Consider the following 944703-nt stretch of genomic DNA (forward strand, 5'->3'; position numbering starts at 1 on the left):
TGGTTCTGCCTTAGGAATGAAGCTAGGTAATATTGGCCCACCTAGGCTCATTCTTACTCAATCCTAGGAAGAAGGCAATGACACACTGCTTCTCAAAATGTTGCCTAAAATACAGTCCAGTACAGTCCACTGTATTGGACTGTCCCTGTGGTTGCCAGGGTTAAGACTGATTTGATTACATTTGCATCTAAAGTGTAGATTTATATAAATAATGAGCATTCTACAAATGGCAGTGATATATCTCCTTCTTTTCAATGATGTGAAAGTCACAAACTTGGGGCTTTCTGAAATTATCAGGACTGGCTATTCAAACTATTCAGTATGCCTGAAGATATCTTCTAAAACATATTTGCTAAGTATTGGTTAGACTTCATGACTTTCATGTCTCAAAATACTGCCTAACGGGTGGGTTCTAAAAATTTTTTACTACCGGTTCTGTGGGTGTGGCTTATTTTGCGGGCGTGGCTTGATGGTCATGTGACAATTATTTAGGATTTAGCAGAGGTACTAGTCTACCAGGCTTTTAACTGCTTGAAGAGCTGTACCAATCTACTCATGTATTTTTGCAGGCACTGGTCTGCCCATTTATTTTTGCAGGCACCGGTCTACTCATGTATTTTTGCAGGCACTGGTCTACCCATTTATTTTTGCAGGCACCGGTCTACTCATGTATTTTTGCAGACACCGGTCTACTCATTTGGTTTTTTTTAACACTGATCAGCTGTAGGGTGGCCCTTTGAAGCCCAGCGGCAAGAGTTTAAACAGTAGCCATCAGCTGGGACTCAGGAGGCAGCAATAGATTGGGGGGCGGGCAAATAAAAGGTAAGAATAATGTGGGGGGTGGGGGGGCAGAACCAGTTCGGTGTCATCATATCGTACTGGGAGGAACTCACCACTGCTGCCTAACTAGTTGTATGTAATACAGGTAGTCCTCAACTTACATCCACAGTTTGGACAAGAATTTCCATTTGTAAGCAAAGTGGTTGTTAAATGAGTTGTGATCATTGTATGACTTTTGTCTTGTTTGTTGAGTGAATCACTGCAGTTGTTACGTGAATCATGTGCCATGGGGCATTTTCAGTGCCATTGTAACTGGCTTGCCTTTGCTTGATAGAAGCTGGCTGGGAAGACCCCAAATGGCGATTACATGACCTTAGGATGCTACAATAATCATAAATACAGGTTGTCCAAGACTGAATTTTGATCACTTGACCGTAGGGATGCTACTATAGTGAGAAATGCAAGGACCAGTATTAAATCACCTTTTCACTGCCATTGTAACTGAAATGACCACTGAATGAATGGTTGTAAGTTGAGGATTACTTGTACTACGCTATTTATTTGGGGTTATATGATTTTCTCACATTTATTCAAGTGTGTCCTGACAGTTTTACATCTTTCTGTTTATTATATTCTCTTAGTATTTTTAATTTTGTCAGTGTTGTTATATAAACCATTTTGGGGACCAATATTTGGTTGAACAAACTTTTGAAAACAAATTAGCAACTCTACTATAAAGGATGCTTACTGTATAAAATTATCCTGGTATTTTGTTTAGTTCTACTGTTTATCACAGAGAAACTGAAGCCACATTATACCAAAATTATTTCTTTTAATGGCATAGGATAGGTAATTGGATCACTTCCTCTGTTTTGTATTAAGGGCATTGGATCTTACATGGTTCTGGATCTCAGGTTGTTTAATCATTTGCACTAAGCTATAAGAGTGAGAAGCATGCCCCCTCCCCACTGTCTTCCCATTTGCCAGTGGCTCTAGGGCATTTCTAATTCAATATTCCCTTTAGAGAAACCAAGGAGAATTGGTTTCCATGCCTGTGAAGAGGCGTTGGTAAAATGTGATGAGATGTACAGAAACTGGTCAATGCAACTTGAAGAAAATAGCATATTTGATCATAATACGGAAGAGATGGGGGTTGGAGAAAAAAATGTCATTTTTTTCCCCAACCAGTATATTGGGAGTTTAAAATGTTTACCAATTTTATATAAATCCTTTATACAATTCTAGGTTTCTTACAACATTAAAATCTATCAGTTATCAGTGATGTCCCGGTGCCTGGAAGCCGTGCGGGCCTGGATGGGCCATGACGGGCCTGGAGAAACAGGCTCCGACTCAACCCTTCCAAAACCGAGTGGCAGTGGCTTCCAGCATCCCGATATAGCCAGTGGGTGCCATCGCTGGTTATTGGGGGCGAGTCATTGGCCCCCATGGAGAGGTCTCGCAACTTGGGCATCCTCCTGGACGCACAGCTGTCTTTAGAAGAGGCCCTAAGTGACACCCCTCCTGCGCAAGCTGCACTGGCTTCTGGTGGTGTTCTGGGTGCGCTTCAAGTTGTTGGTGACTACCTTTAAAACGCTCCATGGCTTAGGGCCTGAGTATCTACGAGACCGCCTTCTGCCGTCAATAGCCTCCCACCGGCCAGTACGCTCGCACAGAGAGGGCCTCCTCAGGGTGCTGTCGGCCAGACAATGTCGGCTGGTGACCCCCAGGGGGAGAGCCTTCTCTGTGGTGGCACCCACCCTTTGGAACGACCTACCCCCAGAGATACGTATGATCCCGGATCTCCGGACTTTTCGTCGGGCCCTTAAAACTCACTTATTTCATCTAGCCAGGTTGGCTTGATCCCATCTTTCGGTTTTAATTCGTAATTGATTTTATTGGGGTGTTTTTCAATTGTGGGCCGAAACTATTTAATATCTTTTTAAATTGTTTTAAATTTTGTATGCTATGTTTTTACCTTGGCTGTTCATCGCCCTGAGTCCTGCTGGAGAAGGGCGATATAAAAATCAAACCAAATAAATAAAAATAAAATAAATAAATAAAGGTTCTTACAAAAGATCAGAAGGGTGGGAGCAGATGTCACATCAGGAGGGAGGGGGGAGATGCTCCCGAAGGCAGGAGTCATGGCAGAAAAGGTTCTCCAGGGCACCATCAGCTAAAACTCCTTGACTGGGGTACTGTAGCATCCTTGGTCTGCTGGCATGAGTTGGGCTGGCCAGTCCACTGAGGTAAGATGGTTTCTCATGTAAACTGGACCCATATCATGCAGGGCTTTAAAGATGATAATCAACACCTTGAATTGCACCAGAAACAAAACTTCAGCCAGGGCAGCTTGTGGATCAATGGTGTTACATGGGCCATTCTAGGGGCACCAAGAACTGCAAGCACTGCTGCACTCTGCATCAGTTGCAGCTTCTGAATATACTTCAAAGTAACCCCATATAGAGTACATTTCAGTAGACCAAACACAAGATGAACAGGCTTTAGGTGACATATGGACTAACCTCTGAGTTGCCTTGATCTTAGCCTCTAAATTTATTTTCCAAGGGGATGGGGGTTTTTGATTGTGTTGCCATGTATTTCCATAATTACAGTGGTTATAGCATATGCCAGTTCATTGGTTTGAATGGTATGATGGTGATAGGGATTGTTGTGAGAATCTTTTGGCATTTTCTGGCATAGTATCAGATGATACTGCTCCACAGCCTTGTTTACCAATTTTGAGAGTTAACTATAACTAGCTTATCCATAATTTTATCCTTAATATCAGCTGCTATGCCCTATAATGGAAGGGTAACGGGACTGTTCCAGCTTCAGGTATTGGCTGCACTTCCAGTTGTTCTTCAAGATCTTCTTGTCTGGTCTATCTCAAGCTGTGAGAACAGCTTGCTCCTCATTATGTTGAAGCATTGAGTAACTTGCTGTTTCTCAATTAGTGTAGATGTAGGTGTTTTGTTCATCTATAGTGCACTCATACATTTCATATATGGCCTCCTGTTAAGGTCTACTGTTATGCATTCAATCAATTCCAGGTTCCCTTATCTTGTCCATATATGATTTGTTCCAGTGGCTCACTTATTGTCTGATTGTCCTGGTTCCCAAACATCTGATATGAACCTTGTTAATTTAGGTAACACCTAAGATGGCATGATTCTCCTTGTTTGTATCACTTTCATATTTGACGCAATTAGATTGTGATGTAAATTTGTGCACTTGCAGGATCAGAAGGGGATAATATGGACAACAGAGAACTTTCTCAGAGAAAGGGCTAGGTTAAAAGACTGTGCAGTCCTGAACTGGATGGGAAAAGGAGAAAAAAAGGTTCAGGGTAGCCACATCGCAGAAACAGATATATTTTATAGGTAAGAAAGTTATAGTTTAGTTTGGAGGATTCTGTCCAAATAAAGCAAATAAAGGATTGAACTTGATTGATTTCACTGTCTGGGCTTGGACCAGATAGTAGATAAAGCATTAGGAATTCTATACCCATTCTATACTGGTAAGGTAGATACCAGCTGGGATTTGAACTCTCATCTCCCATATCCCACATATCAAAGGTTCAAACTACTATGCTATCTAGGCAATTTTTGCCTATTAACACAGTTTCATTTGACTCTGACTCAACTGTTAAAACTATTATAAAATCTGGTTATTTAGTTTCTCATATAAAATAAAACAAGTAAACATGTCAATTGTCCAGTAAGGCATATAATTTCTTTAGGAGAGGTGGTCTTTTGCCATCCTTTCCAATATTGTCACTCACTGCAATTACTTTTACAGCTACATTGTCCCAAAGCCTACAGTGAGGTCACAGTGAGTTCATGGTGCTCCATTTATCTTTTGCAACAAAGAAGTAGTATCAGGAGACATCCTCAGTCTCTGAAAAATATGTCAGCAGTCCTGCTTGTTCTCACAATAGCATCAGAGGTTGATCAAATATATCAGTGTATCAGTGATATATTTGTTCTCTTATCAAACCTGCAGGAGACTTATGGGAACTGGGGCATTAGAAATTGAATACTCATGTTCACTTGACCTTTAAATCTTCCAGTGGGCTGCCTTTTATGCCCAGGATGGTGAAGCTTGCTTTTCCTTGCTTTCTTACCTCCCCCACATTAAACTGATAAAGTTTCTAGAGCCTTATAGAGTGAGGTAGATTAAAAAAAAAAACTCCTGTACTCTGCTGCTTAGTTTATTGCAGCACTGGAATTATATTGATATGATAATGAAAAAAATAATAGAGTCAAAAAGAGAATATGGGAAAAGGCAAGAAGTAGGGGGATAATCAACCTAGTATTGCAATGCATAATCTCAACTACACACCAACTTGACCTTGTTGCCAACTCTCAATAATAGAGTTTGGAATGTTTGAATCTGGTTTAAGAAACAGATAGGAGTAGTATGGGAGATGGTGTGATGGACTACAGTGATGAGGCAGTTTCTCAAAAAAGAGGAGGCATGTTCAAAGCAAGTGCGAGACAAGACAAAACAGTCTGGAATTGGATCTGAGAAAGAGGAAGAGATTTAGGATAGCCACTTTGTAGGATTCCAAGGGCAGTGTTGGCAAACCTTTTCGGCACCACGTGCCAAAATGGGAGCGTGCAGGTGCACGTGGGGGAGCACCAGAAACTGGAACAGCAGTGCATGCATTTGGACGCTGGAAACTAAGAGCAGTTCCCTGGTGTGCATGTGCGCACCAGGAAGCTGAGCTTCCAGTTTCCGGTGTGCACATACATACTGGTCACCTGGTCTTCCGGTTTCTGGTGTGCATGCACCCGCAAAGACCAGCTGGCTGGGGTGCATGTGCTCACCAGAACCTGAAAGAGCAATGGGCGATGGATGGCGTGCCATAGATTCACCATCATGGTCCTAGGGTATATCTGTTAGGGTTAGAAGAGTATAAGTTTAGTATAAGATTTTATCTGTATAATGGAAGCAAATAGATAACTGGCTGGATTGTTCTTTGTCATTCTTGGGCTGGGACTGACTGATGAGCAGCTTAGGCTGCATTGTAGAATTGCCCTTAATGAAAAAGACAAAGTATGCAAAGGAATACTTTAGGCAAGTTAATTACAACTGTGCCTATTAATAGAAGACATATATAAATTTCATGTGAATGAAAACAGGCACAATGAAATCATACAAATATCTGCTGTTATGACCAAAAAATTTGAGAACTTTATGAATTTATATATTCACATATATTACAAATTTATATATTCAGTCCATGTTAAGTTAACTTTATCAAAAGAAAAATATTTTATTCTTTATAAAGTTAGAAATCCTATAAATATATATATAGTTATAAAGTTATAAATATACTATAAATAAATTTAGTTTCTTTTGAATAAACACTGTTTGCAGATAGTAGTTTCAGTATAATTCTATTTTTGTTTAAGATTTAAAATAATTGGAAAATGTTATGAAATACTTCATTTACTGCATCTTCAGGTAAATTTTGCACTTGTTATTTTCTTCCAGAAAAGCCAGATTCATATAATACATTTCAAACAACAGAGTTAAGACCTCACCCTTCCCCATTTTTCAGTTCCCTTTCAAAGAGAAAATTAGATCAAAGGAAGTTTTTTTCCCCATTTTGTGTTTCAGAGTAAGACTTGCCAGGATTAATAGGCCTCAATTTTTCAGAAATATTAAAATTTGCATTCCATTGTCAAGGCAATAAATCTTTTTTTCTGGAAGATTATTCTGCTGTGGGAATGACCAAGTGATTACTGACCACAATTATGCAATTATGCCTTTGAAATAATATTGTTTCATCTAGCGGATTTTTTTTTCTTACATAAAAATATCAAAATGCTCTTGCAAGCCAAAGGATTAATAATATATCTACACAGGACTGTTTCGGTTAATAATTAAACTTTATTGAAGCTTAGTACTTTGTGAATTTTATAAAGCTACTTGATGCTAATATATGCTAATACTGTAGCTGTTAACACATTTAGGATTTTTAATAAAATAATTGATTTTTCTCTTAACTAACTTTTGAAAATGTGACACAGTATAATGTGAAAGAATATAATGATGCTTCTTAAATGGTAAGGCTGCAGGCGTAGACCGTGTAACTGGAGAAATGCTTAACAAATAACATGTTCAACATTTACATGACTGAAAATATTTAAATGAATGTGATTTATTCGATAAATAAGCTTGAGAAGATGTTTGACAGAACTTCCATTCAAAGTGAACAAGAGGTGACAATAAGCAAAATTTTGAAAATGTAAATGTAATCGCTATTACAGCATTCCTGATGTGTGTATTTCTAATCTCTGATTGAATATATGCAATGAGAGAGAAACTTCTCTTTCCCTTGGAATTTGTGCTAATGCCAGACTGCTTTTACTGCTAATAATATTAAAATCTAAGAATAACAGACAACAGATACTTTGAATAATCAAGAAATGGGGGCTATGCTTCTAGCTAATTGTGCTTCCTTGTGGGATCCTCGAAAATGTATGTTGGAAATAAGGTGATAGACTTGAGACTTTATTTTGTCCTTGGGGATTGATTTTAAGGCACTTTACACTCAGAAAACAAATGATAATGTGCATAAAACTCTTTAACAATGCAAATGTGAATGTGTTTATTTAGATGGGAGTCCCATTCAGTTACAGGTGATTATGCAAAGAAGATACTTTAAACTTGCAGTTAGAATGTAAGCCCTATTCTGTAGATGTCCTAAAGCACTGTGATATACAAGTGTAATGGAAGAGTGGGTGAAAAAATATTCAGCACAGTGAGATTTATAAAATAATTTGCCATATTGTGGAAGCAACATAGGGAGCATTGCTTTTTATGACCAGAACACTATAAACATTTTCTGTGTTCTGGTCAGAACATAGCCAGAACATTCTCACAGAACATTTAGAGAGGGTCTGTTTGTTCCAAATCTGAAATAAAAGACATTTTTGCATGTTATTAAAGCCATATTGTTTGAGAATTGATGTTAGGATAACATTAGTGAACCAATTTTGATGAAAATGGCATGATGTGAGGTAAGATGTAATTTTGTTCATTTTTTAAAATTATTAAGACTTTAAATCTCTTCTTAGAAAAGAACCTGATTTTGAAACAATCAGATGGAGTGGGGAGAAGCAAAATTAGCATTACCCTATACCTTTTGTGAAGTAACAACAGTTTATAATTTTGAAGATTTTTAAATTGTCCGTATGAATTCTTTTATTCTTTCTAATTCCACTCCAAAATATATTTTTACCTCAAGGCATAATATTAAAAATGCACCTGCCACATAAAAATAGGTATACCTTGAAAATGCCTAGTATTGTTGTAGCTCTGGTACCCAAGGAGTTATTTTTCTTTATAAAATATTGTATTGGAAACTAATGAATGTCATTCAGTAGTGCTAGGAGGAGCATAAGAATTGTAAAGGAATAACTTTAAAATAATATTTTCCAAAGGAATGCCTCAGAAATCAGATAAAAAACAGTCTTTCTTTAGGTGGGACAAAGATTTGGAAAAGTAACAACGTCTGTCACACCTAAGTACAATAAGCATTAAAGCTTATCTCTCTGTGATTTCTTAGAGTCCATTAATATTGCATGTGCATACAAACAAACTATTCATAGTTAATATCAGCTAAGACATATACCCAAAGGATTTTAATAATTACATTTGCTTTTCATAACCCTCTAGGATTGTAGAATGTATGAGCTTCCAAATGTGCAATTGATGAAAAAAAAAATAGCTTGTGCAGGCATTCAGTTTATAGGATATTAATCATACATCTCAAGAACTTGGTAGGATATGATTAATTAGAGGTCAGAATTCAGTAGAAAAACTTTTGATTTAACAAATTTTCTTTTGGTTCACTGCATTTATTTGCAACATTAACTCCAGATCTTGCCATTTAATCTCACTTAAAAAAAAAAAACACCACACCTCTTAATTTAAGAATGTTTACAGAAACAATAATATTAAAATAGCATTCTTCAAATTGAAATAATATAAATAATCGGTTCAAGGTATTGTTTTTAGTTTATATATCTGTGATCGTAGCCAGGACTACAGTTTGTGATAATGTGTTTTAACTGAAGTCAAAGCTGAACCAATAAAGTAAGTTTACATACCTTGTCAGTTGTCCATAGATATTCCTATACTGGACTATTATAACCTCAGAACAGCATGCTTTTGCAACTGTCTAAAAGCTTAAACTACAGAATAATTTGGCTGCTAGATGCTTATGGGGCTTGGCATTCATATAATATTTCACACCAATATTACAAGCATTGCACAGCTTATCTATTTGCCACAAACATGATGGAATGGGAACTATCTAGGAATCTCTGGGGAAAATATTGTTTTGTTTATTTATTAACCAAATGCATATAGCTATCCAACTCACATACAGATGACTATGGGCTTACAATATTATAATACAATATATTACAATATTTTAAAAATCCATCATCTAATAAAAAACCAATAACACCTGTTATCCTATCTTACCTGTCAGCAACCTACCTGCCATTTGATTGTCTCTGTCTTGAGTTGTGGTCCCCATGCCTGTTGATATTTTTAGGGCCTTTTGGAAGAACAACAAGATGGGAGCCAACCATTCCTTGAAGGAAAGAAGATTCTTAAGTAATATATGATTGTACTCTTGCAGTCTTTAGTATTATTTGATAAATATTCCCTCTGCCACACAAGGAGAAGTAAATTATTTTACATGGTGTCTGTATGACTCTGAACATTCTAACGTTAGATCTTCCTTATAACAATCATCTCTTTTTGGAGGCTCATCAATTGTTTACATTCCTCACTCACTTCTGCTGTATTGTGCTTTCTGAGATAACAGCAGAACCAGTAGAAGTCTTCCTTTATCCCACACACATGAAATGCATTCTTCAGAAAGTTTACAAACTTCTTGGCTTGCTAGGGATCGCTGTTGTGATATATGGTATATAGCAGGAGCCGGCAACCTTAAACACTCAAAGAGCCACAAAAGTCCTAACCGGAAGCCCCCCCCCCCCCCCCGGCCGCCCATTCAATTCTGGAGCCGACCGGAAGTCCGGTTCCCCAACCATAGAGTTTCCTTCTAGCGCAGCATCCTTTTTTCTCTACCTGTCCTAACTGAAAGCCCTATCAATTGTGGAGCTGACCAGAAAACCCACCCCTTGCTATAGAGTCTCTTCCTGGTGTACCGTGCTTTTCCTCCCCATAACAGGAAGCTTCTCTCAAAATTGTGGTGGTGACAGAGAACTGCAGCAGAGGGATGAAAAAGCTACATGCATCTCCAGAACTGTGGGTTGCTGACCGCTGGTATATAGCCAGATAAACATATTATTATTTTATGTTTGTTGTGTTTATTTGCCAAACTGAATGTTTTGACATTCTATGTAACACAAGCATGAATGTTTCATTGATTTTGATGTTTTAAATTGCAATGCCCAATGTTTTAATGTTTTTTCATCTTTTAACTGTTTTATTCTGTTATTTATGGCATTGTAAACTGGCAGAGTCACTCAATAGCGAGATGGGTTGCGTACAAATTTAATAAATAAATAAATTCAACCAAGTCTACAAATCTTAAATATAATTTATAGTGGAAGGTATTAAGCATACGCACCTTTCCAAATTTTGAGATGCAAGTAAAAATGAGTACAAAAAAATGCATAATCTAGGAAAAGTACATAAAATTGTAGGCATTAGGATAAAGTTGGGCAAAAAAAAGATAGAGCAAATATTTGAGGGTTTTAAAATATATTTTAAAATGCAGATACAAACAATCATATGTGGAATTGAATGAGACAATTACATAATGAGCTTGTAAAAGGCTTGTGAATTTTAAAATTGATCTTTTAAAAAAAATGCAAACTGATATGGAATTTTATGTAAAATAAAATTAAAAATAATAGTAAGTTTCATTTCCATGTATTCACATCCCAAAATGATAGAACAACAAAGCATTTGGAGACTTGTCAAATCCACCAATTAAATCACCATAAACTGGTCCCTAATCTGTTTAAATACAGTTATTAAACTTAATCCTTCAACTACCCTTACATTTTATAACAGAATTGCACATTTCTTTCAAGATGTACTTGGCTTTTGAGTGTATGCCAAAGATGTATCTAGGAATGGGAAATGAAAGCCCAAAACTTTTGCAATATACCAATGAATGCTAATATAGGTGTCTCAGGATATTGTTGCAAGATCCAACCTGGGTCGGTCACTGGGTCTGGAGATTTAGTCTTCAGAGCTTTAAAAAGGCAACTGGACTTTGTTTTTCCTTGAAAGATGTTTCACATCTCATTCAAGAAGCGTCTTCAGTTCTGAACTGAAGCACCTTTGGAACAACCATGAATTGGATGACTAAGATTCTCCATAGACCTTCAGAGCTTTTGGACTCGTGCTGGAGCCCATCCTCAGGGAACTTCTCTCTCACCAGAATGTGCATTCTGGTAAGAAAGAAGTTCCCTGAGGTTGGGCTGTGAAAGCTAAATCTCCTGAGGATGGGTTCCAGCACATGTCTGAAAGCTCAGAAGATTACACCTCTGGTCCTGGTGACTTATTCAGATTGGAGAAAAGAATAGAATAGAATAGAATAGAATAGAATAGAATAGAATAGAATAGAATAGAATAGAATAGAATAGAATAGAATAGAATAGAATAGTCATCTCTTTTGAACCATTTCCTCAATTTATCATAGCAACAATTATAATTTGGCAGATTTGTTTTTTCCCAGAGGGATGTTGGGGTCCCTATATGAACCCAGAACTGGTTTGAACTAATTAATCTATGGTGCCATCTATGCATATGTTTTTTTTAAGAATAAAAAAAGCAGAATTGGTTGCAAAATCTTAATACAGCAATTGAATACTAAAGAGAAAAAAATAGGAAGAGGGAAACAAAGAAACCTGATAAATACATGCCCATAAATCTTTCCAGGGACATTAATTCTTCTTTTTTATAATCCTGAAACTGCCCTTCATCTTTTGACATCTTGTAACAGTAGTCCAATTAAATTGTCCAATCAAAATAAATAGAAATATGCATGACACTTCTGAGATGTACTAATAAGAAACTTCCAGACAGAAAATGTAGATATTTTCCTAATATACAGATAAATACTTTTTAAATAATCTGATTCTATTTGAACAGAGCAAAGCAAAGTAGGCTATTTAAAGCTAAGCAAAATATTTAACTTGATGAGTAAAACCTGGAAAACCATCAATAAAGAATGTGTTAATATTTTTAATGCTTTACCCAAGATTTATATCTTTTGTGAACAAGATCACATGTGAACACTCATTTGTAGAATCAGCACTCTTTATAAGCACCAGATAATATCTGCTATAAGAATGATATTGTGCTATTAAAAGATGTCTCATTTAATTCCCCTTCCACATCTACAATTACTTTGGATAAGCACTTCACTTACAAGGAGAGGCAATCAAGATGGTTCATACCCACTTTCCATAAACTTATATATGAGGCAATGAACAAACTCAACCCAAGAATTATTTACAGAGACGATTGTGCAAACAGTTTCAAATGACAAATAAATTTCACAGACTCATAGTGGAGAATTTCTAACAAGAAGCAGCAGCAAAATTAATCAAATAAATTATTCAGAATGGATGAGTCTCTCAGCTCTAATTAAAACCCTATGAGATGTAAATAATAAATGCTCTCAAAAACCTTACAACCAAAAGCTTTTGCTGTGTCTGAACTATTTTTTTTTCTTACTGTGGGAAGCAAAGAAGAATAAACTAAATATATTTATTTATTATTTATTTATCATATTTGTATTGCTGCCTGTATCATAAGACAGTGACTTTAAATGAACCTTTTAAAAATAGCAAAAATCTGGCATTTGGATAATTTTAATATTATTTCAACTATCATTTAAAAAATGTCAATTTATTTGATTAATATGACATGACTGTGAAAATAAGGAAATGGACTGTGGTTTTTGGATGAAATTATTGACTTCCTAATGCAAAGTGTACTAAACTGAACTTTTGGTTTCACCATAATTAAAATACATGATGGGTGGCTCATTGCCATGCTTTTATTATAGCACTTAAAATGCTTATTTGCTTGACAAACTGCTCATAAATCCAGACTCCCTTTCATGTTACTTTTGACATTTGATGAGATGTAGTGCAGACTCATCTGTGTGTTTTCTTCCGCTTTGTTTCAGAATAGATTTTGCTTGCTTTTCATGGAATACTGGACATATTCAGTATTCATTATTTTAATGTGATATGATATAGATTTCATCTATCAGGCAAAAACAAATGCTTGAAATTTCTAAAAATGTGCCGTACTTCAAACAGAAAGTTCATTGTAGTGCCAAAAACAATACTAGAACCAATGTTTTTGTGTGTGCATATATTATTATTTCATATTTTTATTTATTTTATTTGTCAAGAATGTATTAGGTAATATATATAAGTATAAGCATGAATTGAATACATAAAATAGATACAAATAGGAAACATTAGGACAGGGACGGTAGGCACGCTGGTGCTCTTATGCACGCCCCTTACAGACCTCTTAGGAATGGGGTGAGGTCAACAGTAGACAGACTTAGGTTAAAATTTTGGGGGTTTGGGGATGAAACCACAGAGTCAGGTAGTGCGTTCCATGCATTGACCATTATGTTGCTGAACATGCAATCGAGTTTGGAGTGCTTCACTTTAAATTTGTATCTATTGTGTGCTCATGTATTGTTGTGGTTGAAGCTGAAATAGTCATTGACAGGTAGGACATTGTAGCAGATAATTTTATGAGCTACACTTAGATCATACCAAAGGCGGCGTAGTTCTAAGTTTTCTAACCCTAGAATTTCAAGTATGGTAGCATAAGGTATTTTGTTGCGAGGAGAGGAGTGGAGGACTCTTCTTGTGAAATATTTCTGGACACATTCAATTGTATTAATGTCCGATATGTAGTGCGGGTTCCAGACAGATGAGTTGTATTCGAGAATATATAAGCATCCATTGCATGTTTCAAATATTATTTGGAATAAATCTTTCAGAGCTTCTCCTGGCAGCACTCTTTTCTACTACTCATTAAAACAGCCATATTGCTTTTGAGGCTTCAGCAGAAGCCAGAATAGAATTGCAGCCATTTTAACATTTACAATGAAAATGCAGCTAGTTTAATGAGCATGAAAAAAAGTTTCTGCTGGTAGTTATGAGTAGCAGAGAAATTCTGTGCCAAGTCCTGAAGCACATTTTATAAGCATACACAGTCCTAAAATCATTTGTCCAAATATAAAGTTGTTTTAGTATTTATTATGTCAAATTTGTTTGAATGTTTCCAGTCCAGATTTGATGACCCTAGTGATACGATAGCCTAATATTAGTTCATTATATATCTGAATAGGTACTTTTGTTGCCCCTAAAGAAATGATCATCCTCAGTTGGACTTCTAGTTTCTTCATATTTGACAAATGTAAACAACTGAAGAGGGGAAAAGGGAGATCTGCCAGGCATACAGAGAAATTTATTCCATTTATTCCTTGGGCCAATTAAACATATCAGCAGATCAAGTTTCTTTATATTGAGTTGGACAGAAAATTGTTCCATCTAGCCCATTATTGTCCAATTTATCCATCAGTAGCTGTCCATCATTCAGGCAACAAGTTAATGTGGGTCTCCATTCAAATGGCAGAGACTCTGGCAGCATCTTTTTAGCTTTTAATATGCATGCAAAGGGTCCTGTTTGAGTATAATGAGGTTGCTGTTTTCTGTACTGTCTATCCATTCCAGTTCATAAAATAATTTGCAAGGTTCTTCCTGTGCATCTGCTTTTGTTTCTGACTCTCTCTTCTCTGCTAAGGAGCAAGAAGATTTGATAGAATATGAATAAAGCAATAGAAGCAGTTTATAAATCTCATTTCTACTTATGTTGAAAATAAATAGACTCAACTTAAAATGAAACCAGGCATTCTGAATCTATATTTCAACTTTTCTTACATAAATTATATCTCAATTTTAAGTTCTTTATTAGTATGATTAGTATAAATTTACATTCTGCCTGGACATATTTGGAGATCAGATGGAAAAGACAATAAATAGAAAAGTCATCACTTTGGATCACTGAAAGTAGCCTCTCATGCTTCTTTACCGTCCTTACATGAAAATCTTTAGGCTTGGGCACAATATGGGGAAGTGTAATGCAACATTATATCTATAGCATAGTACTGTTTACAACCAACTCTTCTTCATATATACATATTTACATATATATGAAGAAGAGTTGGTTGTATCATACACACACGCACACACACAAAGAGGGAGGGGGGAGGGAGGAGAAGAGGAGGAGGAGGAGGAAAGGGAGAGAGAGAGGGAGGGGGAGAGAGAGAGGAGGGGGAGAAGTAATTTCCCAGGCTACAAGTTCATTAAATGATTGATTTACATGAAAGGTTTTTGACAACCTTAATTTGTAAATGTGTTTGTTTAAACATGGAAGAATTGCTAATTTAAGAGAATAACTCAGCCATACTGAGCATCCATACTCTACATCCAGAAACCAACATCCTTAATAAATCATCTTGAACTTACTTGTAAATGTCACACCAATTCTTACCATAATTTCTACTAACCTAGATAATTTAATGATGAAACTGATTTATTTAACTGATTCTGCCCTGCTACTTTGGCATATTAAATCCCTCCTGATCAGGGATTATAAAACTTGTATTTTTCCAGTGTGCCAGTGAACACTCAGATCATTAAATCTTCTATTTTGAGATAAAATGAAAGGAAGTGGTAGTGAGCCTCTCGCTTAAGTACGCTACACTGGACCTAACTTGATTTTAATAGCTATTGGCTGGTGTCCACTATTACATTAAAACAATGAAATAGATTAGGTCTGTTTTTCCTGTCTGGGTTATAGAGATGTATTTGGCATGGAGACAGCATTAATTTCTCTTAGTAGAAATGAGGACATCTACTGGTACCATTAGCCATGTAAGAATACATAGGCAGATCAGAACTACCCTTTCAAAGTTCCACTTATATTTCTCTGCCTTTTAATATAAAATGGTATTAATAGACTTCTGATCAGCTGTTTGGAAATTGTCATATCACTAGGTCAATGAAGGGAAAGTCCTGATGGTTACATTTTATCTTCCATGCTATCTATCATCCACATGAAGCTGCTAAGGACATTTTGCAGGCTTGCCATTTTTATCAGCGTGCTAATCAGATAAAATTCTTATTTTTTGTAAACTGTGGGTTGGAAGTCTCCAGAATCTTCATGTGTTTTCATGTATAGGAATAGATGTAGAAGAAAAGGCTTAAGATGAATTCAGAAAAGATGCTGTTGCTACTGATTTTGGATGCTGAAATATTCCCCCCCCCCCCCACAATTTGTTGCTGTTATAAATGTTTGTTCCATTAAATGAACAAATGAAAAAGTTACATTTATATATATTTGTTAGAATACTAGGCTACTAATATGAACTGAAATTGTAATATTTGATTAACATTAAATGTCCTTTATACTCATATCTTTATTTTTGAGTATGATTTTAACATAACTGTATTTCAATATTGATAATTCCCAAAAGGCATCCTGTCCCTGACCTGTCATTTTTCTGCTTCCTACAGATGATACCAACTCAGTTAGAAAATTGCTTATTATATTTTCTGTGTTCCTTTGAGAATATTTGACTCTTTGTATTTCCATTCATAAGTTTTCTTTCCATTACTCTCATCTCTTGCTGGTTTATCTTCTAAAACCAATCTCTTACTTTTCCTTTTTTTCTCTCTTGACAAAAGGAATCTGAATGTAATAAGAATGTGTTGCAATATATTAGTGTTAATCCCCTTTGCCTTTAGGACATTGCTGCCAAAAATGCTCTGCTTGTTTTTACTGGGGCAAAAACTTGTATTGACTTCTGAAATCCCATCTCATCATATAACAGGTGTCTCCACCTGACAAGATAAATATATTATCAATTATGTGTAGCCACAAGTTATGGAACAGCCTATCTCCCTTCTCCTTATTTTATTTCTTGACATCAGGACCAGGATGAAGAAGACCATTCAATGCCACTTTGTTTTTCCAAACACTTTTGAAAGAAGCTAAATGACAGAATTTTCACCTAAATCATGAAACACTATTTCTTGAAGTTACACATTAATATTTAAGCAAGTATATTATTATAGACCCCTAGGAAGAAGTGAAATCTGTAGAAGAGATGGGTTAATATTTCTTCTCTCCAGCTTGATATAGCAAACTAAAAATGCATAGTATCCCAGTCTGCAATGGTATTTTTATTTTTAAAAATGGAATAAAAATAAGGAAATGTAATGACCACATATCTGTAAAAAGCACAAAGAATTAGTTAGAAGGTTCAGATCATCCTACCATTCAGAATATCCCGGCATGCTTCAAAGACTGGTGACAATAAACTTCCAGGACAGAAGTAACAGTGGAAAAATCTTTGCATCTGTCTCTTGCGTGATTCATGATTGTTCCATTTATATTTTCTCCCACTGCAAGTGACAGAAATAATTTAGATTACTACTGGACAGAGAAACACTCTTTGATTCCCCCCCCCTCTTGTCAGTTCTCATTCAAATTGGTTAAAGATAATTTACTTCAAGGATTATTTCAAAAGAGAATTTTGAAGATAGTCTCATAGGTAAAGTGCACTCTTCTTGCATATATTAATGATGACATGACCAAGATTATGCATAATTTTTCATTCTAATATCCCATCTCCAGATGTGTTTTGAGGATGTACCAAACTGATCAATTTAAAAATCAAATGTCCTGGAAAACTCTATAATATTTTATTCCTCCTCCGGGTTATGCCAAATCTCCAGATCATGCCATTGTAGGGATGGTTTGGTAGTTTTGGAAGTAAAACCACTAAACGAAAACTGACTTAGAAGGATTTTGAGGTGTCCCAGACATTGTTCTAGAGCCAGGTTTACTCCCAGAAAGATCTCAGACTGTTCCTGCTTTATAGAATTCAAACAACTGTGTATGTTTCCATTTTATGGCAGGGCTCCATGTATGTGCTCTCAAAGCATTGTTTTTTAATGTGAAACTTGCATATGAGTATAATGAACACTGCTTATTGCTCATACCTCAGCATCATTATTCATATTCTCCAGCCATACCATTTTGTCTTTGGTTCTGAGAAAAGAAAGACTAGTGAAATTGCTGAATTCAATTTGCATGGTACTCTCCCAAATCCATTGGTTTCTTAAAATTCAGGAACAATATTTTTCTGCTACCAATAAGCAAAGGCTATCGTTTTTTATAATGCCTCATTGGAGATTAATAGCTAGAATACACGGATTTATCTAAACAGTTTTCATCTTCTTGAGTTCTTCTGAAAGTCATTAGTATGTCTCCTGCTATTTCTGGGCTTATTCCATGGGCTTCCTAGCTCTTGTGAAGAGTCAGTACATGTGTGTAGTACAATCTTATGCAGTATGTGGTCAACATCTCATTGTAGAAGGGATTGTTTGCTAAAGTGTTCCCCTTTTGATTACCTTTTATATTATTCCGTATTGTATCTTCCTGCACCAATTACTAAGCCTGCAGATTGGAGGTAATGTGGTCAATGATTCTAATCAGTCGCTTAAGGGAGAAGATGGTGATTTAGTAGGTCTTTTCGGTGAGAGCTCCATGAGTTCTAATGGTTTCTCTCAAAGGAATGTCCTGTCCCTGAAAGGCTATGTCCATGACTGGGGATTCTTCTGGATTCATGGCTACTGCTAGATAGGCAGATAGAAGTTATTGCTCTAGAAGGTCATTTGATCACTTTTGCTTGTGCATGGATTGCAGCCTTACATGGGAGTTCATACTTGCATTACCATCCGGCTGAACTAGCACAATGCAACTTACATTCAGCTTCCTTTAAAGGCCACTTGAAAACTTCAATTAGTAGAAAGTGCAGCAGTATACATCCTAAGTGGCGTCAAAAGCTATAAATACATTATATCTGTGCTGCAGGCTCTGCTTTGATTGCTAATAGTTTCCCAGTACAAAAACTGATTGGCCTTCCAGAAGTCTGTGAGTGGTTCTTTATAGGGATGGGATATTAGTGGAGCATGATGTACGTTTTTGGTATTGTGGATTGTGAAGTTCTTTGGCTTTTATGTTATGTTCACTTTTATTTGTATTTTGTTTTGATTTATATTATTTTTTAAAATATTTCTTCTAGCTGTTAGCCACCCAGAAGTATCTAGGAAGTGCAGCAATATGCTCACCCTAAATGAACCAATGAATACATTTAAATGCTGGTCTTAAACAATAAGTTCCCATACAGCTTGGCAGCAAGTCGGTTTTGGAATAGCTCCTTTAATCAGAATCAACATATTCAATAGAAACAACTTTGGAAAAGTTGCTGGTAGCTCCCAGCAACTGCCATGAGATCAGAGGGAGACAGGAAATGTTTCTATGTTATGGCCGCCACATTATGGAATAGTTTACAAATAGAGATAAGAAAGTAGGATAAAATGGGGTGTATCTGATTAGTTACAATTGTGTCATATGAATTGGTCTTAAGATAATTATGGTTACTTTTTTATAATCATTTTATGCATGCTATAACTGCCTGAACTGATTGTGATTGTCATGGTATAAAAATAAAAAAAAACAAATAGCATAGTAGGACTTACATATTTTCTTCCACTTGGTTTCTTTTCTTTGTTTTATGAAACCTCCTCATGAATAGAGATGCATGAAGAATTTGATCTTTGTGAATTTTAGTACAGTGTCCAAGATCAGAATCACTTTGAGTAATGGGTGGAATGGCAATGTTGTCTTTTGAATTTCCCAAATGTTTTAGAATTTCAGAACAATGAGACTATAAAAATAATAATAAATAGGTTGGTTATTTATTTAGGCATATAAAACATCAGCGTGCATTTTTAAATGAATCTTTTCAGAGAATATACATTTTAGCATACAACAATATTTAGAAACACAGATTTACATACAGACTTAAATATTTTTGTGGGACTTGTACAGATTGGGTTTTTTTTTTTAATATAGCAGATTTATGTAGATAAGACTGAATTCATTTGATAAAGTGCCATGAAATGAATAAGATTTATTGAAATGCACCATAATACTTTCCATTACCTTTATGTCCTGTTCTCAGGATGACATTTACAAATTGAAGCAAGTTTGCAGTAGAAAATATATACAATTTTTCAAATCCAGTACACCTTCACAGATTGGGTACCCTGAAAATAAGTCACTTCCCAGTTTATACTGCAAGCACTTGATGTAGAAGGTTATCTTCTGTAACAATCTGTATCCACAAGCCATTACAATTATGCAAGCAAATGAACATATGAATAGCTTATTCATGGGTTCCTTTTTATTTTCAATTCCAAATGCATTATGAAGATTGCCACTTATTTTTGTTTTAGACAGAGAGACAAACTTTATCTGCTACTGTGGTCTTTTTAAAATGTACTATTTTGCTAGTTCCTCAAAACAACAAAACCAAACACATCCTTGATACACACAGATTTTTTTTTCTTTCCTCAATGTAAGATTTTGCTGTTTCAAGACAGAGAGCTGCAGATATTTATAACAAAGTGCTTTTGCATTAACACAAGGGCTCTTTTAAATACTGTTTGTAGCTTTGAACACTAAACTATTTTCTTGGTGTGAAGGTGCCTGGGGAACTGTTTCAAGATAAAATATTTCTGAGCAGTTAGTTGTTTGGGAAATAATCTCAATAGGAAAAGTATGGGTGAAGGTCAAATAAATTTATGAGATCAATAAAAACTGAATGCGTGCAAAATTGCCTATAATCTGCCCATAAAATGCACTGAACTGTGAAAATCTATTGTTCTAGATGGGTTCTGAAGATGTCATTGAGGGCAGAAATGGCTTATTACTTATCTAGAATATCAGGTAGAATGGATGTTTAATAAGATCATTAAAATGACTACATCAACAAGTACAACTATGTAAAATCTTATTTAATATATTTCAGAATTAAGGACATCATTTCTGTCCTTTTTCTTTCATGGATAATTCTAAAGTCTGAAAAATGGAATGGCATGGAATGGCATGGCATGGAATGGAATGGAATGGAATGGAATGGAATGGAATAGAATAGAATAGAATAGAATAGAATAGAATAGAATAGAATAGAATAGAATAGAATAGAATAGAATAGAATAGAATAGAATAGAATAACAGAGTTGGAAGGGACCTTGGAGGTCTTCTAATCCAACCTCCTGCTTAGGCAGGAAACCTTACACCACTTCAGACAAATGGTTATCTTAAAAATTTCCAGTGTTAGAGCATTCACAACTTCTGGAGGCAAGTTGTTCCACTGATTAATTGTTCTAACTGTTAGGAAATTTCTCCTTAGTTCTAAGTTGCTTCTCTTCTTGATTAGTTTCCACCCATTGCTTCTTGTTCTACCCTCAGGTGCTTTGGAGAATAGCTTCACTCCCTCTTGTTTGTGGCAGCCCCTGAGATATTGGAACACTGCTATCATGTCTCCCCTAGTCCTTCTCTTCATTAAACTAAACATACCCAGTTCCTGCAACCGTTCTTCATGTTTTAGCCTCCAGTCCCCTAATCATCTTTGTTGCTCTTCTCTGCACTCTTTCTAGAGTCTCAACATCTTTTTTACATCGTGGCAACCAAAACTGAATGCAATATTCCAAGTGTGGCCTTATAAAGTGGTATTAATACTTCACGTGATCTTGATTCTATCCCTCTGTTTATGCAGTCTAGAACTGTGTTGGCAGCTGCTGCACACTGCTTGTCCACTAGGATTCCAAGATCCCTCTCACGGTTACTACTATTGAGCAAGGTACCACATATATTGTACCTGTGCATTTTGTTTTTCTTGCCCAAATGTAGAACCTTACTTTTTTCACCATTGAATTTCATTTTGTTAGATAGTGCCCAATGTTCAAGTCTGTCAAGATCCTTCTGTATCTTAAACCTATCTTCTGGAGTGTTGGCTATTCCTGCTTGATGTTGTCTTCAGATTTGATGAGTTCCCCATCTATCCCCTCATCCCCTCATCCAAGTGATTGATGAAGATGTTGAAGTGTACTGGGCCTAAAACAGAACCTTGGGGTACTCCACTGCGTACTTCCCTCCATGTAGATGCAGTCCCATTGAGGACTACACTTTGAGTGCGGTTGGTCAGCCAGTTATGAATCCATCTGGTGGTGATGCTGTCTAACCCACAAGTAGCATAATGATGTCCATATCCACCAGGGCTTCTACTTCCTTATAGTGAACTCTGTCAAGAAGTAGAACTATCAACGTCTGGTATAATTTGTTTCCCCTTATTTCTTTTTTGCAGGGATCATTTTTCCATTTAACTCAAAGCAGTGTATATAAAAATACAGGCTATAATGATTAAAAGTTGAATATAAAATCTATTCATCATTTGTTTGTTTATTAAACATTTATTTATTTATTTATTTATTTATTTGTTTGTTTGTTTGTTTGTTTATTTATTTATTTATTTATTTATCAAATTTCTATACCACCCTATTCCCAAAGGACTCAGGGCGGTGAACAGCCAAGATAAAATACATATAATACAAACATTAAAAATCCATTAAAATTATTAAATATTTTGGCCGAAAACAAATTTAAAACACCCAATTTATAAAACAAATTAAACGATTTAAAAATTTAAAAGGGAGAGTTAGGCCAGGCCAGCCTGCTGAAATAAAAATGTTTTGAGAGCACGACGAAACGTGCACAGATCCGGGATCCTCCGTATCTCGGGGGGGAGCTCGTTCCAGATAGTAGGTGCCCCCACAGAGAAGGCTCTCCCCCTGGGGGCTAGCAGTCGTCACTGTTTGGCCGGCAGCATCCTGAGAAGGCCCTCTCTATGGGAGCGTACTGGTCGGTGAGAGGCTATTGGTAGCAGAAGGCGGTCTCGTAAATACCCCGGTCCGATGCCATATGCCACCCATCTCGTCTAGAAATGAGTCTAGGCAGAGTACAATAATAAAAACAAAATAAACATTAAAACAATAAATATTAATACCAAAATTGGTTTAAAATTGGGAACATAGGAAAGAAGGAAAAGGGATGCACGTGGGGAGCAGATGAGATCTTATCTTAATCCATTAACCATCTGCAGAATGTATTCTATAAATACCATATATTTTGGTATATAACATGCATGTTTCTAAATATAATGAGAATATATGTGTTCTTTAAGAAGAAAGGAAATTATAATAAGGGCATAGAATATAGTATCCAATATAACTGTTCCCATATCCTCAATTTGCTTCTGAGACATCTGTGTTTTTGGACAATTGGAACAATGAATCAGGAGCTGGAATTTGTGGGAGAACGGTATCTTTCATAACAACATATTTTGCATGAATCACTCAGGATAGCTGCCCAATATTCTTGTTGATGGCTGCACACTAAAAACTTTGATTGATTATCCCGACATTTACAACAAATCCCCTTAAGTCATTTTATTTACAAGAATAAAATGCTGTGAAGTTCAGCACCAGAAGACTATATAGAATCATAAATGTGTGTGAGTTGGAAGAGATCTTCCAAGTCATTCAGTGAATTTCCAGTACAGATCTTGGTAAATCATTCTCATAGGTAGTCTTCCATCAGTACTCCACTGATTAACTACTCTTACTGTTATAAATTTCTTCCTAATATTCAGTCTTAACTCTCCTTTATTTATAATTTCATACACATAGCTTTTCTGGATCAAAACAAGGACCATTTTAATCTAGTTTTTTTTTTTCAAACAGTGGTCCACTGGGTGCCTCTGGAATGCTCACAACAGAAGATGGGAGATATAAATATCTCTTTTTTCCTGCAACTGATGTTTGGAAGCATACTCTTACCCATAATATTAATAACCCTTGAAAATGTGTCCATCAGGAATGTATTCATTTAAAACCATCAATTATCTATCTATCTATCTATCTATCTATCTATCTATCTATCTATCTATCTCTTTTTCTTTCTTTCCTTCCTTCTTTCTTTCCTTTCTTTTGTCTTTCTTTCTTTCATTACCTCCCTTCATCTTCATTGGATGATTCAGGGTTTTGAGAAAAATCACCATCTACTTTTACTAAACATTTTATACATATCAATCATGGTCCATCATTGTTACTATTTGTCCCAAGTTTAAAAAATCCCAAATCTTTTTCTCATAGGGAAGATTATTGAGCACACTGATTGGATTGCCATATTCTGGAGCTTTTCCAGCACAAGTATATCTTTTTTTTTTTTAATAAGCAGTGAGCAGAATTATACATAGTATGCTGGATGCAGAGATACCATAGATATAAGAGCATCACAAGTAGGGTGTTTTATTTCCAGTACTTTTTCCTAATAACCTCTAATGTGTTGTCTTTTTCACTGAGTCTAAAAATGCCTTAAGATTTTAGTTAGATACAATTTAGATTCTAACAGTGTATATGTAAAGTTAAAGTTTTTGCCATATACACATTACCTTTTATTTATATAACTTTCAGCTCACAAATCATTGTCTTTATCTCAGTTTAAACAAAGAACAATTCAAAATACTCTTTCATATGACAGTATTTTAGATATTTATATATTAGATATTTATCATGTCTTGCATTAATCTTGCTTCACAGACTATGTTTCTGATACCTTTCTTCTGAACTGTTTTGGCTTCGCTGTTTCCATCTATGATCCATATACGATGTTTCTGTTACTGCATCTGATAATATTATCAATGCTACTTGCTCATTCTCAATTAGTTATCTGGAAAGCTCCTATATATGTTCATCTAGTTTGCTTGAAAATAATGCAAGCCTTGCCATTATTTTTTCCAATTTTTTAACTCCCAAATTAAATTTAGAACTATTTAATTTTCTGGATGCTTTCCTCTAAAAAAAACCCTCACTCTACGTAACTTTCTAAAGTCAGCTAAAGTTACCTTCCATAGATGAATAAAATGAATAAAACAGTTGTAGAAATAGCCTAAAATAATTACAAACACAAGTAATATTAAGCTTGCTGAAATAAACTAATTCTACATTAATGGAGGGAACCAGCAAAATATTTATTGCAAGACTTGGGTTCTCTACTGAGTTGTTTTTGAACTAGGTAATAAATGCCAAATGCCTTCAGCAGCTTCATGAGTCAGCCCAAAGAACATTGAATAGTCTGTGTAATTCTGCTGGATATTGTGAGATTCTACAAACTTAGATTAATGTGTCCCACCTTTTACTACTGCATCACTTGGTTTCTGAGTTATCTCAGTCACAAATGAATTTTATAGTCCATTGGGAGCTGTCCAGACTTGTTAATGTGATATCTCCATCTCCAATGTGCAATGGAATTTCATTCTCCGTGCAATTATCCCTGCTAACTATCCATCTCATACTGAAGGAAAATCTGCATCTTGGAGACATTGTTGATGATTGTGCAAAGGTATGTGCAGATTTTCAAAAAAGTCAGATCAGGACTGCTTCCTGTGCTAAATAAGAGCTAAAGCAAATTAATGGAATAGTCTTCTTAGAAAAGTCACATACGCCCTGCTAGGGTATCTTATTTTTGACTTATTGGATAGAAGATGAGAAAAAGAGTCTTCTTTTTAATTCTCTGCAACCTTCTTTTATGGCCAAATTTTGTAGACAGAACAAGAACAAATAGATTGTAAACTTCAACCATATAAGCTTCAATGATTGCTTTAAGATAAATTTCATCTTTTAATCAGAGGGCCGACAATAAGCAAAATAAAGCAAAGATTTGAGATGCAGGACTTAACACATTTGTAAAGCATTAATGGTACTGAAGTTACTTTTCTTTTTGTAAGCATTTCATATAATGTGCATAGTTTATTGTGTGCTAAAGTCTAGATCATGACACTCATCTGTCCTTTCTATTTATACTATATTTATATTAGCAGTATAAACTGTATTGACTTGAATAGTTGAAAATGGAGTTAAAATATAATCCACACTTTTGGAAAATGATAGCCCCAATTCAATTATTTAGTGTATTCCCCTTAAAGTCTATACCCAAAAAATGACAGCACATATATTGTATTCTGAGGAAGACGGGAACTATTGAATAAAGAACATACTATCCAAAACCACCTGTGCTATAGAAGTCTTTTATCTCTTACAATATATACTGTATGGCCTCCAATATCTTGCTGGATAAACTTGCTGAATTACTTTCTGAAGACTATGAAGTTAATTGCTGAAATCAATTCCTACAATGAGGTAAAACCTAAGATTGATCTTCCCAATGTGTCTGATAGATTCAACTGTTTATCAGGAGGTGCCGCTGGGACAGTTTTGGCAGTCTGTGTCAATCCTGAAGCTGGCCTGACTGAGGCCATTTTGAGACTTCAGTGCTGACACACTGGAGAAGAGGGTCAGGGAGGGGGAAATAGAGATAGTTGGGCTGTTGTAGTCAAAACAAAATACTTCCTGTTGGGAACCAAGGACATTCCTGCAGGTGCTCGGAAGGAGGGGACTGGAGTCATCTAGCAACTGGACAGTATCCTGATTGGGTTATGTGACTGATTGTTTTGAGAACATGACAAACTTTTATTTTTAATTAGGTATAAACCGCGGGAATTTTCAGAGTCAGTTTTCACCAGCCTGTGCCAATATGACATATCCAATAAATCTATTCTTTGAAGAAATTACCTGCTCAGACTTTTGTTTGCTAGGGGTATGTTACTTGGAACCCTGACAGTCTGCAGTTAAGTTCTGTCAGAGACTACAAGGAATTTGAGGTATGAGGAATCTAGAGTAGATAGTTCCTGAGCAGACCAATTCATTGAGTGGGCATGGGGTGCTTAGATGGGACCAATAGGGCAGATCATTGCGGGGGAAGATACCCCAATGCTTAGACTGGTGGCATGTTTTAGCCCTTTGAGTTGTATCCTGGTGAGGGATCTGTCAATATACTCTCTGTAAGGTCAGACTATGCTTAGGTGGCCTTGAGATTCTTCCTTCTCCACAGATAGGGTGGATCTATGTTAATAGTCTGCCTTTGGTGATTGATGGACCCACTTGAATACCAAAGGGATCTGGGGAGTATCCCAGGGTTCTGCTGCACAGCTGGGGGATATCCCAAGGTTCTGACTCAGAATCCGAGAGCAGCCAAAGCCCTGGACAGTGTTGATTGGCTTGCTTCCTAAATTCCATTTAATGCATGCTGGGAATAGACAAAGAAGAGGTGAGGCCTTCTGATACTTCTATATTGAATGCAGCAGACTTGACTCTCTTCCTTGTCTTGTTTAATATATGAAGTCACTGTTGAGGTCCTCCAACAGTTGGAGAAATAGTACAATTAATATGCAGTTTACTTCTATCCCATCACCTGGGAAAAGTGTTAGATACTTTGACTTTTGTCTGGAAGATATATTGTAACTTATAAAATCAGGTGTTCTAGATACTATTTGTGAAAGCATGTGTGATGTGAAGTACCTGAGTTAAGATTATGATGATGCTATATATGTGACTCTGGTAACCCGGTGTTGCCTGGGTATTTATAGACATTGAAGCCTTTGTCTGACAGGGAGCCATTGAGAGGGGCCTTTCTTCCCCCTACTGCCATGCCCATCATCCTTGCCCTCTCCCTTCCCCGTCCCATGTGCTCCTCTTTCCCGCCCTGTCTATGATCCTGGTACTTTGCCCCAAATCCATCAGGCACTTCCCCATTGCTCCACTGAAGGGCAAATGTCATGGCTGCCTTTGCAGAGGAAGCTACGAAGGAACTGACATCACAACAATTGCGGCTCTAGGATGCTGCACTCACTCTCCTTAATGGCCCAGGTGTTCCAGAGTTATGCTGGAACATACATACATACATACATACATACAGCCTTTTTTATATATATAGAAGATAAAAGATGATGATGATGATGATGATAGAACTATAGATTGTTTCACTTATAGATTTAAATATTGATGTTTAATTATTATGACTATTTGTATGATTATTGTGTTATGTAAGGTTTATTTGGTTACTGTGAGCAAAAAGATTTATTAAATAAATGAACAAATAAAAATAAGTTAGGAACACAAAATAAAAACATGGCTTTTTCTTGAGATTCCTCACAGGATAATCTTAACAAATACATCAGTGTTTTCACAGAAGGAAACTTTGGCATTTTCTTGCGTCTCAATTGGATTGCAGCTGAGCAATAATAACTTCATAATAAGTCATAGTCCCTCACTCCCATAAAATCAATTTATACAATGTTTGTGTAGATTTACAGTGCAAACCAAAAATGACTGATTAGGCATTCTTTCTCCCCAATGAACCTCTGAGATCTGTAGATCTCTGGTAGGGAGGGCATTTCTAAAAAAATTAACTGACATAAAACTGCCATACATTTTAACAGATCCCTTTTCAATGCTTTTCATTTCTTACTATATCATATTCTTCTTCTTTAAAATATGGGATATAAACTTTAAGTCTGCCTTTAGAAAATGCCATCATTATCCCTCTAGGAGCAGTAAGATGGCAAGCATATTGCATTAAAGTGTTGATTACATCCACATTTTAGTCATCTGCTCAAGAATACATAAACCTTTATTTGCTCGCTATACACAACCCTTAGCATAATTGCTGCTTCTGTCTGAAATGAAACAGAATATCCATGGTCCTTTATCTTTGTTTAGTATCCAAAGTAGATGTAAGGTCAATCTCTAAATATTTAGCAATGTTAAAGTCTGTTTTATGGGTGTGTGTTTTTGCTATTGCAAAACAAAACAAATAAATAAATAGAAAATGTACTTGTCTAGATAACGGTTGATATTTGTATTATATTTCATTGAACTTTAGATGATAGTTTAGAAGATGATAGATAGATAGATAGATAGATAGATAGATAGATAGATAGATAGATAGATAGATAGATAGATAGATAGATTTCTACTGATGCATACTATTGGGTTGTCTAAGAATATTAAAAATGAATGATAAAGTTCATTGGACTCAGTGTAGCCTGAATTTGAACTGTCAAATATAGGATAATATCATTAATCTATTACTAATCTACATCATTATCAGACATAAAAGTATTCTGTATTACCTGCATGTGTATTTGGAGGTGTTTGGACAAAAAAAAAATGTCATATAGTTGGCAATTGGATTTAAATAGGTTCAAAAGTGCAAGATACAATCTTCCTCTCCAAATTGCACATTTATAAATATTAGAGAAATATCTCCATCCCTATCAAACAATGAAGTAATATGATACAAATAACACAAGTATGAAGTAGTAAACCAAAGAAATTAAAGGCATGATATAAGAAAAGCAAAATGAAATATAGATAAACCTTCTTTCAACAAACACCATACATTCTCCACATCTTTCTAATCCTTGCAAGCAATCCTTGCTTCTACCATATTCATCTTTTTAACCCACATTTTGTGAGTCTCATTAATTCTAACCAACCCCAACACCCTTGGTTTCCTCATTTCTCTTGTATAGCTATGCCTCTTTCTTAAAACTTCTTATTTGTTGTCTTTTTGACCAAACAATTCCAGTATTTTACTATTATTCACTTTTATATTCAATCCACAATAATTCATTATCCACATTCATGATCCTGGTATGCTTCTGCATTCAACTTACTTTTATGTTTTTTCTGACATAACTAATTCTCTTCTGCATAACAAGATGAGCAGAAGCATATTTTCACACATTTTTCTGTTGACAAGCATTCATTACCTGCAATAAACCACAAACTATCTCATTACCTTTCTACCAGCATTTGCACATTTTACAATTTTTCCATTTCCCTATCTATAGTAAACATTTTATCAGGCACAAATTGATCTCCTTACTCCAGGGTTGTTTGATGTTGTAGTTTATCATTTATGTGTTACTTGTTCTTGTTCACTCCATTTTCTTTGTCAAGCCCAGCTACTTTACTTTTGGGATAGATTAATTCAGACCCATGCTCTTTGTTGAATTATACAATCTATCTAATGTTTGTTGCAAATCATTCTGGTTCTTAGGCAATGTGCAATCATTCCACAAAATGGGATGAAGGCAATGTCATAAGTGTTACTTATATATTCATCCAAAAACATTTTAAAAAACCTTGAGCCATACTACATCCTTATCTTATTCTCTTTTCAACTGAACCACTTTATTCTATTTGTTTTCACACATACTTTACTTTCTATCACATATTATTTTTAATCACTTGGACTAACCAGCCATGTTCATGCAAAACATTAAATAATTCAGACACTTTCTATAAGTCAAAAAACATATAATAAACTTTATCAGATTTATTATATATATATATTTATATATTTCTCAGTAACCTCCTGAAGAACAAAAATTCCGGGGTCATATTCTTTGCTCAATGTGAACCACAAGGCATTTCTCAAATTTTGTTTATTGACCCCTTATAGTTTCAGTCAGAATTCACACATTTGGAGTGTTCTAAACATATCTGTTATTTGGAAAATATGAAAAATAGTGAATAACTTAAATTCTACTCCACATGACATTCTGGAAGTTATAGACAACCTGTGAAAGAATTCATCTTAATTGGATTTTTCAAGTACTTCTATTCTTTTACAGAGTATGCAGGAACTCCCTTTTGCTTTGACTTTTATCTCTCTTTTTCATTTAAACTATTCTTACTGCTGCTTTTATATCGTACTGGGTCAGTGCATTGTGCCCGATCACTTAAAGTGACATTATTATCTCCTGTCTTTCTTTTTCACCACTACTGATCAATGAGGCCCCACAGGTGTTACTGCAGCTTCTGCAGCTGTCAACATCACTAACTTATTTGGAATTTAAAGTCCCAGACTTGTAGTTGGTAGTTATACCCTTCTCTCCGTCCCATGCTTTGTTATTGGCTGGTTCAGGACCATAAAATTATGGTAGACTTGTGAGTCATGTCTGTTATTATTTCTTCATTAGATAACTTGTTAAGATTTCTGCAACTGTGCAGTGCTATTGTCCTGGTCATATAGAAAGTGAGTTTAAGATTTTTCATTCTGCATGCAAATAAAAACAAATTATTAATAAAAAAAATCCAGGCTGTTATATACTTCAAAAATATAAAAAGATGCTTAAAGTGAGTTATCATATCCATTTGACTAAATTGTGGATGTAGTGTGTATTGAGTCTTTCCTTATAAATCAGTCCCTCCAGACTCTTACTCTTGAAATTAAAAATAAAATGAATTTTTTTGCAATGGGATTATATATTTATGGCATGTTTAGGAGAGATGGGGGGGAGGGAGGGAGAGAAAGAGAGACCACTGGAAGCCAAGATAGGGAAAAGTAGCAAATAATACACAGAATGTCTTACAGCTTGTAATATCATATCAAAAATGCATTGCAAATATGAGTAAATGAAGGATCACATGCACTCTTTTAAAGATTAAGAATGGGAATAACAAATTTACAGTCTTTATTTAGTCATTATGTGGTACTTGCAGCAGTTCACCAAGTATATTGTGAAGTGTATTTGAGTACAGATTAGTGTTGTACATTGGAACAGATATCTAAGTTGCTGTGCAGATAAACAAGTGTTGACCAGATATATCTGAACATGCGATTTACTAACTGAGAAAAAATATGTCACCTTATCCTGCCCCTACTCAGATTGGCACTTAGCAACAACTGAATGTTAATAAATTACATTGTTTATTATGCTTTGGAGGAGGATGAAGAGTCAATAATTGAAATTACCATAGTCATACAATATTGAGAGAGAGCTCTAACAGAGTGTTCTACGCTATTACAAAGCTGGAACAGATGTTGAATTGGAGAAGAAGCCTAATGTTTAGAGGTGCTGAAGAAATATCTTGGGTGGATGTTAGAGTGGAGCATTCTTGAAAGTGTTGGAAGGGAAGAGTCATGGTTGAGGTTTTACAGCTTGGAAAATGCAGCAGACTGACTGTGACTATAGGGGCAGGAACTTTGAGCCATGTTTCCTCTCCAGTGAAGGACAATGATTTAACATAAATAGTGATCAATTTCAGCAGCAGGAAGATTAAGGGACATGTTATCAGCCCAAGCCCTGCAGTGGCCTACATCTCTGCCCAGGCAAGGATCTCAGTCAACAAATTTCACTCCAGAAGATCTTTGCTCATCTGCCAAAAGGTGAGGTTTCCTGTCTAGTTGCTAGATCTGGAACTTGCCCTGTATTGGACTGGATTGAGGATAATTATGCCATTGGGTGGCTCTAGTAGTTCAAGGCAAACAGGGGAAAGTGTTTATGTAAGACATATGATTAAATACTGGTATCCTTTAATGCTGCTGAGTTCCTGAGAGCAGGAGAACCTTTGGCAGTCTGACACAAGGAATGAGATGTCTAGATCTATGTTCCTCCTCAGATGGTAGATGATCCTAGGAGATAACATTTGGTTGAGTCGATGCCAGGTAGCTTAGAGTGGGGATGATTCTATGGCAGGGGTCAGCAACCTGTGGCTCCGGATCCACATGCAGCTCTTTGGGCCCCCTGCTGTGGCTCCTTGTTGGGTGATCCCACCACTGGCTGTCCCCACCCCTTGCCCTCCCCTTCCAGTCACTCCTTTTGCCTGGCCTGAGAAGGTAATGGTGACGGTGGGGAATGGAGAAGCGGACAGGGCAGAGGCAGAGAGATACAGAAACTGGGGGAGAGAGAGACACATAGAGAGATACTGGTAGAGAGGGGGGGAAGGGGGGAGGAGGGAGGAAGGGAGGGGGAGAGAGAGATATGTCAAAAGGGTTTAGTGGTTCCCAGTATTTTTTAACAACTGGTTCTCTACGCTAATGACTGGCTGGGTAGGCGTGCCTAGGAGGTCATGTGACTGGTGGAAGTGAGTGACATCAAGTTGGCCATGCCCACCCAGGTTTTGTGGCTCCCAGTGTTTTCTTTTCTGTGGGAAACAGGTGCAAATGGCTCTTTGACTGCTTAAGGTTGCAGACCCCTGTTCTATGGTATCTTCCTTGAAGCAGGTTATGATGTGCTTCTCTGACAAATGGACCAAAAAGTCCTGGACAACTTTTGCCCAGTCTCAGAACAGTCTTCAATAACAGAAAGGTTATTGAAAAGGTAGTTGGTCTTAAGCTTCGAAGGACCCTGGAAGAAATTAATATCTGGATGCCTTTCAGTTAGGCAATGAATTGCAATAAAATGCCATTGATCTCACTTGTTTATAATCTGTCACATCTCAGTGACAGAGGGATTCCTTCAGTTCCTTTGATACCATTAATCATGGTATTCTTCTACTATTAAGACTACTAAGAGTGGAAAGCATAGTGTTGTAATCATGTGAGTTCCTTCTCTTTTCATGGCTGGTTCCAGTTGCTGTTAAAGGAGGGAAGGGAGAAGGAAATTGAGTAAAAGGTCCTTACCTATGGAGATCCTGAAGGTTCAATGCTCTCACCCTTGCTGATTATCGTCTACATGAAGATGTCAAGTGAGGCTATTCATTAGCATACTGATGTGGTAGAATGTATTCTGGATTCCCAGGAGGAAGGGCTGCATTCCAGATGTCAAAGAGAGCAATGCACAGCATGGAATTTTGATCAGGAGGAATAGAGTTAAGACAATTCCTCTCTAACTGTTCCCAGAGTATAACTGTAGCAACACAAATAGTTGCTTTAGCTTGGCAAGATTTCTGTCTATGGCTGAGGAACAATAAAGGAAAGAAGCAACTTCACATGTCTTTCTTGATGCCCTGATGCCCTCATGAAACTCAGCTTTGATCTTGAATGATGTTTTCAATGTCTTCTCTAATACTTGGATAGAGAGGAGCAGAATTAAATTGAGCTCTATATACAAATCACCCTTCCAGATCCAAGGACTTTTCTTTTCTAGTTATGAATGGGATTGCACTTTCCCATACAAAATTGGTGTATAATTTTGGGACTTCCTGAACTGTCAGCTCCTGTTCAAAGAGCAATTAGCAGATATAATCAGGAAGGCCTTTGTAGAGATTTGGCTTGCGTGATTTTGAAGTGGAAGGTCTTGCCACAGTCACTTACGCATTTATGGACTATATATACAGAGAAAGAGAGAGAGTTTAAACATGGGCTTTAAATTTCTGGTTCCTACTTGACTTGGATCATAGTTCATTTAACATTGTTTTCCTCCCATATGGTTATTTATAATATATATCTGTTATGGTAGCAATAAAGTCCAAAAGTATTTCAACCAGAAAAATGATATAGTAGAATGAATTATTTATAATTTTAACTCTTATCATTTCTCTTGGTGACATAATCTAAACTCTTTCTCTGAATGCTGTTTATTTTAAAAGTGGGTGATTCCAATTTTAAATATCCTTCATGTCAATTTGTCCAAGAAGAGTCCCAAAGAATTTTCTATGATAAAGAGATTTGAGATAAAAGCCTAGCAAAATCAGTAAGTGTATTCGTAATAAAATGTATGAATTGGAGTGTTCAATCCATGACAAAGTTCAACCCTGCCCATAATGGTAGGTAAAGGAAAATTAGATGGCACTAACTTTCTGTTTTATCTCTTGCTTTCTAAAATTATTTGACCATGATCAATAAAAAGATCTGAATTCTTCAAATTTTGCAATACAATTTTCCCCCCTTTGTTTTCTCTTTGTTAAGCCAAGCCTGGTAATTATCACTTTGTGTACTGACTTTTCTTAATGGCACAGAAAGATTAAACAGTCTCTCTTTGATCTTTATTTTCAAACAAATAAGCAAACAAACAAAAACCCTCCCTATCCTCTAGCTATTTTTTTAATTATTTAAAAACTGTCTCTGTAAATAATGTCTTCTCTTTCAACTTTGTTCCTAGGGTTTTGTTGTTGTTTTTCAGATTTTTACAAAGGAAAGAATTTAAAAAGTGGTGTTTTGTGCTCTTAAAGCTATAGCTGCCTATAGATGATTTGGAAAGGGGCTTTGTCTATTGGGAACAGTAAAGCATACACAAGATGCTTGAGTTTATGTGAAGGAAATCCCTCCTCCCTGCATCTCATTGCTCAGTCTTCAAGAAAGACCCTAAATGTGAAGCTGAAAATAACTAAGTTTGGTATGGTAATCAATGCTGACAAGGGATCAGGTTTGCTGAGTAAAATCACTGGCCAGGAACCAGTAACAGCCTTTCAGCTATCACCTTTCAGTACAGCTTTGGGTGCTGTAGCCAAATCAGTACTTGCACATAATTCCTAGTCTATGCTTCTCTCACCATCAGGAAAATAGCAATTTATTTGACAGTTATTCATTTTCATTGTACAGTGTGGCTCCCAAATCTTCTAGTTCTGCTAGTGCTGACAGTTGGTGGTGAAAAAGGATTTCCCCTTTCTTTCACTATAATGCATTCCAATTGCCAATTTAATCTCATGAGCTGCTTCACCGTACACCAATGTTTGTTTAGAGAACCATTCAGCTTTCTTACCTTTTTCTTCCTCTTTTAATAGCTTGTGTTGTGATACAGACCTGTTTGTTTGAATTCTGGAAGAATAGATAGATTCTTAGATGGGGAATGGCTTACATGTCTCTTGAATAATCACTGCTTTAAAATAGAAGGGAAGATGCCCGGGGTCATGCTCAAAACTCAGGTAAACATCTAATGGGTACTTTTAACTTGACAGCTGTCATAAGTGCTGCAATGTTAATAAAAGGTTGTTATACCATGAATTAATCACAATGTTCTCAGACTATCAAGGACTTTACATCAGGGGTGAAATGCTCTTGGTTTGGACCGGATCGCCCGATCTGGTAGCGATGGTGGCGGGTGGTTCGGAGAACCGGTAGCAAAAATCCTTGCCCCCCCCCACCATGCCCAGCTGAGTGCACGATCATCAGAGGCTTTTTTAAAAAACTTTTAAAAGCATTTTTTCTACAACCTTTTCCGACGAAAAAATGCTTTTAAAAGTAAAAAAAAAAAAGCCTCTGATGATCGCACAGCTCAGCTGGGATCGTCAGAGGCTTTTCAAAACATTTTTTTCTGCAACATCTTGGCTGAAGAGGTGGTAAAAAAATGTTTTGAAAAGTCTCTGACGATCCCAGCTGAGTTGCCTGATCGTCAGAGGCTTTTCAAAGCATTAGAAAAAATGCTTTGAAAAGTTTTTTTTTTTAAAGTTGGCCACACTCACCCAATCACATTGCCCTCCCCATCAAGCCATGCCCACAGAACCTGTAGTAACAAATTTTACATTTCACCCCTGCTGTACATGATCTCAAATCACAAATAGTTCTGAAAGCTCTTGCAGCTGGCTATCTGCAAGAGACCTGATCTTTGTATCAGAGGCCCAATGTTTTATATGTTCAAGAGGGATGGAAAAGTATAGTCAGTTTTCTCTGTGACCCTGAGAACAGAAAAATGATCCTGAGATTGAATTAAAGGTTCTTAGGTTTTAAGCTCAAAATAGAGGAAAGAAGTTACAACTTTGTCCTGTTCCCATCTGCTAATGTGATCTGGAACAGCTATAATAGCATTCTGTCTATTGCCAGGTGCCATATTTTTGTTTATCTGATATAATAATTCACTAATAGAATACTGACTTTGCATATATAGGTTCTGGCGATGTCAATTAAAAGGACAATATGTGGTAAATATTTCACTTGATACACTAGAGAGCCTTTGCCCATCAATATAACAAATACCTCAATTATGAAACTTTATGGACAATTCAGACCAAATCATTTTCAACCATAATCCTCCCCACTGCCTTCCCATCATTTTTTCCAACTTCTTAAAAGAATGAAAGGTGTGAAAATAAGACATACTGTATATGTTAATTGATAGTGCCAGGAATCTTCTATTTGTTTGTTTGTTAACACATTTATATGGTTGCCCAACTCACACACATTAACTCTGGTTGATGTACAACATTAAACATTATCCCTATTAAAAGGCAGTTTCTCAAGTCCCAGAGATCCACAACCATAGATTATTAGAGAATCTCAAACTCTTTTGTGTCTTTTGCATAGTTACTCTTATCTCTTCTACAGAGAATTAAAACAAACAAAATTGAACAACAATCATGAAGAACATGGATGACATTGAAAATTAGCATTACAGAGGATTTTATTCTGTTTTGAGTCTTTCAAAATCCTGATTACCTATATAATAGTTGTAAAAAAAAAACCCATATAAACAAATTAAGGGATCATTGTTATTCAGATATTCAACCTAACAACAAGTTGCTATTATTTTTAATTTTAAACTATGTAAACAGAATTAATTTAGTTTATTTATTTTGGTGACATTCATTATATCTATTAATAAAACAGGATAAAGCACATACTTATAATTGTCTTCATTATAAGAGGTTTTGAAAAAAACTTTGATTTCTGTAAATACAGATAATGTTATTTGTACTACGAAAACAAAATAAATGTCAATTAGGGGAGCAATATATGGAAATAACCACTATTATTTTACATATAGTAATCTAAGGAGTCCAGGAAAGATATAGAGATCTGAAAGGATTTGGCTACTATGTTATCATGATCCTGGACTGTTGTGCAACATCTTCAGTTGTGAAATCCTTTAGATATTTTTTTATTGCCAGGACAGAATCACTTTATTCTTTTATCAAAGAGAATTTATAGTGAACATCTAAATCCCTTTTAAACAGTGAAGGTTTAATCTTCTATGCATTCAAGGCCTTTCATGTGAATTTTCTTCTAGTATTCCAAGCATACCAAACAGATGCATTTTTCTGGCTGTCTTGTACCTTTCTATCTTGTGCCATATGAGTTAATAGATAGCAAAGGGGATGAAGCATCTCTGGACCTAAGGCGAAATTTGTGGTTGCTGTGATGCAACATTTCGTGAATAGCAATCCGAAATCATCTGAATTGTGGTAGATTTGATATATGGATACACAGAATTTCAGGTTACAGTAATATCAAGCAATTATACATATTAAAAATGCATGCTAGATATATACAGGATTTGCAGTTGGTCCATTAATTCATGTCCAAAGATTGAAAGGAGGAGAAGATTCTCTGTTGCTCTTAATGTTCTTCAGAGACTTTGCAAATATCAGTTCCTCCTGAATGTACCACATTTGCTTTGTTATTGTAGTAGCTCAGACAGTCAACCAGATGTTTAGACTGGATTTGGCATTTTTATCTACCTATCAAGTCCTTCCCAAGGACCTGGGATAGACAGGTCTTTTTTGAAAGTGCTAATAGCAATAGCACTTAGGCTTATATACTGTTCCCTAGTCCTTTACAGCACTCTCTAAGCAGTTTATACAATCAGCATATTGGCCCAACAATCTGGCTCCTCATTTTACCGACCTCAGAAGTATGGAAGACTGAGTCAAACTTGAGCCCATCAGGATCGAACTCTAGGCTGTGGACAGAGTTAGCCTGCAACATAGTCTTTAGGCAGTGATTAGAACTGCATTCTAATCACTGCCACAACATAGTCTTAGATAATTATATCCATTTCTCCCTTTCCTTGTAAATCTTGAATTAGCATGAGACAAAAGGACACGAATCTCCTCATTTTCCAAGCAAGCACCAATCTCACAAACTCTACCTATACCTGGGAGAAAAAATTGGCAAATAATGCTAAATAGCAAAGCAATTGGATAATGTGTGATATATTATTTTACACTCCCTTAAAGAATATGAATAGAGAACTGTAATAAAACTAGAGTGTTAGTAATTAGAGTATTGTCTGTTACAATAGTCACTTTTCTCCATTCTCTTCTCCAATCCTGAAGGATTTTTTAAAAAAATGTATATGAATGACTGGGGAAGATTTATTAGCTTTTGTACAAATGTATTGATGTTTAAATCTTTTCAAATTGCCAACAAAGTTCAGAAGAACTGAATAAATCTTCCTTCAGCTTAGACATTTCCCTATCTGATTTAGTATAGAATCAGCCTAAATCCAATTCACACTACCTCTTCAAATAGTAAAAAAAACCCTGAATATAAAATAAGTAACTGACTGTGAAATCATTCATATGTCTATTCAGAAGTAGGTACCAATCATCCCAATGGGGTTTAGTAGCAAGTAAGTATATATGGGATACCAAAAGTGCAGAACTTCAGGAAAAACTAAATTGTTCAGACCTGAGTCAAATTTGAAATGAATTTGCATCCACAGTTCTCTAGCCAATTTTTAAGAATTGGCTAGATTCTTAAATGTAAAAATGTAAAAATTTTATGGGAGGATGCATATTTGATATTCCACAGTGACATATTGGTTCACCATAATTTGATACTATCTGACAGCCAGAACACAACACTGTCAACATTTGACAATATCTTACACATTAAGGTCAGCATTTGGCAGCATCTGACAGCTGAAGTACAATCACCATTCCACAGTGTCATATTGTCAGATCTGGTTCTTGTGCTGTTGAGAACAGGATGATGCAAAAGCAAAAGAGAAGAAAGGTAAGTTTAAAGTATCCTGCATAGAACCAAATCAGTTGCTCTGATCAGTGAACAAATCTGAATCAACTCTATGCAGTGGTTAGATGGCTGATTCCATGCTAAAACTCAATCATTTAGTTTCAGTGCAATTTTAAAGCAATTGATTTAACTTAGATTTGACCTAGAGAATGTACCTGTCCTAGACTGGCCTACTGAAAGAGGAGACTTCATTGACACATGTAGCTGTTTTTCTCTGTTGTTATTTTATTTATTTATTTATTTATTTATTTATTTATTTATTTATTTATTTATTTATTTATTTATTTACTTACTTACTTACTTACTTACTTACTTACTTACTTACTTACTTACTTACTTACTTACTTACTTACTGGTTCAATTTATATGCCGCCCTTTTCCGGAGACTCAGGGCGGCTTACAATGTGTTAAGCAATAGCCTTCATACTTTTGTATATACCTGCTTAGTAGGGCTTTTTGGCCCCCCCTAAGCAGTGTTCTATTTTATACAAAGTCAGTTTATTGCCTCCACAAACCGGGTCCTCATTTTACCTACCTCAAAAGGATGGAAGGCTGAGTCAACCTTTAGTCTGGTGAGATTTGAACTTGCAGTAATTGCAGGCAGCTGGTGTTACTTAACAGTGCTTTAGTCTGCTGCGCCACCAAGGCTTTTTTAATTGAAGTTTAAATTTGAAGCTTATTTTGACTTCCTAAAGTTATCAGTTTAAGATCTTTTTATGGTTTCAATCCAGCCGCTTAAATTTATGGATCAATATTTGAGAGTACTTCACAGTATTTTACTTTATATGTTGTTTTGTTATTATTATTTAGCAAAATGGAATAGCTTGTAATTTAAGAAATAGATCTACATATATCTACATATATATACTCAATTGAGAAATTTTGCTTTAAATACAGAATAGAGAAAAATATCACAAATCAGCAACTTTTGCCTTTTTGAAATTAGAAATTTTTTTACGTTTGTTTCAACTCTACATTTAATGCTATAATTACATTTGGAGATAACTATATCTGTCCCATTGATGTCATTGCCTTAGACTGTGTCAAAGATGATATCTGCAACCATCAAGACAGACCCAATAGCATAACAAAACTATAATATATTATCATATTATATGATATCATATGATTTTACTTGAATCTTTGAATCTAGCATACATGTTGCATTGAATTATGATTATTTAATATTTTCATCTCCTACCTTTATCTTATAGAAACTATTTTCAAAATAGTTTATTTGTATTTGCTTGGGAGTGACTATTATTTGTTACAATATGAATTTAGCTTTAGAGGACTGTAAGAAGAAAGTTTAGGGTTAAATTCTTTTTCCATGCATACTCTATTGCTATTCATACCCTTTCTTTTTACCTGCTACAAATTTAATGAATGACTTCCATGCATTAGAATATATAGACATGCGCGCACATACAGGATAATAACTATGGCTTTTGCACTGCCTGTTGCCAAGTGGTGGTCTATTTCTTACCTGCAGAAAAAGCCCCTCCCAATAATTGGTTTATTTCAAATACTTTCAAGAGGCCCCTAAGACATGTACTGATTAATTTCCATAATGCAGCTACACCTTAGCATCTGAAAAATCTATTCATTCCTATACATGAATGGCATGATTTAATACCAAGTTTAATTTAATTTAATAAATTAGCTGTTTTATAACATGTCACTTTTTGAAGCAATGTATGGCTTGTTCCTAGCAGGCATCTGGAGTCTGGCCTAACATGTAAAGTGATTCTTGCTCTGCTGACCAGTGAAGTGTCAACCGTATAATCATACATACTTTTTTTCTACCTGAATATTTATTTCTTTTTCCTACAATAATGTGACAATTTATTTTATCAACAACGCGGACATTTGGATAGTAACCTAAGAATCAGTAGGAAACCCTCTGGGGAATATGTTAGAGCTGCCTGTCTGAAATTGGAGGTAGACTTGAACAGGATATGCAGCTTTAATTTTATCCTTTTCCTGTCAATGTGAATCTCCAACTATGAAAGCCTCCTATAAGGAGATATAATGCCCAATGAATATGAGGTGCATTAGTTCCTAATTGCTATCCCAGGTGCTCCACCATAATTTTAAATGATAATAAAAACTAGACTGACTCAATTATTCTTCCTTCTACTTTTATCTTGGCCATTTATTCCTGGGACAGCATACCATCGTATTATTTCTTTTGAATTCTGTAAATGAGACTTGACTATAATATCCTGCCCCAATCTCCAGAAGAATACGCATACTTAATGTTGCATAAGTTTATAAAAAAAACTTATAAAATTATTACATTTCAGTGATGAGTATGTTATACCTGAATATGATAAGAAAGAATGTAGGTATCTTTCCGTCAGTATTGACTCCCGGCAACTGTTTGGAAAAATTCCTGCTGTTTTCTTGGCAAGATTTCAGAAGAGGTTCACCATTAGTTTCTTCTTAGAGCTGAGAGACAATGACTGGACAGTGACAAAGAGACCAAGTGGCTTTGTGTCTAAGGCAAAATCAGAACTCCATCTCCCGATTCTAGCCTAGTGTGTTAACCATTACACCAAACTGGCTCTCAAAACTCTCTTATTGTCACCCAATAATTTTGTAATTGAATCTAGGAATGTGTGTATAAGAAGAGGTCTGTTTCCTGGTATTAAAGCTACCTAAGCAGTGGTGGGATTCAATTTTTTTAACAACCGGTTCTGTGGGCGTGGCTTAGTTGGGGGTGTGGCTACCTGGTCATGTGACCGTGTGGTTGTGGCTAGCTGGTCATGTGACCAGGTGGCATGGCTAGCTGGTCATGTGACCGGGTGGGCGTGGCTAGTTGCATAGGGACTACTCAGAGGGCTGAAAAAAGTCATTTCTGACTGGTCCTCGCACTTTTGACCGGTCCTCGCATTTATGACCATCCTCATATTTATGCCCGTTGCGGCATTCTTAACAACCGTGTCACTCATTTCACAACTGCTTCTCTTCACCATGGGGCAAAATATAAAATGTGAGGACAGTCGTAAATTCGAGGACTGGTCAAAAGTGCAAGGACCAGTCAAAAATAACTTTTTCAGCCCTCTGAGTAGTCCATATGCATAAAAGGATACAGCAATAGAGAGGGATGAAGGAAGGGAAGGGATTAGAATTAGGAAGGGAATTAGAGTAGGAGTGAGGGTAAGAGAGGGAGGAAGAGAGGAGGAGAAGGAGAAAGGAAGAGGAAGTAGGGAGGAGAAGAAGGGAGGAAGAGAAAGTAAGAAGGAAAGAAAAGAGAGAGGTGGTAGGTTTGAGGAGAAAGATTGCTGTACAATAAAAAAGATGAAAGGGAAGAAAGCCAACCACAAACAAATATAAAGATATTAAGATAAAGAATGAATTGTTAAACTTTAAAGAATAAAAGAGAACAAATATGAATAAATAGCAATAATTAGAAACACACATACAAACATACAATGTATTTTCTTTGAACAGAGTATATGGCCGGTTCACAAATTTAAACAGTGTTTAGTCATTTCAATTAAATTTACAATTTCTATATTTCCTTTTTGCCATATTTATTCCTCATCTATTTTTTAAAAAAACCAATATTACCCTTCATCCTCACTCTAATCTTAATCAAATTCAATTTTTCCCTTCTATTCTATATTATACCCCTTCCCATTGTTATCTATTTTTATATCCATCGTCACATTGGTTAATTATGTAATATTACAATTGTTTAATACAAATTCAACATTTTAATATAAATCAATTAGTTATATAACTATCTTTTTTGTATATTAATATGAACATGAAAATTCCAATTATTTCCATGCAATCCAATTTCTTACAAATCAATTAATTATATTTACCAATAATAATAAATATTATTATTTATAATAATTTCCCCCATATATTCCTCCAAACCACAACTTAACAATTTCTGCTTTCAACACAATATACAATTAATGGTATCTCAATTATTACAATTCCCTAGTTAGAGCTTTTTTTCTTTTGTGTTTTTAAAATCTTGAACTCCCCTCTTTTGCCCTAAATTTCCCATTGTTTGCAGTTTTGCACCTACCTTTTTTGGTGAGGAAAAAGAAATCTCTCTCTGCGTCATTTTGTCACGTTGCAGCAAAGACCCTACTTTACTTTCAGTTTTGCTTTTTCAGCATAGCTAGGGGGAAAAAAATCTGCTCCAGCACTCTTTGCAGATAGCAACAGAGCCCTGGCAAAACGGCTGAGAGCAAATCAGCTGAGAGTCGAGAGGCCGATCTAATAAACTTGTGCAAATTAGCCGATGCTGAAGCTGAAGGGGCTGTTTTTTCTTGCTGTTTGCTTGCAAGGAGGTAAGTGCTGCGAGGCACAGGCCAAAGGGTGGGGGGCACCCTCCTTGCCACTTAGCCCCTCCTGCCGCCCCTCTTGCCTCTTACCACCCCTAAGGCTTTCCACCGCCCCCCAGGGGGCAGTACCGCCCACTTTGGCAACCACTGGCTTAACTACTTAACTACTTAACTACTTAACAACCGGTTCTACCGAAGTAGAATCCCACCACTGGGTCTATCCATTTATTTTTGCAGGCATCAGTCTACTCATTTGTTTTCTTTTAACACTGATCAGCTGTAGGGCGGCCCTTTGAAGCCCCATGGTAGTTGCGAGACCAATAAAATTATAAAAAAACACCAAACTGTTTGTTAAATTGCTGGCTCGCCCACCCATTGCCCAGTGGTGTGGAGGGGCGGGGCAAGGGGCAGGACGAGCCAGCAATTTAACAAACGGTTCGGCTGAACTGCCTAGAACTGGCAGAATCCCACCACTGTACCTAAGTCTATATCTCAGGGTAAAGATCTTTGCAGCTACAATTCAGGCAGATTCCTACTTAGGAGACCCTAGATTAGAATGAAAGGTAACTGGTGAGAAGACATTAGCAAACAGACATTAGGATTTGAGTACAAGTGGCACAGGGGTGGGTTCTACTTACCTTTACTACTGGTTTGCAATGGGACCGCGCACACATGAGCAACCCACCACTGAAGTGGCTACACTGCAGTTCACTGAGAGTGATACACTTTTTTTTTCATTGTTAGTAAGACACTAGCTTGGAATAGGCATGGCCACAGATGTTGCTATTATGTAGTCCTTTTCTACAACAAAATATTGCTTGTAATCAAATAAATGAGAGATAGAAGCTGAGGTTATCATTTGAATTTAAAAATGTGATTTTACATGCTTGGAGTTTTTAATCAGGGTTGGTTATCATTTTTGTTAAATATTTTGGTTATTGGTTTGGCTGTAACATACAGAAGCATCTGGACAATGTAGAATGATACTGTCAGATTTCAGTTTTGTGTTTAGCAATTTAATAATACAAAATAGCTATAAGAAAAAAATGCTCAGTAAAGTTATTGGTTAAAATGTCATGGCAGCCCCATTTAAGTATTATGGCAAAGTTTTCATTTGAACTTGACAGAACAAATAAACAAATAATTTCAATATATCTTGATAGTAATGTTTTCAGGAAAAAAAACCTCCTACATTTACTAAAGATGACATTCATTACCTCTCAGTTATTCTTTTGCTTTTTCACATCTATGCCTTGTTCCCTCTATTCAGGAGAGAAATAAGCTTTCAAATACTTACTTCGGGTTGACATTTCTGGGCCATTAATGAATAAAGCCATTAATGTATCAAACATTTCTGTGTCTTAAGTATTTTTTTTATTTAAAAGAAATGAATAGTACAAATTTCGGGGGGGGGGGGAGGAGATTGCTGCATCCTGTTATTTCAACTGAATTAAGAAATGACAATAATAGTAGATCTTAAATGTTTTCTAGATACCAATCATACCTGGACATCACCATTACAATCATTAGGTTGAATTGATCATCTTTAAGTTCAATGGAGGGCAATCTTGCTGTTTCTAATGCCTTTGTCAATTGCTAGTTTAGTAACTTGGACTATACCAGGGGTGGGTTCTACTTACCTTTACTACCGGTATGCAACGAGGCCGCAAGCACGTGCTCTTCTGCGCATGCGCAGAAGCATTTTGATGACATCAGGGTCAGTGGGCGGAGCCTCCTGCCGATTTTACTACCGGTTCTATAGAACTGGTGCAAACCGGGGGCAACCTACCACTGGACTATACATACATGTTTGTGAAGCCTGACTGTCATACACATTCACAATATTGATGAGCATAACATGCACCATATCCCAATCTTTTCTCAATGGGATTTTTCTCAAGATCACTGGTATTCTGCCCTAAATGGCAGCTGGGGCTAAAGCTTTTTCCATCCTCTTCCAAATATCCTGCATACACTTAGAGAGAGAACAGTGAAAGCATCAAATTGATAATATTTCTATCTTCTGTTTGATGAAGAAGCTAGTAAGAGCTGGAAAACCTATGGTTCAATTTCCAGATCAGACAAAATATTTTAGGTATTTTTAGACCTTAAAATGATAAGCCACTTTTCTTTCTCTCAGATACCTTTGAAGCATTGGGCGGGGGAGGGCAATGATATTGTTCTTTGCAGGGTTGTTATAAAGGGTTCTAAAAGAACTTTACCAACATGAACCTATAAATCTTTCTTGCTGTTGCTCCCATTATTTAATTTATTCCTTTCTTTCCTAAATTCTTTAACAGCACATAAAAGGAATAAGTAAGATTTGACTTAACATAAATCAAAGATTCTTTATGTTCTGTACTGCAGATTACTTCACAAACATTAGCAGACACATTACTTCACCAAATGTGTCTTCTAGGTTTGAGTTTTACTTTAGATGTTGAATTCTAATCTTAAAGAAATTTTGAACATCACATATAGAACAGAGGTGGGTTTCAGCAGGTTCTGACCAATTCTGGAGAACCGGTAGTGGAAATTTTGAGTAGTTCTGAGAACTGGTAAATACAACCTCTGACTGGCCCCGCCCCCATCTATTCTCTGCCTTCTGAGTCCCAGCTGATCGGGAGGTAATGGGGATTTTGCAGTAACCTTCCCCTGGAGTGGAGAGGGAATGGAGATTTTACAGTATCCTTCCCCTGCCATGCTCACCAAGCCACGCCCACCAAGCCATGCCATGCCCCCCAAGCCACACTCACAGAACCGGTAATAAAAAAATTTGAAACCCACCACTGATATAGAAACTTTTACCTACATGTGCATAGTAATACTAACTATATAGTTTGTGATAAATTTATTCATACATATAAATGCTGCATCTATTTATTATAAATTCTTTTCATAGAACATTTTATCCCAAGATTCAAAATTACTATGCTGAACACTATAACATTATAGTGTTTCCAGGCCATTTATAAATGCCTTGGATTGGAATATGCCTTGTTGTCTGTGTCTTGGAAAAGAAATATCTTAAATTCATAACACTACCAAACCCTGCAAAGTGACTATTTTGACCAATATCCAGATATTTTCCATACAGCAAAAAGTGTAGCTTATATCCTACGATTAAAATAAATAATGAGTACAGTAAACAATAGACATGCAGAATTTTGCCCAGATGTGCAAGTTAAAAAAAAAAATTAAGGATTATAAATTATTCTGTTTGTCTCCCATATCTCTGGGATAAAAGCAATCAGTTAGATAGAAACTAAACCTTCCAGGAATTCAGACTTGCTTTTATGAAGATAATTAAAGAAAAGACTAACCAGAACAGACAGAATCTTTATTAAAGGTGTAAATTATGCATTTTGTATAGAATGTATTGGACTAAGGTCATTTTTTTCTCAAATAACAGCAAATAATTACAGAAAAATGGGAAAGCACCACACTGTAGCTGAATGGTGACTGTACTGCTGTTGGATAAAATTGGATTTCTACTCTTCCACCTTTATCAAAGCTTGGGTGTGCCCAGTGATGGGATTCAAATAGTTTAACAACGGGTTCTCTGCCTTAATGATTTCTTCCAACAACCAGTTCACCAAACTGCTCAGAAAGTTAACAACCAGTTCTCCCGAAGTGGTGCGAACTGGCTGAATCCCATCACTGGGTGTGTCTCATCATGTCTGGTACATTGCTGGAAATTAAAATGATGCATTGTTTCTTCACCCCACAAATAAAATAGATCATATATTCACAATTCATTCAAACTCTCCATGGCTCTCCTAATATAATAAGTTTCCCAAATTGAGCTCAATTACCAGTGATTGCAATGACATTTCCAGTTAGTTTTCTTAAAAAAACAGTTCCAAAATTCCTTTAGATTCTCATATTCATACAAAACTCCAAATTCTGCTTATAGCAAATAGAATATCTGGTAATTCCTATACCATCCTGTAGATCAATACTCATACTGTAGATTAATTGTTCTTTCCATTCTTTAACTCTAGGCAAGGTTAGCTTAGTGTTGATACCTGAATTGACAACTCCCAATCTCTCTCATTTTAGGTGGAGCTATATTGACCTTAATTCACGCAGCAAATGGTTTTCAATGCCCCTCTTATTAATCCATTATTTTTCTTAGCATATATCCACACATCCCCCTAACTGTGGCTTGAAGATAATTCACAAACCATTATTTAAGCTTCCATTGTCATGATGCAGCCTTTATCTTATTTCCATCCAAGGCCACCTAACTTTGGATTTATCTGAATTGATGTAAAGATGTTTTTTGTCTTTTTCCAACACAAACCTTGTCATTTTCCCAGTAGGTACCGCTTTGGTAGTGACTATGGCAAGGATGTAGTAGGAGAATGGGATGCCCCACCTTCCATTGACTCCTATTTCGGCAACATCAATTTTCTCAAAAAATCTTTCCTCTAGCTGGTCCCTGAAGTCTTATTGTATGTATCACATTATGGGCCTTTGTCATTAGCATTGTAATGACAGGATAATATTGTTATGAGAAATAGTAAATTTCCAACCTTTATTAATATCATACATCAATAATACATAGGAAAATTGCTTCAGAGGTTCAAGTACACTAAGAATTATTAGGGTTTATATATATATATATATATATATATATATATATATATATATATATATATATATATATATATATATATATATATATATATATATGTAAGTTTTCACGGGTATGTATGTGTGTATAGTTAATATTTCGGGTTTCTTCCCGTGCAATTGTGGATATATTTTATATATATAATATAATATAATATAATATATAATATATATATCCTTTTAGGGATATATCCACAATTACACGGGAAGAAACCCGAAATATTAACTATACACACACACACACAAACACACACACACACACACATATATATATATATAGTCATAGCAAAGGTTGCATAAAAGCAGCTACTACTGGGGAATAAAATATACCTTGGGGAATATATTTGATTATGCATAATGTATTTTTGCTTTTTCATCAGGTTGGTTATATGTGTAATCAATTAATGCCCTGAAAGTAGCTCTTTAAAAAAATCCTCTGTATCTTGATGTCTGAAGCTCAGTGACTGTATCTCAAAGTTTTTATAGCTTTTCAGTTTTTCCTGGTAATCAGATGCACACTGAACACAGCACTATTTGTGTATCTTTTCTATTTATTTATTTTTTTTGTCAGACTTTGGGAGACGTTTTGATGTAGTTAGCTGAACTTCAATCGCTTAAATTAATTTGGGTTTTATCCATAATTAAATTAAATCTCACTGATTTAAATGGAATTATCTAAGTCTCAATCTAAATCACTGTTTCTAATATATTTCATAAAGGACAAAGGAAGAAAAAAGATTATGTTTTATTCAATGTTAGCATAAATAATAAGCATGGTAGCTTTTGGGGGGGGTACCCTTGGGTCAGTGTTGATTCCTGATGATTGCCTGGATGAGTCGCTGCAATTTTCTTGGCAAGATTTCAGAAGTATCAGTATTTTGCCATTGCCTGGTTCCTAGAGCTGAGAGAGAGGGACTTCATGCCTAAGGCGAAATTAGAACTTACAGTCCCCTGATTTTTAGCCTGACGTCTTAACCACTACACTAAACTGACTTTGCAATGGCTAGGGGACAGTAAAATAAATTGTGGTTAAATATTAGAAGGAATATTAGACATAAGTTAGCAAGATAAGAACAAACTGTCCAGGTGATGATTTTTTCTTGGAATAATTCCAAGGGCTGACTTTGAGATTGGAAACCTGAAAGACATTTTGGACCTGCCTCGAACATGAGACCGTAAGTTCATAGGAAGGTTTTATAGCTCGTTTTCCATAATAAGAAGTCAGGAGATCCAATCTGATACTGCATCAGCTCACAAAAGAGCAGCTGAAGGGACATTGTTTCAGCCTTCCTTTCCAGAAATTGATTTATTAGAACTGAGATCAACTGGGTTCCATCTATCAATTACAGAAAAAAAAAATCCTGTTGTTTCATTGTTTGCTTGCTTTTCATCTTCTCCAATTTCTGTTTTTAAATATCATGTATCTTACAATATGTTTCAGTATTTCTTTCTTCATTTATTTATTACAATCATTTAAATACCACTTCCCATGGCTAGTCATATAACAACCAATAACAGGCAATTATCTAAAACAGGCAATTATCTAAAACATAGTAGAATTGTAACACCATAGAAGACCTAGGCCCTAGAAGGTAACCAGGATCAGTGATGGGTTGCCTCCGGTTCGCACCAGTTCTATAGAACTGGTAATAAAACCAGCGGGAAGCTCTGCCCACCAACCCCGACATTATCAAAATGCTTCTGCGCATGAGCAGAAGAGCGTGTGCGCGCATGCGGCCCCATTGTGAACCAGTAGTAAAGGTAAGTAGAACCCACCCCTGACCAGGATCCATGCATAAATGACTTTATAAGTGATAACCAGTACTTTGATTTAGAAGCAAACTGACAAACTGCAATATAACCGTTATTCTGCAGTAATGTCTGTCAACAGGGGAGAAAACAAGAGGCTGCATTTAATATAGTATGTTAACAATTTAAAGCATTTTCTCAACAACACAAACAGAAGCAAACACAGATTTATATATAATAGATCTATGATTAAATCTGTAATGTTTTCTTAAAGGATTTCGTGTGTCAGAATTAAGTGAGACTTCTACTTCAAAGCTAGTACAAGTTAGGAAGCCAAATATTCCTGAGGGATTGCAGAGATCCTCTGTGTATGATATATAGAAACTACTCTTGTAGCAAAGTAAATCAGATCACAATTATCAAGTGGCAAAAGCAGCATGTTTGTGTATCTGAAAGCTTAGTCAAATATATGAAAGAGGTGGGAAACAACATATTGTTACAATATAAGGCTCTGATCCTGCCATGCTTTGTCTTAACAGTTTGTGAATAATATATTGACTTTGAAATCAATAGAAATACTTATAAGAGATGGAGGAAAAGATTTATTTATAGGGAGCTGGAACCAGACTATGCATTCAATTTTAACTATCATAATGCAGTATTAACTAGAAATGTGTTCATTGGAGAGGTTTTTTAAAATACATTAGGAATATTTGCTTACTTCATTGGCATATAACTGTTCCCATAGGATATGAGAAAAAAAGAAACACAATTGCTTTTATTCTTTTGCTCTCATTTCTTTCTGTACTGCATTGTATCATACAATCGCATGACCTTCTCAACTAGACAGTGTCCTAAAATATACACTGTAAGTAAAAAAAAAAAAGAAGAAGAAGGCTTGCAAAAATTAATCTGCATAGATCAGCAACATTTCCACTGGAGATTTCAGTATTTGATTCTCTTCTGATTCTTCTTTCAGTTAATACTAAGTCATTAGCTGCTGTTGGAGCCAATAGGCTTGGCTTTAGCATATTGTACCTAGTCACCATTAAGGATATTTCCAAGGCAATGATAAGATGAATTTGGAAATTCTCTCTGGATTTTTGTGATTTTGTGAGTCCAGTAATGCAGCAGGTTCCTCAGGTAGGAGAGAATACATTCCAAGGAAAGGGGTAAGATAAGAAACAGCACACTTCAGAGATGGATCATGGGAAGAAGAAAAGATTTAGGATAGCCACTCCATTGAATCTCCCAATTATCCATTAGATTGAAGTAACATATGTTTAGCCTGGTAAGATTCTGTCTATGCAGTATAAGGAAATAAAGAATTGAATAAAGGCCATGAACAGCATTCATATAGCTACTGTTGTTGTTAACTGCAAAGTCATGTCCAACCCATCACGACCCCATGGACAACGTTCCTCCAGGCCTTCCTGTCCTCTACCATCCTCTGGAATCCATTTAAGCTCATGCCTACTGCTTCAGTGACTCCATCCAGCCACCTTGTTCTCTGTCGTCCTCTTCTTCTTTTGCCCTCAATCTTTCCCAGCATTAGGTTCTTCTCCAGTGAGTCCTTCCTTTCTCATTAGTTAGCTAGTATATAGCTAGTAATGACATACAAATAAAGCATATGTCCTTTAAAAAGTGGAAAACAAAAGTATATTTTCCTCTAGTGAATCTAAAATAAATTATTATACTTTACTATATTTCTTGTCCTTGTTTCTTATCCTTCTGGATCAGGCTTCTTAATTTTGTGTGTGCAGATATTTTGGGACCTTTGGTTTTCTTAGTTTTCTGCAAATAAGGAAGCATCAGTTTGGGAAGACAGTTTTTTACTAATGCATCCAGAGGTGAATAATTTTTGTTTCTTGTAATTTCTTATTTTTGTGAATATTTCAACTATTTGTATATTTTCTTATATTTGTGAAGATATCAGTTTTAATGAACTTGTTTTTTTTCCAGGTTGCATAAGAATTTGTATTTAGGGTCTAAAGTGTTGAAAAAGGCATTATACTATGTCCTTGCTACATTTCTGACTGCTGCTTTTAGGTCTATTACAGTGATTAAGAATACTGTAAGATTAAGTCCCTACTTCTGCTGTTCAGCAAGAGCCATCATAGGTTACTATGGAAAATATCAATTTTTGAAAGAAGCTAAAAATTCCAGCATTTTCCTTTCAGCAGTTTTCACCTGACAAAAAGCAGATAGAAATGTTTCACCATCTAAGCAGTATCTTGAACCTTTGCTAAAAGGCAAAATTGGGAAAGGATAATGAGCTATAATGCTATCTATTGAATTAGAAACTCTAGTCTCTGTACTGTCTGCAGAAATATAATTGATTGTTTGTAATGTTAGTTATTTAGTCTTCTTAGGTATTCAAATATTTACTTTGTTATAAATAAAACTTGTCTGGAAAAAATTTAGGGTGAACAAACATATTCCTCATAATTGAAAATGATAAGTATTTTAAGCAAGATGAGGTTGTAGGTTTTACTAAATGACTCTCACAGTATGGTGAAAAGCATCTTCAAAGCCGTTTTTTGCATATGGTATATTTTAATTGTTTCAGGCATTTTTGTTCCACTGTTTACCTAAAACTCCCACGAAACAGAAATTAGCAATAAGTCAGTCCCTAACCCTAACTGTGTAATTAAAAGTCTTATTATAAAAGGAGAGCAGATTTGGGGGGAAAGAGAGAAAGAAGAGAGAAGCAAATGTGGAAATTAATTATTAGATCTGTGGAAAGTTTTGAATGGGTGTTTTGCTTTGATCAAGATTGTACAACACTCTCCTTCAAATTTCCTCAGCAAATCAATGTTCTATCTTGTCCTTCACTTTAGAAGAAAAGCTGCTATAAATGCAGAATGCATATACCAAAACCTCTTCCAACTTTACAATTTCCAGACAAGGCCTTGGAGCAAATTGAAATGCTTGTTGAGTATATTTGTGTCACCTCTGTGAAGCAAACCAAGTGGTCTCTATTGTGGAAAATGCCTCCTCAAGGTAAAGTATGGATGTTTTGCACACAGCAATTAGTTATTAAATAAAATGGTATTATTTCTATTACAGAAGAGCAAAGCAAGCTCCTTGAAGTTCTTTTTTACAGGACTGCTTTGTTTCTTAATTGTGATAGTAACCTTCTTAGGCAGTAGGGGATACTAGCACCAGTGACCTTCCTTATTTCCTGGCAAATGTGAAATGTCAGTATATTTTTCAACAGCCATGACAGTTGTCAATATGCTAGTAAAAATATTTTTTATCCTGTCTGTAGCAGTTGCTACATAAATAAATTGGTCTTAATGAGATTCTTTGTTTCCTTGGGTTATTTGCCAGTGGAACTGGAGTAGAAAAGAAAATATCCATACCTGTTTCTAATGCAAAATGGTTAGATTTTGAGAGATTGCTATCATCATACAATTGGTTGACATTGCCACACCCACTTTCAAACTCATATTTGTTCTTTCATGTTCTTAGAAGAGAGGAGAGATGCAATGGTCCTTCCAGTGGTTTTATAAGCCTGAGGAAACAGCCATTGGCACCATTCAACCAGGATTCAAAATCTCTGTTGGCTCATTACAATTGCAGCATTTGCTCAGATCGTTTGATGTAATGAGGAATGGAAATGGGCAAGGCTTTGAAGGAATGTTGATTTAATGGAGCTTGTACACAAGTACCACATGAAGCAGATTCACAGTTGAAGCGGAGATCTGCTCCAAAGCAATACAATTAAGTGGCTTCAAAGTACTTTGTATTCTCTCAAAACACTTCACAGATTTGATAGCTTTTTCACAGCTTCTAGGGTTATAAAAGATGATATACAATGCAGCAACTTCAATTCCTTCTTTAGAGATTGAGATTGTGATGGGTATGAGTAGCCAATCACTTTAATGTTTCATTAAACTCTTTGCCTATCAAAGCTTTTTGGGGTAGCAAGGCTAAAATTATTTTCAACTTCATTCACTTTTTCAGGTTTCAATTTCTGCATACCTTAACTTGCACTCTCTTGTATTCATTGTATGTTATATTTTTCTGTTGGTTTGGCTACACAGTGGAGAGTTCTAACAAACTCCAAATATAGATCCAGATTGACCTTTCTACCTGATTAAATCAAATATAAATCTCTTGACAATAAGTAAATGAGTGTCAGGCCAAACTCCTTCTAGGATGAGCTGGCATGGCTAGATATGAAACTTCTTTTTCTGTGTCTTGCCATTTCTGTAATTCTATATGTCATGATAACATCCTGATATCCATTTTTCAAAAATAAATAGTTGTAAACCTTGTAAGCAACCAAACAAAATTTGGCAGGATTAGTGTTTTATAAAAGGTCTAGTAATCCTGCTAGTACTCTGTAATAGTTTTGAAATTCAAGTTTGAGACAGCACTCAAATCACAAACTTGAACTAAAACATACTCCTTCAAATGCCCCCCTCCTTCTGTTACATTAAAGATTTCAAGAGAGAGATGAGGGTATTAGTTGTACTCCTATGGTGATAGGCTTGTGATTATGTAAAAAAAAAAAAAAGTCATTTGAAGCGTTCCCATTCAGGTCACTTTTGCTGCAAAGAACTTAAACTTGTAGACGATAGGAAAAATGGGGAAAGGTGCCACAAGCAAATGGTGCTGCTTTACCATCTGGGATCCCAATGTGACACCTGTAAGTAAACAAATGTCAGCCATGATAATGCCATACAAACGGTGCCTGTCTTCTCTGGGAAAATGAGCAAGCTGAGATTTACTTCTGGCCTGACTGTGAGGCACCTAATTACTATAAATCAAGAGAGGAGTCAGTCAGGCATGAGGTGGGGGCCTCTCATTGGAAAACAGCAGAGTAGGAGATGCCTGGTGAATAGCAGAGCTTGCCAGTTTATCAGAAATGTAGCAAACAATTATTGTCAAAGCAGCCTTTTCTTCATTTTTCCTTAAAAAAGAAGATGGAAAGAAGTTCTGAGAGCAAAAAAAGTTTTATATATCCCTTCTGGACTCCTCCCACAGATCCATATCCTAGTGTCAAGAAAAATAAAATGCTTTTATTTCCTGTTTGTGTCCTTTTGGGATTTGGTGATATAGAGGTTGGAGAAGAGGTAATTTATATTTCATAATGAATTATTATGAAACCAGAGCAAAAATGGAAATGATTTACTTGAAGTTGTACAAAAAATATCTAAAAGCAGGAAAAAAATGATAGCAAGGTCATCTCTGTTTCCATATTGTTGATGATTCCAAAGGTGAATATCCTGGGATATGCAACTGATGGGAAAAATGTATCTCAGTCTGATAATATAATTTCACAATTCATTAGTTCCGATCTCAGTTTAAGATTTTAGAAGAGATCAGCATAAAATGAAATTTCCTTTTTTCCCTTTAAGCCATCAGTCTTAGGTTTTGGGTTGGGTTTTTTTTGGGGGGGGGTTTTGAAGATTGCCATGCAAACTATTTGCAAGGAAAGTGCTAAAAGTACTGGTGGAGGACAATAAAAAAGTAAATCACAAGAAGAAATTATTAGAGCCGTGGAACTATTACCAATAATTACCCTCTGAACTTACACACACTGGATGTTAACCACATACCATGGTAAAATGTATTGATTTTCTATTGCTATTATAGGAATTCTTTCAAATTCTTTCACTATCTATAAAGGTAAAGGTATAGGTTCCTCTTGCACATATGTGCTAGTCATTCACAACTCTAGGGGATGGTTCTCATCTCCATTTCAAAGTCAAGGAGCCGGCACTGTCTGAAGACGTCTTTGTGTTCATGTGGCTGGCATGACTAAATGCCAGAGGCGCACGGAACACAGTTACCTTTCCATCAAAGGCGGTCCCTATTTTTCTACTTGCATTTCTTACATGCTTTCAAACTGCTAGGTTGGCAGAAGCTGGGACAAGTAACGGGAGCTCACCCCATTACGTGGCACTAGAGATTCAAACCGCTGAACTGCTGACCTTCCGATTGACAAGCTCAGTGTCTTAGCCACTGAGCCATCACGTCCCTTATCTATAGGATATTTCAAATCAATTACATATAGGTTTTATGCATACCTATCTTCGGCCTTTTTTACTTCTGCACTCCATAATGGTCTGTAAGAATATCCTTAAGAGACAGGAAGAAAAGTAAGATGACCCACAAACCCATCCAAGACCGAGTGGCTGTGGTTTCCGACGTCCCGATATAGTCAGTTGACGCCATCACTGACTATTGGGGGTGAATCACTGGCCCCCACGAAGAGGGCTCGCAACTTGGGCGTCCTCCTGGATTCACGGCTGTCTTTAGAAGAGCACCTGACGGCCGTGACCGGGAGGATTTTTTAATCAGGTTCGCCTGATTCGCCAGTTGCGTCCCTCTCTGGATCGGGACTCGTTACGCACGGTCACTCATGCCCTCGTCACCTCCCGCCTGGACTATTGTAATGCTCTCTACATGGGGCTCCCCTTGAGGAGCACCCGGAGGCTCCAACTGGCGCAGAGTGCGGCCGCGCGGGTGGTAATGGGAGCGTCATGGCACTCCCATGTGACACCTCTCCTGCGCGAGCTGCACTGGCTCCCGGTGGTCTTCCAGGTGCGCTTCAAGGTTTTGGTTACCACCTTCAAAGCGCTCCATGGCTTAGGACCTGGTTATCTACGGGACCGCCTACTACCACCAATAGCCTCCCACCGGCCAGTACGCTCTCATAGAGAGGGACTCCTCCGGGTGCCGTCAGCCAAACAGTGTCGGCTGGTGACCCCTAGGGGGAGAGCCTTCTCTGTGGGGGCACCTACCGTCTGGAATGAGCTCCCCCCAGAGATACGGAGGATTCCGGATCTGCGCACCTTCCGCCGCGCTGTGAAGACTTTTTTATTCCATCAAGCGGGCTTGGCCTAATCTCCTCCCTCTTTTAATATGTAAATTTTAATCTGTTTTTAAATTATTGGGGTGTTTTAATCTGTCTGGGCCAAAATGATTTAATTTGATTTTATCTGGTTTTAAATTTTGTGTATTTATATATTTTATTGCTTGGCTGTTCACCACCCTGAGTCCTTCGGGAGTAGGGCGGTATACAAATCAAATAAACTAAACTAAACTAAACCAGGCAATGGCCAGATAAGAGGCAGAAGAATGGAGACCGTGGCAATGTCTCCCTAATGTCTTGGACTATAAAGGCAAAGGGGGCACAGATGTACTTTTATGATTCTTTTACTGTAACCTTACAATAAAGGTAGAGGTAGTTCATGTTTGGTGGTTCTTGTCTGGACTATCTCAAAGGACTGACATTCTCATTCAGTATGGCATCCAAATCTCCGTCAAATGCTGTGCAAAATTGTAGTTTTTAAGTTGACAAATAGCTAAAATACAGCATACTTCACTTAATCCTCCAATGAAAGATGGAAGGCAAATGAAATCCAGGCAGAAGAATAACATCATGGCTTCAAAATCTAAGGAACTGGTTTGGACAAAACTCAATAGCTGCTTTTCGTGTGGTTGTTGATAAAAATAGGATCATCAACATGATTGTCCGATGACAGATATGGCAAAAGAAGAAGAAGAAATGATAAATGTGAAAACTAATGCTAACCACATTTCATTGAATTATATTAACTTTTAAATCATACTTTTCTTTAGTCCTGGCCCTATCCCTGTTTCAGAGTGCAGACTATGACACTTTATTGAGGGAACAAGTTTGGCCTACTCTCTGGAATATGTCATACATTCTTGTCTGAAGTAAAGAGTAGAAATAGGAAGAAGTATTCTCTTCAGGTTTCAATAGATTAAAACAATACATTAATTTTCAATTGCTGGAGAAGCAACTGCACACTCTGTAATTCATAATGTTCAACATAAAATTAGCCTAAGAGTAGGCCCTGACCTAATGGCAAAAAGTGACGGTCTAGAGTAGATAATTGCATAAAATTAAATAAATTGAAATAAGCAGAGTATATTAATGTCACCCTTGTTCAGTGGTATCTTGATAAATGTTATTCCCCCATTTCAGTAGCCGAAATAGAAGCAGTATAAAACAATTTCTAACAGCTAAGACTGCCTTTACTTATTAATTAATCTGCAATTATCTTTTAAATAATATTACTCATAGTGTTGTGTGCAGGGAAAAAAAATCCTTAAATCATTTACTGCAGTGTACAGGGCAATAAATAAAATATAACGCAAACTGCTCTGAATTCTCATAAGACCCACCATGCTAAAGAATGTGGCTTATATATTTGAGAGGTAGTACTCCAGATTGGGAAGAATGAATAGAAGATATTTTTAAAGATGTTTTTGCACTAGTTGTGAGTATTTTAACTTGTATACATGTGCTTTCTGTGCGGTTTCCTTTGAAAATGGCCTGAAATTTGCAATAGTTCAAAATGAGGTTAATAAAAGTTGCAAAGGATATGCAGCAGTGGTGAGTTGCTCCCGGTTCGGCCTGGTTCGGCTGAGCCAGTAGTGGTGATGATGTGATGTTACTGAACTGGTTCTCTTTGACTGGGAGATGGGCCCTCCCGCCGCTCCTGCTTTATTCCTACCGTTATTTCTTGTTTTTTAGCCCACCTGATAGGCACAGCAGAGTGGATTGCTGCACCTCATCTGGGCAGAAACCTAATGTGCTTGCGCGGAGCAAGCAATTGCGCGCAAAGTGCGTGTGTGAAGAGAACCGGTGGTAACACCAGTTGGAACCCACCACTGATATGCAAGAAATTTAAACATGTAATTTGAACATTGTTTGCCAGTAAATATCCATGAACAATTTCCTGCAATTCAGCTAATTTAGGGTTTGTTCCTTCCCTAGTCCATTTTCCATTTCCCTTGTTTGCGATATGACCATTGTATAAAATGCAGCCACTGTGACATATTAAAGAGGAGGGATAATTTTTCTTCCTCTCCACCCCCAGGGGGAGAGCCTTCTCTGTGGCAGCGCCTGCCCTCTGGAATGACCTTCCCCCTGAGATACGCACGATATCAGATCTCCGGACTTTTTGTCGGGCCCTGAAGACACACTTGTTCCATCTAGCTGGGCTGGCTTGATCCCATCCTCTTAGTTTTTAATCGAATTTCAGTTTTAATTGGGTTGTTTTAAATTCGGGCCAATATTATTTAATTGTTTTTTAAAATGTTTTTAAATTTTATATGCTATGTTTTATCCTGGCTGTACACCGCCCTGAGTGCCGCAGGAGAAGGGCGGTATAGAAATATAATAAAATAAATAAATAAAATAAATAAATATATTCATATTTTCCATGATCCCATTTGGAATCATGGAATCACACATTGATTTAGATATACATGGCCCCTTCTTCCTGAGCATGTAGAGGAAAAATCTCCATTAACAAGCTTCTCATAGGTAGAAAATGTAGAAGAGAAAATATTTGAACAATTGAAAGGAATGGGTTATTTTAAACATTTGACGTCAATAGAATGAAATACCAATCACGAGACTCATTCTTAGCAGAGAATTGTTAAGTAGTAAAATTAAGTATATTGTGGACTAGTTTAATTTTGATTGTTGTTGCTGATTGTACGAACCAGTGTTTCCTCACAAGATGCTAAAGGGATTTGGGTAATCAGTAGCTGCAGCTATGCTCATTTATGTGATCTCTGTAAAATGACAGAAAAGGGCAGCAGTTTGGGTAGAATTTCTGCTTATGAGCTCTATAAAATATCACTAAATATGGAAGTTTCAATATTACTTTTGTAGCCAAATAGATCTAGATCATATTTTTCACTTTAACTTAATCATGAATTTGATTTCATTAAAAGAAAAAAATATTAGCAAAAAGAAAATCCTTAACTGTGTGCATTACATCTAGTTATGACCCAATTTATATAAATTGGTGTAGGAGGAAAAAGAAACCTGCTCCAAATCTACTGGCAATTTTTGTTCAGTGGATGGTCTGAGGATAGTACGTCAGTTTGTTGAAAATTATCACTGTCTGTTCACATCATTCTTATTTTATAAGCCTCTACTTTGGTCTTCTTTAGCCATTTTTTTTCTGGAGTAAAACTACTCAGCATTCTTTGACCAATTTGATTAGTATGTAAGAAAGATCCATTCTGCATTCAGGATATATTGAAGATCATTTTTTCCCCTACATTTCTTTTTCAGCAAGTAAAGGCATTGCTTTTGTTGTAATTCATTCTTCACTTTGTTGGAGTATTCCTTACTTTATTCCTACCTCCAGTACATGTTCACTGTGGCCATGACATTGACAGACATTGGTTGGGATCTCAAATAAAAGGGATTCAGAAGTGGTATATCCTTTGAGACAGATTTGTGAAATGCCTTTTCCCAACAGTCCAGCATTACTAAATAGACTACAGCATAATTTTGCTTCCATACACTCCTCAGTTTGTAATCTGATGTAATATGCATGAGCATTGCCATGAATAATGAAATGTGGTCTCTCAGATAACAGCTTAGCTAAATTCTACTGCCCCCCTTTTTAATTTTTATTTTGTAAGAAGAAGACAAAACAATGTTTTTAGTCCCAAAGACAAATCTATGAGTGGGGTTTTTTGTTTTATCTTTGCCGTCATTTTGAAATGTTTATTTAAAATGTGTTCCCATGTTAAATTGCAGATTATATTATGCTTTCTGAAAAATAGTTTATTAATTTGGTGTCTAGATAATGTATGCCCTCATTGTTATGACCTAGTTTCACGACACCTGGATAAAGAAACCATGAAGTGTTAAAAGCAGAAAGAATGTAGGTCTCTGACATACTGTGAGCTGGGCAGGAGCCTTAAGTAGAGGATTTATTTATAGGCATATTTTTCTCCAGCTCTCCTTGTGCTTTCATAAGGTCTTAAAACAATTTCAAACCATGATGTCATAAATTACAATTGATGTAAAGTATAATAATATTTTAAAATGCAATAACATACTAAGGTAAAATATTTAAATGGAGCCTTAAATAAAGTAATATTTTGTTGGCATGAAAAGGATGTCAAATAGAAATGTCTTTACCAACAATGGGCAAAGAGAAGGTATTTCAGGGGATATTTTTCACCATATTGTTACAGACCCCGAGCAGGCCAAATTCATGCTGACAAAACTTAACCTCCATCTAGGACTTTTTTAGATTATATTCTCCCTGTGTGCCTCATCTTAATACTTTCATAAGATTCATAGAAGGTGATTGTTTTTTATTAAAATGCTAAATACAAGATATTAATGTGGAAAATGTAAGATGTGTACCTTAAGGGAAGTATCTCTCTTAGGGAAGGTGTAATATGAACATCTTGCAGTTCCATTCTTCTTTTAAAAAGATAATTAACAATATTTTAGCTCCTAGAGCATTCCAGTTATACATTCCTAACACATTTTGGAGCTGAATAACATTAACTATTCTTCAAAAAAAAAAAAAGCAGATAAAACTAAGAACAAAAATGAAACAATACCATAAATATGTGGCTACTCCCACATTGAATTTTGTCAAAAGAAATTCTTATTTCCAAGGACAACCATCTTTACAAAGAAAGAATAAGGGGATATTCCTTTTCTTCTCATCCCATTTGCCATATCTGTATCTGTGCCCATTCAATCAATATCTACCTCTTATTATGAAATGCTTTTATGCTGGGTTTGAGCTTGGTGGCTCCGAGGTCATGGTGTTGCATATTTCATAAGTTGTTTCTTCTCATTATTTACTTTAATTGGGGGGGGTATCTAACTTATCGGGACAAAACCTGTCAAACCTGCTTCTCTGATATAAACGTAATTGAAAAATTGACAATCTAGCCTGATTGTAGTGCTTATGAAGGTTTACAAACTGCAGGTAATTGTATGCACTATTTGACCAAATTAATGGCCACAATACTACAAATAAGAAAGGGATGCTCTTGGCAGAGGGCTTGCTGCTTTAGAAAGCATCTCCTTCTCAAATAGGCAGAGATATTCACAAGCAATAAGATCCCCTTTTAGCGTGAGTATAACTGACCTTTCCTTCCAAGAGAAAAGTTTGTCCTTGCCAAGCAAAAAGCTTCTTGTTTCAGCAGCAGCTAGGCAGAAAACCATCCAGTCCAGAAATTAATTATTCTTTCTATTCATGATTTAGTAAATCATCCATTTCACATCTTTTCTTTGGATTTGTGAATTATCCACAAATTAAAGCTCTCTTCAAGGCATTCATTAAGTATTCTTCATCTGCAGCTCATTTTCATACAGGCTGCCTGAGTGTATATGATTGCAAATGAAGGTCATAACATATGGTTGAATCCCTTTGGCTAAGCTGGTGTGTACTGAAAGAAAACAGAGTTTTTCAAACATCTACTTTTGATACTTTTGAATTCAAACTTTATACTTCCATGATTGTACTTGGCTATATATGGCTGAATATAAGAATTTCATTGAAGTTTGTTTGGTTCTTTGCATAAGTAAGGAACCAATTTGCCAATATCTTTTCCTAGATTTTTAAAGCAAATCAGATGTGCACATAGGCATACAGCATGGGTATCAGTGGTGGGTTGCTACCAGTTCACCCCAGTTTGGGCGAACTGGTAGCAGTGGTGGCGGGAGGTTCCGCCCACCCACCCACCTAGATGTCATAAAAAATGCTCTGCGCCTGTGCAGAACCTTCTGTGCATGCGCAGAAGCGCCACACACTCACAAAGTGAGCAAGCACCCCCATGTGCACTCCTGATAGCGAACTGGTAGTGCCGGGATTTGAAACCTACTACTGACCGGTATGCATATACCAACTCTGATAACAACAAATAAGAAAACAATTAAATGTGTATTGTGATGTAATGATGCAAACCTTGATCTTTCCTACTTGTGTCTCAGTGTTGAAGGTATTAAGTAGGTCACAGAGTGCAATGTCATAGTAAACTCGTTCTCCTCCCAAGATGAGACAATAGCAATAGCACTTAGACTTATATACCGCTTCGTAGTACTTTACAACCTTCTCTAAGAGGTTTACAGAGTCAGCTTATTGTGCCCAACAATCTGGATCCTCATTTTACCAACCTCGATAGGATGGAAGGATGGTCAACCTTGAGCCGTTCCAAATCAAACTCTTGAAGTGAGCAGTGAGTTAGCCTGCAGTACTGCATTCTAACCCCTGTGCCACCATGGCTCTTACAAGTTAATTGGGCAAAACATCAAAAACATTTAAGCAAAACCTTAAAAGAAAGCTGAATATGATATCCATAGAGATAGAATAGTCCCCTGAAGACCATTCTAGAATACATATAAAACAGATGAGGAAATCTTATAACAGATTTAAAAAACAGCTAAACTAAGATTTTACCAGTCATGTAAATATTACATGGTTCTTGCCCTTTTCCTATTTTAGATTTTAATTTTTATTCAAATTCCCAGGCTCTCTTTTGGTCCTGTTATATTCTAGGTATCATAACATTTGGGTAGGGAGAAAGAAATAAAAAAAATATGCTGACTAGTAGATGGGATATATTATTGATTTTTCAGTAAAGATACTTGATTAAATGAAAAAAACTCATTAAGTGAGCTTTGAAGAGATGTTATACATCAGGCAATTGCTTTCTACATGGAACAACAGCAAGATATGTGATCACTCCTGTATTCTTTGAGAATTGTAAATTATCAATAAAAATATTGAAATTAATTAATACAAGTTATGGGCATCAAATTGGAAAGCTTGTAATTCTATTTTTGAAGCTACTTTATAAGATATCTTGGTCAAGATGTAGTGGACAATGGAAGTTTCTCTTCCCTTCTCTATTAGTTGGTGAGGTGAACAAAATCCCTGGTGATCTTTAAAGATGTCACTTTTAACAGCATGCTATTGTTTGTTGACGTGGCAGAAATAAAGGATGAGAAAAATATAGCCCTCCAGATGATGGAGAAGGAAGTGGACAACTCTGCTTTTCCCTTTTTGTACACAAAGCACTCAGTATTACTAAATAAAAATAGTTCCCTGATGAAATTTTTTTACAGTTTCTCAAAAGGTTTTTTCTAAAAGAAACATTAGCTTGTTTACCCTATTCTCAAAATGCTCAAGAATTTAGTTCAATATCAATGCATTTTTATCTTACTTTTATGTTGGGAGTGACAGAAGGTAGTATAGCTCAAATTGTTCCTATCTGTTTTATATATTTTCAAATGTGAAAGAAACTCACACACTCCAATGGTCTTCCAGATGCGCTTCAAGGTGTTGGTCACCACCTTTAAAGCGCTCCATGGCATCGGATATTTGTGAGTCCGCCTTCTGCCGCCGATAGCCTCCCACCGACCAGTACGCTCCCACAGAGAGGGACTCCTCAGGGTGCCATCAGCCAGGCAATGTCGGCTGGCGACCCCCAGGGGGAGGGCCTTCTCTGTGGCAGCACCTGCCCTCTGGAACGATTTGCCCCCGGAGATATGAAGGATACCAGATCTCCGGGCCTTTCGCCGTGCCCTAAAAACTTTTCTTTTCCATCAAGCAGGGCTGGCGTGACCCCCCCCCTTTTTAAGCTCTTTTAGCTTTTTAGTTTTTAAGTGTAATTTGGGTTTTAATTGGATTGTTTTAAATTGTGGGCCAAAGTTGTATAATTCTTTTAATTGATTTTAAATTTTGTATTGGTATGTTTTTATCCTTGGCTGTGCACTGCCCTGAGTCCAATAGGAGAAGGGCGGTATATAAATTGAATGAATGAATGAATGAATGAATGAATGAATGAATGAATGAATGAATGAATAAATAAATAAATAAATAAATAAATAAATAAATAAATAATCTTTGGCCATAGACCATTAATAACAAAAATAAGCGTATAAGATCAGACTCCATCAACTTTCACTAAAAGCTAGGGAAAGCAAGTTGTCTAGCATCAAATTGAATGAAAACTGGTAGAAAACCATTTTTCAGAATACTATTTGTCTGAGAGAAATGAACTTGGGAGAATTAATTAGCAATTTGAGAAGGAAAGAGGCAGGGAGGGGATATGGGTCTCATTTCAGATTTGGGAAACAGAGACTAGACTTATGTCCAAGGCAGCTTGTGTAAAAGACCAGTATCTCATACATTACTAATTGCCAATAAATGATGCAATTATTAGTATTGAGGTTATTGTTTGGGCCAAATCCATCTGTAGGTTTTTTGTTTTTTGCTACACAACAAAAATATTGTTGATTATGCCACAAGTGACCAGCAAATAAAGCAGGGGTGAAATCTAGCAGGTTCTGACAGGTTCTGGAGAACCGGTAGCGGAAATTTTGAGTAGTTCAGAGAACCGGCAAATACCACTTCTGGCTGGCCCCAGAGTGGAGTGGGAATGGAGATTTTGCAATATCCTTCTCCTGGCGTGGGGTGGAAATGGAGATTTTGCAGTATCCTTCCTCTGCCATGCCCACCAAGCCACAGCCACAGAATTGGTAGTAAAAAAGAAAAGGGATTTCACCACTGAAATAAAGCTTTCGTAAACTGTAATAAATTGTTAGGGTTGTTTTTTTTTTAATGCAAAAAAGGTTTAGACCCAGTTATCTATAAAACAGGGCCTTCAGTTACTACAGCGTACAATGGAATACGGTAACACCACTCATCAAACAGTCTCAAAATTCTCTTGCTCCAGTTTTCCTTGTCATCTAAGTGCTGTTCTTATATTAATCAGCCAGTTCACAATGAAAGGCAATGTACTTAATGCAATAGCTATATTGTGCAATTCCTGTGGGAAAAAGAGAAGGAAAGCTAGATCTTGTTGACTTTTTAATGGCTCTTGTCTAGGGAATTCACTGCTGATGAGGAAATGAGCCTCATTCACTTCAGCTCTGGCTGTAACCTCCAATACCATAGTGAGTTGCATTAAGTGCACTTTATGGCTCTTTCTCTTCCTCACCAGCCATTCTCTTAATGCAAAATGCCACTTCCATTGCTTTAACTTGGTGAAGCAAAGTGTAGGGCAACAAAAGCTCAGCTGGAAAGAAGTGAGCAAGGAGGAGATGAACATGTTTATTTGCTTCTGTTACAGCTCCTTAGTCATGAACACAGATCGAAAGCTTTTCTTCCAAAAGGCCCCTCGGCACATGCTATATTTGCACATAAATGACCGCAGGTGGTTTATTTCTGCCAAAGAGACTATGGGTTACATTTGACAATGCAATACAATGCTTCTTTTGGCAGTTTACAGCAAATCTATGGCTAGCACCCAGCCACAGGAGGTGAGACAATTAAATCGCATGGTCAGGCGATTGATTGACTGACTGATTCATTGATTTTATAGTGCTTCACAAGCACTTGGGTTATGATTGCAAGTACACTACTAGTGCTGGATTTCATATTCTGGTCAAAAGCATAGCTAACACCAGAACTTCAAAGAGTTGTGTTATCTCCTTTGCATAAAAGTGTTGTATTTTTGTTGATATTTCTGTTAAAACATGAATGAGGAATAGTTTATTATGGGCAGAAAGAGGGAGGAAAAAGCCCAGAGACTAGCTGTGATGAGGAGAAGTTAGCAAATGTGACCAGATAAATATATGAATTATTCTGATTATTCTGACCTCTCTTTGATGAGGATCAATACTGAATAATGCTAGAATCAAATATTCTCAAACATATGGTTTTTCTTGTTGCCAGTTCTAACTCCTATCAAGAATATTGTGTATCTTAAAATTTATTTATTTATTCTGATTAATGTTCACTAACGATATGAACAATCAGTAGGCTGATTTTACATAAATCTGCCCTCTAAATTATTTGACACAAACTTTATACTGTTTAATATTGACTTTACACTTTTTCTTTCATATGCATATATGTGGTATGCGTATGTACATACGTAGTACGGCAGCATGAAATTTGTTAACTGTTTCTATCAGATGTTCTCTAAAGAAGCAACATATTTATATTTATATATTCATGTATGCATCTGTACAATGTGCCATATGTCTCTTTCTCCCTGGGATGGTGAGGATTAGTTAAATTCCCTGCAGCCTGATTCATCAGGCCCACATCACTTGTCTTCTATGTTGAAAGACATACACATAAAAGTCATAACACTCTGCCTTGGCATCTTCTTTTACTATTTAGTTCAATACTGTAAGACAGCTATGTGAGAATGAAAGTTGAGAAACTAAAGCTTTATCAGACATTCAAAGAATAAGAAACAGTGTTTATTTCATTATTTATTTATTATATTTCTAAAGTTGCCTGATAATATAAGCAAAAGATAAGCATTCAGAGCAACAGAATTAAAGGATAGATAATATTTGCAAATCCTTATTTTCTGCTTTACAAAAGTTTTAATTCCCATGCACAGTTGTTTGTACTGACCTTATTTAAACCTTCTTCTATATCATACCTTGGGCTTAAATAGGTGTTGGACTCTTGTGGGATGATTGGCTCATTAGAATTCATGTTTTGTTTCTTTTCTGTACATTTGCTTTTATTGTTAGTATTGGATTGTTTTAAATTACACCATATCCTGCCCAGAGCTATGATAGGGTCAGAAAACTGTAAGTTCTATAAGGAAAAAGGAGGAGGGCAGGGGAAGAAGTGTTTTTACTCGAGGCAAGAACATATCTTTTATCAATTACTGTTTTTCATAGATTATGCTATCTTCTGCTGCATAGATCAGTGATGGCGAACCTTTTCAGCACCGAATGCCCAAATCGGAACGCGTGTGCATGTGTGTGTATGTGCGCATGCCTGAGCACCAGAACACCGAAGACCAGCTAGCCAGCACGCATGCCCATAGAGAGGACGCCGGAAACCAGAAGAGCAGCTGGCGACAGCATGCATGCCCATAGAGAGGGGTCTGAGTGCCACCTCTGGCACGCGGGCCATAGGCTCGCCATCACAGGCATAGATTCTCCTTTCCCTATATTTGGTAAATATGGGGATTTCACCTAAACGAATATTCAATCAGAGCCAGTAAAAATGCAAATTTAAAGCGGATGGTACAAATTAGCTTTTGAAGTAAATTGAAACCAAGGAAGCTGCATGAAGATTATGGATATCTGAGAACCAGATCCATTGTTACACTTTATATATTTATCTTCCGATTTTCAAACCTATAGCATTTGCAAATGCTCCATGAAAATATTTCGGAAATATATAATACAAATTGTATAATTCAGCATTTGACTTAATCATCTATGATGCTTTATTATTTCACAATCATAGTCATTGAAGATGGCATGAACTAGTTTACATCATACACACGATAGCCCTGATTTGTTGTATCTCACCTAATTAAAGTTAACTTTAAGTATGTCTTAGCAGAGTAATAACAGAAATCTATCAGCCAAGTTTTGAATATTTAAAACCAATGTGAAAAGTTATATCGTTGGTGCACAACCAGGATGCAAACAGTGGATATCAGAAGTTTATCTACAATATATGACTGTGTCCACACTACCATCTTCTTCCCCTTAATCACCTCTACTGCCTCAATTTCTCCATGCAACACTGCCATATTTCAAAAAAAAGGCTACACAAAAGTGATACAGTACCTTTTTTGTATCATCTGCACATTTATCTAGATCCACGAAGAGTTAACTGCAGATACTGAATTATCCTAAAGAACCTTTTGCTGCATTGCCAGGGCTACAGCTTTCTGAACTGCTGCGACAGGCTTCCATCTTCATTATAGTCTTTTTAGATCTTTCTCTGTGTCAACCTTGTGCTTAAAATTATTTAAACATAGCTATCCTTTGTAGACAAGACTTAAGCAAAGTAGGAGTGGAACAGCAGTGTCTTCTACATGTCACCTGTTTCAATCCATCATATTCTCCAAACCCATGATATGGCTTTGGTTACATGGTTACGGTGATATGGTTACATCCTCCCAAAATTTGTACTGCATTAATTTCTTCATCCTGCTCTTCATTTTTGGTTAACATCACATCAATATTCTGGAAACCAAAACAATTAGTAAAACCACTGAGGGATATTGGCTAGCTCTAGTCTTCTATTATTACTACGATTCCTCCCTGAAATGTTTGTAATCTGGTCCAAGAAAGTATTATCCAGATCTCCTGTCTGTCTTGGTAATCTATAGTACACTGACTCAAATTGTTTCCCTTCCCTTGTATTCCAAACCTAGCAATCACAACTTGTCTTTCATGTGTTCAAATGCATGTATCTCAAAACATAAATATTCTTATTTCTCATAAAAACTTACTTGTCCACTCTTGCTGTCAGGTTTGAGCCTTTTAAATAATTTATATCTTCTCACCCTGCATTCCATTTATGGCTCTCATTCTGCTAGATTTCAAAAATTCCTGTATTAAATTATTTCTTTCTAGTCTGTGTGGTCTTTCATAGTCCATGTAAATGTAGAGACACTGGAATCCTTGATGTATTCTTTCCTGTATTTGCATGATCATTATGAGATGTTTTCCCATCCTGCACAAGCCTCCTAGTTATTGTTAGAATACATTTCATCAAGCTCTCTTCTTTTGTTGTTGTTAGTTGCAAAGTCGTGTCCGACCCATCACAACCCCATGAACAACATTCCTCCAGGCCTTCCTGTCTTCTATCATCCTCTGGAGTCCATTTAAGCTCATGCCTACTGCTTCAGTGACTCCATCCAGCCACCTTGTTCTCTGTTGTCCCCTTCTTCTTTTGCCCTCAATCTTTCATTCTTCTCCAGTGAGTCCTTCCTTCTCATTAGGTGGCCAAAGTTTTCTTCTTTTACCTCAGTGTAATTCAAAGTCCTTCAGATCAAGTTAACAAACACCTTTCAAAAATATTTACCACTTCTCATTAGATTTCATTTATATCTTGCTAAGAGTCTCTCATATTGGAAATGTGAGCCATTAGAGAAACTAACCTATAGTCTAAAAATTTCTGCATGGTGAATTGCTCATTTCTACTATTCATTTCATTCTTTGTGGACCTTATCCTTCAATGGAAGAACTGACGAAAACTATATCTCCAGCATCTTCATCCTCCAGCTCAGCATTCCCTAGCAATATCTTGAGGTTGCAATATTTGTTTGCAGAAGGATCACAGAAATGACTATGTCAGATGTAAATGCCTTATTCTATAATGTGTAAATAGTATATGAATGGGATATCAGGGGTTAACTTATCCTTCTATTCTTAATGTATTCATATTTCACCACTCCCTCATATAGCTCCACCCACTGTATATATAAGGAGCCACCTTCACCCTTTTCCTTGCTTCTATCTGTGAATATTCAGTGAATATAGAATGCCTATTGTAAATAAAAGGAAGTATATTTAAACCTTTAACTCTTATTATTATTATTGAGTCTGATCCAAAAATATTGCAACAGACTAATTCTCAATAAGTCTAAAGATCATCATATTCCAACTACTCAGGAAGGCAGATTTTGACATACTATTTGCCCACATCAGGGGTGAAATCTAAATTTTTTTGCTACCGGTTCTGTAGGTGTGGCTTAATTAGTGGGCGTGGCTTGGTGGTAAGGTGACTGGGTGGGTGTGGCCAAGTCAATGTCACTTCTTTGCCCTTTTTTAACCTACAAAACACAACACAACACAACTGGATCACCCACAATGTAAAAGCAGCTGTGCTAGACTCAAAATGGCCCCGCAACAAGCAGGAACCTCACACAGCCACAAAAAGCCCCAAAAAACAACTTTCACACTTTACACACACACAACACAACACAACACAATTGGCTCACCCACAATGTAAAAGCAGCTGTGCTAGATCCAAAATGGCCCCTGCAACAAACAGGAACCTCACACAGCCACAAAAAGCCCAAAAAACCAACTTTCACACTTTACACACACAAAATTCCACATACAGCTTTGTGAGATTTTGTGTGTTTGTGTAGTTAGAGTGAAACACTACAGAAACACACTAAATCTCAGAAAGCTGCACAAATATTATTTTATTTTATTTTATTTTTATTTTTATATAAAAGCAGCTCAATTTAAAACTTCCTAAACTTTAAATAGCTAGGTCTAAAAAAAGAACAACTAAAAAAAAACCCCAATTAACTATTTTTTTTAAAGCTCCCAAAGGGGCAAAAAACTTACCCAATAGAACAGGGGTCTCCAACCTTGGCAACTTTAAGACTTGTGGACTTCAACTCCCAGAATTCCTCAGCCAGCTTTGCTGGGAGTTGAAGTCCACAAGTCTAGGCAGGCAGGCAGAAAGAGCTACTCACCGATGAGCTTGATTGCAGGCAGGGAGATTCAGTTGCTTGCTGATGCATGGATTGCAATCGTCATGCGATCAGCAGCTAAGGTAAGCAAGCTGGAGGCTGGGTGGGGGGAAGAAAAAAAGAAACTTTTTTTCTTTTACATGGTTCTGGCGATCCAAGCTGAGTTGCCTGATTAGCAGGCAACTCAGCTGGGATGTCAGAGCTTGGCTGGTCAGAACCATTTAAAAGGAAAAAAAGGCTCTGATGATCGTGGGGCTCAGCTGGGTATGGGGGGCGGGGGCAGGGATTTTTGCTACCGGTTCTCCGAACTGCCTGCCGTATCACTATCTACTCACCCGAGCCAGTCCGAACCGGGAGCATTTCATCCCTGGCCCACATTTTTCTTCTTCAGTGGGTTACCACCTATCATCAATCCTATTATTTAATCTTATTTAGAACAAAGCATGTTGTGTTCTCTTCTTCTTTTTTGACTTCTGGAAACTCCATTTGTACAGGGAAACATAACCATAATCAAGATGGAGGCCCTAGAATCTATTCTGTTATTCCAGAGAATAAGGGTTCTTTTTTTTTTTATTGCAAAAGTTTTACAATTACATTTTCACCCCTTTTTTCACCCCCCCACCTCCCTCCCCAAACTTCCCGTCCTCCCTAACCCTCCCTAACCCTCCCCCCAGACTTCCCTATTATGTACTCATAACTAATAATACTGATATATATACCTGAACCCATCCCTCCCCCTATATAATTTTCCCTCTTTATCTCTTTACATTAAGATATTTCTAATACATTGTTTTCAAATAAAAGCTATTTGGTACTTTCTAGTTTGGTATTTGTTCTGAACATATTCTATCCACCTTTTCCATTCCCATTCATAAGTCTCTTGTGAACAATCTTTTAAATATGCTGAAATCTTCGCCATCTCTGCAAAACTGGCCATCTTCAAAGTCCATTCCTCGATAGTAGGCAAAGCTTCATTCTTCCAATATTTACCTATCAACAATCTTGCTGCTGTTATCATATACAATATTAATTTTATTTCACCCCGTGTAAAACCCTTAACTATACCCAATAAAAACAATTGTGGAGAAAATTGAATTTTTTTCTTCAAAACATTCTGCATGACCCACCATATTTTTATCCAAAAAGCCTTAACTTTCCTACAGGTCCACCAAACATGATAATACGTAGCATCCAAACATTCGCATCTCCAACATTTTGGCTGAACATTAGGGTACATACATGACAGCTTTTTAGGATCTAAATGCCATCTATAAAACATTTTATAAAAATTTTCCCTCAGATTCTGCGACTGTGTAAATTTAACATTCTGAACCCAAATTTTTTCCCATGTTTCCAACATCACTGGTTCTTCAAAATTTTGTGCCCACTTAATCATACAATCTTTAACTAATTCCGTTTCTGAATCCCTTTCTAGCAAAACATTATAAAGCCTTTTAATATGCATTGGACCTTTCTCTCTTATATGTCTAACCAATTCTTCCTCATGCAACATAATACCAGTTTTTTGGTCCTCTTTCCATCTCAATTGTAATTGATTATATTGTAACCAGGTTATTGTAACCCTAATTAAGGGTTCTTATTGCATCACATTCTTCTATCACTTTATCCACAAGTTTTCTTCTGTCTTTTTGGAAGCATCTTTATGCTGTTATCCTTCAAATGATTCCTCTGGCTGATTGAAGAGTTCCTCTTCTTCCCCGATAAGCTGTGGATGGACATTTTTGCCTCTAACCACTTCACCTTTCCTTCAGAACAGAAATAAGCCTGCACTTAGATTGTGTGAGTGAATGCCGTGACAAAGGTATCTATAGAAGAATAAACTGGTTCACTTGAGGATGCTGCCTCTTTTAAGGCTTCAGTTCATTTTGTAATTTAGTATATATAACCCTGAAAGCCCCCAAAAGGTTAAGACAGGTTTTACTTTTTTCTAGAATTATATTTGTTTCTTGCATCTTAGTTCCCTTTGTAGTATGTTTCTTAAGATAGGTTGTTAAAGAGCACAAGTCCAAGTTTTCTCCAACACATTTTACACACACACACACACACATCCATACAATACTCTCCAGCTCTGACAGCAAAATCAATTAATCATTCTCCTGGCATCTGTGCAAAATCTGTTTCACTAGATAGACAAAAAGGAGGAAAATAGGAGGAAAAGAAAAGAGAAATGAATAAAGCAAATGTTTTTTTCACATTCTCTGATATTCTAAGAAGCAACAACAAAAGGATTGTCAGCTAGCTACTTCCCAATCCAGATAATAGCATAAATATAATTCTGCATAATAAAAGCCCATGACTTGCATTATATTGAGAGATATTTCTTCAAAATTACATTTACTCTGGACCTTTGGCATATTTCAAGGATTTTTTGTGTTTGTTTACTTGTTTGTATTCAAGTCTTGATTCCTGATGACTGCCGGGATATGTTCATGCACTTTTCTTGGCATTTTTCATAACTTGTTTGCCGTTTCCTTTTTCCTGGGCTAAGAGAAAGTTACTGGCCTAAAGTCACCCAGCTGGTTTCATGTACAAGGCCTAGAGTCTGTAACTACTACACCAAACTGGCTTATGTATCCAAGACTACCTCATCAATACATTGAAAAAAAAAGGAAACCACGTTGTCTTCTATAAATTAGATTCCAGTGTCTTCTCTTAGGGGGAAAATGTATGTACAGTTGGTTTTTGTTCAGTCTCCAAATAAGCTTTCACATAGATATTTCAGCCTCCATGAGCTCCACACATTTACATTTATGAGAGTTGTCTAGATGAAAAATACCTTTGTCCTTCCATTGATGATTCAGAAGCTCCTAATTTCAAAAGAAGCAATGCCTTCTCCATCATGTATTAAAGATTGCTAGTTCATTGGGTGGGGTAAATAACTTTGCTGCAATGTAATAAAGTAGGTAAACTTTATTCATACACAAAATTCATATTTAAGGGTACCTAACTGCTATCCTTGGTACTGAAAGCTTAAAAAATACAAAACAATAACCATTCTTGAATGGCATCCTAAGCATATGTTAAATTGCAAATCCAATAATCCCCAGTCCACAATAACCTTAGTGTTTCCCTAAGGGAGTAAGATGTTGAATATATCTAGTACATTCAAATTTGGACAAGGCTGAGTAAGAGTTTATAGAATATTCAATATAGTAAGAGTGTTTTTCAGCTCAGTATTGTATCATGTAAAAGCCAAATGCAAGAAAGAAAATACACAGATGCATTAGTTTGAACTGATCAAAGTGAACCTATTTTTAATGTCTGGTTAGAGAGACATTTTGGTAAATGGGTGTGCATGTTCTTTGAATGCTTGCATTGCCTTCTGCTGCTGAGGCAATTCCTTCCATTTTATTTGTAAATGGAAAAATATCCACAGAAAGAAAGCCTGAATAAGGCAGATGGCTTAAGGATTAACAAACGGATAAAAGAGACTCCTTCGCTTACTCTATGTTAAGAGCATTTTTATGCATAACAGTTAACAAAAAATAAACAAAAATGAATAAAAAGCAATATTGAAAGTTATATTGTTCACTTGAATTAGCTAAATTCAAGATGGACTTGCCATTGTCAGCAATGTTGGTTAATTTTGCAAGAAAACCAAGTAATAAGCATGTGCTGAGCCAAAGGAGAGACACACTGACAAAGAATATTAATGAAGAGAATAAAGAGTATGCAAACTGAGGGCGATCAACAATACTAACATTTGACTAAAATGGAATTTGCATCAATTATATGGATTTCTTTTGAAGAAAATGTCTGTAGCTTTCTGATAGTACCTTCGATCAATGCAATAAAATTGCTTAGGAAACTCCATGTATCACTATGTATTATAATCTGGCTAAATGTTCCCCTGAATTCTGTAACTCCATTCATAAGGGGCAAATTAAAGAAAAGAGACATGCATAGAGACATGTGTTTTCCATCTTCCAAACATGGCAAACTATGTAACTGTAAAGCTTGGCTCTCGTTTTCACTGACCACATCATTTTTAAACCTGAAGAATAATGTCTAACCCTTTCAAATGACATCTTTATTTCATCATACTTCTTTTCTGTTTCTTTTGTTGATATAACGATCCTTCAACCAACAACCAATCAACTGCTCTCTTTCAAACATTGCGTTTTAACTGCAGCTGCTTCTCAGATTTCTCTGAAGCTATCATAACCGAGTAGCTCTAATATTAGTAAATTTATTTGACTTTATTTTTAAGTTCAGCAATTAGTTTTAACTCCTTGTATTATTTTACACTTTAAACAAACCACGTTTTAAATTTGGCATACTGAATTTTGTAAGAAATTATTTATGCTAAATAAATAATATGCTGGCTTAGAGAGGGCAGTAAAGCACTATTTATTTATTTATTTATTTATTTATTTATTTATTTATTTATTCAATTTATATCCCGCCCTTCTCCAAGTGGACTCAGGGCGGTGCACAGCCAGAACTAAAACACATACCAATACAAAATTTAAAAATTTTTAAAAGAATTATATGACTTTGGCCCAAAATTTAAAACATTCAAACTAAAACCCATTGACAATTTAAAAAGCTAAAAAAAGTGGGGGGGGGGGTTTTCACGCCAGCCCTGCTTGGTGGAAAAGAAAAGATTTTAGGGCATGGCGAAAAACCCGGAGATCCGATATCCTTCGTATCTCCAGGGGCAAATCGTTCCAGAGGGCAAGAGCTGCCACAGACAAGGCCCTCCCCCTCAGGGTCGCCAGCCAAAATTGCCTGGCTGAGGGCACCCTGAGGAGTCCCTCTCTGTGGGAGCGTACTGGTCGGTGGGAGGCTATCGGCGGCAGAAGGCGGTCCCACAAATACCCAGGTCCTATGCCATGGAGCGCTTTAAAGGTGGTGACCAACACCTTGAAGCGCACCTGGAAGACCACTGGAAGCCAATGCAGCTCACGCAGGAGAGGTGTCACATGGGAGCGCCCCCTTGCTCCCATTATCCCCCACGTGGCTGCATTCTGCACCAGTTGGAGCCTCCAGGTGCTCCTCAAGGGGAGCCCCATGTAGAGAGCATTGCAGTAGTCCAGGCAGGAAGTGATGAGTGCCTGAGTGACTGTACGTAATGAGTCCTGATCCAGAAAGGGATGCAACTGGTGAATCAGGTGAACCTGATAAAAAGCCCCCCTGGCCACGGCTGTCATATGCTCTTCTAAAGACAGCCATGCATCCAGGAGAACACCCAAGTTGCAAGCCCTACCCGTGGGGGCCAATAAGTCGCCCCCAATAGCCAGCGATGGCACCAGCTGGCTATATCGGGACGCCGGAAGCCACAGCCACTCGGTCTTGGAAGGGTTGAGTCGAAGCCTGTTACTCCCCATCCAGGTCCGCACGGCCTCCAGGCACCGGGACATCACTTCAAGGGCATCGTTGGGATGGCCTGGGGTGGAGATGTACAGCTGAGTATCATCAGCATACTGATGGAACTCCACCCCAAAGCCACGGATGATCTCACCCAGCGGCTTCACATAAATGTTGAACAGAAGGGGTGAGAGGACTGACCCCTGCGGCACCCCACAAACAAGGCACCTCGGGGTCGACCTCTGCCCCCCTGCCAACACCGACTGCAACCGGTCAGAGAGATAGGAGGAGAACCACCGCAAAACGGTGCCCCCCACTCCCAACCCCTCCAACTGGTGCAGCAGGATACCATGGTATCAAAAGCCCCTGAGAGATCTAACAGGATCTGGATAGAGGAGCAACCCCTATCCTGAACCCTCCAGAGATCATCCACCAACGCGACCAATGCTGTTTCTGTGCTGTGCCCAGGCCTGAAGCCGGACTGGAGCAGATCCAGATAGACAGCTTCATCCAGGTACCCAGGAAGCTGTCGTACCTATGAAGCAGTATATAAGTCTAAGTGCTATTACTATTCCTATTTTTTTTACAGATTTGCTTAACTCAGTTGCCATGTACTGTATACCTTTGGTGTCTAGGGAGTACATGGTAGGCCAATAATTCCTAACTTCAGCTTATTCGGTGAAGGGCAGAACTGGTAAGAGCCAGGAATTATTCTAGCCTGCCATGTTTTAAAATTAAAAAACTGAGGAGGACAGGTGATCCTTCTGCTCACCTTTCCTTATTTGCAAAATCTATGTGAGACTTTTAAAGAAGCAGGGAGCACATAGATATATAATAGAGCTTAAATTGTGGGCTACATGAAATGATTATCTGGGTTATCGTGAAGGAACTTTCTATCTTTCTTTATGTGGCATGCAGTTAGAATATTTTGCCCCATGATTTCATCAAGTTCTGAAAGTTCAGGAAGGAGACTGCAGAGAGGAGCTACAAAACTGATGAGAGACTTGGAAACTAAATCCTATTTTTTATATATATTTTTTTAAATTTATTTTTATATTCCGCCCTTCTCCGGAGACTCAGGGCAGCTTACAATGTGTTAAGCAACAGCCTTCATACTTTTGTATATTTTTTTTAATACAAAGTCAGCTTATTGCCCCCACAATCCGGGTCCTCATTTTACCCACCTTAGAAAGGATGGAAGGCTGAGTCGTCCTTGAGCCTGGTGAGAATTGAACTCGCAGTAATTGCAGGCAGCTGGATGTTAAATGCTGCCTTAGTAGGAGGCATTAGCCTCCTAGCCACTCAGGCTCCTTCATGTCCCTATGAAGGGACATCATAGAGAAACGAATGTGGATTTATTCTCTGTGGTGCCCAAGGGTAGGAAAGAATAAAAAAAGTAGAAGTTTTACAAAGGGAGAGCCAAGCCTGAGATAAAATTGAATTGGCTGACTGTGAAGTACTGAAACAGCCTTCTTCCTGGAGTTGTAGGTGCTCCGTCATTGGAGATTACCAAACAAAAGTTGGATAACCACTGTCTACAATGATCTATGGATGGGCAGGGGGTTGACTAGAAGTTCTCCAGGATCCTTTCCAATAGTATGATTTTATGATTTTGTAGAAGGTTTTTTGTAGATGCCCTAATTAGTTTGTTATTGTTTGTTACTTTTAACTATATCTTTCTTCTCCATTAATTTGGGACTTTTTTCAAAGCTGCACAAACTGCTGCTTCTAAATCTATATTAACATGCATACTGTTAAAGCATGCCTTCCCAAAATATTTGGGAAATCCATCATCACCTGACAGACAACACATTTAGAATTGAACTTTATTCATAGAAAAGCAAAATGTCAATTTGTATCAGCCTTTGCATTCTCAGGCATTCTTTTCTCTCTGTCTCTCCTTATGGCTTTCTATCTAAACCTTCATAAATATGTAAAGATTATACATTTATGTAAAGTACAGTTATTGTACAAAGAACTCAAAGTAAATTATACTGAGGAGAAAAATAAAATAAAAGATGAATATATTCTTAGTACTCTCAATGAGTGTTTGGTGTGAAACAAAGGTTGATGAAGTAGGTAATGAATTATGATCCCCAACAACAATTATATGGAATAGATTTATTACTCTTTGTTTTAAAGATTTATATCACCCCATTTTAATCAAATTATTTCCAAGATAGCTTGCAAGAAATTAAAAAGAATATAAGACTAGAACATAAAATAATTAATGGAGCTAAAATCAACAGCAAGACAACATGCCTAAAAAAACCATGACAATATCTTTTGTCTTTTTAAAAAAAAAAGAATATTAAAAGGATTATCAAATTTTATCTTATGCAGTTGGAGTACCAATCATAATAACTATGCATACCTTACAAATATAGAGACATTGGATAGAGCTTTTGCAAATACCAATTCCTTGACATAAACCTTGAAATATCAATCCTTGCTTGTGGTTACATAAATAGTTTTTAAAAACCTATTAATCGACTTTGGAAACTAACTGGAAAGGTACCAAATTATTTCTAAATTATTTATTTACTGAGCTTGACACTTCACAACAACCAATGCAAACAAAATTTTAAAAAATCTTTCCTACCAGATGCCAGACCAACCAGTTTTCATTTTTTTAAAACCAATGTTAAAAGTAAATCACTCCCCAAATGAAATATGTTCTTCATTATGTGTCTTCATTGTGTGTCTCTATGTGTTCTATTATAAACTCTGTGGCTGGTTTGCATATTTTTGTGATATCAGGGGTGAAATCCAGCAGGTTCTGACAGGTTCTGGAGAACCGTTAGCGGAAATGTTGAGTAGTCTGGAGAACCGGCAAATACCACCTCTGATTGGCCCCAGAGTGGGGTGGGAATGGAGATTTTGCAATATCTTTCCCCCAGGAATGAGGAGGGAATGGAGATTTTGCAATATCTTTCCCCTGACATGCCCACCAAGCCACGCCCACCAAGCCACACCATGCCCAATTCATGCCCATAGAATCGGTAGTAAAAAAAATTGTACATTATAGACGGTACATTATAGAACACATTAGATTAATCTAGATTGTGTTAAATTTCTGGTTCTCCAGGAAGCATGGAGCACAGTTAGTTTACAAACTTAGTTTGACCATTCTAATTCTAAGTAAAGACATGAAGAACTCTGCCCAATGTATCAATTTAAAAAACATACAAAAGGAATATGACAAAGCAAACAAAATTAATTAGCTAATAGAAGAACAGTTTGTCATATTCATTCTAATTCGTTGTAAAATAACTAGGAAAAGAGAAGGTATGTCAGGACAAATATAAACTTCAGCTTTCAGGAAGAAGCAGTGTTCCATCTGTTTCCTTTGCAAAATAAGATGATTGTGACTTACTGTAAAAGAGTGCTGCCATGGGCAATAGATGAATTGTCTTCTGCTGATACATAGACGATATCATTTTCCTTCCAGCAACAAAATCCCCTTGGGGACAATTTAATTGATCTGGCAGAAGTTATATGTAGCTTGAGTAGGGGGAAGGCACAAATAATTTCAGGCAAGAGAAAAATGCAGAAAATGCAGATGATACATTCAGATTCGAAAATCTGCATCTGTGGAAATGTATAGCAAAAATTACTGGTGTTTTTGAGGTATGAGCATGGCTCTCTTCTATCAAACATAATCAAACTGACATTTGAGCTTGTATCTCCTATAGCCTAATAACCATCCCGCTGGTATTGCCTGAATTGGTTTTTAATCTGATGTGATGAGTTTCAACAGTTATAGCTTTGATCTTATGGAAAGGAATCCACAAGATCTTTGTCATGCTTGCTATAGAAAGCATGATAACTGTGGGACTATAGCAAGCATGGCAAACCTCTAACCTCCTAGCTGAATAAGGCTCACAGAAAGGGTGGCTCTTCCAATGTCTTTATTCTGTTTTTGTATTCACCAATATTTATGAACTTCCCCCAAAGATTGACGAATGTACATAAAAAAATGAAAAGAAATACAATATAATATAAACAAATGGTAGCTTCAGAGGTCCTGGATGAAGTGGATTATCTGGACCCCTTTCAGTTGGGATGGTTATGGGACAGAAACAGCATTGGTCATGCTTGTTGATGATCTTTGGAAACAGCAGGATAGAGATCCTCACTCTCTTTGACCTCTCAGAAGTTTTCAATACCATCGACCATGGTGTCTTTCTGGATCGGCTGGGGGACGGGGGCTGGGTGGCAGAATTTTGCACTGATTCAGTTTCTTTCTCCAAGGCCAATCCCAATCAGTGTTAATAAGGAGTGAAAGGTCCTGTTCTTAGCCACTATCTTGTAGGGTGCCACAGGATGTGGTACTCTTTCCAATCCTTTTTAACATCTACATAAACTTTGGGGTGAAATAATCTGTCACCGTGGATTGAGGTATCTGCAGTACACTGACAATACCCAATTCTATATTTCCATTCCTGGTGACCCAAGTGATGCCATTGGTGACCTCTCATGGTGCCTGGGGTTTGTGGGGCCTGAATGGGAGACAACAGGCATCAACTGAACCCTGTAAAAAGAAATGGCTTTGGGTGCATGGGGCCCTGTGACTTTTTCATCTTTGTCTGTGAATAGGGTGGCACTACCCCAGACACTGGCTCAGTAGCTAAGACGTTGAGCTTGTTGAACAAAAGTTTGGCAGTTCAGCAGTTCGAGTCCCTAGTGCCACGTAACGGGGTGAACTCCTGTTACTTGTCCCAGCTTCTGCCAACCTAGCAGTTCGAAAGCACATAAAAAATGCAAGTAGAAAAATAGGGACCACCTTTGGTGGAAAGGTAATAGCGTTCCATGCGCCTTTGGCATTTAGTCATGCCAGCCACATGACCACAGAGATGTCTTTGGACAGTGCTGGCTCTTCAGCTTTGAAACAGGAATTAGCACCGCCCCCTAGAGTCAGAAACAATTAGCACATATGTGCGAGGGGGAACCTTTACCTTTACCCCAGACAGATCCGGTCTGCAGTTTGGAGAGTCTCCTAGACTCATGACTCCTGCTCAAAGATCAGGTGGCATGGCTGGTCATGGTTAGGAGAGCCTTTGCACAACTTCAGGTTGTGTGCCACTTGCAGCCTTTCCTGAATCAGGAGTCCCTGGGCTCAGTCATTCGGGCCTAAACATCTCATGGTTGGACTATTATCACACACTCTACATGAGACTACCCTTGAAGCATTTGGAATCTACAGTTGGTGTAGAGTGCAGTGGCATTGGTGGTTCTTGAGACCCAAAGACATATAACACAACTGCTGCATTGGCTGCATTGGGTGACAGTCTGCCTCTGGGTGCAATTCAAGGTGTTGGTAATCACCTTTAAAGCCCTTCAGGGCATAGTCCATATATATGTATGTATCATAAAAATTATATATATATATTATTCTCTTTTCGTAGGTCTTTATGTGTATTTTTCTCTCAAGATCTTTATACAGCCATAGTTCAGTGAAATCTCATTCACTAGTTTCTAGGCTTTATCAGACATCAAACCAGTATTTTGCTGTCTGTTTTGAGACTTAAGGGAGACTAAGTCTGATGTTTGATGTCTAGGTTTTTGAAAATCTTGGTTTACGTAAGAAAATACCCAGTTGAGGAGAAATACACATAAAGAGCCTACGATAAGAGAAGAAAACAAATACTTGACCTCTACGGGGAGGAAACATGTGATGAGGGTGTGGCTAACTGATGAGGACTAATTATTCCGAAATAGATCTATATTAGTCTCCCAAAAGGCAGCAAACTGCTTATTTGCTGTCTAATAAAGCCTAGAACTAGTGGATGGGATTTCACTGAGCTATGGCTGCATTTTGAAAATCTTGGTTTACATAGGAAAATACCCGGCTGAGGAGAAATACACATAAAGGGCCTACGTTAAGACAAAAAAATATATATATTATTTATATATATATAAATAAAAGATTTATAAGTGTGTGTATACATAATACACACACACACACACACACACACACACACACACATATATATATAGACACACAGACATCTTTTATGTATATAAATATATAAATATTTTAATATTGTAAGTTGCCCAGAACTACCCTGTTATAGTAGGCCAATAAATAAATAGCCATCTGTAAGGTCTCTTATGTCTGCCATTTTTATCTAGTTTTCTACTTGTCTAGTCCTCCTCCCTCCTAGCCCTACTATATTATCACCAAGACCCAACTCCTCTGCCCAGGGGTGGGTTCTACTTACCTTTACTACCGGTTTGCAATCGGACTGCGTGCACGAGCGAAGTGAGCAAGCGCAGAAGCTTCTGTGCATGCGCAGAAGCATTTTCATGACGTCAGGGTCAGTGGGTGGGGCCTCCCGCCGGTTTTACTACCGGTTCTATAGAACCAGTGCGAACCGGGGACAACCCACCACTGCCTCTGTCCTGTTATCATCATTATATCTCTTCATATGTCCTATACTTGTAAATGTGCCATCAGAAATCCTATAACAGAAGATTAATACCATTTCATGTCACTACAGTAGGGATCCTAAAGTATAAGAAAGGAGAAGAAAATTTGCACATACAATATATGTTAGATAAACCACTGCCCCAAGTAATGAATTAATGAATTGCCCAAAAAAACATTGGAGAGAAAAAATAAAATAAATTAATTAAAAGGTATTCATTTGTAGGTTCTTTGTTCTCCAAATACCAAACACAGCACAGCATTGTATACAGTGCTTTCTTTCAACACAGGCTCTGTATCAACTCCACCTTTCTAGGATTTGCAAAATGATGTTGCCACATAAATAGTTCTAATGAAAAGAAAGACCTGGGGTGACATGATAGTAGTGTTCCAATATTTCAGGGGCTGCCACAAAGAAGAGGGAGTCAAGCTATTCTCCAAAGCACTTGACGGCAGGACAAGAAGCAATGGATGGAAACTAATCAAGGAGAGAAGCAACCTAGAACTAAGGAGAAATTTCCTGACAGTTAGAACAATTAATCAGGAACTTCCTTCAGAACTTCCTTCTGAACTTCCTTCAGAAGTTGTAAATTCTCCAACATTGGAAGTTTTTAAGAAGAGCCTTAACCGTTGTCTGAAATGGTATAATTTCCTGCTTAAATAGAAGGTTGAGCTAGAAGACCTCCAAGGTCCCTTCCAACTCTGTTATTCTAATTGTATAATTCTTTTAATATTCAGTTCAAAAGAAAGTCTCAAAGTAGCATACAACTTCTGACTTTTTCCAAATGTTCTTGCAGTAGTTGGGATGAGGTTGCTCTTTGTGCCTGTTCATCTTCTAAGTTACTACTGATCTTTCGGTAAAGCTCCAGGCTCCAGGCAGGGCTTCCATCAGGATATGCTGCTCACCATAAATTGTAGTCCTGGCACTTGAAAGACAGTCTTCTCACTTGTTTGTAATAGCTGCCAATTCCAAACATCTCTTCTGCTTCTCTGGCCATTTGCGTTCACCATTCCTGCTACACACCCCCTCTTCCCGCTCTGATTTAGCATTTGCTTTTATATGCTCAAAAAACTGGGTGGGATGAGGCTACCTTTGGATATTAGCATGTCCTTGAAAACACCAGGGTGGGACTCAATCAGCCAGGCAGCTGGAACACCAGCTTGAATGCCTATAAGTGCAGTTCAGAGAGAATGGATGAATGCTGGAGGGAAAGTGGGGGGGGGGCGGGCGGAAGGGAGCTTGTCTGCATGACTGCAGCTATTTTGAAGACAGCAAACAGCAACCCCAACTTCACTCAAATACATATAACAATTCACACATAACAATCTGGAATAGAATATGCACTTCCCAACTTAGTTTTATAGCTTTGTTTGTTTTTATCCTGCTTTCATTATTTCCGTAAATAACTTAAGGTAGAAAACACATCTAATACTGCTTTCTCCTGCTACTATCCTCATAATAACATGAAAGTCACCCAGATGGCTTTCATGCCTAAGGCAGGAATAGAAATCACAATGTCACCCATTCTAGCCTGATGCTTTACCACTAGACCAGTATGATCTAAATCTAAATTTGTTTTACTTGGAACAGATTAGTCTCTAAGGAAATAGGAGAACACATATTTGTGTGTATATTTATTACACACAATAAATAAATATTTATTTTGTGTTTATTATACAACTGTTATTCCATAGATTTCAGAATTTTTTTTCTGACCAGGATAAATTCTACAAATGTTCCAAAATGAGCATTCAATACTAAGCAGATTCTACAAAGTTGCTAAAAAAACACTTCCACCGTTAAGTTAAAAGTACTTGAGTTGAACTTGACTTCTTGATTCCAGATGACTGGGGACACAACCATTTGTTTTCTTCCAATAGTATGACATTTTGTAATTCATTAGTTCACTCTATAGCTCTGCTTAGTCTGTTGGTCTTAACTGCAAATTCTGATGATACTGAGTTATGCTTAGTTTCCAAACCCTGCTAAGGTCAGCCAGATGCTGTCACTGTTATATACCTCACCTTCATCCAGACAGTAAAGCAAAAGACAGGCATTCTTAGATCAAACTCCATTCTTGATAAATTTGTGAATATGCCCATGTAATTTTCCATTGTACTTTGGTAACAATGTAAAAATCCTTTGCTGTTACCTTTTTGGATTTTGTGTTTTTTTTTTCTCAACTTCCCAGTTTAATTACATAGCCAACATGAAAAATTCCAGTGATTAATGTGTTAAATGTCAACCCTACTTATACTGAAATCAGTGTTCATATTCCTGCCTCTTTTATCTACTGGTGTAATTTGTGACAAACACAATCTGTGAATTGTGACTTTGAAGTCACAATCTTTGGGTTGGAAAGAAAGATTGCTGTCTGTCTCTTGTTTTTTTGTTTTTTTAAAAAAATTTGATTTATATGCCACCCTTCTCTGGAGACTCAGGGCGGCTTACAGTGAGTTAAGCAATAGCCTTCATACTTTTGTATATTTTATACAAAGTCAGCTTATTGCCCCCACAAACTGGGTCCTCAATTTATCTACCTTAGAAAGGATGGAAGGCTGAGTCAACCTTGAGCCTGGCAAGATTCAAACTTACTTTAATTGCAGACAGCTGGTGTTAAATTACAGTGCTTAGTCTGCAGAGCTATCCAGGCTCCTTTTGACAATAGGATAGTCTGATTTCAGGCTGTTTCCTTGTGACCTTGTAAAAATAGACTCTCATGCAGTTATTGTCATCTACTATGGTAGACATCATGATAGAAAGATAGCAACATGGAAGTAATTGACCATAACCACATCTACAATAGTTAAAATCACAATGCAAAACTGAGAATACTAGAGTAAGTCTAGGGGCTAGCAAAGGACATTCAAACTCAAGGATGCTTCACTCAACAAAAAATTATCTTGTCCTTTTTATAGCTAATAGATCATGTCTTCTAAACTAATCATACTGCACTGAACATTTAGAACACAGTAGGCTCTGCAAAAGTTAAACTGATTGGTATATTGAGAAAGCAATCAAAATGACACTATAATTAATAGAGCAATATGCCTTGTTGACAGATTCATATATGCAAATATATTTTGTTCCAAATCAGCCATGATGAAAATATTTCTTTGGGCTTGGAGGGTTTATCTTCCTTTCATGCCATCTCTTCTGATAAGAAAATGTTTAGCACCCTACTGTCTCTTCTCCATATGTTAAGTGAACTTTAAATCTTATTACTCTTTACTACCATTCCTTTGGAAGGAAACTTTAAACTCAAATATTTTAATAGTTCCATTAGGCCCTCTGGCATTTAGCTGCTGAACTCTAATTTTGTTTTGTAACTACACATTCTGAGTCAAAAAGTTTACATTTAATTTTACAAACTCCTAGATGGTCTTTGCCATGTTTTTTTTTTTCTGAGTTTGAAATCACAATTTAGGAAATAAAACTGACATATTTGATATATTTACTGTAAATATTAAAATTGCACCAAATTACAAAGTGGTTTGAATGCCTACAAATGCTATACAAATGTTCAATATTGGTTATTGTTTAGCATATGACGCTCTAATCTAGCTCTGCATATTTGCATATTTACACATAAGTCTTTTTTATTCAATAGGAATTTCTTAAAAGACTTCTGCATTGCTGCAGCCTCAATTGCACGCTTATCTTTCACTCTTTGAATTTCACCGTTATGATTGTAAGGATGTGATGCAAAATATACGTCATTGTGGCATATTTGTATTATTGCTACTAGGACCCTTATCGTCTTCTCTTTGTTGGCAGCTCTCCCTGATTACAGAGCAACAAAACCTTTGATTCTGTTCAGTAGTTTTATATTCTTCCTTAGCAATAGCTTAAATTGCACACATTTACCCTCTCTGCTGCTTTGCCTCTCTCTGCCCACACTATGTTCTATTGAGCTATTGATCATAGTACATGAAGCAGAAAAACTGAATAGGCTGGCATCAGAGAAAAGCAAATCACTTTGATAAATTCTGTGGCTTTTTATTTGAGAAAAGGTGAAAGAGAAATGTTCTGCACTGGATTGCCAGTAAGGAAAAAAGAAAAGTAAAAATGAATAAAAAGTAAAGATAAATTATAAATTTTAGAGGTAAAATCCACATATTAGCCCAAACCAATCAGAAGCATACATGGATTTAACAACATCATTCTATAGCTTTGGATAATAAATTCCATCTATTATTTTACTTTTAACCTGAGCTACCTGAATAACTGTGATATTGTTACATCCATGTACGCTTCTGAATGGTTTGGGCTAATATGTGGATTTTACCTCTAAAATTTATAATTTATCTTTACTTTTTATTCATCTTTTTCTTTTTCCTTACTGGCAATCCAGTGCATAACATTTCTCGTTCACCCTTTCTCAAATAAAAATATAGAAACACACATAAAAGAATCTTAGGTTGATTGATCAGAGATTATATACATATAATAACCCAAACAAATTAGATAACGTTGATATTTTTGTGCTCCTTGTCCCTTAAAATCTTTAGCAGAAGTCTTACTTTATGTCTTCATCTTCAGAGATTGATTTTGAAATGGGTGGGGGGAAAAACCCGGGAGACTTCAGATTCGGGTTTTCAGCAGCTGTGCCAATATGATATGCCTAATAAATCTATGCTTTGAGGAACCCTCCCTTGGAGTCATGACTTCCTATGGGCTGTTACTTGGAACCCTGACATTGTTATTAGTTTGTCACAGGGACAAGCCTTTCCAGTGGAAATCGTTATATTGAACTGAGTTTCCTTAGAGACCTATATAGTATGGATACGCAGCACTCTCCAGTGGCATTAACGTCATTGGCTTTGTTGTTTTGAATGATTTGATATTAGATACTTTTTGATTCATCCATTTAAATTTTTGGCTTTATATTTATTTTGAGATTTGTCTAATACTACATGACATTTAAAAGCTTTTAAAAAGAAAAGCATCCCAGAAGCAAAAACATTAGTCACTCAATCCATTTCAGGAAAAAAAAAATGCTCTTCTATCTCTATGTGGCTACTTTATATTAAGAATATAGTCTCCAAGATCCCTATAAGAATACAAGGTATACTGAGATGCTGGATTTTGCCACCTGATTGATTCTGTTTATCAGCTGATATGACCCTATTTTTTCTTATTCCCAAATTGTGTGCAAAAAAATTCAGAAAGTGATTACTCTTAACAAAGTCTAATAATCTGGCATCCATTTGTGGGTTTTGAATTTTAATCATTTGCATAAAATAAAATAAAATTGCAATTTCCCATAAATATTAGAAGCAGCTTGCATGAAAAAATTTTTATGATATAGTCTGCATCTGGTGTAATACACTGGAGAAGTTTGGATTAGCATCTAAATCTATATTGAATTTCCCCAGGGGGTAAAAATATTGGAAGATAAATATTTTTAATCTACTCTCATATTTTGAGATACATCCTTTAAGCAGAAAGGTTAAAGGTTCTAATTAGAACCTTAAAAGGTTCTAATGAAAAACAAAATAACTAGCTTTTCTTTCTCTCTAATGATGGCTTCTACTGGAAGTTTATAGGGTAAAGGAAGTAGGGAGTTTGTGTTCCACTTGAGAGAGGATATTTGTAAATTGGAAGAGTTCTTCTAACATTTCAATGGGTAACAGTAATATTCTTACCATATAATGAACATATTGACTATTTTCAGATTAGGATTGAACTGCCTTCCTTCCAGGATTGTATCATTTATATATCTTTGAACTCAAACAATATGTTAAAGTTTTTATATAGGATGCTACATCAGCTGTTTTCTGTAATTTCTTTAGTACAGTGAGTAGCAGCTGGAAGAATTAGACACTGTTTCCCAATTCTGTATGGCTATCAGCAGTAGGAAAAACAATCCAACCAGCATTGTTAGAACTCTAGTTCGTAATCATGATAAAAAGAAGTTCTCCTCAGGGACTTTAGCAACAAATTTAGAAATGAAGTTTCTCTGTCCACATACAGTTCAATCATTGCTATTGAAATAAGGAACATCAAAAGATGAACCTTCAATAAATATGAAATAGCTTAGATCTAAAAATGCTGTTCTTCAATAATAAGGCCTTCAATCAAATTTGAGGCTTATATTTCTTAATTTCTTAAGGTTGTTTTCTAATTTTAAAAATTCTCAAATTTGCCAAATATACCATATTTCATCACCAACAGTAAAAAAAATGGTCAAGACTTTCTTGAGTCAATGTCAACTGCTGGTAAAGGTAACTATGCAGATTTCGTGAAAGCATTAAGGAAGTGGTTTGTCATTGCCATCTTCCCAAATACTCAGTTTCTCAGTCTAACAAAAAAAAAAAAAAAAGATTATCCTTGCATTAAAACTTGACCTGCAAGCTCACTGTTTTCAGGATAAGGCATTGTCACACCCTATAAAAACTTCTTCCTTTTGTACAAAAATATTCTGGGATTTGACATGAATGTTCCCCATTGTTGTTATACATTTAGAAATCTTGAGAACAGATGATTAAGTCTTATTCAGTGGTGGTTAGCCCCCGGTTTCGACCAGTTCACAAGAACCTGTAGCAAACCGGCGGGAGGCTCCGCCCACCATCCTGGACATCATCATAGGTGATCACGTGCAGTCCCGATGCAAACCGGTAGTAAATGTAAGTAGAACCCACCCCTGGTCTTGTTCTGTATTGTTCTACATTAACTCTGGAAACATTAACATTAACTATAGTAAAATATAGTAAATAGTAAAATATTCTGGAAACTTTAGTTTGTGTCCTTGAACTGGATTGTATATCCTCTTAATATACTTAATATATTGAGTGAGGGTCACTTCCCCGCGGCCTTGAAAGAGGCGGTGGTGAGGCCTCTCCTCAAGAAGCCGTCCCTGGATCCGGCAATATTGGCCAACTATCTTCCTGTCTCCAACCTTCGCTTTATGGTGAAGGTTGTTGAGTGTGTGGTCGCGCGACAGTTTCCGCAATTCCTGGAGGAAACATCCTATCTGGATCCGTTCCAGTCGGGTTTCAGGCCTGGGCACAGCACAGAAACGGCATTGGTGGCGTTGGTTGATGATCTCTGGAGGGCTCGGGATAGGGGTTGCTCCTCTGTTCTGGTCCTGTTAGATCTCTCAGCGGCTTTTGATACCATCAACCATGGTATCATGCTGCACTGGTTGGAAGAGTTGGGGATGGGGGGCACCGTGTGGTTCTCCTCCTTTCTCTCCGACCGCTCACAGTTTGTGTTGGCAGGGGGGCAGAAGTCGACCTCGAGGCCTCTTATATGTGGAGTGCCTCAAGGGTTGGTCCTCTCGCCCCTCCTGTTCAACATTTATGTGAAGCCGCTGGGCGAGATCATCCGTGGCTTTGGGGTGGGATACCATCAGTACGCTGATGACACTCAGCTGTACATCTCCACCCCAGGCCACCCCAACGATGCCCTTGAAGTGATGTCCCAGTGCCTGGAGGCTGTACGGATCTGGATGGGGAGGAACAGGCTCAAGCTCAACCCTTCCAAGACTGAGTGGCTGTGGTTCCCGGCATCCCGATATAGTCAGTTGACTCCATCACTGACTATTGGGGGTGAGTCTTTGGCCCCCACAGAGAGGGCTCGCAATCTGGGAGTCCTCCTGGATATGCAGCTGTCCTTGGAGGAACATCTGACGGCTGTAACCAGGGGGACCTTTTGTCAGGTTCGCCTGATTCGCCCTTTCTTGATCGGGATTCCCTGTGCACAGTCACTCATGCCCTCGTAACCTCTCGCCTTGATTACTGCAACGCTCTCTACATGGGGCTCCCCTTGAAGAGCACCCGAAGGCTCCAACTGGTCCAGAACGCAGCAGCACGGGTAGTGACGGGAGCAGCGTGGCGCTCCCATGTAACACTGCTCCTGCGTGAGCTGCACTGGCTCCCGGTGGTCTTCCGGGTGCGCTTCAAGGTGTTGGTTATCACCTTTAAAGCGCTCCATGGCATAGGGCCTAGCTATCTTCGAGACCGCCTGCTGCCACCGACGACCTCCCATCGACCCGTGCGCTCCCACAGAGAGGACCTCCTCGGGGTGCCATCAGCCAAACAATGCAGGCTGGTGACCCCCAGGGGGAGGGCCTTCTCTGTGGGGGCACCTACCCTTTGGAATCAGTTGCCCCCAGAGATAAGGAGAATCCATGACCTCAGTGCCTTCCGTCGTGCCCTTAAAACCTTCTTTTTCCAACAAGCCGGGCTGGCCTAATTCTTTTTAAGTGTTTTTAATTGTTTTGTTTATCGTTTTAATTAATGGGGCCAAATTTATATATATATATTTAACTGTATTTTAATGTTTGTATTTGGTGTTTTTACGTGGCTGTTCACCGCCCTGAGTCCTCAGGGAGAAGGGCGGTATACAAGTTCAAAATAAAATAAAATAAAATAAAAATAAATACACCCATCAAAATAAGTAGTTATGAACAACTCCACAAATTCCCTTTTATGGCAGCAAATTCTACAGTTTAACTATACAATTATAAAATCTAGTCAATTTCCACACAAGTTGGTCAGTTCATGCTTCTTAAGACTCCTGTTTCAAGAAAAGACTTAGATAATTGAAAATTTTTCAAAATTGCAGATAAAAGATGACAGTAAAAATTTTCCCCTGCATTATAGAAGGACTTTTGCCTCTCTCTGTTATGCAAGAATGTCATATATTTATTTAGATAGGTTTGTTAACTGTCTAGATCTACTTTATCCATGAATCATTTTTTTTTACCAATTCTTTTTTTGGGAGGAGGGGTGGAAGAAGTCTTTATCATTACTTGAAATATAAATAGCATGTTACTTATCTTCTGGCATTTTGGATACATTTTTAATTATAAATTTTAAATTCAAGGTAGTCCTGTTTGTTTGTTTGTTTGTTTGTTAATATGCATATCTCAAATTCACAAATTTTATTATAGGGATTTTTCTCTTTCCTCATCCTTCTTTCCACAATTAGGAGTAGAAGTTTAAAAAGGATAAGAAAAAAGAAAGGCAAAGAAAGAGAATGGCTGTAGTTGCTGATATTAGTGCCTTCTTAAAATTCATGTCACAGTTAGAATTTGTATAGTGATTTCCATGTTCAAAGCACTTCACAGATGTTATAATTTAATAAGCTCCAAGGCTATGAGGAAGGTGGAAAGTTATGATTTCAAATTATACTTTAAAGAAACAATTGATGAAAAGACAAAAGATTAATCATGAAACGGTTTCAGTTAATTGGCCTTTTCCTGCATAGCTGGAGACTAACTATAAATTAAACAATTACTTGTCTGTGGAGTTTGTTTATTTCATTATTTATTTTTGAAGAGCCAAGAGAAACTTGTTGATAAAATTTTCTGTTTGCAAGTATGATTTTAAACAGAAGCTGAAGAAATAGACATCACTAAGTGGCTCTGAGCATTCCCTATACTTTGTTAATAAAGTGTTATTTTTGTGGATTGTGAGTCGAAAAAAATGAATTCTCATCAATTTCACAACATGGTCTAGAACAATTAACACTAACATAATATATATTTATGGCAGAAAAGATCTGCTGCTCCCAAAGGAACTGTTAAAGAAGCTGGAAACTGTTAAAGAAACTGATAAAGAAGCTAGCATGCACTTGGCTCACTACTTCCCACAGCTAATGCAAGCAGAACAATTTGAACAAATTGATGGAACTCAATATTTAATCTTAAGGGCTCAAGCCCTGTGAGGGTTGGGGGGAAACAGTGCTACCTCTTTCCCATATTGTTTAACTTCTTTTCAAGTATAAAGTGTTAACGGAATTGCTACTGTGTAAAAAGTATTTCGTTCATGCTCTTACCACACTCCGTATATTGAAACAATTGAGTCTGTATAGTCATATTATATATGACAATTCTTTAGACTTTCTTGGCTTCAAACACATAAAAAGTCTTTGCAAATATAGTAGAATTGCTGCTATAATAGTGAATCCTCAACACACAGAAATTACAATGGAAATCTCTATATATTTCACAATAGAAATAGGACATCTAGAACATCCTGTTCTCTCCTTATAATATGAGGGACAAAACACCAGAAGGAGGATTTTAAATTATCAACAATTTTGGCAGAGACAAAGGAATATCACTAAATAAACTACTGAACAGTAAAATAAATCAGATATAGTTGAAAATGATAGCATTTCATGGTTACATGGTCCTAGCAATAATTTCAAATTGTTTGGATTCCAAACACCATACTAAGCTGATTTGCTTTTGGCTTAATACGATGTACAAATGTACCATATTTTGGCAAAATGTGGCAAATTTCAAGTCTCGTTATCCACAGAGCAATTTAGAGTGTGTTTCAAAGTTCTTCTTGTTAAATATATTAAAAGACATGAGGATGTTGATGGGACAAACAGCCAGTTCCTTTTATTTCTGGTGTAATACATTTGAATATTTACTTAATAGATAGGGTATATTTGTAATATCCTCGTCTCTGATTCCTGAACAAAATAAAAAACGGAACGAATACAACCTCAAAGATGTTTTTTTCCTTAAAAATATTCAATTGTACACAGATTTATTTTAGTTTTTATCAAAGCCAGGCTAGAAGTGATTCATGCCTGACTGCCCTGTATACTAGTGCATGCCATAGCAGCAGGAAAGTCCATATGTTGTCCAACTTCATGTTGATTGGCAGTTTATGAGGAACAATGCCAACCTGATAATGACTTATTTTAAATTCTTTCTTCTTCTAAATAAAGTTGCCTCTTTATCTTCAACTGTTTAAGTTCTGAAAGGGCTGGAAAATAGTGGTGACATTTGTTCTGCCACAGTGCCATGTTTAACTATCTGACCATTGTTTCCTAACGGATGGAATTCTGGAGTTAACATTGAACTAATATAGTTACAACAGAATCCCTATTGCATTTTTAGTTATGCTATTTTTATTTAACTATCCCAATAGAAAATTAAGTGGACAGTTAATTTTAGAAAGTTTATCCCAAGGGTGCTTTTTTCAAGAGTCAACTGGACTTTCTGGTTTTTCTTTGAAAAGGTTTCACTTCTCATTCAAGAAGCTTCTTCAGCTCTTCACACACTTCAGAGCTGAAGAAACTTCTTGGATGAGAAGCAAAACGTCTTCAAAGAAAAACCAGAAAATCCAGTTGCCTCTTGAAAAAAGCACTTTTGAGGCAACCATGACCTGGATGATTGAGAATCTCCATAGACATTTATAAAGTTTACTTTTTATTTTTTATTTTTTTTAAAAAAAATATTCATCCTAAAAGGGGAAAACAAAATAGCTATTTAAAACTAATTATGGTTGTATTATTAAGACATTGTACAGAGAGAATTGGGCATGTGTTTAATAATATTAAATCATAATTTGAAAATTGTATAAAGATGAAATATGCATGTAGTTTATTAAAGAATGGCAATATTGAAATCAACGACTAGTGGTCCATTTTTACTGAAATCAATTTTAGTGTTCTTTTATACTTAATTATATTACATCTTCAAGATAGCTACCTTTGTTCAAACATTTGGTTCATACATAGCACTATTTATTGAGCAAAAAAGGAAGGTAGAAAATTGATAATAGATGTTTTCATGCATTATGAATATCTGTATAAAATGATCTGGAAAACTTGCAAAAATATAAAATAAGAAATAATGATAATGACACTTTTAAGATGCCAGCTTGATCTTCACAATATTCTTCTTTACTGGAAATATCTTGGTACTTTCATTCACAAGGAATTAAAATCCAACTATTTATACTATCTTAAAATTGTCCAGAATGTTTAATTAATTCAAGTCCTGAAAACAGAATCTGGTTGTATTTTGTTGCAATGTCAAAATTTCAACAGTTAGACTGTAACTGCTCTAGTCAAATTCAAAATAATATCTTTGAATTTTAAATAACTTGACAGACAAAATATCTAAAGAACCATTCTCTCCCATATATGCATGGATCCATTAGAGATTATTTCTAAAGGGCCTTGAAATTTAGAAGATAGGGAGGGGTGTTACTGGCCTATATATTGCCCTTCCAAATAGAATAGAATAGAATAGAATAATAGAATAGAATAGAATAGAATAGAATAGAATAGAATAGAATAGAATAGAATAGAATAGAATAGAATAGAATAGAATAGAATCAGGGCCGGATTTAGATGAAAAAAGGCCCTAGGCTATTCCACTTATGAGGCTCTTTCACCTATAGTGAAAGTGTAATTTTAATTTTGCTAACAATTTGAATGTAGGCCCCTCTTGATCTTGAGGCCCTAGGCTGAAGCCTAGTTAGCCTATAGGAAAATCCGGCCCTGAATAGAATAGAATAGAATAGAATAGAATAGAATAGAATAGAATAGAATAGAATAGAATAGAATAGAATAGAATAGAATTCTTTATTGGCAAATGTGATTGGATACACAAGGAATTTGTCTTGGTGCTTACGCTCTCGGTGTACATAAAAGAAAATATACATTCATCAAGAATTATAATGTACAACACTTAATGATAGTCATAGGGAAACAGTCAATATAAATCTTAAGGATACCAGCAACAAGGTTACAGTCATACAGTCATAAGTGGGAGGAAATGGGTGATAGGAACAATGAGAAGATTAATAGTAATGAAGATATAGTAACTAGTTTGACAGTGTTGAGGGAATTATTTGTTTAGCAGAATGATGGTGTTCGGGAAAAAACTGTTCTTGTATCTAGCTGTTCTGGTGTGCAGTGCTCTATAGCGTCATTTTGAGGGTAGGAGTTGAAACAGTTTATGTCCAGGATGCGAGGGGTCTGTAAATGTTTTTACAGCCCACTTGTGCAGTACACAGGTCCTCAATGGAAGGCAGGTTGCTAATGATTCAGGCAAAGGAATTTCTCTTTATGCAGACAATTTAGATTTTAGATCTTGGAAGTACTGAATGACTCCTTTTATACAATTTATACTGTGTTCTTCTAAGAATTGATCCTATTCATTATATCCTGTTTTTATTCTTTTCATGATGTGAGTCCACCCAAAGAATTTATAATACTGAGAAGACTAAAATGCAACTTATAAACAAAATATATTCCAAAAAAGTTCTAGGTACTGTTCAAAGTTCGCAAAAGAAACTACTGCCCAGCCTGCCAGCTATCTCTTTTTGACTGCTTTTAATAGGATCTGCTAGGAAGCTGAACTCTTGAAAAGTTCTGATGCTTTCAGTTGTCATTGCTTTCCAAAGCAGAATCACTCTTGCTTTGTTCCCATATAAGACGAAGCAGGAACCAAATCTGTCAAAAATAAGGAGTAGGCAGAGTACTATGTATCAGTATTCCCTAACATGAAGCTGTCCAGTCTTTAAATTTTATTTGATATATCTGTACTAAACAATAAACTGAATCCATGACAGAAGAAAGCAACTGTCTTCATTTAGTTTGCATTCCATCCAGTGCAAGCAAAAATGACTGGAAACAAGCGAGGACATTTTAAATGGTAACATTCATGTTTGCAGAAGAGATCATGGGCTGATAGGTTATTTTCTTTGCTCTAAAGTCTCTAATTATAGTGAGTTTTCACTGGCATGTAATTTTGATGGAAAAAAAAATCCATACAGGAGATCTTTCAAGAACTACAAATATAGTTTCTTAAAATGTTTACACAAATATATAATAAAACCATGGTAAAATACTCTGTATATTTCTAATAATCATATATTAAGAAGGATATTAGTAGACCTGAAAAAAAAACATGTCTATAAATGGACATAAAATGTATATGATAAAGAGAACTAAGGGCATTGGGAGAAGGGTTCAAAAATATTAAAGATGGTACCTCCAACTGCACAACTGAAGCCCACATTCATAGGTGCTTCATCACATGATGACAACTGCCAAGTTGACTTTTTGATACATAAACACACACACACAAACACACACACACACACACAAAGAGAGGGGGGAAAATAGAGATGAGAGAGACAGACAGATATAGATACATACTGTACCCAGTGGTGGGTTTCAAATTTTTTTACTACCGGTTCTGTGGGTGTGGCTTGATGGGTGTGGCATGGCTTGGTGGGCATGACTTGGTGGACAGGGTAAAGATCAGGGGTGGGTTCTACTCACCTTTACTACTGATTCGCAATGGAGCCGCGCACACTCGCTCTTCTGCGCATGCATAGAAATGTTCTGATGACGTCGGGTTGGTGGGCGGAACCTCCCTCCAGTTTTACTACTGGTTCTATAGAACTAAACCGGGGGCAACCCACCACTGACTGTACCTAAGTGGTCCTTGATAACAAATAACTTGGGGGAAAAGTTCTCCTTATCTCAAAATAGTTTCCTTTATTATTTCATTGAATTGTGAGAAAATCAGGACAGATAAGAGCATTTCTTCACACAGTGCCTAATCTATTAATTTTACTATCACAGGATGTTACAAACGTGAATAAATGTTAAAAAAACAAGAAAGAATGAATGCTAAGACTATCACTCTCTTTTATGTATTGTTGCTAGTATCAGAAGCCAGAAACCTCTAAATACCAATTTCTAGAGCATCTTGCTTGCATGCTTCCCATGGATACCTAGTTGGCCCTCATAGGATAGTCAGCATGAAAACAGAATTCTAACCTTTAGTCTGGTTCAATATTTTTTTCTTTGATTTATATGTCACTTACTTCATGTGAGCAGCTCACCTAAGGCTGTACAAAAGTACATTTAAAGAGGCCACCTGTGTGGGTAAAATGTGTTCACACATTTATTTTTCAATTGGAGATATGGTGTACAATTTATTTTTTTATTCTTTTTTCTTCTGAAAGGAAGGAGAAATCTAGAGTGAGACTGGAAGAAAGAAATTGATAACCCACAGGAAAGTCAAACTATCTATTTATTTAGTTTTGTGTTTTGTGTTGCATTTTGCATTAATCGCTGCCATGCACGAGAGCCCTGTAATTTATTATTGGTGATAAGTGTGGACAGCAGCTATTATTTTTTCTCCTAGTTTTGAGATGTGGTGAGAAGGAGATGCTTAGATTTATAAAACATGTATTATTCAAAGATCCAAGCATGGACTGGTTCTATAGTAATTGCCTCAGGTTCTTGTTTTTTTCCAGAACATTTCATTCTTTCCCCTTACTTAAAAAAGTCATTTTTCTTTCACATTATTCTTTGTGATTTTTATGCATTCTTTATATGCAATGATAAATTAGAAATATTTGGACTATTTGCAATCCAATGTAACGATTTCAGGACATATTTGAGCTTATTCCCAAATTATGTTCCAAAGACATTAAAGAATTCAAATGTGTATATACATATATATTCATGTATGTATTTCCTCAATCCATATCACCATCTACCTCACTCCAAATAAAGATCAAACAATAATATATAACAATTTACCTAAATATATATTTATAATCCATATGGCATATTTCTCAGTGGCTATCATGAACAGCATCCAAAATAATAAAAATCACAACATCTCACAAGTGCTGACCAACTTCCTCTCATATGATACCTGACACAATGCTATCAAATGAACATACCCAGAACTGAAACCCATGTGAATCTACAATACAACCACCTTCTCCACAATCTTCCTAAAACTAGATTGGAGACAGGGCAAAAGTTGTCTAACACATTCACATCTGGAAATGTCTTCTTCAAAAGAAGGTAAACCACCAACTCCTTAAGCATCAGTGTGATTAACTCCTCAAGGATAAATTAACCATGGCCAGGACTGAACCATATGTTTTATCCTAGAAGTTAACCAGAAGGGACATAGTTCCAAGATGAAGATGGCCACATTCAAAGTTCCAAGACCCCTGTCCAATTTCTTGGCACCAACACCCCATTCCTAAGAGGTGTGTAAGGGGCGTGTATAAGCGCACCAATGTGCCTACCAACCCTGTCATAATGTCCCCCTTTTATTTGTAACCATTTCATGTATTAATAACCATGTTTATATCTATATCTGTTATCTAATGCTTGACAAAAATAAATAAAATAAATAAATAAAAAATAAAATAAACAGGCTCAAACTCATCCTGGATAACCAAGATAGATTTGGCCTCGATCAATTCCATGGATCTTGCTTTAGTGCCAATGTCTAAACTAAAATTTTAAATTTTTTAAAATATTAGGGTTGTTTTAATATGTTTTGGGCCAAATTATCTAATGGGTTTTTATATTGTCTTTTAAATTTTGTAGTTTGTGTGTTTTATCTTTTTGTCTGCTCACTGCCCTGAGTCCTTCGGGAATAGGGCAGTATATAAATCCAATAAAATAAATAAATAAATAAATAAATAAACTGGACTCGTAAATCCTACAGTGATTCCTTTAAAAATGCAGATATCTCTTTAAAAAGACACAACTTCAGTTGATCGTTGTGAGTACTTAGAACAATGAAGCTGGTTGTAACTTTTTAAACTTATAAATGCAATCAGATTCTATGCCTGAGGATAAATCCTGAGGCATTTCTATGGACATGCATATTTTCACATATTCAGATAAAAGGGATAAAGCATTCACTGGGAGTATAGGATCAGAGCCATTCTGAGCTATTTATTAGTCCAATCCTTTGCTTAATGCAAAATCCAGCAAATCCAGTCCTAGCAGGTGATCTTTCTATCCCCATCTGAAAGCCTGCAGAAAAGAAGAATCACTAGTCTTCTAAACAGGCTATTCCTTTGCTGAACATTTCTTATTATCAAGCTAGTACTCCTAGTGAATCTTCTCCAAATGTGGGAGTTTGCCCACTGAAGAATTCATGGCAGCAAAATGTTAGCCACAAGCAAATCTGGGGGGGAAATGACCTTTCTTCAGATCAAGAAAAATGGCAAAGTACATATACTTTTCAAAAAGTTCTAGATGACCAGAATGTATTTTCCAAGTTGGTTATTCTTTTAAATCCTGATATTTATATGTTAGGCATTATGAGCAATGCTGCAGCCTTTTTAGAATGGCTTTTCTCCTTCTTGTGGGCTATCTAGAATTACAAAATGACAAAGCAACATCATGTAACACAGTCCAGAATGCACAAGTGCAGAGAAGTAGCTTCTTTTTGAAGACTCTACTGCTGCTGTACATGTGTTAGACTTCTTGAGATTAACTAAAACTAAAAATTCCCTTGATGCTTTTGTTCGTGCATTTTCAAAAAGACAGTGTAATCCTCATCTATCCCATCAGGCTGCCAAATATTTCTTTGGATTTAAAAAAAAAATGTTCAGAAAAGATAACAGACACAAAAAACAGATAGAAGAAAAACACAGGGCTTCTTTTTTTTAAAAAAACCCTATATATCCATCAGAGAGGTTTTTGATATGACAGAATCCCTTGCAGGTGCTGGATCAAAATACATCTCATGGTCTTCTCAAAGGCACATTGTGATTGCCCTGCCCCTTGCTGAAGCTAAGCTAGCAAATTTTCAGAATGAAAGGAATCAAATATATGACTGTAGTAGATTAAAAAAACAGCAATAATGTATATAAAATAAAATGTATATGGGCACTTTTTTGCAAATGTAGAAGTAATTGTCAATGCTCTACATAATGTATCCAGAGCACTTTGCTTGGAAATATTATTAAATTTGTTAAATTCTCTCACTTTTATCAGACTAAGTAAAGAAAAAGTCTCCTTCAAGCCGAGTTCAACTCTGGATGACTTCTTAGACATGTTTCTTGATAACAGCACAGAAATATAGGTGTCTTCAACTTAGATCTTAATTGTTCCAGAAATTACCATCATAAGTCGGGGCAGTCATTAAGTGAGTCATCATGTGTTCCCACTTGATTTTATGAACATTTAGTGGCAGTTTTAACTAAAGGCTGGGGTCATTAAGTAAACATCTCCGTGGTTAAGCAAACTCATTTTCATGAATGGTGTTTTTTGCCAGAAACCTAGTAAACACGGAAACCAAAATTAAATAAATAAATAAATTGAAAATCAAGGTTATGTGACTGTAGGACATGGCAAACAGCAATAAATACAACCAGTTGCCAGGTGCCCAAAATGCAATCATATGGCCACAATGTGGGTGTGGTTATCAGAAGTAGATCTAGAGAATCATTAAACAAGGTCTGATGTAGTCTAAGACTGTCTTCCTAATGTTGCTTACAGCCATATTATTTCCTGGAGGAATCGCCTCCAAGTACTAATCAGTTAGACAAATTTATCAAAATACTATTACCTGCATTGAAAGGTTGTGTTGCCAAGTTAAAAACTTTGCATGTTCAAAAAATGTGAATGCTAAATTTCCAAATAGTTCAAATCAATGTTTGAACATGGTGGCTGGCTATATGTGACTGACATATTAGAAGACCTGGGTTGGGAATTGCTGGTTTAAAGTAAAATATACAAGATAGAATGTTATTTCTTTCTCTGAATCATGGCAAAGCTTATAAGCATTTTGTAAATTATGCAAAAATTATTACACATATATTTATCACTGACAATATGCTGTATAACATTGCTCTATTTATGGATTGGGCAAAGCCACTGCCTCTTTCAAGAATTGTGCAGACGCCTTGCTAGAGTCATGGCTTCCGCAGAGGGTGTCTCAGTTTATGAATTGAACAGATTTCTCTCATTCACATTAAGATCCATTTAACATGGGTAACATCGCTGTTATTGCTGTGGCTTATTCCATAAATAAGCAATAGGATAGGGTATATATGGAGATTTGGGTGCAACAAATCCTTCATATTATTCTGTCATGTATATAATACTTAACATGAACAAAACTGAAAGAATTGGCACTCAAAATCAACATCTATTTCTATATGAAGCCTTTAGGATGTGTTTAAAGAACAAATTCTATTTCTACCTGTGTTTAAAGGATGTGTTTAAAGCAGGGGTGAAATCCAGCAGATTCTGACAGGTTCTGGGGAACTGGTAGCGGAAATTTTAAGTAGTTTGGAGAACCAGCAAATATCACCTCTGGCTGGCCCCAGAGTGGAGTGGGAATGGAAATTTTGCAATATCTTTCTCCCAGAGTGGGGAGGGAATGGGGATTTTGCAGTATCCTTCCCCTGGAGTGGGGTGGGAATGGAGATTTTGCAATATCTTTCTCCCAGGAGTGGGGAGGGAATTGAGATTTTGCAGTATCCTTCCCCTGCCACACCCACCAAGCCATGCCCACCAAGCCATCCCACGCCTACCGAGCCACGCCCACAGAACCAGTAGTAAAAAAAATTGGATTTCACCACTGCTTTAAAGAACAAATTTCCAGCACTGCTTTTGCAGACCAAAGATTCTGAAAGATTTTATCCAAAGCCAGGAGCTATTATATAGTTCTAAGCTGTGAAGTTTTTGAGCTGAATTCTCAAAATCCAATATAATATCCAGGAAGCCGTCTTGGAAAAGTAATGTAACAAACTTTAGTATCACAAACAATTTTTTGTAATGAGACTTGTTTTCACATTTAGAATTGGCAGAGAGAATTGGATACCACCTGAAGGTAAAATTACACATCCTGATGAGCTGCCAAGTTTAGGAAGGAAGCTGATTCAAGCCAGCTTCTCTTACACACATATGAACAAAGCTTCCCAAACCTCAACAACAATGCACCATCCGAAAACAGTAGTACCACCACCACTGAATAAGATTAAAGACTGTAGCAGCAGCAAAGCCAAGGGCGAAAGTAGGAGCTACCTTTACCTTTGCCAACCAGACCAAGGAAAAGCCAGTTATAGAGGACTGAAAAATAGCAACAAATCTAGAGTGTGTTAATTTTTTCCTCTTTTTATTTCTCCGTAATGCAGTTTGGTTATCTGACCCATGCCTGCCTGTGGGGATTATATTCTAATCTTGCCCTGTTGATCTTGGTATTGTGTTTTTGAGGGTTTTTTTTTTTATGGAAAGGTTAAACCTTATTCCTGTGCTGTTAGCTGTAACTAGAATTTCCATATCTGGACTCCAAAGCTTCAGATGATCATTATATGGCAGCAAAAATGACAGAAAACTGTATTTGCTGCCAGCTATTGTTTATTCAGAGTTTTGCAGACCAGATATGGATAGCCCTGGAAGTTTTTCTATCTAGAATTTTATAATCCAGTACAAATACCATCTGGAAAATGAAGTAATCCCAACCTGCCGAATATCCCTACTTTTGAAATGGAGGAATGAAATCAGATAATTCTATAAGATACATATTCTCACTAATTCTATTACTATCAAACTATTTGTATCTGTTGTATTTAAACTCCAGCTGCTGTATTTTAGAATAGCTGGTATTTTTGATGTGGCGTCTTTGCTTATCAAACGGGTGCAAAGGTTGTTTTGTAAGCACTGTTAATTTTTCCATACCATTTGCTTTCTTTTATTCCTCTTACATTTCTTTGCTACCATTCAAATTCTTCCTCCCCTTTGCAAAAGAAATATTTGATCATGCATGCAGTTGAATTAGTAATATGCTGTCTTTGAATGAGGTTCAGAAATTTCAGTTTGTGCAAAACATTGTTATTCAAGGGAAAATAGTTTTTTCTCACCCACAGTATAATTTTGAGAAGATCCTCTGAGAAAAACATATCAAACTGATAGATTTGTTTGTAGAAGGGGTTTGAACTACCATGTTATTGCACTAGTTACTCACTTCTGTATTGTCGCATTCACCATCCATATTTTTCTGACTCTGACCTCGTTTGACCATACACACTTCTCGAATACACATTCCCACTAAGTTGCCTACATTTAGACTTCTTTTGACAAAGTCCATTTTCACTTTCAGATAAAATATGAACAGAAGCATGCTTATGTGCAGCTATTTTAGCTTGTTTCAATAATAATTAATGAAAACCTATGCATTACCCATTACATTTATACCAGTATTTCATTGCCATATAACCTCTTTATCAATTTCTCCATTTTTAGTGAACATTCTAGCAAGGTAAATGCATCCATCTTCTTGCTCTAGTTTTGCATCATTTATGGATAAACTGCAATCATTCAATCCCTCCTCCTACCAATCACAACTGCTTTGGTCTTTGATTAATTAATTTTCAGATTTATATACTGCATTGTATGATGTAATCAATCTAACATTTACTACAAATCATTTGAGATGTCACTCAACAACATAGCAACATCTGCATGTAAAAGTATAGCCCATCTTTAATGTCACCACAAACATCCCTTATACATTTCTCCATAGAAGTATTAAACAACTAAAATACATTACAGATACCCGTCTTGCTCTCTACTTCCTGTTGAACCATTTATTAAATATTCCATTTATTTTAAGTATGCTTTACTTCTCTAACCCTAACCCTACCAGACATTCTTCTAACTAAGCTAAACCAGCTAGCGGTACCTAAACACACTTGTAAGTGGATCACAAGCTTCCTAACAGACAGGAAGCAGAAGGTGAAGCTAAGCAAAATCACATCAGATACCTGTACAATTAGCACAGGGCCCCCCAAGGATGTGTGCTTTCTCCACTTCTCTTCTCACTATATACCAATAACTGCATCTCAAATGATCCATCTGTTAAACTTCTGAAGTTTGCAGATGACACAACACTGATTAGTCTCATTTGAGACAATGATGAATCTTCATACAGATGGGAGGTAGAACAACTAGCATTATGGTGTGACTGGAACAATATGGAACTGAACACACTCAAAATCGTAGAAATGGTGGTAGACTTTAGGAGAAACTCCCATACTACCACCTTTTACAATACTAGACAACACAGTATTAACAATAGAGACCTTCAAATTTCTAGGTTCTATCATATCTCAAGACCTAAAATGGACATCTAACATCAAAAAGATCATCAAAAAAGCACAACAAAGAATGTTCTTTCTGCACCAACTCAGGAAGCTCAAACTGCCCAAGAAGCTGCTGATACAGTTCTACAGAGGAACTATTGAGTCTGTTATCTCCACCTCTATAACTGTCTGGTTTGATTCTGCAACCCAACAAGACAGACACAGTCTTCATAGGATAATTAGAACTGCAGAAAAAACAATTACTATCAACCTGCCTTCCATTGAGGACCTGTGTACTGCACGAATCAAAAAGAGGGCTGTGAAAATATTTACAGACCCTTCACATCCTGGACATAAATTGTTTCAACTCCTACCCTCAAAACGACACTATAAGCACTGCACACCAAAACAACTAGATACAAGAACAGTTTTTTCCCGAATGCCATCACTCTGCTAAACAAATAATTTCCTCAAACTGTCAAAACTTTTCACTAAGGCTGCATTACTATTGCTATTGGTCTTCTCATTATTCCTATCACCCATCTCCCACTTATGACTGCATGACTGTTACCTATTGCTTATACCCTTGCAATTTATATTGATATTGTTTCCTAGTATGATTTTATTGCTTATTGTACTGTATGACTGTCACTGAGTGTTGTGCCTTGTGATTTGACGAGTGTATCTTGTCTTTTTATGTACACTGAGAGCCTATGCACCAAAGACAAATTTCTTGTGTATCCAATCACACTTGGCCAATAAAGAATTCTATTCTATTCTATTCTATTCTATTCTATTCTATTCTGTTCTGTTCTGTTCTGTTCTGTTCTGTTCTGTTCTGTTCTGTTCTATTCTATTCTATTCTATTCTATTCTATTTTATGTACCACTGTTATTGCATTTAATAACTAATGTTCATTTTCATATCCATGCACAATTCCCCATAACTCCAACCAGTTTTCTTTATGATACATTTTCTGTAAAATAACGAATTTTCTGCAAACTACATTTATCAATATTCAGTCAAGGAGGAGGATGTATGTTTAGTTTTAATTTAACATATATTATATACCCCTTCTTTTTTATTTTCTCCCTTTTTTACCCGATGTTAATTCATTTCCTGTCTTGTTTGTATTTTTTGTTAATTCTTGGTTCTTGTTGTTGTTGTTTTTTCTTGTGGTTTTTTTTATTTTTATTTGTATTTATTGTCTTTTGTATTTTATCTTGTCTTTTGAAATTAATAAAAATAATTTTAAAAAATCACTATCAATTGCAAAAGGCAGTTTCACTTGGATTACATCCTGTGATGATTCCTTTAATACTATCAGGCAACAACTTCTCCCTATTGCAGGTCCTTGGGAAGGACTCGATAGGTGGATAAAAGTGCAAATTTCTGCCTAAATATATGTCTGACTGCAGGAGCAACCATTATAATAATAATATTAACAGATGAATATTTAAAAGAAACTCAGGATCATCAACATTGTTTGTTACTCCATTGATTCCTCTATCAACATTACTGATCAAGTCAGGCCATGGCTATAAATATCAAAACTATTTGCCCACTTCCTTCACATAACAATCTAAAGCTGAATGGGAAATCACCATCTGAAATAGAATCACTGCTCAACACTGCCTGTGTATACAGTCAAGATATTGCAATGGATTTTGGACTGGAAAAATGTGCTACCCTCACCATCAACAGGGGAAAAATAGTGAAAACTAAAAGAATCAATATGCCCTATGGATATAATATCAAGAGTCTGGATGAAAGCAATCACTACAAATACCTGGGCATCCTTCAAACTGACAACATCAAGCACACTGAAGTCAAGAAGGTTAGAAGTGAATACATCATGAGAGTGAAGAAGATCTTAAAGTCTAAACTCAGTGCAGAACATACCAGTAAGGCAATTAGTATCTGGCCAATTCCATACAATTAGAATAGTAAACTGTATACCTTTCCTAAAAGGCGAGATTGGAAACTAGACAGAGATTGTACAGAAATGATGGGTCTGAGAATATCTATGTGTAGAGCAGACAAATCACATAATAATTAAAAGATGTAGCTATTGTCTTTGTGTTTTACCAATTTATTTCTAACACCAATTTCAAACAGAGCTTTTACTTTTCCTGTAGTCATTCTACTTTGGCTTTTTATTACTGTGTTTCCCCGAAAATAAGACCCTGTTTTATATTTTTTTGAACCCTGAAATAAATGTTTATTCCCATGCGCTCAAAAGCCCAATTGGGCTTATTATCAGGGGATGTCTTATTTTGGGGCAAGCAGCGTATTAAAAATTAAAAATAATTATTTATTTGTTCCATTTCCATTTTTCCCAATTTCCATTCTTGATATTACCAAATAATAATCTGATGTATGTTCGGAGTATTTCATGCCCTTGTATTCGTCTATCATTCTCACAATCTTTCATCATAAACAGTCAAATCAATCATGTTTGTGAGAAGGCGGCTGGTTGATTGAAATCATTTGGGCTCTCACATGGTTTTCTTATTTTGCACTTAAGATTACTTTAAAGGGCATGTGTGAGGGGACAGTGGTTTTAAGAAGAATGACTAAAGAAATAAAATAGTGTATCATAATGGCAGAAATCATAGCTGAATTTAGTAGTGAAGTACAATGAAGACTGAATAGTGCACAAAATCTTGTCAAGGAGAACTCCAAGAAATCCAGAGCTTTGGAAGAAACTTTAAAATGCAAGAGTAGCAAGGCTTAGAAGTTTCTCTCTTGCATGATCCTGGAAGGATCAGAGAAATAAACAACAGTTGGGATTGTGCCAACAGCTAGCCCATTAAGATACAGTATATCACAGCAGACTATTGGGAAGGACCTAGGCCAAGGAGAAGGGTCATCAGAGTAGGGGTGAGACAGCAAAAGCATTAAACAGTTTATTCTAGCTAGTGCTGAAGGGAATTGATAAAATAATGCCAAAAACTCTAATGACTATAGTCCCTTCAGTAGCAGCAGAACTGTGCCAAGTAAAGAAGGGAAGAGAAGGCCAGTTTCCTTGCCTATAACTTAGTCTTAAGCAGTAAATTCTAAGTAAGTGAAGTCAATTGTAAAGCTACAGCAGCTACCTAGCCAGCCTAGCCATTCAGCAGCCTAATACCATCATAACTAGTTATATTGGATTTTAGTGACCAGGGAAACACAAAGAGTTTTCAACCCTCTGGCTGAGATCTTGACAATGCCCACTAGTAGAGGCAGTAACCTACAAAGTGTGCAAAGAGAGGAAAAATCTAACTTTCAACATCAGTCCAAGCCAGTAGTGGAAGATAGGCTATTACAAAAGCCACAGGAATAGAAGGACAAAGGGAGGCAAAATATTAAAGCCTCTAGTTTTTAAGCCTAGTGGCAAATAATACTGAATGGAACAGGAACAGGAAAAAGTGAAACTTAGCTTGTTGCAGGAGAAAGGAAAGGTCAGGAAAATCAAATCTCCGACAGCTTTGTCATATAAGAAATGGCTGTTTCTATCCTCTGGGAAAGCATTCAAAGCTGCAGCAACCAGGCAGACAGGTACCTGGGTGCTACATTGACATAATGCCCAGAAGCACTGAGAGACGCCCGAAGAAATACAGCTATAGAGAAAAAAGTGGAAGTGATATATTTAACTATACACTAAACTATTTGTTCATGTTTTGCGCTAAAAAAAGAAAGTTTATCCAAAGTATTTTGTCTGTAAAGGTAAAGATTCCCCTCGCACATATGTGCTAGTCGTTCCCAACTCTAGGGGGCAGTGCTCATCTCCATTTCAAAGCCAAACAGCCAGTGCTGTCCAAAGATGTCTTCATGGTCATGTGGCCAGCATGACTAAACGTCAAAGGCACACGGAACACTGTTACCTTTCCACCAAAGGTGGTCCTTATTTTTCTACTTGCATTTTTTACGTGCTTTCGAACAGCTAGGTTGGCAGAAGCTGGGACAAGTAACAGGAGCTCACCCCATTACGTGGCACTAGGGATTCGAACCGCTGAACTGCCAACCTTTCGATCAACAAGCTCAGCGTCTTAGCCACTGAGCCACCACATCCCATGTTCTCTTAGATTTACATAATTCGAATGAAAAAGCTCCCAACACACACACACTCCATACTTATGCATTTACATTTATGCTTAATCCACATTTGAAAGAGATACTTTAAAGCAGGTATCAGTCATTTTTCTCATCAATTCTTGGGACTACAAGTAACAAAACCACTTTGTCTGTACTGTCACTTCTTGTTGTAACTCATCTATTCATATCACCTGGATTAGTGTCAATTAATTCAGACTTTTGCATACTTTACTCCTAAACCTAGTTTTCATAATTAAACTTAAACCTTCATTTCTCAACATATATTAATCAACTCTCTTCTTTTTAACTTCCTTCCCTTCCTTCACACAAATTCATCCATTTACCAGTTACTGATCTTACATATAAATATGACATAGATATTAATGTCTGCCATCCATAATGATTTTGTTCAATCAAGGCTTGTATATAATGCTTTTTAATAAGATACCAAAGGTATAGACCAGATCAGCAACTTTAATCATATTTGTGCCACATACATCATTCTCTGTTAATTAGTGGTAATCAGTTGTGGTACATTTTACTTACAAGTACAATCAAAACGAGATTCAGCTTCAAGAACGTTCACACTTTCTGTGCAAGCTGTAGATATTATTTTACAGGATAACACAATGAGCCCACAGTTCTCAATCTGGAAGGTATAGGTAGCATTTTGACACACACTTGGGGTCAAGTTGACCTTTATCAATATCATCCCAAATTGCACGAAAGTAACAGTTCCTTGGGAATACCCCGTTTAAAAAACTTCCAGATGGCAAGAATGCTATACAGACCGCCCTGAGCTCTTGATAAAAGACAGGATAATAAATGTAACAAACTAACAAAATGTGAAAGAAAAAGTTAGTTCCAAGCTACTATATGTTCTCTTAATGTCAAAGGGTTCATTTTGAAAATTATATATAATTTCCATAGAGGACTTATCTACTACCTCGTTATACACATGAAAATAGCAGTAATTCTGCCTCATTGCCATTTCTACCCACTCCTACTTCATCTGCTTGGAATGATCTAGTGAGTGAATGGTTTATGTACAGTGTATCCTAGAACTCAAACTATACCATTTCATGAACTAAATTGTGGCCTATAGGATGGATTCTTTTTAAGGTTGTGTGCATACATGTATGTATGTCAGAAAGATCAGAGAAAACATTATATTCTAACTGGTTTTAGCTTCTTTTTTATATGAAGAGAAACATACACAGACGTTCAGCTGTATATCACTGAAAATGATAAAATTACAGCACTTGTACTGTCACAGAAAGGATTTTATTCTATGCAAATACTTGGAAAGTTGATGGTTCTCTATACCCTCTTGGTAGGTTGCTTACATAATATGCAATATGTGGTTTCAATGTTTTGGAAATGTACACATTTGTGCAATTTGCTTTAGCCCTCAGTTTTTCCTGGTCAAATCTAGTCTTAAAATCAAGATGGAGATGAAATATATAATTAGTTTTGCAAACAGCAATATCATTGTTATATCATTACTATTTTTTTGTTCCCTAGAACAGATAATAAAGACCATTTCCCAATCTGATGCTCTGGGCATATGTTGAATTACTGCTTCCATTCTCTCAGTCAGCATGAGATAGCAAATCTTATTGCCTCTCTCATGGAGACAGTAAGATTCAAGATTTGAAGCATCTTAGTATCAATATTCTTTTTGTCAAAGATCCAAGCAGAACCATAATGTCATTTGCAATACAAAGCATACTGATCAACCCCATTTAATAGTTGATCATTAAATTTTTCAGAAAACACCTAGCTTAATGGGAAATTATGTCATTAATCAGCAGGTAAATAGATATCTCCCGGTGCCTTCATTGTTATTCGGTCATGTCATGAGTGCCATGCCATGCCTTGTTTGAGAACTCACGGGGAGACATGGGTTTTGCATGCATACCTGAAATAAAAATAAAATTGTGCATGCCTTTAAAGCAGTAGGACTGTTAACCTCAGTTTTCTTTAATAGATTCTTTCAACAAATTTTCTGTTCTCAAGCACTTGCTGTTCAATGGTACAGAATAATTCCTACCGCGTGTGGCATGATCAAATCTAGAAATCAAAGTCATCTCACATGCCCAACTGCCACAAGATCAAAGTATTATATCAAAACTGAGGAACATAGTTAAATTGGAATTCACAGCTAGCAGTTATGATAATGGCAGTCAATTTGAATGGTTTTAAAAGAGTTCAGGACATATTCAGGGAAAATCAGATTATCAATACTACTAACATTGATTGTAGTTTATGATGTCTGGAATTAGATATCACTTATTGGAAAGTGCCAGTGAAAGTGCCAGTACTCACCCTCAAAGTCAACCTTGTGAGCTTTCCAAAAACAACAGGTCAACTTTTGAGTAAATAAAGAAGGATCAAATAAATGGCCTCCTTCTTGATCCAGCAGGAATATTTTTGTATGAGGAAATAAGAATCTGTCCAGGCAACTCCAAGAACTGGACACAATTGAAAAGAAAAACAAAGTGTAATATCAGTAATTGGAAAGAGTGGGGAAGAGAAAAAAGTGGATTGAGACATCTTTCACCTTCAGTATTAACAATAAAAGGTTATTTAATCTTTTACCACATTTATTGTCCATATTTATTGATTTCACACAATTATATCTATTACAAACACTGTGACAGAAATTTACCTGAGTCAAATTCTTTCACTTTTTTTTCCTGCTACAATAAATAATTGATCTACTTTAACACTGAATTCTTCCCAGAAAAAAATATTTTTGTTCTCATAAAACATGGATATTATTAAGCAAAACTCTAAGAGGCTTTATAGAACAAACAGTCTAGTAATAGGTTTGTGATTAAATTGTTTTCAGATGTAAGTTTGGCCCACCTACTTATATCCTTTCTATTTTTTTCTTTTTGCTCACTGTAATTGAGCCGTAGCGTTATAAATGTCAATGTCATTTTGTCCTTCCCGAATTAAACTTTGTCTGATTTTTCAATTTTTAAAACCTCAAGTTTCAAGATTTGCAAGTGGATGAAGGTGTGTAAAATAATAACTGTTAAAATTAGTTTAGTTCTATCAACTTGGCTCTTAGTAAATATATGGATAAATGTGTTTGTCACCCTAACATGTCTTCAGTATAATTCTCAGCTCTTTCAAGAAAGCTCCAGTAATGTCTTTGATCTTATCTATCTATTCTATTCATTATCAAGGGATAATTCAGTCTTAGTTTAGTTTTGGATTTGTTGTTTTTTCTTGGAGTCCAGGCCACTTTTAACAACAATAATTTGAAGCATCTATTTCATTCTTTTTCGATGGCCAGTTTTCATATTACACTGGAAAGATAATTGTTTTAACTATTCTAATATTTATTGTTATTAAAAAGCCATTTTCCTTTATGTCTTGTTATTGCTTTCTATTCTAGGAATTTTAGTTCTCCCCTAACTTTATCTATTTTTGAACCCAACAAGAAAAACTGTCTATCATCGTCTTCACAATCAGCTACTGCATAAGTTCATTAAGCACTCAGGTTTTCATTACCTTTATTTTTAATATATAACATTAATTAGGATTTTGTACTTTCTATTTTTATTTTCCCAATAAATGCTTGAATTTGTCTTTACTTTTAGCTAATAAGATGGGGTCATTTGCATATTCCAAAATACTGGTGTTTCAAGCTTCGGTTTTGCTTCCTGATGCAGTCTCTTCCTTGTTGTAATACTTTCACTGTATAGTTGAGCAGACATTTGGACAATACTCATCTTTGTTTCCCCCCCTTACCTAGTCTGAATCATTCTGAATCATATTTTTTATTTCCTGCCACCACCACCACAAAATAATTCTTATAAAATTTCCTATTCATATAAGCATTTTCACAAGAATGTTCAGGTACTGTATTTTGGCACACTGGTAGCTTTAGGTCCACATTCTAGTATGATCTACAGACAAAAATGTTGCTGTACTAAATTAAGCAAAAGTAGGCTTCTTTATTTATTTTTTGTTTTCTCCATGTTATGTTATCTACATAATCTGATTTTGTGTGTTTGCACATGTTTCATTAGCCAACTAGTAACATCATCAGTAATAGGAAGTGTGGGGTTTTGTCCCTGTTCCCTGCAAGTATTGGACGAGGTATTATTTTTTTCCCTGATGATTTCATAATTAGGATGTTATTTTCTCATTGTTTGTTTGTCTGGTGCTAATTCCTGCTTATCTGGATTTAGGCTGCTGAGATGATCTGTTCTGATCTTTTTGTTTCCTTCCTACCTCTTTAATTGTTTTTTTAATGACGTGTAAATGTGGTTTATCTCTATATGTCTATTGATAATTGATTGGTCTGAATATCAAGCTTCTAGGAATTCCCTTGTATTTTTGGATTCAGATTTGTCTAGGAGGCTTACAATTTTACAGCTTAACTATGGTTGAGTCTGTCCATTGTTGAAAAGTTAAGAAAAATATTTTTTTCTCTAAATTCAGAATTTATATTATGCCAGGAATTGGCATTTTTTTTCTATAAAGAATCAGATCCTGTCCATCTTCTATGGTCTTGGCTGGCAGATCTACAGGAGCATGGTAACTCTTGGGCAGCACTAGCCCTGCAAGCAAAGAGGCCACTAACTGAATGCCACTGACCAGGATATCTCATTCCATCTCTCCAACCGTGGATTCCTAGCTGTATACACAAGCTGTATAAAACAGGGAACAGGCCATATTTGGCCCAGGCCATAGTTTGCCAACCTCTATTATAGAATATAAGTTATCTCATTCAGTTTTGTGTCTTCTGTAAGTCTGATACGCATACCCTCCATCATTTAATCTAACTAATTTTTGAATTTATTAAAGAGTGAAGGAATGCTGATACTTGTTGCACCCCACTTGATACTTATTTGGTAAATTAGCATGTCAATAATGCATGGAGGTTTGGCCAGACTATTAGTCAGTTCCTTTGGTACACCAGGATGCTTATAATATTATGTATCATTGTTTTCTTGTTTAGGTTCAATTCTGGAATTCTTTCTCCTTTATGATTTGCCTTCAGTCATTATGGCAATGCACTTGCTTTCACTTTCTATGCTTTTTTTCTCAGTTTTCTAATTCTTTCAACATTAACATAACTATACCTGACTCATACAGATCCTTCCCACCAGACTTTCAGTTTGACTGTAGCTATAAGGAATTTGAACACGTTAAGGTAGCAATCCTGCAAGAAAGAAGCATAAGGAATAAGAGGCATTAAACTAAAATGAATTAAATTTGAATCTGTAACATTGCATCTGAGGTTTTTCATATCCCTAGGATGGAAGCAGCAACCAAGTTCCCCTACAGATATTTGTTGACTACACATGATGATTACATGTCAGTCATGCTCCATGACTGTGGAAAGCTGAAGTTTAAAACATCAGAGACAGAGGTGGTATTCAGCCAATTCGGACCGGTTCTACCGAACCGGTAGGAATGATTCTGCACAGTTCGGAGAACTGGCAAATCACACCACCAGCTGACCTAGTCCCGCCTGCCCTGCCCAGCCCTGCCCCACCCCGCCCTATATATCTTGCCTTCGCCATACAGCCCAGTTAATCTCTGCACCTCACCTCCATGCCTTGCCTGCTCTGATCACCAAAGGTAAGCATGCTTGCCCTTCACCTCAGGTCAGGGCCCAGGGATGCATCATTCCCCAGCTCTGGCCTTGCCCTGGAGCCTCCGCCCACTCACCATTCACCTTGGCCAGGTCAGGGAACGCGGCATTCCCCGGCTCCAGCCTTGCCCCGGAGCATCCACCTGCTCGCCATTCACTTCAGATGGGTTGGGAATTTGCCATTCCCCTGCTCTGCCCTTGCCCCAGACTCCTCCCACATGCTGCCACCCCCGTCTGGCCTCAAACTTCAGCCCCCAGCCCGAAGCAATTTATTTGGCCTGAGGCCTGCCGCACCAGGCCAAAGGACCACGGGGGTGTGTGTGGGCGCAGGAGGACCAGAGCAATTTGGGAATGGATTGGATGGTTCTTCTTACCTGTAAGAAGTTCCATGTGGAAAGCGCTGCAGCGGAGATCTTGCAGCCGCTTCTTCTGTCCCTTGCCAAGGCTCGGTCATTTGCAGAGATGTTCCATCTGCTCTCCACTGCTGCTCTTGCTGGGAGAGCATCTTGTGCAATTTAGCAGCTGTGAGCCATTGCTTTCCTCTAAGTCCCATCTGGAAAGCGCTGGGCTGAGAGAAACAGAATTCAACATGGCTGCTGCTTCTCTATGCCTCAGAGCTGTCCAGATGGGACTTAGAGGAAAGTGGCAGATCACAGCTGCTAAATTGCATAAGACACTCTACCAGCAGTGCGGAGAGAAGCAGCTGCTGCTGCCCTGGAGAGCAAAGATGGAGGGGAGCAGGCCGAAAGGCTGCTCAGTCAAGCCTCACCACATGGTGGAAGCCATGTGCGCACGCATGTGTAGGAACTGTGTGCATTTTTGGCAAACCGGTGGTGAAATTATTTGAAACCCTCCACTGATCAGAGACATCAGGTTGTCCTTAATGAAAATGATGATACATAGGGGATTACAGTACCAAATTGTCTTCTTTTGACTGAAATTCCTAAACTTTTTAAATTAAAATATTACAAAATGTAACGGAAGAAAAGCCTGATACATGATTCTTACAATGCTGTCCATTGATACAGAATATAGTAGAAATTAGGATGTTTCTGGTAAACATCCATCAAATTAGTCACATAAAACATTCAGACATATGTAGCATATTTAGGTTAAAATTAATAATCTTAGATTATTAAAGTTAATTTTGATCAAAATAAATTAGAAGGGAAGAAGCTTTTTGAATGAGAAGTGAAACATTTTCAAAAAACAAAAACAAAAAAATGTCCAGATGCCTTCTGGAAAAGCATCTTTGGGACAACTATGACCTGGATGATTGAGAATCTACATAGACATCAAAATTAACAAGTACCTCAATATTGGGAAAACATCTCTGTATATTCACTGTGCATCCAGTTTTGCTTTGAGCACTGCAGAAGATGCTTTCCAGCTTTTCTAGTTAAAGAAATCCACTGAAGTTATTGTTCCTTAAATAAAACCTGAAGCTGTCACTGCTCAACAGATCTCAGAAGGGTCACTCTAAAAAGGGTGTCATAAGGCTTCTATTGTGCTCATCTTTGAAATGTATTTCTGATTTACAGAAATGCACACTCTCCTATTTTTCCCTAAGTTCTTCCATTGTTTCATAAGGTTCTTCAATGAACTCCTTTTCAATTTATTTCAGTATTGACTTTTTATTTATATAGTTCTCCCACAGCATTTCATAGTAATAAATTTAGACCTCTTCCATCAAAGGAAAAAAGTCACATTTCAGTGATTAAACACATTTTTATATGCTTTCCACATCTCCTCAATGTGTTAACAATTTCATTCTACTCTTCAACTGTGCTAGTCAATTCTGTTTACACTCTTTCTTCTTTTTTTAAAGAGAGAGAATGAGATACTATCAGATCAGATTCAGAAATAATTTATGTGCTTTTTAAAAACTTTTTCTCTTTAAAAAAAACAAAGGAAGGCATGACTAGGCAAAGAAAACAAAATGAACTTGGTCCATTTGACCTTGCTCAAAAAATCCTCCCCTTGAAGATATCCCAAGAGTTGCTTGAATAATGAAACCTGTCATGAGGGAGACTGATAAAGACTGAGTATTTGACACTACAACAATAACATTTCATCATTGGTAAAAGTGTTCCGGATAATGTACCCAGGGATCATGCATGACTTATTCACATAATGGCACTAACCCTCATTCAGAATAGTTTCTGTGAATGGTGGAATATTGGCCAGTGAAGCATTTATGTTTCATCAGTGAAGACATTATAGATGGGTTACAATGGAGCCCCAGCTACATCTTGCTTCTCTCTGCAGCCATGAGGTAGGTAAACCAAGAAAAGGACTCAAAGAGTTTTAAAAGATCAGCCAAGAAAATTGTCCCTGGATTGTTTAGGGTAGTTCATTAAAATATCCATTCAAAACTATATTCAGATAATATTCAGTTCTCACCAGAGGTGAAATCTAAAATGTTTCTTCCTGGTTCTGTGGTCATGGCTTGGTGGGCGTGGCAGGAGAAGGATATTGCAAAATCCCCATTCCCTTCCCACTTCTGGAGGAAGGATATTGCAAAATCTCCATTCCCACCCCACTTTGGGTCCAGCCAGAGATAATATTTGCTGAACTACTCAAAAATTTTGCTACCGGTTTTCTAGAACCTGTTAGAACCTGTTGGATTTCGCCCCTGGTTCTCACTATGGATACATTTATGAACACAAAAGATGTTTACATGAGAAATATGGCATTCCAGGAAATTTGAATCACTGATAAATTTATAATAAACATTAAAAGAAAGAAATCAGTTAGATGAATATTCATTGTCAATTAAAATTCACTCTTGCTCCATTATTATCCATCACAGGAGGTGTTGATTTTTTCAAGACTGGTTGTACTATTAAATATAAGAGACTGTTTCAAATTATACCACATAGATAAAGACAGGGTCCTTCTACTCAGGACTTCTGGAATTTAAGGGAAAAACTCAAAAACATTTTCTATAGCTATTACAGCCTTCAATGCTATGCTCAAGAGGCCTCAAATCAGAGTGAAGATCCAGTACACAATGATGATTTTTCCAATGGGAGTTCTACTGATTTCCAGTACAGAGATCCTACGTAGATATTTTTAGTACCATTAATCTATTACTTTCTTCTTTCCTCACTTTGTGCTCTTTTATTCTGATATATACAGTATATATATGCACATATTACAAATCTTTGTCATCTAAGAAGTGTGCATATGTGCATGTATGTAAGTATATGTGCCAGCCACACACATATAGATGATTAAGTAAAGGTTGCAATTTAGTGGGTCTCTTCATCTCCACTCTCTCCTTTCATCTTTCCAGTGATGAAACCTATTAACTTGAAATTGCTATGTTTGTGTGCAGACCAAAAGTGAATGTGGTTGAAAATCTTTTCATCTGTTGGCATCAGATAGTTTCAAATAAGCTTAACTTTGACAATGGGAGAAAATTGGGAGAAAGAAATTCATAGCTTCATTAGATCTCTGATGAAGATGATTTATGTAACAGAATTTCTCACTCAATCTGGGCAAAGAGACAGATCATTGGGGTCTTTTGAATTATCAATAGGGCAGGGATTATTAAAATCCGAGGGAGAACCTCAATCCAGAATACAGGCATCATTAAGAGAAGGTACACAACTAGGGTAACAATAGATGACATTGTTTAATTGAAGGAACCTGAAGCATGCCAACCCTGTCTGATCAGATTGGCAGGACAGATTATTATGGGCAACAAGCCATCCCTGAATTAACCAGGTTTTGTAAGGTTTTATAGATGACCAGCATTTTGAATCATACCCAGAAGCAAACTAACAACCAATTTATCTTAAAAAACAGTGGCTTTATATGGGTGTAGCAAGATATGCACATCACTATTCATGCTGCTGCATTCTAAAAAAGTCGAAGCTTCTATGTAGCCTTCAAGGCAGCACATTGCAGAGCTCAAGCCAGGAGGAGAACAAAGCATGAGTAACTGGCTGATCTAGGAAAAGGTGAAATTGGCACAATAAATAAAATGGTGCAAATGAAGCTGTGCAAAGATGTTCCTGACCACAGTTGCCACTTACTCATGAGCTGCAATTCCATGAATATTCCCAAATTGTGTACTACTCTTGAATGAGGAAGTGGCTCTTCATCCAAGGTCAAAGATGGGACAGATCTAGGTGGCCCAGATACCTACAACCCTGAAGAGTATTCAGAAGCTACAGCTGATGCAGAATGCAGCAGTGTGGGTAGTTTGGGAGGGGGGCAAGAATGACCCCTGTAACACCACTGCTCTGCGAATGGCATTGGTTACCAGCCTGCTTCTTGATTCAGTTCAAGGTGCTGGTGATCACTTTTAAAGCCCTTCATGGCATGGGTCCAGGTTACTCGATGGTTCCTCACCCCAGTGGGGTTGGCCTGTACCACTGTTGCCAGCAGAGGAGATATGCTGCAGGTGCTGTCAGCCTGATTATTCCTGCTGGCAGGGTCCAGGAGGAGGGCCTTCTCTGCTGTTGCTCCTGCCCTCTGGAACATTCAGCTCCCCCAATGTGAGGTTGGCCCTAATCCTCCTATCTTTTCATAAGGGCCTAAAGACATGGCTTTGCCAGCCAGCTTGGGGCTCCAGTTGGGGGAATACCACAATGGAGGGGTTGATTGAGTCATAATAGATCCCACCTCTCCCTCCCCCCCTACTCTGCCTCCACCCTCCCCATGTGTCTTTGTTTTAATGTTTGTTTTTAACTTTTTATATTTTAGCTTATATATAACAGTAAGCCTCCCAGAATTACAACATTGACAGCCAATAAATAAAACAAACAAATAAACACACAAACAAACAAATCCTTATGGTCTTGATAGGATTGAGTCAGAGACCTAAAAATCTTAAATAGATCCAAGCAGCTTATAATAGTACAATTAAAATATCATTAAACACATACACACACATTAAGGAGCCACATAGCAGCATGGTGAATGTTGCAGCCCAGTCACAAAAAATATAAAAAGCAATAATAACTGCCTAATGCTCATTCAAACAACTCTCCTTAATAGCCTTTCAAACAAAAAATCAATATTGAAGGGCCAAGTATTCATGGAGGCCATTACAGAAAAAAACTGCTTTCATTGTAAAATGTAAAGTTATGTAGCATAAACTCTTCTTTATAAAATTGAAAATTACTCTCCTTACACAGATAGTAATCTGACCATATGGTTATTTATTTGAAACAAATAGCTCAAAATTACTGCACGTTCATGTTTTTCCACACTTAGGTTGGCATAGGAAATAAATGTGTATAAGCCATAGCTGTCGCTTTAAAATATTTTCAGCTCCATAATGTTTGATTATATACTTTTTCTTATTTCAGCGAAACTTAAAAACACCATAACTCTTACCTCTACTTCCTTTTGGCAATTAAATGTTCATGAAACGTTGTTGCTACAGCAATATATCCAAAACTATTACCAATAATTATGAGAGAAAAGTCTCTTTCTATAGTGCCTATTCCAAAGTGAGATAGATTTTCAAGGATGTGCATGATTTTGGAAAATAGGAAGCAAATTACAATCTGAAATTTGAAGACTGTAGTAATCAATAGCCACAGCAGATGGCAGGACCTAACTGAACTTGAGTGATATAAAAACTACTGTATGTATGATCAGAACTGGTTAGTACTTGAACAAGACACTAACACAAAATACTGATGTCGAAAACTATACTGTGAAGTAAAAAAATAAATAAGTAAGAAGAAAACAGCCATTGAAAAATCATTTCCCTTCCCTCCCCAAAAAAGGTTAGGTTGCTGAAGAACAAAGATGGTTGAAGCAATTCTAAATCTATTGATGATATGTCATACATTTTCATCAAATCTGCATGATGGTTTGTGTTCTGAAGAGCTGTCTAGAAAATAAGCAGCAACAGGGAAAAAAACAGTTGACACATCTGAGGATCAGGATGGCAGTTCTAATCCTGTTGGAATTGGGAAGCAAGTAGGGGTAAGGAAGATTTCTGATGCAATCTAATAAAATGCTTGCTATATAGCAGTGATGGTGAACCTTTTCGGCACCAAGTGTGCCAAAAAGGGAGCGTGTATGCATGCTTTATGTGCATGCGCACTCGTCAGGGCCACCACCAGGAAGAGAAGCTACCCAGGGGGGCATGTCCATGCCGGATGAGGTACTTCCTGTTTCCAGTGTGCACATGTGCATTGGCTATCAAGTCTTCCAGTTCTGCCGCTCATTCTCATGCCGGAAAATGGAAGACTGGCTCTTCCTGTTTCCGGCACTGCTGCATGCACAAAGGCCAGCTGACCAACACGTGTGCATGCATGCCAGAAACCTAGAAGAGGAACAGGCAATGCTGTGCGTGCCAGGTGACATGGCTCTGCGTGACACTTCGGGTAAGCGTGCCATAGGTTTGCCATCACAGCTATATAGCTTCCTATGTTTCACACAAGTCCTCAATATGCATCTAGTTCTGCTAACTTTTTAATGGCTCCACTATGATGACATTAACCAAAACTGGCATTAGAAATCTGAAAAATGCATTTGTTTTAAAGGAAAAAGATTACCTGATAGGAAAAGGGTTTTTTCTGCTTACTTTGTGGATGATAGCCTATCTTCAAAGAAAAGGGAAGGGAGGAGGAGCTGTAAAAATGAAGCTCTAGCTACCCTAGGGGAAAGGGGAGGCAGATTAATGCTCTGAATGAGCTCAGACGTAATACGCACAAGATTTATAGAGAGATCATTACAAAATGTTGGGTGTTTCTGTGCTACTGGTGGTCATAATATGCCCTCCCCAATGGTATATGAGAAGCATAGGTTTCCTTCTCAGTTGCAAAATACTGATGCACAGGAGGTTTCATCGACTTTCAATGTTTTCACAGCCTCAAACTGATATTTCAAAGAGATTAAGAACAGAAAGCAACACATGATACCCATTTCAAGTTAAGACTTCAGATATAGTGAAAGCTGTAACAAAATGAGAGATGATCCAGATCTCAAATTACATTTGTTTAGCCCATCAGAACTTAATAAATCACAGTAAGCATTTAATAAATATTTATCTTCTTTTAATCGCCATTTAATGCTTTCTCTCTGATCTTCCCATCCCCTTAATGGCTCACTCACATATTTATTAAATGTAATTTCAATTTCTTAAATAATCAATATATCTTTTTTTTTCATTTTTATAATTCCAGCTCTGCTGAACTTTTCCAAGATTTAATTAAGATTATGTTTTAATCTTTAATTCCAGTATAGAAATTGCTGCTATTCACTATTAAGTCATTATTTTGTAACTTCATTTGGTATTAAATCTTGGTTGGCAACATAGAGAAGCTCCATAGCATTTACAGCACAGTTGTTAATGAAATTCAAGGGAACCTTTGGGATGGAGGAGGAATTGGACTGTAGTTATATCCTCTGTCTGATGGAATTATGCAATTAATAATATAAAGAAGACATTACTAAAGAAATTTAAGGACTAATGTCAAAACTGTCCACCATACAAACATCCTATATAACTATTCAGGTCAATGAATTCTAGCACCAATCACAATACACAGTAATAATATGTGAAGTATCACAGACAAGTATCAATGGGGCAAGGAAATGGAATACATGTTTTAAAAAATGATAGGAATCTCTTGTTCATTTACAAAATGAGCAATATTATTTTGCAATTTTAACTCCATCAATATCTTAAAAGAAGCAATGGATTGAATATAGCTAGGTATATTGAGCAGATTAAAATATGACGACAGTCTGCCTATGCATAAAATTTACTGATAAACATGAATGAAGAAAATGAAGTTTAATCCTTGTATATTAATTATTAGATTAGGAAAGTATCTCCAGGATGACTTTGCTGTTTTAAGGACCAAAATACGTTCAGTAAAAGCTGATTGTGGTCCCTATTTGGCTCTCATGACACAGCAAACAGGAAAAAAAGGGTGTCTGGTAATCTGTTGCCCAACGACTCCTAGATGCGAATGTTGAAAAACAGAATTACGTGAATAGTATTTGATCTTTTATAAGAAGGACAATCCAGGTGGGCTAGAGACCTAAATACGAAGACATTCATAGTCTTCTTGAAACAGAGTTTGCCAGACCAGAAGGACTGATTATGACCCAAAAAAAGGAAAAAATATGAAGACTTTTTTTTATTGTTTTCTCCAAAAATTTGGTGAAGCTGACCTTTTGTGACAGAGGGAATAGCTTAAAAAAGGAAACAGTGCATCCTTAAATGCTAAAGATGTGCAAGCCTCCTAGAGCAGGATTCTCCAACCTTGGCAACTTTACAACTTGTGGACTTCAACTCCCAGAATTCCTCAACCAGCGCATACTGGCTGAAGAATTCTGGGAGTTGAAGTCCACAAGTTGTAATGTTGCCAAGGTAGGAGACCCCTGTCCTAGAGATAACAACGTATTTTCCCAATCTGCATCTTTCCTTGCAGTAGCCAACAAGCTGTTTGGTGATAGCATTTTAAGCCAATCAGAAAAAATGTTGCATTCTTGCAGACAGTATGATTTTCCTAAAGGTCTGGAAAAGGACTTCTTCTCTACCTCTGTACTGTCAGGCTTAGCACTGATCTTATGAAATAGCTGTGTATCCAAACACTGATTGTTTCTGCCCTAATCAAGAATCTGTTTTTTGACTTCTTGATCCAGGATGCTTTTTAGGCCACTCTCCAAAAATTGCATTGCCCTCAGTCATTGTTCTTTAAGCTGCAATTGGGACTTAGTTCTGAATTGGCAACAATATCATTGCACTACTAGTCATTTCCTTCAAATGCCTGCCCTTACATTCATTGTGAAAGTGAACTTTATCTCTTTGTAAATATACTCACAGAGCTACCTGATGTTTAGATGCTATCATGCTACTAAATATAAACACTAAACAATAATTTCATTATCATGACCAACAGATTTAATCAAAGAAGACTTTTTAAACTCAGAATCAATATTGTAACTACTAGAATCTATGACTAGTTATCAGATATGTTGGAATGCAGCTTTTATCACTAATCAATTCATTGCAGTCCTTGGTGTTGTCTGAGCTTGGTTTGTTGCAGACATTTCGTTTCCTGACCAGGTAACATGTTCAGTGCAGGGGTGAAATCCAGCAGGTTCTGACAGGTTCTGGAGAACTGGTAGCGGAAATTTTGAGCAGTTCAGAGAACTGGCAAATCCCACATCTGGCTGGCTCAGATGGGGTGGAATGGAGATTTTGCAATATCCTTCCCCCAGGAGTGGGGAGGGAATGGGGATTTTGCAGTATCCTTCCCATGGAGTGGGGTGGAAATGGAAATTTTGCAGTATCCTTCTCCTGCCACGCCCACTAGCCACACCATGCCTACAAACCATGTCCACACAACCGGTAGTAAAAAAAATTGGATTTCACCACTGGTTCAGTGTACTGAACATCTTACCTAGTTGGGTAATGAAATGGCTGCAAACAAACTATCAGGCTCAGAGATTACCAAGGAACTCCACATTTCAGCTGTGAGCTACATATATTCTCTTCTGTTGGGATCACTAAGCTGAACACAGTGTGAAACCACAGTATGATGTGTCATTGGGGCCAGCCTCTCATTAAGAAAAGTGAGCAACCACCTTAGTCAGAAGTGAGACATTGAAAATCAGAGCTGGATACTGTTATATAACCTGTTTAGGAGTAGTTGAGGACATGGTCCTATTTGCTGGAGCTGAAATAAAATTCAGATGCTAGTGTGCTTGGCTTCTATATGCGGTACTCTGAGGTGGAAAGGGTATCTTGTTCTTTGCCTCAGGCAAGAATATGCCTTCAGTCAATATGAATAGTATAGTTCTAAACTTTGAACACTTAAAAATTCTTCACACAAACTACATTTATTTTAGATCTGTTGAAATTAAATATTGAAACAAATACTTAAAGTTCTGGAAGAACGCTTTTACCTTATGAGACACCCTTAAGATAGCCAATACTAGAATTATTCTCAAAAAATCCAGCTTGACAAGCATTTCTACCTACTCAAAATTCTAGAAACAGATAATAATTCTAATAACCATAGATCTATAATAATAAATAGATTAACTAATTAATAGCTTAATACTGTTCATTTGGTTATGTGACATTTTTACATGTCAAATAAGGTATCTTTCTTATTTAGATTAGGCACATAAAAATGACTGATTCAAATATTTTCCCACACGTTTAGATATTATTTCTCTGTAAATTCAGGATGACATGTAGAAAGGGAATTCATTAGTAATGCCATTTGTAATTGTCATTTGTGCAAGCTATCAGTGCAGACCATGTGCATCAGTTCCCAGAAGTCACAGAAATTTGTCCTTTAAAGAAAAAAAATACGAAACACCCTACTGTTAATGTTTTATAATTGAATAAGTCAGTCTCATAACTTCTGTATGAGAATATGTGAGTTTGCTTTCTCCTTCTTTGGCCCCCAAAGTTATAAGGTACCATCTAAGAAGTAAGGAATCAAAGACAAACTATCGATCTAAATGATAAAGGTCATTTCAAGGTCAAAAAGTCATAATTAAAATACAAGTTGTCAATCAGGACTAAAGAAAAACCCATAAAAACATTAAGGTTTTGGCATTTGTTGCCATTTTACTTCTGCAGATCTAACCCTTCATTTTGAGTTTCTTGCATCTGCAAAGATTCTCTGAACACGAAGACAGGCACATAAAGACAGAATTTCATGCATAGGGAAATGAACAAAACATCAAGCACAACATTAATTAATTATATTGATTAAAATGGAGAAGAATGTGTCATGCACTTAAAAAAATGAAGAAGATATAAAAATGCACCTTATATCAAGCAAACATCTCATACAATTGCAGATCTTGGGTACACTTATTCAAATGGTGAAGCACACATTTTGTATGCAAAAGATCTTTGGTTCGATCTCTGGAGTCCCAAGGTTAGGATGAGAAATATTCCTCTCTGAAATTCTAAAAAGCTATTGCCAAATGATGAACCAATGGTTTTAATAGCTATAAAGCAGCTTCCTATATTTCTATGATTTATACCTGTTCTTGCACAAGCCCATTACAGCTAATGTAAACCGTAAAGGATTATACTGGGAAGAAGAAGCCCCTAAGATATGTTTTGAATGTTGAATTTCTGCAGCTTGATTTACAGCTCACATTAAGCTTGTTCCACTCATAACACTGCATTGCTCTTGGGGAGGGGCGGGGATCAAACCTATTACTTGCAAGAATATATCATGATCCAGGACCAAAGTTCTACCATTACTGTGGTATTTTAGAAATCCCTTATAAAATTCTGGTCTCTAGACATTACTGAGGAAGTTACTAAACTTGCTCATATATTCTCTCTGTGTGTGTGTGTGTGTCTGCTTTTCTCTTTCTTTCTCTCCCCTCCTCCGTCCCTCTCTTGTACCTTTTAATAATTTTCCCCTTTGGTCTTATTAAAAATTATCCTTAATGGCAAAATGTTGAGGTGCTTTGAGGAATATATGCAAGCATTTTTAAGCTGCTTGTAATTAAGGATTTAAAAGTGATTTGCCCTTGTACTTAACAATTACCTATTATTGCTAAATATTGGTTTCTAAATACCATAGCCATTTAAAGCATTTTTGTCTTACTTATGTAAGAGTTTCCAAAAAAAAAAAAACCTCCAGGAAGATGATGCTTTTATTTGGTGATGAAAATGGCAGTTGGCAGATAGTGAATCTGCACAAGCAAAGGGCACTTTTAAAAGATTGCATATGACCTCCACATACATTGAATAAAAAAGCTACTTCTGTAGATTTATAATTCTGCTTTTAAATATTTTCTTCATTTACATGTGTTTATGTGTATGTGTGCATCTTCCTGGTATCTATTGTGAAAATAGTCAAAGCCTTCTAAGTTAAAATGTTTGTGTTTGTTTCACTCAGTCAGTTTTGAATAGCATCATTACTATTGCTATATAAGCTTGATCTGCAAAGATGATTCAGGATTTGTGTGTGTGTGTGTGTGTGTGTGTGTGTGAGTGAGTGTGAGTGAGTGAGTGAGAGAGAGAGAGAAAGAGAGAATGAGAAGAAGAAGAAGATTCATTCTAAAAACAGGATTACATAATATTTTCCATTACAAAAGGTGCTTTTGATGTCCAACAAGCTATTTTAGATTAAAAACTGTTGTTGGTTTTTTTGTACTCTTTTATTTCTTTCCCTTTTATTTACCCCAACAACTATATTTTCCACCCATACTTTATTTGTTTTCTAAACTTGGTCTTTCAAAGCTTAACTTGAATCCTACAATATATAGATTATTTCATCCAAAATCCATATACTACAACCCAGGCTCAATATCAGCCCTAATAATATGAATAAGCGGTAATTTATGAGCTCTCATTCCGACTTTATGCTTTGCTACTACCACCAGTTGGGAAAAGTTCATGCAAAAACAGTGGAAACCAATTACTCTTGACAAAAAGAAGCAGCCACAGAATGCATTTGTGTTGTACATCTAGACATTGTAAGAAACACATAGCTTCCAAAGATGGGCTGTTTGTATACCCACCTGGATTCCCAGCATCCTTTTATGTCTCCTAGAGCCCTAGACCATTGCAACATCATTTTGTCAACAGACATATTCTTTGGGATCCACATGTAAAAATCCACCTTGATCTACCCTATGGGATCATCTAAGTTCCTACTATGAACTTTGAAGTTTTTCCACTGAAAAAAATGCAAGCATAAGTAGGAAGTACTTTCTACAATAGTACAGCATTTGTATTAAAAACTGTACACTGATATTTAATGCATTGTTAAATATTAACAGTATTAGAAGCGGTCTTCATATTAATATTGGAAGCGTGACAGACTTCAAATATTGATATGAAAAACATTATCAAAGTAAAGGAATTTTTAAAAATAGATGTATATTAAAACCCAGCCAATTGTGATGAGAAACATGGGTCTCTAACCACATAATCAGCTGTTCTCTCTTTAGATAGACCTAACATTACCACTGAGATGCAGAAACATTCTTGATTTTCAGCAGTTTTCACATGATGAAAGAGAATTTGTTAAATAACTTTATTTCAAAAGAAAAGAATTTTAGAGAGATTCTCATAGTAAAAAGAAAAGATATTTTTCACTTACTTATCTAGAATGTAGATGAAAGATGAGTATCTTTTATTCTGCAATCTCCTCTTCAATAGACTGCAATCCTCATTAAATGCCAAGGAAAGACATCATGAGAAATTCCTCCTCTGGGCTTTTTTAATATCAGCCTCAAGTACTTAAATGAGGAAAGTCTGCCCTTGAAAAATCTGCAAATTTTTCTTCTCATACAGAAATTTGAAGCAATTTTCCACCCAATTTCTCTGCCTATAACTATAATGGTTATTGATGATGGGGGAATACTAGAAACCCACTAACCTCCCCCCTCAACATAGATAACTTGTTTTAGATCATGTATGAAAAAATAGTGGCCACAATGGCCCTGACCAGCTAGAGGGTGGCAGAGAATAAAATTGGAAGGATTGTCAAATCACAGAATAAAGTGGAACTCACTGTGGCATCCTTTTTTGAGTACAGGTGTTTTAAGAGTGGGAATTCAAGCAAGAACAGTGGTGGGATTCAGCCAGTTCTGTCCAGTTCACACAAACCGGTAGTGACAACTGTGAGAGGCTCCGCCCACCCTCCCAGACCTAATGCGCAACTACTGTGCATGTGCAGAAGGCTGTGCGCGTGCGCGCCTCACATTTGCGAACTGGTAGGGAAGGTAAGTGAATCCCACCTCTGAAACAAGAACTTATATTTCTTTAAAGACTTCCATACATCTCTCTCACAACCAAGCCAAAATTTTATCATCATCATTCAGCATAAAAGGGCCAAAGTTCAGCAGCATGATGTCAGGCCGTGTTTCGTAGGAGTTTAGGACAATTTTAAGGCTGAAAAAGGGAAATGGCTGCTTTTTGGAAACCTCATGTTCTGATTTTCACTGTTATTTTTGAAGAAAATGTCAAAGACCATACCACTGAAATTGACTTTTTTTTATTACTGAAGTTATGGTCTTGGAATACTGGGAATTGCATATGACCCACAGGCTAAGATTGCTTACCTGTTGTAGATTTTATGGAGTGGAGAGGCAGAATTTGATATATAGTTGCCAGTTTCAACAGCATCTGCCTGCTTATCATCACATCTACTCTAGCACTGATATACAGAGGAGATGAGGCTTGAAATATATGAAGGCAGAAAATCATTATATGAAACCAGGTTATTTGAAAACTGGTGGTTTCAAAGGAAAGAGTTATTGAGATGGGCAAATATAACAAGGGAAATACCTAAATTTGGGTATTTGAGTAAAGATGCTCTGACAAATTTATAATGTTACAGAGCTGCCCATTGTAATTTGTTTATTTTTCTATCCCAGATTTTCTCTATTTGCATCCCCCATATATGTTAATGAAGAAACTGCAATGTGAATTTTCATCTTTATTCATAAGTTGATCATTGTTCAAGAAATACATTTTTAACTTAGGATGAATGGCAAAGGCAGTTCAATTTGTATAAAAATAGAATTATACACATAAAATCTAAAACCTAAATTCACATATATTGATGAATCCATTTGAGTGGACTATAACTTACTATAAAAAATATCTTAGGGTCAAGGTGGATATCACAAAGATATCTACCCAGTGAATGTCAGCTGTGAAAAAGCTGATTACATTCTAGGAACTTTTGAGAAAATAAAACTGTAATGCTATTATATAAATCTATGGTAATTTCATATCAAGAATACTGTATTGCAATATTTGAAAAACAGTATAATACAGCTGTCAGGGTTCCAAGTAACAACCCCAACTGTAAAACAGCTGTAAAAAGTGCAGCAGAAGGAAAATAAAATGATTGAGAAACTTGGCATGTTCCTTATGAGAAACATAGAATATTTGAGATTATTTACTTTATGAAGAAAGGCAATATATAAGTACATAATCAAGATGTACAAAATCATACATGACAAGGAGAAAGTGGACAGTGCTAACTTTTTCACTCTGTTTCAAAATATTAGAATCGGGGTTCATAAAGATAAATGGAAGGAGATTTAGAGCATACAGAAGAAAGTACTTTTTTACATAATTATCATGCTTCTGGATTTATGGAGTTTATGGATCTGGGACTTTACTATCTTTTATACTGGTAGGATGGCATTATCCCAGACAGACCCAGTGTAAAATCTGAGGATCCTTCTAGAGTCTCGACTCACGATTCCTGCTCAAGGAGCAAGTGGCAGTTGTTGCTAAGAGCGCTTTTTCACAGCTTCATGTTGTGTCTATACACATATATATGAAAAAAACATACATACATATATGTGTGTGTGTGTGTGTGTACACATATGTACTGATCATAATATTTAGTAAAAACCAAACATTTTAAGTGGACAGGGTTTTTTTATAAAATATGCTACATTACAATACCAATTCACAGAAACATAATATGCAAAGCCAAATCCTTATGAGCAATTAATTATCATGCCCTTGGCGCATTATAAGAAAAGGAAGAAGCGTTTTGCCAAGATAAAATGGAAGAGATTGGAAAACCATCAAACATAGGATTCAGATTTAACAAAGAAGTAGAAAAACAAAAAGGGCTAACTTTGCTTCTCTTCTGTAGCCTCTCCTGCTTTGAAAGACTCACAAAACACTTCCATCATTGTTAAAATATAATCATGAATGGAACATCAACTATAACTGAAAGTATGTGGCTCATCCTGATCCTAAACTGTGAATATTTTGAAATAGAATATGAAAATAGCAACTTGTATTCTTTTTGGCAATAAGTGTATATATGAATTAAAAAGTAGTTGGTCTGTGTTTTGTTAGAATTCAAAGCAGTCTATTAACTGCTACACATAAAATTGCTATTGATGGAAGTGGTCATTTAAAGTTGGCCTATTTGTCTTTGGTAATGAATAAATGTTTAATTAATGTGCAATAACTTTTGCAATCAAATGTGTTTTGTGTGTGTGCTTCTTTTAATTAATAGAGCAGGCAGACTGAATATTAAGTTAAACTGCTAGAAGAGTGCAAGTATGTTTATTAGTGTTAAATAAATGTGCAATGTTTTTATATTCTTCTAGAGCTGTTAAATCACAATAAATATGTCTTTATCAATTGCCAGTCAATTAATATCCAATAGCTTTCCATTTTGTGCAGCACATGACCTTCTTAATTTTACTTATTATTCTAACAGAGCTTGTAAAGCCTATTTTTAATCTTGTAAAAACCTGAAAATAAAAAAAGCTTTTCTCAAACTATCACTCTGCAGATCAACATACCTTGAAGATACCAGGTTGATAAAGACTGTTTTGCCACAGTTCACTAAAACTGCCGAACTATGTATGTTTGTAGAATTTTCACAAACTTTTATGGGTTCGCAGAATTTGAAACAGGACACAGTCAACCAAATACAATCAATTTATGATTTTTTATCATTCTTCTATTAACAATACAAAGCAAAGTAAAACTTTAGTTTCAGTTTTATGCTGCATTTCTTTATAAGATTTATTTAGAACTATACGAATTTAAAATCTTTTATCTATGCCAGCAGTATCAAACTGTAGTTTACCAAAATATGAGCAATTCCCAATTTACTTTTAAAATTTCCTTACAACTATCCCTTCTCTAATTTCCTTTCTCCTGCTGTTGTCTTAGTTGATAAGAACAGCTATATACTAGAGCAAAGATAGCTTGAATCTTAACTCTTCAATTTAAATTGAATCATTATTCCTTCTCTTATCTCTTGAAAAGTCTTATTGTCTTCTGATCTCAAATCATAAATTTGAATCAAATTTTAAGACTTTGAAACATCAAAGTCTTCAATTTGAATCAGTGCTCTAATCATTACCAAACTTCCACTTTCCATTATTTAGTAGTAGTACTACCAAAATAATATTCATTGCTAATACTGCCTCACCTATCAATTATCCCTACCTTAATTTTCATATTTCATCTGGGATATTCTCCTAGCTGGAGATTTTGGGGTCTAAAATCCAGTGTAAATGGAGGGTACCGAGATGTGTCAAAGGCTATAACAAATTGTGGCTAAATTGTTTTTGTTTGACTTATAAAGTATTGTGTTCAACTTTGTTTATCATGTATGAGTAAATAGTATAATATATTTGATGACCATTTAAGAAGACAGAATATTTGACTTTTTATAACATATACGGGACTCTCTTCTTCTTGGATTTAATCATGTTTCAAGCAACCACTAGGTGACAGTGTTCCAGCAAATTGTTATGTTAAAAAAACATGCAAGGGTTTCTGCCTGCTTTGGTGTATCACATATAGACAGAACCAGATGTTTTTGAATCAATAACTGAAGGTCAGTAATAACTCATAGTCAGCAACAGTGTCACACTGTGCGACACCATCATTCAATTTATACATTATAAAGAACTTCTTCAATCTGACATTGCCAGTCATTTGTTATATGGATGCTACTTTTTCTCCCAGAATAAGTTGAACTGAAATAAAACATATTATTGACCTAGGAGAGCATTCACTAAACACTTTGTAGAAACATAGATTTCTTCAGTCATTTAATTATGATACATGCATTCTAGTTTTAGCATTTCAGTAAATCTTTTTATTAGAATAAATATGACCATGTTGATCTATTCAACATGTAGTTTCTGCATTGAAACAATAAACATGAAAATAATGCATAATGGGAAAATTATTTGTATACAGTGTAAAAAGATAAGCAGAACTACAAACTACAAACAAAAATGGAAAATGTACATGAAAACACATGGAGATTTTCACTGAAAAGTTTAAAACATTAATTAATTAATATCATAGCCCATCTCAGATATACGACACTGGGTGAATAAAGATAAAAATAGATAAGAATTAAATAAAGTCCATCCAATGTAAAAAAATAAAAAAATAAAATACACAGCAGATGGGATTATAAAACAATTGTTAACTCAGTCAGGAAACAGGAAGGGGGGGTTTGCTGAAACTCGACACTTATGCACACACGCACAGAGAGAGAGAGAGAGAGAGAGAGAGAAACAGAAACTAGATGCATTAAAAAAATAAATGACTGAAATCTATCAATTTGGCCCTGTTGAATACTGAATACAATTGAATATTGTAATTCTAACACTCCTATAGTTTTCCACATTTGTCCCATGGAGATCCAATATCTTTCAATGAGTAGAGAAGGAAACAGTTACTTCAATGTGCCCCTGACCCGTTGTAACAATATTTTAAGAAAACCCTTTCATATTGCTATTTAGCCTTAGCAATAAAATCTTGTGAAACTACAATAATAGAACTGTGAGCCAAAGGTAATTTGTAGAAGAATAAACAGGGAAATACAAACCATGAAGGGGAATTCTCTCTTAATAAACATTATAACATCACTCAGGGAAAGAAAATAAATAGCAAAGATTATAGCTTTAAGCAGAAAACAGGCTACTGAACTCAGTTTTCAAATATTTTTCTAAACAGGAGTGTCTAGTATTTGACTTCATTATAATTAATTTGATTTCACATTGTGTGAAAATCCTAACACTAGATCAACACTAGATCTTTCAAAGACCATTTCCCAAAGACCAAAGCAGAATGTAGTAGAAAGACAATATTGTACCTGGGCATTTGTTGGTTCTGTTCAGTGGCAAAACAGTCCACTTCAGATTCAAAAATTGGTAGTTGCATGTTGCTAGATGTTTAACAAAAACCTGAATTCCTAAATTCAAATGGGTGACTTTTGGAGAATTTAAAAAAATCATGCTGCCTCTCTTCAGCATTTGGAATTTTATCTGCTACTGTCCCTTCATCATGTGATGTTAGTATGCTGTCCACTGACTCACCTCACTTGTGCACGTCTCCCAGGCTTCCTTTTTGCTTCAGAGGCCTTGAGGAACTTCTTTAGCTTTGGATGGTTGTAGCCAGGCCTCACACACCTCGGCCCATTTCTTCAGGAAAGGCCTTCAGGAAAGCCTTGCTGGCTGCAGAAGAAATGGGCTGGGGTGTCGAAGCCTGGCTGTAACTATCTGAAGGTAAGTAGTAGGGCAGCTCCACACCATCCCCACCCTAGCTTAATTTTTACTCATGCACCCTGGAGTGGGCGAGGTCTTAATTAGGGCTTATTTTGTTACACTCACTTTTGTTATCACTCATGAGATTAGGAGAAGAAGGCAGGTGAGTTTATACAGCAATATGTGCTATTCTCTTCCAGCGCTAAACTGCTTTTCCCATTTCTGTCTTTTTTTCTGGAATATTTTTCTTTTCAGTTCCCAGTCAGTTTTTGAACTGTACCTTTTATTTTTCAGCTTTTCCCAACAAATCAAACTTGGTCCCATTCTGTTCTATTCTCAGAGAGATGCTCTGGGGATTGACTGATAGAAATTGGTGAACGGGCAGAATACTGAGCATTCTTTTATATATTTTATTTCCAGATTTCCAATGGGTTGGAAAGTGTAAGAGAGAGAGAGGTATTTAGGAGCAGAAAACATTATTTTGTAAAAAGAAACTAGTGACATTATAAGAAAATGTAATAATAAAACACATGACATAGATGTGTAGTATTTTAAAATGCTGTACACGTGTCTATGTCACAAGTTTCATTATTACATTTTCTTACAATGTTATTTTACTTACTTTCTCTGTGTGTAATATGTTTGTTTCCTTGTATGAACAGAAAATAAGTAAAATAAACATAGAAAAAGAAATTTGGGATTTGCTTATGCTTCTGTTTTCTCAAAATTCTCTAATTTAGTCATTCAGTTTGTTATCTTAGAATCAATCGTGGTATTCAAGTTTTTCCCTGTCAAATATTTTATCAAAAATCATCCGCATGGACAAAGAAATGGACATTTTCATGAAATATATAAACCTGCCTTGTGTTTGTAGAGTGGTATGGAGAGATGGATGACTTTCAGAATACATGGAGATAGATATATTTATTGGAAAGATTACAATTATGAAGTTAATGAAGCTCTAAGAGCAAAACCAATCAAAAGGAGAATGCTATAGAGCTTTAGCAATTTTTTTAAAAAAAAATTGAACACATCAGGACAGCTTACTACTCATATGTTATGGTAAAAACATTCAACTTTCCATGGCAAAATTGTGGATATCTACAAAGTGGGCCAAAGAAGGCAAATTTTGAAATGTGTGATGATAGCATCGTGTAAATGCTATGACATACATACTTGTGTCAAATAGTGGCATACAAGTTCATTATCACAGCATTTATGTGATGATATTATGGTGCACAAGTTGTCATTTGGAATCACTGTGGGTTAATGTGGGTCATTGCTCTACACTGTATCCTGTAACCATAACAGGATGTTTTTTTTAAAAAAAAAAATCATACTATTCTTTTCTGTAATTACTTTTCACTTAAACACTGCTGTATTTCATATATCTGTTGTGTTTATATTGTTTATTTACCTCACTTTTCTTCTAATTTGTTTTCAAAGGTGCTAATAATGCAGATATTAAAAATAATCAATACAATACAAAACAGCATGATAAAATAATTAATAAATTTATGAAACCCAATAGTTCTTTCTACTCTTTCTTTAGAAGTTGCTGAAGAATTGACCATTGTAAGGCATGCAGGCCTCTCTAGGAAAATCATTCCATTTTTTTTATGCCATAGTAGAAAAACACCTGTTCGTAAAGCCCATTTATGTATGGCCTTGGATGATACATTTGAGGGTACTTACAAAAAAAATTCTCTTTTTTTCCATGATTTTATGAAGAGAAAGAGTTAGGTAAGGTAATTGATTGCATAACTTTTGTCATCACAGATTGGTAAACTCATTCTTCTCCCTTCCTTTTTAAAAGAAAGTATTTTAAATGCTTATACTATTGCTAGGCCACTCAATTATATTTGGAATAGGTGGCCATAGCTACCATTCTTAACTATTCCAAAGTTTATGTATCATAATTAGGGACAAAAGTATCTTGATTAAAAGGTCAGCTTTCTTGATAAGAAGATAAAAGGGTAATCTGGATAGATTTTATTTGAATGTACAAATTCTGTACAAATTGTTTCAAAATTGAGTTAGTATGAAGTTACTTCTATGTTTAATGAAACTTATTTGCAGATTGTATATAGACTACTGACAGCTTTCAGCTGATCTTAATAATGTAATTGTCAGTTTTGCCTTTTACTGGATAAATTTTGAATTCTCTAAAAACCAAACTGTTATATAAAGGAAAGACTTTAATGAAAAGCATGAATTGTATCCATGTTGAATTTATTCATATATGCTGATATTTGCTCTCCTCTCTTCAGTAACAATAATACCTTTGCAAAATTATTCAGTCCAAAGAAAATGAAATGCATTCAGTATTCAACTTCTAACTACGTAAGAATGTACTTATGTAAATGCAGGCATTGCATTTTCTTGTCCAGATGTCATTACCAATTAAGAAGAGTCTAAAATAGTGCAAATCAGTCATAATTATTGAAAAATCAATAATCATGTCCATTGTCTGAATAGTTCTATCTGATTTTAAACAAGATTAAGCTGTCAAAGAAGACATTGGATATATAAATGCATATATATATGCCATTTGAAATCCTACAGAAACCAGGCATCCTAGCTATAGAGAAGGTCCTCACAGTCTGCCAAGTCTGTATAAATAAGAGGACTCACACATTTCAGCTACCCACACATACAGACATTGTGTGAAAAGCTCTATTATTAGATGCAGATAGCTGGCCTACCTTGAGTTCTGCTGTTGGAGGTATTCACTGAATAATAAAAGGAATACAGCTTCTTGTTTACATTTATAATATAATAAATCAGTGAAACTTTTTCTGATGTTTGAAAGTTGTGACATTCTTAAGAAGTTCTTCTGAAATACAGCTTAATCCTCAATACAGAATACAAGCTGGGCATCTGTTTTTCTCTGACTAGTTATTATCTCTTCTCCAAAATATTTTGTTCCCTCTTGTGAATGTAAATATTAGCTTTATGGAGTTAATAGTTACCACATCATTCCTTATTTGTAAACAAAGATTGTTATTAAATTGAGGAAAACAGATCTTAGAAACAGTGACTTGGTATGGATGAATTGGTGGTGAGAGAAATAGGATGGGATTCACTCTTTTTGGACAAATGATAGTTTTCTAATATTGGAAGAAAATATATTGTTTGAACTGATAGAGGAAGAGAAAGTTGGATTCAATATTTGTATCCGTTTTCAGTATTAAAAATCTTTCCCATTAAACATTTTAGACAACGATACAGCATTAAATGAAATCAATTGGACAATATCATTAATGTTCAGCCATTAAAAAATCAATTTCTTGGATAATTTAAAATCTAAAAGTAAAAAGGTACTTTATATATTTTTACTTTAAATTGTAAAATTAAGAAGTGGCACTGAATGAAAAATAGTTAGCATGTATAATTTTTTTTTAAAAAACCCTATAAATCTAGTGTCAATAATCAAACAAATAATCAAAGATTTATTGAAATAATGTTGCTGATATATACATATATATATGTATGTATGTATGTATGTATGTATGTATATATGTATATATACATACATATATATATATATACATACATACATACATACATACATACATACATACATACATACATTGCTCCTGGAAGCACGAAGCCGGGAACACCAGCCTGAAGATGACGAATGAGACTTTGTCGAAACGTCACCAAGACACTTCCAATTTTACGTGGGAGAAGACCCGAATATATATATATATATATATACACACACTACATACATACACACATACACACATACACCATATTTCGGAGTATAAGACGCACCTTAGTTTTTGGGGAGGAAAATAAGAAAAAAGCTGATTGGTTGGTGGATCGGCCTGCCGGAATACCCCCAATCAGCTGTTCCCAGAGGTGAATTTTAGCAATAGGTTCCTTGGTTGTGAGCTCTGTGCCTTGCTTTTTTTTTGCTTTTTTTTCTGCCTCTGAAAGCCTCCGAAACAGAGCTTCAGAAAAAAAGCCTCTGAAGCTCTGTTTCTGAGACTTTTTTTCTGAAGCTCTGTTTGGGGGCATCTTGTTGTGACTCTGACCCCCGAGCCTGTCTTATCAGAGGGAGAAGACTTCGAAAGTGAAGGAGAGGAGTTGGCAAAGCCTCCCTCTCCAGGACCCTCCTCTCTGGCAATGCCTCAGGTGTCCTCCGAAGGCCAAGAGATAGGCCAGGAGCCAGGCACTTCCCAGCAGCCGCAGTTAGACAGCGACAGAGATGAGTCTTGGCTGGATCCCTGACAGCGTCGGAAAGATAAACGTGCGCAGCAGAGAAAGAGGCGTGCCAGAGACTAAGATGAGTCACTGGACCACACCCCACAGGGGATAAAAGGGGGTATGGTGGCCATTCAGTCCTTGTGATGGACAAAACTGAAAAGCTAGCAAGTCATACTGCGTTTCTGGAACTTCGTTCTATGTCCTCCTTGGATTTATTATGGACTGGACTTGACAATTCTTTGGCTTTGTGGACTTATTTTGGTGTATCGGGCGGAGGAGAAAAACCTCCCTTTGTGAGTAAAGTCTTTGGCAGGCAGCTACTGGGTTGCTGCCAATTCTGTTATCTCAAAGGAATTCCTGACTGCTGGTTTTATTAACTCCTGGCTGACTGTTTGTGTGCATGTGTGAGACAGGGACAGAACACGTCTTTTCTGAAGCTCTGTTTACGAGGCTTTTTTTCTGAAGCTCTGTTTGGGGGCTTCTTTTCTGAAGCTCTGTTTCTGAGGCTTTTTTTCTGAAGCTCTGTTTGGGGGCTTCTTTTTTGAAGCTTCGTTTCTGAGGCTTTTTTCAGCCTCTGAAAAAAGCATCAGAAACCTCCATTTGAGAAGCTGGGCAGGGCTGCACACAGATTTTCACCCTCTTTTTGGGGGGGAAAGGTGCATCTTATACTCCGAAAAATATAGTATATAATGACCTTGGAATTCCATTCATACAAGCTAAGTACATTTATGACCCAGCTTTCCTCTGTCTAAATATAGAGTTGTATGCATGTTGTTGTTGTTAGTTGCGAAGTCATGTCCGACCCATTGCGACCCCATAGACAATGTTCCTCCAGGCCTTCCAGTCCTCTACCATCCTCTGGAGTCCATTTAAGCTCACGTCTACTGCTTCAATGACTCCATCCAGCCACCTCGTTCTCTGTCATCCCGTTCTTCTTTTGCCCTCAATCTTTCCCAGTATTAGGGTCCATGGAATTTTCATGGCAAAGATACTGGAGTGGGTTGCCATTTCCTTCTCCAGTGGATCACGTTTTGTCAGAACTCTCTGCTATGACCTGTCTGTCTTGGATGTCCCTGCACAGCATAGCTCATATCTTCATTGTGCTACACAAGCCCCTTCGCTACGACAAGGCAGTAATCCATGAAGTGGGTTGTATGCATAGTTATGCTGAAAAATGCTTGTGCAAATAAAAAGCATCTATTTAAACACAAAGAGGCAAATAACTCCAACATTTCATGGAAGTTTGAGGAAGAAAAGATATAGTCTATATCATTTTTCTTTTCCAAGAAACTCATAATGGTTGACAAAGGAAACAAGGGGAAATTATCTTAAATAACCCCCAAATCCACTGAAATTATGTATATACATATATACTCCATATAATGTTAAAGGCCATGATAATATAATGGTCATGGTGATGACCAGGACTAGGGAAACCCAGATTCAAATCTATCCTCTTCCATGGAAATTCATTGGCTGACCTTGAATCAATCACTTTCAGAGTTGGGACAGGATAAAATTTGAAGTGGGACTGTTATGTGGGCTTTCTTGAGGTCCTAGGGAAAAGGAAGTATATAAATCATTCAAATCAGGAATGATAAAATAGAACTCTTAGTAACTGGAACAGATGTCAACACTGTTATTCTTCCTTCTTGTTACAGGAAAGTTATTGTTGCAGCCCACACTGTTCTGTAACCTTATCCACTAAAAAACATTGCAGAATTCACCAAACTGCTCATAAAAGCTAAGTAAATTAAAGCTTGCAAAAAGAGTTTATGAACCATATGAGTTATAGTATGTTTGAATCTGTTGTTCCCAATATTTTCAATTCAACATCAATTCCTTGACAGAGTCCAAAATATAAAATAAGAGATGTGATTCAAGCATTTGGAATAATGAGGGGAAGAGACTCAAAGTAAGCAAACACTCACCCACAAACAATAGTTACTGTCTAATTTGAAGTAATGAAATCCAGTACATCTTCAGAATCTTATTTGCTTATTTAAATATTTATTTAAAAAATAAATAACATTGTATTATTCATCTATTAAGATTATTCCCAACATCAAATCAAACATTCACAATACATTACAAATAAAATAAACAACCCAAGATTCTAATAAAGAAAATAAGACAAATAGTGCAGTACAATACCATGAGGAGAAAAAGGCAATTAGCTAAGATATATACCCTCCATCCTATGAGATATGAATTGCATTTTTGTTCAAATGAATTCTGACCTAAGAAATTTGTTTCTGAACTCCATAATAGAATACAACTCAAAGTCATTGCTCAAAAACCATTTTCTGGATTATTCCAAGTTTTCTTTATTACAGTAACTTGTAGGAGCTGAAGAGAAGGATATAAGGATTCCGCTATTGTTAAACAATCCAAAGCAAATAGTTTTGCTGATTTGTTCCAAGTAACCTAGAAGTCTTGGTCATCGTCCAGTCAAGGATATATAGTCATAACTCTGTCATGATAATTAACATCAAATTATATTTCATTTAAGGTTCCCTTCAAATCATATTACTTAATATAAATTTGTTTCATAAATGAATACTAAACAGACAAAAGACTTTAGCCTCTGCTCTACAATAATTCAAGCTTTCAATTATTTCTGGAATCATGATAAACTACCATTTTCCCGTAATCCTGAGTTTCCGCACAACTACATACATTTATTGTTTACAAATGGTACAGTACTCCACTCTGTTTAATGTGTTTCTTTCAAATAAGTTGTAGCCTTCTAGTGCCATTAGTCATAAGTATTAGCCCATGAGTCATGGTGGCCTATTCCATCATATTTATCTTCCAGAATTAAGAGGTTTGGTTGTCCTCATTCGTTTATCTTCCTCTGTTCATTGGTGTGGAAATATTTGATGTTTAGAATGGCACCATCTACAAGCTTCTTTGTTAGCTTCCTTGTATTAGCTTCCTGTGAAAATCTGCAAGCCTATCCTGACACTGCTTTCCCCTCTGCATTCAGTTTTTACAGTCCAGTCCTTAGTTGCCTACTTGATTCTGCCAAATACTGTAGATTCTTCCTAGTTTACTCACGATGCAATCTGTTTTTTTTTTCAAGAGTCCTTCATGGACAGAGCATATGCTATTGTCATATAATTCCAACCCTTGTTGATTTCCAGAATTTCTTTTTTCTACTTTTGTCACGATCTTCAATTAAAAGGATTGGGGGGGAAATACTTGTACACCTGCCGTTTCCTCACTTGGTTCTTTTCAGCAGGAATCACTTATCATTTCCAGTTTTTTCTTTAGTTTCTTCATAAGTTTACATTAGTTTTTTCCAGAATGCATCACTCTGCTAAACAAATAATTCCCTCCATACTGTCAAACTTACTAAGTCTGCATTATTAATCTTCTCATCATTCCTATCACCCATCTCCTCCCACTTATGACTGTATGATTGTAATCTTGTTGCTGGTATCCTTAAGATTTATATTGACTGTTTCCCTATGACTATCATTAAGTGTTGTACCTTATAATTCTTGACGAATGTATCTTTTCTTTTATGTACATCAAGAGTGTATGCACCAAGAAAAATTCCTTATGTGTCCAATCACACTTGGACAATAAAGAATTCTATCTATCTAAAGCCCAAAAATCTTTCTCAAGTGGCTGTGGATTACCCCCTAGAAGGAAACCCTGATATAATGTTTACTGAACTCCTGAAATTTTTCCTGTTCTCTGCTGTTTCTGCTCTATCCTTTATGAAGTGCTCAACTACCATGCTCAGGAATTTCTGGCTTGCTGGGTAGAACCTTTCTCCTCAAATCAGTTTCTTTTTAGAGCTTGTACTTGCAACAGGTATAATTTGCATTTGTTTCTGTTAAAAAGGCAGACATTGTACCTTGCAGATAATGACAATATTCCCTTGCTATCCAAGTTGTTTAGAGACTTATCCCTTGACTCTCTTCATCCAGATCTTCTCCATTGGCTTGGTCTGGTTGTAGAATCCTAGAAGCTGCATCCATAAGAAAGAAAAATAAAAGAAGTAATGAAGAATCCTCTTCTTTGATTTGCCACCAAATTATTTTTTGAGCTCCCTGTATGTTCTGTCAGTGTGCTTGTTCTCTGGAAAATGGGTTCCTTATATATCCTTTCAGGTACATTAGGCTAGTAAGTGCAATGCTGCAATCAGGCATGATGGGCAATCAGCAGCACACAAGAAACCATCAGCAGTCAGTCCACGGTTCTTAGAAAATAGTATCAGCAGCATCAACAACACACAGCTTATTATCTTGGTTCTTCCTCCTTTTCTTCCTCTTCTGCTTTTCTTGCAAAATAGGATAACATATTTTGTTTTTATCCTGGCTATGTCCATCCCTCCAAACCTTTTCTAGCTTGTGGTCTTCTGTTTGGACATTTGCTCCAAAGCAATTTGTGGTGAATTGGTGTGTGCAATTTTTAAAATAAGGGCCATTGTTAACACTTCAAATACTCTATGCATGATAGGTGGAATTGATAGCACAAAACAATTTTAAGAGGTTAAAATCAGCAGTGAGAAAAGAAAGTGTAAAAATAGTGAAAATTGACAAAGGACACGCTTTTCCTTTTCTCCGTTGCCATATTTTTTTTAAAAAAAAAAGTCAATTTTTTTTTTTTTGCTTTCGTGCTTTCCCACTTTCTTCTATGAAAATAGAACCCTGCACGTTGTTATTTTTTCTCTGAAGATCAATTTATCTTATTCATTAACTTATATCTGTTAAGCTTTTTCAACATCTGAAATGGAGAAAGATGATCATTTTGAAGGACCTCTTCGATGTTACAAATTCATTTACTGGACTTCATTCCTATGGACGTTTTGACAATTCTCTTTCTACTGATTCTACTGATTTTAAAATGCCAACAATAATTTTCTTGGCTCATGAAACACTTTATAAAATGCTGTGGAAATACTATAAAGGATACAGGAAAGTACAGATTTGTTCCATTTTTAAGCAGAAATATACATTTTACTATTATAAATGATCATGCACCGTTTTATTTCAGCAATATATTTATTTATTTATTTATCTATTTATCTATCTATCTATTTATTTATTTATTATTTAAATTTTTATACTGCCCTTCTCCCGAAGGACTCAGGGTGGTGCACAGCCAACACTAAAACACACATATAAAAAAATTTAAAAGCAATTTAAAAATATATTAAATAATTTGGCCCCAGTCTCATTAAAAAACTAAAACAACCATTAAAATTCATGTTTAGGCCAGCCCAGCTTGTTGAAACAATAAGGTCTTGAGGGCACGGCAAAAGGCACGTAGGTCAGGTATCATTCGTATCTCCAGGGGCAATTCATTCTAGAGGGCAGGTGCCCCCACAAAGAAGGCTCTCCCCCTGGGGGTTGCCAGTCGACATTGTTTGCCCGACGGCACCCTGAGGAGTCCCTCTCTGTGGGAACGTATTGGCCGGTGGGAGGCTATCAGTAGCAGAAGGCGATCTCGTAAGTACCCAGGTCCTAAGCCATGGAGTGCTTTAAAGATGGTAACCAACACCTTGAATCGCATCTGGAAGACCACCGGGAACCAGTTCAGCTCGTGCAGGAGAGGTGTTACATGGGTGCACCGTGTCGCTTCCCATATTGCAAATTCTTCATACATTATTATCGATAATAATATCAAAAAAAGTATTTGGGAAACTATTAGCACCTGTTAGAAAGAGTTAGCCTTAGGAGTTTTGAATACCTCTGGAAACCCAATTTGCCAATATTTGAAAACTAGTTTTTTGGAAGATTTGTAGGAAAAACAACAAAAAGAATATTTAAAATGTTGAAATTGTATATCAGATAAAAATAAATGCAGGTCATGGATAATCAATCTGTAATTATCTGCATCTAAAACACCCTTCTGTAACCTTATGTCTTCTAGATATGTTAGACTTTAATTTTCTAGATAATATGTTCAAAGTCACTAAAGTATTTTCTGAAAGAGCTTAGTTTTAGAATAAACATTTACTTCAAATTCTTTTGACAAAATTGTAAAATTTCCCAAAGATCTACTAAAATGGGTTGTTTAAAAACGTATAAATGTATCTCACCATACAGGCACTACCTTTACCACAAGATGTTATAATATCCAAAATATTACTGAGCAATCTTCAAGATCAAAAATATCGTTTTGCTTTACCTGATAGATCAGGGGTGTCAAACTCAAGGCCCATGGGCCGGATCTAGCCCGTGGGGTGCTTAGATCTGGCCCACAGGCCACTCTGGAAACAGCAAAAGTGCGGCCTGTGGTGCCTCTGCCAGCAGAAATGGAGCTTGGGGAGGCTCCATTTTCACTGGCAGAGGGCTGCAGGAGGCTGTCATGGTAAAAAATGAAGCTCATGAGGGCCATGTGCTCCATTCCCCCCCCCTGAGCTCCATTTTTGCTGGCAGAGGGTTGCAGGAGCTGTTGCTGCCAAAAATGGACCTCTGGAGCCTGTTTTCGCTGACAGAGTGCTCGGGCCACAGGCGCCCCCCGATATGAGTGATGTCAAGCTGGCCATGCCCACCCTGGCCATGCCCACCCTGGCCCTCCTGAGGTCAAACACAACCCTGATGTGACCCCCAATAAAATTGAGTTTGACACCCTGTGATAGATCTTTATATTGACTGAAGCTTAAATGTAAAGGTTAAATCATTATTGAATGATCTGGCAGAGACAATCAAAGTCTCATTAGAATATTACTTCATGTTGTAAGTTTTCAGGGAATTCAAAACAGGGTGGGCTTAGAGAAATATAAATGAAACTCAATGCTTCCAAGCAGAAATCTGAATTTACAAGTGAAATATACATGCTATGTTTCCTCAAAAGATGTTTTAAGGTATGAAAAAAGACAGAAATAGTGGAAAACTCAGGAATTTTGTCACTGGAATATGTCATCAGTATAAGTTCCTTGAGTGAGAAAAGGCAATTGTGAAATGTTGCTCTGTCTAGATGGGAAGATACTACCAATAAAGGAGAATATTTGTAGCTCAGGGTTGAAATGAAGGCTCCTTGGTGGTCTCTGAACCTAACTGTTTTCTTGCAGAAGCTTAGTTACTCAAAGTAGGTAACATTATCTATGATGTTGGAAAGATACTGTTGCTGAATGAGACAATCCATGATTTAATAGGAATTCACTTGCTTTTCAAATTTAATTTTATTTGTAGTTTGGTAACACAGGCCTTATTAGCCAATTTTCAGATTTTTATAACAATACAAGCAATCTTTGTCTATGTGTGAAATGAAAAAAATATATTTTTCAAAATCCTTATCTATCTAGAATTGCATATTAAAAGCCATTGGCTTTAAGGGCGGTATTATTGCCATAAAAATAATTACAAACTCTTATCTTGTTTTATGCTATAATAAATGAAAATCATAGGAACAAGAGGTTTTAAAAATAGGTTTGCAGTAATATTTTGCTTTAAGCATGACTTGAAATATGAGAAAGGACCAAATCATTTGTTGGAAAGAGAGTTCTCCAATGATGTGTAAGGGTAAAGAGCTTTATATTCTGTCAGTGAAAGTTAACTGATGATAAAAAGAAGGATGGTGAAAAGCCTTGAGCATTTGAGGCCAAGAAATTTAGATGTGAATGATAACAATATCTGATGACCAGTCTTGCCTTGCCAATGCAATGGGTAGAATAGATAATCAGAGCAGCAAAGATTAGCAGTTGCAGAATCAACAACCAGGTCAGGAATTTGGAAGTATAAATGGAGAAAAAGTATCAGGGCACTGAAATAGAATAAATAGACAGAAAAATAATAATAGGAGAAACGCAGAGAAGGCAACAGAATTTAAGACAATGGAAGACATTCCCCAATATTTACTTTAATATTTACTTTAATTTGGGTATAACTCTAATTCATCTACTAGTAGCAGTAGATCCTGTAAAATAGTTCCTTGTGTGTGAGAGAGAGACGTGGCTGTTAGTGTGCAAAACCTTGCTCTTAAGTGATCCTAGAGTTGTTGTTGTTTAATGAGTCTTCTTTTTTCCAATCTTCACTCCATTTCTCCATTTCTGTAATTTGGAGCAGGGAAGTTGAAGACCATTTTGTGATCAAAACGGTAAGTTAGTTTTAGTCATCTGGCTTCTCGTGAGGGGAGACAAATTTTCTTTCCATTTGTATTTCCATCTGGCATTTAGTAGTTACTGCAACCATCAGAAATGTTTTTATTGCCTTATTTCATCTAGGGAAGTCTTCTACTATTTTCTATATAAACATATTGATGCCATTTTCCACGAAGTGAATCCTAAATATATTTAACTAGGCATTAAATTTAGATTTAACGGGGTAGTAACTGTCTCCTAAGTAAATATTCTGAGATAAGGATATATTTAGCTAGATTTAGCAGTTATGTGGCAGATGCAACTCGCATTGTATGATTGTAAATCTCCGATAAATATGTTTTCTTTATGCACTGGTATTTAATTAACATATAATAACTCTTATTAACTACAAATGAACAACTCATATGATTACATAGAATTAAGTATGCACTACTGCCTGATAGAATTGGAAGCTTTAGATTATACTCAGCTTTGTTACAGCTTTGAGTTATTGTACAATATTGTCCTTGTCAAGGTCATTTTGGACAAGGGAGAAAAAGCTTCATTATTCAAAAGCATATCAGTGCAATGGAGTCTTAATATTAAGATTAAAGTAATGTAAGCTAATACCCATAAGTTCCAATTTCTAGCATTAGATCAGCCTTGCCAGTTTTGACATTTTCTAGTTGTTTCTAGATTTCATTTCCACTAGGTCCCAAATAGATAGAGTGGATAAGGATTGATAGTGTAAGATGCATGTATGTTAATATGCAACTGTACACTATTCAGACTGTTTTGACTGGATAATATAAAAATCATTGTACATAAATTAAAATATGATTATTGAAAAGACAATGTTTTATTATATATTGAAGAAATCAATTTAAAAGATCAATGGTAGACCTGGTAGAATTGATAGCATCAGAAATGGTTAGTGGAGATTTTGGGGAACATGTCTACAGTAAAACAATAAGGTCAGATAAGTTTTATTCTATGTATTCTATTTTTTAAAAAAAACAACCTGTAAAATGATGTTAGTGAGAAATTACCACTAATATATTCTAGTCTAGATTTTGATGGACATTTCATCTTAAAATTCAGATCCAAAAATAAGAAGTCTTCCCTCCCTCGTTCTCTCCCTCCTCTTTTAACTGAGAACACAAATAAAGCTTCACAGGGTGATGTAATTTTAAAACTGCATGTAAAGATTCCTTCAACAGGGGTTGACTCTCTGTGAATCCACAGGTTTGGGTAATTCATGTAATTTTCTCGCCAGCAAGAAATATCTTCTTGATTTTTTTTCAACTTCACAGTCTAGTCTACAACTGTGGGATTTTCTGGCAATCTCCCAGCCAAATATTAATCCGGTTTAGCTGCGGTAGGCTAGGTGTTGCCATCTGCTTGGGCCAATTATTTAACCAGTGGCATTAAAAGGTATAAATAAATCTACGTTTGGTTCTTGTATAATTAAAAAACTTGCATACTTATAAAAAAAATGAAAGCACTATTTTTTTATATATATTTAAAAAAAAAAAAACAACCAGCAATTTAATAAAGGATATCTTCATGCAAGAATAGGATACAGTCTACTCAGCTAAAGCATATGCATACATATGGCAATGGTCTTCTGGGCCTCAAGTCTAAGTGTGCTTATTGATCTGAATGTGAGTGAGCATCATCATCCAGCAGCAGCAACCACTGTGTAGGACTAAAGCTAAATCAATACTACTGCTTGCCCTGTTTTGTATCTCCTGCAATCTGGATTTAGTGTAAAATCAGCCTTGCATATGAAGATCTTATTTTAACACACATTCAGTCTTACTTTATAACACACAGAAACAATCTCCTATTGTTTCCCATTTATAATTTTCCAGTATTCACAGAATACTGGTGATTCTTCAATGATCTCATCCTTGAACACTGCTGAATGATAGCAACACATCACAATACTGGAAAAAACGGAATAGTGAATGTCAATACAGATTTTCCCATTGCAAAAGGAAAAGTAATTAACAGATTAGTGAGTATCTTCATAATATGGTAGCAGGAGTGAAGTAACAACAGTTCCTTTAGGCACTTGCCTACAAAAAAAAAATACTTTTCCAATTCCTCCTTTTGTCCTTCAAAAGCTTTCCTCCAAAATGTGATCAGATACTAGCATTGTCAACATGAACATTAAACATACATTTCTCATATGTATGAGCAATGGGAAAACAAGATGACAGACCTAGTTAAACTATCATCCAAGGTAGTTACCAACTTTGATTGCTTGCCTGTTTGTTTATTTATTTATCAAATGTATATTGATGCCCATTTCATGAATGTGACTCTTTATGAAGTTCTTTTCTTGTGCATTGAGCCAAATGGTACATTAGGTACTCTTTTAATGCTTCATGGGTCAAGTTGGTGAAGCTGCTGAAATGAACTGGAGCTCAGCTGCCAATCCTGGCATTTGGGGAGGACAGATGCAGCATTCACATTCCAGGCAACTCAATACCACCATTGTCTCTGCTCCAATTAGACCCTCATACATCAAGGGCCCAGAAGAGAGATGGGGGAGGAATGGCTGGTCTGAGGTTCTGGTAGAGAATGTTTTATCTGGAGAAGAAAAATATGGGATAAAAGAGCAATATATGAGCCTGAAATGCCAATTATCCAGAAGAATGTTCCATTTTTTCATCAAAGAAAAAAAAAAGACTGCTCTACTGATTTGGATGGAGAAGAAAGAGCTCCAAGTTTTCCTATTTCTTTTTCACTTTCTGCAACATTCATTTCATTTTGTAGATCACATTTTATTCATTAAAATTAGTTACTGCAATAGGAAAAAGTGTGTGTATGTATGTATGCATGTACTTCAGAATCATTTTTATCAACTGGTCAATGTATTTCAGGCAAGAACCACATTCATACAGAAAAAAAATTGTTAGAGACACATTGTCCATGGTGAGTAGAGTAGGCACCCAAAGCAATTGGGAGCACAATATTCTTTCTTTCACTGTCTTCCTCTTTTATCTTCTCCTTAGTCTGACTCTTTTTAGACAGCAGACAGTCAAGGAAAGAATCAATCACCTTTGTCAGTGGCCTATACTGACCATAGCAGGCTTTTGAAATGAGGGTGATAGCCATATAAATTAGGCTGAAGACTGTGTGTAATCTTAAAGCCAGAGTTATATAACAGCCTCTTCTTAGCTAATAAATATCAGAGCACTGTTGGTGAAGTCTGCATAAATTAAGGGCCCAGAGACAGTAATCCTGTTTTGGACCCAATGCAAGATTAAAATAAAATAAAATAAATGAAAACGGAAATTTGATGAGTGCAATTTTAAGTTTTGAATTCAGATGTTACTTAGAGATGTTTTCAAAAACATATGAAAAAAAAATGTCTTATGAAATAATTGTCCCTTACAGGTAATGGATAATATAAACTGATTCGTGCGCAAAAATAAACTACTTGTGTGGATTAACAAATTGGAGCCAAAAACGCATTTGCCAAAGACGTTAATAAGCATGGAAGTAAATTGGAGAAATGAGGGTTATACCTTTACATCTAGGGCGCTGACCTCACTATGTTTCAAGTCCTTTTGGCCTAGGGTTGATCCCTAAATCCTTTTAAGCTCCCAATTTAAATGCTGCTAAGAGTCACACATATAGGACTCCACATAATATGGTCTGGCAAGCTACAGATAGCTGAGATCGGGCCAGCATGCTTGCCTCCTCTCTCCTCTCTTCCTCTCTCCTCTCTTAGAATAAACCAAGCTTATACGAATATAATACACACACACACACAGCCATTTCACCCTATAGCAGCTCTCTCTCTCTCTCTCTCATTGTGAGCACTTGACTGAACTCTCTGTTCATCACACCTCTGTCCATCACACGTAGAAGCAGCCTGCTTGGCAAGCCTGCCACTGGAAGCCACACTTAACCTCATGATGCTGTAGCTACTCCTATATTCAGCCAATGCCTCACAGAAGTTCAATTCTGCTGAGCAAGGCAACAGCTCTAGGCTTTCAGAATGCAAGAAGAAGAAATCTAATATCAGTATGGCTACTAACACCGAATGAAATTTGTCTCAGTTTGCTTCTTCATTCTCACTTGCCCAATGTCACCTCACTCTTTTTATATACCCTCCTTTCCCCCCTCTCTTCCCAATTCCCACAGCCTTTTGTTTTTCTCCCTTCCTTTCAGTCCCCCAACCCTTCCTTCTGCCACCCATCCCGTTTCTTCCTCCCCCCCCTTTTTTTTACTAACGGCCTACCACCCCTCTTTCTAAAAAAAAAAAAAAAAAGAGGTGCCTCCAGTGAAGCTGTTGTCGTGACAACCTAAAAGAGCATCCGCGGTTTGGCCGGGACAGGCTGACCAGGCAGCGGCTCCAGGGGAGAAAGGATGCGCGGCGCAGCTGGCCGAGTGGCTTCCTGGAGTGGGGAGGGGGGGGCACGAGCGCGTGGCAAGCGAGTTTCCACTGAGTCAGGCAGCGAGGAGACCCTCTTTCCCTTCCCCTCCCCCCCCGCCCGCTCTCCCTCCACCGCTGAGCCGCTCGCCCGTTCCCTCCTCCCTTCGCTCCGCCTGGGAAAGTGGGTTAGGGAGAGAGCCGAGCGCAGAGACTGCTGCGCCGCTCGCTCTAGCAAAAGCATCCACACGCTGGAGGAGCAGGAGGAGGGGGGGGAGGCAGGCAGGCAGGCAGGCAGGCGAAGTCGCAGCTTCTCGCCTTAGGGGGCTCGCTTGCCCTTTCGGAGCTCTTTTGGACGCCTTGATTTGTTTGCTTTCGTCTCTCCCGCCCCTCGCTCCCCTCCCGTCGGGCTCCCTACCCTCCTCTTTTTTTTTTTTCTTTAAATGTGTGCGTGTGTGTAACCGCCTCTTTTCTTCGTTTCCATCCCCGTCCGGCTTGCCTGGGGGGGACTTAAACAAGCAAAAAAAAAAAAAAAGAGCGCGCGAGAGAAACAACAAGACATTATCTCTTTCCAACCCGAGGCATCGAAAGGAGGGAGAGGGTTGGGGGAGGAGAAGCGTCCAAAGAAGCCAGGACCAGGTCGGGAAGGAGACATCCCCCCCACCCTCACCCCTCCAAGAATCCGAGAGAATTGATCAACTGGACAGGCAGAGTTGTGCGTTTTTCGATCGCTGGCCGGATATTACTGTACCTCTCTCGCCTGCTTGCCCTCTCCCTGTTCTCTTTTCTGGGTTTAAGTTCACCATCCTCCAAACACCGAGAGAGATTGACAGAGAGAGAGAGAGAGAGAGAGGGAAAAAAAAAAAGTCCATCCTTTGCAACTCCAGCCATGGTGGGAAGGGCTCAGCCCGATCGGAGACAATTCCCGTTGGTCCTACTGAGACTGCTTTGCCTTCTCCCTACAGGGCTGCCGGTCCGCAGCGTGGATTATAACCGAGGCACTGACAACATCACGGTGAGGCAGGGAGACACAGCTATCCTCAGGTAGGGGGCGATCGGCCAACTTTTCTTACCGTCTTCTTGTCTCCCGCTTGAAAGTCCTGACCCGGGCTGCGAGTGGAGGGGTTGGGAGGACGAGTGTGTGTACTCCTGGTCGTGTGGATTTGGCTAAGGTGTTCGTGTGAGATTGATTTTGATTAATCGTGCCCGTTTGTTTCCCAAGTCCCATTTCCCCATCCTGTTTCTTGGGTCATTGTATCCAATTCATCCTCCCCTTCCCCAAATCCTACATTTGTCAGAAGATTGAAAAGACCTTCCGATGTATATTAACCATGTGGCTGTTGCTTATTTAAAAAAAAAAAAATAGAAAAGAAATAAGAAATTTCTGCTAATATATGATGTTTGTTGTGCGGTACGTAGGATTTGCGGTCAGTCTTCAAAAACTTGTCTTCTGTAGCTCCTGAATGGTTATATAAAATATATCTAAATGTGCTTTGGATGGAGCTGTTTTTATTGGGTCTGTTGCTGATCTTCCATACACCTCTGTGTGAGTTTATTATCCAGACAAATGAAGGAGAAAATAAGTAGCCAGAGGGGAAATATTCCAAGTTGTCTTTCCCTTCCTGCCAACATTTAAATGGCAGACGAAAGCCTTGAGCACCCACCCACATCATTTATTTATTTGAATTATATCCTGATTTTAGTTTTGTATGACTCAAGTCAGTGTACATAATGTGAGAGGTCAAGAGAAAAGAGTCATTATGGAAGTAACCTGGTTTCTTCCCTCTCCATTATCACACTCTTCTAAAATTTCCGCACTACTTAAGAGAATTATTTGCTAGTTGTTCTGGCTCTTGTACAAATGGATTAAAACCCATTTAACAACATAATTCATTTATGATGTTAAAAAAAAAATCTTTGGACAGCTTAAGTGCAATGTTGCAATTTCAAATGTGCATGGTTTCTTGTCAGGTGATTCTGAGTTGCCTGTGCGGCTTGCTCTGTGGGTTTTCCTTGTTAAACCTAGAAGGAGAGCTAAGTTCAGTGCATATGTGTGTGACTTGACTGGCTGGTGATGGGAAGCTGCATCTCGGTGTTTGTACTGCCTGTGCAAATTGAGATTATATAAATCGTAGTCACTTTAAATCTTGAATTAAAACTCCCTCTCATTCATATAAATAAACAAATCCTTACACTGCAATCTGCTCTACTGTATTTAAACTTCCGTGTTATGGAAACTATGCATGCACCAGGATCTGCCTTCTGCATATTGTGGCAATAAAATTACTGGATGTGATTTAGAAGAGAGTAATTTATGCAAAGAACAGATACTGCACAGCTGTCAAAGATCCAGGGAATAGTTCTTCAGCAAACATAGTGACAACACAAAGTTTTTACTCGATTTCTGTAGAATAAAACTTGATAGGTAGCAGACCCTGTCTTTGAAGCTCAGCATTTTTTCACCCACCTCTCTGTTTTGTGGCTAGAAGGGCATTTTTATTACATGCAGGAAAATAGTGTGTATTCCTTGAATTTGGATATTAGCGAGAGGGGTTTGAGAATGCAAAGCAGTAGTCCCCCATTCATTTCATGAGCTAAGAGTGTTCTGATGTTGGAATATACTGTCAGCAGCACCATTCCTCAGCTCTTCAGCCTTGTTAACTTGCATGTAAGATTTTCCACATGGAGTAATAGGATTTAGCAAACAATTCATCTGACTTGCGTTTTGTGATAGAAAGCTTCTGAAACACCAAACCAGAGTGTTATCTGTGACTTTAGAGATGTCTCTCTATCTCTCTCTCCTCCTCCCTCCCTCCCTCCCCCTCTCTTTCTCTCCTTCAGTCCCTCCCCCCCTTCTCTCTCCATGGCCCTTCCCTGTTGAGATTTAGTAATTAACCCTTTCAGGTAGTGTTTTTCCTGTTTTTCTAATCTTTCATTTTAAAATGCAGTGTAGATCCTGGTTTGATCTTCCCTTTTCCTAAGTAGCACAGAAGGGAGTATGTTCAGCTTCACTGTGTACATATGGCACTAGCGAAGTCGTTAAGCTCACTTACCCAGCTAGGGGTCATTGGATTTCTATTTCCCACTTAACCTTGCAGCTCTGAAGTTTATCTACAGATACAAGGTGCCCAGAATGCATTTGCTGCAAAGATGTATGCAGCCTGCAGGATAGTGATGAAGAACAAACATGTACAGATTTTATTCCTTTTTTAGAGTTTCTCAAATATGTATAGGCAGTTAGTTTTAGTAAGCATTTAATTCTGTGTTAGCATCTGGGGTCAGGGGAGGGAGGGAGGGAGAGGGAGGGAGAGGGGGGAAGAGACAAAGAAAGGAAGGAAGAAAAAGAAAGGAAGGGAGGGAGGGAGAGAGAGGGGGGGATGTAATATGTATTGGCATCCAGCAGAGAGAGACACACTATGAAAAAAAAGCAAGCACAATTCCTTCCTTTCATCAATTTATTTCAGGCAACAGTATGTCAACTTCCATAATCCATAATTATTTAACTAAGAAAGCCAAAGAGCTAGCTATAGAAGTCAGAGTTTGACCATTATGACAATAAAAAGGGTTGTGTGTTTTATAAATTTTGCACATTCCAGTTCAGATTTTATCTACTTTGGCTTGGAATTGTATGAATGTTGCACACAAATGTGCTTACTTAAAGTAATTACATTAAGGATATGTTTAGTTGTTGCTGTAGGCCACAAATTCTGACAAGTACTGGCTGTACAAATTTTATGCTTTTCTGCACAGGTGATGAAGACTGGCATAGTTTATTCTTTTCTAGCACTATCCAGATATTCATTTGGGAATAAAAGATCTAGGATGATAGTTTCTGACCATACCACAATGTGATTGCATTCAGGATTTTATTTGAATAAAATGTGTATAGATACCTTGTACATAGGTTATTGAACATGATAGAGATTAATTACCAGACCACATGACATTGTGTAAACTAACTAAACCTTGATGAAATGGAGATAGGGAGTAGTACTTATTTAATACACATTTGATTGATTTTTAAATTGAAATCTTGTCACGATAGCTTACAATATGATTAGTACAATAAAAAATCAATATGTTAAGTTGATGCAATCAACCTTCAACACGACACACCTCTTTTTTGCAAACACTGTTTTGGATGTGAAAATATGGGTAGATGCCCCATCAAAATATACTTAACTAAAATTCTGCCTTTAAGAAAGTCTCAGATGGAGGAGTTACTTCAAAGAAATTATGCTGAACAACTTGTGATTCTTCATTATTTTCCCTTCTACTTGTTCTAAGTGAATTCCACACAAGTTTAAAAATGATACCTAAATATTCCCTGCTTTATATTTAAAATCCAACTTTATATCTCTGCGATTATCCTTTTTATCTGAACCTGTATTCCTTAACTTAATAAAATTAAAGAATAATTATTGGCTTTTTAATAAAAGTTTTGCATAATCCAGCAACATTCATAGTCCTTTTCCTGGACCAACAATCCCTACTCACATTCACTCATGCCCTAGTCACTTCTCATCTTGACTATTGCAACACGCTCTACATGGGGCTGCCCTTGAAGAGCATACGGAAGCTCCAGTTGGTGCAAAATGTAGCGGCCCAAATTTCTGCAGACCCTGGTGTGCACATGTATCACCACTCCTGCGGGAGCTGCATTGGATGCCGATTTGCTTATGGGTGCAACTCAAAGTGCTGATTGTCACCTTTAAAGCCCTTCATGGCTTGGGACCAGGTTATCTGAAGGACCATCTCTTGCCGATCACATCGACCTGACCCATCAGAGTGGGGAGGCAGGGAATGCTGCGGGTCCCAGCTCCGAGGGAGATACACCTGGCTGGATTCAGAAGAAGGGCCTTCTCCGTGGTGCCTCCCTCTTTCTGGAATATCATTCCCCCAAAGATTAGAATGGCCGCTCCTCTAATACTCTTCCAGAAGGTGCTGAAGACCTGGTTCTGCCAGTAGGCCTGGGGAACCCAGAGTGGGATGGGGCCAATTAAATGGCTCATGTGATCTGCTGTCACCAGGGCAGGGAGTGGGGGGTGATTTTATTATATTATACTGTATTAATTTATTTGATTCTTTTTATCAGTTTTATTGTTTTAAATGTGGTTTTATATTCTGTAAGCTGCCTTGAGTTGTTATGGACGAATAGGTAGAAGTATAAATTAGATAGATAGATAGATAGATAGATAGATAGATAGATAGATAGATAGATAGATAGATAGATAGATAGATGGATGGATGGATGGATGGATGGATGGATGGATGGATGGATGGATGGATGGATGGATGGACAGACAGACAGACATGAAATGTAGGTAGTCCTTACAACTACAATTGGAACCAGAATTTCTGTTACTAAACAAGATGGTTGTTAAGTAAGATTTTACAACCTTTTTTTGCTACCGTTGTTAAGTGAATCACTGCCACTGTTAAGCACGGTCATTAAGAAACATGGCTTTTCTCAGTGACTTTGCTTGTGATAAGCTGGCTGGGAAGGTTGCAAATGGCAATCACATGACTCCAAGATGCTGCAAACATCATAAATGCAGGTTGGTTGCTGTGCCGGAATATAACTGCAACAGTCATAAGTGTGAGGACTGATAATAAGTCACTTTCCTCAGTGCTATTGTAACTTCAAATGGTTGCCAAATGAATGGTTGTAAGTCAAGGACAACCTCTATACACTTCTATCTTGTTCCTCTTGAATGTGTCCACAAGAAGAGTGGATGACACAACATCAGTGAATGGCAACCATTAGTTTTTGAGGAACACACGTAAGCTATTTAGAAGGGGACTAGGATTGCAGTGAATGGAGGCAAATGCACTAATGCAAAGTCAGGTGATGAATATCACATCATATCCTAATTTGAGTTATAATGTTATATATTATAACATATTATAACATATTATAATATATATTAATTACATCAAACAAAACCTACTATAAAAATTATTAAATATTTTTTTTATGTTTTCCTATCTGAAAAGAGCAAGAAAACTTGTCCAATGTAGAACATGTGGAGACCAGCTGGCGTAACAGGAAATTTACTGGGAATTATAAAATCTTGCAGTTCTAGGTTGCCTAGAACTGTTCAATTGTACATTACATCAGAAAGTAGAGAATATTATAATTTTCAATAAGCCAAAATTATCATCTTTTTCATATTAAAGAAAAGAGTTTAACACCGTGTGAATCGTTGTTTGATAGTTAAAGAAAGAAGGAAAAAGTCTAACTGACTTACGACTATGGGAAGCTGAGTTAAAAGTGGAGCACATGAAGTCAATCTCATTCACATGAGTGGAAATTGTGATTTCCAATTATACACAAACCAGTACAATTCTTTAAAAGAATTCCCTTTAAAAGTCTTTCTTTCGGTACATGTATTTGAACCCAAAATTTTCTGGCTTTTTACAAGTCCATTAAGCAGAGTAAAATCATCCTGGATATTATCTATATTTCCAACGTAAATTTGAAATGCATTTATACATTTTAGACATTTTTATTTGAATCATGTACCAATGGTATATCATTTTATCAGCATTCTCCTGTAGATTATAAAATAATGTGAATGTCAATGCTTTTCCAAGACTACGTTGTGAATCTCATTAATTTATAATATATGAATTGAAGTTTGTGTTTCACTTCAGAGTTTTCCATACCAGGTCTAGGAAGACTCTTTCTCCAAATTGTTATTATATTGAATTTTATGAATATACAGTATACATTATGAGAGTTTATGCAAATAGAATTGAAGTAAATGAAATAAAACTCAAGTGCTGTTTCTTATAATGAATGGTGAAATGTGAGTCCAATGCACATAATTTATTAAAAATGTTTAATTTTAGGCTTTCCTCTCAAAAGAGGTTCTAATGTTTGAACTTAGTGATTAGTAAAACTGTTATCTTTATAAATATCCAATAAGGGTATTCAATGGTGTAATTTTTGCATTGTCTTTCCACATGGAGTGATATACCTCATCCAACATTGTATAGTTGTAAAATGTACAGATATAACATATATGTCTATATAAGATAAAATATAATAGGGCTTATATTTAAAAAAACATACATGAAGTGGAGATGTGACATTTTATTTTATTTCTAAGAAACAATCTTCAAAATATAATGCCTATATTAATTCATGTGCAAAACACTTACATATAGCTAAATTTTAATATCCATCTTCCTAGTAAGATACTAGAAGTGGTATATGGAGAATATTACTTTAAATAAAATTAAATGTTGTTATTAACACAGCTGCCTGCAATTTCTGCAGGTTCGAATCTTACCAGGCTCAAGGTTGACTCAGCCTTCCATCCTTTCTAAGGTAGGTTAAATGAGGACCCAGTTTGTGGGGGCAATAAGCTGACTTTGTATAAATATATAAAAGTATGAAGGCTATTGCTTAATGCATTGTAAGCCGCCCTGAGTCTCCAGAGAAGGGTGGCATATAAATCAAATTTTAAAAAAAATGCAAGGTATGATATTTAAAAAAACTGTAAATATATATATTTAGCTGAAAAAGAGTACAGTTAGAGGATTTAACCAATATATTTGAAACTATTTATCATTATAAATTTTCATTCTTAGGCCAAAACAAACCACCATGGATTAAATCTATTCCTCTAGCCCAGGGCTGTCAAACTTGAGGCCCGCGGGCTGGATGCCTCACACACTGGCCATGCCCACGCCTGGTTTAGCTAAGGGGGAAAAGTCGTGACATGTCACATGACACCGACGTGACAAGCCAAATTTGACACCCCTGCTCTATCCAGTGCAAATTTGTAGGCAGTTGTTTTTTATCTTCTTAGCCAAGATCTGGGCCCAAGTGACTCTGATGACCAGGGTATAACCAGAACTGAGTTGTTTACTCCTAGCCCAGTATTCTATGCACCCTTGCTGCCATTCACAATATTATTGATACTTATTATAGCAACAAACAAAAGCCGCTGTTCTGCTCAGTAACACACAAGAATATATTGTAAAATGACTCCAGATTCCAGAGCTTACTGGGCAGTAGTCTTTCAATGTCTAAGACGAGAGCTATCAGATCTGTGTCAGCAATAGCTGAAAGATATACCACTGAAAGGAAAGATATATATGGGTTTACTTAGAGACAGAAAGATTTCCGTCCCATGTTAAGTAGAACTTCACACTTATGCAAGACTAAGCTTTTTGCTGCCTCATCTTTGCCAGAATGGAAGCAATGGCTTTGTTTTATCCATTTTCTTATTTATTGCTCTTGGGCCTTCTCTTACTTGGCATCTTTTTATTTCTTACTGGTGTTCAGTATAATCTGACCTTCTGTAGCTTTCTGCCTTTAAGTGTGTCCAAAAATAAATAGATTACCTTTCTTTCAGTCTTTACTCATGTCTACCATATCAGCTATAGTTACAATATCCTAACTGAAGACAAATTGTGTTAAGTACCAATTCCTCCTATAATTAGCTCTAGACGGGATGGAAAATCCATTTATCTAGCAGCAGATAGTGGGTTACAATTAACTACTTTTGATTAATCCGTGGAAAGTATTTATTTATTGGAAAATAAGTACTCTGTAATGAAAATAATAAGGAGCAAGTTAATATACAACACTTCAAGAATACTAATAGTTATTTCTATCTTGAGGAAAATCTATTTGAATTTAAAGTTTAGGCAAAAGGACTCATTGAAGTTTAGTTTTGAATTCTCAATTGTTTTTCTAATATTCTGTATGGCACAGAGAGAAATAAAACAAGATTTATCTGTCTTTCAACGAACGAATGACTATAATAACTATAACAACTTGTAAGGGAATTGTTTCAATTTTCTTTTGTAACTGCCACCTGTAGAACTGGGAAAATCTTGTTAACGATCTGCCATTGCTATTTACCAAGAAAATAGTGGAGACAAGAACTGGATTGATGAACTGATGGGCTCTTTTTTATTCCTTCATATTAACTTTCTAATTTAGGTAGTACAGGATTATCAAGTGTTTAGTATTTTCCAAATAACTTATTACAACATTTCTATTCGGCCAAATTAATAGACTCTAGATGGATTACCATATTCTATAAACAACAATAATGGTAATTATTAAAACATTTTAATATTATAACAATAATCTATATCAGTCATTATTAATCCTAATAATTGAACAACTTAATTGAATGTATTATATCAGTGCGATTAAAGTCTACAGGGTTTTTTTTTAATTGGTAGTTTTTTTGTTTTTAGTTGTTAGGTTAAAGGTTAACATTTTGTCATAACTTATTGGGATTGTTTTAAACAGGTAAAAAAATAGAAAAAATGCATAAAATAAAATTATGAAAAAGAGAAAGAAAATGCAGTAGGTAAGAAAATAAATATTTAAAGAAACGAATTCCAATATTTCGTACAGCAGTTAAAAACATTGTTGTCATTTCTTCCCATCATTCATTTCTTCTCATATTCAATACAAATCCAGAAATCATCATCATTTTTATCCATTTTTAATAAAAGGCTCATAAAAGGTGTCTAGACTTTTAAGAAAATCATATTGTTTATCCTTAATAAAGTCAATTTTGTCATTTCTGCTAATTCTGTCATAATCACAATCCAATCTTCCATTATTTTATAGTTCAAACTCTTAGCAAGCTTCTTGCCTTCAATTAATTTTAAAATGTTTTGATTATTTATTTTTTTATTTTTCTTGGGTCAAAATGGCACTCACCAAGTGATGTACTTGTTCTGCTAATTAGAAGATCTCTGTCGCTGTCAAAGTATTGATATTCTAGTTGCTTGGTAAAGCAGAATTTGAGTCAACCCAGGGTCCTATATGCAGGCTCTTCATGAGATTGAGAGTTTGATCATTCTTCCTCTCCTGGTGTTTGATCTGCGGTTCATCCACAGGTTCCCTTCAGATCCTGTGGGTTTAGAGCACATGTGGGTGATTTCTTAGCTTCTCTTTTATCTGGAGAAATTCTGCAGATCTGGGCTGACTGCCAGTCACTGGACTCTTCCTCCGATCATTGGAGACATGTTAGTTCTCCACTTTCACCATTTCCCCCACCTTGAAGTCCATAAGGTTAACATTTTGGAGGCAGGGAAGAATCAGGAAAAGAACTAGGTGAAAGAATGGCTGGCAAATTCTAATTAAAAAATAAAATAAATTTTTGAAGAAAAAATGCAATTTAGCAACTTCAATCCAAAGACATTCATTTTAGAAAGTTACAAAGATCCCTTCAAAATAATTTTTGACTCCTGGTGACTGCCTGGATGAGTCCCTGCAGTTTTCTTCACCGGTTTTTCAGAAGTAGTCTGCCATTGCCTGCTTGCTAGGTCTGAGAAAGAATGACTAGCCCAAGATCACTCATCTGGCTTTGTGCCTTGGGGGACCAGGTTTATAAATTGCTGCCTTAACCACTACCATAAATTGACTTACCAAGTTCTTTCAGTAATAAACACAAATGAAGTGTTTGTTGGCCTTCATATATTTCTAGAATCAAATATGTACCTAAAATATTTTCAAGTAGAATAGTTATATACAATAACCTTAAAAATGCATAAACTTGTAACATTCAGATACAAGTAGGGAATCTATAAATTACTTTTGTATTATTGTCTATTATCAATTTTACAAATACCAGTCTACGCTTAACATGCTTTCATCTGTTACATAAAATTTAAAAGATATTAGCAGATAGTAGTAGCAAAAATGGTTCTCAGCTGAACCATTGCATTCATACATTTATTCCTTATATGGATATAGATATAGATGTAATTTCTACTCTTCAAATATTTATTCAATAAATCAGTGTTTAGTGTGCAGAAAATGCATATGGACAATTATACCTGCATGCATGCATTATTTAAAGCTGTTAAATAGCATTTAAAAACAATTCACAAAATATGAATGTTTAAGAGAAGAGGGTTTTCATTGTTTTATTATCAGTAGAATTGGAAATATTATCAGTAGAATTGGAAATAATGTACCAGATTAGTTTTAACAGGGATCTTTCTTTTCAATGTGTAGGATTTCTGGATATGTTAATCTAGTCATTACTCTCTTATAACTCTACCTGTTTTTCCCAATATATTCTAATACTTTTGATGGGTTTCAAATAAACAACAGGCAAAAAGGTCAAACTGAGACAACTCAAGTGACCCTCAAAAAAAGTCTTCCAATTTTACTTTGTGATTAGAAACTATGTGTTCTAAATTAGAAACGTTGTTTTATACCCTTTATAAGTCAGCAACTATTGAAGGCTATTCCATAGGCAATGCCACTGAAGGGAAAACCATACCTCTGTTAATTGGCAGAACCAATCAAATGGATGAACATCTAAAGAAATCATGACATACTTTACATATTCCTTTTGATATAGCAGAAACAGTATGTGTGAAGCCACCATACAGGTACATAAAATGTATACTCTCGTGCAAGAATTTTTTAAAAAAAGTTTATAATGATAAAAGAAAATAATTCTCTAAAGTATGTTATATTTTTTTATTGGTTCCATATGTACCTCAAACACAATACCAAAACTTTAGATATACAGACCTAGCAGACAGATATATGCATTTGGTGTCTGGCAGGAGAAAATCTTGTAAAATATATTTTATAACCCCAGACTTTCTCAGAGAAACTGTCTGGAGTTTGGAATATATGCACATAATAATGCATATGTCAGCTCAGAAGTATATTTTCAGGGACTTAAGGTAGGTGGGTTAACAAATCAAAGATGACACTTACCTAGGAAAACAACAGCAAAATTAGTGATTGATATACATATAGTGATATCATACCCTAATTTATAACTTACATTGAAGATAATAGTAGAGGAAAAACTTTATTGGTTGTATTTTCTTGGTTCAAAGATGTTCCCTTGAGTTTGAGCACCTCCTTCAATTTATTGCAAAATGTCCTATGTTTCCCATCTAGTGATTAAAATACCAGATTAGAAAGTAGGAAACTGTCAATTCTAGTCCTGCCTTAGGCCATGAAGGGTGACCTTGGGCCAGTCAGTCTGTCTCAGTCCTAGGAAAAAGACAGTGGTAAGCCATTTCCAAAAGTTTGCAAAGAAAACTGTGGGAACTAGTGCAGTCAGTTGACAGAAATCAACACTGATTCCAAGGGGCCATAAATAAATAAATTTAACAAAATTAATATAACCTTGCTAACTGCATCTTTTATACTCCATAGATAGGTCCAGGGACAGAAACCTCCAATTAGTATTATTAACATTGCGTTACAATTCTCATTCAACCAGATCTATGAACCATTGTATCATGGACATACAAATCTTAAAACTCATAATAATATTGACAATAATGTTCAGTATTATTTCTTTAGTTTGGTTTTATAACTGGTCCTCCTCTTTTACATTTAAATAGTTTGTAGATTGTTTTGTTCTATACTTGTTTTTTTCCCAAAATAAACTTTGACTTGGATATGCTAATTAATTTTAATCAAATACCCACATTTTAAAAGCAATATACCATTCTATCCATCTATCCAAATATTATATTTGGAGATTATATATATATATACAATATATATATATATTGCTGATAAAGAAATGAAGGAAGACTAGTGTAGATCTATTTCAAGCTTTTTAGCTCTCATCAGCCAGCTATACCCTTAGTTGGATTTGAACTTGGGCTGCCTGCATGTTAGGCAGTTGTATTAACCACTGAGCCACAAGTTCTCCTCCCTTGATAAGCTTGAGCCAGGGGAAAGATTAGGTGTTTACCGAGACACCTGGTCTACCCCAACATGTGGGAGGGGGCATTCTGCTCCCTTTCAGCTCCAATCCAGGAGCCCTCAAGCAGTCGCATTCACAACAAACCATTTTATACCAAATTTATATTTGACAAATGTTTGTCGTGAATGCGGCTGCTTGAGGGCTCCTGGATTGGAGCTGAAAGGCAAAAGGGAGCAGAATGCTCCCTCCCACATGTTGGGGTAGACCAGGTGTCTTGGTAAACACTTAATTTTATACACACACACACACACACACACACATGTATGTATGTATGTATGTATGTATGTATGTATGTATGTATATGTATAAAATGAGCCGAGGTGGTGAGTGGTTAGGGTGCAGTACTGCAGCTACTTCAACTGACTGCTAGTTCAGCAGATCAGCGGATCAAATCTCACCCACTCAAGGTTGACTCAGCCTTCCATCCTTCCGAGGTGGGTAAAATGAGGACCCAGATTGTTAGGGGCAATATGCTATTTAGTATACTGTCTTTGGTGTAAGCTGCCCAGAGTCCTCGGAGAGTGGGCGGCATAGAAATATGAATAATAAAATAAATAAATAAATAAATATTTATTTTTATTTTTATTTTATATTGAATTTATATATCGCCCTTCTCCCTAAGGATTCAGGGCGGTGTACAGCCAAAGTAAAAACATAAACTACAAACATTAAAATACAATTAAAAAGATATATATATATTTGGCCCCATAATTAAAAGCAATGACAAAACCATTAAAAACATTTTAAAAAGGTGTTAGGCCAGCCCGGCTTGCTGAAAAAAGAAAGTTTTAAGGGCACGGCGGAAGGCAACAAGGTCTTGGATTCTCCTTATCTCTGGGGGCAGCTGGTTCCAGAGGGTAGGTGCCCCCACAGAGAAGGCCCTCCCCCGGGGGTCACCAGCCTACATTGTTTGGCTGATGGCATCCCGAGGAGGCCCTCTCTGTGGGAGTGCACAGGTTGATGGGTGGCCGTCGGTAGCAGCAGGCGGTCTCGAAGATATCTAGGTCCTATGTTAATGTGTGTGTGTGTGTTAGGAAAACCTTGAACATCTTATCTACACACCTCAAGCTTCAGATGGGGAAATATGTGCCTTTGATAAACTCCTCTCAGAAGCTTTTACAGAAGTCCTCATATTATCAACAGCAATAACACTTAGACTTATATACCACTTCATAGTGTCTTACAGCCCTCTCTGTGGTTTACAGAGTCAGTATATTAGGAGTCAGTCAATCTGGCTCCTCATTTTACTAACCTCAGAAGGTTGGAAGGCTGAGTCAAACTTGAGCCAGTCAGAATCAAACTCCTAGCAGTGAACAGTATGTTAACCTGCAATACTGCATTCTAACCACTGGTCCACCACAGTGTTATTCACACTCAGATGATAGTAGCCTAAGTATAGAAGGTTAAAGACCTGGCAGTTGTAATAGTTCTGATTAGGTTTAACTATAGCAGATGACTACAAGAAGACCGGATAAATTCTATTTTTACATGACCTGCTTCCTGTGTATTTTCCCCTGTCAATCCTAAGCATAAGAACAGAGCAAAGGAGCTAGCTCTATGGTACCTAATGTCCATACACACTCTACTAAATTAGCAAAGCAAAATCCATGTTAAAATCCATTGGCAGGAAGTATCTATGGCTTTGAATAGTAAGTGAAAATTTCCTTCTCCCCTATTAAGCTGACAGGCACTTAGCCAATTATTCAGTCACAGTTTCAGCTGTATTTATGAAGAAAAAGGAAGCAATGCAAACAGCTTGTGTCTTTGGGGTTTCAGCTGAATCCTTGTAGTATTTTTACCTTTTCTGCCTCAAGTTTAAGGGAAGAAACAAGGCTGGCAGGAAAGTAAGAAAACTGAGTACCCCAAAGGATAGCATCTTGTAGAATATAGAAGTGGTAACGTATTTTAGAATATCTTAAAAGCAAGGATTGCTGTACCTTTGTGTGCATATGCATGACTTTAACATCTTCTGAAACGAGAAGTGAGAGAATAACACTCTTAGTATGTGAAAATAAATTAACATATCGTGTTTTACAAGCCTGCATAGTTTGTATGATGCCCACAATAGAAAACTGAGATTACAAAGTAATAGCAGAAGCAGCTAAAATGTTGTAATTTTGTGTCTATGTTCTATTTATTCCAACTATAATACCATACAATCTGTTTTAGCACAGTTTGATAAGTCACCATAGTAAAATGGGAAAGACCAATTGCTTATTGTGTTCAACACTTTGAAGGATTAAGTGAGATATGGAATTAGGCAGCATTGGGAAATAAACATATAGTTTATACACTGCTCAAACAACTAAAGGGAACACAAAACTACTGTATGTAACAAACAAAGTATTTAATAAGGCTATTTCATTCATTCAGATCTCGGATGTCTTCTGCTTGTGTTCTCTTTATTTTTTTGAGCAGTGTATATCATACTCTTTTTTAATCTTGATCCTGTCTTCTCCCCTGCCCTGGCTTTGTGTCATCCACAAGTGTTGTGATTACCTCTTCTCTTCCTTCATCTAAGTCATTTATGAAGTTATTGAAGAGTCTGGACCCAGGACAGAACTCCATAGTACTGCATTGCATACCTTTTTAATGAAGAAACATATGATTTTGTTCTATGCAGCCAGCAAATTTTGCTACTCTTACTATTCTTATTAATTTATCAATTAATTTATTAATATTATCACTGCGAGGTGGCGCAGTGGTTAGAGTGCAGTACTGCAGTCTACTTCAGCTGACTGCTAGCTGCAGTTCAGCAGCTCAAATCTCACCGGCTTAAAGTTGACTCAGCCTTCCATCCTTCCGGATAAAATGTTGGGGGCAATATGCTGGCTCTGTAAACCACTTAGAGAAGGCTGTAAAAGCACTATGAAGCGGTATATAAGTGCTATTGCTATCTATTATTATACAACAATTTTGTAACTAGCTTCTTATTTAATAGTGAGCTCTGATGAAATAGTTTATGATTCATTTATTTTTATTTAACTTTGATACAAAACTATTTGCAATATTTTTGGCGCCAAACCTCAGAATAATTTTCCCCAAAATTTAAAAAATAATAATTTGCAATTTTCCTGTTTACCAAAGAGCAGTCTTGTATGTGCTAGCAATTCCTCTGTTATAGACCTCATATATTTGTATTGGTTGATCAATTTTGTGTACAACCTGGAGTACAGGGTATATCATCAGAACCTATTCTCACCTTTAGTGAGTAAGTGAACAGAAAGAGATGGAGGTTACGCCCTCCATGACATATAAATCTGTTTGTCCTTATCAATCTGTTAGATAAGTAAAGCAAAGAATTAGTGACAGAAGAACTTCAGAGAAGGAGATTTTCATCTGTATTTTTCTGCATCCATACTCAAAATGTCAATGTGATACAAAGTGACAAACACAACCTGTTCAGCCTGTTGTAATGCAGAAAGACTAAACCAGTATACCCTGCTCTGATTCAGTCATATATTACAACAGGGTGAACACATTTTGTTTGCCACTTTGTAGCATATTGACCCTGACAGTTACTAGTATCAAGTACAAAATGTGTCAACACAGAGGCTTGGATGACGAGCAAGTAGAAAAATCTGGTTCACAATAGCTTCAGGAAAAATATCTACCCAACACTTTTCTGTGCTTATATGAAAGTTACAAATTAATTCCACTACAGTTTTGTTATATGTAGATATGTTCATCTGAAAATTAATTCTTAAAGTTTTGCTTCATTTTGTTTTATTAAAATTATTTTCATTAATACAAAACAGGGATTCAACTTTTTTTTAAAAAATGCCAACAACTCTTTAATATCCCATAGGTAGGTAGGTAAGTAGATAGATAGATAGATAGATAGATAGATAGATAGATAGATAGATAGATAGATAGATAGATAGATAGATAGATAGATGCTTACCAACTATTCATTCAGTGACTGTTGAAGGTTATAGTGACAGTGAAAAGGAGATCTATGGCTCTCCTCAAAGTTGTGACCATTGCAGTGTTGCTGAAGTCATATGATTGTAATTTGAGCACTTGGCAACTGGCATACATTTATGATGGTTGCAGGGTTCTGTAATCATATGATTGCTATTTGCAACCTTCACAGCTGGCTTCCTATCAGCAAAATCAATGGGGAAGCTGTCAGTTGTCACAAGTTACAGTCACATACTGTTATATATACCTAATTGTAATTCATTTAACTATAGCAGACGGAACTGAGGAACTGGTGTAAGTCAGGTGTGGTCATATGAGATTTCACTTTATGTTGTTGAGTGACTTAGTTGCCAGTTCAATTGTAGTCAATAAGTAAGGACCCTAACCCTACTTGAAGATAGAGATTCAAACACCTGGAAAAAAGGTGAAGTATAGAACCTGTTTAGGCCAACTAGATTCTAAGTGTCTGGAGCTACCAGCAAAAGAAATGGATTTAGCCTACTTTACCTCTTTCCCCAAAGTGAAATGCCTAACTCTAACTCTTTAACAGTATGTTAAACATACAGAAATTTACCATTCCATTTTCATTCATACTATGGACTATCCACATTTAGTAGGGACACAATTTGGAATGATAATTCTTCTGCAAACATTTCCAGAATTGTATGATAATGAATTACCATACCTTGCTTGTCAAATTTAATTATTCTTTAAATACTAAGAGTTGTTTGACAATGAAATAGATGTCATATAAATTTAATAAATAAAATAAAAATATATCTCTCTCCCTCCCTCCCTCCCTCTCTGTCTCTCTCTTGGAAACTTTAGAAAAAGAGCAAAAACAGCTCCCAAGTGTTTTTCTTTTTTATGCTCATTCATACTGCCCTAATGATGCTGATACTGAAGTCCATATATATCATCAATCCATGTGTAGTTGTAAGAACAAATATTTTGCTTTAATAAATAAAAGTTTACTATATCTTGCATATGCACTATAACTCTATGCTATGGAATAATTCTGTTCAACATTACTATTGAATTGTTTGTTTACTGCTTTTGATAAGAATGAGATAAATTCCACTCCAAAATCTGTTCCACGAATATTTGCTCCAATATAAAAATGAAATCACTTCATCTGCAGCTGTGCTTCTTTTGTATGGCTTAGCTTATTACGTTTTTCTTTTTTGCACTGAATAATTGAGCAAGTGAGTTTAACTTAGACTAATGTTCATGGAAATCACATTTGAAACTATCAATAGACGAGTAAACAATTTGACTGTGCCTCTGCAGCTGGCTGGTACCATACACAAATGCATATACACAAATGTAAATACTTTCTGTCAATAACTGTCAGTGTCTCAAGTATGTTTTTTATTGCATATACACTTCTCTCAGTATTGCGATGAATAATAGTTTTGTTACCGCAGTGTCCCTGAACTAAGGAAAATAAATGAAGAAGTTGGACCAATAACAGCATGGCCTACACATACAATTATTTTATGTGACTGTGACTAAAAAAACCCAAAAACAACCATTATCCAAACACTTCACTCAGCCAGTGTTCTGGTAGCCTGATTTTAATAGGAACAAAGCCTCAAGCAATCTGTATGAGCCTCCAGAAACAGAAAGGTTAATAATTTGAAATCCCTTGTTTGTTTCTGTTTTCTGATGGAGTCTCAGCTCTGGGGACCCCCTTACCACCCTCTTCTTGATTATGTCTCTGAACTCTCTTCTGTCTGGTTCTAAGCAATCAGTGCATTTCTACTAGCATCAGTAGATTTCATAAGACTCCTGATTAAAAAAAAATATTACACTTGGCCAATCACAAAACAGAAGACTGTGATATACTGTACTTTTTGTACAGTATATCACAGGTTGTACTTTTCTCTCTTTTTAAAAGACAAAATATTGTATACTCCTATTTTTGTATGTTTTTAAATTCTTGGCAGAAAAGCTTTCACTCTGAGATTGTTATACTGTATCATATATATTTATAGTTTAATAAAAATAAGCATCAGGCCACTATGAAATAGACTATCGTGTAACCCTTAATATTAGAAATGTAAACAGTTGTTATTGTTTTTAATTAATGATTCTTATATTGGCTACTTTTGCTAATTGTTGATCTGATTTCAGTAAGGGTTACAATAAGACTATTTTTCACAGTATTATATAAATTCTCTTTATTTCTAGTTTTTTTCTTTCTTTGTATTATTAAATACCAGTTAAATTGAACTAGAATGTAGAATATCTAATGGGATAACATTGTTAAAGAAGGTAGGAAAAGCACTTCTTCTAACTACTGCACTGAATGAATTCAGGTACTGAATCAGTTTGAAGAAAGGGAGAGCTGCCCATTATTCAGTTGGAAGAAAGAAACACAATCTACTGAATTGTGTAGAATTACTACAAAATTACTGAATTACTATCTATGCCTGTATGAGGGGTGAAATCCAGCAAGTTCTGACAGGTTCTGGAGAACCGGTAGCAGAAATTTTGAGCACTTCAGAGAAGTGGTAGCGGAAATTCTGAGTAGTTTGGAGAACCTGCAAATACCACCTCTGGCTGGCCCCAGAGTGAGGTGGGAATGGATATTTTGCAATATCCTTCCTCTGCCATGCTCACCAAGCCACACCCACCAAGCCACGCCACACCCACAGAATTTGTAGTAAAAAAAATTGGATTTCACCACTGGTGTTTACTGTATATATGTAGGGGATATCTTAGTCAGCCATAGAGATCAACACAAACCTAGTGATATACTTTTTGGGTAAATTTCAGGGTTGCATTGGGTTGAGAGGTAGAAAAAATATGGATGCTGTTTGAGTTTTTCTATTTCTGGCTGCTATTGTTCATCATAAAGAGAATTGAGCCCTCTTAACATGCTACTATTTATTCAATCCCCCTTCCTCCGGTTTGGATCATTAGTCTTGCAACAACTTTTTAAAGATAACTGAGATTACAAAGAACATCCAGGGTATTTTCACCAAATCAAGTTACTCTGACTCTAGGAGACAATTCCATTTGCTGTGTCTATTAAGGTCATTGATAATAATATGGCAGCTTTCCCCATTGTCCATTATTACCTCTCATTTCAAAGGATTATATTATATTTTAAAAAATAAATATTTAACATTGAAATCAGCTTCATATCTGTCATCAAGAAATACTGTCCATTCTTTTTTTTTTTAATTTGATTTATATGCCGCCGTTCTCCAGAGACTTAGGGCGGCTTACAATGCGTTAAGCAATAGCCTTCATCCTTTTGTATATTTATACAAAGTCAGCTTATTGCCCCCACAAACTGGGTCCTCATTTCACCTACCTTAGAAAGGATGGAAGGCTGAGTCAACCTTGAGCCTTGGAGAGATTTGAACCAGCAGTAAATTGCAGGCAGCTGTGTTAATAACAGGGTGCGTAGACCACTGTACTATCAAGGCTCTTTTTAACATCTTATGTTAAATACTATATTTATTTTGTTTGGAATTGAAGAGCATTTTTTTCTTACCTGGTGTTTTCCAGATATATTGGACAGGTCTTAGAGTTTTCAATTAGCATGGTTAAGAGAAATTATGAAAATTATGAAAACTGTAATGCAGCACATTGGTGCTAGATATAAAAATGAGCGATAGTCTGAATTATGGTGTATATTATTTTATGGAGTTTATTTAACATAGAAAAGGGTGCAGTAAGTTGCTAAATCATGATGTAGCTCTATAAAAGATGAAAATAATTGGAAAATCCCTTTTCATGCAGGCTTATAATAGCCTTCCCCTATTATGTAGTCTCAGTTTAAAGAAAGTTTAGTACTTCCTTAAAGAGAAATACACAAGCTAGAAAAATGTACTGTAAGCAAGGAATAAGGTACACCATGTATAGGACTCAACAAAGTTTATGCATGCAGAGGCCCAATATAAAGTTTGTGTTCTTTGTAAAGAAGGAACAAAAAATATGGATGGCAAAAGCCCCTTTTTAGATATTTTCACAGGAGCTGAGATAATATCCTAGAGTCCGTGTGAGATTTCCCAACTCCACAGTTAAATCTTTATTAATGGGGAAAGGAAATCCATATGGATCAAGCATATGTACAATCAAATGAACATCTAGTTCTTGCTTGAGGCCATCTGCCTAGTTAAGAATCTTACAGCATGGGATTTATAATTCTGTCCTGTAGGAAGCTAATTTGCTAGCAGCTTTAGGATTTTAGCAAGACAAGTGAGACCATTGATCTATTTAGTTCAGTACCATCCATTTAGACTGACATTAGCTGGCCACATTTTTCAATAAAGAACATCTTCATTAGAGATGCAAGAAATTGAATCTAGCCCTTTTGCATGCAGATATTTGCTCATGCCATCATTTTGCCATTTTGCCTTAATTTTTTTAGGCATTAAAAAAAAAGGCACTATGCTTTGATGCGTTGTGTTATAAATTGATGCCCGCCTAATTTTTTGTACATCAACTCTCACAGGGGCAGCAAAGTTGTTTTAAAATATATATTCTAAAAAACACATACATGCCCATTTTGAGAGAAGTATTTTGTAAAGCCAGGTGTGAACAAAGCGTGTCTGCTGAGTATTAAAGCCACTTGCCCCTTTTGGAAAGCTTGCACAGCTACTTCAATGGCTGTCATTAGTGCATACATGTGTGTGCATGGAAAACACTTCTGTTGTGGAACTGCTACTGAAAAGAATCAGTTTTATTTATTTATATCTCATGTTTCTAAACTGTCCATCTTCCTCAAAGAATGACTGTTTGTATATAGACCAGAGGTGGGTTTCAGCAGGTTCTGACCAGTTCTGGAGAACCGGTAGCGGAAATTTTGAGTAGTTTGGAGAACTGGTAGTAAAAATTCTGACTGGCCCTGCCCCATCTATTCTCTGCCTCCCAAGTCCCAGCTGATTGGGAGGAAATGGGGATTTTGCAGTAACCGTCCCCTGGAGTGGGGTGGGAATGGAGATTTTACAGTATCCTTCCCAGTGATTCAGCCAGTTCGCACCACTTCGGGAGAACCGGTTGTTAACTTTCTGAGCAGTTTGGTGAACTGGTTGTTGGAAGAAATCATTAGGGCAGAGAACTGGTTGTTAAATTAGTTGAATCCCACCACTGATCCTTCCCCTGCCACACCCACCAAGCCACACCATGCCCACCAAGCCATGCCCACAGAACCGGTAGTAAAAAATTTTGAAACCAACCACTGATGTAGATATGTAAATAGCCTTTCACAGCAGCTGCATGATCCTTCTGAAATACATGAGTGCTTTAACATTTTCAAAAAAAGTGCTGTGCTTGTGCCAATATGCTTTATGAAGCAATTTTCTGAATGCTTTTTACAAATCTTTTTACTTAAATTAGAGTTGTAAAAGACTTTGGTTCACTTAAAAAATGGCTATTCAAGCAATCTTTACATTAACCAGACTATTGCATGAGTTGGATAGTCATTTCCCACCCACCCCCAAAGATATAAAATGTATGAGAGAGTATATATTTTTAGAGATATAAAATAAGATTTGGACAAATCGTAAGTCAAATTAGGTTGCCTCAACAAGTTTTTTTTTTAATTCTGATAAAAAAAGCCAGTGCAATTTTTTTCTATTGAATCTGGAACTTTTAAAAATGTCAGAAGTACATAAGAGGACTGCAGAAAGTAAACATACTGGCTAAAATTAAACATTAAAAAACACTACCTTGCTTTTTTACTTTTCTATATATAAAATGCACTGGCTAGGAAGATAGGCAAGAACATAAAGTAAGCTTTTGACCTAGTAATCATACGGAATGATTTAGCAAATCTTTCCCACTCTCTGTAATTTAAAAGTAATGTTTGAATATTTGGAGTCAGTAGAGGAGAGGTTTTGTTGCCATTGCCCTTTCTTAATTTTCTATTCCCCCAAATCCTTTCATTTGTATGTAATATCCATTAATTAATTCACCAGTTTCCCCATGCTTGGCTTAAATTTTTTTGTTTCCTATTCCAATGTACTGGGTCAGGCTCTGTTTCTTGTAGCTACTTCCATTACTATGAAACCACTGTTATCAAAGTTATCAGATAATTTAGATGTGTCCACCCTTTAGTATCCACACAATCATTTGAGTAGGGAGAAGGGGTGAAATGAAAGCATTCTTTTTTCTTTTTCAATTCAAAATCATTTTGAAAGACCTATTGTTCCAGAAAAAAATATCAAATTTAAAAAGTTAAAAAAAGGTCTAGCTTCATATTGATTTCCAATGATAGCAAGAGGCATAAAAATTTGGAATGTAAGAATTTTGCCATTTGGAATGTCTCAAGAATCTTGAGACAAACTGGGAGATTTTATAAATAAGAAAATCTGGTTAGAACCACTGCATCTGATTCAACAGGCCCTCTAACAAGAGAATGCATATTAATACAATTTTAATGCTATGTATTGCAGAAAATAGTTTGAACTAGTTATGTGACTGACTGAGCCCATATATAAGTGGCATACAATAAAAATAGACTGATCTGTCCTCCTTAATCCAATATACTAGTATATGGAAATAAGGAATACAATCATTGCTGATTCATAGATGTATGTGGCTATAAATAAGTATTGTTTCCTTAGTATATGTGGGATTTCATAGTATAGAAAATATAGATTCTTCATAATAAAGCTATGGTCAAAGATACCATGGATTAAAAACTGGAACAGTGGAAGATTTAAGGAACATGTTCCTTTTTTATTTAGAATTTCAGATAAAGGAAGTTGCTGAGGGAGATGTTGAGTGAAATAACTTTTCCTTTTATTTCTAATATTTAAATATTCTCCATTACATTCTTAAAGCATCCTTTTTTTGAACCGAAGTGGCTGGTGGATACAGTTTTGTGCATTTACATGAGAGAATTGTTTCTGTTTTGTACTCCAGGTTGAAAGAGAGAATGACATTTTTTTGCTGAACCAACATTTTATTTTTAGCGGTGGTACGGTGAAGGTCTTATCAAAGTACTAAAAGAAGATTTATCAGAATATTAAAGGACATTTAATATGATCCTATGATCATGTTGAATGTCTGGTGCATATTGCCTACTTTACCACCTTAAAGGCTGGGTTTTTAATAAATAGCAGTTAGACTTATATACCACTTCACAATGCTTTACAGCCCTCTTTAAGTGGTTTACGGAGTCAGCATATTTTCCCCAACAATCTGGGTCCTCATTTTATTGATGTCAGAAGGCTGGAAGGCTGAGTCAATCTTGAGCTGATGGGATTCGAATTGCCAAACTGCTGGTAATCAGCAGTCAGCAGAATTAGCCTGCAAAACTGCATTATAACCATTGCACCACCACAGCTTTTATAAAGTCCTTTTCCACTATGGTACCTTACTCACTAACTGTTATGACGCAGGTGGTCAAGGCAAGGCAGGTCTCTAGAGAGTCCTTTATTTCTTTCAACAAAAGGTCCAGCAAATGGCCCTCCAACAACTGGTAAGGTTCCACCCCCACACCACCATGAAGGCATTCACGCTCGGACAACAGCTCCTATAGTACAAATAAAGCTCACAGAGTAGAAGCACGCTCACAGGGCAAGTTCCAGGGTTCTAAGTCCAATTTACAAGGCAAAATCCAGGCACAGGACAATCACAGTCCTCAGGGCAAAGAAAAGGTCCAAGGCAAGAAGCAGTTCCAAGGGCACAGCAAAGCAAAGGCCAAAAACAGTCCACAGGATAAGGGCAAGGTCCAAGACAAAAGGCAAGGCAAGCAAGGCAAGGCAAACAGCAACAGGCATGAGCTGAAGCCAGGGGAGTGTAAGCCAAAGCAAACAATTGATCCTGCCAAAGATTAAATCCCCATGGCTTCTCCTTAAAATACTCCACTCCAGGTGTTCCTTGTGAGGAAGGGTGGAGCGACCTCCTCCCAAGTAGTCTTGAAGCCCTTTTATGGGCTTGCCTATGCTCCGTTCTCCTTGCCCTCGGATCAAGTGGAGGAGGCAGCTTTTCCTCATCAGAGAAGATCTGCTACCTATCAGCAGCACTGGCGGTCAGCAGCTGATCCTCCTCTGTATGCAGGCAGGCAGCTCTAGTCAACAACCTCCCCCCAATGCCTGAGGGGCCTGGCACAGCATCGTCCTCAGCCTTGGCCTCTACCAACATGCCAAGGGAGACATGCCATCCCTGTTGGACGGTCCCAGTTCCAGCTCTTCCTCTAAGCCAGGCTCCAACGGGGCTATGACATCAACCTTCCAAAATGCAATTTTTCATTTTCCACTTTAATAAAAAGAAATATTTGCTGATATCTAGATACAATCCTGCAAAAAGTACACCTCCCTGTAATCATACCTTAGCCAGTTTTTCCCCTTCAGGGCAATTTTTATCTATAGATATTGGAAAAAACAGAGAATTTATACTTTCTATAGATTCTCCTCCAAAAGTTTGGAATAAGACTAACAAGCATTTCTCCAAATTGCTTTCACTACTGTTGTTGGGGGTGGATGATTCAGCCAGTTTACTCTGCTTGTGGTGATTGCCAGGACATAGGTATATTTTTAACATAAGGAACTTGCTGAATCTAAGAAGTTTCAGACTGCAGAAACAAATCAGTCACATTAAGTCAATCCCTGGGGTATTTTGGTTCGAGCCTATGTGGAGTTGTAATAAAAGCATCCTTTTAAAAAAAAATAAGCTGAAGGAAATTGCTTACCAAGTTAATTAATATAATGACACCAAAGCAACACCTCCTGTAATCACAACTGGAACTGAAATAACTCTGCAAGAATCTCAAATGTAGTTATTTTGGATCAGTGTATCATGCCAACCTGGGTCTGTGCATTATAATGATGGGAAATGGAAGAGCCGTTCATGAAAGTTTAGCACATCTGTTTATTATTCCAGAATTTGGGCTTTGGCATGTGGTATACAATAGTAAGATTCAACAAAAATACAGAAGATGCTATAGATCAATGATGGCTAATCTTTTTGCCATCGCGTGCCAGAAGAGGGGGGGCGGGGGAGGGTCGCGTGCACACGTGCCCATGTGCATGTGCGTGCAAACCCCTCCCCCCACTCCTGGCACATGATGGCCTGGTAGGCCCATTTTTCTTTCTTACCTGGTTCCAGATCCTCTCTATTTATCTGGGAAGGGTGAAAACAGCCTTTCTCACTCTCTCGGAGGCCCTCCAAAGGCCTGAAATGGCCCATTTCCCAATTCCCGGTGGGACAGGAAGTGACATTTTTTGCTGTCCCCAGCCTCCAGAGCCTCTCAAGGAGCCTCACTGGGAGTCTCTGGAGGCTGGGGAACAGCAAAAAAGTCACTTCCTGTCTCACCAGGAGTCGGGAAATGGGCCCTTTCAGCCTCTGTAGGGCCTCCAAGGGAGTGGGAAAGGCTGTTTTTTCCTTCCCAGATAAATAGACAGGATCTGGAGTCAGGTAAAAAAAGAAAAACGGGCCTTCCCCACCCCCCCACAGGCCCTCCAGAGGCAGGAAACAGCCTGTTTTCCTACTTCTGGTGGGCCCAGAAGGCCCGAAAATCGCTGGCCGGCGCGCGCATGCACCCAGAGCTGAGCTGGCGTGCCCATTAATATGGCTCCGTGTGCCACCTGTGGCACGCGTGCCATAGGTTCGCCATCACGGCTATAGATAGTCCAAGTCTCCATCAAAGAAGAATACTAAAATAAATGAATTTGAATAGTGCTTTTTTCTTGAAAAAAAAAGTTAAATTCATGCTGACCTTAATATGAAAGTAGCAAGATAAACATGGCTAGAACCTCAGTTATGTTAATGTTACTGGAATAAATAAGAGCTTGTGCAAGACAATCCAAACAAGAGAATTCTCCATTCCCATTCATTCCCATTTATCCTTTGATAGATATTACAATAGCAAATTTATCTCTAAAGATAACATTTAAATTGTTGTTTTTGCTTTGCCTAATGACAACAATAAAATCCAGTTTAAGGAAATACTGTCCTTTTATATTTTTCCAAACTAGATGTTTATTATGTGTAACAATGTGGCATTGATATAGCCTTGCCATCATTGAATTATAGACCATATAAAATCTCAGTGTTTAGTGTTTTTAAATATCATTTCCTTCTGTATTCTCCTTTTCCATAGGCTGATCTGCTGTTCCAGTATTAGGCAAAATAACACCTAGATGAATACCTCCACAATTTCTCCTCCACTTGGGACTATTAGTGTTGAATAATCTGTTAGACACATAGTTTCAAAAATACAAGTCGGATGATAAACCTGTGTGACTTGTACCTTGAATGTTTTACCCACAGTGTCCATAACAAGCTAAAAATGCCACAAGAGCACTTATCTGTATAAAGTGAGATCTTTATAAGATCTTAACATGAGAATGTTTTTAGCTATTGCATTTGAATGGTGTATAGGAATTGCTTTGGGATTCAGCAGATGCCACATTGCTTCCAATATCTTTATTTATATTGCTAATCTTGCATCAATTGAAAGGATCCAACCTTCTAAATCATCAGAATGTGCCAGACTGTAAGCAAACGAACTTACATTCGCTGAAACTATATGACTTAATTAAATAAAACTATATTCTCCAGCTCTAGTCCTTTGGATGCTAAAATTGGTATTTTAATTCCTAATTCTTAAACAATGCTGTCAGTGACAGTTATGGGAACTGAGACATTTCAACAATTTAAGAATGTATTAGAAGCTAGATGTGCAAATAAAAGGAAGAATCATTATAAGCTTGAAAAATAGCATTGGTTATCAAGCGGTGTGGCCTACTACTATACTCTTGAAAGTATACAGCAAGGCTGGGTAATCCTTGTTTTACTGCCAAAAGCTCCGGTCTTCTCTACTGTAATCTAGTGATAGTTTCCACGGCCCCATCTGTTCCATGGCCCCATCTTAGCTTGGGTCCAAGGAGGAGGACAAGGGGGTGCTAGGGCTGACAGAGGAACAACCAGAGAGCAGGATGAAATAGTCCCAGGTCCCTCAGGCCTGGGAAGGGTCGCCAGTGAAGGAGAGAGGGTACAGGTTGACCAAGCAAAGGAGGAGGAGAGGGCAGGCAGCAGAGCAGAGAAGCGATGGAGCTCTGGCGATGAACAATTATCTCCTCCCACCCATTGAGCACAGAGAATGGAGAGGAGGTGGGATCAGCGCAGGGTGACCCGATGACCCAGGAGGAAGATGCCCCGCCCCTCTTCACAAGGCTCAACTGGAGAATAAGATTTAAAGAAACGCTGCTGGGAGGGGCACTTGTCGGGAACAAGTGTTGCCTTTTTCCAGTTTCATGTGCTGTTACTGATCTCTGAATACTTTGCTTGCCTTGCCCTGTTTGCCTTGCCCTCTTGCATTGCTTGCCTAGCCTGGCTATGTGTGAGTTCGTAGCAACCCAGTTCTGCTCTGCTCTGGGTTGTGTTGCAGTCCCAGTGAACTCTTCCTGTGATGAGGATTCCTTGGAACCAAATTCCCTGAATTGTAGCTGCTCTCAGAACTGTGCTGCTCTTCTGGACTAAGAGCAACCAGGAACACACACAGAAGGTGAGTGTTTAGAGCTTTGTTCCTGGACTTGCAGGGAAGAATGGGACTTTTGGGGGAAAATTGGAGCAATAAAGGGGAGTTAAGCTTTCGTTCCAGCTGTGTTGCTTCTGTGCCCAGCCCTGGGTTATCACAATAGTCATAAGTTAGATAGGATTCAAGCTTTCTTTCTGGCATATCCCCTTTTCTACTTCCTGATCCCCCTATTACCTCTAGGTAAGGTAAAGGTAAAGGTTCCCCTTGCACATATGTGCTAGTTGTTTCCGATTCTAGGGGGCGGTGCTCATCTCCGTTTCAGAGCCGAAGAGCCAGCACTGTCCAAAGATGTCTCTGTGGTCATGTGGCCAGTATGACTAAATGCCAAAGGCGCATGGAATGCTGTTACCTTCCCACCAAAGGTGGTCCCTATTTTACTACTTGCATTTTTTACATGCTTTTGAACTGCTAGGTTGGCAGAAGCTGGGACAAGTAACGGGAGCTCACCCCGTTGCACAGCACTAGGGATTTGAACCGCTGAACTGCCAACCTTTCGATCGACAAGCTCAGTGTCTTAGCTACTGAGCCACCATGTCTCTTTTAAACCCTAGGTAAAAACCCCTAGGTTTTTAACCCCTAAGTAGGCATGAAATAAATACTGTTGAACCAAATTTCTGAACCACAGACTAACATAGGAATGAGGTCCATTTTTAGCTCTAAGGCCAAGCATTACTTACAGTATACCTAGTACTAGTATATAAATTTACAAAACCTGTTTAATGACTTCAGGTGAACATCGGAATCTAATACTAAACCTGAAGTCATTTGTCAAAATATGTGTAGTATCATTTGGCATACATAATTAAAGTAATTTCCAGTCTGTATCTAGATAAGGCTTGCCTTGATATTGCTTCTCTGATTTCTGTTTTCCTGTTGGCCTTTCACTTTGGCAGGTCAATTCCCATCTGGCTCATTCTAGAGATTTTTTTAAGCACAGAAAAAAACTTCATCTTGGCAGAGAAAGACGGAATCAAGCTGAATTTTAGTCAGTTCTGAAGTGCGTGGTTTTAGCCAAAGTCAGTTTCTTGTCAGATGTGACCTCAAACTGATTTATCACTTTCCTTTTTGAAATGGGATGACCCATTGCATATTGGGCAATCCAGCCAAGATGCAAAGCATTTTCATGTTGCTGAGATTCTTTGAGGAGTTAAGGAGAGTTAAGAAACTGTTGCAGGGGTGAAATTCAGCAGCTTCTGACAGGTTCTGGAGTACTGGTAGCGGAAATTTTGAGTAGTTTGGAGAACCAGCAAAAACCACCTCTGGCTGGCCCCAGAGTGGGGTGGGAATGGAGATTTTGCAATATCCTTCCCCTAGGAGAGGGGAGGGAATGGGGATTTTGCAGTATCTTCCTCTGGTGTGGGGTGGGATTTTGCAGTATCTTTCTCCTGCCACACCCATCAAGCCACACCACTCCCACCAAGCCATGCCCAAAAAACCGTTAGGAAAAAAAATTGAATTTCACCACTGAACTGTTGCTTAACCATAAATCTTCAAGCATCTTTTTAATCCTCTATTTTATTTCAGTTTGTTAACATTTTCTTTCTATAGAATAATGGAAGATGAAAACCTTTTGTTCTAATGTCTGAACCAGCTGATGCTGCTTAGAGATAATGGATATAATGAGTCCAGGCTGACATAGTATCAAAGGCTTTTTTTAAAAAAAAACAACCACCACTATTATAAATATGACATATCTTGAAGAATAATATATGAAGCTAGGACATATATTAAAGGGAAATCACAGCAGGCTTGTATAAATTAAAGGTTGACAAATCTATTCTAAAGAAAGCACTAGAGCATAAAGTCAATGAATTAAGCTTGGAAACCAGGAGCATTGTTAACATTTTCAGATCAACTTTGGATTGTGCCATGGTGTCCTGGTCATTTTTATAGCCCAAAGTCCTGCATTTAGTAATTATTCCCAGTTATAAAATTGTGAATATGGCTATCTTCCCACTAGCTCAAGGTACAATTCCTAAGTTCTTCCACAAATTGTATTGCATTCTGATCTTCAATCTCAGAAAGTAAACATTATTAAGTATATGTGGAACAGTTACATTATGGTTTGTTTCTTGGTAAAAATCAGCACAGGAAAATGCAAAAACATAATTATATGGTATTATATGTTTGTTCCACAGTCCATCTCTCATAATTCTTCAAACTTTGGAACGATAATTTCTGAAGAGGGACATTTTCTTTGTTTTGATAAGTTATCTCTTTTTTAGTCATAAAGAAGAAGTATACTCACTGTATCATTCCTGTTCCCTCAGCTAGTTTACCAGTTGCTTGCTAATTTCAAACAAGTTGAGCCTGGCTTGACCATTAGAAAACCCTAAAACTACCCACTAGATTGGAAATCAAACACATTTTTGGAAGAAGGCAATGCAAAGCTATTTCTATACTATTACCATGAAAAGGATATAAATGTGTTCAATAAGTTATCAGAAACTGAGATTGATATGAGAGCACTTTTACTTTTAATTAATGGTACTCCTGGTAGCAGTCCTTCCAGACAGGTGATACAGTCACTGTAAGAGGACAAGGTGAAGTTTCATTTTGTGAGTATAATGTGAACAAGGAACTAACAGTTATTTCTGTCGGGGTGCTCTTCATCTAACTGATGCTACTGGCATATCCACAGACAAGTGTGTTAATTTGTTTTTCTGGACAAAGAATGTTTGAGTGTCAAGAGAACTGAGTCTGAGATCTGTCTCAAACTCATCAAGATTTGCAGATCCTAGTGTAGAAAGAAAAAAAAAAGAATGGAAAGCCAGGCTCTCTTATTTGACTAACTATGCCTACAAACACAGAGTGCAAATACACATGCATTCAATATATTACCCATATAGATTTCCTGTTTCCAGCATATTAGTTCCTCTGTGTGAACCCTGGGAGGAATTGCCTGCTTCATTCCAAACATATGAGTTCCAGGTTTGAGTTTGACAGGAAGGAGCCTCCAGAGGAATATGCAGGGGATTTGCACGTGCTTTATAGGCAAAAACAGAAATGAAAAGAAACTATATGTGCAATTGAAGTGGTCTGTTCTTTTCCCCAGAAATTAATTCCTCATTGCCTTATACCTCCCTTTCCACTCTGCTTCCAATTTCCCCATCTTCTCTGATCTCACTTATGAAAGCCAGTTCTCACAAGGTTAGAAACAGGACTAATCCATTATCAAAACAAGAGGCAAGTGGAACTGTCCCTTCTGCTCAAAAGAAGTGCTTGAGGGGGAGAGAGGAGGGAAAAGAATTTAAATTTTGATTTCATTATAATAAAGATTGTACCTAATACCTTGTGATTGTGAACATTCTATAGCAGTCTTGGAAAACCTTTTCGGCACTGGGTACCAAAATGGGAGGAGTGCTGGGGGGGGAGGTGAGTGCCAGAAACTGGAATATTAGCTTCCCGGCATGCGCACATGGAGCGCCAAAAACCACAAGAGCAGCTCCCTGGCGCGCATGCACACACCAGGAAGCTGAGTTTCTGGTTTCTGGTGAACATATGCATGCCAGCCAGCTGGTCTTCTGCTTTCTGGCATGCATGCATATGTGAAGAGCAACTAGCTAGTGCACATGCATGCACCGGAAACTGGAAGCTCAGCTTCTCCATGCACACATTCACACCAGGGAGCTGCTCTTCTGGTTTCCAGTGTTCCTGCGCATGCGAAGACCAGCTGGCCAGTGCACATGCGAATGCTGGAACCCGAAAGAGCAACAGGCAATGGCTGGCATGCCCAGAGAGATGGCTCTGTGTGCCACTTATGGCACGCGTGCGATAGGTTCACCATCATGGTTCTATAGCAACAGCTTCATTAATTCTTCCACAATAAACCTATTATCAAAGCTCTTATGTTCTTGAATGGCTACTTACAGTCTAGTTTGTCAGCATGATACCATTGCTTGCCTGTTTTGTGGGCTTCATATCTGCTCACTTGTACTGGCATTTTATTTCCAATTCTTCCCTGCAAAAGATCCTTCAGGAATTGGTCTTAAATGAAGCAAATGTTTAAATATTGTATTTCTTTCATGTAATTTGCAACTCTTATTTTATTAACTGCTTTTAATTTATCCCCTTCAGAGATTACAAAAGTTAGAATTTAATTCTAAATACAGCCTTGTTGACTGCAATATTGCTATTGGTTTTATATCAAGGGAAACAACGTCTCTGACATAACCTTTTCTGTAACTCTGCAAATAGTAACAAATATATTACGTACACAAATTACAGCCCAATCCTTGAACTGAGTTCAGTTGAATTTACTATTCAGCAAGTGAGTTCAAAATTGTGCCCAATGGCATTTTGCCACTGTATTACACATAACATTTTAGTGACAGGAACACTGTCAGCATTGTACTTATATTAGACAAGTTATCAGTATATTCAATTTTGCTTCAGTGGGGAATGTGGCCCCTGGCAGTACATAATGGGCACATTTTTGAGATGCAGTTTAGTAGAGAAGGGAGCATGGTGCCCTGCAGATATTTCTCCTTTGTGCCTTCAGGCCCCATTCAGCCAAATTTATTCAAAGAAAACAAATAAACTAAATGGTATAGGTCAGTGGCCCTGATGAAGGTACTGGAATCATGGATAACCCTAATATCAATGTAACCCCAATACTTGACTACCCTGTGTGATCATGACCTTTTGCTATGTTGCAATGCTTCGGAAAATTACAGTAAACTGGCTAACTATGTGTGACTGGTACTATACCCTGGTGTTATGCAAGATATGGTAAAGGAAGGGAGGGGTAAGGAAGCAGATGGTGTAAGATAGAAACCCTATATGGGAGGCGTAGGGGGCGAAGCCTATAAACTTCTCCTTTTTATGTACCGTATTTTCCGGTGTATAAGACGACTGGGCGTATAAGACGACCCCCAACTTTTCCTGTTAAAATATAGGGTTTGGGCTATACTCGCCATATAAGACTGCCCCTCTTCCAATGCACACCAAATAAAAATTAAAAAACATCAACTGGCTCACCCACAATGTAAAAGCAGCTGTGCTAGACCCAAAATGGCCCCTGTAACAAGCAGGAACCTCACACAGCCACAAAAAGCCCCCCCAAAAAACTTTCACACTCTAAACACACACAACACAACACAACTGGCTCACCCACAATGTAAAAGCAGCTGTGCTAGACCCAAAATGGCCCCTGCAACAAGCAGGAACCTCACACAGCCACAAAAAGTCCAAAAAACCAACTTTCACACTTTACACACACAAAATTCCACATACAGCTTTGTGAGATTTTGTGTGTTTGTGTAGTTGGAGTGAAACACTACAGAAACACACTAAATCTCAGAAAGCTGCACAAATATTGTTTTATTTTATTTTATTTTTATTTTTATATGAAAGCTAAATTTAAAACTTCCTAAACTTTAAATGGCTAGGTCTAAAAAAGAACAACTAAAAAAACCCCAATTGACTATTTTTTTTAAAGCTCCCAAAGGGGGAAAAAACTTACCCAATAGAACAGGGGTCTCCAACCTTGGCAACTTTAAGACTTGTAGACTTCAACTCCCAGAATTCCTCAGCCAGCTTTGCTTTGATGGCTGAGGAATTCTGGGAGTTGAAGTCCACAACTAACTCCTTGCTTGATTGCAGGCAGGGAGTTGCTTGCTTGCCTGAATAGATTCAGGCAAGCAAAGCAAGGCAAGCGTTGCGACTAGCAGCTGAGGTAAGCAAGCTGGAGGGGGAAAACTTGTTCTCTTTTACATGGCTCTGGCCATCCCAGCTGAGTTGCAGGGAACTCAGCTGGGATGGGATCGACCATCAGAACTGGGACCGTCAGAGCCATGGTTCTGGCGATCCCAGCTGAGTTGCAGGGAACTCAGCTGGGATCATCAGAGCTGGGATCCTCAGAGTAAAAGAGAAAAAACTTTTTTTCCTTTTACGTGGTTTCTGGCGATCCCAGCTGAGTTGCAGGGAACTCAGCTGGGATCGTCAGAGCTGGGATCGCCAGAGTAAAAGGGAAAAAACTTTTTTCCTTTTACGTGGTTTCTGGCGATCCCAGCTGAGTTGCAGGGAACTCAGCTGGGATTGTCAGAGCTGGGATCGCCAGAGCCATTTAAGGCTCGTCAGAGCCTTTCGGGCTGGTCTGCCTGGTTACAGGAGAACTACACCCGGCGTATAAGACGACCCCCGACTTTTGAGAAGATTTTCATGTGTTAAAAAGTCGTCTTATACGCCGGAAAATACGGTACTTTATTAAAAGCTTTGTCTCAGCTAGATAAGTGTACCAAAGGGCGATGTCTCATTTGTACTTAGAGATGTTGAAGGTATAAAAGTAGACAGAGGGAATAGCCCTTTGTTCAGAATTTGCCATGCTAATGCTCTGAACCTTTGCACAAATAAACCTGTGTTCCCCAACTCTTCGTGGTCTTGTCTCCTGAATTGAGTGGTGGGCTTCCCACATCAGCCCCAATCTTTTTTTTTTTAATTGAAAAGTTTTTAAAAATTTTTACATACATATCCCCCCTCCTTCCTCCCTCCCCAACCCTTCCCCACCACCCCTCCCACCTCCCTCCTCCCTTACCCTTTCCCTCCCCCTCCCCCCACCCTACTTCCCAGAACAAAATACAGGGTATATTATTCAACAATCATAATCCAACATAATCTAATTAACTATAACATTTTACCACTGTCTAGTACTTTAATTCCCCATTCATCGTACTAAATTTAATTACATAATAAAATTTTTATATTTATTCATAACCTATCTACAATTTTTTAATCTGATATTTGCTTTGAATACAATCTATCCATCTTCTCCACTCCCTCACATATTTTTCATTTGAATGGTCCTTCAAATACGCCAAAATTTTCGCCATCTCTGCTAAATTTGTTACTTTTAATGTCCATTCTTGAATAGTAGGTATATCTTGTTTCTTCCAATATTGTGTCACCAGTAGTCTTGCTGCGGTTATTAAGTTCAAAATCAAATTAGTCTCTATAACCGTACAGTTCGCAACTATACCCAACAAGAACAACTGTGGTGTAAATTTTATCCTCTTTTTAAAAATATTTTGTAAAATCCACCAAATTTTTATCCAAAATGCTTTAACCTTTTTACATGTCCACCATATATGAAAATAAGTAGCATCCTCACAATCACATCTCCAACATTTAGTTTGTACATACAAGATAATTTTTTAGGGTCTAAGTGCCATCTATAAAACATTTTGTAAAAAATTTCTCTTAAATTTTGCGCTTGTGTAAATTTCACATTTCTTACCCATATATTCTCCCACGTTTCCATCATTATTGGTTGTTCAAAATTTTGTGCCCATTTTATCATACAGTCTTTAACTAATTCTGTTTCCGAGTCTATTTCTATCAATATATTATACAACCTTTTTACATGCATTTGACTTTGGTCCCTAATTTGTTTTATCAAATTTTCATCACCTTGTATGATACCAATTTTCTGATCTTTTCTCCATCTGGCTTGTAGTTGCACATACTGAAACCAAGTTTGAATTATCTTTTCCTCTTTCAACACATTCAGAGGCTTTAATTTTAATATACCTTCCTCTATATTGAGAATTTCTCTATATGTAGTTACATCCTGCCTACTTTCTATACTTATATTCTCTATCGCGTGCCTGGGTGCTGTCCATATAGGTATCTTATCATTTAGCTTATATTGATATTTCTTCCAGACACACAATAAGGCATTTCTCAACATATAACTCTTAAATGATCTATCCACCTTTTTATCATACACTAAGTAGGCATGCCATCCATATACCAAATCATATCCTTCAATATTCAAAATTCTTCCATTTTTTAAATTAATCCAGTCACTAATTGCTGATAAGACAACTGCTTCATAATATAGTTTTAAATTAGGCATTTTCAGACCCCCTCTTTCTCGTGTGTCCTGCACTATTTTTAATTTTACCCTTGGTTTCTTTGCTGCCCATACAAACTTGTTAATACCTTTCTGCCATTCTTCCAAATTGGCATCCTTTTTAAGTATTGGTATCATTTGGAATAGAAATAAAAACTTAGGTAAAATATTCATTTTTACTACTGCTATTCTACCTAGCAAAGATAGTTGTAGTTTTTTTCAGTTATTCAATTCTGCTTGTATTTTGTGCCATAGCAACTCATAGTTATACTTATATAATTTCCCATTAGAAGTTGCAATATAAACACCTAGATACTTAACCTTGTTAACTATTTCACATCCTGTTACTCTTTGCAATTCTTCTTTTTGCTTTATTGTCATATTTTTGGCTATCATCTTTGTTTTTCCAAAATTTATTTTAAACCCAGATACTTGACCATATTGTGCAATTATCTCCATCAAACCCCTAGTTGATTTCATTGGCTGCGTTAAAGTTACAACCAAATCATCTGCGAATGCACGTGCTCTATATTCATAATTTCTAATCTTAATTCCCTCCATCTCATCTGAATTACGTATTTTATTCAACAGCAACTCCAAAGTTAATATAAATAGTAATGGGGACAACCCTGTCTTGTACCTTTTTCAATTTTAAAAGTTTCTGTTAAGCTATCATTAACTATTATTTGAGCTGTCTGTTGCTGATATATTTCCTTTATAGATTGTATAAAATAATTTCCAAATTGCATCCTTTGCACTACCTTTAATAAAAACTGCCAATTCACTCGATCAAAAGCTTTTTCTGCATCCAAAAATATAAGCACCGCAGGGATTTGGTTGTTCCTTTCCAAATATTCCAATATATTAACAATTTGTCTTACATTATTTTTCATTTGTCTACCTTGTATGAATCCAGATTGATCACTATGGATCATTTGCTGCATTACTGACATTAACCTGTTTGCCACTATCTTGGCAAAAATCTTATAATCTGTGTTTAATAATGATATAGGTCTATAATTCTTTGGATGTGTCAAATCTTGATCTTCTTTTGGAATTAAAGAAATAAAGGCTGTTCTCCATGACGGTGGTACCCCTCCTCCCAATTGTATTCTATTAAATAATTCCCTAAGAGGTATAACCATTTCCAATTGTAGATGCTTATAATAAACAGCCGTTAATCCATCTGTACCAGGAGTTTTACCAACTTTTAACTGTTTAATTGCCAGGAGAATCTCCTCCTCAATTATTGGTTGATTCAACCTTTCTCTTTGTTCTTCTGTGACTTTAGGAATATTCTGCTTATCCAAATATCTATCTATATCTACACCTTGTATCTTATCTTCAGTATTCAATCCTGTATAAAATTCTAAAAAAGCCTTTTTAATCATATTCTGTTGATAAACCTCTTTACCTTTATAATTTATTTTCTCTATGGTACGAGATTTCTGTTTTTTCCTCAACATATATGCCAATCATCTACCTGGTTTATTTGCATTACAAAATGTATTATGTTTAGCATATTGTAAATTAGTTGCCATCTGGTCTGACATCAACATATTAAACTGCTCTCGCAATAATGTAATAGCTTCTTTAATTTTCTTATCCCCTGGATTATATATTAGCACCTGCTCTTTTTTCTTTATCTTTTCTTCTAATTCCAACCTCTTTTCCCTCTGTCTGCATCTATATGCATTATTCATATTTATCAAAACCCCTCTCATATATGCTTTGCTAGCAGTGGCCCCAATCTTTTGAACATCAGGGACCGGTTCCATGGAGAAAGGTTTTTCTGTTGACCAGAGGGGGTATGGTTTTGCTTGTTGGCGTGGCCCAGTTTTCTGGCATGCCGTGGTCCAGTGCCAGTCCAGCCCTACGGACTGGGGTTTGGGGACTCCTGGTGACTGGTCATACTATTTAAAATGGACTGGTATGCTGTCAAACTATACCAGCTTCTTTTTATTTCCAAGAATTGTTTTGGATATTATAGGAATGGTTACAAGGCAAACATCTTGGATACCTACTTGAAATCTACTATTCTGCACATGGGGAAAACAATATCTGTGATAGTAATCACAATGACTACTACTTGTTCACGGCATGAACTTCTCTAAACACTTATTTTTCTTCAACATATTCTTGTCAGAGGTTGTTTATAGCATGGAGATTGGCTATCATATGATGGTGCTCATGTCAAGGAACCTCTCAGATGGTAAAAAGTACGAGGACCAGATTTTCAGTTTTGTAAGGATAACTTTGATTTATGAGAGAATAAAAAGTATTTTTAAGTGGGTTTGAATTTGTGTGTGTTACCTTAAACTGTACCAATGCCAATCAGAATATATAGTTTAGCTCACTGAAGGACCACCATTATTTAAATTGTCAATCTGAGACATTATTACATCATTTTCTGTTTTGAATAGGTCATTTGAAACTGTAGAGGAGAAATATGCAGACAATGTTAAGATGCATCCTAGCTTTATATTAGAATAGAATAGAATAGAATTTTTATTGGCCAAATGTGATTGGACACACCAGGAATTTGTCTTGGTGCATATGCTCTCAGTGTACATAAAATAAAAGATACGTATTACACATGGATGTAATGCATTCCTTCTTAATATGTTTTTAATAAAAATAATTTATTTCTGAATCTGATTTGTTTATCTGCTTCTTCATCAGAACAACATTTGAGGTGGCTTGGCAAGAGTAATAGCTAATTGTACAAAGAACTACCAACTTTCATAACAATTTGGCTATGCAGCATTTTAAAGTTTTACACTTTTCCAAATGTCTTTTGCATGAATAGTAAATTTTGTTTTTGACCTGAAAGGGGACTTTTATAAAGCAGTGGTGCTCCATTAATATGCCATCACCTGACACAGTTACATTTTATATTCCAGGAAATCCTTTTTCACTCACCTCGCTATTTTGAAAATGTTTTTTTCATGAAGTTTTTAATCAGTTTTCTTGTTGCTTTCTTTTACTGATTTGTCAATAACAACAGCATGAGAGATATAACATTTTCAATTTACTCAGTTGGTTTTCTGTTTTGGAGGTAAGGTTTTCTTATGAAAAAAAAATTGGGTACAAATCTCACAGTTCAAAGTTAATACTGGGAATATAGAACACAATTTTCAAACATTATCTTTTGACAGTACATATCTTATATTCATATGATATATGCCAAAAGTGGGTAGGATAGGACAATCTTAGTAATTCATTAATTTAAAATACTTGGTTGTATTTTTGGCAGTTATTCGGGAAGCACTTGGGACCTGCTCAAAATATCTGAGTATATAGTACACGAGCAGTATCTTATATATACTTATATATTACTAACCTCTCTCTGAAAACATCAATCTTAGTACAGCCATAAAATACTGTATATCTTAGAGAAAATAACTATAACTCAAAATGAAATGAAAAAGCTAAGAATTTACCATAAAGAAAATAAATACACATCAAAAATACAAGTGCCTGCAATGGTTCAGCTACATAGGTTAAAATCTCAGGGAAGAATTCATTCCTCAAAGAGACAAATGCTCTTGCATGGAATTGGATGTTTGTTTTCATGATGGCCTTGATTTATTCCTGTGGGATTGAAAGACAGAGTACATTGAAAGAAATGAGAGCTCTGTGATAGAAATAATCCCTGCCTGGTTGAACTCTGTACTGTAATTACCATCTGAACATCTTTGCTATATGATACCTTTTCTATATGACTAGTTCAGGGTAGAAGTTATTTTATTTATTTCAATCATGGCAAGTTCTACCTTAGTTGCCATGTCCTTTTTGTATCTATACAAAATTTTATGGTTCCATCAATACAAGCAATTCCATGGTATGACAGTGCAAGGTACATGCTATCCAAAAAAATTTAAAGTAATACTTGTAGTAAAATAGAGATATATTTACATTTTATCTGCCTGTATGATTTATTTGTGTTGTATGCATCTATCAAAGGGCTGCATGTATGTTAATTCTGTTATGGCTAATAATATTAATGAATTTCTGGGGGAAAATGGTGAAAAATTGATTGTGAAGAAATGATGAGCCAACGAGTAGACCAGCTCTTTCTAATTCCTTTCAGGAGAAGTAGAAGACTTGAGGTCTCCCTTAGGTGCTCCATACAGTTACTTCTCAAACCACTATGAGCAAACCACTAGAAAGCAATCTATAAAATATTTAGAAGTCTGGAATGGAAGGTATAATAATCTTGCTAACACCACAGTTGGTGCCTTAAAAATAAACAGTGGGTTCACATACTTCCTTTTCTAATGACACTTGAATATTGTTTCTGACTATCTATCAGCTGTTAGGAACCTTTGGATTTGATCCACAAATTTTACTGGATGAGTTTCCTTCAATACTTAGTAAAAGAAGTTTAAAGACTGTCCTCAGATATTGTACATATATCAAAATCCAAATCATGTTATGGCTTTCACACTGTGTCAAAGCTCCATTGAGGTATCGACCGTAGTTCAATTATACTGATAGAAGTTCACTGTATGTATAGTTGGTCTCACATCCTATATTCAGGTACGCCAAGCAAGAGAAACCTTGGAGAGCCATTCCCTGTCTCTGTAGAGAGTATTGCTAGATAGACTCAAGATCTGGTTTGGATGAGACCACACAGCAAATGACTCTTCCTACAAACCAGAGAAGTATGAATTTCAGCAAAGCTAAAACCTTGCTTGTAAAAGAAAGGAATAAGAAATGGACCATAAAAACAGGTCAATGAAAACTTCATCCTCACTGTTCACTGAATGCTATGCACCAAATCATAACTGAGAAAAAATGGAATATGGAATGCAATATGCTGGAAATGCACATGACCTCTTTCTTCCTGGAAGTCTGAACAAAAGGATTTTACAGTGTAACATTTTCTTACAGTTATACTTGTGGGTGCTTTTTTTCTAATTCTGACAATCTAGGAATGGTAAAGGAGAGGGCTAGGTATCATATGTATTTTATTATTTAATATTATTTGTATTGTGTTTCCCACTGATTTATAGATTGTAATCTGTAGACTGGGCCAATATATTTAAAGTTATAATATGTTAAAAGTGCTATAAATCCATATGAACAACTATTTTAAAACAATCGGAATAGTAGATGAAAGGAACCAAGAGAACCATTAAGCAGCAGGAATTGTCTTAAAAGATTGGAGCTACAGTTTTTTAAATTCATAAAAAGTACTCCAAAATGTTTTCAACGTTTCTTAAAAATCCAGGCAAACTGGTTCAATGCCTTTTTAAAAACATCGCCTTGATATAACAATAATGTATTTTAGACTGTAGCAGATGGAAGGAACTCTTCTTTTTTATTCTTTTGATTCATTCAGATGTATTCAGCATGCACTGCATTATTCTTGAAACTGAAGAACAATTAGACATTTCCCCCCCCCCACTTAAAATACAATTTGGGTCAGATGTGAGACTTATTCATAGAATCATCTATCAGGAAACTGGTTTGGATAGCCAAAGTTATTTTGAATGAAGGGAAGACAAAGATGTCAGAGACTATTGGCTCAATCAAATGCCATAATGCCTACAATCGACATTTAGGGAAAAATACCTTGTAATAAGACTTTGGACAGTTACTTCCAATTTGCATACGGATACAGTTTCAGGTCTCAGTCAATCTGTAACTAAAATTTACCAAATGTTTCTTTTCCATCAGAATATGGGAGTGAAAATTCAAACTTTAAAAGTATATTTGTAAATCTTTAGTTATCTAATTTGACCTTGTAATCAGATTTTATTTTAGCCAATCCCAAAAACTTGCTTTTGACAAGGTAAGAATATCCTTGAGCCAACCTCAATTCTTTAAGACCTTATGGATATATTTATTAATTTTCTTAGCAATCATGTGGAAATAATTTTACTACTGCCTTTTGTTTTTTCTTGTATGTTCAGTATTGACTTGGTCTCGTGCCTTAACCACCTGGCAACTGCTTGGTCAAGTGGGTCTGGACTATCATTATCATGGCAAGATGTTTGGAAGTGGTTTGCCACTGCCACCTTCTTAGGGTTGAGAGAGAGAGTGACCGGCTCAAAGCACACAGTTGGTTTTGCACCTAAAACAGGACTATAAGTCATGGTACCTTAGTTTCTAGCCTAGTGCCTTAACCACAAGACCAGATTGGCTCTTATTGTCTTCTTTGTATTTTTATTTTCCTTTTAATATTTGACATTGTTTTAAAAGATTTAAAATGTTAAGTACAAACTTTTCCATAGAGAGTTTGGATTAATTTGTTATTCCAAGGGACTATTGTTAATATTTCACAATAGAAAGTAATAGGCTTTCATGCTGAAGATTAAATGAAGTTAAGCTTATAGGCTTTTGTTTTGGTGTATCCTGTTCTATCTTCTCTTCTGTCAAATTTTAGGTATGACTTTCCTTTCCAAGGAGGTCATTTTTGGTAAAATATTAAACTTAGGAAATCTCATCTATGTTCAACTTCATCCATATATTTATATACCTTTTTTCCCCATAGCATTCATTTCTATGCTCCAGAGAGTTAATTCTGCTTTTAAATACAATAAGCCAATGCTACTTTGATCTCATTTTTATTTCCACTCACATAAAGAGACCTTTAAAAAAGGTGTGGAGTGCACCAAAGACAATATTAACTTTTTTCTTTCTTTTCTTTTGGAATGTGATTGACTATACAGACACACAACTTCTCTTCACTAGGTTCCTAAACTATTTTCTTGGAAGTACTTATTCTCATTGTGGTCTGAGACAAGGGAGATCTCTGTGTAAATGCATTCCATGGATTGGTCATTGTAAATCAGATCTGGACAGACTGTCCTAAACATTTATTTCTTAACCTACTTTGGAGTGTTTAAAATATATGGTAGCTGTTGCCATTGATCTGTGCATAAACACTTAATTTAGAATTTGCAGGATGGATACCAAAGAATGAACAGATTAAGGGAGATGCTGGGATGGTAATAAATATTGAAAAAGGTATATCAAGAAATCACCCCTGAAGATACATATAGCATCAGAAAGATACAACTCCAAACAGTCAGATGAGCCCAAATACATTTGCATTTTACGTACAAATATATAAAATAAACTGGGTCTAGAGTGCTGCCAGTTGGGGTTTCAAACTTTTTTTTTAATTGTCTGATGGAACATCAGAAACTTGCAATAATTATTGAAACATATCCAAGGGATATACATTAAGCTGTATCTGGGGGAACAATAGCAAAGTGTTTGGAACACGATTCAAAAAAGGATTGCTTTCATTGGGCAAATTTTATAAACTAGCAACCTCTCCTTATCCCTTCATCCCTAGATTGCTCAGTTTAGGCATCCACAAAGAAAGGCTAGCTATTAATGAGGATTAAGTGTCTAGCAGGCATTTGGTGCCTGCTATGACAAAAGAGGGAAATAATTATCTGATTGGGTTAGAGCTGAAAGCCTGTTATCTCACAGCTTGCAAAAGTAAATAGGGAGAGCTAACTTGTCTATGCAGTCTCCCTTTTCAAGTGTTAATTGAAGATGCAGGTCAGTCATAGGAGAGTAGCACTTGAAAACATTAATGTTGAAAGGACTGATCTTTTTAACAGATACTATTCTTCACAGGCTAGTCCTCAGCAAGTTATGCAGAACCTAGTTGTGAGATCAAATTGTTTGTCTTTCAGCTTTTCTTTTTCTTCCTTTCTTTATATGCTGTATTCTCGGCACTCTAGAATATTTTACACGATCCCTAATTAGACATCTTCACACAATTTATTACCATTTTAAAGGGTAAGCGGTTAATGGCTTTGCAATTTAAAATGTGAGGTAATTAATTATTAGCTCAAATGGCTTGGCTGCTTCTCTAACCTACCAGCAGTATCACACTCTATGTGTAGGTTAATATTGGTCATTAGAGGACAGAAAAAAAGGGCAGCAACTTGGAGATTGTTCCCCCAGATACAGCTTGATGTATATCCCTTGGATGTGTTTCAATAATTATTGCAAGTTTCTGATGTTCCATCAGACAATTTAAAAAACAGTTTGAAACCCCAACTGACAGCACCCTAAACTCAGTTTATTTGATACATTTGCACATAAAATGCAATATAACTCGGAAACTGCAGGATTCCAGGTGATCTCATCATCCATTATGCTTATCCTGAAAGTAGCAACCATGGAGTGATGATGATGATCTGCCTGAATCAGTTTACTGCAGGATGAAGGCCAGTTGAGTGAAGTTTATGAACTGTAATCTACTATGCTGATCTAATGTGAGAAGGTAGATAGCTGTGTTTTGAGCTCCCAGACTAGGGATGAAAGGAAGTGATTAGTTGAAAATCATTCAGTTGTCTTTCATTTCTACAGGACAACTAGAACTGGGGCGCTTGCTCCTGGACCTTAAGTAGATATGATTAAAGCTTCAGTTTTCCTACTGATCGATTTACTTCTGAGCCTTACAGAAACCTGAAGGGAGGTTTTAATTGAAGGATTAAAAGGACAGAAGGTTTAATTGCAAAATTACTATTATGAAAATTAATTTGCATGAATTGTCCAAATGAGAAGCAATATAATATTTGAAATATATATCATGTTCCATACCCAGACTGCATCATGCTAATTGGGTGCTAAATATTTGGAGACAACCAAACTGAGATGTCTTGCCAAATTGTGTCAAGTATATTCCAGTAATTTCTGACATTTCCGCTTCCTTTTATTAACAATTATGGCAGGACTTCAATCTTAATTAATAAAAACAAAGTATACCTAAACTTCCCACTAACTCATCACTTCAATAATATTGAAAAAGAGAAAAGACACAGTGCTGTACTTCTAATGATTATAATTAATATGTAGTAGATTGCTTTAGTGTAGACTTTTGTCTTCTAAAGTAGGTTAAGCCTCGACATGAATTCCTTTAATTACAATTCAGGTTTAACAAATGACTTTGGATTGCACAGTTGTGAGATTCTTTCTCAAATGTTAGTAGTCAGCCATTTTACAGGTATTTTTGTTCTTGTTTGTTTGTTGAAGTCGCATAATATTTCCTAGGGCTATTTTAAGTGTTTTCTTTTATATGTTGTTTTAGATCAGAAAAGTTTTGTAAGTATACTCTGGTGAAAAATGAACAAATTAAACAATTCTGATTGTTTATTTTTACTATTAGGTTATAATAAAATAAATAAAAATTATTTTAGAATCTATTCCAGATTTTGCTCTTAGTTCCCAAAACCCGTAACTGTGCTTGCATCTTTGCAGCCAACATCTTCACTTTTTAACCACTTTTGCTGACATCCCTGTTTCTGCCTTTTTTTTTTTTTTTGGCATCACTCAATACTTCTATTTTGTCAGTAGCGTTTTGCTGCTTGTCTTTTTGCTATTCACTTGAGATCTCTTGGCTTCCCTCCTGCATGTAGGCAATCATTTATTGTTCTTTGTTTGCAATTTTGTTTTCCTTCCTGCAAATGGTAATAATGAATAAATGCTGTCTGCCCCATTCCAATGTGATAGATGCATAGGCACCTGGGAGAAGACCTGGGACAGCCACCAAGTGATTCTCCCTTTGTGTGCACCTGTAGTTGTGTACAAATCATTTCAGTCTTCAGTTGTTGTGCTCCATTATGTGAAAGAAAAAACAATGTTGTAAAGCCTTTGGGCTGCTAGAATTTTTTTTTTCAAAATATTTTCTTTTATTACTTTTTAATCACACTGTAGGCCCTCCTTTCAATCCTATCGAGTTGAGGATTAGAAGGCTTTGTTGTTTTTGAGAGAAGAGCAGAGTGAAGGTTTTTTTTCCCCTTTTTTCTCTTTTTAATCCAAAGAGGAGCTTGAAGAAAGGAATGGTTGGAGATCTGGCTGACTGTAATCTTTATGGGAATAATTTGGGTGACTATTTTTTTTTTCTATTTCTTTTGCATCAGACATTGTGGCAGAAGAAAAAACTCATGTGGCTTCATTATGGTTGGGGCAGAGATGGGGGAATAGAGGATTAGAAGGTTAAAATAGGATAGGGATGGGGAAGACTCATGTTAAAAAGAAGTCTAAATGAACGAAAAGAAGAAAAAGAAAGTGAGAAAATGAAGTGTGAAGTTCATATCACTAAATTGGAAAAGCCTGCACAAGGTGCTGAAATGCAATAGAAAAGAACCGCTTTTATTTTGCTAAGATAAACTGGAAGCTTTTTAAAGGATAACCTTTAAACTAACTCACAAATATTTAAAGGATAACCTATAAACTAACTCACAAATATTCTTGATATATTAACATTTTTCTTTTCATTTGCCTATTGAATGATATCTTCTCTTCCTTAAATTCATTTGGGCAGCTATCAAACTGTTTATATAAGGCCCTATGCATTTGAATGTGCTAATCAGTATGGAAGGCACAGTAAATTGACCATAAAATATAGAAGATACATTATCAAATAAATAACTGTAATGAGAGTCTCATAATGAACGTGGAGAAGGGTGGCAAAAGTTGTTACTAAATAGATATTAGGGAAAGGAACTGAAATCAGAAGGGGCTGTTCATGTGACATAGAGAGTTCAAAATTGTTCAAAACTTAAATTTACTGATAAAAGTTGTAGCTTACCCTGACATCTTTATTGGCTTTCAAAATATTTAACAGCATAGACTGCACTGTTTTCTCTTTCTAAATCTTCATACTGCACAGACTGCTTTATCCACATCTCTGCAAATCTGTATAATTCGTATGATGTTAAGGTCAGCATCCATGTATATATATATATATATATTGTCTTACAACTTCTGTGAAGTTTTACAACTTTAAAAACTACTCAGAAACAAACAACAGACTATTATACCATATGGCATCATTGTAGCACACAACCCAACTAAAGCTTTCCAAAACATCTTAAGCAAACTAAAAGACCCAATAGCCGAAGGTGAAAAAAATACAGGCGTCATCTACGACATGCAGTGTAAGGATTGTTAACAGCCACTAGGTAGGACAGAAAGAGAGAAGAGTAGTAGAGTGTGAAAATTATCTGCTACAATGTCCTACCTGTCAATGACTACTTCAGCTTCAACCACAACAATACATGAGCGCACAATAAATACAAACTTAAAGTGAACCTCTCCAAACTCGATTGCAGAAAATATGACTTTAGCAACAGAGTGGTCAATGCCTGGAACGCACTACCTGACTCTGTGGTTTCTTCCCCAAACCCCCAAAACTTTAACCTAAGACTGTCTACTGTTGACCTCACCCCATTCGTAAGAGGTCTGTATCTGTAATGTTTCCTCTATTAATATCTATTTTATGTATTCAATTCATGCTTATACTTATATATATTACTAATACGTTCTTGATAAATAAAATAAAATAAAAATAAAAAAATAAACTCCAACTAGCAGTCAAAAAACAAAATTAAAAATGCCTTACTTTTACGATACATGAACAGATTCAACCATAGTTTCAAATAGAAAACTATGAACATTGTAGACCAAGCTAAATACAAAAATGCTAGGGCTAGTGTTAGGCTTTGCATTCAGACAAATCAGAATGTATATAGAAATAAATCACATTTACACACCATTTAAGTGAAAGTGAAAAGTTATGAAGGAAACAAAAAGAAAAGAACACATTCTCTCCAGCAGCCAACACCCAGATAACCATGGTTTAACACTTGACAAACAATAAAGCAGAAAACAATACTCTAATCCAAGAACTATCAAGGAGAAAACCACACCCTCACCAACATGGCAAGGTAAGATACTGTATATAAATAGAGAGCAAACTTCACACTCAGTAGCACTGATGAATTTTCCTAGTCCAATAACGGAACATCTGCAAACAAACAACCAAGTTCAGAGAGCACCAAGGACTCCATAGATATTTTTAAATTCCTTAAGAGTGAGTTCCTTCACTTTACATTACCATTTTCCTTTGACAGAATTTTTCTTTTCACTACTATGCACACACAGAGATTAGGCATGTTTAAAACGCCAACAGCAACTACACATATACTATCCTAACTTTAACTAAATTTGGGGTTTCATTAAATGTGACCTGGTATCAATTTATAACATTCATTAAATTGCATTATGCAAATTTGCACTAATTGTGATACAGCTGTGCTTGGTTTTCATGTCTGATTCCTATTGAGGTAAAGCCCAGATAATTTTTTTTTTAAAGAATGAATGCTGCATTTTAAAAAGTGGCATTATTACTAAATTTAAAAAGATAGTTTTGAAGCTTATATTAGTATGGTAAAAACTGTTCTTGTATATAATTAGCAAAAATTAGGACAATAATTGCCATATCATATTGTGTTTCTACTTATTGTTTTAGTATATTTTAGTCTGTAGGAGACGTTCTTTTTTATTTTGGGCATCAATGAACATATTCTTATTTCCTTGATATGTCTGATTTCATTGTATCTGTTTGTGATTATCATTATCAAAATACAAATAAGTAAAACTTTGCTCACAATCACATAGAAAAGCTAAGCGGAGTTATCTAGTGTTTTCTTTCTTTTTTTTGTGTTTTTAGAAATCAAAAATTATTTTTATGTCTTCATATCTTTAAGAATGTTCTACTAAAACCACAGGGAAGAATAATGATAAAACTATCAAAGTCTTCTTCTTAACTTGAAAAGGTTCATGTTAACCTTTCCCCAACCATTCTTATGAAAAACATTGTGAGTTGTTCAACCCGGAACCTATTCCCAGTGGTTCATATTACTTTGTTGGCACCTCTCCTTTTTGAGGAATACAGAAAGGGATTTAACTTGGAACATTTTCCGTACTCACAAACCCTTAATCTCAGTTAGATGAATTTTTCTTAAATCATATTTTAAAGAAATCTTTGTTAGAAATATAAATGTGCGTATTAGCCCCAGCACTTACATAAAAAGTGAAACTAGATGGGTAAGAGTTTACTCTCATACCTGGTTAGGAAGACTGGAGTGACAGCTTCTTCTACAAAAATTAGACCAAATGAGTTTTGTTATCAAATCACAAAGAGGTAAAGATAGATTTTTCTGCTAAGAACAGAAAACTTAAATCATGGTATAAAAGAGGGAAAAAAACCATAACCATTACTGTTGTGGTGGAAGAGACCTTGTATTTGAGAAACATGATTTAAAAAATTAAAAATAACAAAATAGCCACTCAAAGAGATTGATATCCACATTCATATATACTAATAGGGCCTACTCATGGGTTGACTGATTTGAAAAGTTGCTGTTAGGTACACAGGCATACTTGCAACTTCAACCTTCATGAAACTTTCAACACAGGCAAAAATGAATATTGAAGCTAAGGAATTTTAAAAATTCATGTCATAACTTTTAGTCTTCTCTAAAGAAATTCAAGAAGAGATTCTGCTACTCTGACATGATAAAAACTGTGAATACACATTTTAAGAAATTTAAAGGAAAAAAGGCAGTAAATGTATTGTGGACCTTGTACAAATGTTCAAATCTTAGTGCTCTGTGACTGTGGCTGTTTTCTTGCAGATGTTTCATTAACCAACTAGGTAAAATCATCAGTGCTAGAAGGGAGAGGGATTTGCTCACTGTTACCTACAGGCAATTTGTCCTATCAGTGCTGGTTCTTGGGGTTCTTTGATTAGGCTGTTGTTTATTGTTAACTTGCTGGACTGAGTTAGTAATTCCTGGATTGAAATATTGTTTATTATTTGATTTCTGGCCTGGTATCAATCTTGATGTTAATCTCTGCTTATCTGGGTGTTGATCGCTGATGCAGATGTGTTTTATCTTTTTGTTTCCTTTTTGGCTTTTTGATTGTCTCTTTGGAATGGTGTGTAGATGTTGTTTATTTCTACGTGCCTGTCAATGGCTAATTTGTCACTGGCAAGAGAATTTGAAATTAAGTTTAGAACTAGCTTCATTTTCAGCTCTGAATTTAAGGTCAGTAGCACATGAAAGAATCAGAATGACTTCTTAATGTGCATCGGTTGTACATATGTAAGACAATAGTAGAAAAGTATAACCAGCCTTAGAGAAAAGTACAGAGTTTGTATCTTGTGCTGATGGACTTTCACTTTGTCTTGAGGCAAAAAGCAAAAAGTATTTTAATGAAATAGGAAAGCTTGTAGCCAATTAGAAGTCGCATAAAAGAGCATATGTTAAAAGCACACACACATATATATATAGGCAGATTTCACAATATGCTAAATTACCTTTTCTAGAACTTTCCCTACTGTCAGTCTGTGTGGAATGAAAATACACAAGTTATTACCTAAGAAGGCTCCATGGCTCTACTTTAGAAATTGAAATGTTATTTCTGAGCTGTGGTGGTTCAGTGGTTAGAATGCAGTGTTGCATGCTAACTCTGCATTCCACTGCCAGGAGTTCGATTCTGACCTGCTCAAGGTTGACTCCACCTTCCATCCTTCCAAGGTGGGTAAAATGAGGAGCCAGATTGTTGGGGGCAATATGCTGACTCTGTAAACCACTTAGAAAGGGCAGTAAAGTGCTATGAAGCAGTATATAAGTCTAAGTGATATTGCTATTGCTATTCTGCAGCCCTAATAGATACCTTTCTGAACCTACAGGTCTTTAGTATTTAAATAAAAGCAAGAGCACCAATTCTGTTTTTGAAAAATATGAACTATGAATTATTTGAAAATATGGGTACCTGAGTTAGAAAGCAGTTCCAGACACTGGAGGAAGGACAAATATATCATTTGCCCCTATATAAATGAACAAACCTGTCCCTGATGCAGTGTCTCTTTGTTGTTTCACCTAGCAATTTTCTAGTGAAAGTAACTACAACAATCTATATGTCTGACCCTTTAATTTAAATGTATTTAAATTACAGCAGCTTTCACATTAATTTTAAAAGGAAACATTTGCTTTGGAAGGATATTATTTTTCAGTTCCTCTCATTTTAAAACAAATAGTCCACAGAAAATGAAGAACTGCAGACCTATATTTTTGAGTTTAAGATAGACTAATGGACTCTTTGATACAAAAGGTGGTAGGTTAGTATTTATTATAAAAGTATCATGGGGTACTACAGATAAAAGGCGTAATTGTAAACCAATAGCATGTGCATTAAAATATTTATGAATTAGGAAAAGAAAGACGTGAACTTAAAAATATAGCTCTGTGAATAGATTATATTATTACAGTGGGTGAAGGCTAAAGAACAACATGCCATACAGTGGTGGGTTTCAAATTTTTTTACTACCAGTTCTGTGGTTGTGGCTTGGTGGGCGTGGCATGGCTTGGTGGGCATGGCAGGGGAAGGATACTGTAAAATCTCCATTCCCTCCTCACTCCAGGGGAAGGTTACTGCAAAATCTCCATTTCCTCCAGATCAGCTGGAACTGGGGAGGCAGAGAATGGATGGGGGCGGGGCCAGTCAGAATTATTACTACCAGTTCTCCAAACTACTCAAAATTTCCGCTACTGGTTCTCCAGAACTGGTCAGAACCTGCTGAAATCCACCTCTGATGCCATATAGTTATATGCCAATTACTTCCAATTACTTAAGTCTGGTAATTGAGAGTATACCACTATCAGTCTCCCAAATCAGAACTAGACAGACAGTTATAGTCACAAGCAGAAGACATTATAACCACTGTTTGCTCTTGTGTCCATCCCTGAATCTCCTATTTCCACCTCCAAGGGCAGATATTCTTCTAAGAGCTGTGGTGGCGCAGTGGTTAGAATGCAGTACTACAGGCCAGCTGCCTGCAATTTGGCAATTCGAATCTCACCAGGCTCAAGGTTGACTCAGCCTTCCATCCTTCCAGGATGCAGATTGTTGGGGGCAATATGCTGACTCTGTAAAACTGCTTAGAGAGGGCTGTAAATCACTGTCAAGCAGTATATAAGTCCAAATGCTATTGCTATTCATTGATTGAATAGCATTTTTATATCTGTATATAAAAATGTACTATCTGGAAATTTATCTACGTAAAATAGCTGGCCAAAAAGTCTTTCATAGAATTAGGACAAACTTATATTAGTAATTCTGCATATCTACTGTATTATATTAATGTAAAAATAAGTATGTACATGGCGGGTATTCCTTTTATGCAGAGTTCTTTTGATGAAAGACTTTTAATATCAAGCAAATATTCTGTTGTATACATGGCTTTTGCATTTACTTATTTATGCTGCAATGGATAAGCATATTTCCAATTCCCAGCTTTGGATATAGCTAGGCACTTTTTTTTTTGTTGCTTTATTTAATCATAGTTTTTTTTTTAGAATAGCAAGTTAAAGAAAAGTGCACAAAAATGCCAAAATAAAAACAAAAACCAATTAATAACAACATGCAATAGGAAAAAAGAAGCAATGTTATACAATGCATTTATATCACTTATATATCAAGTATATATTATAAATTCCAATTTAAAGGAGAAAAACAAGAGTTTGTTTTCTGAGTCCAGTCCTTAATATCTGGAATAATTCTACTTTTCCAATTAGTCAAAATAATTATCTTGGTGATTCCCCATGCACAATACAGACAAAGTTCCTAAAACATTTTATAAAAATGCATGTAATTTGTGTTCTCCATTTTAGGGGAGGGGGACGTGGCACATTTCTTTAGTCCAAATATCATTGCAATGTTTTGGCTGTATGTACAGACAGCATTGAGCAGCGATTCTATTTCAGATACGCCTTGTGCATGGTCACTCATGCCCTCGTCATCTCCCATCTGGACTACTGTAATGATCTCTACATGGGGCTCTCCTTGAAGAGCACTCGGAGGCTCCAATTGGTCCAGAATGCCGCCGCACGGGTGATTATGGGAGCGACACGGTGTATCCATGGAACACCTCTCCTGCGCGAGCTGCACTGGGTCCCGGTGGTCTTCCGGGTGCGATTCAAGGTGCTGGTTACCACCTTTAAAGCACTCCATGGCTTAGGATCTGGGTACGTATGAGATCGCCTTCTGCCACCGATAGCCTCCCACCGGCCAATACGCTCCCACAGAGAGGGAGGTGCTGTTGGTCAAACAATGTCGACTGGCGACACCCAGGGGGAGAGCCTTCTCTGTGGGGGCACCTGCCCTCTGGAATGAATTGCCCCCAGAGATTCTCATGATCCCCGACCTACGTACCTTTCGCCGTGCCCTTAAGACTCTATTGTTTCAGCAGGCTGGGCTGGCTTAGAAAATGAATTTTAATTGAGTGTTTGTAGTTTTTTAATATAAGGGCCAAATTTTTAATATATTTTAAACTGTTTTTAAATTTTATGGGTATATGTTGTTTTAGTATGGCTGTACACTGCCCTGAGTCCTTCGGGAGAAGGTGGTATAAAAATTTAAATAAATAAATAAATAAATAAATAAATAAATAAATAAATAATAAGATGTTTTTTTTCCATACAGTTTTCAATTGTCCCTGTAAAGGAGGGGTATATCCTGGCAGATGATTTTGATGATTGATAGCCATGACTTGAGTTATTTAGTGTTGTTGACAGAGAAATCAGTGCAATGATAAACACAGCAATAGTGAGCATCTTTGAAAGATTCTGTCCCAGTCTATCACCATTGACAAGCAACTGTGTCTTTCATTGTGTCTTTGTACAAAACTGATGTTTTACTAACTCCTATTATTTCTCAGCACTTGATTATCCAATCATGTGGCATGCAGTTGAATGCCTTCTTGTAATCAATCCATGTTACATTCAAGTTGGTTTTTCTTCTTTGTTTTCCAATGTCATCTTGTCATTTAGGAACTTTGCTGCTTGGCAGGTTTCCTTTCTTCTCAGATCGAATGAGCTTGTTTTCAACTAGATATTGTTGGACTGCATCAACTACCACATCAGTTAGCTATTAGAAAGTTTTTTTTTTTATTATTGAAAAAGTTTTTCAAATACAGATTTTTCCCCCTTTATTCTACTCATAATCTACCCATTTCCTCCACCCCATACATATATCTCTTAATTCAGATCTTTTAAGTATATTAATATCTAAACATAACATCCGTTTTCCTAAACTAAGCAATCAGTAACCTAACCTATCTCCTTGTACCATATCAATTTTGTTTCACCCACTTTCCTGCAGGTCTACCATACATAATATATTTAATATCTTTATTCTTCTGCCCGTATCACTAAAAGATATTTCCATATATAAATAAAATCCTCAAATGACTTTAAATTTGTATTCCATATAGTATCTTCTGTAATGTCTTTCAACTAGATTGTTAATTCCATCGACCATGTTCGGGTAACATCAAATCCTGCTTCCAACAGTGTATTTAGTATCTTCAATTACCATCTGCCCCCATCATTGATAAGTATTTCTGTATATAACCCCCCCGAGTGACTTTATATTTATATTCCATATGGTATCTTCTGTAATGTCTTTTATCTAGATTATTAATTCCAACAACCACATTAGGGTAACAACCAGATCATCTGCATGCCCCTATTCCATAGTTCTCTTGCCTTGTAGCTCGACATATGCGTAGTCCATCTTTCATAGAGTCCATAATAGAATGTTCCAGTCCACTCAATCACAGGCCATCTTTCCACATCCCAAAGACACCGGCACTGCAGAGATCTGTTATTCTTCTCAAAATAGTATAAGTCTGTAATTTGCCTCTGTTATGTTTTCATGTATCTGCCTTCTATAAGTCCCGCTTATTATATTAAATCGTCTCTAAATAACTGGCATTAGTCTGTTGGGTAAAAAAGTTTTTTAGTTTAAAATTTTTAAGTTTTGTAGAACCTGCTTCTTCTTTTCTTAACTTGTTGTGGCTTAGATCCCCACCATGTTTGCTTTTTTAAGACTTGTATGTTAACTGATTGAATTACATGCTGGTCTTTAACTCGATAAGACATCAAATCAAGATCCAAAGCCGCCTCTCTTATATTTATAGGTGATCCCACTATAACTTCTGAGGGTGAATCCAAAAGCGGCTCATCCAAAAAGCCCTCTGTAACTTGTTGTTTTTCCATTACCTCCATCTCCATCTGCTTACCCTGAGCTGCAATCTCTTGTTCATTTTGCTTTTCTTTGTCACCCTCCTGTATTCCTGACACTGATGACATACGTGGAGATGTTGGGCCCATTTTAAAAACCTTGTAGTAAAATTCTTCTGCTTTTTCAACAGTGTTTAATTGATATCTTTCTCCTTGATATCTCAATATTAAACCAACTGGAGCATCCCACCTAAATGGAATGTTTTGTTTCTTTAGCTCAGTCACCAAAAATCCAAAGTCTTTTCTGTCTTTTAACATCTTAGACAGCAGCTCTTTATATATCCGGAGCTTTATTCCATTCACTTCTAGAGTGGAGTTATAAGACTTTTGCACAATATCATTTCTTATTCCTTTATCAGTAAAATAAATCACCACATCTCTAGGCAATTGCCTTTGCTTTGCCACCCAAGAATTTATTCTGTAGACCTTATCAATTTTACAGAATACTTCTTCAGAGCTGACCTTTAAAATCACAGCCAGAGCTTCAGCAGACATCTTTCTCAAATCCTCTCTGCTATTTTCCTTTATTCCCCTCAGTCTGATCGCAAATTCCATGGTTCTGAATTGCATCATTGTAACTTCATTTTCAATCCTTTGCATTATATTATCAACATTGTAAGTCTTATGATCAGCTTCCTTCATTTTTAACTCTACTTCTAAACTATTTTCTTGAATCATTGTCAAATCATTTTCAATTCTTTGCATTTTATTATCCAAATTATAAATCTTATAATCAGCTTCCTTCATTTTAGACTCTATTTCTAAATTGATTTCTTCCAATTTTTTATCCATTTGTACAATTACTTCTGAAAAGCCTTTCAAAGCTGTTACAATATATCGCTTCAGGTTATCATACTTTTGTTGAACCAACTCTTTAATTTCCTGTCTAAATTTTTCAAAATTCTGGTTCATAATCTCATCATGTCTTGCCAACGCCTCCACAACAAATTCCTTTAAGTCTTTAAAACCATTCTTCTGCGTCTGTAAGTTCAAGAATTGCTCTTGTGATTTATAAATGGGGGAGTTCCCCCCCCCCGCAGCTTTGTTGTCTGGCTTTATCAGCTTTAGCACCATCCTGCCACGCAAACAGACTCTTTTTAAAGAAAAAGTCTTCTCTCACACAATATCAATATCAAGTCTCTAAGAAAGAAGAAGCATGAAGCAGAAATTTTTCCCCTTCTCTTCTAGCCAGCGCTATTACTTCAGATACTTTGTAGCATATTAAGCCATTCAGACGGAAGGACTTTCGCTTTCAGCTTTCTTCTCAAGCCTCTAAAGTGAGCCGCCATTTTAAACTTTTTTTTTCCCCTTTCACTCTTTCTTAATTCTTAAAATCAGTCATAGGGTTGTTACAAATACTTGCAGTTTAGAGTCCCAAATCCGGATTTCATCCTGCTTATTTAAACAATCTGTTAGTTTTCGCTGATTAGGTTGGTCACATCGTCTACCTCTGCAAAGCGCAGAGTTCCCCCGAAGCCCGGAGCAGCGGCGAGCTGGATAGGGAGCCTCATCCTGCTTCCTCCCCAAGAGTAAAAAAAAACCTCTGGGGATTTCGCAGAGGGCTCTACCTGTTCTTGCTGGCTCTCCTCACATTTCCTTAAAGAAACAGAGTTTTTCAAGCCGCCTCTCAGCTGTAAAGGCGGCTCTTTATGGTCGGCGGGGCTGGCGGTCCCAAAAGACCGTCTAGTGATGACGGAAGCCAAACCAGAAGCCCGCTATTAGAAAGTTTTTGGTAAGCAGTTAATTAGCCTGTAGTTACCTGGTGCTCAGGGGTGAAATCTAAAATTTGTTACTACCGGTTCTGTGGGGGTGGCTTGGTGGGGGAGGGTAATGTGACTGGGTGGGCATGGCCAATTTTTTTTTTTTACTTTTAAAACCATTTTTTACATGTAAAACCAAAAAATGCTTTCAAAAGGCTCTGACGATCCCAGCTGAATTGCCTGATCAGAGGCAACTCAGCTGGGATCGTCAGAGCTGGGATCGTCAGAGCCATTTAAAAGAAAAAAAAAGGCTCTGATGATCGCGCGGCTCAGCTGGGCATGGGGAGTGGGGGCAGGGATTTTTGCTACCGGTTCTCCGAACTGCCTGCCGCCATCGCTACTACTCGCCCGAGCCAGTCCAAACCGGGAGCATTTCACCCCTGCTGGTGCTACCCCTTTTTTTGATCTTTCATTATCAGCTAAGTTTTTCCAGATGTTAACCAATCTTGCAATGATTGCATTTGCAATATGTTGATAAACTGCTTGGCAATGAATGAGTGTAGACCATTCAAAATTTTCAACCAAAAACACATGTAGGTCATCTTTATCTGATCCTCACCAATTTTGATCTTCCTAAAAACATTTGAAATTGAATCCAAAGTACTACAAAGCTACGTTAATTATATGCATTCTCTTCAGTTTTTTAAGCATACCCCAGTGCATCATTCATTGGTGATAATTACATGGCCCTTTATCTGAATAAAACAACCCCACTGAGATCTATATATGTGGATCTGATTGGGTAAATTGTAGGGGCGACTCGGAAACATGATATTGCATTCCTTAATTATCCCTTTTATTTAATTTGTTCCTTATACTTCACTTTTACATATGACTCTGTTGTGATATGTTTTATTTTGAGTGTTTTCTCTTGTATTTTGATATGGCCTATGGGTTAATTAGTAACAAGAATTGGTATTAATATACTTTGGAAATCAGTCAGAAATCAAAATATAAGGTGGTGCCTATTAGCATATTGATCCATATTTTGTCAGTACAAAAGCTGTTGTATGATTATTAATGGGTTGGAAATCCAGGGTTCAAAGCAAATCTTGGTACCCTCATAGCTGTACTTAAAACTCTTATTTTTGTAATAGTTGATAGTTGGAGAAGACTTTCTTATAGTAAAATCAGTTCAGCAATGGAACAAAATAGAAGACTTCCCTTCATTAAATGGACAGCCAAGTATTATGGATGCTTTAACTTGAATTCCTGCATTGAGGGGTGATGGTGGAGATGTAATGGATTCTATAGCCCAAATAGCACCTTGTAGTTTACTTCTATAAAATATTAACATCCCTTTTTAGTCTTGTTGGATTTGTTGCCCTTAAAAAAATAGCAAAAAAGGATTTTTTTTTCTTTACATCCAACTCTTCTCTGTTGGAAGTTTAGTAATTTTTGGAATCACTACTGGTGAGTGCTTATTTGTAGCTCTTATATCTTCCTCCCTGTGCAATCTGTTCACATAGTGGATTATAGTAGTTGCCAGTTAAAAAGCAGATTTCCTAAGATGAAGCCTTGCATAGCAGGCTTAATGTATTCAGTGGATTTATGGTTATGATTAGAACTCACAACTTTGTTTCAGATTCCCACAAAATATTTGGTCGGTCTCCCTTTTAGACTCCATTCCATTTATCTAAGCTCATATTCCATGCAGCAGTCTATCTGTCTACCATCTCCATATGGACCTTGCTAAGTTTCTTTTTTTAAAGTTACTTCACCTTCAGATCAGAGGTGAAATACTCCCGGTTCGGCCCAGTTCGGCCGAACAGGTAGCGATGATAGCCAATAGTTCAGAGAACCGATAGCGATGGCAGCTCGAGGCTCCGCCCACCCACCAGTCATTGTTACTTCCTGGTTTTAACCAGGAAGTAACCTGCTTTTTATCCTCTGCACATGCGCAGAAGGGTTTGCGCATGTGCAGAGGCTTGGCATGTGCAGAGGTTCGGCGCGCGGTGAGTGCACTTCCAAACTAGTAGGGAAGGTAAGTAGATTTCACCCCTGCTTCAGATCATACATTCTGCTTGAAAAAGAACAGCTACCCAAGAACAGCCACCCAAGGAACCTTATTTGTCTAAATTTCCCAGAACTGTCTCTTTGACAATTTGCTTTAGAATAGAGAGAATTTAGCTTTAGAGAAAAGCTAAAAATTAAAAGCCTCCTCTCCTCTGAATTTTGCTGGAGGAAGAAAATTGCATTAGTTCTGTGCATTTTATTCCATGAAACAGGCTTTTCTTTTGGCAAGAAACTTTTTTTTTTTTTTAGTTTAAAAGGGTGAAGTAAAAGTTCAGGGACACTTTCCCTACTACCAGATAGAAGCAAATCAATAATGCTATATGAAACTCACTTACAGTGGATAATTGGTGTTGGAAGGCGTTTCTGCCAGGCCCAGAAACAAAGTTCATATTCCTGCTCCAATTAATATACTATCGAGAGTGAATTGCTATAACCATCCTTGTCTAGTTATGCTATTTGAGGATATTTGGAGTTGTAATTAGTGCATTTTCCCCTCCAATTTCTTATTTAACTTGATTTGCTTTTCACACACTTTCAAAGAATTTTGGAGTTCAGCTGTTTTTTTTAGTGCACTTACTTAATGATGTGTTGGCTCAGGAATCTTTATGTGAGTAAAGGACCTGGTTTTCATTATATCTAGTCATCTGCAGCTTCCCTGTTTCTCATACTTAAATCACAAGGAGTGGGGGAACCTTATCATGTGCTTCTCACATGGTTCTTTTTTGGTAATGGTGATGCCAGTGTTTACTAGTTCATATTGTACATGTGAAAAACCATCCAAAAGTTATCTATCCTTTAGTTGGGAAAACATATACCGAAACTTTTTTGCTCACACATTTGGTGGTGAATTTCAAAAAGCTATCTGTGCTTGTCTTTAATTGTATCCCAGTGTAGATAGGAGAAAAGAATTTGGAAGAAACTATCTAACTATCTTAAAGGCACGAGTTGAACACAGTGAGATATATTTCCCTATTGTTTAAGATGGCTAGTGGATTTTTTTTTTTTTTTAGGAAAACTAGTAGTTCATAAATAACAAACATCTCTTGCATAAAACTAAGAAGAACCATGTTTGTCACCAAAACAGAATAATTGGCAGCTCTTTATAGACAATTTTTTTTAAAAAAATTTGATTTATATGCCGCCCTTCTCCGGAGACTCAGGGCGGCTTACAATGCGTTAAGCAATAGCCTTCATACTTTTGCATATTTATACAAAGTCAGCTTTTTGCCCCCACAATCTGGGTCCTCATTTTACCTACCTTAGAAAGGATGGAAGGCTGAGTCAACCTTGATTTGCCTTTCTCTAGCTAGCAAATGAGGTCAGAGATTAGGTACCTGTCAGAGGTTTTCAGAATATTGTTTGCACCAATGCTCTTCTTGTGCATTTATATTTTAAGTTAATGGCATGCCATGCTTACCATTTTCATTTTCATTTTTTTTTTGCTTCTCTGTGGAAAGATAGTCCTTCCCCCAAAGGTCTCACTTCACCCATGGGAAGAGTGGAGTGTACAATAGATCTATTGTATTGTGATGACTGTATGCACGATTTTTAAAGCTCTATATTTGACAAGGGTCTAAAAATGTGACTCACACTGTCCTTTATAGTAATTCGCTTAATAAGGCTTTTACAATTGTTGCACCAACCCTATTCATTCCGGTGGGTTAAGAGGGAGCTCTGTCAACCCCTCCTGCTCCTTTTCACATATCAATGTTTATCGCTTCATCAAGGAACAGAGAAGGCTCTTAGAAAGAAATGAATCCCCACCCTTGTTCATCTCTCCTCTCCCAGTTTCATTTTATCCATTTCAATTGTGGCCGAAGGCTATGTGCTTTTTGACCCTGTTTCTTTTGCAGGACCTGCACCTTTGGTTGTCCTATAATCTCACCAACCCTGCTGAGTGCTCAGCCTGTGATGCCTCAATAATTCACTTCTTATATTTCATCCCACTTTGATGTACATCTTTGAAATGAGAAAGAGGAAAGAACAGAACCTCCCGATCACAGGAGCTGTGCAAGGCCTTGCTGGATTAAGAAGGCACAATCGGTTGTATAATAGGGTTAAGAGGATTGCCTTACCTTATCAAACATGCAAGCCAAATGAAATTCCTTGTCTGCATAAGGGGAACAGGTGGTGCTGATGTATAAGAAAAAGAAGGGGATGAAAATCCTCATTCACCAGACACCTTTTGTTGCTTTAGCCTTGTTCTTGTTAACCAGAGGCACAATACAGTGATTGACTGTGGAAATAATCCTGCTGACCTGGGCTTTCCTATCTTCTTCTTGAGCTTGAAATATATAAATTTTAAATCCAATTGAGTGTCCTTCTGAAAGGTATCAGTTTGACTATGACAGGAGAAAATGAAATTGGAGTACTTCTGCAAAATAGGGTCCCTAACAACTAAGCAGGGAACAATCTGAGAAATTGTCTGGAAGGCAAATATGAACCACACGGGATATTTTATTATGTTTGGTAGACGTGTAAAAAAGCTAGAAAATTTTGGATTCAAATACATACATTAATTCAGAGGATTTTGAAGATTAATATACAGTTGAAACGAGTTTCAACCCTTTGGGATTGATGGACAAACAATTAAAAAAACATCAAATTTTCTTTATATACATGACAACTGCATCAAGGTTACTGTATACATGAAGATGGAAAGACTTGGCACTACCCATGATGGAGGAAGGGTTGGTTAAGATGATGGAACCTGATGAGATGGTTTAAATTGATTTCTTTGATCAGAGAAAAGACAACTACATTTATGGCTGACTGAAAATCTTTCAGACTTTTTGCATGCACAGAAAAAGTGAACTTATGGTTTATAGTTTTGATGATTAGTGAGAATAGATTGTAGAAAGAAGGGAGTTATGCAATAACCATAAAGAGATTAAATTTATAGTTGTACTGCTAACTGTTATAACGAAGCTTGAAAGTTACTTCTTTGTATCTTTTTTATTCCTTTTCTTTTTTTCTTTTTTAGCTTTTCTCTTTGATTTATTTCTCTTCTTTTTCCTATTTTATATTCATTTGTATTAATTTTTTAAAAAAAAATTAATAAAATTATGTAAATAATTGTCTGGCCAATCTCACCCAGTCCATTTGGAGGAAAAATGAATTGAATAAAGAACTGTGAAAATAGAGGCAGACCTTTCTGCTTCTCATGAGTTGAAAATTACAATAAGGGACAGACATCTTGTTAAGCCCAAAATAAATGATACATTTCTTATCTTAGATTAAATTGGATGTGATCTGTTATCCCTCATTAAAGAGAGATAGATTGGTCTATTACAGTACTTTATAATGTTACCAACAGTGTTTCTAAGTCTAATTTGCTTCATTCTCAGTATCATGGGTGCCAATATTACAACTCTTTTCTATCCTATGCCCCATAACTGGTTCTGGGCTCATCTGTAAACTCAGAAACTGCCCTTTATTTCCAAAGAACTTAATAAGTTCTTTGGAAATAAAGTTCTTAATAAGGCTCAAGATTGACTCAGCCTTCCATCCTTTCTAAGGTAGATAAATTGAGGACCCAGTTGTGGGGGCAATAAGCTGACTTTGTATAAATATACAAAAGAATGAAGGCTATTGCTTAGCGCATTGTAAGCCGCCCTGAGTCTCCAGAGAAGAGCGGCATATAAATCAAATTAAAAAATAAATAAATAACAGGAATAGGAAAAATCCTGAAGAAACTCAAAGCCCCATATATCAATCAGGATTTGTTATATTGTAATAGAAGAACTTGTTGAGAGAACAACCAAATTCCATGCATCAAATGGAAAAGTACCTGTTGCTCTTCAATTATTTCGTTCTTTCTTCTTTTTCTTTTCTGTCATGCTTATTATACTATGAACAGATGTTTATGTTTTATGATACATAAAATCAAGAGAACATTTAGGTTATTTATAAGTAACAACACTATGGCATTGGACTACTGTACATTATGGCTAGAGGAAGTTTTTATCTCTCATTAAGCCAGTTCTTCCAGTATGAGGCTGGAAACCAATGCTCCAGTTCTACTCCCTATGGTGCCCCCTTTTCTGAATACAGTCTGAAATATGCACTGCAAAATACATAATCACACCAGGATTTTTATCTTCCCAGTATTACCTATAAAACTGCAATCACCATTTAATAACCTACCACCTCTCCCTCCCCCTGCAAACCCCATTTCCTTCTACCTTATTAGATTGAAGGCAGTGATTCATGTCATCTATCCCTCCCTTTCCTATCAGTGGCCTCTGCAATAATTTAATCATGGTTGCACACTTTGGTAAGGTGGGTAGATATAGAAAACTCAGTGTGTAGTTAAATGGCTTGTGTTCAGGTAAAGGAACTGAACTTGTAGTACACGTACATAGCCACTGCCTGCAGGCAATAGATTAATGAGGTCCTTTTTGAGCAACGCAAATGCGTTTAAACACTTTCTATTTTTGATTTAGGGAAATCTGTTTTTTAGCATGCTTTGAGTTAAGTGGGTTTTGAAGGTAGCTAAAGGATGGAGCACTGGATAGAATGGGGCTATTAAAAGCTGATAAGCTAATGAGCCAACAGTGGCATGTAATCAATGTGTGAAAAATGGGTAATTCTCTCTAATACTCTACTAATGTTCTCATAATGATCTGTCAAGGAAGTCCTGGTAATTATTGTCAGGGCAAATTGGCACAGGTATGTGTGGGATAACATAAACTTGGCAGGAGGTAAAGGTGACCACCTCTTGCAGTCATTCCATTCGTCATTTGCCTGTGTAGGATCTGGTCTATTTCCTCAATTTTCATTCTTTTAAGTTATTTGATGGATTTTGCTCTTGTGCACTTGGAAATTGCTAATTATTCCTCTTTTATTACTTCTCATTTGTCACTGAATTGGTTTGTGCTTATTTCTGAAATAGAAAGAAGTTTTGTGGAGGGCTCAATACACTCATTCCATATTTGGATGTGGAAATGAAAAACTTCCTAGACCAAATGTGATTAATTGTTGCTTATTTGATTGATATAAAATTTTATAGCACTCTTGCCTACGATAATCCTGTGAGGCAAATTGGATTGAGACAAAGGGACTACTCAAAGTCACCCTGTGACTTTCCATTGGTCATGGCAGATTTGAACTTGAAGGAAATCACCTACTCAAAAAATCAAGAACATTGAGCATGTGAATAGGAAGTGCAACAGGAATTTGGCAGGGGTGAAGAAAGAGAAATCTCTTATTATTTGTTGTTTATGAGAGAAACATAGAAATGAAAGAAATGACTTGCAAGGAATTTCTCTTGCTTTTCTTCCATAAAGCACGAAAAATTACACATGAGCTGATTGCATAATGCAAAACTGCTACCACCCAGTTTACTAAGGGAGATGAAAAAGATCATACGTAGAATACATTGCAAACCTGGTCTTTTTGGACTTTAAACTGAATCCTGTAGGGAGAGAGAGAGAAGAAAACCCTGAAAACAGAGTGATGTCAAATATGTAAATGGAACTTTAAAGGTGGTAGAGGCACCTAGTCATATTAATGGATGGGGCATGTGTGATTTGAGAAGCATTATTGAAACATGGTGAATCAAAATTATGACTGGAAAGGAAGGATTGGAAGTATAACTCACTTAAAGGGAGATATTTGGCATTATTTCTGAAGGAAAGGCATAAATATTCTCAAATTCAGGGATTTGAGCACAGGGTTCCAGTCAAAAGTTTATAGACAGGAATACGAGAAAGGGAAACCAACAGAAGAGTTTGGTAGAGAATGGTATGGACTACTAGGCGAAGCAGAAGAACTATTGCCAAGAATGGAATGTCCAAATTGTTCTTGCTGGCTGTTGTATTTTTCAAAAGGCGGGAGACAAAAATATTGAATCTTCCAATCTCATCCTAACCAAAAAGAAAAAAGTGGATAAATGAGTACAATAGTAAAACTGTAGAAAGATGTCAATGTGGTTTTTTTTTTAGAGTTCAGATTCTTCAGAAAGATAAACTGGAGATGTCCTCAATAGATTTCAAAACTGATTGAAATTGTCTGCCTTTAAAAGTACTAGACAGAATCTCATGGACAGAAATCTTCAAGTCAACAGGAATGGGGGATAGTGGGAACATCTGTCCCTAAGATTAGAAGTACAGTGACTTACTATTTGAAAATGGGGGAGGGAAGAAGCTTTATTGTGGATAAACATATATTTAAAGAGACATATAGAAAATTATGTTTGGCTTTAATATCAAGTAGGTGTACCAGTAATTAGCCAATTGCTATAGAAAGAAAGATAAAAGATTAAAGCACAAAATAAAGTTAGGCTTATAAGGGAAATAAAAGCAACCAAAATGCCTTTTTTTATTTCAGTAATAAAAGAAAGAGATGAACCTTAGAAGATGGTAGGAAAAGAACAGGAGGCGGAAGAAGTATTAAATTCCTCAATTTCTACTTTCCTTCAATCTTTTCCCAAAAAGGCAGCTATTTTAATTTATAAGCTGCCAAACAATTATACAATTGTAAAATGAAATAATCCACAAAATACAATAGCATTCAAATGAACAAAAGCAAAATCACTAATATCAGCAGATAGTGAGAACCCTAAACAAGCAAAATGATTAAGGAGCATTTGGATACTATATATTTATTTTATTTTAAATTTATTATGATTGCCCATTCTACTACCCAGAACCTGGGTAGTAAATTCAATATACATTCAGGTTTAGGAGCAGAATTATGTTTTAAAAACTTTCCAAACTCTAAGAGAATGGATACTATCCTCAAGAAATATTTTTCCAGTGGTAAGGGGCTGGAAAATGCTTCCTTGGTTGCAAAATAACATTTAATAGAAGGAGCCTGGTTCACACTTTTACCAGATGGACAGAAACAATGGGAGATTGGTAGTGCTTCAATATATCAATCACAGGATCAATACTTCGATAGCTTACCTGCACATCATGGAATTGAAAACTATGCATGGGTATAATCAAAACACTGGCGATACCAAACTCCGAACACATCCAATGACCACACAGTGGTTTCATATGATAGGAGTGGGAGAGAACGTCAAACCCTGAGGCACCTCACAAGTGATGGGTTCCGGCCATAATTGCTTCCCTCCCTTCCCTCCCATCAACAATGACTGGAGGGACTGGAAACAGGAAAGGCTGAATAATCTGATGATCCAATTTCCTATATAGTTTTTGGATAGTCAGATGATACATTGAAACTTTCATCCACTAAAACTGGAGAAAACAAATGCTAAAGATCTTTCTAAGCACTCTAGAATTGTGATAGATGTTAAAAGTCAGTGTTGTATACTTGAAGTTCATTTCAGGTGTAGGGCAAAGCTATGACAAGCAGAGAGCTTCTGTAAGTCACATCTACCCCCCAAAAAATGAATTTAGGAGAGAAGCCAAGCTATTGGTAGAACTCAACTACAAGGACTTTTTCTCTCTGCTACTTCCTGAATAATTCCAGTATACAATAATTCCTGTTAGCTTGTTGCCATTTTGAGCACATAAATCTACAGTACCTTCTGCATTAAGACAAGATTTCTGGTGCATAATTTTTAAATTGCCACATGCAACAAGGGATTTTGCCTCTATTTCCATAAATTATATATGTGCCTATGCTCAACTTGAAATTCTTTCCAAAATTAATTGGTGTGCTGCAAGATCCCTTCCTTTTTTTTAATCATATTGTATTGGCCTGCTTTTATTGGTTTGATTTAATTTTCCAGCACAGCTTTTGGGGAGTATGGAATGCAAAGAGAAAGAAGTAATATGCAGTGCTGTTGTCATTGCTGTGCCTCGGAAAGCTATTCCTTTCCCTGCCTGCATTAAATCAAAAGCAGTGGGGTTGGTTGCATTTTTAACTCCTTGACAGAATTCCTTGAAGCCTAAAAACTGCTGCTTTATTGGAGAGTCAGTATAGAGATGATAAATCTGGGAATAAATCATTCTTGAATGCCCAGCTGTGCCACAGAAGACTACATTTTTCATGCGGGTTTATATAGTGTCCCAAGCCTTGATATATTCATTTTGGAAAACCCCAAGATGAAAATACAGATGTAGAGTTAGTTTGTTTAAAAGCCAAATATTAATAACAACTGATATTCATGTGGCATTCTCATGTAAGATGATGCCAAATCACTTTATTCACTTTTGAAATACAGCCACTTTTGGTTTAGGAATTTGGCTGCCTTTCTGTCCCAGATAAGCTGTAATTTGGACATTAAATGATTAACAATTGTGGTGGGAAACTTAGGCAAAGCAAAATGCCAAGCTTTAAAATATATCACAGAGTTAAAGTCTCATTCCCATTTGTACATTTTATTTTATCCACCATATTCTGTATTCTTTCTCTGGTTGTATTCACACATTTTACTGAAGGATACTTAATTCAGTTATTTGTTTGATGTATTTGTTTCCTTCAAGTCAATTTTTTACTTCTGATGACTGCTTGGACTAGTCCCTGCAGTTTTTGTGGCACGTATTTCCAGAAGTGTTTTTTCATTACCTGCTTCCTAGGGCTGAGGGAGAGTGACTGGCCTAAAGTCAGCCAGCTGGCTTCTTGCCTAAGGCAGAACTTGAAATTACTGTCTCTCCATTTTCCAGCCTGGTGTCTTAGTCACTAGATCAAAGTGGCTGTCTTGTAGCTATGTTTTGATCAATAAAGAGGAAGTGGATTTTTATAATATACTTGGTTAAAATCTAAGAAACCAATGTATAGTTTAGCAAGATACATGCACAGTCCAATTTTCCTGTAAAACAAGTTTGTTCCCTTGTCATATATCACTGAATGATGATGGAAACATTGCATGATTCTCTTTTTATTACTATTTTGTAATAAATGTCAAATAGTAATCAGAATCATAGGGTCCCTCTGAGACAATCTCAAATAATTTTCAGAAACACAATCATTTTCGGTAGTCAGATTAGTCAGATTAGAGTTTGAAGCATACTTCAAAGCCACAATGCATAGTTTGTACTAATTCTGATAGGGAGGGATGGCTCTCTCTCCCTCCCTCCCTCCCTCCCTCTCTCTCTCTCTCTCTCTCTCTCTCTCTCTCTCTGTGTGTGTGTGTGTGTATGTGTTTCAACAATTGTTAGGAAATGAACTTGTTTCAAGTGTGGTGCTTCTATAGTACAGAACATATTTATTAAATTCATAAACTATAACTCCTTTAATAATTAACAATAAAATGTCAAGTCATAAATTAAAAAAAAACAATGCTCTAAGCTGAAAATACATAATGTGAGAAGGACAAAGAGAGTTTACATGCTTCATCTTCTTCTACAGGGTTCATATACTGTACATATATGTGCATTTTCTATACTTGGTAGGGTTTTCTCATTGCCTTTCTGTCTATGTATCTGGGGTTGTTGTGGGAAAAATAAGCAGAAAGTGTGTTGGTTATGTATTCCACCTTGACTTATTTGTTCAAAACTGGGATACAAATAAATATAAATAGGCTTAACCATTTTTGCAATAGTGTTGATATGCCATGCCTGAAATCTGCATGGAACAACAACAAAAAAACTGTAAAATGAACTAAAGTATTTTGCAGCAAATATTGAATGTACTAGCCCTCTATCCTTATACCCAAGACTAAAAAGTAAGGGGTAGGGGATATATCTTGCACATTCAGACACTGAACAACTAGACCTCTGAACCAAGCAAGACCTCTTTGGTTAAATAGGATTATGCAGGAGTAGTTCGTCCTTAATATAGCCCAATCCTAAACTATTTCAGGTCTTTTGCTCTAGCTCTGAAAATCACCAGGAATTGCTTCAAATTAAATAGCAACAGAGTCACATGCTCCAGATAATTAATTCTTGGCAACCACATTCTGCACCAGCTGCAGCTTCTGAATACTTTTCAAAGGCAACCACACACAGTGTGAACTATAGTCATTTCATTTGACTGTAGCTGAGGCATGTATAACAGGACCCATATCTGCTTTCTCCAATAAAAGAGTAGGACTGAAGTCCAAGGTTGGCAAATGACTACAGCCATCACCTACATATTAAAGATTTTTTTTCTTTTGACTGTATTTAAAATTTATTATTCAGCAGCAATGGCATTAAGTAGCTGAAATCACCAAATATTAGCATTTTATTTATTATTATTCATATTTTATTATTCATATTTCTATGGTGCCCACTCTCCGAGACTCTGGGCAGCTTACACCAAAGACAGTATACTAAATAGCATATTGCCCCCAACAATCTGGGTCCTTATTTTACCCACCTCGGAAGGATGGAAGGCTGAGTCAACCTTGAAACGGTGAGATTTGATCCGCTGATCTGCTGAACTAGCAGTCAGCTGAAGTAGCTGCAGTACTGCACCCTAACCACTGCGCCATCTTGGCTGTATAGAAATATAGATAAATATTGCTTTTAGAAATAGCAAGCTAAGTACTGATTGCCTTCCCTATGCTCTCACATTTATTTTATCTATCAGTTCTTAACATACAATATATAACACATATTACCAACTAACCAATACAATTTAGTTTTTTAAAAAAGCAAAACAAGGTGATTATAGACATATGAGAGTAGCAAAAGTACATACTTTTTAAATGGGATTATCAGTCTTTCAATCAAGAGATATCACTTTCACATTTCCTCCTGGAAATGATGTGACATCTAATTCCCTTCTCTGGAACCCCTTCTGATTGGTCCAAGTCCATAGGGAGGCATTTACTGACACCAGCAAATATGATGATATTGTCCCTTCCCCCGGAAATACTCCGAGGTGGCGCAGTGGTTAGAGTGCAGTACTGCAGCTACTTCAGCTGACAGTTAGTTCAGCAGATCAGCGGATCAAATCTCACAGGCTCAAGGTTGACTCAGCCTTCCATCCTTCTGAGGTGGGTAAAATGAGGACCCAGATTGTTGGGGGCAATATGCTATTTAGTATACTGTCTTTGGTGTAAGCTGCCCAGAGTCCTCGGAGAGTGGGCGGCATAGAAATAATAATAATAATAATAATAATAATAATAATAATAATAATAATAATAATAATAATAATAATAATAATAACCACCTTGATTAACAATAAATGCACATGGTGGCCTAGTACCAGCCTCAGAAAACTATTCTGATTGGTGCAAAACCATGACTGACAGAGAGAATACATGGTGGGCTAGTACCAGCCCCAGAAACTATTCTAACAATTTGATCATATAAAAATGATTCCTAACTCTGCAACCTGCCTTTGCTGATTCATGAATCATTTTTTCATGAAACAAGCCGTCATTAGACTCTGCCATAAACCTCTTTATTGAACTCTTCTTTGAAGTCTGATGTTGCCGTATTATTCACAAATACAGGCTAGAGTTAGAGTTGAACTGTTGAACTTCACAGCTACTTGCAGTTGAGACTATTTATAGCACTAGTGCAGAATAATAACCATGAGACAAGTCTGAATATACTCTTGCCAGAAGCCTACAGGTGGAGGATATACCATCACCCCCCAATCAAAGCTCAGACAAGTTTGCATATGCCTTCTGGTCCTTAATGTAAGAACAGACATGCTCCGAGTGGCACACAGGTACAGAATTGCTATACAAATATTATATTTTATGTTTAAGCCCCCATTCACACCTTAATAATACTTATTATTTTATTTCTAAGAAGTTCTTACAGATGTATTTGCATATTTACTGTGAGTTTCTGTGAGATCCTTTTGCAATTTCCCACCCTGTTCATTTTTTTCCCTGCCTTTACTGCTGCAGAAAAATTGTTATACATGGCATGCTTAAATGTATTTTGCAATATAGGCTTTTCTTCATTTTTTTTTTACAAGTGGTAATATGCAGTCGCAGGCAGTGGCAATTCCGTGTAAACTGACTAGAAAAGAAGACTACAAGCCTCAAATTTCTAGCATTAAAACAAAGCATGGCTTATTATTTATTTATTTATTTATTAATGAGATTTATATGCCGCCCTGTCTCCAGCCAGACTCAGGGAGACCGACAACAGTCAAGAAACATCTAATAAAAAGTTAAAAAAATAATCCAAATCTCATAATTTAACAGTTAAAAATACAAGTAAGACTAACAAGTTAAAATTAAATTAGAATTAAAACCCCATCAGGCTTGCTTAACGTATTTTAGTAGCTTTAGGGTTATATTCTTACTTGGATTGAGATTGAGATTGTATATCTTAATTGTTGTGAGCTATCCTGAGTCCTATGGAGCTAGGGCGGCATATAAATCTAATTAAAATAAAAATAAAATAAAAAATAAATATATATCATTAGTTCCTGGCATGTGTAAATATGGCCCTCTTTCAAGTTAACTGACGTTCCTACTGGCCACTGATCAAAATTGTTTCTAGATGTAGTATTAGTTCACCATGTTTTGCATCTGTCAATCATGGTTTTGCATCAAACAGAAGCATTTCTGGGGAGGATGGTAGTAGGCCAAAATGTGCATTCAATGTCAATCATAGATTTTGCTCCAATCAGGAGCACTTCTGGGGAAAGGACAACAAAAACATATTCATAGGCTGTCAGTCAACATATGGACAGTTAACCCTAACCCTAACTCTAACCCTAACCCTAACTCTAACTCTTTATTGAACTGCTTACACTCCTGATTTCCTGTGCTTGACACTCATAAGTAGTAAGAGTACATATCTTTTTAAAACAATCTTATCAATCCTTTCAAGCAATGGTATCACTTCTACATTTTTCTCCAGAAGTGGCATGACATCTAATTTTCTCTCCTCCCTCCCCACCAAATGTTTCTGAATAGTCCAAGTCCATATGTTAATGAAACTCATTGGGCCTTTATAAAATTCTCCCCAAGATTGGATGTCCATATCAGCTCCTCAACATCATCAGGTCCTTTCATGAGAAAATGAAGGGCACCGTAGTTTTTGATGGCTTAACTTCAGATTCCTTTGATATTCGAAATGGAGTGAAGCAGGGCTGTGTCCTCACGCCAACTTTATTCAGGATCTTTTTTGCTGTCACGCTGAAACATGCTTTTGGAACTGCAACAGAGGGTATTTCCTCTGGACCAGATCAGATGGAAAACTCTTTAATCATTCTAGATTGAGAGCAAAGTCTAAAGTCCAGCTGAAATGCTTACAGGATTTCCTCTTCACTGATGATGCTGCCATCACTGCTCACTCTGCTGAAGACCTTCAACAACTTATGGACAGTTTTAGCAAGGCCTGCCAAGACTTTGGATTAACAATTAGCCTGAAAAAAACACAAGTCATGGGTCAGGACATGGATTCACCTCCCTGTATTACAATCTTTGCACAAGAACTAGAGGTCATCCATGACTTTGTCTACCTCGGCTCAGCTATCTCTGACACTCTCTCTTTAGATACTGAGCTGAATAAACGTATTGGTAAAGCAGCCACCACATTTTCCAGACTTACAAAGACAGTATGGCTCAATAAGAAGCTGATGGAACATACAAAGATCCAGGTCTATAGAGCCTTTGTCCTGAGCACACTCTTGTACTGCAGTGAGTCTTGGACCCTCTACGCACAGCAGGAGAGAAAGTTGAATACCTTTCATATGCGCTGTCTCTGATGAATTCTTGGCATCACCTGGCAGGACAAAGTTCCAAATAGCAGTCTTGGAATGTGCTGGAATTTCTAGCATGTATACACTATTAAAACAGCGACATCTACGCTGGCTGGGGCATGTTGTGAGAATAGCTTATTGTTTGAATTCTGAAAGATCTCCTGTATGGAGAATCAGTGCAGGGAAAGTGCTTCAGAGGTAGACCACAGCTGCGATATAAGGATATCTGCAAGAGGGGCCTAAAGGCCCTGGAAATGGACATTGACAACTGGGAAACCTTGACCTCCGATCATTCAGCTTGGAGACTAAAGATGCAGCATGGCCTTCTCCAATTCGAAGAGACACTTGTTCAGCAGACTGAGGCAAAGAGGCAGTCCTGGAACCAGCGAAATCTGGGGGCTGGGCAGAGGACAGAATGTATCTGCCCTCAGTGTGGAAGGGATTGTCACTCTCGAATTGGCCAACACTAGATGCTGTTTTAGGACCTCTTTCCAGAGCACGATACCAGAGTCTCTTGAGACTGAAGGATGCCAATGATGATGAAGCAGTTCAAACAAATACAGGTTTATTGCATGCTGAAGCTTCTACAAGAATCTGAACTACTCATGGTCAAAGCTGATTGGTGGTAAATAAGAGTCAACAGACCTCAAGGTGGGCTGGATTTCGATATCTTGAGGGCATGAAGGAACTTGAGACTGATGATGTTTTGACCCTTCTCTTGGGCTCAGCCTGGTCATCTCCTACATAGAGGCTTCATAGCCATATTAAGTAAACTATGGATGTGTCTGAATAAATATTAATATATTTTAAAGGGGAAAAATAGAACTAACATTGAGCTTCACAGCAGTTTCTGTTATTTGTCCAAATAGCTATTGAGAAGCAAGGCTATTAATTTCTGGATACAATTGCCATTAAGAAGGAAGACAATTTTTAGTCTTGGATTAAAAGTATGATAAGCAGAACCCAAGATCTCTATTATAATAGAGAGAGAGGAACTGCGATAAAATGTTTTCGGTACGGATTATGAAGATGGCAACCCATATCTGAGCTATTTTTTCTGATGTTAAAATTTAGCTTGAGACACATTCCTCTGACACCAATACTAAGAAAGAACTTCCAACTTCCGTGGGGAACCTAGATTTTAGAAATAAGATAATCTGTATAGTTATAATAATGTATGGAGACAATTATACTCTGAGCCCTATTGTAAGCGCTCTGTTGAAATGTTACCCTCTCCTGAATTCTGAAACAAAAATATATTCCTGCCATTGTGTTCCTGAACAGTAATGCAATAGTTTAATCATTTATTATTTGACTAATAAAAGGCAGATATTCTAGGTAGCTTCCTTGCCCATACTTCAAGGAATTTGTATTTGAGCTCTATCTGTTATTTTAACTGTTATAGGTATGTGAAATTTATTGTTACATTTTATTCAAAAATCTGGTCCCTACTACAGCCCATTTTACACATAACAGATATACACAATTTGCAATCACCATGCTCCATATTGACAGTTGATTATGGAGAAAAGGGTAAAATATTAATCTCCTCTCTCATCAGTTCTATTCAAAAACTCTATTTCCTTGATGCAAATAAGGGACAAGAACAATCTTTACCTAGGCTCACTGCTTGGTGGAAGGAGAATTTAATCTTGCTTCCCTTCATACAAATTGGCTCTATTTTATTGCTTCTTACTGCTATTAGCAATGCTGGGATAAAGCTGTTCCTTTCAGACTAACTAGATCAGGGGTATCAAACTCACATCGTCACAGCAGCATCACATGACATATTGGGACTTTTTCCCCTCTTCGCTAAACCGGGAGGAGCCAGCATGTGACGCATCCGGCCCACGGGCCCTGAGTTTGACACCCCTGAACTAGATGCTGTGGGAAATTGGGTGGGGCTCTTGGGGCTCAGTTGCTACAGAAAAAAAACTGTTAAAAGCTCTATGTGGCTCACAAATAACCAATATAACCAATATATCAATGTCTCTTTCTACAGCTGCTGAGCCCCAGAATCCAGTCAAATCCCCTCACCCCATTAATTATTGATAGTTGTGATATCTAATTTTTTTTCTAGATAGAATTTAGGTTGCAGAAATATAATTATTTATTTATTATTATTTATTTTGTGGCATTTCTATGCCGCCCAACTCCCAAGGGACTCTGTCGTTTTGCATGTGGCTGCTTTCTTCACTCTCTGCACTGTAATCATAAATTTTAAATCATGATATGGTGCCCAGCAGCTGTCCTTTTAATCCTCCCTTTCTTGTATCAAGCAGGAGTTCCTCTAAACAACCAGTAGGGAAATCCTAAACATAAGAGGCTCCTGGCACCTGGTCTCATTCTTATTCTTCACCTCACAGTAGTTTTTTGGCAAGATAAGAAAAAAATAAGCTGGATGGGCACTAGGGGAGCAGAAAAGTGGCTTCTCCAATTGGCAGAAATTCGAAGACGCCCCACCCACCAGGAGGAATAAAAAAGCCCATAAGGCAATTACTATAAAAAACTTTGTTGACGTTTCTTTTGGAGCAGGAGTTAAGCTTCTTAATATGTAGAATTCAAAGAATATGCAAAAGTGGTATTGATTGTAGATTGATTAGTCTCTTCAATCCTGGCCAGGATTATGTGAACTAGAACAGAAAGAAAAAGAAAAAAGAAAAGAAAAGAAGTGGAGGGGAAAGAGGCAGGGAAAAATCAATTTTGTTGTCAGGAAAGCGACATGAATGTGTCCATATGGTCACCAGGAGCCGAATTTCATTCAAGAGATTCTTTACCATTTTTAATTAGGCGTCACTTCATAATATAACTTGATCCTGAACAAAAATGTTTATTGATGCAGATTCGTCTTTTTATCTATTGCACACTGTTAATGAAAACTTGGTCTTTTCTCTATTGAAGTTTTCTCTAAATGAAAGAAAGAATGGAAAGTGCTTTTCTTTTAATTTAAAGCTGCCTTCTTATTACCCTTCTCTTGAGGAAAGGTACCAATGAAATGATTATTAGCAACTGTAATTATTTTCTCTGCTGACTCAGCACAGCTTAAAAGAACAAACATCCTTCCTTCAGGCAGCAGTACCTTCTTTATTTGACATTGTACGGTTTGCTTTGTTTTTGTTTTTTAAATTACAGACTATTGGTATTGCAGATGAAGTACCAATTTTTACATTAATGCACGCTGGATGAAATCATCTTAAAATAGTATTGCAATAACTAAAATCCTTGCTTAGTTGCTATTTCTTCAGTTAATAATTCGAAGTGACAAAGATGCAAAGCCATACAGCAGTTCTCAGTTCAGTACATCTTTTAGCCCAACTCATAATGAAAAGAATTTTTGCCAGTATCCACCAATCTTTTTTAAAAAAATCAGGGATATATTTTAGTCCTGAGGATAAGATACGCCTTCAATGTTACTCTTCTAAATGGCTTCTCTTTAAGTGTTTACTCATCCATGCTTGCTCATCCAAAGACAAATCTCTTTATGATGTAACTGGATTAAATGCTTACAGGGAGATGAAATTGACCTCTTGAAAATACCTGTTCTGAAAGTAGAATTTGCTGATGTGAAACCAAATCCCAAACCTGACACTTTGAAATAATCTAGGACTTGTCTAAAATGATATCGCCCAGACTTGCCCATCAAACTTCTCTTTCTAAGAAACGTTTTTTTTCTGTGTGTGTTTTAAAAAATTGATTCACATTGGATCATGTCTCCATCATATTTGGTACATTAAGTTTGGGAAAATATTAACAAGAAGATGGAATGCAGCTCGATTAAAAACTCTGCCTTATACATAATAATTTTATTGTGGTTCTCTTATTATTCCTAATGTATTTCACTATATAGGGCAGTGATGGCTAACCTTTTCGGCACCGTGCCGAAACTGGATCGTGCACACAGTTCCAGAATACGGAAGAGAGCAGGTGGACAGTGTGCATGCGCGGGGCGGCCAGCTGCTCTTCCGGGTTCTGTCGTGTGCATGTGTGCCGGCCAGCTGGTCCAGCATGCATGAGCACTGGCCAGCTGCTCTCTTCCGGGCTCTGGTGCATGCATTCCCACCAGCCAGCTGGCCATCATGTGAAGACTAGCTGGCCGGCGTACATGTACACACTGGAACCCAGAAGGGAGTACCTGGCTGGTGTGCATGCATGCCGGACTAACTGGCTGGTATGCATGCATGCAATGGAACCCGGAAGAGCAGCTGTTGATGGTGCGCATGTCTACAGAGAGGGCTATAGGTTTGCCATCCTGGATATAGGGCTTTAGTCAGATCCCACTTGGAATACTGTGCCCACTTCTGGAGATCTCACTTAAAAATGATATAGATATGATTGAGTGAGTCCAACAAAAATGGTGCAAGATCTGAGGGACAAAACATATCAGGAGAATTGAATATGTACGTCTTGGAGGACAGAAGGGAAAGAGGGAACATGATTGAAAGCTTTAGATATAATAAGGATCTACATAAGGTTCTAGAAGGTGATATTTTCAATATTAAACAAAAAACAAGAATGATGGGGCATAAACTTCAAACTTACAGGAGACAAGTTAAAAAAGTACAATAGAAAGTATTACTTCACAGAAAGAGTAGTTGAGGTTTAGCAATAGCACTTAGACTAATATACCGCTTTATGTACTTCATGTATGACTTGAGAACAAGGATTAACTGGAAAATGTCAATATTACTGCTGCCTGTTCAGTAACTGGCTACTGATGTTAGCTCTCAGCTAGGTATGTGGAGTTCCACCAAATCCATGAAGCTTTTTCTCCTTGGCTGACTAATAAAGCTGACAGCAGAGCTCCATTCTGTTAAATATGACATCTGTCAGCAGCTTGTAATAGGGAGGCTGTTTGAGAGTAGCAGCCAAAAAAGCATAATTAGGGGAAAGAAAAAAATTGGTTTATGACCAGTGAAGGATGCGGTGGTGGAAAGTAATAATTCATATAACTGACAATGTTATTCTGGGCAATTATATTTTTATCTTATTTACCAATAAATATATTAGAAACTTACAGGATACCGAATGAAGGCTGATGCAATTCTAAGCCACACTTCTAAGTAATTAGACATTTCTATCCAAACTCTGGTAAAAGTTTAAGAATCTCTACTGAACATGAATTTATTAACAGGGTTTTAAAGGAATAAATTGAAATTTGTACCATTTACAACTTTATGTCTGTAATATTTATCCATTTCACAGATCTTTCACTCATATGGTTTATATAAAATAACTCCTTTAAGTATTCAACTGTTAACATTTTGCTTCTTAAAACTGACAGATTTTCCATTCTTTTCTGTAGTAGTGCCACAGCATCAAATCCATAGAAATACTTTTTCTCTCAACACTCCTCAGAACTGTTTAGGATCATTAATGTAGCATTGCAATTGATTTTTTAAAAGAGATGTTTGAAAAAGATAAAGTGCTCTTGAAAAACAGATATTTGCTGCTATGTTCTATGCATCTTTTCACAAATTAAAAGCAAGTGGGTTCTTTCACCCTCACTTACTCTATATTCTAAAATAAAAAGGACCATCATTTAACAGAAGCTCTATCAATTATTATTTTTTTTTAAATTATGGGATGAAGTATCCAGTTCAGTGGTGGGTTTCTACCAGTTTGCCCCATTCAGGCAAACTGGTAATGGGGGCAGCGGGAGGCTTCGCCTAGCCGCCCAGACATCATCACAGACACTCTGCACATGCGCAGAAGGTTCTGCGCATGCGAAGAAACACCACATGCGAGCAAAGTGAGGATGCACGCGCGCTCTCACAGTTCCAAACCAGTAGCGAAGGTAAGTGAAACCCACTGCTGATCCAGTTTGCCATTAATTATTTGTTCATGTTTTCTCTTTACTACTAAGAGTAATTTTACTGTTTAAATTTTACTTATTTAAGGTAGAATATGGGACAGAATTCAGATGTATATCTTTGTTCAAATAAAAATGGATGGTTGTAATAAGGTAATGGTGGTGGTGAAGATTTATTTTTTTTGTTAAATTTATTTGCTGCTTATGTAGAGCTACACTAGACAGCTTGATGATATGATGATGATGATGATGATGATGATGATGATGATGATGATGGTGGTGATGGTGATGGTGATGGTGATGGTGATGATGATGGTGATGGTGATGGTGATGGTGATGGTGATGGTGATGATGATGATGATGATATGATTTTTCTAGCACAACAGCCTACTATGGTTCATTTTTCATCTTGTTCCATAAAAGGCATGATTGATTTGTAAAAGGTGTGAGTGAGTGTGAGTGTTCTTCCACTGTCTCTTAATTTTCCTTTATTGTGGGATGAAGATATTTGATAGTACTGCCTCTATGTAAAGAATCAGGGAAGGAATTGACCTGTCCTATAATGATGCAGGAAAAAAAAAAATACCTCAAAGCAAACAGTACTAAGATGATATTTCTCAAGGACACCAGTTCACTCTCGAAAAAGAGCTGTGTGGGATGGTTTTGCTTCCATTCTATTTATTATTGTCCTTGAGAGTTCTACAAGAACAAGCTGTTTGCCAAAAGCACATGTGAGCCTGAGTAACAGCTTTGAGAAGGATACTGCCAGATTCTGCTGCATTTGCTTCTCTCTCAAAATAGCAAACACACAATTTAGAGCATTTGTTCTAGGGAATTCCTGTGCTATTTTTCATTTCTTTAACCTCTATGTCTTCCTTAGAAGAGGGGTCTCTGTGCTATATATCACAGATCCATTTAGCTTTTTCAACTAAAGACATACAATTATATATACTGTATACTAATTGAAACCTAATAAAAAGCAATCTTTGAGCTACAGCTAGTCACTTAGTGACTGAAATTACAATGAACCAAAAAAAAAAAAAGTTTCTTACGACTTGAATTCAAAATTCTGATGGCCATTGCCCTTCCTGTGATCACATGTTCATATCTTGGACACTCAGCCACCACCCAGATTTATTGCTCTTTGCAGTATCCGGCAGTCACATAACCACAAGTTATGACATTTTGTGTGTGTGTTATAAAGCAGCGTTTACTTCCAATTTCTGGTAAAAATGGGTTCACTTAACTATCATGGATTTGCATAAGGCCCACTGCAAAATGTGTAACATTGGGGTGGTCACATGATGACCAGTTAATAACAGGCATGACCATAATTCTGGGCTTAAATAAGTCGAGAACTATCTGTAATAGACTTGAGCAGGCATAATGCTCTTCCACTCTGGAGTTCTCCTTACACATTAAAAACTGCTTCAGAGTTTAAGGATTTTGTTGGGTTTACTTTTGGTATATTTTCTGTGATACTAATTGAATATGCACTATTCTTGATCTTCAAGTTTGATCATGCTTCTTCAAGGACGTAGTGTAAATGTTTCAGTAGGCGATTCATAACAGACAAGAAATGTGATGAGACATGTAATAAGATCATAAGAATTGCAATACGTATAGTCCCGTGATGGTGAACCTATGGTACGTGTGCCGGAAGTGGCACACAGAGCCATCACTCCAAGCACGTGAGCCATCAGCCGTTGCTCTTCTGGGTTCCGATGCGCTGGCCAGCTGGTCTTCACATGCGCGGCAGTGCTGGAAACCGGAAGAGCAGCTGCCCAGTCCACATGCACACACCGGGAAGATGATCTTCCAGTTTCCGGCACAAACATGTGCACCAGCCAGCTGGTATTCACACATGCATGCACATCAGAAGCCTGAAGACCAGGTGGCCAGTGCGCATGTATGTGCCGGAAACCGGAAGATCGTCTTCCCGGTGCATGCATGCGCACTGGGCAGCTGCTCTTCCAGTTTCCAGCACGCACACACACGCGCTCTCATTTCAGCACTCAGTGCTGAAAAGGTTCACCAATACTGGTGTAGTCTGTTCATGAAACCAGCAACACAGGGAGTCCTCAATTTAGAATCACAGTTAGGACCTAAATTTCAGTTGCTAAGTTTACAGTTGCTAAGTGAGCTATAATGTGATTAGACCTGATTTTAGACATTTTCACAGTGGGTGTTAAGCGAATCTGCAAATTCTCTCACACATCTTTAAAGCAGTCTTCTGACAAGGTGTACCAACTGAATGCAAATGGATCTTATTTTTGTACTGGCTGCATCTACAATATTTTGGGACTGGATTACAAACTGTGGAGAAAATGGTAGGAAGTCATGTTCTTCATTGAGTAGGGATGAAAATTTTTGACCATAATGGAAAAACGCATGTTGAAGTCTTATAGTAAAGTTAAGGCAGGCTGTATCTTCCCATCACAAACATAGGTCTATGCCTCCTCTGAAGTAATTTATTTAACTTTCTTTAAATTCAATGGAATTCATTCTAAATTAAATGGGTGTAGTTTAAATGTCAAATAAAATTAGATAAAAATCAGTTTTCTGTATGTATTTTAAAGAGATTTAGTCCTAACATTTCTTGCAGCAGAAAGTGACATCAAACAAACTGTAATAAACTTTCATCAGTAGTACAGTAGTGGGTTGCTACCAGTTCGCCCTGGATCAGGTGAACCAGTAGCAGCGGCGGCGGGAGGCTCTGCCCACCTGCCTGGACGCTTCTGCGCATGCGCAGAAGTGTCACATGCGCACAAGCGCTCACGAGTGAACCAGTAGTGATGGGTTTTGAAACCTGCCCCTGCAGTAGTACCTTTGCATAGACTAGGAATAATCACCTTTTTTCATGATAATATTTTTTTTTTGTTTCTCAACCCATTGATTTGATTCATTCTAATGCATAAATCAAATCAATGCAGTTTGATACAAATTTTCCTCCGTTTGAAAAATACATTAACAAATGACTGCTTATTTTGTTAGTGATGCTGCCTTACTTAGAATGATTCTGTTTGTGATTGGAAGGAATAGTTGAAATGTGATTTGTATAATTTGGCTTCCTCCCTATGACCATAGGCAGAAAAACTATATAACTGACAGATGGAGGGCAGGGGTAGGGTTAGAGGTGATATCTTTTTGGATTGCCATAAAGTAAAAAAAAAAAAATCATTGTTAGTAGAGGGCATTTAGATTATTGATTCTATCTCATCCTTGATAACAGAAGAAGAAAATAAATATTTGTGTTAATTGCCCACACATCCTTAGTGCAGATTCAAGGAAGGAGAATCTTGGTGCCAAACTGTGTCTCCCTCTTCCCCTCCGTCTCCCTCTCCCTCTCCCCCTCCCTTTTTGTCTCTCCCTCCCTTATCTCATTTAAGGTATCTTAAAATAATTAAAAGGTTTTTTCCAGTTAATAGCAGAGCTAAACAATGTTATCCAGAATCCATTAAAATATTTTTATATATCTTGACAGTAAGAATGTGATCCAGTTTATAGAAATATTGCCATACAGTGCCTATGTATGTGTAGATACATAAATTCTTTTCTGACCTGTACAAGACAGCTATTTTTCTTTGGGACTTTTCTGAGAACAACAGAGAAAAAGCTCCTGTGTGGAATACATTAAAACAACTGTGATTAACTGTGAGAATGATGGAGAAAAGGCTGTCATGTTTTATAAAATCGAATCCCTCAACACTCCTCAATGACATCTCTCTTGTTCACACTTAAAGAAAATATGCTACATAGCTTCTATTAAGCTGAAGCTACACAAATATGGTTCTTGTATCCAGCAATGGAATGTTACTTTCTTTTGGACATATTTTCTATACAGTCCGCTGATGAATAAATATCAAACTCTCTCATTCTTTGGACAATAGTAGTGAAATATAAAAGGAAAATTCACTGTCCTCCCTCAGGGTAATTTTTTAAATTACATATGTACTTAGATTAGAAATTATGTTTTCCTTATTGGCATTGTTACCATGGTTAGACCTCAAGTAAATCACTATTCTCTCTTTTTCCTCATTAGATGCCTGTTTGCATATGTTTGGTTTCAAGATTGAATAGAATGCATTTATTCTGTTGCCATCTGGATTGTTTTTTCTCAAGGAAATGCTTCCAGGTGCATACAATCCATTTTGATTTTCAAAAAGATTACAGTTTGGAAGTTAGTTTTTGAGAGGGAAGGAAGAGACAGAATCCTGACAAATACAATACTATATTTATTTATTTGTTTGTTTGTTTGTTTGTTTGTTTATCAGTCAAATTTATATGGTCATCCATCACATGAAAATGTTACTTTGGGCAGCATACAATAAAAGAATAAAACAGTCATCATATAAAAATATTCAGGAAAAAATTAAAATGGCAATTGAAGGCTAAATGATGGCATCAGATATTAACAACAACGGAGCCATCAAAATCCCTTGGGACCACAGGCCTAATGCAGAGGTAGGTTTCAGTAGGTTCTGACCAGTTCTGGAGAACTGGTAGTGGAAATTTTGAGTATTTCGGAGAACCCGTAAATACCACCCCTGACTGGTCCCACCCCCATCTATTCTCTGCCTCCCAAGTCCCAGCTGATCAGGAAGAAATGGGGATTTTGCAGTAACCTTCCCTTGGAGTGGGGAGGGAATGGAGATTTTACAGTATCCTTCTGCTGCCATGCCCACGAAGCCACACCCGCAGAACCGGTAGTAAAAATTTTTGAAACCCACCACTGATCTAATGGCATAATTAGATTTTGAGGGACATCTAGAAGATCAACCGAGCCAGTCTCAGTTGTCATAAGGCAGGCACCATCACAGAGAAGAAGGCTGTAGATCAGTGTGTGGTATAGCATTCTGTTTCTGTCACAGGAACATCTTCAGGGGGCACTGAGAGGAATTTTCTGGATATTTAATGGTTATTTAAGGGAGATTTCCAATGCAAGGAAACTCAATGGGGAAGCTGATAGGAAGTCAGAAGTTGTTCCTTCTCCCGCTGCTTTTTTGCCCACCCATGGTCATTCTGTTTCTCTGTTTAAGTAAGGAACATTCTCTGAAAGAATGACCCAATGGGTCACTGATTGTCCAATGATATATAAGACCTATGTTAAGTCATTTCTTGGAGACAAACTTTGAAACTGCCCTCTCCCCAGAAATGATAATAAAGATGGATCTTAAACTGTTTAGAAAAACAATTCAATGTTTATGCTCTAAAATTTGGTGTGTAAAATGTTTATCCCTATAAAAATGTTGGCTCATGGATTTTCTGCATCATGTTTAATATTAAAATAGAAATAATGTTATATGCTGAAATGATTTGAGTTTGTGACTTAGGGAATTCATTTTTTCATTATACTATTTCCTTATTTTAAATTTCTTTCCAATGGTACTCTTGGTATTCATTGATCAATAATCATTGCAAGTTTAGAGTTTTCTTTGCAATAAATTTGAGATACTTGCTTTAAACTATATCATAATATAACACACCATGTCATATGGTGGCATCTATTGCCATTTGGATTCAACTACAGATCTGCTAAATGCTATGAACCAACTTGGAATTTTAGGCGTTGTAGCTTGAACATATCCAGGAATAAGGTACAGGTTAGGGGCAGCAAGATAAGTATCGATTGAAACAGCCAGTGGCACATCAAACTCTTGCAAATGTACAGGCCAACAAATCAAATTTTGTTTATTAAAATTGTCACATCTATAAAGCTAAACAGCTGATACTTCAAGAAAGTGATACATCAAGTAAATCATATTCCATGTTAAAGGAAGAAAAAGGTTCAAGAGAGAATCCATCTAATGTGATTTTTAATTAGATCCAGAATATTTAAGTATTAGTGTTCTCTTGTTAGTACTGTGCAGTATCTGTTTGTTTATTTAAACTTAAAATAATGTAACCTGCCAGCAATAAAGAAAGAAAAAAATATAAAAACCCAAGTTACAATAATAAACACATAGGCACACATAAAGAGTATGTGTGTGTAGTAAGAGCTGACTTTCCAGCTTATGAAAAAAAGCCCTAAGGGATATTTAATGATAAGCTGACAAGTGGCTATGCTCATGCGTTTAGAATTCATCTGTAAGATGGATCACCATGTTTCCAGCTCTGTTAAGGAAGGTATTGATCTGGATAGATCCAACCCAAGGTTAATCCATCAGGTTCCCAGATAACAGTGTCAGGTAGACAAGTCCTAGATTCTTCAATTGCTAATTGAAAGCAGCAGATAGTTAGAGATTTGTCAGTGGCACCTCTGCAAAATTAGTGCTGGGAATACCAAGTTTATTAGAAACTTTGTATACATGCTGTATCACAAGGATAAAGGGAAGGGTTCCCCTCACATATATGTGCTAGTCGTTCCTGACTCTATGGGGCGGTGCTCATCTCCATTTCAAAGCTGAAGAGTCAGCTCTGCCCGAAGACGTGTCCATGGTCATGTGGCTGGCATGACTAAATGCCAAAGGCGCACGGAACGCTGTTACCTTCCCACCAAAGGTGGTCCCTATTTTTCTACTTGCATTTTTACATGCTTTCAAACTGCTAGGTTGGCAGAATCTGGGACAAGTAACTGGAGCTCACCCCGTTACATGGTACATGGGATTCGAACTGCTAAACTGCCGACCTTTCGATTGACAAGCTCAGCGTCTTAGCCACTAAGCCACCACACCCCTTATCACAAGGATAGCAAATAGTAAAATAACATCACAAGGTAAAGACAAAATAAACTTGACTTCACAAGAAAATCTGCATTAAAACATAACACACCCAAAGGGCAGCCTTTGAACACTACTGATATTCAAATGCTTGGCAAAATAGAATGGTTCTTAAAACTTTTTGAAAAAAATGTCAAGGTGAGAGTCATGATTTCAGAATGGTAAAGGTAAAGTAAAGATTCCCCTCGCACATATGTGCTAGTCGTTCCCAACTCTAGGGGGCGGTGCTCATCTCCATTTCAAAGCCGAAGAGCCAGCGCTGTCCAAAGACATTTCCGTGGTCATGTGCCCAGCATGACTAAACACCAAAGGTGCACAGGACACTATTTATCTTCCCACCAAAGGTGGTCCCTATTTTTCTACTTGCATTTTTTACATGCTTTCGAACTGCTACGTTGGCAGGAACTTGGACAAGTAACAGGAGCTCACGCCATTACGCAGCACTAGGGATTCGAACCGCTGAACTGCCGACCTTTCGATTGACAAGCTCAGCGTCTTAGCCACTGAGCCATGGTAGGAACACTGTAATGTTAAGTCTCCTTTTCTTCCCCAAGCCTTTTAGTTTCTGTTAAACTCAGGCTGGTTCTAGTCAGATGGTCTTGAAGGTTGAACCTACTATTCTTAGTGACTTTGGATATGATGTTCTCCAGCTTGCATCATGTCTCTTGATAACCAGGCAATAAATAATGACATTTGAAGAGAAATTAAGACATTTCATTATTCAGTGACAGCAGAACATACCTGATATTCTGAAGAAATGCCAGAATCGGTAATCAATACATATTTGACTGCAACTTGTTTTCTTTGATTCAAGTATCTGCGCCAGTTTGGAGATATCCTTATTGTTAGAACACTGTGCCTGATTATGCAAGGAGGACTCTCTTTTCTCACACTATAAAATATTAAATTGCCATAAAAAATATTTGTCGCTCCATTTCTTCCCACATGCAACCATCAGGAGAGTCAAATTCAATTTAATTCAATTCAACTAAAGAGCATAAAATACCCTTCTTCCCACTCCAGTAGGTTGTCTCAATTTAAAGTGATTTGAGTTATATTATAATAGCTTTTGTTATTTAAAAGAAAATGGACGCTAAGTCTTTCAAAAGGATGATCTGTCATTCCAAAGCATCCTTCATTGCCTGGCTAATCAAATTAGTTTTGATCCAATTCAGCTATCGTTTATGGCATGAATTTGTTTATTTATTTGCTGTTAATTATATTTTGATAGTACAATATTCCAAAAGGACGTATTTTAAAGAATTTTGCAAAAAAAAAAAAATTATTTTTTTGGAAATAACATTGAAGTGCCTCTGCAGATCAATTAGGAACCCAAGTGTGAGCTGAGCTGGATTGTCGATGTGCGGTGAAAGCATACAATGGTTGTATTATTCACTGTTTTGATAAAAAGGAATTGGTGATAAAGGTACAGTGTCAGCCCATATTATTGGAATTCCTGATTAAAGTGAATATAAATTCTGCTAGAGCAGTTCTCTTATCTTATTATTTATATAGGCAGTCCTTGATTTACAACCATTCATTTTAATGAATATTCAAACTTATGGCACTGAAAAAAGTAACTTATGACAGGCTTTTTATACTTACGACCATTGCATTTCTCCATGGTCACATGATGAAAATTTGGCAACTGGCATGTATTTAACTCTAACCCTAGAATCATGTGATCACCATTTAACAGATTAACAGAGTTGGAAGGGACCTTGTAGGTCATCGAGTCAAACCCCCTGCCCAAGCAGGAGACCCTACATCTGCCTCTACCTAGGATCGAACTCAAAACCTCCTGATTGTGAGGCAAGAGCTCCACCTCTAGGCCATTTATAACCTTCACAATTGGCTTCTGACAAGCAAAGTCAATGGGAAAGCCAGATTCCAATAACCACACGATTCATTTAACGACTGCAGTACTTCACTTAACACTTGTGGCAAAAAAAAAAAAGTTGTTAAATGACAACTGCCTTGGAAATTTTGAGCTCAATTGTGGTCATAAGTCGAGGACTACCTGTATAAAACAGTAACAGAATTTACTGAAAGATTTTACTATCACAAACCATGGTGTTTACTACTAACTTGAATGTTTAAAGGGGGATTAGATAAATTCTTAATTTTACTTCTGGACTAGGGACAATATGCCTCCCTATATCAATTTCAAGGAAACAGTCATGGGAGAAGAATATTTTATTTCTTTAAACAACCAACTCACAAAATATTACTTGGGATGACTAACATACAATTATTAGCAAAACAGGGTAAACAATAAACTTAAAAGAATTACAACCAGACTTTATAAAACAATACAAAGGTCAAAACTAGCTTTCAAATATATTCAAATAACCTATTTTCTGCATTAGCTCACCTAACATCCAAAACCAGGGCTCAGAGGAAGAACCAAGTTTATGAATGGCTGGTAGACATAATATTAAATGAGTATACCATGGTATTCTTATAACTATCTGTGCTGCTGTCTTCTGGATCAGTTATACTTCCAGGCAGTTTTCAAGGGCAGCCCCATGTACAGCATTTTGCAATAGTCCAAGTGGAAGTGATCAAGGTATGAGTAATCATAGGCATTTCAATCAAGGAATTGACACAGATGAACTCAAAGAGTTATAAAAGACCCTCTTGACCAAAGCTGCTGCTGATCTTCAAACAGGACCTATGAGTTCAAGAGAAACCCCAGCTGTGCATCAATTCCATTGGAGAAGTAAAGCCTCATCTAAAACTAAGGGTGGGAAATCTCCATATTTGAAATTTCTTAAAATCTACAGACTTTTGGTCTTGTGCTGCTTGAGCTGATACTTTGGGTTTCCATCTGATCCCCATAACCTCAAGATGTTGGGAAAGAACCTTGATGGTATCACTTGATTGGCCCCAAGGTAGAGCTATAAAGCTGTGTTTCATCATCATATTGATGATAGTTAAACTCATGCCAATGGATTATGTTTCAGTGGTATAATGTAAATATTAATTAGGAATGAAGAGAGAACAGAGCACTGGCAACTTCTCAAAGCAGAAGTCTAAGCCCTATCCCTACCATTACTGATGATTTTAAAAGCCACAGAAATTTCAAGGGCTGAGATGAATGTGCCATCTTCATCTTGCTCCCACTTAAGGTCATCTATAAGTGTGATAATTTCTGTCAGTATAATATCCCTGTCTGAAACCTAACTAAAAAGGTCCAGACACACATACACACACACATACACACATACCAGGTTTACACACACACACACACACACACACACACACACACCACGTAATATATCTACTTGCCTGTATTCATACTTTAATTTTTGACAATATGCTGTACCTACCAAAACTGTTATAACTATCAAAATAAAATTAGTTTCCTTTGAATCAAACTCAGCTACTTAATGAAATGAAATTAATGTCCATATATTGTAGCTCTGCCTGTGCCCACAGTAAAAAATCAGTTATAGAAGGAAGGAAGGAAGGAAGGAAGGAAGGAAGGAAGGAAGGAAGGAAGGAAGGAAGGAAGGAAGGAAGGAAGGAAGGAAGGAAGGAAGGAAGGAAGGAAGGAAGGAAGGAAAGGATTTTGTTGTTTTTTCATTTATCAATTTCCCAGCCCTAGAATTTTCTGGAGTCCCCCTTATGAATATTAACCAAGCCCAATTGTGCTGAGCCCAAAAAAGAACTATTAGTTGTTTTTCCCATCTTTTGGATTTATCTGTGAAAACAAAATAAATATTGAGTTGTAAATTTTTTAAAAAGATGTAATGATATCAAATCAAAGTTACCTATAAAAGGGCAAGATAAATTAGTAGCAGCCAATCTTTTCTTCAGTGACAATATGTATAAAATGATAAATGTTTTATATATTAGAGCAGATCGACTATATCAGCTCTGACACAGGAACTGAGTATAAAGAAATTGCTAGACAATGGAATTCTGCTGACCCCGCAGAATTCCTTGACTCTGGCACAACGTGTGAAACTGAAAAGGTGGAAAGAAGGACAATAAATAGATTACAAATCCTTGGCAATGAGAGTCCTTGGTAAAGTCAGCATACTAAGAACATCCTTTGATAACCTTTGGAGGGGAAAAAGAGGTCCTTAATAAGGTGTCTAATTGAGTGTAAAATTGTTAATGGTATAGATAATGCCAAAGCATTTTACTACTCATGGACCAGTTTAGAGGAGAGAACAGGATGACAGAGAGAAAAGAAATGAGTTATTGGATGTCAGAACTTGTTTACATTGAGACTGAAGACTTGTAAATTGAAAGAAAACTCCACACAGTGAAGTGCATCTAGACCAGTGTTCCTGAAAGTGAGGTTACTAAGAGTTAAATAAATACCCTGTTAATAGAAGCAATGTGACCCAACTGGTTGTGTTCCCTTGGAATATAATAAAGAACTATCACAACCATTTCAGAAAGAATAATTAGTTGTTGCAATTTTTAATCAAGAATTGTATACTTTGAAATGTAGATTAATTTTTTTCTACTATATTAATCATTGAAGTGTAGGATTAACTAGATTGGGATCCCCAATCTCCGGATCGCAGTTCCCCTCTTCCCTCACCTCACTGGGTCACCAAGCCGTAAAGGTTGGGGACTGTTGAACTACATGGAGTAGTTGAGATGATTATATTAAATGTATTTAATGATTGCTTCTAGTATATGTAAATATTCCAGTACAAATTAAACATTGGTAAAAAAAACAGGAAATGGGCAGATATTATAAAATGGATCATACTTTGCAAACAAAATGGATAATCTACAGTACCAGCTGAATCTACAGTACCCACTTTGCTTTTATATATTAGGTTAGGTTCATTCCAGATTCACATTGCTTATATTCTCTATGTAAATACCATGAAATAGGACACAAGTATTTATAAGGTGCATATGAAGACTGATATAAAAATTGAAAACATCGTTTTTGTATTTGCTACTGTAAATATAGTAAATGTTATGTGACAAAATGATGGTCCATTCTAGAGTTGGGTGTATGAGAGTCAGCTTGGTGTAGTGGTTAAGGCATCAAGATAGAAACTGGGAGACTTGTAATTCTAAATGGTATAGATAATGTCAAAGCATTTTATTACCACCATTTATTGACATGAAGCCATCAGTTATCCTGGACCAATCACTCTGTCAGCCTAGCAAACCCACAGAAATTAGTCCAGGCAGTTACCAGGTATCAACACTGACTGAAAAGCAGAAAAAAGTGGAAGAATAATTCTTCCTAATCATAGCACTTACATCTATAAAATAACTGATGAATGAAACAGCATTGTCCTGATGGTATATTTGCATGATTTCTTTAATGGAAGAATCATAACTCATTTGTAAAACAGATGTTTCACAGTCCATAGTCAAATACCACGATTTTTTTAAAAGAATAGTTAATAGTTAATAGTTAATAGTTAAAAGAATTCTAAAACTGCTACCAATCAGTAGAGACAATAATGAGCTAATAAGGTGCAGCTTTATTTATTTATTATTTGACATATTTTTATTTGATCTTCAAACTATGACATGACCCACTTCTAGCCTCATCTTAATTCAGAATACAATTAATATTTGTCAGCTGTCTCTTCCATATATTTTTTCAAAATGTATTTGATTACAATTCCTAAAATTCACAGACATCCTGCTGATTGGGTTTTCTGGCATGTGTTTAACTCTTCTGAGAAAAGCAGGAGTGGAGAGGCTAACACATGCATTAAGCCATTACTGTCAATATAATATAAACAATCCAAATCTAGCACAAATAACTGATTGGGATCAATGGGATTTACTTCTGTTTAAAATATTACATTAGAATTGAATTTGAAAGTGGCAGATTTCTTATGCAGTCAGAAATGTGTTTAGTGAGCCATCTGTGAGTTATTTTGCTGTCCAGTGTGCAGAAAAGAAAAAGATTATTTATACTTTCTCTCCATGTGCATTCTCCTTTGAGGCAACACTGTACATTGCAAATGAATATTTTTAACAGAATATGAAGTAGCTGCTTTTGTTGAATAAAAGCGGAGGGGGTTGACTTGAGTGGAGAAGTAAAGTGTATCTAGAGCTTGATTTACTCTGTGTTTATCACCTCAGTCCTGTCACTTCATAGAAGGGAAAAACATGTAGAATTCTTTATGGGTAAAGCAACTTATGTAAAAGGAGCTTCTTGAATTGTAATAAACAAATGAATTCCAGGATCTTACTATATGTTGATATGTAATTTAGTTTATTATTATTATTATTATTATTATTATTATTATTATTATTATTATTATTATTATTATTATTATTTTCATTAAACATGAAATTCAGTCAACTGGACATTTAAAAATGTGTCACAAATATCATTGACTGGTGCTAATGGCTGATACGGGTTGCTGCCAGCATCCTAGGTATCAACCAAGATGTTCCGAATGGCACAGTTTTTTGCAGTTCTGCTGGTGTTGTTGCAGGAAGCTTCAATTTCTTGATTGGTTTGGAAAATTCTTGGACATGGATGTCCAACTTGTGGCCCATGGGCTGGATGCATCATGCACCCACCCCTGGTTTAGTGAAGGTTGTGAAGGAAAAAAGTTGTGATACATCACATGATGACAATGTGACACCACGAGTTTGACATCCCTGCTCTAATTGCAAAATTATTCCAAACCATTCATTCATTCATTCGTTCGTTCGTTAAATTTCTATACGCAGCTCGAGAAGAACTCTGGTTGGCTACACAACTAAAAAGTGGGCATTTAAAAAAGAACTTTCATCACATCCTCTTTTTAAAGGGGCTGATATATACCAACTAAAAGCTTGGGGGAAAGTGCCATGTTTTTGAGGCTCATTTAGAGTGGGAGTTGCACATATCTCCAGGAATTTTAAGAAGTTATTTGTTATTTATTTAAGAAATTGTATTGAAAACATATACAGGAACTAAGATCATACATCACATTATGCTAAGTTTGTTTATTTCATCACAAATAAACCACAATGGTTTGGTTTATACATTGTGTTATGCCATACATAAAAACCACAGCATATCTTTGTGTGATGGGCAAATCCAGTAACAAACAAAAATATTTCTTGATCACACCATAAGACAGCAGCTAAAGATGTAACAGTAACAATAACAGAATTGGAAGGGACCTTGGAGGTCATCTAGTCCAACCCCTGCTCACACAGGAGCGGAGATCGGTTTCAGCAGGTTCTGAACAGTTCTGAAGAACTGGTAGTGGAAATTTTGAGTAGTTCGGAGAACTGGTAGTAAAACTTCTGACTGACCCCGCCTCCATCTATTCTCTGCCTCCCAAGTCTCAGCTGATGGGAGGAAATGGAGATTTTGCAGTATCCTTTTCCTGCCACGTCCACCAAGCCATGCCATGCCCACCAAGCCACACCCACAGAACTGGTAGTAAAAATTTTTGAAACCGACCACTTCACAGGAGACCTGTACTATGAATTCGAACCGCCGAACTGCTGACCTTTCTGCTCTGTCGATGACTGACTGACTGACTTTGTCTGGCTTTGTAGGACAACTATTCAGTGATATAGTTTTGATTATATTGCATTTTCTATCTTAGTTGGGAATAAACCCATTTAACCTAATGGAACTTCCTTCTAAATAAAGAAGGATATGTATAAAAATTAGTTTCATGATATTTCTATTCATTTTTCATAACAATTATATCTGTTGCTTCCATGTGCTCTGACTATGACAACTTCTCCCCACCAGAACATGCTGCTCTAAACATCTGATTTGGCATTCTTATGGCTGTAAATCTCAGGAGAGTTCTTTACACTTATGAGCCCGTCAGCATCTTACTTTATTGATTTATCTCAGTAGTATGGAAGCTCTTTAAAAATTTGCTTTCCTTACATACAACACTGTGAGTTACAAGTTAATTAACTGCAAATACATTAACAAACAAAGACACTCCTGGTTAACAAAAGTTCTTTTGGGCTTCCTCCATTTGATTTGTTCAATTTAGCTGCTAGGAAGAACACTGTCCATTTAGGGTTAAGCTATATTTTAAAACCAATCCTATCAAACGCTTTGTAGATTTTTCACTTAAATCTTGAAAGATGTAGTAGGAAAAGGAGCACAGTGTAAGCTCCACTCACTTGACAGAGTCATTACTTAACATGTACTTACTTCCAGGAATAAGGTTGATTTTTAATTTTAGCAGGGTTGCTCTGAATTAAATTATCCATTTATAATTTAAGTAAAAAATCAAGGGGGTTATAGATACCTCTCCTTATGAATCTTAACATTTGCTTCTTCACAAGAATAGCAGAAAAAGAAGTAAATGTGAAGAAAACTAATTGACCTTTTCAGTGTGGGTTCCAGAGGATTTTAAATCTTCAGAATTCCACAATTTTATCCATAGGCTGCATAGTCAGAAAAACATGCCACTTTCAAGCATAACTTCAGTTTTATAAATTTCTATAGAAAAATGAATAAAATATTTCCATATTTGTTCTTATATGTATTATAAAGATTCAAATCAATACTTGTTGCATTATAATTACATTCAGAACAAGCTAAAGCACACTGTCATATCTGAGCTTTTTGTTATTTTGTTGAGTCATTAATACATATGTACAATACATACACATTAAAGTTTATATCTTCCAGTTTTGCACTTTTGTTCTATAAAATATAGAACACCCATAACCTACATTTGGGAAGTACCAGGCCATGGGTCTTCTCTGCTGCAGTCCTTTACAAATGGAGTATTCTCTCTTCAGATATTAAGTTAGCTCCCATTCCTTTTAATGTTCTGGAAGTCCCTTAAGACCTGAGGTCTCAGAGAACAAGAGACTTGTTTAAATGTCCACTGTTGAAACGGATGAGCTTAAATGGTCTCCAGGGGATGGTAGAGGACAGGAAGGCCTGAAGGAAAGTTATCCATGGGATTGCGATGGGTCGGACATGACTTCGCAACTAATAACAGCAACAATTGAGACAGATGGACTCATTCACTCTCTGTTTGGAATTGTATATACTTTTAATTTTGACATCCATTTTAATGCTATTTTTTTGAGTTTTATTGTATAGTTTTTAAGTATATATTATTTTTTACTGACTAATATATACTGCCCCAGAGTCATCTGTCGTGAGATGTGTGGCTATGTAGATTTGATTAATGAATAAAATAAATAAATATATTAATTCTATTTCATACCTAAATGGTAGAACAATATACTGTATAAATCAAACCCCTGTGGCTTATTTAACTATCATTGACTAATATGTTAACTAAAATATAGATATTATGCCATCATGCTTATATTACAAAGTTTAAAACTATCTATCAAAATGCTAAAAACTTTTTTTCAAAAATAATTAAATTCTATTGAACTTTATATTGTTCTCCACTTGTCTGTGACTGACTAGTAAAATTTCAGATCAAAAAAAATATTTTGGGAACGCAACAGCTTTTATTGAGACCTCACAATAGCATATTCAAATATGCATAACATCAACTAACTACAAGTTTGCTTTCAAAATATTAGTGCACTATTACTTTGAATATACTTTATATGCATGGAAGCCCAAATAGAAGGTTATTTTTCTATGTTCCCCTGATTAATTAAGTGCTGTTTTTTTTTTTTAAAGAAAAACATCTTGTCTTATGGAGAGAAGGAAGATCTACTGGTGGACAAGATTATTTTGGTTATTAAAGTTTAATAAAAACGGAAGAGAATAAAATAATATGAATTCCACAGCAATGTATCCAGCTTTTTATGATTTTTCTGTTATTATTCAGTATTCTGGTTTCAACACTGAAAGTTATAAGTTGAAATCTACACTTCCAGAAGTTTCCAAAGATTTTGAACTAACCTTATGATCATTCCATATTTTTCTGAAACACATGCATGTCCTAAATTTGCACTAATGCTAGCTTGTAAATATTATAAATACATATGAACAACAATAGATTTTCATGCAATTGATTTCTGTATTTTAAAATATACAGTTGAACACCAGTTAGACTTGGTGTGTGACTTATATTTCTCAGCAAACATGCTTGTGTACTACTAGATTTTTTGGAGTTTCATAGTCCTTTTCAGACTATGAATGAATGGAACTGGAAAAATATTTTTTTTCCATAGATGTTGGAACCATTTCAAATTTAACAATTTTGTGAAATTTCAGTTTCTATTTTGTTTTACATACTATAGTGTGTTTTTACTTATAATAGGTCAGTGGATGTAGCAGAAAACGATGCAAAGAAAATACAATTTATAATGGATAAATTTCACACTTGATTGTTACACTTATACATTCTTGGAGACCATCATTGAACTGAATTTAGTTTGTTTTAATCTTTCACCCACAAAGATTAGAATATATAAACCAAACTTTTGTACCAACAAAATAAAACTATAATATGAAAAGACATATAATTTATGCTGAGAATATACAATTCTGAAAGCTTGTATGATTTAATTTACAGTAGCATATTTGGAAGCTATAGCATTGAAGTATTTCATGTTTGACAGATGTGCTTCTGTCTACTCTTTCAGTGCTAGTTTCATGGAGAATAGCTGAGCAACAGCTGAGCACACTTACTATATGGAACAATGGTAAGTGTGCTCACATTATTATTTGGAGTGTACTTATTCAGACCTACTCCATTTAATCATGTATAGTATCAGATTATTTCAGCAGAGCTCATGTAGAAAGAGGTATCTGAAAAATGAGAGAATATCTGCCTTTCCTGGCCACATTATTTATTTTTTTTTCATATTTATTTATGGAGGCAAAAAGAGAGAGAAGAAATGATTGTGAGTAATAAAATTAAGCATTTCTGTAGAACTTGGCACAAATTAGGGAACAGGTTTGGGAACATTATAACACGTACATTATTTTTATAGAAATTATTTATTTGCTCATAGAGCAGTCTAGAAACGGTATATTTCTTTGGCTTTTAGAGAATAACAACAGGGAGAACCAATGTGTGCAGCCAATATCATAGTTATAAATTTCAACAGTGAAGAACAAAATGGAAAGTATTAGCTTAGTGAACAGAATACTTTGCTTAGACTGCAAAGAAAGGAAGTGAGTTCAGGTCCCAATGGAGGTTCTGTTTTTATTAGAAATACTTCATATGTTTAATGCACTGTGTCAAGATAGCCATGCTTTTAGTACTTAATTATCTATATCATCCCCAAATAAACTGTAGTTAATGAAAATAGTTAAACAGCTCCCTTTATTCAAGGCAAAGTAATAATATAATGCTCTCAAGAGCTGAAATGTCCTGCATTACTAATAGATGTTTCAGAAGATGAATCATTAAAATTTTACTGTACAATGTTTTCACGACATCTTCTCTACCCTTCCAGGATTAATGTGAGAATCTGAAGCAGGAATTTAAATGTCATACTTTCCAAATTTTGTGATGCAGTTATTCAAACAAAAACTGTCATTCATTTTTAAACATTGTATTATTATTATTATTATTATTATTATTATTATTATTATTATTATTATTATTATTATTATTATTATTATTATTATTATTATTATTATTATTATTATTTACTTTATTCATTAAACATGAAACTCAGTCAACTGAATATTCAAAAATGCATCACAAATACATTGACTGGTGCTAAGGGTTGATAAGGGTTGCTGCCAGCGTCTTAGGTATCAACCAAGTACCTTCTTACGCTATTTGGTATGATGTTCCAAGTAGTGCAGTTTTTTGCAGTTCCACTGGTGTTATTGCAGGAAGCTGCAATTTGTTGATGTATCTTATAAAATTCTTGGACATGGTACCAAGTGCCCTGGTGACAATAGGTATCACGGTTACATTTTTCATCCATAGCTGTGTAGTTTTGATGGCCAGGTTGCGATATTTCATGATTTTTTTCCAGTTCTTTTTCTTCGACTCTGGCATCTCCTGGTATCGCAATGTCAATAAATTGTACATTTCAGTTTTCGACAACTGTGATATCTGGTGTGTTGTGTTCCAAGTGATGATCTGTTGTTGTTGTTATTTATTATTATTATTATTATTATTATTATTATTATTATTATTATTGAAACATTGATATATATCAGTGTATATATGTAGATACATATACATATACTAATTTTTATGTGTATCTGAATTTAAAATTACTTATTAATTTGTACTTTTAAAGGAAAATATATTCTGAAATAATAGTATTCCAAAGCTACTGGAATACTATAGGGCTCTGAAGTTCAGAATTAATGTTAAGAGTCTTTTACAGATATTTCCATTACATTGGAATGACTCTGAACTACACATGCAAAAGGAATATATAAGTGAATTATTTTCTCAAAATGCAGTTCCTTTTTCTCCCCAACTTGCAATTACCATTTCTTCAGGAAAATGTGTATTTGAATGGGCTTCTGCTATGGATATATTTGTCTAAGCCTTTGCTTTAAAAAAAAAAATCATAAAAGTCTGCCTTTGATTCAGTAAATTGTTCACTTTATTTGAATTGGAGGATGATGGTAGAAACAGTGAAGAATTTGTTCTTCATATGTTATTTAATGGCACAATATAACTGGATTCATTTCTAACATGTGTGAAAGTCAAGATTAATTTAAAATTTTATATTAATCAGTGAGCAGGTTTTCTTTAACATTCAAGTAGTACTCTGAAAATTCCATTGTTTAGCAAAGTGGTTATGACTGTAGTAACACCTGAGAAATGTGACTGAGCAAATAATTAACATCCAAATTAGGCTTTCTTTCATCATTTTGGAATTCAAATTTTATCTAACAATTTTCAATGTTTCTCTTGCAGTGACAGAACAATGTGGGAATTGTCGTGTTACTAATTTAACACCTGTAATTTCTTTTAGACAAGAAGCTGATATTGCATAGTCTAATGGGTGAAGTTGTATGGACTAATTGCTGAACATGGTGAAATCAAATTCAGCTGGCAATCCTTGTTCTTTGTTGCATTTGCTGCTAATTTGTTTCCATCTGTAAGGTGATAAATTAATTTGTGCCAATTTTTTACATTGGAGATGAGGTAACGAAGCTCTATAACAAACACTTCATGGTATCCCTAAACCACGGGTGTCAAACTCGTGGCATCACATTGTCATCATGTGATGTATCATGACTGTTTTCCCCTTCACTAAAACAGGGGTGGGGATGGCCCGTGCATGACGCATCTGGCCCACAGGCCGTGAGTTTGACACCCTAAACTATTTCAGTTCCGGGGGTACTAAAAACCTGTATAAGACTCCAAAACTGATCAAAATAGCCCCGTGCTTATTTATCTTGTACTTGCCTATTAATTTTACTAGGTAGTGAAAAGACCTTGAATTATGACATTTGTTAAGCATTCATTCTGTTCTCTATAAAGGCAATTTAATTTATTTATTTATTTATTTATTATTCGAATTTCTATACCGCCCTTCTCCTTTCGGACTCAGGGCGGTGAACAGCCAAAATAAAAACATTTATACATAAATACGATTTAAAATAGATTTAAAATAATTAAATTTGGCCCATAGTTTAAAATTTATCAATTTAAAATCCATATCAAAATTTAAAACCAACCATAAAATCATAAAATCAAGAGAGACCGGCTAACTGAAAGAGATGAGTTTTTAGGGCCCGACGAAAGGTCCGGACGAAAGGAAGAAGCCATACTAAAAATTAAAAAGTCCAGTGGCAATGAAATGCAAAAAGTACAATCTGTGCAAATGTGATTACTTCCTATATGCATTAAAATATGCACAGTGACCATAAACAACAGGAGGAATAATTGGTGATAACACAATCATTCTAGCATTACTAAGTTAATTAATACTTGCAGTGGGACAGGAAACCATTGTTCTTTTTCATGCCCAAACTAGTAGAATCAAATGTGGCAATTAGTTCCAATTCAGATATTTCATGCTGAATCCCTCTTTTTAATGTTCTGGTGAAGAGAATAGCAACTTTTGAGTGTACACCAGAGTTTCCAGGGAAACTGAAATGTAGGGAGAGTGAAATGTTCTCATGCTGATTGCTGAATGTCACCATGTCTGATGTCAGATTTATGTCCATTTATTTTTTTGTGTCAAGTTTGAACTTTTTGTACTGTGCAGAGAGTAGAAGGTCATTTCTAGCACCAAGAACATACCTCATATTTGAAGATGAAGCGATCTCAGTTCTGTGATGTTGTATCTGATATTGCTGTATTATGTATTAATATTACCAGATTGGATATGGAAATATTTTGGTTTTGGGGTTTAGTTCAGGGACAACTTCGTATGTGTATCAGTTAGGTGACTAATTGATTGGGGACAATTTGTAGGTTGGGGACAATTTGTAAATAAGAACATTAGCTTAAGCAAGAGATATTTAATTATGATTGACTAGGATGTGCAAATAATACTTTATTGGTGGCATGTTGAATAGTTTTAGTTGAAAACATAAATCTGTATAATGCCTTGTAATATCTTATTTTGTTTTGGCTGAATAACACACATCTTCATCTTGATTATTTATTCTTCTAGACAGAATAAGACCAGAGCTAAAACTCTAGAACAAACTGTAACTTCCAATTGTGTTGTACTGAAAATAAGTCAGACTAATATACTAATTCTACTAAAATGGTACATTTTGTGATTTATTTAGCCATTTCTGATGCTAAGGAATAATAAGCTAGAAGAATCAATGGTATACCAACTTATTTCCACAGATCCTAATTTTTGGTGTAGTGTTATGTCTCTGCCTCCTAATAATGGCAGTGCAAAGTCATTTCTACTCAGTGTCTGATGCATCTCACTGCAGTGTCCAACAACAGCAGCCATCACTGAAAGATTTTTTTTTATTTTTTATTTTTGCTTTAATTTATATGCCGCCCTTCTCTGGAGACTCAGAGTGGCTTACAATGCGTTAAGCAATAGCCTTCATACTTTTGTATATTTATACAAAGTCAGTTTATTGCCCCCATAATCTGGGTCCTCTTTCACCTACCTTTGAAAGGATGGAAGGCAGAGTCAATCTTGAGCCTGGTGAGATTTGAACTTTCCATTTACCATTTACCATACCATTTCTACATTGTGACAATGTTCTGGTGAAAACTTTCACCATGTTCATCACTGACTGCACCTAGACATTTGGGAAAGAAGTCCAAATGTAAATTCAGAAAGTGAATCTTCAGTGACATGTTGCAGTTCATGGTCTTGTATTCTGTAAGAAGTTTGTCAACCAGCTGAATGTAGTTTGATGCTTTGTAATTGCGAAGAAAATTCTGTGCCATCTTTGAATTCTTTCCAGTCCATTTTCTCTGTCCCCACTAACAGATCTTGGAACCACTTGTCATTGATGAGGTATCTGATCACAAATGACTTCCTTAATCTTGGCATCAGTTATTCTTGGAAGCAGCTGTCTCAAATAACAAAAACCTTCACCTTCCTTCCTCATCACTTTCACAAAAATTTTCATCAGTTTTATGTGAAGTAGAAGCAAAAAATATTTTTGTTGGGTCAACAAGTGGTTCATGTGCTATGTTCTTTTGTCCTTGAATCAAATTCTTTTGGAGTGGTCATTTCTTTTTAATGTAATGGGACTCTATTGCACAGTGGTCCTATTTGCATATGTAACAACAGTACATGGCATATTCTAGCTGCATTCCAAGCAGCAGAGCTACTTCTTTTAGATCGCCACAGATATTCCAGTTGGATGTGACCCAACAATAGTTTCATGTTTTCATATGTTTCTTTCATATGTGAAGCATAGCCAACAAATACTGAAGAATGCAGGTTGCCATTGTGTAACAAGACAGCCTTGAGGCTTAACACTGATGAATCAATAAAGAGACACCATTCTAGTGGATCATCTCACAACCCAAAGCTCTGAATAAACTGTCAATGTCAGCACAGAAAACAAGGTTGTGAACCAGTGCAAAGAAATTTGTTAAATCATCTGGGTGGCCTTGCAAAAACAGATTTTTTTTTATAAAACAGTACCTGGTAGATTAAATTTATAAAATACACCCAAAAGTGTTCAGGAAGTAAAATTATTGTTGTCCAATGTCATGAGTAAAGTCAGAAGACGTTCTGAAAAGGGGAAGCAGGAACCTTTTTCAGAGAAAACCAGGAGACAAGAAAGAAAGATAGCTTATAAAAACCAATAATCGTTGTAGATAAGGTATAACTTTTTTATATCCTTGTTCTCACCTAGGCTTCCTGATTCAGTAAGAAGCACACAATTAGTCCCAAAAGCCCTCTTTTTATTTCAATGGCTGTGAATTCTGTTTATTCACAGCCCATGCTGAATCACCAAGAGTTTGTAAAGAGTCCGACAGAAGTCTGCCACAGTCCTTCGGATAAGGTTGATAAGCACCCACCTTTATTTCCCTAATTGGCACCTAATTGACCTAATTGGCAATTAGCTTTGCAAGGCCACATGGAGTACAGAGTCAAAACGGAGCTTCAGAATGCAAACTGACCAGCATCAACAATGTTGCTTCCTGCAAAGGTTCACATGCCTTTGCTCCTCCTTTATGTCTTATGGGAGGGTCCAATCATCTCCAAGCCTTACTCCCAAGTTGCCCCTTTTGTCTTAACTGTCTTAACTTATGCAGCTCTGCGCATATGTGCGCTGGGAACAGGCTCCCCCTGTTCCTCTGCCTCTCTGACATCAGACTCTGAGGCTACGGAGTCAGCACATAACTCCTAGATGGCCCTGGCCCCATCTCTGCATCTGATGCAGAGCCCTAATATGAGCCTTCCCCAGACTCCAGGACTGGCCCATGTTCCTCCCCAGCCTCCTCACTGTCCTACTCTGCTGCCAGCTTTGCAGGCTGCCAGTGGACCACAACAATACTATTATTTCATATATTGACCCTGTATGCACTTAAGAACTTGTGTATGAATAGTATACTTTATTAATTGGTACCATACTTGATTTCACAAACAATAGCTAAAATGCAGTCCTTGCCATTGATGTGAACCTGTCTTCCTTGACCGAAAGAAAGGCCAAAAGCCATTTTCATTTGTTAAATGGAGTTTCTGCTGTGTCTTCATTTCTTCAGATAGATCAATCCACTCTGTCCTGACCAATTTGCTCTGCTGTCGGATTGCTGCCGCCCATGTCCTTGTTGCTGCTTTGCAGGATTAAAAATTAAACTGTGTTAGATGAGAGCAGCTGAGATTCTTGTTTGGTTTATTGACAGAGCCTATTGACGTCCCTCTTGTCCTGCTGCCTCTCTCTCTGAGTCAAGGACAGAATGTAAAAATAGGCTGGTTCAACAGGATTCCTGGGTTGTCTTGTCTCACGGTGAAACAGATGGTTTATGAGGCTTATTTTGCTCTTCCATAACTCAAGCAAGTTATATATGTATGTACATGCTTGTATTAGTGAATTTCTGTTGTTCCCATGCGATTTTATATTTGCAGTTACTATGGACTTGCCCCTTTGTGTACAGTATGATTTAGAATGCACACAATCCCATCAAGAAATCCATTTGATTTGCACACAAACAACAGTGGATAAAATAATATAAGCCTTTCCCCCTACAAATAGAAAAAAAAACTGAATTGAAATAGGGCAGATATAACTAAATTTGATGCATAGTCATAGTGAATACCCTGTTTCCCCGAAAATAAGACCCAACTGGAAAATAAGCCCTAGCGTGATTTTTCAGGATGCTCATAATATAAGCCCTACCCCAAAAATAAGCCCCAGTTAAGATCGTCAGCAGACAGAAATGTTTAGTACTGTATTTCCCCCAAAATAAGACCTAACTGGAAAATAAGCCATAATACAACTTTTAGAGCAAAAATTAATATAAGACCCCGTCTTATTTTGGGGAAAACATGGTATATCATTGCCAAATGCATCTCCGAGATAAATTCCAAACACGCGGATACTTTGGAAAAAATAGTGATGGGGGTGAGCATTTGTGAAATGGCACAAAACTGATCTTCTCAGCATTTTATTATTATTTTTTTAAAAAGTTATTATGATCAATCAACAGGCATTACATATAAACCAGTACAGTATTCTAACATTCATACAATTGTGAACCCTTTTTAAAAAAGAAATGTTAACCTCACACTCTTTTTTTAGCAGATGTGAAAGTATAAAACTTTTGAAAGTACAATTATATGCTAGATAGTTTCTGACTGTCCAATATATTATATAAATAAGTAAATATATCATAAAAGAGCTTGGTATGCTAAGCCTTTAGAAAATCATGCCAATTCTTTTCAAAGGGAAACATGCAGAATTAACTCTTTTGCATAATAATATTTCATATCAGTCATCAATGCAAAAACTGAAAATGTGTTCAGATGATGAAATAAAAAATTACACCATAGTTGCCCAGTAGTGGAATAACAAGGAGAATAGTTGAACAGTGGGATAATAGCTAAAATTGTAATAACATCTTTGATTGTGAGACAGTTTAACACTATAATTTATGGATTCAAAGCCATACTTGTTTCTATGAAAAATTATTTTTCATGTCTATGTGAAGTCCCCCAATAACCAGGATTACGAGTAGTTTTCTTTATTTTGTTCCTCACCTATAGAAGTCTTGCCAAACTAAAGCAACCATTTGCATCACTATAGATTTACATTGGAAACGGCTAGGGAGAAACCATTTTTACCTTCTTCCTCCTGACCAAACATTCCATGGTCCTTTGCCTCTTTGGCTGCCCCTCCCTCCCAGGGATTCAGGCTATATTCTACCAAAATCTTCTGCCTGGAATATGTTATGATAAAGTCAGCCAACTTCAAATGTTAAAGCCATTCGGTAGATGGAAGTATCAAAATATGTTTACAGCCTCTACTTACAAATCCATAGAAATAGAATGGAAGGTCATACAATGCCAATATACAAGGGGTCATTGCTGTGCCCTTTCAGTGTAAATGAAATGGGGATATTACTGATAGCAATAGAAGTCTGTCTAATAATTTTCATTTCTGCAGCAATTTTGTGCATATAAAAATTTCCCTTATCTCTTGCTAAAAGAGTAGGATTGAAATTTGATGATTTCAAAACTTCTTCCTTTCTGTGAATGGTTATGGATAGGAATAAAAAGTAGAGCAGCTTTGAATATATAATGGTGCTTTACAAGATTTACCACCTGACCTTAAGATGTTCTTGGCTGACTTCATCCAAAAGAAAGAAAAGCAGAAACTTTCAGATGCACTGATGCTTTTCTTTCTTATCAGAAGGGTTAAAATAAATGTTGTGTTCTTTCTACCATTTCTCATTCCACCCTCCAATTCTTTTGCTGATAAAAGGAACACACAGGCACACTTCTAGCAGATTTACAATACAGAGCCCTGTAGAGAATAGATAGCATGACACATTGCCTCCTAATAGGAGGAGGGTAAAGAAATACTGTGGGAAGAACACAAGAATGGGAATTATTATGAATATTGATAATTTGTAGTTCAAATTAAGCAATATATTTATTACTTTTGTTACTGTATTTTTTATACTGTCTACTCATCATACTCCTAGGTGGCTTACAATATTAAAACATTAAACAACATTTATAAACCAATATAAAACAAACTAAGGAAAATCAAATAAAACTCTAAAGAATGTCTTTTTAGGTAGAAAAACTTGGACCTAATAAACCTAGAATTCTAGACATTTTCCTCCATTCCTAAGCAAAATACTAAGATGAAAATGAGTAGTGCAGGTAAACTAACATGGTCCCTTTATTTCATTTACAGAAGGGACTGTGCAAAGTAGTTTTGAGTTTGCTTGAGCTTTTGTTAAAGTAAAGCACCACCTCAAAGGACTGTATAACTAGTGTTGATTTTAATATTTTTAATCTGTTCTGTGTAAGCATTGAGAACAGTAAGGTAGGAACCAATAGCTCCCAAGACAGAGATGGCCATTACATAAACAATAAACAGCAGTTCAGTTTCAAAGACACTAGGCACTGTGCTATGTGTTTGTTTATTCAGAGCAGTGGTGAAATCCTACTGGTTCGCACCAGTTCGGGAGAACCAGTAGTGATAAAAGCTACCAGTTCAACAAACCAGTAGTAAAAAAAAAGCTACCGGTTGGTCCAAACCAGTATTTCTGACAATCAGCCATGCCGCGCAATTTAAAATCACTAGAAAGCAGAAAAGTGAATCTAAATCATGCAGCACAGCTGTTTCCACTCCTTGCTGTTCTACTTACCTTCCCAAGCCTCCTTTTTCCGCATGCAGCGTGCATTTGGCACGTACTGTGCATGCGCACATGCACAGCGGGCACTTGGTGTGCAGTGCACATGTACATGCAGCACGCATTTGATGTGCAGTGCACATTTGGGATGCAGTGTGCATGTGCATGCATGCAGCATGTGTTTGGCATGCAGTGTGCATGCATGCACACATGGCATGCATTTGGCATGCGCGGGCAGCAAACCTGTGTCAAACCGGGGAAGATTTCACCACTAATTCAGAGGATATGAGGAGGCTAAAAAAGTATTGTTTCATCTTTGCATTGGTGATGGGTATTCATCTACTTTGTATGTATGTAGTTGGAAGTATTCTAGTCCAACCCATTGCTCAGGCAGGAAACCCTACACTACTTTAGACAAATGATTGTCCAATCTCTTCTTTAAAATTTCAAGTGTTGGAGCACCCATAACTTCTGGAGGCAAGTCATTCCACTGATAAATTGTTTAACTGTTGGGAAATGTCTCCTTCGTTCTAGGTTGCTTCTTTCCTTGATTAGTTTTCACTCTTTGCTTCTTGGCCTGCTTTCAGGCCAAGACAGTCCAGTCATGGAATCAAGCTAAACCATGAAGCATCAGCAGTTCTCTTAATTTGCTGCCAAGGGAAGACTTAGGGAAGACTAAAACTTTGAAAGATAGTTTGTGAATATTTAACAAGAAAATTGCAATGCAATAAAGTAGAAGAGCCATCCACAACTCTGCCAAATGTACCAAGATGTTTTAGGAACCAAGCATCTGCACGTTTTCTCCTATATTCTTACTTAGGTTGCTGTGTTCTGCTTCCCCTTCCTGCACTTTATCTTTTTCCCTCCATTATATTTCTACTGATGCTATTGTGAATCCACTATTCCTTCCATCTTTGCCTTAGTGTCTGTGAATAGTTTAATAGACAACCTTTTAAAACTGCAACCCTGTGTCATATTAAAGTACTAGGATTCTTAACAGGGAAGTTTTCCATTCTTTAAATAAATTCTAAGGCACTCAGCCAAAATATTAACAAGACATAAAGACCTACTTTCTCATCAACATTCTTTCAATTATGAATTAGCTGCATGTCCTGGAAAGATGAACAAGTCCAGCCAAGCAAACACAAATTGTACTTTTCAATTGCAAAAATTTTATGTTTTCAACTAATTTCAGAAACCATTTGGATCCAACTGTTCCTGTTTCTGTTTGAATAAATTTATTGATACATCAGTTTACAATGCTATCACAAGTTCTTTATCCAAGAAGCACAATCTCAATGCATTCTGAAAAGCTAACAAACAATAGGGCAAAAAAGAGCAATCATGCACGCCTGTTTGCTTGTGTACAAACATAAATGCAGTTGAATCAGCAAAAGATAATCAAACGTTCAACAGCAAGGACAAAAGAACAAAAGATCACACCCTAAAAAATCACAATTGAAGCCTAGAGATTTCAAACCTGGCATGCACTAAGGAACCTCACCATCTTTAGTGCAGGCAATAGCGTGAATATGCAAACATCCATTTTTTATGTCTGAACTGGAAACTGCTGCTGTCCAAACTATCACCTCAATTTTTGTTAATATAGTATACTCTAAAGTGTATAGTCCCAAAGTCGGTATGCCATGCCTGACAAGGCCAGTAATGTTATAGGTGACTTTGTGTGTATGAAGAATGGGTCATGGAAATGCAATCAAGGTTATATAAGCAGGTTGAAGAAAGATAAGATTACCTAATTTTCACTTCAACTCAGATGATACAATGATTAGAAGGACATGCACTTTATCTTGTGACTGCATCACTCAGGCGCTACAGTAACTAGAGAAATATATGAGATCCTTAGATTTCTATCTGGAATGTTTTCAAGTGATGTGAACCAATGACTCTTGCAAGTGTAGTGTATGAATCAGTGATTGGTTTTGAGTGTAATTTATACCTGTTGGTGTTTAGGGATAGCACTTAAGGGTCAGTAAATGTTTTCTATAAAGGCCCAGATTCAGGGGTGGGTTCTACTTACCTTTACTACCTTTACGTAACAGGGCTGCACGCGTGCGCTTCTGTGCATTCCTGATGACGTCCGGGTCAGTGGGTGGAGCCTCCCGCTGGTTTTATTACCGGTTCTTGCAAACCTGTACGAACTGGGGGCAACCCACCACTGCCCAGATTCTATCATTCCTCTGCAAGTACAATTGGCAAGTCCAAAGGACAAGAAGCACAGCAGTCAGTGGATACCCACAATGATGCTGTTGATAGGCTTCCATCCAGGATGGCCTTCCTCAGTCCCTTCCTGCTCCTGGCCTCAAGGACTTTTGCCCACATCTTTGTACTTTTTAAATAATACTTTTTATCGAAGTTTATAAATACAAAGATAAAAAAACTATACAAATTAAGAAAAACACAAAAAAGGGAGAAAAATAAGAAAAAAGTGAAGAAGGAAAAATATGTAAAAGAAAAGAAAAAAATATATAAAGAAATGACTTGTCCCTTTAGCAAGGGACAAGTAGAATTTCATTAACTTATCACTTGCTTGAACATTTCAACCTAAATTCTCTTCATTTCATATCTTTTATGTAGTAGCAAATAATAAATCCAGTGTTGGGTTTCTACTGGTTTGCCCCAGTTTGGGTGAGCCGGTAGCTCCAATGGTGAGCTGAGAACGAACCGGCTTGCTCCGACTGTCAGCTGGGCCCTCCTGCCCACCCCTGCACAATACCTACTTATATTAGTTCGTTTTTAGCCCAGCTGATAGGCACAAAAAGTGCGTGCATGAAGCGAACTGGTTGTTACACCAGTTGAAATCCACCAGTGAATAAATCCCCATCATTCAATCTTAATCAGAAAAACATATTCAGTGTATCTGTATGTTATATATACTCCTACACACAGACATACACATATAAAACTTTAAAATATCAATTTCATATTTACTTTCACAGTAACTTATTTTTTCTATAAATGCAAAAACATTTTTCCCATGTCTTATATCTATAAACACATCTTTAAAGCTTCATCATTCAAACTTAATCAAAAAGATTCAATTAAGAGCTACCAAAAGCAACACATATTGAAATTTAATCCCATCAAATAATATTCCACAAATTAATTTCTTATCTTCTCTATATCTCATTTCAGAAATGGTCATGAAAATACCATTAAAAACTGCTAAGAAAAAAATCATACACATTTTAACCTTGCTTGAATAAGCCAACTTTATAAATCCTTTTATTTTCTTTTAAAAGTCATTATGTTTATTCTTTTTAAGTAATGTTCCAGAAGCTGATATTTTTTCATTAACTTTTCTCAGAAATTTCTTCATAGGTATAGCTCCTCTGTTTTATAAGTCCAAAATAGTAAATTTGTCTAAGTCTCTCTTCAGATTTTAAACCCATATATCCAAGTCATTTTTCTGTGTGACCATTTTAACTATTAAATCATCATCCATTTTCGTTGGTATATCGTATATAACATCAGTGTCAATAACACTGTTGCATGTTGGCAATATTAAATCTATATCGGAAATGATTTGATACTCTTCTCTCTACATTTTTTGAATCTATTTTTATATTAAGAAACAATCTGAAAAGAAACTTCTGAGTATATGATTGCCAAATATCCTTGAATTTTTTTCAGGATTAAAATACTTTTCTTCATTCTGTATTAGTGAATCTTCTCCTTTATATTCTTTAGTTCTTTCTGGTTGCCTCTAGTAACCAGCCTTCAAGGTCTCCTCTTTAATATTCCACAACATTTTCTCAGGGAAATATTTCTTATACTTAAATTCAAAATCTTCATATATTCTAATAGATTTTTAAAAAACAAACTATAGAGAGGATTCTTACAATTATTTCAAAATCTAATTTCCAGTCAATCTAGCCCCTTAGTCTGTTTAAATCTTTTCAAAATTGACACTCAAATTATCCTTTTAACACTTATTTCCAAATAATGATATTTTTATTTAAGTCCTTAAACTTATGTGAAGTTCTTCAATCTTAAGGATTGAAGGACAATCAGTATAATAAAACTTGAAGGCCCTTAATATCTCAAAAACAAATTATATTCCATTTCCTGTGAAACTGATTAAGAGAGGAAATGGTTCAACCAACTGTCTCTTTAAAGGCTCCAAACTGCAACTTGGGCAAGGCTGACTTTCCTGGCTTCCAGAGCTGGAGACAGTCTTGTTGTGGGAAGCATCTGTATGAAGCACTATGAGCAATCCCAGATCCTCTCCTTCACGCAGAGGAGTTTGGGGAGCCAATTCCTTCACCAGATCTTGAGTTCTCAATGGTTTCCTGGAAGTACCTGCTTGCCCCTTTGTCCATCCTGCATTTGAACACCATGCAAAATCAGTGGTATATTACAATAAGAAAAGATTGGATGAAAATTAAAGAATATCTACCTGCATATTCTCAAAAGGTGAAACTACAGACTTCCATTATTATGTTACATATAGGAGGAATCAAGCTGTTTCTGCTGTTTTTTTGAGAACTGCCAAACAGCTACCAGGGTTCAAGAAACGCCACTGAAACATTAAAACATTTTTGGATCCTGGGAAATTAAGAAAGAATGGTGAAGAAAATGCAGTCAGATGTTTCATAAAGAACAAACTGAGATTGTCTCTGAGTTCCATTTCAGACATTAATGCATCACAGTGTATTCAAGGCACTTTTTGAGGCATTTGCTTCTCTGAATTATTTAGGGAGTTCCACCAACATTTTTATCTTTTGTCTTTCCTATTGCAGTCGTATCCTCTGGGTTGATAACACATGGCCATAGTTCTCTGTCTCTGTCTTTCTCTGTCACCAGAGAATTTCAAATGTTGCCCTTGGGTTTGACACCGAAGAGAATGGGCAGACTTTAAAAATTCTCCACCTCCACACACAAGTGTAGCCGATAAGAGAAAATTTATCAGTCTGCAGTCTCCTCAGCTTAGTTCATTTTGATATGTGAGGTAAGTTTTTCCATCTTTCATGAGTGTTGCTTCAATGCTTCCCTAGAGCACTGTGCCACACAACTTTATTTGACTTATAATCTTGAAAGCTGTATTTCAAATGCTCAAACAGTGTTTAATTTGATAAAGTTAGTAAGTGAATAGCTTCTAGTCATATAACTGAAAGCAAAAATGAAACAAAGAGCATAATAAGATAAAATGTGGTATCATCAATGCTATTCTACCCCTCACCAAAAAAAATGAAACACAATATTGCTTGTTTATTTAAAGCATTTTAGATATACAGAGCAGCATATAAGAGAATGAAGTGAATCAATAAATGTCTATTCTGCTTTAATTCACTGATGAGGTGCCAATTCAGCTGTCAACAATTATAAATAAAAAAATATCATAATAGTTTTCTTAAAGTGCGAGAACAGAAAAGCCATGTACAAAAGGGGTGCTCACGCTAAATGGCTCTGTTGCTAAATAAGACTATATCTAATACTTGCCAATCAAATAGATCCTAATACTGAACCATTCAAGAAGGTTCCTTCAGCTATGATAGACATTCTTAAAGCATCCTTTCTCACCTGGACACTCTCCAGATCATAAATCCCAACTTCCATAATTCCCAAGTCTTCATGGATATTGATAATACTCTAGAAGTTGATCTATGTATCTGGGGAGGCACCAAGGTTGAGTATACTTGCCAGTAAGAAAAACTTGATAACTCTTCCCTAGCTGTCTGACTTATCATATTCAATTTAATTGCATATTTATTTTTATTATTAAAATATTTTAATTGTTTACTTAGCAAGGTTAGAAAAGGTTTACCCTTCTCTACATATCCCTGAACTTACATTAAAATTCTCATTCAGGGCTCTTACCTAAGTTACTTTATTATCTTAGCATATGCTGTTACTTTCTAGAGTAGGATAGTCAGCATAATAAATAAATAAATAAATAAATAAATAAACAAATAAACAAATAAATAAATAAATAAATAAGGCAGTGATGGCATTCCAGCTGTTAGGGGGACTTAAGAAATTTGCATGAGAAGAACAAAAATACCTTTAGTCTGAAATTTGTATTGCCTTTAAAAAATTAGGCACCCAAGTGGTGAGAAGCCAGAGTAACCCATTCTCCGAATTTGGGAGAGAAACACTAACTTTGCAAAATGGCTTTATAGACACACACACACACACACACACACACACACACACACACACATCACTGTATGAATAACAATTACTTTAGGCAACATGAAAAAGGATTATTGGGACAGTGTCTAGCCTTTATATGGTGTGAAGAAACAATTCATAGATAAATTCAGTATATGTGATATGTCAGAAAACAAAATTAAAAGACATTGATTAGAAATGAGACAAGACAGCCACCCTCAAAATATGCTGCATATTCTCCTTTCTCATCTGCCCTTTTTTCTGTAATTTTTGCAACACTCAAGGATTCCAGAATGCACTCCTTATTATTTAATATCAGAAAAGTTGGCTTTTGCATATCCTAAGAAATATCCTTGGTTGAAAAACTACTTTTCTAAAGTTAGCAAAAGATGACTAAGACTGTCATGCTAAAATGCTGATATCAGTTTTATTAAAAAGTCAATAATGAAACCTCAAATTTCAGATAACAATTCTAAATTGAAACATTATTTGTGAATTGTGAACACCTAGCCATCAGATATAAAGGCTCATGGCTCCTTAAAGATTTAGGCAAGAATCTTATCTGCATTATTTGGGAGATAATTAGTTCCTGCAAAATACAGCAATATAACCTCATATAAACCAGGAGTTTATAAAACCTGACATTCTTATTATGTTTTATAGCACTAAGCTACAATATAAATACATCCATCAAATGAACAAGCCTTCCTAAATAAACTAAATTTTACTGATCTTACAAGTATTAAATCAAAGAAAAGCCTGGAGACAGTGAATCGACTTTAAAGAAATCAGAATTTTGTTTCTAGTAATGTGGCCCCTGGAAGAACTCAAAATCTCTTCCATTTATGAGCCAGGCTTTCAAATCTAGAGCCCCTAAACTGACACCAATGAAGCTCTCGTACCGCTTTGTAGAAGTCATGCAACCATAATGTATTTATGTCAAATTGCTTTCAACCATCGTTTCATATATAAAACTACAATTAATCAGTATGGTATATATTAACAGAATAACAGATTTGGAAGGGACTTTGGAGGTCTTCTAATCCAACCCCCTGCTCAGGAGATACCATTCCAGACAAATGGTTGTCCAATCTATTCTTGAAAACATCCAGTGTTCAGATCTAAAAGTTACAACAATCAAATAGATACTTTTCAGAAAGATGTGCAGTTTTAATAATATATAAAAATGGCACTTCTAAAACATACATACATAACACAGCTAACATACCATAGAACAAGGAGCATTCCAGCCTGACTGTCCATTTGTTTATGTACGGGCATGAGAGACAATCATCTATCAGAAGAGGCACAAGTATTCCACTGTGATGCAGATTAGACAACTCATCCTCTGTCCTGCTGGTTTGTTTAAACCACATTGGGGATTTAGGTGTCTAAATAATTGTCTTATATTAACGATACAAATCTCAGTTATATATGCCAAGACTGTTTTATTTTCCTCTACAGTATTCCTGTTGCATTAATGACTAGCTTGAGGAAGGGAGAAAAGGAAGGAAAGATAGCTGAACAGGGTCCGATGGATATAGCTAATGAATGGTCTCATTAGAGATACTTTACAAGGACCTAAGTATAGCCTTTCTGACTTAGTCTGCAAGGAGCAGGTCATTTTGCTGGGCTGTCAGACATCAGTGTGCACCTGAGAAGTGACCGTAACATCCATAAGATGCTGGTTTCTTCCTTGCATTTCTTTCAACAAAAAATTAGGTCCCAATAGAATTTAAGATGCAACACATCAGGAAAATAATATGAATGGTTTCTGTGAAGTCATATCAATAGATACCAAGGATTTGTATTACTAATTAAATTTCTTGAAAGAACTTTTTCATATATACAAGATATATTTTTCATATATCACAGGTTAAACCTGGGTTATCCATAAAACAGATTGAAAGGTCTGCTCTGACAAGTAAATCAGGTAAATAAGGGTCATCCTTAAACCACCCATTGCTCTTCCAACTACTATAACCAGGCATCATTGCCAATCTTTTTCCTCTATGTAATGTTTGCCTTATTACATCCTCATGTTGTAACTTCCTCATGTAGCTGCCAAGAAATTCACCTTGTTCATATATTTCAGCATATGTTTCTTGAATATTCATATCATCTTGCCTTGGAATAAACACTTTATAGTCAGGGATCTCAAACTCAATTCATCATGAGAACAACTTGAGACTAGTCATTATCCCAAGGGCTTTAACATGAAAGCCTTGAAGAATATTGTTGTCTGCATTATGTATAAATATACTATTTTTATAAAAGAAACTTTTATAACAGAAAAGCTATTCACCTCAACAACTTAGCAGCATTTTTAATTAGAAATAACACCAATATTTGGTTTAATTACTAGATCAATATGTTATTTTTTTTCAGGATTATATCTTGGATTATACAGTCTAGTAAACTCATTCTATGAAGAAATCTCCTTAATACGTCTTTGCCCTTTTCCTTTTCCTTACTGAACAGAGATGTTTGGTGTATTTCTTACTTGCTTTCATACCTCTAATCTCTCCTTGCCTAGCAGTATCCTTCCTTCCTTGGAATTCTGGGAGATGAAGCCCATACATCTTTAAGTTGCCAAGATTGAGAAACACTGTTTTAGGGGATTTAAGAGGATGCTGGACAGCCACCTCCCAGAATAGTTTCAGAGCAGGGCTGTCAAACTTCCAGCCTGTGGGCTGGATGCGTCATGCACTGGCCATCCCCATGTCCAATTTAGCGAAGGGGGAAAAAGTCCCGATACATCATGTGATGCTGTCATGATGATGTGAGTTTCACACCCCTGTTTTAGAGGGATGAGTTACTTTGTGCTCCCTTCCAAATCCACAATTCTGTGATTGTATTATTTGTTATGGATGGATATGTGTGGATGTGCATTCTGGGAAAATCATGATCCATATACCCATGTATGTATGTATGTATGTATGTATGTATGTATGTATGTATGTAAAAGGACAGATGGGAGAGGGTAAACACCATTTTTAGACCCAAATTGATACACAGACAAATTTGCTTTTAGGAAAGAGAAAGGGGGAAAAAGACATTCAGAGATTCCAAAGCACTGAAAGCTCTCTTGTTCATATTTTTCTGCTTTGTATTTCAGATCAGCTCTTCCAATTACTCAGGCAGACCTTTTTTGAAGGGGAGTATTTGACATATGTATATTGATCTTTTCTTTCTCTGACAGGATTGTCACTCTTGCAGGAGGTCAGAAATCCTATGAAACTATTTTATAGATGCTGTTATCTGGCGACTAACCTCTGTGAAATTGTTTCATAAGACTATGGGAAATTGATAGTCTTGTCAGAAATAGCATGCAGTAAATGGTAAAAAAAAATGAAGGCTGAATAAATATAAAAATTAAATCTTGAACTTCCAATCTCATCATATCATATCTCCAGGAGAGTATTTTGTCCTTTGCCTAAAAGAGCAAAGTACAGTATCTACAAAGTTCTAGAGACTATATCTGGTCTATGATCACCCAGAAATTTTAATCTCTGAGTGAAGATTTTAATCACTGTGGTTTTCCCATCACAAATGTGCAAGGCAGATCATTTTTTTAAAAAAAAGGGGGGGGTTTCCCCCATCTGGTAATTGTCTATTTGCCCAAACAAGTTGTTCTAATCTGATCTCAATTTTTGCATCAAGTAATTGCAATTGCTATACTGCGTCAGAGAAAAGAGCAGGGGTTAAAATAGTTAAAAATGTGATGAAGCTGCTCAAAGTCTGCATGCTGATTGCTTGCCTGCTTGACAGATGAAGAGAATGCAATAGTTCACCAGGCTAAGGGCTCAACTATAGTGGAGAACATAAGTCATACATAGAAGCTGCAAAAAAGATGATTATTTTACTATTACCTGTCAAGGACAAGGAGAGTGGGACCAGAGAGATGAACCTATCTTGAAGTTAAAAACCACCATGTGGCCCTATTTAATTAGATCCTTTCTATGGCCATTAATCCACTTTGATTTTGCATTATCAAAATGTCTCCACTTTGGCACTATTCAGATGTATGCATATTCTGAAAAATAAAAGAGTTATTGAATTATGATGACATGACCTTAAAAAATGCAGAAAGTGAATTAAGATATGCATACATGAGTGAGCTGGTTTGGTAGGCTATTGTACAATAAACAGACTTTTGCCAGTACATTCATGCCTGTATCAAGGACTTTTTCAAACAGTTGTAGGGATTAACACAATAGTTGAAGTCCAACCTGTAAGTGAGATGTATGTACAGAACCGGTACATTCTGGGTTTGATATCTGAAATTGCACATCCTTGTGCTGTCTATGAAGGGCAATCATTGCATTCACATTTGTGAGCAGAAGGTTAGACATTGACACACCCCTTTCAATATTCTGAAAACACCTGTGATTTTTGAACTCATCAGATGTCAGTTCCCAATAATTTATATTTTTAAAAATAGTTATTGAGGCTTAAAACTTCAGGAATATTGATTGTGTTAAACAGTGTAGATGAAAAAGGCTCCAAGTTCTAGTATTGGAACCCCTAGTTAAAAATATCATGCAACAGCTAAAAAAGACTTTTATTTGAGACCTTGACAAGCTGATATTTGCCAGGCAAGATAGCACTAGACTATATGGTCCAGTGCTCTGATTCAGTTTAAGTACTGCTCAGTATGCAATAGGCTTAATAAAAATGTCACTGCTTTTTATTGTATTGATTCATGGGCGAGAATCCACAGAGGATTTTTTACTGAAGAACTATTTAAGTAGGTGGAAGAACTAAAAGACCATTCTGACAAAATAATAATAATTTGGATAGAAGATATTTATGAAATCATATGTTGTAATTACAAAATTATATTTAAGGACCAATGAGAGATTCTAACAATTCATGCTACAGTTTCTAATTTGTTTGCCAATTTGTTTTTGCACATATTAAACATGAGAGCAAATTTGGCTGAAATGGGCGGTTATAGAAATGGAATGAAGGAAGGAATGAATGAATGAATGAATGAATGAATGAATGAATGAATGAATGAATGAATGGTCAAATAATAATTTAAGGTGTTACAGGAACCTTCAGTGCTGGCTGGGAGTTCTAAATATTGTGATCCTAATAATCTTGTAAAGCACTAAGTTATGGAGGCTGTGCTATACTTTCACACTGCAAATGATAACTTAAAATCTTATGTATATAAGGATATGTATGTACTGCCCATATTTATCATGAACTAAAACTGACTAGGATTCACGTATTTACACATCAACTTAATATGTAATGTGGTTTATTGGGATTGACATATTATATAAACTTAGACAGCTCAAGTATTATCTGATAATCTGATATGAATATTTATAATTTATTGGTGCAATTAATCAAATCCAAAAAGATAATATGTGTATCTTTCATCTTATATAATGTATAAACTATTCCAGAATGAGGGCACAATTACTGAGAAGACCATTCTACAGATTTCTACCCCAATGGATCCAGAATCTAACCCATATATTGAGAGATCTTAAAAGTGGCAAGGGCCCCAAATCATATAAAGCTTTATAAGTTACAAAGAGCACTTTGATTTGGGCCTGGAATGCTACCAGCAACCAAGTCACAAGTGGGCCACTGTATTCTGTGTTAGCTATAGTTTCAGCCAGCTCAGCAAATTGTAGATGAGAATGACTTTGGTTTTTTGAACTTCCTTGTCTAGGAAAAAGCACAAGTAACAGAGTGGTCAAAGCTGAGCAATTACTTCGCTGGCCTCAACTATCACAATAGAAGTCAGGAAAACCTCAGATTGCACACCTATTCCTTCAAGGGAACTGTAACCATGTCAAGGATAATAGATGAATCTCTGTGGAACTAGAAGATCTCTTTAAATACAGCAATTTTTGCGAGGATGTTTTGCTATGATTCAGACTGAATCTATTCCATTCCATCCAGCTATTCGTAGTCTTCAGATACTGCGTCAAAACATCTACTACATCCCTGCCTAGCTTGTTGTAGCTATAAATAATTGAATTTATCAGCACAGCAGTAATAATTAACTATTGATGGCTTGCTCCAGTAACTGTAAATGATAACAAGAATAGGAGAATAGGTTGAACCCTGAGCATGTCATATTGCCAAAGGTCTTAATCTTTTTTCCCATCAATGCTTATTGTGAGATTGGAACTACCTATTCAGAAAGGACTGAAACTACTTCAGAAAAGACATTTCCAATCACCCAGATTTGCAGGTGATCCAAAACAATCTTACCAGGTAGACTAGACAGGAAAAAACAACCAAATCAACTAATTCTAATTTATTGTAAAACTACATTAACAGAATCTTATAAATATTAAAATAAATTTCTCTTATTGTCACCTTTGTTCTATAAACTATGCAGCTGCAGGCTATATTATCTCTTATCTGGCCATTCCTTAGCATTTTTCACTGTCTCCCAAAATCAATCATGCATACTATTTACATGATTGATGGTACTGAATACTACTGAGAGATCTAATTGGATCAGGAAAGGAGCAATATCTCCATCCAGATCCCATCATATGTCATCCATCAATACAATGAATATAATTTCCATCCCATGACTATCTGAACTCCAGTAGGAAGAGATAATTTATTTCATCAAGCACCTTCTGTATTGCTGCCCAATTACCTTCTGTACAACCTTCTGTAGACAGGTAAGCAGGTAAAGTTGTGATTTGATAATTATTTAGGATGGTTGGTTTGGGTGAGAATTTCTTAAGGAGGAAGCATGATATTACTGCTCCTACAAGGCTAATGGCATGAGTGTTCCTCCTTTAAGGGTACATTCTACCTACACCTACAAACAATAACTAAGCTGTTGTTACAGGTGACTGAGTACACCCTTCACCCAGCAGTCTGTCAATGTTCTTAGGTGTCAAAAGAAGATTAAAGATTCCACCTTTAGCATTTCATGAGATCCTTTCCACCTGACATTCAACTCTGTATATGAAAACCTTTATCCACAAGATGCTTAAGAAACAATTCAGTCTTCAGAAAGAGTGTCTTTCAATCCTGCAATACCCAAAAGGGAGTTAGTGACGTTAAATAGTCAGCATTCTGCAGTATTCTGCAGATGAAAAAACACAATTATTGGCTGTTTGCCATGCTTCCTATAATAGCAGAAGTGCCATCATTCTACAATAGACCAGTGATCCAACTTGTATCCACATCCGATCATATTTGCTCTTCATCTTTTAACAGCATCTCTCTTGGCATCTCTTCAGACACTTCATCTTCCAGAATTCTTCTGTAAATCAGTTATCATTCTGAAATCAATCTACTACAAAAAAACTACTCAGGAACAATCCTGCTAAATATTTTTGTAACCTCTATCTTCCACCACTCAAGTAGAATCTGAACAGTCTGCCACACAAGACATCTGGGAGCTTTCACAAATACCTGCTAGAAACCAATTAAAACCATAAATCACTTGAGGCAGAACATATTAATAGATCTATTTCACCTATGGAACTTAGTGGTGGCTGTTAGCCTCAAGGTGACTAGATAATCTGACCATAATAACAGATTGATGTTAATATCCTATCTCTTCAGATCACATGCTACTTGCTCCAAAGCAAAGATCAGTTACAAATGTATTGTATCCACTGAGAATCAGAGTCATGATGACCGTCTATGGTTTTCATGATGGCTATAAATTTTTGACCCACCTTCAACTCCACAGCCAAGGCTAAAATCTTTTTTTTTTTTTGCCAGGACCTGTGGGGGTTCAACAATGGCATGAAAGGTAAGGAATTCAGGCTCAGAGTCTGCTGACAGTATGTGGTATGAAACAGTAGAAATGGTATACAATGGTATACCTACATCTTTTATCTTCACATATAAGACCTCACATTTAGTCACTTATCAAAGCACAGGTATGGTCTTCATCAAGTTGTCATTGAATATTATTGTCATCTTTCTTTCCATCTTGGAATTAAGGTTGGTGTATAACATCTTTAGGAAATGTTGAATAGAGCAACCTTCCTCTAGTCACTATATATGCTACCCAAGGCTGGAGATGCTATTGCCTGGAGATGCTATTGCAACTACTTGAAAGGCTGACACAAACAAGTATAATATCCTGTTTCCCTGAAAATAAGACATCCCCAAAAATATTTAAATGCATGCGCAGCTGGTCCCAGCCATTTCCTCTGGTTAGGGTTAGGGAGACAGAGCTGGAAATCAGGTAAGACGGCAAGAGGAGCCCTGTCTTGCTCCATGCACCCCAAAATAATAAGATGTCCCTGAAAATAAGGCCAAGCACTTATTTCGGGGTTCAAAAAAATATAAAACAGAGTCTTATTTTCGGGAAAACACGGTATGAATTCTAACGAGATAGTAATATAAATGCCTCAATTGAGATATTGCATTTAACTCTTAAAGGTGTTGTACTCTCCTTGTAGAGCAGATGTGTGATTTAGTTTTTTTTTTTTTTTACAGATTCAGTGCTTTTACACAAGCAACAGATGAAAACTTGTTAAAAGGCTCTGGTTGTTGTGCCAATTGTGGCCTAGGTCACCATTCCTTTCCTTTTCTTTCCCTTCTCTTCCTTTCCCCCTAAATATTAATCACTACTTAAATATTTTTGAATATTCTTGAAATATTGGAATAATAGTAACAACAGCAACAATAATAGAAACACAGAATTGAAAAAAAAAACTAGTTGAAAATGTGTAAGTTAAAAATGGAGGGATTTCCAAATATGAACAGATAAAGGATGGCTCATAACACAACTGAATTATATGTAGTTGAAGAGAGGAAAGTGTGGCTAATTGATGCAGCAATACCAAGACATAGTAGAACAGAAGACATGGAGAAGATCACAATGTATCAAAGATCTAAAAATCAAAACTGTTTTATGGCATAAGTTGGACATTGTAGTTCCAGTGGTTATCATCATACTGGGTGCCATACCAAAAAAATGTTGGACAGCACTTATAAAATATGCTCCTTGACAAAATTTGGATCTGTCAATTATAAAACACCATACTGCTTGGATTGTCAATACATTTGGCATCCTAGGTTTTTGAGAAGAACTTGATGTATATTAAGGCCAACATCAGCTAAGGGACTGGCACCTGTTATTTTACATTTTCTATATATAATAATGATGTGAGTTTATTGGACAGTTTTGCTTGAATGGTTTTGTGTGTGTGTGTGTGTGTGTGTGTGTGTATGTGTGTGTGTGTGTAATGGACTTATTAGTTTAATAGTTACTGAAAATTGTACAAATTTCAAGGTCAGTATACAACTCTATATATAAATAAACATTCATTTTAAAAATGCAAAGAGAATTCATGAGTTCATAATTTAAGGCAGCCATATTGATGGGCATGCGAGCTTAGTTCTGGTGCATGTGCGCGTGCCGGCAGGCTGATTTCCGGGCCTTCTGGGCCCACCAGAATTAGGAAACAGGCTGTTTCCTGCCTCCGAAGGACCTCAGAGGGTGGTGGGGGAAGGCCCGTTTCTCTCTCTCCCCAGCCTCCAGAGCCTTTCTAGGAGTCTGGGAGGGTAAAAACGGCCTTCCCCCCCACCTAGAGGCCCTATGGAGGCCGGAAAGAGCCCATTTGCCAGCTTCCGGTGGAACCCCGGGTGGGGGCATTTTCACCCTCCCCAGACTCTGGAGGCTCTGGAGGCTGGGGACAGCAAAAAAAAAATGGGCCTACCATGCCATTGCGTGCCAAGAGCATGCGAAGCGTGGGAGAGAGGGTTCATGCACGATGTGCAGGGGCAAGGCACATAGAATTATGGGTGTGGACATGCGCACGCTCAATCCCCCTCCCCGCTCCTGGCACGCAATGGCAAAAAGGTTAGCCATCACTTATTTAAGGGATCCTCACATGGAAATTCAGGGAAGAAGTTCTCATTCTTCATTTGCCACATTGAAAATTATCTTTCTAGGGAGATATTCTCTACATGTATCCAGCAACTTTGAAGATTTTTTTTCATTAAATTGTAGAATCATAGAGTTGGAAGGCACTTCAGAAGTCATCTACTACCTCATGAACAAATACACCATTATAGCATCCATAACAGATAGCTATCCAGTTCTCCCTTGAATATTTTCAGCAAAAGAGTTCAGCCTCTTCACATGAAAGCTTGTTCTTTTCACTGACAATTCATGCAATCAGGAAGATGTCTAGCTTGAACTTAATTCCTTGTAGTTTTAATGCATAAATCTTGTCCTGCCTCTCAGGCAGTAGAATATCAGTCCATTTTTCTTCTCTGTGACAACCCTTCAAATACTTGAAGACTGCTATCATATTTTCCCTCATCTCTTCTGTAAACTAAACCTACCCAGGTCTTTTAACCATTCCTGACAGGGCTTCAATTCCAGATCTCTCAACATCTTGATAGCTATTCTGTGAACTTGCTTCAGTTTGTCCCTGTCCTTGTTGAATTGTGGTGCTTAGACCCAGGAATAATATCCCAAATTGGGTCTTAGTAAGGAAGTGTATACTGCATGAATTACTTCTCATGATCTGAACTAATGGGAAGTGATGTTCGGATGATGGACTCAGCAACATTTTTGTTATGCATCCCAAGATATATAACATTTACTTTTTTAGCAGCTTCATTATATTGATAGTTTATGTTCAATTTGTGGTTGACAAGAATACCCAAATTACTTAGAGGAAAAGATTAATTCTTCTTCTACAGTCTAGAATTCTGAATATTATCTTTAATCCCATTCGGCTGCTACATGAATTTAAAAACTTGCTTGCTACTTTTAATTCCATCTTTTTGGAATTAGAAATCTTTTTTTGGTCTTCAAAATTTAAAAATCCATATTTTATTTCCAGAGATCTTTAAATAATTTCATTCCTTTCTTTAAAAGGTAGGAGGATAACACATTTCTAGCATAACTGCTTCACATATCTTGTGTAACTGTACGCCTTAAAGCAGCTACTTGGATAAAGCTATCTGGCCTTTTATTTGCTTTTAAACAAGAACAAACAAAAACAAACACCTCTTTATTCTGTTTCTGGGTGATCTTCTTATGTTAACTATTTCATAATTAAGTTAGTTATGCACTCTATGGGCCCTTTTTTAAAAGCATTTTAAGCCATTATCATATTGGGCCCAACATTTATTTCCTATACAGATCTTTATTCCTAAATCCATTGTAAGTTTCTCTGAGTTTGCCTATGGTGTATTCATTGATCTTTTCAAGATGATAAGGAAGAAGTTACCCAGATCTTTGAGCTGTTATTAGGAGCAGACTAAAACCTTGGAAAATTCAGTGGCCTTTTGTATTTATTAATCTTGAAATCAATTGACTCTACTTTACTACTTTGTAAAATAGAGTATACTTTGTACTACTTTACTACTTTGTAAAATAGAATCTACTTTTAGTTGGATGGAGTTCCTAGTGTTTTCATAGGTGTAGTCATGGGTTTGAGGGGAGGCAGTTGAAAGTATTTTTGTTGTTATTGTTTTGGAAACAATACAGAATTTTCAGAATATTTTTCAACGTTTCAGTCTATCCATATCCTTGATAGTAATTCATGCCAGTACCAGCCATTGCAATACTGCTTAACCTCAGAAAGCTGCCTAGCTACACTGCCCAGATGCATTGACAAGCATTTCTAGGTTAGCTAATGGATTTATTCTCTGAATTCTGATGTAGCACTTGGGAACAAGTTGAGTTGTTCAATATTAACAATATTCTGTGATCACACTGTTCTGAATCCACAGTTTACACATATTTTGAAGCACATCTCAAGTAACATATTAATGAATTAAACATAGCCCCCAAACAATGACTTGGTTCAGCAATGTTTAATCATGATTGGGAACTGAATCACAATTGCTTGGTTTATGTCCTACTAAGCCATAAACCATGAACTATAAACTGCAGCGGCTGGGATTCCACAATTATATTAAGCTAAAACCAATTAAAATTTTAGCATGTTATGGGAAATCATCCAATATAACCATGTTTTTCAGTAATATAAGATGATTTTATTAGATAACCAAGGACATATTTGTTAAGAAAATACGTTGAACAATGAGAAGTATCATAAAATCATATAAAATAAAGTCCCTTCTGCTACGTGTCCAGCTCTGAAATGGATTTGGTCTTTTTCAAGGTAAGTACTACAAATGAGTCTTCATTTTATAGTTGGGAAAAGTTATCTGGCTATACTTTGGGGAGAAGTAGAGACTTCTTGACTTTGTACCATTCGAAACTCCTTTATCATTCTGTGCAATGACAGCAGAAAAATTTAGAGGCAAATGTAAGGTTTAAAACACTGTTTATTTTTTTTACCAGGGCATCTCATTACAAGAGCATTAAATATTCGGTTGCACAAACAGATTAAATCTCCTTTTTAGGGAAGAAAATCTGGCTGAAACAAGACCTTGATAAATTATTGCCCAGTAATCCATGACTATCAGAAGGCTTCATCCACTGCCTTCTTCCATTGAAAAGTATCTCAATATTTACTATTCAGCAGCATTTGCTATAACTGGGACTTGTACTATCATATTTAGGTGCCGATTCTGAAAGGAATAGAAAGATGAGCTCCTCATATTGTGAAAGTCAGAATGAAGTAAATAGATAGAAGAAATATATGAGTCAGTGGCTGCCCTAATGACAGCTGTATCAAAGGGAAATTCATATAAGAGCAACTTGATTTTCTTTCTTATGTTGTTGTTGTTGTGGCAATATATCGGAATAATACCAGACTAGAAAGCTGTATGTAGAATTCAAGCAAAAGTGATGATTTCAGTCATATGAAAGACTAAACCAGGAAACAGAACTAGAGTTATTAGAATAATCTCTAAAGTTACAACTTTTATTTAGTGATATTTGTATGCAAGAGTAAACTGAAGTGCATATTATGATTTTAGAAATAATGTTTCAGTTTATGATGATGGGGAAGATATCATGAACAAAATTCTTCACAGGCCCACCATAAATAAATGTACAAGTCTAATATTTTCATCAGATAAATCAGCCTCTAGATTGATTATACTCCCTAGCTCACTTTTCAATATATTGCTTTCTTTTAAGTATATTGCTACCCACAGCTGCACATTTGTGATGGCTCCATCAAAAGTTTTATAATGGAAGGAGTTATTTTTTCAAACAATCATTTTTCCAAATGAAAAATTATGAAGCATATCCCAGCCTGATAAAAATCTTTCCATTTTCTAAAAAAGAAAGGCATGCTTTGATAAATGAAACCAAGCTTTTCAATACTGGGATGTTTGTCTGCACTCCTGCTTGAGATCAAACATTGCTGGTTATCAGTTTTTGTTAACTGTTCTTTAAAAAGATGAAATATTGAGAGTACACATGCACTTGAAAGTCACAAAATAAAATATTTTTTGCATTTTAAAAAAATGTACCTTCACAACTCAATTTTATTTTCATTTGACATTCTGCTTTTATTTTTAGAAGATCTTACATTTGAGTCTACCTTATCTGTGGGAAGAGAAACTATACTCTAGGAAATGTATATTTCTTTGTGTACGTCCTGGGGAAAAGTTTATTTTCTAAAAACTATATTAAACTCATTAAAAGCAGATGAATAGGATGTATTGAAATATTTCCATTGAAATAAATTAGATTTTAAAAATTCACTTGAAGTAGTTGATGTTATTTTTTTCTCATCCAGAGAAGCACAGCAAAACCAAGAGGTTTTTTTTTTTTTTAAATGATGTAGAAGATTGATCACTCATTTCAGTATACTACAGTTCAGTAGTGAAGAGTGAACTACATTCAGCTTGGTGGAATTCAATGAATACTTATCTATCTCCATAGTTCTAAATAAAAACCTTAACTTTTAATGTTGAAATATATGTTTTATTATTTTGTCCTCTTAGAGTTGCCATTTAATGTCCTATGATGACAGACTTCAGTCACTAAACATCTTCAAAAAAATAAGTTGGAATAAAAACATATTTATCTATTTGCGTGATAACAAGAATATTTTGTAAGGACCCAAACTGAGGAAAATAGAAGAAATATAAATTATGATCCATAGCAGTTTCTTAAAATTTTGTTTTTATAATAAAGAAAGTTGTTTTCTTTGAAGAAAATACCTGGTTCAATCAGTTACATATATGTAAGATAAAATCAGTTGCTAAACGTTTTCTTATGGTTTTAATCTTGTTAAATGGACAAAGCATAAGACTGTTTGTTTTGATCCATGTTAGTCCTTTAATTGTTTCATAAAGATCTCCAGTTTTAAGAAAGTAATTATATCCAATCAACATTCTCTTTTTACATTTTGCACATACATTATTTTTAAAAAATGCAAATCTGCTTGCAGCTTTTCCAGAATGTTTAATGTTATGCAATTGAGTTAGAGATGCATAAATGTGTTGTTTCTGGAACATTCTTGAAACAATGTTAAAATCCAATTTAGGAACTAAACTGTTTGCATTAGGATTAAGGGAAAGGTGCAGTCTGGATTTAGGAAAATTCCCTTTCCTAGAGCACCTGATTTTAGCCTAAAACAATTTATAAAAACTTCTATCTTATATGAAGATAAGAATACTCTCTCTGTTCTAATTACATTCACAAGAATTATAGTAAAATTCCATATAGCTGAAAATATTCTCAAGGAAACTATGCATGATTTGCAATGCAACCAAAGATTATGAGATGGACTAATATTCTGAACTAATTAGAACTTCAGTGACACCATTACATTCCAATTGATGAAGCACTGCCTCTATATGTAGTACTATACATATATACATGTACATGCACACAAACACATACACAGTGGATATAAAAAATCTACACATCTCTGTTAAAATGCCAAGTATTTGAGATGTGGAAAAAAAATCAGACCAAGATAAATTACTTCAGAATTCTCCCCACTTTTAATATACATACACACACACACATACAACATACATACATACATACAAACATGTATGTATGTATGTATATACTGTTTGCCCCAAAATAAGACATCCCGTGATAATAAGCCCAGTCAGGCTTTTGAGCGCATGGCAATAAGGCCAAGTGCTTATTTTAGGGTTCAAAAAATATAAGGCAGGGTCTTATTTTCGGGGAAACACAGTATGTGCAATGCTCCTGGAAGCACGAAGCCGAGAACACCAGCCTGAAGATGACGAATGAGACTTCGTCGAAACGTCGCCAAGACACTTCCAATTTTACGTGGGAGAAGACCCGAATAACCAAAGACCTACATACAAACACCCGCGAAAACCTGAGAAAACATATATATATATATATATATATATATATATATATATATATATATATATATATATATATATATATATATATATATATATATATATATATATATATATATATATATATATCCTTTAAATGCTATTGTTACTGGACTTTTGCTAAAATAGTTGTAGGGCTGCATTTCGATCTTTGTTTTGCAGCTGTTCAAAATTTCTCTGGTTTTAGTTCATCAGAACTCCCCAATGCCTATTCCATTTATACAACCTGAGTTTTAGATTTGCTATTTTTGAATTTGAATTTGTATATGTGTTTTCTGCTGAATCGACAGTTTATTAATGGTATATGTGTGGGAAAATACACCAAAATATTTCAAAAAAGAAGTTATGTAAATATAAAATATGCTTTTTACACTATGCAAGAGTCAAAGTCATATTCTTCAAAAGAAAAGGTAATATTTTTAAAAAATCAAGGACATCTGAGACATTAAGAGGCTTCTTTAAAAACAGATGAAAAAAGATATTTTCTGCAATAAAGACAAACATGAAGAAACATAATGGCATGAAAATAATAAATGGAATTATAAAAGTCAATCAACTGCTTCTATTTATCCTCTTAGTAGTACAGCAAGGGGGAGTATCAGTTACAGTAAAAATAAATCTGACTGCACAGCAACAGCTTCCTTTTACCAAAGGAATAAAGATGCATCTGTGGAATCATTGTGAAGAACTATAATTGTCGGTAAATAATTCGTAAAATTTAAACCAGGAGTACCTATTTATGTAATTTATCAATGTTACTGAGGAAAGATAGAAAGCAGATAAAGATACAAAGTTTTGTATGAGTCCATCACAAAATACATAAGGTACAGAAAAAATCCTAACAACTAAGGAATAGTTTGTTGCTGAAAAATCTAGTTTTAGATTCTAAACACAGCCACACAAGACTAAGTTTAATTTTTGGCACCTTGGTGAATAAATTCTAGACTTTATATTCAGACAAGCAGGCTTGAACGTTGATTCAGAATTCAATTCTGAATTCCTGAATAGCTCAAGGTGATATTGTATATTTTGTAAAATCCATAATTTTGATTTATCTGTACTACCTTTAATAATAAATGCATAAATTAATCTATTAATGCTGCTTCCATTATACTTAGGGTTAAGTGAGTGAGCAACTCTACTGTAATTTGTGAATTACATAGATCTAGTTACATAGATCCTAGATCCAGTTACATAGATCTAGTCTACTGAAGAAGCAAATACTGTAGCATTGAGATGAGAAATAAAATGAGGCTGTGTGAGATTTCAGTGATGTTGTTTCTTAGGGACACTGCTTATCTATTATGACCCAGGATCTGGTAGTAAGATACAGTAGAATTTCTAGGAAAATGGAAATTTAAATAAGCTCCTACGTTATATCTCCACTAAAACCAAGTCCCAATGCTCTAAAATAAAATTGGTCTAGAACCACAAGAATCATGTAGTTCAAGGACATATTTTAAGTAAGCTTTTGGAAAGATTATTGCCCTGTCCCTGAAATTATATGTAAATCTTTGCTTTTAACATAAAGATAGAACCACTTGCCATTTTGTTTCAAATAGTATATCAATATCCCATCTTTTTTTCTTATTTAAGCAGTCCAGATAGCTAATTCAAGCCAGCAGTGGGGTCTGGATTAAGGTCAGTCGAGAATGAGGGTCAGGACCAATAATAATAGGGGGTGGAAAACATTATGAAGTCAAACGGATCCTGGATTCTAGACTATATAATGTAAAATTCAGTACTTAGTACAATAAAGGGGCTACCCAATTTCAGAAGCAAGTTTAGTTTAGTTTAGTTTTATTAAATTTATATACCGCCCTACTCCCGAAGGACTCAGGGCGGTGAACAGGCACAAGATAAAATACAGAAATACAAAAGTTAAAACAATTTAAAACCAAATTAAATAATATTGGCCCACAACAATTAAAATCCCAGTAAATTTAAAACCAATTAAAATTTCAATTTAAAATTTTAAAAAGGGGAGAAAAATTAGGCCAGGCCGGCTTGCTGGAATAAGAGGGTCTTAAGAGCACGGCGGAAGGTGCGCAGATCCGGGATCCTCCGTATCTCCGGGGGAGGTCATTCCAGATAGTGGGTGCCCCCACAGAGAAGGTCCTCCCCCTGGGGGCCGCCAGTCGACACTGCTTGGCTGACGGCACCCGGAGGAGACCCTCTCTATGAGAGCGTACCGGCCAGTGGGAGGCTATTTGTGGTAGTAGGCGGTCCCGTAAATAACCAGGTCCTAAGCCATGGAGCGCTTTAAAGGTGGTAACCAAAACCTTGAAGCGCACACGGAAGACCACCGGAAGCCAGTGCAGCTCGCGCAGGAGAGGTGTTACACGGGAGCGCCATGTTGCTTCCATAACCACCTGCGCGGCGCACTCTGCGCCAGTTGGAGCGTCCGCGTGCTCCTCAAGAGGAGCCCCATGTAGAGAGCATTACAATAGTCCAGGCGGGAGGAGACGAGGGCATGAGTGACTCTGCGTAGGGAGTCCCGATCCAGAAAGGGACGCAACTGGTGGATCAGGCGAACCTGATGAAAAATCCTCCCGGTCACGGCCATCAGATGCTCCTCTAAAGACAGCCGTGAATCCAGGAGGACACCCAAGTTGCGAGCCCTCTCTGTGGGGGCCAGCAATTCGCCCCCAATAGTCAGCGATGTCATCAACTGACTATATCGGGACGTCGGAAACCACAGCCACTCAGTCTTGGATGGGTTGAGCCTGAGCCTGTTCCTCCCCATCCAGATCCGCACGGCCTCCAGACACCGGGACATCACTTCAAGGGCATCGTTGGGGTGGGTAAAAGCACAAAACATGAAGGCAGAGCGATCAAGGGGCCATGATGCCAGGTATCTTACAACAAGTAAAATGGAATATATTGATATTAACCTGGCCTAAGAGATCCATTTTGGTTATTTTCCTAAGTATTAGGAGAATGGAACCAAAGATGTAACTTTCATAAGAATATGTCATAGTCTAGAAGCCAGACAAGAAAATGCTATGTATCAAATCAACTGAGTTTTTGGCAGAAGACACATCTTTGAAAGATTCTAGAATCCTAGGACATAAGAAAGTGTATTTTGTCCTAAACACGATTTCTTTTTCATGTTTGAAATGCAATATCCATTTCTTGAGGTAAACATAGGGGCACCAGAGGTCATTTTTCCATACTTGAAGGCCTAAATTTGAGAAGTGACCACTGTTACTAACCGTTTTTTTCTGCAGTTTTCTTTTAATGGGTATACAGTAAGTTATTATCACCATTGCTAAATTTTCCTTATGTATTTTCTTTTCCGGGATCTCTTAAGATTGTTTTCTATTCTATTTTTCTTCATACTGACTTTTCCCCTCAGCATGTAGGGACATTTCCTCATGCCTCAGTGATTGTACCTCATGTTTTACTGGATTTGATTTTGATGGTTTACTTCATGACCTCTGTGTTTTCTATGAGTTCCTTGAAGTCCTGATTATAACTAACCAAGTATGCACAAACTGGGAAATAATTCCACTTCCCCCCACATGCTCTTAGATCAGGAAAGCAGTGTTTTAAAATAACATTGTGGGACAATTGTAGATGTGCTTTATCACTATGCAAGTGCAGCCAATTTCCTGATGCGATTTCTGTACATGATGACACACATGTTTATTTCTCTCCCAATGCCCCATCTGGCAGACTTTGAGGCTGATCTTGAGCAAGCTAATTTACAGTTCCCATTAGCCATGCTTCAACTAAAACCAATTTATTTGTTTGAATAAATGCCTGGGATTTGAAAGTGCCTCCGATGATGAATTAGTATTTAGTCATCTTGGGAAATAAAAATAGTTAACCTTTGGGTAGTCCTTTTTATTTATTTATATTTGGTTGGCTCATAGTGACATATAGTGTAAATGCTTTTTTAAATTACAAAATAGATTAAATATAACAGTCTGATTCTGCTTTTATTCCTTTTTAAATGCTTGGAATCCGACCCTTTTGCAATTCCTTTCTGAATATCCCTATAATCCTTAAAACAGTAAATAAAGGATTTACGGATTAGTTGATTACTTTCATTTATGTCCACTTTTATATGCATTCCATTCTCTTTGAACACTAAGCTGCATTGTTCTCACCCAAAATGTTGTAAATGCATTTAAATATCTGTTTTATAATATATGTTTTATTAAGTAGTAGACCACAGTCTGAGTTAAAAAAAATCATTTGGACTTTATGGAATTCTAAATACAGTTAATGAATCTTCAAAAGGCTATTAAAAGTTTATATATTTTTTAATAAAGTAATTATATATATATATATATATATATATATATATGTATGGAATTCATATATACATACACATGCATACACACACACTTTAAGCTATATGACTCTTGCTTGACTTGTGATTGAGAAACGCACCCAGTTCCCCTTTAACATTTAATACAGTACTGCCAAGTTAGGTCTCCCACATCCTCTACTTGTGCCGTGCTTTCTTCCTATTCAGATACTATATTGAACTTTACATTTTTCTGTTAAATTTCATTGTATTTATTCAGCTCACAGTTCAGGTCTATCTACTTCTTTCTGAAACTGCTCCTTGCCATATAAATTATAGCCATCCTGCCTGCCTGTTTGTCTTCTTCCATCATGATAGGCTACCCATCCATGTCCTTGTCCAAGTCACAGATAAAATAGTAAACTTCAGTAGACCTAGAGCATAGACCTGTGGTACCCCCTCAATACTTCTCTCAGTACTTAAGTTAATTAGCTCTTTGGATATGGAATTAAGCTGTCTAATCTATCTAATAGCAATTTCATCTACCCCAATTTCTCCATAATATTATAAAGATTATTATGGGAGACTGTATCAAAGGTTTTATTGTGGTCTGGAAAAACTATGTGGAAGACATTTGCTTGATCTAAGCTACTATTTCTGCCATAGAAGAATAAGATTAGTCCAACATGATTTGTTTGTAACACATGCTGGATTTTAATTGTAGTATATCTATCCAATCGCACACAAATATGCTGTTCGTAAATCTGTGAATACCTTGTCTAGTACTGACACCAGATTGACAGATTTTCAGTTTCTCAGGTCCCCTTCCTCCATATTTTTCTCCAGTATTCGGCAACTCTGCAGACATTTTAAAAAATTATTGTGACTTCTTCTGCAATATGCTCCATCAGTTCCTGCAAAACTATAGGATGTAATTCACTTGTCATGGAGACTTGAATTAGTATAAATTAGTTAAGTTCTCTACTACCCTCTGAATGTTAACCTTATTTTCCAGTTCTTTCCTTCTCCCAATGGCAAGACAATGTCTATCTAAAGCTCCATTTACCTTCTCAGAAAAGACAAGTGAAAATAGGAGTTAATAAGGGTTTTTATTTTTATAAGGCATCCAAAGTCACTGAGAATGAGTGGGAAGCCACATAAATTGTTTAAAATAATAAATAAATAAAAAACAAACAAACAAAATAAAGATATGACTTCTCAACATCATCCATTACTAATTTAACACTATGTCTTTGCAATGAATCAATACTTCCTTTGACTTTTCTTTTGATTCTAAGATATACAAGAAACCCAATAGTCCTTGACTTAGAACCATCATTTAGTGACAATTTGAAGTGACAACAGTACTGAAAAATGTGACTTATGACAGTTTTTCACACAACTGCATTCCCATGGCCACATGATCAAAATTTGGATGCTTGGCAATTGGCATGTATTTATGTCAGTTGCAACATCCCAGGTCATGTGATCACCTTTTGCAACCTTCTGACAAGCAAAGCCAATGGAGAAAACAGATTCACTTAAAAACTGTGTTACTAACGTAACAACTGCAGTGATTGTCAAGAAAGTCATAAAATGGGGCAAAACTCACTTAACTGTCTTGCTTATCTATGCAAATTTTGGGCTCAGTTATGGTCATATGTCAAGAACTACCTGTGAATATATCTAGCTCAGGATTCAACTGTTGGGTTCTTGGTGTTTTCATGCAGACATTTCTTTAGCAAGCTAGATAATAACAATGCACGGGAGAATAGAGTCTGCTGGTTGGTTATATATAGTAGCATGTTTTGCCAGTCTTGTTTGGGGTGTGATTTCTTGATTAGGGATTTGTTTCTTCTCTAATTGTTTACCCTGGAGTTATTTCCTGCTTATCTGGGTATTGATTGCTTGGGATAACATGCCTGATTTGTTTGTTTCTTTCTTTAATTTTTGGTTGCATCTTTTAAATGATCTGAAGATAAAATACATTCATTGTAATAAAAAGGTCTAAAGTTAATTGGATTAAGGGGACTTACTTCTAAGAAAATAAGGATGTTTCACAAAATCATGATAAATATATGCTTTATATATTTTATCACCATTGGAATTCCCATCTGATACTAGATTGCTGCACTAAAGTAGCAGAAATATTTGGAGACAGAACGTTATTAAATTCTGGTGCTGTAGGTTCATTGCTGTTTATTGCTTGTGTAAATGTCTCAAGTGGGTAAGGCACTATATAGATATAAAATGAAAACATTTTGCCGAAACACCCTTTATTGGGCTCATAATAAAAACAATAGCATGATAACCTGGTTGGAGCATTCTATACTTCCAAAATGATTTTGGCTGTAGTATGGTGTCTTTCCATTCTAAATATGACATAACCCCAAAGAGCAAGAATACATTATATTTAAATGTTTGGTATTTTTTGTTTACTACAAGTTCTCACATGCTACTTTCATTGAAGGAATCTAAGCAACTTACTAAACAATAGTAAACAATTCCAAGACATGTATAATTCATTGACTAATTAGTAGCTGAAAACTTGTCTAAATAGCCAAGACTTGAAAACTTTCTGCATATTAATAATGAGAATATTATTTTTATTTCTAATATTTCTGATATATATGTCTGTGTATTCAGACCTTTAGACCATATTATCTAGTGACAGAAATACAAGTTTATCTGATACTATTTGTGCCTATGATTCAGGATTCAGTCTGAGATCTGAAATGGTGTATTTCCAAAGGAGAATGGAATCTGAAGTTTTTTATTTTACCCTTTTCAATGTGGTCACATTTTTTTCAATAAACTGTCTTACCACATAGAATAATCTATTTATTTATATTTACCTAAAGAAATACATTTTCCCCCTCCCATGTCTTTTGTGGGGTATTCAGAGCTTTTATTTTTTTAATTGTATTTCCCTGTTATTTACAGTTTTTGCAAGGTACATTCTGGTGGACCTTACCTAAACCTGATTTGGGTTTCTTGTAATTGCAAGCTAACCTCTCTTTTGACTTTGCAATTTTTTTTGAACATTGATAACTGGAAAAGAATCTGAAATTGGCTTTGAGTCAAGGCTTTTTAAATACTTTAAAACCAGAAAACATGTTTATCCTGCCTTGGTTTTTATAAAAGGTAGACAGATTTGCATTAAATATGGGACTTTTTTTTTTCACTGGCAATAGCTTTGAGCATCTTTCTTGTGCTGTAGCTTTTACCACTCACTGTTTGCTGCAGGGGATAGAAAAAGCAGGGAACACACAGAAAATGTCACAGTTGAAAGATTTTCTGTAATCCTGCAACATATGTTAAACATTAAAGCTCCTTCAGCAAGTCTGATGTGCTCACTGTCATCATGGGACCAGCAGTTAAAGTGCCCCACGCTGCCAGGGAAACGTTATCCTGCCCCTAATTGAGAGTGACTTAGCTAATGTTTCATTTCCTAATTAGTCCTTGTCAGCTGCTGGAAGGCCATGGATGTTGCTGGTGGCTTGGGGCCCATCCTTGCTGCAACTGATGTTGTTCCAATAGTCAGCAACTTTTGGAAAGATCTGCAAAATAGGTCTGATGTTTTGGGGACAAATTATATTGAAAAAGAGTTCTTCCGTAAATAGGACAACCCAAAGAAGGATTGGCAACAAGAAGGCCGGTGTCCTCTGGTTCCTTTGATCTAGCAATGCCAATTTGGAAAGGTTCTCTCTAAAATACAGGCAATTCTTATCCTGACTGTATTTCAGAAAGATTTAAAGGCCTGGCCAAAAATGCCTTTACCAGGTATTGGGCTAGGGTGATTAGACTCTCATATGGGTGTTTGACATGTTTGTATTATTGGCTGGATTTGCTACATTGTTACAGTTAGATTAGATTAGATTAGATTAGATTAGATTAGATTAGATTAGATTAGATTAGAATTCTTTATTGGTCAAGTGTGATTGGACACACAAGGAATTGTCTTTAGTGCATATGCTCTCAGTGTACATAAAAAGAAAAGATACATTCATCAAGAATCATAAGGTACAACACTTAATGATAGTCATAGGGTACAAATAAGCAATCAAATCATACTAGGAAACAATATAAATCGTAAGGATACAAGCAACAAAGTTACAGTCATGCAGACATAAGTGGGAGGAGATGGGTGATAGGAACGATGAGAAGGTTACTAGTAATAGTAATGCAGACTTAGTAAATAGTTTGACAGTGTTGAGGGAATTATTTGTTTAGCAGAGTGATGGCATTCGGGGAAAAATTGTTCTTGTGTCTAGTTGGTCTGGGGTGCAGTGCTCTATAGGGTCGCTTTGAGGGTAGGAGTTGAAACAGTTTATGTCCAGGATGTGAAGGGTCTATAAATATTTTCACAGCCCTCTTTTTGACTCATGCAGTATACAGGTCCTCAATGGAAGGCAGGTTGGTAGTAATTGTTTTTTTCTGCAATTCTAATTATCTTCTGAAATCTGTGTCTGTCTTGTTGGGTTGCAGAACCAAACTGTTCTGATCTAGGCTTCCTGGTATAGAAAAAAGCACACAATTAGTCCCAACTCCCCCCTTTTTTTTAACGGCTGTGAATTCCTTTCATTCACAGTACCTGCTGAATCACCAAGAGTTTATAAATAGTCCAACAGAAGTCTGCCACAGCCCTTTGGATAAGGCTGGTAAACACCCACCTTTAACTTCTTTGACACACTGCCAAAGACCTAATTGGCAAGGCCACATGGAAACACAGAGTCAAAAACAGAGCTTCACAGTATAAACCAACACAATCCACAACATTGCTTCCTGCAAAGGCCCATGTGCCTTTGCTCTTCCTTTATGTCTTATGGGAGGGCCAATCATCTCCAAGCCTTATTTCTGAGTCATCCCTTTTGTTTTAACTGTTCTTGCTTTCTGGCAGCTCTGTGAATGCATGCACTAGGAACAGGCTCCCCCTGTTCATCTGCCTGTCTGATGTCCGACTCTGGAGGCTCTGGAGTCCACACATAACTCTCAGATGGCCCTGGCCCCATCTCTGCCTCTGATGCAGAGCCCTTGTCCGAGCCTTTCCCAGACTCCAGGACTGCCCCATGTTCCTCCCCACTCTCCTCACGTCCGACTCTGCTGCCAGCTCCGCAGGCTGCTGGTGGACCACAACACAAACCAGATAGTTATTGAGGTGCAGATGACAGACTCAATAATTCCTCTGTAGAACTGTATCAGCAGCTCCTTGGGCAGCTTGAGCTTCCTGAGTTGGCACAGAAAAAACATTCTTTGTTGTGCTTTTTTGATGACGTTTTTATGTTAAGTGCCCATTTTAGGTCTTGAGATATGATAGAACCTAGAAATTTGAAGTTCTCTACTGTTGATACTGTATTGTCTAGTATTGTAAGAGGTGGTAGTATGGGATGGTTTCTCCTAAAGTCTACCACCATTTCTACAGTGGTAGATATTATATCTATCTACATATCTATCTGTATCATATAACTGTCCAAAATATAAACTGTATTTTTAAATATATATTCTTTTATTTGCATGCTATGAACTGCCTAGATTCAATTGGATTTGGGTGGTACCTGTCAAATAAAATAAATAAATAAATAATAAACAAACTAAATTACACATACAAGTAGCTGCACATACATTGCAATTCTATTGGCATATACATGATTAGGTAAGACTATCTGATTATTCCATTTGTTACTCTATTGCTCAGTAGAGAAAAATGGTGATAAGAGCCATTCCGGAGTTACCAGTTTGAATCCTTAAATAAAACATGGTTCCAATGAATTGGGTTTATCTTCAGAGCTGGATGAAATAAGTTGAAATCCAGTTGCAGAATTTGGGAAAGTGAAGTTAGCACATCAGAGGCTCACCTTTCCCTACTGTAAACTCTTTACGTCTTTCTTCAAATGAAGCTCAATGTTATATGGGAGAGCTATAATTGCAGAAAGCAGCAACTGGGGAGGAACTAAGTGGAATTATTTGGATCAGGGCCAAAAAAGCAGAGAAGCAAAATTACCTTCCCTCCCAGAACTGCTGTGAGCAACAGAAGGGGTAAACATACAGGCACAATATGAGCAGCATCTGGACATAATGGGAGAAAACATAATCTAGAAATGATTATCCAAGCAAGCAGAGGATTTGATACATATTTTTCAACAGCAGTAAAAATAAAATAACAACCACAACAAAAATCATCCCACCAATCTTTGGTTCCTGTTTTTTTTTACTTACTTGGGAATTCCAAGTGTATGACATATAACATTGTGCCAATTTTATGTCTTTTAGAGGAATAAAACTGTCAAAAGTCTGTTTCCAAGTATGTTTTATGTTCAATCTTCAATTGCAGATCTACTAAACTAGTTCTGATAAGATATTATTATATCTGCTGTATTTGCCATTGTAGGAGACCAATATAACGGCAACCTCCCTATATTTTCCGACTTATAAAACTGTATAAAGTGAATCACTCATAATCTTTGTTCATATTTATTATTGTGACTTATAATATATGGCCTATGTGCTAAGATCACTTTCAACAATCTATATGCATTTTGGTACCCCAAAGTTTTTACTTCATCTCACATCATCTGTCATCATACTACCCATAGTCAGTATAGCACTGCAATCACCTCTATAAATGGAACTGAAGTGCTCATATTCTTTATGTACTATCTGTTCAAATAAGGAACATGACCTTGCACAGATCAGCTGAATATATTATAGCCTTTTTGTAACCAAGTGCAGCTACTATTTGTTTTTATGGTCAAGTGGAATCCATTATAGGGGAGCTATCACTGCTGCCATCACTGCCATCCTTACCATTTTGCATTTGTATCTCAAAGGATTTGTGAATCCTTTGTAAAATTACCTGTACATACCCAAATGGTTATATTAATTACAAAAATGCCTCCACCTCTGGGGTGAGTTCCTATTTAATTAATACCTATGCTGTAAGATTGGGATATTCATTTATCTTTCTTAATTTCACAGCTAACTACCCATGTCAGGTGGATGCTAGCAGTGCCACCCTGCTACTTATAGAGCAGGAATAATACAACTGTATACGGTGGATTGTGTTGCTACATACACCCCTGAAACTAAGAAATAAAAAATCCTCATTCCCAGGATGTTTCCTTTTCTTTCTTTCTTTCTTTCTTTCTTTTTTTTCCCCACATAATGCACCCTTTTCTCCCCTCCTCATACCTTGGAGGTTTGCTGTTGAAACTCACGTTTCTCATATAATATCTGACAACATTTGTGCCCACAGCAGGATGCAAAAATAAATCAGTTACCTAATTTTAGCAAGCTACAAGGTATACGCTCATCTCTAATAGTAATAATATGTTCAAGTCCCCAAATGATAGCTTACTTTGAAAGGATATTTTCTACATCCCATTTTGGCACCCTAACCTCCAAGGGATGTACTGATGAAAGCAATAATAAAGATACATCTTGACTTAACTTAATGTAGCAGAGAGGGTGAAGGGAAAAAAACAGTAATAGGCTGAATTCACAGGCATAATGCAAGACCTGATAAGCAAAATCATTTGGCCTGGGGATCCCAAAATGGGAAAGGAACATTCAAAAAATATAATATATTAACCTCTGGGTACACAACTGTCTGCATGAAAAGGAATTATCCAAAGTGTGTCTTGGTGGGTTGGAGGAGGGAATTCTTTTACAAAGAGTGATTCCTTGATAGCAAGCAAGGAAGAACATTTTATCAAAGGGTAATATGGTTGTCCTTTAAAACAGTCCCATATTTAGTTACTGGCAGAACTATTTTTATTTATTTTTTTGTAGGGTGAACAGGAGGAAAAAAATATATTCTGACCTAGTCTTACCCATGTTTGAAGAAATCAGTGTGCCAGTTTGTTTTTGTTCTGTGTTAGCTTGTCATGCCAATGTTTCTGTAGCTTGTCACTCTGATAATCCTCACCGAATTAAACTAAATTATTCTCACCCAGAGGGTTCTGCTAAGCAAACATCAGTCTGATTCAAAAAGATGTGCCCTATATAGGAGTACAGACAGTGGGAGTGACACAGTTTGTAGTGTTCTTTGATTCACATAGTGATAAGAGATAAAATGTAAACCTTTAAAAATAGGCAGGTTGGGGTACGATTGTCTGCCTAATATTTATTGCATATTTTAAATCATTATACTAATTTTTGGTAGTGTATTCACCAATGACATTTTCAAGCACATGAATTGGATGGAATTCCAACATCTCCAATTTATTTGAAACTGTTTCTCTTAAGAATAGGAGTGAGAAATTTATAAACTCTAGACATAAAATTCATTGCTGATTAATAAGTATTATGAGTTTTTCTCTCAGCTGCCATTACAGTATAGTACAGTGGGCCTTAATCACAGGCACAGTAAAAAATAAATGCACTGGATTTAGCTGAATCTTATACCAAGAACTAAACTAGACTGATTCAAATATGGTCAAGAGAACAAACACAAATATGTTTATCTTGGGAAAAATTCTATAGGTGGCTAGAGAAGAGGAAAATATAACCCAAATCAGACGAGGAATTATATCTATTGAGAAACTTATATTATACAAGTAAAGTGAGGTCAGATAGACCTAATTGTTTTATAAAGATATGCAAGATGTTCTGTCTTCTCCGGATTATAATATAGATATACAGTACCGAATACTAGGTTATTAAGCTACTGCTTATAGATAAGCTTGCTTTTTTGTTTGTTTGTTTGTTTGTTGCTGTTGTCTTGTTTGTTATTTATATGATGTGTTGTTCTTGTTCTTCTTTTGTTTTTAATGGAAAATGTAAATAAAGATTATTTTTTTTAAAAAAAATATGGTCAAGAGAACTTTGAGTTAAAATAGGGCTCCTCTGAAACTTTCCCCTTCCAATTTTGAACCTCCTGAAGCTCTAGATTCTTGGGATAAACTCACCTCAGACCCTTTCTTTCTCATTATGTAACAAGACAAATTCAAGGCAATGTGATGCATGAAGTCATGCTATATTGTTTGTAAATAAATATTAGTACAGTTCTAGTAAATATACTTTCTAAATATTCATAAAATTTGGTGCCTTCCTGAAATGTTGTGATTATAATTTCCATCATTTTTAAGACATTTGTGTATTTTATGTACTGTTTATTTTCATAAACAGTAATTTCATGTTCTATAAAATGGTTAATTCAAATGCATTTATTATTAAATAAATAGTTTATGTTAGATAGATGTCTGTGTTTTACTTGATGATCATGATATTTTATCTCTAATTTTAATAACATTTTATACTCTGTATTGGCTTCTAATTTAGTTGCTTTAAGGCAGAAACATGACCACAGACATTATTTCCACCAGATGTGACTATAGTGTAGATGCATGAATTCTTTTATTTTGAGGATTGCACCTGGTGACATGTCAATCTAGGAGCAGGAAAAATCAGGGCATCTGCAAGGGTTAAAGTGCAGGTACTTCGGCTTACAACCACAATTGAGCCCAAAATTTCTGTTGGTAAGTGAAACATTTAAATGACTTTGCTCCATTTTATGGTCATCAGATTCCCTTTATGCAAAATGGAATATGTGACCCCCACAGGACACTGCAATCATCATAAATATAAATCAATTGCCAAGTGTCCAAATTTTGATCACCTGACCCTGGGGATGCTACAACAATTGTAAATGTGAAAACTAGTCATGTCACTTTTTTCAGTGCTATTGTAACTTGGAACTGTCACTAAACAAACTGTTGTAAGTCAAGGACTACCTATATCCATTTCCCTTCTTACATCTCTCCAAAACGCATAATCACACACACACTGAAGTTCAAAATTTGAACCATAAAAGAGAAATTTTACGACTGTGTAGCAGAATATATCTCTCTGATACACTTAAACTAAGTTTCTCTTGAGAAGGACTGTCTAGTGTATTACACACACACACACACACACACACACACACACACACAGAGAGAGAGAGAGAGAGAGAGAGAGAGAGAGAGAGAGAGAGAGAGAGAGAGAGAGAGAGAGAGAGAGACAGACTGAGAGACAGAGACAGAGAGACAGAGAGTGCCATGGTACTTATATACCAATTTACAGTGCTTTAGAGCCCTCTCTAAGTGGTTTACAGAGTCAGCATATTGCTCCCAACAATTTGAGTCCTCATTTTACCCACCTTGGAAGGATGCAGGCTGAGTCAACCTTGAGCCATTGAAAATCAAACTACCAAATTGCAGGCAGCCGGCAGTCAGCAGAAGTAGCCTGCAGTACTGCAATCTAACCATTGCGCCACCACAGCTCTCATGTGTGTGTGTGTGTGTGTGTGTATACACACACACACATATATACATACATACACATACACACACACACATATATATATGATATATATATAACATCATAATGGAGTTTTGCTTGTTTTGTGAATCTGGCTATTGTAGTTTATTAAGTCATAAATAAATAGATCAATAGGTGATGGTTGTCAGGCACAAGCAACCAGTTCTACTTGTGAGAGGTTCAAGTCAGCTACTTGATTATGTTCTACCAAGATTACAAGAATCTCCCCAGGCTGCTTACCTTCCTTTAGATAAGACCCCATGGAACTTATGGGGGCTGGGGCCAGGTTTATGCTTCTTGCAGCTGTACAAGAACTCAAGACTAGTTCCCTGCTTGACCTCCCCTCTTTGCCCAACATAATATCAATTGAGCAAACCGTAAGTTAAGTGCAATGCCTAAAATCAGGATGCAAAATACTTTCATACATTAACAGACACAGTGAGAGAGAGAGGGGAGGGGAATATGAATGTCAAAAGTCAATCCTACAGACAAAGTCAGGTCTCATAGATAATTATGTAAATTATATTAAATGTTCAAATTGATTGCCATTCTCTTCTAAACATTTTCTTATTTGTTTGATGTTTGACCTTTCAATATTCCTAAATGCAAGAACATTTTCTATGAAGAAAAACCCTTCCAATTGAGACTAGCCCATGAGAGGAAGGGATGAGAGTGTTTGTGTGTGTATATGTGTATAGAAAGAAAGAGGTATTTTTTTTAATATTTGCAGTTGCTTCAAAAAATATATATCAGATATGTTTTCAAATCAGAAATCAAAATTCTTGTCTATTGGGAAATAAATATATTACACTTGACTATGTGTTGTCTGTGTACAAAAGGATTTTTACTTACCCAGTAGAACTCCAGCACATTTGCAGGTCTCTTCCAAGGGCTTTTAACATAAATCCCCATTGTTTCTTGGGTCGCTATTGTTTTTTTATATAAATTCAACATAGATCTTTATATTACTTGCTGCTGATTTTGCAGCAATTGTATATTCCCTAGGCATATTCTCACTATTGCAAGATTCTGGGGCATTGACCTAGGCCAGGGATGGGCAACTGTGGCCCTTTTATCAACCTGTGGACTTCAATTCACAGAATTCCTGAGACAGCTTGGCTGCCTCAGGAATTCTGGGAGTTGAAGTCCACAGGTTGTAAAAGGGCCACAGTTGCCCATCCCTGACCTACGCAACTTCAAGCAGACAGCCAAATATCAACCACTTTGTTTCTATATGTCAAAGAAGTGCTGAGTGTTGACTATCTAGTTTTCATGAAATCTATTTAAGTTTAATACAAGAAATTGCAGTAGTCGTAACATTTGGGTTAAGATATATAGTTAATTGGTTTCTACTAATATGTTGAATTGTATCATTGGGAATAGTTGATAAAAGAATCATTGGTGATTTTAGAAGAGAATTTAAGGAAATAATTGGGGATTGTACTATGTTATGTGAATCTAAATTTAGGGGTTCAAATTTTAAGGAGGGAAAAGAAAAATTGAGCTATAATAGGATGAGGTCGAGATGAAGGGTAATATTGCTTTCTTAAAATTAAAGAGAATAAATGATATGAGAAAAATTCAACATATAAAAAAACAAATCAAAATGACTTAAGTTTGCAGTTTGCTGTAGGCTGAAAAATACTTTTAAGATAACATAATAAAATCCTCTCATCTACCTAAAATACTCAATTGCTAGGCAGCTAAGTTTGCTTCCCCCCCCCTTCCCTAATTTCCTAATCAGTTCTTGGAAAACAATATTTCACAAAACACATGTTGGGAAACCTTGGTCTAGAAAGCTATCAAAATCAATCTCCTTCAGCCTAGTGAATATTAGATAGGTTGGAGTAAACTCCCAGTAGGCCCCAAGTAGCATTCATTATGTGAATTAGAATTTTGTTTTTCGTCCTGAATTAAATGACAATTCAATTCGCTTATGGAGTTAGGCAGAATGGCTTCCAGGTCAGAGAAAGTGATGCCCAAGCAGTTCTGAGCTGAAGAATTCTTGATTGAATAATGAATAGTTTACTTTCTCTGGAGTGGTTTGCATTTCTCATCAGCTGTTTAAGGAAGAAAAGCTAAGTCCTGTATAGTGCATTAGAAAATTATTGCTGCTTGTAACTTTCTTCAGTAAAACATTTATCCTCTTGATTCCTGCCCAGGTATTTTCTTTTCCCTTTGCAACAATGAAGTTTCTTGACCTCTTTGGCCTCTTATAAAAGTTCTGAACAAAAACCCAGCATAATAAATCCCCATCTCATCATGGCTGCCTGTCAACTTGAAGCCCCTACAGTGAGGTGGAGAGGAAGGGAGGAGGTTGTGTGTTCTTGCCTAACCAGGCTGGCTCTCTAATGCCCCTTTAGCATACCACACACTACTGTTCTGCTTTTAATTAGTTACGTGGTGTGATAATTAAGTAGTGTTTCTCTACAATTTTCCTCTTGTTGCTGAACTGAGAGGTGGGAGTTGTTAATGGAGGGAAGATGGAAGTTATTTTAACATTCTAAGTAATTGTGACTCTGGAGAAAAACAGCAAGTAAAATTCAAACTCTCTAAGGAAAGAGAACATTTTTTTTGGTTAGGTACACCCTCCCCCAGCTTGTAACAGCATTTCAGATTCATCCTTCTCCTTGCAAAGCCTCAAAGGGTAATAGAAGTCTCCCTTGACCTGAAAGTTGTACACATTTTGAAATCCTGGAAAGCCAAGGATGAGGTTAAATTTTGCTTAGATTGACAGCTGACTAAAATAGTAGAAAAAAGAAAGTATCATACTGAATAGCCCTTCATTGTACAAAATAATGTAATACTGAAATTCAAAAGGGAATTGTGATTCATTAAAGAGAGCCACAGATAAGAGATGCCATTGGGGTTCCATTGAACAGAAGCACTAGATGAAGTCTGGACTGTTGAAAGTTCAAGATTAAGATATATGGATTGAGATGTCTTTTGAAAATATAAACAAAACAAAAAAGCAATAATGAAATGCCATGACAATGTGAATTGCTATTTAGGACCCAATGCAATTAACACAAAAAGTAAGACAGTAAGATCAGTTAGAATTTTGCAGTTTTGTTATTAAGACCCATTATTTCTACAACAGCAAAGACCTTTCTGAATCTTACTGCTTGTTATACTTGTTCATTTGTTTGTCCTTTCCCTGTATTCAAGAGTTGATGATGAAGAAAGCAGGGAAAGTGGTACTTCATGTTGACTTTGATTATATGCTATCAAGTATTGTTGACTCATAATAACCAGCTAACCTGGTCTTTCATGTCTCTCAATGGTACACTTATCATGTATCAGTGCACTAATTATATAACTGAGTCTATCCACCTTGCTGTTGGTTATCCTTCTCTTTCTTTCCATCTTGTTAACATTTAACTTTTTCTCCAGAGAGATACGTATTAGCATAATATGGCCAAAGGAGGTTTAATTTGAGCTTGATTATATATCTCTTTCTTGAGGTCTAGATTATTTATTTATTCATTCATTCATTCATTCATTCATTCATTCATTCATTCATTCATTCATTCATTTCTATGATTTATTTAATGATCCATTGGTCTTCCCAAAGATGCTTTTTCAAGAAGCAACTGGACTTTCTGGTTTTTCTTTGAAGATGTTTCACTTCTCATCCAAGAAGCTTCTTCAGTTCTGATGAAGCTTCTTGGATGAGAAGCGAAATGTCTTTAAAAAAATCAAAAAGTCCAGTTGCCTCTTGAAAAAGCACCTTTGGGACAACCATGACCTGGATGACTGAGAATCTCCATAGACAGATCCATTGATCTACTTTCTTGGCTGTCTATGGTACTTTCAGCATCTTCTCCAGATGTTCTCTAGCTCCAACTCTTCAATTCTACTGGTTCAATGGACATTACTTTAGCTTCCACAATTGTCACAAGAAATTTCATGGTTTGCATGATTCTCATCTCTGTAACTATAAATACATAACATCATCTGAATATCTTGTCCAAAACCTTGGTTATTCTACCAAGTGTTAGTCTACTGCACAGGTGTCAAACTTGCCATGTCATGTTGCCATCACTTGCGATGTTTTTTCCCTTCATGGAGCTGGAGTGCATTTGACACATCAGACCTGCGGGCCACAAGTGTGATGCCCCTGGTCTACTATGTATTTCTTGACTCCTTGTTCCTTTGCTGTTGTTGATTAATACTAAAAGGGAGATGCTATCCACTACTTTGATATCTTGTCAATTTAATTCTAGTTGCACCTGTTGTCTCTAGTTTGATCCCTTATATTTAGTTTCAGTCCCATTTTTCATCATGTTCCTTGACTTTACTAACTAGACCTCACACATCCTTTGCATTTTTTCTTATTCACCCAGATTATTGCTCCTGCTTCCTCCAGCTTTAAAATAACATTTATCTTTTTCCAATGCAGCTTTCCTTAATATATATTCAACATATAGGTTGAATAAATAAAGGAATGGTATACAGCCTTGTCACACTTGAGCCAGACTGTTTCACCATGTACTGCAGCTTCATGTAGTTGAAACAGCTAAAGGTCTTTTTGCAAAAGACTGACTTCTTTTTGGTATCCTTTTGTTTTTTTTAATTTAATCCAACATTCATTTATCCTACCCTCAAAACAACGCTATAGAGCACTGCACACCAGAACAACTAGACACAAGAAGAGTTTTTTCCTGAACGCCATCACTCTGTTAAACAAATAATTCCCTCAACACTATCAAACTAGTTACTAAGTCTGCACTACTATTAATCTTCTCATTGTTCCTATCACCCATCTCCTCCCACTTATGACTGTATGTCTGTAACCTTGTGTTGGTATCCTTACGATTTATATTGACTGTTTCCTAATATGATTTGATTGCTTATTTGTTCCCTATTACTATCATTAAGTGTTGTACCTTATACTTCTTGACGAATGTATCTTTTCTTTTATGTACACCGAGAGCGTATGCACCAAGACAAATTCCTTGTGTGACCAATCACACTTGGCCAGTAAAGAATTCTATTCTATTCTATTCTATTCTATTCTATTCTATTCTATTCTATTCTATTCTATTCTATTCTATTCTATTCTATTCTATTCTATTCTATTCTATTCATTAGCAATAATGTGTTCTTTGGTCTGTTCTAAAGCCAGGTTGTTGGTTTTTTTTGTCTGTGAGGATCTTCTTATTTAATAAAGGCCATGGTAGGGAATATTCCTTTGGAATGCTGTTATAACAGTAATTTTATTTTGCTGTTTTATAAGTTTTATTGTTATTAGTGTATATAAAATAGTTGGCCATATAAGCCAATAATAAATAAGCAGACTCTGAAAGCAATGCTGGCTGATATATGAGAGAGAAAGAGAGAGACTAAGGATTGACTTACATTTTCAGTAAGTTCCAGGCAGAACTTGAAAAGGCCTTGCAATATAAAGTTATGCATATAAATATATCTCAAACAGCTGAGACTATAACACTTCAGAATATCTTAAAAACTTCAAAATATTGTAAGAAATCATATTGAAACATTTTCCGTCAATTTACCTGCACATATTTAAAAAAAAAAAAAAATTCAAGGGATAGTAATCTACCCAGTAGGTAGTCAAGGGAAGGAGTGATAATAATGCAGTACCAAATCCTAGTCTTTTTGCAATCTGCAGATCATTCCATTTGGGCAACAGATTGTGATTCTATGAGCGTTGCTGCACACCTATGAATTTGAACAGTTAAGTACTGTGGATACTATTGATACAAAAAAGGTACAATATATTTAACTACTTTTTATTAGACTGTTCAAGGACCACTTTATTTAAATCTGTTCAAAATTATCTCCATTTGGTAACTGCTCAATTATTGATCAATTAGACCAATAGGAATCCTAACAGACTGTGTCCAAATAGTTGCTTTTAGAGATAGTGTATAGATACAGATGGTAGTCCTGGGAGAGTTTTTTTCAGACAGCACCTACAATTCAGAAATAAATTGAAATCGTTAAATGCACATTTCAAACCACTTATTTAAATTCATTGTTGATTACTAGAAATCACATTTTGCAAGCTTTTCTATCTTGTAATTTTTCTAGTAATAGAAAAGTTAGTCCTTCACAGGCTAATTTCATCTTGCTACCAACAGAGAAGATAATTTTTCATATCTTTCGATTGAAGTGATTTTATTTTTGTTACCTTCTTCATAATATTTCTTGCTGGTCGTACAATTTTGCTCATGCTGCCTGTCAAAACCTTTACATATTTCCAAATAATGCTTGCTTTTTTAGGGTTGCTGTTTGCATAGTGTGCTATTTGCATTTTTGACATTTTTCAATAGAAAATCATTTGTCAGTTACTAAAATTAATTATAAAATAGAAACATCAATTATCTCACTATTAGCTTGGAATGCAGTATAAACTTTAACTGCTGATGGTAGTGAGGATGGTGATGAAGAAGATGATGAGATGATGATATTATCAACATCACTAAATTGCTTGGTGTGCAGTAAATCAGTTAAAACTAAGGAAATTAAGGAAACTAAGAAGCTTCTGCGCATGCGCAGGTCGTATTTGATAATGTCCGGGCAGGTGGGCAGAGCCTCCCACCGCCACTGCTACCGGTTTGCCCGAACTGGGGCGAACCAGTAGCAACCTACCACTGGCTTGCACACAAGGTTTTTAGGCTAAAATTTTTCAATCTTTAGTATTCAGTAATCATACTTATGTCGCCAATTCTGATTACAGAGATCGGCCTAAGAAATTATATAAGTAGGAGAGAGAGGAAAAAAAACCAGAAATATCAATTCCACCCTATTTCTAGCTTGGTCAAAGACATGAAACTTTTCTATTTATTCTTCATTCTGTCCTTCATCAGTTCTGAAATTTCAGTCTTCATATAACTTGCTGTTTTAAGATTACCATAAGGATTTAGGAACTACTGTACATCCGAGTGCTATATCTTGCCCAACTTTATATAGAGTTCTAGAAGAGACTACTATGATTGTCATGGATATATCTATTAAATTTGTATTTGATGATTCCTCCAAAAAACTCAGGAAGTATATGCTGTTCTTCCTTCATCATATTTTGGTAGCAGTCACTGGGCAAGGTTCAGTCAATAAAAGCACAATGAGGAATAAATATTTGAAACTTGATTCTCCCACATTTTCAGTGATTTGTGATATACAAGCTGATACCCTCTTAATTATTTCTGATTAGTTATGCTACCTAGGCTTATGAAATTTGTAGTACATAAACACATTTTAACATCAAACTTCCTTCATAGGAAAAAAAATGATCAAAATCCGGACTAGGAAGGAAAGTCTCTTAATTGAACTCTGAATGCCAAGAGTTTCAAAGCATGATAATCATTAGATAATTGCATGTGAAAGCATCAGGGTAATTGGAAACAAGGTAATTATTAATAGTTTCGTTCATAAAATGCCATGGCCCAGACAGTTCTAGCAACTCTATTTGTGCAGTATTTAATTCTCCATATTCCTGATTACTACTATCTCTGTAATCTCTGTGTATATACAGTATGTGGGCACCCTCCCTCTCAGTTTTGGAGATCATGATACACAGCATTTTGCAAAAAAATGACTTTCAAGTCTGCTTTTTCTCCAAGGAATTAAAAAAAAATTCCTATTGCTGTCAAACAGGGCTTTACAGTTATATTAGTTAGGAAGTGACTAGAGAATGTTTGTGTCCTGACTTTCACTCAAAGGTAAATTGCAAGTCTTGGGTTAATTTGTTAGTTCCTAGTGAAAATGTTATAAATATCAGGATAAGTAGAGGGCAGCTAGGAAGCCTGTAGAAGTTGAAAGTATGACTAACGCACCAGGGACTCTTCTTCGTTTTTCCACTTTGCACCAAAGATAGATAGATAGACAGGGAGTAACTTTGAAAATAACCAGAGAATGACATAGAAAACCAGAAATAAAAATAACATCAGAAATCAGAAGGAAAATTTTAGTATAGTATTAGCATTAATGTTTCATTTTAAATGAAGTACCAAGAGCCTTGGTACTACAGTGGTTTAAAGCACCCTGTTATTAACACAGCTGCCTGCAATTTACTGCTGGTTCGAATCTCTCCAAGGCTCAAGGTTGACTCAGCCTTCCATCCTTTCTAAGGTAGGTTAAATGAGGACCCAGTTTGTGGGGGCAATAAGCTGACTTTGTATAAATATACAAAAGTATGAAGGCTATTGCTTAACGCACTGTAAGCCGCCCTGAGTCTCCGGAGAAGGGCGGCATATAAATCAAATTAAAAAAAAAAAAATCCAGAAATATATTTCATAGATTATTTTTAAAATTCTTAGCCTAGGACCACAATTGGACAGAGTATGACAATTGCTTCAGACAGCTATATGTATCACAAAAGGTTAACAAATGATTAATTAATGAATTAATCTATTATATTTTTACTGTTAAATAAGGAAACAGGCCTACGTGGAATATTCTGCCGTAGGTGTTAAAAGAATTTTGTATCATTTGGTATCCACATTCAGATAGCAAAATAATGTTGGCCTAGATCAGCCAAATCAAACCTGACAATCACTGAAATACCAGATGTTGCAGCCAGATTGCCCTTCAGTGCCTGGCTTTGTGTCGGTCTGAATTTGTCTCCAGACCAACAGCCATAATGTATAATGGCAGATGTACGTATAATCATCTCTCAGTTCATGGGTGCCTGCTATATATTCCTCACTGTATGAAACCTAATACCTGGTTCCCAACACTGAATTTATAAACATTTATAACTTTGAGAGCAATTCCACTGAAGACAACCTGGCTCCTGTATGATAAAACAAAGATAATAATTATGAGAAAGTATAAGAGCAAATATGTGAGGAAAGGTCACCAGAGGATTCTAGATCCAAAGATCTGAGATAAGGACTCAGTAAAGTCTCATATTAGGAGACTAATAATGTTGGAATGAACCGTGGAGGCAGTGATGAAATCAAAATTTTTGTACTACTGGTTCTGCGTGCATGGCTTGGTGGGCATGGTGTGGTGTGGCTTGGTAGGCGTGGTGTGGCTTGGTGAGCGTGGCTTGGTGGGTGTGGTAGGGGAAGGATACTGCAAAAACTCCATTCCCACCCCACTCCAAGGGAAAGATACTGTAAAATCCATATTCCCTCCCCACTCCTGGGGGAAGGGTATTGCAAAATCTCCATTCCCACCCCACTCTGGGGCCAGCCAGAGGTGGTATTTTCCAGTTCTCTGAACTGCTCAAAATTTCCGCTACCAGTTCTCCAGAACCTGTCAGAACCTGCTGGATTTCAACCCTGTTTGGAGGTCTTCTAATACAGCCCCCAGCTCAAGCAGGAGACACTATATATCATTTGTTCAGAATGGTATAGGTTTCCTGCCTGAGTAGGGGCCTGGACTAGAAGACTTCCAAGGTCCCTTCCACCTCTATTATTCTGTTAAAATACCCTTCATATAGTTTTAGTGGAGCTAAAGCCACTCCTCATTAACCTATGTCCCACCCTCCACTGCTTCCTGGCAGTTTCACAGTGGATCAACTGGAAGAAATTCAGAGTCCAACTGCAAGGATAATTAAAAGGATCATGTTGCCTTATTAGAAAACAAACTTAAACAAACTAAATATATCTGGGTTAGTTAAACGGTTAGTCAGTTTGAGATAGAAGTGACTTATAGCAATTTACATGTTGTCAAGGAAAGAAACATTAGCCAGGATGGTTAAAATAGCAGCATGGCATTTTAGGATTATTTTTTCTACTTTTTTCCTTTTTGCAATCCTTTAAACCAGGGGTGCCAAACTCAATTTTATTGAGGGCCGTATCAGGGTTGTGTTTGACCTGGGGGGTGGAGTGGGTGTGGCCAGGGTGGGCATGGCCAACTCGATGTCACTCATGTCAGGGGCGCCTGTGGTGGCCTGAGCACTGTCAGAGAAAACGGGCTCCCGAGCTCCGTTTTCAGCTGTGACAGCCTTCTGCAACCCTCTGCCAGCGAAAATGGAGCTTGGGAGGGCTGCATGTGGCCTTCTGAGCTCCATTTTCACTGGCAGAGGCACCGCGGGCCAGTCCTTCGCTGTTTCCAGGGTGGCCCCTCAGGCCAGATGTAAGCATTCCAAGGGCCGGATCCGGCCCCTGGGCCTTGAGTTTGATACCCCTGCTTTAAACCCTTGTTTCAAGGTGAATTTGGATCATCTGAGTGGAGCTGAGTATTTACTGTCCAGGTGCCCTTCCTGATATTTACACAAGTTGGCAGCAGATATTTTCTCTTTGTGCCCTGATAGAAAAACACCTGCCATTGCCTAGGATTGAACTCTCAATCTTCCAAGTGGGAGGTGATCATGTTCATCTCTAGTCCACTGTACCTCTCTCATTTTAGGATTATTTAGGAATTTAAAACGTGAAAAATGAGTGAGTTTCTTATTTTACTGTTTGTTTCTTTTTTTAACTTTTGTATCAGTGTATGACTACAGGACATTTTTTCCCATAGGCTTCTGGGCACAAAATGAAGTTTCTCACCATAGAAAAGTGTGTTCTGCCCCAGCTATGGACCCCAAACAACACAGCACACACAAAGTCCGTTCAAACCTCAGTTTACTAAATAAACCTGTTTTTTTACAACAACGGCTGTTAATTAACTGCATTAACAGCCACCAAGAATTCAAAGAATAATACTGAAAGCTTACTGTGGTTGGCAGAATGCCTAGAAGCAATTTGCAGGAAGCTGATAAGATAAGCAAGACAAGACACGTAGGTATGTGAACCAAGTTGTTCCCTGAAAATTGCTTCAGTCGGTGTTCCTCCTTAAATAGGCTAAGGGAGTGGCCAATTAGCCCCAAGCCCTATTCTCGAGGAGACCTCCTCCTGAGGAGCCACTCCTGCCTTTTGGCAGCTCTTCGTGCCTGTGCATCGAGAAGAGGCTCCTCCTCTTTGTCCTCTTCATTTAAGGGAGCTTCTGGAGGTTCTGAAGGCCCTGGCTGAATCCCCGCCTCTGGCACTACATCTTCTCTAGCCTCTTCATTGTCTGACTCGAGTGCCAGCTGCCCAGGCTGCTGGCGCAGCACCACACCAGTCTCCTTGCTGTCTGAATCAGCTACTAGCTGCACAGGCTGTTGACGGGCCACAACAAAGTGGTACATAGACAGACAAGAACTAAAAACATGTATCATACACGAGATGAACAATAACATGAAAGATGAGATATTTTTTGAAATATGTCTCCAACAATCGGAGAATGAATAACATAAATAGATGTTATAACTGGATAAATAGAAGTACCCATGATATTGATTTTCCCACAAACAAAGTGCTCTATTTTGTTTGTGTTGGAATATGCACTATTCTATGTAGTCAAAAGTTTTATTTAAAAAAACCAAAGTGAAGTTCCTAAATAGCCATAAATGCTGTCATAATACAGTAATTGGGAAAAATACAAACGAAGCAAGATATCAGTTATTGCTAAAATATATGCTACTGAGTGTCATTCTTGCGAAGAAATGTTAACTTGCCTAATGTTTAAAGAAAACTATATTGGCTTGTAATATTTTATGCACCTTTAGGCCTTAAAATGTCTATCTCTATGGTAAAGACTGTCAAAGTTTCTAGGCAGCTAAAAAATTAGATTTCTATTAACCTGGCCAAGTTATTCAGTTTAATCCTAAATCACTTCTGTTACTATATTCAGTTGATAGTTGCTTCAAAAGACAAACCATTTGAAAAATACGTTGAGTATTAGTTTAATCTGATATGCAAACTGAAATTCTGCCAATTTTTTTTATTTTGTTTTGTTTTTAAAATATTTCAAATAAGGCCACAGAATAAGAAGGAAACTTGCTCATAGCCTGTTGATTTACAGTTTATCCCCATCCTCAAAAGGTCTGCCATCATGTCTTTTCTTCTTTTTTGTTATTGATATTACTCACAAGATAAATGCATTCTAGAGCCGCAGCACCTCGTACTGTAAAACTTAATTGTGGGAAGCTGCTTTTTCAGTCACCATGGTTTGGGAAAGAAAGCGGAGTTCAATTTTAATGCCAGTTTGTACATGCGCTCAACTGCTCTAGTTAACTCAAGTTCTTTGCTCTATGCAGAAATAGTTTTGTGAAATTATTGGAGTGGAGGTGGGAGAGGATTTTGCTAAATATTTTATAATGTGCCAAGGAACCTTTATCAAGCATTTAATCCTAAAACTGGCTTTGAAGCAGGGAGGCATACAATTCTCTAATTAATTTTTTTTTACCTTCTTTTGCTAATCGCTGATAAAAAGCTTAATTCTATTAACAACTTGACAAATTGCACTGCTCAACAGAAGCGTTTAGAAATTAATTACGCTTTTATTGCATTAGATTGGATAAACAGGGGAGTGCCGAGCAAGCAGAGTGAATCAGGAAATGGCCCAGTGCAACCATTTTTGGATTGTGACCATTAAAAATAAGGGAGCATACTTCATGTTAAAGCAATTTGCACAGCAAGGTAAATTAATACCTAACGCAGCTGGTCCAGGTATTTTTGAAGGATAGGAAGGTGATTGGTTGGTTGGGTTCTTCATATTGCTTGGAAATGTTCTTATAGCAGAGTTTTTTTTTTCTTTCTTTTTTAACTGAATTGCAAAGCTACAGTGAATTTTCATCTAAACCCAAATTTGTATTCCAATGTCTCCCATGAGGAAGACAAAGCTGCTTGGTTTTTTTTTTCCATATGCGAGTAGGTGAAACAGAGAAAAATTAGATGTCATACATGCAACACTTTTAGTACTTGGTTCCTTAGAACAAAATACATTTGAATGGTACAACTATTGAGCTGCTTGCTTGTGAATAAATGGAGTGTTTCCTCAGCAAAATTCACAAGTGTGAGTAGATTATAATCAATTTTGTCATGCCATAAATTTGTTCTCTCAGCAAAAATATTGTTTATACTATCAAGTTTGGGAATCTGATTAGTGAGGCTGGCAGTTTTTATTTTTTCTGCTTTTTTTAATTATTATTGTTCTTCTGACTTACAATTTTTGTGGGTTTTGTGGAAATTGCTCGTTTTTATTTAGAAATCTATTTTCTTTTTTAAAAAGTATTTTATGTCATATATATATATATATATATTACATTACAGAATGTATTTCCTTTTCCATTGTACAATATTGCTGGAGAAGTCCTGGCAATCTTTCACATACGTGAGAATTCAGATTCTCTTTCTATAGGCAAGCTTTACATAGAAGTTGTTGCACTGACAAGTCTTCCCAGTATGTGTGCTAGGAAATGAGCTGAACAAAATCACAATTATTGACGTAGTGCATTCATACAGTTAGATGTTTTCCTGTATATTGTATTCTGGAATAGATTTCCAAGCACAAAATATAATGGATAATCAAGCAGCTGTTAATGTTCTTGTTATTAATACCGTAACTTGCCAAGGGTTAGTGTCTCAGTCACCATAGCAAATATATAAGGTTCATTCTATCTTTCTTACGATCTGTTGGCAGAAGAATAAAATACTCCAGAGAAATTAGCGTAAAGACAACAGGGTGGGCATTTCTTCTAAACCTGAATGATAATTTTAAAGGCATTATTTTCATTTTGAAAATAGTTGGTCTGATACTTCTATTTAGTGTTTTGGAGTGCCTATCTCTAGGGATAAGAATAAAACAGGGGGGAAAAAAACCTTTGGTTTAAAAAGAATAATTTTGTTTCAAGCAAGGACTGTGATGATGAAGAAAACAATGGCAATTTACAATTTACAACTGGACAAAAGCTTTACTGTATATGAACAGAAAAGGAATGAGAGTACAGGTAGAAGGATGCAGGAGGTTGTTATGGCCAAAAACAGGATCGGGGGGGCGCACAAACCCCCAACCTCTGTTTTCACTGGCAGAGGGCTGCAGGATGCCATCCCGGCCAAAAACGGGGCCCAGGGGGCTGCGCACGGCCCCCTGACCTCTGTTTTCTCTGGCAGAGGGCTAGCAAAAAAACTAAAAACAAAACAAAAGGAGAAACGTTTCCCCTTTTGCATTTGAGCATGCAAGAAGGGACAGGAAAGGAGAAAGGGAAAGAGGAAAGGCAAGAAAAATATGGGAAGATGGGAAGAAAGCAAGAAAGCAAGAAAGGAAAAATAAGGAAAGTGCAAGAAAGAAGAAAAGAGAAGGAGGAGGGAAGGAGAAGGAAGGAAGGAAGGAAGGAAGGAAGGAAGGAAGGAAGGAAGGAAGGAAGGAAGGAAGGAAGGAAGGAAGGAAGGAAGGAAGGAAGGAAGGAAATACGTTATAATGATAGGGAGGGCTGAGGGAAGTCCTGCCTTAGCACTTGGCCACCACAGGTGTTCCTAATACAAGTGACAATGAGATGGCCACACTACCCTGGCCATGCCCACCCCAGCCCCCAAAGGTCAAACACAACCCTGATGTGGTCCTCAATGAAATAGTTTGACACACTTGAGCTAGACAAATGCCTATCATAATACTTTAGTGTTTCTGTTACTATAGTGATATATCTCCTGTCTTCATAAAACCCTAATCTTATCTCTGTTCTCTTGTTCCATTTTTAAGCTCTGAGTCATTATCTCTCACAAAACACTGCCCTTCGGCAACACCCACTAACAAAACTATGTACCAGCAATTGACCATAAACATTATCCTGTCCTACTCCTGAATTCATCCAATACTTTTATCATTAACAAACCACAGAAATCTCCCAAACTATTTTTCTTCTTTTAGGACTCAATTCTCACTAAGACCACACCAAATTAACTAACAAATTTTCTTGGTACCAAATCAGCAAGTGCTATGCAAAGCATTTCAGATCAGTTTCTTTCTCTCACCAGTGAGCCAAGATACTCAACTAAGCAATATTTAATTATGTCTCCTCTACCATATTTCCTTCTCTTTATGACTACACTGATATACTCAGTTGAGTCCTGTAAATAAGACCTATAAATAAATAAATATAATGCTTTTTATATAGTTTAGCATTCATGAATGAATCTTCAAGTTATTTGCTGATATTTGGAAATTCCTGAATTTCCAGCAGCATGGAAATGGTTGACTAGAGTGGACAATTCAGAAGCAGTGATCTTTATATTATTGTGTGTGTGCTTAATAGCATATTTCCATCTTCAACAAAGATAAGATATGGGATGCTAATTGATGCTGGAAACTTTCTAATATTGAAATATAGAAAGATAACGTTTCATGTTCCACACAGTAAATATAACAAGCAACAATATTTTTAATCTCCATAGAATTTTTTTTTTAAAAAATTGATTTATATGCCGCCCTTCTCCGGAGACTCAGGGCGGCTTTAAATGCGTTAAGCAATAGCCTTCAAACTTTTGTATATTTATACAAAGTCAGCTTATTGCCCCCACAAACTGAGTCCTCAATTTACCTACCTTAGAAAGGATGGAAGGCTGAGTCAACCTTGAGCCTGGTGAGATTCGAACTTACAGTAATTGCAGACAGCTAGTGTTAATCACAATGCTATTAGTCTGCTGAGCCACCAGGCCCCTTAAAAAAGACTATTTAAATGACTGAATTTGTGAATTTTACAAATTTAAATTAGATTTGTCTTCATTCTGTATAAATCTGAGGTTTTTTAAAAAAACTGCATGAAAATGTACATACATTTTTGTGAACATTTCTCCAATTTTATTTTTTGGAATGTAATAAATATTGTGGACCTAATCTCAAATACATTTTTACAGAATGACTTACATTGCAAAACGTAGAGAAATATAAGTCTTCAAGAGATAAATTAAACTCTATTTTATTCTATCTATTGATCACAGGATATTTTTAGTAGCCTTAATCTTTTGTAGCATCGGATCATGTGATGAAAGTGGATCTAATCAGAGAGATACATATCAGCAAACTGTGTCAAAAATGATCCTTTTGGTAGAATTCCCTGTGCAAGAAAATGTTCTAGCTTATCTAATTAATTAATTGTGGTTAGGGATATGTATTAGAGTTGTATTTCAATGCTTATAGACATTAAAAATGACTTCTTAACCAACACCCTATCCACATAGTCTCCTTTCCCACTTATTAGAGTTGTTAAATAAATGAGGTTTGGATCACTCATAGGATAAACTTACAAAAGCAAAAGAGAAGTGGGAAAAAACAGTTGTCTCGCTTACCAATCAAGTCACTCTTTCCCAAAGCACAAGTTGAACAGAAGGCTCAGATATACTTTTGGGCTGGTTTCTAGTCAGTTAGTAGGATTAGATTCTCTTTTGAGCCAATGATTCTATAATGAGGAAAGGGATTTAAGAGAAAACGTGCCACACGGATGAAAATGAATGGGTAGTTATTACAGAAACTACCACTGGAATCATTTTAGAAGTCATTATAACATGAAAAAGAGTAAATGCATCCTTTTAAATGTGGTTGGAAAAGACCACAAAGAATGGCGAGAAGAATACTTTCTTACTCTGACCTCCTATTCTAAACATATTATGGGGGAATAAATTCCATTGATTTCTTACAGAGGCTTATCTCATTTTGATTATTAGAGTAATTTGCTTACAACCTCAGTTTCCACTGTCACCAGATTATTTATTATCACTATTTGTGTGTGGGGAAGGGCAGGAAGTCCATTTTGTGTTCACAGAGAAAAGAACTATAGGATTATAACACTTCAGAACACATTAGAGAATATATGGATACAACACTATAGGAACCCCAAATCTAAATTTTCCCAAACCGATAGTTGTGATTTCCATAATAATTTTTGCAACATTTAACACGAGATTTGATGAGAACTCTAAATTGTAATGTTAGATCCATTATAACTCTTAATATCTAAGTGATGACATCACAATACAAGTATCTCTTCCGTTTCACAGGAGTCTGACATTGCAAAGTCAAGTTATGTCTTTTTAACAATTTAAGCAGCTCCTCCAAAAAGAACTGATCACAATATACATCTTAGCTTAAATATGTTACAGAGAGCAACTTATTAATTTGATGAAGAGGTTATTTCTGTCAGTTGAATTCAGGATTGAACTGATTCGACTCAGGGTGGTGTAAAATTAAAACAATAATGCTATAAAAATAAGGTATAATAAAATATAAAATATTAAGCACATTATGCTGGAGTAATTAAAAAAAAACCAAAACCATTATAAAGGGTTCACAAGATCTTCTGACTGAGTCCTATGTGGGGGGGGGGGGGGAAGGGGAGAATAAGTCTTTTGAGGCAAGCAAGATTGAAACCATCTAGATGCAGAACTATTATTCCATAGTTGAGGTGCAATGACAGTGAAAACACATTTCCTGGGTCCTTTGCTTTAAGGACCCAAAAACATTGCTTAAGTGATAGGACTTGGAGAATACAACTCATGTCAGATATCATTGACTCCATTGGTTGAGTCACACAACATGGTTGTCTTTCTTAAAATGTACCTGAATATTTTGTAGTTTTCATGTATTGTGGAAGAATTATCACATTAAAGCATAATAGAGTTTATTTATTTGGCATTACATTTTATATGAACACAGCAATTGAGTTTTGTTACCAAAATTTGATTTAATTTGTATTGTATGAATCCAGAGAGAAAGGGCATCCCCACTTTTCAGCCCCAATTTATGTACTGTATGAATGTGTTTCTACAGAAACATGAAAATCCTATCTCACAATCAATCTACTTATTACCAGTAGTATTGGTATGCCTGTTTATAGCAAAGCACATCACATCTATAGTTATGCACCAAATGGTTTCAATACACACTTAAAAATCTGTTTCCAATGCTACCCTGTTGGAATACCAAACACAAATACTTTTGTCATTTTCCATAACTGTTTTGTTAACAATAGCTTAATATGCACAGACTTTTCCAGGCAGAATTTTTATATGTGGTGATTGAGTGACACGCTAGGGTAAACGATATGGCCCTCCATCTGGAAAGGATTTTTATTCTAAACAGAATTTTTTGAAGGGAAACAGTGAGTGAGAGAATCTACATTTGGCCAGAACACTTCTTTTTGCTACCATTTTTAAGTTCTTCTTGCAGCAGGACCAGTAATTTTGCCCTCGTGCAAGACTTGGTATTGGTAGACAGTAGAGTCTTTTACTCTTCTGTTGCTACTGCAGTATTAGTGCTGCAAGTAGAGAACAACATTAATAAATATATTATTTTGATATTTTTATACATTGCCTATACCACTGAAATGGTATACAATATGTGCAGTAAAATGATCTATCAGTTTACTAAAATATCTGGTTTTGTGTAACATTCTCAACTAGGAGAAAATAGTGAGGTAGCTTATGAATACGGAAGCTGAACAATTGTCTTAGCATATTGTGTGGATCAGGCCAGTAAGTCATAATACTTAATTTGTGAGAAAGTCATGTGAATACATAAATTTTGTTTTGTTCACTTTATTTATTTATTCCATTCCCAGCCCATTGTTATGATTCAGAAGGTTATATGTCTCCTGCAAAATATATATTTGTTTGTTTTTCTTTTTCTTTCTTTCTTATTTGTAGGTTTTATGTGTATTTCTTTTTATGTGTATTTATGTGTATATATACATACATACATATACACAGTATACATCAGTGGTGGGTTTCAAAAATTTTTACTACCAGTTCTGTGGGTGTGGCTTGGTGGGCATGGCTTGGTGGGCGTGGCAGGGGAAGGATCTCCATTCCCACCCCACTCCAGGGGAAGGATACTGTAAAATCTCCATTCCCACCCCACTCCAGGGGAAGGTTACTGCAAAATCCCCATTTCCTCCCAATCAGCTGGGACTTGGGAGGCAGAGAATAGATTGGGGCGGGGCCAGTCAGAATTTTTACTACCGGTTCTCCAAACTACTCAAAATTTCTGCTACCAGTTCTCCAGAACTGGTCAGAACCTGCTGAAACCCACCTCTGGTATACACAGTGGTGGGATTCAGCAAGTTCGCACCCCTTCGGGAAAAACGATTGTTAACTTTCTGACCAGTTTGGTGAACTGGTTGTTGGAAGAAATCATTAGGGCAGAGAACCAGTTGTTAAATTACTTAAATCCCACCACTGGGTATATATATACATATACAGTATGCACACACACACACAACATTTTTATATTTCTAATTGTAAAACATTTGTTGTGTTAGCTCAGCTCTCAGTCTTTGGAAATAGGTAAAACAAACACATTTTTTCAGAGACCGATACCCAGCATTTATGCTTATGCAGACATCAAACATATTCAAAGACTAGATGGATTTCTTTTCTCCTTCCAACTTTGGCATTTAAGCCTCTAGGCTTGATGGAGCGTGGCACTGTCTGATGACAAATATAAAAATAACAAGCAATTTTTTTTCCCTCCTTATGGTGCAAACTCTCAGCAAAAACAACTCAAGCCTTTTGCCTCTCATGTGAGTTATTGAAAGAGGGTATTTCTAGTTTTATATTGTATTCATCCTGAACTACACTGTTCAGTTACATGCATTCAATTTTATTTGCAAAAACAGAACATGTTACAAAAATACATACAAACTACACATATTAAAGTAGTGCAGTGCAAAAAAATATTGGCATCTAGGATTTTATGTTGAACTAATACTGTGATAGAAAAATATCTTCAAACATTTTGATTACAGCTGATCTAGGTTTAGTATATTTAGTTTATAAACTTTGTTGTTGTTGTTGTAAGTAGCCATCCATAGACTCTTAGTTTTCTATATAAGGCTGAATCTGAAACAGAAATCTTCTATAAGCAAATTGCTTTTTATATCTATATCTAGCAATTCTGTTTTGAGGCCTAAAAATAGATAATGGGTTGAATCCTTAATCTATACATTCCGTACTGTGAAACTTCTATCATTTTAGATAATAGTTTGCCACAAATAAAGACAGAAACCACATGGGGAACCTTAATGCTAACTCTGTGCATACCCAAAGCTTATGTGAAAAACATTCAGGATTTAGTTTTATAAAACTAAATTTAGCTTCTGTTTTATAAAATAATTTTGCTGAGATGTCTCCATTATTATTAATATCTGTTAATATCTAGCTATCTCTTTGATTTATAATATTAACATTGTTAATTGTTTATTGATTTTATATTACTGTTTATATCTTCTTATTTCATGCTGCCCGGGATCATGTTCTATAAGATGGATGGATATAAATATAATGGATGGATGGACAGATGGACGGATGGATGGATAGGGTTAGAGATGATAGAGATAGAGATAATAGAGGGAGAGAGGGAGAGGGAGGGAGGGAGGGAGGGGGAGAGAGAGAGAGATTTATAATAAACCTTTAATTCCTAGCCCCTTTCTATGAGTTTTGAATAATGATATTAATCAACCTTTATGGAATTCTAAGGATTGAGATAATATACAGTAACAAATACATTTACCATCTGATAACTTTAAGAATCATCATGATTATTGAATTTTATCACTGTTAATGTCCCCCTTTAGTATTTATTGTATGTGTTTATTGCTCATTACTCCAACCTAACTAAGATGAAAAGAACAGAATTCACAGTGGCTATGTTCAGACATATTTATCATGAACAGGTAATCCACTGCAAATTTTATACTTAGTTTCCTTTTTCATATCTATTTTTTATTGACTAGATTTTAGTCAGAATTTGAGATTCCGGCATAATGCTAATTGTAACCATAAATTGTTGAACACAATCATAAAGCATGGTTGGATTCAGTTTGCCTCAAGACAACCATAAATAAGATTAGCCACAGTCTGTTAGATTAAACTATGATTAATCAAAATCAAAGTGAATGCTTCCAACTGCTGTTGTCATCAGCAGAAGAGAAACTACCATGGAACATACTTTATATTATCATATTATTAAACTATATTTTAATTCCCAGATGCCAGCAGCCATTCCTAAACATAATTTTCTCCTTATGCCTACAATAGGGACTTTTATGGGGTAGGCACTCTCTTCCTGAAATACTTTTCATTTCTTTAAAAAATGTAATTTTACTGATTATCTGAGATATTTTGATTGCAGGTAATTCTTAAGGTTATTAACTATCCACAATTTTGTAATGATTGAATTTCCTTTCCTACTTCCTTTCCTTTGTATTTTGACTACAGCATTGTAAAATCTAGTTTGTTGTTCCTGTTTGTATTATAGAATGGCCCTCATTCTCTCTCGTGAAGTGGCTTTATATCCATCTAACAGTAAAATGTCTACTTGGTGCCAGTAACTGCATCATATATAGCAACTGTTTTGTTGAACATTTAATGTTGCAAATTATGTTGGAAAGGCTGCGATAAACGTCCAGCTGCAATATACTCTCATACAATAAGTGTACCAGTAACATACTTGATTCCATTCTGTTAGTCATCCATGACTACATTTATTAAGCACATGAATGCTTTCCCATTTTGGTTCGGCTACAGTTTCTTTTAGCTCTGAAGCATTAGTAGTTCATCAATTCAACTTACTGAATTCTCAAAAAGAAGAAAATTCTCAAAAAATCTGTGTCTTCCGGGGAAGAATGTGAATATATAAGGGTTCATGAATTGGAATAGACATGGTAACAGATCAGCCAATGGGGACTGTTTGGTTAACCAGACGGTTCGGAACCTGGGCGTGGCTTAGGTTCACTGATCTGTATATATATGAGTGCTTCTATGATTCTATTGCTTCTATGATTATTGATTATGCACTTCTGAATTCTGAGTTCTGGTTTCTGCTGTATGGTATTGTATATAAATAAGTTTCTTATATAAATGAATCCTGCTGAATTATTTGCTTGTGTGCTGGTTGGATTGCTGCAAACTCTAACAAAGTAAAACATCCCAATAAAGACTGATGGGAAGAAAAAGCAATTACCTTTCCTTTACCTTTCAAGAAATGCCAGAGGCCATCCCTTGCCATGGCATTGGACAAATAAATTATTATGTACTGTCCCTTGAAATTTGATGAGCTCTGAAGATTTGTGTGCCAGGGTGAATGTTTTCAATGTCCCCAACCCTTTGCTACATGGATAAATAGCTTCATCCATTAACTAATCACTTTTCAAGTCTGCCAAGGTACACTAGAAATTTCCATTGCAGTCTTGACTGTTGAGAATGAGAATTATACAAAGGCCCTCATAAGAGATGATAAACATGAATGTTGTACATACGAAACTACTAAACCTGCTCACTATTGTCACATTTTCCTTGGGCGTGGTAGTAATTCAGAAACAAGAGTTTTCACATTAGTCAATGTACACACTGAGACCATGATATAATCTTGTATTGACTTACACAGAATCCCCTGTTATACAGCATCAGGGCTATCACTGAATGAGCAAGCATTTACTGGGGCAAGCTTAACCACTTTCATAAGTGATGATGAAAAAAACTCGATCACTTACCTTGATTCTGTGAAGAAGAAAGGATGGGGGGGGCGGCTATTAGCCTTGACTTGATTGTTGTTTCTAGAATTGTGACTTTGAAAGTGCTGTTTCCTTGTCACTTTAATTATAGACAGTTTTCAAGGTGTCATATTTAACTGATAGTATATCAGTTTATATATATATATATATATATATATATATATATATATATATATATATATATATATATATATATATATATATATATATATACACACATACACACACACACACACACACATATATATTAATTTATACAGGGCCATCTATATAGAAGGTACTTTCTCAGTAAATTTCAGGATAGATTGTTATTCCCAAATATACATATAAAAAAGGTAGGAAGATGTAACAGATGAAAGAAACTAGAGAAGAGGCTGGGTTAAAAATGGACTTTGTTCTTAAGATAACAAATACCTCAGCTCCCCCAATATAAACAGTTCCATTATTAAATTAGTCTTTTATGTGGAATGAAATCAATCAATCAAGTAAGCAAGCCTTTGGGATTGGGATTTTAGGGATAAGTATTGGTTCATTTATAATAGTGTTGCCCAGAGGTGAAATGTAAAATTTGTTACTACCGGGTGTGGCTTGGTGGTGGTGGGGTAATGTGACTGGCTGGCCGTGCCCAACTTTTTTTTTTTTACTTTTAAAACCATTTTTTCTACAACCTTTTTTTCTACAAGAAAAAAATGCTTTTAAAAGCCTCTGACGATCCCAGCTGAGCCGCACAATCATCAGAGACCTTTATTTTACTTTTAAAAGCATTTTTTCAGCCAAAGCGGTTGTAGAAAAAACGCTTTTAAAAATTAAGAAAAAGCCTCTGATGATCGCGCGGCACAGCTGAGCATGGGGGGGGGACAGGGATTTTTGCTATTGGTTCTCCGAATCACCCGCCGCTATCGCTACTGGATCAGGCGATCTGGTCCGAACCAGGAGCATTTCACCCCTGGTGTTTCCTGTTTTGGACAATTTATGAATGAGTTGCATTTTACCGTGGTGAAATTATATTGGAAGCTATGGGATAGCATGACATTTTTAATCTGGAGCTATCTACACCTCTTTGAATTAAGGGATTAGTGGAGTCAAAGAGCTCTGGAATTGACACACATATCGAGTCACATATATCTGACTTGATTATTTCATTCCTGTACTACAGTATTTAATAATCATTGATTATGTGCCATTGAGTTGGTCCTGACTCTTAGTCACCACACAAATGGTAATAGATTTTAATAGATTTTATCTATTACAATTTATACTAACCTGGTTTTTCAGGGTTGAAATTATTGTTGTTGTAAGTGAATCAATCCATCTTGCTGCTGGTTGTCTTCTCTTTCCTTCACATATCCCAGCATTAGAGCCTTCTCTAGAGAGCTAGATCTTTGCATAGTGTATCCAAAGTAGAATAATTTGAGCTTGGTCATTTGTACTTTAGTGAGAACTCTGGGAATAACAATTGTGTTGTCTGTTTTGCACATTAAGCAAATAATAAAACTTGAGTTTGAGTCAAGGTTATTATCCTGTTTAAACTGTTTACAGCTATGACCACTCCTTTAGGAAAAATAAGAATAGAATGTGGAATTTAAGTTAGAATGGTGTTTTGTTTTGTTTTTTCAAATATAGAAACAGTATTTTATGCTGGCTAAAAGGAAAAAGTAGGTAGATAATGATGGCTATGCTGACTGAATTTCCACAACTGCCTCAAACAATGACAGTTTGTAAATGAAGTGAGAGCCCAGCTGCAGAGCTCTATAGAGACTGTTTGCTCTCCATGCCCAAATTTATTATGACAGATGATATGAGTTGTTCCCTGTAGAGACAAAGGGCAGGGTACCTTTCAGGCAGTGAGTGAACCCCTTGTCTGCAGCTCACACAAGTGCGCAGGAAACAGAATGGGAAATAAAACAGAAAATAGTTGAAGAATAAAAGCATGGTAGGAATTAGTTTGAAACCATAAGTCCAAGTAGAGTTCCAGTGAGGTGATCACCTGCAGTGTCTATGCATGTCTAGGAGGGAGACAAAATTTGTTCTAAAATTCATTCTTCTGTCTTAGAATTGGCCTTTCTTTCATTTTTTTTAAAAAAAGGAGTGAATAATAAAGTGAAATACCAAACTGAAACCTGTCTTGTGATTTCTCAAAAGTTTCTTTACCCTGAAAAAAAAAAATTGACTATCCTAAAATTATCTAGGCTATGCTACAATTTTCTTCAAAATGCTACAATTTTCTTCAATTAAATCAGTACATGGTCCACAGCAGCACTCACATGTGCTGTAAGAATTCAAGCCATGCTCAAAAATTATAGAGGTTTGATATTATAAAAGTTTTCTGCTTCTGTTTTGATGTTTTACTTTCAGAGAAATTCCTCTGCATTCAAAGGATGATTTTTAATTATTAAAATATTGACCCTATCTATTGCAAGCCAAACGGAATTTCTAAGAAATGGCATATAGAATAAATATTTAATTTTTATTAAATATGTCTTCCTCACCATTAGATTGCTACCCTTTGTTTGCCCTAATCTTCTGACACCAATCTACAGAACCCCCTACAAAGAAAATTAACGGAACACTATAAACGGAGCACATAAAGAAGACAGGTGACAGTACTGACAATAAATAAGGACCATCAGCCATAGGGAGCAGGGCTCCTGTAAAGTAGTGAAGATTGGCAGGTACCAAGTGATACTGGGTCTTGATTGGCATGTATGCCTATTTTCAAGAGAGGATGAGGAAGACTAACAAGATTTCTTCCCTAATAGATTCATGCTGTTTCTTAGTCATTACCTTTTCTATATTTCTTTAAGATGTGGGGCTTTTCTCAAATCCATTGCGTTCCCAAAAATTACTTTTATCAAGTTTTTCTGTGTTCTATCTGAGGTGTCAGACTCCTTCTATCCTTCCTTTCTTCTGCAAAGCCCAAAATCATCCATTAAATTATATTTTCAGAGATAGTTATGCTGATGATTAAATATGCATGAGACGTTTGTTCTTTTCAAAAAAAATAGAACCACAAGTATTTTTCAACCCGTCTTTCCATATTGGAATTATTATATGGTTTCAGAGTTATGATTGCTGGGGCAGGGAAATAGTGGATTATATGACATTTTTACTGGCTAGCTTAAAGGGCAAAATTTAAAATTTGGCTAAAGAGTGAATAACAGACCATTTTCATTCCTTCAAAATACATAACAATAAAAAAGACATGCCACCATTCAAATGCTTATACAGACTGATTACATTATATGTAATCCTTATATTTTTAATGTCATGTATCTACCAATAACAACCTCTAGCATGCTCATAAATCCATAAATTTAGCTTTGATGATAAAATTCCTTCTCAGATAAAAGACTAAATTCTTTTTAAAATTTGTTTTTGAAAATCTGCTGTCAAGCCCTGACAGAATCTCTAGAACAGTGATGGCTAAGCTTTTTGCCGTTGTGTGCCAAAAGCAGGGTGTTGCGGGGGGGGGGTCACGCATGTGCATGCCCACACCCATAATTCAATGCACACTCCCCCCGCAAAAGCACGCATGACCCCCCTACTTTTGGCACGTGATGGGATGGTGGGCCTGGTAGGCCTGTTTTTTGCCCTCCCCAGGCTCCAGAGGCTTTCTTGGAGCCTCAGGAGGGTGAAAACAGCCTTCCCCACCCCCCTTGGAGGCCCTCCAGAGACCGGAAACAGCCCGTTTCCCAACTTCCGGTGGGCGTGGAAGGCCCAAAAATCAGCTGGCCGGTGCACACATGTGCGCTGGAACTGAGCTAGGGCAATGCTTGCATGCTCACAGATATGGCTCTCTGTGCCACCTGTAGCACGTGTGCGATAGGTTCGCCATCACGGCTCTAGAGTATCAGAATAATAGGATATAAAGGAAAAAATGATAAGATGGTCTCTAAACAGTAAGCAAGATTTTGTTGGATTATTACCAGCATTTGAATTTTAGAAGGGTTACTCTGAAGCCAAGATTTATAATCTTCATCAGGCCTAAATTTACCAGGCCTATCCATTAAATTAATCTGCTTTCAATCTTGGACCCAGATTCTCTAACATCATATTAGTGTAAAGTTTCATTAAGCAATGTTGAAAGCCAAGGTTACCTATACTTTGTTTGATCCAAGCTTGCCTTCCATTGCTAAGTCTGATGAGAGTAAGATAGATACTAATATCAACTCCCAGAAGAATACATGGAGGAATACTAGGACAGTTCTTAAACCAAAAGACATGGCATAAGACATGGCATTAGATTATTTTAGTATCTAAACTAAAATATTCAGCCTTTACTCCTTAAAGGGTCTAATGAACTTTCTCTTACTCTTGCTTACTTACTTCACACTAATAATCAAGCAGCACATTAAAAACATATCTTGTTTTTATCTAGTTGTTAAATGATATTTAGCAAAAAAAGATTATTGAACATTGCACCAAAAAAATTATGGCAGCTCTTATAGGAACAGATGGCACTGTACACTTGGCACAGGGTTGTATTGTTGTTTTTCAGCAAATCAGGAACTGTGCAAAGTGGCATTTGCTACATTCACTTATGTCAACACATGCCAATGCTTTGAAATCCTATTTCCTTTTTAGGAACTGGCTCACAATAAAGGTAGAAAGATGGAGCACTGATTATGGCATCTATGCAGAATGATGATGTCAGAGAGGTTAAACAACTCTTAGTTCACATTTCTTCAATGTGCTTCTCCCGTTTCCAGAATACCACAATTTTTCTAAGCTATCCTAGTAAATAAATAAATAAAAATAACAGAAAGCCTCCTTGATGTTTAAATTATATAATTATATAATTGTTCTTTGAATATTCTCCCAAACCTAAAAAATAAAAATAGGCAAGTATCTTCTCTGTCAATGTCACCTGATGTGCCCTTGTGTGGTATTCAGAAGATCTAAAAACAAAGTGAAGGATGCAGTGGCTCAGTGGCTAAGACGCTGAGCTTGTCGATCGAAAGGTCAGCAGTTCAGCGGTTCGAATCCCTAGTGCCATGTAATAGGGTGAGCTCCCATTATTTGTCCCAGGTTCTGCCAACCCAGCAGTTCGAAAGCACATAAAAAATGCAAGTAGAAAAATAGGGACCACCTTTGATGGGAAGGTAACAGTGTTCCATGCGCCTTCGGCGTTTAGTCATGCCAGCCGCATGACCACAGAGACGTCTTCAGACAGCGCTGTCTCTTTGGCTTTGAAACAGAGATGAGCACTGCCCCCTAGAGTCGGGAATGACTAGCACATATGTGCGAGGGGAACCTTTACCTTGAAAACAAAGTGAATCTAAAATCTAAAGCCAAAATGAAATCCTCAGTAGGGAATACATGCCCAATAAACAAATACATTTCTTCCCTTATGCTTCACTTAATTTCAATTTAATCCTAAAAGATAGAAATTATCTAATTATTTTAAGACATTTTGCTGAGTCGAATAATCATGTTTTCAATAAAAACAACAGTAACCAAGGATGCCAGATACCAGAATTCAACAATGTCTTCTCTAGGGTCAATACTTGACAACTGTACTTTATTTATCCACAACCCAAGCTTTTTTTGAGTCCTGGATAGAGCAGACAGAGGCAGAGAGATGGAGACAAAGATAGAAAAATCAAAGGAGCATTGATAATACATAGGAAAAGTGAACTCTTATTGGCTATGGCTAGCAGTGAGTTGCCAGCATATTGGCTGAAGCTTTCTTTCTTGCCTAGTAGCTGCTCTATCCTGTATATCCTGCTGTCAAACAGGAACAATCCTTAATTTCGGCACACCGAAGCACCCTCTCCCTGTTAACTCATTACTGATAATTACCATTTTCCAGACCTGTTTTGACTGTTACAAAATGCTGCTTTTTTCAAAATAAGCTGATTAAAATAGGCTCATTAGCATAAGCTCCTTGCCGTTCAGCCCTTTTCCTAATTAAAAGCACTCATCTGTGGAGGCCTCGATTCTCCCTGTCCTCCAGGCTGGCTTTTGAGGGGAGGGCAATTCACCTTTTACTTTATGTGACTCTTTCTTATAGTTCTCCGTCTCACCCCTGAGATCTGAGACAGGCATTCTTTAGCTGCTCTCTCAGCAACAATAACAGTGACAAAAAGTAATACTTAGAAGAGTACCATCTCTTGTTTGCATGTCTACTTTTTCTGCTAATATCAGAAGCTTGTGGGGACTTTAATTTTGCTTAAAATGTTTTAGCAAGCTCTAAAGGCCCCAAAACACTATGGGTTGTTGGCACCCTTGCTTGTGATAACCCAGGGCTGACACATCCAAAAGATGAAGAACTGGCTGATACAAAACTGTACTAGATGTTTGTTTCTTATTTATTTTAAAATGTATATAGCATTTCACTTTGTGACTGAAACCTATTTTACTGCCAATTTAATAAGCATCTCTTCCATTTCCTCCTCTAGGTATAGATTAGCACAGGATCAAGGACAGAGCCCTAGAGATGTATTGATGTACTTGTTCTCAGTAAAAAAATAAACAAAGGTTGTCTTATTCAAGAAGCTTAGCCTGAAATAACTGTTTAAAATGGAAGGAATTAAATACAATTTTCCATTCACATTCTGTTTCCATTTCTTTCCATTTTCTTTTCCTTCCAGAATACGTGATTTTCTAATTGTTGTGTTTTGTTTAAATAATTTTTCACTTTCCACAAATAGTTCCATAGTTAATTCCTTCTTTAAACTGTAAAACTGAAGGTACAATAGGAATGTGTACCTAATCCTGTTTTTTAGCCTTGTAACAGACAGAAACAGCCTTAACTATACTTGCGGCAGTGGTGGGTTGCTACCGGTTCTCCCTGGTTTGGGAGAGCCAGTAGCGGAAATGTTGATGTGAAGGGTGAACCAGTTCGCTCCGAACATCAGCTGGGCCCTCCCACCTGCCCTCGCACTATACCTACCTTTATTCCTTAGTTTTTAGCCCAGTTGAAAGGTGTAGCAGAGGGGATTGCCATGCCTCACCTGTTTTAAAATCCAATGTGCTTGTGCAAAATGCAAGCTTGGCATGCGTGTGAGCAAAGCGTGCACACATGCGCCAATTGTTCACAAAGCACATGCGCGAAGTGAACTGGTGGTAACACCGGTTAGAACCCACCACTGACTTGCGGGTCCCATTTTGGCCCAACTGGTAGTTGCATGTATGTCTCTGTTAGTGTATCATTTAGTACCATCAGAAAAAAATACCTAGAAAATTGGACAGAAAGCTTATGAAAACTTTTTCTGGTGAACCAGTAATGGGAACTTTGGAAAAGTTGAAGTTTTCTGAGCTAGCAGCTTCTGTGATCATGTACCTTAAAATTCCTACACTGATTTCCAGAAAAAAGGCATGCTTCATAACTTTATGAATGATCTAGCATTCTTTTAAGTTCTATTCTGTTTGGCAGAAGATTATTCTAATAAACCATGTTTTAAAACTGTGAAGCGTATTCCTTCACTGATTTATATGAATGTTGGCACACTTTACACCATCATAATGAACTGTATTTCCTGAACAATTCATTTATTTCTGAGTAAAACAAAAATATATGGGAATTATTAGGCATTAATGTATTTTCCCATATTAGAGTATATGGTAGTCTTTCACAAATAATGCTGATTTGTTAATAGGACTATCCACCCTTATCCTGTACTAACAAGAGGTAGAGATGACAGTCTTAGAAATCATGGTTTCTGACACAAAATATGTAAGGCAATTCTTTCCCAGCATTAAAACTAAGCCACTATGCAAACAGATTAAAATAAACCATAGTCTATTATTAAAAAAAAACAAACCCTACTGACTTAATCCTTTATATACACTCTTGTGTTGAGTCTAGTTTTAAAAAATGTGAAGTCTCAGCAGACAATTGCAACAACCTTAGTTGCACAGAATAACTCTACAAGACCTAATTAAAAGACCTCTGCTAATTCTTGGACTAGTACCCATCTTAGTCCAACATGAATCCAATGTAACACTTACAAGCAACCAATGCAGATACCCTTTTCTACCAATGTTCCCCTGCAAAAGCTATTCTGAAGATGCTGCACTTATATTTAGATAATAGTCTCAAAATGCAAAACAAGAATTGCCTTTTAATAAAAAAAACCCCACACATTTTAAATAGATGCCAAATTAAAAGAGAAATTAAATGAGCTCTCCTGTTGATGTTCCATAGAAATGTTTGTGATATTGTTTTCAGTCCATGGCCATTTTCTGCTTTAAAAAGGAGTCGCACACATACACACCTGTCTCTTTCTAGAGAAGTGACTGGGAATATTTAAAGGGAAAATGGTTGCTTTTTCAGTAACATTGTAGTCAGTGTCTGATAATTACTTCCATGATGCATGCATATTAATACACACCTGTTCTTATTTACCTGTAAAAACCACATTGATCTTGGAAAAAATAGAACTGAATGAGAATAGAATAGAACTGAAAAACTGCTAGCTCACAGAGAAATCTTGGTTTTCCAAGTCAGTACCATTTTATCACACTTATAATGTTCAACTTGTTTATAGTTCCTACCTAATGTATTCTTATTAACTCTGGTTAAAATTCATTTACAATTCAATCTGTTCAGAATAACTAGAAGAGGACATTTTCCAACTGTAATCCAGTCTGCCACTGTAGATAAATACTCATAATACTCATCTTTAAATATTGTGTCATTTCTTCATACTTAAATAGCAAGGACTAAGTGCATTGATTCAAACCATTGAAGCATTGAATGGGACTGATCAGAAAGAAACAATTTCAAAATTCACTAGTGTTTTCTTGTTCAGGATACATCTTGTGATCTATTTTTCTCTTTGGAGATCTTCTGAGCAACCCTGTGGCTTGCTTTTAGAAGCACTGGAACTAGTTCAAGTTCAATGCTTGTGCAGCTGCATCTGATATTCACAATAGATAATTTGTGTTATATAGGCAAAAGCCCTTGTTTGCTAAGTAATGCCATTCATTATTCAAAGAGAAGTGCCGTTTCTTGACAACTCTAACTAAAGTAAACAGAAGTTCTTGTTGTTACTTGGAACTAATGTTTTGTTGTTGTTGCTAATATGTATTAAATGTCCAGTGATTAAATACTACACACAGCATTTAATCCTTTGATGTATATGTACTATGTGAGCATAAGTTGAAAGACTAGAGTCAGATTCATTAGAGTAATTTTCTTTTTTATGTATTTGTATTTGTGCTTTCCTTAACTGGCATCTCTAATTCAACTATCAAGTGAGGCCGTACTTTGCCCAATGCCTTCCATCAGTAGCATTTGTCTTCTATATGGACTGGCTCTTGTGGAACCAGGATGTAGCCAGTGTTGATGAAACATAGGACTCTTCTCCCCCTACCACCTCTGTTTCTCTTTTGCATTCTACAACTCAGAAAGCACTCTTGATGCTACGTATTGAATCCACAACCAGATGGAACAAGCTCTGTCTTTGGTGCTTTGCATATCAAGCTAATGTAACATGGTTGCTTAGTTGATATTTAACTCCACATTGTACATACTGCATTGAGTTCATCCATTGCCCTAAGACAGGGGTGTCAAACTCACATTGTCACGTTGTCATCACATGATGTATCACAATTTTCCCCCCTTCACTAAACCAGGGGTGGCCAGCACATGACAAATCTGGCCTGCGGGCCACCAGTTGACACCCCTGCCCTAACCTATGTGGTTTGATTGGGTTTGGCCTAGCATGCTCTAGAAAACCTACTGTTTCCCCCAAAATAAGACATCCCCTGATAATAAGTCCAGTCGGGCTTTTGGGCGCATGGCAATAAGGCTAAGTGCTTATTTCAGGGTTCCAAAAAATATAAGACAGGGTCTTAGTTTCAGGGAAACATGGTAGCATTGCATTTTGTAAACCTTATATTGTGGCTTGGCTGTTATGCCATTAGTTATAAGCCTATAATTTAAGAAGAAACAGACAATTAACAAAGTGGTTTTTTAAAAAAACAATAAGATTCTTTTAAGAGTTAAACTTTCTTGTAATCACTAAACATTATCCAACTACTAGGGGCTGCAACCGGCAGACGTAAGGGAATGTCTTTGAGCTGATTGCAAATAGCAGGAATCATTAGTTTGCTAGGCCATTTTATCAGGTAGGACAAGCAAAAGAAACTGAGTCAGGATTTGGACAAAGTATATGCTGCTTCAAGTCACAGTTTTGTACACTTAGCCCTGCAGGAGCTGACACAGCTAAGGAGAATGAGCCGAAGACTGTTTTGCTTCATGCATCAGCAGCAAAACTGCCAGCTATGATCCATCGGCAGAATCTTTATTACTGAAGCCAGTGTAAGAAGCAAAAAAAAAAAAATCAGCTGGATTTTTCTGATCCCAATAGTTGTTTGTAACGCTGGTTGGTTTGAATCACTAATTCCTTCTCCACTGTTACTGCAGTAAGTCCCACAGGTTGTTGGAGGGTTTGATGCAATTGGAAACCAAACTGTGGAGGGAGATAAACAGTCTTTTCAGCAAGATGAATACTAAAGACTAACTCTAGTGTAACTATTTTACTCCAGAGGGAAAAGTACATGGAATAATCAGTGTAAAAAATGCTGTGTGGAGAAAGGGAGAGTAAAGTGCACGGGAAAGCTTATGTGAAAATGCTTAATGGTTGATTAGTCATTCCATGTGAAATATCCCTGGCTCATTCTGACATGACAGGGAAGGCAATCATCTTTAAAAAAACAAAACCTGGAACGTGGCTACCAATCAGAGTATAATTTATTCCTTCTAAAAACATTGAAAGATGTAATTTGGTAACAAGTTCTGGGTAGTACAAGCAAGGCTTTGAGGTACTACTGGAGCTTCAGGTTATACAGTAGCAATAGCACTTAGACTTATATACTGATTTACAGTGCTTTACAGCTCTCTCTAAGTGATTTACAGAGTCAGCATACTGCCCCCAATAATTTGGGTCCTCATTTTACCCACCTCGGAAAATGGAACGCTGAGTCAAGCTTGAGCCTGGTGAGATTTGAACTGCCAAATTGCAGGCAGTCAGCAGAAGTAGCCTGCAGTACTGCACTCTAACCACTGTGTCACCATGGCTCATACAGCTCTGGATTAGATAATAGTGAACTAATTGAACCAATGGTCTGACTCACTTTTCCCCATGTTGGTGAGAATGGGTGAAGGGTCCTAATTTTACCATGGAACTTTCTGACAAAATCCCTAAGAAGCAGTGGTGAGTTGCCCCCGGTTCGGACCGGTTCTCAAGAACCGGCAGTAAAACTGGCAGGAGGCCTCACCCACTGCCCCGGATGTCATCATCAGTGATCTGCGCATGCGCAGAAGCTTCTGTGCATGCACAGAAGCAAGGCCTGCGTACGAGCGAAACGAGCAATCCCGTTGCGAACTGGTAGTAAAGGTAAGTAGAACCCATACCTGGCTAAGAAGTCTTCCTTCCCATTTGGAAACACTATCTAAATTTATTTCTTAGCGCTACTGATAGTGTTGCATTGAACACTCTCTCAGAATGATTTGGCGTAGCCTCATCACGTTTCAGAGTCCTTTCCCTCTTTCCTACACAGATACTAGGTGAACATCGTTCCCCTTTTATCCTCTTTTCCAGACATTTCTCTTTGATCATCTCTGCTGTGCAAAGTCAGATTGTAGAATGAGCTATGTGCCTCAGGCAAAACCTGCTCCTCCTTTTCCTGACTTTATTGTAAATCAGGAGTACTATATATTACAGTAGTGTTGCACCAACATAAAAATTCAGGTGACACCAGGCTCAGAATATGTGTTCAAATACAATATTGATAGCAGATAGAATCTAAACAGTCAAGAACAATATGTTCAGCTCTTGTCTTTTTTTCCCTTCCACTGCTTTCTTGGGTAGTTTTACTTTTTCTTCTCCCTCCCCCCCCACTTTTTTTTTTTTTTTAAAAATAGCTCTTGCATATCTATGGTCAAGATGCTTTCAAAATTTAATATTAATATTAATTCATTAAAGTTCTGTTGTTGAACAGCCACTGTGGCTCAGTGTTTACAGAGGAGCTTTTTCCCCCCTCAATCCTGAGCACCTATTTTCTGTCTCTTAATGGCCCTTTCATTTGTGGGAATTGGAATTGTGTGATCTATAGCACCACTAACTATTCTTTCTTTGAATCTGGGCACTTTAATAAGAATGATTTATTTCATCACTAATACATGAAACTTATTGGAAAACAATAAAAATGGAAAGCTGCACAAAACATTAGGAAAGAACATTGATGTGTGTTTGTGTGTAGACAGTGAAAGGGATTTAACAGATACTGGCACATGAAAGGAAACATATTGTGCCTGAAAAAAATCCCATTTTAAATCTTCAAAAATAAAAGAAATTTACTTCTTTCACAGTATTACATTAACTGCCAGACCCTGGTTGGATTCCTTCCACAGTGCCTGCTGGAATTATTTCATTTAAAATGACTGTTGCTGTAATTAATGATAATGGAATCACATTCTAATCTTAACTGCAGTGAATGTTTGATAGGCTCACTTCAGATTTCTCCTGCTTCTACTGGAAGTCTTTATTTCTTAAAACCCAATCCTAACATCTTCCTAGTTACATGAAACTTATTTCTGGTATTGCCTAGTAGTAAGTTTTATTTGCAGCCAGATAGCATTGACATTTATTTCACTCTTGATGAATAGGATTTAACTCAAAGTTAATACAAGCTTTCAGTCTTGTTTTTCCAAATACTAGTAGAAATTTAAACAAGAGTCAGCATTTGGATCAATCCGGTATTATTGGAAAATCTGAGCTATAAATATAGGGCATAAATAAATACCTTTATCAATATTGTATTCCAGAAGCATGCAGTTTGATAGCTAGCTGTACTGGCAGCTGGCAGCGTTTGAGTAACACACCCATTGCAAGCAGAACCCCGAGGCAGATAGAATCCTCAAAGAATATGTTTATTGGATACATCATATTGGCACAGCTGGTGAAAACCAACTCTAAAAGTTCCTGTGGTTTTCACTTAATTAAAAGAGTAAAACTCCCCCCTCCCCAGTGTCATCAGTCACATTGTCCAATGAATATAGCTGGCCATATTCTCCTCTCCTCCTTCACCAATCACCTGTTACTGTGATCTTGGTTCCCACAGGAAAACTTTTTATTTTGACTCTTAGCTGGCCTATCTACTTCTCTTAGGCTTCGTGGCAACTATGAGGCAGCACAAGATGGCTTCAGCCAGGTTCGCTTCAGAATTGACAGAGGCAGGAAATAAATTCTTCAGGGTCTGTCAATAGGAGCAATGGATATACATTACATAGAACTGTAACTTCTTGTGTATTCCTTAAATAGATAGGATTGTATAAAGTTTGATTTTTATTTTTTTTCTTTTGCACATTCTGGTCAGTTTTTGACTCCAGGCAACTGCCTAGACCAGGGATGGGTTCTACTTAACTTTACTACTGGTTTGCAATGGGGCCACACGGGCGTACTCGCATTGCTTCGCTTCACTTGCTCACATGCACATGCTTCTGCGCATGCGCAGAAGCTTCCTGATGACATTGGGGTAGGTGGGCAGAGCTTCCCGCCGGTTTTACTACTGGTTCTTGTGAACCGGTCCAAATCGTGGGCAACCCACCACTGGCCTAGACTAGTGACATCAAGTCTCTCCTTAGCAAGGTTTTTCAGAAGTGATTTGCTACTGTCTTCTTCTTCCTAGGGCTGAAAAACAATGGCTGCCCTAAAGTCACCCAGTTAGCTTTGTGCCTAAACCAGAACTAGAACTCACTCCTGATTTCCAGCTGGATGTTTCAACCATTAGTTTCAAAAATCTTGATGTTTTAATGGTGCTGATTAAATTCTAACTTGTATTTACCATTTGCTGTTCTGGAATTGGTTGCCTGTTTGTACTGCTATGCATTTTTTCCTAGATCATACCTTTTTACATAACTCAGTTTCAAGTACAAAATGGTTTGAATAAGTATGGAGATTTAAGTGGTAATAAGTGTCATCTGAAACACTTGTTAAAGCCAAGAAGTGGCTCCTTCTGATCTTCTGTAATGTATAAACGCTTTAAAAACTTTGCTTTCTTTTAAGCCATATTCCACTTCCCCCACAGCTTCAGAAGAAAAAATGCCCAAATATCAGATCCAGTTAATAATAAAATGTCTCATGTCAAAGCCAATTAGTGTTCATCATTAAAGAAAGGTAAACAAGATGAAATGGCATTCAAGAAACAAAGGCATTTTATTTTTTGCTCTTCCTCATCAGAAAATAGCAACTTTCAATTCCTGCCCCACTATTTCTCCTTTTCTCTCCCACCCCCAATTTTTTTAGACTCCAGTAATTCAAATCCCACTCCAAAAGAAGCAAAGGAAGTATCCCTCCAAACCATATCATTTTGTTTTATTACATAGCATCTGATGTCTCTCCACTAATCCACCTCATTTTGGGGCCTCCTTTCCATTCTGTGCAACTGAAGGCAATTCATCTTATTTTAATTAATTTTTACTTGCAGTGTTCTCACCCTATGTATAAAGGCAAAAAGAAAAAAAATAAACTTAGTTTTTTTTTTTAATTATAAAACTAACAGCATTAATTACCAGTATAGTAAAGGCAACAATGCATGAAAGCCAAGTGGTGTTTGTAGGCACTGAGGCAGAAAGTAACTACGACAGGCTGCAAAACTTTTCATTTTTTATAATAAAGGACTGTATATTGCACCAAGAAAGCGAAGGATTCAAAAATTAAGAACAATGGAAGATTGCACAAGTCCAGAGACATCTGAAAGCAGAGTTGCAACTAAGTAGAGTTAACAGATATCTGTGAAAAGGAGGAGGCCTTCCGTTTTTGCTATCATGTTTTCTGTCTGCCAGGCATGGTTTTAAAATCAGATATTTGTCAGTCATTTGTGTATCTTGAGAAGTTTTTTAGACTCTTTTCACATTCATCTTTTCATTAAAACTTTTGTACATGGTGACTTCATAAATTGCTTCCTTATTTCTCTCCCTGATCCATCAACAGACTTAGCCTAGATCAGGGGTGTCAAACTCATGTCGTCATGGCATCTTCACATGACATATCATGAGTTTTTTCCCCTTTGCTAAACCAGTCATGGACGTGGCTAATGCATGATGCATCCGGCCCATGGGCCACAAGTTTGACAGCCTTGGCCTAGATTTATGTCATTTTATTTATTTCCTTTTTCTAGCAGTTGACTTCAATTCAGCCACTTCAAATCTATGATCACTATACTTAATAAATCCCATGATTTATGACATGTTTCTATGATACAATTTAAAAAGTGTAGTGTCATTTCTCCTTAGTTTTAGATTGGACCTCTAATGATCTTCCATACATTACTTCTTCTTCTGCCCTCAGGTCTTTGGAGAATAGGACAACCCCTTCTTCTCAGTGACAGCCCTCCAAATATTGGAAGACTGCTATTTTATCACCCCTAGCCCTTTAGAAATACATAGTTTCCTCAATTGTTCATTGTACGATTTTGCTCCGGACCCTTTATCATCTTTTTTATTTTTTATTTTTTTTTTTTTTATTTTGATTTATATGCCACCCTTCTCCGGAGACTCAAGGCAGCTTACAAGGTGTTAAGCAATAGCCTTCATACTTTTGTATATTTTATACAAAGTCAGCTTATTGCCCCCACAAACCGGGTCCTCATTTTACCTACCTTAGAAAGGATGGAAGGCTGAGTCAACCTTGAGCCTGGTGAGAATTGAACTCGCAGTAATTGCAGGCAGCTGGAAGCTAAATACTACCTTTTAACAGTAGCATTAGTCTGCTGGGCCACTCAGGCTCCTCTTACTCTTCTCTGTACTTTTTCTAGGGCCTAAACATCGTTTTTGTATTGTGGTGACCAGAATTGGATGTAGAGTTCCAAGTGTGGTCTCACCAGTATAAAGTGGTGCTATCATTTCACATGATCTTGAAACTACTGTATTGCTTTGTTGATAGAACCCTAGAACTGAATTAACATTTTTGGCAGCAGAAGTATCTATCTATCTATCTATCTATCTATCTATCTATCTATCTATCTATCTATCTATCTATCTACCTACCTACCTACTTACCTACCTATCTACCTATCATCCATCCATCCATCCATCCATCCATCCATCCATCCATCCATCTATCTATCTATCATCTATATATACTTACTTACACATACACTTTTTTGGCAGCTACAGTTTCTGTATATGTTACATTTTGGTGCTCCTGGCTTATTGGGATTATTCTCTTGCTAGTAAATATGTAGGGTATTTTTTTTTTATTTCTTCCTATGCCTCCCTCTCCCCAAAATCAACCCTCTACCAGTTTTTTAACTGCTGCATTCAAATTCCTGTTGCAAATGGCATGCTGAAGCATAGGGCATGTATTATGTCCATGTCCAGTTTCAGATGGTTTCAAGATAATTTGTATTCTGTATTTCTTTTTCAACAGTTTTGTGATTCACAAATAATATTCTTGTAATAGTTATGCAATGTACAGATAGTCCTTGAGTTACTAATTTAATGGAGCCTGTCCATTCCATTGGTAACCTGAGGATTCGTGCGAGTGAATCTCATACCTTGAATGGGGTCAGTCCATCCTTTCACCCACCATTCGCTAATCAAATGCAAGACTCGTTAAGTGCACATGAGGTATTTCAGGGTGGGAAAGGCCATGATGGGGGTTACTGATGGAACAGGCCATCTTCCTAAGCCACTGAAGGCCTCCCTGACCCATTGAAATACCTCATGCTCCCCACAATTGCTTCTCCCCTCCAACCTGCCGCACCGGGTCACTTACTGTGCAAAGATCTAGAAAGCAGTCTCCTCTCCAGCCTCTCAGCCATGTGCACCCTTCTGCAGTTCCATTCAGGCCTCTGCAGGCCTCGCCTGGCAGGTTTCCAGATGAAATGGAGCTTCTGAGAGGCAATTCCAACCCTCCAATGCTCCAGCCCTCCCTGGGCCTTCCTTGGCCTGTTGCAGGCCAAAATGGAGCTTCTGAGGGCTGGATTTGTGGAGGGCCAAACGGAGTGTCGGAGGGCTGGATTCACCCCTCAGAAGCTCCATTTCTGCTGGTAACCTGCCAGGAGAGGCCTGCAGAGGCCTGAATGGAACTGCAGAAGGGTGCACATGGCTGAGTGCTAGAGAGGAGACTGCTTGTTAGATCTTCACAAGCTAAGTAACCCGGCGCGACAGGTTGGGTCTGGGGAAAAGCAATTGTGGGGAGCAAGATCCACCCCTCAGAAGCTCCATTTTGGCCTGCAACATGTCAGGCGAGGCCTCTGGAGGCCTGAACTGACTGTCTGAGGGGTGGCTGCACTCCTCAGAAGCTCCATTTTGGCTGAAGACAAATGTTGCAGAGCCTCTGTGGTTGTTTGTAAGGGTGAACAACTGCCGGGGTACTGCAAGATTCATAGTTTCAGGACTTGTTCGCAAATGCTAGGGGGCACTTATTGCGTAACTTCCAATGTTTGCTAAGGGAATGCTCGTAACCCGGGAATTACCTGTATTGTTTGCAATATTTTATGGTGTTGATTATTTTTATGAATTTATCATGATTTTAATTAATCAAGTGAATTGTCTATTCAGAATAAGAACATTAAAATATTAGCGAGTAAAACATTTTTGTTAACTGGCTCGTTTTTAAATGAAAATTGCTATTTAGTCTGTTTATAGACCTGATTTAAAGGGTACAAGCAATCAAGAAGTCACAGTTAGTTTTTATCTCCCTCTCCTCCTCCTTTCTGAATTACTGAGTGCAGTTTAGAATATTTGCTTCTTCTTTTAGTTAGCTATGATTTCTCATATCATTTGTTCTGGCAGTCAACATTCATAGCAATTAGTTTTAGATGTAATAAATTCAGAAATGGCTTGTTTGTATAGGAACAGTTAATGTAGAAATGCCTAATAGCTACCATAGTCTTATTTATACATTGTGTTAATCCATAGTTTAGACTATGTCTCCTAAATGTGTTAACATGTACTGAATTCTAAAGATCTAAGACTATAGGTTTTCATCCTAGAAGTATTAACAAAAATAAGTAAATCTATGCCACTGAAACATGAAAATATGCTGTTTTCATGACAAGGGAATGTATGACTTCACATTTATCTTTTAAAACAATGTCTTTTTTGCAGATATATAAGGTTGCCAGGTGTCCACTATTTGACCGGACAGTCCGCTTTTTTCACATTACGTTCACTATTTTTTTTCACAAAATAGTGGACATTTTTTTTATTCAAAAGCTTTATGATTGTATATTTTTTAATATTTCTCAACGTTGTACTGAAATTAAAGAATTATTCCTTAAACACAAAGAATTGATCAAAGCTGCGCAGTCAAATAAAAAATACACACGACAGCAAAGTAAAATGTAATTTTATATTTTATATATTATTATAATATATTTAATGTTTTGAATTTTAAGTAAAGTTTTGAAGTGATTATTTTAATACGTGTTAAAATGTTTGTAAGAAAATATATAATTTAATTGTAATTTTTTTATATTTTTTTACTACTTAACCCCCCCCCCCCCCCCGCTTGTCCGCTATTTTTTGGAAGCAGACCTGGCAACCCTACAGATATATAATAAAGAAAGTAGAAATGATTTGCACATTTTGCCTATTTTTTCCCATTAAATTTTATGCATCTTTGTGCATTTTTGTAGAAAGCACACAATGGCATTTCTTTTTAGAGGAAAAATATAGTAAATTTACAAAAATATGAAAGGCTTTGAAGCAACTGAATAAAAAAGGGCTCAAATTAATTAAATTTACCCCATTTGTTGTGAATATGTGTGTGTATACACACAGACACACACACAAACAACACACACACACACACATATATATATTCCTCTGTGTGTGTGTGTAAATACATATACATACATTTTATCTCTATATACATGTAATTTGTTTCAAGGGCAGCATGAAATCTTTGATGGTGGATAACGTTTTTAGAATCAAAATTCTTTTGAATGAATAAAATATGGCCATCAGTAGTTGTCTTGCATTCATCAATCTTCTAGGGGGGAAAAAGGATATGAAAATTATGTTAATTAAATACACCTAAAAGATGGAAATTAGCAGTGGCCCTTTAGCTCAGTGCATATTTCTAATGGGCCCAGAGTACTCAACTGCTTACCCCAGGTACTCATTTTTATCTCTGTCACTTTTTACATTTTGTTCCACATCTCTCTCTATTTATCTTTTTTCCAGGGAAGTACATATGCAAATGAAAAGGGGAGAATATGGAACAAAATTTAATTAAAATGTGTCTGTTTCTTTCCCTTTGAGTGCTTTAGGGTGGAATAGCAAATTGTTAATAAAAAAACACAGAGCACTCAGAATAAGGTTAAAGAGCTGAAAACTGATTACACCCCACTGAAAATGAAAGCAGGAGAGGGGCTGGATGAGAGGCAGCAAAATGAGGTGGGCAAGGATTCCAGAAGGCTCAAACTGGGGGTAGGGTGTGTTTCACCGCAAATTATTACAGCTCCATACATGCCGAGAAGCCGTGTAAAGCATAGTCAGCAGCTTTTCCTCAGGAAAGGGAGGGGAGAGGGTTCAAGGAAGGAGGCTATCATTTCAGGTGCAGTTCATGTGGAAGATAAGGCTAAATTAAAGCTTTGCAACTGGGCTGTCCTGTACTCTCCTTCCTTTTGCCAATCCCCTTAGTTCCCCTCTGTAAGAAATCTGTGATTACCAGCAAAAGGCAGTCTATTAGACTGCTGCAGGATTATGTGCTAGGGAACAAATAGGATGATATACGAGATGAAAGGAGGTTCTCCCATTATAAGCAAAGTGTACAGATGCCGATGGCAGCAGATTTTTGAAAGAGTCATTTTTAATGCTATGCTTATTCTGAATGCAACACCCGCAGAAATAAATTTTTGCATCAGCAACTATTGTGTCATTAACTGATATTGTTGCATAATGATATTCTGTTCACCTCTTCTAGGTGAACCATTTCTGTTCGACCTCTACGCAGGTATGCGAATAAAAGACATGGAAGACCTTCTCTTCGATTGGTTTATCAATAATTTAACTCCACTCTAAATGAACCAAGGTCATTTGTCTTCTAATCAAATATAACTCAGGTTATATTCCAAATTGAAAATGAGAACATCCCATCCATTCCTGTCTTCCCTCCTCCCAATTTCTATCTAATAGCTCTTTCGTTCTTCCTGTTAATAGCTTTTAATCTCCAAATGTTTTTATTCCTCCCTTAAAGATTTAGCCAACTAGTGAGAGTAAGAAGAAGTGATGCAGGAAGACCTGTTTCTTGACCCCTTCCTTCTCTGTTGCCTTGGTGTGGAGAATGTTTCATTTCAGGTTAAAAATCTGGTGGTCATAGGAGATACAATCCATTTCAGCTCTCAAAGATACTGCTATTCAAGCAGAACCTGATTTAGATTTGGCATAGACTGCACAAAATGGTACTGTAATGCAGTATAAACACTGGAAAGGGTGATAAGCTGATATGTCAGATCACTGAACTGAATAAGATTTTAGTCATAATTTTTATAAGTTTTCTTAATGTTATATTTGATAAAGATTAATTTGAGAAGTGTTGGCTTGATTCCCAGTATACTCAGTCATCTTGCTATCATTATCAGACAGTGGCTCTGAATGTAATATTTCTTGGCTTAAGCTGTCAGTAGTTCAGCGGTAAGTTGGAGCTGAAAATTAATTGTACCCTCATTTGGAGTGTTGTGACATTGCTTACAAGTTTTTAGATTTTAATTCTGCCTCAGTTCAAAATTGGGAATTGTACTGGGTATGCTTTGAGAGTAAGGAAGAAAAGCAGACTCAAAATGATCTTATAAACAGATATATAAATTTACACTGTGGATATACAACAAAATTCTGATGACATTCAGTGATGTATCACCACCTCAGACTAAGCTGAAGATGCATGGCTATCTTGAAGTAGTATCTGGAATCTGTTAGGATCTGAATCAGGAAAAATAAACCCAGGTTGAGCCTTAGTAAGCCAGAATTGAATGTCTGCATGCATCAGAGCTATCTGTTAACATGACCTCTAGCTGTAGTTCTTGATGGAGTTGTATTGACCTGATCCAGCTGCTTTGAGCCTTGATTTCCTGGAGTTGTTATTTCTGCTTCATCAGCAGATGGAGGTTGTGCTTGGGCTATGTTCAACTCTGGCTGGATTACCTGTTAAGGCTGAATATTTATTTATTTATTTATTTATTATTTAAACTTGTATGCCGCCCTATCCCCGAAAAGACTCAGGGCGGCTCACAACAATAAAAACAAGCACAATCAATGTTAAAAATACCCAATAAGATTATAAAAGACCATTAAAATCCCCTTTAAAACCCCTTCAGTCCAAACCAGCCAGGTGAAATAACCATGTTTTAAGGTCATGGCGGAAAGAGCAAAGGTTAGGGGCCATCCAGAGCTCCAGGGGGAGCTGATTCCACAGGATAGGTGCACCCACAGAAAAGGCTCGCTCCCTAGGGGTCGCCAGCTGACTGTCTGGCCGACGGCACCCCAAGGAGGCCCTCCCTGTGAGAATGCACCTGGCGATGGGGAGCTGTTGCTGGCCGCAGATGGTCCGCCAAATACCCCGAATATGAACAGTGATGCCTTTCTTAACAATACCTGTTAAGACACATTGAGACATTACTATTGCAATGTGTTCTATATCGGGCTGACTCGAAGATGAATTGAAAGGCTTGGCTGGTACAAAACGCAGGGTAGCATGTCATTGTAGATAATACTCACATTGTTCATTGGCTTCCAACAGACTTCTGGTCCCAATTCAAAGTGCCAATTATGTGAACAGATACCAAATCTTATATGGAATGGCACCAGTTTCTTCCAGGGACCACTTTGCCAAGTATAAGTATATATATGCACAGTAGTGGGTTCCTCTTACCTTCATTACTGGTTCGGAACCAGGAGCGTGTGCATGTGTGTGCTCACTATGCTCGTGTGCAGCACTTCTGTGCATGCGCAGAACCTTCTGCGCATGTGCAGAGCGTCCATGATGTCATCCAGGTGGATGGGCGGATCCTCCTGCCACCCCCACTACTGGTTTACCTGAACCTGGGTGAACCAGTAGAAACCCACCACTGTATATGCATCTAGTTTAACATTAAGGAAGGTCTGATAAGACTTCCACTTTATTTGAAGTCAAAGGTCTGGATTAGGAGACAGGCTTTCTCGGTATTAGCTCACATACTGTAGAATATGCTTAGGACTGAGTTACGATTGGTTTGTACATTTGTTTCATTCAGGAAAACCATTAGAACCATTATATTGCAACAGGTCCTTGTACCAGGTGGATTAGAAGTATCTATTATTTATTATGTGTAGATAACGGATTTTAACAATGGTTTTAAATTCTGTTTTTCATTTCTTCCTATATATCACCCAAAGTATCCCAAATTGGGGCAATCTCTATATATATCTAAACAGACTCTGGATTGATCACTATAAGGAGAAGAGCAACGTAATGTAAGCAGTAAATTACAGGTAGTCCTCGACTTACTACCACAATTGAGTCCAAAATTTATGTTGCTAAGTGAACCATTTGTTAAGTGAGTTTGCCCCATTTTACGACTTTTCTTGCCACAGTTGTTAAGTGAATCATTGCATTTGTTAAGTTAGTAACATGGTTGTTAAGTGAAATTGGCTTCCCCATTGACTTTGCTTGTCAGAAGGTTGCAAAAGGTGTTCACATGACCCCGGGACACAGCTTGTGTCATAAATACAAACCAATTGCCAAGCATAAATACAACCAGTTGTCAATTACCAAGCACCAATTGGCACCAATTGCCAAGAATTTTGACTATGTGACATGCTGCAGTGGTCGTAAGTGTGAAAAATGGTCATAAGTCACTTTTTTCAGTGCCACTGTAACTTTGAATGGTCGCTAAATGAACTGTTGTAAGTTGAGGACTATCTGCATTTTAAGATACAATACAGAGGACAAATGGGTGTTTTCCCTGTGAAAAAGGAAGCAACAATATGAAGAGTAAAGCAAATATTTGGCCTGAATCTCCAAACTTATTTCAATTTACTTTGTGTTTACTTTTCCAATTCCACCTAAAGTGATGATTCTAAGAGCACTGCTGAGATAGTGGAATCTTGCTAACTCACACCATTTCTGATTAACATTGAGGAAACAGATGGCAGGCTGGCTAATGTTCCATTATTGCTCAGTTTGCTTTGTGAGATATAGAGGAAAGGTAATATGTGTCCTCCCATATATATTTATATAACATATAACATGGCCAAGTGAAAACAATAAAATGGTGAACCAGAAATGGTTCTACCATCAGGCTGTTATCAGGGTACCTGATGAGAAAGCTAGTTATGGCTATCTTTGTTCAGCGACAGAAACCAGGCAGAACTTCTTTTCTACTTTTGTCTCTTAATTAGTCCTGATTATGGTTTTCTTGTTTCCAGGAGATTTCCTTCCTTCCTTCCCTCCCTCCCTCCCTCCCTCTCTCCCTCCTTCTCTCCCTCCCTCTCTTTTTTCCCCTTTCCTTTTATGTTTATCAGGAATATCAGGTATAGACAGTGATGGATTCAAATAATTTAACAACCAGTTCTCTGCCTTAATGATGTCTTCCAACAACCAGTTCACCAAACTGCTCAGGAAGTTAACAATCGGTTCTCCCGAAGTGGTGCGAACTGGCTGAATCCCACCACTGGGTATAGACTCAAACAGATAGTTAAGACTGCTGAAAAAATAACTGCAACCATCCTGCCTTCCATAGAAGACCTGTATATTGTGTGAGTCAGAAGGAGGGCTGTGAAGATATGTGCAGACCCCTCACACTTTGAACATAATCCATTTCAACTCTTTCCCTCAGGTTGGTGCTACAGGGCATTGCAATGCAAAACAACTAGACACAGGGATAGTTTTTTCCTATCAATCTGCTAAACAACCTAATTCTCGCATTGTTGTCTAATGTCTATGAATATTTAGCCATGTAGTATGATTGTAGTGTTATCATTTATCCTTCTAACCTTCTTTACTTCCCCCTCTTATTGGGATTATGATGATGATTCTGTTGCTTTGCATGTACACTGAGAAGATCTGTACCGGAAACAAATTCCTTGTGTGTCTAATCCAGTAGTGGGTTCCACTTACCTCTGCTACCGGTTTGGAACTGTGAGTGCGCTTCACTCCTGCGTGGCACTTCTGCACATACGCAGAGTGTCCGTGATGATGTCTGGGTGAGTGGGTGGAGCCTCCCGCCACCGCCACTACTGGTTCGCCACGAACAGGGATGAACCAGTAGAAACCCACCACTGGTCTAATCACACTTGGCCAAATAAAATATTCTAGTCTTTTTTTGTCTGTAAACTCTTAAAAACTTTCTGCTTCTGTTTTCTTTTTCTTTTTTTCTTTATTCTGTTCTTGGTAACTTTTTGTTCTTTCATCTTCCTTTAGTAATACAGAAGATTTTCAGTCATCATCATATTATATTATATTATAATATTATAATATATTATTATATTAATATTATTATAGTTTCATCTATTTGTATTCATATATCTGAAAAAATATTTCTGATTTAGTTCAAATATGTTCAAAATGGTGAATACCTTAAAATGTCTATTGCCTTTTTAGTTATTATTTTAGATTTGTTGATAACTCTGTGTGTGTGTATGTGTTTGTTTAAATTTTGTGAGCCAGTGACCAAACAATTAAAAAACAATATGTGCTGATTTAGTTCTCACTTGTAGGCCTTGCTGCATTTTGCCATCTGTCATAGCTACCATGGATATTTTGCATCTTTGAACTCTTTTTAATCAAACTACCCAATTCATTTCCCCCAGCAGTATCACACTGGAAATAGCCTTTGGCAAGGTCACTATTCTTCAACAATGTCAAGCAGAAGTGAAATCCTTCCTTTATTTTATTCTATTTAGTTATGATCCCAATTAGTTACTTTAAAACACCAGTCGAGTCCCATTTTCTTTCCACATTCTTGTTGCATAACTATGAAATTTATTATTTTGTTTTCCGTTTAGTCCCTCTCCAGCATTTTCCTGGGGTTCTTCAGGAATGGCGGTTACAAAATTGTTAATGTCTGGGTTCATGAAGAACGTGGTCGTTTTTGGAAGTCTGCCTTGCATTGGAAGCAGCCTTGCTCCCAACTCAGCAGATCAAACCAAGAGGACCGATAGTGGAGGCTTATTCCCAAGCATTCTTCACCTTTTGCAAAGAGGCCATACAAGAAGTACAACTAGAAGTATTAACTCTAACTTCATTGTAAGGTTAGATTAATGGAATATTGTAAGCCTGAAAATACATCTCTCTCTATTTGCCCTTACAGTTCCCCGAATAACTAGGGAGAATCCCTTCCAGAGGTGGGATTCACTTATCTTCTGTGCATGCGCAGTAGTCACACATTACATCTGGGGGGGTGGGCGGAGCCTCCCACAGTCGCCGCTACTGGTTCGCGCGATCTGAAGAGAACCGGCTGAATCTCACCACTGGTCCCTTCCCTTCTGAGATGTTTATTACACCTCCATTCCTTCTGCAAATTCAGTTGCTACTTGTCTGGCCATTGCCAAGTCTGCAACTTTTCTAACCTGTCTCCCTGGTCATTCCCACTTTAAACCTTGAATGGGCTGAGAGTTAGAATTACGCTATGGAGGTTGAGGGATAAGATATTAAGGAAAGTGAATAAATGAATTCAGAAGGAACCTACAATTTCAAGCACTTTCCTCTGATTAGAAACTGTGTATCTAAACTGTCTATGTATACCTTTCTCCCTCCCCCCCCCTTTTTTTTTTGCTGGTATAGGAAAATGCAAAAGTAACTTAATATGTCATGCATATATAAGGATAAAAAACCATCTTGTTCTTAAATTGTTGGCTAAAGCATGCATTACATAATTTACTTTATTTATCCATATTTATTCATTATTTCCTGGCAGTATGGTTTTTAAATTTGCATAGCACCATGTTGGATTTTTTGGAGCATATTTCATTTGTATAGATAGATATAGGTAGTCCTCATCTTACAACCACTGATGAGTGACCATTCAAAGTTACAACGGCACTTAAAAGTGACTTCTTATTTGTTGTGACTCATGACCATTTTTCACACTTCTGACCATTGCAGCTTCCCCATTGTCACATGATCAAAACACTTTGCAATTGGCTTGTATTTATGATGGTCGTGTTGGCCCTGGGTCATATGATCACTACCTGACAAGAAAAGTCAATGGAGAAGTCAGATTCACTTAACCACCAAACTTACTGCAGTTATTAACTACAGTGATTCACTTAACAATGGTGGTAAAGAATGTCATAAAAGGAGGCAAAAATCTCTTAACAACTGTCTTGCTTATCAATGGAAATTTTGGACTCAATTGTGAACCTAAGTCAAGGACTACTTAAAGATAGTAGAACAAACATTACAGTATCACTATCAGTCTAGACCAGGGGTGTCAAACTCACGTCATCACAGTGGCATCACGTGACGTATCAGGATTTTTTTTCTCCTTCACTAAACTAGGCAGGGGCATGCCCAGCATGTTATGCATCCGGCCCGTGGGCCGGGAGTTTGATACCCCTTGTCTAGACTATAGATGATTCTTCCTGATTTGTGGCCCAGAATTTCAAATATTTTACATTTTTTTCTACATTTTTTTCTATTTTTCTACTTTTATTCTGGATGACTGCTATATAGACATATTCATATCAGTAGTTTGATGCAACTGTGAAAATCAATGGATGTATGTTTTTGGATTGAAGATATTATAATAAAAAGCATCACTAGAGGGCACTCAGAACACCATATACTTAACTCATTCTGGACTTCATTCTCTTGAAAAGAAAAGAAAAATGTAAATTATTTTGAAGATAGGATATGGAAGAAAGAAGAAGCCATTTTTGCTGCCCCAAATGCAAAAGCCTGGCAATTTGCACCTGAAACTTGTTAATCTTTTTTTTTTTTTAATCTTAGTTTTGGAAGCTGTCAGACTGGCATATTATGCAAATTAGAATTAAGCAATTAAGCCGATAATGTTTCCTTTGAAGAGCTTGACAAAGCAGAGGAAATATGGAATTTTCACACACAAGACTTTGAATGCATATTAACTTAAAAGCAAATGCAAGTCAGAGAAGGAAAATGGGAGCCATCATTGTACGTAATAGACAAGTCTCATTTTCCTGTTCACTTTTATCCACATTATACATAAAACGACATTCCGGATCCTTCAAAAAAGATGCTTGGCCGTGTGCCGTAATATGTCTCTTTGAATCATTAAAGCAGCTGCATCTTTTTCTGAAGTCACATGCTGTTCCATAAACTGCTTTTAGCTATCTTCATTTCAGGCTATTTTATTTCATGGTTGAAAATTCATGATTTATAAATCCAACACACAATATAGAGGTCCCTAACTTATTATGCAACAAATGTTTTTTATGAATTCCATGTGCAATTTCTCAGATTGCTGGAAACAATCAGAAAATAAATTCCCCAAGGCTGCTAAGTGTTGCCTTTTTTTATGCAGAAAGGATCATTTCAGGAGCTCCTGTTTTAGTTTGAAAGTAACCCCATATCTTGCAAGTTCATCCAATAAGGTTTCACTCTGTTAATGAAGTTTGATGTCAAACCTCAGACAATTAATTCATGCTCATAAAATGTCTTTGCAAAATCATATGATATTTGGCAGTCTCATGGAACAGGATCAGTTAAAAAATTTGAGAGCCTGTGATATTTAGGGATGCTTCAAGATGCCTGGCACATCCACACCCTGCATTTGCATCTCTACCCCAAGACAATGTTCATAGTACTGACCCAGATGAATGAATCATCTGAACTGATATAAGGCAGTTTTGTGTGGGGTCTTAACTGACAATTTATTTTAAAAGGCACAATTTTTATTGTTCTTTTTTCCTGACCAAAATCAGCCTTGGGGTCTTCATACTGGTCCATTCATCTCAAACTCCAGGGCTAAACATACTTGCTTTTGTGCATTCATTTTTCAAGTAAGAACAGGAACAAAATCTACATCAGATTCTTCTACTCTTTCAATTCCTAGCCCAAGTTACCTGAAAGGAGTGATCCTGTTACCCTAAAATATGATATTAAAGCATCTATGGTTTGTGTCTCAGTAGGAGTGGCTGAGAAATAACTAATAAGGAGAAGCCTTTGTCAAAACATCAGTTGCAATATAACATGGCAGGCAAAAAGATGAAAAAATGCCTGTGATTGTATTATGCAAAAGGAAGATGGTTAGTTTGAAGATTCTGCCACTGCTGGTTATGTTACTCCTAGGGTGCATCTGTAGGTTGCTAGTAGCTTATCAGAAATATGAAGAACATGAAGGAATTTACTGGGATAACATGAACTAGCACTATTATAATTCATTAAACTGATACCGTATGTTTATGATAAGAACCCTTATCAAGATGGCTTACATGGAGATCACTTTTCAATTTATCTTCACAACAATAATCCTGAGGGCCAAATGACAATATATATTTCATGACATCATAATGCAAATAATGCATGTAAGTACTTTGCATCAGTTATATTATTAGATATTATGCATAAACAGAATAACAGAGTTGAAAGGGACCTTGGAGGTCTTCTAGTCCATTCCCCTGCTCAAGAAGGAGACCCTATACCAGGGGTGCTATTCATCAGGTTCTGACAGGTTCTGGAGAACCGGTAGCAGAAATTTTTAGTAGTTCGGAGAACTGGCAAATACCTCCCATGGCTGGCTGGCCCCAGAGTGGGGTGGGAGTGGAGATTTTGCAGTATCCTTCCCTTGCCATACCCACCAAGCCACGCCCATCAAGCCACATGACGCCCACCAAGCCACACCCACAGAACCGGTAGTAAAAAAACCTGAATCCACCACTGCCCTATACCATTCCAGATGAATGGCTCTCCAGTCTCTTCTTAAAAGCCTTCAGTAATGGACCACCCACAGCTTCTGAAGGCAAGCCATTCTACTGGTTAATTGTTCTCACTGTTAGGAAATTTCTCTTTAGTTCTAGGTTGCTTCTTTCCTTGATTAGTTTCCATCCATTGTTTCTTGTCTTGACTTCTGGTGCTTTGAAAAATAGATTGAGCCCTTCTTCTCTGTAGCAGCCCCTCAAATATTGGACTACTGCTATCATGTCAAACCTAGTCCTTCATTAGGCTAAACAAATCCAATTACTGCAACCTTTCTTCATATGTTTTAGCCTCCAGGCCCCTAATCATGTTTGTTGCTCTTTTCTGCACTCTTTCTCAATGTTTTTTTTTTTTTTTAATAATATGGTGATAAAATACATTTTCTTTTTTCTACATTTTCGGGATACATTTTTTTGTGCCAGGAATACCAATGGCTGAGCTCAAGAAAGTTTGGACCAAAGTTGCAAAATTACAACAGCAGAATGATTTTCACATTTTATGGGGAAGTCTTCTCTGCAGAAAGACCAGATGAGACAACAAAACTATTTCTACACTATGTTCACCTAACTTAATGGAGTGGGACTGCAGCTTGTCACAAGTAAAACAAAACAAAACAAAAACACTCGCTTACTGAATATGGAAAACTGAATTCCAAAAATTGCAATTTAACCTATAATTTTATTTTCTCTCATATGTTAATTATTGTCTATGCATAAGTAAGTTTACTTTCCAAAGAGAAGAGCATGTGTTGCAGTCCATGGGGTAAAATCTGTATCTGGTAGCATAAAGAGTCTATTAATTGAGTGACTGGTGGGGTAAATGTATTATGGTTAAGATGACAGTGACTTCTGACAGTTTCAAAGTCTCTAGCCCAGTTGGTACTACACAGCAAAAATACCATGCTGGTAACTCAAAATAAATCTGCTGTTGGTATAAGCATTATATGTCAACGAACAGGGTTATCTATAAAAAAAGTCCTACAGCAGACCAGGAGTGAGAAGTAGAGATGGTACAACGCTATTAAAATGATTTAGTTATGTATTCATCCAACACATAAAATTTTTAGTTATGACTCTAACCACCATTGTTCACTTTATGCAAGGTTTGGTTAGGTTGAACATTAATTTGTTTGTTTAGTGGCTTAATGTGCTTTGTGGATTATGTGTTTTGGTTAGTTTGTCATTTGTTGTTTTATGCATATCCAGAAACTGGAGTACTTTAATAGCTAAGGTAGATATGGTACAATAACATAACATGCAGAAAGCCAGCAGAGAAATAGAAAGTAAGGCATCAAGCATTCAGGCTATTTTCAATTGAAAGCCAATAGCAAGAACGGTTATTTTCATATTTCTTTGCCACCAGGAGACATAATTCTCTTGCTCATCCTATTAAATTAAAAGCCACAAGGAAATCAATATTGCAAACTGTATTGCCAGCATCAGCCCTTCTGATCTTTCAAGTTTTTATGTTCTTGCTCTTTAATATTTTGCTTTCCAATTACAGTAGCAAAGTATAGAAAATGGAGTCCTACCTTTCACACAAAGTTAGGCAAATGGGAAAATATAGATGTAGTGTTTTCTTGATTAGTTGGTTTTTTGAATCAGGGAGAAAGTAGAATTGCTTAATTCATTCTTTGCATCTGTCTTCACTCAAAAGAAAAAAAAATAACCTACCAAAAACAGAACCATAAAAGAATACAAATTAAAATAGGCAAGAAAATGGTAATAGAACACTTGTCCTTCTTAGACAAGTTCAAATCACCAGAACTAGATGGATTACATCCCAGATTTCTGAAGGAGCTGGCAGACATGATCTCGGAACCATTGAATCTTATATTTCAAAGATCCTGGAATACCAGGGAACTACCAGAGGACTGGAAAAGAGCTGACATGATTCCCATCTTCAAAAAAAAAGGAAAAAATAGATCCAAGAAACTATAGACCAATCAATCTAACATCAATACCTGGGAAGATCTTGGAAAAAATAATCAAGCAACTGATCTGCGAACACATAGAAGCAAGCAAAGTTAAAACCAGAAGCCAACGTGGATTTGACAAAAACAGATCGTGCCAAACAAATCTTATTTCATTCTTTGACAAAGTGGACAGGCAAAATACTGTGGACGTAGTATATTTGAATTTCAGTAAGGCATTTAACAAAGTAGACCACAACCTATTTCTTAGCAAGTTAAAAAAATATGGATAGATAACACACCACCAGATGGATTTGGGTGACAAACCACACTCAACATGTAGTCATTAATGGAATTACAGCTACATGGAGAGAACTAAGCAGTAGGGTACCCCAAAGTTCTAGGTCCAGTACTCTTCCATATCTTCATAAACAATTTAGATGAGGGAATAGAAGGGGAACCATCAAATTTCCATATGACACCAACCTGGCAGGAATAGCCAGATGTTCATATTATAGGCTTAAGATTCAGAAGGAGCTCAACAGACTTGAACACTGAGCCCTATCAATGGTGAAAAAAATAAAGTTTTACACTAAGGAAAATAGTAGCCAGCAGTGTGTTGCAGTCACCAAAAATGCAAATGTAGTCCTAGGCTGCATTAACAGAAGGATATAATCAAGATTGTATTAAATGTTACTACCATGTTATAATGCCTTGGTAAGATCACACTTGGAATATTGCATCCAGTTTTGGTCTCCACAATATTAAAAAGATGTTGAGACTCTGGAAAGAGTGCAGAGAAAAACAACAAAGATGATCAGGGTTAAAGCACATGAAGAACAGTTGCAAGAATTGGGTATATCTAGTTTAAAGAAAGACTAGATAGATATTCCAGTATTTGTCCGGCTGCCACAAAGGAGAGAGGGTCAACCTATTCGCCAAAGCACCAGAAGGCGGAACAAGAAGCAATGGATGGAAACTAATCAAAGAGAGAACAGAAATAAATAGAAATTTTCTGACAGTCCGAACAAATAACTATTAGAACAGTTTGTATTCAGAATTTGTGGGTGCTCCATCTCTGGAGGTTTTTAAAAAGAGAATGGCAGTGGTGTTGGGTCTTCTGCTTGAACAGCAATTTGGACTAGAAGACCTCCAAGGTCCCGTCTGACTTTGTTATTCTGTTATTTTTGAACCTTTCAAGAAATTACCTTTCTTGAACTATTTCTTGGTTCACACAATTTCATCCCAAAAATCAATACATACTTTGGTTTGATTTGGTAACTGTTCCATTTTGATTCATTACTGACATGACTTGACAAGCTCTATTTTTGACTGGAGGCTGTTCCTTAAAAAAAAAAATCTGCTAACGGAGCAATAGTTTGAATCCCCAAAGCCCTCTCTTAGTTGCTGTCTTCCCTATTTCCTAAGAGACATTTTGGACATTCCGACAGCACATTTAATGAACTTGCATTTTCAGAAAAAACTATATATCTGACTTGAATGGCACCTGCCAACTAGTGGAGAACTTTTTAAAAAAAGGGAAAAAAAGAAACACAGAATTCAGCAGGTACTTGCCTCTTCCATTCCAATGAAGTAACCTAGAGATATTTGATTCTCATTCTTGCCTTGTTGCTATATATCATGTGAATTTTCAGGTATGCAAGTGAAAAAGTCAGAATAAAGGTACATTTCTCAAATATATAATATGCATAGATATATGCTTTTTCCCTTAATGAAGGAACAAATTACCATGTCATAATAGTAAACAAGTCAAATATCTGTTCAAGTCTAAAATTACATACAATTCTTTTTAAGAGATAACAGACATGCATGCATGCCGGGGTGGGTATCAAAAATTTTAGAAAAGGATTCTCTGCCCGGTTGCTGGGTGGGTATGGCCATGGTGGGCGTCAGCCTCTTGCACCATGGCGTGGGGGCCTTTTTGCCCTCCCTGGGCTCCAGAGGTTTTCCTCGAGCCTCCGGGAGGGTGAAAATGGCCTCCCCAGGCTCCGGAGGCCTTCTGGAGGCCGGAAACGGGCCCATTTCTGGCCTTCCCAAACTTCCAGTAGGCCCGTTTTTCACTCTCCCTGAGCCTCCACGCACATCCTGCACTTACCTGCATCCAAAATGGGCTGCATGGGGACTCCTGGGAAGGGTGGGCCAGGGTGGACAGGGCAGGGCAGGGCAGGACCAGTGAGGAGTGGGATTTGGGGGTTCTCTGAACTGCACAGAATGTTAGCTAGAGGTTGTCGGGAACCCCTGTGAACCCCCAGCAGCCCACCCCTGATGCATGCATCTCAAAAGTGAAAATATTGTATGATTAAAAGTCAGGTATGTACAGAGTAGAAGATTTTATTAAGAACTAATTGGCAATTTGGAAAATAATCCAATTCTAACTAGACCTAAACCAAAGCTTCCACTAATAAGCATTGGAAATATATATATTTAATATATATAATTAAATCTGTAGGAACAAGCAATTCTTCTATAGGAATTATGTTTGGAAGATTTGAGACTTTCAGTAGCATCTTTAAAAATAAATAAATATGGAGTCTATGGTATTGGTTAGAAGCAAAATTTGATTCTGTAAGTGCTTTCCAAAAGAAACTTTGTCTCTGGGTACATGAGCTTCAGAATTGGGTCATTTTCCCCATCAAGATTCTAGACTGTCCAATTTACAGCTACATGGTTAGATGGTTGGTCAGTCAAGTACTCACTGATATCTGCAGCTCCATGGGAGCAATACCCTTTTAAGTTGATCAATAGAAAAAGCACAAAAAGAATTAGTCTCTGACCCTTTGCAGTCATCTGGGACATTTTTCTCGTTTCTAGCAGACTTCAAATGTCTGGGCTCTTCTGTCTTTTTCTGGCACACAATGGATTCACACTAATGTCAGTAATACAAAAAACGGCTATATAGATATAGAAAGAAAGCTTGTCTGGGCTTCTCTGAATTATATTTAGTTCGTTGAAAACATTTATAAAGCCTCCTTTCTTCTTCAATGTTCCTTTGCAATATTTCCTCTGTGTGTGTGCATGTGTGTGTGTGTGTGCACGTGCATGTGTACGTATGTGTGTGTATATGCATGTGTGTATGTATATGTGTGTGTGTGTATTTGAAAGGAAACTACAGCCACCTATCTGCACAACCCCCATTTCAGACACACCAACAACAGTCAAACTTCCTACAATGGACCCCATCCCATTGGGTTCACAACCCCTAGTGATCACAGAAAAGGAAGTGCCTATCTCACAGACAAAAGCCAGGAAAATCTCAAGGCCCAGACAAGATAATTCCTTCTTGCTTAAAAGTCTGTGCTGACCAATTGGCCCCCATCTTCACCCATATCTTCAATAAATCACTAGAGATGTGCTATGTTCCTTCTTGCTTCAGACACTCTACTATCATCCCAGGGCCGAAGAAGCCCACCATCAAGGAACTGAATGACTACAGACCAGTTGCTCTAACTTCTGTAGTAATGAAAACCTTTGAAAGGCTAGTGCTGTCCCACTTGAAAACCATCACGGATCCGCTGTTAGACCCCCTGCAATTTGCATACCGAGCAAATAGATCAACAGATGATGCTCTTAATATGGCTCTGGACTACATCCTACAACATCTTGAATCTCCAAAGACTTATGCAAGGGTTCTCTTTGTAGACTTTAGTTTAGCATTCAACACCATCATTCCAGACATTCTTCTAACTAAGCTAAACCAGCTAGCGGTACCTGAACACACTTGTAAATTGATCATAAGCTTCCTAACAAACAGGAAGCAGCAGGTGAACTTAAGCAGAATCACACCAGATACCTGTACAATTAGCACAGGGGCCCCCCAAGGCTGTGTGCTCTCTCCACTTCTCTTCTCTCTATATACCAATGACTGTATCTCAAACGATCCATCTGTTAAACTACTGAAGTTTGCAGATGACACAACAGTGATCGGTCTCATTCGAGACAATGATGAATCCGCATACAGATGGGAGGTTGAACAACTAGCCTCGTGGTGAGACTAGAACAATCTGGAACTGAACACACTCAAAACTGTAGAAATGGTGTTAGACTTTAGGAAAAACCCTCCAATATTACCACCTCTTACAGTACTAGACAACACAGTATCAACAATAGAGACATTCAAATTTCTAGGTTCTACCATATCTCAAGTTCTAACATAAAAAACGTTATCAAAAAAGCACAACAAAGAATGTTCTTTCTGCGCCAACTCAGAAAGCTCAAACTGCCCAAGGAGCTGCTGATCCAGTTCTACAGAGGAATTATTGACAACTGTCTGGTTTGGTTCAGCAACCCAACAAGACAGACACAGACTTCAGGGATAATTAGAACTGCAGAAAAAACAATTACTACCACCCTGCCTTCCATTGAGGACCTGTATACTGCACAAGTCAAAAAGAGGGCTGTGAAAATATTTATAGACCCCTCACATCCTGGACATAAACTGTTTCAATTCCTACCCTCAAAACCATGCTATAGAGCACTGCACATCAGAACAACTAGACACAATAACAGTTTTTTTCCTGAATGCCATCACTCTGCTAAACAAATAATTCCCTCAACACTGTCAAACTATTTACTAAATCTGTACTTCTATTAATCTTTTCATTGTTCCTATCACCCATCTCCTCCCACTGTATGACTGCAACCTTGTTGCCTGTATCCTTAACGATTTATATTGATTGTTTCTTAATATAATTTGATTGCTTATTTGTATCCTATGACTATTATTAAGTGTTGTACCTTATGATTCTTGATGAATGAATCTTTTCTTTTATGTACACTGAGAGCATATGCACCAAAACAAATTCCTTGTGTGTCCAATCACGCTTGGCTAATAAAGAATTCATTTCTTTCTTTCTTTCTTTCTTTCTTTCTTTCTTTCTTTCTTTCTTTCTTTCTTTCTTTCTTTCTTTCTTTCTCTTTCTTTCTTTCTTTCTTTCTTTCCCCCCTCTCTGTGTGTGTATACACACACACACACTATATATATATATATATACACACACACATGTATATATATATATAGTGTACACACACATATGGTTTTGGTCTAGTTGGAATTGGATTATATATTCCCCCATTATGTTAATTTAATGTCACTAATGATAGTTTAAATGCAGAGAGAGAGAGAGAGAGAGAGAGAGAGAGAGAGAGAGAGAGAGAGAGAGAGAGAGAGAGAGTGTATGTATGTATATGTGTATATATATATATGTGTGTGTGTGTGTGTGTATATACAGTTGTGCTCATAAGTTTACATACCCTGGCAGAATTTATGATTTCTTGGCCATTTTTCAGAGAATATGAATGATAACACAAAAACTTTTCTTTCATTGATGTTTAGTGTTTGGCTGAAGCCATCAATCGACTGTGTTTACTCTTTTTCAATCATAATGACATCAGAAACTACCCAAATGTAAAATCTCCATTGCAACTCCACTCCAGGGGAAGGTTACTGCAAAATCCCCATTTCCTCCCAATCAGCTGGGACTCGGGAGGCAGAGAATAGATGGGGGCATGGTAAGGTGACCAGATTTTAACATTGGTAAAGCGGGACACCCACCATTTTGTGGGCGTGGCTTGGAGGTCATGTGACTGGGTGGGCATGGTTAGCTGGTCATGTGACCGGGTGGCCATGGCTATGTGTATAGAAAAAAGTCATTTCTGACAGGTCCTCGCACTTTTGACTGGTCCTCACACTTATGACCATCCTCACATTTATGCCCGTGCAGCATTCTTAACAACCATGTCACTCATTTCACAACTGCTTCTCTTCACCATGATGACAAGATAGGGCAAAAATGTAAAATGTGAGGACAGTCGTAAGTTCGAGGACTGGTCAAAAGTGTGAGGACCAGACCAGTCAAAAATAATTTTTTCAGCCCTCTGAGTAGTCCATATGCATACAAGGATACAGCAATAGAGAGGGATGAAGGAAGGGAAATTAGAGTAGGAGTGAGGGTAAGAGAGGGAGGAAGAGAGGAGGAGAAGGAGAAAGGAAGAGGAGGTAGGGAGGAGAAGAAGAGGGGGGGAAGAGAAAGTAAGAAGGAAAGAAAAGAGAGAGGTGGTAGGTTTGAGGAGAAAGATTGCTGTACAAAAAAAAAAGATGAAAGGGAAGAAAGCCAACCCCAAACAAATATAAAGATATTAAGATAAAGAATGAATTGTTAAACTTTAAAGAATAAAAGAGAACAAATATGAATAAATAGCAATAATTAGAAACACACATACAAACATACAATGTATTTTCTTTGAACAGAATATTTGGCTGGTTCACAAATTTAAACAGTGTTTAGTCATTTCAATTAAATTTACAATTTCTTTATTTCCTTTTTGCCATATTTATTCCTCATCTATTTTTTTAAAAAACCAATATTACCCTTCATCCTCATCTCTAATCTTAATCAAATTCAATTTTTCCCTTCTATTCTATATTATACCCCTTCCCATTGTCATCTATTTTTATATCCATTCTCACATTGGTTAATTATGTAATTATGTAATACAGTTGTTTAATACAAATTCAACATTTTAATATAAATCAGTTAGTTATATAACTACCTTTTTTGTATATTAATCAATATGAACATGAATATTCCAATTATTTCCATGCAATCCAATTTCTTACAAATCAATTAATTATATTTACCATTATAATAAACCAAATAATTTCCCCCATATATTCCTCCAAACACAACTTAACCATTTCTGCTTTCAACACAATATACAATTAATAGTATTTCAATTATTACAATTCCCTAGTTAAATAGAGCTTTTTTCTTTTAAAATCTTGAACTCTCGTCTTTTGCCCTAAATTTCCCATTGTTTGCAGTTTTGCACCTACCTTTTTTAGTGAGGAAAAAGAAAAAGAAATCTCTCTCTGCCTCATTTTGCCATGTTGGAGCAAAGACCCTGCTTTACTTTCAGTTTCGCTTTTAAAGCATAGTTAGGGGGAAAAAATCTCCAGCACTCTGCAGCTAGCAACTACAGAGCCCTGAGCAAAACAGCTGAGAGCAAATCAGCTGAGAGTCGGGAAGTCAATGTAATCAACTTGTGCTAATTAACCTATGCTGAAGCTTTAAGGGGCTGTTCTTTCTATTTTTGCAGGCATCGATCTACTCATTTGTTTTCTGATCAGCTGTAGGGACTCAGGAGGCAGCCAGGATCAACTCACCACTGCGCCGTGCATTCTTTCCAAAAATCGGGACTTTTTAAAAATGCCGCGGGACGCGGGACAAATTGTTCAAAAATGGGACTGTCCCGCCAAAAGCGGGACGTCTGGTCACCTTAGGGCAGGGCCAGTCAAAGGTGGTATTTACCAGTTCTGCGAATTACTCAAAATTTTCGTTACCGGTTCTCCAGAACTGGTCAGAACCTGCTGAAACCCACCTCTGGAAAAGATTGGGAAACTATTCCAGTACTCTGCATTTTCTTTGCTTCCATGTTCTTTCCATATTCAGTTGTTACTCACACACAGATTCAACCACTAAGAAATTTGAAACTGTTTGAAATATAAGGGACCATATATTTGTTCTTTTTTTAAAAAAAAAAACCTAAGTTAAGCATGTATCATATAAGCACTTAGGTGGTTTACAAAAATCAAAATAACATTAACATCAGTAACATCAGTAAAACTAATCAGTAAAAAGGCAGTAAAGATAATGCAAGAGATGTATGTATCTATTGTTTTTCTAAATGTTATAAATGTGACAGTTACAATATACTTCCCTAAGGAGACTTAAACATAGAGTAGGTGTATCATCATCTTCTGCCTGGTTTCCTACTGTAGCCTTCATCTTCCTATCCAAAGAAAAGGTAGCCCCTAAGTCTCAAATAATTACCTACCACCAATGTAGTGCATAGCTAAGCTATGTAATTTGCTACACATAATGATGACTAAATTAAATAGCTTTAAAAGAGGACAAAACAAATTTCTGAAGGTTAATGGTATCAGTAGTTATTGGTCAAGATCAGAAAATGTATACTAGCAAATACAAACAAGAAGCTAGTTTTGCTCTCATGTCTTAATTGATTGATGATAAGGCAAAAGAAAGGAGGACTTGCCTGCCAGTGAAAATGACTTTATTAGAGCCCCAATATGTTTCAGGAGTATATTCCTTTCTCAAGGACACTCTAAAACAAACAAACAAACAAAAAAAAAACAATAAAAAAGAAGACACTAATGATTACGCACAAGTTTACAAAGTATATCTTACAATATATATTTATAAAAATGGACAATGTTTATATGTGAGTTTCTTAGCTTTTACTTTTTACTTATTTTAAGGACTCCCCATGTAATATATTTTAAGTATGCTCATATTATTTGCATTTATTCATTTATTTTTTGTACTTAACAATACACTTACCTGTGACACTTTAACCAAAACCTACAAATAAATAAATATTGTTTCCCATAAATACATCTGACTGTTCGCATTTAAAAAGTGTAACTTTCTGTTATGGACACCACTGAATTAGGGTATGCATAAAAAGAACTATCCATTATTATAAATATTGTAGCATGCCTATTGTAAGCTTTTGCATAATCATTAGTTTCTATTTTAGCTTTGTTTCTCTTTTTAGAGTGCCCTTGAAAAAAAAATTCTACCAAAATGGGTTGTGCTGTAATAAAATCAGTTTTACTTGCACTTGCGATTCATCCTCCCCTTTTTTCCTATTCCATTTCCTGGCCTCCTCTTTCAAGTTTTATGAGAAGCATAAACTTTTAGTGTGATACAGTAGGGCTGTTCTTCATGTTGTTATGTTCTTTTGTACAAGTGAAAACTCAAGCTTTATTTCAGATTTATCAGTTTTGGAAGATTGCTGTCTATACTGCAAGGATTGTGATTTAGCCTATCTCACAAAGTTAGGCAGATGAAATTTTATTTTATTTAGTGTATGGCATTTACAGAGGCCACGCAATCATTGACATACAAATTTAGTTTAAATAAAGGCAGAGAAAGTTACGATATTAATGTTTGTAAAATGTTTACAGGGTGCTTACTTATTATCTTGAGATCTAGTAAGTATTGAAAGAAATAATGAAGGGAACGGGGAAGAGGAAAGGGAGGGAGGGAGGGAGGGAGGGAGGGAGGAAGGAAGGAAGGAAGGAAGGAAGGAAGGAAGGAAGGAAGGAAGGAAGGAAGGAAGGAAGGAAGGAAGGATTACCAAAGATCCAGGAAGAATTTAGTTGCATTTGGGAAAAGTAAGAATGTTATCTGCAATTCTGCAACAGCTAATTTTTTTAAGGAACAATTACTTTGTTTTATTAGAATTGTTTTATTACTTTCTTTTATTAGAGTCAGGAGATCATCTGTTTATGAATAATTATACCTACCCAAGTGATGAAAGACTATGTGACATAGAATTTACTGGTCCCAGAAGTGTTGTTGTTGTTATCACTCTGACAGAGATTGTGAGGTTACCCATTTGTACTCGAGACAACTGCACCTCATGAGTAAGATATTAAGAACTGAGGTCTTTGCAGTTAACTAATGAGTCGAGTGGCTGAGAGTTGAGGTATTTAAATCAAGCTCACAATCATGATGCAGCCTATCATGGCGCAATGGTTAGAATAAAGTATTGCAGGCTAGCTCTGCTCACTTTGCCAAAAGTGTGACTACTTTGATCTTAACCTGCTCAAGGTTGACTTCCATCCTCAAGATCAGTAAAATGAGGATCCAGATTGTTGGGGGCAATATGCTGACTCTGTAAACCTCTTAGAGAGGGCTCTAAGTGAAGTGGTATATAAGTCTAAGTGCTATTGCTGTAAGCCTCACTTCCTTACATACTTCTGGATGTAATTAATTTACAACTAAAGAGAATTTTCTGAGCAGGTAGGTAAGAGGATTTGACTTGGTGAATCAACATTATTTCTGGACTAAAAAGGGGAAATTTTTTTAAAGATTTAAAAACTTTTGGCAAAAAAGCTTAACATGCAGTGGATATAAGAAACTTTGAAACAGATAAAGGAGATTATTGTTTTGATTTTGGGGGTGATGGAGTGAAAGTGCTTTTGAATAAATTAAAATTAAAATAGACAAATGAACTGAACCTTCATGGGAATGTTTTTTGTTTACCATTACCATGTGCAGACAATTGGTGGATTTTACAAAATAAAACATAAAAAGAACATGAACCAGACTGTAATGCTGACTCTAGCTATGGAGTGAAAGTATTAAGGGCACAGAAATAAAAAACAGAAAAAAGGAGGGGAGAACCTTACCTTTTAAATTTTCCACTGATAAACTTTCACTTTTAGATTACAATATTACAATGGCAACCAACAGTAAAATGGCCAAAATAGCAGGAGGGGAGTAAGTTGCAGAGATAGGAATTACATCACATTTACTTTAGAAAATGTTTGAGAAATAGAACATTGAACTAGCTGAATTACTTGATATTTAATTGACAGGTTTTGAAAAAAAGAATGGATCAAAGATTTGTAAAGATTAAAGAGGAGATGAATGAAAAAGTTAAGAAAACAGAAAGCTCTGTAAAACAAATGTATGGAGGTGTAAAGCAAGCTAATGACAAAGTGGAAATTCTGGAGAGTAAGACAGAAGTTATGGACAGAGAGCTGAAAAGACAGCTAGATAATTTGGCACTACTGAAACTAAGAGAAAAGTAATTTTGTTTTATATTTAGAGCAATTCAAGGAGTCTGGTGAATGGAATAGGATAGGATAGGATAGGATAGGATAGGATAGGATAGGATAGGATAGGATAGGATAGGATAGGATAGGATAGGATAGGATAGGATAGGATAGGATAGGATAGGATATTCTTTATTGGCCAAGTGTGCTTGGGCATTTGTCTCCAGTGCATAAGCTCAGTATACATACAAGCAGCAAAGTGATAAATTATAAATCATAAGATACAATTAACAAATGATAGTCATAAGATACCAATAGGAATAGGTAATAGGAAAGGTGAGAAGAATAATAGTAATACAGTCTTACTCCATGATTATATCCTTAGGTATAAGATAATTATGTGTTTAGCAGAGTGATCACTAGTTGTTTTAGCATGCAATGCCCTATAGCGGTATCTTGAGGGGAGAAGTTGAAACAGTTTATGTCCAGGATGTGAGAGGTCTGTAGGTAGTTTCTCAGCCTTCTTTCTGGCTCATGCAGTATACAGGTCCTCAATGGAATGCAGGCTGGTTGCAATTATTTTTTTCTGCAGTTTTAACTTGGAGACTGTATCTGTCCCATTTGATTGCTGTACCAAACTAATTATAGAAGTACAAATGACAGACTAGATAATTTGTCGGTAAAACTGTATCAGCAGCTCCTTGAGCAGTCTGATCTTTCTGAGTTGCACAGGAAGAATATTCTTTGTTCTGCCTTTTTAATGACGGTTTTAATGTTAGGTGTCCATTTCAGTCTTGGGAGATTACAGCACCCAGAAATTTGAAGCTTTCTACTGTTGATACTGTGTTGCCTAACATTGTAAGAGGTGGTAGAAGAGGAGGGCTCCTCCTAAAATCTATGATCATCTCTAGAATTTTAAGATTTGTTGATTATTAAAATTTTAGCCATTTTTTTGACTTGGGATATGGAGAATACAGAAGCAGAAATTGATAAGGTTTACAGAATAAATACAAGGTTTGTGTGAATATGAAATGTTCCAAGGGATGTTTTGGTGCATTTTATCAAGAAGAAGAAAAGACATCAAGTTTTGCAACAGAGAGGTGAAAGAAGACTGCAGATTGATAATACACATGTAGTTGAATAAATTCCATTTAGAATCTCACATAAGAAAAAAAAAGTATTATTTTTTTTTGACTGGCAGAGTAAAACAGAAAAAGATTCCATTTCAATATATTTTCTCCAAGATGATCTCTCCTTCACTTGCTCTTTTGAATCTTCCAATGGCCCCCTCATTGCCATTGTAAACACATTCATTCACCTCTGGTCATTTTCTTCTCTTTTTTTCCACCTTTCTCAGTTTAGAGCCTTTTCCAGAGCTATCCATTCTAGTTAGGTGTCCTTTTTTTTTTTTTTTTGCTTGTTCTCACTTTAGTTTCTACAGCACATGGTAACTTTTACTTAAAAGATCCAGATAGGTGTATGTATATTTTACCATGTGCAAGTAGGTAAAGACAGTAACAATAGTTTAATAATATTCTGTCAAATAAGAATTGTAAATAATACTGCAGACTTTTCTGTGGCAGTTTTTAAAAAATGCATGCTTCAAAGATGACTTGTGACTTTGACAAGCATGCTTTAAAAACAGTAAAATACTTTTTACAGAATTCATATCAGCTGCAATTTCTTTCTTATACTGACTATTAATTGAATGGAATTGTCGGGGTGTGTGTGGAAACCCTGTGTTTTCAGTGGCATGCTTTCTGCATGGACAAGTAACCAGAAAATTGCATGTTTTGAATATTGTGAAGATCTTCTTGATAATAAGCTTGGTTAGTTTCTTTGCTGTCTTTTTCTACAACTTCCCTTGATTAAAGTGACCTAGATTCCCAGATGGAAATTAATACAACTGGCTCATTTCATCCATTTAGGATCTCAGCCTCTGAATGACCAGTGGGTACTTCCTGTCTGCTTCAATAATGGGAATGGGGTTTAAAGAAACGCAGCTATAGAAATGGAACAAAATAGTTTAATTCATAGCAGTTTAATGGACTTTTCTGACTTTGGATAATAGGCTTCCCAGTTATCTGCCTATGAATTTATTTACTCCATAATACCTTTGGATCATATCTTTCCTCTTGAATTTTTCTTTTGTTCTCATCATTTCAACTAGTGAATGCAAAATAGATATAATAAGTGGAAACTGGATAAAGCTAATACAGCTAATTCTCACTGACATCTAAAGGACTTAAATACTTAACTAGGTGCATCAGTTCCACAGGGAATTATACATGTTTACCTTTCTCTGTGCTGTGACTCAGAAGACTATAAGTAAGCAGAATTATCAGTCATATGTGGAAAAGCAAAAATCAGCATTTCAGTTTTCAAATGTTTACACAAGATCTATGAAGTTCCATCGGTTATTGTGGTAGCACTGTTTCTTGAACACTGTGCAATAATTGTTGATGGGCATAGAGTTATATTTCATTGGGATATTGCAATGAATGAATAGGATTTGTGGTATCTATGAATATTTGGCACCTTCAATTGTTTGAAAAATAGACTCATAAAACCACAGTTATGTTATGTTCATGTCAATGCATTCATGTCAATTAGGCCTCAGGACCTTTCTGTCTCTCTGTCACACAAACACATACACCACACAACTTGTATATAGGTATATAAACATATTGAAAGTGAGGCATACTTTTATATACATGTCTGTCCATAGACAAATTGGATAGTCTACACAATGTAGAATTAAAAACAATATATTTGGATATGAACGGATCATTAGGTTCCAAAACAGGACTGGTTGAACACCAATCACACAAACCAAAGCACAAAATAGACATAGAAAGTTTTAACAATCTACAAAGATCTAACACAGGGGTGTCAAACTTGCATCATCACAGTGGCGTCGCGTGATGATGTATTGGGATTTTTTTCCCCTTCGCTAAACTGGGCATGGGCGTGGCCAGCACGTGACGCATCCGGCTCACAGGCCACAAGTTTAACAGCCCTGATCTAACAAATATTTTCCCAAAATTATTAGAAAGACAGTAGTTATTGATAATTATCCAAATAATTGCATTATCTACTTGATATTTAAGGACTGATTGTGGGAAATCCACTCCATTGAACACACACCATATATAAGAACATGATATCTGGTGACAAGTTTTATTTCAAGTTTTCTCCAAAGAAGCTAGGGGCATGGCTAGTGAAATATTAACACATATTCATTATCTCCCAAGCCATTATCTGGAAGACATTGATAATATATTCTAATGATGCATTTTAATGCAAATAAATTAGAACTTTAAAAAAATAGAATTTATTTTCAGAATGAATTGATTCTGGACATTTCTTTATAAGTCCCAGAAATTCTGCAACCCTACTTTTGTCAGAAGACAAAAGATCTTCTTTTATCAGAAGATACTTATGTCTATGTTCTAAGAAGAACAATCACAGTGAAAAAGGGCACACAATTAAGGAAAATAGGTTAAACATTAAAAAAGTATGTAGAGCTTTAACTGAAATTCAGTTTGGTATAATGGTTAAGACATCAGGCTAGAAAGTGGGAGAATGTGAGTCCTAATCTGTCTCAGGCACAAAGCCAGCTGGGTGACCCTGAACCAGTCACTCTCTCTGAGCAGTAGGAAGCAGGCAATGGTGACTCATTTCCAAACTTGCCAAGAAAAAAAATGGGATTTGGGCCATGCAGTCCTACTAATTTTTATGGAAATAGGCAAAATTTATTACTGGAAACAATTATGTCCAAAAATCCATAATAGCTTATTATGATTTCTAAGGAACCAGTTCTTGGAGCTGGTGTTGCCATTTTAATTAGTCAAAATATTCAGCCTGCCTTCTCCATCTTGATACTGGTTTTGAACTGAACATCTCATAGTTGAATAGTCTCCTTTTTTAAAAACTTTGTTGCTTCTTCCCCATTCTTCCTTTCCTTTCCTTTCCTTTCCTTTCCTTTCCTTTCCTTTCCTTTCCTTTCCTTTCCTTTCCTTTCCTTTCCTTTCCTTTCCTTTCCTTTCCCTTCCTTTCCTTTCCTTTCCCCTGATTTCAAGGTGAAACTCTTGAAATCTTCAACAATGTTTCAAGGTCAAACAAGAGATTAGTAACTTTGAGATTAGTAAACAACTGACGGTACCCTATACATCACTACAAAATATATCTATAGATGCTCGGTCTATAATTATGTCAGATGTAAATTATTATTATTATTATTATTATTATTATTATTATTATTATTATTATTATTATTATTATTATTTATTCAATTTATCCTATTGGACTCAGGGCGGTGCACAGCCAAGGATAAAAACATACCAATACAAAATTTAAAATCAATTAAAAGAATTATACAGCTTTGGCCCACAATTTAAAACAATCCAATTAAAACCCAATTTACACTTAAAAAGCTAAAAAGCTAAAAGAGCTAAAAAAGTAAATAAGCTTAAGCTTTATTTTAATTGGTGTAAATATATTGTTGTAAATATATTGTTGTTTGAGTTTAAAAATTAATCTATTATTCATTACATGAACTTGATTGAAAAAATCTTTTCTAAGATATAAAACAATTCAAATAGTTTGCATATTTCATGGCATAAAAGAAAGAAAAAATAGAATTAGGTTAGAGTTGGGTATCAGTTTGAATAAAAAAAATATTTCAAATCTCATGTGAAAGTGCCAGTTCTTTCATGAACAAGAGTTTTCTGTCACCAACACTAACTTTGTCTCACTTTGGATAACATTCATGTGATTCAATAATCTTTATATATCAAAGGGATGTATGAAGCACATATGCTAGTGAGATGCATTTAAATCTGTGTACATAAATTTGCATATGTAAGCCTATCTATTTTTTTGGTGCATGTCTTCATTTTTGCTGATACATATCCTATCTCCCTCTCTTTCCCTCTCTTTAGAAGTGTATAAATTATAGAAAAGAAAATTAAACCATCCTTCATTTGTTATACTGTCCTAATCACTAGACACATTTCTGATCTTTTAGGATTGTTAAACATTTTTTAGAAATTATTATTTCTTTGTAATGCATCAGTTATGGGTTGGAGGGGGAAGAAAATAGGAGATTACATTCTTTGAAAATGTTACTATTTTCTTATGAATGCTGTTATTTTCATATAATAAGAAAATTGGACAAGCCTACAAATTAGAAAATCTGATCTCCCTGAAACTATTTATATGAATGCTGGCAGACATAATCCCTTCAGAAAAGTCAAGTTTGTTGTATAAATTTCATCAGATTATATCAAGAGGAAAACCATTACATCCTTTGTAATAACAGTATTTAAGAGCATCCTACCTGGATAACCTTCAACCTAAGTGCCCTTATTTAATATATACCCTATGGTCTTATCCCTTATCATTTTATGTGTTAATACCATAAAGATTTAGAACCTGAAAAGAGATTGACAGTCAGTCTCTGAGGTAAAATATGGGTCTCAAATGAAGCAGGCTATTTTTTTAATAGTCTAAACTAAAAAAGTATTCTTTCATTTTGATATTACAATAATGATACTGATTTTATCTTGATTTCATTGCCTTGTTTTAACTATGCTGTATTTTACTATTTGATTTAATTTTTTGTAGTCTACCTTATGTTTTATATGGAAAAATGGAATATACAAAAATAAATAATTTACAGAGATGTTTCACTATTGAATGTTAACTCCCTACAAACATGAAATTCTGATTGTCAAAATGCATATAAAAAAAGAAATTTGATGAGAATTAATGATTTAAGAATATGGAAAACATAATTGGTTAGAATTGCAAGCTAAGTTTGGCCATGGCCAGGAGTTCGATCTTGAGTGGTCAAGGTTGACTTAGCTTTCCATCCTTCTGAGGTTGGTAAAATGAGGACCCAAATTGCTGACTCTGTAAACCACTTAGAGAGTGCTGCAAAGCACTGTGCAGTGGTATAAAAGTCTAACTGTTATTGCTATATCACTATTTATATTTATAATTTTTTTTCCTTCTAGAAAAATAGACATACGCTATTACCGATTAACAAGTTCCATACCAAAATATATTTAATATATTTATTTAGTTTTTAGAAAATACCTGAGAAAAAAGGACTTTACTGCTGGGATTGGATCTGAAGCAAACTGAGACCTGGACAAGGAAAGAAGTAGGCCAGCAATAATGTAATCTAATACCAAACAATAGAAGCTTAAACATACCTGTAGAACAAAGAAAAATTGAAGATTTAACCCAGGATTAGCAGGCTGGCTTGCTTTTTTATTTATCTGCTTATTTATTTAAACATCTGTATGCTGTTTTCTCTCATTTTGGGGCTCTAGGAGCTTACAAACATGGTATAAGCTTACAAGCATAACTTTATGAGGGAGAAAGTCGGCACATAAATGATATGATATAATTAACAAAATGATAATTAAGAAACAATAATTCAGCTCTCATTTCAAGCTGTTTCAAAGTCTATGCTATTCCCATATAAAAAACAGACTAACTGCTTATACTAAGTTTATTAATATTGAAAAATGCACGACTGTGTATCCTGGGAAAACCATATTGTAGCTGGACAACAAGTTATTTGGTTCCTACACTATTGACATAAAACACCAGAGTGTCCCATAATATTGTTGTTGAATTGTATCTTCATCTGATTGTTGATCATGATAAAAGTTTTGATTGATTTAGTTGCAACAGTTTCTTGCCATTTATGTATAACTTGCAAAGAACACTATATTTTTCCTGCCAAACACAACTGTGCTGCTCTTCAATACGTTAATGTCAGAACTATAGTCCACATTAGATCATACCAGTGGTGAAATTCAGCCAATTCTATCTGGCTTGGGTGAACTGATAGCGCCAGCGGCGGAAGGCTCTGCCCAACCGCCCAGATGTCATCATGCCCCATTTTTTACCCTTTGCGCATGCGCAGAAGGCTCTGTGCATGTATGGAGGAGGCAAGCATAAGCGTAGCAAGCGAGCACGCGCTCACATTTCCAAACTTGTAGCGAAGGTAAGTAAATTTCACCCCTGGATCATACTCTCTATTAATATTTGTGGCACGTCAGCTCCCGTGGCCCTGGATGAAGCGGAGTACCTAGATCTATGCCAATCGGGTTTCAGGCCCGGATACAGCACGGAGATGGCATTGGTCGCGCTGGTGGATGATCTCTGGAGGGCTCGGGACAGAGGTTATTCCTCTGTTCTGGTCTTATTAGATCTTTCGGCGGCTTTCGATACCAATCGACCATGGTATCCTGCTGCAACGCCTCGAGGGGTTAGGAGTGGGAGGCACTGTTTTACGGTGGTTCTCCTCTTACCTCTTGGGTCATATGCAAGCAGTGTGGCAGGGGGCAGAGGTCGGCCATGAGGCCCCTCACTTGTGGGGTGCCCCAGGGGTCGGTCCTCTCGCCTCTTCTGTTCAACATTTATATGAAGCCGCTGGGAGAGATCATCCATGGTTTCGGGGTGAGGTATCATCAGTATGCTGATGATACCCAACTTTTTATATCCACCCCGAACCAGCCCAGTGATGCCGTCGACGTGATGTCCCAGTGCCTGGAAGTGGTACGGGTCTGGATGGGGAGGAACAGGCTTCTGCTCAACCCTGCCAAGATCGAGTGCATGTGGGTACCGACATCTTGGTCCGATCAAGAGGTTCCATCTTTGGCTATAGGGGGGGAGGTGTTACCCCCTGTAGACAGGGCACACAACTTGGGTGTCCTCCTGGACTCACGGTTGAGCTTAGAAGATCATATAACAACCGTGACCATGGGGGCGTTTGCCCAGGTTCGCCTGGTGTGCCAGTTGCGTCCCTATTTGGACCGGGATGCCCTATGCACAGTTACTCATGCGCTAGTCACCTCCCGTATTGACTACTGCAATGCTCTCTACTTGGGGCTACCCTTGAAGACCACTCGGAGGCTTCAGCTGGTGCAGAATGCGGCCACGCGGGTTGTGATGGGAGGATCCCAATACGCCCATGTTACACCTCTCCTGTGCGACTTGCATTGGCTGCCGGTTGCCCTCCGGGTGAGATTCAAGGTGCTAGTGATGACCTATAAAGCCGTACATGGCTTAGGCCCAGGATATCTGTCGGACCATCTGCAACCAGCAACAGCACCCCATCGTCCGGTGAGTTCTCACAGGGAGGGCCTACTCAGGGTGCCATCAGCTAGACAATGTCGGCTGGCGACCCCCAGAGGTAGAGCTTTCTCTGTGGGCACACCCACCCTTTGGAATCAACTCCCCCGGGGGCTCTGGTTGGCCCCTGACCTTCGCACTTTCCGCCGCGAACTAAAAACATGGCTGTTTAAATTGCCCAGCCTGGACTGATGGGATTTTGATTTTTAATGTATTTTAATATGTGTTTAATATATATTTTAACATGTTTCTTATTTGGATTGAGATTGTATATCTTAATTGTTGTGAGCCGCCCTGAGTCCTCTGGAGATAGGGCGGCATATAAATCTAATTAAAATAAAATAAATAAATAAAATAAATAAGTCCTTTGTGTTCTCAGCCAATAACATACTCACACATATTTTTCACATATCCAAGTAGCACAACTCTAATGGTACCATAAGCATTTCATATTCATTTATCCAGAATGATGTTGAACAAGCAAGAAAAAAAATCATACTTTCCTATCTTTGTACCTGCTCAATGTTAACCACTTTTTATCCCACCTTTATTACTTTATAAGTAACTCAATATGACAAACATATATAATGCACCTTCTTACTCATGTTTTCCCCATACAACAACCCTATGAAGTGGTTTAGGATGAGAGTCAGGGACAATCCAAAGTCACCTAGCCAGATTTCAGGTCTAAAATGGGACTAGAACTCATATTCTCCTAGTTTCTAGGCCAGCAAATCGAGCTGGCTCTTTGAAGCATTTGCTTAGAACTTCATCTACTCTCACATACAGTTATCTTCCATCATATAATTCTATTAATTCAGCAACCAAACTTAATCTCTATATTCATCTACAACTTTCTATAATTCAAGCCTATTTACTTTATCATACATTTAAAAAGATCAGTCAGTCTTCACACATAGTATCAACCAATTGCACAGCCACTCAAGAAGCAAGCCACATATATATTAACATTTATCCAGTTATAGCAGCTGCCACGGAACCCTCATTTTTAGCCTTTTCAAGACATTTATGATTTTTTTTTCTTAGACTTTATTTTTATAGCATCTGTTTCAATTCTACCTTTCAATATAAGCTCCATATTTCCCAGGGAAATCTCTAAGCTACTCTTCTCATCATTTTCTCACAAATAATTTCATTATTCTTATTTTGAATTCCTGTTCTGTGCTGCCATTTACACGCACACTGAAAGTCAGTTTCTGATATAAAGGTATTTATTACAGTTGTAAATTCTTAAACATAAAACATAAACCTGTGGCAAACTGCAAACATTCTGCTTACAGAATAAAACCACAGAAGCTTTCTTTTCAGATAATCCAGATAGACAAAACACTAATTTGGAAATGCTCTAAGAGATTGCAGGCAGTCTGACTTATTTTATTTTATATGGCATGTTCATATAAAATATTTTAGGACATGTTCAGGCCTCAGGCCTTGACTAGATTAGGTTTTAGATTAGCTGATTCAGTCCACATTTCTGTTTCTGGTTGCACTATCTTTTAGCAAGTTCCTGTTGCTCAGCCTCAGGTTCTGAATCTAAAGATTTACACTGAATCCTAAAACTTTCATTCATTCTGTTTATTTAGTGTTGTTCAATTACATTTTTTCAAAAACATTTTTAAAATTTCCATCAAAATCACTCAGCATTTCATCTGACTCCTTTAACTATAATCTGTGGCTATTTATGATCACATTTTTAATATTCTTTTTCTCTTGATATATATTATAGACTATCATATTTTTATCTTAATTTTTGAAACAATAAATGCATCTTTTCTTATCCACTGCTATTTCATCATTCCATCAAATATCTTTATTCACAGTTTCCATTAGTGTTAACTCCTCACAGTTCCATTGTACTATATAACCTAATTCTTTAGCTCTTTGCTTACATCTACCTTCCATTCAGTCTATTAGAAAATTAATCTATCTTGTAATATCTTTTCATACTGAACCAATAGGTTTTATTCCTTTAAGACCCTGTTGTTCCGCCAGGCAGGGCTGTCAATATAATAATTTTAAATTGGGGTATTTTAATTTTTGGGGTTTTAAATCGGCCAAATCTATTTAATTATTTTAATTTTTAATTATTGTTGTGTCTTGTGTTTTTAAATTGGCTGTACACCGTCCTGAGTCCTTCGGGAGAAGGGCGGTATAGAAATAAAATTATTATTATTATTATTATTATTATTATTATTATTATTATTATTATTATTATTATTATTATTATTATTATTATTATTACTACTACTACTATTCTTCATTCTGCTTTCACCTAATTCTTTATTACTTTCTTCACATCCTCTTTCCATTGATTTGTTGGAACATTATTATATCTGCTAATTCTTTTTTATACACGACTCATATTTTCTATATCAGCAATCATTTTCCTTTCATTCTTTTTTCACTTGTTTCCTATTCTTTCATGTCAGTTTATCCATGGTCCACTTTGACAATGTCCAATAGTGGTCTGTTCCATGTTCAGAACTTCCTATGTTCAGAACCCATAAAACTTTCAGTAAACAATCAAATTGGTCATTTTTTTTCAGATATTTGTTCCTTTATCTTCTGCTACACCTGCCCTTTGGATCATCATTCCACTGTAGATTCATTTGTTTCCCTACTCATCCAATCCTAATTTTAAAATCTGGCTGTTCCTCCACATTTTGATTTATTATGGATGGATGGGCTTCTTTAAACTAGAAAAGGATATGTAAGAGTGGTCTTGGTTTAATGGATGCTTGGATTTTATTATTAAATTGCTTATTTTTTTAACCTTGTCTACTGTCCTTGTTCGGTTATTTAGAATTGGATGTCCTAGAAAGACGAAAATATATTTGCTTAATGTTGATTTGAAACAAACAGACTTTTTCCTAAGGAGATTTTCCATTATATTCACCATTCTGATTAATTCTTGGTCTCTGAATGGCCAGTCATTTTTTTTCTATAATATTTTTTTCATTTCCACATATATATTTGTGTCATCTAACATAAACAGGATTCTGACAGTACACCCAATCTTTAAAAAAGTAATATGCATTAAAGTATCTTTGTATGAATGGAATTCATTTATTTATAAGTGTCATGAAATAGCAATTTTCTTTGTAGAAATCTTGTGATTGGTTGTCCCTTTCTTCATAGATAGAGTAAAGTTCAAGCACATATAATATATACCTATAATTTTAGCACATAATATGATGCCTATAATAGTCATACAAAATATTCATGATCCATGAGCAACTAAGATGAGTCACTTGGAAAATTTTTTTTAGAAGAATTACATATTCCTTAGTCAATAATCATTGTTTCTCAATATGATTTTTTCATGTCACACAAACTGAAAAATTGACTAGTTTTGCTACTATAAATGCAACAGGCTTACTTCATTCTTAATAACAGTTTGTTCTTTGTGACAATTTTTTTTATTCAGTTGAGATACAATCCAAGTAATTAATAAATTAATGTTGATTTAAATGGGCCAATATTTTAAGCTGTCCAGGACACCAGCTGATATCTGAAAGTCTAATAAAGGATAATCTAGCCAACCTACCTACCTCTATCTTTGCCTCATTTTAAAACAGCTAAACAAGATCAGTTAAGCAGGACAATAAATGATTGAAATCTGCTGTAAGTGGCAAATAATGGGGGAAAGGGATGGATCTTGCTAGTAAGATATAAGAGGATAGGATTGGGTATGTCACATAGCTTGTCTTGAGCTGCAATGGAGAAAGCTGTTGTCTCACCAGTACTGAAATAAGAGTCAGCTTCCGTGTATTCACTTTTTCTGTATAGACCTGGAAATAGGACACACCTTTTCTCTTAAAACTACAAGTCAGGTTATGTGATATTGCTCATTCAATTTTACTTATACATACTAGGTTAGGTTAGGTTAGGTTAGGTTAGGTTAGGTTAGGTTAGGTTAGGTTAGGTTAGGTTAGGTTAGGTCAGGTCAGGTTAGGTTCGGACAACCATCCCAAAACTTTTCACTTTGTCATCCCTTTCATGAAGCTACAAATTGTTCACTGACTCCAAACATAAATTATATGAAAATAATATAAAAAACATTACCAATATTAGTAATAAAATTAACTCTTTCAATAGTCCTATGAGGGTCAGTAACAACACTTTGGATAACTCTGATCTAGGAGCATTTGATTGTCTTGAAATCACTTAATTTCGCTTTCTTGGTAAAGTATGGATTTAAATTTGGATCTCCCCTGGTCGTATTGTAATACCCTAAACATGATACCAATTCTGGATCACTCTCCTGGTATTTCTTGTTTTCGCAAAAAGCATAGCATCAAGGCTCATTATGGTAACTTTTAGTATATGTGACGTATACACATCTTTATAAGAAAGAGAGAAGAAGTATTAATATACACTTTATTTCTTTCAAATGTTTTATTTAGAAAAGCAACCACCCTGAAATTTGAGAGCAAGCAAGTCATTTGCAGAGGTCATGTGCAGGGACAATGACACAGGACTGCTTCTAGAGAAGCTGTATTATGAACTAGTAAAAAATCTGGGTAGCTTGCTATTTCTGTGGAGGCAACAGAACACAAGAGATTTTACACACAATGGTAAAGAGATTAAAAGTGGTTTAATAAAATCCCAAGGACTGTGAGACAGCCAAAGGATGATGAAGGAGAGAGAAGCATAGGAAACTCTCTCTAATACTTCTGTCAAATGTCTTATTATGAAAGAGCACACTGTTGTATCTGAAGGGTAAAAACATTTTTCTTCTTTTATCATCACCAATTTAAATTCAAGCTGTCAGCCTTATTGTGATGCCCAGTTAGTCCCTTCAAACCAATTACGATAGGCAAAGCTGACCTTTGCACTGTACATCATGACTTGATGTACTAATAATTTTTAGGCAGTCATGGGAGATTGTTATGTGGTCAGGGGAAATATAAATACTTAGATCTGGTATGGGATCCATGTTAGAATTCAGGACATTGTGATATTTATGGCCTATATTGATCTGTAGGCATAATGTAAGTGACTTCAAAGTCAGAGAGAGAGAGACAGAGACAGACAGAGACAGAGACAGACAGACAGACAGACAGAGACAGACAAAGAAAGATAGACAGACAGACAGACAGACAAAGAGAGAGAGACAGAGAAGAAGACAGAGACAGAGAGACAGAGACAGAGACAGAGAGACAGACAAAGAGACAGACAGACAGACAAAGAGAGACAGAGAAGGAGAGACAGAGAGACAGAGACAGACAGACAGACAGATAGACAGAGAGACAGAGACAGACAGACAGACAGAGGCAGAGAGATAGAGACAGACAGACAGACAGACAGACAGAGGCAGAGAGACAGAGACAGAGAGAGACAGAGAGAGAGAGAGAGTTGTATGGTTCATAGCATTTATCCTGATTTTATAGTGTATACTTGTTTTGCATTTTGTTTATTGCAGTTCAAATAGTGAAGCTATCAAAACATGAGGAAATGAGAGATTCAGTTTATCAGCCAGTTTATCACAGAATCTGAGGCTTAGGGCTTGGGGATAAGAAAGAGTGACTTTTCACCTCATCAGCTTCTGTATCCAACAGAGGATTTGTCTTATGCCTTAAACCACACACAAACACACTGTGTGACATCTTCTTTACTTCAGTTATTCCTTTCCCATGGTAAAAATATTAATGCCATTTTTTTTACCTGATCTCAATAAGATGTCCTGTTTTGGATAGAAATGTGGGTTGTGCATATTGGTGTTTTAGAAAATAGCACCACAACGTCCAGGATGGAGAAAAATCCATGAGATTCTTTTAGAGCCAGACCTTTGTAACGAGTATATTCTCTGCTAACATTTGATCCTTTGTGCTTTTCTATAATTGTCTGATTGCCTACCAACTTTATTTTGCCTACAGCAATCTACAGTATCTATTCATCCATGTTCCATCCATTCTATATAATTTTAATTCACCTAATATCTCGAATTTCTAAACAGATAGTTACTTAAAATATTAAAAATGTAGAATAAAAACCATAAAATACATTATTAAGGAGTCCAGGAAGAATAAAAAATATATAGAAGCTACCATCTCAGTATAACATAGAACTTTTTGTTTAGAAACTGACTGTAAAAATACCTAGAAGTAAAATGTCTTAGCCAGGCACAAAGAGACATCAATATGTACATTAGTCGTGCCTCCAAAAGAAGGACTTATTACAAGCAGTTTTTTTTCCCAAAAAAATTAAGGAGCAAATGGTTTATTGAAGCTCTGGAAACTACAGTATATTTTTAGAAGGCTGCATGATGACTTATGGTAACATAAAGTGCAGCTTTTTTTCGTGCTTGAAAGCTTAATTTTTGTATTTGAAGACCTTTCAAACTATATGCTTCTATCAGTTTTCTAAGTCATGGCAGATTTTTAAAGTCAGTAGATGAGTTCAGCTTACAAAATCCACACATATGGAGGTGAGACTGCAGACATATTTCCTTGAGACATTTTGCCCTTGGGATTCGAGTGTTAATTTATGATTGATATGCACTGTAGAACAGTGTGCCTTATTTATTTTTTCTTTCCCTCTTCTTCATGCATATATTATCTCAGTTCATAAGACAATAGACAGACCTTTTACACCAACATAAATGGCACTGTAAATTATGGTAATGGATTCTACATTACTTTTAAAATATTAGATATGCTGGTTTTATTTTCCATTTCTTTCCAGGCTTAATATTGTAGATGATACTAAACTGGCAGGAATAGTTAACACCTTAGAAGATAGGCTCAAGATTCAGATGGATCTTGACAGACTTGAACACTGGGTCTTATCTAACAAAATGAAATTCAATGTAGAGAAAAGTAAAGTCCTACACTTAGGTAAGAAAAACCAAAAGCACACATATAAACTGCAGGAAACCAGGCTTAATAGCAGTGACTGTGAGAGGGACCTTGGAGTCTTAGTGGACAACCAGCTAAATATGAGCCAGCAATGTGCAGCAGCAGCTAAAAAAGCCAATGTATTCCTAAATTACATTAACCGACGGATACAATCAAGATCAAGTGAGGTACTAATACCACTCTATAAAGCCCTAGTAGGACCACACCTAGAATACTGCATCCAGTTTTGGTCATCACCCTATAAAAAAGACATTGAGACTCTAGAAAAAGTGCAGAGGAGAGCAACCAGGATGATTAGGGGACTGGAGGCTAAAACATACAAAGAACGGTTGCAGAATCTGGGCATAGCTAGTCTAGTGAAGAGAAGGACCAGGGGAAACATGATAGCAGTCTTTCAATACTTGAGGGCCTGCCACAGAGAGGAGGGGGTCAAGCTGTTTTCCAAAGTACCTGCAGGTCAGGCAAGGAATAATGGATGGAAACTGACCAAGGAGAGATTCAGCCAAGAAATGAGGAGGAACTTTCTGACAGTGAGAACAATCAACCAATGGAACAGAAGTTGTGGGAGCTTCATCACTTGAGACTTTCAAGAAAAGATTGGACTGCCATTTGTCAGAAATGGTGTAGGGTCTCCTGCTTGAGTGGAGGGCTGGACTAGATGACCTATATATCACCCTTCCAACTCTGTTAATCTGTTAAATCTGTTAAATTATCTTTAGTGTCTGGGTGGGATGCACGACTTGGGGAGTCTCCTAGAGTTGCAATGCAATTAGAATTGAACCTTAGAACAGAATTGAACAGTTAGAACAGTTAGAACTGAAGAAGCTTCTTGGTTGAGAAGTGAACTATTTTTAATGAAAATGGACTAAGAAAGTCCATTTGTCCTTGAGGCAGCAGCATGAATACTGTTGGAGCCCCAAGGCAGTGGTGAAAATTCAATTTTTTTTACTACCGGTTCTGTGGGCGTGGCTTTGTGGGTGTGGTGTGGCTTGGCTGGTATGGCTTGGTGGGCATGGCAGGGGAAGGATACTTCAAAATCTCCATTCCTACCCCACTTCAGGAGGAAGGATATTGCAAAAACTCCATTCCCACCCCACTCTGGGGCCAGCCAGAGGTGGTATTTGCCGCTTCTCCAAACTACTCAATATTTTCACTACCGGTTCTCCAGAACCTGTCAGAACCTGCTGGATTTCACCCCTGCCCCTAGGAGATGTAACACCACTGTGGCATGAGCTGGGCTCACTGTTGATCTGTTTCTGAGTGCAATTCAAGGTGTTGGATAACCTAACCTTTAAAGCCCTTTGTGGCATGGGTCCAGAATATCTGTGAGAAGCATCTTTTCTCAATGAGTTTGGCCTACCCAACTTATGCTGGCATAAGGGACCTACTATGGATTCCATCAGGCAAGGAATTTTGGCTGGTGGGATCCAGAAGATGAGCCTTTTTGACCACAGCTCCTGCCCTTTAGAATATCTTACACCTATAAATTTTCTAAATGAATAAATAAATAAAATAAACCTTGCTACAAGACATACAATCTGTCCACTCTTTTTTTCTTTTAGGAAAAGCCTTAATACCTGGCTATGTTGGGGGCATGGGGCTCTGAATGAGAAACTGTTGGGTGCAGGTGGTTTGTGTAGGCACCCTCACTTCTCCAAACCCTTCTTTTTGAGTTTGTTTTAATTTTTGTAATTTTAATCTGATTTTATATTTATAAATGATGGATGTTTGTGTGGTTTGTTTTGCTCTGCCACTCAGAATCACCTTGAAATGTGAGATGGTTGACAAATAAAGTTGATAAATAGCTAGACAGCTAGAGAGACAGAGAGAGAGAGAGAGAGGAGAGAAAGAAAGAAAGAAAGAAAGAAAGAAAGAAAGAAAGAAAGAAAGAAAGAAAGAAAGATGATATAGATAGACAGACAGAGAGAAATAGATAGATAGATGATAGATAGATAGATAGATAGATAGATAGATAGATAGATAGATAGATAAACAGAGAGAGAGAGAGAGAGAGAGAGACAGACAGACAGACAGAGTACTTTGCTATAAAGAGCATGTTCTATTTTGCTCTCTTAATAATTTTCAAGGTGAATGACAGTATTTTAAGAGTGTAGAAGTTCTTTCCAATCAGTCCCAGTTTTATAGTGCTGCTTTTTCTATCCTTGTTTTCTTTCCTGCTACTAAATGTTGGTTGAAATTTTTTAAAGATTAATTGAAATACAGATACTCCTTGACTTACAGCAGTTCATTTAGCGACTGTTCAAAGTTACAATGGCACTGAAAAAAGTGACTTATGCCCATTTTTCACACTTACGACAATTGCAGAATCCCCAGGGTCACGTGATTAAAATTCAGATGTTTGGCAACTGGTTCGTATTTATGATGGTTGCAGTGTCCTGGAGTCACGTGATCAGCTTTTGCAACCTTCTGACAAGCAAAGTCAATGGGGAAGCCAGATTCACTTAATGTGTTACTAACTTAACAACTGCAGTGATTCACTTAACAACTGTGGCAAGAAAGGCCCTAATATGGGGCAAAACTCACTTAATACATCTTTCACTTAGCACCACAAATTTTGGGCTCAGTTGTGGTTGTAACTCAAGGACGACCTGAAAGAACAAGCACATATGAGGAACTTGTTTCTACCATACATTTGATTGTATGATTTACAGCATCTAAAATATGCAGAAATGTCCTCCTTCCCCCCACATCTTTTTCTTAAATGCAAATGTTGTCATGCATCTGGACCTGATATGTACAATTCTCTTGCCAGTTGACAAATTTATATAGATAAACAAGTTATCGAGTGGCTCCACGCATAGTGTGTTAAGTTAAACTTGCTGTTATTGATACCAACGAATAAAAACAACAACACCGCAGACTTAAATGATATTGTTGCAAAAGTACATTATCTATCTAGAATGTATCTTTGTTAGCATGTGATGCTTCTTTTAATCTTCCAGCTGTATATGTTCCTCTTGCTTTCAAATATAGCTTATTTTTATAGGCTGCCATCAAACCTGGGTCCCTTATCTTGTCACTGTGAACTCACTGGAGAACAGTATTGATATCTTGCTCTAAATCTCTTCGGCTAGAATATGGGATGGTTTGAAAGTGTATTATTAGACTCTTCAAATTGGTTCTCTAAATGTGCCCCACTATCAGGAGTGATATTCCATCCTTTAACCTGAATACCAATTATCGTTAGAAAAATTAAAATGGAATAGACAATCAGGATTCCCTCTTTCTGTTTCTTTTTAGATTGATGATTAGTGAACTAGGCAAATAAAATGAGAGAGGTAAGGAGTAGGTCTCTGTTTTATTTTCCTAGACACCATTATTGTTGTTTAACCATCACCTTGTCAGAAAAAGAAAAAGAAGGATATTTGGAGAAGTGGAGATATTGATATGGACCTCTGGGGACTGGTATGGCATAAATAGATTTCCTCCTTGGCTTAGAAATTTATATGAACCACAAGAAAACCAGGGGCTTTAACAGCTCATCTCTAATTTGAAGAAGATTTTTTTAATGAGATGCCAAAGTTCTTGTTGTTATTGGAGAACTTTATAAGCAATTCTGCTCACAGTGGGCTGTTCTACTCTATAAATTTAACATCAAGCTTTAGGCCGATAAAGAGACCGAAATAGATGCTAATTGGAAGGCACATATGATGCTTTTTTTTTTTTTTTTTTGGTTAATTGAAAAGTCTAGGATTCAAGGTTAGGTGTCATGAAATTTAGTGTTCTCAAAAAATTATTGCAACATCTACAAGGTATTCAGCAACACAAATATATTTGATTACAAACCAAACTAGTTGAATGCCAGTATGAATTCATGACCCTTCTATCCTCAATACTGCAAGTTGTAGCTCATCGTAGAGTTAATATTTCATAGGGTTTTGATAGGTAAGGGAATAGCTATCCAATCAAATCAGATGTGACTTATGAATTGTTAGAATATTTTCTTGGTTCAGTTCCAAACCAGGTAAATAGACAGGGCAGCTGCTTGAAGAAGAGGGTAGTTTATCTGACTGCATGATATTGAATGTAGCAATCAAAGATAGATTACAGAGTTTGGAAAGCTAAAAACAATTGGCCTGTTTATAGTAACATTGGACTTTGATTGTGAAGTGATGGACTTTGATGTGAGGTACTTTAAATATACAAATTTAAGATGTTCCTATCCTATGGACATCTGAAGTCTAGAGAGGAAAATTGTCCCCTTACCTGATGGGGATGAAGATCTTAGATGTGTTGATAGTCTCCTACATGTGGATTCTTTATGAGGATTTCTGGTTGGAGTATAGTGCTTTGATAAAAGACATCTCTGAGGGGATTCCATTTTGTGGTGCCAAAGAAGTGCATTTAATCCTACTGGTCATCCTGGCTAAAAGGGGAAGAGACGTCACCAGGACTTTTATTTTCCAACAGTATTAAAACTCTTTGCCTATCACAGATATATCAGTGGCATTGCAAACCCTGATGAACCATATTTTCTGTCCTCTTTTATTCAATTAAATTATGCCAATTGTTCTTTATCAGTGTATAAGAAATTATGAGCTGGGATAGCCATAACAACAAGTCAGCCAATGGGAACTGTTTGGTGACTAAGAAACAGAATTTGTTGATATATATATATATATATATATATATATATATATATATATATATATATATATATATATATATATATATATAAAAAAACCTTGGCTACGTAGGGAAAACCTGGCTAGAAGAAAAACATATATATATATATATATATATATATATATATATATATATATATATATATATATATATATATATGAGGTGCTTCTGTGATTCTCAGCCAATGGGAACTGTTTTGGTGACTAAGAAACAGAATTTGTTGTTCTATATATATATATATATATATAAATGAGGTATACATATATATATATATATATATATATATATATATATATATATATATATATATATATATATATATATATATATATATATATATATATATATATATGAGGTGCTTCTGTGATTCTTGGTTCTGGCTTCTTGTCCTTGTATTTGCTACCACATCGCAAGAGCTGCAGGGGTATTGTATACATGCATCATGTTTTAGATTATTGTATATAAACAAGTTTCTTCTATAAATAAATCCTGCTGAATTGTTTACTTGTGTGCTGGTTGGATTGCTGCAAACTCTGACATTCTTTACTATAGTTTTCTGCTTCCCAGGCCTGTCCATTGCAAAATTTGTTCCACCTTATTTGATTACAAGCACATTGTTGAGTTTCTCAATATACTCTTACTTCATTAGGTTCTCTGTTTTGTTTTGTTTCTGAAATCTGTAGTTCTGAATAATAACAATATTTTGTTATTGGTTCAACTCAAACAATTATCACAAGAAATTGTTACTCTATGAGCAGCTTAATTGTTGTACTGGACTTGTATGCTGTAGCTAAAGAGCCACATGTGTTTAGTACAAAAATGTAGCTAGTTAGGCAACTGTATTTTATTCATAATGACTTGTATAAAAAGCCAGTTGCTCAAGTGGTTAAGACACCAGGCTAGAAAGCAGAAAGTAGAGACCTATAGTCCACCTAGGTATGAAAGCAGGCTGTATGGCTTTGGGACAGTCTATCTCAGCCCAACTCACCACACAGGATTATTGCTGCAGGGAAAATAGGAGGAGGAAAGAGTATTACTATGTTTGCCACCTTAAGTTATTTATTTAAAAAAATAAATAAAGGAAGGACAACAATATCTTTTAAAAAAATCTATTATTGAATTGAAGTACAGAAATATAATAAAAATCAAATTAAGTACAACAGAATTGATATATATATTAATCCAGGTTCGAATCCCAGAAGGGTATGGCTAACTGATGAGAGCTAAATAGCTTGAAATAGATCTATACTAGTATCCCTTTATTTCTTTGTCAGTAAATATAAATTTAACACTAATATTTATATTTATATTTATATTTATATTGATAGATAGATAGATAGATAGATAGATAGATAGATAGATAGATAGATAGATAGATAGATAGATAGATAGATAGATAGATACAAAATAGTTTATTGTGAAAGTGACTGTCTAAGCCTGGATTGGAGCTGAAAGGCGAAAGGGAAACAGTATGCTCCCTCCCATATTGGAGTAGACCAGGTGCTTCGACAGAAAAACTGTGTGTGTGTGTGTGTGTGTGTGTGTGTGTGTGTGTGTGTGTGTGTGTGTGTTATGGGGAATATCTGTATTTCAGCAGGAAATTGGTTCCAGAGGGCAGATCTCCACATAAAAAACATCTGCTTCGTGATATATGTAGACTCACACTGCTGAAATGACACTAACCCATCAGCACTTGAGCTGCCAGTTCTCCAGGAGTCACTCCAGGAAGACTCAAGGTAATGGGGTTATGAATTACTAAGATATCAGACATCACACTTCCAAAACAGCTAACACTGATATATCAATGACAGATGATTAAAGACATTCTTCCCCTAATCCTAAACCCTCCTGATCTTAGCTAGATCCCAAAAATGCAATAGCAACGTGAAATCACAAACTGTTCATTTGAAAGCAATGCAACTCCTATCAGAACCAGTGGAAAGGATTATCAATCACCAAATGGTTTCAAATGAAAAGTGCTCTATCATGTTGGGATTTAATTTCAACTTGCTTTGTCCAATCTAATTTGTTATGCTTTCCAGTCATTGGGAAAAAAGATACCCCATGAATAAAGGTGTTAGACTTACCAAGATAGGCCCAGGATCCAGATCAGTAGTGAGTTTCAATTTAGTTTGCTACCGGTTTGCTCATGTGTACATACATACTCGCATATGCCTACAATGCTTCTGCACATGCAGAGAAGCGTCCAGGCAGGTGGGCGGAGCTTCCTGCCACCGCTACTAGTTTGCTTGATCCGGGGTGAACCAGTAGCAACCCACCACTGATCCAGATCACAGATGGGTGAATTGATGTTGTAAAAATCTTGTTTTTTATTTCCCCCTAAGTCCATATAGTTGAAAAAAATCACTGATAACCTCATAGGTCATTGCCTTGATTACTTCATTTGGCTCAAATAAATGCAAGCAATTTGGAAGGAAAAAAGAATAGAGAAGAACAATTCATCTTTTCTCAGTAGAGGGCAGCTTACCTTAAATAACAGGGTTGGTTAACATTCTGTTGATCCAGTAAAAACAAATACTGGTGCATCATTGCCTTACCATCCCAGTGTTGGCCTGAATATGAGGGCATATTTATTTCTATTTGTGTTTGTTCTTTGATTTCTATACTTCCATTTCTTTATTTCCTGGAAGTCTTCAATAAATAAGGTGAACCTTCCAGAATCTGACATGCATTTGTTTGACCTGATATGCACTAAGGATTGAGGTATAAATTCTTGAGGTATCCTAAATCAAAAATCTCTTTAGTTTGTTCTTACAGTCCAGTTTAATACATTTGCCTCCAATCATCTGTGGAGCAATGCCCCTAGTAAAATCCAAGTTCCTTATAGTATCATTGGCATTGGTTCCTTCTTTTCCTAGTAAAAGGCTCAAAACTCCAATGGAAGCACACCTTTCTCATTTTTGGACAATTAGGACAAGGTGATTATACCAGATCCACATACCAGATCATGGGGAAATCATGATCTTATCACATGGAGACTGTAGCACCAAATTGTTAATCCTCTGTCTACTGGAATAGCCAATCCAGCGCCTACCATAATATCTTTCTCTGCCAGGATCTGCTTCCAGTATCCCCTTTCTGAGGTCCATATCCACTGTTAGTAACTGTGGTTGGACACAAGTTTAAAGGATTGCAATGTCCTTCCTGTCAGAAACTTATAAAAGTGTGTAAGGCTCGTCAGCCAAACTACTTTGCCCACCAACCCTATTTCCTAATATTCTCAAACTATTAATTGTTAATTCTCCTCTTTGAAGTAGGTTGAAGTTAATTTTACTTGACTGTATGCTGGGATATAGTGTTATTTCTTAGATCAGCTTTATGACTGCTCTCAGTGATAAATGCATTAAAATTATGACAGATTCATTGTCAGGCTTACCTGAAAGAGTCCTAGGAATGGACTCTAGTAAATGTGCTAAGCATATTTTAACTGTCTTTACAGAGCTAGTGAAGTTCCCAGTAGAGAAGAGAGCAGTTTAAATTAATGATATGGAGAGCAAATCTACAATCTAAAAGCATACTGATCTGTGTCCTCAGTGCTGCATTGGAATTCCATCCTAACATTTAACAAGCTTTCAGTAAAAGCAGAGGAATGTCCATAGGACAAGCATCAGCAGTCTGATCCTCCAGATGATGCTAACTGTAATGTTAATTCTCCTGATATTAGTGGGAATTATACTTCTGCAATATCTGGAAGGCATCCCATTCCTACATTAGGCAAAAGACTACCTTATTTTCTGTATTTTTCACCCACAGAGAGCCCAAGTGGTCTATGAAAAGGCTGCAGGCTCACAGACCTGATGAAATAGGAATTTGAATGAGGATATGAGGGGCAAATATATCTCAGTGTGCTATTGTGTGTGTGTGTGTGTGTATGTATGTATATTTACATATGCATATACTGTATGAATACACACACATGTGTCTGTATATATATGTGTGTGTGTGTGTATATATATACGTATACGTATACGTATACATACATACATACATACATACATACATACATACATACATATATATATATATATATATATATATATATATATATATATATATATCTTTAGTCTCCTTAGTCTCTTAGATATGAAGATATATCTATCTTTAGTCTCCTTAGTCTCCCAATGGGCAGCAGAGTGTTTGCTGGCTGCCAGAAAAAAAAAAGCCTAGAAACTAGTGGATTGTGATTTCACTGAACTAGGGCTGCATAAAAATCTTGGTTTACATAGGAAAACCTGGCTAAAGAGAAATACACACACACACACACACACACACACACACACACACACACACACACACACACACACACATATATATATATATATATATATATATATATATATATATATATATATATGTACGGGACCAGCTTCTGCTACCGACAGCCTCCCACCAGCCAGTACGCTCCCACGGGGCAGGGCTCCTCGGGGTGCCATCAGTCAGACAATGTTGACTGGCAACCCTCCGGGGGAGAGCCTTCTTAGTGGGGGCTCCTGCCCTCTGGAACGAGCTGCCCCCGAAGGTATGGAGGATCCCAGACTTGCGCATCTTCTGCTGTGCCCTGAAGACTTTGTTATTCCAGCAAGCCGGGCTAGCCTAATTTTAACGGTTTTAAATTTTAAATTGCATTTTAATAGGATGTTTTTAATTGTGGGCCAAAGTATTTAATCTGGTTTTAAATTGTTGTTAATTTTTATATTTATGTATTTGATCTTGGCTGTTCATCGCCCTGAGGGCGGTGTATGTATATATATATATATATATATATATATATATATATATATATATATATATATATATATATATATATATATATATATATATATATATATATATATATATATATATATATATATATATATATATATATATATATATATATATATATATATATATATATATATATATATATATATATATATATATATATATATATATATATATATATATATATATATATATATATATATATATATATATATATATATATCTCCAAAAAATAAAGGGAACACAAGCAGAAGACATCCGAGATTTGAATGAATGAAATAGCCTTATTAAATACTTTGTTTGTTATATTCAGTAGTTTTGTATTCCCTTTAGTTGTTTGAGCAGTGTATAAACTACTGTATGTAAAGAACAAAGTATTTAATAAGGCTATTTCATTCATTCAGATCTCGGATGTCTTCTGCTTGTGTTCCCTTTATTTTTTGGAACAGTATATATATTTGTTTTTGTAGATTTTCATGGGTACATGTATGCAAGTCTTGGTGTATTCGGGTCTTTTCCCGTGTAAGATTGAGAGTATCTTGGCGATGTTTCAACGAGGTGCCACTCATCATCTTCAGGCTGGTGTCTTTTTATTAAAAGTAAAATTTAAAAAAATTATATAATATATATATATGCAAAAAATTAAAATCTCGGGTGTTTTCCTGCGTCATTATAAATAAGTTGGTTAAAATATTTAAAATCCTGGTTAAAATCCCAGCTTAAAATCTTCTAAAAAACCTTACAGAGCACTCTGCAAGGTCCTTTAAAACCTCAGCTAAAATCCTACCAGTGACTTTAAAAGTTTTTCTTAAAGCAACGTTTCGACAGGCTCACAACCCTGTCATCTTCAGGCTCTGTTTCATGTAGAAGCTATGGGTTCTCTGTTGTGGGGCCGGAGCTGTCACTTATCTATATTTGCTGCTGCTGACGTATGCTGCTGACGTATGCTGGCTAGCCTGCAACTCTGTGTTCCGATTGGAGTACAACAGTTTTTCTTCCTGCTTCCTCCTCCTAGCTGCTTGGCTTCGTGTTACAGGCCCAGCTTTCTCAGATTCTCTATTATTATCTGTCTGCTGTAGAGGGGAAAGGATTCTGGCTCCAGCCCCGCAACAGAGAACCCATAGCTTCTACATGAAACAGAGCCTGAAGATGACAGGGTTGTGAGCCTGTTGAAACGTTGCTTTAAGAAAAACTTTTAAAGTCACTGGTAGGATTTTAGCTGAGGTTTTAAAGGACCTTGCAGAATGCTCTGTAAGGATTTTTAGAAGATTTTAAGCTGGGATTTTAACCAGGATTTTACATATTTTAACCAACTTATTTATAATGATGCGGGAAAACACCCAAGATTTTAATTTTTTGCATATGCACACCCGCAAAAACTTAAAAGGACATATATATATATAAATATGTAGGTCTTTGTTATTCGGGTTTTCTCCCGCGTAAGAAAAACCCAGGAGAAAACGCGAATAACCAAATGGTTATTCGCGGGAGAAAACCCAGGAGAAAACCCGAATAACCAAAGACCTACATACAAACACCCGCGAAAACCTCAGAAAACAAATATATATATATATACATAAACACATATACATATACATATAATATACATATACATATACATATACCAGGAATGGGTTCCACTTACCTTTACTACCAATTCACAATGGTATCGTGCTTCACTCATGCACGCACCTTGCTTCTGCGCATGCACAGATTGCTTCTGATGACATCAGGGTCAGTGGGCGGAGCCTCCTGCCGGTTTTACTACCGGTTCTATAAAACCAGTCCGAACTGGGGGCAACCCACCACTGAAGTATACATATACATATACATATACATATACATATACATATACATATACATATACATATACATATACATATACATATACATATACCAATGATTCCTGACTAAACTCAGGATTAGAAAATTGTAAATATTAAAAATCACCATTTTACCAGCTATATTAATAGCACAATATCCTAGTGTAAGAATGAGAAATAAAATCCATGGGATTGGGAATATCATATATGAAAAGAATTTTGAAATTATGGTTGACTAGAAATAAAATATGAGTCAACAGTTTAACCTCTTCTAGAAAAATATGTACAATTTTAAGCTGATCAATAAAAGTATAGCTTTCAGAGCAGAGGAAGTTATGATTAAACTTTATTCTGTATAGATAAAATCACATCTGATTTTTACCATGATTACCATGTCCACATCTGATGTGCCTCTCTCTGTGTGTGTATTTCAGTGACAGTGAACTAGATTAAATGAAAAACAAAAGTTCCAAAGTCATCCAGCAACAGCATGAAGGAGTAGGGATTAAAACCTGAATGACCCTCCTAACTCCTTTGTATGTAATTGTTGACTGCCTGCAGACTTCAATACTTTGAAACTAGGTGTATTTGAAAGAATACTATGGGGTGAGGGCATTGTCAGATCTGTCTCAGACAATCAGTTACGGTTATCATCTTTTTTGAGAAGGAAAAAAGGCTATTGTGTTTGCATTCTTTCTTTTAGTTTTGTTGTGTTCATAATCTTTTTTTCTCCTGCTCTCCTCTCTTCCTGGCCAGTGCAGTGAGGCATATCTGACATGTAAAGATGCTATTAGAACCAATTTACTGTCACAGGGTAAAGATTACATTGTACCTACTTCAAAATATCTATCTGGAGAGGGTTCTTCTTTCCTAATGCAAGGAAACTTTCTTTTTCTTTCTTTTATAAAGTTAGGAAAAAGGGAAACAAAGAGAGATATTTATCGACACTCATGGGAATACCAGTTCTCAGAAAATTAAGAACAAACATTTGTAGTTATTGTTTTTTGAAGGAGTGGGGGAAGAACAGCAAATAAATTTTTTATTTGCCTTTTTAATTTCTACATTCTTTTACTCTTGGCATTGGACAGAAAGGACTACAGACGCCCCATCCTAGCTGGGTTCCATTATTTTTACATCACACTATAATTTTCCAAGGTTTTTTTTTTCCCCTTAATGTTTTAATTATAATACTGCTGCAACAGCATATAAAAGCTCAAGGGGTCTTCTACTGACTAATACAAATTTCAGCACAACAGTATAGCACAGAATAGATGCCTCTGTGTGAATACCAATGATACGGTATGCAATTCTTCAGTTACATTTTATATGTGGTTCAGAGGAAAAAAATCTCACGGAACTCTTTAGAGTTTATTTATGTTGACTTCAATCAATTCCATTCTTCAAGTCCACAGGGAAATAACCTGAATAGACAAAATTAAGAAGCACCCTCTTCCCCTATACCCTTGCAGATATCCTTCCTGAATTTAAATTGCCCTTTTCAACCACAAAAATTGACCCTAAAAATAATCATACCTCAACACAAAACAGATAGTTCAGCCTCAAGAATCTCCTGTGGGCTTATCTCTGCAGCACCATACATTATTATGGGATATGGTCCTAAGCTCACAATGCCTCTGAAAAGGTTAAATTGACCCAGAAAGAAGGAAAGCAGAACAAAGAGGATGAAAAAAACGACAAAAACAAACTCTGGTGGTGTTACTGATGGTAAAAAAAATGAAGGGATGAATATATAGATTTCTCAATACACAGTATTCAGTTATATCATGAAATGTAGTTCTGTTCTAAATTTAAATTCAAATTAAATTCTTTATTTGAGCAGTCCTAGGTTGAAAAAAAAAATGCAGCAGCATTCTTGCACCTGCACTGAAAGGGGATTAATATTTTACAACTTCACCATTTGCAATCAAACTGTGATTTGAGCAGAGGGGAGGTTTCACATCACATCACTACCAAAATGCTAGTTTGAGGGGATATTGGCATGGCTTTATCATGTCAGAACAGAAGGCTTGTGAGTGTAAGCCCTTGGCTCTGAAGAGGCAATCTTGTGCCAAATGTAGGTGTCAAGTTGTAGTTTTTGGTCTGACTCATTATGGAGACAATTGCCACTGGAAACATAAGCAGCAGATGTGACTTTCTTCAGTTTTGTGTTCTGTTTCCCATTTCCAGATTTTTAGACATGCTGGTTAGAAGACTTGCTCTGGAAATTTCAGGCCTGTTTACTGTGATAATCTTCACGGGAACATGTTAGCAATGGGACTCTAGTTCTTTCTAGATACTTTCTGCAGGTCAGCATCTTATATCTGTGGACAAAAAAGCAGCAGTAACCTCCTTTATTAATCCCATAGAGAAGTTGTCCCTTTATTTCTGTCCTCTCTGTAAAAACACAGGAATACAATAGTAGTGTGCTATATTTAACTGAACAGTTGATTTATCCAGGATTATTCCAACTCCTTAATTGCACATTGCTACTTTCCCTTTCTTTATTCTTCAGTTACTCTACTGGGCAGGGGGTCTGGAGGGCAAATGTATTCATTATGTTCCCAGCAAATAAGATATGAATCACACTGCAGGGGACAAAATTAAATTTACAGTTTCCCCTTCTACATGTCATAAACTATTGATTTAAACAAGAGAGAAAGCCACAGTAAGAAGGAACATCATTGCAGTCTTTTTGTTGTTTTCTCTGATTTCTGGAAGGGCTCTTGGTCAGTAACAGGTGGAACACAGAGAGTGGGGCAGTTGCTGAATCTTTAGTTTCTCCTGCCCTTTGTAAAACTATTGGGAAAATCTAAATTAGGAAAAGGGAAATAAGTGGAACAATTATACTTACTATTTATTTATCATGTTGTATGACATTCATTTGCAATTTTTGTATAAACAACATTTATAGATTTAGATTTATATTATTTATAGATCAACTATTCCTAATAAAATTTGCATTTTCTATATACCATATTACAGAACATATGCGCTTCCTTAGGGAATTGAAATTATTGTCACAAGGGAATTTAGTTGTCAAGTATTCTAGTATACTTTTTCCTGCCCGTGTAATTAAGTTCTTTATCGCTCAAGATGGATGTTAAAGGAACATCTGAGCTGCCATTTAATTATAGGAGGAGTACACAAAATTTCTGTTCAATAGGATTTAAAAATACTGTATCTTTAATCATTCTAAAATTGTACAATTTGTTGGGCTAGGTTTCAACTGAGCATTTCTTTAAGCAGCTCTTGGTACCTTAAGGCTATTTCCTTCTCATGTTTCTCATAAGAAAATTCTTGAAAAGACAAACAACTGGAGATGAGCTCAGGATTGGATATGATGGCAAGTCCCAACAGTGTCTTTTCAGAAGGCAACTTTCTGCTTTTTCTTTGAAAACATCTCATCCAAAAACCTTTTTCAGCTTTGACTGGATGGTGGGCAATGGAAGGATTTATACACCTTGCAGACAGCTGGTCATTTGTATTCTTTTAGAAAGTTGTTGAGGCCACCTGGAGGTTTATCTGCATCATCAGTGTCACCTGAGTAGTGCAAATGGATGTGGCGCCTTCTTGGAACTGTTGAAAGAACTGTGTTGTAGACTGGAGATAGATGATGTTATATCCCTCCCCCTCTTTTAAAAGAGGGCTGTTCAATTTTGACATAGATGGCTTCTTTGACCCCTCTTTCAAACCAGCAGTCCTCTCTGTCCAAAATGTGGACTTTGTTCTCTTCAAAAGAGTGGTCTTTGTATTTTAAATGCAGCTGAACTGGATGGCAAGTGTGTTAATTTTGTTTTTATTTATGACAATTGGGTTGGGTTCAACAGATACATGGAGAGTGGGCTGGCCTCATTCATTTTGTGTTGTAAACTTTGGTTCTCAAAAGTAAAAAGTTGTCCACCATATTGGCTAGGTTTGGACCAGAGGTGGGTTTCAGCAGGTTCTGACTAGTTCTGGAGAACCTGTAGCAGAAATTTTGAGTAGTTCGGAGAACCAGTAATAAAAATTAAGACTGGCCCCACCCCCATCTATTCTCTGCCTTTCAAGTCCCAGCTGATCAGGACGAAATGGAGATTTTACAGTATCCTTCCCCTGCCATGCCCACCAAGCCACACCCACCAAGCCATGCTACGCCCCCAAGCCACGCCCACAGAACCGGTAGTACAAAAATTTGAAACCCACCACTGGTTTGGACACATTAGATTAGGCTTAAATAGGGCTGAATTTAACATGTTGTGGGAAACCAGTCATTGTTTTTGCACTTTATGTGAATCAGGCTATCACATCAAGCAAGGTTTATTGGTTTGGTCACTCATGTTATGTGAATGCAGCAGTTAAAATTTCCTAGTTTGGATTAAGTTTTCAAATATGTGTGAATCTAGCCACACATTTTAAAATTAAAAGAAATAACTTTTATTGGGTATTTTTCATATCCATTAATCATAAGAAAACTGAACTGATCAAAGCTGCCCCTAGGGAGTTTAAATGAACCTGCTTTTCCATTGTTGCCCTATTTTTAAAAAATATTTGAAGGAGAACAAAGTTAGCACAAAATAGTTCCTTCTCTTCTCTGATTAATGGTGTCCATCACAATGCAGAAATCACAATCCATTCCTGAAAGCAGGAAAACAACAGGCCAGCGTCTGTCAGAAGGACATCTTCTCCTTCTGCATTTAATTGGTAGCATAAAACCTGATATTACGAGGCTGCCTTATCCACAAAAACTGGCAGCAAATGCAGGACAAAATGCAAATGGACACTCAGTACTACAATCAGCTGAAAAAGAAGAGATTGTTAAAAAGAAAGGCTAGGATCTATTTACACAATGATAAAAATTCTAGCATTAAGAATAATTAACGAAGCATATCACAGATTTAAGAAATTTAATGCTAGCTGCACTTTAAAAAAATAGAAAGTGCTTCCCATTGAAACAGGTGAACTGAAGTTAATTACAGGTAGTCCTCAACTTACAACAGTTTGCTTAGAGACAGTTCAAAGTTACAAGGGCACTGAAAAAAGTGTTATGGCCGTTGAAGCATCCCCGTGGTCACGTGATTTACATTTGAATGCTTGACAACTGACTCACATTTATGACAGTTTCAGTGGCCTAAGGTCATGAGATCACCTTTTTCAACCTTCCGACAAGCAAAGTCAACAGGCAAACCAGATTCACTTAACAACTGTGTTACTAATTTAACAACTGCAGTGATTCCCTTAATAAATGTGGCAAGAAAAGTCATAAAATGGGGCAAAACTCCCTTAACAAATTTCTCACTTAACAACATAAATTTTTGGACCAATTGTGATCGTACAACAGTTGAGGACTACCTGTATAGCATTTCAATATTTTAACTAAATATTACACCTGATGCCTAACTCTTCTGGGGTTAAGGTGGGTACTATAACATTTAAAATTTAGCCTCTCTAGTGTCACATAGTTTGAAAGATGAAGATATTAAATATTATATTGATCCTGGTTTAATATGCCTTTCACATATGTCATAGATCCTGCTGATCAGGAACAGGTATTTCTGTTCATGGAAATGACAAAAAAGTATTTTATGCAAGTATTTTTGAAACATAAAAGGTGTTTTCACTGGATAAACCAACTTCCCTGTGTTTTAGAAAAGTCATACTGAAATTATTTAAATAAATAAATTACATAATATGTAATTTATTATAAATTATAATAAACTTTAGGTCAATTATAAATGACCTAAAGTTCTGATATCCTAATGCTACCCATGTGAATTTAAGAAAGAAATATATCGCAAAATTGATAATCAGGAAAATTGAACCTGTGTTCCTGGAGTTCAGGCAGTTAGAGTTAAGGAGGTTCCCCTTCTCATAGAGAGTTTATAACTTACATTCTGCTAAAATACTTTTAAGTTAAGTTGACTAGAATCTTTTAAAGTAAAATAAATAAGCATCATTCTAAATACATATATCAGTACTGAAGAAATATTATTCTTTACAACATTTATTTTCTCTCTCCCGATTATACTCACAGGATTTTTTTTAACTATCTGTTCATATTAATATCAATATTAATAAGATGAACCATTTGAAATATTTAAATTTCAAACTAGATTTTTCTTGGAATATTTTTTTTATGTTAGTTAAATGAATTCAACACCTAGTAAAACTCCATTTCATACAACTATCCAGAGCTAGTGTAGAACTAAAAGGGAGTACAGTGGTACCTGGTATTCATCGTTAATTGGTTCCAGGAGATGTGATGAGTACCAAAAATGACAAGTACCAAACAATTTTTTTCGCATAAGGAATAGTGAGGCACTAACCAACTGACACAAAGTTCTAGCTTGTGCATCAAGAACCAAGCAAACAACGAGTACTGGGACAACATTTTCTTGTCAAAATGCATTGAGTACCAAATTCAACAAGTTTCAAAACAGTTGAGTACTGAGGTAGCATAGGATATGAGATTGATTCCAGTTATTTGAATAACGTGATAATTAGCAAACTTTCTGTTATGCAAATATATGTTTATAATGAACATCCATACAGAAATGACAAAGAAACATAGTACATACTCAGCATATAATGCTTATGTTTGATTCTAGCCATAAGGGAAACTAATAGTTCAAATATGAATTTAAATATTAGATAAAGGACATCCTTGAAGACTTCCGTACAACATTTTTATAGATGAAGAAATAATTCAATTTATAATATCCTTGATAGAACTATTAGAATACTATAGTTTAATCCATATATATCTCTATATCTGTATATACTGTATCTATATATAGATATAATATGCCAATCATTAATTTAACATCTGAGGATTGCCTCCTTGTTATAAAGTCAGATTATGTAGGATGAATTGATGAAAATATTACAGTTGGCCATCTTCACGTCAGAGTTGCAGTCAATATTTGATCAAGAAATTGGATAGTAACTTAACAATTAGTAGAAAGTCTACCGTCAGGTGCAAAGGATCAGGGCTGTACATTAAGTTGCAGGACAGAAGATTTACTCAAGCAAATACACAAGAATCTAGTCAGGTAAATGGTCAGCACTTTGACCAGAGTTACAAATTTCACTCATAGATGAATGGTATCTGAGCAGGAAATGACTGGTTTAGGGAAAGGATCCCAGTGGATATCTTATTAAAAGTATTCTGTGTAAAACAGGCAAACTCTATGCTTGGAATAAATAGGAAGTATTAGTATTTACTGAAAGTAAAAATGCCAATATAATAGTGCCATTATGTAATATGTTGTGAGATATATTTGACATGAGAGCTTGATGTGGTGTGGTGGCTAGGGAATCAACCTAGAAATTGTGAGAGCATGAATTCTAGTCCTATTTTAGGCACAAAACCAGCTGGGCGACCTTGGACCAGTTATCCTATCTCAGCTCTGGGAAGAAGGCACTGGCAAACCACTTCTGAAAAACCTTGCCAAGAAAACTTCAGGGACTAGTCCAGGCAATTGCCAAAAGTCCCAAAAATAATAATATAAAGCTGAAAGAGTTGGGAAAAAAGTAATTAAAATAATCCAGTGAAGAGGGACTTAACATTTCATTAGATAATTGTTTCCATAGTCAAACATAGAGTTTTGTTTTGTTTTCTAAACAGTCAGTTGGAATCTGCCTTCTTGATAATTAAACCCATCGTTCTATTATTTGATGCTCTGGATTGAGTGAGATCCTTTCAAGTATTTGAAGAGTTTCAAATTTCCCATCATACTAAAAGCAAAATGTGCCTAGCTCTTTCAATCTTTCTTCATAGGATTTAATCTTCTAGTTCTCTGATCATTCTCATTACTATTCTAGGAACCTGTTCCAGTTTCTCAAAATGTTGTGCTAAGAACTGGTTACGATATTTAAGAGCACTCTTCTTCCATTCAATGATTTCTATACAAAGAAGTCAGGGTACTGCCTGAGCAGTCACAGAATCCTTTTGCCTTTGTCTGATAAACTTCCTTGAGCCATCTGGAGAGAATACCTTTATATCGTAACAAAAAGGTAAAGGTAAAGGTACCTTTACCTTTATATCATAGTAACAATTTTTGTTTACAAAATTCTGCATTATTTGCTATATTTCCATGAGAGGATTAGCATGGCGGATGACAAACAATAAACCAAGAAAGGGAAAATATGAGCCCTTTCAGATACTTTGGCATTTTGACCAACAATCTATCTGCTACTATTCCTTAGCAGGAGGTTGGACTAGAAGACCTACAAGCTTCTTCCAACTCTGTTATTCAGTATTATAACCTGACAGCAGTCATTGAGTTGGGCTGTAAAATTTTGTATCATTTCAGCATATTATCACTTTTCAGTCCTTGAATGTACATATTCTGCTTACTTTCTTCATTTTTTTTTTTCAGATTAGCATTCACAGTCCTGGCAAAACAGACCAATGGAGCTTAGTTAGGATGTTTTCATTATGTTGTCATTTTTATATTTAAATTGCAATATATATGTAAGCAAGGCTTTGTGCTCAGATAGGTTGTTGTAATCTAGGTTAATGATTTGATTTATGAGATTACTTAAACTTTATTCCCAAACCATGAGAAATTCCACAGCAAGTAGTACCCATGTAGTGATACTTAGTATGGACATACAGTATTCCTCCATCATAGATAGCAGATTGCAAAGCAGTGTGGATGTTAGCAAACTACCAAGATTATGGAACCAGCTAAATCTGACAATTCAGCACTGATAATAAATACCAAATGCAGTCAAAACATCTAGCTAACTTTGCAGCTAACCATACTAACACTAAAATGATTCTCTGGAAACATCTATAAAAATTCTCATGTTCCAGTAATGAAAGTGATTAATGTGGCAGTACCAAGGAATAGTAAACTAAAAGACAACGAATTGGAGAAGATCACAAGGTATCAAGATCTGAAAATGTAAATTGAAAGATTATGGCATAAATCGACCGTGACGATTCTAATGGTTTTTGACATACACGTTGATAAAATTTTCATCTGTGAATTGCAAAAGACCACATGTTTGAATATACACATATACTATGCTGATACATTATGACATCCTGTATTCTTAGGAAGAATTTGATGCACATGAAGACCAACAACAGCTAAAGAACTGACAGCAATGACTTCACATTGTTGTGAACAGAAAATAACAACAAGAAGAACTTTTAATGTCATTGAATTCATTGAAAAAATAATGACTCAGGCATTCAAAAAGTGTTACAGGCAAAAATAAAAAGACAAGATGACTGAACTTTCAATTGCACACCTGGGCATGATTTGGAGAGGCAATTTAGTGACACCATAAATGGCAGCTTTTTAGAACAGCTTTTTTTGATGCCTATGGGGGAGGAAGTATCTCTTGATTTAATACACTATTGTACTTACTTTTCCTGCAATGAAGTGTCCCTTAGGGTAAAAGAGAGATAGGATTCAGGATGCACTGAGTAAGTGGAAGTGGGGCCTATTAGAAAGCTTTTGCAACTAAAAATGGATGAGGACTGAAATCTAAATGCCTTAAGTATTGACACTTCTAGAAACTTGGAACTGCATTAACTGTTTGAACTTAAAAGGAATGCACAAAACCACGGAAGGTAATAAACATGTACTTATATTAAAAACTTTACTTCCATGATAATTTAGTCTTTTATATATATTAAAAAGGTACAAATATCAAAATGGAATGAAAAAGACATACCGAATAAAATATTCAAGAGGGACATGGATTAAAAAAATAGATCAATGTGTTCTTTCTTATATAAATATTAACATAGCACTTTATTAGAACAAATCTGAATTTGTTATCAATTCATCACAGTCTTTCTCAATTTATCACCTGTTCCTGATAGAACTAAATGTTCTAGTTTTGTGAATATCTTAAGAGTGTTCAGAATGTGATGTTCTCATTCATTTGTGGAGATAATAATATCGTTGTACACTCCAGGATTGTCATAAGGATTATTTAGACTGTGAATGATAATCATTTGGATGCTCTTTAAGATCCATTGGGACCTTTTGAAGCTCAAAGACATTGATGTAAAATCAATATGATTTACATATTTATAGGACATTTTAATGGGTAACTTTCTTTAGCTCACTTGAAAGAAGATTATCTCTGAAATCAACACTGCATCAAGAAACCGCAAAGTAAAAGTCTTTGTAAATGTTCTATAAATGTTGGTGAAGGAATAGAAGATAACTTCATTGGTAGGCAGTATATCTTAAAGTGATAAGCTTGCATTTTAAATAAAAATAAACATAGGTTAGTGTCATATTAACCTCGATTCTGCCATTATTCCTCCTCCTCCTCCTCCTCCTCCTCCTCCTCCTCCTCCTCCTCCTCCTCCTCCTTTTCCATAGAAAACTCACCTTCTCTCTCTTTTCTTAGCTACACATGTGCCCCTCCTTTCTTTATTAACATGGCCTTCTCAAAAAGAAATCTTGTTTCAGTAACCTCTGAGAGTTCTCAGAATGTCAACAAACATGTAGATAAGGGTGACCTAGTAGACACAGTTTAATTGGATTTTAAGAAGCCTTTTGACAAAGTCTTAACCTCCAGAACAAACATCACACTAATGGGATAGTAAGAGTGACCCTTTTACTAATTAAATTACAGGGTACAAAAGATGAATAAATGAGCAGTTCTTGTAAAAGAAAGATACTAAAATATGGGACTGTCAAGACCTACATTGGGCTTTCTCCTTTTCCAGTTGTTTTCAATTTGTTCATAGTGTAGGAATACGTAACATAGTGGCTACATTGGCTTATAGCAATAGATTTATAGCAATATAATAGAGAAAAGGGTTCCAAAAAGAACTAGAAGGATGAACATAAAAATGGCCAATAAGCAAGCACATTGGGGGCCCAAAGTATCCTGCTTCTGAAACATTATGAAAGGTCTAAGTTGGCAGTGATTGACTTGGAAAGAAGTGTTTGGATTCTGCTTTACATTAATCAGCTATGTTAAACAGTGTATAGTTACAGTAAGGAGAAACGGGAAAATCTATATTGGACAAAGCAATCAAATAAAACTAAATGTGGTATCTTCATTTATAGCAATGCCACAACAATGCTTGGAATACTGTGTTTAGCTTGGGCCAGTGTTTTCCAAGAAAAATATTGTATCTTTAGCTGAAAGAAGCTAAACTGGCCATGAATTTGGAGAAATTATTTTGTGGTAAATACTACATCTGGGGCATTCAATAAAAAAGAGGGAAAATCCTAGACTGTATGAAAGTACATTTGACATAAAGGATAAAGATAGAGAATCATTCTTCACACATTTCCCTAGTACTAGAATAAAGCTGAGCACAAATACCTTTGAAACACTCCACCAAATCTGTGGCAGGTAAATGGGTGAGTAATTTATCCAATGGAAAAAGAAATTGTGCGGTAAATTTTCAAGGGCAGGATACCATTTTAGCCACAATGAAGGATTTTATTCATTCATCATAATGTCAATAGGGTTTAATTGAGGTGTAAAGGGCCAAAAACTGCACAGTAGTCCACATGATGGGTTGTCCACATCCTTTTAGTTGCAGCATGAGTAAATCTGGCTATAAGCATTTTTATAAGTATCTTTTATGAAATGATATTTTTAAAAGAAATTCTAAAATGCCTTGTTTATTCTTTGAAAGACATATGCAAAGATTTCTCTTTCATTAAGTGAATAATAATTGCTTGTTCAGTAAAAGTAAATCTTTAGACATTCATGAAAATCTGGTTAAACTTTTAATTTTCTACTGCAGAATTCAGTGATGACAACCAACAAGGGTGACATTAAAGAACAAAAAATGGAATATAAAGCTATGGGGAGATTATAAATTATCATATTAGCAGTTTATATAGAATGGATGTCAGCAACCTGCGGCTTTAGAGCCACATGCATCTCTTTGGGCCCTCTGCTGTGGCTCCCTGTCCCATTATGGCTGGCCCCGCCCCTTGCCTTCCCCTCCCAGTCACTTCTCGCCTGGCCTGAGAAGGTAAGGGCAACAGTTAGAGATGGAGAAGTGGCCAGGGCTGATTCTCTGGTACCTCACTCTTGCTGGAGCTTCTTCTGGCCCCTGTTGGTACTCCCCATAATTGCTTGGGGAGACGTGCAACCTGCTCTCTGCCCCGAGAAACTGGTCCAACCCAGCCATGACCAACACTGGCCTTGCTAACATGAGGGCTGGTGCAGTGGGAATGGGATCGGGGAGGAGGGGATGATGAAAAGGTGGATGGGCCCGCAGCACCCAGCCATGTCTTTAAGAAGCTCAGGAGAGCAGGAAAGGGGGGCTGGCCCCACCGAACCTCACATGCCCACCCCGGGGGTCAGACTTGGAGAAAGCCAGAGGGCCCTCGCCAAAGACACTCACCCATCAACTGGTCTCCCCGTCTCTCTGTATTTCTCTCTCTGTGTGTGTCTCTATGTCTGTGTGTTGTGTGTGTGTGTGTGCATGTGTGTCTGTATCTCCCTCTCCCTCTCTCTTGCTCCCTATTTCTGTGTGTGTTTCTCTTTCTCTCTCGGAAAGCCGGTGAGCTTTCCTTGGGGCTCTTCGCTACTCCTTTTCTTTCTTCTTTTTGGAAACTTTCTTCTTTTTGACTGAAGAACAAGCACCAGCCACGGTGGAGGCTTCCCTCCTCTTCCTCCCCACTCCTTTTCCTAGGGGGTCTAGAGAGTTTATGTGGCTAGAGGGTCATGTGACTGGGTGGGAGTGAGTGACATCGAGTTGGCCACCCCACCCAGGTTTTGTGGCTTCCAGTGTTTTCTTTTCTGTGGCAAATAGGTCCAAATGGCTCTTTGAGTGTTTAAGGTTGCAGACCTCTGATCTAGAATACAAGGCAGTATGTCTTTGAAAGCCAGTTATGGTTATATCACATTTGCATTGGAATCTGGTGGCCATTGTGATTAACAATACTGAAATAAATATAGTGATACTTCAGTACTCATCTTTAATTGGTTCCACAAGACGTGACAATTACTAAAAGTCATTACTGCCAAATAAACCATGTAACTAATGCATGACCCTTCATTTCAGCTGGAAAGGATAGCAAGTTATGAGGCAACCAAAAACAAGTTCTAGCTTGCAAATTGAATACCAAACAAACAATCACTACCAGAGCAAAATTGCATCAAAATGCATCAAGTACCAAATTTGATTAGTTTCGAAGTAGTTGAGTACTAAGGTACCACTGTAGCTCTTTGGGCTTGGTCCCAAGTTTTACTTTAATTAAAGTATTCTTCCTTTTTTTTATTTTGGCTTAATAGAACATTGAATTAACCTGATCTTGGCTTTTAAATTAATGTTTTCTTATTTCTTGTAGAAAAAAAAACCCTGAATACACACACACACACACACACACACAGAGAGAGAGAGAGAGAGAGAGAGAGAGAGAAAGAGAGAGAGAGAGAGAGAAAGAGAGAGAGAGAGAGAGAGAGAGAGAGAAGAAGAGAAGTATGAAAGGAGGGAGAGAGACAAGACATGCAAGAATAGTGATATTATTAGCTGTAACACCGAGGAAATGATTGATCTTGCCGGCTTTAAATAGAGGATGAAGAGGATTACATTTTGTCATTTTAATGATTTTAACTACTTAGTCAATTGAGTTTCCTAGATAACTACCAGGTCTGTGCAAGGCTTTAGGGGGGTACTTCATTTTGTGGAAAGTTTATGTGAAGCACTCTTACGAAGCCTATTCACAAAAGAATTCCTATTCCTGTAGCACTAAAAGCAATGTGAAGTGGCTGCATGGCTTTGATTTGCATTACTATCACCACTTGTCTAGCACTTCAGTGGTTTGAAGAGGTTTCTGTGCAGTTAAATGAGGCTAAACTGATGGACAATAATCATATCAGCTTGTTGGGACAAAGCACTGCTTTGGTAAAGAACAGCCGTCTCACACAGGTCCTCATACTACTACTGCTCTTGTACATACATTCCTTGGATCATCTCCAAATTTCACACTTGATCATTATGTGAGGCTCTAGCTCTGTAGGTTCAGTGCAGTGGTGGGTTGCTCCCAGTTCAGTCCGGTTCTATAGAATTATAGGTATTAAAACTGGTGGGAGGCTCCGCCCACCCACCACGACATCATCATGGGTGATCTGCGAATGCTCCAGTTGTGAACCGGTAGTAAAGGTAAGTAGAACCCACCCCCGGTTCAGTGGTGGACATTTAATACTTCTCAGAACTTCACAAGCAAAGCATGACACAACATTTACCTCTTTGCAAAGTGCACCATGTCCAATTTCTTTTGAGGACTATATTTTGCCATTCTGAAGTGATCTTTGCTGACAATTCTAAGACTGGATAATTGGAATGTGCTGTAGATTGACCTGGAAACTGCAATTAAAGCACTATGCCTCAGCCAGGTTATTGAAGGGAAGGACATATCACTATCATATCCCACCTGTTGTTTTCTTTTTAGATAATGTTTATTAAAAAAAACATGTTATAAAGATTTAAAGCATAAAAGAAAAAGAAGGAAACTGTAAGAAGGTAAAAATAAAAGTGAAGGATAACAAAAAGGAGAGAGAAAAAAAGTAATCTAAGGAATCTTCTTTGTATCAGTTACAAACATTACAATTGCCTTCTTTGCATAACATCTTCCCATATTACATGTCATGTTCCTTTTTTCCCCATATGCAGACCTTTTTAATCAATAAATTCCAAAATAACCAGCTCATTTTATCCAGCCAAAGTCCATAAAGGGTTTCCAATCTTTTGTAAGAAGTACTTAATCAAATAAGTCAGTTTGGCCATTTCTTCAAATGCAGCCATCTTCACAATCCATTACTCAGTTATTAGGGTTTCTGTGGTTATCTGTTTTGTGCATGTAATAGTCTCAGTACAGGTACCATATATGAAATCAATGGTCCATGAACCTTTTCTAGTTGACTGTCCACAAATCCTAATAGGAAAAATTCCAGCTTCATCTGATAATTTTTAGAACTCGCTGAATCACCCTATGTATTTGTATCCAGTAGCTTTTTGCTTTTCCGTAGTGAAATGAGCCATGGTGGTTAAAATGCAATATTGCAGGCTAATTAAGTTCTAGTCTCACCATCTCAAGGTTGACTCAGCCTTCCAGCCTTCTGTAAAATGAGGACCTAGATTATTGGGAGCAATATGTTGATTCTGTAAACTGCATAGAGAGGGCTGTGAAGCAGTATATAACTGTTATTGCTATTGCTACTTTCTACAAGCCCCCACGGATGATAAAATACACCTTTCCAAAGTGATTAGAAGTACCTTTATATATCTTAAACAATTTCTGTGTTGTCATATACCAATGGTACATCATTTTTAAAATGTTTTATTTAAAATTGCAAGATAATGTGAATTTCAGACCTTTTGATCACATTGATTCATTTGAATATTGAACCAAAATTATTGGCCCATTTTGCCATGCATTCTTTTATTATTATTATTTTATTTTAATTTGATTTATATGCCGCCCTTCTCCGGAGACTCAGGCCGGCTTACAATGTGCTCAGCAATAGCCTTCATCCTTTTGTATATTTATACAAAGTCAGCTTATTGCCCCCACAACTGGGTCCTCAATTTACCTACCTTAGAAAGGATGGAAGGCTGAGTCAACCTTGAGCCTTGGCGAGATTCGAACCTGCAGTAATTGCAGGCAGCTGGTCTTAATAACCAGCTTAATAACAGGGTGCCTTAGACCACTGTACTACCAAGGCTCTTAATGTGCTCTTCTTTTGTTTCAAATTTCCGCTAAAGTTTCTGTATTTTAGTAATCACATTATGCATTCATTCACAATTTACTTTAAAATTATGCTATTTTTTAATTCCTGGTATTTTTTATCTATATTAAATCTTTCTCTTAATTGTGCATGAGAACTATTGAAAATCAAATGCCTCTGCAGGCAGTACTTCCCTTGATTTCATCTTAAGCTTTCTGTCAACTTCGAAATGGATCGGGACAGTTGCAGCTATTTTCTCTATTTCTCAGCTTAACACACTTTGGGGTTGGGAGGGAGCTCTGGAATGTCAGAGCAGACATCAACAACTTACTATCTCGTGGGAACCAAGGTCATCCCAAAGGTACTGGCCACAGACTGGAAGAGGTTACCAAGGAGATGCCAGAACACCTAATTGGACAATGTGACCTGTGACAAGGAAGGAGGAAACTGTCTATTCTTTTACTATACCGAAAGCGCGGCAAATAACCCTAGCTGGTTTTTCAAAAGTGCCGAAATGATGTACTCAATAAAGCAGTTCTTTAAGAAAGGCAATACCTTGTTTTCTTCAAAATAAGACATCCCCTGATAATAAGCCCAATCGGGCTTTTGAGCGCATGGCAATAAGGCCAAGCGCTTATTTCAGGATTCAAAAAAATATAAGACAGGGTCTTATTTTCGGGGAAACACGGTAGTCTCAGAGTTGCTGAATTGGTTGTGTTTATTACTCGGAACTTTGACACTTTCCATATTCCTGACTAACAAATCTTAATAAGTTAACTATTTGCCTTTACCTGCTATTTCTTTTCTATAAAATGCTTCTTGAAATGAGGCCAATGTAGCTATTTGGGGCATAGCCTGTCTGTGTATCTATTCCATATTTGGGATATAACATTCCTAATATAATGATTTTTAAAATCTATATTAACTTTGTCCTACCATAAGTAATCATGCCACCCAAGCCTCACATTTAGCTTTCTGAACTTAGTATGGAATTTTGATTATTCTTCTGCAGTTTCCTGTTGAAAGCAAAACCACCCAACTTCCTTTTTAAGAGTCTGTTTTGATTTATCTTCTTCTCTTTGTCTACCGTTATCTCTTAACCTTCAGTAAAATGCTAATCTCCATAGCAACTGTGTATGAGTGTGTAATTGAAACCTGAACCAGGGAATTTAATAATGACAATCCCTACAGTCATGTCTGGCATGGTTAACTGGATCCCATCATTGTTAGACAAGGCAACTTCCTGATGGCTTTCCACAAACCTGTTTCCAAGTCCATGGGAAAACTAGCAAAAACTTGCAAATCCTGGGTGGCCTTGCAAGCAGGCCAGTATGCAGATAAGTGGCTGCTACCATGTGGTAGAAGGCATGAGTGGGGTGTGACAGAGGCTTGGGAAGGTTTCATGGGGGTGCATGAGTTGCAAGAATGAAAGCAAGACATAATGTGGTTTGGGAAGAGTGCATGAGGATGCATGGGGAGAATGACACTTAGTAGGGTGCATGAGGATGTGAAGGATGTGCAAGGATGCAAAGTAGACATGGTGAGGATTGCGGAGGGTTTATAAGGGTGTATGAGGGAACAAAGGAGGCATAGCAAGGGTTGTGGAGTGTACATAAGAGTGCGAGGTGATGCTTGGGGACCATGCAGGAGGTGTGCATAAGTGGATGGTAGGGCACAAGCACAGGGGACTCAGGGAGGGTGCAGGCATCAGGGAGACTTACGCCAAGATTTGTGACCTTCCCTACTGGCTTCTCCATTGATTTTCTGACAATAACTTGATCACAAGGTGCTACAACAGATTGTAAGTGCAAGTTGGTTGCCAAGCATACACATAGTGATCATGTGACACTAGGGATACTGGGAGAGAGGAAGATTAATTGTGACCACCATTCCTTCAATGCCTTTGTAACTTCAAACAGTCACTGAACAAATGGTCATTAATTCAAGGATTATCAAAAGCCTTATTCCTCCTCTTTCTATTGCATCTTGGAAAAACTTATATTGAGCCTTCCACCCCCCACCCCCCTTCCATATAAACTTTCCGCCTGTTTTGAATGAGCTGCAGTAGCTGTCAATTTGGCAGTCAAATTCTATCATATAAAACCCTAAGTGCTTAGAACCTGGACTCCTAAAGGACCACCTGCCAGCTTATGTACCTGAGTATCCACTAAAATAACTAGCAATGCCCCTGATGGTGCCATATTTGCCAGTATTTTGTTTTGGCAACCTGAGAGGATACCCTCAATGCAGACATCTAAGTTGTTGAGATTTCCATTCCATTCTGGTTTGTTTGTTTGTTTGTTTGTTTGTTTGTTTGTTTATTTATTTATTTATTTATTTTTCGTATTTCTATGCCGCCCACTCTCCGAGGACTCTGGGCAGCTTACACCAAAGACAGTATACTAAATAGCATATTGCCCCCAACAATCTGGGTCCCCATTTTACCCACCTCGGAAGGATGGAAGGCTGAGTCAACCTTGAGCTGGTGAGATTTAGTACCATGCCTTTTAAACTTTTAGTGCCCACTTAAGACATATCTGTTCAATGTGTTGTTTTATCAAACTTATAGCATTGTACATTCTGATCTGGTACATGATTGTCATATATCTTAATTCAGTGATGGCGAACCTTCTTGGCACCGAGTGTGCATGTGTTTGGGCTGCAATCCAGAAGAGGAGCTGCCCAGGGCGCATGTGCGTGCCCAAAAATGAACTTCTAGTTCCAGCTATTGAACTTCTGGTTTCAGCCAGCTACTCTTCCGGGTTTCTGGTGCGTATGCGCACGCAACAATTAGCTAGCTGGTGTGCATACTCATGCAGGAAAACGGAAGACCAGCTGTTCTAATTTCCGGCACTGCCACATGTAAAAAGGCCAGCTGATAGTTGTGTGCGCATATGCACCAGAAACCCGGAAGAGGAACAGCAATGCCACGTGTGCCAGGCAACATGGCTCCACATGCCACTTCGGGCATGCGTGCCATAGGTTCACCATCACAGTCTTAGTTGATGCTTTTGAGCACTTTTTTTAATATAAAGAAACTAGAAATGAATTAAGCCCACAACAAAGCTTGAAATCAAGTTGAGTAAAGATATTTGTTGGTTTGTGGCATAGAAATGCTATACATGCATGCATGCATGCATTTAAACATATAAAATAGTTTGACTTTCAAATAATTTGCTTATCAATAATTGACACCAGCTTATGTTAGTTTCCTTAGTTTTCATTTTAGCTTTTCCATGTTCTCCCATTCTCCTTCTTGCTTAGGTGGCTCTTAATGTCTTCTGTGTTGCTCAGCAGTCTCTGACTTACTGATCCTTTCCTTGTGAAGCTAGAACAGCATTTTAATGGCCTTTCCTGTATTCATATATTTTGGGAACAGATGGCTACCTTTTCTGTTCTGCCTATAGCTTTCTCTTTGGATTTAGTTTTTAGGCAATGAAAAATTAAGGAAGGACTTATCCTTTTGAACAGCCTGGTATGGTTCAGCAGCAAAGTGGCAGCTCTTACAAATTCCATATTATAGTCTTCCTCATAACTGACCTTCATCTTTCTGAAATATAACTGATCCATTTTTAGTAATCATTTTTACAATTCCAGTGTCTGTAGGAATAAATTTCAAATCAACTCATAGCTATACAAAAAAGGTCACAAAGGCCATAAATTGGTTGTCAAACTTTTCATCCAAGTGATATCTGAACTGGTTTCTTAGGCTTTTGTTGGTTCTTGTCAGTTCTTATATATTGTACTTAAACTTCATGCTGACTAGAAGATCAAAAGTAGAATCATGCAAAGTTGGTGAAGCGCTTACTCTTTTCCACTGGTGCTTATCTGTTTTATTCTGCCATTGTGTAATTTCCCAAATCAATTCTCAGACTCAACAGAAAACTCTTCTGAAGCATAACTCATTAAGCTTTAGTGCTATTTGAAATAAGAACCTTGCATGCATGAGGCCATCAAGTTTTGATATTGTCTCACCAGGACATTTTTAAGGCTATTTATATCACAATAAACCCTTTATTAGATTCATCAATCAAGAAAAGGCCAAGTTTGAACCTGGAAATAACTTTTCCTTAGTCTCATCAATTCGAAACATGGGAAACTATGGACACATTATCTTCCATTTTATTTGAAACATCCTAATTGAAATTACGGTTAAGAGCTTATATCTGCAAGAACAAATGAAAGGGGGAACTCTTAATGCATGGATCGAAAATGCAAACAATATAACTCAAGATAGTTCAATTCCTCCAGAAAGCAACATGAAGTGTTTGCTCAAATTACATATGAAGACTTCAAGATTAAAAATACAAGCATCGATTTACCTGTTTAGATTAGTAAATGTCATAACTGCACAGTATTATTGAACAGATTATGTGAGGTAATATGAGGTACTGTCTTTTGTATCTTGAAAAAAATAGAAAAAAATCATTCTTTAAAATGAAATTTTAAAGAAATTTCATGCCCTCGTCACTTCCCGCCTGGACTACTGCAATGCTCTCTACATGGGGCTCCCCTTGAGGAGCACCCGGAGGCTCCAGCTGGTCCAGAATGCGGCCGCGCGGGTGGTTATGGGAGCGATGGGGCGCTCCCATGTGACCCCCTCCTGTGCGAGCTGCACTGGCTCCTGGTGGTCTTCCGGGTGCGCTTCAAGGTTTTGGTTACCACCTTTAGAGCGCTCCATGGCTTAGGACCGGGGTATTTACGAGACCGCCTTCTGCCACCAGTAGCCTTTCACCGACCAGTACGCTCCCACAGAGAGGGGCTCCTCAGGGTGCCATCGACCAAACAATGTCAATTGGCGGCCCCCAGGGGGAGAGCCTTCTCTGTGGGGGCACCCACCATCTGGAACGAGCTCCCCCCGGAGATACGGAGGATCCCGGACCTGCGCGCTTTTCGCCTTGCCATCAAAACATTTCTTTTCCAGCAGGCTGGCCTGGCCTAACCTCTCTTTTAAACTTTTAAACTTTTAAACTTTTAAAATTCTTTAAATTTTAAATTTGTCTTAAAAATTTGGGGTGTTTTAAATTTCGTTTTCCAGGCCAAATTATTTAATTGTATTTTAATGCTTTTTAACATTTGTATTATATGTATTTTATCTGGCTGTTCACCGCCCTGAGTCCTTCGGGAGTAGGGCGGTATACAAATTAAATTAATTAATTAATTAAATAATAATAATAATAATAATAATAATAATAATAATAATAATAATAATATGCCTCTGTATATATAGACTTATTCTGGTGGCTTCTAAATAAAAATGGCAATACCTTTATATTGAATCAGAAAATCTGCCTTGTCCAGGGGTAGGTTCTACTTACCTTTACTACCAGTTCGCAATGGGGCCATGCACATGCGCAGAAGCTTCCAGGTTACATCGGGGTTGGTGGGCGGAGCCTCCTGCCAGTTTTACTACTGGTTCTATAGAACCAGTCCGAACTGGGGGCAACCCACCACTGGCCTTATCCCTATTGTTGGGGGAACCTAGATTTCAAGATTTTCTAGCAGTCTTTATATGGAATCTATAAGAAATTATGGGAATTAAAATACACACACCTAGATACACTAAGATGATAAGGCTTCAATAAGATATAATCATATAATTTCCATAATAAAGAAAACTGAATCGATAAGAGCAATCTATTATAAACATTTACTAACTGATCAAGTTCCGGGAAAGTTTCTCATTGCTTTGGGAAGTATGTATATGTTATGATACAGAAATAGTTATGGCGTTTGTTGTTAAGTAGAGAGTATATCATAACTTGATGTACTTTGCTGAAAACCATCTGTTTTTTTCATCATTTCACAATTCTCTCTGATGCACATTTGTAGATGAATATATTTATCTTGACTAACAGGTGGTATTGATTTGGCATGGCCTATCAGTTCTTAAGGCCAAAAAATGTTTTTATCAATACTTATCAACAGCATCAATTTTGTATGCTTCTTTTTCACTCTCTTTGCAGGTTTCACACCTAAAGTCGTTCTTACTTGGAGTAAAGTAATAACAGTAGCTGCTCAGTTAGAGAGAGCAAGTGGGCCTCCATCACCAAAACAACAGGGATTAAGGAATAAAATGATAGGTTTCATGCAGTTACAGATATTTGATAACTAATTTGTTATCAAATTAATTTGTTTTAATTACATCAGTTAAATAAAACAGATAATTAAAAGGACTTTTAAGTCCTGTGGTGCTAAATCAATGTCAAGGGGAAAATGAATCTATGAGAAACATTATATCAATTTAAAGAATATTTGTAGCTCAGGATTGAACTGTGGAGTCCTTCGTGCTCTCTGAGCTTGGCTGTTGCTTGCAGTCATTTCCTTAGCAGATTAGAAAACATCTACTTTGGTAATGAAATGAAGGCAATCAGAACTGAAGAAACTTCTTGATTGAGGAGAGAGATGCTTTCAAGGGGGGGGAGTCTAGTTGTCTTTTAAAAACAATTTGGGACAACCATGACCTGGATGATTGAAAATTTCCATATACAACCTTCTTGCTGGTACACATTAAAATCTATAGACAGAGAAGGCATTTCACACTAACAAATCTTCTCATCTACATCTGTAAGCCTTAAACTTTGAGCAGAAAGTTTCCAGGAGGCTACCCTATCAGCTGTTTCGAACCTAATGCTTTCAATTTCTCTTATCTCCTATTAGCATGGCCAGAGTCTGGATGATTATGGAAGTTGAAGTCCAACATATCTAAAAGGCATCAAGTTAGGGAAAGCTGTATCATACAATAAGGGTGTAACAAAAAAAAGTGGGTTTTTTTTTTTTTAAAGATAAGAGAGGGATCTGCAATAAGGAATAAAATCTATCCATGTCGGTTGTTGAAGAATCAGTTGATCCTCTTGTCTTGCTTTTCCATGCTCACAACATCTTTTATCAATCAGCTCTTATCTTTTATGTCAACAAGGAAAAAGATAAAGGAGAAAAGAAACATCTTCCATCAAATAAATCCTGCCATTTCTTCTTCTTCTTCCCCACTCCACCACCTCTGCTTATTTATTTATAACTGCATCTTCCTTTGGAAAAACTCATTATAGGTGCAAGGATGAAGGTGAATTCAGATCAAAGCTGCCTTGAGGCCTCATTCCCAGCCTTCTTTCTCCTCTTTCTTACTTGCTTCAAGTTCTTTTCAAATAATTCCTTTGCACAGCTGAGAGTGGACAAAGTGACATATCCTTGGTATCCTGAAAACTCAAACATTTGGAAGAGAAGAAACTTTCTTTTTTCAAGTTAGGTACTAGCTATTATATATTTTTACTAGCTAATGTCTTTTGAAATGTTAATGAGCAAATACTAATAAGAAAGATCTTAGCTCTCTTATAACAGTCTGTACATTTATAATTTATGTATAGATATACATGAAAAGACATTTTTAAATGATTGTAATTTTTTAAAAAAATTACAAATGGTAGCAAACACAAATTGACAATTTCTCGTGTGGTTTTCATACTGTATCAATGTATTCAAGGAAGTTTGCCAAGTCACTGGACAGTTTCTCCAAAGAAAATCAAACATATTAAATATATAGTAGTCAAACACATAATATATGCAATGATTTTACTGCAGCCTTTATTGACCTGCTTAATTCCAGATGTGTTGAATTTTAACTTGCATAATCCCAACTCACTTGGCAGTCCATTAAATGTGTGGGAAAAATGGGGAAATGGTTTAACTACAAATACAGTACAGTTAGTGTAATTTGGAAGAAGTCTGAGATATGAACGAAGGCTAAAAATGATAATAAGAATCACTTGGCAGAAGAAGATAGATGAAAATGGGCAAAGACAGTGGTGATGATAGATGTAGCAGTGCCAAGTGACAGCAACATCAGGTGAAGGAGCTGGAGAAGCTGGAAAAATAGTAGGGCCTGAAGGAAGAACTAGAGAGAATGTGGAGAGTAAGTGGTCCTAGGAGTATGAGTATGTATGTATATTTAAAAAATCCCTTCTCACACCTGTGGATCTTCTTGAGTCTGATACTAGAGACCTGAGAGTTTGATAGTTCTGTGCAATATCGATAGAACCATGGTCTAGTGGTCTAATGCACTTGTGTCGTCACAGCGGTGTCATGTGACATGTCACAACTTTTTTCCCTTTGCTAAACCAGGTGTGGAAGTGGCCAGTGCATGACACATCCGGCCCGCGGGCTACAAGTTTGACAGACCTAGTCTAATGGTTAAGGTACTAGGCTAGAAACTAGGAGATTGTGAGTTCTAGTCCAGTCTTAGGTATGAAAGCCAGCTGGGTAACTTAGCCCAATCACTCCCTCTCAGCCAAACCCATCTCACAGGTTGTTATTGTGTGGAAAATAGGAGGATGGATATGGATATATACATACACGCACACATACTTTACTGCCCCAGGCAAATCAATTGATTAAATCTTTCTATGATGATATGTATGATATTCATGTTTAAATTACATTAATCATTTATGAAGTGGAAACTATACTTAGTGTATATCTTGATAATTCTAGTTTCAAAGTCATGTAGTTCTCCTATCATTAGGCTACATCCAAGATTGTCCCAAATCTCTGTATTAACCCTTTGGATGGGCAAGATGACTTTAGAAAACCCACTAACAACAACAACTGTGATCTAGGAAAGTAGTAACACTCATCTTACACAAGGTATAGTAACTAAGGGTGCTCAAATTGTTTTTGAATCTAAAGCTGTGAATCCCACAAATAATGATCCTTAAAGACCCCCAGCAATGTTTGTTTTAGATATTAACTGTATGAGATACTTCCTTACTCTCTCTCATGCTTTTTCTTTGTTTAAAAAAAAAAGCAGTCTTCTCAAATTTTTGTTTGTCGAAATTAAACATACTTAATAATTTTAAACTTTTCTTTTTTGAAGTCACCTCCTAGATGATTCCTTCCTCTTTCCTCTTTTCCTTCCTCCATTTATCCCTTTGTTAGCTTGTTTTGTTTTTTTCAAACCATTTCCAGTTCTGGAAGCATGGCAGCCTAAATTGTATAGAGGTTTGGTGGATATTTTTGTGGCAATAATTACTGTTCCAATGACTAACAGTAGAACAGCTGAAAAGGGAATCTGCCACCTTTTCTCTCTCAGAGCATCAATTGCAGTTGGTATTTCAGAACTTGGCTTTAGATATGGTAATGAGTGTTTCTCCCTCAAAAGCCATTCTTGACAGAAAAATGCAGGAGATAGGAAAGGGGGGGTTAAGCTCCTCAAAGAATTGTAGCTGCTAGACTTTTTTTGGTGGGGGGGGTGTTATTTTAATGCCACTTGTACAGTGTTAAGGCAAGTGATTGTGCTTTCAGGCCCATGTCATCTGTAGCACTTCTTCCACATTTTCCACTATCATGAGTCCTGCAGCAATCAAAAGATGAAATGGCCCTCTTTTTATCTAAAAAACAGACCAGTTAATGTAATAGGACTGCTTTATGGCATCTCTGATGAATTCACATTTGATTTTCTGCCTTGTTTTTTTGATGTCTTCCTTCATTGATCATTTTTATGTTTATAGAATAGTATTCAACTGTGGGAGAGGCAAGACAGAAAGCTTCACACCTGTCTTTATATCTTCCATCTTGTCTTTTTTCCTGTCTCTGACACTTTCTCAAAAATTCATGTCTCTGCCCTGTCTCATTTTTTCCTTTTATTTCTAATTTCTTTCAGAATTTTCCTGGCATTATGTATTTTTGCCTTTAGCTAATTCTTAGTAGCAGTATCTTGGTATCTCTTGCCTCACACTCATTTCTGTGTTCTATCTATTACTTTTTTTCTTCATATCCCTGGTTATCATATTGCATTTTATTTGGATTTAAGGACTCTGAATGCTGCTAATCTCTGACACAGCACAGAACGTATCAAATTGTCTCAGCAAGCTTGATAATTATTAGGCATGCAGGAGTTTCAACAAAACCTCTTCCTATCCTTGCTGAGAATAAAGGTAGCTTCAATAATGTACCATATATATAACCATCATTTCCACATATTTAGAAATTCAGAACAGTCGCCAAATTTTAAAAGTGAAAGGCTTTTAAACTATTTTTTAATGGGAAAAGATACCTTATTTCCATTCACAGCCAATATATCTAAATGTCTATATTTAAATCACATCTCATGAAACACCACTACAGGGTAGATTAAAAAACAAATAGGTATTCCGGAAATTCCCTTATCAAGCCTATATATGACAGTCATTGCTGTGACTGATGGTTCATTGGTTAAATCCACCGGAAAAACAAGAACAAATCTTTCTTACAAAATAAAATAGGGAGAATGGTGACTATGCATTTTGTCCCAAATAAGCTTTTCCCCCCACTTCTTTAAAATCTCAGTATTAACATGATATTAACATCACCAAAGATGGAGCATGGCAGAGTTGCCTTTTTTGTTACCATTTCTTTCTCACTTTCTCTTCAAATTCTACTCCTATACATCCAAGGGTGAGCTGCTGGGTGTTCGCAGAGGTTTGGGAGAACCTCTAGCTAAGATTCTGTGCAGTTCGGAGAACCTCCAAATCCCACTCCTGGCTACCCCCACCTACCCCTCCCCTCCCAGGAGTCCCTACATAGCCTGTTTCGGATGCAGGTAAGGGCAGGGCATGCACAAAGGCTCAAGGAGAGCGAAAAATGGGCCTACAGGAAGTTCAGGAAGGCTGGAAACAGGCAAGTTTCCAGCCTCCAGAGGGCTTCCAGAGCTTGGGGAGGCTGTTTTTGCCCTCCCAGAGGCTTGAGGAAAGCCTCCGGAGCCCAGGGAGGGCAAAAACCCGCTCCTCTGCCATAGTGAAGGAGGCTGACTAGACCACGCCCATCATGGCCATGCCCACCCAGCAACTGGGCAGAGAACCCCTTGCTAAAATTTTTGAAGCCCACCCCTGTATACATTTTACCTTTCTTTTATGCAAGAACGAGGCGAGTCAGTGCCTACTATTTTCCTGTTCTCTGTGGTATTTGGCTATGTTGGATGATTATTTGCTCTCCTTAAACTTCTGAAGGAAAATCACAGACACTTGTTTCCATAGCTAAAGACTTACTCTGAAATACCAACATAATTACACTGTTTAGAAGCCCTTTGGGAGAGTTTAATTTTGTAAAATAGCTTCCTCTAGGCAAGATCTCTCAAAGCTGAGCCCTTTGACACCTGAAATCTTTTTTTTCTCATTTCTGCAGAATTCAGATAAGGATCTTAAACGAAAGCAGAAACAGCTTAGTGTCCAACTTATTGAAGCTGCTTTTTAGATTTGGGGTTTCTTTGCAGATGAACATAGTCCCATTCTGCAGTTATTCAGCCAGTCATCTTGCTGGGAAGGTCAAGCTGAGGAATCTGTCCTAAACATTGAAAGGAATCTAGGCTTTATTCAGAAAAACTGTATTTCTGTCTACAGTATGAGCAACTACTTAACTGAATCTTTTCTGTGGGTCTTTAGCAAGACTATAAGTAGCAGTAAGTAGCATTTTGGTTTGGCCTTATATTTAAGTGCAGAACAATGGGCTGCAATAAACATTTTTAAAAAATCTATGGAATTATAGTATAAACACATACTGAATGTGTATGCACATGCAAACATATTTTTCATATTATCCAACCCCAACACTATTTATTTAGCAATAAGAATATCTGTTCCAGGTCCATACAGACCTCTCAAAAAGAAACATTTTCAATATATTTTTAAACTCTGGGTTTTCAGATGTAAAATGTAGCACAGCAATTTGTTACAGACTACCTTGTTAAGCAAACATTGGAAATATGACAGTAATGAGCAATAATAAAAAATCATTTTCTGAACAATGTGCACATTTATTATCAATTCTTGTGCCTGACAACAAAAACCTTCAGGGTGAAACTGATTATGTTCTAGTCAGTTTCAGGCAGCAGGGTAAGACAGCTAGATGTTCTAATAAATAAATTAAGGTCACAGAACTGAACTTGTTAACTTGATATTAGCATTTTTTTTTTATAGAATGCAATGCATTTACACTGCAATGTAAAAAAAGAAAGAAAAGGTGCTCAAAAACAGAGAGTTTGTTTAAGTAATCTCTCCACCCAGCAAGGAGGGGGGCAAAATAGATCAGGAACAGGACACTCCATCAGAATATTTAATCTGAATAAGACAGAAGCAACCAACTGTCTTCATAATGCATCTTTCTTTCTCAGTCACATGTTCACTTAGGCAACATTTTTTTAATAACTAACTCATTGGAACAGAATGAAGTTGTTTGAGGAGAAAATGTAACCAAGATACAGAAATAAATTACTGTAAAATGAATAAAGTCACAATTTGAACTAACTTTTTTGTTAGTTCAAGTTGTGACTTTGAAAAGTGAAAAAGTAGACTTTTTGTATTAGTGTAAAAAGTCCCTGAACACTGGAGGCTGAAAAGAAATCTTGGACTGTTAATACAAAAGCCTTGCCAACAGGGATCGGTAGCAGTGGTGGGTTTCACAATTTTTTACTACCGGTTCTGTCGGTGTGGCTTTGTGGGTGTGGCATGGCTTTGTGGGCGTGGCTTTGTGGGCATAGCAGGGGAAGGATTCTGTAAAATCTCCATTCCCACCCAGAGGAAGGTTACTGCAAAATCCCCATTTCTCCCGATCAGCTGGGACTCGGGAGGCAGAGAATAGATGAGGGTGGGGCCAGTCAGAATTTTTATTACCGGTTCTCCAAACTACTCAAAATTTCCGCTACCGGTTCTCCAGAACTGGTCAGAACCTACTGCAACCCACCTCTGGTCGGTAGGATGAAAGACAGGGAAAAATATTATCCCCACATCTGCAAAAAAAGAATTCAAAATTTCCAAAAAAAAAAGTGAAACAGAATCATTTAAAGTGAAACAGAATCATGTTCACAACAGTTTTAGATCAACTACAGCAAATCCTTATGATATCACTTATGAAAATTTCCCCATTTTTTACCAACATTAAAAAGGTTATTTATTTATTTATTTATTTATTTATTTATTTATTTATTTTTGTTTGTTTTAGGAAAGTACAATCTTCTCTTTTATTCTTCTTGGAGTAAAGCTTTTATAAAATTTTTGGAAGTGTTTGGCTGTCCCTTTTCAAAATGATAGAAAGCTGCTAGATTTGGAAGATGTAATGGTTTTCACTAGCTTGGGAACTTTTGGTCTCTACTCTACCAACTAGATTCTTAACAACGAAGATGGCGGTGATGTTTTTTCCTATTGCATCTTTCTGCCTGTAGAGTTTTCAAGGCAAATAACAGGACATGACTGATAAAAATTGTACATAAGTGTTTCCTATGGGTTCCAAACAGAAAAGTGTGTGGATATATTATACGGGTAGTCCTTGCTTAATGACTGCAAAGGTACATCTGTGATGAAAAAGTAACTTTATGATTGTGTCCCTTTGATTACACAATCAAGATTCTGGTGTTTCACAACAAGAAGGTGTTTATGACCATCATTGTCTGTGCGCTTCACAGCTAACTTCATACAAAGTCAATGGAAAAATTGGCAGAAAAATTGCAAGTAGCTGTCATGTTTTTATCTTGCTTAACAATGGAGTTGCCAATCTCAGTTGTGGTCAACAGGCAAGGACTATATATTCAACTAGGAATATATACATAAATATGCATTTATGCATTTTGTAGGTATAATACAAATTATTTGTGTTTTAATTCCTTGGAAATCTGTCAATAGTCCTCATAGGGTTTCTGACAGTTCCTTTCCATCTTATTTTTTGTCTTTTTTTTTAATTTAAGCATTTCCAATGACTCTTCCAAAGTAACTCCAGCAGGAATGAGCTTTATAGTGTTTTTATTATAGCTTCCTGGATTTCCACAGGATATAATAAAAAGAAGCTAAAAGGTGAATTCTACCTTCTTGTTATTCTTTCCTTTTAAAAACGGTATGCTACATTTGATCAGTTGGAAGAAGAAAGCTGAATAGAATAAAAACATCTTTGTATGATTTGTTCTGATGTTGCATCTCACCTTTTCTCGCACCCTTGCCCCCAATCTGTATTGCATCTAACAAAAGAATTTGCTTTCCAGGATCAAACTTTACAATACATTAGAGAATTTGCAAGGCTTGTTTATGCTTCCTAGTGGGAGTCAACATTGTTTTGCATTGAACAAGCAGTGTTTGATCCTGTTTTATTTCTCTTTTTGCCATTTTGCTACTGGCGGTGAAAGTGGCAAGGGGCTGGGATGGGTGGCAGGGGAAGTTGTTAGCTGAATCCTGCAAATATTTGTGAAATAGAAAGATTACAGCCAGCTCATCAGCTCTCATAGTTCTGTGATCCTTCAGGGAAAACAAGCTTTGTGTGGAGGCTTTAGCAGGTTGCATTCCTCTCAGAATAAGGCAGCTTGACTGGAACAGAAAAATGACTGCCATCTTTTCAAACTACTCCCAAATACATTTTACATTACATTTATTTATTTATTTATTCATTGTTATTTCTGCTAAGACAGAATCTCCCCCCCTTCCCCTTTGTAAAAAGCATTATTATTGCTCTTTTACAGGTATAGTATATTATCTGGTGTAAATTGAAATTGTCAGTATGAGAATCATGATAAATTACACCTAGAATTTTACCTAGATTTGACCAGATGGGAAAACTCACAATGTTCTTTTCTTTAAGCTGAAGTGGACTTCAGCACTTTTTCATGTACTTAGTTTTGAAATTGTGCAAATAATGATAATTTGAAAGAAAATGGGGGTTTCAAGAGAAATGCTAGGATCTTTTTTTAAAAAAAAATGTCAAAAGAATATAAAAACATATTTAAATTCTCCTGACTAAATTTAGTAGAACCAGTTTTAAAAATACGTAAATCATCACTCTGTTTTTCGTATCCACATATACTTACTAATTCATTTTCATTAATTTGTTAGGTTCTTCTTCACCTTACTTGGCTATTTCTTAGGCATCATAGAAGAGGAAAATAGTTAAGGAAAAAGGGAAGAGGAAGGGAAATTTATTCCATGTCGACAGAAATGATTATAATAGAAATGTTTTGTTTTTAATTCCATTCAATCCTGTCTGATGTTTGGAGTCTGTCTGGACAAGAGTCTACAGTTTTCTTGTAAAGTTTTTTGGAAATGGTTTGCTATTGCCCAGGGCTGAGAGAAAGTAACTGGCTCAAGGTTACCCAGCTGGTTTTGTGCCTAAGGACTCACTATAGTTTTGTAGCCTGATGCCTCAAGCATTACACCAAATTGGCTCTCAGGAGAAACGAATGCAAAATTATATGCCAGTTCATGAAGCTAATAATGCTGAAAAAGTTGTGTTTCATTCATTCTTATCCACTGATTGTTCAAGATCTGATCAGATACAACAGGAGCTCACATGACAGCTAAGGGCAGCAAGCTAACCTGGGCATGTCGGATCACAGTTCTGTCCCCCAATATTCTGTGCAACACAGAAAAAAGCAAGACAAAAGAAATACCATTTTCTCCCTGTTCAAAATACACTGTTTGAAACAGCTGTCATATTTTAGAAAATAGGCAGGTTAGTGAATGAGAAAATATGCTATCCCATCTTGTAAGAGTTATAGGAGCTATAAGAATTATACCTCCTTCATGTATTTGGATGGTATCTGACTTTGTATGTATTTGTCTGAATGAAGAAGGAATGAGCGTTATGCTTATCACAAAGTATGCTAAGTGTCAATAAGAGTGGGTTACTCCATTAAAAAGTAAGTTTCTTTGTTATCTGAGTATAAATATGCAGTTTTGACCAGAAATGGGCAATTATTTTTAGCTAAGCTGCCAATCAAAATTTTGACATCTATAATGAAAGTGTTCAGCAGTGATTATCACAATGTTCTTTGATTATTTAAAAAAAACCATTTATAGCAGTTTAGTATCCAACAGTTGCTATATGTTGGCTGCCTTGACTTCAGCTACATTGGCACTTAATATTCTGAATTAACCCTTGTTATTTTCTGTCTGAGAATCTTTACATAAATCATTATTAGTTTAGAATTTAGATTATAATGCCCATTGTTACATATGAAGTTTATGTTTTTGACATTTCATGTCAGAAAATTGGTTTTTATGCTATTTAGGTAATGAAATTCTATTTTACTTATTGCACAATCTATCCAAAATGTACTATGTACAATATCATGCATGAGTCCAAAAACATATTTTTAAAAAAATATATTTAAAAATATATTCCTTTTTTGGTCCTCTGCATTTGTAATTGTAAGAAGATGATTTTTTTTTTTCATGGAAAGTATTATATTGCATGAAGATAGACAATATTGGAATATCTAAAATTGCTGTTTGAACAATAGGGTAGGGAGTGGAGATAAGAGATAAGAAAATAATGGAAAAGAGTAGGACTCCTATCCCATCCTCTTACTCTCTTTATGGCAGTTCTTTTTTTCTTACATTACAAGGAAATAAAGAAGAAATACTTTGGATTGGAGATCTGACCTTATCCAAAGATTTGAAATTAAGCAAAGAGCTGCACATAAAGCTACCTTCGTACCACAAATTATTTATTTCTATATTATTCCTACTACTCTTCAACCCTTCATCAAAACAGATTTAATCCTAAACAGAAAAACAGAAAAAATGCACTACCAAAGAAAGGTTGAAAGGTAAACTTTATACTAAATTATGCATTTTAAAATAGTTCACTATAGTTGGAATGACTGGTTAGGGACTCTGATCTGTGTTTGCTTATTCTTCAGTACACAAATTTATTTATTTATTTATTTATTTATTTGTTTGTTTGTTTGTTTGTTTGTCAACAAATACAAGGAAACAAGTAACAGTATAGACATAGACATGGACACATGGAAAAAATTTGGCACAAATAAAAGGAAATAAATAAACAAAACATAGCCATAAACACATAAAACGAGTACATATAAATGGGAACAGTAGGACAGGGACAGTAGGCACGCCCCCTTAGGGACCTCTTAAGAAATATGAAAGGTCCACGGTAGACAATTTAAGGTAAAAGGTATAGTGATTAGAGAGACTAACAACAAGATCAGGTAGAGTGTTCCAGACATTTACATTTATTCTTCAGTACACAAATTCTACCATTTAACTGATAATCTTTTGCACTTTGAACTGGACTAAAACTAAATGATTGCCCAGTTCTGCAGATAAGGAAATATTTTCAAATAGATGGACATACTTTAACAGTTGTTGAAATAAAGAATTGTGCTCTCTTAAGTAGGATACAAGGCTCCCTTACAATCTTTCAAACAAACTGTCCAGAAAGATCCGCAAGGAAGGAAATGCCAGCTTCTTTGCCAAAAAAACAACAGATTAAAGTCTGAACATGGTTTAGAAAAGCAGAGATCTGTGATCTCAGCAGATAGATCATACCTACATTCAGTCTAAGGAACACTGTAAACGTCTGACTTTTCCCCCAAGAAACCATTTGCTGACAAAGAATTTTCTTATCTTTAGGCTCCAATCTTTATTCTTTCTCTCTCAAAATTCATTGGTGTGAACAGAGATGACTAAAGGTGAAAAGTCAACAGCCTTGGGATTAGACATTTCCATTTAGTTATACAGGATGAGAAATGCAAAGCAAGTGAGATGTTGCTTCTTAGTCTGTTGTTAGAAATATGGGAAGCTATTTTTTAAAGTAGAAAATCTTTAGCAGGTGTAGCAAACAAAGAAATTAAAAGTAATAGGCATGGATTTAATATCTTTTTACTTTAATCTGCCTTGGGGTATGGGGAGGAGAGGACAGAAAAGTGACCAAATTTCCCCTGTTCCAAAAGATAAAGTCTCAGCTGTAGAAATGGAAGCAAGAAACATATGCAGCAAGCAAAAATATGATTAGAAGATTTGGGGTTTTTTATATTTTCACTAGCCTTTGAACAGCCCATAAAGAACCCTACTTAAGACCAAGCTTTCTTTAGAGATGACCTACTTATTTTACTCATGATATAGGAGGCAAAACTGTTGCAGGATCTCTGCTTTAAGTCTGTGATTTTGGTCTTATCCAGAATGAGCTCCACAAGAGTTTAGTCCTAAAAGCACTGCAGAAACATTTATTGAGCCCTGAAGAACAGAGAATTATTTATCAAGCAAAGGTCAGTACTGGAATATCACAAAATGTATTTGCTATCACCAGGTATCATGATGGCTGCTATTTAATGCTTTTAAAAGTATAAACTAGACTTCCCCAACATGATACCTTCAGAAACGTTGGGACTGCATCTGCTAGCTAGGAGTCTAGGGCAATTAGGACAATTCTGTCAGAAGGTCACCACAGCGGGTCATCTCATAGTGCAGTGATGGCTAACCTTTTTGCCATCACGTGCCAGGAGGGGGGGCAGGGGAGGGTCGCGTGCACCCACACCGATAATTCTATGCGCCCTGCCCTGCACATGCATGCGCAACCCCCCCTCTCCCCTCCCTGCTCCTGGCACGCGATGGTCTAGTAGGCCCGTTTTTCTTTCTTACCTGGTTCCAGATCCCCTCTATTTATCTGGGAAGGGCAAAAACAGCCTTTCTCACTCCCTCGGAGGCCATCCAAAGGCCTGAAAGGGCCCATTTCCCAACTCCCGGTGGGCAGGAAGTGATGTTTTTTGCTGTCCCCAGCCTCCAGAGACTCCTAGAGAGGTTGCTGGGGACAGCAAAAAACATCACTTCCTGTCCCATCGGGAGTTGGGAAATGGGCTGTTTCAGACCTTTGGAGGGACTCCGAAGGAGCGGGAAAGGCTGTTTTCTCCCTCTGCAGATGCATAGAGAGGATCTGGAGCCAGGTAAGAAAGTAAAACGGGCCTTCCCCCCCAGCCCCTCTGTAGGCAGGAAATAGCCTGTTTCCCTACTTCTGGTGGGCCCAGAAGGCCCGAAAATCAGCTGGCCAGCGGGCACATGTGCACCAGAGCTCAGCTGGTGTGCCCACTGATATGGCTACCCATGCCACATGTGGCACACGTGCCATAGGTTCGCCATCACGGTCATAGTGGGTAATGACTAATGAATGATAAGGCAATTGAGAATATTTTAAATGGCTCTAACATCTCTACCTTCAGAGACAATATACTGTACTTACAAGTAGAGTTTTATTTGAAAAGACAGACATAAAACAGAAGGTCAGCAGTACAAAGGTGACTGCAAAATCAGAACACTGAGAGTAGCAATATTTATAGTAACGGTGGGATTTGGATTGTGAGGTATGAAGATGTGTTTACTGAATTGTTTTTGCCCTGTGAAGTCTGGTGAAGAGAGAAGAGATGTCTCACACTGCAAGATGTATTGATCTTTTCTAGGTGTGAAATATTTTCTAGGTGTGGAATTTTATGAGGGTCAAGCATTGGGATCTGGCACTGGGGGAGCAATATTGTGATTAGGGATTTTTGTATCTTTGATTTTGCTTTCTGATTGACTCGCTGGTAGTAGTTGGCTTCCTGGGGAGATGTGCTTTGTCAGTTCCAGTCTACATAGGTTATAAAAGTTTTTATAACTTTGGGTCAGGGGAGGCTTTTGCCTCTAGAATGGATGGGAAGGGAGGTGATTCGAGGGGCGCATGGCATTGGTATTTTCTTCCTACAGTAGGCAGGACTGTAAGTTGTGGAAAGCTAGTAAAAGTAGCAAAACATAGGTTGAAAATTTGTCAAACAAAAATAGTCAGAATCAATTATGGGATATTGTGGGAAATAGTAAAATACGATTGCCCGAGGGACTGGTGACTTACAGCAGTTGTAAGTCATGTAACTTACAGCAATTAATATAATAATTACCAGCCTTCAGCGAAGTTCTAGAACTGTATTTTACAATGTAATAAATCTCCAAAGAATCTGGGGGTAACACTGGACATATCACTAACCTTCTGGAAAAAACAATACCTGGAAAAAACAGCTGCAAAATTGAAAAAACGCAACAATCATCTGAACAATCTGGCTAGAACGTCCTATGACACTAATGTTAACACCCTATGAACAACAATCTTGTAATTTGGTTTATTCCACAACTAAATATCATGCCAGCATGTGGCTTAATGGTGCCCACACACAAATTGTTGATGTCTAATTCTGTATCATTTCTGGCACATTGTATCTCACCCCTGTGTTACCAGTACTTAACAATATCATACCACCACATATTAGAAGACCAAAAGCTCTGTTTAGAGCTGTGGTCAAGGATGTTGAATAACAAAGCTGTCTCTATTCACAAGGATAATGTACAGCCCATCACAAGATTGAAATTCCATAGGCCAGCATGGAAAACAGTTATTCATGTAACATTTACCCAGTTTATTTATTTTATTTATTTTATTTTATTTTATTTTATTTTATTTTATTATTATTTTATTTTATTTTATTTTATTTTATTTTATTTTATTTTATTTTATTTTATTTTATTTTATTTTATTTTATTTTATTTTATTTTATTTTATTTTATTTTATTTTATTTTATTTTATTTTATTATTTTATTTTATTTTATTTTATTTTATTTTATTTTATTTTATTTTATTTTATTTTATTTTATTTTATTTTATTTTATTTTATTTTATTTTATTTATTTTATTTTATTTTATTTTATTGGATTTCTATACCGCCCTACTCCCGAAGGACTCAGGGCGGTGAACAGCCACAGAATAAAACTGTATACAAAATACAAAATACAAAAATTTAAAATAGAATAAAAACGAATTAAATAATTTGGCTGAACAAATTTAAAATACCCCATAATTTAAAAACAAATTAAAATTTACATTTAAAAAGGGGAGAAGATTTAGGCCAGGCCAGCTTGATGAAATAAAAAAGTCTTAAGCGTGCGACGGAAGGTGCGCAGATCCGGGATCCTCCGTATCTCCGGGAGGAGCTCGTTCCAGATCGTAAGTGCCCCCACAGAGAAGGTTCTCCCCCTAGGGGCCACCAGTCAACATTGTTTGGCCAACGGCACCTGGAGGAGCCTCTCTCTATGGGAGCATACTGGCCGGTGGCAGGCTATTGGTGGTAGCAGGCGGTCCTGTAGATAACCAGGTCCTAAGCCATGGAGCGCTTTAAAGGTGATAACCAAAACCTTGAAGTGCACTCGGAAGACCACCGGGAGCCAGTGCAGCTTGCGCAGGAGAAGTGTTACATGGGAACTCCATATCACTCCACGTTTAACCCCAAGAATGCCTGGAGAGAGTAATGGTCCAAGGTACTTTCTTGGGGCTTGACCATTAATGATCCCTTTACCAAATCACCTGGTTTTGATTTGCCTTGAAATTAAACAAAATTAGATGTGATACTGAAAAAAGTGCCTCTTCCCTGTATCAGTGGGCATGTTAGATGGTACTGATATGTAAACTATTAAACATATTGTGCAAGATTTCCCTCTGGTTCCCTAGAAGATCTGCATGAAGCAATGCCAGAGGTGATCACCTGGATAACTGAATTAAACATCCAGTTATGAGGACACTGCCTTACCCTCATAGAAGTTTTATATATAATTATGTGGACAGTGTATATCAGGGGTGTCAAACTGGATTTATTCGAGGACTGGATCAGCATTGTAGTTCTCCTCCATGGGCCAGTTGATGGGGGGAGATGGGACGGATGGCTCCTGAAGCACCCTGGCACCAGGAGGCATTGCTGGTCCTTTCCTATTTCCAGGCTGGCCCCATGGACCAGATTTAAGCACCCCGCAGGCCAGATTTGACACCCCTGGTGTATATGTTTACTTCTCTTGTGCCATGTTATCATGTACATTAAATAATAATAACAACAATAATAAAAATAATAATGATAATGTGTTTTCCAACTTTGTATGACCTAAGGGACTTTATTTTTTCTGTAAGAAACTGCATTGTTATGAGCTTATGTTGTGTCGTTAGTGACATAATATGACCATTATCTTCTGTGATTATGTGTTTGTACTACTTCATTTTCAAACCATCAGGGTCTTCTCAAATTGACTCTTGCCTTCATAATATGTATCCAAAATATCTAAGCTTTAGCTTCATTATTAGTTCTTCCTTCTGTGAGGGAGTGGCAGTAATCAGCTAAAAACAACCTCAATTACCAGTCCTGGTGCTTTCAAGTTATATAATCTAATAACATTAATGTGATTCCTGTTGACTCAAATATATGTTCTCTGTATCCAACTTGATTAACACAGAATGAAAAATTCATAAAAATATGACAGTTGGTAGAATCTTTTTTTTTTCTTCAGTTCAGCGCATATATGCATATTACCTCTAGATTCTGATGGTGATAATTTCATATTTGTTCAAACCAGGCTAAGCCCAATATCACTTCAATCAAGCCCAGCAGTATTCATAGGCCATTTGGGACATCACATGCTTTCCCCAAATTGTCTGGAGTGTTTTCATACCAGTGCAGTGCAGTGCTAAGATCCTTGCTTTTCATATTTTGTAGTGTTGATCGTTAGTCTTCTGGGAAGCATGCTGATTATTTCTGTGCACTGCCTATACACAGCTGGCGCTAAATTAAAGTTAGAAAGTTAAAGAAGCTGCCACAATGACAGTGTATTAATGGATAAGGCAGAAAACTGTAATTATCATTATTTCATGTTATTTTATTTTCCAATGTCTGCTTCACAACAAATAATTAAAATGTATACTAAAAAATAGAAGCAACTTGGAAATATGTTATTTTACTCGTAGACAGAATTCCAAATGTCTCCACATCCTCTTGCAGCTAATTTAGGCTGGAATATCTATTAGGCTGTTGTGTGCCAATTTTTAAATTAATGAACAATAGAAATCTGCAATATGTATCAAAATACATCATTTTACAGGTAGTCCTCAACTTATGACCAAAAATAGGACCAGAATTCCATTGCTAAGCAAGGCAGTTGTGAGTCACGCCTAATTTTATTATCTTTATTTGCCATGGCTGTTAAGTGATTCACATGGTTAACTGAATCCAGCCTCCCCCATTAAAATTTTACATGTCAGAAACTGGCTGGAAAAATTGCAGTTTGCAGATCACATGACTTTGGGATCCTGAAAGTGTCATAAATGCAAGGATCAGTCATAAGTCACTTTTTTCAGTGCTGTATTAACTTTGAACATTCGCTAAATGAATGGTTAAATGAAATCAAGACTACCTGTACTTATTTATACTTATGAACAGTCTAAATTCTATCATATGGTTTTTATACGGGTTTTTCCATGTAGGCAGTAGCCAAAATGTATTTTAACACTTTGGAATCAAAATCACTCAAGTTCCTTTTAAGGTCATCAGTATCATCCAAAAAGCTGTCTCTTTTATGTTGTCTCAACTAAACAATTATATATTATTTCCAAATTTGGTGAAACTATGTTACTCCAGATTCCTTGGTTTTATCCATGAGATATAGCTGGATCTCTCAAATTTATAAGAGCTTCTTTATGCTTTCATATAAAAGGATTAAATAAGTTATGGTGATTGCAAAGGTTTTTGGTCATTTTCCCCCTTCGTATTGATTTTAACACGGCATAGTTAAGCGGTAAATTGTACTGTATTTTTGCCTAACTTTCCAGAGTTCCTTACAGCCTGGATAGAGAATAAAGTCTTTTTTAAAATCCTCTTCCTGAAGAAGTAAGTGCTAGAAGATAAGTCATTCACAGATTATGGAAAACAGATTATTCAGATCATTATGTAGAAAACTTACAAATTTTGAATTTAATTCATTATGACAAATAAATATAAATCAGTAAACCTAACTGTCCATAATTAACAACACAACTATAGGAGCCCTTGAGACAGCAAATTGATAGAACACTTCAGTTGTATTACTACAAGGCCTTGGACTTCATCAAAATTAAAAGTAATTTCCTTTTCAAGCATGTCTCTCAAATTCTCTTTAGCAAGATTTATTAAGAAGAGAGAGATGTTACAAGACTAGCAACTGAAGTACTTCTCAATAAGTAACCAGTCTATCACCAACATATAATTGGGGGGGGGAGGATTTTCCTCATTTTTTTTAAAGTTTCTAGGAAACCACAAACTGTTAGGTCTCTTCAGTGATAACAAAGGACTTGGCAGTAACTGCTTATAAAAGCATTTTTTAAAATTCTTATTAGTTTAGGAACTGGTCATTACAAATAGTTTCCTAGATTTCCAGATCATTATTCTTCATTTGGCACATACTGTAACTTTTATCCTAATTCTATGGCTAGATGAATTGATGACAATCATTGGAATTTTACTGATTATGGATGATTGGAAAGAGAGACAAAGTAATCTCAGAAATTCAAATGTCCTCTAGATATGTGCTATTATAATACATGCATTATTGATGTAATGGGACTGTAAGAGAAGTTATCCATGCTTGTTTTACATTCCAAATGCAAGGACTTTTTAGACATCAATATTTCATTTTGTCATCTCATACAGGTGTTTTATAGAAGACAAAAGCTCCAAGGTGGCCTGGTTAAATCGTTCTGGTATCATTTTTGCTGGTCAGGACAAGTGGTCTCTGGACCCTCGAGTAGAGCTCCAGCAGCTTTCTCTTCTGGAATACAGCCTTCGGATCCAGAAAGTGGATATCTATGATGAAGGGTCATATACATGCTCAGTCCAAACGCTGCACCATCCCAAGACTTCTCAAGTTTATTTGATTGTTCAAGGTAAGAACTCATGTTTGGAAATGGGAGCAGAATTTTGGAAAACTACTATTGTAATGAACAATTCTATTGTGAGATTTATTTTTAGTGTCTTGGGGAGTTGTCTGAAAAATTTATAATAAAGCCCTGATTTGCATTCCTTTTTTTCCTGCTAAGGAAATCCTAATTGAGAAAGAATGGCTGGTTTCCATTTCCTATCTCTCCTTCACTGTTCTGATGTGGCAGTATATTAGCAAACTAGGGTACTATTCACTTGGTCTTTCTGTGTAACTAAACAATCTAATTTTGAAGAGAAGGATATGAAGAGGCACTGAAAATTAAAGTTTGAACTCTGCACAATTTTCTTCCCAAAATAAGCCTTTATGAGAAGTTGGGTCATCACAGAATTGAGAAATGTATAGTGATTATGAATACTAATACTAATATTGCCTCCAGTATATGAAGCAAGTTGCTGTTTAATATTTGTTGCAAGGAAAATGAATGAAGAATTAATGCATACATATTTCCCTATGGTTTTCCCAGAAATATTTAGTTGGCAATACATTTGTGACAATAATGCAAATATTTTTCTTACACTGTAATACTGTATTGTACTGATTGGTGTGACTGGCAGAAATGATAGTAATTTCTAGATAATAACTGAAATAAAATATTATGAAATATAATCAAAATCACATGAGTCCATGACTTCTTTCATTCATGTATTTTGATTTCAAACTTTCAAGCATATTTTTAACTTTACATAAAGGCATATACATTACATTAAGCTAAACAATGGTTAGCACATTTTGATAAATGGAGCCATCGTCGTTGGTAAATGATGATTTATGGCTTAAGGTTTGCATCTTTTCCAACAACTGTGTCTTGATTTGACATGCCATTCAGATCTGAATTTATTAAATTCTGTTTCTTTGGTTTTGTCTGGCAGATTGTCAGCGTAAACACAGTGATATCAAACAATGGTTTGCAATTTAGCAATATGTGTGAATAATGTTGTTTGGGTTTGTTCAGAAAAGCATATATTCAGATTATTCAAGATATAGCATGTCATATAAATGTAGCTAAGAGTTTAATCTGCATAGAGACAGAACCAGGTTTGTGTGCTAAAAGCCTATGGTTGCAGTTCCTGATATTGTCAGTCAGAAGTTTTAAGCCACTGGTTACATTAAAAAAAAACAAAAAAATTTATGCTTGAGTCTCCAAAGAGCCACTTCCAGACAGAATAGGTTACTAGGCTACTTAAGCAGTTAATCTGTCCTGGTCTAAAATAGATTTGGGTCTTCTAAATCATATGAGGTTTAGAGAGGGAAAACAGATTCTACAGTTCTGTGGATATTCACTAAGTTCTTCTGTTCAGACTGGAATTTATTTTTGCATAAACATAGAATTGGTTTTTAATCTGCTGGTCTTTATCTGAAGCAATAAATATAAATGATATCATGACCAAATTTCTGCCCTTAATTTGTACCTTTTAAGATAACCAATGGTAAACTAACATTAATCTGCAGGACAAATAATTCAAAATGGGCAGGATATTCTCTTATGCCTGCTAAGATGTGAATGACTGATTACTGATTTCACACTATATTTCACACTATACATCATGTGAAATGCTGACAGTAGGTGGAGATTTATCACAAAGAATATAGATGTCAGGGCAGTCACATGACTACATCGCTGCAAATGACATCCATATCATTTTTAAATTAATTAAAAAGTCGAGAATTTATTAACTACTTAGGATTCAGGTTTACCGCTTATATATTATTCCTTTTCATCTTATAATGCTTTTTTTTTCTTTTTTAATTAAAATATTCCCATATTAGATTCTGAGATTTTCACTTTTCAGTGACTTTGACAAGACAGTTGGTAAGAGTTTCAGATGACATTGCTTCAAAACATTTTTCAAAATTTTGATAAATGAATGCCCTCTGTACAGTGGTACACTTGAACAAATAAACAGTATAATTAGCTTTTGTGGGCAGACAAATGGGGTAACTGATAAAACTTTTCTAAAATTATCCAAGAAAATAATTTGGAATTAATGTCTGCAGGGCAGGTCTCTCTTTAGTAGCACTACAACCTGAAAAAGCCCAATGGACAACAACTTCTCTTGGGATTTCCCTGAATCATGGGAAGCCAGAGAGTCTGGATATCAAGGAAGAGATGAATTGAACAATGAAAGATATTATATTTACATTCATAGATTTCTTAAATGTATCCAAAAGTTAAGAGCAAATTAACTTTTATCAGAAGGGCATTCAGAGGACCCTGAATATGTACAAGCATATTAGTAGGGCATTTGTAACTGTTCTTAGCTCTTAGGAATTTAGATAAATACCATCACCTTGGTCTTAAATCAGAAATGAATTGGAAGCTAATGAAGATCACATAAAACAAGCATATATAATCATTATCCAAGTGCAGTCACTATCTTGCTGCTAAATTTTGCATAAACTGGCATATATTCGGAGTGTCTTCAAGGACAGTCTCACCATAATCTGGATGAAATGTTAACAGGGAATAGATTGCTCTGGATATAGCTGTAGTTGTATAACAGCCTAAACTGGCAAAAGTCATTTTTTTTTTAACATTTTTAATATAGCACACAGTATGCTCCCAGTACATTTAGATTTCATAGCCAAAGAATGTCAGTAAAGTAGCTGAATTTATCAAGTATAAGTAAAGGTAAAGGTTCCCCTCACACATATGTGCTAGTCATTCCCGACTCTAGGGGCGGTGCTCATCTCTGTTTCAAAGCCGACGAGCCAGCGCTGTCCAAAGACATTTCCTTGGTCATGTGGCCGGCATGACTAAATGCCAAAGGCTCATGGAACACTGTTACCTTCCCACCAAAGGTGGTCCCTATTTTTCTGCTTGCATTTTTTATGTGCTTTCGAACTGCTAGGTTGGCAGAAGCTAGGGCAAGTAACGGGAGCTCACCCCGTTACGCAGCACTAGGGATTTGAACCGCTGAACTGCCGACCTTTCGAAAGTTACACTGGGAATACTAAATACAATAAAGTTGCTTTATGGAGCCACCCAGAGTCATCTTGTGGCAAGATGGGTGGCAAACCAATTTAATAAATAAATAGGAGGTCCAGTTTCTCAGAATTGTTCCCATTCTCAGCCTCCAAACACTGATCCAGATCTATGCTGCTTATCTTACCTCCTTTTGCAAGATGATTTTAAAGTGAACTTCATGATTTGGAATTCTGGGTAGAAATGGGAGTGGTTTGCTTTCCACAGGTATCCACTTCCTTATTCCTCTTGTAAAAACCTGTTCCAAAACACAAAGAAACCGAAACTTGAGTAATATTTTTTCTAGGGATACCAGGAAAGTCTCAAATGGGCTGTAACTTGTTAGAACATGATTAGTCTCAATTCAGAGAAATTGCCACTTCTTGTTAGCTTTAGCTACTTCTGAAACAGCTTGAATGCAGGATAAAATGTTAAATTTCTTTGCTGGGCTAGACATATTTATTCATGTTGGCTCCATTTCACTTCCTCTTTTTAAAAAAAATCAGGATTTTTTTTGCAATCCATTTCACTAAACAATTGAAAATTTGGGAAATTTGCAATTTTTTGAAAAAGGAGAATAAATTTTCATTCATATGAGATATAAATAGTTCAAATGAATAATGAAATATATGCAATTATTAAGGATGGGACAAAACTGATATAAATACTATGCAATAGTTAATGCAAATCCATAGTTCAGCATTAGACCAGGGATCCTCCAGAGCTGCAGTCCGGTACCAGACCGCACACCGTTCAGCACCAGGCCGTCCGAGCATCATGCAAGTGTGCGCACGCAGCTCCACTTGTACATGCAGCAGGCACTCGTACATATGCACAAAGCTCCATTTGTATGAGCGGTAGGCACTCTTACATGCCCATACCTGCCACTTCTATAGAACCATTTCCTCTCCACCCCCATCGGTCCACAAAGCTGGAAATGTTGGGGACCACTGATTTAGACAGCAGTTCAGAAGATGAACTTGAGAACTTTAAATCTTGTCTTGGACATCTTTACTACAATTTAGATTGTTAACGGGAATGCTATCCTTGATTTATAATTTGCAGGAGAAGTTCCTCACAGTCATACTAACATGTGATAACTGTCATTAACATGCAATAAACAAATGAATGCTAACCCTTAGTCAAACTGAAAATCAGTGCAATTTCCTGCATTCTTATTGACTTCATTGAATCTCCATTCCTCTGCTTTGCCAGAGTTATTCACAATGCTATTAAAAGGAAATAGTAATTGGTACTATAAGATATGCTAAGAGTGAAGTGCTATTAAAAAGGAGACAAATTTAAAGCAAGATTTTTTTTTTTCAAGCAGGCTTTCAGTTATACCTCAGCTGCAGCAGCTCTGGCCTATAGAAGCTTTTCACGATCAAAGTACCCTTTGAACACATATGAATAATGCCTTTTGTGAAGGCCTTACTAATTGGAGAGATAAAATTACCATCTGCAGAGAAGATGATACATTTTTTTTCCTTCTGTGCTAACCAGCCATTTAATTATGAAGACCTTGTGCCCTTGACTTCCTGCCTATCCAGCAGGATACTCCAGGACTGCAAAAAAGAAAGTCACAGGAACAGCTATGTTGCTCAATGAGAAACATTCCAAAAGCATGCACTGTAAGGCCACTATTAGAGGCAGCCACATATCTGGAAAATATATATGATATATATTTGCTGATATATATCAGCAAATTATATATTATGTCTGATTATAGGTAGTGCTCAACTTACAACCATTTGTTTAGTGACCCTTCAAAGTTACAACGGCACTGGAAAAAAGTGACTTACTATCAGTTCTCACACTTGCAACTGTCATAGCACCCCCTTCCCCATGGTCACGTGATCAGAATTCAGGCACTTGGCAACCAGCATATATTTATGAGAGTTGCAGCTTCCTGGAGTCATATGATCATCATTTGGGATTTTCTTATCCAACTTTTGACCAACAAAGTCAATGGAGAAAGCCAGATTCACTCAAGGTCCATGTGATTCATTTACCAACTGCAGTGATTTGCTTAAAAACAGTGGCAAAAAAGATCTGAAAATTAGGCATCACTCACCAAGCACCTTGCATAGCAATGGAAATTCTGGTCCCAGTTGTGGTGCTAACTCTGTATCAGAGTACCATTCTAGCCACAAAATCTAAAATTTGTTATCTGTGTGACTACATCAGTTGGAATGATCATGTTGTAAATTCTTGAAACTTCAATGTGAAAATAATTGCATCCTGGTAAGATTGAACTGTTTTAAACACAGTAGGTCACTTTTAACTTTCGATTCTCCCAACACACCTTTTCCATCTATATTCATGATGGATATATATGGAATTCATAGGGTGCTGTGGTTTCTGTAGGTGCTCTGCAACCATTCCATTTAGCCGAGAACATTTTTTGTCTTTCTAACACTGAAAATAAGGTTTGCAACAAATGCAATCTCATTTTCTGCTTGCAGTATCTTTTCAGGAAGACAGCTATGTTATCCACCAACCAGACCATTCTAATATACTCCAGTGCGTTTTTCACGTGGATATTTATCATCCAAATAGGTGGGCAACTTTTGGTGGCTAGAATTTATATTAACATTGGCAGGAGGAATGAGGAGAGAAATTGTTGCTTTAGACTGGGTGATGATTCAAGACCAGCATGCTTTGTTTTTCTTGACAGAATTTGGGAGGTTAGCATTTTTCATTTTTCTTTTAAGGTGTATTACAATTATTTGAAGACTTGTTATCTCAGATAATGCCTTCATGTTCTTGCCTTAAATGTTTGGAAGGTATATGGCTGATCTTGGCAACTGTGATTAAAGATAGCTTCAGAACAGGGGGAAAAAAGTTTCAAAACTATATTTCTTGTTATTTCAGCAAGCCTCAGAATTATCTTCTTTCTCAGTATTATATTTTTATTTTTTCCATTTCTTAGTATGTTTCTATCTTAATTTTTGTCTGGCTCTTCAGTGGAAACCTCTTCTTTAATTTTATCCTAATAATAATAAACTTGCAAAGGATAGTCAATAAGGTAGGTACTGCCATGAATTTAGCCACCTGCTCTATAAATATATATAGACTTGAACCTATATCTTTAATTTCCAATCCCATAGGTTAATTACTACACCTTCCTGGATCTTGGTTCTATTTCATTCAATTGTTCAACCACAAAATGAGAGATGTTATGACTTTATATCTCTTTTTGCAGCCAACATAAGAGTAATTCCACATATATATTGGCAATTCTAGATTCCGTATTTCATAAACAGCTTACAAAACCTTAGGGCACAACACACTTCTTAGACCTTACAGAGTGATATAGTTCTTTTTTCAATCTGGGAGAAAGAGAAAGAGGGGAAAAAGAGAAAGATTTTATATAGAAGATTCAGAAAGAGTTCCTTCCAATTCTGTGATTCTGTGAGATAATGGTGGGATTGTCCTTCAAAAACTTTTTTTGATCAAATACATTTGTGCACCTGTAGTATGAAATATTTTTCCTGTTATCCCCAAATTTATTCTTGTTTGACTCAGTCTGAAGAATACACATATATAGAAAACAAAACACAAGAGATTAGATAGCTGGTGTTCTTTTCTGTGCTTTGCCTTATACTATACAATTTTTATATTTCTTTTCACTATAATGTTTGTGAGACTATTGTAACTTCTTCCATACTGCAGAGACAAATAAAAAATTAAACACAGAGAGACAAGCTTTGACAGTAAAATATTGATTGTCTCGTCTTTCCTTCTTCAATTCTTCAGTACCTTTGGTACTAAGTTTACTGTGCTGCTAGCTAATCATTAACTGCTTTCAAAATATTTCATGACTGAATAAAAAGCATAAATTGTTTACTAACATAAGTATATTCTTAAAAAATCAAATTGGATACAAATAAAAAAGAAATATATAAGAAATTGGACCCAAGGCATTGACCAAGAAAGAATTGTTTGGAAAGGAATGCCCTATGTAAAAATAAGAAAATTTCCAAGTCCTACAAATCTATAACTTTCATACCATTGCCATATGAAAATTATCTTTCAGGCAGGTAGAAAGAAAGGCCAGGCTGACTTAAAATAATTAAATTACTTCAGGTGTGGGACTTCAATATCACTTTAAAAAATCCCTACCGTTATATCTCAATATCTCCTTTCTTCCTTTTCTCAGTTTGGCAAAGGACAATCCAGAATAAAAATGAATGTACTTGAAGGATAACTCAGAGGATTCAGCTGGAAGCGTCACGGCAAGACAGTCCGGGAATTAGCGGGCTCTGATGAGTTCCCCAAAAACCCAGACTGACGAACTGCCGCCGAGGGGTCTTCGGACCGGAACCATCCTGTAGGGACGGGGATGAAGGAGAGGACCTTGGAAGACCAAGAGGAACAGGCAAGTTCCTCAAAGGTCAAAGGAAACTCTCTACGACTCAGTGGTGGGGGGCAGCAGCCATTGCAGTTGTCACGAAGCTGGGGCAACCAGTCTAAGCAGGAGCGGTGAACGGAACAGAATTTTTTGAAGCTGGGTGAGTGACAGCCAACCCACAGGTGAAACAACAATAAGAAAAAAATATTTAAACCTGAAGACCCCTAGCGAAAAAACAGCGGCTAATGAGCAGGGGGGGAAGAAAAGAGGGTGTTGAAGCGTAATTTTAAAGGGACAAAAACCTGAATAGAAAATTGACTTTTGAACAAAATTATTTGGAAAATAATTTGGAAAATTTTAAAAACTAGAGAAATCACCCCAAGATTGGTTAAAGAACTGGAAATAAATAAATAAATCCTCCCCCCCTTTCTTTTTCGAATTTTAAGAAAAACAAAAGAGAATGGACAATAAGCCCTGTAATAGAAGTGTTGTATAAATAAAAGAAAAAAGGAAAAATGAAGTGAAAAGAGCTATTTAAATTCGGACTGGATTATAAAACTGATTTGGTATTTTTAAAGCCAAAAAGAAAAAGAGAAGCTAGTTAAGATTGTTAATGTAGATTGAAACAAAATGGATACTTATTAGACAACCGGAAATTGTGAATTGCCGAGAGACATCTTCAGGAGCAAAAAGGAACATTGCAACTTTGTTTTGGAAAATTGTGAACTTTACAGATAACAGCCGTGAGAACTTTTGGGGAGGATTTCTTTGTTTGCAACAACTTGACTTTGGGGTGGGGGGGAGGAATACAATGGAACTTTTAAAATTGGAATAATACTAATTCAAAAAAAATAAAATGGTGCAGAAAATTAGAGATATGATTAAATCGATTTACTTGTCATGGAAAACGGAAATAAGAGAAATAACTACAATGCTGCATGGAGAATTAAAATCTGAGGACATAAATATTGAGATAGAGCATACGCAAGCTGACAAGGAAATAAAGACAGAGAAGCAAGACACAGAGGCTGAAAATAAAGAAGATAAAGACAATGCGATTAAATATGAAAAAGTAACTGAACATGTGGATAGCAATAATAAAAAGGAGGTTTTTAGTGATTACATTGGGATTAACAATGAAAAAAATAGAGGGAATAGAAAGAGACAAATAAGGAAAGGAAGGTGGAACAGAAAGAATATAAAGAACTTAAATGATTACACTAGAATTTACAGTGAAAAGATAAAAAAGAGAGAAAAAGAGTGGAAAACAACAGGAAATATAGGGCAAAATAGAAGAATCTAGGACTTTGAAATATAGAATGATAATACTGAGATAAACAGTGGGCTAAACAGTGGTGAAATTTTTAAAAAAAGAGAAAAGAGAGACGGAACAATGGGAAATATAGGGCAAAACAGGAGAGATCAGGATTTTAAAGCACAAAAGGAAAAAAGGGGAAAGAAAAAGGTAAAAAGAAAAATGAAAAGGGAGAAAAGGAGAAAGAAATGAGAGGGGAATATGATGTGTATAACTAGAACTGAAATATGAATTGTAGTAAGAAATAATGATAAATCATATGATGGTGAAAATGAATTGAATAATAATTGGAATATTATCATTTGTATTTCTGAAATTTAGATAATGATGAGAGTTTTTTTAGAAATATGAATGTTTAAATTGTAATAATTGAAACAATTTTAATGCCTTATGGTAGTGTGTGTAGAAATGATTAAGTGATGATTTGGAACAATACATGGGGAAAGCTATATGATTAGAGGATAACAGCTAGAATATTTTTAAATTTAACTAAGGAAATTGTAATAAATGAAATATCTTTAATTGCATATTGTGGTGAAAGTAGAAATGATTAATATCTACGTTTATATTCTTTTTATTTCCTGTTTGAATATATAACTGAAAAAGATATTTAGATAATCAATTGATTTATATTAAAATGTTGGACTGTATTATTTAAGAAAATGTATGCTATAAAATAAGTGGGTTTACTATTCCTATAAGAATTGAACAATTGTAACACCACAAAATTAATTAATTTGATGCTGGATACAAAAACAGATGACCATGGGAAGGGGTTTAATATACTATAGAATAGAAGGAAAAAATGAAATTTGGTTAAAATTAGAGATGAAAATGAAGGGTAATATTGGTAAAAAAAATAGATGAAAATAAATACTATGGCAAAAAGGAGGTATAGAAATTGTAATTTTAGTTGAAAGGACTAAAAACTGTTTAAATTTGTTAACCGGCCAAATACTCTGTTCAGCAAAAATACATTGTATGTTTGTGTAAAAAATAAAAAAACCTTTTTATATATAAAAAAGGATAATGGGATAAAAAATAAATAGACTCAAAACTCTGGGACATGGTTACTTTTGCTGAACTGGTTGGAAATTCTAGAAGATACATTTTTAACTCACTTGATCTGGTAGATGTAACCAGATTAGAGAAATTGTGAAGACTTTGGTGCTTCCTAAATTATTTGCTTTCAGATTAACCAGATTTACTCCCTGTTTCTATAGTAGTTTGTCCTGCCAGTATGAGTGGGGTTGCCTTTTTCTCCGTGATAATTCCTTAGTTAGGGCGTTTTTGCTTCAAGGTGCTTAGGGTGAATCCCCACTTATCTGGGCATTGGCTTCCTCATAAGGATGTTTATTGCTCTTTTTCTTTCCTTCTTTTCTTTTTTATTCTCTCTTTGGAATATTGTGTAAATGTAGTCTATTTCTGTATGTGTATTGATGGATGATTTGTCTGATTGCCAAACTTGCAGGAATTCTCTACACGGAAAATAAGACCTGTCTTATATTTTTTTGAACCCTGAAGTAAGTGCTTGGCCTTACTGCCATGTGCTCAAAAGCCCGATTGGGCTTATTGTCAGGGGATGTCTTATTTTGGGAGAAACAGGGTAGCATTTTTGGATTTGGCTTGGTCTCGGATACTCATGGTTTCCCAATTGACATTGCATATAAACTAACACAAACTGTGAACATCCTGGAAATAAACCATATTTTCACACCATTCTAAAGGGGCCATAAAAAACTATTAAGGATAAAACCTCACCTCCGCTACAACTAGCAGGGCAAGCTATTTTATATAAACATGGACTCACATTTAGTCTCACTGATAATATTATCTAGTTCGATAAGGAAATATCAGCAAGCAAACAACTAATCATATACAGCATAAGGATTCCACAATTCAATCTTCAATTATACATAATCTCTTGTTTTGGAGATTAGAGAAAGCTGCCATAGTTCTAAATAATATTAAAATCCAGGATTTTTTTTTTTTTTAAAAAAATACAAATTATGAGGTTCCAGGTCCTAATCATTCTATTGCTGATTGATTTCTGGACAGTTTATGGTCGATGAATAAATGACACAACAGGTTGTGTCCCCAACTGATTCCAAGTATGAAATATCTCTTGAGAATCTCACCTCCTTATTTCAATCTCATGCAGTCTTCTCACTTGAACAGATATATATCCATTTACACTTCTGTAAGTGAGAGAAAGTAATATTTGTAGGCTTTTAGTGTCAAAGCCATCATCTCTAATCAAAGCTTGAACAGCATTGCTTTAATACAGCCTTCCTCAAACTGATGCTTTCTGAATGTGTTAAGCTCTTATATTTTTAACCAAGTATTACAATATCTGTAGTCCAACACAGCTGGAAAGCACCTGGTTAAGGAAAGTGACTAAAATGTTCACTTATTTTTCAAGCCAATAGCCAATGTGATTCTTACAAAATGTCAAAATATGATTTCCACTCATTTTTTAAGATATCAGCTATTCATAGTCACATTAAATTCAGGAGCAGAGTGCTTTATTACTACATTAATGGTCACCAAACCAACTCATAAGGAATTATAAGTTCTGCCTAGCTCTGTTTTGCCGATCTTCCAGAAGATGTTGATGCTTAATCATATAAGGACTGATTTGGAACATAATAAAACACTGAGCTGGTTCACACATTCATTCACAATATTTGGTAGCTGCAGTCCATTATAAATGAACCACCGCAGATCAAATTGACCTGTGTCATCTCTAAACACAGTTTCTTCTAGTTGAGTCAGTTTACATGTTCAAATGACAATAATCACACCAGTCATATAGTCATCTGTATAAATGTAGGCTCATGGTTGATTTATCAAAGCACTCATCCAGAAGAAAAGGGTTTGATGAGCTTTGTGATGAAGTTCTATTTGAAATTGACAGAACATGCAAGCAAGATGTACTGTTTGTGATTGGAGACTGAATGTCCATGTTGGAAATATTAAAGGGGACAGTGTAGTACAACTATATGGCTTAGGAAAGTAAATGAATCAGGAAGCCAACATCAATTTTTCCTATCCCAATTTCTCATAGCTAACAACTGTCTTCAAATAATCAAGACTATATTTGAATACATGAATATCACCAGATAGAATACATGGAGATGATATTATTGATAAAGGATGATGGAGGAGCTTAATTGTAGTATCAAAGACAGAGCTAGGTTCTTACTATAAAACAGATCATGAGCTGCTCATGTGCACATTCCAAGAGAAGAGAAGAAGAAGTAGAAAGTTAACCAATTTCCCTAATATAATCTTGAACATATAATTATCTTTTTCAAGAAGAACATCAGGAATCATGCTGAAGTCCTGAATTTAAATGATAGAAAACCAGAGGAATTATGGAATAAATTTAAATAAGTCAATAATGATGAATATGAAAAGAGACTTGTCAAAATGAAAAAAAACAGAAAAAATAAAACTAGATATCTGAACAAACTGGAATTGAAAGATCAAAGATAGAAAGATAGCAATCCTGAAATATTGTACAATAGAAACATCAATATCCAAAAAACCTTAAGAAATATTCCCTACTTACAAAAAAAAAATACCTCCAATATTAGAAGATAATGTTAGATCTGCACTCAGGTTATTAACAAGCCAGAAGTCAACAGGAACTGATGAAATACCCATAGAAATACAGTAAACAACAGTAGAAGAGTTGATTAAGGTGGTAATCAAGCTATATCCACAAAGCTGGAGAATGACACAATCACTAACATATTGGGAGAGATCAATCTACCTTGATCTGGATGGAGAGAGAAAGAAAAGAGAGATTTTGTAGAATATGAAAACTATTGTATAATATCTTTAATTTTACATGCCAACAAACTGATTCTTAGGCTCATTCAACACAGATTAGAGCCTTACACAGAAAAAGAAATGCTAGAAATTCAAAATAGTTTTAGAAGCACAAGACATTATATCTGAGGCATATTGGATAATTGAAAAAGCCAAAGAATAGAAAAAGAAGTCAATCTGTGCTCCATCAATTTAAAAAGGCCTTCATTTGGGTCAATCATATAAAGCTGTGGACTGTGCCAATGGTGAAATCAATTTTCTTTTTACTACTGGTTCTGTGGGCGTGGCTTGGTGGGAGTGGTGTGGTTTGGTGGGCATGGCAGGAGAAGGATACTACAAAATCTCCATCCCCACCCCACTCCTGGGGAAAGGATTTTGCAAAATCTCCATTCCTACCCTACTCCAGGGAAAGGATACTGTAAAATCTTCATTCCCTCCCAACTCCAGGGGAAGGATATTGCAAAATCTCCATTCCCACTCCACTCTGGGGCTAGCCAGAGGTGGTATTTGCCAGTTCTCTGAACTACTCAAAATTTTCGCTACCGGTTCTCTGAACTGCTCAAAATTTCCACTACCGATTCTCCAGAACCTGTCAGAACCTGCTGGATTTCACCCCTGGACTGTACTTATAAAAAGTGTCTCCTTTTCCTCATAAGTAACCTATATACAATTAAAGAAACCACTGCATGGTCAAACAGACTGACTTTGGGAATAGAAAAGAAGTGTGACTAGTCTGTATACTTCTCTCTTATTTATTAATTATTATTTATTTATTAAGAGAAACTGAATTGGAAAATTCAGGAATTTTCTGAATTCTGAACTGTAGGAATAAACATCAATAAAGTATCCTATGCTGGTGACACTATTTTGATAGCTGAAAATGCAAACGAACTGCAAGTTCAAATAATAATAGTCAAGGACCACAGTAATGGGACTAAAATTAAATTCAAGGGAGACTAAACTAATGATAACAGATGGAATAATCATCTTCCAAAATGACAGTGATGATATTGAATTGGTGGGTAGCTTTTGTCTTTTAAAATCAACCATCAGCAGTAAAAGAACAATCAGTTAAGAAATATGCCACAGGCTAGACTTGGTAGAACAGCCATGAAGGCCTTGGAAAAGATATTCAGATGCCTTGATGTGTCTACATCAGCAAAGATCAGAATCATGCAAGCAGGGCTATTCCCTGTGGCACTGTATGCAAGCAAAATTTGGACTTTGAAGAAGCTCGGATACAAAGAGTATTGACACTTTTGAACTTTGTTGCTCAATCAATCAGGGATGATTTCACAAATGAGCAGGAATCTTAAATGTTCCTCTCAAACTGATAATCAGTTTTTTTGAAACACATCTTGGGTATTGGAAAATTAAGCTTTATCACAATCAGGTGATGTTAATAGTTCTCTGTGTTGATATGTTATAAATAAGATGGTTAAAACATAAGGATACAACACTTTTTAGTGCTTTGCTTCAGCCATCTGTGGCAGTTATGGACACAAAAGCTGATTCTGATTCTGCAAGGGGCCATTACTTATGCCTGTGAATTCTTTGTAATAATAGGTAGTTAAATTCCATGAAGGTCAGTGAAATAATGATATCAGGGAACACAAATATGGGGGGGAAAGCAATTAATCTCCATTGCCTAATATTGGAGCTATTTGTCCTAGATAGTTAAAGGGGATGAGAATATGGAGTAGTTTGCCAATTTTATCTGGCACAACTTGCATTTATTATGCTACACTCTACAAATAGTCCCTCCTTTTCAGTAACCTCCAATGTTGATATTTCTGTTCATATTCTTCTTTTTTCTTAATAGTAATCATGCTCATTTCTGCCAATGCTATTAGCAAGTCCACAATCACAGATCAATTATTATTACTACCTTCATACAATACCCATGATTATGTGAATGAGCCATAATTTTACTCCCCAATTACAAACCGAAAGATCATAAAAACTATTCTGTCTTGATCAAGAACAAATAATCAGCTAAAAGGTCATTGCTAGTAATGCAAGGCGGAAACAGAACATCAGCTTTTAAACAGATTGGAAGAAAAGTCAACTATGGAAGGTTGCCTAAACACTACAAATACATTCTGAATGTCTAGGATAAAAATAAATAAACTTAAACTTAATAAATAATAAATAAATAAACTTAAAAATAAATTTTAAAAAATGTCTATATACTTTAAATGTTGGCTTTTATAACTCCCCTGGTATCTGGTAAAACTGCAAGGGTGTGATGAGAATTGGAACTTAATTTCTGTCCTTTATTTAATTAAAACTGTGTAAAAGCGTACTGCACAAAATTTGTATTTTTGCTGCCACATTTTGCCAGCACACTACAAGAATGTCCTTGAAGATGTAAAATGGTTGTGGGCCACGCAAATAGCAATAGTACTTAAACTTCTATACCACCCCATAGTGCTTTACAGCTCACTCTGAGTGATTTATAATGTGAGTATATTGCTCCCAACAATCTGGGGCCTCATTTTATCGCCCTCGGAAGGATGGAAGGCTGAGGCAACCTTGAGCCCATCATGATCAAATTCCAGACTGTGGGCAGAATTAGCCTACAATACTCCATTGTAACCTCTGTGCCCAGGTCTCCTCCTGGGGGGGTCAACAACCCCTGGTTAGTTTGATGCAGCTGTTTCTTTGATTCCTACTACCAGGATTTCCCAGCATTGTTCATAGATGGTGGCCTGTGTTGGAATAACAAATAGCTGTTCATCATCTTTAGCTTTCTTTTATGAACAGGTGCCTTCCTTTAAAAACAATCATCCCAGAATATTGAGGGAGAGAAAACAAGGAAACAAATATAAATCAGATCTTAGTCAGCTACTCAATGAGATGTGAAATAGGTTCCAGGACAGATCATACCATACAACCAACTTGTTAGCTATGAAAATATATAGAGGGATATTGTGCTTGGGTAACTGAGCTATTATGCCTTTCTATCTAGTGAAAATGTAGAATGTTTTTTGCATAGTTAATAGAAATTAAATGTTTCAGAGCTATCTTAATGAAAATTTTATCCTGCTAATACAGATTTCTCTCAATGCCTATGGATAGATACAGTCTTTGTTTCAGTTCTTCACAATTGAAAACTAGCTGAATTTTTTCCATAACCTTTATTACAGTACCCACTTTTTTGCTATACAATAAGAAATTGTCCCTTCATTTCTATTGACATTTTTCACAATCACTATTCTTCTTATTTACATTCACTGGTTTCTTCTCTTCTGAGGCACTCAGCGATTTTTCCTCTTCCAAGAAGGTCTTTGGGAACAATGCACCAGAAACATAATTTTTGTTCCCAGATGAGATAGGACCAAAGTCGCATACAAGGATCACTGAAATAGTTTATCTGTAGCATTATTTCTGCACATATTTCCATGTGAATGGAAAGTGGGCTATTCAGAATTATAGAATCAGAGTTGAAAGAACCTTAGAAGTCTTCTACTTTAACCTCTTCTTCAGGACAGAAATACTCAGAGGATCCTAGTAAAATAACTATTCAACCTTTGTTTGAAAACTTTCAGTAAAGGAGTACCTGTAATTCAGGAGACAAGTTGTTCTACTGCTTAACAGATCCCATGGTTATAAAATTCCTCCAAGTATTGGAAGACTGGTGTCATCTTATCCCTCTTACCTCTCTTCTTTAGACTAAATATATCCAGTATATTTAATAATCATTCTTTTATAGGATTGGCCCTCACACTCTGCATTTTTGCAGGTGTACACTATAAGTGACAATTGTATGAATAAATCAAGCGTCCTCTGACAGAGACTTGTATCTTTTGCCACTAGTGTACATCATTTCTTTCCCTGTTATTGTCTGTTAAGTGACCAGTTTTGTAACAATTATTACCCTTAGTAGCTGTCATACTGGACCTTGTCTGATGCAGATGGATTGCTTTTCTGTTACTTGCTGCATGACATTTCTTATCTCTTTTGGCTTGGTATCCAGACTTGGTCTAATTGCTTCCTTTGTTTTTATCTTCCCCTGTATATCTTTATTTTTTCTTCGGTTCAAATTCCATTCACCTATTTCTCTCAATATTTTATTTCTTGTAATAAAACCATGGTTTCAGGAAGCAAAGTTACATAATGAGCAAATTCAGTAACAAGATACTGACAAAGCAATTATTAATTGGGATCCCTCTTTTCTTTCCATTCCTAGTGTTGGAATATCTATCTAACACAGACCTTCAAGGACTAGAACTTGCACAAGTGCTAAATGTGCACAAGTTGCTAAAGAAAGGTGTGGCATCTCACTTGCCAAGTTGGACCTTTGAGATAGATCAGTGAGGAAATAGATACCAACTAGAATTCTATAATGCGTTGTTATGCAAAATAAAATTAATTGGGGTTAATATTTATTATTCTCATCATTATTACAACAATAAATGTATTAAATTTGTATGTTGTAGAATTGTACAACAATTCTAGGTGGTTCACAAATAATTATAAAACAATTGTGATTTTTTTTCACACTTCCTCCTCTTGGTCAAGATTGAGCTTAATCAATTCTTCTTCTTATCTCTATATTCCTGTACATTCCACTCATACATAGTTTTCTCTTCAATCCAGAAATATTTATTTTTTCACTCCAGCAGGAAGTGGTACCTGTGCAAGTAGTGCTCCCCTGTAGGACTTATGTGCAAATGCTGCATCTTGTAAAGCTTTCTCCCTCTTTGATATGACAAGAAACCTCCAGAACTTTAGCTTACTTTGCCACCTGAAATGTTTCACTAAGTTATAGAATAATATCATAGGTTATTACTATTCATCATTTTATTGCTTTCAGATTAGCTTTACATGTTTTGTCATATCTTCCCATAAATAATCAATTGCTTATTATTAATAAATTGCTTGAACCATGGTGGCACATTCTAACCATGGTGGTTAGAATGCAGTATTGCAGGCTAATTCTGCCAATAGCCAGCAGTTTGATTCTCACCGGCTCAAGGTTGACTCAGCCTTCCATCCTTCCAAAGTCAGTAAAATGAAGACCCAGGTTGTTACGGGCAAAATGCTGACTCTGTAGAACACTTAGAGAGGGCTGTAAAGCACTATGAAGCGATATATAAGACAAAGTACTATTGCTATTGCTATTGAGCATTATTGTTAATATTTTTAGGTTATGGAATGCATAAGCCTCTTTAATTATATACAGTACAAATTCCCAACAGAACTGTGCCAGGATCAGTTCATAACATTTTTCTGACCACATAATGGTGATCAGGAGATCCTCAAATGTCAATGATAACATATACAGTGATTCTCCTCCACTGCATTATATGAAATAAGAGAATGGAATCAAATTCTTGTCTTTAATGGCTCTGACATCAGTAATATTAAACTTTCCAATAAAGATGGGTCTTTTCATTACTTATAAAGTTGACATAAAATGTATCCATAATTTACAACACTACACTTGCCTTAAAAGAGTCAAATGTTGATATTATGTAATGTACAACCTCCAAATATAATTTAATGGTCTCTGGTATTTGTTGATTTGTATAGTTCTTGCTGCAGACTCACAAAAACAGCTCTAAGATCTCTTGATTGATTAAGATCCTTTTCCAGCCATATATTAGAATAGACATATTCACAAGCAAATGCCTCAGCAAGACAAACAGAGAAGTAAAGATAGCTAGTGATAAGAAATGTGGAGGCTCAAATCCCATTTTGCTATAAGGGAATTTACTGTTTCTGTTTCCCATGTTTGAAATGAGAATAGCAGTACTGACCTTTCTGTCTTAAAGTGAGATTAGCTCATTTATTCTCAACATTTCTAGAATGAATGGGCTAATCTCACTGTAAGACACTCACAATTATTGAGATGAATTGCACAGAAGTACCCTGTAGTATCCTACAGAGGTGTGCTCATTCAGACCCTAAATTAGGTGCAACTTGAAATGTAGGTTTTCTTCAGGCTACTTCAAATAAAGAGCCTCACCATAATCTCTAATGGGTGTATCAGCAGACAAAGTATACAGACCAAATTCCATACTGCATTTTGACTTAAAAGCGTGAAGATCATTGGTTCCCTAGATCTTACCTCTTAGGTTCTATTAAAAATTCTTGATGTGTCTGTTATCTCTCTTCAACTAATATGCTTATAAGGAGAATGTATGAATGTATAAACCTAATAATAGTGACATTTATTTCTTCTATTTCTGCTATAGCTATCATTTATTCATAACTCTTAGCTCGCTGTCCTATAGAGAAGGGCTCCCCAATTCCCAGTCCGTGAACTGGAACTGGTCCACGGCATGCCAGAAACCAGGCCGCGTAAACAAGCAAAGCTCCATCCATGGGATGCAGGCAGCACACAAAACCATGTCCCTTCTGGTCCACAGAAAAACCTCTCTCCACCGAACCGGTCCCTAGTGCCCAAAAGATTGGGGATCGCTGCTATAGATGATCAAGAAATAGATATATATGAAATTCATCAAGTTAAAGTTGATGGACAAGAGTAAAATGAAAATTACCCTTCTGCTATTCAGCTCTTTCAACAAAGTATTACAAATAAAGTAGCATTTCTTCTTTTCCTCAAAAGAATTGGCAAGCACACTAACAAACAAATAGAAAATTGCAAAATAAGCAAGCAAACTTATTTATAATGAATTCTGTTGGGACTATGATTTTCAAGGGAGATGGGAAGGATAAGATGAGGAAATGAATAAAAATAGAAGCTTAAATAAAACAGAATTTACATATTAAATATAGAAACACAGGGTTTTTTGTTGGAAAAAGTAGCAATTTTCATCATATTTTATGTCTATAAATGAAAGGAAAGAAAAGAAAAGAACTGAAATTAGTTTTGCCTCTCAGTTCCATTGATCGTGACTTTAGGTTTGGGAATATAATCTATTTTAGTAGCAATGGAAAATGGAGTTCCATCTGGAAATCAATAAAAAGAATATTATTGTCCTTCTAGGTTTTCCACAATTATGACTACATAGAACAACAGGTTTTACTGAGTAACCTATGGAATTGCTCTGAGTTTTCTCATTTAAACAAGAAAAACAGAATATCATAAATTATATATATATTTCAACCATATGTTTACTGTTCAGCTAACAGCCTGAAAACTTGTTTAGGATTATAATTTAGTTTATGAGTTCTGACCTAAGAGGTTATTAAAGTTCAATGCTCATTTTAGGAATTATTTCACCTAAACATATTAGGAAGCCAGTGTTTTTCAGCTTCAAGGAGAATGCTATTTCAGGAGTAGATGATTTTCTACTGGCCTATATACAGAAACACAATTTTGGAAGATTCTTAATGTTGGCCAGCAAGTCTGGGCCAAAAATGATCAAGTAAAATGTAGGAATGGCCCTAGTTCTCGTGTCTATTTCTCTGCCATTCTTCTTCCATCTGAGGTTGTCTGTAGATGTTTTGCTTTCTTTTTTTTTTCACTTTGGGGGTTATATTGTGCTGGTCAACTTATGGAGGTTATGTCAGGTACAATCAACTCGCCGGGACATGCAGAGTTCAAGATAACTACAGTATTGTGTTTTGTTTATAATATAGGAACCTTCCTAGTCTGGCAGTCTACTCCTGGGAATAATTAGATAAGACTCCAAGGAACTTTTGTGATTACCAGACCTTTGTCTTTCAATCATGCTGCTATGGGTTGCTGTCCACAAATTCCAATATTTTTGTTTGAATAAAACTGAACCAAAATAGGAGTTGAATAGCTGGACTTTTTCTTGGTTAAGATCAATAACCTTAATAGAATCAACATAATTTCTGCTTCTATTAAATTGATTTAGAGAAAAATCAAAGGAAGGAATGAAAATAAGAAGTGGAGCTTAATTTAGTTTTAGGTGAGGAAGAGACATTGACTCAAGATGGAACTCATATTATGCATGTGTTATTAGGTATTAAATTTATATTCAATTTCTTAACATATCTCATAAAGAAAGAATGGAAGTGGCAGGCAATATGGGTGGAAATGTGAAAGGACAGCTACTAATATTGAGGTTAGATTATATTGATCTACCTAGACAAATTGTCTGATTTGACATATAGTACCATTTGAGATTGGTTTGTAATTAATGATCTTGGGGGTAGTTTCTGAGATTCCCAATATCAGTCATTCGTTTGGAATGACTTCAGGAGTACATTAGTGCAATAGTAATCAACTGCTATTCATGAGCATTTAACTCTGTCCAAGCCCATTCTTTTTCATTGTTGAGTTACAACACTTGTGCACAAACATCTCCTGTCTCTTGTTATTCTTCCTGTCTCTTTCTGCTTCTCTAAACACAGGGTCTTTGAGCTCTGCCCTTTCCATATAAACTGTGTTTTCCTATTTAATGACATAAACTAATGTGTGTTAACAGATGTCTGAGAGAAAATTAGCTGCAGTGTCTGGATCATTTAGAGTTGAGTTGCTGTTCAGAAACACTTTCATAACAGGCTGCAGAAGGTTTGAGGGAATGCATTTCTTCCATACCAAGGTGAAATTGCACAGGCCCAGTTTGAGCCTGCTGCCTCCTGTGAATTCCTGTTTCAAACTATCCTGCTCTTGATTTTAATGCATCCTGATTTCTCTACCAGATGGCAACAACTCCAACAGTTTCAGCCTTGCAGGTGAATCTCAGCAACAGTCATGTCATAGCAAAGCAAACAAACTTGCAGGTGCACATTTTCTCTTTTATGGAGGAGCTAACATTTATGGCATGTTGGGGTGGAAGAATTGTTCAGTTTTCTAAGGGCAACTGTGGTAAGATGTGAATTTGATTGGAGTAGTGGTACTGAGGGGAAGAGTATCTAGAGAGCCAGGGTGGTGTAGTGGTTAGAATGCAGTATTGCAGGCTAATTCTACCAACTGGCAGCAATTCAATTCTCACCTGCTCAAAGTTGACTCAGCCTTCCATCCAGATTGTTGGGGGCATTATGCTGACTCTGTAAACTGCTTAGAGAGGGGCTGTAAAGCACTGTGAAGCAGTATATAAGTCTAAGTGGTATTGCTATTGCTAAGTGATATCTTTTCCATTCTAAAATTACACCCGCTTTCTAATATTCCTCTGGAGCAATAGTAATGACATGGTTTCAAAGGAGTTTCTAGAAAACTGAAAAAGTATATTTATTTCTTTTGAAAAGTACCTTTTTTAACATTTTAAAATATTATATATTTACTTTAAATATTCTAATAGTTTCTAGTTATTGCATCATATTTTTTCTTTTTTGTACATTGCAGTTTTTATTTTTATATTGTTGTAATAGCATGATCTTGTACATGCAGCAGTAGCTAAATAATACCATGAAGGATTTTAGGATTAATGGACAAAGAACTTGAAAAAAAAATCTGGAATTTTACTGTTATATATGTTGACAGCAGTGTGCATTATGAATAAAAATGGAAAAGATACTTTAATTCCCACAATGAATGAATGGCTGCAAAAACTGCAACTATCAGAGATGGATAAATTAACTGCTTTAATCAAAGAAAAGAGTGCATTCAACTTTGTTTCTAGTAGGAAAACCATTTTTGGAATTTTTACTTGAGATGGAAAAAAAATGAAATGTTGACTTTGGGTTTTGCCGATTAGACAAGTTTATTGTTGTAGAAATGGCTACTATATATTAAGTATGTAAAAATAAAAAGCTGAAGCTGCAATAAAATTGTTATTCTATGGTGCTAAAAAGAATCAATGCTTTTTTTCCTCCTTTTCCCCCCTCTTCCTACACTTCTTTCTTTCCCCCTTTCCCTTCCCATTTTCTTGCTATTTTCATTTTTGACTTGTATTCTACATTTGGATAAGTTAAATAAGATTATTAAAGAAAAAAGCACCATGAAGGATAGCCATGAACGCTCAAATATATCCAACTTGGCTCCAGATCATTAAACTTGGAGGCACCAGGACCAGAAATCAGGGGGATTCCAGAACCAGCCTGAGAATTAGTCAAGCAATGTGAGTAGAGATTTGACTAGACAGTAAAGAGGATGGCATGTTCTCACATTTGTCAGATGTAACCTAATCTATGGATATTTATATTCAGCTATGTCAGAAGTAAAATCTATAGTTAAGAGTAGAATTTATGATCAGAGGTTCTTTAAAGATCGACTCCATCCCTGGAAATGACACTGGCAATGAGATAAACGCAAACGGCCTCCCACCGTCCGGTACGCTCTCACAGAGAGGGACTCCTCTGGGTGCCGTCGGCCAAACAATGTCAGCTGGCGGCCCCCAGGGGGAGAGCCTTCTCTATGGGGACGTCTGGAAAGAGCTCCCCCCGGAGATACGGAGGATCCCGGATCTACGCACCTTCCGCCGCGCTCTCAAGACCTTTTTATTTCACCAGGCTGGTCTGTCCTAACCTCTCCCATTCTCTTTTTAATGTAAATTTTAATTTGTTCTTAACCTGGGGTTTTAAATTTGTCTTGGGCTAAATTGATTTAATTCGATTTTACTTCTGCTCTTAAATTTTTGTATTCTATGTGTTTTATTTTGTACCTGTTCACCGCCCTGAGTCCTTCGGGAATAGGGCGATATATAAATCAAATAAAATAAAATTAAATTAAATAAAGGATCTAAATAGAGAAAACAGAACTCAGAGAGGATGGGGGGAGAGGGGGGATCATTTTTGCTAATCCAGATCTTGATAATACATGTGTAGAAAGTTAGCACCCACCCTTCTCTTAGAAGAATGAAATATTCTAGGAAATATTAAAAAGGCAGAATATTTCCCCTAAAACAGAAATAAAAATCTTAAAGGAAACAAAAACAAAAGACTCCAACTCCCTGTCTCCAGCAGATATATTGGTGCCAGCTTATCTACAAGACAAAAGACTGAGTCAGTCTGTCTACAAAACAAAAGACCTCAGCTCGAGGATGATGGAATTATCCTTCAGGGCAAAGCCATTCAACCACAATAGGAAGTTGTCCTTCATTGCATCACCCAGCAAGATTCAACTAAGCCTGGGACACAGACAACTTCAGATATGACTGCATAGCCCCATGAGCGTCTGACAACCAAGAAGATACATTTCTTGCAAGGCTCAAGAGAGCGTATAGATATATCTCACTCTTCATTCCATGTGTTCAACTGTACCAGGACCATGTGCTTAATTGTTCTGCTCCATTAAACCATCCTTCCAAGCAGTCTCCATGTTCCCAGTGTCTTTCTCCCACTTGGAATTGAACCTAGATGGACATTTCTTCCAACACATGCCAGACAAGTAAGTCAGATTTCTGACCAACTAGATTTAGATATGAGTAAAGTAAACCTCAATTGGAGACCCGCACAAATTTTGCTGGTTATCTTTCTCTGTTAAGGGCAAACTTGATGCCTCCTTGCATAACTTCAAACCATCACAACTGGAATCTTCTTACCAAGCCATCTGTTGTATCCAAATCCCCAATCAATTTCACATGCATATATACTTTGTGAAATCATGATCCTACACTCAATCCCCACATCAACAGCATAAAACATAAACCAAACAATTGGTAGGGGCCTCTTATACTTTTAAACATATATAAAGCCTTCCAATACCTGGGAAAAATATATTGTTAAAGACAACTTCCCAGTAATGCAGTAACTGTGGATCCTTTCCCCTTCCCTGTCTCCTTCCTACCTATGCAGACAGCTACTAGCTACCTTATCTCCCACCTGAACTAGTCATCTGGTCTGATCCTAATATTGATTCCAGCAAGATATTTACTAACTACTGGGACTACTGAAGCAGCAAAAATGCTACACCCCGGATGTCTTTTTCACTTCCACAGCATTGATTGTCCTTAGATGAATACTGTACTTAAATTGACCCTCCAACATTAATATCTTAATCCCAGTTTCATTAAAAATAATTTCATAAATTCATGCATACATTTTCAAAAGTGCAAATGTTTATATAACTTTGAATATATGTACGATCTTATTTCAACGCAGAAATTGAATTTATTAATTGTAGAATGTTTACTGATACAGAAATTTAACTCATTAGATCATGGTCTATAGGATAGTTGGATTTGTGCCTGAAGCAGTGAATTGGAAAAGGACCAAGGATTATTGTAGATAGTATCCTCCACAGGAACTCAGAGTTTAATGATGTGGCAAACAGGGCTAATATAAACACTGTGTGTATATAAAAAGAATATCAAGCAGAATTTATATTGCTTCAATACATAGCAGTGTGAGCCCAGCGCTCAAAATTGTGTTCAGCCCCAGTAGTTATGAATTTTAAAGGAGGACAAAAGCATATCAGAAAGAATACATGGCCAGATCAAAAAATTCTTTGGATATAAAATCTAAGGGTAAGATTCAAGCCACTTTAACAGTATGTACATATACAGAAAAAAAATGTACTGAAGGGCACTGAATTGTAAATAGAGGAATCACAAGAGAGGTTGTGAGAAAGCACATTTCTTAGCAACAATTATAGAACTAGAGTGCATTATTTCAAAATCCTTCAAACAGTGCTAAAAAATTAGTCAGTATGAGCCAAATGTAACTTTTGGTAAGGCCTACCATATATAACTTATGCAGTATATTCAAATGAAAAAATGAGGGCCAAAGCTTATTGCAATATATATTGCAATATATATGCCAGGAGAAAAATGGCAGCATATATAAGCCAAATGTGTTTTTCATCAAAGGCAAAATGTATTTTGTTATTATCCATCAGAATGTTTCAGGAATGTTTCTGAGAAACCTGGAAACAAAATTATTCCTTTTCAGTTTGGAAGAACTAAAATCAGTAGTTGATCACACACAAAGAAAGCTAACTCACTGTCACTTACCGGTATTTGTCATTGGGAGGAGAAGGCAATTGGTTCACTATTCCTGAAGTTACTTCAGAGTTAGAATAGAGCTGGAAGGACCTTGGAGTCTTCTAATCCAGATATCTAATACTTAAAGTCTCTACAGTACAGTACAAAAGAATCTATCAGGAGTAACTAAGAATTTAACACCTATTCCAGCTCACAGCCAAGCACTGGGAATATCAATCTTCTCTAGTGAAGGCCAACTTAAATAATTACTGTAGCTTGTATTCAATTTCTTTATCTCCTTGAAGTTCTATAGTTCTCATTTCATCTTCCCTAATCAATTTTTACTGTTGATGCATTTAAATAATGTTTCATTGTTTTTTTTTATATGTAAGAAATTCTCAAGATAGTCCTCACAATCCTTGCATTAAACAAATATTGCATTTTTGGGCTTGTGCATTTTTTTTGTTCTTCTACTTTCATGAAGGAAGGTTGCTTACTGCAAGTCATAGAGCAATACAATATAATTAAGGTTCTCATGAAAATAGAACTTGAGCTGGGTAATTTAGGCTACTACATCTAGAGTGAAAACATCCAAATAATCATTACATGTCAGTGAAGACTTAATTTGGCATACCTTAACTGCTATCTAATGATCATATGGATTTTTGTAGCCTTGGTATGGCAGATCTACTTAATTTCTACCATAGAAATTACTTCAGCACCAAGCAGCCTGGAACATTACATACATTATTTTTTATTCAGTTGTGATATGATCTGTCAATGAAACCTCACATTGTTCTTAAGACTCTTGATCTTTAAATTACCTGCACAATTGTATTTCATACTCATACCTTAGCAGCTGATATTTTTCTTTATTCATAAGTGTAATGATCCTGCCATTTGCTCTCTCCTTTCTTGGCAGTGAAGGAATAGATATTAGAAATAGATATTACTCACAAGCATGGAGGGTATACATGTGTTTGCAGTTTTATTTAGTCATTGAAACAAAATAATTGCAACGGAGTTTAGATAATTAGAAGAAAGAAATACAATTCCTTTTCAGACTACACACATTTTGACATGGGTAGCCACTACTTTAATTATATAAATATATATTTTATAAATATATACTACCCTTTTGAGCAGGTATGGAATTTAAAACTGTTATCTATTTAATTTGTAAAAGTACTTCAGCTTTTTATTTGGCCAAAATATACAAATGTCTTTCCTTATAAACAATCCTATCTTATAAGTTGTTTGTACATGCTTCTTCACATATTAGCAGCAGCATACAGTTGGTGGGAAATTCAAGCAGGAAGATCTTGTTATCATTAAAATCTTTATTTTTGACTTCCCAAAGATTCCTGATTAGGGATTAAATGCTGGGTTCTCTGGGTTTGTGATGTAGATAAGCACTTATTTTATTTTTAAGTAACTCTTATACTTCTGATGCTTACCATCTTTACTTCTAGATTAAACATTTTCAGTGGTTTGGAACTTTAAGTAATGAGCTTCATTGCCACTTAAAATAAAAACACAGGGACTGGAGTTAAGAACAAGATGGCAATGAAATGGTTGATGTGCATTGTAGGCTACATTGTGATCACATATATTAGTATATTCTAGAGTGTGTTTGTATATTGCAGAGAGCTACAGAGCAGCTGATTCTTCATAGATAGAACTATGCGGTTGGTTTGTCACTAACCTGGTTTACCACCTGGGTGCATACCTCAGACTCATTCTTGAGCTGTTTGCTATGAGGTAGCAGAGTGTCACACACACCTATCACTTCTGCAGAGCTATATCAACAGTAGACATTTTACTGGGACAACTCATGAGACAAGGAGGCTTGTCGAATTGATGTGGATCAGATGACTGCTGTATGGGCATTTCCCAGCTGCTAAAGGCCATGGGTGGTGATGTTGGTAAGAGATGCATTTTGCCTGTTGGGACGGTTGGATAGTACACATCTGTTGGCAGCAGTGGGAGCAATGGTACTGGGGACAGCATTGGCTTCCTTGCCTATTTGCTAAAAAAACAATTTTTATAAATAATAGTTTAAAACAATCACTTGTATAAATTTCAATATACAGTCTCAAAAAAATCATGCTTACTACTACAGTGTGAAAGAAATTGAAATACCATTATATATATAAACTCTGTGTGTGTGTGTGTAATTTGTAATATCCAAATGTTTAACTTTATAAACTCCCCATGGTGTTCACCATTTATATGTTATTATTTCAGCTTTTAAAAAATATTTTTAATCTTACTGGTAATGTAAAATCTTAAGATTCAGACTGCTATTTTGGGCATGTAGTTGTAAATGTGGAACCTAGAGAGCTGGTATTTTAAAAAATAGTTTCCAATGTATAGTATTCTATGTATAAGTCAGCTAGAAATTTCTAGAGGCTACTTTGACCAATCAAACATAGGCTGGAATAGAATAGGAAGGTCCCCACTGAGCTATTTCTCAGGAGCAGAAAATTTAATTGGAAAGTGAATTGGGGAGATCAGAATGGCAGTGGCTGAGGGCAAAAAGACAAGCATAATAGCAATAAATGTCCTTTATCACGGGAGAGAAAATAAACCACTCAGACTGAAGACAAACTGGAAGGCATGATACTAAAAAGCACCACCTTTCATTTGAAGCAGTCATTTCACCTGGTTTTCATTAACTCTCCTACTCAAAGCTTTAGGGTTAGCCAAGTTGTGTCAGATATCTGAAACCTACTTCAGGTCATTAGTTACTGTTCATAAACAGAAGTTCATAAGAGTTCTATCTGCAGGATTTTGGACTGAGTCAAGATGACTAAACTAAAAAATGGTAACAGAAAAATACAGATAGGAACTGGATGGTTTGTAACATGTCCTAGAGAATATCAAAGTTTCTCAATCATGTTTCCTGCAGAAGAATGCAAGTATTTCTATCAGTGCTATTCATCCAGGACAAGGACTTGAGAACCTGAAGAACAATCAAGATGAGGACTACAGTACCAATCATTCTCCTTTCTCAAGGACCATTTTTATGTCTTTTTAGAACTGAACCTAATATAATATAAATAAATTCATGAAAATGTTAGTATATTTATTATTTTATTATATATGGAAAACAAGTTTAAATCACAAAGTGGTCTTCAAAAAGCAGAATGTAAAAATGCATTTAATATCCTTCCTTCCCTCCTGTTAGAAATTCTATTTATATAGTCCTACAGAACAAAGTGTACACTGTACAGTCCACATTGGCCTTTCTGCTTAACTACAACAGGAAACCGGAAAGTTTACTCAGAACAAAAAGCCAGAATATATAACATAGATGCAGATTTATAAACACTGCCATCTACCGAATGGCTGTAGTTGTTGCATAAAATACAAGAACATATATTCTAACACCTCTATCTGACCTTGAAGAAGGTCAGTGCTGTTATCTACAGGGACCAATGACACATAATCCCTTGAACATCTTTACATTCTTCCAAACAACAGCCTCATCCAATTAAAAGCCAACCTGCTTATATTACTGAAGGTTATAAATGTTTGGAAATGAACCTTTTCAGATAGGAGTAACATTCAGCGGTTTTTGGAGGCTTGGACACTGCATTGCATGTGACCAATATTTCCTAAAGATTTTTCTTCCTGGGTATTCTTGGCAATTTCTCTATAAATAATGTTAATCATATTTGATGGTATACATTAGGAGTATCAAACTCCTGATCCATGGACCAGCACCAGTCCACAGCATACCAGTAACCGGTCTGCACAAACAAGTGAAACCTCAAAAAACAGTAATGTATACCAGCAGCTCTCAACTTTTTGGGCACCAAGGACTGGTTCTGTGGAGAAAGGCAACACGCAAAACCATACCCTTTCCGGTCCACAGAAAAACCTTTCTCCACAGAACTAGTCCTTGGTGCCCAAAAGGTTGAGGGCTGCTGGTATATATTACTGGTTTTTTTAGTATTTTCCATTTTAAATGACAGAAAAAGATGCCATCAGTTTTCAACAGCTATATTTCTATTTCAGGGTAAGCATTTTGAGCCAACTGATTTTGTTGTGCTACTCTCCAGAAATATTATTCTATGAAACAATAGTGGAAGATGAAATCAATGATTTCTAAGATTGGAAATTAATCCCTATGGACAACCTGTTGGGAAATGATTTTCATGGTCTAATTTTGTTTATTCATGCATGCTTGGAGGAGCTTTTTCCTCCCCAAACTAAGTCTATCACTAGTGCATTTCTAATATTTAGGCATTTCTTCCAAGCTATTCTTCTGCTTGGAAACTGGGACAGATAATTTTGCATGTAAAGTATGAAATTTTTAAAAAAAGTTAAGTGTACTTAAGCTCCATCAACAAATAAGTGCTGCATTGTACATTTAATTCTGATCAAGTTTGAGTACATTTTTATTCTGAATTATATCTCAAACTCTTTTTTCATTGTTTATGTAGATAGGAGCACTTGTCCTGGCTAGGGCTGATTTTTTTAACCAGTCAGAAAAAGACATACCTTCCAGCATTAATAGACAGTGATGTTCTGCTGTGAATTATGAACTGTTTTGCATTTAATTTGTTGTGCTATTAGAGATTAAACTTTTTATATATCAATTCTGCAATATATTCTCTACATTAATGGATATGGACAGTTATGATTGGAAAAAGATAAAACTGAACATCATTGGAATAACCAGTAAAGTTTAGCATACTGGATTGAAATGGATGCCATTTTATCACCCCATCGACTTTTTTTAAAAAAAACTAAATAATAATATAATACTAAACTGTTTGTAGTCATAGTAAAAGATTTTTATATATTACAATTTTCAAATTATTATTTTAGTAAAGTAACCTCTTGAAAAAGCTTGCTCTGTTCAAAACAGGATTAAAATATAGACCTAAGGACACCTGCATTTTTCTGTCTAAATAAACCACTATAAATGGTTTTATATTATATTAAGGCTATCTTCTATTCATTGTGTTAGAAAATGACCATCATATGCAATCCTTTTGTCTAGCTTTTGTGTGTGTGAGTGTGTCTTCTAAAATTAAAGGTAGATTTATATTTTGAAGGAGAAATCAACAAAATAGATTAAGAACCTAGTGGTTGCTTCTTTTGCAAACATTCAGGGAAACATAATAGACTCATAAATGTTTTTGAAACAAACAATGTTTTAATGAATTGGATATTATCTCATAAAAATGTCAGAAAGATAGTGCCAAAACTTCATTTTGCTGACAATAGAAATAAGTCTCTCTCTTGAAAAGAAAATATTGATATGCTTATGTAGATCTGTTCATTGCTTTTAAAGTAGGTGCAGATGTTTCAAGCATCTGTCAATTGTGCACCTCAGCATTACCACCTTTCTTTATTGTTACATGCACAGCATGTAGTTGCATTAGTAATATTTTCACTGATTTGACAGGAACGTGCTGATTTCCTCCTTTGGATTATAGATACCAGCACTAAAATTGGCCAGTTGCCTGAGGTTCTTAAGAGATCACTGGGTCCAGACCTTTCAAAAGTTGTAGAAGTCTGTACTATTTATACAGCTCTCTGAACCAAATGTCATCAATTTGATGAGCCTCTGGGAGTTTGCAAACCCTATGGCAGGCTTATTTCTAGAGAAAAACATCTCTGGAGGCATCTACTCCCTGAACACTCATAAAAAAAGCTTGCAGGCATGGTTGGAAAGGGACAGTCTCCATCTTCATTTTGTACATTCAGGTGGAATGAAATCAGTCATGAAGAATGATGCTCTGCTTCCCTCTTGACTCGCCTCTCATTTTTTTGTTATCTTGTGGCATCATGTTGTTTACAAGAAACCAGGCATTTGCTTTTGTTCGCTTTTCACAGTGAAAGAAGGAACATATGAAGTGCAGAGCATAAGGCAGTTGTAACCCAGAGCACAACCTGCCTACGAGGAGATGGTGTAGCATACTAGGGATGAATGCTGAGAGCAAAAAAGAAAGATTTGAAAAGTGAACTTTTTCTGAGAATAGACTTGGTCACTCAAAACAAATTGCTAGCTTGCCTTCAGGTAAGAAAGCATACCTGCCAATCCCACTGTAGCCAATTTACTGCTGTTCCTTTAATAAGTTCAATATTGTGGACTCACCATCTCTTGGCAACCTGAGATCCACAGGTTTTTCAACCTCTGGCATAGAACACTGAGACTCATTACTGAAGTTGGAGAGGAGTCTGAAAGCAATGTCACTTGTCAGGTGCTATCCATTCTCTTTGAGATTTTATGTCTGGCACTAAATGGCTTGTTGCATTTCCTGTGCCTTTGACATTGATGAAAAATTCAATGGGATTCAGTGTCATGTGATTTAAAGATTCATCCCTTCCATTTCTTATACCCATGTACAATGGGTATAAGAGAATAAAGAAGAATAAAGCCAGGTGCAAAAAAAAAAGGAAAATCCTCTGCAGGCTTGTTCTAACTATGATGGCAAGAACTTTGTTGAGATTACACAACTGGATATATCAGAAAGTGATTAATATGAAAGAATTTATTTCGCAAAGGAATATAAACATAATTTAAATAATATTGCATAAATAAAGCACTTTTATTGATATTTGGAGCATTATTGTTGTTTTTCAATAAGGACATCCAGTGTTATAAATTCATTGCATTTTCAATCAGATGAGGAGTAACCTACAGACTGACTCCCACACTAAAATTAGACAACAATTCCATGTGGAAAGCTTATTGTGAAGTAAGTAAAGTGTTAGGAACCGTACATAAAACTTTTAAATATTAGTAACTATACTATATTAGTATTGTTAAATACTATAACAAAATGCTTAAATAAGGAGTCTTGTGGAAGTGCTTGAGAACCAGTTTGATATAATGGTTAAACCATGAAGCTAGAAAATAGGAGACTTTGAGGTGTGTTACTGCCTTAGGCACAGAGGTACCCTGCCAGTAACCTTAGACTAAGTTTCTCTCAGCCCTAGGAAGGAGACAATGGCAAACTTTGCCAAGGAAACATGGAATGTGGCAAATGTGCTTCTCTAGGCAGTCTGCAAAAATTGGACATAATTGAACAGAAGGTAAAAAAATAAAGGGCTTAAGGAGTACACAATGTGAACAAGGTATATTTTCAGAACTGGGACATAAATATGTTAGATAAAATTAGTAACATGTGTGGAAGCCTATTGTCCCAAATCTCAGGAGCAAAAATTAGAGCTATTGAATCTGCAAAAATCTGGACAACTAGTTGATGGTAGCAAATAACTCATAAATCTTTCAACATTCCTGTAGTACTTTTTAATAAATTAAAAGAATATTCAGATTATATCCTCTTCCCACAGAAATTATTGTGTTACTTCAGCAACCCTAGCCTTAGCAACTGGAATCTAGTCTTAAAAAATGTTATACTTTTCATGAAAAATTAAAATGATCATGAACACTAGAGAGCAGAAAGACTTTGAATTTTAGGCATGTCTCTACTGACATTCAGTAGCTCTCAGGGCTTTTATAGCTCAAATATGCTTTGCCAAATCTCTAAATTTACCCTATAACTAATTATGTGATTCAAATAGACTTCTTCAAAAGACTTTCATGTCAGGATCTATTAAAAATGTTGTCTTTATACTTATTGTATGAGTCCTAAATTAGCCATATTAATTTGGAGTTTTATTGAAATCACAATTAAGCACTTTAAACTGCCATTAACATAAAACATAATATAAACAAATACATGGAAAGAAATTTATTTTACTGTAGAAAATGAGTATATACACTTTAAAAATACTTAAATGGAATTGAATACAATTCCTAGGAAGTTGCCAAATTGAGGTGAATAATTATTTTCCCTTTACAGCAAACCCCCAAGGTACAATATTTGGAAGGGGAGATTTGAACCAGAAGATTTGTTTTGAGTTATTTAATTGAAAGAATGGTGAAAAATTCAGCATGTTATCACTTTATTGTTGTCAAATTTTTTTAAAAAATCAGAAGAAAGGTGGTTTCTTTCTGAATACAAATTTATTGCTTTCTAACACTACTACTAATGGTCAAAACAAATGGCAGTAGACAAAAGTCAGTGGAATTCAAGATGGGTTGGATCTCTTGTGGGCGTGAAGGGACTTGAGAGTGATGGTATGCTTGACCCTTCCCTCAGGCTCAACCTAGTCATCTCCTACACCTATTTATTCTGTAAAATGCATGGTTACATTAATAACAAATCCCTTTATTAATTAAAGTTCCATGTTTTGCAGATTTATTTTATGGTTTGTACAATTGTTATTAAGTGAACAGTATGATTCAGTTACTTGGAATGTGGCAAATATTGTTTTATTGTTTATAAAATTTATCACCATCAATTGCATTGATCATTTATATGCATAGTGATGGAATGATTCAACTTTCTCCATGATGGAATATTATGACAGATTTTGTTGAAATAGATAAATTAATTTCTTTGACTGGAGAAAAGGTATTGTTGACTGAAGCCTCTTAAGGACTTTTTATGTAAAATTGGGGGGGAGGGATGAACTTGTGACATGATTTTGATGATTAGACACAACAGATTACAGAAAGAAGAGTAATATAATGTAAACTTTAGAGAGAATCAAAATATATTTGTACTTATAACTGCTATAAAGACTACCCAAACCCACTTTTTATACTTTTTTCTTTCTTTTCAAATTTTCTTTATCTTTTTTCTTGTACTTTTTGCTTTTTCTTTAATTTCTTTCTTATTCTTTTTTCTTCATTACTTTCTGCTAGTTTGTATCAGCTTTTATTTTATTACTTTACTTTTTTGACATTTTATTTTATATTTTGATTTTTTTTAAAAAAACCAACTTTATGCATTTCTAAAATCTACTATACTATCATTTAAATTATATGATGCTTTAAATCTCTAAGTAGATTTACATAGGATTGTGTTGTAAAATACTTCCAAGCAAGATTGGTACGTACCCTTATCACTGGAATACTTGGGATAATGCTGCATGAAACTCCTACATTTTATGTGGGCTGAAATTGAAATTACAGATTTTATTCCATCTTCAAAACAAACTCTCGGAATACACAAAACATTGGTTTAAGATGTTTTACACATTCTACTTGACTCCGCTATCAATTCATGAGATCCAAAATAAGAATTCCAATATTAAAGGTAAATTATCTACTTTTGCTGAGGATTGAATACTAGAGTTTTTGCTACATAGTAGACTGTCTTTCCGCTCCCTGAAGAACTGGGGAAGATTGGCACCTTACTTATGAGATGGGATTAGAAGTCTTCATTTTAGATCTTAGTTAAGTCACAAGTTCAATAAAGACCAAATGAAATGTGCTGGAGCATGTCCAATGTTCCAGTCATGGGCTGCCTTCCTTTAAGTGGCTAGGTAACATAATGAACTGACAGTGGCATATCTGAGGTTCTGTTATTAGGAAGGAGGCTATTATTCTCTTTGATAAAATCACATTGGAATGGCGAAAAGGCTCATGTGCAGTTGAAAGTGGGAATTAGATACTGTTGCATGGGTCTGTTCAAAGGAGACAGTAGGTGGTTTGGCATAAGACATTAGGCTGAAATATGACTTGTTAATTTTCTGGTTCAATATATTACATGAAGTTTAGTGATTTGGTTTGGAGAAGTGTAATGAATTATTTTAGTATCAATGAATTTTAGCTATTTTTTTTAATCTCATGCCTTTAATTTCAGCAACTATTTCCTATTTAAATTATGCATTTTACATAATGGTGTTTACCATAGAAATGAACAATGTGGTGGTCTACACAATATATGTATGTATCTATGTATGCTGTTCCATTTATTGCATTTTTGTTTATTGAGCATCTATTTTTAAATCACTGGACTCATTGAAGAAGAGCCTAATGCTGGGAAAGATTGAGGGCAAAAGAAGAAGGGGACAACAGAGACAAGGTGGCTGGATGGAGTCACTTAAGTAGTAGGCATGAGCTTAAATGGACTCCAGAGGATGGTAGAGGACAGGAAGGCCTGGAGGAATGTTGTCCATTGGGTCGCGATGGGTCTGACACGACTTCGCAGCTAACAACAACAAATTTTTAAATCCCCTATGTCAGTCTAAAACTATAACTTTTGTACAACTAAATGCTGCCCATTTTAAATAATGGTATATTCTTTGTCTTAATTAATGTCACCCTCAACTCAAATCTTCACTCAATTAACTCAAGGAGGTAATACATGTCCCAGGCACGCACATTTTCAGCAGCAATTCAAGGAATGGGTAACCTAAACAAATCAGATAAACACCAAGAAAGGAACTGGTGATTGTATTAAATAAAACTAATACAATGTTTCTATTATTTCTCCTCCTCATAATGCAGTGATGGCAAACCTATGACACTCGTGCCACAGGTGGCACGCGGAGCCATATTGATGGGAACACGAGCTCAGCTCCAGTGCACATGCACGCACCGGCCAACTAATTTTCGGGCCTTCTGGGCCCACCAGAAGTCAGGAAACACACTGTTTCTGGCCTCTTGAGGGCCTCCAGGGGGGTGGGGAGGCCCATTTTTGGCTCTCCCCAGGCTCCAGAGCCTTTCTAGGAGCCTGGGGAGGGTGGAAACAGCCTTCCCCACCCCCCTGGAGGCCCTCTGGAGGCTGGAGACTGCCCGTTTACTGACTTCCGGTAGGATTGGAAGGCCTGTTTTTTGCTCTCCCAGCTCCAGAGGCTCTCTAGGAGTCAGGGGAGAGCGAAAACAGTCTCTCCCCCCCCCCCGAGGCCCTCTGGAGGCCGGAAACAGCCCATTTCCTGACTTCCGGTCTCACTTTCTCTGTTTCGGTTTACTTTCCCTTTATAAACCCAATAAACCCATGGTAAATCCAATAAAATACATCAGAAGAAAGAAAAGATAAGCCGTGTTGCTTTTGATTACTTGTAATTACCGTCTACAGTTTTTGAAGTGAGTTACAGAACATTGACAAATCACAAGAGAAAGATTAGAAACTTTAAAAATAATTAACCCCCTCCAAAGATATGCTAATTTGCCAAGTTTACCATATTAACCTTTAGCAGAACTACACTATTTAGAGGTCTAAACCATGACATGCAATAATTATGCTAACAGGAACAATGTGTATACATTTTTACACACTTCCAATTATCCAGTTACCCATTGTGCTCAACTATAAGGTTGGTCATTTGATTTGAACTTAGTGCAACAGATATATTCATACTTTAGGGCTTAATGTTATATGTGAAGCAAGTTACTGTGTTTTAAACAATACTGCAGTCTGCTAACATGGATCAGTTTTATCAGTAAGTAATTATTTCTTTTTCATCTCAATTCCTTGCCTTTTTAAGATACCATTTTAGAAGAATGGTTTTCTTCCCTGTGCCAGAACTGTAAAAGTCAATTGCCTGAGATGGAAACTATTACAAAATTGAATATCATAGATGAAATCAGCCTTTGGTAGTATATGATCAAACCTTGAGGAGTTTGGAAATAGTCTGCTTTTTTGACAACAGAGAAAAGTCAAAGTTCTGTTTCTAGATCTGAAAATGTTGAAGTGGATAAACAAGTATTATAATAGAAATCTGCTAAGAGTGTGGCTTACTATGATCAGCCATCTAGGATTTTACAATATGCTAAGCAAGAATCAAACAAACCACATTTTGGATAGCTACAATACATGTGATGGCATTGTACAGGCATTGTCACATTTTAATGTGAACCCAACTACATAGGCACCCTGTACAAGCCCCAATGCCATTACATGCATCATTACATCACACAAATGTCATGAGTTGTTCAATATGCATCAGTCATCATTGATACAAATTACATAATTCATTTAATTTTGTGATGCCATCACAAATAACAATGTCTGTGTGAAAAAATAAGTATTATCTAGGAAGGTTCATATACTTTATACCTTTAGTCAAAATCTTTCAAATGGCCTTAGCCAAACCAATGTTCTCCTAACCTCAATCTTCCATTTGTTATATCAAACTGACCCTCAGATATTGCAGATTTATTTATACAATTTTAGACATTTAATATATACCGTATTTTTCGGAGTATAAGATGCACCAGAGTTTAAGATGCAGCTTAGTTTTTGGGGAGGAAAATAGGAAAATAAAATCTGCCTACCAGGTATTCATCTGCTGGCATCCTAAGTCTGATCAGCTTCAGCACATTAGTTTGCTAGTTTTGTGTGTGTGCGCACGCTTTTTATCCCCTGCCTGGGGATAAAAAACAGCTTCTAAAGCACAGCTGATCTTTGGAGAGAGAAGCAATGAGAAAAGCAGGTGAAGCTCGGAAGATTGCTTCACTTGCTAGTGCCTCCTTAGGGCTGAAAAAAGCTTTAAAAACACAGCTGAGAGTCATAGGGAGCAGGCAAAGCATGTGGAAGATCACTTCACTCGCTAGTGCCTTGATAGGGCTGAAAAAAGCTTCTAAAACACAGCTGAGGGAGCAGGCAAAGCGCGCAGAAGATCGCTTCACTCACCAGTGCCTCATTAGGGCTGAAAAAAGAGCTTCAGAGTATAAGACGCACCCAAATTTTCAGCCCCTTCAGGGGAGGGAAAAGTACATCTTATACTCTGAAAAATACAGTAATTTCTTATATAGGAATTATATAGATGCAATATAATATAATATAATGTTTTAAAAACTTCTTTAAATTAAGGTAAAAAAACACACATAACAGCTAGTCAGATATACAGTATATTCTTAGAGTGAATATGACAGGTGATAGAAATCTTACATTCTACCTGTCGTTTAAAAGCCTTATGTATTATATTACAGAGGAAAGTCAAAGCTTAAATCATTTTGAAATAATATAACAAAAACTCCTTTACTGTAGTTCTATCATTGCTTTTTAATCCATGGGAGTGCTGACATCCTGGTGCTGGCCTGAATTAAATTTTCCAGGCAGGAGTTCATATAAAGCAAAATTTTATATAACAAAGTATTTTCCTTTTGATTGTCATTTTTTAAATTCACTTTAGAAAGAATACATGGTGGACACCATTCAGCACAATGTATTTGCATTTTAAGAATCAGGTTGTTAACTTTTAGCAGTAAAAACTACCCCAAGTCAACTTGATTGACATATTAGTACTGTCATGCTGAGTAAATATATATGTCTCTATGTGTGTGTGAACATGTGTGTCAACGCCACAATGTCAAATAACATCAATGTATATCTCTAGAATTATTTTGGTGTCTAAGAAAAGAAAAGTTAGGAGGCTGCAATAAATATTTTTTGTGTGTAATATTTCATTAATATATATATATATATATATATATATATATATATATATATATATATATATATATATATATATATATATATATATATATATATATATACACACACACACATATATATAAGTTCTTTGTAGGCTGCCCAGAGTCACTGCTGTAAATGGGTTATCATATGAATGATTAAATAAATAAATAAATAATAAATCTATTAAAGTTACATGTAGAAAGTTATTACAATTCCTGTACCTATGATCTTAGCAGCATTTTTTAAAACTTTTCAGTGGCCCCACATTTGACAGAAACAGCTGTTTCAGAATTAGAGTAAAATTAAGGTAAACCTAAATTTACACTGCATTGTATAAACTCAACTTTACCCAGGGATGGGATTCAGCCGGTTAGCACTGGTTCAGACAAACTGGATATTAATTTTAATCTGGTTCACCGAACTGGTTGTTCCAAGGACTGACTGACTCCGCCCCCCCCCGTCCGGCCCCTCCCAGGAGTCTTGGCCTGTTTTGGATGCCAGGTAAGTGCAGGGCATGCGCGGAGGCTCTGGGAGGGTGAAAAACGGGCCCATCAGAAGTCCAGAAACGGGTCTGTTTCTGGCCTCTGGTGGGCCTCCGAAGCCCAGGGAAGCCGTTTTCACCCACCTGGAGCTCTGGAGCCTGGAGAGGGCAAAAAACAGGCCTACCAGAAGTACTGGAAGTCCAGAAACGGACCCATTTCCAGCCTCTAGAGGGCGCATGAAGCGAACCTGTTGTTACAACCACATCAGATCCTAGACATAGTACAAATCAGAATCTAAGGCAGAGTATTCTTTATTCTAGTTATCTAAATGACCACTGTCACATAGTTTTTAATCTTCTGAGAACTTCCCATAAAGAATTAGTTAAAACTAGTGTGGTGTTATTTCAACAGGGTGGTGTAAGTAGAAAGAGAAGTAAATAATTCAGCTGTGAGGCTTTGAAATCCTGAAACCATGATTCACTTTAAAGAACACCAATGCAGTTTTCCTTCTGCTGGGTTCTTTCCAAAAGTGTGGAGATCATTATTAACTATGGCCATACTGTCTAAGGGATTTCGAAGTTGACCATAACTGAAAGGCTGTTCAGGTTTGATGGAGGCTACTGCAAGAGATTTATGATTTAAATGAACCCACATCAAAATGAGAGATATAATCCATATTGATATCAGAAGCGTAAATTAGCTAGCATTATCTTTAAAAGTTTAAAAGCTAGAATTTTGATGGAGATGGCTGGGAAATACATCTGCCTTTAGAGCCATAATTTGCTCCTCTGACTAATGTTGTTGATACAATTAACAAGAACGTTTCTGTTTCTGTTTTATATTTATAAATCTTTGATTGGAGATCTGACCAGTTCCAAATGATTAGCCTATCTTATAGTTAAAAATGCTCAGTACGTGTGTTTATATAAGATAAAAGAATCACGTGTTTTGGAAATGCTGGTATAATTATCATTAGACTCTTGTTATCTTTTAAAAACAATTGTCAAAATTTGCACATATGAACTAAAGACCTTGCAGATTTTTTTAAAATATTAAAGTGTGGGAGAAGCAAAATTGAAAAAAGCTGTCTGTCGAATCATGCTATTAGTGCAGAAATAGGATTTCCATCTTTTTTTAAACCAGTCTTCCTTTTAACAACTATATGGCAGATAGGACAAAGAGCTGTCTAAGTTTGGGATAGATGTATCTAAAATGATGAAGTGCAGAAATCCAAATTACAGTATCCAAGATATATGGCTTTTTAGCTTCTGATTGGACACATTCAGTGAAGGGGAGCTCACCGCCTCAATTGGCAATTGGTTCCAATCCTGCTGCTAAGAATTATTTTCCTAGCATTCAACCATAATCTGCCTTCTTGTAATTTAAGTCCATTATTCCGTGTCCTGCACTCCAGAATGATACAGAACAGAATCTTGACCTTCATTGGGTTTTGCATATTTAACTTGACAGCAAAGATGGATGAACATTTCACTTCCTTTAGTTTTTCATAAGTATTAAGCAAACAGAATGGAAATGCTTTCATCTAAAAAGTTTGTATGTAGAAGCCAAACTGAATGACATGTCCGTTTCTAGCAAGTCTGACCAGCAATTCTGCTTTTCATAAACATAAGCAAACCCCTTACTCTTATTTCCTGTTTCAATATAATTACTTCATTTTTCTTCTTGATTTTCTGCTTTCAGGAAACTTTCTGCTTCCTTGGTTTATCCCTACATAAGATAATTAATTCATGTTATGTTGCTTGAAAGTTGTTGTAAGCAGTTTTTCTTTTGCATACAAGAATGGGATAAGTCATGCATAGCATGCATCTAATGCAAGGAAAGAAAATTAATTCTGTATAGTGGTTAAAAGACTGGAGTAGAAATCAGGACCCTGTAGTTTCTAGTCATGTTTTAGGCATGAAGTTGGTGGGGTGACTCTCCCTCAACTCTAGGAAGAAACTACTAGCAAACTACTTCTGAAAAATGTTGCCAAAGAAAACTGCATGGATTTGTCCGTGTAGTTGCCAAAAGTCAAGACTGACCCAAAGTATGGACTGGCACATGTATAATGCAGCTGTAACCGAAGAAAAAAATTATTACTCTTTTTATGTAAGGAATATAATATTTATGTACAAAATATTTATTTTGAATGGAATGTTCAGAATCGAAAGAAAAGCTAAATTAATATATATGATAATTGTATGAAGTGAAAGGTGTGTACATTTTATAAAACCTGAGTAAAATTCCAGTGTCGGGTATGTCCTTTATTTCCATTTATTGTTAACAGTATTTTTGATATGTATACATACTTGGTTTTCTTTTTTTTAATTATGAAAAATTCTCAGACTCTGCCTGTAGTTTTCTTGTTTTTTTTTTCAGAAATAGTTTGCCATTGCCACCTTCCTGGACTGACCTAAAATTTCTGGCTCAGTTCACTCAGCTGGCTTTGTACCAGGGGTGGGTTGTACTTACCTTTACTACTGGTTTGGAACGGGATCGCGCACGTGTGCTCGCTTCACTCCCGTGCGCACCTTGCTTCTGCGCATGCACAGAAGCTTCTGTGCATGCGCAGATCGTCGATGATGACATCTGGGGCAGTGGGTGGGCTCTCCTGGTGGTTTTACTACCGGTTCTTGCAAACGGTCCGAACCGGGGTAACCCACCACTGCTTTGTACAGTATATAAGGGAAGATTAGAACTCACGGTCTCCTGATTTCTAGCTTGATGCCTTAACCACTATACCAAATGGATTCTCATATATGTGTATGTTTACATACAGTACACATATATACAGGTGGTCCTTGATTTAAAACAGTTCATTTAGCGACCATTCAAAGTGACAATGCCACTGGAAAAGGTGACTTATGAACATTTTTCACACTTACAACTGTTGCAACATCTCCATGGTCTTGTGATCAAAATTCAGACACTTGGCAATTGACTCATATTTGCAGTCACTGCAAGTTGCAGTGTCCTGAGGTCACATGATCACCTTTTGTGATTTTCTTATAAGCAAAGTCAATGGGGAAACTAGCAAGTGTGTTATTAGCTTAATAACAGTAGTGATTCATTTAAAAACTGTGGCAAGGAAGGTTGTAAAATTGCCAAATTCACTTAGCAAATGTTTCACTTAGCAGAAATGCATTAGATTGAGCAGTAGTGTTGTATGATGCTGCAAACAAGGGATTACCACTGTGTGTATTCTCAATTGATTGTTAATTGGAAAAAAGCAATGCAGAAAGGATGTATTATACAACAAAGCTTCTACAGGCATCAGAACAATGATGTATTCTATCATATATCAGTGGTCATGATCCTTATTGTTAGTTATCCAACACAAACAGAAGACACTTGGAATTTTTTTCTAAGTGAGATAACTAAATCAAATTAAATAAAATTATAAAGCATAATTCAAAAAACAAAACAAAATAAACCAGAAAATAAATAAAAGTTAGAGAGAAAGAAACAACTTTACACACATACAGAGAAAGAGTATATCAGACATTTCAAAGGTTGCATAAAAATGCTGGATAATGTTGAATTGTATTCCTAAAATTTGTAGTTTTCAAAGCCTAACTAACTTTGTATTTTTCATGAAAAATAAAAAGCTTCTAGAAAGATGGATTTACTCCAATGGAAAACTGCGTGCAAATTGACTTTACCACTGCTATGGTAAATATGATTCTGCATAATTAAAGTTGACTGTTATTAAGAGTTGTGTACTATCATTAATTTAATAATGTATTCATATAAATTTAGCAGGAAGTCAGTGCTATGCATTTCAAAAGATAATATGGGCTGGTATATATTGTGATTGCCTAAGAAAAGGTGAAGGTTTCCCATGCCAGTCATGTCTGTACCTAGGGGGGGTGTTGTTCATCTCTGATGCACAGCCGAAGAGCCAATGTTGTCCAAAGAGCTGTGGTCATGTGGCTGGCATGACTATATGCTGGAGGTGCATGGAATGGTGTTATCTTCCCACTAAAGTGGTACCTATTTATCTACTTGCATTTACTTGTTTTATAATTGCTGGCTGATTGGCAGGAGCTGGGCCAAGACCAGAAGCTAACTCCATCATATTGTCCTTGGTTTTGAACTGCCAACCTTCTGGTCAACAAGCCCAATGTCTTAACCACTTGACTACCTGACCACCTTACCTATTTACTTACTTACTTACTTACTTATTTTCTTTCCATAGCCAGCACAATTTCCTAACAGAGAATACCCGCAAGACTATTTCATGATTGTCTCCACCTGCAATTATAGTTTCTTTGCGTAACATTTGATAGGTATGAATCAAATGAAATTACATAGTTAGTTTTTAATTTAATTTTCATAATTTAATTAGGATGTGTTTTTATGCACACTAGGAGACAATTATGCATATCCATGCTATAGAGAAAGGCCATGGAGACAGTACATGGGCAATCAAAGAAGAAATATTCTATGTACAATTTACACTCCCTGGTGCTTTCAGATATCAGCTCTGCTACAACATAGAATGCTGCCAGGTACTGTGTAGCAACACTTAAATCCATCAGAAGTTGACCTTTGCCATAAACCAATTTTAATTAGCACCTAGCTTCTTATTTTAGAGTAATTGTGATAGATTTAGTTTGCGATGCTTCTTTACATACATACCCTTACCTCTCCTGTTAGATTTTTTTTTTAAACTCCTTTTGGATTTTTTAGAAAATATTTTTTAGCTTTTTATATGATTTGTTTAATTTTATGTATCTTTTATGGTTCTTATTGTGTATGCCATTCTCCTTATGCTAGACTTTGACTGTAATATAGGTTTGATTTGAGCTGGTGTACAAAAAGAACCTTACATTTGACCTTATACATAGAATGTCAGATAATCACTTAACTGTCCGTAGCTTTGAATCAGTCACAACAAACTGAATCAGAGTCTGTACTTATTGAGCCCACACACAGGTTTCTATCACAGTTGCTTTTCCTCAGACCTTCACTTCCTTCTCATTTCTCTCTAACTTGTCAGATATAATTAGCAGTTGTTGAATGAATTGATCAGCTAATTTCCTTCTCACCCTTGGATGCATTTAATCCATTAGCTGATGATTTGTAGAGACTTGAGCTTTTTTCCTCCTGGAAATAATTCTTTGACTGCTCTATATCAATAATTATATTTACTAAATCACCTTCGTTTCATGATAGCCCAACTAACCTTATTCACGGAATTTTTAACAAGCAGATTTTTGAGTTTTGTTTTGTTTTTTTGCAATTCAGTTGTTTAAAAATCATTCTGCATGACACCTTTTCTTTCCTTTCTAATGGTGATAGCTGCTACCTAGTAATTTTCTTGTTCTTGATAAGAGTTCAATAGATAACATGAACCTCTCTTTGTATTTTATGCAATTATTTATTTATTCTCTGAAATTGATTTGAAATCCTTTTTAGTTGCAATTTCAGTAGTCTTTGCTTCCTACATATTTCATAGGAATTTTTTTAACTGTAATAATTGTAAAATAAACTTTACGATACATTAGAATGGTTGACCAAAATTATTCTCTTTAATATCTGGTAAAACACTTTTGATTTTCAAATATTCACATCCATAAATCTATGTATCCTTTTTTTTTCTCTCCCCCCCCCCCCCGGCACCTTTCCAATATTGGAACCCTGGTATCAGGAAGATAAGGATTCACATAAGTTTTCTGTGGGTTCTGAAATCAAATAAACTCTAATAATGAAATTTCCCCCAAATCTCAGATAAATGATGATAAAGTTCTAAAATGATGATAAGCTTCTATTTAGCAAACTTCTAGACTCTCTTGTGCGCTAAATAACAAAAGGCAGTGTGCCTTGCAATATAAGTATTGTTTCACATTGGGAACCAATTCTAAGTATATAGCTTGCCCCTTTAATTTAAATTAAAACTTTAATTCCAACATTTTGCACTACTATGGATTCAGACCATTGATAGCTATTATTTACTTCTTAGAAAAAGCTAAGCAAACATATCTTATTTCAAAATTTAAATTTTGCTGGCCATTGACCGTACAAACATTACTATTACTACTATTACTATTTCAAAGTATTTGAAATAGTAATAGTATTTGAAAGTATTTGAAATAGTAATAGATATTTCAAAACTTCTTAGAAGTGGTCTGTATGAGACTTAATTTTGCACAGTGTTTTGTTTAGCCATTAATTTTCTTCAGTGACTGTTGAATCACGGATATATATTTGTGTAGGTGATAAGGGTAAGTAAAAAATGCAAAGAGAGCTTTTGCTGGCAGTGCTCATTAGGATATAATGCTGCATTTAAATAAGACAATGAGAGACATGTACAGTTTTTATGACAGTGTGGAAATAAGAGCATGTAATAATGATAAGTCTGTAAGAATATGAATAGGACACCAAGTTACTATATATGCTAACAGAGTACTACTTGTGAAGCAGTGGTGAGTTTCAAAATTTTTTACAACCAGTTCTGTGGCTTGGTGGGCATGGCATGGCATGGTCGGCGTGGCTTGGTGGGCGTGGCAGAGAAAGGATACTGTAAAATCTCCATTCCCACCCCACTCCAGGGGAAGGATACTGTAAAATCTCCATTCCCTCACCAATCCAGGTGAAGGTTACTGCAAAATCCCCATTTCCTCCCGATCAGCTGGGACTCGGGAGGCAGAGAATAGATGGGGGCGGGGCCAGTCAGAGGTGGTATTTACCGGTTCTCCAAACTACTCAAAATTTCCGCTATGGTTTTCTAGAACTGGTCAGAATCTGATGAAACCCATCTCTGTTGTGAAGACACACTGTCCTGAAAATGGAAGATTTTTCTTATTCAAAATGATGCCAGGCTTATACTTGCATAGCACAGTTTCAAAATATTTCCTTCTTTGTAGATCAATGACTTGAGAAATGTTGAGTCCTGCAGATGTAAATTTGCTCCCAAGTAGTCCATGTATCATCCATCCCAACTTCTTTTCACTTCTCACCCTTCTGTAGATTGGAAAAGGAAGAGTCTCTGAGGGGTCTTCAGGGATAAAAAGGAATATCAGTGCTCAGGGTTATTTCTCCATGGCCCCTGAGACACGCTTGTATAACTATAATAATTTCAATTCTGTTCTGGGAGACCTCATGAAAGCTATAGAAATGCTGTTTCTACAGTAATGAATTTGAATGAAATCTCTTATGATATTTTTAATAGTAAAAAAAACCCTGTTAGTTGTTTTCTTGACATTTTTATACTGTAATGCTCTTTTCTAATACCAGGACCACATTTTCCCACTTAACCTAGCTTGTTTGATGATGGTCTGTATATTCCCAGTTCAGTATTTCATTCTCTCCCTCTAATAATCTCCCCAAGTGATGGCTAGCTATCTCAAATTCAAGACAAGCTGTCTTCACTGACAAACACAGTTGTCAGTCATGCTTCTCACCAGAGGGAGAAAGAAAGCCTCTACAGTGCATAGCTACTGGCTCCATATTTTTTTTTCGGGGACTGGATATGAATCTGTCTGCTTCCAACTTTCTTAGAACATTTGATTTACAGTGTGACTTTAGGGGATTAGAACATAAAGTAGGATGAGATACTGTATTACCTTGGATACCATTAACCTGAAGTATGTATATGTGTTTCAACAACCATTCATAAGGTTAAAAATCCTCAGTGTGTCATACGGTCTAATTCTATGCACAATATTTCCTCAAGCAGTACCTTTTAATTTGGTTTTCTTCCTTCCTTCCTTCCTTACACACACACACATACACACCGTCTCTTTCTTTCTTTCTTTTCTTGAAAGATTTGGCTTTTCCTTTTTTATTATGCCCTGGTGTTCAGCTATCTCATTTTATTTCTTGAATCTTCTTAGAAAATGATCAACAAATAATAAGTTTTCAGTGAGGGGGGGAAATTCACTACCATTATTTTATATGGTCTTTTTCAGTCCAATCAGACTCTTGTGCATTTATGGTACAGTTCATAGTTTTTTGAAGCTATGCTTTTATTTTATACCTTTAAAGTGCTCCATGGCTTAGGGCTGGGGTATCTACGAGATTGCCTTCTGCCGCCAATAGCCTCCCACCGGCCAGTACGGTCGCACAGAGAGGGCCTCCTCAGGGTGCCGTCCGCCAGACAATGTCGGCTGGCGACACCCAGGGGAAGAGCCTTCTCTGTGGCGGCACCTGCCCTCTGGAATGACCTACCCCCAGAGATACGCATGATACCAGACCTCCAGACTTTTCGTCGGGCCCTGAAAACTCATTTATTTCATCTAGCCGGGCTGGCTTGATCCCATCCATTCGGTTTTAATTTGAAATTGGTTTTAATTGGGCTGTTTTAAATTGTGGGCCAAAATTATTTAATTACTTTTTAAACTGTTTTTTAAATTTTGTATGGTCTGTTTTATCTCGGCTGTTCACCGCCCTGAGTCCTGCTGGAGAAGGGCGGTATAAAAATCTAAATAAATAAATAAATTTAATATTACAACTCACAATGTTTGGCCCTTATTTTAAAAGTTGAATCTTAGTTTGCCAAGAGCAATATACATACATACATACATACATACATACATACATACATACATACATACATACATATTATATTTTATATATAATTTACTAAACAGGATTTGCTTTAATATACAATGGCCATTGAGATATTACAAACTAATCATTGGGAATGAAAATCAAAGGTTGTTTTTTTAAGCTTGATACAATCATTGAAAATGTTTCACTATTACTGTAGCTCACTGCTAACCTGTTTAATTAAAGTGTATGTGTTTATTTTGTTCCTTTTTCTTTTTACTTGCTTTTTATTTAAATGTAAAACATACCCTTTTATAGTTCTTTGAAAATTAAACAAAATAAAAAATAAATGGAACTACACATTTCACCCTACTTAAATTCCCTAAAGTATTTTAGTTGGATATGATAATACTAATTCATGTCATTATTAAATGCCATAACTCACAATGTTATTTAATTTTTGATAAACTGTATTAAGCAATATTACACAGTACCTGTATATATTAAATCAAGATCTGATTATCTCAAGGACTATAATTTTGTATGTTGACCAAGAAAAAAAAGTTTAAAAGCTATAGCTTTTAATAGATTTTATAGATTATCTGTACAGGGAGTTGTTGTTAGTAGAGTTGCCTTTTGTACTTTTGCAAAGATTTAGCCACATGATTGATGCATTGGTTTTGGTCTATTTGGCTCAGTAATCTATGCAATTTTCTTATCTTCCTAATCACATTTCTACCTTCTAACAGATGGCATTTCCTTTTTTAAGCTGTCTTCTAAAATCTTCAGGTACTATGACAATAAGTCATTGGGAGCTACCCATGTGCATCTGAAGGTTTGGTTTCTGTCTTGTGAAATTAAAATTTGCAAATTTAATGGTCAGGATTTCTTTATATTCAGGTTCATAATAAAAGCTTACTATTAACTGCATTGAACTGCATTGAAAGATGAACAGATCCCTATAAACAGGAACATCATTGATTTGTGTTTGTGACTTGCTCTTTTGCTTTTCCTATAAAACGGGAACATTTCTATCCCAAAATATTATGAGATTGGTAGGTATTGTATACTGGTAGATACAAATATACAGACTTCCATCTTCTATCTCATCTTTGGTTATAGTCTATACAATAGAAAATAATTCACTAATGTCATCTCAAAGTTTCATTTCAGCAATAGGATAGTGTTCTTAGGAAATCAGTTCACGTTTTGCTCAAATCACCTAATGAGTACCATCTGAGTAACTTAAAGGAGTTTACATTTTGTCCTTAAAAAAGGATAAAATTCAAATAAAATTAATGAATAATCATGAATGAACACAGTTCTTAGCTCTCCAAAGCAAGGTATTATATTTTCAAAGGGATAATTTTTCAGGCTTATGAAATTATATGTTATTGAAATGTGACTGCTTGCATATCTGAATTTCTACGCTCCTTGTTCATTTACTCCCTCTCTTTTTGAGAATATGTTTGTGTGCCTTTGTGTGCCTTTGTGCATGGACATACATGTGTGTGTGTGTACTCATGCATGTACTATACACACATATATATTTATGCCCTTTCAATGTAACAAAGAAAGCAATTAACAAGTGCAATAATGATAGCACAAAAAAGATAAGCCAGAAAAATAATTAAAGTCTAGAGAAAAATAAAAGAGGAAGAAAAAAGGTTAATACATTTTACAACAACCTCAAGTCTTAAACATTAAATTAAACCTTGACTACTGAAAATCGTATTGATTTCCACGACTTTGGAGAAAAGTACATTTGTATGCAGAAAATTTAAGCATGTCCTCTCTGCAGGATTTTAAGTACATTAGAGTCTTTTCACTGGATTACAACAATGTGTCCACACATAATAAATCCTTTTATAGGTTCCAAACTTTTGGAATATGTTGTAACATTTTTTGACTGCCCAGTAAAATAATGATAAATTAAGATATTTGAAACTACTGAAAGTTTCCCACTTCTATCCCACAATTTTTCATCTGTGAATTAAAATAACTAGATTTTGAAATTTTAAAACCTTTTTTCCAGTGATAGCAATAGCACTTAGATTTATATACTGCTTCATAATGCTTTACAACCTTCTCTAAGTGGTTTACAGAGTCAGTATATTTCCCCCAACAATCTGGGTCCTCATTTTACCTGACCTCAGAAGGATGGAAGACTGAGTCAACCTTGAGCCAGTGAGAATCGAACTGCCAAACTGCTGGCAGCCAGCAATCAGCAGAAATAGCCTGCAATACTGCATTCTAACTACTGCACCACCACAGCTCTGTGATATGAATGTTCAAGAAACTTCAGATTGAACTAAAACATCAAGTTATGAAGTATTCTAAATACATACAGTGTCATTCTTAATAAATTGGCCTTGAAAAACATGTAATATTTTGAAAAAAATTAATAAGCTGGTATAAAATATTAATATATGTTCCAGCTATGAAGTCCAGAAAATAATTTTCCAGAATTACTAGGGCATTGTATCATATTATCAACTTTTAATTATAGTTTAAATCACATTTAACTCTTCTTAGCATATTAGAATAACACTACAGGAAAAATTTTAGATTAAAAATAAATATGACATTCTAAATTGTTTTTCTCCTAAAGGGGATCTTTAAATTTAAATTTTAGATTTTTAAGGTCATTTAATACTGTAACAGTTTTTTACAAAAGCAAAATGTACTTGCAAGCAACTGGATCCTATGCTTTTTAAGTTTTTCATTATTCACTCAATATTATTCCTAAATTCTCCAACATATATTTCATTTTTCAAGATCCTCTACAGTGTTACCAATTAGCAATACTTATATATATGATACTATTTGTATTCCAAAAATTATTTATTTTTTATTCTATATTTTATTCTATATAGTATAATTTCATAGGTACATGACTTAATGGTATTCTGTGTATCTTCATGATATGAGGAACTGAAATGCCTATGCAAATAGCAGCAAGTTACATAATGTGGATTTTATTATAAGCAGAGTGGGATTAGAAGCTGTGCCCATGCCAACATTAACTTGATTTGTAATAGATGTCATTTTAGTTATTTTTTTTCAGGCAGCACTTATGAAATTTGGACTTAAATACACATTATTAAAGTAACTCTTGCAAAATTACAGCTTCTGCTTTGCAGGGACTGGATACTTCAGAGCTACTTATTGGGTAAAGAAGTTGTCATGTATTTGAGTTATGTGTTATATATACTTTCAATTCTTTTTGAGGTCATTTGTTTAGTTTGTTTACTAAAATATTCAAAACTGTGACATTTAATTTATTATCTGGTATTAAATATTATCACTGTGTAATCAAGTGAAACATGAATGATGGATATGATAGACGTGTGTCTGTGTGTGTGAGAGAGAGAGAAAGAAAGAGAGCGAGAGAGAGATTTTTCTTTCTTTTTTTGTGTGGTGTGTGTGTGTGTGTGTGTGTGTGTGTGTGTGTGTGTGCTGAAAGTTCATCTGAACTTGTGGCAGTAAGGTATTTTGCTGCCTAAAGGAAAGCACAAAGAAATGTCCTGCATAGTTACTCTACCTAAGGACAGAAAACAAATTTATGAGACACAGGGCATGTTCTGTGATACACATACTTATGTCCTACAACAGAGAGAAATGGCCGCAGGGGATTCCAAAGGAATACCAGTGGAATATTGCTATTTCCTGCATATAAAACCTAAATAATACTTTAGTCCTTATACCTGAACACCAGCTTATACTTTTCGTTTTAAATTTTTTAATTTGTTCTTCCACTGTTGTTCTTTTTCACCAGAGAAATTCACCTCGCATCTACAAAAAAACTTTTGCTTGAATTTCTCAGCTTTTAAGATTTATTTTATTTATTTATTTATTTATTTTATTTATATACCGCCCTTCTCCTGAAAGACTCAGGGCAGTGAACAGCCATAATAAAACAATGTACAAAATAGAATTTAAAAGCAGATTAAAATAATTAAATCAGACGAATTTAAAACTCTCATTTTAAAACCAATTTTAAAACCCCATTAAAACCAAGTTAAAATCATTTATCCCATCAGAGCGGCTTGCTGGAATAACAGGATCTTCACTGCACGATGGAAGGCGCGGAGGTCGGGGATCCTTCGTATGTCCGGGGGTAATTCATTCCAGAGGGCAGGGGCCCCCACAGAGAAGGCTCTCCCCCTGGGGGTCGCCAGTCTACATTGTTTGGCTGACGGCACCCTGAGGAGGCCCTCTTTGTGTGAATGTACCGGTTGGTGGGAGGCAATCGGTGGCAGAATGCGGTCTTGTAGATAGCCAGATTGTCATTAACAAGATTGATACTGAAGTTGATTTGAATATGGATTTTAAAAAGATAAATTACAAGAATGATATGGATAAAATATATCCAATAAAATCAAAGCAGATTATTGGTTTTTGTTTTAAGTGTCTCATTAATCATTTCTTCTTTATTGAAAACAGATATCACTCTGATATTGTTTTCACATTCTGCTAAATCCTAAAATTGTTTGTTTAATTTATTTTGTCTTACTGTTTTTAACTTTCTCTTAGCATAATAGATAAACACCAGTTATGAGTGCATTCAACAAACCTAATTAAAAATATGTGGCTTAGCACCATATACTGTATAAACTCAATCATTGACTGAATAAGCATCCTGTATAACCCTAATGTGAAATTCACATTTATTAATTTAGCTATTATTGTTACATTGACATTGGATTACTTTTCCTTCATGCTTGTTGTCAAATAAGAAATTGGGTTGCATTATCAATTTTCATCCTAAACAACTTCTATAGTGGTAAAAATAATTGATTTGCCTTTTTAGACCTCACAGTTTTAAGTCACAACAGAAATATTAAATATTTCTGATGTGAAGTTAGCATCATATACAGTACCAACAACCCTTGGATATTGCTCCCAGATGTGACTAAGTGAGAGATTTCTGGAATATGAAATGCAGCTGTTAGATTGAAGAAATAGCGCATCCCTGTTCTGCAGAAATTTTCCTTAATCTGTTTTTGCAACAGAATCCTGGGATACAATTCCAGATCACAACAAACTTTTCTATAATGATTGAATATTTTTTACCAACACCAGCACTTTAAATAAAAATTCAGAATCTGTAACATACTTGCCCTTTTAAAAACAGTTTATTTTTTTGGATTAGTCTGTATCACATGGATTTGGACTTTTATTAGATCAATGTTTTGTAGTGAAATTCAAATATATAATAACAATAATAAGTTTATAGCATGACTCTGAAAGCTATGCATTAATCTACAAGTTTTAGCAGGTATGAAATTGGTAACTGAAACACTTCCAATGAGTTAGCCTAAATGTCTTGGTCAGCTTTCAACAATTGAACAGCACTGGTGGATTCTAATATCTTGTATTGACATTTAGAATGATTTTAGTCTTTGCTTAAATTAAATTAAATTAAATTTTAATTTAATTCTAACTTGATGATTCATATTTGCTAAGATTAAAAAAAGGCTGTTCAAAAATACTAAGGATTTGTAGATCAGTTTTGTCTGTGTTATAAGCAAGTTCATTTCTGTCCTCCTACTATGTATATGTATATGTGTATATACTACCAAAATTATTTTGCTGTGGTATGTTACATAGTTCAGTACACTTTTTTTTCTTATCTAGAAACTAAATATATTTTTTGAAAAATTGGCTATTTGAATATTAATAAATTGGGAGGGGGGAAGAATCAATGAAATATTCAAACTGATAAGCCTATATTCTAAGTATTTCAAAAGTTCAATGTTATTAAGATGGAAAAAACAGGGATTTCACCACCTTTGTGTAAAGATGCAATATTTTTTTCAAGTAATTTGAAAACCTACCTTTATTATAAATAAATTATTTAAACGTATCTATCATATACTCTTATGAATTAATTGCTACTTGGCAGAAAATTCATTGATTTAAAGAAAGGTTAGATAATGTACAGTCCTCCATATGTGGCTAAACTGTAGTTCCTATCAATACTAGGGATAATGGATTTTCAATTTAGTGATATCTGGAGAGCTAGTGATATTAGTCAGGTAAGTTTTCCTGACCTAACTCATCTAAAGCCTTAAGTAACTTGTTAAACCATATGCCAATGCAAATACTGACATATTGCTTACTTCATGTTTAATTAGAATGAATGTAAATCACTCTAATGATAAAATAGAAAAGGACTAGGTTGCCACTACCCTTAGCATGCTGGTTTCAAAGGGAAATATACTTTTAAGAGCCCAAATATCTCAATCTTTCTCTCTGTTCTGTGCTCAGTGATGTGTTTGGCTACACCATGATTAGAAAACAAGACTTGAGAGAGTTATCTCTCTCTTCCTATCGACTCCAGAATTAGATATTGTTTGATTCATGCTGTTGCTTTCAGTGAGCATAGCTGAGCTGGAATATAAAATCTAGCATTGTTGGATAAAAGACATAAACAGGGTTCTGGACAGCTCCAAGTGGAAGTGAAGCTACCATCTCGCCAATAGGCAAAACTCCAGTGTAACTTCACTTAGATTGAACTTCACTTCACTGAAGTTTTAAAATGCTGCAACTCAGAGGCTTTATATATCTGAAATATATATAATATTTGCAACATACGCAGCTGTATCCAGGGGTGGGATCCTACCAGTTTAACAACCGGCTTGCTAAGTGCGGGCTTCACACACTGCACGCATGTGCACAGTTTCAAGAAAACTCACCTTCTGGTTTGCTGCCGGCAAGGAAAACAGCTGCGGCACAGCAATCTACTCTGTCGTGCCGATCAGCTGGGCTTCGGAAATGGAAATATAGGTGAGTATAATGCATCCCACTTCAAAATCGGACCGAACCGGTTTGCTCACAGATGAAGTTGGAGCTAACAGTTCACCCGAACCAGTCCAAAACAGTAGAATTCCACCACTGGCTGTATCAGATTCTCAGATTCCATCAATGACCTTTTTATAAATTGCAACAGTAGGAAGAGTGAAACATAAAGTCTATCCATGAATTGAATTAAAAGCTAAAAGTGGGTTTACTGTTAGTATTCAGTATTGTGTTATTATCAGAGAGAGAGAGAGAGAGAGAGAGAGAGAGAGAGAAAGGGAGGGAGGAAGGGAGGGAGAATTCCATCTGTTAGCAATGCTACCTAATCATTCGTTACATTAGAATAAAAATACAGTGTCCCGTATTAGAAGCAACTGCAGGAAGAGGTGCAATTGGCTTCAGTGATTATGGAAAATTTCCAAAAAAAAACAATCTGATATAATCAAAATATGGTTATCTCTTGACAGATCCTAATTTACTATTAATTGACATATGATTCAGTGTTTCCAATTTTTTTGGTGGATATGTCAGCTTAGGCAATATCACCCATCTGAATTTTACTGTACAATATTATTGCTAACATCTGCCTGAATCAGTTTTATTGTTTCTTTCTTGAAGAAATTGATAAAGTTTTATCTACTATCTGCATATGCAGTTCCTTTGCACCTTGGCTTAGGTTTGTTGTCCCTTTTTTAGCAATTGGATTGCAACTGAGGAGTCCCCATGAATCCACATAACTTCAGTAGCATGGAAGAACGTTTACAGTTTCACCTGATAAATCAGTTGTGATAAATCTTTACCTACTTGGAGAAGAAAGACCATGCCTTTATGGTTCATAAAGTGGTAATCTTATTTCAATTATTGTTAATGGGGCAGAACTTGAAGGCAGTCTATAAACTGCAACTGATTTAGGATGTGGCAGTATGCATGGTGAATGGTTTCTCCAGAAAATCCCATGTTTTCTTCAACAGGTTTACATATTATCAGTTACTTTTTGAGCTTACTTTGAGTATCTCTCATTGTTTTTGTTGTGAATAGCAAGTCAGTATTCATAATACTTCTGCCAGTCTTCCTGGCAGTATCACTTCCTGGAGAGATACATTTTTTAACACATATGCAAAAGACAGATTTTTCCATACTCTTCTTCATTACTGTATTGAAGAGATTTAAATCCTTTCAAGACAAAAGCAGAACTTCAGGGACATTGAGATATAAATTGCCGTGTTTGAGCTGGGGGTGTACCATCATCCCACAATTCTGATAAATTATCCCAGAAGCTGGACGAGGTCCAGGAACAAAGAAATTTGCTTTTGAATTCAAGTTCTCTCAAGGAATAGCAAAACAGTTATGTGTTATGTTAAATTTAATTTATTTATTCTATGTAGATGTTAGAAGCCATAGCTTCTTTGGGCATCTAGGACATTTGAATAGTTTCATATGGAATTTAACAAATTTCTCTTTAATTTCTTGGGAACTGATGTATAACTTGAAATATGTCCCTTTTTCAAGTTTACTAATATTAGAGGATCAGGACTTCCAGCTTTTCACTATACAAACCAACTGTGCTGTTATAATAGTACAAACTGTGCACTGCTTAAATCCAAGCTACTTACTACTTCTGCTACACAACCAACAACACATTGTTAGGTCGTCAGTGGGGTACCTTTTATGGGCTTTGTCACAAATAGCATTTGACATCAAGGTCTTTTTTTTCTTTCTCCATGGTCTCCATATTAAATTGTAAACTTCCAGCAGTCTTAATGCCAGCTCCCAACTTTTAACAGTAAGGCTTAACCCAATTGTTTAACTAAGTCTCTCAATGCTACTGATTTACTTTCTGTTTTTTATTTACCACATTTAATAATGCTCTGCTAAATCCTATGCATTTTCAAGAACTGTTAGCAGATTGTATGACATATAAATCTTTTAAGCAGACAGAGATGAAGTACCAGAATATTGCTTATTTTCTTTCTGCCTCTGTTGCTTTACCATACTGTATCATGTCTTTTTAAATGCAAAATGCCAACTCTTCTGAATATTTTGCTAGAACATGGTTTATAAACTTTTTAAACTTTTTTAGAAAGTCTAACATATGGCCACCATTTTCTAAATCATGACATAGTTAAGGAAGATTTGGCATTGCTGCTCCCATCATGGCCATCTCCTAAGGTTTCTGTTATTCTTATTGTTAGTCATACAGTCACCAAATGTTTAGACTGGATTTTGTATTTTTATATATTTCTATTCCAACAACCCAGCGCCTGGGATAGGCACCTAGGATTGTTTAATAATATTAAAGGTATTCTCACAGGATGTAAGCTGTTCTAAGTAAAGCTGCCTTTTGTAATTATTATTATTATAGTTGGTTACACAGTTAGCCAGATATTTTAGGCTGTATTTGGCATTTTTCCACCTATTCAGTCCTTTCCAAAAATCTAGGATAGGTAGATGTTGATGTTTGATGGTCTTAAAGGTATCATTACAGGATGTAAGCTGTTCCAAGTAAAACTGCATTTTGCAATTGACTGATGGGATTGAACCCAAATACCTATTATTATTGGTATTATCTTTGCCTTTATTTTGCCTCAGTTGTTTTACTTCTATTTTCAGAACTTTGTATTTTGTGATTTTCTCTAGTTTTTTTCTCTTTTCTTCTGATGTCTCCCCGTACTGCAATGTCCACTAGCCAAATGTTGTTGTCTTTCTTATTAACAATTGTTAAATAAGGCAGGTGTCTGTCTATTTGAATTTTAAGGTCCCAGAGCACTTTAGCATCTTCATTTTCTATTTGTCAACTTTATGGTCCAACCAGTTCTTGCTTGTGGTCAAATGGTATTTTTTGCAGATATACCCATGTACCATTGTTGCTACTTTTTCATGCTATTGTTTGTAGCCAGTCTATGCTATCTTCTTGCAGAAACTAACTCCTGCAAGTTTCTTCAGCTTCTTTTACAGAGGTAGCATTTGCTGTCTGTGCTGTCTTCTCAATTCTGGCTTTGCATGCCTTTCTTGTTATATTTTTATCTTGCTTTTATAGACATACACACACATATGTATACATATATACATCTGGTCAATCAATAAGTCATAACTTTCTGGTTTAAAGGTAGCTATGATTCAGGAGGGGATGAACAAAACCCAAGAAACAATTGCGAATAATCATGAAGAAACAAAAAAGAACCATGAGGAATTGAAATCAGAAGTAGGACAAATAAATGATAATATTTAAAAAATGGACGATAAGATCGAGAGAATACAACAAAACATAGTTAAAAACGAAGAACGAATTCAAAACATGGAAGCTAAAATGGTCCTAACGGAGAAAAAGATGGACAATATCGAACAAAATCAAATGGAGTTAAATAGAGAACTCGAAGAGTCAATTACCCATTTAGAATTAGAAAAAGCATCATTCTTTTTACGATTTCAAAATATCGCAGAAACAAAAGGAGAAGATCTAAGAGACGTGATGACAGATATATTAGTAGAGGCTACCCAGAAGGAAAAAAGCAATATTAGTAGGGAAATTGACGAAATATATAGAGTTCATACGAACTATGCACGTAGGAACAAACTACCTAAAGAAATACATATTAGATTCGCACGTAAAACTGTAAAAGAAGAGATTTACACGTCCATGAGAGAGGGAAAACCCTGCTACCAAGGGAAAGAAATAATAACCCTAAAACAAGTTCCAAGAAGAATAAGAGAGTACAGAAAAAACTATAATTTCTTGACAACCCTACTGAACCAACACAAAATAATGTTCCGCTGGCTGGTGCCGGAGGGAATCCTAATATCTTGGGACGACAAAAAATATAAAATCGATACGATAGAGAAGGCACAAGAATTTTCCATGGCGATGCTGCGCAATTCCTCATTGGGATCTCCCTCACATCTTGCTAGGGACTGAGAGTGTGCTGTGCCTTTAAATCTTCTGCTGGCCACTCCTCCCTGGCTCCTCAGCACGGCAGTTTATTTCTCTCAGTCTTAGTGTAGGGACGTGAGTATAGTTTCTCTCACCTCAGTGAGACCTTTTTTTGCCTTTTACTAGAAATTTCTTTTATGTGCTGTAAATAGTGTGTATAGTGTATATAGTTGATAATTTTACTGATTAGTGATAGCGTGGGAGCGTTTTTTCTCCAGAGAGGCTGCTGCGGTGGCAGCAAGCCCCTGGCTGCTGCCGTGGGCGCCGTTTCTAATTAACTTGGACGCCCCGGCTTCTTTCAGCAGCGATCAGAGCCTACCTCATTGGGAGCTCTGGACAGCCCTCGCGCTGTCTTTTGCTTGCCGCCGGCGCGCGTTTGGGGCCGCTGGTCAGCTGGTCGTCCCGTCGCCGCCATTCTGCTCCCAAATTAGGTGGCGGTTGCAGAGTACCTGCTCGGGGGCCCCGAGTACACACTCTGCCTGATCAATTGCCTCGCGGCGCTCAAGGGGCAGAAGCCTCTCGCGCCTTACATTTGAAAGATTTTGGCTGAATGTTGGAACGAGATCGGATCCTTACAGCTGCTGATCCTTAAAGTTAATTTTGTTGCTGGGAAGATCTGCTTTGACTCTGGCGAGGCTGCGCTTTCAGGGGCGTTTGTTTCCTGGCGCTTCTGGAATTCCTCAAATTGAAGGCTGCGTTGGCGTGAGTATGTGCCCTGTCAGGGGAGCTTCTGCCATTAATTTGGCGCCCTTTTTGTTGCGGCGGCCATTTTGAGGGAGAATTTTAGTGCCTGTACTGAGGCCATAATTTTTCCCTTTCTCCTCAGGATTGTCCTTGGAGACTCCTGGTAGTCTTTAACCGTCATGGCCGACCAGGAATTTTCATCTGACCCTGAACAGGCCCCAGTTCCTCCTAGGCCTAAAAAGGCCTCAAAAAAGAGGCCTGCTGCCCAAGCTTCAACCTCTTCAGCAAGTCAGCCATTATCTGTTACAGCCAGGGAGGAACAGAGGAGACACAACGCTCTAGAGAAACAATTTTCCAGGGCCCAAAAACAGGCACAACTCATGGGGGAGGTAGTTCTGGAACCTTCCCCTCCTCAACCGGATCCATTGGCATCAACAACCCAGCTGGCATCACAAGATATACCTTCTGATGTACCTCAGGCACCCATGTTGTCTGATAGGCCGGGACCTTCAGCGTCATTTACACCCACGGCAGCTGGTCTCAGGCCTCAGGAGGCTTTAGGTTGGCCACCACATTTAGACTTTCAAGCCTTATTCACAGATGCACTGGCTAAGGCAATCACCTCAGGCCTTCAACAAGGGGGACAGCCCCAGTTTGGGTATCATACTTGTCAGATGCCAGCTCCTTCCAGGCCGGCTTGTGGACATCATCCTTCTACGCATCCTCCCCCTCCTCCTCCCCCTCCACCCCCTCCCCAGCCGGCCCAGGCGATCCAACCTTCCTTAGAGGCTCCAAGTGAGGTTTCATACTCAACTGAGGGAGAACAGGTTGAGCCAGAGTTCTCAGATGATGAGGAAGTGACCCCTGAGAGACCGGCCTTTGCCACCTTGTTCAGGCCAGCGGTCTTTAAGACTTTACTCAGAAAGGCTAAAGCAGTTACAAACATGGGTACCATCGTCAATCCTAACCTTCAGGGTTCTTCTGATACACAACCGCAGGACGAGCTTTTCGCTGTTCCTGTTCCTGATCATGACTATATCCCGTGCCCTGATTTATTTAAAGAGGTCATTAAAAGGCAGTGGGAATCGCCCGGGGTTCTTTCGGCTCCCAGCGGGCACGATAAAAAGCTTTATTGTGCTGATCCGGCCCTGGAGGCCCTTCTCAACCTTCCATCAGTAGATTCTCCTGTGGTCAGTCTATCCTCTTCAGCTGTCTTATCATCTGACACTGTGGAGGTGCTGAAATCTGATGAACGTAAGACAGAGGTCTCATTCCGTAAAACGCACCAAGCCGCGGCCTGGGCAGTGAAAGCTGCAACATCCGCCTCCTTCTTTAACAGAGCCACCTTAATATGGCTTCGGCAGTTGAAGGAGAGGTTGCCACCAGGGGACACCAGAATTGCCCAGGATTTCAACAAATTGGTAGCCGCTACGGAATATTCGGCGGACGCATCCTTGGATGCGGCCCGGTTTGCAGCCAGGGCCATGGCTTCTTCCATCTCATCACGTAGACTCCTGTGGCTTAAACCCTGGAAGGCTGACTCCAAATCAAAGTGGAGATTAGCATCTGCCCCTTACCACGGGTCCTCTTTATTTGGGGCAGCATTGGATCCAATTTTAATAGAGGGGAAAGATAAACGTAAAGTCTTGCCTGTTTCTTATAGTAGGCAAGAGCGCAGGTTCACACCTTATAGTCAAAGGCAGCCCTTTCGGGCAGAGTCAGGGCCTAGGGGGTCCTATTATGGTCGACAGTATTCACAAGGATATTCACAAGGATATTCACAAGACCGCTTTGCAGGAAGGCAGGGCAATAGCGACAGAGGGAGGTTCCAATCCTCTTCCAGACGACCTTTTAAGGGAGCCGGAGCCGGATCCCGTTCTTCCAGAAGGGGAAAATGACTCCCTCGAACTTTTCCCAATCGGGGGGCGGCTTCTTCACTTTCTACCCCAATGGGAGACCTCCACTTCCGATCCTTGGGTTCATCGTACTGTGGGGGTAGGATTGACTCTGGAATTTTGGACCCTTCCCAAACGTGTTTTTGTTCATTCCCCAGTACCCCGACGTCGAGACAAACTGAACAATTTCAACTCAGAAATCCAGCACCTTCTGCGGATTGGAGCAATAGAGGAAGTTCCTCTATCGCAACGGGGGAAGGGAGTCTATTCTCTCCTGTTTTTGGTGCCCAAGGCCTCGGGGGGGTGGAGGGCCATCTTGAATCTCAAATACCTCAACAAGTTCATCAGGTACAAGAGATTCAAGATGCAGTCCCTCCGAACCATTCTGGGTTGCATTCGGAAGGGGGATGTTATGACTTCCATCGATTTGCAGGAAGCTTACTTGCATGTACCAATCCACCCTCACCATCGCAAGTACCTCCGCTTTGTGTACAACAGCCAACATTATCAGTACCGGGCGATGCCCTTCGGGCTTTCGTCTGCTCCGAGGGTGTTCACCAAACTGTTAGCAGCGGTTGCTGCCACCATTCGGTTAATTCCAATCCGCATATTGTGCTATCTCGACGATATTTTAATCTTGTCCAATTCCCCCCTTCAAGCTCAGCAGGACATGCAGCGGGTCTGTCGGGCCCTGGAACTCCATGGCTTCTCTATAAACCACAAAAAGAGCCACCTCTCCCCGACCAGGTCCATCATTCATCTGGGAACCCGCATCGACTCGAAGGCGCTTCAGGTGTTCCTCACCGAAGAGAGACGGAGGAACATCACGGATGTGGTCCGGCATACCCTGGCCTTGAGGCGAGTGTCTCTGATAACTTTATCTCGGTTGCTCGGCAAGTTTATTTCCTGTTTAGATATAGTTCCGTGGGCACATCGTCACTCGAGGCCACTCCAGTGGTTCCTCCTGCCCTTCCAGCGCCGGGGCCTGGGTTCTTCCAAGATCGCAGTGTCGCTTCCAAGCCCAGTACGGGAGTCTCTCCAGTGGTGGATGTCGGAAGCTCTCTCCAGGGGTTGCCACTTCCACGTGGTCTCCAGGTTAGTGATTACCACGGACGCCAGCCTGTCAGGCTGGGGTGGTCATCTGGGCTCTCTGGTGGCCCAGGGACTCTGGTCGATGGCAGACTCTCAGGACAATATCAACGTTCTGGAGTTGAGAGCCGTGCGTTTGACACTGCTACATTTTCAACAGCCCCTCCGCCACCGGCATGTCCTTGTCCTCACGGACAATATGTCAGCAAAAGCCCACATCAATCGGGAGGGGGGTACTCAATCCCCTGCTCTCATGAGGGAGGTGGAAGCATTGTTGGACTGGGCGGAGCTTCATGTGTTGTCTCTGAGGGCGGAGCACATTTCCGGGAAGGCGAACATCACTGCGGACTGGCTGAGCAGACAACATCTGGACCAGTCGGAGTGGAGGTTGCATCCCGACCTGTTTCGGGAGATGACACGTCGGTTCGGCCTTCCCCTGGTGGACCTCTTCGCCAATCCGGACAACGCACAACTACCGAGGTTTGTCACACGCTTCCCTTGCCCAGGGGCCGAAAACTGCGACGCCCTGAGGAGTCCCTGGCCTCAGGGCCTCCTTTATGCCTTTCCCCCCATCCCACTGATTCCAAGGGTGATCCGAAAACTGTTGTTAGAAAAAGCGGATCTATTGCTGGTCGCTCCCCACTGGCCTCGGCGCCCCTGGTTTGCCGACTTGGTAAGCCTCTCCGTAGATCGACCGTGGCGCATCCCCCAGGATCAGATCTCGCTCAGCCAGGGGGCGGTTCTACATCCAAACCCCCAGTGGCTGCAATTAGCCGTATGGCGCTTGAGCGGGTCCGCCTAAGGAAAGATAACATCTCAAATGACGCCATCCTTACCATCCAAGCGGCCAGACGTCCGTCCACTGTCCGAATTTATGACTCCTCCTGGAGGGCCTTTTGCCTTTGGTGTGCCTCTCAGCATACAGACCCTACGTCCGCATCTGTACCTGACGTTATAGACTTCCTCCAAGCGGGCCTTGCCAAAGGTCTGGCCCCTTCTACCCTCAAAAGACAAGTGGCTGCTTTAGCAACTGTCCTTGTGCCAGGGGATTCCGGCTCGCTGACTCTGGATCCCCGTATTCGTAGTTTTTTAAGGGGTGCTACGAATCTCCGGCCTCCTCCCATTCGTAGATACCCTACTTGGGACTTACCTCTTGTTTTGAACTCTCTTACGATTGCTCCTTTCGAGCCATTAGCCTCTGTTAGCCTTAAGTTTTTGTCTCTGAAGCTGGCCTTTTTACTTGCCATCACGTCAGCTCGGAGGGTCTCTGAACTAGCCGCCCTGTCGATTCGCAGTGACCTTTGTATTTTTAAACCCAATTTGGTTGTCCTTAGACTAGACCCCTCGTTTGTTCCCAAAATCAATTCGGTTTTCCATAGACAACAGGAGGTTATCCTCCCTGACTTTTGTCCTGAACCCCGGCACCCTTTAGAGACCCAATGGCATACCCTCGACGTACGCCGGGCACTACGCCGTTATATTGCCAGGACTGCCACCTTTCGTAAGTCAGAATCGCTCTTCGTGTCCTTCCACCCGGCAACCATGGGCCAACGGGTGTCATCTCAAACCATAGCCAGATGGATCAGGGCCTGTATCTCCGCGGCCTATGGCGCTAGGGGCAAGCAGGTGCCAGGGCGAATTTGGGCACATTCAACACGCAGTGCAGCCACGTCGGCGGCGTGGTCAACTCAAGCGTCTATCCTGGACATTTGCCGAGCTGCCACGTGGACATCGTTCTCACCTTTTGTTCGCCATTATAAGATCGATACATTCGCCTCTGCAGACGCTTCATTTGGCCGGAGGGTATTGCAATCTGTCCACTCTCCTGGGACCCTGGGACCCAGCCAGCCTCCCCCCCAATAGTCGGGTGCTTGGGCATATCCCAATGAGGAATTGCGCAGCATCGCCATGGAAAATGAACGTTGTCTCACCTGAACGTTCCTTTTCGGGGCGATGCTAAGCAATTCATCCCTCCTCTCAGGCTGTCTGGGACGGGAGCGGGTTCTTTCCTGTTTTTCCTCCTCAGACAACGACTACTATGGGGTACCTTCGAGAAATAAACTGCCGTGCTGAGGAGCCAGGGAGGAGTGGCCAGCAGAAGATTTAAAGGCACAGCACACTCTCAGTCCCTAGCAAGATGTGAGGGAGATCCCAATGAGGAATTGCTTAGCATCGCCCCGAAAAGGAACGTTCAGGTGAGACAACGTTCATTCTTTGACACTCACTTTATAATAGAAGAGGAACAGGAAACTAGACGTGACTCAGAAAATGCAAACCAGGAACACTCCATGGGGGAAACAAAAAAAGAAAAAGAAGAGAAGGAGTCTAGGGAAAGGGAGAAGATGGAGAGAGAAGGGGCTAGGGGGAAAACACAAATGGTAACAAGAAACACAAGTAGACTTAGACTAACAAAGAAAAACTAAAGGAAATGGGATGAGAGTTGAAATTAATTTCAATCAATATAAATGGCCTTAATCTACCAACCAAAAGAACACACACTTTCAGAAAACTTCAAAAATTAGACATAGATATTATCAACCTACAAGAAGTACATATCAAAAAACAACATCAACAGTTACTAGAAAATAGAAAACTTGGAACATTATTCACCTCACTATCAGATCAAAAAAAAAGAGGTATCGCAATATACATTAAAAGCCATATCCAGGCAAAACAAATTTACACAGATGAAGATGGCAGGATACTAATGATAGACATTAAGATGGAGACCCGAAATATGTTATTGATATCAATATATGCCCCGAACAGGAACCAAAAAGAATACTTCAAAAAAATACATGATAAAATTAAAGAATTAGACTACGAACATATATGTATAATAGGGGACTACAATGCAATCGTTGATATGGACTATGACTACAAAAGCAACAAAAAAAATAAATCTAGGAAAAAGACACTACCTGATACCTTTAAGGACATGATTCAAGAGTTACAATTGAAAGATGCCTGGAGAGAACTGAATAAAACTAAAAAACAGTATACTTATTACTCAAATCCCCATCAGTCCTGGTCCAGACTAGACATGGCCTGGATGACTGCAGAATTAAGAGAAAACATAAAAGAAATTGAAATCACACCGAATGTATGGGCGGCCCACAGTCCTATAACAATAGTCTGGAAAGGCCAGCCAAAAAGAGGACGATGGATGATGGATAGAGAGATCATTAAAGATAAAGAATATATAGAGATGATAAAGAAAGAGATGGAGATATTCTTCCAAATAAACAATAGGGAACAAACATCACTGCAAGTCCTATGGGACACTACAAAAGCATACATAAGAGGATTAACAATCTCATTTAAGGCGAAGAAAAACAGAGAGAAACAGCAAAGAAGAAACAATTTATTGATTGAGCTCAGGAAACAGGAAGCAGAATTACAGAATAGACCCAACAAGAAAGAGATCAAGGGGAAAATAAATCTTATTAAACATGAAATAAACCTAATAACAACAACAGAAATAGCTAGGAAAATCAAAATGGCAAAACAAAACCAATTTGAATTTGCAAATAAAACAGGACGTTGGTTGGCCTATAAACTAAAGAAAGAAAAGGAAAAAAAATTAATACACCAACTACAAGATGAACAAGGGCAATTGCAACACATGGATGAAGAAAAAAAGCGAATCGTAAGAAATTTTTATCAGGAACTATATGCACAGGAAGAAATCCAATTGGAAAAAGTAAAAGAGTATATAAATAAATCCAACATTCAAGAAATAAAGGAAACTCAAAGAGAACTCTTGAACAGACCAATATCGATGTCAGAATTAATTGAAGCAAAGAAGAAGCTGAACAACAATAAAACACCAGGCCCAGACGGCATCCCAGCGGAATTTTACAAAATCGAATACCAGCCAATAGATGATATTTTATTACTAGTCCTGAATGAAGCAATCTTAGAAGCCAAAATTCCTAAATCATGGATTGAAACAATCATTACACTGATACCCAAAGAAGACTCAGATCTCACCCAAACTAAAAACTACAGACCTATATCACTTCTAAACGCAGATTATAAATTATTTACATCAATCATGGCCCAGAGAATGAAGAGAATTATCGTGAATTATATCCATCCAGATCAAAATGGATTCATCCCAAATAGGCAAATTAACAAGAACACAAGAACAATAATCAATATACTGGAATATTATGAGCAAAAATCAAACGAAAAGATGGCCTTACTCTTCCTTGACGCACAGAAGGCGTTCGACAATCTTAATTGGGGATTCTTAATACTGCAATTAGAAAAAATGGGAACCAGCGACAAATTTTTAAATATGATCAAAACAATATACTCAGACCAAATTGCAAAAATATGGATAAACGGAGAGACAACAGACCAATTCAAAATATCCAAGGGAGTGAGACAAGGATGTCCTCTCTCTCCTATATTATATATATTAGCATTGGAACCACTGTTGAATGAAATTAGGAATGACAATGAAATAAAAGGATTAAGAACAGAAAACCAGGAGTATAAGTTACAAGCATTCGCGGACGACGTAGTATTCATTTTAGAACGACCAAAACAATCAGGATTGAATTTACTAAGGAAGATAGATCAATATGGTGAAGTGGCAGGATTGAAAATCAATAGACAAAAAACAAAATTACTAACCAAAAATTTGACAAAAACCCAGGAGAAAGAATTAGAAGAGACATTAGGAATACAAACAACAACAAAAATAAAATATTTAGGAATCTGGCTCACCAATAAGGTATCATCCCTCAAAGAAGATAATTATATTAAATTGGCCAAACAAATCCAGAAGGACTTAGAGGCATGGAGTAAATTGAAATTATCACTACTAGGCAAAATCGCTTCAATTAAAATGACAATTCTACCAAAAATACTATATCTATTTAGAACAATACCGATAAACCCAGGAAAATCATATTTCAAAGACCTTGATAAAATGACATTAAAGTATATATGGCAAGGAAAAAGAGCCAGGATTAAACTGAAACACCTGCAGGACACCAAAGAAAGGGGTGGCCTGGGACTACCAGATTGGCAAATTTATTACACTGCAACAGCTTTAACTTGGATTAAGGATTGGATGACACTTAAAGATAAACGAACACTAGCACTAGAAGGATTTGACTTGTCAAAAGGCTGGCATGCATTTTTATGGGAGGAAAAGCCCAGACAACATGAACACTTCAGGAGACATTATATCAGAGGAGCATTGGCAAAAATTTGGACTGAAATAAGGAGAAAACACTACGACAAAATCCCAAGATGGCTATCAACCATGGAGGCCCAAATCTACCCGAACACAATGGATACAGACAAGATGAAAACCTATGACGAACTGTTGAACACAGAAGGAGATATGAAAACAAGAGAGGAACTGAGACAACAGGGCACGGATATTGATTGGTGGCCGTATTTACAGATAAAATCAAGATATAAAAGTGATATGGAAAAATTTGGAATTCAAAAAGAAAGAAATGAATTAGATAAAATTATAATGCAATCAGACGACAAATTAATAACTAAAATATATAATTATCTACTAAAATACAAATTGGAAGAAGAAGTGGTGAAGGAAAATATGATTATTTGGGCTAAAAACTTTGGATATAATATTAACCTAGAAAATTGGGAAAAAATATGGAAAGTAAATACTAAACTGACAATGTCCATGCCCTACAAAGAAAATACATACAAGATGTTTTATAGGTGGCATCTCCCCCCTGCACGGTTGGCAAGGATGTTTCCCAATACTAATCAGAACTGTTGGAAGTGTAAAATACAGAAGGGGACCTACTACCACATGTGGTGGTCATGCCCAAAAGTCAAAAAATTTTGGAAAACAATTCAAAGTCAGCTGGAAGAAATTACCGCCCAAAAAGTACCCCTCAGACCGGAAACTTACCTATTAGGTATACTGACAAAGGACTATAAAAAAGAGACACAATACTTGATAATACACATCCTAACTGCAGCTAGAATAGTCTTCGCACAAATGTGGAAATTGGAAAACACGCCACCAGAAGAAAAAATAATACAAAAAACAATGGAATGTGCAGAAATGGATAAACTGACCAAAGAAATACAGGGAAAAGAAGATACAGACTTTTACTTAATTTGGCAAGAATGGTACAAATGGTTAGATAAAAAAGACACGAAATAAGAGAATACCACCCAATGATACAAAAATAAAGAAATAAAATGAAATATCGTTATATAAACATTGATACAAGATGAAAGACAATATATATAGATACATTGATATATAATTACCGAAGTAACTCTATTTTCAAAGTTCAAGTTCTATGACTTGATTTCATTGTATAGTTAGTTTATGTTTAGTTTGTTTAAACATTTATGTCTGTATGTGTATGTTTGTTGACAATAAAAAAAAAAAATAAAGGTAGAAAAAAAAAGCCTCCTTGATTTTCTGGCTTATTTCATCTCTACTGAAACTTTCTTGTCTAGAACAGAAAGTTACATTTTCATTCTAAACTTATTTTTGGTAAAGAACTGAATTGATCTGGGATAATTGCTATTTGTGCACTGCTGTAAATTTATGTTCAGCAAAACAAACATAGAAAATAGAACAAAAATCAAGCAGACTAATGAAGAGGTTTGTGTAGGTTGTTGTAGCTTCAAAATGATGGATGGGTATTAGCATGCATTGCCCCAAAAATCTTGGGTATTATTTTAGGTAGTTACCCAGTGGGATAAAAGTGGCAATATTTTTCTTCATATAGATGTGATTAGCCCTAGGGTATAGAGTGGGAGGAGGAAATTAGCCATATAATCCTATTTACCAGTTCTGGTCCCTCTATAAATCCCCTTTCCCTTTTTATTTCACTTTAACTCAACAGTTACTAATGAGTCCAATTTGCTGCCAATTAGTTGCCCTCAGAAAAGATCACTAATTGTAACAAACAAATGTCAGCTCCAAAAAGCTTAAGGTGTCTGTGCATGTGATGGGCAGCAAAGCCTTCTCTCCCTTCTTTTCATTTTCACCAAGAAGTAATTTAATTTTTTTATATTTGATGAAAAATGTTGTTAATTAGGAGCCAGGGAAGAGGAAATTACAATTCTTAAAGCTTAATTGGGGAGCTTCTGTGGAGGCTTTTATGTCCATAACTTTTTTTTTCCTAGATGGAAGTTTAATGATGTCCTTATCTCCCAAAGTTGAACATTATGAAGTATTAACTAACTCATTTCCCTCATTCATTCAGTGACATCCTTAGAATGTCAGAGGAATGCCAGATTATCAAAACCTCAATGTGTGCTTAGGTAAAGTAGGACAACAGACTGTGGATGGGTGGGATAGTATGTTTGCATTTATTTTATTTATTTTATTTGTCAAGAATGTATTTGGTAATAAGTATAAACGTGGATTGGATACATAAAATAGATACAAAGAGAAGAAACATTAGGACAGGGATGGTAGGCACGCCGGTACTCTAATGCACGCTCCTTACAGACCTCTTAGGAATGGGGTGAGGTAACAGTAGACAGTCTTAGGTTAAAATCTTGGGGGTTTTGGGATGAAACAACAGAGACAGGTAGTGCATTCCAGGCATTGACCGCTCTGTTACTGAAGTCATATTTTCTGCAATTGAGTTTGGTGCGGTTTACCTTAAGTTTGTATCTATTGTGTGCTCGTGTATTATTGTGATTGAAGCTGAAATAGTTATTCACAGATAAGACATTGTAGCAGATAATTTTATGAGCTATGCTTAGGTCATACCAAAGGCGGCATAGTTCTAAGTTTTCTAAGCCCAGAATTTCAAGTCTGGTAGCATAAGGTATTCTGTGGCGAGCAGAGGAGTGGAGGACTCTTTTTGTGAAATATTTCTGGACACGTCCAATTGTACTAATGTCTGATATGCAGTGCAGATTCCAGACAGATGAACTGTATTTGAGAATTGGTCTAGCAAATGTTTTGTGTGCTCTGCTTAGTAGTGTGATATTACCAGAGAAGAAACTACATAAGATTAGGTTTACAACTCTTAATGCCTTTTTGGCGATGTTGTTACAGTGGGTTTTGGCACTTAGATCATTAGATTTGAGTACTCCAAGGTCCTTGACAGAGTGAGGGTCATTGTTGTGGCCTGCCAGCGGCCTGCGTGGATCGTGGCTCATCCCGACGATGAGGAGGCTGGTGTGGGGTCACGCCAGCAGCCTGCACAGCCGGCGCTTGCATCGGACAGTGAGGAGGCTGAAGAGGATGTGGTGCCAGAGGCAGAGACTCAGCCAGGGCCTTCAGAACTCCAGAGGCTCCTTCAAGCGGAGAGAGCGAAGTGGAGGAGCCTCTCCTCAATGCTCGAGCACACAGGGCTACCAAAAGGCAGGAGTGGCTATTCAGGAGAAGGAGGTCTCCTCGAGAGTAAGGTTTGAGGATAATTGGCCACTCCCTTAGCCTATTTAAGTCACATGCAGTTAGTAATTTCTTGCTGGAAACAATGTGTAATTATTACAGAGCATTTTTGAAGAATGAGTGTTTTATCGTATCTTGTTTTCTGGGCTGGTTGCCAACCTTTGCTGGACTTTGTTTATTCTTGATACATTATAAATTTGATAAGGACCATTGGTGTGTGTCACAATCTTTGGGAATCCGGAGCTGGGGCAGAACAGTCATCTACAAGGTCGTGTCCAGTCAGTATGTATTTTGTGTTCTGGTTTCTTTTGCCAATGTGTAAGACAGAGCATTTGTTGGTTGAGATTTGGAGTTGCCAATTTTTGACCATTCTGACACAAAGTCAAGGTCTTTTTGAAGGGTAGCAGCATTGTCAGTTAAATATTTTTACATCATCAGCGAAAAGAACGCAGTTGCTTATAATATGATAACAAAGAGATCTTTTTGATGACTCATAATAACATCAACTAACATTGATATTAATTAATTGAAAATTATTGCCCTGAGTAATTCTGGAAGATTCTTCTTACTGTGTTTTAGTATGCACTCGTTCAGGGGTGTCAAACTGGTGGCCTGCGGGCTGGATGCATCATGCACAGGCCATGCCCACTTGTTCCGTGAATGGGGAAAAACATTGTGAAATGTTATGTGACGGCAACGTGATGTGGCAAGTTTGATAGGTATATTGTATTCCCATGTTTAACCTTATTTATTGGATATTTTGCTTTAATTTGTCTTTTAACTTTTGTATTTTCTGTTTCTTATTGTTGTGAGCCGCCCTGAGTTCTTTGGGAGAAGGGCGGCATACAAATCCAATAAATAAATAAATAATAAATAAATTAGTTCACTTAGACACTCATGCAATCACTAGATGCATCAGTGAAATGCATCAGTGATCAACAATCAGCAGGCAGTTGTAAAGTAAACTGAAAGAATTCTGCTCTTTGTGGCTGCATTCATTAAAGAAACATTAATAATAATAATAATAATAATAATAATAATAATAATAATAATAATAATAATAATAATAATAATAATAATAATAATAATAATAATAATTTTATTTCTATACCGCCCTTCTCCCGAAGGACTCAGGGCGGTGTACAGCCAATTTAAAAACACAAAACACAACAATGATTAAAAATTAAAATAATTAAATAAATTTGGCCTGATTAAAACCCCAAAAATTTAAAATACCCCAATTAAAATTATTATGTTGATAGCCCGGCCTGGCGGAACAACAAGGTCTTCAATGCGCAACAAAACACCCGGAGGTCGGAGATCTTACGTATTTCCGGGGGCAGTTCATTCCACAGGGCTGGGGCTCCCACAGAGAAGGCCCTCCCCCTGGGTGTCGCCAGCCGACATAACTTGGCTGATGGCACCCTGAGGAGACCCTCTCTGTGGGAGCGGACTGGTCGGTGGGAGGCTATTGGTGGCAGAAGACGGTCTCGAAGGTACCCGGGTCCTATGCCATGGAGTGCTTTAAAGGTGGTAACCAACACCTTGAATCGCACCCGGAAGACCACTGGGAGCCAGTGCAGCCAGCTCTCTATCACATTCCTACCTCCTTGCCTTCCTTTCTATTCTCTATTTGCAAGATGTACACTATGTTTAAATAAAGTTATCAAAGCAGAAGAAAAATGGAACAGTGGTTTTGCATAGGTGTTACGGCACTAGATGTATAAGTACATATGGAGAAAGAAAGAGATGATTGGAGGCAGCACCATTTGGGTCCAATTGACCTAGTCATGAATAGTTGAGAATATTTTACATATATTAAGTCAGCAAATGATATTAGTGTCCTTGCTGAGAAAAGATGTGGCCTGTATGTGTTTAAAGATCATTTCTTCACTCCTTTGTTCCAAATAAACCTGGTTTTTAAGACAGAGCCTCAAACTTGCTTCCATATTGTATGTCAATCCTAGGATCTTCCATGCCTTTTTTGTTTGTTTGTTTGTTTTTTTATTTTTTTGACATCAGTGTGAATGGTTTGTGTCCGAAAAACCAAGCCTTGGAATATTACCTGGACTATAGATGACACATAGTGTTGTTGGAAGTTTATACAAAGCCCTATTTTTGAAATGCTAGGTTGCCATCTTTTATTTAACATGTGTCAGTAACTCAGTTATTTAGCTACAAACAATTCATATTCTAACTTTTACCTGTCTCCCATGAGCAAAATGCCTGAGCTTCTGGCGTGGAGAAATATATAGATGGAATTGTGGTGGAGAAAAACAGAAAAGTCCATTAATTCATTTCCCCTTATATGAATGCATTGTTTTCTTCAGTTTTTATTACACTGCATTTTGTCAAATTATTATAATTTGGTATTGAGGAGATGTTATGGTACAATGTCTTAGGTTGTCTTAACACTGATATAAACCTTGAGATCTCATTAAAACACAAACTGTGCAGTTGTGTGCATTACAGATGGTTATTTCTGACTTATATGCAAGATAGTATTTTGTAGAGACATAGAATTGACAAGGATCAAAGACCTTCCACCCCAACATTCCTGTCCTGCAAAACATTTACTGTAAAATCAAATGGATACTGGCGGTTCAATAAAATATCCACTCACTTAAGAGCAGTTCAACCCACAGTGAATTCCCTTATAATGTGAAGCCTTGAAGAGAAAATAGTGAAAGTCAGAGACTTAGTGGAACAAAGAGACAAAACAATTCCCTAACAAATCCTGAAAGCTACTTAAAGCATGGCTGCTGTATTAAGGGGGAAGAATTGGTGGATGCCAAACTGCTTGATTATGGTTGTTCATAGACTGGAATGATGGAAGAAGTTCCTAGGCCTTTGTCCTTCAGAACATTTTTACTCTTAGGAGTTGTTTTGTCATCACCTTAAGGGCCACCTCACGTTTTATGTGGCATTTTGTTTAGTTTTATTATTAATCTTTAACTTATGTTTTAAATTTTTTATTCATGTCTGAATAAAACAGGAGGGAGGTGGGTGATAACAGCAATTTCTTTCATTCTTAAAAATAGATGCATTTTTTTCTTTCATCAGCAGAGGGTGAAATTATTATTTTTTTTTCCAGTATTTCAGCACCCTCTACTGCTAGAGGGCAAATATTGCACCTTTTTTCTTCATTTTAAGAGAGAAAAGCATTAGAAATCAGAGTAGGTGTGTGTTTCAATCTTTGGGACATTTTTTAAAAGATGCTAAATGCCCATTTTCACAATTTCATTCCTTGATCCCAAATTCCCTTTGTCTTCCAAAAAGTTTAGTCTCACCAGTTCTGGAAGGTTCTAAGAGGAAGGAAGGAAGGAGGAAGGAAGGAAGGAAGGAAGGGAATGCCCTTGTGTTTTGTACAGTTCACTACCTAGTGAAGGGATTCCAGGTATGAGTAAATCAAGATCCCTTTCCACTTATAGTCCAGATACATTCATCTTTATTCAGAGGTAATTGTTAATTGCTTCATATGAACTGAATTCCAAGTAACAACCAGGTTTAATTTCGAAGATAATGCATACGTTTAAATTTCTCTGATTTTTCAGGGGCTGTGCTTATTTTCTGATTTTTCATAATCAGCTTTCTACCTCCCCATCTTCCCATCATCTTTCCCTTCTTTTTCCCTTTCTTTTGATGTCTTATTATTTGTTTTGCTTCCATCCCATATCTACATTAGAAATTTTGGCTTTCGGGACTAATTCATACCTATATCTCGTAGAATGTTTATTTAAATGAAAAAAAAAACCCTAGTTACTTAATCAAAATAACAAATGCTCTCTTTAAAAAAACAGAGAGGGAAGGGCAAAATTAAAGGGAGGGGCAAATTCAAGGCTAAATTAATATAGCATATAGTAGATAAGAAAGAACCATCAGCATCATAATGCGCTGTGATGATGAGTCCTTCAGCAAGAAGGAAGGAATCACTGAGAAAGAGGATAAGATTATAAAGCAGAGTTGCATCGTATTTTAATTTACTGATTGATATTTATATGCAAATATGGAAATAATTATTATGGATTAATCAGCAATGGAACATTTTTAGCATTATGAAAATGTATGTTGTTTTATGCCCTGTCAAAATATGTCATAATAAGCCCCTTGGTCTCTTCTGTTTATAGTTCTTGATCTTTAACTAAATTTAGAGTGAACTATTGAAATGCACTTATATAGACTGATACATTTAAATAAATATATCATCGTTTGATGATGATTTTGAAATCATAGATCTCGCTTTTAATTCATTGCTTTGAATTCAGTTTCAGAAGACTACATTCAGTAAAGCAGAACATTGTTACACTCTTAATAAGACAAGTAAACTTCAATATTAATCTTTACAATAGGAACATATAGTTATGCTTCTATTTTATTCAATGCATTGTAGGTTACAATGTACAAACTAATACACACAGTCAAAACTGAAATAATAATTTTGAATAATTCTGTCACTTGCTTAATCCTGGTTCCTGTGTTCTGTGACAGCCTTTCCTTGCTGTCCCTTGCTCTTGAATTATGTACAGTGAAGGAGGTTAGTTTTCTCTTCTCTGAAATGAATGGGATAGAAGGATATTTCTATCTCTGAGCTTAATGCAAATGCAGATATAAATACACAGTGTGAGGCAGAGGTTTCTCAGTTAAACAGTAATCATGGTCTTTAAAATGATATACATGGAAGTAATGAACTTAGGACACGACATATTAAGTCAATCTTGCTTTATTAATATATTAATACCTATGTTTTTTGATATGGTACTTCTACGAGAACAACAGTTTTAATGGAAAATAACCATTGAATTTTATGGATGAGATGCAAAACTTTTTTTTCCACATAAACTCAGCCCCATTTTTTAGGTTTTGGTTGCTCTAACATCCGTAGTTATGAAAACCTTTGAAAGGCTAGTGCTGGCCCACCTGAAAACCATTAAAGATCTGCTGTTAGACCCCTTGCAATTTACCAAGCAAATAGATCTACAGATGATGCTGTTAATATGACCCTGTACTACATCCTACATCTTGAATCTCCAAAGACATACGCAAGGGTTCTCTTTATACACTTCAGCCAGCATTCAATACCATCATTCCAGACATTCTTCTAATTAAACTAAATCAGCTAGCTATACCTGACCACACTTGTAAATGGATCATAAGTTTCCTAACAGACAGGAAGCAACAGATGAAGCTAAGCAAAATCACATCAGATACTTGTACAATTAGCACAGGAATCCCCCAGGGCTGTGTGCTCTCTCCACTTCTCTTCTCTCTATACACCAAAGATTGCATCTCAAAAGATCCCTCTGTTAAAGTACTGAAGTTTGCAGATGATACAACAGTGATTGGTCTCATTCGTGAAAACGACGAATCTACATACAGATGGTGGTGCCTTGTGGTGCAACCAGAACAATCTTGAACTAAATACACTCAAAACCATAGAAATGGTGGTAGATTTTAGGAGAAACCCTCCTCTACTACCACCTCTTACAATACTAGACAACACAGTATCAACAGTAGAGACCTTCAAGTTTCTAGGTTCTATCATATTTCAAGACTTAAAATGGACACCTAACGTCAAAAATAAAAAAAAAGCACAACAAATAATGTCTTTCTGCGCCAACTCAGAAAGCCCCAACTGCCCAAAGAGCTGCTGATTCAGTTCTACAGAGGAATTATTGAGTCTGTCATCTACAACTGTCTGGTTTGGTTCAGCAACCCAACAAGACAGACACAGACTTCAGAGGATAATTAGAACTGCAGAAAAAACAATTGCTACCAACCTGCCTTCCATTGAGGACCTGTATACTGCACGAGTCAAAAAGTGGGCTGTGAAAATATCTACAGACCCCTTACATCCTGGACATAAACGGTTTCAACTTCTACCCTCAAAATGACGCTATAGGGCACTGCACACCAGAACAACTAGACACAAGAACAGTTTTTTCCCCAAATGTCATTACTCTGCTAAACAACTAATTCCCACAATTCCCAAAGTCAAACTATTACCAAGACTGTATTACTATTATTCTTCTCATCCTTCCTATTACCTATCACCTCCCACTTATGACTTTAAACATGTTGCTTGTACTTTTACGATTTATATTGTTCTGTTTCTTTCCTAGTATGATTTGATTGCTTATTAGTAACCTATGACTATCACTAAGTGTTGTATCTTATGATTCTTGATGAATGTATTTTTTTCTTTTTCCTTTTATGTACACTGAGACCATATTCACCAAGGACAAATTCCTTGTATGTCCATACACACTTGGCCAATAAAGAATTCTATTCTATTCTATTCTATTCTATTCTATTCTATTCTATTCTATTCTATTCTATTCTATTCTATTCTATTCTATTCTATTGGATTCCAAGTATCTTTGATGGATTTCAAGTATCTTTCAGGCAAGGGAAAGAATTTCAAGACCTTTTGGAAGTACAATTATATGAAGTTGTATAAAAATATAATAAATTAAGTCCATCTCACCATACTTACTGTTTCTTTTATTCCTGCTTTTCAAATTAATTCCTAGAGTTTGTCTTAGTTTTATCCACACAAAGAAAATTAAATGAACCTAGTTTGAGTCAGAAAACAGCAGACAAAGTCACTACCCAAGAAATTTTCAAGTGCAAGAGACTAGTATAAGTAGTCCCAGGTCCTCCACATATTATGAATTAAACTTACCAGAACCATCTGCAGCATTGGTAGTGTCAAGGACTGTGGTGGTTATGATCCAAAATATCTAGAGAGCATTAGGTTGATCTACTTCTTTCTTGTATATACTCATCTTAAAAATACTATTTAAGATGATTCCACAAAGTTATTTTGGCCTGCATACTTATTAGAATTCATCATTGAATCTTAGTTCCTATTCAGAGCTCTATAAGTTGACTCATAATTCTGACAACAGCAAGAGCCATGACATTGTATACATTTTCTTTACCCAGCTACATTTCTACAGCCAAATATAATATTATATTTGGCTGTAGAAATATATCATATTGCATCAGTTTTATTTGATTCAGTTTTATTTAGAGAACCATAAGGAGTCTTGAAGTGAAAACTAAAACTAAAACATGAGTATATACTATGTGAAATATTTCACAGCAAATTCCTGAAGACAGAACTATAATGAAAATAATAAGAGGGATCTGGTTAAATATCTTAAACATAGGTACTGTTATTATATTCATTCTTGCAGGTACTTTGATTTCATTTGTGGAAAAAATGTTAAATTAGACATTAAAATGCTCAGGCCCATGTATCAGGTCCACGTACTCCACTCAGTAACATGATTTGGTACTAACTTAAAATGCATTGTATTTTGCAAATCATAAATTACGACTTATTACAAATGTGTGAACCTCAGTCCTTATGTTCAACTAAACTTAAAGCCAGCTCTACCTTTAGGTAGAATAAGCATAGATAGTATAAATTATTTTGAGATGATGTATAAAAAGCCAGCAAATTAAGTAAAACTTGTAAGGAGCTCTGCAAGAGACCGAGATGTAGGACAACATGATGTGATTCATTCAACGTGCCTAAGGCATAATATGGTTTGACTAATTTTAATTTAATTGCTGTAAAAACAAACAAACAAGCAAACAATTATGGTTCATTCAGTAAGGCATGAATTATGTTTTTATGCCATTTGTAAACTCTGCTCCTGTTTATTCGTAACAGCAGGATTCAGAATTGTATCTTTAAGACATTTAATGCCACTTTGGATGCCAAAGTGGCATTAAATGCCAAATGCCACTTTAGATCAACTTAAGGCCAATTCTGACCAATCATTTTTGTTCCTGCAGTTCCACCAAAGATCTCCAACATATCTTCAGATGTCACTGTGAATGAAGGAAGTAATGTGACCTTAGTGTGTATGGCAAATGGACGTCCTGAACCTGTCATCACCTGGAGGCACCTCACCCCAACAGGTAGGAAGCCAAGGTTTATACCTTTATATTTTAAATGGCTCTTATCTCTTACATGCCAATTATAAGTATTTCAGAACATGACTTTTAACAAACATTTAAAAGCTTCAAACGGCTTTTATTGTCTTACTGTATATTATAAATATTTCAGAAACATGATTTTTTTAAAAAAATAGTTGGATTGTTCATGTTATAAAGACATTTGTACATCTGGCCAAAGCAAGTATTCTCTGTGTCTGAATTTGTATATTAGCATCTGCCTAATAAAAGATAATAAAAGTATCTTTTTTATTACAAAAACATTATAGCAATAAAGAAACCAACATTAGTGGCAGAAAAAGGAAAAACCTTGTTTTCGGATAATACGTTTGCCATAAGCTTTTGAAAACCACAACAATAGTTTTAGCATTGCGATAATAATTTTTTCTTACCTACAGCATTTGTCTCTTTAAATGATTTATTCTATATTTTAAGAAAGAAAACAAGCTGGGGTCTTCTTTCTTTCTTTTTATATATATATAAAAGAGAGAAAATGTTAGTATAAACTGAGTGCAAATTCAGCCAGGTCAATGCCAGTTTACTTGCAGTTTTAATACATCAATGCTTGATTGTCTTGGAAAGGGAATTGTCATTAGCTGACCCACACACTTAAAATAAATAAGTTTAGATTGTTTATTTTAATATGTCTGAAACATACCAAACCATAAGTTTCCTACTGCAATCAGAATGTGTAAAATTGCATTCTCATGAAAATTTCACACATCATACTAGTTTTTTAGTAAAATGTTAATTCAAGAAGGAAGAAGATTAAATATTCATTCATTCATTCATTCATTCATCCATCCATTAATTAACTAGTTAATTAATTCAATATTTATTTATTTATTTAGATAAATATTTATTTAAATGAATTTAATATTTATTTAATTTTCTTCCTCCTAAACTTAAATAAATAAATAAATAAAAATACATACATACATACATACATACAGTCATACATACATAGATAATATGATGATTGTATTTTAGTAATACTTTTGAATGTTTGTGCTTCACATATTTCAAAATGCTGTAGATACTCTTAAAAATCGTATTCTATGGGATGGCCCAAAGACGCATAACCATAGTTTACAAGGGTTGGGAAAGATATTTAAAATAGGATGGGAATTCCACAGGCCTCATGTGGTCTCTGCCCTTCAATTCTCTTTCAGTGGCGTCCAGGCAATTGTAGATTGCACCCTGAAGTTTGGGATTTGACTTTTGTGTATAGTTTTTGTTGTTGAGGTTGTTGTTGAAATGGACATTTTTCCTTAGTGCTCCAATCTTTGCCCCAACAAGGGAGAAAAATATCTTAAAAGTATGGGATTTTTATAAAGCATAATATTTTGATCCTGCTTACGTTGGTGATATATCACATGATCACTCAAAATCAATATGGGCCCTGAGAGGCCAAAAAATATTGTAAAAAAAAATGGTCCTGGCCGAAAAAACCCAACCTCTTTTTGGAAAGAGAGACAGTTCACTGGAAACATGCTCTGAGAACTCCACCTGCCTATCTCGCTTTCTCCCATGATGATAATAATGATAATTATCCTACCATAATATACTCAAAGCAGTCTATAACAACAGTTCATATGAATATTCGTTATGAAAATTGCACACAACAAAAACTTCCATTACTGTTCATGATAAATGTAAAAAGCTTATTAAATGCCTCCCTTATCTTTACCTATGATGAAAGGACAAAAGGAATCAAACAGATGCTCTGTCGTAAGAGCCCAAAAGCTCTTTTCACTTTTCTGCATTAGAAATGTATCTGCATTAATGAAACCATATTCATGTTCCTTCTAAAGTATTAAAAATGGCATGATAGATAGATAGATAGATAGATAGATAGATAGATAGATAGATAGATAGATAGATGAGAGAGAGAGAGAGAGAGACAGAGACAGAGACAGAGATTGTATTTTAAATAATGCATATAGTCAAACATATGGTATTCCCTAATAATACAGCTTTTCGGGAAACCTATCACCGTGCATAACAATGAATAATAGAGCTTATCACTTTTGTTTCTGTGTAGAAAAAGTAATATTAGGGGGACATAACCGTTTTATTTTAATAAAACTGCAATTTTAGATATATGTACTTCTTTTGAGCAGAGAAACATGATTGCTTTGCTGGTAATCTTTGTTCCATTGATGGATAATGTAAGATTCTCAAGATGTTCTCTAAGACATGATTATTGGCTATGCTAATTGAATTGAAATCCCAAACATCTAGAACAGGGATCCCCAACCCCCAGGCTGTGGCCCACTACCAGGCCGTGGCCTGTTCAGAACCAGGCCATGTGAGCAGTGGACGAGTGCATGTGCAAAGCTCCCCTCAAGCAATTGGCAGGTGTCTACCTACCACTCACAAGAAATTAACCCCTTCTCCTCCCCCCACCAGGCTGCCAAGCCAGAAAGGTTGGGGACATCATGTTACTTGTTTTATAATTTTCCAGTACTTGTGCTGATTAGTAAAATAATGATCATTTTATAGTATTCTATTATAAATTGTGTACAAATTCAAAACCTAGACCACTGAAATGTTTCCACATTGAAATTTTGCTTACATTATAGGTGAATTATGGATTTACTCAGATTAATGAGGAAAACAGAATCAAGCCTAGACCATAAATTTCATCTGAGAGATTATCCTTTTCAAAATAAGATAACACCAAGCAAAAAGTGTTAAAAGAACTTAGTCTTGTCAGACAGAAATTTCCAGAGCGTGACATTTATGGAATTATGCATAGAAAAAAAATGAGAACTGTAGGAAAGAAGGATTATAGGAATGGAAGATATGAAAATTACTTTCATTCTGGTCAATTTAAATTATACCGTCCTAAAGCACATTGAAGTTTATCAAATCATCAGCCAAATTTCTGGCTAAAATCTAGAGTAAAGCCACTACGGTTTCTAGAAAAACTGTATTTCCTTTGATAAAATGTGCAAAAATGTGCCTTAGCTCTCTGCAACCCTGCATCTGGGGACAAGGAAACAGGGTGGTAATAGCACCCCTAAATATAAATTCTAAAACAGTTTTTAAGTCTGTATTTGAAATAATCCACTGAATTTCAAGTTCTATGTTGTCACTGTACTGGTTCTCGTCGTGTACTGTGACCATTAATAGTCTATTCATGAGTGCAAGAACTGCCACAAAATGAGGAAACAAATCCAGAAAAATATTTTGAGGCTTCAGCTCATCCCCAGTTTAAAAAAAAGAAGCTACAAAATAAGTAAGGAATAGCAAAGCTGCCAAAAAGAAATTGGTACAAAGAAGAATCTAGGCCAAAAAATAACATTGAATGGAGCCAGTAAGACAGAATGTTTCCTCCACTGAATTTTGAAGAGATTATTGCCTAGTTATTTCCTTCTGTTGTTGTCAGTATAGATGTAAATGTGCCAGCCATCCAGGGAGATATGCTTGGATATGTGCTCTTCTTGTCTATTCTCCTATCACTTGCAAAACATAGTCGTGCTTGGAAGTCATATCTTATCAGGCATTTGATCTTCTTTCATAATAGATTTTTCATTCGCTCATTATTTTCTAGGAGTTTTTCCCCTGTTATTTTAAGATGTTTTCCCTGATATTTTATTAGAAGCATAGAAGTGTATTAGAGTAGATCTTGTAAGTACATTGTTTCTCTTTCCTCAATCTGGTTTTCCTTTATGTATACCCTACAATACAGTAGGTCACAATGCATTGAAGCGCTAGTGAGACTTCATATGTAGTATATAAATATAAAGGTACAAACCTACACTATATGGTGTTTCATTCTTTAATCAACATATTAATTAGAATACAATATAAATCATTATTCTTGTCCCTATGATAATAACTACTCTTCAATAAAATTGGAACAGGCAATGTGGTTCTCAGAGGACCAATACATCCTGTGAGAAGTAGGTTGGTGTTCATCGGGTTTCTTGTCCCACCCTTTTTATTTCCGTGTTTTGTTTTTTATTGGTTTTTTTTAAAGATTTTAAATAAGAATGAAGCTGGCATGCTGCAAAACAAAGCATGCAGTCTTATGTGTCTTCAGTAATGTTTTTGGCCCCATAAAAATCCCACTGGACATGGCATGGACTGCCAAAGATTATCCTGAAGACCAAATTAACATTCTAGTAAATGGGTGATTTGTGATTCATACCTTCATATTGTTTCAGTCAACAATCAGTTTGTACTGGAATCTACATCACCAACGGAAAATTAGTTTAGAGCTATATAATCAAAGGGATCAGTTTTCCAACTGGTTGCTTGTTGCTATCGTACCAGCTTCTCTGCTGTGTAGCAATTTTGGTGCCTGAGTTTCTTGACTCTGTGGCTGTTTTGGCAATGGAGTTCCCTAAGCTTTTAGACCAGGATATGGAACTGAAATGGCATTGGCTGGGATGACCTTTGACAGGGGAGCAGTACATCCATCATTGCTCCGCTTGACCTCTCAGTGACCTTTGATCAATCATGGTATCCTTTCTGACTGGCTTTGGAAGATAGGAATGGGCAGCCCTGTGTTGTGCTGGTTCTCCTCCTTCCTCCTACTCCAGTTGGTAGTGATGGGAAGGGGAAGAGATCCAGCCTGTAGCCCACTCCCTCTATGAAGTGCCACATGGCTAGGTCTTCACTCCCCACTTTTTAAACATCTACATGAGGCCATTAGGAGAGATGGTCCAATGGTCTAGGGTTAGGCATCATCAATATGCTGATGATACCTACATTTATATCTTTATCCCAGGCTGCCTAAATGATGCTGTGAGGGTGGATAAAAATCAATTATTTTTTTAAAAAAATAAAAAAAAACAGATTTTTTTTATTTAAATTGGATTTTTTTGATTTTTATCGGATTTTTTTGATTTTTATCAAAAAAAATTCAAAAAAATAATTTTTTTTGAAATTTATTTTAATAAAAAACTTTTGGGGTAAAAATCTATCGTAAGATAGTTTTCTATTTAAGATACATAAATAATTTAGTTTATTCAGCATGAAATGGAGCTTAGTTATGTAGCATGAGCCTGTATATTCTGCAACACTGGGACTATCGGTGAGTCAACAGTGGGTCAAAGGAGTAGCAGAGATGACAGTTGCTCTTTAAAAATTATGATTTAAATCAAGTTGATTTAAATCAAGCCTTTTTACTAGTGATTTAAATCATGATTTAAATTGTGATTTAAATCAACTCGATTTAAATCAAATCCACCCTGGATGCTGTAGATGTCTTGTCCTAATCAATTGCTTTTGCTCAACCCAATCATGACATGTCTTTAAGTACTCGACTTCTGGTGTCAAGGTCTTTTTTACCTTTGGTCCTGGATGGGTGGGATCTAGCCCTGGTGTGATATGGGGAGTTCTTTTGGATTCACAGCTTCTGCTGAAAGAGCAGGTGGCAGACATTACTAAAAGAGCCTTTGAATATTTTGGAATTGTATGCCAATTGCATCCATTCCTGGACTGGGAGACTCTACTCACTGTCACTCATATACTCATGACCTCCCTTCTGGATTACTGCAACATGCTCTTCATGAGGCTCCCCATGAAAAACATTTGAAAGCTTCAGTTAGGAAAGAATGCAGTGGTACAGGTATTAAATGGAGGCTGGTACTTGATACACGTAACACCATTGCTTCATGAGCTGCATTGGTTGTCAGTGTGTTTCCAAGTGACATTCAAGGTATGGTTGTCACCTTTAAAGCCCCTCATGGCTTGGGACCAGTTTACCTAAGGAAGTGCCTTTTTCCAGTTTTTCTACCCATCCAATCCTGTCTGGCAGGATAAGCAAGCTCCAGGTCCTAGCAACAGGTAGTCTTTGACTTACTAACATAATCAAGCCCAAAATTTATATTTCTAAGCAAGACTGTTGTTATGAGTTTTGCCCACGCAACTAAGTGAAACACTGCAGTTGTTAAGAGCCTTGGTGGTGCAGCAGACTAAAGCACTGTTAAGTAACACCAGCTGCCTGCAATTACTGCAAGTTCAAATCTCACCAGGCTCAAGGTTGACTCAGCCTTCCATCCTTTCGAGGTAGGTAAAATGAGGATCCGGTTTGTGGGGGCAATAAGCTGACTTTATATAAAAAAAGAATACCGCTTGGAGGGGGGCGAAAGCCCTACTAAGCAGGTATATACAAAAGTATGAAGGCTATTGCTTGATGCATTGTAAGCCACCCTGAGTCTCCGGAAAAGTGTGGCATATAAATCGAACCAATAAACAATAATAATAGACAATGTTAAGTTAGTAACATGGTTGTTAAGTGAAACTGGCTTCCCCATTGACTTTTCTTGACAGAAGATTGTGAAGGGTGATCACATGATCCCAGGATTCTACAATGGTCATAACTATACACCTGTTTCCAAGCAACGAAGTTTTGCTCATGTGACAGTGGGGTTGCTTCAATGGTCATAAGTGTGAAAAAAAAAGTCATAAGTCCCTTTTTTCAGTGCCATTGTAACTTTGAATAGTCACTAAATGAATGGTTGTAAGTCAAGGACTACCTGTAATGTTGGCTCATGGGGACTTGGTAGCAAGCTTTCCGTACTTCAATTCTTGCCCTCTGGATCATTCTCCCTCCAGAGATTAAGATGTTGGCCTTTTATAAGGGCTTGAAGATCAGTTTATATGCTCAGACCTGGAGACCTGAATGTATTAATAGCTCTGTTTCCTGGTTAAACACCTATGTATTATAATTTTTCTTGGCTGCTATATATACAGTATTTAGTTTTTACTTGGTTTAAATTTATTTTATGATTGTTCGTTGCCCAGAGTCAGTTGTTTGAGGTGAACAAATAAATAAGTCTTTGGGACATGGTTAGCCACTATTATACAGAAGTGATTCCAAGTTACAATACTTTAGCTCCTTTCGTGCAGTTCTCAATTCTAGCGTAAAATGCCCAGAGATATCCAGTGAGTCATGTTGCTTTCTCAGTGGGGTAAGCAAAGAGATGTATGCCCTAATTAGGAGGAGGTGCTTGGGATGTCTCTTCAGATTTGTGTGATTAGTATTGGAGAGAGTAAAAACAGGTAATTCACTCAAGCAGTATTGTTCAGTAGTGTTCACCAATTGTCGTCCATTTATACTTTTCTTCTACTTTGTGTTCCTGTAACTCAGTCAATTGTCACTTTGGGAACTGAGGGACAGATCAGAAGGCTATTCCTGTTTTTGATCTTTTACACTGCAAAGCCAGAACATGCAAGATAGTTGAACTGCAGTAACTCCTCTAACATGACGCAAATCCTCTTGCCTGATTCCAGTTTATTGTGGACCACTCAGTAAAGAATTCCAAATGTCTTCAGTTTATCGGCATATCCACCTCACAAACCCTTAGAAGTGGTTTATGGTACTTCTTTCTTTTACCAATCCTTATTACATTACATCATTACATCAGTGGTGGGATTCAAATTTTTTTACTACTGCTTTGGGCATGGCTTGGTGGGCGTGGCATAGCTTGGTGGGTGTGGCATAGCTTGGTGGGCATGGCTTGGTGGGCATGTCAGAGGAAGGAAACTGTAAAATCTCCATTCCCTCCACACTCCAGGGGAAGGTTATTGCAAAATCCCCATCTCCTCCCAATCAGCTGAGACTCGAGAGGCAAAGAATAGATGGGGGCAGGGCCAGTCAGAGATGGTATTTACTGATTCTCCGAACTACTCAAAATTTCTGAACTGGTCAGAACCTGCTGAATACCACCTCTGCATTACATGGAACACCATTAGCACTGAAAAATCATTTTTTTAGAATTGTTATCTATAGTTGCATATATAGATCATAATCACCTTTTTATAACCCTAATCTCCTAAGTGTCCTATTATTGGAATAATTAAAATAGGAAAGATTATCCCAGATACAAATGAAAGACCTGATGGTGACCAATCACCTCCTTACCTGTGGAAGAGACAGTTGAATGGAAGATGTTGAAAGTGTGTTTCTTGTTTAAAGGTATTGAACTCCAAGAAACAAAATAGGTGTCATTTTTTTTTTCCTTTTTGCTGGCAATTTTCAGCATTTTTATTTCCTCTAGGATGCTATCTAGTGATTACTCCTTTCCAGGTTCTGACTGGCTCTAGTCCTTCTCTGTTCTGGATGCTCTTTGACGATTAAACCTCTGAATTTTCAGGCCTTTAGAATTCTTTCAAAATAATCCTCTTTAATATTTTCTCAGAGGAACAGCTTTTGCCATTCTTTTTGACTATTGCTTGTTTACATTCTCTACATTGTCTTCTTCCTTCTTTTCACAACATTGTGTCAAGGAGTCTGGCATAGGCTGGGAAAGTTTAGAGACAAAGAATCAACAATAGTTTCTACCGTTCAAAAAAAAAACCCCTACTTGTTACACCCCAAAATTTATTACAGTAGAAGAGGGAGGGAGGGAGGGAGGGAGGGAGGGGGGAGGGAAGGAAGGAAGGAAGGAAGGAAGGAAGGAAGGAAGGAAGGAAGGAAGGAAGGAAGGAAGGAAGGAAGGAAGGACTATATCAATATCTTATTTTTTCATTCAGCATTTCATATACTCAATGTTATTTTTAGAGTTAGAGATCTCTTCTTAATTACACGACAATTGGGAAACTCTCAGGGCTATATATAAGTATCGATATTAAATGATGCTTTTATAGTCCTATTTAGCTGAAATAGAAGGAAGTAAAAGCATATTTCTAGGCATGTTCTTTTCCATGATATATTGGGGGGGGGGGACTTTGAACGGAAAAAAAATGTAGCTCAGGGTTGAACTGATGAAACATCTGCAAGCAAAGAACCAAGCTCAGGGAGAACCGAGGACTCTACACGGAAGAAAAGTTTGATATTTCTAACTTTTGAAGCACTACTTCCCAAATATCTACCTTACTTGCAGCAAGTTTATTTTCTTTCTTAATTGTGAAATTATCACTGTCAACCATGACACAAGAGCCTGAGGAAGAGAGATTTTAGATGAGGTATGAAGAAATAAACCCCTTAATAATTCAGAAGGCAAATATCAGTCAAATCTTCTTTAACTCTTGGAGGTATTCTAGAAATAAAAAAAGAGATACAATTTATTAGAAAGGAAATGAGCCCATAATTCGTTCTCCATAACTATTCTGCCACTGTTGTATAGTTAATAGGTGGATTTTGGGATGAGCAGTAATAGAAATAAACAACCTTAACTTTTAGTGGTTGCCTTTATACCCTGGACTAATAGATGTAAAGCTACAGTGACTATCTTTTGTATTGGACAAGACACATTGCTAAGCAAATCTAACCATGACTTTAATGTTTACTGAATCCAGATAAAACCACTAATCCTAAAACCAGCACTCTATAAAGCTGGACTACAACTAAGCTTTAACAAGGTATGGGAGATATGGGTCCCAGGTACATGTTATAATTTATCCACTAAAACATTAAGGGAAAAACAATCAAAGGTCTTTCAACAATGACTGAAAGAAAGCTCTTATGTAAAAAAAAAAAAAAAAAAAAAGCTCTTAGTTCAATAATAAAGAAGTGATTCTATGTTTTTCTCTTTAAATTCTCAGAGTGTGTGGATAATATTTTGCTGCCAATATACTTTATGCTCTTCTGGCCCTGACTTTCAGCCTTATTACTTACAGCTGATTTTAACCCGAAGGAAGGAGTAGACAGACTTTCTGAATGTTGTACCAGATATTTAAGCACACCGTTCATTTTTATTCATTTCTTAGCAGAATGAATAAGAGATTATGATGATCACAATGATCAAGTACGACAATGTTCACACTGACACAAGGGAGTTGTGGTAGATATTTTAGCCAGATTTGTAGTGTATTATTTTTGTATAAACATCTCAAGACAGTAAACATATCTAATGCTTCTTCTTCCCCTATTTATGGTAACCCTCAACTAAGTTGAAAGAGAGTGGCTGGTCCAAAGTCACCCAGTTGGCTTTCATGCCTAAAGTGGGAGTAGAACTCACACTCTCCTGGTTTCTAGCCTAGTCTAGTTGTGTTAACAACTAGACAATAATTTGTTTGTTTTTGGCTTAGTTGTATGAATTCAGCTACTGTAATAGTTACTCTGATGTATTATTTAGTACAAAGGGTACAACTTCTCGAACAATTACTAAACAAACTGGGAACAGTCCAATGTAAGAATCCAGATGACAACTGGGTCATTTGTTAGAATGTATTGACCCATTTTTATGCTTTCAAAATATTGGAAATAAAAAGGGAGCGATATACTGTGCAAAAGAAAACATGAGACTTGCCTTGCATGTTAGGGAAACTAAATGGAGAGAATTTGATGTTCCAAACCAAAAGTCTAAAGGTAGAGACAATATTTTTATATGTTCAGATGGTGTGGTGAATGGTTGCTTTGATAGGATGCAGCATCTCAGAAACTGCTTCAGAGACTTCACAAAATGTTCTCCAAGAATTTTGCAGATACTTAACTACTTGGTAAAAGTAGGCTTAACAAATAGCTGAGTGCTAGTGTGAGTGTGGGTGTATGGTTGTGAGTGTAAGTAAATAAGAAATTTGAAAGAATTACCTCATTCTAAAGGGCCAGATGTGTTTTACAGGTTTGTAATATAAGACTTCTATGGTTGTTATTTAGACCAGTTATTATATAAAACAAAATAAAACCTGCATCATTCACTGGAGTTATACCCTTTTATGTGGATGGTTAACGGTTCAGTTTATACTGACTATAAATAACTTTTATTGGATTTTTAGTTTTAATAGCCTAGACAGCGTTGCTGTCAACCTGGAGATTACTTGCACATGCCTTTATATAGATCTTTACAGCATCCAACTAAGCATTGTTCTTCCCTTGGGCCAATGGTACAGGAATATGGACACAAAAATATAGGAATATTTTTCCTATATAAATACAGCATATGCTTTTGGATAACATCATTGGAGAATGGAACTCCTCAACAAGGAATAATATTTCCATTGCAATTGTTAGAATCAATCCAAGGATTAGAAGTGGTGGCAATGTTCATTGAGTTATAAATCTCAGGTGTTAAACAATGATATCTTATAAGAGATTTTAAACCATCCAACTCTTTTTCAGCTTGAATCATACTGTGAGATAATAGAATTCCTTTCTTCTCTGTTGAAGACCCTACATAGCCACATTACCTATTGGGTTCCATCTCCAACCAAGTTAATGACAGATATTCTAAAATACTAGACATAGTTGGAAAAGGCATGGGAAAATTAAATTGCTGACTTTGTCCATTATTTCTAAGTAAACATTATATACGGTAAATAATGTTTATACTGTGAAGATGAATGTGAAAACCTGTTTAATCCTAATGTTGATATATATACATTAGAAGAATGGGTCACTAAGGAACATGTATATCATTCTTCTCCAACATGCATCCTTTTGAATGTACTATTTCTTATTTATTTATTTAGAAGATTTATATTGCCATCTACTCGCACATGGTAACTAAAAGCGTCTTACAAGGACTAGGTGTACATGTGTCAAAATGCCCAATCAATATAGCAGCAAGTTGAAGAAGGATTGATATAATTTAGAGGAAAGTAGAATAAAATTTAATAAAGATGTGATGTCACTCCAAACTGGCAAATCTCAAGATAAAATTACATTTTAGCACACAGTATTAAAGAAATCAGCTGTGAAATCTTTATATTTGTTTCTTTAGTGTGCTGTATATAGTAAAGTACAGCAAGGGACCAATATGTTCTAGAATAATGTCAAAATAGCTCTTCTTAAAATTTTCTTCAGCGTTCTTAAATACCCATTTTAAGTTACACAGAGGAGCAACTAACTCTGCTATAATATGGCAAAATCAGCTTATGTATTCTTGTACAGTTCAGGCTACATTTCATTTTTGACTAGCCATGATTCACCTGTGAAAACAAAAAGAGGCTAAGTTCATTTTTGTTGAGAAAAGAAATTGTGCTGTAAATCTAATTCAAGGTTTGCAGAGTCTGATTATGCAAAACATAGTATTGTTTGTCTGCAAAATTGAGAGAGACAAAATTACCAAACTTTTTCATCTTAAGGTGGGGGAAAGTTTTCATCCTCTTTATCAATTTGACAGCTGTGTGCAAATAATACATCAGAATTCTCTACAAATTTATGGATGGAGAAATCAAATGTATGACTGATACAGATTTCTCTAGGAGAAGATATTCTCTAATGATTTTTCAAAGCAACATTCACTTTTAGCAGTGACACTTGCATTGCTGATAAAACAGCTCATTGAATGGAACTCACAGTCTTGTTTTGGGATTGAAACATAGAGATGTAGAGAATAGTATATGAAGGAGATCATAATATATTAATATAATAATTATATAATGTAATATAACAAAAGATATTGATCATATCATGAAAGATTGGACATTCTTGACTGCCATCACTGAATGAGTGCAATGCTACTACTCTTTACCCATGAAATTTTCTAAAAATCAGGTAAAATCTTTGTAGCAAACTGATTAAAAGACTGGGAGAACAAACTGCTAAAAGTGAAGAATTTCGTTACAATTCATTCATTTAGTTATAATGATAGTCAAAATGATGTTAAATGAAGCAATTACCCCAAAGTGTTAAATCACAAGTTTTAATAAGGTAGAAAACAGACACTGCAAACTAACAGTTGAAGAAATACAAGTAATTAAAATGCTAATAATCTTTTTCAGGCTTTGCCTAAATTCACGATACCTCAGATTATGGAACTGGCCATAAATACGTTTCTTTACATTAGATAATTTCTTCAACAGTGATAAGAAATCCTAAACAAGGTTCTTGTCTTAGAGCTAAGGTTGATAAAGCGTAAATCCTTGTCTTAGAGCTAAGTTTGATAAAGCGTAAATATTAAAAATATTTGCTATATAAGGAAAGAGACAAATTAAGAAAAGAAAACACCTTCTTTGAATTCAGCAGCTACCAGATATTTCAATAGCTTCCCATAATATTCAATGGCAAAACTGTATTGTCCTACCTAATATTTAACATCTATCTTCTACTGTTCAACTTAATATAGGAGCAGGGCCTGGGAAACTGATCTTGAGTTATAATAAGATAGGAAAGTTTCTGATTAGTTCTTCTATATCAGAGGAACTGATTTTTATATGCCCTTTGTCCTTCGCAAGCTACAAGGAAAGCCATCATGTACACTTTATAGAAATAACCTGGAAAAATTCATAGGCAGCCCTAAAATCGAAAACCACGTCTTTCTTCACCATTTTCTCCCCATTACCAGTAAACCCAGCACCCTTGAATCATTAATGATTTTGCATTGACTTACTAGTTCCAGTGTTTCTTTAAAAAAAAAGTTGAGGTAAGATTTTTATTTTTTTTAAAGTGCATGCTGTATTCAAAAATAATTGAGCTGGACTCTGAAGTCTCTGAGGTGCAGACAGAGAGGGAGAAAGACAGAAAGATTAATTTTCTTCTATTGGAGAACTAAAGCAGTGCTCTGATTTATGACTCACACACTTTCCAATCCCTCTCTTAACTGTGGTCTTAAATATGCCCTCATTTCAAGATGCTACAGTGTGTTATATGAAACTAATGAGAAATAGAACTTTATTTGTCACATAGGGCAGCTTGTAGGAGCCAAGAGAGATGAACTGCTGTTTCATTTCTGTTCCTGAGACCTTGATCAAAAAATACTTCTATACTGATTTAATGTGATGTTCCTTCTAACAACAATGTTTCAGAGTCCTAAATGCATGTGGGTCACCCTTATATTATAGAGTGTATTTTTTTAAAAAAAAAATCATTTTCAAGACAGATATGACTGTGGATCCTGCACATACCAATCAGCAATTCCAGGACTAATTTCTTAAAGCAGATAACATAAACAAATGACATACAGAGTTAAATTTATATTCTGAGGGACAGAGATCAAATACAGCTATTTGATTGAGCCAGCCAAGGTCACTGAAAGTTAGACAGAATACAAGTTTAATATATGTGTGGGTAATAAAGAGTTGTAAGGAGTTAAGATTGGTGGAAATTTAATAATTCAACTACTAACTAAGAACCAAAAACTTTGAATTATGATTCAGTATTTTGTAATTTTTTTTCCCAATTGCTTTTCTTAAATCCTAGCTTCACATATTATTATGGTTGGTTGCACAGTCAGCAGATGTTTAGACTGAAATTGACATTTTTATTCAGCTATTGAGTCCTTTCCAAAGACCTGGGATAGGAAGATGTTGTTTGATGGTGTTAAAGGTATTGTTACAGGTTGTAAACTGTTCTCAGTAAGGCTGCCTTTTGCAATTGACTGATGGTGATTTTGTCAGTGCTGATACTGTTCAAGTGTTATTTCTGGGATTGTGTGGGATTACTACTGATACTATCTTTGCTTTCTTTTGCCACATTCATTTTATTTCTACCGTATACAGTAGTGGCCAAAATTGTGGAAATCTTTTGAAAAAAGTGTATTTTTCAGGTTTGATGGCTAATAACACCACTTTTTTTTTGAGTTTCAAGATAATTATATTCCACTGCTGGGATAGCCTGGGAATAGCCCAGACCTTAACCCGACTGAAAATCTATGGAGCCAACTAAAGAAACTTGTTAGTCAGAAGCAACCCAGCAATAAAACCCAGTTAATAGAAGCAATCATTCAAACTTGGTTTCACATTATAACAGCTGCAGAACTAAAAGACTTGGTTCAATACATGGGAAGATGTTGTAAGCTTGTAATTCATGCTAAAGATTACCTAACTAAGTATTAACTGACTTAATAATTTTGTATATCTTGTTTTTTCTATGTCTTTCACTTTTCTTCTTTATACTGTAACTGCTATTCTAATAGCAAATCCTTCATAAAAGTTATTGCATTACATTCTTGACTAAATTATTTTTCCATTGATATATAATTTTATGGTATTATTCCCAAAAAAGTGGCGTTATTAGCTAGTTTTAGAAAATACACTTTTCCCAAAAGGTTTCCACAATTTTGGCCACTATTGTAGGTTGACCTCCATCAATGATCATAACGGAGCTTGCCCATTACAGTTAAAGGAGATGACAACTGTTAAATGAGACAGTTTGATTCAATGATTTCATCCTCTGTTCTCCCTGACACCATCATTAAACAAACTTGAAGATCATTAAGCAAACATGGGGTACCTCATTAGTAGGAGAGGCCTGCCACTCAGCTGAGTCCATAAAGAAGGTAGACCAGCAGCAAAAGACTTTGCAGACCAGTAGAAAGGAACAGTCCAGCTAGATTAGGGCTCAGCATTGCATTCCAATGCTGGAGAAGCTTTCAAAAAAGCTTTTCTGCAGTTTCTTTACTACGAGCAGCTAAATAAAAAGTTCAGTCCACAAGATACATGGGGAGCAGGCCCAATTACCGTGAGGCCCTATCAAGATGGGATGGCATTCCTGTAGTTGGTCGTAAGGGAGAATGACTGCTTTAGCTGCCATAAGTTTGAAACAGGCTCATATATAGCTTTTGGGGGAGCTGTCATAACATCAAACAGCCATTAAGTGACCTGTCATCCATTACCCACATTTGCAGGTCTTTGTATTTTGTGATTTTCTCCGGTTCTTTCACTCCTATCTTGCTGCCACTGTCCAGTCTTTTTTGTCTTATTGACAAAATAATATGTGGTAGGTTTTTGTCTGTCTGAATTCTGATTATCATTCCTATTCAAATGTTTATCTTTTATTTTGGAATAAATAAGGATAGATGAAACTTGAATTTCTTCTCTTTTCTATGTTTCCACGCCTTTGTTTTCTGGATTCTTTATCAAAGCCATCCTTAATTAGTGGGAATTTGTGGTTGAGAGAAAATGTTAAAGGTCATCTATATATTTTGGATGTAGTAATTTGCTATGTTCTCTTCCATTTCATAAGGCTCATTGTTAATTATCTCTTGGAATGAAGCCGAAGATGCTGTGAATGATCAAAGCCACTGGAAATCACTTGCTGTCCAATGAGCTCTACACAGGATCTAATGATGATTGTTAATTACTTTCCCAAACAGAGGGAAAACATCCTATTTCAGCATAATCCTTTGCATTCAGCTACAGTATGTTCCTTAGATCTTTCAATGTGGTTTTCCCTGCATACCATCAATATTCAGGTAGGAGATAGGAAGAAGATTTTTCTGTGGTTGCACTTAGATTAAGAGACATCATTACTAATTATATTTGCTTTGCAACCTCTCTAATGGTTCTTCATTATTTGTTAACAGTAATGTTTCAGAGTTATTACCAAGAAAGTTAAGATTCTGTTGGCTGTTCAAAAATTAGATTTAAAAAGAGATGCATATTATTCTATTTTGATTTAGCAATCCAACAGCAAGTCAAAATGCCTACCTCATTTGCAGTTATTTATCCTATAAATAAGGCAGGTTATGAGAGGGACATGGAAGTAAATCTATAAAATAATTCATGTCTTGGTAATCTGGAAAGAGAAAGATTTTCTCTCACATTAGAATCCAGGATCATCTATCCAAGTGAAAATTCTGCAGGAAGATTCAGAATTAAAAAAAGAAATAATGTTTTTCAGTAATGTATAGGTAAATTTCACTTTAATCACCTCTAGCCTAAGAAATTCAAGAGCCCTGCTGGACCTCTGTCCTTTTACAGGTAAACCGAGTACTGGATTACCATAATCTTTTATATTACACTAGAAATGGCCACTTTGCAGATTTCTGAGGTTGAAAAATACTAACATTTTCTTAGTCAGCCAAAGGAGTCAGTACAGAGCCTGAATATAATTACACACAGTAAATTATGAATATGAACTTCTATCTATATTCTAAAGTCAAGATATATTTGCCATCTCTGTAAATGATATGCTAAAGGTATAAAGACAGTAAAATGAAAGTTAAGCCACAATGTTCTTAGGAAACTTCTGTTAATGCAGATAATTGGGACCTTGGAAAAGCTAATCAATTGATCACAAATTATTTAAATTATTCTACTATTGATCAGATCTATGTGAGAGTACTTGGGAAAGGCAAACAGATCTTGCAAGCACAATTTATAGGGTGTGTTTTTTAAAAATACTTATTTTTCTGGACATTTAACACATCAATTCATTGTCGTGAGGTTTCTTCCTGGACATGAACCAAGGAGAGGCAAGACGGAAGTTGAGATAATAAAGAAGGGTTTCAGACAGATGTATTACATGATAAGAACATTTTATAAGTTTTATATGTTTGCAAGCATCCCTTGTAGGATGAGCTTTATATTCATCTTGAATATAGATGGGTCTTCAGTCTGGCCCAGCACTATTTTTTTATGCATTTAAAAGTATTCTTTCTCACAGGTTAAAGATGCCAATCAAAATATATTTCATTACACAATAGCTTCAATTACAGCATAATTAAGTATATACCAGCTGCATATTTTACAAATTAGTGATAATTACTTCCATAGTCCTTTATTCCCTTAAGATCCAGACATTCAGGAGCTAATTTCTACTAGTCATTCATTTATTTCTAGTAGTTATGATCATTAAGGAAACTGACAAAATAAAATTGCACTATGGATATAGATAATTACATCAAAGTCTGAAATTCTTCATGGAGCAATAAGCACAATAGAAAAGCACTATTTTTTTTTTTAAAAAAAAATTCAATTCTGCATTTTAATTTTTCAAGATGTATAGTGTCCAATATAGCAATCACAGACAAATGGACCTTGACCTTCATATATCTTAACATTCCTTAATATAAAGAAAGTCTTATTTGGACAACAGAACAAAAAAAAAAACCCTAATCTAGTCCTTTTCTAATATGTAACACTTAGTCAAATAAATATATCAGACATTAAAAAAAGAACCAAGAAAGTTAAACAGCTTGAAAAAGCATCTAGTTCAATAGGACAAATGTAATTAATGAAAAGGAAGAAGATTAGAAAGCATCAAAGGGGGTTTAATTATCAGTTAAAGAGCTTTTTTCTCAATATAAATTAACTTATTTGGGAAGTAAAGAAAAAGGAGATAATTTCCTTCAGTTTTAGGATATGACTAGGGAAATTAAATCAGATGTTTGCTTTATCAGTTTCTACATCATCTCAAGAAAAGACAGGAGACAGACACACCAGGAAATTTGTGTCTTGTGTAGGTGACAACTTTCTTCTTCAGAAGTTGAAAAATGGTAAAGGAACAATTTTCAAAAGTAATTAGAAAGTGATGTTTGCAGCAACATGGCTGATTCTGTCATCTGCTGGCCCTCAAACTGATGAAAGACTGCTGTCCTGCAGCTGCCTCATGAAGACCAGCCATCTGGTCAGTAGATTGACTGGTGGGCAATCTACTGTTCTAACATTTTCTAGACAGGTTTCAAAGAATCAGACTATTCACCATTCCTTGGTCTTTGCTGCAGTTTTTTGGGTTTGTTTTTGTAGGCGCATCTTCAATTTACCATATGTCTCCAGAAGTCCAGCTTCTTGGAAAGAATTATCAATTAAGAATATCAGAGTTTAGACATTAGGAAGACTGGTGTGTAATTACATGAAAAGAATGAAGTTAGAAAAAATATTTCTTACATTAACTATAAATTATTAGAGAAATTGAGATACAAGTATTTCAATGGCTGTCAGATTCTGCTGATGACATGTATGAATTGAGGTCAGGTAATCAATTTCCTTGGAGGTATTTCACATCAATGAGTAGAGTTTGTTTTAAAGGAATGAGCTTTGTGCCAGAGGTTTTGTAGTTTGTGCTAATGAGAGGCTGCCTATCAAACTTAAGTAGCATCAAGTTGCTGGGAACAAGAGCTCTTGGGCATTAAATGGTTCCTACCAAATACCAAAGTCATTATCATGATTGGCTGTTATGGCCCTCTAAACAGCAAAAGTGATTAAGTTGGTCATTATGAAACCCTGAAGATGCATAATTATGAAAAATATAGCTTGAGTGAAAGCATATTTTCATCTTTAGATTGCTTTCTATCTCAGAAAGGAAGATATGTTTGGATGTTTCAAAAGCATAATTGCGTTATTCAGACACTCAAGGATAAGAAAACTGTAGAGCATTGGTGATTTACTGAGATGAAGTAAATACATATATCTGATGTGCATTCACCACCATGGGTCTTATTCTGACAAGAATATTGCCATTAATTCAAGCATAACAGCAGAATCAGAATACACACCCTTCTTTAAAATAATAGCATTTATCCCTTCTTTTAGCAATTGCACATAATTTTTTCCTAGAACCTATACTGGTAATTTCTAATTGTAATTTCTGAGATATATATTTGCCCTGTAAATCAATGCTAGACACACTGTAAATCAAATTGTAGGTTCTTGCATCATCAGAAACTTTTAAATATAGGCTATGTCATATTTTTAAATTACCACTTCACATGTATTGTTCTTTTGGAATTCATATTACAAGTTGCCATTTCATTACCTTCCACATTCAAGACTCCACTAGACGTAATAGAATTCTCTGTATGCACTTTAATTGAACTCAGTTTTCAAAAAAACATTAGGAAAGTAAGGAGAAACATATGCTTTTAGAGTTTGGATTGATCTACATGTAGAATAGTGAGAATCTTTTACACTGTTCCTCTAAGGAATTTAATTGGGTCTTCCTCATTTTATACGTTTTTAACTTGGCTCTCAACATTTTTATCCTGCTCTGGCTGCAGTGAAATGTAAATGTTCTTTTCCCCATTTGTCTTTTGTATATAACACCATTGCCTTTTTCAAGCCTCATTTTATGAAGTGTTTTTAGGGGGCGGGGGTTTGGAATAGATAATAACCACAATAACCTGAACTGCAAATAATGACCTGAGATAGTGAAAGGAGATAATGAGGTACCAGCTAGGTATGTGAATCAAAGACAGAAAACTTATATATAGATAAGACCTTATATTTTTATTGGCAAGAATTTTCAGAAATGATTTGTCCTAGGATTAAGAGAAAGTGACTGGCCCATAGTCACCCAGATGGCTTTGTGCCTAAGGAAGAACTAGAATTCATGATTCCCTGGTTTGTATCCTGATATTTTAGCTACTACTCTGCACTGAATCTCATATGGGTCTAGGACAATTAACCATAGGCAGATATCTGCACCAGGGGTGGGTTCTACTTATCTTTACTACCAGTTTGCAATGGGGCCGCGCATGCGCAGAAGTTTCTGTACATGTGCAGAAGCGTTCCGATGGTATCTGGGTCAGTGGGCGGAGCCTCCCGCCAGTTTTACTACTGGTTCTATAGAACCGATGCGAACAGGAGGTAACCCACCACTGGTCTGCACCCATTTCACCATGGGCCCCATACCGCAGCCAGCCCATCACGGGCATTTATCATTGGATGATTCTCTACCAGCACTTCTCCCCTGACAATGGTCCATCGGTGCTCCTTCAATGCACCCTCCTCCCAGGCAATTTGGATAGAGCTCCCCTGGCCAATCAACAGCACGGCCCAAATAACCGCACATCCTCGCTTTGTCTTCCCATTGACGTAGTCCCTTTTCAACGTGGCTTCCTGAACTGGAAACTGGAAAGGTTGAAGGAAGCAAACCCTCTACAATTTGTGTGCCCACAGGGATGGTGAATCTGTTTCCTTCCAGACATTCTACGCTGTTGCTGGGATCCCTTTGCTGAATGCTGCAGATTCTTGGCAAGGCAGTAAATGGGGAGAGATTCATGGTGGTTCTGAAATGGAGCAATTGGCTAATAATAGAGTCCTTCCAGACACAGCACATCCAGCACTTCCAGCACATCCAGAAATCAGAAATTTGTTTTCAGTTTCAGGATAAACGTTCTGAAGAATATGTCAAAAAGGTTTGCATAACAAAGCCCCCAAGAAAAAGACATGATAAATGTGAAGGACCCCCCTCTCAGAAAGGAAACTATCAACCATGCCCTGAGAGCTTCTCCCCAAAAGCATAATCTCCGTAATTGTAGTCAGAGAAAATAAAATGAAAACATTAAAGAAAGTCATTTTCTCAGAGGAAGAAAGAGAAAGGCCCCGCACAGATAGAACTGGATAAAATGACATTATGCATATGAAAATGTCCAGAAAGATGTTTGCAACAAGCATTGCAAAATCCCAAAAAGCGAATCCATTAGCCTATTTAAAAGAATGGTATTTTCTTGTAATAGAAGCATAATACACTAATCCTGATCTGTCATAGAATTGTTTCTCCTAGTCAATATGTCTTCTTCCATCTTATTAGGACAATGTTTCTGGTTGATTTAAATGAGTGGTGGGATTCAAAATATTTTACTACCACTTCTGTGGGCGTGGCTTGGTGGGCGTGGCATAGCTTTGGTGGGCATGGCTTGGTGGGTGTGGCAAGGGAAGGATATTGTAAAATCTCCATTTCCTGCCCACTCCAGGGGAAGGTTACTGCAAAATCCCCATTTCCTTCCATTCAGCTGGGACTCAGGAGGCAGAGAATAAATGGAAACTGGGCCAGTCAGAGGTGGTATTTACCGGTTCTCTGAACTACTCAAAATTTCCGCTACCGTTTCTTCAGAACCTGCTGAATACCACCTCTAATTTCAATATTAGGTATCTTCTCCTCTTCTGTCTTCTCCTTTCTATTCCCCCACCCCACATTTCCCTCAACCCCAAACAAGGTCATCTCTTTTTTAAAAAAACAAAGGCTGGCAGTTCCTCATATAAGATTAAGTTCTAATTATGTTATAGAACTAGGTGTTTTTCTCTATAATAATATTCCCTAAACAATATCAAGCATATCCTTCTGTCTCATCCCCCCAATCATATCATAGCAGTGATGTGTGTTCAGAGTTCTAATAATTTTGGGATAAACACCTTTTATTATACAGGTAGTCCTCAACTTACAACCACAACTGAGCCCAAAATTTATGTCGTTAAGTGAGAATTTGTTGAGTGAGTTTTGCCCCCATTTTATGACATTTCTTGCCACAGTTGTTAAGTGAATCACTGCAGTTGATAAATTAGTAACCTGGTTGTTAATCTGGTTTTCCCATTGACTTTGCTTGTCAGAAGGCTACAAAAAGTGATCACAAGACCTCAGGACCAGAGGTGGATTTCAGCAGGTTCTGACCAGTTCTTGAGAACCGGTAATGGAAATTTTGAGTAGTTCGGAAAACCGGTAGTAAAAATTCTGACTGGCTCTGCCCCCATCTATTCTCTGCCTCCCAAGTCCTAGCTGATCAGGAGGAAATGGGGATTTTGCAGTATCCTTCCCCTGGATTGGGGAGGGAATGGAGATTTTGCAGTATCCTTCCCCTGGAGTGGGGTGGGAATGGAGATTTTACAGTATTCTTTCTCTGCCACACCCACCAAGCCACACCCACAGAACCGGTAGTAAAAAATTTTGACCACTGCCCAGGACGCTGCAACAGTCATAAGTATGAACCAGTTGCCAAGCATCTGAATTTTGATCACAGGATCATGGGGAATGCTGCAAAGGTTGTAACTGTGAAAAACAGTCATAAGTCACTTTTTTCAGTGCTGGGGTAACATTGAATGGTCACTAAATGAAATGTTGTAAGTTAAGGACTGCCTGTAATTTTATATTTTTAAATGACCACGAAAGTGCTGCAAGTATTGATTCTAGTGAGAAGGCAAATTCACTAATATGGAACTGAAAAAATGAGGATTGATTATATATAGAATAGTCTTCAGGGTTATATAAATAAATGCAAAACCAGAATGCTCAAGGAGAAAGTAGAAACTCTGAGGCCACCACATTTCATTAAGCTCTTCAGAAAGGCATAAAGAATGAGGCTTTGGAACATTGAGTTCTTGATGGCTCTTAGCTTTTCTGCTGCTTCAGAATCTATCATTGTATTGTACATTTTGTATTACTTGCAATTTTGATTTTATTCTTCTATTAAAAAAATGTTGAACTTATACTGAAACCTTATCATTTTTTTGATCCTGGCAAATGGTCTAAAAAACAAAAAAGATGAAAAGGAAGCAGATATTTCAGTTCATCTTAATATGCAATGTAACACTCTTTTTAACCAGATATTTTAATACCTTTCTTGTTCTGGTTTTTATTTTGTTTTGTTTCTGGGTAATTACCTCTGCTTTTCCTGGTTTTGCTTGGAACAGTGCTTCAATGTGTTAGAAAAGTAAATCAGTGCTGACATTACTTGCTCTAAGAAAGTTTTTATCAGCAGAAACAGTCAGTATTGCCCTGGGCACTCATCAATAACCAATTATGAGATCATCTGGATTTTCCAGCTTTGTATTTTTGCCCATTTGAAAAAGTGCGGCAGAGAAGAAATGAAATGATGACATTTATTGCTACAGTTTGTTCCTTCCTAACTGCAGTACAAAAAAGTTGAACCTGATCTGCTACTACTTTGAAACAAAATGAATATATATCTTATGCAAGAAGAATATACAACTTAAAATCTTTAGGATAGCGGCTAAATCTGGAGAAGTAAACAAAGAACATCAGTCTGACAACCTAGTTTTCAACCAAACATTTTCTATTTTAAACATTTCAAATTGCATCCTTTTCTCATTTGGGAATTACGCATCTTTCCACAGTGTGTTATTTTAAGTGTTAGGCAAATTGGTCTCTGACAACTCTGCAAGATTACTTTACTTCCTCTTTTTTGGCCATGTGAAGTTCATGGTTTCACAAACTTGTACTTATTTCACCGATTACCCATTTCCCATTTCTCTCTTATATATATATATATATATATATATATATATATATATATATATATATATATATATATATATATATATATATATATATGTATATGTATATGTATATGTATATGTATATGTATATGTATATGTATATGTATATATAAAAGAGAGATCCAAGGACTAAAATGAAAGATTTTTAAAAAGAAATTAAGTTTGCTCAAAACTCCAGAAAATGCTTTAGACTATTTATCCAATTCTAATGATACTCAGAGTCCTTTCATACTGCTTTCAATATCGTTTTGCATTTTCTTAATAAGACCTTGAGGGCAGAAAGAAGATTGGGAATGATTATATAAATGCCAAAGAAATAAACGTTTGCAGTCATTGTGAGCTTGCTCAGGGCTGGCATGCGGATACAAGGATTTGGTTTTCAATGAGATAAATCTTTCCCAGAACCTGTCAATAGAAACACATAGGACAATATTGACTAAATACAAAAATTCACTGCATGACCTTTGTAATCTTGAGCAAACAGCCAAATACAAATTCATTGCATGTAGATGACAGCAAGTCAGTAGTTATTTGATGCAAACTGCTAATCATTCAGTATTATAAAACCAATTACATGCATCATCCAATGATGTGGTAAAATAAGTTTATCAATCATGATGACTCCATAAAGCCAATAAGGCTAGTTACATCAGTGAAAGTTGATTTATTGAAAATGATTGAAAATACCTGGGGGTGGGGGAAATGCATTCTACAGCCTCCGTTTGCAAACACATACATATGTGGGAATATATAAAAATTCATACATAAGCAAACTTATATTTAGAGAAGGAAATATTGACATTTTAGTACATTTATTCATATAGGCTTTCCAATATTGTTTTAAGATTAAATATTAATACTGCAATTGAGCAAACATTAACCAGGAGCAGCTTTCAAAAATCAAATTAGGGAGAGGAGAATAGAATGGGTTGTTTATAACATGCAACCGATAGCCTTATTTTTCAATTTGTAAAACAAATGTGAGCACATATCAGTAGAACACCATAAAAAGAAAGTGAATACATGTGTGCAATCTTTCTGTAATTTAGGAAACTGTAGGAAAGAGATATAGATTCTGAGTAAACAAAGCAAGAGAAGTGTTAGAAACAGGGGTGGGTTCTAAAAATTTTTACTACCGGTTCTGTGGGTGTAGCTTATTTTGTGGGCGTGGCTTGATGATCATGTGACAATTCTTTAGGATTTAGCAGAGATACTGGTCTACCAGGCTTTTAACTGCTTGCAGAGCTGTACCGGTCTACTCAATTGTTTTTGGAGGCACCAGTCTACTCATTTGTTTTTGGAGGCACCGGTCTATTCATTTGTGTTTGGAGGCATTGGTCTACTCATTTGTTTTTGAAGGCACCAGTCAATTCATTTGTTTTTGGAGGCACCGGTCTACTCATTTGTTTCTGGAGGCACTGGTCTACCACCAAACTGCCTTTTAACACTGATCAGCTGTAGGGCGGCCCTTTGAAGCCCCGCGGCAAGTTTAAACAGTTTTTTTCTTCTATTTATTATTTATTTATTTATTTATTCAATTTATATACCGCCCTTCTCCTGGTGGACTCAGGGCGGTGCACAGCCAAAACTAAAATACATAACAATACAAAATTTAAAATTAATTAAAAGAATTATATACTTTGGCCCGAATTAAAACAGTGCGAATTAAAACCCATTAACAAATTAAAACTAAACAATTAATAACCATTAAAAACTAAAAAAGGGGGGCGGGGTTCACGCCAGCCCTGCTTGCTGGAAAAGAAGAGTTTTCAGGGCTCGGCGAAAGACCCGAAGATCCGATATCCTTCTTATCTCCGGGGGCAAATCGTTCCAGAGGGCGGGGGCTGCCACAGAGAAGGCCCTCCCCCTGGGGGTCGCCAGCCGACATTGCCTGGCCGACGGCACCCTGAGAAGTCCCTCTCTGTGGGAGCGTACTGGACGGTGGGAGGCTATCGGCGGCAGAAGGCGGTCCCGCAAGTACCCAGGTCCTATGCCATGGAGCGCTTTAAAGGTGGTAACCAACACCTTGAAGCGCACCCGGAAGACCACTGGAAGCCAATGCAGCTCATGCAGGAGAGGTGTCACATGGGAGCGACCCCTCGCTCCCATAATCCCCCGCACGGCCGCATTCTGCACCAGTTGGAGCCTCCGGGTACTCCTCAAGGGGAGCCCCATGTAGAGAGCATTACAGTAGTCCAGGCGGGAAGTGACGAGTGCCTGAATGACTGTGCGTAAGGAATCCCGATCCAGAAAGGGACGCAACTGGCGAATCAGGCGGGCCTGATAAAAAGCCCCCCTGGCCACGGCCGTCATATGCTCTTCTAAAGACAGCCGTGCATCCAGGAGGCCGATCAGCTAGGACTCGGGAGGCAGCAATAGATTGGAGGCAGGGTCAAATAAAAGGTAAGAATAATGTGGAGGGATGAGGGGGTGGGGAGCAGGAGAGCCCAGCTCCCGAACAAAGAGAACCAGTTCGGTGACATCATATCGTCACCGCTACCAGCTCGGCGGAACCGGGAGGAACCGGGAGGAACCCACCACTGGTTAGAAATCAGAACATAGTCTTCAAACAAGCACATTTCTTGGCTCAAGCACTGTCAGGGGGAGGAGAATGAAACTGAATAACATTAATACACATGCAATAAAAATGGGAATATTGGGAATCTAATAGAAAAACTATAAATGAAACATCAAGGGTTCCATGTGCTATCATATTCACCACATATATAGCTCAGATTCACATAAGGTTTGGTGCAATGTTAAACTTCTGGTGACACAAGGCAAATTAATGCCCACACATTTTTCTCCACTGTGCAGATTTTAGGAGAATTATGGTCAAAAAAGGCAGATGGATGTGAAATCCAGACTGCCGAAATTCTCCCTGGAACAAATAATAACAAATCTGGAGATTGTCTTTATTTCCCTCGAAATAGGTGATTTTTTTTTAATGAGTAGATTGCAGAAATGTATGTTTTACAGCCACTTGCAATCAGCTGGGAGTCACAGGTTTCATCATGAAAGGTAAATGCAACCTTTCATGAACTCAAAGTTTGGTCAAAGTTTGACCAAACTCCATCTTTTTAATCACTTTAGAGCTTTACTTTTTTAATTGCCTCTGTAAGATTGAAAACCTTCAGATTCACAAGCCTACCAGTCACTAGATGAGTTTCTCTTCAATCCATTTAAAAAGAAAGAAAATTATGCCTTTTCAGCTTTGTAATATTTTAATTTTGCAAATTTTTAACATATAGCAAAGAAGTAACTTTAGAGTTCAATTTCTGGAACGTTTTAAATACATTTTAAATACTGAGACATTGTGAAACTGATTTGAAGACTTTAAAATTAATTAGCAAGATTCTCTGGTATGGGAAAAATTCCTTGTTTACATTTCAAACGCAAAACAAAACTTTGAAGGTCGATTACTAAAGCACATGATGTCCACTTTAAAGGAAATATTGTATCTGTGGGTTTGTAAAGTGCTCAATTTTTTAAAGTCATTACTGACTGAGACCAAAATGGTGGACTTTAAAATTACAACTTAAAAGGTGTAAATACTGGATTTACAAATGGATTTAAATGCTTATTCAAAAATCCAAAAGGATATGCAAATAATGTATGAAAAGAGTGGTGTAGACTGCTTCTATAAATTGAAATTTACAATACTATACAGTAAGAGATTGGAGTTATTTGATGGAAATTTCAAATGAACTTGGATAAAGATCATAAGGACTTCGGAAGAGGCAAAGACAGTAGAACAGAGTTAGAGTTTTATCAGTGGGATGTCCGGGAAGAAGAAGGGGAAAAGAAGGGTATCTTTGACTATGGTTAATGATGTGTTGTTGTATTTGGTGATGTTTAATAATTATCTGGATTCAACAGTTGTTCCTTTGAAAATGTTTACTAGTGTAATGGATTAGTTTGTAATCTATGGCATTATTTTTGGTATCTAAATAAGCATTTATTATTTATGGTGAGGTACACGTTTAATAGCTTTTTTTTCAATAGTGTTAAGAGAGAGATGGGAGGGTTAGACTAATTGGAAAGGAGAATTATATATTATGTTGTTAGGTATTTTCATTCATTTTCACTGGAAGTCTGCTGATTAATAAGGAGAACTGAAGAATTAGAAATGAGTTTATAGAAAATGGGTGAGATTTGGAATGAAGATATATCTGGTTGTATTTAAAAGAGAGTAATAAGGTACGTGTAGGTTTTGTTTTATCTGTTTAATATAATCCTTAATAAAAATTATTGGGCCTTCCATTATTAATAGCAGAGAAGATAAATGGCAAAAAGGAAAAGGCATTCTAGTTGGCAAACAATGATGTAGCATTTGTTAAGATGCATACCAATTAAAATGGTAGAACCCAGTCTCAATCACCCATCAGAAATTTCTTACCTGTTTGTATATTGTGGAGAACCTGGGTATTTCACACATGATTGCCCTGCTAAAATTGCTTTTTTAAAAAGCACCCAAAGGTGTTGCATTAGTAGGAAGCAAAGCCTTCTGCAAACAGATTTCCTAACTGTTGCACATTTTTCATGTCAAGAAATGAGGTGACATCATCTCCTCAGACCTCAGAGATTAGAACAACCAAAAATTAAGTGAAGTCCAGACAAGCAGAAATATGCATTGAACTAGCAGTAATAGGCAACTTAGTTAATTCTCTGCTATAAGCAGCAACATTGACTCTGTCATCTCAGCCTATCAAATTACCTTTGAGAGCTGAGTCTATTTTTATAATATATAATTTTTATTAAAGTTTTTCTTAAAAATTAAAAACTTAATAATTCTAATATAAAGTAAAAAGAAAAGAGAAAGAAAGAAATCCTCTTTATAGAGTTGAGTTTATTAATGGCCAATTGTCATACTCACAACCATAACAGAATGCAAGAATTTCTACAACCAAGTACAGCTAAACACCAAGATTTTAATGCATTTTATATTTAGTGTTCCCAAAGTCCTGGGAAAGGGACTTACAAGCTATATATTCATTGGGAGTAGGATGACATCACTTTACCTCTGGATGGACCAGAGGCCAAGAATTGTTTCATCATAATACCTCTCTTGCCATGCAAACAATGGGAAAAAAGTGTAGGCTATTATATCGTCTTCCCTATGGACAGAGGCTTTAAGATATAGTTTCCTTGGACTTTATAACTACTATACGTCAAAGGTCCGAATACCATTCTAGTGGTAGTTGATTGTTTCCTCCTGTGAATGCCTTTCTACCTCCAGACAGTTTATTTGTCTATCCAACTGGTTTGGAACTATATCTTGCCCAATCTTCTGATTTCTGAGAAAACCGATAGTTCACAAAACATGTTTAAAGATCTGTATCACCTACTGGAAGTAAAGCATCACCTGTCTTCTGCCTTTCAGCCATACCTGGATAGAGGAGACAAATGTTATATAATAGCAATATCATCATAAAGACTAAAAACTCCAGCAAATCTTTTTACCTATAATTACACATTTACTTATAAGGATTTAGTTCATGCTTAAAATGCAGTTCACACAATTATCATTTCAGGCTACTCAGTTTTTCTACCAAACAATTCCCAATTTCTTCTGTTCTAGACACCTCCTGCTTTTTTCAGAAATGTCTGGCCTCCTTAAGAATCAACTGATTTATGCCAAAACCACTTTCAAGCATTCTATTGACTATCCTCACAGGAAACTCATTTCCACATCACCACTGGCTATCATACCAGCTTGCTATCAGCTATTTCTCTCCATGTGTTTGTTAAGAAGCTGATATCAAGTTTATTGAACCATTCCCTGCAATAATACAGATCAATCCTGTACCCAGTTGCCCACAGCTTCCAGACAACACAGGAAATGGACTTTACTTTCTAGTATTTCCTCCTAAACCTGGAATGCTACCTTGCACACACCCAATAGAAGAGAACCAAAAATGTGAAGCAGGACATGTTCTGTGAAATGCTTATTAACTGGAATATTCTTATGATATAGCAGATTAGGCTTCCTTTAACCTTTAATATTTGCAATATTCTTACAAGTCTAAGCCATCTCACTGGCTACAGAATAAGCTTCTTCCAGTTCTGACTCAAGAAAGAAGAATACAATAGCACAACTAATGAGCAGTATTTGAAATAGTCCGACCTAGAGATGATAGGGAGAGTTCACATGTGGAGAGAGTTTCAGATGAAAAAGATCAAGATGCAAGGAAACAAACTTCCCCAACTGATCAGAAGAAGCAGCAACACTGGACACTTCCCATGAAAGGAAAGAAGGGGTGGGGAAGAGAAGTGGTTTAAAGATTATAAATAGTAAGGCAGGAACAAATGATTGTTGTCCATATATGGCTGTAATGTCAACATAGCACAATTCTCCATTATCAAGACACCAAAAGCCATGACATGTATATGTCATTGTAAGTAGAAAGGAGGGAAGAAAACACTTCAAGTGTCAACCACTGAGAATGAAACTGCATACAAAACACTTGATTGCCCGCAACAGGATAAAGATGCCAGAGGCTTTGTTCTTATATACAGTAAAGATCCTAATCTAGCCAAGCTAGGTAAGGGAATCTTCTGCCAAATCAAGCTTAAAAATTGATCAATGGCTGAAGTGTTGGGAGATTACATAAAACCTGATACAAGTAGCTTTAACAGATATTTTGGGTCAATAGGCAACAAACCCATGAGAGGCTTTCAGAGACTGGCAATTGCTAATGGGCTTGTGTTGGGCCTTCAAATACATTTTGTTATTTTAACTCCAGCCATTCAATACAAAAATGTCTACAACACACACACACAAAAATCCCAACAAGGGGAACCATCTACCCTAACAGGACTTGGGAAATGTTGAGATTGAGGCCCAAGTAGTGATTACCAAACACAATTCAGTCCTAAACAAACTTATTTTATTAAAGCAGCTGAGAATAAATTAATTCTCAGTTTATTCCAAAACAAATTCTTCATAACCAGTCTGTCGGCCTTATCACCAACCTTTGATGTCTTTGGCAACCTGCCAAAGGCTTTTCTTGGCAAAACCCCCACAAAGTTCAAGAGACGCTGACAAGAAGCACTGGAATCAACGTTGCTTTTCTACAAAGAACCCAATGGCTGTTGCTGCTCTTTTAAGCTTTATGGGAGTGGCCAATCATCTTCTGGCCTTACTCCTGAGTTGTCCTTTTTGCTTCAGCTGCTCTTGCCTTCTGGCAGCTCTTCGCATGTGTGCACTAGGAACAGGCTCCTCCTGTTCCTCTGCCTCTTTGGAGGCTCCGGAGTCTGTGCATCGCTCCCAGATGGCCCTGGTCCCATCTCTGCCTCCAACGCAGAGCCCTCATCCAGGCCTTCCCCTGACTCCAGGACTGGCCCATTGTCCTTCCCAGCCTCCTCACTGCCCGACTCCGGTGCCAGATCCACAGGCTGCTGGCAGACCACAACAGGAAAACAGCCAGCTCTTCAATGCATTCAGTGTATCCTGTTCAAGGAATGAGAACTTGTTATTTGTATGATCAAAAATATATAAAATGAGAATGGAATGAATAACATAGTCCAAAAATGATAAGACAAAATATAGAGTCATAAAGTTGTAAGATATCACAGAGGTCATCCAATCCAACTCACTGCTCAGTGCAGGGTACCCTGGAAACATCTTTGACAGAACATGATCCAGCTTCTGTTTGAAGAATCAAGAAAAACTCATAAAAGTTTCTAGCTGGGAGTCTTACTGTGAAAAAACCGCTCTTAACTCACAGATTCTGGCCCTGCCCTCTTGTGGGTAAAATAAGTCAATTCCCTTGTCTGTGGAACAATCCTTATAATGTTTGAAGACTGTTATATTTCTGTCCTCAGTCTGCTTTTTTATAGTTCTATTTTGCACAGGATTTGGTTTTTAGAACTTTTACCATATTGGTAGCTGATCTTGCCTCAGTTTGCTCATGTTCTTTTCTAAGTGTAGTGCTTAAATGGGGTTTGATCAAGTGACACTGATGATAAAGTACATCAAGCCCCAATTTTTGATGATTGCTGGGCACATTTAGAATTATCATAGAATGACTGATGAGAATTCAAAACCTTTCTGCCTCTGGAGACATAGTCAGTAACAAAGCACAAATTAATCAGATTATTCTCCCTCCTATTGGTTATTCCCAAAGATATATCCATTTATTTTCTAAATAATTCATTTGCTAATGGATAAAGCTTTGCTCTGCAGCATGCTGTTTTTAACAGAAAACTGTTTTTAAAAACATTGAAAAGTCAGGTGCAGATATATTTTCACATAGGCATTTTTTCTTTAGAATCCTAGGCTTTTATAATGAGCACAAATCAGAATAGTGTTACGTCAGGAGTGTATGATTAGATGGAGAATATTTATTGTGACTTTTAACACCTAGCTTTGCTCTTTTCGTCTCAAAGGACTTTCTGAAAAGGAAGATTATTCTTAGAACCTGAAATCAGGGTCGCCTTTGTCATGATGTATGAATATTGAGTCCTGGCCTCTATTCTGTTCTTTTTAACTTTCACACACCAGATTTATCTGTAAGAATGGAAAGTATCACAGTATTCTGAAACAACATGTAGTGCAGCTAACTCTTAACTTTTAATTTGCTTCCTCCAAGAGATATGAAATGCCCTAGAACCTTTTGCAGTTGTCCCGTCCCTGGGTAATAGTCTCTCTACCCTCTAGGTTGCCCTGTGTTGTCATTTAGTAAATGTGTAAAATGTCCCACCAATGTTATGGTGTTGTACCTTTGGAATTTTGTATATAGTTAAATATGCTTAAATCATCCTTATGTGGAGAGCACTGATAAGAGCACTGATAAGTATTTTTTTATCTTTGGGGTTTTTTAAATGTAATCTACAATATTTAATGTTTAGATAGTTGTATAGTTATTGTTTATTTTGTATGTTTTATGCTATCTATTACCTTCAAATAGTGATGGATAGACAAGATGATTGGACAGAATATAAAATGGCATAATAAATGAACAAACAATATTTTTGAAAAACAAACTGAAAGACATAAACCAGAGCCCAAATGCAGCCTCCATGTTTTCTTTTCTTTTCTGGGCTTTGGAGCAATCCATGATTCATAAAACTTACTTTGCTTCCAGTTGGATGGCAAATGGCTCACATCTGCAATGTAAGCCCTAAAATCATGTAGAGAAGTATGGAGACAGCCTTGAAGAAATCATGCAGCAGCCAAGACAAAAACATCAGCTTACCCTAAACAAGAAACAAACTCAAAAATGGTCTGCCCTGTTTCTTTTATCTATTAACAGGGAAGGGAAGGACTTACAGACTTTCAAAATGATGATGCCATATAATAATAAGGTACAGTTCAGGGGTGGGTTCTACTTACCATTACTACTGGATCGCAATGGGAGTGAGCACTCGCTTCTGCACATGCGCAGATCACCCATGATGAAGTTGTGGCAGGTGGGTGGGGCCTCCCACTGGTTTTACTACCGGTTCTATAGAACCGGACAGAGCCGGGAGCAACCCACCACTGGTACAGTTACAGTAAGGTCCTTACAGTCTGTTCCTTGAGTCAGTCATTCTCAAAGGGCTAAATGTTTATATCACAAATACCTCTTCCTAAATAGAAATAGCAATCATACTTAGACTTCTATACCAGCACATAGTGCTTTACAGCACTCTTTGGGTGATTTACAACATTAGCATATTATCCTCAACAATCATTTTATCGACCTCAGAAGGATGGAAGGCTGAGCCTCAACCTTGAGTCTGTCAGGATCAAACTCCTGGCTGTGGGCAGAGTTCACTTGCAAATACTGCATTCTAACCACTGCGCACCAGGGATCTTCCCATTCCTACCAATGTGATTTGCCCCAGACACTTAGCAGCCTTTAGTCCCCAGCTCACATCTCACATATAGTAAGCATGATCCTTGGTCAGCCATTGCTTCTTCTATCCAATCATTGTTATCTAGGACCCAGTTCTCTTGCAAATGTACTGGTTTTACTAATATTCAGAGATGTAAACATTTGGACATTTAAATAAACCTTGCCTAAGAATCCATGCACATCCAAAATTATCTTAAAACTCTTAATTGCTTCAGAGAATTGAAATCAGCTGAAAGTGTTCTAAAAGTTGCATAAAATATGCAAGAGAGAGAGACCTCATAAATTTTAGAATAACCATATTATGATTATGGAAAATACGTATACAGTATTTTATTTGAATTGCCTTACTGTATATCACAGTAGTATTTCAGTTTTAGAGATATTGTAATTTTTTTTAAAAAAAAAATTCAATTTCATGGTTTGTAAAAAAAAAAGTTCCTTTCCCTTCAGGAAGAAGCTGGGGAGAGAGAGAGAGAGAAATACTGAACTTTTTCATAGATCATGACTGTATGAATCACAATGTGAGAATGAGGAAAGCAGTAAATTCAACTATTACATCAAAAACAGCTGGAGAAATAATAATACACCAAGAGCAATTACACTCAGTATGCACTTTGTACATTTTGTCCATGTAACATGTGTCATCAGTAACTGATGGCACTAACTATTGGCACATTCATTTTTTTCCATAACATTTAAAATTCAGAGCAACTGGTAAGACATACATTATTTTTAATGATGAATAATGATTTTTTTTAAAAAAAACTTTTAAAGTAGTTTCTTTTTCCCTCTTGAAAGAATTTCTTCTCCTATTGCATATCTCAGGAAGTGGTCCTTTCTGACTTTATAAATAGATGATGAATTAGAAGTATAGGACAAATGATTAATGTTACCAGAGTGGAGAATAGAAGCTAAAATTATATTTAACTCCTTCATTCTCCAAATGTATATAAAGGAAGAAAAGAAAGTCTACATTATTGTGTGTTTCCTTGTTTGTTTATTATTTTAATTTATATAGCAATAATCACCCTTGTATATAGCCATAACCACCCATTTCAAATGTATGACTGGATGGCTTGCAACAATTAAAAACAATACAAAAAACTCAAAATACCATATTAAAATATATAAAAACCATATAACATAATCCACAGCCAAGGTATAAAAACAGTCAACACAACTGTGACTAGTAGACAGGTTTTACTTCATAGCCAGATTCCCTAGCTCAGTGATGGCTAACCTTTTCCGGACCAAGTGCCCAAAGCACATGCCGAAACCCCCAAAATGCAATGCGTGCACACACCTCTGCATGCACCCTGCCTCCCTATGCATGCATGCGTGCCCCACATATGCCACACATACACGCCCCCCGCACACATCCCGCCCCTCAGTGCATACGTGGCAGAGACCTGAAGACCAGCTGACCAGCGGGAGGCATGCATGTGCAGCAGAGCTGAACTGGGGCGATGGCTCGCGTGCCATCAGAGAGGGTACTGCATGCCACGTCTGGCAAACATGCTGGTGGCTCAGCACCAGGGCCTGGTGGCTCAGCAGACTGATAGCATTGTGATTAACACCAGCTGTCTGCAATTACTGTAAGTTCGAATCTCACCAGGCTCAACATTGACTCAGCCTTCCATCCTTTCTAAGGTAGGTAAATTGAGGACCCAGTTTGTGGGGGCAATAAGCTGACTTTGTATAAATATACAAAAGTATGAAGGCTATTGCTTAATGCATTGTAAGCCACCCTGAGTCTCCGGAGAAGGGTGGCATATAAATCAAATTTTAAAAAAAATATGCCACAGGTTCGCCATCACGGCCCTGACTGGTGACTTTAAGGCTTTATGAAAGACTAAGGGGAGTGGGGGGTGGAAGGGGAGGCAATCTGATATCCAGTGGGATGATGTTCCAAATACTGAAGAACACACTCTGTGATTTAGAAAGCATTTTGTTAATTTAAGAAATCGGGTAGCTTTTTCATAATTTATTTCCAATTACATTAGATTCCAAATATTGGTCAATAAAGACAAGCATGAAATTGTGTGTTTGTGTAAAAGCAAACATCCAAGTGTATATGTGTCTTTCCTGGATCTTTTATTATGCTGTATTCTGAATTTTGTAGTATTTTAGCCAGTGCATTTTGCCATTCCATTAAAAAAAGGAATGTATTTTAAAAAGAAAAGAAACTTCCCCAATACTATTGATCTGCCAGAGAAATTACTGCACAACTTCAAAGCTTGGTAAGCAGAGAAGGCATTGCAACACAAAATTAAACACAGACAAGGAAAGTCTACAGTTAGTGAAAGTAATACAAATAAGCAAGAGTTATATATTCAATATCATGGTCAATATCATAGTTTACTATATCTTAGGCAAGTAATTTTTTTTTCATGGCATCTTATTCTTCATCCATAATATGTTCAGAATTTATTGGTTTACCTTCATACAGTACTGTGACTCTAAAGATTAAGCTAACTGAAGCTATAAATTACAAAGCAATAGTAATTTGTGTGTCTTGATTCAATATTCATGTCATTATTGATTTCCTAACTTCTTTGGATGTCAGAGCCAATCCTTTGAACTTAGAAGCAACAGGAAACTAGCTGCATGCAATCTTAAGTATTGATAGAATGTGTTCTTGATGGCACATTCCTATCAAGGGGGGATGCTAGCATATTTCATGTCAGCTGGAGTCTCCAGCCTATATTCTAAGGTTGGGAGGTAGCAGTGGAATTAATTATTCAGTCTGAATATGAATAAGTTTGTGCAAGTAAAAACTCAACTAGTCATCAACTACTGAATTTGAATTGAGTAATAAACTTAGAAACATCATAAAGATCTATTAGAAGAGAATATATATATTTCAGTGTTCAAGTGTGGAATCCTTGATGTTCTCTGAACTTGGTTGTTTGCTTGTAGATGTTTCATTACCTTACTAGGTAATATCATCAGTGCCAGTGAGTGTGGAGTTTTTTCCTGTTTATATACTACAGCTTGCCCTGCCATTTGAGGTGTGCTTTATGCTTGGTAGATCCTTGATTAGAGTATTGTTTTCTGCTTGCTTTTTTTTTTGCCTGACATTAATTGCTGCTTATCTCAATGTTGAATCTAAAGAGGAGATGTTCTGGTCTTCTTATTTCCTTTTTAGCTTTTTATTGTCTCCTTTGAATTTCTGTATGAACGTGGTTTATCTCTAGGTGTCCATTGATGGCTGAGTTGTCTGAATGCCAAACAAAGCTTCCTAGCATTTTTGGATTTCCTTGGACTAGCATGCTCACAATTTCCCAGTTGAAAATATCATTACCCTGTCTCTCTGTTGTGACATAAAGTTTTCATCATGTCTTTTGACTACTAGTTGACATTCATGGTTGTGTTCTGCTAATCTTCTGCCTGTTGTAGTGGCTGTTGCATTTCTTATACTGTATGTTGTAGATTAGGGGTGTCAAACTGACAGCCCACGGGCCAGATGTGTCACATGCAAGCCACAGCCACCTCAGCCCCGTGAGGAGCAATGTGATGCTGCGAGTTTGACACCCATGTTGTAGATTATTCCGCTTCTTCACACACACAGATACACACCTTGGACTATTGGATTTTTTTTTTTAACATGAAAACCTTCAGTGGTCTTTTAAAAAGTTCATGTATGCAAGAGCATTATTCTATTTACATTACAATGAGTCATGTAACATTTATTTTCACAAGAGCATGTAGGGCTTAGTTTTCTTTCTTTTTTCCTTTCTTTTCTTTTTTTTCCCTAAGGCCAGGAAAGGACTTCGTACATTTCCTTTTTGGGGGGTTGAGTAAAAGTTTGGTAGGTCTGGTCCCATCTATAAATCTTCAAAACATTGGAAGCAGAGTTGATAATACTAACAAGATCCTTTATTACAATTTACAAATGTAAAGAGCACTAAAAATAGGCTCTTTACCCCAACATCTGAAATAATTCCCTATAGTATAGTTCCAATGAGCTGCGGTAGCACAGTGGTTAGAACGCAGTACTGCAGGCTACTTCTGCTGATCACCGGCTGCCAGCAGTTTGGCAGATCAGATCTCACCAGGCTCAAGTTTGACTCAGCCTTCCATCCTTCCAAGGTGGGTAAAATGAGGACCCAGATTGTTGGGGGCAATATGCTGACTCTGTAAACCGCTTAGAGAGGTAAAAGCGTTATATAAGCGTTATATAAGTCTAAGTGCTATTGCTGTTGCTATAGTCAGACAGGAATGAGAAAAGCGTTATATAAGCGTTATATAAGTCTAAGTGCTATTGCTGTTGCTATAGTCAGACAGGAATGAGAGCAATTGTAAAGGTCATAAAAAGTGCTTTTCAAAAGAGAAAAAAGAATACATTTTTTAAAAAAATTCTGGTCTGGTATATCATGTCAGAGAAATTATCTTGAATATGTAAAGGCATTTCAAATGAAATGTTAATAAAAATAAGGGACATTTTATAATGCTTGGTGGATATGTAAAAAAATTTAAAAAATGGATTCAGATGCATTCTTTGATACTGAAGATTTTAAGGATTAATATTGAACTGAAGCTAGAATGCTTCCTTATAAGACTAATGAATAAACAGAAAAAAAACATGGAAGAGTACTTAAACACATGATTACTGTGGTGAAATCATTGTGTGCACAATTAGAAAGATCCACCATGGAAAAATGGTTGGTAAAATTGTCAGATCTTTTTGAGACCAAGAAACTAACTTCTTTAATTACCAAAAAAGATACTATCAACATTTATTGGTGACTAGAAACTTCTTGTGGGCTTTTTGTATAAAAATGAAAAAAAATGAACTTGTGACTTATGGTTTTCATGATTAAATAGGGTATATTATAGAAAGAAAAGTATGATGTAACTTTACAAAGAGGGATTAAATGTAATTGTACTTTTATTTTATTTTTTAAAATAATTTTTATTGAGTATTTTACATTTTAAAAACCAAACACATAATAACAAAAGAAAACAAGAGGGGAAAAAAACAAAAACACATACACTTACATCAAACATTAAAATACAATACTAACAACAGATATATACAATTTTATAACTTTCTGCATCGACTTTTGTCTTTACTCTTAACTTTTATCTTCCCGCTCCTTCTCTTTATTTTTAAATATTCATAATTAACCGTTTTGTTAGCAGGATCATTATTTACATTTATATCCAGTATGTTAATATCAAATTTCACTTTATACTCTTATTTCTTAATTTGATTTCTGTTTTCATATGTAGAACTTCTTCCACACTTTGTAATAATCCGAGTCATCTCTTTCTTTAATCTCCATCATTAATTTGTACATTTTGGCGCATTCGAGGATTTTTTTTATTATTGTTTCTTCCGATGGTGTATTGGTCGACTTCCACAATTCTGGCCGCCGTTAGAATATGCAATATAATATAATACAGACTTTTTTCCATTTTTCTATCAATCATTCCTAGGAGGAACATCTCCAGTTTAAAATCCATCTTTTGGAGTGTAATCTCTTCCAACCACCCTTTAATTTTATACCAAAATTTCCTCACTTTAGGGCACATCCACCACATGTGGTAGTATGTCCCTAGTTTGTGACCACATCTCCAACATTGGGGTGATAGGTTGGGGTACATTTTTGCCAATCTTGCTGGTACTAAATGCCACCTATAAAACATTTGCCACTTCTCTGGTAGTAATTGTACTTTTAACTTACTGGTTAATATATTTTTTATTTCTACTTTTCTTTAACTTTTTCTTTTCTTTTTTTGCACTTTTTGCTTTTATTTTTTTCTTCCTATATTACATTGTATTAATTTTTTTATTGTCCTTAAAAGGTTTTAATAACTACACATATAAAAGATTCGGAAGGTAGTTTTTAAAAAAAGTGACAATAAGTTTTTCTAACAACAGAATCTTCTTCAGTTCATGGTTCTGGTTTCTTGTGATCACAAACAATATAAAGTTAACATGCAGTAAAATCCTAGCCAATTGATATAAGAACCCAGTTTAAAAGTAACAAGCTTGGCTTCGAAGTCATTAGAGAAATTTATCATCATATATAAATTATTATAAATCTGGAAAGATCAAATTGTTCTTATTTGGGCAAACAGCAACTATAGGAAACAGTAAATTATTGCTGAACCTTTATGTACCTGCTATCCAGAATGCTCCAGTCCCTTTGCAATTGCTTGCTTCACAGCAGGGTATAATCTTCTAACTATGTAATAGATTTTCTATCCTGCCATTATTACAGATTTAGCACACTATAATGTTTCTGTAAACCATATGTCATGCAGTCCGTCTGTAGGCATACAGACATATATCTGTTATATGAGATACAGATACAGATACAGATTTTATACAGAGATACATACAAGGGTTATAGATGAGTCTTCTGAGATTTCAAAGAAAGCCTAATAAATTCAACCCAATCTTCAGCCAACGTAGATTGGTGCTATTCTTGCATCTGGCTACTTATTCACTTTGCCTTCAGGCCAATCGTGCATCTGGCTACTTCTGTTTCCCTACAGCGCTCGATGCTATACTTAGCAGGCATACTTCCTTAGCAATGGTAATTGCTACAGAAATTTTAGAAGTCAGAATCCAATTACCCTCATTTTCAATTGACATTGCTTTTACACCAAAGTGCCCATATACTTAGTCATGCTTAATTACTAAAGTGATAAATGCTTAAATTTATATATATCTGAAATCTTGCCATCTGTCAGAAACAGGGGTTCTTTCAAGCACACAGAACAATTTTGCAGTCTATTACTAGCATTCCAGAAACACTATATGTCCTCTAAAGCATTTTCTTATCAATAGCGAGTATATAAAGAATGTTCTTTAGCATTAAAACAAATTCTGGGAATCTTGCTTAACTTTCATTTAAATTAAACTTTATTTCAGTGGAGGTTGATTAATATACATAGATTCAAATTAGAGATATTCAAAGCTGAAAAGATATAGGGAAAGCTTAGTCTAAATACTTTGCTTAAATTTCTCTTCCAATTTTTCCAAAGAAACTTCTGGTTTTGTTTTGTTTTTCATTTTGGTTTACTTTATTCTCAAAGTAGGAAACAATTTTTGAGAACATTTTATTATGTCATAGGATAATGCTGATTTTTTTTTCTTTTGAAAATTAATTGGCAGTAACAGGAGACATTTGAAAAAGCCAAATGCAATGTCTCTACTTACAAAGATTGGAATTGTGGAAGCCATGGTATTCCCTGTGACATTCAATGTAAGCAAAAGTTGGACTTTACAGAAACAGGCTAGGAAGAGTTTGTTTGTTTTGTTTTGTTTTTATTGGATTTATATACCGCCCTACTCCCAAAGAACTCAGGGCGGTGAATAGCCACAGAATAAAACACATAAATACAAAAATTTAAAATAGAATAAAAATGAATTAAATAATTTGGCTGAGACAAATTTAAAATACCCAATAATTTAAAAACAAATTAAAATTTACATTTAAAAGGGGAAAAGATTAAGGCCAAGCCAGCTTGATGAAATAAAAAAATCTTGAGCACACAACGGAAGGTGCACAGATCCGGGATTCTCCGTATCTCCAGGGGGAGCTCGTTTCAGATCGTAGGTGCCCACACAGAGAAAGCTCTCCCCCTAGGGGCCGCCAGTCAACATTGTTTGGCCAATGGCACCCGGAGGAGCCCCTCTCTTTGGGAGCGTACTGGCCGGTGGAAGGCTATTGGTGGTAGTAGATGGTCCCGTAAATAACCAGGTCCTTGATGCCTTTGAATTTTGGTGTTGAATAAGATTCTTGTGAACACTATGGACAGCCAAGAAAACAAACAGAAGAATTGTTGAACAAATCAAGGCAGAGTAAAGGCACACTCAAATGACCACGCTCAAATTATCCTACTTCAAATGCATTGTGTGCAAACCTAGCTCCCTAGAGAAAGTTCTAATGCTGGGAAAGTTGGAAGGAAAGAGAAGAGGGTGACCAACAGCAAGGTGGTTAGACTCAGTTACACTGGAAATGAGTGCACTAATGGCAATCTTGAAAGAAAAGGTTGGGGATATATTATCATGAAGAAAATCTATGTGGTTGCTAGGAGTTGAAAATTTCCTGCTGAAACATACTAAATCAAAGGGAGATGTGGGCCACTCCTGCCATTTCCAGAGAGAAAAGTCAATGGAATCACTTTATTTAAAAGCCTTTGGAACATGAAGGTAGCACTATAAGTGTGCATGTTTCTGTGTTTGTGTCTATGTGTGACATCTAAATACTGCAAAAGTTTTATTTTCAGAGAACTGCATCACTTCAGATATGAAGCAGAAAAGCTAGTTCAGAGGGCGTGAACATGCCCACCTATCACAATCTTCTTAAAAAGATATATCTTTTCACAAGCTTCTGTCGTCGCTTCGTGATTCCAGCAAAATATTCATTTTTTCCTCAGATTACGCAGTTACTGTGCACCTTTCTTAAGGAAGTGCTAACTGCATATGTTACCTATAAATAATGAAACCTTTTAATTAGTAGAATCATAGTAAAGCTCTATTTGTGCATGGGGAACCCTTCAAGTTACTCATTTGGATATAAATTACAATAACATTGAACATGAGAAATCTTTTGTAAACATCCACAAGCAAGAGAGATCTGAGATACCAAGGATCAAAGCTGGCACACTGAGGACACAAGGTTTCAAACCAGGGGTAAGTCCTACTTACCTTTACTACCGGTTTGCATCGTGCCTACACCTGCGCAGATCACTTATGATGACGTCCGGGTCAGTGGACGGAGCCTCCTTCCGGTTTTACTATCGGTAAAACCGGAACTGTTTCAAACTATTTATCTAGTACCATGCTTTCTACACATTCCTATACTCTATTGTACATCCTTGATCATACAATTACAGGAACTGAGTTTGTCAGAAAATGTAACAGTAGCTGTAGCACTCTTTTTTTTAAAAAAAGTACAAATTAACAAAAATTCCAAATGTTTCTTGAAAACTGAGAACTGGCGTTTTTATTTATACTTCTAAGCATACTTTGGAAAATATTCCCAAAGTTTTTCTGAAGCAAATTTAACAAGGCTTGGCTATATCAATTTTCCAATTTAAGCCTACGTTTGTACTTTTTATATTTTGGCTTATAGAATATTAGTTCCTAGTATATACAAGATTATTTGTTTGACTAAATAACTACAATCATTATGAATGTCATTTACTTCCAAGATAAATTGCAATATAACCTGAAAATCTCTGTCATTTCTGTATGTTTAAGGAAAACATATCTCTAGAAAAATAACAAGTTCACAATCTATATTGCCAACAGTCAAAATATGTCTTTCACTAATACAGCAATCATGATATTGTTTGATAGAGATGATTTAGTTTGGTTTATATTTTAGTCAAAACTGGATATTCTAACTCAAGAATCTAATGAGTTTTCTCTTTGAAAAGAATATAACTGGGCGGTTTTTCACCACATGGCAGAGCAAGAGAACAATACTGAAATAAAAACAGTCTTTACACTTAATTATGTTTAATTAATACACTTTAAAATATACTTGAGAAATAATCATGTTTTCTCTTTTTCTCACTTTTTTCTATGTTTTCATTGTTTTTTTAGCTTTCCTCATTTGCAGATTCTAATATGAAGAAATTTAGCAGTTATAGGCATTCTGTCATAGAAATGAAATTACTCTGACTAGTTTTGCCCTACATTATTTTATCACCTCTTTAAATAGCAAGATAGTGCTATAGATAGTACTGTTATATAAAGACAGGAACAAAGTGAAGAAACAGCCCTTCAGTAGTCATATGCAATTCCCAAACTAAAGTTATTCACTCCTGCTGATAATTTGAGGATACAAATGTTTAAGGGAGAGCTTTATTCTCTTGTGCATCATCAGTCAAAATCTCTACAGGATTTTCAACTGAAGAATATGCCCAAGGAGTAAGGCCATCCATTCACTTGGTGAATCACTTCCTTCATTTCTATTCCTCCTCAGTTTTACTCATCTTATTTATTTTCATGCTTAATATTTTTAAATACCAAGTCCTTACTCTCTATATATTTCTCACATCTTTTTTATATCTTAAATTTAAATTATTAATTAATTTTCAATCATAATAAATCTGTTGCTACAAAAACAGAAAGATATAGGATCTAGTAGTATCATGTAAGCTGAGCCTAGGTATATTTACTCAGAAGTAAACTTTACTTATATTTACTACTAAGCAACTGTACATAGAATTATAGCCTTGATTTTTGTAAGCATAAATTGTTACAATAGAGTTTGTAAGAAACTGTTCAAATTTCTACAGAATTCCTTCATTTATGTTTTTGACTGGGGTGACTGGGAAATAATCTGGGAAATAATCATTGGCAGTAGAAATACAACGTAGTGTTGCCAGGTGTCAACTATTTGAGCAGACAGTCAGCTTTTTTCACATTATGTTCACTATTTTTTTTCACAAAATAGTGGACATTTTTTTTATTCAAAAGCTTTATGATGAAATTAAAATGTAATTTAATATTTTACATATTATTATAATATATTTGATGTTTTGAATTGTAAGTAAAGTTTTGAAGTGATTATTTTAATACGTGTTAAAATGTTTGTAAGAAAATATATAATTTAATTGTAAAAATTTTTTTAAATTTTTTTACTACTTAACACCCCCCCCCCCCGCTTGTCCGCTATTTTTTGGAAGCAGACCTGGCAACCCTAATACAAGAGCCTTTTTGGTGTAGTGGTTATAGCATTGGGCTAGAAACTGGGAAACAGTATTTTCTAGTTTTTCCTTAGCACCAGACCAGTCACTCTATCTCAGTCCTAGGAAGAAGGTAATAGCAAACCACTTCTGAAATCTTGCAAAAAAAAAAAAAAAACAGTCAAAAACTAACCCAAAAGAACAACATAATAATGATGGTAGTAGGTTTCTACAGAAGGCTTTCAGTCTATCCATAGACATAGATGTTCTCTATTCACTGTGATTGACTTTTGTCTTGTAGACATTAATGCAGGCAGGTACTGGTGAAATGGTCAGGCACATCAGTAAATAGTTTTAATGCATGGCATGATATATTAAATGCCACGCTAATGTTCTGCTTTTGCAAACACAGCCTTTTTCCCACAAGACATTATTGTTACCGTTGTAACTTTAAGCAACCAGTCCTTGCTTTTTCCTATACAGACATGACAGTTAGCTCTTACAAATTGCCGTGGAAGTTTATTTTAATCATCATTTATCATTACATCCACCACCATCATAATTGCATGCAAAACGTATGCTCAATAACCACCAATTTTCATTGAAAGTTAAGAAATATTAAATGAAAATTGTGATGGTTTAGTCATAACAGAGGAGTAAACAATATCAGTTAAATCTGTGGATGTATCCCCCTCCAGTCCTATACATATAGCTTAACTAATCATGTTAAGCAAGTGATTGAAACTAGATTATATCTAAAAGTTAAAAGTAATTTTCTGATAACATTTGTTTCTGTGCTACAAAAATAACTTCTTAACCTAATTTGTTCCAAGACACATTCTCTCTCCCACTAAATATTTTAAGTTATCCTTTTTAAATAAATAAATGGAAACATGGCATGCTGCAAAGCAAAACATTATATTTACATACATTCCCATCAGAATGATTGGCAGTATCAACAAAATGGGTATTTTGTGAGCGACCATGTCTGCTATGATAGATATTCAGGGAACAGGTAAGTCAATCATGTTAGCATTGTATAAATTCACTTGCCATATTACTAATGGACATGCTGTTTGGAATGCAGTAGTCATAATCCAAAATATAAAGAAAAGAGACATGTCAGTTTTAACCCACTAGTGTTTTTTGGTTTTGTTTTGTTTTTTATGCGTTAAATCAGGAAGGAATGGTGAAAAAAATGGAAAGTTTTTAATGTTTGAACAGACAGTTTTTCCATACTAATTTTAAATATTAGAGACAATGTTATAAGCTTATTGTTTTAAAGAAGACCCTAAATATAATAAGCATACCTGATGGATATTGATATCCAGCTGAATATGGTAATTAAGGCACTGTACCTCTAAGGAAGCAAGAAATGTATTATGGACCGTGTGTTATTCAGCATGGTAGATAGAGTAACAATGGAAACAATAATGGAAACAGTAATGGAAACAAAACTCCCAAAGAAATTGAGTATAATCAAAATATTCAGGATACTAAGAAATTGATAATGCAAGAGAAATACACACTGCAAAAATGTTGTTGTATTTGAGGATTTCAGGTATAAAACATATAAAACTAAAATTGCTAGACAGATTAAATTACATCTAAGAACAGTTGATTTTGGAATTAACCAAAGAAAAAACTATTTTGAATTTAATTCTAGATGATGCCCCGATATAATGCAAGATAGAAACATGGTTTCATTTGACCCTGGAAACAGGGTCAAATATAATATAGTCCAAAGATGAATCTTTATAAAATGAAGAAGAAGAAAGAAAAGAAGAGGTTTACCTTGAAAACCAAAGTTGCAGAGCAAAAAATCTTGAAAATCACAATATCATATTCTGTGTTAGAATTAGTGCAACCATGGCAACTAGAGGTTAAGGTGAGTTCTTCTTATGGGTTAAAGAGTTACTGGCTAAAGAGCATAAAGAAAAGAACAGAAAGATATGAACAGTTCTGACACTGCAAAAATGTAAACAGCAGTGATCTTCTCACCAAAGATTTATATTAGAACCAGTGATTTTTCACTTGTTGCTAAAGAACAGAACTCAGAGATTAGCAGAAAGGTATCTGGGTTTCTAATTATTTGGGGTGGGATTGTAAAAAAAAAAAGGAATATAATAATGTGATATAATCAATTAATTCCATATCATCTTTGATTGCTTGCTGTAAACAAGTATTATGTCAATTCTTAGAAGGTAAGAGTAACATGTGGCAGTCATGTGAAATCCTGTACTTGGATGAATGATATAATGTAAAACACCAGTATCTGAAAGATAAGAAAATGGAGACCATGCCATATGTAGCATTCTAACAGTGTTTGAAGAATGTTATTCCATCTCCTCTCCATTGTCAGTTAAACAGGTGAGCAGAAGCAGAGTTTTGTTGGAAGACATGATACAAATGCCTGCTGTGGGGAAAAGCATCAAAGCTTAGGGGGTGCCAACATCATCCATCTTTCCGAATCCTTCTAAAAATGTAAATCTTTAAAGTGGTAGGAAGTGGATCAGTCTCTGTGGCCTATAGTGCCATATGAACTTAAGTCAACAAGGAACTAGCCAAAATGAAGGGTATCTCATTGAAGTAAATTTGCTTGAGTTTTATTTAAACGCAGAAGCAGCTTATTTAGACATCGTATTAAGTTTTGTGAATAGCTGAAAGTTAAAACGAGGTTTGTAACTAGATCTGAGATTTGCAAGAATGCTTATATCTGCTATGAAGATTTCCATGTTTGTTGTTGTTCAGAATAATTATAGTTATTAAAAGCTGAAGCAGAAGTCTTCTTGCCTTTGTCTAACTGCATGGATTTTATAAATCTTACTTTCTTTGACAGTCGACAGCATAATGGTTCTGGACAATGCCAAATAATCACCTGCATACTTACTGAGACTTGGTACAGACTCTTTAGAAGTGAGACAAGGAAAAAGCAATTTACTTTACTTTTCTCTGAACAGCAACAACTGGAAGAGGGAAAACAGCATATCTGAAAGTGTGAAAGAGAGGAAAGATAAATCTTGTTAGTGAAACCCTTTTTCTAATATCTTTCATCTTTCCATTCTGTGTTTTCAGTCTATTTTATCTAGTTTTCACAGTAGTGTTGCCTAATTGTGGACATTCAAACAGAAGCAAATACTCAGTCTTTGATTCTACAATTCTTTGATTATCCAGAATATATATATATCGGGTGTTTGTACGTAGGTCTTTGGTTATTCGGGTCTTCTCCCACGTAAAATTGGAAGTGTCTTGGCGACGTTTCGACGAAGTCTCATTCGTCATCTTCAGGCTGGTGTTCTCGGCTTCGTGCTTCCAGGAGCAATGTGAGATCACAGCTGTCTCTTCCTTTTAACTGCTACTGGGGGTGTGAGCTGATTGGGTAGGAACTTGGCTGTGTTCTGATTGGGTGGAGGTGTGTTCTGATTGGTTAGGGGCTTGGCTGTGCTCTGATTGGATGAGGGGTTGGTTGTGCTCTGATTGGCTGGGGGTGTGTTCTGTTTGGGTGGGGGCTTGGTTGTGCTCAGCTTAGTCTGAGTTGCAGGGGGATTTGAGCTGGTGAGCTGCGTTGTTGTTGTTTGGCTTCGTGTTTGTGGCCGTGCGAGCTCTTCATGGTGGGTGTCAGTCTGCTTCATGTATGGATTGGAGGGGTTTAAAGTGGCTAATGATGCAGCTGCGGTCTGGCATCTGGTCCTTGGTCGTGGCTCATTATCAGTGTGGGTTTGAGTCTGCTTTCTGCGTGGATGTGTGGTGGTGACATCCTGTGTGGCTCTCGTGAGTGTGGGTCTGGTGTCATTCGTCGTGTTAGGGACTCGTTTGTCAATAAGGGCGGGTTTCCAAATGGCTGGTAGGCGGGAGGTATCGTCTCGTTTGTTCATGCTGTGTGGGCGTTTTTCTATCTTGATGGCTTCTCTGATTATTCTGTTGTTAAAGTGTTCAGTTTTGGCGATAGTTCTGGTCTTTTTAAAGTCAATATCATGTCCTGTGGCTTTAAGGTGTTGGACCAGGGAAGAAGTTGGTTCCTCTTTTCTGACTGAGTTCTTGTGTTCTTCTATGCGTGCACTTATTCGTCTGTTGGTTTGTCCGATGTATGTGGTGGGGCAGGCGGTGCATGGGATTTCATATACTCCTTGATTTTCTAACTCAATTTTGACTTTGGGGTTCCTTAGGATGGTGGATATTTTTCGGTTTGTGCAGAATGCTGTCTTGATGTTATGTTTGTGGAGGATTTTGCTTATTCTGTCTGTGGTGCCTTTTATGTATGGGAGGAAGGCTTTGCCGTTTTCTTGTTCTCTGTCTTGGATTTTAGTGGGGGTTTCTTTTTGGATTAGGTTGGTGATCTTATTTCTTTGGAATCCATTGGATGTTAATATGTTAGTGAGAGTGTGTAGTTCGGTTTTTAGGTGTTGTTCGTCAGCTAAGCGTTTTGTTCTGGAAATGAGTGTCTTGGCTACAGAGTTGATCTGGGCAGGGTGGTGGTGTGAGAGTGCGTGCAGATAGCGGTTTGTGTGTGTTTTCTTCTGGTAGATAGTTTCCATGTTTCCATGGAAACAGAAGCGAACAACCAACTTCCCTTCCTGGATGTCTTAGTCTACAGAAAATCCAATGGCTCCCTAGGACACACTATCTACCACGTCGCCAAGACACTTCCAATTTTACGTGGGAGAAGACCCGAATAACCAAAGACCTACATATATATATATATATATATATATATATATATATATATATATATATATATATATATATATATATATATATATATATATATATATATATCAAATGATGCAGTAGAGGGGAAATTGGTACTTGATTAAAAATGTTATATTTGTATATTCTCCCAGATGTTGATATTGGTTTTTTTCCAGGGGTGAAATCCAGCAGGTTCTGACAGGTTCTGGAGAATCAGTAGCGGAAATTTTGAGCAGTTTAGAGAACTGGTGGTGGAAATTTTGAGTAGTTTGGAGAACCAGCAATACCACCTCTGGCTGGCCCCAGAGTAGGGTGGGAATGGAGATTTTGCAGTATCCTTCCCCCAGGAGTGGGGAGGGAATGGGAATTTTGCAGTATCCTTCCCCTGCCATGCCCACCAAGCCATGCCCACAGAACTGGTAGTAAAAAAAATTGGATTTCACCACTGGTTTTTTCTTCTTCCTTCTTATCTTTGCAATGGCTCTGATCATATGGATATTGATCTTTAAAATAACCATGACTTACTCAGTTTTCTAGGGAAGAGGATTTATACAACACAGAGATCTATTTTATGTACTAAGCCTGCTGAGTTTGACATTCTAGGTTAAGATGCAGTTTCCTAAATAACCTACTACTTGATAAGATAGAAAAATGTGGGTTAGACAGCATCACCACCAGATGTGGTGGCTGGCTGACCAACCGCATTCAGCATGTGGTCCTCAATGGAACTACATCAACATGGAGAGAAGTATGCAGTGGGGTACCCCAGGCCTCTGTTTTAGGCCCAGAACTCTTCAACATCTTCATCAATGATTTGGACAAGGAGATAGATGGGGAAACTCATCAAATTTGCAGACAACACCAAGCTGGCAAGAATAGCCAACTTTCCAGAAGATAAGCTTAATGAAAAATGAAATTCAATGGTGAAAAGAATAAGGTTCTACATTTAGGCACAAAAAACAAAATGCACAGGTACAGTATATGTGGTACCTTGCTCAATAGTAGTAACTGTGAGAGGGATCTTGGAGTCCTAGCGGACAATAATTTAAATGTGAGCCAGCAGTGTGCTGCAGCTGCCAAAACAGCCAACACAGTTCTAGGCTGCATAAACAGAGGGATAGAATCAAGATCATGTGAAGTGTTAATACCACTTTATAATGCCTTGCTAAGGCCACACTTGGAATATTGCATCCAGTTTTGGTCACCATGATGTAAAAAAGATGTTGAGACTCTAGAAAGAGTGCAGAGAAGAGCAACAAAGATGAGGGTATGGAGACTAAAACATATAAAGAACGGTTTCTGGAATTGGGTATGTCTAGTTTAATGAAAAGAAGGAGTAGGGATAACATGATAGCAGTGTTCCAATATCTCAGGGATTGCCACAAAGAAGAGGGAGTCAAGTTATCCTCCAAAGCACCTGAGGGCAGGACAAGAAGCAATGGATGACAGAACAATTAATCAGTGGAACAACTTGCCTCTAGAAGTTGTAAATGCTCCAACACTGGAAGTTTTAAAGAAAAGATTGAACAACCATTTGTCTGAAATGGTGTAGGGTTTCCTGCCTAAGCAGGGGGTTGGACATGAAGACCTCCAAGGTCCCTTCCAACTCTGTTATTCTATTCTATCTGTTAGAGCATTTCTTGTTCAGTGTATCATGAAAACACAGCCTAGATCGACTAGAAAACTCAGATCTGAATCTAACATTATAAGACTAGGTTTCGCCTTCCATGCAAAAAAATCATTTTCCAAGAAACAAATGCTATGGAGAAAATTAAGACATAGGGGAGAAAAGGGAACATCACATGTCAATACTGAGGGGTTATAACATTATAAAAACTCTGCCAAATTTGTCATTAGCTAATATCAAAGAGTAAGAACCCTCTGCATCTCTTTGCTGTGTTACATTTTTTACAGCCCAGAATATTACTTCTAATAATAATATCCATATGCTAAATATACTGTTAATTGGGGAAAATATCTTTGCAGACTATGCTTACTAGTTTGTGAATGGATGACAGGGAGAGGGTTGATAGTACATTGCAACTTCTGTGCTCTCAAAGGCCATTTCTTTTTGTCTTCACAAGACAGGTTAAACAGAGAGGACCTGGTTCGTCTCATACAGCTTTACTGTATTACAATTGTTCTGTTACAAATATCCCATCAGCAAAGGGAAGTTATGTATCTCAATGAATGTGTTTGACAAACAGACAAACTTCTGTTCAGGTTCATATGCGGGCATATGAACATGGAAAAACCATTCGTTTCACATTTGGAGAGGTACTGCTGCTCATTCAGAAAACATTGAACAAGATGACGCAGTTACCTGGCTCTTTAACAATACAGTTGGGTAGCTCTTTTCACATGTTTTCCTTTTCCATAATTTCTCCAGAATTGTCTTTCAGTTACATCTTCTGTAGACTCTAAAACCTAGGTAGGTAAGGTAGGCAGGCAGGAAATTTCTTAAAGTTAAGCCTTGAGCTTTTGGAATCAACAGAAAATTAAACCTTGATGCAATGTTCCATTTTTTTTTTAACCAACCCATTTTAATGTTCTCCATCTTTGAAAGAAAATGCCTTTCCAGATTGTGAACAATTGTTTTTAAATAGTTCTTTTATTATTTTTGGTCATGTAAATTCCTAAGGATTTAACCTTTTTAGAAATGAAATTCATTTGCTTTAGAGTACTTATCCATTTGATCTCTTAATCAGTTTCTATTTGAAATTTGCTATGAACTATCCATATTTTGCCTGTGCAGTTTGATAAACAATCTGCAGTTACAAATTCCAATACAACTTTGCTTGATTCATTTTTTTTTCCTATTTCTTTTGTTATCCTCTGTGTCTGGTACATCAATAGTTGGGACACTGTTCAGTTTTTTTCTTAAATAAAAAAAAAAGCTTATAAATCAACCTAGCAGATAAATTTCTCTTTTTATGTTAACACTTACTAACAATTTTCACCAGTCAGCTTGTCTCCCTTTGTTCTCTCCAAACGTATTTATTATCTGATATATGAATGCTGTATATGGGGCTCCCCTTGAAGAGCATTTGGAGGCTCCAACTGGTCCAGAATGCAGCTGCGCGGGTGATTATGGGTACAACCCGTTGCGCTCATGTAACACCTCTCCTGCGCGAGCTGCACTGGCTTCCAGTGGTCTTCCGGGTCTGATTCAAGGTGTTGGTTACCACCTTTAAAGCACTCCATGACTCAGGACCTGGGTACTTACGAGACCACCTTCTGCCACCGATAGCCTCCCACCGATCAGTTCGCTCCCACAGAAAGGGACTCCTCAGGGTGCCGTCGGCCAAACTATATCGGCCGGTGACACCCAGGGGAAGAGCCTTCTCTGTGGAAACTCCTGCCCTTTGGAACGAACTGCCCCCGGAAATATGCACAATCTGCTGGTTCGAATCTCTCCAAGGCTCAAGGTTGACTCAGCCTTCCATCCTTTCTAAGGTAGGTGAAATGAGGACCCAGTTTGTGGGGGCAATAAGCTGACTTTGTATAAATATACAAAAGTATGAAGGCTATTACTTAACACATTGTAAGCCGCCCTGAGTCTCCGGAGAAGGGCGGCATATAAATCAAATTTAAAAAAAAAAAATCTCTGACCTCCAAGTTTTTCGCTGTGCCCTCAAGATCTTCCTCTTCCAACAGGCAGGGCTATCTTTGTAAAGGTGTTTTAAATTCGGAGTTTTAAATTTTGGGGTTTTTAATGAATCTTGGCCGTAAATGTAATAATTTTAATAATTTTTAAATTTAATTGGGATTTGTATTGTGTTTTTTACCTGGCTGTGCACCACCCTGAGTCCTTCGGGAGATGGGCGGTATAGAAATAAAATTTTATATATATATATGAAGAATTTCAAACTAATTTATTTTTATTGGCATAAAATAGTATAGTTCCATTTTCTGTATTACCCATTTCAGCAGCTAAGTAGCTCCTGGCATCATGGTGTCATTCATTAACTACCCAATTGCAATATTAGAAAAGAATCACACAGTACAACTTTGAATAGTCAGTCACTACTGTCAGAAATTGCCCAACTTACTGTCTGGATATCTTTTCTGTGAGAAAATCTTAATCATTGATTCAGATGTTGAGAGCCACAGAAATAGCAAATAAGTTTGCTTTTGTTAAATCAGTGGCATATGAAGAGCTGATTTTAAAAAAAACATTAGTGAAACTGTATAATTATCATTACATTGGTTATCTACTTGGCCCTGTGTTGATTTAAGTATGAACATGGATATTTGCATTCATATTCGAAAGGAAAGTGAAACAGCTGCAGTATTGGAATACAAGCACACTGTACAGCCTTCTATAAAATCTGGATTTACAACTTCAACAAAAGTTCCCACTGAGCTATCACCTTTGTAAATGTTCAAGTTTTGACTAGGAAGGTACATCCAGCAGGTTCTGACAGGTTCTGGAGAACCAGTAGCGGAAATTTTGAGTCATTCAGAGAACCGGCAAATACCACCTCTGGCTGGCCCCAGAGTTGGGTGGGAATGGAGATTTTGCAATATCCTTCCCAAAGGAGTGGGGAGGGAATGGGGATTTTTTATATTTTTTTTATTATTTTTGATTTATATGCCGCCCTTCTCCGGAGACTCAGGGCGGCTTACAAGGCGTTAAGCAATAGCCTTCATACTTTTGTATATTTTATACAAAGTCAGCTTATTGCCCCCCTTATTGGTCCTCATTTTACCTACCTTAGAAAGGATGGAAGGCTGAATCAACCTTGAGCCTGGTGAGATTCGAACTCGCAGTAATTACAGGCAGCTGGAAGCTAAATACTACCTTTTAACAGCAGCATTAGTCTGCTGCGCCACTCAGGCTCCTCGCTTTTTTGCAGTATCCTTCCCCTGGAGTGGGGTGAGAATGGAGATTTTGCCACCAAGCCACGCCCACCAAGCCACACCATGTCCAGAGAACTGGTAGTAAAAAAACTTTGGATTTCACCACTGGGTACATCATATTTGAACCAATCCTGAATCCAGATGCAAAGCAGCATAATCTGGAGAATACCTTGTGGGGTCTTAAGTAAAGTAGGAGAAACCTTTTTTTTATTTATTTATACCTGTTCAGACAATAACTTGTATATCTCTGGAACTCTGATGTCCCATAACAACAAACCTAAAAAATCTGTTCTCTCATGTTGCTAATGGGTCAGATGGAAAAGGTCATGATGGAGAGTTAAGTTTTTTAAAAAGGTAATGAATGAGAGTATTAAGTAGCTGGCAAGTTTCTCTTCAAATCAGAAACTAACAATAAGACAAATGAAATGAATTCACTGTAAACATCTAGAAAGATTTTTATAGAAAGTAAGTCTACAAATTTTCTGGAGAAATCATCTAATTTATTTCTTATTTTGTTAAATATGGAAATTGGACCATTTCTGAGTCACTCCAGGAGTAAAGAATATAATTTTAGAAAATCTTTATCTTGCACACAGTGAAGTGGATTTTATGATTACATTTGGGAGTGAAATTAAAACTCAAGATTGGCTTTACAGATAATATAACATCTTTGCTATGTAATACAATATTTTAAGCATAAAGCTTTTAGGCCAAAAAAGAAGCCAAAAGAATTTAGCACAAGAAGCTGTGCGCGTGCACATGTGCAGAAACCACGCATGCGCTGAAGCAGCGCATACACACATGCTCACATTTTCGGTGAACCGGTGGTGGAATTATTTTAAACTCGCCACTAGATTCTTTGTTGTTAACCATCTTGCTATATCTGACCAAAATATGGTGGCTGTACCATCTGATATTCTCTTTTTTAAAAGAGATTAGTACAGATCAAGAAATAATCTGCTTGAAAACTTGGATAAAATCTATAGCCACATTATCTTTATATTTTATGTAAATTGGTGTTGCTTTCCTTTCCTTTTAAATTCATTATAATTGAACAGATTCTTGCCACAGAAGAATTAACCAGCCAGAAAACATGGTACATGTGCTGGATTTTTTCAGGTAACTTTTTCATATCGATCATAATGAAAATTGCCTCATAAAAATGCAGTCCTTTAGCTATCTTAAATAAGAAACAAACTCTTTACAAATGCAATCCAGTTTCTCATCATAACTGGAGTCTGGAGAATTATTAGGAAAACTCCCATTCAGACAAGGAGAGGTCTTGAGAAGGAGAAGGAGAATTTCTGCCCTGGTTTCATTTAATGACAGCTGGCCAATCCTTTGAAGCCACACATCCATCCATAGATTTAATTGACTTTATATTGGATGGCATTCAGGATTTACAGAGTTGTTTTCCTCGTAAGAAAAAAATGAATAAAATTACTATCGCAAGGGGAAAAAATAAGTACCTATCTAATCAACAAACAGAAAAAAAAAAGGGGGGGGGAATGGTTTCCAAGGAGCTACTATGTAAGAAGATAAATAATGGCAAATACAGATAATAGGAGCCAGAAGTTCTGCAATGGTTTAAAATTGACTGAAGAGGTCATATTGCCCAATTCAGAAAAAAAGGTATCCTTGAAACATCCATATTCTTTACTTAAAGATCACTCTGAGAGCCTCATTATTCCCCCTACATTAAAAAAAGGTTGTGTGTTATGTTAATTTATTCTGCAATAATTGAATCTTGTACTATCTAAATGCCAATGCGATTATTTTTTTTGCTTTAAAGTTATGTTGGGAAAATAGCATTGCCCTTCAATATGTTATTAACAGTTTAAAATATAAACAGTATGTGTGAAATAGCACAGTATGGTGTCCTTAGTTCTGATGCACAGAGTGTAGCTTCTGTAATCCTTCTGGTGTTAAGGGAAGAGATCTAGAGATAGAACAACCTGGAATAGTACAATTTGGAATGGATGATGGTTTTACTCATGATGCACATTATTTTGCACCAGTCTGATCTCATCTCTTCCTCTGCATTGAGTATAGCAGCATAGCTGTTAGCACTTCAACTTGTCACAGATCTGCATGCCTAGCCCTAAAGACTGGGTTACAACTAAAAGTATTTAAAGTAGCACTTTTTGCTGTCCTGAAATGGAGTTAGGCTTTTATGAATATACCAAGTGGACCTTGGCCAAGCATCCACCCCGTCATCCCTTTGGCATACCAAAACATTTCTTATGTCAAGTTCCAGAGCCGAGGTGGCGCAGTGGTTAGAGTGCAGTACTGCAGCTACTTCAGCTTGTCAGGGCGTTGATTAATCCCATGTTTGGCTCTGGGAAAAATCACCCTGGTTTAGAGGATGGATCAAGGCTTATTCCTTGTTGCAATATTCTGAAAAAGAAACGCGAAGAAAAGTTTCTAATAAAACTCATTTATTTGTTATAAAGAAAATAAAACACCTCACTAACTAAGAAAAGTAATTGCTATATTTTTGAAATAATTCTTGCCGGCTATTTCTCAGCCGGACCTTGCTGGCAAGAGAACAAAGGAAAGAGTGTGTGAAGCAAGTGAAAGAATGCAGACATGCATAGTAACTTTTGACAACAATTCTTGGCAAGGTACGGAAAGTCTGATAGTCCAGAAATGATGAGTTCAGCTGGCAAATAAAATAATGTAGTGACACAGCTGACTGCTAGTTCAGCAGATCAGCGGATCAAATCTCACCAGCTCAAGGTTGACTCAGCTTTCCATCCTTCCGAGGTGGGTAAAATGAGGACCCAGATTGTTGGGGGCAATATGCTATTTAGTATCCTGTCTTTGGTGTAAGCCGCCCAGAGTCCTCAGAGAGTGGGCAGCATAGAAATATGACTAATAAAATAAATAAATAAAATAAAGTCAGTAGTATTAGGTGCCTCTTTTCATCACCAAGGAAGTCATATACTTAAACAGGAAAATAACAATGTATTGAGCGGGGTGAGCAGCATTGTGGTGCTTACATGGAACCAGATGCCTCTTCCTACTCTAAGGCTAAATCAAAATCAATTGGTAGAGGTTGAATCCTGTGAGGGGATAAAGTAGCTTTGGCAGTGTGTATATATGAATGGATAAATGCATGAATTGAATGGGTGTGGGTATGAGTACCATGGCCTGAGAGATGAAGGAAGAAGGAACTGGAAGGAGAAATGAAGGCTGGCAGAAACATCAGGTTGTGAAGACTAGAGATAGATGGCTGGATTCCTGGATATGCCAGGAATACTGCTTGAGTATGATCCTGACATCTGGTACTCAGCATTTTCTCTTTGTATCACATCAGCATATCTTCAGTGGCCTTGGGCTCTGACTGCTCTTTGAAATGCCAGGTCAATAATAAATCTGGCCTCGTTCACAACCTTATTGTGGATAAGGATGCTGACCTGGCATGCATTAATAGTGGCTGGTTGGCCTAGAGAGGGGATCGTGAATTGGGTTCACCCATGTTTTAAGTTCTACATCAACTGAGATCCCAGGGGAAAGATGGTGTGGAATAGTTATTGTCATCTGTACATTGTTGAGATCTTTTAGAAATAATGACATGTGAGACCATCTGGATGAAGTTGGGCTACAGGGATCAGTTAAGGTTGTTGCTGGTATAATGTCCTTTCTGCTGCATTTTTTGATTCTAGATATTAGATTCTGTTGTTTGCCTGGCAATGGAGATCCCAAGGGTGTTTTTCTCAGGGGTTTCTATTTGCTACCAGGAAATGTTGAATCTCTACAGGCTAGAAGTTTGTAGTCTCTATGGCCATGATGGTGAACCTATGGCACGTGTGCCAGAGGTGGCACACAGACCCCTCTCTGTGGGCATGTGCACGATCGCCAGCTGCTCTTCCGGGTTCCATCACGTGCATGCATGCCGGCCAGCTGTTCTCTTTGGGATTCTGGCATGCACATGCGCATGTGCGCTGGCCAGCTGGTCTTCGCATGCACGCTCCAGTTTCAGCACTTGGTGCCGAAAAGGTTAGCCATCACTGCTCTATGGCAACCATGTTCCAAGTCATTGAGGGCCCAATGCATATCAGAGATATCACATTTAATCTGGTTTTTGTCTCTTGGTCATAATCTGGCATAATTTGTAGTGGAGAACATATTCATTTCCATGGACAAATAACTCTTTGATTGTCTTCTAACTTGCTGGGGCCACCCCTTCCTATATGAAGGTAAGGAAATAATGTTGACCCATGCATTGAGTTTCAGAGAGAGATTGAGGCTTTCCCAAGGATCTGGTGAGCAGTTCAGCTGAGTACTTAGGAGATAGGTTTTATAATAGAAGCATTGAATCACATTGCTTCTATGTGGCCTATAGTCAGGCAACTAATCAATTTAGCTTTCTGAGGAGTTCCTCCGAAAGATGAAAAGAGACACCTGCAGCACCATTGGAGAAAGACAAAAAGTGAGTCCAAGTAAGCATGAGTGAGAGCCCATATTGGGGATGACACTTTATTTATTATTTAGCAAGCATGTAGCTGCCTATCTGTTAAATATTAATTGGATGGCAAACAAAATAAAAGCACAACACAATAAAAAATTTAAAACAACAAACAACATTAAGGCCCTCATAAAAATCTCATTTATCCACCAACTACTCCATGCTGCTTGGAGTTGGCTAGAAGATAGGTGGCTATATAATGTATAATTATTAATTATTAATTAATTAATTATTAACATCCTGGCCCCACTACCTGGGCAAAAGCCATGTCATCACAGTCCCAAAGGTGCTTTTTGAAGAGGCAACTGGACTTTCTGGTTTTTCTTTGAAGACATTTTGCTTCTTATCCAAAAAGTTTCTTCAGCTCTGAAGAAGCTTCTTGGATGAGAAGTGAAACATCTTCAAAGAAAAACCAGAAAGTCCAGTTGCTTCTTCAAAAAGCACCTTTGGGACAACCAAGACCTAGGTGACTGAGAATCTCCATAGACATGTCATTACAGCTTTCCTGACAAGATTGAGCCATCTGTATCTCCATGGGGAAGCTATTCCATAAGGCAGGTACCAGGTCAGAGGAGGCAATTTTCTGAGGCCTACCAGAGGACATTCTGACCCTGCTAGATCTGTAGGAAAGGCAACAGCCATTGTACATAAGCAATCTGACAGGTAACATGCCATTGTATGGGGCTGTATTGTAATGAGAAGGGCAATGAGACATCCTAGTATCTCCACCTTTATATCTCTGTCAGTAACTACCCAGATGATAGTATTAAACCCTAATCCACTACCTGACAGCTGTGTAAATTTGAATGGTGAGGAACAGACTTGAGTTAAATCCTGACAGTTATTCGGGGCCTCTGGATATAGGAATTTTTCATCTTTGGTCTTAGATGGAGTTGTACTTTACCAGTCAAGACTAGTGCATAACCTGGGATTTTCTTTGACTCAAATTTATGCTCAAGGAGCAAGTGGCAGCTGCCTGGAGGGCCTTTACATGGGCTCACAATTGTGCCCTTTCATGGAGCAGGAGATCTTTCAGATAATTACTCACAGCTGTCATCTCTTGACTGGATGACCCCAATGTGCTCTACATGGGCTGCCTTAAAGACTTGGTAACTATTGCTGGAATGCAGCACTGCAAGACTTGATAGGCTTGTCACATGAACCTTTGTTACTTTTTGTTGGTTTGAGGTATTTTTGGTTGTTTCTCTCTTCTACAATCATATTATTAGAGTCTGTCAATGTCACTGTATGGATGAAGTCCATGATTCATTGTCATTTTTCTGCTCTTCCTATCAGATCTTCTAGTTCAGCTTGAGTCCAGGCCACTATTTCAGCTAATAAAATTACTGAAATTGCCCAGGTGATAATTGCCCTGATAATATTTTCACTACTTTGGACTTAGAGACTTCTTTACTCTCATGACTTCTTCACATCCTCACTATCCTTCTTGACTTCAGCATGCTTGATGTTTTTTAGAGATCCTCTCCAGACTCTTGATGTTATTTCCATAAAGATTCCTTCAGCAGGAAAATGCATCAATTTCCTTTTGAGGATCCTGGAACATAGAGAAAGTCTCTCATCAGTTCCCAACAGAAAGTTGGCATTCTGATTTTTTTTGCCCCATTTATCTTAAAGTAAAGTCCCCAAGTTTATAAGGTCCTGGAAAATTGCACATCTCATAAGATCAGAACAAATGTCACAAAGGAGCAGGAAGGATTACTACTTTGGGAGAGTATCAATTGCTCTTGATTCATCTATTTGTAGGAATGTTGCAGTAAAAATATATCCATCCCATACTCAGTAACTCTGCTAGCAGGTTGATGCACATTTGCTTTGATTACATTGGGGCTCCTTTTTAACTAAACATAAATAGGATTCCATTCTTAAATTTTTATTTAAATAAGAGTGTGTGAGAGTGTGTGTGAGATGGAGGGATGGAGAGGAAGGAGAAGTACAGTCTTGGTAAAGTGCATCTGAGTATGCCCTCTTTTGACTAATGTTATGGAAGGTTCTCACTGTGCCTTCTCCTTCGTCCAGCCAGCAAACTCCTGCATGCAATCAAGGCCTGGCAGAACAGAAAGCAGTAGGGAGCTCACAAGGGAACCACATAACCTAGCATGTGAAACCAAAAAGAAACAGCAAGCTGGAGCATTCCATACTTTGATATAAAAAATGAATGATCTAATAATTTATTCATCAAATTATTTGCCTTCTTCCTTTTCCTCTCATTTCTCCCTTTCCTGTTAAGGTTATATTGCCTATTCCTTTTCCCTTGTCCTTAATAATGTTATTATGCAATTTTCTCTTAAAATGCCTCCGGCCTGGATTGCTAAATGGAACCCTAAAATCTTTAACTCCTTGAAGCCCATTTCCAATCTCTGCTGATTCTAATTGCCTCACTTTCCTTTCACTACGCAGGCGATATGCATATATATTCTTAAATGGGTTTAGAAATATTATGAAGATATAAATTCAGTGGATTTCACTGATGCTTCACTTTTTCAGATACTGCAGATGTGCTTCTGTTGATTGGTGAACCACAATGAATGCTTATATATCAGAATGTGTGGGCATCTTTGAAAAAATTGCAGGGACATACAGAAAATAAAGGTATACATCCACTTGTAGCTATGCATATCAATAATTTAATATGGTTGTTAGATCTTAAAATGGCGCTCCCATTAAAATGGCGCTCCCATGTAACACCTCTCCTGCGCGAGCTGCACTGGCTCCCGGTGGTCTTCCGGGTGCGCTTCAAGGTTTTGGTTACCACCTTTAAAGCGCTCCATGGCTTAGGGCCTGGTTATTTACGGGACCGCCTACTACCACCAATAGCCTCCCACCGGCCAGTACGCTCTCATAGAGAGGGACTCCTCCGGGTGCCATCAGCCAAACAGTGTCGACTGGCGGCCCCTAGGGGGAGAGCCTTCTCTGTGGGGGCACCTACCATCTGGAATGAGCTCCCCCCGGAGATACGGAGGATCCCAGATCTGCGTTCCTTCCGCCGTGCTGTGAAGACCTTTTTATTCCATCAAGCGGGCTTGGCCTGATCTCTTCCCTTTTTAAAATATGTAAATTTTAATCTGTTTTTAAATTATTGGGGTATTTTAATTTGTCTGGGCCAAAAAGTTTAATTTGATTTTATCGGGTTTTTAAATTTTGTGTATTTATGTATTTTATTGTTGGCTGTTCACCGCCCTGAGTCCTTCGGGAGTACAGCGGTATACAAATCAAATAAAACCTAAACCTAAACCTTAAAATATAGAAAACAGATGGTGATTCAGCCAGTATTTTAGTAACTTCAGTGGAGAAAAAGCACCATTAATCTCTGTAGATTTCTGCTGAATACCTTATAGGATAAAAATTCTGTTTCACATATGAATGCCCAGACAAAAACATCTTGGAAAGCCAGGAAAGTTTAAAGAATCATTTCAAAAGAGAAGAGAATTTTGATAATTTACCTTGAATGGAATGTGGTGCTATTTCGTTTATTTAGTTACAAGCTGGACAAAGGGTTATATATGATAAAAGGACATGCACTCAACTCCTTAAAAAAAAAAAACCAAATTATTTCATCCAATTAAAGTGGTAAGGGAAAATGCAAGGCGGTCTGTTGAGCAATACCTAACATAATCAATCTGAATGTGGAATCATTCTAGTGTACCTAGCATTGAAAGAGAAAATATTTATGCCACAAGGTAATGTATAGATCTGTGATGGCGAACCTATGCCACATGTGCCGAAAATGGCACGCGAAGCCATTTCGCCCTGCACGCATGGCCTTGCCTGTTTCTCTTCTGGGTTTCTGGCGCACATGCGCATGCAACAATCAACTGTTCTTAGCAGGCATGCCAGTGCCAAAACCAATGTGCACATGCACACCAGCCAGATGATTGTTGGGTGCGCATGCGTGCCAGAACCTGGAAGTTCGGCTTTTCGGGATGTGATCCCTTCGCACACATGGCAGTGCCGAAAACCAGTGTGTGCATGCGCACTGGCCAGGTGATTATCGGGTGCGCATGCGTGCTAGAACCCAGAAGTTCAGCTTTTCCGGAGTGCACTTGTGACGAGGGTGCGTGGACGCGCACAACTTTTCCACACAACCAAAAAAGGTTTGCCATCACTGGTATAGATAGTCTTCAACATGTGTGGTTGGTATGAATAATGTTTATAAATAACAAAAATTAAAAGAAGCTTCCCACTCTCTCTTCTCTCCATGCTTCCTAACACTGATGTTACCTAGTCAGCTAATGAAACGTCAATAAGTAAACAATGAAGTTCAGAGAGCATCAAGAATTCCATAGTATAATCCTGAGCTACAGTATATACTTTATGTTCTTTTCTATTGGAACTAATTACATGGCGAGACACAATTTGATTTTGTGACCAGAAATATATAGAAAATACATCTGGAATCTGCTCTTTCTTAGGGATGGCACCCTTATATCTGTATACAAGGTCTGTTTACCATTGTACAATCTGTTGTGGTTCAGCAGTAAACAGTTTATGTAATTACTATTCTGTATAAGATTTGAGATAAAGATTTCCTTCCTTCCTTCCTTCCTTCCTTCCTTCCTTCCTTCCTTCCTTCCTTCCTTCCTTCCTCAAATGATCTTTCCTGTCATATGCAAACATACTTACTTTTTACAGTATTTCTATTTCTCATTACTTTAGATCTAGAGCACTTTTATTTTTTTTAAAAAAAGGTTAATGAGTGCAGTTAAATTCTTACTCTGAAAATTTGTCAAGAAAGCAGTTTTTATATATTAGCATATTCACCAAGTTAATGTAGTGTACTTAATAAGATAAATAAAGCTTGTCATGATATTTCGGAAATATTTTAACAGGAGAATTCAAGAACATTTTTAAAGGCACATTTTTTTTAACTTGCCTAACCATGCTGAACCATTAACTCCTGAACACCACTGGAAATTTAGGTCATCATCAGGATGGAACATTAATATGCAAGGAAGGAACTGCGAAACAGAAATCAAATGTGTTTTGAAAAGGGGTGATTTCATTTATGTAGAATAAAGTAGATAAATGGAAACTTGTGAAATGAACTGAAGTGGAAAGAGCTCTACTTTTTTCTCAGTATATATTCTGAAATATATTCAACTGCCATTTTTTTAAAAAGATCTGGAAACTGTCAGAAATTATTTTCTAATGTGGATACACTAGAGTAGTATTTCTCAGCCTTGGTAACTTTGAGATGGGTTTACTTCCCATGCTGGCTTGGGAATTTTGGGAGCTGAAGTCCACCGATCTTAAAGTTGCCAAGGTTGAAAACTGTGGTAGAATTCAATTTTTTTTACTACCGGCTCTGTGGGCGTGGCTTTGTGGGCATGGTGTGGCTTTGTGGGCATGGCTTTGTGGGAATGGCAGAGGAAGGATACTGCAAAATCCCCATTCCCACCCCACTCTAGGGCCAGCCAGAGGTGGTATTTGCCAGTTCTCTGAACTACTCAAAATTTCCACTACCAGTTCTCCAGAACCTGTCAGAACCTGCTGAATAGCCCCCGTGGTTGAAAACCTTCATTGAAGTTAATTTCTGGTTTATGTATTCTCATAGAAGATGCAGATCAAATAATCTCCTACTGGAATTTGAAAAAAAAAAGCAAGTATAGTCAGTAATATTAAATAATGCCTGGTAATTAAAACCTACCTTTGAAAGAAACATTACGTAGATTGACACAAGAATTTTGTAACATATGTATCCCAGATGTGAAATAAAAGTCTCTCTGCAACTTGGAAGAATGAAACAGAGGCCTCTTTCATACATGCACAGACATACTCAGGGGGGATAATTGATTTGAATTTATTTTCAACTGTTGGAAGAAATATCCTTCTGGTTCAGTTCCAAGTGGGGAAAAAGACACTGGAAACATGGAGACTGCTTGGAAAGATGGTTTAATGGTGGACAGGAATCACATGGCTTGAGTTCCTAAACAGGAGCACATGGCTTGAGTTCCTGAGCAGAAAAGGGCAGAGGTGCTGAGAGTCCCTGGGTTTTATACCCTCTCTGGCTTTGAACTTCCTGGGATACAGGAAGAGTATCCTGATTAGTTATCAGACTCCCGGGGGTGGAGGTTTTAGCTAGCCTTGCTGGCTGATGTAATCTCCCCAGGTACCATGTGCGGAGTTTCGTTGCTAGTTGCTATTGTGTTGCAGATGATGGTCCATTGACAAAGGTGGGGGGGATTGGGTTTCTGCCTCTGGTCCATTGACAAATGGGGGGAGAGGCAGGAAGGTGGGAGCTTCTTTGTCTTTAAAACATGTTTCTCCATTTCTCATCCAGGGAAATATATTCTGCCTTTTTAATATTTCCTAAAATATTTCATTCTTCTAGGAGAGAGGTGGGTGCTAACTTCCTACACAACCTTTATTCATACCCATGGGGAAATGTGTGTGAATAAAAATTGAGCATAAATTCAAGTCAGTCAGTTAACTAAAGGGTTCAATATGTTCTGCCAAAGAAGAAACCCTAAATGTTTTAATCAGGAATGATTTCAGTTTCTTTATTAGATTGCAAGATTTAGTCCATAAAAGAGAGTGGATAATTTCCCTATCTGTAATTTACATTCCCTAAATGTAATTTCCCTACTTACATTTCTTGGCATATTATTACCAGATATATTGTGCTTAGTTGGCTGCTACAGCAAACAGCAGTAAGGAATCTATGTATTGCCTTCATAGGCATAGGGCCAGTGCAGAATACGACAAATTAAAAATCAAATGCGTATCACCATCAGCCTTATCCGGAATAGTTTCTCAATAGAATCCCTTGTTTCCATGTCTTTCTTAGAAACTGAGAAAGAGCAGACAAGTTTAGCAAAAAAAGAAAGAAAGAAAGAAAGAAAGCTATCAGTTAGAGAGATGCAGCAGTGGGGAGTGATGAGAGCTTATAATGAGTGCTGAAGAATTTCAATTTCACATAGGTGCTGAATATAATTGCCCCAAACATCTTCAGTAAGATATTTTTATGTTCCTGTTAAGTCCAAGAGCAAGGAACATTGGAAAAATCTTCATGTAAAACATTGAAGTTCCCGGGAGCCAATGGTAAATCTGTTTCTTTTCTGGCAACTATGAGCAAGTTTCCAGTAATCATTAGTGCAGAGTTCTTATGTTCCTAATGTTTTTTTCTACCTTGCCTTTTGCGGGATTATTGGTTTCTTAGCTGTGTTCATATAATAGTCTAAAGGCACCACATCTATGGCTAGGAAGCCAGTGAGAGATCAGGCCAGGAAGATGCAAAGCAACTCACCTATTCACAAATTTCCAAAGTGCTCAGCTGGCTCATTAGTGCACTACTGGAGTGGACAGGATTGGATCAGCAGATGGCATAAATGAGCATGTGAATTTAATATTCAAGAAAAAAAGGCAAATGATGAATAATTAGCTATTACAATTAAAAAATGAGAGATGGATTACTGCAAGAAATAGAAAAAACAGATCAATACTAAAGGATGATGGAAGAAAGGGGGCAACTATTGGAAGATGGAAAGAAAGATACTCTAAAGGGTTGGAGGGAGAGATAAAGTCAAACAAACTCTGAATGAAGGAAAAAAACAAGCAGAAAAAGAGTGAAGGCACTAACAGGCTAGCATGGTACGGAGACAGACAATAGGTGGTGATTGTGAGAACGTTTGATTTTTTTCTGAGATATTGTATATTGCAGGTCAAATGCAGCCCTATTGCCTTTCTTCTATCCGTTTATTGGTTCCCCACTGGATCCCTCAATTTTTATTTCATCAAGAACCCCTTGAATTTTGCTACAGTAAGCTACCAACCCAGGAGAAGCTAATGAAAAAGCAATGAACTAATTAGCAGTCATCCTTTTATAATCTGTTTTCTTTAATAGATGAAGATTTGCACTCTCTATGTTGGAGAAATTTTAAATTGGCTCAAAATTGTTCCCTTTGTAGACCATCCATTTTAAGTTGCATAACTTAAATCGAAGTTGTTTTCTGTATTTATAATAGATGCAGAAAATATTGGTTCCCTAATTCTTATTCCGTAACAGAATGAACATAAATTGCTAAGAATGATTCGCAGGGATCCATATTTCTGCATAACTGAAAGTTATAGGACTAAGGAATTGCGCCTCCTCTGTCACGGCCATGCTTTTTGGAACAGTATTCCCCCAAAGATATGGAAAGCATCAGTTCTCATGGTTGAGAAGCCATGAAAACCTAGCTTTGGTTCTTTGCTCTTAGGTATAGGGTTAATATGTTGGGGAGCCCAAGTGTGGGTTCTACTTTACCTTTGTAATAGGGCTGCGTGTGCGCACACTCTTCTGCGCATGCGCAGAAGCATTCTGATGGCGTCTGGGTCGGTGGGTGGAGCCTCCCGCCAGTTTTACTACTGGTTCTATAGAACCAGTGCGAACCGGGGGCAACTCACCACTGGTGGAGCCCCTGTTATTCTTTGTTATTATGGTGGTTGTTTTAGTCTGAGCTGTCTGTGTTGTTGAATTGTATTTTATTTTTATTGATTTTATAAGGCTACCAAAGTGACCAGCTATAACAAATAATAATAATAAGCAATTGCAAAAGGCACTTTTACCTGGAACAGCTTACATCCTGAGACAATATTTTTAACACCCTGAAACTGAAATCTGCTTGTACTACAAATTCAGAGTGTTTTCAGGACACGCCTTGAAACAGTGCCCTCTCAAAGGACCAAGGAGGTGTCTCTTTTCTGTTGCCTGCTTCTTAGAACCATCTCCCCCTGACATTCATTTGATTTCTGACTTTGCTGGCCTTTAGAAAGGCTTTAAAACACTGGCTTTTATCTGGCCTGGGAATAATAGAAATCTCCATTTAAAGGTGGGTGGTAATACTTGTGAGTTCCTGATGCCTTTTGAAGGTTTGTTTTTGTTTTATTGGAACTGTTTATCCATTTTTTGTTTATTTTTTGTTTTCTCGTAACTGCTCAGATATTTGAGTTAGACAGCCGTATAAGCCATGTAAACAAACTAACAAACAGTACAGGACATTAAATTAAGTTACTGGAAATCAGATTCCTGTTGAATGTTAGCAAAACGTTCTTAACAGTAAAAACAGTTTAATAGGAAAACCATTTTCCTACAAGGGTGATGGGTTACCTTCACTGTGTACTAGCAGAGACTGGACAAACATCACATCTGGCACACGATCTTGGAATCCTGCATTGACCTGGGGATTGGGTTCTATGGCCTAATTTGTCTCTTCCAACCCTATGATTTGATAGCTACTTCTGCTTTTAAAAATAATGCACACATGTTTAACAAAACAATTGTGGCATTATTGAACAATCCAGGATTACAATTTCATTCTGTCCAGTTTGAGGCAACCATATTTAACTAAATCACAGTTTTTCAAATTCAGGGATTTGGGGAGAAGTTTTTGGCCTGGTGGTTATGGTACCAGGCAGAAACCAGAAGACTGTGAGTTGTAGTACACCCCCTCCCCCCTGACATGAAAGCCAGATAGATAACTTTGGGTCAGTCACTTTTTTGTTAGCCCACAATGTCAGGCCCAGGCAACAAGCTGATCAGTCAATTCCTGTTGATCAGGAATTGATCAACACTGAGTTGATCTGAAAAAAGTAGACCCTGCATTTGCAAGAAAATGCTAGGAAGGGTGGGGGGAAGCTTCCAAATGCCTTCTCTAGAGAACATAAATCTGAATGTCAGTAGACTCTTCATATTTTAAGAAAACATGATTTCTGTTACATTTCAGTTGGCTTTCTCTCTTCATCTGCTGAGATATATGACCACAGCTAAGAAAGGTGAAGTGCATGGCATCCAGAGAAATGTGAAACTCATGTTAATGATGACTTACAATATCTGGACATATCAATTATTTATTCTCCATCTCATAAACTCCTGTATTGCTTCAAAATGAACAGTTAATTTAATTTATCGCTCTTGCTTGTGTAGTTATATAGAAAATAAAACATGGAGTTAACTAAAGAGCTTTCTTTTGTGGTTTCAAAAAGAAGATATATCGAACTGTGAATTATACTTGCAGCTGGAAAAATCACACATCCATTACAGCCACAAACTCAGTGCAGTGATCCCAGCTTCATAGAGCTGGACTCAGTTATAGTACCTGATCTTTGACCCTTTTGCAATCTCACATTAGGCTATAAAGTCCCTGTACCTTAAATTAAAGGCATGGCTGAAGGATTTTTTTTCCCCTTTCCCTTGATTCTACAACTCTTCAACAAATCTTTGTAAAGTCTGAAAATTTTAACAATGAAGTCTGATGAGAGGATGCAGGGACAAAATTACTTGCTTTATAGAATGTATAACTTGGACCATAACTTTTTAATGTAAGGAGGTTTATGAGAAAGGTCTTTCATACTCTCCTCTTAACAATTGGTCAAATCACATTCCTTATAGTACAGATTCCTTTGTCTAAATTTAAGAAAATATGCCCAAATTATCAGAGAAGGAACATTTTATTGTTCAATAGTTATGGTCTACAACTTATCCATGAGATTTTAGATACAGAAGAGGTCATTTAATGTATGATAGAAAGGTAACAAACAAAGCAAAATGGGCCTGGTGGCTCAGCAGACTGAAAGCATTGTGATTAACACCAGCTGTCTGCAATTACTGTAAGTTCGAATCTCACCAGGCTCAAGGTTGACTCAGCCTTCCATCCTTTCTAAGGTAGGTAAATTGAGGACCCAGTTTGTGGGGGCAATAAGCTGACTTTGTATAAATATATAAAAAGTATGAAGGCTATTGCTTAAAGCATTGTAAACCACCCTGAATCTCCGGAGAAGGGTGGCATATAAATCAAATTAAATAATAATAATAATAATAATAATAATAATAATAATAATAATAATAATAATAATAATAATAATAATAGTATTAATAAAACTATTGAATAATACTGGCCCAAAGTTGATTTCTACAGAACCCCCATTGGTTATTGCATACTTCAATCATCTCAGCACAGCAAATTTAATGTATTAACAGTAATTCAGCAAGACCTCATCTTTTTCAGACTAGTTCCTCATAGCCAAGATATACTTGTCAGTTTTCAATCTGATGAGAACTCAACAGTATTAGCAGGAGATCCTTCGGCTGTTCTATTATTATTGTCCATTATTACCTTGTAGCATCCAGTTAAATACAAAAACAAAACAGATCTTTCATTATCTTGAGCTGATTGTTATGTTGCCTCCTGGGGAGCTTGATACAAAGAGCATTTGCAATGTGAAATGTTTGCTTTCTATCCCAAGGCTCTTCATTCCCCACTCCCCGTCCCACCTCCTTTTCATCACTCATCAGCTTTTACAAGGGAAAGGAGGTGAGGACAAGTATTTCACTGCTAAACTAGGTGGAAACTAAGCAAGAAAATGTTTCTGGAAGCCTAACTCCAATACAATACATAGGATTCTCTTTCCTTGGTATTAAGGAACAAAGGCTTTGGTATGGAATAGGTGTGAATTTTCATGTGAGGAACCCTCTTTCTATATTATATAGTCCTCCTTTTCCCAAAACTCATATGATGCTATTGTTATCTTGTGGTCTCCTTTGGGGTCTTTTTCTTCTTTTTTTCTTCCTTTTTCCTACCTTCTTTCTGGTTCTTTGCTTAGTCATCTGTGACTGCTACTCTATCTAAACACACTATATTGTATGCTTGCTATGGATTTGAAGACTAAGCGATAAGCCAAAAATCTAAAGGATAGAGATGGGTCCAGGAAAGTACCATTACCAAAGCTATATATTAACACCCTTTTTACAATCCTGTAATCCCTTCATTTGGGATAGAATTGGGGCAACTGGATGGAGCATTTACTGGCCAGATGCTCTTCCTGACACCATGAAGAGTTCTCAGCAGATATTTTTCTTTGCACCCTAGGAGAGAAACATCTGTCACTACCTAGGATTGAACTCTCAACCTTCCAAGTGGGAAGTGAGCCACTTCACACTAGGTTACTACACCACTCAGCTATATAATAACTACATATAAAAATATAACTGTTCTTCTTGAGGCATCTAGCCTTATAAAGATGCAGAGGCAATCACATAGGGGACATGCCCAAAGGAAAATGTCCTTACCTTATTAAGTTCTCTGTGAATGGCTAAAATAATCCAACTTTCACTATAAATTATTTGCTGGAGCAACACACCTTCACATCCTGCTGGTGGTAAGTCTGCCATACTACTGTATTTGTTCTAATGGCTTATAAAATCTATTAGGTTAAAAAGAATTCTTATATTTAAAAATTTCCCTTCACATGCTAAACAAATGTTCAGTTTCTATTCATTTCCTTTGTTGTCAAATGCTTTGACAGTACTAAAACGCATTAGAGGACATTTGAAGAACTAACTTTTTATTATACAGTAAAATTACAAGGATCTCAATCCTAATCAAAACAATAATTGCTTATAAACATTTTTTTTTTAAGTAACAGCTATACTTTTAGGAACTCCTGATAAAACATGTTTGGGAATGCAACCATTTTTTTCCTCCTTGTTTCTGGAATCATAAACTCACAACTTATTATGTCCATAATTTTATTGAGTCTATGCTCAAGACTATTAAGACAAATGTATCTCTAGAGTAGGATCAAAACTAAAGCATTTTTAATGATTTAATTGTCATTGGGGAATGTTCGCCCATTTCAGTTAATTCACATAAATGCCGATCAAAATTTTTATTAGCTTTCCAACTAATTGTCCTCCCAATGCAGCTTTCAAAATTGCAATTCTAATACATCTGGAAGTTACCAGATGGGGAAGGCTGAATTGTTTCATTAAATCCCTGTGTTCCAGCAAGTTGAAAAGGTACCACTTGCAGAGTTGAAACGTAGTAGTCTGCAATTCTATGATACGTACAACAGGATCCTTCTAGAAGCTTTAGGATTTTAAAATTTGTGTTCTGTTTATTTATTTGATTGCTATAATGTAGCTAAAGGCAAAGAGGTCATACTTTCAGTTTCATTCTCATATACACATTATGCTTTAATCATTTTTTATGCTTAAGTTTGAGGTTGCACCACTACAACCCCTCTTGGAATTCTGATGGCTGCTTAACTGGAAGGTGATAGCCTACATTTCTGAAAATAGGTCTCCTAGACCACATGCTAAGCTTCAGAATACCCGAACAAGTCTGATTCGCCTTAGCCTGACTCACCTTCATCACCTGTTTATCTGTTCAACACATAAAACTCTCTTTTCAAAAGAGAGCTGCTACCTCTAGTTTAAAATACAGGTGCTAACAGGCCTATTAAAAGAGGCAGCATCAGTGCAGTAAGAAAAGGGTGCAGGATAGCAATACCTAAAGCTATCTGAAAATACCCATGTCCATAATTTATAGAAACTCTATAGATGACCATTGGCAAGGAATTATTTATGCTCAGAGCCCTCATTTATTTTTGCTTTCCCTGGCTTTCTAAATTTCCATGGCTGGCCACAGGGGTTGAATGAAATAAAATACCCATAGTTATGCAGCCAGCAGGCAGCATATCAGAAGTATTTCAACAGTGGGATCTTTGTCTAATACTCAGTTTGCTATTCATATATATGGAGACTTCTGTGTGATTGAAGAACAAAGCCTGTTGTAGCTGTTTTGTTGACCAGAAATGCATATCTGAACCTTGGAAAAAATGTCTTGATGCCAAAACCATGACAGTCATTCTAAACTTTCACAATACCAACCACAAGCAATTCCTTAATGACATGTTGTTCTTTGTTTGTATGGTTGCTCTTATTATCTTGGGGTCAATAGTTGAAAGTATCTGTACATAGGCATCTGCAGGGATATAGGGGCAGGTGACAACATACATAAGGTGATGTCACAGTGCAAAACTCACATCTTATACACATCCAACTTCGGGGCACAAGTACAAAATAATGGAGTTTGCACTGTGCTGTGTGCTTGTCCTTTTTCATCATCACACCTGGTAGCAGTTACCTTGATACCCAGATACTTTTAAATCAGTTGGATAGATAATCCTTGTAAGAACATCCAAAAACAAGGCTATTTTCTATGGCATTCTTAAAACATACGCATAAGCTTCTTTCTCATTTTTTTCCAGAAGCAAAATTTAAGAACAACCGCCTGGTAATTTTCTAGTCAAATTGTTGGTAATTCAGTAATGAATGGCTTTAAACAGAATTCCATATACAGTAGTGTACCTCTGGCCTGAGTGAAGGACAGAACATTCAATAAAATGCATAAGCACTTTGGAGTAATTTTCCATCAGGGAATTAGAGGATTTCCTTACTGGTGAAACATTGGTTTGATTATTGGACTATCATCTCTAAATTTCACAAAAAGTTGGATAGGTACCATATTCTTATGAACCTTTTTAAAAATAATAGCAAGACATTTGTATATAGATCTCTGGGTTATTTAATCCTCTGGAGAGATTTTGATCATGTATTTATTTTATAATCTCTTTTTTGTCCTTTGGCTAATTGCCAGTTTTTGTAGTGTTTTTTTGTTTTTATTTGCTTGACATCACCATGTTAAGTCTAGAGATAAATTATTTTCTTTCTGATGGTTAAATAAAGGTGAGGAGAACTAGTTATCTCTCAGCTATTTTCGTAGTTATCTGACAGGTTAAGTAGAGTGTAGTAAATAGTCTGTAAAGCACTAAAGTTGCTTTCCTCTGGGGTTTTGAAATGAAGGTTATATAATATGCATAACTAATATCCAACCTGGACGCTGTAAATTGGCACATCTATTATTTATAACCTTTTTGAGGTACTCCATATCTATCCATTCCATTACGTGCTTGATTTTCATCATGACTGGCCATCCAAAATGAACTATTAAATAAAAAAGTAGGAGGCATACTGTGAGAGCTCTATATATGAACAATACCTAAATACATAGGAAAGAGCCCCTCTTTTTCCAAAAGTAAATAATTGAAAGTCTTTCTTGTTTAGTTAAAGTGGTGAAAAAGGAATTCACAGTTCAGCTCAATTTTTTTTTTCTGCTGATGCATCAAAAGAAGCTAACATTATTTGGTAAAAGAATCCCTTATGGCGATATTGAATGGGTGTCCAGGTAAGCAGTTGAAATGGCTAAGCACTAAAGCTTTAGCGGTGAGTATTTATTTGTACTCATTTCCTGTGTTCATGTCCATGTTTATACTTATACCTGTTATCTTGTACATGTTTGACAAAAAAAAAAAAAAGAATGTGTACTGCACTACTGCCATGGGTTTTAGACCAGTAGTGAGATTCAAATCCCATCACTACTGGTTTGCTTGTAGGTGCGTACGCAATGCTTCTGCACATGCACTGAGTCGTCCAGGTGGGTGGGCAGAGCCTCTGCTGCCGCTGCTACCAGTTCGCCTGATCCGGGGCAAACCGGTAGCAACCCACCACTGCTTTAGACCCAATAATGCATGGAGGTTTCTGACTAGAATCAGAAATGTTATGTAAAATCACCTGAGAAGAAGCCTAGGGAATACAATATAAACCTAGGGAATATTATCTATGCCTCCCATGCAGATTTTTCAGTTGGTCAGTTTCATTCCATTGTGGGTGATTTCGACCATCATAGTTAATTTTTGTTTCCTAATTTAGTTTTTTATATTGAGCACTAAATAGATTTAAATGTGTATATTAGAAAATAGAAAAATTAATATTCCAATTTGAATAAAGCCTGGGAAAACATTCCCAATCTTCTTTTGATGTTAAAAGATTGTATTTCAACAATACTTTCCTATCAGATGCTGAAAAGAAGGAAATGACACAAGCCTATATTAATGTACAATTATCTTTGTGTTCAGGAATAATAATTTCAGAATACAAGAGTAGATTGAGTCATATAGAATTATGATATATTTATATAGGAGGTACTTTTTACATGAGCTTTTGGTATGTTAATTCTTTCTGGGTATGATTTCTTTTTTACTTTCTCCCTGTCTAATTTTAACCTTTATTACAATTTTACAGCCAAAAATATAGTATACATCAACTATGTATATCAGATATATACAGAAACAGATAATTTAAAATTTATAAATGTAAGCATAATAAAAAGTAAGAATGAAAAAATAACACATAGTCAGAATCAGTATCATTCTAACAAAAATAATGACAATCACCAAATTTAATACTATTTTTCAGTCACATGTGACTGATTTCATTTTGTTGCCTCCATTTATTTGACTCAAAAACAGTAACAAAAATGTGAAGAACTTTCGTTTGTGACAGCCAATGGCAAACAGAATGACATAAATGATGCAGACTTCTTTTTATTTAAATATGATTGGGGGATATCACACAAAAGGCATGCTGGGAAGAACATATTGCACTGAAAGAAAACGTGTCATAAAATAATTTTGCTGAAGCCTCGAGCTATGAGAATAAGATCTACGAGTGGCCCTGTATTTCAAAGGAATGCTTCATTAATGCAAGCATGTCATTTAATTTTTTTTAACACATTAGCATAAATCTTTTGTACTACAGATTATTCTGTTAGCCCAGACTCTGGGGCCACCAAGTCTAATTCCTCTTTCCATTTCTGGGAACCAGCCATTCCATACGTGAAGTTTTCTTCATCTTGGAAAAACCAAGATGTACTGTTTTTTCCTTCTCTGTTGAGGTGAGACAAAATGCCAATGGGAATTTGCTGTATATTAGTGGTAGATGGACATATCAGAGATGGACATATCAGATTTTTTTTTTTTACATTTTTTTCAATTGTAAAATAACAGAGATAAAAATCCATAGTATTGAATGACAAGCCATGGAAACCTTATGAAGTCTTATTCTTTCCCAGAAAAGTTCTTTTGTTCCTTCTACCCACATCCATCCAATGAAACTGGGTGATAAATATTAGCTCAGTGTCAGTCTGTGCTGTTGGCTTTGTCAGAGCCCATTTTCACTTTCATGTCATGATTGGATGCTGCAATGACTCAGAAAGGAAAATCCAACCAACAATACTTGATCACTGAAAAGTGAGCCCAGTGAGATTCCTGTGTAGAATTTCTGGTGATGTGTCTAGAATGTTGTTTTATGACTGCACAAGGATAGGTCTTTATATGTAAATGCCATCTCATATAAAACAATTCTGTGTGCCTATGATATCTGGATGTATTTGTTCAGGTATTGAGGTGGGGAGAGAGAAAAAAAATACTTGCTTATATGCACAATCCCTCTCCCCAAAGTGTGTACCGGAATAAAATGTCTATTGCCTGTGCACTGTGCAATTTGGCAACCCCTTTAGCGGCTACAATCTGACAACACAGTATAAAGTATCTTTATAATTTAATTTAATTTAAATCATAAATTTACCTGGAGTATTCTCCAGCTGAGCTATTCTAGAATATTTTCCATTGAGATGCTTTAACTACTGGACACATCTTCTGATTAGAATTCAAAATATTATAAGTGGAGTTAAATTCATACAATGAGACATTTCCACTCTTTTCCTAATAAAAGTTTTGTACCTCATCCCCGTACAAGAGGTATAGTGACCATTTAGGAATTCTATCAACAAAGAAAAAGATAAAGGTCACAAGTCTATGCTGAATATGAATAGCTGGTTTATATGTACTGTACAATGCTGACTTATATCTGTTGTAAATTACTGCCTGCAATTACTGCGAGTTCAAATCTCACCAGGCTCAAGGTTGACTCAGCCTTCCATCCTTCCGAGGTAGGTAAAATGAGGACCCGGATTGTGGGGGCAATAAGCTGACTTTGTATAAAAAAGAACACCGCTTAGGGGGTGGGCGAAAGCCCTACTAAGCAAGTATATACAAAAGTATGAAGGGTATTGCTTAATGCATTGTAAGCCGCCCTGAGTCTCCAGAGAAGGGCAGCATATAAATTGAATAAATAAATAAATAAATAAATAAATAAATAAATAAATAAATAAATAAATAAATAAATAAATAAATAAATAAATGCTGTATAGAGCTCATTGAAACAAATAGGTTGAAATATATAAATGGTGAAGATGTCAACCAAATCACCACTGTGTCTGTCAAACATGCACAACATTGTATTTTCTGATTATAATGTTGTGCGTGTCCCACACAGAGAGAGATAAACCTCAGTGCTCTAATATTTGGGAAACAAGCTAGGAAAGAAATGAGCCTTGGTACAAAAATTGAGTGCAGGTTCTGCAACTAGCATCAAAGCCTTTCCAGAAAAAAAATTGCAGTAGGACAGAAAGCTAAAATGCTCCATCTATAATTTACTTAAGTTTCCTGCTTCCCTTACTTCTACTTTTCTCTAACTCATTCTCTCCTATCCCAATAACCCTAAATAATAATAGCATATAACATTTTGGTCACATTCATTATTGTTATTATATTATCGTCATCATTATTATTACCATCACGAAACTCAGTAAACTGGACATTTAAAAATGTGTCACAAATACCACTGACTGGTGTTAATGGTTGATACGGATTGCTGCCAGCATCCTAGGTATCAACCAAGTATCTTCTTAAAATATATGATGTTCCGAGTAGCGCAGTTTTTTGCAGTTCCGTTGGTATTATTGCAGGAAGCTGCAATTTCTTGATGTGTTTTGTAAAATTATTGGATGTGGTACCAAGTGCCCCGATGACAATTGGTATCACTGTTACATGTTTCATCCATAGCCATGTAGTTTCAATGGCTAGGTCGTGATATTTCGTGATTTTTTCCAGTTCTTTTTCTTCGACTCTGGCATCTCCTGGTACAGCAATATCAATAAACTGTATGCTTTGGCCCTCAACAACTGTGATATCTGGCATGTTGTGCATGCTTATCCATCTGTATTCGAAAATCCCATCCCTTCACCGTCTCATTTTCAGTAACTTTTTCCATTTTGTGCTCCCATGACTTTTCGATACAGGTATGTCATATTTTTTACATAATGACCAGTGGACTAATTTAGCAAATTATTATTAGTATTAGTATTTTCCTCATATTCAGGTGAGGAAAGTTGCATTTATTTGTGCATACGAGAGACCAATTGGTTAATACATTAATGGCTTGTGCTGAAGTTTATATAATAAATCTGATATTTGTCTCTCCAAGAGGACCGTGCTGATTATTCATGAATTTTTTATCTTTATTTATTGATTAGCCCTTGGGCCATATAGTTCCAGAAACAAATCATTACTAAAATTTGATAAAAACAATTTAAAATGGAATTGGATAAAATACAATTTAAAATGAAATTGGAATAAAATACAGTCTAAAATGAAATTGGAATAGAGTACAATAATTTAGATATAGGTAAAATATAATAAAATTATCTCATATCACTTCTCCTGCTCCTTTTTTTACACTTCCCTTTTTCCACTCTATTCTTGATGTACCTGTACACAGTTTCATTGGTTATATTCCCATTAATCTACCCTGTTCTGATGCCACTATAGGCATCTATATACAGCAGCAACCATTTAAGCCACTGACTACAATCCCACCTTAGTGCATGAATCCAAAGCATGCTTGAAACTTTCAAACAAGGGGAACCCACAATTTTCTTTCAGTAACTAGTTTCACTGTTGTTTTACCATTTTTTTGCTAACATTGTTCGGAATCCATTATTTCTTTCTAGAACAAGAAAGATTAGGTTTTGATCTTCATCATGTAAAGCAGTTGAAGAAAATTATCATATTATACTCCATCAGTCATTTTCCCACAAAGCTAAGTATATGCTCAGCCCCTTAAATCTTGAAAAACTATTGTTTCCAGTCCCCTAATTATCTTTGTAATCCTTTTCTGAATTTACTCTAATTTATCTAAACTATTCTTAAACTGAGTTGCTTAGAACTGGGTAAAGTACTTGAAGTAGTGTCTGTTCATAAATTTACCTTTGATCTCTGACTGGAGACCACTCTTAAGTGTATATTTAATAATGGGGAGGGTCTCGCCTCCATTCTGATGTAGAACAAAAAGGGAAGAAAATATAATGAAATGTGGGAATGTTTATCCTTCTACTGCAGATGTTTTTACTTCACTTCTGCATGAAACAGGAAGTTGCCTTGATGGTCTAGAGGCTCCTTTTAAATCTATAATTCTTAAAGAATTTCATGAGACCATATGTGAAACAACACATAATATATTCAAGGAAACATTATTATTGTTTCTTCCAGATTTCCCCATCAACATCACTGAGTTAGTGGAATGTGGGGGGAAGCTGGATTTAATGTCATCTGCTTAGGCCTTGTGTGTATATAATTTCTGCTGTTTCTGGTCATTGCAGCAGTGAAATTAGCTGGGTCAGGAAAACATTTATTGTCATGGAATTTCACAGAAACTATAACATTTCTGCAGCATTTTTTTTTCCATTTATGTTATATATTAATCAAATTTACAATCTGTCTACCACCAAGTCCTTTTTGATGGATTCACAACATAAGCAGCAGCTATAACAATATAAAAGCAATTAAAACAAAACCAAAACAAAATATGATATCAAAACTTCAAAGCTCCTCCAAAGCATTCTTAAAGACAAACCAACCATCAGTAGAAGGCCATTCCAAAGGACTGATCCCCTTGCTAAAAACTTTTCCTGCCTTTAGCCCTCCTCAAAAATGAGGGACACCCAGCTGGCATGATTTTACTTGAGTCAGGAGAAGTGTTTACTTTAGACGGAAGAAGTCATCCTGCAGATAACTTGGTGCTAATAGCAACAGCAATGGCACTTAGATTTCCATACCACTCAGTGGTGGGTTTCAAAATTTTTTACTACCGGTTCTGTGGGTGTGGCTTGGTGGCATGGCATGGCTTGGTGGACGTGTCTTGGTGGATGTGGCAGGGGAAGGATACTGTAAAATCTCAATTCCCATCCCACTCCAGGGGAAGGTTACTGCAAAATCCCCATTTCCTCCTGATCAGCTGGGACTTGGGAGGTAGAGAATAGATGGGGGTGGGGTTAGTCAGAATTTTGACTATCAGTTCTCCGAACTACTCAAAATTTCCACTACCAGTTCTCCAGAACTGGTCAGAACCTGCTGAAACCCACCTCTGATACTGCTTCATAGTGCTTTACAGCACTCTCTAGTCTAGTCAGTCTTCAGAATCAGCATATTATCCCCAACAATCTGGCTCCTCATTTTACCAACTTTGGAAGGATGGAAGGCTGTTAAACTTGAGCTAGTGAGAATCAAATTACTGGCAGTGGGTAGAGTCAACCACTGCACCACCACAGCTAAGCCATAAAGAGCTTTCTAAGTTAAAACCATCATTTTCAATTACACCCAGAAGGCAGTTCAAGGCCCACAGTGCAGGTGTAATATGTGCACGCCAGTGGTGGGTTGCCCCAGGTTCGCATCGGTTCTATAGAACCAGTAGTATAACCGGTGGGAGGCTCTGCCCACCGATCCCGACATCATCAAAACACTTCTGCGCATGTGCAGAAGTTTCTGTGCTTGCGTGCGCGAGTGAAGCTAACATGTGCGCAGTCCCGCTGCAAACTGGTAGTAAAGGTAAGTAGAACCCACTGATACCCTGAGTATCTGGGGTGCATTTTGCACCATTTTAAACAGCATTCCCATGTATACACTATTGTAGTAGTGCAATTGGTGGATATGAGGGCATAGAACAGTGCAATTGATCACATTTGGGCTTATGTGTGGCATGTACATATAAGTGTCCAGCACCAACTTACACAACCTTCCCAATCATATGTGAAAGCTATATATGAACATAGGCTCTGTGCCCTATTACAATAAGTTTTGATATTATATTGGGTATATTTTTTTACTTTAGTTCTTCATTTTCATGTTAAAATACTTTCTTAGCCTGAATCTTACCAGACAATTTTAATTACAATTAATGAATTTCACTTATAATGGTTATGAAGTAGTGGTGGGTTGCCCCTGGTTCAGACAGGTTCTATAGAACCGGTAGTAAAACCAGCAGGAGGCTCCAATCCCATTGCGAACCAGTAGTAAAGGTAAGTAGAACCCACCCCTGTTATGAATTATAGGAATTTTAGTTCTTCTATAAAATGCCACCTTGGGAAAGACTGATTTAAAGGATGAATCCCTGGAATTGGGATGAGGTACCTGTTTCTAATGTTAGCAGTGCATTGAGGTCAAAGTTAATGGGAACCAGTACAATACTAAGCTCATTTGTATACAGGATCCTTGCTATAACATAAACACATACTTGCTTCTCTTTGCACTCTTGGTTTTCTTCCTGTGGACAGAAGCCTTGAGATTGCAACTGTTTGATCATTCCTCATCCCTGCTCTGGAGAGTCAGCTTTTAAAAAGGCTTTAAATCCTTTTGATTTCAGACACTATGTAGGAGGTAAACTATATTTCAGACTGCACTCATCCCACAGAAATAACCTTCATTTATCACTAGATAGAGCATTACAAACATCCACATACCAGTAAAAATGAGATATGTTTGCACTTTTTTTACATTCCTTGTGTTTGACCATTTGCTACAACCATAGAACAGATAGATGTTGTTGCCAAGATGAAATGAAAAGATTGCCTAAACTCAAAATCAAAAGTGCTGCTCTTTGCAATGGAGTCATAGGTTGATGATAGATATATGAAGCAACAAGAATCCAGTGACTTTACCAAGAGCTATTTATACTCCATCCAGGCTGAGGTGTACTCATTCTGTTGACTAGTTGTGCAGAGTGAAATAGTTATTGATGAGTTTCTGAAAACTACCGAGTTAGAGCTGCAGTCATAATATGTTGATGATACCCAGGCAGTAGATCTCAACACTGGGCCAATATGCTGCCTACTGCCTAAAGGCTATTTGAGCCTGGATATGGAAGATTACATCCAGACTCAATCCTAGCAAAACAGTGAATATAGGTTCAGAAGCCTATAATATTCCATTTTTGATTCAGAATGAGGTCCCTCTTCCCAACGCTAGACTGCTGTGTACAGTAATCTGGTGGTCCTCCTGGAGTCACAGTCAATCAGCAAGTAATAGTTATGCCCATGAGGGCATTTGCACAACTTTTTTTAGCGTACTAGTTATTATCATGACTGAATCAGGGCTCATTTCTTACAGTCACTCATTCCTTGGTCACCTCTCAATTGGGCTACTGTAATGTGTTCTACAGAATGCGGCAACACTTGTACAGATAGTCCTTAACTTATGATCAGCACTTAGCAACGAAAGTTACAAAGGAACCCCCCACACACACCTAAAGTTACTTATGACCCAGTTTCAAAGTTACAATGGATGCATACACACACGCAGAGTCACATGCTTACATTTTGGATGCTTGGTAATCAACTCATCTTCACAGTTGTTTGCAGCCATGTGACCACTTTTAAAACGTTTTTTGTTGTTTTCCCGCCCCTTAGATAAAATGAATTTGCTTAATGACCATGGTGTTCATTTTACAACTATGGTGCTTGCTTAACTAGAAAATAGCCCAGTCATGTAATGACTTGCTTAACAACTGCAAGAAATTATGATTGTAATTCCAGACTCAATTACATTTGTAAGTTGAGAACTATTTGTAGTTAAAGATATGTCAAGTAACACCATGATATGAGAACCCCACCAAAGTCAGTTGGCTTCTAGGACAATTAAAAGTGCAATTGTTCTTTTTAAACCATGACATGGTCGACGACATTAGTATCTTTAGAACTTCTTCCAGTGCCATCTGCCCTTTCAATGAGTTCTGGAAAAGTGGATTCTTTTTACAGGTGGATTCTTTTTACAAGGTTGTTTCACTTTTTTTGAGAACACAGTTCTTCCTGAATGGTAACAAGGCAACTTGATTGTTCTGCAAGGGAAAGATTTTTTTAAAAAACTATTTTATTGCTTGTAGTTTTTGTTTGGGTGGGGTTTATTGTTTTATAACTGTATTGATCTTTTGTGTTGCATTATACTTTATGTAAGCCTCAAGGTCTCTGGATTGCACCAGGGTAAAAAATATGGTCAATAAATAAATGCATAAATAATGGTATGCACTGTTCATTAGTATTTGTGAAATGATATGCCAAGCCTGTTACTACTTTGTATTATGTTCATTGCTAAATTCTTTTTTATTGGAACTGAGAATATAAACGGTTGTATATTAGTTGACGATCGAAGCAACTTACAAGATTGAATAAAACATCTGAAATAATTATTTGGCCATTCAAGGCTCGTATTTGTCTAGATACTAATTTCATCTATACATGTATTATCCTGTGCAGCTTCATACAAATCAACAAAGCAGAAAATGTCAAACATATTTAGCCAAAATAACTGATGTTTCAAAAGATTACCTATGTTTCTTATGCAACACTTGAAATCGATCTTGTACTGAATGTGAGCATTGCTATATAAGAAGGATTGGTTTTTAATCTAATGGGCATTAGCCCAGGATAGAACGGAGGAGTGTTAACAGGACTGTTAACAGTTAAGAAGGGCTATATCAAAATGGCAAAGTTTTTAGTTACCATATTATTTTCTGCCTTTTCAGTCATACCAAAAAGGCACACACTGGATAAAAGGATATCAAGATAGGAAATGATAATATTCCAAAATTTAAGGAGGGGGGAATGAAATAATAAAGAAATTAAGTCATATGTCATCAGGTCTGTGCCATCTCCTAGCAATCACATAAATACAGGGGTGGGCTGCTGGGGGTTCGCAGGGGTTCAGGAGAACCTCTAGCTAAGATTCTGTGCAATCCCATTCTTGGCTGGCCCTGCCCATCCCACCTCTCAGGAATCCCCACGCGGCCTGTTTTGGACGCAGGTAAGTGCAGGGCATGCACGAAGGCTCAGGGAGGACAAAAAACGGGCCTACCAGAAGTTCGAGAAGTCTGGAAACAGGCCTGTTTCTGGCCTCCAGAGGGCCTCAAGAGCCTGGGGAGCCTGTTTTCGCCTTCCCGGAGGTTTGAGGAAAGTCTCCAGAGCGCGGGGAGGGCAAAAACACCCCCCCCATACCATGGTGCAGGAGGCTGATATGGCCATGCCCACCATGGCCACGCCCACCCAGCAACCGGGCAGACAACCCCTTGCTAAAATTTTTGAAGTCCACCCCTGCATAGATATAGAAATAGCACTTAGACTTATATACCGCTTCATAGTGCTTTACAGCCCTCTCTAAGCGGTTTACAGAGTCAGCACATTGCCCCCAACAATCTGGGTCCTCATTTTACCGACCTTGGAAGGATGGAAGGCTGAATCAACCTTGAGCCTGGTGAGATTTGATCTGCCAAACTGCTGGCAGCCAGCAGTCAGCAGAATTAGCCTGCAGTACTGGACTCTAACCATTGCGCCACCATACTCAGTGATCAGTCCTTAACCTGCTTTTTCAGGTCTTCCAACAGTGCATTCATTGCCACTGTACTGTACTGTACTGTACTGTACTATACTTTACTTTATTTACAGTACTTTGTACTGTACTTTATTTGTTTGTTTGTTTATTTATTTATTTATTTATTTATTTATTTATTTATTTGATTTGATTTGTGTGCCGCCCATCTCATTTAATTGTGACTATCTGCCCTGATGCTGTTCTCCATAGAACCATAGAAAATCAGTAGAGATTTGTCCAGAGAGCAGGGATGGAATATTTGAGTCTAATCATTTGTGCCTCAAGTGAGAACTCTTTTCCTCATTTCATATAAGATTTTGGTTTTTTTAAGAAGCACATCCCAGTTTAAGATTTACCCTAAATGCAGCTTCTCTATCAGTCTGATACTATAACAGAGAAAGATATAAAGGAAATAAATAAGTTAATAGAGAGAACATGTTGTGTATGCAAACATGTTGATATTCAGTTAATGCTTTTTCCAAAGAAAAGGCTTTTAATCTATAATTTAAACCACTAAGGACATCATCGGTGATTTGTTGATAGGAAATGGCACTGACAGCAACATTTGCTCTGGGCCGCCATGGCATGCTCAACCATGGGGTTGGATTGGGTGCTGGTAACCACAATAGCTTCATTTTCATTTTCCAACATTCTCCCCAGTCCACATTTCTTGCATAAAAGTGAAGATGTTCTGGTCATGATTTTTAAAAGAGCAGATTTTTTCAAAATATTGAAACAGCTTATCCCTAAGTATCAGATATTAGACATTTGAGCCTGATCCAGAAAAATGATACTTGTATTCCTGTTTGCTATGCTTTCATGAATAGAAGATGATATAAGAAACTAGCCCTCACTTGTACAACACAGGAGTTTCTTTGCTGGGGAATGCTACATGTATAGAATGCTTTTCATTACTGTTAGGATTAAATTATATTGCTATTCCATTCACGTCCATCTATCCTGTTAATGTAAATGTTTATGAAAGAAATGGGGGTGGAGTAGGAAGAAGCTCTTCAACTTGAAACATTCTGTCAGTGTATAAAATATGCTGATGTATTTGAGAGTTAGGCTGACACTGAAACCATAAATCCAAGATAAATAATTTATCTTCTGTGAACACATTTTGGTGGGTTTTTTTAACAGATCCATTTGTTTCTGGAATGTAGAGAAGAGGGATGGCACTCTGTGACAAGTCTCTGAAATTGTGTTTTTTCTAACAGTAGTGCTGTCAGCGTGATGCCAATTGGAGTAAGGCTCTCTCTGTTTGTGTCTCTCCCCCTCCCCACATCTCATCTCTTGATGCATGGTGCATTAGATCATTAGAAAACTAAAGCAAAATATCTCTGATGTTTCTTCACCATCAATACACACAAAAATCACATCAAAAAAGTGAGCACTCAATGCTTAATGACAACTGTGTTGATAATAATGTGCTAATCAAGCCATTCTTTAAAATGCTCCATTTTAATTAACAACTGGAGAGAAGAAATGTAGTACACCTAGGAATGAGTTGAAAGAAGAATTTAAGTTTAAAAAATGTTCTCTTAAAGAAAAAGGCTAGTGGTAGTGAAATCTCCTTGAAAAATGGACTTCTTGTTGCAAGTAATGAATAACGTCTTCTTGAACTCTAATCCTACATATATAGGATTGTATAGCTGATTTCATAATTTTAACATGAGATCATTTTTACTGCTACTGCCTCTGTATTTGGAACGGTAGGTAGGTAGTTATGGAGAAGGTAAGGCAAGGACAAAATGATAACTGACAAATATATCAAAGATTTCATTCTAAAAAAAAATTAAAACAAACCTTGAGGGAGTTCCTGGCTGCTTAATTGAATTAAAATGTAATACATAAATAATACAAACACCTTAGTACACAATACGTATTGGCATGCACAGATTTACGGTTCTGCTAAATTTAAATCAATGAAGTATTCAAACAACTCTCTTTAGTTTAATCGGTAGAGGAACTGATTATAAATATTTAAGTTTTTCCCCCTCTGTAATTCTTTGCGCATTATTCCAATAGAATAAGCCTATTTAATGTCCAGCTTTAGAAGTATCTCGGTCTCCTGCTCTGTTTATTTTTCTGAAACCAGTTAAATACAAAGCAGAACAGCCCAAACAGAGTCAAAGTATTTGCGCCCTTGGTAACAATCTTTGACCATTACCTCCATAAAACAAGATTGCCAGTCCAGATAGTCAATGTTTTCTATGTAAGGAATATCTAATTTTCACAGGGAGTGAAAATGAGATGAAAGATCATCCATAATACTCCTGTATAAAACAAAGATATGCCTTACTAAATTGTTCAACAGCTTGCAATTTGACTATTTTATAGACAATCCAGACAACACTTAGCCTCCTAGCCCTCAACAAATGTGTGTCTTATCACCCTATCATTTTATTCAGTCCTACCAGAATTCCCATGCCTTCTTCCTAGTTCCTGTTTCTAGTCTCCTACTGAATAGAAATTGTGGTTGAAAATGAAGTAATGGTGGGCCAAGTGTCAAAAGACTCAAGACCAATTGCATCCAAGGTCTTTCTATCTGTTTCTCTCTGGGCTGCTTGCAATTTCAGCATATTCATTCACTAATCTGTTCTAGAGGATGAAGGCTAAACTATAAATCCTACTCTGTTAAATTGACACATAGTAAAGCAAGGCCAGTCAGTAAGTGAGAAGAAATGACCCAGTGACCTCAGAGTTCATAGGAAGATGTAGAAGTGGGAATTGTTAACTAACTCCAGACTACAGGGGCCAAAGGCTAGTAATTAAAATGCACAGACAGCAGTCTCCAAACCTGGCTTTATAATTCCAGACATTATTCTGCTGCACACAGGATTTCTATAATTACTCTCCCATCTGCTGCACATGTTAAGAGTTAGACTGCCTGTATTTTGGAAAAATAAACTACTTTTGACATCCACATAGAAACCCATCTGTTTTATGTCTCAAATTTGCAAAACTGTGAGAAGAGGCATTGTTACAAGATTCCAGAAATTGATGGATTGATTATATACAGAAGAAATATCCAAATAAGAAGATTCATATAGCTTATGAATGAAATAATTTTAAGTAGTTTATATCTGGTTTTTTTTTTTTTTTTTGAGTTATAAGGAGTTAAGGACCTAGGGAGAATATGTAATGTAATAATTTGTTATCATATTCTAGTTTTTGGTTTGTGAATGCTATACCCTGTGCTTGTTCTGGGAAGTCTAGGGAGGGGGGTGGGGGGCAGGGAGGGGAAGGAGGGGTGGGGGGTGAAAATGTTTGTATTTCTTATAAAACTTTTCAATAAAAAAAAAAGATTCCAGAAATTGTAATGGAATCATTAAAATATACCTATATATGTATAATCTATCCAGTACCAAACACCCAATTGCGCAGTTATTTAAAATGTGTTTATGAGCCCAAACTGTGCAGCAAAAATAAATATTTGGACATGAACAATCACTAAATAGGGTTAAGCTTCATATTTCTTATCCACACTATGTTAGAGGGGTGGAAGGTACTAAAATCCCTTTTCTCCGTATTTTTTATCCAGCTAATTGACAAATAGATGAACAATAAACTCATCTTTCAAAATACACATACACACCCATATATACACAGTGGAAGGGACGGAGGAAGAGGAAGAGGGGGAGGGAGAGAGTAAAGGGAAGGCAAACTCTAAGAATATTAGCAACAGCAATGCAACAAGCATTATAACTAATAGAGTGGACATTTCCACACCATTATTTTCACTTTCTTATGTTCAGAAATATCTTAAAGGTATGTGATCATCTTCACTTCTGCTGACCTAAATTCTAAGAACTAGGAATGAAAATCACTTCCCAATACTGTGGTGTTGCAGGTCTTGCAAGAACAAAATGATTCTCATATCTATTCAGTCACGAAGAAAGTGATAAAGAAAAATAAAACAACAGTAAACTAGGGGCCACATTTGTAGATGGAGAGGAAGAAGAGCCTGCCACAACTCATGTCACTGAAAGTATTCTTGGTGAGTTTGTGTGTTTTGTTTATGTATATAGGTTTATAAGATATAGCCATATTGCAAAGAATACAGCAATTTGGCCTACAGAGAGGGAAGGAATTATGTTTAAAAAACTAGGCCAAATTTTAAAAATTGGCCTTCTATTTATAATATGCACGAAATCTAAAATGTACACTTCATCCCTTTTTTTTTCAATGAAATGCAATTGTTTCCTTCCATGAATGAAGAACCACTGCCCTGCCAAAATAGCACAAATGCACATAGATATAAATTAGGGCTGTATGAAATCTGGAAGAGAGATGTTGATTCAAGTCTGAAGAAAAATGTTTCTTCAAGGCTCAAGTGTGTAGTGGGACTAGTTGCCTATCAGCGACTCAGTGTAGTTGAACTTAATCCATGCTGAATGTCTATGGAGAGTTCCAGTCATCCAGGTCAAAAGTGCTTTTTCAAGAGGCAACTTGTTTTTCTTTGAAGACATTTTGCTTTTCATCCAAGAAGCTTCTTCAGCTCTAGATAGAATCAGCTCTAGACAGCTGGTCATTTGCATTCTTCAGACAATTGTTGAGGCCACTTGGAGATTTGTCTGTTACCTCAGGTTCACCTGAGTAGTGCAAATTAGTAGTGCTTCAACAGGACTTTGATGGACTTTTGTGAGAAATAAATATGGGAAGGAGATAATTGAAGCAAAGAGGTTAGCAGAAAAATGCCTCCTTCCAAATTACAGTTGGAGGCATCAAAATAAAGCAAGACAAAACAAGATGCTGCCTTTAAATCAATTGGATGTAGAGGGAGTAAGCAATGGTCTTGAAGGATAAAAAAAAGAGCTACTACCAAGGCAGCCATTAGTCAAGTGCAAGTTCAGCCCATTCCAAGGAATTAATTTGAGTAAACTTCTCATATAGGTCCTTAGGTTACATGAAGCAAGGTAGGGGAGTACAGTCAGACTTTGAAGCTACTGTTATTGTAGCTGTTACAATAAAAGTAGTCCCAATATCTCTTATATCCCAATGGGTATAAAAAGTCCACATACCCCTGTTAAAATGCCAGGTTTTTGAGATGCATTTTAGGCCCAGTGTTCTTCAGTGTCTTCATAAACAATTTAGATGAGGGAATAAAAGGAGAACTCATCAAATTACCAGACAGCCCGAGCTGTAGGAATAGCCAATATCCCAGAATATAGCGTCAAAATCCAGATGGATCTCAACAAACATGAACATTGGATCTTATCGAACAAAATAAAATTCAGTGGAGAGAAAAGTAAGATCTTAAACTTAGGCAAGAAAAACTAAATGTACAGGTATAGATTAGGTGAAACCTGGCAGAATAGCAGTAACCGTGAAAGGGATCTTTAGACTCCAGTGGACAGTCACCTAAAAATGAGCCGGCAGCTGCAGCCATCAAAAAAGCCAATGCAATCCTAGGCTGCATTAACAGAGAGATAGAATCATGATCACATGAAGTGTTAGTACCACTTTATAATGCCTTAGTAAGACCACACTTAGAATACTGGGTGACTTGATATTTAAGAGGCTGCCATAGTAAGAAGTGGGTCAACCTGTACTTGAGGGCAGGACAACCTACAACTGAGAAGAAATTTCCTTAGTGAGGACTATTAACCAGTGAGGACTATTAACCAGTGGAATGGCTTGCCTTCAGAAGTTGCACAGGAGATGTTGTCTCATCCTGACAGATGTGAAAGAGTTTTGTAAAGTAGAGTGGACAAAGATTTCCACAAAGATATGCCATGCCTATCCAAAAGACTGAGTGCCATAAATAAACTGAATGTCATAAAGTCAAAAGGTGTTTCAACAAACTGTTAGTTTAAGAGTGTGTACATTTGTCCCCCTAAAAGATTTCAGTTTATTTTTTAATTGAATTGTACAGCTTAGAGTATATGTTATATTAAAGGTGGGGAAGAATCTGAAGTGATTTATTTTGATCTGGTTATTTTATAGTTCAAAAATCTGGCATTTTAACAGGGGTGTGTAGAGTTTTTATATCCACCATGTAGTATTTGTTTCTTAGTCTGGTCTGATGTCACTCTTAACTAGTGGAATTGAGATACTGTCTAAGTTAGGTAATGGAGACATCAAACGCATATGACAAACTGCCAAAAGAACTTGTGAAATCACCATAAAACCTTCAGAAATATTCATGAAAAATGAACTGGCCTTTTGGAATGTTCATGGACTCTTATACTGTGCTATCAAATAGCTTTCTGTCCAGCATTAATACTCAATATAGATATAAATATAACATAAATTATATCGTGATACACAAAGAGGAAGAAAAATGGGAGGCAAGATATGCTGTTGACCATGGAATTTTTGAACAAATGTTCTAAAAAAGAGGTAGGATTTTTGCTGGTCAATCACTTGAACATTGTGGGAAGAGGTGAATATGGCACAAAATCAATAGAAGCAAAGTCTCAGCTCCTTCTCCCGGGTGATCCGCAGGTATCCTCAGGGTCTCTGTTGAGTGCAGTCCTGTGTCTCTGATTGTCTGGTCTGTTGGGTGCAGCCCTATGTCTCCGGGTACATGTGCATGTCCTCCACCTCCTCCCCATCCCATTATTGTCGAGCGGAGGTTCAGGCTTGACACAAAGTTTCAGAAGGTTCCATTCTACCACTGTTTGCAATTTTAGTGCAATAATGAACCAAGCCAGTTGTACTGGAATGAGCTGAATAATAATGACAAATGGTGAGCACATAAAATTCCCTATAAAAGTCATAAGAACATAGTGGGTTACTTATATTCCAGCTCAAATGTTAAAAGGGTACAATAGTACTTCTAAGAAAGATATGTTTTAAACATGGATTAATGAAAGCCATGTAACTATACATTTTGAATATGAACAAAAACAACATAGAATGCAACATAATTATGGGAACAAGTCTAATACTCTTGTATTTTATTTTCAAGGATAGATTTAGTTCCTTCTGATGTTTTATTTAAAATGCAAAAGAATATATTTTGATATAATGCTAACATTAACAATAACCGCAAAAGTCAAGGATGATATTTCATTGTAACTATATGAATCACTTGGAGAATTATATTGTATTTAGAAATGTCCAAGATTAAACCATCTGAAACTTTGAAACTACAAGTTTATCAAAGTATCATGAAAGAGTAGAAAGAGTAGTTTTCATGTTCTTCCAGTTCTTATTTGTACTAACATAAACAGAAAAAAGACATGCAGCCTATTTTGTAGATTCCCTTTCTTAATTTCTTTGTTTCTTTCCTGACCCCATTCAAACTCCTTAATATATATTCATCTTATCCCATTTCATTTAGGTTCTTCATTTTCTTTTCTAATGAGTCTCTTTTTTTTCTTAGATTTTTCTTTGTCTTCTTCCCATGTTCTTTGATTCACAGCATGAGCAAAGCTGCATTTACTAAAAATTCCCTAAGAAAATACTCTTTAGTAGAAAAAAGATACACTGTTGCTGTTGGCAAGTTTACCATTTATAATGCATATAAATGCCTCTTGTCCCACTTCTCCTGAAAAATGTGGACTACTGAGATTTATGGTATAAAAATCCCTCCAGGATATTGGCATAACCTTTAAGCCAGAAAGTTGTTTTTAATCAACCCCAGCATCCTATTTAGATTTTGGACCCAGAAGCACAAAGCCAGCAGTTTTAAGAGTAAGTCAAGAAATAAGAAAATAAGTGATGAGGGAAGGATGTGTTAGTCCATCTTGTACTTTAGGTACAACTGTGAATAATAATCTTGACTATGTTCAACTTGACCATGGAGAAAAATACTTAACAAAGCCCATCTTGAATTTTTAGATCAATTACAAAGAACAATTCTGGCTTCTGCTACTTCATGGCAGCATTTATTGTCAACTCAGAGGAAATATCTTCTGTAACCATTATTCTGCCTTCCATACAGAATAACGCAGCTCAAAGAAAGCTATGAGCCCATCCTCTCTAGCAATAGATAGTCAAGTTTAGTATATGACTGTCAGACCTGCCCCAGCTAGATCCTAGGAAAGAAAGACCTTTGACTCTATTTAGTTGAAGTGATAGATTGTTTTACTAAGGATTACTGATTGCAGTAAAAGCAGGCTAGAACTAAGATCTCCATGCAAAAGATTATAAGATTTTATCCATCATCCCACTTCTCTCCCCATGACCAGTTTGTCTTTGACCAATGGTGAGTTGCATAGATGTTTTGAGAATCATTCAGATGTTTGGACCAATCCATATTCCATTCTCACCTTCATGGTCTTCAAGACTGGTACAGGCTGGTTTTCTTGCATAGCTGGTTTCCATCAAACTGTCATTTCCCCTTCCCTTTTTCCCATCTATACCCCATACATATTGCCCATTTGCTGTCCTTCCCATGCCCCCTAACAGTTCATGACAGGATGCCAGCGAGGCTCCAAACTGACCATGGCAGAGCTGACAATGACATCAATTTGCAAAATAGAAATGTTGTGATCCCTTGACTCTTGAAAACAATGAATGTCAGTTACACGAACAATTATCCATGTGGACCAGTATCCTAGCTGTTGCTAGTTAAGTTAAGAGAAATACAAGGAGATTGAGGAATGAATCTAAGAAATAAGTTTTACTATACATTTGTTAACTTGGAGAAAGTGTATGGCAGTTTGAATAGGCTTGAATTATGGAACAGAAATGTGGTATATGCGGTACAATGCAAATCTGCACATTGGGGAAACAAAACAATCACTTCATAAACACATGGCAAAACGTAGGAGAATAAACCCACAAGGGCAAGATTCAGCAGTCCATCTGCATTTAAAAAATAAATGCCAGTCTTTTGAAGACAGCAAAGTCCACATTTTGGACAGAGAGGAGGATAGCTGGTTTGAAAGAGGGATCAAAGAGGCTAGCTATGTCAAAATTGAACAGCTTTCTCTCAACAGAGGGGGAAGGATACAATATCTACAACACAGTCCTTTTAACAGTTCCAAGAAGGCACTACTCAGGTGACCCCAATGACACAGATAAACCTCCAGCTGGCCTCAATGACTCTGTAAAAGAACACAAATGGCCAGCTGTCTGCAAGGAGTATAAATCCTTCCATTCCCCACCATCCAGTCAGAGCTGAAGAAGCTTCTTGGATGAGAAGCAAAGTGTCTTCAAAGAAAAAACGAAACGTCTGATTGTCTCTTGAAAAAGCACCTTGGGACAACCATGATCTGGATGACTGAGAATCTCAATAGACATTTATGGAACAGAAATTTGTTGTTGAATGATATGTTGTACAATCTCTGTCAATGATGGTGGTGGGGTTATTCCTAACAAGGATGAGCAAATATTCAATACAATAGTATATATCCAACTAGATCACCCAATTAAAGCAAGCAGTTACAGATATTGGCAAGCAGAGATACAGGAAGGTGCTAGAAGCATGTGGTCATTTTCATTATAATAATAAAGATATAATTTTACACTATCCAGGACAAAACAATAGTAAACTACTTCTATATTTTATCAAGAAAAGCACATGGATAGATCTCATAAAGAGGAAAACTATCCAGTATCAGATGATGGGACCCCCAATTCATATGGTACTCAACCTGCCACTGTGGAAGAACTGAGGGTCTTTTGGAGTATTAATGGTATTTATGACCTGAATGGATGTACCATCTCTCTAAAATTATGCTTCAGGTACCTTAGAAGATATTCCCTATTTACAAGAAGCTCTAGTATTAGAAGCTATTGTCATAACTGGAAATGATAATTATATGCAAATTCTAATAATAAAAGTCAATGAGGACTATGAAAAAATGAGCAAAAAAAATACAAAAGGGCAAACTAATGAAACCAAATCAAGCAAACAGTCATAGAGTTGGCAATGGAGATTTTGAAGTGGTAGATAACTTCAGCCTTTTATGATTGACAGGAAAAGACTCAGCAATCAAGAAATATGCTTATGACCAGCACTTGGTAGATAGCAGCAAAGAAGACACATTGTGAAAAGATATTCAGATGCTGTTATGTGTCTACGTCTCCAAAGATCATAATCATATTTAGTGGTTCTATAGAAAAAATAAGGATTGAATCACAAAACAAATATAAAAATAAATGGGTTGAGAGGAAGTCGAGGAGATGGAGAGAATGAGAAAGTTGTGGTTAGATGGAGTTGATGTCTTAAAAAAAGAGGAGAAAAAAAAAACTGAAGACCAAAAGGCAATATATGACCATAGAAAGAAGATATTTTCAAGAATAGAATTGTATGGAGAGACATAATGAAAGTCTTTCTTCTTCCTAGTGCAGGGTCTGCTTTTCGGATCATTGAATTCCACTTTGCATAGTCAGCTGCATCTCCAGGGCACAGGCCTGAGGCTTGCATATCTTTGTTGATGGTCATCTTTGATTTGGGCGCCCGCGAGGTCGTCGGCCATTGACTTCTAGTTGGTAGCAGTGGTGGGTTGCTCCTGGTTTGGCCCGGTTCGGCCTAGCCGGTAGCAGTGACAATGTGATGTCACTGAACTGGTTCTCTGTGACTGGGAGCTGGGCCCTCATGCCCGCCAGCCCCCGCTTTATTCCTACCTTTATTTCTTGGTTTTTAGCCCAGCTGATAGGCACGGCAGAGTGGTGACTGCGCACAAAGCGTGTGTGCGAAGAGAACCGGTAGTAACACCGGTTGGAACCCACCATTGGTTGGTAGGCAGCCTTGATAGAAGGTGCTGTTCTGTGGACATATCCATACCAGTGGAGCCAGCCTTTTCTCATCTCTATAATTGGTGCTACACCAAAATGCTGTTGAATGGTGTCATTTGTGATGTAGTCAAGAAGGGAGATGCCCAATATCCAATGGACCATTTGCATTTCCATGGAATGGAGAGACCTTTTGGTCTCTATTGTTCTGGTCAGCATTTCAGTGCCATACAGTGCAACAGGCGGATGGTTGTCCTGTAAATCTTAGATTTAAAATGGCTTGGTATTTGTCTGTCACATAATACACCAGTGAGTTCTCGCCAACACATCCAGGCTGCATTCACCCTTGCTCACACCTTGCCATTAATGTCACCATTGCCTTGGAGATGCGATCCCAGATACCAAAAAATGCCCACCTTCTTTAGGTTCCCTCCATTGATTTGAAGCATTCCAGGGATGGTAACAGTCTCTAAGTACTCAGTTTTCTTGATGTTGAGGCGGAATGGTCCGAAATGGTTGAGGCAATCATTCCATGTTTGAACTTGCTGCTGTAGTTCGTCTCTGGTGGTGGAAGCAAGCACAACATCATCCGCAGAGAGCATAGTCCAGAGTGTATTCTGCTGCAGGTCATGCATAATGGTGTCCATGACCAATATAAACAGAAGTGGTAACAGTGCAGAGCCTTGGTGCACCCCAGCCATCACTGGGAATCTGTTGGAGAGGCCAGTTGGGCATTGTACTTGGCATTTTGACTCAGTCAGTGAATGGTTCAGGTACTCCGGGATCCCAAAGAGCATACCAGATCAGTTGGATGTGGGTCACGATCAAATGCCTTCTCCAGGTCTAGGAATGCCATGTGAAGTGGTTGCCATTTCTCTATGAGCTGACAGGCTGCAAAGACAGCATCAATTGTTCCACATCCACAGAGACATAATGAACAGTGTTAGGAAAAAACTACATTTAGGTATATATCCTTTTCTTCTTTTATTTAATATCTTTAATTTCTTTTCTTACTGTACGTTACTTCTTTTGTGCATTTTGCATAATATTCCTTATAGCATAAAATGGGAGAATAGCATTGATGATGAGTGGAGGGATGGAGGGATGGGTGGATGATGGCCAAGATAGATAGATAGATAGATAGATAGATAGATAGATAGATAGATAGATAGATAGATAGATAGATAGATAGAAATATTCCTTTATTAAACTGAAACTATAAATAAAGAAGCAGTATACTTCTTTATGTGCATAACCTAATGTACAAACTTATTGCTCACATATATACAGTATAAGGTATATTCTTTTGTTTGTTTTCAAGTGTCATTCCATGCATTGCATCCACTTGAATATGTACATAACTACATCAGGGGTGAAATGCTCCCGGTTTGGACTGGATCACCTGATCCAGTAGCGATGGCGGCGAGTGGTTCAGAGAACCGGTAGCAAAAATTTATTTATTTATTTTATGCAATTTATATGCCGCCCTATCTCTGAGGACTCAGGGTGGCTCACAATGGTAAAATGCATAATTCCTTATTAAAACGATATAAATTAAAATCCAATTTAAAATAGTTTAAAATTCATTAAAACCCCCCCATCAGTCCAGGCTATGGAACAACCAGGTCTTCAACTCGCGGCGGAACGAGCGAAGGTCAGGGGCCATCCGGAGCCCCAACGGAAGTTGGTTCCAGAGGGTGGGTGCGCCCATAGAGAAAGCTCTCCCCCTAGGGGCCACCAGCTGACACTGTCTGGCTGACGGCACCCTGAGGAGGCCCTGTCTGTGGGAATGCACCGGGCGATTGGGAATTGTTGCTGGCTGCAGGGGGTCCGATAGATATCCCGGGCCTAGGCCATGAAGGCCTAGGGAAAAATCCCTCCCCCCCCATGCCCAGCTGAGCTGCGCAATCATCAGAGGGTTTTTTTTAATTTTTAAAAGCATTTTTTCTACAACCTCTTCGGCTGAAAAAATGCTTTTAAAAGTAAAAAAAAAAAAAAAAAGCCTCTGATGATCTGCAGCTCAGCCGGGATCGTCAGAGGCTTTTAAAAGCATTTTTTCTACAACCTCTTCAGCCGAAGAGGTTGTAGAAAAAATGGTTTTAAAAGTTGAAAAAAAAAAAGTTGACCACGCCCATTCAGTCACATTACCCCCCCAAGCCACGCCCACATTACTGGTAATAACAAATTTTACATTTCACCATTGACCTACATCATAATTTTATTTAAATAGCTGGGTATGGCAAAAGTATATTAGATAATTGTCTGATATATTAAGTATAAACTCTATACACTGTATACAATTACACTGTACTTGTTTTATGCTATAAGTGCTACTATGGATTTTTGTATTGTACAAATATAGTTATCATTACCAAAGAGATTGGACACATATCTTTTCAAAACTGTAATGAGACCGAAGGCATATCTTTCTCCTTCTGACCCTTTAGAAGTCTTGCTTGCTTACAACAAATGAAGAAGATACTGGACAACGTGATTAGAAAGCAAATAAACACACTTTAAAGGGATTTTTAACTTATTCTTTCAGTGCCTGGGTTGCAGTATAAAAGGTGTAAATATCAGCTTGCAAATGTTGTGCATTGTTTCCCATTCACAAGTATGGATAAAATCACAGCTATTCCCTTTCCATCTTCTGTGAAAAAACTTTTTTTTTTTTTTGCTATTTTTATCCTTGAAGTTGATCTGTTTTTACAAACAAGATTTCTGACTCCTACATGGCTCTTGTTTGTGTTCAGCTCATCCAACAGGCAACTGCAAACAAACATATGGAAAGAAATCAAAGGTCAGGCAGCTTTTAATGGACCACCCTCAGAAACTCACATTGAGAGGAGAACCTGTTTAAATGTATTTTGAAAAAGCCTTCCATGTCATCCTACCTGACCTGCATGTTTGCTGTTTGTCTTTGAGAAACAGGCCTGGGGAGGCCCACAGACTTTAAACTAAGTGACTCGTCAATTGCATGGCTGTGGCTGAGATCTAGAAGGTAGTAAATTTTGCAGCTTTGTCTTCCACTGACAGCCTGTCATGTGCTTGAAACATAAATAGTGGTGGAGACAAATTGCTGTTGATTTCCTATTAAGCTTTGGCCCACTGGCCTCCTTCTCTACTTGCAGCATTTGTACCCACCCTTCTGGCATTTGACAGACAAAATACCTCCCTTCCCACAGGCTGGAGTAGTAAGAAAATTATTGTCTTCTTTTCTCTTATCATGTTTCTTATTCACATAGTGGAAGAATCTCCTGTTTTAGAGGCTTCAGAATCATACTCTGAAGTTCTTCTCAAGAAAGGGTGCATCCAACTTTTTCCTTACCTAATCTTCAATTTTCATTCGGTTTCAGTTTTCTAAAGGATGTCTCTTCCTCAGCTCAACAAGTTTTGCATTTTTAATTTCAACCCTGGGAAAAAAAATGCTATCTTTTCCTTGTAGATTAAACATTCATTTTATTCTTAGCTTCTAAGATTAGAATATAATAAAATATTTAGAACATAATAAAATAATGACTTTTCTAGGTACTATGATTATTGCATTCTGGATTTTGCTTCCTTCCTCTTTCTTAGCAATGAGTTATATCAGCCATGCTGTTTTCATCTTCTTTTCCCAGTGGAAAAATATAGACTTGCAAAGGTTTACTCATAGGGATTATGCAAAAAAGACATTAATTAAACCCTCTCTTCTAGATATTGTAACAAATCCTGGAATTCTCATAGATATATGCTGACAAAGCCCCTAAGAAATCCCAGCTCCTATAATTAGGAGGATACTGGCTGAAGCTAAAGTACTTAAGCAGTTCTTTCAGGATGCTGATATTTTGTACATTCAACAGCACTGATAACTAGTGCATGGCACAATAAAGTGCTTATCTGCTCACAAGAGGCACATGGGTCCCTCTAGCACAACATATTTTCTGTGGGGCTTTAGAATTACTTAACTTGATTTATTTTCTCTGTTTTATCTCTCCTTGGACTTTTATGGGGGCACTGTGACTTTTTTATCTCTTTTTCTCTCTTTGTTCCATTTATTTCTACTAATCAGCCTTCCAACTTGCTGTGTAACCTTTCACTTCACTTTGTTTTCAGTCTTATATTTTAATATTAATTTTCCTCTGCAGCATTTCTTCTGTCTTTTTCACATCCTTCATTCTTCCCTTTTATCTTAGCACTGTCATTTTAAAAACAGAAACATGCATTCCTAGCTAGGATAATGACTGGATGCTGTAATACAACAACATCCGCATTTCCTTTGCTTCTCTGATTCTTTGCAAAAGGTACAAGTTATATTGTGAGAACAGGAAGGTGTTAATTCCCAAGTATGTCCTTTTGGGGATTCAGTTCAAACCAGAAACAGGCTACTCTGACCTTTCTCTGAGCCCAGTCTTACAAGTACAGGTGGAGAAAGGTCAAATGCATTCAGTATAGTACGGTCGCACTGTTAAGAGTACTTAGGCTCATCAGATTTTACAGGACAAGCAAGTGTCAAAGATACATTTTCTAATGAAGCTTGGATTCTCTTTTATCCAGCTTGGATATTCAGAATGATTTCCTTTTTGCAGTTATGCTTATTTAGGTGTTTGTGTATGCCCCTACATGCTTAAATATGAAGTGTGATCACAAGAGACAAGATCTTGTTAGCTGCACCTTGTTGTTTATAAATACTCCATAACATCTGAGATACTTATTTGATGCTAGTTTATACTGTACCTTATTATTTTGAAATATCCTTGTCTACTTTATATTCTCTTATAGTATTGTTGTTTTATTTCTGTAGTTTAGACAGTGTTAAGGTCTGTACTGTGCAAAACACTAAATGCACTCCTGCTTTATTACTTGCTCTTGCAGGGCAGTTTTCCAATTTATCACATTTTTAATAGAGTTTATTTTAAGGTTCCATTCAAGAATCTGAAGAGGATTGTACTCACCTATTTCGTCATGTGTACAAAGTAGCAGAGCTTTTTTAATTTCTCTTTACAATAAAAATAGTGTGCCGCTTACAGCAGGCTAGGCATGCTAGTGATATTAGTACTTTCATACTAATATAGGCTTTCAAGACATACTGAGCTTTCTTCATAAAGAACTCTTTACCACTGGGAGTAAGCCTGATATTCTAAATAAATAAAAGGAAAAAAAGACCCTGATTTTTTAAAAAGAAATATAACAAATGCAAAGTAACCTATCTCTAGACCCAGCAAATGTTTGGCTTTCTTTTAGCAAAACAGAAATGTTAGCCAGACTTCATTTGTATCTGGCATTAATGCTATTCTGCATAAGACATTTTGCTCCACAGAAGCAACATTATTAGCAGTGTTTCTAGTAACTAATTAGAAACACCAGAAGATGCTACTGTGTATGTGCACCATATGTGCAGACGTTTCTTCCAACTACTAGAAGTGCCAAATGAAGCCCCAGAAGTACTATGAAATAAGCAATGGAGCAGTATCACTTTATGTTTTAAAAGCAAGAAGTTGCATTGCTTTGTGAAGCACATATCTAGGGATGTTCTGCCTGAATCATCAGCCCTGATTCCTCCTGACATGAATTCCCCTGGGTAAAAATGCCCAAATTCACCCTTAATGGATTTTTTTTTTTTAACCCTTGCCTTTATCGTCCCAAAAGTGCTTTTTCAAGAGGCAACTGGTCTTTCTGGTTTTTCTTTGAAGATGTTTCACTTCTCATCCAAGAAGCTTCTCAGAGCTGAAGAAGCTTCTTGAATGAGAAGCAAAACATCTTCAAAGAAAAACCAGAAAGACCAGTTGCCTCTTGAAAAAGCACTTTTGGGCAACCATGACCTGGTTGACTGAAAATCTCCATAAACATTTAGCCTTGCCTTTATTATTTTTATAAGTACCTCAAGGCAAACATACTTAATACTCCTTTTGTTAAAATAACATACAACATATAAATATATCCGCTTTTTAACAAGTGTTTCTTCGTGGTCTGCTTTCCACTGTGACTTTCCCCCCACCTAATACTCCTTATTTCTCCCGTTTTCCCCACAAGAAATCCTTGAGGTAGCTGGGCTGAGATACAGTGACTGCCCAAAGTCTCCAACTGGTTATTTATGCCTACAGTGGAACTAGAACTAGAGAGCTTAGCCTGCTTTAGCAAATTTCTAGCATGCCGCTTTAACCATTTAACAAAACTGGCTCTTACTTATCATTTGGAGCATTCTGTCCTGTTTAAAATGGGTTCCTAATTTTCGTCTGTATATAATTTTTTGTATTGTACTGTGTTACAGAATTGATTTTTTTTGGTTTTATATTAATAATTTTGTACTTTACCCAGAAAATGGCAGTTATTAGGCAATTCACAAATAATAGTAAAATATTGTACTTCTTTTGTGCTTTCGGGTTTTGTTTTTTTTCTCGTATGAATTCATTATGTGAAATTAACTGACCTTTGAATAAAAGTCTGGATTGAAATGACTTTGGTTTTTGAATTAGTTCACGGCATTTGAAGTGAAATAATTTAATTCAAATCTGCAAACAAAAATCTTACTGTCAAGAAACCTATGCATTATTTCCACAACCTCAGCCTTATTACCTTATTACCTTTTATAGGGCAGGTGAATTTAAGTTATAGTAAGAGTGAATATTTTGTTTCCCAAATCATTGCAAAATAGGGGGTCCAGGTACTTGTTCTGCTTTAATTGCCTTTCAAATACTTGCTAAACAAGCAATATAACCTTGTCCTCCAAGCAATTCTTAAACTCTATTATATGTTTCAATTGAATGCAGTCAGTACCAAACCAAATTATTTCCTCTTCCTTTTAGTGTTTGCAAAAGAAAACTTCCCAGCCTTTTCTTACAAAAAGTAATTATGGATCTTGTGACCCAAACTGAAATCTCTGTGCCTTTTATTAGATCCAAAGCTTTGGCTTTGGTGAAAGCATTTGAACCTTTCATTGAATCATATATTAGTTTCTCCTTTACTAAGGCTTTCCCATAAATCAGAGGAAAATCTAACTGTTATTCCTATTGTACTATTCTTTGAATTAATTTAAAACTTAAATGTTAATTATAACACTTTTATTTCTGTAAACTGAATGGTAAATGCACAAAGAACTGCATTTCATTATTCTGCAAATATTCTAGAATATATATTTTATCAGTCAGAAGTGGCATGGAGATGTGTTTACTTGCACACCTAGTTTTTTCTTTTTTGTAGATGTTATTAGATACAGTTGCTCTCTTATTTTGATTTCTTTATGAAATAGAAAAAGTCTATTCTTTTCCTGAACAGGCTTTTATTTCAACTGAACATAAAATGAAATTTAATCTGAGATTTTAGGTTTAATGATTCACATATATTCATTTTTAACTATGAATCATTGCATAAACAAAGTTTTATGTGACAAAATTAGTACCTTCTCTCTCACACACACAGTGTGAAATATACAGACACACAGAGACACGTACGCATGCAAAACCCCTTGGAACTACTACAGGTAGTCTTCAACTCACAACAGTTCATTCAAAGTTACACCACTGCTGAAAAATGTGACATGACTGTTTTTCACAGTTATGACTTTTGCAGCATCCCCGTGGTCATGTGATCAAAATCCCCATGGTCATGTGATCAAAATTCAGATGCTTGGCAATTTATATTCATAATCATGGCTGTGTTCCAAGGTCATTTGATCCCCTTTTGAGATCTTCTGACAGACAAAGATAATGGGGAAGCCAGATTCATTTAACAACTGGGTTACTAACTTATCAATTACAGTGATTCACTTAACAACTGGGGCAAGAAAGTCATAAAATGGGGCAAAACTCACTTAACAAATGTCTCACTTAAAAACAGACATTTGGGGCTCAATTATGGTCATAAATTGAAAACTTAACCATTTTTAAAGCCTTTCTCACATACTTGCAAGTACTGCTTTTCATTTCCAGTTAGCTATAGCTGGTTGTACAGCTAATACCTTTCTAATGGGACCAGTTTTGTGTAGTGGTTATGACTTCAAGCTAGAAACCAGGAGATTGAATTGTAGGCATGTTTTAAGCACAAAGCAAGCTGGGTAATCTTGGCCAGTCACACTCTCTCTCAGCCCTAGGAAGGAGACAATGGCAAACCACTTCTGAAAAATCTTGCCAAAAAAAGTTTCTGCAGAAATTTGTCCAGGCAGTCTCTTAAGAATTGTACACAATTGAATGGGGGAGGGGGGGTCTCTAACCCAATACCAAAATATTTATAGCATCCTTAATTTGGCTATCTCTGGATATGTTAGGGCTGTAACTTTCAAATTTTTACCCAGCCCAGCCTCAATTTTATCTGCAGGGTGTTAGGTGGGAAAAAAAGATACAATCAATCATTCATCCACCTTTTTTCCATTTATAGAGTGGGTAGACTCAAGATGGCTTAACTGCTGTGACAGGATAATATGTATGTGTCTTGGTTACATCATTTTTCTAAGTGTTTTCTTGTTAGTATTTAGACAGCAAGACCAAAAGCTTTCTTGTTGTCTGATAACCATAGCTGAGTCCAAACAAGAGGCAGGATGAATGAGCAAAACAAGCAAATTGGATTACTAACAGGTATTTGAAAAGGATGATAGTGGAGAGTAATGTGTCAAATAAATGTGGGCATTTGGGAAAATGTCCCAGACTTTTGATGAGAGGTTTCCTGTCCTCTTGCTGGAATAGATCTTTAAGCACTTACAGTCAGACTTGCCCTTTAATTTAGCCATGTATTTAACATTACAGGAAATCACCTGGAAGAGACCAAATCATCCATGTTATTCATTGGTCAGTTTGAATTTCCGTTTTGGAACTACAAATACATTCTTTAGCTTTTTGGCAAATAGGCTTTGTATTTAAGGAATTGGTAAAAAAAAAAAAAATTAACCATGCTGTGATGTTTCAGATTATCACAGAAAAAAACTTCAAAATGTTAAAATTCCTGACCAAGGAAAGAAGCAGCCTAGAACTAAGGAGAAATTTCCTAATGGTTAGAACAATTAAATGATTGTCCAATGTCTTCTTAAAAACTTGTATGAAATGATATAGGGTTCTCTGCCTGAGCAGGGGGTTGGAGTAGAAGACCTCCAAGGTCCCTTCCAACTCTGTTAATCTGTTATAAGTTTTTATTAGCAAATTACAAGCATTGTTTTATTTTAAGTAGCTAGCATTTCTGATGCCTCTTTGCTGTTTTTTTTCTTCTTCTGTTCAAGCATGTCTGCCTGGATGCTTGCTCATAACTTCCTCTCCTTGCTGCCATCTTGTGCTTATCTCTATTTATTCAGCCCAAATATCAGGGATATCAAACTTTATTTCATTGAGGGCCACATCAGGGTTGTGTTTGACCTTGGGAGGAGGAGGTGGCCAGGGGGCGTGGCCAGCTCAATGTCATTCATGTCAGGGGCACCTGTGGTGGGCCGAGCACTCTGCCAGCAAAAACGGGCTCCTGAGCTCTGTTTTCGGCTGTGATGGCCTCCTGCAACCCTCTGCCAGTGAAAACAGAGCTTGGGAGAGCTGCCCGTGGATCTTGTGAGCTCCATTTTTGGCTGTGATGGCCTCCTGCAACCCTTTGCCAGCCAAAACAGAACTCAGGAGGGCCACACACAGCCCTCTGAGCTCCTTTTTCGCTGACAGAGGCATCGCGGGCCGGTCCTTCACTGTTTCCAGGGTGGCCCTAGGGGCCAGATGTAAGCACCCCATGGGCCGAATCCAGCCCCCAGGCCTTGAGTTTGACACCCTATCCTAGATCTACTGTCCTGACATTGTGAGATTAGGACTTTGAGGTATTAAGCATACACATAGGCAAAGAAGTGGGTTTGACTCAGCTGAAGGGGAGAGGAAAAGAATTAGAGAAAAGATATCTGAGTTTAGTGAAATGTGAAAGTATGAGGGGAAAAACTCAATTTTGCCTCAATTGCATTATGTTTAAGTTGAAGTAGAGAGGGGCTTTGCCAGGCTTTCCAGATTTTATTACAAGAACCTTGTAATAAAATATTACAAGTTATATTGACATTCCAAGATGCCTAGTGATTCCTTATTCATCTTGCCTATCTCTAAGTGCTGACTAAGACTGACTTCACTGGCCACCCAGGAATCAGCATGATGAGGCAAACTGGCCTAAGAAGTAAGGAAATGAGCCAGAAAAAGCATACAAGTAAGCTTTGAGACAAGCATCCAAGCTTTTCTTCTTTCTCTTGGGGTTTATCTGCAAATTTAAAACATTTACTCCCAGGGCAGCTGATGCTGTTATAATTGCTTGTTTAAAAAGCCCCAAATCCCATGGGTTATAGGAAGAAGCATAGAAAACATTTTTTTAACGTCAGAAATAAAAGTGTGTATGTATAGGGAAAAGTCTGAAAAGATTTGTTAAGTTTGCCTACAACACTGATTCTTATTGTTATAGGATTTTTATTTAATTTAGGATTTTTAAAAAGTCCTTACCACTGTCATCCTTCGTTAAGATTACTTTTCTTCTATTTTAATGGCCTCAAATGCCTCTTAGAGTTTTCCCATACACATTTACATTAACTACTTTGATTTAATGTAAAGAAAGAAAATAGCTCTGATTGCAGGTACTGAACAGTAAAAATAATACATGTTAACAGACAAGTAAAAACAGTACAAAGGGAAGAACTACTAACAATTCTTGTGATGATACGTTACGGAGTATGTTATTATCAAATGTGTCATTGTTAGAGCTTCAATAGTACCTTTGTGGCTACCATATTGATTTTTTAAAACTACATCTTATGGATATCAATACATTTTTGTATTGCTGCCAAGAAACCTACATGCATGTGTGGTGGGTCACTGAGAAATGAGCTCAGCTCAACTAAAACATTATATATTTATATCCTACTGTAATATAGAACTTCAGAATGTATAAGGAATTACGTATCCTAAACTTAATGATTTGGATGTCCACATTTTTTTCACACACATTTAATATGCGGTTGTGGAAAGTTTTATATCAAAATATATTTTATTCCTTATACTGTCTGACCGAACACAGTTAAGAACCCATATTAGGTCTTATCTTGTGGCAATGGAAGCGGCAAAACACCAATATTTTGCCGCTCTCATTGCATCTGCAGAAAACCGCCTTGCCACTCTGTTTAGAGTGACCCGTTCTCTTCTCAATCATGGAGCGAGAGAGGACCCCTTGCAGGGCAGAGCTGAGGATTTTGTACAGTTTCTGCAAGATAAAATCGCTCAGATTTGGACTGGGTTAGACTCTGACTGGGCAGAGTCTGGCAAGGTGACAGGGGCCTGTCCTGATGGTAACATCTGGGTTGGGTTTGAGCCTGTTTCGATGGATGAAGTGGATAGGATCATGTGTCGACTGGGTGCCTCCACATGTTTATTGGACCCTTGTCCTTCCCTTGTTTCTGCAGCCAGAGAGGTGACTGGAGGCTGGATCCAAGTGGTTGTCAATGCTTCTCTGAGGGAAGGGGTCTTCCCCGCCACACTTAAAGAGGCGGTGGTTCGTCCCCTCCTCAAGAAGCCCACCCTTGATCCAGACTCCCTTAACAACTACCGTCCAGTCTCCAAACTTCGCTTTATAGCGAAGGTTGTTGAGTCTGTGGTGGCACAGCAGCTCCCGCAGTTCCTGGAGGAAACTGACTTCCTAGACCCATACCAATTGGGCTTCGGGTGCAGTTACAGCACAGAAACGGCATTGGTCACCCTAGTGAATGATCTCTGGCGGGCCAGGGATGGGGGTTGCTCCTCCATCCTGGTCCTTCTTGACCTCTCAGTGGCTTTTGATACCATCGACCATGGTATCCTACTGCAGCAACTTGGGGGGTTGAGGGTAGGAGGCACCGTCTTACGGTGGTTCTCCTCCTACCTCTCGGGCTGCTCACAGTTTGTATGGACAGGGGGAGAGAGATCCACCCCGAGGCCCCTCACATGTGGGTGCCTCAGGGGTCGGTTCTCTCCCCTCTGCTCTTTAACATCTATATGAAGCTGGGTGAGATCATTCGGGGTGAGGTACCACCAATATGCTGATGACGCTCAGCTTTATATCTCCACCCCGGATCACCCTGGGGATACCCTTTCTGTGATGTTCCGCTGCCTGGAAGCGGTATGGGCCTGGATGGAAAGAAACAGACTCAGACTCAACCCATCCAAGACTGAGTGGCTGTGGATACCAGCATCTTGTGATCTAGTGGCCCCGTCACTTGTGATGGGAGGGGAGGTCCTTACTCCCTCAGAAAGGGTCCGCAATCTGGGAGTCCTCCTCTATTCACAGCTATCTTTAGAAGATCATTTGACGGCCGTGACCAGGAGGGCCTTTGCACAGGTACGCCTGGTGTGCTAGTTGCGCCTTTCCTAGATTGGGATGCCCTTGCCACGGTCACTCATGCCGTTGTTACGTCTCGGTTGGACTACTGTAATGCCCTCTACATGGGGCTGCCCTTGGGATGCACCCGAAGGCTACAGTTAGTCCAGAATGTGGCTGCGCAGGTTGTTACGGCGGCTTCTCGGTACTCCCGTGTGACACCTCTCCTGCACGAGCTGCACTGACTACCGGTGGTTCTTCAGGTTCATTTCAAGGTGCTGGTGCTCACCTATAAAGCCCTACATAGCTTAGGCCTGGGGTACCTGCAGGATCATCTCCTGCCATCCTCCCATCGTCCGGTGCACTCACACATAGCAGGCCTCCTCAGAGTGCCGTCAGTCAGACAATGTTGGCTGGCAGCCCCCAGGGGGAGAGTATTCTCTGTGGGAGCACCGACCCTCTGGAATGGGCTGCCCACCGGCCTCAGGACAGCCCCTGACCTCCTCTCCTTCCGTCGCGAATTGAAGACATGGCTTTTTCACCAAAGGGGCTGAATCCGTAGGGGTGATTTTTAATAAATTTAATTAAATTTTTAATTAATTTTAACTAATTTTAAATTGACTTTGATGTTTATGTAATTTTTTTTGTCTCCTTCTTGTAAGCCATCCTGAGTCCTTTGGGAGAAGGGCAGCATATAAATTACATAAATAAATAAATAAATAAACTTCCTTTAACTATTAACAGATTCCACAATTGACTGACACTAGAAAAAAATGTTGTAAGTAAACAAGATCACTGAAATCGCGCCTTCACTAGACAATTGATAGCCAAGCCAAAACTAAAGTAAATCAAGTCAAAACAGCAAACAGGGAAAAGACTTTTACTCAAACTTCCTTGAACTCCCAAATCAGTTACCCAGATTTAATCCACACATCAAAGAAGCTCTATAAACACAAATAGAGTTAATTAAACTTGGTGCTCAGCCCAACTACCCACTCACCAGAATAAATATGACATGTAAACACTCAAACATCATGCTTCCATAAAAGATCACCTTTTCTATAAAAAAATATATGATTTCTGTACCCCATTTGTAGCTACCTTTCAAGAGTGGATTACTTGCTCCTGAAATAAACCAACTCTTTTCCAGCTCTGATCAGGACCCTCAAATTCTTTGCACATTGTGTGGTGGGTCTTTATCGAACAAGACATTCTTCTGCAATTTTTTTGCCAAATGGTCCAGGTTATATCAACATCTTAAATCTGGACATGTGAAATCCAAATTTGCCACGCTACCAGGAAGAATTAACCTTTTAGGAAGCTTCCACGGGAAATTTTACCTTGAACAAATGACTAATATAAATGAGTAAGATCCACCTTGTGTCTAGCCAAATTTAAGACATTATATTTTAGTGTTATTTTAGAAAGCAATTTAAAATTTGAAGAAAGGGTAATCAAATGAAAGCACCAATGCTGTTATATCTTTAATTTCTCAAGTGTAAGTTCCCTTTCCAAAATACACTAAAATTACACAGGAAAACTCAAATAGCATCTTTTGATTGGTGATATTTTTACCTAACTGATAATATTTACACCTAGTGGATTTGAAGAAAATCAACATAATAGGAATAATTTTTAATGTTATATTAGTTCAAAAGACAGGAAAACAACAACAAGAAAGTTTACAATACAGATAGTTAGGTAGATGTAGATATTTGTCCACAAGTGTGGAGAAGAAATTGAGTAAAAAAATCCACACAGGTATAATGTGTTTGCAATTATATGCAGAATATTTTGTGAAAACATCTATGTGAAAGGGGATTGTTATGGTTGGTTTATTTTTAAACTTCCTGCTTTTCATTATTAAAATAAAATCCAAATTAGCAAATGTTGAAGTAAAGCATCATTATCTTTCAGTGAGGTATTTTTAAATGAAAGATAGAATATTTTGAGAATATTTTGCATGACAGAGAAAAGAAACCTTACATTTAGTCTTCTTAATAGGTATTGTGTTTGTATATGAGAGAGGGCAAGGTCAGCGGATGTCTCGCAAACAGAAACAATGTACAATTTTATACACAAAAGGAAAGAACTGAAATGAATATAAAATAGATGCCTCTACCTGTTACAGATCTCTTAATATCCCTCAATTGCTTCTCTGGCAAAAATCCTTTCTTTAATTTAGATTTAGGAGATTCTTTTGATGATAAAACTATGAATAATCTTGAAAGATCAGACTCCCAAAGAGAGTCATAGTTATGAAAACCCATGATGATATTGAGCATACATAATTGCAACCACAATTAACACAGATTTACATGTTTCCAGCAACACAATCTGCAGTTGAAGAACATTTGTATAGAGAGGTCTTTGCTAGTTATTCTACACTCTCCTGCTTCTGGTTCCACTTAAATACTCTCTCATACAGTTGCTGGGGGCCTTGCAGTTTATTCAAGGCCAAAGAATAAGACCAAACAAAAAATGTAAGTCTAAACAGAGTCTCTCTGAAAGAAGCTTGCCTGAATGGATTTTTCTTTAACAGAAGCATGGACTAGAATAATCCAAATCCATTCCAGAGTTTCAAGATCCAGGCCAGAATTTCAGAAACAGAATCTATTATAAGCACAAGGGATCTGACAGTTGCTTCTAATCAGGGTCATGGGTCAGAGCTGCCTGTTAAACATCTCTGCAGCCAGCTGTCTCTAATCATGATATTTATTCCCTTACTTGGCAAGGAACCTCATAGAAGGTTCCGCTCAGTTCTCCTCTCTACTCACCAATGCATAGGCTAGAAGGCCTTACCTCATCATCTGACTTTTTTAGCTACTGAGGTGTTGCCTGATCAATGTTGTGTGATTCTTGGCTGTGTATCTTCTGAGGCTGACATTCATTTCACAGGTCCTTCTGGAGTAGTTTCTTCATGTCATTGATTTCTGAACTATGTCATAATTAGTAATAGAAAGATTATAATGCTTTCAAAAATATATTAAAATGTTCTGCCAAACATTATAGAAAGACCTATACTGTAGACCATCTATTAGGTGATTCACTATTGAAAATGAAAGAATGCCTGCCACTGTACATTAACAACTTACATCTTTAGACTGTGTTTGACAGTGATTTTTGAATTGCATTTATCAATATAAAATATTAAGCTACAGTATATTGTCAGATGTTGCAGAAGTACTATAATTCCCAGTGTGCCCAAAAGTACATGTAAAAAAGTGATCTGTGCTTTGTATAATAGCAAATATTTTTATTTCCAAAGCAAATATTTTTATTTCCAAAGATGTCAATGGTAATTTTAATGGGACAAGTCTTAAATTCTTTGACTAAACATTGTAATTCACATTCAGAAGTAATATTTCCCAACATATGATTTTTGGGAAAAGCCAGAAGTTTTTCTTTAGATACCATATGCCTTTGCTAACAGAATGGATAGTAAATCTGTGGAAAGCTCAGTATACAAAGCATGCAACTGAGACATACAAAATCAGCAAATCATTCTCTGAAGTTAAGTATGTCATTCAGTATAGAGACTTTTAGACTTGAGTTGCATGCTTGTTTAAAAAGTTACTTATCCTGCATGAATCGGGTGCGATTCAAGGTGTTGGTTACCACCTTTAAAGCTCTCCATGGCATAGGACCCGGGTACCTTCGAGACCGACTTCTGCCACCAACAGCCTCCCACCAGCCAGTTCGCTCCCACAGAGAGGGTCTCCTCAGGGTGCCATCAGCCAAGTTATGTCGGCTGGCGACACCCAGGGGGAGGGCCTTCTCTGTGGGAGCCCCTGCCCTGTGGAATGAACTGCCCCCGGAAATGTGTAAGATCTCCGACCTCCGTGTATTTTGCTGTGCCCTCAAGACTCTGCTGTTCCGCCAAGCCAGCCTATCAATGTAATGATTTTAAATTGGGTGTTTTAAATTTTTGGGGTTTTAAATCTGAGCCGAAATTATTTAATAATTTTACTTATTTTTAACTGATGTCTGTCTTTGTGCTTTTAATAGGCTGTACACCGCCCTGAGTCCTTTGGGAGAAGGGCGGTATAGAAATAAAATTATTTATTTATTTGTTTATTTATTTATTTATTTATGCTTCTACTGCTATCCATTTTAGAAGGTGCAGATAAAAAAAACAGCCATAAGATATGAAAAGTTATTCAAAAACTGAACTTTTTGTCCTTGCATCTATACAGTGGAACCTTTAATTTTTTCCCCCATAGATTCCAAGAAAAATTGAGTTATACACTAACATCAAACATAGCAGGATCAAAATATTTGGCCTACATTTGATGCTGAGTTTTCGTAAAGTGCTGGCTTAAGTCAAATTTCATCATCATCATCACAGAACTCCATGGAAGATGAGATCTTACAATGACCAGGAAAATAATATTTCCTACATTATGTTGGAAGATAAAGAACCTGCCAGCAACTGCAGTAACTATGGAGTAATTTAGTAAAGGACTGCATGGCAGGTTGCCTGAATTGATTATTAGTCAAAAGCTTTTTAGAATTAATCTGATGCCTCATGAAATTAATGAGAAGAGGGATGTGGTATGGCTATAGCCTGGCATGGTATCACCTAAGGGAGGCTGTGATAACTAACAACCAAGGATTCTCTGAAGGGCATATTATTCCCTAAGGTAAAGAACACTAAGAAAGTGGTATATAACCAAGATTTATATGATGTCACTGAGAAAAGGTCAGTTTGGTAAAGGTCAAATGTATTTGCCTTAGAAAAGTGGCATAGAAAGTCTAATCACTTGGAATATATTAAGCTGATCTACAAAGATCATTTGAAACCCACCCAAAGGGAACTATCTCAAGGTACCACAGTTAAAAATGTCAATAAACATGTTATAATCCCCATTTAATTATAAAAACACTTAAAATCCAGAGGATTTTTCCTAAAATCACCCCAAATGGCCACCTTCCTCTAGTTTCATTTATTGTAATAAAATGGATAGTAACTAACCAGTCTCCTGGTGTTCATTTTTTATTGTTTAAGTCTGACAATTTAATACCTCCCAATAGACTCTCTTCTTCTTACTATTCATTTCATTTTACTCAAAGCTAGCCTTAGAACATTCTTAGATGATTAAATTGGACTAGCAAGATTCACATTGTCAGTTTTCGGCAAATAGCATTGCATTTCTGAAAGAGACGCAAACTGAAATGCTCAGTAGTATTGAGATGGTAATGATAATTGTAATAATGATTATTTTTTTATCACCAGAGTGATTTTTAAAATAAATGTGTATCGTGCTTTGGAACTCATGGTTATGGATAAGGATACTTTTATTCAAGGCTTGACTGGTGCTATCAACAGTGACTTGCAGTAGTTGCCCAGGATTTGAGCTAAATTTCTTTGGTCTTATTATAAGAATGCAGGGATTGAATCTGAAAACTCTAAGAATGAAGCATTAAATTTAATGGAAAATCATTCTGTAACAGACATCGTCGGGATTATATTGCAAATATCTCTGAATTTGTATTTACATGCTTTCAAACTGCTAGGTTGGCAGGAGCTAGGACAAATAACAGGAGCTCACCCGTCTCATTGCAGTCGGGGCTCAACCTGTCTAGATATAGACTTTTAACCTTTGTAAACATTCAGGAAGGCAACACCATTCCATGCTTTGCCATACAATCTGTGCTGTGGTGTGATGTCATGCTGGCTACATGATTGCAGAATATCTCCAGAAAAACTTGGCTCTTAGCTTAAGAAATGGAGATGAGCCTGCCCCCTAAAGTCAGTCACAACTAGTGGAGTAAAACCCGCAGACAGACCTTCACCTTCACTTTTACTTTTAACCGAATTTGTAAGGCTGCCTGGTGCTCAAATGGCTCAAGGCAGTATCTAGGAAAAGTTAAAACCATACTACAGGTTGACCTCAGTTAATGATGGTAATTGGGACTGTCACTAAGCAACATGGGCATAATGCCCAATGTCATGTGACCACACTAACTTACAATGGCAGTTCTGGCAGTTCCAGTTGGGGTGGTTAAGCAAATCCCATGTGGTTTTTAAGAGCAATGTCATGTGATTGTTATTTGCGACCTCCTGCCAGCTACCCATTAACTTTACTTGTTGAAAGCCAGCAGTGAAGGTTACAAATGGTGATCACATGACCACAGGACTCTGTGACTGTTGTAATGGTGAGCTGGTTGCCAAGCAACTAAACTGCAATCACTGCAGGGATGCTGTAATGGCCAAAACTTGAGGAGCAGCCATGAGTTTCCTCATTCAGCAATGTCATAACTTTGAACAACTGCCAAACGAATAATCATTAACAAGACTACTTTTAGAAGAGAAATGAAATAGAAGTAGATAATAGTCATACAGAGAATACAACAATTAAAACAGTCCTAGCATTCTAGTGGGTTCACAAAATTCCACAACCCAGGACTTACTGGAAGAGAATTATTATAGACCTCAAGAAGAAGCTGTTACAGAAATCATAATGGCAAGAGAGAAAGCACGCTTACGGGGTCCCATAAGATGACAATTTTCAGTGCTGTAAAAGGATATGAAATAGAAATTTTGAAGACATTCCTGTTTTATCCATTCCTAGTTGGAATAGTCCAATAGGATTGAACTAGAAAACCTCCAAGGTCCCTTCCAACTCTATTATTCTGTTATTCTATTATTCTAAGTTACTCATACTGTATCTTCCAGAGATTGGAGGGCAAGGTTGTCTAAAGATGAACAAATATTTCAAACATATAGTCTATATTGATCAATATGAGTTTTCTCATAACATCAATTAAGTTGCATATTTAATACTTCTCTAATACCTGAGTATTTTGTTTCACAAAAGTAGGTGTAAAAATAAGGCATACGCCAGGGCCTGATATAACTGCACCACTTACTAGGTGTATTCCTTTATTATTTAGAACAGAATAATTAAATAAAAGCAATCTTATGTCAAGTGTAACATTTCCAGAGGGGACTGCAGTGACTGTCCACTGACAATAGGAAAGTGGTTTTAGATAATAGATAGTCCTCTATCTATCTCATGTTACATATTAAGCTAGATATCCCTCTGAATTTGTATCACAAGCTTATTCCAAACTTCAGTGATTATTTTTGTCCTCCTTTTGAACTCCTGAGCTCATTAGGTAATTTAAATGCACATTAAATTACCAAGAACTCATCATAATACTCACAGAAGGATAAAATCCCATGGAGAGATAAGTTCATATCTGCTTAGTATTCTGAGAGAAATGGTTTAGGTTATTTCCTATAAGAATTCAGCTATCAAATTTCTCAAGTGACTGCAGAGTTGATGCCCCATACAGTAGCCTGTAGTATACATACTTTTAAAACAAACATCATTAATAAATATATGTCTGATCAGAGACCAATGCTCCAAACAAACAATGAGGGTGATTATTTAAAAAGCTATTCCAAAACCATTACATCAACTGCTATATGAAACTGTAGCAGCTCCTCCTGACTTTTCAGTTTAACCGTTTTCAGGTAGAAATATTGTATTTTCTTTATCAGAACTACATAAATGGTTAACTAAGAGAGACATGAATAAGTCAAGGATTTAGGCTTGGATAGAGTAGGAGAAGTTGCAGAATCTGGGGGCATAGTTAGAATAGGGATCAGCCTTGAATCCCTATGTAGTCATAAACAACTAAATCCAATCTCCCTTAAATTCCATTGGACTTTATCTAATCCCAGGCAGGTGTTAACCACTACTTGGGAAGATTCTTGTGCATAAGCATTATTAACAATAAATCAGTTTAATTGGACCTTCATGTGTGATCTTTTGTACCTGACAGGTAGGACATGGGAAATTAATTCAGTTGCCACTATAGACATGGAGAGACATTATCTTTTAAGGAGATATTGCCTCTCTCGCATTTCCCTTCTAGCATTATGGAAGATAGAGCATTTTGTCCAGCTAGAAAAAAGGCTTTATGTTCAGAATGGAGAATTTATATGTAAGACGCTTAGCATGAATGAAGTTCTTCTAAGCAAGCAACTTTTATAATAAGGAGAGAAAAATTCTCCATTTCTTCTTAAGGTCAAAAATATATTGTTTTAGTTCCAAATTGGTTCTTTTAAAATCTGATAAAATTAAATAATGGGCAGAGAGGCCATGACATTTGAAGTTTCCATCCATTACTAACTTCTAGGAGAAGTTGTAGAATTGCTCTCAATAATTAAGGAGGCCAGATATCATTCCCTAAGGCCAATTTTAGCCAAAACTTTAGGTCAGAATCTCAAGCAAGCCTTAGTAGAAACTAACACAAATTCTACTGCAATGTTAGGGGCATTGCAGACAACTAATGCCATAAGCATATAGGACGATAAGCAAGTATATCTTCCACTAATTCTGTTGGTGACATTATTATGTCCTACAATAATAACATTGTTACATTAGATCTGAGGTCAGGGCCAAGTTGGCATTGGGATATGCTACATAATTTGGTTTCTCTGTGTAATACAGAATCATCATCTTGTTGCTTGTTAGTATTTAAAATCTGAAGGGTATTTGTAAGCATGTAGAAAGGCCAATTGTCTCTGAAAAAAAATCTCAATGCACAGAGTAGGATCTGATAATAAGTTTGGGTGATTTTATCTGATAACTTTTTTTTTCTTAAATTAGAATACCTACTAATTAAGTTCAACACATCAAAAAGGCTACAGAAATAAACAATTACAAAACAGCATAATTTGTTTCTGCATTTTGGATTGGCTTTCACTGATCTCCTTTTATAGTTCTTTTTATACACTGAAGACTATTAAGTTCAGCTTTTTTTCTCTTTTCACAGGCAGAGAATTTGAAGGTGAAGAAGAGTTCCTGGAGATCCTGGGAATAACACGAGAGCAGTCAGGCAAATATGAGTGCAAAGCTGCAAATGAGGTTTCCACAGCAGATGTGAAGCAAGTCCGAGTCACTGTGAATTGTGAGTATTTTTATTTCCACCAAATCAGATATAATTTTTTAAAAAAGGAAAGTTGAACTTTGTGTATTATAGTGATGACAATCAATGAAAACCTCTTATGACAGAGGAAACAACACCTGCAAAGTCCAATTGGGAGTATTAGTGAACCAAATATGGAAAATCTCTTTTTAAAAAAAGTTTTTAGCCAATGAAGCAAAAAAAAAAAAAAATCTGAAAAAAAGACCCTCAAGCGAATCTAAGTGAAAGCAATGTGAAATTCCCTCCTGTAAATCGATGAACACCATATGAATTAAACGCAGAGCAAGTAAAAACCATAAAATAAAGAGCACTCATGGTCATACATTCTGTGCTAACTTTTAAGCAAAACTTTTCAAAATGAGAAAAAAGTTATTAAAGAAAAGCCCAAACTGGGAATATCAGTGTACATGTTAAACCTACCCCAAAATATGTACCTTGATGATATTTAAGTTAGGAGTTTTTTTTAAAAAAAAATCTTTAAAGAAAAGATAGTGTTTCTCAAGGAATCTGCTTATAAATGTCTATCCGAAATAAGGTATAAATTATCTAGTAAATGCTAGATTAGGAAAATATACTGCTCAAAAAAATAAAGGGAACACAAGCAGAAGACATCCGAGATCTGAATGAATGAAATAGCCTTATGAAATACTTTGTTCTTTACATACAGTAGTTTATACACTGATCAAACAACTAAAGGGAACACAAAACTACTGTATGTAACGAACGAAGTATTTCATAAGGCTATTTCATTCATTCAGCTCTCGGATGTCTTCTGCTTGTGTTCCCTTTATTTTTTTGAGCAGTGTATAAATATGGAACTCGTAACCTCTTTAGCTATCCAAAATAGACAGCTTTTTCTTTGTTTGAACGTGGCTTAGATAAATCTGTTCAGAAATTACTTTAAATCCCTAATTTAGAAATTTGTGTCTGTGAATTGTCTGTGCATTTAGAATCTTTCAGTCTCATTTTTGCTTCTTGTAATTTATAATATATTTGTATTTTCATAAAAAGAAATTACTATTTTGGGCCTTGGAGAATTATTTAAATATAAACCTTATGGATTTAAGAACTCAGAGAGACATATGACCTTATACCACCTTTTATGTGGTAATTGGCTAGTTTAGTTAGCTAATTTAAAACAATCACAACAGCAAACGTTCTTTTTCTTGCAATGGTTGGTTACACTTTGTCAGATCTGAGAGAAAGACAGCTATATAAATTTGATTTGCCCAAGTAATACAAAATGGGGCTTTTTCAGAATGTTCTGTTAAAATGTTAAACATAGAACTCATACCAGCAAAAAAGAAATGTGGACAAAAATTTATTCCATCCACCGTCAGTCTCTATTCTGAAACAACAGTAAAGCCATACATATCAATTACAAGTGAAGTTAAGAAAAGAGATTAATAGGATTGGTGGATTGTCTTGCTTTTGTTTCTCTTCTCACAAAGTATCATACAGAATTATTGGTGGATTTTTTTTCAACTTTTATCTATCAAGGGCTGGGACAGAATATAGCAAGATTTTTACAATGCAAGTTTGGCTACCTATTAAACTGCCTGTATAATAAGTTGCTGGCATTGGTGCTCAGTGCTGTAACTTGTCAGAATGTTTCTAAACACAGTTCTAGCACTATTTAGAATAGAATAGAATAAAAAAGTTGGAACGAATCTTAAAGGTCTTCTAGTCCAATCTCCTGTTTAGGCAAGAAACCCTGTACCGTTTCAGACAAATGGTTATCCAATCTTTTCTTTAAAACTTCCAGTGTTGGAACATTTACAACTTCTGGAGGCAAGTTGTTCTACTGATTAATTGTTCTAACTGTCAAGAAAGTTCTCCTTAGTTCTAAGTTGCTTCTCTTCTTGATTAGTTTCCATGCACTGCTTCTTGTCCTACCCTCAGGTGCTTTGGAGAATAGCTTGACTCCCTCTTCTTTGTGGCAGCCCCTGAGATATTGGAACACTGCTATCATGTCACCCCTAGTCCTTCTTTATATCAAACTAGACATACCCAGTTCTTGCAACCATTCTTTATATGGTTTAGCCTCCGGTGCCCTAATCATCTTTGTTGCTCTTCTCTGCACTCTTTCTAGAGTCTCCACATCTTTTTTACACCAAAGCGACCAAAACTGGATGCAATATTCCAATGTGGACTTACCAAGGCATTATAAAGTGGTATTAACATTTCATGTGATCTTGATTCTATCCCTCTATTTATGCAGCCTAGAACTGTGTTGGCTGCTGCACACTGCTGGCTCATATTTAAATGATTGTCCACTAGGACTCCAAGATCCTTCTCACAGTTACTATTATTGAGAAAGGAACCACGTATACTGTACCTGTGCATTTCTTTTCTTCCCTAAATGTAGAGCTTTACTTTTTTCACCATTTGAAAGAGTATTAGCAGTGGTGAAATCCACTTACCTTTGCTACTGGTTCAGGAACGGGAGCGTGCCTCTTCTGTGCATGCGCAGAAACTTTTTCACGTGCACAGATGGTTAAAAAACAGGACGTAATGATATCCCGGTGGGTGGGCGGAGCCTCCTGCCGTCGGTACTACCAGTTCGGCAAACTGTATAGAACCTGGGGGATTTCACTGCTGAGTTTTAGATACATGTGCCCAGTTGACAAATATTGTTGCTCAGAAAATTTTTGCATGAAGTAGGAACCTAAGTAGAGTTGATTCACTTTATACCCCTTCTCTGTACCAATAACCTGTTTGCTGGACTATCAATTAAATACAGGTTAATACAGCTTGTTCAAATGATTGCTAAACATATGTTTATATGTGAGAGACATGAAAAGTCCTATGAAAAGCTCTGGTCAGGAAATAAATAGGATAATTCTTCTGTAGAAACCAGCCCCAAACCAAAGCTGCCATGGAAGGCCATTCCCAGTCACCAAAAGAAACGGGACCCTGTAATAGTTTAAACTTAAGCTTAAACTAAGAGAAGCTAGACAAATTCCAATTTCTGACCATGTCAGGAAACACTTCATTGGTGAAGTAGCCTGAATGTATATTTGGGGAGAAAAAGTAAACCTTATTTTGAACATGGAACAAGATAAGGATAACTAACCTGCCTCAGCTACACTTTGAGGACATGGGAGAAAAAACGGTAGTGAGTCATATTCATGTCATGTAGGAGGACCATGAGGATGATCCCATATTATGACAAAAGAACAGAAGACTTGAGCCTAAATTACACACTTAGTTTAAATTCCTGGCTAACCTGTGAAATTGCTTAATGTCCAATATATTATTCCAGCTTCTTTCCCAATTATTTCCTTATTTTAAAAATACAAAACTATTTTGGAAAAAAAAAGATCAAATTACAATTTTTGAAAGAGAATTAACGTAGCAAATTCACTAGTTTAGCAAGATCATTTCTAGTAAAAGCCCATTCCCAGATAAAGATACTTTTACATAGACACCATTTACATTCAATTTAGCTCAGAATAATTCCTGTCATCTTTTAATTTCTGAATACTGTTGCTCAATGTTTCTTATCCAATCTGCATACCTACAGAAAACCAAGAAAAAAGTGCAGATATCAATATCTAAGAAATATATACCTCATCCCATTTCTGCCCTGTCTCCTTATGTTTGTTTTCACAATAAGAACAAAAAATGAACTGTTACTGAACAAGTCCACTCCTGATTAGCCAAAAAGATCAGTGCGATACTGCAATTTGCACAATGCTTCCTTGACTTTGGTGGAGAGGAAGGAAAACTGGCATGTGGACTGAGATGGAAGTTCACACCAGTGGAAACCATCTACTGTCAATCCTCAACCATATATCTTGCAGAAGGTTCTTTGTTTTGTTTCTGAACTTGAAGTTAATTGCATTCAGCTATAGAAGAAGTGAAAACAGTTGATAGTGTTGTAAAAACTTAGATGCTGATGCAGAACTGGCCAAATACTAAGTGTGGAGGTTAAAGCATCAAAAACCGTATTAATTATAGTTATTAGATGAGCTATGGGGGCAATACAACAACCTAAGGCTCTTTTTCTAACTAACTACTCAGAGTCTACATGTAAAAGTGACACAGCTGAGTCATAGTCAACTATAACGTGCATATGCATGCATGCATCTGTTTGATTAAAATATATTATTTTTTTATAAGGCTACAGCAGATGTAAATTGTTAAGCACTTTGTGTTACATCCAGAGATCCGCCTGAATCAGGGGATTGGGCTGCTAGAGGATGACCTTCCCATTCAGTGCTTTCTTCAGCAGCTAAAGGCACCTTGTAAAAAATCTACAGGATCAGGGACCCTGCTGAATGAAGAAGAGACAGCAGGTGGTGATCAAAGATAATTAGGGAGACTAGCATCTGCGGAAGTTATTTTCATGCAAGCTGCTTCTTAGATTCAGTTAGGGTTAGATCTCTTAATTTTATACATTATATATTAGAAAAGCATGGTATCAGTAGCTCTATAAGCTACATTTTACTCTTAACTTCATCATATGTAATTTGTGCTGAAGTCACACAATCAGGGACTTCAAAAGTATTAAGTCTCCAAAGTCAACCCTCCATTTAGTGCAGAAGTACAAATTAAAGCATTGCAAGCAGAAAATCTATCACCAGCCTGTGCTTGAAGGCAGCTGGTAAAGGGCATCTCACTGTCATCCTAAGAAATTGATTCCATTGTCAAATTGTTTTACTGTTAGAAAGTTTTTCATAGCATTCAACTGACATTTGCATTTATGCCATTATCCTGTGTCCAGTACTCTGTGATGACAAAAGATAAGGCTTTTAGTCTGAATCCTTTCAGATACTTGAAGAGCACTATCGTAAACCAAATCAGTGTAATCCTTTTCCAAGTTTCCGTGATATCTTTTTGTAAGATTTAATTTACAGTTCCTTGATCACTCGCATGACATTCTTTGGATTTGTTCCAGTTTGAATCTTTCTGAAAGTCTGATATCTAAAACTAGGCACAGGTAGTTTTCAACGTGCAGCAATAATTGAGCCTAGAATTACAGCTGTTAAGTCATCCTGGTTGTTGAGTGGGTCATCAGATGACCATGTCAGATTTTAGGCATTTTTTGCCTAAAAGCTTTTTTGCAGTGGTTATGCAAAACACCATGATTATTAAGCAAACACCATGGTTATTAAACAAATACCATGGTTGTTAAGTGAATATCTATTGTCCACAATAGATTTTTTTTTTTTTGCCAGAAATTAGAAATAAATGTCAATTTCTGGCAAAAAGTCATAAATCATAGTCATGTGGCTGTGGAACACTGCAAACAGCCATAATGTGTGCCGGTTGCCAGGTGCCCAAAACATGATCACACGATCTGGAGGTGTTGAGAACTAACTGTAAAGAATTCAAGATATACTCTGGCCAATATAGTCCTACTAGGCTTAGTAGAATTCATAGTTTTTGGAAAAACAAACAAGGCCAATGTGTTTGTAGGAACTAAATATAAGAAGATCAACTCTGACTAGGAATCATGATGTTGTTTGTTCCAGATTGCTCCAACCTGGAGCCTTCGTGATGTAGTGAACTTCAAATACCAGAGCCAGCAATTAACATGTAAAATGCTTACTCATGAGGATTATAGAAATTGATGCACATTTGAAATGCATCGAAGTAGATTGTAGAAGATTGTGGTGATCCTCTGTGGACCTCTGGTGATTCGAAAGCTCTTTTCCCAGAAACCTCTGCATCTTCTAGTCCTCTCTTACTTTGGAGTGGGAGCTTGTAGTTCTTGCTGCCATCAGTTATCTTTCAGAAAGCATCTTTAATTGACATCCCTCAATCCTGGTGTGAGAGAGATAGGGTTCATTTTGAGTAATTAAAAGATCAAAATACAAATGTAGAAACTATATCTGTAATGCTACTTGCTGACTATATGGAATATAAACAAAGGATTCTGCCTTCTCTCTCCATGCCTTTGGGAGATCAAACCAATCACAGAGGAAATAAGCAAAAACTTAATTAAAAAAAGATAAACACGTAAAGCCCTCTTTAAACATTAAATATCAAAATGAAAATAGTAGATGTGGAAAAGATAAATTTCAGATAAATCCCAAGGGAGGGCTGCTCTGTTACGAACAGTGGTCTTTCTGGCAGAATCTCTGACAAAATACTGGCGAGGTTTCACTGCATTATTATACATCACAAGAGATTCTGAAGAAAAACTTACAGCTTTTGAAAACAGCCTTAAGGATAAAGAAAGGCTAAAATTATGGCCAATTCCCTAACTAGGGCAGAAAAATAAAGAACACAGGGCTTAGCACAATACTAAAAATTGAAATAAAAATCCTGGATAGACATTTTAGCTATTTCTACAGAAACAGAAGTTTTCTGAAAAAAAGTTCTTATTTGTTGGATTTAGCTGCTTCCTGTTTGATTTAAACTGTTAACGTCTGTTGGGGACATCAAAAATATTGCTCTCTCCTTCATTATATCCTCTGCTCTTAAAGAACCAAACGTTTTTCCCCCTCTTAATCTCCAGGAGAGGGAAGGGGCTTTATATGATCATTGTCACTTGAGTTTGTCCCATGAGAAAGAAAAGTTTGTGAAGTAGGAAAGGACACTGTAGATATTATGAAGTAAAGTAACGTTGGTCTTATTTACTTTTCAGTCAGATTGTCGTTTTGAACGTTATTTTGATTCATTAGGATTTATATATGTGATTATTCATATAATAGATATTTTCTGCCTGAGAAACTGCACATTTTTTTTACCAGTGCTATCATTTTAAACGTATTTATTAAAAAATTAAAACCCACAAGAGTACAAAGACTGTAATCAGAAACAATATTAAATACTCATAAACATGTTGATTGTAACTATAAGTCAGGTACAAGGGGACCTTTCTAATGCTTTCTTTTTTCCTTCTTTTGTATATTAATATGTTAATTTCTTCTTAGAATAAAAAGAAATAGTTGTGATATTAATATTTTTCAGAGTTTTGTAAAGATTTTTATTTTCAAGGATATAATGTTCTCAGTTCGATACAATCAATTAATTAATACGATATTGCCATTTAATTTTTATTACAGTAAACTCTCTGCTTACTGTTATTGTATCCTTTTTTCCTTGCTTTTTTTTTCTTTTCACCTCTTTGTTGTTATTTAAAATGTTTTAATAAATAAATGGTGAGGAAAAAGGAAAGGAAAGAAACAGTATATATTTAAACAGGATTATTATTTTATTATTATAGGTATTCTGAATCACATAACAAACTCCTAAACATAACAGTCATAAAAAGTTTACCTTTCTACCTTGATTTCATTTGCACTGGATTTCAAGTAGAAATTAATTATATTCCCACAAAAAATAAATAGAATAAAACCAATTAAAGGGTGAAGCATCTACTGTATGTAAACCTGAATGAAATTGCAGTATAAAATATTGTAGCTTTCCTCCAATAACTTCTTCTGGATTGTTTATTATGTTAGTTGATTTTTTTCATAACAAACATATGACTTCTATTTATTATAGAGGAAAGACAAGGTACAGAAAGTATCTCAGTAATTTAATATGAAATGCTGAAATTGCTGTCTTCTGACAGCTCACACATGTATACGCATGTGTGTTCAATTTTCTTCTGTGCTCCTAATGACTGTTTATTTGTGATTGAAGTTCACAAATAAGATTTTGAAGTTGATGGTTTTTTTTTCCTTACAGTATCAAATACCTCCAATTGGGCAATAAATCTGTTTTTTAAGAATCCATCCTATATGGAAACATAGTTAGCCTTCTACCGTGGGACAAATGAAAGCATAAGGATTTTGTTTTAAAATCACAATAATAGGGGTCCATAATATTATCATAATAAAGAAGGAAGGATAGTGCAATTCATTATTTTCCCACTTGATAGATCTCATCTTGTTAATCAAACATCATGCCTTAAAAGAATATATGAAAACAAATAAGGAATTAATAAATGTTCATGGCCTTTGTGCATTGTAAATAAAGGTGTGTGTGTCTGTGTGTGTGTGTGTGTGTATCTTTAGCCAGGTTCTACCTACGTAAACCAAGATATTATGCAGCCCTAGTTCAGTGAAATCACAATTCACTAGTTTCTGGGCTTTTTTTCTTCTGGCAGTCAGCAGACCCTTTGCTGCCCATTGGGAGACTAAGATAGATCTATTTCGGCCTTATAAGGCCTCCTCAGTTAGCCACACCCTCATTTCATGTATCCTCCCTGTAAAGGTACAATATTTGTTTTTCTTTCATATATATATGAAACTTCAGTACAAGAATTATTCCTACTGTAATGAACATCACAATTACGAAAATATTTGTTGCATTCAAAGACGTACAACTGGAATCTAACTCATTTAGTACAGGAAGGTTGAGAGTAATGGCAATGGGAGTAACATAAGCAAGAGCATTCAGATTAGGGCTAGGTTCAGGGGTGGGATTCAGCCAGTTTGGGCCGGTTCAGGCAAGCCAGATGCTAAACTGGTTGCAAGGACTGGCTGGCCTCTGGAGGCCTTCGGAGCCCGGGGAAAGCCATTTTTGCCCTCCTGGAAGCTCGAGGAAAGCCTCTGGAACTTGGGGAGGGTAAAAACCCCGTGGTGCAGAAGGCTGAATAGGCCACGCTCACCATGGCCACACTCACCCAGCAACCAGGCAGAGCACCTGTTGCTAAACTTTTTGAATCCCACTTCTGGCTAGGTTGTCTAAAATCCAAGAGTTACTCAAGATATATTGAAAGTAGAAGGATAAAAGTCAGCAAGTCTTCAAAGTCTTATCTAATATCTGAATACTCACTCTTTTGCTTTCACAAAGCAAAAGCAAGGTTTTATAAACATTATTCAACTGTCTACTAGTGTGATTTCAATAAATTCTATAGAGTACGGTTGCTTATTTTCAGGTTTTAGGGATGATAATGAGGCCAAAAATAGGCCAGTTGTAAATGTTGTCTTTATTATTTAACTGAAACTTATATAACACTGGAAAAGAAGAAATCTGCATTAAAAATAGACTGAAATACACACATTTAAGCTCACACTAAAGGCCTTTGTTTGTTTGAGCTGTCATTGCACATTTTATTTAACAGTAGCTAGAAATAAAAATGTGCAACACTACCATAACACTTCAAATTGCAAATCTAGCACTTAGTGATTTTCTATGAGGATGATGATGTTGTGTATCCTAATAACCTGTGAAAAAAATGTTGGAAATTAGTTCTTCTTCCCAAGGAGCTACCTTTGATTTAATTGAAATTTTCTCTTACTGCCTAAAATTACTCTGACCAATTCTACCCAGGTCCATCCTATTATTCACCAGTATAGGTCATGATATAATTTCAGAAATGTTGAAAGTATAAATTCAAAATTAATATGGGAACTATGCCTGAAGTCGGAATGGGATCATAGTATGTAGGCAGAGGAAGGCTTAAATTGACAATTTGCACTGAGTTCAAGTATGAGAATCACAGAAGACATAGTTTGTTTCATCAGTTGTGCACAATCTTTTATTCTTACATTTTGGGTTTGATAGCTTTATCCTTGATTTGTTCATTCTAGTTGTTGTTTTTTTCTTATTTTAAAACATATAGTAGCAAGAGGCAAATTATGAGATCTAATTATGTAGAAGCCACTAGAGAAGTTGGTCCTTTAAGTTTGGAGTAAGAAAGGGCCATAGCTCAGTGAATAAGCATACACATTTTACCAGCAGATGATCACAGAGCTCTGTTCATACATTTCTAGTTAAAAGGATCCAAATGTGGGTGGTTTTAGAAGTGGCATTCACAAAGAGAAATGCTGGGATAATATGATAAAAGATTCTTTCCTTTATTGCATAAAATGAGTAACAACCCAAATCTATATGCTACCACTATAAAAGCAGCATTTTATATAAGACAAATCACTATGGGATTTGCTTTTTCTCCCATACACTCATCTTTTTCATTTTTATATTCTTTACTATTATTACAACCCACAATATTTTTTAATGAAATGCAATGCACCCACAAGGTTTTGTGGATTTCATTCACAAAATGTGTGCATAGGCTTCCAATATGGGAACCATTTAGTACCTCATTTCCAAACTAAGATTGACATGTAAGGTGCTGTAGCTGGAACACATAATACAACATACTTTTTATTTCTTGTCCTTTCTACACACTAAATATTATTTTTAGACTGAAATATTACAGTGACCTCTCAGGAAAGGAATAGGGTGATTATGTCAGCTTTTGAATGTGTTGTCCTTTAATTCTGTAGATATATCAGTATCTATTATATCTGATCAAGCATCCAGAATGTCTTTTTTTAAGTGTTGAGAATATGGCTAATATAAAGATTGCAGCTGAAAGTAAGGGAATTGGCTTCTTAGCAGAATTCAGGAATGTAGGTGTTCCTGAATCCTGTTTAGCTTTCAGAACTGTATAAAGATATTTGCTCATTTTGTGATTTATTTCCTACATTAGGTCCAGTGGAACAAAAAAGCTTTCAATGATGATAGTGAAGAGACTACTAGATTTAAACAATATTCTTATTCATATCAAATATAAAACCTTTCTCTTATATTTACCAGAACAGCTTTACGGATAAGTTACAATGATAGATAAATAACTGATCTAAAGTCATTCATGACTCAGGGATATTTGATCTGAATCTTCCAGGTTCTGATTTAACACAAATGTTCATATATTTATATTCATATAAATGTTCATATATAACCCCATTCTTCCATAAGCATTTACAGGAATGCTTATGGAAGGATAGGGACTATTTTATTGTATGTCTGAGGACTGGACATAAAATAAGAGTTTTAGAGCAAATTGCTCCCACCCTGAAATTTATTTTTCTGGCACAAATTTTGGTAGATTGTTTCCTGTTTAAGTTTGCTGGCATTCTCAGTGATGAGAATGATGTATGTTCCATAATTGCTGCCTTCTTCCTACTGGCTTCACTATTTCCTGCCCGTATTAATCGATTTTATTACATTCCGATGCTTACAAATCATAACAAAGCCTGAAGATATGCAAATTTGAATGGCTCCAACTAGGCACACATTGATAGCAGTGACATGAGCCAGTCTTTCTCTCCTGCAGACCCGCCAACTATCACGGAATCCAAGAGCAATGTATCTGCTACAGGGCGGCCAGTTTCACTTAAGTGTGCAGCGTCTGCTGTGCCTACGCCTGATTTTGAATGGTACAGAGATGACACTAGGTAATTATGCTATTTATCTTCTTTCTGTTGTCTCTGATGTCTAGCCTAAAAATGTTCTCTTTATACTCAATGCTCACTTTCCAAAAATTCCATCACTCATCTTCTTTTTTTCTTTCAACATTCCACCCACTAGCCGTATGACCACAAGTTAGCAACAAACACAGGTATGGTATCTGTATAATATCAGTTGTGCTTTGAAAACAAGCCCCACACATATTTGAAGGGAGTGCTAAGCATCTAAATAAAGGTTTGCAGCATAGTTTTGCAAGATTTAGATGACAAAGGTCTATCTGAATTGTGTCGAAGTATTGATACAATAAAATGGTTAATTTTTTATGCCACAAGATTCTTTGGTGTGTTTGCTGAAAAAGACTAGGATAGCTAGTCAGCTAGAAAAATAGTCAATTATGGGGAAGGATTGGAAAAGAAGAGGGGTAAAGCAATGTAGAATAGAATAGAATAGAATAGAATAGAATAGAATAGAATAGAATAGAATAGAATAGAATAGAATAGAATAGAATAGAATAGAATAGAATAGAATAGAATAGAATAGAATAGAATAGAATAGAATAGAATTTTATTGGCCAAGTGTGCTTGGACACACAAGGAATTTGTCTTGGTGCATATGCTCTCAGTATACATTCTGAGAGCATATGCAAATCTTACCACATTATTTATGAATTAATGAAAAAGATAATTAAAAAGCCAAGAATAAACTTGTAGATAACAAATTATGTAACTTTCATAGTTTTCTCCCTTTCATTCTCATATAATCCTCTGTCTGTATCAAAGTACCCTTCTCATTCCATATCTGTCTGCAGTCTGCATTGAACTTTAAAATCCTCATACTTACCACATACAAAGAATACACAGTGTTACTGTATTTACCATTGACTTTTCTTGATTCTCAGGATAAATAGTGCCAATGGTCTGGAGATCAGGAGCATAGGGAGCCAGTCCTTCCTGACAGTGACCAATGTCACTGAAGAACATTATGGCAACTATACCTGTGTCGCTACCAACAAACTGGGAATCACAAATGCTAGCCTATTTCTTTACAGTAAGTATGGAAGCGAAAAGAAAATATCTGAGTGAATTTCACTGTTGTAGTGAAAAGGATGCTCTGTAGATAGGACAATCTTGGATCCTAAAATGAATTAAGCAAAAGAAAAGAGAAAGTGAAAACAGCATTCTACTCCATTCTCATATCCAAAAATAAAATAAAATAGGAAGATCTTCTTTAAAGTCAGGGCTTACTTCTAAGTAGTATTGCTTAGATTTTCAGTATAAATTAATTTAGTTTCCAATGCAACAAATCCAGTTCCATTTGGAAATAATACTGTTAAGTGGTATTATTCATAATTACATCCCAGCCTTAAACTAAAATTAGTGTGATTGAAAGCCATCATCAAGATATAGAGTATTGATATTAGAAAGCAGCTAACAGAGTACAATTATTGTTTTAATTATTGATGAAAAGTAATTTGACAACATAAAGAAAAAAATGCAAGTTGAAATAAGGACAGAAAAGTTCTCTTTCAAGACACCTCAAAAGAAGTTGAAATCATAGATCAAAATCTAATTTTTCTAAAGGTTATTTTCATGAGCTGGGAGAAAAGATGAATATAGTCCATTTGTAAAAAAGAGAGAGAGAGAGAGAGACAGAGAGAGAGAGAGAGAGAGAGAGAAAGTCAATCTTAACCACAGCTAGATACATATTTTTATAAAACATATATAATGTTTGACATGGTCCTGAGACTAACTTTCCATCATTCCCAAGTATAAATGATTAATACAAATTTCTATTTGCACTGCCAAAGAAATGAAGGTAATTCTATAGCCTTAATTGTAGGCATTTTGAAAAGTGTGAACAAAAAAAAGTGAAAATAAAGCAAATGCTGCCTTTTGGTATAGGTTTACATTTTTCAACTTAACTTTTTTGTTAAGAAAATAATCAAGCCGAGAAACAGGTGCAAAATGTATCTATTTAAGCACATATGCATGAATGCATTTTCTGAGTTCCAATTTATCTTTTCTTAATCTTTGATAAAAATAGAATATAAAAAAATCAAGTTATTTCTTAACTCAGCAAGGTCTTTTAATAGTCTTTTCTTGGAAACATAATCAAGAAAGACAACTATACCATTAGGCAGCTGAGGGATAGTTAGCAGCTGGGAGGATAGAGAGACTTGTAGAAAATTTACCCTTCAATAAAAATACCCCTTAACTTATTAGCCTTCGTGTACAAGAATACATTCTTCAAAAAGATCTAATTCTGATGACAGATAATACCTGAAGCAATGATTCATTGTTGAATGGGGTCCAACACTTTCTTAACTATTGTGGTAGACCAACTAATTTAAGCTTCAAGTCAGACTAAAATACATTATTTCATTCTGTGATTTATCTTGGAGATCTGTAATGGATTATACTTCTTTGGGGTTTTTTCAGCAATTTTCAAGGTCTTTATCTAGTTAGCACAAATTTGAATGAGTCATCACCTTTTATCTCTGACTTCAGAACTTATAGCTTTTGAAAAATATAAATCAATAATATGGCTAAGAACAGATGAGTACCGTTGATACTTTTATAAATAGCTAGGTAAATGCAACTATAAGGCAATGTTGGTCTTATGAGGTTCATTGGTAAATGTGCCTCAAAAAGCAGATTTGGAAGCACAGTGCATGAGAGCAGAGACTCAATCACTCATGCTTCCTTACATCCACAAATCTGCAATTATTACTCACGAGGTCAAAGAAATAAACCAAAAGCAACTGTTGTTCAGATCATCCTTGAAAGTTGCTGCAGTTTTGTTTGACTTTAATTGTCTCAAATGTATCACAGGAAGAAGTAGATGAAAGGCAAGGAAAACAATAAAATAAACAGCCATTGTAAATATGGGACATTATTTTGACTGTGTGTATCCTGTACATATTGAAGCAATGTTGAAGCAACAAAAAGAAAAACCACACTTAAAGATTTACAGATATAAACAATGAAGTTCTAGCCTTTTTAGCCTGGATGCTCAACAGTTATTCCTTCCTTTATATCCTCTTTCATTTCATTTCCAAGTTATCCTTTTGCTCACTAAAAAAAGCAGTAAAAGAGGAAAACAGAATATGTATCAATTTGCAAGAATTTGTTTTTGTAGAAAGAAAAGAAAAAGAGAGAACTGCTGGACTTTCTGTTTTGCAGAAGGAATTTCCTTGTTCTAAGATATTTGTCTTTCTTTAAATAAAACCTAGCCATTCTTTGCAGTAGGAAATGTGCAATGGACAAAGAACAGGAAGATCTATTTATGGGCAAAGGCTGATTTACTTTCAATCTTTCTTTTTCATTGTGCCTGTCTTAGCCCTGGTAAACGCTATAGGACTAACGAAACTCTTCCTATGCCTTCTGAAAAGACAACCTGATTAATTCAGTAGGACTTATTCTCAGATAAGTAGGCTTGAGTCAGCACTGTAAATCAATGAAAGCAAAAGACTATATATTGTTTAACAATTTCCTTTTTATGTGGTCTTCCAAAAATAATATGAATGAGTAGAGATTTGTGGATCACTTACTCTCTTCTTCAGTCAGATACTTCACATTTTATAGAGCAAAGAATCTGGTAGTACTTTTTAAAAACAAATCTTGTTCTGAAAGATTTATGCCCTTTAATTAGATTTGCTAGTCTGCAAAGATACTTTCATACTCCTTCTGATTTTTGGTTACCACAAGCTAACATAGCTTTCCTCCTACAAGGACATCTCTTATATGTCATTCTGCTTTGGCGAAGTGTCAGGAATGGGTCAGGCACTTACTTCATTAATAGCAGTTGCTGCATATAGTAGATAGTTGCACTTATCAAGGCACAGTGAGAAACAAAGAAAGCGTTTTTTCTCCTACCCATTTCAATGAGTTTCTTGAAATAAAACACTTTTTGAAAATCTGCCCAGTCCTGTTGATTGGGTTTATATATTTTGTTTTGTGCCTTCTAATTGCTCCATTTTACAATGAATAGTACCAAGAAGGCTTTCTAGCAGGCAGATTCTCACTGCCTCAACAGGCTCCTGAATATAAATAGTAGTAGTAACAGATTGGAAGAGGCATTTGGCCAGACTTCTATTAGTAACATACATACCAGGAAGAACGAAAGTGTTATGCTTTATTTTCTTGCCTGTTCTCTGTTTAGAAATTACTATCATGCTCTTCCAGCCAACGCTTTAAATTCATAGTTATAAAAGGGGTTTGGTTTAATTTTTTATTGAGAAAAAGAAATTGAAGAATACTTTCTCTGGTTTGGCTATATAGCAGTCTAGATATCTGAGAAAGTGCTATGAAGGCCAGTCAATATCAGAACTTGGGTTGGTGTCACTATTTGATAATAATGAATCAAAGTTTGTAAACTACAAAGATAACAAGTTCAGAGTTCCCCATGCTATCTATATTTTTCTCTGATATAATGTATCAAATATGTTCTACCTCTCTGTAGGTTCCTACTGGCATATTATATACAAGATAATGTACAATACAGGTATAGCAATGTGGGAATACCAGAATAGCTCATTGTCCCCAAGTGAAACCTATTCTTCACATGTAAACAAATCTCTCATATTGCCCATAGAGAATAGAGAAAGTCAGTATTTATGTGTCTGAAGACCCATTAATTGAAAGCTGGATAGTCTGTACCTGGTACAAGTAGTCCTAGACTTACAACCATTCTTTTAGTGATTATTTGAAGTTACAAAGGCATAGAAAAAAGTGATATGACTGTTTTTCATACTTAGGATTGTTGCAGCATTCCCGTGATCAAAAATTTTGATGCTTGGCAACTGGATCATATCATTGACGGTTGCAATATCCTGGGGTCATATGATCAATTTATGTGACTTTCTAACAAGCAAAGTTAATTGGGAAGCCAAATTTACTTAACAACCATGTTACTAACTTAACAACAGCAGTGATTTGCTTAACAAATATGGTTGTAAAGTGAGACAAAACTCACTTAATAACTGTCTTGCCTAGCATTTCAATTTTGGGCTCAATTGTAGTGGCAGGCCGAGGACTACCCGTACTATCCTTCACAAAAAGCAAAAAATAGATAGGCTTAAATTGTTTTGGAATTAAATATGAATGTTCTGATTTTCATATGCAAGCAAGAAATAAGGAAAAGCCCCACCAAAAGCACATCCAGGGACAAACTGAAGAAATAGAATGAGTCCTTCTGTTTTTTAATGGTTTTCTTTTCTTTTCTGAAATTAACACATCAAATTTCTAAATACAGCCCCGAAGAGGACACTTTGTCTAGAGAACTTCCTGTTTCCTTGGGAGATATTGATCACAAAGAAGTGTTATGATATCATACCTATTGTCTGATAAAATTGATTTATCAATTTTGTATTTATTTGGTGTCATTAAGGTCTAAAAGTGCACATGAGTAGCAGAGCATTCTTATGTAATTCTAAAATAATTTAAACCATCATACCTATGCAGACAATAGTAGGGGTAAATCCTAACAAAAATCAAGTATATTTCAGGTTTCTACCTTCATTTAAATTTTTATTCTCAAAACCATCCGAAGAACAAATAAAATGCAGACTGGAATCAGTCCTAGAACCGAATTCCTATATGTTTTCAATATAATGTCTGCAACAAGACTATATTCTATTGTGAGAGAAAAAGCAGGATAAGTGTATATATTCCTGTCCATCTATGTACACTCATTCATTCAACATCACCTTAACATACATACAGGCTCAAGGCCTTAGTATGACTAATTAAAGTTTGCTGTAAGGTAGGGAAAATATAGTTATTTTTACAATGAAATAGAGAAATTAAAAAAAGAGATCCCAAGAAACTGGCCGTCTGAATTGTGCAAACTGAGCAGACATACAACTGTCTCAGCATTTTGAAAATATGAAAATGTGGTGTTCCTATGCATATACACATGTGCTAAAAGGAGCACAATTTATCACTCTCCAGCTTTGTAGAAACATTAGACTTCAGAATAAATCCTGGTGCTTACTTTGCAGCCAGAAGGGGGAAAATGCATTACACAAAGCAGCTGTTACCAATTGGGGAGTCATTTACTAAATTTAACTATGCAGGAGCCTGAATTATTGTTTCAGAAGATATGAAGGAGTGGTATTCTTAAGTTCCTGTACAATCCCATGAAAAGATATGACTATTTTAAAAATGAGAGGTGTTGCTATGTTTATATTGTCATAGATTCCAAAGCATCTTTTCAGAACTAAATCTAACATTTCTAGCATTAAGTCAGAGGACATACAAATATATGTACCCATCACATACAGTACATACCTGTCAACACTATTCCATTTTCTAGTAAGCAGTATTTTGCAAAGTTCAAAAGAAGCATAAAAAGTTTTAGGCAAAAGAAATTGGAAACATTAAAGTAATTCTAGTTTACACTAACTCTGTTCACCATACCTCCCCATACCTTTAGGTTTATTGTGAGAAATCTGCTCACTTAAAATAGTAGTTGATTAGAGATAGTTGAAGTAAAGTAACCTACATAGGGATTTGCTAATCATCCATACTTCTATCACATCCATTTTTCACTTCATATATTGCCTTTTTGCTTTTAAGGTGGTCAGTTCACATTTTGAGGAACTTACCAACTTCATCCATCCATGGTTTTCTTGGTCTTCTTCTTTCTCTCAGCCTCATTCTTCCTTCTTACATTTGTTTTCTAATTTTTTTCTCAATGCATGACCAAACCACTTCAACATACTTATTTTTTACATCTTTTGTATTATGCACTCAGTTTTGCAGTGCTTTCAGACATCCCCAGCCAAAGATTCTAATAGTTAATTACCAATTTCTAAATGTGGTTATAAAATGAAGTATGCAAATGTAGTGTCTTTTTAAGGTATCAACTATGGTTTGAGTAAGATGGCTACTTCATCCTCTTCAATGTCAACTCTCTCAGGTAAATCAGACAGGAAACAACTAGATGAGCGAATTCTATTTTATTGTAAAGCTAAATTAAGTCTGAAGGTGCAAACTTCTCACTGCCACTTTAACTACATCATCAATTAGACTAGGTCCTTCCTAAGTTTCTTTCTCTGTCTATTAAGCCATTGGGGCCACCTCCCTCTCTTGTCTGACTGTTTCCTATATAGTATCTCTTCCTTTCATCCCCCATGGTCATCCACATATTCCATTACACCCAGGATTCAAAACTAACTAGAGATTACTGCCTTACAGTCTCTTTCTTTGTCAGGAAAGATTCCATGAGCCAGTGTATTCATCATCTCTTTGTTCTTCGCCGTAGTCATTGTCTCTAGTTTTCATCTTCACTCTTCCGTTCCTTCCTCTCAAACTAAGCACCATTCATTCATGACACTGTCACTTGAACCTACTGCACACATTTCTAAGCTGTTTTCAATTTATTTTTTGTAGATATATTCAACTGACACTTTCATATAACAAGTTAGGCAAAAAGCATGCTCTTAAAGCAGGCATTTTAGTTTCTTTTAATAACCAAAATCAATCTGTAACTTCTCTGATTTTTCATGCCATGCTTGCCTCAAGCATTTTACTCAGAGGTATAGTGTCACACAGAGTAACAAAATAAGTTAGAATCATTAGGGCAGTGCTAGAGTGGAATAAGAAAGGTGTCCCACAGCAGGCAGCAGAAAGGAAATGTAGTTTTTCACAAAGCGAGGCAGTAATGAGGCCAGAATGCTTTAGAATAACCACTTGTGAAGAAGTGACTTGCCAACTGTGTGAGAAAAAAGCAAATAGGCTTATGTTATTTAAACACACTAAATAACAAGAAAATCTTATCACTGAAGCTGACTGTTTTCCCTTAACAATAAGCCCCTATGGCTCCATAAACACTAACTTTCAGTCTAGCTGTGTATTTTCCAGGCAAAAAGGCAATATCTTCTTGCACCTGCTGAGTGGTAAAACACTCGCGTCAAGGCAGTTAGCGTAGGGAAATCTGTCATTATTCCCAGGTATGTACTTGACCTTCTGTTTCCTGATTTGTTTATGGACTTTCCAGCAAGTCCGGTTGTAATAATACAGAGTGCTCTACCTAAGGAGTATTGAATCGCTATTGGGTGCTGAACAAGTTTATAAGTAAATAATAACTGGTTGCCCCCTTAAAAATCCTGTGGGAAGTTCTGGCATAACTTTACAAGCAATTCTCCTTCCTGGAGTTTACAAATTCTAGCTACAGTTACATATTTCCTACATATTTTGTACAAGTATATAGTATGACTGGTAAGGTATAGAAGGGAATTTACTGAGTTTCAAAACTTTCCCTTAAAATGAATTAATCTCATATCTTTCCAAATGTCTGTTTAACCTTTCCATTGCCCCACCTTACACTTTCTTTTAACCCACATTTCTTTCACAGTGGAATATAAAAACTATCGTAATGGATCAGGGCAGAATTAGGTTTTATATAGTGTTACATTTTCTACAGGGGCAAAGTATGCATATTGGAAACCCCTGTAACAAAGCATAACAATTATGGCTCTCTTCCTAGCTGTTCCTAGTGATTGACAATTAGAGGTTTACTGATTTTTATCCTGGAAAATGTATTTAATCACTAGGACAAGTATTGTAGCTATTGATAGTTTTATCAGTAGCTAAAGTGGGTAGGAGGATGCTTAAGCAGAGACAAAATCTCTCCAGAAGGCTCTTTGTTATACATACCCCTTCATAGCACTCAGAACTCATCATTACAATGGCCCAAGAGTCCGGGAATTGGATAGTCATAGGTCTCCAGGCCACTGCATTATAGTGTTCACCCACATGCCTTGGAGAACCATGTTTCATAAGCTTTATGACATTCGTAATACTACATTTGAGTCCACAGGAAAGGAGGCTGATGGCATTGTACAAAAGGGACCATAAATATCTGTGGGGGATTTGTTGGCACCAAACTTACATCTGAAAAGGAAGCATGTCAAAGTACATGGCAACCTTTGTTTGGTGCTTCCATATATATGTAAAGGGAAAATCCCAGAATTACCAAACAACGTATCTACAATGTTGTAGCCCAATGCATATGGAGAGCAACAGATTGGAAAAAGCTAACTAAAACAGGGAGACTAGGGTTAAAGTCAAATTGTATTCTGGTCCAGTAATATTATGTTGAGTGAAGCAAGATTGCCTATATTCAGCATAATGTCCACGGGCACGTATAATTAATCTCTTTTGGAATACATACTACCTTGTCATTGCTCTGAATTATCAATGAGGTTTTTAATCTTTACTAGTATTAATTTTCTAGTTTTTTTTTAAGTAGAAACCCTGACTTCTATGTGATTCAGAATTATGAAGAACAAAATCAAGTTGACTTAATTGTGCATGAATGTGCTGTCTTCCAAAGAGTCATCCACTGTAACTAACTCTACAGCGGTGCTTTTATAAAATTCTTTCTTCATGAAAAAAGAAACAAAGGCTTCTCTCAGACAGATGTTTCTTGACAAGAAAAAAAATTATATAACAGTTCCATCCTTTCGTCCTTCATAGAAAGTGCTTATTAAGAAGAAAAATGAAGAAATGTTGGTAAAACATAGGAGAATTACAAATAGATGGCTAAGACATTCATAGCAATTCTTGAGGCAGAGTACTTTATCAATAAAAGCCTCATCTAGAAACTCTCAGAATGGTAACTTGGTCAAATGAGCAGAAGCTAGTTAGATAGTGCTATAACATTTTTAATGAAATTCAAAATATTGTTGATTACATCTGAAAAAATCTTTTACATGAAAGACTTCTGATGATAGACAGACAAAAATGTAATGAGGAAAACAGAATGAAATGATGATCATGAAAATCAATTTTCACAATGGAAAATGTTCTCATAATTTCTTCAATCCTGGCCCATATATATGGTGTAATGTATAATGGATTTCTTTAGTAATTACCTTTCAGCAATGTCACAATATACATTAGTTGTATCAATTCCAATTACCAAATTAGGATGTTTGTACAATTACTTAATTAATGAGGTCATGGTATCTTAACTCTCTTTGCTTACTGTACATTGTATTGTGTTTTGTGTCATCTTCAAATGAGCCTCATTCCAGTGTTTGATGTCACACATTTAGATCTTTGGGGTAGAAGTGTTCGAGTCAAAGCAATTTCAGTCTGGAAACTCTTCGGATTTATAACTGCTGCTTGTTGCATTTGGAAAGTTCATATTGCTTATTGTTTTGCTTTGTTGTTTTCTCATCTCTTAGAGAAAATATTACCCACACTCCCCAATATTTTTCCAGGTCAGTATGTGTTTTATGTCACTTAGCTTTTTAGTTGGGTCATTCTCCATCAATTGAACAAGTAGTAAGTAAGACTAGGTAGTTAAATATTGCTTAAAATTTCAAAATACAACAATTCATCCTGACTGCATCTCCAGTTGTTTCCCTCCCTATCTATTCACTCTGTAGCTAATAAACTAAATCAGTTCTCAAGCCATGAGTAATTTAAATGTAAATCATCTTAAACAATTCAACTTATTCAAGTTTCTTCATTAGCTTTTCTCTACAACCCAGATAGTATAGTACATAGTTCTCTCTTGTATGGCAACTGATAGACAAGTATCAGCTCAGAACACTATGGGTGATAGATAGGATTGAGAATATTAACTGACTTATTATCCCATATTAAAGTTTATCATTAAGGAAAGCTGTGATGGCAGTGATGCCACAGAGAAGATTGCTAAATTAACCCTCTACCTAATATGTAAAGGTGGCTTTTGTTATATTATAAATAAATAAATAAATAAATAAATAAATAAATAAATAAACAAACAAACAATAAATAAACAATAAATAAACAAACAAATAAATAAATAAATAAAATGTAGTTTCTACCTAAAAACCTTTGTATATCCATTTAGTTTATAATAACCTGCTTTCCACCACAAAAAAATTAGAGAGAGACAATTCTTAGCTTTTAAAGTACTACTTATTAAAATATAGGATTTTAGCAAACTAGCTCTTAACCATAGAGTAGTCGTTTTGAATTGAATATTTGGATTCTGTCAACAATATTCAGGACCAACATACATTATTTTCTCACAGTTCTGAATAATTTTCTAACTTTGCTGTTCTGGTTACTAGTGAAGACTATATAGCATGAAAGAAATGGGTCTTAAATGTACAGTCATCAAATAGTTTTATATGAATTTTACAAGTGACATTGGCATATTGCCCAGAAATAAGCTATACTGAATACCATATATTTTTAAATAAATATTCATGGTATTGTACCACCAATATTTTGGATCTTTTGTTTTATTTTCAGATTAAGCTTTTGTTGTACATGTTCACTCAGGATGAGACATTGGGTCTATTTTTTCAACATTTGTTTCACAATTGTTCCACTGATTTTCAAGGGGAGCTTTTTCAAATGGCTAAAATGTTAATAATGCTATTGACTAAAACTGAGTAAGAAAAAAAAAGTAAAACTAAAAATAGAATTAAAAGATACACAGAGGCAAAGTAAGAAGCAATTAAATTAAACCTATTGTAGTTATATACAAATAACAAGAAAAGAAATATTATAAGCCATTGGGGAACCACCATTGGAAAAATAAATCAATTAAATGATCGTATAAACAAAAAGGTAAATATACAGAAGCAGTTTTAAAAACTAAAAACTGTTTTGGTTTAGTTTCAGCTTCTCTGTATTATTTACCCTTTGGCTTTATGGATGAAAAAAAAAGTTTATACTTAAATTCATAGATTCTATTATTTGTCTTATTGAACACTGACACATCATAAAGAAAAATATTTTTATTGTTACTTGGATATTTGTTTATATCTATTTTTCTGTATAAATCCATGCAAATGGGTCCCAGATTCCAGTATAAAAATATAACTACCAGTATGTAGTAAAAGTATTCAGAGACTATCAAACAGACATAAAACAATGGATCCAAATAAGATCCTTCTATTGAATTTAACCTTTTATGTTACCTTGTTGAAATTATGTTTTCAGAACATATTGAAAGATAAAAATGGAGAGAAGAAGCAGAGTGGTTTAAATTGGAACAGCATTCCTAAATTTAACTAGCATCATTGAGGGAGCTCTGCACCCATTATATATTACCCAGACTGGTTTTCTATATTAATGGGGCAAAGAAGATAAATCCCTAAAACTTGCCTTAAAATTCAGAGCATTAATGCAAATCACCAATTCTGGTGATTTTAAGAAATAGAGAACACTAAAAAATTAATAGTGGCATTTCAAGAAAACTGAGTTGTACTTAAACTTCTCTTTAAATAGAACTTGAGTGTGTCTAATTAAACTGCAGTCCTAAACATAGTAGTAAAAATAAAATATTTTAGGGTACATAGAACCTTCTTCTGAATAAATATGTTCAGAATTGTATTATATCCTATGAATGTTGCAGTATGGTATATTGACTTGATTGGAACTTAACTTCTCCACAGGACAAGATCAGAATATTTTTTTTCCAGGAACTCATTCCCTAGCTATAAATATAAATATGTCTTAATTGTATTAAATCAGTGGTGGGTTCCTCCCAGTTCCTCCCGGTTCCGCCGAGCCGGTAGCAGTGACAATATGATGTCACCGAACCGGTTCTCACCCACCCACCCACCCCCCGTGTTATTCTTACCTTTTATTTGGCCCCACCCCCAATCTATTGCTGCCTCCTGAGTCCCAGCTGATGGCTAGAGGGAAAAAAACTGTTTAAACTCTTGCCGCGGGGCTTCAAAGAGCCGCCCTACAGCTGATCAGTGTTAAAAGAAAACAAATGAGTAGACCGATGCCTGCAAAAATAAATGGGTAGACCAGTGCCTGCAAAAATACATGAGTAGATCAGTGCCTGCAAAAATAAATGGGTGGACCAGTGCCTGCAAAAATAAATGGGTAGATCAGTACAGCTCTGCAAGCAGTTAAAAGCCTGGTAGACCAGTACCTCTGCTAAATCCTAAAGAATTGTCACATGACCATCAAGCCACGCCCACAAAATAAGCCACGGCCACAGGACCGGTAGTAAAAAAAATTAGAACCCACCCCTGTATTAAATTATATAGAGATTTTTGTCCTAGCCTTCTATAGAATATGCATCAGTCAGGGTATACGTTTTATCCCTTATGCTTAAGAATTTAAACCGTTTTGGGGAGTGGTGTTTTGTTATGATTTTTGCTGTTCTGTATTATATTTTTAATATTCCAAATCTGAGTTAATGTTCAATTTCCCTTGATTTTAAATTGCATTAGCTACATCTCAACATGTCTCCAGTGTATCCAGAATTACTATTATGATCTTAATTCAACAAATCTATAATTTTAATACATAGGCCTTATTTTTCCTCTAAATGTTCTCAGCAGTTGCTCTGCCATGGGCAGTTAACATAGATATTTGTGCTTTACTGTTTGCCCTATCTCTGCAATTTACCCTTGGGGGAACCTCAGGAAAAATATTAAATTCCTAAAATATGTAATTATCGCTGAAAGATAATTATTATTTTAGAAGTCATCATAGTCTGTGGTGACTGCAAGTACTATTAAACACACCAGCAACCTCCCATCCGTGCCTATGGAAAACTGGTTTGCAATCTAATAAGGGGTTTTTGAAAAGCTGTTTCTCTTCAGAATTTCTGTAATTCCCACTTCAATTTTTAAAATGAAATCCTGAAGAAATATTTATTGAATCTTTAAGATGACCTAACCATTATGATGATAGTTAAAGTGGTTTATGAAGAGGGTAAAAACACAATATCACAACAAAAGAACATCCTAGCATATATTAAAAGAAATTAGAAAGTTGTATAATGCAGTGGGTAACAAATTAGAAATGAGAAACTCATGTAATCCAATAGGTTACAAATCAGCCCAGCCACTGCCTACTGGAAGAGCCAGCTCCTTCAGCCCTTCAAAGACAGCAGAGTTAGGACTATCTTAACCTTAGGGGGAATGGCATACCAGAGAGTAGGAGCATTGAAAGAGAAAACAAGTATCCCAAACCCCTAAGATGGCACTTTTTCATTGAGAGGTCCCCAAGTATGCTGCCTCATCTGATTTTATAGAATGGGAAAAGACAATTGGAGAAAACCCATTTTGAAAATAACCAGGCCTGAAGTTATAAAAGGCTTTATAGATGATCATCAATGCTTTGAATTACACCTGAAAGACAATAGGTAACCAGTATAAGTCTTAAAGTACAGGTTTTACGCAGGCATACTGAGGTGCTCCGATAACTACTCATAGCACAGTCTAGGATGACATAAACAAAGATCTATGTGGTTGAAATCCATCACAATAAACACTGTACTGTAGTGGCTTTAATAACCATTAGATAACTCTGCTGTAAACATATAGTGAATCAAATACTGTCTTGCTTATTAGATGTTCAATGAATAAAATCTTATGGCTTGCCTGAATGTTCCATGTTCACCTGGGAGTTTACCCACTCTATAGGCAAATTCAAAGCTTCCCAAAGTATTTAATTGCTACTGCTTTGCATCTTCAACTTCAAGTAAACTATCTTTCAATTTTGTGTATCTACCAATATATTGCTCCTTTTATTTTCTCTAAAGGCAGAAGCAGGAGAATTGTGGCATTAAACTGAAAAAAGAAAGAGAATCACCCACTGCTTTTATGTTCTTGAATGAGACATATAAATGAAATGAGTGCATCTAAATACATAGGGGTAGGGAGAATAACAGTAACTATTTTGTGAAGCAATCACTGATTGGAGAATGACCCTGCATTGACAATAGCTAATTGTAGCTAGTTACTTTTTAGATATAGTTGTTGTAGTTTATACTAATCATTTTATTCTGAAGGTGGGATGGACTAAAATCAACAATTTGAATCCAAATTGTCAGAGAAGTACAACTGATTTCTTTTATAGTAGTTTTTCATTCTCAAAGAGAATTCCAAGCGCTCAAGATGTTTGTTTGTATGTTTTGGTAAGGCTATTTTTCATGTTCTGACATGTGTTACTATAATTATTGAAAGGGACACCATCTATCGGCTTTGTATCTTTAAAAAATACATTTTAAAAAATGTTATCACTACGTATGCTGTTTAGAGAATGTACAGGTGAAATTCGAAAAATTAGAATATCGTGCAAAAGTTCATTTATTTCAGTAATGCAACTTAAAAGGTGAAACTAATATATGAGATAGACTCATTACATGCAAAGCGAGATAGTTCAAGCCTTGATTTGTCATACTTTTGATGATTATGGCTTACAGCTCATGAAAACCCCAAATTCACAATCTCAGAAAATTAGAATATTGTGAAAAGGTTCAATATTCTAGGCTCAAAGTGTCCCGCTCTAATCAGCTAATTAAGCCATAACACCTGCAAAGGGTTCCTGAGCCTTTAAATGGTCTCTTAGTCTGGTTCAGTAGGAATCACAATCATGGGAAAGACTGCTGACCTGATAGTTGTGCAGAAAACCATCATTGACACCCTCCATAAGGAGGGAAAGCCTCAAAAGGTAATTGCAAAAGAAATTGGATGTTCCCAAAGTGCTGTATCAAAGCACATTAATAGAAAGTTATGTGGAAGGGAAAAGTGTGGAAGAAAATGGTGCACAAGCAGCAGGGATGACTGCAGCCTGGAGAGGATTGTCAGGAAAAGGCCATTCAAAAGTGTGGGGGACTTTCACAAGGAGTGGACTGAGGCTGGAGTGAATGCATCAAGAGCCACCACACACAGACGGATCCTGGGCATGGGCTTCAAATGTCATATTCCTCTTGTCAAGCCGCTCCTGAACAACAAACAACGTCAGAAGCGTCTTACCTGGGCTAAAGAAAAAAAAAACTGGTCTGTTGCTCAGTGGTCCAAAGTCCTCTTTTCTGATGAGAGCAACTTTTGTATCTCATTTGGAAACCAGGACTCAGAGTCTGGAGGAAGAATGGAGAGGCACACACTGCAAGATGCTTGAAGTCCAGTTTGAAGTTTCCAGTCTGTGTTGATTTGGGGAGCCATGTCATCTGCTGGTGTTGGTCCACTGTGCTTCATTAAGTCCAGGGTCAACGGAGCCATCTACCAGGAGATTTTGAAGCACTTCATGCTTCCTTCTGCAGATGAGCTTTATGGGGATGCTGACTTCATTTTCCAGCAGGACTTGACACCTGCCCACATTACCAAAAGTACCAAAACCTGGTTCAATTACCATGGGATTACTGTGCTTGATTGGGCAGCAAACTCGCCTGACCTGAACCCCATAGTGAATCTATGGGGCTTTGCCAAGAGAAAGATGAGAGACATGAGACCGAACAATGCAGAAGAGCTGAAGGCCGCTATTGAAGCATCCTGGTCTTCCATAACACCTCAGCAGTGCCACAGGCTGATAGCATCCATACCATGCCGCATTGAGGCAGTAATTGATGCAAAAGGGGCCCAAATCAAGTACTGAGTACATATACAGCATTTTACTCCCGCCATTGCCGAATAGCTGTGGCTTCTGGCATCCCGATATAGCCAGCTGGTGCCATCACTGGTTATTGGGGGTGAATCACTGGCCCCCACAGAGAGGGTTCGCAACTTGGGCGTCCTCCTGGATGCACGGCTGTCTTTAGAAGAGCATATGATGGCCGTGGCCAGGGGAGCTTTTTATCAGGTTCGCCTGATACACCAGTTGCGTCCCTTTCTAGATTGGGACTCCCTACGCACAGTCACTCAGGCATTCGTCACTTCCTGCCTGGACTACTGCAATGCTCTCTACATGGGGCTCCCCCTGGGGTGCACCCGGAGGCTCCAGCTGGTCCAGAATGCGGCTATGCGGGGGATTATGAGAGCGACGGAGCGCTCCCATGTGACACCTCTCCTGCGCAAGCTGCACTGGCTCCCGGTGGTCTTCCGGGTGCGCTTCAAGATGTTGGTGACCACCTTTAAAGCGCTCCATGGCTTAGGGCCGGGGTATTTACAAGACCACCTTCTGCCACCAATAGCCTCCCACCGGCCAGTACGCTCACACAGAGAGGGCCTCCTCAGGGTGCCGTCTGCCAGACAGTGTCAGCTGGTGACCCCCAGGGGGAGAGCCTTCTCTGTGGCGGCGCCTGCCCTCTGGAACAACCTCCCCCCAGAGATACGTACAATACCAGACCTCCGGACTTTTCGTCGGGCCCTGAAAACTTATTTATTTCACCTAGCCGGGCTGGCTTGATCCCACTGTTTTGGTTAAATTTAAATGATTTTAATTGGGTTGTTTTAAATTGCGGCCAAAAATATTTAATTATTTTAAACTGTTTTTAAATTTTGTATGTTCTGTTTTACTCTGGCTGTTCATCGCCCTGAGTCCTGCTGGAGAAGGGTGGTATACAAATTAAAACAAATAAATAAAATAAAAATAAATAAATATGCATTCTTATACTTTTCAGAGGTACGATATTGTTCTATGTACAATCCTTGTTTTATTGATTTCATGTAATATTCTAATTTTTCTGAGATTGTGAATTTGGGGTTTTCATGAGCTGTAAGCCATAATCATCAAAATTATGACAAATCAAGGCTTGAACTATCTCGCTTTGCATGTAATGAGTCTATCTCATATATTAGTTTCACCTTTTAAGTTGCATTACTGAAATAAATGAACTTTTAGAATGAACAATATTCTAATTTTTCGAGTTTCACCTGTAAAGGACTGATATTAGCAAGTCTAGAAAACACTGAAATTGCAGAAATCTGAACAGAACCACTTACTGTAGTTTACAAGTAGTCCTCGACTTATCACCGAACCCGGAATTTTGGACATAAGACATTGCAGTTGTATGTTGAAGCACCACATAACTGACTCACTCCTACGTCAAAAGGAAACAAACATATGCTGGAGAAAAGCGATAAAAAGTCTTGTAGACAAATTGTGTAAGTTTTTGGGAACCCAATTCAACTTCATATAATACAAAAATGTGACCTTTGATATATATCCATAAATGTATCTGACTAAACTCTCTGGATTCACTATTCACCTCCCTACTTCAGGAGACCAATACATGCATCATATGAGTTTGTCCCTAATCAGCAACCTAACTAATTAATGAATTAGCTGGTACTGTATGACCACAGAGACTGAAAGTCTATTTCTTAGTCAATTGTTTTTGTGTTCTACTTTTTTCTGAGTTTCTCTTTGCATCACAGAACCAGTTCCAAATATTTTAATCTGAAATTTAATGATAGAGAAATGAGAGAGTAAAGAAAAAGTCATTATTCATTCTAATTGTTAATTTAAAAACAAAAAACAAAATATCTCCAAGACAATAGCAGCCAAAAGACAGTAATTTTACTAGATGAAATTTCCACCCATCAAAGAAAGTCAAGGAATTTTCCTAAAAAAAAAATGGCTCCACATTTTGCTGTCTTGTAGGTCATTCACCAATTCAAGATATTAATGCCATTTTGAGAGTACTGGATTTATCTTCAGAATTCAGGCTCTGGCTAAGCATGCTGGTGAAATACTTGCCATTCAGCACCTGTTTTATCAATGATAAATCACATTACACAGGGCCGGGTTTGCATGATTAATATCATTGCCTGAGTGTGCTAACAACAACAAAAACAGCAATAGAAAATTGCCCATTCTCAGCAAATTGGTGTTCTACAAAAGCAGAGAATGGGATCCAAGGTAATTGCAATGAAAAGTGGGGAAAACATTCAGCTGTTATTCATCTTTCTCCATTTATTAAAAGCATTTCCAGAGTTTTGAAGCTAAACCATAAGAGCAGCTGCCAGTTCAGGCTGCAAAAATCTGGCTTACCACCAGATGCAGCCAAGAATTTGAGATACTTTTTGTATCCTTTGACTGCTAACAATTATCTGGAATTTTAAAATTCAGGTCTGATATCCCTAATCCTAAAGGGAGGGGTGAATATCTATTACATAAGAAATACAAGGTTTCTGCCAGAATTATTGTTCAGCACAAGGTTCCTCCTTTGCGCTATGTGATCAATGGTCCAGCCTATTATTGTATGCCTACATGCTAGAAATTCTTGGTTTCTAGCTAATGATGGATAGTCGTAACAACATTCAAGGTAAGTTGTACTATGTATTATTAAGGACAAATGTGACATGGATACTAGTTTTGTAGCTCCCCATGTCACTTATAATGTATAATGCTACCAGTGCAGATTCAAAAAGTGATAAGTAGAGAAGGATATTGTGTGATTTCATATTGGCTGAAGCAAACCCAACATGTTTTTTTTCTATATCCAGTTTTAGGACGTGTGTGAAGAACAGATTGTGTTTTAGGTCATATTTATGCAAATGTATTGAAAATTCAAAAGAGTTCACAAGTTGTTAAGCACCATTGTATGATAAGATATTATATAGCTAAGAATAACTGTGCTATTCAATTATAGCAACAGTATTGGCAACAAGTGCCATAAACCTAATTGGAATCATAAATTTGTCATTGGTTCAAAAGTTACATATCATAAGAAGTATAAGAATGAAGATTATTTTGGTTATTTATGAAACTATAGCAGCAAGTGAAGCTACAGTTAAAGATGAACACCAGTGATAAATGTAATTGCAGCTGGAATAAAGAGGAAGGGTTCAATATGACTTTGCTTTTTATAGGGTGACAGTTCAGAAAAAAACAACCAAGAATTTGTGGCATCTTTTGGACAAACATATTTATTGTGACATAAGCGTATGTACTGTCTTGACATTATATATTCTGAAGTGATACAGGGCATTGGTTTGCCCTTGGAGGTATTTATAATGTAGTCTCAACACTACTTATAAATGCCCTTCCTAGCAGGAAAAAAACTACAGTGTAATTTGCATTTGTAGAAGAAACACTTCTTAAAGTTCTAATGAGCTCTTAATAAAAGAGCAGAACAAAACTTTTCCCAAAAGAATTAAACAATGCCACCAACAACCAGCTAGGTAGCAAAAACACTGTGACAGGCATATCAAAGGAGTAATCTCAAAAAGATGAGGGAGAGTGAAACATATCATCAAATAACTAATCTGTAGAAATCTATTGTACTCTGAGAGATATACTAAATCTCAACATAACTTTCCCCAACTTGGTGACTTCTAGATGTGATGGATCTACTATTTCCAGAATTCAACGCCAACATGCTGGTCTGGAATTCAAGGAAATAGTACATTAGGTGGATTGGTGGCAGATTGGGGAAACCAATAATAATAGATCACTGGTGTTTTCAGTAGTTTATCATAAGAATCAGAGAATTAGAAAGGGCCATTTAGGGCATTGATTCTTACTCCTACTGTGAGCAGGAAACCATGTACAGACAACGTACTTGTATATGTTATCAGAATAATTCCACTATGAAATAGAAATAGAATAACAGAGTTGGAAGGGACCTTGGAGGTCTTCTAGTCCAACCCCCTGCTTAGGCAGGAAACCCTATACCACTTCAGCCAACTGGTTATCCAACATCTTCTTAAAAACCTCCAGTGTTGGAGCATTCACAACTTCTGGAGGCAAGTTGTTCCACTGATTAATTGTTCTGTCAGAAAATTTCTCCTTAGTTCTAGGTTGCTTCTCTCTTTGATTATTTTCCAGCCATTGCTTCTTGTCCTGACCTCAGGTGCTTTGGAGAATAACTTGACTCCCTCTTCTTTGTGGCAGCTCCTGAGATATTGGAACATATTGTTATAATATCGGATATATGAAACTCAGAGCTATTCTGTGACAATTGCTGCCTCTGTGAAATAACTGCATGCAACAAAATATGGATTCTGAAATTGATTAAAATATAATAGTCCAAAATAGTTTTAAAAAGAAAAAAAAAGAATCCAAAACAACATAATTGCACTATGGAATTAAAATTATGGATCCTTGCCCTTTTCTCTCTTGTTAGGAAAATATGTAATTTTTTAAGCCCTGCTCAGAGATTTTAGGTGTTAGGAGACATACTTAAAACTGCATGCCTGTATGTTCCAGCTTCACATTAGACTATTGCACATTCAGGAATAGATCTAAAGTGAGGTTTAAATGTGTTTTGTCCCTGTACATTAAAAAAAAAACCCTCAAGTGATTCCCTATTGAATATGCTTCTAGTTTCTTTGAGATCAGTGAGCATCCAAAAGGTTTTGAATCTAACAGTTCCACTTGGAAATCCTCAGAAAGTTCCATTGTTTTCTTCAAATATTTCTTTCAGTGAAACAATGGATGTTAGATCATGAAATTGTTACTTTTGTATAGATTGATTTGAAGGGTTTAAGGAACACTTTCAGGTTTTTCAGAAATGCCTTTCCCCAGTACTCATCCACTTGATGGATGAATGAGCCCGATAGAGCTTCTTGGGTATTATTCCTAATCTTTGGTATGCTTTTTGCCAGCAGAATCCTTATCCTCTTTCCTCATGAAATTGTTATTATTACGGTTGGTTGCCCAGGCAGCCAGATATTTAAGCTGGATTTGGCATTTTTATCCCCCTATTGATTCTTCCCAAGAACCCAAGTTAGGCAAATGTTCTTTTCTAATAATATTAGAAGTATTCTCATAGAATGTAAGGTTTTCCAAGTAAAGCTGCCTTTTGCAATGGACTGATTATGATTTTCTCAATGCTCCATGTTTTGGAATTGCACCCAAGATGCCTGTACTATTTTTGCCTTCTTTTTGCCATAATCTTTGTACTTCTATTTGCATATATTTGTATTTTGTGATTTTTCTCCAGTTCTTTCTCTTATATTCTGCTGTCTCTGGGTATTGAAATATCTACCATCCAGACTTTATTGTCTTTCACATTGACAATTGTTAATTCTGGGGAGGTTACGTATCAGTTGCCTGTCTGTTTGAATTCTAAGAATCCCAGAACACTTTAGTTTTTTTCATTTTCTATTACTGTCTCTATTTTATGGTACTTCCAGTTTTTGCTTGCGAACAAATGATATTACTTACAGTTCTTCCAATGCACCAGTGTTGTTACTTTGTCATGTCATTGCTTGTCAGTCTGTTCAATCTTCTTGCGGTAACTAACTTTGTGGTCCACTGTTTTTTAGGTTTCTTTGCAGAGGCAACATCAGCTGCCAGTTGATGTCTTCTCAATTCTCAATTATTTCTAATTTATCCACATTTGTATCTTATTTTATCTTATTAAGAGCCGTGGTGGCTCAGTGGTTAGAATACAGTATTGCAGGCTAATTCTGCTTTCTGCTCAAGGTTGACTCAGCCTTGCATCCTTCTGAGGTCGGTAAAAGTCAGCAATATGCTGACTCTGTAAACCACTTAGAAAGGGCTGTAAAGAACTGACACTGAAGTGGTATATAAGTCTAAGTGCTATTGCTATTATTATTGCTTCATTGCATAGTCAGACATATGTTTATTACCATTCAGTTCCATAGATTCTGGGAGCAGCAAATAAAATGATTTTGTTCTAGTGTGATTTTGATCATCATAACAGAAATTAATTGCTGGGATGTTTGTGTATTATTTAATAGTTATATCATTTTCCTTTTATAGGCAAATACAGATTGGGATTTTTTTTATTTTGGAAATAATTTGGGAATGAATAATAGCGGCTGGCCCAAAGTTTGGTACTCCAGTGGTCTCTACATCGGAATGTTCTAAAGACTTAGTGAAAAACACCACACATGTTGGATGTGTGGAAAGTGATTACTTTCCAAAATGTGTTGTTGTTAGTTGCGGTCGTGTCCGACCTATCACGACCCCATGGACAACATTCCTCCAGGCGTTCCTGTCCTCTGCCATTTAAGCTCAAACCGACTGCTTCAGTGACTCCATCCAGCCATCTTGTTCTCGGTCGTCCCCTTCTTCTTTTGCCCTCAATCTTTCCCAGAATTAGGCTCTTCTCCAGGGAGTCCTTGCATAGTACAATATTTTGTATATTGTACAAAATGCATAATACAATCTAGTATTCAACCACTTCAGAACTTATTGCAAACATTTATACTGAGGTGTCCTCCCTCTCCCCATCGGTGTATCAAAGTGCTTTTTTTTTAAAAAAAGAAAACCCATGATTAGTGCTAGGTCTTTAAATTCGTATATTTGCTGCAGTAAATGAGTAAAACTATTTTGCAGCACCTTTCAGCATCTACAATGTGGCATGATGTTGTTATGTCGCTTACACGAACATCGTTATTTCTTGTTGCTAGAGAAGCTAGTCCAGTTTAAGAGGGCTGGCAGATTTTTATGAAAATTACTGTTTATGGAAAAAATATTGTTCTGTTATCCAGAAAATGAAGTCCAAATGACACGATATAAATCTGCCACCTCAAGCAACAGAATTAGGCTCCCTTCCACCATATAGCAAAAAGATAGGGGGGAAATCCCTAAGTACCAGCTGCAAATCCCTCAAGCCTTGGAACTGAGCACAGAGCCTTGGAAGAAAGAAATTAAAACTTTCAAAGTGTGACCTTGGAAATGGATTTAATAGTGTTCCTCCATTTTAAGCCTTCCTGAAAATAAAGATTTCATCTTAGGAAAGTCTAAAAGGGAATCAACAGACTATAAAAATTACTTTTTGTTGAGGTGCTGCTTATGTCAAAAGCTAGTTTCTCTAAGTGAGACAGTAGGAAACTAAAAACATGCCTTCAGTTTTGTATTTATTCAGGTTGGATAATTTAATTTCCCCCCAGTTATATCAGTTCCCAGAAAATATCAAGATTTACAGTTGCCATGTGCAGTGTGAATGCCTATATCCAGATCACCCATGTATTTTATTTCCCATGCCAGCAATGGAGGGAGGGGGCGTGGCAAGAGTGATAAATTTTCTCTTACTAATTGGGAAGATATTCATTCATATCAGTTCCATCCTCCTTCCTTTTCCTGGATCATTGCAGGAATAAATACAAATCAGTTTTCATGAAGAAAAGAGCACCTGTGGGAAGGGAAGGGACCTGACAGGAAGAAAAGGGAAGGGCAGGGAAAGAAAGGGAAGGGAAGGGACCTGACAGGAAGAGAAGAGAAGGGAAGGGAAGGGAAGGGAAGGGGGAAAGATTGTATAAGGTTTTAGAAAATTGATAAAAGAAATATCTCTAAAATTTGTTTGAGGACAAATGTGACTTAACACCACCTTCTAATACAAATACATATAAACATATTAAATTTACAGTTTGTCTTTGCTGTCAAGTTTAAGAAGGTATATATAATGCTCTGTTCTCTAATTTTTCACACAAGTATAGGGATCTGAGAAAAAGAGTCTGGTTCAAACTCATCCAGGATCGGATCCTAATCCAGCATTTTAAATATCATACTACATCCATTGTCCTGCTGCCCCATATGCTCTGTAGCTGCTTACCTTAGGAATGTTGCAGCCAGGCCTCCCATGCCCAGACACCAGTCACACTGCTGCCTGACTTCTTCTGCGGCCAATTGCGGCAGGATGTTACGTGATGCTTCGTGTCGGTGTTGCTGCTTGCAGCAAGAGGCACATGCCTCATTGTGCCGGTGTTGCTACTCATGGCAGGAGGCCGCATGGCGCATCGTGCTGGTGCCGCTGATTGCGTCAGGATGCCATGTGCCACAATATGCCAGTGCCACCGCTCACACTCCCAATGGCACAACACACCACACAGACTCCTGCCATGAGCAGCAATACCGGCGGGACGAGCCACACAGCATCCTTCTGAAAGCAGCAGCACCAGTACGATGCACCATGCGGCGTCTGGCCACAAGCACCCATGGAAGAAGTTTGGAAATTGTGCGACAGGTGTCGGAGCATAGGAGGCATGGCTGCAGTGGTCCTAAGGTAAGCAGGTAGGACATCCCCTGAAAATAAGACCTGGTTCCTCTTTTGGAGCCAAAAAAAATATAAGAAGGGTCTTATTTTGGGGAAAACATGGTAGTTGTATTCATTTTTGATGTATCCAGTCTTACGCCATTCCCAAGTTTTGTTACTGTTTCCCTTGCTTTCAATTTATTTCTAATATTGACCATGCCAAAGTTTCTTTTAAATTTATCATTCACTATTATAACAGTTTGGATTCTGCCTTTGATTCTGCCACACTCAAAATGTTTTCCTTACAGACATTTATTAATATTTTATATTTTTGCATTCTTTATGTAATCTTTTTAAAATCTTTTTCTGATTTCATTCTCCTCGGTCTGCTTCCATTACAAACAACCAGTATAGTCTATGACAATTTACCACAGGGCAACTTGCCATGGGAGAACTCACTGCTGGACAATTCAACAATTCAATTTAATTATTTAAAATAATTTTAAAAATATTTTAATTGTTGTCATTCACGTTTCATTTTGCCTCTTCTTTGGCATCCTTTCTTTAATGATTGTATTCCAAAATTTCTTCTATATTTAGTTTAGTTTAGTTTAGTTTAGTTTAGTTTAGTTTAGTTTAGTTTAGTTTAGTTTAGTTTAGTTTAGTTTAGTTTAGTTTAGTTTAATGCGATTTATATGCTGCCCTATCTCCAATGGACTCAGGGCGGCTCACAACAATAAAATGCACAATTGCACATTAAAACAATATAAAATTAAAAGTCCAAATTAAAACAATTTAAGATCAATTTAAAATCTATTAAGAAAAACCCCCCATCAGTCCAGGCTACGAAACAGCCAGGTCTTCAAATCACGGCGGAACGAGCGAAGGTCAGGGGCCATCCGGAACTCCAAAGGAAGTTGGTGCCAAAGGGTGGGTGCGCCCAAATTTGCCATGGCAAGTTGCCCCGCGATGAATTGGCCATAACAAGTTGGATGCGGCGAGTTGGCTGTAGTGAGTTGGCCTTGAAGAGTTGTGGTGAGTTGGCCACAGCAGGTTGTCCCATTCCGCCATCTTTAAGAATTTTGGAAGATATCAATAAACTAGTGTCTTGAAGATTGAACTCTGGGAGATGGAGTACCCGACAGGATTCTGACAGAAGGGGTGGGACATTATACTGTTATCCTTCTCTTATCCATCATTTTACACAACAAAAATTTGCAGATTACGTTTGCAGATTTCCAGGAAATAATCTTAATATTCACACACAATACATAACAAAATAAATAAAGAACATTCTACCTTTGAGAAATTATTTTTCTTTTCAGGTAATTTTCTTTTCAGTTTCTTTCACCGAATTGAAAGAAAATTGCTACCAAAAATGCAGGAAAAAATATCTGTACTTAGCTACAAAAATGTGAATAATTTTGCGTAATTTTTTCTGAAAGATTTTATTTAAATTGAGGAACAAGTACTTTGGGGATATCCATATTTTCCTAGCACCTTCCTACTGCTTTGCCAACCTTCCCAATGACCTGCCCATTCCTAAAATCTTCCAGGATCTTTAACTGTATGATTTACCACAACTGTTAAAAAAAGTCATTCAATTTAACATGGATTTACAATATATGAGAGGTATGTTAGGGGAAAAAAGAACTGGGTTTTGGAAAAGCACATCAAACTGACCAGGTAAAACTATCACCAAAATGACAATTTCCAGATATTGTGTCTTATCTAGCCATACAGTCTCATCAGTTCCAGACTGCAGGCCTTGTGTATGATCTCTTCCCTAAGGTAGTTCTTCCGTCTCTTCATCCTCTATAGTAGAATCATGTCTGTCACCAAATGAAAAGGTGAAGGTGTCAAAGGCGAACTGCTTTTGTGCATGCTTTAACTTCTTTTATTATTCCCTTTCCATCATTCATGTATAGTACGAATAAGTGGAAATGTTCACTTTAAAAAAAAAAACTTATCAACATGTACGTATTTCTCCATAAATAGGACAGAATCAATTTTAAAATAATAAATAGAGAAGAAAGCAAAAGGGAGAGATTCATCCACATAGACAAAGGATTCTGAGAATTGTATTTCACACTGATATTTTTTTTTATTGACAGATTCTATAATAGTCATAACATAGTCTTTGTCATGCTGAGAGAACCTGTTCTTATTGAATTTGGCTGGGTGTGACAAAATGAAAGCGTTGTCAGTTCATTATATTTTTATTCTTTTTTTCTTTTATGAATATAGATTAGTTTTTGGAATTTGTTCATAAACAGGAGAGAAGGAAACTGATTTTTTTAAAAAACAAACACAGAAGAAAACAGAAGGACAAACAGGTTCGTTCTTCCCTCTATTTGGTTCATGGCATCAGAAGCCTAGATAAATTCCTGAAGTTACAAATCATCAGTGCATATATTCCATCAGATCTAACTGAAATCTGAGTCTGTTTTTTTTTTTAAATGAAGAATTTGCTCACAAGACCCTTTCATTCAAAAACAAATATCTAGTACTTAAACATATTGTACATTTACTTTTTATTTTTTGATATTTTTATTTAAATTATTGCAAGTGTTGATGATCCTTAGACATACAGATCAAATAAGATGAAGCTGTGAAAAGATTAGTGCTTTAAATACAAGTCTTTATATGTACTAATATGCCATCTAGTGGCAAAAGAATATACTTTGTACTAAACATAAAGTATCTTGAGTATCTGTGCCACTAGATGGCAGAAATAAAATAAGGTGCTCATTTAAGCTTGATGTTTCTATCTATATACAGTTTGAATGGTACATTCACATTATAAGAATTGTAATCTACGCTAAATTAAATCTTCTCTAATCACTTCTGGAATATCTGCTCTGTAAATATTTGGGGGAGAAATGGGGAATACTTTAGGAATATAAATACTCCTAAATTTCCTTCTGGATAACAATGAACTTGGTATTGGTAAATCCTTCCTTGCCTTAGTTTTTCTATTGAAGTTAGAAAAAAAATAATTTTCCAATAAGAAATATCAGTATATATGAAGTTAGTTTTATTTAGTGTTATGATTGATAGAAACCTTCCAGGAATTCAGGAGAAATTGTCTATATTCTGTTAAAACTCCATAAATCTAGAATTCCCTAAAATTCTGTAAATTAAAAAAGAAAAACTCCTTTTTCACAAGAAAGAGTCCAAATAGTTCTCAAAAGAGATACATGTACCTTTTATATAACTTTGGTTGTCTTGACACTGACAGAAGATATGGACTTTATCTCCTTAATATATAAAACAATGGTCTGTCTTCTTTATTGGACAAGCTTGTGTTTCAGTTTCCCATAAATCTGTTAACATTTGTTTTCTTATTAATATCTACCAAACAATCACAAAATATTCTGGTCCCTTTTTCACAATACAGTTAGTTCATTGAATCAGTGGAAGAGTTTAATATTTGTTGGGGAAACCAAAAAGGATTCAGATAATCCAGTCAATCTTCAGGGAAGATATATTTACGAATAAAGGCAAATGAAGAATCCTGCCAGATACATTTAAACAAATCCATGTATTCAAATGGATAATATAATTCTACTCAGTTAATCATATCGAAAGCACATGTAGGCAGTCACTTGCCCTGTTTTGCCCAAGAAAAATAGCTGAAGATAAAAATGTAGAATTTTTGAAAATGTAAAATTCTCCTTTGCAAGGTGTCAAGTGCTGTCACCATGAAACAACCTTCCTAATCTAAACAGGTAGCTGTACCCAACCCAGGTAGCCAAGGCAAAGAATATAGCAATGCCATTGAAGCCTATCCAAAACTCTGATAGCCCAAGGACTAATAGAATAATAAAATATATCTAGTTGGTCAGGATTCTGTGCAGTATGTCAAAAATGGCAGTTTTGAATCTAGAGAGTGGGATCATATGCCACCAGATCCAATAAGTGGAATTTCTTACAGCTTTTTGCCAAAACACCCATCTTGGAAGATGCATAGGGTGCAAGTTGCAGGCTGGGAAGGTCTGCTGACATTTTGACCAATCTCTTAATGTCGGTCAAAACCATCCAGAGTGCAGGATCCTACAACAGAAAGTCTTCAGGCTTTTTGATCTGCTGGAAGCCTCTCAACAGACAATTAATGCTCCTGGCCTCTCTCAACAACTTATCAACAAGTCATCCGGTAGAAATGTATAAGTTAGTGAAAAAGAGGATCCAATAGTGCAAGCTCTGAAGCAACATGGACATTCACTTTTGTCTTAGAAGCAGCTGCATTTTAGAAGCAGCTGCATCAAAAAGCATCTTTGAGAGTTACTTTTCATTTGAAGCTGTGTTTTTCAAAGTTTTGCACACAGTCTTCATCTAAATGGCTCCTAAACCACCAGTACAATAGTACTCCATATTAGGGAAAGCAGGAATACTGGAAAAATGCAGCAATTCTTCTTAATCTCTACTTTAAACACACACAGAGAGGCAAAGACCTCCTTCCAGCATTTTAATATTGCAGTTGAGTTAGGGATTCCGCAGTCACATGTAAATAAGTACATTCATAGGTATTGTATTTGTGCAACTAACTCTCCTATGTAACTATGAAGATATCTAGCAGTTTTTTGTTATCTAGGTATCAGACCACATCTTTTATAGCTCTAAAATTTAAGGACTATTTCCTAGTCTATTTGAAAATCTGCATGCCTTTGCTATCCACTAAAGTTTTCTAGAAAGTAAGAGTTCTGATTGTAACTTTCAGCCCTTCCTACCATCTGTTCTTTTTACTCCCATTGCATATTGTCCCATTAAATGAAATTGCAAGTGCACCATTGAAAATAATTAAATAAAAAGACAGTTCAACCCAAATTGCAGTTGGGTTGTTGCAAATCTGAAGTAAAATATGACAGAACATGCAAAGAAATAGAAGGAAGTAGGAAAGTTGAGTCTGTTTTAAGTTCAGAATGGCTTAGCATGAATTAAAGAAACACTAACCAAATCAGCTTGACATAAGCTAATCTTTTTGCACTCCTGAAATGAGCATAAGAAGGATCAATTTAGCAGACATTTTGCAATGTTATTCAATGGATTTTATTTTTCTCTATACATTTTAGACTCACTGCAACAGGAGCTATCTTGCAGCAGAGGGCACCAAAGACTATTGCATAGGTGTATGCCTTTAGTGGTGTAAATCAAAGATTGTAATGAAAAGCTAAAGAAATATTTTATATTCTAACAATCTCAGGAATTTTGAAATTCATCATATCTAAAAACATTGTTTACCATTAATAATAGGGAAAACAATATTAAACACTCTCATAATTCAAACAAAAGGACATTTATTACAATAATAAGCTAATTCTCTGAAACAAGTAGCTACATTAATAACTTTTCTCCTGCTTTCATTTTGGTTAATGTATTAATCAATTATGAAAGTAAATTTTTTAGCAAATATACCATGACAACTTGGGTTGGCCTGCACTTCCAAACTTTAAAGAAGGATAAACTGCTAATCCTCATTTATGATGTGTTTCTGAGGTAAAATGCTGCCATCACTATGTGATTTCTCTTTCAATATAAAAGTTTTCTTTTATTCCAAGTTTTCTTGAACTTCCTCTCCGTAAGTAATCATGCACACAAATCAGGCTGGCACTTCCTAGGACTAAGACAGGAGAACTGGCCCAAGGTCACCTAGATGCCTTTATGAATAAGGTGAGAATAAAACTCACCATCTCCCCGTTTCCAGCCTGTTGTCTTAACCACTATATCAAACTGGGTTTCTCTCTTTCAACAATGCATTATGATATAGAATAACTTATACTTGCTACTTCAGTTTCTCTGAATCATGCTGGCATACAGCACAGCACAGCATAACACAGCACAGCACAGCACAACATCATAACCTGATGTTTTCCAGATTTGCTTGAAATCTGGATATAAGCATATTTGGATAATTACAGCCTGGGGAGACTACTAGATTGTAGGTCAGAGCTGAACTAACAAATTTGGATATTGACAGTTCTCTTTATTCTTAAAGTCTGACTGAACAATAAAAATGCCATCAAAATAAATTTCAGCAAATTATTTATTTAAATGTATTGTTCTGATGATTGGTAGGGTTGAGAAGATTTACCCTGTGTGCTCAAATGGTGTCTGCCCATAAAAATGGAAACTATTTTTCATATGGTTGCTTCTAGTATTTCTATTAGCTCCCTTCTTTTAAATTTATATTCAAGAATTATAACTCATGAATGCAAAATAGCATTTTAACAATGGTGGGTGCATTAGTGGAAAGATGGTGAGTTATACAAAGCCAAAAACATGTCATTTTTGGACAATCCTTATTATTATAATGGTGAAGTCTCCTTTAAAATGAGCTTGACTCTTAATCGTCCCATCATGAATATGAGACACGGGAATGGAAATTGTCTTCTACTCATTTCCAGTTCATCATACAGTATATGCAATTTCTGCTCACTTTGTCATGCTCCAGCTGAAATATATTTTCTGACTTCTGCTAGTTGCCTGCAATTACTGCAGGTTCGAATCTTACCAGGCTCAAGGTTGACTCAGCCTTCCATCCTTTCTAAGGTAGGTTAAATGAGGACCCAGTTTGTGGGGGCAATAAGCTGACTTTGTATGAATATACAAAAGTATGAAGGCTATTGCTTAATGCATTGTAAGTCGCCCTGAGTCTCCGGAGAAGGGCGGCATATAAATCAAATTTAAAAAAAAAAAGTGTGTTGCCATCTGTTTTGTCCGCTGTGTTTTAATTTACTCTTTAAAAAATCTTTGCATTTACACAGAGATGGGATACTGTCATCTGACCCCATTTTTTCTCAAAGTCTGTTGTAGATTGTTCTATTTTCTCAAGATCATAATAATTATAACACTCGTTTAATATGAAGAACACCAGAGTTCAAAACCTTGCAATAACTATTTGAGTTAGTAATATTTTCCTACCTTTAATTTATTTCATTTCATTTATTAAATTTTTATACCGCCCTTCTCCCGAAGGACTCAGGGTGGTGAACAGCCAAGATTAAAATACATACAATATGAAAATTAAAATAATTTAAAAATAATTAATAATTTATCTCCCTTCTTCCTCTTAAATTGCTTTAAAAAGCCCCACTGACATTCTTTAATTTTCCAGGAACTTGAGTTAGGATGGTTTCACTCCAGCTGAGCTATTTGGAAGCTAAGGATGAAATGATTTATCTGTGATTAGAAAAATGATAAAATTGTGATTTTCTTTTTTTTAAGTGAAAAAGTAGAATAATTTAAGGGAAAAACTGATACACTTGTGTGTGTTTGAAAGTTTATATATAAGTTAATATACATATAAGCTTTAACTTCTTTATATATAATTTCAGTTTCAATTATATTTAATAAAAGTTTTTGTTTTGATTAAGATGTGCCACAGGTACTTTCTTGGGAGGGAATAACAGGAAGGAATTGTCAAGTGGATATTATGTTGGGCTATTGTCCAGTTTGAATTCTTTATATAAACTGCAAAGGTATTTCAGATAGTATTTTTCCTTAATCTGATTTAAAGTTATGATGGCAGAAACACAAGACAGATTAAGGATGCAGTATGGATATGCTCATGTCTGTGAGCATATCCATATTGCATCCTTAACCTGTCTTGTGTTTCTGCCATCATAACTTTAAATCAGATTAAGGAACCATATAGGTTTCTTGACAAGAGGACTGAAGTGACTTGTCATTATATTCTTGGGACATTGTTTGGAATTTCTTCACCTACAGCACTAATATCTCCCGATAGTCATCATTACAACTACTTCTGACCCAATTCAGCTTTTTTAAAGGTGAACCAGTTATTGCCACCTAGCTGGCACTTTGTTTATATTAATGTCTCACCACACCTTATATATGATACAATTAACTGTTTTTAAAGGATTCACAAATATTTCTCAGTGTATTTGACATAGAAAAGAAAATTTAAACTTGAATTATTAATGTTGAGTGCATGTAACATTGTTATTTATTATTGTTAATTATTACATGTAATAATGTTTGATTTATTATCTAGATAATTTATAAAGGTTTCTGTTTCTAAGGCAAATTTGCAGGCATGTTGGGTAAGTAGGGTTTTGATCCAACATATATGAGGATAGTAGTAGCCAATAAAGCACTTGCCCCATCAAATTGTCAGCAGCATATCACTTAACTTTTCAGTCTTCCATTCCCTCACTCAAATAATTGATTTTTCTTTTATTATCAGCCATTTCCTGAGCATGGGATATACACACATAAACACAAACATATTTCCATCTCACTTATCTTAGCATAGAATTTTCAAGAATAATTCTGATTCAGGATGGAACAATTGATTTCACATCGTTTATATAATGTAAAATATAGAATTATTTACCATGGAATTACATTATGTTCTATAGAGTGTTACTGTGCCAAATACAATTTAAGAGATCTTTCTAAGCAGGAGTGCAGTACACATGTCTAAATGAAAGGATGTGCATCATGTTAGCATTTAATAGTCCTGTTATGATTCTGTATTATTTGTTGCTGCAGCATTGAATGCCTTTCATTGCCTATCTCTGTGAAAATCAAAGCTTTTCTGGAACTCCTGTTGCTCCACTCCATGGGCATCATGCTACAGGACCATAAATGTTATACTGAAAATCATTCCCTTTCCCGATTACCAAATAAATAATTACGCAGTCTCCTCTGGGATTGGAGCCATTTGCTGATTGGTTCCATGTTTTATTGATTAGAGTGCTGTGATGAATTGGTCCCTGAAGAGGAGACGTCTGGCTGTAAGCAAATGGTTGTGAATGTGCAGAATTATAATAATCCGTTGCATTCAAGGGCCACCACATGATGAAAATTGGTACAGATAAAATTGGGAGAACAGATAAAAAGAAAATTCATAGAAAGCTCTTGCTCACATCATGTAAAGAAATTTATTGCTGACCTTGGGAAGGTATGAAAGAGCCATCAAAGGAAAAAAGTAAACTTATTAAGGAGGGACATGGAAAAGAGACTACAGGAAGGAAAAGTGAGAAAGAACTATCATCTTATTCCACCTTGATTTTGTTTAGTACAAGACAGGATTGAGAAAAACCTGGACAGACTTTCAAGATTCTGTAAATATATTTTAGGACAACATCCTAACATTTTTGGAATATCTTTGTGGTGTCTGTTTCTTGACCTGATCTACTTTGAAGAACTGACTCATTAAAATTGTCAAGGTAGGAAATAGGGGAAATAGATTATTTTTCCAACTCTATGTGATCTGAATCTAATTTGAGTTTCTGAATTTCACTGAGAGCAAAAAGTATTGTGAATTGTGCACAGAGACAATCATCGACACCAATTCTTTTAATAGACCATAAATACAAGATGCAGGATTCCCATTCATCTGCTTGCTTGGTTATTGGTTATGCTTTTCAAGAAATTAAACCATCTTGCAGACTAGGATTGCCTTTTAGTTGACATTTTTCAAGACAAGTATGAGATATGTTCAAGAACCCTTCTGCTTAGCTGCATTTTGATTTGGTAAAACTTTGAAAAGAACTTTTGCTGGCTATGAACTCTTTCAAAGGTTGTCTAATTTTTAGTGTGATGGAAAGGAAAAAAATATATACTTAATTTAATTCTGTTTTCATTAAATGCAACAGTCTAGTACATTACATCCAGGAGTGAAATCCAGCAGGTTCTAATAGGTTCTGGAGAACCGGTAGCGGAAATTTTGAGTAGTTCAGAGAACCGGCAAACACCACCTTTGACTGGCCCTAGAGTGGGGTGGGAATGGAGATTTTGGAATATCCTTCCCCCAGGAGTGGGGAGGGAATGGGGATTTTGCAGTATCCTTCCCCTGGAGTGGGGTGGGAATGGAGATTTTGCAGTATCCTTCCCATGCCATACCCACCAAGCCACGGCCACCAAGCCACACCATGCCCACCAAGCCACACCCACAGAACCAGTAGTAAAAAATTTTGGATTTCTCCACTGATTACATCCCTACCCAGTGCAGAATCCTCTCCAAAGACCATCATATTTCCTCAGATTGAGGAAAAAGGTAGTAATGAGAATGTTATTCCCATATAATCCATTTCATATATATTGCACCATATGTAATTTTTTGTTCTTTTTTTTTTTTTGTCTCCTTTTTCTCATGTCATAGGACCTGGTACAGGAATTGCAGGCAATGGATCAATGTGTCTGACCGTACCACTGTGGCTGTTGGCAGTGTCCCTGTTCTGCCTACTCAGTAAATGTTAATAACAGCTGAAATAAAAACCCAGAAACATCAAGAACAACACACAAAGCAAAAGAAAAAAAAATGTCATACAGGAGACAGAGCAAGAGAGAGTGGGGGGAGGGAAAGGACAACTTCTTTCACAACTTTTGTGTGTGCTGCAACAAAGGGAAGAAATTTCAGTGAAAGAAGAATCAGCCACATTTATTCTAACAACTGTCAAGCCACTGACCATCCGGAAGTATTGAAGACAGATTATCACACAATGAAGGCTGAATTCTGCTAAGGATGCTGAGATGCTGTAAAAAGAAACAATGAAATTTCACTTTATTATCTCCATTCTCTCATATCATTTTCTCCTCTCTCTTTCCCTCTTATTTCCCTCCTTCCCTCCCTCCCTCCTTCAATGAAAGAAATGGCCTTTGCTTTGATGTTGATAGCCATACTCTTTTAATTGGCTTGGTAATTTCTTAAACTGATATTTAGCTTTTTCAGATACCTGTAAAGAATGATACAGAGTTCTCTAGCATACTGGTGTCCCATGAAGAAACTCCGCACAGCCCTTACCTCACTGTCTCTCCCTTAGGCTGTCCAATATATTTTGGGTATCTTAGCCGTCGATGCTTTGGGGATGATAAAATTGAGAAATTTTACTCATCTGCCCTCTTGTTCTTGCCGGTCTCCCTGTCTTCTTTTCTCTCTCTCTCTCTTTCCCTCTCTCTCTCTCCCCCTCTCCCTCTCTTTCTCCCACTCTCTCATGTATGTATGAGCGCATGTTTCTGTGTATGTATGTAGGCATCTCTCTCTCTCTCTCTCTCCCCTCTCTCCCTCCCCCCCCTCTCAAAAGCATGCAAAGAAAACAGCCCCTGTGTACATAAACTCATCTCTGTAGATAATGGCTTGCATTGCACATGAGGATGACTGTTTCGCTTGGATGTGAATTCTGGGTGATAAGGAGATACACAATGGTTTTCACAAAAGAATTTGTTTTGACTTCTTCCTGCAATCCCAGTTTTAGAATCTAAAATTTAGAGCACATCCTTGGGTTTCTCCTGTTAAATCTGAATAGCAATCAAGTATAATCTGTATGTTACCCTCATTGCTCTTCAATTTTCCTTTGTCTACCTAGCCATAGATAGGGCCAAAGATTCTGAGCCTCAAGGAGTCTGTAGATTTAATTACCCTTGAGCATGTTCAATCTTGACTGAATGAGGATCACACAGGAACAATTGTAGCTATAAGAATCCATTGTCCAAATCCCCATTCCATTCACTGGAGAGAGAGGGAGTTGCAAGATCAGCAAAAGTGGTTCAGTCTATACCCTGTATCAACTAGATGCGGACTTAAAGAATTGATCAAAATAAATATGTAATGGGGTCCAGAATTTCCAGGAAGTTAGAGAAATATGGACAGGGTAGACAGCACATGTTAACATATATGTTACATAATAGTAGAACAGTATATATAAGGCCAGAGGTTCTGTCATGGGACAATGAGAAAAGATAATTAAGTTGCAATCATTGGTTGGAGAAGAGCAACAAAGTATATCACTTATAGGTTATATCTAATTGTACTTCAAGGATATATATATATATATATATTCCTATTTTGTCCAGCCCGTAAATTATATATATTATGGCTGTTTATTGTAAATCCTTGAAATTGATTCTGCAGTCATTTACTATCCTTTACTTGCATTAGAAGCCATCTTTTCTATGCTTGGACAGGGTCATATCAGGCAGTCCCTCTTGCTGAGGGATGGCTTTTGAGAATACCTGTCACAGAATGCGCAAAAGAAAAAGGCAAATCTCTGAATGGAAAAATAAATAATTTTTTGCCATAAAGATGTTTATCTTGCAACTGTTCTAATGGATTAACCTGTGGCTACAATTATTCTAATTAGGGATGTGTGAATCTCTAAAATTCTTGCCTTCTTAAAATCCAACTTTGTAAATTAATATTCCGGGCCAGCAATCTTTTTTCTACAGATTAAAAAAAAATCATAGGAAATTTTGTATGCATATTTGCAACATATCATAATATAGAGAGGCCTTATATGGATTTGCCCAAATTTATGTAATGAGTCAAAAACTTTTTTTAAAAATGTGAATCACTGTGTTTCTTTCCTTGAGAGCTAAATTCCCTAATGCAGAATTTTAAAATACAAAGTTTCTGGAGTAATCTCTTTAAACACCCTAATGCTGTGTATGTGTAACTTTAAGTATCTGTACTTTTTTTTTTTTAGAATTTATGTAGGAAGGCAAAAGCTAGCAGAGCCTAGTTTTAATCCTACTATAAAGTGTGATGGGAATGGAACATTCAAATTCACTTTTCGAATTGATGTTGTGATGTTTTTCTCTCCCTTACACTGGTCCCTGTGCCTGGTCAATTTTCATAAGGAAGTTATTTTCTTCCTTTAATAAGGTAGTGGGAAAACCTGTCCCAACCTCAGGATGGTGAATTATACTCTACACCAACATACATAACCATCATACAACAACGAAGAATGCTTATAACTATGCTAAAGTAAATGTAATTTTGCAACAACAATAAAAAAAATTAACGTGCCAACATTTTGATTTTACATCCTTTAAGAAGCCAGAAAGATTTTAAAAGCCATCTCCTAAATCATGATAAGGTTAGTTTAAAAAGAAAATCATTGCTAGTTGAATAAGAATCTATTTATATGCTATTTACCTATTTTATAGGAACAGCCTTTTTATACTGTGGTTAACTTCAAGGATTCTTTTCTTTGTCAAGCCAAGTCTGTAAGGGTGGGGAATCTGTTCATTCCTGATGTGAGTTAGAAAGTTGTCTTTCAAGCCAGGCTTACCCTGGTTTGTCTCACTTATTACCTCACATTGGTTTGTTACTGAAAATTGTGTATACATCAGTAGTTGGTTCCACTTACCTTCGCTACCAGTTCAGAATTGGAAACGCGCACACGCATGGCACTTCTGCGCATGTGCAGAACCTTTTGCACATGCACAGAACATCCATCATGACGTCTGGGACAGTGGGCAGAGCCTCCCACGGCCGCCACTACCAGTTCACTGAAACCAGGGTGAACCGGTAGAAACACACCACTGGTACATATGGATTTAAACAAATCACATGCCTGTCATCTACTTTACAGAAAGAACAAGCTGAGTTAATTAAAGTTATATAATAGTCTTGACCCTATTTTTTTTTAAAGAAAGCAGGGAGGCAGCAACTTAAACCCTAACCGTTAACCTAATTCAGTGAGGAAATTAATTATATGCCAAATATCTAAAGATAAATGACTATAATCATGATTTATAATATCAAATCCAGAATTAATGTATCAGGCTTAATGCTAAGTACCCATTTGACTAGCTTCACAAGTGCAATTTGCTATGCAGTCCCAATTTGTTCATTAAAAATTATTAGATTTTCCTTTGGGCAACTGTTGGTTCTTTTCTAGGGCTTATCTATATGTAGCGAGAAGACACCCTAATATTTCTCATGGATATATTTTCACAATATAATCTCCATCTTATTCCAAGCTTGCTGCTGTGGCAGGTTAAAGGAAATCTAAGAGGTCCTGGCATGAAAGGTTCCAAAGGTTTTTGCTAGCATTACAGTGCAGGATCTTCTTTGCAGATAATTATACGAGGTGGCTGATCACCTCTGTTCCAGTTGATCCGGCAAGTCTGCGGGGCGGGGAGGGAGGATTACCCAATGCATCTGGTTGCTGGGCTCTGTATTTCCACGGGTTTTCAGCTAGAGCTGCTTCACTTGTTCACCCTATTTCTTTGGAGGCAGTTCACAGTGGGAAATATCAACCTCAGACTGAGTGCCCGATCTGCCATGAGTGCAATATTTGCATTGATAATATTGGTGCATGTTAGAAAAAGCAATTGCAGAATTTTTCTTCCAGGGTATTGGAAGACTTGCATAGCAAGGCTTGAAAAGTAAAGAATGGTTTATCTGTTTTTTAAATTGTGGGGGGGGTATATTTTTTTTAATTGTAGCCACAGGAATATAGAACTATTTTCCCTGATTTTCCGTTCTAGTAAGAAGAGAAGCTCCCTTTTCCAATGTGAGCCACCTTTTTTGCAACTAAAATAAAATACCTCTGAAACAATGAAATCCAAACTGAACTCCACACCACCATACAATAAGGACAGAAATTGGGCTTTCCTGCTACTGGGTGATGTTGGAATAGGAAGGAAAAAGACCTCTAGGAACCCAACTGCTCCACATTACATTCTGTGAGAGGAGCAATCTTATTGCTAAATTGCAGAAAAAGGGAAGCTGTGGGGGAAGCCCCTTTTATACATTCTTCCCATCCTTGATATGGAAGAAAAGCACCTGGTTTTTTTGGGGGGGGGGTTTATGCACTTAGGTTCTTCTTTTCTTTTAATGAACACTGACCCCATAAAGAGCTCCTGGTTCCATGCCAGTACTGCAGAGCAGTTGTTCTTTGATGAACAACACAGCAACTTCTCTTCCTTCTGTTTTAGCTATTCCTTTTTGCAGAGTTCTGCAATATGGAGATTACTCTTGCAATCAAGGAAGCAGACAGACAGATTTCCCAGTGCTATTTCTCAGAGCTTAGAATTTACTATTGGATAGTTAATATTCTATAAAAGCAGGAATTAGGGAAGGGAAGGGTGAAAGATATGGGCAAGAATGAGGAAAAAAGAGGGAACACAACATACAAACACACACACACACACACACACAAACATTCCTTCTTAGAAGCTGCCTAACATTGTAGTAGCTATGCCTAACATTTGCAGTTGGATAATACACAAATGTATAAAAGAATCTTCTCCATACCAGAGGTGGGTTTCAGCAGGTTCTGACCAGTTCTGGAGAACCAGTAGCGGAAATTTTGAGTAGTTCAGAGAATTGGTAAATACCATCTCTGACTGGCCAAGTCCCCATCTATTCTCTGCCTCCTGAGTCCCAGCTGATCGGGAGGAAATGGGGATTTTGCAGTAACCTTCCCTTGGAGTGGGGAGGGAATGGAGATTTTATAGTATCCTTCCCCTGCCATGCCACCAAGCCATGCCCACGAATCTATGCCATGCCCACCAAGCCACACCCACAGAACCGATAGTAAAAAAATTTGAAACCCACCACTGCCCCATACCTCCTCCTATATAAAGAGTCTTGAAACAGCAAATAAGATGCTTTCTTGGCAATTTCAAGAATCTTGGTTTTTTGTTCAATAAGGCCATTAATGATCAACAACTTTTCAAATATCTTTGAAAATACTTTTCAAATATCTTTGAAAAAGCCTTTCTCACATGGATATCCACCAATTCTTCAGGAAGTATATTTACTAACATTCCCACTACTCATTAGCTATAGTATCTAGAATTCTGATATTTATCCCAGAACATCTAAGGGACCTATGTGCTGAGTTTCAAGGAAGCACCAATGTTTGAAAAGCATTTCTGTTATCACATTACCCGATCGATTGTTCAGCTGATTCAGCAGTCCACTAATTCTTCAGCTAGCATTTTCAAAGAGTTTTGGAATGTACATGTAGAAAGGTGATCAAGTAGAAAGACACTGAATTTGGGCTAAGCCTAACCAAGCCAGCAAGCATTCATTTTTCTGTGATTTGCAAACTCTTAAAAGTTTGTTCATTTGTGCCTTCTGCAGGATGCTAGAATAATTAGAGTAAGTATTTTCAGAGATATAATTAACTGTAGCAAGTGGGAATCTAGACCTAAAGGAGTTCTGACAGATTGATTGTGAAAGGGTGTAAAATTTCAGTTTATTCTCTTTTGTATAAAAACATACCAACATTTGCAATTTTTTTAATGAAAAGGAAGAAAGGAATTTCAAGACTGAAAATAAATTGAAGGTAGGGTAAAGAAATACTTCTTCCCAACAGCTCTTTGTTAAATTAAATATGCATATAAACTCCACAGTGGAAAAAACTAGGGGATGTAATTTTCAGTAGAAAAATGATGGACAGAGAAGAGAATTGCTAAGCAACTTCTGTGTCTCTTCTACAAGTAGCTTCTTTCCTGAAACTTCTTTTCCATACAATCAGAAGTATGTTATATACATGTGACTATTAAATGTACTTCTACATGAGTTTACTTCAGAAATTTGCCAATATGTTCTGCTTCCAGAACATTTTTTAAGCTGAAACCCATAATTTTGAATAAAATATAGAGAAGTTTCAAGAAACAAGAGAAAATTGGGAAATTGGAAAATTGGTAAATAAGAAACTCCTCCTACCCTTTTCTGATAACTTCTTCCCACCTTTCATCAGCAGCAAGGTGACTGCATTTATATTGTAATGGATTTTTAGGGAAGTACAGTACATGAAGGAAAAGCCATTGAAATTATGATTAAAAGCCCATATCTCTGTTTACCTTATGTGAGTTTCCCTTCATCCATTTGGGTTCCTTAGGAGATAATTTCCACTGGGGAAGGGAAAAAGAGGGCTTTGAACTTTTTAAGATTGATGGATTAAGCACTTTTCTCACTTTTCATTCTAATTAAACTGTTCTAATAGATGCCAATTTTTCACACACAGTTCCAATTCATGAAATAAAATTTTTCTTACAAATCTATATCCTTTTTTATTTTATCTTTTTGGGTGTGATGATAATAATGGAGAGAGCTTTCACAATGAGAGCTGGGAGAAAGAAAGAGAGTGAGTGAGAGAGAGAGAGAGAGAGAGAGAGAGAGAGAGAGAGAGAGAGATTAGCACTGAGGCCTGGCCTCTATTAACACCGTTACTACTTTTCCTGTTTATTTGTTCCTGGTAGAGGATTTGCTCCTTCAAATGCCATAAATGTGGCCTTTTGAGGAAGCCTTTATGTAATAAGGCCACAATTAATATTAGTATTTTTCAGGGTATGAGACTTTGTAATTGTATTGTGAAATATATTTCTATGAGGCCATTTTATTAATTTTAAACTGGAGGTAAAATTCAGTTGTTGAATTTTTTTCCAACTCAAAACTTAATTGTGTACATAGGCTTTCAGCTCTGTTTCCTATGGCTATGAACCTGTACTCTTACTAGGATGCGAATACAGCTGAATTAAATGTATCATATTTAAAAGCATAGATTGTATGTCCGTAACTGGCACTGTATTTACTTGAAAGGAGAGTAGATTTCCACCTCCACCAGCCAAATAATTTGTAATGACACAACTTACATTAGCAGAGAAATTCAGACATATCAATTTTCTTTCTAATTTCCTTGGAGGTGGGACATCATCTTTAATTCAGAACTGTCTTCCTTTATGGTAAATAATAGTTGCTTAAAAATGAGAGATCCAGTAATATTCATTAGGATAATTACATATTCTGCAAATAAGTGCAGAAGCTTGACAGGGATCCCACTCTCTGCTCTTAATAAACTAAATAATACAATGCTAACTCATCCTGGCAGATAAATTGGCAATTTAAGGAAATCCAGAAGAAAGGGAAATATTTGTGGAAAAAAGAAAGAAATATAGGTAGGAAGATTTGAATGAACAAAAATGTGTTGTGATAAATTTGTTGCTTCAAGATTGACTAATTATCATAAGAGGCAAAGGTAAACTGCAAGAATCACAGTCAATCAAATATGGATGGTATATCATAACCACTAAGGTATCTCTAGAAATGTGTGGATGTATTGATTGCAAACAACACTAAGACTTGTTCCCATATGTGATCTGGGGCTGACAATGGCTTCTATAATAAATTATGCTCCTGTTCTGAGTAGTTGCATCTCCCATCATTTGGCAAATACTTGTAGAATGTGAGCATAGTCTTGCATTTAAACATTTGGAAAGGCATCAAGATCGTCTCCCTGTGTTGTCTCTGTTACTTGCCTTGTTTTTTGTCAATGCCATATTTGTCACTTAGCTTTACTGTGGTAGATCCATTTGAAAATGTTGGTCTGAATGCACTGGTTTACTATATTATTATTATTTAGTTTTCCTGATAAACATTGTACTATTGGCTGCATTTTCTCTCTTCTTTTTTTTTTAGCAAAAAGAAGACTAAACACTTATGCTTTTTAAAGTATACTTGTAAAATAACAAAATAGCAACAGGGTTTTCCTTAAGCAGAATAAGGTGAACTGAAACAAGTAGGGCAAAACTTCAGAATGAAGCAGAGGAATATAAATCATATTCCTAGATATTTTATTGCTGACTCATGACGAGACTTTAGTCAATATTTCTATTTAATGGCCAAGCTTCTCTCTGTGTAATGGGGATGTACACTGAGGCACTTTACAGGAAAAAAATGCATGCAAATTACAGTTTTGTAAAGTTTTTAGCAATCTATTAATAAGATATCCATGGATGGTATTTGATTTGAAAGAATAATAATTATTCAGTTTTGGGCTATTCATTAGAGATTCAGATCCAGTCTTTGTGCTTCCTTGAAAGATTCTGTACACCCTTAGATTTTATTGGCTCCTTTTGCTTATTGTTGATGTCAAGAGGGTTTGGAGAGAGTCAAAAAGAGTGAGTAAATGTACAATGATACTTCAATGACACATTCGTGTGAAGATGTTTATATACTCTGTTTGCACTCTTCCTCTTTATGCTGCCCTGTCTCTCTTTTTTCCTGCACTGCTCTAAAAAGCTACAGCTTCTCACCATGTCTGGGTGGTGAATTCAGAAGAGGATATCAGTTTCTTGAGACTGTAGGTGTAATTGTGTTTGATTGATGGAAGTTTAACATTTAGTGTCATATAAGCAAAATACAAAAAAATGTATTTCTTCTACAAGTTTGTAAATATTATGAAAGTGAAATGAAGTGTCCAATTATGTCTGCATACACAAAAAAAGAAAAAGAAACTGAGATACAAAAAATATGTTACTTGTTAGCAAATGTCTAACAATCCCCATCCACCCTAAAAAATAAAGAATATATACTCTGTGGCTCAAGGCATGAGAAGAAACAGGTCTCTCTTCTCAGAGTATCCAGACAGTAGGGAAACTGTCATTTTGAACTATATAAACTAAAACCATCATCAGAGTATATCAGTTTGCATGTCTTACAGTGTGGCAAACATGCCTGTAAAGTACTAAGATGGTAGATCTGAGACTCATTTACATTCTTGCAGGGATTGATTGTTTTACAATAACAAATGTTCAATTCTCAGATCTTAAATCAGAAAACTTCCCCTAACAAGATGAGGACATATTTCTTCCAACTGAACAGTGATATTTTTAAATCCAAGGATATAACCCTGATTGCAGAACAACTACTGGGAATTTAGTCAGTGGACAAGTGTTAAGATTTTCTACCTAACTATCCAAGCAAATTAATTTTATTTATAGAAGTGATGACAATAACTTCCATGTTTGGGATCACTTCAAAATTCTATACATAAAATTTGAGGTCACATCTATTTTCTTTTCCCAATTGATTAATGTGCATTTAATAAAGAGGGCAGAGATAGACTTAGCTGTCCTTTGCTTACTTTTGTTTACTCCTAAAAATGCTTTCATACATTGCAGACTGTAATTCCTTTGAACTTTTTTGGGAAGAGCCTATGTGAATGGAAAGGAAGCTACTCCTTCTATAGTAAAGCAAACTGCTGCATACATTTTAATGAGGGACAACTTTCAGAAAATTTAAGGTTATAACAAAGAACAGTCAGATGTCCATGCTGAAGTATTCAGTACAGTAGCTATTTTCAGGATCTCTTTGGAGAGACAAATTTATTCATGTTTCAGAAAAGACAAAATATGTAAAAGAGATTTAACAGATTTTTTCCTAAAATATTCAATCTGAAAAGTACATCAGAGAATAAAATATCACACATGGATACATACATACATACATATACATACACACACACACACACACACATATATATACATACGCACACACAAATACACACACACTGATCAAAATGGTAAGAGAGAAAGACATTTATGTTGTTTACAGAATGTAGTCTCTTTATGAGTATTTTTCATTCCTGTAATGAAAAAATTACATACTACAAAAAGTCTACCTTTTTGTGTTCTCTTAAGAAGCCAAGTTTATTAAGTCATAAAGTAATCCTTTGTCCTGAAATGCTTAGTTATTGCTGTGGATGTTGATCTTAACAAATAAAACAGAATCTCAAAAAAAAAAAATCTTCCGCTCTTTCTCCAGTTTTGAGAAATATTACCCAGTGCTGGAAGAGAAGATAAATCTCACATTACACATTAAATCTCAAAATAACTTAAGCCAGCTAAAAGCAAGGTTCCTTACCTATCAACTAACAGAGTTTAAAATGAAGTAACTGACAACATAGAATATATTTTCTTAATGTCATCAGCTGGTTGGTGTAATAAACTTCAAGTAATATGAAGAGATTCTTCACAAGTGAGCTAAAAATGTGTGTTTCTCTCTCCATTTGTGAATTTGGGTGGCATGACAGCTATTATCACAATGCAATTTTGAATTTAAATGATAGCTCCTGGAATTGCAATTAAATAAATCTCTGATGGAATTTTATGTATCATATTATTGCAATGTGTATAATGCCCTCTCACTGCATGCCAGGAACTAGATGTGCTTTCCCAAATTCTGGAGAAAGAGATAGATTTTTTAAAAAAATGTAATTTAATAAAATATATGCAGAAGTTCAGTTTGAAGACATCATCAATTCATTGCAAAAATACAAAATACTGTTTTGTTCAATATCCCTACTTAAAGCTATTTAAGTGAGAATTAATTGATTTACATGTAGAAGTATATGTTTCTTTTCATTCCTAGTGTATCAATGTTGGAGCCAGTCTAAGCAATTTTCACTTCATTCCTACTGAAATTCATGAGTTTATGGCTATGGAAAAAAATGAATATACAGATAAATTAAATAATAAATGAAGAACCAATCTCATTGTTTCAGTGGATATAATGGCAACTACTTCAGCCTAGATTCAAACCTATACATAATATAACAATACTCAAGGAAAATCACATATCTGCCATGCATTAAACGGGCATCCAAAATAAAAATTATTTTCTTTCTCTAAAGTTCTTTCATGTGCTTTCCCATATCGATCTCTACCCATTTGAGAGACATTTTCAAAAATAAGGTGCCTATAAACTGCATCATATAGAACATTGCATGTTTCTTTTTTTTAAAAAAAAAGTTGACCACACCCCAAATATATTCCTTTCTCCATCTTACTGATGACACATGCAGCCTACCATGCTTTAAAACAATTTTGTATAAGAATAATAAAGGTTTGTGGTTGGTGGTGAGGTTCTGCTGACAAGAAAAAGAGTTACGCAGAAGAGAAAGGGAGAGAAGCTTCCTGTTTCTCCAACTACAGCCATTCCTTCCCCCATCCCCATCCTCAGGTTTTTTGGAATATTATCCAGGCTCTTCTTCCTGCAGGGTGGTTAAAATTCTCCTCATTAATTTTTCAAAAACTAGTTCTGTGAAAGAAAAGTTTAAAACTCCAAGTGTGTCTTTGTACATGTGTGTGTGCATGTGTGTGCATGTATGCATCTGTGAAAACAGATACAGGGTTTTTTTAAATTTTATTTTCTTGGTCCATTCTATTTTTGTATCTTTACATCTGCTTCCTTTTTCTGGAGTCTGAAAAGGAAAAAAATGCACACATACAAACAAAACCCCCACAAAAACAAAAATGAAATAAACATGGAAAGGAGTCGCTGAATCTTTATTTCTTGTGCTGTTTACATCCCTGGATAGCATCACAAAATGTAATGACAGACTGTTATGAAGGAGGATGGAGGGAGACTACATATTATTATCCATGATCTCTTTAAGTTCTATCTCTAAATTCACTCCTGTTTAAAAGAAGAAATAACAACCCCCTGCTAAAGGTAAAGGTAAAGGTTCCCCTCGCACATATGTGCTAGTCATTCCCTACTCTAGGGGGTGGTGCTCATCTCCGTTTCAAAGCCAAAGAGCCAGCACTGTCTGAAGACGTCTCTGTGGTCATGAGGCTGGCATGACTCAATGCCAAAGGCATACGGAACGCTGTTACCTTCCGACCCAAGGTGGTCCCTATTTTTCTACTTGCATTTTTACATGCTTTTTAACTGCAAGGTTGGCAGAAGCTGGGACAAGTAACAGGAGCTCACCCCGTTACTTGGCACTAGGGATTCGGACTGCTGAACTGCCGACCTTTCGACCGACAACTTCAGCATCTTAGCCACTGAGCCACCGTGTCCCTTCTGCTAATTATTATGAAGTTACAAAACAGAACAGGGCTTTGCAGATATTTGAAGGCCTGCCTTGAGTGAACTCACAGCCAATTCATGAAGCACCCTGGTCTTCTCACTTGTAAAAGTGAATCAACAGTATTGTTTTGGTTCAATTGCTCAAACTATGTCAACTCTTGCAATAATTTGAAGATGGCTCTGAGCCTGTGGAGAAATTTCTCCTGGTGTTTTTTTTTTTTCTTTTCCAAATGATGTAACAGGCATAATGTATCAAGATGATATTATGACTTCTGTACCACAAGAAAAACCAAATTGCCATACTTGGATAAAACAAAATGACAATACTGGGATTAAAAATGAATGAGTTATATGAGACGGGTCTCTTCACAAAGTAAGCTACACCGGACACAGTATGACCCAAACATGCACATTCTACAGAACCATCATATTTGGCCCTATTACCCAATATACTTTGTATACTAGCAACAAGAAGCAAACTTCTAGCTCATCCAATCTTAGGGTCAAGAGGTATGTGCCATTCATCTATTATAATTTGTATAAAAGCGGTATAGCAGTATAATAATTGAATTTCTTTTATAAAAGAAATTGATATAAGTAGCTTGAAAAACCTTGAGAAATAGTAAGTCTATATACAGGTATTCCTCAACTTATGACCAGTCACTTAAAAGCCATTCAAAGTTATGACAGACCTTCCCATGGCTACTTATGACTGGTTTTCAAAGTTACAATGGCTGTACATATCCCGTGGTCACATGATCATATTTTGGGTGCTTGGTTACCAGCTCACACCAGTCACATGACCATGATTTGTAGCATTTTTTGCCAATTTCTAACATTTATTTCCATTTACTGGCAGAAACTGCCCATTGGGGAAAAATGGATTTATTTAAGGACTGCAACATTTGCTTAATGATCACGGTGTTCCCTTAATGACTGCAGTGTTGGCTTAACAACCATTACAGGAAATGTCAAAAAATGGATCCTTTATGTCAGTGATGGCAAACCTTTTAGGCACCAAATTCCCAAAGTGCGCATGTGTGCCCAAACTGCAAGATGTAAGCGCATGCGTGCACGCATCCCGTGCATGTGCGCACACTCTGCATGTGCTCCTGCGCCCTGCTCAAACTGCAAGGCGCGGGTGCATGCATGCCCCATCCATGCATGGCAGATACTTGAAGACCAGCTGGCCAGCGGGAGGTGTGCACACATGCATGGCAGAGACCCAAAACAGAGCTGGGGCAAAGGTGTGCATTCCCACAGAAAGGGCTCTGTGTGCCACTTCTGTCATGCATGCCATAGGTTCGCCACCACTGCTTTATGTGATGCTTTGACTTACAATTGTAACAATTTACAACTGTAATGCTGGGTTTTGTAAGTCAAGGATTATCTGTAAGTGAAATAAAACTATTTGATGCAAGTATAGATATAAGGACTGGGGAAAATCTGTATTTAAGTCAATTAAAACTCCTGCCTTAATGACTCAGGGACATTTTCTGCTTCTTATTCATGTCCTTTCCTTATGTCCTTCTTTGTCATTCCAGTTTTTATCTTTTGCTTCCTTTTATACTTTCTTTCTTTAACTTCTAGCACTTTCGTTCTTTATGCTTTCTATTCTTGACCATAATAAAAGAATTGGTCTCCTACCATTATCAGAATTCCCTCCCTATTTGCTTCTATATTTAATTCTTGGGTTTTCATCTCTTACATCTTTTAGGATATCTGCCCATATATCATAGACCTCATGCTAGGAAAACAAAGTGCTAATTTAATAGGGAAATTTAAAGAAGATGGACTTCAATATATTTGCAAGATTAATAAAGAACTATATGAAATCATAAGAACAGCATTGTGTTTCACTGAACAAGCCCATAAATCATTCTTTTGAGAGTTAGTCCTGCTGCAACTAAACTTTACTGGAATGATTTAGCTCAAAAGAATGCTAAAGTTCCTGCTTTAATCAAATAATCAAAATACAAAACATACATTTTATAAATGAAGAATGTGGTCTTTAACCAGCTTGTGTGAAGTTATAGCTCCACCTGGACCAGAACACCTGGCATTGTTATTTCACACCTTGATCATCACTCAGCTGGAATACTGCAAGGTATTCTACATTGGCTGCCTTTGAAGATGACTCAGAAGCCACAGCTGGTACACAATGACCAAGAAATTGAGTAACTCAACTTTTATTTGCTGTACTGGTTATCCTAGACTTCTGGGCCAAAGTCATAGTGCTGGTGATTACCTATAAATCATATATTGGCTGCACAGGGATACATCAGGAACCACCTTGATAAATTTGACTCTAGTCATCCAATCCAAACATCAAGAGAGAGACTGGCTTAAGGTCCCAACATGCTGACATTCTCTTCTCAGAAATACGTTTGTCCCTGATTTTCTTTGCATTTCATAAAGCCCTGAAGACCACACCACACAACATATGCTAACAGGGATGTGATGGCTCAGTGGCTAAGGTGCTGAACTTGTCAATTGAAAGGTTGGCAGGTCAGCGGTTTTAATCCCTAGTGCTGCATAATGGGATGAGCTCCCATTACTTGTCCCAGCTTCTGCCAACCTAGCAATTCGAAAGCACGTAAAAAAGGCAAGTAGAAAAATAGGGACCTTTGGTGGGAAGGTAACAGTGTTCCATGCACCTTTGGCGTTTAGTCAGACCTGTTTCCCACCGGGAGCCACAAAACCTGGGTGGGTGTGGCCAATTCAATGTCACTCACTTCCACCAGTCACATGACCCCCCACCCCCCCGTAGCCACGTCTACCTAGCCAGTCGTGAAGGCAGAGAACCAGTTGGTAAAAACCACCGGGAACCACAAAATCCTTTTGACATATCTCTCTCTCCCACCTCTCTTCCCCCCTCCCTCTCTCTCTGTATCTCTCTATGTCTCTCTCTCTCTCCCCCTTCCCTCTGTATCTCTCTATCTCTGCACTTCTCCATCCCCCACCATCGCCCTTACCTTCTCAGGCCAGGCAAGGAGTGACTGGGAGGGGAGGGCGAGGGCAGGGCCAGCCAGTAGTTACAGGGAGCCACAGCAGAGGGCCCAAAGAGCCGCATGTGGTTCCGGAGCCGCAGGTTGCTGACTCCTGGATTAGGTAATCCAATGAGCCATACAGTGATCTCTATAATTCAATATCTTAGTAATGACAGAAGAGCTTCCTCTTGTTTGAGATTTGATGGGAAAGTTGGAAGCTTGGCGCAATCTAGTTCAGTGTTTCTCAATCTTGGCAACTTTAAGATGGTTGACTGGGGAATTCTGGGAAATTGAAGTCCATATGTCTTAAAACTGCCAAACTTAAGAAACACTGATCTAGATGATCTGGATATACTGTAGCATGCTTTTTGTGACAGACCACAGCTTGTGATCTGAAACAGACAGGAAAATAGAGACAGAACTTTAATGTCCAATGTATAGGCAAGCAGACAAATTATCCTGACAGAAGTACACATCATATTCACAAACTTTGACCCCTATATTGATTTATTATTACAATCTCATGTAGTAGCACCTCTCCCATTCCCAAACATGATTATCTATGAATGAGGAGAGGGCTAGAAGTGCTATCTTCCTCTTTTTAAGCAAAATAATAAGTTTCAGGTATGATTGCTGTGAAATATGGATTATTCTGAATATTAACTATTCATGACTAAATAGGACTTTGTTTTCTTTTAAATTACATCCTTCCCCTCACAAAAAAACCGCTATTCATTTTTGTTTCCCATTTTCTTTTCTCTCCTTTCTCATTGCATCTCTCATTCTTCTTTCTTCTCCATTTTTTTTTGTTTCCACAGCTACAGTAAGACTTTGTGTTCATGTGTGTAGTAGTAGTTGCATGTGAGATAAAAAGTGGTTGTAAATATAGATAGGGAAACCATTAATGTCATTAATATTACATGATTCTTATGTAAAATTATTTTACAAGCAATTTACATTAATAATTACTATGTGTATGTATGTACAGGTAGTACTTAACTTACAACAGTTTGTTTAGTGACCGTTCAAAGTTACAACGGCATCCCTATGGTCATGTGACTTACATTCAGATGCTTGACAACTGGTTCATATTTATGATGGTTGCAGTGTCACATGCACATGCAAAAGGCATGTGGTCTCCTTTTGTGACCATCTGACAAGCAAAGTCAATGGGAAAGCCAGATTCACTTAGCAACCATGTTAGTGATTTAACAACAGCAGTGATTCACTTAACAAATGTGGCAAGAAAAGTTGTAAAATGGGGCAAAGCTCACTTAACAAATTTCTCACTTAGCAACATAAATTTTGGGCTCAGTTTGAGGTCATAAGTCGAAGACTGCCTGTACTTTAGGCATAAAAATAAGAAATGTATTACCTGCACATATTTATGGACAGGAAGGAATCTCTGTAGTTGACATTGCAGGAATGGAGAAAAGGACATCACACAAGATGTGTGCGTGCGTGCGTGCGTGTGTGTGTGTGTGTGTGTGTGTGTGTGTGTGTGTTTCAGTCTCTTATTTGAAAGGGGGTAACATTGCAAGAAACCTGCCCAATGAACACCTGAATTTTGACAAAATCACTGCCCCAACTATATCTTACATCACTATTGTGTGTTGCATGAACAAAGCACCCAAGCCTTGCTTTGGGCTAGGACAAGAGCAGACCAGCTTTTTGTAGTCCAAAAGCCATACTTTTTAAAATTTTCTTCAGTCTATTTAATCTGTTCTTAATGTTGTCTTTTGGTTTAGGTTTGTTGTACGTTCATGGAACTGGGTAAAATAGTCTGTTAAGCCTTGGAGAAGCTTAAACCCCTTTCTATTCTTCATTGTTATAAAAAAATAAATAAATAGAAAAATAGCATGCTGGTGAAAATCAGCAATTTTACAGTTGAAATTCAATGACCAAACCTGTCGTCTTTTCATTGTGTAGTATGTACTATTATTATGTGACAGTACACATATTTTATTTTATTTGTATTTATTATTTATGTACTTACTTTATGAGATTTATATACCGTGTTTTCCCCAAAATAAGACCCTGTCTTATTTTTATTTTTTTTTTGAACCCTGAAATAAGTGCTTGGCCTTATTGCCATGTGTTCAAAAGCCCGATTGGGCTTATTATCAAGGGATGTTTTATTTTGGGGGAAACAGCGTAGCTGCCCATCTCACAAATATGATTCTAGGCAGTGTACAATAAATTGCCAGTTAAAACAAAAGAACAGTTAAAACTAGTTAGACCCAAGTACAAATAAAATTAAAATTAAAAAATGGAAAGCATACAAGAAAGCATTGTGAAGTAGTCTTTTTTCCCCACAATACGACTCATGAAGTGATATTTTCCACACAATACCATTCATAATTTGGCAGTCCAATGATAATACAAACAGAGGGAAATTTACTCATTCCTAATTGCTTCATTGAGACATTTGGTTCAAGAGGGTACTTGAAGCTTTAGTTCATGGTCATACTTCGACAAAGCTTTCTGCCTATATTATAAATCTTCCTCTGCTTTTACAAGTCTGCTCCCTAGCCAAAATAACAAAAGTTTGAATGCTGGATGAGCTGAGCAGCATAGCAACAGGCTAAAAATGTGCTGACTCATCCCTGACATATATTGTCTGCACAGGAGGAGTTCATGGGTGGCAGTGAATACCTGCTGATTGAGATGAATTTTATGACTATGCTAGAAATGCAGACCAATTTGTCCATACATATTCCTCTTCTTGAATAGGTATGCATAGTGGAAGCCTGATTAATATTATGACTCAGGTATATACATTTCAAAAAATACATCTTTTTATTAATTTCATTGTGGATTTAATATTGGAGAAAATAATCTCTGTGGCATGTATGTTTTTTTTAAAAAAAGGATATATTTGAAGGCAACCAGTAAGATAAAGAAGAGAAGCTCATGCTCTCTCCATTTATCTTCACGATCATGATTTTTGGGTACCTTCATGATCACAAATCTTTCTTTCTCAGGATGTAACTGCACTGTACACTGTACACAAAACATTTGCAGCCTTGATTCTGAAAGTTTTGCACAAGTAAGTACACCCAAGATCATCTTCTACATAAAACACTCTGTCTCTCTTACCCACATTTTTATGGAGCAATCTTCAGTACAGATTCACAGAAAAAACAGGCAGTAAATGAATTGTAAACAAGAGTGTGCAAATTAGCTTAAATTGTTCAAAAATTTCAAATACAATTAGACATTTGTCAAGTTCTGTTTGGCCATCTGAATCATTTTCGGCCAAATCAGAACATTAAAATGTGTGTATTGAGGCTTCAGAAAGGTTCACCTTCAGATTTTTAATTGTGGAAATGTAATAAATTTGAAGGAACACATACAATTTTACACCAAGTGCCTTTGGTCAAACCATTTTGGTATACACACACACACACACACACACACACACACACAATTTAAAAGAGAACTAAGGTTTTAACTAAAGAGAAGTTAAATTAAGTACCAAACACTTAGAAACATTTATAAATCTATAAGGACTGGAGCAAAACCAATAGTAACAAGCAACTAGAAAAGTATATACAACCCCAGATGTAAAATTTCGAATTGAAGAAATGTGTTAATTTTCAGCATATTTGTATTGATGTGATCACTTCAGTGGTGGGTTGCCTCCGGTTCAATAGTAAAACTGGCGGGAAGCCCCACCCACTGCCCCGGATGTCGTTATTGGAGATCTGTGCATGCGCAGAAGCAAGGCGCATGTACAGACGCAAGGCGTGCACGCAGTCCCATTGTGAACTGGTAGTAAAGGTAACCCCTGGATCACTTATTGTATTTTAAACATGTTATGATGTATTTTGCTTTATTTTAGGTTTCAGTTATTTATTTCTATATTTTTTCTTCTTTTTGTCTGTAACCTAGAAAGTCAAAATAAAATAATAAAAGCAATTTTGAAACGCTTAGATAGCAAAACTACTTCCTCTGTATGAATCATTTTTATTCTCCCATTTAGCCACAGTGATGGAAGGCCTACTAAAATTTCTTGAAAAGGGCAGGGCCAGTATTCCCTTTTTAACCTGGTCAATCAAATTAACCAATCTTCAGATAGGTAGCTAACTTTCAGGTATGTAGTTCATATAATAAGGGGGAGTTACCTGTGAAGGGGAAACAAGTGTAGGCCAAATATATCCCAAATAACCACGTCTGATTAAGGCTAATCTTCATAGGCTTAATTGGTTGGGTCAGTTGTTCACAGACCAATTTTTTCTACCCTTTTTCCTGGCAAGACATTAAAATTCGGTTCCGACTGGATTTTCATTTTAAGCAGCTCCCAGACCTAATTTCTAAAGACATAGACATTATAGAACTTCTGCCCTTTGTACTGCTCCAATTATCACTTTCTCAAAAGATTCACTCACTCCCAAAAGATCTTCTACCAGTTTTATACCAGTTCTTTTCTATCGGTGAATTACAATGATAGTGACTTTAAAACAAAGAATACAGGCACAACTTGCTAGACTTATATGTTTCAGAATCAGAGAGTTCTTCTTTTAATAGGTCAAAACCAAAACTTCAAAACATGCATAGCATGAAATGACAGGTTAGAAAGCCTTATTAATGGCCTCTCTATCAACAAAACCCATAGAGTCAAACACAGCAAACGGACCATGTTGCTACTGTTTAACGACTGCAAATGGATAGATAAGTCAATGAGCTTCTAACCTGAGCAGCCAAAGCTTCATTTTTATATACATCAAACATATATACTCATATGCTTACCTGCAACATATAATAACAACCTTGCCATGTTTTTGTTTGCGTGTGTCTTTATGTATTTCATATTCTAACTTTTATTTCTTTTTTTGCCAGAGTATACAAAATAATTATTTCAAGAAACAGGGTTGTGATGTCTGTCGAAGGATAGTATCAACATTTGATATTATTTGAATTTGAATAATTGCCTGGGTACTAGATGTAATCAATATCTTTCAAGTTCCATGTCCTGGAAGCTCACTGAATGACATCAAGGCAGTCACTTTCTTTTACCAATTTACTTTGCAGTGTTGCTGTTGTGCAGATAAAATGATTTAAGTTGGCTTGAGGAAAGATGGAATAGAAATATATAATTACCCAACAAAAGGTATCTGTCCAATAAGGATTTGTATCAAATTATCATCCAAAATAAATTCAGTTGGTTTTCCATACATAATATAAAAATAATCACACAGCAATTTTTAACACAACAGCAAATTGTATAGAATAAATAATTTCAAAGCCGATAAAGACCAAGACTTAACTGCAATTACAATACTACAATAAAGGTTGTTTTTGCTATGCACATAGAAAATGATAATCTTTATAACTCCTTGTTTGATGACACCATCAAGGACTTTATATCCAAAATAGCAAAACAGGCATGGTTCAGTTCCATTGCTTCTTCAGTGTAGTGGTGCTAAACTGTGTAGCTGTTCTTGTGTATCATTACACTAAAGGTAAAGGTAAAGATTCCTCTCGCATATACGTGCTAGTCGTTCCCGACTCTAGGAGGCGGTGCTCATCTCCATTTCAAAGCAAGAAGAGGAAGCGCTGTCCGAAGACATCTCCGTGGTCATGTGGCCAGCATGACTAAATGCCAAAGGTGCTTGGAACGCTGTTACCTTCTCACCAAAGGTGGTCCCTATTTTTCTACTTGTATTTTTTATGTGCTTTTGAACTGCTATGTTGGCAGAACCTGGGACAAGTAACGGGAGCTCACCCCATTACGTGGCACCAGGGATTCGAACCACTGAATTGCCGACCTTTCAATCAACATTTTTAAGGGTTTTAATGGGTTTAATGGGTTAATTTTAAATTTTTTAGATTTTAGTCTTTATTTTTATTGTGGCTTGTGTTTTATTGTTGTAAGCTGCCCTGAGTTCATTGTGAGATAGGGCGGCATATAAGCCGAATAAAATAAATAAATAAATAAATAAACATGCTCAGCATCTTAGCTACTGAGCCACCGCGTCCCCTATCATTACACTAGCAGTTCTGAAAATGTATAAGTACGAAATTGTAATGTTAAATAATTTAAAATATTTATGGACAGAATTTATATGGCTACCTAACTGAAATAATGCAACTTGATCTACAAGAAACACTCAGAATAAAAATCACAATAAGAATGTGTTTCTTGATTCAAATTCATACATTTGCCTATGGAAACTCATTTCAGCCCCAACACTTGGAGAAGTAGCCAAATTTTTAAAGCCTTTCTGAAGGTCAGCAGAAAATTTTGGGAAAGATCATCCCAAAGGAATGTCCTTGCTACTGCAAAATCATCCTGTCATACCATCAGATGGTACTCTATCAAAAAAGATAATTTATGTCACTCTATTAAAGCAAGAAGCTGGGCAGATGTCTTCAGGGAGATCTTAAAGAAAGTTGGATTTTTTTACAATGTAACTTTTTATTAGAAGATCATCTATTTATTGCATTCTTGATTAGAATAAATAAAAATAAAACTGTATTATATCCATTTGCAATTTGTAAAGCTATATATTTTACATATAGTTTAAGGCTACAGTGTGTCTTACATTTGATGCTAGCTGGGAAATCCTTCTACCAAAAGACATCTGCAAATGAAAGGCTGTCTTCAGTACAAATAAGACAATATTCATAAAGATTTTAGTCACCTCCAGAGGACAAACTGACAAAATAATGATTTGGTATGGACTTTCTGCTTGACAGCAAAGTTTTTGATATCACATGATGCCATTTAACGACCTTGCAAATTTCCCCCAAATTTCCCCAAAACTCTTGCAAATGGACAGGATTGTAGGGAATCTTACAGGGAAAGGTGTTCCTTATATTTTTTGGGGGGGGGGGCAATAATCTTTTAAGAGTTATTTGCTAGAGACTATATATTGATGTGACTAAAGGAAAAAGAATATGATGTGAGGCCCCAAAATGGAGGGGATACCAATTGTATTTCACTTTTTCTTCCACTTCTTTACATGATTTTCTTTTCACTTCCTCTTTCTCATAGACAGCAGTCTATAATGAACATCAGGTTTGGTCTTCTAGAATAGAAGAATAGGATAGAATGGAATGGAATGGAATGGAATGGAATGGAATAGAATAGAATAGAATAGAATAGAATAGAATAGAATAGAATAGAATAGAATAGAATAGAATAGAATATCAGAATTGGAAGGGACCTTGGAGGTCTTCTAGTCCAACCCCCTGCTTAGGCAGGAAACCGTACACCACTTCAGATAAATGGTTATCCAACATCTTCCCAAAAACTTCTGCAATTTAGCTGATGACTGCCAGGAATTAGGAGAAGGACTAATGTGATTCTAGAATAGTGAAATTCTCACCTCTGATTCAGAGGATTCCTTTTCATATATGGACAAAGAGCAACAGGGGAGACCATGTTCTGAATATCTCTGCCTACGTAGCCAATGTCATTTTAACTTTAGATATTGAATTGAAACAAAATCATTCCAAACAGAATAGCAGGCAATTCATTGATTAAATTGATGTAATTCTTTATTGTTGAAAGTGTTGTTGTTGATAAATGGTGTATCACATACTTTACTTGATTTTAAGATAATTGAATGTAGTTCATTATTATGCTTTCATTCTGATAGACTTTTTTTATCATGGTTACTATTAAACTACTTCACTCTTGAGTAGTTTGGAGAGCATAAATTATCACAAAAAAAAGAAAAAGATTATGTTGTAATCGTATTTGAATTATTTTTTTAAAAAATAATAAATTTTAAAAATTCAGCACACACACACACACACACACACACACACCTCTACTTATTTTATTTTTCTATGTCCAGAAAGAAATTACCAGTTTGAGGGAGAAGAATGAACATTTATGTTCATGTGATTACCATAATTATATATTGTGACAATTTAATGGCACTATCCTGAGCTAGAGTGCTAAAGTAATTAATTTACTCACAATTTATATAATGTCCTTTCCAATCTAAATCCAAGTCAGAAGCCATCCAGCTGTCCTATAGGCATACTTTTTATATGCCTATAGGACAATACTTTTTGTATTGAGAAGGGTTCAGTGAACAAGTATATCAATGCAAATGACCTAAACGTAGATATATTTTAGACTGTAGTCTTAAAAAATGGTGGGACTCAGTCTCTTTAAAATGAATGTGATTTACACAATTTCCTCTGTAAAGAAACATCCTCCAGATTCTCTGAATGCTATCAGGTTCAGTGTTATTGACCTACTAGATGAAACTACAGTGTTAAATTACTTCTGAAATAGGTGTTAGGTTTATGTCCCACTTCCTTTTAGGAAATTAAGGAGCACTCTCTCACTCCCTACCACCACCACTTACCTGTGAAGTACATTTTGGTGAAAGAGAGAGAGATGGTCCAAGTCACCCACTGAATTTCCACTGCTAATGGTAGACGTGAATCTGTCTCTCATCAATCCAGCACATTAAACATCATAATACATCAGCTTGTGTAGTATCCCCTCAGTCCAAACCCATTTCAATCATATTACTTTTCAAAATACAGATACTGAGGAACATTCATTGTGCCCTTTATGGCATTTAGCATCTGTGTGAAGTTACCATAAAGCTTGTGCAAGAATTTTATATTCAGGATGTCATCAGAGTTAAGGGGAACCATGCAGACATTGGATTAACATCTGCAAACAGTAACAGCTTAGATAAGGGTGAATAAGACTGAAATGCCATCAAGATAGGAGCCTGAGTGGCACAGCAGACTAATGCTACTGTTAAAGGTAGTATTTAGCTTCCAGCTGCCTGCAATTACTGCGAGTTCAATTCTCACCAGGCTCAAGGTTGACTCAGCCTTCCATCCTTTCTAAGGTAGGTAAAATGAGGACTCAGTTTGTGGAGGCAATAAGCTGACTTTGTATAAAAATATACAAAAGTATGAAGGCTATTACTTAACGCCTTGTAAGCCGCCCTGAGTCTCCAGAGAAGAGCGGCATATAAATAAAATAAAAAAAAGATAGAAGGATCTGGGTACTAAGTAAACAAACTGTTCAGGATGAGGTTATTGAGCAAGTTTGCTGTGCAAGAATATTTCTTTATCCTACTTTGGCAAACTTGAAGCACATAGAGTTCTTGATGTAGATATAGATTTATCTACAATAATTCCTCAACAGAAGTGCACAGGCTATGACTTTCACTTTGGCATTTTCTTATCTGAATCACTACAACGTGCTTTGCATACTTCTGCTCTTGAAGAGAATCTAGAACCAGAATCATCAAAAAAAAAAAAAATGCTGCCATAAAACCAAACAGAATAACTTTCATATAATAGTTCATATTTCATTAGTTCCACATTCATTTCTGAGAGATGAATTCAATATGCTGGTGTTAATTTACAAAGCAAAGCTGTAAATAGTTTTGGATCTAGCACCTGATTCCTACTTATCTGGGGGTGTTGTTGGGGGGAGGGGGGGTTAGTGCCTTCAAGTCAATGTTGACTCCTAGTGATTGCCTGGAGTGGTCCCTGCAGATTTCAGAAGAGGTTTGCCATTGCCTACTTTCCAGTGCTGAGCAAGTAGGAATGGCTCAAGGTCACTCCGGTGGCTTTCTATATGTTTGGACTTATGATCTCTTATGATCTCTAGCCTAGTACTTTAATGACTACATCAAACTAGCTGTCATGTCTTTGAGTCAGTGTTGATTTTTGGTAACTATGTGGACCTGCAATTTTCTTCGTTTTTTTTTTTTTAGGGTGTGTGTGTGATTTGCCATTACCTCCTTCCAAGGACTGAGAAAGAGTCACTGGCTAGTGGCCTAAGGTCACCCAGCTAGTTTTGGTCTAAGGTGGGATTAGAACTCATGATCTCCCAGATTCTAGCCTGATGCCTTAACTACTACACCAAACTGGCTCTTAGACCAGGCTATATATAAGTAGGAACTCTCAAACTAAAATAAAAAACTGATCCCTCATAAATGAGTGTATGTCACTGATCAATGTTCATTATATTAGATGCCGGTACTATAATATAAAGTTTCTTATATTCTAAGGCATATACAGTATATCTGCTACAGTATTCCCAATGTGACATCCCATGCTTTGTAAACTATATGCTATCTTCAATAGATGGATTAACAGACCCATAGATTGTAAAATGTTTGCAAGTGAAAAACAAACAAGATGTGAAAATACGCAAATATATTTCTTGAAAACTTGAAAAGTTTTCAAGTCTGCGATGCTTACAAAATTAAGTTACCTTGTCCAAATCCAACATCTAGAATAAAATTTTGTTATATTTCATGTCTTTTCTGCTAGATTACTTTCAGAATTTCATTAAAATGTTTTCAAGTCTGAAGCAAGGTTTATTGCAATTGTGTAAGTTCCTTGTATTTTATCTTAATTTTTATATAAATGAAGAAGATATATGGAGCTATGTGCACTGTATTCAATGTCTCCAGATTTGTCATTTTTTCCAAGTTTTGCTGCTTTATGTAATAAAACTTAAAGTAAGTTCAAATGCACAATGACAGATGTATTTGCTTTCTTTTGTACAGAAAATAGCAACACTCTCTGAATTTTACTTACCTTCAAAATTATGTCAGAACTCAAACATCCAGTATCTTAACAAAATTGAGAATGTAACAGATAACTTACTACTAGGGTTACTACTACTTTTAGGAAACAACATTCATCTGTGCCTCATATCCACACTAATTTTATCTGCTGAATGTATAGTACACGAACAAAGTCCTAGCAATCATCTTGATCAGGATTTGATCATGGGAAAACATAATAGTTCTTTTTGAGACTGTCTGAAAGACTGTCATGCTAAAAACAAGCCAGAAATGTTAAGAGCTGTTCCAGAAGACAGGGCAAAGATATAAAGGGTTTAAATCAAGCGTGGGTTCTACTTAACTTTACTACCAGTTCACAATGGGACCGTGCATGCTCGCTCGCTTTGCTCACTCGTGTGCGCACTTTTGCACATGTGCAGAAGGTTCTGCGCATGCACAGAAACTTCCTGATGATGTCAGTGTATGGAGCCTCCCGCCAGTTTTACTACCGGTTCTTGTGAACTGGTCCAAACCGGGGGCAATCCACCACTGGTTTAAATTATAAGCAGGTAGATTCTATTGGACACTAGGAAATGTTCAACAATAGACAGAATGCCTTGAGAAGTGGTTGACTCTCCTTTACTAGGGATACTTTTAAAAATGATGGTCCTATTGTCAGGGTGGTGTAGTAATAGATTACCAAACTTTGGAGAAAACTTTGGACTTTTAAGACCCTCTCTTACCCTTACAATATCTTCTATGATTGCATAATTCTATTTTTAATTTAACAGAGCCCCTTATCTTGTCCCATATCTGTATTTGGAAGAGAAGGGAACATTTTTATTTTTAATAATTTTAAAGTAATTAAAAATAAAATTATTTTACATAACATCTATAATTTGCACTATAATTTGCACTTTCAGTGATATGGGTATTTTGGAGATTGCATTTTATATTTCATAAATTTTCAAATTTAAATGACATTCGAGCACCATCCTTAAATTTTTCCGCACAAAGGGACAATATTATGTTCCTGCTGCAATTAAACTATTTCTGGCCAAGTTGCTATCACAGCTTTTTTTATGGGACCTTGCTTGGAGCCCCAGCTTCGTGTTTCACACCATTGGAAAAAGTTCAATCCAAATTTATTAGAGCAATTCTCCAGATGCCGGGTTGTGTCACAAATTCACGTCTGTGCCTGGAGACAGGATTGACAAAAATCGAAGCAAGAATCTGTACAGCGTCTTTAAACCTCTGGCTAAAGCTTATCTTTTTTCGGCAAGGCCTTGCTCCATTAATTCTCCAAGACAAATTCTCGTCATCATGGATCAAGGCTGTCGAGTCTAACTTTGCCAAATTAGGCTTCTCCCCAGCCTCAATACTCAAGTTGGACTATGACCAAGCAAAACAAACTTTGCGACAAAGGGTAGAGGGCATCAAAAGGCAAACGGACTTAGGGAAAGCTCCATTGTTTCTGACTCCAGACGCCATTAGACATGTTACTACTCCTGCCAGCTATTTTAGCCAGTCTGAGTCAGCAAACCATTGGAAAGCATTTTCGCTCATACCATGCTATGAGCTTCCATCAGCCGTCCTGTACGGTAAGTATAAAAAGATGCCATTGACTGAAATACTCTGTTCCTGTGGCTCAGGAGAGGTGGACACTGTTGGTCACGTACTCCTTCGATGTTCCTTTTACAGAGAGATTGGAAAAAAACATATCCTTCCAATAATCGCTAGGCATCCTGTCCATTCCAACACTGCTTATCTCCAGTGGCTGCTTAAGGATGAACAGTCCATAACTACAGCGCAGGTGGCTAGATTCTGCGCAGCAGCACTGGGGATTCGTCTGAAAGACATGTCTAATTCACCATAGCTATTTTTTACAACAACTGTAAAGAACCCATTGCACTGCTTATTCCTTTCACTTTTAGTATTAAACTGACAATTGGCCCAGTGATGGGTTTCAAAAATTTTTACTACTGGTTCTGTGGGTGTGACTTGGTGGGCATGGCATGGCTTGGTGGGCGTGGCAGGGGAAGGATACTGCCAAATCTCCATTTCCTCCCAATCAGCTGAGACTTGGGAGACAGAGAATAGATGGGGGCAGGGCCAGTCAGAATTTTTACTACCAGTTCTCTGAACTACTCAAAATTTCCACTACCAGTTCTCCAGAACTGGTCAGAACCTGCTGAAACCCAACTCTGAATGGACCACACAGTTTATGGATTGTAATTTTAGTATAATTAGACCATATGTAATTGGCAGACTGGATTTTATCATAGATTTTATCTGTTATTTTATTTTAGATTTTTTAATTGTATATTTAGTGTTTTTATTTCTTCTGGTCTCTGGTCTATGACTGTAATAAACAGAATTGTAATATGTGTAGACAGTTTTCAATAGTCATAACAAGATGGCCAAAATAAGATGACTAAGGGATCACATTTAGTCCCAACTAAAACAGTATCCCATTTAAAAAATGCTGTCAACAGTGCTTGAGATATGGCCTTACAAGTGTGTTTCCTTCCAAAGCCTGGACAATTTTTTTCTTCTGATACCATCTCCTCTTTGATGTTTCAGTTATGGAGCTTACCAGTTTATCTCCTATCATATCAAATGTGGTGTTTGTATAATGCAATTACTTTGGATCACAGGGGCTATTGTTCCCATCATTATTGAGAATGAGACCTATTAAAAGGCTGGGAAACAATCTGGTCACATTAATCAGCCCAATAAAAGGCCACTACCTGGAGGATTTATGACCATTTAAAGAGCTCTTTTACAGAAGAAACCTCAAAAATGGTTTCCCGGCAATACAATTAAACTGTTTGCTCTCCATTCTAATAAAAAGAATGGCAGGCACCAGATAGAAAACCAGGCCTGAGGCTGTTAGGTTTCATCAGATAAGAAAAGCTGGTCCTGCTGCATGTTCAATAATGAATTCTGACAAAAATGTTAGATTTTGTAAAAGATTCTTCATTGTGTAAGAAGTGATAGTCCTCAACTAGATAGTTGCTACTTGCAAATAAGGATCTCATTTTGAGAATTTACAGCTTACTAGAAAAACAGTTTATTTTATTTTATTTTATTTTTGAACATATCCCCAGAGCTTGATTTTGATTAGTGTTTGTGACACGACATTTACAGTGAATATAGCAAAGCTTTAATAGAAGATATTCTACCATGATAAATGTCTTAATTCACTGGAAATGTTTTCAACAGCTAGACTAAGATTTTAATCTGTAGGGACCAATGAGTTTAATCAATCATTGCATTTTTCAAAGAAGCTCATGTTTCAATTCCTGATAAAAGTTTTCCTTTTCTCATTCTTGTAACATAACATCCTCCAGTGGAGGGCAATGTATACCTTCAGGAACATATGTAAAGTTACCTTTAGATTTGTGTTTAATTCCTGGTGGCCGCATTCTGCCCTGCAAAAATTTTCCTAATGTTTCTCCTCCCCACCCCAGCTTTTAAAAAGTTTCCATGGAGCTTATCTGTTTTCTTTTTCCTTTTCTACTCTTTCTACTCCAAATATATCAAGTAAATATAACTTATTTCTCTTTTTAACACATAGTCATGCATAAATGTGTACCTCTTTTATTCATTGATGCCTTTATGCATTTGGTTGATGCATAAAGGCATCAACCAAATTTTTGATTGTAGGAAATTGGGAGTCAGACATGGAAGCCTTCTATATCTTGATACTTACAAAATGCCCTTACACAAATGAGTGATCCCATTTGTAGAGCATCTTTAACCCAATCAGCATTAAATTAAACTAATTGTATTATCACTTAGTAGTCATTTGGATATTTTGTAAAAGCCATGTAGCATAATAAAAATAAACCAGCATGAGTGACATTTGAATATTATGACTTGTATGTTCATTAGATCTCATAAGCTACTTGAAATAGTTCTAATTGTTTTCTTCTTGAAATTGGATTCGAAGAGATAGCAGTATACATACATCAGTTAATAGGTGAACAGAAGTTGTTGATTCCAGAGGAAGGGCTTGGACTGCCAGCCTTGAATTGCATTGCAAGAAATATTTCAAGCAGCACCAACAGCTGCATGTATATAAATGCCCAACAATCATAATTAAGTGAAATGGAATTAGGAGATACTTATGGAATGAGAGGTCCTTAGTGTTCTCTGAGCTTGCTTGTTTTCTTGCAGATCCAAAGTAGATAACATCATTAGTGCTAGCTTATATACCTGTAGAAATATAATCACTTACTGGCTCTTGGTTTTCTTAAGTGATCTATGGCTCCTCCTGATACTAAACTACAATTCCCATTTCCCTTGATCATTGGCTATAATGAATGGAACAGATGGGATTTTGAATATAATAATATCTAGAGGGCTACTATAGTTTGGCCCTCTAGTCAACTTGAGTAATTTATCCAATGTATTGAAATTGAGACTCTAACAATCTATAATACAGAAGTTCACAGTAGTAGTGGAGACCCACTAAGGAGTAATCTATATATCAGGGCTATCAATTCAAAATAAGGTCATTGTAAAATATATGAAGTATCTTTGAGTTAACAAGCAGAAAAGAAAATAGTTCAGGAATACATATAATTACCACAAGTATTCTTCTGTACGGATATCTTGCTACGCCCTATAAATCCTGTACTCTTTAAGAGTCTTTCTCCCAATCCTTATCTGAAAATAGGGAGCAAAATTTAGGCTATACACAAATCATCATCCAAGTGTGGTGTGATCTTAAATATACATAGCTTAAAAATGTAATGTCTCTTTCAAGTCCGGTTTAACTCTTCATAACTTCATGGACATGTCTATGTTGTTTTCTTGGCATCAGTATAGAATTAGTCTGCCAATCTTCTTACCTAGCATAGAAAGAAATAAGACTCTATTCTATAGTAACATACATTGAAGTATGCTATCCATCTCTTCAAATAAGATTTGATGAACAAATCAAATTATCCCAAATAAACATTAGAAAAGGGAGATGGGTAATGTTGGCACAAACTTCTTTTCAATTAAGTAATAGCTTCCTCCTGTTGTGACACATTTTACATAAATAGTTCTGTATCTCAAAACACAAATATATTCTTCCTGCAATAATGTACAATATTTTCCTACTACAAACAAAAATATGTATTTATCTGATCGAGAGCTGTTGTAGCCTTTCCTAGGTTCACACTTTCACAAAAACTACCCTATAGCACGGTTTATACATATGTAATAGGATAATTGGCTCCAGCTGTTTCCTTAAAAACCTCTGTAAAGCATTTTATTCATCAAATATATTAGAATGTGGTGGGGGGGGAAGGAAGAGATGGTACAGAAATGCATCACAGTGACATCATCATAATTCTTCTCCTTTATTATCATTTGTCAATTTGAAAAAGGAGCCGGGAGTCACAAGTTACGCTAATTGGCACATTTGCTTTATTTTATTTTATTAAACAAACTGGGCTTGTATTCTCATTCTGTGTTTTTCCCTTTTCTCTTTTTTGCTTTGTTTGTTGTGTCTCCTATAGTTCATTCCATCATCACATTGAAATGGGGAGAAAAGAAAAATGTTTGTTCTTTTTTTTCCCTCTCTTTTAACTCACTCAATAGGTTTGGACTCCTCAGAGGAACATAACATTGCACACACACTTGGAATAGAGAAAAGGGGAGGCAAGAGAGAGAGAGAAAGAGCGCACTCGTGGTGGGCAGACAAACACACACACACGCGCAGATCAAACAATTCTGATACAGTGCAAGAATTTTCCCAAAATGATTGAATCATCATTACCAAAAAACTCGCCATAACAACACCAAGAAACAAAATGTTTAAGCCACACTGTTTGACTGGGATTTTTCCTGCTTTTTTTTTTTCTTTAAATGTTTGCCACACAGAGAGAATAGAGGTGGAAGGGGTAGAAAGGGAGAAAGAGGACAGACAGATTTACAGGTGAAAGAGGGAGAAGATTGAAACCAGGAAGGGAGGGAAGATACAGGAAAAAGGAGGGGGGGAAGGGCAAGAGGAAGTCATTTCTTAAGGTTCAGGCATTTTCTTGGTCCGCCTTGCTCTCCTCTTCTTTCACTTCTTCCTGCAGGGCACTTTCAGAAGGTTTGGTTTCTTCTACAGCATCTGAGAAGTATAAATAAATAAAATTGTCAAGGAAGTGTATGAACCGAATTTGGTAGTTTCATTATAAAAAAAAAATTGAAAACTTTTCACAGAGTGCAAAATAAAAGATGACCCAGGGCTGTACATAGTCTTAACAGCATCATTTTTGTGATCACTAAACTGAATCAAAGACAAATCGCGGGTATTTTTTTGTATGTTGGGTGAGTGGAGAAAGGGTTTGAAGGACAAAGTGGGAGTATGAAACCTTGGTCACGATCGAGGTATCATTTCTTTCATTCAGGAAGCTTAATATAACTCTCAATCTTTGCAGTACCTAACTTTCAAATGCAGTCACGACATCGCCTGTAAAAGGATGCAACCTTGAAACCAGGGGTGAAATCTACTTATCTTCCTTACTGGTTTGGAAGTGCATGTGCCCTGTGCGCACATCACATTCATGCGCAGACCCTCTGCGCATGCGCAAAACCTTCTGCGCATGTGCAGAGGGTAAAAAACACATTACTTCCTGGTTAAAACTAGGAAGTAATGACACCCAGGCAGATGGGTGGAGCCTCGTGCCACCATCGCTACCGGTTCTCCAACCACCTGCCACAATCACTACTGGATTGCCCGATCTGGTCCGAACCGGAGCATTTCACCCCTGCTTGAAACTAATGGAAGCTGTTGAACCCCATTGTTATGTGGAATCTGAAAAGTTACCTGAGCTCTGGAATTTTCACCATTGGTATTTAAGTTCCATTTTACCTTGCTTGATTGGCTCTTTTCCCGCTCTTTTTTTCCCATACAAAGAGCCACATATCTGTAAATTATTGCATCCAGAGAAATTATCTTGCATTTCTTTTCAAGAGTTATCAATATGATGGATGAGAACAAGGATTTAGAAAAGGTAAAACTCCCAGATATCTGGATTCCTGCACAGATGCTTCCAGTCAATGTTGGAATACTGGGCTAGATGGACTAATGAAGTGTCTCAGATAAATCAAATTCAGTTGTTCTCTTTTATGCTTATGTGTTTTGCAAAAGACCATGAAACCAGGATAATTTTTATACTAAATTAATTACATTGCAGCTATTAAAATTCAAAGGAACGAGAAGCTGGCCCTTTCAAATAAATTCTTCAATTAGCATTCAATTTTCTGGAGAAAATATAAGAAAAATAAGGAGAAAAATAACCTGGAAAATGTATTCTGAATTAGAATAATCTTATCAGTTCAAATGCATTTGAATTGGGAAAAAAATCTTCGAACTAAGGGAGTTTATTTGTTCCAGCTCAGCTAAATTATCTTAAATTCTATATGAAATCCATTTGGAGCATATAAAGTCAAGTTTTTTAATTTTTATATTTTTGGTAAATTTAACCTTCCTAAATTTCACTTTGGAAATAATAGAATATGATACTAACCTATAAAAACTATTTGAAATTATGTTCCATCATAGACATCCCAAAAACATCTATTCTGAATTGCTTAATATACAATTGTAATATATGAAGCTCTGTCTGTAAATAAATTACAAGGAATTTTGTTTCTGTTCCTTTATTGTTTTACTCATTTACTCATAAATATCTCAGCAATCTACATTTATTTTAAGTGAACATTTCTGCCTATTGTTTCTAATTGTAGAGACATCTATACTTGGAACACTATCAAAACTGTATTAAGCATAGCATAAGTAAAGTTCCATAAAGCTGTCATGCTTTGAAATATATAAAATTTAAAGGTAAATTCTAAATGCTGATACTCTCTCTTCAACATATGTGGGCTGCTGTATAGAGCAGACCTTGAGTAGATATAAACTAGCACAGTTTCTTGAGAATGTCTACTACTTCCACACTATGTGGTTCTTTTGAAAGACAAGGTTATTGTAGATAAGCATTTATTAGTAAATGAATCACAGCTATGAATATAAATGTGGGTGTTTGAAAACCAAGATGGGCAATTTTGTTTCCAGAAAGGGCAGCTTTCTCAATTGACTTCAACCGCATTATATGTTAATGGTTTATAGGCTCCGCTCCAAGTGCTTCTACTGCCTTACACTGCTGAAATTAGGTTGAATGGATTTCCGGGTAAAAGACAGTCTCCTGGGATCTGCCCAGTTCTTTTTGTCTTCCTTGGATTAATTAAATTGGAATAGACAACGACACACTGCCTTTGTTACATTTCCTTTCTTTCTTTTTGAAGGCTGATGGCTTTTGGCCTTGGCTTTACATTTGTGGTGACCTTAGAATGATTAAACATAATGGCAGTACATAAAAAAATAAAAATAAAAATCATTTGTAGCTCTATGGACTCTGTATAATAGGAAGCTTTGTTTATAAATTATAAATTATAAATCTCTTTCAGTTAGCCGGTCTCTCTTGATTTTATGATTTTATGGTTGATTTTAAATTTTGATATGGATTTTAAATTGATAAATTTTAAACTATGGGCCAAATTTAATTATTTTAAATCTATTTTTAATCGTACTTTATGTATAAATGTTTTATTTTGGCTGTTCACCGCCCTGAGTCCGAAAGGAGAAGGGCGGTATAGAAATTTGAATAATACAATAAATAAAATAATAAATAAAATAAATTGTTTTCACATTTACAGCTGACCTCATTCATTCGGAAACAACTATAAGCATTTCTTTAACATTCAGCATCAACTTCTTGATTGGCATTTCTCTCCCCTGACCTTTGTTCGGATTATTAAGAAAACAGACCATTGTCTTAAATGCATTTTCTCTATCTGCTCTTAGAATCTGCACTTGGTTTCTAAGAAAATCTGTTGCTCAGCATTTTACCATGTAAGCGTCTTGTAAAGATGTGTTGCTTTTCGCTATGAGTAGTTAAACAAGAGTTTTGCCCGAGACAGACAGGTCTGTTACTCCTATTGGAAAAAGAAAGCAGACCTATTATTTATTCATTTATATGTATATTTCTTCCTCAGACAGGATACAATACATGTTCTTGCAAGATCACTATAGACAAACATTAATGTCAATGCAAAACCACTTTTAAGTAGAACAACAATTTAATAATGTATTAAACTATTATACTGTTAAGTAAATTGTTATGTACACTGGTACATAATATCCCAATTTAGCCCAATTATTTCTTGCAAAGATGGTTTAAGCAACTCCATAGCAAAACCTGCTTTGCACATTCTCTCTGGGTTTTTTTTCCCTAAGAAAGAAGTTGTTTTGGAGTGCTTGAGAATTCTCTTAGTATGGTTTTTGTGCTTATTTCATTTTTTAATTGGAAAGAGGAAGAAGATGCTGAGCTAGAGATGTTTTATGTTGTCCACCCTTCCATCAATCTGAAGACTTCTTGGCTTATTGCACATTCCGATTGGGAAAAAACATATCCTGTAATGGGAAGAGTTTCCCCATAATCTTTCCATGAGATACATATGAATTATGTATAGCCTCTCTAAGCCAGAGAGGCTATAGACTGCTGGAATGATGATTGTTCAATAAAAGACATGACATTCATCTACCTTTCTTCATCTTCAGTCAGCTTGTAATTAAGTGAACATTTTGTTCTTGGTATTACAATGTGTGCGTGTGTGCACGCACACACGCACACACACTTCATAAATATACTTTGAAAGAAATTTCAAAATCAAATTATTTTTACATCAAAATGAAGTAGTAAAGGAAAAATCAACTTGATTGATAGTAATTATAACAGTTAATTCATGGCCAAATGAAGCTTCCTAGGTGGCACATTCCATAGGGAGGCAGGGCATTCCAAAAATGACCTGGAAGAAGGTCTTATCCCTACACCTCATTTTTAAAGTGCAATATCATCTTAAACATTGCTTCTTTTGTAAAAATTCTGAAGTTGGAACAGTAAATAGAAAAATATGAGGGTGTGGTCATTCATTCAGATATTCTGAATATATTTATTATATTTTTCATGCCTATTTTATCAAAATCTAATTCTTATATATTTTCTTAAATGTATTATTTTACCGTTTTTTCATGTACAAATTCTGGAAAAACTGTTTTCTCACTATCTTTATGCATCCTGCATAATGGAAAAGGTTTTAAAACTCTAAAACAGATGGCCCTTTATGACTTGTGGACTTCAACTCCCAGAATTCCTGAGCCTGGCTAATTTTATTTTATTTATGGCTTGTACCATTTTATCTGGAACAAGGCTATTGTTTGTCTTGCAACTTAGCATTGCAAAAGATGCTGGGGCCATTTTCCCATTGGTAGAAATTGCTAACTTATCCCACCTTCTAAATTAAAGTGAAAAGATATTCCCTCTCCCCTTTCCCAGGTATTGAGAAAAGTTCCCACTTGTAAAAAAGCTGACATGTTATTCTTTTAAAATCATAGCTTATAAGAGGTCTGTACAAAACCTACATAATGGTGACTTTCCATTTGTGATGAACACCATCCAGGTTTTCCTGATTGCTAGATATTTGCAAAACAAGACTTTTCAAAAAGATTTGAAAAACAAAACAAAATCCACAGCCCAATCAGTGTGATTTTTCATAATGATACAAAAGGCAAATTATCAGCCATCATTGCGTTAACATTTTTCTTTCGAAGTTTAAAGTTAAAACAAAAAGCATCAGTCGGGAACTTTACATTAAAAAATATTTCACTATATGACTATTCCATATTCAAAGAAAGAAAATGGAATTCAGTTATGTTGCACACAGAGCTGTTATCACATTTCTTAGAATACAAATGAGAGAAAGTGCACCTTTTTTGCACTAAACCTAATAGATGCCTGTCATTTTCTACCTCATTTACACACTCTCCAAAACTCATCGAAACAACCATCTCCTTGCTTCCTTAATGTGAATAGTTGAGTGGTTTGTTTGGGACTCTTTCCCTTCCCACTTTCCTTTTTTGAAACCTGTAGAATGGAATATCCATACATGTACAGTACATGTGTAGTAAATAGAAAGGAAAGAGGTGACAATGCAGACACGTGCTTTTGTACGTAAAGGGTCGGGAAAGCACAATGAGAGCTACATTGCCAGGCATTTTGCCTATGTCTAGACACCAGCTGCCTTGTTGCCATGGAAATCCTCCAACTTTGGCTGATGAGCAGAAGCAGCAATGCCTCTCCAGAGACATCACTCAAAGGGGTGGTGTGCGTGAGAGAGGGGGGGACGGAGACAGGGAGACGGGCAGAGCGGGGAGATAGAGAGAGAGGGAGGGAGGGAGATGTTATTTATAAATACAGAGCCTCATCCCTGTTACAACAATATTCAGTTTCTGGGAATGTGGGAATGGTAGTTTCACCATTTTGCTTCCAAAGCCACTTGCAGTACAGAGAAGCCTGACAGCTGAGCAAAATATTGGGGAAATGCTTCACTGCTCATTTCTGAATGCTTCCTGCCCCCTCCCTAATAGTGCTCATTCACCACTACCACCAGGCTTCTTCCATCAGCAGACACCTTAATTGTACTGAAAGAAACACTCAAGGGAGGTGGAAATGGCAGACTGTCAGGTGCATTTAGTGCTATTCAGAGGGAAGTCTGTCCCTGATGAATGCCAGTCTCTCCCTCTCCATTCGCTCACCAGTTCTGAAGAAAAATAACACCCCACTCTCGGCGACTGTGGTGCTGTCATCCTGAAAGTAAATTTCATCAACATTCTTATTTTAGTTCACTCAGCAGGTAGGTGAAAGCATGCAAATGCAATGGGATGGAGTGAGATGCACAGCAGCATAACAAGAGCAGTAGTTCAGGTAAGACACCAAAACACAATTTGTTATTCTCATAAATTAAGAATCGGGTTATAAAAGCACCATAAGAATATTTGTTAGATTAAGCCATTGGCCTATCTAGCCCAGAATTTTGTCACAGTAGCCAACCAGTTACACTGTTTACAAGCACAGAAAGGAAAATGGATATTACTTTCACTACAGTATTTACAAAAGGAATCAATATTTATAATACATTGCATCTAGTTGAGAGGTAAGAAATAGCCACTGAAAATTATCCTGCATGACTTTGTCCATTCCTCTCAAAGCCCAGATTTATTTATTGTTTTATTTATTGGTTCTATTTATATGCCGCCCTTCTCCAGACACTCAGGGCGGTTTACAATGCGTTAAGCAATAGCCTTCATACTTTTGTATATACCTGCTTAGTAGGGCTTTCGGGCCCCCCCAAGCGGTGTTCTTTTTTATACAAAGTCAGTTTATTGCCCCCACAATCCAGGTCCTCATTTCACCTACCTCGAAAGGATGGAAGGCTGAGTCAACCTTGAGCCTGATGAGATTTGAAGTTGCAGTAATTGCAGGCAGCTGGTGCTATTTAACAGCACTTTAGTCTGCTGCGCCACCAAGGCTCTTATACCAAATTCCACTTTAATTGTACACTGTAGAAGTGACTATCTTCATGAAGTATACCAGCCCATCCTTCTTCTCCAGCCTAACCACTTCTTAGTGCTATTGATCAGAAATTTCAATCAATTCACTAAGCAGCATGGAGAAATACAAAATGGACTTTCTGTTGCAACACAGACACAAAAGAGACTGATTTTGTGGGATGGTCCTTCAGCTTTCCTTCTTGAGCAAGACATCTGAGAACATTTTCTAACTGAGATGAGGAGTAAAAGGAACACACCTCCAATTTCATGTATAATAAACAACACTAGTTACTTAAACTTATTTCAACGCTGATTATGAGACAGAATTTTCAACACACCTGAAAGTAATTTATGTTACTTACGTCACTTCTGCATTACTGTTTTACATCACTTTTGGATTGTTTCCAGGCTGACTAATCTTAATGTACTGTTTTTTTATCTCACTTGGTTTATTTTTTTTAATTTGCTTTAGTTTACTGACATTGGTGCACAGTTGGCATTTTTATTTTGATCACTGTAGCTTTAATGAACTTGTCACGTTTCACTCAAATGTTTACTTCCAGGCTCAAACAGCCATTTCTCTCTTCTTCTTCCCAAATCCAAAGAGGCTTAGCTTCCTATTTATGGAGCGTATCCTTTATTTCCACCCTTCCCCAACCTAGCCACAATAACATGCAAAAAGTGTCTCCTTACAAATTTTCTGGCATGCTATTATTATTTAAGCGTTGCAGCTTACTGTCGGGGAAGGATGCACGTTAAATGCATTTGATGAAAGGTGGCAAAGCACACACAAAGTCATTTGTGTTACTATGTAACTGGGGGCCATCTCTAGGAATCGATACTGACTGCATGACATTCTTGTACTTTTCTCTAGGACAAATGGAAAGTTAGCACTGATTGGGTAATAGCGTTATCTGGATTCCAAGGTCACCAGAAGTGAAGACAACTGAAGGTCAGACTGAGTTTTGTGAGCATTGGGGGGAGCGGGGCGTGGAGATGCCAGTGGTGTGAAAGTGCAGAACTGTCAGCAGTGACCATAATTATCCTCCGCCTTTGCTGCTGAGCCCGTCATAACACTTTGCTTAGTGGTAGAGCTTGTCCCATATTGGAGTCATTGATAAGTAAATCTAATTGTGGATGATGGATATAACACATTTATATAACAGGACTGAAGAAAATGCAGTTGAGCATGTACTTCAAGTACATATGTACAAACAATAACTCCCCAGAAGATAGGCATATTTAATAGGCATTTAAATATTCACTGAAATGGGTACCCAGAAAGAATGATTTAAAAATGTCACAATCTCAATCTGAAATATATATATATATATATCACTTTTTGGGCATTATTCTAAATTACATTATTTTTTTATAAATGGTCCAAATTATTTACAGTTATAAATAAGAGAGAGTTTTGAAATGCTACAATTACGGTTATAGACAGACAGCTTTGAAATGCTACATATGCTAGATATATCAAAAGATATACGCTAGATATAGGTAGTCTTTGACTTACAGTCATTTCTTTAATGACTGTTTATAGAGTTAAAATGACACATGACTTAAAAATGGTCGTCACATTTACAACTTTTACAGCATCGCCAGGTCCCATGATGAATATTCAGGACAGTATTTAGGACAATGTTTCTCAACCTTGGAAGCTTGAAGATGGGTGGACTTCAAGCGCTGGCTGGGGGATTCTGGGAGTTGAAGTCCATCCATCTTCAAGCTACCAAGGTTGAGAAACACTGATTTAGGACAATTACAGTGCCACAGGCTCATGTGATTGCCACTTGTGACCTTCCCAGACATCTTCTGGCAAGCAAGGCTCATGGGGTTTCACTTAAGGACTGCATGACTCCCTTAATGATTGCATTGATTTGTTTACGACTGTGGCAAAAAGGTCATAAAATCATGACTCAGTTAGCAACTGCCTTTTTTAGCAATGGAAATTTTGGTCTCATTTGTGATAGTAAATCAAGGATTACCAGTATCTCAAAGCATTTCCTTCATGTTCAAATTTTTACTTTTAAAAATATCCAAAACAAAACTCTGGTGGCTATTCATCAAAAATCAAAATTATTATTATTATTTTTAAAAAAGCAGGGTGGGGGAGCCAGAAGATTTGAAAATAGTAGGAAGATTGTTTTCTGGAAGTCCCAACTTATTTTAATCAGATTTCTTCTGTAGGAGAACAAATGTCAAACGAGCAAGTTTTACTCTTCAAACATGCAGATACTAATCAGAACATAGTCACTCTTCAATGTTTGAAAGAATGATCTGAATAATGCCCTCTTGGAGGAGACAGGAAAATCCCAAAGAAGATTAAAATTATGCCAAGATGGCTTCTGATTCAAAATAGATGGATAGAGATATGATGGGTTATGGACTCCTAATGATGTGTTTGTTCTAATAGAAGCACCTGCGGGATATTCCTACCAAGCCCGGTTCTGATTTTATCAAAACCACAGCTGTGAACTATTTTTCACAGCATGACTATATAGGTCTAGATATGTTTCCAGCTGTGGGCTGACATCTGGCAGATGGCAAAATAATGCAGCTTGTACTAGACCTTGAAAAGCTATTTCTACCACATGTGGTTGCTTCATACAGATTTTTGTTTTATTTTCTAGCCATTTGGCGTGATTATTTTAAAATTCTTGATTGTGTTCGAAAACTGTAAGGACTTGAACTAACTTGGAGGCACTGAGATTCTTTTTAATCAGATGTAGCACTGTCCTCTTTCCACACACTTGAATAAAATTTCAGTTTGCCAATATGAGCCAATCTAGATACAGAATGAATAGGATTTCTATACAGTTGTGAATGATTTCCAAAATTAGGTTGGAGGAAGTTTTCCTGCCCAGCTTTTCAATGAAAAGTTAATGAAAACTCTTTCTAAACAGTGCTTCCTCTGTCCATTTTTTTTAAAGCAATAGACTATCACAGACTTTTCAAGCTTTTGTACTATTGCCAGTTTACATCTTAAAAATTTAATGGAGGTAAAGGTTACTTTAAGATCTTATAATAATTACTTTGGTTATCCCATATTGGTTTCTAGTGAATTTCTTGTGCTGTTTTCAATGCTAAATTTATCAAATGTTTATGTAAATGTTGTATATTATTAACATGTAAATTGAGCCAGTTTGGGCTAGTGCAGGGGTGTCAAACTGGCGGCCTATGGGCCGGATGCTCTCACGGATACGTACGCCATGCCCATCCCAGTTCCGTGAAGGGAAAAAACATCATGCTATGTCATGTGACGACAACGTAACGCTGCAAGTTTGACACCCCTGATCTAATGGTTAAAGCACCAGGCTAGAAAAGTGTGAAACTGTGAATTCTGCCTTAGCTATGAAAGCCAACTGGATGATTATAGGCCAATCATTCTCCCTCAGCCCAACTCCCCTCACAAGGTTATTGTTGCAGGGAAAATAGGAGGGGGAAGGTGTGTTGGATATGTTCACTGCCTTGAGTTATTTGTAAAAATAATTAAGGTGGTATATAAATAAAAAAAAACAAAGTTATATCTGTAACTACATATAAGGCAATTAATGCACAATAAATAAATAATAACATTTAATACTATTAACCAGAGTTTATTTAAACAACATTTGTCAGGTAACTTTTCTGGAATTTATGTGATAGTAGAAAAAACTTCTGGGACTTCCAGATAATGGTTCCATTGGTAGTCTTGCATAATTATATATGCTATATGGTGTTTGTGGACACACCATTTATTGGAATTTGGAATTCTAACCAGAAGCTATTGCCAGAAACTGGAAGAAATAGATTTCATCACAAGGGCAAAATTATATTGATCTCTAACAAGGAAAAATGACATGCTGGGATAGGTGATAAAAAGTTTTTTTTTCCTTCTTTATTTCTTAACATTTTTATCAGACTGAGTAAGAGTTCTTTAATGATATCAAGATAGCATGTTCAAGATACCACTGTCTGTCTGTTGTAAAGTGGGCAAAGGGAATGATGCCAGCTTAAGCTTTCAGTGCAATTGTTATAACAACCTTCTGATGCTCAAGCCTAAAGGTATAATCAATGGATTATTTCTGAGCTTTCCATCAGCCTTGCTGACAAATGACCTACTTGGAAACAATTTTGACTGTGGTTAAGAGCGTAGTATCAAATGTATCAATGATCACAGCAACATTTACACCCAAACTATATGGGGGTAAACTACATAAACCTAATGGAACTGATTTCAAAGTAAACCTTTTTTAAGCTTGTAACCCTATGTATGCCTAACTGCCAATTCTATTCAACACAGGTAAGTATGGATAAAATAAATTTATGAAATAAACAATATATTAAAAACAGCAATTAAAAAGAAGGGAAAGGTGTATGTTGTAGCAGCAAAGCAGCAATAAATATTTTAAAGATCATTGTTTCTTAGACTTTTTATAAAGCAGGTTTCTGTTAGATGTCTGAAAACTTTGGGTGCTGAGATTAGAGTGTCCCCAAGAAGGGTATTATATAAACTGGCATTATTGTTGAAAAGGACCTGCTCATAATGGTGGCTCAACACAATAAACAGAATTTCATGGCATACTGAATTACTCATACAGTAAGAACATGAACAGATTTCCAGATAGAGATTTTAAAAAATAAGTGTACTCTAAAGTGAAAACAAATAAACAGGTAACCAATGCAGATGAATCAAAAGTTGGAGACACTGAAATAAGTCCCTGCCAACAAATTGGCAATAGCACTTGGCACAAATTGTCTGTCCAGGAGTTATTATATCAAGAGATACCACCCTATTTATATATACTGTAACATACCACTTAATTGCTTGAACAGTACTATGGCTAAACACTGGTCTAATGAATTTCAGTTGTGTTCTTCTTAGACTGTCTAGGTGTCACTTATAACATTTCACCTCCTGGATGTCAATTAACCAAGAAGCACCCAAGATGCAGAGAGATGCCCATGGAAGCAATCCGGTCCATGGTCTCTATCACATACATGTTAAAGGCTGCAGTGAAGGCCTTTGCCAGAGTGTCTGACTGGCATTGGGGGAAAATCCCAAAATTCTTCTGGAAGCCAACATGGTCCATATATAGTCTGGGCCACTCAAAAAAGGCCTCTCTCCTTGTGGAAGTAGGTGGTCACAATGAGTCAGAGAACAACCAAAAAGTGATCTATCTATGGCCATAGACTGATGGTGATATCCTCCAATATTAGAGCACACTGCAACTGTCTCAAGACAAAAAGATTGAGTGCAAGACTTCTGGAATGTCTCAGCCTTCTATCATTTGGGACAGATTGATGGTTGCTGTGGAGGCCCTGAACTCCTGAGTTGCCCTGCCTTTAACATCACTTGTAGGTTAAAGACCTCCAGGATCATCAGCCTCAACTAGCAACCTGGCAAAGGAATACTGCAAGCTCAAGTAGGGAAGATGCTAGTTACCAGGGAGGATGGTAAGCCAGCAATAGCCCAACTGTTCCTGAAGGCCTAACTTAAGCAAGAGAGACTCACATCCAATTATCTGTGGAGCAGAATCTATAAGAGACCTCCATTATTCATGAATGACAATATAACTCCCTTCCCTGAGGTGCCAAACATAAAACACAGGTGGGCATATTTCTGAGATATGACATCCCCATTGGACCACCCAGGTCTCAGCATGCCAGGCTGGCACCCTGGTCCACATTGTGGATAAGGGCAGATTTACACTGATCAGGCATTTAAGAGCAGCAGTCAGAACCCAGGGCTACTGATTCATCTACCTGGTCCCAAATGCTGAGGGTCACTTTCAAACAGTGTTTCCAGCAACTCCAAGTGCAGCCCACCCCCAGATATATATTCATTGTAACAAGGAGTTCTGCCTTGGACAGGCTTTCTATACAAAAACATATGCTTTCATGTTCATGAAAAAAAAAACCAGTTCATTTCCAAATCATTTGCCTTTTGCTGTAAACATGGATTAAAATGAAAGCACTAATATGTTTTCTTTCACCAGTTAATCCTGTGTGGGAGTAACTTAACAGAAAATGTCACTCTTTAAAAGAGAAATACGTTGTTCATCTGACAGCAGATGTCATCTCACAGTGATCCTGACATTAAATTTCTACATTTCCTTAAATAATTTTAGGAGCAACTAAGCTAGCACTTGGTGGTAAGTCAAAGTGTTCTTTTAAGTCTGATAGCTCACCTATGTAGCAGTAATAGCACATATTCTCATCAAAAGTACATGAGAAACATTGATTAAGTTCACATTATGCACGGCGCTATGGTATATTTAGTCATGATTGTTTGGAAAATCTAATTGGCTAGACGTGCAAAACAAGATCAAATTTAATAAGACACATACATCCAAGGAGGCTTAATATTCAAGATAGTAGTGGGTAACGTATTAGTAGACTGGAGTCAGTCATATTTACATTATGGAAGTCAAAAAGGCTTCAAGAGTTGAGGGAATTATGTAACATTCATATTTTGGGACTATCTTTTTTTAAGTGCTGTAAGACTATTTTAAATGTTTATGTTTCAGAATGACAGAAAAGTACCCTGAATTTTCAACAGATAGGATTATGGAATCTCAGAGAAGTTATATATAGTCCTAGTCAAATAATTGCCTAACTAAAGTAGTTTTTAAACTTCTTGCTGATTTCATGTACTTTGAAATGTAATTGTCACCTGATTTTAACTTATTAAAGTCACCGAATTCAATTTTTTTATTTTTTTTAACTGCCACAATGAAGGGATTCATAGAAAGTTACAATTTCAACAACAAAACATTCACTCTATAAATATTTTTTTACATAACAATAAATAATCATTGAACTACCCTGTTAAAGTTGCCTTTATTGGTAAATGATATAACAATATAGAATATAAATGGACATTTGGTTACTAGAGCAATTGATTGGAGCAAATTGTATTTGTTAAACTCCTTCTACAAATTGAAGGTGTAGGATAACACTTTCCAGATGTACTGGGCATTTTGGTTTCACCCAATTAATTTGGAATTCTCAGGCTTCCATTATATCTGTGGGATCCCAGGTTGGGAAAACCCAGCAGAGAAATATTGTTTTAGATTAAAAGCACAAGTATACTTGTATATAGACTTCTGCTTGTGATCTAAAAAAAAATATTCCATCTCAGATTTCATGAACTCGATATCTCAAGATATGTAATGTGTGTGTGTGTGTGTGAATAACAGCAGATTTATGTTTTCTCCCACACAAATTTGTTTCTCCCATATCCTTATTTCATTATTAGATTTCTTCCATCAGCTTAAACCAAATAAATGCCATCCATTCCTGTAAATATTATTAGCTAAAAGAGTGCATGAGTGGTCACTGCTTCAAGGAAAAGTGTTACAGAACAAGTTTCTCTGAGTCTACTTAGACGGTAATTCTACTAAATTCAATACAGCTGGCTTTCTGTAAAGGAAAATAAGATTACAGTTTTAATCAGATTTCTTGAGATCTTTCTAGTATGTTTGCAGAACTATCATTACTCTTAAGAAAAGAATATACATTCTAAGTAAACCAAGTGAAAAATGCATAAATCTGCTTCAAACCACATACCCGAGAAACACTACCTCTGCTGTGAAATACTGCAGTAAGATCTATGAAACACACAGCTAAAGATGCAGCTTAATGCTGTTTCTCACCATGATCATTTTAAACACAGTAGTGCACAGAATAAAGTAAGATGTCATTTAAACAAAAGACAAATAAAGAGGAAAAGGCATAAGGATTTCAGACTGAAAGAACTTACATTTGTTTCTTGTTGCTTTTTAGCATGACAAAATGGAAGTCATAGGCAGATGTACGTTGTTCCCACCAAAAGCAACACTCTGTGTTTCTTCCTTCTCTCTCCGGCTTGAGACTTAATTAAGGTGAAACGTGTGGCATGACATCACTGCACTGCAAGTTGTCCGACCCCAGCAATCATCAAAGCCAATGAGGAAAAGCAAAGGCAGAACAGCTCGCTGTGCAGTGATGTCACAGTTGCATCATTTATTTCCCATCACTGATATCTGGCCATACAGACAGTACAAGATGATGATTTATGCTACAACGTTTAGAGCCAACAATGATATGCAGTCTGTAAAATATTGTACAGTACATTTGGGGAGGTCCAATAAACTGTATTCAGCAAGAAAAACTTTGATATGTTACATTTTTTTAAAAAAAATAGTATTTCAAATGAAGAATGCAATGTATACATACATTCCACAAGTTTTCTTTTAAAAGCGACAATAATGTGAACATTTTAGAGCATTTTTTCAGAATGTTGTAATGCCCTACACAATTGGCAATTGCTGTAGCCTGAATTTATATTTAATAACCATAGTGAAAAGTAAATCAAGATACCATATTATAGCTTTACCAATTACTGTATATATATTTTCTCACAAAGTTTTCATGCTCAGTATTTATTAGGAAAACAAAGGGCATAAAATACAATTCTGGTAGAATCAGGATGTTTACATATAAATAAACCCAACAGACATCCTTTGAAAACCAGTTTTCTTGGTTGCTATCAAAATTTGGCATGTAGTTTTAGAGGTAAATCCAGGGAAAACTTCACTCCTATTGCTTTTTAGCCTATTGTTGTTGTTTCAATTAATATTGTCATTGCACCAACACCTCTGTGGCTCTGTAGGAATACAGATAGTTTTGTGTTGATCATGCTGTTACTTTGGCATCCAGTGGAATCCAATAATTTAAATCTTTAAGTTTTTTTTCCCCCTATGGAATCTAATACTTTTATTCATAATATAAATTGAATCCATTATAACCTGATAATAACTAGGGCAGTGGTGGGTTTCAAAATTTTTTACCACCGGTTCTGTGGGTGTGGCTTGGTGAGCGTGGCATGGCTTGGTGGGCATGGCATGGGAAGGATACTGTAAAATGTCCATTCCCACCCCACTCTAGGGGAAGGTTACTTCAAAATCCCCATTTTCTCCTGATCAGCTTGAATTCAGGAGGTAGGGAAATAGATGGGGGCGAGGCCAGTCTTACCGGAGACCAGTGATATTTACTGGTTCTTTGAACTACTCAAAATTTCTGCTACCGGTTTTCCAGAACTGGTCAGAACCTGCTGAAATCCACCTCTGAACTAGGGCATGATTGAATGTGAGGAAGTACTTGTGGTCCCTAAATGGGTACAATGGTGTACAAGACGAATCTGTGCAAAGGTCCTCCAAGCTGCATTTGCCATCTGCTCAAGAAGGAACCATGAGTCCAGGAGTTGTTGCACACCAGCTCTGTTGATGACACTTCAGCAGACCTAAGAAGGCCAAAACTCACTCCATCTTGCTAGGTTTGAGTCAAACCCAGTTTTTCCCCATCCAAACTCTTACAGTCTATGGGCAATAGACCAACTCCAGGACAGCATCACTTTGCTAATTCCGAGTGAAAACTTGGATACACTGATGATACTGCATTCAATGCAGTACATCTGCCAGCGTTCATGTTGGATCTCAATGAGGAGGGGCAAGAGATCCAAGACCTAAGCCACCCTATATTGCAGAGACCTAGAGTTCAATCTGAGCCCACTCAACTCTTAATGGAACTGGTCACAGAGAAATGAGGAAAATAACCACAAAAAAGTTGTCATCTCCACTACCGAACCCTAGAGACAGTTCAGAAGGATAGTACCAAAAGTTGCTGAGAAATCCAGGAGACATGTGACCAAGCCACCGTGTCCATTCCAAGTTGAAACCTGACTGAAAAGGTCCTGCTTTATTCAAGGCACTCTGAACCTATTACCTTCTCAATAACTTTTTTAAAAGAGGAAGGTTGCAGACTGTACTAAATTTATCTACCCTCAAAAGTGGCCTCTTGATAATGAGAACATATTTTTTAATTTTTAATTCTTCAAAGCAAGTGAAATATTATCAATACTATTAGTTCATTATCAATATAGTGATTTATAACTTGAAAAACGTCCTTAAATTTCAGTGAAATGGAGTATTAGAATTGTGAGTTATTACCACACCAGTAGTATCAAACTCCAAGTTTCCTGACAGTTTATATATTAAATAACAAGCAGGCAAGTAGAAATCTGATAAATGCCACTGGCTATTCTCAGAAGCCATAGTAAGTTTTGAACCAGTGTAAATTTTGCAGACCATTAACAAGCACCAACAAAGGATACCAAGCTGACAGGAATAACCAAGTCTCCAAAGATAGGCTCAAGATCCAAATGGATGTCAACAGACTTGAACACAAATAACCCTATCTAACAAAATGGAATTCAATGGAGAAAAGTAAGGTCTTATACTTAGGCAAAAAAAACCTGCCCAAATATACAGGTACAGCTTAGGTGAAACATGCATAGCAGTAACTGTGAGAAGGATCTTGGAGTTCTAGTAGACAATCACTTAAATATGAGCCAGCAATGTGCTGCAGTTGCCAAAACAAAAAGCCAATGTAATCCTAGACTACATTAACAGAGGGATGAATGAAGACTACCTGAAGTGTTAGTACCGCTTTATAATGCCTTCGTAAGATCAGAGTTGGAATACTAGGCCCAGTTTTGATCACTATTGAAGAAAGATGTTGAGACTCTGGAAAGTGTGCAGAGAAGAACAACAAGGTTGATTAAGGGGCTGGAGGCTAAAACATATGAAGAATTGTTGCAGGAATTGGGTATGTCTGGTCTACTGAAAAGAAGGAATGACATGATAGCATATTCCAATAGGCTGCCACAAAGAAGAGGGGATGAACATATTTTCCAAAGCCCCTGAAGGCAGGACAAGAAACAATGGATGGAAACTAATCAAGGAGAACAATTTCTAAGGAGAAATTTCCTGACAGTGAGAACAATTATCCAGTGGAACTGCTTGCGTTTAGAAGTTGTGGGTGCTTCGTCACTAGAGGCCTTCAGGAAAAAACTGGACAGCCATCTGTCTGAAATGTTATAGGGTCTCCTAATTGAGAAGGGGATTAGACTGGAAGACCTCCAAGGTCCTTTCTAATTCTGTTATTGTATTCTGACTTTATTTAAAATATAAAAATAACTAATTCTCATGTAAAAGTAGAATCCTCCAGCATTCAAGTTGAGATTCTGGCTACAGCTAATGTCAAGGTTCCAAGTAACAGCCCCAACTAAAAAAAAAAACACTCCGAGGCTTGAGGTCTGACAGCTAGTTCATGATTAGTGCAAGTCTGAATAATGCAATATTCAATTTCATGTAAATTATAAATTGATACCAGGTCATATTTAATATAAACCAAAATTCAGTAAATGCAAATGTAGCACAGGTACACTTAAGGCTCATGTATGCACAGTTGTCATTGCGGTTTTGATGATACTGTAATTTTTATGTGCACACAATGGAGAAAAGGAAGATTCCATCAGTGGGAAATTGCAATGTGCAATGTGCAATGTGCTAATTGAAGGAGTTTGCTCTCAAGGATTTTGAAGATTTTTTTTGTGATTTAAAAGCTGTAAAAAAATTATGGATGCTGATCGTAATCTTGATCACAGCATGCAAATTCTGCAATTAGGGAATAAAGCACCTGAATCTACCAGGTGTATATATGAGGTGTATATATGAGGATATAAAGAAAAACAGTTCAGCTACAGTGTTAAAATATTTTAAAGAGAATAAATATGTTTTCAACTTACTATATATTCTTTGTATCCTTTAGTATTATAATAGAACTGGAATCAAATTCCCTGTTTTCCATAGAAATATCACTTTGAATAGTTCAAATAATGTGACTATTTCATTGGATTAATTATCCATACTAATAATCCATACTGAGACAAGCCCGTTTTTAAAACTTCTAAATAAATTACTTTTTTTTAAAAAAAAATGGAGCTCAACAGATACTATCTAAGGGTGCAGAAGATTCAACTTCAGAGGATCCTTAAGGAAATGGATTATCTGAACCCTTTTCAGTCAGGTTTCAGATTCAGATATGGGACAGAAACAAATATGAGATATTGGTCACACTCACGGATGATCTCTGATAGAACGTGGATAGAGGTGGTGCATCCATCTTTACTCTTCTTGATCTCTCAGTAGCTTTTGATACCATCAACATGGTATCTTTTGGGTGTTTGAGGTGGGCGGCATAGTTCACAGTTCACACTCCTTCCTCCAAATACAGTTCCAATTGATAAGGAGGAAAAGGTCCATTATTTGTGGCATGCTGCAGGGCTCATTGCACTCCTTTTTAGCATCTTCATGAAAACATTGGGTGAGATCATCCATCACCATGGAATGAGGTATCACCAGTTTGCTGATGATACCTAGTTCCACCCTGGAGGCTGTGGGAACAACACACTTCAACTGAATCCAGATAAGACAGAGAGGCTGTCGGTAGTGCAGATAGCAGTTGTGGCTAGGGGTCTTCACTCAACTTCGTGTTGTGTAAAGTTGCACCCTTTCCTAAATTGGGAAGCTTTCTGCTCAGTCACTCATGACTCTGAATGTACCTCCCATTTGGGCTATTGCAATATGTTCTACATGAGGCCACCCTTGAAAAGTATCCAGAAGCATCAGCTGGTGCAGAATGTGGCCATGTGAGATATATTGGGTGCCCAAAGAAGAACACATGTAATATTTCTGCTTTGCAAGCTGCATTGGGTGCCAATTTATTTTAAGGACCAAGTCAAGTTGTAATTATGACCAGAAAGACCTAAATAGCATGGGACCAGGTTACCTACACAGCCACCTTCATCCTGTTACATCAACTTGATCAGATAGTAAAAGTATGTTGCAGACCCCCCCCCCGAAGAATTCCAGCTGGTGGGCTTCATAAAGAGAGCCTTCTCTGCCATTGCCCCCATCCTGTGGAATACTCTCCCCCAAGAAGTGAGACAGGGCCCCCCTCTTCTGGCCTTCCAGGATGCACAGAGGATCAGGCAGCCCGGGGGCTGATTAGCACTCTGGAAGCCAACCCCCATCTTTTAAAGAATTTTAACATTCTTTACCTCTTTTAAATTTCATATGTGTTTTTATGCTTTGAATATTTTATTGTACACTGCCCAGAGTCCCTCTCTGAGGGAGATGGGTGGTTCTTAAATATGATAAATAAATTGAAGCTATCATTCAAACATTTGGAGATAAATTATAAATATTTCTATATTTCTAGGTTGTAACATTGAGTTTACAACAAATGGACAAAGGACAGCTTCTGATATATACAGATTTAAGATGACTAGTTGGCAATCTCAATTCTCCCCATGAATCCCGTTACCGTAACATGGATTTAACCAGCAATGATGTTGTCAGACATGAGAATTAAAGGATTAGAAAATCTGTGGATGCTGCAATCGCCATTGAGTTATGAATTTTAAAATTAATGACAAAAGGGTTCGAATGGTTGTGACTTTATGAACAGTAGATTAATGTAACAATAGTTCTTCCGATTGTTCTAAAAGTATTTCCCATGGTATAATCCTATTACTCATCCTACAGAATTAAGAAAATCTTAGTAAGGGACTGGATGGTTACAAATGGGAAGCATTTTTCATGTACTTGGAGGGACTGTTTTATTGGTGCATGGTGCACAGAGTGCACTGACATTAAAAGAAAATATCCAGGGCTGAACTAAGGTATTAATTAAACTCTATGTAGGATGATGTAGCAGGGCAGCAAGAGTCTCACTCTTCCTTTGACATCCTTTGTTTTGTTTTGTCATTTGCCCAGACACAAAGGCAAAACCTTTAATGATTGCATAGACACCCATTCTGCCAAATCTAATAATTACTACCCCCAAAAGCCCAGAAAGGGAATATTGAGCTCTTGTGCTGAGTCATTGAAGCCCAGGTGTGAAAACATCATAGTAATTACTTTTGAGTCATACTAACAGGCACATTTAATTAGGTCTGAAGCAGGGAGATAGGAGGAGCGACAAGAAGTTTAACACTAGAGAAATAAACCATTGCATTTTGAAATAGATTTATTTTTTATTTATTAACATACTTGTCAAATTTTGTTTTCTAGGGTTTCTCCAAGGCAAGAAGGTACTCAGCAGGTGAAACTTTTTAAAATTCACTATCTATTCCAGGACTATTCCATGGGTGTCTTATTATCAGTACCTAAAAGAAAAGTTTACTAGCATAAAATTTGGTGACTAGTTGCCATAGAAACAAATGCTATCTTTACCATTTTAATGCAGAACAAGACCTCTTTAATTGCCCCGGCTTCATTTCTTCTCCACTAAGTGTAGCCTATTTACTAACCATTATCTGGAGCAGGGAAAGAAGTATGACTGGGTAAATGCAGTCAGTTGTTTGGAATGGCATATTTAACATATTTAATCTGTCAAGTTGTCCAGTTCAGGTCACATGCACAGAAGAATTTCCTGCTCTTCATTCCATGATTTGTCAGGAGTCTAACACTTTTCTGAAAAAATACTAAACCCAGGATCCCAAATAGTTTGGCTGACAGATCAAAAGGGCAGAAGAGGCAGGTAGGAAATGATAATGAGCAATTTTCATCTTCCACTAAGTGCTGCAATGGAATAGCAGTGAATGCAGCTCTATCCTTTTGGCTGGAAATACCATTTTCCCAAGACAGATGTATTCTGGTAGAGCAGAGGTCTTCAAACTTGGCAGCTTTAAGACTTGTGGACTTCAACTCCCAGAATTCTCCAGCATAGCATAGCTGTCTGGAGAATTCTGGGAGTTGAAGTCCACAAGTCTTTAAGCTGCCAAGTTTGGGACCCCTGTGGTAGAGCTTGCTTTCTTTCTTTCTTTCTTTCTTTCTTTCTTTCTTTCTTTCTTTCTTTCTTTCTTTCTTTCTTTCTTTCTTTCTTTCTTTCTTTCTTTCTTTCTTTCTCTTTCTGTCTGTCTGTCTGTCTGTCTTTTTATTCTTTCCATTCTTTCTTTTCCTTCCTTCCTTCCTTCCTTTTCTATCTTTCCACAAAACAATATTCAATTCATGTTTAAAATACAGGTCTTAGGCTTTTTCAAAAGAGTGCTAAATCCCTGCTTATAAGGAGCCCAAGTAAGGCCTAACAAGCATTCCAGAAAACACCAGTCAAGCATTTCATGGGCAGATGCCTCTGCAGAAGACAGATGTATGTTCTGTCTGTAGCACATACCAAAATGGCCCTGGAGAGTAATTCTTAACAATTAGAAGAGAGGGAGCATGCCTGCAGCTTCCTAATGTAGCAATAGGAGTTGGCAGAGCCCACCTTGGTCAACATTAGCAACCACATCATTGATGAATCATGCTAAATTGGTCCATGACGAGAATTATGTCAAATTATATTTTAAAAAATTATAAGGATGGGTCATAAAACTAATGGCTAGCTAAATAGGCTTATGCCATTGTTGGAGAAATGAGAAAGAGCCCTATATCTCATTTTAAACTGTAAATTGAAAAAAGTTATACAATTGGTTTCCTTGACAACATAGATCTCTGCAAATGGTTATCATTTTTCATTTAAGAAACTAATATAAACAGAGCCTCTAAACATAGTGGCAAATTATTTATCAGTTTACCATTAGGTCTGAAACAAACCGAATTTGTTTCATGCTGAACGTACGTTCTATCATCTACCTCTACTTTCCTTTTAATTTATTGTCTGCGAAAAAGTCTTATAGAATTGAAAAACTTCCATATTGTTCCTTAGTAGGAGTCAGTAAATGTGTTGTTCAAATTTTGCGTTTTAAGTTTAAAACATTATACCTTCTTTTTCTTCTTGGATAGCAAATTAAAGTATTAGATTTTCAAATGCCATTCTCTTTCTTTCCCTCTCTCTCAGGATGATGGCTGTTGTAAACTATAGATTATTTTAATTAATAATTAACTTAACCTAAAAAGACTAGAGAAACACAGTCAGAAACGAATAATGAAAACTAATATCAATACTGTGCATTGTCCTATAGCAGCCTGATTTCCTCCCAAGGTTTTCTGTTGCTGACCAATCAGATGCCAAAAAATATCTTCCAGACATATAGCACTGGTTATAGTTTTTTAAAAAAGGGAACAATCTGTTCTATCCAAGGAACTGATAGGCAGGGGTGAAATGTAAAATTTGTTACTACCAGTTCTGTGGGCGTGGCTTGGTGGGGGGTAATGTGACTGGGTGGGCGTGGTCAACTTTTTAAAAAAAAACTATTCAAAGCATTTTTTTCTGCAAATGCAAAAAAATGCTTTGAAAAGGCTCTGCCCATTAGGCAACACAGCTGGGCTCGTCAGAGCCTTTTCAAAGCATTTTTTAACCACCTCTTCTGCTGAAGAGGTTGCAGAAAAAAATGCTTTAAAAGTCTCTCTGATGATCCCAGCTGAGTTGCCTGATCGTCAGAGAGACTTATAATGCTTTGAAAAGGCTCTGACGATCCCAACTGAGCCGCGCAATCATCAGAGGCTTTTTTTTTACTTTTAAAAGCATTTTTTCAGCGGAAGAAGTTGTAGAAAAATGCTTTTAAAAGTAAAAAAAAAAGCCTCTGATGATCGTGCAGCTCAGCTGGGCATGGTGGGGGGGGCAGGGATTTTTGCTACCAGTTCTCCGAACCACCCACCGCCATCGCTACTGGATCGGGTGAGCCGGTCTGAACCGGGAGCATTTCATCCCTGCTGATAGGCTTTCTATAGAAGGAGTTTTCATAAATTGAAGGCCATTACATTAAAACTGAGTATGTCAGAAGTAAATGGAGATGAAGCTGATTGCAGTATTATAATCTCTCAGAATTCTTAGGTTCCACTTTTTAAAAAAATAAACTTTTCACAGCAAAACTGTGAGGTGAAATGCAGAAGAATGGCTAGCCATTATTTTTGTTGCTAAGTAATTGGAATTATTGATTTTGCGGTTGGAGTAGGAAGGGATAATGATTTGCATTGTTCAATTCTGCGAATAGCTGACTTTCAAAAGAGAAAATCTAATTGGCTATCAGCCCCTGCCAGCATCTACAATTTGTGTTGCTGAGATGTATGCAATAGCACTACTAACTACTACATGGATTTAGTGATTTATCCCATTGTTAAATAGTTTTCCTATTTTCATGAGATTTTAAACAGAGAGGAATGTGACAACAAAGGGCCAATTTACTGTATAAGGGATTTGGATCCATTGCAGTATGTATTCATTTTCTTAAGCTCTCAAATCTGAACAATATGGAAGTTACATAAATGTATAAGATTTTACATGTACAAGGGTTTACATGACTGCCACCCCTTAGAGAAGAAATTTCCATTTTACACAGTATGTCCTTCCACTGACAATCAGAAAGAAAGTGTTTGTCATATTTCAGACTTATCCAATGTACATAGCCACAGATCTAACCCTATGGAAAAATCTACAGCTAACTGCATCCAAAATAATGAACTAATTCTGGATTTTGGCTATACTTGAACTGGTTTGTTTTACTGCCTTGAATAAAAAGGATCAACTTTCAACATTGCAAAACTAAATTATAGTTTGGATAGAAGTCCCTCTTTTGTGGATCCCAGGACAACTCCTTTGTTTGTTGGTCTGTAAATGAACTCTACAAAAATATTATATTGCCTGTGGTATTTAACAATTGTTCATGGGAATTATATGGCATGATTATTATTATTATTTTTAAATGATACAAAATCCAAGAAATTCTCATAATGAACATTAACTGCTTTTTTTTTTCAATTTGCAATTTTAATCATTAAAACTATAAAACATTTCCTCACATTTTGCAAATATGCAAGAATACTCAGCGATCACAACATCAACTTCCACTCTGAAAAGAATGAAACTCTGACTTTGGGTTTTATAGATTAGACTAATAGATCTTTATAGAAATGACTTGTTCATACTATTATGGAAAAGCAAAAAGCTGTGATTTGATGTTAATGCCTTATTTTACTGTAGCAGAGGGAGTCGGAAGCCAATGCTTCTTTTTCTTTCCCTATCTTTCCTCACTTCACTTCCCCCTTTCCCCTCCCCCTCCCTGCTCTTCTATTTACTTTTGTATTTTATAATACTCTATAACTTAATAAAAACATTTAAAAAACAACAACAACAACTTCCACTCTGGTTTGTTGGCTACACTGCAGAGTCCATAGATTTGGAAGCTATATGAAAAAGGCTTACATGTCATACATATGGGCATGCATAGTGCACAAAAAGAGTTTCTACACCTGAAATAACACAGATTACTTTAGATCAAAGGTCCTGAATATCACTGAAAGGTAGCCTTTGCTTTTTTTGAAGTTATTTCATTTAAGTGACTCTAGCCAACGTTTAGGATGTGCTGAAAAGAGTTCCCTAATTCTTTAGCTCTTTTGATCAAGAGATAAGCATGTTTAAAAGTGGATCTTCATTGGGTTGCAATTTAAATGAAGACATCCGCCTCCAGGATGAAATTTAAGAAATAATCACTATGAGTCTAGTTCTTAGCCGGCAATGTAGAAGCAAGAATTATTCACTGTTTTTTGTTTAGTTTAATTCATCTTTGTGCTCAGTCTGTTTGGTCACTTGCAGCAGGCGTGAGCTGGCTTTTAAGTAGCTATGAAGAAGTCATAGATAATAGAACTTTTGTACAAATTGTGATCAAGCCATTTTAATACAATGAATTAAATGAATTTCTTTTAACAATTAACACATCTATAAGTATACTTATTAAGGTGTCTCAGAGAATAAAATTACTTTTAAATAAATATGAATAGAATCCCACTGATAACCTGCTACAGCTAGTACTCTATTCTTAGCAATATTTATTCATTCAGACTGTCATGTAAAGCTCAATGTAAAATATTTTCTCTAATAAAATACTATTCAAATAAACTATATAATTAAAACTAGCAAATAAATATAAAATAAAACGGTAATGAAACTACCGAGGATACATGCGCATAGGATTCCTCTATTATTGAATGTGTGGGAAGCTACTCATTCAAGTTAAATGCTTTAAGTTTTTTCTAAAGATAAGTACCTGTCCTCTTACTTTCAAAAATATCAAAGCTCTTTATGAAACAAAAGTCATAATAAGTAATTACAAGTCACCCCTTCCCTTCAAGAGCTATGCTTCTTTGAGAATATCTGCTGGAACTAAGGGCCTTGTACAGTTTATGGCTGAGTTAAAAGTGGGCATGTGACATCTTTTAACATTTTCTTTCTTGGGTTCATTCTGCCCCACTTCTTTTGATGATCTTTCTCTTTCTATACATCTCTTTCTCTAGATCACCATTTTTTCTAGAAAAGGTAAAACAAGGCTTGTTTCTAGAGAATTTCTGAAAGTAAATCTAAGCTCCAAATGAAATCAAGCCAAAGGGTACACATTGCCCAACCCTAATAGAATATGAATATATATATATGTCTTTGGTTATTCGGGTCTTCTCCCATGTAAAATTGGAAGTGTCTTGGCGACGTTTCGACGAAGTCTCATTCGTCATCTTCAGGCTGGTGTTCTCGGCTTCGTGCTTCCAGGAGCAATGGAAGCACGAAGCCGAGAACACCAGCCTGAAGATAACGAATGAGACTTTGTCGAAACGTCGCCAAGACACTTCCAATTTTACGTGGGAGAAGACCCAAATCACCCGCGAAAACCTGAGAAAACATATATATATATATATATATATATATATATATATATATATATATATATATATATATATATATATATATATATATATATATATATATATATATATATATATATATTGCTTTGTTCTGAGAACTTGTACCACAATTCCATCTTGCTTCAAGTCTTTCCTAATGACTTTTCATTCTAAGATACACATTTTTCTTATATATATATTTCCAACAAAAACTGAATATTCATATTCTGTGGCTACTGTCTGAAAAACTATTACATTGATTCATGTAAAAATATAAGGAATCCCTGAGGAAATAATCCTTAAAAGACGGAACATAGATAATAAGGGGGAGAAATCAGACTAAATAATTTTGCCATTGTGCTGTCATCTGATTGAATTGATACATCCTTCAATCTTTCATGAAATATGTTTCTCAGACAAAGGACAAAGAAAAGGAGGGAGCTCATATGTTGTCAATGTCACTGATGAGATCATATTCTTGGATTAGAAAACTGAGGTAACTGCAGAAACACTGTAAGAAAAAAAAAGGCTGAGCTGCATTTACTTTTTGTAATAGTAATAGCCAAGTCTCAGTGGCTAGCCAATATTACTGGCTTGTAGCCATTGAATTCATTTCTTTATTGGCAGCTTTCCACTACCAATTACATTGACAGCTTTTTTTGATCAGTGACTTGAGACAATATTGTATACCATTTTTACAGTAAGAGTCAGAACCTTTTGAGGAATATCCATGAATTTCCACAAAAACTTGTTTCATTTTTTCCACTTCAAATGTTTGCACTTTTCTTTGTCCCTTTTACAGCAACGTAGGATAAATTTTATAACATGCTCTCAAATCATTGAGCTAAAGGAGAAGAACTCACATTGTAGAAAATAAATAAACAGAAGGAATTATGAAGAGAGCAAGTAAAACTGAAATTTCTCTTTCTAAATATGTCACCAGAATTCAAAAACAAGTTCTCTTAAGTGTTTATCTTTGAATATTCAGATACATTTTCAAGATTAACAAGATGCCATGCCTAGTTATGATGCCTCTACTTCTTCCTTCCTTGCTCCTACACCAATCCTTTAATGCACCAGAAATATGTGGGAGACGAAAGGGAGGTAACATCATTTTATATCAGAAATATCAACTAAAAGCACAATTTCTCTGATAGGAAACCATTACATGTCAATTTCCACTTAGAGAAAAGTTCTAGTTTTGTCCTTGGTGGAAGTAATTTTGAGATTGTGGGGGTTGTGTATTCACCCACAGGAAGTGTACATATAGCAATGTGATGCAGTCATTTTTGATATGAATCCAATACCGTTTATTTACTATCTACTAAGCTACTGTAAAATGTTATGCTCCTGCAAGGAAAGAGCTATTGTCCATAAGACAAAAAATTAATAATTAGACAGGAGTGCATAAAAAATTAATAATTAGACAGGAGTGCACAAAATTCAGAAGTATGGACGAAAGAGCCTGACTATCTGTGGAACAATGGGACAAGGATACTCTGTTGGAGACCACAGCAAGGAGAGTTCCAGTGGCTGTCTCCATAAAGCTAATCTTCAACAACCAATGGAAAATACTTGCAGGACCACCTCTCCTCCATTGTTTCTGCTTAGCCTCCAGATGTAGCAAGAAATACGTACCCTGAGTCCCTTCTGTCAAACAGTACCATTTTGTTGGATTCAAAGGTCATGTCTTCTCTGTCCTATGCAGCATCTGTCCTATGGAATAGTACCCATCTTGAAATCTTGGATAGCTCCAGTTCTCTTAGCCTTTTGCAAGGTACTGATGAACTGCCTGTTTCTCCTGGCATTGTCCTAGGTAGTTAGGTGGACTCTGATGTTGAAACGCTGATGTTTTCTGACTAGTTTTATTTTTAAAAAAATCTTTAGGTGATATATACAGAAGTATAGTTGTTGTTTTAAGCCCAGTATGTCACTCAGAGTCATTGTTGTGAAATAGGTGGCCGTATAAATTATTTAAATAAACTTTTTGCTTTCCTGTTTGAAAACCACAACAAATGAACTTTCTGTTTACATCTGAAATCAAATTACTAAATGGCTAGGAAGGTCTATAGAATAAGTGCTTGACTTCAAAGGCCGGAAAGTATAAAAAATAATACTTTGTTTGTAAGAAACAAAGAAAAAAAACTAGTGTACATCCATATGAAGTTTGAACCTGCTGTTGAAGAGATGTTGACAAAATTGACAGGAAGTTTGTCACTATTTTAAAATTTGGTGTATAGTTTGGCTTCTAATCAGTAATCTGAGACTACATGCTGCCACTTAGTGGAAATTAAGGAAAATAATGGTTTTTTTAAAAAAATAAAGCAATATTTGCTGTTGTTGGGAAAAATGCCTTAGAAAGGAGTGGAAGTGAGATGGGAGGGCAATAGTTCAGGTATCCAACGAGATTACAACAGGTAATCAGCTCATGGGTAGAAAGGGTAGAAAGGTATGTATATATTTGTTTTCACCATAATACATCATCATCATTTTAGCCATTGTCTATCCACTGCAGGTCTCTTCTGCATGTTTCCAACCAATATGTTCTTGAGCTTTCCTTTGCCAGTTGGGCCCACAATACTCACTCTATCTTGTTTTAGGTCTCTTTTTTGGATTTTTTTTTTAATCTAGTGGGATCCATTCTATGAGACTACCTTAGTCCACCTGCCATCAGTTCTTCTCACTATGTGACTAGCCCATTTCCATTTCTTTCAGTCTTTTGATGCCATTAAATATTTTCCTTTGTTCTTTAATCCATATGCAGGACTTTCTATCTTGTCTTGTGATGCCAAGCATGTATGGTATGTTTCCATGGCTCTTTGTGCCACTCCTAGCTTTTGTACTAATTGTGAGGTTAGTGTACATGTTTCGCTGGCATATGTTCATTTTCACTATAAGTATACTCATTATCTGAATTTCTTTTGAATAATTTAATGATCGATTCATTAAATTTGTATTGATGCATTATTTCTGGCAACCAAATAATTAATTCTTCTAACTTGTTGTCATTTGTTTCTTGAGAACCCAGTATCACTTGATTCTCTTCAGTTGCCTCATTTATCTAATACTTAGTTCCCCTACTCTACAAAATTGCAAATAATACAGATATACATCTGTCCTATTACTACATTCTTCCTATTTAGCAATGCCCACTCCCATTTTGATCCTACCAATCCATGTGTTCTATATTAAATAGTATAATCAAAGAAACAGAAAGTATCATATAAAACTTAAGAAATTGTTCCTGAATGATGGCTTGAAGTTTTGAGAAACTTGTGGAAATAACCTGAACAAGTAATCATTAAAAAAAATTAACTTTTAAAATCTGCATTTATCTCGATATGTCTATAATGTTCCTGCATAATTTAATTTTCTGAGAAATTTTGTTCTATTCTGTGTGGGTTCTGTTGTTGGAGCCAGGCAATACTCATCCAGAAGCCTAAAACCATCAAGTTGCCAAGTCAAGCTACAGGAGGGAACAATAAAATCACAAATACAAGGATGTGGAAAGGTTGTCACAATTCGGCAACATGTCGCTTAATGGATTATAATCCAGAGTCCATTTATTCTGTCACACTGTCACTGAACTAAATGATACGCATTACAAGAAAACAGGTTTGCAAGTTTACTGATTCCAAATTCCTTATGCATTTTGCCTGCCATCCTCTTAGTCCAGTTTCTGTTCATAATAAATTGCTTTTGGCAACTAGAACTGCAAATTTTATTATTCATTCAAACACTATGCCCTTCTTGTATGGTCAGCCAGAGGAGACACTGATTTCTCATGAGATGTAAAGACCAATTTGAAAGAAAATGATTCAAAATCATATTTGTCCCATCTCCACTGAAATCATTCAGAATTAAGCCAAAAATCATCCAGTTTGGCTACTTAGCCTACTTTAGATTTTCAATGGTTATCAACCTTTAGAATGTGTGTTCCCCTAAATTCAATAGCTAGTATTATTTACGCAGATCAAATGTATGAGTCATAGAGACAGTGCATGTACTATACATCTATCTTGACATTATATTTCCTACTAAAAAGACAAGAGTTATTTCTGGATACTTGAAATATTAATTTAACTCTTTTGTATAAATGTTATTTCTACCCCAGATTGACAGCTATTTCAAATCATGCCGTTCAGATATTTTTACTGATTAATATTTCACTACATACCTATCCTTGACCTTGATGTTATCACAAGGATTTTTGATTTTATATTCTTACCATGGAATTTACCATACCACTTTGACTGCCTATTTTATTCTGCATTAATCTCATAAACAGCCAAATTATGGCTTAATTCTTCATTTGCTCACTACTCGTCTGTATTATAAAATAGCTTACCCACATGCTGTTATAGCATACCTGTTTTCTCTTCATTTTGGCTACTCACTGCCGTGTCTGTTTGGGGTTGCGCTGTTGCCTTGGCAGTAGCATCTTCTGCAGCACTAGGGGAGACGGCAGTGGTGGCAGTGGCAGGCACATCGGCTTGTTTGGGTTCCTCCTTGACTTGGGCTTCATCAGCCTTCAAGGATGGTGAATTATCAGTGGAAGCTTTAGTGGCACTTTCAGTGGCAGCAGGATCAGGCTTTTCCTCCAATGGAGTAGCAGGAGTAGTGGCCTTTGGAATAGGTTGCTCTGAACCACTGTTGGCAATGCCATCTGCCTGCTTTTCATCTGCTGGGGTGTTTTCCCCTTTGCTTTCATCTCCAGGTAGGGCATTCTCAGTTGGAGCGATTTCTGTAATAGCAGTTTTGCCATCTGCCAGACCATTGGCAAGGACCTCCTTCTTCTCTCCACCTTCAACATCAGTAACTGGGGCATCTCCCTTCTTCTCTCCCTTGAGCTTTTTCCTTGTTATATGTCCACGGAAGCTAGCCTGAATTTTGATGGCTGCCTTATGAGCTTTATCTTCTGGTTTGATGCCATCTTGTTCAATCTTTTGGTCAATGTCATCATTTTTTTCAACCTTTGAAATTAAGGGGAAATGAAAAAAAGGAAAACAATTAATTAACAATTAATTCAAAATGTCTCCACCCAGCAATAAAAAGATAGTTATGATATTTGCATAACATATTGCAAAGGACACAATAGCAAAGTAGCATAAAAAAGTGAATTAATGTTCTTTTTGCTTGAAAAATACATAGTTCACAAATGTACAAATGTTAAATTGCTAATGCCCATATAATTGAAGTATAAATGTCTCTTCCACCCCATGTTTTATAAGCAAATAATATTATAATATGATTATATTATCATTTAATCTGGATTGCTATTATGCTGTAGAATACAAATTACTAACAGTTTCACAACAAATGCATACCTTAAGTAGTATTTCTGTTTCAGCATTCTATAAATGTATTGTACAGGGAATCCAATTTGTGCAGGTATGATGTACAACATTTATAGTAACTTTTTCACCTTATTAACGGTACCTACGGGACCACCTACTACCACCAATAGCCTCCCACCGGCCGGTATGCTCTCATAGAGAGGGACTCCTCCGAGTGCCGTCAGCCAAACAGTGTCAACTGGCGGTCCCTAGGGGGAGAGCCTTCTCTGTGGGGGCACCTACTATCTGGAATGAGCTCCCCCTGGAGATACGGAGGATCCCGGACCTGCGCACCTTCCACCACGCTCTCAAGATCTTTTTATTCCACCAGGCGGGCCTGGCCTAATCTTTTCGCTTTTTCTTTTTTAATATGAAAATTTTAATCTGTTTTTAAATGATTGGGGGTTTTTAAATCTGTCTGGTCCAAATTGTTTAATTCGGTTTTATTCTGTTTTTTAAATTTTGTATTTAGGTATTTTATCATTTGGCTGTTCATCGCCCTGAGTCCTTCAGGAGTAGGGCAGTATATAAATCAAATAAAGATAAAGAAGAAAAGAAAGATTAAGCAGCTACAGGCTTATGGTCTTGGTTTTTTTTTCATTCCATGTCTAGCACAAACTAATAGATGATGATACAGGAACTTATTTATCTGTGCAATGTCCACACTTGAGATAGTCTTGTGCATCATACCTTACACAAACATATCCCATAAGGTTTTAAGGCTAAACCATAAGGTTTAGCTATGCATATTGGCAGGGTAGAACAACTCTGATCAACCTGAAAGCAATGGGAGTCTCTTTTGAACATTTTCTCAAGATTCAAAGAAACATTTTCATAAATTTAAAACCTATTCAAACATACAAGAACCCAATTTCAGTTTGAATGTTTAAAAAAAAACAGTAAAGATTCCTTCAAGTCAAACCTGACATGTGATTTCATGTGCTATTTCTCCATAGTTTTATTGGCAACAATGAGGAAGTGGCTTGGGCACTGCCTTCTTTAGTAGTGCTAGGAATCTTCAACCAAAAAACATTAAGCTACTACTTCATCTTTTTCATTTTAAATATTTTCTTAAGGAAAAATTCTGGAATAGATTTCAGGGATAGAAAGGGCCTATTGTAGCCAATACAATAGGCCCTTTTATTTTATAAGTGGATAAGGTAGGTTGTTTGAGAAATTCAATCTTTTTTTATCAATTACAAAATCTTTAAAACAGATTTCTATAACAGAGAGGGAGGGAGAGATTCCATAATCCTCCAATTCCTTTAATAGTTACAAATATACAAAACACACTATTTGAGTTACATTTTCTTACATACTTAGCAGGAACAAATATTTGCCAAAACAAATAAATAAAACAGAACAGGAAGAGTATATCTTTAGCGGAAAACTTAGTTTTATTAGCAATTGGCTGCATAGATGTACTTACATAACTCAATATATACATAGCTTGCAAGAAAAATGTTGTTAGTTCCTGTGACCTTAGAGGAAAAACCAGGTAATGCTTATTAGCTTGCAAATTTTAGATATGATTTTCTTCAAATAGATATTGTCCAAATGTTAGAATACAGCAAACAGGAAATGTATAAACTTCAGACTGAAATACATAACCTTAATAAAAATGATAAGAGCCCATGATTATTAATAACCTCCCAAGCAGAACATTTTTTCCTAGCTTTTTTGCTGAGATAGACCCATCGAGTGATGATTCCAACCTCCACATAGAAAATCCCATAAAATTAACCAGCTTCACGCAAGTTCTGCATGTTAACTTTCATATTTTTGTCTCTGTGGGCAAAAATCATGTAATCATGACAAACCCTATTAGATCTGAATTAGATTCATCTTACAGAATGCTGTGAACAAAGGATCAGATCTAGTAAAAGAGAGTGAAGCAAATAAAACTAAGTCAATTGGATTAGAAAGAATATACAGTAGTCATGATTTTAACCAACAGTTGTTTGAAGTGGATTTGAATATATTAGTTTGTGAAATTAGATCTAAGCCAGTAAGTTTTTTCGCCATTACATACTTGCAAGATTAAAATTGGCACACAGTTTGAATGCATGGAAGGATTTGATGGCAAAAGTCACAAAAATAGACTATATTATTAAAACACACTTTGAAGTACACAGGATCAAGTTTTATTTGCTTTTATTTATAATTTATTAAACTGTTCCATTCTAAAGATCTCTAAGCAGTTCATGAAAAAAAAATTTGTAGTTTTTTTCATAATTAAAATGAGCAACTAAACCTCTGAAATTCATCATTCTATTTAGCACCCTTCAGCTAATAATGGTCAAACAAGTTTCAACCAAACTTGTTGAAACTTATAAAACTAATAGAGAAGAACATAAACAATGTTAATAAAAATAAATCTGTTACTTACATATATTTAATATAGCAGGATCCAATCTGTGTCGGTAACTGGGACCAGAGATTTAGTCTTCTGAGCCTTCAGACTCATCTGGATCCCATTTTCAAAAACTTCTCTACCGCTCTCTAGAATACATTCCTCTAGAGCCAAGTTTCCCGAGGTTTGGCTCCAGCATGAGTCCAAAAGCTCAGAAGACTAACTCTCTGGTCCCAGTGACTGACCCAGATTGGATCCTGCAACATTATCCTGGGACACATATATTCATCTTCATTTGTGATATTTAATATATGTTATTGTAGTTCTTATATAATTCTGTTGTGATATATTCTTCTGGTTTAGATAAATTATTCTGGTGTTTTATTTAATAGAACATATAAATGCTACTATGATTTAGTCTAGCTCTATCATTTTAAAAATGTTGCATTAGTTTTTATTAGTCTTGCCACATCAGTGAGAAATCAATAAGTAAAACTGTAAATAGTTTTGTATTTGTTTCATTTGTTTATTATTTTATAGAATGAACATTTTGCTTTTATTTATTTTTGAAGTAAAAGTTTCTGAGCCTCATATAAAAACTATAATCTGACCTTGGCATGGTAAAAGAAGTTTTAGTGAAAACAACTTTTGGGAATAAACATGTGATTTGGTTTCTGGCAGGAATGTCCAGATGTAAGAAGTTCCATTAAGAAGCACAGAATCAAGGAATTAGTGATAAATATTTCTGATCACAGATTATGCTTTGATTAGTTTCTGATTTAGTCTGTTATGACTTTATTTTCTGCCTGTTACAAGTGCTTCTTTGTTGTACTTTAAAAGTACAGATTTCAACATCATATTCTCACTGCAAGTTTCTATGACTTCACACCAGTGTGCCTATTAATGCAATAAAATTGATTTTCCTTCTTGATGCAATGTTAGTTCAGTGGTCAGGATCATCAACTCACTGAAGCAACCAAGAATAAAGGGATACTATAACTCGGCTTTCAGCATCCTTCACTATTAACTCTGTACAATTCAGTAATTATTCATCCTTAGTGGATATTTCTAACAGCAGTCTTGGCTGAATGTTCCCCTGTTATTAAAACCAAATGACTGGCACGTTTGAAGTTGTGAAGGTAGTCTACTACTTGCCATCACCATTTTGTTGTCTTTCACATACTTGTTATACTTTCATTTTTAAATGAAGTCTGTAGGTGGATTATTATTATTATTATTATTATTATTATTATTATTATTATTATTATTATTATTATTATTATTATTATTATTATTTACTTTATTCATTAAACATGAAACTCAATCAACTGAACATTCAAAAATGCATCACAAATACCAAATGTTCAGACTGGATTTGTTATTTTTATCCACCTATCAAGTCTTTCCCAAGGACTTGGGTTAAGCAGATGATGTTTTATGTTGTTATGTTCAAATTAGCAAATACATTAAGATGACCTCTCAATTACATATTTTCCTTTACAAAGTGGCCTAACCATATTTATCAAATCATTAATTATAACTTTTGCTTAGAAACCGTGTTTCCTTGAAAATAAGACCCTGTCTTATATTATTTATTTATTTATTTATTTATTTATTTATTTATTTATTTATTTATTTATTTATCAAATTTCTATACAGCCCTTCTCCTTTCGGGCTCAGGGCGGTGAACAGCCAAGTAAAACACTTTATATACAAAAGTTAAAATAGATTTAAAATAATTAAATAATTTGGCCCATAGTTTAAAACATTTCAATTTAAAACCAATTTCAAATTTTAAAAACCCATCATAAAATCAGGACAGCCCGGCTAACTGAAAGAGGTAGGTTTTAAGGGCCCGACGAAAAGTCCGGAGATCTGGGATCACTCGTATCTCTGGGGGTAGATTGTTCCAGAGAGTAGGTGCCACCACAGAGAAGGCTCTCCCCCTGGGGGTCGCCAGCCGACATTGTCTGCATTTAACCCCGAAATAAGCGCTTGACCTTATTTTTGGGGAGGTCTTATTATTTTGGGGCGCGTGAAGCAAGATGGGGCTTCTCTTGCCGTCTTACCTGATTTCCAGCTCTGTGTTTAAATATTTTTGGGGAGGGCTTATTTTCGGGGGAGAACTTATTTTAGCGCATTCACTCAAAAACCGATTGGGCTTATTATCAGGCGATGTCTTATTTTCAGGGAAACAGGGTATGTAGATTTCTGGTTCATTTCTAACTATAATCCAAACTGCCAGTTCTGACTTAAAGGTCTAAGCTGCTTAGTATCAAGTTATTTGGGTAAACATTTTAAATTAGTTTATCATGATCAGTCTTTCTTAGATGACGTGATGATGACAAAATACAGAACCTCTTTGGTGGTAGCACTATTTTAATTTCCTTTCCAAAGAACTGGTCTTGACCGCAATGTTTCTTTTTCTACAATAGTTTTAAGAGTTATTTTTTCTTTGTATAGGCTTTCAAAATATCAGATGATATTTTATTCTGCATTTTATCTTCTATTGTTATGTCAAACTTTTATTTTGATGTTATTGCTTCTTTATAGAATAATCCAAGACTAAAGATGAGGAAACAATATATGCCTTCCTATCATCTCTTGTTACCCTGAAATATATTTGTTTAATATTCCCACATTAACAGATTGGTTTCTTTGAAGTTTGAACAAAATTGTCAATCTATAATGATGACATGATTTATTGCTTAGATTTTGTATTCTGTTTTTCTTCTAGAAGCCCCAAGGCAAAGTATTGTCCAATTTATTCTCATTTTTTTTCTCAGAAAAACAACAAATTAAGCTCAGAAATAGCAGTCATCATCAAGCATTAATTTCATTTAAACATTTCTTGAACAGGATTTAAATGTGAGTTAAGCTCTGTTCTGATTCATATAAGTACTTTTGGATGTCTTTTGTTGAGGTATACATAATTACAAAAGGATGCTAGAAAAATACCTGGAACTCCTAGTTAAAGGAATCATACAGTAATTCAATACATGTTCTTCATGTTTACTATTAAATGCTTCCATACTTTACTATTAAAAATGCTACTATAGGAGTAATGGCAAAGGAAGACAAGTGTACACATGAAAAGTAGAACCAAAATGTTATTCTAATGTTTTTAATGTATCAAAATATCAAAACCCTGCTCTAGTAACATGAATGGAATGTGACAGTAAATATTTCAGCAACTCATACATTATTTAAAGACTGATATAACTGATATGCCCTCTGTGTGTAAATCTACCAGAGCAGCTGGACTGTGTATTAGTTAAAATCTTTGATTCATTCTCAAGTGTAACCCCACATATAATACATTATGGTAATCTTTGGCCAGGCATTCTGTACTCAGAAAGAACAATGTTTGCCAATCCTACCAAAGCTGATTATAGGTTGTCTGAGACACTGAAATCATTTGTCTGTCCAGGAAGTTCTAATATACAGAATCTCCTTCTTTACAAGATTTATGTTTGCTTTCATAGCCCTTTACTGGATTTAAATATAATAAAAGAGTCATATTTGTATAGTAGTTAAGGTATCAGACTAAAAACCAGGAGACTGTTCTGTTCTGTTCCTGCTAGGCACAAAACCAAAAATTGGATGACTTTGGACAGTCACTCTCTCTCAGCCCTAAGATAGAGGCAATGGCAATCTACTACTGAAATCTTGCAAAGAAAATCACAGGTTTTTGTCCAGGAAGTCACCAGGACTCAACACTGACTCAAATGCACAAAAACGAAAGATACTAAATGCAATTAGCTGATTTAGTTATTTATATCTATATATAGTTGTTTAACTATTGGATCCTATCCTGTGGATCCTATCCTTTATTTTCTCCACAATCTCTCTAATTTTCCCCCATAATCTCAACCCTATGAAGGTAAACTTGTATAAGAGAGGGCAACTTGGCTAAACCACCCCATGGATTCCATGGCTGAGAATGGACAAAGGACGCAATCTTCATGCTGCAAAACCTGTACTTCATGTGCTAAGACAACCTTACCAGAATCTTCCCACAGTTGATATGCAATATCGAAAACAAACAAAATTTGTGGTTCAACAGCCATGAGGTAAAATGAAATCAATCTGCTTTCTCGAAACTGATCATATTCCTTTCTAATCCCTCCCTAAGAAGTTTGAAAGTATGAGATGAACCTCTGGTCCCTTCATCATGATTCCCTTCTAGCTTCAAACTAGTAAAATAAAGTTATTGCTACTTCCTTGCCTACAAAATGTAATGGAAGGAACTGACCTGGTGAATTAAGATTACAAACAACTATGTTTCAATGCAAAAAATGCTTTATTTATTTATGACTGACTTTTTCACTCAAAAGGGATTCACTAGAAATGCCATCTTTGCTACCTAGTTCTTCATAATTTCCGCCACTAAAGTCAGGATGTACAAGCAAGTAAAGAATTCAGCCCAGCTGTGGATCAATTCTCTACCCTGAAATGAGAAACAAAATATGTAATATAAGTGTGGGATGAGAAAAGTGACTCTCCAGATAGTTCTGAAATATACTTCTCAGCATCTTTTATTAGATATGATTGTTGTATGTTAACAGTTGCAACATCTGACAGGTTTTTCATCCCTTGTATTAATGATCTGTATATTCCATACAAATATCATAAACAATACAGAAATATCATGTTTCTTTTAAAGAATCATTCATTTGGGTTTTAAAAATAATATCTTCTTTCATGACCATTTGAGATTGTGATATGTTTAAGGAACTTAAGGGGAAGGAAAAAAACCCCAGCAAAATCTGTAGAGTGTTCATTCAATCAATCAGAATTGAGCTGGAAGGAAACTTGGAGGTCTTCTAGTCCAGGGGTCTCCAACCTTTTGGACCTCAGGGACCACCAAATGCATAATTTCAAATCCCTTGGACCAGTGGGAGGGGGGAGGCTCAGCCGCCTTTCAGGCCTACCTGTCTGCTTCTGCAAGGCCTCCAGGTGGGAGGCCCAAAAGAAAGTGCACGGTCCAAGCACAAAGCCTGGAAACCTCTTTTGTGTTCCTTCTCTCAAGAAGCTTGGTCAATCTGAGTGAAGGAAAATGAAGACGGGCAGACTGACGGTGGCTTGCTGACATTGGTGGGAAAGTTGGTCCCATATTCCAGAGCTGTAGTAGTCACAGGACTGGTCCTTTGGTCAACCTGGAGCAGCTCCTCCACCTGGGTGCACCAGCCTTCAGGGGAGCTGCCGACAGGCCGGTGCACCCAGGTGGAGAAGCTGCTCTGGGATGACCAAAGGGCCAGACCTACTACAGCTCTGGAATATGGGACCAGCCTGTGATGGGGCTGGAAATCTCCGCCATAGGGGGTGGCACTGCAATGTGCAACTTTGCAGGTGGTGCAACATGCAAAAAGGAGTGCATACCTCGCTGGCCGGAATGAGGTAATGATGCTGTTGCGAAGGGAGCAGCCCAAGCGGCGGTGGCGATGGGTGAAAGGTGCAGGAGCGAAGCACTACTTGCATTTGTGCAGCATCAGCATTCCACCTTCGCCAGCGGAATATTTGCACCAGCTGGTGGTGCCAAGGCAGCCCTCGTCTTTTGCCACTTGGGGCTCAGAGCTGTAAACCGTGTCCAGGAAGCATTACAGCAGAGAAAAGAAGAAGCTGGAGTCAACCCAACTTTACTGTCCATTGCAGATGCTAGATCAGCCCCCTGCAAACTCTCATCTCTTGAGGAGCCCAGCCAAAGTTTCCCGCACCGCTTCAGTGAGCATTCCTCGGGAGACAAGAGTTTAAGGGGGCCAATCTAGCATCCGGGCTAGCTACAAGAGAAACGTTCATTCTCGGCCATATTTGAGATTTCTAGCTGCAATGGACAGCAAAGCTAGTGTTGACCTCAGGCGGTTGTCTCTGCTAATAGGCAGCCAAGCTAACTGCCTGAGGGACCCATCCTGTCCCTGGGAGTCAAAGTGCTGAAGTGCGAGCTGCGTGGGAAACTTCGACCGGGCTCATCGAGAGAAATGCAAAGATTTCTCTGCGGACCTCCAAAATTTTCTCACGACCACCAGTTGGTGACCACTGTTCTAATCCAATCCCCTGCTCAAGCAGGAGACCCTTTTAGGTAGATGGCTGTCCAGTCTTTTCTTAAAAACTTCTAGTGATGAAACTCCTACAAATTCTGAAGGCAAGCTATTCCATTGGTTAATTGCCCTTAACCTGGTTAATTCCAGGTTGCTTGATTAGTTTCCATCTATTGTTTCTTGTCCTGCCTTCTGGTGCTTTGGAAAATAAGTTGACCCCCCCCCCAGCCTCTCGAATACTGGAATACTACTATCATGTCACCCTTAGTCCTCCTTTTCTATAGATTCGCCATACTCAATTCCTGCAAATGTTCTTGATATGCTTTTGTCTCCAGGCCCTTAATCATCTTAGTTGCTCTTCTTTTCACTTTTTCAAATCTCAACATTTTTTTTGTAATATGGTGACCAAAACTGGATGCAGTATTCCAGGTGTGGTCTTACTATGGCTTTATAAAGTGGTACTAATACTTCACATGATTTTGATGCTATGCCTCTATTTATGCAACCAAGGATTGTATTACCCTTTTTTAGCTGCTGCCACATACTGCAAGCTCATGCTTAAGTGATCATCCACTAAGACTCCAAGGTCCCTGTCATAGTTACTGTTTTTGAGCCAGGTTTTGCCTAATCTGTACTTGTACATCTTTGGTTTTCACTGTCTAGGTATAACCTTGCTTTTCTCCACATTAAATTTCATGTTGGATAGAGCCCATTGTTCAAGTCTGTCAAGATCTTTTTGAATCCTGACCTTGTCTTCTGGGATGTTGGCTATTCCTGCCAGCTTAGTGTTATTTGCAAATTTGATTAATTCCCCTTCTATTCCCTCATCTAAGTCATTTATGAAGACATTGAAGAGTACTGGGCATAAGATGGAACCTTGTGGTACCCACTGCTTACTTTCTTCCATGTAGACATAGTACCATTAAGGACTACACGTTGAGTATGGTTTTTCAGCCAGTTACAAATCTATCTGGTGGGGAAGCTGTCTATCCCACATTTTTCTAGTTTACCAAGAAGTAGGTTGTGGTTTAGTCACTTTGTCAAGTAATGAAATAAATCAGTTTGTCATGATCTATTTTTAACAAACCCATGCTGGCCACTAGTTATAACTTTATTTCTACATGTTCACAGATCTATTTTTTTTATTATTTTTTCTAGTATCTTGAAGCCATATTTGGCTGATTGGTCTCTTTTTTTATTTTCCTTTTTTGAATATGGGAAAAGCATCAGCTCTTTTCCAATCTTCTGGTAGTTCCCTGGTGCTCTAGGATTTTTTAAAGATATGGTACAATGGTTCTGAGATAACATCTGCCAGCTCCTTCAGAACTCTGGGATGCAATCCATCAGGTCCTGGTGATTGATATTCATCAAGGTTAGACAGGTGTTATCATTTTCTTGCTTATTTTAATTTTTGTTTCTAGTCTGTCTTTTACAGTTATGATTTTGGTAGGTTGGGCTATAGCTTCTTTTTGCATGAAGACTGATGCAAAGAGTGAGCTCTGCTTTCTCTCTATTGTCTGTTACTTCAATCAATCAGAATAGAGCTGGAAAGAACCTTGGAGGTCTTCTAGTTTAACCCCCTGATGAAGCAAGAGATCCTGTACCATTTCAGGTCTTTAGTGGACTGACTGTTTCCTTGACTTTTTTCTTATTATTTATACTATGTTGAAAGAAACTTTTTTTTAAAAAATATCTTTGACTTTTGTTGCAAGTCTGTTCATTTTGAGCCTTTGCTTTGTTGGTGGCCCTAAGCAAGAAGGTTGCTGTTGATAATTTCTCTCAGACAAAACCTCATCATATATGTGCTCTAAAGTACTTTATACTCCTCTATTGGGAAGAAAAAGCAATTTTTGTTGACTTCCCTATTTATTATCTCGGCCAATAGCATTTATTCTACTTACCTATTGTTAATTCCATTCTCCAATTAATATTGCTAAGATTTTTCTTTTCTTTTCTAGGTTTCTGCTAAGTTTTTCTTGTTCCTGCTCATGAAGTATATTTATGATTAATTACAGTTTCCCAGTTCAAGAAAGACCTCAGGGACTCTATTGACATATTTACCTATATGTCAATAGTATCATAATTTACATAATTTACTATGTGATATTGTCTGGATCTATATATGGAAATGAACAGCAATTATGAGTCTACTTCCAAGGTTTTAATTCATCAAAGAGCATATAAATTACTGGAGAACAGCAGCACTCCTTCTGTCAACTATTAATTCAGGTTCAGTTAGGAAGGCAGCAATATCACGACAACTCAGGTATCACTGAAGGAAAAGAAAGCTTATCAGCACCATCATCTTCTAAAATAAGAATAAAATAAAGTCATATATTATAACTTTATATGTCAGCATCAATGTCCCAATCGAAAACAGTTTTTCATAACCCTGTGGAAAGAGAACAGGTTGTTTTCACTCTTGGAAAAAATAAGAAGGTATTAAAAGTAAAGGTAAAGGTTCCCCTCGCACATATGTGCTAGTCGTTCCTGACTTTAGGGGGCGGTACTCATCTCCATTTCAAAGCCAAAGAGCCAGCTCTGTCCAAAGACGTCTCTGTGGTCATGTGGCCGGCATGACTAAACGCCAAAGGTGCACGGAACGCTGTTACCTTCCCACCAAAGGTGGTCCCTATTTTTCTACTTGCATTTTTTACATGCTTTCGAACTGCTAAGTCAGGGGTCAGCAACATTTGGCTCTTTCATCCCTCTGCTGGGGCTCCCTGTCCCTGGTCGGCATAATTTTGAGAGGAGCTTCTGGTTAGTGGGGGGAAGCATGGCATGCCAGGAGGAGACTCTATGACAAGGGTTTTCTGGGCAGCTCCACAATTGATAGGGCTTTTGGTTAGGACAGGTAGAGGGAAAAGGACACTGCACTAGGAGGAGACTCTATGGTGTGGGAACCAGACTTCTGGTCGGCAGAGGAAAAAGACGCCACACTAGGAGGAGACTCTATAGTGGGGGAACCGGACTTCCGGTTGGCTCCAGAATTGAAGGGCGGCTTCTGGCTAGGACCTCTGTGGCTCTTTGAGGGTTTAAGGTTGCCAACCCCTGTGCTAGGTATTAGAAAATAATAAATACAAGCAACTTGCATGTGCTCTTTTTAAATATACCTCCTCTTTTTATTTCTTAACTGAAGCTTGATGTAGCTTTCGGGGAGGGGGGAACAACATGGCCCTATTTGTCAGGATATTGAAAAACAGTCAGACTTCATAAAAAGTTGTTTCATAGGTAGTCCTTGGGAAAATAAGGTGAAAACGAAATGGCCTTATATTGATTTCTACACTTAAACTTAGCAGAATTGGTTATTACTGATATACTGAAAAGAAAACATTCTCCAGTATATTACCGATATCACTATTCATACCTACCTACCTATAAAGTATATGTAATCAAAGAAACTGCAGGCAATTGATGAAACTACATATATGTTTGCAGATAACTGCAAATGAAAAGCTGAGAAATCCAAGAGAAAAATATTCTGCCAATTGTATAAGAACATGAACACATGAGGCAGGAAAAAAATCACACCTTTTGAGGTGTTGAAGTAATTTAGCACCGAGAACACTTTCACTTAACCTAGCTAAACAGTGTGAGGCACGAGGGTAGAAAATGACAGCAGCTTCCATCTCTACCATGTCACAGTATGCTAAGAGAATTGTACATGCCAAGATGATATTTCTATTTTAAAAATGGAAAAGAACCATTTTTACTGATCCTAAAGTACAATAACTAACTGAAAAAAATCTGAAGCCTACTGTGGAAAGTGGGTCTTCCATGTTCTTGATATTTCAAACAACACACACACATACATACATATTTTTTTAAGACAGGGTAAGTATGATTGATATGCTATATCAGTGATATGCTATATCTTTTCGGCACTGAGTGCGCTGGGGCACCGGAACCCGGAAGAGAGCAGCTGGCTGGTGCACATACGCACAGCAGCCACTGCACTTCCGGGTTCCTGTGCAAGTATGCATGCCAGACAGGTGGCACTGGCCAGCTGTTCTCTTTCGAGTTCTGGTGTGCACATGCCAGTCTTCGACCAGCTGGCCTGCACATATGCATGCGCCAGAACCTGGAACAAAGCAGCTAGCTGGTGCGCATGTACCCCAGACCAGCTGGGTGGCGCACATGTGCATGACAGAACCCGGAAGAGCATCTGGCAATGGCGCGTGTGCCCACAGAGAGGGCTCTGTGTGCCACCTCTGGCACATGTGCCACAGGTTCACCATCACGGTGCTATATGATTCATACAAGATATGTTATTTGGATTTATTTCTGTGGATTCTTTCACCTATACAATGATTTCGAGATTCAATATGTCTGTGGAAAACTACTTATCAGATTTATAAACCATGTCAAAACAATCAAGAGATACACTGTCCCATCTTTATAGACAAGAGACAAATTTATTTCTGTTACACTGAACACAGCATAAGAAAAACAATCTTGTTGCCTAAACATACGTTTCTCATTTGAAAGTAGAGTATTGATTGGAATTCTTGTGTTTTTACTTTACCTTTATTCTTAACAAATCTTAATAATCAAGAGCTCAGACAAACATGTTGTTTGTATTAACTATTCCCAGCCCAGATTCCTATAAGAATGTGATGATATGGCTTGTTAGATAAGGATAAATTCAGATAAACTTTTGCCACCTCTGAGGTATTAACGCTTCTGTTTTTCAATTTGATATTTTAAGGAGAAAATAATTCCAAGATAATATATTTTATATGAATTTTATATTCTGTTTTTCATTAAACACACAAAAATGGTACTATAAAAGCAATGGTGAAATCCAATTTTTTTTACTACCGGTTCTGTGGGCATGGCTTCGTGGACGTGGTGCGGCTTGGTGGGCGTGACAGGGGAAGGATACTGCAAAATCTCCATTCCCACCCCACTCCAGGGAAGGATATTGCAAAATCCCCATTCCCACCTCACTCTGGGGGCATCCAGAGGTGGTATTTGCCAGTTCTCAGAACTACTCAAAATTTCCACTAACGGTTCTTCAGAACCTGTCAGAACCTGCTGGATTTCACCCCTGATAAAAGGGTAAATGGATCAAATGAATTGTAAACACAAATTAAAATTTATGGAAGTAAAACAACTTCTATAATAGCATAATAAATCAGTTCTAAAAGGATAAGTAAAGGATATATGTAGAAGAGAACAGGTGTTTAAGAAAAACCCAAGACTGTCCAAGGTCCATATAACTTGTAGAACTTCCCCAAGATGTTTTTTTATTATTATTATTTTTGTGCATAGACAACAGATGGGATTATTTTAAGACTGGGTGGGCAATTTAAGACTGGGTGGGCGAGAGGGAGTAAAGAGCAGAATAATTATTTCAAAAAATCATTCACACTGAAGTGAGATTTCATTATTGTTATTCTTAAACTCAGAATTATATTATTGTTTGATTGAATGTACAAGTATATAAAACAAATAGAATTCTCTTTTCTGCTTCTTCTATATCATCTACATTGGCATTTTCAAATTTGGTAACTTTGGTATTTCAATATCCCAATATTGAATTCAATTCTGGGAATTGAAGTTCATTTAGGTTAAAATTGCCATGTTTGAAAACACACACACACATCTGAATCTACCATGTCAAGTGGATAATGAAGAATTCTCTCCCCACTCCCAATAATTTGATATTTACTTGTTTCTCAAATTTCTACACATCCGTTTCATCTAAGTGAGACTGGGAAGATATTAAATATTCAACTTCAAATATTGCTTTCAAATGCTGGGTAGTGGAATAAAGTTGACAATGTTGAGTTCAGATGACATGGAAAAAGTGAAAATAAAAAGAGTGGATAATATAGATCAGTGATAGCTAACCTTTTCTGGACCGAGTGTCCAAAGTGTGCACGCAAATGCATGTGCGCCCCCGAACCCCCAAAATGCAATATGTGTGCCCCCCGTGCATGCTCCCTGCCTCCCACACGTGTGCATCCCCCACATGCACCCTGCCCCTGCATATGTGTATGACACTCCCCACATGCACTCTGCCCCCACATGCATGCGTGTGCACCCCCCTCCGTGCACTCCACCCCCCATGTATGCGTGGCAGAGACCTGAAGACCAGCTGGCTGGTGGGAGGCGCACGTGCATGTGCAGTATAGCTGAACTGGGGCAATGACTCACGTGCCCACAGAAGGTGCTGCGTGCCACCTCTGGCACCCATCACGGCTATAGATGCTTCTCTCTAGTTACTATTTCATGCAAAGATGCCCACTGTTTCTTTCTGGTTGAAGAATTGGATTTGATTCAGTTATCTCAACCTCAATCAAACCATGAGAAGGCAGTAATTGAATGGACCTTATGTTGATTAAATTTGTAGTAACAACAGGATTGCCATTGTTTGTTGAAGTATGTAAGAAAACCCAAAAGGCTGAAATAACTCTTGGGATTACATTGCAGCTAATTGGTTCATCTGCCATGAAAGAAAGATATTGCTCCATCTGATTGTTTCGAATACTGAACAGGCTTTGGATGCCTTCTGGCCTCCATGTGTGAGCCTGAACAAACAAAATATGACAGCAGCTTTACAGCAAGACACAAGGATAACCAACTTAATAATGAAGGATTCTGATGTCCAGTTGAATGGAATATGCATATCTATGTTTCAAATCAAATAGCCCCAAACAAAAGGAAGCCAAAGAAAAACCAAATAATACAAACTTGCAGCTCGCAGGTACACAAAAATGATGCTGACACACTAGACTCTGTCCATATGATTTAACCTTGAATTTCAGCATACCCTGATAGTGCTGGTGTTTTCACTAAGCCTAATAAATAGAAAATGCTGAATTCAGCAAAGAATTTTCCTCAGCCCTTATTTATTTGCATGTTTAATATTTCATGTCACTGGAAATAAGAACGATTAACTTTCCAAATACTATTCTACAGGTTTCTTAAAATTAGACAAATATGTCAAGTAGTTAAAGAAAAGGAAGTTATTAAATGATTATTTTTCTTTGTTTAAAGAAAATATGTTGGTTATCCATATAATTTCAAAAAATCATTCACACTGAGGTGAGATTTCATTATTATTATTCTTAAACTCAGAAACCTGGCTGGGGGGGAAAAACACAGAGACCTGATTGTCTGCTTATTTCCTCATAAGTAGCCGGTCAACAAGAAGTTTTCTAATGTGAAAGAGAATAAGAATGATGAAAGATCAATAATGATAGAGAACAGAAAAGTAGGGTGAGACTCATAGTAGAAAGGGAAAGAAAATGGGCAAAAGGAAGAAGAAAAATGGACAGTGAAATATACTATGTGAAGTAGAGGTAAAGCTGTAATGCTAAAAGAGAAGTTCAAAAAGAAAACTGAATACAATTTGCCCAAACCAGAAAAACAAAATGGTTGCTGCTTGTGTTAGCATGATGCATTATGTGCTTTTACAGTGTTCCCAGATACCAGCTACATTGGTCCCAGGAATTGCTATGGGTTCCAGACACTTCTTCATTAAAATTTCCCTTGGCTAGCCAGATTTTCTCTCCAAGCACAGCTGGTGGTAGCGTGCCTCCATGGAATTAGCCTTGTCAGAGAGAATATTGATTTGCAAGTTGATGTATTAATGCATGGCTGCTTCTGGCAATGCTTCTTTCTCCAGCCTGGATAATACTAACCTATTACTAAACAGTCAGGAAGGGTGTATGGCTCAGTGGTTGATGGAAGGTGAAAGGGCTATAAAACTTGCTCAATAAAGACAGTCTCTTGCAGGTGATTTTGCCATGGCATGCCCTTCCTAATACTCCCTATGCCCACTACAGCTCCCAAGGAATAGGACTACCTAATGTAAACTTAGAATTATTCATAATTTTTTGTTAATGGTTTTTATTCTGGCCTACCTTGTCCATCTCTTCTTTGGCCTTGGGCCTAAAGCTTCATTGGTTGGCAATATGGTCTAAAAACATTTGAATCCCTACTAACCCAATTTATTTCACAAGATTAGTATGAGAATTAAACATGAAACTATATGCACACCAAGCTGAACTGCAGGAAATGGGTAAAGCAAGAAAAAAAGGGTGAGAGCATAGACAACAGTAGACAAGAATAGCAATAACACTTAGACTTATACACTGCTTCATAGTGCTTTACAGCACTCTCTGAGCGGTTTACATATTGCCCCCAATAATCTGGCTCCTCATTTTATTGACTTTGGAAGGATAGAAGTCTGAGTCAACCTTGAGCCCATCAAGACTCAGCCCTTGACCCTTAATCCTTGACCCCCAACCTAGAATTAAGAAGAAATTTCCTGAAAGTTACAACAATTAATCGGTGGAACTTGCCTTCAGAAGTTGTGGATGCTCCAACACTGGAGGTTTTTAAGAAGAGCTTAGACAACCATTTGTCTGAAATGGTATAGGGTTTCCTGCTTAAGTGAGGCTTTGGACTAAACTTCCAAGGTCCCTTCCAACTCTGTTATTTTGCTGCTCTGTTAGGATCGAATTCCAGGCTGTGGGTACAGTTTTCCTACAATACTATATTCTAAACACTGCACCGTGAGTCTCTTTAAGCCACCAGGAATAATCATGACTATATTCGCACACCACATATGATTCACATATCATAATACAACACAGCACGCAAAGGAGATATGGCATCAATTCTACTTTAAAATAGCTTAGACAGCCCTCTTAATAAAAATCAATAAAATGAGTATTTTTTTAAAAAGCCGACATCCTGTAAATTCACTAAATCTTATGAGCTTAACTGTCTCACAGCTTGTAGAATTTTTATTTTCTTATAAGATTTAACCTACTGTTAAAAAGATAAATTGAGGGGACAGTGGACAAACTATAGTATATGACCATATAAGACAGGCCAAAGACACAATCTTGGAACCTGTGACTAATCTGAAGGGAGAACCAATTTTGTTCACATCACATCATTTTTCTTTTACCAAAGCTCCATGGCTATTTTGCCTCACCAAAACAATCTTAGAATACCACATCTGGAATTAAGTAGTGGAGTTAAAATCCAGCTAGAAACTAACAGACAGGAAGAAGTTTTAGTCAGTCAGTCAGTCTGTCTGTCTGTCTACCTATCTGTGGATTATATATATATATAATTGAGTGAATCCTCAAGATGTCACTAGATCATACTGAATGCAATTAATGTATACCATTTTCCCTCACCAGGATTTTGGCAAAATCTACTTTTATATAATTACTTTGCCTTGTAAGTAATACTGACAAAAATGTCAGTAGAGGTTTTTTACTGAAGCTGTTATTTGCAACTTTCAGTCTATTTTAAAAAAAATACTTAACACCATACATTGGCATGAAACTGCTCAGGTTCTTCAAAACTGGCATTTACAAAGATTGTATAAAGCAATCAAAAGGGTAATTTGGCAACTGTAGTGATATGAGAGAAGTGCCTGTCCTTGACCTGCTAATTTGGCTATGCCCTCTAGAAATCTCTACTGCTTCAAAGGTTTTCTTCAGTTACCACTTTGGTTCGCTGGCAGCCTCAGCATACAGTAAGTGATCTCTGTGCACAAATGGGGCTCATTTTTGCTTAACTGTTGTCAGATCTAATTTGACAGTGTGAAGCAATGCACATTGGAGGAAGAAAAAAATAAGACTAATAACATAGGTACAGTAATAGGACTTGTTATAATGATATCAACTAATAATATTAGTAGATATAGTGATATCTATTAATAATAGTGATATCGACTAAACTGGAAACAAATTGTGATTATGTTTTAGTGAAACAAACTCAACTTATGGCTTGGCAATGGTAATGAAATAAGATATATTAGACATGATTTTAAAAAAGGTCTGTCTGTGTGTATACACATACACTAAAGGCATATATATATATGTCTTTGCTTCCAATTTGCTGCCAATTTGGAGCCAATTTGCTTCCAACATTAAATGTCTAAGGCTGTTCATACTAACCAGTGGTGAAATCCAAATTTTTTTACTACCGGTTCTGTGGGTGTGGCTTGGTGGGCGTGGAGTGGCTTGGTGGGCATGGCAGGGGAAGGATACTGCAAAATCTCCATTCCCTCCCCACTCTTGGGGGAAGGATGTTGCAAAACGTCCATTCCCACCCCACTCTGGGCCAGCCATATTTGCCAGTTCTCTGAACTACTCAAAATTTCTGCTACCAGTTCTCCAAACTGCTCAAAATTTCCACTACCGGTTCTCCAGACCCTGTCAGAACCTCCTGGATTTCATCCCTGATACTAACCCATTCACGTTTCAGAAAATTCTGTTAAAGTGACTACACTCAAATGTTTGAATGATAGTGTTTACAGCTAGCAAGTATGCACAGTCCAGTCCATAAACACACCTGAATCCATGTACAGTGAAGAAAAAAAACTTTTTTAAAAAAGCAAATTAAGTTATATAACTTATTCTTCAAGACTGCACTCAAGACTGAACTCTCTATTTAAGGGACCTAAAATAGGAAGTATATTTTCAATATCTGATCAGGGTTGCTGAGAATCGGGTGGCAAATTTATTTAATAAATTATTATTAAAACAATATCTTGATTTCTCCTCTAATTCTTGCCTGGTATAGGCCTGAAATGGAAACAGCTTCAAGATAGCACAGCTAGCGAGGTGATTTTTTTTTTTTTTTAAATCAAGAGCCTTGCAAAGAAAGCAGTTAATATGACACAGGGGAAACAGATTACCTGGAGGAAATAATTTACCCCAAACAAACCCAGACTGCTTGGGGCTGAAATCAATTCCCATAAGCTTAATTGGCTGTATCAATTAACACAATTTTAGACTTTGTTTGTTCCATGTTGTACAGCATGAGTATCAAACTGGCGGTCCATGGGCTGGATGCATCATGCTCAGGCTCCGGGTAGGGAAAAAAATGTCGTGAAATGTCACGTTACGGCAACGTGATGCCATGAGTTTGACACCCGTGTCCTACAGAGTCCTTGTGTCTTTTGATTAAAGACTTAAGAAGAATGTAGGGATGGCTTTAAGAGAAGAGTAGATAAATTCATGAATGATATATAAATGAATACCTGTCATCCATATCAACCCTAGAGCAGAAAGTTTTGGCCTTTTAGGATTGCTTTCCAAAAGGTCATTAGATAGGACAAAGAGCTGAACAAAAATATTTATTTCATATTAATAAAATGACAATACATTAAATGCAGTAAATAAAATGATTTCCCATAATTTTTCCATTGTGTCACATTAAAAAATCAAACTTCTATGGAAATTTTGAGGGCTCTAGGAATGGAACCAAAGCTTTAGGATGGGAACTATATGCAGTTCTAGATCCCCTCTGCTCTGTAGAATCCTTAATTGAGAAGAAGTTAACCAATTAATGGAAATGGAATAGGGAGGTCATATGGTTAAGTACACATATGACTAAGCACAGCTAGAATTAGAATGTTTCCACTAGAGCAGGGGTATCAAACTCAAGGCCCAAGGGCTAGATCCAGGTCACAGGGTGCTTAGATCTGACCCATGGGGCTGACCTGGAAACAGCAAAGGCCTGGCCCGCAGTGCCTCTTCCAGCAAAAATTAAGCTAGGGAGGACTGCATGTACCCCTCCCTAGCTCTATTTTCACTGGCAGAGGGTTACAATAGACCATTGCAGCCAAAAATGGAGCTCAGGTGCCCCTGACATGAGTGATGTCGATCTGGCCTCACCCCCCTCAGCCCCCGAAGTCAAACAGAACCCTGATGTGGCCCTCAATGAAATCGAGTTTGACACCCCTGCACTAGAGGTATAAATGTAGAAGGATCTATAATCTTTCTAGTATAGGAATCCAAATTATAGAACTCCAAATTGATACTATTTAGCCTCCACTTGAAGTGGAAACCTTCTGGACAATTGACTCTTTTGATTAAGTGCTTTTGTTGTTAGAAAGTGTTCCTAACATTCAACTGGAGTGTACTTCTGTGTAAATGAATGCCATTATTTTAGATTTAATTGTCCTTTTCATCTTTGCAGAATGTTTGCAGAGTGCTTTCTCCCCCAGTGTTCTCTTAAAGATAAATATACCAAGTTCCATCAAATTCTCTTTATAAGGTTTAATTTCTGGCCCTCTGATAAACTTCATTGTTTTTTTGTGAATCCTTCCTAGAGTGGGGTGAACAGAAAAGTTATTGGGATTGTGGTCAACCAAAGCATCTTGAACTATTGCAATGAGCATTACATGGAGCTGCTCTTGAAGATCAGTCATAAGCTGCAAAAAGTTATAGGTGAATTTCAGTATGCTCATATAACACTCCACTTCACCTGCTGCAGTGGTTACCAGTAAGCTTCCAGATGCAATTCAACGTGCTAGTTATCAGTTATAAAACCCTTGATGCAAAGGTGGGTTTCAGCAGGTTCTGACCAGTTCTGGAGAACCAGTAGCGCAAATTTTGAGTAGTTCGGAGAACCAGTAAATATCACTGGTCACCGGTAAGACTGGCCACGCCCCCATCTATTCTCTGCTTCCCGAATGCCAGCTGATCGGGAGGAAATGGGCATTTCTCAGTAACCTTCCCTGGATTGGGGTGGGAATGGAGATTTTACAGTATCCTTCCCCTGCCATGCCCACCAAGCCATGCCCATCAAGCCACACCCACAGAACCGGTAGTAAAATTGAAACCCACCACTGCCTTGATGGCATACAACCTCGCCATCTGGGGCCTCCCCTAGCCCACCATTTCTGCTTGCCCCATAAGATTTGAAAGACCAGGCAGGCTTTGTATCCTTTCTCTTAAGGAAAGTCATTTGATGGGACCTAGAAGTATGTTTTCTGTGTTTTCTTTCCTTTGTAATGACTTTCATGTTCTGGGTCTACAAATCTTTAAATGGTCTTTAAACACTCAGTTTCTTCTCCAAGCTCAGGGAGCTATTGGCATTTTAACCATTTAGGGAATCATCTATCTTGGTTATTGTATGCTTTCCCTGTTATATTTAGCACTATGTGATGTTGTTTGGTCTTGTTTTTAAGTATTGCATTACATTTAATTATATGCTACCCAAATTTCTAAGCCTTTATAAATTTATTAAATAGAAATTATTATTTTCTATGATTTGAAATATTTTCAGTTGATGTAGCCTTAAACTATGTTCATTTTTTTTCAGCCACATTACATTGCTGACTAAGCTAATATGCTTAGATCTTTTTCACAAGTATATTACCAAGGTGGGTATCCTTATAACCTATACTTATACTTAGGAGGCCTGGGGGCACAGTGGTTAGAATACAGTATTGCAAGATAATGCTGCTCACAGCCTGGAGTTCGATCCTGACAGGACTCAAGGTTGGCTCAGCCTTCCATTTTTCTGAGGTCAGTAAAATGAAGACCAGATTGTTGGGGGCAATATGCTGACATTGTAAGCCACCCAGAGAGTACTGTAAAGAACCATGAAGCATTATATAATGCTTATATAATGTAGCATTATATAAATCTAATGCTACATTACATTATATAAGTCTAATGCTACATTTTACATTTGATTTTTTTTAATCTCCCAGATGAAACAAAACTCTATACACTTATTTCCATTCTGTTACTTTCAGCACACTTCTCTAGCCCACCTCCTAGGAGATTAGTAATCTAATTTTGTGTCATGTATCAATATATTGAGCATTTCCTTCACTAGAATGATCTTTGTTAATTTAATCCTGGTGAGCTTTTGTTATGTTCTGTCCTAGTGAATTGCTGAATGCTTTTTTGTTTGTTTTTGTTTACCTCCCCAATCTTTTGCCTTCTGGAAATGTTTAGATTGCAAGCTCTCTGCGTTTCAGGTGGAACGGCCTTTACTGCACAGGTATTCTGCTGAAGCCACATATCCTCATGTTAATCATATTTTGCTCATAGAATTTATAACCTTTCTGTTTTGATTATACCTCCTCCTTTTCATCTGTCATCAGAACTCTGATTTTGATCAATGAAGCCATATTTTTCCCCAGAAATGAATGAACAGTCACTGTAGCAGAAGGAGCTAATGAAACACAGGATGCTTATAATGAGGATAATTAGGCATGTTGCTAACTTGGTCAGAATAAACATGTGTGTAGAAAGCACACTACAAAAAGAGAACAGAAAGCAATGAAAATCAGATCAGAAAGAAATTATCACATGAATAGAAATAGAATTTTAGTAGTAACAACAGGAAATTCTTTAAAGCTGAATGAATCCATAACAACTTTCACATTCTGATAAACACTAGCACAATTGGGTATTAAAAATTTTAATACAACTGAAGAAATAGGATACAACTGTCTCTGTCCATAATTTGTATTTATTATAGTAAACACAGTTTTTTTTCATTATAGGGAAACACATTATCATCCAATAATGTGATAGCTTCTTTAGTATCTGAGAATCGAAATGCATACAATATTGTATGATTGGTCTGCAAATCTCTTTGCTTTTATTTTGCTTAAAAGTATTTGAGATCCATACAGATTAGAGCCACAGTGGACAGAAGATGGAGATAATTCCCTGCTGTAAATTGATTTAGCAACAATAAAACTAAAAAATTGTCCCATATATTTAAAATTTATGTGCACAATATAGCAAAACGAGAAGTACCTCATCTAAACCCATTTCTGTTCTTCTTCTCTGGAGATTTCCTCTAAATTTCTTTATGGAGAGCTCCACTCTTGTTTTTCATTTAGCCACTGAATTTCTAAGATGGACTTTATTCCTAAACTAAAGGTGTCCTTTTCTACAGCTCTGGGCACATGGTTAAGGTTTCTAAGGTCTATATCCATGATGGCAAACTGGTGACACGCAGAGCCCTCTCTGATGGCATGTGAGCCATCACCACAGTTCAGCTGCACTGCACATGCACACACGCCTCTCACCAGCCAGCTGATCTTTGGGTCTCTGCTGTGAATGTGCGGGGGTTGGGGTGTATGCAGGGGAGCATGCGTGCATGCGCAGGGGGATGGAGTGCATGCACAGGGCATGCATGCATGCAGAGGGGCAGGGCGCATGCACAGGGGCAGTGCTTACGTTGCATTTTGGGAGGTCAGGTGTATGTCCATTTGCATGCATGCGTGCATGCTTTGGGCACTCGGTCTGGAAAAGGTTAGCCATCACTGGTCTATACTATGCCACAATTTTTCAGAAGAAATTTCTTTTATGTGTCTTTAAACTCTCTGTAACAATGTTGCTTCATCAGTCATTACTGATTTTTATGGAATTACTCTAGCATCTTCAACCGCTCTAACCTCATCAAGAATTGATACATGAGTCTAGACTCTCTGAGGCTGAGTGAAGATGAAGTAGCCTGTCAGACATGATCATACTGTACCCACATTTCTTCTATTCTCTTTCTCCTTCACCAGTTGTTGCTGCTGTTGTTATTAAACATTTGTATTGCCCAGTTGTTTTTCCTTGTCTATAGTCTTAGCTACATGATCTTGTGCAATAATTGCATTCTTACCAGAAGGGTAAACTAATCCTATCCAGTGGTGAAATCCAAATTATTTTACTACCGGTTCTGTAGACGTAGCTTGGTAGGCGTGGTGTGGCTTGGTGGGCGTGGCTTGGTGGAAGTTGCAGAAGGATACTGCAAAATCTCCATTCCCACCCCACTCCAGGTGAAGGATACTACAAAATCCCCACTCCCTCCCCACTCCTGGGGGAAGGATATTGCAAAATATCCATTCCCACCCCACTCTGGGGCCAGCCAGAGGTGGTATTTGCCAGTTCTCCGAACTACTCAAATTTCCATTACCGGTTCTCCAGAACTTGTCAGAACCTTCTGGATTTCACCCCTGATCCTATTTTACTATTCCCTTGCAGAAAAACGCAAAAAGATTGGAGGCCTTTTTCTTGAAGACTTGATGAAGTACCATGTAAATATCATACAGATACCATTCCAAATTCAGCAGAATTAGACATCCAAGGAGGACACGGAAAAGGGAGTTGCCAGAAACACAGGAGACAAGAGATGGACCCCAAACAGGAAGATGACATTCCAGCAGCAATAATGAGTTCTTGGAAACATGTAACCAGACAGAGAGGATAAATTTGGAAGCTCATCACCACTGGAATGGTAAGATTTGAAATTTTAGTGTGGAAAGCAATCTTCAACCCCCTAAAATAGTTCCAGCATCTTAACACTCCAGTATAAGATTCTCAGCTCCAGCAAAGTCAACAAAAACTCTACCAAGAAATTAAAAAAAAGTGGTGATAATGGGAGAGAAAAGCAGTTATGTGTAAGTCAGATACGATATTGTGACTAGTGTGCTAGGTTCCAGGTACTGGGTTCCTTTTTAATTCCTTGGTAGAATTTTTGTTGACCTTCCTGGAGTTGAGAATCTTAGTTGAAGCTTGCTTTCCACACCAAAATTTCAAATCTCAGGATGTGGTAAAAATATTACCACTCTTTCCTATTTATCCATTACTTACCTACTTATGGTCGAGGATCAAAAAAGTAAAGCAAGTTTGGAAGTGAACATCTGGCAAGGAATATGGTATCCTAAAGGGAAAAAAATGGATTTCTAGACTATGATGTACCCACTGATATGAAAAAAACTCCTAGGCAAGAAAGATCTATATTTTAGAAAGGAAGGAATAAATGGAAAAAGACATATAAATCTTATCCAAAGGATTTTAAATGAAATTATAAAGAAGAAGGAGACAACATCACAGACTGCTTGGTATTAGGAACATATCTACATACTGTATGGTAATGGAGGAAGCATAAAACTGGAAAGAGTACTCAGAAATCCTAGAAACACTTCAGTAAAGGAGACCAATGAGCAAAACACAGAGTAACAAACTGCAGGATCTGAAGGGAAGCAAATATAATCTGGTTTGCCTCATGTAAATCTGTTTAGTTTGGAATGAACTGATCAGACTATTTCTTCAAAGGAAAACAACACAGTAAAAAAGGTGACTGATGAAGAAGCAATACACTTGTGAAGAAATTCATGTCTCTGAATAAGAGATGTCTCTGAATATGAGAGTTCTGTTCATATTACTGCTTATAAGCAGTATTATTCTGCTCATAATACTATTAGAGAATGTTAATTGAAAAAATGATAATTGGAAATGTTAATAATCATCATAATGTTCATAGAAGAATATTACGCTCTCTTCAGTTGAAAAAAATTTATCAGCCATGAACATTTTTCAAGTAAGATAATTTTTTTAAAACTTGCATGCCACCTGACTCTCAATGAATTGTTGGTTACATACTCACATTTATTTAAAATGATTTCCTAAATTTATCTAATAAACAGACTATTTCTCAATAGTTTCAAAATTAAATGAAATATTTTATTACATTCATAGAACATATCGTTTTTATAGTTTGTCCATAAATTTACATTTCTTGTATTTTGAGCAGCTTAACACCACGCCCACTCAAATACAGTATTGTATTCCTAATGCTATTATTAAGCCTCAAAAAAAAAAAAACCCTCTTGCAGATGCTTACATCTTGATAACACAAGGCCTTTTCTTGGCGGAAGTATGATTGGACCATCTGTTCATAGCAGAAGGCATCTCAACTGGTACTGAAGTTCTGAGGACAGGTGGGATTCACACTCACTCTTTGATTGCTTCAAATGATTAAATATAGAATAAAAATGGTTTCCCGCTACTACTTACTGCTATTCCATTGTCTAGCAGAAGGAGATGTCTTTCTTTGAATCTAAAAGAAATTCCTTTTACTATAAACATTATTTTTATCAAGATACTAACCATTAGTTTTCCACAGGAGTATTGCTGTTTTGCTTTGATTTCTGATTTACCACTGTTTTTATTCCTATGTTCTTCTTGTTTTGCAAATCACTTAGACCCTTGTTTGGATTAGAGCCACATATAAATAGTAATAAATATGAAATAACTAGGTGAAACACCCAGCATGAAATAGACTTAATGAACAAGCTCTGAGATAGGGTTTGGTCCAACTGCAACCTTCTTTGTTTGCAGCTGAAGCAGAGAAATTCAAGTGGAGCCAGTTCTCTTCAGAACATGTCTCAGAAGTGAAATTCTGGAAACCAACTTTCCTAATTAGGCATGATAGAGCTCCAAGAAAAGAGAGACTCACATAAAAAAAAATTAACAGGACTATAATCTCATAGCAGAGGCCAACACATATGCATAAATCCAGTAATTTATACAATTGAATAGGCAGTAAAAATATTGGCTGTTGATCTGTTGATCTTTAGTTTAACATAATGGTTTCTTTGAACATTATTCACATTGTGCAATATATGTGAACTGAATTTGCATTAAAACATTCCATATTTTGTTCTAAACTATATATGATTTATTTTATATATTTCCCATCTCCTACCCAACATCTGAAGAAATAGATTGCTATTTTGTCATATAAATTTAGCCTCAAATTGCCATTCATCAACAATTGTGCTCTGTGTATAACATATAACCTAGCTTTCAAGATATTTTATATTATATTCAATGAAACTGGCTAAAGATTAACTTAGGAAGTCATGAAATATAAAACAATCTTCCTTAATCTATAGCCTCAAATATCATATTTCCTAGTAATTGACCACTGTGGAGACAGAAATGAAAACTAGGTACCAGATAGACCTCTGCTACAGATTCAATCTGTACATATATAATGAGGTTGCTCATACACAGAAAATTTCAGGCATGCTTTTTTTCTGTTTCTTCTAGCTCAAATATCACAGCCAATACAGTATAAGGCAACTAAACAGGGCACTGGAAATCAAAAACTTGCGTGGCTATCGTATTTGTACATAATTAGATCCCCCTTAGCCTTAGGGGAGTTATGAAGTCATGAAGGAGAAATACTGAACAGCTTTTGGAACCATCCATAATCAACTGCTGTTCATAGTCATTTAAATATTTATTTCTAAATATGTGCAGAAAGGCTACTGCTTATTCTAACCCCCCCCCCTTTTTTTTTAAAGAGAGCAGGCATAGGTCAACTGTATAATAGCTGAAACACCAAAAGTACAGTCCATGTGAACCCCTATCTGTGCAATGGGCTTTATCCTGACATGGACATCAACTACAATTTCACCAGATTAAGAACTAGTAATATAAATTGTTATTTTTTATGTCAACTTTAAAATTTTATGAAGTTGCAAATGCTGCATTTTATCACATTCTTAAATGTATGTATTCCCATGCCAGTGGCCTCACTTGGTCCCTCTTGAGCTTGATAATGAAACAGAGAAAAAAAGGTTAAAACAAGGGGTCCCCAACCCGTGGTCCATGGACTGGCTCCAGTTCGCAGCATGCCAGAAACTGGGCCACACAAAAAAGTGACGTCCCATCTGCGGGATGCAGGCAGAATGCAAAACCTCCAGTCCACAGAAAAACCTCTCTCATTAGAACCGGTCCTTGGTACCCAAAAGGTCAGGGGTCACTGGATTAAAAGTACATTTCTGTTTTCCTCAAAACAAACACTCTTTTTTGTGTTCATGTTTAGCATTAAGTTGCATTTCTTAGCTAGCTTTTTCAAACTGCAGTCCCAAAGGCTGGAATTTATTATTGTGAGGACCAAATTTACAATGTCCTTGCAATCATAATCTCTCTTTCTTGGCTGCACTGTAAGGATGATGGCTTTAGCCATGTCTACAGCCCTCCAAGCCAGCCACTACTGCTTCCATAAATCCCTATGAAGAGAAAGTATTGATTCGATCATGGGTCATGCCTAGACATTACAAGAAAGGTTTAAAAGCCTTCACTGAATCTGTATGTTCTGATGTGATTAGTTCAGCTGCAGTGCTGCTAATTAGATAGCAGAAGGAAAAACATAAAGTGAATTATTAGGAAAACAATTTTAAATTCCTGATTTAGAGCAGTAGGGCAATTATGGTTATCTTATCTAGAAAAAAAATGCTCTGACAATGGTATTTTTAAAAAGAAAATCTTTTTTGGGAAACACAGGCCTGAACAGGCTTAGTGAAAAAAGGATGACTAAGGAAAACCTAATCCTTTTTTTTTCTTTTTGCAGAAAACATGATAAACAGTGTGATAAGAGTAAATAAAACGGAATAACCTTTAAAAATCACAGATCAGTCTTATTACATGCAAGAGAGACAAAAAGAATGACTTCTTCACACATATAATTAACTGCAAAACTCATTTTCACAGGACATTTTTCCCTTTAACAGATAAAATAACTTTATGGGGACTAGGTCAAGGGATAGCCACAGTATTCAAATTACGCTGCCATTTTCTGAGACTGCAACTTTCTGTCAGATGTTGAGGATTAACAGCAGGTGATGGTTGATGATATTATGTTATATTGAATCAAGGAATTCAGTAGTAAATTCAATTCACATCCAACTTCACTCTCAGAGACTACAAAGTACACCTGTTTGGAACATGCTTTCTGAGCTCAGCAGATGGGATGATGTACCTCTAAATATGCAGGCAGAAATGTATGCAACTGCATCTTTTGCATAGGTTTAGTGCAATGAATACAAATGAGTTGTTTAAGAAAGCAGTCTGAAAATGGACCAAAGGAAGGAAGAAACAGATGAACACTGAGAAGGATTTGAAAAATGTGAAGATGATACTAGTAATTTGAGCTGCCCTGAGTCTCCGGAGAGGGGCAGCATATAAATTTAATAAATAATTAATAATTAATTAAAACTAAAATCACATTTTAAAGAGGAAGCTGAATAGGCAAACATTAAAAATCCAAAACTAAATGAAGAGTAGGAGGACACAATACTACTAATTTTCTGAAAAAGAATAGCACCTTTATTGCACTAACTGCAATACATCCATTATTTTCCCTAATGTAATTTTTCCACATAAGCAAATCAGTATGGATTCCTCATGGAAAGGTGCATTATGTGGATGTGGATAAGTTGTCTGTGTAATAGCAAGAGGCAGACAACATCTAAAAAAAAAAAAAGGCTTAATGATGTAAAAATTGCCCTATAAACTAAGAACTCTTTATCATCCATTTATCAATTTCTACAAGACAAAATAGATACTGCCTAACAATGCAAGCCCTTTCCCTCATTCTGTCCAATACATCCATCTTCACACCCATATGGCTGGATCAATGGAATGTTGAAAGTGGTATGTGACTTGGCATAAGAGTCCATATAATTGCAAAAACAAATCAGAACAGAGCTGATTCTCAGTTCTCCTGGACAATAGTCTTCAAATCACAAACACTACCTTTCAAGTTCGAATACACCTGATAGTCCCAGATGAAAGAAGAACCAATCAATTAATCAATCATATAAAAACATTAAAGACAAGATGATGCCACTGTACGTCTGTTAATCTTTTATGCCAGGGGAATGTTTGTTGTCTTTGCTGCTGATGCAATAAATTAACACAGTTTAATATAAAAAACAATTATTTTCTAAGAAAAACAAACTTTGGTAAGTATGTTTTATTTATTCTCTGACCTGAATGACTCAGACATGTATAAACTGGAAGGCCCAGCTCTTTTTCACAAGCTCGCCTCTGCTTTTTCCCTTTTTTTAACATATTCCCCACCCATCTCTCACCCACACACACCAAACACCCAGCCAGACACACACACACACACACACACACACACACACTCATTAGCCTTTGCTCCTTCATTTTCACTGCATCAAGCAAGAATGTCTCTTGATTGACTTGAGTTACATCTGGTAACTAATGTTTTGTACATATTGAAGAAAAAACATTTTGTGGGCTTTTTTTCTTTCATAAAAGATCTCAGTGAAGACTACTGTGACCCAGCATCTGAGAACTGTGAATCATTATGCAATGTTAAGTACATTTATAACTCAGACTTCCACTGGAGCATCCATTTCAGAATCACAGAAAGAAAGAATTACATGAACAAGAAAATAAACTCAGTGCAAATCCAACAGGTGAATGTAGTGCAGGAATAAGGATTTTGCTATTTTCAAATGCTGGCTGTAGATCGGAAATCTCTCTTTACCAACATAAAAATAGAGTACACAAATGGGGAGTTCATTAATATATTCAACAGATGTCAATTCAGGAACAACAAGAATGTACTGAATATTTTCACAAAATCCATAGCTGCAACTCTGACTTGCAAGGAATTCTGAAAGTCTGTTAGGCATTTTGAACCCTTCACTCATCCCAGTAATTAAAAGGGGATGCACTTCTGCGTGGCTGAGAATTATCTGTGGATGATGCAAGCACATGGACGCCTCCCATCTACCAGGTATTAAAGCAGAAGGGAGGATCTACCCAAATTATCCCCAGTTGCATCATTCATATGAAGATCATCACCCCTGAGAATACACTTTGGGAAAGATCCCACACACTTCAATAATATGCAGCGACAACCCAGGGAAGATTTAGTAAAGTAGTAATCAATTCATTTCTTTACATTACAATTTCACTATTTTAGGGATTTATGGATTTTTTTCCTTTAGTCGAAAATTAATTAGAGAAATCTTTTTCTGAGGAAAGAGTGAGAAGAAAAAGATCCAAAGGAATCTTATTTTCCATTTGCAATGAGAGAAGGAGAAGGAGGGAGGGAGGGAGGGAGGGAGAGGGGGGTGACAAATTGTTTTCAAAGAACTCTTCTTTGAACTCAGCTGAGCAAAATAATGTCCATTTTATATCTTATGATCAGTTCAAATTTTGACTTACATATGCATCTATATAGGGACACAGTGGCTCACTGGCTAAGATGCTGAGTTTTTTGATCGGAAGGTCTGCAGTTCAGTGGTTTGAATCCCTAGTGCCGCATAACGGGGTGAGCTCCCATTACATGTCCCAGCTTCTGCGAACCTAGCAGTTCGAAAGCACGTAAAAAATACAAGTAGAGAAATAGGGACCACCTTTGGTGGGAAGGTAACAGCGTTCCGTGCGCCTTTGGTGTTTAGTCATGCCAGCCACGTGACCACAGAGATGTCTTCAGACAGCACTGGCTCTTTGGCTTTGAAACGGAGATGAGCACCGCCCCCTAGAGTCGGGAACGACTAGCACATATGTGCGAGGGGAACTTTTACCTTTATGCATCTATACTTCTTATGGCTCCCATGTACTGACCTCCATGACTTGGATTTTTTTCTCCATGATGTTGATCTGTCCATACCATTCAAATGTGCCTGGTGTTGGGAGCCTTTTTAGCTTTTATTTTTGTTTTCTTCACTCCCTCTTCATGCACAAGAGTACTGTATGGACAGCTGAATAGAAACATTTTCTCTTATAGTGCTTATAATGCATGGCTAACTGGTGTGGAAGCCCTTTACTCACTTCAGCAAGGCTAACAGCTCAGACCTATGATTATTTTGCATTAAAGCCATGGTGGCACATATATTCAAAGAACACACGTGGGTTTTTTTTTTCATTTTTTAAACAAGAAAAACACTTAAATTTGTACAGAAACATGATGAAGTTTTAAAAGGTACATTTAAAATATTTTGAAAAACTATACTTCTTCAATATAATGAGTAACATACTCATATTATATACAGTACTATAAAGTAGTTAAGATATGCAACAGCTACTTTTTATGAGCTACCCAGCAGATTGCATATAGTAGATTGCATATATGGCACTTGCAACACTAGTGCCATATATCATATCAAGATTGTTCCCCATTAGGTGAGTAAAATAGTTGCCTTAAGCATCAGTTTGTTCATTAGGTATTTAGTTATCAATGCATATTAATGTTCTGCCAGAAGTAGAGAAAAATAGTCATGAGATTTTCTCTTTGTAAGCCAAAATAGTTGGCTTTAGTTATTAAACATTTTGAATACAGGACCTGAACCTTTTGCCGCACACTTAAGAAATAAAAATGCTGCTCACATAAACTGAATGTTATGATGCTTTCTCATACACTGCCGGTATGATAGCAGTCCTTGATAATTCTCTGTCTCACCCATAACACTGAAATCACATGACATGCGTAATTTCATAAACTCCAAAGGACTGGTGTATTTTTTTCATTCTAAAATGCTGATCAATGACCCTACCATATTTATTCACTGTCACTGCTAATGATGATGAAAATTTATTTATTTTGGATATTCCTGAAAACAGCCATCTTCAAGAATGAAGCAGAAGGCAGCTGATGGACAATGCAATATCCTTCTTTGAAAAACTGAACATCCTGTTGATTTTTCTTTAATCCATTCAAAAATAGGATGCTCCAAACTCTCAGATGATACAAATGACTCCTCAGGAAGAAGAGGAAAAGCATGCAACTGGAAAAAAAAAATCCTAATTGATGTGGGTTTCTTGGTGGTGTTTTTGTTTTTTTTTAAAGACTTGCAATAACGCATGCCTCCAAATTATTGGCCAAAACGTATTTGGTTTTAACAGCAGGAAGAGATTAGCCAGGCTTGCAATGTAGAACCTGCAGCTTATATTTATGCAAGCAATTATTTCTATATGCTTAGAATTTCATGAAGAGGAGATGCAGAGCCTTGCAGCCAGCCACCACATCAACATGCAGGCAGAGCATCCGTATGAGACACAAAACCTGTCTTGTCAGTTTATGAACAGCATACTCCTGTTCCCTGCAGCAAGGAATGTTTCATACACTAATCACAGCAAAACAAGATGATATGTACTCTCATACTACAGAACTGTTTTGAAAAGGATGTAGTATATCTGCAGCCAAAGTAATGTATACTCAACTCATAATCTGAGAATGCTGGCTTTAGGAAAATCACATCATCTCATCCTTGCACAGAAGGACAGCTGTTGGTAAAGCAATACTTTCTATATGGGTTCGATACATGCTTTTATTTTATTATAAATAAACGATTTGGGAGATTTTCCCAATGACCAACAATAACGAATATATGTATCTCCATCTGAAGAATTACTCTCTTCTGCATGCACAAATATTTGTTGAGTTTAGAACATAATATATTGTATGTATTCTCTCCCCCACACACATATGCCTACAGATTATTTTAAATATTTTATCAGAAACCCTAAACCTCTGATGAGTGCTATTATAGAATGAATACTGATAGAAAAGTTGTGCTTGCAAGAAAATAATGACATATTCCACTAATCATCTTTGTTGCCTTTTACATTATGGAAGAACTACATTCAATAAAGCCTCCTGGGGTGTTCATACATGCAGTGAGAGATGGCTTACAGTAAGTGATTTATGAAAAATCAATTTCTATAATAACCAAGGAGTTCAGAAAATTTCAGAGGGAAAGAGAAAGAAAGGGAGGATCAAGAGTTAGTGTTTCCATTTGATTTATTACAAGTCTTTAAAGACATCGGGGAGAAAAAGGAACACATAATCTACCAAATCATAAAACCATGAAAAACTCACAGGCTGAAATTAAGAAGTTATGAAAAGTTACCTAGCATCACTACCTGAATTTGATTTCAATTTAGGGTGAATAAAATTGGCTGGGTTCTACTGACTTATTACTATAACACACTTGCTGTAATAATCAGGTGTCTGCTTCCTCTTTTCAACCCACTCTACCCCTAAGGAGAAAACTGTTTCACCTCTTCATTCCCTCCTCTCGCTTCAGCATTTAATGGTATAAAAGCAATACCCCCATGAGTTTGCAATCTTTGTAGCATGAAGCAGAATTCAGTTGTTTTCAAATGGGATTTGCAGTAGGCTAATATAATATAACCTCCTCTCAGAGCTGACTCTGCTTTTTTCTTCCCCTTCTCCTGTCTCTCCCCCCCCCCCCACCTCCCCAATTACTGGCATTTCTAGTGTTAATAGGCAGTGCACTATCTGGCTGTGATTATAGCAACAATCCTCTAGTTTCCTTTCCAGTTACATTACATGGCAGATGATGAGAATCATGATGATGGATGGATAGATGGATAGATGGATAGATGGATGGATGGATGGATGGATAGATAGATAGATAGATAGATAGATAGATAGATAGATAGATAGATAGATAGATAAATAGATAAATAGATAGATCAACAAGAAGACAGACAGACAAATGAGTCCTGCTTATCCTTGCTGCTCATGTGGAAAAGGAAAGAAATGCAGGCTTTCTCCTATCTCTTTCTTCTACCCCTCCCCTTCTTTCAGTTTCATGGGTGTGGCATAGTTCAAACCTCTCTTTCTCGTAAGCATTAATGTGTTGAAACCAGGAATATATTAAGTAAAATAAGAATAATTTCAACTACAAGTGAGAAACACTGATATTCCATTTTAATCCCTCATTCTGTTCATTATTGAGCATCCACCTACTTATCTCCTGTATACATACACACGTACAGGAGATACTGTTTCATGGAGAAGCATGTCTAGTCAATTCCTCTCTCCAGACCCAGAATGTAATATCAGCTTCAGGAATGCATGATTACAATTGTCCAACTCCACATTCCTACTTGCCATCTTCAGTACCTATCAACATTGTAAGAATGTGTTTTGAAAGCCATTAAGGGATATGTTAAAAATCAGGCAAGTGCCATTGTAAGGTCAGCAGGTTTCATCATTTCACTACAACCTACAGACATTGGTTGGGGCAGATGAAATTATGATAAACCCAATATTATTACAGAATTAATTTTATTTATATCTTAAATGTATCTTTATAAGATTCAGTGTATCTGACAAACACATGGGTATGGACCAATGTAGACAGGCACCCTATATAATTAACATACAATTTCTGTTACTTGCATTTTGCACACAAATCCAGGGGGGGTATTCCCTAGGTAGCAAGGAGACCTCCCTATGATTTAGAAACACCCACTTCCTATCATAGTAATTTGATGGCATCACTGTTATTTAGCTTTCCTTTTCTGAATGGCTGTAGAGAAAAGGAAGACAAGGGTCAAATAGGGGTAAGGGTCTGCTCTTTTTCAGATCGGAATTTTATGCAATGATTTAAAACTTTTTGTGCAGTTTTTTTTTTATAAGTGTAATTGGCTTATGCATATGCAAAATGCAGTATGGCTCAAAGGGTAAGAGTGGGGATACATGTGTATGTGGGTGTGTCAAAGTTGAAGTTGCACTTCTACATGCAGTTATAAATATGTGAACCAGAATATATATGACTGGGTGTGTCTCTTTGTGTCTGCCAAAAATACATTGATTTATATATTGATAAGTATGTTTAAAACTATACAATTTCTGACTTCTTGCATTTATGAAAACGTGTCACGTAAAGGATGCACGAGGTTTGCCTTTTGATTGTGCTTGTGCTTGTATTTTTGTGATTTAGCAGCTTCTTTGCCACAGCTTTATATATCCATTAAAAAATCATGAAAAAATAGGATTTCTAAGGCAAGAGATGGATTTTTCCCATATCTTTTGTAGCTCAGTTTTGAGAAGATGATTAGACACAGCTTTACAGCCTAACATTTCCAAACCTCGAAAAGGATTCTACCTTATTCAAACAGTTACTAAGCTTCACCATTCACTGCATTTAATTTGTCTTTCTATCTGCCTCCTACCTCCTCCTCCCTTTTTTTTCACCCCATGATCTTCTGGCTAATACATGTCTCATTTCCATATTATTTCAGGTTTTACTAAGTGCAATACCAACAGAAGTCCCAAACATGTATGGAAAATAATAACACCATTGCAAGGGGAAGTCCTCTCACCAGCCCCACCCTAGTGGTTTACCAGACTACCTTTCCAACAATATACTGCTTCAAAAATATATTTTACATGTTTGAATCAAATATATCTACAATAATTATTTCAGCCAAGGTTTTTATAGGATATCATTTTTCTTTATTGTTAGAAAACAGCATTAGGCAGTATCAGTTTCTGAATGAGTACATTTTCTTTCACTGGAAAAAGTGCATTTCTCTTTAAGAAGCATATACTAAAACCTTTTTACAGGTACAGATATGAAAAGGCCAAAAATCCTTTATGATTTCAATAAATCCACGTGGAATGGCATACATCCATACTATTCCTCCTAAAGCAGGATTTTGAGTACATTGATGATTCTAAGGAGAAAGAGTTTGACATAATAAGTATTCTGACAGAAGAACAGAAGGACTGAGGGTATCTATGCCCATTTTTTATTCTGGCTCATCCTTGTTTAATGGCTAGGTGCAAGATGCCTTCCCAGTTTCTTCACAATCCATCTCTCCTGCCATTAAAATAAATTACACGGGAACAATATCATAGAAATTAGGTTTCCACCAAGTTAATTCCATTCCATCTTTCCTATCCCATCAGAGCTAAGACCTAACAGAGGCGTGGTCCTCTATCTCTTTACCAGATTGTGCACAGTTGTTCAAGTGCTTCTGGTATGAAAATTTGTGAAGAGGGAATTCGTCTTCTTAGCCATTTCTCCATCCTACATCAAATTTCTCCTAGCAGTTTATTTTCAGCTTAGAAAAATGCCATCATATTTAGGAGAAAAAGAAAATATAAAAGATAACAAATGGCAACTCTCTTCTCATTTACATTATTGTACAATGGAAGATGGGGAAACACCCATGATTCAAAAGCTCTATACAGCATGCCTTTTAGTATCTACCAGAGCTAACACTAACATATAAAATCTTTCTTATACATCTTGGGAAAGATTTTTATCATATCTTCAGAAGAATGGACCAAATTGGAATTACTACCCTCCTTCCTTCAGTTCAAGCCAAAATCAACTCTCTCCTCCTTGCAATCCACATCTTCCAAATCCAAGACAGACCATTCTAAGAAATCCCATCTTCTTCCCCCACTTCCCCCTCTCTCAGGTGCTGGTTTCAGGGAGAGGGGGGGTTCCCCCTTCTTTCTCCCCAATTCTGATCATTAACACAGCCTCCCCACCATCCACCTTCTGACACCACAGGTAAAACATACACGCGTACACACACACACCCCATTGCATTCATGGAAGGGGTGTGTGATCGGAGCCTTCGGTGCAAAGATGCTTAAAGAATTGCAAAAGGAAAGAGCCTCTTAGAAGCAGTTGCCTCTCCCTCCAAATGTCTGTGTGTCTGTCTGGCTGTGTATACACAGAGAGACAGACATTCAACACATACAGAAACATTTTAGTCAACAGTCTAGGAATTCCCCAACAGATATATATATATATATATATTTAAAAAGTCTCCAGCTCTACCTGTTTTGTTCTTCTCATACAGCACAGCATGATTGTATTGTCCCCTTCTTCCTTGTGGTTCCTTCCTCCTCTCCTTTTTCCTCCTCTCTCTTTCACTCTCTCTTATCTCTCCCCCACCCTCTCCACTCCCTCCCCTCTCTCTCTCTCTTTCTCTCTCCCCCTCCTTCCTTCTTACACACACACACACATACACATTCACGGACGCACACTCAAACACAGACACACACACACACACACTCAAACACACAAACAGACACCGGGGTAGTTAGCAGTATCTGTAAGGTTCGCCGCTATTGCTCATCACACATGCTGTTGCCCGCGCCTGCTCCCTCCCTCACTCGCTTGCTCTCTTTCCCTTTCCCAGAATTGTTCGCTGGCAGCTCTCAGTGACTAGCCCTTCTCCCCACCCCCATCTCCCACCCCCACTATCAAGGCAACCACCCCTTTCAGTCCTTTGCCAGCCTCATGAATGTTTAAACATATCCAATCTGGACCCAATTACCCAGCGACTTTCCCACTGTTCAGAGCTTGCTAGGAAAAAGGGGAGAGGGAGGGAAGTCCATTGCAGATTGTTCAGAGGGGTGTGGCAAGGTATGGTGGTCGGAAGGCAGCTGCATTTCTTTGTGCTTCTTTAAAGAAAACAATAAATTACTATTAACCCATCACACGTGTAGAAGAAGAACAAACAAGGGCTCTAGACACCAGCAGAGATTTTGTGTGTGTGGGTGGGTGGGTTTATAAATGTCCCTCTCAAAGAAGTATTTGCATTACATGTTATAAGCACATGTATTTTGGCTTTGCATGGGCAGAATATAACCAGAAATGTCCCAATAGCCCTCAAGCATATGTGCTCCTCATTTGCTACTTCTTTAGCTACATTTTCTAAGCTCATCCATTATGCAGCATTAGGGGGAAAAAAATCCATGTGATGTCATTCTTTAAGTATATAAATCTATAGGCACAGACTAGGAAGTCCATTCAATGAGATTTTTTAAAAATTCAACTTGCATGCAAACTATGAAGTTGTACATAATCCTTCAGACCCTGAGAACAATCCCCACTTAACAGAGTGACAGGTGCATGATATCAGATGCATGAAATCAGACAAATATGGAGCAGGCTTTAGTTTATCCAGTCCAGCCACATAGTCTATTAAAGAAATCAAGAACTACAGTATTCTAAGCAGACATGCTTAACGTCTCTCAATTCTATATCAAGTTCTCCAGTTCCAATTCTGTCCAAGGAAGTAGTCCCATTTGCTTTTACCATTATGTTATATAATCTCTGAATGTTCTACTAAAATCTACCTTAAAGAGAACAAGTCTCTACAGGTAGTCCTTGACTTGAGACAACAATTGAGCCCAACATTTCTGTTGTTAAGTGAGTTTTGCCCCATTTTACAACCTTATGTTGTTAAGTGAGTTTTGCCCCATTTTACAACCTTTCTTGCCACAGTTATTAAGTGAATCACTGCAGTTGATAAATTAGTAACATGGTTGTTAAGCAAATCTGGCTTCCCTATTGATTTAGCTTATCAAAATGTTGCAAAAAGTGTAACCTTTTATGGTCACTAAATGAATTCTTGCAAGTTGAGGACTACCTGTATTTTCTAGTCTTTTGTTTGCTTTGGGGTTATAAAGAAGTATGGATTAGCCCATGTCTCATCTCATTTTCTATAGAGAAATTATTGAGTCTGTTATCTGTATCTCTATAACTGTCTGGTTTGGTTCTGCAACCCAACAAGACAGACACAGACTTCAAAGGATAATTAGAACTCCAGAAAAAACAGTTACTACCAACCTGCCTTCCATTGAGGACCTGTATACTGCACAAGTCAAAAATATTTACAGACCCCTCGCATCCTGGACATAAACTGTTTCAACTCCTACCCTCAAAACAACGCTATAGAGCACTGCACACCAGAACAACTAGACACAAGAACAGTTTTTTCCAAACACTATCACTCTGCTAAACAAATAATTCCCACAACACTGTCAAATTATTTACTAAGTCTGCACTATTTTTAATCTTGTCATCATTCCTATCACCCATCTCCTCCCACTTATGACTATATGACTGTAACCTTGTTGTTGGTATTCTTACGATTGATATTGACTGTTTTCTAATGCTTATTTGTACCCTGTGACTATCATTAACTGTTGTACCTTATGATTCTTGATGAACGTATCTTTTCTTTTATGTACACTGAGAGCATATGCACCTAGACAAATTCTTTGTGTGTCCAATCACACTTGGCCAATAAAGAATTCTATTCTATTGTATTCTATCACTAAAAAATGTATTCAGTCATTAGCCATCCATCATATATTTGCTTCCTGCTATAAATTAAAAATAATGGGGAAAAAATCATTTTTGTATTTATTTTTTCCTAATGTAAAAGTGTAAAACTTCCTATTATGAAAAACTTTCAATTATAAAATCAATATCATTAATTTTTCCTTAATGTATACACTTTGTAATACAATTTTTTAAAAGTTAATTCAAAATGGTCTTTGTAAATTACAAGTAGTCCTCGAGTTACAACAGTTCATTTAGTGACCATTTGAAGTTACAACGGTACTGAAAAAGTGACCTATGACTGTTTTTCACACTTACAATCTTTGTAGCATCCCCATGATCATGTGATCAAAATTCAGATGCTTGCAGCTGGTTCATACTTATGACCGTTGCTGTGTCCCAAAGTTACTTGATCACCTTTTACAATCTTCTGACAAGCAAAGTCAATGAGGAAGGCAGATTCACTTAACAACCATGTTACTAACTTAAGAACTGCAGTGATTAACAACTGCGGCAAGAAAGGTTGTAAAATGGGGCAAAACTCACTTAACAAATGTCTTTGTTAAGTGAGTTTTGTCAATTAACAACAGAAATTTGGAACTCAATTGTGGTCATAAATTGAGGACTACCTGTAAAGTATATGCCTATTATATGCCCAATAATGAAAAATGTTTTGATCATTTTATTTTGCTTGAAAAAAAACCTGAGGTTGTTCTAGCATTGCTACATGGCAGCCCTTCAGTTTTTTAGAGAGTACTATTTTTTAGAGAGTACACGGTGGCTCAGTGGCTAAGACACCGAGCTTGTCGATCGAAAGGTTGGCAGTTCAGCAGTTCGAATTGCTAGTTCCGCGTAACAGGGTGAGCTCCCGTTACTTGTCCCAACTTCTGCCAACCTAGCAGTTCGAAAGCATGTAAAAAATGCAAGTAGAAAAATAGGGACCACCTTTGGTGGGAAGGTAACAGTGTTCTGTATGTCTTTGGCGTTTAGTCATGCCGGCCACATAACCACGGAGATGTCTTCAGACAGCGCTGGCTCTTTGGCTTTGAAACGGAGATGAGCACCGCCCCCTAGAGTTGGGAACGCTAGCACATATGTGCGAGGGGAACCTTTACCTTTTTATCATATCCACCAGAGTTTTCTATTATCAACTTGTCATTGTATATGTGATTTTTTACGGCCAAAATTTCATTACTGTATTTTAACCCTTGAAAATAAAGCTAATGAAGTGATAATTATTGGCCTTTTAGAATCAACTATCAACATAAAGGAACCAACAGTCAAAAAATATACTTTAGATAACACTCATAAGGTAGCAATGAAGATGTTAGGAAAGATATTTAGATATCTACAAGGCAGAATTGTGCAGAGAATAGTTTTCCCTGTGACACTCTATGGAAGCCAAATTTAGAATAGAATAGAATATATTTTTTTATTGGCCAAGTGTGATTGGACACACAAGGAATTTGTCTTTGGTGCATACGCTCTCAGTGTACACAAAAGAAAAGATATGATCAAGAATCATAAGGTACAACACTTAATGATAGTCATAGGGTACAAATAAGCAATCAAATCATATTAGGAAATAGTTTGAATCTTGAAAAGCAGGATAGAAAGATTATTGATGCTTTTGGACTTTACCACAATTCAAGATGGTAGCTGCAACTTTGTGGATCAAAGTTTTTTCCAATTTACACATGACACACTTAAATAACAGGTGGAGCTTTGATCATTCTTATGGATACCATTTTAATTTTTTTTATAATACTCTACAGACACCCCTAAAATATGGTGTTGGAGAAGACCCCTGGGAGTATCCTGGGTAGCTAAGAAAAATAATAAATGGATCATGGAATAAATAATTCTAAGTTCTCACTCAAGGTACAAATGACCAACGTATTTCAGATACATTATGTAAAGACCCAGCTTTCTCTATAATGTTGGGAAAGGTAGAAAGAAAGAAAAAAATGACCAGCAGTGAGGCAGGTAGACCCAAATATAGATAAGCAATGGTTTAGCCCAGTGGTGAAATCCAAATTTTTTTACTACCAGTTCTGTGGGCATGGCTTGGTGGGCGAGCTGTGGCTTGGTGGGCGTGGCAGGGCAAGGATACTGCAAAATCTCCATTCCCACCCCATTCTGGGGCCAGGCAGAGGTGGTATATGCCAGTTCTCCAAACTACTCAAAATTTCTGCTACCAGTTCTCCAGAACCTGTCAGAACCTGCTGTATTTCACCTCTGGTTTAGCCATTGAAAGACCTGAAGAACACATGAGAACAAATCAAGTTTATCTATGTGGTTATCAAGAATTTTCTCTGATATGATGATATATGATCATTAGCCCATTCAATGATATGTCTAAAACTGTAAGTGATATTATAGATTATTTTTTTGCACCTGCATCTCAGTTCAACCTGTGATTGTATAAGATCCTGAAATTCTTTTCATATCTTCTATGGTCAAGCCAGGCAATCCCATCTCTATCTTGTAACTGCAAGCAGTATAACTTTATAACTTATTTTTCAAAATGTTATTTACTAGCTATCAAAATTATTGTTTAAAAATCAAATGTATTTGTTGAGATTTTGATAAAAGGATTTGCTACCAAAATAAATGCTTTGCATGCCTGTGTTTTTTCTTACTTTTACAAACATAATTAAAATATTCAGTTTCATGGGTTTTCTGAGAAACTGATGCACGATGACTAATTCTAGAAATGTGAAAATTTATGTAAGCCAGGAAATCTGTGGATCAGAGCCATTTTGAAATTACTGAAATGAAAGTTTAAATAAAATCAATTGCTCCCCTCTCCCCCATGCAGTACATCAGCCAATACAAAGATCATTCAGATGAAAGCAGACAAATGAATTCTAGAGCTGTGTTTCTACTCCCATTATCCTGGCTGGGGATAAAACTTAAAGTTTCACAATGTAGGATTCCTCTGGAAGAACACTCTGTAAAATAATTAACAATCTTGCAGATTTATGACGCAGTTAAAGCCTAAAACCATGTAGTCTATTGAGTTCAATTAAAATTAAGTAAATTAGAAAACATGTTTAGCCCTATTCTGTTTACCTTACTATTTTCAATCCCAGATATGTAATTTATTTTGGAAATGGCCAGCCATCATAGTGTCATGTGGCTCCTTCAGAAGTTGGGCTTGATCAGTAGTGGAAACATTATGGCTGTAGAGCAGAAGTCTTCAAACTTGGCAGCTTTAAGACTTGTGGACTTCAACTCCCAGAATTCTCCAGCCAGCAAAGCTGGCTGGAGAATTCTGAGAGTTGGTCCACAAGTCTTAAAGCTGCCAAGTTTGAAGACCTCTGCTGTAGAGCTTCATGTGCTTCCCAGGTTTCCTCTTGAAAGCCCTGGAAATTCTTCCAACTCTGAAGGTTTCATTTCCTTACCTTTTGAAGCAGGGCTATCAAACTTGCGGCCCGCCGACCAGATGCATCATGCGCTGGCCATGCCCATGCCCGGTTTAGCAAAGGGGGAAAAGTCACAATACATCACGTGACACCCCTGTTTTGAAGTAATAAACCCATGAGGTGTAACATAAGCTATCAAAAAAAAAAAAAATACAGAAAAGGAGAGAAAAAGTACAAAGGAGACAATGAAACCAGTTCTACAAATAGGTAATAAGACAATATCCACTTTGTCTTCAGCCACTCCACCTATTGTCTTCATTTTTTAAAACAAGTAGTACAGATCTTGGTCACCAAAAAAATTGACCACTGCTGGTCCATTTCATGACCATTTCATGAAAGGATACGAACTATTTTATCATATTTTCTCCAAGTAGTGGATGACATATAAGCCCAGCAAAAAAAATAATTAAAAACTAAATAAATAAATTATTGAATGCAATATGCTTTAACATTTATGTCTATTAATTAAAAGATCTCTTCAGCTTCCCAATTTCTTTTTATTCAAAGCATTATTTTATATGTTGGCAAAATTTGGTCCCTTAATCTTGATAGTACGCATATAACTTCCATTCCATAACAGCTTTGTCCCATGGCATTATGTAACAAAGTAGAAATGCTCTAGTGCCATTCAGTCTATTCTTAGTTCTGAACAATTCACTGTTTTAATTGTGCATTCTTTTTAATAAATTGTTGGCTTCTCTCTTGAAAAATGTCATGGAATTCCAGTTGAGGAAAGTTCTTTCTGTGGAAATGAAGTTGGCCTTGATTTACCTTCCTTTTTAGTATCAGATCAACATTTTTACCAGAAATCTTGGGTTACTTTATGCTAGGAGAGATGTATTATCTTTTATTGCTTTAATGAAGGTGTGAATTGTTTCACTGTATTGTTTCACTGTTTTGTTCAACGTTGTATACATCTTTAGCTTTACAAGAGCTGAACCAAAAAGTATTTAAAGTTTATTTGATTCCCTACCATATGATTTGATAATTGAATGCCTAGAAATAATAGAAGTCATTCAGAAGACAACAAGGCACAGCAAGTGCTGCCTCTGCAAAGAAGCTGAAAAAATAGTGGAGCACCTTGTCATCTGCTGCAAGACGATTGTACAGACTGACTACAAACAACAGCATGGCAAAGTAGCCACAATGGTGCAACCATCTGCTTATCCCAGGTCCTTGGGAAGGACTTGATAGCTGGATAAAACTGCCAAACCCAGTCTAAACATCTGACTGATTGCGCGATAAACCACAGTAATAATGATAATTTATTGATTAGACATTAGCCCCTATCAAACTATAATATAAAATACAAAATAGTAGTTGTTTCAAAGATTGTCAAATCTATCCAGAAAAGATCCTAGCAATCTATAAATCTGAATCAGCATTTTATTTTTTTATGCAAAAAAGTTCCAGAAAGAAGTGCATCATTGTGCTCAGAGATTCATATGCTTCCTATAATTGTTATAGTATAGTTGAAATACTGTTCGCATATAGCATGCCACAGCACTCTGAAAGAGATTAAGTAAGGCATGAATCATAGTGTCCAGATCTGACATTTTCAGGAATAGTCACCATCTTAGGTCTGTAAATGCTTTTGACATTGCCAGATAATCACCACCCAAGTTCTGGAATGAATCCAGGAACATCGACAAATTGTGAACTTTTAACTGGAGGAACATTCTGACCCCGACTAACTAAAGTTCCTTTTTCTTTGAGGCATCAACTAATCAAGAGCATTAATTGTTCTCATCTATTTCATTATCAACATCAAACACTTATTTAGAAGTAAAATACTTTCCTTGGATTGAGATTGAAATTGAAATAGAATGAAGACATCACTCATATCAGTATGCTCGTGGCACTGTAATTTTGAATTCTGGACAATCTCCTCAAAGTTTAATGTATGAAAGGTATATATTAACGTTTGGATCATGGTAGAACTATTGCTGGGTGTTTTATATTTTATATTAATCTGCATATGCAGTTTATTCTTATATTTGTATATGTCAGAATGAGAAGCTTTTATACAGAAATGTCATGTGCTTGTCCCCTATTTATGTATTACTGTTTCTCTAATTTGTAAAAAGCTATTTTGACATTTTCCTGAGAACGATAATTGTAAGCTATCAATCAAACATATATTATAGAAAATAATTATCTCACACTAATATCCAGATGCACAAATACTGAGGAGTTGAACGAAGTTTCCAATTTAAAGCTTTATTTTACACATATGCACACAGGAAAGGAGAAACAATATTTCATATTAAAACAAATGCTAATAATTCTGCCTATAAAAATAGAAAATTAGGGAAATTAGGGAAGTTGAGTTTCTATAAAGACCAGATATGTGGAGGTAGAGGTGGGAATGTTCACAGTAGCAAAATCAAGGGGTATGTAGGTGGGAGATTTGAAGAATAGAAACAGAACAAAGGCAGTTATAGACTTTTGTTTCAGAGAAAATAGAAAAACATAATCACTTATTCAGACTTGAATTGCCATCAAGTTGGCATCAATCCTTAGCAGACACTGATTTTCTCTATTACAATATAACCTGATATTGCAGGTCTTTCAATGGTGCAGTCATCTTTGCTTTAACTGAGTCACATAAGTTGCCGTTGGTTGTCCTCTTCTTCTACCTTCTTCTGCCTTTCCCAGCATTAGAGCCTTTTTCCATCAAGCTAAGCTTTTGCATATTATGTCCAAAGTAGAGTAATGTAAGTCTGATCATTTGTGTCTCGAATGAGAATTCTGTGTTGATTTTTCAATGATCCTTTTATTTGTTTTCCTGAATAGAATAGAGTAGAGTAGAGTAGAGTAGAGTAGAGTAGAGTAGAGTAGAGTAGAGTAGAGTAGAGTAGAGTAGAGTAGAGTAGGGTAGGGTAGGGTAGGGTAGGGTAGGGTAGGGTAGGGTAGGGTAGGGTAGGGTAGGGTAGCGTAGCGTAGCGTAGCGTAGCATAGCATAGCATAGCATAGGATAGCATAGCATAGCATAGCATAGCATAGCATAGGATAGGATAGCATAGGATAGGATAGCATAGCATAGCATAGCATAGCATAGGATAGCATAGCATAGCATAGCATAGCATAGCATAGCATAGCATAGCATAGCATAGCATAGCATAGGATAGGATAGGATAGGATAGGATAGAATAGAATAGAATAGAATAGAATAGAATAGAATAGAATAGAATAGAATAGAATAGAATAGAATAGAATAGAATAGAATAGAATAGAATTCTTTATTGGCCAAGGGTGATTGGACACACAAGGAATTTGTCTTGGTGCATACACTCTCAGAGTACATAAAAGAAAAGATACATTTATCAAGAATCATAAGCTATAACACTTAATGATAGTCATAGGGAAACAGTCAATATAAATCTTAAGGATACCAGCAACAAGGTTATAGTCATACAGTTATAAGTGGAGGAGATGGGTGATAGGAACGATGAGAATATTAATAGTAATACAGACTTAGTGAATTGTTTGACAGTGTTGAGGGAATTATTTGTTTAGCAGAGTGATGGCGTTTTGGAAAAAACTGTTCTTGTGTCTAGTTGTTCTGGTGTGCAGTGCTCTATAGCGTCATTTTGAGGGTAGGAGTTGAAACAGTTTATGTCCAGGAAGCTGGGAAAATCCAGGATTTTCTTGGCTGTTATTCATATTTTTAGGAGTCTTCTCCCACACTAAAGTGTAAAAATGTTAATACTCTTCCTATCTGATTCCGTTCCAAGGAATATCAGAAGGAATAACCATGTTTGCATTATTCTGATATTTGTAGGTACATTAATGTATCTGAATATCTTTTCTGAGGCCTTCATGGCTGCTCTACCAAGTGCCAGTCTGCAGTGTATTTGGTTGGTTTTTTACTGTTGGTGGTTGCTCCTGAAAGGCAGAAGCTGTCTACCACTTAAATATCTTCATGAGCAATTCTGGGGCTGATTGCTGTATAAGTTATTATTAGGTTAGTATTTTTTATATTTAATTTTAGTCCCACTTTTTTCAGTATCCTCCTTGAGTTTTATTAGTAGAACTTGCAGATCCTTTACATTTTTGACAGTTAGAACAGTGTCATTATTATAGCACATGTTACTGATGTTTCTTGAAGCCCATCTTCTTGCCATCTCGCTAGCCTTAATATACAGTATATTCAGCATATACAGTCAGGTCCAGAAATATTGGGACATCGACACAATTCTAACATCTTTGGCTCTATACACCACCACAATGGAGTTGGAATGAAACAAACACAATGCGCGTTAACTGCAGACTGTCAGCTTTAATTTGAGGGTATGTGCATCCAACTCAGGTGAACGGTGTAGGACTTACAGCAGTTTGTATATGTGCCTCCCACTTGTTAAGGGACCAAAAGTAATGGGACAATTGGCTTCTCAGCTGTTCCATGGCCAGGTGTGTGATATTCCCTCATTACCCCAATTACAATGTGCAGATAAAAGGCCCAGAGTTCATTTCAAGTGTGCTATTTGCATTTGGAATCTGTTGCTGTCAACTCTCAAGATGAGATCCAAAGAGCTGTCACTATCAGTGAAGCAAGCCATCATTACTGAAGAAAGAAAGCAAACCCATCAGAGAGATAGCAAGAACATTAGTCATGGCCAAAACAACTGTTTGAAACATTCTCAAAAAGAAGGAATGCACCGGTGAGCTCAGCAACACCAAAAGATCCGGGAGACCACGGAAAACAAGTGTGGTGGATGACCGAAGAATTCTTTCCCTGGTGAAGAAAACACCCTTCACAACAGTTGGCCAGATCAAGAACACTCTCCAGGAGGTAGGTGTATGTGTGTCAAAGTCAACAATCAAGAGAAGACTTCACCAGAGTGAATACAGAGGGTTCACCACAAGATGTAAACCATTGGTGAGCCTCAAAAACAGGAAGGCCAGATTAGAGTTTGCCAAACAACATCTAACAAAGCCTTCACAGTTCTGGAACAAGATCCTATGGACAGATGAGATCAAGATCAACTTGTACCAGAGTGATGGGAAGAGAAGAGTATGGAGAAGGAAAGGAACTGCTCATGATCCTAAGCATACCACCTCATCAGTGAAGCATGGTGGTGGTAGTGTCATGGCGTGGGCATGTATGGCTGCCAATGGAACTGGTTCTCTTGTATTTATTGATGATGTGACTGCTGACAAAAGCAGCAGGATGAATTCTGAAGTGTTTCGGGCAATATTATCTGCTCACATTCAGCCAAATGCTGCAGAACTCATTGGACAGCGCTTCACAGTGCAGATGGAAAATGACCCAAAGCATACTGCAAAAGCAACCAAAGAGTTTTTGAAGGGACAGAAGTGGAATGTTATGCAATGGCCAAGTCAATCACCTGACCTGAATCCCATTGAGCATGCATTTCACTTGCTGAAGACAAAACTGAAGGGAAAATGCCCCAAGAACAAGCAGGAACTGAAGACAGTTGAGTAGAGGCCTGGCAGAGCATCACCAGGGATGAAACCCAGCATCTGGTGATGTCTATGCGTTCCAGACTTCAGGCTGTGATTGACTGCAAAGGATTTGCAACCAAGTATTAAGAAGGGAAAGTTTGATTTATGATTATTATTCTGTCCCATTACTTTTGGTCCCTTAACAAGTGGGAGGCACATATGCAAACTGCTGTAAATCCTACACCGTTCACCTGAGTTGGATGTACATACCCTTAAATTAAAGCTGACAGTCTGCAGTTAAAGCACATTGTGTTTGTTTCATTCCAACTCCATTGTGGTGGTGTATAGAGCCAAAGATGTTAGAATTGTATCAATGTCCCAATATTTCTGGACCTGACTGTAGGTTGAATACATTAGGAAAGAGTTTACAGTCTTGTTGCACTTTTTTGGCAACAAGAGAGAGTCTGTTTGCCGTATTCTGTCCCTACTGTAGCTTCCTGATGTATATATGGGTTTTTCATGAGGACAAAGAAATGTTCAGGATTCCCATTTTTCTAAGCGCATTTCACAACTTAATACGTTTGATACAATAAAGGGCATTTCTATAACCAATGAAGTTATTTTTTTTTGGTATGCTTTGACTTTCTCAATTATCCAATACAAATCAGAAAATAATACATCATGTTTCATCCCTTTTCAAAAGCTACGTTGAACATCTGGCATATTTTTTTCTATGTACAGCATTACTTCTACAAATCTGCATTACATGATCCTAAATATTATTTTGCTAGCATGTGAAATAAGGATGATAGTTTACACACTCTGTTAAGTCCCCCTGTTTTGGTACTAGAATGTAGATTGGTTTCTTCCAGTCTGTTGACTGGCTGTTCACTAGATTTACTGGCATTATGTGATGTGCTGGGGAGATCAGGAGATTCAGGCAGTTCAAATTAGTATAATGATCTATTGCAAGCTCAATCTCTCTACAAGAGAGCTACTAACAGTCAAGGGAAATTAATGGGAGTTAAGAAAGGCATTCAGGGTGGGCTGCAGAGGTGGGTTTCAGCAGGTTCTGACCAGTTCTGGAGAACCGGTAGCGGACATTTTGAGTAGTCCAGGGAACCGGTAGTAAAAATTCTGACTGGCCCTGCCCCCATCTATTCTCTGCCTCCCAAGTCCCAGCCGATCGGGAGAAAATGGGGATTTTGCAGTAACCTTCCCCTGTATTAGAGAGGGAATGGAGATTTTACAGTATCCTTCCCCTGCCATGCCCACCAAGCCACACCCACCAAGCCATGCCACACCCACCATGTCACACCCACAGAACCGGTAGTAAACATTTTTGAAACCCACCAATGGTGGGCTGGACTTAGATCTTTATGGGTGCACAGGGACTAATGACTGATTATGTGTTGGACGCTCCTTCAGGCTCAGCCTTGACATCTCCTACACATAGCTTAATAAGAACTGTCACTGATGATTCTTCTATTCCTTACTATATTTCTCAAGGTATTCCATCAATTCCGCAGCCTTCAAACTTGGTAATCCCAAGTGCTGATTTAATTTCTTCCAGTATTAGAAGTTCTTGAGAAACACAGTATCTTTTAAGTTATATGGGATGTTGGTATCTCTTTTCTATAGTTTTTCAGTATATATTTTTTCTTTATTTGTTTGATCTCTATTGAATCACTTACTACCACGTTTCACTGAAAATAAGACCCTGTTTTATATTTTTTTGAACCCTGAAATAAGTGCTTGGTCTTATTGCCATGCGCTCAAAAGCCCAATTGGGCTTATTATCAGGGGATGTCTTATTTTGGGGAAAACAGGGTATCTATTGGTACTCTTCCAATAAGTTAAACTGACAATAATACTAAGATTTGGGTTGTATTATTTTTCAAAAAGTAGCAATTTGGTTGCTCGTTTTAATGATTATGATTGGAGCAGGGTGAACAATTTATTTCTGCAGAGACGATCATGTCTACAGAATTAATTTTGGGACTCAATGTGTTTTAAGTCCCATTAATGGGTGGCGCTGAAATGCGGTGGGTGAAGTGAATATTCACAATGCGCAGAAGCACTTCCCTTCTCTAATATCTGTCAGGATAAGTTATTTAGGGAATTTGCAGATGAAAAAACAAAATAAGATTGAAAATATTCAATGCAAAGTAACTGCTTATAGTATTATAAGCCATAGAAAACTAGCAAAGTATTAGCTTTCTGTATTTTAAAAAATATTTATTTAGTTATTTTTTTTTTATTTTAAAATGAAAGTTGGTCAGGAATAAAACAAATGTTTATTACAGCATTTCAGTGATGTGTGTGCTTAATCACAAACTCAAATTCTGACACAGATCTAGTTCTAATTATAAAATGAACTGATTAAGCAATAAGAATCTTCAGTAGAGCTCAGGATGCTAAGATACTCATTGGTTAATGAAATATAGCAATAGCTATAGCCCTTAGACTTATATACCAGCATGTAACATTTAACATTTACATATGAATGTTGCCGAATCCAGACATTGCAATCAACATTCAGAAGAACTATGCTACATTTTAGTTACCACCTTTAAACATTCACTGGAATAGCTCTGGAATGTTTTGACATTCAAAGATAGGATTATTAACAGTTACATATGAACATCTTAATTTCCAAAAATTGCATGTTTGCTATATCACACAGAAATCTTGATTGTCACTGTTCTATCTTGTTCCTTCTTATGGAATCACAGCTCAAAACCTTCATAACAAATCCAAAAGAACAAAGCAAACAAAACATTGGCAAAAAAAGGGAAAAAAATCAAGTTGGAAGACCCAGAAAAATCTCAGGGCCTAAATTAAGATAATTCATCACTAACCCTATCCCAAAAATATTATTTGGCAGCCTTGACAAGCAAAAAAATTAGTTCCACTAACAGCTGAATCTACATGTGCTAATAAAAAGGAAATATAAAACATGAAATCTTCCAAAGGAATTCGGGCCCTGAGATATGAGGTCATAAATAATAAAAGGAACCATGCAACTGAACATGAATCAGGGTCTTAATTGTGTCCTGAGTTACAACGACAGATCTACTCCCCCCATAGAGATGATATAAAAATATTCTTCAAAGCTAAAGATCCCACAGTACCTCTGGTTGTATATATCTGGCTCGTTAAAAAAGGGTCTTTTAAAATCCTCCAGGATAAATGGTACCTAGTAATGTGTGTGGGGTTCTTGATTACACAAACTAAATAATAACCTTCCCTAATTTGCCATAAAACAGTCCCATCCCAGACCAAAAAAACATTAGCTTTGTCAGTGATCATCAACATGATCACTGTTGATGTTACCTGGTTTGTGAATGAAACATCTGCAGGAAAACAACCAAGCTCAGAGAGTACCAAGGACCACTCCCTCCAGTTTATCCTTGAGCTAAAAAATTTTTCTCCATCAATAATGTGTGTGTTTTCCACTAATAAAACTAATCTTGATATTGCTTTAGCATGTTCAATTCTGAAAAAAGACAAGTAAGAAGCTGTCTTTAAACTGAATCAATGGTGGGTTGCACCCGGTTCGGACCGGTTTGCAAGAACCGGTGGTAAAACCAGCAGGAGGCTCCGCCCACTGACCCAGACATCATCATAGGTGCATGTGCAGAAGAACTTGAGCATGAGCGAAGCAAGCACGTGTGCGCGGGTGCAATGCAAACTGGTAGTAAAGGTAAATAGAACCACCCCTGAACTGAATGTATTGATTCACCAAGCTCATCATCGTCCTGTTGGATTGATAGTTCTAGCATCGAGGCCGCTTGCAAGCAGGTAAGCTTTAGCTTCCTGACAACTGCTATTTTGGAGGTATGCTGACAACAATTTCAAAGTAATATTAAGTTTAAAAGAGTAATAACCGTAATAGCACTTTTTCATGTTTGTGTGTTGTGTGAAAGAGAGACATATGTCATCCATTGGTGAATTAATGTTTTTCTGGAATGGGGTTGTTTTATGGCAAATTAGGGAAGGTTGTTGGAAACTTGAGGTGGAACTGGGATTAGAATGTTTAAAAAATGGTAGTTGGGGTTGGATTTTTAACTGGAGAAGGTTAGGCGAGTGTATGGAGCTAGGAAAGATCTTGACAGGAATGGAAGGAAAGTTGGACCTAAAGAGAAATATCTGCTGAGAGACCTAATTACAGTCAGCTCAAGCTTATCCTAAGAATGAAAAGCAAGAGAAAGCAAGAGAACTGAATATATGCCTAGTTTGGAGCTGTGACAGTTGTCTGAGATATTAGCTGCCTTTTCCAGTGAGATATCAGAAAAGAAGAATTGGACACAGCATAAGGCTGGAGATGAAAAATGTCTCCAATAAAATTGGTACAAAAGAAAATATTGTAAAGTTCACTAGTGTAGTAAACCAATGAGCATGTACTGAATTTTATTTTGTAGTAAAATGATATCATAAAGTTTAAAAAACAGATGGGGAATGGAAGTAGTGAAGATAAATGTCCCTTGTAGAGGCAAAGTCCAAATGTGATCCAGACTCAGCACTGAAAGTGAAAGGAACTGTGTTGGAAGAGAGAGATTTCAATTTGTACTATCTAACTCAAAGGGTAAGAGACAGGGAATGCAGTGGAAGCAGAGGTGGGCTGCTGGGGGTTCACAGGGGTTCGGGAGAACTCTAGCTAAGATTCTGTGCAGTTCGGAGAATCCCTAAATCCCACTCCTGGCTGGCCCCGCCCACCCCATCCCTCCCCTCCCAGGAGTCCCCACGTGGCCCATTTTGGACCCAGAAAAATGCAGGGCACGCACGGAGGCTTGGGGAGGGTAAAAAACGGGCCTACCAGAAGTTCAGGAAGACAGGGAACAGGGCTTCCGGAGCCTGGGGAGGCTGTTTTCACCCTCCCAGAGGCTTGAGAAAAGCCTCCGGAGCCCAGGGAAAGCAAAAGCGCCCCTTCCCCCCACTGTGGTGCAGGAAGCTGACTAGGCCACGCCCACCCAGCAACCGGGCAGAGAACCCCTTGCTAAAAATTTTGAAGCCCACCCATGAGTGGAAGGCCCTTTCTCTGGATATAGAGAACAAGGGAACAATTCTCAGTATTAACCTTCAAGCTGCACAGTAGTGCATTTTCAGAGATGGCAAAGCAATTGAGGTGGGCAGCTCTAGGTATCAAACATATTTAGATAGATTCCTGATCATATTTTTGGATTTGCCAATCAAACTGGTAGGCAGTGCCACCATGCACCTCGTTACCTGCTGGAATGAAAAGTGGCCATGACATAAAATGTGACTTTTTCCAAGCAGCTTTTAAATAGTCGCAGCTCTTAGATTTCTTTTTGGATTGCAGAAGAGCATTTGAAAATGGAGTGAAATAGATGCCTTTTGAGACACTGGTAAAAACACACTGAATATGACCGATCATCATTATGCGGCCACATTCCAGATTACATTGTGGTTCAGTTTTCATCTGTATATTTTGCAGCTCTCATTGCTATGATGCATTTGCTAAATTCTTTAAGGATAAAAATCACATATTCTGTCAGAATTAGATACCACTTAGAATTTAGGGTAAAGCAATTAAGTACATTCATTTAGCTTGTGGAAACTAAAGAAGTGCATAAGGCTCTTTTTAATATCACTGTTACTAACTGTGAGAATACTGAACATAGTATTTCAAAGGTGGATATACAATGGCAATAGCACTTAGATTTATATACTGCTTCACAGTGCTTTACAGTCTTCTCTAAATGGTTTACAGAGTCACATATTGTCCCCAACAATCTGGATTTTCATTTTACTGACCTCGGAAAGGAGGAAAGCTGAATCAACCTTGAGCCGCTGAGAATTGAACTATCAAACTGCTAGCAATCAGCAGTTAGCAGAATTAGCCTGTAATATTGCATTCTAACTAGTGCGCCACCACAGGTCTATGTATATATATATATTTTATTTTCATGATATTTTAATTATTGATAGCATCAAATTGCCCTTTTCACATCTGTCACTCACTGAGTTGATATTTTTATTCAGTTATCCACTATGATCTAAATATTTTTTTTCTGGTTGGTTACAGAAAACTCAGACCCCCCATCAGCATAAATATAAGAAACTAGATTTTTTTCCCCAGTGTTCATCACACATAGGAGAGTTTTCCCCTATTATTAATAATTATTAATAATAATAATCAATTAAACTTTAGTCCCATTCCCCCATGGCTAACTAATTTTTCACATATGTTGAAAAGCTGATTGTAAATATTGCTTTTGTTGTTTCAAAAATAGAATGTAAGACGTGATTTTTTTAATGTCTAATTGTTACTAGGACTCTAAGAATTACGTAGTTGATGGAAATAAAATAATTTAAATTACCATGGATTTTTTAAATATACACTATTGGGTGAAGTAAACCTGGTCTTTAATTTCTGTTCATGGCTATAAATGAATCATTCAAAGTTTTGTCTTTATCAGTGATGAGTATCTTACCAAAAAATGACAATCAGTAACAAATATTATTGCTTTGAAACTTCATAATTTCTCCCTTAAACTTGATTTAACTTTATATACTGTAACAAAGTAAGTAACAGTCAGTGTAATGAGAAAATACTTTTCTATGTTACCCCATTTCAAAAGATCTTAGACTTCCGGAAAAACTCATGCAAATAAATTAGAGTACATGAGGAGGAGAAAGTGGGAAAATCTCATTGTAGTACCAAGCTTAGTATTACTGTACTGTGTTATCCAAAGAATATGTCATGAGATACATGGTGGTCTCCAGATATTTGGATCAATTCTAATTAACCCAAGTCAACATGGCTGTGAGAAAGTATTGTTGAAGCTATAATCTAAAACTTCTGAGGGCAACAGGTTCCTTTCCTGATTTTGAAGTATGCTTTTTCTGCATAGCTGTTAAATGAATAATATATATCCAAGATACAAAGAATTTCAAAATTTAGGAGAATTTGATTGTTCCAAAAAGCAGCACAAGGTCACCAATTGACTGTTTAAAATGTAGATCTTTCTGCATTTTACTTTATTCAGCTTTATATTAGCTCAATTTAGCTGTTACTGATTTCTAAACCTTCCAAGATTTAGTGCAGCTAAATTATGATAAACCCAGATAAATATTATATTGTAAAGATGTCAACTGACAGCAAAGCTATTTATTTATCCCATTCAGTGCCTATGAAATGTTGGACAAACAGAAAGAGCTAAAGAAAATTGATGCTCTTGTATTGTCGCACTGGAGAAAATAGTTGAGAACAATTTGGACCATAAAGAAAAATAAATAAATATTAGATGAAATAAAGATAGACTGCTTACTTAAATCAGTATTAAGGCTACAATATTAAATACTTGGAATGCATGGATGCAAAAGTAAGAGTATCGAGGGAGGGGGGAAGCAATACTTGGAAATATTAAAGACAATAAAATAGTTCTCTGTGGGAGTCCCTGCCCTTTGGAATGAACTCCCCCCAGAAATTCGCAAAATCTCTGATCTCCGTGTATTTCGCTGTGCCCTCAAAACCATGTTGTTCTGCCAGGCTGGGCTATCAATATAAAGATTTTAATTGGTTTTAAATTGGGTTTTTAAATTCGGGGTTTTATAAATTGGGCCTTTATAAAATTTAATAATTTTAATTATTTTTAAATATTGTCTGTCTTTGTGTTTTTAATTAGGCTGTACACCGCCCTGAGTCCTTCGGGAGAAGGGCGGTATAGAAATAAAATTAATTAATAAATAAATAAATACTCACATTTTCATGTTTTCAAACTGTTAGGTAGGCAGGAGCTGGGGCAGGTAATGGGAGCTCACCTAATTGTGTGACACTTGGATCTCAAACCTGGGTTGCCAACTTTCCAGCATCTTAACCGCTGAGCTATCATATATGCATGCATATCTCTATCTATCTATCTATCTATCTATCTATCTATCTATCTATCTATCTATCTATCTATGTTATGCCCTTCTTGCTTACTATGAATCTAGCCATATATTAACATAATGAACAGGGATTTTCTTGCATTTCAGTATACTTGATTTAGTTGGAGACAATATTTTAGGAGACTCAGCCTAGAAAAAGGAAATAGAAAAATTAAATAAATCCTTTATGTTCTCCTATAGCAGGAGTGTCAAACCCAAGGCCCACACGCCAAATCCAGCCCATGGGGTGCTTAAATCTGACCCGCGGGGCTGGTCTGGAAATAGCAAAGGACCGACCCGTGGTGCCTCTGGCAGCCAAAATGGGGTGTGGGGGCAGCAGAAGAATTTTAAAACATTTTGGGTATTATATGCACAAGCTTTATTTGAAATGATAGTTACTGAATCATTGGAACTCTCCAACACAAGGCATAGTTAATAAATATTAGATTTAAAATACAGCTTTCGGGAATTGGCTTGGTTGGTGATGGTATGAGTGTTTGTAACACTTAAACATATGCTGGGTACCTCTGTTTTATTCATGCATTATAGATCAAAGTTTAGGCTTACTTTAAAATACATTCATCTGAGATATTTCTTAATAATTTTTATGGAAAACAGTTTTGTGGCTCTAGATTATCTATTTGGCAAGTTATTTGTTTAATTGTTTTATTATCAAACTTAGATTGTGCTTTTCTGAAGAGGATGAGGATGATTTCCAATGCAGCAAAATATATTTAAATTATAATGAAACACTGATCAATGTTTCAAACAATTGTCCATCAAGACAATAATATGACAATATGTCAAAAATAAGTACAAATCAACAACTCATCTAAACAATATTTAATTGTTTATTTAACTTAGAATCTCCCCCTTCTCTGCAATCTAGCAGTTTTTGGAGGCAGGCAACAAATCTCAGAGAAAGGATGAAATTGTTTCATGACATTGGCTTAAGAAAAAATGTTATGGAGAAAACAATGCCTCAGAAAGAATAAAGCACATGGATTTTGATGTTTTGATGGATATTGATCATAAAGACCCAACTGGAAAATTATGATTCCAACTCACTATTATGAGATTTTTATTATCAATTCTTTATTCAGATAATGGATTGTAAGTAGATTCTGGGGAGCCTTCAGAAAAATTAAGTTACACAGTTATGAGGCTTTTATAAATGGTTAATTAAAGTATGGGAAGTTTTCTAGAATTCTAAAGGTGTGTGTATGCACACACAGACACACACACAGAGATAGTATACCCATATTGCTTTGACAATTCACTTTGTTTTGGTACTACTGTTATTTTTAACAATGTTAATGTAACACCCAATTCTTGGCTAAAAGTGTGGAGGCCCAGGTTCTAATCCTCTTTCAATAAAACATGAAAGCTGACTAGGTGACTTTGAGCCAGTTTTTCTTTCTCATCTCTACACTGGGAAGTCAGAAAATTTCTGCCTGTCAATGTGCACTGGACCAGTGTGTAAATTGTGGTCATTCACCTTCAGTGAAAAGGCATTCAATATGCAATAGATTTATTTAGGCTGTTAATATTAATGAACATTCTTATTTGGGTACTGGCCATCTAAAGAATCTTGGCTGCACTAATGTGACAGGGTGTAGATTTTTAACAACTAAATACAAGCATGGAAGAGTTTCTGCTAGATTTAGCACATAGTTTGTATGGACAAGTTCAGATCAGTGGTGCATTTCAAATATTTTTACTACCGGATCTGTGGGTGTGGCATGGTGGGCATGGCATGGCTTGGTGGGCATGTCTTGGTGGGCATGGCAGGGGAAGGATACTGTAAAATCTCTATTCTCACGCCACTCCAGGGGAAGGTTACTGCAAAATCCCCATTTCCTCCTGATCAGCTGGGACTCGGGAGGCAGAGAATAGATGGGGGCGGGGCCAGTCAGAGGTGGTATTTACCGGTTCTCCGAACTACTCAAAATTTCCGCCACCAGTTCTCCAGAACTGTTCAGAACCTGCTGAAACCCACCTCTAGTCCAGATCATGTTCAATGCTTCAAATATCCCTATAGTTTTATATTGTCAACCTCAGGAAAATCACCTTTGAACAATGCAACTGCTAAATTGATAATAATGTAAACAACTTCATATGAAATAATCTCAGATAGGTGCCTTTAAATTGAACTAAATTTCCTGTCAGAAATGTTGCTAGCTTTATGGTCAGTAGTACAAGTGTTTCAGGCAGAAGTTGCTTATTATGACTAGATCTAGAACTCAATCTCAGTCCAAGAAAGTAGTAAAAGATAACTTTTCTATATGCATTTAGTACCGGCCCATGTCTGCCTACTAGTACGCTACTATTCACTTAAAAATAGGAAGGTCTATGATGACTATTTCTCACACCATGGTAGAAGTAGCTTTTCAAAATGTATTCATAAGAACATGACTAAATTTTCTAAACAGTAGCCTGAGGCCTGTTTGCCTATTGGCAACATCCCTATTTCATCAAGGGTATTTTAGAGCTGAATAGAATCTTGAAATATGGATAAGTGACACCAGCAAACAAATCATTTTTAACCACAGCAACCAAGCTGTGTTCTGGGTTTCACTAGGTCTTTTAATTTAGTTGAGGGATGTATGACCAACTTGAACTATAAGATTAATCCATAATATAGGAAACTGCTATAATCAAATGTAACACACCACTATGTTCATTCATGGAGGGCCATTTTGTAGGTATATAAACAAATATCTGTTTATATGAAGAATGTAAAGGAGAATCACTCAGCCATATATTTTTGAAATGACTTTCACAGAGATGTGTTTATAAGATTTATAGTCTTTATAACCGCAAAATACACTGGAAGATCCTATCTAATACTGCTTTTGGCAAATAAAAAAATATTACAGAAGCGTAACTAAAGATCTGTCTCCTTGCTATAAAAGCTCATAAACAGTGCATAATGGTCTAAATTTTATCCTGGATCATATGAACCATATGATTATTGGATATATGTTTGTATAAAGTTAACCAGTCTCTGTGTGTTTTTATTCACATTTTAAATCATTTGTCAATTTTATGCCTGTTATTGTAAGAAAAAGATTCAATTGAAGTGCTATTTACACTGTCTTAGCTTTATTAGACTTCCTTAGATGTTTTATCTGAATTTACTTCAGCATTCATTTTACAGCAAAATCTTTTACCAGGTCCATTTAATGTATAATAGAAGGAGTGGTTTAAGGAAATGTTGAAAAGCACTTCAACTATCATCATAGCCCAGAGCTTCCTAAACATAAGGATTGAATTTACTGTGATCTTAAATGTATATTTGAATTCAGCCTGCACAGATTTTAAATGAAAGATGAATTTAACCCTTTGCATCTGTAGCAGTCCAGGGGGGCAGGATCAGTCTTCTGAAGGTACTATTTATGATAAGTACTATTTCCACTGATACCACTATAAACTTTACCTCAGAGTTTAGTGTCTGGTTTTCTTCCTAGAATTCAAATGGATTAAAGATAGTTATAATCCCTGTAGTGTGATGCCTATCAAGGGCAAGAAATCAGGAGTCAAAGCAATTCAAATGAATACAGGTTTATTGCCTACTAACAGCCTAAACCACAAATGGTCAAAGCAAATTGGCAGTAGATAAGAGTCAAAGGAATTCAAGGTGGGTTGGACGTAGATCTTTTGTGGGTATGAAGGGACTCGAGACCAATGACATCACTGACCGTCACTGACAATTATAACCCTTCACCACACAAGTGTCAAACTCGATTGGGTCACGGGCCAGATCCTGACATATTGCAACGTTTTTTGCCTTTGCGGAGCTGGGGTGGGCATGGCTTGCATGTGACATATCCGGCCTGTGGGCCACCAGTTTGATAGGCCTCCTTCACCAGGTTTCCAGGACTCATTAACTCTTCCTTCTCTCTTACTTCTCAGTTCACAGCCATTCCTCTCCCTCTAAAAATATGAATTCCAGTAGAGATTTTCTTCGGAATCACAAAATAAGGGAAAAAAAGTTATAAAAGTCCAACTTGCCACAATTTCAATTATTACCAGCTTCCCAAGAGTTGTTATTTACATATTTTTTAACTTCCAAATGCAATATACAGACACAGTTTAGGTGTCTTCTAAATTGGATCTTGTTAAGACTGAAAGATAAAGTCTGCTTGGAGTTGCATTTGAACCTGCTATTGTGACCTAGGCCCAAGTAAGTAATAGGAAAACCAGTCAGTGAAAAAACAAACAAACTTTATTCTAACAGCTGAGAATTACTTCATTCCCAGTATCGTTCAACTAAATTAAAGCAAATTCCTCCCAACACAAATTCCTCAGTCCTATCACAAACCTTGGTCCAATTAGGCAAACTGCCAAAGGCCTTTCTTGGCAAATGTTCAGAAGTTTTCTGGCAAAGCCCAAACGCCGTTGCTGGTCTGTTTTAAGCCTTATGGGAGGGGCCAATAATCTCTTGGCCCTACTCCCGAGTTGTCCTCTTTGCTTGAGCTGCTCTTACCTTCTGGCAGATCTTCTCATGCGTGCATTAGGAACAGGCTCCTCCTGTTCCTGTGCCTCACTCCTATCAGGCTCTGCAGGCTCTGGAGTCCGCACCTCACACTCCGATGGCCCTGGCCTCATCCCTGCCTCTGACGCAGAGCCCTCATCCGGGCCTTTCCCAGTCTCCAGGACTAGCCCATGTTCTTCCTCAGCCTCATCGCTGTCCGACTCCGCTACCAGTTCCGCAGGCTGCTGGCGGACCACAACACCTGCTAGCATCATCATTTAGACCACCTCAAAATGGAAGTGGTTTGTCATTGTTTTCTTGCAGAGTGTTTTCCCAATATTGCTTAAATCTTAGCATTTCTTAGTTGTCTCATATATAACTTAACTTCAGGTCAGAGGTGATCATTTTACAAGGTCAGCCAGAATTAGGTAAGTACTGGTCTGAACAAGGTTCTATTTGCCAACAACTGCCATTGTTTCCTGCCAAGCTTAATCTGAATTCAGTTAGCTTTCTTACTTCCAGTTTTTATCTGGAAGTATCAGATACTAAAAGAACATATGGCTAAAACTGTGCATTCTCTCATAGAAAGCCTTTAAACATTTACCTCTCTTCTAAGGAAAGCAATGAGAATCTGTGAAAAGTTACAGATGTGATAGTGTGAATTACAGTGGAGTTTGGAAATAAAATCTGATTATTTTGCATGAGTCTGTTTTTTCATGTTTTAAAGTTTTTTTCATTTGTGCTTTTTTTTTTTTTTTGGCGTGTGTGGATCAAATGTTGCATATGCTTGGAGAAGCTGATCCCTAGAGCAGTACCTGGTAAAGTTATTAATATTTTTAAGTAAACCAAACCTGCCACAGGTTTCTCCTCCAGTTAATCCTTTAATTAGCCGTTTGTATGGAAGAGAATTTAATGCTGGATATCAGCTTCAGCTTTGTGCTTATTAGGCAAATGCAAATTTATATAAAAAATATCTTTAAAAGCTTCCTAGAGGGCTCTACTGAATTTTCTGGTATGAGATTATGTCAGAAGAAATAACATTTGGGGGGGGGGAACTATAGTGATTATGAGAAAGTGTGTTCTACCTATTGTAGTTCTTTAGAAATGTTGCACATATCTTGAAGAAATTCAGATTAGTGAATTGTTCTTCTGCCTTCATGTATAGAGACCTTTCGTAAATTTGGTACCTTGTTTTCTGAAGAAGAAGGATCCACTGCATTTCAGCCACATAAATTATGTTTCGAAAAACCTTAAGTGATATGTGTTAGAGAAGAGACACTTTTATGGTAGCAGAGTTTGCAAGATGAACCGTTCAATCTGTGAAGGACATGGCTTGGAAAGAAAACAAACAATAACTCCTGGGCTGACCATCAAAAACATGATTGAGTATCTGAAATTATTAATTACTACTTTTCAGGTTGGTAAAATTGATCAATTAAAATTTAAACTCAATAATTTCTTCAGTATTTTTTGTTTCATACAGACTCTAAATTATGGGATTATTATTCCAATGGATATAAAACTATTGGAAGAATATTGACATAATTCATAGTAAATTCAAAAATCACAGAATAATAATAATAATAATAATAATAATTTTATTTCTATACCGCCCTTCTCCCGAAGGACTCAGGGCGGTGTACAGCCAATTTAAAAACACAAGACACAACAATAATTAAAAATTAAAATAATTAAATAGATTTGGCCGATTTAAAACCCCAAAAATTTAAAATACCCCAATTTAAAATTATCATGTCGATAGCCCGGCCTGGCGGAACAACAGGGTCTTCAATGCGCAACGAAACACCCGGAGGTCGGAGATCTTGCGTATTTCCGGGGGCAGTTCATTCCACAGGGCTGGGGCTCCCACAGAGAAGGCCCTCCCCCTGGGTGTCGCTAGCCGACATAACTTGGCTGATGGCACCCTGAGGAGACCCTCTCTGTGGGAGCGGACTGGTCGGTGGGAGGCTATTGGTGGCAGAAGACGGTCTCGAAGGTACCCGGGTCCTATGCCATGGAGCGCTTTAAAGGTGGTAACCAACACCTTGAATCGCACCCGGAAGACTACTGGGAGCCAGTGCAGCTCGCGCAGGAGGGGTGTCACGCAGGCACAACGAGTTGCGCCCATAACCACCCGCGCGGCCGCATTCTGGACCAGTTGGAGCCTCCGAGTGCTCTTCAAGGGGAGCCCCATGTAGAGAGCATTACAATAGTCCAGCCGGGAGGTGACAAGGGCATGAGTGACCGTGCGCAAGGCGTCCCGGTCCAGAAAGGGCTGCAACTGGCGGATCAGGCGAACCTGATAAAAGGCCCCCCTGGCCACGGCCGTCATATGCTCTTCTAAAGACAGCCGTGCGTCCAGGACACCCAGATTGCGAGCCCTCTCTGTGGGGGGCAAAGATTCACCCCCAATAGTCAGCGATGGCACCTGCTGACTATATCGGGACGCCGGCAGCCACAGCCACTCGGTCTTGGACGGGTTGAGTCTGAGAATGCAAGGAATAGAAGGGACCATGATTGTATAATACAACAATCAATCAATTATTGAATTGTTAGATTGTTTGGTTGCTTATTTTTATGTCCTTCAAAGAGTGTCTTACAACTGATTTGATCACAGAAACATTATAAAAGATCTGACATAGAGTGAGAATAACATGTGTAGAGAACTCAAGATAATATTCAGTTATTGGGCCTTTCAAATTTTAAAAAGGCTTTTTCTGTGCAGAAAAAAATCCAGAGAAATTAGAACTCTTTAGACTACTCTACTGGTTTTATTTTTCCTTTTTTTTTTCTATTTCAAACCAGTGGACATAATGGCCTGTCCAACAATTGTTCTCTCAGCATCAATTTTATTAAGTATTTAGGGTTGAGAGAAAGTAGTCAAAAGGCACCCAGTACACTTTCATAGCTGATGGACTTCAGCTGGTCTCTCCAATCCTAGCCTAACACTTTAAGCAATAAGCCATCCTAATTTCCTCTTCAGTTTAATTTATATAAAACATTGTTGGACTTTTAACTGTTGTGAAATCAATTGTGGCTTATTCAATGAAATAGTTTAAAAATCATGATCGAATATGATGTATAATTTGTAATAGGAACATTTTATATCCATTATACCTGCTATAAAGAGACTGCACAGAGAAAAGTTTTTTTCATTTTATCATACAAAGCCCCCAGGATTATATCCAATAAAGCTAAATGATGGTGATCAAAGCAAATGATCAAACAGACAAAGGAAATACTTCTTCACACAACCAAAGTTGAATTATGGAATTCATTACCCAGGATGAATGTACTTAACACATGCAGTTTTAAAAAGCAGTATATATTCTTTTTACCCAAATCTTTGCCTCCAATTCTCAAATGTTTGAGTACTTGTTGTTTAACAGGTGAGCTAGTAACAGGGCCACATTTTTTAAAAAAAAAATAGCAGGGGAACAACCCAGAAGTGGATATACCAGAAATCTCTGTGAAGATAGAGAAAAGCTTTGATTGCAAAGAAAAAGTAATTTTCCTGGGTGAATATCATTCTCTTGAAAATTCAGGACATTTAGTAAGTGGCTAAGAACTGGAAATCTGAACTCAAGTCTCATCTCTGGGAGGAATTGATTTGCGGCTTTCTTTGGGCTCACAGCCTCCATTTCTGATAGGGGGAAAGTGATAATTCTCTACTTACAGCTTTGTTGTAAGGCTTCCTGACTATGTGAGATAAACTGACATTTTGGTACTAGTGCTACAGATATGCTAAGTCTTAGCATTATTTTTTGGTAGTGTCTTTGTGGGTAAGTATGATGAAAATAAATCAAATTAACACTTATCTGGATAAAAATAAAAATATGTCATTCTTCTCTCCCTTTTAATGCATGCAGAGAGAGGAGGGGATTGGCAAAGCTATATGCTCATTGTGATTATCAGAGCATACCCACGCCATCATCTCCACGGAAACACAGCATATTTCTAGGTGAAGCATCACCAACCTGTTGCCAAGGAAACAAGAGATGCAAAATCTCAATGACATTCTATTTTGAAGCATTCAAGAAACCTTTGAAAGGGCTTTAAAAACTGCCTAGGAAGGGAGCGGAAATTACAGATCCTCAACAACCACTGTTTTATTCCTGGGTTATTCTGTCTGCTCACGTCACTCTCTTCCTGCAGTTCTCTGCTGAAGCACGAAAGCAAACACTGTGAAAACAAAAGTTTCATGCGCTCAAAAGGGAAGGAAATGAAAATGGAGAAATATGCATTTGTGTGGGAATAAATACACATTAGCATGAAGACCCTCGACCATGGTATCCTGCTGCGCCAGTTGGAGGGGTTGGGAGTGGGGGGCACCGTTTTGCCGTGGTTCTCCTCCTATCTCTCCGACCGGTCGCAGTCGGTGTTGGCAGGGGGTCAGAGGTCAACCCCGAGGTGCCTTGTTTGTGGGGTGCCACAGGGGTCGGTCCTCTCGCCCCTTCTGTTCAACATTTATGTGAAGCCGCTGGGTGAGATCATCCGTGGCTTTGGGGTGGAGTTCCATCAGTACGCTGATGATACTCAGCTGTACATTTTGGGAATGTTTATTTGTGTGTGCATTTCCTGCAGGAGTGTATGTACATACATTTGAACAGAAAAAAACTGACTGACTAAAAATATTTGAAATGGTTCATACAAATAAGGATCAAATTCTAGCAAAAAGATAAGTATTTGTGGAAGAAAAGGAAGGAAGGAAGGAAGGAAGGAAGGAAGGAAGGAAGGAAGGAAGGAAGGAAGGAAGGAAGGAAGGAAGGCCACCAAGTATTGTTTCTATAACTAACTCAAGTTATAAGGATGGAATTATTATAATGGTGGCATATACTATTTCCAATAAGAATAGATCTGCACTCATAAAATGTCAAAAGGTTGATTTTCTCCCCATTTGGAGTGATTTTCTATGACCTATAACTAGAACTTTGCATGATTTGGTGAAAAAAAGGGAAAGGAAAGCTAATGTATTAAAGGAAAGCTATTTAGTTTGTCCCTTTGGTTGCTGTGCAGGGAAATATTAATGTACAGGAGTATTCAAAATAATGAGGTCATCTACATACAGTCCAAAATGCTGTGATCTATGACATTAGTATTCAATGATATTCTTTATTGCATATGTGAAATCTCCTGAAAACAACATGCAGAATTATATCCATTTTCTTTACATTAATTGGATAGAGGAGGGAAGAAACTATGCTATATAGGAGATAAGGTTTAAACTTATTACATAAATATGTTTGTCATAGTGATTAGTACACTGTGATTTAAAAGATCTGTGCTTTGAAGAAAGAATCCCAGCATATTTAAACATTAAGAGGTAATCCATCCAGGCCAGTGGTGGGTTGCCCCTGGTTCGCATCAGTTCTATAGAACCAGTAGTAAAACCAGCGGGAGGCTCCACCCACAGACCCCGACGTCATCAAAACTCTTCTGCGCTTGCGCAGAAGTGCGTGTCCACGAGCACGAGCGAAGCGTGCAAGCAGCCCTGCTGCAAACCGGTAGTAAAGATAAGTAGAACCCATCCCCTAATCCAGGCAACTACTTTGCTACGGAGACTTCTAAAGATAATCCATTTCCGAAAGCTGGTTTTTTAGAAGGCTTTTAATTCTCTGGGACATATTATTTTAGAGATAGAAATATTATTTATTTTATGATCAATTGAAAAAGACCATTTAATCATTCTGATGTGCTTTTCTGTTTCAGGAGGGGAACCCAAAGATAACAGGTGTCTTTTAAATAATTAAATAAATAAATAAATAAACATTAAGAATTTTCAGGGATGGTAAGATTTTCTCAAGCTGGTACAAATACAGACATAAAGATTTAGAAATCTATCAAAAATCCACTTGATTTTTGCCCTGATTAGACTAGTTTTATTATACAAAGTAAAATGTTTGCTACCATCCTTTTGATGTTAAAACTAACTACATGCTTATAGTTACTTAAAATAGAATAGAATAGAATTCTTTATTGGCCAAGTGTGTTTGGACACACAAGAAATTTGTCCTTGGTGCATATGCTCTCAGTGTACATAAAAGGGAAAAAAGAAAGAAGAAAAAAATACATTCATCAAGAATCATAAGATACAACATTTAGTGATAGTCAATAAGCAATCAAATCTTACTAAGAAACAAACAGAACAATATAAATCGTAAAAATACAAATAACATGGTTATAGTCATAAGTGGGAGGAGATAGGTAATAGGAAGGATGAGAAGAATAATAGTAATACAGTCTTAATAAATAGTTTGACAGTGTTGAGGGAATTATTTGTTTAGCAGAGTGATGGCATTTGGGAAAAAACTGTCGTGTCTAGTTGTTCTGGTGTGCAGTGCCTATAGCATCGTTTTGAGGGTAGAAATTGAAACAATTTATGTCCAGGATGTGAGGGGTCTGTAGATATTTTCACAGCCCTCTTTTTGACTCATGAAATACTTACTACTTAATATTCATCTCAATCTATGGCCTTCCTATTCCTATAAATTTTGTACAACTATTGCATCTTATTTATCTATAAACTTTCCTATCTCTATATTCTTAGCTCTACAATTTCTTTTCTTGAAAATTTCTAGCTTTTTCAGTCTTTTTTATTTTTTGATGTTTAACTCAATGGTGAAATCCAAATGTTTTACTACCGGTTCTGTGGGTGTGGCTTGATGGGCGTGGTGTGGCTTGGTGGACGTGGCTTGGTGGGCATGGCAGGGGAAGGATACTGCAAAATCTCCATTCTCACCTGACTCCAGGGGGAGGGATATTACAAAATCCCCATTCCCACCCCACTCTGGGGCCAGCCAAAGGTGGTACTTGCCGATCTCCGAACTACTCAAAATTTCTGCTACCGGTTCTCCAGAACCTGTCAGAACCTGCTGGATTTCACCCCTGGTTTAGGTCTTGTAGCCAAACACAGTCCATTTAAAACAGTCTTCATTCTTTTTCTGTTTGATATGGGTATGCACCTGTTCATACTGTATCTGCCCCCACTTCCAAGCACTTGCTGTCCTCTCTTCCTGGTTTGTGGAATTCATCCTTGGGATGTTTCATGCGGTAGATTTGCTTTGGTTGCTTGTTAGCAGATGCCGGCTCAGCTCTACTCCCTGTCTTTTGAATTTGGCTGAGTGGGGCTTGCTTGTTGTTGCCTGTTGTTCCCTGAGTGGGGCTTGCTTGTTGTTGCTTGTTGTTCCTTACGTCATCTTGGTATTCCAGCTCAGGTGCTTGTCTTTCAATTGGAGGTTTTCACAGTTTCTCTGCATTGAATCTTCCTAACTCAATTCTTTTGTCACCACACTCCCACATGCAACTAGGTTTCTTGCGTTTCTTGTTCATTTTATGGGAAACACTTCCCAATTAAGGAGAAGGTGGGACTGTTTTAAATGTCTTCACCAGGCAGCATTGAAACTTTTGATCTCAGGAGAGGAGATACACCCACTCATTATACTAAATCTCCATCTGTTCCTATATCTTCACTTTAACAATCGTTTTTCAAATTCCTTATGCAAAACAGGAAGCAACTGGCCTTTCCTTCTGAATTGACATTTAGAAGCTTATTGGACCTTAATGACCTCGCTTAGTAACCAGCCTTCAAAACTGATAGTAGGATAGAACTAAAGTCGTAATGGATTTCTCAAGGACCTTTATCTTATAGGTTCAAAGGTCAAGTAATACAAGTCAGCTAAATGACAGATGTTTGCATTGTTCTTACAGAAATGTATTTGTATTCTACTCAAAAATATCATGGGCTGCAATTCTGAATTTGTAGGCCTTCTGGCTTGTTTATATATTCCTTCTGCATGTCTATATATCTTTGCCAACTGAGGATAACCTTTCATCCCCCAGTTGAAGTTAATTCAATTAATGAATAGCTATTACCCAGAAATATTGTTATGTTCCTCTTTGGCTACAATAGCCTGTGATGATTGCTGTGTGAATTTCCAACTTTCTAAATTTTAGTCCTGGATCTTTTACCTTATGGCAGGTGTGAGCAAACCCAAGCAGTTCTTTGAAGGCTATTCATTGTGAATATTACACTATCCCACAACCATTCCACAGTTGTCACATTTATTGATAAGAAAAGAGAAATTATATGGATATTGATTTGTTTTGGATAATACCATTGTTGCAATATTTTCAGGATCAGACTCAATAAGATCAACGAGAGTTAAAGATTTAACTATATATTCTTTTATTTACATTAGGCATTCTATATTCACTGAATATTCACAGATAGAAGCAAGGGAAATGGTGTAGGTAGCTCCTTATATATACAATGGGTGGAGCTATATGTGGGAGTGGTGAATTATGAATACATTAAGAAGTGAAGAATAAGTTAACCCCTGATACCCTGTCTGTACACTATTTACACATTGGAGAATAAGGCATTTATATCTGACAAATCCCCCTCTAAATGCCGATTCGTTATACAACACCAGTTACATTCAGATTCAGGACAATACAAAACATACAACTTAGAGGTTAAGTATTTATGCTGTTTAGAAGGTAAAGGTTTCGTTAATATATCAGCTAATTGTTCTGAAGTGTCGCAATGCACTGCTTTAATAAATCCATCCTGAGATAATTGTCTCACATGTTTAAATTTTATATCTATATGTCTGGATCTTTGTCCAATGGCATCAGATCTAGATATTTCAATGGCTGCTTTATTGTCTTCATGCATAACAAAAGGCAGAGCAGGTTTTTTCCAGACATCTGAAATTAAATCATTAAACCATACAAGATTATTTGCGGCCTTGGATAAACAAACATATTCCGCTTCTGTTGTTGAAGTAGCCACTAGTTCTTGTTTACCAGTGTACCAGTAAACTGGACAGTCATTTAAGAGAAATACATAACCGGATGTGCTTTTTCTGCATGAGGTGTCTCCAGCCCAATCTGCATCTGCATAACACGTAAGCTTTGGTTCTTTAATATCATTAGGTTCTAACATTAAACAAAAGTCTAGTGTACTTTTTAAATATCTTAAAATTCTTTTAACAGCTTCCCAGTGGTACATTGTTGGTTTGCTGACATGCCTAGATAATAAATTGAGTGGTAAAGCGATGTCCGGTCTAGTCCAATTAGATATGTAAAGGAGTGAACCTATGATTGATCTATAGAATGTATTGTCCTTGAACTCGGGAGAAGATTCATCAGAATTCCTTAGAAAGTCAGTTTGCATAGGGGTATCACAAGGTTTGGCATTGTTTAAGTTGCATTTATTTAAAAGATCTATGATCTTATCTCTCTGGGTAAGTTTGAATCCCTTTTTTGTCTTATTAATTTGGACACCAAGGTATTTGTTTACCTTGCCTAAAGATTTCAATGAGAAATGTTCATTTAGTTTAGTTACAAAAGTTTCTCTTCTTTCTTTATGTTTTCCTATGTATAAGATGTCATCCACATAAATCAATACAAATTCAATGTAATCATCACCCCTCTTGACAAAGAAACAATTATCAGCAGTGGTAGCGTTGAAGTCCATGGTCTTAAGTACTTTTACTAAACAATCATACCACCGTTTACCAGATTGTTTTAGCCCGTATAAACTCTTGTTTAACAACCAAGTCTCATTTCTGTTTGTGTATGGACTATGAGGTGCTCTCACGTATATTTCTTTATCTAATTTTGCGTGTAGGTACGCAGTCTGTATGTCATATTGGAATACATCTAGATTGAGTGCTGAAGCTACCACTAGAGCTGTTTTGACACTCTCTGTTCTTACAGTGGGGGAATACGTGTCAGTATAGTCCTCTGGATATTTCTGTGCATAACCCTGTGCAACCAATCTAGCTTTGTATAGAGTATTTCCTCCCTCTAAATTCTTAATTTTATATATCCATCAGGTACCAATAATTGTCTTATCTTTAGGTGCAGATGCAGGTGTAAATACATTTAGTCCTTGTAAACTTTCCATCTCTTTCTTCATTGCTAATTCCCATTTTTCTTTTTCTTCGTGAGGAAGTTTTAACACTTCCTCGTATGTATTGGGTGTTGTTGGTTCACCATTCATGTGCATTACATAATCCTTGTATTTATTTGGCATTTGATTTCTGGTGTTTCTAATGATTTTCTCGGGTTTACTATCGTTATCATGTAAATATCTTGCTTCCTTTTTTGTTAGTGTATCTGTCTTTATTTTGAGTTGGCTATTTGTCCAAGTTTTGGTTTTGTTTTTATATTTGTTGATATTTTGTTTTTCTATAGTCCCTTTCTCATGAGATTTTGTATCTTCATGTTTATTTGGGAATATCTCATTAAGATGTAATTTAGACCAGTTAGCTTGTTCATGGAACACAGCTGTTCTGGAAACTATAAATTTGTTGTTACTATCAATGAATCTGTATCCTTTAGTGCCAGTCTCATATCCCATAAATCTGAGTCTCCTGGACACATTTTCTCCCTTTCTTCTTAATTGTTTAGGTATGTGTACGTCTGCTGTGACTCCAAATATATGCATGTGTGCTAATTTTGGTTTTCTATTATACATCATTTCATATGGTGTCTTATTTATAATGCTGGACCATGTTCTATTTTGTGTGTAATTTGAATAATGTAGGGCTTCTGACCAGAATTGTTTGCTTAAGCCAGCATCTTCCAATGTGCATCTAATCATGGTTTGTAATGTGGAATTTTTTCTCTCTGCAATCCCGTTTTGGAACGGAGAAAATGGACTAGATGTGTAATGTAACATTCCTTTGTCTTTTAACCATTGTGAGAATTCTTTAGACATGAATTCGCATCCTCTGTCTGTCATAATTTGTTTTATTTTGATGTTGTGTTGTGTTTCTATGCGTTTGTAAAATTCTTTAAATTTTTGAAATGTTTCATCTTTGTGTTTTAATGTGTAAACAAATCCATAGCGGCTATAATCGTCCACTATTGTCAGGAAGTAACGTTTCCTATAAGTGATTGATGGAGTTAATGGACCAACTAAGTCCATGTGTACTAAATCAAAAATTTTGTTAGTTGATCTGGTAGATTTTCTTGGCCTGGGACTAGTTTTTAGTTTTGTAGATTTACATACTGAGCATTCCAGATAATTTTCACAATTCTTTATTTTAACACCTTCTGCGTGTTCAGTCATTTTTTGCACTACAGGAAAACTGGCATGTCCTAACTTCCTATGCAATATGTGAGCACACTCATCATGAATTGGTTTACCTATCTTTGGCTTCTTATCGTTGTGTGCATCTGTGTGATCATGAGATATTTTACATTCATCATTGTCACTGTTGCTAACATTCTCATCATCTATTTCAATACAATCTTCCATATTTGAATCAATGTTATGTAACCATTTTTCTTTTGTTATTAGGTAAGGCAGTCCTCCTTTAGTCACCACAGTGCCTACATTTATTTTATTCTTTTCCAAAGTTGCCTTTCCTTTTGAAAAGACAATGTTAATGTCAGAATCTCTGCTTAGTTTTATGGCACTTAATATGTTATGAGGTATTTCAGGTATTAGTAATACCCCCTCTATTTTTCCTAAACCAGGCAAGGTTACATTTCCTCTACCTAATACTTGAACCTTTTCTTGGTTAGCTACCTTAATTACAAATTTATCTTCTGCAAATGAAGACAATATACTTTTGTTATTAGTGGTGTGATTAGTTGCTCCAGAATCAATAAGCCAATTATTGTTCTCACTTTGTTGTGTATTAGTGTTGTCTTGTTTATTTAATCCATTCAGTGAACCAGACTTTCTATCCTTTGAATTGTCTCTGCCCCCTCTATTCTCTCTGTGATTTGGTGGGCTCCTATATCTATGCCTTTCTATGGAAGGCTGTCTATAATCGTATTTGTTTCTGTATTCTGATCTATATCTTTCTTTTAAGAATTTTGGGCAATCTCTTCTATTGTGTTCCCTGGATCCACAATTATGACATTTAAATGTTCCACTATATTTTTCTTGGAAAGCTACTTTCCTATATGGTTTATGTTCTGTGTGATTGTTAGAACGATTCCTTCTAGAATTATCTTCTGTTATCAATTTGTTAGATAGACTTTCAATGGATAAATACCCTAGATTGATTGTGTCTAAATGTGACATAAAATTGTCCCATGATGGGTCAAGTGAGTTGATAATGACACTTTTCATTGTTTGGTCTGAAATCACCTCCCCCCTCAAATGCAGTTCAGCTCTTATTTTGTTCAAAGATATTAAATGTTCACTTATGGAAACCCCTGGTTTTATCCTAGATGAAAAGAAGTCTTTAGATATCCTTGTGGTGGTGGCTACACTGTCACTGTGAAACAAATTAAACATGCATTGAATAATTTCTGAAACAGTCAAATTTGGCTTAATGCTGTGATACATTGCAGGAGACACACTAGATATTATTAAGAAAAAAGCTCTATGGTGTAAACAATCTATTTTTAGTGTCCAAGGTCTTTTTGGGGGACTAGTGATAAAAAACAGTAAGTTTTCCTTCATAAAGACAACCTGGAGCTGTTGATACCATTCTTGTAAATTAATGCCATCAACCCTTAGTTTTGGGAAGTCACTGGGTAAATTTCCGACATTATTGGGTCCATTACTTACAACCTGAGGTAGTCCGTGGTCTCGTAAATGCAGAAAATTGCAAAACGGCATGGGGATGCTCGCTACGAGTCTGCATGATCTTCTCTCCTGTTCATGTCTTCCCGGATCGTCAGCGTAGTTTCGCGCATGCGCGTTGCCCATTTCTTCTTCGGCGTCGTCGTGGAAGGTTCTCCTCATTGCGGCTTGCTCGCTCTGCTCTTCTTCAGATGAGTCGGTCTCTGGTTCGACTTTGGGGGTTCTGGCGACGGTGGCTGTTCTTCCTCTTCTATTGAAAGCGTTGGTGCTTGCTTCGGTCTGCGGCGTAGGGCGGTATCGGCAGGGCTCTCTGGGTTCCGGCGTCAGCGCTCTAGTAGTCAGGATGGGAGCGGGCAGGTCTTGAGGCATTGGCTTGCTCGTTCGCTTTTTTGGTGTCTTTTTAGTAATTTTCAGTTTTGGCCCAAATGCAGCAAAGAGCGTTTTCATCGCTGATTTTATTTGGTGTTTTGTTGGATCTTCCTCGCTTTCTGGTTCTGATTCTTCTGAGGTGTTTGAATCTTCCTTTTCGTTTTCGTTGTCCGATAATATTTTTCGCGCCAGAAATTTTGAATTGAGCTTGCTGATTGGCTCTTCTTCGTTCATCTTGGAGGCCGGTTGAAACCAAGATGGCTGCCATTCAAATTTTTGCGCGGGATCATCGTTTTTCTTCTTTGTGATGATTTTCTCCGCAGTCATATTACTCACTATTTTTGGATCTTTGGGTTTTTCATTGGTGATGTTTTTCTCTCTCGCTGCTCCGCTGTTCTTTAGCATATCTTGGAGGTTCGCGATGAGGCTTTCATCATTCTTCTGGCTTTTTAATAGTTTTAATATCTCTGACCTGAGTTCGTTATTTTCTATTTCGATTTCCTCCTGGTCATCAATTATTTCTTCGTCTTCAGTGGTGTATTCTTCGGATTCTCTCGAAATTGCATTCGTGGATTCGTTGATTATTTCTTGTTCCGTTTCCATTTCTTTGCTGTAGGCCCTGGTGTTGGGCCTATCTTTCTTAGACATTTTAAAGCTTTTTATTGAGTCAATTAACCATCCTCTGCTACCAGTTTGTTGCAATATTTTCAGGATCAGACTCAATAAGATCAACGAGAGTTAAAGATTTAACTATATATTCTTTTATTTACATTAGGCATTCTATATTCACTGAATATTCACAGATAGAAGCAAGGGAAATGGTGTAGGTAGCTCCTTATATATACAATGGGTGGAGCTATATGTGGGAGTGGTGAATTATGAATACATTAAGAAGTGAAGAATAAGTTAACCCCTGATACCCTGTCTGTACACTATTTACACATTGGAGAATAAGGCATTTATATCTGACAACCATATCAGTAAAGAGAAATAATTCAAATCTTATCATTCAATCTTATAATTCATTATATAAAAATTATCAGTCTAACAGAGTCGTATTAGATATATAACAACATTTTCCTATTAGACTTAGAACAGATAATAAGCATAGGAGCTGTCATGTAATTCTCTCCTGGTGGAATTTTACAGTTGCAAATGTTGGGGTTTAGTTGAGAGGACTTGCCTTTATAAGTTTTGAAATTTATTCACTCCAGTTTTGGAAATGTTTTTAATTTCATCTCACACACATACAATAAACCTGGCAAAACCCAAGGAAAGAACTTTTTAATTTTCCCTACCTTTTCATCTTCTACTTCTAATACAAAAACCATTTTCCCCTTACCACCATCAATTATTTTGGGGAGGAGAGATGATAGGTGTGAAAGAATGTGGGCTTGACTCAGAGAAGGCCGAGAGGGATGCTGAGCTCTTTTAGAAAAGATATTTGAGGCTTGGGAATGTAACAGAGTGTGAGAAAGAAACTCAAAATGACTCCATCTCTAAATTAGAGAGAAGCTTTGATAGTTTTCCAGCTTCTGTTACAGTATGCTAACTGCATTAAATTACATTACAAGATTCCTAACAACTCTTGTTTCCTGATCTGACCTACTTCAAGAAGCTGACAATAGTCATTTTGTAATTAGGATGTGCTTTACCAAGTCTCAGCTAGAAAGCATGATGTAGCAAAAGGTCAATAATCTATTGCTGAATACAAACATTATTTTTTGCTAAATTGTAGGAATACTCCTACAGGATAACACTGAGATATCCATATAAATGCCAATAAGTATTTCCATCCAATGTCAATGCTGAGTGTAAAAGGCTGAGTTTGGGGTGGAGCCTATTTTGATGTGAACCATCTCTCTACAAATGAAAATATTTTCTCTGATAAATGTTAAAATATAGTATTTTTAAAGGCTAAAAGACAATACATTTTAAGTAATCCAAAAACTCATTGTTTGGGATATGAGCTGGTACAAAAAAAGATCACAGCAATATGTTTTATTTTCTTGAGAAGTGGTTGAACATTTGTGCTCATTTCTTTCTTTCTTTTTTTCTTTCTTTCTTTCTTTCTTTCTTTCTTTCTTTCTTTTTTTCCTTCCTTCCTTCCTTCCTTCCTTCCTCCCTTCCTTCTTTTTTCTTTCTTTCTTAGATTATGTTTCAAGTTTCTTTGGCCTTTTGCATGACAATGCATTCTAGGTATATAATTCCCCAGGGTCCAGTTAGGTGAAACTATTTAGGTAAAAAAAAAAGTTTATCTCATAAAGCTATGCAGGATTAGTTTATTACTTTGGTGGATGACAATTAGGTTGCACTGGGAATTTAAAAAGAAAGAATTAATGAATTATGACCAAACCTTGGTCCTCAGACCTGCACAAATTGTGTGGTAAAGATAGAGAATAACACATCCAGTTCTAGAAATAGGCTGAATTACAAGCATTATGTTTAGCTTAGGTTATCATATTTATTAAACAAGAAATGAAAATCATGCTCATCAATAAGATGTTGCTCAAAATCTGAAACATACGCAAGATAAATATAGGATGGTCATTCTTATACCTTGGAAACCTCACTAAAGAGACATTTAGTTTGACCTTTCATTTTATAACTGACATATATTCATTTATTTTTTATATCTTCTAAACTTTGTGATGAAATATGCTTGCTTGCTTGCATACTTCCAGTATATATTGTATATGCACTCTCGCAGTGGTTTACAATGTCAGCAAATTGCCCCCAATAATCTCATACCCATTGTAAATTAGTACCAAATGAAGCAACAGAACTTAGCACATCAAACCATCTCTATCAAAAGCCAATCAATACATGCTCTCAGACCAAATGTCCAATCAAAAGCACCACATTTATCCTGAAGGAGATATCCACATCACCAGAGATCAAAGTCAAATGCTAGCTTGAAAGAAGAAAGAATTCATGGCTTGGAACCAGGTTATCTGAGAGACCATTTCTTGCTGGTCACATCTACCTGACTCACCAGAGTGGGGAGGCAAGGAATGTTGCGGGTCCCATCCCCAAGGGAGCTACACCTGATGGGACCCAGAAGAAGACCCTTTTCCGTGGTGGCTCCCTCTCTCTGAAACATCCTTCCCGCAGAGATTAAAATGGCCCCCATTGTAACACTCTTCCAGAAGGCACTGAAGACCTAGTTCTGCCAGTGGGCCTGGGGAATGCAGAGCGGGATGGAACCCATTAAATGGCTTGTGTGATGTGTTGTCACTGGGATGGGGGGTGGGGGTTATTTTATTATATTATTATATTAATTTATTATATGATTATTCTCTTTTATTAGTTTTATTGTTTTATATATGAGGTTTTTATATTCTTGTAAGCTGCCTTGAATTTCCCTGTATTTCCTAAAACAAACAAACAAACAAACAAATAATATATATATATAATTCTGGTAAAATATACAACAAAGAATAAAGTTCTTCAAATAATGTTTCAATATCCCATATTTATTTTTTCAAATAATCCACTTTTAAAATAAATAATGGTTGCATTATTACTATTGTCAGATACTTTACTGACACATCAGGATGTTGGGAAATCATAACATGCAGCTAACCTGCTATTTTCCTTAAGCTATAGTAATCACTGTCTAAAGCTGAAAATAGCAAAAGGCAAGTACTGAATGAGACTAATTCTTTTAAGGCAATGTTCTCCCAGAAAAAACAATTATAAATACTAAAGCTTATTAGTTTTGTTGAACTACCTAATAGAACTACTTCAGAACTGGCAAGATTTCAGAAAAGATTTTATTGATGCCCAATAAAAGATATGAAACTATTATTATCATTTTCAGGCCATCTCTAAGAGAATGTCCTACTCAAGAAAAGTTTTGAAAAAGTCATAGTTGTCCAACCATTCTTCTCTAAAGACACCAAGGTCACTTGTAAAACTCCAAGAACAAAAAATGGCAGCATTTCCTGATAAAGGACTTGGAATGGAAACTCTGACTCATCTAACATCAGGTCAAATAGCCTTACATTCTAGAACAGGACTCTCAATCTCAAGACCCGCAGGCCAGATGTGTCAAGTGCTGGCCACGCCTGCCCCCGGTTTAGCTAAGGGGAGAAAAGTCGTGATACGTCACATGATGATGCCGTGACAACATGAGTTTGATACCCTTGTTCTAGAAGAACAATCACAATCTAATATGAAACCTGGACAGAGCTTCGACCCTGCTTTAGAGAAATCTTTTTTATTTCCCTTATTGGACTCCATGCCATAGCAGTTTCCTTGCTAACTTAATTTTTGTTTGTTTATTTGATCTATAGGATTCCTCCTTTCAGGGCAAGTCACAACACTGAAAGATCAAAACTACAGGACATTAAACAAATCTGATAGTTATATTATAATAGACTTTCATTTATCTAAAATAAGTTTCTGCTGGTCCATGATATATGCATAATATTAATTAATTCAAGCACTAATTTAACAACCATCCATAGATATGCACTGGGCAGAAAATAGTTTTCAGTAACTTAAATAACCTCTTTCAGATATGTAATTCTATGAAAAACCTAGGCATGTATAATCTATGTTTGGATGGGAATTCACATGGAAACTCCAGGTATCGTCCTTGACTTCTAGAATGAAAAACATTGAATAGAAACAGAAATATTCAGTATATATCATTCCACATAGCATAGAATATTGAGACACGCAGAATGCAAACCCTTCCTTGTGTGCATCCTGGTGACATATGCATGTACAAAGCAGTGATGAGTTTCAAAAAATTTTACTACCAGTTCTGTGGGTGTAGCTTGGTGGGCATGGCATGACTTGGTGGACGTGGCTTGGTGGGCATGACAGGGGAAGGATACTGTAAAATCTCCATTCTCACCCTATTCCAGGGGAAGGATACTGCAAAATCCCCATTTTTTCCCGATCAGCTGGGACTCGGGAGGCAGAGAATAGATGGGGCCGGGACCAGTCAGAATTTTTACTACTGGTTCTCCGAACTACTCAAAATTTCCGCTACCGGTTCTCGAGAACTGGTCAGAATCTGCTGAAACCCATCTCTGGTACAGAGGATAGAGCTTGTAGTGTGATAACACAATTCATCATTTTGGTGAAGGCAAGAGTCTTATGCAAACTTTCACAATTTCACACCTTTCTTTAGAGACAACCGTTCTAGAGAGGAATTATTGAGTCTGTCATCTGCACCTCTGTAACTGTCAGATTTCTTGATGAATGTATTTTTTTTTCTTTTTATGTACACTGAGAGCATATGCACCAAAGACAAATTCCTTGTGTATCCAATCACACGTTTGATTTATTCTATTCTATTCTTATTCCAATTTTTGAATCTAGAATTCCTCTTTGGGCTATGAGAAAACACTAATTTAAAAGTTTAAATTAAAATAAATTAATAATTTAAATTATTTTAAAAAATTAAAGCTTCCCAAATTAACACAAAAACTCACAAGGCGCAGGAAACAACTATAAGAAGCCACCCATAATCAGTAAACATTTCTTTTTCAAAATCTTCCAAAAGAAAGTTTAAGCTTTGGTCAAATAACTAAAAGTTTGGGGGATTGATGAATGCCTTCTGAAAAGGCAATTCATAAAATAGAATTCTACAAGCAAAAAGACCATTTATTTATTTATTTGCTAAAGCTCAGATAGCAAAGGAAATTTTAACTATCATATAAGAATTCTTTAGATTTTGAACCCGTCTTGATTCTGGCCTATTGGTGAACTTTCCTCATACCTGAACAAAACAATTTGATTCTTATCCATGAACACTCTTACTGACAAAAAAGTATGTTAACATTAACTCTTTGTAACTATTTCCCTTACTCTGCATTTTGCTAAATAAAAAATTGACTCACTAAAAGCTTTAGAAAAGTGGAGTAGACAAAGGAATTACAAGGTATAATTTTTAGACATTTTTAAGTGGAAGGAAATCAAGTTTATAGAACAGATACAATAATATCTAATGGCAAGTTGTCATCTTGTACACTTTTCTATATGTCTCTGTGGATATAAATGTGTTGGAAGTTAAGAAATTCTGCCTGACCTCAAATTCTTTATGTCTAATGTTATTGAATGAAAACTACACATGACAAGATCACAATTTTCCTTACTACCTCTGGCTTTCAAGTGATTAACATTATTCCATTGAAAGGAAAGTCCATCAGTCCTATAACCAAGGATAAATTTCCTGTCAGTAAGAACAATTAATCAGTAGAACAGCTTGCTTTTAGAAGTTACAGGTGTTTTTAAGAGGAGATTGGACAGCTATTTGTCCAGAATGGTAAAGAGCCATGATGACGAACCCATGGCACGTGTGCCAGAGGTGGCACGCAGCACCCTCTTTGTGTGCACAGTTCAGCTCCGCTGCGCATACATGCGCACCTCCCGCCAGCCAGCTAGTCGTCGGGTCTCTGCCGCACAAATGCAGGTGGTGGGGCGTGTGCAGGGGGCTGTGTGTGCATGCACAGGGGCAGGGTGCATGCACAGGGCCCACACACACATTGCATTTGGGGGTTCGGGTACGCACACGCTTTGGGCACTCATTCCGGAAAAGGTTAGCCATCACTGGTATAGAGTCTTCTGCTTGAGCAGGGGATGGAGTAGAATTGTTCTAAACTTGACTGTAAAAAATATGGTTTTTGTAATAGAGTTGTCAAAGTCTGGAATGCTCTGCCTGATACAGTTGTCTCAGCTACAAGTTTCCACAGTTCTAGTCACAAATTGACTTCCGTGGACCTCACTTCATACTTAAGAGGTCTGTAGAGGGGGCGTGCATAAGTGCACTAACATGCCTATCATCCCTGTCATTGTATTTTTATAATTATTCCTGTTTTTGTTTGACAAATTACAATAAATAAAAAAATAGAATACTTCCAAGGTCCCTTCTAATTCTGTTATTCTATAAGTGAACTCACAAGGTACTTTAACAAACCGTAAGTTGTAACTGAGTTCTTGAATGTGGTGTCATGTTTTCTCCCCATAAATAATGACAAAAAAACAGAGTCAAATTCCTGAATGAAAGATGTATAGATGACTATAATTTTAAATTCAAATTTTTGGCTCATTTGGTATTCCCAAGTTAACAATAATTTTAATTTTGGCATTCAATAGAAATGAATATGTAACTTTTTGTTGACTAATCACAGGGAATCAGTTGGAGGGAATCAGAATCAGAAACTGAGCCGTAGTGGTTAAAATGCAGTATTGCAGGCTAATTCTGCTGACTGCCAACTGCCAACAGTTCGGCAGTTTGATTCTCACTGGGTCAAGGTTGACTCAGCCTCCCATCTTTCCAAGGTCAGTTAAATGAGGACCTAGATTGTTGGGAGGCAATGTGCTGATTCTGTAAACCACTTAGAGAGAGCTGTAAAGCACTGTGAAGTGGTATAAGTGCTATTGCTGCTCTAGAAGAGTACAATTAGCAATTGATATATTGTTTTAGCATTAGGAATGGCAGAATGAGCAAGTCAGCTAAAGTGTATGACATTATTAGTAGCTTAGCCAGTACCAATTTGGCCAGATATTTGTGGCTGAATTATTCTACTACAAGAATAAATCTCTTTCTATTCACCCCTCTATTATTTAACTTGTTGGCTACATAGTACACGAGTAGGCTAATTCCAAGCCTAAAGAGCCTACAAATCATATAATATCTGTATGATAGTCTTTCAAAACTCATTGGAATACTTAAGGCAGGTGTATATTTATCAATTTTTAAAGTGAGAACATTTGCTATTTATAAAACATGGCTATAACTACTACTATTGTGAGCCTGCTTATGAATAAAGGTCAATCCTGTAACCCCTTTGCTTGGTGAGGTAATTATCTCTGTGCAAAACAAAAAAAAAAAAAATTCCAAGAATACAATATAAATCTACTTATTTAACTCCCAAAATATCTGCGGTATTGACTTGAACAGACAGAAATCTTGAAAAGTGAAAGAGTTTAAAGATGTTGAGCTCTAGGGTCTGAAATCTAAAGTTCAAGAATATTTATACCTTAATGTCACTTGTTATTAGATTTTCTCCCCTAAATTATTCAAAATAACACCAATACAAGAGAGTCTTCCTTAGAACCTGACTACACTGTCTGTCTTTTCATACATGCATATGTCTAGCCATCCTCTTCTATTTCTCTTCTCCTCCTAATCATTGAACCTTATTTATTTCTATTCTCTCCAAGTATGCAATTAGAGGACCACAAACATAAATACTGTTATTTTCTATCACAGTGATTGGATATGTTGAGAATCATATATAGTATCAGAAAAGGGACACAAAAGAGAGCCTGATAGCAATTAGCAAATGAAGGAATAAATAAGAATGCAGTATGAGAATCTATAATGTAGTCACTGGCAGCAATCATGAAAAATAAGTATTTAACCTTAACTGTTTGTCTGATTGCATTCATTGCCTGAGTCTCTGAACAGTTCCAAGCAGAAGGATTTAATATACATCTGCTCCATCATTATTCTTATCTGTCTAGATTGCCATAATTTGTAAATCTTTATCATACTGTATTTTCATAAAGTTACACCTGATTCATTGTAAGACTTTTGCAGAAGGAATTTAGTTTGTATTCCTGCACATCTTCCATTGGTATCACTAATGAGATTGGCCTATGGTGGTTTTTGCATAACAGTTTCAAGAGAAAATTACTTATCACAATGAGAAAACCTTATTAATTGAATCAGTTGTTTGTATCTCATTTTTCCAAACTACAAATTGTCAATAGAAATATAGAAATCATTGTAAAATTAATGAACATAACTGCACTTTGGGTGCTAGGCAACTGGCCCCAAATTACAGCCATTTGCAACATCCCATAATCACATGTTTTATGAAGGTTTTGCTTAAAAATTGTATTTTTATTTTCAGCAAAAATAATGTTGGTTTAGTGACGGCTCAAGGTTATAAAATCAGAGCAATCATGTGACTGGCCTGATCTATGACCATTACGAGTTATGACCATGATGGGCAGAACCTATCCAGTGGAGATCTTCTATAAAATGCATACACATACCAATAAAAATCAAAAATATGTAAAAAAAAATACTTCAAATAAGAAAGGTAAACATTTCCCCTGACCAATCATGCCCAAAGACACTTCTGTGAGCATGTGTCTAGCAATTACAATTATGTAGGTTTATAGATAAATACTAAAACCATTACTTGTCAGATTTATACAGCTGCCCCTAGGCTGAGCCATGCAGTCAAAAGATAATAAAAGTTTCAATAATTCAATCAGTAAAATGCCACGAGTACAATCATTTGTTTTCATCTACCATTTCTGTTTTGGAGCTGGAATTCTGTCTTCAGCAAACATCCTCAGGGCCTTTTCTTTCTTTCTTTCTTTCTTTCTTTCTTTCTTTCTTTCTTTCTTTCTTTCTTTCTTTCTTTCTTTTTTTCTGAACCTTCTTAATCTTGATTTATGATCTCCTGTTTTAGGTTCAGAGACAGAATTGTAAACAAATTCCTCATGGGAAAATGGCATTCCAAAATTTAAATATAATTTATAAATTTGAGTACAGATTATTTATCAATTTTAACTTTCTAACTGGTTTTACTTCAGAAGGTCCCTCAACATTTTTTTTCTTAGATTCGAAAAACAATTGGATAAATATCTGTAGATACATCACCATGTCTTACTTGCCTTTAAGATTTAGGTTAGGCAATGGAACGTATATGGAAAGAAATATTAACTACTGTGAAATAATTTTCCTGCAATGGATCTTTCTGAGTTTGGGGAGATTTTCCAAAAAAGCTCAGTGCATATGTTTGTATATTTTGAACATCTTAAAAGTCTTGGAAAGACTGAAGCAAGCATATTTCAGCCAATAATGATCATTATAATGTCCATAATCGTTTCTAGCAGCTCATTTCTGGCCTGCTTCTTGTCAGTTTTCTTCTACAGGAAAAATTCTTTATTTCTGGTAATCTTGTCAGGAGATACAAGTTATGATTCAAGAGAACTGCTTACTACTGTAATTATATTTTCTTCATCCCTAGATAACTTAAATGGACCCATTAATGACACAGACAGACAAGTTTATAAAGACTAGAGCTATTTCTTCATGTTTTCTGAAACCTGAGGCACTTTCATAAAAGCTTTTATCATGCAATCATCATTCCCTATTAACAAATATAAAGGAAAACCTCGACATCTTTTTTCATTTGCAAATTTCATGTGTATTCCCACTGCTGCCTTTGTCTTTTTTTCTTCTCACAAACTCTCTTTTTTAAAAAAACATAATCAATGCACAATGATTAGTAGCATCAGGAATCATCCATGTGGAAACACTAATAATTCACTAATTTGCTCTATTTTTCAAGATAGATGTGCAAATTTTGCAAAGCCTAAGATGCTGCCAGGGAAAATTTAATGTGTCCAATGCTTATAAGTCACAAGGAGTGGACTGTTCCAAATATTAATTGTTATTACTCCATCTGGAGTAACAAAATCCATGCAGTTGGCACAGTCCAAGTCAAGGTTTCCACAATAAACTGATACTAGCTACTAACCATTCTTGCTTAGAGGAAATCAATTATATAAAATTAATTTGCACTAGAAAAGAGATTCTCACTCCCAGATTTTGTTACTTATTTTCTAGAAGAGCAACGACATCCATTATGGTAGGCAAAAAGGGCAATCATGAAGGCACATGTATCATGAACTAAGCACAAAATTAGAGGATTATATACTTAAATCAGAAATTATTATGCAACATTGCACTATTGGTATAATGATATCATGATGCATATGATTATACATATGATACATCATTGATGCTTGTTATGCCTGCTGAAAAGAGGAAACTGGAAACGTTTTTTTAATTTTCCTTCACACAAGAGAGTTGGAGATTTTAGAAGGAGGAAGTCACAATAATTTCTGAGCCACGCATTCATGAGACAGAGATAATCACTGAGAAGAGTTTAGATTCCAGGAAAAATCACCTATGATGCCGTCATAAAAGAATTATAATAAGGGCTGGAATACATCTTACAAAAACTGGAAAACATATGTTTGGCTTCACCTGCTTTATCAGAAGGTTATTAAATTAGAACAAAAGTGGTAAAAGGCCAGAGGTGAATATGCATACAAGAACTAGACTCAAGAAAGAAGAACTTAAAGGAAGAGACAAGCATATTAGAGACTTAGAATTTTGCAGGAAATGCAATAGACAAACTTGCATGTGCTACTCAAAACCTCAGGTGATTTTACATCAACGCTCAGACTATGGAAAGCAGATAAGGAGGATTAAAGATCAGAACTCCAGAAAATGTGATAAGCATTGTGTGACTCTTGAGAATACACAACAATGGAAAACTACAATTTCTTCAGAATGAACAGACACAAAAGAAAGAATTAAGGTGTAGGACACTGTATACTTACACATCAATTCTACTAGAATGTGGAAATCCTTTGCAAAGTATTGGGTAAAATTAAAAGGAGAGAGAAACACAAATGTTAGTATAGGGAAGTTTATTATAGAACCTAGAAAGGCAGAAGATTCAGATGACTCTTTTATATCAGATAACCAGTATTTTAAACCAGTATTTCCTTTATTTATTATTCTTGTGCTTTTCATTTTCTAGAACACAACTGTCAAAACTCGCAGCGTCACATTGCTTTCACGTGACGTTTTGCAACATTTTTCCCTTTCACAGACCTGGGGCAGGTTTGGCCTGCATGTGATGCATCTGGGCCGCAGGCCATCAGTTTGACACCCCTGTTCTAAAAGGCGGAAGAAAGAACAAGAAACATGGACCTAATTTTTATCAATAGGAAGGAACTGGTTGCAAAATGAAAGGTAACTGTCACCTTGAGAGAAAGACATTGAATACAATATCCTTGAATTATTAGTATCCTGAGAAGAATACTGAAAACCTGAAAAAAGTCAGATTTACATGTTGGATTTCAAATAAGTAGACTTTATGGGAAGTTTAGTCTGTTCCAATGGTTTGAAATCCCAAGAGGAAATGGTGAAGGAAGTAAGCCTTATAAAACAAAATACGTTTTTTAGTTAGTGTGGAGTTCAGCAGGGTTTTGATTACTGCAGTCTATATTCCACCTGATGCCAATAGAACCATAGCTTTGGGATTCTTGTACAACATTGTTAGTAATCAGCAGAATAAGTATCCTGATGCTGTGCATATTATAGCAGGGACTTTAATCGGGCTGATTTAAAAGCAGTGCTCCCTAAATTCTATCAGCATGTTAAGTGTGCTACTAGAGGAGCAAACATATTGGACAAAGTATATACCAACATTAAACATGGATATAAGATTATACAATTACCACATTTGGGACCATCAGACCATATTTATTTATTTAGCTTATGGCTGGTCACACACATCAGACCATATATCATTGCTTTTAGCACCAGCATACATCCCTCTTAAGAGACGGGCTCTGCCTATTATAAAGACAGTGAAATCTTGGCCAGAAGATGCTTCCCAACAACTTTAGGATTGTTTTGAGAACACAAATTGGGACATCTTTTTCCACCCTGACCTAGAGGAGCACACTGCAACTGCTCTGTGCTATATCAAACACTGCACAGACACTATCACTGTGGATAAACATATTAGGATCTATCCCAATCAGAAGCCCTGGATGACCAAGGAAGTCCAGCGCCTCTTGTGTGACAGGACCAAGGCCTTTAGGTCTGGTGATGGAGCAAGATACAGTGTTGCCAGAGCTAGTCTGAAGAAAGGTATCTGGAAGGCCAAGACTGATTATAAGAGGAAGATTGAGGATAATTTTTATAGTAATAACATGAGGCAGGTGTGGTGAGGGATTCAACAAATTACCAACCATCTACCAACCAATGTCATCCCTGCTGGGGGGGGGGATGGTTCATTGGCAGAAGACCTGAATCATTTCTTTGCTCACTTTGAAGTGGAGACATCACAGACAGCTAAAATACAGCCCATTGTAGCCCCCACCTCATTGTGGAGGAAGAGGAGGTGAAGAGCATTCTGAGGGCTGTGGACCCTAGAAAGGCTGCTGGTCCTGATGGTATTTCTGGCTGAGTGCTTAAAGACTGTGCTCATCAGTTGGCTGGAGTCTTTACCAGAATCTTCAATCTGTATTTATCCCAATCTACTACTCCATCTTGTTTGAAGGCTTCCACCATTGTTTCACTGCCAAAGAAGTTCCCTATCAATAACCTCAACGATTACAGACCACTGGCAATCACTCCTATCATCATGAAGTGCTTTGAGAAATTGGTCTGCCAGCACATCATTTCTTGTCTTCCGCATACATTTGATAAACACCAGTTTGCATACAGAAGAAATAGATCTACAGAGGATGCTATAGCCATCGCTTTTCACACTACTCTGACTCATTTGGAACAGTGGGGGTGGGGGGCTATGTGAGGATGCGTTTTGTAGATTTTAGCTCTGCATTTAACACATTCCACATAATTCCACATAGACTAATGTCTAAACTTATGGATCTTGGGCTTTCTTATTCAATCTGCCTTTGGATTATGGATTTCCTGTCTGGCCACTCTCAGAAGGTCAGATTAGGTAATCATATCTCTTCAGCCCTTATTCTTAACACTGGTACATCACAGGTTGTGTGTTGAGTCCCTTACTCTATACTCTTCATGTGCATGACTGCATTTCCACTCACACTAGTAATACTATTACTAAATTTGCAGATGATATAACAGTGGTGGGACTGATCTCCGGGGGGGGGGAATGAGTCTGCCTAATGAGATGAGGTGGACCGGTTGCTTTCATGGTGTGGAGACAATAACTTGGTCCTTAACACAATTAAGACCAAGGAGCTTATAGTGGACTATAGAAGGAATAGATCAGACATCCAGCCCTTGCTTATCAATGGAGACTGAGTGGAGCAAGTGGCCAGTTTTAAGTTTCTGGGTGTTATAATAAAAGAGGACCTGACCTGGGGCACTCACATTGCAGCACTGGTCAAAAGGGCCCAGCAGAGATTATACTACCTTAGACTTCTCAGGAAACAACAACTGAATGAAAAACTGCTGGTGGCCTTCTACCGTTGCACCATAGAGAGTACTGTAACTTACTGCATCTGTGTATGGTTTGCCAATTGCACAGTGGCAGATAGGACAGCACTCCAGAGGGTCAAGGTCATTGTCCAGAGGATCACTGGCTGCCCTCTCCCCTCTTTGGAAGAGCTTTATAGCTCCCGCTGCCTTAAGAAAGTTCAAAACATTCTTAAAGATCTATCTCATCCTGGACACCCTTTTTTGGAACTATTATCATCTGGCAGACAGTACAAGATAATAAAAACAAGGACAAATAGGCTGAAAAACAGCTTCTATCCCAGGGCAATAACCATATTGAATTCTACGGTATAGTGCAATATCGGGTTTTCAATTTCAATTATATAGAATGTAAAGGATGTATGTTTGTATTTTTATTTTTATAGTTACAATGTACACTGAAAATGGCATTTAATTTCATTGTACCATATGCAATGACAATAAAGTAAACTAAACTAATGAAGGCATAATCACAAATCAATTAAAAAGATTGCAGATTATGTGAAGCAACTATTTTACCATGCTCTGGTCAGATATGACATGAGCATTCGGTCAGTTTAAAAAGGACAGGGAGAAATTGTTGCATATTTAGAGGAAGACTACCAAGTACTAATGGTGAACAGTATGTTAAGGAAATCACAAGAGGAACAGCTAAAGAACCCAAGTATGGTTAACTACAGAAAAAACAACCAGAGAGACAGCATAATAATCTTAAAATATTGAAATATTGTCACATTAAAAAGAGAGAGTGGAGTTTATTCTCTATTGCTCAAGGCAGAAAGCTATACCCAGTGGATTACAGCTACAAAGAAGTAGGCTAGATATCAAGAGGAACTTCCTGACTGTGTAAGTTGTCAACCAGTGGGACAAGCTGCCATATGAAGTAGTGAACTCTCTTTTGCTCGAGCTCTTAAACAAATCCATGATTTTATGTCAACACAACATGCTGTGCAAAAAACCTCAGTCAGCAAGTACATAAGTGAGGCCATTTTTTTATTTTCTTTTATGACACAATGAAATAGGAAAAGGGAATGACCTTGAGGATGGCACAACCAAGTCAACAGTCAGATAAAAGAGATCTGAATGTGGGACATAATTGTAACTTAAGACAGCATCTCAAATAAGACCTCCCTAGTTCTCACAAAGATGAAAGAAGAAAAAAAAGAAAGAACATTTAGATTTCCTAGCTGTTATCACTGTAACCTTATAATAAAATTACTATTAATACACGATTTTGGTTTCCTAATCAGGTGTCCTTGAAGGACTGACACACTATTTAATTGGAGTTTATTCCAAAATAACTATCATCTTGGATTTTTTTCAATCCTCAATCAGCTACTATCTCGAGTCCCTTCAATCTGGATGTTCCAGCTTTCAACAACTCAGCTATATAGTATCAGAGTTAAGAATCCAGGATAGTAGTCATTTACAGTTTGGGAAAAAAAATTAGTAATCTTAAAATCATAGTTATAGAGTAGTATTACGAGACTTTAAAATTTCATCATATACTTATTAGTTCTTACTTAGACTGTTATGCAAATAAGCTCCCATCCTTTGTCTATTATTTTTCAGTGGTTAAATCTTTGGAAAACCCAATCTGAAAAAGGATGGACCAAAATATAAAATAGCTGTGTGTTTGTTTTGCTTCTGGGAAAATATAATTCCTGATATAGAAATTATTCAGAAATGCTGTGTTTTGTTGCAAAATAACTTTACAAACGTAGAAATAGATGCAGCAGGTTTTGTTCTCCTAATCATAATATTGGGAAAGGTAATTGTGGGAACAAAGCGCTGGCCTCAGAGTCTTGCTCATACAGTTCTGCTAAATGGATTACAGATGATCTCATTCCCAGATGTGGGTCACATTCCATTAAAGGCAGGCTGGGTGCCAAGTGAAAGTGGTGCATAGATGGCAGCTATGATTGAAGGCATGTGCTGTCACTTACTATTGCTGTTGGTGATCTAACTATCTGTTCATAACCCACAAGATTTTTCACCCCCATCCTGCACTTGCAGACACATCAGTCATTTTCAGTAACTGTATTACTGTGAAAATCAAATGGCAAGGTTTGACAGGAAGGGGAGCACATAACCTTTTCCAGCCCAAATACCTGCTTCCATTGGCAGATTTTTCTAATCTTGGCACCACAGCCTTCTCCAGTTCAAAGGTATAAATAGGATGAATTGTTCTGGTCTCACAGCTTTTAAGGAGATTGCTTTGTCAAGATTCTCTTGCCTGAAACGCTTATTGTGCTGACCTAGTATCTTATAGAAGAGCAAATGGTACATAAATATACCTTAATAATAAAAAGAATAAAAGTGTGACTCATGTCTAGCTCATACTGATACAGGTAATAAAAATATGTTTGCATTTATTCTAAGTGGAAAAATGGTAAATGATGCTCCTGCATTTCTGTTTTATAGTTTGTAAAAATGAATACTTCTTTCTGTCGCATTAATTTATTTTAACACATGCAAAAATGTATGTATACAAAATGTCCATGTTTAAAGTAAGTGTCATATGCAGCTAAGCAAATGAATAATTTTTTTCTGTATGAGCAGAGAATGAAAAATCTGTATCTTTTTGGCCAGTTTTGGAAAGCAAGCATCTTTTATAGAAATATGCAGTCAACAGAAAATATCTGGCATTCTTTGAAACAAGTTGAAGGAAGCAGACCGTGTTTTCTTGAAATATCTCAGCAGCATAGGCTGTGCACCATCTGGTGCTTCTGTGGGCTATAGCTCTCCAAGGTTCAAGTTCCATTTTATCCAGACCTCTATAATTCTTTTCTTCCCAATATTTAACCAAAGAAATCCAAACAGTCTGAATCCAAAGGTAGAATTATGGAATATTTAATTGCTCATTGATTTTCAGTTTAGAAGTGAGTTCAGGTAAAATTCAACGTTAGAACCCATGGTTTGAATATTTGAAGAGTCAGTTGAAGATTTCATCTTCATCTTCTGAGATTATAAATCAAGTAATGTTTTTTTAAAAAATCTGTTGTTATCCTAGAAATAGTTTTTTTAAAAAAAGAAAATACATAAACAAAGAAAACAGATTTGGAAGGAATTGTAAACCTGCAACGATTACATGACAAAATGTGAAAGGTGAACCAGCCTCTCAATTGCCACACTCTGAAAATATGAGTAAAGAAGGATATCAAAAATAAGGGTGGTTAGTCCTGGTACGGAGGTCTGACCCAATGTGCAAAATCAATTTCAACCAAACTTGGTACACAGATGACTTACTCTCTGGAAAAAAATACTGTGGGGGTAAGACACCCCTAATAACCTTTCAGCAATTTACCAAGAGCAAACGGCACAGATTATTATTAATGGAAGTTTGACAACAGATTTTAAAATTGAAAAAGGAACAAGACAGGGATGTCCGTTATCCCCATTGCTATTTATTTTAACACTAGAAGTCTTGTTGAATACAATACGGGACTCTAATATCTTGAAAGGTATAGTGATAAGGCAAGAGGACTACAGAATAAAGGCATTTGCAGATGATCTGGTTGTTACCCTAACACAGCCGATGGAATCAATAATCCAGATGAAAGACATTATACAAGACTATGGTATAGTTTCAGGTTTTAGACTGAACCAGAAAAAAACTAAGATGATAGTTAAAAATATGACACAAGATCGTAAACACGAACTTGAAAGGAGGGCAGGTTTTGAGATTGTACCAAAGGTAAAATATCTAGGAGTTCAGGTTGCAGAATCAAATATGAAACTGTTTCAAAATAATTATGAGGTGTTGTGGCGAGATGTGCAGAAAGATATGGAGACTTGGAAAAAACTGCAGCTGTCTCTACTTGGAAGAATAGCAGCAGTTAAGATGAATATTTTGCCAAGATTTCTTTTTTTGTTTCAAATGATTCTGGTGCTTAAAAGCGATAAACAGTTGAAAGAGTGGCAAAGTGGAGTGAATAAGTTTGTTTGGAACGAGAAAAAACCGAGAGTGAAACTGAAAATTATGCAAGATGTTCCAGAACGGGGAGGTCTTAAACTTCCAAACCTACAGTTATATTATGAAGCAGCAGCTTTATCTCAAGCAAGTGATTGGTTTGGAAGGAAAAAGACTGGAATATTGAATATAGAAAGTTTTGATCTTGAATTTGGATGGCATGCTTACTTATTTTATGAAAATAAAGTGGATAAAGTATTTAAAAGCCACACACTTAGAGACTCCTTGATGAGAGTTTGGAAGAAGCACCAACTCAAATGGGATTATAAAATACCGCTATGGCTGGATCTTGGTCATATTATTTGGAATACAAATATAATGTCACTCGGGGGGGTTTTATACAAAGAGGTTCTTTCTACAGATGCAGGCAGATGGCAGTTGAAGACATTAGAGACACTGTTGGACGAAGGGATTAACTTAACTTGGTTACAGTATAATCAACTTCAACTGAGATGGAAAGAGGACCAAAAAACTGGTATTACGTTGCATGAGGAAGAATTGGTTAGACATATAAAAGAGAAAGGTCCAATGCATATTAAAAGGCTTTACAATGTCTTGTTAGAAAGGGATTCAGAAACTGAATTGGTTAAAGATTGTATGATTAAGTGGGCACAAAATTTTGAAGAACCAGTGATGTTGGAAACATGGGAAAAAAATTGGGTTCAGAATGTTAAATTTACACAGTCACAGAATTTGAGGGAAAATTTCTATAAAATGTTTTATAGATGGCATTTAGATCCTAAGAAATTGTCATGCATGTACCCTAATGTTCAGCCAAAATGTTGGAGATGTGATTGTTTAGATGCTACATATTATCATGTCTGGTGGACTTGTAAGGAAGTTAAGGCTTTTTGGATAAAAATTTGGTGGGTTATGCAGAATGTTTTGAAGAAAAAAATTCAATTTTCTCCACAATTGTTTTTACTGGGTATAGTTAAGGGTTTTACATTGGGTGAAACAAAGTTGATATTGTATATGATAACAGCAGCGAGATTATTGATAGGTAAATATTGGAAAAATGAAGCTTTGCCCACTAAGGAATGGACTTTGAAGATGGCCAGTTTTGCAGAGATGGCGAAGATTTCAGCATACTTAAAAGATTGTTCACAAGAGACTTATGAATGGGAATGGAAAAAGTGGATAGATTATGTGCAGAACAAATATCAAACCAGGAAGTATCAAATAGCTTTTAATTGAAAATGTTATATTAAGATAGAAATATTTTAACTTAGTGAAGATGAAAAATTATAGGGGGGATGGAGGGGTTCAAGTTTTATATAAAGGTTTTTGGTTTTTTTGATGTGAGCATATTCTGTGGAAGTCCGGGGGGAGGGGAGGGTCAGGGAGGGTTAGGGAGGATGAGGTTGGGGAGTTTGGGGTGGGTTGAGGGGGGGGCATAATGGGGTGAAAATGTAATTGTAAAACTTTTGCAATAAAAAAAAAAAGATTTTACGGCCGTGACTATTGGGGTTTCCCACTTAGCGTGATCTACGGGAACTAGCACCCCTTGCTTAATGAGCTTGTCGAGCTCTGCATCAATTTTTGGCTTTAAAGCAAATGGAACTCGTCTTGCTTTCAGTCTGATTGACGCTACATTGGGGTCTAAATTAAAGGATATAAGGGTTCCCACGTACTTGCCTAGAGTCTCTTCGAAAACATCCCGAAACTCGTGGAGCAGGGTTTCTTTAAGTGAAGATTCGCTGATGCTGTGAACGCCCGTGAAGCCCATGCCGAGGGCCCGGAACCATTTCATGCCCAGTAGACTTGGTAGGGGCTTGCTAATGACGGTCAGGGGCAGCTCTTTCTGGAACTCCCTGTAGGTGACCCGGAACGTGCCCACACCTTCAACGGGAACTCGGTTTCCCTGGTAGTCGAGTAGGCGGATTTTCTGATGGGACAGCTGGTTCTTCTGAAGCTTGGGCAGGAGTGCCTTGAGTGTTGACCAGGACATGATCGATAACATAGACCCGGTGTCGATCTCCATTTCGCACGATTTGCCATCGAGTTCTACTTTCGTGTAGACTTTTTCCTCGTCGGTTGTGCTGGCTTGGCCGATTCTCGTGCTGTAGGTTTCCCGCTTTTGAGGTTCGCGCCATTTTCTCATGCCGTCATCTTTGATTGGCTGTTTTGAACGAGCCGGTTCTGGTTGGTCGCGGTAGTCACATGGCTTTCGACTACTCGGAAATTGAGCTCTGCAAACTCGTGCTAGGTGGCCTTTTCTATCTCAACGCCTGCAAATGGCTTCTCTGTATTCACACGAATGTCTCTTGTGATCCCCGCCACAGCTAGAGCAGTTCTCGTGGCGGCGGGTTTGTTCGCTCAATTTCTTTTCTGTATGGAAGACGTCCTCGTCCGACTCTTCCTCTGTGCTGGTTCGCACCTCTTCTCTGTGGACGGGGGCTGTTTTCAGCCCGTCTTTGCTTGAACTGGGTCACTGCAGCGCTTCCGAAGCTTTCATTGATGCCTCGTGTGCTCGGGCTTCATCTAGCGCGCCGGCTAGCGTTAGGTCTGGCTTGGTTAGAAGATGTGTTTGTAACCGGGTATCTTGAACCCCGCAAATCAGTTGTTCAAGCAACGCGTCGTCTAAGTCTCTGTAGTCACAATGCATTGCGGCTTTTCGAAGCGCGGCCACATAAGCACTGACCGGTTCTCCTTCTTTTTGAACTCGTTGCCGGAGTTCGTAGCGCTGAACGAATTTAGACGGAACTGGAGCGTAGTGGGCTCTCAGGTTGGCCTGAAGGACATCCCAGGGAACCGTCTGGACTGGGGTTGGCTCGCAGAGGGATTCGGCCATCTCGAATACGTCTGGCCCGTAGTGGCTTAAGAACAGGGCCCTTTTTCTGTTCGCAGAGAGCCCTTGCATTTCGCTCGCTTCCAGGGAGCACTCGAACCTGGTCAGATATGATCCCCATTTCTCTTGGGTCGGGTCGAAGGGTTTTGGCGGAACGTAGGCAGACATGCCGTGTCTCCGTGTTCGCTAATCACCCTGGCTGAAACTCCAAGCTCTTTTTGATTTGCCTCTTGTGGCCTCTATCCCACCCTTGTCGCCAATGTTGTAGCACGGGAATAACGAGAGGCACAAGCAGGCTAGTAACAACAGCTCTTTAATTCAGGGTGAGACTTCAGCAAAGGAACACAGGCAACAGCCCTCTTTATATACTTTTCAGGGGCAGCCAAGAACCAATCAGAATTCACTGTACATTTGAATTTCCCACACAAAATAGATACATACATAACATGAAGGCTATTGCTTAACGCATTGTAAGCCGCCCTGAGTCTCCAGAGAAGGGCGGCATATAAATCAATTTTTTTAAAAAAATATTATGTTTCCCCACCCCACTCCCAAATTCCAGTTAACTATTTCTACCCTTTTCCAGGATATTCCAGTTTCTCACCCCATAGGTTTCCATGTTTGGGTTTGGGCTTGTTTTTTCCCCTCTTCACATAAATCAGTCAGGTTCTGTATGCTTCATCCTTATTTGGCTGGCTTATTTGGTGGAGAATGCTAAAATATGCTGCATTTTGTTTGTTTGTTTTTTCAATCTCTTTTTGTACTTCTTCCAAACTGTTGTGATAGAATGGTGTCTTCTTATTTTGTTGATTTGGAGGATGGTTAACTATCCGATTTTGCATATATAGCAAATTCCCTGCCTTCTGTCCCATTATAAGAGAATATTTTTTCTTCATTTTGATACTGTTTCATGCTTTCAGTCTGTAGGCAAGTTTGTAATTGCATTTTATCAATGAAGCATTTTAAACTGCCAAAGATATGAAAAGCTTTTTGTGAAACATATGTTGGTGTTGAATGTGAATAGTGAGAAAGTTTGTAAGAGCAAGCATAATAAGGCATTTATTTTCTAGGTGTGTGCACGCACGTGCATGTGTGCTTGTGTGTGTTCAATTATTTATTTATATTTCATCTTTATCCATTTTCCTCAAAAAGGGGCTCTGCACCAGTGGTGAAATTCAAATTTTCTTACTACCGGTTCTGTGGGCATGGCTTGGTGGGCGTGGTGTGGTTTGGTGGGCATGGCGGGGGAAGGATACTGCAAAATCCCCATTCCCACCCCACTCCAGAAGAAGGATACTGCAAAATCTCCATTCCCACCCCACTCCAGGGGAAGGATATTGCAAAATCTCCATTCCCACCTCACTCTGGGGGCCAACCAGAGGTGGTATATGCCATTCTCCAAACTACTCAAAATTTCCACTACCGATTCTCCAGAACCTGTCAGAACCTGCTGGATTTCACCCCTGCTCTGGATATTGATATTATAATTATGGTTAAATTAATAACAGTAATTCTTCCATTCATGACAACTAGACAATCAAACTCAATGTGCTCACAAGAAAAAGTAAACTAGTGTGTGTTTATTTGGAATAAAATATATTGTAATGAAAAAGCAGATACCATTAGTCATAATACTAAATCCCAAATGTGTTCAGTTCTTTAGTGCAAGTGTTATTAGTCCCAATATGACTTCAAATGCATACAGCACTCCATGAAAAAAACAGTTATATAGGTTTAGTTCATGAAAGGAGAGCTAAGCATTATACTAATTAAGGCAGTGGTGGAATTCAATTTTTTTTGCTACCGGTTCTGTGGGCGTGACTTGGTGGGCGTGGCAGGGGAAGGATACTGCAAAATCTCCATTCCCACCCCACTCCAGGGGAAGGATATTGCAAAATCCCCATTCCCTGCCCACTCCGGGACCAGCCAGAGGTGGTATTTGCTGGTTCTCCGAACTATTCAAAATTTCCGCTACCGGTTCTCCAGAACCTGTCAGAACCTGCTGAATTTCACTCCTGAATTAAAGATATTATATTACTAATAGGGATCTCTTTTTCTATACTCAAACCTTTTGCAAATGTCACAAGAAGAATCTTGCTATTTTTCCAATCAATAAATTAATATAAATTGGGGGGGAGTAAACAAGCAACAAAAAATTAAAAACTGAAAGAGAAGGGAAGCTAAAAAGGGAAACACTTAAGAACATAATTCAGCTCCAGCTTAACTCTTATTCATGTAATTGCTTTACAGTGCCTATGGATTTACAATGTATGCACATTTCAAATTTTTTTTCATACTGTCTGCACAGGATTGCAGATTGCTTCCAAGAGAATATGCACATCCAGGCCTTGTACACACAGTTTATGTCCAGGTAATCAGCTAAATGCACAAAGGTCAGAATCTTTACCATAAATTGAATAGCTGTCTGAAAAGAGGCTTAGTCTCTTGATACTCTCTTCTGATTTGTCTCCAAAAAGAAACAAATGTCATCTTCTATTCCCTCATAATTAAGATTATAGTCATAGTGATTAAAATTCAATTTGAATTTAAAAAAATGCATGTTCTGATGTGATTCCTCGCCTATGCCCTTTGTGTTTTACAGCTTGTATTCTGGATGGAGCTGGCACTCCATAAAAGAGCAGCTATATGGCTTGTGGATTCTTCTCTCACACAAATTTTATCACTGTAAATTGAGAGGGTTGCAGTGGTTAGGAGATGGTCTCCCAGCATCCCCATGGTCATGTGCTGAAAATTCAGGTGCTTGTGAGCAAGCCTATGTTTACGATAACTGCAGTATACTGGGATAATATAATTACCCTTTGCAACTTCCCAGTCAGCTTCCAAAATGCAAAGTTAATGGGGAAGCGGTGCTTCACTTAACAACCATGGCAAAACAGGTCACAAAAACAGGCACACCTGTCTTAATTACTGCCTTGCTTAGTGACAGAAATTCTGGTCCCAATTCTGGTCATAAATTGAAGAGCACCTGTAAAAAGGCCATTAAATCAATTTTTTTTTTAATCGCATTTTCTATTCATGCATTAACTAGGTCTTGATTAACTAACTTTCAATCAGAATACAGAGATATTTATTATATAGGATAATAATAAAAAATGGATCCTTTAGGAATAATATAGCCAGCATGATAGCATATAAACTGTGTTTTGTGCAATTAAAAAAAAGAAAGAAATTCAACAGTGACATCTTTTTTAGATGTTATATTTGGATTTATGGGACTTAAATAAAGTGAGACTATGACTGTCACCCAGTTTTCCTCCCAGTTTTCTCACCCAGCTTCCTTTATTTGGTTATGGAGAATCCATACTGCCTTTCACTCCCTTTCCTTAAACCAGTGCCACTATTACCTTTATATCATGTTCTAATCACTATGGAAACCATAAAACAAGCAGCTGGCTGCTTCACAGTGAATGCCAAAAATCCGTTCAGAAAAAAAAAATCATTGTATACCACCAGCAGAAAAAACATGAGTTCTTCCTGATGTGGAGTTTTCTCTACGCTTTCCAAGACACTGCTGAATCTAGCAAGCAAGAAGCTTGGATTAAATGAATAACAGCCAATCTTTTTTCAGACCTAAAGAGTGATCCAGCTCTTAGGCAAACTGTTGGTGTTAGTTGTGTGAGAGACATCACCAGCTCTAAAACTGACAGGAAATATGGGTTCAATTTCCACCTCCATCATCTTTGCCCCAGTCATTCAGTACATAGTTTTCTCTTATTGAAATCAAGGTCTAAAATGGGCATTCATATTTGCATTCATATGTTATATGTTATGCAGAAAAATAATAGAATAAAACAGCGAAACAGTCTAAAGACATGCATAATTCTAATAATTCCTAAAGCATTTCTGAGTTCCAATGCTTTCCAACTCTTACTGACAAATCTGGACTATCAAAAGAATAACCCTGTTGAGTCAACCGTTTCAACCTATCCAAGGCATAAGTCTGTCCATTAGTCTGTCCCCAGATTTTGGATCTCTGGTTTATAGCCTGAAATCAATAGCCAAACAAAAAGGGTATAGCAAACCATTCTATTTTCTTAGTGAAAAAAGAAAATTGTGTCTTCTCCCATAAAAAAAGAGACCCTGAACAGTAACAAATACATTGTTCAAAGCAATTATCTACAAGACACATCAAACTTTACAGTTTTTTTTTTTTTTTTTTTTTTAATTTGATTTATATGCCGCCCTTCTCCGGAGACTCAGGGCGGCTTACAATGCGTTAAGCAACAGTTCACCCTATTTCTTATATATGGTAGTAAACTTTGTTTCTTCCTACATCATAACTACTGACCTTGTTTCTTCTTCTTTCTATGACTCACCTTCACTGTATCCACTGCCCACTTTACTCCTCTCACTTCCTCTGACTCTAGGTTACATTCCTAGACCTCCCTTAAATGCCTATGTGTCATTTTCATTTGAAACTCAAGAATTAATTAGCTCATTCACTCAAATGTACAATAACAGGTTAATCATTATTACAGAATGGCTGCTATGCAGTCATCAAGACAGCATATATCACCTATATCCATCCTTTCACCTACAAAAACCAGTGTCAAAAAGGCATTTCAGATTTTTTTGGGAAGTGAATTCCCTAGTTTAGATGTGGCTATCAAGACTGAGCTTTCTTTTCATCCAACACAGTATGAATCCAGGTATACTGGAAAGGAAATGGCTGCATATCAGGTAGACTGGCAGGTCCATATTCAAAAAGGAAAACTTTCCAAAATCTCAGAACCAAGTCTTTGAGAGAGTTAAGGGCCTCAGAAACAAATAGGATGCTAAGACACTAACCAAAATGGAAGTTACATTTTCTCTATATTTCTTTTATCAGCTTGACTAATATTTCACCTAAATGTATTTTCTGTATGCTATTTTAAGGTAGCCCAGTGTAAATGTCACTAACATATCCAATGTAATAGGATAGTATTTTATTGGAATTATCTGCATTTTTTCAAAGTATACTTGGTAGACCAAGTGAGGCTGTCCCAATACCTGGAGACTGTGCAGATTTGGAAGGGGAGGAGCTTTCTCTGACTCAATCCTAACAAGACCAAGTAGCTGTGGGTGTTTGGATATCTAAGATTTGGAAATATTCCAGCTGACCTTGAATGGTAGAAGGCTTTAATCATAGTTGGTATAGTATGCAGTCTGGATGTCTTCCTGGACTTGCAGTTCCTGCTTGAAAAGCACATGTCAACTCTGGTCAGGAAAGTCTTTGCACAACTCCATCTGGTGTGTCAATTGTATCCTTTCGAAGACCAGGAAGCCCTTTAGCTAGCTGCTAGTCACTTATGCCCTAGTCACCTTGCAACTTAACTACTGCAATGCTCTCTATATGGAACTGCCATTGCAGAACACCCAGAAGCTTCAGCTGGTGCTGAATGTGACTATGAGCAGTAATAAATATATTCAATATGCTCATGTAACACATGTGTACCCCAGTTATCAGTTCTTTTAACATGCAATTCAAGTTAGTGATGCCATTCTTCAGAATAACGCTCTGCATGGCATAATTCCTAGTTACTGAGGGACTGCCTGTCTCCAATAATAGCTGCCCATCCAATACGATCCTGCAAGGTTAGCACCTGCCAGGTACCCTTGATTAAACAATATCATCTATTGGGACCCAAAAAATCATTTTTCAATAGCAATAGTTTCTGCCTTTTGAAATTAGTTTCTCCAAGTATCTGGATCTGCACACACATACACCCCCTTTGTTTAAAAAGACCTCTGGTGAGGAAGAATGAGAACCCTTCACTTCAATGCACATGCTATTTTTTAATCTTTATTTTTTATTTATTGTATTATAATTTGGTTTTTGATTGATTGTTGTGAGCCACCTAAAATCATTGAGATCTAAAAAGCATCCAAGTTTTGTAAAATATTATCACTGACATTCCAGTCAGCTAAGGGTCTGGGGAAGTGCACCTTGCCTCTTTGAAAATGTGTTCCCTCTGTGTTCCCTCACATCCTGGACATAAATTGTTTCAACTTCTACCCTCAAAATGACGCTATAGGGCATTGCACAACAGAACAACTAGACCCAAGGACAGTTTTTTCCCGAATGCCATCACTCTGCTTAACAACTAATTCCCACAACACTGTCAAAAAATTTACTAAGACTGATTTACTATTATTCTTCTCTTCCTTATTAGTATCTATCTCTTCCCACTTATTACTATAACCATGTTGCTTGTATCTTTCCATTTATATTTTTTATTTGTTTCCTAGTATAATTTGATAGCTTATTAGTAACCTTGACTATCACTAAGTATTGTATCTTTTTATTCTTGATGAATGTATTTTGTTCTCTTTATGCACACTGAGAGCATATACACCAAAGACAGATTCCTTGTGTGTCCAATCACACTTGGCCAATAAAGAATTCTATTCTATTCTATTATCCTGATTTTGAAACTCTTTCCTCTTCATTATTATCAGTGTCAAATCACAGGGTTTATGTTTGACTATTTTGAGGAGAATTCAGCCATTTAACAATTGAATTTACACCATTTTACCTTTGCTATCATTATAATTTCTGGTTCTATTATAAAGTCATATTTAAATGCATGTATGCTTTTTATATACATCATGCTGATATTATCTTTAGCAAAGAAGTGGCTTATATTGTATTTTAAATCAAAGTAAGGAATGCCTTAAGAAAAGGCATGTTCACTGTAATTAAAATTGCTGTTAAGCATATATTGTGAAACCTGTCAACTTTGGCTAATCAAGAAACAGATGATTATTTTATTCCTATCAGCTTCTTGACCCAATCATGATTTGTATATTTATGATTTCCAGATATGATTATGATAATTTGTGAAGTTATTGTATCCTGGAGAGCAATGCTACTGACTAATGTTTTGTAGACCCAATTTTTCTATTGGTCACGTGCTTGTAAATATTCTTTATTTATCTAAGGATTTTGCTAACTGCGCTCAAATGCAGACAGATACTCTTTTTCAAGGGTCACTTGTAAATATTATATTAATTATAAATTATAGAAGAGTGCAGTTGCAGGAGAACTAAGTAAACATAATGATTGGAAGGTAGGACATATTGATGCAGATGAGTTGAGGCAATTACTCAGACATCCTAATCCAGTGCCATGAAGGGATTTAAAGATGATGACCGATACCTTGAATTAAACCTGGAAACAAACTGGCACCCAGTAAAGTTCATGTAGCAAAACTGTCACATATGCTGTCCTAGAGGTGCCCAGGATTTCTCACATTGCTATATTCTTCACTAGTAGCAGCATCTAGATACTCTTCAGTAGTAGCCCATTTAATAGTTAAACCATAGTTTACCATATGAACCCAGTCAAAGTTATATTCATGCAAAATAATATCAAGGTCCTGTTGAATATTGGAAAGTGGGATGAATAGAAATAATTGAGGAGAGATGGTCACATATGTCCCAGTCCTAAGGCACAAATCCAATGAAGTTAGTAGATCAATGGTGTCACAGGCACCAAAAATGTGCCATTTGCTATCCATGCAACTTCATTCTCAATCAGTTGAACCTTCCAAATGTATTCAAGGGTAGCCCCATGTAGAGAATATTACAGTAGTCTAATCTGAAGGACACAAGGCCATGACTGATTATGAGCAGACCTCCCCAGTCCAGGAATGGGTACAACTGACATACAATTTTAAAAAGGTGTGCCAAGGCTCTCCTACTCATGGCTGCCATCTGATTCTCTATTTTGCAGGAGCTGCAAATCCATGAGGACTCCAGACTGGGCACTGGGTCACCAAGTCAAACTGCACAGTGCAACCCTATCCTGAACCAAAGACAGAATGTACCCAGATCCAGGAGGACCACTCGGTCTTGCTTGGGTTGAGCTGAAGCCTGTTGCATGCCTCCACAGTCTCCATGCACTGAGATAGTACCTCCGTAGCATCAGCATACTGATGATCTTCACTGCAGATCATCAGATGACCTCACTCAGTGGCTTCATTTAGATGTTATACATATTTTCAAAACCATTAAAGCTGCTGTTCACAGCACACTGTCTATAAATTCTGAGATTTTGAAGACCCATTATGAATACAGAAGATAATTTGCAATTCTGAGGATGAAGAGCACATATTATTGGAACAACAATGATTGTGTTTTAGTTTACAAATGAAGAGGAACAGAGAATCCTTTTATAAGGATTTTGAAAAATGAGGTCAGGAAATTGCTTAGCACATTGTAAGCCGCCCTGAGTCTCCGGAGAAGGGCGGCATATAAATCAAATTAAAAAAAAAAAATCTAGACATATGTCTTGGGACCATATAGGAAAAAACAAATTAATTTTATTGTGTTATTGTTAATATGCATTGTGCATTTTAGAGGTGTCAGGAACACTGGAAATAAACATCCTCCCTTATTAGTGAGCTGAGGAGCTTGATGGAATCAGGCACTTATCACTTACTTTTTTGTTGCAATTTTCTTAACAGATTTGCCTTACTTCAGTGTTTCTTAAGCTTCACAGTTTTAGCTTACTGGCTGGGGAATTTTGAGAGCTAAAGTCTACACATCTTAAATTGCCAAGATTGAGAAATACAGTGTAGTATCTGCTGCAACGTCCTACCTATCAATGATTACTTCAGCTTCAACCACAATAATACATGAGCACACAATAGATACAAACTTAAAGTATACCGCTCCAAACTTGATTGCAGAAAATACGACTTCAGCAACAGAGTGGTCAATGCCTGGAATACATTACCTGACTCTATGGTTTCATCCCCAAACCCCTAAAACTTTAACCTTAGACTGTCTACTGTTGACCTCACCCCATTTCTAAGGGAAATGGTAAGAGGTCTGTAAGGGATGTGCATAAGCATACCAATGTGCCTACCGTCCCTGTCCTACTGTCCCCATTTATTCGTATCCTTATCCTGTATTCATAATCATGTTTATACTTATATCTGTTATCTTATACGTGTTTGACAAATAAATAAATAAATAAAAATAAAATAAATAAAGTATTGCCTTAGTCAATTTCCTTGGGCTGGATCAACCCTGTCCCTAGTCTGCCTTTGTTAATTCAGAGCAATGCTTATTTCTTTTCAGCAAGAAATAAGCAAGATGGGGTAATTTGTTTAGGGGTAGAAATAGTTGTTTGGGGTCTGACAGGATTATGTAGAGTAGAAAACTGAAGCTGGCCTCTGTAATGTTTTGTAGACTCAAGGGTCTGGGGAAATTACTCTAATCATATTTCAGCCCGAAAAGTACAATATATCTACAGGGCAATAGGTTCAGGAAAGCTGCAATGTAGATTTAAAATTAGTTACTGAGGTCATACGCTAATTGAAATCTTATTAAATTATAGATATATGAAGGATACTAAACACTGCATTCACTATTTTAAATGATCTCGGCCACTGCATTTCCTGTTCCTATAGCAATTTTCTTACTCTCCATACAGAGAGAACCATTAGTCACATAGTTAATTTTAATATTTTTGCTCTATGTTTAAGGGGCAAAGGGCTGGCCCTTAATGCAAAGCATCTTGCTTTTTTTTTTCTTTTTGTAATTACCCTTTTTGCTTCAGTTCCTTAGTGAAGGGGTTCTTTTTACCATCGACCCTTTGCAACAGGCCAGGTCAGGAAGTGGCTTCTCTTCAAACTACAGGAACTCTGCTTTACTAATATAGGCACATCCCCAGAAAAGAATATTGGTAAATAGCCCAAATCTGCAAGGACAGAGTCAGGAAAGCTAAAAGCTCAGAATGAACTAAGACTTGCAATAAATGGCAAAAATAACAAAATGAGATTCTTTCAATATATAAGGTACAAAAGAAAGTCAAGGAAATGATTGGTCTACTAATGGGTGAAGATGGCAAGAAGGTTCTGTTTACCTGCTTAATTCCTTCTTTGAATCTGTCTTTACACATAAGAAAAAATAGTCCAACCTCTCAAAAGCACACTGTTATTGCTGGAGATTTTCAAGAAAAAATTGGACAGCCATTTGTCAAGGAGTGAATAAGGATTCCTGAATAAGGACTCCTTATTCTTTACTTCCTGCTTTCGGCAGACCAGAAGACCTCCAAGTTCCCCTTCCAGTTCTACAATTCTATTATTCTAGGCCAGGAGTGTCAAACTCAAGGCCCGGGGACGAATCTGGCCCACAGGGTATTTAGATCTGACCCATGGGACCACCCTGGAAACAGCGAAGGACCAGCCTGCAGTGCCTCTGCCAATGAAAACGGAGTTCGGTAGGGAGCACTTAGGCCACCACAGGCACCCCTGACGCGAGTGATGTTGAGCTGGCCACGCCTATTCCAGCCTCCCAAGGTCAAATACAACCCTGATGTAGCCCTCAATGAAATCAAGTTTGACACCCCTGTTCTAGGCTATAATAACAGAATGTTGAAAGCCTCACTGTAATCTCTTCCTTCTGTCTTATTCCAAAGGAAGCTAGGGCAATGCAACTTTAAATTTATTGCTTACGGCTATCTTGTTTTCCTGGGCTGAACCCATGTTTGCTAACAGCTACCACAATCTTCTCCAAGGTCATCTTTGTGGTTCTCTGCATTCAGTCCCTCAAGCACATCATTATCAGCTCTGTATACACACAGCTTGACAACACTTCCAAGACTGAGAAAGGGAGATACCCTTAGTTCAAGGCCTTTTCTACTATAACATCTTTGTTCTCTAATCATCTTTAATTTTCTTGCCTACGGTAATGCTGAGATTATTTTTGAGCAGTTGGTTCCTTTTTCACAATAAATGGAATAGTATAGACATTACATCATACCGGCATGCATATCCATTGTGCTTTTCTCCTTCTGGGTAAGCAACATTATGCAGAAACATAATTATAAGCAATAATGAAAATTACACTGCCATGTACTCCTAAATTATCAGTACAAGCACATACTGTTTATCTCAGACATGTTAGCATTAGATTTATTATATTTTTCTTCCAAGGAGTTCAAGATGACCTCTATCTCTTTCACACATGCACACACATTTTTACCATAAACCTTATTCCCAATGCTGTGAGATAGAATCCTGGGGATTAAAGTTTTGAGAAAAGTCTTTGTCTTTGTTTTTACAGCATCAGAAATACATTTTGGGGCAAATTAAGAGGTTTTTCTCTGTGCTGCTTCCCCGTTTTGCTTAAGGAAGTTCATTAACTCCTTCCCTATTATCTTTCTGTTAAGAAGCCAAAATATTTTCATTCAAGTATGTCTTTAGTACATAGGCAAATTTACTAATGAATTAGGTTTGAATTGGTTGAGGTCTGTTTATTATAAACAAACATTATTAAAGTTAAGATCATAGCAAGTTTATTGATTCAACCAACAAAGAATTCCATTCTTAAGCAGAAACAATTTGTATGAAATGCTATTTCATTGGGGAAGGGTGAGTTTTAAAATGGAAAAGAATCACAATCAGTCATTTGATACAGTTGGAAGGGACCTTGGAGGTTGTTTAGTCCAATCCCCTGCTGAAGCAGGAACCTTATACCATTTCAGACAAATGGTTGCCCAATCTCTTCTAAAAACCTCCAGTGTTAGAGCAGATACAACTTCTGGAGGCAAGTCGTTCCACTTATCAATTGTTCTGTCAGGAAATTTCTCTTTAGTTCTAGGTTGCTTGTTTCTTTGATTAGTTTCCATCCATTCCTTTTTTATTAGTCCTGTCTTCAGGTGCTTTGGAGAATAGGTTGCCTCCTTTTTCATTGTGGGAGCTCCTTAGATATTGGAACACTGCTATCATGTCACCCCAGTCCTTCTTTTCATTAAAGTAGACATATCCAATTCATGCAACTGTTCTTCATATGTTTTAACCTTCAGACCCCTGACCATCTTTGTTGTTCTTCTCTGCACTCTTTTTATAGTCTCAATATCTTTTCACAGAACATAGATGGGTTATATAGAAGACTGAGGAACATTAAAAACAATGATAAGCATTTTGACCAAATTTTTAAATATTACTCTTCCTCTATCATTCTTGAAACCTATTATACTACTGAAGTGTTAGCATTGTCTTTGCTGTATTGCTTATATTGACTAGAATTACTTCATTGTTAATGAGGGGAAGGGAAGTGCCACTTCCCACTTAACCACAAGCTCTGAATTTGTTCTCATTTGTGTGACAGCATTTAACTTTAACTTCAAATATTTAACTGCAACTCTGTGTTTCTTCATGCTAGAAAGAGTCATAAAACTAACCTAAAGTCATAGCTCCTGACAAGAAAAACTGAAGTCCTGTCAGGCAGATGCTCTTTGCTTTCTAAAGGAGGAAACCAAGAATATTATGTAGTTGTTTCTTTATGCAATACTGTTTATCTATTATTTTAGTCTACTAATTCTGCTACTGAAAACAAAAATATTCCTTTACATATGTATGGTTGTAATACATTCCAGATAAGAATGAGTAACAAAGTGAAAAAACACTGCAGAATCTTTGAATTATTTCAGGTACAAATGATTATATCCATTCAATCAAGAGATTCAAAAGCAATAAAATTCAGAGTTGACTGATGAGGAAAATCTTTTTCTTTGTGTTAAGAATTACTGAAGATTTGCAACCTTCTGCATATCTGATGACTTCACTGAGTGTTGAAGTCATTTCATATTTTGGAGGATGACAGGAATAAATCCTGGAAAATGTATTTATATGATGTTTGTATAAGAAATCTCATCAGCTCTGTGAATAAGGAGAAATGAATATCTGAGTGTGGGAATGACAAGATACAGAAAAGTTGTTTATATGTCCACAAGCATGTGTGACTGGGAGAATGAAACTGTAAAAATTGAAGCCATAAATCATACCTGAAACCTCTCTGGAGGTCTATAAATAGGAAACCCAAAGCATTTCCTTCTATTTATTTTGTAACTGCAATAAACTTTATCAGCTTTTAGTATTGGAAACTCCTGCAATATTGATGTGATCTTTACTTTAGATGTTATTTGTAAGTTGCCAGGAGGCTTATAGAAAGGAAAGGAAAGGAAAGGAAAGGAAAGGAAAGGAAAGGAAAGGAAAGGAAAGGAAAGGAAAGGAAAGGAAAGGAAAGGAAAGGAAAGGCTTATAGGGCTGGGTGAGACTTGAAGGTGTACTAGTCGCTCCATCTGCCCAATGCAGGAGTCCTTATACCATTGTAGACAAATGGTATCCAATCTTTTCTTAAAACTTCCAGTGATGGGGTATCCACAATTCAGAAATGAAGAAAATAATAAAGGACATAATTGACTGGAAATCAAATATGAGTAAATCTCTCTCTATATATATAAGCGAAAACCACTCATGCCGTAATCACGAAATCTCCAGAACCGTAAAGCCTACAAACTTGAAATTTGCCATGTATGTTCCTCTTGGCTTCTAGGTGCTCACTAAGAAAGAATTTTTTGAAATGTGCATCAGATCATTAGTAGTTCTTATATTATTAATAACACGCTTTGATGGTAATTAATTAGACGTTCTACTCCCCCTCCCAACTTGAAAATAACTCTGGACAGAATGGGATAGCATAGGAGAGGCTTCTATGGGGCAAGCCTCATGGAGAGAAGGGGCTAGAAAGCCTGAGGAAGAGAAGGAGATAGGATATGAGACATTTCTGTGATGCAAGGCTGAGGGAGAGGAGGGGATAGTATAGGGGAGGATTCTGTGGGGCAAGGCTAAGGGAGATAAGGGGATAGGATAGGGGAGGTTTCTGTGGGGCAAGGCTAAGAAAGAGAAGGGGAGAGGAGACGCCGATCATAACTACTCATTAATTTTCAAGCTTTAAGTGTCAATTTATCAAGCCCCATCACATAGTTTCAAAGCGAAGCACTTGTATCCAGCTAGTAAACAATATTTACAATTGCCATAACATTAAAAATTCATTATTTCACCATTTCATTGATTATTGTAATTATTTTATTTAATATATAAAGCTAAAATTATTATATATCATATTGGGAAATATTTGTAATCTATAAAATTATAAACATTAATATTAATCAATATTAATACTGATGATAATATCACTACTAATTAAATCAGCTAAAATAAATGCAGCGCTCTTATGAGAAAGGAAAGAAAAGGGGGGAAATTCTGAACTTTGTTTTTATATACTATAATAGCAGCCTGATTTTTTTCTGCACAGAGATGGAAAGATTACAGATTCCCACATTGTATGAATGGATGGTAAAGTTAATGAATTGACTGAGTGGCAAAATTAATTATTTTGATCAAAGAAAAGACTTTAACTAACTTTGTTTCTACATGGAAACGACTTTTGGACTTTTTGCTTAAAACTAAAAGAAATGAAAATTTAATTTTGGAATTTGACAATTAGAACTGTTTATAATTATAGAAATGCTACGAACTGTTGAATTTTAGAGCAAATGTTTTTAGATTTGTAATTGTATCAAAAAAAGTTGGAAGATACTCTTTTTTTATTTTGTTTTCTTTCCTTTATTCCCTGCACTTTTCTTGCCTCTATTTCTTCCCTGTTATTTTTATTTTCTTATATCTTTTGTAGAAATTCAATAACGTATATATAAAAGTTTTGTTGTTAAGAATCTTTGAATAACAGTGTGTATTTCTTTTCAGGATTTTTGAATATTTTACAGCACTGCCACTTATAATAAAAGGTTTAGTAATCTTTCCTCTTATTCTCAGTTAGAAAAAGAGCAGACATATTACAGAGCTCCTTTTGCCAAGATTTCTTCATCATCTTATACAAGCTAGCCTGGCATTTAGTGCAAAATGAAGTCAGCTTAATTTTATGGAGTACCGGTAACTTCTAATATTTACTTATAGTCCTGCAGTGCTACATGCCTGCTCAAACCAATCACATAGAATTCAGGGAAACATTCTGCTCATTAAATAGCCACTGAATTACTATCTAGGACAGTGTTTCTCAATCTTGGTAGTTTGAAGATGGGTGGACTTCAATTCCCAGAATCCCCCAACCAGCAGCGCTGGCTGGGAGATTCTGGGAGTTGAAATCCACCCATCTTCAAGCTTCCAAGGTTGAGAAACACTGATCTAGGAACTGTTAAAACACTTACTAGAGAATAAATTCCATATTTCCACATATTTTTAAGAGGAGACGATAAAGACAATTGTCCTGGACCACAAACATAGAAAAGAAACCATTCATAATATGGGTTGGTATTTAAAACAATAAAATGAGCAACACTTTCCATTCAAACATTTAAAATATAGAGAAACCATTGAGAAAAACACAGTAGTCAAAAATCCATAACATGGTTTTTTGTCATTTTTCATAAATCCTTAAATAGGCTTAACATAATTTATAAAGTAAAATCCCTTCAAAGATAGTCCATTTCGGCTGTAAAAAAATAGCGCAATAAGCCATGAATTACTGGATATAACAGTAGTGTATTGCCATACACTACTGTATAAAAATGTATAAATGTCATTTCTGCATAATATAATAATAGTGGGAAAGGAAGCAGCTTGACAGAAGTCCTTTCTGATAGAGACAGTAGAGAAATACAGGTAGTTCTCACTTAACAATCATAATTGGGGCCAGACACTATCATTAAGCAAGACATCATAAGACCGCAATGGATTTACAAACTTACTTCCAGTGTTGTCATTAAGGCATCACGTGACCATGACAGACTTCACTTCTGCCATGGTTGTTAAGCAAATCACCCACAGTTGTTAAGCGAGACATCGCATGAAGGTGACTTGTGATTTTACTGCTGCTTTTTCAATTGACTCTGCTTGTTGAAAGCCAGATTGAAATGCACAAATGGCAATTAGATAACCGCAGGATGCAGCAACAATTGTAAAGGGAAGAACCAGTCATAACTTTCAGCACTGTTATATGGATAGTCACTTAACAGGGCAGTTGTTAAGCATGTTTCCTTTTAATAGCAATAGCAATTAGACTTATATACCGCTTCACAGTACTTTTCAGGCCTCTCTAAGCAATTTACAGAGTCAGCATATTGCCCCCAACAATTTGGGTCCTCATTTTACCCCCTCGGAAGGATGGAAGGCTAAGTCAACCTTGAGCCGGTGAGATTCGAACGCAGGCGGCCAGCAGGCAGCAGAAGTAGCCTGCAGTACTGCATTCTAATCTGCACCACTACAGTTTTGCACCATCATGGTTCATGCCTCAAAAAAAAAAAAGAACAGAGTTTAAAAAGTCTAAAAGCAATTACAATTTTTGGCAGTTTGAATCCTGATCTTGCACTGAATATATTAATCACTTCTGAGTAATTTTATTTTGACATCTGGCATTGGTGTTGCATTAAACCCAATACCTGCGATTATGGTAAGGACAGTTCATAATCTCCTTCAGTCTTTTCCCAGATAAACATTTACTTCTTACCCTTCATTAAATCTTTGTTTTAACATAGTTATGTATCCATAGAATGCATCTCATCATAAGATGTTCTAAACAAGCAGTCTAAGATTATTGCCTTTATTTCAATATTCAAGAGGAAGTCAGTACTCTCCATCTCAATAAGTCTCCAGTGATATGTTAAAGGTGTCTCCTAATTAAACTTCATGCAACTCCCAACTGGCACTGTGGCGCCAAAGCTCAAAATTGCCCCATTCTGACATACTCCAGGGACAGTCTTAACAGGTTCAAACACCTTGCAGCTACTCCTTTGACAGACTTCCTATGTACACATCAGTACCTTTGTTATTAGTATTTTCAGTTGACTTAATTTTCCTTTCAAGGCTACAGACAAAGGCATGAGATGAGACAGAGGTCATTCTGCAAATGCCCAGAGGGATGGAAATTAAAGAACTGTTGGGAGGACAGTTGACCCTGAGAGTGGGAATTCACATGGTCATGAAGAAAAATTATATACTTCTATTTGACTGGTGCTTATCAGTCACCAAGATAAAAATGTTGCATTTTTAATTGCAACATTTAATTGTTGCACAATTGTTTATACATCCTCTTTTGTACATTGTTTAAGTATTTAACACCACCATAATGGTCAACCTATAAATGTGCAAACCATGCACTTTCTTCAGTCCCTACAGAAGACAAGTCAGAGCTGATTAGCTACATAAGGAAAAGCAGGCAAAATATTAAATTAAAATATGTTTATAAAAACTATCATGAAAATTTCAGCCCAATAAACACAGAAAAATAGAATAGAATAGAATAGAATAGAATAGAATAGAATAGAATAGAATAGAATAGAATAGAATAGAATAGAATAGAATAGAATAGAATAGAATAGAATTTTTTATTGGCCAAGTGTGATTGGACACACAAGGAATTTGTCTTGGTGCATATGCTCTCAGTGTACATAAACGATACAGTCATCAAGAATCATAAGGTACAACATTTAATCAAGTCATAGGGTACAAATATAGAGCAAAACATTCAGAAGCTCAGAGATGAGAAACGGCACAAGAAAATTGAATCTGGCTCCCTTAGCTGTGCCTTTTTTCCATTTTTTCTCAAATTTAGTAACTTCCCTTCTTCTGTCTCTGCACAATAATCCTAAGGGCTTTTGACAGAACATTTGAGATTGCTAAAACCTGCCTTGCCCTGATATTGGGGTTTTGTTGGGTTTTTTTTTTTTTTCCTTATAGGTTTATAATTCTATGGTGTTTTTAATTGTTTTTGCAATAATTATACACCACTCAGAGTCTGCAGCAATGAAGGGACATAGTGATACTGTTGAGTAAATCAGTGAAGTGAGAAAAGAATAGGGCTAGGCACACAGATGTGCCATGTCCTTCTATAGGTTTTCTGCATTCAGGTGGGGGATCTGAAAGCTAGAAGTCCTTGCAGTGGCTAGAATTAAATGCAACTTTCAATGCTATCTAGAACTTGAATACAATGGGGATCTCACTAGTAGTGGCATTCTTTTCCACCCTTGCTCCTATTCTGTCCACATTTTGAACTCTCCATTCATTCAAGTGAAGGTACAAGCAGGGCAACAATAAAATTGTTTCTTTGAATTAGAATTTTAAAACGAGACATTAACTCTGTAAACTGTACTTGAGTTCGAGGTAAAGCAGCTCAACTTATGTTAAAAACAGAAATGATTTTAAGAAATCATTTGAAAGTCCACCAGTGTAGATCAGGACAGAAAAACACATTGTAAAGCAGTAGATAAAGAACACATTTCACATTAGTTGCCCAGGAGGCTTCCTTGGCTCCACCTGGTTGCTAGGATACATCTTTGCAGAACTCTAATTATGTGTACATGTTAAATTTGTGCTTCTTAAATTTTTAAAGATTATAGAACTTATTTTTAATGATTCACATCTAATGATTATTTTTTTAAAAAATGTAATAAAAGGAATACATATTATATTATTGTTTATTTTCTTTTAATTCATTTATTATAATTCTTAATGGAGTATATGAGCTTGCACTTGATGGCATAGTTCATTAATATCTGGACTGAAAATCTCCTTAAGAGCCAGGATAATATTCAATCTATTTTGCTATTTGGTCTTAGTTGTAATGAGTACTAAATCCATTTTTCATAAAGATAAAGCTTTTTGAAAGAAAAGCTGGAATGGGCATCAATACCTTTGAGGATATTTACACTTTCAAATTATTTGGGAAGAGTAGTGTTCTACAGTTTTATGAAACACTTCTCTACATTACTTCTGTTTTTGAACACTTATAGAATAGAATAGAATTCTTTATTGGCCAAATGTGACTGGACAAACAAGGAATTTGTCTTTGGTGCATATGCTATCAGTGTACATAAAAAGACAAGATACATTCATCGAGAATCATAAAGTACAACACTTAATGGTAGTCATAGGGTACAAATAAGCAATCAAATCATACTAGGAAACACTCAATATCAATATAAATCATAAGGATACAAGCAACAAAGTTACAGTCATGCAGTCATAAGTGGGGATGGGTGATAAGAACGATGAGAAGACTAATAGTAATAGTAATGTAGTCTTAGTGAATAGTTTGACAGTGTTGAGGGAATTATTTGTTTAACAGAGTGATGGTGTTCGGGGGAAAAACTGTTCTTATGTCTAGTTGTTTTGGTGAGCAGTGCTCTATAGCATTGTTTTGAAGGTAGGAGTTAAAACAGTTTATGTCCAGGATGCGAGGGGTCTGTAAATATTTTTCACAGCCCTCTTTTTGACTCGTGCAGTATACAGGTCCTCAATGGAAGGCAGGTTGGTAGTAATTGTTTTTTCTGCAGTTCTAATTATCCTCTGAAGTCTGTGTCTGTCTTGTTAGTGCAACACTTGTTGCACTATTAAGAAAAATTGTTTGTTCTGGGCAGATTCCTTATAGTTGGAGATAGATACATTGTTTAGAATAGACACCACTTCCTCTGTTTATTTGTCTTCTAATTTATTTATTCTAATTTATGCAGGCAGGCATGGCAAGACTTTCTATGCCCAATATGCATTATATGTCCAGTCACACAAAAAATGGGTGGGCAACATACTGTATGTAATGGATAGGCTGTAAGATCATGATCATAATCATAAGAGCAGGAGAAATGGCACAACCCAGACAACAATCTGATAAGAGAAACCTGAGTTCCAAGTAACAATAAGGATGTAGAAAGCTTCTTAGAGCTGAGCTAATTCTCTGGAACGTAAAATCAGCAGAGCAAGAAAGTCCTTTCAGACTTGTAACGTTACTATAACCTTGCAATAAAAGTAACATTAGTGGTTTTGGTTTCCTAGTCTGGACTACCCAGAAGGCTGATAACAAGTGATCCTAGGAACACAGGTAGCCCTTGCCAAAATTTCTGCCCGATTTTATATGACTAGTACTTTGCAAGAAGAGTTCAGAGCCTTACCCAAGATAATCAAGGTGATGGATGAATGGGAAGGGGGAGTATCAAAAAGAAAGAGGTGAAGAATGAGAAAGTGTACATGAGAATAGTGATGGTCACACCCACATTGGATATTGCCTCTGGCTACTTAATGCATATGGCTTGGATAGATTACTCCAGGGATTGCTATTCTGTCCAAGATGATGGGATTGAAAGGAGTTTAACTTCAAAATTTCCGTATGGGATCGAAATGTCCACCTTATCCATACCACCAAACTGAAGAACTTTGCCTATTGCTTGTCCTGGTGTAGAAATTTAAATCCAACAGGCTGTTGTTAACTTCACTATTCACATAATAAATATGACATTCACTGACTTAATGATATCATGTTTTCTACATATATGGATATATGGCAGCTCTTTCTGTATAAGCGGTTCTTGTTCAACAACCACTCATTCAGCTGACATTTGAAGTTACAATAGCACTAAATGGGAAGACATATTACCAATCTTCTTAGTTGCAACTGTCACAGCATTGCTTTGATCACAAGATCATAATTTGGCAAACCGCTTGAAAGTATGATATTGTGATGTATAGCAATAGCACTTAGATTTATATACCACTTTACAATGCTTTACCGCCCTCTCTAAGCAGTTTACAGAGTCAGTATATTGCCTGGGTCCTCATTTTACTGACCTCGGAAGGATGGAAGGCTGAGTCAGTCTTGAGCCTGGTGAGATTTGAACTGCCAAATTGTGGGCAGCCTGCAGTCAGCAGAAGTAGCCTGCAGTACTGCACTCTAACCACTCTGCCACCGTGGCTCATGGTATCATGAAAATGTGATTACTGTTTGCAAATTTCACTCACTGACCAGATAAGTCAACAGGAAGCCAGTAGGAGATGACAAGTGGTGGTCACATGATGTTGTAACTAATGATGCATGGGATTTGCCTAAAATGGCAACTAGAACTGCAGGCAGTGCCATCATAAATTGGTGCAGTCATTTGACATTATGCCTTTATGACTGTAGTACTTAGTGATGGAGTTTCTGATCCCAATTATCAATGCAAACCAAGGACTATCTGTAGCTTACTTTAGCAGTGCTTCATATTACTATTGCATAATCTATATTAAGTCTCAGGAGAAAAAATAACCCAATGATATGAATTTTGAGTGACAAGTACAATGAGGAAGATGGAAGACTTTTAAAATCAAAGTCAATGTTCTTCTTCATACACGGTATCTCTTCTGTTTAAGATGTTAATGAGAAGATGTATATGGCAAACATTTGATACTATACTAAAAACCACAGTTTTAGTATAGTAAACCAGTAACCACAGCAATAAAAAGGTTCTGCGTCTCTTTCAAAATGCAAGAGAAGCCCACAAGAATAGATTCAACATGAAACATGGAAAGATTAATACTTTGGTATAATGAAAATAAATGGAGAGGAAAATGTTGGCAGACAAGCTTTTCTTGCATTTTTAACAATATAATTTATATATACACACACACACACACACACACACATACAGTTGAAAAATGGGTGGGCAACATATATAATGGGTGGGCTGTGAGATCATGATAATAATCATAAGTTCTTGCATGATCAACTAAGTCCATATAGGTTTTCAATAAAAGCAAGAAGAGAGGAAAAACTCAGAGTTAAAATTGCCCATTGAAACACATGGATTAAACAAATAGGCTCTTATGCACGCCCCTTACAGACCTCTTAGAAATGGGGTGAGGACAACAGTAGACAGTCTTAGGTCAAATCATTTTATTTATTTTTTATTTTATTAATTTATTTCGTCAAGCACATATTAGATAACAAATATAAGTATAAACATAATTAGGAATACATTAAATGGATATGAATAAAAGGGAAACATTAGGACAGGGACGGTAGGCATGCTGGTGTGCCTATGCACGACCCTTAAAAAGTTCTTAGGAATGGGGTGAGGTCGACAGTAGACAGTCTAAGGGTAAAGTTTTGGGGGTTTAGGGAAGAAACCACAGAGTCAGGTAGTGCATTCCAGGCATTAACAACTCTTGTTACTGAAACTCTGTTACATATTTTCTGCAATCAAGGTTGACTGGTTTACCATAAGTTTGTATCTATTGTGTGCTCGTGTATTGTTGTGGTTGAAGCTGAAGTATTCATTGACAGGTAGGACATTGTGGCAGATAATTTTATGTACTATGCATAGGTTAGACCAAAGACGGCAAAGTTCTAAGTTGTCTAAGCCCAAAATTTCCAAGTCTCGTGGCATAAAGAAGTGGCTTTCAATCTTCGTTAAAGCAATTATAAATACAATTGTAGATTTATATCATAATCCCCATCTTTCTATAATTTATTCTACCTCATCGTCAAAACCATAAATCATAAGTTCCTTTTTTTTCTATTTTGCAAAAACATTTATACAGTAAGGAGTCTCCAGTCAGCGATAAACATATTTATTTATTTATTTATTTATTTATTTAATTTTATTTTATTTTGTCAAGTACATATTAGATAATACATATAAGCATGAATTCAATACATAAAATGAATACAATTAAAGGGAACATTAGGACAGGGACAGTAGGCACGCTGGTGCTCTTATGCACGCCCCTTACAGACCTCTTAGAAATGGGGTGAGGACAACAGTAGACAGTCTTAGGTAAATGTTTTGGAGGTTTGGGGATGAGACCACAGAGTCTGGTAGTGCATTCCAGGCATTAACAACTCTGTTACTGAAGTCATATTTTCTGTAATCGAGTTTGGAGTGGTTCACTTTAAATTTGTATCTATTGTGTGCTCATGTATTGTTGTGGTTGAAGCTGAAGTAGTCACTGACAGGTAGGACATTGTAGCAGATGATTTTATGAGCCACGCTTAGGTCATACTGAAGGCGGCGTAGTTCTAAATTTTCTAAACCCAGAATTTCACAATATAGATGTTGTCTTTTTTCTAATCAGAGATCAATTTAGTCATCAACTTCACCAATCATTCCTCTATTATAGGTATTATAATCTCACTAACATAAGGGATACTATGATGGAATATGGCATTCCTTATTCTAGAAGAAGATGATGAATCATTCTACAAATTGTAGACCAAACAGTTGGGGCAGAAAAAAAACATGCTGCTACTGCTTGCAATCAGTGTGAAAGCCATAAACATGAGAGGTTGGGCACAGGCAGAGTCAATTGGTACTTTTCTTTTAAGACATCATCCCATGACGTTTTGCTTTTGGAAAAGGCAAAGTGCAAGAAAAAAAAAAGAGAGAAACACACAAGTAACCACAATGAAAGGCCAATGGTGGAATTTGTATAACTTTTAATTATCTTTAACACGGACCAACCTATTTTTGGAATTTTATTTCTTCATAACTACAAGGCAGAACAACCAATTTTATAGAGGAACAAAAGTTCTGAAACTTTCTTAGCTATCACATTTATTTTGGCATCTTTAGCACAGAAGCAAGTTTTTCTTCCAGATATATTTTCTTTCAGTAATTATGAACATCAGGATTATATGATTCACAGTATTAGCATTTTAACAACAATCAAGCACTAATGACTGAAGGGATGTAAATTACTTTTGCTTGTATTTTCTTTTAAATTTCAGTGCTGAAAACAGTAACATTTGGAATTCTTCATAAGCGGATAGGCAATACACCTAAAAATATAAGCCACAACTCAGGAGTAAAATGCACTTACCTTCACTACTGGATTGGAAATGTGAGCACATGCACCTCTTCTGTGCATGTTCAGAAGTTCAAAAATGGGACGTGATGATATCCCAGCGGGTAGACGGAGCCTCCTGCCACCGGCCCTACTGGATCGCACAAACTGGATAGATCTGGCCAGATTTCACCACTGCCACAACTTGTAATTTCATGTATATCCATTTAGTAAGTGGGAAAGTTGAGAAATGGGACAAAATAAAACAATGAATATTATTGTTATTAAGCATGATGTTAAACATGAACTGAAGACCTTGCCAAACAAAATTAACTTCATTTCTTCTGAATATTTGGATGGGAGGGAGGAAGATAAGAAAGAAATTGAGGCCTTACTTGTCACTAAAGCATTTCCCCAATTTACAGTCAAATTTGAAAAAAATATTGTGATTATAAAGTCATTAAGTTCAGCCACTAACATTAAAAAAGAAACAAGAACAACAACAATAAAAGTGATCAAAATGCTGGAAAGGAATCAAGACTCCAGGGAATTTGGTAATCTCTACTACCATCTAATTACCAATAAGCCTGAGTATAGGGGTACAAAGGGGCCTCATGTGAATTACCTTTATCCAGTTTGTGACAAACCCTCTTCCTAGAAGGGCTCATGACTTTTGGGGATCTTATTTGCATTGTTCAAAGTTTGAGAGGATTAAAAGGCAAAGTAAGAGATATAAGCCTTTCATATGTTTAAGGAAATGAAATGAAGTAGAGCAATTGATCCTTTTGGTGAACTGCAATGTTCAGGTTTTCAAGAAGTCTAAAATCCTGCTAGAATTGCCATAATCCCATGTACATGGTAATACACGTTTGTACCATATTGCTTAAGGGGACACTGTGCACTGATTATTATTTTGCATTAAGAAAATATGTAGGATTAGAATCTTAGTTCAGGCTTCAGGTTAGATGTATAGCTTGCAGGCCCAAAGTTATATTGGTTCTATAAATCATGTATATGTTTACTTGTTTATTAAGTCTGTGTGTAACTGAAATTATCCATATAAGGATATTGCATGATTGTATTATGTGTTTGTGAGCTTAGTGGGCCAGTTAAATTTGATCACATAAGGAAATAGATTCAAAACCAGCATGCACATCTAAATCACTGATTCAGGGAATGAAGAGGTGAAATGACTAACAAGTACCCAAGAACAGCAGTTGAGGAGGAACTGGACTCTTATCAGGATGGACCCAATAGACAATTCCAAAAGACCACAAGTAACCTGAGAAATTTAGTCAGCAATTCTAGGAAATGGATCATGGAACCCAGCTATCAAGTCAATCATGAGCAGGATGGACTCCAACTACCTGAAACTTGGAAAGTTATAAAGATCCTCATAATGCAATAAAATTCAGAAGAACCATTGCTCAGAAATATAAGATCAATTTATGTGCTCAGGAAATTAATAAGTTTAACCTTGCTCTTCTTGTTCACTTGCTGGCTGTTTGAAACCACAATCCTATAGTCCTTGAAATATTCTCTTAAGACACTGGCACAGTGAAATTTATAAACTTATTCTATTTTCAAGTACTTCTGTTCTTGCCTTATAGTACATGACCCATTCTACAGAATGTCATAATAACCATTGACTATGAGATACTTAAATGTTCTCTTAAACATAATGAAATGTAATACAATCCTTATACAATCTTCTGTGTATAAGGCTTCCATTCTATGCTGTTTCCATACACTAGACATCTAGAAACATTTTTTGATAAACTTAGTTGATAGTTACTGAAATTGCTAGAGAACACTGATCATTCAAGAAAACTATAATGGCCAGATAAGCCAGGAAAATCCAAAATAAGTAATAATAAGTAATAAGTGAAAGATGATAGCAAAAAATTATTCTCTTCTGTGAAACCATAAAGCATACTGTTTTTCATTAAGATTGCCTGGTGGCTCAGCAGACTGATAGCATTGTGATTAACACCAGCTGTCTGCAATTACTGTAAGTTTGAATCTCACCAGGCTCAACATTGACTCAGCCTTCCATCCTTTCTAAGGTAGGTAAATTGAGGACCCAGTTTGTGGGGGCAATAAGCTGACTTTGTATAAATATACAAAAGTATGAAGGCTATTGCTTAACGCATTGTAAGCCGCCCTGAGTCTCCGGAGAAAGGCGGCATATAAATCAAATTTTTTAAAAAAAGATTGAATAAAGAACAATATTTTTCTCGTGAAATTTATCTACAATTTAATTTAATCAGACTTCTTAATTATTAATAATTATGACCCGTCCATAAGCTGCTTTAAATCTGATCCATTTAGTTTTGCATGTACAATAGAGAATCATAAATCTAATCTTACATAAACTAGATGTTTTCAGAATTTTCTGTAGCATATTAATTTTTATAATTCTCTCAAATGCATTCATTTTAATACATAATGTTTCACAATATATCTTTTTTATAAACAAAATGAGAAATTATATTAGAAAACTTTGGAATGCAGTGGATAACTGTCTTTATTTGCACAGAAGTCCATAGAATGTTAATTAGGTCAGTTTCTTTAAAAATAGAATAGAATAGAATTCTTTATTGGCCAAGTGTGATTGGACACACAAGGAATTTGTCTTGGTGCATACGCTGTCGATGTACATAAAAGAAAAGATGCATTCATCAAGAATCATAAGGTACAACACTTACAACACTTAATGATAGTCATAGGGAACAAATAAGCAATCAAATCATCTTAGGAAACAGTCAATATAAATCTTAAGGATACCAGCAACAAAGTTAGAGTCATACAGTCATAAGTGGGAGGATATGGGTGATAGGATTGATGATAAGATTAATAGTAATGCAGATTTAGTAACTGGATTGTGTATTGAACAAAAACTTCAGCATTCTTAGTCTAAGGTGGGTAGTTTTTTCCTAAAGTCAGGAATACCTTCTGAATATCAATAATACCATCTGCCTTTGTTTGTGTGTGAGAGAGAGAGAGTGTGTGTGTGTGTGTGTGTATACACAGTTTGTGTGTGTGTGTATGTGTATATGTATACACATACATATACACATACATACATATGTACACATACATATACATTCAAGCTAATGAAGGGAGGAGAACTTGTGGCTCAGTGGTTAATACAACTGCCTAATATGCAGGCAGCCCAAGTTTGAATCCAAGTAAGGGTATGGCTGGCTGATGAGAGCTAAAAAGCTTGAAATAGATCTATACTAGTCTCCCTTTATTTCTTCATCAGCAAAAATATATATTTGGTGTGTGTGTGTGTGTGTGTGTGTGTGTGTGTGTGTGTGTGTGTGTGTGTGTGTGTGTAAACTGAAATATCAGACCTCTTGAACAAGATGTTGGCAGATTTACTCCCAATATATAGTGTATTCTCATGTGAAATTTCACAAGATGTCATATGAGATCACCTCATGGGACCACAGCAGAAGATCTATATCACAGCTCCTGTGAATCAGAAGTCTAGTACTATTGACTATTAGTCCTGCTAAAACAATTTCATTAATTTCATCAACTTAATCTAATAGGAATTTTGAAGATTATAGAGGTTATAAACTTAAGAATAAGTTCATTATTAACCCTATAATGAGGCTTTAATTACAGTTGTTAGCAATAATATTGCATTGCAAGCAGCAACATGGTATTAGATTCAACCCTACACTCCCAGCATTGCCCTGATGCTGTCCAAGCTCACCTGATAATTACAGCAAAAGGAAGTATGTCAGCTCAGTTTCAACATAGCTAATTGGTAGGGTTTCACAGCACATCTTGACACAGAAATGATATAAAACTAATCAAGAAAACTACAACAATTTTGCAAACTTCCTACATATGCTATCAAAACACATATGCAAAGAAACTGCAGAACAAGTTATATCCATCCTATACTTTTTAATCCACTATATATTATAAACATGTTGAAATATACAATGCCAGCTAGTCTGCAGAAAATAGCATTTCTATAGGGAGAGCTTTTTGCAATAGTAGTTAAGAGCAATATCAGATATGGCAGGAGTTGCCAGGAAATAACTGACATGACCCACAACAGTAAGAAATATTGGGACATGATTAGAAAGTTAAATATTAAACCAAGGAAGATCCCAACAGCATGATATGATAAAAATCAACTAAGTGGTCTATCAATAGTTCCAAAATGGCAAACCTCCAAATTATAGAAAAATAAAATGAATCAGTAGGAACATCAAGGGAATAACACAAGTAAACAATAATAAATTGAAGAAAGAATGGTTAGATCACACCAACTGACTACAAACAAAAGCATAACAAAGAAGCAATAATAGTGCACTGAAATATCTGCAAGAAATACCATTTGCCTTCAAGCAATAATTAGTTGGACCACAAAATTGACAAATAATAGAAAATAAAGAAGCTAAAGTGCTCTGGACTTTTTTTTTTATAATTTGATTTATATGCCGCCCTTCTCTGGAGACTCAGGGCGGCTTACAATGCGTTAAGCAATAGCCTTCATACTTTTGTATATTTATACAAAGTCAGCTTATTGCCCCCACAAACTGGGTCCTCAATTTACCTACCTTAGAAAGGATGGAAGGCTGAGTCAACCTTGAGCCTGGTGAGATTCGAACTTACAGTAATTGCAGATAGCTGGTGTTAATCACAATGCTATCAGTCTGTTGAGCCACCAGGCCCAGACTTTAGAATTTAAATGGACAGGCACCTGCTACATAACACACCAGACTTAACAATTGTCAATACAAAAAAGTCTGGATAGTGGACATGACACCACCTGGAAATAATAGAAAGAATTGGAGAAAAATACAAAATACAAAAACCTGCAAACAGAAGTAAAACCACTATGGCAAAAGAAAGCAAAGATAGTATCAACAGTGACAGATGCTTTAGGTGCAACATCTGGAACATCACAATCAGCTGTGACAAAATCATTATCAGTCAATTGCAAAAGCAGCTTTTGTTGGAACAGCTTACATCATACCTTTAACACCATCAAATGCTAGCTGGCTATTTCTGGCCCTAGAGAACTCAATAGGTATGTACAAAAATGCCTAATCCAGTCTAAACATCTGGTTGACATGATACCAATTATAATAGTAGTGGTGGTGGTAAATATTGTTGTTAGTAATTAGCAGTGAAGCAAGAGCATGCTATGACACAAATGAAATTCAGCAAAATTATCGGGCCACCTACCTTTTTGAAAGATTGGAAGGGGTGATGTCATTTTTAGCTTGCCCCTAACCTGCAAAATCTAACTAAACTTCCATATCAAAAGTACTATTTTTCTCTTCTCAGCAATGAGAAGAGCAAGGAATTCATTCTGTTTTTTTTTAAATTGTATCCATTCAATTTCATTCAAATTGGCAGTGTACACTCTACCATCTCCACTTTCTGCCTTCCACAGCCATAACCGTCCAAATGATGGAGGAATTGTAAATGTGTTATGGACTGTTGTTTCTTTCATTCTTTCACAGAATAGAAAGCAATTGATGCATAGGTAGGAGAGAAAAAGAAACCGACAAATCATCATGTGTTAAATAAAATCCATAACTCTGGCCAAAACAGAAGAAAGGATGGAAATCCAGGAAATCATTTTAAGCCACATTTATTTCCATCTGATTTACATTTGGGAAATAATGGCTGAAAGCTGTAGTAGTGTTTCTCAATCTCAGAGGCTTTATATCCGTGATGGCGAACCTATGGCACATGTGCCACAGGTGGCATGCAGAGCCATATCTGTGGGCATGCAAGTGTTGCCCTAGCTCAGCTCCAGTGCACATGCGCGTGCCGGCCAGCTGATTTTCGGGCCTTCTGGGCCCACCGGAAGTTGGGAACAGGCCGCTTCTGGCCTCCAGGGGGTGGGGTAAGCCATTTTCACCCTCCCCGGGCTCCAAGAAAGCCTCTGGAGCATGGGAAGGGTGAAAAACAAGCCTACCGGGCCCACCAGTAACCTTTTTGCCATCGCATGCCAAAAGCGGGGGGGTTGCGCGCACATGCACAGGACACAGGGGGGCATTGAATTATGGCTGTGGGCACGCACATGCGTGATCCCCCCACACTCTCCCTGCTTTTGGCACGTGACGGCAAAAAGGTTAGCCATCACTGCTTTATATGGACTTCATCTTCCAAAATTCCCCAGTCTGCTCTAGTGCTTTCATGCCCTTGGCCTCAGTAACATTCTAACAGAGTATATAAACCGTTTTGGAGCAGGCACCAAGAAATGGTTTCTGGAACTCTTTGATCAGCTGATGAAAGGCCAAATTCTGAATCTTATTCAATATACTTAAACGAGCACCGAGACTCATGAAAAAATAGGCAAGAGTATCTATCAACCTCTTGGCATCATTTTTTTTTTAATTTGATTTATATCCGCCCTTCTCAGGAGACTCAGGGCGGCTTACAATGTGTTAAGCAATAGCCTTCATACTTTTGTATATTTATACAAAGTCAACTTATTGCCCCCACAATCTGGGTCCTCAATTTTACCTACCTTAGAAAGGATGGAAGGCTGAGTCAACCTTGAGCCTGGTGAGATTTGAACTTGCAGTAATTGCAGGCAGCTGATGTTAATAACAGTGCTTTAGTCTGCTGCGCCACCAGGGCTCATTTGACATAGTTCACCATTACATGTTGCAATGGAAGGTAGATAAACTTAAGCAGGATTTCTATCTAATACAAATTATCAGACACTCTCTGCAAATTATCATTTCTATACTGAGCTTGTAAGTAAATGCAGCTGGTGATGTAAAAGGAACAGCTTATCACAAGAATATATGCTGGTGCAACTCCTTTTTAACATCTAAATGAAAGATCCAAACAAAAGAAAGTTCACCTACATTGATGAAATAACCTTAGCAACACAGGCAACATCACAGAGAAGTAATACTTAGGTCAGGCTGTTCCAACTATATTATCAGGATACAAACCAGGAAATGAGTATTAAGTAGAATGAGACACAGTTGAATCACAGAAAATATCAGTTATACCTCACAGTGACAGAAGGTCATGCATTTTATTTTAAAACATATAATGTAAGAAACAAGTCAATGCCTGGAGCAGTTGTCCAAATGCTTGCAAATTGGAGAGTTCATCCAGCAACTGCCAAAAACAGTTATCCCTATTATTCCACTGCCATATATTCACTCTGTATGGAAAAATCTCACTTTGGAAAGAACAGTTGAACTTTTACTGAACCACAGCTACCAAATTATATCATTTATTTATAGTTTGCTGAAACGAAGAAAATTGCTAATTTTCACTGGACTATCCCTCCAGACATCCAAACAAGTGTAGCCAGTCAGAATAAGAAACCAGAGGAAACTAGTCTCATTTATATAATCACATCATGGAAGGGAAACCATTAAGGCCATAGAAAATCTTTCTCAGACAATAAAAGCATTAAATGTCAGAAAACCTCTGCTTGAAAGGCACTATGGCAGATGTAAGTTATTAAAAGGGTGATCAGAGCATCAATGCAAAAAAGTATTTCCCTGCTGCACCGAGGAAGGCATTAACCCTCTGAAAGATCTTGGCCAGACTCAGGGCGGCTTACAATGCGTTAAGCAATAGCCTTCATACTTTTGTATATTTATACAAATCAGCTCATTGCCCCCACAAACTGGGTCCTCAATTTACCTACCTTAGAAAGGATGGAAGGCTGAGTCAACCTTGGGCCTGGGGAGATTCAAACTTGCAGTAATTGCAGGCAGCTGAATGTTAATAATAGGCTATTAGCCTGCTGTGCCACCAGCACCAGGCATTTTGAAGAATGGGCACGAGGTCAACAACTTATGGGATTCAACATTTTGTAATTTTTAAATTTTATTTATGGATTTGTTTATTACACACAAAGACAGGTAATTTATTCTACACTTGAATTATCTTAAATAGTTCAAATCATTGGTGAAATCCTCCGCAGGTTGCCACTGTTTCGTTGCCCTCACATACACAGTGCACACCAGATGCATGCTGTGCACACGCATGTACAGGGTGTGCCAAACACACACTGCATGCACATGCGCAGTGCACATCAAATGCATGCTTCACACAGAAAAAGGAGCCATTTGAAAGTAAGTAGAACAGCAAAGGATGTGGAACAGCTGTGCCGCACGATTTAGATCGCTAGAAAGCAGGATTTCCTGCTTTCTAGCAAATATAAATCATGCGGCACAGCTGATTATTGGAAATACTGTACGGATGAACCAGTAGCTTTTATTACTACCGGTTCGCATGAACCAGTGCGAACCAGTAGCATTTCACCCCGGTTCAAATGTTCCTTGCATTTAACAAAATCTGAATTCCTATAATATAATCCAATTGCAAAATGCTGCTATAGATTAGCCAAAAGTATAGATACTTTTGTCTCTAAATCTGCTTTATATTTCCATTATAATATTAGTGCAAAATTTAAGGTGAACATCATCTTGCATTCACCAAAAAGAAGCATGCAAATCCAGCTCACTATTTAGCAGGAACATTGGGTTTTAATTAAACATTGTTAATTTCATTATCAATTTTTTCTCTTTATTAATCATATGAACGATATAGCAATGGTCTTGTTTGTAGGCACTTAATCAAAAACACTTAAATAGACATGAGCTACTACAAGCAATTTCAAAGTGCTTTTTTCAGTAATCAACAAAAAAGTATTTTTTTAAAAAAAAACCTTTGAAGTTAATGGCACTTGCTCAAGCATTCCCCTCCCTGGAGTTGTTCTGGAAGGGAAATAAAGGCAAATTCCTTTTGAAGCAGAATATTGTCCCTGTGGCATGTGTTTAATAAAAACCAGGAAGGCCAGGTCTTCCAGACGATGTGGAGAATGAGCCAGCCAGAGTTTAAGTGAGCTTTTGAGTCTTAATTTATTTACCTTCTTTTTGAGCATAATCTCTAAATCAGGAGTCTCCAATCTTGGCAATTTAAGACTTGTGGAGTTCAACTCCCAGAATTCCTCAGCCAGCAACTGGCTGAGGAATTCTGGGAGTTGAAGTCCACAAGTGTTAAAGTTGCCAAGATTGGAGACCCCTGCTCTAAAGCAATTTCTTATGAAACATTGTCTTCCATTGCTCTGAGGGAGGACAGAGTAAAAGAAACAGAAAGCCTTGTAAATTATCTGAAACCCCTGGAAATAAACTTAGTTACGGTAGTTTATTGGCATACCTGAAGGTTCTACCAAAATGTATGGGTTTGAACAATCTGTTTGAAGATTACAATTGAACATAAGAAACCGAAAGGGTGTGAAATTTGATATTTAAACTAGACAGTGTTCCCATAATATTATAAAGAGAATTTTCAATTTCAAACTATGCTTTTAAAGTAATAGCTCCCTCATTATAGAGCTCACAGAAGTGAGCATTTACTGAAAGTTGTTTACACACTGATGATGATGAGGGAAAGGCTTAGATACTATAAAATGATCCTCACTAGAGATGGCTACAAACACGAAGGATCATACCCAGTAACTGGAAGTGAGGGCGTGTACATTAAATCTCAAAACCAGTCAAGAATTATTTTTTCTACAACCCCAATAAACTCTGGCGACCAAGCCAGTGACGTTAAAAAATGGAAAGGAAAACAGCCTATTGTGTAGATCACGGGTGTCAAACTCAATTACATCACGTGACATTCCATGATGTATCACGACTTTTTTGCCTTTGTGGAGCTGGCGTGGGCATGGCCTGTGTGTGATGCATCCAGACCATGGGCCGCCAGTTTGACAGCCAGGTGTAGATGGTCTTTTTGTTCTTGGAGGCATATTACCAACATCACAGATTAAGAGGACTTCCTTTATTCAAAATATTGCTGAAAGAAAAAATAGCTATTGCTGGGACATACCCTGTTTCCCCCAAAATAAGACATCCCCTGATAATAAGCCTAATCGGGTTTTTGAGCGCATGGCAATAAGGCCAAGTGCTTATTTCAAGATTCAAAAAATATAAAACAGGGTCTTATTTTTGGGGAAATACAGTAGCTAAACTCTGACATTATGGAAACATACTCAGATAATAACATACTTGCAGTACAATCATGTACAATAAGATTTCAGCATGTTGCAACAAAGCTCCTTACCAAGGCAATTTCAATCTCTTCCAACCATATCCTTAGTAACAAATGAGGCAAATTATTTGAGGAGTTCACAGGATTCTTGTTTTCAAAAAGTTAGAGAAGGCTTGAGGGAACAACAGAGGTTTTTAACAACTTTTCCATGCAGTGGTCATCTGATTTATTACAATTTATAATAATATATCTAATAAATACCTCAACTGTATTTTTCTGAGGACTAAGAGAAGAGTTTCATACAGGTGGTATTCATTACAAATGAATGCTAAATTGACATTTAACAATTTCCCAAAACCTAAAGACTTCCTCTTACTGATGGAACAAAGATTGCATTTGGTACAAACATTTACTCACTTAGATTTGTTTCAGATATTTTAAAGGTGGTATAGTTGTATTACAATGGTGTGACAGCAAGAACACTGGTAACTTTTGACTCTTAATATGGCACACCTGGTTTATCAATTTAAATATTTCCTTCAGGCAAACAGCTTGAAGTAACTATATTTTTAACAATATTTCTGTAACCTTTCTATATAAATCTATACAAATCCAATTGTAAATAGGAATTACTTATCAAAAATAATAGAGTTTATAAATATTTTAATTATTTGCTCCCTTTGGAACAAAATTGTATCATAGTTGAATTGTCATGATTAAAAGAAGAGTTGATTAATAAACAGATACAATCATCATCTATAATTTCACCCCCTTCTAATCTTAAAAGCTCTGAAAAGGTGGGATCAGTGGTGGGTTTCAAATTTTTTTACTACCGGTTCTGTGGGTGTGGCTTGGTGGGCGTGGCAGGGGAAAGATATTGTAAAATCTCCATTCCCACCCCACTCCAGGGAAAGGTTAGTGCAAAATCCCCATTTCCTCCAGATCAGCTGGGACTTGGGAGGCAGAGAATAGATGAGGTCGGGGCCAGTCAGAATTTTTACTACTGGTTCTCTGAAGTACTCAAAATTTCCATTACCGGTTCTCCAGAACTGGTCAGAACCTTCTGAAACCTACTTCTAGGTGGGATCAATCCATGAAACAATGGAAAATGTAAAAGAAAAGGAGAACAAACGTAAGACAACATGGGACAAAACAGCCAAAACCACAATGACAGATAATATAGCCTTACAATCTCAACAGCAAACAGATTCAGGTGTTATATGAAAACAATATAAATGCCTTCCCAAGAGACAGCAAATAATATTGCCCCATGCCATGGTGGTCTATGACCCTTGCATCCACATCAATGTATATACTCAAGAGCCAATCACAGTGGTATCCAGCAGTTGATTATTAATTGTTGAATAGCAGGTACGAGATCCAAATGTGTCCCTTGGATTTAATAAGCAAACAAATCCAAGACTTAAATATGTCAGATGAAATAACACCATGCTGTGTCTGACACTAACCATTATTAACATAGTTCAGTGGTAATTTTACTTAATTTACGGTTATTGTATATAATATATTATACCTATTCACCACAATTTACAGGTACTGAAGCCATCTGGATGCTTAAGGCAATGTCCATTCAATTTTTAGATTCTCTGTCATTTGTTTCCAAGCCCCAACTAAAGTTCTCTAGTATACCATAGTATTACAAACATTAATATTCAGTTTGAAATATTTTAGTAATGTTGCAGTTTTATATACTGTCTTAGCCATTGTCATTTTTAATATATATATAGTTTAATAGCATGTCTCTTACATAGATATACATAATTGCATTAATAGTTGACTTTGAAATCATACATTGGCTCAAAGTTGTATTTCTAAATGTACCATGCTTGATCTTGAGGATATACACAAATGATAAATCATGAGAAAAACAGCCTTGTATCACTTAATGGAAATTTACTGGTATTAGTATAGTTTTAAAAATATACCACTATAGACAAATTGGTTTCTTGAGTGCTATTCTGCCCTAGATTCTTTGACTTTTTATTCTGAATTCCTGCACTTTGTTGTGTAAGTCAAGTCAGACCTTTATCATAGCTCTTTGAAGCTGGCAGTCCTTTAATGAAAAGGGTTCCTTTTATTAAATAATTTCGACACATCTGAGAAAGTCAAATAGGTGGAAGAATCTAACTAAATAGGAAATGTTCTTTTTAGCTATCCTCATTGTGGTGTCAGAATTTCAGACGAATAGGGAGAGTGGAGAAAAAGAATTTTTAAAAGAAGAAAATGAAAAAAAACAAAGAAAGAAGAAAAAAAAGAAAGCACAACAAAAACGCAACCCAATTTTGTTAAGTTCTCATTCAGTCCTGACCAAATGTACTCATATTGATAAGTTTTCATTATGCCAGTAGAAAGTCCATTTATAGACAAAACTGAAATACTAAGTTTATACTGTGTTTTGAAGGGTAATTTTCATGCTCAGGCAATCCACAGATACTCATAGAATTATCAAAATTCCAAATGTACTAAAAATCTGGGTGTATTCTAATACGCCCATAAAGAAAGATATAAGCCAGAACTTGTACTTCCATGGACTTTCTTCTAAAGTAAGGATCTCTATAAATAATAATAGTGCTCAGAGTCGCCTTCAACAGCAAGATGGGTGGCATATACGTTTAATAAAAATAATAATAAATTATTAGACTGCTATTATTAATAAATTAAGCTGTTGTGAAGCCCTTAGGGGAAAGATTTGCTCTTATTTGCTCTAATTGATTTGTATGCATATCTATATTTATATATTCATTCTTCTTTACTGATTCAATTTTCTATTCAATATTAATTGGAATTTTGCATTCATCATCTGTTTCTTTATTTAGCTCATTTTCTGTACAGCATCAGAACTAGATAGACTTTGTATTTGAACTAAAATGAAAATGTACTATAAAGTCAATCCAATCTAAACATATATTTTGAAAATAATGTTATTCAATCATGACATGAAATCATCATTAGGTCTGGTTCAATGTCTTTACTGAAAACCTAGAGTTAGATTAGGGGTATAAATTCTGATTAATTAATAAGCAAAAGACAGACATAAAATATGCTTATTTTACAATTCACGTAATTGCAGAATGGGTTTTAACATGGCTCTTTCCTAATAGTTGTCATTAATCTTTCATAATGTGGTTACACCCAGCAGCAGCATTGCACAGTGCACCTATTGCACTACTATTGCAGTTATGTCAATAATTGTACTGTGAACTGTTTTTGTGTTGTTAATCCAGCCTTTGTCAGCCTCGTGACCTGCAGATGAGACCATCTCTCACAATTCTTATGTAGTACAATTACCGGAAAACTACCTAGAGGGTACTTGATGTATCCCTTATCCCATACAGACAAGTGTCTTGGATTTCAGTTATCATCAGAAATATCTGCAGATCCTAAAACAGAAAATGTGGAAGTTGTAATCCAAACCACCCAGAGCAGGGATGTCAAACTCGCAGAGTCATGTTGTCATCATGTGATGTATCGTGACTTTTTTCTTCTTTGCTAGACTGGGATGGGCGTGGCCAGCATGTGACGCATCTGGTCCATGGGCAGCCAGTTTGACATCCCTGATCTAGAGTATACTAGCTTGCCTGTCTAATGGAAGTAGTTTCAAGGGGTTTAAGACATTAGTTACTTTCTTTTTAGATTTGAAAATGCTGTTTCTGCAATCTGATTGTTCGTTTATTTGTTTTGTTTTATTAGATTTATATACCGCCCTATTCCCGAAGGACTCAGGGCGGTGAACAGGCACAAAATAAAATACATAGATACAAAAGTTAAAAGACATAATTAAAACCAGATTAAATAATTTAGCCCGAGACAATTAAAAATCCCAATAATTTAAAACAGTTTAAAATTTCAATTTAAAAGAATTTTAAAACAGGGGAGAAAATTAGGCCAGGCTGGAATAGGAGAGTCTTAAGAGCACGGTGGAAAGTGCGCAGATCCGGGATCCTCCATATCTCTGGGGGAAGCTCGTTCCAGATAGTGGGTGCCCCCACAGAGAAGGCCCTCCCCATGGGCCAGTGTCCGCCAGTCGACATTGTTTAGCTGATGGCACCCGGAGGAGCCCTTCTCTATGAGAGCGTACCGGCCTGTGGGAGGCTGCTTGTGGTAGTAGGCGGTCCCGTAAATAACCAGGTCCTAAGCCATGGAGCGCTCTAAAGGCGGTGACCAAAACCTTGAAGTGCACCTGAAATACCACCAGGAGCCAGTGCAGCTCGCGCAGGAAAGGTGTCACACGGGAGTGCCATGTTGCTCCCATAACCACCCACGCGGCTGCACTCTGCGCCATTTGGAGCCTCTGGGTGCTCCTCAAGGGGAGCCCCATGTAGAGAGAATTACAGTAGTCCAGGCGGGAAGTGACGAGGGCATGAATGACTGTGTGTAGGGAGTCCCGATCCAGAAAGGGACGCAACTGGCGAATCAGGCGAACCTGATGAAAAATCCTCCCGGTCACGGCTGTCAAGTGCTCTTCTAAAGACAGCTGTGAATCCAGGAGGACACCCAAGTTGCGAGCCCTCTCCGTGGGGGCCAGCGATTCGCCCCCAATACTCAGTGATGGCGTCAACTGACTATATCAGGACGTCGGAAATCACAGCCACTCGGTCTTGGATGTTGAGCCTGAGCCTGTTCCTCCCCATCCAGATCCACATGGCCTCCAGACACCAGGACATCACTTGGGGTGGTCCGGGGTGGAGATGTACAGCTGGGTGTCATCAGCGTACTGGTGGTACTTCACTCCGAAACCACAGATGATCTCGTCCAGCAGCTTTACATAAATGTTGAACAAAAGGGGCAAGAGGACCAACCCTTGTGGCATCCCACATATGAGGGGCCTCAGGGTCGACCTCTGCCCCCCTGCCAACACATACTGCAACCAGTCGGAGAGAAAGGAGGAGAACCATCATAATACAGTGCCCCCCACCCCTAACTATTCCAACCGGTGCAGCATGATACCATGGTCGATGGTATCAAAAGCCGCTGAGAGGTCTAATAGGACCAGGACAGAGGAGCAACCCCTGTCCCGAGCCCTCCAGAGATCATCAACCAATGTGACCAATGCTGCTTCGGTGCTGTACCCAGGCCTGAAGCCTGACTGGAACGGATCCAGATACGTCATTTCATCCAGGTACTGGGGGAGCTGTCGTGCAACCACACTCTCAACAACCTTTGCAACAAAACGAAGGTTGGAGACCGGACGATAATTAGCCAACACTGCCGGGTCCAGGGAACGCTTCTTGAGGAGAGGCCTCACCACCGCCTCTTTCAAGGTGGCAGGGAAGTCACCCTCACCCAACGAAGCATTTATAATCCCCTGGAGCCAGCCTCGCGTCACCTCCCGGGAAGCCAGCCCTAACCAGGAGGGACACAGGTCCAATAAACAAGTGGTCGTGTTCAGGCCACCCAGAATCCTGTCCACGTCGTCAGGGGTCACAGGATCAAACTCATCCCAGATAACATTCTCAGGACCTGCCTCAGTCAACCCCCCTGGAACTACCCAGCCAGAGTCCAGATCTTTCCAAATCTGAGTGATTTTTGTCATACAGATATTGAACAAAATCCTCAGCTCTACCCTCCAAGGAGTCCTCCCACGCTTCCTGGTGGAGCAGGGAGCGAGTAACCCTAAACAGAGCAGCCGGGCGACTATCTGATGATGCAATAAGAGCAGCAAAATATGTACATGTATGTACATATTTTGTATTTATTGCTACTAGGTAATTCTTAATATGAGATCTTACCAGTGTCCGGTCAGATTCAGAAAGACTGGCCCTCCAACTACTCTCTAGGCATCTTTTCCGGCGCTTCATCTCCCTCAGCTCCTCAGTGAACCAAGGAGCTAGGTGAGATCGGTGCTGGGTCAGAGGCTGCAAAGGCATGACCCGATCCAGAGCTCCAGCGGCTACCCTATCCCAGGCGGCCACTAGGTCCCTAGTCGAGGCGTGTGCCAGAGCCTCGAGAAATGGCCCAAGCTCCATCTGGAACCTATCAGGTTCCATCAGGCGCCTGGGGCAGAACCATCTTACTGGCTCTGCCTCCCTGCAACGGGGTATAGCAGTTCGAAGGTCAAAGCGAAGGAGAGAGTGATCCGACCAAGACAAGGGCTCGGTGACTATGCCCCCTATCTCAAGATCACTCAACCACTGTCCAGAAACAAAAATCAGATCCAGCGTGTTTCCCCCTGTGTGGGTAGGGCCATGAATTAACTGGGTCAAGTCCATAGCTGTCATGGAATCCATGAACTCCTGAGCCACCTCCGACGTCTCACCCACAGATGGCAGGTTGAAATCCCCCATGACCATAAGTCTGGGGTATCAACCGCCACCGCGGCAATAATGTTGAGGAGCTCGGGCAGGGCTGCTGCCACGTGGCAGGGAGCCAGGTACGTGATCAGCAAACCCATCTGAACCCCATGACCCCACTTCACAAGGAGGGACTCACAGCCAGCCGTCTGAGGATCAGTGGCCTCCCTCGGTCTCAGACCTTCTTTAATAATAACTACTACTCCCCCACCCCTGCCCTTTGACCTCGGCCGATGGAATGCGTTTTAGTGGGTGGAGATTGTTGTGAACCTACACTTTTAAAATATTTTCAAATATTGGGAGTTGATTGATACTGGCATATATGTAACAACATCAATTAATTTGATTGCTAATTTATTTATTTTCCAACATTTTTATGTGATTTACCCATCCAGTTATAAGTAGTATACAATGAATAAATTTAGAATATACCCATTTTCTAAACACAATACATTGTTTTGTCCATTCTTAACTTTAATTTTTAACTTTTATTAGACTTCTATACCGCCCTTCTCCCAAAGGACTCAGGGCGGTGTTTCTCATGTAGTTTCTCAGTTCTGATTATACCTTTGAAAATAATTTCCAATTGAAGATGGATCATTATGCATACCCTTCAATCAGTACCAAATTTTGGATGCCTTCCTTACCTGTAAATTATTGTTAAACACCTTTAATTACCCGTACCTGGAATGTCCAAAAATCAAAATATATTATCAACTCAATTCAAAAACAATGTGGGTGTTTACATTAGATCGATCAATAGATAATAATGAGTTTTTATTATTTTGTATATTAAAACTGAAACACTATTTGTCAGTTGCCACCTCCTGGCAGTATTTACAATTACAACACTTATTGACATTTCAATTTGGAGCAGCATTTTCAGCCTCAAAGACACCTAACTTATTACAGAGGATCATTAAATCCTATGAGGCTAAAAAGCCCACAATCAATCTTTATAAATATTTATCAATAAATCAATTTAATTGGCAAATTTTAAAGACTGAATGGAATAAACAATTGGAAACAGCCATTTTGTCTAAACAAGGGAAATGCTTTAACCTCAGTACCCAAAATGTCATTGGATTTTAGATTAAAATATACATAGCAAAAATGGTAATTTGGACTAATTGGTCCCCTTCTCAGTTATACAGAAAAAAAACCTGTTATAATCATGTTATTAAGATATGCAAACAGAAAAATGCTTCTTTAAAAATATGTTTTTATTTTATTTATTTTATTTATTTATTTTATTTTATTTTATTAGGCTTATATGCCACCCTATCTCCAACGGACTCAGGGAGGCTCACAACAATAAAACCACAATCCAATGCAAGTTAAAATGCCTAATTAAACAAATATAGTTAAAACCCGTAAAACCCTTTTTTGAAGTGTTCTAAATTACTATGCTCTGGAAAAAAATAATTATGCATATACATACACATACACATGCACACACACACACACACACACACACACACACACACACACACACACACACACACACATATATATATATATATATATATATATATATATATATATATATATATATATATATATATATATATGCCCTGATTCCCCCAAAATAAGACGTGCCCTGATAATAAGCCCAATCAGGCTTTTGAGCACATGGCAATAAGGCCAAGCACTTATTTCAGGGTTCAAAAAAATATAAGACAGAGTCTTATTTTGGGGGAAACACGGTATATGGTTTGGAAAAAAAAATAATATACTTGAATGCACAAGAATTATTTTGAACTATACCTGGACTATAGATGGAAATGGATTCTCCATGCCATTACTATTGCCAGGAAGAGAGATTGGTTCTTCAACACTGAAAAAACAAATTTTTGGCTCCAGTTACTCAGTAGATTGAAGACCTGATGTTACATCAAATGAATTGCCAATAAACATAGATTATGCTGGTCAATAGCAATGAAATATAGCTATCTTTACTGAAAATTTTATAGTAAGAGTTCCATATATATTTATAAATGCATGAGAAACCCTTACATGTATAGGTTGTATATATGTTTTATATATACAAGTATATACATACATATACATGTATATACATACATATATACATTGAATATACAGTATATACAAGTATATATATATTGCTTAACGCATTGTAAACTGCCCTGAATCTCCGGAGAAGGGTGGCATATAAATCAAATTTTTTAAAAATAATAAAAATATGTAATTGTATTGTTTTTCTATTTTTAAATATTTTTATCTTTGATCCTCATGAAATCGTATATTGGTCACTTATTAAAACATAATTAAAAAGAAATAAAATAGAACCAACCAAAATTAAATCAATCCAAATCCAACGATTACAGAGAGAGGGACTGAAGCCCCAGAGTCTCAGCATTTGTAATAGTACCCGAATCACTTTAATATGGTAAAATACTTATGTGTTAATCATTGCCTAAACACCAGTGGTGAAATCCAGCTGGATCTATCTGGCTCGCGCGAACCAGTAATGCCGGTGGCAGGAGGCTCAGCCCACCCACCAGGACGTCATTATATCCCAATTTTGATCCTCTGTGCATGTGCAGAAGAGGTGTGCACGTAGCGTGTTTCTGTTCCCGAACCGGTAGCGAAGGTAAGTGGATTTCACCACTGCTAAACACCAATCAATGAGAAAATGCCTGTCTGGTTGGTATATCTTGTGACTACAAGAACTATGAGAGAAAAGTTAATTGTGTGGGTCAAGACTGAATTTGCCACAAATTCCAATCTTTACATATGCAATGTTAACATGGGGGATAGATCCCACAGGGTTGACCCTGATAAGAAGCTGCTGCTTTCTAAAGCTTACTAGCAAGCTATTTTCTTTCTTTGCAATAATTTACATTTTTCTAACTTGTCTACTTCTTCAAGCCAGCGGGTCTTTCAAGGGAAAGTAGCTGCATGGTATTTTAGCCTTCCCGCAACATAGAAAATGCTGAGGTTTTCTGTTCTTTTGCTTTGTTCTGGCAATTAAACAAGTAAGCACAATTTGGTGTGAGGATATGCATTGGAAGAAATCATTAGTTTTATTTCTCTTTGGTGCAAAATGGGAGTGAAGCTTTTTTGTTTATATAAGACTAGCAGCAACTTGAGATAAGACTTTTTTTTTCCTCTCCGTGTTCCCAGGCTTTCTGGATGGTCAGGTGTCGGCAGATTATCTTTAAAAAACCTTTCAGCATTGATGACAAAATGGGGGAAGTATAGGAAGGACCTCAGGCTGAATTTGAAGATGCGAGAATCCCAAATTAAAATTTTAGTGTTACATTATGTAGTGTGTGGGGAGAGAGGGATAATTTTGTAATACACCTACGCAATATCAACCCCAGTATTAATGTTTATGCATTACCCTGTTCCAGGGGTGAAATGCTCCCGGTTCGGACCGGATCGTCCAATCCGGTAGCGATGGAGGCTGGTGGTTCAAAGAATCAGTAGCAAAAATCCCAGCTGAGCCACACAATCATCAGAGGCTTTTTTTTATTTTTAAAAGCATTTTTTCTACAACCCATTTGGCCAAAAAAATGCTTTTAAAAGTTAAAAAAAAAGCCTCTGATGATCGCACGGCTCAGCTGGGATCATCAGAGGCTTTTAAAAGCATTTTTTATACAACCTCTTCAGCCGAAGAGGTTATAGAAAAAATGTTTTTAAAAGGAAAAAAAGCCTCTGTTGATCAGGCAAGTTAGCTGGGATCGTCAGAGGCTTTTAAAAAGAAAAAAGAAAGCCTCTGCCAATCAGGCAAGTAAGCTGGAATCATCAGAGGCTTTAAAAGCATTTTTTTTACAATCTCTTCAGCCGAAGAGGTTGTAGAAAAAATGGTTTTAAAAGTTTTTTTTAAAAAAAGTTTGCCATGCCCACTCAGTCATATTACCCGCCCCCCAAGTCAGGCCCATAGAACTGGTAGTAACAAATTTTACATTTCACCGCTGCCCTGCTCCAGTAAACTAAGACTTCTAATGAAAAACTATTTCATAAAAGCACAGTATCCATCTCTATTCCTGTCTTCATGTTTTTCCTTTCTTCTCTTGCTTATACTTCGCTTTCAATGTATAAAATATAGCTGTTAAGAACTTTCACTTCTCATTGGGCTTTTGTTGGATATTTTCTCATCTTAGCCTTTTTTCTGAAAGCTAAGATGAGAAAATATCATGTAATTTGTAGTTTCATTTTGTACCTTTGATAGGAAGTGAAAATTTTAAAAACAAATATTAAAAAGTGTAAATATTTACATTCATTTTCAAATAATAACAGAAATTCACTGTAAATATATTTTATCGAACCTGTCTTTAATAAAGGTAGGATCAATAAAATCTTTGAGAGCTCTTTTCATATTTTGAATGCACTGATACTTTTTTTATTTTATTTTTTTTCCCCTTTTCTTATTAAAAAGAAATTCAGGCATACTTTAAATTACCGACTGGAGGAGAACTAATTTGTACACAAACACTGGTGTATATTCAGAAATGACCTTGGGAAACAACAGGAAAAGTCCCAGGCAGTATAATTGTCAGATAAAAGTCAGCTTAACCCCCAGCAGTAATGTGGGTGTGGCAGATATTTCAGAAGAGGACTTTCTGGGATAGTAAAAGGGACAGGAGAGAATTACACTTGTGTGCTTCCTGTGTGGATTACTTTGCAAGGCTGATAACTAGATACATAAGAAAAGAACAAATGGTAATATCATTCTACTTATTCTTTGGCAACTTTGTTCACAAGTTATTCTGTCTCTTAAATCTCATAACCTTAAAGATTATCTGCCTTTTATAAAATATGTCAAATGTATGAGAAATATGCCAAATCTTTGAGCAATGGTTCTCCCCATTAATCAAGCCATTCATCACCAGCCTTCCCCCCTACTAAACTGCCGCTTGAAATGTTGTTTCTAAGGTTACATTTCAAGTGGAATTTTTGGTAGGAAAAATTCTTCCCTATATATTTAATACATTCAAACAAGAGTATTCTTCACAGTTAATAACCTCCACAAAGTACAGTCATATTGTAAAACATCTGCAATCAAACAGTAAAATCTAATGGAATAAATATTCCCTGAGATATTATTAACACAAATAATCCTCTCATAATGCATAGTAACCGGTGCATAAAGAGGATCTATTCATCATTATATACTTTCATGAACAATTACATTTTCAAATCTTTCAGAAGGACAGTAATGTAAATACCAGTTTCTAGATGGAAACTATTCTGCAAGGCACATAATACCTCTGGGGAAAAAAAACATCACAAGCTCTTGGTACATAGGTGGATTAATTCTGTTTGCAGAATGTGATACTGAAGATATTTGAAGTTAGGTTAAAACAAGAATGGGATATGCACTGCTTGTACACTAGATATTTAACCCAAAAAGCCAAATATTTAACCAAAAATATTTTCATTTTGCTATACATTACATTTATCAACTGAGTGTATGTGATAAATGAAAAAAAGAAAATCCATGTAAAATCTACATAGGTGATATTGAGATTGTGCCCACACATTTAGTTTTAGTTTAGTTCATCTCATCTCTTAAAAGGGTTGGAAAAAAAACCAGGGAAAAAGCAAATAATGCTTTTGATCAAGTAAAAAATTTTTGGAGCCAGTGGAATAACTTTTTTTTCTCTTTTTACATTGTAATGAGGAAACACTCAAGTAAAATAACAATAAGTAAATTTAGCACAAAGACAAGAGTGTTTGCACTACAAATAAGCTTAGAGTTCAGTGCTGGTTTAAACAAGAGAGGGCTTAAACAAAGGCATAAAGAATTATACTGTCAATGGCTAGTAAACATGATGGCATAAAAATTTCCAATCTTCAGAATCAATATGTTTCTAAATATCATGTTTTGGCTAGCAACAATACAATCACAATTTACAAGATTTCTGGTTTGCAGAAAGTGTTTCCCACTACCCCTTTAGGAAAACAAAGAAAAAATTATTAAACCCACGGAATTAACTGCTTATATTTCTGAACCTTTTGAAATTAATGTACAAAGGAAGCACAATGTTATAGAGCATTTTATGATTAAGATATGAGAAAGGGTGTTACATTGGTGCAAATATTTTTAATATCTAAAGCAGGAAATAGAGATGTTTGACGTTAAGGCTAAAAGTAGAACATTGAGGCCTGAGAAGCAACTCATAACCCAGCTCCAAGTAAACACAAATTAATCTGTCTTGACTCCGGTGCCCTTCCAGCTTCACTGGGCATGGTGTCAAAGAGTTATTGTAATCCAAAACATAGATGGAGGGCATCGGAGTATGAGTATGATTACCCTGAATAGCCAGCTTCCACTTGCTTGTTATCACTCTGTAGGTGTTGAAATTGCCTGCATTGTTTACATTACCAGACATTACCAGACTATTGCTGTAGGGTCTTTCTCACACTTGAGCAAAAGCCATCTCCAAAATTTGATAAGTATGGCCATAACATTAATTAAACTATCTAGGCTAGAAGTAATGAGCTAGGCACTGAGCTAGAAAGACACATTGCTTTGGGGAAATGGCTTCCATGCTGGAGAAAGATGTATATTCCCTTTCTTGCCTGTGTGTCTGCATGCCTGCCTGAAAATTATCTGAATGAATCACAGCAGTGCATCTGATCTCATCCTTGGTTGTTGTTTTTAATCTCCTTGCTGATTCTGCTTTTTAAACGTAGCCAAAGGAGCGTATCTGAAAGGAAAAGAAGGGATGCCAGCCAAACAAAGATGTAGTTAATGCAGATGCCATTAATAAATCACTGTTAGTTAAGATATAGATTAGGTGATGGGTGGCAGATGGGAAGAAGGAATGTCAAATTGCTTTTCTCATATAGATTATTGGATTAACAAGGAAGCAGCGGGTGTGTGGCAAACCAGTGTAACAAATTACCATTAAAAAAAATGGAGCTCATTGCAAGCTGGTAATAATGCCATGTCAGCCATTAGCTCTCTGGAGAGCTACTCAAAAGCAGCAACATCCATCTTCTGAAAAAGAGATGGCCACTGGCACTTTAGGATATACACGAATGTAGTTGGCTCCAGTTTCATCCCTCCTCCCTGTTCTTCACAATGTATGCCTGCAAGATGTTATGATGAAACATGATGGCTAATATCATAGGTGTATCTAAAACTGTCTTAGAAAAGAGCCTGTAGTAGACATAAATAGGGGAAATAATTCACTTCATTCAGCGAATTTATCTATTTTATTATGGGCAATATTTGGTTAGCAAAGAATGTAATAAATTGGATCACTCTTTTCAGTTATAAAAAAAGAATATTTTGTAGCATTTTCCATGTATCATTTCCCATCTTCCTTGTAGTATTCTTGGGCAGCATCCAGATTCAGTAGTGTTTAGCTTCAAGAACACAAGTGGTATTATTTAGACAAATATCTTACGATCTCTATAGATGCTGGTTTTGTGCCATAATTTTTGCTTCATTGTTTCAACGATATCTAGTCAGCAAGTGTTAAAACTGGAACTAAAACTCTCACATCATTAAAATTGGAAGTCAAGACCACATTACTAATTGTCATGGCATCTTTTTAAACTCTATCCACAAAAATAATAGACACTGGATAGTTGGATTTTTATACAGATAGTTTTGTACAGATAATCTAGGTGAAATGTTAATATATTGCTAGCCCATGTATGATATGCCATAGCTTAAATAAATAATACAGATAATTGAGTTACAGCCATAAGTCTTGAGGGTCATAAAACAAGTCATCACATGACTGTACCCAATTTTACATCAATTTTTGCAACAGTGATTAAGCCAACAAGGCAGTCATAAAGCAAATGCTGCAATCATTAAGCTAATACCACAATTGTTAAGCAAACCCATTGTTCACTAACGGCTTTTTTCAGAAATGGGAATACATACCCTTTCCAGTAAAGGATCTAATAGTGAGCATGTGACCGTAGGACACTGCAAATGGCCATAATTGTGAGCTGGTGTCCAAGTACCTAAAGTCTGGTCATGTGACCATGGGGGGCAACGGTCAGAACTTCAGAACTTCATAAGTACCTTTTGGTGGATTTTTCATAATTTTGAACTGACTCTAAGCAACGCGTCATAGGTTGAGCACTACCCTATCCTCTTTTACAATGTTATATTTTGAAAAAAAAAACAAGCACTAAAGTGAAACATCCAAACATACATGTGTGAGTGGTTTCTATTGCTATTATCTTATCCTGTACTCTATTTCTATTACTGCTGTACCATTACAATTTTCTAAACACTCCCAAAGGTGCTTTTTCAAGAGGCAACTGGACTTGTTTTTCTCTGAAGATGTTTCGCTTCTCATACAAGAAGCTTCTTCAGCTCTGACTAGATGGTGGGGAATGGAAGATTTATATCTTTTGTTGTCTACAGGCAACATCCTCAGAAAGCCTCTGTATAAACATGCAATCTTAATACAGACTTTCTGTTAAATGTCTGATCTTCTGGGTGTGAATTATTGCACTGTTATAATAATAATAATAATGTTCCTAGATGAATTACACACCTTTGAAAATAAATTAGTTGTTATGCATATTTTCCTTCACTGCAATGTGATCCAAAGCTTTGGAAAAATGATGGTTTTCCCTTTCCGGTCATGTCTGACTCTATGGGGCAGTGCTCCTCTCCATTTCTTATCTGAGGGAGCTAGGGTTGTCCAAAGACATTTCCATGGCCATGTGGTATGTATTTATCTACTCGCATTTGCATGCTTTCAAACTGTTAGGTGACCAGGAGCTGGGCAAGTAACAGGATCTCACCCTGTCACCCAAGGCTCAGGTCTTGAACAAGAGCTGTCAGCTTTGCAGCTGAGAAGCTCAACATTTTTAACCACTGGGACATCACACCTAATAAAAATAGGTACAGGCAGACCTTTATTATAGATTTTAAAGTCCATAGATGCAGTTAAGATGAGTTCAAAAAAATCATGAAACACTGATGAAAGAGCAAGAGGTTGACGAAAATCCATTGAACAGAACTCTTAGAACAAAGATTTATGAGGTGGTAGCATAGTTCTGAATTGCTTGATTGCACTTAATTTTTCAATGGACTGCAGTTCTCCTGAGCGCCAGGATTTTTAGGTCACCTAGCTTAGACTGAGCCTACCATAATTCCCCAAATTCCCAAATTCCCCAAATATCAGGGATCCTAATGAAAACTATACAAGGACCAAATCATAGCTCATGCTGCCATTAGAATACTGCAGTTGGAGTAGAATAACATTTTGCTTGGTTAAAATAAAAAACTGGCTCAGTACACAATTTGCTGGTCCATTTGTGTCACCTGAGGATACCAAATGGCAGCTAACAGATGTTACTGAATGAAATTTGAACTGCTAGAAAATTATTGATGCTAATCACCAAGAGAATTACTACTGCTGGAATTCAGCCAAGGATTGGACAAAATAGCACATGCTTACATGAGCAACTTGCTGTAAGCGATCTTCTCTCTTTGACAGGGTGTATATTTGTGAGAAAACATTCTGATTTCTGGACTATAGTAAAGTGAAACTGTGATCATTTCCAAAACATAATGACATCTATCTATTCCAATTTCATTCTCTAAACTCTGTGCATGGCATAATACGAAAGCCTAAAATGTTCGCCAGGTATATCCAGGTATTCCTCTGCAAGCCACTAATTATACTTGATCACATAAATAAATCATATTCTTTGTGAATTTGTGAATTTAAACTAATTAAACTTTTGTATTTTGCATTATCCAAGATTGAATATATAAACCGAATTAGTTATTTTTTTCCTTTTTTTAATCTCAATTTCATATATTTGCCGGAACAGACTTCTCCAAAATACTACCCTGTTTTCCCAAAAATAAGACATCCCCTGATAATAAACCCAATCGGGATTTTGAGCGCATGGCAATAAGGCCAAGCGTTTATTTCAGGGTTCAAAAAAATATATAAGACAGGGTCTTATTTTCGGGGAAACACGATATCTAAAGAAAAATCAATCTCTACTGTAGCATTACAACCTGAGAGTTTTTACAATGAAAAGCACTTTTTTTTTTCTGTTCATGGAGCAGGAGACACAAAATGAGTATTTCCACAGATTCCTGCTAGTGGAGAATGTTCACAAACATCTGTTTGTTGTTTCATCACTGTAGGTTTTTAAAAAAGACTGGACAATCACTTGTATGAAATAGTATAGAGTCTCCTGCTTGAGCAGGAGGCTGAACTAAGAGGTCTCCAAGGTCTCCAATAGCTCTATTCTATTCTAACCCCACAAAGCAGCAGCTGGGGGGGGGGAGGGCTAGTTTTAAATATGTCAGTTGAACAAGAATCAAAATAGCTAACCTCTTGAATACTTTTGATGTTCTAGAATCACAAAAGTTCAAGTATGCTTTTGAACTGGCACTCAGTCATCATGTATAAGAGTGCAGGAGTACCCTGGAAGACAACTGTATTGAATGACTGTATTTCTTGAAAGTGACAGTTGAACAGTGGGAAATTTCTGTTTCTTGTTTCTTTCTCAAGCGTCCATGAACTTGGAAACAACATATTGAGTTATAAAGATATCTAGGGTAGTGTTCAGCCAGATTGAAAAATCCAGGTGAAGTCTCCACGCAGAATGTTCATTGAGTAACGTTGGGCCAACTTGCTTGCTATAAGGGAAAATCACAATATAAGACACTAAAACACTTAACGTTTAAATGCAAAATGTAATCTAAATTTTTATGTTTAATGCAAGTGCATTATTTAAATATTTTTAATAGCTGTATTTTTTCAGGATTTGTTCTAGTTAGGAGAAGCAATTAATATTAGGCAGATATATTCATTTTTCTACCTGTTAGAATTTAATTTAATGAAAAATAATTTGATTTGGAAATTTATTTCAAAAGAAAAATCTTGGTCACATCCTCAAGGGTGGAATATAATAACCCTGCACAAATTTAATTATGACCAATCCAAGGGATCCTGGTTTCAATCTACAGCCATCTTCTCAGTGGTCTGTTGATTTTCTAGATGGCCCTGTTTCAGTTTAATTCCAGAGGAAAACATCAGATGACAACTCATTTCATGACACTTTCTCTGCAGTAATGAAACAGTTTTATGTACAGGACATTTTGCCCAGTAGAAATTGTGAAAGAGTTTCTTCTTCTCTTTGAAACATTCAGAAAAATCTTCCACCAGACTAGTTCATTTCTTTCTTTTCTTGAGCTGCTGTGGAACAGTGGTTAGAATACAGTATTGCAGGCTAACTCTGCCAACTGCCGGCAGTTTGATTCTGACTGGTTCAAGGTTGACTCAGCCTTCCATCGTTCTGATAAAATGAGGACCCAGATTGTTGAGGGCAATATGATGACTCTGTAAACTTCAGAGAAAGTGCTGTAAAGCACTATGAAAGTGCTGTAAAGCACTATGAAGCAGTATAAAGTCTAAGTGTTACTGCTATTGTTATTTCTTATTGATGATAAGTACAATAGTTTGGTCCTCACCATTTCTCAGTACCTAATCAAAGTAATTATAATTCTGGGACTTGTAACATTCCAAAAGAATTGTTCTTTGTTTAATCAGGATATCACAAGACAATTCTGCCAATTTACTTTATTAATCTTTTAGCGGGTACTTACACACATATACATACACTTCTATTGGTTTTATAATTCCACTTACATCTACAATATTAAAACTGGTAAACCACCTCACCATGTGACATGCAGTACCCTAGTCTATGAATATTTATTCACGTCTTTTAGGAAATATATTGGAATGTAACACTGAGTAATTTTAGTTTTTATGTTATGTTTGAAACTTTGTTTGAAGCAACATAATACAATTAGATAGCTTAAATGATTTCCTAGGGAAATTATCATTTATGTTGTACCCTCTAGTGGTGACAGTTTGCCTTTCTCTTCTCTTTTCAGATTTCAATAATATTTTGACAATTATTGTAGACAACTGAACAATGCTTTAATATTGGATCAAGATAATTTAGATTTCAAGGTATATATAAAAATCCTTGAGATTTTTGAGAAATCCGTAAATTATGAAAATATCATAGAGTATAAATTTCTCAGGGTGGAATTGCTTATTTGATGGGGGCTGGGCTTAGAGGTTAAATTACCATTTTTAATAAATGTACTAAGTACCTAGAAGCTAAGCGAGTTTTTTTCCCCTTGCAGATCTTTATCCTCCTGCTTATTCCAGTCCTTGACGGTACAGTATAAGATTTGGTAGTAGGCTGAGACGTTTTCACTATGATCAATAAGTTGTGCAAAGGTTAATAATCAATACAGCCTGCTAGTGTTATGAGAAGAAGCAATTATAGTTAGAATTAGAAGCAAGGACAGTAAAATCAAAGAGACTTCGACATGAGACCAGATTGATGGAAGACTTAAAGCCCAAATGTCTAAGGCTGTTTTTATATCCATACACAAAATGTATATAGGTTTTAATTGGGCAGGGATTCCTAGGAAACTTAGTTTCCATGGCAATGTTGCTTCAGCATCACATATGAAAATGCATTTCCATTTATCTTTGAAATGGCCCCAATCAGCAAAACAGTAGGACTCTCAAATCTAATTTTATGATGTATAAAGCAGTAAATGTAGGGCAAGGTAGCAATTAGGTTGTAGAAAAATGTTTAAGTTCATTTAGTATTTAATTTATGAAACTGGCCCCATGAGCCTTGATATTAAATCAGTCTAGGATCAATTTTGTGAAAGCTGACTGCAGGATACTTTATGTCCGTGTGTGTGCCGGCAGAAACAATGACCCCACCCAAACCCCCCAAGTTTCAGTACTACCCAGTGCAGTTAAATACATGTTAAGCCTCACTGATTTATTCCCAAAATCTATTTGATAGCTATTTGACATTAAATACAAATCATATTTAATCAAACACGTATATCTGTAATTACAAGTAATGATAAAAAGTACTGTGTTCTCTTTCTATAGTTGCTATCCTATATTCATTTACCTGGGAATTGGTCCCAGTGGACATGGTGTTACCTCTGAGTGAACCTGCACAAACTATTGTCTTATGTTTAGTTATTTATTTATTGGTTCGATTTATATGCCGCCCTTCTCCGGAGACTCAGGGCGGCTTACAATGTGTTAAGCAATAGCCTTCGTACTTTTGTATATACCTGCTTAGTAGGGCGGTGTTCTTTTTATACAAAGTCACCCCCCAGCGGTGTTCTTTTTTATACAAAGTCAGCTTATTGCCCCCACAATCCGGGTCCTCATTTTACCTACCTCGAAAGGATGGAAGGCTGAGTTATGACCTATGTTTGTCATTAAATGTACATTATTTTTGTTTCTTAGCTGTATGGATATAATTGGCCCATAAAGAGCTTGTACTGTAACCAAAAAGGTCTCAGAGCTTGGTGGCAGGTTATAGGCTTGTATATAGGAAGACTAAGGTTCAGACCATAGCATTTCCAGTTAAAATAGCAAGTAGAACGTGGTGCAGAGGTGAGTTTCAGCAGGTTCTGACCAGTTCTGGAGAACTGGTAGCGGAAATTTTGAGTAGTTCGGAGAAGTGGTAGTAAAAGTTTGACTGGCCCTGCCCCCATCTATTCTCTGCCTCCCAAATCCCAGTTGATCGGGAGGAAATGGGAATTTTGCAGTAACCTTCCCCTGGAGTGGGGTAGGAATAGAGATTTTACAGTATCCTTTCCCTGCCACGCCCACCAAGCCATGCTATGCCCACCAAGCCACACCCACAGAACCAGTAGTAAAAAAAATTGAATCCCACCACTGAAGTGGTGGGAATAGTATAAGGATTATAACATTTATTAGATACAAAAAAATGATAAGACATAACGCAACTCTTCTTGTATTAGAAATATTTTAGTATAGCAAATACATATAATCAATTAGTAAGTAAGTAAGCTTTTATTGCGGTCAAAGACCAAATTAAAATACACATAGAAGGGGAGTATATTTTACAAATATAGATAGATAATGTGACAGTACACCATCTACTGCCTCAGATACAATCTGTACTAACAATACTGGTGATCCTCTGCCGTAGGGGTTACCCGTCTCTTCCCCCATTTTTTTTCAGCCACGACTGCAGCAAAAAAATTTGCCACTTTTGGAGTTATATTGGGGTCTGTGTCCTGGAGTAGGAAATAAAGGCTTAATAGATCAGATGAACCAGGGAATCTCTGGGAAATAGGAGAAATGAATCTTGATCTTATATCTCGGTAGTGGGGACATACGAATGTAATGTGGAACAGAGATTCCGGGGATCAGCCATCACATGTACAATAGATGGATTTTACTCCCACCGAGAGCCTACTGTCGAGGACACTCAAGGGGATCACGTTAAATCGTGTCTTCATAAATGCGAGCCTATGTTTGATAGAGTGTAACGCGGAGAGATAAGGCGGAGGGTGAGGCAAGGGAACAATACCAAGGGAAAACGGTGAGCATGCTCCCGATCCGTTTGCCAGATTTAATTGTCTATCAATGTCGTCCAGTCGTTGAAAAATCAACGATTTGGCAGCATCAGGGCCTAAAGTAAAAGCTTCAGTGAGGGAAATTCCAATCTTCAAAAGTTTTGTATGGCTATTATGGGCCCAGGGACTATGAAAAGGATCCCGCCATAGGCATTTGCGTAGGTAATAGCCTGGGAGTCTATTCCACATGGACAACCAATAGCCAATTGCACGTTTCCACAAGATTGTAGCAAGTGAGGATATGCCCAGTTCCAAACGAATTGCGGCATTACTTACGCAGGGAGGGACTCCCATCAAACGGTGTAGGAACTGGCTGTGGACAGACTCAAGAGAGGAGATGGTGGATTGGACCCATAGGGGGGTGCCATAGGTGATAGCAGCTATCACCTTTGCCCTGTAGACTTTTATTGCTGAGGGGATGTGATGAGCTCCCTCAGTATGAAAAAAGTGCACGAGGGCATGGGTGGAAATCTTAGCCTTATTACAGAGAGACTTAACCTGCGCAGGCCACTTGGTATTGGATTGAAAGACGATACCGAGATATTGAAATCTGTGGACCTGTTCCACTGGGATGCCATCAAGGTTCCAATGATAAATTTTCCTGCTTCTTGCAAAAACTATGATTTTAGACTTAGAGTGGTTTATATGCAGTTGGTTCGCAGAGCAATAAGCAGAAAGGATTTTTAAGGCTCTACATAGGCCCACCCGGGAAAATGAAAGTATTGCGGCATCGTCAGCGTAGAGCAGGAGCGGACATCTATAATCAGCTAATCTAGGGGCATGGATGTAGACCATGTGATCCGAAAATGCCTTTCTCCAGTCACTGATATATAAATTAAAGAGAAAGGGTGCCTATAATCAATTATATATCAGATTAAAAACCAGGAAACTGTGATTTCTAGTCCTGTTTTAGGTATGAAAACCAGCTGGGTGACTTTGGGCTAGACCAGGGGTGTCAAACTTATGGCGTCATGTTGTCATCACATGATGTATCATGACTTTTCCCCCTTCACTAAAACATGGGTGGGGGTGGCCAGCGTGTGAAGCATACGGCCCACAGGCCGTGAGTTTGACACTCCTGGGCTAGATTCTCTCTTAGACTTACCCACCTCACTGGGTTGGTGTTGTGGAGAAAATAGAAAGAGGAACTAGGTATGTTTGCTGTCTTGAGTTATTTATATAAAAGAACAAAAATAAAAAAATAAAAAAAATGAGCAAGGCTGGAATTCGAGGACTGAAATCTCAACATATCTAAAGTGAGGAAAATACACGGACACATTATGCTGGATATTTGAAAACAGCAGTTGAAGAAAAGGGACTGATCATTATTTAATCATTTATTTATTTATTAAAAATGAATTTACTTTTTCAACATGCAAATCACCTGACAAAAATAAAGAAAAGAAAAAAAACCTTGAAATATAAATATAAATATTCAAAAAAAGAGCATATAATAAGAATTTGATCTGACTCACATCCTAAATGATTTTCCTTGGGTGCCCAGCTTCATTATTTGAATGACTAAGAATATAAAGCTTATTTTGAATCTTTCTCGTTTTATTTTGGGATCCTAGCTTATCATATGTTTTGACTAGGAAGTGATTTTTTTTTCAATCATTGTTTGCTTGTTGGCTTGTTTCTGTGTTTGATTTAAGAAATTGCTACACCAGTGATGGGTTTTAAAAATTTTTACTACCGGTTCTGTGGGTGTGACTTGGTGGGCATGGCATGGCTTGGTGGGCGTGGCAGGGAAGGATACTGCAAAAACTCCATTCCCGCCCCAATCCAGGGGAAGGTTACTGCAATATCCCCATTTCCTCCCGATCAGATGGGACTTGGGATGCAGAGAATAGATGGGTGTGGGACCAGTCAGAATTTTTACTACCAGTTCTCCAAATTACTCAAAATTTCCACTACCGGTTCTCCAGAACTGGTCAGAACCTGCTGAAACCCACCTCTGTGCTACACCCAAATTAACTTTTTGGTACCTTTTTCTCCCCTTCTGCCTCTCATGACATTGTGTAAATAATACTACTCTTTGTTAAAGGTGAGACATGACTTCAAATTCATCAAACTATTTTTAAATGCCTAGTGTTAAAGAATTTCCTTAGTGTCACACTCTGTATAAGTACTTAAGTTTAGATTTTAAAAAAATCTTCCTTCTCTGGGACTTACTCTTATTAATGATTTCCATTCATCATTGCTGTAAAAGAACAATATCATTCACAACCTGTCTGGACAGATGAAATTAGGTGTTTATGAAGCAGTCTAATACTGGTTTCCCCCAGGGGCACTGTAGGAAAGAAATTAAATAGCTTTTTTGTGTGTCATAAAATGGATGCCATTCAAAGATGTTTCTACCTTCTTTTTAGATTTTTTTTATTTTGTAAAATTATCTATTCAACCTAGAGATTTTCTCTTTGTCTATCCCTCATACACACATAATAGCTGCTTTGTAATCTGCCTGTGCTGGAAATAAATTATCATTTAATACCGAAAATTACTGCAAGAATTAATTTCCCCTTTTTAAAAAAAGAAAAAAAGAAAGAAAGGTTTGCAGTAAAGCTAGTGACAGGAATAAGGAAAACATGATATAAAAAGTTTTCTACAATTCGGTACCTTCTAGATAAGTTAGATGTCACTTTCATAACTCCATCTGGTTTTGCTCACTGGGAATTTTAGGGAATTGAAGGGGAGGGCAGCAAATTGAGGATGTATGGTAAAAATAATTGATTTGTGATGGTATTCTTAATTATAATATCAGATAAATGACATAATGCCTTTGTTACAGATTTCTGCTACAAACTTCTTACCTGATTCCATAGGTCAAAATGCTTAATTTCTTAGTGGCTTAATATTTCCTTATATAAATATAATTACATTTATAATAAGACTGCTGTAAACATTCCAGCTATACCTGAAATGTATAAAACTTCATCAGTTTAAGCATTTAAGTAATTTAAGAACTGATCCTCAAAAAGAGAGTTGCTGGCACAAAAATTATAACTGAATCAATCCATTTGAAAATAAAATTAAATACAGTTAGCACAAATAATCCCCTCTACTTAACTTTTTTTTTCTGTACTGCTAACATTGCAATTTTGTAGAAACTTTTAGATAACTTAAGGTAGTTATAACCAGGTTGGTACATTTCTGGCTGTAAATAAAAAAAAAAATTCCTGTGTCTCTGGTAAATTACCGTATTTTTCGGAGTATAAGACGCACCGGAGTATAAGACGCACCTTAGTTTTTGAGGAGGAAAATAAGAAAAAAACTGACTGGTGGTGGATCAGCCTCCTGGAATACCCCCAATCAGCTGTTCCCAGAGGTGAATTTTAGTAACAGTTCATTGGTTGTGAGCTCTGTGCCTTGCTTTTTTTCCTGCCTCTGAAACTTCTGAAACTCTGTTTCAGAAAAAACTTCTTTTCCTGCCTCTGAAAGGCTCCGAAACAGAGCTTCAGAAAAAAAGCCTCTGAAGCTCTGTTTCTGAGGCTTTTTTTCTGAGGCTTCATTTCTGAAACCTTCATTTGAGAAGCTGGGCGGAACTACATTCAGAGTATAAGACGCACCAAGATTTTCACCCTCTTTTTTGGGGGGGGAAAAGGTGTGTCTCCGAAAAATATGGTATCTATTTTTAAAATGATGGTTTCAAGAATACCTTCTAAAATAGGGTATCTTTCAGTAGTGTGGTCTTTAGATTTTTTAGGAATACTAATGTTAGCTGAAATCTAGAAATTGCAGTCCATGTCTCTGGATGATACACAGATTGGGAGAGGCTGTACCATCTTCCAAGATTTATGAAGATAAATAATTCTGTAAGCATTGCAAGAAGTGAATATTAAAATATCTCCATTATAGTCATTGTAATCATTGCTAAAGATTTTGACATTCTCTGACAAGAAGATGCTAGCAACCAAGTAAACACTTTTCTCTTATTCTAATTCAGTAAATCATAGCTTTCTTCTCAGTAGTTTCCATTTATTTTACACAGTAGTAACAAGATCTACCCCTTTGGCATTTGCCTCATTTATCATTTTGCAAAATGCAAGTATAGTGTTGTCTCAATTGTTTCTTTCGACTTAAAATGTTTCAATTTAATTACTGGCTTAATCTTTTTCTAGTATTTGAGCTACTATTATCTTGACTTGTTTTCCTTTTAATTTTGTGTTGTACTAATATTTTGTGGAAAATCCTCCCAATGCTGAAAAAGCAAACAGCTATTCAAACTTCTGTAAATAAAGAATAGAATTTGCTTAAAAAGTCATATGAATGAAAAGACTGAACATTTTTCACAGCCAAATCCATTTGGTGCAGGAGTATGTTCTCCGTTTTCTCTTGTATTACTCCCCGAACTCACCCCCCTAAATACCTCTCTGCGCTATCCTTTGTCAAATACAGGTTGGCCTTTCTAAAGGCATGTTTTAATGTGATTCCCTCGAATGTCCTAGAAAGCAGGTGCTCAGGGTGTGTGAAATCCACCCACTGTTCATGTGACAGTCGATCTCCGGAATCATTGGCTCACATCGTATTTATATGCTCCCATTATCGGGAGGCAAGGTCAGAACTTATTTCTCCCATTTGCCAAAGATTTCCTGGAGCATCTGAAAATCTTAGCCTTCGCTTCCTACTCCAAGATACTGATTCTAAGATTACATTAAAGGTAGCAAAATTTTTTGCTGTAGTATTGGTATGTAAGAGTCGGGGGAAGGGGCGGGCTGGACCCACTGACTGAGGTCAGCCTCACTGAATATCAGCGGTTGAGCTAGCTGGTGGTTGTATAAAGTGCCAATGTGTGGATTTTATGCAAATTATAATATAGCATTTTCTACCTATGTATAATTTTTAATCATAGATTGGAGCTAAAAATTTTGTAACACATGAACTATGAGCTTGACGGAGTGGTTTTTCTACCACTGATCTTGTTGCTGTACTGCACTTCAGTCTGGTCATGTGCCAGCTATGCGCCTTGGATGTTTTGGTTTTTGGTCCATGACCGCAATAAAGTATGCTTTGCTTGCGTTGCTTTCACAGCCAAATTATGTTCACTTGTTCCCCATATCCATTTTGGGCATTGCCTTCTCCTAGTTATTTTATACACACTCACATTTCTGTGATCCTGGCCCCAAACAACCCCAAGATTTCTAACAAGGGAAAAAAAAACCTGGTTCAGGAAAATCAGCTGTATAAGCTATTGATATACAGTAAAGGTAGTCCTTGACTTACAACAGTTCATTTAATGACCGTTCGAAGTTGCAACGGCACTGAAAAAAGTGACTTATGACCATTTTTCACACTTATGACCGTTGCAGCATCCCCATGGTCATATGATTTACATTCAGATGCTTGACAACTGGTTGATATTTATGATAGTAGCAGTGTACCTTTTGTAACCTTTTGGCAAGCAAAGTCAAGGGGAAAGCCAAATCCATTTAACAACAGTGTTACTAATTTAAAAACTGCAGTGAATCACTTAACAAACGTGGCAAGAAAAGTCATAAAATGGGGCAAGACTCACTGAACAAATTTCTCACTTAGCAACATAAATTTTGGGTTCATTTGCAGTCATAAGTCAAGGATTACCTGTACAGGACTTAGACTTGCTAACAAGTCTAAGTCTAAGTCTTAATCTTGAATGTCTTTTAAAGACAGGGGAAAACAAATTCCTCTGTTCCTTTTTACAAAAGATGCTCCTAGGCAGGAACTTCTTCTAAGAAATGTCTTTTTCTTTGCTATCTCCTAAAGAGGGAGAAAGATGGAAAGAAGGAAAGTTCTCTCGGTGTGCACTTCAGTTCTGGAGCAACTTCACTAACACTCTTACCTGAACACTGTATTTCACCTGCTTTTTGAATTTCCAACTACCAACTGATTCTTGCCATTGTACTCCTTAATACCTTGTTAGATTTGTTAGATTCTTTTTACCAGAACTTTTGACTCTTGGCTAAAATAAGAATATAGCTACTGCTTGCTTCTCTGTGACTCAGACAGAAGACTAGAGTTAATTTATGATTTGTTGAGCTTTTTAATAATACTAAAAGCCAGTTTGGTGTAATGATTAAAGGCATCAGACTAGATTGTAAATTTTAATCCCAATTTAGACACAAAGCCAGCTGGATGACTTTGGGCTAATGGCTTGCATTTTAAAAAAAAATCATAATAGTATATACTCATAGAAAAGCTGTACATCAAAATACATCAGTTTTTTTTAATTGTGATGTTTGTGATTTTTTTATAGTGATATCTTTTTCTTTCTTTCTTTCTTTCTTTTCTTTCTTTTTTTTTTTTTTTTGCTGGTCTTTGACCAAAATAAAGATGAAACTGAAACTAATTTGCTAAGCAATTATAGCTGTGAGAGCTTTGTGATTAATGATTTGTCTGTCTACATTTTACTGAAGCTGAGTTAAGTTGCGAAACCTATTGAAAAACCATGAGTGCACTAGCTATTTATCACTGCTGCTACAAACTGAGCAGCAGAATCTCCTCAAAAGGTGAGTCTGAAAAGGTGGCTAGAATGAAACAGGTACACAGAAAATCCCTAGAGTTCCTAGGGTACAGCATTCATAATTATGTTTCTTTGAAAGACATCAGTCAATGACTGCACAAGCTTCTGTAAACTGGTATGTCTGGTATAGCTAATTTTGTGTTAAGGGTCAAGGATTCTAACAAAATTTTCATAATTGTTTTGGAGTATTGAAGTCCTGCAATAACAGATTCCTGCTAATTGATTGACTAAGCTAGCTTCCCTAAGTGAGTATGCTCTAGGCTACAGTTTCCAGCATTTCCAGATAGTACCTCTAGCAGATGGTAAAACACCAGATTAGAGCAGCTTTGGCATAGATATATTTTATCATTTCTTTTATTCTTCATATACTATCAGCAGGGGCGGGTTTCAAAACCCGTCGCTACCAGTTCGCTTGTGGGCACGCGTGCATGCATCGCTTCTGCGTATGCGCAGAAGCATCCGAGCGGGTGGACGGAGCCTCCCGCCGCCACTGCTACTGGCTCACCCAATCTGGGGCGAACTGATAGCAACCCACCACTGACTATCAGAACAGAATATGTATCTTCTCCTGTCTTGAACTGGAATTGCTGGCTAAACAACAGGACAAGTACTGAGCTAAACGTTTTCTGGGACTGGAGGTAAAAATAGAGAATTAAAATTTCCCAATCTGCAGTAAGTGATTTCAGAAAAGTCAAAAAATTACTGAGGAATTCAAGTGAATTGGTAGATGTACACAGTGGTGGGATTCAAATAATTTAACAACCAGTTCTCTGCCCTAATGATTTCTTCCAACAACCAGTTCACCAAACTGCTCAGAAAGTTAACAACCAGTTCTCACATCAGTGGGGTGAACTGGCTGAATCCCACCACTGGATGTACGGCTTGCAAACAGTTATATAGATCTTTATTTAGAAACAAGTTTTTAAAGCCTCACCAGAAGCATCAAATATCTTTGAAAAACTCATAACCTCTTAGATAGGGTGGTGAATCTGGGAAGAATGTCAGAAGTTTGTCAGTCTGTAACGCTGTCATAAAACTAAAATAATTTGGTTTTTTTCTGAATTGTTTACAAAAGATTCAGAAGTTGTGATAATGAGCTATGAAAAAAAAATTAGTATGTATAATCAAACAGGCTAGGCCTCAAAATATCCCTCACCATCTTTTTTTTTTTTAAAGAAGAGGACATTAAAAGTCACATTTTGTTTGCTATTCTAAAGCACTGACATTCTTTTCAGTCTCTGAAATTTGCCTTCAAAAGCAACAAAATGATCAATGTGCTTATTTTTTTTGCCCTAAGACAAGTCATAAATGGGTTCAGAAAAGGACTTATAACAATCTCATAGCTATCATCAGTTTTAAAGCTTAGTTGTCAATATTTAATATCTAGTGAAAAAGTTCCTCATTAATATGATCTACTTGTGGGAAGCAATGATATGAAGTGTTAAGGTTGGTCTTAATAAATTATGATTTATAGGGAGACTGGAAAGGCAATATTCATTAGGATACTTAGTTCAGTATGGAATGGAACATAGATGTTTTCCCATAGATGTTTTCCTACATTGTATTGAGCTATGTATTATGTATTACAAAGATTCCCAGTTGTGAACAGGCTTTCTTATGCGCTATTTCTGAGGTGGTATCAGAAATTTTACATATCAGAATTTCCAATAACATTATGATACTGATCTATCTGTATACATGACAATAATCCCAAATTAACTAAACCTTGGCATTTTGTGTTGAATCCAATATCAATGTAACTTTTAAGAAAAAATATATTGCAGTTTATTGCAGTAACTGACTTTAAGGACTGCAGTCTTCATAACTCTAAGGAAAATAAAGCTTTTTCCAGAAAAACTCTAAGGTAACAAACAATGTATATTATGAAAACATTCATACTTTTCTGCAATGCTAAACAATAAACTATGAGAGTTCATAGGAGAATTGTTCGTAAACAGGTTAGATCTGCTGTGCCTTGGACCAAAATGTAACATTCAGGAATATTATTTTCATAAGGTGTATCAGTCAGTTATTGGCATCCTGAAAATGTAACATCTATTCTAAAGCAAATTAGGTAACATAAATTACTGTTCCATATTTCAAGGGAGCTGGTTCTTTTCTTTTATAAGGTCTCTTAGAATGAAATACTACCACATCAACAATCTTCTCCTGTTCAGCACAAGTCACATCAATCACAGTAATTCTCCAGGGATCTCAGTTGCTTCTCTTTGTGCTTTTATCAGTGAAAGTAGAAGAGTGTTCTTCTCGTGTGATATATCCCTAACAAATAGAGCATACTGGAAGCACTTCTGAACCTGATTAAAAACTGTACAAAGAGATAGGAAGTTTGATTTGAAACAGAGATCAGAGTCAGATTCTTTAGGTTTCTAGTCAAGATGTAATGTGGCAAATTTTCATGAACTAGATTACCCTAACACAATGTGTTCAATACACAATTTGATTTTTATATGGTATAGATTGTTTGCCTTTCTTCCAGAATACAAAATACTCTTTAATATTTGCTGAATTGATTTACTGTTACAAGATTTTACGATTTATTTTATTGCAAGTTTAGCAATAATAACAAGTATGAAGATAGAAAGCCACAGGGGAAAGGATGCCTTGTACTTTATTACACAGAGAATCAAACATATAACTATCAAACTTTGGACATAAATCATATCTCAAAACCATGCTAGGCTGTAATCATGACTAAACAGAGTCAATATAGCATTTCTTCTTTAGTGCTAGTTAATACTATAGATCTGCTATCACCGTTTCAATAACCTTCTCCAAAAATGAAAGGTTGGAGAACAGCAAATATTCATCTTAGTGTACTGGATCCAGGTATGGTCTCCGCAACTTCCTTAAAGATAATGTGTAGCTCCACTTATGGAAGACTGATTTTATACAGTATAAGGTAACTACAGCAATATTATTATATCTATTACTGTAGTGATGGAAGAATACTGAAATTTTCACAATGGAGGAATGGATTGTGAAGTTGTCAGAACTGATGGAACTGGCAAAAGTGACCTGATTGGTCAAGGGCAAAACAATTCACACTTTTATAAAAGACTGGGAACATTTTTTTTTCTGAAATGGGAAAAAGTGATGTGATAATTTATGGATTTTGTGATTGTAAAAGGATTAAATAAGGGGCTGAAGGGATCTTTGTAATACCACAAGGGAGGAAGGATAATTAGAATATTTATAACTATTGAAAATAAAAGTAATTTGTTTTTTTCTGATTCTTGTTTCTTTAATTATCTTTTTTTCTGATTTACATTCTTGCTTTCTACTTCTTTATTCTTCACGTCTTTCTTTTTATATTTTTTCATATTTGTCTTTATTTATATAAACAGTTTTAATAAGATAGAGATAGATGATAGATAGATAGATAGATAGATAGATAGATAGATAGATAGATAGATAGATAGATAGATAGATAGATAGACAGACAGACAGACAGACAGACAGACAGACAGACAGACAGACAGACAGACGTTGATGACTGACTGACTGACTGACTATGGGAAGCTTCCTTTCTCATATACAGGCACTGATAATTTTCTGGATCCAGATAGTCACATCTTGAAATTCCTCACAAAAGCTAAGGCAGGCAAGGATCCTAGCTATGGGTGAGACCAGATTATCTAAAGAATACCCTATCCACTTCTTCAGAGTTCACAAACTAAAACTAGTTTAGGTAACATAACAAAATAGTTCTAGTCACTATTCAAATTTCAACATGGCATGAATCAAAATTTTAGCAAATCTAAGCCACTTTGTCAGAAAAATGCTGTAGAAATTGGTTAAAGTCACCAGAGAAAATATCATAATATTGACTTCTCCCTAGAAAGAAGTATGTAGCCTATACAAGGCTATTGATTGACAAGGAAAAGTAAGGGAGAATGTTTCACCTCCCTTATCAGCAACCACAGTGAAGGCATGATCCTGAGCACATATCCATGTTTGGTCAGGATCACTTTTCATCTTCCCCCGCAAATGCTCTAGGTGTCATGCTTCATTTCTGGCAATTCTCCATCTTTTGCTGAGAGCTGGACTCTCAATAAAAGGGAAACTGTTAGTCCAGAAATAACAGATAATCCTTTGGAATCTACTGAAATCTTGATAAATGTGAAGATCTATTATTACATTCCCTGGCTCTGCCAGACTAGATAGAATAATATACAATCCAGATTTATTGGTTTCAGTATATGAGCAAGAAGAAATGACAGCCTTTGAGATAATAGTCAAATACATTCAACGAGAATGGATTTATGGGCGTACAAAATGCCATATCAGAGATTCATGAAAAGTTTAGATGGTAAAACTCAGATTCAGAAGGATTTAGAATCAGCAAAGACTTAGGGGTGTGGAAGCAAAGGAACAATGATAAATTAATTATCTTGAGAAGTGTTATGACCATTTGGTTATATGGCTCTTGGGGGACAAATTTGTAACAAGATGGAGAAATTAAACCAGATGTCATCCCCAAAATATGTGCTGTAAATCAAATCAAAACTTTATTATGGTCATATACCACCATAAATATGTGATCCATTTTGTTTAATAGCAACTCTAAAATTAACATGGAACATGAATACTATATTATATAAATTGTATGTATGTGTGTGTGCATGTGTATCTGTGTGTGTCATTCATTCATTCATTCTAGGCCATCCATTCCCAAAAATGTTATTATTTTGATTATGAAAGTACTTAATTTTAACATTGCTTTAATTAACCTATATCCCCACAAATAATATTCATATTTCATACTTGCCCCAAATTATATTCTTTTAATTATCAATATATAAATATATTTTGGCATTTCAATGCCACTTTACATGCTCAAATACAAATATTGCCCCCACCAATGAATTGATGAATATTTGCCATTTATTAAATTCAAAACAGACATACTGTATTATACTACTATGAGATACATATAGGGCATGTAGTCCTGAGTACATAATAACTTTTGTCTCTGTAAAAATATATCTAGATATAAGTCTTATAAAATTACTTTTTGTAACAAAAATGAAATATTTGTTTAAAAATTAGTTTTATTCTAGTCCAGAAACCCAATGAATCTCATAAAGCATTTATGACAACTCAGGTTAAATAGGAGCAATTACATTCTGAACAACCTGAATATTCTTTGAAATATATCAGTCAGAATTAATAGAAGCTGGAAGGTTATTAGCTCATTGGTTAAAACAACAAAATCAAGGAATTCTGACATACACACACGCAATATTTTGCTACTACTGGACATTTCCTGGAGACACTGAATTGAAAGAGATTTCTCAAGAACATAAAATTAAATTGGCACAATTATTGTCACTCAAGAAATAATAGAGACAATTAAATCTATGAAACTGGGGGGGGAAACCTGGTCCCCCAATTTTCCAAATTAATGGCATAGAATTTTTACAGATTCATTGGCATCTTTATTATCAGAAGCTAATCATGTATCATTTTATCTTAGTAGATATTCTCCTTCATTTTATGAGACCCACACTATGATAATATTAAGGCCAGAGAAAGATCCTATTAAATGTGCATGTTATAGACCAAATATAACAGTAACATTAGTTAGGAGATTATAGACTGTAATATGTTCCACCAATTATCCATTTCAGTCTTGATGAAGAAATAATAGACAAGCATTATACCTTTATATCTTTCCCTACATCTTTTTCTTCTACTTTCTTCTACTTTTTTCTCTTATTGCACTTTTAGCTTTTTTATTATTGATGTTATTTCAGCCTTTTTCATTTTTTCTTGTCTATTTCAGTTTGTATTAGTTCTTACTTCTGTTACATTTTTAAATAAAAAATCTATTTATAGACATAAAGATAATTATTTTACCTAGAAAGAAATTTACACTTGTGCTGTTACAGAATGGATTCAAAATATATGTTTATCATTTATTGAAATGTCTTTATAGTCTATTAGAAGACAGTGCTATATGTTTATTTAATCATTTAATAATGATTAAATATATGTTTAATAATAACTTTAGGGGTTAAGTTAATTTTATATTAATATTATATATTATTTTTTTAAAAAAATCCTATTTCCTTTTCCCCCCTTATATTTTAGAATATATATATATACTTTACCATTACTTATATCTAGAATATATATATATACACTTTACCATTACTGATGTATTTTTGTTGTTGTAGTAGTAGTTCATTAATAAAAGCATTTTATGCTTTTAAAAAGCAAAATACTTGAATTCCAAATAAGTGGAGTAGTTATAGTAGTATCAGATTTAACTTCTTGGACTCGGAAATTCACAAGGTTGATTACTTTAGCCAAAAAAATCCCTGCTCCTTGGGAGGAAGACTCTGATAAAATATTATATTGCAGAGGTATCAGAAGTATTGTCAAAAGTCATGGTTTTCACAATTGTAATATATGACTGTGAAAGCTACCACATACAAAATGCTATAAAAAAGCTGAATAAAATTGTTTAGTGTCTCTTGAACTGCAAGAAGGACAAATCCTCCAGTACTAAATAAAGAAAAACCAGCCTGTTTATTCAAAAGCAAGACAATGAAGCTAAAGTTTAAATATTTTAGACACATAATGCAAAAGAAAGTATCTTCTAGAAGCTCCTGTTGCTTGGAAACACTGAAGGCAATTGAAAAGCTGACTGAAGAAAGGCAGCTGCATGCTAACCTTTATAACACGAACATGAGTTTATAAAACCTCAGTGCTGGAGTTATCACAACTAATCCTAGTAAACTGATATCCTTTGGTCAGAAAGAGCCAGAGGTGATTGATTGATTGATTGATTGAATAACAAGAACTGTCTTTAAAAAGACCTAAAATCAAGGAGCAAAATATATATAGTAGAGGCACTACATAATAATGACAGAGTGTTGTGCGTTCTTTTCCTCCTTTACACATTTAAAATGTACTTCCTTAGCACGGGTGTCAAACTTGCTGCGTCACATTGCCATCAAGTGATGTTTCGTGATGTTTTTCCCATTCGTGGAGCTGGAGTGGGTGTGGCCTGTGTGTGATGCGGGCCACCAGTTTGACACCCCTGTTCTATAGAAAGGGTTACTACATTGAGATAATGTTAACTCAGTAAGCATTGTAATTCTAAATGTGATGCACTTAAAAAAAGTTAAGACAGAGGTGCTTTTTCAAGAGGCAAGTGGACTTTCTGGAGCTAAAGAAGCTTCTTGGATGAGAAGCAAAATGTCTCAAAAAAAAAAAAAAACAGAAGTCCAGTTGCCTCTTGTAAAAGCATCTTTGGGACAACCATTACCTGGATGACTGAGAATCTCCATAGACATTTACAAAAAGTTTCTTAGCAAGCTTTCTGGATTCCAACCCTATATTGAAAATCACTCCTACCATTGAGAATGGTGTCTTTTATCTGTCTGGCTACTTGTAACAATTAATATAAATACAATAACATGCCCCACTGATCTAACTCCTATTAAGAAAGGGCTACACACTAGAAACATTGCCAATAAAAATATGCTTAGTACAAGGCCAATTGTCCAAGTTCCCAAGATGTATAGTTACACCATCCCCAGATGTTGTCTTTTAGGGTACATAGTAGATGTGGTGGATTTTTATTTTTATTTTTTGAAGGGTTACCTTTAAGTTACTTTTGTCTCATGGCAACAGCCTGGACAACTTTTGCCAACAAGTTTTGTTGTTTGTCCTAGGGCTGAGAGTGACTGGCATATACACAAAGCACACAAACACACACACAGCATATACATATACATATACACATCAAAGCAAGCAACTAATAAAAGTACATGCCAGGTATGCAAACTTTTTCATAGTTCCCTTAGTCTTGGGAATTTTTTAATTATATAAAGTTCATCCTGTAAAATACAGTGAAGCCTTCAGCCATCTTAAATGCTAACTTGAATAAGAAATACAATTACTTTTGGGGGAAATACATTAAACTTAAATGCAGAGATAGATAATGCCTAGAGACAATTAAATGAAGAATTTATATAATTTCTGCTTGATTATTTTTTTTACTCTGATTTCATCTTTTGTATCCCAAACAATGATAAAAATCTATAAATCTAAAATCACCTTATTCACTGCCAAAACAGGGAATATCTATGAGTTAACCAGCATTCCAAGAAATGACACTTACTTTGTGTACTTACACTTTTTGGTCTTCACACACTTGTGTTTTCCTTCTGCAATTCCTTCTGCTAAGGAATTCTACTGGATTTAGCTAAACAAATTTCAATAGGCAACTAACACTGAAATAGCTGCTCCTTCACAGTCTTTCAGAAACAGTTTTCCCAATTTATTTGAAGAAAAGAATTTCAAATCAATTAAGAAGAGAGAGCATTTATTTTTTCTATTAAGATGTGGCATTCTATTCTAATAAATTTCCCTATATCTAGTTATGCAAGCAGAGAGAAAGAATCTATGAAAACAGAAATAAAGTTGCAATTTAAAAGACCTGAATCTCATTTCTCTGACATGCAATTAATTTTGTGGTATCCTCTAACTATTTCAAAAGAAAGGCTATTATTTAATTTATTGTACATATTTCATGAGCCACTGTCTATTTTCCTCATTTGTTTCAGCCCAAGGCTTCAGAAGGCAGAAGTTTAAATCTTACATCAGGTGCAAGACATGTTTCATTTAATAGCACAATAGGATGACTACAGGAAAGTCAGGGATTTGATGAGATATTAAATCAAGATAAACACTAATGTTGTAAACATGTCAATCTTGACACACAAACACCAACAACAAAGCAAAAAGAAACATGTCTCTTGAAGTCTAGCTAAAGTTGGTAAATGAATAAGAAAGGCAGCAGTAAAAAAAATAAACCAAAAATATTCACTGAAAGCAAAACTATAATATCTGATGCCACAAGAGAAAGAAGACAAGAATGTTATTGGTAATTTTATTATTTTATTTTACTTTATTTTATTATATATTTTCATTTAAAATGTACAGGTACACAGATTATGTTAGTTTCATTCAATATGTCCATATGGAGAACACATCACCTTCAATTGATATGACACATTCTTTGGAATCATAAAGAAATTTCATAATGAAGATATTCAACTGTTCGGATGAATAAGAGATTTGTTCTATATTTTAGTCTTTAGAGCCACAATTATTCCTTTAAATTTAGGTTCTGAACATCATAGCAAATTAGGCAGGCCATCTGCTGGTGGTTTTTAAATGCTTTATGTTTTTGTCTCCTAAATATGGATAATACTGAATATTGGCAGAACCAGTATTATGACAAGTGAATGGCAACAGAGTTGAGAGTTATGCTAAACTGCCTCCTCTCTTTACAGTGGGGACTGTATTTTTCAGGCTGGTGGAGTGGACCATAAAGCTAAATGACTTTCTGTAGCAACATCCCAGCATAACAGCAAGAACAAGTTTAAAGCTACGGGCATCTGACTTATAAATCTTTTCTCAGTTATTGGGATAAACTTTACTAAATTCATTTCTAAGTAAATCTCCATAGATAAATCTCCCATACCTATCTAAATATTCAAGAAAAAATTGAACACACTGATCTCTATGTTCTCTAAAGAATTTCTAACAGATGTTGATCTCCCTAAGATCATTTACACTGTGGTCTAAAAGAATAGCACAATATTTTAATTGCTGTCATGAAAAGTATAATGGAAAATTTTATTCTAGCATCAACAATGGAATCTCCAGTGTATGAAAATTTGGCTTGTAAAAATAAAACCTGCTATAAACTTCCTTTGTTGGATTAGAGAAGTATATTTTAAAACAGATATGGAAAGGCTGTGCTGCCAACATGTAACAACATGGTGGGCAAATTTTGGCAGCAGGATGTTCCCCTTTCCCACCAAAATAAAAAATAGAAATTGGACAGAGATGGATGAGCTACTCCCATTTTCATAATTTCAACCCCCATCCCACCCACCCCCCAAAAGCAGCTTATATGGTAAAATATTTTGTCCCTGCCTTTTTAGATGACCTCACTTCATTACCAAATATTTGAAATTCTGGAACAGCCCCAACTTTGAGAAGTTACCCAGGGATTTTTTTAAAAAAATAATCATTGACTACAACTGGGGGAAGGACAAGGGGGTGAGTGAGAGAGAGATTGCAAATTTACTTGAAGATTACTAGGATGTGCATTCATTTTGCTAAATTATTATCACTTCATCATTAAGATGCCAAAAGCTTTTTCACTAACAAAAGAATAAAGCTAAGCCTGCACTTTTTCCCCTCACGTAAAGAGATCACATATTGTCAGAATATTTGAAGAAAGTTTTGAAACTCTAACTTATGAGCAACTATGCACAATTCAAAAGTAATGAATAGTTCTACTTCTGCCAAAAATAATACCAAAAACAATATTGTACTTATATAGTGTATTAGGATCATCAGAATCAGCCAAATTCAATTTGGCTTTGAGATCAAAGAGACAAAATTAAATTCAACTATGAAATCTGAGTTTCAAACGTGAAAAGTTTCAATTCAAACCAATTTGAAATTTGAGTCAGTAAAATATCAAACCATAAGCTAAAATGGGGAAGCATCAAAATGCTTATTCCTCCTCCTCTTCTTCTTTCTTCTCCACAATCTGATAATAGATTGTACACTGTGAAGGTGAACATAGCAGAAGAAGTTTTACCACAATAATTACTTTCATTATTTCTTCTGCAACTTTGTAAGGCATTAGCAGAAATTAGGAAAGCCAAGTTGTAGCTCTAAACCAGGGCTGTCAAACTCCTGGCCCGCAAGTCGGATGCATCACACGCTGGCCACGCCCACACCAGGGGTGGGTTCTATTTACCTTTACTACCTTTACTACTGGTTCGCAACAGGATTGCACATGCATGCCGATCTTCTGCACATGCGCAGATCGCCTATGACAACACTGGTTTTACTACCGGTTCTTGTGAATCGGTACGAACCGGGGGCAACCCACCACTGGCCCACACCCAGTTTAGCAAAGGGAGAAAAACATGTCACGTGATGCTGCCATGACAATGTGAGTTTGACACTCTTGCTCTAAACTTCTGGCAGTAGCTTATACAAAAGTTTTGTGTATAAATGCAAAATGTGACTTACTCCAATTCAAATTAAAACTTTACAACACAATTTTTAAAATAAGCTCTTACAGTACTAAGGATTGAAAAGCCATCATTGATTGACTGATTGGGGACTGGCAAGCTTGTTAGTATAACTCACTGACAAGGTTACTCTCCTGTGAATTAGATGCTACTAAAACATCTAATTTAAAAATTACTTCTTAAAAATCTAAGAACTATATAAACTATCATAAGTGCAGATATAATACACTATAATATAAAGAAATTAATTCTATATCTGCAGTCTAATGGCATATAGCCAAACTCAAATCTACTTGTGGAAAAATCACTCAGAAGTCAATACTGAAGCAGACATGTAGTATAAAAAAATCCCAAAGGATTTTGTTTTCTTTTATTTTACTTAATTTTAATGGGAGAAGGAAGGAGTTGAATTGAAAGAAGTGAAGAACTGCTGATAGGTTTCCAATCATCTCCACTCCACACTCATCAGGCATCAGAGACTTACAGGATTATATTAAAGGTCAGACAAATAGAATGAGAGTGAAGAGTAATGAAAAAAGGTATGGATATAAGATAGCTTGAAGATCACACAAGAGAAAGAAAACCAGATAAAATACAGCAACAGAAAAATCACAATTATCTAGAAATGACCCTGCCTAAACATATTACATTAAGAGTGACACATAAATAACAATAATAAAAAATACTGCCTCCTCATCCATCCTTATATATTTAATTGGCCAACAACTTAAAGAATTTATCATATCACTCAAGGTTTGACCATATATGGAGGGAAAAACCTGTAAAAATGTTCAAGACTGCAAAATCAGAAACTCTACTGAAGCTCTAAATCATATTTGAACCTTTCCAAAATTATTTGAAGATGACTGATCTGATTCAATCATAGCTCCTTTCATTCAAACGATCTTTTAAAAACTCCATAAAGGTCTATTGTTTATCCAGTGATATACAATGTATTCTTTGTGAAACTGTAAAACAATGGATTATGCACATTTAATCATACTTAATTTATTGTCTGTTAAAAGTAGCAAGTAGCCCATTTGTTTGGTTGCTTTATTAATCCAGTTTATATATTCTAGGTAAATCATAGACTTGATCATAGGGCTGTCCCACTTGAAAACCATCACGGATCCACTGTTAGACCCATTTCAATCTGCATACCGAGCAAATAGATCAACAGATGATGCTGTTAATATGGCTCTGCACTACATCCTACAACATCTTGAATCTCCAAAGACCTGTGCAAGGGTCCTCTTTGTAGATTTTAGTTCAGCATTCAATACCATCATTCCAGACACTCTTCTAATTAAACTAAACCAGCTAGAGGTACCTGAACACACTTGTAAGTGGATCATAAGGTTCCTAACAAACAGGAAGCAGCAGGTGAAGCTAAGAAGAATCACATCAGATACATGTACAATTAGCACAGGGTGCCCCCAAGGCTGTGTGCTCTCTCCACTTCTCTTCTCTCTATATACCAATGACTGCATCTCTAACGATCCATCTGTTAAACTACTGAAGTTCGCAGATGACACAACATTGGTCAGTCTCATTCGAGACAATGATGAATCCGCATACAGGCAGGAGGTTGAACAACTAGCCTCATGGTGCGACCAGAACAATCTGGAACTGAACATACTCAAAACTGTAGAAATGGTGGTGGGCTTTAGGGGAAACCTTCTCATACTACCACCTCTTACAATATTAGAGAACACAGTATCAACAGTAGAGATCTTCAAATTTCTAGGTTCTACCATATCTCACAACCTAAATTGGACACCCAACATCAAAAATGTCATCAAAAAAGCACAACAAAGAATATTCTTTCCAATTCAGAAAGCTCAAACTGTCCAAAGAGTTGCTGATACAGTTCAGAGGAATTATTGAGTCTGTCATCTGCACCTCTATAACTGTCTGGTTTGGTTCTGCAATGCAACAAGACAGACACAGTCTTCAGAAGATAATTAGAACTGCAGAAAAAACAATTGCTACCAACCTGCCTTCCATTGAGGACTTGTATACTGCACGAGTCAAAAAGGGGGCTGTGAAAATATTTACAGACCCCTCACATCCTGGACATAAACAGTTTCAACTCCTACCTTCAAAACGACGCTATAGAGCACTGCACACCAGAACAACTAGACACAAGAACACTTTTTTCCTGAACCCCATCACTCTGCTAAACAAATAATTCCCTCAACACTGTCAAACTATTCACTAAGGCTGCATTACTATTACTATTAGTCTTCTCATCGTTCCTATCACCCATCTCCTTCCACTAATGACTGTATGACTGTAACTTTGTTGCTTGTATCCTTACAATTTATATTGACTGTTTCCTAATATGATTTGATTGCTTATTTGTACCCTATGACTATCATTAAGTGTTGTACCTTATGATTCTTGATGAACGTATCTTTTTTTTTATGTACACTGAGAGCATATGCACCAAGACAAATTCCTTCTGTGTCCAATCACACTTGGCCAATAAAATTCTATTCTATTCTATTCTATTCTATTCTATTCTATTCTATTCTATCCTATCCTATCCTATCCTATCCTATCCTATCCTATCCTATCCTATCCTATCCTAGTTAAATATGACTATGACAAGCCAAAGTCCATGTGTAGTATTATGTCTAGAACAAGAGACAAATATGACTTTGCCACAGTGGAGTAAGATGGTGAAGGAATAGGAAACCAGATCCAGGGAGGAACAGTTAAGGGACTGAATATGTTTAACCTGCAGAAGAGAAGACTGAGAGCAAGCATAGTACCAAGTCTTCAAGAATCTCATAGATAGGAGGAAGCTGACTTGTTCTGTCACCCCAGAGAGTAGAACCAATGGGTTGAAATTTTAGTGAGGTATATTTGGGATAGATATCAGAAAGAATTTCCTGACAGTAAGATTGTCATCCAATGCAAAAGTTTGTCTTGTGAAGTGGTAGATGCTCCTTCGCCAATAGTGCCTAACCAGAAGTCAAATGGCCGTCTGTGTGCAAGATGTTCGCTGGTCCTTCACTGAGCAGAAGATTGGACTAAATAAGTCTTTGAAATACAGGAATGTTCACACAAGGAATAAAAAGGAACAAATGTTATTTTGTGCAAAAAATGAAGTGTTATTCTATTTATTTTTCATTATCAATAAAAATAGGTGTCAGTAAAACATGGTTAGGAGATAACTAAATTTAATACACAATGTATATGGTATTAAGTAAAAAAAATGTTTCTTTAGGGTAACAAAAACTTCCACAGTCTCTGAATAATGAAAGAGCCTGAAAGCTCTTAGTCACTGCAGTAGCAATCAGTGGCTAGCGGAAAACAGGATGGGGCTTTAGGCCCTTTCTCTGCATATAGGGGAAAAACAGAGAAAGAAGTCCACACTACCTCCTAGGAGCTGGGATGCAGTTTCCATGGCAACCTCAGATCTGATTCAGAACTCTTAATGGTCACCATGGCAACAAGTGTCTCACTTGCCATTTCCAGAAAATTGACAGGTATTTAAACAGGAATCATCTTACCATATCTAAAGAGGCAGGCCTAAGACTACACCAGGAATCACAGCAAGGCTCCAGTCTATCCTGGGTGTATCATTTCACTGACAGATGGTACAAACGATTCCACCTGTAACTATGTTTGAGAGTGTTAGGTCAATGAATTCTAATGCTCTGTTGCTATGTTCGTAATGTAGCAGGGAGAAAGACAGGTTTCAAAACAGTGAGTGGCTGATGTAGATTCATAATCTCTAAGCATAAAGCCAATGAGAGAAGGAGACACCCCCCCTAACTTCATCCTCCCAGCTAAACACCTACATTGCCAATTATACTTGGTGGCAAGAAATTATCATATCAAGAGAGAAAGTGAGCATAAATAGAGAAAATTGGGAACAGAACAAAGATTGTCAGGATTTGACTTTGGACCCAGTACTGGCCAATAAGTAATAGCGAAATGCTTATAATCTAATCTTTCAACATACAGTAAGCAATTGAAAGTCACAGCTGCTTTCGTGCATTTTCAGCCTCAACGTTGTGTGCACCCATTGTATCTGCCCAGGGTTCACAATTGAAGGATTTCTATGGGAGAAAATAATAACAAAAGGCATTGCAGTACTGCTGACCCCAGCAAAATACAGACAGAATGATCTAGTTGCACATGGCAACCATAGTACCTTAGTTTTCTGACCTCTACCTTGGAGGTCAGAAGGAACCACCAATCTTTGCACACCTGTCAGGGTGATCACTATTTAAATTTTCAGCTTCAAGAATACGAAGAAAGCTTGTCTCTTATTGCACTTGTTAACAGGTAGAACTCTGAAACTTCATTACCTTACACCAAGTTCAAATCATACTAACTTCTTTCTGAATAACTGATTTAAGGACTAATAGGTAAAATAATTTAAGGAAAAGGATCTTGTTGTTCTTTACTCTTCTTCCAAGCAAGCAGAATTAATTTTCTTTTAAAGCAATTAAATAAAAATAATACTGCATTTATTGAAGACACAATTAGATAAGCATCTAGAGCAGCCTTTTTTCAATCCAGAAAGCTTTATGATATGTGGATTTCAACTCCCAGAATTGTCCGGCCAATTGAACTCCACACATCTTTAAGGTGCCAAGAGTAAGAAACACTGGTCTAGAGTTATGATTGTGAAGGATTGGGCTGAATTGAGAAGACTACAGGGTCCTGCAATTCTACCAGGTAAGCAAGCCCAAGCAGCTTGCAAATTAAAGTCTTAGAGTGTCTTTATGTAGTGAGAAGCTGCTAGAAAGAAATAATGTTGTTCTTCTGTTCCAAATATCGACCCAACTGTAAATTCATCTGAGTCAGTAAATTAAATCCCATGTATTAGATGGGAAGTCAGCTTCCCATGTAATACATGGCCTTAAAGAAGGAAGACAAAGCTCTGGTTCCTACTCTCATTCTGTTTCTAGTCAGCCTGTTCAATTTTAATTCCCCAGAAAGATAAGACAACAGAAGCAAAGTACAGAAGCAAAAGAACAATATGTGGTGTGTACAGATGCTTGTGAAGATAAGTCACACATATATACTATATGCACTGAAAGTGCCCTCTCATTTTGAAAAGCATGAATTTCGTAAAACTGAACTAAATTGTAAAACTCGAAAACATAAGTAGATTCCATGTAGGAAATAAACTAGCAAGGTACCATATACCTGACAAAAGATTTATCCATTTAACAGAAGCATGAGATAACATGTTCTTTGGAGGGGGTCCCTAGTAAGTATACCCAGCATTTTGTCTCTATATACAGTAGAAGCAAATATCCAAATATATATAAATAAATATGTGTAGGTTGATCCTCTCTTCCAATATATCTAGTCAATACTGTTTCCTCTGGCTGGCAGCAGCTGTAGAGTATCACAGGAAAAGGTTTTCATATCAAGTCCTACCCAATCTTTTTTTCAACTGGAGAGTATCAGGAAATAAGTCTGGGACCTTATTTGTGTGAAGAAGAACTAAAATATTTTTTAAACCATTTCTTAAGTGTCATTGACAACTTGCTGCCTTATGTGCAATGTTATTTCAGAAATACCATTTTACTAACTTATACCATTTTACTAATCGTAACTGGGAATTTGCATCTTGGCAATACATTTCAAAGGATATAATGCCATTATTATTAGGAAATAATATATTAAATTTTCTTAGTGAATAGAATTGCATTTGCTTTTATGTGCATCAGATTGTTTGGGAAAACTTGACACGAGTGGCACCATCTTACAATACAATATGAATCTGAATATTGCAAATGCTCAAAAGCACCTGTGTTCTCAAAGCTGTAATTGTGATCCATTTGTGCTTGTTTCATCAAGGAAGAGTAATTCAAAATATGTCTAATTTTGGTATTGGTGTATATTCTAAAGAGATAACTTATGAGGCCACACAAATGCAGAAGTTTTATTTGATTTGATTTTCACTGCATCGTTTTTAAGGACATGAGATTTATTGACCTTACAATCAGTCTCTTTGTACAATATTAAACATTGCTGTAAGTTAAAAATGATTAGTATTTAACAAGAGGTTTTTTAACATTAACCTAGCAACTTTATTTCTGCAACTGAATAACAGAATAACAGAATTGGAAGGGACCTTGGAGTTGGAATTTGACCTTCCAAATGATTTACACCATCCTATTATTTATATTATCTATTGCCCTTCAAAAGTAAAACACAAAAAATAGACATAAAATATGTGCATAAATTGTAACTTAGATTCAAATGATTATAAGAATCAAACAAGCAATAATGTTTATTTAATTGCCATTTCCTTACTTTTCTAAAGGTCATACAAATTTGCTACTACTCTCAATATACAGTTGATTAGCATTTTCAAGAAAAGTTCTCAGACAAATTTCCTCAGAAAGGGGAAAGAACTAATATTATATTTTTAAAACTATCAAGATAACTTCCAAATATTCCCATGCAAACAATGTAAAACATTTCCTTTCTGCAGACATTCCTTACTCACCAAAATGTTGAAATCTTATAAAATTATCTGAACTATCACATGACATTCAAGATCTAAGCAAGTTTCTCTTCAATGAGATCTTACTGAAATTTCAAAAGTATTTGCATGAAGTTATGTTCATATTTCTTCCACAATGGGAAGCTTCCATTTTCCAGATTTCCAAGTGAGATCTTATGGGATTTTGTGATTTCATGCTTAATTATTTTATTAAAAGTATTTTATTTGGGAAAGAATAGATAGGCCTCGAGATAGTTAGCACAGCAGTAGATAGTGAACCACCAATGATAATAATATGTTAGGGCATATTTTTGCCCTAACAAAAAATATGTATGCCTATTAATTTAGTCATTTTGAAGTCATATATATATATATATATATATATATATATATATATATATATATATATATATATATATATATATATATATATATATATATATATATATATATATATATATATATATATATATAATATTTGTATAGTCTAATAATTCAATACCTTCTTATATTTCTAATTTTGTTTGAGAACTATAGTCAGTATAGTTCTTCATAGCCCCTAGGCTGCTTTCTTTTCTTGTTTAAATTCTGTAATATTGATATAGATTTTTTTAAAAAAACATATGGCGTACATAGCCAGGGAAGCCTACAATGTTTTTTACCACAGAGTAGTTCTGGCAGCCTAAGATTACTAGTTCATTTTGTTCATGCATGTGCGCTATCTATGGTACACCACAGGGGCAAAGTAGCTTTGTACCAGCTGGCTAGCAGCGTTTGGGGGATATTGGATCACGCAAGCTTTTTTCCACCAAGCTTGCCTCACATCCATGCAGGTCTGGCACTGGTTCCCATTTCCACACAGAACGTTGTTAACTTTTCCCACCAAAGTGGTATTTATTTATCTACTTGCATTTTTACATGCTTTCGAACTGCAAAGTGGGAAGAAGATAGGGGCAAATATTGGGAGTTCACTCTGCTACATGGTGCCCTGAGCTCAAACTGCCAGAGTGCTGGCTATCTTTGGCCAAAAAAAACCCCAGCATTTTTAGGCTGCTGTGTCATCGCACTTTCCTATAAAAATAAATACATTTCCAAACCTGATCAGTAACTTACAAGGATATGAACCTGCCATCTGTCATGGTTACTCAGAAGAAATAAAAATATCATTTTCAGTTTCTAACACATATTTTTTTTTAAATGTTTAAATTCTATTCACGAAAAATTCTGCAAATATGGAGAATTCAAAAACAAAGAGATATTTACCTATCTATACTTGCCTAATTCATTAAGTAAACCTATTTTCCACATGCCTCAAAATGAGCCTAAGATCACCTCATATGTGGATTTATCCAATGGGCATTCTGAAAAATGGAAGCCATGTGATATTTCTATTTCACACAAGCAATGTTTAGTAACAGTTTAGCATCCTTAGAAATTTATATTGTATGATAAGGTTCAGACACTGTACATGATTCTGTTTAAGAAGGAAGATGCCCAAGGAAATATGAGTATGATGCTGGAGCTACCCAATATTAATAGATGGCCACTGAAAGAGAAAGTTGGGGTTCCATATAAACTGACAGAGAAACTGCATAGATAACTGAAAAGCACATCAGAGGAAACAGCAAGTATCAGCTTGGAAATAACAGGAAATGTATCTCTTTTAATTTTTTTGTTCTGTTTTTATTTTATTCAAAAAAAAGTTAAAATACAAATACGAAAACTAAACATTACTTTTTTCCCTTTCAAAAAAACAAAGGAAAAAAACACAAAATAAGACATTAAAAAGTGCATTAAAAAACCTTATACATATACATATATTATCCCCACTAGTTGAATACTGATTAATATATTAGAACAATATTAGTTTTTCAGCTCTTGAGAAACAGGCCCCCCAATTTTTTAAACTATTTGCAAGTTATTACCCTGTCATGGATCACCATGACTTTCCTATTGTTCCCAGAGGGAACTGGAATCGTCAAGATTCCCCTTCTCAGGTGGGTCCGTGGCCTTCCAAAAGTCATTCCTAAAGGCTCCCATTCAAATCCAGGAGCAGCACTGCCAAAGAACCAGCGTTGGCAGCAAAATTGGCAGTTCATCATCAGGAAAAAGAAAGTTCTTACTGTTCAGCAGCCATCTTGGGAAGGAGTCCCAGAAATGTATCTCTTTTAAATTCTTTGTATTATAAAATGAATATAGATGCAAATCAATGTGGTGTTGGACTGCCACTGGGAAAATCCAGATCTGCATCTACCTTCAGCTACAAAAAGGACTTTGGGCCAATCATTCTCTCGGTGTTGCCTCTGTGAAGAAAAATAGAAACACTAATATGAGCTATTGAATAAAAACCAGAATATAAAGCTAAGAAACAAATAAAAGAAGCTATGAAACAATAGTTTATTGAGAAAAGCCTCAACTCCAAAAGGCTACTCAGGGAAATTTATGATCAATAATATGGATTAGCTACCATTGAATGGTCAGCAGCCCCACTGGGAGTCTGAGGAATGCAAGGGGCCCACTAATAATGAAACATGGACAAGGGATACAACACACATGACTTTTTCCAGATTTGGAAAGATTTTTTTTTGAAGTTTCTCTGTGTGACAATGTTAGTGACATATTGTTAAGCTTATTCAGCACTTTTTCTGTATTTCTACCTTGAAGTGATAGGAAATCATTATATTAGGTTTTGGCAGCTACACCATTACCATTTATTTGGTTGTGTAGTGAGAGGCAGACTGAGTGCATACAAAGGGGCTTCAATTCTATTCCACATTTTACGCTGTGTTTTTTTTCCCCTCCCAGAAATCCTTAGTATGCACAGTTTCCATTAGCTTTAACTCCATTAGCTTTAAATCCAGCTGCTTAACTTTCAAGAGAATTGTATAATCCTCTAAACCATTCAGAGACTCACAGCTTTGGGATAATCTTCTAAACACGAAATTCTCTTTTGTAGATCAGAATAGTTATGTGTTTATTTATCTACCTGAAATATTTAGCAGTAGCTGTAGGGAATGACTTACAAGCAAGATGGCACAAAGCAAAGCTAACTTTTTTTTTTTCCTTCTACAACACTTGTAGCGAACACCGGGAAAGAGAAAGGGCAGGGAATTGCTGGAAGTGGTTTGTGGAGGAAGCTGTTGTAGCTAAACAAAACCTCTAGGGAACACAAAGATATCAGAAGCTGTGAGAGAGCCAGCCGGCTGAGGGATATGAGCAGGTGGGGGGAGGGGAACTGCTGCAGAGAGCAGTGCTGGAAAAGCTAATAAACCTTGCCTGTCAGAAGAACTATATGACAGGCAGACAGGCAGAGAAAAGACTCTGCAGAGAAAAGACACTTCCCTTTTTCAGTTGGGCTATACAGCAGTGTAATCCATTAAAGCTTGACAACTGTCTAGCCTGGCTCTCTTCCATATAATATGCTTACATTCCACCAAAAGAGCAAAGAAGCAAGATGGTAACAGGGAAAGAAAGAGCTGAGTAAGGGGAATCTATCTGAATTCTGGACAGGACAGATTGGCCACTGTAAGAAAAAAACGACCAATAAAAGTAAGGAAGGCCTGAGAAATACCCAGACAGAAACCAATAGCACAACAAAGTCAGGGAAACAGCGACTTATTTTCCATTTCACAGAAGGAGGAGATGGTAGAGACAGTAAGTACACTTTTATCCAGTGGTGAAATCCAAAATTTTTCCCTACCGGTTCTATGGGCATGGCTTGGTGGGTGTGGCTTGGTGGGCATATCTTGGTGGCAGTGGTGAAATTCAATTTTTTTTACTACCGGTTCTTGGGCGTGGTGTGGCTTGGTGGGCATGGTGTGGCTTGGTGGCCGTGGCAGCGGAACAATACTGCAAAATCTCCATTTCCACCCCACTCCAGGAGAAGGATATTGCAAAATCTCCACTCCCACCCCACTCCAGGGGAAGGATACTGTAAAATCCCCATTCCCTCCCCACTCCTGGGGGAAGGATATTGCAAAATTTCCATTCCCACCCTACTCTGGGACCAACCGGAGGTGGTATTTGCCAATTCTCCAAACTACTCAAAATTTCTGCTATCGTTCTCCAGAACATGTCAGAACCTGCTGGATTTCACCCCTGCTTTTATCCCAAAGTAGATTTTCTGCTTTGAGAAAGGGAAGACTGTATTTCCCCTCCAATATGGGCTATATTAACTGCTTAGGAGAGGCAGCATTTGCCCTCATCTCTCCCATTTGAAAGGACTAGCCCTAGCACCAGCAGAATAGAAAGGAAAGAGCGCACTCTACCACATTAACTTCCAATACTTTACTGGGTGGGCAGATGTATAAAGAGAGAGATACATTGGTGGATAGAGGAACAGTCAGACAGACAAGGATTTCCAAGAATTCAGAATTCCTTTTTAGTTCAATTCGGCCTAATTAGATTGTCCTCAAGAACTGTGACACAAATAGCAGCCCCAGAGAGACTTAGCGTTAACTTGTACTGTTCTGTCACAAAAGCAGCATTATTAAAATGCCAATAACAAATTAAAGTTAAAGTTTTTAATTAAACTAATTTAAATAAATATGCTAATTAAAGTTTAATTTATTATCACATTTTCATGGGTCACCAAAAAAAATCATCACATTTGTGGAAGATGGTCTTGGAAAATATCTACACATGTATTTGTTGCCTGAATGGTAGGTATATTAGTCAAATACAATGTAAAAAATAAATTTACTTATGAATTGTGATAATTTAAAAAGCAATAGTGTTGCTTTTGATGCAAATATTCCAACGATGATGAGACGGTATTTAGCATATCTAGAGCTTCTAGCTTCTAAGTGTCTGTTTATTCCATAAGAAATGGGGTGAAATGTCCTGATAAATTCAAATATTCAGAATGGGAATAATCTTTGAAAAACAGGTCCATGTTGATGTCAGAGATAGAGTATCCCTTAGAGCCATGATGGCGAACCTATGGCACGTGTGCCACAGGTGGCACGCGGAGCCATATTTGTGGGCATATGAGCGTTGCCCTAGCAAAGCTCCAGCACACTAAGCGTGCACCGGCCAGCTGATTTATGGGCCTTCAGGCACATCAGAAGTCGGGAAACAGGCTGTTTCCTGCCTGTGGAGGGCCTCCGGGGTGGGAGGCCATTTTTGCCCTTCCCAGGCTCCTAGAAAGTCTCTGAAGCCTGGGGAAAGTGAAAAACGGGTCTACCAGGCCCACCATGCCATCACGTGTCAAAAGCAGGGGGAACGCGGTGGGGAGGGTCACATTGAGTTATGGGCGTGGGGCAGGGCACATTGAGTTATGGGTGTGGGCACATGCACACATGTCCCACTGCACTCTCCCTGCTTTTGGCATGTGACGGCAAAAAGGTTAGCCATCACTGCCTTAGAGTTTAAATGTTTCTTCCAGTAGATTTATTGATTTATTTATTCAATTTATATATCACCTCTTTCACCAGTAAAGTGATTCTGGGTAATTTACATACAGAAAAAAAATAGAGATAATGAAAATTTTAATTCCTATATAAAAATCTATGTGTCCATAAGGACCTAAGAATGATTAAGGTAGTATCGTAAGAATATAGGCAGTTTGAAGCAGGGTGAGAGTTTTTTTTCTGTTTTTTGTTTTGTAAAATAATAGTGTTCAGATCTGATATATGGAATATTTGCAGATATCAAGAAAGTCCTTTAGGTATTGCTCAAAGGGCTCCAATCATGATTGGTATAACAATGGATTTCTTTTTCTGAAATATTCAACTTCTATATGCTAGACCAGGAGTGTCAAACTCGTGGCCCATGGGCCAAATGAGTCACACTCTAGCCATGCCCACTCCCGTTTTAGAGAAGGGGGGGAGTCGCAATATGTCACGTGATGACATGACATTGCGAGTTTGACATCCCTGTGCTAGACCCAGTATTTCAATTGTTTCATCCTTTTTACTTGAAAGACAAAATTCGCTGTTGTTTGTTATATGTTGGAGTTTTACCTTTATGCATTTAATTGACAAAGCTTATTCTTGAATCACTGGAATAAAGCCTTTACTTACTTTCTTTAACACTCCTGATCTTAACCAACTCCCTGTGGGCTTTTTCATCAGCTTTGCTTTATATATCCTTCAAATATTAGCCACACATTGGCTTGTTCTTCCAATTAGCAAGTCGGTTTTCAAGTTCATCCTTCCCCTTTGTTGTTTTCAAGAGTTTTCCATGTTTGACAAGAGTTCTTGGCCTTTCTTAATGTAGTCATTCAGGTCATGCCTATTCTTCCTCCACAATTTGTCTCATATGTAGAAGTCAACTCCCTAAAGCATCTAAGAATATAAGCTGTTTCCAGCACTATAAAAGCTGACTGGTTAACTTTGAGGCAGTCACTTTCTCTCATATCACAATATCAGGCTATGATGTTGTGAGATGAGAGACTCGGTCAATTTGCAACCAATTGTTGCAACCAATGGATCAACGCTTGCTTGATCTAAAAAAGGCAGACCAAGCAAGAAATGCTAGGGAGGAAAAAATTATTGTCACTCCCCTCAGGAAATTGAAGTTGTCTCAGTTAGAAAACATATTAAGAAAAATGATGGACGGATTATGCTTAACAATTTACCATAGGTATGTTAGGGGTGGATAGAGGGGTGGATAGAGCTATTATTAATTCTTCCATGCTTCAACTCTTTCAAGGTCTCATCTGTAACACATATCCAATAGTGCATTGGAGCCAGCCCATTTGGCTGCTCTTTCTTGCAGCAAACTCTGAACAAAAATAATCTTGGTGCAATCTGTAGGAAATTCACCTAGCTAGCTTGCATAAACTGAGTTGTGGAAATCTGAAATTGATCCTGATTTTCTTCCAAATTTCTCTTCTAAATTCCCATGATAGCTCAAATAACTGATTGGACTTCAGGTTGCTGTTGTTGCAGTTGCTGTTATTGTTGTTGTTATAACAATATTGTTATTGTTACTGTTATTGTTCCTGGCTGAAACAAGCTTTGCCCCAAACATTGTTTGAGATAGACCACATCAGGACATAAACACAAAAATGTTAAAATTCTGCTTTACTGATATAAGCTATATTAACCTTATATAGAAAGTCTAACAGCACTTTTCCTTTTTATTTTTTTATTATACCAAGAAAGGCAAAGTGGGGCAATTTTGAGTTTCTTTCTCACACTTTCCTGTTTTACAAGATTAAACTCATGTTTATTAATGGTTGCTGCATAGTATCATCAAAGGCCATCTCCATGCTACTTTACAACTATGTGAACTGTTTCCTGAATTTGCACAGGATTTTATTTGTATGCCCACTTCCTGTTGCTATTGTAACAATGCTTTGGCAAGTTGTTCCAATCAGATCCCACTGAGCGCAGTGCCCATTGATTTAGCAGCCACTGAATCGAACAATGACATCTTCTAAGGTCCCTCCTCAGCCAGCAATGATGCTTCTTTAGCCAACATGGGTGCCATGCCAAGAAGTGGGATAAATACCTTCAGCCTGAGAATCCTGCACCCCATCAAAGAAAACACCTTGTGAGCAAACAGCAAGACACTGACTCTGTAAGCAAGCCTGGTGCCTCATTATTGACAACAGATGAGCCAGGAAAACCTCAGCTGTGCATACTTGGCAGGAAGAGGATTTAAATTGTGCAGGGACTGCCTTTCATTGTGGGAAATATCCCAAACACTTACTTCGTGCGTTTTTGCTCTAGATGCCTTGGTCTGTTCCTGACCAAATCATTGGTTCTTCCCTCAATACTTTTTAAATCATTTTGAGTTTCTGATTATGAACTGTCAGACTTTGGATTATGTCTTCTCCTCAGACTCTTGTAAACTGCTATGCACATGCATGCTCTTCCCAACTCTTCTGTTGCCTTACCCTTGCCTGTCTGCTGCCATCTTTCCTGGCAAGCTTCCTGACACTTCACAAATCTGGCTGCAAATGCTCTGCTACAATTGGTTTGCTCCTGTCTCCACATTTTCCTTGTGCTTCTCATTGTTTTTTTCCCTCCTCGCTACATTTTGACCAGGGTGCTTCCATAGGGGACTGTTTTCCTGCCCAGCATCTCTGCGAGCATTGCCATCAAATGCCCACATTTTGCCTGCCAGTTGCATGGGTGTGTTTTTTGTTTTTTGTTTTTGATTTATATGCCGCCCTTCTCCGAAGACTCAGGGCGGCTTACAATGTGCTCAGCAATAGCCTTCATCCTTTTGTATATTTATACAAAGTCAGCTTATTGCCCCCACAAACTGGGTCCTCATTTCACCTACCTTAGAAAGGATGGAAGGCTGAGTCAACCTTGAGCCTTGGCGAGATTCGAACCCTGCAGTAATTGCAGGCAGCTGGTCTTAATAACCAGCTTAATAACAGGGTGCCTTAAACCTCTGTACTACCAAGGCTCTTCCAAGGTTTTTCCCTTTGCTGAAGCCAGGAAACAAAAGGCAATCCATTCCTTTTCAGGTCATTCATCTGTAGTTGTCACCCTCTCAACTGTAGTAAGAAGGAATTCTATATGGTTTCCTAACTTTGGAATTTTAGTAGCTTTAGGGACTTTCTATTTTGAGGTAGAGAAGAAAGTCCACTCCTCTGCCAAGAGCCATGAGTGTTTGGATCATTTGCTTTAAGATTCTCAACTAATCCAAGGGTGGGTTTCAAAAATTTTAGCAAGGGGTTCTTTGCCCGGTTGTTGGGTGGGTGTGGACATGGTGGGCATGGCCTAGTCAGCCTTTTGCACCACAATGGGGGGTAGGTGCTGTTTTTGTCCTCCCCAGGCTCCGGAGGCTTTCCTCAAGCTTCCGGGAGGAGAAAAACAGCCTCCCCAGGTTCTGGAGGTCCTTTGGCGGTCTTCCCGAACTTCCGGTAGGCCCGTTTTTCACCCCACCCCCCCCTGAGCCTCCAGGCGCCCTGCACTTACCTACATCCAAAATGGGCCACGTGGGAACTCCTGGGAGGGGAGGGGTGAGGTGGGCGGTGCCAGCCAGGAATGGGATTTGGGGGTTCTCCGAACTGCACAGAATCTTAGCTAGAGGTTCTCCCAAACCTCTGCAAACCCCCAGCAGTCCACCCATGAACTAATCCTCCCTCTCTAATTTCTCACACTGTAATCTATCGCATCTCTTAATTTCCCTCCAATACCTATTTTCTTCCTGGTGGTTCAACATTTCGATCAATTTGCTTCATCTATGATATCCCTACAAATCAAAGCCTCTTAATTTGCTGGAGTTGCTTATATACTTAAGGGCAGGATGATGACTTCTCTCACAACCTTGGAGGAAACACAGTTGGTTGTCGGCTTCCTTTTCTGGAGAACTTGACTTAGACAAGTTACCTGGCTCTTTATCTGAGAAAATGAGGTGGCAGGAGCAGGAGGATGATGATATAAGAGTATTACCAGAATATGGGAAAGAAAAGGGAGTTGCTAAACTATGGCAAATAAGGAACAGTTGGACATACCAGTTTTGTCTCTTAAGTGAGGCCTCAATGTATAAGTTAGGAAATCTCTAAGAAAGAAATATAAGCCATTCACAGAAATTTTATTTTAATCTTTTCACTAATGAATGAGGATTTCTTATTTTTCTTAGTTTCCAAGATTCTCTTACTATCCCTTCTTCCTACATTAAACCTGATTAATAAAATGGTGAGAGTCTTGTTTCCTTGGTTATGTACTGCTGTTGGAGAGAGTACAGGTGGTCTGTTGGACATCTCTATTTATTTTATATCATTTCTGTTTTCTGAAAGACTGAATTTGAAATATATACTTTGATCATACATGCAAATGAATAGCAGTATGAAAAATACTAAATATAGTTTATCATTTGAACAAAAGACAATATGTGCAATGTTTGCTAACTGTTTTTGCACAAATGCAACTATGTGAAAATGGAAAGCCAACTTTTTGCAGTTTGGAAGTCTTCCCTGGCTGCAATCCCTTTTACTAATTATCATAATAAGTAAATATTAGTGGTATTCCAAATTGTGAAAGTTAAACAATAATAGAATCACATTATTTTGAGGTCAATAAATTATGTTTTCAGAAATAAATAATTTCTCCAAGTTTCATTATACAAAAGAAAAGATTCTCCAAGAATTTGTACCCCTCTTTACCCTTCTAAATTTTTAATAAAATGTGATTGATTAACATTCAAATACAAACACGGAAAACTCTATCGACCCTCGTACTAATCAATGTTTCCAAGAAATCAAAAGTCCCAGCCAGCGAATTTGGATTGCTTACAGCCAACAACAGTTCATGTTTGCATTCTGATATTTTTGGCTTAAGGCCTGCAACTGATGGATCTGTACAATCTGATGCGAGACAAATATGTTTAGACCTAACTTTAGGTTTACTGTGGAATTGGCTGAAGATAAAATGTAGCACAATTATTTGAGAAACTGTAGATTTCCTTAAAGCAAGCATAAATAAATGTTGGACATTTTCCCTAGAGTTTCTCCAAATTTCATTATATTGTGATTTTGAACGCAGTAGAAAAAGAAATCATTAACTGTATATAATAATGCAACAAGACCTCTGTTGCCCATGCCATTACATTCTGAACCAGATGCAGATTTGAATGCTCTTCAAGGCCCCATGTACAGTGTGTTCCAATAATCCAGTTGACCAAAGCATAAGTAAACACAAGCAATGACTCCCAAATCTAAGAAATGGTGCAGCTGGTGCACAAGATATATTTACATTCAAAGGCCGTACTGGTCATGTCTGTGACCTATTCTTGGAACAGGAGCCCTGAACCAGGAGAATCTTAGATTGCACTAACGGCTCTGACTGCGGGAAGGGGGGAACCCCAGCTTTAGTTAAAAATATGTGGGGCATTCTAAACCTATAATTACTATAGCCAGTCTTGTCATGGTTGAGCCCACTTCTTCTCCATCCAAACCATACATCTTCCAGACATTGGAAAACAAAATATTCACAGTATGATTTGAATGGCCTGGAGCAATGTTGTATAACTGAGTATCATTGGCATACTGATAGTTGGCCCCACGCTGGTGGAGGAACTCATCCAGCAGCTTCATTTGTCTATGAGCAAGCTGAAAGTTGAGTCCTAGGGTGCATCCCACAGGACCTCTCATCCCTCACCATACCAACCTGAACCAATGCTGGAAGACAGAGATGAACTGCTGAAGAACTGTGTTTTCCATTTTCAAACTTCTAGGACAATCCAGAAAGTTTCTACTGGTATGTAAAGCCACTAAGAAATCAAGAAGAACCACATGGATACATCACCTCCATCCCAATCCTGATTGAGGTCATCCACAGTGTGATTAATACCATCTCATTGTTATATCCCAGCCTGAGCCATTCCTGTAACAGGTCCAGATAATCCCCTATCTCCAGAGCCCTTTGAAGCAACATCACTGTTTAAACAACTTTCCCCAAAAAAGTGATGGTTGCAGACTGGGCAGAAATTTATGGTCTCTTGAGTAAGGGGTTAACCACCTCCTCCAAGATGACAGAACAATGGAACTGTTCCTTTCCATAAAGAAGCATTTATGCCCAGGTTAAAAAAAATTGAGAAACAGAAACCCTTGTGCTTCTGGATCCCATCCATCCCCATGAAGCTTCTGAAAAGTATACATCTTTCCTGTCAAGAGGATTCATAGGATTAGGGAGGATACACAAGGGTCTGCAAGAGAGGCCAGGCTAGTCTGGGAAATGCATGGTACTGAGGTCAGAATAGCAAGGGAGTGCTGGCGTGCAAGGGAGATGCAGCATGGGTATGTGGGTGGGTGGGTGGGTGGGTGGGTGCTAAGTGGCTTGTGGGATGTGTATGCAGAGGGGCTGGGGCAAGGAACACAGGTGTGGAAGACTTACTCCAGACTCTTGCAACCTTCATTGCGGGCCTCACCATTGACTTTCTGGGTTGCCAAACACCCAGATCATGATCCTGTGATTGTGGATGTGCTGGAAGAGCAAGAATTCTGAGGACTGGTCCTAACCATCATTTTTTCAGCACACTTGTAATTTTGAATGGTTGCTGAATGAATGGCCATATATCAAGAACAACCTATAATTAAACAATTGATAAGAATAAACTAGGGATTAGGAAGTCTGACAAGGAAAATAGGATTCAAAATAAAAAAGCAATGCCCGTCTTGCAACATATTTACAGACACAGAGAGAGAGAGATGTGTACAAAATAACTAGTCTGATAATTTCCAAGAAATTGAACAATTCTGAACACAAAGATCACTGGCTATTTATTTGTTTAAATATGGCTGCATATCTCACACAATGACTCTTGGTGGCATACTAAGATTAAAAACCCAACAGTTAAAACAATATCCCAGTGAGGTCAAAATAAATGACACCTTCCAATCATAAAATTATATTAACAACAAAGCTTGCCTACCTTCCTGGCCCAAACATTTGGAGAAACAGCCTTGCAAAAAGCTGAAGGGCCAGGGCTATCTGAATCTGCAGGATGCTGTTCTACAAGGTAGGTGCTGCCATAAAGTAGGCACCACTCCTGGGACAAGTTGGCTGTTTGATGGATCTAATGGGGTGAGCACAAACACTGGGAAACAGAGATGCGTTTCCTAGTACTATGCAATGCAGGACTGTATAGATGACCACCAGCACTTTGAATCACACCCAGAAGTCTACTGGGAGACAGGGTAGCCTATGGAGCTGCAATTTTATATGGGCATAGCAAGAGACACTTAAACTACTCATGTCACATTCTGGACCTGCTGTGGCTTCCAAGAGTTTATGCAGGAATATTCCACATAGAGAGTATACAGTATTACAGAAGTCCAAATGGAGGATAATTAAGGCACAAATCACTGTGAGCAAGGACAATAAGCAGGCGCAATTGATGCACAAGATAGTGCAAAGGTTTTACTACTATGGTGGCCACCTGTTTTTTGAATAGGCATTGAAAGTCCAGAACTCCAATTGACTAAGGAAGCACTGAACCATTTTGTTCTATTACTTATATTAAATATATTCTTTAGTCAATTTATTAATAGTGGTACTTGACAAATTCTTTTGTTGTTACCATTCAAACAAACTAGTGCAGAAGAAAGTTCAGAGTTCTTAATCAAGTGCATGCAGATCACCTTATCATAGCTGAGAGCCAGATATTAATATTTTACTATTAAGATTCATATACAAAAGCTCTCACTGACACATTATTTCACATATTTCTGATCTATACTTTATAACAGAAGGAGAAAACTATTTTAGACTAGTCAGCTAAAGATAATAATTAAAGGACAGTTGGCTAATTCAATGTATTGTGTTAAACTTCTCCTCCTCACAGTCATGCTCCTACGCATTACTCCTGACCTTGAGTATGTTGATATAAAAGTTTACCTTCTCCTCACAATGAGGCTCAGTAATGTTACTGCCCTCACAGTAATGTTACTGCCCTCACAGAAATTGCTTCATAGGTATGTTCCTTGCCATCCTTTCCACCTCCTACCCAGTATCACCTGCTGGTGGGGAAAGCAGCTGCCTGAATACATGGCAGGATAGAGATGGGTCTCCATGCCTGGTTTTATTATTTATTTGTTTGTTTATTTGTTATTGTGAGAATTCTAACCCATGTTGGAAAATATGGGAGACAAGATATTTAATTCCTCTCAGGGACAATACCTATAGTCAGTGGTGGGATTCAACCGGTGTAATAACTGGTTCACTTCACGTGCGCTTCATGCACACCGCTCGCACGTACATTGCACATGTGCTCTGCACACACGCAGTTCATTTGAAAACAGCTCTAAAACTTACCTTCTACTGCAGCCCCATGAGTAATCCAGTCTGCCGCGCCAATCAGCTGGGCTTCAAACAAAGGAAATATAGGTCAGTATAGCTCAGGGGCAGGCAGACAGGCCCACCTGATTGTCAGAGTGAATCGGTTCACTCTCAGCCTCTCTCACAGCCACAGTGAACATGGTCGTGGGGCTGCAGAGCCCACCAGCCAGATAAGAATGGTTGCCCAAAGCAGGTCTGTCCAGCAAGTTGATGTTAAACAGATATCCTTTTTCTGAAGATTAATTCCTCATGCAGCTTAAAATGCTCTCATGAGAAGTCTTCTGTTGGGAAATAAGACAAAACACAACTTTCAGGCCAGGGTACCTTATATCATCTTCTGTTGATATGAGAACTTAACCTCTATAAATGGTTAATAGGACATCTTCACACATAAGCCCAGTGCATCAAAGGTTGGACCCTACCACATTGCACTCTATTGACAATATTAGGGAACAAAAGCAGCCCACTCAATACCTGGGGAGTTCTCATCCCCAGCAGTTTGAAATTGGCTTTCTGGAGCAAACTAGAAGATAAGAATAACTGTTACATGGCCAATAAAATTAGGGTCAGTACACATGTAAATACACTGGTTCTACATAAGACTAGAAGGCGACTAGACCCCTGTTTTGTTCAGGGGTCCACTAATTAAAGGCAAGATTTTCATCATTTAGGTAGATGTTTTGACTTCAATCTATACAAAGTTGGAATTTAGCCTTAAATATGCAAGATAAATATGCAAAGAGAGTTTTTAACACAATATCAAACACATATTTTCCTTCAATTCTGGAAGTTTCATCTTTAACTAACACCAAAAATGTAAATTATATCAAAAGTTAAAATAATATTAACTTTATATGAAAGATGGATCAAAACAATTGTCTTTGCAGTTCATGTAATTTTACAGCAATCAATGGAGGATTTATTTTTACAGCAGTTTCTTTTAGAATATGGGTTCGGAATATGAGCTACATCTTTACTGAGCAATTGGTTGGCCTAAATAGTGACTTGGCATGTACAGAGTTTAATTTTCTGTTCCGAGACAGAGAGGAACCTCTGGCAGACATGATATTTAGTTTGCAGCAATACCTGAAAATGATGAGCTTTACAATTTCTTATCTCCATACAAGTAATAAGTAATTTTGACAAGCTTGCTTTTTTCCAAAAAATTAAGATTTCCACATTACCTTTAATTTTCAAACAGGCCAGGCTAGAATCTATTCTCATGTAATCTGAAGTTAAAAAAAAAAAAGTGCCAAAAACAAATGGCTCATACAAGGCAATGGGCTTTTATTTACTGTATGGGCCCTAATGGCTCCTAAAAATTATCTTAATTTTTAATGTTATATTTTATTTTGAAGAGATTGAATAGAGCTTCCTGAACACTTCTGAACTGAAACTTTAAATGACAGAGTAGTCTCCTGGCTTTAAACTGAAAGGTATTCATTATTCATAACCACTTACAAATTGAGTAATCCATTGTATCATTATCTAATATTTGCTCTTCATTGTACCAATTCTATTTGCTTGCATGCATTTATGTTTATGACAGAATGCACACACATATACACACTTTCTCTGAATAGCTTGTGAACTTTTGAGTACGAAGCTATCGCCAATACCAAAGATCTTATTTCATCCACAATAATAACACATATAAAAGAGCAGCGCTTGCACTGTGCTGTCACTGTAGTGCTTTCATCTCCCCTGCAGATTTTCCCTCTGGGAAAATGGGCAAAATATTTACCTATGTGGAGGAAGTAGCATTTTGTTCAGTTTTGTTCTGCAGAGAAACACAAGAACCTAATTTACAATATGAAGAGATCCTCCAGCAATCAACAAACCACAGATTATTGCTTTCTTCTGCAACTTGTTTTCTTCATAATATTTTTGAAATAATGGAGTCTCAAGGCCAAGCAGAATATTTTAAGATCAACCATGGGAAGTGATTTTTATTAAGTCCACAGCATGCTGAAAGAACATTTCATTCCTCAAGTATAATGCTGACAAAAATTCTCACCCTGGGAGGGTGATTAGAAGAAAGTTGCATTGGCACCAGTGAGAACATTTTTTCCTTAAGGGTAATCACCCAGTTGTGGGAAATGGAGAGCAAGATGATTATGGTGATGATGATGATCAAAATATTTGATATAGTGGCTGTTTACACCACTAAAGTGATATCTAGTTTGGTTTTTTGGTATCGTCAATAATAGAGAAAACCAACAGCTCCATTACTTTATTCTTCCCCAGTGTTATTCTCTCTGTGTCGTTCTTCACATTTCACCAACTGAAAGCTTTTGGAAAGCTTCTGCACTGGATTCTCTAAAGCATCCCTGCCTGTTCCTTATCTTTAGGCACCATATAGCAAATTCTCATCCTAGTTTTGGGAACAGCGACTTTCCTTCTTCCTCTCTGTACCGAAGCTTTCTCAATCGTGCCTGGCTGAAGCACAAATAAGAACTGTCACAGCATTTTGGAAACGGAAATGGAAATACCAAAAAAACCCACGAGACAGTTCTGTTCTGAACATTTTGAAAGCTGCAAGTTTTCATTTTTGTTTTGCTTGTTTGTTTCCTTTTCTTTAGAAAACACTGCTCAATATTCTCCAGGGGGCCCATGTTTGGCAGTGCATGTTGACCTGGGGAACTTTGCCTCTTACATGGACTGAAGAATAAACATTTCCTAGGGGAGGCATATGTTGTTTTATTATCTCTTTCTGGTCTAGGCATTTTAGGCTAGACGTGTCTACTCTGGGCATATCCAACAAGTCCCATGTGGAAGAGTGAGGAGCAGTTTCAATCAAGTCTATGTCAGAGCTGTGCAGTATACTATTCCATTTATTTTTTATTGTCATTTATTAAAAAGCCCCTAGAAATCCTTTATTCAACCATTTCAATCAGTCTGAATATTGATAATGGTCAGTAGTGGTTTTCACTTACTTTCACTACCGGTTCAGAACTGTGAGCTTCACTGACGCATGGCACTTCTGCGCATGCACAGAGCGTCCGTGATGATGTCCGGGCAGAACCTCCCGCCGCTGCCATTACAATTTCACCCAAACTGGGGCAAACGAGTAGGAACCCACCACTGATAATGGTACATATGTTTATATCAATTTTTTAGTATAAAATTTTATTATTCTCTGTCCATGTTATGACACACAATTGGTTGACTTGAGTGCTGTCATTAAATATTGAATTTCTATCCTAAATTGGTCAATTTATTAATAGAGGAATTCAATAAGCAGAATGGACATTGAATGACTGCCTTCTCTTTCTATATCATTTTGGTGTCCAGCATCAGAGACCTTAAATTAGATTTTATGTTTAAAAGTGCAAGCAGCTGGGATCTAAAGATAGAATTTTTTGTAATATGTTGTCCAGACTTTGAAGCTTTTCAGGGGGTTCGGGAAAAAAAATATATCCTCTTTAGATAAGGAGCAAAGCCATTTATTTCTCCAAGCTTTTTGAATCAATTGTCATCTCCCCTAAGACCTCTACTTTGATAGTATCATCTGCTTCATTATGTTTCTGATTTTTACTATATTTAAGGTATTTATTTGTTAAAATGTGTGATATAGCAGTTGGTCTGATACCGGGGCGGGTTTCAAAACCCATCGCTACCAGTTCGCTCGTGGGCGTGCATGATGCTTCTGCGCATGCTGCATCCGGCGGGTGGGCAGAGCCTCCCGCCGCTGCTATCGGTTCGCCTGATCCAGGGCGAACTGGTAGCAACCCACCACTGGTCTGATAACCTGTCAAGAGAAGGGTATTACTTCTTTGGGGCTCATGTTTGGAACATGATGGAAAGGATCCCATTACTTTTGAAGGCCACTGACAATTATCTCTTTCTGCTGATTCATGTGGAAAGAAATGCCATAGCACTGAAGACACTACAAGAGACTAGAAAGGAGGCTAAGAGCATAGATAAGATCTTTTTTTACTTCTTCCTGTTGAATTACAGAATTACCCAGAAAAAGAGGAAGAATGAAAATAATTGGCTACATGGATAGTGCTAATCGGAATAGTTTGTTGCTGCTGCTGTTTTATAATGATTATGGGATGCATTTCTGCTGCAAGGGATCCTTGCAAGGAACCTTATAAGAATTGAGAAGAATGTGTTTGGAAGGCAACTTGCCAGCCTGATCTGGAAAAGCGTCAAATAGAATTCTCTAAGGGAAAGCGAAGAAAGCCCAGAAAGTGGCATGATGCTGACTACAGGGAATGGAAGAGGGTGTGATAGCTGCTTTTAGCCACTTAGGGGATATCTGGAATGGACTAACATGAAAATCTTAGTAATAAATAAAAAATGCACAAGAAGTGGGGGCATCAGCCCTAATGAGCATGCAAATGCAGGAAAGACTAGGTCCCAAGGGTAGAAACACAAGGAAGGGGAAATAACAATGGTATTGTACTATACATTATAAACCAGCAAGTCAAACAGAACACCTGTTTAATGCCTTCTTGGATCAGACTGCAGAACTTTCAGTGAGGAAAGATATTGAAGTAATGGAAGATTTTATTCTTTGAACATCTGATCTTTCTGTTAGAAAGTTTTTTCTATCATTCAGTCAGAATCTGTTTTCCTGTAGTTAGTCTGTTACTCAGTGTCCTGTATTCTAGAATGACAGAAAACAGGTCTTGACCTTTTTTTTAAATATAACCTTCTTTCAGTAATTTTAAAAGGGCTGTCATATTACCTCCAGACATCTTTTCTCCTTCAATCTTTCTTCCTTAGGCTTTTGTTTCTACCACCCTGATGATCCTCGTTGCCCTTTTCTGAAACTTTGCCAATTGCTCAGAATTCCTTTTAAAGTGTAGTGCTTAAAGTACATTTCTTAAAATGTAGATGGTTTCATTTTCATTTTCCTCCTTTTTGAAACATTTGTACTCCTCTAGTCATGTGGCACTTCACCTCTTCTTCAGACATACTCAAGAATAATATATAAGCTTTCAGCTAGGCTATCATCTATCTCTTCAATATCCTAGAATATAATCCATCTTGTCATGGGAATTCAAAGTTAAGTAAAGAGGTATTACTGGAACATATTATCACTAATCTCTAGCTTCAATACTGCCCTTTCATTCCACACTTTATATTTTTCTTGTGGAACATATATTTCTTGTTGGAAGCTAAACTGTTTGTTATGAACAGTTATATTTTAAAATATAATTGGATTATAGTATGTAACAGGCATGTTCCATTTTCTGTTAAATATGGTTAGGATGAAACCAAGTCAAGTCAAGGTAAATTAAACAACAAATTGCCCAGATCTCTATGGTACATATATAGTACATGAGCTTTTCATTCTTAAAAAATAACTATGAGCTCATCTGATGATAAACAAAGCTAGTTTTATTCACAGAAAACCATCAAATCCAGAGATAACCAGTCATTTTGGTTTGCATATGGAAGCATATTCTAATTTTTCTCTGCCCTACGTAGGACTATATATTTTCCTCCTCCTATATATTTTCTGCCCTGGAACAGAAATCCTCCCCCTTTTTTAAAAATTAAAATGTTGCACAGTGCTTAGAAGTAGATCTTATTCAAATCCTAAATATTTGTTTTAATATCTGGGTAGGGGTAGAGATAGAGATCTATTTTCATAGATATTTGAGGAACTGCTGGTTTTAGTGAGATTTAACCTGCTGTTTTATCATCACTGTTACTGAAATAATTACTGCTTTGAGAAAAGTACTTATTGCATAGGAATAGGATTGTGTAACACATACATATTTTCTAGATGCTTGACAAAATAATTCACATTACACTTTGACCAGTGGTGGGTTGCTCCCGGTTCGTCCCGGTTCTATAGAACTGATAGTAAAACTGGCAGGCGGCTCTGCCCACCCGCCATGATGTCATCATGTGTGATCTGCGCAAGCGCAGAAGCTTCCGTTGCGAACCGGTAGTAAAGGTAAGTGGAACCCTGATTTTGACTTACAACTTGAAGCTAAACTGATTTAGTCCATACTCTTCTAGAGTGGTTTCTGTATTGTTTCATCCAGTCTATGGTTGGACTCACTTTCTTTTAAGTTCCCTGTTACACAACCAGTTGAACTATGATCTGAATGATCCTTCCTGCTTTCAGAGTTCTGAGTAAGAATTCCAAAAAGTGTCTTATCAAAACAACCTTTCAATTTTAGTTTTTCTCTTTTGATGTTTTTACATGTTATCTCCAATAATCAAAGCTCAAGAATATTACTATGTAATGTCTTGTTTCTAAATATTTAATGTTAAAATAATATATCACAAGTTTGCATGCAATCTGAGGCAGGGAACATCTATTTGAGTTGTGAATTTTTCATTTTTATTCCATGCTAATAAGTGTTGCACTCAGGATTGTGAGATAGGTCTGGTATGGGTGAATGAAAGGTGTACCATAATTGTATATGTTAAGGGAGAAGTATAAAAGTGCAGAGACCCAATTTGGTATAGCAGTTTAGTCATCAGGCTAAAAACCAGGAGACCCTGAGTTCTAGTCCTACCTTAGACATAATGCCAGCTGGCTGATCTCTCTCTCTCTCTCTCAGCCCCACTTCCAAAATCTTGCCAAGAAAACTGGGGGACTTATCCAGGCTGTTGCTGTCTCAAAAGTAAAAATAAAAAAATAAAAAGTGCAGTTTAAGAATACATGTGGCTCAACAGTGTGTCTTATGGCCTGAGAGCCCCTGAAGAATGAGTAGCACTAAAAATGGGGGGAGGGCTTGTTTATATTTGGTGGAGTTTAAAGGAATTAAAGTTACAAAATAGAGCCTTTCGTCTCTTGTAGATATTTAAGTATCCATTTCAACTCCAATCCCCACCAACCCCCTCAATATAGGCAATGGCATAATCTACAGTTGGAGTCCACCCATTGACATATTACACACAGACTGTCATTGTCACTGAGTTGCTAAAAATTGTTCCTCTTGTCCTGGATAAAGAAAATATGGTGAAGAAAATATATATTGGCTAAAATGCAGTTCTGCCCTCTTTTGTACCTCTTAACTCTAAACTGACATATACCATTCACATGACTATAGCAATAGCAATAGCACTTAGACTTATATACCACTTCACAGTGCTTTTTTACAGCCCTCTCTAAGCGATTTACAGAATCAGCATATTACTCTCAACAATCTGGGTCCTCATTTTACCGACTTCGGAAGGATGGAAGGCTGAGTCAACCTTGAGTCTGGTGAGATTCGATCTGCCAAACTGCCGGCAGCCGGTGATCAGCAGAAGTAGCCTGTAGTACTGCACTCTAACCACTGCGCCACTGCGGCTCTTTGACTATGTCAAGACATAGACTAGAAATGGCAACCCTTTTATAACATTGCAACAAGTGCTCAAATGAAACAATGAATTCACATTCTTAATAGGGAATCAACCTATGCATAAGAAATGCTATAACTATACAATAATTTCTAATGTGTACAATACATTTATACTCTCCTTTTCTTCTTTCTCCATATAGATATGATTTCAAGATTCTACTGCTCTTGTTTCAGCCTTCCAAGGATTGCTCGCCATTACACTGGGGCAGCCACTGGGACATTATGATAGAATATGACAAGATATACTAGCTATAACTTTCCAGAGAAAGTGTCCCATCTTTCTCAAGCAGGTACTATGACAGCATTTTACATCTCTTTTGTAGTCTTTTCCAGTAAAGGCATTGTAAGTCTCCCTGAGTCTCTGGAAAAGGGCGGCATATAAATCGAACAAATAAATAAATAAATAAATAAACTGTCAATACATTTCTCTGTTTATCCACAGTCATAACACATACACTGATGTTATACATAAATGATTTTGTCCCATTTTTGTTATATTTTATTTCAAGTAAATGAACATCAACAATGTTAAAATCAACAATTACGATTTAATGTAACTACCATTCTATAATGCAAAATTAATTCCAAGGTTTTTGTCTTGTATGAAAGTATTCACGTTTTATTTGCTATATTTTCATTTTGTAATTATTGCATAATATCAATTTTTATCTTGAGTTACAAAATAGTTCTTTTAATACTGTATTGTTCTATGTTTTTGCATGGCATTTAATTGTTGTTAGCTGCCCAAAGTCATGAATTTGAGTTGGGAAGCCATATAAATTAAATAAATAATTTTTCTTTCAACTATGGCACACCACTGTAACAATTACAGCATTCAAGTACTAGATGATTTTATTATTTCTAAATACTTAATTTGGGACTGAATCACTTGGATGATGAACCTTTAATTTCAGAAATTTAAGTATTAAAATGTATTAAATAACCCTCTATAAATCATAATAGAAGATTATCAGCCAGCTTCCCCCCTCCCGAAAAGATGCAAATGGCCCTCACCATATTGGCTTCCCTCAGGCACAAATCAGGTTTTTGCAGAGCCTGGTACTGTATATGTGTGTTTGGTATTTGATTTGTTAGGTGTCTCAATTTTGATGTTACATTTGCATTTAACTGTTAGCTGTCCAACATTTTTTGCTGTATGTATTTTTAAATAAATAACATTGACTTATTTTCCAAAGCATCTGAAGGCAGGACAGAAGTAATGGGTAGACAATCACTAAGAGAGATCCAACTTAGAACAAAGAAGAAATTTTATGACAATGAGATATGTATATTTACACACACATACACAAAACAAATTATAATCTTGCTGGAATGAGCTGAGCCTTAAAAACCAGTCTGCTTCACGCTTAAGATCCACATTAATAATATGTCAAAATTCATCCTTTATTTCCATTAACTGATTGTTTCTCATGTACCTGTATCATTTTTGTACTTGAGTACATGTTCATGCAATATTAATTAAAAGCAGGGCATCCTCCCACAAATTCTTTTTCACTACTACACCTTCTTCCATGCATATTTGCACTTGGATTCCTTGTTCCAAAAGAAGTGCTACTTTAGCTTTTGTTGTCCAATCTCCATCCCTGGCCATTACCTTAATGAATAAAGGCAGTTGCCACACCCATCAGCTTGTATAAAAGAAGGTTAAGGAATCATGAGTTGACATAAACAAAAGGATCTTAGCTTTATTTATAGATGTGAAATAAATTGTCCTTAGCAAGTCAAAGGTGTAAATCAGGCTCTATCTCCATATACAGACACATTAAAAAGAGTTTAAAATGAATGCTGTTCTTAAATGCCATTTGATGGTGCAGGTTTTTTTCCTAGAAAGAAAAGATTCTGTGATCACAGATCACTTTATTTATCCTACTTTAGGGATAATGTTGCCCCCTCTTGATCACGTTCTGAAATGTCAAAAGGCTATGAAGTATTCTAACCGTGGAGGCCATAAATGAGGCTACAGCTGTCCTATGCTAGTCTTTATATTCAAGTATGTTTGAGGGTTAAAGAGATAGACTAAGGATTCAGCAGTGATTTGAAAAAAGAAACCATCTTTTTAATGAGTCAGTTTCATTTTAATTTGACCCCATCTCAGTTACATTCTTGTATTCTCTAGCAGGACTGTAGACGTATATTTGAGTCCTGGATTCTTGCGTTGAAAATAGTGCAAGGAAGTGCAAGGAATGAAGCTATTTTATAAAACGAGAGAAACCACCCTTGTGATAAGTCTAAATGGAAGTATCTTTTGAAAGACTTCCTGGGTTTCCCCACCTTTAAGTTAAAGGTTCCCCTTGCACACATGTGCTAGTCATTCCCAACTGTAGGGGGTGGTGCTCATCTCCGTTTCAAAGCCGAAGAGCCAGCGTTGTCCAAAGACCTCTCCATGGTCATGTGGCCAGCATGACTAAATGCCAAGGGCACATGGAATGCTGTTACCTTTCCCACCAAAGGTGGTCCCTATTTTTCTACTTGCATTTTTTACATGCTTTCGAACTGCTAGGTTGGCAGAAGCTGGGACAAACGGGAGCTCACCCCATTACATCACGGCACTAGGGATTCGAACTGCTGAACTGCCAACTTTTCGATTGACAAGTTCCCACCTTTACAAGGAACAAATTTCTGACAAATTTGATGAAAGACCTAATACATTGGCATAGAAGAAAATGTTACAGTGTTTGGTGAACAGTGTTTGACTCATTTTCTTACTCTAAGCAAGGACTAGTCTGTATACATATAATTGGATATGTAATTGTGATCACTATACCAAGACAGTTCATTTTGAAATGTATAAGGGTATCATTGTTCCATGTGAAGTAGCTCAGACTTTTCCAGCTGTTCTACCTGACCACTCACAAAAATGCAAGCACAGTTCAACTACTTAAAAAATTCTCAAAGGTGGATATCTATCACAACTTATGTTACTGTTCTTCCAAAATCCAAAGAGGTTAATGGTTGGAACCCAGGGAAAAAAAGATAGTTGAAATAATCTCAATGTCATTTTTGTCAGAGAAAGAAGTTTTATCAAAACATTAGAAACACCCACCAATACTGCAGCTATTCCATGCTCCAAGTGAATTACACGAAAAAAAGAAATCAGAAAAGAAAAAGAAAAAGTGCATTTTAAAAAGTGAAGTAAAATATGACAACAGGAAGGAGAAATATAATAGTATATTTCTCCTCCCTATAATATATAATATATATAGTATATTTCTCCTTCCCTCTGTATATAATTTTAACAGTAAATAATTACAATTCTATAGATAGTTAATGCAAATATTCAAATAGATATAATTTTCTAATACATTTGCTGGTCATTCTCTTTCTTTCCCAACATTAGAGCCTCCTTTCCCAACATTAGAGCCTTCTTTGGAGAGCAAGCTCTTCTCATGATGAATTCAAAGCTTGTATTTTATATGAGATACACACAATTAAATATAAGATTAGTTTCTTCCTACATACCAGTTCAGATAAACCTGTTAAGCTATTTTCTTTATAAACTTCATGTATAAATATGTTAATGATCTGATTATGTAAATACTGTGCCATACTAAACTGATGTTGTAATCTTTTAATACTCTCTTAGCCTGCTATAACCTGTAATAGCATTGCGTTTTAGTAAGAAAAAAAATTACAATATTTTTGCCTCAAAGAATGATTTAAGAATTTTAAAAAGATTAAAGAAATCTATTAGTATGGAGATTTGCATTGCTTTAACACAGAGCTACAACTCCTGTTGATCTAATACATCCAAGGTCAACAAAATAGTAAGATCAACGATCTTCAGCAGTCAGCAATCTTCAGTTCAATCAGCTTGTTTGTTTGTTTGTTTGTTACCCTACTATCTTAAACAACAATAACAACATGTAAACAATAACAGGTATTCAAGGAAAATACATTTTAAAGCATTCCAATGAATTTTCTGGTTTTTATTCCAGATTGTGGGCATTGGAAGGTGTGGGGAAGAAGGGATTTAGACGTATTAAATCAACTCTTCCCCACTATATATCTTACGGTTTCCAACTTGGAAGATTTCTTTCTTCCTTCCTTTCTTTCTTTCTTTCTTTCTTTCTTTCTTTCTTTCTTTCTTTCTTTCTTTCTTTCTTTCTTTCTTCTTCCTTCCTTCCTTCCTTCCTCCCTTCCTTCCTTTCACAATATGTGTAGTCTGTCCCAACACAAGAACTCAGTAATACAAATTGGTTCTTTCATAAACAAATGAGATGGAATGTTATATCCTGTCTTCTAGTATTGAAGCATCTTCTCCAACCTCAGAGAAACAGGAATGTGAACAATGCATTAAGATACAATTCCAGTCAATAACAATATTAACTGAAGTTGTATGGAGATAAAGTCAGTGAAATATTAGAAAGAATGACATTGAAGAAGACAACTACACAATACAGGTTATCCTTGATTTACAACAGTTCATTTAGTGTCCGTTCAAAGTCACAACAGTTGGAGTGTCCTGTGGGGTCATGTGATCAGCTTTTCCAACCTTCTGGCAAGCAAAGTCAATGGGAAATCCGGATTCACTTAACAACCATGTTACTAACTAACTACAAATGCAATTATTCCCTTAACAACGATGGCAAGAAAAGTTGTAAAATGGGGCAAACTCACTTAACAAATGTTTCACTTAGCAACATAAATTTTTGGACTCAATTGTGGTCATAATTCGAGGACTACCTGTATATGAAATATATATATCTTATACATTCCATTAATGATAGGGAATCTTCAGGAGCAGAAAAAGCTGAACTTGACAAGAAAAAGTTGAAAACATTATGTGTCAGGCTTTCAGAGAAAACAATATTGAAGTTGTACTAAGCTCTGATTCAAGCTGTAAAAATTATTAGACAGGAAATGGCTGAATATATTAGCACTTTTAATAGATACTTTGAGAATGGCTGTTAAATTAAATCTATGGCCCCAAGCAGTGCTTGTTATTGTGAATGAGATTCTTTATGGACATTGAATTGAAATTTATGGGATTAACATTCACCACCCAGTTCTTGCAATATTTGTAATCTTTTGTATTTTGCAGGCTCAGCTCTGCCACATGAATTCTAGACAAATGTTGGTACTATAGAAATATTTCTCAGCAGGCAAACTGATGCCATTTATACTATGTATGGGGCTGTTCTGAATGGGGCTGGTATTGGAAACAGGGTCATTTGATTTAGCAAAACTGGTAAATGAAGCAGCCCTGGGCAGCAGAGTACACTGAACTCACTGACAGAGGCATCTTAATTGCACAGCTCCCACTTCACTGTTGCTATTGATATTAGGCAGCCAATAAGGCCGAGGAGGACCCGGTGGTAGAGTTCCAGAACCATACATCTGAAATCATGTTTATTACCATTTTAATTATCCCAATATATGTACATCAGGGGCAGTGTAATTAAGACAGTGCAACCCAGGAGAACAATCTGACAGTCTGTTTGCCAAATGCCAAATTATGGGAATAGAGTGCTGTGCACCCCAGGATTCTCATTAAAAAAAGTGTCATATGCCCTTGAAAACCCAAGGACTGATTTTTTGCAAACAAAGCTGGAAGCCAACTGGAAGCAGATTTACACATAGGATGGACAGAGAAGCAATATATTTTAGATAATCAACTTCCAGAAAAATGAGAGAGACAAACAAGTTGTGGACAGTGAAAATACTACTCAACCCTGAATTTCAAATATATGGAAGTTGCTTATCTCAGTCTTCTATATATGTTGAATGTTGAGAAACATCCTTATTCTCATTTCCTACATTGTGTTCAGAAAAACTGGCAAGAAGCTTTACTTATTGTAAAAATGTATTTTTACCATTAAAAAAGGAAGATTGCACAGCCATACTTACAGTTGATATATAATTCATGGAACATACCAACCATTTTTGGCCCCATCTTAATATTTTGTCAGCAAAGCTATAAACATGGGCAAAATATGTATACTACAAAGGAAAAGCAAGAAATAGAAAGTGTGTGGCCAGGAAGATTAGCATCAGGAATAGAAGAGTAAGAAAAATGAATGGAAGTAAATGCATCAATGAACTTTATTATTGACCATGCTGTGTGAGGTTTGCTGAAATTCGTAATTTGGCAACATTATGTGGGTCTCAGATTGTCCATTCCTGCTTTTAAGATTAAAATGCTTTTCATGAAATCTGTTTGTTTTCATTATCGCAAATTAGTATAATCTCCCCAAGTTTGTGTTCCCCAGATGCGTTGGATTTTAATTTCATAATTCTCCCACAATTATCATTTGTTTTATTTTATACACCAGGTTGAACTAACTTGTCAACCTGTAACAGTGCAAGAAAGAATAGGAGACAAGAAAAGGAGGATCATAGATAAGATAGAAAAGGGTAGAGTCATGAACATTCAGGTACAGTATTTCTGAGTGGAATTATACATATGAATTTTACATAGGGTAAAATCTGGTACATTCTTAAAGCAGATTGCAAGCAAAACTGCAAGCAAGAGATAAATATACTTTCTAGCAAAGGTAAAATTTTGCAACTGTTTGTTAATAGCACTGAACATTTAATCAGTGTTATTGTGTTATTGTTACATAATGAAGTAGGATTTTCAGTTTGCAAAATATTTAGTCCAGACTGCAGATTTGCTACATCCTTCCGCACTCTCATTGGACAATTGCCCTTCAGTTGTTCCCTCCCAATTTTCCATTTCAGGAAAGCAATTGACAGTTATTTTCCTTCCTGTGGGAGATCTTACTGAACATATATACTACAACCAGTTTTAAATAGAAAATCCTTTCCTGTCATTCTTTAGTCTCATCTTTTCTGGAACAGTGATTGCTGCAATAGCATAATGAATCTAACACTTTCCTAATATATAGAAGATTGTTGCCTTAAAGCTCCACACAAGTGGGCTTTTTAAACACAAACAATTTTCTTTCCATGAATTTCCCACTTTTCTACAGACCTTTTCTCCTCTAATCAGTCTATAGCAGTGGTAGGCTGCTCTCGATTCGAACCAGTTCTCAAGAACCGGTAGTATAATTGGTGAGAGGCTCTGCCCACTAACCCGGACGTCATCATCAGTGATCTGCACGGGTGCAATGTGAACTGGAAGTAAAGGTAAGTTGAACCCACCCTTGATCTGTAGGATACCCTGTTTTGTTTGTTCAGTCACTTGAGTTTGTTTAGTGCACTGATGGAGTAATTATTTATAACAAGCCCAGCAGACCAAAAAAAATAAGGTAAGGAAAAGAAAAATAATAATTAAAAAACACTCTTTCTGTAATCATTTATATGTTAAGAAAGTGTTGAAACTATCATGCTATTGCAGTAGGATTGCAGAAAAGAAAAACTTAGCTCAAAAATTATTAGAAATCTACAAAGCTGAACCACTAATTCAGCTGAGAGAGTATTATCTCATATGCTCATTAGGCATTACTAAACTTCTTTCTGTGGCCATAACCCTTTCCATGGGCTTTTTAAACATTTTGAACACCATTTCTTGGAACAGGTTGTACTAATCCATGTCACCCATGTCCATTTCAATAGCCACCAGCAGTAGCACATCATTCTGTGATTTCTGAAGACAGACCCTGTAATGTGTCTTCTTTGGACACATTACAACCAAACAAGATTAGAATTTGGAGATAATGGTGAAAGGGAATAGACATGATCAAGGTATATAAAACCATGCACAGCATAACAACAGTGGAAAACATATATTTTTCACATTTTTCTTACAGTGGAATTTAATTGTCCTGGCAACAGGAAGGACATCTGGCCAGTAAACACTCAGCTCCATTCAGTTGCCCAGACTCCACCCCACAAGGGATTATGGTAGTGGTGAAATCCGAACCAGTTTGCTACCGGTTTGCGGCCATGCATGCGCAGTGTGCACCAAACACGCACTGTGCGCACATGCACACATGTGCAATACATGCCAAAAGGAGGCTTGGGAAGGTAAATAGAACAGCAAGGGGAGAATCAGCTGTGGCGCACGATTTAGCTTTGCTAGAAAGCAGGATTTCCTACAAAAAACCACCTTACTCGGAACAGTTTACATCCTCCGACGATACCTTAACAGTTCCTAGGTCCTTGGTTAGGACTCGAGCTGCTGAGCTATTAACCAGCCTCAAAGGCTGTGAATCTCACTAAAGATTAAATAATAATAATAATAATAATAATAATAATAATAATAATAATAATAATAATAATAATAATAATAATAAAAGCTATGCTTTCAGAAAATACTTTAGCTGTATGTATTTAGTTCAAATTTACATTTTATTCTGAATCACAAATCTCAAGGTTGAATTACAAACTGAAGTGTAAATATCAGTCTCTGATTACTCAAATATGACTTTCTCTGAGGAGAAATGTTGTGTTTCTTTAGCTGGTCAGTTAAAGATCAATAACATTTTGAAAGAAAAATATATATTGAATTATATTTAGAAACTCTATAAGTATTTTACGCATAGTTAATCAAGGATTAAGCAATTAAGCATCTTTAATATTTAGCTCAAAGGTCAACATTGAAAAAAGTCCCATGTTTTGCCTATTATTTCAAGACTGCTGAAGTCTTAGCAGGCCTTGAACATAATCAGATTGCTAGTAACTTGTTCAAAAGGAACAATGCCATCTAGTGTTATGTGCAAAAGTAATCACATTAAAAAGTGCAAAATTTTCCTTGAGATCTTTTTTACAATCATGAGAGAAGCAAGTACTAGAATAGATCAACTTGGTTTATCAAGTTTAGCATTTAATGTCTAGTTCTGTAATGTATTCATTAATTAATGAATACATTAATTAATCATTAATGAATGAATGAATGAATGAATCATTCATTCATTAAGTCTAGAATAAAAACAAAGAAGTCTGGTGAGTTAGCATCTAGTTGGTATTAGGGCATAAGGTTTGTAAATCACCCTATGTCACAATGTAATTCTCCTAGGATTTCTAGGGGAACAGGAAACAGAAATGTATAAGAAGCGTGAATTCTGATTTTATGTTTATATTATACAGTTTTATATTACAGAAATACATAAGCCTCTTCTAAGGAAATTAAACCTGCATGATTCTTAGAATTCCTGTTTGTTCTTGCTGCCTGAAAATAGACAACGATACTGATGTCAGAAATGAAAGTATATTTCCTAGAAGACAGAGTGGGAGCTGATATGCTAACACAGAATATCTAGCATCAGCGTCCTAGAAACAGAAGAACTTGCCAATTTAACAGCAATGTGAGCTGGCAACTAAAAGCAGTAACTATAATTACAACAGAGCCCGGAAATGAATAAGTATTATTAAAGTAACACACTTTACTAAGAAAATTTCTATTTTTGTTTTTAAATCTAAACCACAGATAGTCCTCGCCTTACGACCACAAATGGGACCAGAATTTTCTGCTTTTCTCTTTTCTAATAAAGAAGAATATTTGTAGCTCAGGGTTGACATGAGGGGTCCTTAGTGCTCTCTGAGTTTGCTTGTGTTCTCACAGACATTTCATTACCCACACAAGCAGGGGTGAAATCCAGTAGGTACTGACCAGAGGTGGGTTCTACTTACCTTTACTACCGATTCTCTTCGTGTGCATGCTTCACACGCAATCGCCTCTTCGGTCGTGCGCTTTGCGCGTGATTGCCGCGCGCATGCTCGGTTCACTCACAGGACACCAAACTTGCACTTCATGCAAGCATGTTGCGAATCTGCCCAGCTGAGGTGTGGCAATCCGCTCTGCCGCACCTCTCAGCTGGGTGAAAAAACCGACATATAAGGTCAGCATAACGCCGGGGTGGGTGGGAGGGCCCAGCTCCCGAAGACAGAGAACCGGTTTGGTGACATCATATCATCACCGCTGTTAGGATATGGTGTATGCCTAACAGGTTGTCCAGGCAATATATGTGTTCTATGACTTTAACATGAATATGTATTCTATGACTTTAAGATGTAATGCTGAGTCATTGTAATGCTGAGTCATTGTATCCTAATTGGATAAGCTCTGTTGTAACTGTATTTAAGAAGGAAGCTGGAATGTAGTCATTGATGATATGCTACCATCGTGTGTGGATATGCTATCATCGTGTGTGGATATGCTACTAGCGTGATCTGTTACCAGCGTGAATGTGCTAGTAACAGCTACCTACTGCTGTTTTGTATGGTAAGGAGACTTTTGTATCACTGGACTGATTTGACTGGCAAAGACTTGGATTGATTAAAGACTATGAGATTGCTTTTCACTATAAAGTAAAAACTTTGATAAACCAATTTGTATATATTTTATTCATTGCTCTCAGCACCATTTTCCCTGTGCTCTACGCTCTGCTGGTTTGTTAACACAATAATATCCTTAACAACCACTACCGGCTCTCACGAACTGGGCCAAACTGGGAGGAACCCACCACTGGTACTGACAGGTTCTGGAGAACTGGAAGCAGAAATTTTGAGTAGTTTGGAGAATCGGCAAATACCACCTATAGCTAGCCCCAGAGTGGGGTGGGAATGGAGATTTTGCAGTACCCTTCCCCTGCCACGCCCACCAAGCCATGCCCACAGAACCGGTAGTAAAAAAAATTGGATTTCACCACTGCACACAAGGTAACCTCAAAAGTGCTGGTCTAGCACATCACTAGCACTGATGATGTTACCTAGTTTGGGTAATGAAAAGTTTGCAAGAAAACAAGCAAGCTCAGAGAGTGTTCTGACTTCTCAAAAGCACAAAGCCGACTCCTCGTCCCAATAAAAGCCCTTTTATTTAGTTTAAAGGGAATTCCTCTCCAGCAAAGTCCCAGCTAACAGTCTTTCAAGAGTTTTCACAACTACAGACCTTTATCATGCTTGGAGAGCTGCCAGGCCTATATCTTCCAAACGCAACTCTGTAGCAGACAATATTTGGCAAGAAATCAGAAACAGATCTTCACGCTAATGAATTGAACTAATTCATTAGAGTGAAACTCTAGAGTGAAACTGCAAACTCCCCTCCCCTTTCACTCCCCTTTATTCCCTATGGGAGGGGCCATTCACTGTCCACCTGTGGCTTTACTCCTGAGTCGACTCTTGTTCATTAGCTGCTCCCTTCTCCTGGCAGCTCTGCCCATGCGCACACTGGGAACAGGCTCCAGCTGTTCTTCTGCCCCACTGATATCCGACTCCGAAGGCAGCTGGCAACTGTCAGATGGCCTGGCCCCATCTCTGCCTCCAACGCAGAACACTCATCAGAGCCTTCCCCAAACTCCAGGACTGGCCCATGTTCCTCCCCAATCTCCTCACTGTCTGAGTCTGCCACCAGCTCCGCTGGCTGCTGACAGGCCACAACAGTGAGCACCAAGCACCCCTCATTTCTCTTTTCTGGCAGATGGAATGCATAAGTGGCTAACACCAGCTGCCTGCAAATACTGCAAGTTCAAATCTCACCAGGCTCAAGGTTGACTCAGCCTTCCATCCTTCCGAGGTAGGTAAAATGAGGACCCGGTTTGTGGGGGCCATAAGCTGACTTTGTATAAAAAAGAACACTGCTTAGGGGGGGCCGAATGCCCTACTAAGCAGGTATATACAAAAAGTATGAAGGCTATTGCTTAACGCATTGTAAGCCACCCTGAGTCTCCGGAAAAGGGCGGCATATAAATCGAACCAATAAATAAATAAATAACTAGCTAAAACTGATTTTTCATCCTAGATATTTATAGTATCACATAGTTAATACTATGGCAATTTTGATTAACTATTTGTTTTAATATACAATATATTGTACAGGTAATCCTCCATTTACAACCCTTCATTTAGCAACTGTTCAAAGTTTCAATAGCACTGAAAAAAGGGGATTTATAACAGGTCCCCATACTCATGACTATCGTAGCATCCACATGTCATGTAACATGACTCGTGTTATCAAATTTCGGGCGCTTGACAACCAGCCTGGATTTACAATGGTTGTAGAGTTCAAGGGTCATGTGATCACCATTTGCAATTTTTCCAGCCAGCTTCTGACAAGCAAAGTCAATAGAGGAAGCCAGATTAATTTATCAACCAGATGATTCATTAGCAACTGCAGCGATTGGCTTAAGAACCATGGCAAAAGTCATAACTTTTAGGCATGACTCATTTAACAACTGCTTTGCTCAGCAATAGAGATTCTAATCCAGATTGTGCTCCTAAATCAAGGACTACCTATATGTCATCATGTAAACTATTTAAAGCGATATGATTTGGGGAGCATAGATCAGTGGTGGGTTTCAAAAAAATTTACTATCGGTTCTGTGGCATGGCTTGGTGGGCATGGCTTGGTGGGGATGGCAGGGGAAGGATACTGTAAAATCTCCATTCCCTCCCCAATCCAGGGGAAGATTACTGCAAAATCCCCCTTTCCTCCTGATCACTGGGATTTGGGAGGCAGATAATAGATGGGGGCGAGGCCAGTCAGAATTTTTACTACCGGTTCTCCGAACTACTCAAAATGTCTGCTACTGGTTCTCCAGAACTGGTCAGAACCTGCTGAAACCCACCTCTGACATAGATGTATGTCTAATAATGAGGAAAGAAATGAAAACTTTTAAAAATTATTTGCTACAGCAGTTCCTAGGAAACACTACAAAGTAATAGGTTGGAAATTATCACATGATAACTTTAACTAAAAGGTGAGCAGTAAAAGAATTACTGTGCAAAACAGCAAATTCTTTCATTCTGTATATTGATTTCACCAAGTGTGGAAAGATTTGTTTGTCCATTATGAGGTTTACCCAGCAGGTGGAGCTCTCCGGTTTCCTTTCTGCTGAAAGCTGAGAAAGCAGCTTCCATTTGCTCTCTTCAGCAGGCAAAATTATATGTTTCTTCTTAATTTGCTTGTGACGTTCAAACAAACAACAACAAATGCATTTCACTAAAATGGAGGGAAACAAATATATTTCACATCAATACATTTGGTAAAATGGATTACATCAAAGCTGCCATTTATTAATTATTTATTTATTAAACAAATTTGTAAAGCCAGACATCTTACCGGACAAATAGCTGGGTAGTGAAAATACCATATAAAAATCACTAATAATAAAATGCAAACTCAGAGAATGGCTGAGACCCTCCCATTAAAAATACAAAACACTGTACCATACCTTTGTATTGGAGCCCCCAAATTAACTGCCTGATTTCAATGCCTAGAGGAACTACCAGGTTTTTACAGCCTTTGGAAAGGCCGGTAAGCCTTTCCAAATTGATATCGTTTGTATTTTGGGGAGAGACTGTTTCCTAGGACAAATGCCATTATAGAGAAGGGCTCTATATTTCTTAGGGTTCACAATGACATTCTCCCACTTATGGGATCTGGGCTCTCCAACATACGGAATGGGAAGAAAAATACAGGTAGTCCTCAACTTACGACCACAATTGAGCCCAAAATTTATCTTGTTAAGTGAGAAATTTGTTAAGTGAGTTTTGGCCCATTTTTCTTGCCCCATTTGTTAAGTGAATCACTTTGGTTGCTAAATTAATAACATGGTTAAGTGAATCTGGTTTCTCCATTGACTTTGCTTGTTAGAACGTCACAAAAGGCGAAATACCTCTGTTTCAGAGGTATTTTGTAGATGTTAAATAGAAGCAGGGGTGGTACCAGAGCTGGGTTTCAGCAGGTTCCGACCAGTTCTGGAGAACCGGTAGCGGAAATTTTGAGTAGTTCGGAGAACTGGTAGTAAAAATTCTGACTGGCCCCGCCCCCATATATTCTCTTCCTCCCAGGTCCCAGTTGATTGGGAGGAAATGGGGATTTTGCAGTAACCTTCCCCTGGAGTGGGGAGGGAATGTAGATTTTACAGTATCCTTCCCCTGCCATGCCCACCAAGCCACACCCACAGAACCGGTGATAACAAATTTTGAAACCCACCACTGGGTGGTACCCTACATAACAGAGGTTGAGGCTGGACCTCTCCCTCCTACCAACACTGACTGCAAACAACCTTGAAAAAGGAGGAAAATCACTGAAGAACTGTGCCTCCCAGTCCCGAGTCCCTGAGCTTGAACTGAATATTATGATTAAGAAGGCTAGAATGGATCCACTGCCTTCATTCTGAGCCTACCAGAGGTAATCCAGAAGCATAATGCAGCATCCCAAGGATACTCTCCATTTCCTTGGGAGTAATTAGATTGTGCTCAGCCCGGATAATTAGACAAAACAGAGCCATAGTTATCACCATGGACCATCTCAGATGGAATCCAACTCCAAGCAGATCTGAGCAACCATCAGATGCTGATAATAATCCACACATCAAACCTGCTATCCACTTTGCAAGGTAGTCCAAACAGGAAGCACCCTCAGGAATATTAAGTCTAACTTTATTGTAAATTTATTGTTTAACATAATCTTGCAAGTCTCATAGTACTTTCTCTTCTTGCTCTTTACAGTCCAAGAAACTAGACAGTCCAAGAAACTAGACCGAAACTTGCTCTTTACAGTCCAGGAAACTAGACAGGGTGCCTTCTGAGAAATTGGCCATATCACCATTTCTTTGTGGACTCAGCTGCCCCTTATCTAACCATTGTCTACTCTGTTGCTCTTCCTCCTGTCTCCTGCCATTCCAATATACCTTTATAATCTCTTATTACCCAAGAGCAGCCAAGTGATCTGAAGCAGGATTACATGGCACTGTGGTTGCAAAAGGGGTGAAGAAATAAGCATGTTTCCCAGCCCTTATTGTCAGGTAGACCTTAATACAGGCTCTTATCTATGCTCTATTGGACTTGCTCTTTGTCCTTCTCCAACAGCATTCTAGCTGTCTCTTCCATGACTTCATTTCCCAGAGTGCCTCTGAAAACCAATTCGGCAGTCAGATCTTGGATATTGTCAGTTGTGTCCCATGATAATAGAACTATCTAGAAATTTGCTCTTTGGCAGAGAAGGAAAATGCAAAGATGAATCACAATGCTGTCAGGATTGCCTTCTACCAGAAAAGTCTCCGTCTATGCTGATTTCCATTCACAAAGACAGTTTTGCAACATTTCGATTAACATTAACAAACCTGGGAGTGTATTGATTTTTAGCAAGCTCCTATAATTTGAGGTGGTTGCAATCAGGTATTGTTGCAATGATCTCTAAGGTGATGTATTTCAGAGACACAATTTTTCAGCCTTTTTTTTAATCTAACAAAGAAAGTAAACCATGTAGCTCTTGTACATTTCCTTTTTGAGGTTTTAATAATTTACTTAAACTCTGTTATTCTCTAACATAGTCAAAGTTTGCATTCATCATCTCTGTTATAATGCAAACCCACAAAATAAGCCTTATAGACCAAGTGTGGCCAGGTGGCCTGCAATTCTTTTCCATCATTAAAAGTCAGGATGTGTTTGGGGCAAAGTTTCCTCATATTTTTGAAATGTTTCTCTTTTTATTGTGCCAAATGCTATAGTACAGCTGTGAGCAGTTTTTCCATCCGTGACCTCAACCTGCGTGAACTGCTGGTAGAATAAAAAGTCTTGTGTATTGCTTTAGCTAATAAGAAGAGTAGGAAAAGGCAATCTGAAAGGAACAAATTAGTGCTCTGTGCAATTATCTTTGTTTCATTACTTTGTTTGAACACAGTGCTGGAGGAGTTGAAATTCTATTCATTCTTGATGGACAACCCAGATAAAAAGTAGGATATTTTCTTACAGAGTTACAGTACTTTAAATCCTGATTCAACTAAAGGAAATCATACCTATTAGGAAATAAGTAAAGGCACTATAATAATGTCTGATACCTGTTCGCATTATTAATAGTTACAAGGTCCTTCTACTTGCATAAACTGTTGCATCACTTTACAAAAAAAACAAGGCTTTTGCAAACTTTTGAAAGCGATTGTGAATCAGCCCAAAGAATATTTTCAGGCAAAGATAATGTGAACATTCTGGCTCATTCACAGAACTTTATGTTGAGAAATTCAGATGTTGTTATGTTTATTTGGTAACTGATTTTTTCCATTATTTGTTCTTTCTAGTTATGAAAGACGGGGAGGGGGGGAATCATATAAATTGTGTCTGAAAAAAACCCAAGAATTGATCACATGGAGATTCAGAAATTGGATTGATTCCTTGGTTATAAACCAGACTATAACTGTCTGGTTTGGCTCCACAACCAAACAAGACAGAAACAGACTTCGACAGATAATTAGAACTGCAGAAAAAACAATTGCTACCAACCTGCCTTCCATTGAGGACCTGTATACTGCACGAGTCAAAAAAAGGGCTGTGAAAATATCTACGGACCCCTCACATCCTGGACATAAATTGTTTCAACTTCTACCCTCAAAACGAGGTTATAGAGCACTAGTTGTCCAGAACAACTAGACACAAGGAGAATTTTTTCCCGAATGCCATCACTCTGCTAAACAACTAATTCCCACAACATTGTCAAACTATTTACTAAGACTTTATTACTATTATTCTTCTCATCATTCCTATTACCTATTTCAATGATGGCTAACTTTTTTTTCCTCAGGTGCCGAAAGCGTGCATGTGTGTGCGATAATGCGTGTGTGTGTGCCCACACCGATAATGCAATGCTTCCCCCGCGCACCTGGCTTTTGTCCCATGAGGTCCCATGCGCGCACATCTCCGCAGGACCACAAAAATCAGCTGGCCGGAGGGAGGCACACGTGCATACGCGGTGAAGCTGACCTAGGGCAATGTCTTGTGTGCCGCAGAGATAGCTCTGCATGCCACAGGTTCGCCATCACGGACCTATCTCCTCCTATAACTATGTTGCTTGTATTTTTACTATTTATATTGTTCTGTTTGTTTCCTAGTATGATTTGATTGCTTATTCGTAACCTATGACTATCACTGTGTTCTATCTTATGATTCTTGATGAATGTATTTTTTTTCTTTTTTCTTTTTCCCCTTTTACGTACACTGAGACCATATGCACCAAAGACAAATTCCTTATGTGTCCAAACATACTTGGCCAATAAAGAATTCTATTCTATTCTATTCTATTCTATTCTATTCTATTCTATTCTATTCTATTCTATTCTATTCTATTCTATTCTATTCTATTCTATTCTATTTACACAGTTACAAAAAAGAAGAGTGAAGTGTCCAGTTTTTAATATTGTATGTGAAACTATATCCTGTACTCCTATAAAAGAGCATGTATAACTGTTGCATTTACAAATCCAAATGAGAATAATTTGTTGTAAAAAAGAAAGATGCAACAGAAACAAGAACCTAACACATGTAAAGAGAGGATCTAGGAGATCACATGCCTTTTTTTAAAATGAGAAGGCAGTCCTTCCTTTTCTGCACTGCCTCAAATTACAGTTCTAATTATCATATTTATGTATTTGGAGGAAGAATCCAAGTTATTTTGGCTGGATCTAGTTTTGCTTTCCTCTCCAACCTTTTTGCTGAAAAAAAAATCCCCTGCTTGTGCTAATGAGTTTGTTTCATTAGACATATTCATTCTTTGTTCTTCTGGAGTCTGTCCTCTTCCTGCACTACCGTGTCTCCTGTTTTCTGCAAACTGTAATTTGGGCAATCAGTATTTGCATTTTGTTTTTATTACATGGGATAGTTTTATTATATTCCGAATGTTTAGAGAAAGGATTATGCTCCTTGAGTAAGATTGTTCTGTATTCAGTACAATATAAATAAGATAACTTCTTTAAAACACATTGAGGCATAGTAATTAATATGTTGAACGTATGAGGCTGTTATTGTGAAGTGGTGGCACATTTGCAGATCAGCTTCTGGACAGAGAAAGTTTCTTTTGCACTTTTTTTTTTTTTTTTACTGAAACTTGCAGCACAGAGCACACAGTGTAATAAAATTAGAGATGAGTTCATAGCCTGAGCTTTAGTGTGTCATGCTGCCCTTCTTAAAGAAGGAAACAATTATGTGTCTTTCCTGTCCACAGATTTCCTGGAATCTTGACGGTCACTCTGTGAAAAAAAAATAGGCACCATCTTAGCCAATGTCTGGCAAGTGCTGTGAGCCATGGCTTGGCTTCATGCAGTCTTTGGCACAAACTAAGCCATCGTGTTGTTGTTTTTTCCCTCTGACATTGAATTAAAAGTTTCTCCCTTATATTTTGAAGCCTTGAGCAACACAGGTCTTATATATTTCAATGTACTGTACTTCATATATCCCGTTGCAAAGGGTATCATTGTTGTTGGGTTTTTGTTTTTTTTTGAGTTGACAACTTGTAGCAAATTAAAGTAACAACATCCTTTTTTCCAATATGATTTAGAAATTCCAGAAATTCAACATTGCCTAGAGCTTGAAGCTATTTTGGAGTGCAGCTGCATATTTCAGTTGCTGCACTGATTGGTGAGCAGGGACTCTTTAAATACTAGAGTTAACATGAATGATGTACAAAGGAAAGTGACACAAAAGCCAGCCATGTTCCTTAGGGGAGGGAAAATCTTCATGCATTTGTAAATAAGCCATTCTAATCTTCTGCCTCTGGTTCTTAATACAGCACAACACACTAGCATGGTCATTGAGAATTCCCAGCAAACACATCTGGTGACACTAGGTTAGAGAAGGCCTGCCATAAATCAATGAATTTACTTAAATTGCAAGGACTCGATAAATTGGATCTGATCTTAGCTTTCTCATTTTAAAGTAATATTTCTTTCTAGTTTTATTTCATTAAGCACTAGTAATCCCAATCCTGCAGTACTGGGGTATTACTTGCCAGCAAGTACATTCCTTCTAATATCAGAGGCAGCATAGTTATAAATGCTGTTTGTTGGCAAATAAGAATAAGAAAAATTTCCACAAAGCATGTGATGGCATTGTGTGAAGGAGGATGCTAGACTTGATAAGACTTTGGTCTGGTCAAGTATAGTCTTTCATATTTTTATTTTCTTGTCAGAAATGTTTTCATTTTTATACAAAAGACAATGTTGTTGTTGCTGCTGCTCCCTGAAAGTCTCCCTCAAAAACAGGTTTACCGTGAGGCTAATATAAGCAGTTATCTTAGGCAGCAAGTGCTCAGAGGTGGTAGTAAAACACTGTAAGAAAAATCTGCTTGACATATAGTTTGCCCATTAATTGCTAATTAATAGGCAAATTTATTTTACATTTCAGGGGAAAAAAATTGGCTGTACCTTTACATCACCTTTAAAGCTTCTGTGCATACAGCTGGCATTAGCTTCCAATTCCACTTCCAGTTTTGGTGTTGATCACTGTTAATTTCTACCCTCTGTCAGATATTAACACCACCACCTCCTTCTTCAGAGCATAGAATGCTAATTAACTACTATTTCATCCAAGCACACAAAGAAAAAAAATTAAAGTACAGGATGTATTCACCTAAAGTACAAAGTATAAAAGTTTTACTGATCCAGAACATCCTTTTAATTGCAATAAAAAAGAAAATAAATTATTTTTAAGTAGATGCCATTAAGGGCCACATAAATCAATTAGAATATTTGGATTCACATAATGCCTGGTTATCCAATACATATCAAAGGCATGTACACTGAAATACAATTAGCTAAAAGTAATTGTATGAACAGTTGCAGGAATTGGGTATGTATAGTTTAACTAGTGGTGACATAGCATTTTCTAAGGGGCTACCACAAAGAAGAGGGGGTCAATCTATTCTCCAAACCATCTGAAGGCAGGACAAGAAGAAATGGATGGAAACTAATTAAGGACAGAACCAACCTAGAACTAAAGAAAAATCTCTTGACAGTTAGAATAATTAATTAGTGAAACGAATTGTCTCCAGAAGTTGTGGGTGCTGGAGGTTTTCAAGAAGAAATAGGCAATCACTTGTCTGAAATGGTATAGGGCCGTGATGGTTAACCTATGGCACATGTGCCGGATGTGGCATGCACAGCTATCTCTGCAGGCATGCCAGCCGTCACCCAATGCTCTTCTGGGTTCTGGCGCACTGGTCTTCACTGAGCTTCCAGTTGGTCTCCGCTCTTCCAGTTTCTGGCAGCTGGTCTTTGCATGGTCGCACGTGTGCATCAGAAACCAGAAAACCAGGTGACCAGTACGCATGCACATGCTGGAAAGTGGAAGCTCAGCTGATCTGCTCTTCTGGTTTCCGGCGCTCCCCCACGCATGAACTCCTGTTTTGGCACGCGATTTCTTTACTGGGGAGGACAACCATAGGACTGCTTTACATGAAGGATGGTTTGGACTTTAGGTTCATAGTTGGACTGAGATCACTGAGGAACAGTGTTGATCAGTTATCTAGAAAGAGTTTGATTCTTGAAATCCTTAAGAAATAGAAAGAGTCCTTGGACTGTTAGCCTTGCCACCTGTTAGATCCATGTCTCTCCTTAAAGAAGGCTTTCTAAGGACTAACATATGGTTGAAACCTATGGACTGGTAACTTTCTCTGTGAAGGAAGGGGTGGTTTCACCTTTCTTAACGGAAGCTGGGGTGAATCCTCTCTCAAGAGGCTATTTCTAGATCCAAGAGTCCTGGATAATTTGTCTAGTGCCCATCTCCTTTTTGGGAAGATTGTTAAAAGTTGGTTAGGCTGCAGCTTCACAGAGTTTTTCACAGTGCATTTTTTAGTTATGCTTCCAGCCTGACGGAGAGGACAACCACGTTTGTTGATGACCTCTGTAGGACCTGAGATGGGAAGGTGCAACAATCCTTATTCTATATCTCAGCAATGTTCAATATCAATCAATCATTTTATCTGTCTGGATAAACTAAGGAGATTGAGAGTGGTTGGTATTGGGTTGCCTCCCATCTCAGGTTAGTTCTAATTGTTTAATATTTACATGAAGTCACTGGGTGATGTCATCTATTGGAGCAATGTCATCAGTATGGTATTGATATCCCATTCTCTCCCTCTCTCTCGCTCTTCCTCTCTCTCTCTTTGTCTCTGTGTAAGAAACACTATTTCATCTTCCCATCCCATCCTAACACAGATACTTGCTGCATGCAGATGCTTGTGAACAAGATCAGTTTTCATTTATTTTTTTTAGTACATTTACTACAGGAGCATTTTGCTGTTAAAGAGTTCAACATCCAGGAAATGAAGGTGAGTGCACATGTAACAACTTGGATCATGTGGGTTTCCTTGACAACTGGACTATAGGATCAAATTTGATGTGAACTATGAGGAACAATCAAGAACTTTGTCCAACCTCTTCCACCTCCACAGTTTACATTAATACCAATCTTTTCTGTTAATGAACTGTTGTTTCATTACTTCATTCTCTCTGCTGTTGTCTCTGACCTGTGCCACAGTATTTCATACCATATGTTTACCCATGATTCAGCAGAGTGGTCTGGATTCAGAGAATTCAGGCGTTTGGGACTCTGAACTGGGCATTGGATTGCTGGAGCTGGAACAACAACAATTCTCTTGATGGAATTGCCACAAGGACATATTATCATTCTGGCAAAGGATAGTATTGCATTGTGTGGCCATACAAGCAGGGGTCATGACCTATGAGAAAGTCCAGATAGAAATAAATGCATTCTGCTTTTCCTTAGAATGGGAGGGCACTGGATATAGCCTCTATGAATCGCATTGAGCAGGTACAGCTGCCAATGCATCCAGGAGCAACAGTTTCCACTCAATTGCAATATCACTTAATGAAATATTATAATGCTTGGCATTGTATGTTTTCATGGACTTCTTGTTGGGCAATAAGCCAATCATGCTGTCCACTATTATTACATAATAGTGAATTGAAAATGTTTGGCAACAATGAATAATGAGCAGAACCAGATAATCTCAACATATAGCAAAGGAGAATAGTGTTGATTTAAAGAGATCACCCAAGTCAGACATGAAAAGGCACTCAGTATTGACCTGTTTTCTATCACACAGCACTTGTGGCATGGGCAGTAAAGGTCTCTCTGTGGTTTCACTAGATCAAACAGAGATATGCCCACCTGGATTTTGAGTCTGGCATCAGGCATGACCCCATAATAAGGGTGTAAACGTATAATTTAATAAAGTCCTAATGGCTTTCAGGGGCTTTGTGCTGCAGATAATTAGATAAAGAAATCCTGTGGTTGAAGCTGAGCATTAAGGAGAAGTTGAGTTTGTTGCTGCTGTACTGGCCTTCCTGCTTAAGCAACTCAACTCCATCACCAAGAGAACTATAAGTCAAAAAGACAACGATTGAAACCAACTGAGTATGAATAAAAGTCCACATTAGAGGACTCTCTGTGGTTTTGCTAGATCAGATACTTCTGTGCTGATTGGAGGTATGAGATATCCCTTGTTCTTGGAAATGTCATGCATGGCAACACAGGAAGGAATGAGCCTTTCTTCTCTGCAACCTGCCACATGCCAAAATGGCACTAATGAGCCTTTAGCCATCCAGTGTTTTGGCAATGCTTGAAAATGCATTTATTAAGCTGCTGTCAAACAGTAGGCAGTCTGGGAAGGATTTAATGAGTTAACACTATATCTGTTATAGACTAATGTTGGTGGAATGGATATACCTCTATAGGTAACTGTGGAGTCTCCAAGGAACATACCAGCCTCCATAATGCTTCATAGCAAGGAATTTTACTTATAGGGTCCATTAACTGGAGTGCGGTAACCATTGGCAGTAACAAAAAAAGTATATGAACTGTATCTCCTTGCAACTGTCCAATCTCAGGGAAGTAAAATAGAGATATCATGGATACACTATTTGCCATGCTGTATGAACCTTGCAGCCAGTTAATAAACAAGCACTCTATATGGCCTAGGTAAATAAGCATCATCCAGACAAGTGGATTCTGACTGTCTTCCCTTGCAGCAGTTTCCAAGGCAAACACCCATTTTGAGCAGTTCATTCTCAGTAGGCCCGATTCTCAGTCATAGTTGTCATGCAATTTCCCAGTAAAAAACCTTGGTTGCCAAATCACTACATAATAATTGCTTTGTGCTCCTTGACGACTTTCCTGATGGTGACAATCTTGCTGAGACAGGTTGTGGCAAAGATGATGAGAAATTTCAAAAAGGTTGGTGCAGAAGTTGGCAGGCCAACACTCATTGTCAACCATATCAGTGCCATTTTGGACCATCCCTAGGTTCCATCTTGGGTATATACCTGCCACTTTGACTGGATGGCAGTCAGTCTGCTTGTCAGCTGTTCTTTTTTTTTCTTTTTTTTTGATCATCTGCACTTGTTCTTATTCTCCATAGTTTTCATTTTCTTTCTCCATGCAGCATCATGTGATTCATGCCACAGCTACTCATGGCACTTATTAATGCATTCTGGGTATTATGCTCAGAAGAAAGTATCTGAAGTGTGTACTTAATGAAACAGTGCATACCATATGACAGACTATCAAGCACACAGTACTTGAATTGAATTCTCACAAAATGTTATGGAGAATAAGAGGAAGAGACAGAGGAAAGTGGCTCTTATGTTCCATTTACATATTGATTAATTTCCGATTGATTTTCCCTGCTTTATTCCAGTGCCTTTTCATGATAAAACAGGCATCTAGAATTTTATGGGTAGAAATGTAAATGGGGCAAGTAGCAGAACCACAGACAACACAAGGTTTCAGAACATGTATATAACATTTGAACAGCCACTCTGGAAGCTACTTTAACTGAGTTACTGAGATTTCCCAACACTCATATGCCGGCAATGTACTGTTTAATATACAACTTGGGAATAGCAGAAATTCAGCTTGGTTCTTCATTGCCATGTTTTAGTGATAAAGCTACCTTAGTTGATTTGCTATTTAAAGCCTATTGCCTAATGCAGGAAGGTAATTTTAGAAATATCTGATCAGTTATAGGCTTATAGCATATGTTTATCACCCAGAATTCCATTGAGCATCTTCTACGTGAAGAAGTCAAACAATTTGAAAACTAAATCTTTTTGTAACTTCCATTCTATAATTTGCCAAACTGATTTGCATTGTCATTAAATGCAACTGAATGTAATTTCTCTATGATCATCAACATCAGGGAATTACATGACTTATATCAACCCTCCCAGTGAAATACTATGACTGGGAATGGCAACAATCCTTGTGAAATCAAAGGACCTAGAAATAGGGATCACAATGCACAGAGGCATAGTACAGCCACATGGAATATTTGTTATTTTAGTTGAGCTATGTTTTCAGTACAGTACCTGGAAACATTTTTTGTGTGTGTCCTTATTGAAACTGTCTCCTTCATGATGCACTTTTTCTCCCCACATACAGATAATCATTGTAGTCACTGCTATGAGAGATAGAGAAGAGCTGGATGGCTGTTGTCATGAGATGCTCTATGCCACTCTCTTTGAAGCAACATTGTTATAAGGTATTCCAAGCCCTATCACCATTTACTTACATATTTTGGAAGGTTGCTTATTTGTCTAATTGAATGTTGGGTGATAAGCATATGATACATCAGTAATAATAAAACAAATGCCTGAATTCAGGCCCACAACATCTATGCTGTGTTTCCTCAGCAGAGCTCTCAATCTAACAGCCTGGTCCTAATGCATGGGAAAAGCTAGGTGTTCACAGCTTTCCAAAAGGCCAGTTAAATTTTACCTAAAATATCAGTGAGGCTGATCCATAAACTAGATGCCATGATATAGAAGGCCCACTTCTTAGGATCCACCAGAGGATACTGTGTCAGCAAGGAGACCTGGAGCATGCTCATTCATATGATGGGGCATACAGAAACCATTGGGAAAAGGTTCCGCAAATAACATGACCCTGTATATTAAATATGACAACTAGATGCACCCAATACTGCATTCTGGAACAGTTGAACCTTCCAAAACCTTATCAAGAGCACATTGCAACAGTCCAACAGGGAGGTGCCTAAGTCATGTGTGACTGTGAGTAGTGTCACCTGATTTGGAATGGAAACAACTTATGTGCAAGATGCATTTGTACAAAGGCCCTACAAACTATAGCTGCCTCCTGGTTCTTGAGGAGGAGCTGGGAGCTCTGGGCCACCCCAGGTTGCACATCCTTTCTACCTGTTGAAGTGTACCTCATTCAGAATTAAAGATGGAAAATCACTAGATATGGGTGGCCCAAAACACATAGTGACCCAGCCTTGTCAGGATTCAGTAAAACCTAGTTTCTCCCCTTCCAAACCCAAACACTCTTGGGAAAGTACTTGGACAACATTGCTTGGACAGCCCAGGTCAGATATGTATCATCAGCAAACTGGTGAAACTTCACCCCATGTTGACTGATAACCTTACTCAGAAAGGATGGAGTTGAGCTTAGTAACACCTCACATAGCAGAAGCGTAGGGCTGAACCTCCCTCCTCCATATTGAAAAAAACATCTGACTGGAAACAGCCATGGAGGAAGAGAGCGCCACTGAACAATAGTGCTTTACAGTCTCAACTTTCTTAGCTGGTCCAGGATATTATGATGACTGAAAGCTGCTGACAGACCATGGCTATCATCTGCTTGTAATTTGGTCAGTGACTGTTTTGGTTATGGACTTTGGCACTCTGAATACAGAAATTCCCTGTTACACATATCTGATGCTATCTATATGTCTACATTGATGTTATAATGACTGAAGTTTCTTCTGTACCTTGTTTTTACTTCAGGAATGTAACATTTACACCTTTTTTCCCCCCTATATGATCCTGCACTGGCACTTAAGTGTTCTGTAATTCATCAGCCTTAATTATACTACATCCTGACTAAACATGATCAAGCACCGGGAAAATAAAAGTTGAGGCAGCAAAGAAAGCAGGTAGATTGGTGTTTTCTTCTATGGGACATTCAAGTTCTTACTTCTGACTATGTCTTCAGAATTCTATAAGGAAATAGTAGGATGTCATACACTCCATGTCCAGTCCTCCCTATATGCTCTTTCACCTGGTTCACAGCTCCCAATAAAAGTCCTGATAACCATAGGAACATCATCCCTCCCTATGAAACGCACCCAAGTTGGACCCCTTACATAATAGTACCCTCACAATTCAAATTGGATGAACAAAGTACAGTATGTACTGCACATCTGTCCTCAAAGCATACTCACAGTATCACTTGTCTACATTCCAGCATGATTTATGCTTAGCAGCTCTATTGTTTGTTTTGGGATATTTGATATATTTCTTTGTTAGAACAAAATGCTGAAGAAAACAGTGCATTCACTCATGGCTCTGTAAACCGCTTAGTGAGTGCTGTAGAGCACTACGAAGTGGTATATAAGTCTAAGTGCTAGTGCTATTGCTATGAAACGGGATGACTTGTTTGCCAGGTGGTAAAACAACAATTTAACAGGAATGTTATTGATGAATTGTAATACAGGAATTGTATCGATGAACAAGAGATACACATAGTTGCATTGTGTTTTCATGGTCCTAACATGTAACGAACTAGTCAAGCTAAAAGTGCTCTCCAAAAGGAAATAAGCAAGTTTTGGAGAAGTGATTCTGTAACCTAAATCTCATGTAGGCAAACCCTGAAAGAGCACATCACAGAGACCGATGTACCAGGAAGGGGGGAGGGAGGTTCCAGGACATAGTTATGAAACCTATAGGAGGATGCTATAGTCTATAGTTACTGCAATGGAGAACATGTCATGTTCATAAACTGCAACAAGAGCCTTGGTAGTACAGTGGTCTAAAGCACCCTGTTATTAAGACCAGCTGCCTGCAATTACTGCAGGTTCAAATCTCGCCAAGGCTCAAGGTTGACTCAGCCTTCCATCCTTTCTAAGGTAGGTAAATTGAGGGCCCAGTTGTGGGGGCAATAAGCTGACTTTGTATAAGTATACAAAAGAATGAAGGCTATTGCTTAGCGCATTGTAAGCCGCCCTGAGTCTCCGGAGAAGGGAGGCATATAAATCAAATTAAAAAAAACCAAAAACAATGTGCATTTAAGTGCCACACATTGACATTATACCTTAACTCTTTCTAGAAGAAGACACACTTTGATGGCAAACTTAAAAGATGCTGCCAGGTGCTTCAGCTTCAGGCCAACCTACATGCAGAAGAATCTGAACATGGCTGGTTTCAAACGCATCTTCAAACCAGTGGAGGTGGGGTAGTTAGGTAGATAAAGCCATTCTGTTCAGGTTAGAACCTGCCTTATTTCTTTATAGCCACAATTACCTCTGTGTTCATCACTAAAGTACAGTGTTTCCAAACAAAGATGAATCTTAAAAGTGCATTTTTGAAGCTAAATGACAACGTTGCCGTTTCGATCGAGTTTTGAAATATAAGGGGTGATTTTCATATAGTGCTTCAGACAAATCAAACTGAATGCAGTATACTGCCTAAATAATTGCAATGTTTATTGGCATACAACATACCGGAAGAGAAAATATATTTGTGGGCAATTAGAGAGAAAATAATGCAATTTTATAAAGGGAAAAACTTGATAAGAAGGTAATATATGTCATAGGTATTCAAAACCAAAACACTGAACACTGTATATGTTCCAAGTGACAGGTCTTTATGAAAACATTTTGCTAATTTTTATCATAATAGATTCATTCTGTAATTGTAGATATCCTTATCTCCGAGATTTAGTCAGTTACTCATGTATGTAAAATTATATCGGTTAAAGGAATATATTTTCCTTTGCATCAATGACTTAAATCTAGTTTAGATACTGTTACTTAGATGTTTTAAAAATACAGATACATTCTAATGTGCCTGTTTGTCTCAATCATACATCTGTAATGCCCAGGACATCTGCACATTTTAAATTGATAGCATGGTTGTCAGTCTTCTACCTCAAAAAAGTTCCTGGTGAGTTTCCATCTATATAATGTGACTGTCATGCAGGTTTTATTTAGTGTTCCATTAACAGTAACCAGCTCCATTTCAGACAAGATGTCTGCAGTTTATTGAATTTCAGGATAGTGTGGTGTATAATAATAGATAGCAAGAACACAAAAACATTTTTTGCACTAAGCATTAGCTTAAACGATCTCTATTTTAAATCTTTTAGACTCCCAGATACACTGAGATACAAACTCACAGAATTTGCAACCAATGTAGTCAAAAGTTTGAGGTTGGGATTTCTGGTAATTGTAATCCTAAACCTAGTATGTCAGGTACGAGATTAGGAAGTATCTGCCTGTTTAACATCACAGAAACTGCATATTGTTTAAAAATGTTAAAAATAATAAAAATTAAATCCATTAAATACAGTATCTTGATGATTTATTCAAAAGAGAATTACTTCATATTTTGACCAAGAAAAAGAGAAACATTGTATACTGATACAGAGACCTAGTTATAATATTATATGGTAAAATAGGCAAGTATTACTTGTGACAATACTGAAACATTTCTGAG

The 944703-nt window shown here is 36.7% G+C and overlaps 2 protein-coding genes and 1 long non-coding RNA gene across 4 annotated transcripts; 1 reads left to right on the plus strand and 2 right to left on the minus strand.

The window, feature by feature from the left end:
* Window positions 1–52732: 52732 nt before the first annotated feature.
* LSAMP (limbic system associated membrane protein) lies at window positions 52733–662317 on the plus strand. 2 transcript variants are annotated; one of them, XM_034411614.3, is made up of 9 exons: window positions 52733–52823; window positions 150534–150612; window positions 420182–420414; window positions 498478–498603; window positions 613633–613767; window positions 624815–624935; window positions 625847–625995; window positions 635144–635179; window positions 659672–662317. In XM_034411614.3, the coding sequence occupies exons 1-9, from the start codon at window positions 52748–52750 to the stop codon at window positions 659767–659769; spliced, it is 1053 nt and encodes a 350-aa protein (XP_034267505.2). In that variant the 5' UTR covers window positions 52733–52747; the 3' UTR covers window positions 659770–662317. The 2 variants fall into 2 exon arrangements, with proteins under 2 accessions (XP_034267505.2, XP_087750923.1); XM_087894797.1 differs by lacking the exons at window positions 52733–52823; window positions 635144–635179 and having other exon boundaries at window positions 150174–150612.
* LOC148113313 (uncharacterized) lies at window positions 527043–532062 on the minus strand. Its single transcript, XR_015734407.1, has 2 exons — window positions 529813–532062; window positions 527043–529666 (listed from the first exon to the last, which is right to left on the minus strand). It is a non-coding gene; the product is annotated as an uncharacterized LOC148113313 (long non-coding RNA).
* Window positions 662318–690741: 28424 nt separating the features above from the next.
* GAP43 (growth associated protein 43) lies at window positions 690742–760475 on the minus strand. The gene is made up of 3 exons (XM_034411683.3): window positions 760005–760475; window positions 721696–722299; window positions 690742–691518 (listed from the first exon to the last, which is right to left on the minus strand). Exons 1-3 carry the CDS (start codon window positions 760032–760034, stop codon window positions 691430–691432), a joined length of 723 nt encoding a protein of 240 aa, XP_034267574.1. The 5' UTR covers window positions 760035–760475; the 3' UTR covers window positions 690742–691429.
* Window positions 760476–944703: the final 184228 nt, after the last annotated feature.

Source organism: Pantherophis guttatus, chromosome 5 (assembly GCF_059756535.1).
Source record: "Pantherophis guttatus breed Tessera chromosome 5, ASM5975653v1, whole genome shotgun sequence".
Lineage (NCBI taxonomy): Eukaryota > Metazoa > Chordata > Lepidosauria > Squamata > Colubridae > Pantherophis > Pantherophis guttatus.

Excerpts from the sequence above, each read along its gene's own strand:
- LSAMP (XM_034411614.3), top strand. The coding sequence starts at position 52,748 with ATGCTTGTTGAGTATATTTGTGTCACCTCTGTGAAGCAAACCAAGTGG. Across the intron at positions 420,415-498,477 it reads AGTTTATTTGATTGTTCAAG|TTCCACCAAAGATCTCCAAC; the intron begins GTAAGAACTCAT and ends TTGTTCCTGCAG. Across the intron at positions 498,604-613,632 it reads GAGGCACCTCACCCCAACAG|GCAGAGAATTTGAAGGTGAA; the intron begins GTAGGAAGCCAA and ends CTCTTTTCACAG.
- GAP43 (XM_034411683.3), bottom strand. The coding sequence starts at position 760,034 with ATGCTGTGCTGTATGAGAAGAACAAAACAG. Across the intron at positions 722,300-760,004 it reads GTATGAGAAGAACAAAACAG|GTTGAAAAAAATGATGACAT; the intron begins GTAGAGCTGGAG and ends TTAATTTCAAAG. Across the intron at positions 691,519-721,695 it reads CCAAAATGAAGAGAAAACAG|ATGCTGTAGAAGAAACCAAA; the intron begins GTATGCTATAAC and ends TATACTTCTCAG.